Below are 1,019,748 nucleotides of genomic sequence, written 5' to 3' on the forward strand. Positions count from 1 at the left end.
GCACTTGGGATGCTCTTTGCATTAGTGCCCTCCCCTATCCTGCAGCATCCCTGCCCCACAGCCATCAGGAGAGGTGACAGCGTCAAGGTTGAAGGGATCCTTGGTCTCGCTCTTCAAGTCCCCCATCCCTCATCTCACCTGGGAGGAAGGAGCTCTTGCTAAGGTGGACAAGCTGGCAAGGACCATAAGTCACAACTTCAAAGTATCTCCTCACCCCACCCTCCATCCATCTGAATGAATTTGTGACCCAGCTGCGCCCAGCTCTTTTCTGTCTCCCTCTCCAGAAATAGGTAGGGACCTTGTCTGTTTCACTTATTGCCTTGCCTGGCTCTTCAGCTCAGTTTGTGCCCCTTCTGTGCTCAGTGAATAATCGTTGAATGAATGAAAGAATGAATGAATGCGGGAGTGAGGATGTTTCCATGAATAGTCAGGACCCCTCTGGAAGCTCTAGCAGTGACCCTGTGCATGGACCTGGCAGCTCAGATCCTGGCAATCAAGCACAGGCAGTGAGCCTGCCTGGGCTCCCTCAGGAGGGCAGCTGCTAGCCCTGCTGGGGGCTGCAGTGCCTTCTGGTGAGGAGGAGTGGCCTGGCACTGTCCTCCCACCTCATTCATTATGCCCCAGGCCTGGCTCAGACCTCTTCCCCTCTGCCTTCCTGATGGCGTCACTGGGAATCCCCTCACAGGCAGGCCACAGGCGGGGGTCAGGGTGAGCAGGCCTGGCCCGGAAGAGGCCAAGCAGGGCTGGGTGCCTCCTGGTGTCTTCAGATCTGGCTGTGGTTGCTGATGATGGAACATAGGAGCCAGAAGCCTGGGCCAGCTCAGGGCAGGAAAGGGAAGGCCATGTGGTTTTGCAAGAGTTGCAGAGCTGGTTAGTGATATCTGGGCTTCCCGGGTCTCCTGCTCCTAGAGATGCCAATGGCGCCCTGCCCAGGTCCTTCTAATAGCAGTGTCCATCTCCCAGCTGCTGTGAGTGTTGGGAGCTGAGGCTCACAGCTGCTGGAGAATTGCCACTGAGCCCAAAAATATTCTTCCCACCTCCACCACAGGACAGCCCAGAGCCAATCCGAGATAGAGGCCTGGCCCTGGCCTCTTGTTATAGAGCGCCCTTGGGGATCAGGCTGAGGCCAGACTTCTGGGGGACCCACACCCTTGCTTGGCTTCTTCCCCTGAACAGCCTTCTCCCTCCTTATAGGCTCCCCCTGGGAGCCACTTTCAAGAACTGACCTGCATGACAGTCCCCATCTCAGCCCTGCTTTTACAGTTGATTTACAACATGCTCTTAGGCCAGAATTTGTCTCTCACCCCTTGGGTACCCAGTCCTTCAGTCTATGACCCCATGTGCAGTTTCACGGGTGCTTCCAGCTACTCTGCACGGGGTGCCTATAGAGTGTTCTGGCCCTGCCTGTATTAGCTGATGAATGTGGCCCGAGACCTCTCCTCAGAGTTTCTATTTCTGCATCTGAAGAATTGTGATCTGAATCCAACCTTGCTGGTGGCTGTGAGTCAGGGAAAGGCAGGGGAGCCCAGTGGGTGGCAGAGAACCCAGTCTGAGAGCCAGACAGACCTGCCACCGTGTGTGTTCAACTTCTCCAGCCTCTGTTTTCTCATGCATAAATCGAAGATGATAATTGCACTCTAGCCGGGACTTCCTGAGTGCACAAAGTGCCAATCAGGCTTGTCACCTGAGCCGGCCCGCTTGGTGAACACTAGCCAGAGCATTTACACAGCACCTGGTACAGAACAAGAAGTGAGTGTTGTTTTAATAATGGGAGCAATATGCCTAAAGTCAGATGGTTATAATAATAATAATAATATTAATAACCCTGGTAATGTGAGAGAGTGTCCCGGGAACGTGACAGATGGACCCCACGGGGCCCGATACGTCAGGTGTGGGCTCAGGATGGGCAGCAGATGGAACCACCGAGGCTTGCTTCTCAGTCAACTGGCATGAACCCTAGGCCAGCACTCTGCAGCAGCCTGCCACCAGTGCCTTGCCTGCACACCAGCCCGTTTGTCACCCTGTCATCGCATCCACACTTGAGAGCAGATCCCCAGGGACTGTGGACAAAGCACGCAGAGCAAGTCCTGGAGAAGGGAAAGCAAGGATGGCACTCAGCAAAGACAGACCCAGGGCTTGTCCTTGAGGAGAGGCCCTTTAGACAACATGGGAAAGGACCAGGGGTTAGCAAGTCTCAGCCAGCAGGCGATTCAGATTCCTCCTGAGTTTGTGTGGTGGCCTGCAAATCGTGGCTTTTATATTTGTGAATGGTTGGGGAAATTTAACAAGCATATTTTGTAAAAATTGATGAAATTCATATTTTAGTGTTCATAAGTAAAGTTTTATGGGAGCGCAGCCACCCCCACTCCTTGATTTAATGTCTGTGACTGTTTTGTGCTATGATGGCAGAGTTCAGAGGTTGTGAAAGAGGTTGGATGGCCCCATGAAGCTGGAAAGGTTGACGCTTCTACCTTTTCCATATATATTTATTTGTTTTTGTACCGGGGATTGAACCTGGGGCTCTACCACTATGCTGCATCCCCAGCCCTCTTTTATTTTATTTTCAGACAGGGTCTTGCTAAGTCTCCCAGACTGGCCTGAAACTTGCAATCCTCCCACCTCAGCCTCTCAAGTCACTGGGATTACATGTGTGTGCCAAGACACCTGGCTGTCCAGCCCTTTCCAGATAAAGTTTGCTGACCCCTGACTAAGAGCATCGGGCTGACCAGGATTGGCTTCTCCTCTATTTATCTCCCGTCCCCACTATTCCATCTCTTTTCAGCAACCTTTCCCCTTAAATGCTTGATACTTTCTTAACGCCTGGCTAATGCAGAGGGAAGAATCTGATTAGTAAATTCACACTAAGGTGTTGGTGACTTAATGTATTGCACCCTCCTTCTCCCAGGAGGACTAAAGGAATGAATCTTTGGTAGAACTTAAAGAACTGTGGAGTGTGTGTGTGTGTGTGTGTGTGTGTGTGAGAGAGAGAGAGAGAGAGAGAGAGAGAGAGAGAGCAGGGCCTAGGACCAAAGGAAATAGATACACATGTTCACTGTTGTGAGCAGGACAAGGTGCTGCTCTTCCTGCTGTGACTCAGCCCCTATGTACCAGGCTCCTTTGATAAACCAGACGGCACTGGGAGGACAGTGACTCCGAACATGTCAGAACCATGGGGTCAACACTGCTCCCCAAGGTGGAGTTCAGGAGGCCAAACCCCCTTGGCTTGGCCCAGAGGACGGGGGACAGCTGGCCTATGTCTCTGCCAGCTTCTATGCTGGCCCTGGAGGCCTCTGGGGCTCTGGTACCAGCTGCCGGTCTTTGTCTAGCAGCTCTACCTTTGTCCTCCCCTTCTCTCTGCTGCCTGGAACTGAAGGTCACTCACAGCCAGAGCAGGGCCCCTTCAGTCCTGTGACTGCTGCTCAACATTGCAGGCTATGGCATCAGCCACCCGCACCTCAGGCTTTAATTGTGTGAGCAAGGGCTTCCCCTGCCTGCCCACCTCTAGTCTTTGTTCTCCAGGTGACATTCCAACCAAAACCAGGGCAAGCTTTCCACAAAACCAGCCCAAACGCGGAACTCCTCATGGAGATCTCTACACTGAACCACACCCGTGGTTCGCCTTCACCTAGGGCTTCCCACCCCTCCAGCCCCTCTCCTCCCCACCTCTCTTGGCCTTCACTCCGTCCATACCAAACTCCTGGAGCTTGCCAGGAGGCCCAGCTGTCGTGTGGGCTGTGACCTGTCTTAGGAAGCTCCTTCCCCAGCCTGGCAACTCCCATTGCTCCTCCAGAGCCTCTTCCTCTGCCCTCCCTGGTAGGACACCCACTAGAGCTCTGATGAAGGCCCTACCAGTGTTACATGCTGGATCCACCAATGACCCTCGTGTCCCCAGAATTCAGACCATGACAACAACATGATCCACGTAGCTTCCCTTCACCACTTTCCATGGGGTTGTGCTGAGCACGGAAGGGACATGATCTCATTTAATTCTCAGCAGCAAGTGGGCGTCACATGCTTCCTGCCTCTGAGAGGGTGGTTTCATCGCACGCAATGCCCATGAGGTATGTAGCGCAGGACTCCTGCCTGGGAGGCTGGATATGCGGGAACCACAGTGAACATCCAGGGCACAGTGCATCAGAGCTCCACCCAGAACCCCTCAAATCCCTGTCGCAAGTTCTGAACACCCCCCTCAGCTTCTGTGAGCTTTGCTTCTAGCAGCACACCTGCTGCCGTCTTTAGGGACTGCCTGAGCCTCTTTACCTGCAAGGGACCCGGAAGTGCTCCATAGGACCAGGCAGGGGACTTGGCCAGACACCAGGCCCTTGCTTGGCCTCTTTTCCTTGGCTGTTCTGTTTCCCCCACTCCCTTACTAGTTCAACATGGCAGCATTTTCTTGAGACCCCAATCCTCATTTCAAGTTCTGCTTTTGAACTTGAAGAAGTAGGATTGGCAAACTTTCTGAGCAGGGCCAGATAAACATTCTAGGCTTTGTGGGCCATGTTGTCTCTGTCATAATGACTCAGTTTGGCCATCACAGCACAAAGGCCATCACTGATGGCAGGTAAATGAGTGTGCATGGCTGTGTTCCAATAAAACTTTATTTGTAGAGACAGGAAATAGCTCAGATTTAGTACTAAGGGACACAATTTCCTGACCCTTGACCCCCTGGAAGGTGGGTCCTCTATTACATCCCTAGTTTTATAAATGAGGAAACTGAGGTACAGAAAGTTTATACACTGGTGAGTGGCAGTGCCAGCAGATTGGTTCTTTTGTCCTCAACTGAAATGCCTCCTGTCAAGGGGTTCAATCACTTTGGGTGAGTGTCTTGGGTCCAGGTGTCTCCCAGGGTGAAAGAAAAAGGAGGTGCAGGTGAGAAAGTTCTGGTTGGTTTAAAGGCTCCCTCCTCCATCTAGAGGAAAGGGCAGCAGATGTCTGTCTGCCTACCACTGAAGTTCAGGATGACTTCCATTAAGTTATTAATTGGTTCATTTGCCTTCTGAAAGCTTTGGGTGGACTGAGAAGGACTCCTAGAATCCCTTGTGAAAGCGACGTGTTGGAAAGGTTTTTAAAAATAGCCGGCCCTTTGACAAGTCGAGCGCTAATTACTCTGATGCTCTGGCACCCTGGCCGCTGTGCCACTCAGGCAGCGAGTGCCCGCCACCCCCAGCTTTGTATCGCAAAGTCTTCCTTGAGAAGGGAGGAGACACTGCCAGAATGCCTTAAATTTCCTACTTGGGCCATGGAGCTGCGTCGTTATAGAAATCTCCAACCTGAATGCGACTCTGATGGGGTTTCAAAAGCAAAGCCTTGCTTTCTGTACATGCCAGGGAGTGAATTGAGGGCAAGAGGAACCCAGACCCCATGTCCAATGGCTGGCCAACCTGGAAAGCCTTCTGGCCAGCTGGGGGTGCATGCGAGCAATCCCATGTGCATGCACGCCCTTGCAAATTTTTTTTTTTTAAACAAAAATCCTTTATATGCATCGTAGTAAATGCTGCTGGACAAAAAGAAGAAAAACCACCCACAAGCCCTCCCCTTGAGTTAGCTATTATGAACATCTTGGTCTATTTTTTCCCAGTCTCTTGCCTCTGCTTATATTTACATATTATGTGTTTATTGCAAAAATGAGATCCAACTGTTTTCTATGTTTCAATGACATATTTTGACCATTTCCCATGTTACTGCACATTCTTCTGTAGAGTCTTTTTAAAGAGCTTTGCCAACTTGCATTCTAACTTCATTTGCTTATTCCCTGTTATTAGGGAAAAGCTATTGTTTCCAGTCATTCTCTGTTATAAACAAAGCAGCTAATTCTTTGCACAAGTCTTCAATGATTCCTTTACATTTTTCAGCATGGAATCACAGGCTGGTATAGACTTGGGAAAACTGGAATTTTTTTTTTTCTGGATATAAGAGAAGAAGCAAGTAAGGGCACATGTACTGAGGATTCAATGGCTGTGTTTGAATCCATTTGGTCTAGAAAAGGTTTGGGAACTGGGTGCAGTGGCACACACCTGTACTCCCAGCTACTTGGGAGGTTGAGGCAGGAGGATTGCAGGTTCTAGGATAGACTTGGCAATCAGCAAGACCCTGCCTCAACACAAAAAATAATAAAAAAGGGGCTGGGGGTGTGGCTCAGTCTTAGAGCGCTTGCCTGGCGTGTGTGAGGCACTGGGTTCAATCCTCAGCACCACATATCAATAAATAAAATAAAGGTTCATTAACAACTAAAAAAATAATAAAAAGTATTGGGGGATATGGCTCAGGTGGTAGAGTGACCCTGGGAGTATCCAGAAAAAGAAAAAAAAAAGAAAAAGAAAAGATGTGGCTTGGGACGTTTGGGACTTGGGACAAACTACTTAACCTCTGTAATGTGAGAACAATAGTACCTCACTATCATTACAATAGCACAATGAAGATGTGACTTCCTGTAACCTCCCTGACTTGATTCCCTCCCTGGCTCTTCCTTGCTTCTGCTGCCTTATGATACATTCTTCCTCCAAATTTCCATGTGGTCCTCTTTCTCAGTCCCCTCAGTCTTGGCTCAGATAACTCCCCTTCTGACCATCCCCTCACCATCATTCTCTGTCCTTTCAGTGGGATTTATATTTCTTAGACCACTTATGACCTCCTGAGACATTACACATCTATTTGATTTGTCTGTCTCTCCTCTAATCCCAAGAATAGAAATTCCTTGAGAACGAGAAGTTTATTATTTTGTTCATGGCCATGTCCCCAGTGTCTGAATTATACTGATATGATAGTCACATGGAAGGTGCTCAGGCATCATTTTTTAAATGAATGAATTTTGCATGAAGTACCACGCTCGGTGCCAAGCCCTGGTAGGAAGTAGCTACTTACCTTCTGGCAGGGCTGAGTGGGGGAACTGGGAGGTTGAAATAGCATGTTCCTGTGGCTCTAAGTAGCAGTGGAGACAGGAAGCGGGAGATGTCCTATCCAATTCTTAGCTGTCCTTGAGCGGGCAGTTGGAGCTGTGGCCACAGGGCCATTTCTTCCCACCTTCTGCTCCTTTCTCCTTGGGGACACTATTCTTCCACCCCTAGAGAGCCTTGTCTCAGCTCAGCTTCTCAATTCCTAACTAATCATCTCCTGAGATGTTTCAGTTTGAACAGATGCAGCCCAGAAAGAACCAAGGGGGTTTCCTTTCCTTGCACTTATTTTCTTCTTGAGCCACATCTCTCCTCTTTCACCCCATTCTCCAGGCCCTAGCTGTTGGACTCTTGGCTCCCCTGAATGCTCTCCCTACCTCTTGGCATTTACACCTGCTGTTCTCCTGCCTGGGATGCTTTTCCTCCTTCCTACCCATCCCCTGCACCATCCCAGAGAACTCTTGCACCACCTTCAAGACTCAGCTTAGGTCTCACCTGGAAAACACTCGTGTCCTTCCTCCCAGGCTGGTGCCTCTGCAGCCTTCATCTGCCTGCTTTTGTTCTTTTCCTTACATTGACTTATAATTCTGTTCCTTATCAGCTCCCCTAACTAAATGTCTTGGTGGCCACAGGGACTCGGCATTGTTCATCATGTATCCTTAGCACTTTGCCTGACACAGAAATTGATGGTGGGGAACTCGGCACTAGAGGTGTCAGTGGAAATGTCTGGGTGGGACACTTGCTCACGGTCATGTGGTTCCTTGATGCCAGGGCCTGGGCTCTGCCTCTCAGGCCAGGCACTATCTGTGGTTTCTGGAGAGAGCATCCCATCTGTCTGAGGGAGTGACATCCTCTCCTCTGTGACCAGGCTCTGTCATGTTCAAATGCTTTCACCCAGTTTCTATAAATGAGGACATTTCAGTTGGGCGGCAGCTGCCATGGTAACTGTTTGCATTTTAGAACTGGGGACAGTCAGGGACCTGGTAACTTTTAAGAGGCTCTCTTCCAACCATGCTGATATCTGAAAGCCCATTAGTAAGAAGTGACTTTTCCCAGGCACCGGATGATAAGAGGTCTCAGTGCTTCCCTCTCTCTGGGAAGGAATCTTAAGGGTTTTCATTGCTCATTTTGGGGGAATCTCCAACTTCTTCTCTTGAATTTTGGGTTGTTTGGGGCTCAGACCAGGCAGGCTGTGTTCCTTAGCTTTTTATCGCTGTGACTAATACACTCAATAAGAACAACTTAGAGGAGGAAAATTTCATTTGGCTCATGATTTCAGAGGTTCATTCCATGGTCCACTGACCCCATAGCTCTGGGCCCAAGGTGAGACAGAACAACATGGCAGCACAAAGTGGTGGAGGGAAGCTGCTCAGCTCATGATGGCCAAGAAGTAGAGAGCTTGAGTACAAGGAGCCAGAGATATCTAATCCCCAAGTGGATGCCCTCAGGGACCTGCCTCCTCCAGCCTACAGTTTCCTACCTGCCTACAGTTTCCACCCATTAATCCATTCAAATTATTCATCCGTCAAATGGATTAATCCCCATGAGGTTGCAGTTCTCAACTCATAATCTAATCATTTCACCTCTGAACATTCCTGCATTGTCTCACCCAAGAGCTTATCCAAACCATGACACTGGCTGAGATTTTCTTTGGCATTCCAACATGATAAGGTTGGAGAGGGAACAAAGTAAAGTAGGGAAAGGAAAGTCACTTCCACTTCTATATTCGTTCTTCAATCAAACTTCCCAGGAACCATCCAGGCTCACTCTCTGGAGCTTATTAAGTGCAGAGTGATTCCTCCCTCCCTCCCTCCCTCCCTCCCTCCCTTCCTTCCTTCCTTCCTTCCTTCCTTCCTTCCCCCAGGGCCTTATGCCTTGTGCATGCAAGGCAAGCACTCTACCAACTGAGCTATATCCCCAGCCAGAGTGATTTATTTGAAGCACTAACTCTCATTGCTTCCTCCATTATCACCATCACCATTCAGACTGCACAGGTTGTGCTCTGCCTAAGTCCCCTGAGGCCAAATGCACAATGCTTCCTGGAATTGTGCGTGGTGGTAACCTCCGTGAGCACTGTAACAACACAGAAAAAGGAAAATCCTAATGCTTCCAGGATTTTCCACTCAAAAACCGTGACCCCTGAGAGACAAAAGGAATTCATAGGTAGAAGAATGAGAGGATATTGAATAACTGAGACTAAGGATTTCTTCAGCCCAATCTAGATAAAGATTCCTTAGGCTACTGGATAGGGAAGACACAAGTGCATAAAAATTAGTGATTCATTGAGAAAAGGATCCTGCTCTCTGTTTCCAGGGCCAAGTCTGGCTAAGGGCAGCAGGTGTGGCAAAAGTCCCCAAGTTTGCTCAACCCAGTCACAGTGACTCACGGGGCAGCAGAATAACTTCAGTGCTGTAGATCTGGCTTCAGAGCCATCCAGGGAGCTTCTGAAACTGAACGGCCCTGTGTTTAGTTCACGGATAAGCCATGGCTTAGCAGGCTCCTGCAAGAACCAACAATGGTGGTCACGTGATGCCTGAGTCCAAGGAGGCCCGAGGGGACAGGGGACAGCAAGAATCACATCTCCCACCCCTTGACACTCCTGGAAACTTATGTACATGTGTGGGGAAGTAGAATTGGGTGTCCTCATTTTGGCCAGGATCTACTGTCCTTTCTCTGGTGCAGTAAGAGGGCAGAATGGAGATAATGTGGTATTAAAGAAAAATAAGGTCCTGCTTTTTGTAGTCCTGAGTTTTGGATGTAAGACTTACTCCAGAGACAACAAATTGTTTTTGAGAGTCTTAAAAAGAAGCCTGATTGGGTGTTGCTAGCTTTTGCTAGTGGCTTGTTCACCAGGGCTGCTACCTAGAATCTCCTGGAAGTTTTACAAAAACACATGGGGCCTGGTCCCACTTCAGACTTGGGGGATCAGTGTTTTCAGAGAGGGGCTGGCCTGTGCCTCCTGTTGGATTCCTGGGAAACAGCTGAATTTGCTGTGTTCTCTTGGGAAAATTTCTTCCTCTTTTTCTTATTTCTATATCCATTAAGTTGGGAAAACCCTTTTCTTCTTGTAAATGGACTGGAACATTCAGAAATTCTCAGATGAAAGATCTTAAACAGAGCAATGCTGCTTACTTAAAAGTATATCATTATTATTGTTTAAAAGTGGAGTTTTTCTTTGCCACTTAGAAATGTATTTTTAATTATTTTATTATGTTTTATTTATATTTATTTTACTTGTGAATCTATTAACAAATTGAATAATGGTATGATAATTAAAAATTTTTTTGTAGTTGTAGATAGACAGAATGCCTTTATTTTGTTTATTTTTATGTAGTGCTGAGGATCGAACCCAGTGCCTCATGCATGCTAGGCAAGCACTCTACCCCTGAGCTATAGCCCCAGCCTATATGATAATTTTTTTTTTAAAAAGCGAATTATCTATAGGGGGTGGGAAGGAACAAGTGGAGGGGACAGAGACAGAAGCTAGACTTCTAGGAATATATCTTTTCTGTATATTCAGCTTCAGAGTCATGTAAATGTTTTATATGATAACAAAACATAATTCACTCAACAATGAAAATTATAACCCATGAAATGTGGAAGAAATGTGAAACCAGTGAATCTAATTGTGTGTCCAGTTGGAGGCAATCAAAGAGAAATTATTTCAAATTACTTTTAAAACACAGTATTTTAATTATACACATGTAGTGGAATATGTCCCAAGGCAAAAAAAAAAAAAAAATCTAAAAAATAAAATTTTCAGTAAAAATACCTCAGAAATAATATTAGTGTTTATGTTAGTTCATTTTCTGTTAGAATCAAGATTTTCAGCAGAAGATAAGCAAATATGAAACTAAAGAGTTCAAGGAAAATTTCTGTAATTTTAGCTTTGGAAATACCTGCTGAAAACTTATGTCTTCTCTTTGAAACATGTATGTGTATGCACGTGTGCATGTACACACACACACACACACACACACACACACACACACACATTGTATTTTCTACATCTGCAAGTCCTAAAAGGCCTAGAAGAAATGATCACTTCATAGCAACATGAAGTCCAGAATTTAGTTTATAGTTTCCAAATACTATTCCCTGCAATAGGGGAACATTTCAATAGAATGCAGTGTGTGGGCCTCATTTTGATCCTGATTTGAGCAGAATAACTATAAAGAAAGAAACATTTATGAAAAGGTGGGGAAAGTTTGAAGACCAATTTGATATTTGATGAAATTAAGGGATTATGATAGTTATATTTTGGCTATGTTTTTAAAGTTACCTTATATTTTAAAAATATATGCTGAAGTATTCACAGATGACAAATCTTGAATTTGCTTCAAAATAATCCAGTAGGAATGGAAAAAAAAATTGGGTGAAGGATAGGAGATAAAAGATGGTCATGTGCTGGCCTTTGGTGAAGCTGGACAAGGGTTACATGGGGGTTCATTGCACTGTCCTTTAGTTTAGTTTTGAAAACTTCAGTCAAAAATGTTTAAGTAGAAATGAGAAGAAAAAATGGGGGCAGGGGGAGGAGAAAAAGGAGGAGAAAAGGGAGTAAGAGAAGAAAAGAAGGACATTCCCCAGATTTCCCATCAGGTTGTCCACAAAGACAGAAGCCCAGGCAGCTCCAAGCACAGCCACTGCCCTCTGCTCCAAAGGTCACAGAGCCAAAGGGACAGAGAAACACGTGATGGTGACCCAGGCAGTGATTCGGAAAACATGGCAGTGAACTGGATAATCCATTTAGAGGCAGCTGCCTGAGCTGCCTGATGGAAGGGTGGCCATGAGCCTGGCACAGGTGGACAGGACAGGGCAAGGGAACCAGCTATGGGCTCTGACCCCCTTTTCTCTGGTCATGGCTTTTAAAGGAGCACATCTTCCTTTTTGTGTCTGTAGTGCTGGGGATTGAACCCAGGAACTTGTGCATGCAAAGCAAGCACTCTACCAACTGAGCTATATCCCCAGCCCCACACGTCCTCCTTTTTAAGGTGGGTCAACCTTGTTTAGAAGGTATCAACCAGGATGCTATCAACTGAGTCAGCCTCTGGAGGCCCTCGTGTGATCCTGAGTATTTAAAATACCTGGTAGCTTTCGGATTATGAAAATAACATATCCTAAAAACATAATGTTGAGTGAGTCAGACCCATCAGAATGCAGACTGTATTGATCTATTTATATAGACTTCAAAAATAGCAAAATTAAGCTTTGTTTTGAGAGACACGTTCAGGTGCTGATGTTACAGACAAGGGTGTGACAACTTGATGGTGTTGATGGTCATCTACAGGTGGGAGGGAGGACAGTGAGAGGGTCACACAGGGCTTCCCGAGTGCTGAGATATAGTCCCCTGTGATGGTTCCACCTACCCTGACCTTGCAGATCATTTTAGAAGGGGTCTGGTTTGGTGATTAAGAAGATGAACTTTGGAATTTCAGGAGATCCAAGCAGGTTTCGAATCCTGGCATGGCCCACATACAAACCTGAGAATTCAGGCAAGTTACTACAATCATCCTCTTCTGTGAAATAAGGAAGATACAGTACTTGTCTTATGGGGTTGTCGTGGGGATAACATAACATCATGCATGAAAAACACCTATTTCCAGTCAGTGTTAGTCATTCATTTAACTCATTCCACTCTTTAAAAAAAGCTATGTGTGTATATTATATATGATATCTGTGTATTATATTGATGTATATACCATTCATATGTTTTTATGAAATTGTGACTGCAGTTCTTAACAATTCTTCTAACTTAAGACAGTTTTTAAAAAGTAATGATGCTTTTTGAATTGAACTTCCTTAGAGATACAATTCTATATCAGAAAGCCTGAATAACGTGGTACAGCATCCAAAACTGTCCTAACTTACATTTGCCAAAAAGTTTGATGATCTCTCCAGGAGCCTTTGCTTCGCCAGGTGTCCCTTCCCCTTTCTCCTGGTTAAAATTCTTTTTTAAGAACCCCTTTGTTGGGGTATGACTGACATACAAAAAACTGAACATATCTAATGTATACAACTTGATGATGGGAGGTAAGTACAGAGTTGTGAAGTCATAGCCACAATTAATGCTCTAAATCAATCCATCCATCACCTTCAAGGATTTCCTCCCACTCTATTGATGATGATGATGATGATGATGATGATGATGATGATTACCTTCAACCTAAGATATACCCTATTAGGGAATTTTAAAGTTTACAATAAATTGTTTTACACCATAAGCACTATTTCTTACTAGGACTTATTCATCTTGTATAATTGAAATTTTATACCCTTTGACTCACATATTTGCATCCTCTTCCCCCAGCACCTGGCAACTATTATTCCATTCTTTGCTTCTTTTGCGTTTGATTAACTTAGATTCATCTATATGTGACTGTCCATCACACACATGACTCTATCATGTGAACTTATTTCAAGTATGTGTCCTCTGGCTTATTTCACTCTGTGTGAAATAAATATTTCACTCTGTGTGAGGCATTGCCCTCTACATTCACCCACATAGCTGCAAACAATAGGATTTCCTTCTTTTTAAATATGAAGTAGTATTCCATTATAATCTACATCACATTTTCTTTACCTATTAATCTATCAGTGGGCATTTAAGTTGCTTCATGTGTAGGCTGGTGTGAGTGGTGCTGCCCTGAACAGGGGAGTGCGGTTATCTCTTTGACATGCTGATTTCATTTCCTTTGGATAATTCTCCATAAGTGGAGATTATGGACGTTCTGTTATTAAATTTATGAGAACCTCCACAGTATTTTCCATAATGGATGTACTAATTTACATTTTCATCAACACTTGCAAGGTTTTCCTTTTCTGCACATCCTCACCAACATTTATCCTTTTTATTATATTAGCGATCCTAACAGAGGTGTGTGTGTGTGTGTGTGTGTGTGTGTGTGTGTGTGTGTTTGTACTGTAGATTCAACCCTGGGGTGCTCTACCGCTGAGCTACATCCCCAGCCCCCTCCCCCTTTTTAAAAAATTTTGAGTCAGGGTCTCACTAAGTTGCGTAGGGACTTGCTAAGATGTTGAGGCTGACCTTAAATTTGTGATACTTCTGTCTCAGCCTCCCGAGCTGCTGGTATTACAGGTGTGTGCCACTGTGCCAGGTTTCTTGAGGTTTTGATTAGCAATGTTGAACACTTTTCATATACCTGTTGACCATTTGTATATCTGAAAAATGTTGAGTTAGCTTCTTAGTCCATTTTAATAAATTGAGTTCTTTGATTTTTTTGATGTTGAGTTGTAGAATTCAACTTATATATTTTGAATATTAATCTTTTATCAGATACGTGGTTTGAAAATATTTTCAGGCATTTTGTTGATTGCTTCATTTGTTATATAGAAGCTTTTTGGCTTGATATCATCCAATTTTTAATTTTTTTCTTTTATTGCCTGTACTTTTTTGACCAAGGCTAATATCAGAATTTTTTTACCCATTTTCTTCTAGGAGTTTTATGATTTCAAATATTATGTTTAAGTCTTTAGTCCATTTTGAGCTGATCTTTGTTTATAGTGTTAAGATAAGGAGGGTTTCAATTTAATTCTTTTGCATGTGGATACGTACAGTTTTCCCAACTCTATTTATTGTAGAGACTGACTTTCCCCCATTTTGTAGTCTTGGCACATGTGTCTAAGATGTTTGACCTTGTATGTGTAGATTTATATCTGGGTTCTCTATCCTATTCCATTGGCCTATGTATCTTCTAAAATGCCAATATTATAAGGTTTTATTTACTGTCAATTTGTAATATATTTTGAAACTAGAAAGTACAATGACTCCTGTTTTGTTCTTTTCACTCAAAATTACTTTGGCTACTTAGAGCCTTTTGTGATTTTATATGAATTTTATAATTAATTTTTTCTATTTCTTAAAAAATCCCATTGATAGGGATTGCATTAAATCTGTAAGTTGCTTTGGGTAGTAGGAGAATTTCAACAATATTAATTCTCCTAATCTATGAACATAGGCTATCTTTCCATTTATTTGTGTCTTCTTTAATTTCTTTTATTAATACTTTATAATTTCAAGTGTACAAGTCTCTTAAAAATAGCAAGTCTCATACTTCCTTGATTAGATTAGATTTATTGTATTCTTTTTTTGACATTATTATAAATGGAATTGTTTTCTTAATTTTCTTTTTGGATAATTCATTGTTAGTGTATATAAACATGTTGACTTTTGCATATGATTTTGTAGCATGCAACTTTGCTGAATTTGTTTATTATTAGTTCTAATAGTTTTTTGGGGGTGTGTGTGTCTCTGGGGTTTTCTACACATCAAATTGTGCAACTTGCAAACAGAAATCATTTTACTTCTTCCTTCTGATTTGGATGGCTTTTCTTTCCTTTTTCTTGTACAATTTAGTTAGGATGGCCAGTACCATAGTAAATGGAAATGGCAAGAGTGGGAACCCTTGTCTTATTCCAGATTTAGAGAAAGTGCTTTCAGTCTTTCATTAATGAGTATTATGTTATGAGCTTTTCAGATATGGTCATTATTGTGTTCAGACAAATTCCTTTTATACCAAACATGTTGAGCATATTTATTGTGAAATAATGTTGAATTTTGTAAAAAAAAAAAAATGTCTCTATCTACATGTTATATTTATCCTTCATTTTTCGGTGTGGTGTATCACACTGATTGACTTGCATATGTTAAACCATCCTTGTATCCCAGGGATAAATATTAGTCACAGTGTATGACCCTTTTAAGGTGCTATTGAATTTGGTTGGCTAACATTATGTTGAGTATTTTTGCATTCATATTCATCAGGGATATTGACTTTTCTTTACCTGTGATGTCTTTTTCTGGTTTTGATTTCAGGGTAACACTAGCCTCATAAAAATAGTTTGAAAGTTTTCTCTTGCTGATTGTAATTGTATTCATTGCTTTGGACCTAACCCTAAAAATTAAACCTTCCATGAAATCTTCCTTGAGTTTTCTATTTGGGGCAGGAGAGAGGAATCCTTTACACAGGGATTTCTGTATTATGGAAGCCTTAGCAAAGATACTCACACCACCTCCTACCTCCGAAGCACAGATATTTAATCAATATTTACCAATATGGGTGATGAATAAGTCCCAAACTTGTTTCATGTTGATTTAAAAGCCACTGATTATGAGTCTCAGGTCAGGGCTCAGGCTGGGAATAAACTACTAGGTGCTAGTCCCTGAACAGAATTGTAAACAGTTGGAACTAGTAGTACTTCTCCCTATTACCCAAAAGCTGAAAAATTTTGTTAGTTCTAACATACAAGGGTTTATCCTCACCTGTAGAAAAAGTGAAGAGGTTGTTGGTCCAAGCCTGATAACATCCCATAGTGTTATCAGGCAGACTCTTGTCTCTTTAATTTGCTACCCCAGTGTGTAGTTATCCTTAAGTAACCTCATAGTCTAAAATGGCTGCTGGTACACCAGCCATTAGGTATTCATGCTAGGCCATAGTTCAAGTCATAGAGGGGGATTAAAGGGAGGAATGCTTTTATATTTAAAGAATCATTTCATACAACACTTCCGCTTATATCTTGTTGGCCATACCTCATCACTTGGCCATACATATGTTCAAGAGAGTCTGGGAAACATTACTGCCCCACTACAGTTGGCCTCCTGGTATGGAGCAGGAAGATGAGCACAGTTGTTGACTTAAGCTCCTTGCCATGGTCCAAAGACTCTGTGGACAGGACAGGCAGTGTGGCTGGCATGGCTCTAGCCTGTAGGGATTGCTGGTAGAGGCCAGGCCTTTCTAGGGGTGATTGAGGGTGACAGTAGGATGATGGGAGAAAAGTATCATTGTCACAGCCACATTGAACATACCCTGCCGTCTTGCAATGTCGTCTATCCTGCACTGCAGTCATTTCCTTGCGTCTCCTACCCCTGACTCTGGAGTGTTCTTTGAATCTTGCTTGAAGGTGACCTTCAAACTCCAGTCCCAAATGTGATAGACTGGTTTATAGGACCCTTTGGAGTGTTTTCAGTCCTCTGTACTTTTCAAAGCCCTTTGCATACATGGCTCTATTTTATTCTTCCCAAAGCCCCATTGGATAGCGAGAGGTGGTAGTTATCCATCTTGCTGCGAGCTGTGTGAGTGCTGAACACTTGTATGGGCATCACCTAACTTCATTCTCACAATGACCCTGAGAGACCAGGACTGTTGGAAGCCCATTTTTTCAGTTCAAGAAATGAAGGCTCAGAGAGGTGAAGGTCTTGCCTCAGGTCACCCAGGATGCAGTTGGGATTTGAACCCAGTTCTGTTGTATTCTGAAGACTCTGATCCTTAACCATAAGGTTGTGGTGGCTCTTATTTCCATTTGGTAATTTAGAAAAGAAAATACCCTAACACAGTTTAAGTGACCTGTAAAATATCATAAACCAAGTGGGTGGTGATGCCAACATCAGGACCCAAGCTCCCAGCCCTCTTACCACTGAGCCGCACGGTTCTGTTTCCCAGGACCTCTGAGCCCTTGCGTGACAAGCTGCCTTATGTGGCCCAGATTATCCTTAGGTCCCTGCCCGCTCCAAACAGTTTCCAACCTGGAGGGATCCAGATTAATCAAGACCAAAGGAGGATTTGTGAGGTGTCTGGGAGAGGCTGCAGACTTGGTGGGAGGGAGAGAGGAGCATCCTTTGATTTGTGAGCTGAACTCCTTTGATCTGAAAATCAATAGGAGTAAATTGGTTAGACCCAGGGAAGTCTTTCCCTGCCATGCCCTGCTGCAGGAGCTCTCCAACTTGCTGCTGTCCTCCAGCTTCATGACTCCCTCCAGACCGCCCCCCACAGAGACCCCCTTAGAAAAGCCAGCAGCAGCAGGAGTTATCATTTTGACAGCACCAAACAGGCGATTTTTTTTTTTTTTTCCTGGTTCCAATCCTTAGTGTGATTTCAATATCTCTTCCCTGCTGTTTGGCAGGGGCAGCTGTTCTAGAGTCTCAGCTGTAGGAAAGAGGCCTGGATTTAATAGGTCTTTACAGCAAATGTCAACTGGACCCTATTGAAGCTGTCTAGAGACTCCACAGGGAACACCCCGGGGCTGTTTCAAGACTCCTCAGCCCTATTGACTGACTTGGGCCAGCCAGGCATTTAGGACACATGGGTTGCGGGGCTGTAGTTCATCCCTGGAGCTTGTTGTCTGTCCTGCCAATCACTGAGCAGAAATTATAAGGTGAGCAGTGGGCCACCTGAACAGCTTCAGGGTGCCCAGGATGATGAGCCCCAAAGCTGGAAGGAAACATTACAGTCATCTTGTCCACTCTTGGCTGAACCAATGCAAACCAGATCAACTGAGGATATTTTCCAGTTTTAAGGAATTCTCAGTAATTCTCTGCCTCAGTGCTGGGTGCATCGTAGGCACTCCAGCTATAAACAGCACTGATTGAATGATTACATTGTTGTGGTGACTAAAGATGTTAGCGCTGGGAAGTCCTGCAGGGACCTCTGAGAACTCACATTTGATCAGCAGCTGTGGCGCTGAGAACTGCATGAGGTGCTAGGTGTACCCAGCCCTCTTCCTCCTGAACGCCGAGCTGGGACCCTAGCCCCCACCTCCTTGGTTTTCTGGACTCTGGTGGCAGCAGCCTGATGGTCTAGATCATGAGCTTTAGTACCCGGTAGATCACGTTTCAAGACCACACTCTGCCAACTGTTTCTTTTCTGATATGGCTTCATCTGTTTTTGAGACTCAGAACTCTTGGTCTTTTTACAGGGTCACCTGAGACAATGCACTCTATTGTAAAATAAGAAATTATCCTAAACAGAGGCATTAAAGCTATAAAAATTATCATCATACAGTTCTGCAGATAGAAGTACAAAATCAGGAAGAGGGTCAACAAGTAGTAATTGTCGCCATGTTATCCCTCGGACAGGAGGTCTCTGGGTCATTCTTTCTTGACTACCTATCCCTAAATCCAGATGGATTCTCCTGGCTTCAATACAGACCTACCCTTTTTCATTTCTCTAAAGCTAGAATATTTCTGGTGGCACTTCAATAAGAAAAGAAGGGTTGAGGGTTAAGGAAATAAATGCTTGCTCACCATAAATTGGGTTGGTTGACTTGGTTTACCTAATGTGCAGTTCTAGAATACCTCTACTTCATCATATCCTTGTCTGAGGGCCCTGAATAGTACTAATTTGGTATTCATGGATTGGTTTATTATTTACTTATTTATGTCTGTGATCACCCAGGATTGGTAGTGGATCTGACAGATGATAATGAATAAATTATATCAGAACACCTGACTATGCCCATGCCCTACTACCAAAGACCAGCAGTGGTGCACTGAGAACTGGACTGAGTTGGGTTCATGGCAATGAGGGAGAATGTCCACATCTCAGTAAGATGTTAGAAAAGCAGATTTGGGGAGTGGTGATATTGGGGAGGATTCAAGGAAGTGAATCATTGCTCTAGGTTAGATGCTGCCCAGGCAACAGGAAGCATTTTCTACCTGCATGCCTATGTTTTCTACCTGCATCCCCTATATTGCTGCTGTAATACATTCCCATAACCCTACTGGTTTAAAAATGACAAAAGTTGTACAGTTCTGGGGGAAGAAGTCCAAAATCAGTCTCACTGGGCTAAAAGTTGAGGTATCAGCCTTTCCTATAGGCAACATCTAGAATGTTGCCTAAATCCCGTGGCTTGTGGCCCCACCTTTAATCTTCAAAACCAACAGCCGGATGTTGTCAAGCCTCTCTCACTGACTCTATTTCTCTTATAAGGACCACTGTGTTTATAGGGGGCCCACCTGGAAAAATCAGGATATTCTCTCCATCTCAAAAGTCTTCAACTTAATCACATCTGCAAATTCCCCTTTGTGATATATAGAGCTATATTCACAAGTTCTTGAGACTTGGATGTTGTCACCTTTGGTGGGGGCATTGTTTGATCTACTGGGTAACTCAACAATTCTTATCTAGGAGGCAAGGAGGACAGAGCAAGTGCCGTGGTCACTCAGATTAGCCAGCATGTGGGGATATTTGGTCATTGTCATGTTTTGGACAATGCTCATATTTTCATCTGTTTAAACATGCTTTTGGAGGGGTTTCATTTTGTCTTGATTCATCAGAGACAGAGTGGAATTTGTCTGATGTTGTTTTTTCTGCTGAACGGTTTTTGTTCGACAGAACTCTGCAGCCAAGTTGAGGGTGACAGGCCAGCTCTTGGCTGTCAGGGGTGGCTCTATTTACTTCCCCTGGTGATGAATTCTTTGAAGAATTATAAGACAGCCTGAGGAGGGTCGACCATTCTTTGGTGTGGTGTGCTCTTGTTTTACAGGCACAGTCAGGGAAAACCTCATGGATGAACTTGACATTTGAGCAGAGACTTGAAAGATATGAGAGGGGAGACTCTGTGGTCCTGAGGGGAAGAGAATTCCAGGCGGAGGGATCATCAGGTGAAAAGCAATAAGACGGGAGTCTGGTTGGATGCTGGGCTGACTGTGTGTAAAAGATACTGGAGTCTGTGATGTGTATGAAAGTTTTGGCCTGAGTAACAGGAAAAATGGAGTCTCCGTTTTTTTGAGATGGGAGACTGCATTTCTTTGTGGAAGGGATTAGTTTTTTGGTTTTTTTTAACAAATGTTTTATTTAGAATGGCTGAATATTTACAGAAAGACCGTTAAGATTATAGCTTCCATAGTGTCTCAGATACTTCTTGGTATTTTGTTTTTGTTATTGTTTTGGGGTATTTGCTTGTTTGGTGCAGTGCTGGCATTGAATCCAGGGGTGCTCTCCTGGCCCATTTTTTTTTTTTTTTTGAGACAGGGTCTTGCTGAGTTTCCCAGTCTGGCCTCAAACTTGCAATCCTCCTGCCTCAAGTGTGCACCACCATACCCAGCTGAGACCTGCTTTGTTTTTTTATGTCCTTGACAGTTTTGAGACGTGCTGACCAAATATTTTATAGGCTATCCTTCCAATAGGATGTGCCTGATCTTTTTATCATGATTAGATGGGGGTTACATATTTCAGGGAGGAATACCCCAGAGTTTAAGTGACCTTCTTGTCATATTGCACCAAGGGCACATACTGTCAACCTGACTGGTTGTTGGTGTAGACCTGGAGCACCTGTGTTTTAGTCAGTTTTTTCGTTACTGAGACTAAAAGGATCTGATCAGAACTGGAGAGGAGGAAAAATTTATTGAAGGCTCATGGTTTCAGAGGTTCTAGTTGAGAGAGAGAGAGAGAGAGAGAGAGAGAGAGAGAGAGAGAGAGAGACTGACTCCACACTCTAGATACAAATATATATATCCAAACCCCATGCTCCAATTCCCACCTCCTTCATCCACACCCTACCACTTCAGTTACCACTCAGTTTATCCCTATCCAAGGATTAAATCACTGATTGGGTTAAGACTCAATAACCCAACCATTTAGACCCAGTCATTTCTCCTCTGAAAATTCTTGCATTGTCTCACACATGAGCTTTTGGGGGGGACACCTCACATCCAAACCATAACCACCTGGATGAGGTCATTTTTTTTTTTTTTTTTTTTTTTTTTGCTGTGAAATTACTGTGATCCTTTTCCATGCCATACTTTTTGAAAGGAAGTCATTAGGCTCAGGCCATACTTTAGGAATGTGATACTATACCTCCCTGAAGACAGAGGATTCGCACAAATTATTTGAAAATCTTCCACATTTATCCAGTATTCTTCATTTACTAATTGATCCCATCATTTATATCAATATGGGTTCAAGGGTTTTTATTTTATACTTTGGTTGTAATTCAATACCACTTTATTTTGTTGCACAAATTGTTCCAGCTTTGACAACTGAGAGCTGTTTCAGTTGGCCCTATGTCTTTTTGACACACCACTCTCACTAGGGGTGTGTGTGTGTGTGTGTGTGTGTGTGTGTGTGTGTGTTTTCAGTGTTTCCTTACTGGTACTATAATAACTTGTTGGCTCCAGGATTGTCTTATACATTTTCTGTCCCAGCCCTAGACTTAGCCATTTCTCTAAGGATCCCTGGCTCCTTTCTTGAAGAATGACATTAAAAAACTAAGATCTGGATACCAAGTGTGCTTGTTGCTAGTGGGGAGATGTTTCATAACATTAAGTTCCAACCTCTCATTTGACATGTAGGTAGACACACACGTGGCAGTTTTACATAGATGGAGCTCAGGGAGTGGTAGGCATTTCAGAATCATCATATAAAAATGGCATTAAAGTTAAAAGACTGATAGGACTTGAGAGATGGAGATTGAGATGACAATGCTGAGGAGTGATTGGTAAAATAGGCAGAGTGGATCCCAAAAGCCAAGGAAGAAAGATTTTCAAGCAAGAGAGACAGAGATCATCTGTGTCAAATACTGATGATATGGCAAGTGAAATGGGAACTGAGATTTGGCAAAGTGGGTTTATCCATGGGGTGGTCCTTGGTAATCCCAACCAGTGCTCTTTCAGGGAAGTTGTAGAGACAAAAATGAGAATGGAAGGAGAAGATCTGGAGACACTGAGCTTAGATAACTTCTTTGGAGAAGTTTTGCTCTAAGGAGGGCAAAAATAAGGGTAGGTAGCTGGAGAGGGATATGGCTCAAGAAAAGGATTTCTAACTAAACTTTCTTTTAAATGGGAGCTATTATGGTACACTTTTCTGCTTATGGGAATAATCCAGAGGAAAAGAAAAAACTGATGATTCAGTAGAAAGAGGAGCCAATAACTATAATGTTTATTACTATTTCCCCTTATTCTGGTAAGTGCTTTATATGGATTATCTCATTAAATATTCACATAAATTGTTCAAAGTAAGCATTATCTCCATGTTAAATATTAGGAATCTGAGACCTAGAGAGGTAAAGTAACTTTGCCAAGGTCAAACACCTAGTGAGTGGAAGTTCCAAGATTCAAATCCAGATTCTTCTCATACCAAACCCTATGGTCTTAGTCACTGTGGTCTTCTTTTACATCCTTGGGAAATTTCTTTTTCCTTTTTTTTTTTTTTTTTGTCTTCAGGTGAAAGAATCTTTGAAACAATGGGTGTAGTGCAGAGTGATAACCTCTTTGGGCTTTGAAGTCCTTGTACTTTTTTTAGAACCACATTAATAATAGTCTCTGATGACTTTGAGGTGCTTCACATGTTCATCTTTTCCAATGAGTGGCCCAAGATCTTTCCTCCCTCCTCTTTCTCCCTTCTTTCCTTCCCTCCTCTCCCTTCCTCCCCTCATCCATCCATTCCAGAAATAGACTGAGCGCCTGATGCGTGTTAGATGCTGGAGATACAATGGATGAAGTGGACATAGTGCATGAAACTTCCCTTCCCTTTTGGACAGAGGTGGTTCCATGATGGGAAGTAAAGTGACCTTTTATTGTCCTCTGGTCTCAGGCAGATAATACAAGGAAGGCAGAGGGGTTGGGTGTACTAAAATGGGGAAAATGGGTACTAGGGTTACCTCTAAATTTCATGCCCCACCTAAACAGAATAACCACTTCTCAAATCAAGCTGAACCTGTGTTATCAGATAATTGTACTTGGTCAAAAGAAGGTGGAAATGAATGCTTTTATATGAGAGCTCCCAATTTTAAGATTTGGGCAATTAATTTTAATAAATACTTCCCTGTCTTCCTTCCTATATTCCCTTCCCCTATTTATGAGTCTGATCCAATCTATGGGGTTTGAGTTTGCCAATTTGGCTTTCAAGTGATCCAATTAATTGGATGAGCAGGGAATTTACTATTTAGTAGATAATACTTTATCTTTGTTGCTCTTTGCTCTTTATAACAAATTCAAGATGGGAACTTCAGTCCTGCAAATATCACCCCTTAAAAATAATTTCTCTGAAATGTGCTTCCTGGTTGGTGAGATTACTGAAGTGTGCCTTGAGAATCTATGCATGAACATGCATTTAGCTATGTGGATGTTAATTTTTAAATGTTAACTTTAATTTTTAAAAGCCACCTTGCTTAAGGAAGACAAAGAAATGTATTATGGGAAAACTCTTAGGTCTTTTGGAGTCCCCTTTGATACCAATGGTAGGAGCAAGAAGGATAGGACACACAACTCAGAAACCTGGAACTGGGACACAGACAGTTTTTCATGTCTAGGTCACTGAGTTGAATCCAGCCCAAGGCAAAACTGTCTGAAATGTGTAAGCATCACCAGCTGCTCAGTGGACCATGTGCAAGGGACTTGGGATCTCAGTGCACTGTCATAGTTGGAATTTTTATACCACTTTGTCATTGTGCTTAGGTGCCACCCTTCGTAACAATTCTGTCATTGCTGGCTAGATAACATAGAGACAGAGATCCAGGAAGGAGAGGGGTGGATCAGTGTTTAGATGGTCCAAGAAAAAGCCAAGACTGGAGTGTTTCTCATGACTCTAGGTTCTTTGCCTACCATGTGTAGGTAGCATGATGCTTCCAAAATGCCAGGAGTTCTCATGTTGCCGTAATGATTCTTACGATATCGTTGTACCAACTATCCTCTTATTTGCACAATTAAAAAATTGATGCACAGTTTTACTTAACTAATTTTATAAGGAAACTTTATCTCATCACCATTAGTCAAAAACCAATATTGCTTTCCATAAACAGAAAGTAATCAGAAGGTATGATAATAAGTCACAAAACTATTATAGCTTTACCAATACTTAGCCATGTAGGAATTACACTTATCTTGGTTACTGTTAGTAGAATATATTAGACTTAAATTCCTCTGCAAAGAAAAAAGAGTATTTCTAGTTCTGGATTATACATTGGTGACAGGGAAGGCTCACCATTCTTCTATATCTTTTTGTGGAGAGCTGTTAGTTCATTGTTTTATTGATTCACTCAAATTGACTAAATCCCTATGCTGAATCCGTAGAGGTCTCTACCCCTGTGATTTCTTCTGATATTACTTCTGTGGGTCATGGGTGCTTGATTTTTGTTTGTTTGTTTCTTTGTTTTTTTTTTTTTTTTTTTTTTTTTGGCGGGAGGGCTGGGTTTTTGTTGAGCCTCTTTGGCTGTAAAATGGGCTTTTCTTTAGTCAGGAAACACCAGAACAATCATAACAGTTCTATCACTAGGATCTGTTCTGACTGTTCCGTGAATTTGGTTCAGATTGGTTTGTTGTTGAATATTTTGAATATCCCTCTAAGTGGCAGGCAATCGTAACAAATTTTAAAAAAAATTTTTTAAATTGTTGATGTACCTTTGTTTCATTTATTTATTTGGATGTGGTGCTAAAAATTGAACCCAGTGCCCCACACATGCTAGGCAAGTGCTCTACCACTGATCCTCAACCCCAGCCCAATAGAAACAGATTTGAATTAATTTATGACATGGGGGATGCAATGGAAGGAACTGAGAGCCCACAGGTTTCTTCCAATGCTGAAGAACCAGGCTGGTAATGCAACAGAACCGAGGGCAGTCTGGAGTGCTATGGTGCAGGAATCACAGCATGGTTAGGGAAGGGACCCACCAGGGCCAGTGTCTTCGGCCTTCTGCTCATGAATAAGTTTCTAGGGAAGGAATGCCTAACTGCTGCAGTATTTGGTCACAGGAATACACTGTGAGTGGCAAAGGGTCAAGATCAGATTATATCTTAAAGGGAAGAAGCAAATTCTCAAAAGGAAGGAGGGTGCTTTGAGAAGATGGAAGAGCATTCTTGTAGTCAGGAGGCAGCAAATACCTAAATATATTGCTTTTCAGATCTGGGGGGAAAACTGATGTCCCTTACTGATAAGTAGAATAATTGTGTGTTGAAATGAAATTGAGTTTTACCACAAGGGATCAAGTTGGCCATATTTGCCCTTTAGCCATTTATGAGAAAGAACTGTCTGTTTATCTTGAAATGGTCTTGTATCTCCATATTACCTGACTGTATCAATTCAGTTTCTACATCTAATGAGGAAGATCATTTACTTAGTTCACATTTTGTCACTCTGTTCAATGCTAACACAAGCAACATGTGTGTAGATACAAACACACAGAATTGTGGGATTTAATGAATAGAATATTCATCTCAGAATTACAGCTCTTTCATTGAGTAACTTGTGAGAGCTTTGGTGACATGCTTTCTAGGTACCTTCTCTGTGTTCTGAGGCCAAGACAAACTTCCCACTATCACTTATGAGTTGGTGGCACCCAGATTGGTATTCTAAGGTAGAAAGACCCTCTAAAAGCCCTCTCACTTCATAAGCAGTTGTACTGAAACTTGAAAATGTGCCAAGATTTTAAATATAACTCCCCAATTATCAGTTTGTCCAACAAAAATATTTTAGTTGATTATTTAACATCAAGCAGATAAAGTTTCAGATGTTTAACTCTATTTTAACTTAATTTTTGATATTTGGAGTGCTAGCTTAAGCTCCTGGAGGTGAGTTTGCTGGACCACCGGAGCTGCTTTATGCATTGTGGGTAGGCCAGGAGAAGTGGCATGCGGAACCAGAGGGAGATATCAAATGTCAGTGAAGCCAGAAATAGTTTGAGTGGATTTTTCTAAAGAAAAATGATCTAATGGATCGCTGGTTTTCAAGTTTAGGTCATATGAGATGTAGTGAAATGAAACCTCACAACCCACACATTGACACGCATCCATATACACCTCAGACAACGGCAAGAGCAAGATAGAACAAAAGTTTCATGAAATAACACTCATGCTGACTATATACAAAACACTCTGCACTTTGTTCCATTGTTTTTTGGTTTATTTAAATTCTGGCCACAACACTCTAGACCCACAGTTTAAAAACTCTAACATTGGGGCTGGGGTTGTGGCTCAGTGCTAGATCACTCGCCTAGCATGGGTGAAGCACTGGGTTCCATCCTCAGCACCACATAAAGATAAATAAATAAATGTATTGTGTCCATCCACAACTAAAAACTATTAAAACAACAATAACAACACTAACGTTGATAGTCCAAATTCAAAGCCAGCTTTTTATGCCACATTTGCCATCTATGGAACTGTCCACAGTGCTGATTTCTGCCCACTAAATTGACATGTGTATAAGAAAAAGTATCCTAAGGCCTCTTGAATTAGCCAATAGATGATATGTTCTTATGTTGTTTTTTTTCTTTTTCCCATCCTGAAAAATATTCTCTGATTATAGTGCTGGATTTGTTGATGTGGAATTATGTATAACTAAAGTGGTCCTTGCTAGCTATTAGCCACTTTGAATATATTATCTCTTGATCTTTACAATAACTCTATTCACCAGAGGTAGACAACATTTTTTACTGCTGCACCATAGTTTTATTTGATGAATACAAATGCAAATTCATAAAGGTAACCAGTCTTGCTACAACTATAGAAGTGAAGATGTATTGACAACTTGGTTTTGTGCACATCTCAAGTGAATGCTTACATGTTTAGTGGATTGCTGAACATTAGCTGAAATTGATCTCTTCCTGCATCAGTGCTTTTCACACTAGCTTCCAAAGAGTCCTGTCCTGTCCTTGAAGAGTGGTAGGCGGCATTCTTAACCCCCAGCTTTCTAGGTAAGTAATTTGATGCTCAAGGAAATCGTGTTACTTGCTCAAGACGATATAATTCCATAGAGGTGGTTGAGATTTACATCCAGATCTCTTCTGACTTCAAAAGCTTTTAATAAAAAATTATCCATCAATGTGTAAGTTTGGGGATTGAATAATTTAGATCAATGCCAGAGCTGTGGGTGGATCATCACAGTACTCAAAATGTGATATTCAGTGCAGATGACTGGGCAACACTGACAGCTAAGTCTTGCTGACAGCCAAACACACATTCCTCTGAACCCCAAGGGCTCTGCCATCTGGAGAAGTGCTCCTCTTATGTTTTGAGGTATTGCTAAACCCAACAGACCCTCTACAGCAGCAAACAGACCTTCTGTATCACATAGGTTGCCTTAGAACAAATCCAGCTAACTCAAGAGAGCAGGAGGAGAGCCCATGTCCCATTGCACCTAAATTTGCAATACCCATATACACTCTCTAGTTTAAATCAGAGTTTAACACATCTGCATAATAGTCCATATTATATCAGTGTAAGCATTTGCAAGGTCACTTGGACATGGCAATATTTTACAACCCAGACAACTGACAGGGACTAAATGGCCCCCTTCTTCTTTCATAATAATGTGTTTACTTCTTCTCGTCCTCCATCTGACATTTATGGAGTACCTGGTTATATGAGAAAGAAAAACGAGACAAGGCTCATCTGCTATTGAAGCTGACGCAATCTCCTCCTTTCCAGAACTGCCTTGCATAGGCCTTGATGTGTAGCCGGGGGGTTGACTTTTCTCTTTCTGTCCTTCTCTTTTCTTTCTGTAAACTCCTCCTTGCTCTCCCCAGGGCTACACCCAAATTAATATGTACAGTGGAGATCAGAGCCTGTTGACATCAGGATTTTAAGGGAGGCAGTGTTCTCTGTGTAGAAATGATAGGTTCAGCTCCCCATGGTTCCTTGACTTCTAATCAAACATGCTAATTAGAGCCTCATAAACAAGTGAAGGCTCAGAAGAGGGTGGTTTCAAGCAGGATAAGTGCTGAATGCTGCTCTGAACTCCACTTGTATTATTGCTTGACATTTCTTATCTTTCCTCATCAATAAGCATTGTTCTGCTCTCCCAACCTGCATTCCCTTACCTACGACATTGGCTAATAATCTACACTTTTTTTTTTTTCCCCTGAGAATATCTGGGCATCTATTAGAGTTGATAATTAACACATCATTTTGGTGTTTGGCCGATTGATACTCCACAAGAGTAAGTATTGACATCTCTATTGATCATCCTTTGACTTTTCCTGGTAGGGGCTAAGTACATGTTTGTTACATTAGTTTATCTAAAGGAGATTCTGTGGGTAAGTACCCAAGTGAAAATCTTATGCCCGGATGTTGAGCAAATCTCAAGTCCATCTAGAAAACTTTCAGTGTTACTGGGTGATACGAGATGAAACATTCTCAAGAGAAAATATTTATGATACCTCTAAGAACCAACCAACATCTCTGGACCAGGGCAAAGTCACATTAGTCAGTTGATCCCCACTATCTTTTCTGATAGTGCCCTTCTTTATGTCCTGGTTTGTGATCCTGGGGAATGCTAAACCTAAGAAAGAGCTGAAGATGTTACAGTGAGAGAAGTTTTGGGGACATTTGGGCAAAATGCATTCTTTTTATTTATGTGGAAGATGATTACAGTCTTGTTGCTATGATCTGGAAAATATTAATTATCAATAACATGTCCTGGAGTTTTACAATTCAGAGCTCTATCTCATCTCTACATTGGCTCAGTCCCAAGATTCTTAGAATTGTATAGGTGGAAAAGTTTTTATTTCACCGAATCCAGATTACCATTTCATAAACGCATCTTGGGCTAATTGATTTCCTCTGTTTTATTAATTAATTCAACATGTGTGAGTTGAAGATCTATTAGATACCTGATGCTGAACTCATGTACTACAGTACCATGCCTATAAGTCCTCCTAATTATACTCTTTGCTCTCATGAAGTTTGGATTCTGCTTGGATGACCTACCAGAGTAAACCAGTCTATGGATGAATGAATGAGACAGTTTCAGATAGTGGTAAATACTGTGAAAAGGAGGTGACAGTGACTGGAGGGGATGGACCCAGAAGCAAGAAAATAACCCTCTATAAAGAATGATATTTGAGTTAAGCTCTGATAAGAGGGAGTCGGTCTTGCAAGTTCAAGGTGAAAAACTTTCTGGCTGTTTCTCTAGTAAATACCACAAGGTGGGAATAAGTTTTTATATTGGAGAACAGGAAGAAGGTCAATGTGACTGGATCACAAGGAGGGCGAGTAAGGAGGAAGAGAAAGGTAGGGTGAGAAGGATGAGCAGCATGATATCAAATGCAATTTTGTAAGTCATAGCAAGTGTTTTGGGCTTCTCTTTTTGTGCAATGGGAAACCACTGGAAACATTTAAGGAGGGGAATAAAGTGATATGTTTATTTGTAAAGGACTACTCCAGCTGTCTAAGGAAAAGAGCCTATTGGAGAGTAGCAAAGAGTACAGGAAAGAAAGATTATATGATGATCCAAATTACAGAGAAATCCTCAGTCATGTAGTGAGTTAACGGCAGATCCAGGGGCAAAACATGAGGTTTCTTCTAACAACAAGATTCAGTACGGTTAAAAAAAAAAAGTAAAAGTAGTATCATGTATTAAGCATATTTATTAATATACTACATGCTACATTATTTATAGGCATCATTTCATTTTGTCATCATTATCTGAGATAAGTTCTACTATTCTTTCTGATTTGCAGATGAGGAAATTGAAGCTTTCAGAATTTAAGTATATCACCTACTTTCACACAGATAGCAAGTGACAGAGTGGCAGAGTGGCAGAGTTGAGATTAAAACCCAAACTAGACCAACTCCCAGAGCACATAATCTGCAAAAATCAGTCTTGTTACTTGTAGTGAGGGACTGTGTAAGTGGGTTACTTGTAGCTCAGTAGCTGTAAGTGGGTATTGGAGCCAGGAAGCCTACGTTCAAATCCTAGTTCCCTTGCTTATGGACACTGTGACTTTTGACAAGTCACTCTGTTAATTTCTCATTACCTCCATTTCCTTATCTGTAAAGTGAGAATAACAATAATAGATTCTATTTCATAGGGTTACTGACTTAATGTATGCACAGAGTTTAGAACCATGCCTGGCATATAGTCAGGTATTTAGATATTATCATTATTATTAGAAATGCCGTGTGAATGTGAACCACATTTTGAACAATACAAAGGCAGGCTCCTGTTTTTGCCTTTTTGAGCCATGCTCAGGAGGGGCTTGCTGGAAGGTAGACTTTACTCAAAGCCAGATGAACTCTTACTCATTTTAATTCCAAATGAGCCGATAGGCAGAACCTACAGTCAGACGGAGTTCCCAAGGCATGAGCCTGTCTTCCTTGGAACCTCTGGTTCAGCTAGAAGGCAACTTAGTACCTGGCAGGTTCATTAGAGCAAGTGCTGGGGAAAGGAGCCACAAAGGAACAAGTGAGTCCCAGGAAAATGAGCCAAGAGATGGTGGTGGTAGGAGTAGTTTGAAGGGAAAATATTAAAGCACTTTGACTTCCAGGTAATATTTCAGGAGAGTCAGACGCTAAGAACCAAGATGAAGACCCAAGGAGTTGAGATTATGTGGCCTCAGTGGTTTTTCGTGTTGTGCACGTTCCCCACCCACATTTCCCCATGGTGATTAGTAATAAAACCCTGAAAAAATGTACTTTGGACTTTGTCTTTATAAAGAACATAGAAGCTGGGAGGACGGGACACGTTACAGCCATGGTTTATAGAATGGTTGGTAGCAGTGCCTGAGGGAAAGGAAAAGATGCTAATTATTCTATGGATCCCTGGGAAAAAAGGAAAGGTAACAGGGGTGGTGTTGCTGAACTAGGTCTAATAAGCTGTCTTGGGACTGGGCAGGCAGAAAATGCTCATAAAGTCTCTGAAACCCAAGTTCTTTTTACTGGCTCTGCAGCCTCTGTGCTCTTGCACATGACGGTCAGCAGGGGGCAGTGTGGCCAACGTATTACTTATGAGTGAGGGGCTGTCTGCTTTTCCTGTAAGGGTCTGGGGAAGAGTTTATACACTGAAAACTGCACCTCTCTGCGCAGCTTCTGAGTAGATTACTCCACCTTTTCACTTTTCTTCAGGCTCCTATTCTCTTTCCTCCTGTCTCTTTTTCTAAGTCTGCTTCCTTGCCTCCTCTGCTCTGCCTTGCATCCCCACGTCTTACACCCGTGGGTCCTCTGTGGGTCCTCCCAAATATTTTGTGAGAGAGGCAGAGTCAGGTTAAATATGATAATTTTGCAGATGAAAAAAACAGGGTCCTAAAGAGGTGCCTGGCTCCCCAGCCGCTTTTCTTTCCTCCCACCTGCATTCAGGATGTACAAGCCAATAGCTGAGGCTTACATTGTTTATCACCGCAGAGGTTAGTACTCCACCAGGGTCCCCACACCCTTTGGAATTACAGCAAAAGCTGTCAAAGCAATAAACCCAGAAGAGGCTGTTCAGAGACCTGGACTCTGGGGTCCTCTCAATTTCATTAGGCCCTCCACTGCAAGGATGAAAAGTCAAAGGGTGAAACCTTTTGAATACACGCCGGGGACCTGGTGGAGATAGATCTTTCTGAAATCTTTTTAAGAGCAGCAGACACCAGTGCTCTGGGCCCAGTTGCCTGATCCAGAAAAAGGAAAGATGACATTCTTTATTCAAAATTGTCTGATTATGAGCAAGTTTTTTCATCTCATTAAACCTGTTTCCTCTCATGCAAGGGTTGACTGTGACAGTCTGTACCCAATTAAAGCAGTCTGTACACAACTAAAACAGACCTTGTTCCAAATTCTGTCCCACCTTTGGCCACAGCATATTCTGAATTCGAACAATATATTGCTATTGGCATCAAAATAGGAAAATTACTATTGTCATAGCTACTCCTTAGGGAAGACTAATTACACTCGTGGTCCCAATTAATAACACTTATAGCCACAACCTTGGTGACAGGAAGTTCTAGTCCCTGCCCACTCTGATTCCAGGCTGACCTTGGATCTTGCTTTAGACAGTAAAATGTGGCCAAAGGCTTCTAGGGCTTTGAACTCTTTTGCTCTCTCTTTCTTTTGAAATGCTGCAACCATTGTATGGTAAAGCTTGGGTTAGCCTGCCAGAGGATGAGACTCATGTGGAGCAGAGCCCCAGTTTCCTCACTGAGGCCACCAGACCAGGGTCAGCAAGCAGACTCCTGATCATGTGGGAGAGCCCAGCTCAGCTGACCCTTAGAGACTCAAGGGCAATTGCAAATACTTACTGTTCAATGTATCTGAGTTTGGTGAGAGTCTGTTATGCATCAATTGCTGGCTGCTGCACTACTTCAAGTTTTATATAGGCTAACTGAGGGCGGGTAGAATAATTTGGAAGGCTACTAATTGTATCACCAAATATTAAGGCAGTAGTGATATTCTTAGAGGCTCACATTTAGCAATTTGTACATACATGGTGGTTCATAGTAAACACAACTAAAACAGACCTTGTTCCAAATTCCTGTCCCACCTTTGGCCAAATTTCTTAACTTTCCTATACATTAACTTCAGTTTCTGTAAAATGGAAATAATAACAGTTGATGGGAGAGGTGTTGTGAGAATAAATGGGATCATATATGAAGAGTATTTAGTATGTTTACACCTCAGGATTGCAAACAGCTGGTGGGACAACATAGTGAGTGCTCAATAAATGTTAAGCATTCATACTAATAATGATAAATCAAATCTCTGTGTTTGCTAAAGTTCTAGTTGGTAATCCAGGACAACATTTTCCAGTTAATTAATCCAAAATTTGAAAAGCTAATTACAACAACATATATATGTTCCGTTCTTTCTTTAAATAAAAAAAGTAGTATAAACTAATACATTATATCTCAAAATCTCTCCTATGGCAAAATTCCTCATTAAAAAGAAAATTGGGGTTTTGAATCATGACTTCTGAGTATTGAACTCTGCTTTGGTGCCTTGAATTTGGCCTCATTTCCTAAGAAAGGAAACGTGCACACCATGCACTCTTGTGATACAGGGGCATAAATCTTTTGTTGTGAGTCTTAACAACTTCCCTATATTTTGTTGAACCAGGAAGCAGTGAAGTTGTCTACAATATCTGAGAAAAAAATAATCTACATATTTCTCATACAAAGGTTTAATTCAACAGAAGATCTCAAAAGGAAACCAGATGCAAGTTCTGTGTTCAGGGGGAAACTTCAAGAATCAGGTCCTCTCGGGCTTCTGGAGTGCGCGTATGGGTGTCTGTTTCAAATGGAGGAGTGTTTGACACAGACTGGGACTCAGGTGGGAACTGTGCCCAGTTTAGAGGGGAATGCTGTATCAACTCTTTGTTCCCAGATAGAATTGGGCTGTGTGAGCATTCCCTTATTTTGTTGATTCTCAGTTGATTGATTTAAAAAGTAATTAAAAATAAACCTGACCCTTTCCCTAAGCAGTGACTTGTAAGCTTTTTGTTTTATCTTGACCACATCATTGGACTATGTGGTGTCAGCTTTATATGTGTAGATGCCCCTAAATCTCTGAACATAATGCCAAGTGATTCTCAGGCCACAGGTTCTGCTTTAGAGGAAGTAGCAAGTTTCCCAAATCCCATTACCCAGAAGTGGACTTTCCCAGCCCCTTCTCATGCAGGTTAGATGAAGACTTTTCATCTTTTTCTAGGGTACTGTGTGTGTTCTTCCAGGGATCACAGTGAATGAGCCAGAAAAACCCTGGATGTTATCACAAAAACCTCACCTGTGGGTCATCTGCCAGAGATACTGATTCCCCAGTGAACTACAGAAAAAAAAAATCTGTGATGATCTGAGATCATGTAGAGGTGTTTGTGCTAGGCTGCTTCCTTGACCACTCTCACTCTGCGTTCTGAGGTCCTGAGGCCTAGCTCTCTCCCAGCCTTACTGCCGGAGGGTAGCAGCATGGTCCAGGACAGTTTGCACACATCTCAGGATTGCAAACAGCTGGTGGGAACCCAGCGTCCTGCAATGGGGCTGCCCCAGTTTTTTATGGGGGGTTCCCTCTGGATTGGTTCGTGTTTTGATCATAGAAGTTGTTAAATATTATTATGAATTTCACTCCTGGTGGCAAGTGACAGAATCCTAACATTGTTATTGTTCCTCTCCAGTCTGGAAGAGGAGCCATAACCAATCTCTGTCTCTTTGTTTCTGTCAGTCTCTCTTTCATATCTGACCCTCTCTACTTATCATAGCATAGCAGAAGATGACTCCAATTAATAAATTTCATTTCATTTCAAGCCTAGAGCAGAAATAGACTAGGTTCTCTGAATTGCAATTAAGAATTCTTGAGGGAGAAAATCTATTTGGCCTAGGGTGGATCAGTGTCCATCTCTGGTCCAGTTAGCTGTGGCTAGTGGGTGACAGTCACATAATACAGGCATACCATTCAGCCTGCACTGTGAGTGAGGGAGTGGACAGTTATCTAAGAAGAGTATGATGGCAGTTGGCTTCTGAAGTGGCCCTAATGTCCCCTGCTTCCTGATGTTTACACCTCTGTGCCGTCCCCTTCCCTTGCGTAAGGCTGGACCTGTGATTCACTTCGAGTGAACAGACTGTGCCCAAAGTGATGGACTGCCACTTCCAAAATTATCAGACTGTGACTTCCATCCTGCTCAAACTCTTCTTGACTCCCCTTCTTTACTCGGTGTGATAAATCAAGTTGCCTTGCACGTGAGGCCTGCATGGCAAGAGGGTGTCTACTGGTCAAGTGCCAGCGAGGAACTAAGTCCTGCCAATAGTCACAGGAGAGCTTGGAGTTGAACCCTTCCCCAGTAGAGAGCTGAGATGATGGCAGCCATGGCTGGTACCTTGACTGTAGCCTTGTGAGGGACCTGGAGGTAGAGGCACCCTGCTAAGCTATACACAGATTCCTGATCCACAGAAATTGCCAGACAGCCAGACAGCAGATACTGTGTTTTTTTTAAAAAAAATATTTTTTAGTTGTCAATGGACCTTTATTTTATTTATTTTTATGTGGTGCTGAGAATCAAACCCAGTGCCTCACACATGCTAGGCAAGCACTCTACCACTGAGCCACAGCCCCAGACCAGCAGATGCTGTTTTAAGACACATTTGCTCCATCATTCCCGAAGTCCCACCCCTAACCTACTGAATTTTGGGGTAGTCATGCACCCAGAGAGAGAGATAATATAGGCATTTCATGACCAGGGAGGCTGTGCTGACGGATCCCGTGTCTTGTCTTTATTTTACCATATTCCAGCTGTGTAGTTTTGTGCAAGTTATGGAAATTATGCCGGCCACATTCTCATCTGTAAAATAGAAATAATATCTAATACAGTTGTTGTGAGGACTAAAGGAGTTAATATAAACCCAGTGTCTGCAGAGTTTAGCTTTAAAATTAATCAACTAATTAGCTAATATTAATAAACAAATATTAATATTAACAATATCAATAAGAATTAGGCAGTGTGACTGAGTTTTCCACACCTGTGAACCCTGCCTACTTGGGTAATTGGTATCTCAGTTTCTTCTTGAAAGAAGTCTTGAGAATCTTACACTCTTTGCAGAACTGATATAGAAAGGAACATAAAGTATCAAGAAATCTCCTTGAAATAAATGGCTTCTTAACTGCAAAGGAGAGAACTCTTTTCATTTACCTCATTTTGGTCATATAGTAAAGAACAATTTCATATCAAGAAGAAGTCAAATAAAAACAGAATCAGAGCTTTCAGTCAAAATATCAAAAAATATTTGCATTGACAGAATAGAATTTGTTTTTGCAGTTCTCTTCCACAGACAGGCATCTAACAACCTTCTGCAGCCAATTATTTCGTGCTTGGAAATGCCAGGGCCCTACGCAGGTGGCAATCCATCACAGAGACGGAGCCTGAAGATGAAGCACACAGGGATAATCATTGATGCTTAAAAGGTGTCTGCCTTCTGAGACCAAAGCCCATGATGTGAAAGGTTTGATGGGATTTGCTTATTAATTCCAAGCACAAATGCTCGCTGACTGTCTTCATTCCTGCCTGGGATGTTTTTCCTCCCTCCAGGAGCTGGGGATCAGTGTGGTAATAGGAGATGTTAGATTTGCAGATCTCATATCCCACCTCCTCTCCATCTTTCCTTCTTCCATCCCAAGGCCATAGCTCAAGCCCAGATTTCCTGCCTGTCATTGCTGTGTCTTTATTTCAGGTGCCAGGGGCTCAGCGTATCCACCTTGCTTCTCCATTCATTTGTACCATTGAGTATCATTGTACCATTTGTATCATTTCTCCCTTTCTGCAGACGGGGTGATGGGGAGAACATCTTCCTGAGCTCCCCCACTTTCACTGTCCTAAAGTCAAGCACAACAGAAGCCCTTTCTGGGGGTAACGACACTACTCCTTGCTGAGGAAACAAAGAGAGACAGAAAGAGTAAATGAGAATTATGGTGTCTGGGTATCATGAAAAAATCCTGGGCATGTTGAGTAAGGCCAGCCACAGTGTGAGGCTGGGGTCATCTGGGGTCACCAAACTTCATCTCCTTCCCTACCCAACTCGCATCCCAAAGAATAGTAGGGGAAACTACCAATTTCCACATATATATGTGTATATATATTTATGTTATATATATGCATACACATAATACACCCACATATTATGTATATTAATATAGGGATGTGTCCCTTACATTATTTGATGATTTCAAATGCATCCTTTGATGATTTCATCATTGTGTGACCATCATAGAAGTATTTACATAAAGTAAGACAGCTGCAACAGTACTAGGCAATATAGCCTTATGTGATCACCATCATATATGTGGTCCAGCACTGCCTGAAGGCTTGTTATGTGGCACCTGACTTTGTGTGTGTGTGTGTGTGTGTGTGTTTGTGTGTGTTTGCTTCCAATCATTCTACTTTCCCAATCCTCAATAAAATAAACCAGACCAAAAAAAAAAAAAATCACTGGTAATAATCAAACAAGAAAAAGAGGTTGTGCCTGTACTGAAAACTACAAAGTATTCAAGAGAAACCCAAAAGATGTGATTCACTGCAGCTCCTACAACACCTCTTTCCTCAGAAGTGACTCCAAGAAGGAAACGAGTTGTAAAACCTTTAGAATTTTCACCTGTACCCTTGATTTGGATAGAAACAGTTGAGAACTTAGAGAAAAGTCAAGGAAATCTCTCCAAGAGCAGAGCTCCCTACCTATGATTTGAATATCACAGTGGAATCAAGACAAGCCACCAGGATTCCATGCTGAGTCTAGGGACTGATCTGAAGCCTGTGTACACTCCCCTTAGGAAGAGGAAGTACTGCAAGCAGGATCTTAACAAAATCTTAGAAGCCTATCTCATACCAAAGGCTTCAGGGTGTCTGCAAAGCTTTTTTCCAAGTTCCTGCCTTCAGGTTGTTAGGAAAATGGATGGAATAGAATCACCTGGTCTCAAAATGTAGGGAGAAAAGGTCTTAGGTAAGGGAGGGAAGGTGTCAATAGAAACTCATTTCTTTCTGTCAGGGCAAAAAGCACTGAGCGCATCTGTCCAGTCGAAGCAGGAGCAAGATGAAAAGAAGCAATGTGGTAAGGAAGTAAGCATTCTGCAGGAGAAGAAAATGAAAGGGAAGACTTAAACAAGCATCGCAGGCATAAAAGAGATGAAAGACTGCAAGAAAAAATTACCCAAGGAATCTGTGAAGAGCTCCCTGCAATTGCTTCAAGCTATAGAGGAAATTACTAAGAACATGAATGCAGTGAGACAAAACCAAAAGCAAAATGAAACAAGCACAAAATACTTCAGTGATGAAATTCAACCAGCCGAAAGATGGATGAAGAGGTCAAGGAAAGATCTCTAATGCAGTATTCACTTCCAGCTGATCATGGAACAGCTCCTATAAACCTATGAGGGAAAGGATGCATTTAATTTTTTAAAAAAATTTCAACTAATTATATTAATTGTACCTATTAATGGGGTTTGGTATGATATTTCAGTACATGCATGCAGTGTGCACTGATCAAACGCACAGTTTTAAGCTTGTACAAACTTGGTAACTTTTGAAACAAACAAACAAAAAGTCTTGAAACCATGGTTAAAGAAAAGGCATAAATGGGGAAACTATAATAAAAGGACCCAAAATGCATCCACTTGTGGATAACGATGACAAGGTGTGAGCTATGAAACTGGGAGAGCCAGTTGTCATCTCTTTCTAGTCCCCAGTAGTTGACATGTTGGAGGCTGTGGGTGGAAGAGGTGTGTGTGGCTAACATTTAATTTTAGTTCAATTTGAGATGCCTTGCTAGAATTGGAATATAGTTTGTTTCTACCCAAACTCATGTTGAGACTCAATTTTTCTATGCTTCAGTGTCAGGAGATGAGGGCCAAGTGGGAGTTTTGTGCATCACGGGGGTAGAGCCCTTGCAAATGGATTAATGTTTTTCTTTCATGAAGGATTTCTCACTCTTGAGTGGGTTGTTATAAAGCAAGGCTGTCGCTCATGTGCTCTCTTTCTCATTTCCTACCTGCCCTCCTGCTTTCTACCATCAATTGAAGAAATACGAGGCCTCGCTAAAAGAAGATCTGGTACTTATGCCATGCTCTTGGAATTCCCACCCTCCAGAATCATGATTTTCAAATTAGACCTCCATTCTTTATAAATTACATGAACTCAAGTATTCTGTTATAGCAGCACAAAACAGAGACAGCATCCTAGAGAAGATACTGGGTAGACAATTGGGTACTAGATGTTGGAGGTCATCTGGAATGAAGATATACATTTTGGGGTCATAGGTGTAAATGTTGTATTTTAGATGAGATCAGTCAGGGAATGAGCATAGAGAAGAAGCGCAGAAAATGAGCCCTCATTTACTCCAATATTTAAAAATCAGGGAGAAAAGGAAGACTAAGAAAGTCAGCAAGGCAGGAAGAAAACCAGGAGAAGGTGCTATCTGGGAATCCAGGTGAAAGACTGGTATCTAGAACAATGAAGAGATCAGTGTGTCTAATGTGGCTGAAAGATCTAAATAAGATTAACCCTGAGGATCATCTGCTGTCTTTGGCAGTGCAGACGTCATGGGTAACCTTGTCAAGAACTGTTCAAAGTCTGAGAGGAGGAGGTTTAAGGAAGACAGTTGGAGAGCAAATGTAATAGCAAGAACAAAACTTTCTGGGGTGGTAGCTGGCTGGAGTGGTGGGGTCAAGATTTTGCTTTTAAGATGGGGCTGCATGTGATGAGTAAAGGAGAAGATAGGTGAGTTCTATTTTTTGGTGATTTCTAATTCTTCTTCTCTTCCTCCTCCTCTTGCTCCTCCTTACTCAGCCAGTTCTAGGGATTGAACCCAGGGGTGAGCTTCCACTGAATACATCCCCAGCCCTTTTAATTTTATTTCGAAACAGAGTTTTGCTAAGTCACTCAGGCTGACCTCAAATTGGCAATCCTCCTGCCTCCACCTCCCAAGTAGCTGGGATTATGAGTGTGCAGCACCATGCCTGACTTGATTTTCTAATTCTATCAGGCAATCATCTGGGCTGCTGAAGCCATAGTAGTAAGCTCTGGCTTGGAGAAGTAAATATGGGAATTATCAGTGTATCTTAGCCTAGAGATTAAACAAGATCAGGGGAGCTAGGAGAGTAAGAGTAGGCAGCGTAGTAGAGAACTCCAACGATGCTGATTCTTAATAGAGAGAAGTATTGGAGTCTAAGGAAGCATGGCCATGGGAGGAAAATCAAAGATCACATTGTCACCAAAGCCATGGGAAGAACATGTTGCAAGGAGAATGATCCCAGAGATGAAAAGTATCAGGGATTCAATGAGGAAATGAGCAAAGAATTAGGTTGGATGATGGAATAAGAAAGGTTATTTCAGGGAATCTTCAGTGAGAGAATTTCAGGGACATAAGGGAGAAGAAATAGAATCATGATTAGTTGAGGAATTATTGGGAGATGATGAAAAGACAGCACACAACCCTTCCAAGAGTATGAGCTGGGCAGGAGGTATAGGGGAGTCAGGGCAACAATTGAATGAAGATGCTGGTTTAAAAGTCTTATTTTCAAGATCAGGACATACATGTCTAAGTGTTGATGGAACATTTATAAGAAAGAATGAGAGAGAAGAATAGACATATGAAGGATACAGGAGAGATTGACCTTAGATACAATCGGGCTCTCTAAAAAGATGAAAACACAGACCTGGAACCCAAATAACAAAAAGTGGGATTAGTCCAAAGCACCTATTCCATTAAAAAAGGCAGAAAAAGGAACAGGTAGAGACACAGTAAGTTGGTGGTGGATGGAGGAATTCTGAACCCTTCTGATGACGTATTCCTTTATGAAATAAGGGTTGAGGTCATCTCCTGAGAGCAAGTGATAGAATGACGGGACAAGAACTACCTAGTGGAGTTTCAGATTGCCCTTGCGAAGGAAAATGAAACCAATCATTTGGAGACATAGAGAGGGTTTAGTTATTCTACTTTCTTCTTTATCCATTGCACCCAGGAAATGGACTTTTTTTTTTTTTTTAAAATCATTAAGAGGATTCAAAATGAGTGATGGAGGGGGTGTGGGTAAACTGGACTTGAATTTTCTGGACCTCTTAAAAGTCATTGTCTGGGGCTGTGGTTGTGGCTCAGTGGTAGAGTGCTCGCCTAGCATGCATGAGGCACTGGGTTCGATCCTCAGCACCACATAAATATAAAGGTATTGTGTCCACCTAAAAAAAAACTAGAAAATAAATATTTTTTAAAAAGTCGTTGTCAACAAACTGCTTTTATCCCTTCTGGTCTCATAGGCCAGTTCTTTTGTGGCCCCTCAACTCCTGGGCTTCGTGTTATGAAGAGACTTTTTTATTTTAAAACAACAAAGACTGTGGAAACATTGGACTCAGGTTCCTGGGGTTTGGATCGAGGCAGAGAAGATAGTCAGTGAAGACTCTGGACATGCAGGAGTGTCTCCTTACCATTCTCTGCTTCAAGAATCATCAAGCTGTGGCCTACAGGCCAAATTCAGCCCACTGCACATTTTCATAGTGGTGTTTTATTGTGTTACATCTATACCCCCTTGTTTGTATATGGTCTTTGGCTACTTTCTGGAAACATCAGAGTTTAAGTGACTGTGACAGAGACTTTATGGCCTGAAAAACTGGAAACATTTACTTTCTTATAATGAAATACCTAAGGCTGGATATTTATAAAGAAAAGAACATTATTTAGATCACACTTTAGGAGGCAGAAAGCCTAAACAGGATAGCACTGGTTCTTGCAGGGACCCCCTTGGCTGCATCCCATCATGGTGGAAATGCATATGAGAATGAGATCATTTGGGGAGGCAGGAAGCCAGAGCAGGAGTCAGGGATTAGACTTGCTATTATAATAAACTAACTCAGGGTCCCATGAGGACTACTGTAATCCCCTCTGAGGGCACTTTCCCCAGTGATCTAACGAGCTCCCACTAGCCCTCATCTCTAATATCACCACATTGGGTACCAAGGTTCCGACACATCTTGGGGGTCAAACCACATCCAAACCATAGCATGGCCCTTTAAAAAAAATGCCAAAGGAAAAAAGGAAGGTTTTTGGAGGAAGAGTAACCTCGAGAACTTCTGGGTCTGTTTCCTTTTCTGCAAGTCAAGGACACCATTTATTCAATCATTCTTTCATTTAACAAACATTTATTGATTGCTTACGATGTGCCAGAATCTGAGAGTGTGAAGATCAATATCATCTAGCCTTGTCCTTTCAAAGCCCACAGTCCAATAGCAGAGATAGATGGGTAAACAAATTGTTGGAGTACTTAGAGATAAATGCTGTGTCTATGTCCCTGAAGTGGGGATGAAGGGGAGGCTTTGCACCTGGCTTGAATCGGGGTGGAGGCTCATTAGCATGTTTGAGAGTGAAATCAGTCAGTGATAAGTGAAGGGAGATAGAAAACAAGCAGCAAGAGAGGTAGAAGACTCAGGAACATGTTGGAAATATTTTTGTGGAACACAGTGGGGGGTACCACTTTACCACCCTGCCTTTGATACCCTTCTGTAGGCAGTCATGGTCCTCCTGCTGAGTCAAGATGTGGATTTACAATCTGTCTCAGCATTCATCAGCTAGGGTTGGCCCCTGAGATGAAACCTATTGGTTATCCCCTATTTTAACATGTATTCCAGCAATTTATTAACCACAAAGTTCCCCCCAAAGTGTAATATGGTGTTACTAATTGATCATTAATAAGATAATATGAATTAAAACCTAGTAATTCAATCCAGAAGTTTCAAAGTTTTGAAATATATTTTGGTAATGTAAATATAATACAAGTATGTAACCCATTTTAAATAGATGCATTATACTTTGTTGAAATTGAATCTGAAGCACGTGCTCATTTCTGAAGACCAGGTATGATTCTTAGCTGAGCAAATAAGGAATTTCTAAAATGTGTGGGTGTTTGGATGGATTTAGGACACCATTTTTGTTTAAAAATTTTAGGAAATATTTCAAACATTCAGTAAAGAGAAAAATATAACGTGTATATCCACCACCTACATTTAAAAAGTACTAACATTTTTTTCCATTGCTGTAGAGCATAATAAAAAGAATAAAAGCATTATAGATGGAAGTGATGTCCCTTTGTGCCTCTTTCCCATCCCTAATTCCCTCGACTTCCCCAGAGATACACTCTCCAGAGGTTGGTGCGTATTTCCCCCACCCACATTTTAATATTCTATGTTTGTATCAATACACATTAAGTAGAACTGTTCCATGGTTTTAAACATTGCATAAATGATAAGGCAGTGGAAAACTGCTCTGCAACTTGCCTTTATCGTTTTGAACTGTTTTTGAAATGTATCCCTTGCATGCGTTCATTCATTTTTGAAGCCTGTCTAAATTCTACTCTTTGAAACTGGCCCAAATTATTGAAGATATCAGATACATCTGACAGCTTCTCAGTACAGATACGAAATCACTGGGCCTCCCTTGCCTTTTTTCCCCCCTCTCTGTCTTCTCCTTTGTCTCCTTTCTAATAAGAATCTTGATTATAAACCGAGACAGCAGTAGAGAGAAAACTCTGCATGGAAGGTATGAAGTTAGCACGCTATTTTCCAACAAAATGAATACTCCCCCAAATCAAAATCCAAACATTTTTCAGGAGCAGAAAACATCAGACACCAGTGAAGTATAAGGGGCTGTGCAAAGCAATTGCAGTCACTTGGTGGTCTCAGTACCACGTTATAGGTCTTCCTTGCCCAAGGTCACGTAGCTAGTAGTTGGAGAGTTGAGCCCAGGCACTCATATTCTAGAGCTGGTGTGCTTTGCCATTCAAAAAGAGAAGCCATTATTGGTCCCAACAGGGCACAGTGTTAAGTGAGCTCTTCATGGTTAAGAGTCCCTGGGCTAGTGTTTTAACAACTTGGGTGTTGATTTTACTTTGAAATTAAGTATCATAATGGTAGCTAATAATAAGTGATAATAAAGCAGATACTTAAAAATTCACAGGGTTGAATACTACTTTGGTTTTCTCACCTGATTTTAGCCACCCATTGATTTCCAACTCCCTCCCAGATGTTTCTGTTAGACTACTCCACTGTTGTCCCTAGCTCTGTAAGAACCAAACTTGGCTATGTCTTTCCCTCTTGACCATTTCCTATTGCAGCAGATCTGGTGCCAAAGTCTGGTTTCCATGTTCCTACATACTCCAGCTCCTCACTACCTGCTATGGATTGAATTTTTTCTCTTCACCCCCAAGTTTATATGTTGAAGCTCTAATCCCCACTGTGATGGTATTTGAAGATGGAGCCATTTGGAAATTAATCAAGCTTAGACATTTAGACCTCCTTCCTGATGGTGGGGTCTTCATGATGGGATTAGTGCCCTTCTAAGAAGAGATCAGAGAGTTTTCTCTCTCTGCCACGTGAGGACACAATAGAAGATAACCATCTGAAAGTCAGGAAGAAAGTGCTGATCTTGGACTTCTTAGCTCCTGGAAGTGTGAGAAAATAAATTTCTGTTGTTAAAATCACATTCTACAGTGTTTTGTTACAGCAGCTCAAGCTGACTGATATATATATATATATATATATATATATATATATATATATATATATATATATATATAAACTTTCCATCTCTTTTGTGACATCTACCTTATCCTTTCTCTTGCCTGATTTTTTTTTTACCCATGTTATTTTCCTGAACTAGGATATTATTTGCCCTCCCCAGGTAATAGCAACTTTTTTTGGTTATTTTTATATATATGACAGCAGAATGCATTACAATGCATATTATACATATAGAGCACAATTTTTCATATCTCTGGTTGTATAAAAAGTATATATATTCACACCAATTCGTGTCTTCATACATGTACTTTGGATAATGATGTCCATCACATTTCACCGTCATTTCTAACCCCCTGCCTCCTCCCTTCCCCTCCCATGCCTCTGCCCTGTCTAGAGTTGTCTATTCCTCCCATGCTCTCCCTCCCTATGCCACTATGAATCAGCCTCCTTACATCAAAGAAAACATTCGGCATTTGGTTTTTTGGGATTGGCTAACATCACTTAGCATTATATTCTCCAACTCCATCCATTTACCTACAAATGCCATGATTTTATTCTCTTTTATTGCTGAGTAATATTCCATTGTATATAAATGCCACATTTATTTTTATCGATTCATCTACTGAAGTGCATCTAGATTGGTTCTATGGTGAATTGTGCTGCTGGTAATAGCAATCTTTAACGCAAAATTTAATATTCCCTTTTCCCCTAGTCCTTTTCCATATTTTTCCTGCTAATTTTATCTTTGGACTCATATAATACTTAATCTGTACCACACAATATAGAATCAATTGTATGATGTTATTTATTTTTAAACATCTTGCAATGACATGATTAACTCTTCGGAAGTAGGCCATATCTTATACTCTATTCCATGTTTGGTGTTTCCCAATGTGAGTTGGAGATAGAGGGCATGGGGAAGGGAACAGTCCTTGGGGCTCATAGCTCCACCCAGGGTCCTCACAAGACTCCACCTGAAGCCCCTTTCTGTGAGGAGAAACTGGGCCATCTTGCAGTTAAAGGGAGGAAGCTAGGGTCTATAAGGGGATTTAAGACCATGAAAGGAAAAGCCCCCTTAGGCATGTGCAATAGCTCAAGAGTCTGTCCTGGGGCTGGGGTTATATCTCATTTTGTAGAGCACTTGCCTAGCATGTGTGAGGCACTGGGGTTCGATCCTCAGCACCACGTAAAAATAAATTAAAGGTATCATTAAAAAAAAAAAAGAGACTGACCTGGAGTTATCTTGTTACTAGTTAACATATTACTAGTTAACATATTTGTGGTGGTTTGTTCCCACTCTGGATTTTTATGTATAGGTAGTAGAAAAGATATTAACATTCAGCTGTCAATCAAGGTGCCAATCAACTTCGGATCCACCCAGGGGAGAAGGGGGAAAGCTAGCATAACTCATTTAAAACAAGCTCCACTGTGTAGATGGGGCCTTGAGCTACTTCACAGCTCAGTCCATTCTCCTATCCCAGAGTGTTATGTTCGTTTTTAATAAACCTCTACCTTGCCTTCCAACCTCTAGAGATTGGCTCAATTCTTTGCTCAGGAACAACAAGAACCTGGACCAGGGACCCCCTGGGGACCCCTGCCCTTGTGCCAGTAACACCAACATTTTATTTTTAAACTCCTGAGTCCATCACAGTAACATATTCTTGTAGGCTCTTATGATTTTTTAAAGTCACGTTGGTTATTTTTACATGGAAGAAACTAAAGTAGTGTGTATATAGTAGGCTGCTATAACAACATACAGCAGACTGGGTGGCTTAAACAACAGAACTTTACTGTCACATTTCTGGAGGCTAGAAATCCATGATCAAGGTGCTGGCAGAGTGAGTCCTCTCTTTCTGGCTTGCAGACAGTCGCCATCTCACTGTGTCTTCACATGGCCTTTCCTTTGTGTGTACTGAAAAAAGATTATGGTGTCTCTTCCTCCTTTCAGGTTAGAGTCCCAACCCTTATGACTTCATTTAACCTTAATTGCTCCCATAAAAGCCAGTCTCCAAATACAGTCACACTGAGGGGACTTCAGCATATGAATTTGGGTGAACACAATTCAGTCCAAGACAAAGTTATTTTAATTAAAAGCATTAATTAGGTCAGGGGGCTGGGGTTGGGGCTCAGCAGTAGAGCGCTTGCCTAGCAAGTGCGAGGCCCTGGATTCGATCCAGCACCACATAAAAATAAATAAATAAAATAAAGGTATTGTGTCCAATACAACTAAAAAATAAATATTTAAAGAAATTAGGTTAGCATATTAATGATTATTATAAAACTTATTTTAGGTTAATTTAAAATATAATTTCTAATGATATAACATACAAAACTCATCCTGATTTCTTTCCATTTATTAAGTTAGTACACTATTTAGTCAACTTTAAATAACTATGTAGAAAACCATGGATTCCCAAGAAATAAATTTTAAGAAAGCTATTTCATACTGAGTTTTAGTCCCGAATGTTTATTAAAATGCAGAATAAAGTTTAACTAATATTTTATAGCATCAAAATTGACAAAACTGGTTTCATGACCTCATGAAATTCTTAACATTTACGTATCAAACTCAACTTTTGCAATTTTTGTTTCCAAAACAACATGCAAAAAGATTCAGGCTATTGTTTGCAAGCATCACAAACACTTCAACATAAATATTCTACCTAATAATGTAATAGCCAAATTGGTTCTAATCTTAACTATGCTTTCTCTTTTTCACATTGTATTTTGACATCATAAAGTGCTGCTTGAATTTTGAAAAGAATGCCATTTAAAAATCTAGTGAAGCTCTTGAGAGAAAATGGAAGAATTATTATCAGGCTTAGAATCCTTGTCAACTTGTGGAATTTTAACATCAGTGTTTCCTCAGGTTGCTGCCTTTAAACAAAGATCCTTTCCATATGGCAAAAGGAAAGTAAATGGAACATAGATGACAAAAGAGTAGGAATAGTTTAAGATTGTATGGTAGTCAAAACAAAGAATTAGCGGTGTTCCACTGAATCAGATAAATAGTTTTGAAGGGCTGAGCCATGAGAACATTTGCCTTGTCCCCACCAATTCCAATGCTGTTCACTCAAAACTCACTCAGAGGAGAAATCCTAGATACTCATTGTATGTAGAAATTATATTTTAAATAAAAAAAATTTTAAGAAAATATGTATTTGTATGTATTTATTATTTTTTTTTTAATGGAAGGAGATGTCATTCCCATCTTTCATGGAGTGAATCTGTTTCTTTTCTCCAAAATTTAATTATGAAAAAATGTCAACATGGTGAAAAGCTGAAAGAGATGCACAGTAAACAGTTATGTGTCCACACCTAGTGTCTACAATCATGAGCGTTTTGCTATTCCTGCTTTACCATAGAGGAATTGATCCATCTTATGTGTGGTGCACATGTCCATGTCTTCTAAAACTTCAGTGTGCATATCATTATCTAGAGTTCACTACTAGTTCATGGTTCTTTTTTAGGGGGAGAAGATAATTTATGTAGAGTGAAACATTAGAATCTAAGTTACTATTTCATGAGTTTTAATGAATACATATATAGTACCTGTTAACTCAAATCCCATCAAGATATATAAGTTTGCATCACTCCAGAAAACTATTGGATTTTAGATCCTCAATTTATACAATGAGAAGCAGTTTAGTTTGTTTGCTAACAGAGAAATAGAATCGAGCAGAGGCTGGGAGCTAGTTGTTTTAATTTTTGTATGCTGTTTATATTCTCATTGTCATACTAGCAAAGCATAAGGCTTTGTAGCTAGCTACCAATCAGACACTATCAGTGTATGCTCATTAAAATGTTTGTTAAAATATGTATTTATGGGGCTGGGGTTGTGGCTCAGTGGTAGAGTGCTCACCTAGTATGTGTGAGGTACTGGGTTCAATCCTCAGCACCACATAAATATAAAAAAAAGATATTGTGTCAACCTAAAAAATATATTAAAAAATATATTTAAGAGTTGATACTAAATGCATTCACCTAACTGTGTATGTTCATCTGAATTTGCAAATCTGTTAGTGTAATGCTTGGTTATTTTCTTCGACTTTTGAAAGTATTGGGTACTAGTGTCATGCACTCATACATTCATCTTTTCCAAAAACATTATAACAACTTACCCTCTTACTTGGGTGGGGAGAAAAAGAATGAAATTCATCCCTTTTTTAAAAAATTATTGTTCTACTATACACTTTTTGGGCCCTGGATATGACATTTTTTTTAATTATTGGAATTTATTTCTAGGAATTCTCTGCATAATAGATGGAACTTGGTGTCATGCAGACCCTAGTCTACTATGGACTAGATGAACTTCAGTGCATTGTTTAGTCACCTTGATCCTTAATTTCTCTTAACAAAATGGGGCAATAAATATATCTACTAAATGGAATGAAAGAAACTAAAAATTTTTTAAAAGAAGCACAGCTCCCAGTCTGCTGGGAGGGCAGATTCACTAGAAGGTTAACTCTTTGGAATATTCACGATAGTATTTATAAACCTCAGGGAACACAACGATTTTTATAACATTACATATCCTTCACCTACTCCTTAGTTCCACAAAAGAACAATATTCACATACTTACCTTTTTATTCATGTTTATTAAGAAGCACATTTAAAAATCGACTGAGTCCCACTAATGTCTAAAATGACAAAGATATACAATGCCAAAAGTTGACAAGAATGTGAAAGAACCAGAACTGCTTTTTATGCTTTTATCAGTGCATTATAGTTAATACATAACAGTGGGTTCATAACACGTGGAATTCAATCTGTTCCATTTCAGTCCCCAGTGCTGCTTCATTCCCTTTCCTCCTCCCTCCCACTATTCCCCTTCCTCTTCTTTACTGGAATTCCTCTGTAAATATTAAATTGGTGCTTTATAGATATCCATGCAGGTAGAATCCACTGTGGTCTATTTACACTTGCACATGGAGTAATTTTGTCAAATTTATCCTGCATTTCCCCCTTTTTATATCTCTCCTTCCACCTCCTCAATCTCCTTCCTCTACTCCACTGATCTTCCCTCTAATTTCCTGAGATCCAACCCCCCACCCCCTCTTTTTTCCCCTTAATTGGTCTAGCTACCACATATGAGAGAAAACACTTCTCTGAGTGTGATTATTTCACTTAGCATGATATTATATATTTCCATCCATTTAACTGAGAATACCATAATTTCATTCTTCTTTATGACTGAGTAAAACTCCATTGTGTAATATACCGTATCTTCTCTATCCATTCATCCGTTGATGATGAACCAGCACGTTGGCTGGTTCTGTAACTTGGCTACTGTGAATTGAACTGCTATAAACATTGGTGCCTGTATCACTAGAGTATGCTGATTTTAGTTCTTTTGGATATATGCTGAGGAGTGGGATTGCTGGGTCACATGGCAGTGCCATTCCTATTCCTTTTTATTTTTATTTTTTGGTACTGGGAATTGAACTCAGAGGCACTCAATCACTGAGCCACATCCCCAGCCCTATTTTATATTTTACTTAGAGACAGGGTCTCACTAAGTTGCTTAGCCCCTCGCCATTGCCGAGGCCAGCTTTAACTTGAGATTCTCCTGTCTCAGCCTCCTGAGCCACAGGGATTACAGGCATGCCACACAGTGTGTGGCCCATTCCTAATGTTTTGAGGAATCTGCATATTGCTTTCCAAAGTGGTTGTACTAACTTGTAGTCCCATCAACAATGTATGAGTGTACCTTTTCCCCCATATCTTCACTAGCATTTTAAAATATTTGTACTCTTGATAATTGCCATTCTGACTGGAGTGAGATGAAATCTCAGTAAGATTTCATCTCAGTAAGATGAAATCTCAGTCTCAATCTACATTGAGATTTGCATTTCCCTTCTTGTTAGCAAAGCTGAACATTTTTTTCATGTATTGGTTGGTCATTTGTATTTGTTGGTCATTTCTTCTTTTGAGAAATATCTGTTCTTCTGCCCATTTAATGATTGGTTATCTGGGGTGTTTTGGTGTTTCTTTGAGTTCTTCATATATTCTGGACATTAATCCTGTTGGAGGAGTAGCTAGTAAAAATCTTCTCCCATTCCACAGGTTCTCTCTTCATGCTCTCTATCATTTTCTTTGATGTGCAAAAGGTTTTAAATTTGATGTCATCCCACTTACATATTCTTGGTTTTATTTCTTGAGCTTTAGGAAGTCTTGTTAAGCATGTTAATGCTTGCACCATTATGTTGGAGTGTTGACCCTATATTTTCTTCTAGCATTTGCAAGGTTTCTGGTCTAATTTCTAAGTCTTTGGTCCACTTTGATTTGTCTTTTGGACAGGGTGAGAGAGAGGGATCTAGTTTTATTCTTGTACATATTGATATCCAACTTCTCTAGTACCATTTGTTAAAAAGGCTATCTTTTCTCCAACATATATTTTTGGCACCTTTGTCCAGTATCAGATGACTATAAGTATGTGGGTTTGTCTCTGTGTCTACTATTACATTGATCTTCTTGTCTATTTGATGAGCAACCAGATCTAATTTTGTACCATGATATTATCTCATTCCTTAAAAATAATATCTTGGTTGGTGAACAACCAAGTTGAACAATCAGACTTTACTGTGGCTGGGGATGCAAAATAGTGCAACCATTTTTGGAAAACTGGAGATTTCTTAAAAACTTCCACACACCTCTGTCTCACTGATCCTCAAAGTGTTAATTAGTGTTGAGGTTGAGTAACTTTTTAATCTACTCAATGACTTGGCCTCTTCACATCTAGGTTATTTACCCAAGAGTAAAGAAAACAAATGCTTACAAAAATGTATTACACTGGCATGTTCACAGCCAGGATTACTCATAACACACAGCAGGTTTACTCATAATATCACCAAACTGGAAACAACATAGAAATCCATCTACAGGAGAATGGTTAAAATCCATCCATATAATGTCATACCACTTAGCAATAAAAAGGAACAAACTACAGATACATAAAGCAACATGGTTTAATATATTCTTAAAAATCACACTGAATGGAAAGGGGCTGAAAATAAAAAAGTATACACTTTTATATTTTTTAGTCCTGCCTATCCTAGTAGGCATAAATATGGTGTTAGAAAATAGATCAGTAGTTCAGGTGCGGTAGTATGCATCTGTAGCCCCAGCTACTCAGAGGATCCCTTGGGCTTACCATTTTGAAAGCAGCCAGATTATGGTTGTTTCTTGAGGGTGGGAAACTGAGAAGGAGCTCGATGGCACTTCCTAAAATATTCCATAGGCATTTTGGCAGAAGGGATTGAATAGAACACTTACGATGTGAGCATTTCACTGGACTTAAAAAAACTGAAATTCAAAGAAAAAGAAAGGATGTAAGGAAGGAGCCACCTGCTAAGTTTGGAAGATCATTTTCTTTCAGTTTTCCATTGACCCATTCTCCCCAACATCTATGTTTTCAGTCTTTTTATTTTACCCATTCTAGTGGATGGGCAATGGTATCTTTTTCTTGGGGGCGGGGGTAATGGTATATTTTTATGGCTTTAGTTTGCATTTCCCCCAAAGGTTAATGAAATTGAGCACTTTTTCATATGTTTATTGGCCTCTTAGATATTCTCTTTTGGAACTGTCTGTCAGTTTTTATATTGGGATAGCTTGACCTTATTTATTTGTGGGAGTTTTATATTCTGAAATATCTATCTTTCTCTCTATATGTATATAACTTCCCCCACTTTATAGGTTGCTTTTTCACATTGGTGGTATATTTTGATAAACACATTCTTAATTTTAATAGAGTTCAATTTATACATTTTCCCCTGATAGTTGATGCTTTTTATGTCCTGTTACAAAGTTTTAGTCTCCTTCAAGGTCACAAACATGTTCTCATATGCTTTCTTATTCTTTGATTTTTTGATATATATTTTTTATAACTTTATTTTTTTAATATGGTGCAAAGGATCAAACCCAGTGCTTTACCCGTGCTAGGAAAGCACTCTACCACTAAGCTACAGACCCAGCCCCTTATTCTTTGACATTTAAAATATAGATTGACAATCCAAATGAGATGTATTTTTGTTTATAATGTGAAGAGTCCAAATAAATTTCTTTCCATACTAATATTCAAATGACCTAGCATTGTTTCTTCTTTTCAGTGCTAAGGATAGAATCCAGGGCCTCTGCAAGTATTAAATAAAATATATATAGGCAAGTATTATATAAAAAAGTGCATTTCATATTTATTATGTTTAGATATATTTATATAAATGGTTCAAACTCTACAAACATTTCTGTACCATTCTATTTTCATGCATACTGTTGTCACATATATAATGGCTGCATGTAATGCACATGGACATTATATGGGTGTATCATAAATAATTTAATTAATTCCCTTAGGCAGAGTGTTTTGTTTTTTATTATTAAAGTGCTGAAATCAATATTTATCCAAATTGAGTGTCAACTGTTGGGTTTTTCTTAATGGCAAATTGCTAGAAGTGGTAATTGCTGTGTTAAAGTGCATACTCATTTTAAAAGTCTGCCTTCTGTAAGGTTACTACTAAAAATACTAATTTTTAGTCCCACCCACAGATGTGAACCTATTTCTTCATATTCTCACCGACAGTGGCCACTATCAATCTTTTAAATCTTTGCTAAATGTATAGTTTTCAATATTTTAATTCCTAATTTTAAATAATAGGTTATACAACTTTGTATGTTTTTACTGGCTATTTGTTTACTGCCTATTAGAATCTTCATACTTTTTTTCTGAGGTTTTTATTTTTCTTACTGGCTTATAAATACACACACACACACACACACACACACAATAACAGTATTGTCCAGCAGTTTTCCTAGTTTGGCTTTTAAACTCTTGTCTTTCAAGCTCCAGTTTTATTGAGATCTGTTCTAGGAACTAACATCACAGCGCTGGGAAACCTAGGGTCCAGCACCTGGGTGGGCGGAGCCAGCGCGATCTGGGTAAGTCGGCCCCGCCCCATCCCACCCCTTCACTCCCTTAGGGGCGGAGCCAAGGGACGCTCCTGCGCGCGCAGCTTCAGTTGCCATAGCGGCCAGAGGGCGGGAGACTGGCCCTTTCCAGTTCAGTACCTCCCGGAGAAACAAAACCTAGGGGGCCCGGGCCTCAGCATTGCCAAAGTCAACGGCGTGCGTAGCATTTACGCACGTGACGCAAGCCTAGCCGAGAAGGCGCGTGCGCAACGTGACTGTCAGGGCCCTCTAGCCGGCCCGGGCCCGTGTTTGCCGGGGGCGCGGCCTGGAGTAGAGTTCTGGCTCCCCTTGCCGCGAGGGCGGGTCCCAGCCGCCTTCTCGGCCTTTGGGCGCGCTGCCTTGCTGCCCTGCGGCTGAAGGTGTGGCGGATCCAAGGAGTGACCACCCCAGGAAGCAGTCCCTAGAGCGGAAGTGGAGAATGGCTCCCACGAGTGAGGAGTGGGAGTGAAGAAGAGCAGCTTCTCCAGACCCTGGGGGCCCAGGTGGGCGTGAGCGAAGGTAATGCAGGCCGGGTTAGGAGCCTGATACTCCTTGGACTTTCAGTGGGCGAGGCAGGGCGGGGACTGCACGGGAGGGCAGTAAGCGCTGGGTACACCCTTCTGTTTTCACAGTTCCTGGCCAGAGGAGTTGGAGGAAAACACTTGTAAAACTCCCTTGTATCAATTGGAGAGGCAACAACTTTTGAGATCTTGTGGGGTTTGAGTTAGGTTCACTAGTTTTACGAATTGTGCAAGTGTTCCTTTTGTGATTTTGGGCAGGAAACTACAAATTTTCGTACTCGAGTCTGCAATATAAGAATAGTAATACAGACCCACCTAGCAGAATTATGATGCCACAAAGCTTTATGAAGTGCTTAATGAAAGTGATTGAGGATCACATTCTGGAAATTTTTTTCCATGCACTCTGGAAACTGCAGAGGTTTTTTTCTTCTCTTTTTTTGGTTGTGCATGGAAGTGCTGGAGTGAAGTTAAAATGCATTATTATGATTCGTATTCAAACGTGATTAGAGCAGTGATTCTTTTGTAAAGTGTGTTATCCATTCATTCATTCAGTAATACTTGTTGCTGCTTTACTCTGCCCTAGTTGGCACTGTTCTAATCTCTTGGGATGAAATGTAAACAAAACAAAGATCCTGACCTGTGGAGCATACATTCTAGTTTGAGGAGGACACACAATAATCAGTAAACATGAATAAGTTAGAGGGAAATAAATGCCATGGAAAAAAGAAAGTAAGGTAAGGGAAATTGGGAATGCAAGGTGCAATTTTAAATAAGTATGTCAAGGGTAGCCTTCATAGAGAAAACTACACTTGAGCATATAGGAAGGGAAGTAAGGGAATTAGCTGTGCAGATATCTGGGGAAGAACCATTCCAGTAGAGGGACCAGCCACTGCAAAGGTTTTTGGCTTGGAATGTGTCTGGTGTCTTCTGTGAACAGCAGGAAGATTTGTGTGGGTGGAGTGGAATGAGTAAGGGGTGGACTAATAAAAATTAGGTGGCCACACCAATAAAGTATAGTCAGAACCGTGGAGGTGTTTGAACTCCTTTACTCCTTCTCAGGCAATTACCTATTTAATGTAGGTAAGATTTCACACCTTAATTGCAGCTATTAATTAGTGTTCGAAGTTAATGACGAAAATCAGACTTTTTCCAAAACAGCATCACTTGGTTGTAATTGCCAGTAAGTGCTGTGTGAATTAAGAGAGAAGAGCTTGCTGTAATAAAGTTGTATTTGCCCACCTTAGGATTTTAGTAAATGCAGAAATGCCTTCTTTCAGAAAATTGCCTAAATACAATTTAACAGTATAACACGATTGATCTAAGGTAAGTAAAAAATGTTGGTGTATATTTGTGACTTATTAACCTGTATTTCCATGTAATTTGTGAATACAGTATGGTAAATAAATGACTGCGAAGGTTCTTATTACTTTAAGGAGTTTACAGACTGACGGATTAACTTGTAAAACAAATAAAAAAGAATGAGGGCTGGGGTTGTGGCTCAGTGGTAGAGCACTTGCCTAGCATGTGTGAGGCACTGGGTTCAATTCTCAGCACTGCATATAAATAAAGTCCATTGACAACTAAGAAAATAGTGGAAAAAAAGAGAGAACAATATAAGAACAAACAGAACAATACAAACAAATAGAATGAAGTCAAGTGGATATTGTATTTATTATGACATTTCACCTTTATTTCCCATTGTAATCCTTGAACCAGCAGTGTCTTTTGGGATGGTGATTTGGTTGTCAATTTTTTTTTTACGTCTAACAAATTGAGGTTAAAAAAAATTGAGTTAAAAAACAGTTGTAGAATACATTGAATATGCTAAATAAGTGCAGACTTCATGAACTAATGTACCTATTAAATTGCACTGACAGGTGCCATATAATACTTATTGTCCTATCTATTAAAATTTAGAACTTTTCTAAAACTGCCAATTAAGTCATACTTCTTTCTCTTATATCCTTTTCCTTCCCTAGATGCAGACGGTTTTGGTTTCTTAGTGTTATAACACAGGCTATAGAGTGACTGTAATTATATTCAGTAAGGATATTTTACAAATTTAAATTTGATGATTTAAAATTCTGCTAAGAAAGTATGTTAAGTTTTATAATGAAATTTTATAATGTAAGTGTGGAGCTGTCTGACTGATCATATGATAGGCATCAATGTATAGTTTATAGAGACATGTCAGAGGGATTATTGGTCATTTTCAACATGAAGCAGAAGGAGACTAACCATTCAAGTACAACCTAGTTTACAAGCAGTATAATGAGTGTATATCAGCTTTCCATTGCTGTGGCAAAATACCTGAGATAAACAACTTAGAAAAGGTTTATTTTGGCTCACAGTTTCAGAGGTTTCTGGCCACAGACTGATGGCCCATTGCCTTTGGATCTGTGGTGAGGCAGAATATCACGGCTGGGAGTACATGGAGAAAAAGAGCTTTATAGCTCGTACCCAGGATACAAAATGAGAGGACGGGGTTGGGGTTCCAATAGCCCTTCAAGGGCATGCCCTAATAATCTAACTTTCTTCTGCATGGCCCCAACTCTTAGAGGTTCCACCGTATTCCATTAGCAGCATGGGCTGGGAAACAAGTCTTTAACACATGTGCCTTTGGGGGACATTTCAGATTCAAACTAGAGCAATGAATTTTTTTCTCATGAACTGTAGAAATGATTGGTGCCAGCAAAGTGCATGCGTCATTGAAATCTGGGCAGAGGATGTATTTAGCAGTAGTAGTTGGTGGTGGCAGAAAGCCTTGATAGAGGGACCGGTACCAGATTCACATGCAACATCATCTCCTAAGAGGAGGTAAAGTATAATGGGAACTAAAAAAGTCTAAAAGACCCTTGTTAGAGCTTGATCCAAAGTCATGTCCATGGATAAATCTCTTAAGTGTGTGTGTTTGAGGCCATGTGGATGGTGTCACAACCATGGTAGAGAACTCTGGGAAGAAGCTAGATGGCTTATGATAATAAGAGTTGACATTCACTGACAAATATTCTTTGGTATATTCTTTTTATATGCTAGTGTGTTTTATTCTCCTCTAAAACAATGATAAGTCCATTTTTTTTGATAAGAAGAAACTGAATCCCAAGAGGTGAAGTACTTTTCCCAGGCCATTTATTAAGCAGTAAGTAGCAGAGCAGGAATTTGGACTCTGGTCTGGTGGATAAAGCTTTTGTTTATTCCATATTGCCTTGTTTCATAACAGAGTTTTCTGACATTAGCCTTTCCTTATGGGGTTTGTTATAGGTATGATCAGATTTACTACTGATGAAATTTAACTCACTAATAAATGTGATTGATTTAATTTTGTGTTTCTCTTTCTAGATTTGACTTGAAAATGAGTAAGTGCAGAAAGCCACCAGTTCAGCAGTTAGCAAATCCTGAGACATTCAGCCCAGATGTTCTTGCTGACATTTTTGAACTCTTTGCCAAGAACTTTTCTTATTGTAAGCCAGTTAATAATGAATGGCAATTACCAGATCCCAGTGAGATTTTCACCTGTGACCATGCAGAATTAAATGCATTTCTTGATTTGAAGAACTCCCTAAATGAAGTAAAAAACCTCCTAAGTGATAAGAAACTGGATGAGTGGCATGAGCACACTGCTTTCACTAATAAAGCAGGAAAAATCATTTCTCATGTAAGAAAATCTGTGAATGCTGAACTCTGCACTCAAGCATGGTGTAAATTTCATGAGATTTTGTGCAGCTTTCCACTTATTCCACAGGAAGCTTTTCAGAATGGAAAACTGAATTCTCTACACCTTTGTGAAGCCCCCGGAGCTTTTATAGCTAGTCTTAACCACTACTTAAAATCCCATCGGTTCCCTTGTGATTGGAGTTGGGTGGCTAATACCCTGAATCCATACCATGAAGCAAATGACAATCTTATGATGATTATGGATGACCGGCTCATTGCAAATACCTTGAATTGGTGGTACTTTGGTCCAGATAACACTGGTGATATCATGACCATGAAATATCTGACTGGACTTCAAAATTTCGTAAGCAGCATGGCAACCATTCACTTGATCACTGCTGATGGCAGTTTTGATTGCCAAGGAAACCCAGGTGAACAAGAAGCTTTAGTCTCTTCTTTACATTACTGTGAAGTTGTCACTGCTCTGACCACTCTTGGAAATGGTGGCTCTTTTGTTCTGAAGATGTTTACTTTGTTTGAACATTGTTCCATAAACCTGATGTTCCTGCTAAACTGTTCCTTTGACCAAGTCCATGTTTTCAAACCTGCTACTAGCAAGGCAGGCAACTCAGAAGTCTATGTGGTGTGTCTCCGCTATAAAGGAAGAGAGGCTATCAATCCTCTGTTATCTAAGATGGTGCTGAATTTTGGGACTGAAATGACCAGAAAAGCACTCTTTCCCCATAATTTGATTCCAGAATCATTTCTTAAAAGACATGAAGAATGTTGTGCTTTTTTTCATAAATATCAGCTAGAGACAATTTCTGAGAACATTCGTCTGTTTGAGTGCATGGGAGAAGAGGAACAGGCAAAACTGAATAATTTAAGGGATTGTGCTGTACAATATTTTATGCAAAAATTTCAACTGAAGCCTCTTTCCAGAAATAACTGGCTAGTAAAAAAATCTAACATTGGTTGTAGTACAAATACAAAATGGTTTGGGCAGAGGAACAGATATTTTAAAACCTATAATGAAAGGAAGATGTTGGAAACCCTTTCATGGAAAGATAAAATAGCCAAAGGATACTTTAATAGTTGGGCTGAAGAACATGCTGTATATCATCCTGGGCAAAATTCTCTTTTAGAAGGAACAGCTTCCAATCTTGAGTGTCACTTATGGCAAATTTTAGAAGGAAAGAAATTGCCAAAAGTAAAGTGTTCTCCATTTTGTGATGGTGAAATATTAAAGACTCTGAATGAAGCAATTGAAAAGTCCCTAGGAGAAGCTTTAAATTTGGATTCCAGGCCAACACAGCAATGTTATTGTTCTTGTCACATTTTTTCAGAAGAACTAATATTTTCTGAGTTATTTAGCCTTACCAAGTGCCTTCAGGATGAACAGGTTTTAGAACCCAGCAACCAGATAAAGTGCCTGCTTGTGGGTTTACCAACACTCCATGATGTAAAAATGCACATACCAGTGGAAGTTCAACTCCTGGAATCAGCTGAACTCATGACTTTTAACTGTTCCTTGCTTCATGATGGAGACCCAACTTACCAGCATTTGTTTTTGAACTGCCTTCTACATTCATTACAGCAGCTTCATGCAGGAGATATGATGATTTTGCCTGTACTTTCTTGCTTAACAAGATTTATGGCTGGCTTGATTTTTGTACTCCAGAGTTGTTTTAGATTCATCACGTTTTCTTGTCCCACATCCTCTGAGCCCCTGAGAACCTGTGCAGTCTTGCTATGTGTTGGTTATCAGAATCTTCCAAATCCAGTTTTCCAGTATCTGCAGAATATGAATGAATTGTTGAGTACTTTGCTTAAGTCTGATGCACCCCAGCAGGTTTTACAGTTTGTGCCAATGGAGCTGCTCCTTAATGGGTCACTACTTGATTTTTTGTGGGATTTAAATGCTGCTATTGCCAAAAGGCATTTACATTTGATTATTCAAGGAGAGAGAGAAGAAATCAGCAGCAGCCTTCATTTATGAAATTGAATTTGTACTTTCTGAGATTCAATTTTGTAACATTTTCCAATGTTATTGCATCTGTTTGCTCTATCAATTTAATATTTTTCATTTTGGGGAAAGACCAACTTTTACATCATCCAAGGTTTTAATTCTAGAAAACCATCAGCTAGTTCTGATTTCTAGGATACATGCATCCATGTAGAGTTGTTACTTGGCAAAAATCTATTCAGTGATGGTATTCACCTCTAAATATGAGGATGTGTGCATTTGGAGAGGATATGCCCATGCTTACACAATGCAATTGATTTGATCTTACTTATCTGCTTAAGATCTGCACCTGTGTGCCTTCATTCAGAGTTTTTTCCAAACTTCTCATTGGCTAATGATATTAATGAGTTGATAGCAGTGAAAGGAGGAGGCACTCCTCAGCAACAGGACTTCATTTAGCTCTTGACAGTTTTGGATATCAGGGAACTCACTGTGCCAGATTTCTTGGTATATGCCATTCATTGCTTTTAGACCATGGACTGGATTTTCTTTTATGTTTCAAATGAAACTAGTGTGCTATTTTACAAATATTTTACTAAGTACAACCATGTAACTAATAATAAGACAGCTTCAAACCAAAGATCATGTTTAAAACAATGAATAATTGTGTCTAGTACACTCCTGTATCATGAATACTTCATTTAACAATGTAGTAGTAATTTTTAACTTCCAGGAAATTATCAGTGAGTGAAAAGATTTAAAAAGTATTTAATTTTAAGGTAATCATTTATAATCTTTATAGTTTTATTATATTGGGAATATATGAATGTTATGACAGTACTGAAGGAAAATTTAATACTTTCAGAATGAAGTCTCAATATTTAAATTTATAAAATCTTTACTAGATTCTTTTTTCAGTCTGAAAATAGCACTTTATGAAAAGATTAGCCATGAAATGGTTATTTCATCAGTTACATTTGATTCTTTTGAATTGTATGTCTTTAACAGTGTGATGAACTTTTTTGGCAAACTGCTTTAAGCAATTCTTCATTATCTTAAAGTTCTACAAACTAGACAATATTTATATTCTCATGTGCATTTTTAGGCATTTTCCGTTATATGAAAAATAGAAGTATTCTCCGATGTATTTGGTTGATAAATACTGATGTGAAAATTTTCTTGTTCTTTGCTATTTTGAGTTCCATGATAGATTCATAAATAAAGTCTTTAGCAGACAGATTTTGTGTTCATCTTTTTTAAAGAGAATCATGGGAAAGTTAAAAATATAATTGGAAACAGACTAAAAGAAGGTTTGAATGAGAGTTAATGTTCCTTCATTTCCTTTGATTTGTATTCATTAAAATTTATTCCTTAATATTGTAGTATTTATGGAAACCATTGCATGAGAAAGATCGAGTACTTCAGGGTGGTGGTGAGAAGAGAGAGTATGGAGGCCTGGAGGTAGATTTTTGAAAGAAATCTCATTTCCCACAGGTGGCCTTTTGAAAGCAGTTCAAGTTATATGATGCTGGAAGTCGAATGGAAAATTGGTTACCAAGGGAAAACCCTCTTGGAAAATCATTTTGCACTTAATAGTCTTGATGCCCTGCTTGTAATCAATTTATTTTGCTTATTTTAACCACCATTTGTTAGAATAAGTTGAAAGCATGGGTCCAGATGTTGATAATAGAACTTCTAAGCCCTTCAGATAAGTATTGAATGTTTTGTTTTGTTTTTTTTTTAAACACATTTACCTGTATTGGAATCTAACATTGGAATATATTAGAATATATTTTGTTTCTTAGGGCTTTTGGATCAGTTGTTCATCTGATTTATTGGATTGAAATTCCTTTAGAGGTGAGTTAATAACTTGAGGGAGGTTCACGTTGAATTGAATGTAAATGACAGGTACCAATATTTATAGGAATTTCTTTTGACCAAAGGGGAGAAAGAATGCTATCCAAAAGAGGAAAGAAAAAATCTAGTAGATAGTAAGATGTGAGAGATAGTTTATAAAGTATATCAGAGTAATCATAGTTTATTAAAAAATATTTTTTATAGGTCTTGAGATTTCCAATTTAATTGTGATGTTTTTTGAAAAGATTTTTAGCATTCAGAAATTTTTAACTCCACAAATGTGTTTCCTAAAAGCTTGGATAAAAAAGCTGTTACAAGTTTGATTTGTTCAGTATTTTGTTATCCCTAAGAAAAAAGGTTTTATGTTAGTGGGGGCTTTTAGTGTAATGCCATTTAAGTATTTAAATGCATTGAAAATACCTTTTCTGAAGGAAACTTAAAATCCAAATTTGTGGATTTAACTTCTATCTTTAAAACTGTTTTTAGAGATTTATGTTAAATGCTTTTTTTTTCTTTTAATTTTTTTTAAGTTGTAGATGGACACAATATCTTTATTTATTTATTTCTATGTGGTGCTGAGGATCGAACCTAGTACCTCCCATGTTCGAGGCAGGCGTTGTACCACTGAGCTATAGCCCCAGCCCAGATGCTTCTTTTTCTATTCCAAAGACTTGAATGAAAGAAGCAAGGTTAAAATATTAGAAGAGATAAAAAGAAGTGTTTATTCATGATTTGTTATTTTACTTATCTTTGATTAGAGTACCAGGTCTTTAAAATATAGTCATGTGTTGCTTAACAATAGGGGTACATTCTGATAAATATAGTTGGGAATTTGTCATGTTAATGTCAGAGGTACTTACATAAAATTATATTGCTTGAGTATATGAAATCAGTTAATCCTTACATTTTTGGCAATGAAAGTAGTGATTATAAACTCAAATAAAATTCATGTTCATTGACTTTAGAAAAAGGGTAATACTGAAATTAAGTGTTCATTTTTGCTAAGATGAAAGTGAGAAATAAAATATTTTAGTTTTGTTTCAGTTTTTGAAATTGTTTTAAACAATAAATGATTATAATGTCCCCCCAAAAAGTGCATGCTTATAAAGATTTTAAGAAAGCACAAACAGTTTTCTGTTCATTTTTATGTTCTAAAAAATAAAGACATTAAGTATATTGATATGTTTAGGTCTTATTTAAATTTGCTTGGTAATCTTTAATTTGAAAAAATTGTAGACAATTAAATACTTCTTATTAAAATGATGACAAATTATTATGTATAAATGATACAGATATACTTAGCTAAAAATTGTTTATTACATAATTACTATTGAAAAGAGATGCAATTATTTGGTAACAGGCCTCACCCCTATTGGAGAAAACTCATTTCAGAGTGATCTTAGGAGTGGAACTAAATACAAAACAATTTTATGATATGGAAATGAAATAAAAATTCTTTGTTTTTAATATTGAAATTGAAGATGAATTTCAATTTGGATGGAAGGCTTTTTTCTTTTGTTTAAAGGGTTGACCTAGTGGAACAAGTAATAAAGTAAAAGCTGGACACCATATATTGTAATTCATGGTATATAGGTATGTTTTGAAAAGTGATTAAAACAATGATTATATAGTGAGGTTTTTCATATTTTGAGTTTCTAATGAATGCATTCTCCCCCCCCATTCTCTTGTTATTAAGTCTCTTTAATATTTTCCTTTTCTTATTTTTGGCCAATATGAAAAAAGAAGGTAACTTATCTTTGGATAAGTTCAGTTTCATACTGAAAGAGTTGGGAAGAGGTGGAGCTCCTTTTTTTATATTTATTTTTTAGTTGTAGTTGGACACAACATCTTTGTTTATTTTTATGTGGTGCTGAGGATCGAACCCAGGGCCTTGTGCATGCTAGGTGAACCACAACCCCCAGCCCCAGGGTGAAGCTTCTTAATGACCATAGATGTGAAGATGACACCTGTTCTTTACTAGTGAAAAGGTTTAGAAATTATCTGTCACTAAGTATGCTTAGTACTTAATTTTACTCCTTTGAGAATTTTATGTAAAAGTCAACATCTGTTTGTGTTTACATATAGGTTGTATACTCACAAATTGTACCCATAATAATGGGTCTGTAATTTTCTTGAGAATCTTAATCATTCTGTCTTCCAGAGTATCTTAATAGGTCAGCTAGGTGTAATTATTCTGTGTTCCTTTAAACCAAGTGCAGCAGCATTAGTTTTGCTTGTTATAGACAAAATAGTTAACTGTAGCCACATTTTTTGATTTATGGCTTTGATTATAGTTTAAGGAAAACATTTGTAAAGATTGTTCTTTTTGTGTTCATCTGTGGAAAAGGCTATATTTCATGTGCTTCTGTATCTTTTTGCTATTTAGGATTATATTTTAACACCAAGTTATTTTACTGGGTAGGACAGATGTGTTTTTCTGTCTGTACTTTCAAGAACTTACATTTTTAGTGACTCCCAGAATTGGAATATCAGTTTGTATATTAGATTAGCTTAGAAAATTCAAGGTAAGTGTAAATATTTCTTTGTATGTTTCTTTTATATAAGAGTAACCATCATCCCTGCATCCCCTATATGATAACTAGTAATATTAATCTCTTCCTGAGCTATTGTACTTAACTGCTTGAGCAATACTTGAAGTGATCTTACACTGTTTTTTGTTTTTTTTTCATTCTTCTGTTTTCTTCCCAGGATTATGAACTCATCAAGAACATGACATATATTTATTTTATTTTTAAAATACATGACAGTGGAATGCATTACAATTCTTATTACACATATAGAGCGCAATTTTTCGTATCTCTGGATATAAAGTATGTTTACACCAATTCATGTCTTCATACATGTACTTTGGATGGTGATGTCAATCACATTCCACCATCACTGCTAACCCCCTGTCCCCTCCCTTCCCCTCCCACCCCTCTGCCCTATCTAGAGTTTGTCTATTCCTCCCATGTTCCCCCTCCCTACCCCATTATGGGTCAGTCACCTTATATCAGAGAAAACATTTGGCATTTGTTTTTTGGGGATTGGCTAACTTCACTTAGCATTATTTTCTCCAACACCAACCATTTACCTGCAAATGCCATGATTTTGTTCTCTTTTATTGCTGAGTAATATTCCACTGTGTATATATGCCACATTTTTTTAATCCATTCATCTACTGAAGGGCATCTAGGATGGTTCCACAGTTTAGCTATTGTGAATTGGGCTGCTATAAACATTGATGTGGCTATGTCCCTGTAGTATGCTGTTTTTAAGTCCTTTTGGGTATAGACCGAGGAGAGGGATAGCTGGGTCAAATGGTGGTTCCATTTCCATTCCAAGGAATCTCCATACTGCTTTCCATATTGGCTGCACCAATTTGCAATCCTACCAGCAATGTATGAGTGTGCCTATTCCCCCACATCCTTACCAACATTTATTGTTGTTTGTCTTCATAATAGCTGCCATTCTGACTGGAGTAAAATGAAATCATAGAGTAGTTTTGATTTGCATTTCTCTAATTTCAAGAGATGATGAACATTTTTTCATGTATTTGTTAATTGATTGTATATCCTCTTCTGAGAAGTGTCTGTTCAAGTCCTTGGCCCATTTATTAATTGGGTTATTTTTTTATTTTTTATTTATTTTTTGGTGCTTAACTTTTTGAGTTCTTTATATACCCTAGAGATTAGTGCTCTATCTGATATGTCGGGTAATAATTTGCTCCCAAGATGTAGGCTCTCTATTCACAGATAGTTTGTTTTGCTGAGAAGTAACTTTAGTTTGAATCCATCCCACTTATTGATTCTTGGTTTTAATTCTTGTGCTATAGGAGTCTTATTAAGGAAGTTGGGGTGTAATCCCACATGATGAAGATTAGGGCCTACTTTTTCTTCTATTAGATGCAGAGTCTCTGGTTTAATTCCTAACAGACTGGTAGACCAATGGTAAAGAATAGAGGACACAGAGACTAACCCACAAAATTACAATCATCTTAGACAAAGGCGCCAAAAACATGCATTGGAGCGAAGATAGCCTCTTCAACAAATGGTGCTGGGAAAACTGGAAATCCATATGCAACAAAATGAAATTAAACCCTATCTCTCAACATGCACTAAACTCAACTCAAAGTGGATCAAGGACCATGTATTTATTTTATATGCTATATCATCACTATAGGTTTTACAGGAAGCTACTTGATAATTTTTTAAAGAAAACTTTTAAACATGCCCAAAATAAAATGATACAACAAACTCCCATGTATCCTCACTTAGGTTTCATAACTACCAGTGTTTAGCTGAATTTATCTTCCTGTACTTTTTTTCCTCAGAGTATTTCCAATTCATGAAATGCATACCTTAGAGAACAAATAAGCCTTTTATCGCACCTCACAAAATCACTCAGTTATCACTCAGTACCCAGTCCATGTTCAAATTTTCCATGCTGTCTCAAAAAGTGCCTTTTTACAGTTGTTTGGTTCAAATAAGGACTCAGGAAAATTTTATACATTGCATTTACTTGATGTGTTTCTAAGTGAAGAACTCCCCTCATTACCTCCTGCCCCCCAACACTTTCCATGACGTTTTAGCTGCTGAAGAACTGGCTATTTGACTTCTAGCCTTTTCTACATTGTGTATTTGGCTGGTTATTTACTTAGGTTTACTTAAAAAAAATTTTTTTTGGTACCAGAGATTGAACCCAGGGGTGCTTAACTACTGAGCCACATCCCCAGTACCCCACCACATCACATACCTTCTTTTTAAAAATTTTGTGACAGGGTCTCAAAAAGTTGCTTAGGGTCTCACTAAGTTGCTGAGGCTGGCTTTGTACTTGCAATCCTCCTGACTCAGCCTCCTAAATTTCTGGGATTATAGGTGTGTGCTACTGAGCTTGGCCTAGGATTACTTTATAATTGTAACTCTATGCCCCAGATTTTCTATAAATTTGTAATTGTACCTAGAGAGTTAAGTACTTTTTATCACTTTGCAAAGCACAAAATGGCTAGTGTGGCCCTTTCTAAGTGTCAACTGGATCCACCAATTATTAAGTTTTCTTTCAGTCTTTGATTTAATAGGTATCATATCCATTGAATATTGATAACTATCTCCATTATTAGGGTTTGCAGAGTAGTGTTTTTCCTAAGCATTTTTTTTTTTTTTTTTTTTTACTGCAGTAACTGACTTTTATGGAGATGTGCTGAAAGTATCAACTATTAGTTTGGGGAAAGCTGGACCGATGCTTATCAATTTCTGGAAAAGTAAATTGGTATATCAGCAACTTTGAAAGGTGACCAATGAGGTTTTTTTGTTGTTGTTTGTTTGTTTTTTTATTCCCAGTCAGTGAGGTTTTGTGGTTGTGGTTGTTTTAAACTTATCTAGGAACTTCTGGGTTGCTATATATTTGTATTTTAATCCATTACAACTATTGTTCTTGATGCTCAAATTATTCAGTTTTGGCTTAGGTGGGTAGAGGAACGGCTCTTTCATACTGATGACTGTTATTTTAAAAATATTATTCAGTTTTTGATAACTCCCATACATGCTACCACTTTTTTAAATTTATTTTTTAGTTGTAGGTGGACACAATATCTTTATTTCAGTTTTATGTGGTGCTGAGGATTGAACCCAGGGCCTCACGGGTGCTAGGCAAGCACTATACCACTGAGCTACAACTCCAGTCCCATGCTACCACTTTATATGCTGGTTTCATATTGTATATTTTCTGCCCAGAGCCACCATCATCCTGGCTTTACTGGGAATGTCTTTAGTGCAGTATATCTCAAAACTTTTGGTCTTGGGCTACTTTCACTCTCATAAACACTGAGAAACCCACAGAGCTTTTGCTTATAGGGACTGATATTTTTCATGTCAGAAATTAACAGAATAATTTTGTTTTATTAGTTAAAAATGATAATGTCAAACCATTACATTATCATAATTAATATTTTTAATGAAAAATAGCTTAAATATTTTTAGTAAGAATTGTGGCACTGTTTACATCTTTGCAAATCTTTTTTATGTCTTGATAAAAGCAGACAGCTGGACTCTCATCTGATTTCACACTCAATCTGTGGCACTACATTGTTTTGGTTGAAGGGCTTAATAAGATCTGTCCTCACATAATAAGTAGTTGGAAAAGGGAAGAGTAATTTTAATAACCTTTTAAGATAATATGGGTATTCTCTGATACTGTGTCAAAACATGACAGATGATAGCTTCCAAAAAATTGGTTGCAATGGAGAATCTTTATATAAATGAACCTTTTCTGCTCTGCTACACTAAAATCCACTGGTCTGTCTTACACTTTGGATGGGCCGGTCGTTTGACCAGGCGATTTTTTAATACTACAAATTTGTCATTTTGGAGGTATTGGTTCACTGAGTAATATAGATCTTGCCAATGTTGATTTGCAAATATTTGATTATACAGTATTAAAAACTCAGATTTTAAACATCACCACCAATCTCAGCAGAAAAAAAATCTATTGTTCAGGGTGGTGAACACAAGTTTTTAAAAATTTTAATTTTCACTTGAATGCTTAAATTTTATCATGACAACAAGTGCTGACAGTAGGTTTCTTTGAAGTGACAGCTCACTTTATTTGTTTTTGAGAAAATGTCTGCCAAATACTCAAGTCTGAATAAATTTGTCTGCCAGTTGTTCTTTTAAATAGAAATAGTGTTCCATAAAAAATGTACAACTTGAGTTTGGGACTCAGATCGCACAACTGCTTTTCCTGGAGGCAGCTGTTGTACTTCAGTATCCAGCAGAAGCTATAGGTGTACTTTCCACTTCTCTCCCAAGATTATTAAAGACATGTCCTAAGGTCAAGACTAGTTGGGGCTCAGATTGCAACTCAGTTTAGAGTGCTTGCCTAATGTGCACACAGCCCTGGGTTTGATACCCAGCACTGCAAAATGAAAGACATCAAAAATAAGATTTTTTAGACAAATTCATCAAGAAACTTTTCAAGTAAAAATGCTTATCCCTCATCATGAGCGTATGTGATGAAACACAGCACACCTACCAGTATAGTTTGGTGCCATGACTTTGCTTGGACTAAGATATCAGCAGTTTTGCCCACCACTGCTTTTGTATCATTGGTGTTAACCATTAACAAAAGAGGGCTAGGAAGTCCTCAGTGGTAGAACACTTGCCTAGCACACGTGAGACTTTGCGTTAGATTTCTGGCTAGTGGATGGGAGTGGGAGGGGGAAAATAAAGCACTGTGAAAAAGGAAAGAATGATGTCTTGCTTTTATGATGAAAATATTCAGACTCTTGAAAGAATCCATGGGCCATACTCCTAAGAACTGCTGCTTTAGTGTTTTCCCATTACAGCAGCTGCTGATTTTGTTTAAAAGTTTACTTATTTTTTTTATTATATTAAAGGGGTATTAATCCTTTGGTTTTAAAAAAGATTTTAAAAATATAAATGGGTATTTAAATTTTTCTATTTTTTTAGATCTGTAGAGATGAACCTATTTTTCTTTTTATTTCTATTATATTTAATTGTATTAATGGATGTCCTAATATTAAATAAGTAGTACTTGATTGTGATGGGTTATTAGATTCTGTTTGTTAATTTGTGTGTGTGTTACTGGGAATTGAACCCAGGGGGCTCTATCACTTAGTTGTATCCTCAGCCCCTTTTAATTTTGAGATAGGTTCTTGCTGAATTGCTGAGGCTGGACTTGAATTTGGTGAGCCTCCTGCCTCAGCCTCCTGTGTAGCTGGGATTATAATTATACACCACTATACCCAGTCATGTGCTAATATTTTGTTTACAACTTTTATTTGTATTTGTGAGATTGATCTATGTTTTTCATGTATATGTATGTGCAACCTTTGAGTTTAGAATCAATGTTGAATTTAGAATCAATGTTAAAAAATAATTTGGACATTTTTTTTCCAGTATCCTAAAATAGTTTAGTATTTGCATCATTGATTTTTAAAGGTTTAGTAGAATTCTATGTGAAAATAGTCTAGCCTAGTTTCTTGTTGGCAAGAGAGCATTTTTGTGATTTCCTGTTATTTCCTGCTATAAAATTCATCTATTTAGAGATTTTGTCCTTGTTAGTGTCAGTTTTGGCATATATTCTTGGAATATTATTTGTTTAATCTAGATTTTCTTTTCTTTTTTCTTTTTTTAAAGGGGGGGGGAGGGAGAGAATTTTAAAATATTTTTTAGTTTTTAGTTTTTGGCGGACACAACATCTTTGTATGTGGTGCTGAGGATCGAACCCAGGCTGCACGCATGCCAGGCAAGCACGCTACTGCTTGAGCCACATCCCCAGCCCACGGATTTTCTTTTATTTCTGTTTTTTATTCATAGAGTTTTATGAAGTCATCTCATGATTTTAAAAGTAATTTTTCTGTTTGGAGCTTATTTCTTCCGCTTACTATGTTTGAATTAAGCTTCATTGCTTAATTTTCACAGGATCAGCATTTTGGTTTATTTATTAGTCTTTCTGTTTTCTAACTCACTAATTTCTGCTTTTATTTTATTTATTTTATTCTACTACTTTTAGTTTGCTTTGCTCTCTTTTTCTAGAATTTCCAAGTGAGATACTTAATTCAATTATTTTTACTTTTTGTTAATAAAGTATTTGAACTGCTCCTACAGATTATGATTCATCATGTATTTATTTTTATTTCCAAAATATTTTGCACCTTTGTCTGGTCAAAGAGGAATATCCTTGGACCCAAGAATTAGTTTACTCTATGGGGGTGGGGAGAGTGCATGCCATCTGCCCATCTGTAATCCTGGTGACTCTGGAGGATGAGACAGGGGGATTGCAAGTTTGGATTTTCCAGCCTTAGAAACTTAGGGAGACCTTCTCTAAACATTAAAAATAAAAAGGGTTGGTGATGTTGCTTAGTGGTAAGGTGACCTTAGGGTTCAATCCCATGTTAAAATTTTTTTTTAAAACTTCTTGGTGGGAGGGCCTATTGATTTTTTAACATCTTGGTTTTGTTGTATGGTGACCTGAGAATCCAGTTTGTAATATCTATTTTCAAGAAGTTTGTAACATTTTTCTTTTGGCATAATAATTTATCTTTTTTCCCTCTTTGGCCAACGTCCCATGAGCATTTGTAATTATACATCTTTAAAATCTATATTGTTTATGTTGTTTTGATCTCCTGTATTTTTTTCTTAACCTTTTTTTTTTTTAAAAATCTATTTGACTTGTTTTAGACTGAGAGAGGTGGGTTAAATTCTCATATTTTTACATATATAGGTCTATTTCTCCTTGCATTAAAGTCCTGCTTTTGAAAGTTTTGGTATAATATTGAATGCATAGATGCTAGTAGCTGTTATTCTTAATCATGAATTATAGTCTTTGGGTGGGGGGCTGTATCGGGGATTGAACTCAGAGGCACTGGATCACTGAGCCATATTCTTAGCCCTATTTTGTATTTTTATTTAGAGGCAGAGCATTCTTTCCAGCTCTTCAGCTCCTGAGTGGAATCCAGAAGGCTGATCCTTCTTTTTACCCCTATGATATTGTAATATAGGGTGAGTATTGTCCTGTTTCACACGTAATTATTAATGGCATCCCCTTTGACTCAGTAGTTTCTGTGTTTGAATGGTAGGTCATTTGATCACCCCGTCTACTGATCATTTGTCCTTGAAAATATTATATAATGAGGTTTAACCAGGAACATATATCAAATTTGGACAGTTATTTATCTTAGATAAAAAAATCAAACATTGGAGATCATTTTGGTAATTTTAAAAGGACATGGGGAGGAAAAGTGTATGTGAAAGACACACTAACCAAATTTAATGTGTAGATTTTGGATCTTTTTTCAATCTGAAAGATTTTTGGGGGGTAACTCAGAATTGATCTCAGGAGTGCTCTACTACTGAACTATATCCCCTTTTTAGTTTTTAAATTGAGACAGACAACTTAATTCTAAGTTGCTGAGGTTAGCCTTGAACTTGTGATCTTCCTGCCTCAGCTTCCAAGTTGCTGGAATAACAGGTGTGCACCCCCGTGACTAGATCAAAAGAATGTTTTTAGAATATCAGAGACATTTGAACATGGGCTAGGGATTAGAAGATATTTAAGAATCATTGTTATTTTGTTAGATATTACAATGGTATTTATTTTAGACACTTTATTTGTTGGAGGTAGTTTTATGTATTTGTAAGTAAAGTGGTATGATGACAGGGATTTATTTTGAAATACTAAAAAGGTGAGGAGAGAGTTGTAATAGATAAAAACAAGAACAGCAAAATGTTGATAATCACTGGAGCAAGATGACAGGTACATGGGGTTTGTTATTTATCATTTTTGTGTGTTTGACAATTTCTATAATAAAGGAATAGAAGATAAGGATATGATCAGAAACCTATGTTTTAAAAAGTAGGTTGATTATTTTATAATGCAAACTGATCAAGTGACTTTTTGTTGTGGAAGATCAGAAGACAGGCAGCCATGCCTACAATATTCACTTGAAAACTTCCTGTTTCAGTGATTGTTGGGTAACCCAGATGATCTTTGATATGACAGGACATATCAGGAAGGAAACAAAGAGGTAAAATACCATGGTTTCAATGCAGTTCAGTCCTACAGAGGCACCCTGGATGAGGTTGGGGTACCGCACTTGCAGTTGACCCATTCAGCCGGCCTCAGCTTAATGTCTATTTTGTGCAAACATCTTAGAAGGAAGGCACTGTTCTCTTTTCCCTTTGACCCAGGCCCTCACTGTCTCTTCATTTTCTCCTGTTTATGATATGGGAGACAAATGCCTTGAGAAAAAACAAGGTTATAAATCCCCTGGGGTGAGAACTGTTTACTCTTTTGACCTAAGACCATTACTGGCACATAAAAGACATTAAATGAATATTGTATGAAGAAATGAATGAAAGCATTCACATTTGCTGCTTGGCAGATAGAAGGAACCTAATGAATGCTCTTTGTTGAATTGAATTATAACAGAATTGAGAAGAGCATTTTACAGTTCATATCCATTTAATGTTGGAGCTCTTCAAAATCTTTGGAAGCCATCCAGATGAACAGAATCAGCAGTGTGATGTCTATGACCAGGAAAGGGAAACCAAAATGAAGTTCAGTTTCATTTAAAGCTGATAGAACAAGACAGAAAGACATGCATGTCACCTTTCTTTCAACTATGTCTAGAAGTGCTCATCCTATACTTCTGCAAAGAAATTGGAAAATTTTGTAACATCCTGTCTACAAAAAATCTGGAATGACAGGTACCCTTAAATAATCAGGAGTAATTAATCATGGTGCTGCTTGTTTTGATGAGCATGCAAGAGTGACAAGTTCATAATAAATCTCCAGCTTGTACCAGGAAGGTGGCTAAGGAGGTGCTGTGGTTTAATTTACATCTTTGGAAGGCACCAAAGATTTAATAATCTCCCTGCCTCATACATCAAACTAATACCCATGAGGCAAAATAGCAAAACATTTTAAGCTGTTAATCTGAGAAGTAATAAAATCCCCTCTCAGATCACAAATAAATTGACTTTCTGGTGGTCTCGATAGAACTCTAGTATGTGTGATTTATTCAGACTCTAAAGCCGTTCAGGACCACTGGGAGCCTTTGCTGCCGAGCTGGTCAAACTTGGAATGCCATGGTAATTGCCAATCTAATCAGAGGTCCACTGAGGGCAGTGACTGAGCTGGGATCTACTCAATAATTTATTTTACCTTTGTGGTCAGCTACAAATAGATTATAGAACACAAACATATGAACCTGAGACTCAGATCTAAATAGTTGGTTTTGGTTGGATTTTAATTATCTTTCTGCTTGTGTTGTACTTGTTCTAAGAGATCTGACGCTGTTTTGAAGTTTCTAATTTATAAGTTATGTATGTTAACTACTTAGATAAAGTAGAATACCAGAAGGGGAAATCACCCTTCATCGTATGGTGAGCCATTTGTGAAATCTAAACAATGTTCAGATTTCCAGCTCTTTATTTTTTAAGCAGCTGAGCTTTGGGGTTCATTATCTTTATTAATTTAGAAAACATTCTCCTTATTAATGCTGATATGGAAAATACCATCTTCCTCATTTAAAGAATGGGCCATGATGATTTCAGAAAAGGAGGCAAATAGAGTTATGTGTATTCACAGTGTGTATATGTGTATTTATTGCTTCAGTTTGTCATGAAATAATTTATATAAGGAAATAGATTGTAAAATGTGATCTGTGCTCATCTTTTTACTAATGCTACTTATAATTTCAACTGGATCATTAGTGATGCTTAATTTCCTGAAATGGTCAAAGATCCTAAGTGGTTGACATAAAAATAGCCAGTTTCCCTTGCCCCATCCCTCCAGCCCCCATGGCTCTGATTAACAGCTGTAAGTTAGGATTGCATTTGGTCATGTCTTCCAGAGGTGTACTGACTGGCCTAGAATAAACCTTAAACCATAACTAGCTCATCCAGCCAATTTAACAATAAGGAAAATACATGTCATTCCAGATTTAACATGGCTGCTTCTGCCTGCCTGCCTTCGTCCGAGGTAGGCTAGATTCTCTTGGTCAAAGGAATTCAAGTGGAGCCAAGTGACAGAAGCTCAGAGGAAAATCTCCTCCTTCAGTAATTCATCTAGCAAACATCGCCTGAGTGCTCTGTGTGTCAGGCACTGCCTTAGGTTCCAGGATGTAAAGACTCAGTGTAAACACCATGAAGGATGGAGGCAGCACTGCACAGTTTTCCATTGCTACTGCAACAAATTCCCACTGACTCAATAGCTGAAAAAATACAAATTGAGTATCTTACTGTTCTAAAGACCAGAAATCTGAGGTCAAGGGTTGCCAGGGCTGTCTGTGTTCCCTTCTGGAGGTCTAGGGAGAATCTGCTTCCTTATCCTTTCCAAACTTTAGAAACCATCTGCCTGTCTTGGCTCAGGGCCCTGTTACCATCACTTCAACTCTTGTGTCTTTTGTCATATATCCTTCTACTCAATCTGATCTGCCTCCCTCTTGTACAGATCCACGTGATGATATTGAGCCCACTTGGATAATCCAGGATAATCTTCCCACCTCAAAACCATTAATCTAATTGCATTTTCAAAGATCCATTTTCATATAAGGTAACATTCAGAGGTTCCAGGAATGAGGATGTGGACATTTTTTGGCAGTGAGGGGGGGTAGATTTTTATTCACAGATTTAGGCATTGGATTGCTCTAAAACTCTCTAACTTAATATGAATGTTTAAATAAATGTCTTAACCTTTTTGAGTCTTACTCAATCTTATCTGCAATAGAGTAAATAATGCCCATCTCTTAGGGTTGTATAAAGATTAAACGTCTGAAAGCAATTAGCACCATGTCTGACACATAGGACAAGTTCAATGGATGGGAAATTTTTGAATTATTGTTTTTATGATCCAGTGATGAAAGGGTACAATCTCACCTTTTGAGGACTTCCAAATCTAGGGGGGAAGATGAACAGGTAAACAAATAACTAAGTCAGTGGGAGGCAGTGTGATCAGGGCTATATTTGTCTCAGACTACAGCAGTTCTCTTCTTATGACTTCAGTCTTTTATAGATGATTACCTAACACTTGATTTTTGAAGGGAAAGAAAGCGACATAAAAGTTTGTCTGAAGCTATGACTGGCATGAAATGCCAAGTACCAGAAGGTTGTGTATTTTAATTTTAATGTCTTCTTTAAGAAACAACAATTTCCTGGACATGAGATATTAAGTTAACACTCTTGGACTTAAAGCATATGTCATTGAATAAGTTAGGGCCTTGGAGGGCTAAGACAGTACTGATGGTAAAAGGAAAAACAATAATGTAAGAGGGAAGTTGAGAGTTCATCCTGTTCCTCTGTCTTCCTCCTCCTTTCCTCCTTTCTTGACTTACATTCTCTACCTCCTCCCAAGGGAAAAGAGGGCCACTCTGATGGGAAGCATTCCAGGATGTTAGCTGGACCACAGGTACTCATGTCCAGTCTTCCTGTGTATGCAAAAGTCAGCACTTTGGGTGTCATGCAGTGTCTCTCCTGTCCATGTGGCTTGAGAGTTGAGGGGCAGGGTCCACTTTTTTCTTTCTGTGAGCAGCTGGCCTGAGCACACATGTTCTCCCTGTTCTTTCTGACTTTTTTGCTAATTTGATCCTCACCCTACCTAATTGTAGCAGCATGTAACACAGATTCCTCACTTGATGTCTATAACACCACTTTCTCTTCACATCTACTGCTGTTATGGTTTGGATATGAGGCATCCCTCAAAAGCTCCTGTGTTAATGCAGGAATGTTCAGAGGTGAAGTTAGATTATGAGAGCTGTTATCTAATCAGTCCATCCTAGTTTGAACAGACTAACTGAATGATAACTGTAAGCAGGTGGGGGACTGGCTAGAGAAAGTAGGTCACTGGGGGTAGCTCCTAGAAAAGTTCATCTTCCCTGAAGCCTCTTAGTCCCTCTCTCTTTCTCTCTCTGCCTCTTGGCTACTATGATTGGAGCAGCATGCCTCTACCATGCCCTCCCCACATGATGTTCTACCTCACCTTGGGCCCAGAGCAATGGAATTGGCTCACCATGGTCTAAGTCTCTGAAACTATGAGCTCAAAATAAAATCCTCACCTCCCCTAAATTGTTCTTATTAGGAATATTGGTCACAGTGACAAAGAACTGATTGATATATGCTTCTGAGTTAACTTTGCTGGGTCTTCCCGTTTCCCTGACCTCAAGCTCCAGTCCCAAGACTTCTGCTGTCTCAAATTTTTATGGATTTAAATATCTCCTATATATTGATGATGCCAGGATTCATCGTCTTTTGCTGCTATAACAGATTATTGCAACCTTTAATCACTTAAGAAAATACAACTTTATGACTGAAAGAATGATCAAGGCTCGTCGTTGGAGAAAATGCCCGTTTATTGAGGAACAGCTCTGCATATTTATAGAGCCGGGGTGGTTTGACAGTTATGACACATGGTTTGACAGTTGGCATGGGGTGCTTTCTGATTGGTGAATAAGGATCATGTGAGCCAGCAGGGCTAGTGTGATTGGTGGCTAAGAATCATGTGAGCCAGCAGGGCTCACCATTGGATGGCTCTTCTCAGGGGATGGGGAAGTTCTGATTGGTGGGTAAGGATCATGTTATTTAGCAGGGCTCACCATTGCATGGTTCTTCTTGGGGGATGAGGAGGTTAGTTTTTGGAGTTGGGGCTCCAAAGTTCTGTAGGTCAGAGGTCTGACACAGATCTCAGTGGGCTAAAATCAACCTGTCAACAGGGCTTTATTTCTTTCTGAATGCTGCTGGGGAAAATCGATTTCCTTGCCTTTTCCAGCTTCTAGAATCAGCCTGCATTCCCCAGCTTGTTACCCCTTCCTCTGTTTTCCAAGCCAGAAAAATCTTCCTTTCTGACCTTCCCTTGACCACAGCTGGGAAAAGTTCTTTGCTTTTAAGGACCCTTCTGATGAGGTTAGGTCCACTCTGACAATCCAGAATAATCCTCCTGTCTCTAATTTCAGACCTTAATCACATCTACAAAGTCCTTCACGTCTGTAATTAATGTATTCACAGGTTCTGAGGATCAGAACACATACATCTTAGGGGACATTATACTACCTATCACAATGCGTAAGTATACATCTCCTGCTTAGACCATTCTCCTATATATATATATTTAACTATATATTTAACCACATAATTAGCATCTCCATTTGAATGTTTAATAGATATCTCAACCTTTATTGTCCAAAACTGAGGTCCTGAGCAACTTCTCCAAAACGTACTTCTCTCAGAATTCTTTATTATGTCAGTTGATGGAATCTCTGCCCTTAAAGTGGCTCAAAGCCAAACTCTAAGGATTACTCTTGGTTTTTCTCTGACTTTTGCACCTATATCTGAGGAGAGATACCTACTTCTCCATCCTTTGCACCTTTAGCATATCCTGTTGGCACTACTTTTAAATGATACCCATAACCTGATGGCTTTTCATGTCTGTCACTACTATCGCCTTGTCAGTAGCTTTTATTACAGTAGCTTTTTAATGGTGCTTGCTCCCCTTCATTCACAAAGCATCCAGAACAATTTTGTTAAAATATAAGTTGGATAAAGTCATTTCTCTGTCCCAAACCCAGAAATTATTTACCATATCATCTCAAAAAAAGTACTGAAAATGTCTTACAAGGCCCTGGGTACTTTGTCTTGAAGGCATTCACCTTATGTCTTTGATCTTCTTTCCTCCCTTCACCTTGCTGATTTTGCTCAGCCATAGTAGCCTTACAATTTCACAAATACTCAAAGCATATTCTCACCTCAGGATCTTCACACAAGCTGTTTCCTCTGCCCAGAAATCTATTCCCCACACCCACCAGAAAACCACATGGCTTCCTCTCTTACCTCCTCCCAAAGTGTTTGCTCAAACAATATCATCTGGCTCTAATTTTATGGTTAAGAGGATTCTGGAAATTGACTCACTTGCCACTTGTAAATGTTTCTACTAGAACAAGTAAACTCACATATCTGTCACTCAGTGCCTACAATAAAAAAAAGTTGAAATAAAGTTTAATCATTTTCTCATTTCTGATTCAAGGAAGTTAATAAAAGAATTTGATTATCCCTCTTCAACCACCTTGTCCCTACACTAATCAGTGAGCTGTTGTAATGCCAGCAATGTAACTTGGGGTATGCTATATTTGTTTTGCCATTTTTAGGAGTCCAGGGATGAGGAGAAGAGACAAATTTCAACAAGAGAGTTGAGGAAACAAGGTATCCTGAATTTTGTTCTCTCTATTTTTAAAAGGAATTAATTCAGTGAGCTGGGAAGGAAAGACTTTTCCTTTGAATTTTTCAAGATCCAAAAATTGATTACAGGTTTTGGAAAAGAAATATAAATAATAAACATGGATCTTTTTTTTGTGGAAAGAAAGGGGGAAGGAAGGAAGGGAGAGAGAAAAAGAAGGGAAGAAAATTACTGATTACCAGAATTGTGCCAAATGGACACAGAAACAGTGTGGAAATCAAGAGGAAAAAGTCACAACAATTGATTGAAGCACATCAAATATAAAAGTATCGGAGTTTATATTGACACTTCAGAAATTTTCACCATTGGAAATTTCTGTGGCTTCAACTGTTATTCTGAAAATTAATAGCGATTCAGAAGCAAGCTGTTCTTCTCTTTCCTATATAAACTATATAGCAGATGAAGAAAGTTATTCTTTTTATTGTATTTTTTTCTTATTTTGAAACAACCTCAAACTTATTGAATGTATCCAGTGTAGCAACAGAAACTATATCGCCCCTCCTCTTGAGCCATTGAGAATAAGTTTCCAATCTGAGGTTCCATTGACCTCTATAGACTTTAATGTTAATTTCCTACAAATAAGGAGACTCTCTTAGATAGCCTCAGCAACCATCAAAATTAGGAAATTAACATGGATACTCCAGTTTTAAGAATAAATAACATCCTTTATAGTGAAAGGATATTGTTTAGAATTATGTATTTCATTTAGTTAATGTCACAGAATGTCACAGAACTGAGCTGAGGCCTTTTGCTTCTTATTGTCAAGTGGAACATCATTTCGATGAATCTCATGATGTTCATTTTGATCCCCTGATTAAGGTGGTGTCTGCCAGCCTTCTTCATTGTGAAGTTACTTTTTTCTCTTTGTAATTAGTATATCATGAGGAGTTCTTTGAAAATATTTGAATATCTTATTCCTCATCAAACATTCATTTATATCAGTTGGATTCATGGATTCTCATTTTATTCAATTAATTATATATAAACTACTACTATAATTATTTATTTTGGTGCTCAAATTTCTCTGAGCTGCGTAACCTGGGAGCCCTATCAGTCTGGCTTCTGAGTCCATTTGGCATATCCATCTTTTTTTTGAGTACTTCCTTGCTTTCTGGCTCAATGTTTCAAACACATCTGGTACTCTTCTTTCTTTAAATTTTAAATTTCTTTTTAAATATTTTTTTTAGTTGTCAATGGATCTTTATTTTAATTAAGTAATTTATTTATTTATATGTGGTGCTAAGGATTGAACCCAGGGCTCACATGCCAAGCAACTCCAGCCCCTTATCCCAACTCTTGCATAAGCCATTTCTTCAAGGATCCCTGGTTCCTTTTAGTGGAAAAGAGGATTTGGAAATCAAACAGGTTTTACCACATTGGAGTATTATTGTTCCTATCCCTTTGATGCTCTCAAAGGATAGAAGTAGAGAAAATATGTATGTAAGTGTGTGTGCCTGCCTATGTATATGTGTAATGCAATATGTGGATCTTATTTGTATTCTGGTTCAAATGAACCAATTATGAAAACACACTTTGAGATAATTGGGAAAAATTGATATGAACTGAGGATTAGATGACATCAAAGACTTGTTAATTTTGTTATGTGTAATAAAGACATTACAGTTATATTTTAAAAACTCCTTTCTGAGAGAGGCAATTGATATATTTATAAATGAATTCTGTCTGTCTGCCTAATTTGAAATGAGACTCAAGGTTGGTATCTGGAATGTCAGTTGCATGCAGTGTTTATAGCTCATTTAATCCAAAAGCTGCTTTTTTTTTTTTTTTTTTTTTTTAGAGAGAGAGAGAGAGAGAGAATTTTATTATTTATTTATGTTTTTAGTTTTTGGCAGACACAACGTCTTTGTTTGTATGTGGTGCTGAGGATCGAACCCGGGCCGCACGCATGCCAGACGAGCGCGCTACTGCATGAGCCACATCCCAGCCCCCAAAAGCTGCTTGTTAAGGTCAGCTTTTATCACAAGCCCCCTTTTATAAGACACACAGATTTTATTTTTTATCACATCTGGAGCATATTTGTCTCTTGACCTTCAGTTTGGTGCCTGGTATACATCTTACCCCAAAGGTAGATCTGATAATTGGGACATTGTAATATATTCTTGCCATTGGCTCCGTTCATGTGACATCAAAAGGTTATTTAGAACCAAATGCAAAAATCTATCCTTCATGGTCCTGTCTATGAACTGCTGCTGGTGTGACTAGAGGAGTTGATACAGACATAAGGCAGCCTGTCCCTGACTGGGACGGGGCCTGGGCCTGCAGTCTCTACAGCTGTTCCCTCCTGGGGCAGACATAGTTCAGTGGTGCTTGTTAATATCCTGAGCAGCTGCATGGCAAGCTATTTAGTGCAAAATAATCCATCAGTTAATCCCTTTGTTATTGGTCTTTCAGATGCTTTTCTTTGATTGATGCTATAAAGGGATTGGAAAATGGCATGGCACTTGTTACAAACATCTCTTAACATTATGGTTGTCCTGCCTATCCCTCCAGTGAGCCACAGGAAGCTCCAGAATCTGGAGAAGAGTGACAACATTCGGAGTTGGTGAGACAAATAGTCTGCTGATTACACACAGTTCCTTTAACATCGGCAGTGACTTTGTTTCCCACTCCAGGAAACATACCAGAATGCCAGTGAGGCTAACCTCATGTCCTCTAACTATAAAGAAAAGTAAAATGATTTGAAACCTTCAAAACTTGGAACATTGTAACAAACCAGTGTCAGGATATCATGGTTCAGAGCTGTTGCTCTAGTGGAATACTTTTAATAAAGAAAAGAAGTGAAAAACAGTATCTGTACACTTCCACGGAATTGTCCAGAGGCTGACTCTTGCCTGACTCTTGCCAAAGCTGAAAAATCCCCTGGAAATCTTCAGCTTTGCACTTAATTACCACCTCCTTTGGCTGTTTCTCTTTTGCTGCTTTTCTCTCTTTCCCCTGTGATTCCTTTCTTGTTGCCAAACACACTTTCCTTTCCAGACACCATCTGCTTTCAGAACATATTTGCATTTTCTTTTTCCTTCCCAAAGTGGCCCTTCTTTGGGGGCTATGTTTCCCCTCACCAGGCTGCTGCTAAGTTATTCCTTGGATTGGTAGGAAGGCAGCCATGGCTTGCAGAATCAAAATAGAGCTGGAACTCAACAGAGACATTTTTCTGAACTTTGATGTATCCTTTGTGTTCTGGTGCACCTGCTCCCTTAAGAACCTCGGAGCCCGGGGAATTGGTGTGTAGCTGGCCTTTAAAATATTTGTTTGTTATTAAACTTCAGAAATTCCAAAGTGTATATAAGAGAAACTGATTATCATTCTCCAACACCAATTGCATTCCCCAGAGGTAAGTGAATTCTGCAGCCGCACACAGTGACCCGGTGACTACACTCAACAGTGTGGAGTATATTATTCTTATCTTTTTGCTATACCTGTATAAAAATATGTTTATGAATATATAGAAAATTTTAGATAAATTGAATATAAACACACACACACACACACACACACACACACACACAGTCTGCATCTTGTTTATTATTTAAAGTGAATATCCTGGGCAACAGGACGTCAGTAGGCATACATTTTATCATTACATTTAGTAACTGGTAGTCCACAGTATGAATGCACCACAAGGTTTATTTACCTAATCTGTTACTGGTATACATTATTTCCTATTTTTCTCTACCATTACCAATATTTAACATATTTATCTTTTTACTTGTGGGAAGGTTGAAACTGCTGCTTCAAAGGGTATGGTGAGTACGTTTTAAACACTGATAGATAACTGTGCTAAACTTTATACCTAATAACTAATAGAAACACATGTTTTCTTCCTGCAATTATCATAGAGTATAATGAGATAGAAATGATAATTATGTATAAAGTATTTTATGAAGTATTTTTATTCAACCCACTTAACGCTCACAGGCATTCTGTAAGGCAGTGTTATGATCTGAATGTCTGTGCACCCCATTCATATCTGGAGATCCTCAGCCCCAGTGTGATGGTATTAAAAAGTGAAACCTGGGGGGAGGTGAGCAGTGATCAGTCTACAAGGATGAAGCTGTCATAAACCCAGCTATGCCTTTATAAAAGGGACTCCAGAGAGCTTCCTTGCTCCAGTTCTGTGAGGATACAATGAGAAAATGGACATCTGTGAACCAGGATGTGTGGGTCCCCACCAGACACTGAATCTGCTGGAGCTTGAGCTTTGACTTCCTAGTCTGCGTGCTGTGGGAGGCAGATGTATGTACCGAGTCCATCACATTTTTATTTCAACAGCCCAAATGAGCTCAGATAGAGAGGCAGTGTTATCTCTAATGCAGATGGAGAAAACTTAGCCTCTTTGAGATTAAATGATCTGTCCAGAGTAACACAGCTTGGAAATGGCACAGCTCAGCCCCCGTCCCTCTTTGTCTCTGAGTCTTTTTTGTCCTGTATCTACCACCTCCTCTTGAAGGTGGGCCAAGCCTGCTTCTGTGACAGAGTGATCAAACGTGGGTAGGGGAGGGAACGTTAGCCAGCCAGCTAGCATAGCACTCCCATGGTCATACAGATGATTCTCTGTCTGCTGTCACTCCCCTCATCATCTCATCTTTACACACCAGCTGTGTGCAGTGACCCCAAACATGTCCCATTGAGAAGATTCTCCTTAATATACTGCATACTCAACTGTTGACCTTTTCCCCTAATCCTGTTCTACCTACACCTTTCATCATCTTAGTTGGTTTCTATATCTTCTTAGTTCTTCAAGTCCAATTCTTGATTCCTTTCTCTCTCATAACCCTCACTCACAGGGAAGATGCCCAATCCCATATTGCCAATTTCTCCTTAGTGAGGAATTAAAATCTGAGCACATCATGCTCTGAAACACACCTAGATTATACTGCCTTATTCTAAACCTATTAGCTTGAAAATGTAATTCTGACCTGATCCTTGGAGTGTGTACTCTAATTTAGTAAGGACTGAATGTTTAGAGATGACATCACATTCTTTCCCCCCACCGTGCTGGGGATTGAACTCAGGGCCTTGTGCATGAATGCTTCACAGGTGCTCTACCACTGAGCTAGAACCCCAGCCCATGATCGTTTTTTTGTTGTTGTTGTTTTTTGGACATGACACCTTTACTTTATTCATGTATTTTTATGTGGTGGTGAGGACTGAACCCAGTGCCACACATGTGCTAGGTGAGTGCTGTGCTGCTGAGCCACAACCCCAGCCCGCCATGATCATATTCTTAATACATTTGAAAATTTAATAAATATGAAAATTTATTTTTTCTAAGATATAAAAAAAGTTTGAGTTAAATTTATTGAAAACATAATTCAATTCTAGCTGAGGTCAGTGGATCCAGATTCATGATCCAAGTCTTCTTTAGATAGTTCTCCCATGTGACAAGCAAACAGAGGTGGGTTAGGCATCTCAGAGGGAGCCTCTTGATCTGGTGCTTACTCTCTCCCTCTTCAAGACCCAGGATCAAATTGTGTGTCTTCCAGTGCACAGGCTTCTGAGCTTGGGGGTTTATGTAGCAATTGGCAATGTTGTGGTTTTTCCTCAGTGTGCAAAGCAAAGCAAATTTCAAGTAAGCCATGGTGAAAAGCTGAAATTCTTTATGAAGATGGGGATTTAACCTGTCAGGAAGCACATAACATTTTAGCATTTGCTTGGGTATGTGTGTGTCTGTGTGTTTGTTTGTGTAGGGGAAACTGAATCGTGTATGTGCTATTTTAATTATAATTTGTGTGTCACCTGGGAACTTGCTGGTCCTAGGTAATTTGGGTAAATGTAACTGAAACTCTCCATTGCACAGCCTGGCTGGGGTTTGCCTGGGACAGGGGTTTCCTGAGATGCAAGACTTTGAATACTAACACCGGAAGGTCCAGGACAAGCCATGACAAGTTGATCACCTTGAATTATAGCTGAGTCTAGAGCTCTCAACCACAATTTTTGCTAAATCCAAGAAGCTTGGTTTTTTTCTTTCCCATCTTTTGTGTCTCCTGTATTCAGGCATTCTCAGTTCTACTCCAGGAAGACCTGCCTTCAAAGCTTAGATCCATCACAAGTTTTTGGTTTTGTTTTGCCAAAGTGGTATTTACATAATGCATTTAATAAGCAGCTTTCTCAAACTCTTAAGGGGTTGCATATTGCAGTGAACAGCCTTTAACCAGCTATTCAGCTTTTAGCACATCCTCACCTGCATGTCTTTCCCCTTCCTTCAATCTCTGTTGCAATAGGCACAATTGTTTTCAAGTCTTATCCAGAGTATTTGTACCCCTCCATGTCCCTGAGGGCAGGGGTCCCATGTGAGTATACCAAGAAATTTTCTCAATAGAGTTAGATCTCATCTAAGAATTTCTAACCCAGCTACTTAGAGAATAAAATTATGTCTGTTACATTACATAATGAAAACTATTTTTTATAAACACAGATGAATACAAATGTTTGACCTGGTTAAGTAATTATTAAACTGCTTCCTTTTCTTCCTTTCCCAAGAAAACCTGCAAGATGCAACTCCAGCCCCAACTATACAATGCCATTTTTTTTCTCCCCCTGGAGCTAACCTGTAAGAGCCAAACTGGGGTGGAGGGTAGAGCTTAACTGTCTTCTTATTTTGGGGACATCATGGAATTTTCCTCAGAGCTCTGTGGCTTGATGCATTAACAACCCCCTCAGGATACTGGCTTTGCAAGGGGAATGGTGTGTGCATCTTAAAAAAACAAGCAATGCATCTTTCCTAACGGAAGGCATTAAAGATTCAAGTTGGGCTCGGACCAAAGGCCATAATAATGAGAAAATTGTCAAAGCCATTCATCAGGAACAAACCACAGGGAGATGGGGTCAAATGGACGAGACTTAGCGTGATTTAGTACCAGAGTCTAGAGTCTCTTGGAAGTGACACATCTGAGCAGGGGTGGAAACCTGTTTGCGGTGAAGGTCAGAAGTCTCACTTGACTTTCAGTCCCACTTAATCAGCATGTCTGGACTGTGGGAGACAGAAGGGAAGGTGGCCAAGGGAAAAAGTGGGCTTGGAGAAAAGTACATGTGACCAAGAGAGTCTAAAATTTTAGGACTTGGGGTGTGTAGTTCAATGGTAGAATGCTTTTTAGCATGCTCAAACCTGGGTTTGAACCTAAGCACCACAAAAAATATAAAATCTTGAAAACTCCAAGAATTCTCTGCCTATGTTCCTACTTGAAAATCATATTTCAGTGACCAGAGAATAATAATGATGATGGCTAACACTTTTTGAATGCTTATTACATGCCAGACATTATGTTTAGTACATGTATGGAAAGGTGCTCAACTTTGTTAGACACCAGGGAAATGGAAATGGAAAGCAGACTATGATAGCGCTTCTTAGACACTAGAATGGCTAAAAGGAGAACATCAGAAAATACCCAGAACTGGTAAAGATGTGGAGCAACTGAATCCTCCTACAATGCTAGTAGGAGTTTCAGTTGGAGCAACCATTTTGGTTAACAGTTATCTATTAAAGTTTACCCAGAAATTCCACTTGACCCAGAAAATGTATATATATGTTCACCAAAAGAGATAAGAATTTTTCATAGCAACACTCTTTGTGATAGCCCCAAACTGGAAACAACCCAACTTTCTATCATCAGTAGAATAGATAAATAAATCATAGTGTGTTTATAACATTGACTATTATCCAGCATCAAGAATGAATGGACTCCAACTATGGGTAACCCTATTGGTAAATCTCATTCACTCCTCACAGTAACCCTCTGAGATAGTTTTGTTATTACTTCCATTTTATGAACGAGGAAACCAAGCCTAAAGAGGATAAGTTACTTATCCCAAACCATAAAGCAAGGAAGCTCTGAGGCTGGGATTCAAACCTTGACAGTTGAGTTCCAGCACTTCACCACTATGGGTCCCTGTCCCTATCCTCTAGCCATAGGAGCAACAGGCCTTTGGCGGTGATGTTGTTTTGCTATGATTAAAACTCCCAGAGGCACAGGGTGGAGCCGGTTAAGGAGACCAGCAAGACAGGCCTACTGGCTAACTTTGATTCCCATGTTCCAGGCTGTGTATGTTAACATTACATAAAGCATAGTGTTTAATCATCACAGAAGCCCTTTGCAATGGCTACTGTCATTATGCCTGTTTTTACAAGTGGGGAAACAGAGGTGAAGTCACTTTACCTCCTGTATGATGTGGAGCTAGAATTCAGTCAGTTCTGGGTGCTCCAGAGTCTGTGCCCTTCACCTGCCTCTTATCCATGCCAACCAAACAAAGCAGCAAAGCCACAGAAGAACTGCTCCTGGTTGCAGAGCCTGCATTCATTTAGCTATGTACCTTGACAAGAGCAATGAAACTTCAAGACCAAATCCCGTGGGTTTCATATGGCCAACTGGCTTCTGAGCAAACTATCTGCCATAAGTTGTCTTCACCATTTTCAAAGGAAGAGGGAGCCTATGGGTCCATGGCCTTGACATATCTTCCTGGAAACAAAAAAGATAATTAATCAGTAGTATCTACAGCTTCTCAATTTCAATGTCAGAAACTATGTCACGTTGCTCCCAGAGAGGCTGTGAGCATAGTCTCCTTATAGCAGCTGGAATTGAGTGGACTTGTACTGGAGGAAGAGAGAAAGTGTGTGTGTGTGTGTGTGTGTGTGTGTCTCCATGTCCTAGTAGATGGTGGATGTGCATGTGGAATTCCCAGTGAGCTCTGAAATGGGCATGAACCAGGACATTAAGGCTCTCTCAGGACAGGAGGCCTGGGCACTGCCATCCTTTGGCTGCTGTTGCTTCCTGCATTGCTAAGGGCAAAGGACCATGGAAATCCAGTGTTTTGGGTATGAATGTTTTGGTAGAGGAATGAGAAGGTGGGAGACTTGGGGCAGTGCTTAATATTCCCTCATGATTATAAAGCTTCATCATCTACAGCCTGAATCATCACAGCAGCCTCTACCAGCTCCAGCCCTTCTTCTCTTCCATGGACCTTTCTTATAGCTCCTAGGGAATAAGTTCTTGCCTGATCCTTTGACTGCCAATGCCCCAAGAGCATGGTGCTGCTGAATGTTGCCATGTTTTTGCAATTGTTAAATCATCTGCCTGGAGAATCTCTTTCCCACTTAACCATGGCAAGAAGTTACTTATCTTCTATTGGCCAGTTCAAAAAGCTCTCAGCTTGGTGCTACCCTCTCTGATCACCTCCCTAATTGATTATTCCTTTTCCAGTGCTCCCCAAACACTTTTATTCTCTTTTACACTTAATATCCCTGTTGTTACAATGTAATTATTTGCCATTCTGTTTTCAGAGTAGACTGCAAGCTCCTTTATGGGTAGGAGCTGTGACATATTCATTTTCATGTCCCTTGTGTCTAGCCATGCCCAGTCTGTTCAGGTGTTGAGTAAATGTTTTGGGATGAAATGCAAGAAGCACAGAGGTCTGAGCTCACAGCGTTTTTGCAATCTCAATGTAGTCATTGAAAATATCATGCTGCCCTTGGGCCAGCCTTCTCCTCCATTGTCCCTTTACTGTCTCACCCATATGTGCCCCTTCTCTGCATCAACATTGGCACCAGAAACTTTAGCTTTTGAGGGTAGGCAATAAGATGCTTTTCTACATCTCAGTTTTCTCCTCCAGGAAGGTGGTGGAGAGGAGATGGCATTATCAGTGATGTGCTCTAAGATACAATGGAGTAATTCTGGGAAGGGAACAACAGCTTATTTGTTCTCTGTGCCCTGGTACTTGATCAGTCAGTACATATTAAAAACTTCAGTAAGCAAACTTTTAAAAAACAGACTTAATTTTTCTGAAGTTTTAGGTTTGCAGAGAAATTGAGCAGATAGTATAGAGTTCCCTCTTCCTCTATCTCTACTCCTACCATTTCTCCAATTATTACCATCTTACTTTACTGTGGTACCTTTGTGATAATTAATGAAACAATATTGATACATTAGTATGCAATTAGTATTAATTAGTATTAATACAATACAATTGTATTAGTATACAATTTCCTTGCTTTTACACAATGTGCATCCTTTTCTATCCTAGGATCTCACATGACAGTTGGTGGTTATGTCTCCTCAGGCTCCTCTTTGAGGTGACAGTTTCTCAGACTTTCCTAGTTGACCTTGGCAGTTTTGAGATACAGGTACTGGTCAGGAATATTACAGGATGTCCCTCTCTTGGAATTTGTTTGTTGTCTTTCTCATGATTAGAATGGGGTTATGAGTTTGTGGGAGGAAGATCACAGAGGGTAAGTGCCATTTTTATCACATCCTATCAGGAGAATAAGCAACTTTTTTTTTTTTTTTAAGTAAGAGTGTGACCACTCCTCCGTCTTCCTCAAATTTGTGTTTTTCTATATTTCATCTCTGGATTAGAGGCTGAAATCACATATACTTTGTTCCCCATCATTCATCCAACTAGTCTTCAGTTTCTAAGATGCCATTGCCCTAGTTGCTTTGGTATTTTCTCCCTCTCTCATCTGCACTGCCCCTCGTTAACCTTAGATTATTTTTTTCCATAAATAATTATCTTACTCTTGTATCTGGTGTTCCTGATTCTACTTCCCTACCTCTCCTCCTTGTTCTTTCAGTACTATCAGCTAACTTATTGGTTTAACGTCAATTCCATCTTCAAGAATGGCTCCTCATCACCTCCAGAATAAAGTTCAAATTTCTGAGTGTGGAATTCAAGGTTCCTCTGGTGATAACTCCAAATGCCCTCATTTACTGGGGTCAATACTAGTTCCCTTACTCTACATTTAATAGTTTATGGGAATTTGTTTATTTCAAGAATAAATTAAAATTTTCTTACAGAAAACTTTTTTTTTTCTCCAGAAGTTTCAATGAAACTGTGCATGTGAGTGATGTGAAAACCTCATTAGGGTTGTATATCTCTCTGCAGGTAGTGAATTTTGATGGGAAAAAAAGCTACCTATGGCCCAGAGTCTAATGACTAGACCCTGTCTATGTGCTGCATAGTTTGTGTCAAGTTAGAAAAGAGGAAGAAAGAAGGTAAGGAGAAAATGTACTTGCCTAGAAGTATATGTGGGTGTTCAATAAAATATCTATTCATTTTTCTGTTTTTAGTGGCTTAACACAAGAACATCTTTTATCTCATTGTTTCTGTGGGCCAGGAAACCTGGTGCAGCTTACTTGCTTCCTCCTTATCAAGATGTCGGCTTTTCCATTCATTTATTTTTTTCATTTTGATCACAAGTACTTTCAAAAATTTGCCAGTTAAACCTCACCTTCTTTAAACTTTTATAACACCGAGAGCCCCTGTCATACTCCAGGGATGGCATTTAAATGTAAAATTGAATTCTTTCTTGCATGAAGTAGCCAGTTTCCTATTTCATTAGATGTGAAAAGCATCCCTTGTGCTTGATTGTATAATATGGATGTCCTAAATTTCAATGAACAAAATTAATTGGCTTTCAAATTCCATCTGCCACTTGTTCACATAAGTCCACAATCTTCATTATTAAAGTTTAAAAGTGCATGAGAAATTCGTGAAATTCCCATAGGTAGTCTGCTGAGGAATGCAGGAGCAGTCTACACCAGGGGCCCCTTATGTTATCTGCTGCTCAATGCTGAGCAGAGAAGGGGTAACAGAGGTGGGAAACAGGAGCCGTGGGTTCAAGAGTGCTCATGGGCAAGAGTTTGGATAAGTCACTGGATTAATCAGGAAGTTAATGCTACTTTGCAAATTTATGAATATGGAGCCATTATCTCAGTGAAGCTGGGCTACCATGGGAAAAAGCAGAGACTGCAGAGATAGTCACCACTGATTTTGAAACTTTGTTCTTCTTCTTAGGCTGCCAGTTTTGCCCTTGTTCAGAACAGCTAAGAATATTTTGAAATGCTTCTTTTTGGTGTATTATCCATGTCATGACTAGCTAGCTGTATTAGCACAGGTAGACAATGATTGATTTAAAAGTCTGAAATGTTGCTACTAATTTTAATTTTTTTCTTCCCTATTCCTATAAAGAGGAGTTATTTTTCTTAAATCCAAACATAGTTTTAGATTTACTTTGTTGTTCATGCCCTATCAAAAGTCAGTCCTTCTATTTTCAAAGTCATAACCATCTCCAGAGGGTCAGCAGCTAGGACCAAATCCTATCAGGGTCATCACTGGCTGCCATTAACCCCTCTGATATGTCCATCTGCTTTTCTAATTAGGTCAGGGGCTGAGGACTCTCCAAGGCCTCGGTATTGGTCTAATGGCAAGATAAGAGAAACAGGGTGCTTTGAAACTTGACTTTCTGGTTTCCTCTTGGTACTCAGCCCAGTCAGCTATGGAAGACTCTTGGCTCAGCTCATCTTCTGGCCCCCTTCCTCTTAAAGACTTGGCTCCTGCACCATTGTTATCACATCAGATAACGAAATCTGTGGACATTCCTCCCCACTCAGTATCAGCATGGGCAAGAGTGCTGGGTGGGAACTCCGTAGTTTACAAAGTACTTTCATGCCATGACTTCCCTTCAACTCAAAGGATTTTTGGAATAGGAAAGGTGGGCATTATTAGACCCATTTTATAGATTTCAGAGCACATGGTCAAAGAGGACAGATGCCTTCTCCAGAATGACTTGATTAGTAAAGGAGTAGAACAGGGCTTCAAGGTCTAGGGCGGATTCCATTACATCATGGCCCTTGGGGGAGGGCCTTTGTCTCCTTAATCTTTGTGTTTCCAGCACCTTGTATAGTGCTGGGGACTTATAGATACTCCTACAATAGTGGGGGAATATGAGTGAATGAACAAAACTTCTGATAACCCAGGGCTCTTCCAGTGCCCTTAACAAAGACTTACAGTTATCAGAACCTACCTTTGTAAACCATAAAGCACCACAGAAAGGCAGTTATGACCACTGTTCCTTTTCCTCCAGGCTGAAGGAGAACAGGCCCTCAGAACACCTCAGAGCACACTCTCCACAGACAGAATGTGCCCCTCACCATTGCTTTTGCCCTGTCGGAGCAGGTTTGGATCCTTTAACTTAGTTGTGGAGAGCAGCTCAGGCACGAGCCTTTCTCTAGAATGCTTTTTGTTCATTGTTTCATCTCATTCTTGATGACTTTCTCCCTAGGGACTATTTTTGATTCTGTCAATGAGGGAAGGCCATAATTCTTGGGACTCCCATTAGATTCCACTGAGAAGACAGATCTGGTGCTGAACCTCATGTGCAGCAGGGCTGTGTTCAATAAGTTATAAGCAGCTCCATTAATCAGGCTGTTAGAGTCCTCTTGTGGCCTCAAGGCCTTCCTGGACATGAAGTGTTATTTAAAGATAAGGGAACAAGGAAGAGGCTGGTCCTCTGACCCGTAGACATCAAATTCCATTCTGAACTCTCTTATTAAATAATGCTGGAATTTGGCCAAATCCATGATCATCAGTTTCTCCACCTTTACACTGGAACTATCCACACTCGCTCTGCATTACTTCTCAAGTGGATTGTAAGGATGACCCACTTTGTGACAGCTATAAATGAGATGAACTTCTCAGGAACCATGGTTACAACCCTGTTACATAGACATTTAGTCTGGCTGGAAAATATACAACTGAGAAATTTCTTCTCTGTTCCTGGCATTTGACACAGTTGATACCATCTTGAATGCCTGGGTGTCTGAGAGGGCTGTGCTTAAATGAATACACAAGTGATTTCTTATGTATTTCCCTCCATCGCCATGACAGGAATTGAAATCATCAGAGAAAAAAATTGTGCGGACTCAAATCAATCATTTCCTTAATTTTAAGGTCTTCTGGTCTGTGTATTTCACAAATCATTCTTCATTTTTTTTCCAGAAAGAGTAAAAAGAAGCAGATTCATTGCACCTCTGAACTTAAAGTTGGAGCCCATTTCCATTTTCTCCTTGATATTCTTAACTTTGTCACTGACTGGTCTTTTATCTCCCAATATCTAATCTTAATCTCAGAAATCATCATCTTCATCGGGGGGTGAACCAAGATGAGCTGTGTACAGGTATGTTGTGCCCCAAGCTGGAGGCCTGGCCTCTCCTTTTCGTCTCCCTTCTGGAGCTCTAGCGTGCTCACAGGGTCGGCCAAGGACTAAGTGCTCACTCAATACCTGCTGAAGAGGCCAAATAAATAAATGAAGGGGATTGAGGGCTTTCAGTGGCCAGGCTGGCACAATCTTTTCTAGAGGAAGGTTTGAATATAACATTTAATGACTCAGTCAGAGGTTTGGAGTGTTACTTGTCCTTCAACAATCGCTTTGAGGTCCACTTCCCTAGAAGTCTACCTGATGATTCCAGCCCACCACGTTCTTTCCCTTCCTAACTTCTCTTGTGTTTGTCATATGTTTTTGTGGTTATTGCAGCATTATTTGTTCTATGATATATCACACATCAATATTTACGTGTGTGAATAATTGTAAGCTCTATCTAGAGGCTAAATCTCTATCAAGATTTCATGGGGTTGAAACTTATAAGATTTGGGGAAAGAAACCATAGTGTATCTGTAATTGTTATTCTGCACCATCAAGTATTTTCTTTACAGGAGACAACTTTGCTTTGTCTGGGCACTGACAAAAACCAAATCCTCTTGCTACAGTTGTACGTACTTGATGATTGATTGGGAGGATTTTTCACAGACTAGCCTCTAACTCCACCCACTCTCAGCCTTAGGTCTTTTCTACAACATGCTTCTAGTCCAAGTGCCCTGTGACACGTTTGTGAATCAATCCCTGACCCTGGGTGTTTATGTCTATTGCTCTTTAAATTACACCCACAGCCGTCAGACACAGCAAGCACCTGGTGTCTCCTCTTGACAAGTGTTTTTCCCTCATGACAGTTAATCACTGGCAATGTAGTTCTGTTGGAAGTCCCTGGGTTTGCATTTTTAGGAAGTCTAAAACAGAATAAAATCTGCTTTTCAATTCTCTTCCAACCAGGCATATGTAAAGACATATTGATTGATCCTTAGGGTATAAAGTAAGATATATTTTCTCACTACAAGCAAGACATCGGGTAGCTAAACATCATGCCCACAGCTTTTGCTCCTAGGCCCCATAAACGCTTTATAATTGGTCTTTTCATTGTTGGGCTTAAGTCTGATGCCCAGTTGCTCAAATTTAGTGGATATAAGTAACTGATATCGGGGCAGGTGTAGAAGGTAGAATGCTGTAAAGAACTAGATGTTGCTGGGGGAAACCGGGAGCAGTGTCATCGTGGTGATGACCTTAGACGCCAGTCAGACCTAAGCCCTGCTGTTTGCTACCTGCATGGTTTGGGGCAAGCCATTTGTGTTTTCTGTGTCTTTGTTCCTTAGTTGTGAAACGAAGAGAGCAGCCCCAAGAGGTTATGAGAATTAATTAACATAAATCTCTTAGCACAGAAACAACGGGGAAGCACTTCAGAAATGCTAGGCGTCATTTCTTTTAATATTTTCCTCTCTTCTAGATCTATCTAAATATCTAATACCGTTGACTATGTTAATCTTTCCCAGAATTCAGTCTCTTTAGCTGTTTTCCAAAGATAATTCTGTTTCATACATGGGGCCAGAGCTTTGTCACTTTCTGCTCCATGCCTAAAAGGAGCATTTTGCATATAACAATCCCTCTCAATTATTGAGCAGCTCACTATTTATAAGGTGTTTTTCTACGCTATGTTATTCTTCAAAATGTCCCACAATGGCAGTGTCACTTCATACTGGACTCTGCTTTTATGTCCTTTTCCCCAAGCTCTTGCCCAGCAAGTAACCTCCCCATTGAGGGCTCCCTTGTCTGCAAGCCTCCCCTTCATAGATGCACAGCTGACCTCTGGCCTCTGGACTTCACCATCGGGGTCACATTAGAGAGGCTTCAGTCTCATCATTATTCTCCTTCTCCATAACAGTATGCTATCTTATGATTTCACAGCACTTCCACTGTCTGATATTTTACTTCATTTACTCACTATACAGATTCTTACTCTAGAATGGAAGCTTTGTCAAGGCAGAGATGCTGTCTACTTTGTCTCCTGTGGGGAGGAAGGAATTGGGTCTTGAGGGTATAAGAACATCTTATAAAAAGCACAGATGGTACATGAACCGGCATAGAATGTATACATGGTAATAAAATTTGGGGGACATGATAGGATCAAGAATCTCTAAAACGTCTCCTTAGGGAGTGATATTGGAAATACAAAAGGTCAAACCCTGCCTTGCACTATGAAACAATACTAAGCTTGTAGTAGGCTCACAAATAACGTCTTCTAATGACTGCAGCATACCTTTTAATAGCTACAGAATCTAAAGTTCAGAAAGGTGAAGTAGCTGGCATCAGAGCATAAAGTTAATAAATAGTGAAACAGAATCTCCAGACTGTTTCTTGGGTCTTGCTACCCGTCAAATGCTCAGCACGTGCTTTTTTGTATTGACTTGAACATGTTAGACATTTCCACAAGAAGCATCAAAGAACTTATTATCTATGCGACACAGCAAATTATCTCAGAAAGTCATTCTATTCAGAAGAATCCAGCAAATCTTCCCCAGAGGGCACTAGAGATGTGTTACACATGGCTCCTTTTAAAAATAAGAGTCAGCTCCATCTCCTACTCTTGGTAAAAATAAGGGTGAAAGGTGAGCAGTATTTTTAGTGTCTTAGTAATTGTTTCACAGCATATGAAGGCCAAACAAAATAACAACAGTTCCATTTATTAAATATTCAGTTTCAAATAGCTTATTAATATTTATGTACAATTGAGAACACACTGGCCATTGCACACCTGCTTGAGCCTTGGACTTTTGTTGGACTTCACCACTCTCATTTCTTGTTCTATATTGATTTTTCTTGGGGTACCTGCCTTTCATCATAGCAATTGGCAAAATCCCAGTTTTGAACAGAGTTAATGCTATTGGTAAAAGCATAATAATCTAATATGAACTGTCTCGAGCTAGTGGTTTGCATGGTATCTGACAGATGTTGCTGTGATTCTCTCAGAAATTTGAAAAGTCCTGAGACATACCCGTGAATTCTCTGTAGCACCCCGGGGTGTCTCAGTACACAGTTTGGGAACAGTGATGGTACACCAAGGCAAGAGGCAGTGCTGGCTGGATGAAGAGCTGTGGCAAGGGAGGTGGAAAGATTTTGAAAAGCATCAGAAGTGGAAAATCGGAGATGGAATTGTTCCAAAAATGTTGAAAGAACAGGATGTGGAGATGGAGGAAAGAGGTTTGGAGAAAAAGAGGTCTGATCATTTGGGACCTGGGTGATGAGAACTCCTGTATGGTAGATGGCTTTTGGGGGTCTCTGCCTAGCATACCTCTACTTTCTTGAGAATAACAAACATCTCCTCTGTAGAAAGAGGACCTGGCAGCGTGTCCATCCCACATGACTCATCTCTTTTGCAAAAGATAAGACTAGATGGACCCAGGTTACCATTGAACCTGGATTAGCTTAAACCAACCAGATTCTTTACAAATTATTTGGAATTAAGGCTTGTATGAGTTCTCTGTGGCTGCTGCAATAAATGACCATAAACTGGTGGCTTAAAACAACAGAAATTAATTCTGTCATGGTTCTGGAGGCCAGAAGTTCAGATTCCAGGTGCCAGTGGGGTTCATTCCTTCCAGAAGCTCCAGGGAATAGCACTTCCTTGCTGCTCCAGCTTCAGGTGGCTGTTTGTGCTCCTCGGCTTCTTTGACTATACCATTCCAATTTTGCCTCCCTAGTTACATTGTCTCCTTCTCTTTACATGCCAGTGTCCTCTCCTGTTTCTTACAAGGTCATTGGATTTAAGATTCACCTTATAGGTAATTCAGGATGATCTCATCTAAGACTCTTAATTGAATTTCATCTGAAAATAAGGTAACATTCACAGAGTCTAGATATTAAAACATAGAGGTATGTTTTTTAGAGCCTCTGTTCAACCCTCTGTACGAGACACAGATGCACATAACAGGATGGGTGTGTGAGGGACCAGGATGACTCTTTTGGAGATTCAGGCAGAGAAGTAGAGAAAGACAGGTCTAAAGTGAAGGAGAAAAGTGAAGTAGATGTAGAGGGAGACGCAGAAATGAAAGGACATGTGAACCCTTAGAGAGACAGAGATGCACTCTGTTTAGTTTTCTGGTTCTTGATATCCTTCTCCCAGGGAAATTGGCTGCCTTCAGTTTCTACCATTTAGTTTAATTCTTCAGCAGATTCTCGTATGTTAGTGTGAACCAGCTTCTCTAATTTGAAACCAAGAGCCTTGGTTAACATAAAATAGAACAGTTGGAAAAGTAGGGATGTTAGTCTCAATTTTGACAAACTTTGTCTTCTTCAACAATCTTTTATGATAGTTGGCCCTGTTTTAACAGAAGTAGAAACTGAAGCACAAAGAAGTTAAGTTGAAAACTCTACACAGGGAGTAAGTGACAGAACTTGAATCACTTCCTAGCAGTAAGAAAATCAGGGCTGGGAATGTAGCTCAATGGTATAGTGCTTGCCTAGCTTGTGCAAGGACCTCTGAGTTCCATCCCCAGCACTGAAAAAAAAAGGTCATTGCTTATGTATTGTGCAACTACTATGTTCTAAGAGTTTTATACACATTGATCTATAAGATCCTATATAATGATGTGTCCACAATGTCATAATTTCTGGATATTTGCTTCCCTTGTCCTTGCCCAGGACTCTCCTCTGCTTTGGTTAGGTTCAGTGGCATGGGGCTCTCTTAGTAATCAGCCTACTTAACCACTCGGAAGTCATCAAAGATGACTCAGTATTTGTGGTTTCCACTGCTCATTGGTTCAATTATTCACTCACATCTTAGAAAGAACAAGGCCCTGACCTCATGTTTCCTGTCCAATCCAAGTGTGACTTTCCTTAGGAGTCAGGCAGCTCTGGTTAAGAATGGAGAAGTCTTTATTCTTTCCCTTAGGCTCTGGGCTTTAGGGAAAATGCAAGTTAACATAAATGATCCCCAGATTTCATCTATTTTTTGGTTCTATAGTTGGTCTTCAGTCAGCTGTTCCAGCTGAGTGGATTTCTTGTTTCTGTTGTTTTCCCTGGGAAGACCTGCCTGCCTGCCTGCTGTCTGTTGGCACCAAGAACATCACTGTGTTCAGGTTTCCATCCTTGTGCAGCAGCTCAGATGAGCCCTGAGGAGCAGCGGCTGTCATCACTGACTGCTGCTCCCATGAGGGTGGGGGATCTCAGGTCTGAGGCTGAGGTTCTGTGGGACTTTAGATAACCTTAACCCACTTTCTCACCATGATAACGTGCACTTTCGTCTTTAATCTTATGCCTCATCTATTGTTCTGTATGCTTCAGGATTAACACCTTTCTGCCCATATTTACAGCCTATCTCATATTTCTTATTTAATCCTTAAGTCAGGCAACTTACTTTTGGTTTTCTAGTTTCTTTAAACTTTCTCTGTGGAGTAATTTTTTCCCCTGCCCATGGGTAAACTCAGTCAAATGCCAAGACTTTTATGTGCCCTCTTAATTGTTAAAAATGCAGTATCAATGTAGTTATCAAATGTTCTATCCAAGGTGATAGTCGATATTTTTCACTTAATTTAAAGCTGCAGCTTCTCTCCTCTTTTACCTGAGCCTACTTCAGGCTGGAGCTCTATTGTTGGGGAATGGAAACATAGTCACCTTCCTCTATTTTTTTTCTGTGGTTTCTTCTATTTGGATTCATTGAGGTCTCTACACCTGAACCCTCAGCTGGAGAATTGTTTTCTGATCCTCCTGGATTTGGGACATGAGAAGGAGGAGAGGAAAAAGATAGTAAGAAAATTGTTACTGGTCTGATCCTTCTGTGATTAAGGGATGTGTCCTCTCATGGGACACTTTCAAAGAGTCAGAAAAACTTACCCTCATCACTGGGACTCTATACCTCCATGAAAAAGCATGAGAGTCAAATATACCTCTCTTTTGGCTGTTCTTTGCTTTTCCTTGGTTCTTGGGAATCTAACAATAGCCTCAATGTCTTAGGCTGTTTGTGCTGCTATAACAAAATTCCTGACACTAGGTAATTTACAAAGAACCGAAATTTATTTCTCTCAGTTCCAGAGGCTGGTAAGTCCAAGATCAAAGTGCTGGCAGTTCACTGTCTAGGGAGGACCAGAGGGCACCTATGGTTCAGGGGGCAGGTTGGGCTTGTGTCTGAATCCCCACCTGCAAATCCCTTACCAAAGAGGACAAGAAATGAGCCCACTTAATGGCAGCTTGAGTGCTACTTACTATGGAGTAGGGAATACTGTGTCCTCTTGTGATAGAAGACAGAAGGCCAAGAGGGTGACCTCTCTTGGTCAAGCCCCTTTAGGAGGGCACCTAATCGCTCTCAGGAGGGAGGAGCTCTCATGACCTAATTACCTCAAACAGGCCTCACACTGGCCCTTAAGTTTCAACACATGAATTTTGGAGGGGACACATTTAAACCACAGTGCTTAGCTTCCCGTTGCTGAGCTCTTTGTCCCACCTGTTTTTCCCTCCTAGAAAGGACCTAAGTGATCCTGCAACCTCTCTTGCTTGGCCCACATCTGTGCCACATAGAACATTCACATGTTTTTTACCTTGATAAATTTTGGGGGAGGAAGGTTCCTAACCAAGAAGTTCAGCCAAGTAATTAGTGGACTTATCTCTTGCCCTTATGGGTAAGGGATTTCCCAGTGGAGATCCAGACACAAGCCCACTGAACCACTGGTGTCACATTTTAAACTCACCTATTGGCTTCCTCAAAGCCTCTTTCTTTTGTCTGGAAATTTGAAGGAGATTCACAGTTTAGCTCTCCTTGAGGAAATCCTCCCTAATCACCCTTTTATACCTTCATTGTGTGAAAGGTTTAAGAGTTGCCTGACTTATTTTCTTGGTAAATTTACTTCTGTATGATATGTGCTGTTAAGTACACTAAAACCAAAATGTCTATTTTAGCATCTATAACAAGATTTCATTTGTTTATTCAACTAGCATTAAGCTCCCAGTAGATCAGCACTGTCTAATAGAAATATAAATATGCCTCATATGTAATTGAACATTTTATCAAAGTCAGGTTAGAAAGAAGGGAAAATTAATTTAAACAATAGATCTTATCTAACAATATGTGTGAAACATTATCATTTCAACATAAAATCAATATTTAAAAATTAGTAATGAGATTTTTTTTTTCATTCTTCTTTTGCTCTAAGGCTTTGAAGTTCACATTGCAGTTAGGACCAGCTATGTTTCAAGAATTCAGTGGTCACGAGTGACTAGAGGCAACTGTGATGGACAGCTTGGCAGTTGACTAAGTTCCACAGGTAGTTGGTGTCTGTCTTGATTGCTATACATCATTGGTCTACGTAATATATATGCTTGGCATGTACATATATTAATACTTGTTTCAATACTTGTGAAACTGAACTGAAATATAAATGCAAGATTAAAGAAATGATCAAGGGAATTGTTGAATGGTTCCTTGCAGCACATGCTGTATAAATCATTCAATTCTGCACACAGTTTGCCCACATAGCTTGTAATTGACTTTTTCCACAGACATTAAAGCTCCCTAAAGAAGTGTTTTGATTTTGTTTGCCACTGTAACCATTTAGTCTCCTACATGGTTGGTATTGTGATGTACAGATTTATATAGCTCACAAATATTTATTTAGTTTCCATCCAGGGTCAGTTATTGTTTTAGCTGCTGGGATACAAATAACAGTCTCTGTTGTCATAATAAAAAGTAACAAGGGCTATGAAGGAAATACACTGGGCAACATGAAGGGCATGACAGGGAATAATAGAGGAGCTAGGGAGTATGGAGGAGAAGGATTCAGTCCTGGAAGGTCCAGGGAAGAACCATCTGACTGTATCTTACCACAGTCCTTCCTGCCCTCTCTGTGGCAACCACCCTGAGCTTTCATTTTCTTGAACATACCAAACTCATTTCTGTTTTAAACTTTGTTTGCTTTGCCTGTTGCCCTCTCTAACTGATGTCTTATCATATCTCAGCTCATAGGCCATCTCCTCAGAGGCCACCCTTGACCACTATGTCTCCAGCTCAGCACCTTGCTACTCTCTGTCATTTTGCCACTTTTTACTTATTATCACAATCTGTGATCTTATGGTCTCTGTTGTTTCCCATATCAGAAGTTAAGCTCTAAGATGTGAAACTGTCTTCACTGTTGCAATCTTCTAGTGCCTCGAAAAATGCTTTTAAGACAAATATATGACCCATACTTACCAAGTAATAGACACTTGTTAAATAAACACACGAAGGAAGATGTCTAAAGGTATGACTTAAATAAAGTCTGGGAAGAACTGGTACTTGTTTTCTGTCTCTGAAAAAGTTGGGATTCACACATTGGAAGTTATCCTTTTTGGACAGTCTGGGGCACCAGGCAACCTGGGTTTTCTTCCAGCTTCTCTGAGAATCTTCAGGTATGGGACCATCTTACCTGGTAAATGGACATAACTTTTGTATCTAACTCGAAAGTGTGCATGGGCCTCCAGAAGAGTCAAAGGGCCCAAGGTTAAACGTTCCTGTGGAAATGGGGGTCCTTGCAGCAACACAGAGGGACAGTGTCCAAGGAGATAATACACAAAGTTCCTTTAATGAACTGGGACAGGTTCCTGGTCAAGGGTGGCGTTGGGGTGAGCCTGTGTCACAAGGATCCCTGGAAACTAAATTCCTTTGCTTCTCGCAGCGCTGCCTGGTGGTTGCTAAGGACGCTCGATTCTCCAATCACCGCTTGGCTTGCTAGGCTGTGCAGCCATCCGTGGTTGCTGTGGCAACGGATAGCAACAGCTCCAGACCCTGCGGTGCCAGAAGAAAGCTGGAGGCTTGGAGGGTAGGCAGCCCCTTTGCTGAAGTGTCTGTGAGTTGGATGCTGGGTCTCTCAGGGAATGGGGGTGTGGACTTGACCTGGGATCCAGGGTGCACGGGGTCGAAGGTCCCGCAGTGACCCTGGGGTCAAAGTGCGCAGGGCATGGGGACTACATAAAGTTGTCACTTCTCGTGCCTGCCCTGCATCCGCATCGAGGGGCTCCCCAGCTTTTTCAGACCCCTCCCCACTCTTCCTGTGGCCCCTTCTCCTCACCTCCATTAAAGTTATGGGATCTTGGATTTCCGTTCCTGGGACTCCCTAGCCAGGCAGGTAGCAAGGGGCAGGGTTTTTGCACGAGGGCCATAAGACCTGGGGGTTACCATGCTTATAACTTCAAATTGGCTCCAAGACCTTGGGCAAATTATTTTCTGCTTTTCCTCACACCAGGAAAATGGGGTGCCACGTCCCCAACCTCCTTCACCCCCCTTCCAGGTTTCCTTCTGAAAATGAGTGTGAGAATCAGCTGCGTGCCCAGTACATCCTTAGACGCACTTTGCAGCAGATGTATAGTCTCCTTTCATAGCCCAGTGGTCCTGTGAAGTGACTAATGATTAACCAACCTATCTAGTTGTGCGGTTTGGGCTCAGCAAACTCCCCATGGTCCGGGCTAGTGAGTGTCCAGGCTAGTGAGTAGGATGGGCTGTGCTTGCTGCAGTGTCCTGTCTTGTATGTGAGCTCTCCTGTTTGTCTTGGGTATCTTGCTCTCTGCTTCTGTGAAGGCTTGTCCTTCTCATTTCAGGATTCTACAGTGTGTAATTTACCTAGATGATTCTTTCCAATTCTCCTTTTAATTACTCCTTAAAGCAATTGAGGTTCTACTTCATATCGAGTACTAACCTAGGTGTTTTTCAGGGGAAAAAAAATTACTGTAAGACAAACTCTGTGTCTTTGATGAGCTTATACACTTGATTCATGTTTTACTCTGTGTTAGGTTTGGAAGTCAGAGCTTGATTAAGGTCAAAGATGAATACAGTAGAAAAAATTCTGGAAATTAGTAATAATGGTCAAGCTGAACCATTGAAAAATTTTAATCCTGGGAGTATTTCAGCAAATTCTATAAAGTTCTAATGTATAGACTTTTCCCATTTGTCACCATAAATTTGTTGAAGGATATATTGATCAGTTCCATTATATCTTTGTTCTTCTAAGTTTTGCCCTGGTCTTGACCTCACATTTGAGTTTCTTCCCTGAGAATGTTGAGGAGGCTCTACTATTGATGTGGCTGGACATCAATTTTTGCTTGGTAGTGGTTAATCCTTAGAATCATTCCTGCACAGCTTCTGAGGAGTCTCCAGTCTGCACAATTGTTCCCATACTAAATTCACCAGCAGGTAAGATGAGGACCATCTTATCTCATTCTATGCCACAGGCCCACCAATTGGAATAGTAACCACCCAACTGTTTAAAAGATTATTTTTCTGTCTTCTGATCAAGTCAAGTGAGGAGGTAGTTCAAATTCTATCATCCCCATTTGGGTAACTCATTTGGGTGTTAGTGTAGAGGTGGAGTTTGCCCTGTACACTCATCAATGCTTGATATAAAAGTTTTGTCTTTTTGATGGAAAATGATGGTTATCACTTTGTATTTTTAGTTTGTATTTTCCTGATTACATGTCAGATCGAGCAGTTTGTGATTGTTGACTATTGATAATTGCTATAATGTGAATTGCCTGTCTTTATCTTTGCACAATGTTAAACTTGGCTGCCCTTTTTGTGTTATTTATAGGAGTACTGTACATGCCTGGGTTTTTAACAGTTAGTATTTTATAATGAAGTATGATTAATTTTTATATTCTAGTAATTTCTTATCTCCTTTTTAGGTCAGGTCTATTGATATACAATTTACATATAATAAAATTCACACCTTTTAGGTGTACAGATATATGCATTGGTTTTAAAATTACAAAGTCATGTGATTATCACCACAATAAGTACATGATTCCACTGGCTCAAGAAGTTCTCCAATTCCTAATGTCTATTTCCTTACCTCCTGCCCACGGCAATCAATGATCCGAATTTTTATTTTATGTTTTCCAGAATGCCATGTAAAGGGAGTCATAAAATACATAAAACATATGGTCTGGCATGTTTTCATTAGCATTTCCTCTGAGGGGAAATGTTATCATGTATAACAGCACTTCATTCCTTTTTATTGCTAAGAAGTATTCCATTGAATAGCTGCATCCCCAGATGATGGACATCAGGGTTGCTACCAGGATTTGGTGGTTATGAATAAATAGGTTTGCTGCATTCATGCACAGGTTTTTATATTGACATGTTATCATTTTTTGATAAATAATTGAAAATAGGATTATTAGATTATATGGTAAATATACATTTACTTTTATAAGAAACTGCCATACTGATTTTCAAAGTGATTTGATGGACTGTGCATTTCTGCCCACATAGTATGAGGGTTTCACTGGCTACAACTTGCCAGTAGATAATAATTTGGTTAATTTTATCTATCCTTGTAGGTGTGTAGTAGTGGTATCAGATTTCTGATCTTAATTTGCATTTCTCTAATGATAAATGACTTTAAACAACCTTTGCTTCTTGTATCTTTGGTGAAGAAGTTTGGCGAACTTTTTGATAAAGTTTTGTTTGTATCTATGGCCCATGTTTTATTAAGTTATTTAGTTTTCTTTTTACTAAGTTGTAGATTTGGAATTATCTATTCTAATTATCTATATAAATGTATTTTTTTAAAGAGAGAGAGAATTTTTTAATATTTATTTTTTAATTTTCGGTGGACACAACATCTTTATTTTTTTATTTGTATGTGGTGCTGAGGATCGAACCCAGCACCCCGTGCATGCCAGGCGAGCATGCTACTGCTTGAGCCACATCCCCAGCCCAATAAATGTAATTTTTATCCATAATATTTGTGTAGAAAATATATGTATATATATTTCTGTAACTTTACAGTGAATTTTGAAATCAGGTTGTTCAAGCCCTGTTTTATTCTTATATTTTAAAATTGATTTCGCTCTTCTTGGTTGCTGTACCTTTTTATATAAGTTTTGGAAATACATTATTGATGTCTGTAAAAGGTCCTGTTGGGACATTGATTGGATTTCATCCATCAATAGGTTGTGATGTCTTGAGCAATAGTGAATCTTCTAACACAGTATATCTACTTTTATTCAAGTGTTCTTTAATTATTTTCAACAACATTTTATAGTTTTTAGCATACAACTTCTGTATATATTTTATTAGCTCTCTACCTATTTCATGTTTTTTGAGGCTTTTGTTTGTGCTGTTTTTCAATTTTTGGTTTCTGATTGTTTGTTGCTAGTATATAGAAATGCAGTGTCTTTTGTGTTTTAATATTGTATGTTGAAAACTTGTTCCTTGTTTTATTAGTTTTATTCACTTTTTCCCAGTGGAATTAAATGATTTTTTATTCTTACATATAGTCTAGTGTAGGGGTATATCTTGGTTATTTACATTGGGTACTCAGTTGTTCAGCATTCTTAACCAAAAGGCCTAATCTTTTTTTAAATATTTTTTTTAGTTGTAGATGGACAAAATATCTTTATTTGTTTATTTTTATGTGGTGCTGAGGATCAAACCTAGGGCCTCACACCTGCAAGGCAAACGTTCTACCACCCAGCTACAGCCCCAGCCCCAACGTCTATTCTTTCTCCAATGCTTTTTTAAAAATTTTGTTCTAGTTAGTTATACATGACAGAAGAATGCATTTCAACTCATTGTACACAATTGGAGCACAACTTTTTGTTTTTCTGGTTGTCCATGATTTAGAGTCACACCATTCGTGCAATCATACCCATACATAGGGTAATAATGTCCATCTCATTCAACCATCTTTTTCACCCCATACCCCGCTCCCCTTTTCCTCCCTCCCCTCTGCCCAATCCAAAGTTCCTCCATTCTTTCCTTGATTCAGGGCTATTACTGTCATGAATCAAATGTCTCCAAATGCATGGCCATGTTTCATGAGTTGATTTTTTAATTTATGTGAAAGTAATACATTTGGTTCAGCGTAGTCAGTGTTGGTAGTACCCTCATACACCATTCATTTCCCAAGCTCTGCATTCGCTCTTGTATCTTAGTCTTTCCACCTGGGATCACATTTCTTCTATCTGAAATGAATTTTACTAGTTTCATGTTGAGGCTGTCAACAAATTAATGATTTCTTTTTCCTTCCACTTTTGTCTTTAAGAAAACTGCTGAAGGGAGATCAGTAGAAGAAAGAGGGACCAAGGGAAGGGAGGAAGAGAAGGAAAAGGAAATGCTGGGGAAAGATAATACTGGCCTAACTCTGTGATTATTGGGTGCAGGTATGAATATGTGACAACAAATCACACTATTATGTACAAATATAATGCACCAATTAAAAATATATGGGAATAAAATAAGTCTGCTGTTGAGCCTAACTCTTCCTACTTTGAAAATAATCCATCTTTTTCTTCCTACTCCCACCTCTCAGTTCTTTTAGGGCTTGTTTTTGATGTTCTACAGTCTTACTATGATGCATTTAGATGTGTTTCTTTTTATATATTCTGCTTGGTGCTAGGTTTTTTTCTTTATCTGTGTATTTTCTATCAAATCTGGAAAACATAAAGCTGTTATTTCTTTGAGCATTTCAATGATATATATTTCCCTGTAAGCACTGCTTTAACTGTACCCCATAAATTTTAATGTTGGTTTTTACATTCCTTCAATTCTATAAATTTTCTAATTTCCACTGTAACATCCTTTCTTACAAATGAGTTATTTAGAGATGTACTCCAAAATTCCAAGTTATTTGGGAGTTTCCCAGACATCTTTTGTTTTTGCTCTCCAGTTTAATTCTGTATGGCCATTTGAAAATACTTTGTATGATTTCAGTTCTCTTATGGAAAGAAATGTATATTTTTTTTCTGGCTGACTTTAGGATTTTTTTTCTTTTTCTTTGTTTTTTTTTTTCTTTTCAGCAATTTTCCTGGGATGTGGCTAGGTGTACCCTGCTTGGAATTCTTGGAGCTTCTTAGATCACTTATTATTCTGTCTTATCTTCCCTATTAATTTATTTTTATATCTATTTTGAATAGTTCTCTTTGGAGTTATCCTAAGCTTGGGCTGGTGTCTTTTGTTAGTTTTGGAAAACTCTGCTATTATTTTTCAAATACTGCTTCTGTCACATGGTCTCTCCCCATTCTTTCTGGGATATCAGACCGTTTTGCTGTGTCCTACCCATCTCCTAAGCATCATTTTTTAAAATTTTCATCTGCTTCCCCCTTTTGTTTTATTTTAAATCTATTGATTTATCTTTAAGTTATCTAACTTTTTTTTGTCTTCTGTGCCCAATCTGCAAGTAAAACCCATACAATGTATTCTTCATTTCAGATATTGTATTTTTTGGTTCTAGAATGCTCTAGAATGTTCAGTTCTAGAATCTTTTTCATAGATTTCATGTCTCTGTTGAAATTATCCATTTTTCACTTACTTTGTCCATCTTTTCCTATTGCCACATTTAAAATAGCATATTTGAAGACCTACCTCCAGAACTCGCATCATCTGTGTGTCCTCTTTTCTTTGATTATCAGTCAGATTTTCTTCTTCTGCTCATCATGTAGGTTTTCATTGTGTGCCAGACATTTCACAGGGCCTCTTCAGAGAGGTTTGCCCCTTGCCTGGCTGTACAAATGGGGTACAGAGCTGATACCTGAATTCCTTAGGAATCAACCTATGTAATTGCTGAGTGATACTTCTAGTTAGATGGAGTTCACCTCTAGTTGTCCTGGTCCTTAGTTATGGCCTTCTTGGCTTTTTGTTATCAGCTTAGCAAGCCTTTGTCTGCACAGCCCTTAAATATCACAGAGAGTTCCCAGTTTAGTTTAGCTTCCCACTCCATGCTGCTTCAAAAACTGGCAAATATCATTGGAGGCTTCCTCCCTCTCTCCAGCAGGTCTTTGTTTCCTCGGCATGCAAGGTAGATGGCAATGTCACCCACTTTTCTCACCCATTTTTTGCCTTGGGACTGGCTCTCTCAAGGTTTTCAACTCAGAGTTTTCCAGCTTCATCTCCTCAGCCTTGAAAGTTCTGTTTCTTGAAGCTTTTGAGGTCAGCTCTTTGGCTGCACAGCCTGTCAGTTGTGGAGCGTCTTTCTACTGTTTTGTGGGAGAAAACTGGGTGGTTGTTGCAGACCTCTCCTTCTAGCTGGATCTCAAGTTCTCTGTACCTAGGGATTAGCACATTTGCTTTCCTCATCCAGCTCCAGGGCTTGCGTGCTGCCTCACTTCTCAGATAATCACCCATATGGAAATCTGGCCATAGTTTTCAAGTAAACTTCAATCAGCCAGTCTCACAACCATCAGGTATTTTGTTGGTTCCCTTCTGAACTTAAGAATCTTTCTGACAATGCCAAGCTAGATCCTCTGTCTGTGCCCAGAAATAGCAAATGTCCCAGACAAAAGCAAGGGCAATGACTTCAACTCACTGTTGGCAGGCCATTCCTCTTCTAGTCCGTGTTTGTTCTATAGCTCTCCAACGTCTTTAAAAATAGGACTTTTGCTGGAAAATGAGATATCATGCTAAGTGAAGTAAGCAAGTCCCCCAAAACAAAGGTAGAATGGAATCTCTGATACATGGAAGCTGACCCATAATAAGGTAAGGGGGTGAGGGGAAGAATAGAAGTAGGCTAGATAATGGGAAATGGAGGGAAGGGAGGTGGGATATAGGCAAAGGAAAGACAATGAAATGAATCTGACATAATTTGTCCATGTACATATATGAAAACAACACAGTGAATCCCACCATCATGTACATTCAGAAGCATGGGACTCTAACTAGAATAAGATATAGTCCATGCTTATATAATTATATCCAAATGGATTCAGTACCAAGTACCTCCAGCCCCAGCTCCCTTCCCTCTACTCTGCTGATCTTTTTGCCATTTACCCATAGTTTTTTTTTTTTTTAAAAATTAATTCATTGGAGATGTACATGATGGTGAGATTCATTTATTCATATATGTACAGAGGAATGTTATATCAGATTCATTCTACTGCCTTTCCTTATCTGATCTCTCCTCAATTCCCTTTTGTCTACTCCACTTAACTTCTATTCTTTATCCCCCACTACATCCCATTCATCGTGGATTAATTTCCACATATCAGAGAAAACATTTGACCTTTGGCTTTTGGTGACTGGCTGATTTCACTTAGCATGATAGTCTCCAGATCCATCCATTTACTGGCAAATGTCATAAAGTCATTCTTTTTAATGGCTGAGTAACAAGAAGGCTGATTTAAATCCTTTGAATATATACAAGGAGTGGGATAACTGGGTCAAATGGTGGTTCCATTCCTAGTTTTTAATTTTTTTTTATTCTAATTTGTTATATATGACAGCAGAATGCATTACAATTCATATTACACATATAGAGCACAATTTTTCATATCTCTGTTTGTATACAAAGTATACTCACACCATTTGTGACTTCATACATGTACTTTGGATAATAATGTCCATCTCATTCCACCATCATTTCCAACCCCATGGCCCCTTCCTTCCCCGCCCATCCCTTTGCCCTATCTAGAGTTTGTCTTTTCCTCCCATGCTCCCCCTTCCTGCCCAGTTTGAATCAGCCTCCTTATATCAGAGAAAACATTCGGCATTTGGTTTTTGGGGATTAGCTAACATCACTTAGCATTATATTCTCCTACTCCATCTATTTACCTGCAAATGCCATGATTTTGTTCTCTTTTATGCTGAGTGATATTCCATTGTGTATATATGCCACTTTTTTTTTATCCATTCATCTATTGAAGGGCATCTAGGTTGGTTCCACAGTTCAGCTATTATGAATTGTGCTGCTATAAACATTGATGTGGCTGTGTCCCTGTAATATGCTGTTTTTAAGTCCTTTGGGTGTAGACCGAGGAGAGGGATAGCTGGGTCATTCCTAGTTTTTTGAGAAATCTCCATGCTGCTTTCTAGAATGGTTGTACTGATTTGCAGTCCCATCAACAATATATGCCTATACCCTTTCCCCACATCCTTGCCAATATTTATTGTTCCTTTTATTCTTGAGAATTGCCATTCTGACTGGAGTGATATAAAATCTCAGTTTAGTTTTAATTTGCATTTTTCTAATAGCTAGAGATGCTGAATATTTTTGCATATATTTGTTGACTGATCATATTTCTTTATGAAGTGTCTGTCTGGTTCCTTTGCCCATTGATTAATTGGGTTACTTGGTTTTTTAGTGTCAACTTTTGAGTTCTTTGTATATCCTGGATTAATGTCCTATCTGAGGAGCAGATGGCAAAGATTTTCTCCTATTCTATAGGCTCTCCTGTTCATGCTCTTGACTATTTCCTTTGCTGTGAAGAAGTTTTTTAGTTTGATGCCATCCCATTTATTGATTTTTATTTTACTTCTTGCACTGAAGGAATCTTGTTAAGAAAGTCATTTCCTGAGCTGATACATTAAGGTATTGGGCCTACATTTTCTTCTAGCAGGTACAGGGTTGCTGGTCTAAGTCCTAGGTCTTTGATTCACCTTGAGTTAAGTTTCATGCAGGGTGAGAGATAGGGGTTAAATTTTATTCTTCTACATATGAATTTCCAGTTTTCCCAGCACCATTTGTTAAAAAGGCTACTACCTTTTCTCTAATGTATGTTTTGGCACCTTTGTCAGGTCTGAGATAACTGTACTATGGTGGGTTTGTCTCTGTATCTTCTATTCTATTCCACTGGTGTCCATCTGTTTTGGTGTCAATACCTTGCTGTTCTTGTCACTGTATCTATGTAGTGTAATTTAAAGTCTGGTATTATGATGCCTCCTGCTTTGCTTTGCTTGCTAAGGGTTGCTCTGACTATTCTGAGTCTCTTTTTTCCAAACGAATTTCATGACTGCATTTTCTATTTCTATGAAGAACATCATTGGAATTTTGACAGAAATTGTATTGAATCTGTATAGCACTTTTGTTAGTATGGCCATTTTGACAATATTAATTCTGCCTATCCAAGAACACGGGAGATCTTTCCATCATCTAAGGTTTTCTTCAGTTCCTTCCTTTAGTGTTCTATAGTTTTTAGTGTAGAGTCCCTTTGCCTTTTTTGTTAGATCAGTTCCCAAGTATTTTATTTTTTTAGAGACTATTGTAAATGGGATAATTTTTAGAGACTATTGTAAATGGGATAATTTTGCTAATGTCTTTTCAGCAGTTTCATCATTGAAATATAAAAATATGATTGATTTATGGGTATTAATTTTGTATCCTGCTACTTTGCTACTTTGCTAAATTCATTTATAAGTTCTAATTTATAATTTATAAGTTCTAATCTTCTGGTGAAAATTTTTTTGGGTCTTCTAAATATAGGATCATATCATTGATAAACAGAGATAATTTGAGCTCTTCTTTTCCTATTCATATCCTTTTAATTTCCTTCTTTTGCCTAATTGCTGTTGTTAGAGTTTCAAGGACTACATGGAATAGGAGTGGTGAAAGTTAATCTTCATTTCATGAATTTCTTTTTCTGTAGGAAGTTTTTGCTACTTCTTTTCAAAGTGTTTTTTCCCCCATTCTCTTCGTGTGCATGTTTATTTTGAATGCGAACTGCTTATCTTCCTTGGACAATTAGTTTTGGGAGGTTCTTTGATGACTAAGATGAAGGAGCACCCTTCCAGAGAGGATCTGCCTTTGCCTCTCCTGGGGAAACTACCTGTCCAGCTTCATTTAAAGTAAAATCACACTTAGAGACATTTGGAGCTCACAGATGATGTGAATTTGGGCTGCAAATCTAATAGAGAGTTGGCTTGTGATTTCAATTTTCCAAATATTCTTTGTTATTTATTTATTTATTTATTTCCCCAAAATCTTTCTTCCCTGTTCAATGCCAAGAAAACTTCTTTTGCATTCAGGTGGAGATAATGGGGTGTAAGAAGGAGCTTTTTTTGGTCAAATATTCATCTTTGGACTGAGGTCTCCTACCAGTCTTCCCATCTTGGGTGGGCCTTGGGCTTTGAAACCTTTCCCTCAACCCCTACAAGTAAGCCACAAGCAGAGCTCATTGTACTCATGTCTAGCTAATTATCTCATAGCAAAATCTATTTCAGTGGCCCACTAACCTGTCTTGGTTATTGTTTTTAGCTAGATGTTGGTTAGTAGTTCCTTATGGTCTTGTTAGTTCTTTGATGATTTTGAGAATATTTTAACCAGTATTTTTAATTGTTTTAGAAAGCAATGTATTACTTTTTAATCTTGATTTCTTTTGCACAGTAACTTACAGATCCCTTGTAAAAAACATAACAAAACAAAACACAAAAAGGTAAAACACGCTTCTTTACTCCACTATCCTCTCTCACTTCCATTCCTCAGAAGTAAACTCTTCTAATCATTTTTTTGATGAAAATATTTAAAGTGAAATCATTTATTTTGTTTTACTTTGGAATAAATTTTTAAAAAATATTTATTGGTGTTTTATAGTTATATATAATAGTGGAGTCCATTGCTGTGTATTGCCTTATTTATTGAGAGCTTCAGAATAAATCTTATATGAAATTTGGATTTATTGACTGCTTACATGTGTGACAAAGATGGAAAAATTCAGGTTTAGCAAATGCCAAATGGAGAATGTAGACATTGACACTAGGAATTTAAATAATTTTTTGTGCAGTATGGGTATAATAATTTTATTCTGTATGACGTTTGGATATAGGAACATAAATGCTCTTCAGTTGCACTTGGATAGTTTTACTTTATTTCACGTCTTGTGTATGAGATAAAGGTAGAGTTATTTGTGGGGAAGCACAATAATACCTCCAGCCTGAGTGTGAGAAAATTTTAGGCAGCCACCAAGCAAAGGGAAGTCACCTGGCATTAATGAGTGGTACAGTTTCTCAAAGTTTCAGGAACAGTTTTGAGAACATTTCTCTACTTTAGGAGCAAAAACACATAGAACCTGAAAACCCTCCTCAAGTTTGAAAGAAACCCACGTAGCCTGCTGGTATAAAAAGGTGGTTTTAACGGATATGCACTTGGGAGGTGTTGAGATTCTGCACCCTGGGTATGTGGATCTTCAGATTCTAACTTTAGGTTCATCTTTGGAGAGCAGGGACATCTTCATGAGATTCCCAGTGGAACTCAGTCTACAGAGGTTAGAGGTCATCAGCTGGGGATAAGCACATTTCAGAACACCATAATAAGCCCATCGCAGTTACCATTGTGAAGAGTGAAGAAACAGCAGGCCTTTCCTTAGAGCACTCTTCCTCTCAACAACACCCTCCAAGACCTGTTTCCTCATTATCACTGCAGAGGCACTTAGCATTTGGCTGTTCTTCATACAAAATGTCTCTCTATGGGGATTGGGGCTTGAAATAAGGCAAAAATAATTGTAGGATCATGGCTGGAAGAATTTCAGTTTGGGCAGAGAAGATAAGTGAGGAATTGATAATTGCAGAATGCCTGTAGTGCACTTTAACTGCAGTCTTTTCATTTCTTTTAGGATATAAGTGCTTTGGTCCTGTAATTTTTTTTTTAAAAAAGGTTCATATTTAACAACAACAAAAAAAGGTCATATTTATCCTTTTAGGTGGTAGGGAGGAAAGGTGTACTTAAAAAAAAAACATTCTGCACTTAATCGAAAAGCTTGTCAGAAAGTGTATGATTGTTGATGTGGTGATCTTCACCTTAAAGCAGTACCAAAGTCAACTTGGTTGACTTTAAAGAAAAGTTAGTGTAAAATGATTAAGGAAATCTCTTGTAATTTTATTTGAAGTTCATAAATCCCCCATATTTTATTTTAAAATGGCATCTCCTTGCTTTAATAAGCTACCTAAAATGTCCTGAATGTAAGGTTGCTTTAATGGCATTATAATCTGGCTGCATCTGTGTCTGTTTTTATTTATTTAAACTGTTATTGTAAGCTCAAGTTAAACAACTTTGCTTAATTCCATGTTCTGTACAACTATGTTGTTGATGCTTGTTTTTATTATAAACAATCCACCCAAATTTGCAGTGGTGGCTCTGAAAAAATTAAAATAGATTTCAAGGTTAAGCTATTTTTATTCATGCCTGAAAACACTTACCAATACTTGTAGCTTTTAAAATAATAACAGTGTGGTAAGCATATTTCAAAACCAGTAAGGCAGAAATTTGTGTTTATGAAAGCCAAAAAATTAGTCTTGCGATGCTTTGGAGTGTGCCTGGTAATTAATTATAGGTGACTGGCATTATATGAAACCTCAAATATTTTGGTGGGAAGTGGAGAGAAAAGGGCCCTTTCATATTTAATTTCTAACATAATCCCTTTCACTCCCAGGAGGAATTAAGTTTTAATAAAAAGGCATAACAGGAGGATGTAATCTAAGAATACTAATTAATAATTTTAGCTCTAACAGAATGAGAGTCTATAATAAATGGTAGGTTGTCAGTTGCTAAATCATGAACTATTGCAGAGAGAGAAATGGCAACATACTCTTTCACAATATGGCTTGCTATGTTAAAGCTGTTGGTGGTAGGGAATTTTGTACTGGTTAATCATCCTGTTTTTACATCGCTGTTTGTAATTACAATTAAACAGATGGTCCCGAAAAAGATAGTGTGTTCTCAGCAATTAAAACCACGGCAAGCAGCTTTTTCTCCTCCCCAACATACAATTAAACTGAACAGAATCACATAACCCAGGGGGTTCTTCAGAAGAAAGGATCTGTGTAGATTTCAATAGATTGGTATTCCGTTCGTCAGCCCTATCATCTTGACCCCTTGCCAAAATGAGAGTTTTGCAGCTGGCAGAGGGCTTCTAAACAAACATGGGTTTTAGAAAGTAGTTACCCCTTCTCTGCTTTCTCCCAGAATTCTATTTTTGCCATACAGGGATTAACAGGATATGTTTTAAAATGGGATCTTTGGAAGAGTCTCTCAAAATCATTGAGTATGTTGTATTTAATACGGCTGGTTGAAATATGGGAGTTCAAATAGTAGTGCATTACATTCCTCTCAGGAAAATTGTCTTTTTTTTTTTTTTTGTCTTATCTTACTCAGAAAACTAATGTTGACTGATTTTCTTGTGAAAAAAGTTCTTTCACTTCAGGGTATGTGAGTCAGCTTTCATAACTATATTAAATACCTGAGATAAATCAACTTATAAAGAGGAAAGGTTTGTTTTGGCTCACAGTTTTGGAGTTTTCAGTGCATGACTGGTTGGCGCCATAGCTTTGGGTCTGTGGTGGCACAGAACATCATAGCTGAAACATGTGACAGAGAAGGCCTGATTGCCTCATGGCAAAATGTGTTCCATAATCCCCTTCAAGTGCATATCCCCCACCAGAGTGGGCTCCACCTCCTGAAGCCTCTACTGCCTCCCAGTAATGCCATGGGCAGGGGGCTAAGCCTTTATTTAACACACGGGTCATTGGGGGACATTCAGAAACCCAAACTTTAACCCAAGGTTTTCATTAAAAATATATAGAATTTACTTTGGATTTTAGGGAAACCAAAACCTCACCTTATTTATTGATTCCTATTGTAACAAATTAGGGTATTATTTTTCAACCAAGATTCAGCACCCTAAGAAGTATTTCACCAGTTGAAAAGTGACTTTGTGACCCATGGTTCCCTTTTTGAATCAGAGGTCCCTTCCTGACCTCAGCAGTGTGAAGGGCTGTCCCCAGAGCACTGGAGTTGGAGCCTGCTGTGGCCGGTTCACACATGCAACCTTGGAGATGTGTTTTGTTTGCATGAGTGTAAACAGGCCCAAGTATACTTTCAATGATTTTAGGTACAGGCTTTTGTGCCCACAAGTAAGCAGTTATTTGCTAGTGCAATTAACCATCTGCACCTTATTATGAGAATGCAGCTGGCTAATTATGCTCAGTGCCATAGGGCAGGTTCAACTCCTCATCTGCATAGGAACTGTATTTGTAGTAGAGGACACTGATCTTTCAAAATGAATCTTTAAATTTAACCAGTTCATTTTGAGGTCACCATTTATAGACTTTTGTTTTATTCATAAGAGAAATTCATAGGAGGGTAGTGATATTTCTATGTGGGTAAAGCAATCAATACACAACTGTAGGGCAGACATTATTATTGGCCAGGAACAAAGGCAGTCCCTGGTTCATTCAAATTATTTTGTTTCCTCATTTTGGAGAGCGGAACATCAATATGGGAGTATGTGTGTTCATGAACTTTTCTGAATGACAACTTGGAGTATCAATGAGACTTAAACTTGGGGGAATGTGTGTATTAACCAATTTAAAATCATTTTCAGCAATTGTGTATGTATGTGTGTGTGTATATATATGTGTGTATATATATGTGTTTTGGTACCTGGGACTCAGGGGCACTCAACCACTGAGCCACATCCCCAGCCCTATTTTGTATTTTATTTAGAGACAGGGTCTCACTGAGTTGCTTAGCACCTTGCCGTTGCTGAGGCTGGCTTTGAATTGGTGATCCTCCTGCCTCAGCCTCCCAGGCCCCTGGGATTACAGGCGTGCGCCACTGCATGTAGCAGTTGTGTATTATTCTTGTGCTTTATTCGATGGATTGAGAGAATAACAGAAAATCTTAAATTTTAGTGTGGGTCAAATTAAGGGTCAAGGCTAATCCACTGGACATAAGCATCCTCTAACTAGAGATTTACATAAACCTGTCCAATTAGGTACCTATTGCTATCACTTCATGTGTAAGCCTGATGCCTATAAAACTTTGTAGGACAATAGCTGAGACAAAAGGCAAGGGATATCCAGTCCCAATGGACGTAGAGGAGAGGCCATGGGCTAGGGTTTGAGGAAGCCATGAGCTGGTTCTAGTCCTATCACAGCACACTCCCAGGGAAAATGCCATAATCTTCCATGAAGTCTAGACTCCAGAGCTTTCCAAACCAGCATACCTATTTGAAAATTGTACTACCTGGGATCTACTAAATTAGTATCTCTGGAGTAGGTCAGGGTGCTCCCGAGGTAAGTCTACTTTGGGAAAAACTGAGTTGCGTAGTTTCTAACATGCTTTCTCAGCTTTAAGAAATGTTTGTTTTATCTTTAAAATGAACACTCCTTAGAATTTTAATTGTAAAATAAAGCATACATATAAATGTCTCTGTCTCATGTGTTCTCTCTCTCTCTCTCTCTCTCTCTCTCTCTCACACATACACACACACACACACACATCCATACCCTTTTATATACAACATTTAATAAATAATTACAAATGAAGGTATAACCTATATCTGGGCCAAAATTAAAATGGAAGTATCCCAGAAATCTTTTCCCCTCCTTTCTCAGCCTCAAGAGAAATTGCTATCCTGACTTTTAGTAGTTTTAGCATTTTACTGTTTTGTATGAATTCCTAAAAATATAGTTCAGTGTTTCTTGAGTTTGAGGTTTGTACAAATTGAGCCACACTGTATGCACTCGTGTTTTGTGCTGCCCTTTTCTTCCAACTTAATGTAAAATACTTCCATTGGTTGGTCTGGCTGTACATCATCTTTATTGATTTGTGATTTTCTATATAGAAATACACAATCTATATATGTTGATGAAAACACAAGATGTTTCTAATATTTCACTATCATGAGTAACACTGGACAAATTTGCTTATGCATCTGTAGCACAAGCATGCTTACATTTCTTTAAACTGTATACAGGGGCAAAACTGCTGGCCACAAGACATGCATATCTTTAGGTTGACTAGATAATGAAAATTGCTTTCTGATATGGTTTTACTCAGGTGCAGCTCTTGTGATTTCTTTTCATAAAACAGAAGAGCCTATATTCAGAATTACCAGACTTAGATTTTGCCCATATAGTAGATGTGTGGTTTTCTTCTGATTTTAATTACATTTCCCCAATTTTTGACAAGTTTTAGCATGTTTCATGTATTTTCTGGCCATTCAGATTGTCTCTAGTAAACAGCCTGTTTCTTGTTTATTGTTGTTGTTCCTGTTGGATTTTCTGCTTTTTCACATAGATTTAAGGGAATTCTTTAAACTTATGATTGGTTCTAGAGTTTTGTTACAAAATACTTTCTCCCATTTGAAGCTTTACTTTCATTTTTTTATATCTCATTTGATAAAATATAATTTTAGTTTTAATACTAATTTCTAATTAAATGTAATCAGAGCTCACTTTTTCTCTGTGGTTAATACTTCTTGTGTTTAAGAGATCCTTTCTTTAATGAATAGATCTTCTTCCAAATCACCTTCTGGTCACTGTTTTGCCTGGAATTATGTGTCTTATGTAAGATAGGACCCTGCCTTTTTCTCTTTTTTTAATAACTTTATTTTGTTTATTTATTTTTATGTGGCTGAGGATCGAACCCAGGGTTCCCCGCACATGCTAGGCAAGTGCATGCCGCTGAACCACAAGCTTAGCCCCCTGTCTTTTTCTTATATGAATACCTAGTTATCCCAGCATTATTTATTGAAAAGTATATTATTTTCTTACTGTTCTAGTTCCCCTTAGTCATAAACCAAGTATTTATAAATTTTGGGTGTCATTTTCTTTTCATTATTTGTGCATACCTGTGCTGACAGTACACATATATGTATACAGGCCCACACCTGTAATTAGGGAATTGATATTAACAAAAACAGGAAGTGAGGGAGAGAGAATAATGAATGCCCACATAGCCTTGTCATCAATTTGACATTGTGGTTTCATCCTATCCTGCCCTCATCCCTCACCCCTTTTGAAATTTTGCTCAGGCATTTTATGGAAAGTTCCAGATCGCCTATTTTATAAGAAAGGATTTTCTAATAATTAAAGTTTCATTTGTACCCTTTCAAAATGAAAAGTAATTTCTTAATAACATCTAATATAACCACATACCATTTTCCTTGATTGTCTCTGAAATTTTTGCCTTTTTAAAATTAGTCTTGTTTTGTTCAAAGCAGTATTCAAAAAGGTCTAAAAATTATTTGGTTGATATTTCCCTAAAGTTTTCTGTCTTTTCTTAAACTTATGGAAAATGTTAACAATATACTGAGGTAGAAGAGTGTCATAATGTGTTCATATGTCCTGTCACACAACTTTAAAGGTTAAAACAGCTGAAGGTCATTTTAAAACACAACCACAAGACCATGAGTACAACTAAAAATGAAAAAATAATTCCTGAGTACTGTCAAATTTCTAGTCACTATTTACATTTCTCAAATTTTGTCTCATTTTTTTTCAACAGTTGGTGCTATACAAAGAATGGTCTAAAATAAGGTTGGCATATCTCTTGGTTCATTGGCTTCCGCCCCCCTTTCATTTTTTTTGTAGTTTTTTTTTTCAATTGTAGAAGAAATCAGGTCATTTATCTTGTAGAGTTTCCACATTCTGATTTATGTCCTTGTGGTATAATTGGTAATTTAACATTTCTCCATATTTCTTGTAAATTTGAATTATGTCTGAAGGCTTTATCAGATTTCAAGTTTGACCTTTTTTCAAAACAATAATTCACAGTGGGTGTATCTCCTATTCCATCACATGAGGGGGAAGACAATGTCTTGTTTTTCTTTTAGTAATATTAAGATTGTATAGGGTTCAGGTGTTGTCAGCCTCATTGATTGATTATAATTTTCTTCATCAAGACTTCACCTCATAGTTTTGGCACAGGGCTTTAAATCCTTCTGGTTGTGACTATATGATGATTTCCCAATGCTATCAACTAGACTTTCTCTATATTGAAGCATTTTTTCCTAATATACTATTTTCCTGCTGTTAAATACATTCACACAGGGCCAGAATGATGAATTCCTGGCCTTTCTTTCTTTCTTTCTCTCTCTCTTTCTTTCAAATAATTCTTCAATGATCTACTGACCTTAAAGATGACTAATAAGTTTAGTTTCATTATGAATTAATGGATTTGTATATATTTGATGTTCCTGCCTTTGGTCAATGGCAGAGCTCTTGAAGTTGGTCTCTATGCCTTTTTGTTTTTGCACAGCCTTTGGTAGTTTCCTTATTTTAAGTTCTGACCAGGCATTTCTGGCTTATCTTGCCTATTCCTGACTCACACTTGGCTTTTGTTGATGTCTGAATAGAGCAGGTCTCTCTAATATCTCATCCTGGTTTTTCTAAAGAGACAGAACCCAAGACTAGGACTTGGATGTTGATAGTTTATTTTGGGTAATGATTGCAGGGACAAGAATGAGGGACCACAAGAACAAGGAAGGGAAAGAAGAAGACCAATGTAAGGCTATGTTCTTTAGTTGGCTCCCACTGTGGGCCACAGAGGCTTTGTCCCAGTGAAACCCCTTCAGAGGCTATAAGATGTACCTCAAAATTGCCTGAAGAATGGAAGAGTGGGACTTTTATGCACCAGTATCAATCTGTCTCCCACTGGGCAAGAGCTGTGGTCTCCATACTTCTAGGCTGTGGGTATGGGAATATTGGAAGAGTGTAATCCGAGAAACTCCAGAACAGAGAAGTGAAATAATACGGTGTAGCTGAACTGAGATGCTTCCAGGTTATACTGCAGGAAGCTATGGGCAGACCTGGAGGATGTGAGGTTGGTCATGAAGAGTGCCCAATATTCTTCATTGGTTCTTCAATATAATCTTGGTTTCTTTAGGCCCTTTTTATTCTCGTCAGAATCTTAGACTCAGCTCATCAAATTCCATTAAAAATTTTAGTTTTGGGGGGATCAGGGGATTTTTGATTTTAATTTTTATTTGTTTGAATCTACAGATAAAGTTGGGGAAAATTGATACCTTTACAATATCAAACTTTCTAACTAATGAATATGGTATATTTCTCTACCTAGACCATTGTTGATCTCTCAGTAATGTATTATCATTTCATCTGCAGCGATTTTGAACACTCTTTATTACAGATAGCCCTGGGAATCTGAATTTTTATGGTATAAAAATGAATTTTTAGGTTGAACTTCTAACTTATTTTATGAGTACAAAGAATGTAATACTGTAATCCTTTTTCTCTACTAATCTCCCTTCAATTTTCATGAGACCTGGCCCCCCTTCCTTTTTCCTTTCTAGCTTCCACATATGAAATGTTCCTCAAAAGACTAGGAATGGAACCACAATCCAACCTAGCTTACCATTCCTCAGTATTTATCCTAAAGAATTCAAGTCATCATACTATAGCAATATGTGCATACCCATGTTTATAGCAGCACAGTTCACAATAGGCAAATTATGGGCAGCCTAGGAGTCTATTAGTGGATAAATGGATAAAGAAAATAAGGTATAGATATACAATGAAGTTATGTCATTTGCATGAAATTTGATAGAACATGAGAATATTATTAGGCAAAATAAGTCAAACTCAGAAAGTCATCTACTGATGGACATGTAGGCTGGTTCTATACTGTGGCTATTGTGAATTATGGTGTTATAAACATGGGTATACAGGTATCATTGTAATATAATGTCTTTAATTCTTTAAGATATATACCGAGGAGTGGTATAGCTCAGTTATATGGTGGCTCCATGCCTAGTCTTTGAGTAGCCTCCATACTAATTTTCATAGTGATGTACTAATTTACAGTCCATCAACTTGGTAAAAGTTCTCATTATTCTCCATATCCACTACAGCATTTATTAATATTTGTATTCTTGGTGATTGCCATTCTGACTGGTGTGTGATGAAATCCAGTGTGGTTTTAATTTGCTTCTTTCTAATTGTTAATGAGTTTGAACATTTTTCCTATATTTGTTGACCATTTGTATTTCTTCTTTTGAGAAGTGTCTGTTTAGTTCATTTGCCCATTCATTAATTGGGGATTTCTTGGTGTTAAATTTTTTGAGTTCTTTATATATTCTGGATATTAATCCTTTGTCAGAGGAAAACCTCATAAAGATTTTCCCCCATTCTGTAGGTTCTCTCTTTATGCTGTTTCCTTTGCTGTGCATAAGCTTTTTAATTTGATACCACCCCATTTATTAATAATATAATTATAAATATATTATAAATATTATAGGGGTCCCATTGAGAAAGTCTTTCCCTGTGCCTATATCTTGATTAATTTGAGATGACTTTTTTTTAAATTTTTTTTTTATTGTTGGTTGTTCAAAACATTACATAGTTCTTGATATATCATATTTCACACTTTGATTCAAGTGGGTTATGAACTCCCATTTTTACCCCGTATACAAATTGCAGAATCACATCAGTTACACTTTCATTGATTTATATATTGCCATACTAGGGTCTGTTGTATTCTGCTGCCTTTCCTATCCTTTTTGTGCGGGGTGAGAGAGAAGGGTTTAGTCTCATTCTTTTACATATGGATAACCAGTTTTCCTAGCACCATTGATTAAAAAGGCTGTTGTTTTTCCCATGTACGTTTTTGGCACCTTTGTCAAGGATTCGAAGACTGTAGATACCCATTTTTAGATTGAAGAAGTTACTTCAATTTTTAATTTGCTAAAAGGTTTAAAAACCATGAATGACTATTGAGTTATACTTTTTTATTAATATTTTTATGCATAATAATCTTTTATTATTAATATGATTTTATTATGATGATTTTCCTCCTTTAATATGTCCATGTTGTATACTACATTCAGGGATTTGATAATATAAATCCAACTTTACATTTTTGGGTTGAACCCAACATAGTTCAATATATTTTCATTGTATTAACTATTCCTTTTATTTTTCAATTTTTCCCCTCTTCGAATTTGGTCATTCTTATTCCCATCCTATTCATTTAGTACTTCCTTATGGATCTAATCTGTATGTATACTTAGCTAAAACTAAAATTAGTAAATATTTTTATGCTCTTCCTAGATGAGATTTAATACAAGAGTATATATTATTGAGCAGGCTCTAATCATTGACATCTACCTCTTTGCCTAGTAAAACCACCAAAACCAAAGCCCCATTTTTTTCTGGATTGGCAAGTGCCCCTAAGGCAGAAACAGCTGTGCTGTTCTAGAGCTTTGCTTACTTATCTGGTGCTTGGTTGCCTTAAGGATTTAATATGGCAATTTCTCACTATCTTGACAGCCCTTTAATGCTTTCAAGATTGGATTTTCTCACTTAGGACTTTTGGTTGCATTCTTATGGAAGGTTGGTACAGTGGACTGTTACTTTCCGTTCTTGGGGATGGAAGTCTTTCAATTTTAGAAGAGTATCTTATTGTTGTGCTTATTAGAGAAGTAGGCTGGACACAGATATTTTTCACATTTTTAATCATAATCTGTCTAGCTAAACCCTGTGAAAGTGACACACTAAGAATTTCCTAGTCAGTATTTATCAATATGATAACTGAAAGAAGAAAAATGACCCTGTTATGTGCCAGACAGCTCAAATACAGTGTTATAGTATGTAACCAATCTCTGTCCCTAGCTTTCATTACTGAATTCTGTTATGACAGCCATCCAATAAGAATTAAAGGAACTGCATTTGACATTTTAATAAAAGATAGACATGCAGCACTTAACAAGTAGCTACTAGTGAGGATGTATGTACCAGTGGTCAGGGTTGAAACCCTTGATTGACGAGGGTCACACGAGCTCGCTGTTCACTTGCTTTGAGGAATTGCCACATCCCTAATGACTTGGTGAAGCAGATAAAAGCACTGGTCCCTTCTTTCTGATGTCAGTGGGCACCATGACAGGGTCAGTGAGTAAATCCAACTTTGCTTTCATGTATACAGCCATCTTTATTAAAGGGATTCTAGATATTTTCTGTGAAAGGAAACCTGATTCCCAGGAACTACTTTTTTTTAATATTTATTTTTTAGTTTTAGGTGGATACAATATCTTTATTTTATGTTGTGCTGAGAATTGAACCCAGTGCCTCACACATGCTAGGTGAGCGTGCTACCACTTGAGCCACATCCCCAGCCACCACTATTTTTTGATTAACAATAAGATCACCTTTTAATAATGTTTGCAAATGAAGCTGTTAGTACTTTGAGAAGATGCATGTAAAATGTATCCATTTCCTGATCTTTGGAATCTGAAAATGAAATATTTCCTTCTAGACACAGATTCTGTGAGTTTGGATTCACACATCCAAATACCAGGAATCTTTGGATCTCTTCTTTGGATCAGCTTCTGCAAAGACTGCCGTGTGTTAGTTACATTCAAATATAGGCTTCATAAGAGCTGAATAATTTATGTATGGAATTAACTATCCTGGGTTACCTATTCAGATATCCAGTGATTTTTTTTTCATAATTTTCAGATTTCAAGGCATTGTGAAACACTCTTGCCATCCTTGGCACAGATTAATTGGTCTGTACATTATTGATTGGTCTGTATACAGGCGCAAAAGCTATAATCTTATTCTCTCTTAATAGAAATGAAGTATTTTCAGTTTGCTTGGAAATAGCAGCTTAACTATTGTATAGTGGCTTTCTGTGATTACATTTCAGATAAATGTATGCTACCTATAAATATAGTATATGTTTTATGAAGTACTTGATTAAAAGTGATAGCTTACTTCAAAACAGCTTAATCAAAATAAGGAATTTATTAGTCTATTTAGTTAGGACACCACAATGGCTTGTGATATCAAGAGGTAAGCCATGGACCCCAGGGCCTTAAAGTGGAGAACTGCTCTCAGTGCCTACTATAGTTCACTCATATAGTCTTTCTTTTGTGGATGTGTCCATTCTGCTTTTGTCTGCTTGACTTTATTCTACAGAGGGCTTCTCCATACATTGGGGAAGACAGCTGACAGTGGCTTTAAATTCACTTTTAGCCCAGAAAGTCCAATGAGAGAACTCTTCCCCAAAATCCAGCTATCACTCAAGAGAAAGATTCTGACTGGCATTATTAGGGTCATATGTGTGCCTCCAAGGTCATTAGCACAGAGGAGAATAGGACTTCCTGATTGGTCATGTGTGCTTACCTTTCTGGACAGGGCAGTAGTTCTTATCAGAAGGAGGAGGAGGAGAAGGGATTTACCCTGGACAGCTTCGAGAAGTCCTTCCCACGTGTACACTGTTAAATGAGATTAAAAACTGTTAATTATATTTCTGATTGAGAATACAGTCTTGCATCTAAGCAGGATAAATAAAGTTGAGAGAATGAGCTACTAAATTTATTCTGGCATAGGATATTTCATCATGTAAAAAAATTACAAAGATTAGAAGAATTGACACAGCAACTGGATGAAAGAACACTGGAATTGGGCATTGTTTCAAGTGTTAGGAGAAGAGATGAATATGCCCAAGATTTCTTTTATTTAGACTTCTTGCACAAAGAAGTCAGTAAGAAACAGTAGACTATAGCTTATTTACTTTTTACTTACTTATTATTACCCTAGCAGGAAAGGGTCATTATATCTTTTGTTTATATAAAATATGAATAAGCCATCATTGATTTGATGGTTGGATCCAAGGTGAGAAATTGTAGTTATCAATGAATGGTGTTTTCAGGATCCCTTCTTTATTGCAGATTTCATTTTCAGTGAAAATAATATGAATTGCCTAGCATTCATAAGAAGCTTATAAAATGGGTTAACCTTGAGTTTTGTGTGTGTGTGTGTGCATGTGCATGTGTGTGTATAAACTGAAGCAAGTACTCCAAATGAGCATTCATAATGTGCAATAGCTGTAGAAACCAGAGCTATTCTCACTGCCTGTTTCTGAAAGCCTACCAGTCTTTTAGACTCTGCTGGTGACAGAATCAATAGCATATAAAATAGAAGTTATTATATTTTTGTAAGGCAAACATGGCTTTAAAATAGCCTGTCTACCATGTTTAAATTAGCATATTTGACAAATAGAACAAGAATATAAAAAACTGCTTTTGCAAGTATGGTCTGGATGCCTATTCAGGTTATTCATGCCTTGGTAATACACTGCAAATAATAGACAGACCACAATTATTTTTAAAGAATTCATTTTGTTTAGAGACTGTGGTCACAGTAGACAGCTCAGATAACACTTGTGTCAAAAGAACCTTAATTGGCTCAGACAACTCAAAAGTTCCTGGCTGGATGTAAGGATTCAGGTGATGTCACCAGAACTCAGTCTCTCGACTCTGCTTGCATTTGTGTACCTTACTCTTGGACAGGCTTGCCCCTCCTGGGGCAAAAAGGCTGCCCGAAGGTTCAAGTCAAAGACCACATCTCAGCACCCAAGTAGAAACAAAGCATGACTCTTTTACAGCAGTTCCAGTTGAATCTGGATTAAGCTTCATTGGTTTTGACTGGTTTGACTTGGGTCATGTGCTCTGAACCAATCACTGTGGCTAGAATGGGATAGGCCACTAATGAATTGAAATAAGGGGTGAGATGTTTCCTTAATGAAAATCATAGCATCATTCCCAAAGAGGGTTGGGAAGATGGATGCAGAGCAATGAAAAACAATGAATACCTGCCAAATTGCCTTTTAAAAATAGAAATATCTTTGAGAAGTAAAATGTAATGAAGAGTAATTCAGCTGCCATTTTAATCATTCAACAAACATTTGCTGACTCTATGCCAATCACTATGCTAGTGATAAACAAGATGGTTGAGATCTGTGACCTCATGAGCTTGCCTTCTAGTGAGGAAGGCAGATATAAAATCTACTTGCACACAGAAAAGGAGTAAGTATGTGAAAAGAACATTCTGTGAGAACATGCAGTAATGAAATTTCAGGGATGTCAGGAAAGACTTTCTAGATTAAGTGTATTTCAGCTGAGACCCATCTAAGATCAGGGTCTGCTGAGGACAGAGAGAGCCTGATGAGTCCCAAAGATTTGAACTTAAAGGGAATGCTCAAAGGAGTAGGGACAAACTGAAGTGCAAAAGTAAACTATAAAATAAGCAAAGATATTTACAAAAACACATAACTGACAATTCTACCCAGAATATATAAAGGACTTCTACAAATCAATAAGAAAAGACAGTCTAATAGAAAAAAGTCTAGAGAGTTGAACATTTCATAAGAGGAGATATCCAAATAGAAATGTGAAAAATATACTCGGTCTCATTATTAATTAAAGAAATGCAATTAAAAGCATAATGAGTGAGCACAGCATAGCCCCCAACTAGCTAAAATTAGGCACTAACAGCCAAGTGTTTGCAAGAGTGAGAGGCAGTCAAATCTCTTGAATACTGCTGGTGGGATTATAAACAGATACAACCACCTTGGAAAACTATTTGACATCATCTGTCATCATTTGAGATATGCATACTGTGAAGCAGTTTCTCTGTGTACTGGTTACTAACTGAACAAGTTATAAGACATGAGTTTATTACTTACAGATAGGCATCAAGGTTCAGCAGAAGCCTAGGATTCATTGCAAACCAATTCCTCTAGGCTCAGGAAAACTGCCTGGAGTAGATGAAATCTAATCTTGCATCACAGATGAGGGGCCTGTACAGCAGCCTACCCTGGGTTTTATACACATGATCACATGAGTCTCTGGGCTAAAGCACTGAAGGACATCCTGTTTTAGGAGGTACTAGAACAGAGTGCAGGCTGTTCCAGCCACTCCCTCCCTATCTCAGGACTTCTTTCCCAGCATATACTCCATGATTATTCTTGAGGACTATAAGTGAAAAAGTGGAGAACTGAGTCAGTCCAAGGCCTGACTGTCCTGCAAATATCCTCTGATCTGTCAGTTCCTTTCCAAGATATATGGTCTGTTTGCCTTTGTGCATGGAGAGAGGTACAAAAATGTTTATGGCACCATTATCCAGGATAGCCTCAAGTTGGCAACAATCCAAATGTTAATCAATGGTAGAATGGATAAATAAATTGCAATATATTCAAACAGTGGACTATTATTAATAATTTAAAATGAACAGATTACAGCTGCATTCAACAAAATAGATGTATTGAGTAATAGAAACTAGACACAGAAGAATATTGACTGTGTGATTTCAGCCTTCTAAATATTAAGTACCAGGCAAAACTATAATGTTCAGGGATGCATACTTACATCATGAAAGGGGTTCAAGGAAGTGACTTCTATGAAAGTGAGTATAGTGGTTGCCTTCAGTGGGGAGAAAGGGCAGAGTGATTAGAGAGGGCATGAGGGGCTCTCTAGGGTGCTGGAATGTTCTGTTTCTTAGCTTGGGCAATTATTACACAGGGGTCCCCTTTGTAATATGTCATTAAACTATATATTTGTTAGGTACTTTCTGTATGCATATTATATTTCACAATAAAATCATTTGAATGTTGTTATTTTATCTTTTATCCATCTCATTGAAATTAGAATCAGAATTTATCACTTGCTCAATCACATTGGTAGCAGTGCCTTTTCATTTACATATATGAGCCAAGCCTGAATGTAGGCACATAAGGTCAAAATCCAGTTAGATTTCTGGGTGCTTATTACCAATAGTAATAGCCATATCATCAAGTTTCAACTTCACTTTTCAAAAACAGTATGATTTTATGTATAATTAATATAGTGCTTCACATATAGTAAATACTCTACAGTATTAGGGTTGTGTGGGGTGACAGAAACAATAGCATATCTATGTAGCTATACTTATATCTATATCTAGGAAGAGATTTACTCTAAGGTGTTGACTTATGGGATTATGGAAGCTGAGAAGTCCCACAATCTGCTATCTGCAAGCTAGAGACCCAGGAGGGCTGAGTATTGGAAAGTCAATGGTGTAGATCCCAACCCACATCGGAAGGCCTGAAAACCAGGAACACTATGTATGGCAGGAGAAGACTGAGCAGCTTAGCAGAGAGGGCAAATTATCTCTTCTTGCATCGTTTTACTCTATTCAGGTCCTCAATAAATCAGATGTTGCCCACTCACATTGAGGAGGGCAACATACTCTACATAGTTCACCAGTTCAAATGCTAATCTCATCCAGAAACATCCACAGACACACTCAGAAATAACATTAAGCCATATATCTGGGCATCCTGTGATCCAGTCAAGTTGACATATAAAATTAACTATGGCATCTATTCTTTATTAAATTGAAAGATAAGATCATAGAATTCCTGTGTGAGAAAGTCTGCTTTGGAACTATAATACTGTAATTCTTGATATCTGTCATAAAAGTGATGTGAATTGGGGCTCACAAACCATAATAAGCACCTTTTGCAGCTGTAGCTCTTGCTGTTCCTGTTGTCACCTTCATCCTACGTGACTCTTAGTTGACTCTCTGTCTTCCCTGTGTCTGTGCCAGGCCTAGAAGCTCCTACAGTTTTAACAAGTTTCTATCACTTGATATTTCCTACAGAGAAGCAGTTCTTTTTTTTTTTTTTTTTTTTTAATTTAAGACCTTGGGAAAGTTACTTTTCCTTGTACATCTGAATTTCCTTTTCTTCAACATGGGTCTTCGCTGGGTAGAAAGAGGATTCTTTCTGAAACATGTCCTTTTTTGATCTACCTCAGATATAAGAAGCCGCACATCCTGCAGAGACACATTGTTTTTGAGAAGTGTTTCAAGGGGAAGAGAGCAGAGGCCAATGTGAAACCTATGAAATCTGAAGTAATCCAATACAAAAGAGATCAAACAAATAGAAAGCAAAGGATCATAACAGCTTTAGAGATCGTAGTAGAAAGCCAAGAGAAGAAGCAGGATTATAAGATGAAAATTAATCTTTTTACTCAGAAAGTGCCTGGAGAACCCTACCACTACCACCGTTGACAACAAAAGTCATGTTGCATTGACTTGAGTATTTCCTTATTTTTATTTTGACATTTTCTTGATAAAATGCTGTTCAACATCCCACAGTATAATAGTCTCTGCCCCCACCATAGCAGTAACAGAAGTTGAAGATGTGTGAAGGTTTACCTAGTTACAGTTACTTCCAGAAAGCAAGGATAATTGAATGGAATTCCCTTCTCTTAATTTCTGTTGTTGTTGTTGTTGTTGGTTATGGTGGTTTGAGCCAGATATTGTGCTAATGCTAATACCAAGAACAATTTAATATCAGGTACTATGCAAAGTGAAGTACTTTATAAACATTGTCTCATTCAATCTTCATGATAAAGGTGTAAGGTCGATGTGGTAGAAGGTTTCCAAAGTGGTCCCCAGTTATCCTCACCTATGGCACTTACATCCTTATGTGGCCTCTCCCACATTGGATTAGGATGATCTGTGTGACCAATCCATGTTGTGTAAATGACACTGTGTGATTACTGTGACAAAGGGGACATTGCAACTTCCCCTGTGGTCTCTTGGCTTGCTTACTCTGGAGGTAGCCAGTCTTTATGTTTTGAGGACACTCAAGTAATCCTGTTGAGAGGTTCCTGAGGGGAAGAACTGAGGCCTCCCACCAACATCCAGGACTAACTTGCTAGCCTTGTGAGTGAGCCACCTTAGAAGTGGATTTTCCAACCCTAGTCAAGCCTTCAGAAACTGCAGCCCTCGCTGCCACCTTTGACTGCAACCTCATGAGACCCCAAGGCAGAATCATCCAGTCAAGCTTCTTCCAAAGTTTTGAATAACATTTTTTATTGTTGTTTAAACATTGCAGTTTTTAGTCAGTAAGGGTTGGGTTAATTTTTTGTATGGAAGTTGGTAACTATTTAGGTAGGCTCTCTATTATTATTACCATCATTCAGATGAGGAAACCAAAGCCCAGGAAGATTAAACTAGGTCTTATGATTCCAAAATCTTTGGTCCTGCTTGAAACAAAATACTTTCTCAGGGTTTTGGTTTATTATTGTTGACAGTTCTTTCTGAAAAATAAAACATTTTTTTAAACTGGAGAATAGCATTTCATCAATCAAATTTATATATATTTAAATGTATTAAAGGTCTGTAGGCTCCTGAAATTCATGTGTAATGTGAAATACTGTGTTTGGTATTGAAGTTCTCTGAGATTTGTTTACATTTTATATACATTGCCATTTTGTGTGTGGGGGATGTTGTCTTGGCTTTTCTGCAAAGAAGGGGAGGATTGGGAATGGAAGATGGTAGAAGAAAAATACAAGAAAATAAGTTTAGAGATACTTAGAATGAAAGGAAAGAATAGAGACATGAATAGGGATACGATTATGGTGCTTATGATAGTTATTACTGTGACATGTGCACATCCCCCTGGCAACATGAAATTTTGCTATAACAGGCATCAGTCCCATTTTGAATTTTAACTCTTTTAGACCCAGTTTTCCCTTATGAGTTCCTAGAGGTGAATAGAATTCCTACTGACAATGAATTTGTGCCTAAGAGTATGTATTCCCAAACATTTTTTAAAAAAATCAGTGGTGCAAATATGTAAAGGCAGAGATTTAATGGAAAATCCCATCCTACTTGGTTATTCTTACTAAGGATTAGTTGATATTTTCCCGTCTTTTTAGTATTCTCTGAAAGAATATATTAGGCCATAGATAATTGAAACATTAGAAAATGTTGGAGGTTGACAATTAATATTTAAAAAACAAAGCAAAAGAAGGAAACAGTTCTTCTGAGAAATGTTTTGGCCCAGTAAAAATTCTCTTTAATAGTACAATTTTATAATCATCTAATTCAACAGTTGTTTACTGAGCCCCTTCTGTATGCCAGTGACACATAGGAACAATGATTCCTATTGTCAAGAAGCTTACATTCTGGAGGTAGAGATAGGTTCGCCAGCAAATAATTGCAATACAGTGCAAAATTTAGTGCACTCAACAGAGGTATATGTGAGGAGTAATTGGTACTTCTTAAATGCACCAGAGAAAATCTTGCTTCTGGAGACCCTTGAGGTGGGTCTTATAGGATGAATAGAAAGCTTGCTAGGGATATGGGGACAGGCATGTGAGAAAGGAAGAGCCTATATAAGATATAAAAGAGTCTGGCACACCTGGGACCTTGGAAAGTCATTTTATGGATGAAGTAATAAAACACATTTATTTAATCAGCATATGTATGAGGTCTTATACAGGGTGCTGGGAATACAACAATGGGAAAACAAAGTTCCTGTCCTCAAGCCACTTCCAGCCTAGTGGGGAGGAGATGAATAAAGAATCACAACAGAGATAAGAAGATCCTAAAGAATGGGCAGCCTGGGGACTTAGGGTAGGCTTTCCACAAGAGGTGATTTCTGAGTCCTGAAATGTTATAGCTGACTCCAGAAAGGCAAGTGAGAATCAGCTGGGGTGTGGTGGAGAGGAGGACTGGAAAAACGTCCCAATTATGTGAGCACATGACACATTCTAGACTCCAGGTTGGGCATAAAGTGCAAGAAGCACAGGTTCCTGAGATAAATGCCATGGTTAGGAGCTCTAAGAGAATTCTGGATTCCAGATATGAGACATGGAATGACCGGAGTTGCCCTTTAGAAAGGTCACTGTGGAGAATGGGGAGGGTGTTCAGGCTGAGCTGGGAATGGAGGTGCTATTCTGGAGTCAGGGAGGTCAGTTAGGAAGTTGTCACAGTCATCCAGAAAAGGCGTGATAGTGATGTTTAAAAAGAGGTGCAGCAGGGTCACAAAGGATGGATGGATCTGTGAGATACCAAGGAGCTAGTATTACAAGGAAGAGAAAAATAATGGGATAAGAGTGTAGACTCAGGAACCAGCTCTTCCCTTTCCTAGTGTGTGAACTGGGGCACGTTTCTTGCCTTCTCTGTGCCACAGTTTCCTTATATGTGTCATGGGGGAAAATAATAGCATCTTCATCTAGGACAACGTGGGGATTAATTAACACATATAGTGCTTAGAATGCAACAGGGGTCCCTTTTATGTAAAGGGGGGTCCATTTCATGCTTTGAATATAAAACCTGCTGCTCAACTACTGGTTGACATCTTTTTCCTTCCTCTCCTTCCTCTTCTTCTCCCCAACCTTGGGGGAAACAAGGTGAACATTCTTCCTGTCCTAAACCTGGTTTTCTGTCCTTCTATTCACTATCTACAAGAATAAAGAAACTCTGGATCTGGAAACTGCAACAACAGCTCTTGCAAGGATATAATTAATCAGATCTGCGTATAATGATCTTGGAACATACCCCTTGTATCCCCCTTTCTACATCCCCTGGTTCCCTCTGGCAGCAGGAATGGCATTCTCTGCTATGTGAGTCCATTTATTTTCTCCTCTCCTAGCAAAGCAATAAAAAGTCCTTATTTCCTTTTTCTAAAAAATTTGTCCTCTCTATTGGATTGGCAACAGGGACAAGGACCAAGCTTTTGCTATCAGGAACACTGGTGTATTGCAAGTGTTAATGAACAGTTAGTCGTTATATGATTAATTGGAAGGGCAAAGTCAGAGAGGCACCAGAGCTCAGGACTGGACAACTGTGTGGCTCATGATTCCCATTTACAGAGGGAATAGACTGGGCCACAGAATTAACTGTGAGCTGTAGGCTGCAGAGGAAAGAGCATGAAGACACCAGAGGGTCGAGAGAGGCAAGACTGGACAGCAGATGAAGGGGCACCAGGAGGCTGAAGCCAGGTTTGGGAAAGTCCTAGAGAGAAAGTGCTGGGATGTGGACAGAGGGGAGTGCCCTCCCCAGTCCTCACCACAGTGTCTAATTATGAGCATTTTTTCAGTTTAAAAAGTACCACTGATTTTAGTAAAAACTTCAAATGTTTTAGGAAAATCAAATTCACTTTGGAAGTAAAAGTCCCTTGTAATTTTAAGGATTTTATTATTATTTTAAATGTACTGTTAGTAGTTTGGTATATATTCTTCCATATTTTTCTATGCATTATTTCTTGGTACTGCTCAAAAATGAAATCATATCATAATGCTGTTCTGCAATTTGCTTTTTTTTCCCTAATACATATTGGGTATAAAATTTCCTGTTACCTTTAAACCTTTGAGAGTAGGATATTTAAAGTAAAGCCTTGATTTATATCCAGAGCAGCATCTGGTGATGCTGAGGCCTAGCAGGCATTGGTGGGTATGCAGGCTGAATTATAATGGTGGTAGAAGTGTTTCAAAGGGGTTTCAGCTCCCCAGATGCTGCAGTCACCAGGAGGACTGCAGGAGTTAGAAAGGAAGGGAGCTCTGTGAGCCGGGGCAGAACCATCCTAAATGTGGGGATGCGAGTGACAGGAGAGAGGAGGGCAGGGAAGGGGGTGGCAAAGGTGGATGGGGAGCCACCTGGAGCAGCATGTATGAGGCTTCAAACAACAGGAAGCCGATAGGGGAGGGGGCCTGCTGCATCACCAGAGGTATGACCTTCATCCTACTGGAGGAGGGCAATAAAATAGGAACTTTATCTCCCCACCCAGTACTGGGGATTAAACCAGGGGTGCTTTACCAGTGAGCCACCTCCCCAGCCCTTTTTATTTTATATTTTGAGACAGTGTCTAGTTGCTTAGGGCTTCACTAAATTGCTGAGGCTGGCCTTGGAACTTGTGATCCTTCTGCTTCAGCCTCCCAAGTAAGTAGCTGGGATCACAGGTATGGGCCACCCTGACTGAAATTTATGTCTTTTGAATATTCTTCAGGTAAGAATGTGAAGGTCTGGAGGCAGGCAGCCCAGTTGGGAGGCTGTTGTACTAGCTTTAGAAAAGTGAGAGAGCACTAAGAGGGGTGTTCAAGAGGCCAGCTGGATAGCAGCTCACAGCTGATGGGGTAAGGTGAGGGAGCAGGAATGGCTGAGGGTGATTCTCTTGGACTTCTGGCTTGAGAAATGATGGTGCATGAGATGACGAAAAATAGGAAGAAGGAGAGCAAGGAGTGTGTGTGCACATGTGTGCATGTTCAGGTGTGCACAGTGGGAAAGGGACCAGAAGAGAATCAGATGGCTATTTAATGAAAACAGAATTCTAGGAATTTGTGGAGTTAAGAAAATCAGTAATATAAATGAGTTTTGATCAAAGGCTTGGGTCATCAGATTTTACTAAGGTAACTGTACTTTGGCTTGATAAAAGGGCATTTTGTTGAATTAGACTGTCAATTTAAATTTCAGCATAACTTGTGAATACACGTTTTCATACTTGGAATGAATCCTAGCAAATAATATCTGTGTGTCAAAGGATGTGCAGTTTTAAAAAATTGCCACAAAGTTACTTATTTACATTCTGCCTATTAGGGTATAAGTATGCCCACCTTCACAACATCCTCATCAAAACTTCTAGAACTAATAAATGAATCCAGCAAAGTAGCAGGATATAAAATCAACACCCATAAATCAAAGGCATTTCTATACATCAGTGACAAATCTTCTGCAAGAGAAACTAGGAAAACTACCCCATTACAATAGCCTCAAAAAAAAAAAAAATACTTGGGAACCAACGAAAGAGGTGAAAGACCTCTATAATGAAAACTACAGAACACAAAGAAATTTAAAAAGACATTAGAAGATGGAAAGATCTCCCTTGTTCTTGGATAGGCAGAATTAATATTGTCAAAATAACCATACTACCCAAAGCACTATACAGATTTAATGCAATTCCAATCAAAATCCCAATGACATTCCTCATAGAAATAGAAAAAGTAGTCATGAGATTCATCTGGAAAAGTAAGAGACCCAGAATACACAAAGCAATTCGTAGCAAGAAGAGTGAAGCAGGTGACATCACAATACCAGACTTTATACTACAGAGCAATAGTAACAAAAACAGCATAGTACTGGCACCAAAACAGACTTGTAGACCAGCGGTACAGAACAGAAGACACGGAGACAAACCCAAATAAATATAATTATCTCATATTAGACAAAGGCACCAAAAACATATATTGGAGAAAAGATAGCCTCTTTAACAAATGGTGCTAGGAAAATTGGAAATCCATTTGCAGCAAAATGAAATTAAGCCTCTATCTCTCACCATGCACAAAACTCAACTCAAAGTGGATCAAGGATCTAGGAATTAGACCAGAGACCCTGCATATGACAGAATAAAAAGTAGGCCCAAATCTTCATCATATTGGATTAGGACCTGACTTCCTTAATAAGACTCCTATAACACAAGAAATAAAATCAAGAATCAAAAAATGAATCAAACTAAAAACCTTCTTCTCCGCAAAAGAAACAATCAGTGAGGTGAATAGAGAGCCTACAGAATGGGAGCAAATTTTTACCACACGCATATCAAATAGAGCACTAATCCCTAGAGTTTATAAAGAACTCAAAATAATTAACACCAAAACAAACAAACAAACAAAAAACCCCCAAATAACCCAATCAGTAAATGGGCCAAGGAATTGAACAGATACTTCTCATAAACGGATATACAATCGATCAACAATATGTGAAAAATATTCAACATCTCTAGCAACTAGAGAAATGCAAATTAAAACTAAGATTTCATCTCACTCCAGTCAGAATGACAACTATTAAGAATACAAACAACAATAAGTGTTGGCAAGGATGTGGGGAAAAATATACTCGAACATTGTTGGTGGCACTGCAAATTGGTGCAACCAATCTGTAAAGCAGTATGGAGATTCCTTGGAAAACTGGAAATGGAACCTCCATTTGACTCAGCTATCCCACTCCTCAGTTTATACCCCAAAGGATTTCAAAACAGCATACTACAGAGACACGCCACATCAATGTTCATAGCAGCACAATTCACAATAGCTAAACTGTGGAACCAACCTAAATGCCCTTCAGTAGATGAATGGATAAAGAAAATTTATATATATATATATATATATATATATATATATATATATATACACACACACACACACACATACACACACACACACACAATGGAATACTATTCAGTATTAAAAGAATAAAATCATGGCATTTACAGGTAAATGGATAGAGTTGGAGAATATTATGCTAAGTGAAATTAGCCAGTCTCCAAAAACGAAATGCATAATATTTTCTCTAACTTAAGGAGGCTGATTCAAAATGGGATTGGGGAGTGGGTAGTATGGGAGGAATGGAGGAACTTAAGATAGGGCAAAGGGGAGGCAGGGAAAGGAGGGGGCAGAGGGGTTGGAAAGATGGTGGAATGAGATGGACATTGTTACCCTAAGTACTTGTATGAGGACTTGAATGGTGTGACTCTACTTTGTGAACAACCAGAGATATGAAAAATTGTGCTCTATGTGTGTATTGTGAATAAATGCATTCTGCTGTCATGCATAAAAAATTAGAATAAATTTTAAAAAACAATGATTTTGCTAATCTTTCTTTCTTGAAAAACTAAAAAATTATTTTGAAACAATTATTGCTGCACAGGAAGCAGCAAAGAAAGTACTGAGAGGTCCCTCATACCTTTGAGCCCCCAATTCTTCCAGTGGTTACATTTTGTATAACTGTAGTACAGTATCAAAACCAGAAAACTGTCATTGGTACAATATGTGTATATGGTTCTATGTCATTTTATCACAAATTTAGATTTGTATAACTACCACCACAATCAAGATATAGGAAATTCCTTTATAAGCTTCAATGATATTACTGGGTATGAACTCACGGCTTATAAGAAATAAAAAACTTACTACTACTTAAATTTCTCTTATTTACTTCAACTCTATAAGCCTGAAGATTTTGTCTACTATTTTATTTCTTTTTTATGCTTCTATTCCATCATCTTAACATCTACTTGTTGCTACCCCCTATAATGAATGGTCTCCTCTCCTCGCCCATTACCATCCCTAGCCCCTGGCAACCACTGATTTGTCCTTCATCTCCACACTTTTAATAAATGGAATCACAATATGTGACCTTTTGAGGTTGGTCTTTTCATGTTTCATTTGTTGGTTTGTTTGTCCCTGAGATCCGTTCAACTGGTTGGAGTACTTCATTACAACCTGGGGAGGGTGAAAGTCTAGGTCTTCATTTTGTCTCTGCTGGTGGGGCTGGTGGTGGGGCTGCAATTTTTCCTCTGGTGTGTGGCTGGAATAGAGAGGTTTTGTCTAAAGATTTTTCTGAACTGCTCCTTTACTATTCTTTGTTTGCTTGTTTTTAGCTAGAGAGAGCATGCCTTTCTTGGGACTCCTTTGGTCATGCAGGTTAGCCTTTAATTGCTGGTTTTCCCAGCACCCAGCCTGAGGCCTATGAGGCAAAAGAAAGCTGAGGGAAGTCACTACTCTGGTTCCCTGAGTGAGGTCCCTAGCTGCTCTGCCATCTTACCTCGACCTTTCAGTCTTCCTTTGGTTATTATATGTATCATGTTCAGGATTGTTAGAAAGAATCTGGGGAAGTATTTCTACTCTATTTTTATCAGTAGTGAAAATACCTTTCCAGAATAATAAATAGATTTAGTGTTTAATTTTTAGTTATGAAAATTTTAAAACATACAAAACTCAGAAATATTATAATACAGCTTTGACAGTTCCCAGCAGTCTCCCACTCTTATTATTCTGTCTCTTACACACACACACACACACACACACACACACACACTTTCCTGAAGTATTTTAAAGTAAATCTCAGACATGGTTTTTCATTACCTATAAATAAATACTCCCCTAAATATCTAATAGATAAGAACTTCCTTTAAAAAAAATCATACTTACCATCCCATTTTCCTACCCTACAAAGTGAACAATAGTTTTTGAAATATTTTAAGTTTATGACATATTTAGCAAATAATAATAACAGCACTACTAATCTTTTGGAAGGGATATAAACATATATATATATATATATATATTTTTTTTTTTTTTCCCCCTAGAGAGAGAGAACAGATTTTATCAACTTCCCACTAGAGCAGGGAGATATAAGGCACATTTGAACTTGGAAGTCAATCCATGTGCAGCCACATAATTACAGGCGGCCTGCGTCAGGATAGAAGATGCTGGAGCATGGGCCTGATGGGGGGTCTTCATAATTCACCCAGCTTCAAGGTGCCCGTGGGCCCAAGGCCTCTCTAGACAGGAAATTTTGGAGCAACACTTGGAATTCTGTCAGCATCAGTGAGGCCATGGAGGGAATGAATCACATTTCCCATGATTAAAGCAGATAAGCTATAGGTTTAGCTCCTCTCCCTTAAATTACTGTTAAACTTGAGATCTCCCATAGGTATTATCTTATTAATAGGCAGGCCAGTCATTGAGACGGGATGGAAGAAAGAAGGAAATGACTGTAAAAGTGCTGAAAATTCAAAAGATTTTGCCTCACACACAATTGAAAAAGAAACTAAGATTCAACACTTCTTATCAGGGATGGAATGGATATAATTTGATGACAATTTAACTTAATGAGTTAAAAAAAATAAAAAAATATTTAATTCAATGAACAATAATTACTTTTATTATTTATTATTCATTTTTTGAATCATAATCTGAACAAGATCCACCCTTGCCTTGTTGGGTTAAAGACCATCAATTCATTATTGTTCTCTCTTTCACGCTGTTGTTAGTTGAATAAACCAGGTCATTTTCCTGCAACATTTCCCATATTCTGGATTTGGCTGAATTATGTTCTTGTAGAATGTACATGTTTTGCCCTTTTGTCTGTCTCCTGCAGCCTGGCTGGTAAGTCCAGAAGCTTAGGTCTAGATTTTTGCTAATAGTACTTCACAGGTGGTGGTTTGTACTGCATTGTGTCAGGAAGCACATTATGTTTGTTTTTTACTCTTGTAATGTTAAGATTGATTTAGAGGGCTCAGGTGTTGTCAGCCTGATTGAGCCATTATAAAGTTCTTCAGCAACATCTTCCCTAATTGTTTTAGCAATGATAATCCTCTGTTTCATTAAAGACTGCAAAATGGTGCTTATTTTTCTGCCATTTTTTTCCCTGAATTTATTAACTGGAATTCTTTTATGAAGAAAAATTTTTCTTCATCAACTATTTGGTTAACTTATAATGCAATTTATACAAAAAGTACAGAATAAATGGTTTCTCTCTGTTATTTCCAAGATATTTAGTTTGATGTCTTAGATTTCCAAAGATAATGTTATTTTGTAGTATCAATTGAGCTAAGATTTAAAAAAAAAAAAACCTAATTCATTTTAGACTTTTTTTTAATGATCAGATTGTCTCATTCTGGTGAATGGGAATTCTTTCAAGTTGCTCTTGGGTCCTTGACCAGTCCCAGTAGCCTTTGATAACTTCCTTATTTTATGATGATAGACTGTTTTCAGTTCATTTTACATATTTTGTGCCCTTGACCTTGAATTACTCATTTCTCCAAGGAACTTGATTTCTTCTAGTACTAAATGGTATTTGGAGTTCACAGTGGTCTCTGGACTGTCTGTCATTGCTACTCTACTAGGCTCCCATTGCTTCTAGGCATTATTTTTTTCCAAGTGGGAAGGTTATTTTAAAAGAAAACTGTCATGAACTTGCCCTCATATACTCAATTTAAATTTAAGATTATGGGAATTCCAGAGCTAGGGGTATAGCTCAGTGATACAGCGCATGTTTAGCATGTACAAGACTCTTGAACTGATACTCAGCAGCAAAGAGAAAAAAGAAAAAAAAAAGATAATAGGGCTGCTTATTTTAAGAAACTCCTCAATTTTATATATATTTTTAAATGCTGAAATGCTTGGTTCCTAACTATTGCTATGACTATTTATTTAAAATATTATTACTAATATTATAACCAACAGCAAGACTATTGGGTAAATGACCAGATTTCTCTGCTGTTCCCTGTATCCCACGGAGGATATGCAGTTACAATACTGTTCTAAGGTCAGTTGGGATAATTGTTTTCTCTTTGTGGTTATAATACCAACTTGATATAGCAAGGTTCATTTGTTTCAGTTCGTTTTCAATTTTCAAGAATCGATTCCCCCCCCCCTTGGTTCTTTTTGGGTCTTAATATATAAAACATTTACATGGTTCAGAAGTCAACACTACAGTGAGGTACATTCAGAGAAATCTTTCTTTCACTTCTATTTCCTCTCCCTCATTCCTTTACTCCCCCAGTAGACAACCAGTTGTATTGGTTTCTGGATCATCTCATATTTTAGGCAGGATATCATTTGGATAGCTATCCTAAGATAGGGATTCTGGGTCGAATGTACTTTTATATGTAACTTTACTAGATGTTTATACCACATGATACCACGTGGTTCTATTTTTAGCTCTTTGTAACTATAATCACATAAGTAGAAATGATCCTTTTTCTTCTTTTCATGGATTCCCCCACCCCACCCCAGTACTGGGAATCAAATCCAAGGCCTTACAAAAGATAGGCAAACCCTCTGCCACTGAGCTACATCTCCAACCCTTTTTATTTTTTATTTTAAGTCTGGGTCTTGCCAAATTGTCCAGGCTGGCCTCAAAATTTACAATCCTTCTGCCTCAGCTTCTTTAGTAGCTGGGGTCACAGTTTACACCACCACACCTGGTCCTTTCATGGATTTTTTAAACTCACATTGTTCATTAATACAAGGTTGAAGTTCTTCAAGTGAATAGGGCTTTCCAGGTTTTGTTTTGTTTTTAACTTTTACTTTTAGTGTATTGTGTGTGATGATAGAATTGTCCGTGATACTTCTAGGTCACAGAACCTATAGTACTTTCTTAATTTCCTAATATACATCCAAATTTTGTGACTGTTCCATTTGCTCTTAAGGAGGTATATTTTACATGATAAGGATGTAGTATTTGAATATATTCCCTAACCCTATTTAATGCATTATATTGCTTTAGTCTTTTGTCCACCTGATATAATTCTTGCTGAGTAGCATATTAAAGCCTCCATTCATTTGTGCATCTATATCTCCTGTGAATTCTGCTGCATATTAATAAGTTTTATGCTACTTGATGAATAATTATTACTATCCATTTCTTCTTTATTTTGAATTATTGCTTTTAGCACTATAAAATATTTCTTGTCTCATTTAATCCTGTTTTTAAAAAACAAAGTCTGTTTTTAAATCAGGATCTGAATTTCTGCGTTTTGATTATTTCTGTTGTTGTCACCACTCAAAGATAGAACTAGCCCCCTAACCAAAATTTGGCTTCCAGATGTCAAGACTGATGATGCCACTTGTGTACCTTGAAGACAGGGACAGGTCATTACTCACCCCATGGTGCCTTCTAGAACAGGGCAGCCTTAGGCAGGCTCCAAACTAGTTCCAGATAGCAGGAGAAGATGCTGCTTTGGCCTTTATGGCATTAAAAGAAGCTATAACGAGGGTCCTGTGTAGTCTGAGCCTTGTGTTGTTTGAACTTCCCACAGAGGCCAAAGGAGGAAGCACCGGGCCGCCTTATCAGCTTGCCCAGAGTAGAGCAGAAGGGGAGGGTAGTGGGACTTGAAGCTCTAAGCACTCAAACATCAAAAATGGAATCAGACACTTCACTTCTGATCTTTGTGTTTCTATTGTGTATATGATAAAGCTGTATTTTTCTTTATGACTCAATTTGAAATATTTTCCAGCAGACAAGCTCATTTACTTCTGCTGTTGACATGCTTGATATAGTTGATCTCAACTCAATCATAGTATTTTATAATTTTTGTATTACATTTAACCTGTTGTTTTTCTCTGCTTAGTGTGTCTTCTTTGATTTTTCAAATTTATTTTGACATTTAGAAAGATTTCTCTCTATGTTTCAGTAGTTTTCTTTGTGTATAAGCCCTTTACAATGCCCATATTAGTTATCTCTTGCTGTATAACCAAGTACCTAAAACAATAGTCTAAAACAATTATTTTCTCACCATTTCTGTGGATCAGGAATTTGGGTGTGATGTAGCTGGGTGCTTCCTACCTAGAGAGTCTCTAATGAAGCTCCAGTCAACTGTTAGCCAGGGTTTAAGTCACTTCAAGGCTCAGCTGGGGCTGGAAAATCTGTGTTAAACCCACTCATGTGGCTGTTGGCAGGCCTCAGAAGATTCACTTGCAGACTTGCTCACATTGCTGCTGGCAGGCCTTGGTTCCTCATGACCTGCTAGAGGTTTCCTATGGACCTTCACAATGTGGCAGCTGGAGATCTAAGAGAGAGCAAGAGGATGCCCAAGATGGAAAACTATCGTTTTCAAATAGCGTCTTTATAACCTAATCTCAGAATAACATCTTAACACTTAACACTGTGTTATATTTGATAGAAGTGAATATTTAAGTGCAGCCCATGCTCAAAGGGAGTAGTTTACACAAATACATGAACGCCAGGAAACAGGAATTATTGCCTGCCTCTTTAGAGGCTTCCTATAATAATCCCCTAAATCCTTTATATGCTGGTCAGTTTGACTCCCAAGGTCTTATTCTACTTTTTGTTTTATTTCTCTGCTTTCCTTTCATTTTAAAATGGCATTCATTCTACTTTCTCAGAAAATATCATGCTTAAATACTATTATCCTCATGTCCTCAACTTCTTTTTATTCTTAGCTATACAATTAAACTCGAGAAATGTTCATTGTCAGTTCTTTGACTGAAATTCCACAGGCATCTTTTGATTGGATGACATCCACCTTCTAAAAGATTCCTCAGGAAGGGAACATATTCATAAAATCCCTACACTTTATGCATATTTAACCCTTTTTCTATAGCCCTGATAATTGAAGAAGAGCTTACTATGCATAAAACCCTTGGCTTACATTTTTAAAGTTTTTGGAATGTGCTGCTGTATTATTGTCCCACTTAATAGGTTGCTTTTTAAAAATTCACCTAATTCTTTTGCCTTTGTAAATAATTTTACCTTTTTGCCTGAAGACTATGAGAATTTTAAAACTTTAAAGTCTGTAAATTCTACTAAGATATGACTAATATTTGATCAGCCTGAGTCTATTTTCCTGGGAAGCTTCTGGGCCCTTTTGTGTTTTGTTCTATTTCTGGAAAATTTTTCTTGGATTATACTTTAAATATCAATTCCCTTCCATTACCTTTCTTCTTCATAAGCTCCTATTATAGCGCATTGGACCTTCTTTGTCTGCCTTTTAGAGTAATGTTTTGCTTCACAACAGGAATACATTTTGAGAAATGCATTGTCTGACAATTGTGTCATTGTGTAAGTGTCATACATACACAAATTAAGATGGCTGCCATATCACTAGGTTTTAGTCTTATAAGACCACCTTTGTAAATGTGGTGCATCATTGACCAAAATATTATACAGTGGATATCTGTGATGGCATTGACTGTCACTTAAGAGGCTTTCTACCGAAATTAACCATTTTCCCTTTTGAAAGTTTTATATTCATTTTCTTGGAAGTTTTACTGCTTTATTTCAACATAACTTATTATATTTTTATTCATATGTATTTTCCTTTATGTATCTCTTTCCTCTGTGTTTTAGTCTGGGAATGCCTTATGGTATTATAGGCTTTTTAGTGGTTTTAAGATTGGTTGTTTCTTTTAAATTTTATATTTTACTAAGAATTTTTAGGGTTTTTGTTTGTTTGTTTGTTTAGCACAGGTTTGAATAATGTAGCCTGCTGTTAATAAAAACAGAAACCTGACCCAATCAGAGATGTGTTCCTAAAGTTGCAAATGTCTTGTCAAAAGTGTGAGGAAGGTTATACAAAAAGGAGATGTTATATCTTTTTGATTTGAGGAGACTGAGTGAGTGCTTAATAGCTTATTTGTGACTATAAACTTTAACTTTGAAATTTACTCTTCCATGTTTATCTCATGCTGATGTTTTTGAATCTCTGCAAAGCTACCAAGGCATATAGACTTGTGTTTGCCTGTTTGAGGGCTTATTGTCATGAAAAATAACTTTAAAATAAGCAGATAAATAGGAAATGATTTAGAATATTTATTGGGCAATTTCTGTTTATCTCACTGGGAAGATAAAAGTGGCAACATATAGGAGCAGCTTGTATTTCCGTGTCTGCCTGAGCTTAGTTTAGAATCCCTAAGTCAGCCTAAAATGGATTCTAGACTTTGGGACAAGAATAAATCTAGACCAGCCAAGTGGAGTAAAAACCTTTAGTTAAAATATTTGGTTCAAGCATTGGATGTATTTTTTGAAGATCAGTATTTTCTAAAACCTTCCTGTATTTGAAAATGCTTTAAAAAATTATGACCTACATTCAGGAATTAACTGTATTTTTTTTAATAAAATTTCTGTTTTTTGCTCTTAGGTGATCAAAGAAAAGATCTGAAAATGACAAGTAGAAGACTTGAGGAATCGATGGGGGCTGTTCAGATGGGCTTAGTCAAAATGTTAAAAGGGTTCCAAAGCAAGGTTTTGCCACCCCGGAGTCCCAGGGTGGTCACAGAAGAGGAAGTAAACCGCATGGTAATGTATCAGAGAAATTGTATATAAAATACTTTTTTTATTGTTAAGTATTTTTTTATTAGTTGCTCACGACACTAAAATGATCTTGACATATCATACATTAGAATCAAATGGGGTATAATTTCTCATTTTTCCAAGTGTACAGGTTGCAGAATCACTTGCCTCTTCAGGTCATGACATCCCCAGAATATCAAACAGAGTTACTGACTGACTAGTATGAATTTAGTTAGAATAGTAGCTTGTTGCAGAGCCTAATTACCTGTTAAAATTCAAGAAGTTTTGAAATTGCATGCACACTTGAAAGTACAGGCTTGAATTGCTTAAATTAATCAGTTGGGGTTAAGACTCTGTGTCTTAGTCCATTTTCTGTTGCTCTAACGGAATATTGGAAAAGGCGTTTATTTCAGCTCATGGTTCTGGAGCCTAGGAAGTCCAAGATTAAGTGGCTGTATCTGGTAAGGGCCTGTGCTACACCCTAGCATGTCAAGAAATTGGAAAAACAGGGCTGGGTTGTAGCTCAGTGGCAAAGTGTCTGCCTTGCATTGGCAAAGCTCTGGGTTCAACCCCCAGTTCCAAAAAAAGACAAAAAAAAAAAAAAAAAAAGAACCTCACCAAAAAAAATTAAAATAAAATTAAAAAAAAGAAATTAGGAAAAAGGCAGGCATGTGCAGAAGCAAGAAGAGGGGGCTGGACTCTGAGAAAAGGGTTATTTTATTCATGAGGGCTCTAACACAACAAATTAAGGTTCCAACACATGAATTTGTATTGGAACCATAGCTCTGTATATACAAACTTAAGATTTTTCTTAATGTCAGGTATAACTGGATTAAATTGTCTTTTGTTTAGTTCAGAAACAGCCAAATATCAGAATTTCACAGGATTCAAGCTAATAATTTATTATTTCTACATTGGCAAGAGTTATTTGGTTTGTATATTTGTAGAACACTGCACATTAAAATAATGACTAGATGGTATCTAGGAAAAATGCATAATTTTTCTTTTAAAATAAAAAATAATTATATCTTTAATTATCTATAATGATTTGTTGAGAGCTGATTATGAACTACATGGTACAGGAAGTATTAATAAAGACTTGGAGTGCTAGGAATAGCATTCACTGTATTTTAAAAGTTGATTTCATGGAGCTGGGATTGTGGCTCAGCAGTAGAGCGCTCGCCTAGCATGGGTGGGACCCGGGTTCAATCCTCAGCACCACATAAAAATAAAGGCATTGTGTTGTGTCCATATACACCTAAAAATAAATAAATAAATAAATAAAACAAAGCAGAAAAAAAAGTTAATTTCAAGTTGTATTCCAATTAGACATGCAATGTCAACCTTCTCTTTGGTGGTGGCAGTTGGTGCATATTTATAGAAACTTCTGACTTTGCTTTTAAGATGTCATTATTTTAATTTGAATCACAATGTAGCTGATACCTCAACACTGTATTACTCTAATCATTGTTCCAATCAAAAAGAATTTTAAACCAAGTCAAAAACCTACATTAGAAATATGCCTTCATTTAAATGGATTCAATCAGAGAATTCAAATTTATAGGAAAACAAGCACTCCTGAAGAGCACTGACTTTAACCCAGGGCAAAATTAATCAGCTAAATTATATTCTCCTGAGTGTTTTCAAAACCCTTGGCATATACTTTGGCATTAGGTTGCTGCCAGGGATTATAAATCTCCTTGCATATCAAGTGGGCCCTAGAACCATGTGAACATTCTAGAACAAAACAACTGAGTAATATTGGTTGGTTCTGAATAACTAATCCTTTGATAAGTTAGTTTTATTAAATGGCAGGTTACTCTTCATTTTCACAATATTAGTGTTGTTTTTGGAGTGTGTGAATGTGCCTGGTGTTGGATCTGATGATCAGCTCAGAGCTCTTTCTAATCAGTCCAAATGTGCTCTTGTGATTTCTAAAAGTTTAAACTCGTTTCTAAGTAGTGGAACCACACTTCAAGATTCTTTACATTTTATAAATTTTCCCTTTATCATGATATAATATGATAGTTAAACACCCCAAAAAGATTTGTTTACATGTAGCTTCAGTTGAGAAATATAAGTATTTTAAACTCTTTATCTCTGAAGCCTGTAAGTGATTTTACAACTTAAGAGAATTTTATGCTCAGATGCTTTTTTCTGAGCATAAAATGTTAAGCTCTTTGGACAGGTTCCTGTACAATTTCTTGACTTTTTTTCTCGAGGGTTCCTCTGTGCGATTCCTTCAAATTTATAAGAGAAGGGCAACCACATGTCACTTTAAATTATTGTGCAAAGACCTCAAAAGTGCATGGGGCACTCTCTTGTATAATTTAGTTATTTTAAATATTTTATAAGGCAACTTAGTGGCATTCCAGAATTATCCTGAGAGCTGCAAATACAAATTATTCATTGCTGGCACTTATGCAAACATTTCTCCACTGTAACCACATATGACTCTTTGGCTCTTGTTGTTTTGAATCCTAGCTGACACCCTCGGAGTTCCTGAAGGAGATGTCCCTCACCACAGAGCAGAGACTGGCAAATACACATGTGATGTACCGGCCACAGATGGTTGAACTCTTAGATATGGGGGAGACCACTCATCAAAAGGTAGATGAGCCTGAAGCTAGATCATGGGAACTTTCCGGAACAGTAACTAAATGAAAATGGTCATCTCTGGCTACCCAGTCCTTCCTTGGGTTTGCTTTGTGTGCTCCTTTTCTGACTCCATTATCCTGAGTTCTATGATTTGGTGTGGTGAGGGCCGCAATTAATAAGTGAAATAACAAATATCTAAAACTTTTTGAGTAGTCCTTCTTTAGGTACTTCTGGACACTGTTTGAAACTATTGCTTCCAGGTTAGGAGTTATTCGAAGAACTATATTAGCTAAGCCCAATTAAGTTATCCTTTTAGGATAACAAACAATCCCTTCTTAATGAGCTGTCTAGTGAGAAAGAAGAAGTTGGCCTTGTTTATTGAAGCAGGCATTCATTGTCTATTTTGGCTTATTTCCAAAAACAATTATATCATTTTAGACTAAAAAGAGCTATTTAACTTGTTTTTATATTCTAAGGCAAACCATATGCTCTAGGTTTTAGGAGTTTATGATTATAAAGGAAGGTCTCATTTCCTACTTTTTAATTAATTTCCTAAGCTTAATGCTTCAATTTAAGCATAATTTATGCATGAATTATGGTTGAACTCTATCAGTTGGAGTGCTGCAGATCAGCCTCTTTTGGAAGGATTCCCTAGCTCTTCCTGAGAGTTTTGAGTTACATCCCACATGGGAAGGAGTCCCTGAAGTTCCTTTGCTCTTGCTGCCCCAAGAACTGTGTACATAATCGACTCCCTATCTAGGATTCACATGCAATTTGCTGCTCTGAGCTTCGCTAGCTTTAATTATTAATTGTGTCATCTCTTCCCTACAACCACCCTCCACATCTGGTGGGCGGGGGGAACATGGTCTTGCCCATCTTACAGTTTAGTAGCAACTGCTATAAACTTTGCCTTTGCAAATATATCTTTAATCAAACCACTTCTCCCCCACTCCTCCACCACCATCATCTAGACCACAGAAACACCCTCCCTGCTTACACCCTCCCTACACCCTCCCTGCTTCTAGCCAACACTCCTTTGTCAATTCTCCATGAACAGTCAGAGCGATTTCTAAACATTAAACCAGAACATGTCTAACTTCCCATTACTGTCATAAGTAAATAGCTAAACTTGACTCTCAGGTGCTGTGTCACATAGCCCTGCCTCCTACGTGGGACTCTTTTCCTTCCACTGTTATGTCTGGTTTTTTCCTCTACTAACTGCGCTTGCCTCTTGCTGCTCCTTAGACATGGGAAGATAATTACCCTGAGTGAAGGAAAGATGGTTGCTGTTTTAGACAGGTAGCCAAGGGAAGGCCTGCCTCAGGGGTTGACACCTAGCAGAGATCTGAGGGAAGAGCATTTCAGTCAGAAGGAAGAGCAAGTGCAAAGTCCTTAGAGTGAGGACATCAACTCAAGGAGGGTGGGAGCTTTGTTGGCATCATTCCTAACTTTATGTTTAATTTGGAAAGGAACCTGGCACGTATTGTAAATTCGGTATTTATTGAACGAAAACACGAACTTTCTCTTCTAACTGCTTATATCCTTCCTATATTCTTGAATGTTTGTTTTGTATTCTTTGATTTTTTTTTCTCCGTTATGTTGTTTGAATTTATGGTGAAATGGTGCAGTTAAGATTTTCATTGCTTTGTTGAAACAATTTTCTGGCAAATATTCATTTTTCCCCCTTACCTAGTGCATTATACTTGTACATAATATTTGGGTTCATTTTGACAACGTCATATGTGCATGGAGTTTGTTTGACTACATTTCTGTCCCTGATGCCACTGCTCCCCCAACCCTGCATTCTCCCTCTCCCCCACTCTTCCTCTACTGGTTTTTGGTTCATTTGTTTATTTATTTATTTATTGGTACCAGGGATTGAACTCAGGGGCATTCAACCACTGAGCCACATCCCCAGCCTTATTTAGTATTCTACTTAGAGACAGGGTCTCACTGAGTTGCTTAGCACATCACTTTTTGCTGAGACTGGCTTTGAACTTGTGATCCTCCTACTTCGGCCTCCTGAGCTGCTGGGATTAGGGGCTTGTGCCACCACACCCGGCCATTTGTTTATTTTTGATTGACACTTTTTACAAATACATAACAGTGGAATCCACTTTGGTACATTTATACATGCACGTAGTGTGATTTTTATAAATTCATTACACAGTTCCTCCCCATTCCTGTCCCTCCTCCCACCACTCAGTCTCTTTCTACTCCACTGATCTTCCCTGTGTATCTATGATATTCAGTCCCCACTTCATCCCTTGATTTTCTGAATCTGGCTCATTTCACATTTGTGTGTATATACCACTTTTCTTTATCCATTTGTCTGTTGAAGGGCACAAAGTCTGGTTCCATAATTTGTCTATTGTGAGTTGTGCTGCTTTAAACAATGATGGCTATATCACTGTAGTGTGCTGATTTTAGTTCTTTTGGATAAATACTGAGGAATGGAATAACTGGGTCATATGGTGGATCTGTTCCTATTCTTTTTTTTTTTTCAATTTTTTTTTTTTTTTTAGTTCATAGATGAACACAATACCTTTATTTTATTTATTTATTTTTATGTGGTGTTGAGGAACCCAGTGCTTCACACATGTGAGGCAAGCACTCTGCCACTGAGCCACAGCCCCAGTCCTGTTCCTATTCTTTTGAGGAATCTCAGCACTGCTTTCCAAAGTGGTTGTACTAATTTGCAGTCCCACCAACAATGTATGACTGTCCCTTTCCCCCCACATCCTCACTAGAATTTATTATAGTTTGTTTTCTTGGTCATTGCTATTCTGACTGGAGTGAGATGAAATATTAATGTAGTTTTGATTTGTATTTCTCTGAATGCTAGAGAGATTGAATATTTTTTTATTTACTTATTGACCATTGTGCTGCTTTTTTTTAAAAAAATTCTGTTTAATTCTTTTGCCTATTTATTGATTGGGTTGTTTTTTGGTATTAAGTTTTTTGAGTTCTTCATATATTCTGGATATTAATTCCCCATCAAAGGACTGGCTGGCAAGGATTTTGTACCTTTCTGTAGGCACTCTCTTCACATTTTTAATAATTTTTTTTGCTATACAGAAGAATTTAAAATTTTACTGCATCCCACTTACTGATTCTTGGTTTTATTTCTTGAGCTTAAGAGGTCTTGTGAAGGATGTTGGTGCCCACATCAACATGATGGAATGCTGACCCTGTTTTCTTCTAGCAAAGTTTCTGGTCTAATTCCTAAGTCTGATCCACTTTGACTTTTGTGCAGGGCAAGAGATAAGAATCTAGTTTCATTCTTCTACATATGGATATCCAATCTCTCCAGTACTATTTGTTAAAAAGGGTATCTTTTGTCTAACATGTAGTTTTGGCATCCTTGTCAAATATCAGATGACTGTAAGTATGTGGGTTTGTCTCTGTGTCTCCTATTCCATTGGTTTTCGTGTCTGTTTTGATGCCGATGTCATGCTGTTTTTGTTACTATCACTCTGTAGTGAGAGAGATCAGGTGTTTTGATGCCTCCTGAATCACTCTTCTTGCTCAGGGTTGCTTTGACTCTTCTGGTTTTCTTATTATTCCAAATGAATTTTAGAAATGTGTTTTCTTGTTCTGAGAAGAATGTCATTTACATTTTGACGGGGATTGTATTGAATCTGTAACACTCTTGGTAATGTGGCCATTTGGACAATATTAATTCTACCTATCAAAGAACATGAATGGTCTTTCCATTTTCTAAGGTTTTATTCAATTTCTTTCTTCAGTGTTCTATAATTTTAATTGTAGTGACTTTGCATCCCCTTGGTTAATTAATTTCTAAGTTATGTGTGTGTGTATGTGTGTATTGTGAATGGAATAGTTTTCCTGATTTCTCTCTCAGTATAATGAATGGAATAGTTTTCCTGATTTCTCTCTCAGTATAATCAGTGTTGGAATATAGGAAAACTTTTGATTTATGAATGTTGGTCTTGTATCCTGCTACTTTTATGAATTCATTTATCAACTCTGATTAACTCTAGAAGTCTTCCAGTAAAGAGGGTTTTTTTGGTGGGGGGAGGGGGTCTTTTAGGAAACTATTTGTACCTCTTTAATTTTCTTCTCTTATTTGATTTCTCAAGAACTATATTGAATGGGAATGATAAGAGTGGACATCCTTGCCTTGTTCCTGATTTTATAGGAAATGCTTTTAGTTTTTCTCTGTTGTGTAGATATTGGCTTTGGGTTTGTTTATATTGTTTCATAATAGCCTTTATAATGTTGAGGTAAGTTCCTTCCATTCCTAGTTTCTCCTGTAGTTTAACATGAATAGGTGCTGGATTTTATTAAAGACCTTTTCTGCATCTACTGAGATGATCATTTGATTCTTGTTCTTAATTCTATTGAAGTGGTGAATTATATTTGATTAGCATATGTTGAACCAACCTGGCATCCCTGGTATGAAACCCACTTGATCATGGTATATATTCTCTACTTGCTGTGTTTTTGAAGGTCGTTTGTTAATATTTTATTAATCATTTTTGCATCTATGTTCATTAGGGATATTGGTCAGTAGTTTTTGTTCTTTGATGAGTCTTGTCTGGCTTTAGCATCAGGGTTATACTGGCTTCATTGAATGTATTTGGATGATCCCTCCCTTTAAATTTCATGGAATAATTTGAGAAAAGCTGGTGTTAATTATTGTTTAAAAATCTGGTAAAACTCAGCTGATAATCCATCTGGTCCTGGACCTTTCTTTGTTGGAAGTCTTTAAATTGCTGTTTCAATTTCATTACTTTTTATTGATTTGTTTAGGTTTTCTATATCTTTCTGGTTCCATTTGGGCAGGTTATATGTGTCTAGAAATTTGTCAGTTATCTTCTAAATTTTCTAGTTTATTGGAGTTTAAATTTTCAAAATAATTTCTGGTGATACTCTAGACCTCAGATGTGTCTGTGGTGATATCTCCCTTTATCATTTATTTGGATCCTCTCTCTCTCTCTTTACTTTGGTTAGTTTAGTTAAAGATTTATCAAACTTATTTATCTTTTTAAAGAACCAACTCTTTGTTGCATTGATCCTGTATATTGTTTTAAATTCTCATTTTCTTTAATTTTGGCTCTGATCATAATTATTTTCTGTCTTCTACTGATTTTAGAATTAGTTTGTTTTCTGTGGCCTTGAGGAGGATCATTAGATTAAGTATTTGGAATCGGTTTAACAGAGGCACTCAATACTATAAAATTTTCCTCTTAGAACTGCCTTCCTACTCTCCTAGAGATTTTGATATATTGTATCACTATTTTCCTTTGTTTTCAAGAATTCCTTGATTTCCTTTTTTCATTTCTACTATGATCCATTTTTCATTTAAAAATAGTATTGTTCAATTTCCATGTTTGTAGGTGGTTTATATTTTTTCCTATTGATGTCTAGTTTCATTCCATTATGATCTGATAGAATGCATGAGATTATATCAGTTTTTTGGAATTTGATAAGACTTGCATTGTGACCTACAATATAATCTATCTTGGAAAAGGTCCCATGAGCTGCTGAAAAGAAAGAAAATTCAGCTGTTTGGGGATGAAATATTATGTAGATGTCTATTAAGTCCATTCAATTTTTACCATAAATCTTTATGCTATAATTTTTATTGTTTTTATATTGAATGACTGTTTGTTGTTGTTCGGAGTGTGTTGAAATTACCCAGTATTATTGTACTGAGGTTGGTCTGGGATTCGATATCAAGAAATATTTTTTTAATGTAATTTCTGACATTTGGAGCTTATATTTACAATTGTTATATTTTCTTGTTGGATTGTTCCTGTTAGCACTATGTAGTGGCTTTCTTTGTCTCTTCTGATTAATTTTTGCTTAAAATTGCTTTGTTGGGCATGAGAATAGCTACTTCTGCTTATTTTCAGACTCCTTTTACATGGAATATTTTTCCATCCTTTTACTCTTAGCCCACAAGTGTTTTGCCTATTAGATGAGTCTTTTTTAAATAGCATATAGTTGGATATTATTTAGATGAGTCTTTTTTAAATAGCATATAGTTGGATATTATTTTTTTAATCCATTCTGCCAATTTGTCTCTTTTAGTTGGGGAGTTGAGACCATTTATATTCAGTGTTATCATGGATAGATTTTGTAGTTTCCTGTCATTTTGGTTTGTTTGCTATGCTTAATTCTGTCTTAATTTTCATTTTGTTTGTTGATCTTCTCTTTGTGAATTTGGGAGTTTGTTTTTAGGTTCCTCCGTGTGCAGTATATCTTTGACTATATTCTGTAATGCTGACTTAGTGGTCATGAATTCTTTTAGTTTATTATTGTCATGGAAATTTTTTGTTTCTTCTTCAATTTTGCAAGATAGCTGTGATGGATATAGCAATCCTGGCTTGCAATTGTTTTCTCTTGGAACACTGAATGTCTCTTTCTAGAGTCTCCTTGATTTTAGGGTCTTGTTTGAGAAGTCAGAAATGAGCCTTATTGGTTTGTCTGACAATATTCTTTTCTTCTTATTTTTCTTAAGTATTTTAATATATCTTGGCTTTATTTATCATGGGTATTACTATCATTATCATTATTATTACTGTTAATACCGCTATTTTTTGAAAGAAAGGAATTCTTCCTGGACTTGCTTGTTTGAAGGCAGTTAATGTTGAGTACTGTCCCAGACCAGCAGGGATTCTCCATGATTCAGTGTAACTCTTTATGAAAGAGGATTGAATGTATATGTATTTATTTGTGAGGAGGATGACTTTATTTTTTAAAAATTATTGCATTTATGTGTAATATAAGCATACAGTTTGATGAATTTAATAAAATAAATGTGATCATATATCTACTTGCCAGATTAAGAAAAGTAACATAACATTACTGGCCTACACATGCATTTATCTCCCTATTTTCCAAAAGGAGTGCTGATTTATTTATTTCATGAGTTAGTTTTTCCTTTATATAAGGAAAATAATGCTATATATTCTCCTTAATTTTTGGTTTACTTCACCCGATATATGGTTTTGAGATTTATTTATTGTGTTTAGCAGTGATTCATTCATTCTTTGTTATAAAATATTTCCATGTATGAGAATAACACAATTTGTTTATACATTTTACTTCTGATAAGCATTTGGTTGTTTACACCTTTTGACTATTATAAATGATATTATGAGCACTCTTTTATATACATTTTAATGCACATATACATATTTCCATTAGACATATATATAGGAGTGGAGTTTCTATGTCGCAGGTGAAGCATGTTTTGTTTTTTGTAGGTAATTTCCAGTTTTCCAAAGTGTACCAATTTGCACTCTAACTAGCTGTGTTTGAGAATTCCAGTTGCACTAATTCCTTGATTAAACTTGGTACTGTCAGTCTCTTTACTTTGAATCATTTTATTAGGTCTGAGGTGCTGTTACATTGTGGTTTAATTTGCGGTTTCTTTATAATGAGGTTGAGCATCTTTTCATATGTTTTTAGCCATTTAGATATCATATTTTATAAATTTCTTAATTATGTTTTTTGTACATTTATTACTGATTCATGGAAGTTCCTTATATGTTCTGAAGACTAATCCTATATGTGTTTTATAAATAATCTCCCACTTCTTGACTTTCTTTTATTTCCCATGGTAACTTTTGATGAATGTAAGTTTTACATTTCAGTATAACTTAATTTAACAGTCTTTTAGTTTATGTTTTTTATTTTTTGTGCCCCATTAGAGGAAACTTTGAATTCTCCAAGATCATGAGGGCATTCTTCTAGATCTTCTTTAACAATTTTGTTTTTCCTTTTGGTGCTTTGGTAAATGCAGTGCTTTGGTACTCTGGGATGGTGTGAAAGAGGAGTTGATTTTTTCATAGGAGTTGTCCAGTTAACACCACTTATTGAAGAGAACATCCCCTTTCCTGATACTTTTTAGTGTTGTTTTTGTCATTAATCAAGTGACCATATATTTAGTAATTGACTTATGGGCTTTTAAATCTATTACATTTGCTTTTATAGTCAATCTGGTCCTAATATCTTATTATCTTAATTACTGTGATAAGAAATAGTATATGATTTATAGTAGCATAATTATAATGCCCTTCTACCTGATGTAGTAAGTCCTTCTCTATTGTTCTTTAAATGTGTCTTATCTATTTTGATATTTTTAATTTCTACATAAATTTTGTAATCAGGTTTCAAAAGCCCCCCCCCCAAATTCTTCTGGAGCTTTCTTTTATTGGGTAGCATTGAATTTTGGGGTTAATTCGGGGAGTATTGGACATCTTGAATAAATTGAGTCTTTTAATTCATAAACATATTATATTCCTATATTCTTGTAGGTGTTTTTTAATTTCAATAATATTTTGTCATTCCTTGCACATCTTGTATTGGATTTATACCTATGTGTTTTACAGTTTGTGTTTTACAGTTTGGAATGCTATTTTAAATGGTACTGTTTATAAATTTTATTTTCTAAATGTTCATTGCTGGTACATAGAAATATAATTGAGTTTTGTATGTTGAATCTTACCACAATGACCTTGATAAAGCACTTATTAACTCTAATAGTTTATTTATAGTGAATTTTGAATTTTCTAAATAATAATTTATATTTTGGAGAAAATTACAACTTTGTATCTTCTTGAATGATTTCTAATACTGAAAAAAGCTTTAAATTTCTGGAATAAACCCCAACTTGGTCAAGACATGTTAACTTTGTATGTATTGATGGTCTCAGTTTGCTAATGTTTTCTTCCTTGTTATTTATTTATTTATTTCTGTAGTTCATAAGTTGAGACTGACCTTTCTGTCCTTCTCAGGTATGTTAAGGGTGTTACTAACATTATAATTTGAATTGGGAGACATTCACCTTTTTTTCTTTTGGCAAGTTTCTATACCACTTGAGTTGTTTCTTCTTTAATGTTTGATAGCATTTACTTGTAGAGAGCTATCTAGGATTGGCATTTTTTCTTTTTTTGTATTTTATTTTTTTAAGCATTACAATTCTTATTACTCATATAGGACACAATTTTTCATATCTCTCTATATAAAGTATGTTTACAAGGATTGGCATTTTTTCTATAAATGGTTTTTGTTTATAGTTTGGATTTCAGAACTATTTGGGTTTTCTACTTCTTGTGTCAGTTTCAGTAAATTTTGATTGTATTTTTCTAGGAATTTGTACTTTTCATTTTATTCACAGAATATATATATATATATATATATATTTGTACTAGGGATAGAACTCAGGCATTTGACCAAATCCCCAGCCCTATTTTGTATTTTATTTAGAGACAGGGTCTCACTGAGTTGCTTAGTGCCTCGCTATTGCTGAGGCTGGCTTTGAACTCACAATCCTCCTGCCTTAGCCTTCATAGCCTCTAGGATTATAGGTATTCACCACTGTGCCTGGCCACTTATATAATCTTTTTACTGAGAATGACTGTAATAATTTTCCCATTTTCATTCTTTATATTTTCTCTTTTGCCTTTTGTTTTGTTTTATTGATCAGATTCACCAGGTATTTTGTCAACTTTATTAGCTTTTCAAAGATCAACTTTTTGCTTTGTTGGTTCTGTAATATAGTTACTTTTATTTCATTAATTTCCACTATTATTTTTGTTATGTCAATTTTTTCTTTCTTTTGGTCAATTTTGCTATTCTTCTTCAAAATTATCAAGATTGATGGATACATGTAAGTTTCCAAACTGTGTACAAAGGTGTCCCAAAGTGTAACCATGAACTCACAGGGCATTATGGGGTATTTTAAATTTTTAAGGGAAACATAGCCAAAACTTGTTGGATACTACACAAACTCCTAACTTGAGCCAATTCATAGTGTCAACATTAGATCATGCTGTATTCCCTCTGACAATGTAATACTTTACAAATTTGGCTTCTCACTGGTTGTTTTGGTAAAAACGGAAATAACCTATGAAAATCAAGATAGAACAGAAAAGAAAGGGGTATGTCCAATTTGGTTCTGTTGGGTAGTACCCAGCTGGTGCACATATCTCAATAGTAAGCAAGTTATTATTATTGTCTTTTATGACCAGAATTCATTTAGACTAACCACATTCTTACCTTTTTATTACTTTTCTTTCATTCCTCTGTTTCTGAAGTTCCAAGATAAATTTCCTTCTCCATAAAGAATACATTTTGGTAGTTCCTTTAGAAGTTTTGACAATAGTTTGCAATTTTTGTCTCTCTGAAAATGTCCCTGTTTGAACTTCATTCTTGAAGGAAAATTTTCAGGGTAGACAATTATATGTCTGTAGGGTTTCTGCCCCCCCCTCCCCCCCGCCCACCAGGATTTATTTACTTATTTGTTTTTTTGCTTTACAGAACTAGAAATCAAATTCAGGATCTCATGTATGCCAAGAAGTGCTCTACCACTGAGCTCCACCCTCAGTTCCTTAGAATTTAAAAGATATTTGTCTTCTGATTTGTGTTAATTAAGTTGAAAAGTCAACATTTCCTTGGGTTTTGTTGTTGTTGTTGTTTGTTTTTGTCCTTGAAAGTAAAATGTTTTTTCCTTTAGTTTCTTTTTCACATTTTTGGCCTCTGTTTTCAGTGGTGTAAAAATTATGTACCTGGGTATGCACTTTTTTCTTAATGCTGCTTGAGTTTAGAAGGATCCTGGCTCTTTTTTCTCAATCACAGCGAATTCTCTATCATTATTTTATCAATATTGCTCTGCCTTATTCTCCCCTTTTGGGACTCCAGTTACACTTCTTTCATGCTTTTTTTTTTTTTCTACATTAGGTCTATATTTTACTTTATCTTCTGAATTTTCTATCACTTAAATCAGTCTTCTTGGTTCTGAATGATCTTCTAGCCTATCTCCCTTTTCAGTCTTTCTTGCTTCAGATGTCCCTGACCTCATAAAACACTTTCATGGAAGTCTTAATTTCAGTTGTTATGACTTTAAGTTGTATGATTTACATTTGATTCTTTTTTATCATGTCAAATTCTCTGCCATTACCATGTCAAATTCTCTTACTTCCTCATATTTTTGGTCATTTTATAAGTTGCATTCTTTTGAAGCTGTAAAACATTTCTTTTAAAAATGGAAGCTTTCATAATTGGAAGATTATGGAAATGATTTACCCCCTGTGATAATGTTCTCTTCTTCCAGAAAGGACATGTTTGCTTCTTCTAGACAGATACATGCACCAGCAATCCAGAATCACTTCCTTCATTCATGTTTGAGGACTGAGAGACCAAAGTTCCCCCTATTTTATATTGAATTTCAATGAAGGAAAAACTATCAGGGTCTCTACCTTGACAAGCCTTAGAATTCTTATCTCTGTCTCTCTAGCCCTGCTACATGTTCTGAAGTGCTGTGCATATATCAACTGCCCATTCTAATGCAGGAGGAAAAACATAGCCAGATGTTCCCTACTACTCCAATCATTATTTATTTGTTTTCTCCTAGAATATGACCAGTAAATCTTTACTATCTTGTTAGCTCTCCAGTGCCTCTAAATAAATATTTGTTGATATAACTTTTCGATTATTCTCATGGGGCTGTTGGTTCAAATGATCTCATTCACCACTACTGGACATGGAAATCTAATTCTTAATAGCCTGTTTTTTTTTTTTTTTACTTTCTTTTGTATCACAGAAGTTGATAACAATAACCTCACAAATTATAACCATGAATGTTTATAGTGGTTACCCCTTTTTTAGTGTTCAATATGTTATTAGTTTTAGTATCCAAAGGTCTATTTGGTATTTTCTTAACTTTCCCAGTAATTTTTGCCACTATGTGACTATATGAATAATTTATGGTTTCAACTGCAGTTTTCAGGAGTTGATTTGGATCAGACATTATTCCAGCCCTTTCCATCAGAGATTGTATTCCAGAACTATACTCCCTGTGAAGTCTATGAGGTTCCACTGGTACTGAGGAACAATGACAAAGTGAGTATATTTGCTGGGGTACATGAACTTCTCTAGACATATGAATAAGGTTTGAGTAAACTTGGATCCTATAGGATCTTAGATAAGTTCTTCCATTGGATAGACTTAGGAAAATGTGCCCTTTGGCTTTAGGCTTAATGAAAACACAGCTAGGTCTGTTCAAGTGTTGCTCTACTTTCAGTTCCAGTGCAATGCCAAAAAAATAGTGAACTCCCAGCGTGTGAGCTAACTTGTTGAAAAAAGGATTGATTTGGTGAATGGCATGGAGTTCTCACATCTGAGAACTCAGTTGGGCTAAATTTTTATTTAAGACAGAGCAGGTACAGTTAGTGTTTATGTACTCCACATGACAGAACACCATTTTCTCAGTTCAATGTATAGACTCTATGCATAGACACATATATTGCCATTATTGAGTGTTTATATTTGTATTCTGTAGTGCATTTTTATTCTTTGATTTATACTTCTAAAAAATTTCTTGTATTCTCCCTTCTATTTCAAATAGCCTTCAGAGTTTTGTCTACAGGTAATTTAGGAAAGCTTCTCTTGCTGTCTAGACCTCATCTCTGTGTGATTATGATGGAGGATTTCTTCTCCAGTCTTATGTCTTTGTCCTCAGAGATACCTTAGGGGTTTATTGCAAGAAAAGGTATGAAATGCCTGGGAATTTCCTTGACGTCTGACAATAGTGCAAGAAGGGAGAATGTGGAAGTTCAGCATGAAGCACGGTGAAATGTGAAACAGGATTAGAGCAGGAAGAAGGCATCTGAGAGGTGGTTTACTTCAAGTGCAAAGTAGAAACACGTATATGAGCCCAAGAACATGGAGACCAAAACATTTGAGCAATAAGAAAAAAGAGAAAATAAGTCTATGTAGGAATCCAAATCAAGTGGGAAGACTTGCAGTTATATTCGGTACAGTAGCTCATTAAAGGAATCAGCGATGCCTTTCAGAGATCAATAGGGTGATTTAGTGACAGAAAAGTCAGACTTGGAAGAAAATAGTATATTTAGTTCTTTGCTGCAAGTATTGTTAGCAAGAAAAGCTCATGGGACAGAAACTAAACGTAGGCAAAGAGATGAAAAAGAATCTGAGGTACTTGGGGCTGAGTCCCTAGACCTCAAGAAGAGGCACATTACATAGACACTGAGAATTTTCTTTTCATGTAGGGCTTCCAACCAATTCGGTTTCTCACTTTGACTTCTCTTTTTCCTTTATTACTTTTTTTAAATTCTCTGTCAGTTATTCTGAGGCTATTAAAGGCAGAGAGGAGCTAGTTCAAAGGGTCTTTTGGGCAATCCTCCTTGGCCCTAAACAAGAAATGATTATCATGGGGGTATATGTAAGCAAGTCAAGGAGAAGGGACTGGGTTAAGTTTTGTCAGCACTCAGTTCTCGTGGATAGTCCAATACTGCTTGGTAAGGTTCAGCCAATGTAGGCCCCATAGAAAGAGGGAAAGTCCAGCTGCCAACCAGCAGCCTTCTCCAGGCTGGGCAGGCTACCTCAGGACCTTTGTACAGAGTGGCTGATATTAGCCAGTTTCTCTGCTCCTTCAGTTCATGGTTTTATAAGGAGCCACTGGGAGAGACTTAGGACTCAGAGAAATATGCCCCATTTACCCTTTGCTTTCTCATTGACAGGGAGTGTAAAAAACAGAACCTGTTTGTACATTATCTCTTTGTCTGTTTCATACACATCTGGGTGAGAGTAAGCTGTGAGCACTCTATAAACCACACATGATTATATTTTAGATACAGTTATAAGCACCCAGACTCCAGAGTTGGACTAATCTGAGTTCACATTCCAGCTGTGCACTCTCTAGCTAGAGACCAAGGGCACATCCCCTCACTTCTCTAGGCCATGGGGATGATAACAGTACCCATTTCAGTAGAGTGCTTTGAATATGAAATGAGATAATGAATGCATTTGGCTAAGTGGTTGTCACATAGTCGGTACTAACCCAGTATGGGAATTATTATTGCTAGTGCTGCTGTTGATTGCCTTTCTGATTTTTAACAGGTAATTATGCTCTCACTGAATACACTCTCAGAGAGGTTACCCAGCACCACTCAGCACAGCACAGTGACTGCACGGTCCCATGACTAGCAAAGCCTGTTCTGCTCCTATCAGATCTGCACACCTCGTCCTTGTCTTCACACTCTCTGGTCTTATCATCTGAGTTCTTTCTGCATTTCTTCTTGTCTTCCCTGCCTGGATTATAGCTCTGGGAGACTTACGTCATCCTTTAACTAGTTAATTGAGTTATAGTTAACTGTCTTCTGCCCTTTTGGTCATTTCTTAACAACTCCTCCTCCTTTTTTTTTTTTTGTATGTACAGACTTCTTACCTTGACCACCCCATTTCTTTTATTGCTGGGCTGCTGAGGTAGAGATGTATCCCTGGGCCTGGCTGACCAAGTGGAGGAGCAAGCCTCTGAAGAGGCCAGCTGTTTGGAGCTGCTGCACCGGTCTGGGGGCACCACTGTGTTTTCTGCTCTTGCTTCCTAGCGGTGCCTTCCTTGGGACAGTCCCACAGAGAATCAGGCGAGGACTTGCCCCCAGCACCACTGCTTGGTGAAGCTTTATCTGTAGAACAGGAACCATGGGGAAGTGCAAAGGCTATTGTGAGGATAGAGTGGCTGGTCATGTCCCTTGGATGGTCCACAGAAGGAACCCATTAATGTGGTTTCCTCTGGAGTTGTTCTGCAGTGCTGGGAGATCCAGCTTCCCTCTGCTGTTGGTGAGGTCTTAACTGATGAAGCACTTTAAATAAACAAGTGAACACAGACTTGCAATAATAATAAAAACAAGTAATGGTAATGTTAATAAAAATTAAAGTTGAAATATGTCAAGGCCTGCTTTGTGGGAGGTATTGGGATAAAGAAGGTACTGTCATCAGTCTGTAGTTGAGGAAACAGAAGTTCAGACCTGACCAAGGTCATCTGCCTTGTAAGTAGTGGAGGGAAATTTCAGTCTCAGCTTGACTCCAGATTTTGTGTCTTTTCTTGTTTTTCACATGCACAATGTCTTTCATCATGTGTTTTTTTTTTCCTTCAGATTCCAAGGATGGTGAAAATTATTGAGGAAAGTTCACCTTACTTTAAAGTAGTCAGTCCCAAAGATATTAGCCACAAGGTAGCTCCGGGAGTGCCATCCGTATTCCGAATCCTCTTCACTCCAGAGGAGAACAAGGTAAATCGCAATGCTGGCAAGAAAACAGAATTGTCACTAGAAGTTTACAATTCAATTCCAAACACTCATGGAGGTGAGTGCTTGTGTTATTTGTGGAGTTCGTAGGACTGGTGTTGGTATTGGTGGGCATTGGTATAGTGATCTTAGTGTTTGGTGGTGGCGGGTGTTGGTGGTAGTATTTTTGTCATTGATGGTAGTTGCATTAGTCTGTTTTTTGTTACTATAATAAAATACCAGAGGGTGGGTCATATAAGGAAAAGAGGCTTCTTTAGTTCACAGTTTTGGATACTGAATTCTAAACAGCATAGCTTTAGCTCTGGTAAGAGCCTCCTTAGCTGAGTTACTTCACGGTGGATGACATTATGGTGAGGGCATGTATGGAAGCTAGAGATGGAATGATGAGATGGGAAGTCAGAGCTTAGGGAGGGTCTACCTCTTGAAGGTCCACACTCTCCCAATGTATGGCAGACCATGCTCCACATGAACTTAGGGGACAAACCACATCCAAACCATCGCAGTGGAGTTGGTGTTGGCAATGGTGGCGTGGATGGAACTGTTGTTGATGGTGGTGATGGTGAGAGGAGGGTGTCTAGTAGCACTGGGAATGAGAAATAATTGTCAATCTCTCATATTCTCTTATACCATTTAATTTATACAATATCACACATGCATTGGGAAACCCCTAATTAAAACATTAATAATTGTGGAATCTGAGTGATGGGTACATTGGGGTTTCTTCCACTCTTCTGTTTTCTTTGTGTATATTATAAAATTTCCGTCTTCACTAAGTTTGAGACCCTAGTTGGTGATAGCTTTCCTCTCCAGATTCTAACTTGACTCAAATGTCAATCACGGTATTGACTTGGCAAAGAATGTGACTGAGAGAGTATTTTTTGCTGTATTTGGTTGCTACTTATCTTACTCCTACCTTTTATAGTCTCTTATACCATTCAATTTATCCAATATTACACATGTATTGGGAAACCCCTAATTTAAAAAAATCAACAAGTTGAATGTTGTTATGCATTTTTTCTTCTAATTATCAAAAGTTGTCGAGGGCTACGTGCATGCATGAGAAGACATAGTGAGACTAATGGTTACCTGTGAGACATTTAACTATCCACTTTTGGATCCATTGAGATTTTGTGTTGGACTTGGATTCTATGCAATAATATAGTTTACAGAACTCATTTTTTTAAAGACAGAGTTGTTCTCTCCTGTTGCTGGGGCTCAGACTGATGTTGTGAATTTAGTACCTCCATCCACCCTCACGGCTGGAAAGCTGACAGGCAGGCGTGCATGGAATGACCAGCTAGGTTTAGGGGCACTGTCTTCTAGGCTGTTCCAGAATGCAACCAAAGAGTAACTAGAGCCAGATTTATTTTAGGAGAGAGTCAGTCATTTCACGAAATGTCACTGTTTCTTCAGTTGGCCACATTGATAGCCAACGTGCATATGTATTTTTCCTCCTTATCCCCTGCTGGTCTGCGGCCTCTCCATTCTCATTTGCCCTCCTCACATCTGGAGTGTGAGATATGTAAATTGCAGCATGCCACAGTTAATAAGCCAGTCCCCTTTCAATTGGATTTGCCGTACCCATGTATATTAGCACTTGAAGATGATAATGCAATTTACATTTTTTTCCCTGTCATCTATTAATCTGACTCCCTGGAGATGGAACTTGTTAAGAATGCCAAAAGTCCAGATGACAGGTGCAGCACATTCACTTTGGCTTTCCTTGTCTCTTCCCACACAGACTTTAAAAAGCAACAACAACAACAACAACAACAACAACAAAAACATTGAATTTGTTATTAGTCTAATATAGAGTATATATCATGTACTGTTAAAATATAATAGAAAATGTTATCATATAATCACTAAAAAATTCCAGAGACTGGCATTTTTTGACTTCTTAAATTTGAATCTTCAGTATTAAAAAGGGTATGAAAAATATTAAGCTTTTGTCAGAAAGCAAAACAGTACTTCCTCAAACTTAAAAAAAAGAAGCATCTTGTTTATACACATGTAATCACGTGGAAATGGCAGCGGTGTTTGAAGAGAATATCTAGTGACACAATTTTCTTATTCAGTTAAATTTTGAGAAAATGTCTAATTTGTTGTCCAAATGGTTTTCCTACTTTGTTATTACGAAATATAAAAACCTTGTCCTGAGAACAGAAATGTTAACATATTTTATGTGTTCTAGGTGTATAATAATCATAAACTATGTTGCCAGCATTTCAAATCAAAGTGTAGTTGTCATCAAATTTTCCACAGCCAATAATTCTTGTTGGCAAAAATAATGGTAGGGAGTCTGTTTCCTTCCTGGGTGGAATGAGCCCTCCCCGGTTCTGTCGGGATCTCCTTATAATCCCAGGGCCTAGCACAGTGCCCAACGCATAGGAAATACACAGTAAGTATTTGTTGAGTGAGATAAGTAAATAAAAAGTTATTCCCAATGAAATATAATGAAGCTTCTTCAACTTGGAAGACAGCCTACAGATGATACAAGCAAAAGTATAGGAAAGGATTCATTTTCTTTTTGTGTCCTAAATGTTTTCAAAGTTAACTTTCCCATCATTGCAACAAGAGAAAGACGTCTAAGAAGTCTTCTCTAAGAAGGATATTTCCATTTTCTTTCATGTCTCAATGAGTCATCTCACTGCTTTTTGTCTTTCTGGACTCAATAAATATAATTGGATACTCAGGCTAATGAGGAATTCTCTTTATGAAGAACCCTTGATAGTTTTGTACCCCGATGAAGATATTATGGATGACTAATGTTCTTTGGCTCACTGTGTGCATTATTTGAGCTACAATCCAATAGTTTGGCCCTCATAGAGCTTATGTTACCTAGTGAGTTGACAAATATATAATTAAATGTCAGGTAGTGACATGATAAATGATACTCTTTGATAAAATGAAGAGTATGATAAATGAAGCTCTTTCCCTGAAATAGGAGGGTCAGGGAAGACTTCTCTCTTGGAGTAGCATCTGGGCTAAAAACTAACTTAAGCCATGCAAACATCTGAGGAAAGAGCTCTCTGGGAGAGGGAATAGCAAGTACAAAGGCCCTGTGGCAGAAACATGCTTGACTACAGGTTCAGGGGGGTGCAAAATGACCAGTGGGGGCTGAAGCAGAGGAAGCCTCCGGGAAGAGGCAGAGGATAAGGTTGCAGAAGGTGAGATCATGAAGAGTTAGGAGTCATTCAGAGTGGGGGAGGAAGTCACTATAAAGCACTTAAAATATTTTTATTATGAAAGCTTTCACTGATATGAAAAAGTTGAGAGTATAGTGTGGTGGACTGTCATTGCCCAACCCTTCCCACTATCAGTGCACAATCAGTCTGGCTTTGTCTGCCCTGCTCCTATCCTCAAAGGGTTTGGAACCCATTTTTCAGATTTTTCAACTGTAAATACTTCATTATTTGTCTCAAAATCATAAGGAACTTTTTAAAAGTTAACCAAAATACCAAAAGCATGCCTAAAAAAGTGACCATTATACCTTAATAACATCAAATATTCCATTAGTATTTAGGTTTCACCAATTGAGTCATAATTTTTTTTTAAGTTGGTTTGCTTAAATTGGGATGCAGGTCAGGTTTGCTAGTTGATCCTCAATGGATTGCTTACAATCTTTTGACCCTGTTGCTTATATACTGGTGGCCAGGTATAGAGCCTTGGTTAGATAACTATTTAATTTTTTTCTTTTTTGGCAAGAATCTTTCATAAGCGATGTGCTACTTCCTTTTGTATCACATCAAGAGACACAAAATGTCTATTATGTTTTGTTTTGTTAATGATACAGTGAGGATCATTACTTAGATCATTGTGGTTTCAGTTCCTAATTCCATAATTGGTCCACATTTACTGATTGGAATTCTTCTAAAAACAACAACCAAAAAAACCTTCCCTCATCAACTTTTTAGCTGAAGTGGAGTTGGAGAATATTATGCTAACTGAAGTAAGCCAATCCCAAAAAACCAAAGGCTGATATGTTCTCTCTGATAAGTTGATGCTGGTCTATAAGGGGGAGGGGGGAGGCATGGAAAAATGGAGGAAAATTGATTGAGCAAAGGGGAGGGAGGGTAGGGCAGTGACAGCAGGAAAGATGGTGAAATGAGATGGACATCATTACCCTGGGTACACGTATGACTGCACAAAGAGTTTGATGCTACATCTTATCCAACCAGAGAAATGAAAAATTGTGCTGCAATTGTTTACAATGAATCAAAATGCGTACTTCTGTCATATATACCTAATTTAAATAAATAAATGAGTTTCTGAATCTATAAGGAATAGAGAAAAATAAAAATAAAAATTCGAAAAAGCTATACCATCAATGTTAGTTTTAAACTGATTGGGACTTTGGAAGTGATCTTTCTGTTTTGAGGGGTGAATTTCAGATTGAGAAGATACCATATAATAATGAGTTGTGACCAACTAACGAATGTAGAACCTTTTTCAGGGACACAGCATGTGAAACCCACCAAGACCTGATCAGAGCTGGGTCTGCCATGTTGCTATTCCTCTGTTGAGTTTCAGAGTAAAAGCAGGAAGAGGATGAGGGGGCTTAACACACTGGCCCTGACCTTGGCACACAGAGACAGTCACTGTAGTAGAAAACGTCATTTCCCTTTGCTGAAACTTTGAAAGAGTTATTGCCACGTTTGCATCCTGTCATGGCGCTAATGTAAAATCATGACTCATTTTTTTCACTTCTTGAAAAGTTGTATCTGCCATTTTCATTTTCGGATTTTTTTTTTTTTTTTTAAGTTTGGAGGCTGGGCATGTTGGAAGGAAGACTAACAACAAAAAGTGATTTGGAAGTTTCATCTGAGAGCATTGTCATATAGGATAACATTTTAAGATTTAGAGTAATTGTGGCTAAGTCTCTCATAGTAGAGGGGAAAGAGCTCAGAATAAATATTTCTGGCTTTGAATGGTGGCCTGATTGCTCTGGATCTAAGTCCAGGGGAAGGGAATACATCAACTGAAGTAATTGCTTAGCTTGCAGGATGACAGAGCTGCCCAACTCATCACGTCTGAATTAATTCTAAACCAGCAAAGCAATATATAATAGTATATTACGTAATTTAATACAGTCATATTAAATGTACAACTTCGATATTGAAATGTGTTGTAAAGAATTTCTTAAAGAACTTTCTCCATATTCTCTTATGGATATGTGAATTGATTATGAAAAAAACAAGTAATTCTGATCCAATTTCAAACATTGCTTATTTGGGAACTTGAAAAGATTTAAAAACATTCCCCTTAATATCTCAACCAGCTTCCTAAACCTTTTCCCACAGTCTTTAATTCCTTATGGAATGAGGAAAAAGATACGTGGATATAGAATAAAATAAGACAAAATGCTTTGGAATTTCCTTGAATCCTGCCTTCCACAGCATCTTTTGTTTTTGTTTTTTCGTTTTCTCTCAAAGCCTCAATTAATATTAAAGTTTCCACATGTGCCAGCTGCTCTCCAGTTTATAATTCCCCACAAAACCTTTGCTGGCTGCGATTTGATCTCCTCAGGAAAAAAAAAATGAAAATAGTGCTTATCTCTTTAGGATTCTGTTGTAATCAGACTAGACTGTAGCGTCGAATTCCGTGGGGTTTTCTAAAATCAAATATCTTGGTGTAATTTGTACTTCCTTTTATTTGCATGCCACAAACTCCTGGCATTATCATTTAGAAACCAGAATCAATTGTAAAGCAAAGAGTCCAACAACTCAAATTTAATAAATTTCATGAGTCCTGTTCATTAATTTTTATTACTTGCTCCTACCATAGGGCTTTTATGTTTCCAGTTCCCATTGCCAGGAACACTCTGTTCCTGGTCTCTCCAGGCTGGCTCCATCTCCTCTTCATGGCTCCGTGCAGAGGTTGCCTCCTGAGGGAGGTCGTCTTGGTTGTTCTAACCTAAAGCCCCTTCCCGTATGGTCACTTGACCATGTGTTATTTTCCTCAGAGCCCCTTTTCTGAACTCATCTTGTCCTATTATTCCAAGGTTTTAAATCCAGGCCACTGGAAGGACAAAGATGCCAGTGTTGAGACCAGGAAGCTGTTCAGGAATGGTTTTGGCGTGGAGAGAAGGTCAGAAGATGACCTTGAATGGCTTCGTGGAGCCTTTTGGGTGCTAGACAGAGGTTCCCCCTCTGGGCTGGTACGGTTGGGGTCAGCAGAATGGGCTGGATGTCAGCCTCCAATTCTGCCCCTCAGCAGGACATTTTTATGCACAGTTACAGACAGAAGCATTAATCGGGGGGCTTCGGTTTGAGACATGATGTTCACAGCCAATGAGATACCTCTGGGTAGCCGGGTATGAGTTTGAAGTCTGGGTTTGCAGAGAGAACATCATGTGTTAGGGTTACAGAGGCTTCACAGGAGACTTTTCTTCACACATATTTATACATGGATTGCATTGTATATAATGTAGTCTTTTTCCCCCCACTTGTTCATTGTCTCATCCATCTTCATGTAAGAGGAAGTGGGTTGTGACCATGTCTGTTTCCTAATCAACTATATTCCTCAGCCTGACAGAGTGGCTGGCACCAGGCACTTAATAAACACAATTAATGGAATAAATTAATTGGGAATACCACTGTTTCCTGCTGTTCTGTGGCTTCATGAAGCTGAGTGCATGGCAGGTCTGTATGTCCATCCATGTCACTTGTTTCCATTTCTACTCTTCTCCCAAAGCCCAAAGAGAGTTTCAATTTTGTTTGTCCAGGCTGAGTACACAGCTCAGTGGTACAGTAGTTGCCTAGTATGCACAAAGTCATACTGGGTTTAATTCCCAGCACCACAAAACAAACCAAGCAGAAAACCCTCCACCAGTTAACACCATTTATACATGATTACTGAAAGGAAATTAAGTTCAAAATTATTTTCCATGTATTCAGATTGCCTTGCTGATAAAACACACCAACATGATTGGAAAACTGAAAATGAAGAAAAATAAGCTCGATTTAGATAACATATGCCTTTCATGATGGACTTCTAAGCTTCTGGCCAATTCTTGGAGGGACTGTTAGTTTTCCTCTTATATTTAGTTTTGCTTATTGCTGAGGGTTCACTTTTAGCATTGTTATGTTGCCAACAAGCATTTTGTTTCTAGCTAGTGAGATGAGATGAAGAGTTCAGTGTTTCTGTTGCATTTAGACCCAAGACTGGAAGAGACGGGTGCTTACAGCCTCAGAGTTTTTGTTTGGAATGGTCAGTAATGGCTTTGCACTAGAGGGGAGGCTCACACCTGGGTATGCACCAGTTAGTCATTGCTGCATAACAATAGAGCAACCCAAAATTTAGTTGCTTAAGTAATAAGCATTTATTGTTGACCACAAGACTATGGTTAAGCTGGGCGGTTCTTCTGGTACTGATTGGGCATACTTTCATCTTGGGGCAGCAGCTCTGCTCAACTTGGCTGGGCTCTCTCTGATATCTGGGGATCATCTGGCTGAAGCTAGTCTGGCATGGCCCTCACTGGAATATCTGGGTTTTCCTCCTGCAGTAGGTTATACCAAGCTTGTTCACATGGCAGTGGCAGGGTTTCAGAGCAAGACTAGAAATACCAAAGCCTTTTGAGGCCTCACCTTGAACTTAGTATAGTACAACTTGTGCCTCTGTCTATTGCTCAAAACAGGGAGCAGAGAAATGAACTCTATATCTGGAGGAGAATCTGCAAAGGCAAAATGCAGAGTGTGGGTATGAAGAGAAACCACTCATTAGAATCATCAATCCAACACAGGGGCTGGAAGGATATATGGGGGTGAGGGAATTGGTGTGAATCTCCTTTGATTAAAGAAAAATATTCCTTGAAGCCTGAACTTCTCTACTGGCTTGTAGGCTATAAGGCTTGAACTATACTCCTCTCAGAAAAGAGAATCTCATTGAAAGTCCATCTGTAATTGTCCAGGGGACATTTCTAAGGTAATATACCAAGATGTTCTTTGCACATGACCTGGCATAACCACTGTTTTTCTTGATCATGTTGGTTTTTCCACAAATGATGAATGTTCTCTTCCCTTGTAGGATTATTCCCATATGTTGACCTGTGTTACTGAAAGAGAGAAGTTTATCGTACCCATCAAAGCTAGAGGTGCACGGGCCATCCTGGATTTTCCCGATGAGCTGAATTTTTCCAATTGTCCTGTCAAATACAGCACTCAGAAGATCCTACTGGTACGAAACATTGGCAACAAGGACGCTGTGTTTCACATCGTAACTCATAGGTATGCATCCCTTTGGCTCTTGTTTCTGGGCATAGCTAAAGCAGGTCAGCAAAGTGGTTTGCTAGAATAACATTCGGGATGGAATGGCTTGTTATAATCTCCAACTGCAAAGCTGGGAAACCTCACTGATACAGATTAGACTTCCTCTTCATCCTACGAGGAACCTAAAATTCTTATTTTATATCCATTTCTAACCAAATCTCTCACCTGTTGGTTATGAATTTATAAATAAGTTGTTTTGATGGAGAAGTTTTGTAATTGGCTGGATTGTTTCCATTGCTGTTGTAATAAACATCACAAACTTAAAGCAACACAAGATCATTATCTTACATTTCAATAGGGCATATCCCCCATTGGGCTAAAACTAAAATGTCAGCAGGGCTATGGTCTTTTGGGAAGCATGGGAGAATCTATTTCCTTTCCTTTTCCAGCTTCTAGGGACTGTCCACCTTCCTCAGCTCATGGCCCTCAGTTGTGTCATCTGAAAAATAAGGGAAAATATAGAGGCCTCATAACATAAGGCTGTTATGAGGACAAAAGTGAGTTAATGAACATAAACTACTGATACATAGAAAGTACTAAATAATAAGTGTTTGCTCTTTATTTATTTTTCTTAAAATGAGCCAAAGCCATTTGGCAGGCAGCATAATAGTTTTCCAGCTATGTCAGGGTCCTAATCCCCAGAACCTGTGAGTGTGTAATGTTACATGGTAAAGAGGGGTTAAGGTTACTAATCCGCTGACCTTAGAATGGGGAGATTATACTGGATTTTCTGAGTGATTCCAAAGTAATCACAAGGTTTCTTAAAAACAGAACAAGGAAGAAGAGGATTTCAGAGGGATGAGATTTGAGAAGGATTCAGCCTGCTATTGCTGGCTTTGATGATGAGAATACTGTGGGATTGAGAGGGTGTATCAAGAGCACAGGGGTAGTAAGTGATGGCCTTGAATAGAGTAGCTATAGTGTGGACATCTTGGGACAATATAAAGGATGGTGAGGAAATCCCTAATGTAAAGGAACTCTCTTATAAGATGGGAAAGAACCATTTTTCTGGGGTATGAGAATGGTGACTGATTGGTGGGGCCTTAAAAGAGCAACCAGCTTGAGAAAATAGGAGGCAGGGCTCAAATTGTTTTCTTCATCTTTAAAAAAAAATAGTGTGTATATTGATCTATAGACTATGAGCTCGTTTTACAGAAGGCTCTTTTTGGGGGAAGCCTTTGCTGCTTAAGGACACATTTCTCTAGAAAGGATTAGCATTTGCTTCTGTCTAGTTCCCAAAGGTGAGACCCTATAGTGGTCTTTTGGTAATTTTTTGCCTGAGAGTTTCCTGGACTGGTGGAGTATTTTTGAACCTCAAACCTGCATAAGATGCAAAGTCCAAAGTTAAAAATTTCCTAGATAAACTTTGTTTCTCTCACCCAAAAGCAAGATAGACATTTTTCTCCTTACTGATAGGAGGATGTTTTGTGGGTCTTCCTTTCCCAGGTTTATACAAGGATTTGGTACCAGTCCTCTGACTTGAGTATCTCATACCTTGTCTCCTGTTCCAGCAGGGCTGTTAAAAACCTAGGCTTTTATGCTTTGGAGAGCCCAGGGCTGACCTCGATTTAGCTTGGTGGCTCCCTGCTCTGAGTCTTAGTTTCCTCTTTGTTTTGGAATACTGTGAGTTTTCCTTATTTTTTGTGCATGTTCAGCTCTACATTTGTATTTTATTTTATCCAATCTTCCTATGTATTTTCTGGTAGAAGAGTTTTCAGGCTAGCCAGTCTGCACATTTAGGTAGTACTGTTGCCATATTGCAGGTCGAGGGCATATCCTTTGGGAGGAAATTTGTATTTATTCTTCCATGTATCCCAAGAGAATCACTGTCACTGAATCATTTCATGTAAGATATATGTTTCTGCTTGGTATTCCATTTCTCCTGTCATAAAAGCTATCTTTTCTATTTCTTGTAGAATAAGTTTACAATGAATTCAGTTTATGTCTATCTGGAAAAAAATCCTATTTTTTCCTTTATTTCTATAAGACATTTTCTCTTCTGTATAGAATTTTGGGCCAACACATATTTCCCCAGTATTTTAAAGATGTCACTCAATTATCATTTGGCTTACATTTTCCTAATGATAAGTCTATTGTCATTCTTACCTTTGTTCCTCCACATATAGTTATGTCTTTCCCTTGGGCTGTTTTCATGATTTTGTCTTTATATCTGGTTTTTGGCAGGGTGAATATGATATATCTAGGTATAAATTTTGATTTTTTTTTTGGCTTGTTGTTTTAAGGATTTTGTTTTGCTTTGGTTTTGTTTTGCTTTAATCCTCTTGAGGTTCTATGAATTTCCTGGATCTTTCATTATTTTTGGAAAATCTCATCCATTACCTCTTCAAATATTTCTTCTGCTTCATCACATCTCACCTTTTCTTCCATATGGAGGCAAGTTCTGTCAGCCACAGGTAAAAGCCACTGGTGAAACCATTTGTACATGTCCCATCTCCCTGGGAGAAGGGGGATTGCCTGTCTTTAGATTTCAGGCAGTTTGCTCTGAAACCTCAGCTCTCTGATAGGTTCAAGAAAAGTTGTGATTTTGTTGTTCTGCCAGTTTTTTTTTTTTCATTATTAGGATGAGAGAAACACTTTTCTCCTTTCTGTATCCTAAAGGGAGGCAAGACTCTCTGAACTACTTTAAATAAATCAAAGCCAAAGTTCTTTTGGAAATTAGTGTCTCCTGACATCATTCATCAACCTAGTAAAGCCTTTGCCATCTCATGGTGTGAGCCTCACATATTTTGATTTAGAGGGAAGGAAGTGGATTGTTCAATTGGTTCACCATGACTTAGGAAGAACCCATCTTTTTTCATTAAACAAAATACAACTACCATGCATAATACACATTAAAATTTTCCTATTACATTGATATTTTTATATATGAAAAAGATAATCTACCTAATTTGAAAGAAAAGTGCAGGAAGTATATCTTCCTTAATTGATTATCTGAATCTTAAAAATTACACATAGATGGGAATTTCTCGCCTATTAGATTCATATAAATGTGAAGCAAAATTACATTTAATAATTTGCAGTTTTAAGAAGAGATGTAAAACTATTCTATCCATTTGACATTGTAAATCATATTTTCTTTTTAAAATTTTTTTAAAAATTTTAATTTGTTACATATGACAAGAGAATGCATTACAATTCATATCACACATATAGAACACAATTTTTCATATCTCTGGTTGTACACAAAGTAGAGTCACATTCTTCGTGTCTTCATGCATGTACTTAGGATAATGATAACTATCAAATTCCACTGTCTTTCCTACCCCTATACTCCTTACCTTCCCCTCCCTCCCCTTTCCTCCTTTGCCCTAACTAGAGTTCATTTAATCCTCCCCTTTACCCTGCATCATGTTATGAATCAGCATCCTTAAATCAGATAAATCATTCAGAATTTGGTTTTGGGGGATTGGCTAACTTCACTTAGCATTATATTTCTCCAGCTCCATCCATTTGCCTGCAAATGCCATGATTTTATTCTCTTTTAATGCTGAATAGTATTCCATTGTATATATATACCACATTTTCTTTATCCATTCATCTACTGAAGGGCATCTAGATTGGTTCCACAGTTTAGCTATTGTGAATTGTGCTGCTAAACATTGATGTGGCTGTGTCCCTGTAGTATGCTGCTGTTAAGTCCTTTGAGTATAAACTAAGGAGTGGAATAGCTGGGTCAAATGGTGGTTTCATTCCCAGTTTTCCAAGGAATCTCCATACTGCTTTCCAGATTGGTTGCACCAATTTGCAGTCCCAACCAGCAATGTATGAGTGTGCCTTTTTTCCCACATCCTCGCCAACATTTTCTTGTTTGTATTCTTAATAGCTGCCATTCTGACTGGAGTGAGATGAAATCTTAGAGTAATTTTGATTTTCAATTCTCTAATTGCTAGAGATGTTGAACATTTTTTCATATATTTATTGATTGATTGTATATCTTCTTCTGAGAAGTGTCTATTTAGTTTCTTGGCCCATTTATTAATTGGATTATTTGGGTTTTTTTGGTGTTAAGATTTTTTAATTCTTTTTATATTCTAAAGATTAGTGCTCTATCTGACATGTGCGTGGTAAGAATTTGTTCCCAATTAGTAGGCTCTCTATTCACCTCACTGATTATTTCTTTTGCTGAGAAGAAGATTTTTAGTTTGAATCCATCCCATTTATTGATTCTTGATATTAATTTTTGTGTTTAGGAGTCTTATTAAGGAAGTTGGGGCCTAATCTGACATGATGGAGATTTGGGCCTACTTTTTCTTCTAATAGATGCAGCATCTCTGGTTTAATTCCTAGGTCCTTGATCAATCCACTTTGAGCTGAATTTTGTGCATGGTGACAAAGAAGGGTTTAATTTCATTTTGTTTCATATAGTCAATCATATTTTCTTAATATGGAAATAATCCTAAGGTAAATTGGGGAACCAACTCAAGGACTAGCCAGAAACCATGAGAACATCCAACATGAAGGAAGGAAGGCAGGAGGACAGAAATGACCTACCCAAGTCTCTCCAATAAACTAATCTCAAGACCTGGATTAGAACAAGCATGGGTCAGTTCTGGGCTCATTTGTTCTCAGATCCATTTTTTTGTCCTGTCCCTACTTTGCCCAGTATCATTGTGGGACTGAGTTAGCCTTCCACTAACTCCGGAGGCTGGGTGGATTCCAGCTGAGTTGGATCAGTGGGGGCACTGGAAGGAGATTGGAGAGTAGGAGGAAAGAAGGAAGGAAGGAGCTAGGATATTCCTCCTTTTCCATCTCCTCTTCCTCCTCCTCCTCCTCCTCCTCCTCCTCCTCCTCCTCCTCCTCATCATCATCATCATCATCTCCATCTTTAGCAGAGTCCCCAGCAGCAGCTTCAACTTCTCTGTGGTCTTAGATGCTGTCAGACTGGCCTTCCCAGGTTCCAGGTTCTTCCAGGTAACTCTAGAATCCCAGGATGTGATAACGCTTCATCCTTTCCTTTCATCTCCAACCTGGGGGGGGGTGAAAATGGCTCACTGCAGTTAACAGTCCAAGTGTTACTTCACCATCTTAGGTTGGGCTTCTCATCTCCCCCATTTTCTATGCAGCTAAGTCTCTCAATTAAATTGCCTCTTTGCAATTTTTTTTTGTTTTCCTGCTTAGATTTTTTAATGAAATGGTATTTTATGCTTTTTCCACAAAATGCATATTTTCCAACCATTTTGTTAGTTCCATGAGCTGCCTCAAACCCTTCCAATCAATCCTTATTCTGAATTAGCCTCGGTTGGTTTTTGTTGTTTGCAACTGAAATCTCTGATAGCTACAATGAGGAAGAATGTGACTGAATTTGTGGTCAGATCATACTGAATCAGAATCTCTGTAATGTTCTAAAAACTGCAGAGGTGATTCTGTTTCCTAGGGAGGGTTCTTGGATTAATGTGATTATTAATAGACTTGATAGAGCAGTGATAGTTTGGGAATTTGGCGTCAAAAGCTCAGTCTACTCTTAGTCCTAGCTCTTTTAAGGTTGATATATGACCAGAAATTTATATATGTATACATATTCTTATTGAAATTTTGTTATTTTATGTATATGTTAAATATATACTATTTTGATACATATTCTTATATATATTGTTAATGAAATATTTAATTAATGGTTAAGTTTATATGATGGTTAGTTTTATATAAATTGTAAAAATAAAACTTTCTTTGTACATCTGTTGTCCCCATTAGAATGTGAGCTTCTCAAATGCAAGGGTTGTGTATCTTTTCATTTGTATTCCCCAACATCTAGCAAAATGTCAAGAGTAAATAAGTGTTCAATAAATGTTTATAGGATTCCCATCCAACAATATATCACAAGGGCAAAGTACAACTATAAACCTCTACAATAATTTAAAATAAAAAAGACATGTACTATAAAATGGGCATGATGTTTTTTACACTAATAAAAGGAGCTGCAGTGTTCTATAAAATATACAGAGAACATAAACAATTACCATTCAACTTTATTACAGATTTGACCTAAAACTCTAGTAGGTCCCAGAATAACTTTGACTATTAAAGTAGGATGAATATTGGAAGGTAAGAGAGAGAGAGTGATTATTAAGAAGCAATTTTGAAGCCTAAAGCCTCAAGTTAGAAATTAAAGAAGAAAGGTTATCTGAAGAAAAATACTAATATTTAATATTTAATATAGTAGGACAATATTTAGACTTCTGTTATAGTATTGAATCATTTGGATGGAATAGTTTCAGTTCTTAAGAATAACTCATGATGGAACAAAACATGTTTCTTGTGACTCATGATTTTTCACAAAACTGAATTCTGTCCATAATTAGTTGGTATTAATGAAGGCTGATATCAAGACCAAACATTTTGATAGAGTCAGCCTTATGCCCTTGAGGAACCATACTTTTGACTTCTTTGTAAGAGCCTTTTCTGATACTTGATATTTTCAAGCTGGTTCAGCTCATCTCTAATAAAACAAAGTACAAAATCAAATTACAGACAGCGGTTAGGCACCAGAACGAAACACACTCCACCAATTAACACTGATTTATTGAGAAAGCTTAGGCAGCTCCAAGTGGCAAAGGCGATCCCAGGTGATTTCCTAACCACTGAAAAAGTAGAGTGTAATCTAAGCCTAACAATGAAGGAAAGGGTCCATTCCCGCCCTTCGGAATTTGGACTCCTGCAGGTCCTAGAGGCGTGATATCAAGTGTCACCTTCTCTGTGGAAAATTCACAGAGAATTTTGTGCTCTGCTATATAATAATATCCAATTCACTTCAAATCTGCTCTTCTGCTACCAAGAAATATTTGAAAAGGAGGTATAATCACAGTGCAGAAAGAAAAGTCCTGGGAAGGAGTGGCAAAGAAAGAAGAAGGGACTGCCATGTTTTCCCCAAGTCAGGAAACCGGGCCTGCTCTCAGCTCTTCAGATTCTCACTGAGGCCAGAGGAAGGACAGAACTTTGACAGTGGAGGACTCACGAGTTCCATGAAGCAGGGATTCTGGAGCTACTAAGAGTTTAGTCCTTTTCTGTTTCACCAAGATGTTATAAAAGTTAAAGAATGAATGAAAATATTTTTATTCCCCTTTAGGATTTGACTGTAATGCAATTCAACAACCTCTCCTGAGAGGCTCCTGGGAGTAGAGAACTGTGTGTGAGGTACAACGATGGCTTCCATCTTCAGGGGTGGCTTGGGGCAGGGGGACAGAGCAGGTACCTGAGGCAGCTTCCCTCCCAGCTCTCCCACCATCTGGCTGGGCAACCCTGGGCATGTTGCCTGCCTCTTGGGGTCATCTATATTTTCCTATCTAAAACACAAATACCAACACGTACTTTTTAAAGGTATTTTGGAGGATTACAAGAATTGACACATGTAAAATACTCTCCAGAACAGCGTCTGTGCCCATGGATTTGCTCTCCTTCAGAGGCTGTTTCTTTGAACTTCTTTCTATGTTAGTTTCTTTCTTTCTTTTTAATACTTATTTTTTAGTTGCAGTTGGATACAATATCTTTAACTAATTAATTTATTTTTATGTGGTGCTGAGGATGGAACCCAGGGCCTCGCCCGTGCTAGGCGAGTGCTCTAGGGCTGAGCCACAACCCCAGCCCTCTGTGTTAGTTTCTAACATTGCTTTCCATACCTGCTTCTTGCAATGGCTAGAAACTATTGACAGAAGAGGAGAGAAAACCCAAATTCCATGGGAAGGAACTCTATTGTGTGTACCGCACCAGGAGCTTTGCATAAGCAGGGTTCTGTTGAAAAGGGGACTGAGTGTGGAATGTGGTCGGCCACTTTGGAAGGAGGATGGCACCAGGGAAGGGCTGGGTGTTCTGATATGACCCTAGCGGTTCTGGATTGTTACAAGGGGCACAATCTACTTGGAAGGCAGAACAGGTGTAGTGCTGAGGGAGCTTGTGGACGAAGAGACCGTGGCTTCCCACTCATCCCACCTGGGAATGTGATAGGTGCAAGGGATATTTGGGCAGAGGTATGTGTTATCAGAATGTGAAACCTGGTTGGGAGCAGATTGTGTGAGACTGCAGATGCCTAGGATTTGAACTTTATTACACTGACCGTGAGGACTACCAAAGGTGTTTGAACACATTGATGTGTTATGGGTATGTTTTACAGTGTCTCTGGAGCTGTGGGAAGGACGGAGGGGAGAATGATAACAAGCTTGAACTTGTCTTAACACCCAAACTCATCCTCAGGTTTGTCTTCCAGTACCTCAGAACTGCCAGTGAGGGAGATAAAAACAGCAATAACAAACATAATAATAAGCCCTTACACAGCATCTCCTACGTGCTCGCCACTATTCCAAGCACTTTACCTGTCCTGATCCCTTTAGTCTGCAATATAATTCTACGAAGTAGGTGCATCATGGCCCTTGCTCTGTAGATAAGGAAACTGAAGGTCATGGCAGAGCGGGGTTGTGGACTCGCTGCATTGGGACTTGCTCCCACCTGGTCCCTGGAACCTCCACTCCAGGGGGCCTCTACGGCAATGCCTGGTGCTTGCAGGAGAATAGGTACAAGGAGTAGAGGGAAGGACAGAAAAAAGAAGGGGGATGTCAAGAAGTGAAAGGAAAGGACATCAAGAGTACAGAGCACCAGAGAAAATTAAAAACTGCCCCTGAGGCACCAGTGCCAAGAGAGGGGTCCCGCAAGAAGAATCTTAGGTACCACGCAGCCTTAGCCTGGCCAGAAGTTCTGTACCCTCATAACAGAAAGCTTAGGTTTTCTGGAACTGAGTTCATTATCTAAAGCAAATATTTAAGGAATGATGACTCTGAGAAATGTTGTGATCGAAGTAAATAATCAGAAACAGCTTTGCCTGTCAGATAGATTGTACAACACATTACTTTGAAAAACTAGCAATTTAAAGAAGTGAAATGGACCGTGAAAATAATTAAATGGCCTGAGTTTCCTATTTAGAAGGAAGAACTCCATAAGTTATTTAAGGTACTTCATGATCAGATCCAGCTTCTCTTTTGATACTACCTTCCAAAACAATTAGGCAAAACCGTTTGCTGTTCCCCAAACCACACTCACTCCCCACAGTGCACCCCCATATTCTATTATGAAAGCACAGACCTTATCCTGCTTGTCTTTCCAAATGCACTCTCCGCCTTCCTGCTGCCTCTTCTCGTCCAGGAAGCTGACCTCTGTGCCTGGGTCAACAGGCCCAAGTGCCTTCTGGCTTCTGGATGGCCTCAGCCAAGGACAGTCCCCACAGGCACTTGGGTAGGCTGTTTTTTACCCCACTATGTTCACTGTGGGCCCACCTGGGCTGTCCATCTCCTTTGACTAAAGGTTCCTTTCCCCTCACAAGGGGGCTTCTCTTAAGGACTCTCCTGTGGGTTTCAATTTCCCCATGGTTCTTTGGGCCTAGAGATGGTGACAGCTCAACTTCTACTAACCCTGGGCTATTGCATCATTTCTGGTAGTTCCCTATACTCCTCCCACCACCCCCTTAAAATAGATCTTTGTTAAACTGTCTTTGGAATTTCTTATACCATCACTTTCCTTTTGGGTCTATTTTTCTACTATGGTACCCTCTGTCCACAGGACTTCATGAAATTTGATGTTTTACCCCTTGGAAACCACAGCTTTGCATACACGGTTTAAGTCTGTCCCTTAATGAAATCTTAGTCTGGAGGACACAGACTGGACTTTATTTGTTTGCTGTCACCCTAACCCAATGCAAGAGCCCAGCAGGAATACTTCATGCATGTTAAAAGAAGGGATGAACGGCAAGGACACAAACAAGAATATTATCCCATCATTTAAGTTTCTCTTATGTTTGCTGATCTGTTACTGTTATTTTAACATTAAAGCTGAAGTTCTTTCACATTAGGGAGAAGGGCACACTTTCCTACTGGACCCTGAAGCTGCTGTGTCTGACCTCTCCTCCTCTCACACGGGTTCCAAGTGTGCTCTGATGCTGTATCTCCATACCTGTTGCAGGCCTTTCTCTGTGAAGCCCACGGATGGAATTCTTAACGTGGGGGAGTCCACGCAACTGGAAGTAGAGTTTGAGCCGCAGACCATTGGCAATCACAGTGGGAGGCTTGTCGTGTGTTATGACACAGGTATGGGCTATTCTCCATTTAGAATTCAACACATTAAGAAAGATCAGGTGGGAGATGTAATGAAGATCAACCAGAAACAGGGTTTGACTGTATCAGAGTAAGCTAAGATCCACGAGGTAAAGAACAGAAGAACAAATGCCTTCATTGGAAAAGATGTTGAGCCAGATATAAATCTCATCTATTCCCCAGTGCTTGAAAGCCTGAGGAATACTGTGCTCAGGAAAAGAAATTAGACCCAAAGTTATACAGGTGGGTGAAGCTAGATACATGTGAATGAAAACTTGAAGTAATGGATACCCCCATGGGTTTTCCATTTGACTTACTGTTGTATTTGTCTAACATTTTAAAAATATATGTCCAAGCTCAAAACGTTTTGTGTGTGCCCATTAGTCACCTATGTAAGATCCAGTTACTTCAGTCTTTAGAACATGCAAATATCTTACTTAACAACTATAGGAATGTAGGATGGTAACCATCACCACTAGCATTTTCTTGGCCACACCTATGTAATCATGAAGTCATATTATTTTTGCAGTTGTTTAACTTATAATCATGTAGCCTGCATGGGCATTATGCCATCTCAAAAGCTAGTTTTCAAATTAATATTTTATCATTCCCTTTTCTTACTTTATGATTTTTCTCATTTCCTTTTGTTAAATTTGTTTTAAGTAGTTATACATGACAGTAGAATGCATTTGTGCACTTTGATATATCATACAGAGATGGGTATAATTTCTCATTTTTTTGATTATATATGTTGTAGAATCACATTGGTCATGTAGTCATACACACACACACACACACACACACACACACACACACACATAAAGTAATAATGTCTGTTTCGTTCTACTATCCTTCCTGTCCCAATGTCCCCTCCCCTCTCCTCCTTTCATTCCCCTCCAACTAATCTAAGGTAACTCTATTTTTCTCTAGTACTCACCCCCTTATTATGAATTAACATCCACATATTAGATAAAAATCAGACTTTGGTTATTTGGGATTGGCTTATTTCACTTAGCATGATATTCTCCAACTCCATCCATTTACTGGCAAATACCATAATTTCATTCTTCTTTAAAGCTAAGTAATATTCCATTGAATGAAAAAAAAAAAAAAAATATATATATATATATATATATATATATATATATATATATATAAAATCACATTTACTTATCCATTCATCTATTGAAGTTTCACCCATTTGTTGTTGATTTAACCAGAGTATCTGCTTGTAGGGAGAAAACAGAAGTACACAGCAAAGGAAAGAGTTATAATTGACATCTAGGTGACAGTTCAGAGTTGCTGGCTCTGTGAGTATGCATCTGAGCAGGACAACTCAAGCCCCTGCCTCATGACCTATAGTTTAGTGGTCCTGGCTCCATGTGGCCCAGCATTACAACACATAACCTGTTTTTACCTGTTAGTGTTAGCCATGGTTCACTGGCTACCGGCAAGAGAAGCCCAATTGGAACTAGCTTAGATGAAATAGGACACTTTTGACCCTTGTAGACATATAAAAGCACAGCTCAGTTTTCCAAGGTACTCGTGTCATTTTGCATTTCCACCAATGAAGTGTGAGCATTCCAATTGCTTCTCATTCTTGCCAATATATATTGTTTTGGTTTTAACTTTTGTTTTCCTAATGATTAATGATGTTAAATACCTTTCTGCGTGCTTCTGAGCTATTTCGATATCTATTTAAGTGTCCATTTAAGACTTCTGCTCCTTTTTCCCTTCTGTTATTAATTTTTAAGTATCTGGTATAACTGGATACTCTAAATACTAGTCATTTGGTAGATCTATGTATTATTCATATTTTCCCCCAGTCTATAACTTGCCTTTTCATTTCCTTGGTGATATTTCTTGATGAGCAATAACTTTTTAATTTTGGTGAAATCCACGTTGACTATTTTTTTCTTTTCAGAATAATGCTTTTTGCTTCCTTGTTAAAAAAGGGTTTGTCTTCTCCAAGATCATGAATAGATTCTCTTGTCTTTACTTCTTTAAAAGTTTTAGTGTCAGTATTTAAGTCAGTGATCCGTCTCTGATTGAGCTGTGTGCATGCATGAGGAGGGGCCATGTGTCTCTTTTTCTTTTCCCTTATACATGTTACTGACTCTTCTCAGTTCTCACTGTCTTGTTCTGGAACATTGACTAGAGTTTATTCCACTTTGACTTTATTAATTAGGACTTTATTAGTTTGATGTTGAGATTTTTAGTAGATTTAGTATTAGATTAAGAGCATTCCCTTCACTCCCTAGATTTCAGAATCTGTTAATCTTGAATGGGTAGTGAAAGATGCCCAACACTTTTTGTGTATTTATTGACATTGTCAACTATTATTGCTCTTCTATTCTTCCAATGCAGTGACTGATTTGATGTTTAAATACTATTATTTTAATAAATTGCTGGATTATTTGCTAACATTTTGTTTGAGAATGTGACATCCATGAGAAAACTTGGCCTGTAATTTTCTTTTCATGTAATGACCTTATCAGGTTTTGGTTTGACAAAACAAATTGGTCTTATGAAACAAGAAGCTCAGAATTATTCTCTGGAAAAGATTTTGTGTATGTGTGTGTGTGTGTGTGTGTGTGTGTGTGTGTGTGTGTGTGTTTTACTACTTTTTTAAATGATTGAAAAATTCATTGTTCAAATCATCTTTTTTCTTAAGAAGTTCAGGACTTTAGTAATTGATTCAAATTCTTAAACTGTTTTCCCAAAGAAATTTCCATATAATGTGAAATCTTAAATTCATCAGCATAAAATTATTTTAGAATAGCCATTCATAATCTTTGTAATGTAACTGGATCTTTGAGTCTTTCCACTTTCATTATTGATATGAGTAATTTGTATCTCCACTGGTCTTTTTTTTTCTTATCTTGATCTGTATTGTTAGGACTTTATTAGTTTATTCAAAGAACCAACTTTTAGTTGATTTTAATATTTTATTTCTTTTTAATTTTATTGTTGTCTCTTCTTTGTTATCTCATTCCCTCTATTTTCTTCAGGATTCATTTCTTGTATTTTTTCTCAACTTGGAACGGATGCTCAGAGCATTGATTATTATCATTCTTTCTTTTATAATAAGTCAAATTTTTTCCTCTTAAGCTGAATTTGTCTTCAACTCATGTACTTTTACATTTTCATTTTCCTTAACACTTACTTGAAAGTACTTTAGAATTTCTATTTTAATTTTTCTTTGACCGATGGGCTAGTTAGCAATATGTTGATTAAGATTAAAACACTAGGAAACTCTGTAGTTTTTGTTACTGATTTCTAGTTTATTTCCTCCTGTGACAGAAGGCAAATTCAATAGGATTTCAGTCCTTGAAGTCAATTAGGACTTACGTTACAGCCCAGAATGTGTTCCATTTCGATAGATATTGTCATGTACTTGAAAAAGGTACAAGTTCTATAAATGTCAATTAGGTCAAGGTTGTTCACAATCATGTCATTTAATCTATATCTGTACTAAATTTTTGTCTCCTTATTTTACTTGTTACTGTGAGATGCTATTAAAATCTGCACCTATGATTAAGGATCTAGTGTTATTAGTTTCCGCTTAACATACTTGGAGACTATGATAATTGGTATGTACACATTTAGGATTAGTAGAACTTCCTGTTGAATTAGCCCTTTAACCATTGTGAAACTCTTCATCTTCAGTAAGATTTCTGACAGTAAAGTCTACTTGATCTGACATTTATGTAGTGTAGAACTCTCTTTTGATTAGTGTGGATACAGTATATTCTGTTCATCGCCTCACTTTCAACTCTTCTGTGTCTTTATGTTTAAAATGTGACATTTGAGTGTCACCAGGTGTTTTTTTTTTAATCCAGTCTGAAAAATCTTTATCTTATAATTGCACCATTCCAACAATCCTTTTATGTTGAATGAAATTATTTGAGTTTGAAGTTTCTAACAGACTTTTAAGGAATTGTTACCTCTCTGGGAACAGTATTAGGTGAGTTCTAACTACAGGCTTTGTGTTATTAGTGTTTATAGTATATGAAGTTGAAAAATAATGAGTGTTAATAAACTAAGTAATGAAATTTTTTCCATCTGGATTTCCACATCTTTGTGAGGGAAAATTTTTGTTTATATCAGTCCCTAAAACTAAGTATCAGAAAAAATGTGAACTTTGAATTACCTCGGGTCATTATATCACAGGTTTTAAACCAGGAATTTGAAAAAGAATAGTCAATCCTTTTCGAAAATAATTAATTGTTGGCAAATAATGTTAAATCACCTTTAAAATATTATTTTTTTCCTCTTTATCTCATCCTTTTTAATAGTTTCAGTGTATTTTTAAATCATTTGACAAATGAACAAAAACTCTAGTATATGGATATAATTTATAAATAAATAAAACTTTGTATTGTGGGGATATAATCTCAAAAAAATTTATTTGGTTAGGTTTTGAGACCAAATAAATTAGAGCTTAACTTATAAAAACTTGAGAGAGGACTTCAATGATAATTGAATCCAGTCCTTAGATTTTTAGAGATGAAAAATTAAATCCCTATGAAATTGAGTGGCTTGCCCAAGGTCACATGACTAGTCCAAAGCACAGTTCGAACTCAGACTCACTCTTTTTTTTTTAAGTTTTTTTTAAATTAATTTTTATTGTAGGTTGTTCAAAACATTACATAGTTCTTGATATATCATATTTCACACTTTGATTCAAGTGGGATATGAACTCCCATTTTTACCCCGTATACAGATTGCAGAATCACATCAGTTGCACAACCATTGATTTACATATTGCCATTCTGGTGTCTGTTGTATTCTGCTGCCTTTCCTATCCTCTACTATCCCCCCTCCCCCCTCCCCTCCCCTCTTCTCTATCTACCCCCTCTACTGTAATTCATTTCTCCCCCTTATATTTTCCCCCTTTCCCCTCACTTCCTCTTGTATGTAATATTGTATACCCCTGAGGGTCTCCTTCCATTTACATGCAATTTCCCTTCTCCCTCCCTTTCCCTCCCACCTCTCATCCCTGTTTAATGTTAATCTTCTTCTCATGCTCTTCGTCCCTACTCTGTTCTTAGTTACTCTCCTTATATCAAAGAAGACATTTGGCATTTGTTTTTAAGGGATTGGCTAGCTTCACTTAGCATAATCTGCTCTAATGCCATCCATTTCCCTCCAAATTCTATGATTTTGTCATTTCTTAATGCAGAGTAATACTCCATTGTGTATAAATGCCACATTTTTTTTATCCATTCGTCTATTGAAGGGCATCTAGGTTGGTTCCACAGTCTTGCTATTGTGAATTGTGCTGCTATGAACATGGATGTAGCAGTGTCCCTATAGTGTGCTCTTTTTAGGTCTTTAGGGAATAGACCGAGTAGGGGAATAGCTGGATCAAATGGTGGTTCCATTCCGAGCTTTCCAAGAAATCTCCATACTGCTTTCCAAATTGGCCACACCAATTTGCAGTCCCACCAGCAATGTACAAGAGTACCCTTTTCCCCACATCCTCGCCAGCACTTGTTGTTGTTTGACTTCCTAATGGCTTCCAATCTTACTGGAGTGAGATGGTATCTTAGGGTGGTTTTGATTTGCATTTCTCTGACTGCTAGAGATGGTGAGCATTTTTTCATATACTTGTTGATTGATTGTATGTCCTCCTCTGAGAAATTTCTGTTCAGGTCCTTGGCCCATTTGTTGATTGGATTATTTGTTAGCTTATTGTCTAATTTTTTTAGTTCTTTGTATATTCTGGATATTAGGGCTCTGTCTGAAGTGTGAGGAGTAAAGATTTGTTCCCAGGACGTAGGCTCCCTATTTACCTCTCTTATTGTTTCTTTTGCTGAGAAAAAACTTTTTAGTTTGAGTAAGTCCCATTTGTTGATTCTAGTTATTAACACTTGTGCTATGGGTGTCCTATTGAGGAATTTGGAGCCCGACCCCACAGTATGTAGATCATAGCCAACTTTTTCTTCTATCAGACGCCATGTCTCTGATTTGATATCAAGTTCCTTGATCCACTTTGAGTTAACTTTTGTGCATGGCGAGAGAAAGGGATTCAGTTTCATTTTGTTGCATATGGATTTCTAGTTTTCCCAACACCATTTGTTGAAGATGCTATCCTTCCTCCATTGCATGCTTTTAGCCCCTTTATCAAATATAAGATAGTTGTAATTTTGTGGATTGGTTTCTGTGTCCTTTATTCTGTACCATTGGTCCACCCGCCTGTTTTGGTACCAGTACCATGCTGTTTTTGTTACTATTGCTCTGTAGTATAGTTTGAAGTCTGGTATAGCTATACCGCCTGATTCACACTTCCTGCTTAGCATTGTTTTTGCTATTCTGGGTCTTTTATTTTTCCATATGAATTTCATGATTGCTTTCTCTGTTTCTACAAGAAATGCCATTGGGATTTTGATTGGCATTGCATTAAACCTATAGAGAACTTTTGGTAATATCGCCATTTTGATGATGTTAGTTCTACCTATCCATGAACAGGGTATATTTTTCCATCTTCTAAGATCTTCTTCTATTTCTCTCTTTAGGGTTCTGTAGTTTTCATTGTATAAGTCTTTCACCTCTTTTGTTAGGTTGATTCCCAAGTATTTTATTTTTTTTGAGGATATTGTGAATGGGGTGGTTGTCCTCATTTCCATTTCAGAGGATTTGTCGCTGATATACAGGAATGCCTTTGATTTGTGCATGTTGATTTTATATCCTGCCACTTTGCTGAATTCATTTATTAGCTCTAATAGTTTCTTTGTAGACCCTTTGGGGTCTGCTAGGTATAGAATCATGTCATCTGCAAATAGTGATAATTTGTCAGACTCACTCTTAACTCCTGGACACTGCCCTTTGTACCATCTTGGATGTTTCCCAACTTTCACTCCATCAATCTGTTGTCTTTGAAAAACAGTTGCATTCTCCCAAAGGCCCTGGATCTGTACTTTACTTTTAAATAAGTATATGGAATTTATACTCATATTTTTAGTCTTCTGCTAAAGGAGAGGTAGGTTAATGAATATACAATGAATATTTGGATATTAAAGTTTAATTGCTTGCAGAAATTGGTCTCCACACCCTGAGGTTCCTATATTAAGTTTGGTAAATGAATGAAGTTTTTTCTTCTCTGAAGATTGAAAACAGAGGTGAAATGTCCTGTAGCATTTTTCCTTACATAAAATGAACTGCTGATAAGAATATACTTTCATCTGTATTGTGGTCATCAATGACCAGAACCTATAACCTTCTATTAATGAAAAACAGTAATGAATGCCTTAACATCATTAATTGTGGAGCTTTTCTAAGCAGCTGTGATAATGGGCTTCCCATTTCATTAAATAAGCATTTATTGAACTTTCTGCAGCTATTGGAAGTATGAATTGATTGGAGGAGGGAAATTTAATATGGATTATTGTTGAAAGTCTCTTCTTCATACTTTCTTGATGGTCTCACCAGCGAGAAGTACTCAGTCACATCTCAAACAGCTGTGTTTGTTCCACCATGTCCTTTACTGACTATATTCTTGATAAAATCAGCTGGGAGATTTCTTTGCTTTTTCTGATAAGAGTTCAAACCAGTATCCTTGCACTTAAGGATTTCATGTATAATGCTTCACTAATATCTAATATTTCTTTCTTTTTTATTGATTTTTTTAAAAAAATAAATGACAGTGGAATGTATTACAATTCTTATTACATATATATGGCAAAATTTTTCATATATCTGGTTGTATATAAAGTATGTTGACACCAATTCGTGTCCTCATGCATGTACTTTGGATGATGATGTCTATCATATTCCACCATCCTTAACTTTTCCTGAACAAGAATTCTTCCCTCCTTCTTCCTTCTTTCTCCCTGTGGGGTATTATCAAGTTTATTTAGGCAATTGAGTTTGCCCCAGAAATGATTCTGTTGCCTTTTAATTATAATTTAAGACCGTGAAAGCACTGAAGGAATGTGGTACCTTTTAAAAACCCACCTCTCTCCAGAAGAGACTAAAGATATGACCACTCCAGGCTACATTGGTGCCAACACAGTGAAAACAAAAACAGAACTGGTGCACAGCTCTGTCATTTAGAAGGGAAGGTATTTGACTGTTAAGAAACAAATGGTTAATTGCTTAAGTCTTTCAATTTTCAACTGAGTAGTGAGAAACTTTACATAATCTGAAGGGTTCATGCAGATATCAGTATTCAGAGCAAGCTTTGAAAATGGCATTCTTCCTGAACGTTTGGTGACTTGAATGAGTACTAGAAATAGGAGTGCAGCAGTTTTTTCTTCTTAAGTGCCTGGTGAGGTTACTGTCACCTTAGAAGAATTAACCATTGGCATAATCAGGAAATAGTGCTGATATGCTTATTCAGCACTTTTCAAAAGTGTTATGCCTCTTACTGAAGAGGAGATATTTGAGTTTAGGAGTCAGAAGTTGGCTGGTAGGCTTTCCCCACCAAAGGTGTGATGATGTTCTATTATTAAATATATAAGCAATCATAATATTAGTACTTCACAGGGCAGTTTTATGGTCATTTATGTATTTTATTTTAGTATACTTTCTAAAACCATAAAGAATTTATTTTTTTCCTAGTAAAGGCCAATAAAAGGAATAGTAAAGTATAATATAGTAAGTAATGGAGTGTGATATACTTTGCAAGTTAAAACTACTAAATAATATCTAAATATATCTGTGCAAAATTGCCTGCACGAACTTTGTTTCAGTTATGTGGTTATCACAATTAAGTATGAATGTGTGCCATTATAATTAGAAAATCTAGCAAAACATAGTTGTTGCAAAAGAAACAAATGTTTTAAGGTGGTTTTAGAGACTATGGAAACCTTCCTTGCCCTAGTTTTCTTTTCTTCATTCCTTATTCCATGTCTTAGGGTAGGGACTAGCAGAAGTTAAGACAATCCCTGATTGTCAGACATTGTTTAGGGGGTGGGATGAGGTTTCTCTCAATTGCCTAACAAGGCAAGACTGTCTAATCATTAGGTGTTAGTATTTAGAGGGAAATTAGAGGACAGTTTTTAAACTTCATTTTTTTGAGATGAGTATACTGAGTTTAATGACTTTACACCTAAGTAAAGCTGGAATTTGAACCCAGCTTTGGGATTTGGGATCCACTAAAGTTAATGTACTCCCTGCAGATCTATGTTGCCTCTGCAGATTAATAATACCAATTTTGGCTTTGCTGTGTAAGCTCAGTCAAGTTGCTTAATTTCAGTTTCCTGAACAAGGAAAAGGGTACTTCCAAAGAAATTTGGTTCAGCAGTACACTATGGTGGTGAATTTGACCCTGCTGCAACCAAGAGATGGGAAACACTCTTTCCATGAACCTGTTCCCTGGAGAATCTATGGCTCTACTCATATATTTTATTTAGTGTCCTCTGTTGTCTGAAAGTCCTGAGACTACAGTATGAGATGTGTTGTGTATATAGCTAGCTTCACATTTATTGTTGTAAAATTAGTTTTGTTCATATTTGTTTCTGCTTGATTGATAGTAGCGAAACTGGCAAGAAGGTAATGAGACCTTCCACAAAATATATCTTTACTGGGACATAATAAATGATGCGGCTAACCCCATCTACAATGATTGCAGCTTTCAACTCCAGAAACCAAACCAGAGTGGGAACAGCTCTCCAAGGGCACAAAAAATGATCATACTGAGACATGGCAGCCCTCTCTGTTCCCACAGGGGCAACTAAGCCTCGATCCTATTAGTCTTCTAAGTAGCTGGGTGCCCTTCGTAAGGTTGTCTTCATGCAAGTAGGTGTAAAAATCAAGTACCTCAACAGCTTTGAGGACAGAAGAAGAGTTATTGCTTCCTTCTCTTGGTGGATCTGATGATTGGGAGGAGAGGAAATAGCAGTGAACAAAAATTAATATTAGATGGTTCTTGAAAAAAATAGAATAGCTCTTGCTGTATTTCTGGGAAGGAACATTTTTGCTGTAACCAACTCAAATTGATGATATGAGTCCCCTACCCCTTAGATTTGTGTGAAATAAGTCCTTGGATCTTTTTTGATTAAATTTTTAAACAATGAAATATTTCAAATAACCACAAAAGCATAGAGGATAATGAAATCAACACCTGTTTTATTTAGTTCATTTCAACATTTTGCCATATGCAGTTCTTTCAGGGCTTTCATTTTTGGGGGGATAATTCAACTGATTATTGGGTCAAAGCTACTGCATTACTCTTTTCTGATCCAGTCCCCAAATCTAACTCCTTAGAAGAGCTGCATTGGGTGCATTTTTATGCTATTCCTACAAATTTACTTATCCATAAACAATATATAGTGATATCTTGATCGTTTTTAAACTTCACATAAATTGTATTACACTGCAGATAATATTCTCTGATTTGCTTCTTTTATTTTCCACTGAACATGGTGTTTTAAAGATTTAAATACATAGATACACATTGTTCTGATTTAGTTTGATTAAGTGCCACATTTCAGGATGTGAAAGTAATGTAATTTGTCTGTCTGTTCTCCCTTAGATATTTAGGCTGTTTCTGTTTTTGTTTTGTTGTTGTTGTTATGTTTTGTTTTGTTCTCTTACAGACAATGCTGCATTGAGCATCTTTGTACATTAGCCTTCTGCAGTTGTGTGAGAGTTTTTCTTAGGGTAAATACCTACAAGGGCAATTGTTGAGTTATAAGGATAATTTATCCTGAGATACACTGAATACTAAGTTGGTTTGTCAAGTGACTATACCAATTCATGCTTTTATCAGCATATATGAAAATTCTTATTTTTACATATCCTTGCTGATATATTGCCAAAACTGTATTGTCAAATTGCTTGATTTTTTGTTTGTTTGTTAAATTGATGGTTATGAGACAGCATATTATTTTATTTTTATTTCTTGCACTGCTAGTGCCATTTAGCAATTTTACATGTTTATTGAGGGGTCTTTAAATCCTTTTTCACTTTAGTTTGATGGGTGATGCTCAAAATTAAAGCAATGTTTAAAATTACATATTGAAAGATCTTGTTTCCACACTGGCACATTCACCAAATCCCACTCGGGTTTCATGGTTTCATTAGTTTCTTGGATGTCCTTTCAATAGATTATGCAAATACATGCAAACCTGAATACACACACTTATTTTCCGGGGACAAAATAACATTCTATATAAATTGTTCTACACATTGCCTTTTCCACTTAATCATGAGTCCTGGAGATCTTTCCTTACTGTATACCTTTCACACTTGGACGGTATCTGCTTTTAGATGAAGCACAAATTATTTAACCACCTTTTCTTGGTGGATACTTTAGCTTTTTCCATTCTCCTGTTATTAAGAATAATGCTATTCAAAATAATGCTATTCAAAACTGTATTTTGAATTTTGTGAAATTCTTTTCCAGCATCAATGAAGATAAATTTTCTAATAGTGAGCCATCATTGCATTCCTAAATAAACTCCACTTGGTTATGAAGTATTATTCTTTTAATGTGGTGATGGATTATGATATCTAACTTTATTTAGAATTTTTACATTGATATTCAGAAGAACAGTTAGCCTTCAGATTGGCCTGCTTGTTTTCTCTTCCTCAGAATTTAATAACAGTGTTATACTGGAAAATACATTGTTGAAAATTAACAGTTAATTATATACATTTAACAGAAGAATAGCTACAGTAGGATATGATTAGTGAACCTGAAGACAGGTAAATAAATATCCCTAAATGGCAACACACAGAGAGAAACAAATATGAATGGGAAAACAACAACAACAAAAAAAAAAACAGAAAGCAAAAGCCCTGTGGGACATAGTTAGAGTCAATGTACATATCACTAGTCTCAGAGGTGGAGGAGAGGATGCATGGAACTAAAAGAATATTTTGAGATATTGACTAAGAATTTTCCCCCAAACAACAATGACATTGATGCACATGTTCACAAAACTGAGCAAACTTGTGATAGTACAAAAACCAAGGAAACCAAACTTCATGTTAAAATTCTGAAAACTAATGGCAAACCTTTTCAGCTGAAATTAGGAAAATCAGAGAACAACAAAATGGAGTTATTCAATGCTGGAAGAAAACAATGCTAATTTAGAATCTTTTGTCATTGAAAATATCCTTAAAAAGTAAAGACAAAACCAAGACATTTGCAGACAAAAAGGATAGAAATTTTTGTAGAATGGTGGGTTGTCATTGTTTCACCTTCATCAAAGTTAATAGAATGTTATTCTGTTGTTTTAGTTTTCATTGTTTAAGTTGAAAAGTCAGAAGTAATTCCAACTGTGGATCCTTTCAAGATAATTTGTCTCTTTTCTCTCCCTGCTTTCAAGATTTTCTTTGTCTTTGCTTTTATCTAGTTTTACTGCAGTATATTCAGGTATGAACTAATTTTTTTTATCTTTTACTTATTTTTTTAAATACCCAACAGCAGTGGAATGCATTATGATTCTTATTACACATATAGAGCACAATTTTTCGTATTTCTGTATATAAAATATGTTCATGCCATTTTATGTCTTTATACATATACTTTTTTGCATTCCAATTCTTAATACACATATATATACCACAATTTTTCTTATCTCTGTATATAAAGTATGTTGAGATCCAATTCTAGTCTTCATACATGTACTTTGTATAATGATGTCCATCACATTCCACCATCCTTGCTAATCCCCTGCCCCCTTCCTTTCCCTCCCACCCCTCTTCCCTCTCTAGAATTCATCTAATCCTCCCATGCTCTCCTACCCCACTATGCTCTAATTCATCTATTTCTCCCATGCTCTCCCTCTTTACCCCATTATGAGTCAACCTCCTTATATCAGAGAAAACATTAGGCATTTGTTTTAGGGGGATTGGCTAACTTCACTTAGCATTATCTTCTCCAATGCCATCCATTTACCTGCAAATGCCATGATTTTGTTCTTTATGAATTAAAAATTTATCCCATTGACTTTCATTTGGCCTCTTGAATTCTGGACTGATGTTTTTAGTTGATTCTAAAAAATTCTTAGTCATCTGAAATATTGCCTTTGCTTCATTATCTTTCCCCTCTCCTTCTTAGTTTCCACTTAAGTACTTTTTAAACATTCCTATGGCATCTTCCTTATCTCTCATCCATTCATGTGTATTTTCCATGTTTTTATTTCTTCATATTTCCTTTTATGTTTTCTGAACCATTTTCCATTTCACTATTTTTTCATTATGACTAATAAAATTCTCATATTAAGTATGCCTTTGAGTTTTTCTTTTCCTTTGTAGTTTTTCTTTTTTTAAGTTTAGAATTTTTTGGTTTTTTCCTATAAGTCCTGGTTCTTTTCAAATTTTTTAGTTTTTGATTTCCTGTTCTCTGGATATAGCTTCAAGTGCATCCAATTGTTTGTTTAAACACATTCAGCATAACAACAAGTGCATGGTCTATAGCTGATGACTTTGGGTATCTGGTTCTTTGTGAGCCTATTTCTGTTCTTCTTGTGTCACTGATTCTAACACATGTTGTTTTAATTCTTTGCATGTCTCATTATGTTTGGCTGGCTGATTTAAAAAAGAATGTTGATGATTTTGAAACATAGGGTGCAAATATTGCCCTCTGAAGAGAAATCGGTTTCTTCTTCCAAGTATTTCGGGTAAAAACTAGTCAATTACTGCCAAACTCAGAGCTTGAAGTTCTCTGCAATATATAGGCAATTCCTGCATGATAGTTAACTCTGATATTTAGGCTAATCTACTTCCAATTCACTCTTATCTTGAAGGCATAGCCCTTTGAGTGTCCCTTCATTTGGGGAGGGTCTTTTTTCAGCTCAAGTCATTTATTTTATGAAAAAGGTATTCAATAACATTCATAATTAAGAGTATGCAAATTAAAGTAACAATGAGTTTTCAGTTATAAGATCATTAAATTTTACTCATTAAAAAGTTTAAAAATTTGTGGGGGAAGGATGTGCATGAAATATTGAGAGCTTTTACCTCTAAACAGTATACCTGAGGTTGAATAAAGGGGAAAAAGCATTTTTGTTTTACTGTCTGTGCTCTGTAGTATCTGAAATTTAGAATTCATGTATACATTTTTAGAAATAAAAATTTTAAATAATAATAGAAATAGAAATTTTAAAAAAATTAGCATCAAAGCCTTGATGCTTTCTTTTTCTTTAAACCTTGGGGTAAGTTTTGCCATATCCAAAGTGATAGAGTCTAAAGAACTTTAGAATGCACAAAGGGCCACTAAACAGGCATTTGGTTTATATACCATAATAAACAAAGCAGAAATGTTTGCTGAAAGTGAAGGTCCAAGTGATTATGCTTTCTAGTTTGAGTTAAAACTTTAGCAGCAGAGACCAACAGAACATCCACAGTATTTTATTCCTTTTTCTATTTGACGTAGAGTGATGTACTTGCTATCACATTGCAGAGGTCAAACAGAGTGTAGTTTATAGGTTAGTATCTTTTTGAAAGCCCAGGGGTCTCTCTTGTATACTTAGAATCCAGGTGAATGAAGTTAGAGACTTACTGCTGTGCTGAATAAAGGTGGTATAATACTTAAAAATTAATAATTTTAAATGTAGCTGTTAATTTTTATTTTCTACATAACCAGTACCAGATATGGCAAGGGTATGTGTGTGGTTTTTTATGCATGTATTTAGTTTTCATTGTTGTTGCTTAGGGAGGAGATTCCTCTTAAATATTCGATTTTTTTTGTTTCTGAAGTTACGAAATCTTCTCTCCTGATCCTGTTTTTGATTGCATTTTAAACCTCTCATGCAGAGTAGTTCTTCCCAGGTGTGCTTGGTGTGATCCCTTTAGAGCCAGAAAGCCAGCTCACACCTGAGCTAAAGATGAGGCATCTGATTATAATTCTGGAACCCAGTTGCCCTCCTGGTCAGGTTGAAAGATTGAAAACCATTTATGAAAAAGAAAATGTCTTGGAACACCCAGGGCAACAATTCATGTTTTATCTATTTCTTACAATAACCAAGAATGACGGTTCGGTTTTCTCTAACTGCACCAAGCACAGTGTTTGCATTTTCTGATCACGTCTGTTCTCTGGGCTGATGGAGTTGGGTGGGGGTGTATGAGCAGTGTCTAGTGCTTGTGCTATGTCTCCTGACTTTAGCTTCAAAAAAAGGTAAAGGCTAGTAGCGTTATTCTAGAATAAATCTTAGAGTGTGTTTGTGCTTTATTAATCCTAGGTGAAAGGATATACGTGTCTCTCTATGGAGCTGCCATAGACATGAATATAAGGCTGGACAAAAACTCCTTGATCATTGAGAAAACCTACATATCTCTGGCCAATCAGAGGACTGTGACCATCCACAACCGCAGCAACATTATTGCCCATTTCCAGTGGAAGGCGTTTGCCACCCAGGAAGAGGAGGACAAAGAAAAGTATAGGTGTGTAGCAAAATTCACCTGTAAGCAGCAGTTGGGGGGTGGGGGGTGAGTGTAAAACTCAGTCCTAAAAAATCAGTGACTTTTGTGGAAAGTTCCTCACCAATCAAGCAATGCCAAGTTTTCTAAATTGGTTCCAGAGTACAATGATGTTTTGGAGCTGCTCATTTAAAGAATCTGAGCTGAGCTATGTGGAACAGAACGTTGCCCATTCTCAACTAACCTTCACCTAGTTATAGTTCAGTGGTGATGAAATGCGTAGATTTTATAGGCCAAATATATCATTCTTCACTCTTCTTTCAAAACTATTGCACTTGTCTGAATTCCTCTTCAAAACCCTAAGCAGCTGATCAGTTTCCATTAAAGAGTTTCTAAAAATGATGTATTATGTGCTGACATCTATGTGACCTTTTGTTTTCAATGAAAAGATATTTCCAGGAAATGGGAAGATTGAGGAAGAAGAAGGGCTTAGATATAATAGCTATGATATTCTTTGTTTTAGTATCATTGCTCAACCCCTGCAAACCATATCATTTAATAATGGTTTCTTGTTGGTCTCCCTAATATTCTGCTTTTAAAAAATGATACTTTGTGCTTCGGAGAATGTTAATTCAGTGTACAACCAAACTGCTTTGACTAATCTCATCACTGCTAAATTTTGAATATTCCTTTTTCCTGAATGCCTCTTTGCCTCTTTGAGACTGCATTTTCATTTTTATCTCCTTCCAACCTCTCAGAATTAACACTTCTGCAGCTTTCATCAGAATTTATTTCAGCCTTTTTTTTATTTGCCCCTCCATTTTTCATTAGAGATTAGCCCTGGGAAGCTTCAAAGCTTTGTTTAAAACCAAGTTAGTATGGGATAAAAATAAAAGTCTTAGGTCCATGGAAACCAGGCAGAAATCCCCCAGTGTGCTGTCCCTAATTGAATCAGAGGAGCTGTGACAATGACAGGACACAGTGGGCCAGAAGCTTTGTCATTCAAACAAAGAACTTTAATCACAGAATCGCCACTGTGCCATCTTTAAAATATGAGAAAAGAAAACTGCCTTTCCTGCCTAAAAACTTCATTTGACTTAATGGTGTAGAAATGTCAGTGGTTTAAAAATCAAGAGGAAACTGCTCATTTGCTGCTTTCATCAGCAATCAGAATGGCCCAAACATATGTAAAGATGAAGTGGGACAGTGGGTACAAATCAAGAAAGAGACAGAGAGGTGTGAGGGGAAGGGAGAGGGCATGGGGCTTGGAAAGATGGTGGAACAAGACAGACATTGTTACCCTGGGTACACATGTGACTACACAAACGGTGACTCTACATCGTGTTCAACCAGAGAAATGAAAAGTCGTGCTCTATTTTTATATGATGAATCGAAATGCATCCTGCTGTCATGCATAACTAATTAGAACAAATTAAAATAAAGAAAAAAAAAGAAGAAGCAGTAAAAGTAGTGTTTTAATAGCATGCTTGTCCTGTGGCCATAGGCTTCTGGGGAGAATGAGTGTACCTTTTTTGGTGCTTTTTTTAATATTTTTTAGTATTTGGCGGACACAACATCTTTGTTTGTATGTGGTGCTAAGGATCGAACCCGGGCCGCACGCATGCCAGGCAAGCACGCTACCGCTTGAGCCACATCCCCAGCCCAAGTGTACCTTTTAAGAAAGAAAGCCGACTTTAATTTCAACCACGTTTGACTGTGTGTATAGTATGTAACTGATGCCATGCCAAGGTCTAAGAAGTATTTTTAATGCTTTTATCAGTTCATTATAGTTGTACATAATAATTGGATTCATTTTGACATAATAATACGTAATAATAATTTAATTTGCTCCCTTTCAGTCCCTGGTGCCCTCCCTCTTTCCCCCTCCACCTTTGCCCCCCTTACTTTGCTCTAACTTCTACAGATGAGAGGAAACATTTGACCCTTGATTTTCTGAGTCTGGCTTATTTCACTTAGCGTGACGTTCTCCATTTTCATCCATTTATCAACAAATGCCATTATTTCATTCTTCTTTATGGCTGAGTCAAACTCCTTTATGTATATATACCACTTTTTCTTTACCCATTCATCTGTTGATGGACACCAAGGCTGGTTTCACATTTGGCTATTGTGAGTTGTGCTGCTATAAATATTGCTAAAACGTGTGGCTGGGTCACTGTAGTGTGCTGTTTTTAGTTCTTTTAGATAAATACTGAGGAGTGGAATAGCTGGGTCATATGGTGGATATGTTCCTATTCTTTTGAGGAATCTCAGCATTGCTTTCCAAAGTAGTTGTACTAATTTGCAGTTCCACCAACAATGTATAAATGTCCCTTCTCCCCTACATCCTCACCAGCATTTATTATAGTTTGTTTTCTTGATCGTTGCTATTCTGACTGGAGTGAGATGAAATATTAATGTAGTTTTGATTTGCATTTCTCTGAATGCTAGAGAGGTTGAACATTTTTTCATTTACTTATTGATCATTGGGCTGCTTTATAAAAGAAAATTCTGGAGGGCTGGGGATGTGGCTCAAGTGGTAGCATGCTCACTTGTCATGCGTGCAACCCGGGTTCGATCCTCAGCACCACATACAAGCAAAGATGTTGTGTCCACTGACAACTAAAAAATAAATATTAAAAATAAAAACAGTCCTGAGATTTTAAAAAAAAAATTCTGTTTTATTCTTTTGCCTGTTTATTGATTGGATTGTTCTTTGGTATTAAGTTTTTTGAGTTCTTTATATATTCTGGATATTAATTCCCTATCAGAGGACTGGTAAAGATTTTCTCCCTTTTGGTAGGCTCTCTCCCTTTCCTGCACTCCAGTGACCTAAGATCTAACTTTGGTGTAGATGTTCAGAGGAGACTCAAGAGTCTTTCCACTGCTCTACATGTGGCTTAAATATTGTCCTGAGGCATTCATATACAGGTACCAAAACTTGCTCAAAGTCACTTGGAGCATGTTAGTGGTTTTAATAGACACCCTCAACTCCTTTTCTGACCAGTATAGTTTCTTGTCCATGGGCATCTTGGTGAGCAAAGATTTGGATATCACTTCCTCCAATGGAAGAATTTCAGCCCAAAGAAGCCTGTTCTTTTCTGTCATTTCCATCCTAGCAAGAGTGACCTTCCTCTCTACCCACCTCATTGTGTTGGTACAAACTTTAGGACACATGTCCAGACTTGGGGGCATGGGACTCCTCCTAGGCTCTAGACTCTGGCAGTGGAGATGTCCCTTCTCTGTAAAGAAGTTCTGGGCTTTAAAATTGCCTTTTTTTTTTTTTCTTAAACTTTGGAGTCAGAAATAGGGACCTTTAAAAATTACCTTTTTGTCCTTTTTCTGGCACTGGCAAAGAAATTAATCTCTTCAAAATGGAGGCTGCATTCATTCTTCCTTTCTTTCTCAACCTTGTCCTGAGGGATTTTAAAACACTCTGCAAGATTCTTTCACACTCATTCTCATCACGTTTGCTGTATTTCACGACTCAGCATGGGGTTTTTGCTCCCCATTTCTGCAGCAAGGTCACAGCCATTGTTTCAAGAGCAGGTGGCTCTAATTCTAGATTTGTTCTGTACAAGATCCCTGAGAATGAAGCCCCCACAAAGTGGTCAGCATGGATTTATTCCACAGCATCCAGGAATAGGGAATGGCATGTTTCTCTAATCAGTTTTAATTGGGCTTTGTCTTGTTTCCTGGTTCATAGTAAATTCAATCTCAGTTGTGTTTGGAGGCCCCTTCACTTCCCTAGGATTATACAAAAATGTAAAGATCTAACTGATAAGTAAATGTAAATAGGAAGGGGAGCTCCAGGCCTCAGTTTATAACAGTCATCATAGAGTTATTCTTGGTTCAGGCTCACGTCATCCGTTTGAAGGTGAATGGCTTCATTTTTTCCATGCCAGGTATAGACTATTGAGAATATTCTTCCCAGCTCTCACGTCTATAGCTCTTAGTTTATAATTGCCTTGACATCCAGTTATCACCTCTTGTGGGTGCTGCAAGGAAGCAGGGTGCATATCTCAAGCACATCCAGGTGAGGGAATACTATTGGTTCAACCCTACTGCACCCAAGACACAAGCATTCTCCATTGACTACAGTCCAAGGACAAGCCTCTCCTCGACACCTGAAGCTGTGGGTATTGGTGGCCACCAAACTTTTTGCAAAATAGTTAAGTTTATGGCTTTTCTGCAACATAAGTCTGGTATTTTTAATGCTCTTGATGAGAAGTGTCTTCATCAATACCACACATGAGTGCAAGAAACCATGATTATCAAGATGGCAAAACCATAGACAGAGGTATGTGGCAACCCTCCAGAATTTATTGTTGGAGTCAAGCCAGTTGAAGGTGTTGCTGCACATCCCCTCTCTACACTCTAGTTGTGGCTCTAATTCTCCATCAGAGGGCAAAGAGGAAGCCAGCTTGCATTCCCCTGCCCTCCCTGTCACCTTATGCTGGCTGCTCCGGATCCAGTGTTCCAATAGCATGAGAAGAGCAGCAACCATGGAGCTGTCTAGTGCTTCAATCTGAAAAGGGGTTAACATTTAATTTTAGAAATGACTTTTGCATTTTAAAAAAGAAATACATTGTGAACTGATAAAAATAAAGATAAGTATTATGAAGGTAAAAGTCAATTCTAATCTTACAACCCTATGAATATTTTAGTGTCTCTAACTCTATTCTTTTGCAATATGTCCCTATTTTCTATTCTTTGGCTTTAAAAAGATTGGAATTACTTTGTACATTACATTTTATAACTTGCTTTTCATTTTTAATATATTTCCAGCCTATGACATTGCTATTAAAAGTCTTCTTTTTTTAAATTTTTTTAGTTGTAGATGGACAAAATATCTTTATTTTATTTATTTATTTTTATGTGGTGCTGAGGATCAAACTCAGTGCCTCACACATGCTAGGCAAGCACTCTATCACTGAGCCACAATCCCAGCCCCTAAATAATCTTCTTTAATACTATTTTAACAGTGGCTTACTATTCCATTGATAAAAATGCAGCCCAGGAGGCAGTATAGCTATTGACTAACACAAGAGGATTCAAACTACTAAAGAGTCAGTTTGAACTTCAGGCTCCATCTTTCAGCTGTGTGATGTGAGGCAAAATTCTTAACCTTTCTGAGCCCCAGATTCAACATCTATACAATGGGAATGGTGATTACTGTAGTAATTATCTCATATAGTAATTATGAGTACTAAATTACATGAAATATGTGAAGAGTTTGGCATGTATTCAGTAACAATAATGTTTATGATTCCCATTATTTCTGTTTAACCACTCTTTCAGTATCTTACATCAAATTTGTTCATTTTGCTTGGCATTATTACAGTACTTTAATGAACACCTTTATAGCTATATCCTTGTCTACAGTCATGATTGTTTCTTTGGGATTTATTCCTGAAAGTGGAATTTATTGTTTCAAAGGGTATGTAAATCATGTCTCTCAGATAGGTATCAAATATCAAAATAAAAGGGAATGGATTCCTGTCTTTCTGAGCTGTCCTTAATTTGCCCTGCTGTGTCCAGCGGTATGGAAGGACTGCTGCTGGTTGCCTTGGACGCTGCTTCCCACCTGGCTCTACAGAGGAAGCACAGAATGCTTTCTTGATTGGAATCAGAACACACTGAACCCATTTCTTTGACTTCTTTATGCTATGCAACTACTCTGAATGCTGAAGTTATTAAACAGGGCTGTTTGACAATACTGGACCTATAGTTTTTATGAATTCATTTAGAAAATGAGTTGGGACTGGGACAGGACTTCAGTGACCCCAGGGCCCCACTCAACACTCATGTGCTAAATATCTGTCTCTGCCACTGGTCGTAGCAGTGCAGTGCTGGGAATATGGTTTCTGTTCTGCAGAATTCTACAGTCTGTAGAATTCAGGTGACAGGTGAGAACCCCTGTGGTGAGGGTGAGTGGAAGGTTGGGGTTGCTTTTCTGACTGACCATGATGGATACTAAGAGCTAGAAGGAAAGAAAAGGAGCTGGCTATAGGTGTAGCTTGAGCATTTTCTAAACTGAGCAGTGTGATTTGCCTATGGTGGAGCCAAGGAGAAAACTAAAATTGGTGGAGCATCTGCTTTGCCCCAGGAGCCGCACCAGACCCTGCGTTGCATTTAACCCTCATTTCTTTGAAGAAGGAGCTCTGCTCCTATTATCTGTATTTTACAGGGGCAGACACCAAGGCTTAGAAAAATTGGGTAAATCCCAAAGTCACAGAACTGGTAAATAGATCGTAAAATCAGTATCCAAAATCCTGGCTGGCTCCAGAATTTATCCCCAAGGTAACTAGTAGCTAAGAAGTAAGTAAAGCTAAACAAGTTTAACAGAAACAAAATCATCCTTGCAGTGTGAGAGGCAGGATAGATGTTAAATATTTTAAAAGCAGCTTAGAAAAGAGTTACCTAAAGGAAAGTATTTGTCCAGATACATGAGGGCTCAGAAGTAAACAAATGGGCACTGGGAAGGAAAGAAATCCCAGGAGGACTTCTTGAAGGAAGTGACTAAAGGCGAGCCAAGTGAGCCTCTGAAAGGTCTGAAGACTGAGAAAAAGGTTACCCAACCACTATGTTACAGACCTGGGGCAAGGAGGGACCATCACAGGGTGACAGATGAGGGACTGGAGGTTAGCCCTATATAAGGTTCTTCCTGGGAGGACCAAATTGCAGCTTGCGTTTTCTGTATTTTCTTTAGGGTCTGTGATGACCTGGCCAAAGAGGAAAAAGATGAGACCGATGCATTCATGGAAGAGTTCATCCTTGACCCTTCACTCCGACAGCGTCTTTCCATCATCTCCCACACCTTCAAGCACCAGAGGAGGGCGGTTCAAGTAGACCACATGCTCAATTTTAACAGTGTTTTCACCATCGAGCCCCTGGTAAGTGCATAAATAAAACCTGACTGCCCAGTAAATCTAAATGGGAATCCAGGGCCCATTTTGATGAGGGTCCTCCTGTCATGAGTTCTGAGAAAGGAAACATTCTGCCTGAAGGGACTTTTGATCAGTATGAGACGTTGGATGAAGGCTATGGCAAGAATGTTCCTAAGTCTCACCTTCTAGGCACCAATCACTGCTGAATGCTTCATATGGATTATGCAGTTTATCTCATGTGTATGCATGTTATCTTACAACAACCCTACAGTATATCATTGAAATCTCAGTCTACAGACAAGGAAATTAAGACTTGGAGAAATCCCAAAGCTTGTTTAAGGACAAGCAGCTAGTGTCAACAGTTATAAATTCATCCCAGATTAGCCTGATCACAGAGCAGGAGTTCTCAACCTCAGCACTATTGACATTTGTGGGTGGATAATTCTTTATCCTGTACATTGGAGAAATTTAATCACACACCTTACTTTTACCCGCTAGATGCTAGCAGATAGCCCGAACTGGCTCCAGACCTGTCAAATGTCTCCTGGAGGGCAAAGTCACCAGGATTGAGAACGATGTTGTCCTTAATTTACTCAATAAAGGCTTATTGACTGCATGGTCTGTACCAGGCATTCTGTGTGCTGAGAACTAAACATCTTAGAGTAACAAATTCATCTGTGGGAAATGTCACTCACTTGTTGAGACTCATTTTCCTTACATCCGCATTTCCAAATTGTTATTAAGGTATATGACAGGATAAAGAAGTTCTTTGGCTAAATAAGTTTGAGAAACACTAGGTTCAATATTGTTTAAAAGGTTTCTTTGTTATAAGACTTCAAAAAAGTCTCAAGGATGGTAATGTGTGCTGTAAATCTTCAAGAGGGAGCTTTCGCCTCAAAGATGTCATCTAAGTCTGATGTTTTATGGAACCCACTGTGTGAATCACTGGTGATGAGAATAAGAATAGTACACTAGTTCAATGGCCGCAGTCCCTGTCATTGGCTAAGATATTAGAGAAGGCTTCTTGAGAGAAGAACCTTGAACTGGGTCTTGCAGGGCAGGGCAGTACTTTTGGGAGAACAACATTGTAAGTGTGCATCTGAGGCTCTAAGGGTAGACAGGTTTGCTCAAACAAAGGGCTCAAGTAGAGAAATAAGGTTGGAGATGTGGATTGAGGCTGAATCTTCTGTCATGTTGAAGACTCTCCAGGGCTCAGCTGAACAAAGGGATCTCCCAATATAATGAGTCAGTCCAGCAAGAGGTTAAATCAAAATGAGGACTAAAAGTAAAAATAGGTCAAGTACAAAGATATGGAAAAGATCAGGAAGGAATTACTGGAGCAATCAAGCAAAATGCTGAGCTGGGCAGAGCCTGGGAAGAGCAGCCAGTCATGACAATCTCAGACATGCCAAGGTCCACATAGTCCAAGATTCCTCCCAGCCACTGGTGGAGAGCCAGGCTGAGGATTGCTCATCCTGTTTCTTGTTGCCTTCTGGGAGTGGATGGCTGTGTCAGGAGGTCTGCACGTGGGTTCTGTCCCTTTCCAAGTCAGAAGTAGAAAGTCTTGAATCATCTCAGTTTTCTCTCCTCATGCTTCCTCCCATAACCCAAAGCTTTGTGATGGAGATGCATACATATTAAAGCCTGGTCTTCAGTGTGCTTTTGAATTCCAGATAGGAACTGAACTGGGCACCCTTATCATAAGACATCTTTTCCCCATTAGGAAGAAAAACATTTTTTTTAAGTAGTAATACATACCAATGGTGATTTTTAAATGAATGAAGCTAACTTGTTTATTTTGGGTAGAATAAAGCTTGCCAGAAATAGGAAGGGGTAAAATTCACTTTGAATATTCATAAGTGGTCATTATAGTGTCTCTAATGATTTTTGTCTCTTCTCTACATTATTTAGTTTTTTATTCTTATAATAGTATTTATTCATTAGCTGTTTTTTTATCAATTTTTACTAAATGAAAATGAAGATATGAAATTTTCCTACTGTCTTCCTCCTATTATTCTGAAGATTTCAATGTCAGATGTAATGAATTTCTTATTGACGTTAAATCTCCCTTTTTTCCCAACTTAAAGATCCTGATCATCTTATATAAATACCAGTTCTGATTCATGAGTGTTATATAATCTTGCCTCATAAATTACTTTTGAAGATGTTTGATGGGAAAATTCTGCTATTTCTCTGGTTTCTCAGCACAATGTATTTTTTTATTGTTGAGAGATATTTTTTTGATAGAGGTAAATAAAAGCTACAGTAGTCTCAGATGAGAGATTTGGGAAAGGATTTATAGGAGGGAGTTCTGAACTGAATATTGGAGGAAGGGTAAGATTTAATTAAATGGAAATGGAAGAGAATGCTTCCAGTTGGGTAAATTATGAAAACAAAGAAGACAGGAACTCTTAGGTTCATACCAGGTTAAATAACAATGAGGAGAACAGTTTTTCTGGCTGGGAAGGAGAGGAGAGGAAGTGCTGGCCACCAGACTCAGTCTACATCCCATCTCCTCCGACCATGTTTTTCTGGAGACACTGGATCTGAGAGGTGCTACAAAAAGGGAGTATTTTGGACAAATAAATTTTGGGAGAAGTATTTCAAGGGAAGGTGACTTTCCCCGTGGCAGAGTACAAGCATTGTTTTGCTATGGCCACAGACCTCTCCTCCCATAGCATCCATTGGTGTTGGTGTTCTAGATTGGTTGATGATGTTGAGGGTACCTGAGGCTCACTGTAGGGTTCAGAACAGGAGCACGATGGGCTCAGGGGATTCTTGAAAGTTTACCTTGGTACTCAGGTGTGGGTTGAATTGGAGGATGGTGGACAGAGAGTGAGGTGGGTGGTACCGGTCAAGCAGGGGAAACGCCCAGTACAGGAGGGGCCATGGAGACCGAAAATCTCTGCAGCCAAGATCAGGGGTATATGGGAGGGAGACACTGATCTGGAATGGTCTGAGAGGGGTCCAGAAGTAAAGGAAGTAACAGGTGTAAGAGACATTCAGAAGGAAGACACTGAGCGCTTTTCCCTAACTGGCCATGGAGGGTGAGACATAGTGAGGAATTACAACTCAGATCTCAACTGAACAGACTGGGAGAATCTTGATGTCTTTGAAGGAAATTGGCAAGTCAGGATCCTGGGCTTACCAATAGCAAATAAGTCTTAAACCAGCTATTTGAACTTCCTTGACTTAAAGGAGTCAAGAGTATTGGGAGGAGGTCACTCTCATCTTCCTGGAATAATAAATTCTGATTATTCAATTTGGGTTCAGGTCTAAACTCCTTAAAATCAAGGAATGCCTTGTTCTCAACTGTGCCAGTATCTAGCCCAATGTTAATAAGCAAATGAATGAATGAATGAATGAATGAATAAACAAATATCAATCAATTAATTTTGATGAGCTTGGCTCTGAACATGTTGAATTTGAAATGACTGAAGATGCCTACAAAGTTTTGGAAATGCAGGATTAAAATTTGTGGGAGGGGATTCAAGACCAGAGGTAAGATTTAAGAGTGTCCTACAAAGGTCTTCACTAGAATCATGAAAAATAGATTGAATTATAAGAGCAGAGCAAGAATGGAAGAGTGTGGAGGGTTGCAAGAGGGCCTCTCAGCACCCACCTTTGGATGCTCGAGGAAAAGAAAAGAGCCTGGAACTTGACCAGAGAGCATGCCGGCTGAGACTCTTCTACGCCTGTGGTGCCTGGTTCTGCACCATTTTGTCCTGAAGTTTTTTTCTGCATCTTGCTCACGTATCAGGCTACTTAGGCCAAATGGCCATTTCTTAATTTCAGACAGTAAAGCTATGCATCAGTGATTAGTGTCTTCCTAGGGTATGATTCCTTTGAATCAGCTTCTTGCTATGAGTTGTATTCACAGGAAAAGCAGGGAAGATTACAAGGAAGAAGTGTCACCAACTGGTCAAATAGTCAACCGCAAGTTGAACTCCTCCTCCTAATTGATGCAGAGGCTTAGAGACCACCTTGATCTCAAATCTCTGCATCTACTGAGGAAGAACATTGTTTTCAAATGAGGTTAACCTAAAAAGAGATACCAACTATTACCTGAGGGTCTGAAAACAAACAAACAAAAAAGAGAAATATGTGCTTATTTTCTCAAACCTATACAGCTCCATTCTTCAAATGTATCAGCTAAAGCAAGAAGTTTAGCCTTGGCTATGTTCTCTGAATATTAAGTATTTTATGGGAACATTGTTTCTATGTTAGAGGCCCTTCCAATTTAAAGCAAGGAGATTCAAGATCAAGAGACTAATCCTTTCCCTAAATTACCCAGAGGTAGTGATGGGTTTGAATTTAAATCACATTTTATTGATATTATCCTGTGAGAAGTAATTGGACTCCGTGCTGTAGGAATGACAGACCCCAAGCCCCAGAGCTGCAGGTTTTTACTCTGTTTCACCACTGCTCACCACTTGGCCACAGGTGACTTCCATCGTCTTAGAGAACTTTCTTAGCACTTCATCATGGAGTGTGGCCATTAAGGTGACCGTTGGGTCTATTGCACACTGGGTGTCTTGACTACTGATGTGGTCAGTGCCCCGGGCCTGCTTCTTTCCTCACTTCCTCGTGATCTGAACAGAGGGCAGCTGTCAGCTCTCCGCAGGCACAGAGGTGGGAGTTTGTCTTTTGAGAGACCCCATAAGTGCTCATTGGCAGAGAAGGAAGGAAGCAGGGACCCAGAGTGACCACAGGACACTACAGTTAGAGGGCTGGAAGGAATGCATTTTTCAGATTTACTTAGCAATTTATTGATATTCTAAAAGGAACACGAATTGTTGTTTAGTCATTAGAGCAAACTATTATATACTATTTATATAAAGTTTCTTTTGTCAATTCTTCTGATAATGTCATAGAGTATTAATGTTGTTAGCCTAGGTTTTTCCGTGTCCAATCCTTACCTAGGGAAGACACTGAATTCTGTAGACTGATCATTTGTCAAGCCACCTGCTTCCGTGCAGTTTTCCCCTTTGGGAAAAAACTGCAAAATTGAGTCTATTTATGCATGTTTTTGCCTTCCAGAAAAGCAAGTAGAATTGGTGACTTGCAGAAACATAATATTCTATTGTACTAGATGGACCCTGCCTGTACAGAATTTTGACAGTTTCATTCTGTTATTTCCTCTGCTCAGATCTCTTGGGTACCCTGAAAGAAAGAGATTCAAAGACCAAAACATAGTTCTGAAAATTGCCAGGCCAACGAATATCACAGGGCAAAAAGAGAAAATCAAGCTTTTACTTTCCATAGGCATCTAGGAGCCCTCTGAGAATTCGCAGCACGGATGTGCCTGCCTTGTCTCTGAATTCGGGTCCTGCTGGCTCAGGTCACACTTTTAAGATGCAGCAGGTTTCTGAATATTGAACACTTGATGTTTTTCAAAAAGAAAGGTCTGAAAATGTGAAGGCTCAAACTGGCCCTTGCTGATTGACTAACATCAGTGAGCTGGGAACATATTTCTATTTCTCTTAGGAAGCATCTCCTCCATCAAAGAAAACTTCCTCCAGCTTCCCCAGGGAAGCTTAAGCTTCATTTAACTGAGCCTTAGAAAGGGAAGGAAACTTGATCATCTTTTCATTCCCTCGTAAGTAATAGTAAACCATGCTTTGCTGTCATCTAAACCTGCTGGAAACGTGCTGTTATAGCAATTCAGACTTGGACAGCACAGCTCAAATTTAGTTGACTTTATTTTTCCCAATTGGCACAGCAGGTGAGCTCAGCAGAACCAGGTTGGGTGGAAGCCCAGGCGGCTACCAAAAAAGAAAGATGCAGCTTTTGACTGCAGAGTCCTTCCCCTTGTGGTCCTGAGAGCACGAGTCACGTTGCAAACACATGGGAGCTGACTCTTTGGAAAAGGACACCAGGAGGGAGCACGGAGGACATGGATCTACTGAGACGCAGACTGTCCTTGACAAGTCACAGCCGCTCTGTCATCCTCCAGCCTCTGATCGTTAGGACTGTCCTTTCTGGTTTCTGTGCTCAGCCACACTCTACAGTTGTGCTGGAACATTCTCCATTGTGAACTGGAGAACAGGTGGAGGTGGAGGGAGGCCTAGAGAAATCTTAGAAATCCCAGGTTCCTCGTGGCTCATTAGATAAGGTCACACCCCTCCTGACTGGTGAAGACACAATTCTCTTGTCCCTAGAGAAAAGCAGGGGCATCAGACACACTGCTACCACTCCATAAAAAAAAAAAAGCCCCGTGGAATTATCCTGTTTGGGTTGGAGAGAGCTCAAGATAGAATGTGCCTTTTGTGAGGCTTCCTCTGAGAGATGGCCAAAGCTGGGCCCCTTCTGAGAAACTTTATGGTCATTATATTGAGAATTGTACTTTAATTGACTCACAGTTTCTTCTTACAGCAGAAGTGTGGAGCAGAAAAATCTCTTTGCATGTCATGGTCAGTTCGATCTTTTCTCTCATTCAGTACTGGAGATTGAACCCAGGGCCTTACTCATGCTAGGCAGGCACTCTACCACCAAGCTACACCCCAGCCCAGCTTTAGCTTCTTATGTATGGTTCTTTTCTTTTATTATCATTAGTAGTAGTACCAGTAGTATATACAAATTTGAGTTCAAAAGCATGTTTCTACTTCCTAAGACAAATTGTCTATCTGCATATTTTTCTAATATGTTAAGATAAATAATAAGTTACCTGAAATTTTTGTTTATGTCATCAAGAATATTTCCATTTGGGTGAAACATGATGTAATTTATCACATACTGTAGCTGCTGTTGACATCATTATTCCCCTACCCTGTTCTGAACTGACTGAACCCTGACCTTCACCCCAACAGGGATAGCTTGGTACAGATCCATCAGTGTATTTCTCAGGACCTGCAATTTAGTAATGTTGAGTTTGTTGTCCCAAGGAAGCCCCTGTGAGTTGCCTTCCAGAGGTCCCTGAACATGTGGGCAAGCAGGGACAGGTGTGTCATCAGATCATGCTGGTGTTATCTAAGCCTGAATCTCAGTTGTTGTGATTCTAAATTTCTTCTGGCATTTTTCATGACCTTGTAAGAAAAGTGAGGCCTAATCCTTTGCTATAATTGCAATGGGGGAAGAGAAGTTAGATGAAAAACATTTTATAGAATTTTAGCTTTGCCATTGGTTTGGCCTTGGATAAAATATTTAACTTCTTTTTATAAATGATTTTATCATTTATAAAGTGGAGATAATACTACTTCATAAGGTTGTCAAGATCGAATAGATAATATATATACACAACACAATGGTAAGAAAATAAACTTTCAGTAAATACTTTCAGAATTATGATTTGGAACTAGATGCACTAGTCCCGTAGATTAGAAATATGATTGGAAATCATAATATTTGAGAAAAATTTGGATTACTGTTTAAGTGGGGAATTAAAATGTAAGTATTTTATTTGTCAGAGGTAGATATTGAGTCATATTATAAACTTTAAGCCATATTACTTTCTAGATAAACCAAGTAAATTAAATACATATGTAACTTTCTGGTTTTGCACTCTGGGTGTTGGCAAGATATTCAAGAAATAATCCTTCAAGGAAGAGAAGAAGGGAAGGAAAAGAGATGAGAAATAGGAAAGGAAGAAGACAATTTTTTAAAGAATTCTTTTTATTTAAGAGTTTTTGAAGGAGTTTTTGAAAGCCCCTTGAATCGTTGCCCATGTAATTCTTTAAATGCCATTACTTTTAAAAGATATTTTCCCCATGGTTGTATTTATCACCTGTCATGATCCAGTGGCTGTGTATTCATAGGTGGCTTTCAGAAAGCCTCAACTGTGGCCATCAAGCCGCACAATTGATTGTTCTTGTTCAGAAGGGAAAATGAAATTCCAAATCTAGAAGTGTTTGATATTCTGGCAAAAAAAAAAAAAAAAAAAAAACATAGAATGGAAATTAGCTTCATGTCTAAAAATTCAAAGTTGAGTCCTTCTAGCAGGTCACTTGATTGATGAGTAAAATGCCATCCTGTTATTCCCTAAAAATCTGAGGGAAAAGCAAAACATAAATGACATAAGACCCAGCAGGAAGATAATGTAACTGAAGGCCATTTTGACAGTTATTTTGACACCAAGGTACTAGTCCCAGATTAAATCCTGTACACTCAGGCTCTGGTTGGTAGCAGGAAGTGGGTAGTGATGGGAGAGGGGTCATGCATAGGAGGAGAGCAGGACAGCAGGGAGCTCTGAGTGATGTGGCAGCTTCCCTTCCACCAGGAAGAAGGATATTGATGTCAGAGCCTGTAGGAAAATTTCTGAATGTTTTGATTTTCAGAAACTTTAGAACTGAGCAATAAGGGAAGTAATTTTTTTTTGGAGACATAAATGACAGGGAAGTTAATTTCAACAGGGTTGGAGAAGTAATATGAAATGTTCCAAAGACATATAAATAAAAAAGGGGTCATTTTAGGCTTATTGCCTTTTTCTGAGGTTTGTTCTCTCATTTGCTAGAAAATGCTCTATTGAGTTTTTTGATATTGAACTTCTGCTATAAAGAGGTAGAAATTCTCTAACTTTATTTGAATCCCAACTGAAAAGTAGAAGTGTCCTCCTACATGTTCCTAACTCCTTCCAGTGACAACATTGACAGCATCCCTCTGAGAAAGGAAACAGACCCTGTTTCTGTTTTTACAGATACATACAGCCCTCTTAATACACATTACTTCCTCCAACCCTGGAGAGAGCTTTAGAATATCTACCGTTTGTCCTTGAATTAATTATCTCCTGAGCTCAGAAAAGGCTGCAAGTTGCTCATGGACACCTCAGGCATAATAAAACAGCTGCAGCCCTGGGTAAGACAGCACCAAGCTTTCAGCTATGTTCATTCCATCTGCACCCTGTGGACTCAGATTTCCTGGTGCTGCTCTTCCCTCACCAAGCAGAAGGGCTTCCCTGTCCTGCCTCTGATCCCATCTGAACACCAGTACCCTCGCTCTGGGGAGAGCCCTCTCTTCTGTCTGGAGTGTGTGTCATTTTCCCAGCCCACCAGTTCTGATACTCCGTTAATGATGGCAGGTCCAAGAGCACTGCTGGGGTAGAACTGATGTGTGCTGCCTTCTTGTCCACACATTCTCTTGTTCAGATGTTGGTTTGAAAGGGATCTGGCCCACCCAAGCATAAGCCCCTTGACTTGCTCACGTGTACTGGGCTTATCTGACTCCCAGTGTATCTTTGGGGGCGCTACCTCATTCTATTCTGGTGAGACCTTTCTAGCATGGACTCTCTCAGAATCCAAGATGGACACTGGCCATTTGGGTAGCAGCAGCTTAGTTCCATCCCCTTTATACACCTAAGTGGAACAGTCTGTGCCCTCCGGGTTTATAATTGTCTTGTGTATTAGGAAGAAACCCAGACCTTAAGTCGTTTTGAGATGGAAAACCCACAGATGTTCCATTAATTGGTTGATAACCTGAGTGGATGAGCCACCTTATCTGTCTGACCCTTCAGACTGTTTCAGCCATGAGTGTATCTAACACTCCATATCATTAAAACTCCACCAATCAAAAGGGGCCTGGTATTTGCCATTTATCAAGAGGGAAAAGATACTTGCTTCAAGGTTTATAAAAGCACCACAGTGAAATGCTTAAATATATCAAAGTACTTAAAACTTCTCTATTCCTTATCTCAAAGGTCTCTTTTGGCTCTAAGATTTATGATGTCGAGGGTCCCAGAAGAAAATGAAACAGAAGAAATAGGTTGCAGAGAAGAACAGGTGTCGGATAATAACTATACAGCGTACAAACTCAGTACACACGGCTCAACAAATATCTAACAAACACCTCCTAAGAGCTGGTTTAGGGGAAACAGGAGCACCTCCCCCAGGGAGCTGTCATTCTCTGGGACCAATCTGGGGATATTAGAGCCCCCAAGACCCACATGACCTTCACAGACCTCACACAGCTTCTTGGAGCCTCTGTGTCCTTCCTCATTCTAAAGTCAGGACAGATGCTGCCTAGAATTATACACCAATTGAACTGGTTGTTCTCATAAATAAACCGAAATCAGTTCTAGTTTTCTGTCTTCCCCTCTTGTTTGATATCTTGACTTTTAAACCACTTTGTTTTCTTCTCAACTCTTTATTCTAGAAATATGTTCATATAGCCAGACTAAAGAGAGTATGCACTAGGGACAGTATGAAACTGAAGCCTAATTATTTCTCAACTTGTTTTGACTTGGTTTTCTATTGAGCTAGTGGAACTGTTTGTGGATTTGGGGATGTCTTTATCACTTGTGCGCATTCAGCCCTATTTATAAAAACAACAGGAAAGCATTCACACATCTCCCCCATTTTTCAATACTTCATCTTAGTCTTTCTAAGAGGCATACTAATGGCATGGTAATTGATTCTAATAAATGGTTGTTTGGGATTCTCTTATTATACACTGAGTGTGGAGCAAAGCATTTGCCTGCAGGACTCCCCCAGATCTTGGGAAACCCTTGGAGGCAGGTGCTATGAACATCTCCTTTTGCAGTCCTTAGAAGTTAATGAAGAGTCCCCAGGTTATATGGTTAGTACTAATGTTTTTTAAGCTAATTATACCTAACAGGGAAATTTTGAAATGCAGCTTGTTGCATTACAGTATTGAAACTTGGCTTCCTTATTATGACTGGAGATAAAGAGAGCATATCATACTGGGTCAGAAGCAGGGTATGACCTTGCCATTATTCTGCCTCAGGCCATTGTTCTGTTCTTGGAAGAAGAGTATTTCTTTCCTTTTGCTGTCACTTCAAAAGAGGGAGGTGATGCTCCACCAAGGGAATCGGGTACTTCTTCTCTGTGGCCCCTTAATTTTTATAGGCCCTGCACTTGTCAAATATATTATGAACCATTTTTATTCATATTTATCATCATGCCACATTTATTTTTTCTTTGAAGCCCTGGAGCTGAGCGCTTATGGGGCAGAAACCAAAAATGTTCACTGAATATACATATTTTGAAAATGCTCTGTCCATCCTCATTTCCTTTAGTAGCTCACTATGTATTCATGAACCACTGAAATTATCCTTGAGGCTTGTTCCAAACTTGTACCACATCATAAGTTAACAAAGAGTATAAGTTTACTCCGTGCTAGGTAAAATAGTGCTTTCTTCTATTTGTTCCAAAAATAGTTCCTACAAGTTACCTGGAATTGAACCCTTGTATGCAGTCAGTGGGAATGTAAATTGGTACAGCCATTATGGAAAACAGCAAACAAGCTTCTCAAAAAGTTACAAATAGAACTGCCATATATTCCAGCAATCCCTCTAATGGGTGTATCCCTTAAGGAAGTGAAATCAGTACCTTGAAGACATATGTGTGCTTCCAAGTTCATTGCACCACTTTTGAAATAGTCGAGCTACAGAAACAGCCTAGATGTCTGTAAACAGATAAACAGACAAAGAAATCATGATATGTGCATGCAGTGGAATGTTATTCAGCCTTAAAAAGGGGATCCTGGAATTTGCAAAAACTTGGATGAATCTGGAACACATTTAGTGAAATAAAACAGACACAGAAAAAACAATTACTAACCTGCACAACCCCACTTATATGCAGAATTTAGAAAAGTGAGAAAAGGTGAGTAGAATGTTGTTTCCCAGGGGACAGATGCTGAGGGAAACGAGATATTGGTCAAGGGGTATAAACTTGAAGTTATAAGTTGTGGAGACCTAATGTAGAGCACATTGACTGTAATGACTACTGAATACTGGAAATACGGTAAGGGAGTAGACTTGAGGTGCTCTCATGACACACACAAAAGGGAAACTGTGAGGAGATGGATATGTCCATTTGTTTGACAGTAATGGTCAGTTCATTGTCCACATGTTGTGCTCAAGTACAATTTTTATTAAAAAATTTCACAGAATTCTAACATAACAACACTATTAGCCTATCTTTTGTTGTATTGTGTTTTGTTTTGTTTTTTAACGATTCTTTCATGTTTTTCAGGAAGGTGATGTCTGGCCCAACACATCAGCTGAAATCACTGTGTATTTCAACCCTGTGGAGGCCAAGTGCTATCAACAGACCATTTATTGTGAAATTTCAGGTACAGACTTTCTCTGTGTGGAAAACTCATTACCAGGTGCCTGGAGCATGAAGTAGTGCAGCTGAATGTGTGTGTGTGTGTGTGTGTGTGTGTGTGTGTGTGTGAGAATGCACACAGGCTGTGAGCACCACACAATATCTATGGAGAAATATTGGAGTCAAGATGTGCCCTGTTCACTTCGTCCTAGAAAAGATCAAACTTTAAAGTGTCTTACAATTGTGGTGTGGGGGAGGGGAATAGGAAATCCATGGATTTAAGTTTCCCCTTGAAACAGTAAGATTATTACTTGTGACAGATTCTCACATTTTTTTTTTTTGTTGTTGTTGTTGTTGTTTTCATAGTACCTTGTTACTAATTTTCAACTTTTCAAGTTTTGTGCTAAGTGGGGTGGGAGGCAGTCTGGCAGAGGCCAAAGGCTACAAGGAGAGTATTACAAGAAAGGGGGCCATCTGATAGCATCAGTAAATTGGACAAATACAGAAGAATTAAGCAGAAGAGTAAATATATGGAGAATGATGGGTGCAATAATTTTCACTCAGGGATACATGGAAAAGAAAGCTAAGATAAATCCTTTGCTATTGGGATGGAGGTGGATTTGTCAGGTTGTTGATGAGTTTAGACAGATACAGAGTAAGTTCATATGTAAACACATACTTGCATATGTTCATACATATAGATACTTCCTAGCAATGTCCATTGACTGGTCCTAAAAGTTGCTTGGTTTCAAAATACCACTCTCCACTAACGGAACAGGCTGATTCCAGGACTGGTACAGGGAAAGAACAAGGTGAGCCTGGAACGTCCTCTTGTGCCAGAAAGTAAGGAAGTGCTCGAAGAATGTTGGGGACATGTCAAAATGACACAGAAACCAGCAAAGGGTCTCCCACTGCTAAAGCTGGAACAAGTTGAGAATCAAAATAAAGATGCTACTAATAGATTATAGTCCACTGAGTGAATAGGAATCTGGGAATCAATTTAATTAAAACGTACCATTTGGCAACCATCACAGTAATGACCAATACAGGTGAAACATATCAGTGGACCTTAATGTAGGGGGTGAAAGTGGGGTGTGTAAAAGGACTTTATGTAAGCTCAAAATATCTTTCCTTGAAATACTTACCAATTATGGAGAGAGAAAACTCACTTTACAATGAAGAAACCTGGTAGATGTTATCTTTACCAGTGGTAACAGAACCAATCAATACAATAATATTAGGGCCAAACTACCTAATTTGGATTTGACCAAGAGGAAACCTAGGCTAATCAAATTGACAAACAAAATTAAATGGCCAGTCTGTAATCTTCACAAATACCAAGTACATGAAAGTTAAGAAAGGACGGAAGACCTGTTCTAGACTGAGAGAGGCTCAAGGTGGTAACTGGGTGCCACAGACCATCCTGGCTTGGATCCTTTGCTATAATGGAAATTATTGGGCAAAGAATGTAGTAAGTACAATTCCTATTGTACTCCTCTGAAAGTATTTTAAAACTCTTTCTTCTGTATTTAAAAAATGTTTGAGGATTTTTTTTAAAAGCCAATATCAACAAATAAGTAAAATATGTAGAGGGTAAAATTATTAAGCTAAACAGCAGGCTATTTCTCTAGTACTGCTTCCAAGAAGAAACACTTTTAGCTATTTATTGAGATGGTAATTTTCATTATTAACCCTATGCTATTTATTGATTTATTAACTTCACTCATTTCATTTTAACCTCCAGTATGAAAGATGAGCATTTAGTATACTTATCTCTTATCTCTTCTCTTTCCTGGGTTATTGAGTTACATGCAGTGAAATGCACCCTTTCTTGGAGTACAGTTCTATGAATTTTGACAAATCCAAATAGTCATGTAACTGCTGTTAAATTCGAGATACAGAAAATCCCCATCGCCCCATAACGTTCTTTCAGGCCTCTTTGCAGGCATCCCAATCCCTGACAACCCAATTATTTTTATCATATTTTCTTTTATAAATTTTTTTTGCAGCCTTCAATAACATGCTTACACCCCAATTTTTTGTTCTCTCAACTTTGTAGCATCTCTTGATGTATAAGGACGTTGGCACGCTAACCTGCCTGCCACCATTCCACTACCCTTTTCCCCACTGTCTTCTGTGAGTTGTTCCGCTTTTACAATATCATTATTGATACCCATAGCTGCATCTTCTATATACTGTACTTACACCTTCTGTTTGCTCTACGTAAATATTATTCACTGATGGGACAAGTTATCTGGTTACATTTTATCCTGTTAGTCCAAAGTTCTGACCCTTCCTCATACAAAGCATATTCCTAAGGTCTGTATCAAACAGATGTTCTTTCTCTTCAATCCTTCAGTTACTCATAATTATGCCTCTTGGTAGTTTGCTTCATAATTGACCTGGCTGTTTTGTACAGCTTTTTGGTTCTTCCCCCATGGTTTCTAATTCCTTATTTATTTACTTGTTTTTCCTCCTATCTAATTTAGAATCCATTCTTTTCTCTTTGGAGACGTTTTTCTCAGAGCCTACCAGCTTCTTATTCTAATTCAGATTCATCATCTCCCAAGTAGTCATTATCCAGGAATTTAAAAAAATTCTTTGTATATGTGTTCCATCACATCTTTTGATGCTCACTCTGGTCTAGTAGCTTCCTCAAGGAAGGTTTGTAGAAGTAGGAACTGATCCTCAAATGCCTGAAAATGTCTTCTGTGGTCTTCCTACTTGCCTGAGAGTTCAGCTGATGACAGAGTCCTGAGTTCAAAATAATTTCTCTTTGGAACACCAAAGAAATTGTGCTGTGTTAATTGTAAAAATGCAAAAGCACAGACATCATCTAATTCTCATTTCTGTTAGGTGCCCTGTAATTTCCCTCAGGATGTTTTTAGGATTCTTTTTGTACTTGGGCCCTGAAATGTGACGAAGCCCTTGCCAGGAGTCCATCCTCCTCTGCTTTCTGTGAGCCACGTGAGTCTAATGACTCGTATGTCACTTCAGCTCTGGGGAATTCTATTTCATTTATTTAATATTCTTTCTTCCATTTATTTTTCATTTTTATTTTTTATTGGTACATTTTAATTATACATAATAGTGGCATTCATTCATACATACATCCAATATAACAATGTAATTTGGTTAACTTAATTCCCCAGTACCTCTCATTTTCTCTTCCTTCCTCCCTGCATAAATCCCCTTCCTCTAATCTATTGGTTTCCCTTCTACTTTTTTTTTCCTATGTGATTATTTATTTTTATTCTTTGTAGATACACATGACAGTAGAGTATATTTTGACGTATTATACATACATGGAGTATAATTACTCTAATTAGGATCCCATTCTTGTGGTTGAACATGATGTGGAATTTCACTGGTTGTGTATTTATATATGAACACAGGAAAGTGATATCTGTCTGATTCATTCTACTGTCATTCTTATTACCATCCCCTCTCCCTTCCCTTCATCCTCTTTGTCTAATAACGGGGTGGTGGATAGAAATTCCTTCTATTTTTATGAGATCACTTTATTCTTCTGAAAAACTTATAATTCAAAAAACAAGATTTTTACTGTGAACATTACTGATAAATGACATTAAATATAATTCAAAGCTGTTTAGAAAGGATGCCTAGAGAGATGCCTAGAGAGATTCACTAGTCAGGAAATTCCAGGATGGCAGGATTCACTGCGTAGCTGTAGCTCTCCTCAGCTCCCAGCAGACCTGCGGCTAGCTCTTGGGTGGAGTCAGTTGTCCAGAGCTTCTTCCCCTAGCTTAAATAGTCCATTTGGTATATTGCTTTTCTTTGATTATTCACACTGTCAATTTTCTCCTTTCATACAGATAACAACAAACCCATGTTATTCTTCAACTTGATTTTTTTGTCTTTGCGGTTGAGGCTTTCCTTGCCTGTCTTGAACAGCTTCAAGAAATCATTAAGCCATAGCAGTTTCAGGGCATCTTGCATTTTTTGCAAAGGTACAAGCTCGTGTTACTCAAAACCTTGGAATAGTTCTGGTTTTCTTTTTCTTTATTCCTCAGTCAGATAAAGCAGGATGTCAAGTGCTAAACTTTAGTTTTTGCCAATTGCTTTGCAAGAAACTGAGCTCTCATTTTTCTGACATATATCCTAGCCATCTTTTATTTCTGCAGTCATATTGTTAACTCTGTAGATCCCCTTTTGTCCTCTGCTCCTTTTTGGTAGCTAACTGTTCTTTTGTGGATGCAAAGTATCCTCATTTATCAGAGGATAACAATTTGAACTTTCATTTATTATAAAAAGAATGCTGTATGTTCTGTGGATTGCCTACAATAGCAGTTATGTTTGCCCTTCATGCATGTGTCAGGATTCTTCCAATGCCTTCTGGTCTATGGTTGTCAATTGTATATAAGAATGAGAAAATGAGGTTAATTTCACAAGTAGTACAATGATTCTTAAGTGTAGGTCTCCCAGTAAAGTATGTGTGCTGTGGTTATTTTAAACCTGGAGGTTGAGTACTAAGAGTGCACAATCACTGAAGTCCCTTCAGTTGCAAAAATTCCACTGTTCTTCCATATCATGCATATTTTCCCATATTTTTATTGGTGTGTTACAGTTGTACATAGTGGTAGGATTTGTTATATATTCGTACATGTACACAATATAACAATATAGTTTGATCAATATCATTCCCTAGTATTTCCCCCTTCTCATCTTCCTTCCCCCTAATCCCTTCTTCTACGATCTCCCTTTGATTTTCATAAGATTCCTACACTATCTTCCTTTTATTTTTTTTTCTGTCTTCGACATATCAGAGAAAACATACCATCCTTTACCTCAGTTTGACTTATTTTACTTGGATGGTCTCAAGTTTCATACATTTTCCTGCAAATGACATAGTTTAACTTTTCTTTATGGCTGAATAAAACTCCATTGTTTATATATGCCACATTTTCTTTATCTGTTCATTCATTGATGGATATATAGGCTGGTTCCATAATTTGGTTATTGTGAATTGTGCTGCTATAAACATGAGTATGCACGTATCACTGTAGTATGAAGGACTTTATCTTTCTTTAGGATACCAAGGAGTGATATAGCTGGGTCATATGGTGGTTTCATTCCTAGTCTTGAGGAACCTCCATACACTGATTTCTATAGCAGTTGTACTAATTTACAGTCTCACCAACAGTGGAACATTGTTTTTTTTCCCCCACATCCTCTCTAGCATTCATTATTGTTTGTACTCTTCATGACTGCCATTCTATCTGGAGTGAAATGAAATCTCTGTGTAGTTTTGATTTGCATTTGAATATTTTTTCATGTATTTGATGGCCATATGCATTTCTTCCATTGAGAAATGTCTACTTAGTTCTTTTTCCCATTTATTCATTGGGTTATTTGTTTTCTTGGTGTTTTGGGTGTTCTTAATATATTCTGAATATTAATCCTTTGTCCAAAGAGTAGCTGGCAAAGATTTTCCCATTCTATAGGCTCTCTCTTCACACTCTTAATTGTTTCTTTTGCTGTGTATAAGGTTTTAAATTTGATACTATCCATGTATCAACTCTTGGCATTTTTCCTGAGCTTCAAGGGTCCTATTGACAAAGTTGTTGCCTACCGCCTACATGTTGGAGTATTGATCCTGTTTTTTTCTAGGACTTGCATATTTTTGGTCTAATTTCTATGTATTTGATTCATGTTAAGTTGATTTTTATGCAGGGTGAGAGAGAAGGATCTAGTCTCATTCTTCTATATGTGGATAACCAGTTTTCTCAGCCCTATTTGTTAAAAAAACTGTCTTTTCTCCAGTTTATGTTAGCACCTTTGTCAAGGATTGGATGACTGTATCTGTGTGGCTTTATCTCTGTGTCTTCTATTCTGTACCATTGGTCTACGTATCTCTTTTTATGCCAGTACCATGTCCTGCATGTTTTCAATCGATATCTATGTGGTAACTTTCCTCTGTGTAAAAAGGGTCAGGTAGTCTAAGAATGTGCAGAAGGAAGCTGCCTGACTTGAGACTGTGCTACCCTCACCGCCCCCCAGTATATGTCCCTTCCTATGGTGTTTCTCTCACTTTCTCTGGATATAACTACCATCTTTGGCTTCACAAGAATCATTTTCTTGCTTTCATATATAGTTTTACCACCTATGTATTAATCTTTAAGCAAAGTAGTATAGTTTTTCCTATTGAAATTTGTCATATAATATATCTGATATTGTTACCACCAAGAAAATGAAGCAATTCAGTGATTGATTAAATGAAAGAGCAAATAATTGGACAACATGAATAAATGAATTCTAGTTTGATTTTATCTATTCTTTAGCATTAATGTAGGATTCTCAAGACAGCTCCAAGGTGAATGCAAAGTGTACTAGAAGTTTGTGGACTGACATGAGTCTGTTCCCATAATTCAGACCAACGTCCCCTATACCAGACTCCTTAATGGATCTGGAGGAAATGTTGGCACAGCAGTATTTAGACAGAGGCTGGAAGTGTGCCAGTGGCCCCCATGCTACAGGTGGCAGGACCTCCCTCCCATCTGCAGCTCCCCCAGGGACATCAAGCTTGGCTGTACTCCAGGGGGTTGGCTGCTCTCCAGGAGGTTCCCAAACATTGCTCAACCAGTGCTATTCATCTATTGTGTCCTTTGCAATTCTGAATTCTGCCACACAATTCACATCCTGGGTAAACTGAATAGTGTAATTTTCCATCTGCATGACATTTTTCTTTATTTCATTGGTGGTTTATTAAAAGATACAATTGCCAAGAAAGGGCTTTGTTCACCTAATAATTCCATATTATCTTTCCTGTAAATTCCATGCAATTCTGTGCATCTTTTCAAGAGCTGGTGATGATTCCTTACTGTTATCTTCAGTGAGTTGGCAAAACCTTCTGTTAAGTCACTAAGAAATACTTCTTAGGCAGATAAAGACCCTCTTTCCCTTCCTTTGTTTCCCTCTGCTTTTTGCTTTTTTATATATGGTGTATAGAAGCAAATTCATAGAGATTTGCTTCTCCCTTGCAGCATTTTACATAAATGATAGCATATTTTACATAATTGTAACATTGCTTTTTAAGTATTACTTGGAGATTATTTCATAACACTCAATAAAAAGTGTCATTTTTTTCTTTTTCTTTGTGTTTTGATACCAAAATTTAGTTTTTAACCTTATATCATGAAATAGAAGAAAGATTCAGAAATTTTCATAATATATATTGTGAGCCTCCTAAAAATGTCCATGTCCTAATGCTCAGAACCTGTTAATATGTAACTGTGGACATGTTACATTACATGGCAAAGAGGAATGATGGCAGCAGATGAATTAAGGTTACTAATGGGCTACCCTTAAGGTAGGGGAATTATCCTGGATTGTGTGGGTCACTCCATATAATCACAAGGGTCCTTAAATATCCATCACAGAGTCCAAGCGATGTTATATCAGAAAATCTCAACCAGCTATTTCTGTCTTTGAAGAAGAAAGGGGCAAGGAGTTTAGCCTATAGTAACTGAAAAAGACAAGAAAATGGATTTTTCCTTCAAAGCATCCAGAAAGAAAGGCAGCCCTGACAATAACTTAATTTTAGCCCAGTGAGACCCACTTTGGACATCCAGAACTTCAGAATAGTGAATTTGTACAATAAGTCACAACGTTATGGCAACTTGTAGTAGCAATAGTAGGAAACTAATACATATATATTATAACAAAGCACAGCAGGCACACTGTAGTTTCCATACAGATCAATAATAGAATAGTTTTGGTCCTCTAGAAGCCCCTGTGTCCCTTCCCAGTTGTACTGTACACACACATACCCCAGGTTAATCACTATCCTGTTCTTAAGGACCATCATTTCCTTGGTCTCATGTATGTTTTGTATCCATAGGTAGGCACCTCTAAACAATACAGTTTTGCATTGCCTGTTTTGAAATGAAATCATTCTACACATCTCATCCCTGTTGTTGCTTTTGCTCTGGGTTGTGTGACATTTTCACTGTTGGGCAATGTTCCATTTTTGTGAATATCTTCTGAGACCTGGGAATAGCAGGGAAGGCCCTGGTGTTGAGGGAGTCCTCTTGGGATGCACGAGACTTAACCCACCTCTCCAAATGCAACTCTTTTCTTTCGATAACTTTTTATATCTAGGCATCCTGAGTACAGAGATGTATAGAAGGATAATTCCTGCCCTCAGAAAGCATAAAAATGAGTGGGAGAAACACACCTAAACCAAAAGCTACATTGCAATGCTACATGGCAATTGAATGAATAATAGAAGAACATCCACGGCTGTCTTGGGTGTCAAGGAAGGCTCCCAGAGAGAGTGACCCTTGGAGTACTGACTGAAAGTCAAGTTGGAAAGAAATAAACAAAACCCCAAAAGGCAAGTCAGGCAGGGAAATAGTATGTGAAACATGAGAGAAACACTTTGAACATAAAATGGCAAAGAATTACAAGTTCTTAGGGGTGTGGCTGCTAGGGAGACCAAGAGGGACCCACCTGGCAGAGGGCTGCCCTTGAACACCAGACTGAACTCCAGGCTTAATGCTGCATGAGGTGCTCAAAGCTGGGGGGTGGCCTGCTGAGCTCTGACCATGGCAAATGTAACATCATTAAAATCTTGTCAGTTCATCTGAAACTGAACAATTTTCTACATTTTAAATCATCAGATTTTCTCAGAAGTTGTTAAATCTGGTCATTGGAGATTTCTAAAGACTTGCTCAGGGCTTGAACTGAGTCTTGAAACTAATCATTATCTATCCTGACTTTCCAGTGGAAAGTCGAAACTCTTAACTTAAAATAATGATCACCACTTTTATGAATCACAAAGGGAGACAACACTTTCTGGGTTTGGATCAGCATATGGAAACTGCAACAGGAAGCAGCACTGTCTGATTTGAACTGTGAAATATTTTGCTAGGTAGCAGAGTCCCTGGTGTTACAGAGTCAAATGCAGAAGACACTGCCTGGAGAATGAGTCCAGAAGCACCCACGTCTTTTAAAGACTCAGGCGAGATAAAGCCTCATCATCCACCACTTCCATTTTGTACATTATAAGAGGGAGGAATGTCTCAATTAAGAGCTTTTGATTGTTATTTTACTTAAATAAAGAATAGAGATTGAGCTAGATTTAGGAAAGAGAAAACTGAATAACCCCAATCATTCAAAAAAGTGGGGTTTTTTAGAGCAACATGTAAGTGACACTGTACATATTGGTAGACTTTCTCAAAACTCATCAGACTTCATAATAAAATGAAGTTTCTTGGTCCTATGAGTAACAAATTGTTTCTTCATTATTTACTCTTTAAGTGGTATTTTTAGCTGCCAAATATTTCAAACAAAGAGAATAAAATTCAAATAGCTATGTATACATAAGCCAGATTCAAGAAGACTTGAACAAATGGAAAGTATGCCTATGTTTTTGGTCAGGAAAATGAACATCATAAATAGGTCAGTTCCCCCCTATAAAGATAATGTATTCTCAGTGATAATATCAATGTTTATTATTGTTAATTAGTCAAGTTGATCTAAAAATATTTTATGAGGGAGATCAATGGAAAACAAGAATAATGTGGAAGGACTAGCCCACCCTGTATAAAAGATTATTAAAAAGCTGTAGTAAATACAATTGTGTTCATCTTTGTTTTTACCAAATCAGCAGTATCATCATGCCCTAAACCATATATCCCAATGTCCTTGATATGTGAGTGAAATAAAAACCCTGATTTGTTTGTCACCTTGTTCCATTTATCTAGTGCTGCACAATAAGGCACCCTAAATTTAGTGGCTTAAACCAATCAGCAGTCATTGATTTGGATCAAAGCTCTGTGATTTGGTCAGGACTCAGCAAGTGTTCTTCCTCTTGTTCCCTGTGGTGTCATCTGGAGCACCCTAAAGGGAGGTTGACAGCATTGTTTAGCTGACCTACTGTGTATCTAGCAATCAATGCTGGCTATTGGCAGGGGCTTCCCCTGGAGCTGTTTGCCAGAACCTTCCTTACCCGTGGCCTCTCCTGTGTTTGCTTGTTTCTCACAGTGTGGACAATGGACTGTATTATTGACAGGAGCAGTTTATTGCAATCTAATTGTCATTTCTGTGCCTTATCTGTCTGTTCTCTCAATTTGATTGTTACTAAGAATATTATTGGGGCTGGGCACAGTGGCATATGCCTGTAATCCCAGCAACTTAGGAGGCAGAAGCAGGAGGATCACAAGTTCAAAGCCAACCTTAGCAATTTAGTGAGGTGCTAAGCAACTCAGTAAGACCCTCTCTCTAAATAAAATAAAAATAGGCTGGGAACGTGGCTCAGTGTTCGAGTGCCCTTGAGTCCAATCCCCGGTACACCCCCCTAACCCCCCCACTCCCAGGGCCAAAAGAATATCATTAGTATGGATTCGCCTTTATTTATTCTACTCGGTACTTGACATGCTTCTTCAGACCAAGAATTTTTCATCAAAGTATTTATTTCTTTAGTTATTTTCTTCTCATTATCTCCATTTTCTCATTTTGGAGTTATCATGTCTCTTAATCTCTTTTTTACCTTTCCAGTCTCTTTGTGTCTCTGTGATGCATTCTGGGTATTTTCCAAAGACCTTTTTTCTAGTTGACTAATTAGTTCTTCAGCCATCTCTACTCTTTGATGTATTCATCTATTCAGCTTTTCATTTTATTGACTTCACATTTCATTTTTAGAAATTACATGTAGTTTGAGTATTTCCATATTTTCTTCCTTCATTATGTTTTCTATTTCTTCATTCATTTCCTCAAAGATTTTGAGAATGCTTTGTTAAGAGTTTCTGTAGAAGTTTTCTAGTATTTCAGATTCCTGGGGTGCTAACTCACATTTTTATGGTAATGACTGATTTTCCTCATGCTAGATTGTTTCTTCAGATGGTTTAAGATATTCATATTATGAGCTGTTTTTAGCATGGGGATGGATTATGAAAACAGTCCCTCAGAGGGTTTTTTTTAATGTCATCTGCCACAGGTTCTATGATTTTTATTTTCTCACCTTCTGATTCTTTACACCTATCACATAGTGCAAATTTGAGTTGCAAACCTGTACATAGGAATTTGATTTCCCTAGGAGCCTCTTTTCCCTATTCAGAGTGCTAGCTAGAAGTCAAGCTTTACTTTTGCTTCCCTGGGCCAGTAGTAGAATTTTTATAGTTTCCTTTTTGGAAATAGATAGCTTTTTCAGGGTCCTGAATTTCTGCTTAGATCTCAGTTCAATTCTCCATTCCCAGGTAGGAACAAGACTACATGTCCTCTCTGTGAGGGAAAGCTGAATCCACTAGACCACTAAATAGGCCTGTATCTACTCTACAAGCCTGGGCCTTCTTTGGGTCACCTGGCTCGTTGATTATGCTAGCCAAGTTTCCTTTTTATTTCTAATACCTGGTATTTTACTTCCTTTATTTTGAGCTTGGATAAGCATTAAAAATATATATCATGTTTTAATCAGCATTTTTTTTCTTTTTGTATTGGAGTGGAAGAAGGATTGAGTCAACTAACCTCTGCCATGTTGTCAGAAGTTAATGTAGTTAACAATTTTAATATGTTTTCAAAGTAATGTCCTTAGAGAATCTGCAATCACCCTGACTGTTCATTAAAAATGTAGGTTCTTGGGTTTCATCTATGTTTTATTGAATTAAAATCTGTGGAAATGGTGCTGGAGAATATTCATTTTAAATAAGGACTTTAAAAAAGTAAATGTAGCAAAGTTGCACGATACAAGATCCATATAGAGGAAATCTATGTCTACACACTAACAATGAACACTGGGAAATTGGAATTTTAAATATATATATATATATATATATTATATTTATATTTATATTTATATATTTTATTTATATATATAATTTTATATTTATATTTATGTATAATTATATATATTTATATATATATAATTCCAAATATATATATTTGATATATGTACATATATAATTTATATGTATATATTTATATATATAAAATTTTCAATAGCATTAGAAGTATGAAGTGCTTAGAGATAAATATGACAAGATGTATGCAAAACACACAACACAAAAACTTCAAAGTATTGGTGAGAAAAATTAAAGACCTAAACAGAAAACAGAACGTTGGCCGTTGGTTGGTAAATTCAATATTTCTAAAATGTTGTTTTTCCCCAAATTTATTATATATTTAATGTGATTAAAATTAAAATCCCAGATGCTTTTTAAAATAGAACATTGTCAAGCTAATTCTAAAATTCCTGTGGAAATGCAGAGAACCTAGATTAGCTAAACAATGTTTGAAAAAAAAATGATAAAATTGGAGAATTACTATTACCTGATTTCAAGACAATTTTTAAGATACAGCTAATCCAGGAAGATATCCCCATCCAAAATTTTTAACTTAATCACCCCTCTTGCTACATAAAGTGGTATTTGCAGATTCAGGTATTAGGATGTACATATCTTTGGGTACCATGATTCAGTCTTTTAAGATCCCATTGGAGAGTTCCAGTTGTTTCACCTCCTTGAATACATACACCACCATTCCTCATGATATTTAGCATCTGCTGTCATAAGTCAAATTCACACATATGAGTACATCTATTCTAAGTTTTCTGTTCTGTTCCCTTTGCCATTTTGCCCTTTCTTCCCCTAAACTATACTACCTTATTGCAATAGCTTTACACCAGACTTTAACATATGAAGGGCAAGTCTCCAATGTTTTCTTCTTCAGAAGAGTCTTTATTATTTGACCTTTGATTTTACATTTAAATTTTAGAATGTCCTGGGCTTTTGTTTAGCAGAATAGTGAATTTAAAGATATAGATCATTTGGGAAAAAAATCAGAGAGAGAAGATGGGAGGGGAGGGGAGGGGGGATAGGAGAGGATAGGAAAGGTAGCAGAATACAACAGTTACTATTACGGTATTATGTAAAAATGTGGATGTGTAACCGATGTGATTCTGCAATCTTTGTAATGTTTTGAATAACCAATAAAAAAAAAGAAAAAAATCAGCATCATTATGATATTGAGTCTTCCTTTTCAATGCTATAAATCTAGTTTTTCATTTATTTAAGTTTTGTGAACATCTTTATAAAGTTTTACAATTTTCTTCTTAAGGGTCTTAGGTATATTTTGTTGATTTATTCCTAGGTACTTTCTATTTTTGTTGCTATTATAAATGTATCTTGAAAATTAAATTTTTCTAACTGTTGCTGAGTGTAGAAATGCAGTTGACTTTTGTACACTAATTTGGTAACTCTCAATGTTATTCTGTCTTATTAATTTTTTGAGAGATAGATAGATAGATAGAGAATTTTTTTAATATTTATCTTTTAGTTTTTGGTGGACACAACATCTTTATATATTTTTTTTTTAATGTGGTGCTGAGGATCGCACCCAGTGCCCCGTGCATGCCAGGTGAGTGCGCTACCACTTGAGCTATGTCCCTAGCCCAGACTTATTAATTTTTAAAAAGTGTTTACAGATTCTTTTGGATTTTTCAAGTAGTCAGTATTAATCTGTGTAAATAATGGCAATTTGTTCTTCCTGTTGCTACTCTTCACCCCCATTTTTATTATCTCACTACTCAGGAATAAGTATAATATGGAATAGCTAAGACATCTGTTCAGGCTGCTATAACAAAATACCATAGACCAGGTGCTTAATGAATAACAGAAATTTGTTTCTCATAGTCCAGGAGGCTGGAAAGTCCAAGATAAGGTGCTACCAGATTTAGCACCTGGTGAGGGTCCACTCCTCATATCACTTGCTATAGTTTGGATTTTAAACGTTCCCCCAAAGGCCTATGTGTTAAAGGCTTGGTTACCAACCTGTGATACCATTAAGAGGTGGTCGAATCTTTAGAAGGCAGGGTCTAGTGAAAGGAAGATTGCCGCTGGCTTGCTCTTAAAGAAGATATTGGGACTCCCACTCCTCTTCCTCATCCTTTTCCTCCTCCTCCTCCTTCTTTTTATCCCCCCTCTCTCTGCTTCCCAGATACCATGAGGTAGCAGGTGTCCTCTGCCATGTGCTCCACCACACTGTACTGTGCTGCCACAGGCCCAAGCAACAGGGCCAAGCAACCATGGACCAAAACCATCAGCCAAATAAACCCTTTCTCCCTTAAAAGTTGCTTCTGTTCAGATGTGTTACACACCTACTTACTGGTTTCTCTCGGAGGCCTGATGGAGGGGTTGGACAAGCTCCTTCCTGTCTCCTTTAGAAGGCGCTAATCCTCCTGTTCATGAGGGCTCCACCCTCATTATCTAATCACTTTCCAACACCCCACTTCTTAACACCATCACTTTGGAGATTAGGGTTTGAATATGAGAATTCAGCAACACAAACAGACCACAGCAGATGGCAAATTTTCAAAAGTCCATGGTTTTCATTTTCTGGTATTTACTGCATTAATCTCTATTGCATTCAGCAATTTCAGGCTTATTAAAGGGGTTCTGTAGTGCATTGCTCTCCTTCTCATGTGTGAAACCAGGACACTGTAATCATAGATGAGAAATTGCTTTATTTAAAAAAATACTTTAATATTTGGCTCCTTTAATAAGGAATCTGTCCTTGAAGCCTACTAGCTCCTTCATGTTTATCCCTCTTGCTGCCTTTTGCCAAGACCAAAAAAAAAATCTGCTTAAAAAATCTTGTGGAAAAGTAACATTTATAATATGACCCTAAAGTTTAGATAAACTTTTAGAAATACAAGACTGGTTCTTACTTGTACTCCCGTTCTGTGCTGGCTGAGGGAAGAAGCTAGCTACAAATAAGACAAGCTCCTTTGAAGTAATTAATAATTCCCAAAGAAACATTGGCCCACTGCTTTATTATAACACATCTCCACTTTTTAAAGGAAGGCAGTCAAGGTAACAGATGGAGAAGTTTTGGGGCCTGACAGTTATAAATAGTCCTGCAGTTGATTCCATGATATATTTGCAATTTTCTCTCTTTGCCATTCTGAAAGCTGGAGATCTCTCTCTCTCTCTCTCTCTCCCTCCCTCCCTCCCTCCCTCCCTCCCCCCCTTGCTCCCGCTCTCTCGCTCTCATAGTGTTCTTTGTTATTTATTTATTTATTCTCATTTATTTTTTAAAATTTATTGATTTAAAAAAATAAATGATAGCAGAACACATTACAATTCTTAATACATCTATAAGCACAATTTTTCATATCTCTGATTGATCTCAACCAAGGAGTACACATTATTACCATTAGGTTAGAACTCTAGCACAGTGGAGTAGGTGACAGTGTTCGGGTCCTCTGGAAGCTTTGTTCTTATTCTAGAGAATTGTCACTAATACCAGGAATCTCTTTTCCAGGGAACCCTGTGACTAAGTCAGCTATCCCAAATATTGCTAGGATTCTTCTTGTTTCTCATAATCAAAGCAATACTCACTTAATAACACTATTTTGCCAAAGGACAAAAGGACACTATTTCTATCTTTGATGTCATGGGTAGAAGATAAACCAGCTAAAGAGCAACAGAAGATAGTAGGAAGAGATAAAATACCACCCGGCATTATAATGTTGATAATAAATTAGAAACACCACTTGGTGGTTCTAAGTGTATTTCCCATAATACTGAAAATTATACCTAAGAGAGTATCAAAAGAATTTTGAATGTTCAGAAACTATATACAGAGCAAATATACTCCTTTTCCTTAAATAACTTGAAACTTAAATGGTAGAAATTTAAGGAAAACCATCAAACTATCAAGTATTTTCAAGAATATCCCCACTGCTGGGAAGGATATGGAGACAGGAAGCCCTGATGTTGGTGGGCACTTAGTACAACCATTCAAGAGGGCAATACGGCTGTAACTGTCAAAATGTCAAGCGTGCATCCCTTTGTTCTAGAAATCCTTTTTCTAATAATGGTGGGCTGGGATGTTTGGATTAACTGTCTTGCTAAGAACAATTAGGAAATCAAAGCCAAATATTTAAAATTTGTTTTAAAGGCAAAGGATGACAATTAAAGAATCCTGGGGTCAAGATCCAGAAGAAAATCAAGACAATCAGACTTTGAGGACTTTATTAAAGACACTAGGGTAGAAACTTAGACTGAAAAGTTGGCTTAAGGGAGAAAGCATAGACATCCAAGGGATGGCCAAGGAGGACCCTGGGACCCACTCAGTAGGAGCTGGAAATGGGCCAGCCTCATCAAGACTGAAGCTTGGTTTTGAACCATTTTTCACCTACTGACTTGTTTGATTGAGACAATTCTTCATTGAGCTTCCAAAAAGATAATAAATCCTAATGTTCTAAGGCATCTACTATTTGTATGGAATTAGGTCCTGTCTTTATATCAAGGATCATATTTGCTATATACCTTTCTTTGGAGACTTAAAAGTCACTCAAATGATATGCTGCATGGATTAATTCTCCAGTAAAATCTTAGTTGAGAACAGTTAAATTAGATTTTCTGGAATTGTAAATATTTCCTAGTCACCAGTCAGAAACTAGAGGGAGATAGATATCTTGTCAGAGCTTCAAATTATTTCTATAATTTTTATAGACCTTAATTAGCATTCAGTCAATAAATAGCCAAGCATATGAGGAGGTAAGATAATGTGATATAAAACTAAGATAAACAATAGACACAAACCTACAAAGAATAAGATAATATAATTACATATATGGATTTAAAAAAAATTATTAGACAAAAGTAGGCACAGACCTGAAAACTATTTTTAAAATCTAATGGAAAGCCTAGAACTAATAAGTTATAATAACAAATTAAGAACTTAGTGGATGAATCTGAAAAGCCTATTAGGTATAGCCAGAGATAGCTTTCTTTATAAACTAGAAGTCAGAGAAATCAAAAGAAAATATCTGAAATACTAAAGCACGTTGAGACAAAAAGAGAAAAAGAGTCTACAGGAATGTGGCCAAAAGGGTGCATGTGTCAGGTGGGGTAAGGCAGAGGCAATATTCAAAGAGATAAGGACCAGAAAGTTTCCAAAACTGATGGCAGGCACTTGTCATGCAGTCAGGAAGTGCTACAAAGCCTGAGAAGGATGAGTGCAACCATACCTGAAAACACGGAAAAACTGCTGAAAACCAAAACCAAAAGTGAGTCACAGGATAGGACACGTTACCCTGGATGAACAAAGAGACTATGAGCTGACTTCTCAGCAGAAACAGTAAATGACAGAGTATTTTCAAAATGATTAAAGAAAATGTAGGAAAGGTATTCACAGAGAGATGTTCAGGGATGGTAATTACACTGCTGGAAACTATTTATACATCAAATTTTTGCAATCCTGTAGTCAATCGTGTAACTATTAAGAAGGGTAAGATAAGTCTTTAGATAATAGAATATTAAGATGTTCAAAATATATGGTGAGACTGCAAATTGGTGCAGTCAATATGGAAAACAGTATGGAGAGTCCTTAGAAAACTGGGAATAGAACCACCTTTTGACCCAGCTATCCCTCTCCTCAGTCTAAACCCAAAGAACTTAAAAACTGCATACTACAGGGACACAGCCAGATCAATGTTCATAGCAGCACAATTCATAATAGCTAAACTGTAGAACCAACCAAGATGCCCTTCAGTAGATGAATGGATAAAGAAAGTGTGATATATATATATATATATATATATATATATAGATAGATATAGATATATATAGATATAGATATATAGATAGATATATATAGATATACATATACATATAGATACACACACACATACACACACACACAAACGGAATACTATTCAGCATTAAAAGAGAATAAGATCATAGCATTTTCAGGTAAATGAATGGAGTTGGAGAATGTAATGCCAATCCCAAAAAAAGCAAATGCTGAATGTTTTCTCTGATATAAGGAGGCTGATTCATAATGGGATTGGGGCGGGGAAGAGTGGGAGGATTAGACGATAGAGCAAAGGTGGGGGGGGAAGGGAGGGTGCATGGGGGTACGAAAGATGGTGGAATGAGAGGGACATCATTACTCTAAGTACATGTGTGAAGACATGAATGGTGTAACTCTACTCTGTGTATGACCAAAGACATGAAAAATTGTGCTCTATATGTGTAATATGAATTGTAATGCATTCTGCTGTCATACATAACAAATTAGAATTTAAAAAATTTTTAAAAGAAATAATATTAGAAATATGTTCCAAATATATATATTTAAGTTAAAAAATCAGGTTATTATTATAATAACCTTTTTATTATTTAAATGTATTTCAAAATATCATACTCTCTATCCTAATTAAACATACTTATTTTTTAATTGATAAATATTTAGCCCCTAACAAATATATTTCTAAATATATAAAAATTTACAAATATTGAAAATATTAAAAAGCAGGTTACCAGATAATATATATATAGCATATGCTCTCATTTATATTAATAGTATTTTTATATAATTAAGCATAGTAAACAAGATGTTAGTAATGGTTCTCTTTAGAGGATAGAATTATGAGAAGATTTCCATGTACTCTATAATTTGTATAAATAATGAACATGTATTATCTAATAAAGTTATTTCCATTAAAAAAAGAAAACAAAAATCCACTCAGTTATATGCTTTCTGTTGACCCTGGCTCCACTGCAAATGTGTTATAATAGAAACTGTTAAGTGCATTCCATTACCTGTGTGTGGAAGAAACTTTGCAAAGTAAGGGTCCAGATGAGACCCTCAGACTCAAGTATCTTGCTTCCCAAATCTAAGGAAGACCAATGTGAGCAGTGTCCCTGGGAGCCCCTTGGTGGCTCTCGTTTTATGAGAAGCATTAGCCTGTGGCCACCCTTCTCTGATTTGAACAAATTACATATTTTATAAGAAACTTCAGAATCATGTTAAGAATTGGGTTAATTTTTTAAAATTTCATTTTTAATTGACATAATAATTATTCATATGTATGGTTGACAGTGTGACATTTTGGTATGCGTGTACAAGGTGTCGTGATCAAATCTGGGTAATTAGTATATCCATCATTTCAAACATTTATCACTTTTTTGTGTGTTGAGAACATTCAAAATCCTCTCTTCTAGCTATTTTTAAATATACCATAAATTATTGTCAGTTCTAGTCACCCTACTGTGCTACAGAACACTACAATTTAATCCTCCTGCCAAGCTATATTTTTGTACTGTTAACCAATCCTTCCCTATCCTCTTCCCCCTGCCTTCCCAGCCTCTGATAATCATTATTCTACTCTCTACTTTTATGAGATCCACTTTTTCTGCTTCTGCACGTGAGTGAAAACCTGTGGTATTTGTCTTGCTGTGCCTGGAGATTAAATTTTTTTAATTGTCTTTTTCCTTCTAAAATGTCAGCCTAAATTGCAATATACGCCGTTCCCTAAAGGTGAGACACCAGCAGTACTCCTGTTTCCTAAAGATAAACCTTCTGCATTGGTTCAATTTCAGTTCCCTCAATGTAGTGCAGGGAGGCAGGACATGTGATTTTTTTACCCCAGGTGAGACGTCAAGGGGTAATTTGGGGTGATAAAGCATCATTTGGGGTACCAAGTCTGAATTATTTTTATAGGCCGAGAGATCCGTCTGCCTCTGCGAATCAAAGGGGAAGGAATGGGCCCTAAAATTCACTTCAACTTTGAACTGCTGGATATTGGGAAAGTTTTCATTGGATCTGTACATTGCTATGAGGTGAGCACTACAATCTTTAATGAGACTTCAAATGATACTTAGTTTAAATTTTTTTTTTTAATTTTGTGTTTTTATTTGATAGAAAGTTTGTTCGGTCACATCCTTTTCCCACCACTTATTCTCATCCAGACCCCAAATTGCAGACTCCTCTCACCTCACCCTGTTGAGAGAAGCAACTTTCTCAGCCTCAGCCCCCTTGAACTTCACTAAAAGCTAAAAAGCATCAAGCCATCATTTAATTGGTTTTATCCTCTTCGTTTTGTAGATTTCAAAGGGGGAAACCATAAATACATCTTCCCATCTGTTTAATGCTTGTTCCCTGACAACATAAATCCTCCAGATCAGAGGAGAGAGAACTTTTTACATTTTCTAGAATGTCTTAATGAGGCTAGCTGTTTTCTCAAACAGAATTTTCTCTGAATGCCCTAGTCTCCAATCCATGTTTTAAAAAATAGTCATCACGGTTACTAGAGGAGACCTTCCCTGCTTTGTCTTCCCAACAGAATAGAAAATGGAATTTTATAAGGTGGACTCATGGGTACTTCAAGATCAAAGTCACTCCAATGTCACCTTATCTTTAAATTTATTTCTAAAATACATTTTTACACTATATCAAACTATAACCATTGAAATTTCTTTTAGAAATTTCCGAAATCATGTATATTTGTATTTAAAGAGGTTATAAATGTAGTTATTTAATGAATGGCAAGTCATGTTCTGTGTGTGTGGGGAGGGGAGGGGGGTTCTAAATTTTCCTTACAAAGCTGTGGAAGACAGGCTTTATTCTTCCTTTTTTACACTGAGAAATATAAGGCATAAGATTATCCCCTCAACAACATGGCTAATAATGTGTGTTGAGATAGTTCTAGTGCTTTGACATTTAGTTAGTCCTCAAAAACCCTACAGAGTGGGTTCAATTAGTTCCCACTTTATAGCTGAGTAAGCTGAGGCTTAGAAAAGATTTACTAGTTAAGGTAATGCTGGGTAGATCCAAAACAAAGGTTCAGTTGGTGCTCCTCTCCAGTGGATAATCTGGAACCGAGGTTCCTTCCATCTCCTGCTCAGCCATCCCTACTGTGGGCCTACAAGATTGTGGCCTCACCTGTGTCATGCTGGCAGGAGGGGAAAGAGCATACAGGAATGTACGTGAGATTTTTATAGGCGGCGACACATGGGACTTTCATTCACATTCCATTATCCATATGTGACTGCAAAGAGGCTGGGGAATGTGGCCAGGCTGTCAGCAAAAACAAGGAAAGGGGATCAGGAAACAGCAAACCTGGCTGCCAGAGGACTTAAGTAAGTTGGCCAGTCACACTGCTTGTAAATGTTGTGACCCCCATGCTACCAGCGCCCTCTGTCCTGTTCTGGGAATAGAAGGCCCTTTGCTGGCCTTTCAATCTGTCAGGATCTCAGCCTCCCACTCTCTACCCTGGGCAAAATCCAGCCTACAGCCAGTTCAGCTCTAAACCCTGCCTAACCTGGTGTGGGCACAGTGTCCTTCATCTCTACATTCTCTAGGGTAATTACAGCCTAAATGGGGTGATGCAAAAGGTAAGCAGAGCTGTTAATTCATGAGGAAATGGAGCATACATAAGAATACTATTTGAATGAAGAAGTCGGTCACAGGAGTGTCAAAAAATGAAAAGTGGTACAGCTATATTCTGCATTGTTCTATGTTGCACTTGAGGGAAGAGTCCCTTAGGTAGAGGGAAAAGGGCAATAGTTCTTATTAATTGGTATTCCTCCTGTAACTCATGCAATGTGATTTTCCCTTTCATCTTTACAGAAGCCACGCCAGAAAAGGACCTTTAGTTTTGATGCAGAATAGTTAGGGTTTCCCTGAGTGTAATAATAATTTCTTACAAATTTAACAGAAGTGTACTTTAGGCCACTTCTCTCCCCCCAGCCGGGCCTCCTCACCCCCACCCCCACCCCACCCTGCCAGATTTTAGCAGTAAAGCGAATCACAGCCAGCTAAAGTGCTAGGTGAGGAGATGCATCAGATCAGACAGCTTGGAGAGTGGAGCAGTGGCAGGAAAGGACATGGTGAGGTGCGTCTCATGGGAGTGTTTTGCACTCTCTGCGCATTTAATGCTGATGCCTCATTGCGTCTCTCTTTCAATTTATTACATTACCTGCAAGAGACAAATTTGAATAACTATTGCCCTTAGTCATTGCTGAGCTTAGCAGATATATAAAGAATAAACCATAACCCCAAGAGAATACACTCTTCCCCAGCGTAATTAAGAAGGAAAACAAATGGGAGATGAAGTTTTATTATAAATGTTCCCTTCTCCCAGGAGTTGGACCACAAAGGTAAGAGTATCACCAGTAATCAAAAGGCTCCAGAATCATGTTCCAAACTATTTCCTGGATTCTATGTTTATAAATAGGACCTCCTTTGTCAAGAGGTAGGAGAATGACATGCAGATTTTTGAAAATGAAGGAATTGTAAACTGTGACTATATAGGAAATCTGGGTAAAAATAGTACTTTTTAAAAAGCTTTTAACCAAAAAAAAATAAAATAAAATAAAATAAAGTAAAAAGAAAAGAAACAAAAAGGCAATTTGTACATTTTCTCAGAGAGAACAGGGAGCCTTCAAATTACCACTGTCTGTCACTTCTTAAGCACAGGTAAATTCTGTATCCATTCTGCTTAGCACTGGGGACACAAATAATAGCCACTATCACTTGCAAGCATTATTTGTCCGGCACTATTCTACAAATTATGCAAATTAATAAATTTAATTTTCTAGCAGTATGAGAAGTTAATAGCACAGATGGAGAAACTGAGGCTCATAGAAGGTAAGGAGATTGTCCAAAGTTACACAGCCAGTAAGTTAATGGCAAGGTTGGGATTTGAACTCGGGCAGTTTGGCTCCAGAGTCTCTGGCCATAATCACTTTTCTGTGTGGTCTCATTAAAAGGGCTAAAGGGTGAAGCACCATCCAGGCTACCAGGGAACTTGGAACAAGGAAGATAGAAAACAAACATAAAAAGATGAGTCAAACAGAAAGCAGCCTTTATTTATGGATTGCTTTAGTGAACTGGCCATCTTTTCTTGGCAGAAGTGGCCCTCTCTCTCTGCAAAGGCCACTGCAGGGATTGAACCCAGGGGTGCTTAATGACTGAGCCACATCTCCAGCCCTTTTTTATATTTTATTTAGAGACAGGGTCTTGCAGAGTTGCTTAGGGCCTTGATAAATTTCTGAGGCCAGCTTTGAACTCACAATCCTCCTGCCTCAGCCTCCTGAGCTGCTGGGATTACACGCATGCACCACTGACTCTTTCTAAGCTACCACTCTTATTGACACAGCTTGATCCCTGAACTCTTTCTCCTCAGTTTACATCCTTGGTCACATAGCCCCTTTCTCTGCCTTGGTCACATAGCTCCCTTCTCTGCTGACAACAATAGGCCTTACTTGATGGGGGCTTTTTCTGGACTGGTCACTGAGTGTGCATTATCTCACTTAATACAAAAGCATTCCAGCTCCTCTAAAAGTATTTTCTCCCCACTTTGCCACTCCCATCCTCACTTTTCACCACTCATCTTTCCAAGTAGTAATCCAAACTCGTCAACCACTATTTCCTCTGACCCCACTCAGTCCATTGCAAATATTGTCTTCTTCAAGATCAGCTTATATTGCTGACCTCTGTCTACATCTGAGAATCCTCCTCCCTGGATTCCAGGTTTCTGACATGCCTCACACTTTCCTGCTAACCTTATTAATAATGTCTCTGTGCCCTTTGTCCTCCAATGCCTTAAGTGCAGGTTGAGGGAAGTTCCTGTATAAATCAAGAGAGCATGCTGTTCACCCTTATAGGTATAAGGACAGCATTGATGTGGTGTCTTTGGAGGCTGAGAATATAATGCTGCAGCTGTGATGAATGGCAGGAGATGAAGGCAAGATGCAGAGGACTCAAAATACCTGGCCTGAGCTCTGGCCTCACAAAACCTAGTGTGCAGTCAACTATGGGTGGCAACCTGGTTCTAAGAACAGTATCATAGAAAGACAAAACTTCTCTATAGCAAAGCCATTATTTGCCTAGGAATCCAAAACAGTTACTGATGGTGCTACAAAGAGAATCCCTGTCATCTGGAATCCACTAGGTCTAGTGTATGTTCCTAAAGCTACATGATAAGCATAGGCTCAGGTATTTCCTGCCCCTCCATTCTGACTTGCTTTTGTTCTTCAGTATGCCATTTAACTTCAGCCTTCTCACTTAATGGAAAGTAGCTACCTTCCCTTGATTACTTTGTAGATAATATCAACCAAAAAGTGTATTTTAAGACTCTTCATCCATAAAAGGGATTATGATCAGACTTGATAGCATGAGTGTAAGTGAATAACTTTATTTTAAAGAGGAACTAAAAACATCAAATTACTTTCTGGCCTAAGAATCCTATCTTCAAACATTCGAAACATCAAACTATTCTTGTCCCCCGAGAGCTTTCCTTTGGTTCTAACTCCTGCAACTTTCCCTGTGTAGGTGTTAAATAATACAGCCACGTTGCTTCCTTGAAAGTTGATCTCAGGTCCCTTGACCTTTTCATCCTTGCCTTTTATTGACACAGGCGATACTGTCCAACAAAGGCAGCATCGATGCCCTCTTCAACGTGACCCCTTCATCTACGCCGTTGGGGGCCTGCTTTGTTTTCTGTCCCAAAGAGGGCATCGTTCAACCAAGAGGAGTCCAAGCTATCCAGATAAGCTTCAGTTCTGCCATCCTGGGGCACTTTGAAGAGGAGTTCCTGATCAATGTCCATGGGTCACCAGAGCCTGTGAAACTGACCATTAGGTAAGCTACACTTAAACTAACGTGGAAACTAACCAAAGTTTTCACTTACTGCCTTCTTGAACTTAAAAACTAGATCACATCTTAGATGCCCATAACTGTCCTTGCCAATGTAAACGCCTCAGCATAATGGAGTGTGTCAGATTTCCCCTGATGCTTCCCTGATGAACAAGTGTGATCTATTATACTAGGGATAGAGATCCTATTTGGAGATCTAGTTTTTATGTAAATTTAACCTTTTAGAATAAGGATTTAAACACTAGTTTCTAGTTACTCTTTGCTTTGGGATGTTTAGATAAAATGAATTATTACAGTAACACCTGATAAAATCATCTTCTCTCCTAAGCTTTAAGTGTAATAACAGTTTCTCTAAACCTTCATCTTCATTTTTACTTTAAGGGACATCTTTAAATGATCTTACCTAGAATGCCTTCAAGCAATGTAAGAGAATCCACTTATAATGTCCTTCAGCCCAGCCTAGACTCTTGCACCTTTTATGCTAGAAGTCTTTTGATGGCTTTCTCAGCTGCTTGTGATAATTGAAAGTCATTAATAGCAGAATTTGTCCTCAGGTTTTGAAAAGAAGTTCTCTGTTACCAACCCATTAGGCAGATACACAACTTTGATTCCTGGTACTTTAAAAGCTATATCTTTCAAATAGAAAGATCATATCTTCGAGACATATTGCTCTGACTCCATTTCAAATCTCCCGGCAACAGGTTGTTAATTACCATGACAGTCTCTTTATTACGGTTGCTGCTAGTCATTTCCTCCACCCCTATGTGCAAACTGAGATCCTTCTTGAAGTGTAACCTAGAAAAGAAACAGACACTTGTGGCCTGAAGGATCCTAGGAAAATTTACTGATTTCATGATAGCTACTAGTAATTCAGAATCTCAAGATCAGTTCAAAGATGATTTTCATTTATTCTAAAAGTCTACCTAAGTGTCCCTGTTATGGACTGAATTGTGTCCCCTCAAAGTTTAAATATTGAAGTCCTACCATCCAGTATCTTAGACTATGGTGGTTCTTGGAGATAGAGCCTGAAAGTAGGTAATTAAGTGAATATGAGGCCATAAGGTTGGGCTCTGCTCAGGTGACTGATGTCCTTTTGAGATGAGGAAATTGGGACACAGACACACATAGAAAAAGGCCAGATGAGGGGCTGGGGCTGTAGCTCAGTGGTAGAGCACCTGCCTCACATGTGAAAGGCACTGGATTCGATTCTCAGCATCGTATATAAATAAAAAATAAAGGTCCGTTGACAACTAAAGAAAAAAAAGATTTAAAAAAAAAAAAAAGAGAGAGAAAGGCCAGATGAGGACACAAGAGAAGACTTCCACCTACAAGTTCTGTTGTTTAAGCTGCAAGTCTGTGGTATTTTATTATGGCAGCCCTAGTTAACTAATAACGACCCCAATACCCAAGGAGAGTGAATGGATATGTCTCAAGGCTTCTATAGCATGGCCCAGGCAGCCTGTCACAATCATAATCTGGTTTTTCTTTTAAGTGTGAAGTTTTTTTTGAAACATCCACAAGACTTTTATAAAATATGTTTGTTATTATATTAAAAATTGGGGTGGTTTTCCAAATATTTGAATAACATTGACTCTTTAAGAAGGCACACCATATTTGTCCCCTGTCCCCTGATTGGCATCCATTAGATATGTGTACAAATGGGAAGGACAGAAGTACACCTTCACATTACATGAAAGTCAACCCACTTTCTACCTCCATAACAACTGACATCTCGTGATAAGCAATTCATCTGGTTCCCAATAACCTTTATTGATACAGACACAAAAATCCTTGACAAAACAGTAGCAAACAAAAATCCAGCAACATATAAAAAGGCTTGTACATCATGACCAAGTGGGATTCATCCTAGGAATGCAAGGATGGCTCAACTTATGAAAATCAATCAATGTATTACAACATTAATGTCATGCAGTATTAATGGAATGAAGTAAAAGACCACCTGATTATCTCAATAAATACAAAAACATCATTCCCCAGATTTAGCAACCATCATGATTTTAAAATTTAAAAAGTCCAACAAAGTAGGAATAGGAGGGAATTTCCTCAGCATCAAAGACCTAAATGTAAAACAAAACAAAAAAACTAAACCCTATAAAGTTGTTAGAAGAAAATATAGGCATACATATGTCTGATTTTGATTTTGAATTAGGCAGTAATTTCTTAAAGCAGCCAAAGTAAAATAGATTAGACTTCATCGAAATATAAAAAGATGTGTGCTTCAAAGGTCACTATCAAGAAAGTAAAAAGACAACCCACAGAATGAGAGAAGGATAGCACAGTTCACTAGCAACAGTAATTCCATCTGCCACCTTGATTCCCCTTTGCCACGTAACCTAACATACTCACAGGTTCTGGGGATTTGAACAAAGACATTTTAGGGAACTATTATTTTACCTACTACCTGAAGTAAGCTAGAAATTGCAGGATGTCTCTATTACTAACTTTAGGATAGAACATCTCTCCAAGATGATGAAGCCCTGCCTCATCATAACTGTGCTATCCTTCTCCCATTCTGTAGGTTGTCTTTTTACTTTCTTAATAGTGACCTTTGAAGCACATATCTTTTTATATTTTGATGAAGTCTAATCTATTTTACTTTGGCTGCTTTGAGAAAAAGATCAGCATTTGGAATAAAAGGTCCTTCAAGGTCACCCAGTCTAGTCCTTTCTTTTCTCTGGAGTCAGAGAAACTGAGGCTAATAGAGGTGAAATGACTGGCCAAGGTCACAGTGAAGTGGTGGTAAGATGGAACTGAAACAGTTTTATGAAGCCTGGGACAGGGATCATGGTATCCTTGATGTTTACTATATGATGAACCTATAATTTGTATTTCTTGATGAGTTAATCACCTTACATGATATGTGTCTCATCCAGATCAACTTCATTCTGGGTGAGGTTGGGTGATCTGTCTGCTCTGCCTCTGCCCCATTCCCTGTTAGGAATGGGGTTATAAATTAACCTTTTGAGTCTTGAAAATAATTTTAGGGCCACTGTGAAAGACTATCATCTCATAGTTTCCTGAATTGATTTAATGCCTAGTTATGGTTTTGTCCTTGTCCTCTCTGTGGTTCTTCATCATTACTTTGAATTCACTGGATTCCCTCCCTACTCCCCACTTTCAGAGGCTGTGTCATTGGACCCACCTTTCATTTTAATGTTCCTGCTCTGCACTTTGGGGATATTTCCTATGGTGAGTAATTTTCCATTTTAAATTTAGAAATTAGATAGAATTTCTGTTGTCTCTACATAGGAGGAGGAAGGCTTACAAATCATCTGTCTTACCATTTTTTTCAATAGGCAATAGTCAAGAAGTTGTAGAATTAATCCTTTCTTCCTCCATGGCAGTAGTATTTTGGTGCCATTTCCCAGCTTATGTGAAAGTGGTAGCTGTGTCCTGGGCACTAAGAGTCTTCAGGCCGCCACTGTCTCCCCTCTCTAGCAGTGAGACTAGGTGGGCACCAGTCTAAGTTCCTCCTTATCTGAACATTCTGTGCTCTATTTAAATGCAGATTCTGACTTGCCAGCTGTCCAGCAGCCTTTTTGCAGAGTTGCTTTCAGGTTCAAGGTGAACTCAAATGTGTTTTGATTCACATGTCCTATCACTCCAAGTTGAAGGCTCTGCTGTGTTTTTATGTTATGTCTCACTCAGTTGCCTCACTGAGCCGTTTCTTCCTAAGGTTCCCTACTAATAAAAATGATGATAACAGCAGCAGCAGAAGCTCCTCTTACTGGCTGTCTTGAGCTTTAGTCACTGCTAAGTGGATTACATGCGGCAAGGCATTTAAACCTTTTAGCAACCCTGCACAGAGTTACTTCTTAATCTCTCTAATTAAGAGGAGGAAGCGCTGAGCCTTGAAACAAATAACTTCCTGAGGTCACACAGCAGGAGCAGAATTTGTATTTTAATTGTGATGTGTCTAAATGCATGCACCATCAATAAAAATGAGGCAATTATTGAGCCAAAAATTGGTTCTTTGGTGGTGACATTTTTAAAAACCCCAAAACTTACATTTAACAATGGTGAAGGATCTTTCAAAGTTGAATTCTACCTCCCCCAAAATTTTATTCCTTAGTACTTAATTGTTCTTATTGGGGAGAACTTAAATCTAATTCAAATCAAATTTAATTAATTGATTTTCTTTGATTCAGCAATGAATTTACCCTTCTTTTAGGAAGTGATAATTAAAAAAAAGATTGAGCAATGATAGTTTAAGTACAGATCGTAATCTGCCCTGTTTTGCTTTGGTGCCTGCCACTTTGTCTTGCTTCATTTTGAGTGGACCCATCTACTGTGAGGAAAAATATATTAAATATTAAAGTTCTATAGAAAAACTTTAATAATAATATCTTTGTCAGTTATTTTACCATTTGAGGGTCATGACAGTTTTCTTTACTCCAAACACATTTATTTATGTATATTATGTACAATGCCCCATGTACATTATATTGCATAAGCTATAGTCCATAGGAAAATCTGAATAAATGAAATAGTATGCCTATTACTATAGCATAAAATGGCCAGGTGATTTTTATGAATGTTTATGGTATATTTGAGTGACAGGCTCTTCTGAAGGAAAATGAAAATTATATTCAATTCGAAAATCATCTAGTGGCCAATTAATAGAGGCACAGTCTCTCAGAGGTGACTGCCTGGAACACAGTGTGAGGCATATTCACATTCTCGAAGGCCTGTGCAGCCAGATGAACCCCAAACAGTGCACCCTGTGTTCAGGGAGAGGGCTGGGCAATTGGAGCATGATGCAGCACACCCTTCATAGCACCACGACACCAAGTCCCACACTAGGACAAGTGGACAACGTGTTCATATCGTGTCACCCTAGAGGAAGAAACAAACCTAAACAAGCAGTTGAAGCCAGTTACTCCAAGAAATCTCACACTGTTTCTTTCTCTGCAATCTAGTCTATTGTGCAGCTCTAAAATGTTAGTGTAAGTGCTAGATACCAATGGCAAGCCGATTATTGAGCCAAAAGGATATGTGAAATTCTTTTATCTAGACTTCAAATACTTAAAAACATCAAGGTCCCTTACCTATTGCATTTCAACAGAAAATGACAAAATGGAAATATGTGCATATATATATATATATATATATATATATATACACATACATACATACATACATACATATATAGGCTCAGCAGGATTATTTTATGGTTAACTGATAAAAATTTTAGCTGTATTCCCTCACTTCTGCTTCTCCAGTGAGGTCTAACAATATTGATAAAATACAAACACGCACACACACACACACAAACACACTGATTTCCTCAAATGCTACATTTGCTTCCAAGTCTTTACAATTTCAAATGAGAATCAAAAACCTTAAATACATCATAAAATAAGTGATTTTTAAAATATATTTTTAGTTGTAGATGGACATAATACCTTTATTTTATTTATTTATTTTTATGTGTTACTGAGGATCAAACCCAGGGCCTCACAGTTGCTAGGCAAGCACTCTACCACTGAGCTACATCCCCAGCCCCAATATAGGTGATTTTTAATGGAGCTACTTCTAACATGAATAGTTAGAATTCTTGTTAGTGTGCTCCAAGTTGAGTGGAGGCCACAAGTGAGTCCCAGGAACAGGTAGCTACAGAAGCTAGACTATCAATGGATAAAGAATGGTAAGGATACGTGAAGCAATATGTTTCTAGCAGAGTGCAGGCATTTTCTTAAATATACCCATGAGACAGATTTTATTTATAAGAAATTATCATCACTGGACAAAAGCTTTTATGGTAGCTTTTTAATTTAAAAATAAATGCATTTATTCAAGACATTCAATAATGTTTCTTTTATTTGAATTCTTAATGCAACATGAGTTGTAGATTCTAGATGCAGCAATTAAACCCCCACCTATCACTTAACTGCATCCCACACAGCTTGGAAGCTGGCATGAGAATTACCTGTGAAGTAGATGAACAAAAGAATTTATGGACTTGTGCGCATCAGGTGCAGCTAAGAATAGGAGTATTATATAGATATCTAGGAATTAAGCACAACTCAACTCATTGAATTGTGAGAATCCTCCACCTTTTCCTTTATTTCCTTTGCCCTCCACTTGAACTCCTCAAACTCTGGCAGTCAGATGTAAAACTTGTCTATTAACAATTCACTAGTATTGAGAAATTCATGCAGAACATAGCACTTAAAGCAAAAGAGTTAGCATATATGAAAGGGAAACAAGAAAAATAGATTTAAAATTTCCAACATGACTCTAATAGGAGTTTTAGGAAAAGGAATGAAAATAGCCCAAAAGCACTATTTGGAGAAATGATAGCTGAGAAATTTTAAAAACAAATATTTGTACTTATAGTGTATAGCCAGATACAGTAATCCAAACATAGAAACATCATAGTGAAACTAAAGAACATTAGAAATAAAGATAAAAATCTTAAAAACTACTGGAGAGAAAAAATACATAATAAAAAAAAATCATTTGACAAACAGTGGATATCTTAAAACAGTAATGGTACTGGAAGATAGGGCAATGAGGTTTCCTAGTTATTGAGAGAAACTGAGGGTTGGCCTAGAATTCTGTACCAATAATTGAGCTTCCCTGAGCAACCTTTTACTCAGAAGGCCATTTCGTGACTGCAGGGTCAGTTGTTTGAAAGCTCTAAAGACTTTCATCAGTGTAATGATGTACTGAGTACTTGTTCTTCAGGTTGAAAGGGGGAGAGATTCTGAGGGTGGGTGTTTTGGGGGAAAGCTTCTTGAACTGATAGATGAGTTGGTGTTTTACAATGTTAGTTATGTCTACATGAAGCAAGGTTGCCTCAGATCAATGAAAGATTTGCATTCCCATGGGTCTTGTTATTATTTCATAAAGTGAATAGACCATGAGTTCCAGAGGAGGCTCACTTGATCCAAGGCCCATAGAAGTAAAGGCAACACTCTTCACCAAGGAGCTCCAAGAGCCTCAGAGGTCCCGGCTAATTTAAAATCCATAATACTATTTTTGTGCTCTACATTTCTCAAAGATTATAGATTCTGAAATGTGGGGTCAAATGGTTAGCAAATGGTAAGATTCTTTGCAATTCTTCTAGTATCAGGTGATATTTCTAAGCAGAAAAATTATAACCTACAATCTCTCAGTCACAGTTGTAGCAGTCACATTTCTGTTTAGGAAGGTTCAAATCCATATAAAGTATTTGCAGACACTCAAAAGTGCATATTCTGAACTTCGTGGTTTGGGCACTGTCCATCTCCATTCTCAAACCCATGTCTCACTTGCACAGTTTCATAGGGTGCAAGGTAGGAGCTGGTTATTGCCAAGCTTTGTCCCCAGCTACAAAGGAGAAAGTTTCCCATTGATTCTTTTTAAAAATTATATATATATCCCCTATGAAGACTTCTTGAATATATAGACATTCTTTTTTATTTTTTATTTTAGTTATGGATGGACACAATGGTTTCATTTTGTTTATTTGTTTTTATGTAGTATTGAGGATCCAACCCAGTACCTCACATGTGCCAGGCAAGCTCTCTACCACTGAGCCACAACCTCAGACCTCCCATTGATTCTTAGTCAGAGATTATCTCTTTTATGCTGGGATGTTTGGTACAACATTTTGACCAAAGACCATCGCAGATTTGGTGGCATAGTTGGTATGCCAGAGACCACAGGAGTAGACAGAAGATCCCCACCATATGCAACGCTGGTTTTCTAAACCCAAGGGTACATCTTATGTGTCCAAAATGGATTGTGTATATGTGTTTATTGATTTCTGAAATTCTGAATTATTTCTGTGAACAACTACAAAGTGCCACCTGATTTGCATAACGATCTATCCACACATTTTTCTTTGCGTTGTGGAGATTTTTATTTTGCTAGAAAAATTAGGAATCATTGTCTAAAATACTCCACAGATCCCAAAAGTCTCTACACTGTGATTTAACTTTTCATCTCACAGGTTGCTGTATCAGTTAAATACTCTATTTCAGATAGGGTCCATTCTTCAGTACAAGGCCATATTCCAAATGATGTATCATCTTTTTAAATAATTATTTTTTGTTCTTTTGTGTGTATGTGTGCAGCCTTACAATTTCCATTTGTTAAGTTTTTTTTAAAATTTTATTGCCAGTGGACCTTTATTTTATTTATGTACTTATATGTGGTGCTGAGAATCCAACCCAGTGCCTCATACATGTTCTGCTGCTGAGCTACAACCCCAGCCCTGCTAGTTTCTTTCAATAAGTCTTCATAGGGGCCTTTTTAGGTTAGGTAAAATATGTCTGTGGAAGGAGAATTGAACCTCCTGAGAATGCTACCCTCTAAGTTATTATTTAAATACTGGGAGGAGTCTGTGAATCCCTAAATCAGTCATGTTGTTAATTACTCCAAGAAAAGGCAAATACATATTGACTCTTTGTCTCCTAGACACTAACTGAAGGGAACATAGATGTCGACAACTGAGGTAGAACTAGAGATGGAATGGTGTTAGGATTGGGTATAACCAGAAACTGGAACAGCATTCTTATTAACAACAATTCAGTCCTTGACAACTAATAGACCCTTCTTTAGGATTCTTGACAAGTGGGGTATTCCAGATACTAGTACCAGGAATTATTTTAACTAGGAGGTTATAACTGACTTTATTCTATGAAAAACTTCTGGCTCCAGGGAAATAGTCTGGGTAGTGGTTTCAAGACCCATCTGACTCCTGATAGGACCTTCTTTTCCTAGTCCACCCTATATTTGTAGAACATTTAATCCCTAGCTGGTCAAGTAGCATAGAGTAAGATGTCTAGTTTCAAGAGTCATTACTGGGCATGTTCAGAAAAGTCATATGATAATTACCACTGTGAAACTGACTTCCTATCAGTTCCTCTGGAAGTTCCAAGTAAAGACTCTTCAAGAGACCCATTGTGTGTGTGTGTGTGTGTGTGTGTGTATTATATATATAACATATATAATATATAATATATATGTGTGTGTATATATATATATATATATATATTTTTTTTTCCAGCCAGGTTCAAGGTAGAAGAGCAGGGTTTGTATCTAGTAGAGGCAAGCACTGTGTTTTCCTGTGATTATAGAAAATTTGTATTGTTCTGAAAGTGATCACAGATAAAAGTGGCCACCCAGGGAATCCAAAATCAGAGCTCACTTTATTGCCTGCTGAAAGGAAGATCCATATCTTTTAGGAAAGGAGCATGAGTCTCTGCTAAAAATATGTAGTCATGCAAAATACACATCTGCAGCACAACTCAGAAAACAAATAATAGAGGTTGCTTCTTTGGAGGAGCCTGCCAATCAAGGGGTTTGTTTTGTATCTACTGTTTAACCGGCTACATAGTAAATGCATAATAAATTTCATTGAATGAATGAATGAGTAAATAATGAGTGAATGAAATCTGTTGATTATGTGACTGAAAACAATATTTTGGGCAAGGTAGAGGTAAGTAGCTATGAATTATGAACAATTCATTGTAGAAGTTGAGCTGCTAGGGGAGGGCGATGGCCAAAGGAGGCCACTAGGGGGTTTTATTTGGTACCTCGTATTTTGTTTTCCAGGATTTCCTCATACTTTGACTTGTTCCCTCAATAACACGTCTTTGATCCCCATGACCTTCAAACTGCGTGTCCCTGGAGATGGCCTTGGCCCCAAAAGTACTGCATTTTCTGAGAAGGATTTAATCAACAGACCATCTAGGGCTGATGAAGAGATACTCACAATGAAACCAAAAGAGTTCACCATCACCCCCAACTGTGGCACCATTCGCTCCCAGGGATTTGCCGTTATCAAGGTAAAGTGCACAGCCTTCCAGCACACAGAGCCCAGCAGCCAAACTTTAGCAGCCAAACTTCAGCAGCCATCAGGACCTTGCTGAGGGCTCTCTATTGTATCCAGTGGCAATGGGAGGGTGCCTCTGTGAAGTCACATGGAAATCCGGCCCACTGGAAGTGAACCACTGTGGCATGAGAAGCCAGAAACAAACACCTTGGGCAAAGAAACGGGCTCGGCCCAAGTGGATCCGGATTAATCTAGATGCCTCGCTAGAACAGTGACTTCTAGGTATTTCTAGTGAAACCATTGCTCTAAATAGGTAGTATACCATCAGTACTAATGAAAACCTTTGAAGAATTCATCAATAGCTACATTCTCCTTTCCTTCAGACTTGGGTCCTTCCTACCAATAAATATCCAGACTTATGGCAAAGATGGTAGCCAGCTTATTCAGATTTGTAATAGGAATGAATGAATGAGTAAATAATGAGTGAATGAAATCTGTTGATTATGTGACTGAAAACAATATTTTGGGCAAGGTAGAGGTAAGTAGCTATGAATTATGAACAATTCATTGTAGAAGTTGGACCTCACAGTGAACGTGGGTGTGATGTGGCCATCAGTGCTAAAGAAGTAGACCCACGGAGAGCAGTGAGGAGGCTGCTCATTCACCCCTGACTTCCCCTTGAAATCAGGATAGTGCAGTGCCTTGGTTGTGGCCTCACCGTGCCAACAGCAGAATTGATTCACGATCACTGAGAAAGGTTTTAGCTGGCTTGCCTCACTTTTGCTTCTCCGGTGAGGTCTATAAATATTGAAGGCTGTTAAACTGAAATAATTTTATACTTGCTAGGGAAGAAAAAGATCAAGACTTCACAGCTAAAGATGGTAATTTTCACTTTTAATTTAATCCAGCTATCATTTTATTCCCCAAACTTGTTTTTTTAATGCTTCTTAAATATCTCACCTCACATCCACTCATCCTGAATCTTTTCTGGGAGTTTTCAATTCTTTCATGCGCTTCTCCAGAGGTCGAGTGAGTTTTGACGGTATCACCCATCATTGCAATTTTTCAGGATTCCTAACTATGAGGCTCCTGGTTTTTTTTTAAAAAAAAGAAGTACTACTGCAATGGATTGATTTATTTGTTACTTAGTAATGCTCATCCCTCATATTACCTATCTTTCCTTTTGCCTCTGCCAGATGGCACAGGAAGATTTTTAACTATGCAGCATGTCTCTTGCAGGCTCTGCCACAAGCCCTTGCTCTTCTTCCTTCTCACCCACAGCCTGGAAGTATAAACAAGGGATTACAGCCACCCCCACGACGCTCTGCTTCTCTCCAAATCCAGCGGGTTCTCTTTGCAAACCATTGACTTCATCTTCACTCTATTTCTCCTTTATGTCCAGAAAAGCTTTCTCGAAACTTCAATTTTCCCTTCTGATCTGCACTTCAGCCAGCTCTGTGTGGACTCAAATTTGCATCCAGTGATTCCCTTTGCAAGCAAAACAGTTTTAATTAACACTCAATACATAATTTATAGATGGAAAAGCCTTTAACCCATGCAAGAAGCTGTCTTCTAGACTTACAAGGATCTCTTCCAGCACAAATCATTTTAAAGCAATTAGAAGTTGTAACAAGGCTTTCAAAAGCCTAAATATAAAGTTTGATAGCAGCAAATAAGTTTATAGGATAACATGTTCTGGTTAGATACCGTCCTCGCATGGACCTTTCTTTGGAGCTTCCCAATTTCTGCTCTGGTAGTGAATATTGCCAGGGGAAAGGGGTTGATTTCTTATGCTAGTTTCTGCAACCCATATGATGATTTTCATTGATTACAATGTAAGAGAAATTTCATTGTATTTTTTTAATCAGTGTATTTAATTGTCATAATCCATATAATCGAGAGGTATAAGGAACACTTTTAATTTCTGTGATCAGTTTGTTTGGCATTTCTCATGCTTCATGGTCATCATTTCCCTTGCATGGACAAGTAGTTTCTTTGATAATACCAGCTCAGAAATGAATAGACCTGTTGTACTGAAAGTAAGTTTGGTTTCTAACCTGGCCTTTGAACATAGCCAGGGTGCCCTGACCCAGCAATATCACATTTTTAGCTAAAAACATATAGTGCTATACAGCTATAAAGCACTTAGAACCCCCTCCCACCCCCATGATGAACATTGTCCTGCCCCCGGCTCCTGTCCCCACTGTGGAGGTGCAGCAACTTTTCACCTTTCCTTTCCAGGTGACCTTATGCTCCAACACTGTGAAGAAATATGAGCTGGCGCTGGTGGTGGATGTGGAGGGCATTGGAGAAGAAGTGTTGGCCCTCTTAATTACAGCCAGGTATCACTTACCTGCTTCCTCTCTTCCAGAGAGCCCTCTGAGCTCAGCAAGGGGCTGCCTCCCAGAAGGCAGCTCGCCTGCCAGCTAGTGAACACTGGACTTGTTCCGTCTTCCCCGGAAGGGAAACTGAATCCAAATGACAAAACTTTAGAACAGCAAATGTTTCTAAAGCACCTTTGATGGGGATGCAAAGGGTTGCATGTGTTCAGCCCTGTCTAAAAAAAAAAAAAAAAAAAAAAAAAAAGTGCTCTCCAATGGTTCTAACTGTCAAAAGAGTGTAAGCAAAAAGGGGTTAGCAGGAAGGGAAGATGAGTTGCTGGTTTCATTGTCACCTTCCAATGAAGTGCTCCAGAATCAGGCAGCTGGAAGGCACTGCTCTCTATCCTGCAGTGGAAGATACCTTTAGGCAACATGTTCCTGCTCCTGGAGATCCATAGCATGACTTGCCCTGCAGGCTGTGAGTGAGCCCCACAAATAAGGCTCATCTCTTAGAATCAGAACTCCTCAGGACCATCACCAACTTCTCTCTCTTTTGAGGGAGGCAGCAAGGAGCTCTGGAGTCAGATTAAAACCCTGGCTCTGCCATTTGTGGACTGTGTCTTCCTGACCCAGCTCCAGGCAGGTATTGTCACCTACTGATGGTGACGTGGTCCTAAATAAACTCATGAGACCTCACTCTACCCAAAGCAAAAGTGTCCAGATCAGGGACTTTAAAAGTATATAGATGAAATGCTGTGTATACAGAAAAGAGAAATTGACTTAGTAAAACCAATAATGCTAATCTGTCAATCTCTAGAATTTAGGTCTCTCATAAATCTTAGGAAAATATACCGTAAAGAAGGTACAGATGACTGGTCAGTGGGGAGAGAATAAGTGGCACCATTTTGTGTGTCTTGGACATAACTGAAGGCAAATTCCAACCCTGAAAGAACTAGAATGAGATTTCCCTCTGGGTGGAAGAAGGAACCCACTGAGGTGCCTTGGCTTACTTAGTATTCTTTCAAGACCTAGACTTTTTTGTTTGATTGATTGAAAACAGCCAAAACCCTTTGATGTGGTCCTTTCTGCATTTGAGTTTGCCTTTTAATCTAGCTTGCATTGGTTTTCTGTGTGGGCTTTTTCTTATACTCTCCAGATCCATTTCCCTACAGCTCTCAATAGGAAGTCCTAACTTAAAAAAAAAGCCTAAAGAGGCTATGAATTTCCTACTAACATATACTCTGTGACCCCAGTGAAATATTATCAACCCTCTGAGTCACAGCATAAGGTGCAAAGGATTAGCTTTAAGAGAGTCATGGGGTCAACTGACAACTTCATTCTAGCTAAAAATGAACACTGAACACTCGTCTCATGCTAAATCACAAGCTTTGAGGTTAAAGAAAGGCACTTTCATGTCGTTACTTTTGGTGTAATCTACAGGAACTGCTCTCTGACTCCACCAGAAGAGTTGCTTTTAGAACTCGTTCCCCAAAGTGACTCTCTCAGAGAGCCAGCAGTGGCAGCTTGCCATGCTGTCACCACGGGTGCCCTTCCTCTCACTGTGCACTTACCTGGCACAAGGCTCTGCCCTCCACTCACATGTCCTCCTGTGCTCCCCACGACACCAAAGAAGAGTTAGTAATGCCAATGTCAGTCCCAGAATGACCTTCATTTTACCTGTGAGAGAAGTGGGACTCCATGAGAGAGCTCCTGGCCCAGAGTGACACAGGTTGCGTTTAGTGAGGTCAGCACTGAACCTGGCTCTGTCTAGTTGAAAAGCCAGTACTCTTCACCATTGCACCGTACGTTACAATAATGACATGTCAGACACCGAGAGCTACAGACACAGAATAAACCCAAGTCAACTAGTAATAGACCAACTCCAAACACAGGGCTTCGTTTCCTCTCTCTGCTACACACAGCTCTCCCTCCCTCTCCCCCTGCCCAACCCCTCCACATCAGAACCACTGTCACAGAGCCAGTTCTGGGCCTACAACACCCCAGACAGCTGTTCTGCATAGGAATTAGAATTATCACCATTATGTAGATGATGTGAGCTGTTGCTAGTCCTTGGGGGACTCTCTAGCTGGTCCAAAGTTCACAGCTAGTTAGGACCCCATGCTGGTGGCTTTAGTCCTGCTCAACATGGGAACAGACCCTAAGGAACTTGTAGCATGGGGCCCTTTACTAAAGGAAAGCCAGGTCAAAAAGCAATGGAAGCTTGAGTCATTACCCATCAAAGACAGCGGTCTAAGGAGTTCTGCTTCTATTCCTTTTTTGATTAAAGAAAAAAATAGTGACTGGGAGCTAGGAGAGAGGGGTGACAGGAGAGAAAATTTGAAAATGATTAATGTATTTATTAAAGAAAAACTTCTATATGACAGTGGCAAATGCATTTAACTTAGGACTCTGCATTCTCTGTATGTAAACAAGCTATTTTTGAATTGTTTAATGTGTTTCTTCGAGCAGATGTGTTGTACCTGCGCTCCAATTGGTGAATGCAGAGTTAGACTTTGGGCGCTGCTTCCTGAATTACCCCTACGAGAAAATGATCCAACTTGTCAATCCTGATGACCTTCCAGGATACTATGAGATCCTGCCTCAGGTGAATTATTTTATTCTTCCTTCTTCATAATAATGAACTATTTTATTCATTTTTCTCCCATTGGATTTCTGGGATGAGAAAGACACATCCTTCTGAAGAGCCATCATCCTGAACACATGCCCTTATGTAATTCTGATTTTTAACCCTCGGATAAGTTGGGGATGGGGTTATAAAGCCACAGCTGGATTGCCATCTGCATGAGTGAGCAGCTGCAGGTGTAAACAGTTGTTAATTTCCCAGGGAAATTGCCCTTGATAAAGAAAGGAAAGTGTCAATTAAGCCAACATGCAGAAGTGCACCTGCAAATAATTGCCTTTAAACTAACCAAGCATGGGAAATGAGCTAGAAGTTTTCATTTATGCCCAGGGCTGTGGTTTGAACATCATCACCAAGATAAAGCAATGCAATATTTATAAATGGACTTGTTGAACCAGAAGAACAGAAGTGGAAGAAGAAGAAGGAGGAGGTATTGTCTCTTAATGTCTTAGGAAACATGTCTGTCCATAGGCCACTATACCTGGCCAGGTGAGAGACGAAACAGTTCACATATGGATGAAAGATCTGTACAGATTAGAGTAATGGAAAGTTACTAATGACATACAATTTACCAAGAATGCATTTGGCTTTAAAATTCACTAGTGTAGCCAGATGTGATGGCACACACCTGCAATTTCATTGGCCTTGGAGGCTGAGGCAGGAGGATCACAAGTTAACCCAGCCTCAACAACTTAGCAAGGCCCTAAGCAACTTAGTGAGATCCTGTCTCAAAATAAAAAATAAAAAGGCTGGAGATGTGGCTTAGTGGTTAAGCACCCCTGGGTTCAATTCCTGGTACCCACCTGCCCCTCCTCCCAAAAACCTCATTAATATTAGTACAGTACTCAAATATAAATTCATGCAAAAAGATCAAGTGGACTTAATGGCTACAGTTCAATATGAATTAAAAGAGCAGTAGGGGAGCCACAGAACCAGTACAGGTTTTGGATACAGCTGAAGGAGGCCAGTAGCTCCTGGCCAAACCACAACCAAGAATTTGCCTTTGATTTTATCATTGTATTTTTAATGGGAGATTGAAAAAAATGTGTCATGTTTGGAGTAAGCAAAAATGTGACCCATATCATCTGCAAATCTAAGTCATGAGAGGAGCCAACTCAAGTGTTTAGTCTGTAACAGGGAGGATAGGAAGGCTACCTCTCCCTAGTCCTTGAGCTATTATGCAAAAGAGGGAATTAGAATTCTCTTCTGGGCTTCTCTGAGACAAAAACTGAAACCAAAGGGTGGAGTTATAGGACATGTCAAACACTGAGATTCTCGACAGCAGAACAGCTGGCCCTGTGCCTTGCAGTCATCTCAAGAACTCAGAGTACAGCCTGGACCTGGGGTCAAGGGACGCAGTCTCTGCACAGCAGGGCTGAGAATAGGGTAGAACACTGGCTTGGGCATAAAATTTAAAGGGAGCCAAACAGACATCATGTAGATACATCATGTTTTTATGCCATATTCTAAGAAATCAAAATTAATTAAAAAAAAAAAAAACATAAGTGAGCAAAATATCAACACTTGGACCAGTATTGCTGGATTTGCCTTTTGCCCTGGGATCAGTGGGACTTAGCAGAGGACAGCTACACAGGGAGGTGGGCTGGGATTAGGCTGTGCTAGGCCAGACCAGAAGCAGAAGGACTGTGGGAAGCTTCAGAAGATGGAACTGCCCCCTCTCCCAGGGAGCTGAGGCCCTCAGAAGTGTTTCTCAGAATCACTCAAACTTGCCTGACTGTAGGATTTTTAGAGCTTTCTTGTTACATACAAGCTGGTACTTGCTATTAAAAAGGGCTGTAAGTAATGCATATGGGTGAATATTGGGTGACAGTTATTCATTCCTCATTTTAAAAACACATGCTGAGTATATACTTGGGGTCAGAAAGCAGCAAGGCAGAGAGGTAAGGGTCCAGACCTGCCCTAAGAGGTCTCTAGCCCAGGAAGAAGATGGATGTGCAGATGGTGACTGCTGTCCAGTGTAGGCTGTGGAAAAGGACTTTATAGGATGCTCCCTGGAGGCACACCTCCCACCCTTGAGTGTGGGGGGCACCTGGGGAAATTCAAGAAGAGTATGCCAGATAGGTCAAAGGGTTAGAGGAGGGAAGCAGCATCATGTGTTCAGGAAGTGCCAGAGGTGTGGCCTCAACCACTGGAGTGCAGCTGGGCAAGGGGGGGGGGGGGATGAAGCATGAAAGCCTAGGGAGCCAGGTTAAGGAACTTGGTCATGGAAGGCTGCTGTCCTGAGCTCATCCACATTGTGGATCGTTTCTGCATCTCCCTGTGCTGGACACTTTGGATTTGGGGCTGTATTCACACTGCACTCAGCCAAACTTCCATTTGGTCTGTTTGGGTGCTTGTGCCCATTGACTTGCTGAGCAATGAGACATTTCTAAAGAACCTCCGTAGGCTCAGGACAACATTTGTTTCAAAATAAATTGTTATGCTTTTTGTTCCATGTCCTGCATGGCTTGCTTATCTCCCTGGCTTGTCTCCCCAGGTGTGTGAGGACCAGCCTCCAGTGCTGCTTTGCAGCCCCACCCCCTATGGGACCATACCCCCCCACAGCACTGTGCACTTGCCTTTGGGCCTGAGGACCCAGGTCACCGGAGAACACAGGTCCACAGTCTACATCTCCGTCTTTGGGAGCCTGAACCCTCCTATGGTGAGCACCAATTTTCAAAACCAAAATTATCATTCCTGTGCTTCTAGTCAAACATTTCAAGCTTCTTCATTTAGGGCTCACACCACATTTGCATACCCTCTAGGCATTTGTAGTTAGAGTTTTACGTTTTCACTCCACAATGGTACAACACAAACAAGTCGTTACTTAGGGAATCTGTATGGAGATGCTGGGTGTGATGGTGCATGCCTGTAATCCCAGTGACTCAGGAGGCTGAGGAAGAAGCATTGTAAATTCAAGGACAGCCTCAGCATCTTGGCAAGACCCTCAGCCACTTAATGAGACCCTGTCTCAAAAAAAAAAAAAAAAAAAAAAAAAGGACTGGGGATGTAGCTCAGTGTAAAGTACCCTGGGTTTAACCCCCTGTACCCCACACCTCTTACCACACACAAAGCAGTAGTGTTTCATAGCAGCTGTTTTTAAGTTCCTGAAGTTTTACATAACATGCACACATACACATATGACCCCGATCCGGGCCAGTACATCAGTGTATTTAATAAGCTCCTCGGTTGTTCCTGGTGAAAAGCTGGGTTCTAGCCTCACGAGTTTGTCACACGTGAGCTGAGAGAACAGTTTCATTCACTGCTCACCAGATTTTTTTTCTGTATATTGACCATATGAACCATAGCCCAGATCAACCTACTGAAGCTGTTAAGAGATGAAGTAGTCTTACCAGGCATAGTGGCACATGCCTGTAACCCCAGCAACTCAGCAGGCTGAGGCAGGAAGATCGCAAATTCAAGACCAGTCTCAGCAACAGACTCTGTATCAAAATAAAACAAACAAACAAACAAACAGAAACATATAAATTTAAAAGAACTGGAGGGGAAAAAAGGACTGGAGACATAGCTCAGCTTAGTGGTAAAGCTCCATAGGGTTCAAACCCCAGTACAAAAAAGAAATAAGCATGTGTCTCCAGGGGAGGTAAGAGGGAGACATGGAAATCTCTCTGCTGCTTGGACTGAACCGAGGGATAAATCTTGAAGGAAGTTGTCAGGCTGTGTCCCTAGCCTTTTGGAGTACTTGGGTGCTGGGCAATGTCAGCTTACATTTGCTTGAAGTGGTCCTGATTGCTTCGAGAGTATAATAAGGTAGGATTTTGCTTTTCTCTCTTCTTTATAAGATGCGAAAGCAACCTGAGTCATGAAATGCATTGCAAAGGCGGGCCACTCCCAAAACACCAGTCTATGTCCCCTGCTGGGCTCACTGCGACACCCCACCCCTGCACAGATGCAGCTCATGAGAGGGCAGCCAGTGAGTGCTTTATGAAAAAAAAAAAGGCACGCCTTCTCTGGCAGACATAGTACAAGTGGATTTCAGCCACTAACCTGCACAGCTGTGTGCAGTGGCCCTTCTCTGTCACTTTGCTACTGAAGTGACAGAATTGAACTTAAACCCAGCCACCCTAGCTCTAAAGAGCCATCCCTGAGCCCCATGCAAAGTGTTTTCGAGGCTGGAGTGCTGCATGGGTCTTAGAGGCCCAAGATTCTGGTTTCCCCTCAGTGCACAGGAATTCTGGGCTGGGACCCATAGGTCTGACCCAGCATGACCATCCCTGTGGCCAGTAGGAAGGGATGTCAGCTCCCACTAGCACCCTATTATGCTCTGCTTTTTATAAAAAGGGCAGCTGTGAGCCTCCGCTGGCACTGATTTTTAAAGCCAGCCATTTCAGCTGGTCCTGTTCTTTCTCTCACATGAACACAGGTATGTCATATAAAGAGTATCGGGGAAGGCCCTGTGATCTACGTGCACCCCACTCAAGTTGATTTTGGCAATATCTACGTCCTAAAGGACTCTTCCAGAATTCTCACCCTAGCTAACCAGTCCTTCATTCCTGCATTGTTTCGGGCACGCATGGTGAGTAGGCCCTGGGCCATCGTGTAATGAAAACCCAGCTCTGGCTCGTAGGCAGTGGCCTGGTTTTTGCAACACATCTTTGAAAATGAGCACAGAAACAGATTTGCATGCTTAAGCTGTTTGAATCATGTCACCCCCATCCCCAATTCCTCTTGGTTATAACCTTTTTGTTGATGAAGAAATACAATATGCAAGTCATTTGGCAAATAAACAAGTACATTTCATATCATCCTAGCTCAGGAAGATGCTTCAGAGGTCCCAGCTCTCCTAGTGAAGATTCCTAAGCCTGGCTCCAGCTCTAGAAAAACACTTCCTAAAATGTCTCTGTAACTGGAAACCCTTTAATTTGAATCCTTTGCTACAAATTTGTTAGTATGTTTATTCTATTTTTATTCTCCCTTCCTTCTGAGAGTATTTTAAGGTAGTTTATAAGCATGTATGAAATACAAGATGGTATTTGCCAAAAATGGAAATTAAAGAAAACAGCAAGACCAAGATGAATACAAAGACAAATATATTTTTTAAATGAGTATATTGCTTCTGTGTATGTCACAATGACATTTTGACCTGCTGTCTCTTATAAGCTGATTTTTATTTTTTATACAAGAACAGACATAATATAGTGGGACAGATTTGGGGATTTTTGTTTGTTTGTTTTGTAGAATTTAGGAATTCTGAACCTAATAATTGAAAGTGTTCTTAGTTTTAGAAATAGTTTTCTCAATTTTTTCTGTGGTAGCCCTCCTCCTACCCCCACATTATTGTCATTTAAATAACCTTTAGTTTCAGCATTTGTCAGATATTTCTGAAGGATCAAATAATACTAATTTTCTAAAAACCACTGTCAGAAGGAATAGGATCATAGTTTGCTGCTGACTCATGACAGCCGCTGGTCCCCAGTTGGCAGCCACTATCATTACCATTGTTTGTTTTTATTATTTTTCCTTACTTCATGGAGAGGTAGCCATTTCCACCTCCAGTCACTGCTCCGTTCAATTTGAGGTTCTGACACAACCCCAACCTTGCACCACAGCCTTAAGGAGCTTGTGCAGAGGATATTGCTTAATAATGGTTAGAGAAAAATCCTGCAGAGAAGACATTTTCTCTGGACTTTATCCAATTGGCTTATTGACGCATTTGGGAGCCATCACAAGTGTTGCTTAGGAAGTGCTGGTTCCTGGTCCAGTACCTAGTGAACAGTGGGAGAGAACCATGAGGGGGGAGCACAGCAGGGCTTGTGTGGGTTGGGGAGGAAGGAGATGGCAACTCCCGACGCACATACAACACCATTCCCTCTCATTCTCAAATACCTCCAGATCTCAGTTTTTATGGCAATTTTTGGTACATTTCAAAAAAACAAAAAGCTCCATTGTATATATTGAATGGCCCAGTTGGCTTGTATATGACTTTTTTTTTCATTTCCTGATGCTATCTTTCAATTCCTTAATGTTTCCTTAAATCAGCGAGCTCTAGTTCCAAGGAGCCAGTCCTATGACACTAATGATCTACTTTAGGATGTGTTTTTCCCTCCATTGCTTTGGGAAACTGATGTTTATTGAGTTATAGAACAAAAGTAGTTTCAACTGTAGTTCTCATAGGTGGAAATTACACTCTTCATATTTCAACTGGAAGTTTTGTTGGATTTTCTAATAAATATGTATTGACGTTATAGAAACTGAATTATGCTAACTTAGAAATTAGAGTGGAAAGAAACTGAAATACCATTTATTGAGTTTCAACTTGATGTACAGTACCAATTCTTTTTTTTTTTTTAAGAGAGAGAGAATCTTTTTTTTTTTTTTGGCAGATGGACACAACACAATGCCTTTATTTTTATGTGGTGCTGAGAATCAAACCCGGGTCCTGCCTGTGTGAGGCGAGCACTCTACTGCTGAGCCACAATCCCAGCCCCTACAGTACCAATTCTTACAGAAACTATTAAGCATTAGGAAAAGGTTTCAGCAGGTAGATGCTTGTTCCCTAAATAAGCCTACTACTGATTCAGATGCTGGAAGCTCTTTTCTTGCTGGCTACCCTGACATCAGGAGGCTTCCTTTCTCCTCTCTTGGCCATCAGTGCATGTCATGCCTCCTCAGACATTAGCAGTCTGCCCTACAGAGCCTCATATGTGCCCACACATCATGGCAACCACTGTGATTAACTTCTCCTTTAGCAAGAAACATCTCTTTGTTATCATCCCGAGGTCAGGAGATGAGACACTGGATGCTTACCTTTAGTGACACAGATCTATTTTGAATTTCTCTGAAATAAATGCTATACCAATAAGAAAAAGATTTTCTTTTAAAAAAAGTCCTCTTCATATAGTATGAAGTGAGGAAATAGTGAACATTGTATATAGATATATAATCTATACATATGATTATATAAATACATTATAAATTTAGATAGAGATTAGAAGTGATTATATATAGCTTTTGTATACATTATAAAATCTATCTATATAAGTTAAATATTATATATTTGTTCCATTAAAGCCTAACTTATCCTTAGTGTGAAAAAAAAAAAAATTGATTAGCACAGGGAAAGAGTTTCGGAATGCCTAGAATACCAGCACATCCTGACCACTCCCAGGGAGAAGTTTAGTAAGTGGGATAGCAGCCTAAATTCCCTCTGGTTTGGAGGGGTAAAAACTGTCACATCCAAACGTGAGGCCAGGGTGTGGAGAGGCCCTGTGGCAGAGTGGTTTCTGCTTGCACACAGAGGGCTATCTCAGGAAGAGAGATTTCCCTGTCTCTGGTGAGCAGCAGAAATGGGGGTGAGAACGTGGCGGGGGCCCTGAGGTCCTCAGTGCTGGGCTGGAGGATGGATCCCTTCTTCTCCTGGGTGTCCCTGGGTAGGCAGAGCACGTGTATCTCTCAGGACCTGTTTGGAAGCATCTGCAGTCCTTTTCCTTGTGCTATTAGTTTGGACTTGGCTTCAATTAGTTCAGAGCCTTGTGTTCAGATGCCAGTGACACCTTGGATGTCAGCTGGCACTAAAGCATCTCTGCAGTGGCCTCTGCCTCCGTGATCTCAGCAAGAGGTCATTACAGTTTGGTATGTAGAATCCCTGGGCTCTAGAAACAGGAATTCTGATGCCTCATTCAAGTGCTCTTCTTTTAAAACACTGATTTTTCTTGGCCCCTTACCATAACCATACAGTGATGTGGCAGCAAGGGAAACACGGCGCTTCCACATCATCTTCAGACCCTCAGGCAACTGAGTCGTCTCCTCACCTCAGTAGGGACCCTCTTTCTGTATTTATTTGTTTCGGTACCTGTTTCCTTTTAATGACAAGAGCTCTGCACCTAATTCTTAGCACCTTTCAGCAAGCTTGGCAATTATGATAATGACAATATGATGACATTGAATTAACTATTACTAACATTTAGTTTTATTGGCCACTTTATATATAGCATTGCATTTAATAAAACTCCATGAGAAAAATACTGTTGTAATCCCATTGTAAGGAGATAGAAACAGGGAGAGACAGATTAAGTAAATTGCAATTTCAGTAGAGTGTGATGTTGTTCTGGTCCTTCTGGTCTAACCTTAGACTTGACCTTTTCCACTGAGTTTCTGTACTGCCTGGCTTTACCTAATGAGTGCTTATGAGAATGGACCTGGAAATGGCAAGAAGATTTTGGTTTCATATTTCTTCCTTTAACAACCTTAGATTTAGAAGTGCAGGATTTGCTAAAAAGGGCAGAACAAAAAGTTAAGGATCATCTGAAATAGACAAAAGAACTGGATAAGCTTTGTTTTCATCAGAGATACGTAGAGATGTCTATATGCAAAGCACTGCCATTATGTCATTCTCCAACCAGTCATAATTCTTCATTATATATCTGAAATGAAGATACATGATCTATCTTTTTCCTTCGCAATGTATAATGAAGAACTAGGTTCACATATGTAGATGTGTATAAAAATTCTTCACCATTGTAGTTCTTAAATGAGGTTTAAAATTCAAATTGAGGCCCCTGTTTTAACAAAATAAATAAACAAACCCAGAAGAATGTCAGTCAGGCATTCAGATCCAGTGTGATCTTTGGTGCTAGACTTTATCCATTTTAAGAGATGGTGAAAATTGTAACTGTTGCCAGAGGGCTTGTTTTAAACTGGTCTATAGAAAACTGTGGCTATGCATGATACACTCCCCCATCGCTGCACACCTGAACTTGCTCTCTAGACCCAGGACTTAGACCTCTGTGGAACTTACTAGATTAAGAGATTCATGCTAGAGAGATTTTAATGGGCAAACAGCCTTTTGACAGATGATGTCATTAAGATGTTACACCCCATAATGTGTAGAACGAGCTGTTTCTCAGCTTTTTAAGAGGTGGATGAGCTTTGTCCTCAACTTGTCTATGGAAGGAAATGGCTCAAGGAAACCAAAAAGAAATCTGTATATGAAAAAAAAAAAAGAAAGAAATGTGCATGAATCAGAGACCAACCACAGATATTACACCTCTAAACATCTTTTTTGTTGTTGTTGTTACAGATGGGTTTTGCAAGATAATAACTGTTTACTAAGATGTATATTTTCAATAAAATATGTGTTTTCCAGCCCAGAACTACACTTCTGCATTGTACATGATTTATGCCCTAGATAGCATTTTTCTGTAGTCTCGATACATACCCCCTGCCTTTAGTTTTTTCAGTGTCCCCATTTAGAAGATCAGACAACTTGAATTCCTCTTGGTTAGGAGATCTGTCCAAGGTTACATGAGGGCTTGTATTTTATGAATTTTAGTCTGGTTTATTTTCACCACAGAATTATTTGATTTTAGAAGGTCAAGAACTATATTCTCAATGCAGAAAAATCCAAGAATTATACTTGACACTAGAACCTCACACATTAGCCTTTTCCCCATTTACCCCCTATTCTTAATAGAAATCAAATATTTATATTAAAGTCCATATATTCCCCTAGTCAGTTCCATTATCTTCCTTTCTGCCCAGAAGCAAACCCTATCATGAATTTGATGTATGTCAAAGCCATTTTTTTATATTTTATTATATAATTTATGTATTCATAAATACTGTGTTGTAGCATTTTGTTGTTTTAAAGTGTATCTGAATCATAGCACCTCATTTGACACCTTGAAACTTGCTTTTTAGACTCATGATTGTGATTCCAGCATCCACCCATATTAATGCATATAAACTATCCTTTAGCTGCCGTATATAATCAGTTTACCAGTATTGTGTTTATTTCTTTGCCTACTAGTTCACAATTGGGTTACTAAAAAAGTGCTGCAGTGAACAGAATATTTGTCTCTAGATTGGGCAAATATCAAGAAGTAGAATTGTTGGTTCTTAAGACAGGAAACAAGTAGATTTTTCAGCTTCATTAGATATGTCCAAATTGTTCTCCAAAGTCATTACATCAATGTGCCCTTCTAAGAGTATTTGAGATGTTTCTCTAATGGCAAAAACTTAGTATGGTCAGACTCTTTAAGTTCTTGCCATTATGAACATGAAATAGTAACTCACTCTGGATTTAATTTGTGTTTCCCTTATTACTCTTGAGGTTCAGAATGGTTTATTTGGATATCCTCTCCTGTAATAATTATCTATTATCAATTACGCATTTGTAGATGTTCTTTATATATTGAGAATACTAATCTTTTGTTCATAATGAGGCTTTGGATATTTCTTAAATATGCTTTTAATCTTGATGCCAGTTTTATGAGTCTTTTCCTTTCCTGTTTCCTATGTATAATTGAAGAACTCTATCCTAATTCTTCTATTTAAATACTTTAGACTCCTGTTTTCCACACATCTTTAGTCCAACTAAATTTGTTTTTATATACAATGCAAATAATGTCTGCTTTTTCCCAGAAAGAAAGTCAGTTGTCCTATAGCAGTTATTGAACGGTCCTTTCTTTTTCTTTTAATGCCTCCTCTGTTACTCCAGATTAGATTCTACAGATCTAACATGTATCTAGGTGTGTTCCTGAGCTTTCTGTTTTATTCAGTTTATCTACCTCAGTGTTACTATCTCTACTGTCTTAAATGCTACAACTTAATAATAACAACTAGCCCTTGTTATGTACAAGGCACTAAGTCTTTTATGTGTATTACTTTATGTATTCATCAATAACTTGATTAAATGTGTTTTATTTTTACCTCTATTTTACTGAAGAAAATGAGGTACAAGAATAATGAAAAGTAGCCCAAATTTACACAGCTAGAAAATGAACACTGGAGCTGACTGTGAATATTTATTAGGATTTGTTATGCTCTATAATAAAATATTATAATTGTTTTCATAAAACATCCTTTTTCATCTCTCCTAAGTTCCTTTGTGTGAAGGGTACCTTTTTTGCATTGTATTCTCTGACATCATATTAATAACATATTGGAAGACTATTGAATTTTCTTCTATCAGCTTTAAGTCTTGCCACACATCTCTTAATTAGTTCTAATTTTTTGTAGGCTCTCTATTATAGGTTTCCTTTCAAATCCTTATAGCTTGCTGTTTTTTCTCAATTCACTGCATTGGATAGGATTCATATATAGTGTTGAATAAAAGAGGTTAGAATGGATATCTCTGCCTTATTCCCTACCTCAATAAAAAAAACATTCCAAATGTTTTCATTCTAAGCATAGTATCTCCTACAGGAGGTTTTGGTAGATATTTATGTGACATTACAGAAGTTTCTATCCCCTCCTATTCTATTATCATGGACATGTGCTAAAATATAATGCATTTCTTGCATACATTCAGATGATTATGATTTTTTTCATTTAATCTCTTCATATGTTGAATTAAATTAATAGATTTTCTGGTTGTGAGTCACCTGCATTCTTGGGATTAATCCAATCAGTAGTAATATTATTCAAGTACATTGCTGATAAAATTACCATTATTTTATTTTAATTTTGCATCTATTGTTTTATAATTTTTAGCATTGCACTTTTCTGATTTTGATATTAAGAATATTAATTGCGGGCTGGGGATGTGGCTCAAGCGGTAGCGCACTCGCCTGGCGTGCGTGCTGCCCGGGTTCTATCCTCAGCACCACATACAAAAACAAAGATGTTGTGTCCGCCGTTAACTGAAAAATAAATATTAAAATTCTCTCTCTCTCTCTCTCTCTCTCTCTCTCTCTCTCTCTCCCTCTCACTCTAAAAAAAATTTAAAAAAAAAAAGAATATTAATTGCAATCTTTTTGTGGGGGGCAGTTATCAGGGATTAAACTCAGGGGCACTGAGCCACATTGCCAGCCCTATTTTGTATTTTATTTAGAGATAGGGTCTCACTGAGTTGCTTAGCATCTCACTTTTGCTAAGGCTGGCTTTAAATGCATGATCCTCCTCCCTCAGACTCCTCAGCAACTGGGATTACAGGCATGTACTATCATGCCTGGCTGATTCTCATTCTTATAATGAGTCAGTTTTAACCTTTTTCCTAATTTTTGGAAAAGACATTTATGTGATCTTTATAGATAGTAGGATCCACTTCTTGATGACAAAATCATTTAATTACAAGTCTGGTGTGTTTATTTTTTGTTGTTGTTCTTTCTAGATATACATAACAGTAAAGTATATTTTAACATATTATATATACATAGAATAAATATAACTTGTTCCAGTTAGGATACCATTAATACATGATGTGGCATTACATTGTTGTGTATTCATATATAAAGGATAGGAAATATATGTCTGATTCATTCTATTGTCATTTCTATTCCCATCCCCCCCCCTTCCTTTTATTCCCTTTTGTCTAGTTCAATGACCTTCTAATCTTCCTCTCCCTTGTTGTGGGCTAGCATCCACATATCAGAGAGAACATTCTGCCTTTGGTTTTGGGGGACTGGCTTATTTCACTTAGCATGATATTCTCCAGTACCATCCATTTACTGGCAAATTCATAATTTCATAATTTGTTATGACTTAATAACATTCAATTGTGTATATATGCCACATTTTCTTTATCCATTCATCTGCTGTAGGGCACCTAGGTTGGTTCCATAGTTTGGCTATTGTGAATTGAGCTGCTGTAAACATTGAAGTGGCTATATCACTATAATATGCCAATTCTAAGTCATTTGGTGAGTTAATTGGTGATGGGAGATGATAGTTGTAAGAAAAATGTAAGTATTGATTTGTTTTCTATAATGATTATTCAGACTTATTTTATCTAAGTTTACAAACATATTGACATAAAATTATTTAAAATATTTTCTTATGATTTTAAAATGCCAAAAGACATATATGAAGCTTGAGTGCATATTAACTATGTGACTGCCTACTGTATGATTCCAGCTATATTACACTCTGGAGTAGGCAAAACTATGCAGTCAGTAAAATAAAAAAATAAAAAATAAAAAAAAAAAAACAGTGGTTGCCATGGGTGCAGGGGAGGAAAGCGAGCACAGAGAATTTTTAGGTCAGTGAAATTATTCTTCATGATATTATAGTGATGGATACATGTCATTTTGCATTTATCAAAACCACAGAATTGTACAACACAAAGAGCAAGCCTTAAGGTTTATGTGAAAATACCAAAGTTTTCATCTATTATTTTTTCTGTTATCATGAACATGTGCTGAAATATAATGCATTTCTTGCATATATTCAGATAATTGTGATTTTTTTCCTTTAATCTGTTAATATTGGGCAATAATGACAGCCATCAACATAGGTTCACTGATTGTAGCATATGCATCACTCTAGTGGGAGATGGCAATGGTGGGGGAGGTTGAATATGTGTGGCGCATACAGTATTATACTCCAAACTCTCCAGACTTTCCACTCAATTTTCCTGTGAATCTTAACTATCCTAAAAACAAAGTTTGTGAATCTAAAAAAAAAATTATCTACTAATTTCTGCTTAGTCTTATATTTTTTCTACTTTTTATAACTATTTTGTTCTTTTCCAAGCACCTTTGTAATGGCACCCCCTTTTCTCCACAGAAAATCTTAACTGGGCTTCTCCAGAAATCTTTACCATGGCTGATTTTAGGACTGTCAGCAAAAGAGTCTCTAAGAAAGAATTCAGTGTAGATAAACTTCCTATTTTACTTGTCCACTGGCCAAAAAGATACCAGCACTCCAGGTGCTGGACACCCCTTACTAGTTTTTCACAAACATATCCAGTATAGTTCTTTGAAGAAGTGTGCAAACAAGGCCTCTGGCCTTGAGCTGGGCTTCACAGAGATGTCTATATTTTTAAGATAAGTTACAGTTGGGCTCCATGGCAACAGCTGGCAAGGGGAGGGAAGAAGGGGAGAAGAAGCTCTTCTTTCTCAGGTGTTGTCCTTGAAGGGTTAACTTGCCCAGAACAGTGAAAGAAAAAGCTGCTTTTATGTGAACTTCTGCAGACTGGGAACTTCTGAGCCCCTCCCATTACATGCTGGGTATAAAACTCTGAAACTCCCTGAACTCGAGGTTCAGGGGATTGATTGATTACAGAAAAAACTGTGCCCTCTGAACCTGGCTGCTGTCGAATAAAACTGTTTCCTGCCATCTTCGGTGCCTTGCCTTGTCTGTCCCTACAACACCTTCATTGGAACTAACATATTTTCAATCTTAGTTTAGTAGTGCATTCAGTTTATAAATCTTTTCCTTTGAAATACACATTGCACACGTACACATAATGTGTGTAAACCCCCGCACATTGTTATTTGCAATAATTCTGTTATTGTTATAAATGAGACTATCGTGATTTTCTTTTTAAAATGTCAATTAAATACGTGTATATAGTTTGATGTATACCATTTTTGCTTTTATAGCTTTGTAGCAAAACTTTTAATTCTATTGAAGTTGAAGCACATGATGTGTATGATACATGTTCTGAATTTGGTTTTGGAGAAACATAGCATATGATTGGTTTTTATAAATATTCTAAATAACCATAAAAAGATATATATTCTCTAGCTATCTAGTATAACAGACTAGTCATCTGTATATTGGTATTAAATCAATCTTATTAATTATATTGTTCAAACTTCTATAACCTAATTACTTCTTGGTATATTATTCCCTTTTTCATAATATATTATTTATTTTAATCCCTATTTGTGGTTCCTGACTTAGATTCTATTTTGCCTGATAGTAATATTGACATATCTGCCTTTTTTTAAATTAACATCAACTTGGAATTTTTCATTTCTTTATTTTCAATGTTTTGTGATTTGTTTAGATAAGTCTATTTTAAATAGCATAAGGTGAATTTTCCAAAGCTAATGATACAGTCCACCTTTTAATAAGCAGGACTTAATAAGCAGGTTTCCTGTTGCTGCTGTGATGAGTTTCTTCACTTATGTTCTGAAGGTGAACAGTGGAAAGTGTCTAGAAGGCTGCACGAGACTCTGGGGAAGAGCCTGCTTCCCTGCCTTCCCAGCTTTGGGAGGCCACCCGCATTCCTTTCCCAAGGCCATTTTCTCAGTGCTCAAAGCCAGTAGCATCTTCTCCCTCTCTGACCTTGACTTTCATCTGTGCCTCTTTCATCTTTCTCTGTCTTACTCTCTTGCCTCCCTCTTAAAAGGACCTTTGTGATTACCCTGGGCCCAGACCCATAATCCAGGACAATCTCTTCATCTCAAGATCCTTAATCGTGTCTGAAGACCCCTTTGACATGTAAGGCAACTGTTCATGGATATCAGGGATTAAGACATAATTTGGGGAGGGCCATCATTCAACCTATCACATCAAAATTTAGCTTTCTAACCCTATTGTGGTTGTGGTATATGTTGGATTATTTCTGCCATATCATTTTATACTTCCTGTATACTTTACTGTTTCTCCCCCTAGTTTTTCTTTTTGTATTTCTCTACTTCCTTTTCTTTTATATCTGAGACAGAGTCCCTGTTGCCTAGGCTGGTATCAAACTAATGGCCTTAAGTGATCCCCCTGCCTCAGCCTCCTGAGCATGTGCCACCATATCTGACTTGGTTTGTATTTTTTTGTTTGTTGGTTTGTTTGTTAAATTATAGCCTTCTACGTTCTTTGATAAAGGTCTCATTGTTTATGAGACTCCACTCTTTCAGTTCAGCCGAATATAAGATCTTATTTGACAGGTTGCTTTTTCCTTTCAATTTTCAATTGTTGCTGGTAAATATGCCACTGTGACCTTGATTATTGTTCCTACATGGGTAACTTGTCTTTTTTCACTAGTTGCTTTTAAGATTATGTTTTTATCCTTTATTTTCTTAAATTTCTCTTCAATTTTTCAGGGATTTATGTCTTAAATTCTGGAAAGTGTTTTAGCCATTATCTCTTCAAATGTTTCCTCTTTGCTATTTCTCCTGTTTGCTACATTGGTCCAGCTTCTACATATGACAGAAAACATTTGACCCTTAACTTTCTGAGTCTGGCTTATTTCACTTAGCATGATGTTCCCCGGTTCCATGTATTTACCTACAAATGCCATAATTTCATTCTTCTTTATGACTGAGTAAAACTCCATTGTGTATATGTACCAGGTTTTCTTTATCCATTGGTCTGCTGACAGACACCAAGGCTGATTCCATAATCTGGCTATTGTGAGTTGCAGTTCTATAAACATTGATGTGGTGTGTCACAGTAGTGAGCTGATTTTAGATCTTTTGGATAAATACCAAGGAGTGGAATAGCTGGGTCATATGGTGGTTTTATTCCTATACTGAGGAATCTCCATACTACTTTTCAGAGTGGTTGTACTAATTTGCAGTCTCACCAACAATATAAGAGTATTCCCCACGTCTTCCCCAACATTTATTGTTAAATATTTGAGTTCTTGATAATTACCATTCGGGCTGGAGTGGGATTTTGATTCTTAACTGTCATTGTTTCACAATCTTTGTTTTATATATATTAAACTATTCTGCATCACTTCAAGGATCTCAGATGGGCTTTCTAATCAACTTCAGTTTGAGCTATTGATTGCTCAAGAAAAAAAATCTATTACCTGGTTGTCTGCAGCTGTTCTTCTGAGCATTTGGAAATTTAAATGATAAATCAGTCTAGCACAGAGTATGTTTTTTTCTCTCATTCTCAGTGTCCACATCTCCCTTTCTAGAATTCTAATGTTTGCCTTCACCCTAGACACGATCACTAGTCCAGAATCAAGTCTTAAACCTCCCTGCTCATGGGGATATTGGAGACTCAGCTTTGGTCATTGGAAAGCTGAGGCTTGGCCTATGGTCTGTCTATCTGACAGTCACTATTTCCCTACCACCATGTCCACCTCGCTGGCATGAGTGCATTTGTCGGAACATTCCAGCTTTCGTAGGTCTTATTTCACATACACAGGAAAGCTGCCTTGGCTGGGGACTGGCCCTCATCCATTACTTCCTGCAAGATCTTTTGGCTTCCATTTTTATTCCCCAAAACACTTCTACTGATTCAAGAACCTGGCACCTCCTAGATTGTAGCTTCAGTCAGTCCTGTTCTGTTTCACTTATGGGCCGTGTGATGCTCATCTTGTTTTTGAATATAGCCATGCCCAACTCTTCGTTTTTTCTGAAATTTTTCTCAATTTTCTGTGTGTCAGAAAAACATGTTTCAAAGCTTAAGCTCGTTGACTTATAGTCTTCTTAACTACTTTATAGTCTTTTATGTATTAATATACAGTCTTTTATGTATTAATATCCTCCTTACAGAAAGAGGGTGTAATCTATTTTCAATAGGCATAAAAGCAGAGTTCTTTTCTCTTTGCCTTCATTGTGAAAAATCTGTAAAAGAAATAGGAATAAGGGAATAAGAACAAAATTCTACTGTGCCATGATGGACATCTTTTGTCACATAAAATTCATGGCCATTCCAAAATGGTTTAGGCTCTTCCTGAGCCATCCCAAAGTGACCTATTTAGTGACAAGAGGATGCCAGTGGCAATAACATCAAGAACCTTCCAGAAGCAAAGGTTTGTGCTTAACAAAGAACTGAGAGTCTCTCCCCCCACTTAAGATCTCTTTCACTTTGGAAAAGCTAAATATGAAACCCAGAGGATAGATTCTAGCAGGTCATATTGATTATAAACTATACAGAGAGAAGGAAAGCTATTGATTGAATGTTAGTTAACACGATTGGGTCAGCATCTTCCCTGAATTTAGAATGACAGCTCTACCGGTCGAATATGACTAGTTTGAATTTAAGCTAAAGCCAAAATGAAAGGAGGGGGTTTGGTTCAATTGTCACTAGGGAGCTGTCAAAAAAAAAAAAAAAAACTGGAAGTATCTTGGTTTCTTGCATGCTTTGCAAGCCTGTCTATCTTTATTCTGTCTCTGATCTTAATTAGTTTTAGAAAATTGGGTTTCTTCTAATTAACTATTATTCAAGTGTACAGTTAATACCTGTCAACACAGAAGGAGTTTAGATATAACTTCCTCGGTATGGGTCAAATAAGTCTTTTTCCTCAAATCTCATCTTCCTACTTCCATAAAAATGTGTATCTTCTTCCCCATAACCAGCACCATCACCAGCCCAACTCTTGTCACTTTTAAGAGTCATTGTCTTTGTCACTGTCAACTAAAGCATGTACTCTGCCCATTTTGTGCACTGACAGTAAAAGTCATAATTCAACATTAAACCAGTACAAAACAGAATAACCACTGTTATATAATGAACAAAAGCAAGAAATGCATTCAAGTAGCATGGTACAGAGGTTTTTAGAGGTATGAAACCCCTAACATATATTCATCAATATTATATGATGCTCACCAGGGAGAAAATCATATTCTTCCTCAGTTCCATTTCCCCTTCTCCATACAAGTAAAAAGGCAGAGACATTCATTGCACAGTAGAACTTTCCATAGGATGGCACTCAGGCGTTTCTTTTCTTTTTAATGTTAGTTGCAATGAAATTTTTGTGTGCAACATAAAGTTTTGTGCTTTGGAAGAAAAAAAAAATCTCTCTTAGATGTTAGGATATTAAATTGGGATGAATGATCAGGGAAGGAAGGGTAACATCATCTGAGAGAAGACATGGTCTAGGAGTTGTTAAGTATGAGTGTGAGGTAGGGTGCTGTTCCATCAAGAGTACAGGTGTTGTATTCCAGCAGATCTGGGATCAAGTTCTAATTCTGCAAATACTAACACGTTTCTTAACCTTTGTGGGCCTTGGATTCTTTCTCTTTAAATGTAACTAAAATGGTATCTAGAAGATTAAACATGATGACAATGTAGAAAGTGTCTGTTGAAAAACTAAGCATTCAATAAATCTAAATTATTAATGTTAACAAACAAAAACAACCAGGTCAAATGGCTTATGGAAAGGCATAAACATTTGTGGATCTGTAGCTGAAGGAAAAGAAATGAGGGACCTTGAGAGGGGCCCTAAGCTTCTGAACTAATACATATAGTGCAGAGTTCTGTGAAATGGGCTCTCGAACACTCTTTTTTTCACCCTTAACTTGTTTCCCTAAATTTTAGGCAGTGAAGCCATTTTATAAAATAAAAAAAAAAAATCAAAACCAAAACTGTGTTGATGAATGCCTATGTGTCCTTTCATATGAAAGAAAATAGGTTTTTAGGTTCATTATCTTTTTGATTCTCTTCTTGGAGTTTATTTGCTTGTACAGATCCCCCCCAACCCCACCCACCCACCAGGCATTGTGTCCCTCATGCCCACATGCTGAGGTCCTTTCCTGTTTCCTTTATTTAACCATATCTGTGCCTTGTAAACATAAGTGTCACCTTTCACTAAACTTGAAAAGACAGTGACTTTCAGAAAGAACATTATGGTCTTTGTTTGGGGATGGTAACCTAGTAACCTAAAAAAACTATTGATATGCATTATTTGAGAGCAACATGAATTACGTATAGCAGCTTCCCTGGCACAGTCAGTTGGCTTTACAGTTCTTACAGACTTTTTTCCTCCATAGATAGGAAAATCAAGAAGTGGATCATGTTTGACCAGCAGGGACTCTCAACATATCAGTGACCAACTCTTGCTACTCAATCTATCATTTCAAACTATTTACTTCTGGGAACAGGGAATACTGGGCAAAATGTGAAAATCATGAGTCTGAGGAAATCAGGGAGCAACCAGTCTAGTGAGAAGTCAAGAGCAAAAAGAAACCAAGAGACTTTTGCTCGATATTTGGGACAGCTTTTCCTGTGTCACTCCAGAAAAAGGTTAAAAAGATGAAAAGAGCTTTCAGAATACTTAAGATCTAGAGAGATTTTTAAAAAATGAGTCAGGATGAGCTAAGGATATAAAATCGAGAGGAGGATGTGGGGTAAAACTCCCAGACTTTGAGTGAGGATCCAGAAGGCCACACACTAGGAACAAGGGTAAACTAGAATAGACCCTCAATTCAAATCATTTCAATCTCTACCTAGATGCAGGAAATTCAGCATGGCCGTTCCTTCACAGCTTTCCCAGAAGCAAACATATATCACCCCTGGAGGAAGAAAACATTCTGGGCCTGAATGTATCTCCAGAATATGTATGTACATTGTTCAACAGTAAATCCAACAAACATAAATCAGTTCATATAATTTACCACATAAATAGAGTTAAGGAAAAGAAAAGAACTTAAGATTATAAAAGCTACATACAACAAACTCAAGACCAATATCATATTGAACAAAGAAAAACTGAAAACATTTTCTCTAAAAATGCTTTCACCTGTCACTTTTCCTATTCAACACATAGTTCTTAAAACTCTGGCCAGAATAATTGGGCAAGAAAAAGGAAATTAAAGGGATAAGAATAGGAATAAAAGGCCAAAATACCTATTTGCTGATTATATGATCCTGCATCTAGAAGACCCAACTCTACCAGAAGATTTCTAGAGTTGATATTAAAAATTTAGGAAAGCAGCAGGATTCAAGAACAACATACATAAATCAATTGCTTTCCTATACTGAAGAACTCTATCCCAGTTTCAGTAATCTCAAAAAAATTACTTGGGAATAAATCTAACCAAGGAGGTGAAAGACAACTGTAATGAAAACTATAGAATACTGAAGAAAGAAATTGAAGAAGTCATTAGAAGATGGAAAGGCCTCCCATGTTTTTGAATAGGCAGAATTAATATTATAAAAAATGTCATATTATCAAAATTGCACATATTCAATATAATCCCTATCAAAATACCAATGACATTCTTCACAGAACTAGAAAAATAGCAGTTCTACAATTCATTTGAAAGAATAAAAGATATAGACTAGCAATAATGAGCAAGAAGAATGATACTGAAGACATCATAATACCTGATCTCAAATTATACTACAGAGCTACAGTAACAAAAACAGTGTGGTATATTGATATCAAAATAGATATGAAGACCAGTGAAATAGAGTAGAAGACACAGAGACAAATCCACAAAAATATTCAACAAAGGTGGCATGTGATATTCAACAAAGGTGGCAAAACGAAAGGTTGATTATTCTCTCTTATATGTGGATGCTAACACATACCCTTGGAGGAAGAATAGATGTTCGGTGTATTAGACAAAGAGTAAAGAAGGGAATAGAGGGGTAATAGGAATAGGAAAGCCAGTGGAATGAATCTGACATGTCTTTCCTATGTACATATATGAATACACCACAGTGAATCTCCACATCATGTATATCCACAAGCCTGGGTTCCTAATTAGAATAAGCTGTACTCCATGTTTATATAAATATGTCAAAATTGACTCTACTATCATGTATAACTAAAAATACAAAAAAATATGATACTTAAAAGAAATGCCCAAACTATACATCTGAGAAAAATAGCCTTTTTAACAAATGGTGTTGGGAAAACTGGATATTCATATGTAGAGGAATGAAACTAGATCCCTATCTTTCACACTACACAAAAATCAACTCAGAGTGGATCAAAGATGTAAGAATTAACTTTGCAACTAATAGAAGAAAACATGGGTTCAACACTCCAGTATTATTGGTTCAGTATTATTGGCTTCCTTAACAAAATCCCTAAAACTCAAGAAATAAAACCAAGAATCAATAAGTGGGATGGCATTAAATTTAAAAATACTTCTGCACAGCAAAAGAAACAATTGAGAGTGGAGAGAGAGAGCCTACAGAATGGTAGAAAATATTTGCCAGCAACTCCTCCAACAGGGAATTATTAGCTTCAATATATAAAGAACCAAAAAACTTAACACCAAAGAAAAACAAATAACTCAATCAACAGATCTTTCTCAAAAGAAGAAATACAAATGGCCAACAAATACATAAAAAATGTTCAGCATTCCTATCAATCAGGCAAATGCAAATCATATAGTTAGAATGGTAATCAACAAGAATTTAAATACTCATAAATGCTGGTGAGGATGTGAGGAAAAAGGTGTATGCAAACATTATTGGTGGGACTGCCAATTAGTAGAACCACAATAGAAAGCAATATGGAGATTCCTCAAAAAACTAAGAATGGAACCACCATATGACCCAGTTATATCTCACTCCTCAGTATTTATCCCAACAATCTAAAATCAGCATTCTATAGGAATGCAGTCACATCAATGTTTATAGCAATTCACAATAACCAAACTGTGGCTCAGTGCACTACAACAGAAGAATGGATAAAGAATATTTGGTATATGTACACAATGGAGTTTTACTCAGCAATCAAGAAAAATGAAATTATGGCATTGACTGGTAAATGGATAGAACTGGAGAACATCCAGCCAGACTCAGAAGGTCAAGAGTCGAATGATTTTACTCATAGGTGGAAGCTAGAGCAAAATAGGGGGAAAATGGGGGAAGACTCCATGAAAATAGAAGGAAGATCAGTGGAGTAAAGAAAGGGAATAAAGGGTGGAGGGAGAAGGATGGGAAAAGGGAGGAACTACAAAATGAAATGGACAAGATTATGTTATGTACATATATGAATATATCACAGTGAATTTCACCTTTATGTGAATCTATAAAGCACCAATTATAAAACTATAGAGTAGAGGCAGGGGAACAGAGCGAGGAAAGTGGGGAGGGAAAGAGAAAGTACTGGGGACTAAAGTGGAACAAAGTACACTCCATGCATATGTGATTATGTCAAAATGAGCCCCAATATTATATGTAATTAGAAGTAACTGATAAAAAAAACATTTTTAAAAGGAAGACATTTTATTTTATTTTATTTTTTACCCTTAACATTATTTTTATTGTCATTTTTATTTATTTTATATTTATTTATTTTTGAGCAAGCAATCTTGAAGAAATTTAGTACTGTACAATTATGGTTAAACAACAACTGTTATTTTGAAATATTGTAATATGTTATTTTCTTAAGAGCTAAACTTAATTAAAATAAAGATATCAATGAAATTAAGGAAGACATTTTAGGCAGGCAAGTTCTCAATACAGTTACCATCCACATGTCCTTTCTCAGAAGGCTACTGAAGAAAACTCTACCACACTGAAAAAGCACAGGGTTGAGGAAACAGGATTCCCGAGGAGACTACCCAGAGGAACCCACAGGATGGCCCTGTGGCATTCCTGGGTTGCCAGTCATGTCACAGGGCAGAGCGCAGCTTGTCCAGAGGAATTGAGACACAGGGCTCCAGGATAGATTAGTCTCCAAGGAAATGGAACTGATAGGAAGTCTGTGTTCCTGAAAATATCAGGAGGAAGTTTGTCCCTTTGGTGGAGTCTCTGGGACTGAGACCACGATAGATTGAAGACCAAGTAAAGATAATAATTGCTGGGAGCACATAGTTGTGGGGGGAAAAACAGGAAATGTAGCCACAGAACACTTTTTATGGCTCATCCATGAATAGAATTTGCATACTCATAATAATATAAATGCAAGTATTTATCTCACCAAAAAGTAAGTTTTAGCTATATTAGGAGAACAGGGAGAAGAAAGTAGAGGAGAAAGAAAGAAAACAGAGAGGTATAGAATAGAATTATTATTATCTTCCGAAGATAATGTCCAAACTGAAAAAAAAAATGAGGAATAGAAGCTGGTTAGCTAGCGCAGCCGGTACTAAAAGAAAATGCTCAAAGAACTGGCAGTGGCTGACTATGTTCAGGCCCAAGAATTTGAATCTTGGCAAGATGGTAGAGTGAGTTCAAAGGACTACTGTTTTCCACAGTGTGCCTTTTCTAGAATTTGACATATTGAATTATGTGTGTATATATACATTTGATAAAAAGTAAAACAAAAAAATTAAAGTCTACCTACTATGCCCCCATTAATGGAGGGACAGGTATATATTCAGATATCCTTTTTTTTCTTATAGTCATAAACTATATCTAGAACATGACATAGAAAACCATTAACAGTAGCTACCTCTGGGGATGGTGACTAGTGATCATTTACAGGCATGAGAAAGACTCTTCACTCTTGGAATCCACCTGAGTTTCACACCCATGTACATGCATTCTTTACTTTAAAAAAGGCTTCTAAGAAAGACAGAAATTGAATGCTACTGAGGCATGAAGGCAGAGTTAAAATTAAATGGGCTCTAAAGAGACAATATCCTTTTAGGGAGAGTCCTTCATTTGCTAAATTTAAGTGTGTATCTTCTTACTACACCAATAATATTATCCTAAACAGCAAATAGGCAAAGAAAAGAGAAATCACTTAATCGAATTTTGGTGTGCAACTTCTGAAAATTTTCCTGTGAATGAAGTCTCTCTGTGTATTCCTACCCTTTGCCAGCTATTTTCACTCAAGATGTATATTCATCACTTTTAATATGAATTATTAAGGAATGTTCCTCTACAGATCATCTTTACTGACTGATTTTATTGCCTCATATTACTTCAGCACCATTGATTTAACTAACCCTATCCCAATGTTTCACTGCTATAAACAATGCTTGTCTTAATTACAGCTCACATCCTTAACTGTTTCCTTTGACTAAATTCCTAGAAACACAATTGCTGTTGTCAAACAACACAAACATAACTAAAAGTCTTAGTACATCTTGTGAATTAGCTCCCAGAAAATTTGAACCAATTTGTATCCTGTCCCCCTCCCCCCAGTGTCCCAGTGTTGGGTAACACACCTTTCTCTCTCTCTCACTCACTCTCCTCTCTGCCCCTTCTTCCTCTCTCCCAGACTGTTGCCAACATTTTTGTTTTTGCCAAATATAGCAAATTTTTTAAAAATTTTATTATTTAAATTTGCGTTTCTTTAGCTTTCTAGTAAATCTGGACATTTGCATATATTTGTTGGCCAATAAGTATTATTTTTGAGCCCTGTCCCTATTCCTGGTACTGTGCTGACCAAGGGGAGAGAAAACCAGTAAGTAGAATGGTTTCTTTCTCCGGAGTTCACGATCTCACAAAAGAAATGAGTACACAGACAGGTTGAAATGTGTAAGCACCGAGGAGGAGGTGATTCATTCTTCTGTCAAATGCAAGTTCATCATAGGTGAGAACATTTGAGTGGTGACTAAGGACAGAGAAATGGGATACATTCCTGAGAGCAGCATCTTTAGATGTGATGATGCTTGGCACATTTGGGAAGGGTAAATGACCTGGTATCCTGGGAAGCAAGTCTGGAAAAAGCATTGGGGCCCTTTTATGAAGACTGGTACTATATCCTCCAGATCAGGCATATCTGGTACCAGTCCTGATTGCAGGCTGCCATGTTTGCAGAGGGTCTGGGTGACTTCTCAAAAGAAAGTGAGATCCTCTTCTATCAAGATTCACACAAAATGATGTTTACCTTGACCATTAAAAGTGAGCTTATTGATGGATCAAACAGAAAAAAATTGTGACAAACGTCCACCACTTTGGGGTTCATGAACTGTGGAACTAGTATGTAAAGTCTGGATTGAGTATGTGTGTGCATGCACATAGATGTATGTGTATTTTCCTGTAGAGAGGTTTGTGGCTTTCTCAAAGGGGGTAAAAGATTCTACCACTGATCCAGATAGTAGGGAGCCATCCGTAATCTGCAGCAGGAGAGCACTGATCCAATCTGTGATGCAGGTTGGGGAGGGTGCCAGCAGGAAGGAGAACCAGACAGGAAGTTTGGAAGATAACATGAATGTGCTACGGTGCTAGATGCTTTGGTACCTACTTTTTTTAACTTCATGTAGCACATTTAACGGGTAAGGAAACTGAAACCTAGCTGTTTAAGATTAGCTCAAAGTTACTGGACTACAAATGGCAGAGTCCAGAACTGACCTCCAGGTCCTGTGACTCTAAGACCCACACTTTTAATCGTGATCCTGAACTACCTCCTTTATTAAGCTGTAGCACCAATTGTTCTGCACCTCATCTCTGAATTATCAGTTAATTCTTTTAAGCTGTAAAGTGACTCCCTTAGAGAACTATATGACTAGAGGTACCATTTAGATGACAGAAAGGAGACAGGCCTTAGTGACTCTTCATTGTTCTCATTTCACACACAAAAAGTCGATCATCTGCTGAGTTAATAGTATAAATCTGAAGAAATCCCTCACCCTGCATGTTGGTTTCTGTTATTATTTGCTTCCTCTCGTTCCATGGGAGGAAATTCTTGCAGATTTCAATTGGCAAATGAATTATTTTGAAGAAAAGTGCACAGTACTACTTTTTCCAGGCTTCATAGCTGCTAGCAATACAGAATAACAGGTCCGTCTGAGGATATTCACACTCTCAGTTATTGTTGATGTGACATGTGCAAACAATAGCCCTCACGTCTACCTTTCATGGTAAATATTAAATACACAATAAGGAAACTCATAAAAGCTCTGGCCTATTTACCTTGGGAGCTGAGCATTGCCTAAGCTGTGCACTGATGCCCTATTGCCAAATAAAAAGCAAATGTTATCTTCAGATACATGAAACCTCAGAGAGAAAGGCTCAGCACTAATCATCAGTGGGCACGGAATTCTAAATTGCCAAAGAGCACGAATATTCCATCTTCACAGCATCATGCATCTGCATGCACACGCTTCCTGATGTGTTATTCATGGTCTGCTGAAATGGTTGGTTTTCCAGCCCCAGTCCACAGAAAAGGCAGAGGAAGCTACTGCTGAATCTTTGATGAAAGACTTGTTTTTTATCATCTTCCAAAAAAAAAAAAAAAATATATATATATATATATATATATATATAGTTTTCGATTGCTGGACAACAAATTACCACAAATTTAGGGGCTTAAAACAATCCCAATAATATGTCTGTATGAGTCAGGAATCCAGGCTTGGATCTTCTCCTTAGGATTATAAAAGACTCAAATAAGTATTTTGACAAGCTGAATTTCTTACAAGAGGCTTGGCTAGGGAAAGGCCCGTGACTAGGCCCTTCAGATTCCTGGAAGAATCCCTTTTCTTGTAGTTAAATGATGAAAGCCCCTTTTTTTGATGGCTATCAGCAAGGACTGTTGTCAACTGCTTTGGAGCTACCCACTGCTCCCTGTGATGTGGCCCCTCCCATAAGCCCTCTTAGGCTTGGCTTAGCCTCACTAGGAAGAGCCCAGTCTGATTAAAGTCAGCATGTTAAAGTCAGCTTATTTGAGATCATAACTATGTCTGCAAAATCCCTTCATGGCAGTGCCTAGATTTATGTTTCTGACTGGAAGTCTGTTGTCCCCCAGAGAGATGGACATCTTCAGAGCCATTTTAGAATTCTGCCTAGCACAAGCCCCAACATGGTTCTCTTCCAGCAAGCATTGTAATCTTTTATTTTTTAGCAAACACTGTTGAGCCCATCATGAGGTATATGTGGGGCATTTTGGACTTCGGTGAAATGGTGACAATGCTGTCATTTGTGAGGACCAGATGCTATGCTGAATTTCACATGCCTGACCTCCTTTAGCCATCACCACAACTCATGCAGAAGATACCATCTATATCCTGAGCTACACAAGAGAAAACTGAGACTGGACATGGCTGAGTGACACAGTCCAATCTGGGAAATGGCAGAGCAGGGATCAAACCCACTTCCCTTTTCTTTCAGAGCTCTCTCTCCTAACCTAATTTCATTCGTTGTTATCTTGCTGTATTGTGGTTTTTAAAAGGTTACAAAATGTCCTCCAACACTACAATGACAACCATCCATCTATGTCTTCTTTAGCCTAAAATTTCCTCTGAATAACAGAAAATGTCACGTAGACTAAGTCCTCCCTAAAAGTGAAGGGCACACCTAAAAGTCAAATACCAAATAGACAAATAGATGCTAGAAGTTTATAGCCTAACTTGTAGGGCTGGCCCAGGGCCTTAGCATCGGCATCGTAATGTGCCTTGTTCTTTGGATTCTGTGATGTATTTTTCCGTCTGATTTTGTGCCAAGCATTGATTAATAAGCTTCATCAAAAAGGAAACTCACCAATTCAGCCCTGGAAAGCAGCTTCATGTCTTCTTTCCAAAGCGGCTAACCTGTATCAGCAGGAACCAGAATAGCAACGGCGCACATCCCCCAAGTTGACAGGACACTCATGCCATGACATCACAAAAGCATCACAAATAGAGGACTGACCTATGTGACTGGCTGGAGGAAGAAAACAAATGGATGGAGTGGGGGAAATGACATTGGCAGTACCCTCTTTTAAATGCATCTCACTGCTTGATGTAAAAAAGGACGAAAATGACATTGATTTATGTCTTTTTAAAATTTTTTCTTTTTAGATATAAACAACAGTAGAGTGTATTTTGACATGCTATACATATGTGGAGTATAACTTATCCTAATTAGGATCCCATTCTTGTGGTTGTACATGATGTGGAGTTTCACATGAACATAGGAAAGTTATGTCTTTATTGTAAGCTGAATCTCAAAAATGAGTAAAATGTAGAACACTCTAAGGCCACAAATTTGGGGAGAAAGCCCAACGAATTGAACTCTTTTTGCCTAGAACATTCCTATTTGTTCTCCTAACTGTCCTTCTATTTGTCCTAACAACAGATGGATGTGAACTCTGGGCCCAGGACAAGGGGACAAGATTTGAAACACCAAGTTATTCTCCCACTTGAGTCCTTTACTTTTCAAAAGCTGATATTTAGGAAAGTTGGAGTTGGGAGAATGCCCAAGGTTGTAGTGGTGGACTGAACCAACAAGGTAGTTTTATCAGAGAGCAGCTAGCAGCTAACCATGCCCATTTCCCTTTGCTCTGGACCCAGAGTTAGACTACATTTCCCAGCCTCCTTTGAGGTTAGGTGTGGCTACATGACTTGAGTTCTAGCCAGTGAAAGTGGACACAAGTGGTATGCTCCACTTCAAGGTTTGGTACTTAAAATCCTAGGACATCACACTCTTTTCTCCTTCTCCACCTGTTGGCCAGCAATGAACCAATGTCCAGAGTATCCTGGAAAGCCACAGAATCTTTTTAGCTGAGGTCCTTGAGTGACTGACTGATTGGAACAGAGGCCCATCCCCACCCACCAATTGGAATTCATTTTAATGGACCTTGTTCTTTGGATTCTGTGCTATATTTTACTGTCTGACTTTGTGCCAAGCTTGATTAATAAATTACATCAAGAAGGAAATTCACCCACTCAGCCCTGGAAAGCAGCTTCAGGTCTTCTTTCCACAGAAGCTATAAGAAATAAGCGTCCATTATATTAAGCCATCGAGTATCAGAGGTCTTTTTGTTATAGCAGCTATCATTACCTTATCTAAAATAGCTGCTTGGAATATAAAAACTGCAAGTAAGACAAACAAGTAATTCTAAGAAAGGAGAAGGGCTGATTACTCGGGCATGAAAAATCTATTTCCCTGTATTGCTTTGATGGTGTAGGTCAGACTGAAAATGTTATAAGTCAAGGACTCCTATCTACAGCAATAAAAACTTTAGATGAAATGAAGCTAACTTGATCCATTCAAAAATATCTATAGAAGATTGAATTTGCATTTATAGCTCTTTTAGAACTCATTTTAGTGCTTTCACTTTGAGAGTGTTAAAAAATTGCGGGGAATAAATTTAAAAAATACATTAGAAATTATTTCTTTGAAACTAAATATGAATAGAATATTGTAGCATCAATTCTTGTAATTTCTCCTGCCAATAATAATTGACCTACACACCTGAAAATCAAACTTATAAGGATTATTATCTTTTACTAATATATTAACAAACAGTTATAAAAAAGGACATTTTAATTTCTGGAAAGACAGGATTTGCTTACTTCTTAATATTTTAATATTCTGCTAGAGCTAAGTTTGAGTAGGAAAGTTACAGGAGAAATTTGAAAAACACATTGAGTCATGCAAAAATTAGCATATTTTCCACAAGTGCCCTTCAAACATGGACAATTATCATACAAGTATGTCCATCCAAATCCTAGTTTATTTAGTGTAGTATTTGATGTTTAATTGTTTCCCTCTATTTTTATATCCCAAAAGATTCAAAGATCATGAGTAATAATAGACTCTTGACTTAAAGTTAAATCTATAATTTCCATTATTACTGAAGTTAAAATAAAATTTCCTCTCATCATTCATCTACATCCTCATTATATACAATTTATAATCTTGAAAATATTCTTCTTTGCTTTACTAATTCACTTAAATTTTAAAATGCAATTTACTTATTTCCCATGTAGACTTTCAAACCAGGAGGAAATTTAACTAGCATTCTGGCCTAATACAATTTATCCTCCTTTGCAAATTGGAAAATTGGTATTTTGATTTAAGTATTAGATTCTCCTCGAATAAGTACCTGTGAGCCAGTTCCTAAGAGAATGGTCCTTGATTGGGCCTCCCTGACCAGATTCAGTTTCTGAATCTGCACTTAAGCCAGATCTGGATTTTGATAATGTTCCAAGGCACTTACTGAATGTCACCCTGTGAGATTCTGCCTGCCTGCAGTCTCTAATACTTAACTGCAATATGCAATGTACATTCACATCAGGTACAGAGATCACTATGCAGCTCTATTCCAACTCCAACCCAAGCCTATCAGAAAGTTTCTGATTTACAGCCTCCATTGCACCTGAGCCCCATCCAGTTACATGTCTCATATTTCTCCTTTCGTTCTTTTTACTAGTCGTACACCATCAGAATTAAATGGAAGAAAGATGTTTTTAGCCTGGAATGTGCTCCAAAGTCCAGCTTAGAAGTAAATTTTACATTTGGTTTTAAATATGCCATTTTTCTCCATATGCTTTATTTTGAAGGGCTTCTTCTGAGTCACTATGCTTGGAAAAGTAAGGGAAGCCAAGGAGGATATACCAGGGAACCATTGAGCTCTTCTCCAGTGAACTGGAGAGTTTGGCTTTTCCTCTGAGTCGTTATCCTGGAAGATTTTAGATGATCTCCACAGCTCCTCTTTTTTAGATTTTTTCCTGATGCAAATTGGTAATCACTAAATATTTTCTGTGACCATTAATCCACACATTACTTCTGAGTGGTGTGTTCCCCAAAATAAACAGAACTGTCAGAACTGATTTAGAGGCAATAGCAATCAAAACAGGGAAAGGATGTTTCTTATTAATTTTGAGATAATTGTTTATATATACAATTAGAGTAGAGTAAATTAGAGTTTTTAATCAATAGCATAATGTAATTAGGAACACACCACTTGGTAATTAAGTCTAATTTCACATTTGGTGGAAAATGAAAATGTGTGTGATATATTTGTTTCAATCCAAGGGTTCCAGCATCTTCTGCTCTGAAAAGCAATGTCACCTCAGCTCCTTCTGACTTGTATTTTTGTTGTCTAGGTGTTGGTCTCCCCAAATGCCATTACTGTCAGCTCCTTAAGGAAAGATAATATGCTTTGGGCATTTTTGTGTTGTGGGAAATACAAAAATGGACCACAGGGTCATTGAATATATATTTGTTATGTTTACTTGAAAAGTCCTAAAAACAATTTGCTCATCAAATTTGCAGAAGCCTAGAGGGACTAGGAAGAGCAGCTAGAATGGTGAATATCATAATCATGATTGTAAACTCTCCCAAGGGGATAAAAACCTTAGAAGAAGAAATATAAAATACCAAGACCTGAACCCTAAAATGCAGAAACCAAAATTCAGAACATAATGTGTGTGTTTAACAGCATATTATACACAGCTGAAAAAGGAATTCGTGAACTGGAAAATAGATCAGAAGAAACCATCCAAGATGAAGCACAGAGAGCAAAATGCAGACAGCAGGATAGGAGAGTGTGTAACAGGAAGTCACATACGTGTATAAATGGAGTCCTCAGGATTGAAGGAAGAGAATGAGTCAGAAGCAATATTTAAACAGACAATGGTTGAGATAATATTTCAGAAATAAAAGATATCAAACCAAAGACTCTGGAAAGATAGCAAATTCCAAACAGAATATTAAAATATATTCAGACCTGGATATATTACAGTGAACCTCCCCTGTAAGCATTCAAAGACATGGAAAACGTCGTCAAAACAATGTAAGAGATCACCATCAATGAAGCAGAGATTCCGTTTTAAACTTGAATAAACTGCTTCTTTTTGAGAGGACGCTGTTGTGGGTGCAGCGGAGCACTGTCCTGCCCGCTTCTGCTCCTGACTCACCGATCTTCTCTCTTGCCGAGGAACAAGTCAGTCAGGAAGCCATGCTGCAGCCCTGACATTTAGAGACACTGGAAAGACACCCGTGGAACCAGAGGTGGCGATTCCTCAAATTAGAATTACCCTTACCAGCCGTCATATGAAGTCACTTGAAAAAACGTGTGCTGACTTGATCAGAGGCGCAAAGGAAAAGAATCTCAAAGTGAAAGGACCTGTTTGCATGCTGACCAAGACTTTGAGAATCACCACAAGAAAAAACACCTTGTGGTGAAGGTTCCAAGACATGGGATCGTTTCCAGATGAGAATCCACAATCGACTCGTAGACTTAACCCTTCTGAGATGGTTAAGCAGATTACTTCCTATAGTATTGAGCCAGGAGTGGAGGTTGAAGTCACTGTTGCAGATGTCTAAGACCACTGTTTTAATAAATTGATTTTCAGTTGTTAAAAAAAAAAAGTGCTTATGGCATGAGTCATTTTTTTTCTGATTTGATACTGTACCCTTACTTTGGAGCCTTATTTATGATGTAGAAGGTTTTCTTTCAAAGAGGTAGATTCAAATTTACCATATATAGGTCCAAAGAAGTGCACTAAAACCCAGTGTGTAAAAGGTCCAAAGAAGCACATCTCTACATCATATAAAAAAGATATGTCTAATAATTTGAGTTGTTAGACAAATTAAGAAAGAAGAAAGTTATCTGTCATCAAAGAGTTCGATTAAAAAGCTAATATATTATTCCTTTGTCAAATATTTATTAAATACCTACTATATACTTGGCATAGCTATAGATGCTGAGGACATATCTGTGAGTGAGCAAATGCAAACAAAAGTCCAAGATCTTTCTATGTGTGGATTATATTGTAGTGCAAGGAGACAGACATTGCCCATGGTAACTAATTCATGTTAGAAGATGGTAAGTAAAAAGGAGAAAAACAGAGCGAGGTAAAAGTGGCCAGATTTTCTGAGGGTGGGTGTACACTTTGAAAGATGATGGTCAGAGTCAGCATTATTGAGAGGAATTGTTTTAACAAAGAGGAGTGAGCTTGGAAGATTTAAGCAGTTAAAGGGAATGAGTTGGTAGAAGTCACTTCTAACTGCACAATTCAGTCACACCATATATTTCAAATTCTTTGGGATTTTAGTCATTGACATTCTATTAATTATCATGAAGTAGAAGAAATCAAAGTGACTTCCTATATCCTGCTTATTAATAAAAGCTGTCCATCTTCACTATAATACTAGAAGCTTTGCATCTGAAAACATTTCTTTTAAAATTCCAAATTCCATAAAAATTTTTGTTACTATCCCAGAATTTGGAGATTAGAGCAGATAATTAGTCTAAGCTTGTTAGTGAACTGGGTTGTCATCATGGGAAAGAGATGTAAAGAATCTTCACAGAGCATTCAAAAGTAGAATCGGAGGTTTACTCCTCAGAATCAGATTGCTTTTTGAAAAAAGAAAAGCCAACAAACATACAGCTGCTTTGATTCCAAAAAAATAATGTTTGTCTCTGATGTTGAATTCTGTGGTACCAGCCATTTGAAGTACAGAGGGCTTTGACATGTGCAGAATGAAAAGCCAAGAATATCTTCCCTGTTAACTTGTAGTCTTATGTTGCAGGCACACGAAAAGTCCCTTTGGACCATTGAACCCAATGAAGGCACAGTTCCTGCAGAAGGAGATTTTCCGCTGACATTGACTGCCAACCTGAATGACATTCTGACGTTCAAAGACACAGTCATTTTGGAAGTTGAAAATAGCAACACGTTTCGGATTCCTGTCCAGGCTTCAGGAGTTGGTTCTACCATTGTTTCAGATAAGCCCTTTGCTCCAGAACTCGACCTGGGAGCACATTTTAGGTAGAGAGATATCATGGACGGGTTTTTATAGATATCACATATGTTATGGAAGCTGGACATCACCCCTACTTTAGAAAACTGGCAAATAGAACTGGCCTCCTCAGTCCCTTTTGTGTACCATTCTCACTTTCCCCCATCCTGTAGGCTACCTCGGCCACAAGAAGGTGTTTCCTAGTCGTAGGTTGGTTACACTCTCTAAGCTATGTCACTCTACCCCAGAGAAGGGGATCATTTGGAGGAAGTGCACTTTCTCTCAAACTTACAAGGAACTTCTCTGTGATGGATTGGACTCTCAACCATGATTTCTCCTCTTTGATTCCAATATATCACTAATTCTTCTCCATACAGATGCATTAGTGCTAACCCAAATAGAGTATATCTAGGAAGTTAAAAAAAAAAAGTTATTACAAATATATTGTATCAGGTCTTACAAAGCTAGTAGCTTTTTGGTATTATTTCTACTTGCCTCCCCACTATAGTGCCAACAATTGAGATGGCTACAATTGACTTGAAAAGCTAGAGGGTCTAAATATCTAAATAAAAGATGGTAAAGTGTAGATACCTTCAAGCGTACAATCTAGTACGGACATAAAAAGTATGAGTTTGAATGCTTAGGACAGAGGATATGTGTGGGGATTTATTCCTGGTTCCTTGAGGGAGGCATGCGTTTATCAGTACTTGACTCCTGGGGCTGGCAACTGTCTGTTGTATTACTGTGAACACTTTACTGTGAACAGTTATATTTTTTGAGTCAAGTAGATACAAAAATCTCCCTCTCTGCTTATTGTCCATAAGCTAGGGAATTTTGTCACTGCAATCTCGTGCTTCTGTTTTTAAATTCCTTCAAGTACACCCAAATCTAATTACAGAAAACAATATACTGCAAACTAGATCTAATTACATGTTCTTCTTAATCTACAAATAGTGTCGAATAGCCCCCAAAGGATATTCCAACACTTGCCTGGAATTGGAGGGTTAGCTAACCATTCGCTATGAATATACAAGCAAACTGTAGTTGTTAGCTGCTGATTTCCCCTCTGCCCAAACACTATTGTTATTCTTTTTTGACATAAAATCATGCCAGCAATTTCCAAAAGAATCATCAAAAATAAGAAGGGTAAACTGCAACTCACTGCCTACTTCTATAAATAAAGTTTTATTGGCACACAACCACTATGTCCCTGGCTTTCACACTATAGGAGTTGAGTAGTTGTGACAGAGATCATGTGGTCTCAAAAGCCTAAAATATTATAATTATTATTCAGCCCTTTACAGAAAATGTTGGCCAACCCCTGGTCTAATAACATACCCATATGCTCCCCTTTCTAATTGCAATTTTTGGGGCAATTCTCTTAAATTTTCAGATGTTCTATTTCTTTCTAAAATAAGAGCTAACATACTTATGATGTCTGTGTTTCTATGATTATTGAAAGATATACTGTAAAAACTAACAGATGCCCTATCTAGTTTATAAACAGTATATATTACATATTATACCATTACCCACAAAGTTAAACTTCCAGGAAAAGATATTCCATTGGGCATATCCTGTAGATACATATTGAGAGAGAAGTGTTTTTACCTGACAACTGGTAAATATTTCTTCTGATTATTTATTTGCTGCTTCGACTTACTAATTAGATATGATGTCATTTCCTAGGAGCTGACAGGATGAAATCTCCAAGCCTAATAAAAATGTAAAGAATCAAAGCAGTCTTGAGATAGGATTTTTTCCCTGAAAAAAAGAAAAGAAGCCTATACATCAGTTTTTTAAAATCTCAAACAAAACACGTTTGAATCACCACTAAGATTTTAGAAATCCCAGTCTCTACATAGGGCCAGGCAGTCAGGAGATCCTTAAAAAGTATTTGTGGAATAGATAAAGGAAGGAAGGGAGGGAGGGAGGGAGGAGAAAGAAGCTTATTGAAAGTGAGTTAGTCTGAGGAGAATGCCCAGTCTAGAGGGTGTGCTGGCCCACTTTCATCCATTTCCCCCTGACCTCTGCTAAGGCCTAAGGAATATGTGTTGCTTCTCCTCAAAGTGCTCTCAACATGAGCCACCAGCACAGGACTCTTCACTCACTCAGTGGAAATTTCCCCAGCACATTTTGAAATATGCTTCTCCTTCAGTCAGTATTTCACTTTGCTTCACTCCTCACAACCATTTCGCGTTATTTAGAGTGCTTTCCACATGAACTGTGTCCACGTGCCCTGCGGTTTGCTTGGCTTTCTATGGAAGACTAGGGGTGGATGGGGCCACTTCCCCACAGCCCCACCCCTAATGGTTGCAACTCTGGGACCAGATAAGGTTCCCAACTCGAAATCCGGTGGCCTTTTAGTACATACCACCTTGCTCCATCACTGTGACCGCTCCTAGTATTGTCCTATATTTAATTAAAAAGGGAGGTCTTATTTCCTTCTCACTTTTTAAGTATTTCTGGAGGAGTTAATCCCAAGGGTGTAGAACTGAGCATAACGTCCCTAAATGGAACCTTCTCAACACCTACCTCTTTTCCAGCCTGGATACCCACTATTACCACTTCAAGTTGACTAATATGGGACGTCGGATCCAACAGTTGTTCTGGATGAATGATGATTTCCGTCCCCAGGAGAAGCTGTACAAGAAGGGACAGATTAAGAAGAGACATGCTGGTCGTCGTCCCCAGCCCAGGGACTCCCAGGAGCCCAGGGATCTAGGAAGCCCTGTGTTTCAGATCCACCCTGTCCGGATGGAGCTCTACCCAGGCCAGACAATAGATGTGATACTTGAAGGCTATTCTGCTACTCCCAGGGTAAGAGGACAGAACATTCAGAAGCTATTTTTTCTCCTAAATAAACCTTTGCTGTATTGTATCTATTTCTTAGGAGAGTCCCTTGACATTTATCTGAAAAAGGACATGGTTTCTCAAGGATCGTATATAGCACTGAGTTGCTTACCAAGGCAGCATCCACTGCTTTCAAGGTTTAGCTCTGCTCCATTTTCTGCTTGTTTCTATAGCTACCATGAACCTAAACTCAAAGGACCATTTAAAGCAGATTCTCCTTCCCAGGTAAACAATGAAGAGCCCGCAAATCTTTGATACAGGAACATCAGTTTTCAGTCAAGGCAGTTTTTTCCTATTAACACAGCAGTATTAATTTAACATTTATTCAAAAAAGAATATTTTTATAGCTACTCTGGGATGCCTCTTCTATCCAGGTATGACAATACCCCTGGCTTTTTCCCTTCCTGTCTGACTGTAACAGCATCACATTTGAAACATAATAGTTTATATGTCAATGAAACAGCCATGTTTATTTTCAGCAGCTCAGGTGTTTTTGCTCTTATTTACATTATCACCATACAGTCAGCTTAAAACATTTAAGCAATTCCAAACCATGTGCCTTTTTATTACGTCCCCTCAGGGAGTTTAGAAACCACCAAAAACTTAAAAGAAAGGATTTTGAAGTCACATTAGTGTTTCTCCCAGGCTGGAGATGTAGCTCAATAATAGAGCACTTGCCCAGGATTCACAAGGCCCTGGGTTCATTCCCCAACACTGGGAAAAAAGGTTCTCCTGTCCTACAAATGCAGATTTTATGAGTGAGAAACTATGCTTGCTTAAGCTCCTGCTTGTGTCGCCATAGTAGGAGGTGATACTGAATTTTCTCCTAATGAAATAGGAAGCAATAAGAAATTTGTCTCCCAGAGACAAGATGACAAAGCTGGTCTGTTGCTTGGTCACATGTTTCATTTTATTGCATTTACATGATTTTTTCAGAGAGCATTTTCAGGTAGAATATATCCTCAATGCGAAAAAAAAAAAAAAAAGTTATCTTTCATTACAGAGTCTCCCTTTCTCTGTCACTTGGGATTCCAGCCAACTTTTAGAATATGTGCCATGTGCCAAACACTGTGCGGGGCACTGAGGAGGCAAAACACGAGTAGAACACAGCCACTTATCTCAAGACACTCACTGTCTATAGCAAGAGCACATTTATAACGGGACTATCAAGAGTTTTTATGCTTTTAAAAGGAATTACATCTGAGCTACTGGAGGACTAAATTCAGTTTAAGATTTACTGAGAGCTTCCAAATCATGCCATGTAGTTGAATTCACTCTTTGGTACAAACTATTCATGATAGAAATTTAATTTTGTTCCCTTCTACTTTATAAAAATTGGGACACCTTGGTTCCAAAGAAATGTTCATTTCTAATACATAATTTTTAAATACATAAGTCTGAAAGGCAAAATTAATCCAACCACAGTTTCCAACTAGTTTGATAAGAAATCTTATAACTACCATTGAACTATAAGCTCTATGAGGGATTTTATTATTTTTTATTTTTATTTATTTTTTTTGGTACTGGGTATTGAACCCAGAGGTGCTTAACCACTGAGTCACATCCCCAGCCTTTTTAATATTTTATTTAGAGATAAGGTCTCACTGAGTTGCTTAGGGCTTCACTAAGTTGCTGCCTATGAAGGATTCTTTTATCTGTTTTGGACACAGAGCCCATAAAACATCTCCTGTTGCATAATAATAATAATAATAATATGTATGTATGTAAATTGTGTCCTAAGGGGTAGTCAAAAATAAACAATTCATCAAAGCCATATTTAACCAACCAGAACATAATTGTGTGACAGAGAGCAATCCCTAAAATGCACTATTCAAGGAACTGTGCTCTTCCCTCATGTCCTTGGGCAAGTAATTTGGAATCAGTTTGCTCTTGATGGGTCATTAAGTTTTCTGAATTAACAGTTCTTTTGAAAATGCTGGTGTATCTCCTCTGCAGATAGTCAAAGAAAAGCTGGTGTGCCATGCCATCATTGGGACCCAGAAGGGCAAGAGCTTGGTGATGACCGTGACTGTCATCTGTGAATTTATAGCACCTCTTATCCAGCTCTCCACCAAGCAGCTCCTATACCGACTAGAGAAGGTCAGTTGGGCTGTGCTAGAGAGGGTCGGGTGCTCTGACTGGGGCATCAACATGTTCACTTTTCATTCTGGAAGCTAAATTAACTGGAATCCTGTCACAGCCATTACCCAGCCAATATTTTTTAAGCTTCAGAAGCCAGTATGTCTTCAACTAAAAATTCTGAATCTAAACCTGTAATGCAATCCTTTGCAATGAAAATTCTATTTCCTTCATTCCTGATGTGGAAGACTAAAGTGAAGGGGCATTCCGGTGCACTGAGAATGCTTTTCTGTGGAATGAATGTTCATTTTACTTTAGGTAAAATGAATATCACAGAAGAGAAAGTGTTGGAATATAATTATCCATAATTATAATAATCAGTAAGAATAGATACCACTTATTGATTAGAATGGCTGGGCCTTGAGTCATGTTCATTATTTGCATTTTCCAAATTATCTCTCACAAAACCCCTATGCAGTAGACTCTGTTGTTATTCTCATAAAAATTAAACTATGTAGACTACCTAACACTGCCGAAGAACAATCAAATTATATGATTCAGTCTCTTCGATTTATATGGCTATGTGTGTCTGTGACTTTGTATAGCCATTAAGGTCAGGCAATAAATGGGAGAGTCAGGGGCCAGGTGTGTGAGGGGAATGGCTGCTGCCCAGGGCAGGAGTCCAGTTGGTGAAGGAGTGGATGAGGCATCACAGTAGACTTGCTCTACTCCTAGACAAGTTTCCATCCTAGAATTATTTACCACTGAAAACAGGCATGTATGAAATGTCGCTTCTGAGTCAGGGACTGCGCTAGTGCTGAAAGTCTGGTGAACAAGACGATATCGTCAAAGCCAAGAGACTTGTCGAGGTCATAGACTGTAAATGAATTAGCAAAACGTAATTGTTATAAACATTGCGATGAAGAAGAGTTGTGTGGTGCCATGAGCATATAGAGTGGGAGACATGGGCTTATCTGTCCATTATTTGTCCACGTGGGCACAGTGCCTCAAGTTGGGACTTGAAGTAAAACTAGAAGTTCATCTGGTGACGAGGAAGGGGAAAGAGTTATAGGCAGAGGGGACAAGTCATGAAAAGGGCCTGAGCTAGGAAAAGGCCTGGTGAGTATGAGGAACTGAAAGGCCCCCCCCCCCCCCGGACAGAGAAGATGGCAAGAATGGTGGGAGATCTCTGGAGGGAAGGCAGGGGCCAGGTGTGTGCGGTACCTGAGAGTCATGCCATGGGAGGGCTTCGGGGAGGAGAGTGTCACAGTGATATTTATTCATTGAGATAGTTATGCTGGCAGCTGAGCAGAATTGTTAACAGGCCTTTCATGTATTGGACTCTTTGTCAGGAGCTAGATAGGCAGCAAGGAGGATCATCCTTCCCTCAGGATGCTCACAGCCTACTGGGAAGACCGGGCATTAAGGAAGCCATCGACCCCCTGAGTGGTCTACACTATCATACAAAAGTGCTGGGGATGGCAGTGCCTAACCAGGCAGTGTCTAACCAAGGTGGAGGAATGCACCTTTTGTTCCTTTCATTACCTGGAGGTTTGCAGGAGGGTGTTCAAGACCAGCTATTCTGATAGTGGATATTTTGTTCATTAAAATAAAAATCTCCTGAGCACCACCATGGATAAGGTGCTGTGTTAGGAGATGAAAGGGGGAGCTCATGGTCTAGTAGGAGAGTTGAGATGTAGTAAATAAGTTCAAATCAACAATAGTTTGGGAGTGTATTAGACACTTTCAAGGTACAGGGCAGGAAAGACCCAGCAAAGACCCTGGCTTAGCAGACTTGGGAGAAGGTGGGCATTGAGGAAGTAAAATAAGGCTTTCGGTGACAGCCCAGCTACACATGAAGCTAACAAGCTCCATGAGCGATGCAGAAAGAAATGCTAGGAGAATTCCTGCTGCAGTTATTAAGTTTCACTGCTCTGTGTTCAATTCTTCCTTTGTAAATAATCAAGAAAGATATTTATTGGCCACAGCTGCCCTGAATTTGATGGCATCAAATTCTCTCTGAATGCAGCTATTCAGAGAGAATTCAGGAAATATTTATTGAATAACTATTCTGCGTAAGACATTATATGTTAAATATTCAGCTTAGTTCCTTATGAGGTTTTTCTCAGCCCATAAACATAAAAAATGTGAGTAATGCTCCTTTTCTTCTCTTGATATCCTTATGCCTTTTGGCAGGGGGAAGGGTAGCAAATTTTGCTTCAATGTCTATTGTTTGAGTTTTATATTAAAATATGCAAATATTCTGAATACTGCAGTAACTTCTTGTTGAATTAAAAAGGGAATTGAGCCACAGCCCCCTGCTGTTTATTTTCATCCTTCTCTCCTTCCCCCAACATCAGAAGCTTGCAATTTTTTCCTAGCACCATATTTTTCATCGTTCATTTCCTACTCAGATTTAATCCAGATCAGGAATGGAGAAGAAATGCGGCTTCATTACCAGAGTGTGCAAGGGGACCGGTTAGGTCTTGGTATTCTGATTTAATTGTCTAACACCCAATTATCTGTTCTGCCTCTGTGTTGTCAGCTCAAGGCAGGGCATCTGATTTAGAATATAATGATATGCGCCCCGTCTCTGGAAAGGGCTTTTCTGTGACTGCTTCCTCAGGTCTGATCTACTCTATAATGACTGTACCATTCACAAGCCACGGAGACGAGGCCACATCTCTGTGGGATTGAAAAGGTCAATTGAAACTTTCAGCCCCGTTTGCTTCATGAAGTTCTAGCAGCAAACAAACTCTGTCGGCTGATCTTCGGGGAGACAAACAGCCCAGAGAGAAGGGGTCATTTTAAAATAGACCAGCTTCTCTTCTCTGGCTTCAGCTCCTTCTCATCACTAACCTCTGAATGGCCCCTTGCCAAAACCAACCAAGTGTGGCTTCTTCACTTCAAAGCCATCTGCAGTGACGCAGCAGCCTTCAGGGAAGGTCACTGGGTAGACAGTTCTCCATGCCGCCTGTTACCTAGTAGGCCCAAATGGGCGGCTTCGTACCCCCTCTAAATGGCAGTACGCAACCTGCAAATGCAAAGGCAGTCAATGTACTACCCATGTTACCACCAGAGGGGGAGGAATCAATAGCTGACCTCACATGGTAAATGCCAGACCATACTCCTGAAATAACCTGGGGCATACACGAGGAGGTAATGGGGTACTATTGAGAAAGGAGACTCGAGGCAGAATATGCTGGCCACCCAGGCTCACCCAAGGCTGGAGGACCCAGGAACCACAGTGGAAGGAAGACTTTTCTGGACAAACACTGGAAAAGGGAGTCAGATCCCAGCATGAATAGAGGACTTAACTAAAATTAGAACAAGGAGAAAAGGTAAGTCAAATCACAGAGGCCTGGCAAAACAGGCTAGAGTGACAGGAAGAGCCAGGAATGGTTGGAAGCAAGTTCTCTTTGGTGGCCAGATGTTCAGGTTTCTGGTCTCCTCCAGCTGATACTAAAGGACCCCCTTTCCAGTGCATGAGAGAAATAATGTGACCCTAACATCTGAATGAAACAATCCAGTCTGACCAGAAATGTCTAGCTTAAGACCCAGTTCAGATGCTTTCTCTGGGTTAAAATAAAATATCTTATAGACTAACAAAGTGAGGAGATGTTTCTAGATCAACTGTCCTGTTGGTATCAGGAAAAATTTACAGGAAACAGTTATAAGCATCTGTCAATGTAACAAGATAAGTATGTTTGCAGATTGGGTATTTTAAGTATAGAAAAAGTGTTACATAAGGGAAAAATGTTTAGCTGCTACAGTGATATCTAGATTCACAAGATATCACTTGTGTGTTAGACTACTTTATGACGCTATGGAAAGTTCTATGTAATGGTAATATCTGAAGCATAGCTTCTCCAGGTATTTTCAGGTGGGCAATAAGAGTCAGAAATCTCATCCTGTTTTCTGGAATATGCAGATTCTCTCTTTCTGGGAGTCCACTGTGTAACATTCCACATGATTTATCTAAATTTCTACCAGGGGAGACATAAATATATAAGGGGAGAGCACTAAGCTTGTTAACAACGAATGTGTGACTTTTGTTGCCAAAGGCTTGTTATACTAACCACAACTTGGTTTGCTTCTTTTTTCCTTTTCCAGAAACCTAACAGTGCCTTGGAAGCTGATTACCAGCCCTTGGCCATAAAGAACATTTCCACTCTGCCTGTGAACATGGTGCTCTCAACAACTAGACCCTTCTTTATATGTGAGACGGATAAATCCCCGTTGCCCACAACGTCTGAGGTAACGATGGGGTGGGGATGGGGGCTGTGTGTGTATGAAAAGGAAGAGAATAATAACAATACGCTGCCTAACTGGTTCAGAACAAAAAAAAAAATTTAAAAGATCTGGGAAACCAATAGGAAAAAATATGGAAAACAAAATAAATAAATAAACTACAACAGCAGTCAGCAGGAGCGCCATCATTCACGGTGTGAGAACTTCCCCGCCTCCCAGAATGAAGCCATTCTACAGAAAGCCATGACTTCCTACTAGTGATAATAAAGAGCTTTTAGTTCTCCTTCAAATCCAACCAAAACCCCATACTCAAGAAAATGAGCAAACAGCGAGGCCCAGTCTCCAGTCCAGCAAGCCTGTGTCCATACACTGAGGATCCAAACCAGGCTGATGGAGGAGGCCGTGAGCTCACTGTTGCCACCTCTGGGACAAGAGGTAGCATTCTCTAAACAGCCCTTCAAGACAGTCCCCAGGGTCCTTTGCTGGACAGGGGGACACCAGTGAGAATGGTTGGCCATGGCCAAGTGACACTGCAGAGCTGTAGGAAAGGAGGACCCAAGGGAAACAGCCATTTTGCTCCACTCTCCCCTCCCGGGGGGCGGGGGGGAAGCAAGGCAGAGCAGGAGGCACTCTGGAGCTCTCAGAAGAGGGAGTTTGAGAGTTTGGGAGATTTTGCGGCAGCCACACTCAGAGACGGATCTTCAGGGAGAGTGGGGACAGGCATTTGGTGAGAGGATGCCCTAGACAGTGCTCGTGCCAGGCTGTGAGCTGTGCTGCTCTGCACTCTCCTCTGCTCCTCCCCAGGGATTCTTTGAATAAGTGGGTCTTGTTCACGTATCAGGGGGAAAGCCAGCGAACATCTCTGAAGGAGACAGAAAAGAGGAAATAGTCCTAAGCAAGAGGAGAAGAAAACATAACACTTGTGCAGAAACTTGAGGGATTCTCTGTGTACCAGAACCACCCAGAAAGTATGAACAGCTGGCGTTTACCCGCAAGATGAAAATAGTTATTGTTTTGTTTTGTTAAGAAATTAATGGGGCTGTGTCCCTGTATTATGCTGTTTTTAAGTCCTTTGGGTATAGACCAAGGAGAGGGATAGCTGGATCAAATGATGGTTCCATTCCCAGATTTCCAAGGAATCTCCATACTGCTTTCCATATTGGCTGCACCAATTTGCAGTCCCACCAGCAATGTATGAGTGTGCCTTTTCCCCCACATCCTTGCCAACACTTATTGTTTGTCTTCATAATAGTTGCCATTCTGACTTTAGTGAGATGATATCTTAGAGTAGTTTTGATTTGCATTTCTCTAATTTTAAGTGATGATGAACATTTTTTCATATATTTGTTGATTGATTGTATATCCTCTGCTGAGAAATGTCTGTTTAAGTCCTTGTCCCATTTATTGATTGGGTTATTTGTTTTTTTGGCGCTTAGCTTTTTAAGTTCTTTATATACCCTAGAGATTAGTGCTATATCTGATGTGTGAGGGGTAAAAATTTGCTCCTAAGATATAGGCTTTCCATTCACCTCACAGATTGTTTCTTTTGCTGAGAAGAAACTTTTTAGTTTGAGTCCATCCCATTTATTGATTCTTGGTTCAAGCAGCACAATTCACAATAGCTAAACTATAGGACCAACCTACATGCCCTTCAGTGGATGAATGGATAAAAAAATGTGGAATATATACACAATGGAATGTTACTCGGCAATAAAAGAGAATAAAATCATGGCATTTCCAGGTAAATGGAGGGAGTTAGAGAAGATAATGCTAAGTGAAGTTAGCCAATCCTAAAAAACCAAATGCCGAATATTTTCTCTGATATAAGGTGACTGGCTCATAGTGGGGTAGGGAGGGGGAGCATGGGAGGAACAGACAAACTCTAGATAGGGCAGAGGAGTGGGAGGGGAAGGGAGGGGGCAGGGGGTTAGCAAGGATGGTGGGAATGTGATGGACACCATTATCCAAAGTACATGTATGAAGACACAAATTGGTGTGAACCATATTTTATATACAAACAGAGATATGAAAAATTGTGCTCTATATGTGTAATAAGAATTATAATGCATTCTGCTGTCATGTATTTAAAAATAAAATCAATTAAAAATGAAATTTTTAAAAAAAAGAAATTGATGGAAATGTTTGAGGAAGTCTCATGCCTCTGGTGTTGTCAGTGTTGGGACCCCAGAGGAAGACCCCTCATTCCCCATTTTGGTATCTGGGGTATATACCCACAGCCTGATCATCTCCTCTCTGTCCAAGGAAACTGTTCAGGAGACCAACTTGATGACAAAATTAATAAGTTGGAGCCTCTGGCTTGTTGAGATGTCAGGGTGGATAAGGACCTAGTTTCTTATAATATAATTTCACCTTTTATGTTATTTGTACATATAACCTTAATAAAAGCACATGTATACTTTAAAAATAAAGAGCTTTCACAAATCAATAAGAAAAAATACCAACAATTCATCAGAAAAATAGGCAAAGGAAATGAGCATAGGTTTCACAGAAAGAAAAATAAAGTGGCTTTTTTTTTTTTTCCTTTTGGCACTCGGGATGGAACCCCGGGGTGTTTAACAAATGAGCCACATTCCTAGCCCTTTTTTATTTTTTTAATTTGAGATAGGGTCTCACAAAGTTGATTAGAGCCTCACTAAGTTGCTAAGGCTGGCTTTGAACTTTCAATCCTCCTTCCTTGGCCTACCGAGTTGCTGGGATTACAGACATGCACCACTGTGCTCAGCTCTAAAATGACTTTTCTAAAAAAATATTTTTTAATAATGTTGTTGTATTTTTTATACCTTTATTTGTTTGTATGTGGTGCTGAGGATTGAACTCAGTGCCTCAAACATGTTAGGCAAGCACTCTACCACTGAACTACAGCCCTAGTCCCTCTAAAATGACTTTTAAGCATGTAAAAATATGCTCAACTTTATTCATATTTGAGGAAATACAAATTAAAATTCCATAAATACATTTATAACCCATCAGATTGGCAAAGAACAAAACTTGAGTAGTACTCAGTGTTAGGGAAAGCATGTGGAAACAGACATTCTCATACAGTGTGGGGCAGTGTACCCTGGACGGTAATATGGCAGTAGGTATCAAGATTTTAAATGTCCATGCCTTTGACCTGGTAATTCCACACTTAGGAATGTACACTACAGACACAACATATGAGATGACATGTATTTATTTATTGCGACATTGATCATAAAGGTAAAAGATTAGGAGCCAGCATCCTTCAGTGGGAGATTAGCTAACTAATTGACGGCAGAATTATATGATGGAATTAAATGCAGCTACTAGAAAGAATGAGGCAGCTCCCTTCTCTCCCAGAGGTAAAATATAGAAAAGTGTACCGAATATATTCTCATCTGTGTAAAAGATAAGAGGAAACATGTAAATGTGATTTTTATGTCCCTAGAATATGTCTACAAAGATAGACAAGACATTTGTAAGCTTGGTAACCTCACAGGAGGGTAAAGGTAGAGCAATGATTTGCTTTTCATTGTTCTTATTCAAAATATAACTGAAATGTGTTTTAAAGATTTTTAAAACCAATGCCTGGGGCAAAATAACATAGAACATTCAAGAGTGAAAAATATCTTAATAGAGTCACAGGACTCATTGGTAACCAAGGAATTCTGTGGCATCAAAACAGAAAACAACACATCAAAGAGATGTTTTATACTAACCTCAGACTTCAATAACTCAATGCAAAATGACAATGAAGCGATGACTGAAGAATTTTGAGGGAAAGTTTGGCCCATGAGTTAAGAGAATCCTTTAAGAATACTCAACAAACAGGCACTCTCAGGCTGCAAGGAATCATCGAACACGCATTCATATTGATGAATAGCCAATTTGATGAAGGAACAATTTGCCAATGAAACACAACCATCCAGAAGAATTAAATAAGGTCTTGAGGGATGATTAAAAAAAAAAAAAAAAAACTATGAGGAAGACTGATAGGAAGCACTCAGTCCATTTAACTGAAATTACACAACTTGGGCAGCTGCCATTTGAGGGCAGAAGGTTTTCAACCCCAGCTTTTTAAAACTCACTGTAACAACAACAACAAAAAAAATTGAGTTAGGCAAAGCTTAAGTGTGCTGATTCCCTCCCCTTTTATATCCAGGAGTCAATAAAACCTACTTAACATTGAACCATCTTTTTCTTGATTGTAAAAGGATAATAATAATAACTAAAAGTTACATATCATTTGCACTGTACCTGAATCACCTCACATCTATATTGACTCATCCTATCCTCTTAAAAAGTGGTGGGTACTATTGTTACCGCTGTCTTACACATAGAGAAACTAAGACCCAATACTTTGCCTACACAGCTAGTAAGTAGCAGGATCTGGATTTGGATGCAAGCAGTTTGGTTCTGGAGTCCTTAATCTTGGAAATTAATATTCCTTGAATAAGAAAAAGATATTTCGTTTTTTAAAATTCAAACATATATTTTTAATAAAAATATCACAGTATAATGCCATTTGTATAAAATTCTATTATTCATATGTCATGTATGGATTAACGTTTACCAAATATTAACTCTGAGAAACAATATATGGTGAACTTTTGGATGAATTTCTAATTTAATTTTTGTTTTTTTATATATAAAATGTAAATTTTGCAGATGTTTCTATAAAACAACAAAATCATTCCATTGGGTAAAAAAATTTTAGTTTCCATCTTCAAAAGATATTTAAACACTGAACATTATTACATTACCAAGTGTATAGATGTCACAGTTTACAATGATGGGTTTAAAAGTGTGCCCAGCCATGTATGTCAGTAGTAAAATCAAAGGACAGGTGTCCAGTGTGACTTTCATTTGGGATTGGGCCTCTCTCTCATTGTTGGATCAGGTGATTGACTTTATCAATTGGAAACCATCTAATCATGTCACTAAAGTGCACAGTTAAGTACCTGAACCATTTGAGCCCAGTGGAGAGGTGAGGGGTACTGGACACGTTCATTCTTCCCAATACCTTGGGCCCTTGATGTCGTATCATGAGGTGGTTCTTGTGACAATTAAATGTGGAAATTGAGCAATACCTTAAAAAAGCCAACTCTGGGCCAGCCTTTCTGTGGGAAAACTGCAGCAGGAACATTAAGGAACACTTTGGGATCTGAATCAAAAAGAGAAAAGAAAAACAAAACCTACCAACCAAACTCTGTGCTTCTCCAATACAGAATAGAAAACTAGTATTGAATAGAAAATATCAGACAGTGGATAACACTGTGCTTAAGAGTCAGGATTGCAGGCATTGGAAAGGAATTAAATTAGCTAATCTGACAGTTTCTGGGTCACTCTGTACAGAGCCTCCACTCAAGTCCTTTCAAAGGCCTTTTTAAAATTTCTTAAGCGAAGAACTTTCCCACTTGTCTAGGAAGAGCATTTCACAATCGAATTTATTTTCAGTTAAAAATATTTCACAATAGTTATTCTTTGCAGACTTGGCCTTTTACAATCCCTCAATTTTTATAATCCCACAACTCTTATCAAAATCTTTTCCTCCAAATAGCCCCTCTCCAAATTTTCTCTGCTTTCATTTTTAACTAATGTGTATGTGCAGGTATGTAACTAGCTGTCTTAGTCTGTGTTCCATTAGTATAACAGAATTAGGTGAAAGTGGGTGATTGATAAAGAATAAAGATTCATTGCATTTATTTGGGCACACTGCTCTGGAATCTGGGGAGTCCAAACGCAAGATACCCGTGAGGGCCCTGTGTTGCTTCAATTCGTGGTGCTAAGCAGAAGGGCAAGCAGGTGTGTGTGGAAGAGAGGATTCAAGAGGCAATCTCACTTTATCTCAGTGCACTCTCCCAGTAATGGATCCAATCCTGGGACAGCAGGACTCTCTCCTGCAAGAAAAGTATTAATCTATACTGAGTGCTCCACTCCCATGAGCTGAACTCCACTACCACCTCCTGGCACGGCCCCAGTGGCAATCAAACCTCAACATGAGTTTTGGAGGGAACCATAGAACTGGCTGTTTAATTACATACTCTGTGTGTGTGTGTGTGTGTGTGTGTGTGTATACACACTAATATGTATGTAAGTGTATATCTGTGTAAATATATAAACGACCTTGGTTCTTCTGTTTCATGTATTATATTGGAAATTCATAGTACAAAAGTTGGTCATTCCCCATTATCTTGATTTTAGCCTATTACACTGGACATTGATGAAGAAAAACATCTGCTGGTCAAATTCGACCCCACCTACAGAAATGATTTCAACAACTGGGTTGCAGAAGAAGTGCTGGCAATTAGGTATCTGGAACACCCTCAGGTGGACAGCCTGAACCTGCATGGAGAAGTGCATTACCCCAACCTCAGCTTCGAGACCATGGAGGTGGATTTTGGCTGTATCCTGAATGACACTGAGGTCATCCGCTACATTACAGTCACCAACTACAGCCCCTTGGTTGTGAAGTTCCGCTGGTTCTTCCTTGTGGACGATGAGGAAAACAAGATAAGGTACAGAAATCCCAGACCTCTACTGTAGGTTCATTTTCTCTTTCAGGCTCCACACTGGGTTTCCTGTGTTCTTCATACTGGTCTTTCATGGATATTTTTAGCTCTGACAACTGATTACTGAAAGAAGTGTCAAAAGAGTCTGAAGTCAGGGTCCATCCTAGATTTCCAAACAGGAAAAGCAGATACGACATCTTTGAAGGCCCCAGTCACCACCATATTAGCAAAGCAATATCCATATGCCTGTTTTCATTTTGAGTCTAGTGGTTAGATCATGAGAAATTTATCACTAAAAATAAAGTCTGTATAGGGTTTTTTTTAACTTATCATTTGGTTGGGATAAGAACACTTAACATGAGATCTACCCCTTAACACATTTTAAGTGTACAATACAGTTTTATTCTCTTATAGGCACAATGTTATATAGAAGATCTATAGAACTTATTTCTCTTGCTTAACTGAAGCCTTCTGCTTATTGAGGCCCATTTTCCTCTCCCCTCAGCCTCTGCAACCATCATTCTTCCACTCTTTCATTTATGGATTTGACTATTTTAAATAACTCAAATAAGTAGAATCATTCAGTGTCTGCCTTTGTGGGACTGGCTTATTTCTCCGAACATGACATCCTCTAGGTTTACCCCTATTGCCATATATTGCAGAAATTCCTTCACTTTAAAGACTGAATGATATTCTATCCTATTGTATCTAAAGGCCACATTTCATGTGTCCATGTGTTTGTTGATGGGCATTTAGCTTGTTTCAACATCTTGGCTATTGTGAATATTGCTATAATAAAAGGCGAGTGTGAATATCTCTTTGAGATCCTGATTTTTGTTCTTTTGCATAAATATCCAGAGGGGAGTTGCAGGATCTTATCTTATATTTCTATTTTTTTGAGAAAGCTCTATACCATTTTCCCTAGTGACTTCCCTCTTTTGCCCCCCAGCAATAGTATACACTAGTGTACAAGTATCTTCTTTTTTTTCCCAGTGGATAATACCACCCTAACAGGTATGAGGTATAGCTCATCGTGTTTTTGATTCGCATTTTCCTGATGATTAGTGACACTGCATTTCTTAATATATACCTATTGTCTAATATATAACTATTGTCTGTGTACATATCTTCCTTAAAGAAATGTCTATTTTAGTTCTTAGGGTTTTTTTAATTGGGTAATTAGTTTTTTAGATTTGGGTTTGGATTTGAGTTGGCTACTGAGTTGTAGGAGTTCCTTACATATTTTTTGGAGATTAACCCCTTGCCAGGTTTATAGTTTGTAAATGTTTTTTTCCACTCTATAGGTTGCCTTTTCGCTCTGTAAATATTTTCCTTTGCTTTAAAGAATCTTTTTCATTTGATATAGTTCTGATTGTGTGTTTGTTTGTTTGCCTTTAGAATTGTCATAAGCATTTCAAACACAAAATATAGATTGAGTAGGACCATACATTAAGTATGTGCCCCACTGAGCTCCATATGGCCTGTTCTGAATATTTCAGTGGATTTCTGTTCTGGTTCCTAGTTGTTATATGTGTAGACACATACAGGGTCATAAAATAATGGGAGGTGGTGAGTCTTGCTTTTCTTCTTAGTTGGGAACCAGGACTGATGGGCTTCATATATTTCCATACTGGATTTTTTTTGACAGCTCACTGTTTTGCATGTGGATATTGCTTGGCTATTCCTAACTGAGGAGACCCTGTACTGTTTCCTTGGTGGCTTGTCAGTGTTTCCTGTACATAATCCTCATCTCATATATGACAGTCTCCCTTTTCTTTCCTGTGCTTGTTACCACGGTAACGCCAGCTTACTCTGGATGTCTTCCGTAGACATCTAATGATGACCCACTGTAGCATTGAAGCTGGCAGCCAGTCCTGGGCCTGAGCATCTGAGCCTGCTCATTAAATGCCATGGACTGTTTAGGGTTGGAATGAAATTCTGTAGATGGCAAACATTTAAAATAATTATGGAAAAAAAATCAGCCAACCTGACCTAATGCACTTCAAATATCAGATTTCATGAAATTATTCTGATGTAACGCTGCTAAATGAGTTTATTACATCTGGGAGCAAGAAGATCCTTTATTTTTTTTTCATTTTTTGAGAGACCATTTCCATAATTAAAACAATGATATTTTGAAGTTTACTTGGCCAGTACTGAAGATGATATACTTGTTTTTTTCATTGATTTAAGAAACTATTTTTCTTTTCTTCAGTATCTTCCTAGCTCTTAATATTGAGTCTCTGCTTATAATTCACTTGTTCATTCACTCAGAGAGTCACTTAGAAAATATTTGATAAGTAGCTCTTATGGACTAATATTGTGTGAGGCATCAGGGATGTAAAGGTGAACAACGCATGATCCCTGTCCTGAGGCTAGTGAGGGAAGCAGATGTGGAGACCATGGTAGACCCATTGCAATGCCAGGCTCTGAGGAAGGTGGTGACCCTGCCCAGCAGAGTCAGTAAAGGGTGTGCTTAGGAGTCATGGTCACATATTTCAGAGAGGAAGGAAAGCATTCTAAGGAACAGAACATCAGGTGTTCTGATTTTGTTGCAAATCACAGAAAACCTGACCCTAAGTGAAAATTAAAAGGAGAGAGTCATTGATTCCCAAACTCAAAAGCCCAGCTTCATCCTGGCTTCTGGCCTGGCCTAAAACACATCCTGACAATATCATCATCAGAGCCAGGTTCTCTGTCTCAGCTCTACTTGCTTTAGTGGGTGGTTGATCTCATTCTCAGACTCGCTTTCCTCTCATAGACACCAAATGACTGCTGCCACTCCTAGGGCCATGTCTTTCCAAACCCTGAACCACTAGAAAGAACATAAGTAATTTGTCCCAGAACTTCTAGGTGATTCACTTGGATCAGACCAACTTAATCACATTTCCTGTCCCCACCCCTAATTGGAAGGGTGATGCACTAATCCTTGTCCTGGCTACGTGCTCCACACCAGGGGCTACAGATGGTGACCCCTGGAGAGCTGAGACTGCAGCAGTGTGAGGGAGTAGATCTCTAACCAACACTGACAGACAAGAGAATGGATGCTGGAGAGCAAATTCCAGGTACCTAACCACAGTGCCACCAGAGAGCACATTCACATGGTGGGACCTCAGACTGCCTTGTCTGGAAGACGTCATGGGAGAGGAGTGTGGAGAGGAGGTGTGTTAGCAGGAGAGCCCTGGGATTCCAAGAGGAACTTAGATTGTGTATTGGAGGCAGTGGTGAGTCTTATAATCAAGAGAATAAGAGTCAGGTTTTGTTTTGTTTTTTCCAACAAGATAACTCTCAGCAGCATTCAGCCCAGTTGACCCACAGATTTCCTTTCTTGACTTGTAGAATGCCATCTTCTCTGCTTTTCCTCTTATCCATTTGACTTCTCCCTCTCAGCTCTCTGTCAGTAACAGCTGCACCGAAGCCACAGGACTAGGCCTCTTCTCTTCCAGGTGATTGACTGGCCCCTGTAGCTTTAGTCAGTCTCTTCCTGAGGCTTCCAAATGTGTTTCTAACCTCCACCCCATGCTAGAGTTCCAAGTCCACTACATTCCCAAAGTCTTCTGTTGGATGCCTCCCAGGTGATTCAAGTCCAATGTGTTCCACATAAACATCAAGTGACAAGCATGTGGCTGCCCTGATTTAAGTCTTTAATGAGTACCCAGGCTTCTTAGAATCGGGTACAAAACAGCATGCTATTCCACCAGGCTTTGCAGGCGCTGGTATCTGAGTTCCTCTCGGGTTCCTTCCCACTCGGCTCTCTCCTCACCACACGCCGCATTCATCTCCTTTCTGTTCATCTAACATGCCAGCCTCTGTCCCACCCAGTGTTGTTTCTGTCCAACTGCGCCTTCTGGAAGAAGCTCTTCCCCACTCCCACCCAGACACCTCCTGCTTCCCCCTCAAGTTTCAGCTTCCACATCCTTCCCCCTGGGAAGTTTCTCTGAGGCCTTGCCCAGGCCAGACCCCGGCCTTGGCAGCCTCACCTCCTTGGAGATGTGCGTCACTCGCATCTGTATTTACTGCTCAATGTCCATCTTCCCAGAGGGCTCTTAACTCCTGTAAGGACAGGAGCACATCTGTCCTGTCACCCCCGGTGTCCCAGAGCCCCAGAGCCTACCACCATCATTAGAAAGACTAGATCCTCCCAGAGTATTTTTTAGTTCATCAACTGCTCCTTTCTGGGAATTTATAAAAAGAAAAGAAAGGGATGGCTTCATAACCAGTTTAAGATTCTTTTCTGTCAATTGTCTGGCACCTGCCAAGTGGAAAGGCTCAAGGGATAAATGTCACCCAGAACAGACACCTGCCCTCCAGACTCCTCCCGTGTGGACTGTCAGAAAAACACTGGCAGAAGGTCACTTTTATCAGCTATATCAACATTACCTTTCTTTTCCAATTAGAATTCTTCTAAGCCTTACAGTCAGTTTAAAAAAAAAGCATAAGAGAGAGGTTTATTTTTCTTCTATTAGGCAGGTGAAAGGATGCCTAGGCATTCTGAGTACTCTTGTCAAAACACATATACCTGTCATGCGTGTGTGTGTGTGTGTGCATGGGTGCACATCTGTGCACGTGTGTATGTGATTTTTTAGGCCATTCTGACTCATTTAAAGCATCTTTGAGTACATTTTTCCCATTGGCCCTCATATCACATATAAGAGCAGAGAAAGAAGTAAAATGGATAATCATGCTAAGTAAGTACTCAGAAGGGGGAGAGCCTTAAAGACATGCTGATCCATGTTGGTTCACATCCAAGATAGGATTCTAGATTGGCTATACTCAGATGACTGTCGGTCCCCCTCACACATGCACGTGTGATGAGGACACTGGCGTGAACAGTGAGGGCTGGCTGTGCCTGCTGCTGGAGCTGTCACTACAGGACTGAGCCCCCACGGGGTCGATCCCTTCAGTGTAGCTGGGAAGCTTGACCAGAACATGATGCTTCACGGCACCTTTGTAAGAGAGGAGCACAAGGAAATGCCTGGACTTGAACCAGCCTTTACCTTTAAGAGGCCAGACGGAGGCCCAGCCCTCAGGGAGCCCTAGCTGGGCTGGCTTCTCTACCTAGTCTCAGAGCTGCAAGGCCAAGAAGGTGCTACAACTCAGAACACGGGGCCCAAGAAATCTCCACAGATTGCTTCAGCTCCTCATTTCCAAATCAAAGTATAAATAAATTAAATATGAAGGCCTAAGGGAGCCAAACCCTGCAACAAAGAAGCTTGCTTTCACATTGATTTTTCTATGATGAGCACCAGTTGCCTGTGTTGATTGGGAGAAGAGGTGGCAGGGCTGCGGGGAGGGTGGAGGGACCGTCATTCTCTGGTGCTTCAGTCAGTATCTTCATCATCCCTAGGTCTGTTGCTCTGCTAGTGGAACTTTTCTAACAGGTGATACGTTCGTGGGAGTTGAGATCCTGGGCTGTGGAGTCAGACATGGAAGGTTGGAATCCGAGCTCTGGCCTCCTAGCCACGTGACCTTGTGCCCCTGGTTTACTCACCTCCATTCTCTATGGACAACTAAGAGTTGACAGGATTAGGTGAGGTGTGACTATGAAGTTCAGCTGTCCCCAGGATATGCTGAACAATCCCAAATTGGAAGCTCTTTCTAGGTTCTCCAGGGAGCCTGTCCTCTCCTTCATTCCAAAAATGAGAATGAGAGTTGCAGAATCCTAAAGTATTGGAACTACAGAGTGTTTGGACACCAAGATGAGCAACCCAGACTCCCCTTCCTTCTGACAAAATATAGAAAATCCCTTTCTTATACTAGGCCAAAGGCTGGCCATGGCCCTTGTGTTCAGGAAGACAGGGTCCAGGCTGCTTCCAGTCCTCCTCTCCACTCCTCCCTGCAGCCACATAAGCCCACACCCATTGTTAGGGGAAGCTCCTTGCTTGCCTATCAACCCCAAAAGAAAACAAATGTTTAGGGGACACATGGTTCTTTATTTTTCTTTCAAAAGAAACACAGCTTTATTGAATCTCAAGGAGTATGCCCTGGGTATCCTTAAAGCCCAGCTGTCCCTCGCTTCTGGCCTCTCCTCAATGTGTTTTGTTTCAGTGTGGGGGGTTGTTGTTTTATTTTGTTTAACATTGCTGGGGATCAAACCCAGGGCCTTGTGCATCTAAGCACACACTCCACCACTGAGCCCAGCCCCACCTGCCCCGTGTGACCTTAGTAGGTGGCTGAGACTCCTTGAGCCTCAGGAATGGCTTCAGTATGCAGTTTTGAGATATTTTCTCCTGAGATCAGTTTGAGCATGTGGGGAGGTCCTACAGGATCCAGAGGCTGCAGGTACCTCTCCCTGAACTAAGCTTCTCAAAGTCCCTTCCATAAATATCCCTCCCTCCCTTTCCCGCCAGCCCTGCACCTCTAAAACCCTTTCAGCTTCTGCCCTCAAAGTTTTCTCTTTTTCACCTCCCAGAGGACAGTCTGGATTGGAGAGAACAGCAAACATGGGCCCTGAAGCTAGAGGAGAGGCAGCCCAGAGGAGGGGGCCAGAGGGATCCCCTGGGAATTGGAACAGGAGCCACAATAGCCTTGGGCAAAACTTGAAGCAGATTTTTATGCCCCTCCAGCCCTGGGTTTTGCCCAACCCTCTCCCTGCTTGTGTCTCAGCCAGGAAGATGGATTTCACAGCCCAAAGAATAGCCCAGTAGGAACAGGAACTACCCCATCTCCCATCTCTCCCATTTCTGTAGGTCAGAAGTATGTACCGGGTCTTACTGGACTGCTGCCAGGGTATTCACAGGGCCACCACCAGTGCTCCCTCCGAAGCTCTAGGGAAAGTCCCTCTTCTTACCTTTTCCAACTCCTAGAGCTACTACATTCCTTGGCCCATGGCCTCTTCTCCATCTTCCAAGCCCAAAGCCTGAAGTCTTCTGATCTTACATTGTCTCTCCTCCATTCTCTGGAGTGTTGTCATCCTCTGCTTCTTTCTGTTAAGGACATCTGTTATTTTTATCAGTGGGCTCACCCAGAGGGTCCAGGACAATCTCCACTTCTCTGGAGCCTTCCTGTAGTCTCATCTATAATGTCCCTTCTGCCATACAAGGTTGCATTCACAGGTCCCAGAGATTATAACTAGGTTCACTTTATAACTGTAAAATAAGGAATCTTTTCGTTGTAAGCAGTTATGAGCCTGATTCTAACAGAAAAGCAGAATCGTTGATTCATGTAACTGAGAAGTCTGGGTTTCCGCTTCAGGCACAGCTTAATCCAGGGCTAGGACAGTGTCACCTGCACGTGGTGTCTCCTCCACTGCCTCTTGGTTCTGTCCTCTGCCATGCTGGCTCTATTCTCAGCCAGGTCCTGCACACATAGTTCAGGGTGACTCAGCAGCTCCAGTTCTCCATATGCTAAGTCTAGAGAAGAGGTAGAGACTCTTTTCAGAAGTCCTGGTGAACAGTTTGCTGTAGCTCGTTGGCTCTGATGGACTCCTGTGCCTCTCAGCTTTGACCTGGGGAAATCAGTGTTAGCCCTAAGCCAGGCTGAAAGTTAGAGACAGGCTGGCTCCTGGTGGGACATGGAAGGTACCTGACCAGAGAAAGAGAGGATGGATGCCAGGCAGCAAAGAACAAAGATGCCCACCATAGTGACTGATAAGGCCCATGGTATCTCCCTCTCTAGTCCTAAGCCAAAGAGTTGGGCCTCTGATTATGAAATGGGTTTAAGCTGCTTAGAAGGTTATTTGAGGGGCAAGACCCCCTTAGCAGTATCCCAGAGACTTGACAAACCTGCTCTATCCCTCAGACACTGGAGAAGCATCCCATGATGAGACTTCACTCCCAGCACAGCCCTGTCACCGTGGAGCCCCGAGCACCAGCTGTGCAGGTGCCTTTACATTTCCTGGTTCTGCAGTTTTGATCTTTGGTATGAAAGGTAGCATGCCTGCCTTTGAGGCCTTAGGCCAAGACCACCAGTACAGTACGAACGAATTCACATCTTTATTATGAGAAATGCTCTTTTAACTGCTTTCCAGAGCACAAAGAAAAATCTCTCAAACAGGAAGTCTTTTCTGTAGATAGCTGGGCAATGTCAAATCCTCAATATGGAGATACTGGGAGCAATGAGAGCAAAGCTCTGCAGTTGACCATCAGCAATAACAATAACTGAGTGCATACCACGTGCCCAGCACCACTCTAACTCTTGAGAGTGAGGGTGAGCAGCATCCCCCTTTGAAACTGAGGTCCCGATACCTGAGCCCACACAATGGCTCCCACACCATTTCTGCACTGACTGCAAAGCCTCCACCTTAACCATTGCCTTCTGATAGATCATAGCACATTTGTCTGTTTTATTACTATCTGCCCATTTTTTGCTTAAATGAACCTTCTGTGAATACTCTATCCAGACCTTGTGCTTGATGCTGTGGGGTTGACAGAGATAACTGAGACCCATCCTGGTCTATGGGAGTTGAGGAACCAACAGACATAAGCATGGAAACTATTCATGGGGCACAAGGTAGACAGATAAGCCCTTGGTATGCACTAGGCATTTCCAAAGATGGCCTTGTTTCATCTTCCCCAGGCATTGTACACAGCAATTGTTTAGAAAACTATTATTGTTGTGACTTTACAAGTGGGGGAAGGGAGACAGAGAAATATCCAGAATAAGCCCAAAGGACAGGAAGAAAAGAGGGAAGGAGAGAGGGAGGGAAGAAGAGAGACTTTAAGGAGGAAGCAGTCTTTGCCCATGAAGAACTTCTGAACTAGATGGGAAACAACAGACTCATAAAAACCCACAGCTAGTTCACGACACAATTTAAAAACACGCTGCCCTCGGCTTCTCCGTATTTCAAATATTGCACAGTGGAGAAATCTGAAGGGAATGCTCACAGGGTCTCCTGGGGTGGGGAAGAAGTTGGTCAGTTGGCCCTAGCAGGATAAGGAGACCCCCGCTTCCCCTGGCAGGCCAAGTGCCCAGTGGAGAGAAGGAGCCCCTGGATGAAGGTTCCCAGACTGAGCCTGAGCCCCTGGCTCAGTGGCTGAGAGCTCCAAGAAGTGGAGCCTCCTGTGCTAAGAGTGTGTCACTTTTTAGTGACCACCACACCTCAGCTAACTGTGAAAGGCAGGTGGTTCCTTCAGGCAGGAACTGAGGATTTTCCTTGACCTGATTGTACAGAGTCAGAAACCTTGGGTGTCCCTTCAGCTCTTGTACCACATCGGGCCCCCGGGGAGCACGCTGGCCGCAGAGCCTGCTTCCCGATCCCCTTGGCTCTCTCCTCACTGTGAAGCTATCACAGGAAGGCCACGGGTTCTAGAGTCGCAGCTGTGGCCTGGGTAGAGTGTCACCGTGGGGCTGTAGTCTTGCCTTGCATCCTGCCCGCAGTGCCACTGCCCCCTTCCCATCCTTGGAAGTGGGTGGGAGGAGCTCTAGGGAAAGCCCCCTGTACCCACTCAGAAGGGCATGAATCTCTGGCACCATCCTGCTTTTAACAGGTTTAGAAATTCAAGTTTTGCCTCACGCCACAAAGGCTGAATTGCTTTTCCTCTGGGTATCATTCCTACAGCTTGGTTCCTTGCCACAAGGGAAGTAACAATGTCTTACTGAAGGGAGGGGCGACACACAAGACCTAAGATCTAAGGGGTTATTTTGCTTCTCATTTATTTAATTAGGCTTGAAGTGCATGGAGAATATAACTATAATTAAATATAATATTTGTGACATGATTTATTAAAGTTTGCTATATAGTAAATGTCTTTAAATAAGTATAATTTATACACCTGCATATTATTTCACTTGGCGTGTTCAGACTCTACAGCAGAACCCTTCTTTATGTAAATCACCTGAGAGCAGAGATGCTGAGTGAAAGAGGGGATAGAGGAGTCCTCCCTCCTCCTCTCTTCCTCCCCAGCAGTTCCTGGGCTTTCTCTTGGAACCCATGGGGGTGGGGCTGAGTTGGCTAATCCTGAATTGCTATTTGAGTTACATTAAGTCTATTTAAGCTTACAAGGCAGTGTTGAAATAAATTCCTACACTAGCACACACTATATTAGTCAGCGCCAGCACAAGCTGCCATAACAAAATATCATAGACAGGGTGGCTTAAACAATAGGCATTTATTTTCTCATTTCTGAAGGCTCAAGTCTGGGGCCTGGGCATCAGCATGACTGGGTTCTGGCGAGGGCTGTCTGCTTCTCACCTTGTGCTCACATAGCAAAGAAAGAGAAAGCACACTGTTGTCTTTTCTCCTAAGGGCACTTATCCCATCATGAGGACCCCACCCTCGTGACCTCTTCTAAACCCCATTATCTCCCAGAGGCCCACCTGGGAAGACCAGGGTGCTGGGGATTAGGGCTTCAACATATGAATGGAGGGCCGGGGCACACACTAAATTAAAAATTGTGTCCGTAAGTCTTGGCCTGACTCTCAACTCCCAGGAAAAGTCTTGTTATTATTTCATCTACCACACTCTGGGCACTGACAGTCCTGGGCTCCTACACACAAAATACTGGACACATGATTGACTCTCAGAGCAAGTCAGTTGTGTTCGTTTTCTGTCATAGCAAATTACCACAGTTAGTGGCTCAAAGCAGTACAAGCTTATCATCTTACAGTTCTCAAGGTAGGAAGTCCAGAATGAGCTTCACTGGGCCGAGATCAGGGTGTGGCCAGGGTTGCCTTCCTTTCTGAAGACTTGAGAGAATCCTTTCTCTTGCCGGCATTTGGGGGGCTATCAACATTCCTCAGCCTCAGAGCCAGCAACATAGCATCTGTCTGACCCTGCTTCTGTCATCCTGTCTTTCTCTGACTCTCTTCTTCTGCCTGCCTTTGCCACTTTTAAGGACCCTTTGATTACACAGGGCCTCCCTGAACAGTCCAGGATAATGTCCCCATCCAGATTCTCTTAACTTAATCACATCTGTCAAAAACTCCGCCACATAAGTTAACATATTCACAGGTTCTGGGCATGCGGACATGGACATCTTTGGAGTGCCATTTTCTGCCTACCATGGTTATTAATGCAGGTTGTTGGAGTTGTTGGAAACACAGACACCAGAACATGTGTGCTTTTCACAGAGTTGTCAAATTAAATGCCCATTACATAATAAATAGTCAAAGATGGTACTAAAGCTTGTGGTGATGGTGGCGGTGGTGGTGGTCTAAGTATTTCTCCAGTTGTCTTGTGTGTTCTCATCCCTATTCACCATCAAAGGCTCTGAAAGAACATGTATGAATAAAACATGTTCTGTGAGCTGAGAAATAGAGAGGCAGACTACATGGCCCCGCTACTTCCCTGAGCTTGGAAAGTGAGGCCCCACACAGAGGTGGGAGGTCCTTTGAATTCCTTCTGGAATTTCATGTGGGTCAACCACAGTGTTGACCAGAGAATTACTGCAGAACCTCACTTTTAATCCCATCATGTTGAACTTCCCAACACTGGAAGAAAACCATATTGGCCTCGTTAAGAATCACGTGAGCCTGAGCAAGAACAAGCAAGCTGGCCTAGCCCTTGGGCTCACTTCAGGAAGATTGTGAAGGAGAAATCAACAAGTAATGATGATCCTGAAGTTGGGCTGAACTTACAAGGCTCTGGACCACCAAGGACCTTGTTAACTTAAGAAAATTGTTGTGGTTTATGGCCAGGTGGGAGGTATTGTAGAGGAGGAATGGGTGGGACTTCTCGAAGAGCTGGAGGTGGGTTAGGAATGGGTGCATCAAGGTTGGTGCCTGTGTTTTGGCGGAAAGAACTAGGTAGGTGATGGTTGAGGGGGGGACAGTCTAAGACTGGTGGTAGTTGGAGAACAAGGGTCTGTGACTGGAAAGGATCACGCCAAAGCACCACAAATAGCTGCCACTCCCCCTCCCCAGAGTAAGAATCAATGTAGAAAATAGAAACCTGGGCTCCTTCGGCATGAGGCATGGTGTGTAGGAAGGTGCCGTGTGACACCAGATTAACAATAGAAATCGTCCCCAGCAAACAGGACTTCAGGGATGCATTCGATTATTTTTTACATAGATTTTCAAGTCCCCATCGTACAACTTAGCTCCTCCTGTCACATTATAGCCCATGGCCCCGAGCCCCACCTGCTCGTTTAAGATCTTCTGAAAGGTTCAGAAAGTGACAGCCACGAGGATGAAGATCTGAGTCCTGCTTGGTCCAGTGAGGACATGGGAGAGATGCTGAGTGGCTGTGAGGTCTTGGCTTCCTCGGTCCCGGTCCTTTTCACTTTGCAGAGGAGGAGTTAGGGGTGTCGGGATAATGTGGTTTCTCGTGTTAACATTCTGTGATTCTAAGAAGAGGATTAAGAATGGAACTTCTATTTAAAGGGTAGGCAAAATTAGAGGACTCAGCCAAGGAGGCCAAGAAAAAAGACATGGTAAGAGAATCAGAAGAAAGCAGCCACATAGCTGAGAAGAAAGAATTTTTCAAGAGAGGGAGCATCATTTTCAGTAATATGATGGTCCAAAATACTATATATATATATTTTTTCCCACATTTTAAGGCATGGATGGGAATCCATATTTCTCACAGAAAAGTTCCTAAGGAGTCTGAGTGTTTGAATTCATTTGCTCAGGCTGCCATGACAAGGCATCACAGATTCAATGGCTTAAACCACAGAATTTTGTTTTCTCACAGCTCAGGAGGCTGGGAGCCCGAGATCAAGGTGTGGCAGGGCTGCTGTCTTCCAAGGGCTAGGCAGCAGGATCTGTTTCAGGCCCATATCTTGGCTGTAGAGAAGCATCTTCTCCCTGGATCCACACATACTGGATTAGGGTCCACTCTGATGGCCTCATTGGAACTTAATTACCTCTTAATATTAACTACCACCAAATATAGTTGTATTCTGAGTTACTTGAGGGCTGGAACTGAAGCTATCATATCATGATTATCTACATAGAAAACCCCAAATAATCTATGAATTATTAGAACTAGTAAAATGATTCAGTAAAAAGGATGGATTGATATTAAGTTTAAAAAAATCAGGGTTGGGGAGGATCGAGCACAGTAGCAGAGTGCTTGCCTAGCATGTGCAAAGCCCTGGAGTTGATCCTCAGCACCAAAAAATTAAAATTGTAAAACTCTATTGCATTTCTGTATAGCAAAAAATAAGAGATATAATGCAATAAAAAAGGAGTACTTAGGAATATATCTGACCAAAAAACAAACATTCCTATGTAAAATAATTTCATCAAGCCACTAAAGAACTCCTTAATAAATAGTGGGACATACTTTTTCACTGATTTTAAAAGACTCAATTTAGTAAAAATGTCATTTCTTCCCAAAATGATTTATAGCTTCAATGTAATTCCAATCAAAATCCTGACAGGTTGATCCTGAAATTTATATGAAAGAAGAAAGGGATGAGATGAGCTGAACCCCTCCAAAATGTAAAACTATAATGTTAAAAGTGCATTTGTGCACAGGTAGGCAAACAAAACAAAAGAACAGAACCAAGAACCCAGAAACAGACCCGTAATGTATAGAAACCTGACAAAAATTGAAAATGTTAAAAGAAGGGGATAGAATGGCCAATTCAGTAAGTAATCTTAGGAATAGTCCATTTTCTATATAGAGCAGAGCCTGAATGGATCCCTAAACTTGAACTATACAAAATAATTAATTCCATATGGGTTAAAGATATAAATGTGAAAGTCAATTTTTTTTTTTTTTTAATTTGGAGAAAATGTAGGATAACTCGCTGACAATTTCTGAGTAAGGAAGAATCTCTTAAATAAGACACAAAAAAGCACAAAACCACAATGAAACTATTCATAACTTCTGCATTAAATTGGAGAGCTTTTATTCATCAAAAGATACCGGAAAGAGGGTGAAAGGACGAGTCACAAATCAAGAGAAATTTTTAGCATATGCATTATCTTCAAATGATTAGTGTGCATAGTATATAAAGAGTTCCTTTGAAAGAAAAGACATAATTGAATTTAAAAATGAGAGAACATGATGCACAGTTATGTCACAGAAGAAGAAATATGAGTGACCAATAAAGAATAAAGAGATGTTCCACCTCATTAGTAATCTTGAAAATGGAAATTAAAACAACCACCAGACACGATTACATACCCACCAGATGGGATAAAATTAGATGATGGTACCAAGTGCTGTTGGGGACAGGAGGAATAGCAGCTCTGACGCTGCTGATCGGAGTTTAGACACAGTGGCTCTGGAAAGCAACTGGCAAAGCTGATGGGGACATTCCCCTGGCCCCTCTTCCCAGCCTTTCTGGGTTCTGGCTTCCCTCCTCCAGCAGCTCTTCCTGGATTGACCCTTCCTCCCGCTCTCCCCACCCTTGTCCTGCCCAGGAACCTCCCTGCAGGGTTCCTCCCACACTGAGCTCGGCTGCTCTTCCCTCTGGCCTCCCCTGGCTGCAGCCCAGGCCAGAGATGGCTTCTTTCCGCTGGACTTTCATCAGCTCATTTCTTTCCCTCTGACTCAAGAGGAAGATGAGCCTTTCACTTTTTTTTTTTTTTTTTGTAAAATGTATGAATGTTTTGACAGAAAATAGTATCTTACTAGTTTGCAAACTTCCTGTCTGCTTCTCTCTATCAGTATCTCCTCTCTCTCCTGATAGGGTCATGCTGCCTGTCCTTATAACTTCAGCACAAATGCACTGTCTCAGTCCACTTGCTCTGTTAATCACCAGCTCTGTAGCAGGCAACTCTTAAGAAAACCTCTGCTAACTCCCCAATCCAATTTGAGCTGGCTTTTGACCCCTGACTTAACTGCAGCTGCTTCTCCTCAAGGTCAGTGATGATTTCATTGACCTAGGAGGCCCCTTTCTTACTCCACATGTTCCTTGACCCCACTCCCATTTTAGTGAGAAATCTCATGATGGATGCAAAAGTTCCCGTAACATGTGTTTAGTTTAATAATAAAATGAATGTTGATATCCTATCACCCCTGTTACAAATATGCAGTGATTAGTAAGTTGAAGTCCCCTGTGAGAACGGTAGGCTGTCTGAGGGAGCCTCCTCGGGGACCTCCAGGCCTCCTCTAGCCCAACCACCAAGAATCTCCTCTCTTGCTGTGGTAGATTAGCTGGTTTATCTGACCTCAGAGGCTAATGAGAGAGCTGTAAGCCACCTCTCCAACAGAACTTCGTGGTCCACCTGTAAGTGACTCAAGGCAAAACACAGGGGGACCTACAGAGTGGATAGGACTTTAGACCCTTTATGTTGAACTTGAAAATCATCATCATATTGTGGTCTATGTGGTCCGATTCTATTTGCAATTCACCTTAGTCCAGTTTCCTGAGATAGCAGATCAATTACTCCATAGATAAATGAGGTAACTCATTTCAATTTTGAGTGTTATGAAAATTTTTGTTCTGCTTTTATGTCTGCTTTTACAGAAGAAATCTAGTTACTTTATTACAGATTATTTCTCTTTAAAGCTTTCCCCCCCACTGTCTTTAACATCAGTGGAGGACATAAGCCATTTAGAGACTCACCGGGAGCTAAACTGGCTTCTGAGGAAAGCATCCTTGCCCATCGGACCCGTTGAGTCAGGGTTGTCGGCTGGGTTCGCTTAGTGATGTGATTCGTAAAGAATCTGTTGGATTTATCTACAAGTTCATATTAATTAAAATTCCCTCAAAGCAAACTACATCTATGGGAGGCCAGACATTAAAAGAAATTGACTTTTTAACCCACCCTGTTTTGAAAGTGTTTCTCAAGAGCTTTGAAGCTGATCAGATTAGAAGGGCGATTTCGCAGCCTGCCTGCTTGGTGGCCTCTCCAACAGCATGTAGCAGTGGGGACACCTTCTGGAGCTTTGTAGAAGTGGCCATTTCACACAGAAATCCCGCCCGAGAGCCTTGAGGTAGATTCTGGCCACAGTCCTCTGCCTCACAGCAGCGCTCCTGGGAAATCCCTTCAAGGCAAGGGCCACAGTGTCTTGTCACATCCAGACTCTGTAATTGGGATGGGTCCCTCTTCAAGGAAAGGCTCTAGAGGATGCATGGCACATTCCTTGTGTTGTGGGTCCCTGCTGCTTTTGCCACGAAGTGGCCTGATTTATGAGTTGCTGCCATGTGCACGAAGCAACCCAGGAGAGCCGCCACCAGGGAGAGTCCAGCGCAGTTGCTAAGAGTGTGAGCTTTGGTGTCAGTCTAACTTGGCTCAGCCACTGATTTGCTCTCTGAGCCCCAGATTTGTCACTTGAGATGTGGATTGTTAAGGTGATAATGTGCTTACAAAGTGCTTGGGTAGTACCTGGTGGGGAGTGAGTGACGAATACGTTGGCTGCAGGCACTTAATGAGCACTCCTGCTCGGCACACTTGCTTATCACCATTTTCCTTGTGGCCTTCTCACCACCATCTTCTGGCCACTGCTTCTCAGACTTGAGGGCACCTGGGAATCATGTCATATTTGAAACAGATGGATGCTGTGTAAATCAGGACCTCTGTGGTTGGGTCCCAGGCACCCGTCTTTCTTGAGGTTCCACTCATGATCCCAGTGGACAGCCAACAGCAAGGACCACTGTTCTAGAAGCTTCAATTGCAGTTTCTTCTGAGAACCTTCAGAAATGTGGTTTTCATCCCCTCAGGTCTGAGTAACTTGAATTTCAGCTACTCAGCTGAGTTTCACCAACTCCACCTTAGCACAGGTGGCCAACAAAGAGTTATGGTTATAGGAATTGAAAAGATTATTGAACTTCCCTTCCCCTTGTTTGAATTCCAAAAATGACTGTAATCCCTACCAACCCCAAGGACAAGAACAGCTCACCTTCATTTGACATTGGCCATGACCCAGGCACCATGCTGAGTTTTTTTTACATGAACTAAGTCTTGCAACAAACAGATGAGGATGGATGTATCACTAACATGGTACCCAGGTCACATAGGGTACAAGTGGAGAAACCAGAACTCAAACCCAGGCCCTGTGAGCCCTCACCTTGCTCTGGCCCACCATGCAATCTGCATGTCTCACTATTAGAGTACTTGAACCCCGAATTATAAGCTTCTGAGTCCCTCATCTTTGGAGTCATATACTGCTATAATGGATTCCCTCAAGGCAGGGCCTGAACTGATGGCCCTCCAGGTGACTTGTCAAGGGAGGGCTCTCAGGAGAAACTGTAGGAGAGTAAGGGAAGCAAGAGAGGGCAGGGGGAGCTGGAGGAGACGTGATTTCCTAACAAGTCCAACCTCTGCCTGATCCCATGGGGAGCTCTGAAGAGTGGATTGCCTCACAGAGTTCCTCCACTTGGACAAGGAGGCTGGACCCTCAGGAGCACCACCCCCACCTGCCAGTCCTTTGCTCACATGGCAGGCCTTAAGGGGAGGAAGATGTAACCTGCCAGGCAGCTCAGGGCAGGTGAAGCAGCTCCCATCAGGATGGGGTGATGCTCCAGATAAAGGTGCAGCCAACACCCACAGCACCCAGATGAGGGCATGTCTTCCTAGTAAAGATGATTTAGACAGCATACTAATAGCATCTGCTGCACTTATTAATTTGAAAAATAGGATTGTAGATCCTCTTTATTCAGCCAAACAAGCATATCTGCAAGCTGTTTTTATACAGCCAGTAACCATTTTCACCCTTGGTAGGGGACATTCGCAATATCCAAGTCTAAGGAATCAGGCAACCAGCATGTCCCCTACAAGGCTGCCCATCCCCTGCCACCATTTTTTCCCACAACCTGGACCATTCTGCACAGACTTCAGTAGATGTCCCATATACACTTTCCATCTGCAAACTTCATGTGACACTGACCCAGAATATTAACTGTAACACAAGCTTGTTCTTTGGGGATTTATTTTGGTACAATACCGATTGCAGCAAAGGGAGAACAAGAATTAAGTGTGGCAGTTGTTTTTTTTTTGTTTTGTTTTGTTTTTGTAGTTTGCAACACAAAAAGATTGCATTGATCCTTACCCAAGAGCTCAAAATAAAACACGAAGAGGGAAACTGCTGAGCCCAACCCAGTGTTGCTGATCAGCATATGTTTGACATTCACGCGATTCTGTCGCAGCCAAAGTGACAAAGGAAAGGTGTTCCTTTCCTGTTCCGTTCCGGCTCCTCCACTGATTCTGATAGGCATAGCTCTGGAATTGGAGCAATATTGATTTTCCTTGTTTGCTACACTCTCTCTTTTAAAAATAACTGAATCTACCCCTGTTTGGGTCAGCATAGTGGGGCCCAATCATTTATATCTTAGGGTAAAGTGAAATCCTATCCAAAAAACTCTATCAATGTTTTGTTTCAATTTTTTAGAGCAAGTTTTCTGATTTTAATAAGTTAAAGGATTCATTCTGTTAAAGGTTTCACTGTCTCCTGTGGCTCAGCCTACCAGCAAGAAGGGCTGTGTTAGCTCTCTTCTGTTTCCAAAGAGACCTCTCACTTCCCACTCGTCTAGGTATCATTGTCAAATGAAGTGTTGTTTTTCCTCAGGTATGCAGACTCTATGGTTTTGTACTTTTTCCTTTACAGGTATTCCCACACATTCTCTTTTCATTGAGCTCAACATCCCAGGGGTTGCAAATGTTGGATGAAAGAGTGCTATTACATGCACAGCAATCAGGCAAAGGGTCCCCCCCCCCCCGCCAGGTACCTCTGCTGACCTGACCTGGGGTGATTTAATAAGTGCTCAGAATTTTCCTTGCTGATTTGCACTGTCCCTAGCTGTTAAGGCTACAGTGCTAACCCCACATTAATTATCAGCTGCATCCTGAGCTGTCATGTTGCTGTTCCCACCTATGGTGGCTCTTCAATCTGGCTGTCCATTAGGAGAACCTGGGAGACTCAAAAATGTAACTCTTGAACCCCACCTGAGACCTATCAAATCAGAATAGAATCTACCCAAGGATGAGGCAAAGAATATTGTAACAAGTTTTCCAGGAGATTTTCCAGCACCAAGGCAACATGGGTCCTCTGCCGAGGATGATACATCAGCTTAAGGTAAAGTCAACTAGAGACATCTGGTCTACAGCAAGCCAAATGGAAGCTCATGAAAGGAGATGAAAAGACCTTTACCACGCTTCTCCAAGGCCATCCCAGATGGAGGAGTGGGTGCACAATAGCCGAATGACCCCACATGCTGTTCAGCTGCTCTCATGCAACCACCCACCCACCCTTCCATCCATCCATTCTATCAAACATCTGTTGAGCTCATGCAGTGTGTACCAGACCATGTGCAATGGGTCTGTAAAAAGGAAACACCCCAGATCCTGCCTTTCAAGAGCTCATAGTTCTGTAGAGTAAGAAGCCCAGCCATGGATGGTGCTAGCCCCATGTTTTCCCAAAGGGAGAACAAGCAAGGCTCAGCTTGAAAATACCAGGCAAGAAAATACCATGGATTTTTTCCCCCATTGATTTTTCAATGGGAGGTTATTCTAGGGTTTCATTTACAGTAATTATATAAAATTTTCCTTTAAAATGAGCCTATTTTTAAGATGATAAAATAAAATAAGCCTATTAATGAGCATGATAGTGTGTTATCACTATACAGTCATTGGATGGCTAAAATTAAGAAGACTGAATACCTAGTATGGATGAGGATGTGGACTAAGCAGAACTCTCAGACACTATGCATGGTAGTATAAAATGTTACATCCCCTTTGGAAAACCATTTGGCAGTTTTCTCTAATGTTAAACATGCATATATCATACAGTTCAGCAGTGCTCTCCCTATGAGTTTAACCAAGAAGAATGGGTTAGTCATCTTTCCATTATATAACAAATGCCTGACATAGTCAACTTATAAAAAGAAAAGGTTTATTTGACTCACTTTAGAGATTTTAGTCCAGGATCCATTGTCCCCTTTTTGGGGGTGATCTGGTGATGAGGCAGCACATGGCAGGGGTGTGTGGCAGAAGAAAACCACTCATCTCTAGATATAGAAGGGTTCTAGCACAACATAATAAAGACTGTACATAACAAACTTACAGCCAATATCATATTGAATGAGAAAAACATGAAAGCCTTTTCCCTAAAATGAGAAATAAGTCAGGGTTTCCACTAAATATCATTTTTATTCAATCTATACTTCAAAATTTTAGCCACAGCAATCAGACAGGAAAAATAAAAGTGATGCAAACAGGGAAGGAAGAAATAAGATTATCTGTTCACAGATTATATGATTCTATACTAGAAGACTCTAAAGACTCCACAAAAAGACTCTTAGAACTCATAAACAAATTCAGCAAAGGAGCAATATACAAAATCAACATACAAAAATTTGTATTTTTTCTACACATCAGTAACAAATTTGCTGAGAAAGAAATCAGAAAAACAATCTCATTCACAATATCCTCAGAAAAGGAGACCTAGAAATAGTCCTAGCCAAGGAAGTAAAAGATCTCTACAGTAAAAATTATAGAACACCAAGGAAAGAAATTGAAGACTCTAGATGGAAAGACCTCCCGTGTTCCTGGATTGGGAGAACCACACTGTTAAAATGGCTGTGCTACCAAACGTGATCTACAGATTCAATGCAATCTCCATAAAAATACCATTGTCCATTTTTCACAGAACTAGAAAGAAACAATTCTAAAATTTTATTTGGAGCCACAAAGGACCCCAGATAGCTAAAGCAATCCTGAGCCCAAAGAGCAATGCTAGAGGCATTCCAATACCTGATTTCAAAATATACTGTGGAGCCATAATAACAAAAATAGCATGGTATTGACATAAAAACAGACACAACCAGAGGAATAGAATAGAAGACCCAGATATAAACCCATGCATTTACAGCCATCTGATTCCTGATAAAGGTGCCAAAAACATACATTAGAGAAAAGACAGCCTCTTCAACAAATGGTGCTTCAAAAGCTGAACATCTGCCTATAGAAGATTAAAACTACATCCTTATCTCTCACCCTGTATAAAAATTAACTAAACTGGATCATTTAATATAAGAACTGAAACTATTAGAGGAAAAGATAGGGATAACACTTCAAGATATAGACACAGGCAACAATTTCCCAAATAGAATTACAGTAGCTCAGGAAATAAAAGCAAGAACTGACAAATGGGATTACATCTAAGTAGGAAGTTTCTGCACCAGAAAGAAAACAATTAACAAAGTGAAGAGACAATCTACAGAATGGGAAGGAGAGAATCTTTGCTAATAATTCATCTGGCTGAGGATTAAATTCCAGAATATATAAAGAACTCAAAAAAACTTAACATCCAAAGAGGAAGTAATCCAATCAAAAAATGGACAAGTGATCTGAATATCCACTTCCCAAAAGAAGAAGTACAAATGGTTAATAAACACATGAGCAAGTGCACAACATTTTAGCCATCAGGGAAATGCAAATTAAAACTACATTGAGCTTCTTTCTCATCCCAGTCATAAAGGCTGCTATAAGGGAAAAAAAAGTCAAATGCTGGCTGGCGAGGATATGGAGAAAAAGGAACCCTTATAGACTGTTAATAGGAATGTAAAATTGTACAGCCACTATGGAAAGCAGTATGGAGGTTCCTCAGAAAACTTCATCTAGAACTACCATATGATCCAACCATACCCAAAGGAAATGAAGGCAGCATACAGAATATTGCAGCATTGTTCACAATAGCCAGTTAATGGAATTGGTCCAGGTGCCCACCAATAGATGAATGGATAGATGTAGTTTATATACACAATGGAATGTTCTCCAGCCAGGAAGATTGAAATCATGTCACTTGCAGAAAAAATGGGCAGAACTTGGGATCATCATGTTAGACGAAATAAGTCAGACATGGAAAGACAAGTATCACATGTTTTCTCTCCTATGTAGAAACTAAAAAAGCATGGTGGGGAGAGAGAAAACTTAAAAGTAAAATAGGAGCTATTAGGGAAGGGGAAGGGAGTGGGATCAGGTGGGAGGAGGGAAAGAAATAAAAGCAAGAGAGGGAAGGTAGATATGATTAAAACACAATATATGCAATATGGAAATGTCACAATGAAACCCATTAATAATCACAATTAATATGAGTTAATATTTGTAATGAAAAATAAGTAAATAGTTTTTTAAAAACCACTCACTTCATCATGAGCCAGGATGCAGAGAGGAAGAAGAAGGAGCCAGGGGACATACCTGCCATAACCTTAAGACCTCCCACTTAGGTCCCAAAAAGTTTAACCACCTTCCATAGCAACAACCTGGGGTTCAAGTCTTTAACCCATGGATCTTTGAGGGACATTCCAGATCCCAATTGTAGCAAAAAAAAAAAATGAAAACGTATGTCCACATTTTAAAGACTTATACATAAATATCTATAGCAGCTTCACTAATAGTATCCAAATCTGGAAACAGTCTAGGTGTCCATCAACAAGATGGACAAGAATCCATATTCCAGAATACTATTCAGTTGGAGAAAAACTGCTACTTCATATGACATGATGATTCTGGTAAACATTATGCTGAACCAAAGAAGTCAGGCATGGAAGAATGCATTTTTGGCTCCATTTCTCTGAAACTGTAGGCAAAGCTAATCCACAGAGAACAAAAAGTTGATGAGTTTACACCAGGGTACTTTTTAGGATGATTGGCATTGTGTCTGTTGATGTGGCAGTAGTTACTCAGGTACATATCTTTGTTAAAAAAAAAAAAGTTCATCAAACTGTATGCTTATGAGTGTAATTTGTGTGTAAGTTTTCTTCAACAATTTGCTTTATTAGGTAATAACCCATATGGCAAAAATTATGAAGGTGGCATAGAGTGCCTGAAAATTTGGAAATGGTACTCCAGGACATGGTAGACAGTGGACAGCACCCTACAAGAAGTGATAATGAAATGCTGTGGCACTTCCAAGGCAAAATGGGACAGTGTTGGGAGCATCCGATAGTAAATGACATCTCTACTGAACCTCTGAGTGCACACGAGGCCAAAATGAACATATAAGTGAAATTGGGTTGAAATTAATATTAAGGGCTTGAGATGAGTGAGGAAGGAGAAGGGAAGAGTCCAGAAAAAGTCACATGCACCTTGAGAGGAAGGGGTGGTCCCACCACCGTGGCCTTTGTGACATCCAAAGGTCTTTCTAATCAGTGGAACCTAGACATACAGGCGCAGCACCAGCTGAGTAGCCACCAATTTTCCCCTTACTCAGAGAACTTGAATGGCCACAAAGCTCACCAGACGGACCAGGACTGGGGTGTGGCAAGCAAGGCACCAGAGACACCACATTATAGGAAGCAAGGTCATGCAAAAAGGCTGAGCCTGGAAGGTCCTACACTTCCAGGACCCCGAAGAAGAGTTCTTTGCATGCCTCACCCTAGTCCTACCCTGATCTCTAGTTATCTGGGAGCAGATCCCCCACTCAGTCATAGCCAGACCTGCCTGTGTACTCCAGGCCAGGTACTGTATCAGGTACCCTGTTTGAGACAAGTCCTCAGAAAGCTAAAGGCAAGTATGAGAGCAGAAGCCCAGAGGCCTGTGGACACTTCGAGTAGAGATACTGGACCGAGACTGGAATAGAAGGTCAGAAGACTTTAGGAGCAAATGAAACCTTAGCCAAGACTTGAAGAAGGCAAGTCCATGGGAGGGTACAGGGTGGTCCTTCTAAATCTGCCTGGTCTAGGATTTGGCCACAGGGCACCAATTTTCAAAAGCCCTCCCACTCCTATGCATTTGTAGGTTTGTGACATGGGCAAAGAAGGCTGATAGTACCCCTGTGTCCCAGATGGAGTCTATTCCAGCAACCTCAGCATCTGCCAGCTCACCAGCAGTCCCTGCTACAGTAGAGTCACCCGAGGTGGAAAATAGTGATTCCATTAGGTAAGTACAAATGCAAAACCAGCAGGGACTGGTCTTTAACAGCATTCTTATTTCTACTCTGACTTACATTCTCTATACTCATTCCTTATTCATTCAGTCATTCACTAGTCAACAGTGAGTGCCTGCTGTGTGCTAGACCCTGGATTAGACCTCTAGAATCAGGAGCTGAGAGTTATCTCTGCTCTCAGAAATCCATGAAGTCCTGAGCCCTGGGAGACTGAGTCCTTCTATAGGGCCAAGACTTGCAGCCAGGATTGGGTCCAGGATAGCAAAAGGATATGAGACTATACCAAACATTATATCCTCAGAATAAAATGCTCCAACAATTATGAAGCTGAACATTGAGTACTCAGGGCACATTCATATTGTCTGAAGAATTGCTACAGCTTCCTAGGACTTTCCGTAAGTCAGGCCTGGGTTCCGTGCTCCAGGAAAGATAAGTTGGGGCCTAGGAAAAACTGACCAGTTTAGTGGCTTAGCTGCATATCTGGGGACAGAGGGCAGCTAAGCACTGCTCGCTGACTTCTTGAGACCCTTGAGAGAGAACTTCCCCCTGACTTTCTGGGATGTGACAGAGGGAAAGAGGAAGACAGTAGAAGAAGATGCCAGTGACACTATGTGATGATGACTGCAAACTGAATGATTCTCTCCATTTTATTAATCTTCCCAGGACTATCATTATGGATGAAGAGATGGGGTACGAAGACCAAGAAATCAAAAAAATGACAGCATCTACCGTGATCTCAGATGTAAGGTTCCTTTGCCCTGGAGAGAGCTGGCAAATAGAAGGTCTTTTCCACAAAACAAAGGCAGGACCCGGGGTCAAGCTGGGATGAGGCTTTGTGGCTTTATCCAGATCACTCTCCAATCACACTCCAGAGCCAATACCCCACGGCAAGCCCAGGATCCCTCAGGACAGAGAGCTCTGAACCGGAAAAGCCAGTTACCTCCATACCTGAGGATCTTATGCTCTTCCTCCCCCATAGCAGAGGCTCCCATAGCAAAAACAAAGGGAAGATTGAGAGATTTGAAAGATACATACACCTAGCCAGACACAGCGGCACATGCCTTAACCCAGCAATTTAGGACACTGAGACAGGAGGATTGCAAGTTCTAGGCCAGCCTCAGCAACTTAGCAAGGCCCTAAGCAACTCAGCAAGATCCTGTTTCAAAATTTTAAAAAACAAAATATTTTTAAAGGGGTGGGGATGGGGCTCAGTGGTCAAGCACCCCTGGGTTAAAAAATATTTATATATGTATATAAGGGCTGGGCCTGTAGCTCAGTGGTAGAGCACTTGCCTCATATGTTTGAGGCACTGGGTTTGAGCCTCAGCACCACATAAAAAATAAATTAATTAGTAAACAATGATATTGTGCCCATTTACAACTGAAAAATATCTTTTAAATATATATGTGTGGCTGTATACACACACACACACACACACACACACACACCCTTAAATACTCCTTCTAGAATTATGGCCAAAGAAAGCCATCAGACACACAAAGATTTGCATACAAAAATTTTCATCATAGTACTTTAGAAGTAGCAAAACATTAAAAAACAAAAGACTGTGTGTCCAGGATGATATACAATCTATTAAAATAGTGCTTATAGCATTCATGGTGAAGAGTGGCCAGGGGCAGGCATTTTCATACTTGGCCAATAGGAATTTGAACTGGCACATCCTCTACAACATGCAGCTTGGCAAGTATATCAAAATTTAAATTGTATAGTTCCTTGTCTAAAAATTTCATAGCAGAATTCATATTGTCAAAATGGTCATACTACCAATAGTGCTATACATATTTGAAGCAATTCCTATTAAAATTCCAATGATATTCTTTATAGAAATAAAAAAACAGTCATTAAATTCATTTTAAAAAATAAGAGGCCTGGAATAGCTATTTTTTAATATTTTAAATGATCCTTGTGAAGAATATTTAGTCATACAGGAAGGTGACATGCATAATTTCAACTAAAAAAATCAGAATATAAAATATATATATATATATATAAAGAGAGATACAGATACATACAGAATATAAACACACATATACCTATACTTATAGTGTAACCTATTGGTTGATTTTTTCCCCCCTTGGAGTTTTCTGAATTTTTCAAAATTTTCAGTGTGAGTATATAGAACACTTGTATTTTAAATATTTTTTTTTCTATTTTCAAAGATGTTTCTCATAGGAAATTTAAAAATACAAAAAAATTTAAAATTCTCAAAATTCCATCATTTATGGAAAAATACTACTGAAATTTTTAGCAAACAAACTCCCAGATATCTGTTTGCATATGCAAATCTCAAAATGCCAGTGTTTTAAGAACTATGTTGAATAGAAGTGGTGTCATGTTCATTTACACCCACTCACACCTTCAGACCCACAGGGCCTATGTAATTTAATATGAATGGAACTGATTTTCCACTCCATCATTCTTGGTCTGTAAATATACATTGTACCCTCTCCATAGAAAGAGGGACCACATACACTTTATTTAAGATGAACTTTTATTGATGGGTAGCTGGTTTGCTTCCAGAATTTTGTGATTATAAGTAACACTGAAGTAAACATCAGTGTTATGTACATTATGCACATTTTGGACATTGTCCAATTATCTCCCTGAGGAAAACATACTATTTTTATAATTATACCACATGCTTCCTTTCTATGTCAGTGATGGGGAGGTGCATATCTATGCTCCATTATGATTGCTTATAGATTTTCCCATATCTTTAATTTATAGGGAATAAAAAATAACTCTACTGAAACAGAAAGAAGTCAGAGTCAGGTGGAGTTTCAAGAATCCCCATGGATCTTTGATCAGGAAGAGATGCTTACCATTGGGATAGAAGAAGTAAGTCCTGCTGAAAACAGACTTTGGGATAAAACTAGTTTCTCTGCTTCTGCTGGCAGGTGAAGTCTGTGTAAGCTGCAAGTCTTTGCAGCAGAGAAAGCCCATTTTAGCACAGCTAGTCAAAGAAGGGAATGCCTGCTGATGTTAGATCTGAGAATTGCATTTGGCAAAGCTGGAGAGTGGCATGTTGCAGTTCTTAATGGTGGGCCATTCCCTCCAGTCACAGCAAACCCAGCATTCACCACCAATTTCTTCATTCTGGGTCCTTGCCTTGCAAATTCAAAGAATGAAATCCACAGGCCAGGAAGAATAAGAGCAAAAGAGTGAGATTTATTCCCACTCTAATAGTGGAGAGGGGACACAATAGGAGTTACCACTTCAGTGTGCTAGTCTAGAAGTTTATATAGCACTTGGATCAACCACGATTGATCCAAATTTATGCTAATCAGGGCTTGGAAAAGTACCAACACTATTGGTTCAAATTTATGCTAATCTCCACTTGGGTCTGCCTGACTTCCATTTTCCCACACTCGGGTCAGTGGATCATGGATGCTCTGGGGCTTGGGGCCATGCATTGTGTGGAGTGGGCATTTGCAGTGGGCCAGGTTGGGACAGATCAGTGCACCCTGGCTCACCACACCTCAGGCATGCCAGCTTGATGGGCTTCACGTGGATGCACCCACACTCCAGCCCATCTGATCTTGCTCCAGGATAAGGACTTGGCTTTGCTACCTCCTGATCTCACCAGAGCACTGTTCCCACCATGACTATCATATGGGTTCAGGATGCTGCCTTAGTCACCTCCCATAGAGTCAAACAAGTGAAAAGTTGGGGATTTATCTGTCCAGTTGGCAGGACTTTAACTTCCATTCAGGCTCATCATCCTGATTGCTGTTCTCAGGTAGTGTGACTTTCTCTGCAGGTGTTTGACATTCTGCCCCTCTATGGAGTTCTGCAGCCACACAGTCACCACCAGGTATCTTTCACCTTCTTTGGACATGCTGACATCGTTGCCCAAGCCAAAGCTCTGTGTGAAGTGGAAGGAGGGCCCACCTATGAAATAATACTGAAGGGAGAGGCTTCCCTGGTCAACTATTCCTTTGACACCAAGGATATTAACTATGGATTACAGGTACTACGATACCCAAGATGGAGATTTCTGGGTTTTCCTCAAACATGAACCATAGTTCTTGTCCTTGAATCTCTCCTAAACTCCTGATCATCGTAGCTTCACCATCACCCCTGTCCTGGGTCCCTAATCTGTTTCTCTGATCCCGATCATTCTCTTGCTCCCAACTGTGTACCTGACATTTTCACTTACTTTTCTCACAGTCTCCTGAAACTCAGTATGCTCGACGCCTGTTGGAATCCACAAGTCTGTCCCAACCTGTTTACTACCATTTTCTCACACCCCTCGGTTTACAATCTCTAAGGCTTACAATCACCTCCACACCCCATATCCTTTCATTTGTCCAGTGTTTGCTACTTCATTCACCAGGGTCCTGCTCTGAGTCCCTTTTCCTGTCCCCCTGCCACTGCAATCACTCTACAAGACCTCATCAAGTCAAGCCTAAGTGACCACAGCTGCTCCTCCCTCACTGCCTTGTGCATACACGTCCATCAGGTTCCGATTCAGGAGGTCTGGAGGTGGCCTGATATTTGCATGACTAGCAAGTTCCCAGGTGATGCCAACCCTGCTGGTCTATATAGTCACTGCAAGCAAGGGGTTACTGTTACTGGAACATTCTTGGCTTCTATCACTAAACTTCTATCCCACTTAAACATCTTGCCAGATAAATTTCCCCAAAATTTCCCTTTTATCCCATCAGTCTCTGACCAGATAATCTCAGCAGTATTGGAAAAGCAGTATTTGAGAAAAGAGCATGGTTTTATATCCTATTGTTGCCTCCTCCTGACTCTGTTACCATAGGCCCTCCACCCAACCTCTCCAGGCATCAGTATTCCTGATTTATAAGATGGGAGTGGGCTAGCAAGTACCTGTCTCACAGGAGACTGTGGTTACATAGGTAAAGTCTGGTCAATGTGGTGCATGGGTCAGAGTAGAACCTCAGTCATCGTGAGCTCCTTTCTGTGTCCCCCAGTCAGTCAGGGCTGGGGTCCTATTCCTGGGGAGGATATAGTGAGCCCCTCTACTAATGTGCTCCTTACACAGGAGTTTCCTTGTCCATATTCCCCTTTATAGTCCACTCATATAATTGTGGCCAAGCTGGTTTCCCCAATGGCCCCAGTGCACCCCAGCCCTTCTGGCCTCCACATCTACCCACATATTGTACCCCCATCCTCCACTCTGCCAACCTCAAATCATGCATCCTGCAAGACCCAGCTCAGCTCTATCCCACGGTTACCTTCTCTTATTTGTTATTCCCTTGGCACTTAGGTATAGTCTCTGCTAGAATATAATGTACTTTCTAATTTTTGTTTTGGGATAATTATTAGTTAATTCTGTTCTTTCCCCAATTAGATTCTGTGTTACATACTCAGAGACCATATCTTCAACCAAATTTTAATGATTGGACCCTCATTAGCTTCTGCATGTGAAACTACTGAATTGTGTGTTTATAGATTAAACATTGTGTCTGAAGTCAGATCATCTGGCACTCAGACTTACTCCATTGTGTTGACCAAATAGAATTCCCTTTTCTTCTTTATCTTTGGGATCCTCTGGGCAATTGGTTTCTGCTCATCTCCAAATGTATTCTTTGAAGCAGGTGGACCTTGTCCTTGCTTGTCCTAGGGACCCCCAAAGTGACTTCAGTTTGCAGTTATTAGGCCTACTATATCAACTGGTGAAGAACTGGCTGATCCATTATAGCCATGGTTCCCTAAATAAATGGAAAAATTTATTCCAGAATATTCTGAATTCAAATCTTACATTTTTCTTATAAGACAGAATCCAGAAGGCAAATCTTTGTATAGAAAGCTTACTTCAAGATTTGCTAATTTTAGTTCCTGTGATAAAGAATCTGAGGCACAGAGATTGGATGCTCAGGCCCACTTTCAGAGCTGAACCAAGCTATTAATGAGAAGACGTAAGCCAGGTATCCAGAGGGTCGCAGTCCTCCTACCCCAAGAGGCACTGTATTATGGGTTGAGCAGTATCTATCTCAGGCAGAGTAGAGACCGGATCTGAGGCAAGTTTTGCTGATTCCCCTTCCTCAGGGTGAGGGCAGCACCCAGTGGATGGGGATGGAGGGCCACTCTTCCTTCTCCTCCTCTCAAGCTGTTCAACTATGTCACGGAGCGTGAAATCACACTGAAGAACACTGGGAAAGTTGGCTTCGAGTTCAAGGTCCTGGCTGACCACCAGACTTCATCGGAAAACTTTCGTCCTGGGGTACCACTGATTGTGCCTCTCTCGGTGAGCAAATGGTGGGAGGGACCCACATTCCAACCCCTGGGCCACACCCCAGATACAGGTTAGCATTTCCTGCCAGGATTGGGGAGGGGTGACTTCTTTTTGTAAAATGGAAACTAAAGAACTCTCAGAATGAAGAAAGATAAATAAATCCAGGTCGTCTGTTTATTAAATGAATATTTATGGAGTCCAATCCTAGCAGTTTCCAGGTATTCAGAGGTAGCTGTGAACCAGACAGCTACAACCTATGGAACTGCTTCTTCGTGATAATAAAATCAACTTTATTTCCATGGAAGTCTTCACACTCCCCCCAGTAACTGCCAGGGGCTTCCTCTCCACTTACTACACCAAATAAAGGCAGTTTCTCATTAGCAGATGTAATGAGCCATGTAGGTTCTAGAATAAAAGCAAATGGGGGTGTGGTTCCTTGTCTATATTATGTTGATCTTCCAGTGGTAAGGAACTTTGAATGTTTCACATTATGAAAATGCACAGCATTGCTATAAAAATTATAAAATATTAAACACCATAAGTGATAAATTAACAAGCTTACAGTACACAGATAATGAGTACTGTCATCTTGTCCTTCCCCTAAATTACTTAGGTTATTGCTAGTCTCCCTAGTCTTCATGGATCTGTTTGTCTGTCCCTATATTAATATTATATTATTTCAATGATTATTTCTTTAAAATAAATCTTAGGATCTGTTAGATCAACCCTGTTTTCTTCTTTTTCCAATTTATCTTACCTATTCTTTTGAATTTATTGTTATATTTTGTTTCTCCAACTTCTCTTTTTGTACTGGGGATTGAACCCAGGGCGCTTAACCACTGAGCCACATCCCTCACCCTTTTTTATATTTTATTTAGAGACAGGGTCTCACTAGTTGCTTAGGGCCTTGCTAAGTTTCTGAGGCTGACTTTGAACTTGTGATCTTCCTGCCTCAGCCTCCTGAGCTGCTGGGATTACAGGGTATGTGCCACCACACAAGGCTCTCTAACTTCTTAAGATGAATGACCACTTTTCTTTCTAATTAATAGTGTAAAATGTAAGGCTACTTATTTGCCTGAGTATACCTTCAGCCTTACCCCATAAATATTAAGAAAATGACAGATTAAAAAGTAGAAGTCAATTTTGTATATTTCATACAAGTGAATATTATGATTTTCATCATTTTCTGAGTTCTCTAAAATTACAGTTTTATTTACAAGTATAATTTTAAAATATATTTTTATTTTCAAATGACTAAGATTTTTGCTTTTGTCATTTAAACTCTTATTAACATTCATATTGAGGTGTTTGTATCATGGCCAGATAATATGGCTCTCTCAGTTTCTACTGAGTGAATTTATTCATGTGATTTACTGGCTAAAATGATTTTCAGTGCTTGCCAATGCTTGAAAATAATGTTTCCAAGGCTCCAGATTATCATGAAAGTCTATTAAATTGCCTAAATAATTATAGCATTCAAATCTTCTGTATCATTTTCTGTTTAGTTTTTCTTAGGAGTGGCATATAAAGCCCCATGCATTACTCTATCTATTGTTTTCTACAATATGTAAAAATTGTGTTTAATGCATTCTCTATGTTGACACCAAGGACTTTATGACTGTTGGTGTTTGTTGTGGACTGCATAGTTTCCTATTCACAATTGTCTTTTTGTTCTCTTTTAATGCCTTTTGCTCTTAACTCCATTTTGATCTCAGGGTCCTGATTCCAGCTTCCCTCTGCCTTACATCTATTTGATTTTGTTTTAGGTTTATCATTCTTGAAATATTTATGGTTGAATTTTATTTTTTAAACTTACCAGAATGTTTGAGGTTTTGATAGGAAGATTTGGTGAAGCCTTATCATCAGTAGACTTGAAGTAATTGCTCATTATTTTCTCTATTAGAAAAGTTTCTGTAATGATTTCTTTTTATTCTATCTTTTTATCACAATTGCTACATTTTCCTTGCCTTTTCTCCTCTGGTTTTCTTTTTAAGCATTCACATTTATACTGCTGCTATTAGTATCAATTTATACAACTCTGTAGAGAACAATTTGGCAATATCTGTTAAAATTACTCTTTGAATCAGAAATTTTATTTCATTTCTAATTATCATACATACATTTCCTACATTTGCACAATGTTATTTATAATGGCAATATCAAAAGACCAGAAACAAACTAAATGTCTACCAGGTGGGAACTAGTTTTAAAAAATGTATTAAAACTATGTACTGGAATAACATACAGCAGTTAAAAAGAATACAGCTGTTCTAGATGTATCAATATTCAGTTTATTCTAAGATATATTCTAAAGTAAGAAGGAAAGAAAATATGAAAAACATTGTGTATTATTTGCTATTAATCTGCATTTTAGAATTTTGTGTGTGTATGAAATCTGGATTCAGTTAACTAATGCTTTATTTGCTGTTTTTTGCATCTTTGTTAATAAGTGATAAATGGCCCATAAATTTACTCTTTCATACTGCGCTTGACCAGTTTGGATATAGTAAGAAGAAATGGGGAATTCCAAAATAGTTTGTAAACTAACATGGTTATTTATTTTTTGAAAGATCAGCAGAGCTTGTCCTAATGTCATTTGATCCTTTTTCTCCAGGAGGATTCGTGGGACTCAGCAATAAGTTGTATTCACAGCTATGATTTATTACAGCAAAAGGACACAAAGTAAAATCAGCAAAGGGAAAGGCACATGGGGCAAAGTCCAGAGGAAACCAGGCACAAGCTACCAAGGGTCCCCTCCCGGGGGCTCCCACAGGGCACTCTGAAGTCCCCCCATGAGTTGTGACAACATTGTGAGGGCAGCCAAGGAAGCTCGTTAGGAACTCGGTGCCCTGGATTCTCACTGGAGGTGATCGCAGTAGGCATGATGCCTGGCGCATATAGAATTCCAGACGCAGCTATTCAACATAAACCATATTGTTTGCAGTTTCAGCACAGTGAGTCTTATCAGGGGACTGTAAAGGCACTCCCAAAATCTCAGATGCCAGATGCCAACCCAGGGTCCACCTTGCTAGCAGGCCTTCCTAAGAACAGCAGTCCAGGGCCGCTGTGTTCACCCTTTTCTGCAGTCTCCTGCTTTTGAACTGGGTCTTCTTTTTTTATGAGTCTAAATGGGTTTTTTTTCTCAGTATTCTTTTCCTCTTCTATATACCAGTTTTTCTGTTGTGAAGTCAAATTCTTCTAATGAAAACAAACATTTACAGAGCTCAACAGTATATACGACATAGAAAAATGAGGGGAGGGAGGTCTCCCCACCAGAATTCCATGACAGAACTGGTTATTTTGGAAAAAATCATTGCAAAGTGCTTGACATAAAGCTGAGACACCTCCTCACCCCAGGTCACTGAGCTCAGGAAGAATTGTTTCGTGGGAAACAACAGAATTCTGTGCATTGCCCAAGGATGGGTGAGAAGGAGAGAGAATGAGGATACAAAGATGAATCTTGGAGATACAAAACATGGCCCACTTTGCAACTTGCCTGCATACTGTGTTCCCTTACATACACATATACATCACACACACACAAACACAATGTTCCATAAAATCTGAGAAGGGAGAAGCACATTTTTCCCCCAACAATTTGCTATTAAAAATGATCCTACCATGAATTTCCGCCTTGTTTCTCCTGGTCCAGAGGTGGAAGAGTTTCCCTAGGGAATTTTCTCAGAGGTGGAATTGCTGGGTCATGGCCTATCTGTGTGTCCAACTTTATAAGATGGTGTTAGCATGGTTTTCTCCATGCTTATCCCCATTGATCTCCCCACCACAGGTATATAAAGTAAGTTTTCTTTGATGCATATTCTCATCAAGACTTGGTAAATTTTACCAGTCTAATTTAAGATTTTTTTTTTTAATTCTGATTTTTGCTGGAATTTCCTTAATGAATGAGGAGGGTGAGAATTTTTTTTCCTTGCTACTTTTATTCACTCTTTGTGTTTCCTCTCCACAACATGTCTGTTCATGTGTGTTGCCTGTTTTGCTTTTGCTTTCTTGTCGATTCCTTAGGGCATTCCAGGAACAGATCTCAGGGGAAGTATGTGAGTGCAGAATAACTGGCACAGTTGGCCTCTCGGACTCTCCAGTACCTCACACCTCCAGAAACAGAAGTCTGCTTGTATGTTTGAGTGTTCCCTCTGCTCTTTCTACTACACAGGGTTTTATCAGTTCATGTAAGGAACAGGTGTTGAAGGTTTACTACTTACCTGGCATACCTGAGATCTTTGAAAGGAGCTTCCAGATACAGATCGCTCACCTGGTCCCGGAAAACATTACTCTGAATGGTGAAGGCTTCTTTCCCCGGATCTGCCTGGATCTCCCCAGGAATATTCGAGGTACTACTGCCCATTACGATATTTCCCCCACAGTGGGGACAAAAGGTACATATCAGCTCTGCTTCCTGGAAGGTTGGTGACTGCTCGCTTTATTTGCATGGCAATCCCCTCTAGTTCCCGTATCAATTGCCAAGGGAGGCGAGGACATGAAAGTTGAATTTGACTTGGTGACCTGAGTTTAATGAGACAAGATATAACCTATGGCAGATCCAAATTAAGACCCCTGGACAATCTTGCCATCATTGAATTACCAGGAAATTGAAGGACCAGGAAATTTCACCTTCAAAGGCCTAGCAGTCTGGTGTGTGTTCCTTCCAGCCCTGACCTCTCCCTGAATTTCCTTTCCCAGTAGCATGTGCACAGATGTCCTGTGGATTTAGGGGGGTGGCTGATGTACCTCCAGATATAGAAACCTCAAAACATAAAGAGCACAGGAAGTCAGCAGCCATGGCCCTATTTTGACAATATATCGTTTGAAGCCTAAATTAGACATTATTAGTTGTTTGCCCACGTGCCTAGCCCGGGCTTCTCTGGTCATATGTGGCCCCCAGAGCTATCCTTCTGTAAGAAGACTGACATTTCACTCTGTCAGCTGAACAGTTCTTTCATCTTCCTGACGCCAGATACAGGACCAAGGGACAAGAGAAGCCTCTCACTGTCGTGAGCGGTGAGAATCCACTTTCCCCGTACAGCTTCAGGCTAAGTCCTCATTCCCCAGCCTTCCTCCTACCCCAGGCCCTAAAGTCTCTAGTGCACCTGTTTATGATCATCCATTGAGTTCTAAATGTCTGATCTCTGAAAACATCAACATAAATGTCAATAAAGCTAAGACCACATTCCACTCTAATATCTAGAGTTCCAGCTAGAGGAACATAGCTACAGCATACATATGGTTATCCCTCTGTATCCAGGGGGCATTGGCTCCAGGACTCCTTTGAATGCCAAAATCCATGGTGCCTTATATAAAAAGGCATAGTAATTACTCTAAATAGGGCAAAGAGGAGGGAAGGGAACAGAGGAGGCATGGGGGTAGGAAAGACAGTGGAATAGGAAAGACATCATTTCCCTAAGTACATGTATGAAGACATGAATGGTGTGACTCTACTTTGTGTACAACCAGAGACATGAAAAAATTGTGCTGTATATGTATAATATGAATTGAAATGCATTCTTCTGTCATATATAACACATTAGAATAAATAAATTTTTAAAGACATAGTAATTACATATAACCCATGCACATCTTCCCATATGCTTTAAATTATCTCTAGATTTCTTTAAATTCCTAATATAGTGCACTTGCCATGTAAGAGGCTATTCAACTGTGTTGTCTAAGGGGTAATGACAAGAAGAAAGGGCTTTCTGTATATGTTCAGTACAGATGCAGTTTTTTTTTTCAAATATTTTTGATCCATAGTTTTTAGAATCTGCAGATACAGAGCCTTCAAATGCAGAGGACAAACTGTAATTATCAGGAAAGAAAGCCTTTGCCACATGGTTGAAGACTGGGCACCCAGCCATATTCACCAGGGCAGCAGACATGGTTTGACCAGTAAGGGCTTTAAAACAGTTTAAATCTGAATATGATTAGTCATGCTACAGTTCCCCAGTCTCAGCATCTCCTGTTGTCTTTCAGTAGGCACCTTAATTATTCTGCTGCCTTTGCCCCTCAGAGCATTTGAATTTGCACTGGCTTAATAGTGAATTTGGGAGCCTGAAATCTCTCCACCAGTTGTCTACCCTTCCTTATTCAGGAAATTATGACTTATTTAGAGTTAGTTACAGCAACCTGACCTCAATATATTCTTCTTCTGAACTGAAGATTTAATCAACATGAAAATAGACTTAAGTGACCAGCTGTCTCTGTCGTCCAGCCCTTCAGGGGCTCCAGAGTGTAGGGGTTTCAGTGCCAGAACTGGCAAAGTCCCTCTAAGTTCTTGAGAATCAGCTAGTAGCTCACTCTCGTCCAGTCTCATTAAACTCAAGGAAGTCACTCAAGTTCAACTCACAAATTACCTCACCCTCTGACGTAGGGGAAAACCTGGCAGGTGCAGTATCAGGAAGTTCACTCCCTTACGACTTCATCCTGAGCCAAGAGTCTGTGTTGGGGGCATAAGTCATGTTTTTCTCAGCATCCTGATTCTCTTCCCCTTCCAATCTCCACAGGCAATGAAAAGTATGAAATCTTCTTGAACCAGGCTAGAAAAAACCTGGAAAAAGAGTTCAACAAATATGAAACTCTGGATCACTTTGAGATTATAACTGAGGAAATACCCGAGGACGAATCTGCTGAGGTGAGGCTGGCTTCCCCCTGCACAGGACATGGGCAGAAAGGAGAGTGCATATGTCCACAGGTCCAGTGGCAAGAAGGACATGGCAGCTCGGAGAACAGAGAGAAGAAAGATACAGCCAAGGCAAAGCGGGTGGGGAGGGAAGGTGGGATGAGCCCACGGAGGTGAGCAGCCTCCTGGGGAACGTGGTAAGGGTTTGGACTTTATCCTGAGGGCCCCAGGAAACCACTGAAGTGAGATGCTGGCATAGTTGGGTGTGCATCTTTAGAGGGTACCTCTGGCTGCCTTGTGGAGCTCTGAGGGTGGGGCTTGAGAGGAGAAGAGCAGCTACAGAGGCCAGCTTTGAAAAAGTTGGCACTTTGAGGTAAGAAATGGTGGTGATGGGATTAGGGGTAGGGAGAAACGAGTGGGTTCCAGGAATATTCCAGAATAGTCAGGGATTAGGAACTAATTGGATATGGAGTGAGGTGAGCATGACGTCCAGGTATCTCATTTGGATGACAAGGTAAGGAGAGAGACGATGAGACAGGAAACACAGGTAGAGAAACATGTTTTTCTGGGATGTGGAGGGGACAATTGAGGTCAGATGGTCCATTACTGAGCATGAGATTTCTCTTCATCATCCAGTAGGGAGTCGGAACCACTGCTGGGGTCCTGGGGCAGAGAAAGAGGTTGGAGAAAGTGATTTGAGAGTCATCATTGGTCATTGTCATCACAGGAAGTAGTGGAATTCCCTAGGAAATGTTCAGAATGAGCAGGGAAATGGGTAGATTCAGAAAGGAGCCCTCCTAAAACAGACAAGTGGAATTACAAAGAGATTATATCCCATCTATTTGTGATATATCAAAGTGTATAAATGCATTCTACTGCCATGTATAACTAATTAAAACAAATTTTAAAAAAAATTTTTTAAAAGATTAAACCTGCAATCCAAGGGAAGTTAAATTCAAGGCCAGCCTGGGGAACTTGGCAAGACCCTGTCTCAAAATTTAAAATAGAATAAAAAAGGACTGGGAGTATAGCTCATTGGTAGAGCACCACTGGGTTGCATCTGTAATGCCACAGAAAATTGAAAGAATGCAGCCTGCAAGCACACCAACCCCTGAATTGGGGAGAAGGGCAGCCAGAAGTCCTGGAAAAGTCAGCAGTGCATAAGTGTCACAGAATGGGAGCCAAGACAAGAGGTGGCCTCTGAAGGAAGAAGTGGCCCAGCTTGTCAACAGAGGCTGCAAAATCCCAAAAAGTCCTCCCTCACCATCTCCTCAAATTCCTCTCCTAGTCAGGAGGGCTGCTTTCTCCCTGTCCTCGTCTTTTAAAATGAAAACACATGTGGGATTTTGGGCCATGGAAGAATTATATATGTTGTCTCAGAAGCCCTTAGACTGATTGAAAGCAATTCTAAAATACGGAAGAGGGGTATTGTGGGGAAGATCAGTTACCCCAAAGGCCACCAGGGATGACCTGTTTTGCAGAATCCTGTTCAGTACAGGATGCCAAAAGTGAACCTTGGCACCAGGGATGATCATAATTTGTAACACTTCTAGCATTTACTGAACTCTTACATGAGGCCTGTGCCACGCTGTTAACCTGCATTAGTATCTCATTCAATCCTCTCCCAGCAAAGGCTACCATCATCATCTAACTTGACAGCTATCTGGAGTTTGCAGAAGTAAAGTCCAAGTCCTAAGGGAAGCTCAGAGCTAGGACTTGAATCCAGCCTACCCAGCTGCCGAGATAGGGCTCTTAGCTTCTGCCCTCCCCTGCCAGTCTCCTGGCTGATCCCAAGGGGCAGCAGCAGTGTCTCTCCACCTGCTAATCACCGTCCTGGCTACTCCCTACCAAAGCCCAGGACAATTGTCTCTGGCAGTCTCTCCCATGGTGGGCTTTCTATAAATCTGATGGTATCTGTAGAGCTATGCTAGTCCTCCTGAGTGGGGCAGGGCTGGGCTACTCCTGGCTCTTGAGCAGCACAGAGTGGACCTTGCTGTTCTAGAATCCAGACAACTGGGAACACTGTCCTCTGTCATTGCTGCTCTCCATCCTCCATCTCTGTTGTCTTGTTGTGGGTCCAGTCGCAGGTTACCCTTCCTGCTGGGCTCTTCTCAGAGAGCAGTTATCAACCTTTAACACTATCACCCCCACAAAAATCACTCTTAGAAATTTTTTCCTAATGTTCCCCCAATGAAATATTTTTATTATATGTAAAATGAAATCCTCTTTGAATAGTTTGATTTTTTTAGCTTTTAAAAATATAATTGTAGATTACAGAGAGTTGCCAAAAAAATTGGTAACAAACTCACATAACTAACATAAAATATCTAAACCAGGAAATTGACATTGGTACAGGTCACAGAGCTTATTCAGACTTCACCAGTTTCACATGTTTGTGTGTGTGTGTGTGTGTGTGTGTGTGATTGTATGCCATTATATCACCTGCATAGACTTATTTAACCACTGTGACAATTAAAGTTCAGAATTATTCCTTCACCACAAGGATTCCTTGTGCTTCTTGGAGAAAGTCTTCCAACTTAGAAAGTCTCTCCACAAAGACAAACAATTTTATTGTTCAATGAGGAAAGCCAGGATGCAATTTGTATCACAGGCAATCTGCTGAGAGATCACACTGAGAGGAAAAGGTATATAACCCGTCAGATTCAATCCATCATATAGGTGTCCTTGTACATTCCACATAGTTTACCCTAAACTCACATGGTGATTGCAGTAGCCATCTGTGTTAGCTAGTTGGCTTTACCCAAAAGAGATGCTGACTTCTGTTATCTTGGCCCCACCAAAGCTAGGCTCCCATCCTCCTACAGAAGCTGGGAAGTATGGCCTCCATCTTCCTGATGATGGCATCTCAAAGATGTGGCTCCCTGGTGTTCAAGAAAGTCACAGAGAAAGATATTTCAGGGTCTGGCAAAATGGTTACTTAGCTTCTTTAGAAATTTATATACATTTCAAAGAGATAAAAAGAACTTAAAATCACAACTTTCTAATGCCCTACAGAGCTGGCAGGGAAGAAGTCTCTGCCTTTATTTTTTCAACAGGTAGATCTAAGCCTCATGTTTATAATTCATGCTTGCCCATTACATGCCCTACCTCTATGGCCACACCCACTCTCCTCACCCCTGGCCTTACAGTCTGTTCTCCATTGCTATACTGTTATTGTTTCAAGAATGTCGTATGAGTGGAATCACATAGCGTGTAATCTTGTGAGACTGGCTCTGGAGATTCATCTGAGTTGTGTGCATTGATAGTTCATTCCTTTTGATGCCTGAGTAGTAGTCCAGGATATAGATGAACCAGTTTGTAATTTTCCCCAACCACCTGCATGAAAATTTGAATACCCTAGGTTTACTGCATATCTGTGCACTATAGCCCTTTGGGGGACCATAACCCATTGTAATAGCTAAGATCTTTCAACTCCCACAAGAACCATTTTTAATCTCTATTTTGTTCCCCATTAAGAATGCATGTTCCAGGGCTGGAGATGTGGCTCAGTGGTAGAGTGCTGGCTAGCATCAGGCCCCAGCACCACCAAAGAGAGAGAGAGAGAATGTATGCATGTTCTAGAAGAACTTTCTAAATTGCTCTTCTCTCTTGCTCCAGTTAAGTGCTCATCTCCAGATGGAAGTAGAGCGGCTTATAGTCCAAAACTATGCCTTAGAACATCAGAAAACAGTTAGCCCTGATGCAGCAGAGGACACCGGCTTCATCCACTGGAGTTGCCGCAGACTATCCAAGTGAGTGCCCTTCGGTGTTGCAGTTGATGGAAAGTGTGGCAGAGAAAGCATGCAGTGTCCCCTGAAATAATGGCTGATCATCTGGGAATGAAACCCACTCGCCTCGTGTTATCTGCAGTCCTTTTGCACCCAGCCAATCTAGCAGGGTCCCGCCGCCTCAAGTCAGAAGACTCCAGCTGTGTCTCATAGACAGGCCCCATTTCAGGCTCCCTGGAGGAGCCACGCCACACACCTTCTGAGATGATGGCTAAACAGTGCGGGCCTTGGGGGAACTATGCTGTTTCTAGTCTCCATTCTAGTGGCCTTCAGTTGTTCTCTACCCTGGAAAACAAAATTGAGCACAGGAGGCAGGAGGGACCCTCAGACTCTCTTACTTTGAAAGTGTCTGGTAAGGACAGCGTGTTAACTGTTTCAGAGTCCACCTGCCCGAGTACATCCTGGACTTTGGCTACATTGTCATTGGTGAAGTCCGAACCCACATCATCAAGATTACCAACACCAGTCATTTACCAGTGTCCTTCCATGCAGATAAGCGTGTCCTTCATGACACAGGTAACCAGGCCGGGGAGACCCTTTCCTGTTGCACTTTGTCCATTTCCAACAAGGACCCCACCTATCTGCCCTCTCCTTCTGGAGCAGCGTCTGTGCTTCTGCTGGGATCAGCAGTTGGACTGGCTGGGTCACTTTGTGATAGTTGGAGCGGTCCTTCTGCCCCAGAGGGGGTCTCTAGAGCCGTGCCTGTGTGTTGTTTTCCTTTCCCCCAAAGAAATTCTGTTTGTGTTGGTCCAGGCTTCAGTACTCAGCTAGATCGCATTAAAAATCTGCCTTATTGTGAGACGGAAACATTTGAAGTGAGATTTGACCCACAAGGGGCTAATCTTCCAGTGGGAAACAAAGAGGTCCTTCTGCCCATCAAGGTAAGATGGGCCCACCTGACCCTCCACACTTCCTGCTCTTCTCATCCCTAGGATGATCCAGTTATGATAGCAAACCTGGGATTCTCTCCCTACTCCCATGCCACATGGTAAACAGCAACCTTTTGTCTACTCCAGGTGGTTGGAGGGCCAACAGTTTACATCTGTCTCAAAGCCAACGTGACCATCCCAGCTATGACACTGTCCTGTGGAAAAGTGGAGTTTGCCACAGTTCAGTGTGGACAGTGCATAATAGAAACTATTCAGCTTTCCAATCATCTCCAAGTCCCTTGTGAATGGTTTGTCCAGAGCCAATGTCCTGTAAGCAAGGTAAATGAGTTGTGGCCATTGGTCCCCTTTTCTCCATCTCCATTGTAGCCAGATTTGTAATTCTCAGCCCTTCTATTGATCATTTCAATCTCCTGCTCAAAGACCTTTTATGGTAGCCAGTGTCTGGGCCCTAAGCCCTGCATTGAAGGCTCTATCAGACCATGATATCAGGTCAAATGTTCTGTTCATCTTTGCCCTTCTAGAATCTACACATTCTCTGACACCTGGGAGGTACTTGGGAACTGTAGGGTAAGTGAGTGGATAATAGAATGAGTTCATTTTCCATGGAAGATTATCTAATTTCTAATATTTATAAACCAGCTGGATAAACACATTCCAAAGTATTTAAGAAGGAAACTTCGTGCTGAATTAAAGCCAAAGTCTCGGACCTTTGAAATACAACCCACCTCTGGAGTCTTGAAACCTGGTGAGAGGTCCAATGTGCAGGTGAAATTCATACCAAAAGAAGAGGTGAGTTTGAAAGAAATGTGCCTTCACTGAGATTTTCTGGATCTCTTTGAGCTTTGCTCAGAGTCTGTGCTTGCTTGAGTCTTAAGGAAAACTTTGACCTCACTTTCTGAATAGGGCATTTCAGGCGTTTCTGGTTCACATAAGAGCTGAATGACCTGGTGTTCTGGAATTGGCAGATCTTTTTTTATTACTATTATTTATTTATTATAATTTGTTATACACGATGGCAGAATGCAATTCATTTCTTATTACACATATAGAACACAATTTTCCAAGTCACTGTTCACAAAGTCTTTTCACACCATTCATGTCTTCATACATGTACTTAGGGTAATGATGTCTAACTCATTCCACCATCATTCCTACCCCCTTTCCCCACTCTCTTTCTCTCTCTCCCTTTTGCCTTATCTAAAGTGCCTCAATTCCTCCCATGCTCCCTCTGCATCGCCATTATGAGTTGGCATCCTCATATCAAAGAAAATGTTCAGCCTTTGGTTTTGGGGGATTGGCTAACTTCACTTAGCATCGTATTCTCCAACTCCATCCATTTACCTGAAAATGCCATGATTTTATTCTCTTTTAATCCTGAGTAATGTTCCATGGTGTATGTATACCAAAGTTTCCCTATTATCTACTGAAGGGCATCTGGGTTGGTTCCACAACTTAGCTATTGTGAATGGTGCTGCTATAAATATTGATATGGCTGTGTCCCTATATAGTATGCTGTTTTTAAGTCCTGTGGGTTTAAGCCAAGGAGTGGGATAGCTGGGTCAAATGGTGGTTCCATTCCAAGTTTCCTAAGGAATCTCCACACTGCTTCTGGAATTGGCAGATCTAACCAACACATCAACTTTTATCAGCAGGCCTGGCTAGTGGATTTCTGCCCTTATAGGCTGTGAATCTTTGAGCCAATCACTGAGCCTTACTAAGCCTCAGTTTGTGTATAGACAAAATAAAAAATAGTATTATCATATATCCAAAAATTTTTTATTGCTGCTGGACACTGTGGTACATACCTATAATCACAGTGACTCAGGAGACTGAGCAGGAGAATTGTAAGTTTGAGGTCAGCCTCAGCAACTTTATGAGGTTCTAAACAATTAAGTGAGACCCTATCTTAAAGCAAAAAATAAAAAGAGCTGGGAATGTAGCTCAGTGGTTTAAAAAAAAAAAAACTCATTACAATTTTGAAATTCAGTAAGCTCCAAAAAGCAAGGTGGGGGTGTGGTTTCATTAGTTATATATCAAAACTTACTTTGGCAAAAAGAAAAAAACTCATCCGACAGAAGACTATTTTGATTTTATTTTATTTTTCCCATTTAGTTTTCAGAGTCAAACATTGCAACTGCAGAAATGTTACTGTTTGATTACAGAAGACCTTCCTGGCACTCTTCTGAGGGCACTGGGTGACACAGTGCACTATGCACTGCATTTAACTTTTTAAAAGCTGAACTTGAAAGCATCTGGCCCCTGGGGTTCCCAATAAGTTATTACTGACCTGCAACAGCCACCTCTTAGGGTCAATTCAAAGATTAACAGATTGAATAAAATAGGCATCATACTGCTCTATATCCAGTTGTTAGAGTTTAGATGAGGTTTCCCCCAAAAGCTCACATATGAGACAGTGCAAGAAGGTTTGGAGGATAAATGGCTGGGTTACAGATTTAACCCAATCAGAGGATTAATCCCTGATGGGATTAACTGGGTGGTGGCTGGCTGTGGGTGGGGTGTGGCTAGAGGAAGTGGTTCATTGGGGGCATGGCTCTAGGGTATATATTTTGTATCTGGAGAGTGCAGCCAGTCTCTCTCTGCTTCCTGTTCATCATGTGAGCTGCTTCCCTCTGCCTCACTCTTTCTCCATGATGTTCAGCCTCACCTTGAGCCCCAAGGAATGGAATCTGCTATCTGTGGATTGAGACCTCTGAAACTGTGAGCTCCTAAATAAATTTTTCCTCCTCTACAATTGTTCCAGTCGGGTCTTACAGTTATAGCAACAAAAAAAAAAAAAAAAAAAGCTGACTAAAGCAACAGTAAAAGTCTGCACAACTATAAAGTCTTACCATCAGTAGTCATGATAGGAAGAACTTCCTGGTGAACTGCCTCCCTGAGCCTCACAAACATTTGTTTTACAAAGACCATCAGCATGAAACTACTCCTAACCAAGAATAAAGAAAAATAATAAAACCCTAAAACCAGAAATATTCTCAAGAAGTTACACCAGAAAGACTTATTTAAGCCTAAGGCATTTGAGAGATGTTTTCCTCTATTCTATTCTTTTCAAAGACAAATCAGTGTGAACACCTAAGTGAACTCCCATTTTCCTGGTAGTGGCTTTAAGGAAATGCTTAATAATGTATAGTGAGAAAGAAGATAAGGATGTGACTTCATATTTCACTCTAAAATGAGGCCCATATTCCTACCATTATCAAAATCTTCCTAACCCTTTTAGAAAATAATGAATAATATGCTTATTATTCCTAGGGAGTCTTAAAACTGTAAAGGGATTTACTCAAATTTGGGAGGTTTTTTTCTCATTATTGAATGAGGGAAATATCAGTAAATGTTTTTAAAAATAGATTTATTTAGGCATTTCATAAGTATTGAATTGGAATTGGTCAAAGTTAATAAAATGTTTCTATCGATTGGGAGACCTGGCTGGGTGTAGTCAGGGAATCAGTTTGCCTGGAAACCAGCATAATCCACATCTGCATCTCCATCACCACCAAAAGCACAGAGAAATCATTTGGTGTCCACACTAGCAACTCTGTATGGCATGATACCGTGTATTCAGAATACTCCATGTTAGGAAGTGAATGAAAGATTTTGTTATAGTTAAAGCTTCGTCCCAGGGTTTCAAGAACTGACTTCCAGACCACTCACGTATAATCGAATCAAGCCTTTATTGAAGAGCACCGGTGGCGGCTGACCAGAACATAAAGCTGTTCCCCTGATCAGCCCCGAACAATTGCAAGAGCACTCCTTATAAGCCTGAAAACCGCAAAAGGGATGTTCAGGGGGGTCTAGCCAATGCAAGCAAGCCAGGTTCCAGAAGCGGGACAGTGCAGTCAAGCGGAGGGAAGCCTAACCAATCACAGCCCAGTCAACCCAGTTACAGAAACAGAGCCCTGTTACCCTAGTTTCAGAAACAATACCCCATTAGTAGTTCCGTATTTTTAAAGGTTTCTATAGCAAAAGGAAAAGAACATCTGGCTCCAGTCATGACTCTTCTACTTAGCATGGTTGTTTTACAGGATGAAGTCATAAAACAAAATGGAGTCACATTTGCTCCTACTATCACAGTTGTCACAAACTGCAATTAAAATATGGAAGTTTGGGTCATAAGGTGCTAAGTCCATAACTACATAGAAAACCCCCTTAGCCAATAATTGGATTTTTTCCCCAATTTATAGATAAGTCCATACATATTCCTTCCATCTCATGTCTGCCCGGTAAGCTAACATAGTTAAGTGTTCTTCACATTGTGAAGCCATTCACAGCCCCACACCCAACCCTTGAGTCCAGATATATCAGAATGTCCTGTTATCGGTTTTATAATGCAGAATCTTCAGCCCAGCTCTCCCCCCATGGAGCCAGGATCTTTAGGGATGGGCCTATGAATCTGAATTGTTAATAATGTAATAAGATTAGGAACTACTGAATGGAAAGTACATTTCTGTGCCATTTTGAGAAAATGTGAGTAGGTATGTATCACTGTCACCTGGCATCTGATTGTAATTCTACCAGATGGACTGAGTGCCATAGCTCTGCCATTCCACCAAATTCTGGGGTGAACTACAAAGTACACACTTGAGAATCATCCCTCCCTAGGAGCAAAGGTCCCAGGATGCTTACACAGGACTTCTGAGAATCACTGCTAGTGGCATGCTCCCAACAGGTGTTACTTCCATGCCAAGCAGGGTCCACAAAATGAGAGCCTTCAGGCCCAGAGGCGAAAATAATGGCAAGTGCAAGTCTGAGCACCTAGGAAGTTCTGAGGGAAATGAGGATAACACTCAGAGGGACTGCTACAAGTGGTGAAGTTCTCAGTGCTGTGCCTGGCAGGCTAGATACCCAGCATATAAATACCCAGTGATATAAATGCCACTTTATAAGAAAATTTCTAAATAGGATAAGTTTTGTCCCCTTAGCAGTTTTTCAGTTTTACATAACATATAACAGATTTAAAAAATCAGATGTTTGTTTTGTTTTTGTTTTGCAGAAATTCTACAGCCAAACCCAATTGTTCCATATTGGTCAGAGCCCTCAAAAGCTCTCATTGCGGACATCTGGGCAGGGTCTGGAGCCACGCCTGGAATTTAGTCCTTCCGTTCTGGAACTGGGACCACTGCTGCCTTATACCTCTGGAGATGAGGCTGAGGTGATAGTCAAGAATCCCTGCAGCTTTCCAATTGAGTTTTACTCCTTAGAATTTGACCAGCAATATCTCTTTGAAGAAAAGGTAAGTACAGGCCGCAACCAAACTCAATTTCCCGGCACATGCTGGGCCCTGCCATGTACTTGTGTTCTCTCTGTGTGGAATAACTTCCTCCTGATCTTTCCCCTCTCATTCCCTTGAAGCCTTTCTTGTCAATTTAGTCATCACTTTGCTGTGGCCTTTCCTGACCTGTTTCCCTTGCCTGATCAGAATTCATTGTTTCTTTGTGATTCCAATATACATTTTTTAAAAATAATCGAAAAACTAATGCATATTAATTGTTCAGATTCAAACAGTAAAAAAAATTATATACAAAAACTTTCCTGTGTCAGTATATTTGAAGTGAGTTACTTGTAGGCATCCTGTATTGAAGATGTTTTAAAAATATATTCTGCCATCTCTGTCTTTAGTTGGTTTATTTAGTCCATTTACATTTAATGTGATTATTGATATCTTAGAGCTTAAGACTGCCCTTTTGATTTGGGGGTTTTTTTGTTCTATGTTTACTTTTTCCTGCCTTCCTATCATCAGTAAAATTTCATTTTTATTTACCTGGACTGTTTTTGAGTGTATCTCTTTATGTAACATCTTTAGTTGTTGTTCTATATTCATACATATGTGTGTATACATATATATGTTGTTGTATATATTACTATATATATAATATATGTGGCTTATAACCAACTGGTATTGACATTTTATCAGTCTAAATTATACTAGAAACCTTTTCTCCCTTTATCTCTCCCTTTACCCTTCTTACATTTTAATATAACTGTCTTAAATATTTCCTTATATCAGACAGCATTATCATTTTTGTTTCAACTCTCAAACATAAATTAGAAAAATTCAAAGGAGAAGAAAATGTATTTATCTTTATACTCTTTCATTGTTCTTTCTTTTTTCTCCTGGTATTTCAAGATTTCTTCTTTCTTCATATCCTTTCCATTTAGAGACCCACCTTTAGCTATTATTTTAATGTAGTATGCTGGTAAAATAAAAAATTCTTAGTTTTCCTTCCTTGAATCTACAGATTCAAGAAAGGAAAAATTCTTAGTTTTTCTTCATCTAAAAATGTCCTGATTTTCCCCTTGTTCTTGAAGGATTTTTTTCCCACAGGATATAGATTTCTGGAACAATGGTTCTGCCGGTCCTTGAAAAAATATGCCAGTTCCTCCTGGCCTGATCTAATGAGAAATCCAACGTCATTTGAATTGTTTTCTCTCTCCATGGATAAATGTGTGTATGCATATGCATTTGTGTGTGTGTGTGTGTGTGTGTGTGTGTGTGTGTGTGAAGTTTTCTCATTGCCTTCAAGAAATTTTCTGTGCCTTAATTTATAGAAATTGGACTGTAATGTTTCTTGGCATATATTTCTTTTGATTTATTCAGTTTGGGACTTGTATATTTTCTTGAATCTGTAGATTCTTATTTTCCCAATTTGGAAATTTTAGCCATTACTTCTCGCCAGCTGCCCGCACTGACAAGATGATCTGGGTTCAAAGGAGCTGGCTGCAATATTAAACTAAGAAAACGACAAAAAAAAAAAAAATCACACAACCCAAAAGTAGTTTTCATGTCGAGGGTAGAACGGCTTTGCAACCTTAAGGGTCAGTTGGAAAAGAGAGCGTGCATCCAGAATCTATTTTTATAGGGGGGACACACACAAAGAAACTTTGATGGAATGTTCTTCACCAAATAAGGCAGGGTATAAGGTTTCAAAGGTGGAGTCTTGCTAAGTGATGTCTATGGTCAGCAGATTGACTGACATCTTGGCAAGTCACACCCATCTCAGGTGCTGTGTGGGATCACAGGCAGAGCGAGAGCAGAGGTGCATATACGTCACGCAGCCCAATCAGCATGCACTGCCAGACCTGTCCCTCATATAGCTACAGTGCGTGTAACTCACACACACAGCCCATGAATGGCTCACAATTACTTATTTGAGTACTTTTTCAGCCCTACTCTCCTTCTACTCTACTTCCAGGACTTCTGCAGTACTAATGTCTGGTCTTTTGTTAGAGGTCACAGTTGAAGCTCAGTTTGATTGTAGACAGCACCCTTAGCTCACATTTTCTTCATATGAGTATCTTAAACGTGCTACTACATCCTTTGCTGGTAAGATGTGACTGCACATGAAGTCTGATACTGTATTTGCTGTATGTTACATTAGCCTAAAACTCAGAGACTTAAAACAATAAGCATTTGTTATCTCATGATTTCAGTAGGTCAGTATTTGGAGATGGCTTAGTTTCCTCTAGACCCTCCCCCACTCAGCCTTTGAATCTTCTGTCTGCCTTGTTGCCAATGTTTACACCCTGCCTAATGTGCATTCTGCCCCCAGGAGTGTTCTCAGAAACAGAATCTGCTCCTCTAGAAGGGAATCTTTTCATTAAATATTTATAAGATCCTCAGTGCTTAGGTGGGCACAGCACCCTCTGTGGTGCATCAGGTTCCATGGAAAGCACAATCTGAGACTCTGAGATTTACCTCTGGAAGATGTATTAGATGCACTCTCAGGAGCAACACCTATTCAGGGAGAATAGAAACCAGAATGGACAGACAGAGATGATGAGCAATGAGGAGACTGCAGTGGAGAACTTAGATCTAACTGCACAAGGAGCTCTGGAGCTGGGTTAGCCCTTCCATGGTCCCCAGCAAATGCAAGTTGGCCACCTTCGTACCCCAATGTCCACCAGTCTGGTATGTTCCTTCCCTTTCCCACTAAAAAATGCCACCTCTGTCCTATATAAATTTCTAATATGGATGGATCTACACTGAGCTCTTTCTTTATTCTCATTGCTCACTTTTCAGCCCCAACATAGTACCACTCTGTCTTTTACTGTAGCTTCATAATAAGTTCTGGTACCAGGCAGGGCAAGCCTTCCCTTTATTCTTCTTCACCAGTGTTCAAACTTTTCTTGGTCCTTTGTTCTTCTATAAAAATTTTAGAATGAACTTATTATCAGGGGCTTTCAAACAAGTAAAAATGATGATCTTAGAGAAGGGTTACATAACAAAACAAACTCTCACACCAATAAATCAGGTAGAAGAGGAAGTACATGTTTTTTAACTTCATTTTACTGTGTTTTATACATATACGTATGTCTTTTCCTTCTCAAAGATTTATAAGGGAAAAAAACAGGCTCTCCAATTAAATTTTAATTTTAAATAAATGACAAATGTTTTTTCAAAGTATAAGAATATTCAAATATCACATAGAATATATTTACACTAAAGGAAAGTATTTGTGGTTTAATCTGAAACATAACTTTAACTGGGCATCATGCGTTTTGTCTGGCAGCCCTAATATATATTCACACACACCACACACAGACCATTTAATACCATTTTACCTTATTTCCCCTGGATCCTCTATTTATGAGAACTCTAGTGTAATATGCGCCATGCGCCACACAAGGTCATTTTGGACAGCAGTCTCCTAAGGTTGTATTGCCTAATGATATCTGAGTTTGTGAGTCCACTGTATGGTATTGGTAAAACAAAATCCCCTAACATATTTCTCATGTCTTATTCTTAAGCAGTGCATGATATTTTTTTAATGAATATGTCCCCCAAAGTGGATACTAGATTTCTATACATTTGTCATTGGAAAAAGTAAAACAGTATACATTATTTTCAAAGCAAAAAGAAAATTCTTTGCCACATGAGAAATGTCCAGGCAGACATGGAGCAAAATAAGGATCTTGAACCCCCCATAAGTTCAGGGTTCAGCCCTACTTTTTAGATCTCTCCAAAGCAACCCCCCGTGAAATCCAAGAAGTATTTCTACAAATTTCAAGCCTCAGGTTGGAACAGAGGTTTCACAAGATCAAAGAACAAAAAGAAATTTCAGTATGACCAACAGCAGTTCCCGTTCTCCCCTTGAGCAGATCTTGCGACAACTGAAGGGCTATGACTCCTACAACACCCTGCTGCTGCCACCCCGCAGTCCCGGAGAGAAGCTGCCCCCAGAACTGTATGAATACTTTAAGGAGGTGAAGAAGTCAAAGGAAGAGCAGATGAAGGCACAGGAGAATGGTGAGCACTTACCATGGCGAACTCTGGGCCCCAGCATTACCCCTGAATTACTCCGCAATTACCAACCAATTACAGAGTACCTGCCCGATGCCAGGTGCCTTCTGTAACAGGACCCTTCCAAAATGGGTCCTGTTATCCCCAGGTCACAGATACAAAGACTGGGGCAAATTCTGCTCTCACTAGAGTTCAGTGTGGTATTGAGATTTAAAAAGAGCTAATAGAAGGGCTGAGACTGAGGCTCAGTGGTAGCACACTTGCCTGGCATGTGTGAGGCACTGGGTTCATTTCTCAGCACCATATTTGAATAAATAAATAAATAAATAAAGTCTGTCAACAACTAAGTTCACACACACACACACACACACACACACACTCACTCACGAGCTAACAGAGATAGAAGAATATTTGCTAGACATTCCACTCAGGGCTTTACATCTACAGATGAGAAACTAAAGAACAGAAAGTCTAAGTCGACAGTTTTAAATGGCAGAACCAGTCCCATCTTTTTGACTCGCAGAGTTCATAACTGATAGCAACTCCACTGCCCCCTAGGGGTATTTATTGGTAATGCAAAGTAATGTGTTGAGTAATGTAGACGTTCGTGCCCTAAAAGAAGTAGCAGAGAAATTCATACAAGAAATTTCATACAGCAAGCCCATCCCTGTGCTCAAAAGCCAACCCTAGAGCTGGTCTGCTCTCTTAATAATCTTGTCTTTTCTGGCCCAGCACCCTGAGTCATCCCATCATCTGCTTGGGTCCTGTCATATACTTGAGCAGCCATCACGTGGGTAATTATTTTCTTCTAACCCTCATATCACCTCCTCTAGATAAGAAACCCTCATATGAGCCAGGCGTGGTGGCGGGAGGCTGAGGCAGGAGGATCTTGAGTTTAAAGCCAGCCTCAGCAAAAGTGAGGCCCTAAGCAACTCAGTGAGACCCTGGCTCTAAATAAATATAAAAGAGGGCTGGGGATGTGGCCCAGTGGTTAAGTGCCTCTGGGTTCAATCCCTGGTGCCAAAAATAAAAAGAAGCACCCATATGAGCAGAGATGTGTTCCTCACTTATAAACCCATGACATGGAACGGCAAATGTTACCCTACAGCACCCAACAAATCTGTGCTGTTTGAGGGAATGAGCTGTCCTCTGGCCTGCCTCGTGGTCCCTCAGGAAAGCAAGGCTAGTAAATGCTCATGTGACCGAGAAGAGGGCTGGCCCAGCCAGTCATGTGGGTTGAGCACTGTGGTCGTTTGCTAGAGCTACCCTAAGAAATGCCAGCCAGGTGGCTTAGCCAACAGGAATTGACTTTCTCACAATCCTGGAGGCTAGAAGTCCAGGGTCAAGGTATCAGTAGTTTTGGTTTCAGTAGTTTCCTCCTGTCCTCCCACTGTCCTCCCACTGTAGGTTTTTGAGTCCTAATGTCCTCTTGTGCTGACACCAGTGGACCAGGGCCCACCCTTGTTCTGCTTTAATTGCCTGTCTGAAGGCCTTACCTTCAAATACAGCCACATTCTGAGGTGTTGGGGCTGAGGAGTTAGGACTTCACGTATGACTCTGAAGGCACCCATAACAGGCACCTTCCGTGTTGCAAACACTGAGTTGAAATGCTGGGGGGAAAAATCAGAGGTGAACAGCCCTGACTTTGACAGCTCACAGTCAGGAAGGGGACAGAGGAGAGAGTTAAATTTAGAGGGACTGTCCCATGGCTGAGGCAGAAGGCTGCAAGGGGCTGCCATGTACAAAGGACGTCATGAGGGCAGAGAAGGACCTTGTTGTTTTCATGGTCTCTAAAGACCAGAGTTATAGGTGCAGTTTTCCATTTGGCCCAGTGGAAAGTGGTCTGGAGCTAAGGCTGAGGAGTGTGTGGTGACTCCAGGAAGGGGCACTCTCCGCGCTTCTCCCAGCATCCGTTCACTGTGCACTCTGCTGTAGACCGTCCTTGTCTGCTTCCCGGGCCCCTCCAGGGAAGGCCATCTGCCTCATTCACAAGAAGCCTGAGGCTCAACCTTCAGCTCTAAACAAAGACGATATCTTGCCCCAGGTGAAGGGACCGGCCTTTGTACAATTCTAGCCCACAGAGACACCGTGAACCAGGCACAGAGGAGGGTGCTGGTCTGACAAAATGGCAGGTGTGCTTAATAGTGACATGGGAAATGCTCATGAGAAGTCAGGGAGAGAAAGCGGGCTACGGATTGGAATGTACCATATGATCCCAAGTAGAGTTCTGAAAAATTCAGAATTCAAAATCCAAGAGGCTGCAGCCCTCCTGTGCTGGTATTATAAGACTCAGCTATGATTCCTGTCACCATTTCTTTGTCTCTCTCAGTATCTTTATAGGGCTAAACTTTATAACTTTTGACTCTTCTGGATTTTCCAAATTTTCTGAGCAAGTGTATAATTTGGGTATCTCAACAAATGTTAAAATATAGAAACCCTATGCACAGAGAAGCTTCACAGTCCAGGATGATGGTGGCCTATCCAGCGAGTCTCCCCATTGTCAACTCCCTGGACCCCCATCGCCCCTGTGCCCCTCCCAGCTCCTCCCCCTGTGTTTGCATCTTTTTTCCCCCTTGCAGAAGACGAAGATATAACCATTTCCGACCAGGGAACCTCCGCCAGCACAAAGCGAACATCACTCAGCCGAGGGATCTCTGTCACATCCTACCTGGAAGAGCGGCACTACCCTGACCTCAAAATCTACCCAGATGAAGAAGAGGATGAGGACAGCCTGGAAAAGATAGTGTTTCAAAGTAATAGAGCATTTTAATGGTTGGGGGCCAGTTCTCTCCAAGCAGAAATGAGGAGATAGTTCAGTGTCCTGTCACCTTTCTCCATGGATATCCCCTCTGGGCCCCCTAGTACTGGCTCCCTCCTTCTGGAGAGGCCCCAGTCCACCCTCACATCATGCCCCAAGCACAGACCTCTGCTGGGGAGCTCAGCATATGGCCCATTCTTCTTGCCACGGTTAATTGCATTTTAACTAGGCTAAGTATTAATCTGAATCTTTAATGCTAGAATTTCAACGGACAGGAGGGAGGCTGGAGAGCTATTCTGGGAAACTGGAGAGCATTCTTTCCAGTGTCCCTCTAACTGGAGTCCTCCTCTTGACCTCCCAGTTTTGCAGTCGCATCGTCTGGCATGTATTTTCCCCAAAGTACACAAGACACCGAACTTACGTTTAGAAAATTAGTTTCATCAAAACTGGGTTCGTGAGGGCTGTTTGTTGCCTGTCAGGATGAAGCACACACTGCCTTGCCAGGTGCCTGCTCAGGGAATAGGAATCCTGAGCCAGGCTAACAAGATCTTGAAAGAGTTAAGTTGTCATTCTGGACCCTCATCAGATTTGCCAGGTGAATAAATTCAAGTGGAAGAATGCAGTGGGAAAACAGACCAAGACAGAAGTTCTTGGCTTCCATGCCTCATGATTAATCCCACCAAGATCAGCCCCTAAGTGGCTCCTGGCCGCCCCTGGCAGCCTTTCCCCACCCCATACATGCTGGCTGTGTCCCCATCTTCCACATCTGGGCTCTCCCAGAGGCAATGCCAGACACCTTGTGAAGACAGAAGCACACCCCAGTGTTCAGGGTGGAAAACCTGGGAACCATCTAGATGCTCGTCAGTAGGGGAATAGTTAAATTATGACAAATCCTTACAATGGAATTTACTTAGAGGCTATTTAAAAAGAAAATAAGATCTGTATTTTAATAAATGAAAAGCTACTAAAGATACATTATGTGAAAAAGCAAGCTGCAGAACAAAATTTAAGATATCATCCCAATTGTCATTAAAACACTGAATGTGTTTGGGTGACTGTAAGTATTTGGCCACATACTGCCCTGAATACCATATGTATCACTCTGCCTCTTGCTTTTCTCCATTATAGACATCCCTCCAGACCAATGTTTTTGATCTAAATCAAGGTTTGGTCCTACTGTAACATCCTGGGCTCTGTAGGCCACGCTGTCTCTGCTCCAGCTACTCAGCTCTGTCCCTGAGCATGGATGGAAGCAGCCAGGGACAGTACCAGCCAGAGGGCCATGGCCATGTTCCAAGGGAACTTTGTTTACAAAAACAAGGAGCAGGACAGATTTGGCCTACGGGCTAAAGTTGACCAGCCTCTGCTATCTAGGTCATTATTTCTACAACTGCTCTGTATGAATCCTATACTCTGACTATGCTATCATTTAATTTCCCATGATGTTAGAAATTTAGCTGATCGCGAATATTTTGTCACTCTAAGCAGTCCCTCTATTCATACAAATTTGCTTTTTATTTTTCAGCAGGGGAGATTCCAGATATACAATTCAAATCAGAGTGCCTTTTTTAAAAAATTTTAAATGATATGGACAAATCTCTGGCCAAAAAGAATGTTCTCATACACTCTAGGTGGGGACGGCTGTAGCGTGTGCCATTTAACAACAGCATTTTAAAAAGAAAAATTCATCCCCACTGCCACCAGCCCTCGTGTACATTCTGGGTGTATTACACATGCATACACACATGCAGATATGCATGCATATTTTTGTTTTGCAGGTGAGAAGATTCACAGCATTGACAGCCATTCTGCAGAAGAAGTTGGAGAGGTGGAAAACAACCCAGTGAACAAGGCTATCGCTCGTCACCTGGGCATTGACATTTTTTCAGAAAGCCACTTGGCCAAGAACCGGAAAGGCATCGCCATTATCATCCATGGGACACCCTTGTCTGGTATGTGACAACTCTGAAGGGAGGTTAAGATCAAGGAAGCCATGTCTCCTCCATAAACCTGGTGGCTTCCAGGGTGGTGACATCCACCGAGTGGTCAGGACAGATACTAACAATTTCATTTGAAAAACAACATACCAGAGTAATTACTAGAGGTACCCCAGAGCCAAACGGCCCTACCTATGTCCAATCCTAGCACTGCCATTTATAGCTGTGTGCCTTTGGGAAAGTTACTAAAGTTCTCTGTGCTCAGTGTCCTCATCTATAAAATGGCATTAATAGTATTTCTTTTATGGGATAGTTGGGAGAAGCAAAGGAGAGCATTTGTATAAAATGCTTATGTCAGTTTTTGGCACATTGTAAATACTGAAAGAACAAAGATATTACCATTACTATTACTACAGTGACTGTTATCATCCATCATTGTCACCATATCTGGAGTTTAAATCACCACTGAAAAAACATTCCAATCACATACTAAATAATTTCAAAGACTATTTTGCTAATCATAGTCCCATCAAGGGGTGAACCATTCTTTCACAAGGATCCATTTTTGCCCCCAAGTTACACATGACAAGTTCATAAACCCAAGTGAGTAAAATCACCTACATTGCCCAGGATCTTAAACTTGTGATGTGGATTCCAGTTTGCAGAGCTCCTTCCCATTCATTTCTCTGTATAAACTCCACAACCACCTGGAGAAGAGAGTCCGATTGCCTCTACCTCACATGAAGTTAATGTTCAAAGAAACTTTAGAACATCCTCCCAAGGTCCCCCAGGTAGTAAGTGGCAGAGCAGCAGGACCTTGGGAGGATGTCCTGGGAGCTCTCTTAGCTTCAGCTTCCTTGAAGAAGAGCAAGGAGACCTTTCAGATCCAATTATTGTCACTCAAACTGCGTTTCTGGAACATCTTTGTTCTCATCACTGAGAAGCTCCAGGAATCTTTAGAAGAGTAACAGTCCGTTATCCTTTCCTTTGAAGAACCTTCCCTTGAGGAGTCACAACCCAGAGCTTAAAAATTCTGAGGCCAGATTTGGGAGCAGCAGGTAGAAAGCGAATAAGACGATTAAGAATGTGATGGAAAGTGTTTTGAAGACCCCACTGCCCAGAGCCACTCATGGCATTTTTGTGTTGCGCTGGAAGGAGTGTCGGAGAGACGATGAAGCAATCAAGACAACTAGAGAGTTGACCTGCAAATGCACAGACCTGGAGGGTGTCATTAGCCCTGCTCTAAAGGAGGGTCCAGACACATCTCCATCTGAAGACGACAAGCACTATTAGGGGGAGATGTCAACCTCAGCAACAATTCTCACATTTTTTAATGGAGCTTTCCAGTCTGCAAAGACTCTTCAAGCAAAATAGTTTGAGTCTCAGATTGTTCAGCATTGAGGATTTTGCCCCTTTGGGGTGTATGGAGAAGTTAGCAAATTTAATTTTTGAAGGCGATGAAAGACTCCAGTTTATCATTTAAGTGCCAAAGAATTAACCCCCAACTGTTAAACTGCTGGCCTCAGAGATATAAGGTTAAGAAGGAGAGCATCAACACCCCATTTCGAATTGAATTGTTTGAGCCTTTATCCTTACAATAATTTTTAAATATTAGAGAAAAATCCGGGACATTATTTTATAAGAGAGGGAAGAATAAGTGTAAACCCTTTAGCGATATTACTTCTAGGCATTTCTTAGGAAAACATATATCAACGTGGACAAAGGTTAACTGCATCAGTATTCATTGCAGCACTGTGTACCATAATAAAAATTGGGGTCAGTTGAATCACTCACTATGGGGTACTGGTTAATTAAGCCATGGTACATTAATGCAGGGAACTGTCTTGCCATTAAAAACAATGTCTTGGGGCTGGGGATATGGCTCAAGTAGTAGCGTGCTCGCCTGGCATGCGTAAGGCACTGGGTTCAATCCTCAGCATCACATAAAAATAAAAAATATTTTTAAAATAAAGATATTGTGTCCACCTAAAGCTAAAAAATAAATATAAAAAAAAACAATGTCATGGGGCTGGGGTTGTGATTCAGTGGTAGAGAACTCGCCTAGCACATGCCAGGCTCGCCTAGCACATGCCTCAGCACCACATAAAAATAAATAAATAAAATAAAGGTATTATGTCCAACTACAACATATATATATATATATATATATATATATATATATATGTACTTAAAATGGTTAAAAAGATGTTTTGTTGTGTTTATTTCACCACAATTTTTAAAAATGGTGTTGTACAGGTGTATTGAATGAATAGAAATAGAATAGTATTATGTCCAACTACAGCATATGTATCTCCAATGTCTTTTACATCCCTGTTCACAATAGCCAAAAGGTGGAAATAATCCAAAAGTCATTGATAAATGCACAAATAAATAAAATATGGGATATTACTCAACCTTAAAAAGAAATGAAATTCTGACATATCCCCCAACATGAATAAACCCTGAAGACCATATGCTAAGTGAAATAAACCACACATAACTGAACAAATATTATGCTTCCACTTATGTGAAGTACCAGCTGTGGTCAAATCCATAGAAATAGGAAGCAAAGTGGGAACTGCCAGGGGACTGGGGGGTGGAGAGTCGGGGGTTAGTAGGTGCAGTTTCACTCTGGAAACATGAAAAAGTCCCGGAGATGAATGGGGGTGGTGGTTGCACCACAGAGTGAACACATTTAGACATGGTTAACGAATTGTGCACTTAAAATGGTTAAAAGGATATTTTGTTGTGTGTATTTTACCACAATTTTAAAAAATGGTGTGTACAGGTGTACTGAATGAATAGAAATAGAATAGAAATGGATATTCATGATGTATCATTTTATACAAGAATGCCATGCATATGATTTGTAGTTTGTATTCATTTGCTGTATCTTCTGTAATAAATAGCCACAAACTTAGTGACTTTTTTAAAAAACCATGAATTTACACTCTTACAGTCCTGGAGGTCATAGGGCTAAAATGGGTCGGCAGGGCCACTTTCCTTCTGGAGGCTCTCGGTGACAATCCATTCCCTTGTCTTTTGCAATTTCTAGAAATGTCACCTGCATTCAGTCTCTACTTTTGTCGCCACATCACCTGCTCCAAATCCAACTCTCCTGTTTTCTTATAAGGAGTCTTGTGATTAGATTGAGCCCACCCCCAATAATCCAGGATAATATTAAGATCTATAAACTGATCACATTTGCAAAATCTCTTTTGCCATGTTAGATAACATATTTGCAGGTTCCAGGGATTAGAACACGGACATCTTTGGTGGTAGGGGGGTTATGATTCAGGCTCCTGTGTAACATATTTCTTTTTTATAAGATACTAAAAACATAGTTAACTATGCAAATTTAGCAACCATAGGTTAACTATAATCTCTCCAGATGATTGAATTATAAATTTTTTTGCTTTGCTCTTGTCTGTTATTTCTGAATTTTTTGCTTGCTTTTTAAGAAAATTACCTAGAAATCAGAAAAAAATAATCAACACAGGTTATTCTTTATAAGAAAGAGGAAAGGAGAGAGGGAGGGCGGGAGAAGGACGGAAGGAAGAAAAGAAAAGAAAGAGTCCTCCTGTTAGATAGTAGGAACTATAAGGTATTGTGAAGATCATCTGGTAGAAAGGGGAATCCCTGGTGAGGACATGGGTTGCCATGAACACTTGCCTCAGTCATAGGATTAGGACTAGATCCACCGCCCTTATGCCTGGCTCAGATCTCCCTTCTTTTTGCTGCTGCCCCCCTGGCCACCCAAAAGACTAGGAGGCAGAATACTCAGATCACTTTACAGAGGGGTCTAGGATGCAGAACAAATGCGAACCATGAAATTCAGTGTCCTGCCTTTTTTTTTTTTTCTTTTTTTAATAGGAAAGACAGCCAATGCTGTCAACATAGCCAAATACTACAGTGCAGCCTACTTGAACATCGACTCAGTCGTGCTGGAAGCCATATCCGATGGCAACAGCATCCCAGGCATCCGGGCTCGGGAGCTCTGTATCAGGGCTGCCATCGAACAGTCCATGAAGGAAGGAGAGGACACTGGTAAGACCCCCTTCTCCCTGGACGAGGTCCAGGGGCTGGCACCTACAGGTAGTGCCTGTCTTCACTGTGCTTTCCTCCCACAGCTGGCACATCAGCCCAGAGGAGAATCCTCTCTGCCAAGTACACACAGGTCCAGGTCTCCTGGCCTGCCCAACACAGCTGTGCTCTTGGCATTGTAGGGAAGAGAACAGCACCTGGGAGGGAAGCACACATGGACAGAGGGAATAATGCTGCAACAGAAGCTTCAGCTTCTTTGGAGGACCAAATTTGGGTTCCGACATGGGTGACTTGGGAATGTTTTCATGGAAATGGGCTTTGAAGAAACAAGAAATTATTAGTAAGCAAAAATAGGGACAGGCACATTCCAGACACAAAAACAGGGAAAGTGGTCAATCGAGGGTGGGGAGGCAGGTTGAGGCTAATCATAATTGACCCTGATTAGGAATTTGGACTTTACTGAAGGAAAAGAAGAATCAGGGAGGTTTTTGCACTGTCGTCTCCCAGCGGTCAGAAAGTCACAAAGAGAGTCGCTCTTATAATGTCTTAAAAAAGGAAGCAATAGTGAAGCTGAAGATGAGTGGGCCTGGGCAGCTGGCCTGATGTCTAGCTGCCCAGTGGAGAATCCAAAGAGTGGGAGGCAAGATGGTGACACCTAGACTTGTAGCCATAGGAACTAGCAGGACAGTGATATCATTTGCCAAGACGGGGAACACAGGAGGAAGAGGAATTTTGCTAGCGAGTACATGAATGGAGGTTTTGGATCCCAGAGTAGTAATGCCTGGTGTATCAGGTCATCTGAGGGACCTACAGGGCAGGAAAGCAGCTTCCCAATGGGAAAATATATTGAATATGAAGCAAGAGTAACCGCTAGGAGGTGGACCCTTTTATATAGTCATAACAGCATGACGTGGTTCCTAACAGTGCTACCGTACCTGCTGGTTGGGAAAAACATGAAAAATGTGCCTTTTTCCATAGGTAAACAATGTGTCCCAACGTGCCCCCGCCCCTGGCTGGGCTTTCAGTTGTGTCTTCTCCCACAGCGTCTCCGCTTGGGATGCTCATGGACATGGAAGGTTCTTTGCTGAGAAAATAAAATAAATAATTCTTAGTGGGAATCCCCAGCTGTGTCATCATTCTAGTTTGATTTTTGTTTCCTATCCTATGAAATAAACTACATTTTGTCATGATCTGTGGGGCTGAGTGAATGTCTAGGGCCAAATAGCAAATTTGAGCTCCAGATCTGAGAAAGTAATGTCAAGTTAGAGTTGAGGGAGTCTCCTAAGGGAGAGAAGAGGCACAACCACTGGAGTAGATTAAATCAACCCAGAATGAGAGGGAGGGAACCCTAGGAAGAAGTCATTTTAGGAGGAGCTGGTGGAGGAAAACCCAGGGGAGGCAGAGACGGCAGAGTGAGGGCAAGCAGCGGGGGTCTCTGGAGCACACCAGGGAAGTGAAGGAGAGAGGGCCCTAGAGCTTCAGGAAGGGGGAGCAGAGGGGCTTCTCCATCTTCCTGTTTCATTGTTCTCACAACCCTTATCTCTAGTAACTTATAATTTATTTTACTTATTTTATTGTATTGTATGTTTCCACTACCCCCCCCAAAAAAAGAGTCCACTTTTGGGGGCAGGCATTTGTGTTCATTTTCCTCATTACTATGTTCCCAGCACCAGGACCAGGGCCAGGCACACAATCAACATGTAACTAAGATTTATGAGAAGGTAATGGATCAATAAGCAGAGTCAGAGACCCTGGAGGCTCTAGCTCAAGGAACCCAGAGTGGGACGCCACTGGACTCCTCGGGCTGGACGTCCCTGGTGCCTTTGAGAGTCCCTGCAATGGAGAGTTTGAGCTCTAGTCTCCATTCGCTGTCTGCTCTAGAGTCAACAGGCCATGCTGAAGTGCTAAGCCCCAAACCTGCCTGTGACAAACAAGCCATTGAGCACTTGAAAGTGGCTAGTCCAAACCCAGGTGTGCACACACTGGAACTCTGAAGAAGTCGTGTGAAATGATACCATAATAGTTTTTACATGTTGTTCACACATTGAAATAGCCACATCTTTTTCACATATTGAGTTAAATAAAAGCATATCATTAAAATTAATTTTACTCTTACTGTAGCTACTAGAAAATTTTAATCACCTTAAAAAATACATATGTGGCTCCTATTTTGTCTATCAAACAGAGCTGGTCTAGACGGCTGTTTTGAGAAATTGAGGAGTGAAGGAAAAAGAGGTGGAAGATGATGGTTTGAAAGAAATAGTGTCAAATGAGAACTTTTGTTAGAATTATATCTAGAACTGCTTTCTGTCCTGAAGGATGCTGTGAACGGGGGAAGGCAAAAGGCATATGGAGACCATAGAAGCGATTCCACAGCAGTCAGTGAAAGGCAGGGGTGAGCAGGGAGGAGCAGAAAACACAGTGAAGTGGGCAGGTACCAGGATGCAGGAGGCTGGGTAGTCATTGCCAAGGCAAGATCACTGGTGGCACTGCTTCTGAAGGAGGCAGGCAGAGCCTGGAGGAATTGGGGGTGACAGGACATGGGTACACATGGGACCTGCCACTTCCACACTTAGAGCTGGATTTGGGTACAACTTCTTCAGTGGGGGCTTCAGCCTCTTTAGTCCCCACCCCCACCCCAGATGCAACATAGAGTCCTTGTACCTGTGATCAGCTCCCTGGGGAGGATGGCAGAGGGTGGCACAAAAAGAAAAAGCAGAGTTAATCGCAGTGAAACTCTCAAGGGAACTCTGGAGACTTATGTGCTGAAATGGTCAACAGCAGCAATGAATCTTAACGTGTCTCCTGGGAGCTACTGAAGCACAGATGCTCCCAGGCACCCAGCTCCATCACCCCATCTAGGGAGGGCAAGAGCATCTGCTGTACTCCTGTTCTCCCTCAGGGACAGGTGGCCCATCCTTGAAGTTAGAAGCTCAAGGGACACAATGAGACAAGACCAGGGTAGTGGCAGGTGAAGGGCGTCTGGAGACTTGGAGGCTCAGAGATGACAGGAGCTTATCAAGGGTCAAAGATACCCCAGCAAGAGTTTTTCCAAATAGCTTTTTAAACTTTGGAATTTGGCAAGGGAGCTTCTTGGTGGGTGGAGCTTTGGAAGGGTGGCAGTCTGATGGGAAGTGGGGTTCTGGAGTGAAAAGAAGAGATTAATCTTGAAGCCATGGCTGCCAACAGGCACATGCTTGTTGTTTTATTATTATTCGTTCATTTGGGTGGCTCTGCTGGGAAAGGAGGTCAGAGAAGGCCTCACCCTAACTATCAGTAACATCACCATTGCCTAAAACCTCAAAAGGTCAGGTGCCACGTTTCCCGGGCAGCACTGAAGCGTATCAGCAGTTTCAGAAATTGTTACCCTCTGGGCTGGAAGGGGGAATGGGCACAGACCTATCACCAGGATGAGCAGTAAAGAGCGTGGATCTCAAGACCAGCTCTCCATTCACTCATACCTCTGGTCCTTGGTGGGCAGAGCTTGTTCTCCCAGCCTGGTTGGCTGCATAAGGGATGGCTTTGTAATCCTAAGAGAAAGCAGATTCCAGGGTGCCAACCCCACTGTCAATTTATCCTTACCCTAAGGTGGCTTTTAATAAAAACTCACCCTCTCCTTATAGCCCAGGAGGCTGCTGTAAACCAAAATATCTTAGCAACACGACTGAGCAGTGAGAACTTGGGGAAGCTTACATCCGATATAACCCTGGTGAACCCAGAATTTAAACCTGCCAAGAGCGTGCGTGGAAGTCTGCTGTTCCCCAAAAGCAAGGCAGAAAGCCACGGCTCAGGGTCGCAGAAGCAGCATCACCAGCACCAGTCGGAAACATCACAGGTACAAATCAGGGCTCTCTGGAAGGCGGGTTGGGATCCTTTCTCCTCCTCCTCCTCAGCATCCTGCATCTAGACTGCCACCCTTCATTTCCATGGGTGTCCTCGGCAGGCCAGCCTGAACACTGGCCCTGCACCACCTCTTCCACAATAGGAATAGTGCTCAGCAAGGGCCATTTATGTTAGAGGCACTGGATCAGGTGTTGGTGAAGATAAAGCAAAGTCCCTGCACTGAGGTTGCACTGAGGAGGAGTCTGATGAGGGAGGGAGCCATGCATGCAAATATTTGCAATAAATTGAGATTAGTGACAAATGAGGCATATAAAAGGAATCAGGTTGAACCATAAGAAATGGCTAATACTCAACGATTGTTGAACCCTGTAATAGCCATTCCCTATGGGTCAACCTAGTACCAAAGAAATGTTAAGGCTGAAACCATTGAAGTGATGGGATTGCTGCAGAAGGAGTCTTGGAGTCACAAAGAAGTCACAGAATTTGATCAACATGGCAAAAGACTTAGAGAACAATCTTGACAACCTAGCAGGTGCCAAAGCCAGTTACAGTGGGGTGAGGTGAGCTAACGAGTCATAGATAAAGTGAAGTCAAGTGGGTACAGACTTTTAGGATGTTTGACAGAAAGGAGAAGAAGAGTCGTCATTACAAGAGGAGCAAACTCAGGGTCAGTAAAGAAGTCGAGGCACAACAATCCCTAAAGAGCTTCTGGGGAGCTATGAGGTGATCATCCACCCAATAGGGAATGGGATTCCAGGAGAAGGGAGGAGGGCCAGAATAAGCAGTGAAGGGGAAGGGAGCTAGCCTCCCCTGGAGCCAGCAAGGGTAAAAACAGACACAGCTAAGGGCAGGAGAGGCAAGGTGAAGGTTGGAGGTTGGAGAAGTCTGTCGAATGTGTCTGCTGTTTGCGCAGGAGGTTGAGGTCTTTTGCAGGAAGCCCTGAGGAGGTCAAGGTTGCAGAGCATGCTGGAGGAGGGTGGCACAGCTCCAGTGTCTCTTCTGTGGTGAACAGAACCAGAAATTGGTGGTGGACAAAAAGAAAAGTAGTTGAGAATGGTAATGGCCCCACCAAGACTGGAAAGTGTAACTTCACAGTTGTAACATTTCTCTAAGTGGCCCCTGCAGCCCTCATTCAGAGGCAGAGAGAGGAGGATGAATATTAGATGGGGTGGGGGGGTGGAGCACGAGGGGAGGTCTCCATGGGAGATACCTGCAGGTTGGGTGAGCATCCCCCAGGGCTGAATTCGTGCCAGACCGTGCCTCTGATCTTCACTTCCATCTCACCTTCTTCTAACACCTTAAAAGCCAAAACTGTTTTCTCATTTTCTTTTCCAGCACCATCTCTTTAACACTCTATTCCAGGATCTAAAACTCATATATTTGTTGCAAATAGGGTGATAGGGAGAGTCATTTTTCTTTGGTTTTGTTCTGTCTATCTAGAAGTAAAATAAGGCTTTTTAGAAAACTTCAAAGGTAGCAGAAAATCCCAATTCTGACTCCAACCACCTTTCAATAAATAGGAAACTTAAAGGCCAGGATAGAAATCCCTGCCCCCAGAAAAATGACTGCCTTCGTTGCTCCAGTGTGACAGGCCTCAAAACAGTTTGGACGACAAAATCCCCCCATCAGAGTGCTTTACCCAGAGATGTGGCTGCTGGGTCTGTTTGAAGCTCTCATAAATCTCGAACCCTCCAGCAGCTGCACGTTCAGTCCTGTCACAGACGTGAAGAAAGGTGTAACATGGTATTTAATGACAATATGGCCTTTATTTATAAATCCCCTTTTTCTTCCAGGAAAGCACCAGTTAGAAATCCTGAGTTTTTGAATCATATTTAATCCACCATTCTTGCCTCTCAATTCCCCGGCCTCCTCAGCTACTCACCACCATGATCACATTCCTAGATATGAGTCATGGACACCCATGAACCCCAAACTCCCTCTATTGCACACCTTACTTTCTGATAACCATCTTCTAACTAACTTTCCAGCTGATTTGTTCTGGTAAGTAATTCGCCCCATCAAATCCTCCAAACCACATTCTCTCTGCTTACCACCCGCCTCACCAACCTCCTGCCCCATTCGGATGCCATGTGCCCTGTGGGCACTCCCTGTGCCTTCCCCTTCATCACATTATCCAAGCAAAACCCCCATCCCTGGTGAACCCATTTCTCCTACTCTCTGCACAGCAGCTGAATTTGGATGGAGAAAATGTCTTCCCTAAATGGTCTAATTTACATTTAAGACCACAAATCTCAAGTGGCCTCTTTGGTCTGCCCTAGTCAATTTGTCCTCCATTCAAGATGACTCATCCATGGCTGTCCTCACTCCCCTGACTTCTCAAACACTCTTCCTCTTCCTCCTTCCCAGTTTGTGGTCTCTGCTGATTTCCTGGGGAAAGCAGCAAGCGCAGGACTAATACCTCACCTATCACCACCCACCTCCCAGCCCGCCTCCTGCCTCACCCAGCGCTGCGCTGCCCTACAGCTTTGCGCTGCCTCTGCTCTTATCTAGGGCTGGTCCCCTCCTCCCTTACCAAGGGCTAAATTCCTGCAGTTGTCCTCTCATTCCCATGAGAACGGCAGCACCATTGCCAGCCTGGCTTCCTGTTGGATCCCTGGTTCCTGAGAAGGGTCTGGTGCATGATAGGTGCTCAGGAAATATCTGTTGGTGAATGAACAAGTGGATGCAGTCCAGGATGTACCTAAGAACCTCTCAAAATATTCCCATTCGAATCTCCCAGCAATTCTTTAAGGAAGACAGGAGTCTACAAAAGCAACCCCCAAAGCCGGGAGAGATTGTGATTTTTATTATTAAGGTCACATGGCTTGCCAAGACACCTAGCTAGATTCTCACTCCTGCTCCTCTACCCCTCGACAGATTTCCTACAGCCCTCTCCTCGGGCCCACCCAGCGCCGGCTCAGCGTCAGCGCCAGCATCGGAGGTGAGTCCGGGCTGATGAGCTGTGTGCTCCCCGAAGAGCTTCTCACGCAGATCCTGGCCGAACGGATACAGGTGCGTCCATGTCCACCTGCATCACACTGTAGGACTCGCCACTCACACACTGTCCCTAGGAGCTGAGATTCTGGGCTACCAGCCACTTGCAGCAGCTCAGAACCCAGGGGCCTTGAAGAGGAAAGATGAGTTTCTTCACCCCCAACAGTCATTCATCAGACCTTCTGACAGGTCTGGCCAGTCCCTGACCACAGCCCAGGCTATAGCCTGAAACCCCTCCCCTTTAGAACCAGAGAGCAAAAAATTACACATTTCAGAGTGATGAGTTACAATTGCAATGTGCATCATTATAATGTGATGCCCTTAAAAGTTAGAATTTGGAGCTATGTTAATTGCTCTGAAAATATTAAGTGAAAAAAGTAGATTATGAGATAGTATATAAACCCAAACCACATTTCTATGTAAGTATTTATAAATGTGTATCTTGTACATAGTAAAAACTTTTGAAGTACATGGTAAATGGTTATCTTTGGGTAGAATTCCAGATTTTCAGTCTTTCACATTTATGAATTGTTTTATGATGATATGTTGCTTTTAAAATCAGGAAACCAGCACTGTTTCAATTTTTAAAAATGATTCCCATAAGTATTTGCAGTTAAGAGAAAACAAGATCATTAGGATTTGAGAGGGCATCACTTTAGCTGGTTCTGTTGCTCACAGTGTTTAAGCAGGGAGCTAAATTGCTCACCAGGCCCTGGAGTTGTGTTTTTTTGACTTCTCAACTGGACCACTGTATTAACTGCACATTTAAATATAACAGGAAAAGAACATCATAAACCAGAAATGGTTGATGTCAAGGTTTGGGCTGCTACTGCCTTCAAGTTGCTATCACTCTCCACTGATTTGAGCAAAGTGCTCTAATAGTTCTTCAAGTACTTTGTGCACCCAGATTAGGGGTGAGAAATGGTGAAACCCAAAGTGGCACTGAACTGCTCAGAGAGCTGGTCTTTGATAAGATATGGAACTTACACCTCATCTACAGAGTCTTGCCAGCTGAGCTAGTGTGTTCAGTGATATAATTGGTTTACATTGTGACACAAGCTTCTTGTCTCATCAAAAGCATAAAGTTCAGTTCCTAGCCAGTGGTTGCCAGTCTCTGGGCCACATTTCGAGTACTACTACAGTGCAGTGGAGGCTAGTATTGCCATGGGGCATGGTGGTGAGTGTCTGTAATCCCAGTGGCTCAGGAGGCTGAGGCAGGAAGATCATAAGTTTGAGGACAGCCTCAGCAACTTAGCAAGGCCCTAAGCAACTTAATGAGACCCTGTCTCCGAAAATTAAAAAGGGCTAGGAATGTGGCTCAGTGGTTAAGCACCTCTGGGTTCAACCCCTGATACAACAACAACAACAAAAAATAGTGTTACAAAAATCATTGCACCCAAAGCAGTGAGACCACTGAGAAAAATGGGCACAGCCCACCTGCTGCTGCTCTTGCTGGCTGTCATTCGTTGGGTGCATGGGGACACCTGTCCTTTGCATGTTGTTTTCGTATACCTCGTGGATCTTCCCAGACCCTCACTTTAACATTTTGTTTGTTCCTTTATTCTATAGAGACAGAATAAATCTTTTGCTCTCTACAATAATGGGCCAGAAAGATCTTTTGTAGCTAATTAGATATTTTTATTTTGTTCTTGTTTCATGACAGCACCTGGGTTTAGCAAGCAGAGGGGGATGCTGGTGTTTTCCTCGGGGCCTAGCAGGTCTGCAGAACCATGAGGCACCAGAAAAGAACAACGGAAGAACAGCAGCTTTCTCCACAGGGAGCAGGCCATCTCGAGGCCCTGGTAACCTCTTGTCCCCTCTGGTTTCAGCTAAATGACTGCTTCCGCGGGGTGGTGTTCGATGGCCTGGACACCCTCTTTGCCCGCAGCGCGCCTGCCGCCCTCCTCTGCCTGCTGAAGGCCCTCGGCAGCCGGGAGCACATATACGTCCTCATCATGGCCCAGGACTACACAGCCATGAAGGCCCAGGAGAAGGCCAAAAAGGAGCAGGAAGGCAAGGCCCCCACCCTCCCGCGGCCACCCTTCCCCCGCCCCTGTGGGTCTTTCCTTTCCAGAGGGCCTGAGGCTTTGCCAGCCTTTTCCCTGATCTTTTGTAGCTGATTCGATACACTTGCTGTCTCACAGGGGCACCTCACCTCTGTCCTGGGTGGTGGCTTGGGGCTCATATGTCCCCAATATGAGGGGACCGAGGCAGAAGCAGCCTGCTGGAGGGTATGCAAGGCTGAACCCACTCCCTGACTGCAGTGCCTTTCTCTCTCCTCCGTATCACCCCACACCCCATCACCTTCTCTCTAATTACCAACAGCCAGGGGAGAGCACCCCTAGGCCATCCGGTGGCGATTTACTTGCTGGTTTGATCAAAACCAATTGTACCTTTCCTGTAAAACTGGAGGGGGTGCTAATTTTTACAAAACAACCTCTATATTTTAGCCCTCTGTGTGCCCAACACTATGAAGTCACATTGCATGTTAATAGGAAATCCAGGTCAGGTAACTCCACTTTTTTTCCTCTCATTATGCCCATGACACCTCTCTCTCTCTCTCTCTCTCTCTCTCTCTCTCTCACACACACACACACACACACACACACACACACACACACACAGAGTAAAGTTAGCTTAAATTCCCGTTTTAGTCAGAAGAAGACCCAGCAAAGCTTTGCCGTGTGGAAAGGGCTTAGGGATAGCTGCTACAACACAGTCCCTAGGAGGTAGAACCCTCCAGAATTCTCACTTCCTGGCACACTACTGCCACTTCACTTGGGCTTTCCACTTTCTTCTGGCACAATCTACACAAATCATAATGCTTTTCTGATGCAAGAAATATCTACAAACACTGAGCTGTCTTAGTTCTCAAAAAGAATTCAGAAGTCTGTTCCTTGTACTTTCATCAGAGGAAAATCAGGAACAGTGACCAGGCATCCCTGAACAGCATTTCAACCTAATCCTCTCCCTGCAGTACTGACATTTGAAAAGTCCTAAGGCAGCTTACATAACAATATTATTAAAATCGAATGTTTATCAAACACTTATGAATGGGCAAGGCACTAGACTGCCTTATTTAATCCTCCACAGCCTTAGGAAAGAGAAAATATTATTATTACATGTTTTTATCTCTTGGGTAAGTTGCAGAGAAAAGAACTTAAATACAGACCTCTGGGTCCAAAGCTCCAAACTGCGTGGCCCTAAGGTGAAATCCTGTGCTAGGGAAGGGTGACAGGAGCCAAGTGCCTTTCCACACCCTGTGGAGTCTTGGGCCTGGCTCTTGGTTTGCAAATAGCCGTATCATTCTGGGCACTTTGGTGGCATATGCTCATAAGTAGGTGCAGTCAAGGGGGGCTTATTAGTTTCCTACCCCTGCTGTGATAGATGAGCACTGTCTTGGTCCATTCAGGCTGCGATGACAAAATACCGTAGACTGGGTAGCTTATTTTTTACATTTCTCGAGTCTGAGAAGTCCAGCATGGAGGTGCTGGCAGATTCAGTGTCTGTCGAAGGCCATCTTCTGGCCACAGAAGGCATCTTCTTGCTGAGTCCTCACATGGTAGCTGGACAAACGAGCTCCCTCGGGGCTCTATTATAAGGATGCTGATTGCATTTGTAAGGGTTCTACTCTCATGACCTCATCACCTCCTAAACATGACCTCATCACCTCCTAAAGACCCCGTGTCTTAACACTGTCCTGTTGGGGACTAGCTTTTCATTCCCAATCATAGGGGAACACAAACATCAGGCCACAGCAACTACAAATTTGGTGACATAAAACAACACAGATTTATTACCTTACAGTTCTGGGGTCAAAAGTGCTATAGTCAAGGTGTTAGCAGGACTATGTTCCTTCAGAGGCTGTGGTAGGGCAGAACTTTTCTCTGCCTAGCTTCTAGAAGCCACTGGCATTACTTGGGTAAATGTTCCTTCCTTTTAGCCCTCTGACCATTGCCTCCATTGTCACATCTCACTCTGCTTCTGCTGTCATGTCACCTCCAACTCTGGAGATGCTGTGACCCTTGCAAATAGTTTGGGCCCATCCAGATAAACAAGATAACCCCCCCCCCATCTCAAGATCCTTAATTTAATCACATCTGTGAAATCCCTTCTGCCACAGAAAGCAGGTTCCTAGAACAGGGTCATGGCATCTTTGGAGGCCACTATTCCACCCACCACAGGTGGAACCTAAATTTGACACTGTGGGAATGAAGTCCCAGCAGGGATTGGGAGTGCCAGCCATGCCACCTGCCACCTGTCACTGTCACCGCCTGTGCAGAATGGGAGCTGAGCTGCTGGAGAACTTGATCTCCCTCTTCTCTCTGCCCCCCTCCCCCACAGAAAGCAAACACAGGGAAGCTCTTCAGAAAGAGAAGGAACGTCTCCAAAACATGGATGAGGAAGAATATGATGCTTTGACAGAGGAGGAGAAAATCATGTTTGACCGAGAGATTCAGAATGCACTCCGGGAGAGAAAGAAGAGGTGGGAATCAGGACTGGTCAGAACAGAAGCTGTCTCCCGGGATGAACTCATAGGGAGACCGGGGCTGCTGCGGTACAGTCCCAGTTCTGGGTCATCTCCTGGGAGATCAGAAGCTGCCACAGAAGACCCAGGAGAAGACCTGGGGATTTCATCTGGCCCTTGGGGACACTGGTTGCTGCAGATTTTGGGAGTATCTCCCTCTCTCCTTTCTTTCCTTCTTCCTGGGTGTGTTTGGGGTCAGCAGAACATTTCTGTAATATCATGGCCACCCTGTGCTGTCCCAGGGCCCTGGTGGCTTCCCTGGCAGTGCACCCTGGGTGTGGTTTATCAGCCCTGTGCCTAGGTACCCACAGCAGCTGACCCAGGATTCTCTTGTGAGTACAGTGGCTGCTCCCCAGAACCCAGTCATTTCTCCTGCTTCCTACACCCCATCTTGGCCTACAGTGCTGCCCGTCCCTGAGGTCTGGATGCCTCCCCATGTGATCCTCGGCCCGGCAGCTCCCAGCAGGCTCACAGCCAGTGAGCTCAGCAACCTTGTGTGCCTCTCACTGGGGACCACAGGGGAATAACTAGATCCCTGCATCCCACCTGTGAGACTTAGGGCTGCCAGCTCACACTAGCCCAGAGATTCAGGGGGACACTGGGACACACATTATTTCTGCCCTCAGAACTTCAAACACTTCAAGGCTAAGAGACTCCACCCACTCTTGGGGGTTTCTAACGATGGAATGGGGCAGAGCCTAAGGTCCATATAACTCTCCTTTCCTTTCCCTCCATCTCCTCCCCGATTAACTTCCAAAGAGCTTTTATGGGCTCCCTGCCCCTTCAGTATACCCTTCTCCTTTCTCTCCCATGGTCCACTGTAGAATGCCAGTCCTCCGGATATGACAAGCCCACTCCAAAGGAAGCTCTGTGCTCACCAGGGCTGCTGCTTACAGATAGCCATCTTATGGGGGACTTAGGAAATGCAAATCTGATCTGCAAAGCTCAGCAATGAGATTCCTCTCGCTCCCCCTCCCCTGCCTTTCTCTCTCTCACACATGTAAATACACACACACACACACACACACACACACACCATGGAGGATGTTGAGTTAGCTTCAGTGGGCAGAGAGCCATAGCAACCAGGAACACCTAGAGATTCCTGGAGATGAAAAGAGAAGGGTTAGATAGTGTCTAAAGTGATGTTCCCTCACTTGTGTGAATGTGCTGCCCTCTCTGCTGTTAGCTGGGGCAGGCGAGATGGAACACAGGATGCACGGCAGGAAGGCAAAGAAAGAGGAGAGCAATGTGGCTTTCAGACCCAGTATCATGGCTCCAAGTCAGCCATGGCAGGGACTGCCATTAAAAACACCATTCCTGTTGTCTCAGCACCAAATGCAACAGTACAGGAGGCAGGGCCACGCCTGTACTAATGCCAGAGCAATCCTGGAAGCTGTTTTTCAAAGACCAAGCTCACCAGGTGCAATGGAGGGCACCCGGTAATCCCAGCTACTCAGGAGGCTAAAGCAGGAGGATCGTGAGTTCGAGGCCAACATGGGCAACTAAGTAAGGCCCTGTCTCAAAATTTAAAAAATAATAAAGTCCAGCTTAATTCAGCTCTTGTCTCACTGTCCTATGAAAGGAGATCAAAATAGAAATATTCATTTAAAATTCCTCCAATTGTGTTTAATTAATCAGAGATTTACTACATGAACGTTCAAAGATAGATGTGAGCCTTTCCTTCCCTTCCTCCCTCCCGGCCCCTCCTTTCCTTCCTATTTGCCCCTCTTTCTTTTGTCTATTCTTTCTTCTCATGCCCAAGGAAGCTCTGGCCAGGGCCCCTCCTCTGGGCAGTCTAGGTGGGCAGAGCCTGGCAGGTGGCCCTGACCTCTGTTCCTCTGCCTGGTTCCCTGAAGGGAAATGGAGAGACTGGCCAAGGAGATGCAGGAGAAGAAGCTACAGCAGGAGCTCGAGCGACAGAAGGAGGAGGATGAGCTGAAGCGAAGGATCAAAAAGCTGAAGCCAGGCCTCCCCGGGAAGGAGGAGCCCCCCGTGAAGAAGCCTCCAGTGCCAAACAAGCAGGTAGCCGTCCTCTGCTCCTACCAGAGGAGCAGCACATAACCCCCGACCCGGCCCAGCACGTTGCCCCCTCTGGAAAGCAGCCCAGTGTGTCTGGTTTTGGGGGGGCAGAGGCTGGAGGACCTTGTCTGTCCATTTTGGCATTCCTCCCACCCTGCAAGGGTCAGAGAGGTGAACTCCATCCCCAGTTCAGAGGTGAAGTCCCAGTCCAGGACCTGCAGTTATGTCTGACCACAGCCCTTCTCTTCCCTCTGCCCTCGAAGGACCTAAGTGGGGCTAAATAGGCTGCATTCAAGATCTGCCTCGAGGAACCCCATGAGGCCCATGTGTTCCTTGACAACAGTCAAGGGTGAGCTAAAGCCAGACTTTGAGGCAAGGTGCAGACAGGTCCAAGTGGGTGACTGTGAGACGGTGACCGCAGCCCAGTAGACCCAGGGCAGGAGAGTCAGCAACCAGGGAGGCCCTGTCTGCTGTTAGCCGCAGGGGCAGTCATGGCTGAACACACAGAATCACAGCAGAAAGGGGAAGATAGAGGAGGAGAGGAATGTGGCTTTCAGACCCAGAGCTGAGGAGGAAGCAGGGTCTGAGTACACAGAAGTGGACACAGGTCAAGGATGCCTGATGCCACTGACATGAGAGAAGTATGTGACCTCTCAGGTTAAGGACAACACAGGATACCCAGGAGAGAATTCCAGGGACTGACTCCTACCTCTCTTGCATGATGTTGCTCATGAAGCCCGGAGGGAGAATTTAGTCACTGTGTGTGTGTCAGGCATTCTTTTTGCAATTAACAGTGTCCATTTCTTACTTGGAAAAGGTGGGAATGATCTGTGCAGAAGTTGTCTTCCTAAACTTGCTTTTGAAAGACAACATTTAATTCATTATTAAAAGAAAGACTATCTGGAAAACCGTCAACTGCAAATCATGCCCACTGACTTCATTGTCAGAGTCTGCACCTGGAATCTGTTGGAACCTCAGTGAGGGTTTCCCATCTTCCCCTCAGCTCAAGTGACTGCGTCTTGAGCACCCCCACCCCTGGCAAGTCCCCTCTACCAAGAACAGGGCACATCCCTTCACATATGCTTTGCGGACCTTGGGTGGGGTGGGAGGGGCAACAGCTATCCATTTGGGGGCAAGCAAGGGTATCATCTGAGCTTAGCCTGAAACAATCAACTCCCCGGGGAAATTCTCAAGGCCCCTCTTGGACTAAGCAGTAGCCTGGCGAGCAAACACTAGCTCAGGAAAATCTGCTGAGACTGGATATATCTTCCGGAAGGGAAAGAAGATCCCAGGTGGAAGGGAAGAACTGAAGACGTTTCTGCTTCCTCATCCAAAGGACTGCTCCAGGTCTTGGGTCTTTAGCACCATCCATTTCCCTCTCTCTGCTCTGGCCTCAGTCTTTCTTCTCATCGGCCTCTTTATTTTAAGATTTCTCATGTTCAAAATCACCCTTTAAAAAAGAAAAAAAAATCTTCAACCTGGTAGCCCCCTGACCAGCACTCTGTTCCTCTCCTTCCTCCACAATTCAGAATTTCCAAGAATTACCCTACCTGCAGGCTCCACAGACTGGCTTCCCATTCATGCCCGGCCTTTCCTACCCTGAATCATGAGGTGGCCATGATTCCCTCCCGTCAAAGGGCCTGGCAGCCTCTTCATGTCCAGAGCAACAGCTCCAGCGTTGGCTTGCTCAGCTTCCTTCTCTGAGGGACTTACAAGGTTGACTCCTATCCTTTGAGCTCTTGTTTCCAGTGAAAGCCCTGTTCTTTTTTTATTATTATTAATTTATTTATTTATTCTAATTAGGTATATATGACAGCAGAATTCATTTTGATTCATTTTTACACAATTGCAGCACAACTTTTCATTCTTTGGTTGTACATGATATAACATTGCACCATATGTGCAGTCGTACATGGACCTAGGGTAATGAAGTCCATCTCATTCCACCATCTTTCCTCCCCGATACCCACTCCCCTCCTTCCCCTCCCTCCCCTTTGCCCAAAGTTCCTCCATTCTTCCCATGCCTCCCCCATTATGGATCAGCATTCACTTATCAGAGAGAAGTTTAGCCTTTGGTTTGTTGGTATGGGGTTACTTTGCTCAGCATGGTATTCTCCAACTCCATCCATTTACCTGCAAATGTCATGATTTTATTCTCTTTTCATGCTGAGTAATATTCCATTGTGTATATACACCACAGTTTCTTTATCCATTCATGTATTGATGGGCATCTAGGCTGGTTCCACAGTTTAGCTATTGTGAATTGAGCTGCTATAAACATTGACATGGCTGTGTCACTACTGTGTGCTGATTTTAAGTCCTTTAGGTATAGACCAAGGATTAGGATAACTGAGTCAAATGGTGGTTCCAGTCCAAGTTTTCTAAGGAATCTCCATTAATTTCCAGATTGGTTGCACTAATTTGCAGTCCTATCAGCAATGTATGAATGTGCCTTTCCCCCTACATCCTTGCCAACATTTATTGTTGTCTATATTCTTGATAATTTCCATTCTAACTGGAGTGAGATGAAATCTTAAAGTAGTTTTGATTTGCATTTCTCAAATTACTGGAGTGTTGAACATTTTTTCATATATTTGTTGATCGATTATGTATGACAGCAGAATTTCAGAAGAATATATTCTTCTGAAAAGTGTCTGTTCAGCTCCTTAGCCCATTTATTGATTGGGTTGTTTGGTTTTTTGGTATTAAGTTTTTTGAGTTCTTTCTATATCCTGGAGATTAGTGCTCTATCTGATGTGCATGTGGCAAAAAATTTGCTCCCATTCTGTAGGCGGCTCTGTTCATCTCGTTGATTGTTTCTTTTGCTGAGAAGCTTTTTAGTTTGAATCCATCCCATTTATTGACTTTTGATTTTATTTCTTGCACTTTAGGAGTCTTGTTGAGGAAGTCGGGGCCTAATTCAATGGGATGAAGATTTTCCTCTGCTAGGCACAGGGTCTCTGGTCTAATTCCTAGGTAAATGGGGAGCCCCAGCATGGTCCTCTGCTCTGTGCAGGGCGATCCTGAGTCTGGGCTTTCACACAGGTCAGCGGGGGCAGTCCTGGGCCTGACCTGGGCCTGGGCTCCTGCACAGGTCGGTGGGGCGATCCTGGTGAAAGCCTGTTCTTCTGTCTTCCTTTCTTCCCTCTTGGGCTCCTTTCTGGGCTCTATCTCTGTCCATCCTTAGTCACTCTGCAGATTTCCAATCCTAGCCTTCTCTAGCCACTAGGCGTTTGGGTCCTACCCCGCACGTGGCTTCATTGCTATTTACTGGCCTCACCTGATGTGGTGGGGAAGAAGGAGGGAGTCAGGGAGAACTTGCAGGTTCTAAAAGGAAAGGGCATCTCCTCTGGGCAGGGTGGAGAGGAAGGCACTTCTGTCCTCTGTGGCTGTCAAGGTGTCATCTGCAGCATGTTAGCCTGATTCTTCTAAGATGCTTTTTCTTTGTTTTCAAGAGGCTGTCTCTTTTATTCGGTAATTTACTATGGTTTTCCTAATATTTGATCCCGCACAGGGTTTCTAATGATTTTTGAATCTGTGGCTCGGGAACTCTCAAACCACTAACTTGTCGAAACCACTTGTCCTCCATCCTTTCTCTCGGCTAACTCTAGGATCCCAGCCACACATGTGCTCGACCTTTTTACGAACTTTCCCCAGTATTCCCTTTGTCTCTCTTGCTTGCTCTGTGTTTGGCATGCTTTCGTCTCCTCCTGCTTCACCCTGGACATTTTCTTCCGGCACGTTGTCAAGTTCACTGTCTCTCTTCAGTGAGGTCTGCTCATTGTTCAAATCTCCTTTTAATTATTAATTTTGTTTTTGTTTTAGAAAGCTACTAGCTCTTATTTTTTTTTTCCGAGTTCTCTTCAAAATCCTCAATCTTGTCATTTCCTCAAACATATTCAACCTATTTTTTTCAGGTCCTTTCTGACAGTGCCAATGCACAAAGCCCCAAGCACACTTCTTCTGCTGTCTGTCATTTGTTTTTGGTTTCTGGACACAGGGTCTTTTCTCTTTGGGTACTAGGTTAATTTTTATTTTTTGAACATGAAATTAGAAATAATTCCAGGTGCTGGAGGATGTTATCTACCTCCAGAGAGGACCACTGTTTGATTCTGGCAGACAGCTCGCTTAGGAGCACTTCAAGTCTTACTTCAACCAGGATTGAGATCATTTAGAACCGAGCTTCAGTCCCTGGTAGGGCTGGGCTTACTCTGGTCCAGCCCTACTCCTAAAATGGAGCCTTTCGGAGTCCTAACCCAAAGGGTAGGGGAGCTACCAAGATCTCTTTTTCTTAGCCAGTTTTTGAACCCCAGTCCCCATGAGTCCTTCAAAAGTCTTGCTCAGCTTCTCAGCCACACTTTTGAGGGAAAAGCAGCTCCAGTGTTGGGCCACTCTCTGTCATCCCCTCCTCTCTCTGATCGTGGCCTGCAGCTCATGACAGTCTGGGTAAAGCACTTGAGGTTTTGAAATGTTTTATGCAGATTTCCTGCTTGTGGGTGTTGAATTATATGACATGATTTGGTTTTCTTCTTCAGTCAATTCACATGGTAGGTCACATATTCATTATTTAGGTTTTACTTTCAGAGTTAATTTGGTCATTCATGATTTTCTTTAAAAGTAGCCACCTTATCAAACGTTCAAGTTTACTGGCTTAGGGTAATTCATGCTGCTATCTTAACCTCTTCTGTATCTGTGGTTATGTTCTTGTTATCACCCCACATGGTGCTTATTTGCACACTTCTTTCTTTTTTCTTGAACAATCTTGTTAGGACTTTGGCATTTTTATTGCTTTCCAAAGTAACAGTTTTTGCCTCGAGCCCAAAGTATCCCTATTGTATGATTGCTTCCTATCTAATTAGTTTCTAGTCCTGTCTTTTTATAATTTCATTCTTTCCACGGTGTTATTTTTCAGTTCCTTTTCTCAGTTCTTAAGGCGGATGCTTATTTTATTTTGAATCATTTTTATTTTCTAATTTATTAAAAGTTATAAAAGCATTTAAAGATATATAAGTACTTGCAAACATTATTTTTAGACCTACTCCTCAAGGGTTGGCATCCAGTATTTTCATTGCTCTTTGACGCTGAAAATATTTTCTACAATCCTTTATGGCTGCTTCTTCAACCGATGGACTATTTCAAAGTGTATTTTCTCATTTCCAAATGAATGGCCTCATTAAGGATCATTTAAATTTCTGATTCTAGAATATTATCTTCATAGAACATGTTCTGTGTCGTGTTTTCTTCACATTTGTGGAGCTCTGTTATGTGGCCTCACACCTGATTAGTTTTTGTCAATATTTCACATGTTGAAATAATGTATATATTTTATTTCTGCACCTGTTCACTCAAGCTCGCTGATCCTGTTATTAAACTCTTCCATAATCTCAAGTAGTTTCTTATCATCCCCCAGCTGCTGTATGCTGGGCTCCTACAATCTTCCAAGTGCAGGTCCTCCCTCACTGGGCTCCATCCTCTGTACCAACCCTAGTGTGTTGGCAATGGCTTTCCAGACCAAAATGGATGCGGTAGAAGCCACGTTGCCTCCCATCCTGATGCAAGCTGCCATAAGGTGCCGGAGCTCTTACCCCATAAGCAGCTTTGCCAGCACTGAGACTGAACACAGCCAGCCATGTTGCTGGGCTGTGTTCAAGATGGAGAAGTGGAGTAGGAGGAGGTTCAGTGGGGTACAGGGAAAATCCCACCCCGGGTCACACAGGTCTCCAAGACTGCAACATGCCTGAACATAGAGGAAGAAGAGCCGTAACTGGGAAGGAGGACACTAGGTTATACTGTAGGTAGTGACCAGTAGACTGGACGAGACAGAACATCGCCAAATAATGACCCAAAAAGTAATGGAACCTACCTGAGGATTTCAGGGGAGGTAGAAAATCAGAGCCTACAAAACAAATTTGAAAGGGAAGGAAGAAAAAGATTAAATGTGGTTTCTATATGACCAGTTCATTAAATAAATAAATGTTTTCTAAAAGCCTAGGGTAGAGCCAGATTCTAAACTCCCCATTTGTTCCCAACAATACACAACATACACAAAACTTGTGTAATTTTAATAACTTCATGCTAAATAGAATCCTTACTCCCCGGCAGTCACTCACAAGCTGCTTATATGTATCCACACTTTTAGTCTTCAACAGTCTCTGGCATAGTTATTAATGTCAGTACCAGTACTACTCTCCCCCATTATACAGATGGGGCAGAGAGAAGTTAAGTCCTTGCCAGGAGTACAACTGGGACTGAACACAGCCAGCAGGTAGTGCAACTAAGACTCAATACTTGGCCTATTCCAGAGCACCTGAGAGCAGGTGCAGAAGGCTTGGTTGCAGGTCTTTTCCTGTTGACCCTTCAGAACAGCAGCTGTCAGCCAGGAGCGCACATCCAGGGCATTACATAGCTTTCTCCGAATGCACAGGACCAGATGCCAGTCCAATCTACAGCAGGGAAAGAACCACTGGATGGTTATTTTAGATAAAAGCCCCCCAAAGTGGTTCCTAGGCACGACTGTGCCTGGATCCTATGAGGCCACCTTTTGAAACAAAAATGTCTGCCCTCTTACTGCTCTTTACATAGTCTCCTCACCCTTAGTAAACTGTATAAAGCCTAGTTTCTGTGTTTTGCCTTCTAGATTATTACTTCCAGCAAACCAGATCTCAAGATGGAGCCGCTAGAAAGGAAAATTTCTGTCCGGGAGCAACTAACGGTGGAGAAGGAAGAACAAAGCAAGAAAAAAAAAACCATGACCGATGTCAACTCGTCTGGGGTTCCTCTTGTCCCAGAACAGGAGGAGAGTGAAGGGGACTTTCCAAAGGACTCTGAAAAGCAATTGGCCCAGAAGTTCAAGGCCTATGAGTTGAGCCTGAAGGATATCCAGGCCATCCTGGTGTTCTGGGACCGCAAGCAAGGAGTTCAGCTGCCCCACGGAGGGATGGAGGAGGTGCCCCACGAGCCCGATGACCAGCGCCAGGCTCCCTCAGGGCGGCGGGGCCGCAAGGACCGAGAGCGAGAGCGGGAGCGCCTGGAGAAGGAGCGGGCCGAGAGGGAGCGCCTGGAGAGGGAGAAGGCCGAGAAGGAGCGGCTGGAGAAGCTGCGGGCCCTGGACGGGGAGGGGGAAGGGGAAGAAGGGGAAGAAGACCACGAGGGCAAGAAGGACCTGGGGGTGCCCTTCATCAACATCCAGACTCCAGACCCCGAAGGCTGGAACTGGAAGCAGGCCCTGGAGAATGACAGGCTTCCCAAGGCGGAACAGGTAGGAGTCGTAACAAATGAGGCAGCAGGTACCGCCACGCCCCATCCAAATGTTCCTTCCTATTGAAGATCCTCATCCCTTAATTTGATTCATCTCTGATGCCCCCGGGGATAAAAGACAATAATGACTTAGAGGGACCTTTGTGCATTGGCAAAATGAAATCCATAGAAAGTCCCACCAGTCTTAATATTCTATCAAACCTCATAGCCACCCGTACAGCTCATCTTTTGACGTTTTCATCACTGTGTTATAGGATGGCAAGGCAAGTGACTCCTCTACTCCAAAATCTCTTCCCCAAAAGCCTCCCACAGTGACAGAAACTATCCTGTTAGATACCCTTCTCCGCCTGCATTTGTGGAAACCACCCTGGCCAGTGGAGGCATAGGGGGTATAATACCTTTTATCCATGTGTCCTAGGAGAAGAGATGTCTCTGGAGAAGGGTCTGAGGAGTTCCCAGAGGGGCAGGAAAATTCAAGTCAGGATCAGCAGGGTTCTTGACATATGTGACGGAAAAGAATTTCAGCATAAGCCAGACAAGGGCATAGACAGAGGTTTATTTAGGAATGTAGACGCCTTGGGCTGGGGATCCAATATTTATAGCAGGGCTGTATCAGGAGCCAGACTGGAAGTGAGGCCAGGGTGGAGCTGCACAATTTCATGTCCATTTCCCCTGCACGTGCATGTTTCCTTTATTTTACAAGAGCATGGGTCAAGGGCCTGTTTCTCAAGATTTCCGCCTGTGCTTTCTGCATCTCAATGGCTCATGGGCACTTCCTTTAAGATTCAGTGTATCTCTCTGTTTATCCTAAATACCTATGTCATAGGGACAGGCTTCCTTCTGGAAAGGACCAGAAAGTAAAATTTTAGGTTGTAGCTCATACGCTCTGTATCACAACCATGCGTCTCAGCCTTGGGATGGTGAAAACAGCCTTCAGTAATATGTAAGCAGATGAATATGGCTATGTTCCAATAAAACTTTATTTACAAAAAAGGAGTAGTAAGCCAGAGTTGGCAGGGGAGAGGAGGAGCCTATGCTCTCTGACCTCTGGTTAGTTTATCAGAAACTAGGTACAATGTTTCAAAGTAAAGAATGGAGCCTGAGAAGGTTACAAAGTCTTAGTAATTCCCCAGAGGGGCAGACTTCACATGATGTGGCCTCATAACAAGTCTTACTATAGTGGTCTAAGGTGAGGCCATAGGAGAAGACTGTGGAGGACAAACCCCAGCAGCTCCACTCAGTTCACAGTTTTGCCTCAAGCCAAAAGAAATTGCGATTTTTTTCCCCAAAAATACACCTTTTAAAAAAAGACCTACAGCCAAGAGCATCTCCTTGTATTGCTTTGTACCCTTCACATCCCAAGTCATAGGTTAGACTTGCTTGGAGAACCTCCTGGCTCTGGTAGTTTAATAACTGGTACCAGCAGTTCAATGCTTTCCTCACAGACATTCTAAATACTGGGAGGGTGTGTGGAGGGGGAACTACAGCTCCTGGCCCCTGGGATGAGAAGCACAGGGTGATTACATAACAGTGGTTACTTGCTAGACCTAATAGGCTACTTGGTCCATAGATTGAGCACTCAATAGCGTTTATTTTTGTGATGAAAACAATTAGTATGGGTGTAGCCTGCTTATTCTGATGATATTTGCATGCTGGGAAGTCAATTTTCAACTCATGTGTTCTGGAAATTGCTCGTGCATTATGTATCTATGTATCAGAGATGAATGGGATGCTGTAGGAGTACATTTTCTCTCTCAAGGTTCTTCTTGACCTCTCTCCATTCCCACCCTTTAATCAGCATTCCTAGAATCCTTAGCGTATTTTTTGTTTTATGCTCTATTTGACCTGCTCCCATCCTAACTTTCTTTCACCTTTGAAAGGAAAAAGCATTTAAAGTGAAAGAAAATAGAAGCATGAAATATGAACATGGATGAAGCAACTCTACACTGTCGGCGTCAGAACCTTACTTACCAGCTGGTCTGTTTATGCAGATTGGTGCTAGGCTTTGGGCCATGTCAATCTGGTTTTTGTCCTAATGAGGTTTACAGTCAAGTTGCAAAGACCGATCATCATCAAACAGTCACAATACAGCATGGCAAAGACTACAGAAAGTATAGGAAGCCCACAGTCTGTCTAGGGTACAGAGGTCTAGAAATCCCTGCAGAGCTGTTCAGAAGTCCTTGATGCCTGTTCTTGAACCGTTCTTATTGTAGAAGCGTCAGTCAAGAATGTCGAGGGTTGGGGGTGGGGGTGAGCCATTCCTGCTCTCTCAAGGAGGTGGTTGAGATTTGCCTGGCCTCTGCATAGGAAAGTAATCAGGCCTTTCTTTTAGATCCTGGACATCTTGGGTCTGGGGTCCTCTGGACCACCCATCCCACCTCCCGCCTTGTTCTCTGTCATCTCCTACCCTGTGAAGCGGCAACCCATCGCCACCATTGACATCTTGAAACACTTTGTGTTTGTGACTCCACCAATGGATGAGGTCTCCCTGGTAGAAGAGAAGAAAGAACCAGACACAGAATTTGAACTTGGCACCAACACCGTCTCTCCGAAGGTAAAGCGTCTGCTGCTGGTTCTCCTGACCCTGGCAGGACTTCAGGGGGCAGAAGGAAGGTCACTACCCCGACGTGACCAAATCCTGACCCTCCCTCTCCCCTCTGCCATCCTATGCAAGCCTCCCCAGGCTGCACCTTCCCTGCATATGACTCACCCTGCTTCCCAAGAGGAGGCTGAAAATAATGGCGACTGACCTTCCAACCTTTCCAGTCCCCAGGGGAGGGTCTAGGGAACTGGTTACATTACTCTGAAGCTCAACTGCAAGAAAAAAGTAAGCAAAACTAGCTCCTTTAAAAAGATACCCAAAAAAATGTATTATGAAGCTAAGGTGATTTACACAGTGCCTAAAAATACAAGGATCCACAGATTCCAGTTCAGGGAACACAGCCAGGAAAAGAATCAGTTATTAAAGAGATTAAGATGGGAAGATTGGATATTTTGAGTAAAGTCACTTTTTATCTCCTTACCTGATACTATAGTAAAATAAATTCTAGTTGGAATAAAAATAGATGTAATCAAAATAGAATCATGTAAAAATAGAAGAAAATTTTACAGAATTAGTAGAATAAATCGCAAAGGGAAATAGATATGAGAGCAATAATACGATATTAAAATTATAGAGGGATTTTTTTATCCCCTGAAAACACTGGCCCAAAAGTTTAATCTCTCCACACATGTTCCCACTAACTATGTACCTCTGCAGAGAGAAAATAAAATTACCTGTACTCTGCGGCACTGTCCTAGCATCTATAACCTAGTGTTGAAGTATGAAGTGCCCAGTACCACCTATGAGTCAAATCAAGCTTTTAAGCCGAATTTACAGGAAATAGAGGGAGAAAAGGAGTAAGTTCAATGGCACTGTGAGAAGAGTCAGAACAATTGAAAGTATGAAATATACTGTAAGAACATAGATATGGTCTCTCCAAAGAGTCAGGACAATTGGGACAAGGTAGGAGGCTGGAGATTAAAGATACTAAACTCTAGGTTCAATCTATAGCACAAAAACAAACAGAAAAAAAGATACTAAATAGATTTAATAATAACCAATATAGGAGCAAATGGTTATAAAATAAGAAATGCCTGGGACAAATAGGAAAATTTTAACATTGACTGTATGCCAAATGATAGCCTGGAATTATTGTTCACTTTCTTAGATGCTGTAACAGTATTATGGTAGTCTAGGTAGTCCTTAATCTCAGGCACAGGCTGAAGTATTTAGAGGCAAAGAGTTACCATCTACAACTCACCTTCAGTGGTTCCAAAAACAATGGATGAAATAAATAAATATTACCAGCCGGGCCTGGTGGCACACGCCTGTAATCCCAGCAGCTAGGGAGGCTAGGGCAGGAAGATCACAAGTTCAAAGCCAGCCTCAGCAATGCCGAGGCACTAAGCAACTCAGTGAGATCCTGTGTCTAAATAAAATACAAAATAGGGCTGGGGATGTGGCTCAGTGGTCAAGTGCCCCTGAGTTCAATCCCCGGTACCAAAAATAAATAAACAAATATTACCCACTGTTAAAACTAGTTATGACTGTACTAGGCCTTCAACTTTGAAAGTTTTCTAAAATAAAAAGTTAGAAATGATAAATAAATTAAAAGAAAAAAAAATTAGTCAAGAAACATGAAAATACCCCTAGAAAAATGGAAACTTCTTATTAAAAGTGACATACTAAATATATGTTTATTCTACTACTTCCCAAAACTAGTAAGAGATTTTTTTAAACAGCATAAATCCTAAAAACAAAGAGAAGGAGAGAGGAGATGACCGGGAATAAAATATGCCAACAGAATATCGGAGATGAGATGTTGAGTGAACAAGACAGACAGCTGGTCTCGTAGTGCCAAAGAAGTTGGAAGCCCTGTTGGCTATGGGGGGCTGAGTACTGTCAAGGGCTGAAATCCTGGTCCCACACCCTCCCTGCCGACTTCAGGTTTTCTCTGGGGTTTCAGCCTCCTCTTCGGGGAGCAAGGTCCCTGAAGGCAGGCAGGCCGGACCCCACCTGTCACCCAGCAGCACCCACAGCACCACCACCCCAGACTGCAGACGAGTCAGGGGAATCTCCATCTTTGCTGGTGTGTACCTAAGATGAGTATTTAAGACCCTGTGCTCATTTTTAATGAAGGTCCAAGAGGAACAGCCCACCTCATCGAAGGGGGGAAGACAGAAAACAAAAGAAAAACCAGAACAAACCCGTGAGACTCAGAAGGAAAAACGCCGCATGGCCTTCAACAGGAAGGGCCTTGCTGGGGGGCCTGCTGGGATCATCACGCCCCTGACCGACATGGACCAGAACAACTTCAGCGGGCAGCACTCTCAGGAGAAATTCATCAGGTGGGCCTCCCAGCTGCCCAAGGGAGGGGGACGCAGAAGCCCCACACTGAGCTATCACATCACCAGAGGGGAACAGGGCTGTGCTGCTTGTGGGACCCTGTGACCCGCAGTGCTAACCCCAGCAGGGCAGGGCCTCTCCCAGGCAGCTCTCCTACCCTCTCTTGCCAGAAGGAAACATTCTCACTTTAAAAGCCTGTGTGTTGCCAAGGCCCGGCACCACATCTATTAATCTGAGCAGCTCCGGAGGCTGGGGCAGGAGGATCAATAGTTCAAAGCCAGCCTCAGCAATTGAGCGAGGCCCTAGCAACTCAGTAAGACCTTGTCTCTAAATAAAACACAAAATAGGGCTGGGGATGTGACTCAGTAGTTGAGGGCCCCTGAGTTCAGTTCCCAGTACCCAAAGTGGGGGGAAAAAAAAAGTCTGTGTGGTCGTTTCAGGCTGAATCACTTCCGGTGGATCGTGCCAGCCAATGGAGAGGTGACACTCCGAGTACACTTCTCTTCTAATAGTCTGGGGAACTTTGATCAAACCTTTAACTTTGAGATACTCGGAACTCGCCGCCAGTACCAGCTTTATTGCCGAGGTGTCTGCACTTACCCGTACATTTGCCAAGACCCAAAGTAAGTGTATTTTATTTCAAAAGAAAAGGCTATCGTTTTCCTCCATGGTACTTTAAACAAGGCTGCTGTTAATAATAACATAGAACTGGTACAGCATTCCTGATCCTTTTGTTGTACAAGGCCTCAGTGTCTCAGACATTGACCAAGTGTCTCAGACATTGACCAAGAGCCTCAGAGATGGCACGGTGCCACAAGTGAGTTCCAGACTCAGTTAGATCAAGTGTAAAAGGGGAGGGCAAGATAATTTGCTTATTTAACTGTTATGCAAATTTAAACCGATTTCATATTTGCTCTAGGATTTTTTCATCTTATAATGCAAATATGCACATAAATCTCCACGGGTGGGCTTTTTTCTGAGCTGAACACCCCTGTGCAGTTTATGCACCACATAGAAATTCCTGGCTGATCAAGCTAGCGGGGCTAATTCCCTGGAGGAGGGGGGAGGGGCCCTTTTAAACATGTCTATCCAGAGGAGCCTTTTGCAATTCTCACCAAAGGGCACCATTGAACCAAGAACTAGTTTTCCATAGAGATTCTTGGAAATTTTTCTAGCTGGGCTCACTGGAACAGAATGCCCAGTTTAGCTCTATTATCAGCCCTTGTTGTGGCAGATACCCCTGGAATCTTTTCTCTGAAGTGCAAACCTTACTGTCCTCCCTTGGGGTGGGAAAGCCTTGACAAAGTTCCTCCAATTACTAGTCACTGTCTTCAGACACTTGGCCCCTTTGCAGAACAGGGAGTGCTAGGTTCTACACACATCAAGTGGTGTTGTTGAACTTCCATTCAAGCAGCTCACCTCACCTCTTCCTCCCCTGGGTTCAGAGTGGTATTCCCTCAGCGGAAGAAGGACATGAAGCCAAATGAGGTCATCTTTAAGCAGTATATTACAAGCTTGGAGAAGTTTTCCTTTGGACCACTCCTTTGTGGAAAATCAAGAGATAAGTAAGTGTGCCCTTATTTCAAAACAGTTTTCAAATGCCTGGGTTGGGCTTATGAATAGTACAAGATTTTTTTTTTTTTTTATGTAAACATAGCTTTAGCAGATTCGGTGTCAGTCAGAACCAAATCACAGATCAGGATAACAAGGTTATGCTTAAACACCCAGATGAATTGAACACCATTTCACCAAATGAGAAACCCTGGGAGAGGGCCAGGTTTTGAAGAGTAGGATCAAGAGGTCGCTTTGGGATCTGTTAAGTTTGAGATGCTTGAAAGATATCTCTAGAAGCCATCTAAAGTGGAGAATAGGATATATGATTTGGATTCTCAAAGGAGAGCTCTGTCTTCAAGATAGCAAAAGCCATAGGCACAGATGAGATGGCTAAGAGGAGAGCATATTAGAAGAGAAGGACCAAAGATGGAGCCCCAGAGAACCTCACCGTGCACAGGAGGAACCACAAAGGAGATGAGAAAGAGGGCCAGAGCTATTGAGAGAGACCAGGAAAGGGTGGTGTCATGGATCCAGGGGAAGAAAGAAGGATCATTTTTGTTGAATGCATTGAGAGGACAGAAGGATGAAGGCATAGACATTCACAGGGTTTACAACATGGAGAGCACCAGGGCCTTTAGTAAGAGTCCTTTTGGGGGACTCCTGAGAGTGAATCCCAAGTTTAATAGGATGAGGAATCAATGAACAGTGAAAGAATGAAGACATGGTGTGAAGAAGACTCTTTGGAAAAGCTTGTCTAGGAGGGGAGATGGGATAGAGTCAAGCTGGAGAGAGAGAGAGGAGGCCGGGGAAGTCTGGTGGCTGTCTGCCGAGGGTAGGAGTCTCAGGAGAAAGTCAGGTCCCCGATGGCATAGCTCCCTGAGACAGCACGGCAGAATGGGGATGCTGGCCTTTGCCAGGAGGAAGCACCATCATCTCACAGTAGGAGCATGGCTTTGGGAGACAGTATGATCACAGCTTTGGTTAGAATGGTGAGGAGCTTCCTGTGCAACTATGTCTATTTACAATGTGTGAGGTCACCCTCCCAGGAGTGAAGAAAGTGGAGGAAGTTTAAAAATGTTGAGGAGGGGCTGGGGACGTGGCTCGAGAAGGGGCTGGGGATGTGGCTCAAGCAGTAGCGCGCTCGCCTGGCATGCGTACGGCCCGGGTTTGATCCTTAGCACCACATACAAACAAAGATGTTGTATCTGCCGAAAACTAAGAAAAAATAAATGTTAAAAAATGTTGAGGAAATGGAGAAGATATGAAAAGCACTTTTGTGGAAAAAGAAAAAGAGCATATTAGAGAAATAGATTAAAATTATCAGGCAAATTGGAGGCCTAGAAATCATAAATTTGTAATGCTACTAGTTTTTTCAGTTTATACAGATGTCTTATGGTATAGGAAGGAGATGAGATGGGAAATGGAACTTAACTCTCCATTCAGTCTCTTATTTGCTGTGATAAATAGAGAGCACTGGGGTTTTGTGCTTTCTTGGTAGAGCTGATGGGCCACTTTTGTCCTCCCTTATTACCTCTGGTTCATTTCCTGAGATGCTGGACTAGGAAGTGAAGGCAAAGAGGGTTTGCTGATGATGGCAAGGACATTCAAGGCCCAGTGGCAGGGCTTGGGAAGGGAGACTGAAGGCTGATGGGCAGGACACACAGAGAAATCCAGGAGTGGGAATCAGGGAAATTCTGACTATTCAGAGAGGCATGTGTTTGGGGCAGCATTGACATTGGCCAGGATGTTGTGCCAGACAACAATAATCTAGGAAGAATGTGATTACAGTGGTCTAAAACAAAGCCCATTCAAATTGTTCAATAATACCACAATGTCCTTCTCTGCAAAATGAGAATATAATAGTGCCCACCTCACAGATTTGGGGAGTCTGAACTGGGTAATGCATATGAAACCTGTTAGCACAGTGCTGGGTAGCAGTGATGATCAGTCAGATGTAGGCCACAGGCCCTTTTGCAGTTATTCACATACAAAGCTCTCTGTCTCTCTGACATTGATTCGGTTTCTGTCATTCTCTCCAGCTGTCCTCCATGATAGCCTGCCCAAAGATTTTTATAGCTGTTTTTGTTTTCCTGGTCTATGCTCTGGTCTGATGATGTGCATCTTTATTCCTTGAACCTTCTCTTATGGTTCCTTTTCTGCTACTTACCATTAGCATAGCATCTTCCAGTGGCCATGGCATTCAACTCTTTGGATCTCTCCTTAAGCACTAAGAAACAGAAAGAGCCTAGTAACAGTGAACAAGATCAGATGAATCCATGCCAAGAGGTGAATGAGGTCACCTCCAAGACAGAAGTGAAATAGCAAGTGACTCAAAAGATAATCTCTCCTGGGGATATAAGCACATGGAAGGGCAGATCTGCATATTTCTCAGAATTCTTTGCAATAATAACAACTCTTCATTGGGCATTTTGATATCTCCAGCTCTCCTAGAAGCTTCAGGTATATGATCTCACTAAATATTCAGTAATCTTAAGAGGCATTATCATCCCTCTCAGAGATCAGAATTCCAAGGTTTAGGGGGCACCCAGTGACAGTGTAGTGTTCTTGAAGCAAGTGTGCACAATAGGTCCTGTGTTCTTAGCCACCATCCCACTACCTTGTCCTTTTGAATGGTGTTGCACTGCAGAGGTTCCTTTGCCACCTGAATTCTCATTCCATCCTCACAAACTCATCCCCATTCCTGTTTGTCTCCAGGTACAAGTCATCCTTGTTCCCAGGCAACATGGAGACACTGACCATCCTGAACAGTTCCCCAATGGTGGTGGAGGCATTCTTCTGTTTTCAGAATGATATCAAAGCAAGTACCTACTTTCTGGAGCCTGTCAACATGACTCTGAAACCCAATGAGAAACAGGTAGAATTGCCTGGGAAAAAAGTCCAACACGGCCAGGGTTTCTTGGGAAATTTGAGGCCTTGGCATCCTCTATATAAATGTCCTTTCTTTTGATTCTTCCATCAGATGCTAACCGTGTGGGCTTACCCTACTTCAGTTGGCGTCATTGAAGACAGCATTGTCTGCTGCATCAAGGAGAACCCAGAGCCAGCTATCTTCAAATTAACCTGCCAGGGGATCCGTCCAGAACTCGAGCTAGAGCCCAAACAAATACATTTTGACCGGCTCTTGCTCCACAGGTCAGAGTTCTAAATGACGCCCAAGACTGGAATGGAATTTTTAAAACATTTAGTTCTAGAGTGGCCAACTCATCCTAATTTGCTCTGGACTTTCCCAGCTTCAGCACTGAAAGTCCTGTATCCTGGGAAACTCCTCAGTCCTGTGTAAACCAGAATGGCTAGAAGCCCTAGAAAAATAATCCTAGGGACCTCTCTTATGACTCCCCAGGTCTTTCCTTCCACATCAGGCATGTGCTTTCTGGCCCAAATTAACAACTCAGACTCTAAGTGAGGTTTTTTAATAACTTCTCTCAGCAGGGATAACTGATTATAAAACATGTAATTGTGCTAGGTGGTCACCTAGCTTATGTGATATTGTCCAGGGAGTCCATTTCCATAAATACAGATTCCAAATTTATCTACGTAAGCAATCCTAAAGCAGGAACATCTGCTAACATTCCAAATCTAAGGATTATTTTCCTAGGATATGTTATTGGCCTATTTACCATGGGATCCAGCTAACACCACTTTTACAAGGAGATTAGAGCTGGTCGCCTATCTTCTTTCTTATCCCAGGATCATCTTCCCAAGAAAAAAATGGGTCAGAAACCAGATTCATCCACCCAAGCTGTATACCTTAAAGTCAATTAAAATATTATATTAAACCAAAGAAATGAAACAAAAAATACAGGCAAAAAGAAAGAAATGAAAGCTAAAGGGACAAAAGAAAATGCCAGAACATTTTTGAGACATTGAGAAATGTTGCCACTGATAAACAGGGATAGCGAGTTCAAAGCCAGCCTCAGCAATGCCGAGGCACTAAGCAACTCAGTGAGACCCTGTGTCTAAATAAAATACAAAATAGGGCTGGGGAAGTGGCTCAGTGGTCAAGTGCCCCTGAGTTTAATCCCTGGTACCAAAAAAAAAAAAAAGAAAAGAAAAAGCAGGAGATACATTTAACAATGGTAAAAGGAAAAATTCATAAGGCAGACACAATTATCAAGAATGTATGTGTATGGGGCTGGGGTTGTAGAGCACTTGCCTAGCACATGTGAAGCTAGGCACTGGATTTGATCCTCAGCACCACATGAAAATAAATAAATAAAATAGAGGTATTATGTCCATCTACAACTAAAACAAATATATTAAATAGAAGTATGTGTACTTAAGAACAGAGCTTCAAAATACTTGAAGCAAAACCCAGTAGAACTAAGGGAACAATTAGATAAATCCATAATCATGATTGGAAACATAAATACCCTTTTATGAAAGACAGAGGAAAAACTAGTCAAAAGATCAGCACAGAAAAAAATATCTAAATAACACTATTAATTACCTTGACCTAATTAAAATTTAGGTAACACTACACCCATCAACTACAATATTTGTTTCAAGCATACCCACACCATATGCAATAGAGTACTGAGCCATAAAACATATCTCATTAAATTTCAACTGATCAAAGTCTTATATGTTTTCTGACCACAATATATTTAAATTATAATCAGGAGGAGCTACAAATACAGAAAGGGAGATTAAAATGTATCTTGTGATATTAATTTGGAATTGAAGTTCTCACTATGAAGTCATGATTTTTAATACACAGGTAGATGTGCGCGCGCGCGCACACACACACACACACACACTTTCTACCTCTGTCAGTGGGAGGGCCTGGAAGCAATGATAACCAGTAGCAAGGGGCACACCAACATCCAGATCTGGTTTCTACTATCATTCTCTCCCCCAAATAGGGACTCCAAGGGAAAAGATGTCTTCAAAGCTAGGGCAGGGAAAGTATAAGAAGCACCAGATGAGTAGAGACTTTTTTGCACCAGAAAGTAAAGAAGCACTTAACAAATAATGGAGGTACAGCAGAAGGGCAGAGGAGCTAACTCAAAGGGACTCCAACCAGCTAACTATGAGACAATTTGATGGTGATGGAAAATAGCATATCAAATAATAATCATGAAGCTACTGCTATAAATAAGTAGATGAGTACATAAATACAGAGAATGGGATGTTCTTCTTGACAACAGAACACCAACTAATAAACGTGGGAAGATTGCTCAAATTAGATAAGGATCAATGAATACTAAAACTAGTGGGTGGACCTTTGACAAGGAATAGGATATTTGCATAGTCTCAAAGTGTCTCCCCACAAACTACCTATTACTTATAAAGGAAAAAATAATAAATTGACAATGGAGAAATCTGGTGGGCATTATCTTAACCAAGTCATCAAAACTAACATCACTAATATTGGGACAAATTGACATTGTGGGACTCCTGGTAAGATGCCCTGAAGACACACATTAGCAACTTTACAGTACTGCCAAAAATGAGTACCTTAGATCCAAACATGAAGAAGCATCAGACAAACTCAAATTAAGAAACAGCCTACAAGATCCAGTTGAGGTGGCACATGCCTGTAACCCTAGAGACTCAGGAGGCTGAGACAGGGAAAATGCAAGTTTGAGGCCAGCCTCAGCAACTTAGTGAGACCCTGTCTCAAAATGAAAGATGAAAAGGGCTTAGGGATGTAGCTCAGTGGTGAATCACCCCAGGGTTCAATCCCTGGTACCAGAGAGAGAGAGAGAGAGAGAGAGAGAGAGAGAGAGAGAGAGAATATGAATATCAATCTACAAGTTAACTGGCTCTTTGCTCTTCAAAATGTCCATGTCAAAAAACACAAAGAAAGGCAAAAGAAATTTTCTAAATTAAAGGAATCTAAGGAGATGTGACAAGTAAATGCAATACCTGATCCTGGATTGAATCCTTGACTGAGAAAAATATAAACAGCTTTAAAAAATTATTAGAATTAAACTTGAGTATTAGGATTAAAATTATTAGGATAAAATTTGAATCTAGACTGTGGATTAAGTAACCATGTTATATCAGTGTCAGATCGTCTTGGTTTAATAAGTGTTCTTGTCCTTAGGAAACATATACCAAAATGTACAAAGGTAAAGGAGCACATTTATCTCCAATTTAATTTCAAAGGGTTCTGACAAAAATAATATGGATATGCAAGTGAGAATGTGAATGCAAAGAGCATAAATGAAAACTGATGGATCTGGGTGAAGGGGAGAGAGCAGTTCATACAGCGTTCTCTGAGAGTTTTGACTTGGGATAATTTGGGCTGACTTATATGTGAGGAAAAAATTTTAAACCATGCAGATTAGCCCAGCCCCATAAGCTAAGAGACCTAAATAAAACAAGCAGGAAATAGGGGTTAAGGAAATTTTTAAACACCCACACACACACACAAAAAAGAGAGAAACTTTGATTTTTAAAAATTCGTTTAAAATTGACATTCCTTTTGGTCTCTGCAGAAAAGAATCCAAGATAGTTCTCCTCCACAATGTCACGCCCCTGTCTGTGGCCTGGCGGGTTACCAGCCTGGAGCACCTGGGCGAAGACTTCTCCATGTCCATGATGCAGGGCACCATCCCGCCCAAGGGGAAGTACAGCCTGAACATACACTTCCAGCCCTCCAAACCCATCAACCTCAAGAAGGCCATTCGGTTGGAGGTGAGGTGTCACACCGCCGTGTGCTCATGTACCAAAATATGCACACACTGGGTGCACAAAAGACGGGTCTTCCTATTGCATGCTCCCATTTCATCCTTGACTTGTATCCCCAGCCCACAATATCTTGCTCTGCACACAACTACAAGCTCCAAAAATGCAGTATTGCTCAGAGCTGATTTCTTACTACCAAGAGCAGAGTACTCAATCAATGTGGAATGAATGAGTGAATGGAGTTACTATTCCTAGGTAAGCATTAGACACCTGATTCCAAACCTCAAGCCGAGTCATTTGTCAGATTCCTATTTTAGTAAACACCTGGGAATCATCCTTAATCCCCATTTCTCTTGACAGGCCCCCCTCTAACCCAGACTTTGCCCCTCAGTGTATCTTCTCCCCACTCACTTCTCTGTCTACACTGCTGCTACCACCCTCATCCAGGCCACTTATGGGATCTGTCACCTAGACTACAGCAGAGGCTTCCTAACTTATCTCCCTCTTAGAATTCTAAAGTGTCCAGAGGTATCTTTACAGTGTCCTTTAAATCCGGTTACCCACCCCTGCCTTCTTAAAGCACCTCGCTGCCTTCCCACTGTAGTAAAATAAAGCCCCGTGTCCCTCCCTGACTTGGGCCATACCTTGCTCCACCCTTGCCCTTGCTCATTGGCTCTCATCTTGCTGTCTGAGTTTTTTCCTGCCTCAGACCCTGCCTTCCTGCCCCCTTGCTGGGACTCTGTCCCTGTTCTCTGCGGGAAGCGGACACCTGCTCTGTATTGAACGTGCTGCTTCAGCTGGGCTTCCCTAATCATCCCCCTGAGGGAATCCCCAGCACGTATGGTCACTCACCGTCTTCTGTCCTTCAGAGAACCACCCCTTTCTGACATTATTCCATTTCTTTCTCTGTTTTCCTATATGTACTCCATCAGGGCAGAATCTCCCCTGCCTTATCCGCCATCTACATTGATTTTCAAAGGCTCCTGTAACATTTTGCTGCAAACTGGGTGGCTTGAAAGAACAGACCTTACTTTGTCACAGTTCTGGAGACTGAAGGGTCTAGGGAAGAATCCTTCCGCACCCCTCTGGCCTCTGGCGTCTGCTGGTGCTTCTCAGCTGTGACTAAGTGGCTCTAATCTTGCTCCTCCCTTCACAGGGCCTTCTCCGGTCTGTCTGCTTCTACTCCCTCTTATAAGGATACAGTCGACCCTCTGTATTCGTGGGTTCTGCATCCATGGATTCAACCAACCATGTGTGGAAAAATTGGGAGACAAATTTGCATATGTACTGAACACAGACCGACCTTTTTTCTTGTCATTATTCCCTCAGCACTGTAGTATAACAACTATTTATACTGCATTTATACCATATTAGGTATTATCAGTAATTTACAGATGATTTAAAGTATATGGGAGAATTTTTAGGTGTTATGCAAATACTACAGCCTTTTATATAAGGGACATGAACATTCATAGATTTTGTCATCCAGCAGAGTTGGAGAGTGGTCCTGATATGAATCTTTTATGGATACCAAGGGGCAATGTTACTGAATTTAAGGCCCAGATAATTCAGCTGTGAACCTCATCTTGAGTTCTTTGACTTAATTGCATGTGCAAAGACCTCCCCTTTATTTTTCCAAATAAGGTCATGTTCACAAGTCCCAGGATTAAGTAGACGTGTCTTTGAGGAAGTCCTCCTTCTGCCTGCCTTGCCATCATATCATCAGTCTCACACAGGCCTGGGAGAATGAGTGAATGAGGGTCATTGACTTTTAATGCTAAGTTTATTCTGCAGCTTTCAAGGGGTCACTTCTCTATGAATACTTCCAGGGATAGAAAACCTCCTACCATTCCAACTGCCTGATCTCCCTTTAAATAGATGTGCTAATTCTTCTTAAGTCGAGCTCCAGTTTCTTTCTATAACTTACATTAATTCTCTTTTTACCTTTTGGGGGCCAATCAGTGGATCTACTCTTACTCTCCTAACCCCTTCCTGTGATAGTTTTTCAGATCACTGAGAACAGGCATTGATTTCATTCAATCCACAGAAATATGTAAGGCCCAGCAGTGGTTTTCAACATTTTTAGCAGGTCTCTGGCAGGCCACATGGCCAGTTTAGGAACCTAGAGTCCCCTGGCTGTGCCAGCTTTATCCTGTAATTGCTGGGTCATGGGGAGTCCAGGGATTCCCATGATCATCGGGTACAGGAAGCAGCAGTAAAAAGTCCTTGGACTGTTGTGACCATCCCTGTGTATCCCAGCCAGGCAGCAGCTGAATCCCAGCCCAGGGAAAGGCAGAGTGGGTCTCCTTGGCACCCCGCAAGGTGGACTATGGCTTCTCTTCCTCAGATTACACTTCTCCAACTTCTAGAGGAGAAAATGCCTTACTTTCTCATCCCTTTGGAAAATATTCCAGCAGACTGGCTGTATTTCATTTGTATATCTCTTAAATTGTCCTTCCTATTGTTCTCAATTGAAAAATTTAATCTTACCTCCCCCGTGGAGGAGCAAAGCAAACAGAATGCTCAGGGCACTGGATATCTACAGTCGGCAAGTCTGAGGGCACCCTGTTCGCTGTCCTCCTCACAGCTCCTTCAGAGAGGAAGCAGTGAAAGGAAGAAAGCAAAACTCAGGGCAATCCAATTTGCTCTGTGGTATGTTGACAAATGTGTGTTGAAAGAAGATGGAAATTCTGAATTAAAACCTGAGTTTGGTGACAGCCACCGACTTCTCCTTAGCACCAAAAGCACACATGATCTAAAGCTGGCCACTTAGTTTTCCAATTGGAGGCTTCCGCAGGGAGCAGGTGGTCTCCACGCAGATGGGGGAGTTCTGTGCCCATCACCCAGCAGACCCTTGTTCACCTCCTGGTTAGTCTCTGGGGTCAGCGGCAGGTGGAGCCGACTGCCTGCCACAGCTCAGAGGCTCCTCAGGACAGTGGGAGAGGGATCCCCAACAGGTAAGGCAATAGTAGGGTCAGTGAGGAACTGGAGCCTGTGGATCTATTGGTGACCATGTTCACATCAATAAAACACTTGAAGTTTCCAATAGAGAAACATCAAGCACTCTTATTTGCTACAAAAATCTAGCAGCACTTTTCCATATTTTGAAAGCAGAATAGTTCTTTTTTTTTTTTTTTTTTTTTGGTACCAGGAATTGAATGAATCCAGGGGCATTTAACCATTGAGCTACATCCCTAGTCCATTTTTTATATTTTATTTTGAGACAGGGCCTTGCTAAGTTGCTGAGGCTGAGGCTAGATTTGAACTTGTGATCCTCCTGCCTCACCCTCCAAACTGCTGGGATTACATGCATGCACCACTGTACCCAGCATAATTCAGATTTCTAAGTGACAGGAAGACAGAATATGAAGGTTTTCCATAGCAAATGTTGGGAGATGCTCTTCTGGTTTATTTGATTTAAAAGTTCCAGAAAACACCTTCCTGCAATGTCTACTCAGCCGAAACATCAGTATGTAGCAATGATAATCCAGTTAGTTAAACCTCACGAAAGGGTTTAAATCCCATCCCAACATAGCCCAGGGGGTGTTTTGAAGAGCAATCTACCAAATGCCTCAGGATAATGAAAAATCTCTAGCTAGATACATCTCAAAAACATTCCCGTCCATCTCCCCTTCAGGATTCTCACTTGCATGGTTCATATTTCAGACTCCCAGCACCTTGTGGGTCTTGCTTTTACTGAAGAATGTCTCTTATCTGACAGGTTTTAGATGAAGAAAATCTTGTTGGTGTTGTTCAGATTGAAAACATCCTGGTTTTTGCAGAAGCGTATGACATTGCCTTGGACATCACCTTCCCCAAAGGTCTGTTGAGTCCTTCGAGAAAAAGGTGTCTGGAAGTTGTCTTTTTCTATGTGGCATAGTCCCGCATAGAGGAAAGCTGATGTGTTGTCAGTACCATGGTGGTCGTTGGTGCAGGAGAGGGGGACCGTTTTGGCAATTGGAAATGTGTGTCCTGAGGAATGTTAGTAATATTAGTACAAATTCTAATTTCTCCAACTTATGATTAGCAAGGGGTAATCATAAAGGTGAAATTTGCAGACCTCTTTTCTGAGCATTAGTTTTTTATCACTGCCGCAACAGATTGACACAAACTCCTGGTTTCAGGCAACACAAATTTATTATCTTACAGTTCTGAAGTCAGAAGTTCAAAATGGGTCTCAGCAAGTTGTCATCAAGGTCCGCAGGGCTGTGCTCCTGGAAGCTCTAGAGAGAATCCACTTCCTCAGCTTTTGCAGGTTCCAGAGGCTGCCCACATTCCTCAGCTCCTGTCCCCTTCAAACCCAGCAATGTCCTTCTCAGGCTGCCACCTCTCTTGTTCCCCCACTTCTGCAATCCTCTTCTACTTTTAAGGTCCTTTGTGATTACATTGAGCCATCATATTAATCTCCATGTTCCAAAGACAGTGGCCTTAATTCTATCTGCTACCTTATCCCCTTTACCATGGAACGTAGCATGTTCCCAGATTCTAGGGATCAAGATGCATATCTTAAGGGAAAGGAGTATTGTTCTGCCCGCCATGCTGTACTAATGCCCGAGTTATGTCTCTCCTGAGCATGCCATTCTCTGTCGTCCCTCCTTTCCCTGATAGGTCTCTTATCAAGATTCAGAGAATATGATGGAATACCGGAACTACATCTTACCCTAGATGTCATTAGTCCTGTGTGCCAAGATCTTTACTGCAGCATTATTTATCATCATGAAAAGTTTCAGAGGATCTAAATGCCTGTGAATAATAGAATTATGTTACTGTAGGACTAAGATTGTTAATTACTAAGCAGCCATGACAGAGAAGTTTTCATGCTCCCTCTAAGATCACACCTGAGGAGTTTTACTAATTTGGGAAAATGCTTATGATGCAATGCTAAGTAAAACAACACAAATGTATATCACAACTCTGTAAATTGCACAAAATTTTTAAAATACTGTAAGTTTTAACTAATAGTAGACAAGAAAAGACAGTGAATTGGGGTGGAAAACAGAAGGAGGGGCCCAGATGAACTGAGGGCAAAAACAGTAGCTGTTGCTTATTTACCAAGACTCGTCACTATAGTTTTCCATGTGAACTTCAGCAGGAAGTTCCTCTGCCCTGGCTCCCATGCCCGCTCACCCGGGTCCCTGCCTCTACAGGTGCTGAAGGAGGCCTCGACTTTGGGACTGTGAGGGTCATGGAGGAAACGAAGCAGCCCCTTCAACTGAAAAACCGTGGGAAATATGAGATCATGTTCAGGTAACCTGAGCCATATTAGGTGTGTGGCCATCCATGTGCCCGCATGGCAAGAAGGGTGTTGTCTAGGAGATTTTTTTTAAGTGAATCAAGGAAATTAGAAGAACCTTCTCTGCTTTTTGCCTCCATTGTTTTCAAATGAATGGAATTCCAACAACTGAGAGCAGAGATTTTTACATTGTTCTTAACTCTGCCATTTAACAGAGACCTTCAGGGCTTCTGAGTACACCTGGATCCACAGAGGTCTGGGATGGGGGGAGGAAGAGAATGGGAGAGGGAGTTCTGGGCAGGAGGAGTCCTGAGGGTGGAGACTAGAGCCTGGCTTCATCCCCTGAGATTGACAAAGGGGTGTTCTTCAGAGAAGAAAGGGTGGCTTGGGGTGGAAGAAAGGAAAGAGGTTGCTCAGGCAGGTCACGCCAACCTCCTTGGCAGTGCCAGACTGCAGCCCAGGCAATGGCTATGGAAAGTTATCCTTCTCCCAGAGGAATTCCCATCTGACAAAGGGACTTCATCTTGCAGAGATGGGAGCAATTCATCATGTTGGTGATCCTTACAATTATTTCTTTTCAACTAAAATAACACTAAAAGTAGAGAGGTCCAACCCCAATGCACCGTCCATCAGAAGCAATGAAACTGCAAATTGAATTCAATGAGTATAAATCAAAGCCAAACAAACCTAGAGGAAAGCCTTCGTCACTTTGGAATTAGTGAAGGATGACTCTTGCCTGGTTATGAGTTCCAGATTAGATCATGTTTGGGACTTTATCTCTGCTTTTTTTTTAATATTTATTCTCAAGTTTTAGGTGGACACAATATCCCCATTTTACATTCATGTGGTGCTGAGGATTGAGCCCAGTGCCTCGTGCATGCCAGGCGAGAGCTCTGCCACTGAGCCCCAACCCCAGCCCCTAGCTCTGCTTTTTTTCTATTGCATGTAATAGAGTCACCCTTTGATTGGAAAGATGAGCAGGGTTTGTTGAATATGCAAGGAATAGAAAGCAGAGGCACAATGCATGTAGCAGTTGAGCCAACTGGTCTCCTGAAGCATGGAGTGACAGTCAGACCCCCACAGCAACTCTAGGTGTCCCACTTCCACCTAAGTTCCTGTGTCTGTCCAGACTCTGCACCACTGTCCTGAGTCAGCTCCTCTCTCTGGTTCTTACCTTATCCCATTGGGCCATGGACTTCACTATTCCTCTGTTGCATGACTTCTGCCCCTGTCTTCTCCCCTTAGGACTCCTGGTTTCCCTCTGTGTGTGCTGCATCCAGTCTCAGAGAGAAAGGAACAGAGACAAAGACAGAGAAAGAGAGGGCGACAGGAAGGAGAAGAGAAGAGTTAATTTAGCTGATATTTTTTGGTAGCAAGTGTACCTATTGAACATAGATGCCCTGCAAGGGCACCTCTTGACCATGGGAGAGAGGATAGCACTCTGCCTTATGCATCAATCCCTGGTCCAGTTGATCCTGTAATCTACTGCACAAAGCACAGTTGACATTCCTGACATAGCAGTTAAACAGGGCCAGAGACATGGTAGGGTCCTTAACAGTCTAGATTCTCCTCTCTAGTATCTTCAGTTCCCTGGGTCATGACTTAAGCTAACTCTTTGTTCTGTCTTCCAGCTTTTCCGTGGACTCCGTGGGGATTTCAGCCATCAATATGAGTTCCTTGATCACAGTCCTACCCAAAAAGGGCTCACTGAGTGCAACAGAAAAGCCCACAAACGTCCAGGTGTTCTTTAGGGCCAGAAAGGAAGTGAAGGTCGAGCACCAGCCCATTCTGCGCTGTCAGGTGAGAGGGCTTAAAGCGACGGGCTGCTCAGTGGCAAGATTGTAGGTGTCTCGCTGCAAACATGGGTCCATGGATGGTGTAATCCATGCCCCAGAGGCAAAGGGAGAGTGGTCTGGGTGGCAACCAGGTGGGATGCAACGAAGTTTGGTTCCAAACAGCAGGCAGGGGGCAGGGGGCAGGGGGCAGCCAGGAGATGTACAAAGTCATCATAAATAGAACGAGAGAAAATGGGTCCCCAGGTCTTAGGGGAGCATCAGAGTCAAGGAAGCTGCATTCTGTCCTCAAGCACAAGAGTGAGGAATTGAACATAGGAGGCACAGTTGCTCCCTGTCCATCTCTGGCTGACACACGGCAGGCTCTATGCTAGCTTCTGCTGATATTACAGTCAACACTGTAATACAGAGTGAAATGCCAAGACAAAGGAGGGGGTTCTGTAGCTATGCAACTGGCTGATATCTTCCCAACCCTCCTTCCCTTTGCAGATTATTGAGCCCAATCTTGCAGAAGGAAGTGAGATCATTGCCAGTATCCCAATTAAATGTTCTGTGAATGCAGTGCATTCCAAATTCAACATCAGCCCCTCCTCCATCATCAACTTTGGGGCTTTGATCTGTGGCACTCGCAGGAGCACCACCTTCACCATAGAAAACCAAGGCATTATCGACTTCAAGTTTGCCCTCTACAGGCTGACAGGGGAGAGCCACATGCACCAAAAGAAAGTGTAAGACAAGTGTCCACTAAACTGCAGCCATTCTGGTAGAGAGTGCTTTACATTTTACAAAGTGCTATCACGTATCTTACCTAAAACCACCCAATGCCAAATTTCTTACATGTTCCAACTACTGTCAAATATTGGATAAATTTTAGTTTAATAAATATGAAGTATCTGTTTTTAGCTTCTTCTCTGCTGTGACTAAAGGACCCAACCAGAACGATTATAGAGGAAGAAAGGTTTATTTGAGGGCTCACTGTTTCAGAGGTCTCAATCCACAGACACTAGGCCCCATTCCTTGAGGCTCAAAGTGAGGCAGAACATCATGGTAGAGGAGTGTGACAGACAGAAGCTGCTCACATGACGATCAGAAAGCAGAGAGAGACTCCACTTGCCAGATGCAAATATATACCCAAGCCATGCCCCAATTCCCACCTCCTCCAGCCACACTCCACCACTTCAGTTGCCACTCAGTTAATCCCCATCGAGGGATTAAGATTCTTACAACCCAATCATTTCTCCTCTGAACCTGTCTCACATGTGAGCTCTTGGGGGACACCTCACATCCAAACTGTTACAGTATCCCATGTGGGTCCTGGTGTTTCTGGTGTGCTGAAAGACTTACCAGTAAGTTATTGTCTTATCATTCTGTAGGATACCCAGGGCCTACTATAAGCAAGCTGTGTCAAAAGAAATTGTAACTGTGCTTCATAATGGGGGAAGCATTTCAAAGCTTTTAGTTATACTCAACCTTACAGACATTGAAATGTAAAGAAAAGAGACAAAACTTAATCTATCTGTCCCTTCGTTTTTTTGTTCTAATTAGTTATACATGACAATAGAATGCATTTTGACACATCATATATAAATGGAGTATAACTTCTCATTCTTCTGGTGTACACTGGTCATGTAATCATATATGCACATAGGGTAATAATGTCTTATTCATTCTACTATCCTTTCTACCCCCATACCCCTCCCCTCCCTTAACTCCCCGCTGTCTAATCCAAAGTACCTCTAGTTTTCCCTATATGCCCCCTTATTGTGAATTAGCATTAAGATATCAGAGAAAACATTTGACCTTTGATTCTTTGGTATTGGCTTATTTCACTTGGCATAATATTTTCTAGCTCCATTCATTTACCAGCAAATGCCATAATTTCATTCTTTAAGGCTGAATAATATTCCATTAGGTATATAGACCACATTTTCTATATCCGTTTATCTATTGAGGGGCATCTAGGTTGGCTCCACAGTTTAGCTATTGTGAATTGAGCTGCTATAAATATTGATGTGGCTGTGTCACTGTAGTATGCTGATTTTAAGTTCTTTGGGTATAAACTAAGGAGTAGCATAACTGGGTCAAATGGTTGTTCCATTCTAAGTTTTCTGAGAAATCTTCATACTGCTTTCCAGAGTGGTTGCACCAATTTGTAGTCCCACCAACAATGTATGAAGTGTGCCTTTTCCCCACATCCTCACCAACATCTATTATTGCTTATATTCTTGATAATTGCCATTCTGACTGAAGTGAGATGGAATCTCAGTGTAGTATTGATTTGCTTTTCTCTAATTGCTAGAGATGTTGAACATTTTTTCATATATTAATATCGCCTGTATCTCTTCTTCTGGAAAGTGTCTGTTCAGTTCCTTAGCCCATGTATCGATTGGGTTATTTACTTTTTTGTGTGTCAAGTTTTTTGAGTTCTTTATATATGTCTCCTCATTTTAAAATTCTATTTTTAATGAGATCAGGTAAAATATTTGATGTGTACCAATAATTTCCCACATACTGCTTTTCAGTGAATTCAAGCATTTTTAAAAATTATTCATTTTTTATTAGCTCTCCATCACTATGACAAAGTACCTTAGATGATAAAATTATTAAAAGAAAAGTTCCTTTTGACTCACAGGTTTGTAGGTTCCCATAGGATCGTTTGGCCCTGGCTTCATGGCCAGTGCATATGACAGAGCAAAACTTCTGCCCTTGTGGTCAGGAAGCAAGAGAGAGAGGAAAAGAAAGGGTCCTGGGTCCCACGATCCCCTTCAAGGGCACATTTCTAATGACCTAGATACTTCCCAAAAGCACCACCCTGGGACCCAGATCTTTAACACATGGGCCTTTAAGGGGACATTTATCTCAGCACTTTTCTTACAGTAATTTCCAGTGTTCTTATGAATAAGTGGGATTACTACATCATTTCCTTAAAATTGTCTATGAGTGTAGTCAGTGATGACCCAGCCAACTGTGTCACTCTGCCACCCTCTTGGGCAAAGAAACACCACCCTGCAATGCCTAAGAGAAAAGACTTAATGTTAAAATTCCACCCCCAAACATAAGAGTGCACTCTTCCTCCTCCGTCAGAGCTGGCCACAGTCGACACACCAGAACCCGGGAAAGTGAGACCTTCTTCAAGACTGGCACTTCCAAAACAGCCAAGTTCTCAGACTCAATTCAGAAAGATGTGACCATCACAAGCCAGGTGAGTGCCCCTCCGCATCCACAGAAACCCAGGAAGGCCTCCTGGCAACCAGCTCTTGCCTCAGAACACCTGCCTAGGAGAACAGGATTTGAATCCACCATGGCAGGAATATGAAGTACTAAAATCTCACTTTCATCTTAAACAGCCATGAGACGGCCCTTCGTTTGGATATCCTCATTTGCTCTAAAACCTTTATTGGCTTGCCAGTGTCCTAAAATTGGCTCCAACTCTTCTTGGGTATTTTAATCAATAATCATTTGTTTTTAAGAAATGGAACCTTGGAAAGAAGTGAGATGGAATCTCAGCTCCTCTGGCGATCCCCAGCACATAGCCCAGTGACCAAGTCAGGCCAACAGCAGCCTCCATGTATCATGGGTAGTCCCCCTTCTCCATACCAGGGGCCTCATCCCTACAGATACCCTGTGTGAAGAGCACCCACTAAAGGAGTGCCATGTGCCAGCCTGCCCAGCTGCCAGGTTGAGGGACCCCAAAAGCATTCTGCTGTGGGTCTTATAACCCTGGAGAAACTTGGATCTCTGAGCTAACACACTGCAGGGCATCCTCTTCCGGGAGGGATGAGCTGCCCAAGACAGCCCTCCTTATCTCAGGACACTGTAGCAGTCTCAGCACATTCCTCAGTTATCCTGAGAACTGTGAAGGGAGAGGGGAGGGCTGGGGACGCCAAGATCATCCAGGGGCAACTCCTGAATGAACATCCCCCCACTCTTTTTGAGTACTAATTCTATGCCAGATGCTATGCTGTTTACTTCAATACATTCTTTTCACTTAAACTTACAGTGATCCCTGGAGTTAGGGGGATGTGGCCCCATTTCATAGATAAATAAACTGAAAACCAAAGAAGTCATTTGTCCAAGGTCAAATAATTAATACATAGCACAGCTGAGGTTCTGGCCTAGGTGTATCTGACTCAAATCTTAACCACTGCTCCACCCTGCACCCCTCTGCTCTGAGACCCCCCACCCAGATAAGTGTCACATGATGTGAACATGATCTGCTTTATTAAACCTTTGATTCAGTCCTGATTGCTCAGGAGGAATGTGCAGAGAAGAGAAAGCTCTAAGGAAGCTCCTCCATTCCTCCAGGGGGAGAGGGGTGGGGACCAAGAATTGCCTGTAGGGAGAGATGAGGCCCTTCACCCCTCGTGACTCTGGTGGAAGGTCTCAGACTCGGTTACCCCCTCTGCCTTCATCCCTCCCACCCCTGTCCAGCAGGCCCGCTTCTCTCATGGTATGTTCACCGTGTACCCTGGGTTCGGCTCCGTTCCTCCTGGAGGACAGCAGGTCATCACTGTGGATTGCGTGGCTGACCCCGTGGGAAGGTGTGAGGAGTTCATAGCCATCGATATCACCGACCGAGACCCTAGAGAATATCCTGCTGGCATTTCTTACACTCTGCTTGCTGAAGCATGTATGCCAGGTACTGCCACTTTTATTGGACAACCCCCCCCTCCCTCTTCAGGCAGATTCCTTTAAGATGTCCAGCAGATGAGACAGGGCCACTTTCTTTGGGACCTTGGAGCTTCCTCTCCTACCTTCAGCCATACTTTCCCTTAAAGCCTCACAAGCATGTGCATACCTGAGAGAAGGTGATGCTTCAACTCTTGCCTTCCTGAGTCCAGCCCTGGATTTTCAGATGAGTATCATTATCTGAGAATCATGGTGACAAGAGACATGGCCCACAGGAACACAAGCGCCACTCTGCTTGGGCCACTCCCTGAGGGCAACATGCCCAGAGAACAATGCTCAGTAACTGCACGTGCTAAAATTCCGACCCAGCAAGAGCTCAGGTTAAACACAGAAAGAATTCCTCTTGCTTCTGCTCAAGGCTTACTGAAGGGGGCCCAAGTGCCGCCTTCTTCCTAGGTCCACCCCAGATCTTGGTCTCACCCCTCCTTGCCATTGGCAGGAAAAGGCAGATCAAGATGTGTCAGTCCAAAAGAGAAAAAGACGATAGAATTTATCCCATCACTTAGCTCCTTATACAAATTTCCCTACCTCTTCTCTGCAACTAGCCTTTGTCAGAAGCAGAACATCCGAGTTAGGCATGAGAGCCCGGAATCTGCATGCAGGCATCATCTAACGCTCTTCCTCTCCGCCCCAGCCTTTGTGACGGACAACAATGCTTTGATATTTGAGGAGCACCAGATCTGTTCCAGCCCCAACCTACACTACATCTTGCAGACCATAAAGACTGGGGGACTGTTTGTGGAGGATGAGAACAAGTTCATTTTCTGCAATGTCCTGGTGGGCCATCAGGCCAAGGCTCGGTTCAAGATCAGCAACCTGGGAAAGATCGCCTGTGATGTCAACATCGCTGTTAAGCCCATCTCCAATAAGGTAAGGGGCTCCAAAGGCCCTGGCCCACCATGGTTGGCAGAGGTCCGGGAAAAGGCTCTGGGAAGCTTCTGCTCTGGAGCCTCTGTATCTGAATGAGAATTATCTGGCTCTTAGCCCTGCTGGAAGTTCTGTGAGGTCACAGGGTCACCTCCCCTTGGCCAAAAGCCATACTTTTGTCCCAGAAGGTGTGTGTTCACATGGCACCTCTAGGATAAACCAATGGATAAACTAACGAGCAGCTCATTCATCCATCACTCACTCACTATGTGCCTAAGATAGACAAAGCATTAAGAGGAGAGCTTCAGAGAGGTCTGCCTCAAACTGCATGTTGTCCTGGACAGGAAGATTTGGAGGGTGCCCATCCTTAAGGAGAAGGTAAAATGGCAAACCTTTCTGAGCCCCCGTCCCCCAGCACCATGTGACAGGAACTGTGCTGAATGATTTACATCTATTGCCTCATCTCACCTTCACCGTGACTCTTTCAGACTTTGTGTTGTTATTCCTTATTTAGTTAGGGAAACTGAGGCTCAGAAAAACTAAATTATTCCCTTAGGCCCCAGGGCCTGGAAATACACAGCCAGACTTAAAGCCCTGCTTTACCTGTGTTCAAGTAAATAATTGCCCGTCTCAGGGTCTGTTAGACTCTAAACTGCCTGCTCTCTGAGTGGGAGCATACTTTTTTCCTCGTAAAAAATCGAGGACAGCATGCATGAAAAAGGACTTAAGCAAGGGGTTTCTGTCACTGCTAATTTCCAATCCCATGTACTGCAAATACTGCCTACGCTTATCTAGGATACTTCAGTTTTCTGCCCAAAAGTGGAATTTGCCCAAGTGGTCTTCTTGCTCCAGAACTAGCATTGTTTGTGGCTAATGGGGGTGGGGAGATCTCCAAGGGGTCTCTACTTGGAGCCTCCTAGAGAGTGTGCATTCCCAGAAGACTCTCTCAGGAGAGTCAGGGAGACCATCTAATCCCTTTTATGACCTCCCTCAGGCACTGGTGACATCCAGCCTTTATTCTCTGGTCTTATTTGGACCCCTAAGGGGCAGCTATCTCCCTATCTGTACTAAAAACATAAAAAGCAGGAAGCCTGATTTCTAACCAGAGACTATAACAGGGGATGTGCAGGAGGAGGAGACTGTTCTCCTCCCCGCTGGTGTGCAGATCTGAGGGGAATCCCTGCAAAGGCCAAAGAAACCTGAATGCCCGCAGCTCAAGAATAAGAGGGAGTAGTCAGTCTGTTCCCATCTGCTTCTCATGAGAATGAAAATTTTGTTCAAAGTCATGCCAGAAGTCCCCACAGTCTCCAAACACTTCCACTGGTTGAGAATAGGTGACATGCCTTGGGGGTTTTCTCTAGCCAAGGCCCTTGGAGCTACAAGGAGCAGAACCTCACTCAAGTTAGTCCAAATAATACTAGATTGACAGCAGTGAATCCAAGACCTCAGACATGGGTCAGAACTGGTAATATAGCCATCACTCATTACGACTGGAACTGGCATTCGAAATCCACCCTTCAGATCAGCAGGTACTCCATCCACCTTTTAAGGCCACGTGTCTCTCTGGTTGTTTCCATTGCTCCTTTCTGTAGTATGGCTTCCTCATCGTGTATGTGGTCCCAGCTCAGCTCCACAGTAGCCACCAAAAACAATCTTTAGGCATCTTGATTTAGGTGACAGAGGATGGGATAGTGGGGAGAATATCTGTCTGACTGACTTGCTTCATTCATCTGAGTCAAAACTCAAATGCAACTAGATATTACTTAGGAGAGGATCCCAGTGTCTAGGCAGCTTCTTCCAGGGCCCATGACTCTGTAGGCAATGGAGCTTATCTATCACAGAGCTTTGATGGGAGGGAAGTGCAAAGCAGGGCAGGTGAAATGAACAGCAAGCCCCAGTGTAAATGCAGAATAGATAACACACCCTGGTCTCTGCTCCCCCTCACCAGGTCATGGCACGCATCACGGACATCTTTGAAGTGGAACCCAACAAGATGTGTGTCGCCAGCCGCTCACATGCCTTTGCCACGGTGTCCTTCACCCCACAGACCATGCAGACCTACCAGTGCATCTTTGAGGCTACCTTAGATGGCTTGCCCAGGTATTGCTCCTAGATCCCTTCCAGCCACAGAACCGTAGCCCACATGCACCGAGGGGTAGTTATTCCTGCCAGGCCTGGCTGACAGCTCTTGATCTTCCTGTTCTCTGCAGCAGTCTGGCCAGGAACCGAGGCCTCATATTTGATATTGTTGGTGAGGGGACCCTCCCTCGAGTGACCGTTGTGCGGCCAGTTCTGTATAACCAGTATGGAAACCCCTTGCTCCTCTTTAAGAGGCTTCTGCTGGGGCATTCAGAGAAACTGCCTGTCATCCTCAAGAACAGTGGTACCGTCCCTGCCCAGGTAATATTGAGGGTGAAGTAAGGGGTGGAAAAGGGAATAGTCATTCAAAAGTTAGACTTTAGACATTGGGGTCTCTGCCAATGGGGTCTCTGAACTTCTTTGACAGTTCCCAAGCATTAGCCTGTGTATGAGACATGGGGCATACAGAGGGGAATCTGGCATGTTCTCTGCCCTCATGAAATATAGGAGATCAGATTACACCTAACACTAATAACTACTGGGTAAGGAAGTACATGAGGATGTCCACCAAGTTGAAGAGGTAGGAGTGTATGTATTCTGATTGTCTTCTTTATGTTTTCATCTTTTTCCTGTAGGTAATATTATATTTGTAATGAGAAAACAAGGTGGGGAACTTTATAAGTGTAAGAGGTGCCGAATCTAAAGGACTTTGGGGATTCTTTAGGAATTGAACCCAGAGGCACTTTATCACTGAGCTACATCCCCAGCCTTTTTTGTTTTCTCTTTTGAGACAGGGTCTCTCTTAAGTTGCTCAGGCTTGACTTGAACTTGAGATCCTCCTGCCTCGACCTGCCTAGTTGTTGGGATTACAGATGTGCACCACCTCTGCCAGTTTCTTTCATGTTTAATGTAATTTTTTCGACTATGGAATTTTGGTTTGGTCATTGTAGTCTTTCAACAAGTGGGAGAGATTTTTGAAACATATTCTGGCTTCTGATGTGTGTGCTAAAAGGTCCACCAAGAGTTTAAAATGTTCTTTTAAGACAATCTTTTCCAACTGCCTTTAACATTTTCACCTTCCATTTGTTTTCTTCAGTTCTGCTATGATATGTCTAACTATGCATTTCTCTTAATTTAGCCATCTTGAAATTCATCGGGCTTTTTGATTCTGAGAATTGATGTCAAATTAACATGGGAAAATTCTTGGACATGTCTTCAAATAGTGTTTCTAATCAATTCTCTCTCATCTCTCCTCCTGGGATGTGAGTTGACTGTATTCTAGCTATATCCTCTATGTCTCTCATCCTTATTGAATTTTCATCTAGTTTTCATTCTGCATAATTTCTTTTGATTTGTTGCTGTGGTTAGATATATAAAGGTTTGGTCCCCCCAGGGTGGTGGTAGAGGGAGGTGCTATGGAACTTTAAGAGGCGGAGCCTAGTGGGAGGTCCTTAGGTCATTGGGGACTCAGATCAAAAGGGATTGTGAGATCCTTCCAGTCCTCCCCCACCCCTCTTTCGCTCTCTTCTGACTTGAGATGTGACTGCCTGCTCTGAACGCTCTCTGATCATGATGTGCTCCCTGTCTCCACAGGCCCAAACCAATGGGGCCATCTAATCTTGGATTTGAAACTTCAGAACTGTGAGTCAAAATAAACCTCTCTTTTCCTCTCTTTTCTTCACCTGTGTCAGGTATTATATATATGCAGTGATGAAAAGCTGGCTAGCACATCTATCTTCCATTCATTAACTCTCCCTTAGGCTCTTTTGAATCTGCTTTACATTAAGTTCTTTAATGATTACATATTTCAGCTCTAGAATTTCTATGGGGGGTTCAAATCTGTACAATCAGCTGTCATGATTTCTAGTTTCATGGTGAAATCGTCAGAGTTGGCTTTTATTTCTTGAATATAGTAATCATAGGCATTCTGCAGTCTATGTCTGATACTTCCAAATTCAAAGTCCCTATGCATTTTCTCAGCCTGCTATTTCTGCTCATTCTTGCCCATGCTGTCCTGTCTCATATGCCTGCTTATCTTTTGAATGGATATATTGGGTATTCTATTTATAAAAATATTTTGAAATAACTAAGAATCATGTTCTGTTCTTTTTTCTTCAAAGACAGTTTTTATTTGCTTCTGCCTAACAGTTTGGGGCACTAAAAATTCAGGATTACCTAAAACCAGTTTTAGGACTTGAGTTTTTTTCAAATTACCCAGAAGACTCACAGCAGAATTGCTATTGTTAGGAGAGCTGACTTATACCCAGCTCATCTTTCATCTTATGGTGAAGACCTTTAAAATTCCAGCCCAGAGAAAACACCCCAACCTTTCACAGGCTTTGGACCTTTGCCCTCTTTGCACCAACAGGCTGTCAAAAGTGCAGATAAGCGCCCCCACCTATCTGCCCCTTCCAAAATGATAGATGCCTCTCAGTTGAAAACAGCCCAGGAAGTTAGGAAGACCTTTCTGGATTCTCATTTGCCACAGATCTTTTTTTAATTTGTAATATATGACAGCAGAATGCATTACAATTCATATTACACATATAGAGCACAATTTTTCATGTGTCTGGTTGCACACAAAGTAGGGTCACACCATTTATGTCTTCATACATGTACTTAAGGTAATGATGTCCATCTCATTCCACCATCTTTCCTACCCTCTTGCCTCCTCCCTTCCCCTTCCTCCCCTTTGCCCTATCTAAAGTTCATCTAATCCTCTCATGCCCCCCAACCCCATTATGAATCAGCCTCCTTAAATCAGAGAAAACAGTCTTGCCACAGATCTTCATCTGGCTCTCTTCATTGTCTTCTTAGCTCTCTGATGCTTTTCAATTTTTTTTATATTTAATCTAGGATTTTTTTATTGCCTTGAGTTTATTCTACCGAGTTGACCATCACCCTGCATTGTTTCCATTACTGTGGCTTTATAAAAGGTGCTAGCATCTAGTTCAGGGTCTTCTTGTCCACCCACTCCCTGTTTTTGTAATTTTTCGTAACAATTTTTTGCACATTAATCCCCCAGATAAACTTTGGGAAGAATTTCTACTTTCACAGTATTTAGACTGTCCACCAGGAGCAATATTTAGGATTGCCATCCATTTAGTCAAGTCTTTTATGTCATTGTTTTTCCATTCAATTCCTCCATATACTTTCTTGGTAATATTATTTCTAAATATAGACTCTTTCATCTCAGAAGCTTCCTAGATCATGTCACTATCTCTTACTTCTTTGTGCCACATTTTTTTCTAGCACTCAATCTTGCTTGTAATGGTGTATTACTGTCTTCTAAAAATATCTGCTGTTTTCTCATACCCAATATCAGATATGTGGCTTTCCTGTTATTTTGTTCCCACTGGTCTGGAAACCACTTCTTTTCTCAGAGTAGGTCAGAGGCCTGCCTCGTCTTCCTCTAGCAGGACGTTCACCATGACTCTAGGCAATAAATTCATAATGCCTAGAGGTGCTGGCTTTTAGGAATTCACATTCATGCAAGCCCTCATAGAATTATGAGTGCTCATTTCCATTTTATCAGTCTGGCTTAGACCTTACAACTGTGTCTCCCTGGAACACAGTGTGAGCAACCCACTGATCCCATCTAACCATGTGATCTAAAGGTCACGTATACTCTTTGGGTCTGTAGTTCCTCACTCACCCAATAACGACTGACCTGACTGAATTTCTTTTGTCTTCTCTAGATCTAACATTTATTATAGTTCTTAATAAGAAACTCAAAAAAAGTGAATATGAGGCACAGTGACCTTTTGGGGTACTGCCCCATGCACAGCATAGTATCACACCTCAGATTCCAAACTCATGAATGGACTTATTATAAGTTGAGCACTCAACCCTGCTTTCCTCCTTCCAGCTGCATGTGGACCTGCAAGATCAACTAGGAATCTTCTCCCTGAAAAGGAGACCCAACACCTCCTTCATCTACATCATAGAGGAAAACAAACCAAATGAAAAGGGTAAGTTGGGTACGGTGCCTCCGGAAGGCAATGATTTCAGTGGCAGGTTTGTTGGGGACTTCTCAGGACCCATCCAGAGTTGGATGCATCGTCTTGTCACCAGTATCCTCTGGCTGAAGCTCATTCCCATCACATGATTGCTTTCCCCTCAGCCAGGGTCTTCATGGATACAAATATTTCTTTAAACCGACTCTAAATTGTATCTTCTTTCTTCTCTTTGCAGCAAAAAAACCCCACATGGCTTCCCTGGTTGTTTCTCCTGGAGACACAGCTGAATTTGATGTCGTTTTCCACTCCCAGAAGGCTGGGCGGATGACTGGCTTCATCCACTTGTCAGTGATCAACAACCAGTACGAGGAGACCCTCATCCACTTGGTGGGAGAAGGCTATGAGGATGACATCACCTTGGACAACATCCATGGGCTGGTGCCTTCCGCTGGCCAGGAGGCCTCGCCCATCTCAGAGGTCTTAGAGATAGCCGAGAATAATGTCATGGAAGACATGGTGGCAGGTGGGAGCAGAAACAGTGAGGCGTTGAGAATTGTCGACTTGGTCATTTTATTTTTTTTTTTTTTAAAAGAGAAAGTGAGAGAGGGAGAGAGAGAGAATTTTAATATTTATTTTTTAGTATTCGGTGGACACAACATCTCTGTTTGTATGTGGTGCTGAGGATCGAACCCGGGCCGCACGCATGGCAGGCAAGCGCGCTACTGCTTGAGCCACATCCCCAGCCCCGACTTGGTCATTTTAAACAAGAGTGACATTTAAACAACTGATTGAGAACTTAGGAAGGAAGCTCTTCTCTGTTACCATGTGTTCTTTCATGCCTATCTCAGTCACTACCTCTGGCCTTTCCTGTTTTCACGTTCAATGAATGAACATTTACCAAGCGTCCATGTGCATATGCCGGGCACCATGCTGAGCCCTGGTGTTGCAAAGATTCCTAGGAAAGTCTCTGGCTTTTAGGGAGCTTATAGTTTGATATTCGAATTCCAGTTCAACAATTAGTGAACAAATGCCTCCCTGTGGTCTTCCCTGTCTCTGTCTCTCAGCTGGCTTGTGTTGGCATTGTCTATTCCTTCTGAAACATGGATCCTAGACACCCCAAGAGAAATGAAGGGGGCATAGGTTTGCACCACCTCTAGAACCCCATTCTCCACAGCCTCACTCCCCAGTGAGCAGCCCGAGAAGCTACAGCATCAGCATCACTAGAAATGGGACTTTCAGACCCACCTTGACCCACTGAATCAGAATCTGTACTTTAGACAAATCCCCAGGGGATTTATGAGTATGTTAAATCTTTAGGTCACTCTAAAGTCTCTCATGTACTGAACCTTCCATTTAGTGACCATATTCTTTGGGGTAGGGAGAAAATACTTCATCATAATTACCAAAAAGCATTTGTTCAGCACCCTCATTATGTGATTGGTGGCTATAGAGTGAGTTATAGGCACAGTTTCAATGTTTTCCCAGGAACTTAATTATTCCTGGAATGTATGATTAGGGAGTCTATACAATATGTGTTGAAATCGACATTCCATACGTACTTGGCCTTTGACCCTTCTTTGAAGCTACATGGCAGCCTCTCGCTTCTCAGGGGTCAAACAGGAGCAGCAGTAAACCCAAGTTTAGAAATTAAATTTTGTACCTATTGTAGGGTTGCCAGATTTAACAAATCAGAATGCAGGCACTGCCAATAAATTTAAATTTCAGATAATAAATAAATAATTTTTAGTATGAGTGTGACCTAAAATATTGCATGGGGTAATCTTAGAAATTACTCACTGTTTATCTGTAATTCAAATTTAACTGGTTCTCCCTATTTTATATGGCAATCTAACCCTGAATTGTATTGTCTCACCAAAGAAATGGAGTTGGGGACTTGTGTTTTCTCTTATATCCATAGAGGTGAGGGTCTTTGTGGGTAGGTGGATGGATAGATGGATGGATTCCCCTAGGAGGGGGGATCTTACTACCCAGGGATTCCCAGTTTCTCAAATATAACTATCCAAGGAGGGAAGAGTTGCCTGAGAGGAAAGCAGGCCCTCTAGGAGGTCTCTAGTCCTCTAGGGAGGACTCACTACTTTCTGCTTCTAACCCCTAGCTGCGCTGATGGACCACATCCAGTTTGGGGACTGTTACATTGGAAACAGCTATAATGTGAACTTCACAATCACTAATCACAGCCAAGTGAATGTGATACGGTTTGAATGGCCTCTTTTAGCTACAGTATCTTTCTCCCCACAGGTAAGTGCAAGCAATTCATTGTGTTCTGGACCATCTTAGGCCTAAGCCAACCCCAGTCTGGTAGTCAGACCATTTCCATGGATACATGGAATGGGGTGAAGGCATTTCAACCTGTGAGAGAGCTCATTAGCCATGCCACACTGAGACCTGGTCCCATAGGACACTGTTCACATCCACCACAGTCTTAAGAGAGGAAGAGCAGAGATGCAGTCTAGACTGTTATTAAAGATGAAGAATCTATGGAGGCTTGAATGGATGGATACAGGTCACAGCCTTCCTTTCCCATCCCACAGTGTGGACCTATGTCCCCCCTATGTGTGTGTTATTTAGAGCATTAGTCCTTCAGTAGTGGTTCATCAAAAGCTAAGTGGATCCTGTGAACAACTGAGATTTGGAAAATGATGCAAGCTGGGGGTATAGCTTAGTTGGTAGAGTGCTTGCCTTGCATGCACAAGTCCCTAGGTTCAATCCCCAGCACCTCAAAAAAAAAAAAGAAAGAAAAGAAAATGTTCCAAGTTACATATTTCTCTTAAACATTCCCAGGATCCATCAGCATATTAAAATCTAGTTAACTTTATTTTACTTGGAATTTTAAAAATTCTTTTAGCATCTTATGGTGCACATTTTGTGAAATGCTGACCAAAGCTCGACATTGAATAAGGCTCAGGACAGTACTGTAGCAGGTTCTTGCCTCTGGCCAGCAGTTGCTTTTCATAGACAGTTCACTTCTCAGTTCCCAGGAGACTGGGACACCCAGATGTATTCACTGCCCACCTCTGCTCAAGCCTAGAACTTGAAAAGGACAGAGCTGGGAGGGTTAGAGACTCTTCTTTATCACATTTAAATCTTTGAGTGCTATCAAGAGTAAGTTTTGTTTCCCAGAGGGATATAAAATTTAAATTAATTCTCCTAACAGATCCTAGCCCCAGCATGGCCCAGATCTAACCTTAAATAAACTGAGTACATACTATAATCCAGTCTCATTTCCAAGACCCTGGTTAATTTATTTAATCCTCGCCATAACACTATAAGGTAAATTCTACTCTTATCTGCCTTTAACTCATGAGGAAATGGACACAGTATAATCTAATATGGAGCATTATCTGTGTTACCAATGGGTTAGTCAAAGAAGGCAGAGATAAGCTCATAGTTTATGTATACACTCACACATACACACACACACACACGTGCACACACACACATGCCTGGGCAAGTACTAAGCCCACTCCCTTCACTCTCCAGAGGCAGGAGAATGTTTTCCCTGGCAGAAACATGATAGAACTGTCATGCATCTGGCACATATGTGGGTGTATCTGGCATATATGTGGCATATATGTGTGTGCTTGTGTATGATAATTCATATTGTGCATGATAATTCATAAGGTATTTTGTTTAGACGACATTGGATTTCCCTTATAAATAGTACACTTCAGCAATCCAGTTTCTTGGTGTCAGGACTTCTTTATACTATTAAATATTATTGAGAACCCCCAAAATAATTTTTGTTTATTGGGTTATGTCTATCAATATTTACTATATTAGAAATTAAAACTGAGAATATTTTGGAAAAGAAAGTAATTTTTTATTTTAAAATATAATAATAAACCTACATGTTAATATAAATACTATGTTTTTATGAAAATATTTGTATTCTTTAAAAATTGAGTGAGAAGGGTGGCATTATTTAAATTTTTATTAATTTGTTTAATATCTAGCTTACTATAAGTCATCTGGATTCTCATATCTGCTTTTGCATTCAATCTGATGTAATATCATATGTAATCTTTACCATTGTACTCTCATAAGAAAACAGCAGTGAAAAAGTCAAATAACATCTTTGTGCTATGATGAAATGGTTACAGCATAGACTCCCTGAAAAGGTTTTGAGCATCCCAAAGGTCACTAGACCACATTCTGAGAACTGCTAGCACACTGCATTCATCACTCCATATTTGTATGGATCATATTGATTGAAAGTATAAGGTGGTTTGCATGTGGTATTTGAAACCATACTCCCTGGGTTTGAACCAGCTCTTCCATTATCAATGACTTTAAGCAATTTGCAAATTTTGTTGTTGGTAAAATGGGAAGAATAGCTATACCTCTCATAGGGTTATTGTGAGGCTTAGTAGAATTATGCAAGAGTTTAGAATAGCACTGGAAGCAAGTAGCAGTTAGATAAATACTGGTTGCTTTGTTATTGTGATTGCATTCCTAAGAGCCTCTTGTGCATATTTAAGTCAATCTACCTATACAGATTTGGATGATGCACTTTTTTTATTTTTTAATTATAGATAGACATAATAACTGTATTTTATTTATTTATTTATTTATTTATTTATTATGTGATGTGAGGATTGAACCAGTGTCTCACACATGCTAGGCAAGTGCTCTACCACTGAGCCAAAACCCCAGCCCTGGATGATGCATTTTTGCCGAGTCCTGTGGCTTTACCACTTCTCTAGAATGTCACCACATGGTTATCAAGAGTCTTCAAGTTTGAGTTCCCAAAAAACACTAATGCCAGGCTCTTCCCTAGTTGGGCCACCTCCACCCTGGTTGTACTAAGGACATAGTGGTGACCATGAAATCAGATGTGCCAATCCACCTGAAAAAGATGGGGGTCAAGTGCAAGCTCTCCAGGATCGTGTTCCAGCTCCCTGCAGAGCAGGTTCCCGACTGGGATGACCGCATGCACACTGTCAAGTGGGTGGATGCATCTAGAAACGCTCCTGGAACTTTGCCTACAAAGCGAAAGGTAAGCAGGGACATTAAGCTCAGATCTGACCCGGTCTGCTGGGCTTGGGGGCCTGCTGTTCTCGAGCTCAGTGTCTCGTCATTTCTTTCTTTCATAGAGGCAGAGAAGTTTTCCATTCTACTTTGCCTTGATTTCAGGAGACAAACTGAACTTCCACACGTGCCCCCTGCCATCCATACTATGCATTCCACACGATTTCATTGCTAAATTTATAGCTTGAGTCTTGACAAGTTGAGCAAGTTCACCCATCTTTTTCTTCTTCAAAAATGTAATCACTGTTGTTGTTTTTTTTTCAGTTGTTTTCTTCTTCTTCTTCAGGTGTCCAGAATTAAGGTAGTCAAAATATCTCCCTAATGGCAGAATCTCATCTTTGGTCTGTAAATGCCTCTCTTTTATTTTTTATTGATAATTTTTTTCAATAATGTCATTATCACAGACAAACACTTACCCCATAAGGGAAGCAGAACCTGACCACTTGTGTGGTTGTAGCCATTCTCTCTCTCTACCTACCTTCCAGAGCTACTCACTATCTTGAATATTGTCTAGTTCATTCAAAGAGGTCTTAAGGATCCACATCTTCTCCTACACTTGACCTTATCAGACATTTTTATGTGTATCATTTGAATGAGTGGGAAATAGCCTAAGTACGAACCTAACTTGCATTTCCCTAGTCATAATAAGGCTGAGGATTTCTTCATGTGATTATTGACCGTGCAAGTTCTCTCTTACATGAATGCCTTCTTGGGTCTTTTGCCCGTCTTTCAATTATGATGCTTGTCCCTTTGTCTGAGCTATTTTAATTTTAATAAATTCTTCCTTATATATATATCGTTTGTCTGCAAATATCCTCACCAGATTTATAACTTAATTTTTACTTTATCTTTTGATGAACAAAATGTCATTAGTATTAGTCTTTTATATTACTTGTGTCTTATTTTTAATAACCCTTCCCTCCCAGAAAGATATTCTCTCTCTCTCTCTCTCTCTCTCTCTCTCTCTCTCTCTCTCTCGTGCATGTATGTTTAAGATCCTTTGGCTCACTTGGATTTTATGTATGATTGAGGCAAGGATCCAATTTCATAATCTAGATAACAGTGTTGCCCATTTCTTGTTTTTACCCTAGTGATCTTCCAGGAAAAACTGACAATTTTATATTAATGTGTCCTTTCCATTAGCAAGGCATATTTCTCTATTTAAATTAGGTGTTTTAAAACATTTTTTACTACTATTCAGTTCTTTATAGTAATAAGGCTCTTCAGATTTTCAATACCTGTTTTATTGCTATTCCATTTTTTAATATTAACAGGATTCTTTAGGATTTTTTATTTGTTCTTGCATTGATTTTATTAAATCATGTTTCTAGACATTTACCATCTAACTATGTTTTCATTTGTAATCTCATGGAATTATTTACACTATTTCCTCACTATATTTAAATATGTAGGATTGGTGGTAATGCCTCTTTTTTATTTCTGATACTAGTTATTCATATTTTCTCTTTTGTTCTTGACCTGTCTCACCAAAGATTTTTTAAATATTTTCAAGTAAATAATTTTGTTGGTCTTCTCCATTTTAGATTTGTTTCCTATTTCATCAAGATATGTTCCTATCATTATGATCCTTTTTCTTCTACTTTCTTTGGAATCCATCTGATCCTTACACTCATTCTCCTGCACCCCGATGTTTTCAGTAATTCCTTGTTATTCAGTTTCTTCCTTTTTCATTTACAATCCTTTGTGTGTGTGCCTTATCATTTACTCTAGAACCCGAGTTTGTGGGTTGGTGTTAATTCAGGTGGGTGGAATACAGCACTGTGCTATCCCCTCATTTTTCCTGCAGGGCAGCTGGCTTTGTATCACTAAGGACACAGCTGCCTTTATTACAGGTGATAGAGACGGATCCTGAACCTGCCCACTCAGTCCTAGAAGAAAACTATCGAGAACTGCAGATTCAGATCAGTGCCACTGTGGATTACGCTTCATACCAGTGCCAAATGAATGATGTGAACTTTAAGGATACGATGGTTTACCAGACCAGAGTGTTTGAGTGAGTCATCACAAGCTTCATAACACCGCGTAGAGAAAGTCTTTCATTCCATCATCCACCAACCCATTCATCATACATTCATGCAGCATCTGCAACACTTGATACCAGGCCTCCCATCTGTGTAGCATGCACCAGCGCACCATCCAAGGCCCAGTGAAATGTTCAGAACCCCAAAGCTGTTGAATTTCACACATGAAATCAAAAGAGAGCCAGAAAAAGGTCTACCGGCAAGGTGGCATCCAGCAATCCACTCCAGTGGGAATTGTCCTTGTAGAAGTTTACACAGCCACCCTGGATTGATATGCTTCCTGACCCCTCAGGTGACACCTCAGACAATATCCACACTAGTGGGGATGGGGTTCATCTCAGTTTAGAAGCCCCAAGCCTAACAGAGGCCAACTCTTCTCAAACTAAAATTAACTTCTAGCATCCCTGCAGGGAAGATGCCCTGTTCTAAGAGCTATGGCTTCCTTCCCATCATGGTTTTTCCTAGTCCCTATGTGATTTACCAACTTGACATCACTTCTGTTGAAAACAATGTTGCCGCATAGTACAGTTGATCTCTCTCTTTTATCAGGCTTATAGGGGAGCAGAGCTAGAAAGCTCATTCAGAATCAAATTTGTCTTTCAGAAGGAGAACTCTCACCCACATTCAGCTACAGGGATCCAAGGGCAGCATCTGCCCTGCCCTCCTAGAGCTCACTCTGGAGGGGGTGGGGGAAGGCTAGAACCAGGTGAATTATCTTTTGCAGCATAGTGTCATGTGCATGTAGCAAGAAAGCACCCCAAGTCTCAAGGTCAAGACATGGGAGAGAGAGAGAATGCCAGGGAAGGTTCTCAGATGAAGTGGTGCCCAGCTGAAATTTGGAGGACAAACAGGAGGTAGCCAGGTGAAGAAGAAGGAATGAAAGGTCTTCTAAGCAAAGAGATCAATATGTACAAAGACCATAATGTGAACTGCTGGCATTCCTACTTTGTACAAATTAGCAACTAACTTATTCAACTCATTTTGCATTTATTGCTCTTTAAATGTCTTCTCAAATCATTATAGATCCAAAAACGTAGAAAGCAGGAAGTATAATCATCTGATGGCCATTTCACCTAAACCGGAGTTAGCAAACAATGACCCAGTGCCTATTTTTATTTTTTCTGGCACACAATCATGCCCATTCATTTATGTATTGACTAAAGCTGTTTCTTCATTACAAACGCAGTGTTCAGTAGTTGCTGCAGAGACCACGTGGTACACACTGCAAAAATCTTACTGTCTAGCCCACTATGAAAATGGATGCCAACCCAACCTAAAGCAAGCTCGCTCTCTTTCTTTTTTTCTTTTTTTTTACAGTATATTTATTTTGTTTATTTACTTTTGTGTGGATCTGAGGATGGAACCCAGTGCCTCACATGTGCGAGGCAAGCACTCTGCCACTGAGCCACAACCCCAACCCAGCAAGGTCTCCTTTTATGAAAAATTCTCTGTGCCCCTGAGATTTGTCTACTGTATAAAAATTATCTTTAGGATAAAAACTAATGTTCATAAATTTACACAATAAACACAGGCCCTTGGAGTCAACTTGATTTCAGGCACGCCTGCATGATCTACTTGGGTTGATGGAAATCAAATCTCTGCACCCCACCCCAGACTTACTACTCCCATTCAAACTCCTACTCTTACTATGCCCCTAAAACCAGGAAAATCATGTGTATTTTATTTCTCAGACACCATTGTTTTCTTGTGTCAAAGTCTTCCAACTGTGATTGTGATCAAATTTAATAGTGATTCCAGAAAAAGGCTTTTGTCTCTCTGATTTTGTCTTAGATCAGGGAAACTGAGGCAAGAAAAGCCTCAGCTGATTCAGAATTTGAGTTCAAAACCACTAAAATTCCTCAGTCAGGGAAGGTGTCACAGGCGGGGGTCAAGGACAAATGGTGTCTGGCCACAGGGACATCATTTCCAGTGGGAGATGATGGACAAAGGAGGGTATATGGTATTTGTTCCTGAGAGAGATACTGTCCTGTGAGGTAAATTTTGTTTCCTCTCTCATGGGAATTTTTCATTAATATGATGGAAGCTAAAAGTAGTTTAGCTCAAAGTAGAAGACAGTAAAATAGTGATTACTTTTTTAGCTTCCACGTATAAGAGAGAACATGCGGTATTTGCCTAAGTTTGACTTCTTCACTTAACGTATGTCCTCCAGTTGCATCCATTTTGCCACAAATGATGGGACTGTGGAGTCCTCAAAACCTTGATCATTGTGGGAGATTCCTCAAAAACCTAAAAAATGGATCCAGTTGTCTCACTTCTAGACATTTATCCAAAGGAAATGAAATCAGCATATTAAAGAGATAACTTGCCTTTCCATGTTTATTCATGTGCTATTCACAGTAGCCTAGATATAGAATCAACCTAGGTGTTCACAAGCAGATGAATGGATAAAGAAAATGTGGTAAATATGCACAATGGAATACTATTCTGCCATTAAAAATACTTAAGAAATAGAGTCTTTTGCCTTCAAGAAGCAGTTCAGACGATATGAAGGCAGAACAAAAATCATCTGCAGCACATTTCCGAAATCTGTCCCCGATCAATTCACAGACTCGACCTGGTCAATTCGGGACGTGTACAGCTTGAATTCAGCTGGACCTCAGAAGATACTGCAAAAGCAGTCAGCTTCGTGATGCCAGGAGTGCAAGGTAAATACAATGACAGGCCAAACCCAGGGCCTAACCTGAGTCACTAGTTAGTAAAACAGTGCACAGGGAGACTAGCACTATTCAGACATTCTCTTAATAGCTAAGGAAAATTGAACCAAAAGCCATGGTCCTGAGACCCTGAAGAGCTGACCTCTGCCTTCCTGGACCCCTCCCTGATCCCTCCCTAGGACAATGCCCCATCTCCTAGATCACTAGGACTCTTGTCTTTAAGTACTTGTCCTTCTGGGAGATTACATACCCCTCAGAGAACTGATGAAAGCTGCAAACTGTTTTCCCAGGAAAACACACACCCATGCCCAAGTTTATAGTTGTTATATGTGAAGCATTGAAAAGGCCCCAGAAAAAATAATAATAATAATAAAAGAAAGAAAAGGCCCCAGCTCTTTGTAGGCAAATACAGTTTTCATTGTTATTTTGGAGATTAACAGACATTTCAAGTGGGCCCCTAGATTGTAAACCTCTACTTTAGAACACTAATCCCCCCACCCAATTATGTTCACAGTCCATTATTCTAGGGCAAAATATCCACAGTCACCTTCTTGACCCACCCCCTTGTACTCAAAGGAAAATTTGAAAATGTTATGGAATTCATAGAAGTATTTTTCATGTGTACCCTGTGAGATATGTGAGCTGATTCCTTACCTTTAGTGCTCAAGCGGTGGATCCCACAGACCCCACAGAGGGTCCCTCAGGACCTGTGAGTGAGCTGCCTCTCTCTGCAACTGAGGCCTCTTGCCCACCCTCTCTGCCCCCAGGTTCTGCTCTAAAAGATCAGCTCAGTCAGGGCACGGGCAGCACCCCGGACAGTGGAATGGACCACTGGAATGAAGCTTCCCCCTCGCCCTTCTCTGTGGAGCCCTCCTCTGGCATCGTGCCCGTGGGAAAGTCTCAGAAGCTCAAAGTGAAATTCTCCCCCCTGGACATTGGAGAGTTCGAAAGCAACCTTTTCTGCCAGTAAGGAACTGTGCTCCCCAGAACTTCCATCTTTGCAGGGGTAGACCTCTGTGGCTCTCTGGCTTTCGTCCCACCCCTTGTATCCCACTACTGCCACCATCTTTCCAACCCCAGACCCCTTCACAGCTCCTCATTACCACTTTTCCTTCTGGAAGAATTGAGAGGGACCAGCATTTGGAGAACAAGGAGAATTTGGTCTTGATCCTGATCATCAACCCTCTCCAGATGCTTCCCTCTATCCACTTCCCCTTTCCTAGACACACAGAGCATTCCACTAAGCAACAGAATGATTGGCAGCCAGGTGGGTTCCAGTCTTTGGGCAACCATGAACTGGGCAAGTTTTCTTGCCCCTTCTCTGAGGCTCAATTCCCTCATATATAACATGCAAATAATAATGTCCACCTTGTAGAATGGTTGGGAAGATTAAGTGAGTTGATTCAAGCAAAGAACTTAGAACAGCACCTAGCACACAATAAACACTAGGTGGTAAAAGGGGATCATGCCATCGTCGGTGGTCCTGTTACATTGTAGTTGAGGAAAACATGGTGCCCAGATGCAGTAAGAAAAAACCTAATCAAATGCATCTGACAATGAAAGTCCCTGGTGTGGTGGTGCCATATCTAGAAAAGCTCCATGGAGAACCCCTGCCTTACAGAGGAGATCTATGAACGGTGGCCTAGAGTGGCAGAGACTCGTGTGAGCCACTGGAGCCTCCTGAACCCTGCAGTCACACCACAGAGACCCTGCCCACACCAAGGCCACCTCAGCTTGGTCCTGGGCTAAGAGTCTGTTCACATTTATTTACCTTCTTCAAGGAGCTCAAGATACTTTTTAATAAGTTCCAGGTCCCTCTTTATATCCCATTAAATGTCTGTGAGAGGGCTCTTATTTTTCAGCAGGAAGATTTCTTACCACTTATGGAATAATAACTTACAGTGATACCTAAGTACACAGAAGGAACTCAAAATCAGGCTCCCTATATTCAGCCCATTCATCCATTTACATTTAATGAATGAATACCTACTATGTGTCATGTACTAATAAAGTCACTAAAGTGACAGTATTGACCAAAACCTACCAACCCTCTGCTTTCACAGAGATCACATTCTGATATAATATTCATTTCCAACAACTAAGAAAGCAACGACTAATTTCAAAATAAAACATAAGTAAAAATAACCTTATCCTCTTAGGATTCCCAACCTGCCACCTGGAGAGCAAGCTCCAGTCCTGGTAGCAAAAGGACGGAGCTTCTTGCCCCTCTGCCACTTTGACCTGAAAGACTCGGACTACATCACTGGTCATCGGCGCAACGCAGAGCTCCGAGGGTCTGATTCTGGACCTCTGGATGCAAACACCCGGGTGATTGAGTTCACCAGTGTGGGCGTAGGAGAAAAGAATCTCCAGTGAGTTGCTTTGGTTTACATTGGTTGAATTTATATCTGTCTTTCCTTCTAAAGAACTCAGAAAAAGAACTAAGAGAAACTAGCTAGACTTGGCTCCTAGGAATAGTCCTGATATTCAGGGGGTTGACCTGAGTTTTAGAAGTTTGAATTTAGAGAACTGTTATATGAAGGAAGCTAAATTCTGTCTCCTTAGCTTGGACAGAGAAGAAAAGTTGATATATTTATATATCAGCGCACACACACACACACACACACACACACACACACACACATATATATAAAGGTGTAGTCCCTGATCACCTCCTTGACCACACAGCATCATAGATGGTGGCCTTGGCAGCAATTTTACTCCAAGTCCAGAACCCTAGCCACACTTTGGATCCCCAGATGAGATGGAGTTTTTAATTTCTATAATAATCAAGTGCTCAGAACAGTTAGGATTCCCAGTAGAGACTCTCCTAGGGTCAGGTTCTAGGAAAGTTCTCTTACTTTTCAATTCTCTCCCTCACTTTCTGCTGTCAATTTTTCCCTTTGATCAGGACCTTTACAATCCTGAACCCAACCAATAGTGCCTACTCCTTCCGCTGGATGTCTGAAGAAACGGAAAGTCTCCAGAACCCTCCAGCCTTCACGTGCCTCACAGAGAAGGGCTGCATCCACCCTGAAAAGAAAGCTGAGGTCTGTGTGGATGGGGACCCCTCAACAAAGAGCTTAGATCATTGCAGCCATCTGTGAATGGCAAGTGTGCATACAGCGTAGGTAGTGATGGGGAGAACCACCTAAAGATGGGTCAATCAACACACGTTTATTGAGTGGCTACCATGCATGTTGGGCCTGTTGAACAAGACAAAGCTGGACTCTCTTGTCTGACCATAGTGAAAGAAAGAGCTCTAGTTATTTATTTATAGTTTGTTGCTGTTGTTGTTTAATTGAGACTCTTAAAGCAGCAAAAGAGAACCAGACACAAATATCAGGGGACTCCATAACTCATACAATAGCAGGAAGAAAAGTTATCGCTGGCCAACTGGCTGATAATAGTGAAAGGACCATGATGTGTTTCTACTAAGTTAGGTCGAAGGACAAAACAGAAAAGTGGAGGCATGTCCTGCAGCTTATTCCTAAATGTCTCAGTGATGTAGGGCAGGAGTCAGATATAAATATGAACTTAGTATTGGTTCCCTATCCAAGAAGTTCTGTAAAGAATCTTAGAGGCAGAAATAAACCTGTAGAACAAACATTACAAGTTAAAATGCCTTCAGGAAGGTCACTCAAATGAATGAAGAAGGTCAGGCAGACAATGATAGGGAATGCCAGTCACCAATGCCTACTGGCTCCAGCTCTTCTCTGGCAGATGACCACCACATAGACAAGCAGACCCAGGTGGCCTAGTCTCCAAGAATTTTTCTGGGGAAGCCAAAATTTTCCACGTTTCTATGTAAGTCTCCCTGTTCTACCTGTTGGTCGCTAGTTCAATATTTTTAACACTTCCCAACCTAAATGAAATGTATTTTGTTGACTCTAACTGATATTGACCTCTGCATATTGCCAATATCTAGCCATCAGCATGACAGGATCCAGGAGCTGGGTCTGCCTTGGACATGGTCCTACTTGGATAGCCCCCACTACGGCCCAGAAATATGTCAAAGATGCTGCCCAATTCCTGGAGAAGCAAGTTGTAGAATCCATCATACAGAGTCATTCTGGCCTCTGGATGACAGTAGTGTCACTGAAGTGACCCATCTCTACAAGACTTCCCTGTATCACCCCAGCATGGGCACGGACCATGGACATGAACCTCTCTGTTTCCTTTCTGGCCACATTCCATGGTTCTCCCATTTGGTCCTGACTGATAAATTGCAAGGAGACTCACTCAAGTTAAAGAATAAAAGGACCTGGGTCAGGTTTTGAGATTGAACTTTCCTTCCAGGTCTTTTTCTTCTCCTCTTCCATCTAATCCATTCTCTCCCCACCAGCCAGTTTCTTCCCCTGTGGCATTCCACGGCCCACCTCACCCTCATAACATCTTTTACCGTCAACTCTATTGCCAGCTAGCCTCGCCACTTGTTTTCTAAATCTGAACTTCTCAGTGAAATATATGGTTATCCCTGCTAATCTGAGTCGGGCTGTGTGGCAGGCTGTTGACAGACAGGTATATTCTCTTTCTTTGAAATGGGTGCCAGCTCTATGGTCCAGTCAACCAAGGTACGACCATGCCATCCAAAGACAGGACAACATATTACAACCAGAAGAGGCTGTGGGTGGGATACGTTCCCTTAAAGAACATGTGGGTAGGGCAGAGACACTGATGTTGCTGATACAGCCAGACCTACAAGCCCTCACAGAGACTGGAAAGGCAGCAATAACTTGAGGATGTTAGCTGTCATGACTCTGGCACCAACAAACCTCTTAAGGACACAGGGAGTAAGCAAACAGAAGTGCCTTTCACCACTGTGTTCCCAATTGTCTTCTTAGATTGTGTTCCAGTTCACACCTTCCCATCTGGACATCACGGAAGCATTCTGGACCTTCTTAATCCCTGAACACAATATCTCAGTCCCTTTCCTTCTGGTGGGCAAAGCCATTGACCCTCTCATCTCTCTGGACAAGTCACACATCAACTTCAGTTCTCTCCTCATTGGTAAGGATGCCTGATTGAAAATAAATGCGAATCTAATCAAATTCTACTTAGAATCACAACTTGAGCTACCAGATAAAATACAGGATGCAGTTAAATTTTAATTTCAGATAATAAGTGTCTTAGTGTAAGTATATCCCGTGCAATATTTGGGACCCACTTATACTAACTGACAGTTTAGCCCCAAAAAGATTGAGGAGGGAAGGAAATTAGATAAATTGGTCCTGAAGTTTATGTAGGAAAATAAATTTTCAACAACGGCCAAGGGACAAAAGAAATGAGGGGGGATGTATTAGTGCCCTGGAAAGGAAACTCCTGCCATACCTAAGGTCTAATTCAAAATAATTCAATTCAGGGATTATTTACAGAGATATGGGCAGTTAAAGGTCGGATCAGAGAGAGTCAAGCCCCATTAGCACATTCAAGAAGGCATTGCAACTCCTGGGACCTAGGGAGCAAGGGAAGACAATGTTGTTGCCAGAATCCCAGGAGAGCTTCAACCAGGGCAGCTGAGCCACCCAGCAGGAGCAGGGGATTATTGAAGTGAAGTTCTAGAAGGAAAATCCCCCAAGATAGAGAAGTCACCTGAAGAGCAAAAGGAAAGAAAACAATTAGTCCAGGGCCAAGGAATTGAGACAGGGAGGGAACAGCACTTGGGGAGTCCTTCTAAGAAGGCTCCATCCTGCCTGCAGGGCAGAGTCTGCTGAGGTACTTCAGCAAGCAGACAGGAGGCCTCCACTGGGGTCTGTCATTTCTTCCCCAGGCAGAGAAGCCCGGGAGACTGTGCAGATCATCAACAAGGAGGACCTGGGCTTCAACTTTGCCTTTCAGGACAACTCCCGATATTCTGAAGGCTTCAGCAATAGCCTGGTGGTTTGTCCCATGGAAGGCTGGATTCCACCACTGTCCAGGTAAAGGAAAAGGAAGACCTCAGGATACACCCTCCCAGCATGGCAGGGATTCAAGGCCTGACAGCCAGGAGGATGCATTAGAGTTTCCCATTTATAAAACCTCTTCCAACTCTAAGATTTAGATATTAGCAATTCCATCTGTATCCTACTTATTCCCTGGCATTCATTTTCTTGATGAATGAAAGAGCATTGAGAATTTTAAGTCCTTGTCCTTATTATTTTCACTCATGTTTGTAAATTGTTTCCTTGCTGTCTTATATGTATGAATCCACAGAGAAAAGTCTAGCCTTGCCTGGCAGATCTTAAAATTCCGTCATGATTTGGAGTGCCTTCTTGGTGCCTTTTACTCATAGTGTATCTGCTAATTCACTGGGCTTATATTTTTTAGCAAGTTTTAACTGGTTGGCTCAGTTGACAAATCTACTGTCTTATTTTCCATCCAGGGTATCAGTTGATATTTTCTTCACACCAAAGCATGAAGGAGATGTGAACTTTAATTTGATCTGCAATGTGAACAAGAAAGTCCACCCTCTGACATTAAATGTCAAAGCTGAGGGATACACTATGAATGCAGAGGTCAAGTGCAAGGACAGGATTGGCTCCGTCACTCTCTTGACACCCAACCAGACCAACATCATCAACTTCTATGAGGTAAAGGTGTGAGAGGGCCTTACTATCTCTCTCAGTCTTCACAGTTAACTGAGGAAGGTGGTATAAGAGAATATGAACTGACAATTCACAAAAACTAAATTGTGGAACCAGCTTAGGTGCCCATATGTGATAGATAAATAGATAGATAGATAGATAGATAGATAGATAGATACACACACACATACACAATGGAATATTACTCAGCCATAAATAAGAATGAAATGATGACATTTGCTGGTAAATGGATGGAACTGGAGACTATTATGCTAAGTGAAATAATCCAATCCCCGAAACCAAAAGCCAAATGTTGTCTCTGATATGCAGATGCTAACTTACAATAAGGGGTGGCAGGGAAGAATAGAAGTGCTTTAGATTAGACAAAGGGAAATGAAGGGAGAAGAGAGGAACAGGAATAGGAAAGACAGTAGAATGGATCAGACATTTCTTTTCTATATTCACATATGGATACACAACCAATATAATTCCACATCACATACAACCAGAAGAATGGGAAGTTGTACTCCATATTTGTATAACATGTCAAAATGTATTCTACTGTCATGTATAACTAAAAAGAAAAAATAAAATAAAAACAAATTTTAAAAAGAGAATATGAGCTGAGCCTTTCTGTCTCAAATGCCAAGAGACCAAAAGAACAGAAACAGCTCCATCCTCAGAATGTACATAGTTATTATGAGAATGCTTTGTTCTTCAGAATGCTTTTCTTTTTCAGGCAGTGGGGAGGGATACAAAGGAAGGATGCTTAAGTACCAAGGGACAATTAAATTGACAATATACATTTGATAAGATATTAACAATTTGGCACATGCCTATAATCCCAGATACTTGGGAGAATGAACCATGAGGACTACAAGTTTGAGGCAAGCCCAAGCAACTTAACAAGACTCTGCCTCAAAATTTTTTTAAAAATTAAGTATATAGCTCAATGGTAAAGTGCTTGCCTAGCATGCATGAGGCCCTGGGTTCCATCTCCAGCAGTATTGGAAAAAAAAAAACAAACAAGGAACCCAATACTTAGTAGCTCTTACCGAAATACTCAACTATATTAACTAATAGCAGTCAGCTCAGCAATATCATCTGCCATCCTTATTTCCAAAAGGCTGTTTTTCTCAGAGATGGGAACTGTGGTTTTCATTTATTGCTCTGGTTTCTGACTTACAGGCGGAATTAAATGAATGTGTCCAGTGTGAATTCAGTTTTACCAACGCTGGGAAGTTCAACTTCAACTTCCAGGGAGAGCTTGCTGGGCCCAAAACCCTATTGAAGTACTTTGAATTTTCACCTACCAACGGCACTGTGAACGTGGGGCAGAGTGAACACGCCACCCTGTCTTTCCACCCAAATCAGAAGTGTGTCTTGAATGGCCTGGAACTCATAATTAAGGTGAGAACATTTAATACTATCCAAATTCTGAAAGCACTCACAAACCATAAATTTGCAGCAATCCTAGGAGCACTCACTCAAGAAAAATGTCTGAATATCCATAAGAATAGTGAGCATTGAGGTATTTTTGCCCTATTCCTAGTCCCCCCACCCACCCCATGCTCTGCAGGAACCTTGAAAAACAACAGTTCTGAAATCAAAGTGTGCAAACCACCAACCTGTCAGCCACTGAAGACAGCAGACTAGCCTCAGAATTCTTCAAAGGTCCTATTATAAAAGAATTGTCATTATTTTTCCTGTCTAGAATTTCAGTGAAACTTCCACTCAAGCAAACCCACTCACAGAGTTTTCTTTTCTTTGACCCGACTCAGAGCTTGCTCAATGTAAGCAGCCTTTTCTCGTGAGGCATTTGTCCAAAATAATCGGTGGCAATTGTTTAACATTGCAGCTACCTGAGCAAACAACAAGTTAACCCCAAAAATATAAAAGGAAAAGCTAGGGAAGGAGATATGCATAGGGGACTTGAAAAGTTCTAATATATTCCCCGGAATCTAGATAGCCATGTATTGCATGTGCAACACATGTGTATCTCAGGGTTGTAATACTGTTGAGAAGGCCTTAAGTTCTTACTTCTAGCTAACATTTAGGCTGTGAAAGCAAAAAGTGAAATATAAAGTAGAATTGGCAGCTGCTACCTGAGTGTCATGCTGCAATCACACACTCACAGCCCCTGATGAATGATCAGAGACTTACTTTACATGCATTTAAGGAAATCTCTATCCAACCACTATCTTACCACTAAGATAACTGAGCAGAGAATTCAGTGGCCATGTATATAAATACAAATACAGCAGCACCCCCCACCTTATTTGGAATTCAGTTTTCATGGTTTTAGTTACACAGGGTCAACCACAGCCTGAAAATACTTAATGGAAATTTCCAGAAATAAACAACAATAAGTTTTAAATGATGTGATGTTTTAAGTAGCGTGAAGAAATCTCATGTTATCTCACTTCATCATTCCCAGGCAATGAATCCACCCTTTGTCTAGTGTATCCACACTGTGTATACTACCCAACCATTGGTCACTTAGTTGCTTTCTCCATTATCAGATCCACTGTTGGGTCATGCAGTGTTTGTATTTAAGTAGTCCTTATTTTACTTAATAATGGCCCAAAAACACAAAAGGAGTGATATTGGCAACTTAGACATACCAATGAAAAGCCACAAAGTGCTTCATTTAAGTCTCATCTCAGACACCAGAAGAAGATTGAAAAGTACAGTACAGAAAAGTATCTTGAAAGAGACCTCTCACATAAGATTATTATAGTGTATTGTTAAAATTGTTCTATTTCATTATGAATTGTTGTTGTTAATTTGTTGTGCCTGATTTTTAAATTAAACATCATCATAGGTGCATATGTATGTGTGTATATGAAGAAACAGGGTATAAATAGTGTTCAGTATTGTCTATGGTTTCGACATCCTCAGGGGTTCTTAAAACATACCATCCAAATATAACAACTACTGTATAGACTGTACTGAAAAAGTTACTAAACAAAGAGTAATAACAAATCTACTGAAAAAGAAATTAGAAAACTATCCCATTCACAATAGCCTAAAAAAAAAAACTTGGGAATCAACCTAACAAAAGAGGTGAAAGATTTCTATGATAAAAACTACAAAACACTGAAAAAGAAATTAAGAAGAACTTAGAAGATGGAAAGATCTCCCATGCTCCTGGAAACACAGAATTAATGTTGTCAAAATGATTGTATTACCAAAAATGTTATATAGATTTAATGCAATTTCTATTAAAATCCCAATGACCTTCTTCATAGAACTGGAAAAAGCAACCATGAAATTCATTTAGAAAAATAAGAGACCCAGAATAGCCAAAGCAATCCTTAGCAAGAAGAGTAAAGCAGGAGGCATCACAATACTAGACCTTAAACTATTCTACAGAGCCATAATAACAAAAATGGCATGGTATTGGCACCAAAACAGACACATAGACCAATGGTACAGAATAGAAGACACAGATACAAACTCTCATAGATACAGTTATCTCGTACCAGACAAAGGTGCCAAAAACATTCATTGGAGAAAAGATAGTCTCTTCAACAAACGGTGCAGGGAAAACTGGAACTCTATATGCAGCAAAATGAAATTAAACCCAGCATGAAATTCAACTCAAAATAGATCAAAGATTTAGGCACTAGAACAGAGAATCTGAACCTTATAGAAAAAGTAGACCTGAATCTTCACCATATCAGCTCAGGATCTGATTTCCTTAACAAAACTCCTAAAACACAAGAAGTAAAATCAAGAATCAATAAATAGTATGGATTCAAACTAAAAAGCTTCTTCTCAGCAAAGGAAACATTCAATAACGTGAAGAAAGAGCCTGCAGAATGGAAGAAAATCTTTACCACATGAATCTCAGATATATAAAGAACTCAAAAAATTTAACACCAAAAAAAAAAAAAAAAACCCCAATCGGTAAATGGGCAAAGAAACTGAACACACTTCACAGAAGAAGAAATACAATTATTGATCAACAAGTATATGAAAAAAACATTCTACATCTCTAATAATTAGAGAAATGTAAATGAAAACTACTCACTTCATCTCACTCCAATCAGAATGGCAATTATCAAAAATACAAACAATAAATGTTGGTGAGGACTTGGGGGGAAAGGTACACATACATTGCTGGTGGGACTGAAAATTGTTGAAAAGCAGTATGGAGATTCCTCAGTAAACTTGGAATGGAACCACCACTTGACCCAGTTATCATCCCACTCCTCAGTTTATACCCAAAGAAGTTAAAATCAGAATACTATGGTGACACAGTCACATCAGTGTTTATAACAGCTTAATTAACAATAGCTAAACTATGGAACCAACCTAGGTGCCCTTCCATAGATGAATGGATACAGAAAATGTGGTTTATATACACAATAGAATATTACTCAGCCTTAAAGAAGAATGAAATTATGGCATTTACCAGTAAATGGATGGAGCTAGAGAATACCATGTTAAGCAAAGTAAGCCAATCCCCAAAATGCAAAGGTCAAATGTTTTCTCTGATATGCAGATGCAAACTTACAAAAGGGAGTAGGGCTATGGATTAATAAAGGTACTTTGGATTAGGCAGAGGAGAGTGAAGGGAAGGGAGGGGGAAAAGAGTAGGAAGGACAGTAAAATGAATTTGACATTATTTCCCTATGTGCATATGACTATATGACCAGTGTGAATCTGTATCATATACAACCAGAAAAAGAAGTTATACTCCATTTATGTATGATATGTCAAAATGCATTCTTTTTTAATATTTATTTTTTAGGTGTAGATGGACACAACACAGTGCTTTTATTTTTATGTGGTGCTGAGGATGAAATCCTGTCCAATCTGGGCTAGGCGGGGCTCCACCCGCTGAGCCACAATCCCAGCCCCAAAATGCATTCTATTATCATGTAAAACTAATGAGAACAAATTTTTTAAAAAGTGTAACAAGAGCAACAAAACCAGGATGGGGCTGTGAGATCTGATTTCCAGAGTAGCTACATTATTTTAAATGTCCAATTTCCAACAAAGAATATGAGACACACACCAAAAAAAGGAAAGCATTATTTAGACCCAGGGGGGAAAACCAATTAACAGAAACTTTTCCCAAGATGTTGAACTTAGGAGATAAATTCCTGAAATCAGCTGCTCGGATAGAACATATGCTTAGCATGCATGAGGCCCTGGATTTCAATCCCCAGCATAAAAAATCAATAAAATATCTTCAAAGGAAAGCCAGGCACAATGGCGCATAGCTGTAATCCCAGTAGCTGCCAGGGGTGGCAGGGTGCGGGGCGGGGCGGGGCGGGGGGGGGTGGGGTGGGCGGGGCTGAGGCTGAAGGATTGAGAGTTCAAAGCCAGCCTCAGCAAAAGCGAGGCACTAAGCAATTCCATGAGACCCTGTCTTTAAATAAAATACAAAATAGGGTAGGGGAGGTGGCTCAGTGGTCAAGTGCCCCTGAGTTCATTCCCCTTGCCACCCCTCAAAAAAATTTTCAAAGGACTAGAGGAAAATGTCTAAATAACTCAAATAGGAGAACAGTATCTCACCAAATAGAGAATTTCAATAAAGAAATAAAAAATATAAGAATATAAATTCCAGAGTTGAGATGTATAGTTGCTAAAATCAAAAATTTACAAGAGGGGCTCAGCAGAAGATTTGTTGTGGCGAAAGAATCAGCAAACTTGAAGATAGAGCAATTGAGATTACCCAGTATGAAGAATAGAAAGAAAAAAGTGGAGAAAATGAATAGAACCACAGAAATTAATGGGACACCATCAAGCATTCCAATGGGAGTCCCCCCGTTCCTACTCCACGAATCCCTCTTCAATCCATTTACAGTTTACTTTTTTCCTTAAATTTGCATCCTGCAGACACACCCAATGCTGGGACCCACTGTGCCTCATCCATGCCTTCACGTACAAAAGTTTGGTCAGACTCATTCCATGGTTCTTCCCCTTTCCCAATCCCTTCTTCCTCCTCCTCAATCCCCTTTATCTACTCTACAGATCTTTCCTCTATTTTGATGAAATTCCTTCTCTCCTTTTTTCCCTTTCTCTCTCCCTTTTTTATTATTCTCTTTCCTACCCCCTTATTTTGGATTAGCTTCTGCATATCAGAGAAAGTATTTAACCTTTGTGGTGTTGGGGATTAAACTAGGGCCTTGTGCATGCAAGGCAAGCACTCTACAATAGAGCTATATCCCCAACCCTAACCTTTGACTTTTAGAAACTGACTTATTTCACTTAGCATGATAGTCTCCAGTTCCATCCATTTACTGACAAATGCCATCATGTCACTCTTTATGACTGAGTAATACCTCATTGCATATATATATATATATATATATATATATATATCACATTTTCTTTATCTATTCATCTGTCAAAGTGCATCTAGGTTGGCTCCATAGTTTGACTATTGTGAATTGTGTTGCTATAAACATTGATGTGGGTACATCACTGTAATATGCTGATTTTAAATCTTTTGGTTATATACCAAGGAGTGGAATAGCGGGGTCATATAGTGGTGAAAAACAAAAAGTTTTTGAAGACAATCATCCAAGCTATGAAATTCAAAGTGGAGCCTCTGGCCACTAGGTGCTCAGCTGTTCTCCTGGCCTGGAACCCAGATGTAGAGCTACAGACATCATCCATGAGAAATGCCAGGCTATAGTTCAGAAGACACTTCTGAGAAGTGTCTTTTCCAGAACTTTCATTTCTTACAGCAAAAAGAAAGCTCATGTATCATAAGATCTTACTATCCTAATTAATAGAAAAGTTGATAATCTAAGGTAATAAGTCTAAACACTTATCAGAGAATCAACCACAAAGTATTGACATTCAAAATCTAGAATAAGAAAATGTTTTTAAATTGATAAAGTTGTACCAAGGAGTGTTGATTAACTCTAATGATGTTTAGAATGTTTCTTCTAGTATTTATTTTAGTAATATATATTCTAATGATATACAGAATGAATAGTGGATATTTTATTTTAAATCAATTATCAATTTATGAAATTTTGTATTAAAAAGTTTGTGAAGAATAAACTAATTTTATGTACCAATGAGTCACATATTATCTTATGGTTGCGTTCTCAAGGACTTGGACATGTTGGCCTTTGACCTCATTCTTGTCATCTCCTTGTCACCAATGATCTTTCTACCTAAGACCTGTGTCTGCATTCCAGAGGGGAAGAGTGTGAAGACCAAGAACATTCCCAAGCAAGAATCTGCCTCTAGTCAAGATAGGAGACCCTCCTGTCCTCTTTTGTTTACATCCCCATGATGAGCGGCACAAGAGAATGGGAAATCAATTATTCATCTACCCACATTCGCAGCCAGTCAGTCCCACTAGAAAAGAAGCCATGGGGAGAGTGGCAACCACCATGCTGGGTGGTAACCACCAGTGTCTGCCACACCCCTCCACCTTCAAGCTGAATCGTTGCTGTGGGAGCAAAGCAAGAGTCAGCGTAGCGTCTGGTTACAGTGGAGCTTTTGTAAATACAACTCTAACTTACTGAGTCAAAATCTCTGCAGTTGGAGCCCTGAGACCCGCATTGCTTCAAAACACCAACTACTTTCCTCCTTGCCTTGAGGATATAAGTACCCTCTCTTTCTGTTTCTCCTAATCATGGTCCCCCTCTCATTCCCTCTCCACAGATCATCCATGGCCCGACATTTATATGTAGCATCTCAGGCTGTGCTGTGAGTCCAGCCATCCATTTCTCCTTTACCAGCTACAACTTTGGGACTTGCTTCATCTACCAAGCTGGGATGCCCCCATACAAACAAATCCTGGTTGTCACCAACAGGGAAGAAACATCCATGAGGTAAGTAAGGCTTCTCAGAGCATCCAAATGGTTCCTAAGCTCCTTTTGGGTCCTACAGACTCCATATAGATCTAGTCCTGCCAAGACCAAAAAGGAAGCATTATGGGAAAAGTCGAACCCTTTCAGGTAGACGTGAATCCTGGGTCCCTATCCCCACCACTAGTGGGGATCCCTGGGTAGCTGTGAGCCACTCTGCTTAAAACCCTCTTCCTGTGCAGAGGTCAATGCCAAAGACCCAATGGGAAGTTGGTGACATCTGTTTATTTTCTTCATGTAATAGATGTGGAATAAAGTTTAGAGAGTTAAATGGTGAATTTATCTGCAGAAAAGAGCAGATATGTACTCAGCCTAAGTCTTTCTGATTCAAATTTATCCTCTGCACCATCCCAGTGGAACATTCTGGTGAAGATTTCTAGGCCCCATTTCAGACCTAAACAGAATCTCATCAGGCCCAGAGACCTGTGTTCACTCAGAGCCCTCTATATCAGTACTGTAGAGAACTTTACAGAACCAGGAAGATACTGCTTATCTGCACCATCCAGTGTGACCTAGAGCTAGATGTGACTCTAAAGCACTTGAAATGTGGCTAGTGTAACATTTATAAATTAAATAAAACTGAATGTTATTTAATTGAATTTTAATGAATTTTAATTTCAATAGTCATATATGTCTAGAGGCTACCAAATTGAATAGTACAGATATAAGTTCAAGTTTCAGCTCTTCCTTAGCTGTGTGACTTTGACCACATTTTTTTTCTTTTTATGGTTCTGGAATTGATCCCAGGACCTTGCACATGCTCAGCAAGTACTTTATCACTGAGCTGTACCACCATCCCAAGGCCAATTTTTTTTTAACTCTTTGTGTCTCTGTCTTCTTACCTGAAATGGGGTAATCAGTACTGACCATATAAGAGTACTAGGAAGACTAAATTAATCCTTCTTGAGACAGTACTTAGAACAGTGACCAAAATGTAGAAAGTATTCAACTATTATTAGTTGCTGCTGCCATAGCTGTTGCTGCTGCTGCTATTATTTTAATACCCAGAATATTAAATTATAGGAGTTTCAATTAGGATTAAATTTCAATTTAATAGGGTTTACTTAAATATCAATTTTTAAACTTACTACTTACATGCTTCTAAAATGATTTCATGTAATCTCACTCTTACTTTGTTTAAAGCATCGAGCTCTATACATTGGCCTCACTAGACCCTTCTCTAAATGCCAGTCAGGAAGATGAAGGGTGCTACAATGGAGAGGTCTAGATGCCTTCGTACCCACAGGTGAAATGGGCAGACATGATCTCTCAGGATCCCTTCAAGTTGAGCAATGAGCCATAATAATAATATCTCATCTTTATGGCATATATTAGTAGACTGCTTTAGCCACGTCATCTCATTTAATCCTCCTGACAGTCCTATGAAATAGCTATCACCTCTCCCATTGTACGGATAAGGAAACAGATATCCAAGTAACTGAGATCCATGAAATCTAGAAATCTAAGAACCTTTTCCTAGGTGGCTAGCTAGAGCCAGATCCAAACTCTCTTGTCTGACTCTAGAACTGTATATTCCTGTCCAGTCTTGAGATGCATTATCACCAAGCAGGGACTCAGTAGAGTTAAAGAGTGCTGGGAAAGGGGTTGTGAGCCTCTGAGTTAGAGGCCTGGTTCTGCTACTATCACAGAATGCCACATCCAGAGTGTGGGCTCTTTACTGACTTCTCTGACTCTAGGACAGCAGGGCAGAAAACCTATCAGCATCCAACCCAGAGGGTCAGAAACATGTCAATCCCTCTAGGTCAGCACTCTCAGAGTTTCCACCCCTCCCTCTTGGTTTTCCCCAGCATAGATTGTTTGTACACCAACACCCCCCACCTGGAGGTGAACTTCCGTGTGGATGTGGTGAAGCCAGGAAATTCTCTGGAGATTCCAATTATCTTTTATCCTCGAGAAACTATCAGCTATCAAGAACTCATCCCCTTTGAGATCAATGGGCTCTCCCAGCAAATTGTGGAAATCAAAGGGAAAGGCACTGAAATGAAGGTAAGAGATGCTGAGGGAGGTCCTTGGGCTCAACCCCTCCTTCCCACCTTCCACAGCCTCCTTTGCCCACCTGAGCCCGCATAGCTCTCCTCCCCTTCCACATCTTGCCCCCGGGTTGCTCTCTCAGAGGTCCACCTCTCCCACTGAAATAATGTCTCTAATCACACAAAGAGGGAAATTGTCAAATCAGACTCAAGAGAATGGTAGCTCCTACTCAATTCCAAACTTCACTGTGCAAAGGATTCTGGTAATCCCAGGCACTAGAGGAACTTTCTTTGTTTTCTTGGAGATTATCAGATGCAGCATCCCAAGTATATCTTCCTCCCGCCTTGGGGTATGTTTCTTTTAGGCTTAATAGGCATTTTTAGGTGACATATGCAGACATAGATTTCCACTATGAAACATCTTTCTTTAACACCCCCATTGATTAAAATTCTCCAGCCAGCCATGGGTCCCAGGATAAGATTTGGTCAAGGATTTCTTCTACCCAGGCACCCCAGATAGAAAGGAAATGATCTGTCCTGCTGCCCATTCATTTCTCCTCAGTGTCTTGGTAAAGTTTAAGGTGCTTGTCTGGTGGGAGTGTTTGTATGTCACAGAAGGTTTGGGAAGATTAAAACCTTCCAAGAGTCTTAAGAATGCATGATACACTTCATCAACCAAAGGGAATTGGGAGGGGATATGTTCCCGGTAGCCTTGCCCTGATGCCATGGGAGAAGCAGCACATGGTCATCAGGTGTGTCTGGACCCAGGACAGAGACAGGGACTGTCCCCATGGCCCTGGCTCCTTCATTCACTTGTCCTTCCATTGGCTCATCCAGCACCCATTGGATGCTGATAACTTAAACATGTTCTCAGGCCTCCAGGTTCTCACTGGCCAGTCAGGGGGATCCTTTTTAGGCACAATGGAAACATGTGGACTGAAAGATACAGATAGTTGGAGGGAGGAGTACAGTTTAGTAACTGATCAAAGGAGAGTGGTCAATGGTTGCTTCTTATTTTGGCTCAAGTCTTCCTGGAGGGCAAGGCTCGGCCTGATTCAGATCAACATTTTGATCAATGCCTTGTGTCGGCTTTTCTCCAACTCTAGCCAAACCACCTTCTTAGTCCATTCTCCCCCGAGGAGCAAGCCAGAGCACTCTCACAAACACACTGGGTCGGGTCACCACATGTTTCTCTGTCTTCCCATTTCTCCCAGCATACAGCCCACCCTCCCTCTCACCACCTACAATAGCCTACAAGACCTTGCAAGACCTGACCCCTTCTGCAGCCTGCTCTAGTCTGCTAGCTCCACAGGCCTCGGTAGGCCACCTTCTCAGGCCCAGGGCCATGCACAGCCCATCTCCTCCCCCTGCATGCTCCCCAGCCCATGCCATGCCGATTAGGCCCTGCCCTGCTTTAGCACCCAGTGCCCACTGCAGGAAGGCCTCCCTCAGCCCCAGTCTAGTGTCAGCTCCCTGCATTGTGCTTTTTCCTTCATCTCTCTGAACCCAGTTTACATTATGTAATTTTGTGATGAGTTTAGTGGGCATTTTATGCTCATCAATGTTGAGGAAGTGAATGAATGCCTCACCCATATGAAGAAGTTAGAGCGCTAAAAGAGAGAGAGCCACCCTTGGCCTCGCCAGGATAGGTGTATCATAATACATATTTTTCCCATTAACTAATGAGCCCTTATTCCTATCCTCTTGCTCATTTCTTCTGCAGATTTCAGTCCTAGATCCAGCCAACAGGATTGTAAAGTTAGGAGCTGTCTCACCAGGAAACGTTGTGACGAAAATGGTTTCCATCAAGAACAACAGCCTTGCCCAGCTCACATTTAACCAGTCAGTCCTGTTCTCTGTTCCAGAACTCCAGGAACCCAAGGTAGGTGCTCAGGGGACTTCCAGGGACCTTTCCATGCTTCCTGATGATCAGAACGACCTACAGCACCAACAGCTCACATTTCTTGTGCACCTAGAATGTTCCAGACCATTCAAAGACTTTTCCACGTGCTATCTCTGATCATTTCCTCAAAACAGTGTGGGGTTAGCACCCTAATATTATTACTCTCATTTTACATTTTCATATCATTTTCCTTGTCATTCAGTGTCATTTTTTCATTTGTGCCTCTACTAGGTAGATGAACCAATTCTCTCTTTCTGTTCATTAGAGGTGTTTCAGCTTTTTTATATTATAAACATTGAAATACCTACGTACCTAGGACTTTGCGTGCAGTCGTGATTTTCTGCTTACAACAAGTTCCTAGAAATGGGCTTGTTGGGTGAAAAGGAAAAGTGTGTTTGAATAAGCATTGCCGATCTGCTCCCTGAAAGGCTGTCCAGCTCTCCTCAGTGGTGGGAGAAGGGCATGCTTGTAATTAAATCCATGCCCACAAGGTCCCTGGATAGAGGAGCTTTCAGGCCAGGATGCCTGCTACCCAGATTATCATCACCAGTATTTGGATGACCCTTCAAAAAGAGGCCACAGGTTTTTAATTCTGAGGATGGACTACATTCATTCCTTCATTCAATTCACTCTTTCATTTGCTCAGTGAATACATACTAGGTGTGGGGAACATAAAAGGTGACTATGAAAGACCTTGGTCTGGTGAAATTCACAGTCTTTGGGGGTCACAGACACATAGACAATACCAGGACATCATGGAAACTGCAGAAGCAAAGTGGGAGTTGGGAACAGGGCTACTCAGAGAAGGGTTCAAGAGACTACAGAAGGCCTCAGAGTTCAGGAGCCTGAAGTTCTTTTTACAGGATGAACAGGTGTCTCCCAGACGGACGGATTGAGGAGGGGTGGCCATAGGAGAACAAAGGTATATATGCTCAAAGGGGCCTTGCTTCACAAAAAACAGATGTGAATCAGTGTAGAACAAGTGCCACAGACTACCCAGGGATTTCAGGACAAGGAAAAATGAGCTGTGAGAGCCAGTCAGAGGAAGAGGTGCAACGGGCTGATCCACTTTGCCCACTACTACCTCCTCCAAATTAAAGTCCCAGTGGGTTGGGGCCCCTAACAGTTTGGCCATCCCAATTCTGCCTCATAGGTGGTCAGACCAAGGCTGTCAGAATGACCTGTGCTGGCTCCATCACCCTGAGCCTAGCTCCCAACACCATTTTTTTTTTTTTTTTTGAGAAATCTCTAGGATTACTTTCTGGTTATAGCTTCTCCACCTTTCACCTCACTCCCTGTGGCCACAGTCCCTTTGTGGGTGAGTGCCCAATACCCTGTACCAAAGGGAGCTTAAGTATCCAAAGGGAATTGACTTCCTTAAGGCTGGTTTGAATTTGCTTTTTACTAGGACTGAAGGGAAAGTCATCCAAACTTGTGCAGTGGCTCTTGAACTCTAGAATACAGGAGGTGGAGGGCACTTTTGGAAATGCAGGTTTCAAGCCCTCCCAGGGATACTGATTTTGTTGACCTGAGGCAGAATGTGCATCTTAATAATCCTAGAGAGTACAAGGCATAGTGGCACATGCCTATAATTACAGCATCTTGGGAGACAGAGACAGAAAGATCACAAGTTCAAGTCCAGCTGGAGCAACTTAGCAAGACCTTGTCTTAAAAAAAAAAAAAACAATTAAAAGGACTAAGGATGTAGCTCAGTGGTAAAGCACCCCTGGGTTCAATCCCCAGTACCAATAATAACAATAATCATCCCAGGGAGCATCAGGAAACATCAGAGTACTATTTCCTCTTTCCCAGTATTATTTCTTCTTTTCCTCCTCCCCATGGAGAAGAAAGAATGAAATGCCCAAGATAAGTTGGAAAGGGAGCAGGAAAGGGAACTGGCGTTCATTGGATGCCTATTATGTACCACACATTTTATATACATGATCTTAACCTTCACCATAGCGCAGGTCACAGAAGGTTTAAGTCATTTACCGGATTACACTGCTGGTAAGAGCAGATGTGACGTTGGATGCCTGGGCTGGGACCTCAGGAAATGGAGGCCTCAGGAGCTTCCCTGCCACCTTCAGCTACTGAGTCCAAGTGTCGCTTTGTCCAGGTCATCACCTTGGAGCCCTTCCAGAACATCACTCTGAAGCCCAAAGAAGTCTGTAAAGTGGAAGTCACCTTTGCCCCAAAGAAGCGTGTCCCTACCTTCTCCGAAGAAGTGTTCATGGAATGCATGGGACTCCTGCGCCCCCTCTTCCTCATCAACGGGTGCTGCCAGGCCCTGGAGATCTCCCTGGACCAGGAACATGTTGCCTTTGGACCAGTTGTGTATCAGACTCAAGCCACCCGCCGCATCCTCATGTTGAACTCGGGTGATGTGGGTGCAAGGTAGGGAACAGCGCCCCCAACCCAAGGCTGCAGCAGACAGCTCTTGCCTGGATTGCCATTGTCTTGCAAGGACAGCGACTTCTCATTTCTGTCCTCTCCCTTCTGCACACATACTCTCACCTCAGGATGTGACAGCAGTGGCCTCACCAGAGTGGCTGCTACCGCCATGAATACTGAAATTAATGTGATAGAAAACATCTGCTCTCTCCTGTTAAATGCCCTTTTACCTGGCTCATCTCATTTAATCCCAACAAGCCTAGGAGACCAATCCCACAACTAATCTGTTTCACAGATGAGGAAACTGAGGGACAAAGAAATCAAGTAAAATAACGCATGTAGCAAAAATTTATCAAGTCCAGGTACAAGGCTGAGTGCTGAGCATTCTTGTATATAATCTCCCATTTAATTATCCCAGGATCCTCAAAGATAGGTTACTACAGTGTCTCCATTTCACAGATGAAGTGAAGCCTAAAATGGTTAGTGACTTGCCCACGATCACACAGTCAGGAGGGGAATCCAAGTGTATCTCTGACAGCTTTTCTTTCCACGCTGTTTCCTCTTGTCTCTTGCCATTCTGATGTAGCTATACAAGCTTCATGCCACACTTCCCGCCACACTTCCTGCCACACTTCATGCCACACACCACATGGGCACTCATCACAGAAAGACTCATTCCTGGCACTGGAGGCACTAATCTGCACCATCCATCCTGGCTCCTACCTGGACCAAGCACCCGACCACACAGGGCCATCAGATCCCAGTGCCACCAAGAACAGGCATGACTCTCATATGAAGAGATGGTCACCCCCTGATGGCTCTAAACTGAGAGGCAGTGCAGGGAATGGCAAAGACTGTAGCCTTGGGAGGGCTTCAGTCCTTACCTAGCCACTCGCCAGCTCTGTGACCTTGGAAACACCTGTGTACACACGATCATGCATTTGACTCCTGATGTGTCACTTGTGGGTACTAGAATTAGATGTGGCCACTTTCCACCCTGGCTCAGCTCAGAAGGAGCCCAGTCACCTTACCCAGGGCATGACCTTGCCCTGTGTCCCACAACTGCCTCTGCTCTGTCTAGCAGATCTTTCTCCTCCTAGGTTCCAAGGAACAGGCAAGAGAAGGAAACCCAGCCACCCAAAGCCCAGGCAAAGTCCATAGTCTCAGGGGCACTGGGAATACCCTTGGAGTACTAGCAAACTGTCTTCCTTGTCTTCTTTTGTCTTCAAAGGTTTAAATGGGATATCAAAAAAACTGAGCCTCATTTCAACATCACCCCAGAAGAAGGCTATATCACCTCAGGCATGGAAGTCTCTTTCGAAGTGACCTACCGTCCCACAGAGATGGGAAAGGAGAGTCTCTGTAAAAACGTGCCTTGCTTCATCCAGGGAGGTAATTCTCTATGCCTCACCCTGTCTGGAGTCTGCATAGGACCACCTGCAGTAAAAGAGGTGAGTGGGTGCTTCCCAGGGATGGGCCAGGGGTAGAAGTGAGCCCCACAAGGGAACTCAGTCCTCAGCACCCATGTCAACCCTTCAGACCTGTTCCCTCACCACCAGAGGGACTTTGATCAAGCCATGCCCTCTACTAGAATATTCTTTTCTTCCCTTCCATCTAGTTAACTCCTGTTCACCTCTTAGCTCTAGACTCAAGACTTACATTCTCAAGGAAGCATGCCCCTTCTGGATCAAATTCTATTATAACACCTTCTCTGTGGTTTAAACAATGGCCTTTGGTGAACCCAAGTGCTTTCAACTCTATTTCTGACAATATTGCTTACATTAAAAATGATACAACCTCCCTCCCTGAAATTTTGTTATTTCAAGAATGTTATATGGATGGAATTGTACAGAATGCTATAAACAAGTCTCAGCAAGAACCAATTCTTTTTTTTTTCTCTTGGGTAAACACCTAGCTATGGAATGGCTCAGTCCCTATTCACCTTCTAAAAAGTTGTCAAATTGGTTTCCCTTTCATATCCTTTTTCTGTTCCACTTTTCCTCTTGTGACCTGTTATGTTCCCACCAGCAATGTCTGACATGGCCACTTGCTCAATGTCCTTGTCAACATTTGATATGCTCAGTTTTTAAAGTTTTGGCCACTCTACTAGGTATATATGTAGTAGTGTCTCATTAAGGCTTTGATTTTCATTTCCCTAATGACCGAGGATGTGGAACATCTTTTCAGGTACTCACCATCCATGTACCTTCTTTGTTGAAGTGTCTTCAAATCTTCTATTTTTAATTAGGTCATGGTTCTCAAAGTTATGAGAGCTCTTTATATATTCCGGGCACAAGTCTTACATTTAGGTCTTCAATCTGTTTGGAGTCAACTTTTGTACATAGTGCAAGATATGGATAAAAATTCATTTTTGTATGCAAATATCCAATTATTCCACCACCATTTGTTGAGAATATTTTCCTTTCTCCACCAAATTGCCTTGGCATCTTTAACAAAAATCAGTTGATCAGGTGTGTGTAGGTCTGTTGCTGAACTCTATACTTGTCCATTGATCTATTTGGCCAACTTTATGCCTGTACCACACTGACTGTGTTGATAAACTCAATGGCTACTTCTTGCCCATTGTCTTACTTTGACCTGTGATAGCACGTGACACCATAAACCAGTCCCTCATCCTTCAAATACCCCTTCCCTTAAGTCCAGGACACCGCCCCCTCCTGGTTTCTTCCCACCTTACTGGCTGCTACGTCACATTTTCTCTGATTCTTCCTAACCTTGGAGTGTGTCCATAGGAATCAAGGTCCTCATATTCCTTCTTTCTTCTAAAGATATTCCTTCCTCTTTGATCTCATCCAGTTTCTTGGTCTTAAAATAGCATTGCCACATGGAAAACTCCCAGATCTATATCCCCCACCTGGACTTTTTTCCCTTTCACTCAGTTTGTAAATTCCACTTCCTGCTTGACTGATATTCTTCCCAAATGTAACTTGGACAGAACTGAGTTCCTGAATCTCTCCCCCAACCTGCTCCTCTCACAATCAACATCGCCATCCTTCTTGTCGCTCAATCTAAAAACACGAGGGTCATTCTTGAACCTTCTTCCACTTACACCAAAGATCCCATACATCAGAAAATCCTAGCTGGGCTTTCTGGCTCACTCCTGTAATCCCAGCTACTAGGTGGGCTGAGGTAGGAGGATTACAAGTTCAAGGCCAGCCTGGGCAACTGATACCATGCTTCAAAATAAAATACTACTTCAACAGAAGGAAAAGCCTCTTCCAGGACTCCCAGGTCCTACATGCCTTTCTTCCCTGTCCGTTATCTCCCTGTCACCCATTTACCAGAAAGGTTCCCTCCTCATTTATCAAAATTCATGACCTTTACAGTGTTTCTTCTGCATGGAGGCTCTTTTCCCTCAGGTCTCCCCTGATTTTGTCCTTGTTGGTCTTTAATCCTGCACAGGATTCCCTATGCCCTTGTCTGGCTTCATCCCAGCCCTCTAGCCTGAACTCTCACTCCCCATGCTGTGTCCTCCCCTACCTACATGCGGTGTCTGTGTAATCTCTTCCAGGACAGAGATTTTTTTGTGACTTTGTTCATTGCTGTAACTCCACAACCAAAAACAGTGCCTGGAACACTTTGTGCAAAAAGATAAATATTTGTTGGGAAAAAAAATGAAAGGAAAAAAATTACCCATTGGAATCACGATGGGAAGTGCTGTTAAAATCAGTCTTCCTGCATTCATTCTGCTCCTCCAGCACCTGCATACAGACCAGCGGCAAGTGCCATGGAAGGTGACATGCCTGCTTTCTTCCAGGTGGTGAATTTCAACTGCCAGGTACGCTCCAAGCACACGCAGACCATCCTGCTGTCAAACCGCACCAACCAGACCTGGAATCTGCGCCCCATCTTTGAGGGCGAGCACTGGGAGGGGCCCGAGTTCGTCACCCTGGAGGCCCATCAGCAGAACAAGCCCTATGAGATCACCTACCGACCCCGCACCATGAACGTGGAGAATCGCAAGCACCAGGTAGGCTGAGGTCCCCCCATCAGATCCCTGGCACAGTCGAAGGAAGGTGAGATGTTAGAAGTCAGATTTGGAGCTCAGAGACTGAGATGAGAGTCTCCAGATCATGATGGAACAGTGGGGAGTCATGCAGATTGTCAAGCTTTGGCTTCTCTTTGTGTCCCTGTTTCATTGTAGGGGATGCTCTTAGAGCCAAGGGCTCAGTTCTGAAATGAAGTCCTAAACCAAGCATTGAGCAATAAATATTTAGCTTGATTGCACAAACAGCGTTGTGATGATTGTAATAAAAATCAGAAAAAGAAAAGGAGAGTAACCACAATCTTCTACCCTATAAAAAGTGAAAATTTTTGTTCTGTCTTTGCTACCAGGACTTTTTCAGATGCAGCCTTAAGGTCATCATAGCATACCTGATCTTGTTTTCCATTTATTTTCACTTAAAGCATTTTTTTCTATTTAACTATACAGTTTTGTTATAACCATTTTAATGGATGCCTAGTTTCATTGAATGAGAATCCCATAATTTATTTAACATTTCCCTTTTGTTGAACATTTATCTCTATATTTTCATCAATATTTTAAGTGTCTTGTGTGCGCGTGCGCCTGGAGTAGGACTCCTGGTTCAAATTCATATGAACATTTTTGTAATTCTGTGAGCATATCGCCAAGCTGCTTTCCACAAGTGTTACGTTTATTTGCAGGGCCTCCATTAATCCTGTGTTCGCACCATGCCTGACAGAGCTTAATAAAGGACGCTCTGTGCCATTCTGATCCACTTCTGCTTCTCCTCAGGGCACTCTCTTCTTTCCCCTCCCTGATGGGACTGGCTGGCTGTATGCTTTGCATGGGACTTCTGACGTTCCCAAAGCTGTAGCCAATATCAACCGTGAAGTGCCATGTAAGACCCCCTACACTGAGCTCCTGCCAGTCACCAACTGGCTGAACAAGCCCCAGAGGTAAGGGAATGGAGCAAGGGGTCAGGATGGGAAGATGGAGGGACAACTTCCACCATCCAGCTTGGTCTTTCCCCTGCTCAGTGCCTGTAGAGAATGGGTGGGACCCCAGGAATCAAAGACAAAGTAGTCTGATGTGGCCAGGCACCCTGAACTCTAAACCTCTGAAGAGATTCTCCTGTTCAGTGCTGTTTCTCATAAATCTCCTAGAATAATGCCTGGCACAAAATAAATTCCCATCAAAGTTAACTGTTGCTATCATAATGATAATCACCTTTGTTATTCTTGACTGCTCTGTGTTATTACCTAAGCCACGGCCAGAGAATGAAGTCCCTTGGATCTTGGCCTGCAGTAGGAGTAGAATGGAATGCAAGGCCTAGAGGCACTCAAGGTCACCCAGCATGGTCCCCTTTTACAGAGAAGAACTAAAGACTGGAAGAAGAGGTGTAACTTGCTGGAGGTCACCTGCTTTGCATAGGCATAAATGCCCAGGTCTAAGTTTGAACCCCCAACTTGCCAATAACTAGTCATGTTACCTGAGCGTGTTGTTTTGCTTCTTTTGAGTTCTATTTCTGCTTTAGTAAAGTGGAGATGTTAGTGACATGCCCCTCCCGTAGACAGTACAAGGCGTAAATGCCTGTAACACATGACTCAGTATCTGGCACACATAATAGATAGTCAATAAATGGTGGTTACTGATACTATTGGTGACAGAATAAGACGAGAACCCTAGAACCACCTGCTCTCCATAAAACCAAGAGCAGGCATATCACCTTCCCTTGTTTCCTTTAGACAAGCAGTCTCATTCTCTCCTCTCCTCCCATGCTCTTCTGCCCCAGATTCCGGGTCATTGTGGAAATGCTGAAGCCAGAGAAGCCAGATCTCAGTGTCACTATGAAGGGCCTTGATTACATCGAGGTACTCTCTGGCTCCAAGAAGGACTACAAGCTCAACTTCTTCTCCCACAGGGAGGGGCTGTACAACGCAAAGGTATCTGTGTACTGAAGGCACCACCCTGAAACCCTGGAGGCTTGACCCTGAGGTTGACAATCCTGGTACTAGGAAATAACAGGTGTCCTCCCATAGTCACTAATCCAAGACCTTTCGAGGCCTTTCTCACATGAGCTATTTTGCCTAATTCGTTCATTTGTTTAATGAGTGTCTATTGAACATGGAGTGTACTAGGTGCTGGCAACCCAGCAATGGTCAAATACAGGCACAGTTCTGTTCTCATGGAATGCACTATCTAATGGGAGGACACAGACACTATATAAAATTGCACCATGAATGTATTGTCGCAGAATGAGATAAGTGCTTCGAGGAAAAGCATGGATCATGGGGAGAGGTCAGGGAAGAAGGTAATATTTGGGAGTTGTCCATTTATATATAGTAGTCGAAGCTATGATAGGTGTTGGAATCACCAAGAGAAGGATTTTTAAAGTGAAATGATAGACATCATCATCCAAAGTACATGTATGAAGACACAAATTGGTGTCAACATACTTTATATACAACCAGAGATATGAAAAATTGTGCTTTATACATGTAATAAGAATTGTAATGCATTCTGCTCTCATTATTTTTTTTAAAAAAATCAATTAAAAAGGATTTTAAGAGAACATATATAAAAATCCAGATTATATAATAACTAACGTCTCCAAATGATAATAAGATAAACAACCCAATGTATTAAAATGGGCAAAAGATTTGACAAAAGGAGCTATGTGAATGACCAATAAGCACATAAGGTCAACATCCTCATTCACTTGGAGAAAGAAGTTTAAATGGTGATCATATCAGCATATCAACAAGTCAGTCTCAGGAGTAAGGGGACAGCTCAGTGCAGTGACAAGTGTGAGCTTTCCAGCCAGCACTGGACAAGCTGCTCTGGCCTCTTCTAAAGCAAGCTCAAGCTAGTTAAGACCAGAGTGCTTAAAGAGAAAGGTAGGCTGGCAGGGATCCAGACAGGCTGCAGGGCAGTGCCACCTGTGCCCCTGTGCCCAGGCCAGGCTAACAATGAGCAGGAGCCCCTCTCTCTAGGACCTTCGGCTAACCCCTACTCTGCCCTGCTTCCCCCCTGTGAATGCAGGTGATCTTCAGAAATGAGTCCACCAATGAGTTCTTGTACTACGTAGTGAGTTTCAAGGTCATCCCTTCAGGCGTCATCAAAACCATCGACATGACTAGCTTGGTCCGGCAGAGTACGTCAGCCTCCATCAAGGTGGAAAACCCCTTGCCCTACTCGGTGACCTTCTCCACAGATTGCAGGGTGCCGGACATCATCCTGCCCTCCCAGTTTATCGTGCCTGCCAACTCTGAGGTACAGTCCTGGCTGCCAGGGACCCCCAAGGGCTGTCACAGAGGCTTCTGCCCATAGGGGCTCTGGGTTCATGTTCTGCATGCCCTGAGGATGGGCCAGCCCTAGCAGTGGTCAGGAAGGCAGGGGACAATCACCCTCAAGTTCCTTTCCTCTACTGCCCAAGTCCTTACTTAGCTTTGGTTTAGATAGGAAAAATGGAGTTCTGTGTTGTGACCCTCACCTCTAATATTTGTTTGTTTGCCTTGTCCAGGATAAATATTTGTATGTATTTATTTAGTGAATTACAAAAGTAGTATAGAGCTGAAGTGTGACTCAGTGGTAGAGTGCCCAGCATGATGTGTAAGGGTTTGCTCCCCAGCACTGCAAAGAAGGAGGAGGAGAGGAGGAGCTCAGTAACATGGACTATCTGTGCTGAAAAGCAAGATACATAATGACACATCAACAGTCGTACTTTTTTTTTTGCAATACCAGGGTTTGAACCCATGGCTCTGCACATGCTAGGCAAGTGCTCTACCACTGAGCTACACTCCCAGCCCAAAATAGATGGAGATAGATAGATACATACATACACACACACACACACACACATATACACACACACACACACAGACCACTGCAGGATGGAGGCCCCAGAAACCTTTAACAGGGATTGGGAGGACATAGCCTAGAATTATGACCCAGCAGGGAGACCAACTTTCATTTTGATTCTTCTTGTAAATGTATCACCCTAAACTCTTAAACTACCCAGAATTCATCAAAATCCCTTCACTCCAATTTGAGCTCTTCCTTCACGTGCAGAATCTAGGGGCCAGATTTGTCTTCTCTGCTCTCCCATTTTTATCGGGGCTTTACCTTTCCTTTGCCTTTAATGTCTCTTAAATGATCAAGTAGATTCTACTCTCTCAGATTTCTCTCAGCACCAGATTTCATCTTAGCAGGGCACTTCAGTCACTTGGCTTTGAACATTTAAAGGGCCACTAACAATAAAGCAGAGCCCGAAGTCACCCCCCCACCCCCCACCCCCACCACAGCTTAGGCTACTGTTGTCAGATCGCCCATCAAGTTTTCCAGGTAATGAGGGACACTTCAATTCAGGGGGGATTTCTGGATCCTCTGGCTCTCAGAACTGATGTTCTCTTTCTTTCCTTCCACTTCTTCTCATATAGGGCTAATTACGATACCAGTCTCATGGCTTGGCTCATAGCTTGGCCAGCCCACTCTTATTTTGCAGGTTTAGGGTTTACCTTTCCACTTAGTTTTGCTATAGATGTTGACCATGGGTTCTTCTTGTTAGCTGAGGTGGTCTTTGTGTTTCATGAGGGTCGAGGGAGTTTTTAAACCATGCTATAGCTGCTACTATCATCTTACCCAAAGCCTGGAATTGTTGTTTATGTATAGTGTAAGAAATCAAGTTCTTCTATTCTTAATCAATAAAAATCATCTCAGATTACTAAAAAAAAGTTCATCTTTTTCTCACTGCTCTGCAGGATTATTTATGAAATATATCAAAATCATATATGTATAGGTCTGTTCTAGCTTTTCTGTGATATAATAATGATCTAATTTCTGACCTTGTACCAATACCACAGTATCCTAGCTTATTTAGACTTGTAGTGAGGATTGGAATCTGATAAAGGAAACAATCACTCTAGCTTTACATTAAGACCTAATAACCTCTTTTGCTTATTTATTTGTTTGGTTGGTTGGTTGAGTTTTGGTACCAGGGATTGAACTCAGGGGCTCTTAAACACTGAGCCACATCCCCAGCCCTTTTTTATTATTATTGTTTTGACATGGGGTCTCACTAAGTTACTTAGGGCCTCACTGAGTTGCTGAGGCTGGCTTTGAACTCAGTCCTCCTGCCTCAGCCTCCTAAGTTGCTGGGATTGCTACTACATCTAGATAACCTCTTATATTTTTGATCTTCAAAATTATCTTGGCTATGTAGAAACTTATTCATCTTTCACTAGGCTTATTTTTATGTTTCATACATTTGAAACCTCAAATGCTAAGTATTCAGGCTACCCATCACCGGAGGACCAATATTCCAAAGACAGATGTTGGTAGGAAGGAAATCAGGTTTATTCAAGGCCAATGCTGAAGAAGATAAGAGGGGACAGCCTCAAAGCTTCATCTTCTGGACTCAAAGTTCTTAGGCTAGTGGGAGGAGTAGGGTAGCTAGTGAATAGCTAGTGAGACTGCAGGCCGGATGGGTTCTTCCTCTGCAAGGGCATGTTTCATTTTCTAGAACATCACAATGGATTCCCACTTCCTGCTATTAGTTACTAAGGGAAGGTGTTACAAAGGCCATCTGGATTCTTGTGAACCTAAACAAAAATTTAGCAGTTAATATCTAAGTGAGGCTTCTCTTTGGCTAAAGAACTAGGGAAAGGTAAGGAGAATGAATAGTGAAGGCCAATTTCAAGGGAGCCCCCTGTTAAATGTTATTATAAATTGTATCTTTACAAATTTCACTATTTATCACAAGCATATAGAAATACAGTTTGTATATACTGACTCAAAATCCAATCATCTTATAAATTTAACTCATTAATAATGATTTCAAGCATAGATGTTTTAAATTTTCTGTACATGTAATAATATAATCTGAAAATAATTATAATTTTATTTCTTCCTTTCTAAACCTTTCTCTTCAATTTCTTTTTCACACTTTGTAGCACTATCTAGGATGTTCAAAACAATGCTGAACAGGATGGTGATAGAGAGTATCTTTCCTCTGTTACGGATCTTGAAAGCAACTCTTTCAAAGTGTCATTGTTATTTGTTTTAGATTTTTTTATAGATACTCCTTATCAGATTAAGAATTTCCCCTTCATTCCTAGTTTTCTAGATTTTTTAATACATGAATGGATATTGAGTTTTATCAAATCCTTTTTCTGCACCAATTAAGATACCTATGTGATTGTTCTCCTTTAAATCTGATTGATTGGTTTTTCTAAAGTTAAACCACCTTTGTGTTCATGGAATAAACCCAACTTCATGCTATTATATGCTCTTTTTAATCCTGTTAGTCTCAGATTTTACCAGGCATTTTATATCTATGTTTAGGAGAGAGTCTATCATTCAGTTTCTCTTTTTTCTTCTTGCTCCTGCTGAACTTTGGTATCAGCGTTATACTTGTTTGCATGGGTATTTTTCTTTGTGTTTTCTCCAGAAAATTTTGTGGAATACTAGGGTACTTTCATCCTTGATTTTTTTGGTATAACTTACAAGGAAAACTTTATGATCCTGAAATTTCTTTAAGGAAAAAAATTTTACTATTGATTCAATTTCTTTGATGGTTACAGGACTATGGAGGTTTTCTGTGTCTTCTTGGGACTTTTTTTTAAAAGTTATATTTGTCTCTCATCTAATTTTATTGAAAAAAAATCATCTAAATTTTTGTATCATGTTCTTTTCTGTTTAACATCTACAACTTCAGTAATATTCTCTTTTACCCTATTTTTTCATTTAAATCTAATTTTTAAAAAATACCTACTCACGATAAAACAAAATTTCAATTCTACAGATGTATAGGAAATAGTAAAAGTTTGCACAATCCCATTTCTCCCACCCGTTGATAACTACCAGTGACAACTGGGTATATATCCACACAACCTCTTTTCTATACCCACTAGACATATTATTCTCCACAAAAATGAATTTAAACTCTGTATGCATGTTTGGAACTTCCTTGGTTCCACTTACAATATCACCAGCATCTTTCATTTCAATGCCTATAGCGCTACTTCATCTTTTTTATGGCAACCTGATACGCCACTGAAGTGGGAAAACTATAAATTATTTAACCAACCTCCTAATTGCTGGTACCTTTGAATTATTCTCCCTGTTTTGCTATTACGAGCAATACTCTTCGCTTCTTATTTTGTTTTGCTATGGGTAACCATGGAGGAAGAGAAAGCCAGTCAAGATAGAACACAGGAAGCTGTTCTGAGTTGACTGTACAAAGAAGGAGCCACCTGACCTCACCCTCTGGCTTATGCCATGGTCTCCATAAATGTCCTTCTCCAGAGAAGATCCAACACTTATTTTTTAGACTCAAAGATATTTCAGATATAGAAATACTAGGGCTAAAGAAAGCTAGAAGGGGTACAGAGGAGGGAGAATGAGTTAGGCAGACTCTGGCATTTGATTGCTCTTTCTCATCTTACTCCTGTTGAACTTTGGTATGAGAGTTCTGCTGGTTGGTATTGACTCAGTATTACGCTGGATTCAGGATCAGTGTGGACATTTTCATGTGAAGCACCATTTCTGCCACCAGCCTGCTGTGAGGACTTGGGCAGGTCCCTGGGTGTCAGGGAGTAGGTCAGACTTCCTGCATGACAAGAGTTTCCATCTTCTCTTCCAGGGCACGTTCTCATTCGAATTCCAGCCCCTGAAAGCTGGAGAAACCATTGGAAGACTAACTTTGCATCACTATGATCTGGGCTACTATCAATATGAGCTCAATTTGAAGGCCGTGCCAGCACCTCCTGAAAAACCTGTCCATTTCCAGACTGTTCTTGGTAGCAATCAAAGCATGTTCGTGAAGTTCACCAACTATACCCGGCTGAAAACAGAGTACTTCTGCAGGGTGAGCAGACCCTTCTCTTTCCAGAAGTCTGGCTTCAAAAATAATGGTACTTTGCTATCATAGCAACGCCCACCTTGGAGGCCTGAATCTAGGCTGGAAATTCCCAGCTTAGAAACAAATAGCACCAGGTTAGGTGCTTCCTTTACAGACTTTCTATCTTAACAAGCTGGGCTTATGGCAGGGTAGTTGATTCCTGTATCATGCTCAGGGGTCAATAAAGGGAGACAGTATCACTTGGTGGTCAGAAGTCTAGGGTGTAGACTAACAGACATGGATTTGCACCCTGACTTCACCACTTACTCATTGTATAAATCATTTACTTAAGCTCTCTAAGTCATAAATTGAGAGGACACCCCCTTAGTACATTTTTTTATTGCTGTAAGTGAATAGCTCTGGGTAATTATTTTTTAGAACTAAGATTAAACCCAGGGGTCCAGGGGTGATGCTTTACCACTGAGCTACCTCCCCAGTCCTTTTTATTTTTTATTTTGAGACAGAGTCTCAGTAGGTTGCTTAGGGCCCTGCTAAGTTGCTTAGGCTGGCCTTGAACTTGCGATCCTCCTGCCTCAGCCTCCTGATCGCTAAGATCACAGGCATGTGCCACCATGCCCAGCAAGACTGAGTAATTTCTAAATATAGGTTTATTCAGCCCATGATTCTGGGGACTGAGTGCTCCAGGTCAAGGGCCTCTTGCTGGTGAGTACTCTGCAGTCAGTCCGGAGTTGGCATCCATGGTGAGAGAAGTGTGTCTAAGGGAAAGAGTCAAATTGGCTTTTCTAACAGTCTGTTGATCCATGATTGATCTAATCTATTCATGAGGGCTGCCCTCAAGACCCATGTCCCACCTGGTCCCAAATCTTCCTATTTCTTAATGGGAATTAAATCTCAACATGAGTTTGGTGAGACATTCAAACATAGCAAACCCCAACTTCACAGGACTGCTATAAGTACTTTCAAATATGTATATAAAGCCATTTTCTTAGTGTCTACCCTTCAGTAAGGACTCCACATACATTAGCTATTATAGCAATTGGAATATAGGTCTAAAGACTGAAACTCCAAATACAGCAAAATAGACGCTTTTTCCTTGCACAAATAACAGTTCAGGCATTAACAGTATGAGACAGAAGAATGGCAGCCCCATGACAACAGGTACCTAGACTCCTTCTGTGCTGATATTCCATCTTCTGCATAGAGTTGCTTTGGTCCATATGGGCCAACGAAGCTTACCAGGACATCAACATTCTAGTCAGCAACAAGGATACAGAAGGGGAGTTACATACATAACTTCCTCTAATATTAAATTGAACAAACCTTTACAGGACCACCCCTACCAACAAGAGGAACTAGGAAAAATAGGCTTTTCTGAAAAATCAGAGGTTCTGTGGCTATTGTCAAGATATATTTGATCAAATGTATCAGTCAAGAAAAGCTAGGCTATGCTGTAATAACCCTGAGATTTCAGTGGCTTAAAAGAACAGATTTGGGTTGGGGATGTAGCTCAGTTGATAGAGTGCTTGCCTTGCATGCACAAGGCCTTGAGTTCAATCCACAGTACCACAAAAAAAGGAAGAAAAAAGAACAGAGGTTTGTTTCTTACTTATACTGACTTATACTATCATCCCATGAGTGTCTACAGGGGCTTTGGGGACCTAACTGAAGAACAACCACACTCTCAAATGTTTCCAGTTACAGAACCAGAGGGGTGAAAGACCCTGACAGGATTTGGGTGAGCAATTAAATGCTCTAGAGTGGAAGTGACACCTTTCACTTCCACTCACAGCTAATAGTCCAGAAGCAGTCCCACCCATTCACAAGGAACCAGAATGTACCATTTTCCATGTACATGGAAGGAAAGAGAAACCAGATATGGGGGAACAGCCACAATTGTTACCAGAGATGGGGACTTCTGACTCAGTGGTGATAGGAATGGAATTGAGCCGAGTGAGCACAGACAGACACACAGGCAAGGCTTTCATTGGGGATGCAGCTGAAGGGAGACAGCCATGATGGAGAGAGGGAGATCAGGCTGCTCTCCCAGCAAAGAGAGATGTAAGCTTTTATTAATTTGGGGGGTGGACTAAAGTCCAGTAATTTTCCGCTGGCCAGGGGCAAGTTCCAAAAGATGTTCCTTCTTGCACGAGTCTTGGCCCACCAAGTGGTCATGGTCAACTTGTCCTGGTACCTGCTCAGTTACTCTTGGTGCTGGCATCATCACCCTGTGCTGAAGGACTCTAGGTGCTTGAACCGCTGCAGCTGCTGAAAGCACAGTGGTGCAGTAGGGAAAAAAAAAAAAAAACATATAACAGCTCCCACGGGCGATCAAGGTATCAACATGAAGAGCTGAGCAGAATCTGACCCAAAAGTTCAGGCTGCACAGATGCTGAGCCTTTTCATCCTATTCCAGTCACCCATCAGATACCTGCAGGTCCAAGTGAAAAGTCAGTGTTTTCAACAAAAACAGCCTTCAAGTTCCTGAAAAGTAACCTAGGCAACCGTTATCATCATAACCCACACATCAGAGATGGTATCTACAGTGAAGCTACTAAGGAACTGATAACATATTGCCCAGATGTGTGACCTCCAAAATTAAAGATTTTTAAGTTGACTACGCACATTTAAAACTACAGGGTTTATTTAGGGTTTTCCTCATAACAGTTTCATCTTGTATAAACATTCTGCTTCTGTGGTTTTCTCAGGATCTCATGAAAGGCCTTTTGAGAAGAGCACAAGGGTAGAGAAGCAGCGTGCCACACTACAAAGGGTCAGAGTTTACCAGACCCCATGGGGAGGGCTGTGTAATTAGGTTTTCACTGCTGCAACCCAAAGACCTGACAAGAACAACTTAGAGGAGGAAAAGTTTATTTGGGGCTCATAATTTCAGAGGTCTCAGTCCATAGATGGCCAACACCTTTGCTCTGGGCCCAAGGTGAAGCAGGACATCATGGTGGGAGGACATGGAGAAGGAAAACAGCCCAGGACATGGTCACCAGGAACCAAAAAAAGCAACTCTGTTCATCAGGAACAAAATATGTACCCCAAAAGCAGGTTCCCAGGGACTCACCCTGTCCAGCCACACTCTACCTGCCTACAGTTACCATCCAGTTAATCTATTCAAAGAGATTAATGCACTGATTAGGTTAAGACTCTTGTAACCCAATAATTTCATCTCTGAATTGTCTTGCATTGTCTCATGTATAAGATTTGGGGACCCCTAATATCTAAACCAAAATAGTTTCATTGTCCCATCCCTTTGTCCCAAAACATCCTGACTATCTCAGTGACTGCACCACCAACATGATCTAGTGTATGTGTTAGAGCATGTCACTAAAGTCTCTTTACCTCCATCTTTTGGTAGCAAAATAGGACTAATAATGGGTATACCTACCCTGCAAAGATCTCTGCTCTATAGATTCTGAGGACACTGTTTTAGAGCCTGCCCATCGTCACACAAGCACTGTTTGTGAGTGGAAGGGTGGGGTGGACTTGAGTCCTGGGATGCTCTGTAGGATTCTCTGTGAGATGAGTGTGTTTGTTCCCCTTTCAGACAGACTGTTCAGACTTCCACACAGAGAGAGTTATCACCGCACCTCCAGGAGCCCAGGGGGGCACTGATGTCAACGTGGAAGTCTTCTTTGAGCCCAGCCACCTGGGTGAGACCAAGTGCACCCTGATGCTGACATCACTTATGGGCGGGGAATATACCATCCCCCTCTTTGGAAAGGCCCTATACCCCAAGCCCCAAGGCCCCTTCCTGATCCGAGCTGGCTACAGCATAATCATCCCCTTCAAGAATGTCTTCTTCCACACGGTGTTCTTCTCCTACTCCCTGGACAGCCCAGCCTTCCTCGTCAGGGCTCTGGATTCTGTGCGGCCCAAGAAGATCAACAACATCACAGTTTTCTTTGAAGGAAACCCATCAGGCAGCAAAATCCCCATCACCACCAAGCTCACTGTGACCTGCCCTCCCAGCGAAGGCAATGAAACTGGAATTAAATGGGTCTATTATCTGAAGGGGATCACCCCTTAGTGACAGCCAGGATTCCCTGCATCAACCAAAAGCTATCTTCTCAGCCTGAAGAGTCACACATTGTTTTAGCATAATACAAAAAAAGAGAAGAAAATAGGAACTCTGAAGAGATTGTTCTCTTTATTTAATTATAGGGGCAGTTATTTCTGTATCTTATGTTTTCCAAATATAGACATGAAATATATATTCCATATTAAACTCAATAGCCATATACTTGAAATAAGTAAATCCTTGCAATTCCCTGAATTTTGTTTCTTGGCATGTCTCACAGCTTAAACACTGTGTAATGATCTCCCTTTTAACAAGAAGACACTGTGTCACACTCATGACCTTCTCTACATAGCATTTCAAAACGTCTGGCACCAGGACACTGCAGTTCCTCCTTAAAATGTAAAGGTCCATAGATTTGACTCTATTCTGATGTGATATTTTATTCTGCTTTCACATAAAAGTCAAAGAAACAACTCTGTTCAAAGTGATGAGCAGACATCATGCAGGCAACCCAGGAATGCTCTCATTCACTTTTTCTCTTAGATTCCTCCAAATGCCACATCTGTGGCCTGCAGAAAGTTCTTGCTGGAGGTCAGGTCCTGGAGGATGGCTAACAGAGACCCAGCTCCCCACACCCTTCCCCAGCCCCGGACACAGCAGCTAGCTCGAGGGCAGTGATTCTTCACCCATCTGCACATCAAGTCGCTTAATTCTCACCCAGAATCCAATGCTCCCCAAATTCCAATTTAACTGGTCTGGGGAGACCCATGGGCATCTCTTATGTAACTTGTACTGCAGAGTTGAGTGCCAGGGCTATAGAGAAAACATGCCCCCAACCATTTGTGCTACAACTGAGTCAGGAATCCCATCCGGGGGAAGGACCACACCCAGTTAGACTGTTGAAACTGAACTTATTTTGTGTGCACATAAAGGGTAACTATCTAGGCCAGTGTCTTTCTCCAGCAATACTCTGGAAGCTCCACTTCCACCAAGCCCCAGGATACCTGCCTCAACCCAGAGACCTGGCTCTACAGCCACCTCTTCCCCAGGGCCTTGCATATGTTTTCCTGGGACCACCTACCTTCCAGTGTGCCATGTGTCGAAATAAAGATGGTTAGAGACTGGCCCTGGACCATTCTTATTACTCCAGACACACACCTTTGACTAAGGGGCCCTCTGCCTCCACCTCCTCCCCCTTCTCATTCCCTGAAGCCCACCTGCAAGAGAGGGTGGAGGTGTGAAAGCAGATGGCCACTTGGGTATGAATGCTCAAAAGAAGTGGGTCTCTAAAATGTCGCTGGACCACCACCAGCAGCACCTGGAAATTTATTAAAGATCCAAATTCTCAGTCCCCACCCCAGGCTGACTTGAATTATAAACTGAAAGGGTGCAGTCCAGCAATCTGTCTTATAATAAGCCCCCTCTGCCTGTTGGAGATGGTATTTAGTGAGTGGACACTCTAATACTTTTATTTCACCTCCCCACAAGCCTAAGCCCAGCACATAATATGTACAGCTAGTACCTATTAAGCATTTTCTAGAGTGCTTATAAACTTAGACCTATATACTTAATAAATAATTTATTGTTATAACCTCTAAATACACCACTAATAGGTCTGAAGACAAAGACCTAAATGACAGATTTTCCCAGTGGTTAAGTAAGCAAAGACTACACTAACAAATAATCTGTCTTTGCTATAGTGAAAGAAGCTTCATGACCAGCAAATACCGAGTTTGTAAAAAAAAAAAAAAAAAAAAAAAAACAGTAGTTCTCCAGTTTCTCCAGCATCTGGGCCTCGCTCTCAGAGGGTCTGATTGGATAGGGCTAGAGAATTTGCATCCTAACCAGTTCCTGATGATGCTATTCCTGCTTCTTGGAGAAGCAAACTGATCATCACAGCGCCAAAGCCCTGAGCCTCCTCACCACTTAGAATGGCCCATAGATGTGCTGCATAGTATCACCTGGAGACTTTCAGGAAGACAAGACCTCAGGCCCCACCCCAGGTCTACTGAGCTAAAAATCTGAATTTGGAGGGGGTCTTGTAGCTGAGAGCCCTAATGTAAGGTCACTTTGCCCAATCCACAGCCCTCTCTTTTCACTAGACCCCTAGAGAGTGGCCTTACCAACTCTGCTTATGGGCTAGTTTGTGAAAGCAGCCCTCCCCAGAACAGCCCTCCCACCAGTACCCATTCACCAGAGGTACTGAGGGATAATTGGCCTAGCACCGCATTCTTCAAAAGGGGCACCTTTCAACAACTTCAAATGCAATACACTAACAGTTGCTGAAACTGAAGAAAAGATGGAGGCAGTTGTGTGAACACTGCAGTCAACACTGAGGAGGCAAAGCCTGGTGACCTCCTCTGGCTTTTTTGACATGCTCCTTTGAGGCCAGAGGGCTCTCGACCACGACCCCAATCACTGGCTGCTACAGAAACTAGCTACTTCCGATGTCACTGGCTCAGTGATAAAGCTTTCTGGTTTCAATCTCCAGTACATCCAATTTTTTTTAAAATGGCAGTCTTCCTTCCAGTGGGCTAGGGGCAAAGCTCCCTCCTCACAGCCCTCAGCTGAGTACATGATACATACTTCCCTACATACTTCCCAAACCTGCGTCAGTTCTCCCCAAACCATGGAGTCCAAATCTTTCTCAGAGAGAGGAAGAAGTCCTCTCTCCCTGGAATCTAGAGCCCTACTCTGATCCCACATCAACAAGAACCCCTTCCTGGCTGACTGGAGAATCAGTGCATTTCTCATACTTCCTTTGCCTCAAAAAAAATAAAATAAAATAAAAACAGTTTTATATTGACAAAATAGCTCAACAGTGACCTGAGTAGAGCTTGGGGAAAATAAGCAATCTGATACAGCATGTAAAAGTTACATCTGACAAAGTATATATTCAGCAAAGCAGACCAGGAGGCCTCTAACTGGGAGACAATCAAAAGATGAAGGCAGGCAGGGTCAGGGTGCACTGTGCACAGAATACCTTGTAAAGGAGACCCCCTGGCACTGCTCCACAGAGCCCCTGGTAAGTGTGGCATGCTGTCTAGCCACTTCTTTTGAAGATACATGCCTAAAGTCAGAGGTGATAATATTATGACATTGGCAATGGCTGTGAGATCTCAAGAAATTAGAGAACATTTCTTAGACTTTCAACTATGCTGCCCTGAAACTCTTGCTAAAATTACAGTGCTGTTGGAAAAACTGCTTTGATTAGGGTACCACTGGATGACACCACTACCATTTTATTACAAGTTATGTAATAACTTTTACATAACTTGGTAATAGCTGTTATTAATAGTTGTTAGAGAACTGTTACAGAGTCCATAATAATGACCAGGCCCCTCACAGATGCAGATGTGTCATGGCTGTGAGATGATGGTCAGCACATGGCCAGGCATGTCAGTATCCACAAATCCAGAAGAGACTGAGCACAGGAGGGCTAGCCAAAAGCCTCAGAGAAGGGAAAGACATGTATAGAAAATGAGGATGGGTCTTGGGCTTTATACTCAATACCACTGTCAGTGTAGTATGCATACATAACCTTAATTAGTTGGCACCTCTAAGATATCAGAGAAAAGAAATCACTTCTTTCTAGGAACTTCTGACCTAGGTAGGACAAAGCATTGGTTTAGGCTTTGAATAAGAAACTGGTTTCTTAGCAACCTGACCCAGAATGTAATTTCAGAAGAGTTCCTTCTGGTTAAAAAAAATAAAGGAAAAAATCCATACCACTTCAGTTATTAAGACTCATATCACAGTATGACCCTTGGGAAATTCAGTTCACCTTTAATAAAAAGCCAAACCTAAATGCAAAGAAACAGATGAAATATTGTATGAGGTATGGGTCCAATGGGAATGAGCCCATGTTGAAGAACAAACCCAAATCATCACCACTGATTTAAATTTTTTTCATTGTTTTGCATCAACATCATCAAGTCCTAAGGACACAAACTTTGCAAGACATTAGATGTCCCCAGCAGTACTGCTGGATATCAAGGTAAGAGGAGGAGACTACCAAGCAATACATTAACTGTGGAGATGAATCTATATAGGGGGGCAGTTTTCATATTGTCGATGCACCTACTCATTCATCAGATTGTGTTGGAAAAGTTTTGACACCTGTGAAAACCCCAACAGTAAGAGAAAACACATTTTCACAGGTTTTTCTAGATATAATTTCCCCATCCATGACTTACTGAGTTTCGTATTAGCCCCCATGTTCATTTTTTATGGCCATATAATAAATTACCATCAACTTAGCAGCTTAAAACAACACAGATTTGGGGCTGGGGCTGGGGCTCAGCAGTAGAGCTGAGTGAATACCTAGCATGTTCAAGGCGCTGGGTTCGAGCCTCAACACCACATAAAAATAAATAATGTTTTTAAAAAACACACAGAGATTCCATGACTTAGGAGTCTAAATGGACTAAAACAGGTTCTCAGTTCAGGAACCCACAAAACTATAATCTAGGGACAGCTGGACCCTCATCTAAAGGCTCAGCCAGGGAAAGTTCTGGTTTCTAAGCTCCTTTAGATGTTGGCAAATTCATTTCCTTGCTTTTACATGAAAGAAGTTCCCATTTTCCCAGAAGAAAGAAATGGGGGTGGGGGAGAAAGGGAAGAAGGAAGGAAGGAAAGTAAGTTAATTAATTCCCATTTTCTTGGCAACTGATGAAAGAGGACTGCTCTCTGCAACTAGAGACCATTGTCCTTACCATCATAGGCAGTTCACAGCATGAATGTTCACTCTTTGAGGTTGGCAGGGGAACTTGTCTCCTACATCGATTTCAACCCCTATAAGGACTCACCTAATTAGGTCAGGCCCACCCAAGATTATCAACCCCTTTAACAATACCAACTGACTAGAGACCTCAATTACATCTGCAAAACCCGCTCTGCTAAAGAACATAATTATGTGAGTGATATTCATTGTATTTGCCAAGACTTGTTTGCACTTAAGGGGGGGATTATTCAGGGAATTTGATTATTTCAGGGAATTTGAATTCTGCCTATCATGGCCCCTCACTCATTGTGTTTCTGATCTATGAGTGGAAGGTAAAGCTCCATTTTCAAGATTGTCATAAAGCTTCATTGTATGTGCTTTTCACTGATTAAAGAGTACCAACATGCATCTAAAACTATTCATATTTAATACACATTGAGCTCCATGGTGATCCATGGTGTCCACTTGTATTACTTAGTATTTTCTCTCAAATCAATTCAGCTGTTGGCCAGCTGTTGCTCTGTGGTGAACAAGTTTTTGTCCCCTCTGGAAGGCTACATTAAGAAATTTTGATGCATTTCCCCTATTACTGCATCTTTAATCACATCGTGGCCACAAATAGTAGGGTGTTTGGGGGAGGTTGTTTTTTTTTTTTTTTTCTATTTGTTTTTTAACTTCATCACATCGATGCAATTTCATTTCCACCATTTAGTGTAAATGGACCTGCTCTCCAGGGGATCCATCTACACAGCTGCACTCAGCCGCTGCTGTCTGTAACCCAGCCCTCCTGGTTCCCAAAGCATGTGAAATACAGTCTTGACTCCCAGATTGTGGGAAGACAGCCGCTGACGACACCTGAGATTTAAAGTTGGGAATCAAACCTAGGGCTCCACACATGCTAGGCAAGCACTCTGCCTCTGAGCTACATTCCCAGCCCTAGGTAGGTACCCTTTTTAATTAGGAAATTATTTTAATGTCTTGGGGTGGGGAACTATTCGAACCCAAGATTTTGGGGCACAGGGAAGTCTCAAATGGAGAATTCAAGGTTTTCTTTAAGACGAATTGATTTGAGAGAAAAATTAAGTAACACAAGTGGACAGGATATGGGCAAAAAGACGATGGTGGGAAAAGCTGGTGTCTGAGAAATTGACTGGTAAGTACTGAACAAACTACTGAATTCAACATGAATTATCCTAAGTCAGACTCGTTCGGTCTCACTAAGGTCTGCAGAAACCCACTACGTGCCAAGCCCACTACGTGCGGGTAGTCAGACCTGTGCGATCTACGGTGGGAAAGCGCCTCTCAAACCACACAGGGTCCCGCGGGAGGCGTGGGCGGGTAGAGGGTGGAGCCTGAGGGGCGTGGCCAATCCACCTGCGACCCGCGCGTGGGGGCGTGGCCGGAGAGGGGCGGGTCCTCGCGGCGGAAGGCGGATGTTGCAGCGGAGTCATGTGATCCGAGTAACATGGCCGCTGCCCAGTGAACGCTGCCGGTGCCTGGCGGGAGCTAGTCGCGTGAGCAGTTAGGCGGCCCGGGTCGGGTGTGGGAAAGTGGGCAGCGCGCGGCGGCTGAGCGAGGCAGACGGGCCCAGAGTGGTTGTGGTCCATGAGCCGGTGCCGGGGGCAGCGCGGAGCCGCAGACTCCCCTGTCCCTGGTGCTGTGCCGGCAGCCACGGGCTAAGGAGTCTCGAGGCTCCGGAGCTCACCCCAAGCTTCCACTATGAATCCCGAGAAAGATTTCGCGCCGCTCACGCCCAACATCGTGCGTGCCCTCAATGACAAGCTGTACGAAAAGCGGAAGGTGGCTGCGCTGGAGATTGAAAAGTAAGAGCTATTGGGACCCCGCCCTGGCTATGCAGCCCCGGGGCAACTTCCCGCGCCTTCTCAGCCAGCGTTGCTTTCCCAGGTCTCAGGCTCAGAGCGCAGTGCTAAAGAGCTGGAGATCTGAAGTCATGTCTGGAAATCCCAACTTTGATCCTGAACGGCTGTGAGTTGGGCCAAGTTCTTTAACCTCTTGGTGCCCAAAGGGCATATGTGAGAAGGATATGACATAATATGTAGTGCCTAGCACACTGTGAGAAAGCACTACATATTATGTATGTAGTGAGAAGGATATGACATAATATGTAGTGCCTAGCACACTGCCTGGCACTTGGTGAGTCCTCACTCAGTGTGGTCTCCATCAAAACCAGCCCATCTGAGTGGCCTCTGATCTGATGGGAGAAAAGGCAGATGTTGACCAGCCTGGTTTCTTACCTAGCTTCTAAGAAGTGAAGGGGACTGCTAAGTGCCCCAGTGAAGAAATCAGGTGGAAATCTCAGAGGATTGTTTATCTTCTGTCATATCACCTTTCTCTGCAGGTGGAAGTAGGGATAATTGTTCTTTCTTGCTTCTGCAATTTTATTACATGTATGTGGAATCCTGACCTGACAATTTGCTTGTATGCCCATGTTCAAGGTGGGAAATGTTTAAGTAGAAATGTCTTCTTGTTTTTACTTTTGTATTTTTTTTCCAAGCCAAATTTTAATGACAAAATCAGGTGGGTGGCTGATTTCAGAACAGTGAAAAGAAACAGGCTGTGAAACTGGAAGAACATCAGTCTTAGAATTAGCAAAGATGGATTATAGTTTCTTCCTGTCCAGTAGGTAGCCACTGATCATGTGTAGCTATTCAAATTTAAATTATTAAAGATTAAATAAAAATTTTAAATTTATTTTTTCAATCATACTACCCATATCTGAAGTGTGCAGTAGCCACATGTAGCTATTGGCTATGGTATTGAACAGTGCAGATTAGAAAGCTCTTTCATCACTGCACAGTGCTACACTGGACAACCTCAATCTAATATGTGGTTTGACACACATTCTTTGGCCTGAGACAGATTCCTCAACTCAGTGTATCTTGACCTGGGCACTGTGACATCTTGGGACAAGTAATTGTTGGTGGTAGGCTGTCCTGTGCTTTGTGGGATTTTTAGCAGTATCTCTGTCCTTTACCCACTAGATGCCAGTAGCACTCCATCAGTTGTAACAACCAAAATGGACTTAAGCCATTGCCAAATATTCCCTGAAGGTGCAAATTTGCCTCATTTGAGAACCACTGCCTTAATTGCCTAAAGGGTTTGAATTCTGATTTAAAAAAAAAAAAAAAAAAAAGACCCTCCCATTCAACTCTACTATGCTCACTCTTGCTACTTCTCTCATCAGCTACCACTTTCTTGACTGCTTTCTTTTCTCCAGCTTTCTGTTTATCTCCTGGCTTTTCAATGCTACCAAGTCTTAATCAGAATTGCCATACTAAGTAGATGGACCCAATTATGATATATAGACATGATTCTGTGTCCATGGGCTTTGTTGACTTTTACATTGTACTGTGTGTTAGCCAGCTTTGCATTACAGAATTAAATGCCTGAAGATTTATTTTTATCTCACAGTTTTGGAGGCTTCATTCCTTGGTCATTTGGCACTCATACTTTTGGACCTGTGGTGAAGCAGCACATGACATCAGGGAGCATTTAATGGATCAGCATCATTTACCTTATGGCCAGGGCTTGATGAGGAAAAGGAGGGGCTAAATCCCACTGTTCCCTTCAAAGGAACACTTCAATGACTGGAACACTTCCTGAAGGTTCCACCACCTTCCAATAAAGCTAACCTGGAGACTGAATCTTAGTATGTGGGCCTGAGACACTTAAGATTCAAATTGTAGCACACTGGCACCCGGTTTTGTCTATCACCCACTCAGCTTTTCAGGAGTATCTGGTTTTATCCTAGCTTAAGCCATCCGTTGGGTCCCTGAACAGAGGTATCTCAGCATTATTGCTGCTTCCAGCACAACCTGTGTAAGTGCTCTCATTCCACAAGTGGTTCTTTAAGGGGTTTGTCTTTAATGGGGTTAATTTTGTATTAGACATTGCCCTCAATTTGTGGAATTCAGAGAAATTCTCTACAGGCCTAGCTGGACTGCGAACTTCTTTAAGAGCAAGGACCTGTTTTATTTATCCTCAGTGCTTAGCATGTGCCTAGTGGCATTTGATATTTGGTGTTCAAATGAATGACCAGCCACACATTTTTGGTAGAGAAATAGCACTGCAGTCTAAGGACCTTGGCACTCAGGAGTGTGGCCTGCAGACAACAGCATCAGAAGCTTGTTAGGAAAAAACTCTAGCTTCACTCCATCTAGACTTACAGAATCAGACTCCACACTTAAACAGGATCCCTAGGTGATTATTGCACATATGAAAGTTTGAGAAGCACTGTCCTCAAAGATCGGCTGTTCTTTATATAGAATATTACATATTTGAATGTATTCCTCACTTGGCCTGGTCACAGTGATCCTCTGCAAACACCCCGTAAAAGAAAAGGCAGAATATTGGCAGTTGCTTGTGTAGTGTAGACAAGTCAGCTCACATGCTGCAGAAATGAAAGTTCTTAGTCTTGTTCTTAGGTAAGTGGCCCCTCTTAAGACTTGTTTTCTTAAGAGGCTACATGGTATTGTAGTTAAGATCAGCCTGGAGCCCAACCCCTGGGGATAACCCTAAGCAAACAATTCACTTCTGCCTCAATGTCCTCCTCTGTAAAATGAGAATAATAGTATTCATATTTGATTATATCAGCTAATGCTGTAAAGTGCTTAATGCAGTACTAGGCACATTATAATTATTATGTAATAGTTTTAATCATTCATAGCATATATTATGTAATCATTTTCCATCAGTACTGCTCTTATTTCTCTTTAGTTGGCACAATAATGGCCCCCCAAAAAATGTCCTAATCCCCAAAACCTATGAATATGTGGTTTAAGATGGCAGGAGGAATTAAGATTACTAAAGAGATGACCTTAAAATATGGAGAGTATGCTGGATTACACAGGTGGACCCACTGTAACCCTAAACCTCCATCAGCATGGGAGAGGGAAACAGGAGGGTGAAAGACTCAACCAGCCATCACTAGCTTGAAGACGGAAGGGGCCACCAGCCAGGGAATACAGACAGCTTTTAGAAGCTGGCAAGAAGGTGTGTTTTCTTGCAAAGCCTGTAGAAAGTAAAGCAGCCCTACCCACACCTATTTTTAGCTCATCAAGATTCGTAAATTTGTATTCTAAACCACTAAGTTTGAGGTAATTGATCATAGTTGTGAACAGAAAACTAGTAAAACTCTACTGTCATTCTTTCTGATAAATCTGTTCTGTAACCTTCACATTATCTCAGTGCTTGTCACCTCACAGCAAGAGTTAATAGAAGGCTAAAGGCCAGGCTGCCCATCAGTATTGCCCCTGGCTTTCCCAGAGCAAGTAATAAGCCCACAGTTTCTTTGGCAGCCTGAGCCTAACAGTCAAAGTAAGTGTGATTTTTAAAGGAAAGCCCCAGGGAAAAGGATACAAATTCCAAAGGCAAAAATTGAGATTGGTTTATGATTTACAAGGAGGTGGGGTTCTCAGGCTTCCCTAGTACAGTCACAGTCTATCTCACATTGTCCCCTTCAATGGAGAGTAGGTGAGGGGAAATAAGGAAAGTTGAGAGGTGTTAAGCATGCTTTGACTTCTCTCAGAAAGCCCCACCAAAGTGCACAAATGTGCTTGTATTAGGCTGCCACAACAAAATCCCTCAGACTGGGTGGCTTCAACAGTAACAGTTTATTTCTCACAGTTCTGGAAGCTGGGAAATCCAAGATTGAGGTAGTGTTCATTCTGAGGCCCCTTCTCTTGGCCAGTAGGTGGCTGCCATCTCACATGTGCTCACACGACCACTTCTTTTTGGCAGGGAAGGAGGGCTGGCGCTGATGATTTTATAAGGATACTAATCATCTGAGATCAGAGGCCCCACCTTTATAATCTCACTTTATGTCTTTATAAACCCCCTCTCCAAATCCAGTCACATTGGGAGTTAGAGCTTCAGCATATGAATTCGGAGTTGAGGGGGCAATTCAGTCCATACAGTGATGACAGTGAAACCTAGGACCCCATGTGTATGAAGCACTGTGTGCCCCATTGTGGGGGGCAGGTGATAGAGAAGATTCCCTTTGATGGCCATTGGATACCCCTCATCTCACTTCCTCATGGCTGTCCTTTGAGCTAGGAGGTCTTGCCCCATTTAACAGATGAGAAAATAGAGACTCCTTCAGGTTTCACCTTCCTGAGGTTTCACAGCTGTATCTGGATAGAAAACCCAGGTTCATTTGTCTCAAAGGCTTCCCCACTACCATAAATGTTTTTCCCAGCCAAAAGGAGGACATAGAAGAAATTTCATACTTGGTCATCTTCATGGCAGTTTTAAGTGCCGCTCTAGATTCTCCAGAGCCTATCTGCTCAGATGACAGAGCCAATACTGCTTATGGTGTTCCAGTAAGGAGTTGTGTTTTATCATTATGACAGGCCTCCCAGAGGCTAAAAATGCAAAGGGATGGATATCCGGCTCACCTTTGGTAGTGTGATGTTGTGACCAGTATCTAATGGCAAAGGTTATGAGCCTGTTGTACACAAGGCCACACAATTTTCAGTTAAGGTTGTAGAATGGCTGCTTTGGGTTTTGTGGCCTCTCACTCTCAAGGGACATAGTCATTGATCAATCCTATGAAAAGGTTGGTAAGACCCTGGGTTGTCCTCTCATGGAGAGTCTGGCATGAGGGAGAAAGGCCAACAGGCACTCTGATTAGCATGGGTACTTGCTCTTCTGAGGGTGCCACACCAGGCACTGTGGACACAGGGCCCCCTCCTCTTGCACTCCTAGCTGGAGATGATACCCTGTGTGGTCAAGTTTCTGGTATTTCTAAGCTTTGAAGTACATCTCCAGCCATATCACCTAAATACATGCCATCTTGTCTGAACTTTGAGTCTGCAGAGATTGGTGCCCTTTGAGGAGCCCCAGGAAGAGTTAGGGGATCAGAGACTCTGAATGATGCCTTTATGCCTGCTAGAAGTTGGGGGAAGTATTCCTGAAGCTCTGGGATCAAAGTTTGAACTGTCCCATTTGACCTGGCTTTTTGGAGTCTGCCAAATCAACAGGGAAGACACTGTTACTCAGTGACTCAAGACAAGTTTTGGAGTTTATGTCAGAATTCCACTCAGCTCTGCTAGTTATCGGCAATGGAACCCTGAGCAAATTTCTTAATCTAGTGGTCAGAGGCTGGCAGCCAAGGGCTGTCCTGCCCACACACTATTTGATTTGGCCTGGATGACATTATTTTAAATTGAGAAATTTCACAGTGAAATTAGAAGCCTGGCTTCCCTTAAGCAATTGGGAGCTGTGACTGTGGGACCCATACTCCTACACAGCAGATCAGTGGGAACCAGCCCCTGCCCCATGTTGGCTAGTTTTCTAGAACCTGCCATGCCTCCCTTGGCCTCACTCATGGCTGGCCCCTATGAGCTTTCATGTTTGTGAACTCTGGTTTAACTGCTCTGGGCCTCAGATTTCTCATCTTAAAAAATGTACTTTGAAAACATCGGACTAAAAGAAGCCAGTCAGTCACAAAAGGCCACGTGTTCTATGATTCCTTTTATACCAGATTCCAGAAGAAGCAGATCTATAGAGACAGAAAGCAGATTGTAGTTGCCAAGAGCTGAGGGGGAGAGGTGGGGAAATGAGGAGTGACAGACAGCTAAGGGATTTAGGGTTTTTTGAGGGAATGGTTAAAAAAAAAAAAAAAGTCCTTAAATTGATTGTGGTGCTGGTTACACAACTTTGTGAATATACTAAAAACCACTGAATTGTACTCTTCAAAAGAGGGGGTGTATGGTATGTGAATCTATCTCAGTTTCTGAAGGTAAGAAAGTCAGTGGGCATTGATATAGGGTTAGGAAAGCACTCATTACATGGTCCTAGCTCTCATCAGCGAGATAGAGGTGGACCCCCTGCTTCACCTCTGGCTCCTGTGTCTCTGCTGGTTGCATCCGGTAGATGCTCCGTAGATTTGGTCAGCAGAGTCTCAGTCCCTCCTCAGAGGCACATGTTCACTCTTCCCCTTCCTCTATTTGGAGACTCATGAGCCAATGGAAACCAATTACTGCAATACTTAGCAAAGCAAATGGAGATGTTTCCCCAGAGTCTCTTTGGGAAATCACTGCCTGATGTCATCTGAATACATATAATCACATTGAAATATGTCACGTAGAGGCTAAGACCCATAATTGGACTTGCCAAAGCGGGGGAAGGAGGAAAGCAGCCCCAAGGCCATGCTGAACGTTTCTTAACACAGGAATAAATGTCAACTCTGGATCTTTATCTCAGAAACAAATAAATCCACATACCATAAATTCATATACCAAAAATCTTCTAAAGTGTACAATTCGGTGGTTTTTAGTATATTCACAAAGTTGTGCAGTCATCACAATCAATTTAAGGATATGTTTACCATTCCCTCAAAGGAACCCTGTACCCCTTAGCTGTCTGTCTCTCTCATTTTTTTTCATCCTCCTTGGAGCCTCTGGAAGAGCAGGTGCTCAGTCAACATTTGTTGAATGAACACAATCTTGGGTGGTTAAATAGATCACACAGTTTGTCTGCCCCATTCTGACTTGGCCCCAGTACAGTTATTTGAGCATGTGCAATGCAGAGCACCTGATGTGCATTGTCTAGTTTAATCTCTTTTTAAAAACTGTGAAGTCCTTATGATTAATAATCCTCCTTAGGAGTAAGAATATCTCCTCTGAACAAGGAGAATCAGAGGCAATGACTAAAACCTCTGCCACCTAGGACAGAGTTTGGGGCATGTGGGCATCACCAAATGAAATAAGATTGGAGTTCCATGAAATCATTAATGTAAGGTGCTTGGCACTTAGTGGGCATCCAGCAGATGGTAGCACTGATATTTGTGGGGGAGGTAGTGTAGCATAGCAGGTAAGATTTCAGACCTTAGGCTCTGAAAAACTTAGAGGTGTTTAGTGGTTGCTCAGAGCCTCTATTTGCTACTGGTCAAAGGTGTTGCTGGTTAATTGATTTGTGTATATATGTGTGTGGAGGGGTACTAGGGATTGAACCCAGGGTGCTCTACCACTGAGCTATATTGCTAGTCCTTTTTATTTTATTTATTTATTTTTAGACAGGTTCTCTCTAAGTTGCCCAGGCTGGCCTTGAACTTGCAGTCCTACTGCCTCACCTTCCTGAGTCACTGGGGTTACAGGCATGTACCACCACACCCAGCTTGGATAATTTTTTTTTTTTAGACCCACCGTCTACGAGTTCTATAACCTTGTATAGGTTTCTTAGCTTCTCTGTTCCTCAGTTTCCCGCAGCTATGAAATGGGTATGATACTACCTAATTGGATGACTTGTTTAAAATTTAAATTAGAAAGTGCATATGAAGCATCCAACACATTGCCTGGCATATGGTAAGTGTTCAGCCATGGTTACTCATTTTCTGCCTCTGCAGGAGACGGCCAGCTCTGGAGCTCCAGTTGAAAATATTTGAAATAAGCTCATCCATACGCACTGTGTGTGGAGGAGTGCTCTGAACACTGAACATCAGGGGCCATATATGGAATGAGTGACACGTCCCCTGAGGGCTTTGGTTCCCCACGAGGGAATTGCCATTGTCATTGGGTGTGTTCAGTTTGCAGCTGCAGTGGCTTCAGAAGGTATCAGGGAGAAATGGTGATACAGTTGAAAGGACATAGGGTTTGTAGATGTCAAGAGTTCAGACCCTTAGTGACTTGGAAAGGGACTTGGTTTCTCTGAGGTTGTTTCATATCTGGAACATGAAAATAGCTCTGGAAGTGAGCTGTCCTGAGGAATAACTAACCCCTGAAATATTTAGCATAGAATGAGTGCTTAGGAACTGGTCCACCCTTGTGTAGCCTGTCACTGTCCCCGTGCTGTTACAGAAGCCAAGGAATCCTGTGCAGGACTGTGACTGTGTTGCTCCGACCATGGCCCCAGGTTTTCTCTTGACTCATCACAGTCCAGATGCATCCTGCCCTGTCCCAGTTACCTTCTCTCAAGGAGATGGAGTTAGTGTGGCAGTCTTGGTGACATCACAGGTGGTGTTGAGAGCTTGCTGCTGTCCTGTATTGGGGTTCCTGTCTTCTGAGGGAATAGGTGTTTCTGCCAGATCTTGGAGCAGTTGCAAATGGAGACTCTGACCTCTAGAAGGCACCTCACCACTAGAGGCCTGCCTCAGCAACACTTTTGTGGGGAAATTGGAAGAAGCAAATTCTCTTCTTTGGTGTATAGAGTGGTAAAATATGTGACCTTTGTGTCGTGAAGGACCTCGGGGTCTCCCAGTCCTGATTTCTGGGACAGATGCAGACTTCAAAAAGAGCTCCTCCTCAGATCCCCCACTCTGCGCTCAAGCAGTGGATGAAAGAAAAGACAACACGGAGTCTTTGAAGAGTCCCTAGGCCTGGAGCTGGGGGTGCCTGTGTTAAACTTCACTGCTCTGCTTCCCCTGCAGTGCTTTTCTTCTCTGCATGGCCGCTGTGAAGCCAAGCCACAGTCTGGTGAGAAGGCAGTCTTGGAGCACCCTGCCAGGAGGGCACACATACCTCTGCCCTTGGCAGGTGCTCTTCAGGTCTCATCCCAGCCACTGGCCATAGCTGTGGTGAGCTGGGCCCTTCTTACTGTGCTTTTGGGGGGTCCCAGGAAGGTGCCCTTTGCTCCTGCTAACTTGTATGATAAGACTAGGGGCTCAGCCCTATCCAATCCTATACTGATTAACCCATTAGGATATCCCAATTCCACTAATGTGACATTGTGGGACTTTGCCCACATTTGCCTTATAGCTTGTGCCATCCATTAGTTCTGTTGGCCTTCACAGAGTCAATCTACTGTCAGGTATTTGCTGATTCCCCACCCACTGTATACATGGCACTAGACAGGAACAGGGCTAGAACAGGTACAGATAAGTGTGGAACAGTTCTCAAGGACTCTGTCGAAGTGTTGTGGAGATAGAGGAATTTAATGGGTGACATCTGCCAGCACATTCCTGGGCACAGAATGAAGGGTCAGAAGAGAAGTGCTCACTTCTTGGGGGAGTTAGGGAAAGCAGGGGGCTGCACCTGAGCTGGTCTTTGCAGGCTGAGTAGAGTAGGGAAGGGAATGGAAGTTGGTCCCAGAAGATGGGCAGATAGGAAATAAAGATGGGCCTGGCTGGAGAGTTCACCTCATCTTGTTTTAATTGCCCCCTATGTCAGCTAAGAAGAGTGGGCTTGATTCGTGGGATAGATTCTTCCTGCTTGTGCCCCAGGGAATGACCCCAAGGCAGGCCTGGTGCTCTCTGGGATGGTGATACTGATAAGAACATCTCTCATAGTTTCCCCTGTCGAAAGAACCATTGATTTTCTATATGATGTTTATTTTCCTGAAAATCAAAAATATTCTGTGCTGGCCGGACTTAGATCGTGTACGCCTATTATCCTAGCAACTCAGAAGGCTGAGGTAGGAGGATTGCAAGTTCAAGGCCAGCCTCTGCAAACTATCAAGACCCTGTCTCAAAAGTTTAAAAAGTATTGAGGATGTATCTCAGTGGGAAATGTCCCTGAGTTCCATCCCCAGTACCACAAGAAAAAAAAAATCTACCTTAAATGCAGGAATGCAAACATTAGAGACTTGGGATGCCCATGGCTATGGGGCTTGAATGAGCTGCCATTTTTGTAGTGGCCTGCGGTGCCAGAATTACCTTGATAAGGTGTGGGCAGAGGAGGCCTCAAGGCTGGTGTCCCACAGGGAGAAAGGTGCTCCTGGGCTTACAAAGGGTGCTGAGCCCAAATATCCCCACTTCCCATCTGCTGCCTTCTGGAGGCCTGTCACTCTTGTAGATGTCCCCGTGACACCAAAGCCACATTCCTTCTGCTTCCTACATCCGAGCACTCTGGGCCATTGTTGACTTCAGAGCACCCTGAGCACCATTCAGATCCACTGCCTGCTATGGCAGGAACTCCTGAAGTTCACATCCATCCCCTGCTCACCACTCTCTGTGGCTTCTCACTGCCACCAGAGTTGACATGCTAGTTCTTTGTCAAGCATTCAGGGTCCTGTGCTGCTTAAGGAACTACTTCTCCACGCCTGCCACTTACTTCTCCTCTACCTGTGGCCTCCGCTTGTACAGACCAAATGCCTATCCCTCTTGCCCCCAGCCTTGCTTCATCCTCATTCTGAATGGCCCCAGAACAAACACCTACTCATCCTTCAGAACCCTCCCAGTGCTGACCCTCGTGAGACCACACTACATTCTCTCCTGCAAATTCCAGCCACTCTCCTGGCCTGCCTCACTTCCCTGCACTCTGCTGAGCAGGTTTGCACCATAGTTCTGGAGAATTCTTCTGGGTCCTCTCTTTCCCCAGCAAGAACCCCTTAAGGGCAGGAAATGCATCTCATATGTGGCCCCAGTTGCTCTGTGAATGTTTGTAACCTGAAAGGGGAGACAGGAGAGGACTGGTTCCAGGGATGCCTGTGCTGCAGGGAGGCTGGGCTTCCTCTTAGATCTTTGCTGGTGCCTGGAGGGTGTCCTCACTCCCACTCTGGGTGCTGCTGTGACTTGTGCCACACAGAAACAGGGCCTGGCTTCCCAGGTGGGCTGTCTGGACAGGAGTGCAGGGGCGTAGCTGCCCACGGCATTGCTGTGATGTAGCCCCCTGTCCTGGATTCTTCAAGAACAAGGACACACAGGTTCTGAATTGTCGTAGAATTTAGGACACTGTTTTTTGTCAAAAACATTTAAAACTCAAGCTAGAAACAAGTTATTCCCTTTTCTCCAACTGTATTTGCAAATTCTTTGGGAAGTATAAAAGTTCAAGTTCAGTGTCTCCGGATTTAAAAAGCATTCAGCTGTTGCATTGGCCGGGAATCGAACCCGGGCCTCCCGCGTGGCAGGCGAGAATTCTACCACTGAACCACCAATGCTCCTGCTGTCAACAGCTGTGAGGCACCTCCCTTTAACTCCCTTCAACCTCCTTGAGTATATGCTGAGTCACACACAGACTGAGACCAGTCTCTGGTGCTGCCACATCAGCACAGCTGTAAGAACAGAAAGCATAGGCTTCAAAGCAAGAGAAAGCAGGAACCAGAGTGTGCGTGAAGTTGACCTGTTGTCAGGCCTCCAGACAGAAGCTAGAGCTCTAGCAAAAGCACGCTGAGATTCTGGGTGGCTCTCCCCTCTAATGGTCAGGTCTTCCCATTCCCTCCCCTTCTGTGTTGAGCCATTTTACTGCTCTCAGGTTTCACACCATCTTCCTGCTGGTGACTGGCCAAGGCTGAGGCAGCTCTGTGGGTGTCCCTCTCCAACTGGATACATAGAAATGGCTCCTGCAGCTTCTCTGGAGAGCCCAGAGGCTCTCCCTGGGCTCACTGGGTAGGAACATGTGAACCCAGATTCACAGGCGCCTTTTGGCTACTGCAGGCCTGCTATGCTTGAGGAGCCTGGCTTTTCTCACAGCATCTCTGTGTGAGGAAACTGGCCAGGAAGAGCAAAAAAGAAACACTGCACTGCATTGGCCGGGAATCGAACCCGGGCCTCCCGCGTGGCAGGCGAGAATTCTACCACTGAACCACCAATGCTCCAGCTGTTCTCTGGGACATCTGCAGAGGCCTCCTCACTGGGCTGTCTGTAACACTCAGAAGCTCTGGCAAATCACTGGCCCTCATGGGGCTGATTTGTCAAGTTTGGGTGACCAGACAGGTTTATGTGGATCCATTCTTGCCAGTCTTAAGGAGTTACCCTGCTTCTTCAGAAGTTGGGACCTGTGAACTCTAGTGTTCAGCTTCCATTCAAGGTTCTCCTTGGCTCACAGATAACCCTTAGACCCAGAAACATCAGAGCAGGAGACACCTCACAGGTTATATGTGCAACTCATTCCTGAAGCACCTCTGCTCCACCATCCAGCAGCCCAGGACCTGGCACACAGAAGGTGTTGCATATGACTTGCTGGATAAATCTTTAAACCCTTGTCCAATCTGTCTGTGAAAAGCCTTGTTGCAGGAGTGGTCACTGTCCCACAAGATAGCATACATGTGTTTGAACAGCTCTAATTTCTAGGAAGTTCCTGGCTTAGCTGGAACCACAGAAATAGATCTACCTTTTGGACAAAATTCTTTAAGGTAACTAGAAATTCTCATTTATGCAACAGGCAGGCAGTGTACGCACTGAACCTATAATGCAAAGCAACCAGAGAAGGAGTCTGAGCAGTTACTTTTTAAAGTTCCTGATGTCTGGGCTGCCCTCTGCCCTCTACTAGTTGTTCCTCACACTACCCCCACCCACCACACACACCTCCCAAGCATCTGCAGGCTTCTTAAGACAGATGCTTAAGGCTTCTCCCCAAAACCCAAAGGAAACTTCCCCTTTACCATGATGTGCAATCCATTCTCACTAACTGGATGTGCTAGACCCTCCCAGCCAGCCTGTCCTAGTGTATGTCCCTCTGCTCTTTTGTCCACTGAGGTTGATTAGCTGCCTGCCCCTCACCACCTTTGCTCACACAGTTCCTTCTGTTTCCACCTCCTTCAATATGGGCTCAAATCCCACTTCTAGGACAATTGTTCTGACCTCTTGAGCCATGGCTCCCATGTTAGCATCTGGTGTCTCATGCATGATTATCCCATGTGAGGCTTCCCACTGCAGAGGTACTGTGAGCTTCTGCTGGACACAGGCTTGGCCTTCATGTTCCTGGGACTCTGAGGACAGAGATATCAGCTCTTCTCCACATATCTTGAGAGGCATCCCCTGCTCCCCTTGCAGACACACGCTCCTACCTGCTCCTCCTCCCCATCAGCAACCCAACCCAGTTCCACACCTTAAAGGCACCATCTGTCCTTCCTTCCCTTCCCTATATTACAGAGGCTACTAATATTTTTCTGTTTAATTCTAGAAACAATCCTATGCTCTCTCTCTTGCTGCCCTGACCATATTCCAGACCCTGTTTATCCCGAGAGATGCACTGTTCTGAAAGGTCTCTTGCTATCAAACCAACCCCAGCCCATCTTCTCCAAACTGCAGCCAGTGGTAGCTAATGAAAGCCTAGGTCAAGCCTGACACACCTTAGCAAGAAAGCTGCTAGGGTTTCTCTTTTCCTTACCTGTCTCCTTCCATCCCCCCAGGCACCTCATCCTCCTCTGTCATCTTGTACGTTCTCAGCACTCCCAGCCTTTGTTCAGGCTCACTCTATGCTCGAGATGCCCCTGCTAAGGTTTGGATGTTGTGTGTCCCCGAAAAGTCCATGTATTAGGAGGAGTATAGAGAGGTGGACACTTTTAGAGGTGGGGCCTAGTGGGAGATCCCTAAGACAGTGGGGGCACTAGCCTTCCAAGCGATTAAAGGTGCTGTCCTACCACTCCTTGGTCATTCTCACCAGAGGGCAGTTCAAGGCTGAGCCTGGCTCTGCCCAGCTCTGACTTCCTCTGTGAAGATGTGATCCCTTCCTCCCAGATGTGTTCCTACTGTTGCCATTCATGAGGTGACACATCCAAAGAGGGCCTTCACTAGAACTAAGCTGATGCAGATGCCATCCCTTTGAACCTCCAGAACTGTTGGCATTTTTCTTCATAAGTAGCCTGCCTTGGTTATTTTGTTATAGCAATGAAAAACTAATAAGCCTGCCTTCCTCTCTTTAACTTCAATATACCTGTTAATGTTTTTAAAATGGGACTCAAATGGGACCTCCCTGTCAGCCCTCCTTGACACCCAAGGAGAGTTAACCCATTGCATGTTCTTGCTTCTCTGGTAGTATGCACACCACTTTGCCGCAACTACTTGTTTGTACCTGGATCTTGCCCATTAGACTGAGGCCTGATTCCCCAGCACCGTCTTTGGTGTAATGGCACTGATGCAGGGGACTTCTTGGACATATGACTATGAAGTTGAACAAGTATTCAGTCAACATGGTTGATCAACTGATAGTGCATTATATTTTTGGTCCCAAGGAGACATTGATTTGCATTCTCTCAGATTCCTGGAAGCGAGACAGTGCTGCTGTTCCTCATTCCTTTGTACTCAAAGGGAAACAGAGTAGGGAAACAGCCCACGGCAGAACTGAGAGGATATGACCTGACGGCTGACTCCCAATTCCTCTTTCTAAACAGGTCATCTCCCTTCCTCGTCCCAGCCCAGAGTCCACCACAGCAGGTAGCCTGGTCCCACCAATCCCACAGCCCCATCTCCTCTCTCTTCAGGCTGGTGCGGGAGTTCGTGGCCCAGAACAACACCGTTCAAATCAAGCATGTGATCCAGACCCTGTCTCAGGAGTTTGCCCTGTCCCAGCACCCTCACAGCCGGAAAGGGGGCCTCATTGGCCTGGCTGCCTGCTCCATCGCCCTGGGCAAGGTAGGCCTTCCCTGAGGGACATACACCAGTGATGGCCTTCCCACTGACAGAGAAGCAGACAGCTTTCTTCCCAAGACCAGCGGGACACTTCGTGCTTCAGACCAGCAAGGCCACTTTGTGACCTTGCAGCCCCACTCCTGAGAGGCTGGCTTGGGAAGGGTCTTTGAGCCCATCCCTTGCACAGAGGCTAAGCATCTCCAGACTGCAGGCATGTCAGCTGGCACCACAGCACAGGACCTGGGGCCTGTCCCTTTCTGAACTGTCTTCTCTTCCTCCTGCCCCATCACAGGACTCAGGGCTCTACCTGAAGGAGCTGATCGAGCCTGTGCTGACGTGCTTTAACGACGCAGACAGCAGGCTGCGCTACTATGCCTGCGAGGCCCTCTACAACATCGTCAAGGTGGCCCGTGGCGCTGTGCTGCCCCACTTCAACGTGCTCTTTGATGGGCTGAGTAAGGTAACCACTCCTCTGGCTGGCTGGCTGTCCTCCATCACCTGCCTTACTTACCTTCAGGGACCTTGGTACTTGGGGCCCTCTTCCCAAATGCAAGCAGAGCAGACTAGCATGTTGCGAGGGACACACTCAGTGGCCTTTAATTTTTTTTAATGGGCTTATGTTTACAGCCCTTTTCATTTTTCTATGTATTCATTTTTATTGTACTTTACTAAAGTATCGGTGTTGCACATGCAGGAGGAGAAAAGCTGGTTGAGAAGCACACCACCCCCACCTCCCTGACCCCCCACCTCCCACCCTAGCAGAAGGTGAGAAGGGGGACCCCGCCATCCAGGCTGGACTTCCCCTGCGAGGAGGCCATGATTATCTGACTCACCAGTGCTCTAGAAAGAGCTGTCCTACTGCTCTCCTGGGGGCCTCCTTCAGCCCTCCCCAGAGCCCAGAGTGACTGCAGCCCTGCTGCCCTGTGGAATGAATGCCACAGGCACTTCTCAGTACCAGCATTGCAGCCGCCCCACTCCCAGCTCCAGGAGTGAAGGCGGGGGCCGGCATTTTAAGATGGGGAAGGCTTGGGACAGCCTTCCAACCAAAAGCGACCTTGTGGGCCAGACACAGCAGGGCCCGGGAGAGGGGATCTGGTGCCCCTGTTCCTCAGCCAGGTTCTGTTTTGCTGTTCCTCCCCCTCCCTCAGATGTACTTGAAGAGAGAGATGCCCTCAGGTGTAAACTGCACCACCGCCTTGGCTGTGGCTTTGCAGTGGCTCCTTGGCTTCCATCTGACTGACCATTGCCTCTGTTTCTCTTCTATTTCTGTGCCTCATAGTTGGCTGCTGACCCAGACCCCAATGTGAAAAGTGGATCTGAGCTCCTAGACCGCCTTTTGAAGGTATCTGTACTTTGTCTCTGCTTATTAGTTTTGGAATCCATTCCTTCTATCTGTGTGTACAGCTTAGAAATTCTGTCACTGGGAGTGTTCTTTCTAAACTTAAAACATTTTTTAAATGTACTTACAGTGAAGCTTACCGTCAGTGTGCACTTCTAGGACATATGTATAGAGTCCTGTCACCCCCACAATGTAAATACAGAACTGTGACTTTCTCCTGAATGTCCCCTTGTTTTATTGCCCCCACTCAGAGCAAAGGAGTTCACATTCCACGCCACCCTTCCCAGACAACGGGGCTGGGTGTTGAATCCATTCTACAGGGAGCAGGGTTTTGCCATTCATTTATTTCTCTTGACCTTGATTCCTACTGTTAGTGTCCTGTTTTGCTGTTCTTTGCACCTTTCTTACCTAGCTCAGGCTCTATCATTTCCTTCATGGTTCCCTGACCCCTGGAGCCAGCCCAGGGCCAGTAAGGCCTTGTCTCTGGCTTTCAATAGCACATGATGCTTTGTTCCACAGGACATTGTGACTGAGAGCAACAAGTTCGACCTGGTGGGCTTCATCCCTTTGTTGCGGGAGAGGATTTACTCAAACAACCAGTATGCCCGGCAGTTCATCATCTCCTGGGTAAAGTCTGGGCCCTGGCACACTTCCTCCAGCCACAGAGAGCCTCTGGTGGAGTCACTTCAGATCTCTGTCACACAGTTGTCAGTTCCTTTGCTACAAGAAGCCTCTTTTTGATCCCTCTAATAGCCACAGGCACCTGATAATCCAATAATACTTTATCCATCTTACCCCTAAGCCCATCCTATGTGCCCCCAAAGGATATAGTTCATTCCTTGTCCTGGAAAACACCCAGACTTCTGAAGCCGTAGTGCTGCCTTCAGCTGTCACACCTGTCCAGCCTCGTCTGTCCTTCCCCATTCATTCCCTTCTTCCCAGGCATCTGAATCTTCTTGGGGTCCAACTGCCATTCCCCTGCGCATTAAACAAAAAGATCACTCTCCCGTGAACACCTAGCAGGGCCCTGACTCGCCGCCTCTGCAGGATCCCCTTACTGTTCAGGTCCCAGGGCCATGGCAAGGAGGAGAAGAGGCGCTCATCCTGGGCCAACTCTTCCTTCTCCTTCTTCCCTTGGTCAGATCCTGGTTCTGGAGTCTGTGCCAGACATTAACCTGCTTGATTACCTGCCAGAGATCCTGGATGGACTCTTCCAGATTCTGGGTGACAATGGCAAGGAGATTCGGAAAATGTGAGTGGAGGGCAGGGCAGGCAACAGCCTGCTGGACCCCTGAGGGTGCCCATGGACCCCACACCCTACTGACAGCAGCAGGAGAGCCCAAAACTTGCCCTTTTCTTCCTGTGTGTGTGCTTCCCTCACCTCCAAACAGTTTCTGTCCAACAAGGGTGGTGAACCCAGAGCAGAAACAGGCCCTGAGGCTGGGCTCTTCCAGCCCCAGCTGACACATGCTATTTTCTTCCTCCTTTTCTCACGGGTAGGTGTGAGGTTGTCCTTGGAGAATTCTTGAAAGAAATTAAGAAAAATCCTTCCAGTGTTAAGTTTGCTGAGATGGCCAACATATTGGTGATCCACTGCCAGACCACAGGTGAGTGCAAGAAGTTCCTACGGTCACCACCACCTCCTCAGAAGCCCCTTCTCTCACTTCTCAGCTTCAGTGAGCAGGTACGAAGGAGCCCTGATAAGACAGGTAACCAGTGTGACACTGGATCCCAGGAACATTGGAGTGGTAGGTCTTTATAAGGGAGAGATCCAGGTTTCTTATTGATCTAGAAGTCATGTCATTTGGTCTGGGCTGGCATGTAAGATTTGGAGACCGTCTCGCTCTCAGGCTTGGCCTCCACAGGGAGAACTGGAATACTTAGAGGTCAGGATTGTGAATCCATTAGCTTCAGTTGGGCATCAAACCTTACTTGGTAAAAAAAACAGTTGCTGGTTATTGGTCATCAAGTCAACTGGATGGTTTTTCTCCCCTCCGCCAGGCCTGATGGTGCACCTAGAGTCAGCTCAAAGTTGGCTGGAGCTGGGTGGTCTGGGATGGCCTCACTCATCTCAGGGGTTTAGCTAGCTATCAGCTGGGACAGTGGGGGCATTTGGTCAGGTTGTCTCATCCAACAGGCTAGGCCAGGTGTGTTCACATGGTCTCAGTAGGGTTCCAGGAGGGGCAGAAGTAGGCAAGGTCTCTTGAGGCCTAACTTGAACCAGTCACCCCTCCACTGCCATCAAATGCTCTTGGCCAGAGTAGCAAGGCCAGTCCAGATACAAGGGTAGGGAGATAGATGACTGTACTTCTTGCTGAGAGGAGATACAAAGTTGCATTACAGAGAGGCAGGAAAGGAAGGGGAGAGAACTCTGGCTACTTTGACAGGCTAGGCTCAGGATTGTCACTCCCCCAACCTTCTATACAGGTGGGCCTTTAGAAGGTGGGGCACATGCGTAAGGGAGTATTGGCAAGAACAGAGGCAGTGATGCCCCTACATTCCCCTGTCCTATTCTGCACTTGGGGTGGGAGGGAGCTGCCCAGCTCTTTGTGCTGACCCTTTTGGAACCCACCGATTCTCTTTTCAGATGACCTCATCCAGCTAACAGCCATGTGCTGGATGCGGGAGTTCATCCAGCTGGCCGGCCGGGTAATGCTGCCCTACTCCTCTGGGATCCTGACTGCTGTCTTGCCCTGCCTGGCCTACGACGACCGCAAAAAAAGTATCCTTCACCCTGGAGAAAAGAAATGCCGATAGCCCCAAAGGAGACTGTGAAGTGCAGGGTCCCTCTAGTGGGGAAGTAGATAGATCCCTTAGGATTCATCACATCTCCAGATAGTCCTAGCTTCTAGGGAACAAGAGATAGAGCTGCATGTGGATTAGGAAAGCCAGGCACGCAGAGTTAATGATGGCTATTTCCAGTCCTCTCCTGGTCACTTGAGATCTAGACCAGCTCTCCTGAGCACCAAGCTCACGTTGCTGCACTGCAGGTGGGGGAAATCCTGTTAGTGGGAGAGCCACCAGGGAGGAATGGTATGAGAAAAAAAGATGAGCATCTCACAAGGGCACTGGTGTAACAAGGAGAACAGGAACTTAGGTCACACTGCTGGTCTGCTCTCTGACACAGTCCTGTCACAGTCTCTGGGGAGCAGTGAGCCCCTGAATAGGAAGACCAGTGGCCTCGGGTTGAAGGAGGACTCCTGCATGTGGCTGTTCCTTACATCAGTGGACACAGGCATTAAGGAGGTGGCCAATGTGTGCAACCAGAGCCTGATGAAGCTGGTCACTCCCGAGGATGATGAGCCAGATGAGCCGAAGTCAGCAGTACAAAGGCAGACAGAACCCAACCCTGAGGACTCCCTGGCAAAGCAGGAAGGGACATCCAGTGGTGAGTGGACTGCTCCCCACCCCTCACCTTCCATGGAGCGCTCTGGAGACAACTTGCAGAGGTCCTGGGTCTTGCCTTGTGACTTCGCTTACATTTGTTAACTCATTTAACTCTGATAACAGCCCAATGAAGTAGAACTGTTACTATCTCCATTCCTCAGGCTCTGGCAGCTCGTAAGTGGTGGAAATGGAGTAGGAGCCCATGCTCTTCACCCTTACTGCCTCAAAGACCATTGCATCTTGCATTTTATCTTTTTCTGGGTTTAGCCAAAGGGAGTTGTTGATGTTTGGGAGCATGGCAGGAGTACCAGGCTACACAGTGTATTTGATTCTTGGCCATCGACAGCCAGCCGTTCAGCTGCCTCTACCACATGAGTCATTCTCCGGGAAGGAGTTTCAAGAGAACTGGTTTATTCAGTGCTTGGGAATTCTGCCCAAGTCAATGCCTTTAAAAAATACATTACTCTTGTCAGACTCTTCCGGCATTGTTTTCTTGTTTATCCATAACATAAAACCATTTTCATGCTGATTGGGGTCTGGAGTTTGACTCTAAGTGTAATCTATCACTCTGCCATCTTCGTATCTCTTGGACTCTGCCCTCACTGAGCAGTCACAGTCAATTTTTGGGTAATTTCTTCCCTTGCAGAATCAGGCAGAGAGTAAGTTGCTGTACACCCTACTCACGTCTTTAAGGTAACAAGGCCTGGAACTTGCCCCAGGAGCCAAAGAGCTACTAAAGCATTTTCTCCCATTGTCTTTCATGGGCTTCTCTTAAGCATCTGAACTTATCTTGAACATCTGAGCCGAGTGTGAGACACATATGCTGCTGGGGTTTGGCTGGTAGAATTGAGCAACATTCCTTGCTGGACCTGTCTCCAGTGTCAAGTTACAACTCTGCCACACTGTTGTGAACCAGAGCTGCAAAACAGCTGGAAGCAGAGCAATAAGCAGCTGGAGCATTGGTGGTTCAGTGGTAGAATTCTCGCCTGCCACGCGGGAGGCCCGGGTTCGATTCCCGGCCAATGCAACTTCTTTATTAACCCTTTTAAGTAGTTTTTCTAAGCATTCTTCAAACAGCTGCCTGCTCAGGAAAGCATTACCCGAAACCACGATACATTTTAGCTCTGGGTTTTACTTCCCCTTAAACAGCATTCAGCAGATGAAAAGTACACTTTATAGTAGTTACCAGGAATGGCAACAGCAAATTTGACAGCTTCTCATCCACCCTTAGCCCTGCTCAGCTCATAACTAGTCACCCATCTTTTACCAAGATGAGCAGGAGAAAGTCCCAGCAAGCCAAGAGACAGTGATGGGCAAGCTCATCCCAGCCTCTCCTACTTACCCTTTTCTGTTCTCACTCTTTGGGCCCTTCTCCACCTGGCTGCAACAGGATCCTCCTGCCTGGTCTTCCTCTTTTAGTGTTTGTCGTCCGAGCTCAGTCTGTGCTGATGCAGCCACAGCAAGTGCTCTTCAGACAAGCCCCCCACCCCACCCCCACACACACACAGGTGACTAGTTATGAGCTGAGCAGGGGTAAGGGTGAATGAGAAGCTGTCAAATTTGCCGTTGCCATTTCTGGGAACTACTATAAAATATGCTTTTCACAACCTCCAGTCTCTTCCTCCTTCCTAACCACAGGGCAACCTCTCCTTTGTGCCCCATGCTACAGCTCTCACCTGGCCCTGCCACTGGTGGTAGGGCGCAGGCCCAGCCCAGAGTCCTTTCCCTACTTCTGAGTTCTTGTAGCACTTTCTATATTCAGCCTATCATTCTTCTAACCCCCGACATTCCCTCATTGTCTCAGATGTCACAGCAAATATTCTGGAGTTCAAATAACCTGCCTGTGAGTCCTGGATCTGCTCACTACATACCTCTTCCCCTTGAGCAGCTGCTTAGCCTTTCTAAGGCTTAGGTTCCTTATTTGTTAATTAGGGTGTTAATGATAATACCTTACCATAATGTGGTTGTGAGTTTCAAACAAAATTTTTGCGTATATGGCATGTGGCAGACAGGATCAGATGCTTTAGCATTGTTGCTCCTCAGCTTGTGATAGGGTTGTGTCCCAATAAACCCATCGTGAGTTGAAGATATCATAAGTCAAAACTATATTTAATACTTCTCACTTCCCAGACATCCCAGCCTAGCCTATTTTAAACATGCTTAGAACACTTACATCAGCCTACAGTTCAGCAGAATCATCTCACACAAAGCCTATTTTATAACAACATGTTGAATGGCTCGTGTAATTTATCGAATACTTTACTGAAGGTGGAAAACAGAATGGCAGTGTGTGGGTATGCTTTCACACCATCATAAAGTTGAAACACCATTAAGTGGAACCCTGGTAAGCCAGGGACCGTCTGTGTTAGTACAGTAAGGTACTCGGCTGGGCTTTTACTCTCTTGTTTCTTATCAGCAGCATCACCCAGCTAGTAATGGGCTCATGGTGGGTTCTGAATGAAGTCTATAGAGGGTCAGGGATAGAAGTTCATATGGCAAGTGAGGAACAGGGCTGTAAATAGGATTTCCAGTGGAGGCTGTGACCTTCATGGTGTACATATAATGAAATCTATTTGCAAAACCGAGACTGGACTGGGTTTGTCAGTACCTTTTGTGGACACTGCAAGCACAGGTGGATCAGACCCCAGTGCCTGCAAGGAACTCGGGTACAGATACAAGTAATTGTGACACTGGGCACAGTCCCCAAGGACCAAGGGCTCAGGGGAGGGAGTGTCAGTGTTGCTTGGGGTGACCAGACCCAGCTTCAGAGCATTTTCAAAACAAACCTTTTCTCTCTCCTTAGCTTCTACCCGCCCCAACCCCCATTTTAAAAATTCTGATTATAACAGAAATACGTGTTACCTGCAGAGATTTTGGGAAGAACAGAGAACTCACTGTACCCTCACACAGAAATAATCACTGCCAATTTGGGGGATATTTATTTTCAGTTTTTTAAAATGCTTTTGCATATTGTTTGTGGCTTTTTACATTGCACTTTTTTTTTACAGTGTAAGACTTAGTGACTTTAGCATATTCTCAAGTTTGTACAATCATCAGTGATATCCAATTCCAAACCATTTCCATCATCCCAAAAAGAAACTCCATGCTGCCGTTCCTCATTCCCCTCTCCCAGTTCCTGACTACTCTATTTTGCTTTCTATTCCTATGGATTTACCTTCTGGACATTTCATAATAGAATCATGCAAAAGGTACCCTTTTGTATTTGGCTTCCTTCACTGAACATAACATTTTCAAGGTTAATTCGTGATGTAAATTATTTCAACAATTTGTTCTTTTTTTATGGCTGAATAATATAATCCATTGTATGGATAGATCACATTTTGTTATTTGTTCATCATTTGATGGACATTGGGATTATTTCTACTACATTTTGTGGAAGTCACAAGCAACATGTATTGTCTATCTCCTTTTTAGCCAATACTGTATAACTAGGCATCTTAATAAAATTGGTCTCTGGAATAAATATTGCAAATATTCCTTTTGTCTTTAGGATGCAATATATAATTTCCTTGTTTACTCAAATAAGTTTGCTTTCCTGTTAACCTAAAATACTTAAATCATTCCTTAAGATAGATGCCATAATTCATTTAACTAACCTATTATAAATCATTTAGCCACTTTTGATTTTATCTCAATCTTATAATCCTTGCTAAAAAGAGCATTTATGTAGCAAAATCTTACAAATATCCATAATTATTTTCTAAGGATAAATTCTTAAATTTTTAAGGCTTTTGATATATGCTGCCAAATGCCTTTCAGCTTGTTTAAGCCATTTTCCAATCCCGTCCAGCCTGACATGGGCCTCAGTGGTTCCCTGGAAGAGAAACCAGGTAGAGGAGCCCTGTGTCCTGGGACATGGAATCACATGGGAAGTTTTAGGGCAGGAGGGGAACACACAGTGGAATTCAGTAAGGGTACTGGATAGTGCGAGATCCAGCAGACAGACAGGCCTGCCCTCTCAGAGCTGGCTTTTCCACTGGGGGAAGGCACACAGTGAACAAGTTGATAGCCTGGTAAGTACATTTGACAGTGTGTATCAAGAACCCTCAGTATTTGTCCTTAGGAATTTGTCCTTAAGAAATAACTATGGATGTAGGCAATTCTTTTCTCTCTGAGAGTTTTTAAGACAGTAAATACTATAGGAAACCCCAAGCTTGGAGCGGAAGGCTATAGTATGGAGGGTGTAATTTTAAACAGGGTTGTCATGGAAGGATGTGATATTTGAGCAAAAACTGGAGGAGCCAGGGAGTGGACCATGGATGGCAGGTGTTCCAAGGGTGGGGTGTACCTGGCAGGACTGCAGAAGAGCAGAATGAATAGTCATGTACAGAGCAGAGAAGGGGCACAGTGACACCAGAGAGGAACGGGGGACCTGTTAAGCAGACCTCTGTGGCACTGAAAAAACTCTGGCTTTTACTTTGGAGCGTATGACGTCATGGTGAGGTTTTGAGCTAAGGAATGCAGGGCCAGAACCACACTTACAATGGTAAAATAACTTACCAGGAAGCCCAGGCACAAGCCATGCAGCAATGTAGACACGGGCATGGTCCTTTGCAGGGAGTAACCTTCTCAGAGGGGAAAGCTCCTCTGCTAGAGGGTTCCCCATGCAGAGTCAGAAGAAGGAGACAGGATGACTGGAGGATGGAGTCGCCATTTACTGAGGAGGGAAGAAGAGCAAGGAGCAGGTTAGTGGGAGAAGGATGTGCTGTGTTTGTGACCCCTCTTAGACAGGTGAAGGAGGCCCTGGAGCAGGCAGTCTGGTGTGCGTGGGAAGGGGCTGGGCTGCTCACCAGAATTCACAGCATAGAGGCGTGCAGAGCCGGTAGGATGCCGAAGGAGCGAGTGTGGGGAGGGCGAGGAGGGCCAGGCCTGGCTAGGGCCATACCAGCCTAGAGAATGGGGCGCTGAGGAGGAACCAGCTGAGTAGATGGGAGGACATGGCCCTGGGGCAGGAGGAAGCCAAGCGCAGATTTTCCTGGAGAAGGCAGTAATCGGCTGGCACTGGCAGATGAGGAGGGTGAGGACTCAAGGGTGTTGGGCCAGGCATGTGGAGCTTTAGTGACTGGACCGGCTTCAGTGGAGCCATGGGAGAAGAGGGTGACAAGAGTCGGGGGAGAGGAGTGGGCACAGCAAGGGCCAAAGTCCTTCAGAGGATTGACCTGCCAAGGGGGGCAGAGGAGGGAGTGAGAGCTGAGGGGAGATGGTGAGGTCAAGAGAGAATTTTTTTCTTTTCTTTCTTTCAGACAGGATCTTGCTGTGTTGCTCGGGATAGCCTTGGGCTCCTGGGCCCAAGCAGTCCTCCCGCCTCAGTTTCCTGAGTAGCTGAAACTAAGGTGCCCACCACTGCGCCCAGCTCAGGTTTTTCATTTTTTAATTGGAGAGATTAGGGCAGATATGTTAGTTTCCGGTTTCTGCTGTTACAAAATACCACAAGCTTATTTGTTCTCCCACTGTTCAGAAGGTCAGCATCCTAACATGGGTCATCCTAACAGGACTGTGTTCCTTCTGCATCCTCTTGGAAAGAGTCCATTTCTCTGCCCTTTCTAGTTTCTAAAGTCTACCTGCATTCCTGGGTTCATGGCCTCACCCTACATTGTCATTAAAACCTAAATGGAAGAGGCTGGCCGATGTACTGTGAGTGTAGGATCTGGATCTGTTGCCAGTGGTTCACCATTTACCAACCGTGTGACATTTAGCCAGTTGCTTAATCTCCATGCCTTGGTGTCCCCACTTGTGAAATGGAGATAATAATACAACTTACTGGAAGGTGATTAAAAGAACTAAAGTAGTTTGCAAATAGCCTAGAAAACTGCCTATTACATAGGAAGTTACAGTAACAGTGGTGGATAGGCCAGTTCTTATCCCACCTTGTCCAGTCCTGGTACTTCTGTCCTCCCATCCATTATCCCACCTTGATTCGTTTGAAGCACAGTTTTGACACCATTATATTTCATCTCTGTGTATGTTTCTGATGTGTGTTTCTATTGGTGGGGGGACATTTGAGGAAAAAGCAGGGCATTTTTCTAATTTCAATTATCTTACCCAAGATACTTACTAATTATAAAGAAAAAAAATGCTCCTTTTATAAAAATTGTCACAGTATCGTCATCACACCTCAGGAAATTAAAAATAAGTCCTAAATATTATCAGATATCCATTCAAGGTTCTTATTCCCTGTGGACTCCAGTTTGAGTCAGGAACTTGCTGCATACATTGCAGTTGGTTGATATGTCCCTTACAAATTACCTATTCTCCCCCTTCCTTAAAATTTGCTTTTTCAGAAACTGGATTATTTGTCCTGTAGTTTTTCCCACAGTTTTTGTCATGATCAACTGTCCCCTGTATTCCTATTCCCCATAAATTGTTAGAATCATTCATTCATGCTCAAGTTCAAAATTTCTTGGCAAAAATGCTTGGTAAGAAATTCTTGGGTCTGGGGCTCTAGCTCAATGATAGAGCACTTACCTAGCACATGTGAGGCACTGGGTTCGATCCTCAGCACCACAAAAAAAATAAAGGCGTTGTGTCCATATACAACGAAAAAATATATTTTAAAAATTATTTTAAAAAAATAAATTCTTGAACAAGACCCATAAGCAAAAGTTATCAGCATATTTAAACATATATAACCCTAAAAAGCTGCAGCTCAGGAGAAGATGTTGGCAATGCATTTCACTGTCGGGGTCAATCTCCAACACAAGAAATAGCTCCTCTAAATCATGAAAGAGAAAACACAGTGGTAGAGAAATGTGAAAGCCCAAGCCAAACCCACCTTTCCTTCATATAACAAGTGCTTCCTAGCTTTTAGGATGTGCGGGAACCATTTTAAACACCTGACAGATGTTGGCTCGTTTATTGTCATAACAAGTCCATGGTATGGGTACTGTCATTGTCCTTATTGCCCTCAGTGTGCAGGGGAAGAAGGGGAGGCAAGGTCAGGCAGCTTGCCCAGGATCACAGCTGTCTTCACGGCAGCCAGGACCCAAACCCAGGCAGAGGGGCTCAGGAGCCCTCCTCATAAGCACAGTGTCATTCTGCAGCTCTCTGAGGCAGGGATTAATACAGAAGCGCAAAGGAGATGCTCCGTGGGAGTGGGAATGAGGACTCCAAAGGGAAGCAAGGTTTCCTTCTTACTCCTCAAGTTGCCAGCATTGAAAAGATGGCTGGTATCTCAGGGTGAGGCTTTGAGGGAGTGACTGCTCCTTCCTTTCCGGAAGCTCATATGAGTTGGTAGCAGCGTGACTGAGCCTTGCCCTCAGCAGTCCCATTCAATAGGGAGACCTCGTATGGAAGGAACCATGGAGAGCTGAATGAGCAAAATGCCCAGGCAGTCCGAGTGGATCAGGGCTCGCCTCTGACATCCTGGGACTTCACCTGTGAATGTGGGTGTTTCTGTAAGACCAGGCGAGCCTGCAGGGGCTGAGAGCCCCGGCTGCTCTTTTACCTTCCCCAGGCCCTGGTCCAGCAGATCAGGCCCCTTCCACCCGTGCCACATCCCCAGAGTGCCTCTGGGCAGGTGGCAGTGTAGACCTCTTCTATTTTAAAAATAAAGGCCTCTTTACTAAAGAAGAAGAACCATGGCCCACTCCTAGAGTGGCATTGCTTAGAGCTTTGATTTGTTTGGACTTTTTAGAATGTATTTTATTTTGTGTTATTTTAAGAGGCCAAGGCTTGTCATTTCAACAATAATATAAAGATAGTTTTTCCTTATAATTGAACTGAATAAATATCAGTGAATCCATAATGTTATAAATAAATAAGTGAATGGATGAATGGTAGAGAAGGAATCTTCCTAAAAGAAGAATTACACTTAATAAAAGGAAAAGGAAAACAGAAACCACATTAGCCAATGCTACACTAGTATTTGTTATAGGCAGGCTCCACCAATTGATGCTACAATCGATTGGTGGAAGGATGTGTGAGGGAAAAGCAGGGCATTTGTCTAATTTCAATTATCTTCCCCAAGATACGTACTAATTATAAAGAAAAAAAGTGACTTCACAGGGAGAACCCCAGCAGACACTGCCTCCATCCAGTGATAAAGTCAGCCTCAACAGTAAAATAGGCCAGATAGACACCATGTGGCCCCTGATAGGCTGCACTATAGGTCCAGACTTTCCATAGCATTCTTTAGAAGAAATGACTAACTTTAGTCCACTCAGGAAACATGAGAAAAAAGCAAGCAGAGAGACATTCTGCAAATAACTGACCCATACCTCAAAGGTGTTGATGTGAGAAAAGTGGTTATATTCAAGTTAGGTGTGTTGTGGAGTCTGCTACCAAAATTCCCCAATTAGGAAAATTTATAGGATCTAGATCAGGCAGTGTAGATGGTATCAGTACCACTTTATTGATGCCTATTCTGGACATTTCCTTTAAATGGAATCATAGGGTGTGATCTTTCACTTAGAAGAGTGTTTTCCAAGTTCATCCATGTTATGACATGTATCAATAACTTCATTCCTTTTTACTATTGAGTAATACTTCATTTTATTTATCCATTCATCAGTTGATAGGCATTTGGGTTGTTTTCATTCTTTGACTATTGTAGATAATGCTGCAGTGAACATAAAGTACAAGCTTCTGTGTCTTGGAGTATATGTAGGAGTGAAATTGCTGGTTCATATGGCAAGTCTATGTTTAGCCTTTTGAGAAACTGCTAGGCTGTTTCCTGAAGTGACTGCATCATTCTCTAGCCTCTCCAGCAATGTGTAAGGATTTCTAGTTCTCCACATTCTCACCAACACTTGTTATTATTATCTTTCTTTTTTATTTTAGCAATACTAGTGAGAGTAAAGTGGTATCTCATTGTGAACTTGATTTGAATTCCCTGATGGCTAGGGATGTGAAGTATCCAAAAGTCATTTAACATCCATTGCTCTCAGGCCAGCACTCCCTTCTAAAATACTGTGTTTAGCCCTGGTTTCCCCTCCTTGTGAGTTCTCTGTTCCTAGAAGCTTACAGGTCTGGGTACTATCCCAAAGCTGTAGGGAGTGAGCAGGCTTGGGTCTTCATCACTCCAGAGCCCTGCTCCTTTTCAGGAGCCTGAATCAGTATGTGGGGCTAGAGAGGAACATCTTGAGTGTCCCTGTAACCAAGATCTAATTTCTTCAAAAGAACAAACAGCCTTTCATGTCATCTTGTTCCTCTTCCTGTCCCAGGAGGTCCAGATAGTTCCTGTGACTCCAGCTTCAGTAGCAGCATCAGTGTCTTCCCTTCAGCCTGGTAAGTGACCTGTTCCAGCCAGAAGTGTTTGTGGAAAGCAAGAGGCCTATATCTTTCCTGGGTGCGAGAGACTGTAGCGAAGACCCAAGGCAAAATGCCTAAGGCCAGTATTTTGGGGGCACCATGTCCACACAGGAGCTAGTCAGTGAGGGGAGCTGAAGGACACTGGGCCAGCCCACCCGACCCAATTCCTATGGACAGATAGTCTTCAGTGAGGAATTAGAAGCTATTTGGTGTCAATAACTGCAGATTTTAAAAGTACAGCTTATGCATATGGTGCCAGCAGTGGGACACTTGCAGGTGCCTTTTCCCAGCACCTTTTGCTTTTCCAGAAGTCGACAAGACCAATGAGCGGAAATCTTTTGGATGACAGTCTGGGAACAGGCAGATGTGGGCCCCAAGGCTACTGGTTAGCCTATAGGCCAAGAACTGTCCTCAGAGCTCCCAGAGTGCTGTCATAGCCCAGCCTTCCACAAGGGGGCAGTACAGCCAAGCAGCAAAATATCTGCCTTCTTGCCAATTCTACTTCTCCCTATAGGATATGAGATCCTCTGTAGAAGGAACTATCACTGTTTTGTCCTGATCTTGGTCTCCTGGACCTGCCCCCATCAATGTTTCTTTGGGTGGCTGGATCGGTATGCGTTTCTTCCTCTGAATGTGGTGTTGAATCTGGTCTGGGGAGTGAGTCACTCATAAAGAGAAAATAGGCACTTAACCCCAAGATCCTTTGAATTTTTCCTTCTTTTATTTTATTTTTTAATTTATTTTGATCTCTGAGGACCTGAGCATGTTTTTCAAATACACACATACTGATTATAAACTTGCACCCCCTAGGGCCTCTCCCACAGTGGACAGCAGGTTGGGAAATACTGGTCATTCACTCGATTCTAGTTGTCATGCATTTCCAGAACACCTGCCTATGCACAACCCCACAAATTCTAAGATAAAGAAAGGCCACTGGAGGTGCCCCTGAACTTGAGGCAAACAAGTAGCCAGGAAATTACCAGAAAAGGGAGCAAATGCAGATGGTGTTGGGAAGACAAGTCATGCTAAGGCATGAGAAGGCTCATGGCAGTGAACCCAGCAAGTGCTTCTGACGCCAGCCTTGTGCTATATCCTATGTTGGATCACTTTGATTTTGCTTATATTTCGATTCCAGGGTCAGCAACATTATCTCTATTTCAAGGACAGGAAGGAGTGGGAGAATAGGAGCTACAGTGTAGAGAATGGACTTTAGGTAGGGTTCAGGCGGGCATAGATGGGCTGCGGAACCACCACATTCACATGGATGTGAAGGAGCAGTGGCTTAGACTGAGAAGAGGGCAGTATTTGAAGGTGGAATTGCCAGAATTTGCTGATGGATGAAATGGAACAGACAGGAGAGTGGTGAGGGAAGAATAATTTCTAGGTGTTTAGCTTGGGCCAAACTCAGGATATCCTAGTTTACTTCCAAGTTGGGCTGGGAGAGCAGGTGTGAGTGGGGTGGTCCAGTACTCTGTTCTAGGTGGCTCTGAGCATCCCCAGGAGAGGGTGGAAAGGTGGGCTGGATTTTGGAGCTCAGGGTAGAGGTATGGGCAAAGATGTAGGAGACCCAAGAGTCCTGCAGAGGGTTTGGCTTTGGTCTTAGAGGCTGTGAGAGGCAGTGTTGTAAGTTGGAGTGACAGGTTCAGATCTAGGATTTAGAAGCTCACTCTAGCATTAGAAAAGCCTATTGTAGGCTTGTCACTTTAATCTGGGCTACACAGATTGTCACATTTTGAGGGAGTGGTGGTAAGATGTAGGGGGAGGGGAGGGAGAGGCAGAGGTGGCATAACTGATGGACTGTGAAGGTGGCATGACCCTCTGCAGCCTCGCATGGGAACCCGTGCTGCCCTCACTGGGACAAGCCCACAGGAGGCCCTCACTCCTGTGCTTAGGCAGGAACCACCTAATTGGAGCCCATTTGGGTTTATACCTGTCATTCAGGAGCCAGTGCTGAATCCTACCCCTTTAACATAAAAAAACGGACCAAGAATCAGTCATTTAGGGCCTGGGGCTGGGGCTCAGTGGCAGAGTGCTTGCCTCGAATGCATGAGGCCCTGGGTTCAATCCTCAGCACCACATAAAAATAAATAAATAAAGGTATTGTGTCCAACTACAACAAATCAATCAATCAATCAATCAATCAATCAATCAAAAAAGAATCAGTCATCTAGCACTTCTGACTCCTGTGGTGGCAGCAGAGCTCTCTGAGCCACCGGCCATGCTAGGACAAGAGCAACCCTGCTAGCTGTGAAACCAGAGCTGGGGGCTCAGGCCCACCGCCTGCTTCCCCCAGTGACACTGCCAAAGGAGACCGAGCTTGGGCAGGATGGCACCGTCCAGAGTGACACAAAACAGAATTCACACTGTCACTTCCAGGTGCGTCGCTTGCCCGAGCACCACCTGCAGTTGCCAGTTCCACTCAATTCCCGCCAGCCAAGGGCAGCAGCCAGAGTGCAGATTCCTCCAGGAGCAGAAGGCATTTCTGCCTGGCAAAAAACTGCCAGCAATGTGATGGTCCTCAGTCTTCGTGGGTTTTGGCCCTAGGAGAGTCCAATGAAGGTTGTGGACCCCTTCCTTTAAAAATGTACATCCAAAACTGAACCCTCTTTCAGGGGCTCAGGAATCTCCTTGAAGACAGTTCCTATACCCCAGATTAGAAAAGAAAAAAGGGATTCCTCACTTGGACTAAAACACAGAGAGAAATCACCAGATCAACTTGAGACCATGAGCCTCCTCCCTTGTCCTCATCTGCCCTCTCTCCTGGGATGCTGCAAAAGCCCTGGAGTCCCAAGCCTAATCACCTGGGAGAAGTAGTGGGTGATGGAGTCGCTTTTGGTCTGGGGAAACAGCCGCAGTATCTCCAGTTAGAGGATTCAGATCCTCCATCCTCCAAAGCAAGGGAAGTTCACAGAAAGTTGAAAACTGACCTCCCTGGGGAGGGTCGGAAGAGAAGAAACAAGATGAAGGAAGCGTGCTTGCTTGAAGCGAAGGCAAGGGTAGAGAGAGGAGTTGCCGCCACTGCCTTTCTGTACGCTGGGCACACTCCTCCTGGGAGAACTCGGGGTGGTGAGCCGCAGGAGTATGAGGTATAAATGAGTTGAAGTCAGTGAGAAGCAAGGAGCAGCAGCTGGCACACAAAAAAGCTAGAACCAGTTCTCTAGCACTTTCTGACTCCTGGTGGAGGGAGATCTTGTGGCAGCAACACTGTCTGAGCCATGGTAGAGAGTCTTGGCTACACTTTTATCCCCTTTGTACAAATGAGGAGACAGACCAGAGAGACTGACTTCTTGCCCAAAGCCAATCAGCTAGTTAGTGACCAAGTTGAAATGCTAGCCAGGTTTGTCTAGCTCCAAATTCCCTGCAGTTAGCTTTGTTAGTCATGGTTAGAGAGTTCCAGAAGTGTTTCAAGTTTGCCTCCCTGACTCACTTGACAGGGGCTCTTGAACAGGTGTTGCCGCATGAACAGTATTCCCTCTAGCAGCCAGGGTTTGCCAAGGGCTATTGTGTCATCAGTGACATTCAATACAGTTCTCCTGCTAGAGCTGACTGCCCTATGTGTAAGCATCCAGAAAGACCTAGAATTCCGTGCTTCTCAACTTTAAGTAGCTACTGATTGAAAAAATTACATGATGATCGTGTATTTTAAAAAGGCAACTTCGAATTCAGAAACAACTCTGTTTTTAGATTTGTCTGTTTTCTAATTTGATTAGAGATGTAACACATGTGCCATAAAAAGTGAGCCATTACAGAGATAAAGTGGTGTCTCCCAGTGAGAACCATGGGGACAGATTATTATTCATTGGTACTATCAGAAACATTATTTGGGAAGTCTGTATTTTAAGCAGCACCATGTGCTTGGAAATCGTAGTGCATATGTGTGTAAGACACTCGTTATGAGATGCTTTATGAGAAAATGCTTGGTGAAAATGGGGTTTTGCAGACACCTTGAAATAACTCAGAAGCCCCCAGGAGTGGCTTGTCTAGACTTTTTGGAACCGATGTAGAGATGTATTTTAAACCTTGCCTGAGCTCCCTTCTGTTCTTGATGGGTAAGGTTAGCCAGGGCGGAGGGCGCCACATCTGACTTCAGCTGAGCAGAGAGGAGCTGAGCACAGTACCCTGTGTTCCCCCTGAGTTTGCGCAGAGCTCAGGAGCCAGCCCCGCCCAGTGGAGCAGCTGCCTGCTCAAGGGCATTTGGGATCCTGATCCACCCTTTCCCCACTGCTGAGATCAGTCTCAGCCCAGTCACTCACCTTCTTCTCCTGACCTTCATCTTTAATTGGCCAAGGGAAGAGACCCAGGGAGGATGTCTCCAGCCACAGGAATGAGCTCTTAGTACTTAGCCTTTTGGCCTTGGCCAGTCTCTGGCCTCTGCACCCAGGTTTGCTCATCTGTGCTCTGAAGGATTGAGTTGCATCAACTATGAGGTCCCTTTTAGTTATAAAGTTCTTGTGGAGTGAGGACAACACCTGTCTCACTATCAGTCCAAAGACACCCATACCAGGGAGGTGTGCTGTGGTCGGCATTTGCTGTGGGGAAAGTCCTAGAATGTCAGTACATACAATGCTGCCAGTTCACACATGGCTCCATGAAGTCCTTCCTTTATTATGTGGCCCTGACACAATGCCACCTGAAAGAGATGCCACCATGGCTGGCCAGAAGCATCTCAGGTCTACCAGTAGTTGGAGCTCTGCCTTTCTCCCCACATGGAACCTTTGACTGCCCTTCCAGCAAGAAATTACACTGGAAAGTGTAAGATGACCTTCTTCCCCCAATACCAGGTGCTACCAGGTCTTCCCTAGCCAAAGAAGGACTGTGTGCACTGGAGCTGCTTTTATCTGTCCCTCCCTAGATATGGTTGGGGGTGACAGTGCCATGATCTCCTGAGCCTGCCACCCCTGCTAGAAGATAGTGCCATGTGGTGGGTAGGTCCACTCTGGAGTCAGACTACTCAGATTCAAATTGCTGGCACCATCATTTCTTGGCTATGTAACCTTGGCCAGGTCACCTAATGTCTGTGCTTCAGTTCCCTTATCCCCAGAGTGGAAGTAACATGACTTAGCCATAGGGCTGCAGAGAGAACAACATGGGGCTTGCAGGTAAAGTGCTGCACAGAATGTTGGTCATTACCATGCCTGTTACCAAAGCCCTTACTCCCCCCAGCTCCAAGGTTATACAACCACTGACCTGCCCGGGGGTGGGGGTGGGGGGTGGAACCTGGCCTTGTCCCCACCAGCAGCTCTAGGGCAAGTCCATTGCTAGACCTCTACAGTGCTGAACCCCCCAGGTAAATAAAACTTACAAGGCCTTCCTCCAGGGGACCAGTTCTGCTGAGATGTGGCAGTGGTCTTCCAGGAACAGGGTCTCCTGATACCTGGACACCATGTAGCAGCAACCTTCAATGGCTCCTGCTAGAAAGCCACTAGCCTTGCCTCAAGGCACAGGGTCCAGAAAGGAAAGGCTAAGAGCTAAGCCCAAGGGGACACATGGGAAGGAGCTCTGTAGGACACCAGCCCCGTAGGACACCAACCCCATTAGGGAAAGAGAGACCTGGAGATAAGACAGGGAGTGCTGGCCATAAGCAAAGGGAGAGGGGCTGACCATCAGGAACTTATCAGAGCTGATAAGGAAGTGCTGAGGAAGCCCTGGTGGGGTTGCTGTGCTGGCCAGGGTGGCGGCCACATGGCTGCAGAGCACCTGATATGTAGCTGGTCCATTCTGGGACGTATTGTGAGAAGAAAATGCCACTGGATTGCAAAGATGAGGACACCAAGAACAACCTGAAGTGTCTCATTAGTAATCTTTATGTTCATTATATTGATTGTATGTTGAAATGCTAATAATTTGGATATATTGGGTTAGTTAAAATTAGTTTCACCTGTTTCTTTTTCCTTTGATATTTATTGTTTTGTTTTTGGTACCAAGGATTAAACCCAGGGGTGCTTAACCATAGCCACATCCCCAGCGCATCCCCCTGCCCCCACTTTATTTTTATTTTTATTTTTTTGAGATAGGGCCTTTCTCTTAAGTTTTGAAGAGTTTTCTCTGAAGCTGGCTTTGAACTTGTGATCCTCCTGCCTCACCCTCCCAGGCTGCTGGGATTACAGGTGTGCCACCATGCCCAACTCCTTTTCAATTTAAAACTAGAAAATGTAGAATCCCATCTGTGGCTCACCTTGTATATCTTGGACAGTGAGCACAAGAGATCAAGTACGGGCCTGCACCTGCTGCCCTGGACCCGTCTGCACTTTGCTTTCCCTGTGTCTTGGGCTGCCACAGCATCTAGATGTTTTGATATCCTCAGATGACACTAGGAATTTCCAGCCACATGACTCCTGAGGAAATCACAGAGGCTGCTCCCCTCCTCACAGAGGCTCCATTCTGGGCTCTGTCACTATGTCACACGCCCAGATTTCCTGGCCCCCTGGGTGTGGACATGCCCATTCTCACCCCTGAAACAGGCTCTGGGGGGCCATCAGATTGTATTAAGTAGCAATTCTGCCTAGCCATTGCAGAGCTCAGAATCCTACCCTGTAGGAGTTCACATCACATGAGCTTCAGAGAGGCTGCAGGCGAATTAGGAAAGCACAGCCATCAAGTTCCCGGTGCAAATGAATAATTGAGCAGCCTGGAAATGCCACGAAAGACCATTTTGTACAGATGGGCACTGGAACTGCCTGGCCCCAGTCCCCAGGAAACGACCAGCATTGTCATGTCACTTTTGGTAAACGTGGTGCAGGGTATCAGGAGGAGGGGAGCCCCCTTGCCCCTAAGGTTTCCTGCCTGTGCTGTGCCCACCCTGAAAACCCACCCTCTGCCAGGGAGCCGTGCTTTGGGCAGAGCTAACTCTGTCTCCCAGCAGTGCTCGGCCACCTCTTGGGTGCTTCGTAGGACTTTTCTTTAAGTGGAGGCCAGCAAGGATTCAGTCCATGGGAGCCAGGGGGCTTCCTGTACCCGAATGGACACATTCTGAGAGCTCTTGTATCTCAGGTAGAGAGTCTGTCACCTCTTCCCCTACTCAAAAGAGAGCATTTCCATTTCAGAGGCAACTCAAGGCTTCTGCACCAGGCAGATCTGTGCCAGGTGCAGTTGTGGTAAGAGGACAAGCCACAGTCCCTGTACTCAATCAGGAAACCGTGTTCCCAGTGAAGGGCCTGTTGGATGTCAAGGGGTGTTATGGGGCCCTCCCTTGTACCGTCTGAACATGGGGGTTTTGCATCATCAGCAAAACATCTGACTTAATGACCTGAGGTGCCAAACAGGTCAGATCATTAACTGACCTGTCAGTCCAGAATCCAATGGGGGCCAGCTTCATGTACAAGCCAGGCTAGAACTAGAAAATGGAAGGGAAGGTGAGCCGGAGCCCAGGAGGCCAGCCTCCCTTCCCACATGTGGGTAGCAGAGCTCCAGCGAGCCATAAGCTCCATACTCCTCAGGAACAGAAGGAAGTGGAGAGAAAAAAGCAAGGCCCCTAGGAGCCCCCATCACCAAGGCAAGTGATGATGTCTTGGTCTCTGCGTGGGTCTGCCTTCTGTGTCCCAGGCAGTGGGGTAGGAGCATGTGGTCCTGACTCTGCAGGCCCAGGGGAATGCTATGACACAGGAGTATAAGACAACATGAGCTTCACTTGGTTTTCTCTCCTGGTTTTTGCCCACAGCACTGACAGGGCCCCAGTGACCCTGCACCTTGATGGGATTGTACAGGTTCTGAACTGCCACCTTAGTGACATGGCCATTGGGATGATGACCAGGATTGCTGTTCTGAAGTGGCTCTATCATCTCTACATCAAGACCCCCCGCAAGGTGAGCCCAGCCAGCCCTCCAGGAGGCAGCTCCCTACCAGGGAGTTCCTTCCAAGTCCACCTTGGTTTTCAAGAGCCTCCCCATGCTTGGGAGGGTTTGGGTCATTGCACTTCTGGAAAAACCCTGGTGAGCACAAGAGTAAAAGATGGCATGAGGAACCCTCGGTGACTTGGGTGGAGGGAGGTGGTCCCTGCAGACCCCAGGATGCTATCTGAACCAAGCTCAGTTCTGGAGCAAAGGGAGACCTCACCAGTGACCCCTTGTTTGCTCTCCAGATGTTTCGACACACAGACAGCCTCTTCCCCATCCTACTTCAGACGTTATCGGATGAGTCTGATGAGGTAAGTCACCAACACCAGCTTTCTTTTTTGATGACTTGTGGGGTCAAACAGCTATGATGTTCTTGTTTGGTTGATGTTGTGCTCTCAAATCAACACCAAAATACTCACTTAGAGGTAAAGCTGTGCTTAGTGTGCTGGGCTTTGTCAGTAAGGACGCGTCTGTAGGCCTTTCTGGAGTACTCTGGGACAGATTTCAGGGAGAAGGTGAGTTTGCATACTCTTAGGAGTTGATATGTCTTCTCTGGGAGGTGATTAATGGCAGGGACCCTGACTGTGGGGTCAGGCTCCCTGGGGGGCAAGGTCTGGCCCTGCTTTGTGCCCACATTTGAGCCATAGTTAACATCTGTGAGCCTTCGTTCCTTCTGTGTCCAGTGAGGGTAGTGACAATACCTGGTGTATGAGAAAAAAGTGACCTCTGTAAGATGCCACATGCTGAGTGTGCGCATTATTGTCAGCTGCACTCTACTTTGACTCCAGTTTTAATTGGTCCCTTAAGCCTTGCTTTGTTGGGGACACCAGGTGCTGCTGGTGTGATAGGGAAAGGCTGGCCCCAATTCCAGGCTGCAGGAGCAACCCCCTAGTCTCTGAAAGGACCAGCAAACAGAGGCTGGCCTGGGGAACAGTGTGCCCCAGGGTCCTCTGTCATCTGTAGCTCTCCAGCTGCTCAACATTACCCTACTCACCATTTTCTGCAGTGCTTGCCGTGGAGTCAGGATGGAGTAATTCTTTTCAGGGCTCCCCTCCCTCCCAGCCAAGGGGCAGGACTTGTAGCTTGACACCCATTGCACAAGCAGCGGCCCGTTCTTCCATATCAGCTCTTCAGGATGCTGGTGGTCTGAGCTGACTTTTCCCTGTCTTTCGCTCTTCTGGGTTCTAAGTTGCTGTGGGCAATAGGCAGCACCATGTCTCCATGCAGCAATAAATGCATGCATCAATAGACCTGCCCGCACTGCCCAGTAAGAATGTGGGAGTGGACAGGTTGGGGCTGGGGGTGGAAAGAAGAAGGGCATTGCTACAGATACTTGCAGTGAGGCAGCTCAGGTTTCCTTGGGCTGGTACAGGCTTGTGTGGAACTGTTATAGACTTCCATGGGGCCTGGGCAGCTGTCCTGCAGCCTGAATTTACTTTCCTGAATCTAGACCAAAGAAAGAAGCAGACAGGCAGGTATCATCCTATAGGTCCTCTGAGGTTCTCTGTATTTCCAGAAAAATCCCAAACAGATGGTCTGTGAGTGCCCCTGGCCTTTCCTGCCTGCCCACCTGACACACATCCTTTGCTCTCCCCACTGCACTGCCCCCCTGCAGCACCCGGCCCAGGTGGACACGGCCCAGTTCTGTCTGCAAACTAGGAGTGACTCACTGCAGAGCCAGGCCCTCCTTTCAGTAAGAAAAGACGAGGAGAGCTGCTGATTGGTGCTTTCCTGGGACTTCACTGGAAGCAGCTGAGTTTTCAGTCCTTTAAATTGAGTTGTTTAATCCCATCCAGATTTCTTTGCTTGAAATTGGCTTTCTTGTGCTTGTGCATTCAGAGGCGGGGAGAGAGGCTGGGGAGGTGGATGCAGCCCATTAAACTGCTCTGTTCAGGTTGCGGCAATGGAAAGTGGATTTGCTGAACTGCCAGAGCTTTGGGGCACATCTTGTGGGCCTCATGGGAGGAGGATTGAAGCTGCTCTTGGGGACAGTTGAGGAGATGCTGTGACAGGAAGGAAGAGTCTCTCTTTCCTATCTCTGGAGGACAGATTTGGGGACCTTGATAATCATTGGTGAGTCATGATTCTGCCACATCCTGGTTCTTCTCCAGAAAACTTTTCCTAAATATCCCCCAGCCTCACTGACTCTGTGGACCCATGGTGTATTTGGCAATGAGAGTACAGCCCCACAGATAAGACAAAGTCCTCTTCTCCTAGGACTTCCCTTGAAGGATATATGGAAAGTGTTCTCTGGTGGGTTTTTCCAAATGTCTTCATGCACAGCCCTTATCTCAAATTGGAGCTCCTTGAGGTTCAAGAACCATGTCAGACCCTTGTGTTGTAGTAGCTCAAGAGCCCTCACAAAAATCCTGTGGGAGTTCTGTTATTTCCATTGGACAGGTCAAAAAACTAAGGCCTAGGGCTGGAGTTGTGGCTCAATGGTAGTGCACTGGTCTAGCACATGCGAGGCCCTGGATTCCATCCTTAGCACCATATAAAAATAAATAAATAAAGGTTTTGTGTCCAACTATAACTTTAAAATAAACAAATAAATAAATAAAACTAAGGCTTGGGGCTGGGGTTATAGCTCAGTGGTAGAGCTCTTGCCTAGCACATGTGAGGCATTGAGTTCCATCCTCAGCACTACATAAAAATAAATAAAATAAAGGTATATAAAAAACAAAAACAGCCAGGCATGGTGGTGCATGCCTAAATCACAGCAGCTCAGGAGGCTGAGACAGGAGGATCACAAGTTCAAAGCCAGCCTCAACAACAGCAAGGTGCTGAGCAACTCATTGAGACCCTGTTTCTAAATATAATACCAAAAAAATGGGGCTGGGGCTGTGGCTTAGTGGTCAAGTGCCCCTGAGTTCAATCCCCTTACTCACCCACCCACCCCCCCCCAAAAAAAACCAACTAAGGCCTAGGAAGGGTAAATAACTTACACAGGAAGTTCTTGAAGCCAAGCTCAAAACCAGGTCTGTTTGACTCCAAAGCCTGTCCCCTTTGATTGCTTATGACCAGGACTAGTCATCCACTGCAGCACCAGCTGGGGAGATGGGGAACCTGGATGGAGTTGTAGCATCCCCATTTACTTTAGATTTCTCCAAGAGGTTTTCTGGCTTTTTTCTCTTGTCCTGTAAGTTCTTAAGAAAAGGTCCCAACTTGGTGAGGCAGGGTGTGTTGTGTGTGTGTGTGTGTGTGTGTGTGTGTGTGTGTGTGTATGTGAACAAAAACACTAGGCGCATTGGCACACACCGATAATCCCAGAGGCTAGGGAAGCTGAGACAGGAGGATGGTAAGTTCAAAGCCAGCCTCAGCAACAGCGATGCACTAAGCAACTCAGTGAGACCCTCTCTCTAAATAAAATACAAAATAGGGCTGGGGATGTGACTTGGCGGTTGAGTACCCCTGAGTTCAATCCCCAGCACCCAAAAAATAAAATAAAACCTCCCCCTTTAGCCCTCAAATCTTTTGTTCATTTTTCCTATTGATTATAGAAGCTGTATATTTAGGACCTTTTGTTTGTTACCTCTGTTGCAAAGATCTGTCTCTCATACGATGGCTGTGATTAGCCCACATACTCCTCACTCTGGCTGAGAGTCACTGGTCTCAGGGGATAGGATGTACCCAGGTGTTAATGATGCAAGAGCCAGGCATGGAGAAGGCAGAGTTCAGAGGCCTACCTCTGCCTCCACTGTGTTCCACAGCCCTACTGGCACATGGCCTGGCTGGCATGTCTCATCTGCCATGGTTCCTCAGTTCTGCCCAAGTGACAGCTCGGTAGGCCACACCCTTTGGCATCTTCCATTGTCTCTGCTCTCCGTTACTCAGGATAAGTGGCTGTTTCCTTAGTACCACCTGCTCCTGTAGACATTATCATTCTATCATTGTCAGAAAGAATTTGCAGGTGTCAAATTAATATTCTTGGCACTGGAATAGAAATCATCCCATTAGCTAGAGATCCAGTTTTTTAAGTGAAAACGTGACCCTGATTTCCCCAGCATGGAATTCAGGGCACATGCTCAGAGCTTCCTTTTGGACCCCAGTGATGGAGGTGCTGCTGCATCCCCTGCCCAAAAGATGCCGTTTGTCAGCTGCCTCTCATGCTAGACAGCTGCTGCCTGAGAGTGAGCACCCACAGGATGGAGTCATCTCCACATTCCCAATGGTGGGGCTGGCCTGAGAGGGCCATAGGTGACCCTTTATTCCCAAGCATAAGTGCCTCCTAACTTGCATTTAAAATTCTCAGGGTGATCACAGTCTCAAAAGAGACCTGGAAGGATATTTGTCCTCTTTGAGTGAATGTGGACACCCTGGACAGAATCTTTGCTCTGGCCCTTCCTTACCAGGGATCTTGAGTGAAAAGTTAACCTTGCTGGACCCCTGAAGTGGGAATACTGATGTCTAACCTGCCCTATAGGCTACTTACTGGTCACATAGGAAATATAAAGCACCCAGCAGATCCTGCCTGCTGTATCCACCCATCTGTCCTCACAAGTTCACCTAGGGAGTAATTGGCCTCTCACCACATCCCAGTAAGCCTCAGGTCTTTTCTGTGGGTCTCACTCACTGGTTATGAAGGTAACTCTCAGTATTTGCATTTCCACTATGATTTAGGATGATCCCTTTCTGATGGTGCTCTTTCCCCAGGTAGTAGTATAGCCTGGTGGCTGAGAACATGAGTTTGGGGCTGGCTGGTCCAGGAGTTCATTCCCGGCTCTGCCACTTAATGATAGGTTGACCTCAAGCAAGTGACCTAGCCTCTCTGAGCCTCAGTTTCCTTATCCATAATGGGAGACTACTAAAGGGCCCTCCCTCTCAGGTTGGTTGGAATAATTAGGTGAGATTATAGACATCAAACGCTCAGCCAGCAGGCATAAACTAGGGTAGGAGAGGGCTCCTGTGATGCTGGCAGTCATCTCTGTAGAGGGCTAGGAGCCACATACTGCAACCAACAAGATGGCCCCATATCTGCCCAAAGTTCAGCAGTGAAAGACAGGATAGAGGCCACTCTCTCCTGTCTTTTTTTTTTTTTTTTTTAATATTTATTTTTTAGTTCTCGGCAAAAGTAACATCTTTGTTAGTATGTGGTGCTGAGGATCGAACCCGGGCCGCACGCAATCCAGGCGAGCGCGCTGCCGCTTGAGCCACATCCCCAGCCCCTCTCTCCTGTCTTGAAAGGCCTAAGGAGCACAGTGGTGTTTGAGGGACTTGAATTTCATCTCCAGGTCTTAGAAAGCCAAGCAGGGGACAAAGTGGACATTTGGGCTAGTGCCCCTCCATGTCCTTCCCACCCTCCCCCAGAGCAGGAGCGAGGCGGCGCCAGCCTACTTCTTCGGATCCCTGTGTTCAGCATCTTCGCAGCGACTCTCCCCTGACTCACAGGGGGACAGGCTCCAGCTGGCTGCCGTGGTCCAGGGGGAGGAGGAGAAAGGGCATCATCAGCAGAGGCTGCTTCAGGGCCTCTGCAGCCATAGCCTCTTGTTCAGAAACAAAATTCAGACCAAGAAACAAGTCCCACTGGGCCCAGTTATCACTGGAAACCAGCCCCTCAGCATCTTCTCAGCATCTCAGAGCTGGGGTGTCCCTAACACTTTTAAAGAAGAGATTTCAACCCAAGTGAAGCCAGTGTCCTTGCCCCTTCCCTGAGCTTCAAAATCACTATGAAGAGAAATTGCTGATGAGGACTTATGGCTGATGAGACTGATGCAGAAGCAGCAAAAAGAATGAGAACCACCTTTCTGGAAACTCTGGAAGGCAGGATTTTGAGGGCAATGTTCACAACTAGCCATGTGAAGAACATAGGCCAACTGTCATACCCAGTATGGCACAGGACCCAGGAGGAAAAGGACAGTGGGATATAGGACTAGGGAGTGACGTAAGGGCATCTGAAAAAGGACTTTTTTTTTTCCTTATGATGCTTAAAACATCCTATGGGTACAGTGAAGGACTGCAGTCCAAGGCAGTCCACACCTTCTTGATCCTCCACCCAGTGGGGTGTCTCAGAAGTGCCCAGGGGACCCTGAGGCTGCTCAAGCTTTGGCCAAGTTCTAAGGGAAGTGAAACTGGGCATCTTGGGCCATCAGCTCTTCTCCTTGGTGCAAATCTTGGCCCTTCCAGCTGGTCTCTTCCCTGGCCTCTTGGCTCCTCACCCACAGGATGGGTGGTCAGGGGGCAATCCTGCTGCACTTGAGGCCATACTTGAGGGATGGTTTGATCTGGAGGCTGCGGCAGAGGATTTCATCTGTTCCAGTGGTCCAGGTCCCAGGAGAAATAGAGTGGAAAAACTGAAGGGGTTCTCAGCCCTCAGGAGAGGGGGCACACCAGGCCAAGCAAGATGCCTGAAGGAAACTGGTCAGGGGTCATTTAAGAGAAGCAGCTCTGGCGTCATGCTGTGATGGCCACTTGTGCTGCCACTCCAGGTGGGCAGCCCAGGGCCCTAAGCAGATCTGGGGCGAGGCTGCCTTCAGCTTTCCCTATTTCAGGGGAGGAGCAGCTCTGTCTTCCCATTGTGTCCTTCCCTTCTCATCCTTATCCTGCCCAGTCCACCTGAGTGCTCCCTCGACTTTCCTTTGGTCTCATAAGTCACCCACCTGGGCTGGGGGCTTGTCTTCCTGCTTTAAAGGAATTTATTTAGTGCCAACAGGGACTTTGACGTGAATCTCCCCGGGGGAAGCCCAGACCTGAGAGCCTGCTGGGAGGAATGGGGTAAAAGGCTCTGGTCCTCTGAGGTTCAGAGCAACCTCAGCTGCTCTTGCCCATTTCCAGAGGGAGGGCCTTCTGTTGGAAATTGGCCATCCTAGTGTCTCTCCCAAAATTGGGGGCTTCCAATTAGTTGGAGGCCCCTTCTGGCAGCACCGCTCCAGGGTTCAGGCCAGAAGCTCTCTCCCTGCAGCCAGGGCTAGGCCAGTGGCTGGACCACCGAGGGGTGGGGAGGAGGAGGAGGGAGACTTCTGGGCCCACACCATCCACTCCCTGTGGGCCCAGGCAAGTTACACGACATCTCCCCTCAGTTTTCTTCCCTGAGATGCTGGGGTTGAACTGGGTTGTCAGTGCTCCCTTCCAGCTCAGAACTTGTGTGGTCCCAGCGCCACTGCCTAGAATGCTAATGCTGCCTGCTGAAAAGTGGGTAGTCTTCCTAAGAATGGGACTTGTTTTTTCCTTCTCAGTTCCCTGCCTCAGTTTTTATTTCACTCCAATTTTCATTCCATCCACTCTTCAAAACAAACAAAAACGACCCCCTCACTACCACGTCAGTTCTGCAGATTTCTTTAAAATCAGATCACTCAGTAAGGTGAAACCTCCATCCCAAGGACTAAAGGGTGATGTGTTAGCAGCCAAGAACTTGATTCTCCTTGCAAGGAGGCTCCCCATGTGAGAAGGACCTGCCCGGACAGCCCTGGCCTCCTCCTGCCACAGCTCCAGAGACCTGCCAGGGCACTGGACCCTGTTTTCCCTCAGCTGACCCTGCAAGGAGAGAGTGCTGGGCAGGGAGAGGAGTCACCTGCCTGCAAGGCCAAGATGCTGGACACAGTCACGATCCCTAGGCCTTCCTCCTTGGATCCAGCCAGGCCCAAGCTGTCGACAGCTGCACCCCCACAGCCACTGCTAGGGGCAATGGAGGACTTGGGTCTTCTGAAATGAATCGTCAGCAGTGTTGCCAGAGAGAGGAACAGGAAGGTGACAGGCCCAGATTGTACCTGCCAAGAGGGCCTCTGCTGCTTCTCATTCTTCACACTTTTTTCTCAGTCTCCCGTCAGCCACCCCAGAGTAAAGGAGGGACTTGTAATAACTGTGGTCAGTCCCTCATAATAACTGAGGGACTCATAATAACTCATAATAACTATCAACACCCTCTTCATTAAGACATGTTTGTGTGCCAGGAGGGTTTTTATGTTTATGTCTGTCTGGATCCTTCCCAGCCTGTGCATAGTAACTGGTATGAGTGGGGTAGTAGCCGTGGACTACTGCCTGGTTCCTCGTGGAGGCAGAGGTTGGGCTTAGAAGACAACAGAAAGGGATCCTTCTTTTCCAGGGCTGGGGCTGCAGGCAGGAAAACCTAAAAGAGGAGCCTGTCAATGATGGCCTTCCCCTGGGACTGGGGGTGGGGGTTTTCACAGAGCCAGGCTCTAGAGCCAAGTTACCTGCAGGGCTGAGCATGCTACCTGGCCCTGGTCCCACCCACACAGCCCATCTGGCCTTGAACTCAGGAAGTGATATCACCTAGAGGGGCCTATCCAACAACCTGGAGCTAAAGCCCACTGTACCAGAGTCCTCTGTAGCTTTGAAAAGCCAGCTGCGTGGGTCTTACCCTGGACTTCCTGACTTGCCCCCTCAAGCCAGGCCTGGTTGCTGGGTGCTGACATTTACCAACTCCCAGGAGAATGGGGTGCACATCTCTGATTGATAGCCACAGCTGTGGATTAGCATGAGCTCTAATTTGGAAGCTAAAAGCCATACCCCCCAGCTCTCTACCCTGATGCCCAATCCCCATCACCCTAGGTGTGGTGGCCAGGCCAGGGCCCCCTGTGTTCACACACTGCTCCTGGCATCTTCAGAAATCAAAATGTCTTCCAAGATATATGTTGGTTTCTCCTCTGGCTCTGGAGATGGCCAAAGCTGAATCACCTGCGTTTCCCTGGCAGCTCCCTGTGGGCAGTTCACAAGGCACCGGGCCAGGCCAGAATGTGTGTGAGAACAGGGACTGCTAACAGTCCTAGCTGCTAACAGAGAAAGCTACCGCTTCACGCTCGCTGTATCCCAACCCTGGCTCAGCACGCTGTGTGCGCAGCCTTCCTCCATCTTCACAGCAGCCCTGGCAAGGTGGGCTCTGTGCTTTTCCCCATTTCACTTAAGAAGAAGGTGAGACCCAGAGATGTTTCAGAACTTGGTCAAGATCTCCAGTAAGCTGTTCCATTCAGAGCCTTGTTTCTTTCTCTCAGTCCCCTTCCCCTACTCCCCCACCCCCACCACATACACCTCCTCCTGCTCCTCAGGGCTGGACCACAACGCTTCTGTCTTTATGCCCAGCCCACCCTGTCCATTCAGACCCTGGTCACCCTTTATGATGGCACCTTAGGCTGTGCTCTGAGAAGACAGTCTGTCCAGCCTATAGTAGGTGCCCAGAAACATTTTATGAGAAGGTGAACAAGTAGGAGGTTGGCTGGTCAGTGAGCTGAGCCCACTCAGACTGCCCCACGTCTCTTGGGCTCTCCCCTACCACAGGAGATAGGCACCTGGTTTCCGAAGCTTTAGGGCAGCAGGAACATGCCTCCTCAGGATCTGGCTCCCCTTTGTTGGGGAAGGCAGGGTTGCTGTGAAGTCATTATGGAGCAGTTTTTCTCAGAATGCCACCCCTTTTCCAGGTCAGGGCTGGGCCTGTTGCTGCTTTCTCCAGCTTATGTTTACTGAGCCAGGGCAGGTGCCTCTGGATGTTCATTTCTTGGCTTTCCAGGGGCCCCTGTGGCCTTCCACCTGGCTTCTCTAGGCTTCCTAGAGCACTCTGGCTTGTTTCCCAAGCCCCAGGGCAGCAGGAACCATTCTGTATGTGCTTAGGGGCTGAGGAGGCCTGGTCCACTGGGCAGTACCCTCATGAAGGACATAGCAGGCTTCTGAGTGGGGGGAGGCAGAAAACCCCAAGGCTTTCTGTGAATGGTTGGCCTCGGTGCCTCTGCACTTCATATCAGCTCCACTTCACAGCCTAAGGAGCAGCCTGGCCTGACCCAGATCTCAGGCAAGGCCCTGTGACCTCGCCACAGTGGACAGAGGTATCAGATAGCCCTTGGCAGTGGCCACACCAGAGCTTCCAGGGCCTGGAGCCTAAATTTACCTTTCCCACAAGCACCACCAGCACATTCCTCCTCCTGGACCAGGACTGAATTGGGCCGAGCTTGCAGGTTTCCTCTGTGGGAGCTGGAAGGCTGAGCCAATTGACATCTAAGGCCTCATCAGCCAGTGGAGTATTGTGCAAAAGCTCCCTAAGCATGTCCTCAAGCTGGGGCATACCTTGAAGTAGGAGGCTTCTTTCTCCACCCATCCTTTGGCAGAAGTTATTCACAACCATTCATCTTTCATTTCCTGCCCCATGGGGCAGGTCAGAGTGCCTTGCCCGGGACTTGGGGACTTCAGGTCGAGGAGTCTTGGTAGGAGATAGGATGGAATTCTGAGCCTGGGGACTTAGCCTTGCAAAACTGGCCTCTAGCCTCCAGCTAGGCCCAGGATGGCAGATGTATAAGCCGCAGCACCTCTGGGTGAGGGAGGGAAGGGCAGGGAGCCTCTAGTCCCCAGTGGTTTTCCAGGGCCTGGCTGGGGCAGGCAGGTGTTGGGAGGTGGATGCCAGCTGGACCAGTGCAAAAGGGGAAAGCACTGTCCTAAAGAACTGTCCCTGATTGTTGGAATACAGGAGGGGGACAGCCTGCCACAGCCCCACCTAGATGTTGATTCCACTTATGGAAAAATTTGCCCTCTTTTGGCATAAAGTCTCAGGAACCCCCTGTCTTCTCTTTTGCTGCCTGCCCCCTGGAGAGTAAGAAGCCCCCTCCCCTGAGACTTCCCCTCAGAGCCACTGTCAGAAGCTCTCCACCCAGTTGCCCCTGACCTTGACCCCTGCAGTCCAGTGAGGAGTCTATGCTAGCCCATTGCACTCCGGAACCAGGGACCAGCTGATGGGCCATCCTTACCACCCCCCTCCCCACTCCCCACTGCCATGGAAACGGCAGGCACTCCTGCTCCTGCAGAATATTGCTTTCTTCTAACCTCCCTCCCTCCCTCTCTTTTCCCCTCTTCTTTCTCTTACACAAAAAGAAAGCGCAAGTGTTTTATATTCATTTTGCAAAAACGCTGTGTAGTGCATACTAATTGGTGCAGCTTCCTCCTGCTTTCTTTGAGCCATTCCCTATCCTCAGAGCCAGGACTCCAGGCCAGCCACGGGCAGGGGCCCAGCCAGCCTGCTCATTGGAAGACTGGATCTGTTTTTCCAGAGGCCGAAGCAGGACAGGCCACAAAGTGTCTGTAGTTCCTGGGGCCTTTTCTCCTTCCTGGAAGGGGTGCCCAGTAAACAAGGCCACCAGGATCACCTAGTGGTGATCACTCATCCCAGAGTATTCTACTTACACTTCAAGCTTTGCAAGGTCTCCAGGTGGGTGGAGCACCAAAGTCCTGTCCTGGGCAGAGAGAGACTCAAATCCAGATCCAGCCGGAAGGGTGGCTCCCCATAGTCTCTTTTGTTTTTCCCAGAACGCCTACTGTTGAGGCCTTCCTCTCACCTGGGCCTCTTCTCCTGCCCTGGGGTAGGTCTACATTTGTTTGCATCAAAGCCTCAAGGTGTGAGTCAGGTTTGTGTATCAGCTGGGAATGGGCCAGCAGCTGGACTTGATTGGTGCCAGAGCTGGATGTCAAAACTACCCCGTAGCCTCTGTGTGGCTCCCCACTGCCCACCTTAAGCTGTTCCTTGCTCTCTGTTTAGGCAGCCTCTTCCTTCCTGTCAGCTCTAGCAGCCTGAAGGAGACGGTGACACTGTTCTGATCCTGCTTTATTTAAGGGACAGGAAGGGCGCTATGTGTGCATGTGTATGTGTTGCCCCAGGCAGAGGTATGGGCTTTTGCTAGGCCCCAGGGACCAGAGAAAACCATTTGATATGTAAGCACAAGAGGAGTGGCTGGAATTACAGAAGGAACCTGTAGACAACATTTCCGGCTTTAATTGTGCAATTGAAGTATAATTTGCATTCATTTGCCATTTTGTGTTAAACTTTCTAAGATAAAAGAATTCAAAATGTAAAGGATGCAGCTTTGCTAGCTGGGCTCTCCAGTGGGGAGGGAGGATGGGCCTGGAGGCTGTGGTACAGAGGTGGTGCTTTCTCTTCCAAAGCCTCCATGTTTACACTGCACTCCTGCCCAGTTACCAACCAGGGCCACTGAGCTGCTTGGCTGTAGGACCAAAACTCCTTTGTGCCTGCTCTTTGTGCTTTGCAGTCATCCCTCAGTATCCACAGGGGACAAGTTCCAGGGTCTCCATGGACACCTAAATCCAAAGATGTTCAAATCCCTTGTATGAAGTAGCGTATTAGTTGCCTATAACCTGTATACCTTGTCCATATACTCAAAATCATCTCTAGATTACTTGTAATACCTAATACTATGTAAATGGTCACCATACTGTATTATTTAGGGAATAACTACAAGGAAAAAGTCTACTTGTTCAGTATAGACACATTTTTCCCCCCTAATATTTTCAGTCCACAGGTGGTTGGCTCCTCAGACACAGGGGCAACTGTGTCTGCTATAATCTTCAGGATGCCTTGCAAGGTCAGACCTCCATTTGCCCATATGGGGAAACTGAGATTCTCCATTACCAGCAAAAAGAAGTCCAGGCTCCTTTGTCTGGATCCTAATAAACTCATGGCAGTCTCCCCTAGCCAACCACCGGTTGGCCTGGTTTCCGCCCATACCCTGTACTCCAGCCCTATGGCTGACTCTGGAGATAGACCACAGGCTTATTTTCCTGGAATATGCCATGTTGTTCCCTGCATTCATGAGTGGCTTAGAGAATGTTTCAAATGCCTTTCTCCCTGTCCTCATTCCAAGCTCAAATGCTTCCAAAGCTCCTAGTTCCCCTCAGGCTGAGTTGCTGGCTCCCATCCATCCGTTGGCTATATGATTAGTAAATGCTTAACCCCTTTCTCTGCAGCCAGCACAGAACTGACCCACAGTAGCTGCTCAGTAGATGTTGGGAAGAGAAGGACTGGGTGATGGGGTTCACTGGTCCAGGGTCGGGAAGCTAAGTGGCGGCGTCAGGACTGGATGTTAGGACTGTCTTGGCCACAAAGCCCTGCGTAGCAGTATTAATGGGCTCAGGTTTAGGAACCAGAACTGAATTTGAAGAAGACTCACTGTTGCCTCAAGCTGATGACTCTCCAAGCCTCAGGTTCCTCGTGTGCAGTGCATCGGGTGACACAGATAACGAGTAAGAACGTTAATTCTGGCCAAGAACCAGACCTCCCTGTCTCTTGCAGCCTGGCTCCAGAGCCACTCAGGATGGACACAGTCTCACAAAGGGCAGGCCTCTCAGGTGCTGCTGGTTCTTCCCAGGCATCATTTCTGATGGAAATAAGCCCCTGCAGGACATCTCTTGTGAGTCAGTATGTCCATCATGATACTGGGGATCTTGTGAGGGTCCTAGTGGCTGGCTCACACCTTTCCCCCTTGGTGCATTTGACCACAAGTGTTTGCTGCCCAGAAACCATGTGTCTCTGTCCACCTGCACAGACCTCAAAGTGTGGTGTCAGCAAGACCCACCACTTTGGGCAGGTGGGAAGACCAAGAGTAAATTGTTTTATATGTACCATTGGATTAGGAATTAGGGTGCCAGTTTAGGGATTTGACTTGATTTTTATTTTTTTCATACCAAAGTTTTGTAGTATTTCCACACAGTTGTACAACTATCACTACTACTTAATTCCAGAACATCTTTATTGCCCCAAAAGAAACCCTGTACCCGTTAGCACTCATTCCGCAGACTTCCTTCTCCCAGCCACTGGCAACCACCAATGTACTTTCTGTCTTCTTGGATTAGCCTATTCTGGATTTTTCATATAAATGGAATCATCATGCAGTTTGTGGCCTTTTCTGTCTGGCTTCTTTCACTTAGCAAATGTTTGCAAAGTTCCTCCTTGTTATAGTATATGTCAATGCCATTCCTTTTTATGGCCAAATAATATTCTGCAGGATGGATATGCCACATTCCATTTATCCATTTATCGGTAGATGGACCTTTCAATTGTTCCACCGCCTAGCTCTTAAGGATAACATCTGCTGTGAATGTTTATATGAAATTTTCTGTGTAATTAGGTGCAGTTCTCTTGGAGTTGGTAGTACACCTGTGGCAACTCTGTTTAACTTTGGGGAGAACTCTTGGCTTGATTCTTGCCTCACTGTTTAATTTTGTGTGAGTCATTCCTCTCCCTCCCCCTTGTCCCCCTTGTCTGAGTCCCTGATCTCACTTCTCCTCCCTGACCTTTGGGGAGCAACTTGCTTGGGAAATTGGGCATCAGGGTACATGACTTCTGCCCAGCCTGCCAAGGTGCATGTTCCAAGTCTGCTCGTCTTGCCGGGCTGCACATCACTGCTGTTCTGTCTGCTTCCTTCACCCCACCCTGTTCCCTTTGTCTCTCTGAGGCTCCTTTCTCCATGGGAGCAGAGACCCTGGGCCTGGGCCTGGACACACCCAGGGTTCCCAGGCTCTCAGCCTGGGCAGAGAGGCAGCCCTCGCTCCTGCCATCTGACTTTGCTGTGTAGCAGCCACATTTTTCAGCCATCATGGGTCCATTTTCCACAGGCCCAGAGAAGAAAAATGTTCTGAGAGCAGCTAAAATCCCATATTCTGATGCTTGGAAGGGCAGGTAAGAGTTGGATCTCTTGTGAGTGCTGTCTGCTAGTGATCAGTCTAGCTGTCTGTCCACCTACCAAAGGCAGAGGGCTCAGATGCAGGAATGCAGTACAGCCCTGACGCAGAGCAGTGGTAGGGCTGCAGACATCTCCTACCCCAGCCTAGGAAGGGACACTTTTAAGGTAGCTTGTCTGAACGTTAGAAAGTCCCCAGTCCTGAGTCCATAGTCATGCCCCATGTGTGAAGGGCCCTTGACGTCTGTGTGGCCCAGTGACACCTCTTCAGTAACATGTGTTCTGTGGGTAGGGGTAGGCAGGTCTGAGGCTACTGTGTCAGCAGAACATGGCCTGGAGGGCATATCAGCCCCTTACACAGCCCAGCCGAGAAACACTGTGCATAATGCACCCTAGTAAGTCCTGCATCTCCTGGGGACCCAAGGCAAGGGCTCTTGGGAAAGGTAATCACCAGCCTCAGATTCCTCCAGAGTCCTCATTCACTGCCATCATGGTCTGTTCAGTCCGTTCCTTCATTACTTTTCTGAGTGCTTTCTTAGCCATGGTCTTGGTGGCTTTCACAATGACAGGAAGCCCAGTTGTCGTCAGGCCCTTTCTCATACGTCTTCTAGGGGCTCTCTCTGACTTCACCTCTACCACAGCAGCTCAGCTTGTAGAAGAGAGCTCACCCCTCATCTTCCACTTGTTTTCCCAGGTTGTCCTGAAGGATCTGGAGGTGTTGGCAGAAATTGCTTCCTCCCCCGCAGGCCAGACAGATGACCCAGGCCAACCCGATGGCCCTGACCTCCAGATCAACCACTCAGAGCTTCAGGTGCCCACCTCCGGCAAAACCAGCCTGCTAAATACTCCCAGTAAGTATTTCCTTGGGAATTCCAGCCTCAGAAACCCATGAAATGCTATTGCTGGGTCTCCTCCTGGACTAAATGGGCCTTTGGGCTGTCATTCTTGAGCCCCCAAGCTCTGCCGATGTGCGAGGTTTCCTACCTGTGATCCACTTCCTCCAAAGGCAGACAGACCTCACCCTGTTGCTGCCTTCTGGCTCACATTCCAGCAACACCAAGAAACCCTCGCAACCCCTTTCTCTCATTTCCCTACACCTTTGATGCTTTTGAGCCACTGACTAAGCACAAAACCATCTGAGGCAACTGAACATCTCTACCTGGGCAGGAGTCTCCCCATGCAGGAGTCCGGCCCTTGATCTTGGGTCTCGAAGGCAGAAGACTAGGCAGGCATTTTCCCTTCACAGGGAAGCTCAGAACAGCTCTTGACATGGCAGGCAGCCCAGGGAAGAGACAGGATAATCCCAACTGGCTGTTTCCTAGCCATCCTCAGAAGTGGAGGTGACCTGGGTATTCTGGTGCTCACCCTTCCTGTCCTTTCAGACAGCAGTTATCTCTTCTCTCTGTGCCACTCAGTACCCAGCTCCTCCCCACACACACAGAAGACACCTCCCTTCAGCCACACTATCTGGAAACGCCCCAGGGATACAAGATGAGAAGAAAGTACCTAGTGAATCTTGGGAGTCTGCCTTGGTGTGTCTTTGTTCTTGAGTCACTCTTGACATCCATGTATCAGGTCCTGACATCCATGCATCAGGCACCAACAGCTTCCGGAGGATTTCAGTGGCAGCTACCCTCCTGCAGCCCATCATACTGGTCCCAGACCCAGAGAATACCTGCCTTACCTAGTGCCAACTGGCCCAGCCCCGTTGGGTACAAAGACCAGGCCCAGTGCCAGAGAAGTTTAGGGTGTCATCAAGGCCCCACATGCCTCAGTGCATCCCAGGACATGCCAGGTCAGATCACAGAAGGCCAAAAACTCCTCCCTGTGACACAGAAAGCCATGGGTTCCCTGAGTGCTACAGCACAAGGCATGTAGGAGCCCAGGCTTCAAGCTGCCTGAATCTAGAAGAGGAGTGAGGATCTCCAGCAGCAGCCCAGCTTCGCTCTCCCACTTCCCCCGGATGCTGTCATTTCCTTGCTCATGAGCCTGGTTTCCTCTGGGTAGTCAGCTGCCATGGTCAGGGAAACAGCTCCCTCATGCTGACCCCAGAACCCCTGCGGGGGCTCCCACTCCCTGTCCCTCATCATAGGAATTGATGCTCAATCCTGTGTCCCAGGTCAGCCAGTGGGAGCCAACCTGGAGGCCCTGGGATAGATGGCAAGGATGCCAGAGGTCAAGTGTGAGAACACAGAGCAGGGAGTAGGGAGACGCTGGTACAGGGAGGAGAACAGGAGGCTCTTGCCTAGAGAGAGGATCGCAGCAAGGGCAGGATGGTAGTTGCTGTATCAGCCCTCAGCCTTCCCCCTCCAGGAGACAGGTACCCCACCATCTTCTCCCCTACTCAGTGTGGCAGCAGCAGAAACCTGTGTGAGGCAACGTAGCCTCAAACAAAAGCAGGACACCTGGATCTCCCAGGAGCCTCAGTGACCCGTTCCCTCATCTGTAAGGTGTGTTTTCTCTTTCTCCTGGTCACGAGACATGGGTTTCTACCAGTGGAGAAATGGTCCAAGAACCGCTAAGGCCCCTGGGCTGGGGTTGAGTGTTGAGGGCAACAGAACTGATCCTGCAGCAGTGTGGGAACAAGAGCTGAGGGGACTTTTGTAGCCAAGAGACCTGAGCCCCAGCTCCTGGCCCTACCAAGATCAGAGAGAGGGCTTCTTAGAAGCCTGAGGTAGTGGACTTGCCCTGGGCCGCCAAGGCCGTCAGACTGGCTCACATCAGCCAGGCACACACTTGGAATTCATAGAAAAACAACCAAGTATGCCAGATGGGAAGAAGTTCCATTCTGGAAAGAACACCAGGGAAGTGCTGCAGCCAAGAATGCACAGCACTCGAGCCACCAGCCCTGACCCTGTGCCCCACGTGTGGGCTTCAAGGCTGTGAGAGCCTCCAGGCAGATACACACGTGAGCCCACAGCTGGCATCAGAGATTACAAGCAGGTCCATGATTTTAAAAGGTCAGGGTCAAGCCAGTAATAAAAGAATGGAAAACTAGCATGCCCTTTCCCCTCTGTCACCTCAGCTGCCCTGGGAGGCGCACACCCGGCGCCAAGGATGTGTGGGGTGGTGTTTGGGTCAGAAAGCATGCCGGAAATGTACACTCATGCCTCTGCTGACTACTCTTACCAGAGTGCTTCTCCCACATACACAAGGTCCTTCTGTCTGTTTCCATGTGGACATGCACGTGGACAGAGGCTGCAGGGCCATCCCCTCTTCCTGTCTAAATTCTGCTTTCCTCTGACTCTCCAGGACACCGCTCTGAGAACTTACAGAATGCAGGGCTGTGTCTCATAAGGGGAAATCACCCCACCTTCCACGAAGGGACTTTCTGGAAGGCAAAGGAGGCAGGAGCCTAGCAAAGATGAAGTCAGGGCATCTGCAAGGAACCAAATGGCCTGCCTGCACACTGGTCTGTAAACTCAAATGGCACAGATCGCATGCAGTGGTAGGGAAGCAGGACCCATTACACTCCTGGGCAGCTGCTGTGTTGGCCTAAATTCACTGCAGCAGTGGTCCCCAGGGCCCTGGAGGCAGAGTCACTCCCCTGGGATTTTCCTCTTGCCTGACCTAGCATTAGCATCTCTCCCTCCAGTGCAGAGGCCCGGATCTGAGCTCTCCCACCCCACTTCCCTCATTCCTCACCAGCAAAAAGCTACCTCAAGAGTGATAGGGGGGCTGCCTGGGTGGTCAGCCCTAAGAAAAGGTAGTGGAGGGACACCATGTTTGCCTGTCTCCCAACCCTTGGTTTTCTGTGGCTCAGGCTCTTTCTCTGTCCCATCTCCTTTTAGGGGGAGTTCACAGAGACCCTATAAGGCTCTGGGGAGGTGGAATAATGACAAGGCCTGCAGGCCCACCCTGGTCGTGAGCCTGCACAGAAAGCTCAGCAGGACCAAAGAGGCATCTGGGATAAGTGTCGTCTTTGTCCTCCAGGGCCAGGACAGCCCTGCTGCCGGGGGTGCAGCTGGGCCTGGGAAGACCAAGACAGCCTCAGGATCTGTGAGCAAGGACAGCAGTAGTGTGGCAATCTGGGGCTGAAGGTCACCCCAGGACCGATGTTTGCCCTGAAACCCCAGTCTTCCATGATTGTCCTGCCTGCCATGGTGCCAGTCTTGGTCAGATAAAACCACACCCATGGCATGGCAGTGTACTGGCCTAAGGCATTTCCACCTCTAGTTTTAAAAATGGGCAAAAATTAAATGTTCTGCTTTCAGTTTCATTTCTTGTAGCCCAGGCCAGTGTTGCCAATTGTCAGTAGCATCTTCTTGTTACCAGGCAGGAATAAGTTCTGGAAGAAATTCAGAAAGTCATCTTGGGGGCATTTTCCCCCATAGCAGTAGTAACAGTAACAGCAATGGTCCCCAGTGCTGGTGTGCTCTCACTGGGACCTAGCTGTGATCCAAACACTTCACACGGGTGGCTCCTCTGGGTGAGCACCTGACTCGTCGCAACAGCACTCTTCTCATTCCCTCAGTTGAGGATTGTGACAGGTGTTGGTGCTGGTCCAGGAGCCTGGCCTGAGAGTCTGGCCTCCTAACCCCAAGCTCAGAGGAGAATGGGAAGCCCACCCTTGCCAGCTGTGGAGACTTCCACTGCCTGAGGGGAGGAGCAGTAGGGCCTGGGCCAGTGGTCTGGGGCTAGGCTGGGTGCCAGCCCATGGTCCCAGCCTGGCAGTTAACTCCTTGGGGAGTCACTCCTCTCCTCACAGCCACTTCAGGGACCTCCCCCCATCCTGGTCTTAGACTGTGCAGCACCTCATTTCCTTTTCTGCTGTCCCCTCCACTTGCTGTGGCCACAGCACATCATCTCCCAGACTTGCCATTGCTCTTCGAGCCTCAGAGGCCCTCTGCCCATACAACCTTTCAGCCCCAGCAGGCGGGGCGTGGGTGCAGGGACCTAGCTGTGTTCCAGATCTCCCACCTGTGCCCTGTGAACTCAGGCAACACCACCTCCCCAGCAGTGGGTTGCTTTAGGGCTCTGGGAACATCCACATAGACAGGGCTAGATAAGCACTCTGCGCCGAGAGGCAGCTTTGGCTTCTGCCCTGTGTGTTACGAGATCTCCCACATGCTTGGGCCAACTCCAGTGGTCCTCCCACAAAAGCTGTGTACCAACTCGCTCTTTTTTGCCTGGGTGGGTGGTAGAGTTGGCACCTGTCTCCTCCTGGCTGTGACCTCTTACACCCCTGCTTCTTAGTTGCTCCCCAGTGGTCCAGACTCTTCAGAAATGCAAATAGTCCAGCCACCCCCGCTTCCCAGAGGCTTATTTTACCAGACTCACCAGGTGATTTGGGTGCCCTACTCAAGTCACAGGTGCTCAGCACAGGTCAGCACCCTCTTTTCGGAGTCCATTAAAATGAGGGAAGGCAGACACCTCACCAGCTACGAGAGGAGGTTCCCCAGCACCACTACCCAGGAAGGTATACCCTCATGCCCTGGCTGCCAAGCCTGTGACCCAGGCCCCTTCCTGTTGATTGGTCTGAGGCTTCCCTAGCTGCCTCCTCACCCTCCATCCAGTGCTACCCTTGGCCCCAGCCCTCAATCTGTAGCAGTAGCAGCCATTTCCTGGTGGCAGACTGCTATATAGGCACTCCACTGCCCTTTAAGCTAGAAACCTCTCCCTGGCCCATTGTGTTTCCCATCTTACTCTGAGCCAAGCAGCTAGAAGACCTTGAACGTGAGTGAGGACCCCCATGCTCCTGTCCTCACTGACCTCAGCAGAGCTAGCCCACAGAGAAGAAAGTGAACACCTTCTAGATCAAGTCTCTAGAGTCCTGTTGCTGCTGCATCTTTTGTCTGTGCAGACATAGGGTTTGTACCCTGTAATTCAGCAAATGCCATGCATACCCAGGACCCCACTTGGCCTCCCTTTCTCCCAGCCACTTGATCTTTGGGGAAGCTGCCCCTTCTCTGCCCTGTCCCTCACAGTCCCATACCAGTCTCCGGGTCGTGCTGTGCTCCTTATCCCTGTGATGGCTCACAGATGAGAAAGCGGCCTCAGAGAAGGTGTCACGGCTTCTGCCACCCTGCTGGTCAGTGACAGGACCTGGATCTGGTCTGATCCCTTGAACTCCCAGGTGTTCCAAGCAGCCACTGGCCCTTCCCCTGCATTCTCAGGGCAACAGATCCTAATGCCCACTCACTGGGGCTGCCCAGGCACATGGCCCCGACCCCAGCAGGGAGGGAGGGTGGAGAATGGAGCAGGGACCTTGCTGAGCCTGAGCCGGGCGACTAATGTGTTTGCATCTGGTTCTGTTGAACTGTGGCTCGTGTTGTGTATTGAGGCCAGAGCTATTTTTATCCTGACATGTGAGGTTCCTTCACGTCATAGCCACAAAACTCTATCCAAAACATCCCAGGGAAGGTTGTTTGTGAGACGTTCTGCAGATTCTCATGTCGCCACATCAGGTTTCACTTAGCAGCATCTGCAGGGCTGGCTCCCCAGCCATCACCCCACCAGCCTGGTTGTGTATACTGAGGGCTCCCAACAGCATCTGTGTGCCCCTGGGCAGCCAGCCGGTCACGTGAACTTCCTGCCAGAGCCCAGCAGGCTCCTTGCTTGCCCACACCAGAAATTGAAGGCAGATCTGTTCAGTTGAGGGGCTGTGCACTTCTTCACAACCCCATCCTCCACAGGATCAGGGAATGGAAATCCCACTCTCCTTGGCCCCTCTCCTCCTCTGCCTGCTGGTCCCACCAGGGCAACTCACTCACTCTCCCAAGTACCTGCAAGACTGTGCTGGCACGTATGCCACCTAAGCAGAGCCTCTTAGATTCTTGGACTCGGCAAACAAAGACACGCTCTGAATTGGGAACCTGAGCCGCTGTCCCTGATCCTGAGCTCTCCCTTTCTCAAGCACGTGCAGCACCTAGCCCCGAAGGAGCACTGTGAGCCCTGTGTCTGGATGAGCAAGAGCCAGAGGTGGGCGGGAGGGGCTGGTAAAGGCACTTGAGCTCCCCCAGGAGGAGCAGGCTGCAGTGAGGCGGAAATCAGCATAGTCGAGAGGCCTAGCGTTCCTGGAATAACAGTCCTGGATAAGTTCGAGCTCTCTCCACCTCAGCTCCTCCTCCCCAGCCTGCAGCCCTGGCTGAGAAACTCTTTCTCAGGTCATCTGAAGTCAGCCAGGCCTGAAGGACCACTGAGGCCAGAGGAATGGCTGGGCAAAGGGGAACTGGGGCTGGGAGCAATCTCACAGGCCCTCACCCTGACCCTGATGAGCACTGAAATCACTTCCCTCCTTGTCCAGCCATACAGACCCCACCTCTTCCCACTGCAGAAGGACCCCCAGCCTTGTTTAGGGCCACTCCTTCTCTCCAGGCAGTGGTCTTTCCAGCAGGTGGAATCCTAGATTGCAAAAGGCCATGCAGACTACCCCCTGGGCATCACCCCTACAGCTCCCACCACACCCTGGCCTGTCAGCTGAGGCTCACTCATGGCCCTGGTCAGGGTGCGCTCAGCTGCTTGCTATTCTTAGTCTTGACAGTGGGAGCACCACAAGGGCTGAGTCTCACATGCTTCCCCAGTGGCTGCTGCTCTGGGAAAGCATGAAGGGCTTGGTGGGCCTTCCTCCGTGTGGCTGCACTGCTCCTGCTCCAGCTAAGGGCCACCGTGAGTCTAGATATTGAAAGTACATTTTTGGCCCAGAGTGGGAGCTGTGGTAAGGAGAGCAAAGATGTGTCCACAGCAGCCCAGGCCTTCTTTCCTGGCAACTGTAGCCAATCTGTCATCGGTGGGGAGAGGGGTTTACTGATCTCCTTCCCTGGGTGTAGAGTTGGGAGGTCACAGGTGACTCCCTGTCTTACTCCTTGCAACATCACAACAGAGCACCATGAATTTGTTCCAAATCTGAAGTTTCCCCACTCAGACATTTCCAGACTATCCCCCCTACCTCCAGTCCTCCATGGTGAGGATCAGGGAATGAAAGCAGTCTGCCCCGTGGAGTACTCTAAGAGAGGAGATATTTGCTAATAAAAGCAACCACTATTTATTTGGAAGGCCCCAGGCCTAGTGCATTGCATGTTTTGTCTCATTGAATAGGGGCTCTTAATTGCCAGCACTTATAAATAAGGAGACCAAGGTCATTCCTGATTCTTCCTGCTTGGGGGGGGGGGGGGCAGGCTGCAACAGGCGGGCACCTCTCCCTAGGGCCTGCCCCAGGCACCCAGCTCCTTAGGAATAGAGATTCTGGCCCCAGGTGCCCCCATCCCAGAGTTCTTTCTTTACTCCCTACATTGGTCCCTTTGTCCTTTAAAATTCTTGGGAGCCTTAAGTGGCCATAGAAATGGGGTGGGCCAGGGGGTGCACATAGAAAACCAGGAAGGGGACAGGGACACAAGAGGCGTTCACAGGTGTGCACCTGAGTGAAGCCTGCTGTTACCTGGGTTTCAGTCCAGGTAACACATGGGGCATACAGCGTGCTCTCCAGCAGCCATCAAAGTCCTTCGAATTCATCTCCTGTGCGGAGAATGGTGTGGGGCTGCCTCAACAGCTGGGCCCACAACCACCTCTTCAGGGATCAGCCCCAGCTGGGCCTAGGGTAACTCGATCTATAAGAATGTGACACATGATTCTGCAAACAGCCCCTCTGGGCCAGGGAGCAGAGACTGTTTGCCATTCCAGAATCACTCAGGACCTTCCCAGCCAGGCTGCCCCAAGCAGGGACCCAGAACAAAGCAGTCCAAACAGCAGGAAGTTATACGAAACCTTGATCTGGGCTCCCCACTCAGGACAGGCCTGTGGCACAGCTCAGGGGATTGTCTGGGAGGGGCAGTCAGATTTGGAGGTGTGGCCCCTTGTGAGAAATCCTCATAGAGTAATCCACAGCTGGGAAACACTGAACAGAAAAAGGTCTTTTCTAGTTCCCAGCTGCTTCCTTGTAAGGCAAGTGTGAGCTCAACAGCAAGACACAACTCCTGGGAGGAGTGTTTTTACTGCCACTCTCTGGCCACTGTACCTAACAGTCAGCCATAGAGAGAGGCACCTCTGTGTGACTCACCTGTAATGCTCTGGATGGTTCTGCACATGGCTCTATTGTATCTTGGGTCAATGCTTCTGGGAGCTGTTCCACAGAGACCCCACATCCGACAACCTGTGCCAATGCATGGTCACCCCTTCCCTGGTGCAGGGAGGCCACCTGAGAGAGCGATGGCTCCACATACCTTGGGCAACAAAGCATGAGCAACCAAAGAAAAAAAGACACACTGGGGGTCTGGGGTGGTGGCTCAGTGGTAGAGCACTTGCCTGGCATGTGTGAGGCACTGAGTGATTCTCAGCACCACATATAAATACATAAAATAAAGGTCCACTGACAACTAAAAAATATTTTTTTAAAAAATACACTGGACTTAACCAAAATTTAAAATTTTGTGGGAATGTGGCTCAGTAGTAGAGCCCTTGCCTAATACACACAAGGCCTTGGGTTCAGTTCCTAGCCACCAAAAAAAAAAAAAAAAAATTGTTTTTAATTTCATGTAATTCCAAAGGACTCTATCAAGAAAATTAAAAGACTGTCCCCAAAATAGGAGAAAATGTTTATAAATCATAATTGATAAGTGACTCAACTTGTATCCAGTGTATGAAGAACTTTTGAAACTCAACAGTAAAAAGACAAATAACCCAACTTAAAAATGAGCAAAGGAATTGAGTAGACATTTCTCTAGACAAGATAGTCACATGGACAATAAACACACAAACATTATTAGTTATTAGACGAATGCAAATCAAAACCACAATGAGATCCCACTTCCCAACACCAAGATGGCTGTTGGTAAGGAGAAACGACACATCTCCTGCATGGCTGATGGGTGTATAAAATAGGTCAGCTCTCAGGAAGTTAAACAGAGTGACTGTGTGACCCAGCAGTTCCATTGCTAGATATATACCCAAGAAATGAAAATATGCTCAAGCAAAAGCTTTAAAATGAATGTTTGTAGCAGCATCATAAGAGCCAAAAAGTAGAAAGAATCCAATGTCCACCAACTTATGAGTGGGCCAACAATATAGTGTGTCCATACAGTGGACTATCATTTGGCCATAAAAATGGATGAAGAACATGCTACAATAAAGGTGAACCTTAAAAATATGCTGCATGAAAGAAGCCACATACTGTAGGGTTCCATTTAAATGGGCAAAATGTCCAGAAGAGGCAAGTTTATAGAGAGAGAAAGTAGTGCTTTCCAGGACCTGGAGGAGGAGAGAACGGGAGACTGATACTGGGTACAAGGTTTTTTTGGGGAGTGATTAAAAATGTCCTGGAATTATTAGTGCAGATTAAAATACTTTGCACTGTTGGCTGTCTTTAATCTCCTGGCATGTACACCACTTATTTTTTCTCAAGTATCACTGGGAAGGGAGTTTGGGTTTTGCCTCTTTGTTTTTATTTTAATTAGGATGTATGACAGCAGGATGCATTTTGGTTCCTTATACACAGTTGCAGCACAACTTTTCATTTCTCTGTACACGATGTATGTAGCCTCACACCATATGTGCAGACATACATGGACCTAGGGTAATAATGTCCATCACATTCCATCATCTTTCCTGCCCGCATCCCCCCGCCTCTTAGTTTTGCTAGGTTTGTTGACCACTAAGATTATGTACCTGCCTTACTCCTCCATTCTCTTGTCATTGTCCTTGACTGAGCATAGTAAACCCTAAGTTTGTCTAACTTATTAGGATGATGAGTAGATATTTGCTTTTTAAAAAGTCACAGTACCTGGTAGGGCCTTACACATTAGGAAGTTGACTACAGGGCCTGGGGTTGTAGCTCAGCAGTACAGCCCTTGCCTAGCAGGTGTGAGGCACTGGGTTCGATCCTCAGCACCACATAAAAATAAATAAATAAAACAAAGGCACTGTGTCCATGTACAACTAAGAAAAAAAATTAATAAAAAGTTCACTACGTGGTTTGAGATTGGATAGAGGAGTGGAGAGTAAATGGGCACATTTTGCAGGAAGCAAAGATATATCTTATTCAAATTCCTTTGGTCCTTTCCTTTTTCTTACAATCTGTGGCCCCTTGATTGGAGATTTTCTCTCATCTTATTACACACAGACAGCCCCCCATCCACCCCCTTTGGGGCATTTGCAATTATTTGTATTGTGTATGAGACTCATCACCCTGTGAACACATTATCAGAATAAACCCTGGCTCTGTCCCTTTCTCTACAGGTACCAAAGGCTTAGAATGTTCTCCTTCCACTCCCACCATGAACTCCTACTTTTATAAGTTCATGATCAACCTTCTCCAGAGGTTCAGCAGTGAACGGAAGCTCCTGGAGGTCAGAGGCCCTTTCATCATCAGGTCAGCCCTGCCTGCCTTCTCCTCCCCACAGGGCCATGGCTTTGCATTTTGAGATGTCAAAGCAGCCACCTCTTCCCTCTCTCTCCTTCCTTTCCTGACCTTTATGTGTGTTCTTAAAAGAAACAAAGCTTTCCCTTCATGCTTTGTTGCTGGTACCACTGACAATCAGGCAGGTCATCACTGACATTTCTTTAAAAAAAAAAGAAAAGAAAACAAATTAAGTTTTTGCTTGTCAAGATGCTGTTTTCTCTTTAAGTTAAATATCTTCTCCCTCAATGCCATTGTCAATCTTTGGAAAGGAAAATAGGTGAGCCAGATGGAGCATGACACACGGCTGTGCTGGCAGCCCAGCCACCAATATGGGATTTGGCCAGATTGGTGGAGCCAGGTTCTTGAGTCATCTGATCCTAGCCCAGGACAGTCAGGGTTCCAGCCCCAGGGGCTCAGGCCTTGAGAACTGTTGTCACTAGCCAAGAACTGTCATCACTGGCTGCATGACTGGGATTCCCTTCGTCTCACATTCAACTTCAAAGACTCAGGGTCACAAGAAGTGACCCAGTGAACTTCAGGCTATTGAAAGCTAATTAGGGACACAAATTCCTCCAGGCTCTCCAACCACACCAGGTAGAGAACAGTCCAAATGTCTCTGGATGCTCTGTAGCAGTGGTTCTCAGCCCTGCATGTCAGAACACTGAAGAATCTTTAAAAAGACTCCTGGGCTTTCCTCCTGACCAAAACCCAGAACCCTGGTATGGTGGAGTTATTAAAATGTAAAATGGTCCAGGACACTTGGAGAGCAGACTACACTAATACAGTCCCAAGGGTAAGGGAGTTTGGGCAGGGCTAACAGAAGCCCAGCCTGCACAGGAAGTGCACAAGGGAGCTCATTTTGCTGTAAGCCAGACAGCAAGGGGGATGGGGACCTAGCCTTGTAGGCCATACCAAGGATTAGGGATGTCACCTAGACATCAGTGGGAAGCCAGGGAAAGGATAGAAGAGAGATGTGACCAGCTCTCTGACTTGAAAGATTGCCTTGTTGCTGGGGAGAAGGGTCTGGAGGGACCAAGATGGATGGAAACCACTTGGGAAGCTATTGTCCAAATGAGACTGTGACAACTTGTCAGGCAACAGAAAGCAGTAGGCAATGCAGTTAGGAGCATGTGTGATTGACTGGGGACTGATTGCAGGAGGGAGCAAGGGCAAAGTGTCAGGACTAACATGCAGGTCCCTGGTGTGAACCGCTGGATGGCACTGCCAGTGTCTGAGGTGGGAGCCTCAGGAGAGTACCAGTGAGCAAGGAGGGTCATGACATGTTTGAGTTTGAATTGCTTTGGGAACATCAAAAGAAAGATATTGAAGAAGCAATTTAGTGCACCTGGTTCTCCAAAGGGAGACCTAGACCCAAGGTCAAACTGGAAATTGATGACATAGTCAGCAGATATTTCCTGAATACCAACCCTGTGCAAAGTACTGTTCTAGATGGTTCTGGCTTTGTGGAGCTTTTACTTGCAGGAGTAAGAGGAGGCCAAGTGAGAAGGGAAGGAGTCTGAGACTGAGCCCTAAGAAGCTTCAGTATGTAATGGCTGGGAAAGGAGGAGAAACCAGAACCAGAAGCTGAGAGGAAGGGCCAGAAGGGCAGCAGGAAGCAGGGGAAAGAGGGGGCTGATGAGGCAGAAAGGGAAGATGAGGCCCAAAGAGCATCTTCTGGGAGCTGGCCTAGGAGCCTCCTTGGCTATGGATGAGCTGAAGGAGTGGAAGACAAGAAATGGAGGGGCCAGGAGAAACCTGATGGAGAAGTTTGCCTGCCGGGAGAAGGAGAACCTCAGGCTAGTCAGGGACCTCTTGTGGAGCTCAGGGCACCCTGGGGATGGAGCCAAAGAAATGATTCCTGAAGGGAACTAAAAGAAGAATGGTAGGACCACAGCAGGAGGAAGGGGCTTCTGATGGTCTCCACCCCACACAAAGGATGTCCCTGTCATCGCCCTTTGTTCTCTGAGCTCTTCTAAAGCAGGGATTCTCAACCTCAGCACTGTGGGCATTTGGAGCCAGGTAGTTCTTTGTGGTAGGGGCCATCCTGTGTACTGTGTGACATTTAGCAGCATCCCTGACCTCTACCCGCTGGAAGCTGGTAGCACCTGCCCCCACCCATTTGGGATGATTAAAAATGTCCAAAAGGTGGGGGTATAGCCCAATGGTAGAGTACTTGCCTAGCATGCTCAAGGCCCTAGGTTCAATCCACAGCACTATCCCCTCAAAAACTAGTCTCCAAACTTTGCCAAATATCCCCTGGGGAATAAAATCACCCTGATCAAGAACCATTGTTACAGAGAGACAGAAATGTATTCTTAACCTTCTTGGCCAAAAGAAGAAGTCCACAGTTATTCTATCCCCACATTGGACGGGGATATCATATCACTTTAGATGTGATATGAAAGATCCTGCCACCAAAAAACGGCTGTCTGTTCCCACATAAGTGACAGTTAATTTTCTGTGGTTTTCCACACTGCAGAGTGTGAGCACTCTGGATGAACGGTCCCTGTCTGGTAGACTTTCAGGGAACCAAGTAAGGGAGAGAGCCCTTTGAAGAAGTCAGGTACAGCCAGCTTCCTCTTTGGGGACAGGGCTGGTCTGGGTTTTTCCACCCATCCTGGCCTCAATATACCATCAGAAATGTGTGAGTGGGGAGCTCAGGGTGGTAACCAGCACCCCAAAACCACAAGAGCAGAGCTGCAGGTAAAATGGACATTACTGGGCATCCTCCCCACCAACTTGGGGCCCCAGGCTCCATGAAGCTTATGGCCAGGCCACTGCCATGTTCCCATTTGCAGATTCCAAGGCAGCAAGGTTTTGGGGCTGATGGGAATCCTCTTTGCAAAAGGGAAAAGGAGAGAAGCCACTGTGTTGACTGGGCTCGCTTGGAGCTGGGCTGGAAACTCCTGCACTCTGCTAATAATTCAGCAACCACCACTTTGTCCCTCTGTGGGAGATGGCAGAGTCTGGTACCTCAGGGGGCCCTGAACAGCTGCATGCCAGGACTCCCTGGGACCAAGGCCAATGGGCCCTTCCTCCTTGTTCTTCTAGGGGCTCGGTGTATCCAGCATGGCCTGTTCATGGCTCAGACCCCTCAGGGACTATGTTCAGAAGGCATCAAGACTGATCTCCAGTCCAGGCCTCACTGACACTCTAGCACAAGCACAGAGAGTCTCTTAGCCCTGGCACTTTAGCACAAAGAATCCAGTGGTCCAAGACAGGTGGAACCTTGCAGCTGAGTCCCTCACAAAGGACTGGGTCTCTCCTAGGCCTTTACCCCAGCTGTCTAGTATGCCATCCCCCAAAAGCAGCCCCCAGCAGTCAGTATGTGTTACTGCTGACAGCCACCTGCCTCACATTCCTTAGAGGGCCAGGCTGGCCCTGGGACTGCTATCTGCTAAGCCAGCATGCCTACCACTGATGACCAGCTCCTGGATTCTGTCTTGGGCACCCAGTGTGGACTCCCAGGGCACACAGTCCAGCATTGGAGGCAGAGGAAGCCTCACAGACATGAGCCCCCTGTCTCCTCTTTTTGTGGTCCTGCAGGGGCTAGGCCCTTCAGTGAGGTTGAGGCAGGTAGAGCTCTGGAGGTGTCAGCCTGAGCTGTCTTGCTTCTCCATTTCATGTCCTTTACTGCTGATGGCTTTAAAAAGAGGTATACTGACGGTACATGCCAACTGCTTCAGTGAAGCTACAGGCCTGATAAAGAATTCAGTAAATGGTTTCTCAACCCTCTCCTATAGCTGTTAGTTTGCTTCACTCACCCACCAAAATTGAACAGAGAAAGAGCAGAGTAATTTTCCAGCAAACAAGTTAGAAGCTGTTACTTGTGCAGTAATGTGTTTAGCACAGGGCCCAGGAGTGGCTGCCATCTGCAGAAGGACAAATGTCCACAGCTCTTGGAAGACCAATATCTGGGGAGGTTCTTAGCATTGAGAGAGTTGTATGATTTCCCTCAGGAACTGAGAGCATCTCCTCTCCCCACACAGCTTTCCCAGGCTATAGTTCAGTGTGGAGCCCGGGATAGGACACCCAAACCCCCTAGACCTTAGTGAGCTAGACATCCCTCTGTCCACATTGTCTCCATATTTAGCCGTCACAACAGTTTAGATGCATGTTAAAGTTGGGAAAGCCCATACCTCTGAGACCTGGAGACCTGCTCCAGTTCCAGGCCTTCCCTGGGCTGCATGCAGGTAGTTGAGGCCATGCCCAAGACTGAGGGAAGATGGGACATGTGGAGCAGAGTACTGTGAGGAGGCTGGTGCTGCACCCCCACTCCCAAGAGCCCCTCGTAGCCTGAGGAAGAAAGTGTATGGTTTCCGGAGTCAAACCCCAGTTCCTCCCTTCTATAGCCATGTGACCTATTTCCAAGGCCTTCCTGCTGTGTCCAAGAAATAGAGATGATAATGGTGGCTACCTTGTTATTTTGCAGGGGGCTTAAGTAAGATCAGTGCGGTTCCAGCCCCAGTGCTGGCAGTGTTTGATGAAGGGCGCTGTTGTCCAGCCTCTGACACACCATGGCCTCTACCTCCTTTGTGGTCTATAGGGAGAGAAAACCAGACCCACATGAGAGAGTAAGATTATTGGACCTTCTGCACTGAGAGCCAGCTCTGCTGCCCCGGGACCCAGGCACCCACCAGCACCCTTCCCAGCCCTGCTAAACCAACTCTGCCCAAAGTAGGTGTTGGTGTGCATTGCCCTCCTCCAGCCTCTTCCCACCCTCCATGCTAATGCCGGCAGAACAAGCCCAGGCCTTGTCTGCCTGTGAACCACCCCACTTATACCCAGGAGAAAAGGAGAGGAGGGAGAAAACCCAGCCTCTTTGATAAGCTGTGATATGAACTCCGGCGTAACCCAGCAGCTGTGATCTTTACAAGCCTGCTTCTGTGCGGGGAAGTAGTGAGTCTGAAGACACTCTACTCTGCCTGCCAACGCGGCCCTCTGGCCAGCGTCCCTTGGCTTCATCAACTGTGCATTCTTCCCCTCCTCTTCCTCCCTGCTGCCTTGCAAAGAGCACTTTGCCAGAGAATGCTTTCATTTTTAACAAGCACTGTGTGCTGTGAATGCGAGGGCTGCAACCCTGCTGGCCCAGTTGATGGTAGATGAGTCCCGAGCACGCTCCCAGGGAAAGGCACACTCCTAAGATGAGGCAGGCATCCGGAGAGGGTGAGCTGGGGCCCAAGTGGGAAAGAGGAGGAGGTCATGGGACTTCCTTCCTGAAACCCCAACCCAGAGGAACCCAGAGATAAGGCTTCTGGTTCATTCAGGTCCTGCTCTCTCCCCTCTGGTGCAGATAGGCATGGCAGCCTCTCCCATTCCACAAGTATTCACACAATCCCTAATACATGGTTGTACTCATACTACCCTGCCAATGTCCTGGGTTCGCATAAGAGCCCTTGTGTTGGGAAGAAGAGGACAAGGAGGAGCAGGGAGTTGCCTGGCCACTGAGGTGGGTGGCGAGCGGGACAGCCAGTAGGAACTGGTCTTGTTTGTAATTGCAGGGACTAGAAAGAAGGGCCTCAGGAGAAGCAGCCCTTTCATGCCATAATTGGGAAGTTCCACTTTGCTGGCCTTGGACCTTCTGCAGCCCATGTGGGCTAACGTCCTCCTCACACCCTGGAATCCTCCCAGGCTTTCCAGGCTCTGGAGTCCCTTTTCCTGGGGACGCCACCTTCAGCCTGTGAGTCTTTGAACGCTCCACCTCACCTGACCAGGGCATTGGCCAGCCCACCAAAAATCTATTGTGCTAATACTAATGGAAGGCAAAATGGAGTTAAGTGTCCAGACTAGGGCCTGGTTAAATCAGCCTTTCAGAAAAGCTTGCTTTGCCCCTGGGCCCCAGCTCACAAAAAGTGTCTGAGAGGTCCAGCTCTCTTCCTCTGCATTCATTGCTCAGAGTAAATTGCTATGGCAAACACACACTAACCCGAATTTGCCTGCTAGAAGAAGCCCTGATTTCTACCCAGAATGCATCTGGGTTTTTGATCTTTTATTAGTTTGCAGCCTTATTGATTGGGTCCCCAGCTAAGGAAAGGAAACAGGACATGAATGTAGCTAGAGGAATTCTTCCTAGGAATGTCTTACTTCCCTCTTGGAAGAAACCTCTCTTCCTGCCGGCTTTAATTAAGGTGTCTGCCCAGCTCCTTGTATGAATCTTCTGGAACTTTCCCCCAGCCTTGCCCCCACCCCAGACGCAAGGGCTGGGGGCTTTTGTTTCGATGCAAGGCAGCAAGGGGGAGCATGAGCAGTAGCCATTTTACAACCAGCCCTGGGCTTCCTGTCTGCTAATTGGAGGCAACACTGTGCGAATGTGAATGGCAGGAGGCTCTGAAGGCCCTGATGATATGCTAGAAGGACTTCCCAGGAGGAAAGGTCCTGCCTTCCAAGGTAAAACATGCAAGGGGTGAAATAAAGGGACCCTGACCTAGTCTGCATGGCCATTATCTCCAATCCAGAGGACTAACATCTATCACTTCGCCATGCCATCTGAGATGGGGCCCTCCTGCTCTTCATGACCAGGGAGGGCTGAGGGCCCTGGGCAGGTCGCTGGCTTTGCTGTGCCTCCTCCAAGCAGTCCCCACATCAGTGCACACACTGGCACTCCCTGTCTTTTCTTCTGGAAAATAGAAACCACATGTGATGGGCCTCGTTAGGCCAGGCTGGGATTAATTAGGTCCTCCTGGGGCCTCGTGGGAGGAGTGGAGTGCTAGCCAGAGGGAGTCCTGCACAGTGTGCTCTGGAAGCCCGGGAGCTTCAAAGGGCAGCATCCTGTGTTTCAAGCATCCATTTACTTTGAGCAGGACTGTGGGATGTTAGAGACCAAGGTGAGCGTGGCAGGGAAAGGCCATGTCCTTCAGAGTGACCCCTGTCACCACAGCCCAAGCAGCCAAGCTCCGCCTAAGCCAGCTGTTGCCCTGTTTGCAGGAGCTCCTGTGCATTGAGGGGAGGGCTTGGCTTTGGGTTGGTGGGAGAGTGCTCAATGTGGAGCCCACACACACACCATGGATACGCAGTATTGGATTCTTCGCAAAATGGATGCTGGCACCTGCTTGGCCTCTTTCCAGCCTCCCACTTAGAGCACTTACTTTGTAGTCTACACATCTAAGAGGCATCAGTCCCCCCAGCCCATAGCTCAGGCTGCTGGCAGGGCCAGGGGGGTGATTGTCAGGAGCTGAGAACTTGATAACAAATTTCTTTCTGAAGCTTGGAGTTTGTTTCCAGATGGAACCTGCAGCACTCTCTGGATATGACTGTTTATACTTTACCTAAGGATGCCAGGAAACTTGGAAAGTTTTAACATTGGTAACTCAGACAGCTTGAGGAATTAGCAAGTAGCTAAAGTGTATCATAATGTAGTCTCTTTTTAAGAAACTAGCAGCAGGTTTGGAATTGGCCTCTAGAAGTTGTTTTCCGTCCTTCTGCCTCCTTGGGATGGGGCTGCATCTGTCAGAGCCAAGAAGACAAATGGGTGTCCTGAGTTTCCAAGTGCTTGATACCTCCTTCTGGAAAGACAGCTGCAGAGAGTATCCTGTCCATCCATTGTACAGTGTATTTCTCAGGAAGCTCTTTCTTTAATTCTGGTATCATGTCAGCATAGTTTTCCCAGCGATGCCCTTAGAGACCCCCCTGTGAGGTCCTCTCTTCTCACCCCACCAGTGGTTGCTTTCAGCAGATAGTCACAGAGGTCACAGAACCCCCACACCCTGGCCCCTGACTTAAGAAAAATACAAGGGTTTCTGTCACATGCATTTGTGGAAAGCCCTCCAGACCAACTGCCCCTTCTACATACAAGGAGGGTTCCTATCTTGGAGCACTGGTGATAGTGACCTGTGGAGGGGCCTGGCTTGGGTGAACCAGAGTGCTGAATTCTACCTCAGATGGCAACCACAGTGGAAGTCACAGGGAAGGGTACTGGATAGGCCAAATGCCTCTTCATACCCAGGATGGGATGGCCCACCAAGGAGGCGCTTGGGATCTGGAGTAGGCAGTGGAACTTTCTATAGAAGTTTTCTGCTTCAGCACTCAGGAGAACGGAGGCTTTGCTCTGTGACTTTTGTCACTATTGTCACGTCTTTTGAATGCCCTGGTACCAATGGAGCATTTGCTTCCACCTCCCTCACCCTAATCTTGGGATCTATAGCAATTCTCTGTAGCCATACAGAGAACCCAGAGCTGAGGTTTCCTCTGTCAGGACCTTAATCTTGGGTGTGAGAAGGGAGCAGGACAGATATGGTGGGAAGCATCTGCTGTGAGTGCCAGCACACAAGTTCAAAGCCAGGTGCTCGTCTGTACTGGCACTGTGGGCCTCACTATGTGTCAGCTTCTCTTCACTGTGACCAGAAACCTGACAAAAACAACTGAGCCAAGAGTGGTGGCGCACGCCTATAATCCCAGTGGCTCGGGAGGCTGAGACGGGAGGATTGCAAGTTCAAAGCCAGTCTCAACAACAACAAGGCACTAAGCAACTCAGTGAGACTCTGTCTCTAAATAAAATACAAAATAGGGTTGGGGATGTGGCTCAGTGGTTGAGCGTCCCTGAGTTCAATCCCCAGTACCCAAAAAAAAAAAAAAAAACTGAGAGGAAGAAAAGTTTATTTTGTCTCATGGTTTCAGAGGTTCACATAATAAGCCACTGCATTGTCTGAGCCCAAGGCAAGGCCTCCATGTTGGCCGAAGGGCATGATGGAGGAGCATTGCTGCTTTTATGGTGGCCAAGAAGCAGAAAGAGAAAGGGGAAGAGGCTGCAGGGACACTGAACCCTCCCAGAATACACCCCCAGTGACCCACCTCTTCCAAACTAGCATGGACTGATTAGGTTACAGCTCTCATAACCTAATTGTTTCACCTCTGAACATTCTTACATTGACACCAGAGCTTCTGGGGAACACCTCATATCCAAACTATAACACCTATCCTGCTGAGAAGCAGTACCAGGGTCCACCTGCCCAGAATCCAGGCTGAAAGACCCTACAAGTTGGGCTGGGGATGTGGCTCAAGTGGTAGCGCGCTCGCCTGGCATGCGTGCGGCCCGGGTTCGATTCTCAGCACCACGTACAAACAAAGATGTTGTGTCCGCCAATAACTAAAAAAATAATAATAAATATAAAAAAAAATTCTCAAAAAAAAGACCCTACAAGTTCATGTTGTCCTTCTCAGAGAGGAACAGTGGCTATTGCCCTCTCTGAGACGAGAGCCCATGTCTCCAGGTTTCCATACTGGAGCAGGGCCCCAGATCTGGCAGCCAGGACCCTCGTTCAGAAAGAAACTGCTCTTTTGACAGTCCCCACAGAAACCTCTTCTCCCTGTTGCCCATGGCTGCCATTGGCTGCCACCCTTTCAGGCAGTAGGAATGCTGAGTGCCTCTCTTTGCTCTTCTGGTCTTCCATCAAAGCCCTGAACTCCTCCATGCTCTGGCCCATCCACTGTCCCAGCCCATTTCCGGTCTCTGTTTAGCCAGCATAATCTTGGACCTCCCTTGTAAGTTGACAGTGAGCGCTCTCTCCGTTTGACTGCTGCTTAGGAGGACAGGCCTCACCCCCTCCTTCCTCCAGAGTGATTTGTTTCCTCCTGGCTCAGCGCAGCTGCTCGTATCCTCCACGTTGTTAGCTCTCATTTTTTTCTTGTCCTCCATCAAGAGTCCTGTGAGGCATGTTTTGAGCCTGATCTTTCATTCTTGCCTTTCAGGAACTGCTTCCTCAAGGGCTAAGCTTTGTCTCTTTCTCCTCTCCCTCAGAAGGAGCACCACGGGCCCCAGGGCCTGCGGCAGGCCCGTCTGACTCCATACTGCTATCTGCGTACCCAGTCTTTCCCCTGTGAAGGAAGAGCAGTTGTCCACACTCTAGGACTCTCAGCTCTTCCTGCTGCCACCATACTCCCAGAAGTTCTGATTTGATGTCAGTGTGGTTTTGCCGTATCTCTGATAAAAGCCACCTCCTTTTCTTTTACCATTCTGCATCAGTGCTGCCAATCAGCCTTATCTCTTCTGGTCAGGGTGGGGTAACAGCCTTACCCCTCTCTGTGCCCTGAGCCTTTTATGAATAAAAAATTTAAAGAACAATGTACTGTTAGAAGTGCGCACATCCCGAGTACCCTGCAGCTCCACTAATTTCTCCTGTTAACACCCATGGAGTGAAGCTCAGACCAAGAAATGGAGCTTTCCCAGCACCAAGAGGTGTCACGTCTCCAGGTATCAGCCCCCTGCTGCTCCCCAAATAGCTCCATCTTGACTTCCAGCAATTCTGGGTTTGTTGGTTCCTGGTTTTGAACTTAACACATAAATGGAATCAATTTGTGCTCTTTGTCAAAGCCTGGCTTCTTTTGATACCCATTAGATCTCTGAGATTCCTGTGTGTTGACAGAGCAGTAGTAGTTTCCGTAGAGGATTTCACTGTGTGAAGAAGATACCAGGGTTTAGTTACCTGTTCCAGTATTGATGGACACGGGGGTTATTTTTAGTCTGGCACCATAATGCTATGATCTTTGCGTCTCTTGGTGTAAATATGTACACATTTCTGCTAGGTATATACCTAGGAATTGCAGAAATGATGAGTAGACATAAATTTGTGACTTTGGGAGATACTGCCCAGAGTGCTTGTCCCAATTTCAGTCCCATCAGCATTGTAGCAGGACTCCAGCTGCTTCTCGTCCTTGCAGATAGTTGGCACATCAGTCTTTGATTGTAGCTTTTCCGTTAGGCAGATAGTTTTAATTCACATTTTCCTGAAGATTAATGAAGTTGCACAACTTTTCATAGCTGATTTGCCTTTTGGATAGCCTCTTATGACAAACCTGTTGCCGTGGGGTTTTTCATGTTTTTCTTACTGATTTGTGTTTTGGGGGTTTGAGTTTTTTCTGGCTGCACATACTGTTCTTATCTTTTCCTACCCTGTGGCGGGCCTTCCCACTCCCACTTAATGGTGTCCTTTGTTGTTTGTTTGCTTTTGAGTCACGGTCCCACTCTGTTGCCCAGGTTGGTCACAAACTCCTGGGCTCAGGTGATCATCCAGCCTCAGCCTCCAGAGTAGCATGAGCCACCATGCCAGCAAAGGCAAGCTGTCCTTTGATTTTTTAGTGCAGTCTGAGGTCTGGTGGGTGTTTACTATGCATTCCCAGTGGTTGCACACTGAGGATGATCTGCCTAAAACCCAGAGGTGTTATTTCTTAGCTCTGGATAAGGCCTTAAAAACCACCTAATGTGTCTCTTCAAAATCACAAAGACATGGCCACCGTATCACTTGGCCATCACATCTCTGTAGGTCATATTCCAGGAGGAGGCTCTGATTGACCCAGACAGGGTCATGTGTCCCTGGTGGGAACAGCAGTGACAGGGACAGGACTCAAGTGGCAACTTTAACAGTTCCCAAACCTAGTAGGGAGCAACAGCTCTCTGAATCAAAGAGGCTGCTCTTGCCATGAGATGCTAAGCAGAAGAGGCCCCCAACATGGCTGCCTTCCCGAGCACAGTTTTCTTTCTACACACTTTTTGGGGTCTAACTCAGGGCCTTGTATACGTTAAACACACTGTAGCTTCTTTTGTGGCAGTGCTTGGGATCAAACCCAGGGCCTTGTGCATGCTAGGCAGCCAGTTGGCCACTGAGCCACACCCCCACCACCCCTGAGAACAAATCCTGCCTAAGTGCAAAATGAAGCAGTCACTACCTAGCCCTGCTCTCTGCAAGGATTAAGTGACATGACATATGGGAAATGCCTAGCGGAGAGGCTGGTGCAGGGTAACTGGGAAGTTACCACCACAATGGTGACTGCAGTAGGAGCATAAATGACAAGCTGAGAGGGGGCCTAGAGATGGATATGGTCACAGAACTGAGCTTGGCATTTTCGCTGCCTTGGCTGCCGGGAAGCAGGCATTCGGGGCTGACACACCTTCTTCTGTTTTAACAGAGACAGAGCTCTTGAGCCACTGAGTCCTTGTTAAATGGAGGCTGAACACTGGCATACTCCCATCCTCTGTACCTGCTCCCCACTTAACTAACTCTGCCCTTGGGCAGAGCTGACCAGTTCTGAGTGGTGCATGACAGAAAACCAATTATCAGTGTCACATTAAAAAAATAATAAAGGTAGTATACAGACAGAGGCAGGCATGGCCCATTAAAAACTCCCAAGTCCAAGCAAGGCTAGAGTTCACCTCCTGTCCTCACAACTGGGTCCCCCTTTCCCCACTCCACAGCTGGCTCCTCTTCCTCTTCTGACAGCCACATTCTTGCTCAGGCCACCCGCTGTGTGGCAGGATGGCTCACTCCTGTTCTCTCAACACCCCAACTCCAGGCCTATCACGGTGGCTATAGGAGGATAGAGGAGGGTGAAGTGGTACAGATGGCCCAGCGACCTTCCCAGAGACCACATGAGAGCAGACAGGGAGGACATGGCCAGTGGGTATGGGCAGCATGAGAGGAATCCCATGGTCCTCCTAGCAAATCCCTCCCATGAGGCTGCTTCCATGCTTGGCAGGATGGTCCAAGCATCTTCCCTTGTGATGTGTGGAGTTAGGGGTGGATGCAGCCCAGTACCTCCCAGCAGGACCCATTCTATGTCCCCTCTCCACATGTGTGCACCCAGATGGTAACTACGGGGCCATCACTGAAGAGAGACCAGGAGAGTTTCAGACAGATAGACAGTGGCCAAAAGGGTCCTTTGGGATCAGGTCCTTAAACACAGGAGGAAATTGAGGCTCTTTTTCCAGTAACTACTTTCCATTGCCACTTTTGCACATGGACCAACCCGGGCCTAGCCTCTACAGTCCTGAGAGGAGGCCTTTTGAGTGTGGTGGGAGCATCTTAGAGGCAGGTGGAGTGCCAGGGAGTTTGTATGAAGGAGCTCACCTAGCCAGGGGGCAGGGGGCAGATATTCCCTAGACACAGCTGTCCATTCCGTGAATGCTCTGGATGCCTGGGATGGGCTGGGCCCCACGCCAGCCAGGACACACAGAGGGACTGAGAGCAGTGGCTCCTGCTGGCACAAAGGTGGCAGTTCAGTGGGATAGGCAGACAGGTGACAAGTAAAAAAGAAACATGTGACCCAGTGTTGTGATTCCTGCCCTGAAGGAAATGCCAGTCTGGGAGTGAGGGGTGCTCAGGTTCAGGCTGTGGAAGGGGGTGCCCCACAGCTCAGTGGAGCCAGGAAGCTGTGACCTGGATCTGATGTTTTCTCAAAGCATAAAAGTGCCCTAGTTTTCCCTCTCCTCAGGCTCTGCTGAAGCTACGCCAAGAACTGGCTCTTAAAGGCTGCCTGAAATGTGGTTTGGAGCCAAAAATCTATAGAGCCAGTGCATTTGTGACCTTGTCGAAAATGCTTACCGAGGAAAAGCAAGGGGTGGGATTTGGGGTGTTGTTTGTTGTGTTTTTTTTTTTTTTTTTTTAATTTAAGAAAAAAAATAATAACATTTGGTTCCTCCACGTTCCCATGCCTACCCCCACCCCTTTCCTGCCTGGCACATTCCACACCACACAACCTGCCCTGGCCCCACAGCATTTGTGTCTTCCTCTCGAATACACCCTCCCCCACCTCCAGTCCCTCACCATCCCCCATGCATCAGCTATGAAAAATACCAAGTGGGTAAAAATAAGGAGCCCGGTGATAGCCCTGGAAATTAGGCCACAGCTGTCAGGCCGGGCAAGAGCCACGCATCTGAGAGCAGAACGCCAGGAGCAAGAGCTCAGCCCCCTCCCCTATAAGCGTGGAGAAGAGTCTCGCCCTGGCACCCAGGACAGCCCTGCTGCAGTGCTGGCCTAGAGAGCCCCAAGTGGCTATTTGTCACTGAGCAGATCTGTCCCATGTATCTGCCAGTGTCAAGCCCAGTGGCCCACCAGTGGGGACACCACAGTGGGCAGAGCTAGGTCCTGCCCTCCAGGCTTAGTTGGTAACATCGCAGTGTGTTGATGCTCTGTAGAAGCAGATGGGGTGGGGGTGAGGTGTCCAGTCCAGTAGAGGGGTCCAAGAAAGCTTCCGGAAAGAGATGGATGTCTAAGCTAAGCCATGAAAGAGCAGTAAGCACTAGCTAGGGGCAAGGAAAAGGAAGTGTTTGTGGCCCTGCTAGCCATCTGCTCAGGAGTCCAGAGGCTGGTTCCCAAGTCTGTGGGACTTGGGTATCTGGAAGGCAAGGGAGCCCAGCAGTCGGGACAGATCAGGCCCTTAGCTGCCTCACGAGCAGCTCTGTGGTACCCAGTGAGCCACTGAAGGGCCTGAGCAGGTTCACAAAACCCCACTCATGGGGTGCCCAAGTCCCTGACAGAAGCTGCTGGTGTGCAGCCATGCCAGAGCCTTGGGGGTGGCGTGGTGTGCACAAGGCATGCCTGAGGTGACTGGCTCCTAAGCTCAGTGCCCTATGGGCTCCCAGAACTTCCAATTTGTGTAAGTGAAAGAGGACCAGGGCCCACCAGGAGAGGGTCGCAGGAAAGAGGGAAGGTGAGACCACTCATTCTCTGTGATAGCTGCGGCCATGCACCCCTTGCCCTGCCATTAGCCTCGTACAACAGCAAAGGTTCCTTAAGGAGCTTGCTCAGGCAGCTCACTTAACAAGGGATCTTGTCACCACATCATTCTGGAACATTCATGCTCTTGGGACAGATAGTATAAGCAAATTATCTGACCTAACTTTAAAACCTCCTCTATGCCTCAGACGTCCCTGACCTGGACACATACTGTTGGCTCTTCGTGGGATGCTGGCTTTAGTCAGTTTACTCCCAGGGCCTGTGAATCCAGCCAGCCTTCCTCATCCACTCATTTGTCCTGAGAAGAGTCAGTTTTTCCTTCCTATGAGCTGAGCCCTTCCTTTCCTGATGGACAAAGGCCAGCCTCCCCTTTTCCTGCAGGAGACCCCCACCCACCTCTGTTGGAAGCCCTGGCCACAACAGTTGGCAGGACCTGGAGTTCCCTCCTTCCTTCCTGCCCTTGCAGCCTGAGTGACTGCCCCAGTCCGGCTCCTTCTGCTTCTCGCAGGCCCCCCAGTAGCACGGTAATTGCTTTCTCAGATCTTCAGCTGTGCACCCCGTCTGCAAGCATTTCCTGGTTTCCTGACCCTCTGCAGGAAGACCTATCTGTGTTCTTTTCTCTGGAGGGAGCACTGAGGGGGAGAGGTGATGGGGAAATGACTGGTCCTTCCAGTCTCTTCTCATTCCTGCCAGAAGTGCTTAAAATAGAAGGCAACCACCACTCTCTGCTCCCAGCACCCCACCGCCACCCACAGCCCCAACCCCTGTGGCAAGCCCCCTCAGTTTGGTGCCCCTGGCCTGGTGTGACAGGCAAGAGGAAGGCTTGTGGAACAGCTGCCGGGTGTTATCTGTCTCCGCTGCTACCGGGAGATGAGTATCTGCAGTTACAGTCTTGGAAGGTCGCACCTTTGTTTCATTCATGTGGTGTTATGAGGAGAGTCCGTGCCTCTTTTCACATGTGCACGACCCCAAATCCTTCCCAGCCAGCTGACAGTGTCCAGGCAGGAAACAGCAACCATCAAAAGATGCTCCCACAGGCCAAGCATGCAGCCAGGAGAGGAGAGGCCTGGCCGGCTGTGGGAGTGCCTGCAGCAGCTCTGAGGGGCAGCACCATCCTTCCCACAGTAGTATGACCCTGGAGGTGAAATCTCCCTGCGATGTCACCACCTATGACCGCATTCTGTAATTGCCCCCACCTGCTGTCTGTCCCTCCTGCTTACCCTTGACTTGTCCCTGTCCTACCCCTCAGAGAGGACTTCTGTACAGGCAGCCCCAAGACCCTTTGGAAGAGGACAGTTGCATGAGACAAAGGTGATATTTAAATGGCACCCGGAAGGGCAGCCTTCCAGGGTAGAGCTGTGGTCATTGAGACCCTCAGATCCCACTGTATGCAAGTGGCAGCTGCATTTGCAGTAGCCAGGCCAGAGTGTAAGGCAGTGTTTCTGCTCCAAGTGAAGCTTCATCTCCATTGATAAGACGTTCCTCATCTGGCGGTTCTATTTCAAGAGAAGGCCTCCCTGTAGTAGGCACTCCTGCCTCCGAGTGGAGCCAGGCCTTCTTTCCTACTCGTATTATGCTAATCACTCCTTGCAAACAGGCAGACTTTGTAGGAGGTTTGCCTGGTTCTAGATGAAACATACGCCTTTGAAGCAAAGAGCCACAGTAGCTAAAAATATCATTTCCCGGCTGTTGATCCTCTCATTTGTAAAATGCATGTTTCCATTGTTAAATCCGCAGCAGCCCCTCTCTGGAGAGGGAAGAGCTGCTAGAGTCCCACCGCCCTCTCAGGGCTCTCTCAAGTGGCACCACTTTCTCCAGGCCCTGCTCTGGGACTGTGCCACTGACAGTTTCCACTAAGGAGTCCAGGACAGTCTCAAACATATAGCATTCTAAATACTTTCTTTTTTATGCTTAAAAGTATTGAAAACATATAAAATAAGAATTGAAGTAATAGAAAAATATAGCATAGCTTGCGAAAGACCCTTTACCACCACCTCCTCTCCGAAAGGAGCCGCTGTGGTCGGCTTCATGAATTTCCCTCCGAAACTTTCTCTGTGCATTTGTAAACATGGGGCTTGGTTCAGTCATGGTTTTCCATAGTGGATTCTGGTCTCAGGGTTGCTGGACAGTCTGCCTTGCCTGCACCCTTTCCTGGCTTGTGGATCCTGACCTCACCTGGTCCCTGCGCTCTGCTCTCTGGGCTGGAGCACAGTGGCACAGTGGCTCAGGAGCACTCTCTCCCCTCGTGTAGATCATCACTAAGCCTGAGGGTTCCAGTGCCCCATGTTTCTCTGTGTGTGACTGCCCAGGCTGCTCAGGGGAGCAAAGGCAAAGTCCTAGGTAGAGGGCAGCCAGTCCCTGTCCTCTGCTGAGGGGTCTGGTCTGTAACCAAGTCCTGGGACTCTTCCTCTGTGGAGCCTTCCAAGGACGCTGCACGCCTGGGGCTTTTTCTCATTCTCACACGTTTAATCCCGTGAAGATTTCCTGGGCTGGCAAGGAACATGTGGACAAAAAGCCTATTTCATGCATCTTAAAATTCCCTGAAAATGACTGATCACAAAAGGAATTTTTCCGTCTTCTGGCAGGCAGTGGGGGAGGGTACAAATAAGAATACCTGAAGCCGCGAATACTTGAAAGGGTCCCCTCCGTGCCGCATTTGTCCCTGCATCCCTGCACATCTGCTGTGGCTCTGCCGTCCTCCCAGTCCTGCCAGACCCTGTGCATTTTACCAGTGTTCCAGGAGACTGCAGAGCCGCCACTCCGGGAGCTGCTCTTTGTTGCCGGTGGTAGGCATTAGTGTTTAACTAGCCCTTCTGTTTTCTGCTCTTATCTCTGTGCCCTATAAGCAGGCACTTGTAAAGAGCTGCAGAAAACCATCTCAGTTCATAAAATTTCACAAAACCTCAGACTAAAATGTGAGGACCAGAAAAGCCCCATCATTCTAGCTTCTAATCCGGTGCCTGTCGTGTTGTGTGTATGTGCTGTGTGACCAGGAAGCAGGATGGCAGGTGCCTGGCGCAGCAGCAGGCGAGCCAAGCTTCCTTCCCCAGGGAGGCTGTTGCTGTTAGAGGTGAGACCAGTTCTGAGGCCACCAAAGGAAGCCACTGCCTGCATGTGGGTGCCAGGAAGAGTCCTGGACACAACATGGGTCTTGTCTGCGAGTTGGTCTGGTTTTCTTTGTGTGTGGATGGAGGAGCAGGGCTGTGCTCAGCAGGCAGGGACAGGAGGGAAGCAGAGGGTGCAGTGGCAGGCGGAAACCGGGACAGCAGGTCCAGGGAGGTAAGGATGAGGCGGGATGAGAAGGTAGGCATCTGGGGTCTCCCCCTGCCCCAGGGCCGAGCCCAGGCTGTGTTGCTACACAGCCTCTGAAACTGCTCGCAAAATCCCCTCGTTTCCACCTAGAGTGACACTGCCGCGCCTGGAGCTCTGGCTCTGGTGAGGCAGTTTGTGGCAGCAGTTCTCAGACCTATCCCAGAAGCTAAGAACGCGGAGCACCCACACCCAGAGGTGGGGCCTCTGTGCAGTCCTGGTGTCTCCAGGAGTCCTTAGGTGATTCACAAACCCCAGATTCAGCAGTCCCTCAACTAAGGAGGGGGCTTCCTGATCCTGGAGGGTAAGTGTGCAGCTTTCTGGGTAGGTGAGGACACTAATAGGACCAGAGATGGTGACTCCGCTGCGAGGTATCACCAGAATCAAAATGACAGCCCCTGCTTGGAACCACTTCTGAGCACATTAAGTCCTAAAAGGTCGCTATGGAATGTGAGCTATCAGAGGATCCCTGTGATCAGCCAGGATCCACAGCCACCAGGAACACAATTGGGCTCATGCTGTAAGGGCAGAGGGAAAGGAGGGTGCCCCAACAAGGCCTCCGCATGGGGCTCCACTCTGACTGCAGTGGAAGGGATACCGCCTGTCTGTTTGTGGTTGTATAAACAGCAGCAGGGGGTGATCCCTTGGCCTGGAAGAAAGGGACTAGTGTGGGAATAATTGGGTGAAACAAAGGAAAATGTGAACAGAACAGTGTGGTAACAGGAAGACTGGGGCTGGGGATAATCCAGCATTCGAGAGTATGATGGCACAGCCCCTCGGCACTCCCTGGACTCTGGGCACTGTGGTTACTCACCTGCCTCCTGTCCCAGAAGGCCACCCCTGTAGTTTGAAGAGGGGAGCAGCAGAGTAACAAAGGTGCTTCTTTCTTCCCTGACCTAAGACACAATTTAACTGAGGAGCCATCATGAGGTCACACGCAGGGGTGGAGGGCCATCTCTGCCCCTGGACCTTCAAGCTGTAATTATGGGGGCCCTTGGACGGATAGAAGGAGGGATTAGCCTAGGGAGGGGAGATCTGTGACCCTCTGCAGATAGGTCACCATGTGGGACCATCTGACCTAATAGGAACATGAATTCTGAGTCGGGGACCAGAGCTCTGACCCCACTGTGTCCCTAACTGTGTGGTCTCAGACCAGTCCTAAGCTTCAGGTTCTTCTGTCCCATGAGGGGGTGGAGCACATGAGCCTGGCTGGAAGGTGGCAGGGGCATGGATGGTGGCAAGGTCTGGGGCCAGGAAGCAGCATACCAGGCTGTGGCGGCCTCTTCACAGGCAGGGCCACCTCCACAGGGGAGGCTTAGTACATCCTCAGGAGGAAATCCTGCTTAGGAGGGCCGGAGCCCAGAGGGTTTCAGAGGGAGAGAGCGATTACATCAGTGGCTCTCTAACAGTCACCAAGGAGACTCCAGGGCAGTTGGGGCTCAGGGGTGCTGTTTCCCTGGCAGTATCAGCCCTGGATTCGCAGCAACAGCTTTAACATGTCTCCCTGGGCACCAGGAGTCATTATATTAAAATCCCCCCTGCCCTGGACTTTGGAAGGCAGCTGACCTGGGACCCACACTCAGAAGCTGCCACAGTAACAGAGGTTTCTGGGAAGCTGCTGGTGGGAGGTTTTTTGTGTGTATTTGCGGTGCTGTGAGTGGAACACAGAGCCCGGTGCGTGCTAGGCAAGTACTCTACTGCTGAGCTACATCCCAGTCCCTCTGGGAACCTGCTGTTGAAGTCATGCCCATTGACTTCTCCCCCAAGTCTGAATTTAGGTCCTGGCTGTGAGTTGTGGATGCATTTTCCAGGCCCTACTTCCGTCTCATCCCCTTGGAGAAAAGCCATCACCCCAGCAGGGCAGGACTAAGTGTGAATAACAGGCCAGCGCTATCCTGGCCAGGTGGGGTCAGTGCCTGTCACTTACAGACATGGCCCCAAGGTGGAGGGTCGGGTAGGAATTGGTTTGCAGATATACCACCCGGGAGCCCTAGCGAGCTTCTGAAAGAACAGGCTCTGATAGATCAGAAGGCCCTAGTGGGCCTGGGGATGTAGCTCAGTTGTGCAGCTCTTGCCTAGAATGTACCAGGTCCTGGATTGGATACTGCATAAAGAAAGAAAGAAAGAAAGAAGGTCCCAGTAATACCGATGGAAAGTTGCCCCTAACTAGGTTAGAGTCTCAAAGTCGAGATGTGCTGAAGCTTTAGCAGCTAAGAAATGAAGTGCTGGGGCAGAGACCTGATGTGGCCCAGACAAGGCCCCCGATCTACGCTTTGGTCACTTTCCCATTAGGGCAGGGGATGCAGTAACCCCTATCCCATGTTGAAAGGATTTAACATACACAATGTATCTAATGTAGAGAACCTGCCCCACAACTGTCTCATCTGTGGGCACTGTTAGGAAGGAAGTGGTAATTCCAGCAAAGGAAATCCCTGGGCATAGAAGGCAGGAGCTGTCCTGTCCCAGACCCTGGCCATCTCAGCGCTTCTTGGAGTTGATCAGCGTGAAGACAACAGGGTTTCCTGTAGTGGCCCATTTCTTTGTTTTCATTTGTTCTGAGGGTTCAAAAGATGAAACTTAAACACAGAGAGGCCATACCAAGGGTTTTCAGCCTGGGGGACAGTGGCCCCTGCCCACACTGCCTGCTCACCAGCCTTGCCTCCCTGCTTTGTCTCTTTTTCTAGCACCAAGACCATATCTGGGCTGAGCCACAGGGTCCTCCGGCCCAGCTTTAGCACCTCCAGCACGGGGCTGTGCTCTGATTCCACAATCGGGCTGTCTTACTGCACTCAGCCGTATTCTGGAGTATCTGAATATGGGGTCGAACAAAGTCACACTCACTCAGTCAAGACACCTGCCAAGTTCCCTCCAAGGACCTCCTTGCAGCTTCTGAAAGTACATCAACCAAAACCTCACGGAATCCCCGATTATCATTTTCAGAATTCACCTGACTCCCTAGGTCCCTTTGCATACAGCTCTGCATATAAGCCAAATTCCATGACTAAGGTAACCAAGCCACCTTGTCCCTTCCTGGCCATTAATTTTCTGTTCTACAAATGATATCTCCCCACTTGCACGGGGGTCCAGCCCCTGTGGAAGATCACTTTATAAGCCAAGGATGGGCCAGGGTGAGGGGCAGTTACAGGTTTCAGAAGGGGATGATGGGCACCAGCTACCAGGAGGCAGGAAAGGGCGAGGTTTCTCCCAAGAAGGATGTTGGGGGGCCCTGTGTGCAGGTCCAGTGGGGGCAGCAGGGAACGGGCCAGGTCAAGTAATAAGAGCACATGGAAAATACAGCCCAGCAAGTCCCTGGGCCAGAGAGAAGATGAATTCTGTCCTGGAGAGGGGAGCCCTACCCATGTCACAGAGAGAGCTGCCAGCTGCCCCCCTGGGCGGTGGAAGAGGCAGAAGTCACCTCTCATGCTCTTCCCTGTTCTCAGCTTAGTCCCTAGAGCAAAGCCCAAGCCCAGAATGACCTGGCCATCTCAGTGAGGCCATCTGGCTTTCTACAGCATTCCTGCCCTGATGGGACCTTCCCTGAAAGTCTCTATATGATCCCTCCCAGGTACTGTGACATCACCACCCCCAGCCTGGCAGTAGCTGCTCTTGAACAGAGGGACAGACTGCTGAGAGGACAAAAGGCCCCTTTCTTCCTTACCTCTTCCCAATCATCCATCCCATTCCACCAACTCCCAGCAAGACGCAGAAAAACAAGCCCTCGTGTCTCCTCTTCCTCCCCCTCCACCCACCCCCGCCCCCAAGAAACTTTTAAGTGTATCAGACACATCGACTGCATTAAACACGATGAATTTTTAAGGCATGAGTTGGCAGGGTTACCATGGCTGCCTTTGCCCTGAGGGGCACACTGCCGAGGATTGATTGAAATAAATAAAACAGATTTACAATTTTCATACTTGGGAAGCAGAGAGTTGGAAGGGAAGGGAGCAAGGGGGAGGGGCAGGACACATTGAAACTCGGGGGCTTTCAGAACCTCATAGGGGAGGCCTCTCCTTCCTCTCCCACCCTAGGGTTCTGCTGACCCAAAAGCTACTTGCTCTTTAAATTCCTGAAGGAGCCCAGCTGTTGGGCCGGACATTGCAGACAGCATGCCCTCTCTGGGGGGAAGGGCTGTGGGCTTCTGCATTCTCTCCCCTCCATGTTAGGTGCACACTGGGATTGGTGGGAGACCCCCAGCATCTCCTAGAACTCCCATGCCCCCTTGGGGTTGGGCAAGGGGCGTGAACATCCACTGCTAGCCAGTATAGAAAGAAAAAGAGCCGTCCACTGGTGGGACTGGCTGAGGACAGAAGTGAAAAGAGGAAGCCCAAGCCAGAGGGAAAAGGAAAGAGGGGAGATGGAATGACATGACCAGCCCTAAGGCCACTTGCGGGTGTGGGGAAGAGTCCACACCAACCACTGGGAGCATTACCTGTCCAGTCATGTGCTAGGCCCCCTGTCCAGGGCTCACACTGGCCAGCATGGAAGCCCAGGCCTGACCCACCAAGGAGCTGAGTTTGCAGCAGGACCTGTCCAGCCTGTGGTACAGGAGAATCGGTCCTGCCTAAGTAGGAGACAGAGGTTCTAATGCCAGACAGCAGAGAAGCAGAGGCACAAAGAGCTAGATAGGGTAGCATTGGGACCCCCCAGAACCCAAATTGAGAGTTTAGAGCAGTTTGAGGAAGCAGAAGGCACCTTGCTGTATCAGGTGGAGGCTGCCAGTGCAGCCATCTAGACCCTGTTTCTCATGTGCCACTAACAAGACACCTCTCAAGGACTGGTTCCATTGATTTCCACCAGGGACAGTGGGAGAGGGTCAGGGAGAACTAAAGAGCTGGGACATGCCCTCCCTCCTGGCCACAGTTGTCCTCCTACCAGCCGAGGCTTACAGTTTTCTGTTTGTTGTGGGCCAGTTAGTGCTGAGAGGCAAGCAAGGGCTGGAGCAGAGATGGACGGTATTAATAGCAACTGGGAAAGGTTGCAGCAGGAGGTGGGCACTCCCAGCTCAGCACTGCCAGCTCCGCTCAGGAGACTTGAGTCGAGTCTCTCCCCCACAGGCCAGCTGTTCTGTGCTCTGCTAGGGGATTTCTTAGTGTGGTGACATTGTTTGGGACAGTAGAGAATGTCAAATGTCCAGGGGAAGATGATCACTCACCTCCGTTTCCCCTTAAACTCGGGTCCCTCTGGTGCCCTTCCCACACCTTGCTCTGTAATAGCCTGGGGTTGGCTTGCCAGAGGAGTAGGCCGTGCCCAGCACCCTGCAGGCCCACACTGTCTGGCCAGCTGGCACCCAGGCATTCCTGAGCTTAAGCCTCTCCCGTCCGCCCAGGCTGAACGCTCACCCAGCATCCCTGCCATGGGTCAGAGGCCTCATCTGCTTCTGCCTCTTGTCATTCCCTAAAAAAAAGCCAGGCCTGAGGAAGGAGGGAGTGCAGGAGGGAGTAGGCAGCAGCAGGCACTGCCCAATGTGTGGAATGGCTTCCTCCCCGGCCACCCTCAGGTCCTCGTGCAGTGTTGTAGCAATCGCAGTGTAGGCAGGGGTGGTGGGGTGTCAGCATACCTTTATTGGGTGACAAAGCCAGAGGAGTCACAAATGGGAGTCAGCATGAGTGTCACGAGCAAATGGCCAAGGGACCAGGGAATGGTTTGCTGACAGTGTGGATGGGGGAGGCCATGTTTGATCTTGGCGGTTTTGCTCATCCTGTTCTCGGAGCAGAGGAGTAGGGTCATGGGAAAAAGTCTCCCCTGAAGCCACATGGCAAAGTTGAGATTCCCCAGGCAAAGCCTGGTGGAATTCTTACCCTTCAAGGGTCCTGTGAACTTGGGCCTCTTCCCTTTAGGGCCCTCGTTGCAGTTTGGGGCCTCTGCTCCTTGCAGATAGTGCTGTGGAGGAGGCCCTTCCCAGCTTCCCCCGCTGTGGGCTCCAGTTATCCCCGGCACCTATACCTTCACACCCTGCCTGCCCTGCTTCCAGGCACCCAGGGTGGTTCCATAGTGAAAGGACCTGTCCACAATCCTCCCACTACCATATGGACTCCTTCATGCTCTACACAGGCCCCCTGGATGACCCCTCAGCCTCAGGAGCCAAATGGCCAAGAGAAGCCCTTGGCTACAGAAGCAGCCCTTGCTCCCATGGAGAGTAGTGTCCACGTGGTAGCTCTTCTGATCTGTGCAGAGCCCCAGAAGTTGAGGGTTAAAGCCACCAGGAGGTCTTATCCTCCAGACCAAGGTTTGACTTATGCTGAGTTGGCCTGTCAGGTCCCTGGAGGAGAAGCAGCATGTGGCCCCTTTCCTACAACCTGGGACGGAACAGAGAAGAGCAGTCCTCTGCTGATTTACAGCCATGTGGCTACAGGGTGACTGTCTAGTCTAGGGCCATCCGGAGGCATGAGGCCCCACAAGGCCAAAGAGTACTTGGCAAAACAGCTTTTGTCGTGGGCTGGTGCCAAGGCAAGCAGCAGTCCAGGCCTGGAGCTTGGTGCATGGTGATACTTACCAGTGTCAGTGGTTGAAGACAGTATAGAGGATCACAGCAGTTGGCAGGTGATCTTCCAGTGACTTCCAGGCAGACACTGTCTCAGAGTGCTGCCCCTGTCCCAGTAACGTCCAGGCCTTGGTGTTCTGAGACTGCCCCAAAGAAAGACATTTCTATGAGCAAGACAGAACTGTCTCAGCTGGTAAGGGAAAGCGACGACCCTTCTCCTGGGTCCTAGAGAGTTCAGGGTGGGCACGTAGCTCCCCTGAGAACTCCTGGTATGTGGCAGAGGAAGCAAAGAGAAGCTTCTGCTCCCAGCTTGAAACCACACCTGGAAGGAGGGGAACAACGGTCCAGGCTACAGCAGGCGGCCCAAAGGGAGAGGCAGCGCCATGACCATTGGGGCTCCAGTCTTTGTGCAAGAGCCACGGCGCCCCCGGCGCAGCCCGGACAAAGGCCCGCGATTCCACTACCAAGTAGGGAGCCCTTCCTGATGGTTGTGCCTCCTCCCTCCTGGCCACGGCTGTCCTCCTCCCCCCACCATCAGGCTGCACACCAGAGGTCTCTTACCAACTTAGCACATATGTATGTGCATCCTGTCTACCTCCAAGATGGCACAAGAGGTGCCCTGTGTCCTCATTCGGGTTCCCTCCCACCCCACCTCTCTGCCTTGTCCCCAAGCACTTTCCAGGCCATTGTCTCATGATGAATAGCACTTTAATGTGGGTATGAAAAAATATGGGCAAATGTATAATACTTGCAAGCTGTGTTCCATTATTGACGCTATGCTTGAGAGCCAGGCAGGCTGCTCAAGCCGGGCTGGGGCTCAACAGAGAAGTGATGACGCAGCAGCCCTGCGAGGCAGCCATCTGCCAGGCCTCTACCCAGCAGGGATGGGCACCAGAGAAACAGAGTGTTGAAGAGAAACTTGGGCTCTGAAGCTGACTCTTCCAGCTCTGAATCTCCATTCCCCCTCCCCTGGTTAGCTGTGTGAGTGATGGTGTGGGTCCTTTCTGAACCTCAGACTCTTCTTCAGAGGGGTATTAATCCTGTAACCTCTGTGCCTGCCCAGGTTGTGTGAGGAGTCAGCAAGAAGCCACAGGAGGGTAAAAATGGGAGTTCATAACCCACTTGAATCAAATGTATGAAATATGATATGTCAAGAGTTTGTAATGTTTTAAACAACCAATAATAAAAATTTAAAAAAAAAGAAGCCACGGGAGGGGCTTAGAAGCCAGGGCCAGGCACGTGGAAACTGAGGCTGCCTGTGCAGATCTCAACATGGATTGTGGTTGCAATGAAAAGTGGACCCCCCTTCTTCCTTCCCCACTTCTTGATCCCAGAGTAGATACTGGCATCCTGCTGTGACCTCAGAGCTCTCCAAGACAGGGTCCAGCTGAAGGATCCAGACTCAGCCTCCCCTCCACCTCCCCTCTGCCCTGGGCACCCAGGACAGGGCCGTGTACCTGGTGATGACCCAGAACAGGATAGGAGCTGCTGTTCCCGGCCATCTCTGCCTGGCTGGATCCCGGGAGGTTCACATGGCACATGTCATCTATTCAAGGTGCCCTGACTTAGCTAAAACCGTCACTATTATTCCTCTCCTTGAGGTTTTGTGACCTGCAGCCTGGGAGATTCCGTGTCCCCAAACCAAGAATGTCTTGGGGTGAAGCAAGTTTGGCCCCCATCTCTGCTCTCTTCCCCTTGCCACAGCCACAGGACTGGCACTGCCAGAAACATAGCCCTGGGAGCCACTGACCCCCGAGGAGCCCTTCCTGGTTCTGCCCAGCACCCTCCTGGGGCCAGGGTAGAGCATGTCCAGAGCATGCTGGAGGGCTCCCCAACACTGTGCGCTCTGGTGCCTGTTCCTAGCTCTCCCTCCACCTCTGCAGTCTTGTCTCCAGCAAGAGACTCCTGACAAAGAGGTGCTGATTTGAGTGTGGATAGCGTGCCCCAAAGGGCCACATGTTAAAGACTTGATCCTCAGAGTGGTGCTGCTGGGAGTTGCTATGAGCCTTCAGGAGGTAGGGCCTTATGGGAGGGTCTTAGGTCACTGGGGACATGAACTTGAAGGGGATTATGAGACTTCTGTCCTCAGTGCCTCTGCTTTCTGCCTTCTCATGTAAGTGGTCTGCTCCACTATGTGCTCCCACCATGATGTGCCCCCCTCACCAGAGGCCCTGGCCTGGTGGGCATGAGGGCGAAAGTGTGAAATCAGGGCAGTGTGCAGGAACTTGACTGAGGTGAGCAGAGAGAACGTGCTGGAATGGAGTCTAGCATGAAGACTTTAAGCAAGATAAGCAAGGTCCCTTTGTTCAGTGACACCTAACAGTGACGATGGAGTGGCTGTTGGACGCCAGGCCTTCTTGGTGTGAGGCTCACGTGGGTCACAGACAAGGCCCTGCCTTTGCAACTCATATTCTAGTGAGTGAGACAGGAACCCAGCAAACAAGGACACCAACATGACATAGTGACTGACACTCTGAAAGACATTGTCCCATTCTTAGAAGGGGCTGGTGGGAGGATAGGGCACATCAGAGTGGCCTCACCAGGACTCAGGGTGGAGCTGAGACCTTGGTCACAGTAGGGAGCCAGCCATGGGCCAGGCCATGGCAGAGCCTTTTGGCACAGCAGGCAAAGTGAGACCCAGAACAGTAGAAAAGCCCGAGAGGCTGGGACATCCCCAGTGAAGGACAGGACGAGCTGGGCTCTGTGTTAGATCTAGGAGGAATCCCCTGATGAGGCTAGAGCAAGGGCTGGTCTTGCATTCCATAGGATGGCCCCAGCTGGTGTGGGGAGGGTGAGAGAAATAGCAGAAGAGAGACCCAGCAAGACGGGGCTGGCACTTGCCCTGGTGCGATGGTAGCTAAGATGGGACCAGGAGGCCGAGGCAGGAGGTGCTCTGAAGGTGAGGCTCCTGGACCTAATGACCTGATGGCAGGGCCGAGTGATGGAGGAGGGCTCCTTGGGTTGGGCTTGAGCAACTGAGTGAGCAGTGATGTCGTTACTGAGACCGGAAGGGAGTCTCCAGGGACACCAAGAATGGGGTCGTGGTCCTACGAAGTTTGAAATGCCTTGTAGATGGCCGAGCAGGGCCATCCACCTGACAAGTGCTGTCCCACCCAGAGCTCAGCAGGGCTGGGGCCAGGGCAGCCCTGATCGCAGGCAACTCCGAACATATCCAGAATGCCATCAGGACCACTGGGAGATGCAGACCAGAGACGAGCAGAGGGACACCCCAGCCTCAGAGGAAGAGGCACGGTCAGTCAGGCAAGAGGAAAACCAGGAGAGGGTAGTGTCACCAGCAACAAAAGAAAAGTGTCTCCAGAAAACATCCCTAATCTGTAACATGTCCCTTCCCCTAGGTTCTCTGGGACACCAGGAGACCTTGGCACCCGCCTCTCCTCACCAATCCTCTTGTCCCTCCTCTCCTCAGAAACTCACGACTCATCCTCACATGAGAGGCCACCCCTGCCCTCCAGCTGCTGCAGGTCCCTGCTGGGCTGGGCCAGCCTGAGGTTCCTGGAGAGCGCTGCCTGGCAGCAGCTCAGCTGCTAGCCTCTGTCATGGAGACGGTAGCAGCTGCAGGCGACGGGCGTTTGCAACCATTTGTCAGAACACTCCCCTTCCACCCCGGCCTGCCCTTCTGGAACATTTCTGTCCCACAGCCTTGGAGACAGGACTCATCTAGGGGTGGGAGCATGAAGAGGGGACAGGAAGTACTGTCCCAAGTCGTAAGGAAGGAGGCCGGCTGTCACCTCCACACTGGGGGCCCTGGCCCCTGTGTGCCCATGCTGAACACTGGCATCTCACATGACATGTCTGACCACTAAGTATTTCCCCCACTTTACAGGCAAGCATTGCCCCACTTAGAAGTTGACGACATTGCTGCGCAGAGACATTGAGATCACACAGCTGGCGGCTGGAGCCATCAGGCTCCAAAGCCTGTACCCACCCCCTAGTGCTAGGAGAGCCACCCAGGCCAGTGTGTGAGTCAGAGATGAAGTGGCCCCTTGTCCATTTGTCCACTTCCCCCCACCCCCACACCACCCAGCTCCTCTGTGCCTCGGCCTTGGTTGGGTTTCTCTCATGGTCTCTTGCCCAAGCCTGTGGCTTCCAGCTGGGGCTAGGCTGCTGACGGCCTGCCCACTGTTTGCTCTTCGTGCTTTGTCCTCTCCATTACCAAATGCTCGGGGACTTTTCCCGGTTTGGGGGTGGGGCTGAATTTTCTCCAGCCTGGTCCCAAAGCCATGGCTGGTATTCAAAGGGAACAGGAAACCAGTTCCTGATAATGCTCCCAGAGTTCCAGATGAGTTGACTGCCTGGGAGGAAGTGGACATGTTTCAGGCATGTTGCCTCAAAATGTGGTTCTTGTTCAGCACGCAGGACCCTGAGGCCTTAACCCCTTGTCTGGTGTCTGGTGTCTGGTGTGTGGTGTTGCTATCCTGGGGCAGTGACTAGGAGTCAGGCAGATGATGATAGCACCAGATGGGAGACTGTGAGGGCAAGGTGCCATGGGCCATCAGCCCACACCAACAAAAACACCATGCCACCCACCCACCCCTCTCCAGCCCTTTCCCAGTCCTGCCCCGCCTTCACCCAACTGGGAAGCTATTGCCCAGGTAACCTTGAAGTGCTCTTCCCTCAAGGCTGGGCCTCTGGGAGCACGTGGCCCGATGAACAGGTCCACAGGCTTCCTCTGAGTCTGTCCTCAAGACCCCCTTGTCCACTGTTGACATCCCCTTGCCTCGGGACCTGGAAAACCTGCTTTGCTTCACTCCCTGGGTTCTTCTTTGATAGCATGGAGGCTGTTTTCCACCAAGCCTGGTCCCACCCCCAGGACTCAGAGAAGAAACATGGCCTGTGGCACCAGTGGAGCCAGGGCTGGTCCCCCTCATGCTGCCACCTTGGCAAAGCCACTTCACTTCCCTGTTCCAGGTTCTTCATCTGTACCCTGAAGATAAAGCTGTCATAAGGGCCCATTCAGCCCACAGGTCCTGCCAAGCCCCTGCATCTGCAGCTGTCCCCCCAGCAGAGGATGCAGCATGAGCAGCACAGACCCCTGACCTCAGAGGCTTTTGTGAGGGGACAGTAACAGTGACCCATGTGGGAAGAAGTTCTCAGATGAAGATGAGATCTGTCCAGGCAGAAAAGGAGGCTTAGGGTGTAGCTCAGTGGTAGAGCACTCGCCTAGCATGTGCAAGGTGCTGGGCTCAATCCCCAGCACTGCAAAAACAAGAATAAGAATGATAGCAGCCATGGTAGCTCACGCCTATGATCCCAGAGACTCAGGAGGCTGAAGCAAGAGGATCACAAGTTCAAAGCCTGGGCAACCTAGTGAAACTGTCTCACAATTTTAAAAAGGCTGGGAATGTGGCTAAGTGGTAGTAGCACCCCTAGGAGGAGGCTCCCCAGGTCGAGGCCCAGAGGCATCCAGGGTGACCTAAGCATAAGTGCCGCTCTCCCTGTTTTCCAGGCAGCTCTGTCTCCTGTTGAACGCAGAAAACATCTTCCACTCAATGGCGGACATCCTACTCCGGGAGGAGGATCTCAAGTTCGCCTCTACCATGGTGCACACCCTCAACACCATCCTGCTCACCTCCACCGAACTCTTCCAGCTAAGAAATCAGCTCAAGGACCTGAAGACTCTGGTACTCCACGCCCATGGGCTCTGACCCCTGGTTTAGGCCATGTGCAAACAGGCACCCAGTGTCCCCTCAGCCTGGCCCAAGAGGAAACAGAGATGAAGTCAAGGTCTTCCCTGGTCCAGGGTAGAATGTGGAGGGTAAACAGCCAGCCATGGAGTGAGTCACACACTGCTGAGGTTTCTGCCCGCAGAAGGCTCCATGCCCTGTGCAAGGTCCATGTGCCCTGCCTGACCCACCAGCAGCCCTGTCTTCTCTACTCACTGACCCCACTCCACCTGGTACCACAGCTCTCCTGGCTCAGGGCCCACCTGCTGGGCAAGGCCACCTCTTAAGTCAGGCTTCTGGATCAGAGACCTGCAGGGGAACTAGGGCTTAATTGTTCTCCCCCTTCTCCTTGCCCTGGCCCCTCTCCCAAAGCTGGACACATTCTGTCTCATAAAAGACCTTTACAGGGTGTCATGTTGCTGCCTGCACAGTCCTTTGGTTGGGGACACCCAAGGGCTGGTCAGAGAAAAGAGGGAGGTACTTGTGCAAGACAGGGAGAGACAGCCATCAGGCCCCTCTTATCCCAGCTGAGGGAGGGAGTAGGCTGCAGAGGCCACCAGGGGCTGGCACCATCCTTGATGCAGGAGCTCCAGGGGTTTATTCCCCAATCTGGGCTTTGGTCACCTCCCCTCTGCTTCTATGCCCAGCTCAGTCCATGTGGATCCTGCCTTTACCCGCCTCCCAGGAGTCGCAAGGACATTTAAGCCCATATCTGAGGGCGTCTGGGGCCACGGAGCTCAGAATGATCCAGGCCACAGCCCTGCCTTCCTCCTGTGGTTCCTTCCATACATTTACAGAGGGCTTAAGAATTTTTCTTAGCGGTAGGGACTCCTCCAAGTGTGGGCTTCTGGGCTGGTGTCCAATGAAGGCCAAACATACAAGGTGGGCTGCCAGAGGGGAGGAAATGGCATTGGTGTCAGAGAGGAGGACCCAGCCAGCATCTCCTAGCCCCAGGGGAAACTTCTTGGCCCACACCACCCAGCCTCCCAGACTCCAGGACCACAGAGTTCTGGGGAGGACAATGACTGTTATTTTGCCAGGCGCAGAAACGCCAGCACAAAGGGTAGGCTCGCTAGGACCAGGCCCTCATGCCACCACGTGGCTCTGTGGGGCTGGGAGGTAATGACAGGGTCTGAGGAGGAGCTGTCAGCGTTTCCTTTGTGACAGCTTGTTCCCAGCTGGGCTGCCAAACAGCTAGGGTACTGAGTTGGCACCCTGGCTGTTCCCAAGGGCCCCCAGTTCTCAGGCCCTTCCAGGTCCTTCTCTCTGCAGGTCCACCTGGAGTGGAAGGGCAGGGCCTCCTAACTGCTGCAGCTCTCTCCCCAGGAGAGCCAGAACCTCTTCTGCTGCCTGTACCGCTCCTGGTGCCACAACCCAGTCACCACGGTGTCCCTCTGCTTCCTTACCCAGAACTACCGGCACGCCTATGACCTCATCCAGAAGTTGTATCCTTTCTCACACTTCCGTTTGGAACCGGCTGAGAGATAGGAGGGGGCCTGCCATACTCCTGCCTCACCCTCCCCTCTGACTCCAGGGCCACCCCACCAGGGGCACCGTGAGGGGCGTGTTGGAGAATGCTGTTTGCAGTGAACGGCCATCTCAGAGCCGCCTTCACATCACAGTTTGCACCATTTTTGTGCAGGCTGAGAGGATGGGCAAGGCCTGGGAGTAAGACCACACTGGGCTGCTGCAGGAGAGCCTAGGTGGGGTCTTCAGGTTGAGCTCTGCTGTTGGGACCTTCCAAGGCCACAGAGACAGGGCCTGGGAAGCTCTGCGGATGACCCAGTGAGAGAAAACAGGCTAGACAGGAAGCTTCAAGAGGGGGAGCCCGCGCACACCTCAGTACCTACCTTACTGAAGACCTCCATGGCCGTGGCCAGATTTTCTTTAATGCTGAAAAGCAAACTAACCTCTAGTATGAGCCTGAGGTGACCGTGGATCAGAGCTTTATTTAGGAGGCAAAAGTGGCCACCTTCCTCATGGGCCAGGAACTAGGGGAGGAAGGAGGGACGTGAGGTGCTTCAGCAGAAGTCAGATGTGGCTGTGACTGGCTTCCTTCAGGGTGTCTTCTCTCCTTCCACAACCTGAACTTGCTCCTCTTGGCCACTTGTGTGACCTAGAGACAGGGAAGCCACTGCCCAGCTTCACTGCTTGCTACAGCCCTGACATTGGCCTGTGGTGGGCTGTCCTCTCAGAAACATGGGCCTTTCCTGCCCAGCCCTCCCTCTGCAGACTGCAGGACCATGATAAAGAGCCTCTCCAGACCCAGTACCACTCCTGGTGCCTCAACCCAGTCACAGGGGCAAAGAGAAGAGAGCTGCCAGAGGGGAACCCGAGCACCCACACAGGAGGAACAGACAGGCAAAGAGGAGAATAGAAGTGTCCTTTGCATGCCAGATTATGGCTAGCAAGAGCCAGGCTCTGCCCAGGAAACCAGGGCCAAGTGGGAGGGATGTATGGAGCTCTGAGCTGGGGCTCAAGCCCCTGCAGTCCAGCCTCTGCCGGCTCTCGGGAAGGTATGGCCAGCCTGGCCCAACTCTACAGCTATGCTGGCCCACTGGGGAGACTTTTCCTTGACTGTCCACCCAGTGGGGACCTGGAGGTCACAGTGGACTTCCTCACCGAGGTGGACAAACTGGTGCAGCTGATTGAGTGTCCCATCTTCACATGTAAGGCTCCTCACTCTGTCACTTTCGCTAGCTGGCCTGGAGTAGGTGGGGTGGAGGGGTGGAGCCAAGCCCAGAGACAGACTCTTGGCTAAGTCTGCACAGGGAGGATCATCCCAGGGATGCTTCTGGAATGTCAAGAATGTAAGGCTGGGGATGACCAGGCTGAAAGGCCAGCTGGAGCAGGACTGGGGCACATGGAATTAGAATTTGGTCCTGCCTCTCTTCAAGGTGGGTCTCTTGGGCATGGTCCAGTGCTTACACAAACCCACCTGAAGGTTAATATCAGGCCGTGACCCAAGGCTGTCCCCAGCCACCCATCCCTAGCATGCTGCCCTCCGCCCTGCATTTCTGTAGTTGTGGGGTACCCAGGCAACCCTGCCAGTTTTCCTCTTTGCCCAGGAGCCATGCCCTCCTCTCTGAAAGAAGAGATGGCTGTAGTAGGAGCCAACGGGCAGGAGCTGCCTGCCGAGTAACACCCCAGCTAGATGTGCTAAAGTGGCAGCGGGCGGGGTAAGCACAGCTCTTGGCACCTCAACACAGGCATTGCCTACTCCCCGAAGCAGGCCACACTCTGAGTGACACACATGTGGTAGAGAAGCCAAGGGCAGCCCTGCCAGTGGCCACCTTCCAGGCCAGGCTGCCTGGGCCCCCAGCACTCTGGCAGCACCTCTGGTCCACCCAGCCTAAGCCATCAGCCCTCATTCTGGAGCCCAAAGCAACTGCAGGGCTGAGGCTCAGGGCTTCCTCTTTTCCATTCAGAGAGCCAGCTTCTCAAAGCAGCAGGTTCAGTGACCCAGGTCCTAGAACAAGAAGGAGACCTGTTGTCAGCAGAGTGCCCTGCAGCTGTGTCCCAAGGGGGCCCTGGCCTGACTTCTCACTTCCTGAGGGTTCCTTGTGGCAGGCCTGTACCTGAGGTCAGGTCCAGGCTAACCCTGGAGAAGCCACCAGCTCCCGCTCCTCAGCCAAGGACCTCTGTGGGCAAGGCATTGACAGCAGAGACGCAAGCCTGGCTTTGACCCGCACCCATCCCAGCTGAGTGGCCTGGACCCTGCTGGTGGGTGGCTGGCTCTGACACAAGGCAGTCCCAGTTTCCCCAACTCCCAATGGAGGAAATGACTCAAAACTGTCCCTTGCTTCTCTAAAGCCATGTGGATAGTAAACAGGTTTCCTCTGTTGATCACCAGTCAACGCAGAGGACTTCTATGACTCTGACAGGTGTGGGAATTCCTCCCCACCAGCAAGCAAGCAACATGAAGCAGACACCAGCCAGACATCCGACCAATCCAATTCAGTTCTGAAACTGCCTGAAGACAGCATCAGATCTCAGATTCCCAAAACTGCTCCCCTTCACTTCAGATGCCAGTCACAAGCCCCAGGTTGCTTTCATTGTGCTCTGACCAACTGGCTACAGTGCAGCCTTGGGTTCGGTTAATTTGTTGGAGCATCTCACAGAACTTGGGGAAACATGTTTGCCAGTTACTCCTAAAGGGTATTCCAAGAGACACAGATGAGGAGCCACGTGAGGTGAGGTGTAGGAAGGCCGTGCCACCCTGCAGATACTTTTGTACATCCCACTATCCAGAAGCTCTTGGAACCCAGTCCTTTGGGATTTTATGGAGGTTTCATCACTTAGGCATGCTTGATTAAATCACTGGCTGCTAGTGATCGGCTCAACCCTTAGTCCTCTCCACTCCTGCCTTTCAGGTGATCAGCCCCATCCTAAAACTACCAAGGGCCTGTCTGCCATCAGGTGCCTCATTAGCATTCAGAAGGAAGTGTGTGCCAGGACACTGGGATGAATACCAAATGTGTATTTCACAATATCAGTAGACCAGGCCTAGGGACAATTGTCAGGTCACCATTTGTGACTTCTTCCTGGAAGGACTGTGGGAGGCCTCTCCCCTACTTCCTGGCTCCAAGGACTGGCTGTTTAGTCTCCCAGCATCCCACCAGCCTGCTGCTGGGTAGGCATGGCCACTCCAAAAAGGTGTGGCTTGTCCACAGAGGGTGCCTGAGATGGAGCCCAGAGACACAGAAAGGAGAAGCCAGGGATCCTCCTGCACAGGCTCAGAGGAGAGCAGTAAAGGCCTGCTTCCAGGCCAGTCTTCCCTTTGGGCCATAGAGAAGCTGGAACTGCCTTGGAATGCAGCAGGCCACCGGTGGACACCCCAGGTCAGAATGGGTGCTGGGCAGGGACCTCTGGGAGGTCGTAGCAGCCTGTTTCTGAGTTAGATATCCAGAAGCACCTCCCAGATACTGCAGGCTTGGCATGTGCCTTGCTACACACAAAAGCTTTTTCCCATCCTGCCCTCCCTTAAAGCTGTCCTAATCCACTGTCTTTCTTTCCAGCTCGCCCTATTTATAGCTCACGTGCTGGCACGTGCAGAACTGACTGGGGAATCTGTTACTCTGCAAGCCCCCAACCTCTTATCCAGGGAGACAGCTGAGCACAGGGACGGGGGGGAACAAGTAGCAGGTTTGGGGGTCCTCAGACCAAGGGGAATGCTGAAAAGATGAGACCGGCAGGTGGACAGGTAGGAAGAGAAATGAAATCATAGAAATGGCTAAGGCACTTCCGGAGGAGGGGGCAGGCCTGGCTGGCTGGGGAGGAGCCCCTGTCTAGATCTAAGCCACAACCGCTCAGCCAGCCCCTGCAGGTTGAGTCCATAGTACCCAGGGTGGCCCTCTCCCAGCCAGGCTGGGCAGGGGATCTGGGCTGCATGTATTTCATTTTCACAGTAGCTCCGGGATCTCTCACCTCTGACCCCTGGCCTCTGCCCTCTTCCCTGCCACAGATCTGCGCCTGCAGCTGCTGGACGTGAAGAACAACCCATACCTGATCAAGGCTCTATACGGCCTGCTCATGCTGCTGCCCCAGAGCAGTGCCTTCCAGTTGCTTTCTCATCGGCTCCAGTGTGTGCCCAACCCTGAGCTGCTGCAGAGCGAGTGAGTGCTGGGCCAGGGGCACTGCCCTCAGCATCCATGATCACTCCGGGGTGGGGGGGGGGAGGTACACAAGGTACCGCCTAGTCTCCCTGCCTCAACACCCACCCCTTTGTCCCTATGGCCCCATCCACCCACAGCCACTTGCCCTTAGCCCTTAGGTCCTGTAGAGCCCCAGGCTGGGGGTTTCTGGCACTATTCACAAGGTAAACAAGCAGCAGGGTCTTCTCCATGCGGGGGTGGGGGCACTTAGTGAGACCAGGACTCAGTCTAGGAACTGAGAGTCACCGAGTAGAGGCCCCTGGAGAGGAGCTCCAGGGTAGGGGAATGAGACAGATAGTGCAGATGGCAATCAGACCAGGAAGCCAGAGAGAGCCCAGTGGTGGGCACCCCCCTGGCCTCAGACAGTCATGCCAACCCATCTGCAACACAGACTCAGACCTGGGACACAGAGACCCCAGCATCACTGGGACCTTCCCGGCAACATACCTGGTGGGACGGGAAGCGAGGATGCACCCATGGCTACCCTGCTGGGGTCAAGCCTGCAGGAAGAGTAGGTCTCTGAGAGGCCCAGAATGGCATCCTCTGGGCAGGGGGGTCCACGCTCCCACCCTGAACCCACTGCTGGCCCTGGCCACAGAGCCTCTTGGGCTGTGTCTATATTTGGTAACCCTTGGAGGCTTTGCCTCATCCACAGGCATTTGGCATCCGAGATGGAAAATTTCACTTGTCAGGTCACCATGGAAACAAGCAGAGCCACTGAGAAGATTTACGCTGACTGGAGCGCACCCAGCTTGCATCAGATGCCCTGTGTGTCTAGAATCCCCCTTGGCTGTGCAAGCCACTCGGCAGACCCGGCGCCTTGCTCCAGCAAAAGACTTTGGGCATTTGCCCTTGGGGTGGACGTAGGCAGCCTTGGGGTGGACCTGCCAGATTCAGACCCTGACCAAAGTCTTTATGCCCTTAGGACCACTGGGCTTAGTTTCCTGCCACCTTGCCCCAGAGCCTGGCCTCCGCAGAAGCCACGTGGTTGACACCTGATAGGTCTCCCAGATGAGGCCCAAAGCCTGCCTTCCTGCCCCTTTCTCCATACAGCAGCTTTCTAGGTGACAGGCTAGGCCTTCTGCTGCTGCCATCTCGTAGCTCAGGGTACTACCCAGGTAATCCCCAAGAGCCAACATTCAGTGTTCTGAGTGTCCCAGGGGAACAGGGAGGCAGAGGTGGGGTTGGGTTTGCATGTAGATCCCCCCGGCCAGAGCACCTCCAGCGCAGGGACTTGAAGAGAGGCCCAGAAGCCACACAGCACTTCGCCAGCCTGGCCTCTGCATTGCCTTTTTAATGTCCTGTAGGTGTTAGGGGCTCCCTAGAAGGCACCTAGGAGGGGAAGGAATAGCATGAAGGAAGGAAGAAGGAGGGAGAGCTCCTTCCTGTGACCACGGGTTTCCCCTGGGGGAATCTGCCTTCCTGGTGGCCCCTGGGCCAGGCTATAAGCCCTGCACTATCCACAGCCACTCCAAGAGCTCTACACGCTGCCTCTTGTCTTGGGAGGAGAGTGAAGGCTCTCAGTGCTCAGACCCTTCCCCATTCTCCCCAATCCAGGTAGAACAAGTTTGCAGAGGGAAGCTGGAAAAAAAATGAGTAGTTCTTCAAACTCTCCTATGGTCTGAGTCAAGAAAGTCTTGAGCAAAGGGGTTGAATTCTCTGATTCTGCGAGTCAGTAGATGACACAGTCCTCAACTAGGATCCCGTCTGAGCTCTGGCATAGAATGTGTCTCTGTGGCCTCAGACAAGCCCCATACCCTTTTTGGAATACTGGTTTCTTCATAAGTAAATGAACATTTGTAATAAATAGGTATGTGGTTGGGAAGAGGGTTCTTCCCAGCCTTTCAGACCTTAAATTCCCAGCCATTCTTTGAAAGGGCCTGAGAAGGACCATCCAAAAGGCTGAGAAAGGAGGATTGCAAGTTGAAGGCCAGCCTCAGCAACTCAGTGAAGCCCTAAGCAACTTAGGAAGACCCTGTCACAAAGTAAAAAAATAAAAAAGGCCTAGGAAGGTAGTTCAGTGGTAAAGCACCCCGGGTTCAATCCCCAGCACCAAAGGGTGTGGGGACAGACTGGGAAAAGAGAACATAGTCACAGGCAGTGGATGAGGAAGAGGCCTCAGAGAGAGCTGGGGGAGAGGGTTGCAGGGTTGGGCACAAAAGAACAGCTCACACTCTGGAAAGGGGGCTAAGGACAGACCCAGCCCAGGGTGGGGCGGGCAGCTGGCAGGCAGTGTGGAGCTGCCCAACAGGCCTGTGCTGGGAACAGCTGAGGAAGTTTCTCTGCTCCTCACCCACCCATGCATTTTGCCCCCACCCCCTCCAGGCTTCCAGGCCACTCTCAGGGGTCCTCAGTGAGGCAAGAGGGAACCCCTGAAAGCTGGTGACAGGTACATGGGTAGTGACAGGAGAAAGGGCCAGCTCTGGGTTCTGGAATCCTGGCTCTGCGATGCTGTCAGTGTCCCCATCACCCAGTACCTGCAGGTGGTTGGAAACGGAACATGTAGGGCCTGAGCAGTGGTCATGCCCATAACAGGCAAGGAGAAAAGCCTTGCCCTCCATGTTCAGAGGTCCTAGGCAGTGTCCTCCACTCCCAAGGAGACACACCCTACTCTGCTCTCAAGACCTCAGGCCAGGAAAGGTCCACCTATCACTTGCCAAAGTCTCAGATGGCAAGGTGCAGCCCACTCCTCCCAGCCCCTACCCCTCCCTGTCTCTTCGGTGCTCATCATCCTGAGGTTTGCCTTCCATTGCCAGCGTCTCATTAAGAAGCCCTCATCACCGGGTGCAGTGGCACACACCTGTAATCCTAGCTGCCCAAGAGGCTGAGACAAGAGGATCACAAGTTCAAAGTCAGCCTCAGCACTCACAAGGTGCTAAGCAACTCAGCGAGACCCTGTCTCTAAATAAAATACAAAATTGGGCTGGGGATGTGCCTCAGTGGTCAAGTGCCCCTAGAGATGTGGCTCAGTGTTCAATCCCCAGTACCCCCAAAAAAAAGAACCCTTCATTTCAGTCCCTGCCCTGGACCTTGGGCCTTGGGTTTGCTGGGGATATTGTTGGGAGCAGCATGCAGATCCCTGCCCACCCCCATCAGATGATCCCTGTGGCCTCGTTCTCCAGGTCTGCACACCTTTCCCTGACCCAGCCTAAGTGGGTTAGGGAGCAGCTGGACACATCCTGGATTTAGAGCTTCAGTGTCCCTCAGCCTCCTCAGAAGCCCACGTTGCTGCTCTCTTGGGGCAGTGGCACCTTGGCCACAGGGTACTGTGCCAGGAAGATCCCTCCCTATTCCCAGGAAAGGCACAGGCAGCAGCAGTATGCACAGTCAGGCCACCTAGAGTGAACCCCAGCCTGGCTGCTTCAGATCTATATTGAGTCCTGACCCAGGAAGCAAGGGTTTGATACCATCCAAAGATATACCTTCTGTGGTATATCTTTCACAGAAGGGTGGGAGGAAACAGTTGTAAGGCAGGGCATGGGAGGCCATCTCCAGCTCCAGACAGTATCTCAGCTATGGGAAGTGGTCCCCTGCCCACATCCTGGTGAGCTTCAGATGCCATCAGACTCTGGCCATTGGTTTCCTGTGCTGAGCCAAGCTCATTGGTGAGGGTGTGTTGGGTGGAGCTCCATTGCAATTCCTCCAAAATGGACTGAACAGCCAGTGTGCGCAGCCTTGGACTGCTAGCCTGGCCAGCCTCACCCCAGAGGTACAGAGTTGTAGACACAGCAGCCACCCCTCAGAGCTGGGTGGGATCTGGGCACCAAGCTAAGCTGCTAGTTGTCCTGTCTGGAGAAATTCTTATCACCCCAGTGGCTCCTATGGCAATTCCCACTTACAGATGAGGAGACACTGGCATGCCCAGTTAACCAGAAAGTGGTCATATTGAGTGGGTCCAGGCCTCTCACTCCTGCTCGCAGCGGCTGCCTGTACACACACACACACACACACAGACACACACACACACACCTCTATATTGGGGTCTCATCATGAACTCAGGACCCAGAAACTTTCTGCTTAGCTGTGCAGCCCACAGTCTTTATGAGACTTTTAGCCAAGGCCACCAGATCACAGGGCGCCATAGATCTACTTCTGCAAGCCAGTGAGGCCAAAGGAGGCAGCAGCAGAACATTTCACGAGTCACTGCTGGAGGGATGGTTAGGAATGAGACAGGTCCAAAGGGATTCGGTCCCCACCTGTAAGCTAAGCACCAGGCTTGAGCAGGGCAGCGGGGCTACTTACCACACTGTATAATCAGGGAGCGCTGTGTACACTATATATATGCAGCCCACAACCCATGCTGCTGTACAGAACAACAGGAGGGTGGTAGCAACAGCCATCAGCATATCTAGTGGTGAGACCAGCTCTCCTTCCTCAGGGACAAGGAGTAATTGCAGGCCTCAAGGCCCAAAAACTCAAAAACAAATGTCCTGCCAAGTGAGGGCCCATCAGAGACTTCAGTGATCCCAGTTGTCCCCAGCCCTCGCCTTGCCCTAGAGAAAGGGCCAGGCTGTCCTCCCCCTTCTCCCCAGACCCTGTTCCAGGCCCCAGCTGGCTTCCTGGCTGGCTGCTAGCCCTGGCTTTCACCCCAAAGGGAGCCACTCATAAACAGGAAATGCTTCCCCATGTGATGCCTGCTCTGGGCGCCATTGCCAACCCACAGCCTGGGAGTGATATCCAAGTTCCCACCAACTGCAGAGGGGGGTGTGCCTGGGGCTCCCCAGCTTTGGGGGACTGGCTGTTAGAGAGGGGTTACTGGGCAGGGGGCAGACAGACTCCCAGGGGCTGAGCCCCACCAGCCTGCAGCTCTGCCCATTCTCACTGCCTACCACCAGGAGCCCCCATGTATTGCAGATGCTGATTCAGCTCTCCACTCCTTCTCCTCAGAGACAGTCTGAAGGCAGCCCCCAAGTCCCAGAAATGCGACTCGCCAAGCATCGACTACGCAGAGCTACTGCAGCACTTTGAGAAGGTCCAAAACCAGCATCTGGAAGTGAGGCACCAGCGGAATGGGCGTGGGGACCACCTGGACCGGAGAGTTGTCCTCTGACACACCTGGCATGGAGAAGAGCCCAACCAACCCAGGGGCCCATGAAGCACTCAGGGTCTTCAGGATACCCTCCTAAGGAGCCTGAGGACCTGCCTTAGGAGCAGGGCCGGGCCTGACCACCAGCCCAAGGCAGGGAGGGGGTGAGGCTGCAGCACCCCAGCTCCTCTCAGTGCTGTCAGCCGCACGCTGGCTTCAGACAGCTGGCTTCCCACCAGGGTAGAGCCACAGCTTCAGAGACCACCCATCCTCTGGAATCCGACTCGGAACTTCTAATACCCCCTTGTGAAAAGAGCTTGACCTCAGCCCCGAGAGCTTTGGTCTCATGTGCCTGTGTATACATACATGAACGTGTGTGTACGTATGCATGTGCACACAGGGGTCAGCACAAAGGTCTCTACTGAATGATGTGCACCCTCCCCACTTCCGCCCCAATAAAGATATGACAGAAACCTTAACTCGAACCTGTCTACTCCTTCCCTGCTGACACTTGTGCCCCACCTGTTACTGCAGCTGCCCCAGGCCCTCATCTGTCCAGAAGATCTGGTCTCTTGCTGGCCCCAGAGTGTGTTGTCTGTACCCCCAGGACTGGGCCTGCACACTCACCTGACCTGAGTTATGTCCTTGGAGCCCAGCTCTCCACTTCTAGGACCCACACCTTTCTGGCCTGCCCTAGAACCCTGAACCCTGCCTTTCTTCATATCCTGATCTGACTTCCATTCTGAGTCCCTTGGGCAATGGAACGTGTCCCCATCAGGCCCAAGGGAGCTGAGCCTCAGGGTTTTCTGGATGAAGGGGACTCTGCTGAACATTCTGCAGATCACTGGGGAATGGGAGGAAAGGCCAGAGCACTCGGGGAAAGAGGGACAGGTGCTCCAACAATTAGTTTGGCTGAAAGAACTTCTCCACTTCTGTAGGCCAGGGTTCACCTGTCCCCAGGCTTTGGGAAGCCTTGGCTTGGCCTGACCAGCTCCCAAGTGGCTCCTGGAATAGGGGCTTATGCCTGCTCTTCCAGAACCCCAGCCTAGGATACCCCATGAGTGTTTACTTGCCTGGAGTCTCTAGGAAGACAGACTGTACTTGCTGCTACTTATGGCCCACGTACAAATATATGCCTCCCTATGCACTACCCAGGCATCAGGGATTTCCCACCAGTGAGGAAGGAGGTTGTCCCAGGGCCAGGAGACAGATAATCGCCACCCGCAAAGTCCTGGCCTTGGGCACCCCACCTGGGTGGCATCGATACCGCTTGAAAAAGAAGCCCAATAACTGGAGGGTCTGTCCCAGGAGTGAACCACCCCAAGGCGGGGTGGGGGGCACCGGTGACTCCCTGCGCCCGAGGTGCCGAGTATCCATCTGGCGGGAGGTAACCAGGGACTCCATCCCGCCATGGTGTTCTTTGAAGACCAAGACCAAAGGCGAAAAGGTGTGGTCTGGGGGCCAAGAACCAACCGCCCATCCACAGCCTTGGGGAGCTGGGCGGGCCCCGCCCCAGAGCCGCCCCGACCCGCGGTGGCGCCCGCGCCCGCCGGCCCCGCTCGCCCGACCAGTCTGGCAGCGCCGGGGCTCGGATTTCAAAGCCCTGGTTTCTGGCCGTGAATGGGCCTGCGCCCGCCCGGCCTTTCCCACAGCCCCCTCCCGCGCGCCCGCCCTCCCCACGGTCCTCCCCTCCGCCGCGCCCACGTGACGCCCGAGCCTCGGCGGCTCGGATTACCGCCGCCGCTCCAGTCCCCGCGCCGAGGCTGCGCCGCGAGCTGCCCGCGCCGCGCCCCCAGCGCCGCCCGCCTGCCCCGCCGCGACATGGCCCGCGCCGCCCGCCGGCTGCCCGCGACCCCAGAGCGCGGCGCGGCCGGCCGCTGAGCGCGGCCAGGAGGCGGAGGCCCCGCGCGGCCTTGGAGCTAGCGCCCGCCGCGGCCCGGCCCCCTCCCCTGCGCGGCTCCCCGAGCCCCTGCGCACCCCGCCGCCGCGGCCCGCCCGGCCCGAGCATGGAGACCGCGGAGAAGGAGTGCGGCGCCCTGGGCGGGCTCTTCCAGGCCATCGTCAACGACATGAAGGTAATCGGGACACGGCGGGGCCGGCCACCCGGGTGGGCGCGCGGGTGCGGGTTCCCTCTGGGGACGCGTGGCGGCGGGCAGCCGTGCCCTGCTGTGACCGTGCGCGGTGGGGTCTGTGTCCTTGTCTGAGAGTGCCCTGCCTGCATCTGCCTTGCGCCCGGGTCTCCAGGTGCCTTTCTGCGGGAGTGTGGGTGCTCAAGTATTGGGGGATCCGTGCAGCGCCCCGGGTCTCCCTGAGCCGTCGCGACCCGAGCCTGCGCACACGCGGGCTCTCTGTGCCTCAGACCCCCAACCATTAATGGGGTTTAGCTAGAGGACTGACTCTTTGGCCCTTTAACCAGTCCAGGGTCTTGCCGGCCTCCGCCCCCTTCCAGCACAATGCCCCCCCATCCCGATGGCCCCGGAGCCCAGACAATGCTGTCACAGCCCAAGCAGGAAAAATAATAAAGCAAAGAACCCTTAACTCCTTCCCCGCCAGAGGCCCGACCCTGCTACTGCCGCCCCAGCCCCGCCCCCCATCAGCAACCCCAGCCAGCTCCAGGACTCCAGGTCTCCCAGCTGAATGTCCCTGCATCCCAAGGATAGGCCTTTATCATCACTTTGGGAGGAGGAGGGGAGAAGATTGGGGTTGGTGGAGCAACCCCAAGGGAACGCTTTTCCTACCCCACTACCACTCAGCGCCACCCCCCCACTCCCCATGATTACCCAAGGTCAGGCTGGAGCAGGCCACTAATTCTTGCCCAGCCCACCAAGTGGGGAAACTGAGGCCTGGCAATGGCTCAAGGTCATTAACCCTGCCCCTGATCTCCGCCTTCATTGTTTATCTGGGATTGGGTAGGAGGGATCCTGTCCCGGAAAGAGGCCAAAGTATAATAGGACTGGCCCAGACTGAGTAGGCAGAGGGCCCAGCTCCAGTGACAGGGTGGGCCAAGAAACAGCGTTCCTGCCCTTCTCCTCTGTCCCCATGGTCTAGGATGAAGAGACAGGATTGCAGGCAGGAGGAAGAACCTGGCTCCCCACAGGCGCTCCGGAGGGCCCCTTCACAGCCCCACACACACTGGCCTAGTACACAACACAAAGTCCTACCAGGCCCCAGCTTGGGGAATGGTGGGGACACCACAAACCACATGCAACCTACCCAAGAGTTCCAGGCAGGCGCTTTGGGAAGTAGAGGGTGATAGGCAGGCAAAAGGTTGGGACTCCTTTCCTGTGCTGCCAGGGAAACAGCCCCAGCAGCTGCCAGATCTCTGTCCCCTAGGATGGGGACTGAAGCCACTCTGGCCTGGGACTGCGCAATTAGCAGCATGTCCATGTCTCCCCCCGCCTCCCCCACCCCCGGCCACCATAGTGCTTTCCCCCTGGGACCTCCATCCCTGGCAGCTCCACCTGTGGGCCCCTCTGCTAGCCCTCAGCAGCCTCCACCCACCCTGCAGACATCAGAGCCCTGGCACGAAGGCCCTTTCCTGGGACTGGGCAGCCTAGACCACTTCCCCTGGCCGCTCCTGGGGCTGGTTGAGGGTGGGAGCTGCCTGCACCTCCTCCCACTGGCAGCCACACAGCAAACACTGCAGCAAGCAGCAGCTTTAGCCCAGAGGAGAGGAGCAGGACTGTGGCCCTCCCTCTTGGCCAATTGCAAGGAAGTTGGAGATGACACCAAAGGTAATGGGCCCAGATCGCAGCAAGAGGTTCAGACTGGCTGGTGGCAGGATTTGCAAATATGTGGAGTCAAAAGGGAGAGGTTTCACCAACTGTGGTGACACCATGAAAAGGTTTGCCCCTAGCCATGACACATGAATGTGTTCAAGGACCCTGGCCAGGGACAGAGGAGGGGGCTGGGCCATCTAGAGTCTGATAACTAGATTTGGGGGGCAGCTTCTGACTGACTCCAAGCCTACTGACTTGCTGGGTCTGGGAGAAATCTTGCCCCTTGGAGCTGCCCCCCAGTGAGCCCACAGCAGATCTCCCTCAAACCACTAGGAGGCTGGACCCGTGGCTAAAGGCAATAACAGGGAGCCTAGAGAGCTGGAGGAAGGTCTGAGCTCAGGGGCGGGAGAGTCCTCAGGAGCTTGCCCTGCCTTCCCTGTCTCACACAGCTCAGGCCACAAGCCCACTGAATCCAGAGAGGGGCAAGAACTTGTTTGGGGTGTTAGGCCCAGGGACAGCATCCTTAGAGAGCAAATGGGGCCACCACCTCACATTGGTCTGTTCAGATAATGGGGTCATAATCATTGCCTCCCCATCCAGAGTAGAGTGTCATCCGGACACACAGACCCTGGGCAGGTGGGAGGGCTCTCCTAGCAGAGACAGGGCTTATGTGCTCCTGGCCAACAGTGATAGCCCTTGCTAGCTGCCCAGACCCTTTCCAAGCAGTCCCTTCCGTGAGTACCTCTTGGAGTCTACACACTGACCCCAGGGAGGGTCAAGTCCCTCTCTTGATTTTACTGGTGGGCAAACAGACTCAGATTGCCCCAAGGTCACCCGGAAAACCTCTGGGGCTGAAGCCTAGGTTGCTTCCTCTCATGCAGCCACAGCCGTCTGCTCGTCAGTCTCATCCTGTCCCCTTGGGCACCTCACCCCCTCACTCTGGAGCAGCCCAGATGACTGGGACAGAGCTGGGGGTTTCCCCCATCCTTTCAGTCCCTGGAGCTCAGGTGCTCACGTCCCTGCACCCCTGAAGCAGGATCCCTCTACCCTGACATGCAGTCATTCGCCGGTCAGACATGGGAGCAGACTCTGATGCCACACCCTGTGGCTTTGGAAAAATCACTTCACCTTGTTTCCTCATCCCTAAAAGGGGAAATAGTAGGATTCTTCTCACAGGGCTGCTGTGGAGACCGACGCACACTTTGCAAGTGCCAGCCAGGCCCTGCATAGAACACAGTGCAGTTACTGTGACCAGGGAAGATAAACCAGGGTCTCAGAACCTGACAGGCAGGGCCTAGGCCAGGTAAATCCTGGGGCACTGGCCACTCGGGCCCTTCCTCCTAGTTTCTGGGCTCATTCGGGAACCATGAGTGGGGGAGGGGAGAGAATGCTAAGCCCTTGAGGACTGAAGCACCTGGGTCCATCTGCTGAGGAGAAACTAGGCCTGCCTCCCCCATGCCCTGTCCTGTCCCCCTCCCCTGGGACAGCCCTCTCTCTGAGACTACCCATGGACTGCTGAGAGAGCTGAGAAGGTGTTCAGGGAGGAGGGGGGCAGAACAGCTGGCTGTGGACCACCTGCACCCCAGCAGGGAGGTCTTCAAGGATATCCAGGCTGGGTGGGGTGACGGTGGTAGGAAGGTATGCCTTTCAAAAGACCCCAAGGCATGGGTCAGCTCCTCGGGACTGCTAGGGACAACCTCCCAGGCTCCTTTTCCCTGAGCCGTATGGGGACAGCCAACCCACGTCCCCGTCTCTTGTCCCAGCCTCAGTATACTTCGTAAATATTTGCTTTCCCTGGACACTGGTTTGGCTGGGCTGGGAAGGAAGGGGTTTCTGAGGTTCCCTGATGCCGCCCTGTGGGTACTTCTGGCCTGGGGAGGCCAGCTAGAACCTGTCCTGGGGCTTCAGCCAAGGAGAGCCTTCTCCGAGGGCCTTGGGGAACTGGGGTCTCTGTTTCCCCTCCTTTCCTAGGGCAAAGCCTGAACCCCCAGTGCTTATTATCATGGAGGAGAAAGACCTTTGGAGCTGGGGCTTTGCTCACCCAGGGCTGTCCTTCAAAAAGCAAGGCCTCCACAGGGCCCTGAAGCCAAGGCTGAGCTTTCTCAAGGCCTGCAGCCATGGGGAGAGCACATTAGCCAGAAAAGCCCCTTAATCAGACTGGACAAGTCGGTCGCCAGGAGCTCGACCTCCCTACTGGGAAACCCCCTCCCAACATGGAGCCATGGGCCAGGCAGGGATAAAGGCCACACTGTTTCCCCTGGAGGGGAGGGGAGCGGGGGGTGGAAAAAGGTGGCTCTGTTGGCCGCACAAGGCCCCATTCAGCCTGGGGCCTGGTTGTCCCGGGCAGACTGTCCAGGCCCTGCAGCAGCCACAGGCTCCTCAGAAGCCCAGGAGCCACTACTGCTGGCCTAGTGTGTCCTGCCAGCAGCAGCTCCCAGGGCCTCGCTATACCTGGAAGGCCTTGACCCTGCCAGCCTCCCCACCCCACACTGCCTCAGCCCTAAGCCAGGCGGCAGGTCAGGGCCCACCATCCCAGGCCCAGGGAACATGGGTCCCTATTTGGACTCAGCTTAGATCCCTGCCAGGCCCCTGAGGAGCCCAGAGGAGACAGGACCTGCCATCTACTGCCTCCACCTCCATGGATGGAGAGTGGGAACCGCAGAGTTGCCAACTCTACACAGCAGGAACAGACTCCCGTCAGGTGGGAAGGAAGAGCCAAGGCACTGGTTCGCAGAGGCAAGCCCCTCTCATGCCTGCTGCCCTGTCCTCAGCCCTGTCTCCTCCCAGAGGGCGGGAGCCTGCTCTCCTCAGGGGCAAAGCCGCTCTCAAGAAAGTGACAAGTCTGGGTAACATATGGGGGATCCAGACCAGGCTGAGCCCTACAGCCCCCTCCCACAGGGTCTCACATCCTCTCCCACCTCTCTCACAGAGCTCCTACCCCATCTGGGAGGACTTCAACTCCAAGGCCACGAAGCTGCATTCCCAGCTGAGGTGAGGCTGCCTGGGGTGCTCTAACTAGGGAGGGATGGACAGAAGACCCCCGCTGACCTTCCACCTCACTGTCCGTCTCCCCAGGACCACCGTGCTGGCTGCTGTGGCCTTCCTAGACGCCTTCCAGAAAGTGGCCGACATGGCCACCAACACTCGAGGTGGGAAGGATCATGGCTGGAGGTCAGGGATGCCCCAGGGTGGGCTTGGGGTGGGAAAGCCCGAAGGAAATGACACAAGGCCCGGAGCTGAGGTTTTGCTCCCTCATGGAATGGGCTGGTTGTGGAGAGACTGAGCCCCTTGCCACAAGAGGCACAAGCAAGAGTGGGTGAGTGGCGGCAGGGATGTTCCAGGGGATCCCTTCTTGCTGTGGGCAGCTCAGTTGACCCCTCTGCCAGCCATTCGCCCTTCTGCACAGAGCGTCTCTGGCTTCTCGCCTACTCCCAGCGCCCTTCTGTGCGTTTACGGGCACGTGAGCACTCCCTGGGGTCCTGGTCTAGAGCAAGCACCTCGGCTCCTGTTCCTTTCAGCACTGAGAACACAGGCCGGGCGTGTGCCCTCCTCTGTCACTTCACTCCACACCTGGACGGGCTCCCCGGGGGCTGGAGAATTTCACTGACTCCTCCTTGGGCTGTCTTTGGCACTGGCCTCCCTCAGCTCCATGAGAGGGGAGGCCCCTGGCCTGGCCAGCAGAGTACCTGCAGCTGCCAGAGGCTGGGATGGCCGGCAGGCGGGACCGGGGTCCTGACCTGAGGAGGAGCTGGGTCAACGCCCAGCACCGGCTCCCTACCCCAGCTCCCAGGATCAGAGCGCGAGGGCGGGGCGCAGGCAGCGGGCCTGGCCTTCGCGGGCCGGCGCGCCCCCTTGTGGCCCCAGGCCGGCATTGCAAAGACCCAAGTGGGCCCCTTCCCACGCCGCGCTTGTCTCGCCAGGGGCCACACGGGACATCGGCTCGGCGCTCACACGCATGTGCATGCGCCACCGCAGCATAGAGACCAAGCTGCGACAGTTCACCAAGTGAGTGGGCGCGGCGGGCGGGCTAAGGCGTTTGGTCCGCGGGAGACCCTGCTCCCTGTGATCCTGACCCCCAGCTCCCACCCACAGTGCGCTGCTGGAAAGCCTGATCAACCCACTGCAGGAGCGCATCGAGGACTGGAAGAAGTCGGCCAACCAACTGGACAAGGACCATGCGAAAGGTGGGGTGGGGCTTTGTGGGGACGCCCACACCCTCTCCGCAGGGATCCCTATTATAGCCTCCCGTCTCACCCTGCCTCCGCAGAGTACAAACGAGCCCGGCACGAGATCAAGAAGAAGTCGTCAGACACGCTGAAGCTGCAGAAGAAAGCGCGAAAAGGTAGGGCCTAGAGTCAGCTGCCGAGGCCCAGCCCCTAGGTCCCACTCCATAGCCCCACTGCCCTATGGGGCACCCCAGGGCGTCATCCTGGCCAGAGGGGTCCTATCCCTGACACAGGACCCTCCAACCTGTCGGGTGGGACAGAGGGAGCTGCCCTGTGCACCAGACAGGCCCAGGCCCTCCCTCTTGGGAGACAGTAAGAGGCCCCACAGGCCCAGGCCCCCACCCCACCCCAGGAGTGGCTCTGTCCATCCGGCTGTCTTTCACACATTCTTTCTTTCTCTGTCTCTCCTCTTCCTCCTCCCACATCCTTCCTGTAGAGCTACTTGGTAAGTCAAATGTCCGTCCCTCCAGCTGCTCCTCCCGTCCTTGTCGCATTTGTCTGTCTCCCCCAGCTCAGGGCCATTGGAAGGAACCTCTTCAGGTCAAGGAGGAGCGAGGAAGGCGGTCGGTCCACCGAGGGAGGGGCCTGGGGCACAGTCCCCCTGGGGCCCTGGGGCCCCTGGCCAGGGATGAGTCCGGGGCCACTGCTGGGTCAGTCTGCCAGGCCAGGAGGGGTTGGCTGGTGGGGCGGGGTGGGGGGCATAGGCCCTGGCTGCCCCGCCCCCACCAGGCCAGCCCTGTTCTTACCTGTTGCCTCCCTGCTTCCTGTCTCAACATCTCCTCCACATCATCCTCTCGCCTCTCTCTGTCTCTCTTGCTGCTTTTTGTGTCACCGCCGCTGTCCTTGTGTATTGTTTTCTGATCTGAGTGGGGGCCCACCCTGAGACACCCCTCTCCCTGCTCCCCAGGCCCAGCCCCTAGGTCTCCTGATCCTGGTACCTTGGGTGGCTTGGCCTACAGCTGAGCCCCCTACCAGGGTCTACTTTGTCCTGCTCTACACCACCTGCCTGTATCCTGTGTGGTGATGGGGTGCCATCCCCAGGCAGTGAGGGGATCCCATGCAGTGAAGGCCCCCACTGGCCTCCATATGGTCAGCCCTGCCTACCTGGGTCCTGGGTGGCTTTGCAGCTTTGGTGTCTTTCCTGTGCGTGTGTATCTGCCTGTCCTCTCTGCCTGCTCTGGGGGGACCATCCCTTCCACAAACCCCACAGTCTGCCCTCCCCACTCCCCTTGTAGTGCCCAGCTCCACGGCCAGGGATGCCACCCCAGGGGCCTAAGCCATGGGTGCAGCAAACCAGGCCAGCGTCCCCAGCGCGGCCTCTCCTCCCAACCCCTCCAGGGAAAGGAGACCTGCAGCCCCAGCTGGATAGTGCCCTGCAAGACGTCAATGACATGTACCTCCTGCTGGAGGAGACAGAGAAGCAAGCAGTACGCCGGGCCCTGATTGAGGAGCGAGGCCGCTTCTGCACCTTCATCACTTTCCTGCAGCCCGTGGTGGTGGGTCTCATGGTGTCTCAGAAGCCGGTGGGGTGCATGGGGTGGGTGGGTGGGACCCAGGGTGGACTTGTTGAGCTCCTAGATCACTTCTAAGTGATCCCTGGCAGAATACATTTAGAGCCACATGCTCCTGGACCAGAAGCAGGTCTCGTGGCTCTTCGTGTCCTGATTTGGTCTGGACAGATGGTCATGTCAGCCACCCAGACTGTGCTGGCCCAGCCTCCACCAGTCCCAAACGGACTGGTTAGCAGGGAAGGGTGAGACAGGAGAGGCCGAAAAGGCCTGTTTCTCCAGGGTGGGCTGGAGGGCGGTGGGACCATCAGGTCTTATCACTGCGTCCTCAGAACGGCGAGCTGACCATGCTGGGGGAGATCACCCACCTGCAGGGCATCATTGACGACCTGGTGGTGTTGACTGCAGAACCCCACAAGCTGCCTCCCGCCAGTGAGCAGGTGCGGTGAGCCCTGGGGCCCAGGGACAGGGACAGGGAGGAAACGGCCCTGCCCTCCATTGGAGACAGTTGAGAAAAGGAGACAGCATTTGGGGAAGGCATCTGGGAAAAGACCAGAGAACTTCCAGCAGCCACCAGGGGACATCCACTAGCACCTGCCCAGGTGATATGCTTAGGTCCCAAGTGGGGGGGTCTCAGACTAAGAGCAGGTGGGGGAAAATTCTCAGATCCCTGGAGCTTGGCCCTTTCCAACCTGCTGATGCTTGGCTGTCATCCACACAGAGAACGCCAGTCACCTCCCCTAGACCAAGGCATATGTGTCTACCCTGTCCCCCCACTGCTCCCACTGCCTTCCCCAGGCACATCCTGTGTGCCTAACACTCTGCTAAACACCCTCTACAGGTTGTTTCCTTAGCGCTCTTGATGGTGCTGTAAGACAGGAACAGTGGCCCCAATTCATGGAGAAAGCTGAGACTCGGGTCCAACCATGATTTGCACCTCTGTTATCCTGGGCAATCTAGCCTGGTTCCTCTGCCAGTTCTTGGGAGCACCTGCTTCTCCCATGTCCCCACCCAGACCTGGCTGGGCTCAGAGTCCCAAATCTGTGCTGTGTAAGCTGAAGGGGTGCAGAGAGAGCTGAATGTTCCCATATCTCTCTGCTTCCCACCCCAGTAAGAATCGTGCATTGGGAGAAAGCTGGGGGATGGGAGAGTTAGCTTCTTGGGGTCTTCTCCTAAAGCATGGTTCACAGCTGGGAAGAGAGTGGAAGGCTTCTGGCCCCGCCAGCTCTTTGAGGAGCACCAGAAAAATGACGAGTCTCTCTGTAGGTTAGGGTCTGCCTCCAGTGACCCCCATGTATGTCCCTGCCCAGGTGATCAAGGACCTGAAGGGCTCAGACTACAGTTGGTCTTACCAGACCCCGCCATCATCACCCAGCAGCTCCAGCTCCCGGAAATCCAGCATGTGCAGGTTGGTGGGGTGGGACTCATGGATGTACCCCAGGAAGGAATGTGGAAACTCCCCCCAAGCTCCATCAAGAACTGCTTCAGAGGCTGGAGAGGTGGCTTGGTGATAGAGCATGTCCCTGGCAGGTGTGAGGCCCTGGGTTCAGTCCCCAGAATTGTGGAGTGGTGGGGTGGCCAGGGAGATGCTTCAGAGCCTCAGAATTCATATGACCTCTGCGTCATCCAAGGGATTTTCAGGTGTAGAGGAAAAACATGCCCAGTTGTCCCAGGACTGCTGCCCCAGGCGTTTGTTGGCAGGGAGGGGCAGTAGCTTCGTTTATAGGGCGTTGACTATGTGCCAGGTGCCAAGCATTTTCTTCATTGAATCCTAACACCACTGTGTCAGGCCTGGTCTTGTCTTCGTTTCATAGAAGGGGAAACTGAGGCACAGGGTCTTAGCATTTAACCACTCACTGGACTCTGCCAGGCCTAGGACAGTGTGGGGTGGAAGTAAGAATCTGTGATCAGGGAACGGGGCAGGGCTTTCTGAGAACATATGCTGAGAACACAAAGTAAAGAACGGTCCAGCCTGACTGGTTCCTAAAGCTGGTGCCCAGGCAGCTGCCAATGGATCAAGCTCTGACCCAGGTTGGGCCCTGGGGTCTCACAGCCAGGGAGAGGTCAAGAATCTCACTCAACACCAGGTTGGCTCAGCATCAGGGGCCCTTCCCTGGGCTGGCACTGGGGCCAGATCTAGAGGAGACATTTATGATTGAAGTGTCCTGGGTGGGGAGCGCACTGAGCACAGAGATGATTATTGGGAGAGACCCCTCTGTCTGGGCACCCGGGGCTTGAGAGAAGCCAGGCCCAGTGATCAGCTGCTCCTTCCAGCTGCTGGAGCTTCTTTAGACTCTGGGTGGGCATCTGTCCAAAGAGGGTACAGACGGCAGGGGAGACCAGGAGCGGGGTGGGGGTGCTTCAAGGTCATGCTCAGGAGCAGGGCAGCCTTCCTTGCCAGGAGCACTGCTGGGGGTTCAGTGGCTGTGCAGAGGGCATGAGCCATGGCCGGCTGGGCACCCTCCGGCAGAGAGGTGATGAGACGATGGGAGGCTTAAGACCCTCCCTGGAGGGCAGCCTCACGTGCTGTCCAGACACGCCACCTCATGCAAGATGGCCCTGCGTGACTGGATGGCAACATCAGGCCTTGAGAAGGCAGCTTAGAAACAGGCAGCCTGGTCTGTCTCTGATTGTTCGATGCTTTGTGACTCAGTTTCCCCATCATTAACCTGAGGACAACTGTTCTAATGGCAGAAGGGGAGGCATATTGCTCACCTCGCCCTTGGCATGCCCTGACTGTGGCTGCCAACACTGAGGAGCTCCAGGGGCAAGGGCCCGGTCCCCCCTGCTCCAGCCCTGCCCTGCCTGCCACCTCACCCCGGAACCCAGCTCCTCCATAGTACCTGGGTCTCAGGACCTCAGAGTCTGACATTATCTTTTCCTTCCTTTACCTTCATCTCTCTCCCCCTCATCTGTCACCCCCTCACACTCCCCCGCCTCCCTGTCTGGCTGCTGTGCCGTCCTCCTTCACTCCCTCAGTGCCCCCAGCAGCAGTAGCAGTGCCAAGGGTGGCGGAGCCCCATGGTCTGGGGGTGCCCAAACATACTCACCCAGTTCCACCTGTCGCTACCGCAGCCTGGCGCAGCCAGCCACCGCCACCACCCGCCTCTCCAGCGTCTCCTCCCACGACTCTGGCTTCATCTCCCAGGACGCCACCTACTCCAAGCCCCCCTCGCCCATGCCTTCAGACATCACCAGCCAGGTGAGGGGCACCAGAGGACCCCCCCGGGTGGGGCACGGCCGCCTCGGGTAGGCTCAGGCCTGACTACACGTGGGGCCACTGTAGCCATTGGGAATTATCCCAGGGCCTTCATTCTGTTCCATGTTTATATTATCAATTTTCATCTCTTGGCTTTAAAACTCACTATATCATTATGTTTTAGATAAGTCTCTTGTAAACAGCATATGCCTAGATTTTCTTGTTTTATCCAGTCTGACAACATCTCTTTTTCTTTTTTCTTTTCCTTTTCTCTCTTTTTTTTTTTTTTTTCCTGTGCTGCTGGGGATCGAACCCAGGGCCTCGCACATGCCAGGCAATCACTCTACCACTGAGCTGCACCCCCAGCCTCAGCCATCATCTTTTTTATCCCCACTTTCATTCTCTCCTACTGGGACTCCAGTTAATGTATGTCACACCTTGTCATTCTTTCTGTGTCTCTTAATTCATGTATTTCACCTGGTGTGATGGTGCACACCCTGTCCCAGCAACTCAGGAGGCTGAGGCAGGAGGATCACAAGTTCAAGGCTAGCCTCAGCAACTTAGGGAGACCCTATCTCAAAATAAAGCATAAAGAGGACTAGGGCTGTAGCTCAGTGTTAAAGTGCCCCTGGGCTCAATCCCCAGTACCAAAAAAAATTCCCATATTTCATTTCTTTGTTGTTTGTACTACAATCTGGATAATTTCTTCAGGTCCATTTTCCAATCTGTTTTTCCTCTAATGTACTGTCAAGGCCAGCCTCAGCAACTTAGCTTATTTATACCAGCATGGACTCATGAATATTCTCTGGGTTATAATTCATTACTACTGGAGCCACATATAGTGGCCCATGCCCTTTAATGCCAGCAACTCTGGAGGCTGAGGCTGGAGGATTATAATCTCCAGGCCAGCCTCAGCAACTTAGCAAGCCCTGTCTCAAAAATAAAAAGGACTGGGGATGTGGCTCAGTGGTGAAGTGCCCCTGGGTTCAATCCCTGGTACCAAAAAATAATAATAAGCCATTACCACTGAGTCTTTTAGGAACTTTTTTACTGATGTATTCCATACATGCAAAGAATCAAATATATCCTAAAGGTACAGTTCAGTAAATCTGTACTAACAGAACACCCATATGACCAGCATCAAGAGCAAGACAGCGTGACCATCAGCCAAAGGTTTCCACTCTCGCCCAAGGACAGCCACTGTCCTCTCTAGCTTTTGCCTTTTTTATAATATACATGAGTCATTGGTCTGGGGATGTAGCCCAGTGGTAGAGCACTTGACTAGCATGAGTGAGGCCCTGGATCTGATCCCCAGCACCACGGATGGGTGGATGGATGGATGGATACATAGATGGATGATTGATGGATGGGCAGAGAATCATACATTTTGTATCCGTTAGAGGACAAAGATCCTTTTGCTCAGTGCTTATTTCACCAGATTCATCTGTCTTCTATGAGACCTGTATCATTCCCATCTCTGTAGAACATTTCATCACATGAATATGTAATCAGCCATTCTATATTTGAAGGACCTTTGGATATTTTCTAGTGATTTGGCTGTGGCGCAGCTAAAAGTGCTGCTATGAACCTTCTAGTTGGTGTGCGGTTCCGTGGGGGTGCTGAGCTAGGAGTGCACTTACTGTGTCACGATGTACGCACATGTTCGAATCTGACAGGTGCTACTGAATGGTTTTCCAAAGTGATTGTACAGATTTACACCCCTGATAGCAAGATTATGGAAGTTCATTGCTACACCACATCCTCAGCAGCCCTTAGTATTTTGTATCTTGTTTATTTTAACCATTCTGTCAGGTGTACAATATTAGTTAGTACCTGGTGTTTGTCATTTGCATGACCCTAATGATAATGAGGTAGGACACCTTCTTCCTTCTTTCAAAGTGCATTTGATTATCTTCTTTTGGGAAAGACTTGTTCAAATCTTTTCCCCATTCTTCTCCTAGGTTGTTTGTGTTTTTCTCTTTAATTTATAGAACTTTTTATATATTGTAGATACAAGTCCTTCATCAGATATCTTTTCTCATTTTATGGGTATGTTTTTTTTTTTACCCTTTCCATGGGGTCTTTTAATAACCAGAAATTTTTAAGTTTAATGTAGTCCAGTTTTTCCATTTTAAAAAATTGTTAGTGCCTTTTGTGTCCTGCTTGAGATATTCTCTCACACTCCCACTCACAAAGATGTTTTCCTCCAAAAATTTTTTTGTTTTTACCTTTTTCATTTAGATGCACAACTTACCTGGAATTTTTCGTTTGTGTGCATGCACTTGTGTGCGCGCACGCGCCTGTGTGTGTGTTATGAAGCGGAGATCCTTTTTTCCATGTGGGCATCTAATTGACCTAGGACAATCTATTGAAAAGACCATCTGTCTAAGCCCATTTGAGGTTCTGTAACAAAATAACCATAAGTTGACATAATACCATAAACAACAGAAATTTGTCAGAGTTCCAGAGGCTGTGAAATCCAGGATTGAGGCAGCAGCAGACCCAGTGTCTGGTGAGGGCCCACTTCCTGGCTCACAGAAGGCCCTTCTGGCTGTCTCTTTACATGGTGGAAGGGTCCAACGAGCTCCATCAGGCTTCATTTATGATGACACTAGTCCCATTTGCTCAGACTCTACCCTCATGGTCTGATACCTTCCCAAAACCTCACCTTTTCTTCATTCTTTTTTTTTTTTTTTTTAAACTACCAGGGATTGGACCCAGGGGTGCTTTACCACTGAGCCACATCCCCAGCCATTTTTACTTTTCATTTTGAGACAGGGTCTCACTGAGTTGCTGAGGGCCTCACTGAGTTGCTGAGGGCCTCACTGAGTTGCTGAGGCTGGCCTTGAACATGTGATCCTCCTGCCTCATTCTCCCAGGTCTCTGGGATTGCAAGCCTGCGCCACCAGGCCTACCTCAAAGACCTCACCCCTTGATGCCATCTCCATAGGGTCAGGATCTTAACATATGAATTTTGAGGGAACACAAACCTCCGAACCACGCAGCCTCATTTCCCTACTGTGCTTCATGTTGTGAATCAGGTGTCTGTGTGGGGCTCTCTCTTGGCCTTGTGTTCTGTGCAACGGGTGACTTGTCTGTCCCTTGGGCCAACTGGTTGTCTGTTCCTTGGGCCAGTACCACCCCATCTTAATTATCGTAACTTTGTGGAAGATCTTGATATCTGATAATGAAAGTCCTCTGTCTTCATTTCTCTTCACAGTCTCCTCATCTGTTTTTGATCCTTTGCATTTTCTTATAAATTTCAAGATCAGCTTATCAGTTTCTACCAAAAACATGAAACCAAAACCAAACACCAACATTCCTGGGATTTTGACTGGGGTTGTGTCTTTCCTTGTATTTGGGATTTAAGTTTCCTCAATAGCGTTTTCTAATTTTTATGTAAAGATCTTGCATATCTATCACTGAATATTTTTTCTAGGTATTTGATTTCTGTTAGTATTATTATATATTACATTTTTGTTTGTTAGCTGTTGGTATTTAGAAATACAATAGGTTTTTTTCCTAACCTTGTATCTAATAAACTTGTCCATTTATTTATTTTTTTATATTTTTTATTGATTTTATTTTTAAATACATGACAGCGGAATGCATTACAATTCTTATTGTAATTTTTCATATCTCGGTAGATAAAGTATGTTCACAACAATTCATGTCTTCATACATGTATTTTGGATAACGATGTCCATCACATTCCACCATCATCGCTAACCCCTTGTCCCCTCCCTTCCCCTCCCACCTGATGTTCCATGCAACTGGTGATTTGTCTGTTCCTTGGGCCCTATCTAAAGTTTGTCTATTTCTCCTATGCTACCTTCCCGACTATGAGTCAGTCACCTTATATCAGAGAAAACATTCGCCATTCGTTTTTTTGGGATTGGCTAACTTCACTTAGCATTATCTTCTCCAACTCCATTCATCCATTTACCTGCAAATGCCATAATTTTATTCTCTTTTATTGCTGAGTAATATTCCATTGTGTATATATGCCACATTTTTTAATCCATTCATCTATTGAAGGGCATCTAGATTGGTTCCACAGTTTAGTTATTGTGAATTGTGCTGCTATAAACATTGATGTGGCTGTGTGCCTGTAGAATGCTGTTTTTAAGTCCTTTGGGTATAGTCCAAGGAGAGGGATAGCTGGGTCAAATGGTGGTTCCGTTCCCAGATTCCAAGGAATCTCCGTACTGCTTTCCATGTTGGCTGTACCAATTTGTAGTCCTACCAGCAATGTATGAGTGTACCTTTTCCCCACATCCTCGCCAACATTTATTGTTGTTTGTCTTCATAATAGCTGCCATTCTGACTGGAGTGAGATGGTATCTTAGAGATGATGAACATTTTTTCATATATTTGTTGATTGATTGTATATCCTCTTCTGAGAAGTGTCTGTTCAGGTCCCTGGCCCTTTATTGATTGTGTTATTTGGGTTTTTGGTGTTTAGCTTTTTGAGTTCTTTATTTACCCTAGAGATTAGTGCTATATTTCTATTGCTAAGAAGAAACCTCTCTCTCTCTCTCTCTCTCTCTCTCTCTATCTATCTATCTATCTATCTCTCTATCTATCTCTCTATCTCTATCTCTATTTATTTATTTTGGTAGTAAAGATTGAACCCAGGGCATTTAACCACTAAGCCACACTCCTAGCCCTCTTAATATTTTATTTTGAGACAGGACCTCACTAAGTTGCTGAGGCTGGCTTTGAACTTGCCATCCTCCTGCCTCAGCCTTCCAAGTCACTGGGATTACAGGCATGTGCCACTGCGGCTGGCCAGTAAACTTGTGTAAATTGCTTATTGATTCCAACAATTTATAGATTCTGATATAGATTCTTTGTTATCATGTCATTGCAAACCATGATCATCTTATTTCTTCCTTATTTTCCTTTTCTTGTTTTATTGCACTGGCTAAGACTTCCAGTGCTGATAGTGGGTATCCTTGTCTTTCTCCCAACCTTAGAGGGAAAAATATCAATATTTTTGTGGATATTCTCTATCAGATTAGGTTTCTTTCTATTCTTCATTGTCATTTTTTTCACCAATGGGTGTTGAATTTTTTCAGTGACTCTGCCAAATACTTCTGCATTGAGTCTTTTATTTAATATATTTAATAGTCATTGCTGAAAGTCTGAGTGTGTTACTTCCTCTGAGTCCCCCCTTTTGGTTGCTTTGTTCTCTTTTGTTTTAGTGACCTTGGCTCATCAGAGTCTTTAGGAAACCTGGGGATCTAAACTGAGGTTGATGTGGGGATTGTGGCAGGGATGGGGGTCCCTCCCAGCTGCCCGGGCTTGGTTTGCTCATCTTGAGTTTTGCTTGTCACGAGCACTTCACTTGGCTTCACCTTTCTTCCCTCTCCGTGTCCATCCTGGGTGGGCAGTGCCAAAGTCAGCATCTGAGGGTCCTGTTTCTACCCCTTGTTTCACTTTCCTTTAGGGAGAGCCTCAGGGGTGCCTCTTCTATTCTAATGCCCACAAGCACTTCCCATTCATGCTCTAGGTCCCCTCCTGCCTGCTAGGGCAGGAGTTACTTTCCCTCTAGCACAGCCATCCCCCTCCCCGCTTCAGAGCAGGTCCTCTGTCTTCCAAGGCTCCTCCCACTTCTGGCAGCTCCTGGCCCAATCTCCTTTGTTGGATTGTCCTTCTCTTTCCAATCACTAAATGTCTGCACCCCTGAGGGCGTGGTCCCAGCCTCTGGGCCTCTAACTATGCTCCCTGCTTGGATGGCCACCTCCTGCCCTGAGACAGCTGGATGTGTGACTCCAGCCCTGACTCTGAATCCAGGCTTGTACATACACTTGCCAACATTGCATCTGGGTTTCGAGACCGAATGGGCACCCGGCTTAGCGTGTGTAGGATGACACTTTGGATTCCATATGCCCCTTGCTCTGCTCGCATCCCCTGAGAGAACCGTGTAAGGCAGCAGGTCCTCTGGTGAATCCTCAAGGAGTGGGTTCTTGGGCTGGGCTGTTGGTAGCTCAGTCCCCGTGGTGTGTGCCTGGGCCACCACCTTCTGCTGCAGGTGCTCTTGGTGGCCGTGACCCTAGAGGGACATGGGGTGAGGTGCTGAATCAAACCGCCCCTGCATGTGGCGCTGTAATCAGAACTGTTCTCTCCTCTTGCTCTGCCTCCCGCCCTGTCTGCTGCCGGCCCCTGTCTGCAACCACCCACTCGCTGCATGGCAGAAGTCCTCCAGCTCCGCGTCCTCCGAAGCCTCGGAAACATGCCAGTCTGTTAGCGAGTGCAGCTCCCCCACCTCGGTCAGTGCCCCCAGCCCCGTCCCAGGAAAATCACCAGCTGTTCAAGCTGTGCCCTCCCAATATGGGGTCAGCACCCCAGAGAGGCCCAGGTTCAGCCAGAGGACCCCTCAGCCACTCCCTACACAGCCACATCTCTCTCTTCTGGGACTCCCTGCTCTGCCCCTGGGGCTTGTGGGACAGCAGCCATACCCACCCTCCAGGCTCTGGCCTGAGCCATTGCACTGAAGGCCCCTCACAGACCTGGACACCCTGAGCCTCAACCCCAGTGAAGGGCCCCATTGGCTCTGGGCAGCAAGGCCAAGAGTCCCCCTGACCTGCCTGCCACACCCTGCAGGACTGGACCAAGGCTGGCCCCCACGAGCAGCCCTCAGGCGCCACGCTGCAGCGGAGGAAGGACCGAGTGGAGCTTCTCCGAGACAATGAGCCAGGCCCCGCTAGTGGAGGCACCCTGGGCCCCAGTGGAGAAGAGGTGCCACGCCCTCGGATGTCCCCTGCCACCATCGCAGCCAAGGTAGGCGGGCAGCTCCCCAGGCGGCCTAGCCAGGACCCCCTGAACTCCCAGCTCAATGCCAGGAGGCCCAGCAAGGGGTCTCCAGGGCCAGCTTCAGCCGCCTAGTGGGGCTGCCTGGAGTCCAGGCAGAGGGTAGAAAGGAAGAGAGACTTCAGTTTGCAATTTTACCTCCCCCAGCATGGCGAGGAGGTGTCCCCTGCGGCCAGCGACCTGGCCATGGTGCTGACCCGCGGCCTGAGCCTGGAGCACCAGAAGAGCAGCAGGGATTCGCTGCAGTACTCGAGCGGCTACAGCACGCAGACCACCACGCCCTCGTGCTCCGAGGACACCATCCCCTCCCAAGGTGGGTCTGCAGGAGGCCATCCCCAGCCGAAAGTGTGTGGGAGGCCTTCACAGCCTGTGGCCCCACCCCACAGGGACAGCTGGGACTGGGCCGCACACGAGGGCCCCGTTCTTCCCTCTCCATGTCCATCCTGGGTGGGCTGGGGCTCAGGGGACACCTGGACCCTAGGCTCACTGCATCTTGTGTCCCCAGGCTCCGACTATGACTGCTACTCTGTGAATGGGGACGCGGACAGCGAGGGCCCCCCTGAGTTTGACAAGTCGTCCACCATCCCGCGCAACAGCAACATCGCCCAGAACTACCGCCGCCTGATCCAGACCAAGCGCCCAGCCTCCACCGCGGGGCTGCCCACCGCCGGGCTGCCCACAGCCACGGGCCTGCCCTCCGGCGCCCCACCCGGCGTGGCCACCATCCGCCGCACACCCTCCACCAAGCCCACTGTACGCCGTGCCCTGTCTAGTGCCGGCCCCATCCCCATCCGGCCACCCATCGTCCCTGTGAAGACACCCACGGTACCCGACTCTCCTGGCTACGTGGGACCCACGCGGGCAGGCAGCGAGGAGTGTGTCTTCTACACGGATGAGGCCGCCTCGCCCCTGGCACCGGACCTCGCCAAGGCCTCCCCGAAGAGGCTCAGCCTGCCCAACACAGCCTGGGGCAGCCCGTCGCCGGAGGTGGCCAGCTACTCCACAGCGGGGGCCGGGCTGGCGGCTGAGGATGACGAGGAGCAGCAGCTGGCCGCCAACCGGCACAGCCTGGTGGAGAAGCTTGGGGAGCTGGTGGCAGGTGCCCACGCCCTGGGCGAGGGCCAGTTCCCCTTCCCCACCGGCCTGTCTGCCACCCCAGCAGAGGAGACGCCTACCCCACCCCCTGCTGCCACCAGCGACCCCCCAGCCGAAGACATGCTGGTGGCCATTCGACGCGGGGTCCGGCTCCGCAGGACCGTCACCAATGACAGGTCTGCGCCCCGCATCTTATGATGGCGCCACCCTCCCCACCCTGTCTGGCCCCAGCACAAGCAGGTGGCCTGGTCTGTGAGCAGCAGCCACTCAGCACAGGCACAGTCAGGAGAAAGAACAGCGCCAGGGACCAAGCAAAGCCACTTTATGGAAGAGACACCCAGGCTGGACCACAGCGTTTAACGGGATGTGACTTCTTTAACAAACCTCGCAGGACAGGTGGAGCCTGCAGGCCTCGAACTGGTTTTGGAGCCTGTTTTCTACTTCCCTTGCCCACTCTGTCCCTCCTCTCAGGCCCTGCCTTTTCCAAACCCTCAGAGCCCAGCCTGCCTCGTGCCAACCCTGGCCCACCTGGCCTGGGGTCCAGAGCTGCTCCCCAGAGTCACGGTGCCCTGGCTCAGTCTTGAATGCCAGCCCTTCCTGTCCCTTCATGAGCCCCTACACCCCTCCCCTCTACCTCTGCCTCTTCCAGGTCCCTCTCCACCTGAGTGGCAGGGTGGCTGTGGAGGGGCCAGTGTCCAATCAGCTGGGGTATCTTAATTTGTGGCTAGAATTAGGGGAGCAGGTTGGAGTTTGGAGACCAGGCCAACCCATGGGGACGGGAGTCCAAGTGGAGTCACGGGGAGGAAGGACATGGAGTGGGCCTGCATGTGGAAGGCGCAGGGGACCCTCCCACCTCCTCTCCCATGTGAGGGGTGGCAGGAAGGGGACTCACTAGGGCAGCAGGAAAAGGAAGGCAGAGGTCCAGGGGGTTGCCTGGCCAGCCACACAGGAGTTGCCTCAGATATCCCGTTCTCATCTGGCACACCAAGACTTTTAACTAGTGGCACTTTGGGGGTCACAGTTGCAGCCTCCTTTGGGGTCGGGGGCTGGAGCAGTAGACGGTATGGAGGGTTATTTTATAAATATAATAAATTGGAGCTGACCCCAGACAAGGACTGTGTGGGGGGCGAGCTGGTGGTACAGGGTGTGTGTCTTCGAGTGCCTGAGAGTGGGAGGTCACAGGGTGGCCTGATAGGCCTATGGCAGGAGAAGGGCAGAATCAAACTCCCCTGAAGCGGGGGGAAACTGTTCTCTCCAGTATCTCCAGTGTAGCCAAAATTAGGCTGGAGAGGGCAGGGCCAGGGTGTCTCTGGGCCTGTCTGCTGGGGTTTGAGGGAGCTGCAGCCCTGGGGTGGGGGAGCAGGAGCAGGTGATGGGCTGTGACTCTGTTGCCAGCAGAGATGCCCAGGATGGCCCTGTGTAGGCCTGGGCCTGGGCTGGCAGCAGGGCTGGGCAGAGGAATGGGGCACCCTCCTCTGTGAGGCCAAGTCTGAGCGGGTAAAAGCACGTGAGCCTAGGGCGAGTGGAGGGAATCAGGGTGGACTGTGGGTGGTAAAGAGAGCAGCAGAGCCCCAAGGGGGCATCTCGCTGGGCGTCAGGAGAGCACTTTGCCTTGGTGTGGAGGGAATGGTGTTGGGGCCGGTCCAGGCTTGAGCTCCTGGGAGTTCTTGGGCCGTGAACTGGGATCTCCGCAGGGTTGACCCAGTGTGAGTGAGTCCTGCTGGGCTCCCTGGGGACTGCTGGAGAAGGGTCCCTGCAGGTCCCTAGATCTGAGAACTGCCTGGCGGAGCCCATGGCCCACCGAGCTCCCGGCCGTGGGAACCCAGAGAGCAGGTGATGAGTTTGGGGTCCCTGGGGTGGAGTTTCTGCTGCACCTTCCCCGCTCAGGGCTGCGTCGGGTTTGCCCAGGTGACCTGATGGGGTGGGAAGCAGCATGTGTGAGGGGACAGTGAGGAGCAGCGGGAGGGCAGGCATGGCCTCTGCGCCAGGAGTGTGGCTGGTCACAGGGGTCCCTGGAGGAAGAGCTCACCGCCTCCTGGGGGCTCCACAGGCCCTGATGGGCAGTGGGGGCTGGGGCTTCCCAGGAGAAGGTGGGGGGCACTGCCTCCCCTCCCCTGAGCCCCCAGGGCTGTACATACTCCGTCCCCTCGTCTGTTCCCTGACCACCCCCTGCTTCCCTCGTCATTTAGTGACCACCTCATAGCGCCCCCCCCCCTTCCGGGATCCGAGCCAACAATCCTGCGTCATAAACTTTGGTTTGTGGGGGGGGGCTTCTTTACATTTGTTTATTTTTCATTTTGTACAGAGAACTGTTCTTTTCAAAAGCGTCTTTTGACTGCAGTAACTTTTCTGGTGCTGTTAACTTGTTCCTTTTTTTAATTTATTTTCCCTCCCCAAGGCCCCCCCACCCCTTTCCTCTTCACCCTTCCCCACACACACACCCCTCGCCACCCCTTCATCCCCCCTGAACCATCTCGTTCCTTTTCTTTCCGTTGGCTTTTGGATAAATCCTCCTCTCCTCCTGCCCCCTCCACTCCATCCGCCCCTTGATTTAAATAGTCACTGCTACAAGTAACAAATGCACTGTGAGGATCCAGTATTAATAAAGTCGTACTGTAATTAACACCCCTGCCTCTGCCTGGATTCCCTGGGCTGCAGCTGCTCACCTGCCTTCCCCTCCTGCAGCCTGACCTTGGTCACCCCAGGCCCCAGGGGCTGCGAGCCACGTGGGTCTCCCTGAGGCAGGGGCAGGAATGGCTGAGGCTCGAACCTGGCCTGGGATCTTGGAGGTGCCTCACTCTGCCCCTGCTGGGAGCAGCCCAAGGGAAGGAAAAATGAAAGATGGCCAGGGTCACTGCCAAGGGACCCAAACGCCCCGGCAGACACTCCTCAGGGCCACCAAGGCGCCACAGGCTAGGAAAGGGCTGAAAGGAACTCTGTCCTCCTCGGTCCCCGGGTATGGCTTCGCCCACTCCAGATGCAGCCCTCTGCCGCAGCCTGGTCGGCCCAGCCCTCCTCCGCCTCCTGCACTAGGCCGGCCCCCAGCCCCTCAGGCTCACTCTCCCAGATGAAAGCAAAACCCAACAAAACCAAACAAAATGGGCATTTAATAGAAAAAAAAGAATCTGGAAGAGCATCCACTGTGGCAAGATGTGGCATGTGGCTCTGCCCTTGGACAGCCCTCCCCATCAGTCCAGCTGGAAAGCCTCCGTGAGTCCCAGAGTCCCACGTGGGCCCGTCCCTGCCCAGGGATGCGCTGGCTGCTGTGGCCCCAGGAGACTGCAGCACCACCTGCAGGCAGGGGAGGCCACGAGGGTGGCACCAGGTCTCCCTGACCCCCACGGCTCCAAGTGAGAGCAAGTAAGGTATGAAAGGTGGGAAGCTGAGCCCAACGGTGGCACAGAATCCCCCGGAGGGAAGAACACCTTCCCCAAGGGCCTCTCTCAAGGCGGGGTCTCCCCCTCCACACAGCAAAGTCTTGGGCCTAGTCCAGCTCCCAGGAGTCCTCAGGTGTCCCCACCCAGGGCCAGCACACAGGCCGATCAGGGCAAGGGGTCCTCGCCCTGTGCCCTGACCTGGGGTCCAGTGCTTGAGCCAGGGGAGTGGGACACGGAGGTGGGGGTCTGCTGGGGAGGGGGGTACAGCTGGGCGGCCTCACACTGCAAGGCATGGGGCTGAGGACTTGGCACCTCGCACTCCTGCCATTTCAGGATGGAGCTGTGTTTACCTGTAAGGGACAGAAAAGGAAAAGAGGGAAATTGCAGGACACATCAAGACCTCCCTCCCCTCAAGCTAAGGGCCCATCTGGGTTTCCAAAAGTGAACTATCACTCGGAGCAGAGGGCATGCCCGGGAGCGTGCCAACTCTTCCTGCTGACCCAGACGCAGATGCTAGGCCTCTCGTCCCTCAGGCCCACGCACAGGGAGCTCCTTACAGCAAGAGCAGTACAGCAGCTCCATGACCCGGAAGCAGTTGTCCATCAGGGCTTTGGGCCGCACCAGCTTCAGGCTCCGACCCGGCACATTCAGGAGGGACAACACCTCTTCCACCTTGGGGCTGATCTCGACATCCTGGAGGGAGGAACCGGTCAGAACCATGACAGACGACGGGGAAACAATGCACGAGAGAACCGTGGGGGCTACCTGACTTGGTGCCACCCCAAATCACGAAAGGCAGGCAAGACTTTCTGGGACCAGGAACCTGTGCGTAATGTCTCACCTTCTTCCCGCAAGTACATAGAGGGTCCTAGCTCTCACCTCTATACAAGCACAACACAGAGGCTCCCGTTTCTCCATCATGGGAAAAATGAACACAGGGCCCAGGCCAGGACAGGGAGCAAGGAAGCCGCTGTTCTAGACCATGCATGGCTGCCCGCCCACAAGCTGGGAAAGCTGCCCTCCATCAACTGCAAGAACAAGAGAAAGCCCTCACGGGAGACATGGAGGTGAAAGTCCAAACTCAGCTTGCCTTCATGAGGCTTAACAAAAGGGAACACGCGGGCAACATCATGGGTAGCCGAAGTCCCTGAAGAGGGACCACAGCCATGGTGGAGGCATCCAGGAAAATGTGGGGCCTGAGCTGGGGGCAGCAGCAGCCCCCACAAAAACTCTGAACTGCATTATGTCTCCCAGCACCCCATATCCCAGTCCTTCCCTCAGGATCTGTGACTGTGACCCTATTTCTAAATGGGGATGTAATTGAGGATCTGGAAGAAGGACATCATCCCAGATTTGGGGAGGGCTCCTCTAGATCCAGTGACAGGTGTCTGACCACATGGCAGAGGCCACCGAAGACTGAGACAGAGGTTGGGTAATGTGGCTGGAAGCAAGAGAAGACCCTCCTAGAGCCTTCAGAGGGAGTGTCGCCCTGCCGACCCCTTGACCTGGGACTTCTGGCCTCCAGAACTATGAAGGAATAAATTTCTGTTTTAAGGCATTCGTTTTGTACTAATTTGTTACAGCAGTCCTGGAAAACTGATACACAGAGGTGGAGCGAGAATGAATCTGGGGAGAACCCAGCCACCTAGTAGATGTATCCCCTTGCCCTGGTTCACAGTCCCGGGAGCCACTGGGCCATCTAGAGAAGCTCAAAGTTGAGGACAGCTGGACAGATGTCACCTTCCTAAAGCCTCTTATAGGAAAAGAGTGTCCAGAAGGTCTTCAAAAAGCTACACCTAGAGACACAAGTTGACTCCCAGGTGTAAACCCCAAAGAATTGAAAACAAGGACTCAGACCCATACTTGTATACCCATGTTCACAGGAGCATTATTCATAAGAGCCATAAGGTGGAAACAGCCCAAGACAGATGGAGGCACAGATATAATATCTGCACAAAATGGGATATCATTCAGCCATGAAAAGGAAGGGTCTGCTATGACATGGATGGACTTTGAAAACATTATGCAGCCAGCTGCGGTGACACACGCCTGTAGTCCCAGCAATTTGGGAGGCTGAGGCAGAAGGATCTGAAGTTCAAAGCCAGTCTCAGCAACTTAGGGAGGCCCTCAGCAAATTAGTGAGACCCTGTCTCAAAATTTGAAAAAAAAAAAAAATTAAAATGGGCTGGGAATGTGGCTTAGTGGTAAAGTGCCCCCAGATTCAATCCCAGTACTGGGTGCAGGGAGAAAGTAGGACAGAAACAATGCAGAGCTGGGCGGGTAGGCCACGCCTGTAATCCCAGCAGCTTCAGAAGCTGAGGCAGGAGGATTGTGAGTTCAAAGCCAACCTCAGCAATTTAGCGACGCACTAAGCAACTCAGTGAGACCCTGTCTCTAAATAAAATATGAAAAAGGGCTGGGGGTGTGGCTCAGCGGTTGAGTGCTCCTGAGTTCAATCCCCAGGTTCAAAAAAAACAATGTAGAACCCAGACTCCAGGTACCTCCAAGTAGAGAAGGAGGTAGAATAGAATCAGCTTTACAGCCAAATAGATATAATTTCAGGTTCCTCCCAATCCCTCTCCTTTCCAAGTGATGAATCTAAAGCCCAGAGGTGAACAACCTGTTCAAGGCTGTTGGTGGCCCACCCCCAGATGAGATCTCCTACATTACAGGACCACTGGGAGTTTTAAATCTAAGAAAATCTGAAAGGTGGTTTTTCCCAAGTTAAGTCCATCTTAAAGGCAAGGTCCTAGCCGACCAGCAGAGTTGGAGAAAAGAGAGACTGAAATCTGGCTGCAGGGATGGGTGGATTTTAATCAGGAGAGGCCAAGGAAGGTGGGCGGGGCTGAGGGTCCATCAGCCTCCAATCAGAAATGCTTCCCAGAAAAAATGAGGGCAGGAGGGGTCTCTTCCCCAGGTCAGCTCATCTTGCCCGAGGACACCCATCTGGCCCATGGGCACAAAACAGCCACCAAGGAAATCGCTGGACCTCCTGACCTCCTTCCAGCCCTGTCCCAGGACCGGTTCCAGGCAGCTGCAAAAACAATGGCTGGTCCCTAGCCCTTTCATCATCGGAAGCTCACAGTTGGTGTGGGATGTTCTGGCCCTGGACGGGGCCTCCTGGGCAGGGGAGACCAGGCAGCTGGCTGAGCGGGGTGGCAGGTGCGTCCTTAGGGGCAGGTGTGCTCTGGGGCCTGAGGAGGGCTGGGGGAGGGATCCCAGGCACACGCACGGCCTGTGTGGCTCCATGATGATCCCTGGCCTCCCTCTTTCAGATGGCTCACGCCTTATAGAGGACATCCCCCTGAGGCCTCAACCCTGCCGGGCAAGAAGGAGTCTCTTTTTTTTTTAAATTAATTTTCTTAATTAACTCAAATCGTGGCCCATTAGGACTCCCGTTCTGCGTCGCACAGTTCTGTGGGTTGACAAATGCATGATGTCACACACCCACCATCAGTGAATTACCCAGAACAGTTTCTTCACCCTAAAAATCTCCTGCACTCCACCTTTTCTTCCTTCCTACACTCCCAAAAAAGCCTCATTTCTCAGACTCGGAGATAGAGAATCCCAGGGCCTGTCCGGGATCCACAGCAAGAGAAGCAGGGCCTGGAACAGGGTCTCCACACCTCTTCCTTCCTCCAACTTCTTTTCCTGTATGCCTCCCCCATCCCTCCCACACGCCACCCCTCAATGTGCCAGAACTGTCCCCTGGCTCCACAGCCCTTGACCCCACCTCTCGGACACACAGGCTCACACACGCAGGCCCAGCTCACCGGGAGGCCCTGCTTGATGTTGAGCAGCAGCGTCTGAACCTCCTGCATGTACTTCCAGGACGGGTGGCCCTCGAGCAGCACGTCCTGTACCGACTCGGTGGCACTGAGACTCACCAAGACCCACAGATACCGCTGCTCCTGCTCGCTCACCCGCGCCTTCTGCTGCAGGGACAGGAGAAAACTCTGGAACCCCCCAGTGTGGGCTGCTCCACTGCGACCCTCCTCCAAGGACTTGTCCCTCTGCATGAAACTGACCCCAGGGGTCTACAATGGACATCGGGCAACCACGGCCTGGGTCAAGGGTGGGCTCACTTGAGGGACTGATGAAAGGCCCCTGGACAACAGCAGGACCTGCCAAGACCAAAGTGCCTCTCAGGCTGGGGTCCACAGGGGATCGCAGGAGGTGGGGGTCTCCGCAGCCCAGGAAGGGATCCTCACCAGCCTGGTGATGTTGGCGATCCTGAGCACCCCCTCGTAAGGCACGCCGATCCTGTAGTTGATGGGGAAGTAGTGTTTCTGGAGAGGGACGAACCAGGAGGTCAGAGGCAGAAACTGCACAGACAGGCTGCCCCAGCCCAGGTGCGTGCCAGTGCAGGGGAGGCCTGCACCAGAGAGCCCCCTGCCGTCACAGGAGTCCTCTGAAGAGGACACATCCCTGCTCCCAACAGCACTAAAACCAGCTCACTTTCCTCTGAGACACAGGGAGGGTAAAACTAAATACATAGTTCAAGCAGAAGTTTTGGGCCCGGTGTAAGGACCTCCTACTTCAAGAAAGACATGTATTTGGGGGGTGAGAGGGATGTTCTACAACTTGCTGTGGTGGTGGTCGCCCAACTCTGTGAACACGCTAAAAACCAAGGGAGTTAAATCCTCTAAATGAATGAATGGTAGGGCACATCAACATTGCCTTCATAAGCTCTTTTTAAAAACAGAGTGGGCATCTCCACTCCCCAAAAAGAACCAAACATCCCAATTGGCAGGTCTTTGTCTCCCATGCTAATAAGTGCCAACCCCCTCCCGGATTCCATTCCTGAGTCCCAGGGGAAATGCCCTGTGGAGAGGGGAAATCAAAGGTCAGGAGGGGGGAAGCCCTGGGAGATGGCGGGAGGGGGCCGGTAAAGACCCCAGACACGTTGGTTGTGTGTTAGAAAAGGGAGCCATGGCAACTCTGGGGCTGACTCAGGTCCTAGGAGGGTCCCTGACTATCCAGAGCCCTGTGCCAGGTGCGCCATGGGGCTGGGGACAGCGGTGCTGGTGGTGCCCATGTGGTTACCATGTACTGAAGCCGGTTCCTGTACTGCAGCTTGTCCCGCAGGAAGCCTGTGACGGTGCACTCCTTATTCTGGGTCAAGGGCCACACCTCCAAACCCTCATTCCCCAAGGCCACACCAAGGAGGATCCCAAGATCTGTGGACCACAGCCAACAAGAGCACGTCAGCGCCAGGTACCACGTCCACACTGTCCCCAGGGTCCAGATGTGCACGACTCTCATCCAAGAGGTGGTGGTGCCAGGTGCACAGACCCTGTCACCTGAGGAGGACTTCCCACCCAGAACCCGCATGGTTTCCCTGGGTCTGGACCTCAGAAGAGCAAGGACAGGTAGGTGCAAGCTGTCCAGAAGGTGATCCACATCCACCCCACCCCTGGCCAGCAGACCCCCCAGGAGGCACTTAATCAAGGCCAGTCCCCAACTCCTGCCCCATGGGGTAAGCCTAAACTTCCTTAGAGGGCAACCTCAGCCCCTTGTGTAGGGGTGACACGTTTTCCAAGCCCATTGCTGGATTTCCATTCAGATGTGGATTCCAGTTCCAACTCTAAAAATCACGTGACCCAAGCTACTTCTTCCCCTCCTCTATCTGACCTTGGCATCCCTCTTCATTAAATGTACCAGTGGTCTCTGGCGTCTTCCATTTTGGTGACGCGGGGATCTCACTCAGGCTGTTAGCTGCAATGATTTAACAACATTACCAGCCTTTACCACTGGGGGGCACTGCGACCTCAAAAATAGCCTTTGTGATTTCTACCTAACTGAACAGACCCAATACCTGAGAGAATTTGTAATAAATAGGAGGGTAATTAGAGCAAAAAGAACAAAACATAAAAGGACAAGATGTATCCAAAAGTTCAACCTCACAAATAAAATAAATAAACAATTAGATTACGGTGACACACACCTGTAATGCCAGTGGCCTGGGAGGCTAAGGCAATAAGACTATAAGTTTGAGGCCAGCCTTGATAAATTAACCAGACCCTGTCTCAAATAATAAATACATAAGGGCTGGGGGTGTAGCTCAGTAGGTAAGTCTGAAGCCTTGGGTTGGTTCCCAGCATCACACAAAAAAAAAAAAAAAAAAAAAAGAAAGAAAAGAAAAGAAAAAAGAAAAAAAAGAAAGAAAGAAAAAGAAATGAAACAAAAAGATTTCTGTGTATTGGTTTTCTTTTAGTAATACTTGTTGCTGCCAAAGTAATGAAGAAGATGCTCTCATCCTGAAAGCAATTTGGCAAATGTTATTATTAATGAATTCAATAAAGTCCACACCCTTTGACCCACTAAACTCAAAAATCAGAAGAACTAAAACAAGATAAAGAGACATAGTCCAAAAAGATTTATGGACTGCAGTATTATTTTATAATAGTGAAAATCTGTAAACGACCAAGACATTCCACCATAATGAATGTTTCCAGTAAAAATCACATTGTTAAGGAATTATTATGATGTGTGATGAGAAAAATAAGATATGGATGGTGATGTTTTTGAAAAACATGACCCAACACTATCTGCATTCCCAGCAGGTCTTGAATTTTATTTATACGTGTGTTTACAATTGTTTACATATCCAAATCTCTATGGGAGATTTTTGTGTTCTATATATTTTGTAGAACATTTTGCATGTTCTACAATCCATATCTATTATTATTAGAGTCAGACGCAAAAATTTCTCCCTCTCCTCCTGCCCCTCCCATGAAGACAGCCAGGCTGAGTCATCACTTCCCTGACCCACCTGTTATGAGTAGGAAGTACTGATTGGACTTTCCCCACTCACTTACTTCCTGGTACTTGGAAGACTTTTGTCCTTACATCCCCACTGGCCTGGGCCACTCTACCTGTTGGATCACTTCTCCCTCCTCCCTTTCCAGTCCCACCCTGCTGGGTCCTGCTCCAGGACTTGGCTCCTGTTGGACCCTTCACCAAGGGCACCTTCCCTCGGCTTGGCTCCTCACGCCTGCTCATGGTCCGTGCTACACAGGGGCTGCAGTTGCCTGTCCTTCCCCTCCACGAAAAGTTGCCAGTGTGAAGTAATCCAACCAGCGCGCTTGCTCTCTTCCATCTTCCTGACATGGTATTGGGCCAAAGCAACAGATAAATACAAACCTAGCCAGTGTTCGTGCCTTGAGATAGCAGCTTGCTTTGTGTCTTGTCTCTAAGTCCTAAAAGCCTCTCAGCCTTGCACTGACCCCTGAAGGTCAAGATCTTGTGTCCCAGCTTTTGCTCCTGCTCTGCCTTGCTCTAGGGATCCCCTCACACTGCAGTTCTCTTTAAAAGTCTCCCTGGGCTTCTTCCCCCACCCTAGGGTCTGCCCTGCCTATACCAGCCCCACCAGCCTCTGACTCCAGCACCACCTGCCTGATTCACTCACTCCCTGACCACAGCACTTCACCCTTGGTATGTGAATCACCAGTGCTGTGGTCTCATTGACTGAGTGCTTTATGCCTGAGTTTGGGGATTGGCCTCCTGCAGTGGAAATGGGAGGGTGCATCTGAATCCCCTGGGGAGCCAGCCAAGGCAAGGAGAGCTCAGCACCCTCCGCCCCAATGCAGCAGGCCTGGGGTGGGGCCAGAAAATTTGCCCTTGTAACCAGCCCTCAGGTGAGGCTTCGGCCTTTGATCTGGGCATGCACCTTAAGAACCATGGACCTAGAGCAACAGGTGCAGGGTGGTGGCCCAAGGACCACATCTAGCCCACAGGGATTGCCCGTCAAAATCTGAATTGCCACCTTTCCTTTAAAAAACAGTGTTTCTGCAGGGTAGAGTGGCACACTCCTGTAATCCCAGTCACTCAGGAGGCTGAGGCAAGAGGATTGCAAGTTTGAGGCCAGCCTGGAAAACTTAGTGAGACCCTGTTCCAAAATAAGAATAAAAAAGGCTGGACGTGTGACTCAGTGGTAGAGCACCCTGGGTTAAATCCCAGTACCGCAATAAGAAAGAAAGTAGTGTTTCTAGCCTGACATAGTGGCATCCACCTGAGATCCCAGCAGCTCAGGAGGCTGTAGCAAGAGGATCTCAAGTTCAAGGCCAGTCTGGGCAACTTAGAGAGGTCCTAAGCAACTTAGGGAGACCCTATCTCAAAATTAAAAAAAAAAAAAAAAGTGCGAGGGATGTGGCTCAGTGGCTAAGCGTCCCTGGGCTCAAATCCCAGTACCAAAATAGTGTTTCCGTCTACACTGTTTCTTCTTTCCCATGTGGCTGTCACTATGGGGAGTCCACTCCATTCCCAGGTCCTGCCCTGGAGCCTTCTGGCTCTGCTAACAGTGGCCTCAAAGCAGGGACTGGGTCTCAGAGGGCCACAGCAGCTCAGCCTGGGACAGCCGGGCACATGGGCTGCCCTGGAAACCTCCCCCTGGACCTGCCTCCCTGCAGTCTGGGCAGCTTCTCCTTAGTCTTCAGGGGGCCCCAGTTCTCATTTTAAATTTATTTTCTGTTGCCTCCACCCAGAGAAACAGGGAACCAAGCAGGGTTGGCACAGCCAAAACCTCAGACCAATTGTCACCCGCACACCTTGTACCCCAGGAACCACACAGCCAGGGCAGCCCTGACCCTGGTCAGGAGGCCCTTCTGCCTCCTCCTCCCCCAGAGGTCAGGACCAGGGAGATAAGCAGAAGCTGAAGGAGATGGGTAGAAGGAGCTTTCTCCTGGTTCCCTGGCCTGGGAGGTGGCAGGGGAGTAGGGGTCCCTGACCCAATCCGAGCCTAGGCAATGGGTTGAGTAGCATTCCCCCAAAAATTCATATTCACCTGGAACCTCAGAATGTAACCTTATTTGGAAACAGCATCTTTAGCGAGGCGGTTAAGTGAAGGATCCCAAGGTGAACTCCTCCTGGATTTGGGGAAGGCCCCTGGTGTCCTGGTCAGAAGGAGAGGACACGGACACACACAGAGGGAAAGTCCACGCGCAGACAGAGATGAACTGGAGTGAAGCTGCCACAGAGAGGGAGCCCCAGGGGCCCCCAGAAGCCAGAAGAGGCGGGAAGGCTCCTCCCTGAGTCCTCAGAGGTAGCAGGGCCCTGCTGACATCCTCACTTCGGATTCTGGTCTCCAGAATTGTGAGAGAGTAATACTTGCTGCTACCCAGTTTGTGGTCATATATCACAGCTGCCCAGCATCCTAGCATCCCAGCCCCTCCACTGGGCAGCCGCTCCCCCTGCCCCTGCCTCTGCCGTCCCCCGTCGTCACCACCCACCAGCCCCCACCACGCCTGAGATCTGCCTCCTGGGCCTGCTCCCCTCCACCTGGCTTCCCATTCCCACCTCCACCCCAGGACCTGACAGTCGCTACCTGCTGCCCATAAGGTTGCAACAGTGACCCCAGATTCCTCAAAAGCAGGGGACTCCAACCGTGACCCCCTCTGCCACCTTCCAAGGCTCCTTGTGGTCTGGTGAAGTGGGTGCTCTTCACCTGGCTTTCAAGACCAACGCCACCTAGGCCCAAACCAGCTTTACGGCCCAGACTCTCCAGCCCCTCCACTGAGCTACTTACTGCCTGGAACTCGGTCCTCACCACCCCGTCTGCCTTGTGGATGTCACCCAGCCTTCAAGACCACCTCAAGTGGCACCTCACCAAGCAGCTTCCTCTGCTCCTCAGGTCCTGGAAGCTTCCCTAACACGGGGCCTGGCTGGGTCCTTCACCCATTCTGAACGTCCCGACGCTTTCCAGTGTTCCTCCGCAAGGGCCAGGGTACACCCAGCTCTTCTCTGAACCCCTGTGGGCTCCAGCCCCTGTCCCCATTTATTTGGCACACAGTCCCTGGCCACCTAACTCTGAACTGGGTGACAGAGGCTGAGGGGCACAAAGCAAATGACGTCCTGTTGTCATGGAAGTCACTCTCCAGTGGGCTCGTGGGCGTCACCAGAGAAATGTGCCGAATCAGAGTGAGTGACGCTGAGCCTAGGGTCTGGAGGGCTCCGTCTGGCCTCCACCCACAGGCCTGAGCGTCCTCCCGGCCCTTTCTTTTCTTCTGTCCTCATTTCAACTTATTTTTTCTTTTTACCAACCGCACCGTTATCAGCCTGCCTTTAAATCTTGGTGTTATAGAGTGAGGGGCAGAGGAGAGCAAGCTGCCTTCTCCAGGTGCTGGACACACAAGTCCCATGTGTCTTGGGTCTCTGGTCCCCACCCCACCCCTGCTGGCCACACCCAGGGAGGACAGCAATCCTCTCTCCACACCCTCTGCCCCTGCCATGTTCCCTAGCACCCATGAGTCAGTCCATAGAGATGCTGCCACCCACCCCAGTGCCTGCCCCATCGTCTAGCCACTCATTGGGCCACCCAGTGCCCACCCTACCTGGGACTCCTGCCCTGCTTGCCTGCCTGAGCCTGGGGTCAGCGACAGGCAGGGTGGCTGTGGAGTCCCTGAGACTACCTGCAGCTAAGCTGGGAAGCATCTCCACTTCTCCCCAGCAGAGATGTGCTGGTTGCCGTGGCTGTAGCTGAGCCCTCTCTGGGTCAAGGCCTCCCGGAGTGGGTCCCTGGGTACTCACAGCGCAGCCAGGTGAATCCCCGGGGCATGGTGGTGCACTGGCTTCCCCAAGAGCAGAGGTGCTGTCCCCAGCGGTGTGTCCACAGGAGCCTGAGCAGGGCCTACATGACCACGTGTCAGAAAAGGTGGCCACCGAGTCAGGAAAGGGCTGTCCCCAAAGGAGGTGCCAGGCAGCAGGGATCAGGCAGGTGCTCCTGGGGCAGCAGCCACCCTATCTGCCTGGCAGTGGGGAGGACAGCTGGGGGGCGGTGGCTGCTAGTCCCATGGCAGCCCAGGAGCTGGTATGAGATAGCAGTCTCCCTCGGGGTCTTCCTTCCTGAAGAGGAGGAGGAGAGGAGGAGGAGGAGGAGGAGGAGGGGGAGGAGAGTCCCCAGCAGGCCCCTTGGAATCTGGGGCTGGGTGGCGCTTTCTGGCGCTTTCTCTGATTCCTCCGACTGCAGCTGCTCAGTGTGAGATCCGGCTCTGGAAAAAGAAGGAGGAGAGAAAGTGATTATGTAAGAGCAGGGCTGCCACTCAGCCACAGGCAGGCACAGAAGACCCACCGCGAGTGCAGCACCGGCCCACGCCGCCGGGACTCCCGGGTCGCACACAGGAACTGACTTCAGGACTCCCGAGCAGTGGCCCCAGCCCAGGAGTGAGTTACAATGACACCAGCTGGCAGCCTTGGGCAGAAACAAAAGCAGACCTCAGAATGCATGGGCAGTGTGGGCCGGCACCCAGGAGAGGGGGCTGCCCAGAGGAGGAGGTGAGACTCCTGGTGAAGCTGGGGGTGACCCGGCTGCAGGGGAGGCTGAAGAACACATGGCTCAATCACCCTCCTCACCTTCTGACCTAGCCCCTCCTATATCACTCCCATCTCCTCCCCCTGCCCGGCAAAATTCGATTATCCAGTTGAATCTGAATGTCAGATAAGCAAATACTTTTCCCAGTCTGATTGTGTCATGCATAATTTTTTTTAGCATAAGTATGTCCCAAATATTGCCTGGGACATACTTGTGTTAAAAAGTATTCATTGTTAGCCGGGTGTGGTGGCTCACACCTGTGATCCCAGAAACTCCCGGAGGATGGAGCAGGAGAATTGCCAAATTTGAAGCCAGCCTCAGCAACTTAGGGAGGCTGTAAGCAACTTAGCAAGACTTTGTCTCAAAATAAAAATAATAAAAAGGGCTGGGGATGTGACTTAGTAGTTAAGCGCCCTTGGGTTCAATCCCTGGTACCAAAAAAAAACCCCCCCCACACAAAAAAAAAGTATTCACTATCTATCAGCAATTGCAAATTCAAATTAACTGGAAGTCATATATATGTGTGTGGTGTGTGTGTAACTAGATTTGGCATCCCTATGATAACACCAGAGCCCTAGAGCTCTCTTCTTGAGAACTCACTGTGTGTGTGCTAGATTTTGAGGACATTTTTCATCAAATCTTCAACACAACTTAATGAAACCATAAGATCTTATGTTACCAATGAGGAAATTGAGGTCCAGAAAGGTTAGGGCATTTCCCCAAGGCCACACAGCCTGTAAAAAGTGACAGGAATTCAAACCTGGCCCACTGGTAGTCATTCTCAGAACTCAACACCCACAGCGTTCTCATAGAGACCTGTCCGTCCCTCACTGGGCTCTGTAAGACATGGTCTGGGTCTCCATGGTGTAGATGAGGCTGAGGTGCCCAGTAGCTGGGCTGGCTCTGCAATTCAGTCTCTGAGCAGGTTCTATTCCATCCCCATGTTCTTCCCTGTTCCCCCTCTGGTCAGGGGAAAGGGCCACAGGGTGAGGGCTTGGGGGGGAAAGATGGTATGATTCAGGGTCTTCTCCACTGTGGCATCTACAGCATGGACCAGAAATGCTGGCCTTGGGTTGGGGCTGGGGCTCAGTAGGAAGCCCTGGCCTAGCAAGCACCAGGCCCTGGGGTTGATCCCCAGCCCTGAAGAAACAAACCAAAGAAAACAAAGAGCCAGCCCTTGCCCTTGTGGCTGCCCAACTGGGAGGACGGTCCTTTTGTAGAGCACGGACCCTCCACCCATCTGTCCCCTCCACCTCACCCTGGCGATTCCCTGCTATCACAGTGTCCCTGCCAACTAGACTTTCAGTTGACATTTTTCCAAGTTTATGGAGGTATGACTTACATCTGTAAAATTTGCCTTTTTTTAGTGTATGAGTCTGAGAGAGAGAGAGACAGAGAACGAGAGCGCGCGCACAGTGCCAGGGACTGAACCCAGGGTCTCACACATTCTAGGCAAGCGCCCTATGCTGAGCTACACCCCCCAGCCCTTTTTCTTTTTTATTTTGAGACAGGGCCTCACTAAGTTGCCCAGTCCAGCCTTACACTTTCAATCCTCCTGCCTCGGCCTCCTGTGTAGCTGGGATTACAGGCCTGCACCACACACCCGGCTAAGAGCTTATAACCACCACAGTCACAAAGTAGAAAACCCTTCCGTCCCTGCAGAAGCCCCTCTGACTGCCCTGCAGGGAGCCCTCCCACCCCAGCACTGGGCAGGGACCCATTTGTTTCCTGAAGGCACTTTTCCCACAGGATGTCACACAGTTACAGTTCTGGGGTGTCACCTTCTGCATGTCACTTCTCTCTTGTGGCATGCTGCACTTGGGGTTCTCTATGTTTTTGTCGTTGTTTTTTGGTACCAGGGATTGAGCCCAAGGGCACTTAACCACTAAGCCACATCCCTAGCCCTTTATGTTTTTTATTGGGAGAAGGGTCTTGCTGAGTTGCTTAGGGCCTCACTAAGTTGCCGAGACTGGCTTTGAATTTGCGATCCTCCTGCCTCAGCCTCCCAAGACACTGGGATTATACAGGTGTGTGCCACCGTGCCTGGCTGCCATGTTGTTACCCGCATTAGAAATCCTCTTTTGGGGGGCTGGGGTGGTGGCTGTGCTTGCCTAACATATGTGAGGCACTGGGTTCAATTCTCAGCACTACATATAAATTAAAAAAATAAAGATCCATTGACAACTAAAAAATATTTTTATAAAAGGAGTCTGGGGTTGTAGCTCAGTGGTAGAGCGCTTGCCTAGCACAGGTGAGGCACTGAGTTCGATTCCAGCACCACGTGAAAAAAAAATAAATGAATAAAATAAAGTTATAAAAATGTATATATTTTAAAATACATATATTTTAAAAAAAGAGAAATCTCCTTTTTCCTTGCTGAGAAGTTTGTACATTGTGTAGCTGGATCACTGTTTGCTTCCCCTCCATGGAAGGGCATCTGGGTTATTCCCAGTTTTGGTGACAGGGAATAAGAGCCTCCGCATGCAGGTTTCTGTGTGGATGGCCACGTCTGTCTCTCTTAGGTCTACCTGTCATTTCAAGTCGTGCACCACGGCCCTTCAGAACACCTGCAATCCGAGTGCCACTCAGAGGCCTGGGCCGCTCATCACCTCTGAGCACCCCTCAGCTGTGCCCAGGACGGTGGGTCCCAGAGCCCAGACCTCCCCACACCCAGGCACACACCACTATCAGGATCTTTGCCCTGTCCTTGTCCCACAAACTCTTTGGGCAGACTCCCCACTCAGAAAGGCTCCAACGTGGAACCCTGCCTGCATCCTGGCTGAGAAATCAAGCAAATGAGAAATGGAGCCATGGTCAGCTTCATGGCACAGCTGTATCAAGTCCTGAGTCTGAGCATCATCTGTGGTCCCACCACTGTGCCCCCGGACATGGAGGGGACAAGTGGGAGAGCCCAATGAGGCCACCAAGTAGGAGTTACAAATGACAGAAGCCAGACCCAAGCTGAGGGGCACAGTGGGAACCTAGGCCGCTGGGAGAGGCTGGAGCAGGTATGGCCCAATGGCTTCAGGGCTCCTCTCTGGCAAATGAGGCCTAACCAAGGGCCTGGGAGCTTGACTGTGGCCTTCCCCACACTTGGGAGGGCCCAAGCCTGCCCTTTGTCTCTCTGTCTCTTTCTTTTTCTTACTCTCTCTCCCTGTGTCCCTCCTTCCGTGTCTGTCTGTATGTCTCTCTCTCTCTCTCTCTTTGGGGTGGGGAGGGGAGTGGGTGAGGAGTTTGGAAACACTGCGGCCTCTCCTACCCCACCCCACTCTACCCCTGGGGCCTGTAGCATCATTCAGAAGCTCATGCAGGGAAAAGTTGTGCTAGAAAGTAAATGAGGACATAGTATTCTTCATAGTTCAGCCATGACGAGCATTTTCAAAGTTGCAGAAGCAAGTACAGAGTGAATATTCATTTCACCCACTTATGACTTAAGGACGCTGGGAGGGCCAGGGTCAGAGAGAGGGAAGGTATGTGGGGAAGGAAGGGTGACAAGAACTAAATCTTCCATGGCAGAAAGTCAACAGATAAGGGCTCAGATGAAGAAGCAGTGGCGAAAGACTGCTTTCTAGAAGAAGGATAGATGATTGATAGATGATGATGATAAATGATAGATAGATAGATAGATAGATAGATAGATAGATAGATAGATATTTTTAAAAGTTCCCTGTGTCTGGAAGCAGAAAGAGGCCTGCTGTTGTTTATAATCACACTGAACTATTTTATTCTTTTGCTTGGGGGGATTTTTTTTGTCTGTTTTTATTTGTTTGATTGGTACTGAGGCTTGAACCTAGAGGTGCTTTATCACTGAGCTGATCCCCAGTCCTTTATTTATTTATTACTTTTTAATTTTATTTTGAGACAGGATCTCACTAAGTTGCTTAGGGACTTGCTCAATTGCTGAGGCTGGCCTCAAACTTATGATCCTTCTGCTTCAGCCTCCTGAGTCACTAGGGCTACAGGCATGAGCCACTGGGTCCAGCTATTTCTTCTTTAATTCAGGTGCAGATATAACTTGGATTTTAAATTTTTTTTCAACTAAATTTAAAACAGTGGATTTCTGTGCTGGACCTGTGTTGCGACGTCCAACCAGGTTGGGCCGCAAGGACCTGTTCACCTTGGGACATCATTGCCCCTTCTTTCCATAGCCACCTGCTTTGGTTCTTCTGTCCCCTGCCTGAGAACCAAGACCACCCCTAGAGAGGGAGCAATGGAACCCCATTTGGAGTTGCGAGTTTAACTCTAAAGCCTGATCCCCAACCCAGAAGAGAAGAGGACACACAGCCAGTGAGAGACCCCAAGTACCCATTCTATCGGTTGTGGGACACATCACTCCAAAATAAAGAGGCAGAAAACCATCTTTTTTTTTTTTTTTTTTTTCTTTCATGAACTGTAGGTTGGCCGGAACTTAGCTGACCCAGGCTGGGCTCTGCTAGTCCAGGCTGGACTTGGGCTCTGCCCACAACTAATCTATTACACCCACCCAGAACATTCTTCTCTCAAAGAGGCCAGCCCTGGCCTAAGAGTCCTAGGGGACAGAGTATTGAGTCACTTGCCCAGTCTGACTATTTTCCTCTAAGAAGGTCAGGGCCAAAAGGGCCTCCGAGTCATTCCAAACAGCCCCACGTTCTAGAGATGAGCAAATGGAGATCTGGTGGGGGTGGGAGCTGGCCCCAGGGCACAGGGCCTCCAAGTCTCCCCATCTATCTCCTTCAATGAACCAAACCATGCCCCCATTAGAATGTGGGAGGCACAGGAAGTCACCACAAGGAGTGAGTCACAGATGTTCTAGACAGGAGGGAAGGCAGGAAAATAGGACTGAGTTCAGGCCTCAGGAAAAGGGAAACAAAAACAGACATAGGGACCATTAATTCCAGTTAATTTCATTAGCCCAGGGTCCCTTATGTCTTTTGTTCCTTTCTTTTGTTTAAAGATGGAATTTGCATGCCATAATTAATTTCATTAGTTAATTTCATATTTCTGAGTAATATTTTAAGCACCACCCCTGTTCTACCAGTGGAAATAAGATTTCAATTCTGGGGCATAAGATTTAGCACAAGACCTACTCCCAACCACACATAAGATGTCAGTCGCACTCTGAGAAGTGGCCTGGGTCAGACTCTGGCTCCTATTCAGTTCAAGTCCAATCTACAAACAAATTTCTATGCCTCCATGTGACTTACTTTGACCAATGGGATAGATACTTGTGCAGAGTTTGACTCCTCTTTCCACGGGGAAGGCTTTGCATTGTGTAAATAATCCAGGTAGCCCCCTAAAGGAGACCTTACTGAGGCCCCAGACATTTGAGTGAGGCCATCTTAGACCAGCTGGCCACAGCCAAGTCAGCCCAGAGTCAGCCAACCCACAGAATTGTGAGAAATAAACCACTATTATTTTAAGCCACTAAGTTGGGGGCTGGTTTTTTATGCAGCAAACATTGACTGATACAGCATGAAGGTGCATCATCTCTGCAGAATGTTCGGTAAAAGGCCTGATCCATCTCAACCCAAAGCATCTTGTGGGAGTTCAGAGGCTTGTCTTCTTAGAATGAAGCTCAGTTCTAGGTCAGGAGGCCTTTGGGGACAAAGGTATCCTGAAATTGTCCTAACACACAGTTCAGAATCTTCTGTAGGAGATGAACTTTCTAGAATTTAGGACTAATCAAGACTTCTTATTTGCTCTGGCATTTTTTATTTTTTTGCAACTTGTTTTTATGGAAATTATCAAACAAACCCAACAAGATAGACTAGTATAATGGACGTCCATATAGCCATGACACAGCTTCCAAAATTATCAATACCTGTTATTTCAGTTTTATCTACATCCCTATTTTTTTTTTCCTGGACTATTTTAAAGCACTCACCAGTATGTAAGGATTTTAAGAATTTTAAATAAATATAGACACAATGTAATTATTGTGCCCCACCAAATTAATAACTACTTAGTATAATTCAATACAAAATCCATATTCAATTTTCTCTATTTTTTTAAATGTCTTTTTTTAGTTCCTTTGTTTGAATCAAGAGCCCACAGGGTGGTCCATACAGTGCACTGAACAGATGTGTCCCTTATGTCTTTTATTCCTTTCTTTTGTTTAACGATAGAATATGCATGCCATAAGACTCACCACTTTAAAGTGTTCAATTCAATATTTTTGCTTTTTTTTGTGTGTGCACTCATATAGTGCAACAATCACACTTATATAATTCCAGAACATTTTCATCATTCCCAAAATAAAAAAGTCATCAGTAATTGCTCCCCATTCCCCTCCCCCAAGCCCCTGGCAACCACTAATATTCTTTCTGTGTCATTGGATATTCCTGCTCTAGACATTTCACATAAATGAAATTGCACACTATGTGGACCTTGTTAACTAGCTTCTTCCACTTAGCATAATGATGTCAGAGTTCCTTCATCAGTAGCGGGCTATGGACTAAAAGATTGTGTCCCTCCAAATTTCATATGCCGAAGCCCATCATCTAAAGAGGTGTTACCTGGAAATGGAAATTTGGGGAGGAAGTTAGGGTTTTGACTACAACTCATCACACACTGTGTAGTGTGGTATTTTCCACTTAGGGCATCATATTAGCACTCAAAGAGTTTCAGATTTTAGTTGGGTACAGTGGCACAAGCCTGTAATCCCAGCAACTCAGGAGACTGAGGCAGGAGGATTGCCAAATTTGAGGCCAGACTTAGCAACTTGTGAGACTGTGAGCAATTTAATAAGACCCTATCTCAAAATAAAAACTAAAAAGGCCTGGGGTTGTAGCTCAGTGGTAAAGCACCTGTGGGTTTAATCACCAGTACCAAAAAAAAAAAAAAAATGGTTTCAGATTTCAAAACATTTTGGATTTGGAATTTTCCAATTAGGGATGCTCAACCTGTACTCCATTTCTTTTTTATTGCCAAATAATACTCCATTGTATAAATATACACATTTTCTTTTACATTCATCAGTTGGTGGACATTGGGTTGTTTCTGCTTTTTGACTATTATGGAAAATACTGCTGAGAATATTCATGTATAGGCTTTTGTGTGGACATGTCTTCATGTCTTCTCTTGGGTATAGTAGTTCCCTCATATCCTCAGGGGATATGATCCAGGATCCCCAGAAGATGTCTCACACTGTTCCTGCCACCAAGCCCTATATACACTGTCTTTCCCCCATATATCTTTATTTTATTTTTATGTGGCACTGAGGATCGAACCCCGTGCCTCACGCATGGTAGGTGAGCACTCTACCTCTGAGCCACAACCCCAGCCCTACAGTAGATCTTAACACCCTCGTCATAGTATTTTTTGGGTGGGGGGAGGGCACCAGGGATTGAACTCAGGCACACTCAACCACTGAGCCACATCCCCAGGCCTATTTTGTATTCTATTTAGAGACAGGGTCTCATTAAGTTGCTTAGCACCTCGCTTCTATTGAGGCTGGCTTTGAACTGTGATTCTCCTGCCCCAGCCCCGAGAGTTGCTGGGATTACAGGTGTGCACCACCCAGGCCTGCTTCTCTTTTCTTATTAAGTAGAGATTTTCACCTTTTCACTAAAAGGAAGCACTTTACAGTCTCTCTTCAGCCTATTCAAGTAGCCAGGATCATTACTCTTGTGTTTGGGGACCTTAGTAGGTGAAATAAGGGTCATTTAAACACAGGCCCTGCCAGACCACAATAGTCAATCTGATCATCAAGATACTACTAATTAATGCAGGGGCAGGTGGTGTATAAAGTGTGGGAACACCAGACAAAGGGATGACTGACATCTCAGGTGGGATGGAGCAGGATGACGGGAGGTTTTGTCATGCTACCCAGTTTAGCATGCAATTTAAAACTTACAAATTATTTACCTCTGGAATTTTCGATTTAATTTTTTTGGACCAAGGTTGACCACAGGTAACTAAAACTACAAGAAGGAAAATTGCAGATAAAGGGAACGACTCTATACCTAGAAATGGAATTGTTAGGTCATCTGCTAACTGTTTAAATTTTTGAGGAGCTGCCAGCCTGCTTTTCAAAGTTCTTTTTATTTTTTATTTTGAGACAAGGTCTTGCTAAATTGCTGACTCTGACCTTGAACTTGTGACCCTCCTGCCTGAGACTCTGGAGCAGCTGGGATTACAGACATCTGGCATGGTAACTAGTCTGGCGACACTTTTTTCCCCCTCTTAACTTTGAGGTCCAATTTATCTTTCTTTTTTTCTTTTTTAGATTGTTTGTGCTTCTGGTGTCATATCTAAGAAATCATTGCCTAATCCAAAGTAATGAAGATTTACATCTTTGTTTTATTTTAAGAGTTTTACAGGTTTATCTCTTACATTTAGTCTTTGATCCATTTTGAGCTAATTTTTACATACGGTGTGATAAAAGATTTCAACCTCACTCATGAATTTGTCTATTCAGTTGTCCCAACAGCATTTTTTTTCAAAGACTGTAAGTTCCCCCATTGAAAGTTCCTTGCTCTCTTGTTAAAATCAGTTGACCATAAGCACAAGGATTTATTTCTAAACTCTCATCTCCACCCCTTGATCTATATGTCTATTCTTATGACAGTAACACACTGTCTTGATTTCTATAACTTTGTAGCAGGTTTTGAACTCCTAAGACCTTATAAGCCCATAACAATTGACTTCTTCTTTTTTCCTCCCGTGCATGTGTTGAAGAAACTGGATCACTTTTCCCACGTTCTGAATTTGGCTGAATGCATCCTTGGAATGTCACTTTTTTTTTTTTTTTTTTTTTTTTTTTAATACTGGAGATTGGGCTGGGGATGTGGCTCAAGCGGTAGCATGCTCGCCTGGCATGTGTGCGGCCCCGGTTCGATCCTCAGCACCACAAAGATGTTGTGTCCGCTGAAAACTAAAAAATAAATATTAAAATTCTCTCTCTCTCTCTTAAAAAAAAATACTGGAGATTGGACCCATTTACCACTGAGCAACATTCCCAGCCCTTTCTATTTTTTATTTTGAGACAGGGACTCACTGAGTTGCTCAGGCTGGCCTCGAACTTTCTATCTTTCTGCCTCAGCCTCCTGAGTGGCTGGGATTACAGGTGTGTGCCACCACACCTGCCTCTCTCAAGGTTTTAAAATCTCTATTTTGGGGGGCTGGGGTTATGACTCAGCGGTAGAGCATTCGTCTTGCATGTGCAAGGCCCTAGGTTCGATCCTTAGCACCACATAAAAATAAATAAATAAAATTATTTTTAAAAAGTTCATTGGTAAAAAAAAATCTCTATTTTTAATACTTAGATTAAGAGGCATCTTTGGACTCAAGCATAATTTTTATAGGTGTTGTACTCCCTCTGGTCACAGCAAGAGGTACATAGAGTCTGCTTGGCCCCCTTATTGAATCAATGTCTCTTTTTCTCTTATCTTATCCATTATAAATTTCCCACAATTTTTTATCTATCATCAGACACTAATGATTAAAACCTTGACCCAGAATTTCATTAGATGGTAACTCCTGATTCTATCTTTCCATCTACATTTATTACCGTGATTCTTCTAGAAAGTAGAACTTTCCCTCCTTGTCTATTTTCTTATCTTCAAGTTTAGCCTGCACACACACACACAAAAAAAAAAAAAAAAAAAAATACCAGGACAAAGCTTGATTCATTCCCTCTTCCAGTTTTCAGAATGAGTTGTTCCCTCCAGAGATAATGATTTTTTAGCATCATTTAAAAACTTTTTACAGCTTGTTAATCGTCTCGTGAAAAATCCACCTAACCACCACAGATGAATCACTGCAGAAGCCGGGCATGGTGGTGCAGCCTGTGATCCCAGCAACTCAGGAGGCTGAGGTGGGAGGATCATAAGTTCACAGCCGGCTTCAGAACCCAGTGAGACCCTGTCTCAAAATTATTAAGAAGTAAATAAAAAATTAAAAGGGCTGTAGCTGTAGCTCAGTGATAGAGCATCCCTGGGTTCAATTCCAGCACTAGGGGGAAAAAATCACTGCTGAAAATGTACTTCTCTTTGCCTGCATCAGCATGGGTCTTTGCAGTCCCACTGACTCTTGGTTCCATTTGGATGTTCCATTCACTGTTTTCTTAAAGTCTTCTTCTCACAGGCCATGACTTGTGAATCTATGTGTGGGTTCATCTTCCCTTCCATAATCTAAGGAATCATAAATCCTGCCAAAGTGAGTTGTCTTGCAACACCCAAATAGGTTCTGAATCCAAATGCACAGATAACATCAGCCTGGTCTCGTACCTGTTGGCTAGTTTTCCCCAAATTTCTGCCTTAGGTAATGTTGTCTTCCCAGAGTGAAGGATTTGTTTGATCCCAGAGTGAAGGTGGTTATGTTGATGGATCATGAACTTTCTGGTCTGGATAGAAACTGTGTTGTTCACGCATTGTTCCTTCATTAATTGTTTGTTTATATATATTTCAATCTATTGAAGTTATTTTTAAGTCAGGCTTTTCAAGTTCAAGGTAGAATGGATGCACAGTAAAGCTCACCCTCTGAGCACACGGTTGGACACATTTCAACAAACAATACACCAATACCCGCTTCAAGGTATAAAACATCTCCGACACCCCCAGAAGTTCCCTTGTGCCCCTCTGCAGCCAGTCCCCTTCTTCACTTCCCACTGCCCCTAGCGTTTGACTTTTTCCAGAATAGTATATAAATGTAAGTATATAGCATGTTGCCATTCATCTATTGATGGACGACATTAGCGCTGCTCCTAGGTTTTTTATGAATGAAGCTGCCACATACATTTGCATACAGGTTGCTATGGTTTGGATATGATTTGAGTTTCGGTGCTGGCTCATGTGTCGGAAGCTTGGTCCTCGGTGTGGCAAAACTGGGAGATGGTGGAACCTTTAAGTAGTGGAGCCTAGTGAAGGTAACTAGGTCACGGGGGTGCTACCCTTGGAAGTTTATGCAGTCCTCATGGGGTCCCACTTTGGTCCCTGGAGAGAGGATTGTTGGAAAAGAGTGAGAGGGACCCCTCCCTGCTCTCTGGCATCCTCTACTGCCATGTGACTTCTCCCTTCCTCACATGCGTGCGCCTGCTCTCATTATGCCATCTACAGTGAGGTCCCCCCCAGAGCCCAGCAGACACTAGCACCAGGCCCTTGAACCTGGTGTATTTGAGTGAAATAACCTGTGTCTTTATACATAACCCAGCCTCAGGGATTTTGTTATAATAATGGAAAATGGGCTAATACACAGGTCTGGGAACATTTGGTTTTATTTTTCTTGGGTAAATACCTAAGAGTGAGTTATTAGGTAAGATAGCTAGAGATGATAAGAAATTTCCAAGCTATTTTCTAAAGTGTCTACTCTTTTTTTTTGATATTCAAATTATTTAGTAGGCTAATGAGAACTCCTTCTGGCAGGTTTCTGCCCTATTGGCATGACTCCAGTAGTTTTCAACAGTTTCTTTTCTTTGGGGCCTTACAGGAGTTTCCAGTCTCATCTTATATATTTTCTGTCTCAGACTTGGAATTGGATACTCTTTCAAGGACCATTTCTAGAGATAAATGGTACTTAGATACTGCAGCCTGGGCACCTGGGTGCTCATTACTACAGGGCTGCCATTATTTATAGGCCTTTCAGGTGGAAAGACATAGGAATTTATATTATTTTTTATTTTTTGAGCTAGGGATTGAACCAAGGAACCTCTCCACTGAACTACATCCCCAGTCCTTTTTATTTTTATTCTGTGACAGGGTCTCACAATTGCTTTCAACTTGTAATCCTCCTGCCTCCGTCTCCCAAATAGCTGGATTACAGTGTGTACCATTGTGCCCAGTGGAAATTCAATTTTTAAATAAAGATAAAAATATATAATTAATTCATAGATAAATCATTTAGCATTATAAAGTTTTTAACTTCTTCAACTCGTTATTGGCATTTTTTGTAGTGAAAATCTTGCTTCCTAGTGACACAAGATAACTATGTTTTATCTATCTATCTATCTCTATCATCTATCTGAAAATAGTAGCACCAATAAAACAGTCTATGTAATTTAAGATTTCTCTGTGATTCTTTTATCTTAGGATCTATTCCACTAGAAATGTACAGTCAGAAAGACCATGTGTTTCAATTTATTTTTTATTTTTAGGGATTTAAATATATTTGTGGTTTCAGTTACATAAAACAATTACATCATTACAAAGTGACAAATACAGGGCTGGGGATGTGGCTCAAGTGGTAGCGCGCTCGCCTGGCATGCGTGTGGCCCGGGTTCGATCCTCAGCACCACATACAAACAAAAATGTTGTGTCTGCCGATAACTAAAAAATAAATAATAAAATTCAAAAAAAAAAAAAATAAAGTGACAAATACCAATGGTCTATCAGAAAGGTCTAGCCTCCCAATCTCTCCTTTGCTCCACTTCACCCTTTCCTGACAGATTACCATTTTGGTCAGCTTTTGGCTTGACCTTGCATTACTTATGTTTTAAAATAAAAGCATAATTTTCCTATTTCCTCTATTTTTGCTCCCCAAAGGGAACATACTACACATATTCTTTTGCACCTTACTTTTAAGAAAACTATTTAAAGATATGGGCTGGGGTTGTAGCTCAGTGGCAGTGTGCTTGCCTATCATTGTAAGGCACTGGGTTCAATTCTCAGCACCACATATAAATAAATAAAATACATGTCCATTGACAACTAGAAAATTTTTTGTAAATAAATAAATCAGATACAGAAGACATAGAGCAAATGTACAGTGGAACATTATAAGACAATCATATCTTCTATCTACGACCCAATTGAAAAACAGAATCTGGCCAACTACCCCAGAAGTTCACCGTGTGCCCCGTCCCAATCCCAGCCACCCCTAGAAGTAATCACCACCATCCTGACAATGATCCCACCCTCCCTTTTGGGTTTCTGGGTGATTTTGTTAACCAACTGCACTGCCGGGACATTTAGTTTAGTTTTTTGGCTGTATTCATTTAAAACATTGATGACTCTTTTAGTTTGAGGTGTTCCCCTCCATTCCATTCTTCCCCTTACAATTCTTCTGTTGAAGAAAGTGGAGAGATTTCACATGTAGAATATGTTTACTTCAGCCACAGCTTTAGGGTCCTTCATAAGCAAACTACAGTTCAGGAGCTGGGGCTGTAGCTCAGTGGTAGAGCACTTGCCTCTCACGTGTGAGGCACTGGGTTTGATCTTCAGCACCACATAAAAATAAAGCTATTATATCCATCTACAACTTAAAAAGTTAAAAAAAAAAAAAAAAACTACAGTGCAATGTAAAGGTCAAAGCAAAACTAGAGACTTTTCCAACCAGAAACCGCCAACTAACTTCCACCTAGACACTTTTCCAATCAGACGCCCCAATTAACCTCTAACTAGATTCTTTTCACTCTAACCCGTCAAATGCAGCTTCTTTGGCTTCCGAGTTCAGCCTATAAAATCTGGCTGTCCACCTGCTCCAGTGAAGCTCTCTGAACCTCTTCTGGTTCTGATTCAGAAATCACAGTTTGCTCAAATCAACTCGGTTAAATCTACATTGCCTAAAGCTTTTCTTTTAACAAGCATCCCCAGTCTAGGCTTTCCTGAGGATAAAATCATGGTGCAGGTCTCGTTGTTCTTGTTTCCGCTTTACTTCTGCCTGCAGGGGTGGGATCAGATTCAAGCTAAAGATGGGATGCTGCTCCCCAGGAAGTGCTCGGTATCTGGTTTCACTCTTTGGTGATGTTGGTAGCTACTGATGCTGCATGCTTAGCACCATAAATCATCAAGGGTGACTAAATGTGATATTCTGACTCATGATTTCTGATAAGATCTTTTCCCAAGAGACAAGAGGAGGCAGATCAACAGCTTTGCCAAGACGTGTGATATGAATGAAATATTGTGCTTTCCTTCTTCAGCTGGTCTTCTCTGAGATCAGATAGGATCCAGGCAGTCATGATTTGTTTCAAATGTCTGCTTCCCAAACCAGGATCAACTGAGTTCTAGACAGGCTCAGCCTTTACCCAAGTGACCCAAAGTCACCTGCATGATCTTTATCATGATCTTTATCACTGCTGGGTTCAAGGACCAGAAAAAGTTAAGGAAATGTTTAAAACATATGAGCACCAGGCTGACTATTTTTTCTAGAGCAGTAATTCTCAACTCAGGATGATTCTGTCCTCTAAGGAACATTAGACAATTGGACACTTTGGATTCAAAACTAGGAGGGAGGGTGCTACTGGCATCTAGGGGTAGAGGCTAAGGATGCTACCAAATATCCTACAATGCACAAGACAACCCCCGCAACCAAAAAATTTTCTAGCCCCAAATGACAATAGTGCTTAATTGAGAAACCAAGTCCTAGAGAATCAAGAAAAGTTGAAAAAGAACCAAAAAGTAACTTCCTTCCTCTGAGATTGAATGTTATGTAATGCAAGGTCCAGGTACCATGGAACAAGGTCCAACATTGACCATGGAAATTAACACACACTTAGAGAAAATTGTCTAAACGCTTACTCCACATGGAACCCAAGGGTGACACCAGCCACAGGTGCTAAAAGAACATTGTTGTCTGGGGACACATCTGAGGGGTCCCCAGACCCAGTGGCAGTGCTATGCTGAACATGGTCCCTATGGTTTATCCCTACGGTTTGCCCTAACTAAGCATCTACTATGTGTAGACACTGTGCTGGGATTTCCTGATTCCAAATAGAGGCACATAGGCCAGGAGGCAGGAAATTCCCTGTTGGGTTGTTGGATTTTCTTTTCTTTTTTTTCTTTTTTTTTTTTTTTGTGATACCTAGGATTGAACCCAGGGTCTTGCCCATGCTAAGCAAGCACTCAAACACTGAGCTACAGCCTCAGGATTCCAGTTCTCAAAGCTCCCAGGGAGCTAGCTCCCTCTGGCTGGAAGCAGAGCCAATTTAAAGCAACCCACAGTTTAGTGCACAGATCAAACACTTTTTTTTAATCAAACATTTTTAACATGAATGTGCAGTATGAATGAAGAGCCAGAAATATTTATTGCATTGCTGTTGATACTTGAAACAAAACAACAACAAAACCCCTGGAAACAACCTAACTGCCAGACCACGGGAAAGCAGGTGGTAAATCAGAGCTTATGAAGCGCTGACCATGTGCCAGCTGCTCTGTATACTGTGTGGCTTTTTATCCCTGTAGCAATTGTGAGTTTTAATCCTCCCTGTCTTTTAGAAGAGCCAGACTCAGAGGAGACAGGGAACAGAGTCCTTTCAATCAATGCTGTGGAAACTAGTGGACATCCTTATACAGAAGAGTAAAATCAAAATAAGTGTAATCCTCACCTCACACCATGTACAAAAAGTAACTCGCGTGGATTATAGACTTTATTGTAAAACCTCAAACTGTAAAACTTCTAGAAGAAAACCTAGGGAAAAAATCTTGGTGACTTTGAGTTGGGCAAAATTTCCTAGATGTGACAACCAAAGCACAAACCATTTAAAAAGGGAGTGGGGAGGGGCAGAGATTGCAGCACAATTCACAAGAGCCTAACTGTGGAACCAGCCTAGGTGTCCATCAATGGATGAATGGATAATGAATGTGGTGTATTCACCTAATGGAGCTTTATTCAGCCACTAAGTTGAATAAAATTAGGCTACTTGCATGAAAATTGATGCAACTTGAAAACATAATGTTAAGTGAAATAAGCTAAACTCAGAAGGTCAAGGGTCAGATGTTTTCTCTCATATGTGGAATTTCAGAAGAAAAGAAAAGAAAGGTGGCAGAGGGTCTCATGAAAATGGAGATCAGTAGAGTAGAGGAAAGGGACCAGGGGGAAGGAGAAGGGAGAGAAAGGGGGATACCAGGGAGCAATATTGACCAAATTATAATGTCATATTGTTGCATGGATGACTATGCAATAACAAATCCCACCATTATGTAAAATTATAATGCACCAATAAAAATATGGAAAAGGAGGGGGGAGAACAACAGGCACTATTTAGAATAAACTTAAGTGGTTATCAGAGTCTTCATTTCTATGGCTATCGTCTATTTATGGTAAGTAATTTGAATACTCCATTTATGGTAGTGGTCTAAAGTCTTCTTTGAAAATAAATGTGGTTCAGTTTCTAAAATATGAATTATCCTAAGGAAACATATATTGGTAATATTCAGACTCTGAGACTGGACTACCTGGCTCTACCTTGCCTCAGATTCATTCCTCATCTGTACAAACTTCTGACCCCCAAAGGGCTACATAAGGATTCCCTTGGTTTCCCTATACAGAGAGCTAAGAACATGAGCATTTACCTTCAGTAAACGCTATCTCAGTATTTACTATTGTTAGTGTTGTTCACTGCTATTAACAGTAAAGATGGATTTTGGGAAACTCAAGCTTTTAAACAATTTTTAAAATTTTTTATAGTTATAGATGGATGGAATGCCTTTATTTTATTTGTTTATTTTTATGTGATGCTGAGGATCAAACCTAGGAGCACTTGCTAGGCAAGTGCTCCACCACGGAGCTACAGCCCCAGACCTCAAGCTTTTTAAAATTTATTCATTCTTTTATTTACTACGGTTTTTGTATTATCAGTAGGAGTCTCTAAGGAAAATACTTGATTGAGGAAAAAAGAAAGGAGAGAGAGGGGTGTGGAGAGGGAGAGGGGAGGAAGAAGCCCAGTATGGGACTAATTGAGGGGACCCTTGATGCTCTGAACAGCTCCTGCTTCAGGGAAGCTGCTCATGCCCTTCTGAAGGCCCCCAACTTCTAACCTCTGACCTCCAACATCTGACCTGTGACAAGGGGACTCAGAATGGAAGAGGAGAGGCTGGAGGATGCGCACTGGTGCTGTTCTCTGAAAAAGGGGACAGTAGTGAGGGGACTCCAGCAGGTCCTTGTGTCCCAAGGTTTCATGGGTACACAAGGATAAAAAGAAAAAAAAAAACTAAGCAAAAAGGACCAAGTCTCCTGCTGGAGGGTCTTGAGCTCAACAGCTCCGTGGAGAGACCTCTGCAGAGGGGTTATCCTCCCTGTGCATCAAAAAAAAAAAAAAAAAAAAATATCAACAAAATAATAGAGCCCAAAAGGATGAAACTCTGATATGTTGTCCAGAGAATATATATGAGTATAAATATTCTGGAAGACCATTGAGCAATTCTAATAAAGTTAAACCTGCGCCTACTCTATGACTCAGCAATTGCACTCCTAGAAAAATATAGGTATCCACATAAGGAATGAACAAGCATATGTATTGCTGCTATCTTCATATTATCAGCAATATCTAGTTCACAAAATAGAAAACAATCTGACTATCCATCCATAGAAGACCAGATATGAAAACTGATATAGCCATACTGGGGACTACTATTCATCAACAAAAGGGAAAGAACTATTGATCCATGCAACAGCACCAACAATGCTCAAAATGTATTTTAAGGAAAAAAAGTCAGACACAAAAGGTACATACTTCCATTTATTTGAGTGCAAGAACAGGTTTAAAAAATTAGCTATGATGATAGAAATCAACCATGGTTGTTCAGGGTGGGTGGTGGTGGTGGAAATGTCTGGAAAAGGGCATGAGAGAACTTTCTGGGGAATTAGAAAGGTTCCATCTCTTGCTTGGAATGTTGGTCACATGGGTATACACAATAGTCAAAAGCTATCTACCCTGGATTAAATAGTGCCCCTCTCCAAGTTCACATCCATTTGGAATCTCAGAACATGAGATTATTGGAATCAGAGTCTTATTTGGAAACAGGGTCTTTGAGGTATAATAAATGAAACAATATCATTTTGGGTTGAGGTAAGTCCTAATCCCATGACTGGTGTTTTTCTTTTTTTAAAATGGGGACGGTAACAGTATTTCTTTTATATATATATATATTTAGTTTTCGGCAGAAACAATATCTTTGTTTGTATATGGTGCTGAGGATTGAACCTGGGCCACACGCATGCCAGGCGAGTGCTCTACCGCTTGAGCCACATCCCCAGTGCTCTTATAAGAAGAGAAAATAGAGTCACATAGGAGACTGCCACATGGGAAACTACCACGTGACAATTGAGACAGAGATTGAATGATTTCTCTACAAGTCAAGAAGTGTCCCTAGAAGCTGGGAGGAGACAGAGAAAGATCTTCCGGTGGCACCTGCCCAGAGATCACAACGCTGCCAGCATTTTGATTTATCTCTTGCCTCTAGACCTCTGAGAACCCAGTTCTGTTGTAATAAAGCATCAAGTTTGTGGTACTTTGTTATAGTAACCCTGGGACACTAACATCCCACCACGTTGAACATTAAAGATCCATGCATTTTAAGTGAACTCTACTCTAAATTTATTTTTTTTTTTCCGAAGGTCTCTATGGAAACAGCAAGCTGATGATAAAGGAGGTGACCTGGCTCATACTTCACCCAATTATACAGAACACCTGAGGAACACAGCCCAGGGCAGATCAGTGTTCTCAGAGTATGGGCGAACCTGGGCACTACCCAGCCAGACCCCTCCCAGTGGCTCCCCCTTCACGCTCATTCACCATGCAAAACTGTCTCCTCTGCCCACAGCAAAAATATCCTCTGATCCTCTGGCAAGCAAGCACCACATGGTCCATGGGCAGCACTACCCAAGAGATTGACTGTGGAGGTTCTATTAAAAGGTGAACTGGGGGCTGGGGGATACAGCTCAGTTGGTAGAGTGCTTGCCTCTCATGCACAAGGCCCTGGGTTCAATCCCCAGCACCACAAAAAAAAAAAAAAAAAAAAAAAAGAAAACCTGTAAACTAACCTACTTTTGAGGAAGGTCAATTACCCACAATTAAAGACTGTAGAAAAGCCAGGAAGCCAGGTTAGGAGCCAAGAGCATTGGCCCCACTATTCCCTGATGAGACCCGCTTCCTTGCTGGTCTGTCATCTGAAATGCCAACCTGCAGGAATCTTCAGTTCCATTCCTTTGCTTTCTGCAGTCTAGGGAATTTTTTTAAAATGTCTTTATTTTGCATCATGGTACAAGCCCCTGACCTTGAGAACTGGCCCACCACCTAAGCACACCCTACAGATGTGTGCACAAGGATCAGGGTCAACTAAGGTCCAGAAAAGACACTGAATGCAGAGACCACCTGGCCCAATCCTACTGGATGCTCGGTTCCCCACAGAGGCTTCACCACATGCCTAGGAATTTTCTGCGCATTAACTCACTAAAGGTAGAAACTGTTATTATCTTCTCTTTCTGACAGGAAATTGAAGACCAGGGGGGGTGAGGTGCCTTGTCCAAAGTCACACAAGAAGTACGGTGCTGAGCAAGAATTTCAGCCCAGCCAGTCTGGCCCACTGCCTTAACCACTGGGCTACCCTGGTGAGTGGACATCACATCCTCCATTGGCCGAGAGCCCAAAGGCTTTTCTTTGTTTCTGACCTAGTCCCTTGTAACTTTTTTTCCCTTGACTGTTCTTGAGAAACATAAGGCAATGAGTCACGAGTTCGGTTTTAGGATAGCCCAGAGACTCTAAAATCCTCCTGGGACATCCTCCAAAACATTCCATAAACAAAACTGAGTGTGACAGGATGAAGCTTCCGTGGTTATGTTTGGGGGGTTTTAATAGGTTTTGTTTTGAAATGAAAGTTAATAAAACAAGAGAAGGAATTGGAAAAGACAGATCAGAACCATACAGTTTTCCCCAACTGAGTGGAAAACCTCAGCTCCTACAGCCCTTTATACCAGGAAGGACTGTGAACTGGGATTACTGGGAGTAATTACTGGTTCCTTACTTTGGGAAAGGAGATGTAAGCCTTTAGGTCCCAACCCTGCTCATGTCCACAGACCCTGCCCAGAGGAGTCCACAGTAGCTATTGGTTCTGTCAAAGAATATTCTCCAGTTAAGTGGCACAGAACAATGGAAAACCTAAGGGAGTGGTTGTAGTTTAGTGGTTGAGCGCTTGCCTCGCGTGCGTGAGGCATTGGATTCGATCCTCAGCACTACATAAAGTAAATTAAAAAACAAAGATTTGGGCTGGGGTTATAGCTCAGCAGTAGAGCACTTACCTAGTATGTGTAAGGCCCTGGGTTCATTTCTCAGCACCACATTAAAAATTAATTAATTAAATAAAGGTCCATCAACAACTAAAAATATTTTTTTAAAAAAAGAGAACCAAAGGGAATTTATTAAGAATAGTTCAATATTAGGAGATTTCTTGTTATAACATAACATAATAATAGACCCTAGGAGATCTGCAAATGCTGACTAAACATTTGATGAAATTCAACATCCTTTTCTGATAAAAATCTTTATTAGAGTGGAAATTGATGAGTGATTCCTTAACACAAAGAAATATATCATAAAGTCCAGCACTTTATTGGAATAACTAGGAGCATTCCTACAAACGACAGAAACATTATGAGTGTATTGTTCCATTGTACAGGCAGCACTAGCCAATGCATTCAGAAATTAGAGATATAAAAATTCCTTAGGAGGAAGTAAAATTATTTTCATTTTCGATGATATGATCATCACCACAGAACATCCAAGACAATCAACTAAGAAAGTACCATGAACAATATGCAGTTAGAAAAACTCCACTTACAATTGGTTCAAATACCTACGAAAACCTTATCAGGAAATATGCAAGATATATACTTACAAAGATAATACTGAAAGACACACAAGATATAACAAATGGAAAGACATTCTATGTTCTTGGATAGGAATATTGAACATCAGAAATATGTACATTCTCTGAATTTAATGTATAAGTGTAAAGCAATCCCAATACATTTTATAAAAGAAGATAATTAAATGGCCAATACACAAAATGCAAAAGGTGCTCAACCTCATCAGTCATTAGAGAAGTGAAAACTAAAAACCACAATTAATTACTAAACACACACTGAAATGAACAAAATTTAAAAGACAAATCCAAGCGTTGGAAGAATGTAGGATAACTGGAGCACCCAGACATTTCTTGGAAAGAGGGTGTTGCACATCTCTTGGGAAAACAGTTTGGCAGTATTTCTGAAGTTGAACATATTCATAGCCCATGGCCCAGCCATTCTGCTGTAAGCATAGAGATGTGTGTGTCTGTCACTGAACATCATGTGTTACAACGTTCATGGCAATGCTCCAATGAGAGCCAACAACTGGGAACAACAAAATCAGAATGAATAGATAAACCTGGCACGAGCTGGGCCATGGAGATGCACCCCTGTGATCTCAGTTACTCCAGAGGCTGAGGCAGGAGGATCACATGTTCAAGGCCAGCTTCAGCAATTTAGCAAGACCCTGTCTCAAAATAAATAAATAAATAGGGCTGAGGATGTCTCTCAGTGGTACAGCACCCCTGGGTTCAATCCCTAGTAACAACTCCCCCCTCAAAAAAATAAAAACAAAAGATGAGCCAAAAAATCCAGATACCAAAAAAGTGTATAAAGTTTTGTTGTTTAAACACATCAAAACCAGTCTACGGGCATAAGAAATGAGGGTATTGGGCTGGGGCTGGGGCTCAGTGGTACAGTGCTTGCCTCACAAGAGTGAAGCTCTGGGTTTGATCCTCAGCATCACATAAAAATAAAATAAATAAAATAAAGGTATTAAAAAATAAATCAGGGTATTGATTGCCTCTTGGGAGTGTGGGATAGTGATGTCTGGAGGTCATAGCAGGGCCTACACTTTGGTAATGCTCTATTTTCAAGCGTGAGTAATAGTTACAAGGAGGGTGTGTTCACTTCATGGTAACCCATCAAGCTATCCATTTATAATTTCTTCTCTTTTCTGTATGTGCGGGATACTTGAATTTTTATTAAAGCCATCCCAATAAAAACCACCTGTGTGTGTGTGTGTGTGTGTGTGTGTGTGTGTGTAATTAGATTTTTAACACTCAAATGAAAAATAAGAAAGCAAGAGGAACTTCAAATAGCTCAAAATAAGGGGAAATGCCCTTCTAAATATTAAAATATATTTTAAAATATTTAAACCTTAGTATTCAAAACAGTGGGAACGTGAATGAACAGGAAGAGAGAAGCAAAAGGAAGGGGGAGCAAGGTGTGAAACAGATCTAGATATATGTGGAGAAAAGAGCTTATGCTAAATAAATAGCTTGTGACAAAATAACTTCTCAGTTTAACAGAGAAAAGAGGGCCATCTGGAAAAAATATGGGAGGGGTGAATCAATTCCACCCAGAGTGCACCAAATGGATAAAAATTTGAATGTAAAATGACAGAAGAAAACACAGGACACATTCTGTTACCTCCGAGTGAGGAGGCTTTTGTACCCATGTTTCAATGCTCCAAAGTCATGAGCAGAAAGCGTGACTCGACTGCATAAAAATAAAAATCTATACGCTTCTCTCCCAAATCGACAAAACAAAAGAGAAATACTCAACTACACGCAATCCCATCCAAGGCAAAATGCTCATCCCTCATACGTAAACGACTCCCAGAAATAAAATAGAAAAAGTCAACGATCCAATTTTGGATTGGAGAAGGATACAAGGCTATAAATTTAAATAGGCTATAAATTTTTAACTTTTCATAACACGTTTAAATTAAGACTGCATTGAAGCCGGGCGCAGAGACAGGTGCTTGTAACCTCAACTACTAGAGAGGCTGAGGCAGGAATTTTTTTTTAAATTAAAAGGGCTGGGGATGTAACTCAGTGGTAGAGCACCCCAGGATTCAATCCTCAGTACTGAAACAAACAACTACTATGAGTCACTGTTTTTCACTTATCAGATTGGTAAAAATTCAGTGATCTGACAATTTCGTGCGTTTAGTGATAAAGTAGGAAAATAGTAATTTCTCATCCAAAAGCTTGATGCAGGTGCAAATTGGCACTAACTTCATGGAGAGGAAATTAACAGTTTATCTCAAAATCACCAATGCAGATACCTAGCAATCTCACTTCTGGGAATCCATCCTGCATATAAAGTACGCACCTGCAAAATGCCACATTACAAGGTTATTCATCTTGCAGCGTCTGTGATAACATATTGAAACAACCTGAATGTTCACCACACAATGGCGTTACAGTAAGTGAAACAAGCAAGGCTCAGAACAGTGTGCATTCTATTTTGTAAACTGTGTTGAGCAGAGGTAGCAAAGCACTTTATGTATGGTTGTATTTGCATAACAAGAGTCTGTGTTAGAATAATTCACACTAAAATGTAAAAGACTGGCAGCTCAGAACTCTCTCAGAGATGGTACCTCTTTAAAAGAAGATGATACTGGTTAAACCAAATGAACCTACAATTTGATGGACTTTTATCAGGGTAATAAATTTGGAAAATGCATAGATCACAAGTCAAGAGATTTGCGGGGGCGGGGGGTTTCACAAGAGCTGTAGAAGAGGGGACTCCTCAGCTTCTCAGCTTTATCAAGGATCAGCTTTAATTAGATTAGACACAATAAGCTAAAACCAGTTACCTGGGGAGGCACTGGACAGTTCTGGGATATGCATGGGAAGAAAACTTCTCATTATAGTTCTTTATTACATGATGTTATACCACATGAATATATTATCTAATCAAACTACTGAACAGTAAAAGAGAGGAGTTTCAGTTCGTAGGCTCCTAAGCTTTGATCAAAACCTGTAACACCTACCCCAGCTCCTGTTCCAACAAAGCCTATCATTTGCCATCAGGTAAACATTCATGAGCAGTTTTATTACCCGTAATAGCTCACTGACATTTGCCAGAAACAACTTACATCAATATTGCTACTGCAAGCCATGGTGAGATAGAAAGCTCTTAGGCAACTCACTTACCCTCCCATGAGCTTCTATTTTCTCTTATGCAGAGCAAAGGTAAGAACAGAATGATGTTGGAGAATTGCTGGGAAATTCAGGTATGAGAGTGCTTCAGAGACCAGTGCAAAACCTGCTCTGCCTCCAACCATTGCAGCAGCCACATCTCAGCTGAAATGGATGTCAGTGCAGATTGTGGCCGCCAAGTTTTGTAAACCTCAGTGTGCTTTAGGAGGCCCAGAGAGGTCCCCAGTCTTTGCTCTTAGAGATGCGCTTCAGCGGGGTTCAGATCCAGCAATTTGCTTTTCTATTAAGCATCTCCCAGGTGATGCTGCTGTGGCTGGTTTACTAGTTCTCTGGTCCAGACTAGGGCTTTTCAGATGATGTGAACGCAAATCACCTAGCATCTTGTTATGTTTTCACTGTGAAGGTTCTGGTTTAGCAGACTCCCTTTACAGATGAGGAAACTGTGCCTTGAAAAGATGGAACAACTCGCCCAAGGACACTTGGGCCGTAAGGGCAGAGACAGGGTGAAGCCCCATGCAGGTGGCCACCATCCCTCAGGAACACCTGTCTCCCCTCTCCAGATCTGTGCTACAATCCCACAAGGGCCAGTAAGCAAGGCCACACCTCTGGACAATGGCCTGTCAATTTACTACATCAGACAAAGCCCTCCATGCTGAACTTAGTTCAAATCACCAGACTCTTTTCCTTTGTTTTGTTTTGTTGCAGTCCTGGCAATAGAGCCCAGGAGTGTTTAACCACTGAGCCCCCTCTTTAGCCCTTTTTATTTTTTATTTTTTTTGTTTTGAGATAGGGTCTCACTAAGTCACTGAGGCTGGCCTCAAACTTGCCATCCTCCTGCCTCAGCCTTCCGAGTAGCTGGGCTTACAGGTGTGCACCTCCACTCCCAATTTGGATTGTTCTTTTTAAAAATGCAATTTTGGTAAAATGGTTCCTCTAGCTGAGTCACCTTCCCTTCCAGGGACTCACACGTTTGATAGGCCCTTCTGTGAGAGCCCCAGGAAGACATGTAGAATTGTTTAACCTGGGTAGCCTGATTATGGCCATGTGGGGGAGGGGCCTTGGCCTCTGGACTCACCAGCAGGCCCCCAACTCCCCAACCCTCAGTCCTTGGTGTCTTCAGACTGTGACTGGTTTGTGAACCTCCTCTGCCATGAACTTGCTATGTCACTAGAAGAAATCAGTTTTGGAGATTCTCAGAGCTGGAAGGAGGAACCCTAGGAGATCAGCTGGCTCTGTGATCACAGAACCTCAATTTCTAGGCCACGGAACACAGGACCCCTGTCTCTGGCTGGCTTCCCCAGAGGCCAGGGGTGAGACATGGAGCGGCTCCCCATGATTTACAGAGGGAGGTCCTCAGTGAAAGAACCAGGAAAGCGGGTCAGGTAGGGCTATTTTTAAAATGTTTTGATTTACTTATTTTGCAGTGCTGAGGAGGGAATCCAGGGCCTCCCGCATGCTCAGCAAGAGCTCTTCCACCGAGCTCCACGGCCAGCCTCAGAGGGTACCACCTGAGGCAAGGATGGGGTGGGGTGGGGGCAGGCACAGAGTGGGGTAACCTCCCATCAGAGAGGGGCCAGCAGCCCTTTGCAGCTAGATGGAGGCAACACTCTGAGGAGCTTTTGCAGACGCCAATCCTTCCTTGCGGTTCTGAGAGCTTCTCAAATGTGCTTATTCACAAGAGGCCCCAAAAATCAAAAGGAGAAAAGGAGAGAGAAGACTACAAGCATTTTTCCATTTCCAGAAGACTCCTGGAATCCGCACTTGGAATAACCCCTGACGCCCCCGCCCTGTGACTTCCCGGCAGGCTGTGAAGGCCCCCCCCCCAGTTCCACCCGCTGTCCCTGCACTGACCCAGTCCCCCTCAAGGACTTTGCCCTTTGCCTTCCCTCGGCCTAGACTCTTCCACCCAGGTTTGCCCAGCTGGCTCCTCTTGTCAGATCAAACATCCCCTCCACGGAGATCCCTCCACGGGCATCCCAGGCCATTCCCCAGGGCCACATGCTGGGCCGCACTTTCTGCACTGGCCACAACCAGTGGCCCCCTAGGTGTTGTGCATCTCCCAGCTAGAATGGCCTCCAGGGGACACAACCTGGTTCTGGTCTAATCACCAGGTCCCTAGGGCCTGGCTCTGGCTGGGCACTGAGCAGTCTGTGCCACCCAGGAATTGGTACCTCAGTGAATGAATTAGACACTAGGACCAGCACAGGAGAACCAGGCTGGCTAATCCCCAGGCATCCTCAGCAACCAGAAGGAACTGGAACTGGCCACGGGGAGAAAGGAGAGCGCCCCCAAGAGACTGCTTGGCTGCCGAGTCCCTCTCCCCTCCAGCTCCTTGTCTCAGTGCCCACCCCACAACCTGGAGGCAGGCTTGGCACCAACAGGGGGATGCTCACCTCCTGGAAGTATGTGACCCTCTCCTGATGTCCAGGGGCTCCCCGTTTCCAATCCAAGTTCCAGATCTAAACTTTTCTGTCCCCCAGGTCCCTGAAAGTGCCACAGTGCTGACATCAGCCTTGCAGGGCTGCTGGGAACACCAGCATTGGGGCAACCAGGCTCAGACTCGCCCCACTGCAAACTGCCACCAGGGCAGGGGAAATTTCCACTTTGGGTGCCCATTCCCTCCCTGCTGCTGCAGGGGCTGGTGGCTCCTCCGGTTCCAGGACAGTCTCCACCTCAGCTGCACAGCCTCTGGTCACCTGGGAGATCCCCAGTGTTACCCAACAGCTCCCAGGAGCCAGGCTCGACACCTGCTTGCTCATAAACCCACATCTCTCTCCAGGGATCACCATCTCTGTCTTACAAAGGAGGAAGCAAGGCTGAGGGATTAGGTCACTGGCCCGAAGACACAGAGCTAGTGAGCAGCGGCATCTGGGTTTTAACTCTGCCCTCTGAGGGTTCAGTTCATTTATTAGGTGACTCGTCACTCTTGGCTCGTTTCCGGCAGCAGTCCTAGAAGGAGGGCACTGTGACTTCCATTTTTTCTGAGAATGGAAGTGTAATTGCAACAAGGTCCACTGGGTGCCCCTGGCCTCACGCAGGCTCTTCCCTCTCTATTGAGGACCCTTCATGAGGTGAAGGGTGTGCCACTAGTTGGTGGTCCCTGGCACCAGCTTTGTTTCCCAGATATGGAGACCAAGTCTCCATCAGATGTAAGGACTATGTACCAGACCCACAATGAGCCCCAGGTGCCTCCCTCGGCAAAAGTACATGACAGTGAAGGCCACCCCACAGGGTACATGCTGTGGGGACTGGCTGCCTGCCCTTCCGAGTTGGCCTGAGCTCACCTGGGGTGGCTCACCTAGAACCTGGCAGGCAGGGCCTGTGAGTGTGTTGTTCTTAGTTCTTCCCACCCTCCACCTTTGCCTCATCCCTCCCTCTTCCAGGATGATTGGGCCCCAAGCCCAGACTTGTCAGAAAACCAGCCCTAGGATGTGCTGGAGGCACTCACCCCACATCCTGATATGAAGGGGTGGTTTAAGATTTGAAAAATACTCCTGAAATCCCGATTTGGGATTGCAAATCTGAGGCCAGACTCTGAAATTCATCTAGACCTGTCTCAAAATAACAAAATAAGAAAGATTTGGTTATGTCGCTAAGTGGTAAAGAGCACTTGGTTCAATCCCCAGTATGGGGAGGCGAAGGGGATGGGAATCAATCATAATCTGTAAAAAAGAAAAATCACATGATCATATTAGTAGATGAAGAAAATGTCTGACAAAATCCAACATCTATTCCTGATTAAAACTCTCAGTGGGGGACTGGGGATGTACGTCAGTAGTAGGGCACTTGCCCAGCATGTATAAGGCCCCCTGGGTTTTGCCAAAAAAAAAAAGAAAAAAAAAAAGCCTTCAGTCAATTACTAATAGAAAGGAACTTCCTCAACCCGAAAGAGGGCATCTTTGAAAAAGTAGCAGCTAAACGGTGAAAGACTAAATGCTTTCGCTCCAAGGCTGCGGGGAGACAGGGATGTCTGCACTTATTTCCACTCGGACACTGGAGATTCCAGCCCCTGCACTCAGCAAGAAAAACAGAGGCTTGCAGAGAAGCTGTCTTCGCTCTCAGATGAGAGGTTCATCTCTGTGGAAAGTCCAGAGGATGCATAAAACTATAAAGCTAAAAAAAATACATGAGTACAGCAAGGTTGCTGTTCAGAAAACCAACATACAAAAATCAGCTGTATTTTTATAATCTAGCACCAAAATCTGGAAACCAACTAAATGTCTAGCAGCAGATGAATGATTGATTATGATAACCTCAAACTGAGCAGATTGAACACTTCTGTGCAGACTTAGGCAGGTCTACTTCACCTTGGCATTGTTTTCTTTGAATTGCATATGAACTGGGGCGTCTAGAATAGGCCAATTCATAAAGACAGAAAGTACAATAAAGTTACCAGGGATGGGGTGAGACCGGAATGGAAAGAGTTTAATGGGTAGAGTTTCTGTTTGGGAGGATGAAAAAGTTCTGGAAATAGATAGTAGTGATGGTGACACATAAAGAATATGCTAGCAGGGACAATATATACACTTAAAAATGGCTAGGGGGTAAATTCTACATTATGTATATTTTACCACAATAAAGACGTTTTTAAAGAACCCCAAATAAATCACACATAAGTGGAGACTTGCATTTCAGAGGGGAGGCTGCTGCACATTGAACCCGGGGCCTTGTGCATGCTAAATACCTGCATTTGTTCCTCTCACTCTCCTAAGGGGTCTCTGTTTGCAATGAGGCTCAAACAGCCTTTCTTCCCTTAGAGAGCCCGTCCTCCATGGAACCAGAATCCCCACAGGGTCATATCCCCATCTCTGCAGCCACCCTCCATGATAACAGCAGACTGGCCTTAATTTCTTGGCACCTGCTATATTTGAGAAGCAGAATATCCTTCCCCCTCCCTCACCAGCAGCAGAACTCACACAAAGGTGTGTGCACATGCATGCACACATACACACACATACACTCTGGCTCTCTCACTTTGGCCTGAGCCCCTGGAGGCTGTCAGCCTCTTATTTCTCCTGCTGTGCCACTTCTCTAAGGCAACAGCCCCTTCTCTGTGGCCCCCTATCCTTGGCCTCCCTCCTCTTTTAACCTGTCCAGAGGGTCCTGCGCCTCCACTCTGAATCTCCAGCCAGACTGGAAGCTCACTAACTATCCTGACTTTGCTTGGCTCCCTCTGCCTCCCGCCCTTTTTGAGTCAGGCCTAGCAGCAAGTGGATCAGCTGCCAGGGACTCGGGCTGATCCAGTCACTTTTTCACTGATTCAGGAATGTTCCTAGTGGAGAACAATGAAGAAATGGAATTGTTGGTGAACAGAGCGGCTTTTGTTTTAGATTTTTTTGGCATGCAGGGGGTCTGTCCAAGAGTTTGGCCTCATATATGTTGACTTTGGGTTCTTCCATGGATGTTGGCAGGGTCATCCCTGCCCCTCCCAGCCCTGGCTCTCTTATTCTGGCTCCTGGTCAGGTTTGCTCGGCTACATCTTCCAAAGAAATGGAACCAATCATTCATTCAATTTCACATCTCCCTCCCTTGCTGGAGGGAGCCCCAGTAAATTCCAGGCATTTAGATCAGAGTCTCATTGTATTAAATAATTAATGCGGGAATGCGTTATCAGTATTGGTAGTTTTCAAAGGAGTGAGAGGCAGCCTCTGGTCCCCAAGTAGCTTGGGGAGTCATCAGCCTCCCTGCAGGCCCAGCCCTCCTCCTTCCTCTGGCTCAGGCCTTGCCCTGGCTATACCCAGCCCCCATCCCACCTGCCTTCTAAGACATTTTTTAAGTGGGTTGTGAAGTCTCCACATCAGAGTTCAATGCTATTCTACATGCTTCTTTTTTTTTTTTTTTTTTTTTTTATAGCAGAGCCTCTCTTGTGTGCCCAGGGTTTGACACACAAAGATGGAAAGCTTCAAGCCAGCTGGCATGGTGGGGAGGCCAGGTCACAGTGAGCAGCCAAGGGGAGAGAGCCACACCCACTGACCTGAGCCTGCACTGGAGGGCAAGGAGGTGAGGGGCCCTGCCTACCCCTTCTAACAAATGATAAGAAGTGAGGTCTCACCTCCATCCTTCTGCAGGAATCTGTGAGAAGATGGAGAAATCCAAAACTAGTTTTCCCAGGGGGTGGTGGAGGGTGAGTTCCTCACTCTAGGACTCAGCCTGGGAAAAACGGTTGTTCCAGAAGCATTTGTCAGTACAGCTGGGGGCCTGCAGGCCAGCTGTGGGACCCAGCCCTCGCCAGCTGGGAAGCCGAGGCTGTGGGCAGCCGGGTTTCACCACTCTCAGCCTCCTTGCCCCTCAGCCTGCCCACACCAGCCTCCCTCTAGAGACCAGTGACAGCCTCTTCCCTCCATTCCTTGTCACAGGACTCTGGTGTCGCTTCTTCCAGAGACTCCTCACATTTACACTTCCTGCCAGCCTCCTGCTATGGCTCCAGAGCGCCCAGGCATCTTTCTCTCTCCCCCCACCACCCTGCTCTCTTTTTAATCTCAATGGTAGTGCACCACATATGCTTAGAGTAAACTGATTATTCAATAGTATCCCTTAAAATTCATATCCATCTGGAGCCTTGGAATGTGACCTCACTTGAAAAGTCTTTGCAGATGTCATTAGTTAAGGTGAGGCCATACTGGATTAGGGTGGACTCTAAATCCAATGACCAATGTCCTTATAAGAGGAAAAACATACAGAGAAAAGGGCACATGATGGCAGAGACAGAGATGGAGAGGTGCCCTGAGAGCCCAGGGATGGGAAGGAATGGCCCAGGATGGCAGGAGCTCCCAGAGGCAGGCAAGGGAGGATCCTCCCTGTAGCCTTCAGAGGAGCATGATCCTTCTGACACCTTGATTTCAGACTTCTAGCTTCCAAAATTGTGAGAGAGAAAATCTCTGCTGTTCAGAGCCACCCACAGCAGCGCTGGGAAGTGAACAGAACGCTGTTCCCACCTTGCTCTTCTCACCTCAGCTATCTTGAAAGCTGCGGCTTTGCCTCATTATTTTCTACCAGCTGCTGAGCTCTTCATCCTGTGCAGGGAGCCTTGTGAACATTTAGCACTTGCCATCTTTACTTTGTGCAGTCTGTGCTCCGTGACTGTCCTGGCTTTCCTGGTTTGGGCCTCCTTGGGTTCCTAGATAGAAGCATAATCCCTGGGTCGGGGAATAGGAGGTCCATTGGGTTCACTTAAATGTTTGAAGGCTGTTGAAAAGGAGCCCAGCACGGTTTGTGCTCTTACAAGCAATGTAGAAGCATTGCTTTCATGGGATGGCTTGTTTGTTTCTCATTGGCTTTATTTATGTTTTTCATGTTCCAAGTAAGTGTAAGTACATTGTCACAAGTGAAATGATACATGGGTGTCTCCTGCACAATACTTTTCTGTTAGAGTCTGTAAACAAGTCAGGATGGCGCCTGGCAAAATGCCAGAGGGAGTGGTTTTTGAAGTAACTCCACCGAGCCATTAAGTGTGGAGATTCCTTATTGGTTGACTGATGTATCTAGTCTATGCTAATTAAGATAAGCTGTGTGGAATGTATAAATACCACTCCTGTCCTACAATAAACAGCTCCCACTCCTGCTGTATCCATCTACACAAGCTGCTCGTCACCCCCCCCCCCCCCCCCGGGTTATCTTGCCCAGCCAGGCACTTTTCTTAATATAAGTAATACCCAGATTTGTGTCTCTTGTCTCTCCTCTTCTGTCCTGGCCTCTCCTTTACAGTACCACTGGGGTCACCAGCTGTCCTTCTATACCTCCCCTGCTCTCTTTCATGTATATGTGTGTGTGTGTGTGTGTGTGTGTGTGTGAGAGAGAGAGAGAGAGAGAGAGAGAGAGAGAGAAAGAGAGACTGGAATTTGAGCCCAGGGCTGCTTTACCACAGCTACATCCCCAGCCCTTTTTATTTTATTTTTTTATTTTGAGATAGAGTCTTGCTAAGTTGTTGAAGGTCTCTCTAAGTTGTTAAGGCTGGCCTTGAACTTGTGATCCCCCTGCCTCAGCCTCCTGAGTTGCTGGGATTGCAGGCATGCGCCACCATGCCCAGGTGTAGCTTTCTCTTTGCTCATGATAACACATGTGTGCTAACACATAAAGGGAAAGTTGGCATGCTTGTTCCAGTAAAATTGAATCACCAGATCCTGCCCCCACACTTCACAGTCAGTCCTGGGCATATTTGTAAGTCAGGACCATATAGACAAACATGCAGAGACTGGGGTTAGAGTGGGCGTACTAGGTTGTAGTTCCATCTCTCTGCTTCACATAAGCTCAAAACTGTGTCCCCTGTCCCTGTGGGCCATTAAAACCTAGATCTCAGCTGGGTGCTGTGATACATGCCTGTAATCCCAGTGACTCAGGAGGCTGAGGCAAGAGGATCACAAGTTCAAAGACAGCCTCAGCCCTGAGAAATTTAGCAAGACCCTTTCTCAAAATAAAAAATAAAAAGGGCTGAAGATGTGGCTCAGTGGTTGAATGGCCCCTGGGTCCAATCCCGGGTACAAAAAAAAAAAAAAAATCTTGGGCTGGGGTTGTGGCTCAGAGGTAGAGTGCTCACCTAGCATGCTTGAGGCACTGGGTTCAATACTCAGCACCACATAAATGTAAAATAAAGATAAAACAAAACAAAACCCTAGATCTCTGGGTTATCCAGGCAGGCAAAGGGACCTCAAGGTAGAACCATGGCCCCCTAGTCCAGCCATTCTGGTTCTTGATTTCTTTTATGCTTCTGGCCCTGGGACTTCTCTTATTTCCATGCAGCAAGTTAGCTGTGTGTGTATGTGTTCCCTCACACGATCATCTCAATAGACCCAGAAAAAGCATGTGACAAAATACAGCACCCCTTCATGTTCAAACCACTAGAAAAACTAGGGATAACAGGAACATATCACAACATCATTAAGGCTATCTACACTACGTCTCAGGCCAATGTCATTCTAAATGGAGAAAAGTTGAAGGCAAACCTAAAAACTGGAACAAAACAGGGATGCCCTCTTTCACCATTTCTATTTAACATAGTTCTTTAAACACTAGCCAGAGCAATTAGAAAAGAAACTAAAGGGATACACATAGGAAAAGAAGAACTCAAATTAGCGTTATTTGCTGATGATATGATTCTATACCTAGAAGACGCAAAAAGTTCCACCAGAAAACTTCTAGTATGAATAAATGAATTCAGCAATGTAGCAGGATATAAAATCAACACCCAAAAATCAAATGTACTTCTGTATATAAGTGACAAATCCTCAGAAAGAGAAACAAGGAAAACTACCCCATTTACAATAGCCTCAAAAAATAAAATACTTGGGAATCAACTTAATGAAAGAGGTGGAAGATCTAGATAATGAAAACTACAGAATCCTAAAGAAGGAAATCAAAGAAGACCTTAGAAGATGGAAAAATCTACCTTGCTCCTGGATAGGCAGAATTAATATTGTAAAAATGACCACACTACCACAAGCACTAGACAGATTTAATGCAATTCTGATCAAAATTAGAAATAGAAATAGAAATAGAAAAAGCAGTCATGAATAAGACACACACACACACACACACACACACACACACACATATATATATGAAACTGTATCCTAAATTTCTAAGGTGGCTTTGGAGTTTTTCTACCCAAATTATCCAATCTTCCATCTTCTGAAAAGGAATATCCCTTACATTGCTTTTTCCTTGTACTGACTCTTGGCCCTAATTATTTCATGTGCTCTTATTTCTGCAATTGAACTAGAACTCTGGGGTCATTCATAGGGCACAGCCCCACTGTGGACACAAAAGAGAGGTGGTTACTGGAAACTAGAAGAATGAGAGGAAAACAGCCTGGGCTCCCTGTCAGGAGCCATGTAGATGTGGCCACCTCATTTCACCTCATTTGGAGCTCAAAAAAGGTCATTAGGGCTGGGGATGTGGCTCAGTGGTAGAGCACTTGCCTAGCATGTGCAAGGCCCTGGGTCCAATTCCCAGAACCACAAAAAGAAAAGAGAGAGAGAGAGAGAAACCTCGACTGTGATGTTGGCAATTGTCCATAGGATGGAGCTGGGACTGCTTTGGCTGGAATAAAACAACTACAGGGGCAAACGGTAATAAGATTAATAGCAGGACTGGGGTTGTGGCTCAGTGGTAGAGTGCTTGCCTAGCATGCATGAGGCACTGGGTTCGATCCCCAGCACCTCATAAATAAACAAAATAAAGGTATTATGTCCATCTACAACTAAAAAAATTTTTAAAAAAAGAATAACAGCAAAGCTAACGTTAATGACTGTACATAACTAATATTAATGACTGTATGTCATTCGATCCCCCCCAACATGCGTATATACCAGTTCTAGGAATTCTCACCCCCATTTTGAAGATGAGAAAACCAAGGCTAAAAATGTTAGGTGACTTGCCCCAAGTCACACAGCAGCAGGTGGGCAAGCAAGTATTAAATCTAAGTTTCTCTAACCATGAAGCTCTTGCTGTTGACTACATTAGAGTGACAATCTGAAGGCAAGAGAAAAGGGTCACATTCCCCCAATCTGGCAATTTCTGCAGCTAAAAAGCCATATTGTGGCTCATGGTAGTGAGTTTGCCAAGCTTAATTGATCCCCAGCACCACAAAAATTAAAAAAAAAAAAAAAAACTGATTGTGAGGCCACAGGAGGAGGCGTGGCCTAGGGGAAGCCCTGAGGATGGGGGGTGACCTAAGCATCCAAGTTCGGCATCTGAACACAGAGACTGTGAGTCTGACCTTGAGCTGGTCAGGGCTGGGCCCCTCTGGCTGGAGCCCAGAGCCATTGGGCCTAGAGAAGAGCTATTCCACTTCACCACGGAGGGCTTTTCCTTCTTTATTTCCCGAGAGGCAGAGTCTGTGGCCTTTGCCCATTGGACTCCCCCAGTCCTCCTGATCGGGCTCATGCTGGTGCTGGGAGCTCAGTTTCCTCATCCTGTCAGCTGGGCAGCCAGTTGGTCAGGGCAGCCTTGGCTCTGCTGGCCATGAGAAGGCTCCTCACGGGTGAGGGAACACGGCCTCTAATCCCCACACCCCGCCCCACCTGGGGCTGTCGATGTGAGGTGCATGGGGGACAACTGGCATCTGTCTACCAAGGAACCAGCTCCTGAGGGGGGAAAACACAGAAGACAGGAGAATAGAGGGGAGGAACACTGAAGTAATACAGGATGATTCCAGAAGCTTCTGGACACAGTAGGATACCCTGTCCTCCTTTCCCTGCATCCCCTACTTCTCCTGCACCCTTCCTCTTTTTTGGAGGAGGTGCTGGGATGAAACCCAGGACCTCATGCCTACTGGCCCAGCTGTCTACCACTGAGCCACACCCTGAGCCCCAGCATTCCTCCTCTCTCCCAGTATCCTCCAGTTCTCCCAGCATTCCTCATCTCTCTCATTTTCCCTTTATCTTTGCCAGAATCTCCTCATTACTTCCAAAGGCTTTTTCCCAAGTCGGAGTCAAAAAGCAATCACCAACAGATTTTTACATTAACCAGTTACACTTCATTTTGTCAAGTGTAATGCATGACGGACTGTAAAATACAGCATTATTTTATGTGCCACTGAGAAAGACAAGGTAAACTGCTAAATAAATTATGATGCTATCAATCCGATTCAGAGAAGATATCAAAATGTGCAAGAGCAGGGTGCTTTAAAATTGGTAGAATATGGTCACACTAAGAGACCTGATGTGGATTTTGGGTCTTGCCTAAGGGTTACAAAAGGTTTCCACGTGCAGCATCTTGCTCTGTTAATGGCCCAGACTCTGGTGGATTCCTTTCTCTGCCCTGGTGGAAATCACAGGTTAGTTGGTGATCTTAAAGAAAGATTCAGAGAACCCCTACAGAGCAGTTCCAGACAGTCTCTATGGTGTGGATTATAAATGTGCTAGGTGTTCAGAGAAGGGATGGATTGAGGTTGGCCAAAGCGATCAAACAAGGCTTCATGGCAGGAAGAAGGGTAGGAATCTGTGCTGGGGCAGGGAGGGAAGGCAAGGATGGAGAATGGGGACAAGAGAAGACACTGGGGAGGGAGAAGTGTGGATAAAGTGAACAAGGAATAAAGATGAAGCCCACATGCCAGATGTTTGGAACAACAAAGAGAAGGTTCAGTTTGTTTGGAACAAAAAAGCTGTGTTCAGGAATTACAGGAATCTATGAGACAGGCAGGGCAAGGCCACAAACATCCTTGAAAGCCAGGCAGTTTATTTATTTTAATTAGGTATATATAACAGCACAATCTTCTTTCTTTCTTTTTTCTTTTCTTTTTCTTTTTTTTTTTTTTTTTTTTTTTTTTTTTTTTTTTGATACTGGGGATTAAACCCAGGAGGCTTTAACACTGGGTTACATCCCCAGACTTTTTTTTTTTTTTTAAGACAGGGTCTTACTAAATTACTTAGGGCTCCCAGTCTCTGAGACTGGCCTCAAACTTCCAATTCTCCTACCTCAGCCTCCTGAGTCTCTAGGATTACAGGTAAACTCCACAGCACCCAGCTGCCTGGCAGTTCTTGATGTGGCAGGAAGCAGGGAGCTAGTGCAGGTTCTTGAGTAGGAACTTGATCTGATAAACACTAATTTAGGGAACACTGATGTCCAAGAAGAGCTGGAGGCTAAGACATCACCTCTCCCTCCAAGATCTGCGACCAAAGAAGGTGATCTCCAAGGGGTCTCTAATGGAGGTTCACAAGTCTACAAAGGGCCTGGGGCAGTTCTATAAGGCAGTTCTAACCATGCTGAGATGAAGAAGGGTCCTGACCCTTTTAAGGACTTTTCCTTCAAGGTCTGGGCCACCCACTCTGGAAAAGGACAGCTGTATAAAGAACCATCTCCCTGACTCTGTAAAATGGGCATCACTTAACAGATGCAGGGGCTGAAACACTGCTTACATCTGTTTGATAGCCCCTTCTTTCAGGTTTGGTCCTACTTGGCCATTTGTAACAAAAATCGTAAAACTGCCTAAACCCTGTCAGGGGGTAACTCCACTTTAGGAGGTGGGCCACTAGGAAGTAATCAAGTCCAAAATGGCCCAAAACATTGCCACTTGGGAATGTAAGAGTCAAAGAACTACCCAAGAACCCCACAAGGGTGAAGGGATTCTGCTCACCAGGAAGGGTCAGTATCAAGCACTCAGCTGAGCTGTTTTATTCATTTAGAAACATGTTGAACTGGGGAGCAGCACCCCAACTGCATATGTGTCTGTATGTTGGGTGCTGCCGAAAGCAGTGTGTGGCACAAGCACAGGTTTGGCTTCAGAGCCCCACTTTCCTCATCTGAAATACGGGAATGAAATCTGCAGTCATTAGCCCTGGGCCTGGCCATGGTAGCTATAATTACTAGGTGCATGCCACACACAGACAATAATAGCCCACGCTCACTGCACCTGGACACAAATATTTTTGGCAAGGCCGGGTGATAGATGGACAGAGCCACCTAATGACAGCAGGGGCCACTGGCTCCAGTGTCTGGAGTGGAGACAGGAAATGGTACACCAGCGAGCCCAGTGCCATGTCTGGGAGAGCCACTTCCGGTGGGAAGAAGACCCAGGTGGGGAAAGCTGAGTGAGCCCCGATCTGCCACTCAGATGTTGGGGTGCAGCAACTTCCTTCCTCTCCTGACCGCAATCCCCTCTGGGCCTCTGGGAACAACTGGCCATGCCACTTCCCCAGGCAGTCTTGATATCAGGTGAATAAATTCTGCTATGGCCTAAATATTTGTACCCACCCGCCATTCCTCTGTTGAAATCCTAACCCACTAGGAGATGGTGTTAGGAAGCAGGGCGTTTTGGTGGTGATTAGGTCATGAGGGAGGAGCCCTCATGGATGGGATTCATGTCCTTGTAAAAGAAACCCAGAGAGCTCCCTCATCCCTTGTGCTATGTGAGCTTACAGAAGAAAGTCAGCTGTCTAGGAGGTGGGCCCTCCCCAGATACCAGATCTGCTGGAGGCTTGATCTTGCTCTTCTGGCCTTCATAACAATACATTTCTGTAATTCATTAACGCCCCCAGTCAATAGTATTTGGGTATGGCAGCTCGAACAGACTAAGACAAATCCAACTCCTATGGTCAGTCAGGCAAAGTTAGCCTCTCACCCAGAAGAACATCCAAGGTAACCAGAGAGGAAGCCAGGTACAGTGGTGCACACCTGTAATCCCAGCGACTCAGGGGGCTGAGGCAGGAGGATCGTGGGCTCAAAGCCAGCCTCAGCAACAGGGAGGCACTAAGCAACTCAGTTAGACCCTATCTCTAAATAAAATACAAAATAGGGCAGGGGATGTGGCTCAGTGGTTGAGGGTCCCTGAGTTAAAAAAAAAAAAAAATAGAAAGAAAGAAACCAGAGAGGAAACAAAAGGAAGGAATTAAAATGCAGCCAACTGTCAGGAGGGATTCCAGAGCCTGGAGTCCTTATTCTAATATGAATCTGCCCCTACCTGGATGAGCAGCCTCCTCCCATTCTTCCTCACCTCCACCCGTTTGCCTTGGCAAGAATCCCTTCCCTCCAGAGCTTGCTTTCTCTGCCTTGGCGGCATCCACCCCACACCCAGCTCTTGGCAGGACCAGCCCGTTCTGCCCAAGCTCCTGGAGAGTCCTCCCAGAGAGGGTCCTTTGGCCCATGATCCTCCCATGGGAACTATCATGGACTCATGCCGGGCAGAGTTCTTGTGAGAAGTAGATATGATAGTTGGTGACACCCACTGCAACAAATGTCAGCTTGGAAGAGCAACACTTCATTTTGTTCTCTGTCCCTTCTCCTTTGCCCAGCTCATAATAAATGCTCGTGATGCTTGTTGAATGAACAAGAAACAAGAATATAAGCTGAGTGCATTCACACAGTCTCCAGGAGGACCCACAAGAACCTGGCATCAGTGAATGTCTTTAGATAGATGTCAGTGGCGGCCTAGGGAACCGGCTATGCAGAGGAGGCTACTTTTCACTATAAGCCAAACTATGTTTTGAACGTTTTTTTACTGTGTTCATATATTATTATTTGAAATTAAAAACACAATGCCATTTACATTATCACCCTCAATTATTATATATTTAAATATAAATCTAGCAGGATACCTACAGTATCTAAGGAAAAACTATGCAACACAGGTTCAATGCAATTCCAATCAAAATCCCAGAAACTTATCTTTTGGATATCTGCAAACAAACTGATTCTGAGGTTTATGTGGAGGGTCAAAAGACCCAAAGAGCCAACACAACACTGAAGAAGAATAAAGTTGGAAGACTGGTGTTACCTGACTATAAGACTTCCTATCAGCTATAGCAATCAAGACAGTGAAGTTTCAGTGAAAGGACAAATAGATCAATGGAACACAGGGAGCCCAGAAATGGACCCAAATACAGCCGACTGAACTTTGACAAAGACAATTCAATGTAGAAAGGACAGTCTTTTTAATAAATAGTATGCTCAAACCACTGGACATCCACATGTAAAAAATTAAGCTAGACAGAGACCTTACACAAAAATTAATTCAAAATGGATCTTAGAGGATGTGAGGGTGATCTGGTTGCGAGATCTGTCACCCCATTGATTGCCAGTGTTGATTCGGCTGACCTGGCTGGCTAGGCAGGTGTGCCCTTTCTCCCTCACGTATGTCCCTCTCAAAGCTGCAAGTTCAGTCAAACTGGACGACCTTCTCTGATAGAGGAGGACCATGTGCTCCCCTGCTAGAACCTCCAAACAAGCTCTCAACATGGACCTTAGAGGCTGGGATTGTAGTATTTGCTAGAGCATTTGCCTAGCATTCCTGAGGCCCTGGGTTTAATTCCCAGCACTGCAAAAATTAAAAATTAAAAATAAAAAAGTCTTAGACCTAAATGTAAAACTATAAAATTTCCAGAAGATCATAGAGGAGAAAGTCCAGGTGATCTTGGACTTTCATATTAACAATGAGGGAAATTTTGTGCTAAGTGGAACTCCAGATGCTCAATTTTTATGAGGTTTTAGATACACTAAGGGCATAATCCATAAAAGAAAATTTAGGTTAGACTTTATTAAAATTAAAAAGTTCTTCTCTGAAAGACATTGCTGAGGAAATGAAGAGAAAATATTTGAAACAGATACATCAATAAAGTACTTGTATCTAAGATATACAGAGAACTCTTGAACTCAACAATAAGAAAACAAACCCCAATTAAAACAGACAACAGAGATGAACAGACACACCTCACCAGAAACATTGGGAGATGCTCATCAGACATCATTAGGGAAATGCAAATTAAAATTACACTGAGCTACCATGAAGCACCTCTTAGAATAGCTAAAGTCCAAAAACTGTTGCTAATAAGTGCTGGAAGGATGGCAGGACAGGGGAGCTCTCATTCTCTGCTGCGAGAATGGGCACTAGTAGAGACACTTTGAAAAAGCTTGTCAGTTTCCTGTACACTCTTCCCACACAACCCAGCAGTCTTGTTCCTAAGTACTTACCAGATGAAGCTGAAAACTTATGTCCACACAAAAGCTTACTCATGAATGTTTATAGCAACTTTATTCATAATCACCCCAAAGTAGAAGTCAGTTAGCAATGTTGGTCTGTAGTCCCAGCTACTTGGGGATGCTGGGATAGAGGAGCACTTGTGCCCAGAAGCATTTGAGCCCAGGAGCTTGAGGCCAGTGCAGGCAACATAGTGAGACCCCCATCTCAAAAACAGAAAACAAAAACAAAACAAAAAACAACAACAAAAAAATACTAGCAGCAACCAGTAACTAGATGAAGGGATAAATAAACTGTGATACAGCCATACAATGGAACATTACTCAACAATAAAAAGAAATAGGCTATTGAACCACTAAAAGACATATAGGAACATATATCTAAATGAAAGAAACCCATCTGAAAAGGCCACCTACTGTGTGAGTTCTGCTATGTGACATTCTGGAAAAGGCAAAACTAGGGAGACAGATAAAAGATCAGTGGTTGCAGGCGTGAGGAGGGCTGAACAGCTGGGACACAGGGGAGCCATAGGGCAGAGGAACAGTTCTGTGTGATACCTATCACTATACATTTATCAAAATCCATAGAACTGTACAACAGGAAAAGTGAAGCCCCAGCGGAAACTAAGGACTTTAAATTATTTAGATCATATTATGTGTTACTATTAGACCAAAGGTATGAGGACACAAATGCAACATGTGACGACACAAATGCAACATGTGACGACACAAATGCAACATGTGACGACGACACAAATGCAACATGTGACGACACAAATGCAACATGTGACGACACAAATGCAACATGTTAACAATGAGGGAGATTTTGTGCTGGGGTTGGGGCAGCTAAATGGAACTCTAGATGCTCAATTTTTCTGTAAATCTAATACTGTGCAATTGATTTTTTTAAATTTTAAATGTATTTTTGCAGCACTGGGGATGGAGACCTGGGCCTTGTACATACCCTATTGCTGAGCTGCAACCCAAGCCTTGATTATTTCTTAAAGAAGTTTTTCTATTATTTTTTAGTTTTTGGTGGACACATCATCTTTTTTTTTTTAATTTTATTTTTATGAGGTGCTGAGGATTGAACCCAGTGCCCCGTGCATGCCAGGCGAGCATGCTACTGCTTGAGCACATCCCTAGCCCTAAAGAAATTCTTAAAAAAGAGTTTTAAACATTAGCTGTTCAGCAAATGTTAGCAGGCAGATGGCTCAGGGTTCAAGTCCTCATGTGCCTAACATCCTCCTCCAGGGTGATACCCATGCTTTACGAGTCCAGGTTAAGGATTCCAGAGCTCTCACTGTAATTAGAGAATCAAAGCTCATTCGGCCTGCATGATTTCTACGGACAGAGAGGAGTGGCTCTCCTGTTCCCTCAGAAAGTGACACGGGGTGGACCAGGGAAGGGAGTGGGGATGAGGACAACCAGGTGGCCTTCTCTCCAGATAAGAAGCCCATGAAAGAAGTCTTCCTGCCTGTGGGAAGACAGTGGAAAGTACCTGGCCCTGGCCCAACCTCAGCTGGTCCAGCTGGCCTGCTGGCCTCTGCATCACCAGCGTCACTGAGGTCTGGGACATCCCCCCCAAGGAGATCATGGAGAGGGTTATGAAGCCTGCATCCCAGCACAGAAGTGGGAAGGAGCCTGGAGAGTAGGGGCTACCAAAGGACCACTACTGTGCCCCAGTGTGCCCCTTCCCACTGTGGGATCTGGGGGGAGTCCCTAAGAGACTTTTCTATCTATAAAATAGCACTACCAGAGCCCCCATCCAGGATGGGGATGCACAGGAGGAGTAGAAGAGAAAGCTTATATAAATGTGGCACCAGCAAGCTGTGAGGGACACTAATGTTACCATCATCAGACCCAGCAACTGATACAAGCCTCAAGGGGCAGAATGAGGTGAAGGAAAACTCTGGGGTCCTGAGCATGGCTTAACCTCCCAGAGCCTCTGTTTCCTCATCTGCAATGTGGACATAACAACAGCACTTCCTTAACTGGGCTCTGTGTGATCCCACAAGAGAGTGCTTGTCCAGGGCCCACGCTTCCAGGCACAGGTCAAGGATAGTTCCCCTGCACCTTAGCACCAAGCAACTGTCACCCAAGCTAACTGATGACATTCTAGATTAACTGCTGTCACTGCCGGGGCTTCCTTCACTGCAGCTATAAACATGGTAATAGTTCTGTCTCAGATTGGAGGCCAGAGGAGGCCACCATATCGTCCCCATTAGTGATGGCATTTACTGCCTGTTGGGCGCTAAGCTGGAGCTGGATCGACTGGGTCATGTGGACAAAGTCTTGGCATCCAGAGAGCTGGGTTAGAAAACACACAATTATCAAAAAGTCCAAATGAACTCAAAACCATAGGAAAGACTTGGAGTTCTGGGAGAAGTTTTTAAGGAGGGTCCCACTTAATGGAAGTAGAAGGGAGGCAATGAGTGACATGGCCTGGCTTCCAGTCAAGGCCGGTGGTATGCTCAGATCCTGGAGAACGAAACAAGTTGGGCCTGACTCTCAGAGGAGCAAGGCTGAGGTATGACATGTGATGCCAGCCAGAGGTGGGGCAGTGATGAGTCACTGGTCAGGGAGGCGTGGAAGCTAGAGCTGCACCTGGGAGAGTGTTGGTCCCTGGGCATGCACTGCCAGGAACAGGGGCGGAGCAGTCATCTTGGGGGAGTTGAGCAGGGAGACTTCTGCCCAGCATAGAGGGCTCCAGTGAGACTGCTTGGGTTTATCCCACCCACCACAAACTAGCTGTCCTTGGGCAGACACTTCAGTCCCAGCCTTGGCTCCTGGGTGTGAACAGCACCTGCTGTACACAGGTGAGGACTGAATCCAGCCTGTTCAGCATTTAACACAGTGAGTGGCCCAGTGTGAGTATGGGTGGCAGCAATTGTCATCACTGTTATGAGGAGAGGGCTGGGAGCAATTCTTCCTCCTCCCATCTGCCCCCTCCCTCTGAGCTGGGTCCCAACTTCACACACACCAGGACTGATCACATCAGAAAGGCACAGAGCCTGGGAAACCCCTGGTTCCACCCCTGCCTCAAACAGGAGTCTTCTCTGCATCTCGCCCAGCCTCTTCTTACATGCCTCCACTGAGAGAGGACTCACACTCTACGAGGCAGCCAGCTCCACATTCAGACAGCTCTGAAAAGTTCACTAGGCTGAGCCAAAATCTGCACCCTGTAAGCTGCCCCTTAGTGGAAGCAAGTTTCCTGCCAGGGACTTTCCAATGTCTGCAATCCACCCATCCCACAAATGCCAGGGATCTCCTGAGCTGGGCCCCTGCCACTGCTCCAGCAAGCCTCCCCTGAACCTCAGCCTCTCCCAGATGGAGCAATTCCTTCCACAGGGACACAGACACCCCTCCAACACCCAGGCCTGTTGCTGTCTCTTCAGCAATACCTGCTTGGGGGCAGAAAGCTTTGGATTTCCACAGCCCTCCTGCTAATAATAGTTCACAAGCAAGGCCTCACACAAGCCCCACAGAATCCCTGGGAGACATCTCTTTATTGTGGTTTTTAAAAAAAACCCACATAACATAAAATCTATCACATTAAACATTTTTCTGTGGCATTGAGAACATTCATACTGTTGTGCAATCATCACCACCATCATCTCCAGAACTATTTCATCTTGCAAAACAAACTCATACCCATTCTCCCCTCCTTCCACCATTCCACTTTCTATTTCTATGAATTTGATCACTCTGAGAAACTTAGGTAAGTGAGATCATGCAGTATTTGTCTTTTTGTGCCTGGTTCATTTCACTTAGCAGAATATCCTCAAGGTACATTCAGGTTGTAGCCTGTGACAGGATTTCCTTCCTTTTAAAGACTGAATTAAACTCTATCATATGGAGTTTGACTTGCACATTCTTCTGTGGATGATGAGTTGCTTCTACTTTTTGGCTATTTATGAATAATGAACATACATGTACAAATGTCTCATTTTCCTGGGACCTTGCTTTTAGTTCTTTTCAGTACACACCCAGAAGTGGGGCTGCTGCTGGATCATGTGGGGATTCTCTTTTTAATTTTTTGAGGAACAGCCGTGCTGCGTTCCTCAGGGCCTACAACTGATTTGCATTCACAATAGTGTGTGAGTTTCCAATTTCTCCATGTTCTCACCAACACTGATTTTCTGGTTTTGCTTTTGTTTGGATAGTAGCCATCCTGATAGATGCAAGGTAGTTTAGAAGATACCATTTTTATCCCCATTTTATGGCAGAGGACAGGGGACTAGTGAAGATTGGTGACTTGCCAAAGGTCCCATGGGCAGCAGATGGCAGGGCTGGGATTCAAGCTCAGGCCTGCCTATGACCTCCAACATTGAGCTTCTTGCAGGTCCCGGCCAAGGAGGAGCCAGTGATGCTGAAGGAGACTACCCCTGTGAGATGTAAGACTTCCCCCAGACCCTGTGTTCCCCCAACCTAGGCAACCCTGGAACCAGCACTTCAGGCCAGGCTTCCCTCTTGGACAGGCAGCTGCCAGATAGATCTTGGAGCATTGGTGAGAAAGCAAGGGGGCAACACGGATTTTAGAATCTGGTGGAGCCACTGAGGCCACCTAAGCAATGAGACACCTAGAGGTAGACCTGGCACACTCCATCCTGATCCACATCTCAACACTGTCATTTTCCATTTGCATGACCATGGGCAAACTAGGAGACTTCCCTGGACCTCAATCTCTTCATCTATGAAATGGGGGGGGGAGAATAAATGGAAGCTTGCAGGGAGTTGTATGTAAGCATTAAGTGAGTACTTGTCATACTGTACCAGGTTGAAGGGTGGACAGCAAACAGTGCCTGCCACCGCAGCCTTCTCCCATACCATCCATCCCTACCCCACACTGCTATCCACTCTGCCCTCCCCCTGGAGGGGTTAGCGGAGCCTTGAGATTAAGAAGTCAGCCTCTCAGGCGACTCCTTTAAGGAGTAACATATTTGAGGGCATTTGTTTTGGTTTTTGTTTGGTTTGCTACTAGAGATTGAATCTAGGGTTGCTTTATCACCAAGCTATATCCCCAGTCTTTTTAAAATTATGAGACAGGGTCTTGCTTAGTTGCTGAGGCTGGTCTTGAAATTGCAATCCTCCTGTTTTAGCTTCCAGAGTTGCTGAGATTATAGGCATGCCCACCATGCCCAGCCACTGTTCTGTTCTTCTTAGAAAAACAAATAAACAAAATAATAGTAATTCCTTTGGTGAAATTAATATAGGAACACAAATATATTTGCTGCCATATTATTTGTAATAATGATAACTTTGGCAGCACCTTGAATGTTCTCAAGAGGGACTCATTGATAAGCCTTACTTATTAATGGGATTATTAAGTTGTTAAAAAGAATGATGGAGATTTACACTTATTGGTATTCCATGACATACTGTTTTTTTTTTCCATGACATACTGTTGAGTAGGGAAATAAACAAATTAGAAAAGTCATACATAGATGACCCTATGTGTGTTTATATAGACAGACTCCTACTCCAGGGATGGCTTCCTGATCAGTAGCAGTAGCAAGCATCACCTAACAACCTGTTAGAAACAGATTTTGGGGCCCCACCCCAGTTCTTCAGAACCAGAACCTGTATTTCAACTCCCCAGTGATGATTCATGTACGCATTATACTTTAGAAGATGATAAAGTGGGGTGCTGTCTGGATAGTTGCCCCGTCAAATATCATTAGAAGTCGAGGACCTCTGCTGGGAAAGCAAGGATTTTTTTCTTATTCTCTTCTGAATTATTGGTATTTTTTATAATATTCACATAATAAAAACAATAAAGCTACAAAAATGCTTGCAAAGATATGAGACTAAAAACTCTAGAACTCCTAGAAGAAAGCAGGAGGAAAAGCTTCATGATTTTGGACATGGCCATTATTTCTCAGTATGACCCCAAAAACTCAGGCAGCAAAAGCAAAGGTCGATAAATGAGACTACATCAAAATATAAGTCTGTGCGGACAGGACGTGATCAACAGAATGAAAAGGTGACCTATAGGTAGGAGCAAATGCTTGCAAATTAGATAATGATAAGGAATTATCATTATCTAATATATAATAATTATGATTATCTAATATAGAACATTATATAGAACTCCTACAACTAAATAACCAAAAATCAAATAACCCAATAAAAACATGGCAAAGGACTTGAATAGACACTTTGCCAAAGATGATATACAAATGGATAACAAGTGTATGAAAATATTGTTGGTCATCAGGGAAACAACAACAAAAAAAAACCTCAATAAGATACCTCTTTGCACTCATATCAACAAGAACAGCAACTACTACTATTGTTACTAGAAAATAAGAAGACTTGATCAGGATGTAGAGTCATACGAATCATTGTGCATTGTATAGTGGTTCCTCAAAAAAATAAATAAATAAAAATAGAATTACCATGTGATCCAGCTAATTTACTTTGGGGTATATATTGAAAATAATTGAAAGCAGAGACTCAACATGATACCTGTACACTCACCTTATAAACATATTATTCACAATAGCCAAGAGATGGAAGCAACATAAGTGTTGACAGATGAATGGATAAGCAAAATATAATGTGTATATATAAGATGAAGTGTCATTCAACCTTAAAAAGTAAGGAGATCCTGACACATGATACAACATGAAGGAACATTGAAGATGCTCTACTAATTGAAATAAGACAGTCTCAAAATTATTGAGTGGGGTGCAGTGTACCCTCCTATAATCCCAGCTACTGAGGTGGGCTGCTGCAGGAGGATCCTAAGTTCCAGACTAATCATAATAATCTAGCAAGAGCCTGTCTCAAAATAAAATAAAAAGGGGTGGGGATACAGCTCAGTCGTAGAGCCCCCTGGGATTGATCCCAGTACTGTGGGGGGGGGGGGAAATGCTGTGATTTTGCTTACACAGTGAATCTAGAGCAGACAAAAATCATATAGATAGAAAGTAGATAACCAACAATAAAAATTAAAAAAAAAAGAAAGTAGAAAGATATTTACCAGGGGCCAGAGAGAGGAGAAAGGGGATTATTTAGTGGATATAGAGTTACAGTTTTGCAAGACCTGTTGCACAACAGTACACATGTACTTAACACAACTGAACTCAAATAATATTAAAATGGTAAGAAATGCTTGCAAAGAGATTTTAATGACATAAGAAAATTGGAAGATAAAGCAGGAAACACCAGTTCTTAGTCTGAAAGTGGACTTTCTCGTGCTGCCAGAGACAATGGGAAGCCCAGAAAGCTTTGAAACAGGGGCCTGATCTTTCCTAACAGTTGCCAGAGCTGGGTGTGTTTGGCACATACCTATAAACCCAGGAGGCCGAGGTAGGAGGACCACAATTTGAGGCCAGTCTAGGCAACTTAGCAAGATCCTATCTCAAAGTTTAAAAAGAAAAGTTGGGGTGTAGTTAATGGAATAGTGAATGCCTAGTAAGCTCACGTGTGAGCCCCTGGGTTCAGGGTTGGGGAGGAGCCAAGGCCAGGTCATATCATCCTCAATTCAAAGTCCTCTCTGGCTTCTCTTACTAAGATGAAAATCAAAATCCTAACCATGGCCTCCAGGACCTGGTATGTTCTTGCTCTGCCCTGACCACTTATCTACCATTCTCCTCTTTTTATCACTGCTTGGTTTCAGTCTCTCCAAACTTCAGCCTAAAAATTCTGGGAGGTCCACATCTTCTTGTCTTTTTAAATTCATCATCTAAACCTTTCTAACTGTAGCCAAGACTCAACACATACACATCTCTGGTCTGAAGAGGCTCAAGGGGCAGACTGGCTGGTCCTCCAGGCAGGGTCAGTGACCTTCCAGGCTGCCATGCATGGACACAGCTCTCCCTGCAGTCCCTGGGAAACTCAGGAGGTAGTTCTCAGGCCAACCTCAGCGCAGGTCTCAGAAGAAAGACACCACTCCACAATTGTGGGACATGATTCTCAAACACAAGCACAGAGGACAACCACAGCCTAGAACCCCCTTGGGACTGTCCCAGACCTGGAGATCATAGTTCTCCAATCTCCATGGAGTCTCTTTTAGGCTCAAAGGGACAGACTGCCTATTTCAGACAAGTGGTCTCTTCCTCCCAAGTCTGAGTCAGGGCAGCTACAGGACAGTATTGTACTAGGATCAGGGGCAGAGGATGGGAGTGGGGACAGCCTAATTGTCCTGAGCCCTAATCTGAGACTGTAGAAGAAATCCACATTCTCTGGTGGTGGTGACTGGGATCAGAGCCCCAGAAACCAGGGCCCCAAGTCCCCAGCTAGGCTTCCCTGCACTAGGCCTAACCTGAAGATTCCATTCTTGGCACTTAATTTTTCTGGGTGCCACCAAAGTCTCTGAGATGGAATAGAAGGCTGGGGGCATTCCAGACACCCAATATCATGCCCCTCTGAAATTGCCAGCACAGAATTTCAAATCTGCTTAAACCCTTAAGTCATTGAGATCAAGTTTAAATTCCCACTTGACCTTCCAGGCTCTTCACAGCTTGGTCCCAACTGACCATCTGATCTTATGCCAATGCCCCCTTTCCCTATACCCAGCTAACTCTGCAGTCCCCAGAGCTTCCCATCCCTCTCCAAATTCCACTTGGCTTTGGCACTTACTTTTCCCCTTCCTCTCAGTCCCTGCCTCACAGGCTACTCTTTGTCCTTCAGCTTAAGCCGTTTCCTGAGTGCCCAGACTGAAGTGATCATTGTCCCTGCTTTCTCAACACTATTTCAAGAGCAGGGAGGCTCTCTTATGCAGTTGTCACCTGGTTTCCAGCGCCCAGCCAGCCAGTCAGATTAATGTTTATTTACAGAGATAATGAACACATTACTTTTCTGTATATCTTTATGTTTAATTTGGCTACATTTTGCAAAGGTCTTGGACAGAACCTTAATCTTTCATAATAATGGGCCCCTAAGTGCCAGATGTTTACCTGTGCTGTCTCATGTAATACTATGGCACAAGTTTTCAGATTTCCATTTCAAGGATGAGGACACAAAGGTTCAGAGGGGGCCAATGACAGCCCACAGGTGGGGAGTGGTATTGTTAGGATTGGAATCCAGTCTCACTGGATCCAGAGCCTGAGTTCATTGTGCTGTGTGGCATTTGTGGCACCCAGAAACCTACCATAGTGGCAGCTGGGAGAGGAATAGACGGTGCACCCACAGACTTCCTGGGAATTCTTATTCTGTCCAAGCCTGAGTTGTAAGAAAGGTGGCTGAGAGCCAGGAAGGGTGGCATCCTCATCTCATAGCAGGAGTAGCTGAGAGCCTAGGATCCTTTGAAGGAGGAGGCCTGACTCTAATGCCCAGCCCCCCATCCTAGGGACACATGGCATTATAATCAAAAAGTTCTCTCACCGGATGCAGTGGCTCACACCTGTAATCCCCACCGCTTGGAAGGCTGAGATAGGAGGATCACGAATTCAAAGCCAGGCTTAGCAAAAGCAAGGCGCTAAGCAACTCTGTGAGACCCTGTCTCTAAATAAAATACAAAATAGGGGATGTGGCTCAGTGGTCAAGTACCCCCGAGTTCATTCCCTGGTACCAAATACATACACACACACACACACACAAACACACACACACACACACACACACACACACACACACACACATACATACACACACATATCTAAAGAGTGAGGAAACTTTTCATTCCAGGTACAATGGGGCTGAAGAAGAAGATGACTTGACTTTCTCCTGCCTAGCTTATAAAATGGCTCAGGGAGAGCTCCAGCTTGGAAGCACCCTCTGGAGTGCTTCCTGAGTAGCAGACATTATGCTTCACATACACTGTCTCTGTCTTCTGACATCCCTAAGAAGTTTTATAATCTGTACTTTACATATGAACTGAGACGCAATGAAGTTACTAGGTGAGAGTTCTCAGTCAGCCAACTACTGTATACAAACCAAGCTCTTAACAACTATACTAGACTGCTTCCATTCACCTTCCTTAAAAATCCCCAGAGAACACAAGTTCCCCACCAACCTCATCATGCCACCAGGGTCCTGGAAATTAGTAAATGAGTCCTATAATTCTTCTGAGTGAGCTGACCCCAATATACAAAATGTTTTTGCCCTTTGTCTCAAGTATTCATCCTGGATGGAGAATAAACTGCAGGAAGTGGGGTGGCGGGGGAAACCTCAGCAAAACTAAAAAGACCCAAAAAAGTTATTTTCACAGAGGTGTCCATAAAAGATGAATTATTAATTACAAAAACACCTGGAAGCAATCCACCTTCTTCATCAAGAGGCAAAGGCATCCTAGGATGGGTTGTTATTGTGGCAAATACCACATGGACCTTAAGTGTCATAGTTTCTGTGCATTTAAAACAAGTTCAAAGTGTAAAAGCAGAACACTTTGTTTTAATTTCAGAAACACTGTCTGGGGCTAGAGTTGTGGCTCAGTGGTGCAGCACTTGCCTGGCATGTGTGAGACCCTGCGCCACATATAAATAAATAAATAAAATAAAAGATCCATTGACAACAACAAAAAAATAATTAAAAAAAGAAACACTGAACGAGGAAGGCTTACTAATGCTATTTTTCCTTTCTTTTAAAGAATTTTACATCAATTAACTTTTGATAAGGTAATTCATGCAAGTGATAATTCATGCACATGATACATTAAGAGTCTAAAGATCCAAAACAATAAATACATAGTGGAGTAGCCCCCAGGAACCCAGAACAACCTTTTCGGAATGTGGGTTTGAAGACTGATAAAACTCAGAAGGGGTAACTTGTTTTATGGATTTGTGTATCTGCTTTTTCCTGCAAGGCTGTGAAGGCAAACGTTAAAAAACAAAACCCAGAGCAGACAATTCACACCATTTCTGAGATGTATTCTGGAGTTTCTTGGCTGGGACTGTTTTTGTCAATTCTAGTTCATGTTCCTCTTGCTGTGATGGGTGAAGAAGCAGCAGCAGCTAAATAATGAGGTTTAGCCAGTCATAAATAACAGAGAGAGCAATCCTATGAAAAAAACAAAACAACAACTCTGCTTCTTACCTGCTTGAGTGCCAGGCTGTGGTCTTCTAAGGCTTGCTTTCAGCTTTAAGGGGTTCTAAGTCCTGGAGCAGATGCCTAGGGACTGTGGGCAGTGGGCACCAGATGGGGAAAGCTGTGGCTGCCCCCAGCCCACAAACTAGGCTTCCCATCTGATGAGAAGGGCTGGGAATGCAAGCCACTGCAGCTCCAACTTCACTCTGGAAGTTGGAACTGGAGCCAAGCAAGGGTGGGGCAGGGCCACATGGCCCCAGCCTGCCTTGAAGTGCAGTGTAAGAGACTCAAACACAGAGGATCAGTCAGGGAACAGTTCTGACCAAGGGCAAGTATGGTGTGAGTCCCTAGAAATCAAACCATGACTTTCAGGCAGGTTGGAGTGTTTTAAGAGATCCCCTCCAGAACATGGGGATCTTGACAAAAAACTTATCCTTCTCAGTGACTCAGAAGGTTGAAGCAGGAGGCTTGCAAGTTCAAGACCAGCCTCAGCAATGTAGGCCCTAAGCAACTTAGCAAGACTCTGTCTAAAATAAAAAAAAATGAAAAGGGCTGGGGATGTAGCTCAGTCATTAAGAACCCTGGGTTCAATCCTCAGTACCAAAAACAAGAAAAACAAAACCAAAAAACCCCAAAACCTCATCACAAAACTGAATACAGCTGGTGATGCTGTAGTCACTGAAGCTTGTGCATATAGGGACATTAGTTCTAGAAAAGGCCTTTCTCTGATGCATAATACCACTGCTGAAGACAGAAAAATGACCAAGTCTACCAGTCTTCAGATAGGGACCTGAGTTTAGGGAGGTGGAAAATTCCACAGCTGGTTACTGAGTCTAACCCCAAAGCCTCAGACCCAGCCCTGTGGTTACTCCTGGAAAAAGAAGAGCCTCTCCCTCAGTCTATCTGCAAAGACATGGAAGTCTTGTTTTACCTGGATCACAGTGACTGGTCTGAGGGTGGCCCTCTCTAGCAGAGTGCTGTGGGTCTTCAGGGACAGCACCATAACCTTTCCAGAGTAGTTTTCAAAGCAAGTTCCCTGATTTTACTAGACTGTATTTGGAGTAGTTGGGGGTGGCCACCTCCCTCCCCTCAAGGCATCCTTCAGCTCTCCCACCACCGGACATCACAATGGATGCTGTTGTTCAAAGAAGTGATCTACCGAGGAGGGGAGTTTGCGGTGCTTCCCAGAATGTGAGCACAGAACCCTTCATTAAGGACCCCTTGTTAACATCTAGGATTCCACTGCATCTAGTCTGTGAGGGCTGGCCTGGATATGAGAGCAGGGCTTATTCTAAATGGGAATTGATTTGGCAGTTAAAGAAATGCTTCCTTAGTTGAACTGGAGAAAGCTGGATTCCCTGAACTTGCAATGTGCCCACACTGGAATGTACACAGCTACTGCCCCACCTCCACTCCCTATGAGTGGCTACCCTGGCTACACCCTCTGCAAGGCCATGCTGAGGAGCTCTGCTGAGGCTTGATTCACAGGCAGTCCCTGGGAGGCAGAGGGGGCAAAGATGATGGGGACACAGTCACAGGCCCTCAGTGGGGACCCTTGGCTTAGAAGGATGCCCTCCTTTCCAAGTGACCCTATAAAACCAAAGGGTTCACAATGGAGGTGGCTTGGGGTCTTCCAGGGCCACGGCTCTTCAGACCCTGGATGCTCAGCACATCCCTGTTACCACAGCCATAGGTCAGTCAGTCCTGCTTTTATCGTTTTATAGCCAGGAAACCCAGATGGAGCTTAGAGGTAGTGAATCACAAGTCATCTGATGCCGTGTCCAATGTTTTCGCCATAGACTTCTTTCCTGCTTGGCCTTTGACAGATGGAGCCTTGCTTCTGATGGCTTTGTGTGGCAAAGTTGCCTTTCTTCAGTTACATCATATCCTTAAAGGAGGCCCCCAGCATGTCTAACAGCTTTGGGGCCCAATAACCCAGTTATTAATACCTGTCTTGACTATCATGTCACTAGCTTACACACACACACACACACGTTCATGGCCTGAAAGATGGCAACTCCCCAATCAACCTCATCAAAAGCAACATTTTTTTTTTTTCCTTACAGTACTAGGGATTGAACCCAGGGCTGCACTACCATGGAGCTGCATCCCCAACCCCATTTTTTTTGGACACAGGGTCTTGCTAAATTGTTCAGGCTAGGCTCCAACTTGAGATCCTACTCACCTCAACCTTCAGAGTAGCTGCAGAGACTCTCCTTTCATTAAGGAGAGATTTTGTTTGCAGTCAGAGAAGTGGGAGAGTTCTGTCAGGTGAGTCTTTGAAGACCAGGTTCTGGCAGGTAAGAGGCCAGAACTGATGTAGGCTTGCTTCTGACTGGGTATGACAGAGCAGCTGGATTCAGGGGTGGGCAAGGTACAGTGATGCTGAACACAGTCCTTCAGCTATTTCCAGAGCCCTCTCCCTGTCTCTTTTTCATAACTGCAAGTTCTAAATTAAATTTTCTTTGGTAACATTTTTTTTTTTTGTTTTGAGTAAGCAGCAATATTCCCTCCTTCCCTATCATAGCTAGTGATTTCCAGATCTGATCATTTATATCAGATTGAGATATATTCAGCCCAGGCATTACGAGACTCTTGAGTCTATTCTGACATAGAGACAATTCTAATGTCCAGCAAAGGTCACTAGAAGTTACCATTTTCTGTCCTAAAACCCTTGGCTGCCCACCCCCTTTTTTGGGGTACTGGCAATTGAATCCAGGATCTCATGCATAAGTGCTCTACCTCTTAACTATAACTTCAATCCTTTTGTTTCAAGACAGGGTCTCACCAATTTGTTTAGGCTGCCTTGAACATGTGATCCTCCTGCCTCAGTAGGCCAAGTTGCTAGGATTACAGGTGTGAACCACTGTACCTGGCACCACCTCCTCATTTTTTAGACTTGCAAACTTCCAAGTTTTCCCAATAGTCTCTAGGTTGTGCATTTGTTTTGAGGAAATGGAGCATGGGTGTTAGGCTATTCTGAAGGGCAGACTGCCAAATTATCAACACTCTCCTCCAACCTCTGGAGGACGTAGAAGCAGATTTAGGAGAAAGGGCAGAGTAGGTGCTAAGTAAACACATTCTTCTAGGGGCTGGGAGTATCCTGATGGTGGCTTTCTAAGCTTCTCATGAAAAAGATCTTGCTTTTATTGATTCAGACTGGTGATAGGGATGCTTCCAACACTATGATCTATACCTGATTTCAGTTCACTCAAACATCACATGAGCCCTACAAAGTTGAGCTTTCAGGTCACCAAAACAACCACAGCCAAGCAGGTGTTTAATGAGTCTCTACCATGTTCCCCAAAGTGAGCCATCTATTTCCCCCACATTCTTTTTTTGGGTAGGCTTTGATTTTTGCAGGAGTTCTGAGCTCTGAATATAGCCAGCCCTTGAAAATTAATTTTAAGAGTGCAATAAACTTAAAATATGCACACATATTTCATGTGCCAATGAGAAAGTGGATGACTCATGCAAACACATAGCATTTCTACTTTGAATAGAGAACAGAATTTAGGAGCCGGGCATGGTAGTGTACCCCTAAACCCAGAGACTAGGGAGGCTGAGGCAGGAGGAATGCAAGTTCAAAGCAGACTCAGTAACTCTGTGAGACCCTGTTTCCAAAAAGAAAAACAGAATTTAGGTTGGTCACAGTGTCAATGCCTTGTAATCTCAGTTACTTGGGAGGCTGAGGCATGAGAATGACAAATTCAAGGCCAGCCTGAGTAACATTGAGATTCTGCTTCAAAAATAAAATAATAAAAAGGGGGTCTGGGCACACAAATACAGTTATACTATGTAAAGGATCCATAATCATACATTAGAGAAAAGATAGTCTCTTCAACAAGTGGTGTTGGGAAAACTGGAAATCTGTGTGTAGCAAAATGAAATTAGACCCCTCTCACTCTGCCCAAATCTCAACTCAAAGTGGATCAAGGACCTAGCCATTAGAGCAGAAACCCTGCACCTACTAGCAGAAAAAGTAGGCTCAAATCTCCATCATGGTGCCTTAGGAAACAAATTCTTCAACAAGATTCCTAAAGTGCAAGAGGTAAAATCAAGAATCAATAAATGGGATGGTATCAAACTAAAAAGCTTCTTCATAGCAAAGGAAACAATCAAGAATGTGATGAGAGTCTACAGAATGGGAGAATATTTTTGCCACCTGCACATCAGATAGAGCATTAATCTCCAGGAAATACAAAAGAACTCAAAAACGAAACACCAAAAACAAACATCACATGAGCCCTACAAAGTTGGGCTTTCAGGTCTCCAAAACCACCACAGCCAAGCAGGTGTTTAATGAGTCCCTATCATGTTCCAATCAATAAATGGAACTACCCAATCAATAAATGGAACCACCCAATCAATAAATGGGCAAAGGAACTGGACACTTCACAGAAGAAGAAATATGACCTGTCAACAAATATGATGAAAAAGTATTCAACATCATTAGTAATTAGATACATGAAAATTAAAACTACACTGAGATATTTCATCTCACTCCAGTCTGAATGGCAATTATCAAGAATACAAGTAACAATGTTAGCAAGATGTGGGGGAAAAGATATACTCATACATTGCTGGTGGGATTGCAAATTGGCAACCACTCTGGAAAGCAGTATGGAGATTCCTCAGAAAACCTAGGATGGGGGGCTGAGGTTGTGGATCAGTCTTAGAGCACTCACCTAGCATGTAGGAGGTGCTGAGTTCGAGCCTCAGCACCACATAGAAATAAAAATAAAAATAAAGGTATTGTGTCCAACTACAACTTAAAAAAGAAAAAGAGAACTTAGAATAAAACCACCATTTGACCCAGTTATTCCACTCCTTGGAATATACCCAAAGGACTTAAAAATCAGCATACTACAATGACACAGCCACATCAATGTTTATAGAAGCTTAATTCACAACAGCTAAGCTAAGGAATCAACCTAGGTGCACTTCAACAGATGAATGGATAAAGAAAATGTGGTTTGTATATACAATGTAATATTACTCAGCCATAAAGAATGAAGTTATGGCATTTGCCAATAAATGGATGGAAATGGAGACTCAAGGTTAAGTGAAATAAGCCAATCCTCAAAAACCAAAGGCTGAATGTTCTGATAAGTAGATGCTGACTCACAATAGGCAACCCCCACTCATTGCCCTAAGGGGGTTGGGGGTCATCAGATTGGAGCCAGGAATGAGAATGGGAGACATTAGAATGAATTGGACACAACTTTCCTGTGTTCACATATGAATACAAATTCTTCAACAAGACTCCTAAAGTGCAAGAGGTGACCAGTGTATGTATACATACATGTACAACCATAAGAATGGGAAGTTATACTCTATGTATGTGTGATATGCCTACTGTCATGTATAACTAAAAAGAATAAAAGGGACAGTCGGGGGCTGTACCTCATTGGTAGCATTTGCATAGTATGTACAAAACCCTGGTTTCAATCCTCAGTAACTTTCTCTCACACACACACAAATTTAGGAACTGAAGAGATTTGAAAGCCATTGAAGAATGACTCAGCATTTCAGGTTCCCCTCTGAAGAGCTCCAGAAAAGCTGCAGTCATGAAAGCCACCCATATCCTGGCGTCTAGCACTCCCCCTGTGAGATAGGGAACCCTGAGCGCCTTTCCCAGTCCCAACAGCTGTTTTGCCAGCAATACATTTACACAAACCAAGAAAAGCAACATTCCAGACACAGTCCAACTTGAACCCCCCTCCCCAAAAGGAATGCTATTCTTGGCCAGAGATTTTCCGAAGGAAACAACATCTGCACAACCTCTGGCCCCAGAGGTCTGGGGAAAGCTGCTGAAAAGTTTATGGTCCTCTTAGATCCAAGTCACAGGGGCTTAACAGAAGAGCAGGATGGGAACAAACCCAATAACCAAGTGCAGATTGGACAGTTTTGACAATACTCCTCCTTTCCAAATTCCCCAGCAGTCTCTGATTTATGCAAGGCTGCAGACAGCTCTGTTTACCTGGTTGTTGTTCAACCAAACCCAATTAGCCACTTAGGTCCCCTTAACAACTAGAGATGGGACTTGCGATTCAGCCTCATATAATTGCTAAATATTTGTCAGACACCTTTTATAGGATGTGAGGTAGTAGCTATGAACAAGGCAAAATTCCTCATCTCAGCAAATTCAAGCCTGAACACTTGCACTGGCACTCCAGAAATTCTGCTTGCCCAAGCCCTTCCTGTGGCAGAGAACAAGCAAACTGATGAGCAGATTACAGAGGAAGTTCAGAGGGAAAAATTCCTGATTTTATATATGTACCTAGGGCCAGGGTTGTGGCTCAGTGTAGAGCACTTGCCTAGCATGTGTGAGGCACTGGGTTCGATCCCTGGAACCACATAGAAATAAATAAGAGTATGTACTTATCACATAACTTTCCTAGCTTTATATTTGTATACATGACCAAGGTAACCCCACATCATGTATGACCACAAGAGTGGGAACCTAAATGTCATACTTTATTTATATTCATATATAAATATGCATTCTACTGTCATGTATTATTAAAAATGAAAAATAAAAATATTTTTAAAATAGAGTATGCACCTATGAAACCCGAGTTAGGAGGGTTAGAACAAGGAGCCACTGCTCATCTATCTATGCTGTGTATTTGACTGACAGAATGGATTTATGGCCATAGGAAAAAATAAGTCCTGGAATAATGCTTCCTAAATGTAATTCAGAAGTATATCTCCTATGCAATCTATACATTAAGGGAAAAAAAGATGGATTAGGAATCTTCTCTACATTGGACTGCTCAAAGGCCACGTATAATCACCTCCTTCTGGATTCTTACCAAATGCCATTTGTAGATGACAGAAAAGTTGCTCGATTTATGTAAACAATGTTTTACTTCATGACATTCCGAAAGCAAGTGAGCTCAGGTTTCTTCGGGTTCAATGCTCAGGATTGCCTGAAAGATTAGGGCTTCCCACACAGGCAGGCGGAGGAATTTCCAACTGGGGGACTGGAACATTTCTGAAACTGGGCCACTTCTGGCTGATGGGCTCTCAGTGATCCTTCCTTTTATTCCCAAGGCCCTCTGAAATCTACTCAAGATGTGCACTGTAGACACCCCACCCCATGTGCTTTAGGGTGCAACACACACTGACAGGTCCCAAGGGAAGGCTAGTATTGGGATCATCTATTTTCGTTGACCCTTCATAGTAGTCAAGGACTTTCTCAAGAAGTGAAGGAAGCTTTGTTTAATGAGACTGCCCAGATGGAAGCCATGCTAAATCCAATCATTCTAAGACTTCAAGAGTACAAGGGAGCTTAGACTGGGAAAAGACATCAACCACCACTCTCAGTATCCAATGGGAACAGTGGGTAGACATCCACCTGCATAGCAAAGAATCAGGAAAACTAAAAGAAATCACAGGGGAGCCTGTGTTAGGAGGCCACAGGTTATCAGAAATCCAGATAGAAACCTGAAAGGAAGGAGTGGGCTCAGTTTTTGCTCTAATTCACACTCAAATCTCCCACCTGAATTCTCATTCATAGAAAAAGAAACACAGATGCCAGCCACCTTAAAAACTAGGTTTGCATTTCTGGGCAGGTTCCAAGTGACAGAATTTAGGAGTCATATTGAATCCAACCTGGCCCCACCTTAACTTATCTTCCTCCCTCCCACAAATAACATTGTACAAAACTGTATTTACAGGAAAACAAGTTAAAAATTAAGGGTGTGTACAAAAGTAGAAGAGAGCCAAATATCAATGCAGAGATGGTTTCAGGAATAGAGCATCGGGTTGGGACAATGTATCATGTGCTGGGCAGGGAGAAGTGAGTGAATCTGTGCCAATTTTAGGGGGAACCAGTCATTCCAAGGGAAGAGTTGAGGGGAGAGAGCTACTGGCTTTAATATTACAGCCTTAAATATCCAGTCACCTTTCTCCTGCCATATAGCAGAAGACGGGTGGTAATGATGGTGGTAAGGGTCAAAAATAGTGTCTCTGGTAAGCCCACAGGTACAGCAAGGGCTCAGAAGGCATAACGGGTCCGGATATCCTCAAGCTTCTTGGACACCTCAGGTGGGGTTCGGTCCAGTTCTTCAGAGACATTCTTTTGCTTATTGGGCTCCATGGAGTTGAACTGCTCACAGAGGTCTCCATCAATCACATTCTGAGACATGCAAGAATAAGAGAAAGAAAAAGGTTTGATACTCAAAGAAAAAGGCATATGCTAAAGCAGCAGCTGCAGAGAGAACTTTTTCTTCTCCCTGAGATACCTGAGTAGCTGGAATTCAGACTGAAAAAACCCAGTACAGCTACTTCTCTGGCTATGGCCTGCCCTGTGAGAAGAGGGCTCAGAATATCACTAACCATGAATCCCTATCATTGCCTCCTCTATCAATCCACTCACTCACTTCTCCACTCAGGACTACTCTTTTAAGAAGCAGAAGCCCAGAGAAAAGACCAGGTGAATAGGCTGAGAAACCTACCTTAACAGGGAAATAATAGGAACGAAAGCTAAGGTGGTCCCGCCCACAAAGCGGGGGATGCTCAGACCTCAGGTGCATTTCCACGTGTTGGAAGAAGTCATGGTCCTGGTGGAAGAAACAAAGAATCTGTCACTGATTAAAAAAAAAATGATTTCAACTGCTAGTCTATAGTTTCCACAAGCACAATGAACAAATGAGCCACTGATTTTTACCATCTGAACAGACAGTGAACATCTCACCACTCTTCTGATGGTCACAGGTTTTTCCGTTATAACAAGAGAGCTAAAGTCCAAAATAGACCTCATTGTATTTGTAATACAAGAGAGACTGTCATTTGCTAACAGTGGCCTGTGAGGTCAGATTCCTGGCTAGAATGACTTGAACCAAATTTAGCCAATTCCATAAGACAATGAGTCCCCCAAAGGACAACATTCCATCATTTCTAGTCTGTAGAAGTCCATTTCTGGGGCTTTAGCCTGAGAATAACCTATACCCAAATCAGAATTAGTATTATATAAATTAAATGATTTTGCTCAGGGGGTAAAAATTCAGGATTCCTATTCTCCCAGGCACTTGTAACTGTAACCTTATAATTACAAATAAAGATACATAAATGGACTTTCCCTCTTAGGCAGATTCAACACTAGAAAGGCCAAGGCCAAAACCATGTGGGGGAATCTCACCTCATGGGATGTGAATGGGACAAGGATGCCAATTCCACCTGATAAGGTGGTATAGACAAGTGATTCTGAACCTCCAGGGATCAACGTAGTCTTCTGTAATGACAGCACTGTCTCCCCAACATGGTAGTTCATGATCACCTCTGCCTGCAAGTCAAAAACAAACTAGTAACTATATGTGCTCTCTGGAGCCTGTTCTGGCTTCCTGTGGGCAAGCAGTGCCTCCAGGAACATTTAACCACCTTTTTCTGGGACAGAACTAGGGATTACACCCAGGGATGCCCTACTACTAAGCAAAATCACCAGCCCTTTCCATTTTAAAATTCTGAAACAGGGTCTTGCTAAGTTGTTTAAACCTGCAATCCTTAGTTGGCCTTAAACTTGCAATCTTCCTGCCTTAGCCTCCCAGAGTTAGTTGAGATTCCAGTTATGCCACTCTACCTAGCACATTTCATTATCTTTTAAAATTGAAAAATTGCCAAATGCAATGGCACCTGCCTGTAATATCAGTGACTTGGAGGCTAAAGCAGGAGGATCAAAGTTCGAGACCAGCCTCAGCAACTTAGTGAGACCCTGTCTCAAAATTAAAAAAAAAAAAGAAGAAAGTTTAAAAATATAATTCAGTGGCTAAGCACCCCTGGTTTAGTTGCCAGTACCAAAACTAGTTAATTAATTTAATCCAAAAATTACTGAAATCTAAAAACACTTTTTTACATTCCTTCATTATTTTAAACCTTGGTGCCTCAAAACATACTGAGGTTAGATAATTTCTCGTAAACAATTATCATATACAAACCTTTTGGTTAAATTATTAAGTTTACAATTAAAAAAAAGAAGGGGCTAGGGTTGTGGCTCAGCAGTAGAGCACTCACTTTGCATGTGTAAGACCCTGGGTTCGATTCTCAGCACCACAAAAAAAATAAATAAGTGAAATAAAAGTATTGTGTCCAACTACAACTAAAAAAAAAAAAAAAAAAGAAAGAAAGAAAACCACATAAAAATTACAAACAACAGCTATCACTAGGTTGTTCTCTAAAACAGATCTGTCTTCAAAAAGTCCAGAGATCTCTATTAAAGTATATGCCTATAGAAGATGAGCAAAGTTCAAGACCCAGAGAAGAGGTGGCTAATACTGGGAATGAACCTTATGTCCATATTTTTCAAGGACCTCACTGTTCTCCAAATAGATTTTTACTGATTGACAGAATGTCTCAGAAAAATTCCTATTTTAAACTCATAAAGAACATTCAAGAGAACATTCAGCAGTCAGGTGCATTGTGGATAATCCGATCAAGACTCTTTCTTCAGTGAGGGCAAGAGGGAAGGTGGTGAACTTATCTTTCACTTGGGCCCTTTGTGCAATCTTACCTTTTGTGAGGCCCCGTTGAGCAAGCCCCGGTCCCACAGGGCTTTGTTTCCTGTGGGATCCTCATCCACTTCATCATTGGTGTTAGGTGGGAGCCTCACCTATAAGGAAGTAACACAAATCATAGGGATGGGACCTGTACCTGCTCCCCTGGATCAAAAAGCAATATGCTTGCCTGGGTCCTTTTAAGCAAGAAACTACCTAGGAAAACTATCTAGACAGATGCCGGAGCCCAAATATCCTGCTCTGGCGAGCTGTGTTTGAGGTGTGAGAAATCCAAGAGAACCAAGCTTTAAGCAAGGTTCAGCACAAAAAGAACAAAACTAGACCACAGATTACAAACAAAAGAAGTCAGGCCTGGGCAAGCTAAGATTCTACCAAAAGGTAAAAATAAATATTATCCATTAGTTCAAACAAAACCTATCAATATTATATTACATTCTATGGAAAGGAAGGAAGTGACCATGGGGTTTGGAGTGGATGTCAAAAGACTGGTAAGAAGATCAGAAAGATTTTTGTTTTTAGAATTAGCTTTAGCAGGACCGAATCTTATACCCATGTTTACTTCCCGTATTAGAGATCATAATCCTGGCTCTTTGGCTATGTCAACACCACAAACCAAACTTAACTTTCCTATACATCACAGTAACCAAAGTAAATAACAACTCACCACACAAATGTTACCAAACTTGTCTGCTCCAGCCACAGTGTCATAGTCTAGGAGGCTAGCTGTAGTGACCCACCGGGGGTAGGTGTCATCAGCAAAAATGATGAGCTGGTTCTCATTACGCTTGTAGCGAACCCAGATGAAACTTTCTTGGACATCAGACACAATTACTCTATGTCCAATAGTCTGGATTCCAGATATATAATTGGCAATATGCTGGGGGGAAAAAAAAACAAGATCAGAAATGAATTCTGGTATTCAAACCTACAGAAAATTGAGGCTGGGGTTGTGGCTCAGAGATAGAATGCTTGCCTAGCTATGTAAGAGGCACTGGGTTCAATCCTCAGCACCACATAAAAGTATATTGTGTCCACCTATAATTAAAAAATAAATATTTTTAAAAAATATTTTTTTAGTTGTTGATGGATCTTTATTTTATTTGCTTGTTTATATGCGGTGCTGGGAATCGAACGCAGTGCCTCACATGTATGAGGCAAGCACTCTATTGCTGAGCCACAACTCCAGCCCAAAAAATATTTAAAAAAAAAAAAAAGAACCTACAGAAAAATCCAGCTTTCTCTGACTAGAACATACATAGGGTATGCAGAAAAGTACACATCAAAAGAATAGCAGACAGCAATAAATGCCTAGAAGGTAGGGAGAAGAATGAGGTTTTTTTAAAAAAATATTTTTTAGTTGTAGATGGACACAATACCTTTGTTTTATTTATTTTTTATGTGGTACTGAGGATCAAACTTAGTGCCTTACACACATGCTAGGCAGGCGCTCTACCACTGAGCCACAACCCCAGCCCAATAATAGTGAAAATACATGTCTAAATTCCTTATAAGAAATAAGAATAAAAAGCTGGTTCTTGGTTTGAATGAGATCATCTACTTCTGCCCTTCTCAAGACTTAAGAAGTCTAATTCTGAGGGTGGAATAGGGGAATAATATGGTTCTAATAAAGTCACGACTTCAAGAATCAGTGTCCATTACCCCAACAATGCTCCCTCTTGCCTCATAGCTAGGTCCTAGCCTCCACACCAGAATATTTACCTTATTCTCACATTTTCGGAGTAACTTCTTTTTCCCCAGGTCGTAGACTCGCAAAAGCTTCCCCACACCAATCAACACCCTCCCTTGAAATGGAGCAATGGCAGCAGGGACTTCTTCCACTGGAGTCTTTTGAGAGAAAAAAACAGGTCATACACCTGTCAGAACACACACCCCTTCAACTCAGAACTGCCTGCTTCTATGGGCACCTGTCAGGAAAATAGACAGCAAGTGACTCTATGTATCTTTGCTCATGAGAGAAATAAACCATATATGCAGGAGTCTCCATGAAACAGCATCTTTGGGTAAATAGATCCTATATAATGCATTTCACCTAGCAAGTGGCTCAATGCCACAAATGTGAAGTCTGGTGCCTGATGAGTGCTGTCCTCAGCCTATGCTAGGTTTAACTGCCACCATGAAATTTAACAGTTAAGTTTCAACATCTGAGAAGTGACTGAGGTTTATGGAGGGATGGAAAAAGAATGCTAGTGAAAAGTGACAGTTATGAGAGACAGACAGTAAGTTTAACACAAAGAATGGTCTGTGAAGTGATTAACTCCAAGAAGACACTCCTCATGGTAGGACTGAGGGAGTAATTTATCATTTATATTTTAAGACATGTCTATACAGTTCAGAGGCATTAACTATATTTATACTGTTATGCAACTATCACCACATCATCTCCAGATTTTTTATCCTCCCAAACAGAAACTCTGTTTTTATTAAATGGTAACTTCCCAGAATATTAATTGTTTAAAACTGCTAAATTTTGGTCACGAACTGCTGCTTGCTGAGTGAGACAGTAAACAAGGAGGTGATTCAGTGTGCATCTATCTTCCCACTGTGGGTGGTTAGCACCCAGGCTTCTTCTTGGATCTAGGCACTGGTGTATCACTAAAGCACGACCTCAGCATTATCTCTGTGCTGCCGAGATGGATTAGAATCAATGAGCTGATCCCCAAAAGATCTGACTCATAAGTTCAGCAAAAGTGGAGAATCTAAGAGTCAGGGAATCACTGGCTGATTCGTACCTTGTGCAAAAACTCCAGTTTTTCCCCATTGTTCACAAGCTTGTAAGTATAGACAAAACCTCCTGCCACAGATCGAGGGTTGAGTATCAGGTCCTTAGCCACACCCACCAGCACATACCAGTCTTCACCAGTGTTGGAGAACCTACACACAGCCACACTACAAAAACAAAAAGAAAGATGCAAGAGTCAGGCATTAGTCAAAACCCAAAGAATTCTGGTACCTGCCTAACAAATCCTGAACTGTCCTAAGCTCCTTACCTAAAAGCTGCCTCATTCTGTTCCAGCTGGACAAGATCCAGGGTGTTTCCCTGAATAGGATTCATCACCCGGATCACAGAAGCCCATTGCCCATTGCCAGCCTTGGGAGCTCCAAAAATGGATTCAGGGAGGTTTTCATTGAGGAATGCTGCTGCCATTTCTGCAGCTAGCTCCCGTTCATCCTCTCCTGCTGCTTCCACCATTTCCTAAATCCAAAAAGAAAAGAGTCAGTGTGTTCAGAGGTGAGAAGTGGGTAAGCAGCAAGAACATTAGAGGGGAAGCTTAACACATAAAATAGCAAAGACTGTTGTTATCTAAAATCTGGATTTCCCAAAGGAAAGATTCAAGGGAAAGATGCACTGATGAGAGGACGTACAAAGATCACTACCTGGATCACTACCACCAAGTTAAATTTGAGAAGAAAATGCCAAAAGAATATACCAGTTGTAGCAAATATTAGTGGTCTGAGAAATGTGAAAATGAAAACCTCCATTTTTATATCTAGATTACTTCATATCCCTTGCTAAGACTATTAATCTCCTCTCTTTCAGGCTGGATCCAGTTCTACATGGTTATGATTATTTGGTTTTTGCTAGGAAATGGTTTCTGGAAAGAGCTGGTATTGTGGGGAAATCTGAAAGCTGTTTCCTCTGGGTTCAAATCCAGGAAACATTTAACACAACCTATTTTGGAAGTTCAAGGACTGAAGAACTCTTCCTTAGTGGAAGTGGAATCCTGAATAACCCAGGTTAGTATTTTAATACTCAGCCACAAGAAGTACCCAGGCACGCCTTTAAACTGAACCACAGAAGTCAGACACATCACCTCTGCCATCTGCTGCTTTCTCTGAGCTTTTGTAGCCTCAGTATAGGCATTGTGGTCTGTCTCAATAATGATAAGGTTGTTGCTCTCAGGGTGGATGACAAATTTCCTGGGTGTGTACTGAAGTGGAAAGGCTACTTGATTGAAGACAGCACCAAGTTTCTCCAATGCCAAAATCCTAAGATGAAAAGCAAAGGATTAACAGGTCATTCACTCAGGACCTAGAAACTGATGCTGAAATGGACCATGATCAGTGATAGTAAACACAAACCCCTGAAGCTTTAATGTTGCCATTACACAATTCAAAAAGACAGTAAGCTAGAAGATTCCACATAGTGAATAAGGAAATCCAGAAGGGCCATCCCCTTCAGCAATTTTACACTGATTTTGGTATCTAACATTGAAACACGTTATGATCATCAAAGATATTTATCACTCCAGTGATAATGTGATAGTGAAAGGCAGAATCTCTTCTTTTACTGACAAATCCAGAAATAAGGAGCACTAAAATTCTAAATTTGTTGTAAAGCACTGCAATTACCTAACGTGGTATTAGGCTGATCATGTTTTTTTTTTTCCCCCTGAAATTTTTTAATTGTAGATGGACGCAATACCTTTATTATATTTATTTTTATGTGGTGCTGAGGATTGAACCCAGGGCCTCACACATGCTATGCGAGTGCTCTACCGTTGAGCCACAACCCCAGCTCCTATTTATTTATTTTTGTGTGGTGCTGAGGTTTGAACCCAGTGCTTCACATGTGCTAGGCAAGCGCTCTATCACTGAGCTATAATCCCAGCCCACTGATCATGTTTTTAAAAATAGATGGTACTATTCTGAATGAAAATCACCATAGCTTTAAGAAACTCATAGACAATCCAAGAGATAGCAAGTAAGGGAATACAAACTTCTGTCCAACAGGACATAGAAACACAAATCCAAGCCAAACTATGTGTAAAAACAAGGAGAACGTAGGCACTCTTAAAAAATAGTGACTAGATTTCTAATGATGTACCTTTAGTCACAGTTTAAATATTTTCTGCATTAAAACATAAAAACCTACAAAGGATAAAATAGAAGATTATAGTAGATATGAAATGCCAAATAAAATTCTAGAAGTTGAAAAGAGGTTCAGAGTTAAACTACAAATTGACTGAGCCCTCAAACCTGAGAAAGGTTTAAGAATTAGAAAGACAATGATCTCAGAAGATCTTAGACAATATGGCACAGGGAGTAGTTTTCTAAAATGTCAAGTGAGGGGTGGGGATGTAGCTCAAGCGGTAGCGTGCTCGCCTGGCATGTGTGCGGCCCGGGTTCGATCCTCAGCACCACATACAAACAAAGAGGCTGTGTCCGCCAAAAACTGAAAAATAAATGTTAAAATTCTCTCTCTCTTTAAAAAAAAAAAATTTAAAAAAAAGTCAAGTGAATATAACCTTTGATCCAGTAACTCCACTTCTAAGAATGATATAACACTCTAGCAATAAAACAATATGGAAGTCATATAATATTTACATTGATTTCCAAGATGTACTATAAAATGAGAAAAACATGGTGTGAATAGTGGATGTAGTAAGCTCTCTACGAAAACAAAAGAAAAAAAGAAAACATACACATATTCATTAGGATATGCTTAAAACTCCGGTATGAAGACAACATACAAGAACCAGTAATTCAGTTGTCTGAGAGGAGAGGACTAACTAACGACATGCTTGGAAAGAAGACATCCATTTTTCAAATCATGAAGCTGGGGACAGTGGCACATGCCAGTAACTCCAGCTGAGGCTGAGGCAGAAGGATCACATGTTAAAGGCCAGCCTGGGTAACTAAGTTAAGATTCAGTCTCAATATAAAATTGAAGGGGCTGGCGATGGAGCTCAGTGATAGAACACTTGCCGAGCATGTGTTAGGCTCTGGAAATATTGTGAATAAATGAATAAATAGGGCTGGGAATGTAGCTCAGAGATAGAGCACCCCTGGGTTTAATCCCAGAAACACACACACACACACACCACACACCTGAAACAAAAACTAACAATACCTCCTCTCCAAGCTAGGGCCTTCAGAGTCATTTAAAACGTCACTCAAATCTTTTTCTTTCCATTTCTTCACTGAGTCTCTCTATGAGGGCTAAAAATAATGGTACTGCTATCTATGTACTTAGGGTAATTCAACGATGTATAGAACTGCTAATTCTCAAGAAGGTAAGCAGTGTTTAAAGGTTATATACCTTTTGTAAAAGGTTTTAATAGAAATGAGAATGGGTACTCTATAACTGGCATTCTTTCTAAACTCAATTACCCATTTGATTATATACCCTCTCCCTCAGTCCCTACCCTCACATATCACTGGGACTATCCTGTGTGGCCATGACTATAAGCTACAGTCCACTGGATGATGTGGTGAACAAATTATAAGACTTGCCTCTAGGGAATTCACATCTCGACCAGTCACCAGTACACAAGAAATTAAACGGTAACTAAAAATCAAAAGTCAAAAGACTTTTTATTTTTGGCTAGATATGGTGACACACGCACGCCTGTAATCCCAGAGGTTCAGGAGGCTGAGTCAAAGTTCAAGGCCAGCCTAATAAAAACAAGAGATCATGTTTTACATGTAAACAGAAATAACACATACATACACAGACGCCCACCCCCAAATAAATCCTCCAAAACTCTGAGGAAGAGCCAGTATCAAGCAGGACCTGGTCATATAATTGAAGAATTACCCAGAATGCAGCAGAATCAGAAATAGAATATGAAAGGGGATGGGGCCTGAAAGACAAAGAAGGACAGAATGAGAAGATTTCAAATATCTAATCCGAATTCCAAAAGAACAGAAATGAGAAAATTAAAACTTTTCAGGTAAAACAAAACAAAACCAACAGAGAGAAAAAATATAAGCCAATCTAGATAAAGTCCCTAAGAACTACAGAAAACATCAAAAAACAATAACAACAGACCACATCCGGTCTGACCATAGTCCTAAAATCCAACAATGGAAGATAGCAGGAAACTCTCCCAAAGTGCTAAGACAGCCAACCCAGAAGCACAGAGCATAAAACAAAATAAAAACATTTTCTTATTCACATTAATATTGATGGTATTTCCACTCTGTGCACACCCAAGTTCTCTGAGTAGTAATTACCATGTTCCTTTATTTGTGGAGAAACAAATTCAAGTATTTCACAAATACCTAATTATAAAATGAACCATCTAAATATCAAAAATTATCATTCTATCAAGAAAAAAATTAAGTATGCCATAAAGAAAACAAACAAACAAAAAAAATCACAATTTTTGATCCCATTGTTCTCATTTTCCTGTGATCTAACTCACAACTACAAGGCCTATAGAGCACAGACTCTAAGCAGAAAGGAAACCTGTCCTCAAAAGGACACACACAAAACTAGACCACAGATGTTCTCATGCTATATTGCTTCTTGGAAAATACAAAGTTACCCAGCATTTGTCTAAGAGGAAGCATGAGCTATTGGTGATAATTAATACTTTGGGTAGTTTTCAGATACACTTTTAAACAATTATTTTAAAAATAATTAGCCTTCAGTGTTACAAAGGACACCATCAAGAAAATGAAAGAAAACTCCAGAGAATAGGAAAAAACATTCAAATCATGCATTTGATAGGAGTCTTATATCTAAAATATATAAAGAACTCACAATTTGCTTTGGTTTGGATGTTGAATGTCCCCCAAAGGCTCATATGATAAAAGCCTGGTTCTAGGGTGGTGCTTTTGGGAAGTGGTAGAATCTTTAGGAGGTAGAACCTAGTAGGAGATCTTTAGGTCACTAAGTTGTGAACCAGAAGGGGATTATGAGACCCTGGACTCCTCCTTGCTCTTTTTCCTTCCAGGCTTACAATGTAAGCAGTTTTGCTCTGCCACATGATTCCACAACAATATGCTGCCTCACCACAAGCCCAAATCAATGGGGCCAACCAATTACAGACTAGAACTTATAAAACTGTGAGCCAAAATAAACCTTTTCTAAGTTGATTATCTTATGTGTTTTGTTATAGTAATAGAAAACTAACACAATTTAATAATGAAAGGACAACAACCCAATTTAAAAAATGGCCAAGTGGGGCTGGGGATGTGGCTCAAGTGGTAGCGCGCCCTTCTGGCATGCGTGTGGCCTGGGTTCGATCCTCAGCACCACATACAAAACAAAGATGTTGTGTCTGCCAAAAACTAAGAGATAAAATTAAAAAAAAATTTAAAATAAATAAATAAAAAATGGCCAATAGATGTGAACAGACATTAAGAAAAATAGCCAAAAACCATGAAAATATGCTTGCTATTAGTCATCAGAAACATACAACTCTAAATCATGATACACTTCACACTCAGCAAGATGGCTAGACTCAAAAGTCGTAATGAAAGTGTGTGTTTGCAAGAATATGGAGAAATTGGAACCCTCATACCTTGGCTAGTAGAAATGTAAAACGGTTCAGCCACTTTGAAAAGCCATCTGGCAGTTTCTCAAAAAGTTTTTAAAAGAGTTCATATTACCTATCAATTCCACTTTTGCATTTCAGAGAAAAATAAAAACCTATGTCCACACAAAAATTCATATGTGAATGTTTATAGCAGTGGCCTTCTCTTAAAGAAGTTAAGGGAAGTGGGGGGGGGGCAGTTCCTGTTAGGAGAAAGTCTGGAGATTATCTAAATCTAGAGCAATTCAGGAGTTAGGGACTATAGATGAGACCCAGGTGGAACCATGACAGGCAGAGACATAAAGGAGAAGTATTTCAAGGGCAAGTGCAGAGATTTAAAATAAACAAATAATAATAAGGAATATATGACAGAATGCAGGAAGATTAAGTCTGCTGGAAAAGGTATATAAAAATGCCAAAAGTTAAGACAATAGCTACGAATAAATCCTAAAAGCTGTTGCAAAAGAGCAAGTTCACTTAAAGAATAACAGTTTTATCTTTTATTTTTTATCAAGAGGGCTACACTAGTTTCATTGTGAACAACCAAGAGTAATAATCAGGAGATGAACAACTTCAATGTCTTAAAAACTTATAGCTGGGTGCAGTGGTACACATTTGTAATCCCAGGTACGGAGGAAGCCAAAGCAGGAGAATCACAACCTTAGCAACTTGGCAATCACAACTTAGCAACTTATCTTAATAAGAATAGAATATATTTGACTCTTAAAAGTCAATGCTGTTGGGCTGGGGTCATAGCTCATTGGTAGAGTGCTTGCCTAGCACCCCTGAGGCACTGGGATCGATCCTAGCACACTAAAAAACAAAGCAAAACAAACTTAATAAACAAAATAAAGGTATTGTGTCTATCTACAACTAAAAAAAAAAGTTAATACTGTAAGAACAATAGCTTCCAAATAGCTTGCAAAAGGCCTAAATAACTTACATTGAGTTCAAACTTTCAGATATAATACTGCAAATGACAAGAGTCCAAAATAGTTATCAATAATCGGACCCTGCTGGGGTTGTGGCTTAGTGGTAGAGTGCTTCCCAAGCATGTGAGACATTGGGTCAATCTTCAGCACACATAAAAACAAAGAAAGAAGAAATCAATAAAGAAAGAAAGTCTAAAAAAAATAAACTAATCCAATGGCATTGCCTGTCCCTTTTGCTGGAAAACAAAATCTTAATCTGAACACTGGACAGTAGCGCTAAGTATTATAACTTGGCCCTGAAAGTTTAAACAGAAGCTAAAACTCCCAACATTGAAACTTGGCTTCCAGGTACTTAAATTCTGAGCCCAAAGAAGGTTTCACTTGCAACACACTAGTCTCACGGTGAAGAGCTGGCTCTCTGCCATCTCTCCACAACCTCCTCCAACACCAGCAAAAAGGCTTTCTGCTAGGCTGGGGCTATAAACCAGTGGCAGAGCAATTGCCTAGCACATGTGAGACACTGTGTTCAATCCTCTGCACCACATAAAAATAAATAAATAAATAAAAGTATTGGGTCTATCTACAATTAAAAATATTTAAAACAACAACAACAAAAAAATGCTTTCTGCTGACCTCCAAACCTGGAACGCACTCACCTCAGGGTATTGGTGGAGATAGCCACAATGCCCTCAGGACACTGTTCAGAGGCAAAACCAGATGCAAATTCCAGGGTCTCATAAGACAGGGGAGTGAGATGAAAGCGAGACTGGTAAGAATAGCTTAACCAAGAGCGGCTTGACATGGCCAATACCTGAGGAGAGAAAAACACTTTCATTGAGCTTGGGAAAAATTCATACATGGTAGGCTGACCAAATATCCTAACCTAAATTTCAGCCCACAGAATATTGAGACCTAAAAGGAAATTTTTTAAAAAGGAAGTAGTAATGATGATATATGATAAATCCATGGGCTACCAGCTGCATGACCTAAGCTAATTATTACTACATCTCACTGAGCCTGTTTTCATAGGAATAGGAATACTATTATAGTTAAAAAAAAAAAAAAAGAAAAGTAATTCTTAATAGTGTTGGGATTGAACCCAGAGCCTCACCCATGCAAGGCAAGCACTCTTCCACTGAGCTACATCCCCAGCCCCAGCTGTAAGAATAAAATGAGATAACATTAAGAACTGGCAGAGCTTCAGCAAACTACTACTCTTAACTACAAAGGATACATTTTCCAATCTCTTTAACATTAGGTAGTAAATCATGATACTATGAGCCTGGGGTAAATTAGACAATTCATGGCTAATGGTGACCTGGGTGGGAGGTTTCCAACTATCCCCAGCCCAAGGGCAAAAGGGATCAATATTCCAATTTCCCTAAAACCAGATTATGCCACAGTGCCATGGAATCCCTGTTAGGAAGTTCTAAGTTAAGGGACCCAAGAATTTTCACATCTAATCAAGATAGAACTGATATCATATCAATTATATACTGGTGAATTAGTGAAAGAGGGATTTTTTTTTTCAGCTGGTATCACTAATAACATCTGTATATGCTGCCTGCCCCACTTTATTACTTACTGCCTCCTGGCCTTGCATCCGGACTCGGAAGAGTTTCACAGGACGGGACCCCAGGTACCTAGTGCGAGTATCAGACAGGTCTCCAGTGACAGGGTCTAGGACAGTTCTCAGCAGCACACCGTTCTAATCAAAAGAAGAGGAGTGGGTGAGCTTACTTACAATGTAAGCTTATCAGATATGATGAGGAAATCTCCCTCTTAGCTACTTTCAGAGCAGATAAAAGGAAAATGGCTTAGTGGTTTAAAAAAAAAAAAAAAAAACCTAAGCATCAGTCATTCATTCATTCTTTCAATAAATCACTCATTCAAATAGTTAAACATCTACTAAATGAAAAATATACTTATTCTTCACTATATACGCTATGCTTTTTTTTTTTTTAAATCATGAATGTTAAAATCTCTTTTATAATTTTAAAATAGATCCAGAGTTTAAAAATCCCAGGCCCATGGAGTATGGTCTTTATACACCATTTTCTCTAAAATGAACAAGGTTCCTAAAAGAAATGACTGATTCAAGACTGAGGCAAGAATGTTCCAGATTCGTGTGGGACATCTTATTGTGCAAGAAGGCAAAACAGTGGGGTCATGTTAAAAGAACAAAGGAAAAAACTTCAAAGGGGAACTTCCAGTTGTCTAAAATTAGACAATTTAACAACAAAACGATAGCATAGTTTGAAGAACAAATATACAAAACCCCACAAAATCATGTTACTTTAAAAAGGAAAAACCAGAATACCCACTTCATCAGTCCCCTCTGGAGACAGACTGTTACGGCCCTAACTCCTTAACTCTGGATACAAATGAACAAAGAGGAAAAATGAAGTACTGATCTTTTCCTGCATAGACTACATTTAGGATAAGCAAATGAATCTCATTTTGTCTTTAGAGAAGAATTCCATCCAATTAAATATAGAAAGAAATTAGAAAATCATTTTCCAACCCCCCAATGAAATAATCAATCTAGGAAATATGTATCAATAACTATTAAGTTTAAAAGCTAAAGGGAAGCTTTAAAACATAATACAAACATTTCAACATCAATAGAATTGGGACAACTAGATATTCCTGTATCTAATGTGATGCAATAGGAAACAAATAGCACCATCGCTGAACTATTCTTATCACCTCAAATTAAATCTGAATTAAACAAATATTGTGATCTGTACTAGCCAGTCCTATAGCCATTAAACATCAAAAGTGTGGCTAGTCAGAACTGATATACGCTGTTAAGTTTAAAGTATCAAATACCAGAGTGCTTGCCTCCCATGCACAAGGCCATGGGTTCAATCCCTAGCATCACAAAAACAAAAAAAAAGTATCAAATACCAGATTTCAAAAGACTTAGTTCAGGGGTTGGGGTTGTGGCTTGGCACGGGTTCGATCCTTAGCACCACATAAAAATAAATAATGGTTTAAAAAAAAAAAAAAAGTAAATTCTACAAGAAAAATTATCTGGTCTCTTAAAAAAAAGAATAGGGGTGGGACAGTTATTGTGAGACTTTAAAAGACAGGAAACAGCTGGGTGTGGTGGTATGTCCGTAATCCCAGAAACTTGGGAGGCTGAGGTAGGAGGATCATGAGTTCAAAGCCAGCCTCAGCAATTTAGCACAGCCCTAACAACTTAGTGTGACCCTCTCAAAACAAAAAATTTTAAAAGGGCAGGGTGCTAGGGTTGTGGTTCAGTGGCAAAGTGCCCCTTGATGTAATCCCAGGTACTGGGGAAAAAAAAAAAAAAGACAGAAAGCAAATGCAAATTATGAACTGTTCTATTGAAATCTTGAGTAGATCCAATTATATGGCCACTCTTTTATGGCAAAAACTATAACACAGACAAAGTATCACATGATAGTAAGGAATACAAGATTTTTGCTGGGTGTGAGAATATTAGTGCTTTAAGAAAACATCTGTTAAAGGTACTTTCATCAAGTATTTGAAAATGAAAAATGACTCATTATCTTGGATTTGCTTTAAAATACTCCAGGAAAAAGAGGGAAAGAAGACGTATTACACTAGTCTAAGTTTTGTTTATGCTTGAAAACTTCTTAAAAAAAAAAAAAAAGTAAATTTAAGGGGTTGGGATTGTGGCTCATGGATACAGTGCTTGCCTAGCATGTGTGAGATACTGGGTTCGATCCTCAGCACCACAAATTAAATAAAATAAAGGTACTGTGTCCAACAATAGTTTAATTTTTTTTTTTTTTTTTTAAGTAAATTGAAAAAGCAAAAATACGGGCTGGGGCTGAGCGTAGAGTACTCACCTAGCACATGTAAGGACCTAGGGGTTCAAGCTTTAGCACCATATATAAATAAATAAAATAAAGGTGTTGTGTCCAACTACCACTAAAAAATAAATATTAAAAAAAAAAAAAAAAAAGCAAAAATATGCTCTGTGCAGTGGTATAAACCTGTAATCCAAGCGGCTCGGGGGGCCAAGGCAGGAGGACTGCAAGCTTGAGGCCAGCCTCAGCAAAAGCAAGGTGCTAAGCAACTCAGAGAAATCCTGTCTCTAAATAAAATACAAAATAGGGTTGGGGATGTGGCTCAGTGCCCGAGTTCAATTTCTGGTATTAAAAAAAAAAAAAAAAAAAAAAAAAAAAAGGCAAGAATATCTAGGTTAAATTAATTAATGTGTTCATGTAAATAATAGTTAAGGAAAATAAAAAGTACATAATCAAGAGCCCCAACACTCTCGTATCCTTAGGTTCCTACTTTTAATATGACATGAAGAGCTCAGATCCTTTGACAACAAGGAACATGTAGGGATCCTTTATCGCGAGAGAAGTCAATTAGGAACCCTAAGGTATTGATTTTAAAAAGCTGAATATTGTGGGGACTGTATGTGACTCAAAGATCCCCCTCAGTGGTACAGAGCTTGCCTAGCATGCATGAGGCCTGGGTTCAATCCCTAGCAACACACACACACACACACACACACATAAAAAAAAAAAAAAAAAAGAAGCAGCAAATGTAGATTTTAGGGCCCAGGTGTTCAGATTCCAACCAGAAGATCCTTGAAATTGAGGGTGTCACTCACTGAGGGGTCCAGGGAGATGATTCTGATAGTATTGTCCACCAGTCCCACAGCCAGAAAGTGAGACCGCTGCTCTCCAGGGAGCACATTAGCCAGTTCTGACCCAGAACAGGGAAAGCAAGGTGTTTTTAATCAAATGTAAAAATACTTTTTTTTGTGTGTTCTAATCAAAGTGCTGAGAAAAGTACAGCCCAGAACAACACTGTTCACTTCTCATAAGTTGGCATCTGAAATTCTGGGCACAAAAATGCCTTTATTGGACAAAGGAGTGTGTAAAACCTACATAAGTCCTGACAACAACAATGTCAACCTCTGGATCTCTTACCTGCAGTCCAATGTTTAGGTAGAGGAAGCCAATAGAGCCCCTCTCACCCAGTTCGTCCTGCTTCTCGGTCCCACCCATTTCCACAATACACAAGGACTCAGGCTGAGCTGGGAGAGCTTGCATGCTCAAAGGTTGCAAACAGTCCTGGGGTTGGGGGTAGGGAGGACAGAAAAATCATTAAAAACAGGAAATGACCAATTTGGAAAAAAACATTCAGAAAAATTTAATGCTAGCATTGAAGGAAGAACCTTCTTGTGGGCAGAGAAAACTCCAGGAATGAGAGGATAGTGCATTGTTAATTTTAACTAAATCTCAGAATAAGCTCTGAAAAATATTGTTTTTCTCCTTTCATCAAAACAGATAATGTAAGAGCAAATAAGTAATGGGCACCTCTCTGAAAGTTATCTAAGGCCTGGAAGCAAGTAAAATTCCTTCCATATATAGTCTTGGGGTTTTTAGTACAAAAGACTCAAGTATTAGCTAAAAGAAACATTCAGTAGTTTCAGATCAACATTCTCAACCACAGCACAAGACTCCTAAAGTATGCTGCTATGATAATCAAGAGAAGCAGCAGGTACAGGGCTAGTGGTATAGTTCAGTGGTACAGAGCTTGCCTAGCATGCATGAGGCCCTGGGTTCAATCCCTAGCACCACACACACCCCCACCCCACCCCCAAAAAAGAGTAGCAGCAAATATAGATTTTAGGATCCAGGTGTTCAGATTCCAACCAGAAGATCCTTGAAATTGAGGGTGTCACTCACTGAGGGGTCCAGGGAGATGATTCTGACAGTATTGTCCACCAGTCCCACAGCCAGGAAGCGAGAACGCTGCTCTCCAGGGGGCACATTAGCCAGACTCATGCACACCACATCTGCTGACATCTCCTTCCGCTCAGTGTACTCATTCAGCTGTCCTGACTACATAAGGGAAAACAAAGTTAGTTCAGAAACTACAGAGATGGGTCTAGATGCTCCAATTCACACCAAAATCCTCATCCAGGGAAGGGAGACAGGTGTTAGGTTTCTTTCTGACTCTTCCCACTCCCCTTATATATTCAGTGACCAACAATTTCTCAACCTAAGAACCCAAGACAATATTTAACAAGCAGACAGCAAGCAAAATTAATGTGTCTGAGTAAGAAAAGAAACGAGAACTTTAACAAACTTAATGTGCCACCACAGTCCTAAGGAAACAGAAATATAAAAAATGTTTAAGCTGTTCATGAAAATACTTTGGGAGAAAGGGAATTCAAATATGATGATTAAAAACAAAAAAGTCTCAGGGTGGGGATATAGCTCAGCTGACAGAGTGCTTGCCACGCACAAGGCCCTGGGTTCGATCCCCAGCACCACTAAATAAATAAATACAAAGAAATCTCAATTCCTAACCAAAACAACAAAGAAATTTCAACCACACTAGAAACTCCTTAAGAGCAAGATAGTTTAGTATTGCCAAACAGACTTCCATACAGAAGAGGAAAAGAAAATTTCCCTAATAGATTAAGATGGTAGAAAACAAAGCTCTACCAAATATTTGTTGGAAAAGTAGGTGTAAAATGCTGAGGGATCAAGTGTTTTACTCCTAGGAGGTAATCTTCCAACTCCAATAGAATTAAACATCAATTTCCTCCTTTTTTCTCCCTTGGAAAGGGCGAGATTGGTTTGTGGACAATCACATTCCCTCATTGTCTTTCTTGTGAATGCACTCTAGATGCCTGGATGACAATTCTCCACTTTACCTCTGGACCATATACTAAGTCCCATATGAACTGTAAAATAACATACGGGATCCATCTCAAAATAGACCAGCTCTCCTCCTGTCAGGGCAATCACCACTTGTCGCTGGTTCACTGCACACTTCACAATTGTTTTCTTTCCAGGGGTCTTCCATTCATTGACTCTCTTATCTGCTCGAATGTGCCGAATACCATCTGGATAAACCTGGAGTCAGGAAAGGAAGGAAACCTGACCTTAGTGATTTGACTCATCACTCAGAATGATCCCTAGACCTGTCAGATCTGTCATCCCTGGTAGATCTAGAGCCACTGCATTTGAGGCACCAACTGGAGTTAGTAAGTCCAGAGAAGGATAACTTTTTAAAGTTTATGTTTTGCAATGTCCACTTTGAAGAAGTTCAAAACTCATCAACAAAATAAGTATTAAAATCTTTAATAGCTGGGAAAAGTGGGGCATGCCTGTAATCTCACTAACTTGGGAGCCTGAGATAAGAAAACCGCAAATTCAAGGCAGTCTCAGCGAATCAGTGAGACTGTCTCAAAAAAAGAAAAAGTAAAAATGAAGAAAAAAAAAAAAAGTAGTGGGGAGATGGTTGGGGATGTAGCTCAGTGGCAGAATACCCCTGGATTCGCATGAAAAAAATAAATGAAAACTTTATATAGAGATGGAGCTCTGAAGCAACTATAGAAATGGCAAAGAGGAATATTATGTTTCAAAATTCTCTAAGTGAATAGTTAAGCTGGTAAAAATCTGAAAAATCCAATTCTTGGTGTGGTTCTATATTTTGATAAAATAGCAAGTCCCTCCCTAAGGCTTTTGGTGGAGAGAGACCTGAATGCAGTTGCCTATATAGCACAACAAAGGCAAAGAAATGAGAAAACAAGCTTAGCAAGTAAGCTCTGAGAATTCTCACCTGTACCAAGGCATCATCTCCTAACAAGGAGCAGGACAAGGTTGGGGTGGTACCCAGGAACCCAGAGTCAGTCACTTCTTCTACAGTCTCTCCAATAGACAGTACAAGGGTGGCATTCACGAAAGACACAATGATGTAGGCATCAAACTCATCTGGAAAAAGAAAGGAAGGAGTTGGTCAGCTAAGAACTCCTCAGAATTAAAAAGTCAAATGACACATAAGAGTTTTAAGAATTCTTCCAAGGCATTTCTATGTATGGTCAGCATAGACACAAAGCACAAAATGATCCAAAAGACAACTGAGCACCATAGAGGCTACATATAAATGCCTCAATGCGTTGAATACAAATATTTTTCTCAGCATCTTTGAAAATTAGTACTCTGAGATATTTTCTAGAGAAATGAGAGAGGACAATGTAAGGGAATCAAACCATGAAGAAATCTTTACTACTAGTACTAGTACTACTACTATATATGTCGAGCTAGAGCATGTTTTGACAGTTCCCAATAGCTAGAAGAAATATTCCTTAAAACTAGGAAAGATCCCTAACTTTTCCAGAAGAAGCTAATGTAGGAATATAAGCTCTAATGAATGAAACAGAGATTACTTAAACCTTCATGTGATTAAGTTAGTCTAGGACTGGAAATTGAGAGAGTCCTAGTCCCATTGGGAATGATGTAAGAACACCAAATAAGCAGGAAATGGGGGAGGGGATATGTTTATATTATCATTCTTTGACCCCTCTGGTTTTTCACTATTTAAAAATACAACCCAGTGATCATGACCAATCCTATTAGGGTTTGTTTTTCAAAATGAAATGTAGTTGGATAAACAAACACTAATGAGATTCTCAAGGAGGTCAGAGACCTGAAGTATACAGGCAACCCCAAAAGTTTCCTCTGCAGATTCCATAGTTAAAGGCCATCTACTTCCCAAATTACAACATAAAACAGCTTCTGTGTCTCCCACATCCAACAATGTTTGGCATAAAACTTCATAAATGTTGAATAAAGGCATATCTTTTTTTAAAAAGAAGAGTTGAGATTAGCAATCAGATGAACAAAGGACAGAACAAGACAAGGGACTAAATTGGAGTGGGCTATCTCACTCTTAAGAATGGAAGCTATGGGACCTTGTTGTAAGAACTCAGTACCATTGGGCTGGCTGATTCTATGACACATTTTTGGTTTTGACTGCTCTAAGTTGAAAGTTTCAGATAAACTAAAGTTACTAGATTAGTTCAGCAGAATCAGCGTTTTTTATAGGAGGGGTCAGGTGAAGATACATCATTTATATAGCCCACAGTAGTGTTCTGACCTATTAGCAGGACATAAAATCAATCTAGGGGCTGGCAAACACCACATTATAACAGAAATAATTTTGAGGCTGCTTCACATTGTAAGGGCAAGTACTTTTTGGCAAAACTTCTGTTTCAGCTAATAATAGTACGTGTACTATAGTAGCTAAAAACCAGGGATCAAAAACCCTTCCCAATGCATGTTTTACTGCCTAGACCAAGAATCCACAGGGTACAGGTTCAATTTCCAAATCATGAATACTAGTGAAGAAGTCACTTTTTTGTTGTTGTTGTTGTTTTGTTTTTCCCCATACTGGGGATTGAACCCCAGTATGGGAAAAATTTATATTTCTCATACATGCTACGCAAGTGCTTTACCACAAAACTACAATGCCACCCCCTATTTAAAATTTTATTTTGAGGAGCTAGGTTGTAGCTCAGTGGTAGAGTGTTTACCACATATAGATAAATTAATAAATAATAAAATGAAAGTCTCATTGACAACTAAAAATAAATAATTTTTTGAAAAACTTATATAATTTTTTTTTTTTTAAAATTTTGAGTCAGGGTCTCAATAAGTTGCCCAGGCTGACTTCAAACTTGCAATCCCCTTGCATCAGTCTCCTAAGCAGCTGGGATTATAGGTGTGTGCCACTGCACACAGCTGATACTTGGTTTTTGGTTATTTTGATATTATTATCAACATATATCAAAAGCTTTGGGAACATCTTATAAAACAGTTTTAAAAGACTAGGTACTATTCATGATCATAAAACGAAAAAGGTTAGAGATGTTCCTAAAGTAGAGGTCTTAATTGTTTTCAACAAAACCAAACCAATCTCCACATGACTCTAAGCTTGGAAATTTTAATACAGTTCTTAGTTTTGACTGAAAATTTCTGTCATGTAATTACTAAAACATAATATCTTAAAAGCTATGTCAGAGAAAGTTAAAGCCAACAACAGGGGGCTCTAACAGGCAATAATTTGCAGTCTTTTGTTTGAACAAAGGGGAAAAAATAGGCTTCCAGAAGCTAGACCATACAACTTTTGACTCACATGCAAAAGAATGGGAGGTCAGAAGGAGAAGGCATGCCTGGGTTTGTACTTTTACCTCTAACCAAAGTACCAGATTGCTCAGACATAAGAAAATACTCAGTCAATTTAAACAGGGTCATACTTTGGCTTGACAGTTCAGGTAGAAAAGCAATGACTGGATGTCTAAAAGATGCTTTTCATCACAGATTTCCTCAAAATATCTATTATCCTGTGAATACCAAGTACACTGTTACTTCTACCCTTTCCAATCTCCAGCTTAGAAAGACCTGCAGCATAGCAGATACTCTTTTATGTCCTAGGGAGATTACAGATTAAAAGTTGGTATTCAGTACAAAGCCAACCTTTTAATTATAAGTTAAATGACTTAGAAACTATAAATATCCACATTGCCTTTTTCTAGGGGTTTCAAATTTCATGAAGAACGTTATTTCATATCTCAGTGAAGAATGTCCTAGGATATGAAAACATGTCTTTAGGTCTCAGTTCAGTAGGACTTCTCTCTTAATAATACTGAAACATCCTACAGAAGGAAATGCTTCATTCTACTCCCTTGCCTTAAGGATTTAAGGGTTGACAAGCAGTTCACTCTCAAGGATAAAGAGAGAGCCATCCAGATGATTTCAATTTCACTATACTCAAAGTACCTGGTATTTATCTTGTCTTAGCACAGTCCTGAATATACTCTCCAGATCCTAATTTTTCAGTGTACATCTGAAATGGTCAACTCCAAGACAGAGTGTGAAGCTACAATTTGCTAGCTACAGCCTTAGTCAGTTTATCAAATGACAAATTAGTTAAGTTTTCCAAAATCTGTGGGGGAAAGTGGAGAAATTGATTCCTGCCTCAAACCAGCTGATACACAAGCAAATGGGTGTACATCATTATAATGCACATCAACACCCAACTGCAAAGTTACACTGAGAGACATCATTAGGGCAGCCTCAATATATTATGCAGGTCCCTCTCCCTAGTTAAACTATAAGGCCCCAGAGTAGACCCTAGCAGTAGGTACACACCTGTGGTGATCAGCACCTTCACCAGCCACCTGTGGAAGAGAAAAAAAGGCTTGGTATTGGTAGTATGCATCACCAAGTACCAGCCAAGGTTAGTATTTGCCTGAAGACTGCAGCATGTGTGGACAGAGGAGTGCTCAATAGTAAGTTGGGATATCTGGAAAGAAAATGAAGAAAGAGAACCTGACCTATTTCTGTGGGTGACTGTCCAAATTATAGTATCTAAAGAGCAAAATTTAGCAGAAAATAGTCTTTCCCAGGGCTTTGAGATTTAATAGAAGAGGAAATTCAAGTTCCATCATACAATATACTACTTATCACTAACTTAGCAAATGTTTTCTCTTCACAAACTTTTCATAATCTCAAACACACAACCATTCCCTCTCCTCTAACCCCTTCTGGCAACACCGCTGTGCCTATCATAAATCAAAGCATACAATGGTTTTGCTTACTTGTTTTCTTTTATATTTTATTTTTTGTAGTGCTGGATATTGAACCTAGGGTATTGCAGATGCTAGACAAATACTCTACCACTAAGCTACCCCAGCTCCCTTATTGTCATTTGTAGACAGAAAGTCCTTTGAGGCAGGAATTCCATGTTAATATGTTTAATACTCTAAACATATGGTAGGATCTTAAATGACTATAGGATAAAACTACAGACCTTATCCTAAAAGAAACTAGCAAGATCCACATACTCGGCAGGGTGTGGAGGCACATGCCTGTAATCCCAGCGGCTCAGGAGGCTGAGACTGGAGGACCTGGGTTCAAAGCCAGCCTCAGCAATGAGGAGGCACTAAGCAACTCAGTGAGACTCTGTCTCTAAATAAAACACAAAATAGGGCTGGGGATGTGGCCCAGTGGCTGAGTGCCCCTGAATTCAATCCCTAGTACCAAAATCATCATCATCATCATCCATATACTCCCACCAGTGTTGATCAAAATGAGAACTGGTCTAGAATTCAGGATCCATTTCTACTCCTATTACTTGTTATCTTGAGAGTTAACCCTTGGGACTTTCTGCCTCCTTCATAAAATGAGAAGTAACTTTTCTGTAAACCTAAATATGGTTTAAAAATTCATTCAAAAAGTTTAAGGAAAATATGAGGGGGCATACTAGGTTATCTAAAAGTATCTTTCTAATTCAAATAGTCTAGACAATTTTAAAGAGCCATGATATCAACAAGCCACCAAATAAAGGGACATCAATACCAACCAACTTCTTCATACAAACATCTATAAAACACAGAAATCTTTTAAAAACAATTATCCAGTAATTATTTTCCCAGCTAAAATGGGCCTAGAATCCCCCCATCTTTTATTTCCCCTTTCAACTCAATGTGATTCCAACAGATATAATGAAAACAAAATCTACAAAAGTGTGCAGTAATCTAACAGAAAGAGATTTACCTCCTACACATTTCCCAGCTCTCTTAAACTTATTCCATACAACTAGAACATCTAACTTGAAGCAGAATTACAGCTGTTTTCTAGAAAAAGCTCTGTCTGCTGGCCAGGGTGATCTTACTCACCAGCCCCACATTCCTGAGGGAAAAGAGGAAAATGAGGTCTCAGAACAGAAATGACCCAGAGCTCCAAAGTGAACCAAAGAGAAAAATAAGTGAGTTCTACTTCTGTGGGGCTGAAATCCAGTTGTGATGAGACTTCCCTGCTACTGGAGTTCCATGCATTTTCACATTACTTTTAAGGTTTTAGGAAGGTAACCACTTTAACCTAGGAACTCAACTTCCTCTCCTTCCCTACTCCTTCTTTTCCACTCACTCTAATGTTCTGATTTTAATCAACCAATCTTTGCTTTCCTCAAGCACAACTAGAACTAACCAACTAATAACTTCCCCAAGTATCTCAATTTCTAGAATACCACCTTGAATTTCACTGTGGTTTCAGCACAATAAGACAGCACAGCTGATGAAAAATGAATAAGCAACAACTTTTCCTCAACTCACACCTCCTATAGAGATGGAACCAATGCCTTTATTAAAAAAAAAAAAAAAAAAAAAAACTCATGAAAACTATGATACTAAAATGTTTACATAACTAAAACCAACAGCTGTCCTACGTCCCCTTACCCACTTGCACAAACAGTAGTAGCAGATGAAGGCAAACTGATTGGAAGAGCTTCAAAAATATGGTATTGGGTCAAAAGTTTCTGATATAAGATACTAAATGAGATTATATAGAAATATTATAAATGAAGTCTCTTAAGTCTTCTATGTCAGTGCCTCCCAGGCCCTAATTTTGACTACTGAGAAAGGGATGCTTACCTTCAATGTGCCGACGTACTGTCCAGACAGCATTGGGGTTACCAGGTAGCTCAGAAACAGCCATTTCCGACACCTGACAGGAAAGGAGGCAAGTACAAATCTAGTGAGCATGGAACTCAGCTACTTGCTTACTATGCTAGATAATAAGGTCCTAAAAGCAAAAGAATTGTTCACACTGCGCACTAGATTAAAAGGATGGGAAGGAACACCAGTGAAGAAAAGAATCTAAGGTCAAAAAGGTTAGAAATGCTAGTAGTCAGCTGGGCACAGTGGTACACAACTGTAATCCCTGCAACTCAGGAGGTTGAGGTAGGAGGATCACGAGTTCAAAACCAGTCTCAGAAATTTAGTGAGGCCCCTTATAGCTATCTCTTAATAAAATATATAAAAGGGCTGGGGATATGGCTTAGTGTTTAAGCACTACTGGGTTCATTCAATCCCTGGTACAAAAAAAAAAAAAAAAAAAAAACCACTAAACTAGTAGTCCCAATGACATACTTTAGCAAAAAGTCACAGAATGTCTTAGAGAATACAGTTGTTATAGCCAAAACAACATGCTTCCTTTGGAATGGCAATAACCATTGGGAATGAAAGAGGCCAAGGCCACCTAAATTAGTACCTCTTTTCTTTCCCTAGCTCCCATAAGGCCAAATACCGTCTCTCTATGAACCCATTCAAATACTACTTCTTTAGAGAAATTATTCCCTTACCTTCTTATCTGGCAATCATCTCTCCCTCATAAAAATCAATCACCACCTCAGGGCAGTAACTGTTTTGTCTTTCATTCTAGACTCAAATGTCATATACAATCTCAAACATGATGAAATATTCCAGATAAACTAAAATGATGTGAAGGGGAAACTGGTAATTTATATGTAAAAGTAAAATCATTCTAATAAGTTTATTGTTTTTAAATGATCCAGAGACAACAAAGTAGATTTCAGAATTTCATCAATAAAAATAAGTACCCAAGGGTGCAGGGATAGAATTTCAGTGGAGTAGACAAAGGGGAATGAAGGAAGGAGGGAGAATGGGAAAAGGAATAACAGTGGATTAAATCTGACTTTCCTATGTACATACATGTATGTACACATAGGAAAATGACAGTAAATCTCACCATCATGTATGACCACAAGAAATTAATTTTTTAATTATTGTGGTTGTAGACAGACATAATATCTCTATTCATTTATTTTTATGTGGTGTTGAGGTTCCTCACACATGCGAGGCAAGCACTCTAAAACTGAGCTACAGCTACAGCCCCAAGAAAGTAATTTTTAAAAAATAAATAACTGTGGTAAATGGCAGAAATAGAATGAAGGGAGCAGGGAGTGAGGAAGGGAAGAGGAAGGAAAGATACTGGGGACTAAATTACAACAAGATATATTCCATGCTTTTAGAAGTATGTCAAAATTGATTCTACTATCATGTATAACTAAAAATAACCAATAAAAAAATGTTAAGTATGCTATAATGAATACCAAATGTAAAACTGGTAGGTCAATTGAGTCCCTAATGTATTCACAGAATAAGGCATAACAAAGACACAGGAACAAAGCATGTTCAACAATTTAAAAATATTTTTATATGTAACAAAGATCTGCATATAAAGTCAAAGTGTGGGAGGCAAAAAATTAAAATTTTAATTGAGTCCTTAATTTCTTAAACAATACACAAAAATTCCTGTTAATGCATATGTGCCGTTTTTTGTGGAAAGTGCTAGTTTTCATCAGTGGCTCACGAGGATTCAGTGAACAGTGAGTAGGTAATCAAGAGATATGGCTCTAAATTGGGTCAAGGTCATTGAAAATGGTGGACTAATGAACATTTTGGCAGTCAAAAAAGATTTTCAAATTTAGCATGCCTGTAATCCCAACTATTCAGCAAGCTGGGACAGGAGGATCTCAAGTTCAAGGCCAACTTGAGCAACTTGATGACAATCTGTCACAAAATAAAATAACAAAAAAAGATGGATTGGGGAGGGGGGTTAGGGGAGTGGCTAGATTGCTGATAGAGAGTTTTCCTAGCATCTAGCATATATGAGGCCCTGGGTTCAACTACCCACTACCAAACAAACAAACAAACAAAAACCTGAAATAGCATTGCTAATAGCTAACATTTTCTATAGGATACTGTCTTAAACTAAGTGTTTTGCATGCATCATCTCATTTAACTCACAACAATCCTTTAAAGTAAGTACCATTATTAATCCCCTTTACAGAAGATACAAAAGCTTAATTACAGCCATTAAGTGAAAGAGCCAGAAGTCAAAACCAAAGTTATCTCATTGTATTGCAATAAAAATGTATAAAAGGCAGGAGACCTCTTGAGAGCAGTAGTTCACTGACTACATGCTCTGAAATCAAACTGTCATAAGAAAGTTTATTTTTCTTCAAACAAGAGCAATTCCAGGGCTCTTGCTAGAATTAACACCAGGACAATGATAAGACATGGGATTTGAGAAGTTAATTCTCAGAATCCATATCACCTAAAGATCCATCAATAAATAACTTATTTTTAAAAATTCTAATCTATTCACTTTGGTGAAATACTGCAGAAACATAAAAAAACAATATAACTTAAGAGCATTCAGTAACAAGGAATAAATTTAATGATACCAGGGGTTAACGACACAGCTCAGTGATGATGAGTGTTCAAATCCAGCATGATCCCCCCCAAAAAATCAAAATCAAAATTAAAACTTTGAATAAAAGCCAGGCATGGTGGTGCATGCCTATAATCCCAGGTTTGGGAGGTTGAAGCAGGAGGATCTCAAGTTCAAAGCCAGCCTCAGCAACTTAATGAGGCCCCAAGCAACTTAGCAAGACCCTGTCTCAAAATAAACAAGGGCTGGGGATATGGTTCAGTGACCCTGGGTTGAATCCCTAGTACCAACAAAGACAAAAGAAAAAGCACAAAACAAAACAAAACCTTTTAATAAAAACTAGAAGAAAAAAATTCCATGCAGGTTTTCTAGTCTCTACTACCAAGTCTAAGAACTAGGTAATGCAGACACTCTAAACTTTAGGAAAATATAGAAAAACATTTTTCCCCCATACAAACATCATATGTATTTATGACTTCATCAAAGTAATCCCATAAACTGCTTTGCCCATGCTTTCCTTCAAACACTGCAGAGAATCTAGAAATTGCCATCTTACCTCAAGTCCATGCCTTAAGACTCTTAGAGATGACCGAGGTCCTCTACCACAGGCCACATACAACTGTGGAGTATCTTCATTGGCCAGATCAGCTATCTGCAGAGAACAAGGGAAAAAATGTCTACTTATGCTAAGTTTTCAAACACAATTGTCATTCTTAGAGGGACAAACTTCTACTGACCCCGGAATATAAAGAGAAAAAAAGCCCCCATGTTCCAAAAAGTAAACTATTTTTAAGCAGCAAATTTTTCCAAAACTAAAAAAGGGTTACATCAATTCACAAGTTAAAAAGGGGACTTGGCAGGGGCTGGGTTTGCAGCTCAGTGGTAGAGTGCTTGCCTAGCATGTGTGAGGCACTGGGTTTGCTACTCAGCACCACATAAAAATAAATAAATAAAACAAAGGTATTGTGTCCATCTACAACCAGACGAAAATATTTTTTAAAGGGGAGGGAGGGGAGGGGCTGGGGATGTGGCTCAAGCAGTAGCGCGCTCGCCTGGCATGCGTGTGGCCCGGGTTCGATCCTCAGCAACACATACAAAGATGTTGTGTCCGCTGAAAACTAAAAAATAAATATTAAAAAAGGGGGGGGGAGGGGACTTGGCACTTAGTGAAATATAGTATAATAATCTCCATTCTGAAATGGTTTTCTTCCAATTAAAAATATAGGTAACAAACTATAATGTAATCAAGATGCAACATTGTCACCAATAGAAGCTACATTTATTAAAGTTAATACTCAGAAATGTTATCCCCATCACAACAAAATTGTATTTTTCAGACCTGGTATCAGACTGATATAATCAGTTAAAGTACCTACAGGTATTCCTCTGATGTAGCTGACCAGCTATTAGATAATTCTACACCCAATAGCTGCTAGTATTCAGCCACCACATAGGGAAGTCATGTGTTCTCATATTAATATTCGAGACATCTGGCTGCTTTCCAGTACAATTGATTCTTGATTAATATGTGAAAACAGGTGAACCATTTGTATTACAGTTTTGCCAAACTGGACAATTCAAATGAAAATTCCTGAACTTTGAACAGAGCAGAGTTTATTGTAATAGATGATCATGTAGGTTCTGAGTACATACACAACCGTCATTTTGTTCTCTGAAAAAATAAATAACTTAGAAGTATGTATTTTTTTCTTTTTGCTGTACTGGAAATCAAACCCAGGGACTCATGTATCCTAGGCACTACACCCCCAGGTCCTAGCTCACCTATTTAAAATGCATCATATTGCTATTTATTTATAAAGCTTTTTTTAAAAAAAGGCATATATATTACTTTTCACAACTTAAAACTCCAACAGTGGGTCAGGTATGGTGGTACACACCTATAATCCTGGTGGCTGAGGAGATTGAGTTATAAAGATCCCAATTTCAAGGACAGTTTCAACAATTTATTGAGGCCCTAAGCAACTTAGTGACACCCTGTCTCAAAATAAAATTTTTTAAAAAAGGGCTGGTTCCTAAAGGTCACACAAACTAGCGATCTAGGGCACAACAACATGGTAAGATTCCTAGGTGCTACACCTGAGGTCAGTAGTGGGAGACACAATCTCCATCCTGAGCCTCTTCACTTTTTTCCTCAAAGATATGATTAAAAATTTGTAAAAATACGAAAAATGGCTGAGGATGTGGCTTAGTGATTAAGTGAACCTGAGTTCAATCCTGTTGTGTCCTAGACCGCTGGAGTTTGTGTGACCTTTAGGAACCAGCCCTTTTTCAAATGATTTTTGAGACAGGGTGTCACTAAGTTGCTGGATACAGTTGCACACACCTGTGATCCCAGAGGTTTGGGAAGCCGAGGCAGGAGGATTGCAAGTTCTAGGCAGCCTCAGCAACTTAGCAAGGCCCAAAGCAACTAAGAAAAATCCTGTCTCAAAATAAAAGATAAAATGGGCTTGGGGGACTGAGGTTGTGGCTCAGTAGTAGAGCACTAGCCTAGCACGTGTGAGGCACCGGGTTCAATCTTCAGCACCACATAAAGATATTGTGTCCAACTACAACTAAAAAAATATTTTTTAAAAAAATGGGCTTGAGGATGTGATTCAGTGATTAAGTGCGCTGGGTTCAATCCCTAACCCCCCCCAAAAATACAAACAAAACCCTGTTGCTGAATGATTCCAGTGTCTCTGAAGTTCTTTTAAAGAGAAAACTATATTAAAATTAGGTATGTACAGCTATAAGCAGACTTCTACGTGAAAAAAGGTCAAGTCAGAAATACTGTGTAGCACATAAACCCGTTCACTTCAAAAACAAAAAAGATGTAACCACACAACATACATATAATTGCAGATGCAGAGAAAATACTTGGAAGCCACCACAAGAAGTTGCTAATAGTAATGGGTTCCGTGGAGTTCCAGTTTGAGAAGACTTGGAGGGGCAGGACTTTAAAACCTTTTATATAGTTTGAATATATACACTGAAAAAGATTTACTAAAAAATAAAGCTGGGAGTGGTGGCGCACTACTATGATCCCAGCAACTCGAGAGGCTGAGGCAGGAGAATGAGGAGTTCAAAGCCCACCTCAGCAACTTAGCGAGACCCTAAGTAACTCAGTGAGACCCTGTCTCTAAATACAATACAAAAAAGGGCTGGGGATGTGGCTTAGTGGTTAAGTGACCCTGAGTTCAATCCCCAGTACCCAAAACAAACAAACAACAACAACAAAAAAAAAAACCCTGAAGATTTATTAATAGTTTTCAGTTCCTAAACCTATCGTTAACTGCTTCACCTTTATATATTGATTCCATAGTTATATGGTTCTTAGACTACACCTTAATTTAACTTAAGGAAAACTTTAAACTTATTACACTTGATATTCAAATCAGCTGGCTAGCACTGTGCATCATGGAGGTAACTGGAAAGGCCCACACCTGGCAAAATAGAATGGGAGAAAGGCTGTCCAGTTCATCCACCAATACAAGGTTTTTGAGTGGTCTTGGCTGAAAGAAGAATGTATCTCCTTCTTCCAGAGGCATAGCAGATGAAAACTCAGGTTCTTCATCATCATCTCCAAGATGTGCAATTTGATATAAGTAACTAGGAAGATGCAAAGAAAGACTTTAGTTAAAAGACTCAAGACAATGTCTGATTATCATATAAATTGCTAGTGCTATTTAATTATACTAAAAAAATTACAGTTATTGCTTATAGGTCTAATGTGGTTTTTTAAAATTTTTTTTAGTTGTAGATGGACACAATATCTTTATTTATTTATATTTGTATATGGTGCTGAGGATGGAACCCAGGGCCTCACGCATGTGAGGTGAGCACTCAGCCACTGAACTATAGCCCCAGCCTCAGGTGTAATGTTAAAGTATGCTATCTGGAATTCATTTCAAAGCTAAAGAACAGAATTTCCCCAAGGTATAAATAAAACAAGACTGGTCAAGAATCTGGGCTGAAACTGAGTGATGGGCACAATAGGTTCATTATACTATTCTCTCCTGTATAAGAAAATTTCTGTAATAAACAAAAAATGAAAACTTTAAGTGAAAAAAGAATGAGACCATTCTTTAAAATTAAATGTAAATACTAGAAATCAAAACTATGCAAATAAGGGGCTGGGGATGTGGCTCAAGCGGTAGCGCGCTCGCTCGCCTGGAATGCGTGCGGCCCAGGTTCGATCCTCAGCACCACATACAAACAAAGATGCTGTGCCTGCCAAAAAACTAAAAAAAAAATAAATAAATATTAAAAAATTCTCTCTCTCTCTCTCCACTCTCTCTTTAAAAAAAAAATATGCAAATAAATATAGCAAAATGTTAAACTGTTCTGGGATAATACACTAGTGGGTTATTTGCTTTTTAAATCATTTTCCAAAACTTTCCACATTACTAGAATAAATTAACAGGTATGGTAATAATCAACATTTACTAAATGGTTATAATACAAAAGTACTTAGCGCTAGCTGGGTGAGGTGGTGTGCACCTGTAATTCCAGAGCTGGGGAGGCCGAGGCAGAAAGATTGAAAGTTTGAGGCCAGCCTCAGCAATTTAACGAGGCTCTAAGCAACCCTGTCTCAAAAATAAAAAACAAAAAGGGTTGGGGATGTAGCTCAGTCATAAAATGGCTCTGGGTTTAATCCCTAGTAATCCCCCGCCCCCCCTCCGTCACCAAATACTTAAGTGCTGTGTCCATCTACAACTTTAAAAAAAAAAAAAAGTTACCAGGGATTGGAGGAAGGGGAACATGAATTTATTGGTTAACAGGCACAGAATTTCAGTCTTGGGTGATAAGAAAATTTTGGAAAGAAAATAAAGGTTGCACAGCATTGTAAAATAAAATTAATATCAGTGAATTTGAACAATTAAAAATGATTAGCTGGACATGATGTGCACACTTATAATCCAAGTTACTCATGAGTCAGGAGGATTTCAAGTTTGAGGCCAGCTTGGGCAACTCAGCAAGACTCTGTCTCAAAATAAAAATGCCTGAGGATGTAGTTAGTCCGGTGGTAGAAGGCTTGCCTGCATTTGCAAGGCCCTGGTTCAATCCTCAGTACCACCAGGGGACAGGGAAAAAGTTATAAAATGGTACATAATAAGTGGTGACATTATGCAAAGTATCTAAATTGAACACACACAGAGGATATAGAAAAATGTTATCTGTGGATTAAAGGATTAAAAGCAATGTTTGTATACTCATCCTCACTTCTACAATAAATATTTCTTACACAAAAAAGTAAAACCTTGGGCTGGAGTTGTGGCTCAGTGGTAGAGCACTTGCCTAGCATGTACGAGGCACTGGGTTCAATTCTCAGTACCACAAATAAATAAAATAAAGATATTGTGTCCATCTACAGCTAAATATATATATGTATATATATACATATAAAAGTAAAAACTTGGAAATGGAAAACATTAACAGGCCAAATGTGAAAAGTGAAATGGTACAGTTAACCCCTCCACCCATGGGTTCCCTTCATCTTTAGAGTCAACCAACAGATCAAAAATATCCAAATGAGGGGGCTAGGGTTAAAGCTTAGTGGAAATGAGCTTGCCTGGCATGGGTGAGGCCCTGGATTTGATCCTCAGCACCACATAAACATAAATAAAGTTTAAATTCTTAAAAAAGAAAAAGAATTCCAAATGAAAGGATAAACCCTCAGTAACAGTGAGCCCATGACTCAAAGTAAAACATTAAAAGGATTAGGGATAGAGCTCAATGGTAAAACACCCCTGAGTTCAATCTCTAGTACTCTCCCCAACAAAATCCCTTACTTAGTTAAGTAATTCAATAAATATTCAATGTAATATACAACAAAAAGCTCAGAAAAGATGTGACTTTTAAAGATATTTCTGTAGACACTGATTGAGTACTGATTGAAGCCATCAAAGTAAAGAAGCAAACAGAATAAATGTAAAGAGGAAAAGAAGGCAATCCTTAGGTGTGGTGGTGCACAACTGTAATCCCAGAGGCTCAGGAGGCTGCGGCAGAAGGATCAAAAGTTCAAAGTCAGCCTCTGTAACTTACCGAGACCCTATCTCAAAATAAAAAATGAAAAAAGGCAGGGGATGTGGATCCACACACAATAGTTATACACTGAGGTTCAATCCCTTGTACACATACACACAAAAACCCCTCAAATATTCTAATAAAACCAAATAAAATAAAAACTAAAATACTCTTGTGAAAAGCTCCACAACCTTGAAATACACCTCCCTCCTGCCAATTTTTAAGTAACCAAGGCAAACCAAGTTAATAAAAGGATTACTCACTGGTTTCCAAATTCTGATGCTACAAAAAGAAAGCCTGTTTTCAACACACACATGGCAGCAGCAACAGGCACAGTATCAAAATACTTCAGCCGGATCTCAGTTACCTGGAGTGAAAAGAAAAAAGATTCTAGTGTATAGGCAAGTGAAGTTTGGCATAGAAGTCCAAAACAGCACAAGCTGAGTAGCAAATAAAATATCGTCCCCAGTATCTAACCAGGAATGAACAAGCTACAGCTCAAAAGCCAGCCATGATTTTTGTTTAAAGTGACACTGCCCAATCTCATTACACACTAGACCAGGTACTTACTAACTAGAGTAGGAAAACATTCATATACAAGCCTAAGGTATCCTAAACTTCCAACTTTCTAACTTGTAAAATATTAACTATCTTACCCACCTCATTTCAAGAGAGCAGCTACAATGAATAAATGGTTTGTAAAGCTTTATAAACCTTAAATATATATACATAGGATTTTTTAATGAGGTTATTTAATTATATTAAAATAAAACGTACAAAATTTCATCAAAAAAAATACAAGTGTATTTATTGTTTCATTTTTCCCCCCTCTATCAATGGTCTACTCACCATATCTTCATCTGTTTCCAAAGTGATCTTGAAGATATCACCCTGCTCAGTTTGGGCCAAAAAGAAGAACATTGATTTGGTCTTATGGGTGGCAGAACAAACGAAAATCATTCCTCTTTCAGGGTCATCCAGGTCATTCTAGCAAAGTCAAGCACACAATATGTTAGAAATGGCTACTTCTTATTTTTGGAACTCAGCACCCTACTCTTACCAAGTGTGGCTAAGTTGCTGAAGTTGGTCTCAAACTTATAGTCCTCCAGCCTGAGCCTCCCAGGTAGCTAGGATTATAGGCCTATGACCCCATGCACAGCTGGGTTTTTTGTTTTGATTTGCTTTATTTATGTCTCCAACATTTTGTATTTCTTAGAATAAACTCTCTGTGAAGTTTTATACTTCTTTGTTGCCTCAAAGCAAGTATAGTGTCTGAGATAGGCAGGTGCTCACTTTCCATAACTGATGAAGATTAAATTTCTTTTCAGGGGTAAGGAGAGAGAATTTAATAACTGATCCAGGAGAAAGATCAATAACAAAACCACAGGATGAAAAGATAAAAAGGTTGAGGAAGGAGGATTGAAAAGATCATAAGTTCAAGATCAAAACTCCAGCAACTTAGCAAGACCCTGTCTCGACATTAAAAATAAAAAGAACTGGGGATGTAGCTCAGTGGTAGAGCACCCTGGGTTTTCCCCACAGGGAAAAGATCTCAAAGACCACCACCAGATTCCATACTAATTACAGGAAAAAAAAGGTACCGTTAAGAAGAGAGTGGGTGGATACCACCTTAATTAAGTGATCAATTTGGCATGAACAATGAGACAATCCAATATTATGTAGGCATAATGTGACACACAGTGAGAAATAAACATCACCATCTATATAATAACCCTAGCAAAAATATTAGCCTGAATATAATCATTTAAAAAAAATAGAATAAGGGACAAACTTTAAGAAAATTAGCCAGTTTGAGTTCTTCTTTTCCTATGTGTATCCCTTATAGAAGAAAAAGTACGCCCTAATCTCCATCATGTGAGATTAGGCCCCAACTTCCTTAGTAAGACTCCTGTGGTCCAAGAATTAAAATCAACAATCAATAAATGAAATGGACTAAAACTAAAGTTTCTTAGCTAAAGAAACAATCTGTGAGGTGAATAGAGAGCCTACATCTTGGGAGCAAATTTTTACCCCTCACACATCAGATACAGCACTAATCTCTAGGGTATATAAAGAACTCAAATAGCTAAGCACCAAAAAAAACAAATAACCAAATCAGTAAATGGACCAAGGACGTGAACAGACACTCCTCAGAAGAGGATATACAATCAACAAATATATGAAAAAATGTTCATCATCAATAGCAGTTAGAGAAATACAAATCAAAACTAAGATTTCATCTCACTCCAGTCAAAATGGCCACTATTATGAAGACAAACAACAGTAAGTGTTGAGGATGTGGGGGAAAAGGTACACTCATAGACTGCTGGTGGGACCGCAAATTGGTGCAGCCAATATGGTAAGCAGTATGAAGATTTCTTGGAAAACTGGGAATGGAACCACCATTTGACCCAGCTATCCCTCTCCTTGGTCTATACCCAAAGGACTTAACTACACATCAATGTTTATAGCAGCACAATTCACAATAGCTAAACTGTGGAACCAACCTAGATGCCTTTCAGTAGAAGAATAGATAAAAAAAAAAGTGGTATATATACACAATGGAATATTACTCATCAATAAAAGAGAATAAAATCATGGCATTAGCAGGTAAATGGATGGTTCATATGTAAATGGAACCATAGGTAAATGGAAGCTGATTCATAGTGAAATAGGGAGAGGGAGCATGGAAGGAATAAACGCACTCTAGGTAGGGCAGAGGGGCTGGAGGGGAATGGAGGGGGCATAAGGTTATTAATGATGGTGGAATGTGAGGATCATTATTATCCAAAGAACGGGTATGAAGACACAAATTACTGTGAATATACTTTGCATACAACCAGAGATATGAAAAAATGTGTAATAAGAATTGTAATACATTCCGATGTCATATATAAATAAAAAAATAATAAAAAAGAAAATTAGCCAAGATTCACAAAAATGTAATTATTATAAAAAAACCAAAACAAAGGTAAGAGAAAATGTCCTAAGTTTAAAAAGAGTAAAGGCAAATTACGAAGGGGACATTTTAGAACAAAGGAAATCTGAATATGTACTATACCTAAGCTAACTGTATTACACGAAAATATTAAAATTTCTTGGATGTGATATTAGCACTGTGGTTATGTAAGACAATATCTGTTTTCAGAAGACACATCCTCGAAGACTATATTTGGAATTAAGTGTCATGACACCTGCAACTTATTTTCAAATAGGTTAGCCTGGAAAAAGTGTACATATCATAAGAAAAGGTATACAGATATTTCATAAGAAAAGGTAAATGTAGTTAAGGTATTAGTAATTAGTGAATCTAATGAAGGACATATGAGAATTCACTGTTCTTTTGGTTTTTGTTTTTTGGTTTTTCGGTACATTAAACCCATGGGCACTTAACATTGGGTCGTATCCCAAGCCCTCTTTATTTTTCTTCTGAGACAGGGCCTCATTAAGTTATTTAGAAGGCTGGCTTGCAACACCTCAGAAGTCACTGGGATTACAGGCATACGCTACTGCACCTGATTGTTCTATTGTTTTAAAATATTCTATATGTTGGGAGTTTTTCAAAATAAAATGTTGGCGGTGGGGGGGGACAGAAACAGAATAAAATAAAAGATAATTTATTTCCAACGAATGTTTGGATTTTTCAAACTAGAAATTTTCAAATTTACAATTACCCACAGATTCCTCTGAAATAAACATTTAATTTTTTTCCTACCCTTCAAACAATGTTTTGCTTTTACTGAAACTTGTTACCAGCTTTATTAAAAATAACATTTACAAGGGCTGGGATTGTGGCTCAGCAATAGAGCACTCGCCTAGAATGTGCAAGACCCTGAGTTCGATCCTCAGCACCACGTAAAAATAAATAAAGATATCATGTCCAACTAAAAATATTTAAAAAAAAAAAAACTTAAAACTTGAAAGGAAATAAACTAAGAGACTACACTGCAGTCTTAAAAGCTGAATTTATTTCACAAATAACCTTTCTTCTTATGATAAACAAAGGCCTTACCCGTCTCCTGGGAATTGGACACCGTATATCTGGTTGGTCACCAAAGTTCTTGTAAGTGATATAGTTTTCAGAACAGATCAACACTCCACTTGGACCATCTGATCCTCCTGGAACTGTCAAGAAAAAAATAAAACTTAGCAGTTATTTGATTTACCCACGAATTACTTTCACTTTCAACTGTTTCTCTCCTTCACAGCTTGTTGATAACAGTATACCTGAAGTAGAGAAACGTTCCACGTGTTTCTCCCTTATGAACATACTAGATAAGGATGGAGCAGTTTGTGTTTATGTGAAAGATTTGGTTGATCTTAGCCTTAATAATGCATCTAAATTTCTATATTCAAACCTAGAATTCAGTACTCATATTCTGATCTATAATATAATTAACTACTGGATATGGAAATCCCATAGTACTTCAAAAGTACAGCATGCTCATAAATAAACTTAATTTCCTTCCCAAACCTATTTCACCTCCTGCGTTCTCTAGCTGAGATTGCAACAGACTATTCCAGAAACCTGGGTGTCATCCTGTAGTTCTCTTCCCTTTCACAGCCTTACTGATTCTACCTCCTTAGTAGCTCTCATGCTGCTAATATCTGTTAGTGAAAGAACTCCCTCGTCAGTTTTCAGGCTTACAGTGTTAATATCCTCTATTCTATTAGGCAAAATGTAAGCAGTTATCTTTCTAAACTGTCTATCTTTATTAGATGTCCTCCTGAGCTTGAAATATTATTCCCTGCTTGAAATACTTCAGAAAATACTACTTCACCACTATCCCTCTCCCAGCCCTTTAACTCTAATAACCCAATCCCGATAAGCTTTCCATTCTTGGTGAATGTTGCAACAGAAACTCCCTCAGATCTCAGTTCAGACCTACTCTTCAGGTCTTAGCTCAAGTTCTTCAGAAAGCTTTCTCTTACACATTTCCTCCCATTCCCTAGGTCAGGGACCCACTCCACTACGTAATCATGACAACAGGCACAAAATCTGGCAATTTTTTGTTGTTGTTGTTGTTGATGTTGTATTTACCACTAGACTCAATCCTGTAGGAAGGGAAATACCACATTCAATTTTCACCACTACAGTCCCAGGACCCAGTAATCTGACTTGGCACATACTGACTGATTAAGCTCAATAAAAACTTGTTGAATGGAGCTTGGGGTATAGCTCAATGGGAGAGTGTTTACCTGGCATGCTGGAGGTACTGGGTTTCTGGGTTCAACCCACAACACCAAAAAAAAAAAAAAAAACAACAACAAAGTTCTCATAAGTGAAAGATGTGCTAATGTTACAGCAAGTGATAAAAGTAAGAATATATAACTTTCTACAAGATACTAAGAGTTCCCTGAAATTTTTTGAAGGAAATATTCCTGACAATAGCTCTAATTTTATTAACGGATGTTAGTCTTTTCTTTTTTTGGATCAGTTTTGTAACTGATTTTAGTTTTCAAAATCTTCCTATGCATTTTAGTTTTCAAATTCAGACACAGAGCTTTGCCTTGTTGAGTTTGTTCATTTTATCTATCCTTTCAAAATACGTTTGGGTGAAAAGGAAAAACTGACTACAATTAAATTATCACAGCAACTAGTAGTAATCAATATTTCAAGCTGTGTCCTTTCCTCCCTACTCCCATTAGATTATGAAAGCTACTAAGGAGCTAGACACTTCTCTCCAACAATACTTTTTCTTTTTATCACTGTACTAATTTCTACCCTCAACAAAACATAGAAAAGGTACTCAAGTTTACTACAAATAAATTACTTTTCAAACCTCACTAAGTTTGGGCATCAAATGGATCAAATAAAAGGGACAGAGCAGCTCTGCAAGAAAAGTACCTGTTATAAGGAAGTTGCCATGTTCCTCCAAAGGTTCACTGTATTTTCGGACCACATGATTTAAACCAAGGTCTAGTTCATAGAAAGTAAGTGTCTGCTGAGTATTTGCTGCTGCTTCCCCTGTTGGATCATTGTCTGCTTCCTACAGAGAAGTACAGTAGCATAAAACCAATCAATCAGAATCATAAAACCAAAGAATTTGTACGTAGACTGGGAAAAGACATTAGAACTCCTCATTTTACATGAGAAAACAGAGGGCCGCGATTACAAAGTTCACACTACTATATAATGATAGAGGTAGAACAAGGACCCATATCTCCAAATTCTGGGTCTTTACGTTCTACCTTCCATTCAAGGCAAAGATGGATATGCTCTGCCTTTCACCATCTTCCTTTGGAAAAAATATCCCAAACAGGGATTCACCTTTTTCATCCAGCTTTCCCCAACAAATACTTTAGCCCATAGGGAGATTATTTAAATCAGAGCAAAGGCTACTATGTATACAGTCAACTGGTTAAGCTCTGAAACATTCTAGAGAATTTCAGTAAGATATTTGGAATATGGATATCTGCTAGCAAGACAGATTTACAATGTAAATAAAGAAAACAATTGTAGGAAGACAATGAGGAGACTGGAAGATATTCAAAGAAGACAAAGAGAAAAACACAGTCCTCATTACCTCATAATCCATTTCCAGACAAGCAAACATTGGATTTTCAAATCCTACATCTACTCCAACCACATGATATACTAAAGTGTTTGCTTTGTGAGCCTCCAAGGGAGATGAAATGGTAAGTCGGGCTGCAGCATCTCTGTTCAAGATATATACCAACTTCTGTTTCTCAATGGCACCTACAGTTCAAGGAGACAAAACATACCAGATTTCCACATAATGAGACACACAACAGCTCAATTCATGATTACTTTTTAAAAGCCAGCATTAAGTCAACAAGTATAGTAACTCAAGATTCTGCATCCCTTCCTAAGGGAATCTTAATATCTGAATAACTCTTCAAAAATATGCCCTATATTTAAGGATACTGGGAAACTAAATAATAACAAAATCTTTTTTTTTTTTTTTTAAATTAGACCTCATGATTTTGTGACTGCTCAGAGAGGGTTGCCCTCTAGAGGCCTGATCAGATACACAGAATTTCCTTCACAAATTTATCAGAGAAGAGACATGAATGTGAATCATCACTTCAGGCTGATGAGGAAAGCAACCATATTCACTTTCTAAAAACATGTAAGATTTCATTACAGTCTTTGCCACAAATAAATTGAAAAACAACTATTTCCAACAGGTGAGAAGTAAAACAGGTACCTTAAGACTTTTCCTATCATTTTAAAAGGAAATAACAACTTAAAAAAAAGGAAATGTAACTGAATTCAAATAAAATGCCCAACTTCACCCAGGTTAAACAAATGACCGGCACACTGCCAAGATCACAGCATCATTATCCTAAACTGAGCATTTATAAGAATCAAAGATGCACTCTTTTGAGTAAATAAAGCAAGTCACTCACTAATCATAACAGCTCGCCCTTTGGGATCCACAGCTAAAAACTGGCCAGGAACAATTCGGCGACATCCACTTTTGCCAAAAGTTTCTTGGTGAATTTTCTCAAACATATTCTTAGATGGCTGGTATTCCAAGATAACAATTCGACCTGAGTCACTGCCAACTACAATGTAGTCCTTGGTGCCACCTGTCAACCTAAAGGCCATGAGTGACCGGATAACACCAAATACTTCCACAGTGAGGAGGGTATGTACTTTTCCAGTGTTAGGGTCTGGGCGAAGTAGCTCCAAGATCTTCCCACGAGAAACAACAATTTCCTGTTGTTTGGTTCCTAGATCACCAAAAATTAAAGATCATAAACAACCAGAGATAGCCCAATAATAACCTAGCTAAATCGAAATGCCACTGAAGATAAATTAAACAAGTTGGGGGACCCACTGTTTTTGTTTTATTTTTTGTTTGGTACTGGGGATTGATCCCAAAAGTACCTTACTACTGAGCTACACCCTGAGTCTTTCTATTTTTTATTCTGAGACAAAGTCTTGCTAAGCTGCTGAGATTGGCCTCAAACTTGTGATCCTTTTGCCTCAGCCTCCCAAGTCACTGGGATTACAAGTGGTGTGTACCACCAAGTCCAGTCACAAGTTACTTTAAGAACCTGAATCTCAAAAAATTGTCTATACACTCATGAACCTCCTGCATTACTTATGAATTAACTTACAAATGTTCAAATGTAAGCTGGGTATAGTAGCATACATATCCGTGATCCCAGCCACTCAGGAGGCTGAGGCAGGATTCCAAGTTCAAAGCCATCCTCAGCAATCTGTGAGGCCTTAAGCAATTTAGTAAGCCCCCCGGCCCCCATCTCAAAAAGGGGGGGGGGGGGGCCTAGGGTTGTAGCTCAATGGTTCAAGTGCCCATTATCAAAAAAAAAAAAAAGTTCAAATCTACAATGGCAAGGTTTTATTTTTATACACATTAGTAGCTATTTTCTGTAACTCCACTATCTGATATTTCTTTTTTTAAATCTGATATTCAAAATTTCACACAATTGGCCAGGAGTGGTGGCACACAACTATAATCCCCACAACTTGGGAGGCTGAGGCAGGGATGTTCAAGGCCAGCCTCAGCAAAAGAACCTGCCTCAAAATAAAAACTAAAAGGGGCTGGGGATGTGGCTCAAGCGGTAGCGCGCTCGCCTGCCATGCGTGAGGCCCGGGTTCGATCCTCAGCACCACATACAAACAGAGATGTTGTGTCCGCCGAATACTAAAAAAGTAAATAAATAATAAAATTAAATTAAATTAAATAAATATTAAAAAAATTAAATTTAAAATAAAAACTAAAAAAGGCTGGGGATGCAGCTCAGTGGCTAAGTGCCCCTGGGTTCATTTTCTGATAAAAAAGAAAAAAAAAAAAAGACTTTTTTCCCCACACAATCTGTTTTTAATTTCTCTCTCCAAAATTATCCGCCCAAGAGTTCAGCTTACTATGTGTGACACAATTTAGGTTGTGAGTAACATCAGCAAATGAGTTGGGTACAGTGGCACATGTCTACAATCCCAGCAACTTGGGAAGCTAAGGACAGGAGGATTGTTTAAGTTTAGGCCAGCCTCAAAAACACAGCAAAGGCCCTTGCAACTTATAGCCAGACCCTGTCTCAAAAAAGTAAAAAAGGCTGGGGATGTGGCTCCATGATAAAGCACCCATGGGTTCAATCCCCAGTACCAAAAATAAAACATCAGTAAATGTTGTTTCTACACACACAGCAATTTCTATCTAATTGCACTTCCCCTTCTCTTACACAAAAATTTTAATATACCAAGATAAGGTACAACCTTCCCTTAAAAAGTAAGAATAAAAAACCTTTTGAATTAACTATTCTCTCTGATAACACCTTTAGACATTTTTTTTTTTTGGGGGGGGGAGACCAGGATTGAATCAGGGGCACTTAACCATGGAGCCACGTCCCCAGTCCTTTTTTTATGTTTTTATTAGAGACGGGATGAGTGAGACCTAAACTGCTGAGGCTGGCTTTGAACTTGCAACCCTCCTGCCTCCGCCTCCCAAGACCTTGAGATTATAGGCATGTGCCATTGCGCCCAGTTAGACATTCTTTTTATCCAATCTGATATCAAATTTAGAATCAAGGATCAAGACTTACACATCTTGTTATGTCTTACAGCAAAATACAATTAACCTGGCACCAAGTAAATAGCACAAGAAATGTGCACTTCTGGAAAAATCATCATACACAGAGCTAAGAAATCCGTCTGGAATTAAATAACAAATAATACACTTCAATTTAATAGAAATCTCATGGATTACAAGCCACATTTGGATTGTTCACATTTACCAACAATTACCTTCTTATAAATGGAAAACATTTCCTCCACAAAATATAAGCAAAATATATAATGACTCATTTCAATTCACAAAAATAGTAACTGGCTGGAGAACTTACCAGAGAAATTGCCATGAATGGCAAAGCTGATGCCAGTGGCTCGCTGCAAGGTCAAATTGTACAGGAACATGATGGCAACAAAACTAAGCCACTCGGTACTCTAGGACTTGGTAATACCAACAGTCAAGTCAAAGCAAGCTAAGGACACATAAAAACAAAAAAGTAGCTGGGAAATTATTATTTTAACAGATATTTTTGTTCAGGAATTTCTGATTGAAGATAGCAGAATGAGTAGAATAAGGCCTATTGAAAAACAACACTGATAATTAAGAGTGCCTTCCACATACCAGGCATCACTATATACTTCACTTGCAATCTCACAAGAATCCTAAAAAGTATGCAGTTTTATACTAATTTTATAGATAAGGACACTGGGGCTCAGAAATTAAATCAACTGCCTAAGATCATAAAGTCAAGTGGTGACAGGGAGGAAGCTGGGATATATTCCATCAATGCAACTTTGTTTACTTTTTTGTCAATGTTTATGTAGGTCTGTGTTTAATTGTATTCTAATAGGCTTACATTCAAATGGTTAAATTCAAAAAGCACAGCAAAAAATTCCCTCTAATCCATTCTCTAGTCATCCAGTTCTCCCTGGGGGAATCAATTTTATCAAATTATATTGTATCCTTCCACATATACAGATACATTTATACTGTTCTATCTTCTCTTGTTTAACATAAGGTTGGGAACTATATTTTATATACTCACACTATAGTACAACTGATTTCTTATTATTTAACTACTTTGAGATAGCAATAAAGGGCTTTCTCATTTTTATCTGATAGTGGCAAGTATTCCATTTAATGGTTATATTATAATTCATTTAGCCAATACTCCACTAATTAACACTGAGCTTGTTTCAACCTCTTAACTATTACAATCAATGCCACACAGAAAATACTTCATGTTTCATTTATGCATGAATACATCCCTAAGATTAATTCCTAAAAGTCATAGTTTGAAAGGTTCATACATATGAAATTTTGATAGATACTACCAAACTGCCTTTCCAAATAGACCCAACTAATTTACTAGTCCAGCAACACATGAGTTCATCTTCCTCCTTAATTGGCCAAAGTGATGTTAACATTTCAACCTTTACTAATCTAAGAGATGAAAATTGGTGTCTTGGTATAGTTTTCATTTTCATCTCTTACATAGCTCTCTATACATGAGAAGCATTCCCTTTTGTGTTTGTGTTTGTGTGTGTGTGTGGGGGGGGGGGGTGGTGATTTGGGGATGGAACCCATACTAACTATATAAAAGGAAACATTAACAGCCAAACAAACATGCTACCACTGAGCTACATACCCAGCCTGATGAGAAGTTATAATTTAACATCTGAACCTAATCACCATCAAACACTGAAAGCAAATTGAATTCCTGCAACACCAGAAGTAAGCCTCCCTAAAGTGATATAGTTATAAAGAAGGGCTTCCTTCTCAGCAGATGACACTGAAAATGGCACAAACTGAGGATCTCTGCCACACAGAATTACCTAAAACTACACGCATGCATGGAGATCACTAAAAAATAAACTGAATTATCTTTCCCCTATGTAATTATTTAGAAGCAAAGGCAAGGGGTCTTCAGAAATCCAGAATTGGTGTTTAATATAAATTTGCTTTTGTTGTTAAACCATAATAGAAAATCTTGACTAAGCGTCCTTGTATTTCTGGGCTGCACAAAAGCAAGGTGACAAGCTCAATCCTCCAGATTAGAAATGGGTACTGAGAGATAAATCTTACTAAAAAAATATAATGTTCTTCCAGGATAAAGGAAAATTTTGAAAAAGAGAAGACTATCACGAACCAGCTCCTGCCAGACTTGCTTGCTTTCTTTGTAGCTGATCAGGAGAATCTAGCCAATTTCCCCCACTTCCTTTTAACAGATGCCATCCACTACAAACCTAGTTGGATCGAAGTTCTCCAACTACATTTTTATCTTGGGTAACCGAGGAAGGCACTTTCTGGAGGCAGATCAGCCCAGTAGCACAGAAACTACATAACAGGAAACATTAACGGCCCAAACCTGGGAAGCTCAGCAACCCTCCCCATGCCTATCTCCTCTTTGCGATCACTACAAGAAGCCAGTGTGATGGCTCACTCCATCCTCCTCCGCGTTCCAAGGGAACATCGCCGCATTTGGGCTCCCAAGTCTCCAAGTTACTGACTATAGACCCTCATTTTGCACACGACAAACAGGCTGAGAGGACGAAACAAGTTGCCTAACTACCAAAACGCACTAAAACCAGAGAACTAGCTCCAACGACTGTTTCCGTTATTTATGCTTTTAACAAGCTTAGCCTTCGTAGGTGCCATCTACTCTCCAGATGGCGGGTGACGTGCCGCTCCTTCTCAAATCTCTCATTTCAAAGGAGAAAATTTCTACAAGCCTTATTATGAGCCGGCAGTCGTTCCCACTCCAGACTAAATCAGAAGATCCCAAGAAGTCGTTTTCGCAGCCCAGGCATTCCCCTAACACTCCCGGTCCCCTGCCCAAACCACTGAGGCCTATACAGTCCGAGACTCCCGCCAAAGTGTCGGGGAACCCTCCTACGTGGTCGCTCTTCAATTACCCAGGGCCAGGGAAGTCGTGAGGCCACTTCTTTACCCTACGGAGGGAAGGATGGCGCAGGTATTCGATGGATACTAAGTCCCTTGAAGGCCTAAGCCAAGGCCATCACCAATCCGCCGGCGTCCGCCATTAGCCTCAAGACTGGGACCTTCCGGCAGCGCGCGACGGAAAAAGGTACCCACCCCGCGCCTGAAGAATCTATCTTTAGGATAGGCTCTTTAAAATGCTTTCGTCTTGCTTCCACACGGCATTTTAAACTATTTAAACACATCATACGACTGTAACTTTCAGGAGAAGAGAAAACTAATAAATTTCTTTAAAGTAGTCTAAAAAAATCAGGATTTAGTCGGGCACTTCTGTAAGCAGCCCCAAAGGCCCAGCGCGCCAACGAAGACGGGACCTTAAGGACCCGGAAGCATCAAACGGGGACCAAGATGGCAGACATCGATTCCCCTCAGAAGTTGTCAGGGGACCCGCCGCCTTCGGAGGGGGTGGGAGGAAGTCACTGCTCCGAAATCTCCACCGAGCTCATTCGCTCCCTGACAGAGCTGCAGGAGCTGGAGGCTGTGTACGAACGGCTTTGCGACGAGGAGGTGGGGGGCTGAGCCTCCTCTTTTTCCGGGAGAATCCAGGGGTAGTGGGCATAAGAGCCATAGGTTTGCGGAAAACCGGGCTGTGGGAAGCTCTTTCCTTGCTGGGGGAAAGAACAACAACAACAAAAAAGCACCTATCCAAATTAGTGTAATTGGGCATTTAGGGAAACTGTCGAGTCTATTCCTTCGTTCGGATGCCCTCAAACGTGTTTTGTTTCCTGATAGATGGGTGTTCCCTTCCCGTGACCCACCTCGTTGATTTCCCTGGCCCAGAGCCACTGTAGTGTTTTTCCACCGGGGTAAAGTTAGAATGAGAGCATATGCCATATTGGTTCTCATAATACGAATTGCATTAGCTAGCAATTAAAAATTGTGAAATACCACTTGTTATCTCATTTAAGCGAGAAGTCATTGCAAATTAACTTGTGGAGTTTTAAAACTTCCTCTCCTACAGAATGATTTAGAAGTGTAATTTTAGCATTTCAGTTAAATGCACAGCTCAGTAGAAGTTTGGATTTTTTTTTTCTTTCTTCTTTTTTTTTTTTTTTTTTTTCTTTAGATTAGGTCTCACAGTTACCCCAGGCTGACTTCAAATTCACATGCTCCTGGGTTGGGGCTATAGCTCAGAGTGCTTATATAGTATAGTATGCCCAGGCCTTGGATTCAAGAGCTCAGCACAGCAAAATAATAATAATATCACATGCCTCAGCCTCCCAAATAGCTGGGACTATAGCTATGTGTCACGGGTCTTAGACTAGTGAGCACACACCTGTAAACTTCTGAGGCTCAGTCACAACTGTCTAGACTTGGACAAGTCGTTTCATCTCTCATACCTCTGATGGTCTAGCAAATGAGGGTCTGATGCTCTAAGGTTCTTTTTAGTTGATAATGTTCTGTCTCCTGCCATTCTCCTTCACTTTTCTGTGACAACTTAATGCTATCAGTTCACTTCCCAATATCATTTGGTTTCTTGACAGAAAAAAAGAAATCTAATCTCTGATCTAAAATTCTAGCAGGTGTTTTTCTTAAACCAAACTTGTAAGTAAGGTTGAGCACAAAAGTCAGTTTCAGGGGCTGGGGTTGTGGCTCAGCGGTTGCGCACTTGCCTGGCATGTGTGAGGCACTGGGTTCAGCACTATGGATAAACAAATAAAATAAAGGTTTAACAACTAAAAAAAAAAAAAAAAAAAAGTTTCAGCCTGGGAAAGGGAAGTCCTGGATATCTTAAAATATTTTCAAATATTAACTTGTACCAACTCTAGCAATTTCTAATGCTTTTTTCAACAAGATATATTTTAAAGTTAAGTGCTCTTAACATTCTAAAGCTTGCATTCATTGAGTTCACCAATACTTTGGGGAAAAAATTAAGGAGATCTTAGAGACATAACAATATTAGTTCTGTATTTGTTGATTGTTGGAAGTGTCCCTCTGAATTCTACTGGGTTGTTAAAATGTAGAGCTAATATTAAAGGCTGTTGTTAAACTGTATATACTCACCATGTTAAGCACTTTGTGTGTTATCCTGTCTGATTTGCCCAACAGTTTGACGGAGAATGTATTGATAGTCCTATTTTATAGATGAAAAAACTGATATATAAGTTTATATAAACTGAGGTAGCACAGTAAATGGCTTGACTGAGATAAACTTGTATTTATCTTTTCTGGCTATTTAACTATGTGCCAAGAAAAGATTTTTGTGTGTAAGATTTTGGAAATCTTCTTTAACCATGTGAGGCACTGTTCTAATAATATTGAATAAAAGTTAATTTCCTTCCATTGTAGTGCTCATTTGCTAGATGGAATAAGATATACATAAGGTAACAGTCATTATGCAGTGTGGTAACTGCAAAAACAGAGTTGTTTAAGTGCAAGGAGAGCATAGTGGAAGAAAAGAAGAAATTTGAAATGGGATTTACCTATCAGTTAAATAATTGGGTTAAGTAACTCTTAAGGTTCTTTCTGACCATCCTGATAACACAGTGTTTCTCTTTGTTTCAGAAAGTGGTGGAGAGAGAGCTAGATGCTCTTTTGGAACAGCAAAATACCATTGAAAGTAAGATGGTCACTCTCCACCGAATGGGGTGAGTCTGTGCATCACGGCAAGAGCTATTATGAATTCCAACAGGGTCCAATGCATAAGTTACCATTTTTCTTAACTTTCTGTTATAAACTGCCAGTTGAGTTTGAAGTGGAGAGAATTAACTCAATATAAAGTGAACTACCAAAGGGTATATACATAGTTTATTGGTTATCAGAGAGTTCTTGGAACAGGTGAAAACTTGTTAGAGATACAGATTCTAGGACCCTAGCCCAAACTTACTGAATCTGAAACTCCGAGAGCATGGTCCAGGAATATGTATTTTAACAAGCCTTTCAGTGATTCTGATGTGTAGCTCACATTTGAGAACCACTGCTTTTATAGGGATTGTGTGTTTGCTGGTCAAAAAGATTTTTTTCATTGATCTCAGCATTTTCTCAGATTATTGGTTAGTACATTTTAGGCTACTTAGTAATTGGCAGAATCTGTTCTTTAGTTGGATGTTAATCTATTTAGGGGCAAATCTAGTAGTTTTTAAAACTAATTTTGTATTAAGTATAGAACAGTAAAATACTCTTGAGAAAAAGCTATGTGTAAACTCAGGTAAAAGTTTTGGGGAGGTTAAAAAAAAAAAGTAGAAGACAGTCTCCATTTGCAAAAAAATGTTTCCATCTCTTACTCCTACTTTCTGCCCTTTGAATATGTGTGCTAACAATGTGTGTTTCTAGTCCCAACCTGCAATTGATTGAGGGAGATGCAAAGCAGTTGGCTGGAATGATCACTTTTACCTGCAACCTCGCTGAGAATGTGTCCAGCAAAGTTCGTCAGCTTGACCTAGCCAAGGTGATCCCTTTGAGTTTTGGATGTTTCAGTTAATTGGGGGCAGGAAAGAAGCTACATTACAGATTAGAGCAACACCATCCAGTAGAAATCTAATATGAAATACCAGAACCAAAGAAACAACATGAAAACTATAAACTACTACTTGAGTGTATATATAAAAATGCTCAACAAGACACTAACAGAAAAAAATCATGCAATGTATAAAAATGATTTTATGCTGGGCATGGTGGTGCACGCCTATAATCCCAGCAACCTCGGAGGCTGAGGCAGGAGGATCTCAAGTTCAAAGCCATCCTCAGCAATTTATCGAGGCTCTAAGCAACTTCAAGACCGTATCTCAAAGTAAAAAGGGCTGAGGATGTGGCTCAGTGATTATGTGCACCTGGATTCAATTCCTGGTACAAAAAAATAAATAAATAATAAAATAAAAAGGATTTATACTGGATGTAATGGTGCATGTCTGTAATCCCACCCCTATTTGGGAGGCTGAGGCAAGAGGATCACAAGTTCAAGGCCATCGTGCACAATTTCTCAAGACTGTCTCTCCAAAATAAAAAATAAACAAAGCTGGGAATATAGTGTGGTGGCAGAGTACTTTCCAAGCATAGGTGAGGAGGCCCTGGGTCCAATCCCCAGTACTGCCAGGAAAAAAGGATTATGTACCAAGACCAAATGGAATTTATCCTAGGAATACTAGATTGGTTTAACATGCCAGAGGCTGAGGCAAAAGGATTTCAGGTTCAAAGCCAGCCTCAGCAACTTAGGCCCAAAGCAATTTAGCAAAACAAAAAAAGGGGTGGGGAGGGGTGCTAGAGATGTGGTTCAGGGGTTAAGTGCCCCTGGGTTCAGTCCCCAGGACAGAAAAACAGAAACACATGATCCCCTCAGACTCAGATAAAGCATTTGAAAAATTCATTGTCCCTTTAACATAAAAACATTTAACCAATTTGGGTCAGAAGGGAATATCCTTAGCCTGATAAAAGGCAACTGTGAAAAATCCACCCCTAAGCCAGGCATGGTGGTGCACAGCTGTAATCCCAGCAGCTCCAGAAGCTAGACAGGAGGATTGCGAGTTCAGGCCAGCCTCAGCAAAAAAGTGAGGTGCTAAGCTACTCAGTGAAACCCTGTGTCTCAATAAAATGCATGAAAGGTCTGAGGATGTGGTTCAGGGGTCAAGGGCCCCTGAGTTCAATCCCCAGTACCAAAAAAAAAGGAAAAATCCACCACTAACACTGACATCATTTCTCACTGGTGAAAGAAAGGCAAAATAAAGAGCAAAACAAGGATGTCTATTCTATCACCATGCCCACTGCCTGGTATTGTGGGTTTAACCCAAGGGCATTTTACCACTGAGCTACATCCCCAAAAACCACACACACACTTTTTTTTGAGACAGGATCTCACTAAGTTGCTTAGGGCCTCACTAAATTGCTGAGGCTGGATTTAAACTTGTGATGCTCCTCAGCCCAGCCTAAGATGTCTGCTCTTACTAATGTATTCTAACCAGGGCAGTTAGACAAGGAATTAAATAAGAATCACCAAAGCTGAGAAAGAAGGAATTTAATATGAACCACCTATATAGTTTTACATTTTCTAGTAGCCATTTATAAAAAGTAAACAGAATTAGTGAAAATAATTTCAATAACATAATTTATTTAACCCACTATATCTAAAATACATTTATCATGTAATTACTATCATGTGTGTGGTAGAGGGTGGGGTATACTAGGGACTGAACCCAGGGATACTCTACCATTGAGCTACATTCCAAACACATTTTTATTTTAAGACAGAGTCTCCCTAAGTTGCCAAGGTTGACCTCAAATTTACAATCTTGCTCCCTCAGCCTTCCCAGTAACTGGGATTATAGCCAATCACCACCACACCAACTATGTGATGATATTAGTGGGATTTTTTTACCTTCTTTATTTTTGTACTTGGTATTTAAAATTTGGTGTGTATTTTACACATACATATATTAACTGGGGCCAGCCACATTTCAAGTGTCATTGTGGTTAATGGCTATGAAATAACGTAATTCTTCCTGATTTTTTTGTTCAGATTATCTTTTTTTTTTAATATTTATTTTTCAGTTTTTGGCAGACATAACTTTATTTTATTTTTATGTAGTGCTGAGGATCGAACCCAGCACCCCACGCATGCCAGGCGAACGCGTTACCGCTTGAGCCACATTCCCAGCCCAGAGAGGCAATATCTTCACAAAACAGTATAGCCACACAGCCACTGACTCATGTATGAAAGTTTTGGTTTTTAATTCTTGCTTATTCTAAAAGAAATATGCCTTCTGCATATTTCACTAATTTTTTTACTTACTTTACAATGTTCCCAAAATATCACATAAGTTTTGATTCAACTATAAATAAAGTTAAGAAAACAAGCCAAATTATAAATATTGATTATCCCTTTCTTCCATTGAAATGAATTATTTGATCACATAAATAAGATTTTGTGAGACCTGTCAGCTGGCCTTGATCATCAATAACAGTTTTGTGGGGCTGGGGTTGTGGCTAAGTAGCAGAGTGCTTGCCTCCAACATGTAAGGCACTGTGTTCGATCCTCAGCACCACATAAAAAATAAATAAACAAAATAAAGATATTGTGTCCATCTATAACTAACAAAATTTAAAAAAAAAATAACAGTTTTGTGAGTGGTAGTGGAAGAGTTTGTAAGTTTGACAGTTAAAGGCAAAAAGGTTAATCAGATTCAGACCCTGAATCACCCTATCTTTTGGATGAGTGTTTTTGAAAAAAAATACATTACTTCTAGCCAAGCATTACTAGCACACACCTATAATCCCAGGTATTGAAGAGGCTGAGGCAGAAAGATCATAGGTTCAAGGCCAGCCTGAGAAACTTAGTGAGACCCTGTCAAAATAAAAAGAGCTGGGAGGTAGCTCCGTGGTGAAGTGCTTGCCTAACATGTGATACCCTACATTCAATCCCCTGTACTACAAAAGAAAGAGGGTGGGGGGAGAAAAAGAAATAGGACTTTTTATTTCTAAGCGCAAAGTCTTTTTTTCAGAATCGCCTCTATCAGGCCATTCAGAGAGCTGATGACATCTTGGACCTGAAATTCTGTATGGATGGAGTTCAGACTGCTTTGAGGAATGAAGATTATGAGCAGGCTGCAGCCCACATTCATCGTTACTTGTGCTTGGACAAATCAGTCATTGAACTCAGCCGACAGGGCAAAGAAGGTCGGCATCCCAGACTTGATTTCTAGTTTGGTTACAAGCACTGTAATCTGAACTAGGTACACTCAACCAGGAAAAAGTCATGTATTGTTAGGAAGTTCCCTTATTTCGTTGTAAGCCCTATGTATGTCCTGTACCATCCCAGGGCAGATGTTGCTATTCTCAGTTTATGGAAAAGGAAACTGAATCCAAATCTTCTGATTCTCTGGCTGTTGTATTTTTTTCACTTGTCCTTATTGCCTACTTACAAAATGAAATTATTAGCTTTCTATTCTACACTTTCCTGTCTCTCTAGGAGTATTCACTTGTGCATCCATTTATTGTGCAAATATTTGTTGAGTTCCTCTTTATATCAGAACACGTACTATTTATAATATGCAAAATTACTTTTCATCTTTCCACTCCTATTTCTTTGCTTATTTCATTCCCTTCTCCTGGAATTTATGTCTTTCTTATTCAGGCATCAAAATCCTGCCTATCTTTGAAAGATTGGATGTCACCTTCTCTAAGAAGCCTTTTTCATTACTTCAACCAGAAATGTGATTTGGGGGCACCTTTCTTAGGACACTTAGATTAACTGAATTTTATATAGTTATTTGGGCACATTCTCTTTTACTTAATTGTAACTCCTGTGACAGTAGAATCATGGCAAATTCATCATTTTAATCATCAGTATTACTAGTATAGTGTCTTTTTTTTGTTTTGTTTTGTGTCTGTTTTTTTTTTTTTTTTTTTTTTAAGATAAGGCCACACTGAGTTATTAAGTCTGGTCTCAAACTTGTGATCCTCCTGTCATCCTCAGTTGCTGGGGTTACAGGTGTGTGCTTAGTATAGTATCTTGCACATAGTCTTTTGTACATACTTGTCAAATGGATAGTGGTGCACAGAGTGGCATGGACCCAACAAAGAATTTTTTAAAACTAATTCTCATTTTCTCCCCATGAGCAGGAAGTATGATTGATGCCAACCTGAAATTACTGCAGGAAGCTGAACAGCGTCTCAAAGCCATTGTAGCAGAGAAGTTTGCCATGGCCACCAAAGAAGGGGATTTACCCCAAGTAGAGCGCTTCTTCAAGATTTTCCCACTGCTGGGTTTGCATGAGGAGGGATTAAGCAAGTTCTCAGAATACCTTTGTAAGCAGGTATGGACCCTGATGGCTTGGTAGGATAATGGTTTGGTTCTTGGCTATTACTGTGTACCAGGCATGGTCTAGACAACTACTGATGCACATTTTTTTCCAACAGACTAAGTGAAAATATAGGTAAATTAAAATGGAAATTCTCTGATAAGTTGAATCACTCCTTTTAAGCTATCAGTCAAAAACTGGCTTCTAGTGCTCACTTTGGCAGCACACATACTAAAATTGGAATGATACAGAGAAGATTAGCATGGTCCCGGTGCAAGGATGACATGCAAATTTGTGAAGCATTTCATATTTTTTGCTGAATGTTTTCTTTGATATAAGGAGGCCGATTCATAGTGGGATAGGGAGAGGAAGCAGGGGAGGAATAGATGAACTCTAGATAGGGCATAGGGGCTGGAGGGGAAGGGAGAGGATGCATGGGTTATTGATGGTGGAATGTGAGGATCATTATTAACCAAAGTACAGGTATGAAAACACGAATTGGTGTGAATATACTTTGTATACAACCAGAGATATGAAAAATTGTACTCTATATATGTAATTAGAATTGTAATGCATTCCGCTGTCATATATAAAATTTTTTTTAAAAGGCTCCTAGGGGGCTAGGATTGTGGCTCAGTGGCAAAGTGCTTGCCTAACACACGTGAGGTCCTGGGTTCAATCCTCAGCACCACATAAAAAAGAAGAATAAACAAATAAAATAAAGTTATTTAAAAAAAAAAAAAAAACTGGCTTCTATTAAAAGCTGTTGGATCTTAGGTAATGAAGTCTCAAGACTTCATAACCAGGCTTGGGTCTCAAAATAAGCCATTTGACATGAAAGAGGTTAGGTCACTTAAAAGTTAAATCCTGAGAAGGAAACAGGGTTCAGTTCAAATCTCAGGGCTTTAGTGCTTTTCTTCTCTTTGAAAAAGGAACTGTCACTAGCCAAGGGAGGGTCCCCTGTTCTATGGAATTTTTGTTGTTTTTTAGTTTTGGTGCTTATTTGTTTTTGGATTGGTTGCTAAGGAATCCAGCCCGGGGCCTTTTATGTACTAGGCAAGTGCTCAACCACTGAGCTACATCCCCAACTCTATGGTACTTTTTAAAATCAGTACTTTGCCACCAAGGCACTAGAAATGGCTTCTAATTTTAATCCTTTAAAAGACCCTTTACGGGCTGGAGATGTGGCTCAAGCGGTAGCGCACTCACCTGGCATGCGTGCAGCCCGGGTTCGATCCTCAGCACCACATACAAACAAAGATGTTGTGTCCGCCGAAAACTAAAAAAAAAAAAAATATCAAAAAATTCTCTCTCTCTCTCTCTTTAAAAAAAAAAAAAAGAGAGAGAGAGAGACCCTTTACACAGTACACAAGTAGCCAAATTTCTTGTCCTGGCTCAACAAAGTACTGTTTATTTTTTTTTATTATTTGTTTTGTTTTAAATATTTATTTTTTAGTTGTAGTTGGACACAATGCTTTTATTTGTTTATTTTTATGTGGTGCTCAGGATCAAACCCAGGACCTCTCATGTGCTAGGCAAGTGCTTTACTGCTGAGCCACAGCCCCGGCCCCCACAAAGTACTGTTAATAATAATAATCTACACGTAGAGAAGAAACTGAAACTGAGGGCTCTGTTTGTTGGCCATTGGCAGTCCATATTTTCAAAGAAAAGACAAAAATGTCCTGCCTGAGCTCAGAAAGCCAAGAACCCTCCAAAGGAGGTTCCTCTGTGCTGCCTGAGCCTCCAAGCATTAAGGGAAACATGGGAATAAACAAATCAATGGGAGGCCTTTTTTGGAAAACTGAGACAAACCTAGTTAAGACTGGTCTTTGTTCAGAAATATATGTGGATTTTCTTTTCTTTTTTTTTTTTTTTTTCAGGTGGCCAGTAAAGCTGAGGAGAACCTACTCTTGGTTCTAGGGTCAGATATGAGTGATCGAAGAGCTGCAGTCATCTTTGCTGACACACTTACTCTTTTATTTGAAGGCAAGCCTCTTTCTCCACCCTATGGAGGCCAGAGAGATTTCTCTCTGACACCTGCATGCTAGCCTTTCTTTTGTCCCCTCTAACCCGATGCTTTAATCTAATCCTACAGTTTACTGTGTGTTGATTTATTGGAGAATTTACTTCCAGATTTAATATCTGATTAGCAAGACTAGTTAAGAGCCACTACAGTATTTTGATCCTCCCTAGTCCCCAAGACCCACATTCTATGAGTAAATTTCTTTTCTTTTTTTTTCTTTTTTTTAATTTTTTATTTATTTATATGTGGTGCTGAGAATTAAACCCAGTGCCTCACACATGCCAGGCAAGTGCACTACCACTGAGCCCAGCCTCCCTTTTTTCTATTTTTTGGTTGGTTGGTACTGATTAAACCCAGGGGCACTTTACCACTGAGCTACATTCCTGGCCTTTTGAATGTTTTATTTTTAAATAGAGTCTCACTAAGTTGCTTAAGGCCTTGCTTAGTTGCTGAAGCTAGACTCAAAACTTGCAATCCTTTTGCCTCAGCCTCCCTAGTTGCCAGCATCACAGGCATGGACCACTGCACCCCGCTCTGAGTAAATTTAACCCTAGGATAAATTACTGGAAAGAGAGTGATCCTGATTTCTAGAGATACAACTAGTTAAAAAAAAAAGTATTTTTAATTTAACTTATCAATATAAATTCTCAAATGCTTATTAGTATATCAGTCACTGTGCATATTTAACAAATTTGCTTAACAACTCTCAGTACCAGCTACAACTATATGTGTTCATTTTGTGTGGTGAAGCAACCCAAAAGGATTGAATTAGACCTTAATTCAATTGGATTAGTCCAGGATGGGAAAAAGGAGTTTATTTTATGAGACAACTATTTGCAGTTCAACCTTTTCACTTCCTTCTAGGGATTGCCCGCATTGTGGAGACCCACCAGCCCATAGTGGAGACCTATTATGGACCAGGGAGACTTTATACCTTGATCAAATATCTTCAGGTGGAATGTGACAGACAGGTAGAGAAGGTGGTAGACAAGTTCATCAAACAGAGGGACTACCACCAGCAGGTGAGCTGGGGAAGCTATCAACAGTTTAGAAGCATTTTTAGTCAGAAATATGGAGTAGAATATACTAGAGGAGAAAAAAATAAAAATGATGCATAGAATAAACAAATTTTAAATTCATACTGGCATGCATTTTCCCATTACCACCTTGTTTTCAACTTGAGATATTGTCAAGATGGTGATGGATAGGAAATAGAACTTCCTAAAGAACACAACATATGTTAGACCATTTCTTTAATACAGAATGTGCAACAGTGCCCTCTGGTGACATTATGAGGATTTTCTTTCCTAAGGTCCTATTGAGTGATGTGTAATTAGTCTTGAATATCCCCTTAGTTCTTTCATTGCAAACATAACTTTGCTTATTCAGAATTTTATTTTTTACATTCCTTTGATCAGAGAATGGAAAAGTAGTATATAGAAATAGGAGTAGCCTCATACAATTGTGTTTCCAGAACTCCAGACTAGGAGACTCTAGACAGTAATGCATTGGAACACCACTAGTATTACTTGTAAGTACAATAACAGAGGCAAGTGTTAGCATCTAAGCCAAAAGTTACTCTTTGACCCATTATGTTGGAAGCTTACCTCTGGCTTGAAGGAAAGGTATACCTGACAAGCTTACGTTTTTGTCGGGGAGGGGATGCTGGAAACTGAACTCAGCGGCACTTGACCACTGAGCCACATCCCCAGCCCTATTTTGTATTTTATATAGAGACAAGGGTCTCACTGAGTTGCTTAGAACCTTGCCATTGCTGAGGCTGGCTTTGAACTCCTAGCTAGCTTACCTTTATGTTTACATGCTAGAAGTTTGGAATAACAGAGGCAGATAATTGGTGGGTGGGAAGAGTGTCCTCATTTTTGTGGTGTATTACAGTTCCGGCTTGTCCAGAGCAACTTGATGAGAAATTCTGCAACAGAAAAAATTGAGCCAAGGTAATCATCCTGTTTTCTTCAGCCCAAAGGAATTTGAATTGATAGTCATATCTAATTCAGAGATTACGCTGCTATAATGTGGTCTGTGATTTTAAAATATTGTTTTGTAATGGAAGCTAGCATAAAAACAAATGTCTGTATAATATATATGTGGATCATAAAGAATAACAGATCATTGCAGTACTTTTGAAGCTTTGAAAATGATTCTCTTCATCCTTTCTCCCAAAGGTAACTATTACCCTAAAATTTTTAACTTTTATATAGTAGAGTTGCTCACCTAGCACATGTGAGGCACTGGGTTTGATCCTCAGCACTGTAAAAATAAGATAAAGGTGTTGTGTTTACCTACAACTATATATATATATATATATATATATATATATATATATATTTTTTTTTTTTTTTTTTTTTTTTAAAGACAATCCAGGCTGGGGGTGTGGTTCAGTGGTAGAATGTGTCCTTAGTATATACAAAGCCCTAGGTTTAATCCCCAGTACTGCCTCATGCACACACAAAAAAGAAAAGAAAGCAAGTTACATTATAAAATGTATTCATTCAATCAAATTTTTACTGATTACATATAATATGCCAGATACTGGTCCTTGTATGGTAGAAAGCAAAGTGAACAAAACAGATAAAATTCTTTTCTTTGTGGCACCTACAGTCTAACAAGTGAACAATAATAATAGCTAACACATATATGATGCTTACTATATGCCAGACGCTGTTCTAAGGACTTAACAAATACTAAACCATTTAGTCTGACAGGCGGGTGGGGGGCATATTTTGTTTTCTAGTTTTTTTCTTTCAGCACTGGGGATCAAACCTGGCATGCTAGGCACACATTACCAGTGACCTATACCTCCAACTCCACTAGGTTTCTTAGCCTCTGCATTACTGGCATTTTGGCTGGATAATTCTTTATTGAGAGGAATTATCCGGAGCATTATAGGATGATTAGCAGCATCTTTGGATTCCACCCACTAGATGCTACAAGTATCCTGAGGTGGGGTGGGGGAGCAAAATTGCCCTCAGTTGTAAATCACTGATTTAATCTTGAAATGTTTACAAATGAGGAAGCTATAGCATGGGGAGGCTAATTGTCATGCCCAGGGTCATACAGTGGCAGGACCAGAAATAGAATCCAAGCAATTTGGCTACAGAGTTCATGCTGTTAACCAATATTATATAATGAATACAGATTATAGGAGAGCATGTAATAAAAGGATGCAACCTAATCTGAGGAAGTTTCAGGAAGAATTCCTGAGGAAATGGCCTTAGATCTGAGATCTGGAGAGTGAATAGGAATATAAAGTGAGAGTGTCCCAGATAGAGTAAGAAAAACGTGTAAAAGACCTATGAACTTAAGAAAACCAGTATAGCTGAACTGCAAAGTGTGGGGGAGCACCTGATATAAAGAAGTCCTTAAGAGTCAGGCTATTCAGTGTCTTATATCCTTTGAGCTATGGACACCATATGCTATGACCAGATTTTTGCTTTGGAAAGTTCTCTTCAGTGTGCAAAGGGAGTTGGCTTTTGTCTGTAACATGAGGTAGAGACTCAACTTCATTCTGTTTCATGTAATATCAGTTGTCCCCCCACACAATTTGTGGAAAAGACCATTCTTTCCCTATTGAATTGTCTTAGCAGTCTCATTCAAAATCAGTTGACCATCTGGACTCTCAATTCCCTTACATTTACATGTCTATCATTATGCCAGTACCACACAGTCTTGATTGCTGTAGCTTTGTAAAAAGTTTTGAAATTAAGAAGTGAGTCCTCTAATTTTGTTTTTTCAGGATTGTTTTAGCTATTCACTGGGCTAAATGCATGCGCCTGGGACACATTTTAATAGTGTATTCTAAAATCCTACCATGGGGCTGGGGATGTGGTTCAAGCGGTAGCGCGCTCGCCTGGCATGCGTGCAGCCCGGGTTCGATCCTCAGCACCACATACAAACAAAGATGTTATGTCTGCCAAAAACTAAAAAATAAATATTAAAATTCTCTCTCTGTCTCTCTCACTCTCTCTTAAAAAAAAAAAGAAAAGAAAATCCTACCATGGCTGAATTAGGGGTTGGAGAAGTATATTTTCTTTCACATAAGGGATAATTTTTTTCAAACCACAAAAGAAAACCCACCTTCCTAGCCTCATATTTATCCAGGGTAAATTCTTAAGCATAAATGATTCAGGTGAAACATATAAGGGGAAAATGTGGTTGACAGCTGTCTTTTATAGACAGGCAGCAGAGTCAGGATGACCATCTGGCAGGGCTGATCCTTATGAGGAGGGGGATCTGAATCCAGTATCCTCTTTATTCTTTCTGCCTTGTGTGTCTCAGAGAACTGGACCCCATCCTGACTGAAGTCACTTTAATGAATGCCCGTAGTGAGCTGTACTTACGCTTCCTCAGGAAGAGGATCAGCTCGGATTTTGAGGTGGGGGACTCCATGGCCTCAGAAGAAGTAAAGCAAGGTAAAACATGTTTCCCATAATCTTTGAGCAGGCTGGCTTAAATAGTTGACACTGTCTCCTCATAGTTAAGCCACAGATCTCCTATTAAAGAAATAACTGGAACTTTTTAGTTTCTAGGGGTCTCGGGCCAAATTGACTCTCAAGAAGAAATTTCAGTGCACCATGGCTTAGAAATGGACTGGACCTCTGAGGGCCATTTAAATATTTTATAGGCAAGGAAAACTGATACTCAGTTTTAAATGATTTGCCCCTGTTCTTTTCACTGCACGCTGCTTTATGCCAGCTCTGGTTTAGTTTTGTTGTCAGATTTTTGGAGATGTGTACATGATAGATAGTTTAACAAAAAAACTTATTTAACTGCACTAGGGAACTTTGGGGAATGATAGAAATGTTATAAAACTATGGCCAGAGATGTGGCTTAGTGACAGGGCACTTACATGTCATGTGTGAGGTCTTGGGTTTGATCCCCAACACTAAAAAGAAAACAACAAGAAATATTAACAAAACTGATTATGGAAATTGTTGCACAAATCTATAAAGTTATTAAAAATTATTGAATTGTACACATACAGTGGATAAATTTGTGAAATTATACCTCAATAAAAATTTTTAAAATATATGATACAGAGGAAGTTTTTATCCCCTTCCCAGCCTTCCAGTTCCACTACTCACATTTTTTTTTTTTTTTTTGCAGGGAGGGTATCAGGGATTGAACCCAGTGGCCCTTTGCCACTGAGCTAAATCCCCTGCCCTTTTTTATTTTTTGAGACAGGTTCCTCCTATGTTGCTTAGGGCCTTAACCTCCTGAGTGTGCCACCATGCCCAGCTCCACCACTCACACTTATTTGAGGGGATAATGAAAATTGAAGGAAGGCGGGGGGGCATAGTCTAACTTCAATTACAGATTGACTCTCCAGTATTTGTCATGAGATGGGGTCTCACTATGTTGCCAAGGCTGGTCTCCAACTTCTAGGCTCAAGGGATCTTCCCTCCTTAGCCTCCTGAATAGCTGGGACTAGAGGCACACACCAGTGTGCCCACCTGACTTTCCAGGTTTTTAAGATGACCATTTTCCCAGTGCAGTGGTGCATGCCTATAGTCCCAGATATACAGGACATTGAGGCTTGAGCCTGGGTATTCAAGCCAGCCTGGGCCTCCTTTGAAACATTGTCTTTAAAAAAAAAAAAAAAAAAAAACTCTCAAATTCCTGCTGGACAAGTACCTGCAGAGTTCCTGAACTGGGGATTTGAGACCCATCCAGTGTCTATGGCATGCTACTTGGATTGTACCAATGAGACACAGCAAGGGATTTACTAATTTGACATTTAAAGAAAAATGTATTCTGATTAGGAGTTTGGTGCTCATCAGTGTACATACGGTTTAAAGCTATGTTGTCAATATAGTAGCCAGCAGCCACATGTAACCACTGAAATTCAGATTTCATTAAAATTATATTTTAAACTTTAGGTCCTCAATCCCACTAGCTACATTTGAGGTGTTTAGTAGCTGCCATGGCTGTTGGCTAGGATAGTGGACAACATAGATATAGAATATTTCTATCATCACAGAAACTCCTATTGAATACTGCTAGTTTAGAAAATGAAATGTTCTGTATCCACTATATTTCAGTCTTTGCCCTGGAAAGCTATATCTTTTGACTCTTAGTATTAATCCTAAGAAAATAATAAAAATAGAGTAAAAAGTTGTTTGTACCAAAGTCTACACTGTTACCTCCAATTATGAGGCTATCTTCTTATCTCCAATAGTGGCAAAACACTTGGAAATAACCCAGATGTCTAAAAATAGGAGATCAGCTAAAATAATATGGATTATTTGTATAGCCATTAAAAATAAGTAATAGCCAGCACAGTGGTGTACATCTGTAATCTCAGTCACGTAGGAGGCTGAAGTAGGAGGATCACAAGTTCAAAGCCAGCTTCAGCAATTTAGTAAGACCCTGTCCCAAAATAAAGACTTAAAAGGGCTGGGGATGTGGCTCAGTGGTTGAGTGCCCCTGAGTTCAAGCCCTGATACAAAAAAATAAGTAAGCTAAGAGCTGGGGATATAATCTCAGTGGTAGAGTACTTGCCTAGCATATGTGAAGCCCTGGGTGCAATTCATAATACCACACACACACACACAAAAAAAAAAAGTAACCTAAGCCAGGCACAATGGCATGCTCCTGACTAGTCCAATGACTCAGGAAGCTGAAGCAAGAAGATCACAAATTGAGCCAGCCTTGGCAAGTTTAAGGCCAACCTGGGCAACTTAGAAAGGCCCCATCTCAAAATAAAAAGGGTTAGGGAGATAGCTTAGTGGTAAAGCTCTCCTGGGTTCAATCCCCAGTACTAAAAAAAAGTAAGCTACACTGGGAAAAATGAATAAATAAACATATAGAAATGATTTGTGATATGATTTTAAAGCAAAATAGATATTGCATTTGTGCTATGATTATAACCATGTAAAGTCAGGTATGTATTTGGAACAAAAAAGAACCTTTAAAAAAAAAAATGAAAAAAGTTGTTCCCAAACCCTTGGGGAAAAAAAATGAATATTCCTATCTTTGCTATCCCCTAGAGCACCAGAAGTGCCTGGACAAACTCCTCAATAACTGCCTACTGAGCTGTACCATGCAGGAGCTAATTGGATTGTATATTACGATGGAGGAATACTTCATGAGGGAGACTGTCAATAAGGTAGGACAGAGGACAAATATATGGGGCTGCTTGTCCCAAGAAGCCAAGCTAAAGGAAGTAGCTGAGGCCTGTCATATTTTTTGGTCCTTTTTTTTTTTTTTTTTTTTTGTACCAGGGGTTGAAGTCAGGGGCACTTAACCACTAAGCCACATCCTCAGTCCTTTTTTTTTTTTTTTTTTTTTTTTTTGTATTTTGTTTAGAGACAGAGTCTTGCTGAGTTGCTGAGGCTGGCTTTGAACTTGCAATCCTCCTGCCTTAGTCTCCTGAGCCACTAGATTACAGGCGTGCGCCATGGCGCCCAGCTTGGTCCTGCTTTAAGAATAATTTTACATGTGGACTGAGTATCACTACTTTGTATGATAAGAAGTATTTTTGGATACTCTTGTTTTTGTGTTTGTTTTGTGGTGCTGGGGCTTGAACCCAGGGCCTGGTGCGTGCAAGGCAAGCACTGTACCAACTGAGCTATCTCCCCAGCCCTTTGGATACTCTTACCATAACTGTTGTCATAACTGTTCATATACCAAATTGGGATTTCTTTTCCAAAGAATACAAAAGAACAGCTCTGCTCCCCAGGGAGCCTACTTGTTCCCAACCTTCCTGGAGGTATGTGGGTGAGGAGCCTTGAGGAAGTAGGGTCTCCTATGTCTGAAATCCTAGGTGATGGATGTTTCCAAGACAAAGGCCATCAACATAAAATTTCATGATGTAGTAATCAATATAGAGAAGCTATCTATTTTGGCAAGCTTGTGAGAAGAATATGCCATATATCACAGGGTGTGATGACACATGCCTATAATCCCAGTGGCTTGGGAGGAGCCTGAGATGAGGATCTTGAGTTCAAAGCCAGCCTCAGCAACTTATTGAGGCCCTAAGCAACTCAGTGAGACCCTGTCTCTAAATAAAAATACAAAAAAAAAAAAAAAGGTTGGGGATGTGGTTCAGTGGTTAAGGGCCCCTGAGTTCAATCCCTAATACAAAAAAAAAAAAAAAAGAATATGCTATATTGTGAGAAACATGGGTAAGATATAGAAAAGGGAGCAAAGCCAGAACTATATAACCAGAACCATCTAGAACATGACATGCAGAACTGGGATACTCACTGGGTGCTTTGTCTTTTGGGTAGGCTGTGGCTCTTGACACCTATGAGAAGGGTCAGTTGACATCCAGCATGGTAGATGACGTCTTCTACATTGTTAAGAAGTGCATTGGGCGAGCTCTGTCCAGCTCCAGCATCGACTGTCTCTGTGCCATGATCAACCTTGCTACCACAGAATTAGAGGCTGACTTCAGGTACACTTGACTGCCTTTCTGCTTCTCAGGTACAAAGGTTTTAGGAGTAATTGATTCCCAAGCCCATTTGTTTCTTAATTTTCTTTATGATTCTAGTTCAGGTCTGTATAAAATAAAAACTCCTATCCTTAACACAACATCCTTGGCTCCCAGCAGATACCCATCAGGGAGGTACCTTAAGTGCAAATTTCTGTTCCCTCCATTGGGATGAAGGGGTCGTCTTTGGTCTTAAACCTAGGAAGAAAAAGAGGTGATTCAGATGAAAACAGTAGTTATAATAATTATCATAGTTACTATTTCTGCGAGCCAGGCACTGCTAATTCCTTACTCTTTTAGTTCTAGTAACAACCCTATGAGGTAAGAGCTATTAGCTGTATTTTGTAGATGTAGAAACTGGGGCTTAGTGAGATTCTATACCTTGTCAAAGATTACTTACCCCATAAGTGATGTAGTAGAGTCCAGAACTGATTCAAAACCTTTCCTCTCAACTCCTACATGGTACTGCCTTTCACTAAGCTGTACTGCCTCCTCTTTGTTAGAGTTCAGTAGTAATAACTAAAAGCCTCATAAGAAGTACATTGGCTAAAGGCACAACTAAAATGACATCATCAATATCATCATAGAATAGACAGTGTAGAAACTGAATTCTTCCTTTCCCTTCCCCCAACTCTGCTATGTAATGAGTTGATGTCCCATCAATTAAAAAAAAAAAAAAAAAAGTTCAATCTCCTCTGTAAATTTTTGTATGCTTGAGGGAGTGTTGATTACTGTCATACCCTGAGTCCTGAGGTCTCCTATAGTGGTCTACAGGATTTAGTTATCTCCCCAGAAGAATAAATGGTGCTGCTGGTTAGGGTTATGGACACTTCAGTCATACCGTCCTAGAGGCCAGGTTGAGCACTGTCACTCCCCATATGCCATTCTGCCCCCTAGGGACGTTCTGTGTAACAAGCTACGGATGGGCTTCCCAGCAACCACCTTACAGGATATCCAGCGTGGGGTGACAAGTGCCGTGAACATCATGCACAGCAGCCTCCAACAGGGCAAATTTGACACAAAAGGCATCGAGAGCACTGATGAGGCCAAGCTGTCCTTTCTGGTAGGTGACCCAAAGATTGGGACCTGGGTCAGTTTTTCTTGAGAGGTTAAACTGTAACCTCTAAGCCATAGTATAAAAAGCCTCAAGGTGAAGACTTTGCCTTCAGTATCTGTACAGAAAAAAGTCTCTATGAGGCTCTTATGCAGGGACCTATTCTGAGCAGCCTGAGCCCAAGATATGCTTTTTTGGGGGGTGGGGGATGCTGGAGATTGAACCCAAGGCCTCACACATGCTGGGCAAGCACCCTACCACTGAGCCACACCCACAGCCTAAATATGCACTTTTTCCTGCTGGAAGACTGGGCTCCTCAACTCTCCTGAATGCTCATTCCCAAAACCTCTGCCTGGCTCTTCAGTGGTCCCACAGGGTAGCCAGCTTGGTGTGCATCTGCCAGGTCTCCAGACTGCTTCTCTGAGGAGAGGCTCACAGAAGGGGTAGGTGCTAATGCCTACCAAGACTGCTTTTCTAGCAACTTCCTTTGGAAAGGTGACCCTGTTATAGCCCTTAGCTGCTTAGAATAAATGACAGGTACAATTGAAGCAATGAGTCTTACAGGGCAAATTTTTGTGACAGTTGAAAATGGAGAAGCATGGAAGAATGAAAGGTTTTCTAGAAAGTAACATCCAGTTCATGATGAGTCACTGGGAACACAGGACTCTGAAGTTCATTATCAGGCCTCTCTGGCCCATGCCTCTTGGCCCGAGTGGGAATAGCACTGTCACAAGTCCATTATGCTCCATCCTTAATAGTGGCTAGATTCTGAGTCTTGGCTTCTGAGGCTCAGAGACTGAAGGAAATATCCAATAACAGAGCTCTCCATCACCAGTCCGTAGATGGGGATGGATGCAAAATTGTATATATACATTTTTCTAGAAGTAAGGTCCTTAGTCTGTCAGATTATTAAAGAGGTCTGTAACCCCAAAAGAGTTCAAAGCTATTGTTTTTAGAGACAGAAGTCCTAACTTACTAAAATCTACCTTGTCCCTGTGCAGGGGAACCACATTAACCAGTCTGTCAGACTGGTTAGTGTGAAGACTATTTAAGCAGCCCCACTCACTTTTGTCACTGAAAGTATTTTCCCTGGGCATGAGTTCCTTCAATCTGGGATATTGCAATTGTTGCCAGAAAAGAGGATCAGCTTCGAGAAATTGTTACCTGTGAAATGTGGTACCTTTGGAGAACTTTGCCAAAATTTCCAGCAACGAGCATCATGAACTGATTTTAAAGATTCATTCATTTCTGTGTGCAGAAGCTTTCATTGGCTTTGCTGCCTACCCCATAAAAGCTAGATGTCTTTACCTGGTCATCTATTTAAGTCCTCCCAAATCTTTCCAGTCCTGTTTTCCACTTGACTCCACACTTCCTCAAGGCTGGCCAGTATGCCTTCAACTCACTCCTTGCTCTGTGAGGACCTCCCATTCAGAAAGCTTCATTGTTGGAGGATCCAGAAGATAAGGCCAAAAAGAAAGGTGGTGCTAAATGCTTGGTGATAAATTTCTAGTTTTCCTTATGCCAAACACTTAAAAATATCATCACTCCCACCACAGAGCCTACCTTTTATGATACTTTTGATTCATTTGCCTGTTAGAATGAATTTCCCAACTGTACTAACATATCATTTTTCATGAGCAGGATAAGCCCTGTGAATCCATGCTTACAAGGATTGTCAGTACAAGGGAAACTTTGAAATCAATACCATCTGAATTCAAATCCATTTTCCCCTTATGGCAGTTATTTTTGGTGTCCTTAAATGCCTTGGAAACATTCATGTTGTGGCCTTCATCCTTCAGCTGTCAAGACAGTGCAGTTATTTCTCTGAAAACTTATTAAATAAGCATGTTTGTATTGTGGCCTTTAGCCTTTTCCCTCCATACTCAGAGTGGCCTAAGCAGCACTGTCAACAGTGATTCTTCAGTATAGACTGCAGGAAGCCAGCAAGGGAAGCAGTCAGAGGAAGGACTTCCCAGTCTCAATCCCTGGAGTTCTGGGATTCTCCTTAATCCTGAGATCCTTAAATTCCTGACTTATGGCTCTTCCCTACTCTGCCCTCCTGGCCATGCCACCAGCACACCAGTCTAGAGACACTGAGACCTCTCAAATTGCTCCCACTCACAACCTATAGAATAGTATTTGTACACTACAGCAGTGCTCATGTGGCATTCAGCTTTCTGCCTCCCCTTCCTTCTGTCCTTACTTTCTCTTTCTTATAGTACTGAGGATTGATCCAGGGTCTTACACATACTAGGCAAGTAAGTCTGAGCTACATCCCTATCCCTTTTTGTTTTATTTTGAGACAGGGTCCTGCTAAGTTTCCTAGGCTGGCCTTAAACTTTTTTTTTTTTTTTCTTTTTCTTTTTTTTATTGTTGGTTGTTCAAAACATTACATAGTTCTTGATGGCCTTAAACTTTTGATCCTCCTGCTTTAGCCTCCCAAGTAACTGGGATTACACCCAGATGTATAAAACTTTTCTCTGAAGAGTCCTCAGTGCCATTCCACTGACCACAGAACAAAGGGCGAGCTATTCAGCACAGCACTGAAAGTCTAGTCAGACCTCACCTACCCCTGTAGATCTGTGTCACTGTCACTCCCTCTGTGTATCTGTGAGCTCTGTTGGTCTTCCAAACATTTCAGAGTTTTTCTGCCATTCTGCATTTTCTTACATTATCCCTTTTCCAGAGTGCATTCTTTAATTTACTCACTCAACAAATACTGCTTGATAAGCTTCTGTATGTCAGGCACCATCCTAGGTTCTATAGGTGAGCTGTCCAACATATAGCTACTAGCCACAGAGGCTATTTAAATTTACATTTAATCCAGGCGTGATGGCACACGTTTGTAATCCCAGCGGCCTCGGAGACTGAGGCAGGAGGATCACAAGTTCAAAGCCAGCCTCAGCAAAAGCAAGGCTCTAAGCAACTCAGTGAGACCTTGCCTCTAAATAAAATACAAAATAGGGCTGGGGATGTGGCTCAGTGCTTGAGTGCCCCTGAGTTCAATCCCTGGTATCAAAAAATAAATAAATAAATAAATTTAAATTTAGAACTAAAAATAAATTTATATTTAATCTGAGTGTAGTGGCAGATGCCTGTGATCCTGGTGACTCAGACCAAGGCAGAATGATTGCAAATTCAAAACCATTCTGAGCAACTGTCTCAAAAGATAAAAAGGTCTGGGGATATACCTAAGTGGCAGAGCTCCCTGGGTTTGATCCTCAGTACTGCAAAAAATTAGTAAGTAAATTTAAAAAAATCTTAAAAACTTAAAGTTATGGGCTGGGGATGTGGCTCAAGCGGTAGTGCGCTCGCCTGGCATGCGTGCGGCCCGGGTTCGATCCTCAGCACCACATACAAACAAAGATGTTGTGTCCGCCGATAACTAAAAAATAAATAATAAAATTCTCTCTCTGTCTCTCTCTCTCTCTCTCTCTCTCTCTCTCTCTCTCTCTCTCTCTCAAAAAAAAAAAAAAAAAAAACTTGAAGTTATATTTAAAAATCCAGTCCCTGAGTCATGCAGCGCACATTTCAAGTGCTCAGTAACCATAGATAGCTAGGGGCTGGTATACTAGACAGTTCAGATTTAGAATCTTTGCATTATCAAGAAGTCAAATAGTACTGTACTAGAGATATAGTGGTGGTGAAAACAGGCTAGGTCCTGCCTTCACGGATCTCATTCTAATGGAAAAAGCAGATAAGAAACATGTATACCAGATAATGTCAGGAAACTATGTACCCCTGAGAAAGTATCAGTGGACTGGAGAGTGTTGCTCAGTGGTAGAGAGCTTGTCTAGCATGTATGAGACCCTGGTTTCAAAACCTAGCAATATATACACATCCCAAATAGAATAGTGAGCTGGAGAGGCTGATGGGGTGCAGAAGTGTACTCACCCTCATCACCTCTCAGAACCATTTCAGCCTTACAAGTTCAACTCAGCCACCAACTCTGCCACACAGCCTCCCTAGCATTCTACAGATCAAAGCAGTTCTGCTTTCCTCTACGTAGCTATAGGAGTTTGTGCCTTGATAATCACTTTTGTCACATGCTGCTTCTAGTCTCTAAGGCAAGTGAGTAATGAAAGAAGGAGCTGTTGGCCCAGAGTGGGGACCCCCCTGAATTCTAATCCTGGTTTCAACCATGTGGCCTTAATCACTAGCTTTGGGTTTTGGTTTTGGTTTGGGGTTTGTTTTTTTGTTTGTTTTTTGGTACCAGGGGTTGAATGCAGGGGCACTTAACCATGAGCCACATCCCCAGCCCTTTTTTTGTATTTTTATTTAGAGACAGGGTCTCACTGGTTGCTTAGGGCCTCACTAAGTTGCTGAGGCTTTGAACTTGTGATCCTCCTGCCTCAGCCTCCCAAACCACTAGGATTATGTGTATGCACCACTGTTCCCAGCCAGCCTTATCACTTTTTGAGTTTCTGTCCCCGTACCTGTTTTATTTTCTTCATAGTATTTATCACCACCTGACATATATTTAATATAATACATATATTTGTTTACTATCCGATTTCCCTTCAAGAATGTCAGCTCTATTGTAGCAGATGGTATTGTGCCGTGTGTGTGCATTGTGCACACTGGAAATTGAACCTAGGCCTCACACATTCTGAACATACACTCTACCACTGAGCTATTCCCCTGCCCTGAGCGGGTGGATTTTGTCTGTTTGGTGAACTGCTTTCTCCCAGATGTCTGGAACAGTGCATGGCCCATAGCAAGTACTCAGTAAATATTTAGTCTGTCAATGTCGGCTGACCTTGGTGAACCATTTTACCGGCTAAAGAGTATCATTTCCTACTCCTATAAACAGGACCTGATAATACTTTTAGGCAGGTATTCAGTAGAGGTAGTGAGATAATAGTTGAGAAAATGCCTACTGGGTGGCAGGCTCCCTGGAAGCTCTTGGTAAGTAAACATCAGACCTTACATCCCTAGCGCAGGATTGCCAATTTGGAGGCCAGGACTTATCCTTGACCTGTGTGCCTGAGTCATTTCTGTTCTGTAAGTAACATGGAGCAAAAAGACCTGGAAACTAGGCTCTACCTGTGCAGTCCTGATGCTTTGCTGTCTTGGCATCAGGCACAGAAGAAAGGGTGAGCCTTGTTCACCATTCTCCCCAGTCCAAGATCTAAGTATCCCACCTGATGTCGGTGATGCGGGCTTTCCTTAGCATCTTAGAGCCCTCTCTGAGCCTCATGGAGTAAACTGACAGCCAGTCTGGCATTGGAGTAGGCAGCAAGCACAATGAACAGGACCTCACATTTTTCCTTCTTCATATCGCAGGTGACTCTGAACAATGTGGAAGTCTGCAGTGAAAACATCTCCACTCTGAAGAAGACTCTGGAGGTACAAGGGAAATTGCCTATCAGCTTTTAGCAGCTATAGCTTGCCATTTTGAGAAAGAGCCCTGTACTCATTATGGTGGGGACTGGAGCATTCTCTCACATAGAGCCATACTCAGGGGGATTCATTAGTGATTATCATGATAACAAGACATCTGTGGACCATGGGGAAAGCTCTGGCCATGAGTAGGAAGACTAGAATTCAAATTAGATCTTCCAGCTCATATTTGACATAGAACCTTAGCCAAGTCCCTTAACTCTGAGCCTTAGTATCCTGAGCCTTAGTTTTGTCATCTGTAAAATGGGGGACAGATCTCTACCCTGCCCTACTTTGGGTTTGTTGGGTAACCTAATGAAAAACAGGGTGAAAACACTTTACAAAAAAAGTATACTATTTTTATGACAAAACTCTGGATATGACATTAAATAAGGATCCCCAAACCCTGTTCAAGCTATTAGCTGGGTTCTTGTTGGTTTGTTTACTTTTTTAGTTGCTGTTATTTTAAAGGAAGGCAGCAGAGTTGAGGAGAAATTGCATGGACTATGAAGTCAGATACTATGGAGTTCAAATCTCCACTTGATCTCTGACCAGTTCTGTGGCTTTAGGCAAGTTCCATAACCTTCCTGAGCCTCGGTCTCCTCACTTTTTTGTTTATTTATTTAGTACTTGTAGATGGTCGGTATGCCTTTATTTCATTTGTTTATTTTTATGTTGGGCTAAGGATCAAACCCAGTGCCGCACATGCTAGGCAAATGCTCTACCACTGAGCTACAGCCCCAGCCTCCTCACTTTTAAAGCAGGAATCATAACCTCTTCCCCAAGGAAGTTATAGTCAAATGATACAATAATATAAAACACCTGATACAGAAGAGGCATTCAGTGGTACTTTTTTTTTTTTAATATTTATTTTTTAGTTTCGACGGACACAACATCTTTTGTTTTGTATGTGGTGCTGAGGATCGAACCCAGGCCACACGCATGCCAGGCAAGCGCGCTACCGCTTGAGCCACATCCCCAGCCCCTCAATGATACTTATTAATTATAACAGTTAAATAACAGCATGACTGGTGTATGCTATAATCCTAGTCCCTTGAGAGGCTGAGGAAAGAGGATTGAAAGTTGAAAGCCAGCCTCAGCAACTAACTGAGCAATTTGAGAGACCCTGTCTCAAAATAAAAAGGGTTGGGGATGTGGCTCAGAGATAAAGCACCTCTGGGTTCAATTCCTGGTATTAAAAAACAACAAAAAGAATAGCATGGATCAGTCACTTTGCTAAATATTAGGAAATGAGGTGCCCAATTCTTCTCCACTCCTAGACTCAGCCTCTGGGATACGAAGGAGGCTAGGGTCCTGCCTCCAGTGGGTACTACTATAGAGGCAAAGGCTTTGCAGCAGAGGCAAAGGGCTGTTTGCATAAGCTGTTGTGAAGTGGGCACTGTGAAGACCAAGGAAGAGGCTGGAATCAGCACACAGGCCTAGTAGCTAACAGAGTTCCTGAGCTCAGGATATAGAGATATGGACTAACTTAGGAATTTACCCCAAGGAGGCTCTCAAATAGAATAAAATAAGGTGATGCCCACAATGTATCAATAACGTGTCTCTTGTGTGGTGTGTTTAACAAGGAGGCTTTCATCATTGTTTTTAAGTCATGGCACTTGAGATTGTATTCCTAGCATCAGCCTGTTTGAGTGTTTTGTTTGTTTTTGGCAATGGAGATTTAACCCAGGGGCACTTTTCTGCTGAGCTACATCCCCAGCCCCCGCTCCTTTTTTTTTTGAGAGAGTCTCACTAAGATGCTGAGGCTGGCCTTCAGCTTGCAATCCTCCTGCCTCAGCCTCCCCAGCCACTGGGATTATAGGCGTACACCACAGCACTCTGCATGGCTTCATCATTGTCAATCTGTTGTATTTTTAAGTAAAATTTTAGGAAATGTTAGACATTCATAACTAAGCCAGTAGAATTAGCCAAATAAAAGAAAAGGTGGATAGCAAAAAAACGGAGAAATTCCCATAAATTAGACTTGCATTTCAAAGATACTCTTTCTCAGCCTCATCAGCAGCCCTTTGTGATAAGCAGATTCAGGGGGCTGATACCCATTTCCAGAGGAGGTGAACAGGCTGAGTGTGGGAGCTGGGTCTGCTGCCCAATAAACCAGTTCATTTGCATCTCTCCACACTGCTTCTGCTGTATCCAAAACAGCAGACTTTCTAAGGACTACTACAAGAAATGTGGGCAGCTCCTGGCAACCCAAATTACCATGAGCTTCAGGCAGGACCCCTATGAAGTTCTCTACACGTGGGCTGTAGTGCAGTGATCAGGAACAAACACCCTGAAGCTGTAATTCTTGAGGTACAATCCCAGTTCCACAACCTACTGCTATGGCTTTAATAAGTTATTAAATTCTCTGTGCCTTGGGGCTGGGGATGTGGCTCAAGCGGTAGCGTCTGGCATGCGTGCGGCCCGGGTTCGATTCTCAGCACCACGTACAAGCAAAGATGTTGTGTCCACCGATAACTAAAAAATAAATATAAAAAAAAAAAAATTCTCTGTGCCTTAGTTAAATCTCAGTAATGACCATGATAATTTCCCTTTGACAGTCAGACCTAAATATTGAAGAGGTAAAAAGTACAGCAATAATAGTGTCAGCCAGGCATGGTAACCACTCAGGAGGCTGAGACAGGAGGATCAAAAGTTTGAGGCCAGCCTCAGCAACTTAGCAAGACCCTTGCTGGGGTTATAGCTTAATGGTAGAGCACTTGCCTAACACACACAAGGCACTGGGTTCAATCCTCAGCACTACATAAAAATAAATAAAATAAAGGTTTTATGTATATCTATAAGTAAGAAATAATATTAAAAAACAACAACAAAAACTGTCAAAAGAAAAAAGGGCTGGAAATGTCACTCTGGGGTAAAGGGTCCCAGTACCACAAAATGATAATGATGAGTATCTCCATAGTGCTTACAATACACCAGGCATTTTGTGTATTATCTCATACAATTCGCAAACACCAAGGGAAGAGGAATCTATGTTCCTGTTTTATGGATAGGGAAATTAAATCTCAGAAACTTTAAATCATTTGCCCAAGGTCACTCAACAAATACATGGCTGATCCAGGACTTGAACCTCAAAATGTCTGGCTCTAAAGGTATAAAAAAATTTCTGGCATGTTTTTTCTTCACCTCCCCTCTCCCTATATTACAGTAGGAAGTAGGAGCCAACTGAAGAGCCACAAGAATAGAATTCAGGTTTTTTGAAGGCCATAAGGACTCTTGCATAAGATAGGTCAAAGCTGCTCATAGAGAAGGCTGGAGGCAGTGGCAACTTGGGAGGCTGAGGCAGGAGGATCACAAGTTCAAGACAAGCCTCAGTAACTTAGTGAGATCCTGAGCAACTTGGTAAGACCCTGACTCAGAATTTTAAAAAGGGATGGGGATATAGCTCAATGGTAAAGTGTCCCTGAGTTAAATCCACAGTACCTGCCCTCCCCCAAAAAAAGGGCTGAAGGAGAAGAAGAAGAGACTGGTTGCATATTGGCCTCCTCTGCACTTCCTCACCATTCTCATTCCCATGGCATAGGCGTGCTTAGTAGTCTAAAGCTGTGTTCTCTCCTAGAGTGACTGCACCAAGCTGTTCAGTCAGGGCATTGGAGGTGAGCAGGCCCAGGCCAAGTTTGACAGCTGCCTTTCTGACTTGGCTGCTGTGTCCAACAAATTCCGAGACCTTTTGCAGGTAAGCTCCAGAATCTCCATGTGGTACCTCAGAAAGATACTCAAAGTAACCTGCTGGTTACTCTGACTTGCTGTTGGCCCTTAGTCACAGGTGCTGCTAAGAACTAGGCACTATAAAATCTCCTTTTGAGAGTTTACTAAAACAACCTCAGGACTTCATTCTGGACCTGAATCTGCACAGATCTGGAAAAAAGACCTTTTTTGTTTCTGGATCCTTTTAAGAGCATGATCTCCATTCTGTTTTCCATAGGGTTTGTAGAGGGCCTCAGAGCTGCAAGAGTACCCTGCACTTGAGGGAGGGATAGAAAAAAACAGAAAGGGTGGGGTATGTGTGACTGATGTGTCTCTGCCCTGTCATTGCATAGGAAGGGCTGACGGAGCTCAACAGCACAGCAGTCAAACCACAGGTGCAGCCTTGGATCAACACCTTTCTCTCTGTCTCCCACAACATCGAGGAGGTCAGCCTCACCACTGCAGTCCACAAGCCTAGGCTTACCCTTTCCCCACCCCAGCAAGAGGACTGTGGAGCCATCTGATCACACTAGACCTTAGCGTACTGCTCAGCTACCTATCTCTCAAAGACTAGGTTCCTCCCGAGAGACAGCTTGTTGCTACATCAGAGAAACATGTGAAGGGAATTTGCCTAGACCTATTTCTTTTTACTGAGGCTTTTTTTGCCCCACATCTTGTAGACTCAGGAATTTTTTTCCCTTAGCCTAGTGATTTCGCTCCTATAAAACATGAGCTGCAGGAGAAACAGACAGCCAGGTGCCTTGCCATAGTTTGTCATGGCTCCACAGCCCAGGGCTCTTCCCTGGCTAGAGGTGTGATGCAGCAGTTCTGCCAGCCTGGAAGACTAGCTGATTCTGAACTGGAGGAGTCAGAGGCTACAGAGAGGAAGGGCCTCTTACATTTTTTTTCATAGAGAGGTAAAGGAGGGGTGGGAGTAAGTGGTACTTCTTAGAGGCCCATGTTGACCCCCCCCCCCCTTGCTTCATGACAATAGGAAGAATTCAATGACTATGAGGCCAATGACCCTTGGGTACAACAGTTCATCCTTAACCTGGAACAGCAAATGGCAGAGTTCAAGGTAAGTGGGGGCTTAGAGAACTACCCATCTCTGCCCACACCAGCAGCTTGTGTCTTATCATATCTGCTGCAAACTCTGAAAGCCCTCTGAGCCCCAGCCTTGGAAAATACTCCCCCATGGTCTTATGTAATTGTCCCCTTCTCCTGAAGACTCCAGTGAGAGACAGAGGGGCTAGACAGGACTCCACTGATACCATGCCTCTGTGCAGGCCAGCCTGTCCCCAGTCATCTATGACAGCCTGACCGGCCTCATGACCAGCCTTGTTGCCGTCGAGTTGGAGAAAGTGGTGCTGAAATCCACCTTTAACCGGGTAAGGTCAAGGGAGCCCAGATTCACACCTCTTTCGTCTGAGGAAAACAAGTCATGCCTTCCCAAGACTTCAGTGCTCTGCCACCTGCAGACCCTGCGTTTGTGGGCCCAGTCCTGCCCTGGCTTCTAATGCCCTAGAGCAAATAAGCCACTTGGCACTGCCTGAGGCCCAGCTGGCCTTGTCTCTCAGTTCTGAGGGCAGTTGGAGACTAGTGCTGCTTGTCCACCTTAAACAGAACGTTGGCTTGTGTTCTCTTCAGCTGGGTGGTCTCCAGTTTGACAAGGAGCTGAGGTCACTCATTGCCTACCTTACTACCGTGACAACCTGGACCATAAGAGACAAGTTTGCCCGGCTCTCCCAGATGGCCACAATCCTCAATCTGGAGCGGGTATGTGGAGCTTCCTCAGCCTAGCCAGGAAAAGAGACTGGAAAGAGGCAAAAACAAAATTTTGGATCCCTGTCACTTTCTCATGTCTATCAGCAGCCCAACCCTGTGAGGTACCTTCCCCTTCCTAGGTACCCTGCTTTGCCCTTGGTGGAGCCCAGGGCCTTCCCTCAGGATAGCCCCCCACCTTGCTGAGTGGTTTCTCTTTTTACACACAGGTGACTGAGATCCTAGATTACTGGGGGGCCAACTCTGGCCCACTGACATGGCGCCTCACCCCTGCTGAAGTGCGTCAGGTGCTGGCTCTGCGCATAGACTTCCGCAGTGAGGACATCAAAAGGTTGCGCCTATAGCTGCCAGAGTGAGCCCAGCCAGCCCATCACCCTTCAAGGACTGGTTCCTCAGTAGCCATAGCCAAGGAGCAGTGCGAGGCTGGCTGGCTTCTGGGAGCTCCTGCAGCTCAGGACCATTCAACTACGGACAGCAGGAAAACAAGGCCTGGACTTACTCCATCCTTGACCCTCAGACCTAGCTGGGTGGTGCTTTGGGAATAGCCTTTCTCCACCAAGAGAGATGGGAGGGCCAAGGCAGTAAGCATGTGGCCCAGGCTAGCCTTCTGCATGGGTGGTCATTCTCTTACCCACAAACACTGCAGTGAACATGCTGCCCCTGCCAGCACCTTAGAGGACTTGGGTGCATCTGGGGACTTGGGAACTAGGTTTGACTAGAGGCTGTGATGTTTACAAATAAACATCAGAATAAAAACACTACTAAGATGCCACAGTGTGCTGGTTCCAGGCAGGGCAGGTCTGCCAGTTGTACTGAAATGTGAAGTTAAATGCCTAAGACCTCAGCCTCCTCCCACACTTAAGGCAGTACCCAGCCACCTCATGTCCACAGGCAACCTCATTCAATCCTATATTGTCACCCCCATCTTGGACCCTCAGTTCCAGAAGCTGGATCACACCAGGGCCGTTTTCCTATAGTGCCAAGAGAAGTGGGAATTGCTCCCAGCAGGAACAAGAAAGCTTTCTGAGAACCATGAAGGGCAAAGTGAATTTATTCCAAGATGTCCTTCTTGAGAAGCCACTGCCCACAGGCACTGGGTCCTTTAGCACTGTCTGTAGTGTTTCTGGTTAAGGCCTGGGTGGGTAGAAAATTGCTGCAGGACCCCATGGAGCCCCACCCTCAACCCACTCCCCCAGAAGAGCTGAGGAATGAGGGTTACGCATGCCTCCAACACTAAAACAGGCCACAGGAAATGACTCAAAGGGCCTCTCCAGGGTTGGCCTCACCAAAGGATTCCTTAGTCACCTGGTGTGGCTGGTTGTCATTCCCTTCCTCCACGGTCCTAGTGGAGAAAAAGCCAAGGCCTACACTGGGATACAGAATTTGTAAAGGCCACATAGGACACAGCTTAGAACATTCCTGAGTTCAGATGGAGCAGAAGCCAAGCCTCAGCTATTGTCAGACAGGATGTACATACAGTCTGTCCCTAAGCATTGCCTCACTTGCCCAAGTCTTACTTCCTTTGGAAGCAGATTCAAAGAAATAAATGGGGCATAGCAGGCTGAGATTTCCCACAGGGGAAAGAGGAAAAGGAAAGACAGCTCCAGGTATTGCCCAGCTTCATTGCAAAGCATCAGGAGGAGGCCTCATTCCTTAGAAGTTGCAGGCTCAAGCCCTGAGTATCCACTTCCACCAGGTGGACGCTGTAGTTGCCAAGGCCCTGGATAGGAGAGAAGGTGCTTAGAGGGCTCTGAGCAACTCTCAGGCCTTCTAGAGGCTGGACTAAGGCAGCAGGACCAGGGGGACTTGTAGATGCAGCCCCTGGTAAGTTGGTAGGCTCCAGTGAGGTGTCTCACCCCCACCAGCTACCGACTCTGACACTCTGTTGTACCTCAGTCTTGGCCAGCACAGCTTCCAAAGCCTCCTTCTGCCGTGGCTCCTTGGTCAACAGATAGAGAAAGCCCCCACCACCTGCCCCTGCCAGGCTCTGGCCATGTACATGGGGAGCCAGGACATCCATCATTCGCCGCACAGCCAGGGGCTCACAGCCTGGAGCCATGAGCTTCTTCTGTTCCCAGTATGAGGTCAGGTACTGTCCCAGTAGAGGCAGGCTTCCTGGAGTTGGGGCAAAGAAGGGAGTGGCATGCCTGGGCCAAGACACTCAACACCCACTGGTAGAGGAAATGCAGTGCAAAGAGGCACTATACCGGTGTCCCGATTGTCCCAGTGCTGCACTGGCAGGAAAGAGGAATAATAAAGCTCACTACACAGGGCTGAGGACTAATCCACAAAAAGCAACTGACATGGTGCCCACCCAGCATAGTCAGTATTCAGAAAACACTGTAGCCACACACTTGGAACCCTGCTTAGCTCTGACTTCCATGCAACAGGATGAGACTCTTTCCTCATCTGCTTCCTGTTATGTGGTACTGAAGGGCCTTTCTCATGAGTCAAGTTTTGTCCACATGGTTCCTATCTTACGTGTGAGATCCTGGAGGGGACAGACGGAATGCTTCCATCCCTGGAGGCCTTCATACCTTGGGCCTATGCCAAACCTAGAAAGGCCCCTAGCCTCTAAGATCCATACTGTCAAGGCTCCTGCTCTTCATGCCCCAACCTCCCTTGGAAGGAACACCTCACCTTGGCGGAAGGCTTCTGCGCACTCCTTGGTCTGCTGCACCAGACTGTGGGCATTCTGTACCACAGCAGGCAGCCGGGCATACCAACTCCTCAGCACATCCTGCAGGTGGAGCAGAAGAGGTATGATGAAGACCCAAGCCCCGCTGTGCCACTGCCTCCCTCATCCTAGGCTTGGGCTCACCTGCAGTAGATTCCGTGCCAGGCGGGTTTTGCCAGTGTACACCAGGAGCAGGTGGTCATTGAGCTTCTGGACAAAGCCCTCGGGCACAGTGATCTCTTCGACCTCCACCTTCAGTGGCAGCTGGGCCCGGGAGTGCCCCATCTTGATGCCAGGCATTAGGCCACCCACCTGGTCCTGCCAGCCACCTCCTGCAATCCCGGGGCCCTATCATTGTTGGAGCCTAAGTGGCCCAACTTCACTATTCCAGCACAAGCTCCTGACCCTGCATCCGTGGCTGAGACCAATATGGGAAGACAGTTCCCCCACTCCAGCTGGGACAGGTAAGCTATTCAGCTTCTGTCCCCATACCTGGGTGCAGCCCAGTCCCAGCAAGGGAGAAGGCTGCAGTCCAGGGCCAAGTTTAGTATTCACAGGCCTCAGTGTGGAATTCGGGTAAACCATATCAAAGAACAACTGTAACTAACCCTCCCTTCCTGGGAAGTTAAAGCCAGAAGAGAGGGGATAGTAATTCCCGTAGCTAATGGTCCCCTCTTGTCTTCTCAGTTTATGTTGGAAATAAGCTTTTCAGTATTTCTAATTTTTTAATTTAACTTCAAAGATGAATACATCTTGCTTTAGTAATAAAAGTTATGAATTTCTTCCCTTTGAAGCTATATAAGTGACGAAGTTGGGCAAAGTAGCACATGCCTATAGTCCCAACTACTTAGGCTAAGGCAGGAGGATCAACATCATTTATTTAAAAATAAATAAAAGTAACTGAGCACAGTGATGCACACCTGTAATTATAGCAGCTTGGGAAGCTAAAAGCAGGAGGATTACAAAATCAAGGCCAGCCTCACGAACTTAGAAAGACCCTGTGAGATTCTCAAAATAAAAAATAAAAAGGGCTGGGGATGAAGCTCAGTGATAAAGTGCCCCTGGGTGTAATTCCCAGTACCAAAAATAAACAAACAAAAGTGGCCACATGTTATGGCACATACTTGTAATCCCAGCAACTCAGGAGGCTGAGGTGAAAGGATCACAAGTTCAAGGCCAGCTTCAGCAATTTAGTGAGGCCCAAATCAACTTAGCAAGACCCTGTCTCAAAGTAAAAAATTTAAAAAGGACTAGGGATGTAGCTCAGTGGTAAAATGCCCCTGGGTTCAATCCCTGGTACCAACAAAAAATTTTAAAATACTGACAGAACTTGAGTTGCTTCTGAGACAGGCTTTTTTTTTTTTTTTTTTTTTAAATTTTTAATGTTTATTTTTCAGTTTTCGGCGGACACAACGGCTTTGTTTGTATGTGGTGCTGAGGATCGAACCCGGGCCGCACGCATGCCAGGCGAGCGCGCTACCGCTTGAGCCACATCCCCAGAAACCTGAGACAGGCTTTTGATAATTGAGAAAGGGCCTGAAAGGATTTAAAGTACAGAATGCAAATGGAAAGAGGAACTGGAACTTTCTAGCTAAAACACAGTGATAGGATACAATTCAAAATGTCAAAAACCCCTTGAAATGTGCCCCTCTCCTTCAGAGCACTTAGTGCGGTTTAACAAGATACACTCACTAAAGTGGTTATTGATTAATGTCCATCTTCTTTATACACTATGACTTTTAAAAGCAAGAACCATGTTTTTCCTCATTTGATCCCCAGTAGATTCTCAATAAATAGCTGTCAGTTGACCAAATGAAGAACTTGAATAGCACACCCCAAAGGAAACTGAAAAGAACTCTCTATCTAACCCTTTCACTAATGACTACCTGTTATGGACTATGAGTCATTTCAATGAAAGCAGAGGGCTGGCTGCAGAGGAAGAGGAGTATGGCTGCCATAATCCAGCATCTGTGGCAGTTTTATTCCAGAGCCATGCTGGAGACCAGGCCTGGGTGAAATGAACAGCCTAGGATCTGGAATCAGACAAGTCCCTGACTGCTCTATTGATGCATGATTCCAAGGCAACACAGCATCCAGGAGGAGAGAGGCCTGGTGCCAGGAACATCCGATTAGATCATATCCTTGGTTGGCCCTTGCTGCTCCTCCATATGGCTGGAGAGCAGCAGGGGTACAAATGACCAAGAAAAAGGCACATTGCCAAAAGGGCAGGCTGAAGTCTCTCCTTCACTCCATACTGTTTTCCCCACTGACCCTGAAGGACAGTCTGGAAGCGGGAAGAGTAAGAGAAACTAGTGACTCGTGCCCACAGATACCCAACACACATGAAAAGCGCAACAGATTCTGGCACTCAGTAGGTGGTTATAAGACATCAGCACCTTCAAGATAGAACATTTCAAGTTGAAAACCACTAGAGAATATCAAAGTGATAAACTACAACCATTTTAAGGAGCAGTACAGTTATGTGGCTGCTGGAAAATTCCATGTAAACTCAGGGGATCTCCCCAAGGCCTTGGGAAAGATAGCCCCACCCTGGGCCATCTCATACCTGTGGTGAGCACCTGCTCCAGGTGTAGAACTGCATGTATCAGGGCCTCCATGCCCACCACCCGGCCTGCAGCCCGCTGCAAGGCAGCCAAGGCAGCACCTGCCAGGATGCTGCTGGTACCTGCAGGGCACAAAGGAAGGCATTAGGCATGAACCACCTCTGCCGGGCCAATCCTGCCCCACTCTTTGGCTGTGCAGAGGTTAGGGAGGGGGGTTTGCAAGCCAAGCTAGAGAGCTATGATAAGGCAGGTGGGCAGCAGGGAGCCAGAGCCCACTCACCAAGGCCGGAACCATGGGGCAGCTCAGACCAGGTGTGCAGCTCAAAGCCACCCCCAAAGGTATGCAGCAGTTGTTCACGCAGTGGGCGCTCAGAGTGGATGTGCACAATCCCCGCACAGATAAAGGCTGCCTTCAGGAGGGCCCCTGTAGAGGAATAGGCACAAAGTAAATAATTTGGTTTCTTGTGACACAAATCAGATATCCCACCAAACCTTGCAACTTCCCAGTCTGGGATAGGGTTCATCTGGTGGAATAAAGTCCAGCAGCAGCACAGGCCCCATCCTCAAGCCACAATAGGGTCTCTAACATGGGCAAAAGTGTCATCTCTATTTCTTTTTTTTTTTTCCCCAGTTGCAAATGGACACAATACCTTTATTTATTTGTTTATTTTTATGTGGTGTTAAGGATGGAGCCCAGAGCCTCACGCATGCTAGGCAAGTACTCTACCGCTGAGCCACAACCACAGCCCCTCATTCTATTTCTCGTGCCTGTATGTGCCTAGGCAGGGTGACTTCCAGCCCTTTCCTTTCCTTTGGGGGCTCTTCAACCATACTGGCTAGGTCCCAGGAGCCTGCAGTCCTATCTGGAGAGAGCTCCAGGTTCTGCCCCGACCCTGGCTGGCTGCATATGCCATCCCCATCCACAGATGTCCTGACCTGGGGCATGGGGCTGGCAGTAATCCTGCAGGTCGTCCAGGCTCCGGCACACTATCTTCACAGCCATCTGATCCTGCCGAGGCCCCACGGCCAGCCACAACTCAGGTTCTAGGATGCGACGTGCCCTGGCCCCAATAGGCCGGCGGCCATCTACTCGCACAGCCAGGCCCAGCACTGCCCCACCATGCTCATAGGCAAGCGGTGGTGTGTCACTCCAGCCCCCTGTAGAAGTTTGACAAGCTGGTCATGGAGCCTGCCAGCCTGGCCCTGTGTGATTACTGTCACCCCTAACCCCAAAAGGAGCTCACCAGAGAAATCCACACGGGCTGGACACTCAGCTATCACCCACTGCCCAAGTGCTGGCAGCTCCACTGGCTCCATGGAGACAAAGTGCTGGGCTGTCATCACAGCCTGGCGGATCAGGATCTGCCCAGCCCCCTCATAGTGGCGGGCAGCTCGCACCAATAAGGCTGGCCTGCCCAGAGGGAAGGAAGATAGCAACATGGCACCTCAAGCTGGGGGCAGTTAGCCTGGATGACCCACCTGTCTCTGGGCTTCCACCATCAAGGGCTATTTCCCTGGATGGCCAGGGGCTTCTCAAAGGGTTGTGACTTTCATTAGTACCCACCTGCTCAGCCATTTGTCCCTCTCCTGGGCAAGTGCCTCCACACCTGCTGCCAGGTCTCCACACTCCAGGTATGAGAAGGGGCGCATCCATTCAGGATTCGCAGCTGGCCCACTCCGTAAGCCTCCCTGGCCCTCTGCCATGCAGCTCAGTACATCCGCCACACAGGCCAGAGCACGTGCTACCACACCAGGATCTCCTGCCCTCGCTGCAACTGGAGGTTAGGAGTTAGGGATGACAGGGAAGGAGCTTATTTCCAACACCCTTTGCTCCCAAAGACTACTCAATAGTCCCCAAACACTCTGGATCCCTCACCCCTGCCTGTGAATGTACCCTATTCTCTGCCCGGCAGAAGTTCTCATCTTGACAGCTCCAGCCCAAATGTGCTTCTTCACTCTGACCCAGGACACCCACAGCAGTTAAGAGCTCAGGTTCAGCGGTCAAACCACCCAGGTTCAAGCTCAATCTCCCCAGCAACTAGCTGTGTGGGAGAGTGACTTAAACAGGGACCATTAATGCTTCACAGTTCCAGTGCTTTGTGGGACTATGAATGAGGCACTACCTCCAAAGTAAAGGCTCTAAGCCCCCAGAAAATATGTGTGGGGCCTCAGACATACACCCTGGCACCCAGCATAGAACATGCAAGTTTGCTCATGTTTCTAGGACCCAGAGACTAAGCAACCAGGCCATAACCCTGACCAAATTTCCCACTGATAGAGATGAAGTTTCCCAAAAAGCTAAGTAAACTCCATTGGGTGTCTCCACTGCTGTGAAGTCACATGGCTCCTAGTCATGGCAATTGGTGCATAGGGCATGCAGGACCAGCGACCCTGGGCTGACTCACCCTGGTCCAGTGTGGCCAGCAGTAGCCCAGAACAGCCCTCATGGACAGCAGCCCGGATTAGTGGGCACAGGCTGAGGTCCTGCCGGTTCTCCAGCACATGCTGTGCCTTATGCAGAGCCTGGCGGAAGAACAGGTCCCGGCGGGAGGCCAGTGTGGCTGCCCGGTCCAGGTGCGGCTGCAACTGCTCCCAGGACAGGCGCCAAGAGGCTCGCCAGGCCCTCAGGGCTTCACCCCCATCCTCTGGGGGATCCAGCATCCATAGCATGTCCCGGGGCCCCAGAGCCCTCAAAGGATGGAGCACAGGAAAAAGGCGGGCACTGAGAAGACAACGCTCTGCAGGGGGTGTGTCTGGGTCCCACAGGTCCCAATCTCTGAGGTGGGGAGAATCACATTAGTAAGAGGGAAGCCAAGGGTGCCTCCTCCCGAAACCCTGACCTGCCTGCCAATTCATGGGGACAGTATAAACTCCTCCAGGGGCAGCACAGAGGACAGTTCAGAAAGCAAGGCCATGCTCCACAGGTCACCGAACAAAAATCTAAAAGTCGGAGCATACCCAGGGGTTTGGAGTTGCCCAGAGGGAAAAGTATTGGCAAGGATCCAGCTGCCCCAAACTACCCCAGGCCTGGAGGGATGGTAAGGGGAATGGTAAGGGGGATGGTAAGGGGGATGGGGCTACTGTAGGGCAAAGAAAGGAATAAGCCACAAAGAGGCCACCCTAGTTGCCTGGGCCCACAGAGCATGCCAAGGCATCAGCTTACCGAATGCCTGTCTTCTTGAAGAATTCATTCCAGGACATGTTGAGATATGTGCCTTCCCCCTGTCTCTGTGGGAAGAGGAGGAAGCAGTCAGGGTTGTGGGGACCCCAGAAAAGGATTAGGGATTCTAGGCCAGAGGGCAGACTGCTGCTCCAGCAAGGACTAGAGGAGATGTGAGCACACACCCAAGCAAATTCTGAAAAGACCTCGATACTCTGCTTGGGTGCCTAGAATTTGGAGCAAAATCTGGGGTTCCACGTCTGATCTTTCACAGCTGACTCTGTCTCTCTGAATCTAAGTCTCCAGCCTGCAAAATGGGGGGAAAAAAAATCACCCAACCCCCTCACAAGGCAGACAAGCAAGAGGCAAAGGCCTGTTGAGACCTCCTGGCCATAAGCACCCACAGTCTACCGCTAAGGCCAAGCCTCAGAGGGCCCAGGGTGGGCTGGGGCCCTCAAAGCCTGAAGATGGGGGTGAGGAGATATAAGGCAGATACCTACTTCCCAGCTGTCCAGGCGGCCAATCAGGGTGAAGGCACAGCCTAGGGAGCCAGGGAGCCGCACATGGTGTCCCTGCAGGACAAGGTCACGCAGCTCCAGGCCATGCAGTGCCTTGGACTGTGCTACATCCAAGCCACTCACAAAGCAGCCAGTACCAATGTGAATGGGTCCCTGGTGGGGAAAAGGAGAGGCATCCTGGGTAGACAAGCACACAGGCAAGCCCCCAACATGTAGGACACTGGCCACTCTCAACCCGCCCCTACCCATGCTCGCAGGCCTCACCCGCAAGTGGCAGTGCTGCAAGACACTCCCAGGCCCCAGGTGAATGGCACCCTCCAACAGGCAGCTGACTACAGAGCTCCGGGCCCCCAGGAGCTGTAGTTTCTGTGAAGCCAAAGAGAGAGGTCTTAAGGTTGAGAACCCAGGGCTGACCTGACCCTCCCCAACAACAAAGCATCTGGGTATTGAACACAAGGCCCACTGTTCCCATGTCCTTTGGCCAGCCAGACCCCTCTCTGGACCTGTCCTGGCCCCAGCCTGAGGCCTTTCCCATCTCACCTACCCAACATCCTCCAACTCCAAGGCCACCTCTGAATTAGCCTGCCCCTTTCCTGAGCATCATGGCACTAACCTAGGTCCATATCTTCATATGTACCTCTCTCCCCAAGCAGACCCCACAGAAAGGTTGTCATTAGTTTCTCAATCAGGCGAACCATAATGTAAAATCCTGACTTGGTCACTTAGCAGTTCTGTGGCCTTGGGTAAGTTACTCAGCCTCTCTGAGTCTCCCATGCCTCACGTATAATAGAGATGAAAACATCTACATTCCAGAGTAATTTGTTCAAGGTGTATTGGTCCCTCCCTAAAGCCCACATCCCACCCGACCCCAAGCACCCAGCAGGTACCTCTAAGGAGTAGGTAGGTCTCACCTCCACCTGGGAGTGAATGATCTGGGGCCCAGAGACCCCAGGCAGTGTGAATATGTGCAGGAATTCACTGGCTGAGGTGGTCATGTAGCTATAACTGCCGTCAGGGATATACACTGTAAAGACAAAAGTATGACCCCAACCCCATGCCTGCTGTAGGTCAGGAGCCAGACTGGGTCTCCTGCCAGCACAGACACCTTCATTAGACACCTCCCCCACCTCCCTCTGCACACGCTGCACCTCTGGCAGGGCAGCTGTGGTGATGAGCCTATTGGGTTAAGGGGAACCTGAAGTCCAGAGGTTCCACAACCTGCCCAAAGCCCTACAGCTAACAAGCGGACACAGCAGGATTGCAGTCCAAGAAAAAAGAAAAGCAAAGATGGGAGAAGAGGTATCTCAGTGGAAGGGCTCTGGATGGGGAGGGTGTGATTGTCTAGTCTATGAGACACGCTGCCTGGTCCAGAATGCAGAGGACAGCCTCATTCTGGGGGTCCTCCCTCCCAGGATCTCTCCAACTCAGAGCCAATGGACAGTACCCACCCATGGTGAGAGGCTGGTCACGCAGCTCCCTCCACAGCTGAGCCCGGGCACCCTGCAGGTAACCTGCTATCTCCATGTCACCCTGCCCCATTTCTGGGGGCCTCCCAGCCAAGAAGTCCTCCCTCTTCACGTTTCGAGCCATGCAGAACAGGATGTCGAAAAACAGGGACAGCTAGAGCAAGGGTAAGAAGCATAGCTATTGGTGGGGCAGGGGTTGGGACCCACAATCCCAAGGTTGAGCTAGGATGGTCCCATCAGCAGAGATGCTGATCCAGAGAGGGGAAGGGGCTGAGGTCATATACCACCTTGTCCCCATCCAGGGACCCCTAGCTGCCCTCCCCCAGTTACCTGAACAGGCCGGGCTCCAGAGTCCAAGCCCATATAGGTGCAGGCATCTAGAGGTGGGCTCACGTGGGTGGCCAAGAGGTGTTCAGCAGTCTCCACAGAGAAGAAGACAACCCCAGAGACCTGGAAAGGCCCCCAAAAAGGTCACGTAGCACAGGTGCTGAGACCAGGCTCAGGGATGACCGGCTGGGCCCAGGGAGGATAGATGCCACACCAGTCCCAGTCTTCTGAGCCGCCCCAGCACCCAGACTCCAGGCATACTTGGGGCAGCTCCCACCAAGACACTTTTCAATACTCCTCCCAAGCCTAGTTCTCCACCTTCCCCACAGTCCAGTCCCCGACACTTCCCCACTACTCCCATCTTGTCCTTCATTATGGAAAAATCCTGAATTTGCTTCTCTACGTCCTGCCAACTGCATTCCCTGACTTCCTCACATTCTGGTTCTAGGCTTTCGGGTTCAGGACAAACCCCAAATTCCAAGGCTACCCCTTCCTCAGATTCTGGCTACAGCTGCTCCCCTAAAAGCCAGTTCTAGATCATCCTCAGATTCTGGTTCTAGCCTGCTCTGGAAGCTTCCAGAATGAGTGTGGTTTTTCCCGAGAGAGGAAAGCAAATTCTCCCTCCCATCCCAAAATGTCCTCAAAGACCCCCATCTGGAGCCCAGCAGCCATACCAGTGGCACATGCCCATCAGGCTGGATACACCGCCGTATCTCTGCATCAGTGCCCTGGTAGTAAATGTCCAAAACGAAGCCCTATGTGGGGGGATGTTCAGAGTTGGAGAAGGGAGCAAGAGAGGACACAGAAGGCAATATTGCCATAGGTATCAACAAGTGTTCTCCAAATGAAAACTTATCATGCAAGTCTGGCAGGCAGCAGCACACTCAGGGGACACAAGCACCTAAGAATTCTATCCACAGAGGGTGAGAACCAGCTTTAATCGTGGGTACTGCCTGGGAGCCCTACCTGAGCCTGGCAAGCAGTCAGACTGAAATGCATCTGTGGCAAAAGGTAAGTGAGCCCAGAGTTGTGGCCATGGAAAAGCACGGCAGGCTCAAGACCATGCTGGGACCAAGGACCAGATCAAGACCAGGACAAGGGGTTTCCTAATGCATGGGACTTGAAGGCCATCCCAGCCAGCTCAGCCGTCCCCAGAGGCAGTACCTGGGAGTCAGTGAAGTAGACACCATGATTCAGAGCATAAGCTGGGCTCCCAGGAAGGGCGATCACTCTGGCTCCCCGAAAACCATCCCAGCTGATCCCTGTGGAGTAGCACATACAGGAGGCTGCCAGGGGCCCCAACCCAAGGCAAGGAACCCCCAGTTACAGAGAAGCAAGAGCCCAGGGCTGGGTATCTGGGCACCTCTAAAGGGAATATGGATATAAATAAAAGGGAACATGGTTTCCAAAACCAAATGGACACTCCTCTAGAGAATAACAACCCTTATCTCCCAAAGTACTTCCACAAAGCCCTGTGGGGTGGGAGGGGCAGCACTGCTGAGTCCATTCTATAGACAGGCATACTGAGTCGTAGCAAGGGAAAGCCTGCCTCCCGGGCTTCATCTCTATATCCTAAGCCTCCCTTCTGAAGGCCCAGAAACAGAATGGGCTAGAAAGGTAAAGCCTACCCTAGCTGTGGCAAGGGAAGGTGATCCCAGGCCCTTTCAGACTTACCAGGGTTTGAAGGAACAGACAGCAACATGTCAGTGCTGCAGACCCACACACCTGGGGGACAGCCTGGGCCCAGCTTCAGGGGATAGGAAAAAAAGAAAAAGAGAGAAAGCAGCTGGATGGCCTGGCCCAGCCCTTTCTCTACTCCCTCACAGGCATGTTGGCCTGTTTCACATGCCCCAGCAGCAAACTCATCCCAGGGGAGTCTACTCCTTAAGTAACAGGGGCCTCTCAAGACCTATGGTACCAATGATCACCACCCTCTGTCCCACCTAGAGCACACCTTCCCTCAAGGTGGCCAAGACCAAATTGAGGCTATAACAAATTAAATACCTGAACTTTCTGGGGTCTCCTATCTGAACTGGCACAGACCTTATCTGGTGGCACAGTATGGGAGAGGTGGCTCTAGTCAGGAAAAGGCCCCTGGGCCACCATGTGGCTTACCCGGTGGGTCATGATATCCAGCAAGCAGTCCAGGTTGCAGACCAAGGCCTCCACAGGGGCCTGGGGGTTCTCCACAGGGAGGCAGGTAAAGGCCCGGCCACAGTCATCAAAGGGAAAGTCTCGACCCTGGGTGGGAGCAGGGATTGGTGAAGGAGCTCTGGGGGCAGGAAAACTGGGACACCTCATCATCTGTGCAAGGGTGGCAGTCATCGAGTATAAGATGTATAAAAAATGTTTTCTTAGCAATTTCCCTTACAATTTTTTTAATGAACATGATTACTATAAAAAAACCAGAAAATTCAAATATGCAAAAAGGAAAACTATCCCTCAGATACTAACTACTGCCCTAATTTGAGATACATTCTATCAGACTTTAATTTATACTTTAAATGATTTTTTTTACAAGAATGAGATGATTCTCTGGGCTGGGGTTGTGGCTCAGTGGCAGAGCGCTCACCTAGTACGTGTGAGGCGTGGGTTCGATCTTTAGCACCACATAAAAAATAATAAATAAAATAAAGGTATTGTGACCAACTACAACTAAAAAAACATTAAAAAAAAAAGAAGAATGAGATGATTCTGATAAGGCTGAGGCAGGAAAATCACAAAGTTCAAGGCCGACCCTGTCTCAAAATAAAATAAGGGCTGGGGACATAGTTCAGTGTAAGAAGACCTGGGTTTAGCCCAGTATCACCAAAAGAAAAAAAATTAAAACTGAGATCATTCCACACAAACTTCTGTCACAGGCCTTTTTCACTGAGCACTTGGAGTAAGCCAGACCCTGTTTTAAGTATTCATGTGGGTCATCTCAGCACGTCCATAACCACGTTCACATCTACATGAAGGAGGAGTTGTTGCTGTTCTTGCTTTATATATGAAGACACCAGGATGTAGCTTAGTAGCACAATACCTGCCTAGCATGCACAAAGCCCTACGTTCAACCCCAGCACCATACACACATACAACAGATGAATGTCTAGTGACTTGCCAAGGTTACTGAGTTGGTAGGTCTCATTCTAGCTGAGCATGGTGGTGCACACCTGTAATCCCAGTAGCTCAGAATGCTGAGACAGGAGGACAGCAAGTTCAGCCTCATCAATTTAGTGAGACCCTAAGTCACTTAGCAATACCTTATCTCAAAATTAAAAAAATAAAAAGGGCTGAGAATGTAGCTCAGTGGTTAAGTGACCCTGAGTTCAATTCCTGGCACCAAAAAAAAAAAAAAAAAAAAGTCTCATTCTAGGTCAATGCATAAAGATAGACCTTTTAATCTGTCTGAAGGACATACTGTATATATTTAGCCAGTTTCCAATTTTTGGACATTTTGATTGATTCTGATTCTTTGGGATTTGCAAAATGAACACCTTGCACATGCACAATGAACACCTTTCACATGCATAATGGTAGACAATTCCTCAAGTACCACCCAACCCTGAGAATCAGGGTTCTGATGCTTTACATTGCCCATGCCCATAATTCCACTTACCATGTGTAGGATGAGGATCCAGGATGAATGCAGGACATCAGATGTGACCACCTGTCAGGAGAGAGAGAGCCCGGTGGACAGAGGCCTTGAGCAAATGGCACCTGGAGGAAGACCTGTCTAAGGAGGGACTCCGACACAAGTCCACTCAGGTACCAAAAGGACAAAGACCAAGTCAAGACCAATGGCCCCAAACAGGGGAGAGGCAGCCCTGGCCTGGGTAAGGGAGCCAGCAGCTCTCTACCTAGGCCACCTCCATGCCCTCAGTTTGGATAGGCAGCTGTAGGCAATGACTTGAGGCCATACAGCTGGGTGACTCAGGGAATGTCAGCTACTCAGCAACCAGTGTCCCCATCCCCTACCCATGCCATCTCTGTGACCACCCTCACTCTCCATGCTATGCAGACAAGGTGACCAAAAGTGGCTGGGTGTGTGTGAGGACACTGACTCACATGTCCCAAAGGAGGGCCACATCTCAGTTCCAAACAAGTATGACTGACAACCCAGGATAGCAAGATCTTTGAACACTGCTTCTTGTTTGTTGAGGTTTTTTTGTTGTTGTTGTTGTTATTCTTTGTTTTCCATTACTAGGGACTGAACCCAGGGATACTCTTCCACTAAGCTATATGCCCAGCCCTTTTTATTTTGAGACACAGTCTTGCTAAGTAGCCAGGGCTGGCTTCAAACTGGCAATTCTCTGCCTCAGCCTCCCAAGTAGCTGGGAATCTTCAAACTTTTAAAAAGCCAGAAAACCTCCCATTGAGATATTGGTTCCAACTTTCTAAAAACACTACAAAGGCAGACCCTGCCTTCTGCTCTCACCTGGGCGGCATGGCAGGGATGAGTCTAGCCAAAGTACAGATTCTAAAGCACAAGCCAAATGCTGACCTGGTCAGGGCAACAGAGCCAGAGAGGTGGAAATCTTGGAAATTATCTGATTCCAACAAGAACAGGGCCAGAGGGGCAGCAGCTGGGAATCACTCACGGTGAAGCCTGCACGGGCACTCAGGTGCTCAGCAGCCACCAGCAGCGCATTAAGGGTAGCTCCTCCACTGCCCACGCGTGTCTCAGGGTCCTCCACAGCCAGTAACAGTGTCCCAGTGGGGATCTGCTCCCGCTTTTGCCTCACTTCCAGCTCTGTGGTCAAAAAGTATGCTGAGACCTGTCCCCCAACCTCCCGGTCCAGGTCCAAAGCACCTGAGCAAGCCTAGAAATAGTCATTGATTTCTTTGACTTAGATTTTCATATGGATGCTTATCAGATAAGTAAGAGTAACCTCTTACTCCCATTTTACAGGTGAGAAAACAAGCACAATGAAGGGCCAGGTCAGACAGGAGATCAGTTCCTGGGGCTGTAGGGATCTGGCAAGGGAGAGGATGGGGAAGGTTTACCTTGAGGGAAAGGTGGGGAGGGGGTGTCACCTACCTCTCTGGAAGACCTGCACACTGTCCTTGTACTGGCATGTCAGGATGATGACTGTCCAATCAACCCTCTTTGGCTGCTCCATTCTGGCCAAAGTGGAAGAACTTCCTGAAGCAGCAATAAATTGTTGTGTATGATTTTAATTGTTATACACTAAAATTCTTTCTGATATATAGTCCTTTGAATTTTAATACAAGTATAGATTATTGTGCTCACCATCACAAAAACTCCCTCATCCTATTACTTTTTGGTCATACCCTCCTCCCTCCCTAACCCCTGATAACTATTCATCTGTTCTCCATAGCTATAGTTTTGTCTTTTCAAAAATGTCAGATAAACAGAATATGAACTTTTGAGATTAGCTTCTTTCCTTCAACATAATGCCTATGAGACACAGATTGATAACTGATCCTTATCTTTTTTTCTGCCAAGTAGCATCCCCTGGAGTGCAGGTACCACAGTCTATTCATTTGTTCACTCACTGAAAGATAGTTCAACTGTCTCCAGCTTTTGGCAATCATGAATAAAGTTCGTTCTTTCTTTTTTTTTTTTTTTGGTACTGGGGATTGAACCCAGGGTGTTTAACCACCAAGCCACATTCCTCCCTAACCTCCTTCCTTGCCTTTTTAATTTGGAGACAGGGTCTCACTAAATTGCTTAGGGCCTTGCTAAATTGCTGAGGCTGGCCTCAAACTTGCAATCCTCCTGCTTCATCCTCCCAAGTCACTAGGATTATAGGTATGCACCACTATGACTGGCTAAAATGAAGTTCTTATTTAACCTTCAGGTACAGATTTGTGTGAGTAGCATACTTCATTTCTCTAGGTGGACATGGGAAGTGGAATTGCCAGATCATGTGGCAAGCATGTTTTGACTTTCTAAAATGTGAGTGAGTCAGGCATGGTGGTACCTGTAATCCCAGCAACTGGGGGGACTGCAGAAGGAGGACTGCAAGTTCAAGGTCAGCCTTGGCAATTTAGTGAGACCCTGTCTCAAAATAAAAAATAAAAAGGGCTGGGATATAACTCAGTGGTAAAGAGCCCCTGGGTTTAATCCCCTAATACAATAATATAAAAATGCAGGTATGTAGCATTTCCTGTGAGAGCACACTTAGGAGGTAGGAAGTGAGGCAAGTGGGACAGGATTGATCTCTGGTCCCATCTTAAGCAGGGGGCTGCCTTTTCTGTAACAGGAGCCCCTCATCACTCAGTCACCAGCTTCAAGCTGGGGAAGGGATGGAGAGGAGTACCTAACCTCCCAGGTTCCGTAGGCTGGGGAGATTGCCTGGAAAGGGGGCAGCCAACACAAACACTGACTTGTGGGAGGTGTGCAAAACCTGTTGGAGGGGGCCAGGGATGTGGTTCAAGCGGTAGCGCGCTCGCCTGGCATGCATGCGGCCCGGGTTCGATCCTTAGCACCACATACAAACAAAGATGTTGTGTCCACCGAAAAAACTAAAAAATAAATATTAAAAAATTCTTTCTCTCTCTCTCTCTTAAAAAAAAAAAAAAAAAAAAAAAAACTGTTGGAGGAAATCCAGACACTCAGGGACCTCCTCTCCCAGAGGCTCTGAGGCAAGAGGGGTTGCACCCTACCCATCAGTCATCTTCCTCCAAGGTACTGATAAGTGGTGGGAAACTCCAGCCAAAGCTATGGCCTCACCTGTACCCCCAGGCCAGCCAACACTCTAACCCATGGGAAACCAAACTGACTGTACAGAGCCTCTGCACTCCCACAACCATCTGTAGCTGGATCCTGAGATGTGCCCTAGTATTTGACTCTGGCAGGGATCTGCTACTATCCTACAAAGCAGCACACCTGTCACCTCTTCCCTCCAGCTCCTAAAGCTCAGTGTAAGAAAGGTCAAAGCACGCCACATGCCACTGTTCAAGATGTGCCCTATGTATCCATCCAGTGGTTAGCCCACACCCCAGCCAAAAGCCAACTTGACACCTGAATCTCAGCAACCAGTCTCTTCTTATACCCGACTCAGCTGCCACCAAGCCCATAGTTATGGCTGATTTAGCAACTCCCACGCTTCTCCCGACTTTCAGGAAAAGCCTCTGTCTACTGAAAGAAACTGCTCTGCTCCCTGCTAAGCCCAGGGGGGTAATCCAAAGAAATCTGACCTAGAAAATTTAGCCAGGCATATGAGGGCAAACACATTCCCTAGGATGCCCACGTGGCTCTCCCTGTGAAGGGAACAGCAAGGAACTCCACTGTGGCCACAGTTCACTGTGTGGCCTAAGGCACCTTGAACCCTCTAGGTGTCCTGAGGCAGAGAGTATAACTGATAGACACACTCCCACCCCCCACACCCCCTGCAGTCTGAATCTACCTTCCTGTCTACATGGAGGCTACTCTCCACAAACTGCTCCCCACAAATTCCTCAGGGTAGACCCAGACTCCTCTGACAGCCTGACACAATGGCACATGCCTAGAATCCCAGCAACTCAGGAGGCTGAGGCAGAAGCAGCGCAAGTTCAAAGATAACCTTGGCAACTTAGTGAGAGCCTGTCTCTAAACAAAAAATAAAAAGGGCTGGAGATTTAAAAGAGCCCCTGGACTCAATCCCCAGTACTATAAAAATAAAATATAAAGGGCTGGGGATATTGCTCAGTTGGTAGAGTACTTGCCTAGCATGCACAAGGCCCTGGGTTCAATCCTCAGTACCACAAATAAATAAATACTTAAATATTTTATATATATATATATATATATAAAATCAAGACTCCAGTGACAGGCAAATGTGGTTCCAGGACTCCCCAACTGAAACTGCTTTCCAACTGCACTGTAGTCGGAGTCTTCCTACCCATCCCTCCCTCCTTCCAGGACTCTATCACAAGGGTCAGACCTAGATTTCACATTGGCAGCTCCACCACCTCCCCAGCTCGCTCCCCTTTTTCTTCCCCCAATAAAAGCTCATAAATCTAACCCCAACCTACTCTGTTTTTCCAAGGATCCAAACTAACATGAAGAAGATAATGTCATCTCCTCTTAGAAACCTAAGGGGAAAATCAATGTAAGAACCTCTAAATTGGGTCTGGGTGCAGTAGCACAAGCCTGTAATCCCAGACACTTGGGAGGCTGAGGCAAGAGGATCACAAGTTCAAGGCTATCCTTAACAGCTTAACAGAGCCCTGTCTCAAAATAAAAAAGTAGGGCTGGGGTTGTGACTCAATGGTAGAACACTTGCCTAGCATGTGTGAAGCACTGGGTTCGATTCTCAGCACCACATACAAATAAATAAAATAAAGGTCCATCAACAACTAAAAAGTATGTTTAATAAAAATTAAAAAGTAATAATAATAAAAATAAAAAAGGGCTGGGGATGCAACTCAGTAGTTAAGCACCACTGGGTTCAATCCCCTGAACCAAAAAGAAAAAGGAAAGTTATCTCTTGTACCAAAAAAAAAAAAAAAAAAAGGAAAGTGTGGCTTAACAATGTGGTGCAGGCCTGTAATCCCAGCAACTAGGGAGGCTGAGACAGGAGGATCTCAAGTTCAAAGCCAGCCTCAGCAAAACGGAGGTGCTAAGCAACTCAGTGAGACCCTGTCTCTAAATAAAATACAAAATAGGGCCAGGGATGTGGTCCAGTGGTCAAGTGCCCCTGAGTTCAATCCCAGTAAGGGATTAAAAAAAAAAAAAAAAAACAGGTGAAAACACCCTGCCTTACCTAAGGCCATACAGAGCTAGTAGAGGCAGGCAGAAGTTTCAAACTCCAGTATTTGTGCTCAGAAATACAGAAATCTTAGAACACACATCATAATTATTCCAATACTCTGCCCACTTTCTTTTTTTTTTAATATTGTTAAGTTGTCAGTGGACCTTTATTTATTTACATGTGATGCTGAGAACAGAAGAACCCGTTGTCTCACACCTGCTAGGCAAGCGCTCTACCACTGAGCCACAACCCCAGCTCCCTCCCTCTGCCCACTTTAAATAAAACTTCATCTGCTGAAGCTAAAACTTTTTTTTTTTTTTTTTTTTTTTTTGTGCTGAGGATTGAACCCAGGGCCTTGGGCTTGAGAGACAAGCACTCTTCCAACTGAGCTATACCCCCAGCACCAAAGATAAAACATTTTTTAATGTCCTCGGCAACACACTGATAGAGTGGGGGAGCCAGGGAGAGACTAAAATAATAAGGCCTTCTCATATATAGTGAGATGGGCCAGGCAAGGATTTTGCACATTTTAGCACCACGAAGGGGAAAAAAAAAAAAAAAACAGGCTTAGAGAGGGCTCTAATTTGTTGCCTTCTGGAAAACAGGTAGAAAAGAAGCAATAATGTAAATTACACAAACGGCATGCCTTGGAGATTTGTGCATAATAATGAGACCTGATGGGGTAAACCGAGGCAGGAGGTGGCCTCAAAGTAAAATCAGAGCGGCGTCTGCATTCAGCGCCCCACCTGCCTCAGGGGTCGGGGGCGTGTCCCTCCGTGTCCCAGGCGTCCACAGTCCCCTAAACTTCCGCTGAAAGACCCAGGCCATAGGGAAGTAGGACAGCGGAAGTCCCCTGGTGTAGGTGAGCGCCCGAGGGTGCCGGCAAAGCTCTCGAGACTCTTCCCTGGGGGGACCTGGGCGTGCGGCGGGTCGCAGAAGGCGGTGGGAGCCCGCGGGAGGACTGCGGAGCCGCGAGGAGTCGCGCGCACCACGTACCTGCGGCCGCCGGGCGCTCGCGGAGCCAGCTCTTTAACGCGGGGCTGGTGTCCTCTCGCGGAGCACCCTGGGAAATGTAGTTCGGCCCTGCGCCTCTCGGATAGGTTCCGGCCGCCCGAGACGCGGCCCTGAGCCTGGGTTTCGGCCAGCGTGCAACTCCGCGCCGCTCTTTGCTAAAGGTGGCGTCTTCAGATCCCCGGGGAGCTGGCGTTCTCAGCTCCTCCCCAAGGAGCCTGTGCTTCTGAAACACGCAGGCCCGTTTTCTGTGACTCGAGGTTGCACGCTTGGGTGTATTGGTTTTGTTTTTTTTTTTTCCCAACTCCCCTGGCCGAATCCTTAGACTGCGGTTCGAGCGGAGCTGGTGGGTGGGAATCACAGTTCTTGCGGGAGCTTAAGTAGCTACAGTTAGATTGATTAGCAGTTAGCAATGCTGCTCCTGATTTCATCACTTGGATTCTTTCGGAAAAAAACTTTCCAAATCTACAGTGGGAAGAAAAACCTCAGGAGCTTTTGCAAAAGTTGTGAATGAAAACATCCCAGAGTGTAAATTTCTAGGGTCCTGGAAACTAAAGTAGGCGCATCAATGTAATGAAATACAATGCAGCAGTTAGCTAGAAAGGCAGGGAACGATGTTCAAGACATCTTGTTAAGGAAAAAGAAGCAAGTTGTAGAACAGACAGTATGTACAGGAAGCCACTTGCGTAGAAAGTAATGTGTAAGAACATAGCATACATATGCACAAGAGCAGGACTGAGGGGGCTGGGGGTGTAGCTCAGCGGCAGAGCGCTTGCCTCGGACTCGTGAGGCACTGGGTTTGATCCTCGGCACCACATAAAAATAAATAAATAAAGTAAAGTAATGTGTCCATCTACAACCTAATTAAAAAGCAGAACAGGACTAAGAGGAAAGCATCAAGACAGAGGCTGCTACAGTTGGGGATGGGCAAGGAGGACTTGAGCTTTATCTGTATTATTTTGCTTTCCAAATCTGGTGCCCTTAATAAATAGCCTGTGGGCTGGGGTTGTAGTTTCAGTAGTTAGAGCACTGCCTAGCATGCCTGTGTCCCTGAATTCCAGCCGCCGCACCCCGGAATTTAAAAAAAAAAAAAAAAGTAGTCCAAGAGGCTCCCGAGGTCGATTTTTTTTTTTTTTTTTTTTGTACTGGGGATTGAGTTTAGGGCACTCCCACTGAGCCACATTCCCAGTCCTATTTTGAATTTTATTTAGAGACAGGGTCTCAATGAGTTGCTTAGCGCCTCAATTTTGCTGAGGCTGGCTTTGAACTCCATCCTCCTGTCTCAGCCCCCAACCCCTCTCATCCGCTGGGATTACAGGACGAGGTCAGTCTTTTTTTTTTTTTTTTTTTTGGTATCAGAGATTGAATTCAGAGGGACTGGACCACTGAGCCATATTCCCAGACCCTTTTTGAATTTTATTTAGAGACAGGATCTCACTGAGTTGCTAAGCGCCTCCCTGTTGCTGAGGCTGGCTTTGAATTTAAGGATCCTCCTGTCCCAGCCTTTCAGTCGCTGGGATTATAGGCATGGGCCACCATGCCGGGCCTGGCCTAAGGTCAGTCTTAATGGAAATAGAGAACCCTGTTGTCACTCAGTGTAACTTTGGCCAGTCACTTAGCTACTGTATCTCCCTGTCTCCATTTGTAAAATGAGTTAAACAGTATCAAATGACCGCAATTCTTGTGTTTGCTTTACTCCATACTAAATACTACCAAATTTTTTTTTTTTATTATTTCTGCCATCATTATACCCATCCTGCTCCATTAACACAGAATTTTTGGTTTGTTCACTATTGTATCCTCAAGCCCTAAGACAGTGCCTAGGATGTTATAGTTAGAAACAATTTGTTTACTGAAGAGCAGACTTGAGTTTAGTTCCCCCTTGAGTCATGTCCCCTTTTTTCTTGGCCCAGGCCTCCTATCATTCCGACTTCAGTGCCTGCTCACTCTTCTGTGAATCCAAGAGGCCTCCAGGAAGCAAAGTGCTACCTCCCTAGTTACTGTTCTCAGCAATGCAGATCTCCAGCTCTGCAGCAGAGCGGCAGGCAGAGATGCCTGCTGCTGCAGCTTTGGCAGCACCTCAAGAACACAGATTGTGTCCCCAAGGAGCTCAGAAGCAAAGGGCTTCACTTCATCTGGAAGGGCAGACCTGGGCGTGGGGGAGGGACGGCTCCAGGGCTGTTCTAGCACTTCCTCATCTGAGAAACAAAAATATAAGGAAGGTTTATTTAAATGAAGTCCCCGAACTCTGGGTCTGGATGGGTAGCTCAGTGGTTTATTCCCAAACACTGCAGAAACAAAAAAAGAAGAAGCCAGATCCAATCCCCAGTGCCAAGAAAATAAAACAAAGCCCTCAGTGCAATCTGTAACCAGCAGACAGACTCAAAAACATGTAACTTTTTGTATGTGGTGGCACTGTCTGGGGTCTACAGAGTGCAAAAGTACACTCTACTGGGCTGAGGATGTAGGTGGAATCTGTTCATTAAATCCGAGGGTGTGAAGTTGAGAATCTTCAGAGTTTCCACTCCTTCCTTCCTCTTGAGTGCTCAAGTCACTCAACTTCTTCGAGCCTCAGTTTCTTTGTCTGTAAGATTCCAATAGTATTTGCTTAATCAGGTGATTGGGAGGACTCGATAATCTAATGCACATAAAGTGTTTAGCACAGGGTCTGGCACACAGTAGGTATTATGGTTTAGATGTGAAGTGTTCCTTCAGAAGCTTAGGTGAGACAACGCAAGAAAGTTCAGAGGTGAAGTGATTAGATTAGGAGAGTTGTAACATAATCAGTGGATAGTCCTATGATCTGCATTAATTTGACAGTAACTGTAGGCAGGTAGGGTGTGTTTGGAAGAAGTAGGTCACTGGGGGCTTCCCTTTGGGTCTTCCCAGTCCCAGGGCAATGAACTGGGTTGTCTATGGACTTAGACCTCTGAAACCGTGAGTGCCAAATAAACTTTCCCCTCCTCTAAAATAATTCTTGTAAAGTCTTTTGGTCTCAGCAGTGAAAAGCCTGACTAAAACAATAGGTATCCAACTCCTATTTATTTTTATTTCTTTATTTTCTTTTATTTATTTAGTTTTGACACAGTTCTCCCAGGGCAACTCTCCCACTGTGCCATACCCCCAATTTTTTTTTTTTTTTTCTTTTGTGACAGGATCTCACTAAGTTGCTGAGGCTAGCCTCAAACTTGTGATTCTCCTGCCTCTGCCTCTTGAATTACTGGGATAACAAATGTCTCAACCTCACCCACACTCCTTAATCTTTTTTTTTTTTTTTGGGGGGGGTGTGTACCAGGGATTGAACTCAGGGAAACTCAACCACTGAGCCACATCCCCAGCCCTATTTTATATTTTATTTAGAGAGAGGGTCTTCCTGAGTTGCTTAGCGCCTCACTGTTACTGAGGCTGACTTTGAACTCACCATCCTCCTGCATCAGCCTCCCAAGACACTGGGATTATAGGCTCACACTCATTAATCTCAAGCAAACAAGCTTCCTGAATGACAGAGTCCAGTAGCAGGAAATCTTTCTGAAAGCCACAAATGCCAATAGAGATATCTTAGGTTGAGGTCCTAGTTGAGGGCCAGAGACAGAGATTTTTATGCAAGTGACTTATTGAGCCAGGGAGAACGCAGGACAGGGCAGAGAAAGAAACCAGCAAAGATACCGGTTCACCCAGGTCTAGCCCCAGTCTGATCTTCAAGGCTAATCTCTCTCAAAAAGCAAGGAGATAGACTTTGTACCCCACATCAGCCATTCATGGACCTTGGGCCACTGGGGAGTAGGGGAAGAAAGCATACTTCACAGGCATCTCTGGGCAAAGCAGCTCATGTAGGCTGAAAACAGTTCCCCAGAGGAGCGTGAAGCTGTGACAAGCACTGAGGATGGGGGACCACTGGAGTGAAGGGTTGACCCTGGGAGGGACACCAGAAGCACTTACACCTGGGGGACCAGTGAAGAGATGGAAACAGAGAAAAGAAAATGAGAAGATACTCAACTTTTCTAGGTTTTTTTTAATGATCACTCTTTTTAAATATATATATTTTAGTTGTAGTTGGACACAACATCTTTATTTTGTTTTTATGTGGTACTGAGGATTGAACCCCAGGGCCTTGAATGTTCTAGGAGAATGCTCTACCGCTGAGCCACAATCCCAGACCTCTTCTAGCTCTTTCAAGGAGAAAATTAGAAAAAAAAAAAAAAAAAAAAAAGGTATAGATTTTGTCTTTTTATTGTGGTTATAATAGCACCTAACGTGAGATCTTCCCTCTTAGCAGGTTTTTAAGTGTATGCTATAGCACAATGTTGTACAGCCTGATGTGGTTTCAAATAATTGAAACTCAGACTTGAAAGAATAACCAATCATCCAGCCTTTCCTGAGAGCTATTAAATGTACTTCATCATTAAGTGGTCCCTTTCCCCAAGGCCTGGGCATTGCCAATGCCAAACATCCTGTGCAGTATTTTCCAGAGGGATATTCTGTGGGATGTTAATAAGTGTTGCCACAGAAGTGCTGCCAATCAGCGGAGTGCAGATTGTAATCCCAGCAGCTCCGGAGGCTGAAGCAGGAGGATCGCAAGTTCAAAGCCAGCCTCAGCAACAGCAAGGCATTAAGCAACTCAGTGAGACCCTGTCTCTAAATAAAATACAAAATAGGGCTGGGGATATGGCTCAGTAGTTGAGTGCCCCTGAGTTCAATCTCTGGTTAAAAAAAAAAAAAATGCTGCTGATCCACTAAAGCCAAGGTAGGCATGTTTAGTTTCTTCTTCTACCTTTTATAGATCAATATGTTAAATAAATAAAATGTGAGATATTCATACAATGGAATGTTATTCAGTCATTAAAAAAAAATACCAGTGTATGCTACAACGTGAGTGAATCTGAGAAACTTGCTCAGGCTGGGCATGCTGGTACCCCCCCAAAAAATAATTTTAAATTTAAAAATGCAAATGCAAATGAACACATGTCATGTGACTCCATTTATACGAAATATCTGGAACAGGTAAATCCATTAGAGACAGAAAGCAAATTTGTGGTTGCCCTGGGCTGAGGGTGGAGAGAAGGGAAATAATGCTTAATGAGTACAAGGTTTTCTTTTAGGGATAATAAAAACGTTTGGGAACTAGATAGAGGTATTGGTTGCAAAACATTGTGCATTGTGAATATATTAAATTCACTGAACTGTATGCTTTTAAGTGGTTACTATTATGTTGTGTGAATTTCACCTCAATTAAAAAAAAAGATTGAGGTACTAGTTGTGGTTATTACTAATGGGATATCATTGTTTTCAGGCCTTCTCTGTGGACAGAGTTAGGGGAAAAAATACCAATATGCATGGGGAGCCATCAGGCTAACATAAAACATTTCACAAATGTGTGAAGTTAGGAACTCTTCTCTTCCTTCTTTCTTTCCTTCCATCCTTCCTCTTTCTTTCTTTTAGAAAAGGCATAAAGGGGGCTGGGGCTGTAGCTCAATGGTAGAGCACTTGCCAAACATGTGTGAGGCACTGGGTTCGATTCTCAGCACCACATATAAATAAAATAAATAAATAAAAGTCCCTTGACAACTAAAGAAAAAAAAAAATTTTTTTAATTTTTTTTTTTAATATTTATTTTTTAGTTTTCGGCGGATACAACATCTTTGTTTGTACGTGGTGCTGAGGATCGAACCCGGGCCGCACGCATGCCAGGCGAGCGTGCTACCACTTGAGCCACATCCCCAGCCCCAAGAAAAAAAAAATTAAAAGAAAGAAAGAAAAGGCAGGGCTGGGGATGTGGCTCAAGTGATAGCGCGCTCGCCTTGCATGCATGCAGCCCGGGTTCGATCCTCAGCACCACATACAAACAAGGATGTTGTGTCCGCCGAGAACTAAAAAAAAATAAATATTAAAAAATTCTCTTTCTCTCTCTCATTCTCTCTCTCTCACTCTTTCTTAAAAAAAAAAAAAGAAAGAAAGAAAAGGCATAAAAGTTTATTTAGTGAAATCAAAGTACATTCAGGGTACATGGAACACTTAGGCCATCCTAAGAGAGCAAATGGCTTAGAACCCATTTTTAAGAATGGCAGAGAGTCCATAATATAATGCAGTTTGTCAAATGCTAATCCGGTGCAAGTAACATGGATGAGAAATGGGTCTCTTGAATTGAGGCCTCCAAGCCAGAGGCTACGGCTCATACATGCACTCCTAGCGAAGTGATGTAGGAGGCTAAAGCAGGAGGATCACAAATTTGAGGTCAGCCTCAGCAATTTGGCAAGACCCTATCTCAAAAAGGAGGTGGATCTGGGAATGTAGCTTAGAGGTAAAGTGCCTCAGCCAAGTGCCTGAAACAGTTAGTTCCCTAATTTCTAATCCTTTAATGATTAACGAAAGACACCAGCAATTGAAGCTTTCCCAATCCAGTCATTTTCATTTTTATTCTTCCTTCCTTCCTTCTTTATTTTTATGGTGCTAGGCTACCACTGAGTGATAGACCCAGACCCCATTTCATTTTTCATTTGAATCTTCAATGTTTAGGGGTTTTGTTTGTTTTTGTACTGGCAATTGAACACAGAAAGTGCTTTACCACTGAGCTACATTCCCAGTCCTTATTTTTATTTTTATTTTTAAGACAGGGTCTCACCAAATTGCCCAGGCTGGCCTTGAATTCGAAGTTGTCCTGTCTTAGACTCCTGAGTCTCTTGGATGCAGGGTGTGTGCCATAACACCCAGCAACACTGAGATCATTTTAAATATCCTCTCACAGTTGCAACAAAATCATCCTTTATATGTAACTTTGAACACATGCACATAGGGTACTTTGTTAAAAGAGAAATCACTAAATCAAATGGTTTACACATTTGTAATTTTGAAGAGATTATCAAGTCATTCTTCCTAGAGTTTGCACAGATTTCCAGTTACACTGGCAGCGTACTCCCCACATTGCTGCCAAGATAGTTATCTAGCTTTTTGCTCTTTGCCAATCTGATAGGTGAAAAATGATATTTGAGTGTGGTTTTAATTTCCATTTCTTTTACTAAGAGTGAAGCTGTCTGGGCTGGGATTGTGGCTCAGTGGTAGAGCACATGCCTCGCACATGTGAGGCACTGGGTTCTATCCTCAGCACCATATAAAAATAAACAAAGTAAAGATATTGTGTCCATGTATAACTAAAAAAAAATATTTAAAAAAAAAGAGTGAAGCTCTAGGGGCTGGGGATATAGTCAGTGATAGAGCGCTTGCCTGGCTTGTGCAAGGCCCTGGGTTCAATCTCCAGCACTAGGGGGTGGGGGGAAGTGAAGCTCTGAGAAATTAATAAGCGGATTTAGAGAAATTAGAACACTGGTGCATCATTAATGAAAATATAAAATGGTGCAGCAACTATGGAAAACACTACGGCAGTTCCTCAATAATTAAAAATAGAATTACCACATGATCCAGCAATTCTACTTCTGAGTACACAACCAAATGAATCGAAAGCAGGAACTCAAAGAGATGTTTGTACACCCATGTTCATAGCAGTATTACAATAGCCAAGAGGTGGAAGCAACCCATCATTGACAGATGAATGGATAAAGAAAATGTAGTATGCACTAGATACAATAGGGCATTATTCAGTCTTAAAAAGGAAGGAAATTCTGGCATATGCTTCAACATGGATGAAGCTTGAGGACATTATGCCAGTCATGAAAGAGCAAATACTGTATAATCCTACTTAAATGAGGCATTCAGAACAGTTAAATTCGTAGAAACAGAAAGTAGAATGGTGGTTGTCAGGGGCTGGGGAGAGGACAGAATGGGAGTTAATGTTTCACAGATACAGAGTTTCAGGTTTGCAAGATGACAAGAGTTACAGAGATGTATGGTGCTACACCAACACTATTCCATTGAGCCTTATCCCCAGCCTTCTGGACCCAAGCAATACTCCTAGGCCTCCCTAATAACTCAGACTATGGTTGTGTACCACCATGCCTGCCTTTAGCTGGTCTTCCAAATGAATGACTAAAATAGTAGTGCCACACAGGGGCAATGTTCACAGAGGGCGGAGGCAGCCAGGGAGAACCCTCTGAAAGGAAACTCAAAATGGACTTGGGACTGCCAGGCAGAATTGAGATGAGTGGACAAGATTAGGTGGAAAGCACAACTGGCAAGTGGAAGTTGGTGAACCAAGTCAAAGTAATTGGGAGGTGGTGAAGGGTGGTGATGGGGGGCTCTTGTGACTGAAGGATAGAGGGTCTCTGTCTTGCCTAGGAAAAAGCATTTACATTTATCCTGAATGGCAGGCACGCTGTCCCATGCCTGTGGTCCCAGCCACATAGGGGGTGAGCTGGGAGACTCTTTTGAGCCTAGGAGTTTAAGGCCAGCCTGGGCAACATAATGAGACCCCCATCTCATCCATCAGTCAATCAATTCTCCCTGAATAATCTGCTAGCAGAAATTTGAGAGATGGATATAAACTTAACAAGATTCATTTATTTCTTTTTTCTTCAACAGTGCTTCAACCCAGTGGTCCCTTTACCATTGAGCTACATCCCCAGCCCTTTTTAATTTAACTTAATTTATTTATTTATTTTGGTACCAGTGATGGAACCCAGGGGTGCTTAACCACTGAGCCGCATCCCCAGCCCTTTTTATTTATATTTTATTTTGAGACAAGGTCTTGTTAAAGTGCTTAGGACCTCACTAAGTTGCTGAGGCTGGCCTTGAACTTGTGATCCTCTGAGATTACAGATGTGCACCACCGTGCCTGGCTTTCATTTTATCTTGAGAGGGGTTTTTGCTGAATTGCTGAGATTAGCCTCAAATTTGCAATCCTCTTGTCTCAGGCTCCTGAACCACAGGAATTAGAGGCAGTTGCCACTGTGCCAATTCGTTTAACATCTGCCTCGGAGGAACAGTGCCATTGCCCATGCCGGGGGTGCAGAGGGAAAATATGGGACTGCCTGCTACCTATTCTCTGTGATGGGGACACAAATCTAAAGGAAACTTCAGAACTTAGTCAGGATTCAATGTCTATGGAAGCCACTAGGCTGCTTGCTCAAGGACTTAGGGAAAACTCACCTTTTTAGTCCTGGGTAAATGGGGCAGGTGTGGGTGGGGCAGAGTAGAGACCCCTAGGATTCAAATTAGATAACTACCTTCTCAAAAATAAAGTCAGACACTAGTTAGAATGGTAAGGATGGTTTTTAATCAGTAATACACTGTAGCAATAGGGATGAGTCTAGCATGAACTGAATTCATCTTGCTTTGTTTATTTTTGTTTTGTTGTTTTTGCAATGCTGGGGATTCCAAGGCCTCCTGCACGCTAAGTAAGCTTTCTACCACTGAGCTATATCCCCAGATCTTTTTATTGTGGTGGTGCTGGTTTTATTTGTTTGTTGTCGTGCTAGGCATCAAACTCAGGACCTCAAGAGAGCTCTACCATTGAGCAACATCCCCAGCCCTGAACTTGGCTTGGATTTGTACAGAGGTGACTGGATGTTTCAAAGGGAGAAAGAAAGAGTAGGGAAGGTGGCAAGCAGGGGCTCAGCTGTGTCTATTAGCCGCCAATTAATGAAGAGAAGATTTTATCCTTCCAGGGAGACCAGGAGATAGAGGCCCTATCCTTCCTGAAGGTTACATTTTGAAGGAATGAATTTCAAGTCCTGAAATAGACACTCCAAAGTGTAGGAGATTTAAATAACTTGTATACATCTCCACAGGACAAAGGAAGGATTCACAAAGGTAAGACCTTTTAGGAAATGTTCTAAGAGAGGATGGTCTGGGGCCTAAGGTTAGGTATTGTCTGCAACAAACAGAAAATCCTTTCCACAGCCTTGAGCTTTCTCAGACAGGCACTTGAAGGCTTAGAGTCCTTCCAGGGTTGTGCCCTTGGGCAGTTAGAAACTGTAAGTGTTTAAGGCTTTTAATGTGAAGGGAGGAGGAAGCCAAAATAATTTAAAATCAAGAGTCTGATCATTTTTATAGGACAAGGCTGGGATCTAGTTGAGAAGAGGGTTCAGTGGAAGCTCCCAAAATTTTGGTGGAGGAGAGGATCTTGGTCATCTTAGAGCTGGAAGAATCTAGAATTGGCTGGGGATGACTGGAAAAAAAAAAAAAGAGTCTAAGATTATGCCTGGGGGTTGTGTTCCAGAAGCTTCCCCCTTCAGCAGCATGCAGCTTCAGGAACAGCAAGATAAAATAGGTGATGAACTCTTGCCCAGCAGCACCATTGCATGCCTGTAATTCCAGCAACTTGGGAGGCTGAAGGAGGAGAATGGAAAGTTTGAGGACAGGTAGAGCCGATCGACAAAGGCCACAAATGAGATGCCGTTGGCCGTGGGTCCGGAGCATTCTTTGGCACCTTTTCCTGTCTCAGGATAGGAATGCGGAATCGGGAGCTGATGGGTGGCATTGGGAAAACTATGATGCAGAGTGGCGGCACATTTGGCACATACATGGCCATCGGAATGGACATACAATGCTAACCAGGACAGTGGTTGCCCACTCCATCTACATCTTCCTATCTACCCAGGGCCTTGTACCATAATAAAACAAAGTCTTTTCTCCAAAAAAAAAAAAAAAAAAAAAGAAAGAAAGAAAAGAAAAAGAAAAAAAGAAAGTTTGAGGACAGCCTAGTCAATTTAGTCAAAAGGAGCACCTCTGCTGCCCCTTGTGCAACAGAAAAACCTTCCCAGCTTTAAGAGCAATATCAAAGACAGGAACACATTGCAGATGGATGGCTCACATGGTATCTTCTTTCTTTCTTTCTTTCTTTTTTATTTTAAGACAGGGTCTATTTGCCCAGGCTGGCCTAGAATTTATGATCTTTCCTGCTTTAGAATCTCAAGTAGCTGGGGATTATAGGCCTGTGCCACCACATTGGCCTCCTTTTTTTGTAATTAAAAAGAATATTCCAGCAGGGTGCTGTGATGCACACCTAGTGACTGTGGAAGCTGAGGCAGGAGGATCGCAAGTCCTAGGCAATTTAGTGAGACCCTGTCTCAAAATGAATGAACCCTTTAAGAAAAAAAGGGCTGGGGGTGTAACTCAGTGGTCCAGCGCCCCTGGGTTCAATGTCCAGTACAGGATGGAAGACACATTCCATTCATGCTCACCGGCTGTAATCCTAGCCAGTAGGAGGCTGAGTCAGAAGGATTTCAATTTGGAAGCCAGTCTTGGCAATTTAGCAAGACCCTGTCTCAAGATTTAAAAAAAAAAAAAAAAAAAAGTAAGTGAAAAAGGGCTGGGGATGTATGTAGCTCAGTGGTAGTATCACTGGGTGTAGGGACAGGGAGCGTACCTGTGGACCAGTACCCTGCCTTCCCTGGCCTGGCCTTCCAGATGTTATTACCATCCCTTAAAAGACAGTGCCAGAACTGTAGTCATCAAACACCAACAGCAAGGTTCTCAAAGTAGTTCCCCAGGCCAGCAGGATCAGCATCCCCTGAAACTTATCAGAACTGCATATTCTGGAGATTGCCCTATAACTAATAAACCAGAAACTGCGAGTGGGGCCCAGTAATCTGTGTTTGAACAGGCTCTCCAGGGGGATCCCATACACATAAAAAATTGAAAATCACTGATCTAGCAGTCTTCCTTGGGAAAGAGGCTTTGGAGGGCGAAACTGCGGTCAATTAGGAGCTTCATAAACGTTTGGAGCTAGGTTTGAAAGTTGTGGAAAGCTAAGAAAAGACAGGGGGAAAGGCGTGTACTTAACCCTAAACACTAGGAAGCACAGGGCATCTAAGATAATGAGAAAGAAATGAGGAGGTGCCCCAGTGAGAGGGCTCTAGGGAACCCACACCCTGTTTGTAGGTGGGGAACACGAAGTCTGGAGATTTCGTCCTCATCATTGCCAGGGGCCTTCTTTCCTCTGGCCTGGGCGCAGCGGCCCTAGTCAACTCCCACTCGCAGGGCCAGGGCATGAACCCAGGCGGCTCAGGTCGTGGCTCTTAGCCAGAGCAAGTGGGCACAGTTCCCTCCAGCCAGAGTCGGCCGCAGCTCAAGATAGCCGCGTCTGAGAGTATCCTCGGCTAGTTTGCACCCCTCTGAGCACCCAGGTATGCAACCCGAGCCCGGGGCACCGCAGACTCGACGGCCTTTGCTTTAGTCGCTGGGAGCCCGGCCTTCGGGGAACCGAGACTCCCCGACTCCTGCGCTGTATCCCCCTGAGCCCCGACCGAACTACAAAGCCCACAATCCCTGGGGCGGGCGCGCGCTGCCTTCTAGGAGCGGTAGTCCAGCATGCGGGGCGCCCCTGGCGGCTGGGCGCCCGCAGAACTGCATATCCCAGCATGCCCGCGCGCATAAGGGAGGGGGCGGGAAGGGAGAGCCCCAGAGGATGTGAATGGGGAGGGGGCACCCGCCCCCTTCCCCCACCCTTCCCTTCTGCTGGGCAGGGGTGGGGGGAGGGGCCGGGCTGAGGCGGCGGCGGCGGCGGCGCTCGGGGAGGGCAGGGCCGGGCAAGGGCGGGACTGGCCCGCGATCGGCGGACGGGAGAGCCACGGAGGTAACGGGTCCGGACGCGGGCGGCGGCGGCGGCAGCAGCAGCGGCTTTCTGCACGGGCGGAGGCGGCGGCAGGAGCGGCGAGCATGGCCCGCGCAGCGCCCAGCGCTGATTGAGGTGCGCGGGCGGGATGAGGGCGGGCGGGATGCGGGGCGCCCGGGGCCCCTAGCTGCCCCAGGCCACCTCTTTGCAGGCAACGGGCTTGGCTCAGCGGCCCAGATCGGCCCGATCCACCCCGGCAACTTCCCCAGGGTCAGGGCGCCGTGTGGGCGGGGGTCCCCTTGCCTTGGCCTCGATCCCTGTCCCCGCCTTCTGCTTCTGCACATCCAGCCGCTCCCAGCCTTCCAGTCACTCCTGTTCCACTCCTTGCCGGCTTCCCCCAGCCCCAGCCCTTGAAGAGCTGCCTGCCCCAGTCCCCACTTTCAGTCCACTTATGCCCCCAGCCCCCCGCGTGCTGGCCATTGCTCCATCTGGAGACCCCTGCCTCATTCCTTTGGGCCACAGATTGTCTGCACCATCAGCCTTTCCCCTACCTGTCACAGACCCCCTACGCTCTGTGGCCCAGTTCTCTTAGATAAGACTTGGCAGCTTGACCTCCTTCCTACTTTGGAGGAATTGAGGCATGGGTGCAAGCCAGAAAGTTGACCCACCTGCCAGACCTGTGGACTCTGGCCTGAACCCGTCTTTTGTCTCTTCTGTCCATTCTATGACTTGAAATGGAAGATTCATTTCTTCTCTCCAGTCATTTCCCTGTGACTGGACCAAACTTCCTGACCCTGCTGCAGGTCTGGGCTGAGCTCACTTTAGTCTCCCCTGTAGCTCTTCTACCACTTCTGTTGCCATTGCCCACCCCTTTCTTTGCATAGCCCACTCTGGCCCTCTCTGCCTGGCTAGGAGTCCCTACCCATTGCTGCTTCCTCGAGTTAGCCTTTCGGTTTGTATCTCTTGCCAACTGCACCCATCTAGCTTTTTGCTTTCCAGTTGCCTTCAAAAGGACTGGAGAACAGAGTTTTAAGGTGGTGTTGGGAGAAAGGAGAGAGGTGCTGGTGGCTGAAAGAGATCTGCAGGCTCTTTTAGCCAGAGCTGCGGAGGGGAGTTCAGGGCGCCCTGGGGAACAGTCATTCCTAGCCAGCAACCCACACTTCTGATGGCTAGAATCTCGTTGGTCGTCCCTTTCTCTTCTTATGCCTGATGGACTTGGAAGTCCCTCTGAGATGGAAGGGACTGCTACTTTTACGGGGATGGTGGCATAAGATGACTCTGGGAGACCACACCTCACAACCTTCTCTGGCTTCTGCTGCTAACTTTGGAGGGGGTTGCCCTTTCAGGAACGGATTCCTGCTAGGTGGAGGAAGGCATGGTGTCTGTATGTGGGAATCAGAAGTTTAGTCCTGTTGTTTAGAATTTGAAGGGAAGAGGGAACAAGGGTTCAGAGAGGCACCACAGACTTGTTTGTACAATTCAGTTTTTTGTTTTGTCATTTTTTTTTTTTTTTTTTTTTTCTGGCAAATTTTCCTCTGGGTCTTCCCTTTCTACTCCAATTCCCAGTTTCCCAGCAGGAAGAAGGGAAAGGAGGGTGGGAAACTTGTGAGCCATCAGGAAAGGTGGGGATGCTCTGAGTGTTTGGAGGGGTCCTGAGTGAGCAGTCTTGATCTGAACCAGATGGTTCCCTGCTTCAGCACCCCCTCCTCCTATGCTTCCCCACTTGGCTGTGAATAGGATGCTTTTAACCTTGTAACTTGAGAATGGAGGAAGAGAGGCCAGGGGGCCAACTGTCTGTGCAGTGTTTATGTCTGCATCTGTACACACCAACAGACTTGCCCGGGGCCTGTGGGAGTGACCCTGCCCGGGAGTATTTTGCTGTAATGTGCTGTAATGTGCTGTGGCATGCTTTAGGCCCCTAGACAAGTTCTGAGCCCAAACCTCAGGTACAGTCAATTTTGAAGTCCCTAAGAACCACTAGATGTGGCCTCACAGGAGCATTTTCCTCAAACCAAGCCTCAGGTTGAGGACCCCTGTTCTTGAGAAGGCTGGCTGGGATTAGGGACATTGAAACAGCAGGATTGGCAGAGTCAGGAGGTCAGGCAGTCCTGGAACTGGTTTCTCTTCATGGCATGAGAAAACCTGGGGTATTAGGGTCTGGGGTGAGGGGAAGAAAACAAATTTCTTTGCATTGTTCTATTTCACATTTTGCTTTGTTTCGATGATATCTGCGTACTTGACTTTTGGTCCCCAGTAGACAGATGTTCTTCAAATGTGTCCTCATTCCTGAAATACCCTTACCTAGTCAATCCTTGGCACATAATAGGTGCTCAGTAAGTGCTTGAGTCAAAGTAGAGGGTCTCAGGAATCTGGACTACACTACCAAAATTTTCTGACCCAGTTCGTTTGGGTGGGTCTAAAATTTGCATCTCTACCCAGCTTTTGGGGGCTAATATTTTGAAAACAAATATTTGGGGGCCGTTAAAGTTGTGTGGCAAAATAATCTAGGCAAGTGTAAAGTCTATATATATTTTATTTTTTAGTTGTACACAGTACCTTCATTTTGTTTATTTGTTTTTATGTGGTGCTCAGGATCGAACCCAGGGTCTCACACGTGCTAGGCGAGAGCTCTCCAGCTGAGCCACAACCCCAGCCTTAAAAGAGACTTCCTTCCTCTTTACTTCCTCACCTCGCCTTTTCTGGCAGCTGCATTCTTTCATTCTAATGACCTAGGGTTGGCTAGGTTAATGAGAGGGGTGACTTGTGGTGCCTGAACTGCCAGTCCTACTCTAACCATAGCCCTATTGTCATTTGAAAGCAAGTCCCATGACCAACCAGGACATTTAGGACTCCGGTCTTTGTAAAAGGGTGGCTTTATGGGCACAGTGAAGTAACACAGAAGCTGAGCCAGGCCCTCATGTGCTTTATGCCCATCTCCCAGAACAAGTGCATCCATGTACCTGCCAGGTGAGGTACTGCCACAGCTGCACACTGGTCAGATGCTGGGAATCTGAAATTTATTTATTTAATTTATTATTATTATTTTTTGTATTGGGGATTGAACCCAGGAGCACTTAACCACTGAGCCACATCCACAGTTCTTTATGTTTTTTATTTTGAGACAGAGTCTCGCTAAGTTGCTTAGGCCATACTAAATTGCTAAGGCTGGTCTTGAACTTGTGGTCTTCCTTTCTCAGCCTCCCAAATCGCTGGGATTACAGACATGTGCCACCATGCCCGGTGAAATCTGAAATTTACACAAGCAGGAGAATCACATGGTGATTTATAAAACATTTTATATCTGCTGTTCACAGGACAGTGAGAGGTAGACATAGATAGAAGGTAGCTATAGATCTAGATAGGATTACGGAGGAACAGAGAAATATACTGTGGGTCACACAGCAGTCAAGACTCCTGGTTCTGACCCTCTGTCTGAATATTTGCTAGACCATTTTCCACTAATAGCTCCAACAATGGGCTGCTGTTCATTGAGCACTTCCGCTAGCTAGGCATTGTGCTAGATGTGCTCATTTGTTAGTGAATCCTCCCAGTTAACATTGTGTGCAATTGGCATCATTGTCACTATTTCATAGGTGAAGGACTGAGATTTACACATTGTGTGAGGCTTATTCAAATACAGACAGCTAGGAGCAGGATCTGGGATTCAAACTTACGACTTTCTGACAGCACATCCCATGCTTTTAGTCACTTAGCTATGGTGGTTAGCAAACCTGTAATTGTCCTTTAAGGTTGTCTGTCCCAAAAAGTCTGATGCAGTTTTGGGGACCTGGAACTGTGTTGGGCATGATGAAAGAGACAACAATGATCAAGTCACAGTGGGAGGAGGATAAGACAAGAATACAAGTATATCTACAGTAGAAGGCAGATGGTAGAGCCAGTGGCTTGTAAGAGATAGAAGTGATTCATATAGAGGGCTCAGAAGAAGCACTGGGGACAGTCCTTGATGTGTAGCGCCTATGGGCTGGAGAGTATGTAGGCTACCAGGTGCAGAGAGATCATCACAGGGCACATTTAGAGAGTTGTCCCTTCCTACTAGAGCATAGGGAAGATTTTCTTTGTTATTTGCAGATGTAAGGGCAAGAAAGGGGGTGATCCCCTTCCTGCCCATTAAAAAGGCTCTTGGTACCCTTTGCCAAAAAGTTCATAAACTATACTAAAAAGTTAACAAGATAAAAACATAATTTATTTGACCATAATTTTATGTGACATGGGAGCCTGCAGATTGAAGACCCAAAGACCCTGGGAACTATCTATTTTTATGCTTAGGTTGAATGAAGCTTGGACAGGAATGTAGAAGTGTGATTGCACAAGTTGAATGTGGTGGTGCACGCCTGTAATTCCAGCAACTCAGGAGGCTGAGGCAGGAGAATCACACAAGTTTGAGGCCAGTCTGGACAACTAGTAAGACCCTGTCTCAAGATTTTAAAAAGGAGTCAGATGCAGTGGTGCATGCCTGTAATCCCAGAGGCTATAGTTTCCTTCTACAGGCTCAGGAGTTAAGCCGGGAGGATAGAGTTCAAAACCAGCCTCAGCAATTTAGTGAGGACTTAAGCAACTCAGCAAGACCCTGTCTCTAAAATATATATATATATATATATATATATATATATATATATATATATATATATATATAGCTGGAAAGCTGGGCTTGGTGGGATATGCTTATAATTTCAGCAGCTCAGGAGGCTGAGGCAGGAGGATCTCGAGTTCAAAGGCAGCCTCTGCTTAAGTGTCCCTGGGTTTAATCCCCGGTACAAAAAAAGATTTTAAAAAGGGCTGGGGGGCTGGGGTTGTGGCTCTGCTGTAGAGCGCTTGCCTAGCATGGACAAGGCCCTGGGTTCGATCCTCAGCACCACATAAAAATAAATAAGTAAAATAGAGGTATTGTGTCCAACTACAGCTAAAAAATAAATATTAAAACAATTTTAAAAGGGCTGGGGATGTAACTCAATGGTTAAAGAACTTGCCTGGCATGTATGAGGCCCTGGCTTTGATCCCCAATGCTGGAAAAAAGAAGAAGAAGAAATATGATTAAACAAAAGGATGTGACTAATGCTAATATACTGAGTGTAAAAACCCAGCAGGACTTGTCCATTCAGATGCTTCTTGGCCTCTCTGTGTAGGGTTCCTTCCTCCTGGGCATGGGGCAAGACCCCCTTGGAAATGGAGGTATTATGATCTACTATCAGACAAGATAGGTCAGAGAATTTCTTTATGGCCAACTCAGTGACAGAAAAGCAGGCAGGGGAAGGTTAAAATAATATTTTTAGGCTTTATGACTTGCTTTGGAGAAAAGGGGATCTAGTTTCTATGACCTGCTTTGGGGATGAGAAATTCTGATTTTTATGGCTTGCCTTGGGGGTAGACAGGGAAACAGGAGAGATCAGAGAGAAACTTTGCTTCTGAGGCCTTTGGGGTATTTCTGAGCCCCAGCACAGGAAAAGTGTTAGGGCTCAGACTTTAGCAGGAAAGGGCTTTCCTGGAAGGCTGTGAGAACTAGCAGAATTAGTAGGATGACTAATCAACCCTCATCCCCTTCAGGGTCTCAGAGTGGGTGTGGCAGGAAGCAATGACTAGTTTTGTGAGGGTACCACTGCGGCCAGGAAAAAAAAAAAAATCTGTTGTATTGTTTTGTTTTTGTTTGTTTTTACCAGGATAAATCTGTACCAGCTGTGCCCAGTAATTTTATCACCACAGCTTGAGTTTCACATTCCAGAGAGGAAGTGTTTGGTTGGCCCAGCGCAGGCCTTGTGCCCTCCCTCAGTGAAAGAAGGACTCGGAGCATGATAGGCAGTCCTTCCCCACTGTCTTCAAAAAGGAAAGTCCCAGGGCTGGGGATGTGGCTCAGGGGTAGAGTGTTTGCCTAGCATGCATGAGACTCTGGGTTCCATCCCCAGTACCCACCCCTCCCCCCAAAAAATGTCCCTAGAAGAAGAGAAAATGGACATTGTAGACACAGCAAGAGATAAGTCCAGAAGGATGCTAGACAAGAACTTGAGTTGGCAGGTGGCGGAGGGGTTACTTAATGTGACAAGTTTCTGAGCAGGCCCAGGGCAGACTGATGTGCAGCAAGGGACGGCTGGGTTATCAGGGAGAAGGGAGGGACGATACAGAAAGCTCAGATAGGGTGCAGGTGAAATGTAATGAAGGCTGGAACTTGGCCGTAGAAATGCAAGAGAGGCTGTGAAACTGGGCATCATCTCCTGGAACAGACACTTGATTGGCTAGAATTTGACGGTTCAGTGCCTAGGTGATGAAGGTTGACTTCTTTAGCTGAAATGGGCAGTCAGGAGGAGGAAGGGTTTGCAGTGATGTGCCTTTGATTTCATGTGGATGCTAACTGCATACCCAGAATCCTAGAGCTCATTATTTCTGACCTGGAGCTTCCTGAGGTTTGGGGACTCACTCTGAGGAGGTGGGGCCACAGACCCTAGAGGCCCTCTACATCCTGAAAGCAGCTGGGGCCTTGTGGCCAGCTCAGCCCTGTCACATCTCTTCCCTCCACACCTCAGCCCAGGATGGGCTTCTGCCTTCCCTGTCAAGCCTCTCAGCTGCCCCGCCCCCATGTTCCCTTGTACCTGACCCCCCTTTACCAAGGAAAGGGCCTGGCCCAACTCTCTGGGGACTACTGTTTTCCTCTCTCTATATTCAGAAGCTTGGTAACAACAAGTGTTTGCTAACTATCAGGACAGACATCTCCATGTGACATTTCACAAGGAGAGAATCTGAACTTTCCCTGCATCTGGGGAAAACAGGCTTTTTTTTTCCTCCAGTTATGCTGAACTCACCAGGGACAGCTGCCTGTGTCCCCGACCAGCCGTTCTCAAGTACTTCTTCTTGTTTATTTGTAAATCATTATTGTAATTGCAACATGTTGTCAATCGAGCCTTCATGTTGCCACTGCAGATCTGGCCTAGGACACAGACTGGGCTTTCCGCCACATTAGCCTTCCCTAGCTGAGCCCTGGGGGAATTTCCTCCTACAGGACTGGGCAGGAAGGAGGGAACAGGGTCCACTCAGGAGGAGTGATGTGGAAGGACGTGTTATCCCTGTGGTTCCCAGAGCAGAAGGTCGTCTTCCTGGAGTGAGAAGTGCTGTTTCCCACAATTCTAATCTCTGTGATATCATCCCATCTACTAATGCAAGTTGCACTACCAAGAAAGACAAGAGAAGAGGGAAATCTAGAGAAAAAATTATCACTTCTGTTTATTTTAATATGGATGCTAACTTTTTATTTGAATAATACTAATATTATCACAACACAACACACATAGTTCTGGCATCTGATGTTGAAAAATTTAAGAGGGGCCTCAGCCCAGGTCTTAGGGCAGGCAGATAAGACCCTCTTCACCAATGGACTTGGGTCTCTTGCCTTCAAGGTATTGTTAGCTACCCAGGAGGCCTCTGTTTCTCAACTCTGCCTAGGTTAGGAGCTGTGTCCTTAGCATCTTTTTTTCTTTTCTACCTTCCTATTTAAGAAAAAGGTATGGATGTGCAGGAGCGACACAGAAGGTAGCCTCACCGCTGTGTGAGTTAGGGCTCAAGAATGAGGCCATCCTCAAATGAAGTCACCTCTCCTCTTTAGCCTTACAGGGCTCCAGGGCCCTGGAGGTATGGACCGGCCCTGGGACCCCAGGAGGCAGCCCTCACACTGCTCTGCCTCTTCTCTCCTGAATCCTTCAGGTGTCACTCCTGACGCCGTGGTAGGCAGCATCCCCAGCCTTTGCAAGTCAGCAGCCTTCAGAGGAAGAAGCCAGCAGCAACTGCAGATAGCTAATTGGTCTAGAGGGAACTGCTCTGGTGAGGAAAAATCAACCAGTTATTTGTTTTCGTGGTTAAAGAGAATTTGGAGGGGAACGGGGTTGTGGAGAGGGGAAGGTGAGAGGAAGAGTGTGGGGAGAGGCATAGGGAAGGGAATTGCAGCGGTGGGGTGACCATCTTCGCGCCCCTGTCACCACCCCCCATGCTGCCTTTCCCACTCCAATCCCTCTTGCTGTCTTTGCCAGGTTCCTTTGAGTTTGAAAGGGACATTAGTAGAATGTTGAGTCTCTCCTGTGCTGTAAGTGGCCCCCATTCCCATCCAAGTCCAGTTAAAGACAAAGTACCTGTTATTTGATGGAGAAGGTGACTTGGAACCAGCGTCAGAAGGAAATGAACGTTTCTGCGGGTTGGTGTTTGAATTCTTAGGCTGCACAGGAAAATAGACAGCAACCAAAGACTGTGAGGCCGGGTGGAAAGGCAAGAGGGAGCTCCTAAGAGCCTCGGGCCCTCCTTCCAGCCCTATTAGGTCCTCTAGGGAGCTGTGTGAGGTTCAGCCCGGGTTGGGTTGCCACCCACAAGGGAATTTCTGGTGGTTGGCCTTCTCTGTTCCTTCCTGTCCCAGAGGTTTGGTATTTCCTTGGATTCATGCTTATTTAACCTTTGGCTGATTCCTGGGGCCTCCAGCGTAGCTCAGGAGAAGTTCCCGGGTGCCATGGTAGGGGAGATGGTGCTGGAGACATAAAACTTGAAGAGGGTGAGGAGAGGAATGGGGACCCTGTTCCGACTTTTCCAGTGGAGAGGGCACTTCATTAGGAAGATGCTGTGAAATGTCAAGCAGATAAATAGTGTCGAAGGGTTCAGCCTAAGACCAAAATGGCAGCTGTTTGAGGAAGGAATTTCCTTAGTGGCTGAAAAGCAATCCATACTTGACCTTAAAGCAACAGTGGCAAAACTCTAAGATGAAAGGGAGTTTTAATCTCTCAAGAGGCATTTCCTGTGCTTTGCACAGACGGTAACAGCTGTCTGTGTTCTTCACGCCCTTCCAACCTGGGCGAGGGACTTTGGAGGGCATTTTCTATGCACACTGTCAGTCCTAGCAATTCCTGACCATCCCAGATCTGCAGGCCGACCCTGCCATTCACCTTATATAGAATGGGGAGAGGACAGCCCCCAAAGCAGCCCTGGGAGCCTCAGAGCAGGGCTGTTAGATTCTTCCAAAGGGGCAACAGCGTGTTTGCCTGGGTGGTTCAAGGGGGCTCAATTTTCATGGTTCGTGGCTTAGTCTGGTCAGGTACATGTAAACTATGGAGAACCTTAGCTACCCACAGGGGATTCAGTGCTCCGTGACCCAAGACAAGTCACTGCCCTCTCTGGGTTTCAAGAGTCTTCATTTTTGAAAAAAAAAATTAAGAGGACTGGGGATGTAAATCAGTGATAGCCTTATGAGGCCCTGGGTTCAATTTCCAGCAAGAAGAAACGAGGCTCAGTGGCACACTCCTGTAATCTCAGCAACTTGAGAGGCTGAGGCACAAATTCAAGGCCAGCCTGGGCAATTTAGGGAGATCTTGTCTCAGAATAATTTTTTAAAAATTTTTTTGGTCCTGGAGATTTAACCTAGGGGTGCTTTACCAATGAGCTATTTCCCCAGCCCTTTTTAATTTTTCATTTTGAGGCAGGGTCTCCCTAAGTTGCTTAGGGCCTCATTAAATTGATGAGACTGGCATCAAACTTGTGATCCTCCTGCCTCAGACTCCCAAGTCACTAGAATCACAGGTGTGAGCCATGGGATTATGGGTTTGTACCACAGTGCCCCACTCAAAATAAAATTTTATTTATTTATTTTTAAATATTTATTTTTCAGTTTTAGGTGGACATAATATCTTCATTTTTTTGAATTTTTATGTGGTGCTGAGAATCGAACCCAGTGAGCCACATCCCCAGCCCCTATTTATTTTTTTAATTAATTAATTAATTAGTTTTTAGCTGTGGTTGGAAACAATACCTTTTACTTATTTATTTTTATATGGTGCTGAGGATCGAACCCAGGGTCTTGGATGTGCTAGGTGAGCGTTCTACCACTGAGCCACAACCCCAGTCCCTCAAAATAAAATTTTAAAAGAGGGCTGGGGATGTAGCTCAGTGGTAGTGCACTTGTCTAGCATATGTGAGGACAGGATTCAATCCCCAGTACTGCAAAAAAAAGAATTTTACAGAATGGCTTAGGAATTTGCTCTCAAATTATCTGGTCTACCTGACAGAGGAATGCCACATCCTGAGTGCAGAGGTAGAGCTGGGGGCCCAGAATGCCACTGTGGTGTTCGACATCTAGAAATTGGCTTGACCTTTCTTCTTAGCTGCTTGGATGCATTAAGCAGCAGCCAGCCGGCCCTGGCACTTCTGAAGAACCTGACTCCTGCAGCTAGTAGCCATTCCCTTTGTTAGGATTTCCTCATCCCCCTCCCAGTCTTTGCTCCGGCTCTGTCCTAGGTTCAGGCAGAAAAACCTGTCTGGTTTCTTATTATTCTTCCCTTCTTACACTGGCCACAATTAGGCCCTGGGGAGATGGCTAATAGGGTTCCTGTTTTTTCTATCCCAAATTCCCCTCCTCCTTACATACTAAGCTCCGCTCTAGCCAGGTTTTCCCAAGGACAGGGTGGGAGGTGGGATCTCAGGCTGATCATTACCAGGTGGTACATTTGCTAGGAGTTGAGAACCTACCTGGGAGGACAGGGTAGGGTCTCACAGTAGACAGGGAAGGTGGTAAGGAAAGGGCCACACATACCACTGTGCAGAAAAGGCATGGGTATTTGGGGACCTTGAGGAGAGAAGTTTGAGCAGAGCATAAGATTTCTTGGATCATTGCCCAGGACAGGGGGGTCTGACCAGAGATAAGCCCCAGGCCACACCCTGGCAGGGAAGAAGGGCAGGCTTTCTGGCAGAGACACCAGGCTGGACTGGTCACATAGAATTGTGTCTGGAGAGATGTGTGTGTGGGCGGGTGGGAGGTTGTTAATGCTGGTTTGTTCTCCACAGACTGCCAGGTGGCCAGGGGTCAGTGTGATAAGAGGGAAGAGATAGACTTGGGTTTTCTACTTAGACAGCTGCCTGCTCTGGGAGGTCTCACAGCTCCTGCCAGCCTATTGTGAGGCTCTTGTTTGATCTGCTGTTCTTGAAATAAGCAGCCCCTGGCCTCAGCCCAGCTGGGTTTCCCCTGCTGGTACCACTCCCTTTTCCCTCTGGGGTCAGAGGAGATCTGCACAGGGGGAGGGGGGGCAATCCTGGTGAGACTGAGTCCATTCAGAGCCTGACCCAGGAATTTGAAGCCATCCAAGGAGAGGGGTCAAGGCTCTGGGCTAAGCAGGGATTCTCAGACCTCTCTGTGTCATTTTGGTCTCAAGTTGTCCCTACTACTCAGCCAGGCAGACCTGGGCTCTGTGGGTATTTAGGGAGTCTCACCTTTGCCCCAGAGCATTGGGGGGGCTGTCTGCTTTGCTGGAAGGAGTTGGAGGTGGGATTTGCATTGGTGAAGATTACTTGGGCTTCCCTGTGAGAGAAACATGGTGGGGAACTCTTTTGTAGATTCTGGGGTTTAATAGCTGGGGGGCTACTGCAGATGAAGGATGGCAATTTCTTAGATAGAATGGGTGGTTGTAGTTGTGGAGAGAAATTGGAAGATTAGAGATTCAGATGGTTTAAAAAAAAAAATGGGTTTTGTAATAGATTGGCTGTGGGAAGTCACGGAAAGGGAGGGTCCCAGATGACCATTATGTTTCAGGGCTAAATGGATGGTGTGGTTCCTTTCCCAGAAATTGGGAATATTGAAGTAGGACTGGGTTTGAAATTCTTAATATGTGTGAGTTTGGTTGGGGCAGTTTTTTCAAGTTTGGGGATTCTAAGATGCATCATCCAGGCAAGGAGCATGCCTGTAATCCCAGTGGCTCAAGAGACAGAGACAGGAGGATCACAAGTTCAAAGCCTGCCTCAGTAATTTAGCAAGGTCCTGAACAATTTAGCAAGACCCTGTCTCAAAATAAGACAAGCTGAGGATGTGGCTAAGTGCTCCTGAATTTAATCGTTCAATCGCTGGTACCAAAAAACAAAACAAAAAGAAACCTTATCTAAGGAGTCGTGTTCAGGGAGTGTGACTGGCATCATTTGAAAAGTCAGAGATGATACTTCGAGGTTGAGCAGCAGTATTGGAGAGACAGCCCTCCATGTCCAGGATTGTGTTCTGTTTTCAGCTGGTTTAGGGCATGGCTAAGCAACAAAAGGTACAAATGAGTCTTTCCTGTGGTTGGGGGACTCTGGCAGTGGGCAGTGTTGACCATAGGCCACCCTGGAAATCCATGCATATCAAAGGCTCCTTTATTGATTGTACATAGGGGTAGTGTCCCTGGCCAACGAAGGATTTTAGTCTTGCCCAGAATGAGCTACTGCTGGGAATTCCAGAGTATTGTTTCCCAGGCCCCTTCTGCTCTTGTGGCCCCCTGAGCTGGGTTGACCTATCAAGGATGGGAGTTTCAAGTACAAATCTAGGTCAGCCCTTTTGTGTCAGATGGCAAAGTGATACAATAAGGGACTTTTAAAAATTCTTTTAAATGGAATGGAAAATGGTAGTATGTGTGTGCAAGGTTCTGTCAGTTGAACTTCTTCAATTATAAAGGTCAAAAATCCAACTCAAAGTGCCCTTTGATAAAGGGGGATCTATGGCCTCATGTGTCTGTGGGTGTGGCTGACTGGCTGCAGGGAAAATGCTACCACCCCCAGTTTTCACCTGGTAGGAGGCCCCTGCCCTCCATCCTCCCAGCCCTCTCCTGGGATTCTCGTAGGGAATCCTGAACTGGAGCCTTGGTCAGGCCAAGGGTTCCTGGTACAGAGATGGCAGTCTGGGGAGAGACAGTTCCCTAAAGGAAAATAAGCTTGTTGTTTGCTTTGAAGACATGATATGAAGAAGTAGGGGTAAGTATTTAGGCCCATGGAGACCTTGTGGAGGCTCCATGGCCTGCCTTACATGTCAGAGGCACCCTTGTGAACAAACTAATAAGGGTTTACTGTAGTTTATTAATTTCGCCTGTTAAAAACTAAATGCTAGAATGTAGGATGAATTTAGAATCATTGAGTCATTCCATTTACATGTCTCGAAGTGGAGGTTGAGGAGTGTGCCTGAGATCCCCAAACTGGAAGGCACAAGAATTGAGACAAGTACCTAGATGGTCTGCCTCACCGGCCAGGGGTCTGGCTGCCCAGAACAGGAGTGATTTACTCCCTGGACTGCAGGATAAAGAGTGGACATAGGCAGGTTGTAGCAAATGGCTCCTTCTTCCTGTGGCCCAGGGCTATCTGTATGTAGCTGGTGCTATGAAGGGATCTGTCTGAGATGAGAGCCCCTTGCAGTGGCTTCAGTGAGGTCCCTGTAAACAATGACTTGGCCTAAGTCTGTGAATTCTGCCCTGGCTTTCAGGATGCTAACTCTTCTCCTGTGGTTTTTCCTTCCTTTGGGGCTATCTCTAGGGCTGCTGAGCTTTCTGGATTATACTGGGAATTTCCTGCTTGGGAAGCTTTGTGCTTCTCTGACTTCTTCAGAAATGAATGCACAGGACAGTGGTTCTGGTTTCAGTTCCAGACAGACAAAACCAGCTCTCTTAGACCTCTGTTCCCCATAGCCTCTAATTTGGGAGGGTATAGATATTTCACCCAGGGTGGCCAAACCAAGGAATGGGTGTGGTAGTAAGATCTTAGCAGTGTGCTCTGGCCTTTGAGCCTCAGATTAGTAGGAGGAGACCTCAGATTTAATCATGCATAGGCGTCTTGCCTTGTGTGGCTCACTTCACTGGGGCCTCTGGTTCAGAAAGGGAAGGATGCATATGAGGGGTTGGGGGATGTTGAAGAGTGTGAAGTTTTATACCAATGTAGTGCTGCTGGAGGTCCAGGGAGCTCTGGGCAATTCTCATGCACTCCTAAGTTCTCAGGCATGAGGTGGCTCTTCTGAGTTTGTAAATAAAGCCCCCTTTTATTCTGCTCATCTCTTTTCCTCCTTTAGATATTTGCTGACAGTCAGTTCTTCCCTCCTGAACTGTCTACCAGCCTGGACTGACAGGTGTGATCTGCCTGCCCCTCCTGCTTGGCATCCAGAGGCCCCTCATCTGCCTGTTTCTGCCTGAGCTACCTTCTAAGTGGTCTCCCAGCCTGGCTCAGAGCCCCCTATCCTCCTTCGGCTTAGCTGTAGCATCTCCTGTCATCCCTGGCTCCTTCCTCTCTGTGAGACAAACTTGATGATAGCCAGCAAGCACTTCCCAGCCTACAGTCACAGCATATTTCATCTTTGCAGGGAGTACATAAGGTCAGCAGGGCAGACGTTATCATGTTTATTTTACGGATAGAGGACCTGAGGCCCAGAGAGGTATGATTTGCTCAAAGACACGTAACTGTTGACTAGCAGAGCCAGTTCTGGAATCAAGGTCCTCAGGCTTATTTCATCATCATTATTGAAAACTGTCAGCTTCTGGGTACATGATGGGGTGGGGACATCCCAGCCTCATAAAGGAATGCAAAGGATTTGAAAGCAGGCCCATTCCTTATGGCCCCCAGGTCACCCCTGCATAGTCTCTGAAAGCACGGTCATGTTGGGAATCTCTGGAAATCCCTGTGTAACTCTGAGGTATATAACAAGCCAGAAAACAAGCCTGCTCCCTGGGGGGCCATTGTAATAGACCAAGATCTGTGTACCCCTTCCCTCCACATCCCCCCAAGTTGGCAACATTGATGCATGTTGTGTTGGGTATCATGTTGGCAGGGGGCTTAGAACTCAGGCCAGACCCAGGAGGATGAGTCATCCTTGAAGACAGGCAGCGGGGGCAGGGAGGGCTCCTGGCTGTCCTGGCTGTCCCCCGTCTCCTAGAGTGAGGGCCAGAGGCAGTGCAAGGAGAGGGCCCCTTTGCACGTACTCATAGCAGCTCATGTTGCCACTTTCCAGAGGTGGTAAAGTGATCACCTAGCAACCAGGGCCCTTTCTGCGTAGGGCACAGCGTATCCTCACTGAAGAGGAAGATTGCTCAAGTAGAGGCAGAGAGAAGGGAAAGCAGGTGTGTACTACTGGGCTCCCCACTTCACCATCCATCTCCCACCCCTGTTTCCTGGGACTGAACTTTGTGATGGAAAAGTTGGGATGCAGGGCAGAGGTGTTTCCCAAACCTACCAGCAGTGTTGAGGCCAGAGGTTACCAAATGGTACCAGGCTGGCCATGGGCTCATTACTGCTCTCTTCCTAATTGGAACTTTCAAGGTCTCAGAAAGAAATTCAGAAAGATATAGTGACCAATGCAGGGATCCAGCTCTGGTTTCCTCCATTCTTTTTTTCTACCTTTCTCTACCTCCTCTCCTGGAGGAGTGGGGGACCCTGATTGATGGATGGTACTGGGGATTGATCCTGGGGCACTTTATTACTTGATTTTATTTGTTTATTTATTTATTTATTTTTATTTTGGGACAAGCTCTCATGAAGTTTGTTTGTTTGTTTTTGGTACCAAGGATTGAAACCAGGGCACTTAACCAATGAGCCACAGTCCTATATTTGTCTTTTATTTAGAGACAGGGTATCACTGAGTTGCTTGTGGCCTTGTTAAGTTGCTGAGGCTGGCTTTGAATTCATGATCCTCCTGCCTCAGCCTCCCGAGTCACAAGGATTCCAGGCTTTGCCATCATGCCTGGTTCATTGCTTCCCTTTAATCTTCTGGTCCAGGCATAGATGAAAACATCTTTAGGTTTCTATTAGCATAGCTGCCACAGGCTGACCTTTCCAAAAGACATTGCTAAATATAAAAGGAGCGCAAAATAAAGCTAAAGAGAGGGTGTGTGAAGAATAAAAACAGCCTGGCTCAAAAACTACAGGCTACTTGTTTGTTTCCTGGGCTTTTGGACCCTGCTGTTCTCTGCCATTTCCTAGACATCATCAAATCTGGGATCAGCAAACCTTCACATGACCTTTTGCCAAACTCTCTGACTTCCTATGCTGGCCTGTCTCCCTGTCCAGGAACCCTTTAGGACCCATGTCACTATGAGGCCTCACCTTTGCCCTACCTTTCTTTCCCCTCAGGGTTCATAGCTGTGTGTGAGGAGTGCCTCCTTCCTTTATCTCCCCCAGGGGGTTGACATCTATATGCCTCTTAGGAGTGTGGTCTGATTCTAAGTACACCTTGTAATATACCTATCTCTCTCTCTCTTTCTCTCTCTCTGTTTTGTTATTGGAGATTGAACCACAGGGATGCTTTTTACCACTGAGCTACATCCCCAGCCCTTTTTATTTTATTTTGAGACAGGGTCTCACTAAGTTGCCCAGTCTGGCCTTGAATTTGAAATCCTCCTGCCTCAGCTTCCTGAGTTGCTGAGATTATACGTGCATGCCATTGCAACCAGCTGTAATATATCTATTCTAGACAAAGTGCTCAGGCCCGGTTTAGCCCACAAGGTGCTAAAGGACTGGTGGTTCTCCAACATCTGATCTTGGCAGGAACTATAGAAGTCTGCCCACCTGGTTCCTTCTTCCCACTGGGGCACAAGAATAGAAACTGATAAGACGTCGGCCTTTGGCTGATAGAAGTTTACTGAGTAAATTAGGGGAAAGATTGTTCTGGGTTTGGAACAAAAAGCACCACTGAAATTATGTGGTCTTAATGAAGGAAATAGATAAAATCCTGGCTACGAAGCTGAGTTTCCAGACTGCAGCAACAGCTCTGTGTCCTGCCTGGCACTGGGTGGGGCCCAGGAGCCAGACAGGTCTCTAGACTTTCAGGCTACTGCTTGCCAGTGCGCACAGTACTCCCACTGCATGCCAGATGTTCAGATGAAGTCACAAAAATCCAGAGAACCACCAACTTAGGGGAATGTGGGAGCAGGAATGATTAAAAAGGGGAGGTTAACTTGTCAGTTATAGCTGGCTCTCCTCACCTTCTTGCCAACATTGTGGCCCTTTAGAGAAACTTGCCCTGTGCAGTCTACCTCTCTGCCTGCAGCCTAGACTGTCACCTTCATGATATTGCCTGGTCTTAGAGGCAGTGCATTCCACCTGGCCAGCATTCCCCAGAGCAGCATGGCCTGGCCAAGGGAATTGAAAAGTAATAGCCAGAGGCCGTTATCAGCCCAGTGATGGAAGTGTGGCACATATCTGGGCCTGATAAAGGGGAACCTTTTTCTCACCTGCTCCTTCGAGTGTGACTTTAGCACTAGATGAGTAAGCTGGTCCTGGATTGGAGGAACACTTCACTTGGGCCTTGTGTCCCAGAAGCGTTCCCAGCATTTTCAGGGGCTGTATCTTATTCTGTTAGAGCTTTGGGCCAAGTCTGCCCCAATGTGCCAGTCAGAATATTCTGCCACCACACTCTGGCTTGCTGAGGACCTGGAATCCTGTTGCAGAGACTCCATGAACCCTGCCCAGAGCTTTCCTTTGTGACAAAGCAGTCTGTTCAGTCACAGTGGTGCATTCCTGTAATCCCAGCATCCGGAGGCTGAAAATAGGCAGGAGGATCCTAAGTTTGAGGCCAACCTCAGTAAGTTAGCAAGCCCTTATATCAAAAAATAAAAAATAAAATAAAAAGGGCTGGAGATGTAGCTCAGTGGTAAAATACCCCTGGGTTCAATACCCAGTACTAAAAAAACAAAAAACAAAAAAATAAAAAAATTTCCAATGAAGCAGTCTGTTGCCTGTCTTCCTGTGCCTGTCTTTTCAGGCTTAGCACTGGCTGTAGGGTTGATTCCCTTCCCTGTTCTCCCCATTCCACAGAATGTGGGGATCCGTATTTTAATTAACTAATTGATTGATTTTTGTGTTGGGGATTGTACCCAGGGGCACTCTATCACTGAGATTTTTTTTATTTTTATTTTTTATTTTGAGATAGGGTCTCACTAAGTTGCCCAGGCTGGCCTTGAACTTGTGACCCTCCTGCCTCAGCCTCTTGAGTCACTGGGATTGCAGACTTATATCACCACATCTGGTTAGATGCTGGATTTTCAGTTGGGTCCTTCAACTCCAGGCCAAGTCTTTCTGTAGAGACTGTTCTAGAGGCTTCCAGAGGCATAGCTTTTCCTTTCTGTATGTATGTGTTAGGACTTGAATTACCCAAGCTCGGCCCTTTTCCATCAGCCTCTGCTGGGATCAAGCAGGCCTGAGTCTTCTCCAGGGTGGCCAGCCTTCCAGTGCTCCCAGGTGGAGGGAGGGGCAGAATCCAGGCTAGAGCCCTTGGCCATGTCCCAAGCTTGGGAAGAGCCAAGTGAGCAGAAAGCAAAGGCACCAATCCCACTCCTTTCTCCCAAGTTCAGAAACTTAGTGTTGACAGCCACGGGCTGGAAACTAGGGAAGGAACATGCCCCCTTTCCACCATGTTGTGTAAATCACTGTGGCTCAGTTCCTTTGGGAAAGCAATTTTTCTTTGTCCCCAGCCCCTGGAGCTTCCTTCCCAGGCTGTATGTTCTTGCCCAGGATTGTTCCAGGGAACCTGTCTGGCATCGTAGGCTCTGTTATACTTCACTGATTTCCGGCCCTGTGGGTGCCTGAGTTGGGGAAGAGAGGTTGAAATTTATGTATTTATTTTTTTGCTTGTTTGTTCTAAATTTGTTATACATGACAGCAGAATGCATTTAAATTCATAGTAAACATATAGAGCACAATTTTTCATTTCTCTGGTTGTACCCAAAGTAGAGTCACACCATTCGTGTCTTCATACATGTACCTAGGGTAATGATATCCATCTCATTGAGAGGTTGAAATTTATCTGGAGAAAGCTCTTGCTCTACTTCCTTTTCACCCCTCTTCTGGAGTGGATCTTGATGGAACAGATGGGACTCTGAAATTTCTCTTAGTCCTCTGATACCAGGCCAAGAGAGTGTTATTTGTTTGGGGAAGTGGGAGGGAATGGTTGGGGAGGATGGGAGGGACCAGTATTTTTATTTGGTTGGTACTGGGAATTGAACCCAGGGGTGCTTTACCATTGAGCTACATCCCTACCCCCCCTTTTTTTTCACCATATTTTTAATTGATGCATTATAGTTGTACATAATGATGGAATTTGTTGTTACATATTTGTCTGTGCACCCAATATAACAATATAATTGGTCACCAGCACTTCCCCTCCATTCCCACCTCCCACCCTTTGGTCCCTTTCTTCTACTGATTTCCCTTTGATTTTTAAGAGCTCCACCCCCACCTTTCTTTTCCTTTTTCCTCTCAACCTTCCAAATACAAAAGAAAATGTATGACCCTTGATTTTCTGAGCTTGACTTATTTCACTTAGCATGATAGTCTCTAGTTCCATCTATTTTCCTGCAAATGGCCATAATTTCATTTTTCTTTTTGGTTGAATAAAACTCCATTCTATGTGTATACCACTTTTTTTAATCCATTCATTCGTTGATGGACACCTAGGCTGGTTCCATATTTTGGCTATTATGAATTGTCCCAGCCCTTTTTATTTTTCATTTTGAAACAGGGTCTTGCTAAGTTACCAACACTGGCCTTGCACTTGATTCTCCTGCCTCGGCCTCCCTAGCTGCTCTTTTTCTTTAAGGAGAGTGAGACCTGGGGTACCAGTCTTGGAGGTTGGTTCCTCCTTGGCATCCTTCATAGAAGGCCAGCTCTCCTGGAGGAAGGCTGTTCTCATAGCTAAGGAACACTGTGTGGTGGGGAAGTTGGAAGGGTTGCAAGGAGCCCTGAAAACAGAGCTGCCCCACTGCTCTGCTCCTGGACAACAGGAAGCTGTCCTGATTGTTACCAGAGAGGAGCCACATCCTTTGGTGATGTGGCCCAACAAGAAAGGAAGGGCCAGGATTCTGCCCATGCTTGTTACCACTCCCCCCCTGTGTGGATCATTAAATAATTGTTGAATGAAAACATCTGCTTTTCTTTTGCCATTCAAAGTATTCTCTAGACAGTAGACAAGCACAGAAGGAAAGAGAGATCTTAGAGTTTCTTGGTGGATCTTTATTAAACATTCGTGATATGGCAAGTCAGTCATAAGCAACGATGAGCAGCCATAGCACCTGCCACTTTGAACCCTGTCTTCAAAGGAAATCAGACATGATTGTCCCTTCACCCTGGGCATGGGTGCATTCAGATCCCATTGGAGATGTCAGAGGGCAGAAATGGGAGTCCAAACTACTAGCTCTGCAGACTTGCCTCTGGCTTCCCCTAGGTCACTAATTATCCATCCCAGTCTGCTCCCTTCAGAAGTCTCCAAAGGACCTTAGATCAATATCTATCTATCTATCCCCCCTTCTTTAGGTTTTTCTGTCTCAGGCTTTCAGCCCTGTGGAGAAACCCCTTGTTTTCCCTAGAATCTTGGTGCTGACCTGGGACTTGAGAACCCCAGGCATGGCCACTGTAGATGGGCCTCACAGAGCTGTTTAGAACTAACTCAGGCAGGTCAGGCCTCTGTTCTGTGTGGTTTTATGAAGTGGTAGCTGGGGAAGAGGTGACAGGCTCCATGACCCACAAACTCTGACACAGCACCCTTCTCTGCTCAGCCTGGAAGCAAGGGTCAACCAAGCAGAGCCATCTGTGAGACCTCATCCTTCCTGAAGGCTGGTGTCTGCCTCTGTGGGTGGGGCGGGCAGTGCCTGTGGTTAGCCAGAAAGGAAAGGCTGAAGCAAGACAAGGGTGGGCCTGGGGAGGCTGGAGGTGTTGAGAGGCCAGAGCCAAGTCTGTACAGAAGGGGCTATGCCTCCGGATGCCAATCCAGGGCTATGGGTCTCCAGTCCAGAAATTACCCAGGGTGGAGTGGGAATCACCAGAACTGGGGCCTCAACATGTCCAACCCAAGATGACATCCACTGAGCAAGGAGCTTTTGGCCTCTGATTCATTCAGAACCCCTTCGGGAGGGTGACATTCCCATTTTGCAGAGAAGGACACAGATCTGAGAGGGTAAATTGTTAATAGCTGACAGGGGCAAAGCCAGAATGTGAATCCAAGTTTTTCTAGATACTTTCATTTGGGAGGTGTTGAACTAAGTGTGAACGGATGAGCAATCCAAAAGCCCTCGCTAGGATGGTCTGCAGCCAGTGGCCCACAGTTCTTAGGGTAGTGAACAGAGTTGCATCATAGGAACCTGATGTCAGTCTGCAGACAGAAACTTAAGACGGGCACTGCCACTGGTCCCACTGTCCAAGCAACTTCTTCAGCTTGGACACACCCACTGTTTCCCATCTTGTTTGTACCTGAGGCTTCATGTTTCTCGGTGGTTCAAGAGAAGTCAGAGAAAACGCTCACTTGATGTCAGCGATGGAAGAGTGGGGACAGAATATAATTAACACTTCATCTGCTTCCTTATATAATTATAAAAATGGTTTCAAGGCATTTTTTTCATAACCAGTATTTGTTTTGATCCTTATAACCCTGAGGTTATATGATGATACTCAGCTGAATAAACATTTATTGGTGTCAACTATATGTAGGATGGTGCTAGATTCTATAGTGGGACAGATAATGAATTAAATAACATGGTCTCGGTACTCCTAGAGTTTATGTTTTAAGTGAGGGAGGTAGACACATTCAAATCATCTTAGTTTCAGTGTAGGATCTTAATAAATGTGGGCCAGATTTTGCTTTTGATCCAAATTAGTTTGTAAGCCCCAGAGGATAGGGCATTATGAGAGAAGAGGCTTGGGAGGAGAGCCTGGGTTGTGGATCTCCAAATACTATTTATGTTAAGGACTTTACCTTGACCTCATGAATGAGGGCACATCCATGAGCACATTTTTAAAAAAAATTCTTGAGAAATGAGCTCACTAAGTTGCCAAGGTTGGCCTCGAATCCTCCTACCTCGGTAGTAGCTGGGATCACAGGCATGCACCACCCACCGTGCCCAGCTCATGAGTGTTTTAATGCAGGAAGATGATAAGTCTGCGATACACTTACCCAGAAGGCAGGTTTGTTTTATTTAGCTTTTTTTTGGAGGGATGGGAATGCTGGGTATTGAACCCAGAGGCATTTTGCCACTGAGCTACATCCCCATTTCTGTTTGTTTGATTGAAGGAAGGGTCTAGTTAATTGCTGAAAGTTTCCCCCAAGTTGCTGAGTGCTACTGTTGAACTTGTGATCCTCCTGCCTCAGCCTCCTGAGTCACTGGATTACAGGCATGTGCTACAATGCCTGGCAGAAGACAGGTTTAGAACTCAAGAGAGAAGAGCAGCAGGCTCATAGACTTGGGAGATGATGTACAGTACAGCAGCAAAGACCAGAAAGGGCTGAGGGAACTGGAAATGTTGCTCAGTGGTAGAGTGCACATCTAGCAATCCCTGGTTCAATCCCTGGTCTGTCTGTCTCTCTCTCTCTCTCTCTCTCTCTCATACACACACACACACACACACACACACACACTCCTTAGTACTTAGATTGTTTACTAAACTCTGCTGGCACACATCTGTAATCTCAGCTACTTGGAAGGTAGGAGCAAGAGGATCAGTTAAATGCAGGAGTTTGACCCAAAACTGGGCAACATAGATCCCATCTCAAAATAAAGAATCCTGGCTAATCCTCAGTAGCCAGGATTACAGGAGCTGCTGCATGCAATGACATGCTCCTATAATCCTGGCTACTGAGACAGGAGGATCACAAGTTCAAGGCCAGCCTCAGCAATTTAGCCGGGCAGTGTAGGAAGACACTGTCTCAAAATAGAAAGCGCTGGGGATGAAGCTGAGTGGTAAAGCACCCTGGGTTCAATCTCCAGTACTGAAAACAAACAAAAAAGTTAATAAATAAAAGTGAATTATTGCTTGGTAGCAGCCTGGACTAGAATTTTGCTCCTGAATCTACTGCTCTTCTGATGAACAGCAAAACGTCAGGCTGGACCCGCTGCAGGTGGGATGGGGACTAAAAGAGCCAGATGGGACTTTGCATTAAGGGTTTCCATATGGCCAATATGCATTTTTCATTAGCCAGAAGAAAGATTTAAATGGTCAGGTACTATGGAAGTTGCCCTCTTCAGTGAAGGCCTGCTCAGTCCACATCTGAAAGATCCAGTGGTCTGTAGCATACTTGGCTCCCATCCCTGTGTGAACTGGAATGAGGGTGGGGGTGGGAATGGGAGCGCATCAGGACTTTTGATCTGCTTTACCCCAGAGTATCATATCAGTCTGAGTCCGTCAGTGTGCTGACCAGAGTTCTATCAATCTTGTTAGAGATGGTTTGATATTCCTTCCCCAGAGACAGACATTGGCAGGGATCCCTACTTCCCTGGTACAAATAGTTTAGTTCAATCCATCCCATCGAGATGACACTGTAAATTTATACTCTTAAACACAACAGTTACACATAAAAAGATAAAATTCCAACAACGTCATGCTCTTCCCCTCTTCCCAATCCCTGCCACAAACAACATTGGACAGACATCCCTGTGGATGAGAACTGGAACAGGAACACACAAGAAAGCAGGGCTGAAGCCACAGGCCTGCTGGTCTCTGAGTCTTGAAGCAGAAATTTGGGATACAGCAATAAAGTGATTTCATATGGAGCATTGAATTGGAGCTGGCACACTGCTAGAATCCAAGGGCTAGGTAAACGAGTTGAAAAAAAAAATTGCTGCTGACCCTTCCCTTGGGCTGTGATTTATTTTTTAATTTTCATACTGTTTATTCAAATCTGGAATTCTTAGCCATTATTCCTTCAGCTATTATTATTTCTTTTGTCATTTCCTTTATTCATATTTGAAATTCCTATTAGATATATGCTAAAGGCTCACCATCTGTCTTCCATGTGTGTGCTCCATCCTAGATGAATTTCTTAGTATTGTCTCTCAATTCCATGATTTCTTTTTATTATTATTATTATTTATTTTTTTAGTTGTAGTTGGACACAATATGTTTATTTTATTTATTTTTATGTGGTGCTGAAGATCAAACCCAGGGCCTCACATGTGCTAGGCAAGTGCTCTACCGCTGAGCCCCAACCTCAGCCCCAGTTCCATGATTTCTTCATGTCCAATCTGAAGTAATCTACTGTTTCAAATTCTAACACCACTATTTTTTATTACCTTTTTTTTCTTCCTTTATTTTTTTTTCTTTTGAGATAGAATATTGCTATGGTGTCTATGTTGCTGAAGCTAGCCTTGAATTTGGGATCCCCCCTACACCCCCCACTTCAGCCTTCTGAATAGCTTGGAATAAGGAGCAGTAGAAACAGTATGGAAATCAAACAGAAAAAGTCATGTTACTAGACATAGTAAAACTGCAGAGTAAAGAGAGGATGGTAAAAACTTCCAGAGGACAGGCTCAGTTGTATGGCGCTTGCTCCCCCATAAGAAGTCGGACACAATGGTACATGCCTATAATCCCAATGATTTGGGAAGCTGATGTAGGAGGATCACAAGTTCAAGGCCAGCCTTGGCAATTTAGTGAAACCCCCATCTCAAAAAGCCTGGAAGGCTGGGGATCTAGCTCAGTTGGTAAAGTGCTTGCCTTGGGTTTAATCTCCAGCCCACAAAAAAAAAAAAAAAAAAAAAAGAGCAAAAGAAGCTTGGGGATGTAGCTCAGTGGTAAAGCACTACTGGGTTCAATCCCCAGTACCCAAAAAAAAAAAAAAAAAAGAGAGAGAGCAAGAGAGCAAGAAAGAATTTCTAGATATCTTAAGACAATTTTATTGCCAAAAAAATCCTTGATAAAAGAAAAGTAAATCCATCTGGGAAGAAGCAGGTTGTTGGTGCCAATGGTGAGCACAGAAATTGTCACACTGAGCCAGGTACATGCCATGCCCTGTAGTTTTAGCTACTTGGGAGGCTGAGGCAGGAGGATCACTGGAGCCCAGGAGTATGAAAGACTGTTAAGCAAGAAAGGGATAGAAGTAGGCAGGGAGGGAGGGAGGGAGAAAGGAAAAGAAATTGACACTTTATGTTGTACATTTAATTACCTTTTGAGTCATAGCAGGATACTTTCTGCTACAAGGACAGAATAACCCATAATGACTTAAACTATAAAAAATGTTGCCAGGATCTTGGTGGCACACGCCTGTAATCCCAGCCGCTCAGGAGGCTGAGGCTGGAGGATCCTGAGTTCAAAGCCAGCTTCAGCAAAAAGTAAGGTACTAAGCAACTCAGTGAGACCCTGACTCTAAGTAAAATACAAAAAATAGGGCTGTGGATGTGACTCAGTGGTCAAGTGCCCCTGAGTTAAATCCCCGGTACCCCCCTCCAAAAAAAATGTTGAGAATGGGGGTGTAACTCACTGATAAACTTCTCAGCATGCTTGAAGTCCAAGGTTCAATCCCAGAGCCAAAAATTAAAAAAAAAAAAAAAAAAAAGATTATATAGATTAACTGACCAGTGTAGAGGTAGCAGAGTTCCAGGGCTCGGACACAGTCCAGAATTGACATGAAGGACTCTGGATCTTCTCAGCCATCCTCTGTTTGTAAGATGTCTCTCCTTGTGGTTGTGAGATGACCCTGGACATTACCCTTTAACACCTCAAGCAGGATGACAGGGAGATGCTAAGAGAAAGGAGGCTTCCTTTCATGTGTCTCTTTTTCAGGAAGAATTTTTCCAAGATAGCTCCAGAATTTTTCCAAGACAGCTCTAGTTGATACCTTCTTAGGTCTGCTTGCCCTAAGTTGGATCATCTTCAAACCAGTTCCTGGCAAAAGCAAACAAACCGGCTGGCTGTGGTTGGCTTTGACTGGTCTTGCCTCATCTCCTGGGACTGGGTCTTTAGCTGCCTGAACAAGTCAGGATTTTGTTGGCACAAAAAAGAGAGTGACTGCTGGTGGGCAACCAACATTGTCTGCTACAGATGGCAAAACACAAGTGAAGAGCCAGCATCTAATTGGGTTTTTAATTTAAAAAAAGGAAAAGTAAAATTGTTAACTACATTATCAAGGAAGAATAGGGTAAAATAAAGTAGGGAACTCCATTGTTAAATCATATCAGAATTCTGCCTTGTTCAAGGGAATGACACTATTGGAAAACTAGACTTCATTGGGAAAAATATATGTGTGCTAACAATTTAAGATAATCACTAAAAGAAGAGCAACATCATTTCTAAACCAGGGAGGAAAAAAAAAAGTGGTAGGATTGGGACAATGTGTCAATCCACTGAAAGTCAGGAAAAGAGAAAAGCTAAAGAAATAATAGAGAAAGTAAGATAGTAACATAAGTGCAAAGCCAGAAATATGTTGGATTCAAAAAAAGATGGTGCAGTGGTGCATTCCTGTAATCCCAACTACTCTGGTGGCTGAGGCAAGAGAATTGAAAGTTGGAGACCAGCCTCAGCAATTTGAGACTCTGTCTTAAAAAATGGCTGGGGATGTGGCTCAGTGTAGAGTGCTTACCTAGCCTGTGCAAGGCTTCAGTGCCACCAAAACAAAACCCAAACAAATACAAAACCAGTAAATAAGAAGTGATCTAGCATGAAATGGGGAGGAGAGACCTGGTCAGCAGGAAATGAACCCTGTGGCACTAGGGATGAGAACCAGGAGCAGTCTATCACTGAACTACACCCCCAGCCCTTTTGGCTTTTTTAAAATTTTGAGACAGGGTCTTGCTAAATTGTCTGGGCTGGACTCAAATTTGTCATCCTCCTACCTCAGCCTCCTGAGTAGCTGGGATTACAGGGATGCACCACCATGCCTGGCTCTCCCTAATTCTTTATATCTGGCTTGTCTGCCCAATTATTGAGATAGCTTTGTTCTTTTAGATTTCACTTCTGACTTAATATATATATATAGTAAATCACTGGACTTCCACCCTCCCACAACCACATTGGGGCTCCCTCCTGAGGAAGCAGGCCTGCGACCCAGCAGGTAGCTGATCTAAAGGGACCCTGTATCCCAACTCTCCCCATCCCACCTCCCTCTGCCTTAGCGCCTGGTGGTCCTCCCTTTAGAGGATACTTATTCAGGGGCAACATCCGTCCTCTTACAGCGCAGTCTGATGGTTTATTTCTCCAGGACTTAAGTGATGGATAGGCAAGGTCCAATCTTTGATTTGAAGAGATGTGTTAGCTCCTACCTTCAGAAAACCAGAAGGCAGTTTTCTGGCTGCTAACTCTAGATAGCATCCAAGGTACAAAATCTGAGCATTCAGACTGGATATCAAGGTTAGGGGTCCTGCAAGAAGACAGGGCTGGGGGAGGCACAGGCTGTCCGAGGAGTTGTAACAAGGGACTAGAAAGTGCCTGAGTCACTAGGCTAGCTAGGAGGGAGGACTCTGTGCCAGAGGCTGGTGCCAGGATGTTGCAATGCAGTGACTTCAGTTAACCAAGCATTCGAAGTGAAGCAACCAGTACACCCAGGTCAAGGACGTGCCTTGCTGGGTTTGAGTGGCGGGTAAGGGATAGGCATTCTGTCTCTTCCTCAAAATAATGGGTTACCTCCCAGGGCACCTTCTTTCAGGATTGGTGATTGCCTCATCTAGGAGTCAGTCAGGGAGTTTGCTAGGTGGTCAGAGATGAGGGCATGGGGAACCTTTTGGTGTTTGAACCCTAGCTGGTGAGAAAATCCTGGATAGAAGGCAACAGGGAAGAAGCCCTTGTCTTGGAGTCTTCCCTTCTGCCTGGCTGACCTTGTCCAGCTGGTCCTGGGACTCCGGAGAATACTAAATGAGAGGCTATCCCCGAAAATGCCTGGAGGCCCATAAAGCATTGTGGCACTTGAGTAATAAGCTGTGGTTTGCTGACTTTAGAATGAGGCTTTGGGACTTACCTCAGGCCGGGTGTGAGTGGATGGGAAGAAGTGCTTCATCAGCTTGGGTTCAGCTTTTTTCCTTCTCCCCATCCCTCCAAGAGGCAAGCAGCCCCACCCCCCACCCTCAGTGCCTTATTTTGATGATTCTTTTCTTTGCCTGCCAAGAAGGTTGTGTTCAGCTGTGCTGCTCTGAGGCCCTGCTATCCAGGGCTTCATTAGGTTAATTCGAAAGCTGGTCTCCTGGGATCTAACAGAGACTGACTCTCAAGCCACCACAGCTTCCGAAACAGCTCCTGCTGCTCTCCTTTTGGGCACCCTTTGTTCCTCAATCCAGTGCTTCTGTTTTTCCTTCCCATCACCTGCCAGCTTGTGAAGTCTCCTTAGAGCTTCCATTGTTTCCATGATGAGCGGGAGCCACCCAGACAGGCATCGCTGATTGGTGGAAGTCTGGGGGAGGAGGAGAGAGAGCCCCATCCACTCCTCAAGGCCCCATCTGCCCCTGACCTTTACCCTGGCTGCCGTTTCCTCTGATCAGCCTCAGCAGCTCCAGATTAACCAGTCCTTCAGGGGAATATTGATATGTGATCTCCCCAAATTTGCCAAATCCGTGAGCATAAACTTCTTATGAGGTCCTGGGTTCATCCCTAGCACCCCCACAAATAATAATAATAATAATAATAATAATAATAGAAAGGGGAAGAGAAACCTTTTTATGTTTGTTTTGAGACGGGGTCTTAACAATGTTCAGCCCAAAATTGGCTTTGAATCCCTGGACTCAAGGGATCCTCCTGCCTCAGCCTCCCAGTAGCTGGGACTGAAGGTGTGTACCACCATGCCCAGCTTGGAAGATGTCTCTCTCTCTCTCTCTCTCTCTCTCTCTCTCTCTCTCTCTCTCTCTCTCTCCCCCCTAAATTGCCACTTACTAAATTTCCCTGGTTTTCTCCTTTCTCTCTTAGGGGGCTATTTCACATCTGATCTCTGTAAATCTTCAACTCCAACAATAAAAATAAATCTTCCTTGTTATCTAAGCTTCTCTGATCTACTTTGCTTCCCATTCCTAGGGTAGTCCCTCCACAGATAAGTCCATCCTAGTCCCCTCTTGCTTCGCAAATACTTTACTCCTCAATTAGCCTTCTTCCTGCATCATAAACTTTTTTGCTAATTCATTCTCATACATTCAGTAATTCCTCCCATTTCAAACTCTGATTCTAAGTGCTTATATCATATATATACATATATATATATATACACATACACACACACACACACACATATATATATATATACATATTTATATATACACATACACACACACACACACATATATATATACATATTTATTTATTTTATCTGTTGATGAACCTTTATTTAATTTATTTATATGTGGTGCTGAGAATCAGACCCAGTATCTCACACATACTAGTCAAGTTCTTCACCACTGAGCTACAACCCCAGCCCTCCTTTTATTTTTATTTTTTAATTTGAAAAAAAAAATTTAGTTGTAGTTGGACATAATACCTTTATTTTATTTACTTATTTTTATGTGGTGCTGAGGATTGAACTCAGCGCCTCATACGTGCTGGCAAGTGCTCTACCGTTGAGCCACAACCCCAGCCCCTCCTTTTATTTTTTTATAACACCTTTATTAGATATAATTCATATCCCATACAGTTTACTCATTTGAAGTGTGTACTAGTCAGCTGGGAATAGCTCAATGGTAGGATGCTTGTGTAGCATGTGCAAGGCCCTGGGTTCAGTCCACAGTAACACACACACACACACACACACGTGCACAAATGAAGTGTCTAAGTCTGTTCACTTGAGTGTATAATCATCATCACAAGTTTAGATATTTTATCACCTCAAAAGGAAACTCTAACTCACTAGCAGTCATTTCCTATCCTCCCTCCCAGTCCCAGCCCTTGGAAACCAATAATCTACTTTCTGACTCTATGGATAGTCTATTCTGGACATTTCATAGAAATCATTCAATATAGGGTCTTTTCTGACTGACTTCTTTCACTTAGCACAATGTTTTCAAGGTTCATCTATGATGTGGAATGTAACAGAGGGCTGGGGCTGGGGCTCAGTGGTAGTGTACTTGCCTATCTCACACTTGGCATGTGTGAGGTAATAGGTTCGATTCTCAGCACCACATATAAATAAATAAAATAAAGGTCTATCAACAACTTAAAAAAAAGAATACATCCTTTTTTTGAGTTGAATTCCATTGTAGGGACAGACTACATTTTGTTGCTTCATTTATCAGTTAATAGAACCTTTGATTGTTCCTGCTCTGGAGCTATCATGGATAAGGCTCTAAATCACTTGTCTAGGTTTTTATGTGGACACATGCTTTCATTTCATATGAGTGTATACCTCGGAGTGGAATCACTGAGTCATATGATAACTCTGCAGTTAACATTTTGAGGAACTGCCAGGCTGTTTTTCAAAGCAACCACACTATTTCAGCATTCCCACCAGCAACATATAAGGGTTATGATTTCTCCACATCCTCACTAATATTTGTTATTATCTGTCTTTTTTTAGTACATCCTGGTAGGTGGGAAGTACTATCTGATTGTGGTTTTGATTTGATTTTTGAGGACTAATGAATGACCTAGAGCATCTTTTCATGTTCTTAAAGACATTTCATCCCCACTCTCCCCCAGCCACTCTCATGGGCCACCAGGTGCTATCCTGGGCTGCCTCCTCTCATCTACCTCAGGCTCTCCAGACATTATTTTTTCCAGTTGTGTAGCTTAAAAAAAAAAAAAAAATGAACTCTAGGTGCAATGGCACACCCATAATCCCAGTGGTTTGAGAGGCAGTGGCAGGAGGATCATGAGTTCAAAGCCAGCTCAGCAATTCAGCGAGGGCGCTAAGCAACTCAGTGACACTCTGTCTCTAATAAAATACAAAATAGGACTCAGTGGTCGAGTGCCCTTGAATTCAATGCCCAGTATCTCACCCTGAAAAAAATGAACTATTTTTTACAACTCTGGTTTGTAGCTCAGTGGTTGAGCACTTGCCTCGCATGCGTGAGGCACTAGATTTGATCTTCAGCACCACATTAAAAATAAATAAATAACATAAAAATATTGTGTCCATCTACAACTAAAAAAATTATATATATATATAGACACACACACACACACACACACACACACACACACACACACATATAATGACCTCTCCCTGGGCATGGTGCAAACCTGTAGTCCCAGGGGACTCAGGAGGCTGTGGCAGGAGGATCACAAATTCAAGGCTAGCCTCAGCGACATCGTGAGACCTTCAGCAACTTTAGATCCTAAGAAACCTATCTCAAAATTTAAAAATAAATAAATAAAAAGGTCTGGGGATGTAGCTTAGTGGTGAAGTATCCCTGGGTTCAATCCTTAGTAGCAAAAAAAGAAAAGGAAACTTCTCAAATGTATTCCTCCAGCTCTGATCTCACCCAGGAACTTCAGATGTATGTGTTCAACTGCTTGTTACACATGGGCATCTAAAAAGCATCTTAAATGTAACCTGTCACAGATAGAATTCTTATTTTTTAACCACCCAAACCCATCAACTTCCTATCTTCTTTGTGAATGGCACTCCATCCACCATGTTGCTCAGGCCACAGCCACCGAATCTCCCTGGTTCCTTCTTTCTCTCCCACCCCCGACCTTCCAAACCCCTTCCTCACCCATATCAGGTTAAGTCCTTCAGGAAATACTCAGCCTCTTCTCACCACCTCCACAGCCTGCAGTTTAGCACAGTTCATGTCTGGTCTCCTTACTAGTCTCGAATTTTGTGCTTCTTGGAGTTGTTGTTGTTTTTTTTCTCTCTCTCTCTTTAATTTTATTTATTTATTTTTTTGGTACCAGGGATTGAACCAAGGGACACTTAACCACTGAACCATATCCCCAGCCCTTTTTTATATTTTATTTAGAGACGGGGTTTGCTGAGGTGCTTAAGTCCTCCCTAACTGCTGAGGCTGGCTTTGAACTCATACTCCTCTTGCCTCAGCTTCGGGAGCCACTGGGATTACAGGTATGTGCCACCACACCCTGCCCTAGCCTTTTTAAATTTTATTTGAGAGAGGGTCTGGCAGAATTGCTGAAGTTGGCTTCAAACTTCAGTCTTCCTGCCTCAGCCTCCCAAGTTGCTGATTATAATAGGAATCCACTGTTGAAAGAGAGAGAGGTGTAAATGGTGTCTTGCTTGGCTTTGCATGTTTTGAACTTTTCGTGGACTCATGCTGTGGGCAGTCATCCACGATTTACTCTTTTTGCTCAGCACAGTAGTTATTCCTCCCTGTTGATGTTTGCAACTGAATTTCAGTCATTTTTTTATGGTACAGCAGGAACATACCACAGTTTATCCCTTCTATTTTGATGGGCATTTGGGTTGTTTGTAGTTTTCTGATACACAGTATTGATTGAAAGCATTCTGATGAATGTCTCTTGGTGCATACCTGTTCTTCTGTACCTAGTAGAAATACTAGAGAAAAACACCCACCAGAATGCCTAAAATTAAAGATTGAAACTATCAAGGCTATGGAACAAATGGAACTGTCATGCATAACTGGTGGGAATGTAAAATGCTACAACCACTTTGGAAAACTACTTGATAATTTCTAGTAAAGTTAAACATACACCCACCCTATGACTCAGCAATTCCACTCCCAGATATTTATCCAAGAGAAATGAGTATGTCCATAAAAAAAAAAAAAGAGGAAAAACTTGTACAAGAAGTTCAGTTTTGTTAATAATAGCCAAAAACTAGAAATAACTCAATGTCTAAACATGGAAAAGAAGAAACTACTGGTACATACAACAGCATGAATGAATCTCTGGAACATTACACTGAGCAGAAGGACAAGTGCAAATGAATACATAATGAATGTGTGTTTATGTGAAGTTCAAGAGCAGGTACAGTTCACCTCTGGTGACAGAATTCAGAAAAGTGATAGAGCATCAGCTGTTGACTGGTAAAGGGACAAAGAGAACTTCTGGGATGCTGGAAATGTCCATATTCTAACACTTTTTTTTTTTTTTTTTTTGTCTCCATGCTGGGGATTGAACCCAGAGCCCCCAGCATGCTAAGCAAGTGCTCCCGTAACTGAGCTGCATCCCTAGCACAGTGCAGCTCACATAGGTAAAAGTTCATGAAGCTTTACATTGGACAGCTTCTGTGTTTTAGTATATATGAATTAGTCCTCAAAAAGACAATTAAAAAAAACAGGTGTAGGGGCTGGGGATGTGGCTCAAGCAGTAGCGCGCTCACCTGGCATGCGTGCAGCCCGGGTTCAATCCTCAGCATCACATACAAAGAAAGATGTTGTGTCCGCCGAAAACTAAAAAATAAATATTAAAAAATTCTCTCTCTCACAATCTCTTAAAAAAAAAAACAAACAAACAGGTGCAGTGTCGAATATTGGTAATCCGGTTTGGGAGGCTGAGGCAGGAGGATGGTGTGTTCAAAGCCAGGCTCAGCAACTCAGTGAGATCCTGTCTCTAAATAAAATACAAAACAGGGCTGGGGATGTGGCTCAGTGGCTGGGTATCCCTGAGTTCAATCCCCAGTACTGAAAAAACAAAAATAAGAACATATGAGTGAGCCTTCCAACAACCAGGTGGCCCAGGAGTACTGCCTCTCTCCACTGGCAGCACAGATGGAGACCAGGGACTGATGCCAAAGTGTACACCCTCCCGCTAATTTCTTTATACTGGGGTGTTCATGGGCTTATGAATGATCAGAGAAGCTGAGAAGGGGAGAGATCCCAATTAGGCCCTGGGCCACCTAAGAGACGTCAGAGTTCACAGGTGGAAACGAGACAGGTGAGGGCCAGCATGAGTGATTTCTGGGGTTGTTAGTGCCCATGCAGAGGCCTATGATGTTTTTTGCTCCTCCCAGTGCCTCCTTTTACCCTCAACACAAATTGAGCAGTTTAAGCTCCTGGTAACCGTCTGAATGTAAAGTTCTCAAAACAAGGGCTTTTGCCAGCGGCTCCATTCATTCCTTTGCTCTTCCCAGGTATGTGGTTGAACTAGGGATTTTCCTTTTCCCAGCAGAGCGGGTTACTTCAGGTGCCCCCTGGGTTGATTTAGAATGGGGGGGGGGCGGGGGGGAGTTGGGGCGTGGTCCTATCTGAGCTGTTTCCTTGGGAAGCCTCCTGTGCAGGTTTTTGCCCAGCCCCCGCCTTTGGTGTCACAGTGGAGCTACCCATCCACAAATGGGTCTCCCTATCTGTCACTTGTCCAGTCTGCAAACTCACTGCCTCCATGACCACCTGCTCCATAAATGACTCTTCTCAGGTCACAGGGAGCTAGGAGGGGGACCCGCTAAAGCCAAGTTCTTTTTCTTAGATATTGGGCATGGAAATGGGAAAAGGGAGAACTGAAAGAGACAGTGACCCGGTTTCCTGTTTACAGGATGTCTAGCCACAGGCTGTGTTGTGAGGGAGCTATGCCATTAACATAGACCAACATGTTCCTGTCTTCCCACAATGTCAGAATTTATTGAATAACAATAAATTCACAAGCTACACCACTTGCAGCAGTGGTGATTGATTCATGGAATATTTGTAGGTCATCTGATAGAGATAAGTCAGGCAATCACAAGTTCTTTTTTTCCATTCCAGTCTTAATTTCTAGTATCTATAACACATCATACTTTCTCTCTCTCTCTCTCTCTCTCTCTCTCTCTCACACACACACACACACACACACACACACACACACAAAGAATGAGAAAGGGTTAAGGTGGCCACAGGGTTACAGGATGCTATGTCAAAAGCACAGGTGAGAGTGATATGAATGCAGAGTCAAAGAGCCGTTGTAGATGGTCAGATAAGGGTTTTCTGCAGTTATCAAGGCAGAGCTGGACAGATGGCAGTTTCAGTTTCAGAGTATCAGCTTGAAGTGTCAGCTCAAGGTGTTAGCTTGGAGTGGGCCCTGTGTAGTGACCATGGGCAGGAGAAACCATGCTGTGCCAAAACATAAAGGGACAGGAAATTAGAGGTGCATCACTGTGGCATTCTTCCCTGGCAAGGCTTGTGATGAGTGACCAGGTGGAGGTCAGGGTGCTGCCATATCCAAGTACTTAGGTTTTTTTTTTTTTTTTTTTTGGAGGGGTGGTTCCTGGGATTGAACTCAGGGGCACTTGACCACTGAGCCACATCCGCAGCCCTATTTTATTTATTTATTTATTTAAATATTTATTTTTTTAGCTTTAGGTGGACACAATATCTTTATTTTATTTTTATGTGGTGCTGAGAATCGAACCCAGTGCCTCACGCATGCCAGGCAAGCACGCTACTACTTGAGTCATATCCCCAGCCTCCCCAGCCCTATTTTATATTTCATTAGAGACAGGGTCTCACTGGGTTGCTTAGCACCTTGCTATTGTTGAGGCTGGCTTTGAACTCACAGTCCTCCTCCCTCAGCCTCCTAAGCTGCTGGGATTACAGGCATATACCACTGTGCCCGGCAATTACTTAGTTTCGGTGCATACAAGTTATCAGTTTGTGCTTTATGGTTGTGCCATGCAGGTAGTGGTTGTTTACCTCTACAAACAAGGTGTAGATTCAGTCTACCTTGGCACTTACTCTCAAAATGGAGTAGCTCATGGCAAACTACTGCTTTACAATATGGACTAACTCAGTGTTAGGCAGTTTGAAAATTCAGAGCAGGGCCCAACCTGTTCTCCACGTAATCTGCTAAATGAGTTCAGTGGAGAAACTTTGGAAAAGGCACATTTGAACCAGAACTGCTGTTGCCAAAAGCTTGGTCCTTGTCCCTGATGCCAATCTAATAACAAGGACATGGTTTTGAGAAAAAGGAAAAAGAAGGTTTATTGCTTTGTTAGCGAAGGAGAAACTGGGGCCTCTTGACCCTGAGGCTGTGATTCTGCCCATCAGCAGGAACAGGGGCCTTTTAAAGAGGAGACTCAAAGGGTACATTCCTGTGTTCTCTGTTGGAGTTGTAATTACTTGTTAATTTGGGAGATAGTCATTTCTGAGATCTTCTAGTACCATCCCCAAAGTCTGGATTATTTCATTCCTATGGTGGGTGTGTACTCAGGGACAGATAAATCTGCCTGAAGTGGGAAAGAAAGGTAATTCTGTTTTCCCTGAGATTAAGAGGGAGAGAGATTAAGGAGGAACAGAGAGAGAGAAAAAAAAATGTCCATTTAAAAAATAAGTTGCAAGCCGGGCGAGGTGGCACACGCCTGTAATACCAGCGGCTTGGAAGGCTAAGGCAGGAGGATCTCGAGTTCAAAGCCAACCTCAGCAAAAGCAAGACACTAAGCAACTCAGTGAGACCCTGTCTCTAAATAAAATACAAAATAGAGCTGGGGATGTGGCTCAGTGGTCGAGTGCCCTTGAGTTCAATCCCCAGTACGTACTAAATAAATAGATAGATAGATAGATAGATAGATAGATAAAAAGTCGCCCTGGCAGAGCAGCAAGGGCTGCATTTATAAAGTGGACCATGGTTACACTATTGAGTGTCTCTGTGGATTCAAGCCAGGAGGCCTGGGTGAGGCATATGGGGTAAATCTTCACTCTTAACCCTGGGAAGCCAGTCTCTGTGTCTCTCCTTCCCTGTTGTCCTGAGGAGCTCAAGAAACTCATGAGCTCCTTTCTTTCTTTCTTCTTCTTTTTTTTTTAAAATATTTTTTTAGTTGTAGTTGGACACAATACCTTTATTTTATTCATTTTTATGTGGTGCTGAGGATCGAACCCAGTGCCTCGCATGTGCTCTACCGCTGAGCCACAACCCTGGCCCTCATGAGCTCCTTTCTGTGCCCTGGTTTCAGCCTAGGCTTTGGAATCAGACAGGGGCTCAAAGCTCACTCCCATTCATGAGGTCACGACATTAAGCATTCTCCTTTACTTCTGTGAGCCTCATTTTCCCACCCAGAGTAATATCCTCCCTCCCTATTGCAATAGACTGGTTCTGTTCCCTGATGGCTTTGTGGTTTGGCTTGGACCCAGAAATTTGAGCTACCATGAGGGCAGCTGGATTTCTCTTAAACATGGAACCTAAGATAACTTCTCTACAGTGGCCAGGGCAGCCAGAGGACCCTGGAAGGGCAGGCTGGAGCTTTCAACAAGGGTAGGGCTGTCAGAACTAGCACTGGCCAGATTTGGAGAGGAGATGGTTTAAGAGATTCCCATGCCATGGACTCAAGCTCCTTTCCTGAGGGCCAGTATCCACACTACTCTACACTTGGCCTCTGCCCATTTTTGTGTGCCAGGACAGCATGGGCCTCAGACTTTCAGCTCTACCAGAGACCCTGGCGTTCTTTTCACCTATAATATACAGCTAAAGGCAGGTGTCCAGAGGGAGGCTGGTCAGAGGGGATCTTGTGCCCAGCAACTCCATTTCCTGATGCAGTCACATTCTCCCCTCATACCAGAGCAGGAAGGATTGTTCCATTACCCACAACCAAGAGAGGAGAGGGGCAAGTTGAATGGTCTGGGCCCAGTCCTTCCTTCTTGCTGGAGGGCTTTCCCTGGGCATTGAGAGGGCCCTGGGTGATCTGTGTCCGAGAGTTAGCATTCGAAGACCCTGGGATCTTCCCTGGATTGTTTTCTCTAAGTTTTACCTGAAAGTAACTATACAAAGCTGGACTAGGGACTGGGCACTATGGCGCACGCCTGTAATCCCAGTGACTGGGGAGGCTCTGGCAGGAGGATCACAAATTCAAGGCCAGTCTGGGCAATTTTGTGAGACCCTGTTTCAAAATAATATATATATGGTATGGGCTAGGGATGTGGCAGAGTGCCTGAGTCTGAGCCCCAGTACAAGGGGAAAAAACTAAATGAAGCTAGACTAAAGGCTTTCTAAACCTACTAATTCCAGTAACTTGCCATGTGACTCTAGGGAAATCAAGTTAACTGCTCCTTGTTTACCTTCTGGCTAATAAGTGAAGTTTCTGGCTAATCTAGTCCCCTGAGGGGGAGATATGCAGAGCTATGCTATCTGTGGATGGTTAGGGAGGAGAGCCCTTTCTTTTGTCTACCCTCTGGTTAAGTGGGTGTCTCCTCTGCTGCTAGCTTTGTCCCCTCTGGAACTTGGGGGTGGAGTTGGGGAAGAGCCTGTGTGTATGCAATTTATCTGCACATTCTTTTTCCTCTCTGCAATTTCAGGGTCATGCTGCGGCAGCCTGGCGCCTGACAAGTGTTGGGGGGAGCCTGCCCGGGGATTACTGCTACTGTGAACTAACAGCAGGACAGCCTGGCCTCAGGAGAGCAGGGATGGACAGAGCAGCCGCGGAGCCCAGGCCAGCAGCTCCAGGAAGGAGGCCTGGACCCTGGTGGGGAGCTCTGTGCACACTCTGCTGACCTGGATGGCTTGGATGCAGCACCCCACTGAGCAGCAACTGTTACCAGCCCCAGAGGACTCCATAGCAAGAATAGGTGCTTGGTGACCCTGTGCAACTGCAGTTGGAGCTGTGACTACTAAGAAAAGGGACCAGCACCTTGGATGGGAAGCAGTTGGGGACTAATCCGAGGAGAATCTTGGTCTTTGCAGCAATTTCCTGACACCACCCACGGAGCTTCCTGGTTTTCTTCTTTCAGGGCTGGGATCCGGTCCCTGCCCCTGGCAGAAGGGTTAAACGGGAGTGCCAGCCAAGGTGGGGAGGACTCTTGCATGGAATGCAGGCCCCCTGAAGCCTGTGTCCTCTCTGTTTTAATCAGAGTTCCAGGGCTTCCCCGCTGCAGGGGACGAGGGGCTGCCTCAGTGTCTGCTCATGAGCCACAAAGACCCCGACTGCTCCAAACTGGACCTTTTCAAGCCGCCAAAGAGGGGGGCCCCCAGAGCTGGCAGCCAGCAATCCCAAGGGACTAGAGGGCTGGGATGGACTGACCTCCTCCTCTCTGGGGCAGCAGGAGAGGCAGAGCCTTTGTGGCCCAGCTAGTGACAGAGATAACCAATGAAGCCCTAAGCTGGGACCCAAGTGGTTCAGGGACAGGGGAGCCACTCCTTACACTGAGGGAGGGTGTGGCGAGGATCCCCTGCCATATCACATGCCCCTATGCCCTTTGCACTTGCTGCCAGAATAGACAGGCTGCGCCGTGGCTGGCCCCTCAGTGGGCTGGGAAAGAAGTGGCCACGGTGACAGCTGCCTCCCTGCTAGCACCATGAAGTGCTCTCTGCGGGTGTGGTTCCTCTCTGTGGCCTTCCTGCTGGTGTTCATCATGTCCCTGCTCTTCACCTACTCGCACCATAGCATGGCCACCTTGCCCTACCTGGATTCGGGGGCCCTGGGTGGGACACACCGGGTGAAGCTGGTGCCTGGCTACGCTGGCCTACAGCGCCTCAGCAAGGAGGGGCTCTCAGGCAAGAGCTGTGCCTGCCGCCGCTGCATGGGTGATGCAGGTGCCTCCGATTGGTTCGACAGCCACTTTGACAGCAACATCTCACCTGTCTGGACCAGAGAGAACATGGATCTTCCCCCGGATGTCCAAAGGTGGTGGATGGTGAGAGCTCTGGCCCCTTCTGCCTCCCCTTTGCTGCCCTCTCGCCCAGGGCTCGTCCTCCCTGTTTTGGAGTCACCCTTAGAATCCCCCTCTTGGTTTGGGGCTTCTTCTGGCCTCCCGTGCCTTGACAAAGTGGGAGGCCCATTTGACCGGAGCCATATACAAGGATTGCAGATAACTGAAGGGCAGATCAAGATTTCACCTGGAAGGAGAGAGAGCTAGTATTTTTGATGCCTGTTGAAGCCCAGCATAGACTAGAAATGGTTATTGGTCCAGGAAAGTTGCACAGACAGGAGGATCAGCCCATGTGAGATGGTGGGGACAAATGGAAGACGTGAAGATAGGGAAGCCTGTCCATTGTGCAAGAGGCAGCCACCCCTCAGCCCCAGTGAGTGTTGACCAGCCAGGGTGTGGCTTGTGCTGCTGCATCTTCCAGAACTCTTATGAGACCCACACATCCAGATTTTTTTTTTTAAGCACTAGGCCTCAGGCATGCTAGAAAGTCACTACCATTGACCTACATCCCTAGCCCTTTAAAAATAATCTTTTATTTTGAGACAGGGTCTCACTCAGTTGACCAGGCTGGAACTTGGAATCCTCCTGCTTCAGCCTCCAGAGTAGCTGGGATTATAGGCCTGTGTCCCCCTTATTGGCTACTCTTGGTTCTTTACAATTGCTGGAAAAAGACTTTTCTCTGGGCAGACCTAGAAAGCATTGTAAATTACCCTCCGGGGCTGAGGAAAGTCAAGAGGAGGGATGAGGGACCTGTGCAGCAGGACCCTCCTGCCCTTTTAGTTCCTGCCCCCTTTCTGCTTCTCTCACCGCCTTCTGCCTTGCTCCCGTTATCTCTGGAGCAATGCCTCCCAGGCTTCGCAGGGCCATCTGGGTGCTGCCTGTGCCAAGGGTGGAATGGTATCTTTGGGCTCACAGGCTTCCTGCACACCCAACAGGAGGCCTCAAGAGCCCCCGGTTTCCCCAGTTGGCAAATGGTAGCAGATGCCCACCCTTTCTCTCACATTCAGGGAAGATGTGAGGATGAGCTTGTGTGACCAGCTTATCAGAGCAACTCCCCAGACTTCTGGCCCAGACTCTTAGAGTGCCCCAGGATTGGGGTCTGAGAGCAAGGGTGCCTAGGAACCCCGTAGGCCCTTCCATGGCATCCTGGAGCCCTTCCTGTCTATTAGTCATACTCACAGCCTTCATTTAATAAAAAATAAAGATTCAGGGAATGCATGGTGCCCAAGACCATACTCTCTCAGCAGTGGCCATATAGAGCCAACTCTATATTCTAGACAAGGGTGGATGCCCAGGGGACAGCACAGGCCTCCTGCCCACAGGGATAGAATTCAGTGACTGTTTAAGCAGCAAGTGTGTTCCTCAATCGAGAGGCTTCTCTGTTCCCCTCTTTTGCCACAGAGTTGGGAATTCTTGTCTGAGGACCAGGATACCTTTCCAGAAAGATCTCTGGTTTTCTGAGCAGCTCCTGCTTATCCACAAACCCCATAGGTTATGGTCCATTCCACGGTCTCCCCTACCGCCAACCCCTCCTGCAGTGCCAGGGATGGAACCCAGGGGCTCACAAATGCTAGGCAAGTGCTCTTTCATGACCTGAGTCTCAGGAGTACCCCAAATGGGCTGATTGGGAAGGATTCCTGAAGGAATTTACTCTGCCTTGTACCCTCAGTCCACAGCATTTTAAAGCCCCAATTTTAGCATTATCAGTTGGTGGCCATGCCATGTGCCAGGTCTAGCCCACTAAGTATTATTCCAGTATTTACATTTACATAGTTACCAATATTTAGAAATCAGAGTATTTCACATGAAACCTATATTTTTTGCTTCTCTTGAAAAATTGGGGAATTTGGCCCCTTTGGGCTTATAATTCCATGTGTTAAGAATTGGTTTGGGGCTGGGGATGTGCTCAAGTGGTAACGCGCTTGCCTGGCATGCGCGGGGCGCTGGGTTCGATCCTCAGCACCACATAAAAATAAAATAAAGATGTTGTATCCACCGAAAACTGAAAAATAAATATTAAAAAAAATCCTCTTTCTCCTCTCTCTCTTAAAAAAAAAAAAAAAAAAAAGAATTGGTTGAATTTTTTTTTTTTTTTTTGAGGTACTGGGATTGAACTCAGAGGCACTCTACTACTAAGCTACATCTCCAACCCTTTTAAAAATTTTTAATTTTTAAAAATATTTTTTATAAATTATTGATGAATTTTTTTTATTTTATTTATTTGTATGTGGTGCTGAGAATCGAACCTAGTGCCTCACACATGCTAGGCAAGCGCTCTCCCACTAAGCCACAATCCCAGCCCTTAAAATTTTTACTTTGAAACATGGTCTTTCTAAGTTACAGAGGCTGGTCTTGAACTTTTGATCTTCCCAGTCACTGGGATTACAGACATGTACCACTGTGCTGGACTGAATTTGCTCTTTCTGATGGGGCATATGGTCTGTGGACCCCACCTGTTGCTTCACTCTTGTGTGACACCTTTCTGGCCCAGAAAGCACTAGACTGCTGTCCTGCCTTATTTTACAATCTTTATCTATCAGTAGCTTGGATTCCAGCTGATAGTTGGGGGCGACTGAGGGTGAGGTGAGGGAATGGCTTCAGGTATCCCATGAATGTGACCGTGGATGGGTCATCTATAACTCTAGCCATCAGGCTGAGTCTCAGGGGTTCCCAAGGTGGGCTGATTGGGAAGGACTCCTGAAGGAAGTTGCTCTGCCTTGTGACTGCAGGTCCCCCAGGAGCACGGTGAATAGCAGCTTGGTCCTCCAGTCCTCTATGGCATGTCAGAGAAACCCAATGATTGTCAGGGCACTGGTTTCTGAACAGGAGGCCCACTGGAACCAGGACTTTGCTGCTTTTGAGAAATGGAGGGGTCCTCCCGGGCAAGGAGGTCTATGTGGCTCCAACTCAAAGGGAGGGCCCAGAGGGGTGGCCAGAGGCCCTCCCTCCATTTAGCCCTCCCTCCCCACCCACAGATGTTGCAGCCCCAGTTCAAGTCGCACAACACCAATGAGGTACTGGAGAAGCTGTTCCAGATTGTGCCAGGCGAGAACCCCTATCGCTTCCGGGACCCCCACCAGTGCAGGCGCTGTGCCGTGGTGGGGAACTCTGGCAACTTGAGGGGCTCTGGCTACGGGCAGGACGTGGATGGGCACAATTTCATCATGAGGTGAGCCCCCGTGGAACTGAGGGTGGGTAAGGACAAGCCTCCAGGAAGGGGTCCCTGCCTCCTTGGCCTTATCTGTCAGGGGATGAGTTGCCTGGGTGCTAAGGGATGCTGACACCTATAGGCTTCCAGGACAGGCTTGGGTTGTGTCCCTTGTCTGTTTAGGGTGGGTGGGAGGTTGCATTCCAAATCTCACTTTGCTAGAGGACCACATTCACTTTCCAATTCCTCTGAAAAGGGCTGAAACTAGACCCCTGGCCGGTGTTTGGTGGAAACTCATCAGAAGTCCTTATTACTCACCTGGTCCCCTCAGCATAGGCCAGAAGTGAGCTCCCCAAGGCAAACTTGCATCTTGCTTTATAGCAACAGGTGATTCTTTCTAGCAGACTAACTGAAGACAGATGTTGTAGGCAGAAAAAGCTGTCTCGATGACTGCCTGTTCTCTTCATCCTCATAAGACTTCCAGAGACATCTCTGCCTAGCCCTGAGGAAGGGAGAAGAGTAGAGAGAGTGTTCAGTGAAGACAGACACAGCGTGAGGAAGGGTGTGTCAGGGAACACAGGGTAGACTCAGGTTCCAGCATGGGCGCTCTCAGCTCTTAACCCATCTCTTCTGCCTTTCTCCCTTGGCCTGGCTAGGGATAGGATATGCCACACGGGGATCCTTCCACCCCTGTCCTTGGTATTGCCTGGTTTTTACCATATATCTCAGGATGAGTATTACAAAAAGGCCAGATTTCCCAGGAGGCAGAAGGAAGGGCTTTGTCTTTGACACTGTTGCTGTCTCCATAGCAACACCAGGCAGCAATATGTCTCTGAGACTTTCCACATTCTTTGCAAGACCTTCCTCCTATTGAGAAATGGTGATGGGCGGGGGAGAGAGAAGGGTGCTTTTACCCCACCCAGCACCCCAGAACTACCTCAGTTTACCTCATCCCCTAATTACTGGCACCTCAAATAGGAGGGAGGTGAGATGGGAGCCAGGGAGGGACCTCTCTCTCTTCACCCAGAAACAATGGTTGAAATTAGAAAATGAGGTGCTGTTGCAGTGCGGCCATCAAGCACTTGGGAAGCCCAGTGAAATGCTCTCAGATGCCTGAGCACCTGCCTTCCCAGCCACCTGCACCAAGTTGGAGCTTTGATGAGACACCTCAGGATAGTTGATGAGCTCCAGGCTTGAAATCCTGCAAAACCAAAAATCTTGGCCACTTATGACATGTAGGTGACGCCTAGTCAGGCCAGGCTGAGACAAATCCACCAGTACTCCTTCTCAGGAGGCATGCTCAAGATATGTTTTGGATCAAACCCCAGAATTTCCTTCTGGAAGGGATGATCAGATGGTAATTGACTATCTGCTGATCTGTATGAGGAACCAGATAGCAGTGGAGGCCTATCTTGATTTAGAACCAACAGGGAGGCCCCTCATCCTAGAACCAGTGTGAGACTCTACTGGGAGAGTTACATTGACATGATGGCTCTACTCTCCTGTCTCCCTACCAGCTGCCTCCTCCAGGAGGATAAGTCCTTTAAGCCCTGCTGACAACTCAAAATAGAATTGAGCTATTCCCATCTCGGATGGCCAGCAGCTACATCCACAACTCCTAGTGCAGCTCCCGGTAGATAGAAGGCATGCTGTGAATATATGAAGGAAAAGGAGTAAGCAACCAGACACCAGACCGTAAAAAAGAGTGTCCATCCACCCTGCCTGTGTTCCATCCCAAGGCATTTTTGGCTGCTGGAGATAGCCACGGACAGATAAAAGTTTTTGGAATGCTTTGCCCCCAAATCCCAGAGAGCCAGCTCATCCTATGGCCCCTTTCCAGGGATTGGCTTCTCCAAAATGAATCAGAACCTCAAAACAACATCTTGACTCCAGAAGACCGCCACGTTCTTTCCTTTTCCCTCAGAGGCTAGAAATATCTTTGGGGCTTCTTGCTTCATTTGTTCCCAGCTTTGTGGGCTGGTGCCTGGACAGAGCATAGAGGAGAGTAGGGCGAGAGCAGGCTCTGCAGCAGGCCTGCCTGCAGGGGTGGGAGGTGGGTGGCCTCACTGCCAGGTCTAAGGAGGGACTTCTCAAAAGCTCTAGCTGCCAGCACATGGAGAAGGCAAAAGCAGGTCTTCAGAAGCCAGGCCTGAGGCAACCTCAGCCCCTTGATCAGCAGGGTCTGCTTGGCCTCTTGTGAAATGAAGTTTGCTTCTTAGGTTCTCACAAGTATGAGACCCCTTGCTCCTGCTCAGCCAGTATCCTCAACCCACATTTTTCCACTTCCTGCTTGCCCCTTTGCATCCTTCAGGCAACCAAGAGATGGTTCCTTACCTACTTTGATACCATCCCCTGTTAAGGCTTCTCTCCAACCTACTTTGTTCTCCACAGGGTCCAGGATGACTTGGCAGAAGGCAGACAGCAGACACAGACTAGCTATGGTGACCACAGGACATGAGTGCCTGTGTGTATAACTGTAGCAGCCCCAAACCTGTTAAGCATTACTCATGAGAGGGAAAAGATAATTCTGGGCTTCTTTAGGAGACAGTAGCTCTGAACCCTAAAGACTAGGAGACCGGAGGGAGACAGCCAGGAGGCAGAGGGAGTTTCTCTGAAGACATGGGTCTGGGGCATGGGGGCAGGATCTAGATCTCTGTTCTGGGCATAGGACACTATAGGTTCTATAGAGAAGATTCCAGAAGTCTGCTTGAACCCAGACTAGAACTAAGATGGTTCAGAACAAAGACTGCTAGAGGTGGTAGGGCACTCCTGTAATCTCAGGCTGATGCAGGAGGATTCAAATTCAAGGTCAGTCTTGTAATTTAGCAAGACCCTGACTCAAAATTAAAAAAAAAAAAAACAAGGGCTGAGGATGTAGCTCAATGGTAGAGCACTTTGGGGTACAATGATCAGTAATGGAAGAAAAACAAAAAGAGAGACTCGTTATCCAGACTTTATGGCCTCTCATTCCAAGGCACCTTCTGGTCCCTGAAGGGAAGGAAAAGAGAAACAGAAGATAGAGATGATTGGCAGGGGTGGAGCATTCTGGACAGCACAACCCTTGTCTCCTCAGCTCTATCAGGTGAGGGGCAGGAGGAAGACAGTGTGGACACCCTTACAGCCCAGAAAATCTGCACCCAGCTTGGCTAATGGTGTCAGCCACTGTGAGGGCAGGGAATATTTGTACTGATTTTATAGAACTGGTATAAAAAGCTAGAGGCATGTGACGACTCTGCTCCATCCTTGTTGGATCCCTGTGGCCAATAGAAGACCAGGTTATGGTCATTCGACCTTGGTAGTCATGATTCTGCAAGGTGGTCCTCAGGAGACAGTAGTGTCCTCAGCAAAAGACAAGACCAACAGATTTGTGTTTAGAGCTGGTTCACATGGGATGTAAGTTGATTACGAGAAAAGGGAGCATTGATTGTAATTATCCTGTATTTTGCAGAAATTGAAAGGATAGGATGCCTTCTTGGTTTATTACACTCAGGGCCATGGGAAGTCTACCTTCATGGCCTTCATTTTCTTTTCTTTTCTTCTTCTTCTTTTTTTTTTTTTTCCTTTCAGTACTGAGGATTGAACCCAAGGGCACTCTATCACTGAGCTATACATCCTCAGCTCTTTTTTAAACTTTGAGACTGATTCTTGCTAAATTGTCCGGGCTGACCTCAAATTTGCAATCCTGCTTTAGCCTCTCAAATTGCTAGAATTAAAGATGTGCACCACCCTGACTAGCATTTGGACTTGTTTATTTATATATTCATTTACTTATTTTTTTAATGCATTCTCAGCAAGTGCTATACCACTGAGCTACATCTCAGCTCCAGAAGGAAGGCTTTTTTCCTCATTCCTTTCTGAGTTGTAATTCCCTCCTGCTGCATATAGTAGATACTAAAATACGTATATTGGAAAAAGTGGGATACTTCTTACCACTTGATTCCTTCAGTGATTAGCTGTCTTGGATTTATTTCTTACCAGTACATATACATTTCCTTCATTTCCTCTGATGGCTGTATTTCATTATCTGAAGGTGAAAAATGCATATACCGGTTTATTGTTTGATTGATTAAATAGCCATGTGCATGTCTTTGCACACATATGCAACCATTTTTATAGATTTATGGAAATAGAATTGCTGGGTCAAAGTGTACATCCATTTATGTTTTTGATGGTTAGCACCAAATCGTCCTCTAAAAATCGCCTACCAGTTTCCATGGCAGTTTTTTTCTCATGTCACCCTCTTTTCCCTGCAGGATGAATCAAGCACCAACTGTGGGCTTTGAGCAGGATGTTGGCAGCCGAACCACCCACCATTTCATGTACCCTGAGAGTGCCAAGAACCTGCCTGCCAATGTCAGCTTTGTGTTGGTGCCCTTCAAGGCCCTGGACCTGCTATGGATTGCCAGCGCCCTGTCCACAGGGCAGATCCGATTGTGAGCTTCTTTGCTGGCTGGGAATGAAATATGGGTGACAGGACCACCATGGGAAGAGTCTCCCCCAGGAGTGGATGATAGAATCCCTTGAAGTTAACATTTTGGTCAAGAAGGGCTTGAGCTGGGTGCTTTGACGCATGCCTACAATCCTAGCAGCTCAGGAAGCTGAGGCAGGAGGATCACGAGTTCAAAGGTTCTGAGCAACTCAGTGAGACCATTTCTAAATAAATACAAAAAGGGCTGTGGATATGGCTCAGTGGTTAAGCACCCCTGGGTTTAATTCCTGGCACCAAAACCAAAGAGGGGCTACTAAGGATGAAAGGCCCAAAACTGTGGGTTGGCAGAGGGTACCACATGTTCTATGTCACTTCTTTCATGCTGCTGACTAGCGTTCTAGTTGGTAAAGAGGTGAGGAAAAGCAGTCTGGTTTTGGTCTCCTTCCCAGGTGTTGGCTCCTGACTCTGGGAGCTCTGCCTTCTGAGAACTTTCTTCGGGGTAATTGTCCCATCACAGCTGGGGACCAGTATTTTTTTAAAAGAGCATTATCACTACTTGCCCATTTAAAGTATACAATCCAGTGATTTTTGGTATATTAAAAGGGCAGCATAACCATTTCCACAATTTTAGAATATTTTCATATTTTAAAGATCTTTATTTAAATATCTAACGAATACTCCTTAGCCATCACCCCCACTCCACCCACCCCCACCTTAGGCAACCACCAGTCTATTCTCTTATCTTGTATTTTGTTGTGACTAAATATACATAGTATGAAATTACCATTTTAACTATTTGTAAGTTCAGTAACATTTTCACATTGTTATGCACTGGTCACTACTGTCCACCTTCAGAACTCTTCCATCATCCTGAATGGAAATCATGTACCCATTAAACAATAACCCTGATCCCTGATAACCTCTGTTTTACTCTCCATCTCTATGGCTTGATTATTCTAGTGCATCAAGTAAGTGGAATCATATCCTATTTGTCCTTTCGTGTCTGACTTATTTCATTCAGCATGATATTCTTCAGATTCATCCATGTTGTAGCATTTGTCAGAATTTCATTCTCTTAAAGCTGTATGCATATGCCACATTCTGTTTATCCATTTATCCCTCAATGGACATTTGAGTTGTTTCTACATTTTGGCTGTGGTTATCATATATTTTTTATGCATCTTTTTTTTTTTTTTTTTTTGCAATTCTTTGGATTGAACCCAGGGGTGCTCTACCACTGAGCTACATTCCTATCTCCCTTTATTTTATTTTTTTGAGACACAGTCATGTATTTTTTAAGCAGAAAAAATTAGTTGAGTTGGGCACAGTGGCACATGCCTGCAATACCAGTGACTAGGGAGGCTGAGGCAGGATTGCAAATTCAAGGATGGCCAGCCTGAGCAACTTAATGAGCCCTAAGCAACTTAGTAAAATCCTGTTTCGAGAAATAAAAAAGGGGGGTTGGGGGAAGCTAAGAAATAATAAAAAAGGGGGGGTTAGGATGTAGCTCAGTGGCAAGGTGCCCCTGAGTTCAATCCTCAGTATATATATAAAAAAAAATTGGTATAAATTATACTTTCCTGACTTAAGATGTTCAACATGTAATGTTTGGGAAACTGAGGGCTAAAATCAGTGCTGTAGAGTTGAGGAGCTATAGGAACTCAGAGAAGGAAGTGTGGATTACAGGAGCCATGCTGGCTAAGAGGTGTTTGTGCCAAGCCTGAGGGAAGCAGAGAGAAGGTCATTCTGGGCCGAAGGAAGTACACAAACACGGTAGGTGTGAGATGATCAGCTAAACCGAAGTGGAGGGTTCCCAGAAGACAGCTGAGGGAGAAGGGTTGTGGCTGGGTTATCGAAGGCATCAGGGCTTCTCTAAAACATCCCTACTCTATCTCAAATGGCATGGGAGCCCCTGAAGGTTTCTGATCAAGTTACTGTCACAGATGAACATGCCACAGAAGAGCAATTTGGAAGCAGCCTGGAGGTTGTGAGGCTGTCATCACTCCTGAGTGGGAAAAGAGGGATCTCTGGGTCTCACAAGCCATCTGAAATGTTACCTTTCTGTCCTCATGCAGCACTTATGCCCCAGTGAAGTCTTTCCTTCGAGTGGACAAAGAAAAGGTAATTTCTCCCTCTCTCCCCTTTTTCGTGGAAACTGTGCTGACCTTACTGTGGTTCAGGTGTGCCCCAGCGCTCTTACAGAACCTTCAGAATTCCCATCTGCTGACCTCTTAAGAGGCCACAGGGACCAAGGAGCACTCAGGCTCAGGTCTCCTGACAAGCACAGTGGAACTGGTAGTAGTTGCTCAGAGGCTGGTCCCTACAACCTCTCATATCCCTGTTACTTTTTCTTCTCCCAGGTCCAGATCTACAACCCAGCCTTCTTCAAGTACATCCATGACAGGTGGACAGAGCATCATGGGCGGTACCCTTCCACAGGGATGCTGGTGCTCTTTTTTGCCCTGCATGTGTGTGATGAGGTGGGTAGGTCCCAGTCTAGGGAGGTAGAAGGGACAGCAGGACTCACAAACAGGGAATCAGACCTTCTCAGGTCTTAACAGTGCCTCCACAGGAAATCATTTTTTTTTTTTAGTTGAGATGGACACAATACCTTTATTTTATTTATTTTTATGTGTTGCTAAGGATCGAACCCAGTGCTTCATATGTGCAAGGCAAGTGCTCTGCCACTGAGCCACAATCCCAGCCCAAGGAAAGCATTTTTGTAGCAGAAACCATGTGAGTTAGCCAAAAACATACTTATAATCCCAGATATATATTTTTTAATTTTAATATTTATTTTTTAGTTTTCGGCGGACACAACATCTTTGTTTGTATGTGGTGCTGAGGATCGAACCCGGGCCGAACGCATGCCAGGCGAGCGCGCTACCGCTTGAGCCACATCCCCAGCCCCAATCCCAGATATTCAGGAGACTGAGGCAGGAGAATCACAAAGTTTGAGGGCAGCCTGGGCAACTTTTAATAACTCTGTCTCTAAATTGAAAGGGCTGAGGATATAGCTCAGTGGTAGTGTTACCCACGGGCCCTAGTTTCAACTCTCAGTATAGTGTATGTGCACACACACATGCACACACACATACACACACAATCATAGAGCTGAGCATGGTGGCCTCTGTAATCCCAGCTACCTGTGAGGTTGGGAGAGGAGGATCCCTTGAGTCCAGGGGTTTGAGGCCAGCCTGGATAATTTTTAAGACTTGTCTCTTAAAAAGCAAAAAGTTCCCAGTGACTTGCAGTCTGACTTGGGAAAAGCCCAAGTTTAAACCTGGGATGACTGTGTCTCACAGCCCTGAGCCTAGGCCTATTCTGTTAAAAATGCAGGTTAAGCTGGATGTGGTAATCTAAAATGGAAATAGAGGCCAAAAAACTTCGAGTTTAGGGCCAGCCTGGGCAATTTAGCAAAACTCTGTCTCAAAATAAAAACATTTTTTAAAAGGGCTGGGGATGTAATTCAGTTGTAGAGCTCTTGCCTGGCATGCTTGAGGCACTGGATTGGATTTCAAGTAACACACACACACACCACACACACACAAAATTACTCAAAAGAACCACATTTCACTATGCCATCAAGGACAGTGCTCATGCCTGGCACACCCACTTTTGCCAGTAAGTTCAATGTATGGTATTGAGTATCTGACGAGCTTTCAAAGAAAAGTAGTGTTTCAAAAAATGTAAGGCTGGGGCTGTAGCTCAGGTTCAAACCCCAGCACACAACCACCACCACCACCACCACCACCACCACCACCACCACACACACACATACAAATCTTAAAAAAGAGGAAGGTAAAAAAGAGGAAGTTAGCAAGGGTTGGAGGGGAGGCAGAACTGAAAAGGGAAGAGCCATCCCCTGCAACCCCAAGTCTGTCCATAATGTCCGTCCTGGGTGTTTCCTACGTCTCGGTGCCTCCTCACTGGGAAGAGATAAGCTGTCTGCCTCAAGGAGCTGTCTTGTCGCGGTGCCCCCTTCTCCTTCTTTACCGTGGTTCCTGACATACTATGACCCTGCGCCGCCCTTCCCCGCAGGTGAACGTGTACGGGTTCGGGGCCGACAGCCGGGGCAACTGGCATCACTACTGGGAGAATAACCGGTACGCGGGCGAATTCCGGAAGACGGGCGTACACGACGCGGACTTCGAAGCCCACATCATCGACATGCTGGCCAAAGCCAGCAAGATCGAGGTCTACCGAGGCAATTGAGCCGGGCCTTGCCGCCACCCTGCCTGCCCCGCCGCTGGGTGCCGAGGCGCGCTCCCTCTTTGGGCGTCAACCAGGCAATCAGGAACAACGCCAGGCCAAGTGTGGACCAATCATACTGCAGCCCAGCGAGTGCCTGCTGTCCTCCGCCAATCATGAGACTGGAGGGCCGGCCAAGGCCTGGCACCAATCAGCTCTGCAACTGGGCGGAATTTCTGTTTCTCCCAGCCAATCATGCGACTCAAGGAGAATTTCCGTCGCTGGGACCCGTCTCCTCCAATCAATGGCCTTCGGAGGCGGGCGGGCGGCCGCTCAATCTCCCATCCCTTCTGCTTTTGAATAAGGTTTTATTTTCCGCTTTTTAAGTAGAGGCTCCTTGGAGCTTCGATGGAGTACTGTTCTCAGGCGCGACCAGAGAAAGGCCTGTCGCTGACGGGCCTAGCTACCCCTGGGGCGCCGAGGAGGAAATGGCGGGAAGGGGCCGCAGGCCTGGGCGTGTCCGGGTCCCTGGGGACGTGGGGCGTCAGCCGAGGCTGGCTGGGGGTCAGGAGAGAGTGTGCCTCACCCCGGGGGAAAAAGCTGTGTCCCCAAATCCGAGAGCATTTTAGACTGCACATGTCCTTTTTCCATCAGGCCCAGATGGGTGAGTGCAAACCCACCAAAGAAAATTCGGTCATGGTGAAAACCCAGCGGGCGCGTGGGGCCCTCCTCCACCTCCTCCCTCCCTGCCTCTGGCCGCCCTTTGCTATGTCCTCTGACTAGGGCATTTTGTGTCTCACCAGAAACTAGGAAATTGTATTCGCCCCTTGTCGGGGTGGACCTTGCCTACGGCTTAACTCCATAACAGAGATGTCAGGGACTGGATGGGGAACCAGGAAGCCCTGTCAGGTCACATGTAAGGTGCTTCTTTCTCACGCGTGCCCTCGCTTCTACTGTTCACCAACAACCTTTTTAGTGGCTCTCCTTAAGCCCCGGGCCTCCTCACCAGCCAACCTGTCGCTCTGGAAAAACATCAGAAAACTTGCCCTAGTATTGGGGCCCTGCTTGTCTCTCTGGGTCCACTTCCTCTCTCCCTTTCCCTCCCCGCACTCCCAACATGCCCAGGTCTTTGGCCTTGGGAGAGAGAACAGCCCGTGGGGAAGGAGGCTGGAGAGCCCAGCTGCCTGTGCATGCGCCTTCTTCTTTCACCTATCACCCCAAAGAGGAGCAGGAAGCAAGCCTCTTGCTTGGGGGTGGAATTTGCTTTGGGCTCATACTTTAGTTAACCTAAAGCTGCCGGATATGGCCACCCAAACAAGATTCCTTCACAATTCTAAGCAGACCTTGCAGACATCCCAGAGTGTCCCTGGGGAGTAGCGGACCTGCTGCTGTCCTCATGCCTCCCCACTGCCCGCACTTCTGGCCTGCTGCCTCCGGCCTCCTCACTCTAACCCACTTTCCTTTCCAGCTCTAGAAGGGCTAGGAAGCCAACAACCAGGGGTTACAACTAGAAATCTACTTACATGACTGGCCCCATCTCAAGTCCCTAGTAGTTGAAGCTATTGATGGTTTTCTCACCTTCAGGGTTGGGGATGTTTAGCAGGGAGAAAGGGCTTCTGTGAAGCCCTCACAGCATAGAAAGGATCCCTCTTCCCAAAAGTAACGTCAGGAATACCACCCTTTTCTTAGCGAGTGGACACAAACTAGCAGCCTCTGGCCATTGGTTCAGTTGCTTTAGTTGACTGGGGGACAGTCATCCATTGGAAAGAATGGAGGTTGGGACAGGGTAATGGGCATTGAACCTAAAAATTAATATATTAAGAACTTACATTGAGTCAGTTCCTTTGCAGGTCCAAAAGCAGGAGGCATAGAGAGGGTGTGGTGGGGCCAGGGCTGTGGTAGAATGCCTGTCAGGGTGCCCTCACCATTTGGGAGAGTCAAGGTACCAGCTGTTCTTGCAAGTCTCATTTCAGTGCTTCCTCAAGAGGCTGTTTTGAGTGTTGAGAAGAGGAAAAACAATGCAATTATGCCAAACAGTATTGAGCAGAATAATTTATTTTTTTGTTGTTTTTCTTTTGTTTAAATCATTAATCCTCATTTGGAAGAGGTAGGTCCCAGCACCCAGCCCAGATCTCCTTTTCTGCAATAGTTATTTAAACTTTTTTTTATTTCCTTCCCTTTCTCTTTCTGAATTAAAAAGAACCAAAAAAAAAAAAAAAAAAAACCTATAGTCATCTGTTCTGTATATGATCATAGGTTTATCTGGGAGTGAGGAGCTGTGACCAAATAATGACTAAGGATGTTGAAGAAGATATGAAGGGAAAGCAAAATGGCTCCCAGATATCCACCTCTTACATGTGAGCCTGGTTTCATGAACCACACTTTCAAGTCCCCAAGACACTTAAATCTGAGTGTTTTGGTTAAAAATGAACCCATTACCACCTCTTCAGTTTTCTCCAAAAGAGAAATCTGTTAGAATTCCTGGCAGGAACTTTCATAAATGCAGAGTATCCATGAGAGGCTCAGTGCATCTGGACATACCAAAGCTGGGCCATCTCCATCTCTCTGGGATGAATTCATTTCTCGGGGGTTTTCCTCCTTGCTCTGGCATGGCTCATCAATCTGTAGCCTGCTCTTCCCACCATACCACAGGGGCCTGCATTTCACTGCAGGTTCTACACAGAAGGGCGCACACAGCCTACCTGCCATTGGGAGAGCATCAGGAGGCAGAGTACCTCCCCCAGCCTAGAAGGTTGCTAAGGAAAAGATAAATGCTTAGATAAATTTCCACGTAATAACTGGGTAACCATTGGGAAAAGACAAAATTAGATCTATACTTTAAACCATTCACCAAAATAAATGTTAAGTGGATCATAGAACTAAATGTAAAAATCCCTAATAGTAGTAGCTTTTTGATGTATTCAGATTTTATATTTTCTATAACTTTGTAGTTTGTTTTTAGATAGATTTTTTTTTCATAATTTCTAGCTCCCCTTATTGTTAAAGATATTTTTTTCACCTATTTGTATATGTGTGTGTTCCCAACATTTTTGTTAAATATCTCATCTAAGGCTGTAATTATTCCTATTTTGAGTTTTTTATCTTCTTACCTTAGGTTGTGAGAAGTGTAATATTTCATCATCTACATAGCAGATGCCATTTTCTTCCTCAATTCCCTGGTCTCTAAAAGTTTTGGTTTTGTATTTCTCCATCTAGTTTATTTAACCCCCCTGTCATGATGAAGACTTTTAAAATTTGGAAATGAAAGACTGTCACTGGATCAATGGGAGGAGCTCCTTGGGAATTTTGCATACAATGGGGCCTGTCCATTGTGAGGACTAGTATTAGGGTGGCCAGAGGATCAGGCATTTCCTGGGGTTGAAGGTTATGGGTGTGCTGTGGCACCATCTAGAATGGATCTCAAGAGCAAGAAAAAGGGAACCTCAAGAACCACACTTGCCTCTTTACAGCTTCTGCCAAGTTCACATTTCCTTGGTGCCAAATAAGTCCCAAGGCTATACCTGTTTCTCAGGGGTTATGTGCTGTTCATCTGGAAGAGGTGCCATATTTGGGTAAGCAATCTACAATCTAAAACAGTAGGTAGGTCTTTGGAGAGAAGGTGTTAGCTTTATGGCCTGGGGTGGGGTGGGTAATACACACCTGCAGGTACGCTGGCTATATTCCAAAGGGAAGCAATTAAGTATTTTACCTGCAGCAGGAAGAGTAGCAGACTACCATTCAGCAGGCAAGGAGCTATCTCCTGTGATTTGTTCATTAAAATAAGAAAAGCATCATTCTATTAACTGAGGGGAAGGATAAAGTCCTAAAACTATATTTTCAAAAATCAAATTATTCTTTTTTGAATGTGAATTAAAAAGCAATGTTCCTTCTCATTCTTTCAGGAAAAAAAAAGAAAAAAACAAACAAACAAACAAACAAACAAAAAAACAGCTTCTGCAGTGAGTCTATGCCTGGGTAACAACCAACACACAAAAATGCAAGAGGATCCCTCTCTGCCCCCGAAGCTTGCTGAACCATTGGTATCAAGACCAGCATGGCCCTCAGGATACAGAATGAATACCTTTCCTGCTTCTGCTCCTGAGAATAATGCAGGCAGTTTCTGGCAGGATGGTTTCTCTACAGAAAAGAGCTTGTGAAGTAGAAAAAACATTTGGTAACTGCACTTGGAAGGGTCTGAGTGTCAGTGTCATCCTTTGCTGATTTTGCTTTTTTTTTAAAAAAAAATATATATTTATTTTTTACTTGTAAGTGGACACAATGCCTTTATTTCATTTTTATGTGGTGCTGAGGATTGAACCCAGTGAGTGCCTCATGTGAACTGGGTGAACACTCTACTACTGAGCCACAACTCCAGCCCTACCTTTTCTTTTTATACATTAAAATTGTAATGCATCTTCATTACAAAAATGACTCAAATAAATACATAAAGTAAGTAAGGTATGGGTGGACTCCTGAACAGGGGCAGGGGAAGTACTGTATACTGAGTCGATTCCAAGCAGGGGGGCTGCTCGGATTTGGCCTTCAGAGCAGTTAACTGACAGCCTAGTCCACTTCTGTACTGGGCCCAGCAAGTGTTCGGCTTCAGACCTGCCCACCACTTGGCATTTCTGCTCCATTGCTCATCCACAGAAACACTCAACTTGTTTTTGAGTCAGATGGTAGTTTTGTTTTTGCACTCTGTATACCACTGCTCTGTGGCTCAGAGCAGATCTGTTGCTCCACTGTCTGGCTTCCTGTCTTCTCCCCCCCGCCCCACTTTTTCCCATGTAGGCCTGGCCCCCATGACCACACCACTTCCCCTTGCCTCTCACTGTAACCTTGCTCCTCCCTCACCCCTTCTTGAAGTTCTCCCAGACGCCCAGCTGTGCTGTGCACTTGCATCCTCTCTCCTGCACTACATTCCCACAAGGCCCTCAGTCTTTCACAACCTCACACACATCCATTCCCACGGAGACCTTTTCTGTTCTTGTCCATTCACGCAGGGGCCATGACTCTGGCCATGCACCAACAGCAACAGCTTTGCCATACACTCACCCTCTATGGAACAAAAATCTCCCACAGCCAAACAGTGGACAAAACAATGACTTTTTTTTGGTACCAGGGATTGAGCACAGGAGCACTGAGTCACATCCCCAGTCCTACAATGAATTGTTTCTAAGACGAGTTCTCACTATGTTGCTCAGGCTGATCCCTGGAAGGGGATCAATCCTCCTGCCTTAGCCTTCAGAATAGCTGGGACTGCAACTCACACTACTTGTCTGCCTAAATTTACTTTTTGCATCCTGGGGATGGAACTGTGGGCTTTGCATATGCTAAGCAAGCACTCTACCACTAAGCTACTTTTTAAACTTTTTTGAGACAGGGTCTTGCTAAATTGCCCAGCTTGGCCTTAATTTGTAATCCTCCTGCCTCAGCTTCCTGAATAGCTGGGATTACAAGCTTGTGGCCACTGTGCCTGGTCCAGCTAATGACATTTTAAGGTCAACAAGAACTAAAAAAAATGTATTGCTCAACAATTGTCTCTACAGGAAATATGAGTAAATTTTTTATAGTATGAAGAAAATTTTTCTAGTCATGACATAAAATCCAAATTTCTTAAAAAATGGAAACATTTTTAAATTCTTTTTTTTTTTTTTTTAATATTTATTTTTCAGTTCTCAGCAGATACAACATCTTTGTATGTGGTGCTGAGGCTTAAACCCAGGCCGCACGCATGCCAGGCGAGCGTGCTACCGCTTGAGCCTCATCCCCAGCCCCCCAAAAATGGAATCTTAACATTGAAATTTTACTTTTGGACTGGGGATAGCTCAGTGGTAGAGCACTTGCCTAGCATGTACAGTGGGTTCCATCCCTACCACTTAAAAATAAACTTTTGTGTGGCATGTTTAAAAAAATGAACTTGTAAAGAAACACTAAGAAGGGGATGGGATTGTAACTCAGTGGTAGAGCAGTTGCTTATCATGTGTGAGGCACTGGGTTCGATTCTCAGCAACACATAAAAATAAATAAAATAAAGGTTCACCAACAACTAAAAAAAATTAACAAAACAACACTAAGAAAACATCCATCACTTAAGACAAAGTCTAATTGCCCCAACATGAACAGGGAGCTAAAACCCACTAAGGACTTATACCCCAATAGTAAAACAAGAATGGGCAGCTTCCAAAAAGAGAAAATAAAATTATCCAATAAACTATAAATTTGCCAAGGCTCAGTAAATTAAAAAAAAAAAAAAAAAAAAAAAGGCAATGACATTTTGCTACGCAGACTGGCATTTTAAAAATAAAGTTGGCAAGCAGGTAAGGGTAAATAAGTATTTTTGTATTACTGTAATAACAAATAGGAAAAAGCTTTTTGGCAGGAATAACTGGCAATGTATTAGGAATTTAAATATTTCTATTCTTTGACCCAGCAGTTCTTCTTCCAGGAATATATCCTAGAGCAATTCTTACCAGTGCTTCAAGACAAGGACAAAAGTATTCACTGTGGCACTGTGGGTAACCTTGCACACTGGAAACTTCCAGTGCCTATCATTGGAGCCACCAGGATATAAATGCCAGGACTGCTTACATGCTGGAGTGATGCCATTTTCCAGAGTGAATAAATGTATGCTAGATGGGTCAACATGTCTAAGACATGGTGACCAGTAAAAAATCAGACTGCATAATTGCACAAAGAGCACAATCATACTTCTACAAAAGAAAGTTGGATTGCTTTTGCATAGAAGGCAATATGACCCCCTACTGAAGGGCAGGGAGCACTTTCACATTATATATAGATGCACATATTTTTAATGAGCATATATTAGTCTAATAAGCAGAAAAATACAAATAACAAATCATGATTAGTAAAGCCTTTCTCATAATTACTTTAAAATTTCTTATAATGAATGATGCATATAATTTATCTGTCCTTATTCATACATATAATGTATGAATTAAGTACCCAAAAAAGTCCACTATTATGGATAACAGCATAATTAGAGTTTCACTTGGTCACAACTTCCTTTCCAAACTCTGCTCAGCTCCAGGCACCGCATGACACCCCATGGATAAGAACTGGCTAACTGGGCCAAGTCTCCTGGTGGCCACAACCAGGACCCACAGTATTTGGAGAAATGGAAAGGGGAAAGCAGGCCCAGATCCTCAAAGAATTTGACCACTCGTACCAAAACAATCTCTCTCACTGACTTCCATGCTTCTTCCCAAATCTCAAGTTCATAAAAGGAGCCATGGTGTTCATCAAGGAGGAAGAGGGAAGCTTCCAGTGCAGACAGACAGCAAAGGTAAAGCAACCAACAGGATGATACTTGAAGGTAGGAGAAACATTCACAACAAGTACAGGAGAGGGGCAGTGCAGAAGCCTCTGGCTTCACTCCACCCATGGTGTGGGACAACACTCATGTCTTGCCCTGCCTCTCCGGAGGACATCTACCTGTCATTTCTTCAGGGCTGTAGGCTGGTCCTAAGCCCCACTGCCAGAAAGACAGTAGGTAGGGAGGCCCTGGATAAGTGATTACCATCAGCAACCAGATTACTATAAAGATAGGGAAAATCATATTTTAAAAGGGGGGAATTTAGGACTATTTCCAAAATGCAAAATTTCAATTGTCTCCCATTATTTGCACACATTTTTGTCAAGTCCAAACATAATTTAAAATGAGGTAGGTAGCTTCTCTCCTCATGTCTTTGTCTTTGTGGTGACAGTTGAGGCCTGTGCCATGAAAGCACTCGTCTCCTGGGCAGGGGCAGCCCCAAGGGCGGGCACCAGTGGCTGGTAGAGATTCTCAGTTGGCTATTTTCTCAATCTCGTCCAAATCATCTGTGTCCAATCTTTCTATCTTCTTATCTAGGGGGGAAAAGAAAGATGTGAAGAGAGACCAAAATGGGATTGCTATGGAGACACAGCTGAAGTCACCCACAAGGACAGTGTGGCAGGAAAAGGGAAGACACAGGACCCTGTCCAAGATTGGGCCGCTCTTTGGGCCACTACAATGCTCCTTCCTCTTAACCCCAAAGGCTTCCAGAGCCTGAGCAGGGAGCTCTGACCAACATCCAAAAGCCCAGGCCCTTCAGCCTGGCCACAGGGGAATCATCATTAGAGCCCCTAAGCCCCCAGCGTTATGTATGTTCCTTGAGAACACCCATCCAGCCAATGGTAGAAGGGAAGGGAGGGAGCATGTATAGGGACAAAGGCCTCTCTCAGGGCCACAGGAAAACTTCCCCTTTCCCCACATCCACCACAAAGAGGGTGCCTGCAGGAGACCCTCTGGGGACTCACTAAAATGTTCCTGGATTCTGTTCAGGATGTTCATGCTGTGCTTGCTGTCAACCATGTTCACCGCCAGGCCTCTCTTGCCAAAGCGGCCAGTGCGCCCAATCCGGTGCAGGTAGGTCTCGTTATCTGGGTTCCCGTCCTTGTCCACAGGAAGATCGAAGTTGATGACGACAGACACTTGTTCAACATCAATGCCTGCACAAAGGAGGGACACAGAGGAGTCAGGGCCAAAGACATAGACAGCCATGCACCCACTCTGGTGGAGGGAGAGTCTGCAGCAGGTCACCTTTGGGGTGCAGGCACAAGAGAGGATACATATTGGCCTATGTACCAGAACCTTGCAGGTACTAAAACCATGAAACCACAAAGCAAGTCTTTGCTACACACGCAAGAGTCTGAAGACACAGCCACAGCCAAACACCTAGAGATGCCCTGGAAAGAGCTAACTCTGTTTTGAGTGTTTCCTTGTACCTAGGCATGACTGCTGGCTTCTATAAATTCCCATCACCCGAGGGAAATTCCATCTCTCCTGAAAAGGATTATCCCCACCAACCCCAGAGGGCTCCTAGAGACCATCCAAGTCTCCTGGATATAAGGACTTCTCTCGCTAACAGGGCTGGATGCCTGAGCCTAGGATTCCAGGACAGTCTCTGCTTACCACGAGCACACACATTGGTGGTCACCAGAACCTTCTCTTTGCCCTCTCGGAAGCGCTCAATCACAGCAGCCCTCTGCTCCACCATCATTTCTCCACTCAGCAGAGCCACCTGGTGGCCTTCTTTTGAGAGCTCTGCTGCCAACCAACTAGCTGTTTTGCGGGTCTGGAAGAAAAATTATTTGAGAAATGAAGGTACCTAAAGAGACTGTTTTTGATCTGGAAGACTCTACCTGAAGTTAAGGTTAAATTTCCTAAAACTGCCAACCTGATGTGGTACAGTAGGAAGTAACTATGTCACCTGAGTAGTAATTTTACAAAAACGTTTGTACTACAAAAATATTTTTATATAGATTTTCAGATTGACACAATCTTTATTTTTTTGTGTGGGCTGAGGATCGAACCCAGAGCCTCACACATGCAAGGAAAGCACTCTACCACTGAGCTACAATCTCAGCTCGATACTACTATAAAAATATTTAACTTGTATAGATCAAAAGGGAGAAAATCAGGCACAGAAGCCCATGTCTATAATCCCAGCTATTTAAGAGGCTGAGGCAGGAGGATCATAAGTTCAAGGCCAGCCTCAGCAATGTAGCAAGAGACTATCGCAAAAAATAAAAGGGCTGGGGATATAGCTCAATGGCAGAGTAGCTGGCTAGACCTTGGATTCAATCCCCAGCACTGCAAATAACCCCCCCCCCACAGAAAACAAAAGCCAACCCACCAAAACAACAAAAAACAAGAGGGAAAATCAAACAAATTATGATTATGAGCCTAGACTCTTAAAATGTCCATGTGATGAAAGGCATTCAGAAAGGTCAGGGGATGGTTCTGGATTAAGGGAGTCTCAAGAGAAATGACAATTAAATGTAAGCAATCCTGGGTTGAGTTATAGGTTTAATACAACAAAAAGCAATGAAGAACATTTCTGAAGAAGGTAGAATATGAACTGTATTTGAGAAAATGTTATTGTATCATTGTTAAAGGTATGAAGGTGGCACCGTGGTCAACTGGGAGAATATCTCGTTCTTAGTAAACATTTTGAGTATATGATGTCTATAACTAACTTTAAAATGATTCAGCAAAAAGAAAAAACAAACCCAGGTTCAGTGGCTAACATCTGTAATCCCAGCAATTTTGGAGGCGGAGGCAGAAAGATACCAAGCTGAAGGCCAGTGACTTAGAAGAGCCTGTCTCAAAATTAAAATAAAAATGAACAGGAGGCTGGGTATATAGCTCAGTTGGTGGAGTGCTTGCCTCGTGTGCACAAGGCCCTGGGTTCAATCCCCAGCACCACCAAAAAAAAAAAAAAAAAAAAAAAAAGGGATATAAAGACAGAGAAAAGTAGATGTTGACCACTGTGGGTTATGAAAGTACTTTTTAAATTTTTTCCACTTTTTTTTTTTTTCAAAATGTTTTAATCTGAAGTGGAGATGGGGAGATGTTTTACTGCTTAAAAAAAAAAAAAAAAAAAAAGCAAAGCTAATCAGAGTTACAGATCTTTCAGTAAGAGAATGACTTGTCTTAGTCTTATATTCTCATATCCATGGCATTTGTACCATTTTCTTTTTTCAAGGTAACAGGGATTAAACCCAGTGGTGCTTAACCACTGAGTCATATTTCCAGCTCTTTATTTTTTGAGATAGGGTCCCGCTACAACGTTCAGGGCCTCACTAAATTGCTAAGGCTGGTCTTGAACTTGCAATCCTCCTGTCTTTACCTCCCAAGTCACTGAGATTACAGGTGTATGCCACTGCACCCAGCCTCTAGTATCATCTTGAAGTGTTCTTCAGAGATCTTAAATATTTTTTTTAATATTTATTTTTAGTTATAGGTGGATACAATATATTCATTTTATTTTTATGTGGTGCTGAGGATCGAACCCAGTGCCTCTCGCATGGTAGGCGAGCGCTCTACCTCTGAGTCACAGCCCCAGGCCCCAGAAATCTTAAATACTTACTCCAAATTTGTTCATTTTGCGTTATGTGTGTGATTTATTCTTCCACTTTTCAAATGTTTCTTGTTTGCAGTTGGGAAACTGTGTATATTTTATAACCACCCATCTTGTTAAATTTCTAATTTTTTCATAAATATCAGCTTATTCTCACGTTTTCCAATAACATATCATGTACACATAAGATATACAGTACAGGGAGCTCTGTTTACCCTATGTATCTCAGAAACTGTCTCCTTATTTCTTCAAAAACTACTTCCTTTCTTGGCACACACTGGAACCTGCTCCTCCTCAGCACAGAGGTGCAGCTGTGCATTCTATTTGTGTAGCTTATTTTCCTAAAGAGGAAGTGGGCGGGGCAGCCCTGCAAGTGCTACTCACATGGCAGAAGATCATGGCTTGTGCGATGGTGATGGCCCCATACAAGTTGCACAAGGCCTGGAACTTCTCATCTCTGTTATTGCACAGGACATAATACTGCTTAATGGTGTCCAATGTCTCCTCTTCACGCTTCAGTTTGATAATGTTGGGGTCTGGGACCACTTTCTGGGCAAACTTCCACACAGAGTCTTCAAAGGTGGCAGAGAAAAGCAACATCTGGCAGTTCCTGGGTAGCATCCTGCAAGGTGAGACCCAGGCACTTTATACAGCATCCCTGGGATAGAGAGAAGAAGCAGGTCCAGGGTGGCATAGGGGTGGGTTAGGGTCCCAGATCTCCTTTCCCAACCCAGGCTGGGAGGATGGTCAGTGCTGACGTGAAAATGGCCCACCAAACAATAGCTTTTTCAAATATCAGAGTAAAAAATGCAACAGCAGGCTAGAGTTATGGCTCAGTAGTAGAGCACCTGCCTAACGTATGTGAGGCCCTGGGTTCGATCCTCAGCACCACATAAAAATAAATAAATAAAACAATAAATAATTTAAAAATAAATAAATAAAATTGTACACAATACAACTTAAAAAATATTAAAAAGAAAAAGAAAGAAAGAAAGAATGCAACAGAAGCAAGAGGGGCATCTGAATTTCCTCCTCACTCTAGTTCTTACCTCTGGATGCGGATGCTCTGATCTTGGTGGCCTTGAGTGGCTATCATCACGTCGGCCTCATCCAGAACAAATACCTTGATCCTCTTAGGGTCAATGAACCTGAGCTTGGAGCACCAGTCCAGGACAGTCCCAGGGGTACCAATGACAATCTGCTCACTGATCTTCTGACCCCTTTCCACTATGGAGATGAAATGTTTTCTGTGGGTATTTCTTTTTTTTTTTTTTTTTTAAATATTTATTTTTTAGCTTTAGGTGGACACAATATCTTTATTTTATTTTTATGTGGTGCTGAGGATAGAACCCAGCGCCCCATGCATGCAAGGCGAGCGCGCTACCATTTGGGCCATATCCCCAGTCCTTTCTGTGGGTATTTCATAGGCAAAGCCAGCTCTGGAAATCAAAGTCTTGCCTATCCTTCCAGGACTAGTAGAAAAAATTAATTTCAGATTTCAAAACACACCTGAGTGTTGTCTCAAATCTTAGTTTCTTCTACTGTGAAACGAGTAGAATGGCATTGTGATCATGATTAAATTCCATGCCATGGACCCTCAATAAATGTTCTACATTCTCCTATAACTTAACATCATACAATTCTCTTTATGATTACTCTTCTTCCTTTTCTATCATCCATTCACCAATAATTCACTTAATTCCTCCTTTATTGGTAGTTGTTACAAAATTTATTTGTCAACTGGCAAAATTTATTGCTCTATTCTCTGGTCTCTAGACATTCTATTTGTGTAGCTTATTTTCCTAAAATATGGAGCTCTTAAATTAACAAAATACTACATTATCCTAAACTATAGCTGGTTGGAATTGAAACTGTTACAATCATTTATCATATTTTCTAATTTATGTGCCCACTGACCAACACTTTCACTATTAGAAATTAATCCTGCAAGTACAGTTTATGTATGAAGTAACATGTGCAAGAATACACACAGGGGCTGGGGTTGTGGCTCAGCAGTAGAGCACTCATCTAGCACATGCAAGGCCATGGGTTTGATCCTCAGAACTACATAAAAATAAATAAAGGTATTGTGTCCAACTAAAACTAAAAAATAAATAAATAAACAGAAGACACACAAAACATGATGAGTAAGATAAGATACACCCAATGTATGACACCAATGATACTTAGGAACTGAGATGAAATAATCTCCAAAACATATTATTAAAAGTGAAAAAAGCCAGGTGTGAAGCACTTGCCTTTGGTCCCAGCTACTTGGAAGGCTGAGGCAGGAGGATCAAAGCCAGCCTTAGCAAGTTAGCAAGACCCTGTCTCAAAATAAAATAAAAGGGAAGGGGGATGTAGTTCAGTAGTAGAACACCCATGGGTTCAATCCCCATTACCACAAAAAAAAAAAATTTTTTTTTTAAATTAGCTGGGTATGGTGGTACATGCCTGTAATCCCAGCTACCCAGGTCTCTGAGAAGGAGAATCATATGTTTGAAGCCAGCCTGGGCAACAGAGTGAGACTGTCTCAAAAAGAAAAACAAGAGCCAGGATAGCAAGTTCAAAGCCAGCCTCAACAATAGCGAGGTGCTTATTAGCAACTCAGTGAGAGCCGATCTCTAAATAAAATACAAACTAGGGCTGGGTGGCTCAGGGGTTGGGTACCCCTGAGTTTAAGCCCCAGTAAAAAAAAAGAAAAAAGAAAAAAAGGGCTGGGCGTGCAGCTCAGTGGTAGAGCAGCCCTGGGCTTAATTTCCTAGCACTACAAAAATAAATAGATAAATAAATTTAAAAACAAATACATGAGCAAATATTAGAAGATTTGCTAAAAAATGTAAAATAAAATGTCAGGGCTGGGGTTGTGGCTCAGCGGTAGAGCACTCACCTAGCATGTGCAAGGACCCCGGGTTCGATCCTCAGCACCATATAAAAATAAATAAAATAAAGATATTGTGTCCAATCAACTACAACTAAAAATAAATATAAATATTAAAAAAAGAATGTCATTCTTATTAATTTTGTATTGGAAATATACCTCTTATAGTGCTGGGGTTCTGGCTCAGTGGTAGAGCACTTGCCTAGCATGTGTGGGGCACTGGGTTTGATGCTCAGTACTGCATATGAATAAATAAAATAAAGGTCCACTGACAACTAAAAAGTATTTAAGAAAAAATTATTTACATTATATGTAGTGAGTTTGTTGCTGTTATTTTTAATTTAATAAGTACTTCTAAAGTTTCTCAGTTTTAGCTTCTACTATGGTTAATAGTAATAAATATAACCTACAAAAAATAAAAAATGCTTTCCTCAATAATATTGAATCTAAGAGAATACTAAACCAAAAAACTTGAGAACTGCTGCTCTATATAAGCAATTATAAACTGCTGGGGACAAGGGAATGTCTCTCTTTTCAATTTTTGTTTTCTGTTTTTTTAATTTTTATTTTTTAATACATATATATTTTTTTAGTTGTTGATGGGCCTTTATTTATTAATTTATATGTGGTGCTGAGAATCGAATCTAGTGCCTCACACATGCTAGGCAAGCGCTCTACCACTGAGCCACAACCTCAGCCCCATGTTTTTTTTATTTTTGGTACTGGGAATTGATCTGGAGGTGCTAAACCATGAGCCACATCCTCAGCTCTTTTTTATTTTATATTTTGAGGCTGGCTTTGAATTTGTGATCCTCCTGCCTCAGCCTCCCCAATTGCTGGGGATTTTGTAATGCCAAACTATTTCCTAAAACGATTATACCAATGTATATTCCCTTCCAGGAGTGTGCGTGCACTTCAGTTCTGTCTTCACGAATATTTAGTATTATCAGATACTTTAATTTTTTCTCAGCTTAGAGGGGCATAACGTTTCCATTTCTTTGTTTCCCAGAAGCCCAATTAGGCTCATCATCTTTTCATGTCTATTAGACATCTGAATTCCTTTTTGTGCAGTGGCTGTTCAATTGGGCCTCTTCTGTCCATTTTCCTAGTAGATAGATTGTTTTCTTATTGATTTGTAGAAGTTCTACATATTCTGATACTTTCTTTTCTTATTTTATTTATTTATTTAGTGGACATATTATCTTTATTTTACATGTATGTGGTGCTGAGGATCGAACCCAGTGCCTCGTGCATGCTAGGCAAGCACTCTACCACTGAGCCACAACCCCATCCCCTATTCTGTTACTTTCTAATGACCCATTTCCTAAGGAATCTTTCAAATCCTCCCATGCTCCCCTCTTCACTTTAACCCATACTTTCTACAGCACACATAGAAGAATTAAAGGAGGGATTTCTGATTTGAGCATGAATGTATTAACTATACATGCTCTCAGTTTCTTCTTATTAGGGCTGATTCATATAGTTAATGGAAGGGATCTGACCCCAACCTACCATCCCCAGTCCTGCTAATTCAATACCTCTTTACTAGGTAGACCCAGAACTATGGATGCCAAACTCAAAATTCCATCTTCTCAATGAAGAACTGAAGACTCTAGAAACTTCATGAGCTTTTGTTTAACAACTTAAAATTTTTTTAAAACTAGAGAGGAGGAACAGGGATGTAGCTCAATGGTACAGCACTTGCCTAGCATGTGCAAGGCCCTAGGTTTGATCCCCAGGACTGAGGCAGGGGATTGGAAAGTACAGCTTACACATCAGCAAGTATTTAAACAGACACAGTAAAAGCACTAGGGTGAGACTGATCTAAAAAGCTGAATAGGAGCTGGAGATGTGGCTCAGGGGTAGAACACATGCCTGGCATGAGCAAGGCCCTGTTTTTTTTTTTTTTTTTTCTTTTGTTGTTGTTGTTTTAATATTTATTTTTAGTTATAGTTGGAAACAATACTTTTATTTTGTTTACTTATTTTTATGTGGTGCTGAGAATCGAACCCAGGGCCTCACACGTGCTAGGTGAGTGTGCTGCTGTTGCTGCTGAGCCACAACCCCAGCCCAAGGCCCTGGTTTTGATCTCTGGTGCAAAAAGAAAAGAAAGAAAAAAAAATTCTTTGTACCCTCAAAAGCTGAATATGTTCTCAGCTTCAAAATCCAAATATGCAGCTACCTTCTCCCACTGCTCACTGTTTGGATCTCATCCCCCATACTCACATTTATTGCCTCGAACAGCATAAGCAAGCTTTAGTTCTGGATGAAATTTGCCCATCTGCTCAATCACTTTTCCTGTTTGAAGTGCCAATTCATATGTAGGGGAGAGGCACAGACACTGACAGAAAAATCATACAGGATGAGTTTAGTAACAGAAAATAGGTTCTAACACAAGTATGTAGTTATTATGACTTGAACAATGCAGGGAGTCACAACCTCCCACTTTCCAATAGTGGACTTAAGTCTTCAGTAGGGAGCCCTAGCTTGATGGGATCCCTGGCATGGTGGAGGCCTTTGTAAGACGCTGCTTTCAAATGAATTCTACTAGGTTGAGGCCTGGTGTGTTAATCCGTTCTGCCTGAGCCATGGCCTAGGCTGTCAGTAAAGGTCAGGGTTCTCATTAATCCTCCCATCAAATGGCTCCTTCCCAGGGCAGGCAAGCCCCCACTCCCAGGCTTCCAAGCCCTCACCTGAGGGTATCTGTCTGCTGGTTCTACTCTGCTAAGCATAGCCAGGACAAAGGCAGCTGTTTTTCCAGTGCCAGACTGAGACTGGGCAATCAGGTTCTGTGGACTGGATTGACAAAGAGCAAAAAAGAAATAAATATTGGTTGAACATAATAAAATATCAAAATGTTCTTTCTGGGTAGAAGGAATATTTCCCTCTTTATGCTTCTCTGTATTATCTAGATCTTCTGCATTGAATGCAAATTACTTGAATATATTTTTATGTTATTTAAAAATTTAAATAGTCAAGGAAATAATGATTGTTTTAGATGGGTTCACACACACACACGCAAATCCTCATTCTTGACTCTAGCATAACTAAAGTACCCTAGTTTTATATCCCAAGGGCTCCAGGGAAATCAAAAGTACAGAGCAGATCTGTGCCAGACAAATCCCCATTTTCTGCTGAGCCATAATGTGTCTTGGATCTTGGCTCCTCCTGCATTCTGCACTTTCCCTTTTCACATCTTGTTATTTTTTTGGGGGGCGGGGGTTGGGTGGATAGTGCAGCACTGAGGATAAACCAGGGCCTTCCACATACTAGGCAAGCACTTTTTTTTTTTAAATATTCATTTTTTAGTTATAGGCGGACACAATATCTTTATTTTATTTTTACATGGTGCTGAGGATCGGACCCAGTGCCTCACACATGGTAGGTGAGCCCTCTACAGCTGAGCCACAACCCTAGCCCTAGACAAGCACTCTTAACATTGAGCTCATTCACAGTCCTTTCATTTAAATTTTACTGAGACAGAACCTCACTAAATTGTCCTACCTGGCCTCAAACTTTCAATCCTCCTTCCTCAGCCTTTCAAGTCATTGGGATTATAAATATGCCTGTCTATTCTTTCTTAATGGGGGTGGGGGAAAGCAACTTAATGAAGTCTTAAACAACATAGCATAACCTTGTTTCAAAATAAAAAATAAGGGGCTGGGGTTATAGCTCAGTGGTAGAGCACTTTCCTAGCACGTGATGAAGCACTGGGTTCAATCCTCAGCACCATATAAAAGTAAATAAATAAAATAGCTGGGCGCAGTGGTGCACGCCTGTAATCCCAGCAGCTTGGGAGGCTGAGACAGGAGAACTTTGAGTTCAAAGCCAGCTTCAGCAACGGCAAGGTGCTAAGCAACTCAGTGAGACCCTGTCTCTAAATAAAATACAAAATAGGGCTGGGGATGTGGCTCAGTGGTCAAGTGCCCGAGTTCAATCCCCGATACCTCCCCACCCCCCCAAAAGTAAATAAATAAAATAAAAGTATTGTGTTCATCTATAACTAAAACATTATTTTTAAATAAATAAAAGAGCTGGAGATGTGGCTCAGTGTAAAATACCCCTGGGTTCAATCCCCAGTACCCACTCACCCCAAGAACAATCAAAGAAAGAAAAAAAAAAAAAAACTAAAATGTTCAGCTATAATGTTGCTGCATAAAGTATAACACCATTTAAACTTTAATAATGTGCAAACTATTCCTCAGAGTTTAGCGACATATACATATCTAGTGAAAGTATAAAGAAACCTGAGGGATAATGATGCACTTCAGGATGGAGCTCACTTTGGAGGGGACGGGAGAGGACATGAAGGGACAATTAAGACAGGAGCACTGACTATCAACTGGAGTCTTCTTTTTTTTTTTTTTTTAAATAAACATCTTTATTTTTATTTATTATTTTCTTATGTGATGCTGAGGATCAAACCCAGAGCCTCCCATGTGCAAGGCAAGCACTCTGCCACTGAGCTTCAACCCCAGCCCTGGAGCCTTGTTTTATTACTTGGCAAGGTAAGGCTATTTAGTAGGATAAGGCTCTTTGTACTCTAGCTAATTCAATTTTTAAAAACCCAAGTTTAGCTGGGCATGGTGGCACATATCTGTAATCCCAGCAACTCAGGAGGCTGAGGCAAAAGAATCACAAGTTCAAGGTCAGCCTCAGCAAATTAGAAAGATCCTGTCTCAAAATAAAAAATTTTAAAAAACAGCTGGGGGTATAGCTTAGAGGTAGAGCATCTCTGGGTTCAATTCCCTGTAACAACAACCACTATTTCCCCAAATTTTAAAATAATGCACTCTTAGTTTTTAGTGCTAAACGGGAAAGACAGGAACTATGCCTAAATCCATGTTCTCGGTACTTGCCCAAGCTCTTTTCCAGAAGAAACATGTTAGCCCAAACTACCAATTTTGTACTCAGATAATAAAAGCTAAATTTAATTTCAGTTAAATCAGATTGGGAAGAGGGGTCTTGGGTCTGCACTCACGGTTCAGCAAGCATCATGGGTAACGCATTCTCTTGTATCTTGGATGGTCGATTGAAGCCCATGGCATAGACTCCCTGGAGAAGCTGTGGCTTCCTAGGAGAAAAAGCAAAGACAAGATGGGTTTCAAATAGTTGCAACTAGTTTAAAGGCCTTTAATCTTACCTTTTCCTACATCTAGCAAGGAATGATGAATGATGCCTTTAAAAATACTATTTAAAGTCAACTCAAACCACCATCTTTACCTACTAAGATATATATATACATATATATATGAATATATATATATGTGTGTGTGTGTGTGTGTGTATTTTTTTAAAAAATATTTTTCAGTTGCCAATGGATTTTTTACTTTTTTTATTTATATGTGGTGCTGAGGATCGAACCCAGAGCCTCACACATGCTAGGCAAGCACTCTACTACTGAGCCACAACCCCAGTCCAATACATTTTTTTTAATTTGTTCTAACCTTACTAAATTTTAATCTGCAACTACTATACAATTCATAAAATAAAGACTGGTTTCCTTTTTGGAGAAATTCATGCTTTTAGCAGACCCACAAATCGGCTGGTCTTGGATGACAAGTGTTCCCTGCGTACAGCAGAGCAGTATTTACTAATTCATAGCATAATAAATTATAAAAGAAATATCTAAAAATAAATAGTTCTTGCAATACTGCTAAGATATAGAAATCTTCTTAGGGAATGGATTTCAGTTTTTATTTCTTGGTGCACATGTTAAAACTTGAGCCTCAAAGGCTGGGGATATAGCTCACTGGTAGGGTGCTTGCTCAGCAAGTGTGAGGCCCTGGGTTCAATCCCCACCACTACACAAAAATTTAAAATTGAATCACAGTCCTTTTGTGTTCCACACTCCTTCTAAAGCCAGCTCTGCAAATACACTAGACAACCAAGAGGTAAGAATATTGTTTAAGCCAGTTTCTAATAGCTAATGTAGAATAGATGACTTTAATTATGTTTAATCAAAGTAAAAAATAAAAAAGCACCAAATTCTTATATAAGTAGCTGCACAAAAGAATATCAATTAAACTACCCTCACATTCCATTTACAATGAGCTCTCTGTTATCTCTAAACTGACAGGACATTTGACAAAAAACACACCAGATTGTTTCTGAAGAAAAGCCAAACTGCATCAAGACTTCTGTTTTCGAAGCCTTCACTGGAGGCTAACAGGCTCTCTAAAAGGCAAATGCTGCCACATGTTTCTCAGATATGCAGAACTTTAAAAAACAAAAACAAAAACAAAAAACAATGCTTGGTATTTTTTGTTGGGAAAATAAAGCAGCTTCTTATTTAGTTATCAAGGAAAAAGTCATACCTAATTGGGATTCATATAATCTGATAGCTTTCACTGGATTATTATTTTTCTTTTATTTTGCAGATTATTTCAAATCTTTTAAATAAACAGCCCAAATGCTGGGAATGGTGCCACACATCTGTAATCCCAGGAACTCAGGAGGCTGAGGCAGGAGGATCACAAAGTTGGAGGCAAGTCTCAGCAACTTATCAGGGACCTAAGTAAATCATTAGTGAGACCCTGTCTCAAAAAATTAAAAAGGCTAGGGATGTAGCTCAGTGGTAAAGCCCCCATGCGTTCAATCCCAAGTACCAAGACAAAACAACGGCCCCAAGGACATTAGGTGATCTACTTCCTGTTCTTTGCTTCTTCCGACTTCCAACAATTGAATTAGAAAGAACTTGCCTTTTTTGGTACTGGGGATTGAATTCAGGAGTGCTTTACTACTGAGCTACATCTCCAGCTGAGGGAAGCCATTCTCCTACGTGATTTGAGTTACCTCCCTGGCTGGGTGAGAGGTGCTTAGACACTGTGTCAGAGCCGTCCCCATCCTGTCTCAGGTGCAAGGGCTTGTCTGTGTGGGGGTGTGCCTGACCACTGACCTGAAGACCAATCACTGACCCTGACCTTGGAATGCTGCCCCCCTCGACCTTCATTGGATGGAATTTTCCCTTGAATTTTTTGTTCCCCAATAAAAACTCACTCCCTGGCGTGTTCCCTCTCTCTCGCTGGCCTCTTGTGTTAACCTCGCTATCACATAAGGTGGCTGAAGGCAGGAGCTAGGAGGAGCCGTCTCTAAGCTGGGCAAATAAGGTAACGAAAGTTATGTCTCTTTAATTTTAAAACTCACTAGTTAATTTTTATGCTTTCGAACCTCTATTATGAAGCTAGTGTGCTGGTCGCATGGCTGATCCAGCCCTTTTTAAATTTTGAGACAAGGTCTCACGAACTTGCTGAGGCTAGGAAAAGTTTATTTCTTGAAAACCTTAAAAGTTACACTTTAAAAAAAAAAACACGTTCTTCACAATTACTTTGTGTTATGATCTAGATCTGAAATGTCCCGAGTCTTGTATTTTGAAAGCTTGGTCTCAAATGCAGCAAAGTCCAGGGATAGGGCTATTTTAAGAAACTGTTGAATCAAGAGGGCTCTAACCTCATCATCAGGGGATTAGCACATTTGATGGATTAACTATGTGAACGAACTATTGGGAGGTGATGGAAACTGTTGGCAGGTGGGACGTGATGGGAAGGAGTAACTCACTGAGGGGCATGTCCTTGGGAAATATATTTTATCAGTGATTCCTTCCATTCTCCCCTTCTCTCTGCTTCCTGGCTGCCCTGAGCTGAGCAGGTTTCCTCTCCACACCCTTTTACCATGAGGCTCTGTCTTACCTCAGGCCCAAAGCAATGAAGCCAGCCAAACACGGACTAAAATCTCTGAAAATGTAAGCCAAAATAAAATTTTCTTCCTCTAGGTTATTTTTCTCAGATATTTGTCACAGTGACAAAAAACAGACTAACACATTTCACTAACAACTAGTTAGCTCTTATTTTCAATGTATCTTACTCAGTGGTATTAGGCAGCAGGAATTTAGCCTCTATTTGCCCAGAGGGGCACACTAGATTTTTCTAAACAAAGGCAAATAATCCATTTATTCCACCACATTCTTATTCACTAGCTATTTTCTGTCTATCATTTGGATCCTGGCAGACAGCAAGAATGGTAGGTATGTGATGTACTCCTCGAAAAAACCTGCACAGCGGCATATACATGAAGCAATCATCCATAAATACCATTCTACTAATTTACTGAAGAAAACAAAGCATATGGAATGACTCTCATAATTCTCTACCTTTTTTTTTTAAAGATAGAGGGAGAGAGAGAGAATTTTAATATATATATATATTTTTTTTTCTTTTTTTTTTTTTTTTTTTTTTTTAGTTTTCGGCGGACACAACATCTTTGTTTGTATGTGGTGCTGAGGATTGAACTCGGGCCACACACATGCCAGGCAAGCGCGCTACTGCTTGAGCCACATCCCAGCCCTAATTCTCTACCTTTTAAAATAATGATATTAAAAGGCTTTCTTAGCACAACAGGAAGAGGCTACCTTAAGGCTTGATTCTGGGTTTTTCTTAAAATTTAGAAACAATAAAATTTGCTTTCCACTCTAATACTGAGAATCCAGGCTCTTTTCACAGACTTTCTATACACAGATAAACTGTTCTTAAGACTGTATACCCTACAATCTAACAAAAGGGCTTACCTAATAAGAAATGTTCCTGATATCCAGAAATCACCTGTCAGCCAATATTTTATTGAAAGTTCTAAGAGCATAAAAGAAAAGAGACTTTCAGCTATGATGAATAAATCTGTGGCATTTAAAATCTCTACCAAGAAAGTCAGGCCCAGAGGTGCACACCTTTAACACCAGTTTCCCAGGAGGCTGAGATGGGAAGCTCCCTTGAGCCCAGGAGTTGGAGACCAGCCTGGGCCACAAAGAGAGAAAGAGTCTCAAAAAAAATCTCAACCAAGAGAACTGGATACCAAGAAAGGGGTGGGAGACCATCACTGTAAACTTGTTCATTCGTTTTCATTTCTGAATTGTGCGTTATTACCTACTCAGAGAAGTAAATACATTAAAAAATTTAAAGCAAATTGAAAAGTAAAATCAACACAAGAATTTCTTAGGTCCTAGTTTTATAGGGGTGTAGTTGGGAAGAAAAAGTTGTTCAAAGCCATGGATACTCACAGTCGAAGCTCTTCAAAAGACTTCACTGAGTAGAGCGGGGAGTTCGGATCCCGCTGCAGGACTTCCACTTGGTTAGTGTTATCCACAAGGTTGCTTCGGATCAGCTTGTTGAGTAAAGACTGGGCAGCTCTGTCCTCTGTCAGGAAGAAACTAGCAGATTTTCTCCATACTCACCAGGCAAACTCCACCCTTGTAAGAGCCCACTCTTCCCCTCTGCACCAGCACCTGGGCAACCAAGCATGGCTGGAGAAAAACATGATCACACTGACAAGCCTCCTTTTTTTTTGTTTTTAGTACTAGGGATTGAACACAAAGGCACTTAATCACTGAGCCACATCCCCAGTCCCTTTTTTATTCTGAGACAAGGTCTCGCTAAGTTGTTTAGGGTCTTGCTAAATTGCTAAGCCTGGCTTTGAACTTGTGTTCTTCCTGTCTCAGCCTCTTGAGTTGCTGGATCACAGGTGTGCAACACCATGCTCCGCTTTTCCCTTTAAATTCTTCACCACTAGATTCAAATGGGCTGAGTTGCCCAGCAAGTCTTTGTCTTCATAGTCCACTTGTTCATCCTTCTTCTCAAACTTCCAGCTATAACTCCTCTTTTCTCAACTTTTTAACTTCTCCACATTCCCATTCATGACCACAACTACACATCTACCCATATCTACAAAACTATCCTCCACCTCCCATCTAGTACCTAGATAAACAGCTTGTGCTCTTAAGGCTAAGCCTCTGCTTATCTGAAAGTTCTCATTCTTTCCTGCCCACAAGGGTATGTCTCCTCATTTTCTCATGCATTTCACTTTCCCCCTTTACCGGACCATTCCTAGGAGCATGTGAGCCTGTTTTAACATCTGTGTTCATAAATGTGTTTCTTCCTTTACCTCACAATCCCCATTCTGCTACTGTTAAGAGTTCACTACTCCAGTTTCTGAAACATTCCATAAAAGAGCTGTCTATATTCATTTTGCTTTCTTTCCCTCCTTTCTATTGTACACTGAATGAGCTTTTTCTTTTTTTTAAAACTCGACATTTGACCTCAATAGTCCTTGGAAAGCTCAACAATGATTTCCACACCACAAAATCAGTTTAATAGTCAATTTCTAGTTTCTCTTTTTTGAGACAGCATCTCACCATATGGCCCAGGCTGTCCTCAAACTCCCAGGCTCAAGTGATCCTTCTGTCTCAGCCTCCCTAGTAGCTGGGACTATAGAAAAGTACTACCACAGCCAGCTCCAGTTCTTCTCTTAATCAACTTTTTACCCATAGCTGACACCCTACTTTTGTAATACTTCCTCTGGCTTCTAGGACATCATGCTCTTGATTTTCACTCTATCTCACTGACTGTTCCTTCTCAATCTCCTTTGCTGAATCTTCCTCTTCAACTTGATCTCATAACTCAGCCTCTGGGTCCAGGAAGGCAAGCGCCAGGTCATATTCCATCTCTTGCCATGGGGCTTCAAAAAGTAGTTACCTTTCTCTTCTTCATCTGTCTTCTCTGCAGTGGTACTGGTTTTGATAACACCTACACAAGAAAACACATGTTACTAAACAGGCAAATATTAAACTTAAAAGGTGGGACAATAGCTGGGCAAAGTGGCACACACCTATAATCCCCAGTGGCTAGGGAGGCTAAGAAAGGAAGATCACAAGTTCAAAGCCAGCCTCAGCAACGGCTGGGCGCTAAACAACTCAGTGAGACCTGTCTCTAAATTAAATAAAATACAAAATAGGGCTGGGGATGTGGCTCAGTGGTTGAGAGTCCGAGTTTAATCCCCGGTACCCCATCCCCTGCCAAAAAAAAAAAGTAGGACAACAGAAACACTAAAACTTATTTAAGTGACCCAAATATAAATAGTTGGCATTTCTTTATGTTTAATGGATTTTATATCTAGCAATTCTTTAAGTGTATAGAAATTCAAGCTAACTTAGTATATCACTTCTGAATTATCCTAAGTTAAAATACAGCATTATGTTAGCAAACACAATCCAACAATTTTTACCTTTTAGACTGCAAAATTCTAAAAGTTTGGGGCTGGGGATGTGGCTCAGGTGGTAGCATGCGCATCTGGCATGTGAGGCACTGGGTTTGATCCTCAGTACCACATAAAAATAAAGATATTGTGTCCACCTAAAACTATAAAATAAATTTAAAAAAAAATTCTAAGTTTGATTAAACACCATGATGGTGACAGGAGAAAAAAAGGAGAATTTATATTTGTATTTGCTTTGCTCAAAAAACTAATGAAGACTACTGAAAATCCAGGAACAGTGGTTACTTATGGGATGGTATATGTTATAGGTACAATTGTGTCCTCTTAAAATTCATATGTTCAGGTCCTAACCCCTAGTGCCTCATAATGTGAACTTATTTGGAGATGGGGGTCACTGAGAATAAAAAAATTTAAGCTAAGATCAGAGTGTGCCCTGCTCCTATAAGAATGAGTCCTTATAAAAGAGAAACTTGGGGATATAGCTCAGTGACAGAGCACTTGCTGAGCCTGCTTGTGGCCCTGGATTCAATCTTCAGCACTGCCAAAAGGGGAAAAATACGAGGGGGGATGGCACTTGGACATCAGACACAAAGAGAATGCCAGGTAAAGATAAAAGGAGAGATGGGGGTGATGCTGGAACATCAAAGACTACAAGCACACCACAAGAATGCTGGGGAGAGGCAACAGAATAGAGTCTTCCTCATAATCCTCAGAGGAGACCAACTCTGCTGATACCTTGATATTGGAATTCCAGCTTCCCAAACTGTGAGACAATAAACTGCTGTGGTTTAAGCCACCCAGCTCTGTGATACCTTGTTAGAGCAGGCCCAGCAAATAGACACACGTGGCAGTAGGAACAGGGTAAACATTGGAGCAGCATGGGAAGGAAGCCTTGTATATTTTTATATATTTTGAGTTTTAAACCTAGACATACTTTCAAAAGTTAAAAACTGATATATTCCCCTTTAGTAATGAATTCTAATTTAGGACTCTCAATTCCAGCTCCAGCATTTGCCAAATATTACACCGAAGAAAAGAGTCATGGCTTGCTGCAGCTGTGAGTGCAAAGCAGACACACCCGTGTCACTTGTACCTAGCCTGTGGTTTCTAGTGACTCACCATTGGTATCTGGTTTGACCTTCTCTTCCTTAATCTGCAAACTGCTCATCTGAATAGGAATAAAAAGAAACAGAGTAAGCAAATAACCTAAGCAAAGAAAGGCCTCTGAGCAAAACAGAAGCTCCCTATTGAAAGTCTGACAAGAACTACTGCAAAACTATATTCAGAGAGCTGATCTGTTCTGCTCAAAGCAGAAGTGCTAAAAGCATGAGCAAAAATGTTTCCTGTATCTTCAACAACCTAAGAAAAGGAATGATAGCTGGGCATGGTAGTGCATGCAAATATTCCTAGAAACTTGTGAGGCTGAGGCTGGAGGATCATTAGTACAAGGCCAACCTGGGTAACTTAGTGAGACCCTGGCTCAAAATAAAAAATAAAAGGGCTGGTGATGTAGGTCGGTGGTAGAACACTTGCCTAGCACGCATGAGTGTCTGGGTCCATTCCCCAGGACCGCCATAAAGAATACAAATAGAAAGGAAAAGGAAAGAAAAAAATTAAAAAGAAAACCTTAAGCCCTGAGTCTACAACGGGCATGCATGACAACACTTCATCAGTGTTGTTACTATTTGTTGCTGGAGGAATTAAGCACATCCTACAGACTTCACTGGCAGAGCACTCTTAGTACCTGATTTCCTCTGAACTTTGCCTCCGGAACCTTTTCCTTTTGCTAATTTTGCTTTCTATCTTTTCACTGTAATAAATCATAGCAGTGAGCACAAGTATATACTGAGCATAAGTATATACTCTATGAGTCATCCTAACAAGTCATCAAACCTGTAAACTTCAAGAAAGTCTTAAGAGATGTTTACCAAGATGTTGCCTTTTCTCAAATTCAGAACATCCAAATATGAATTCACCACTCTCCATATCAAAATTATCCTTCCTCCTACTTCCCCATTCCTGTTACTAGCACTTGATTAACGATGCCTACAGATCCAGCTTGAACATACTAAGCTTTGGTATTATTTCCCTTCTCTTTTTTTTTTCCTATTATGTTAGCATATCCTGCTTAGCTCACCTCCACGGTATTTCTTGATCCCATCACCTCATCTTCATTTCCATTGCTCAACATATGCCCTCTACTTCTAAGATATCAGAATAACTTCCCCACTGATCTCCTTTCCTCTACACATCATTCCTTCTACCACATTCTGTTCCCTGTAATCCAATATATCTCGCCAACCCTCAGATATAATTTGTCAATATCCCTTTTGTAAAACATCCCCACATCTACCAAATAAAGCTTTTTTTCCTCTTCAAATTCTTCATTAAGGTCCAAGTAAGACCCTCTGCAATATTTTCTATACTGCCCCTACCCCAATCTACAGCAAAAATGAGTCTGATTCTTGTTCTGTAGGGGAGTCCAACACTTTGGTGCATTTTCTCCTCCTAAAATGCCCGCCCCCTTTGGTACCAGGGATTGAAACCAGGGGCACTTAACCACCAAGCCACATCTCCAGTCCTTTTTTATGTTTTATTAGAGACAGGGTTTTCACTGAGTTGCTTGGGGCCTCGCTAAGTTGCTGAGACTGGCTTTGAACTCATGATCCTCCTGCCTCAGCCTCCTGAGTCACTGGGATCATAGGTGTGCGATACTGTGCCCAACCTAAAATGCCTTTTACCTCCACCTTTGTCAAATCTGATTTATTTTCTAATATCTAGCTCACCAAATCATACCTGGTTTTCCTACTCGTAATGCCCTCTTACTGCTCAGAGCTCATTTATCATATTAACCTTGGCACTTTCACATCATTTCCCTCATTCTAGACGATGAAGATGCTTCCTATACTCCACTGGGCTTACTCCATTTCAAATACCTGCTGATAAACTGATAATCCTTCCACAACAATAAAAGTGGCTGGAGAAAAAACATGCAATTTAAACATTAAAAAGTTATATATGGCTTTTCAGGTGTGCCTACAATCCCAGCAACTCAGGGGACTCAGGCAGAAGGACAACAAGTTCAAGGCCAGCCTCAGTACCTTAGCAAGGCCCTAAGCAACTTAGCTTGACCCTATCTCAAACAAACAAATAAATAAATATAAAAAAGGATGGTAGATGTGGCACAGTGGTTAAGCACCCCTGGTACTACTACTATTAATAGTAAATAAAAATTTTAAAAGGCTGAGGATGGGCCAGGTGCTGTGGGGCATGTCTGTAATCCCAAGAACTCAGGCGGCTGAGGCAAAAGATCCTGAGTTCAAAGTAAGCCTCAGAAATTTAGCAAGGCCCTAAACAATTCAGCAAGACCCTGTCTCTAAATAAAATTTGAAAAAGGGCTGTGGATGTGACTCAGTGGTTAAGCACCCCTGGGTTCAATCCCTGGTAACAAACACACACACACACACACACACACACACACAAAGGCTGAGGATATAGCTCTGTGGTAGAGCACCCATGGGTTCTATCCTCAGTACCAAAAAAAAAAAAAAAAAAAAAGTTATACAAGGCTTAAGACTACCAAAAAAACCTACATTCTCAAAATCAGCAGTCCATTATTAATGAACAAATCTAAACTTCAGGTGTCTGGTATGTAAGAACTGAAAACCACAATTTACAGCACTTACACTCCAGTTCAATGAATCTTCATTAATTAGAAAAAAATGACTAATATATGAAACTAAATGTCACTTTAGACATCAGAGAAACAATTTGTAAGTCCCTCTCTCCAACATTTGCAGTTGACTGAAACATTAAATCTAAACTTGAATCTGTTATTCTGCTACAAACTGCCAACCATGTTAAACATGGATCCAAGAATTGTTAAATATAAAGTAGCCTGAGAACACTTAAAAAAATGAGAGGGGGGAGGGAGGGGGAGAGAGAGAGAGAGAGACCTGTCAATAAGGGAAAAAAAAAATCAGCATCTGTATCTCCCTTTCCTTACAACCGTCAAGACAAAGAGGTGCCATAAAGGAAACCAGACCATACAGCAAGGATAGATTTACCAAAAGATAAAGTCTTTAGCCCAAATAAAGATAAAAACTCCACACCGGTTTCTTTCTAGGAGCAAACAGGACTAAGGGACTGCCCATGGAAAACTCGAGGAGCGTGCTGGGGAGAGGCCTGCCCAACTCCGGCGCTCCCTGCGCCCGAAACAGAGTCTACAGGGGCCCGAGGTGCTGTCCCCCCGCCTGAAGCCACTGACCGACTTGACAGCCGCCTCCTGTTCGTCCACCGCCAGGGCCCACGAGTCGGTGGCCATGGTCCTGTTAATGGTAGGGTAACTCGCGAAAACCTGCACAACACAGCGCGCCAATATCAGTCCCCGGCCCGCAACCGGTGCAAGATGCCACTCACGAGGGCCGGAAGTGGCGGAGGGCGAACTCACTGACGTCAGTTCCTTCGCGGCCGCAGACGTCACCCTTCCGCGCCAGGCCTTCATCTGTAAGCCGACTCAGGTGTTGTTTCGATTTTCTCAGGTGCGTCTTCGCTTGCGTTAAAGTTCTTGAGCGCGACAAAGTGAAAAACAGCCCTCCCTTCATTATTGCCTTACTTCACACGGAAGTAGCTCAAAATTTATTTTAAAAGCTGCTGCAACTCAAAGTTTCTGAACTGTAAAGCTTTATATAAAGTCTCATGAAAAATATATTGACTGTGGGGTGGCTCAGTGGAGTACATGTCTGTCATGCAAGAGGCCCTGGGTTCCATCCCCAGCTCTGCGAAAAGAAAAATAAAACTATAAGATACCAGATATGGTTGTGCACACCTGTAATCTCAGTGATTCGGGAAGGTGAGGCTAGAGGATTGCAAGTTCAAAGCCAGCCTCAGCAATTTAGCGAGGCCCTAAGCAACCTAGCGAGACCCTGCCTCAAAATAAAAAATAAAAAGGGCTGGGGATGTGGCTCAGTGGTTATGCACCCTTGGGTTCAATCTCCAGTACCCACGCCCTCTTCCCCCGAAAAGAGCGACTTGCAGCCTGGACCAAAATCTGGCTCCTGAATCCACTGTTCTGATGAACTGCGCAACATCACGCTGGGCCTGATGCAAGTGGGTTTGGGACGCAGCCATATGGGCCTTTGCTCCAAGGGTTTCCATATGGCTAATATGCATTTTTCATTAGCCAGGAAAAAGACTGAAATGGCCAGGTACTCTGAAAGTTACTCTCTTCAGTGAAGGCCTGCTCAACCCACATCAGAAATTAGGTATATTTTTTGTGAGCTGGATATTAATCAGATTTGACAGAGGTGAAGGAAAAAGGTATTTTAGGAGGAGAAAATGCACCGAACTTTTGGACTCCCTTACAGAACAAGAATCAGAACCTATTTTTGCTGCATCTTAGGTTAGCAGATTGGGGTAGGGGCAGTATAGAAAATATTGCAGAGGATCTTATTTGGATCTTAATGAAGAACTTGAAGGGGGGGAAAAAAAGGTTTTATTTGGTAGATTTGGGGATGTTTTACAAGGGATACTGACACATTATATCTGAGGGTTGGCAAGATATATTGGATTGCAAGGAACAGAATGTAGTAGAAGGAATGATGTGTAGAGGAAAGGAGATCAGTGGGAAAGTTATTCTGATATCTTAGAAGTAGAGGGCATATGTTGAGCAACGGAAGTGAAGATGAGGTGATGGAATCAAGAAATACAGTGGAGGTAAGCTTAGTAAGACTTGCTAACGTAATAGGAAAAGATTACACCTGCAATTCCAGTGACTCAAGAGGGTGAGGCAGAAAGATCACAAGTTCAAAGCCAGCCTCAGCAATTTAATAAGGCCCTAAGCAACTTAGTGTGACCCTGTTTCAAAATGAAAATAAAAAGGGCTGGCGATGTGGCTCAGTGGTAAAGCAACCCCAGCTTAAATCCCCAGTACCAAAAAGAAAAAAAAAGAAAAAAAAAAGAAATTTGGGCAACAGCAATAAAGTACTTCCATATGGAGCACAGAATTAGAGCTGGCATACTGCTATAATCCTAGGGCTAGGAAAATGATCTGAAAAAGTAGCTTCTGACCTTTCACTTGGCCTGTGACTTATTTTAATAATGCTTACCTAGGGAGATGTAGCCTTACAGCCTGCACCAAAACTGAGCTGCTACTGCAAGATTTGATTAAACTGGGGGATCCAGGTCCTAGGGAGGCAAATGTGAAAAACCTAGACTGAGAAGGACACGTAAAATATGATAGCCAGGTATGGTGTTGCACCTGCAATCCCAGAGGCTTGGGAGCCTGAGGCAGGAGGCTTGAAAGTTCAAAGCCAGCCTCAGAAATTTAGTGAGATGCTGTCTCAAAATTAAAAATGAAAAGGCTGGGGATGTGATTCAGTGGTATAAAGGAGTCTGCCAAGGAGCCTGACAAATGCTTAAGATAGGCCAGCAAATGGGGTGTGTCACATTAGTTTTACCATAAGAGTGGTTCAAGGGATTGTCCAGTGTTAAACAGTGCTGAGAAGTCAACTATGGACTAGGAGATTATAGTTGGCCAGTGTTCTTGGTGCAGCTATATCAGGGGAGACATGGGGCAGAAGTCAAACTGCAGAAGGATGAAGAGAGTGCCTCAGCACATAGAAACAACTCAGACTTTTTCAAGGAGAAATGTAAGGCTTAGGATAGAGAATTAAGGAACAATACAATATTAGTCATCAAGTATCAGCACATTAAATAGCACCAAGGAGGAGCTAATGGGGAGGAAGAGGTTGAAAATATGGACAATCAATGGAGCCTTAAACAGCCAAAAGAGGATTGGATGCTAGGGTGTATGTCTGTAATCCCAGTGAAGCTGAAGGCTGAAGCAGGAGGATCACAACTTCAAGACCAGCCTGGGCAATTTAGCAAAACCTCGTCTCAAAATCAAAAGGGCTGGGGATGTTAACTCGGTGGAAAAAGTGCCCCTGGGTTCAATCCCTGGTACAGGAGGAAAAGAAAAAAAAAAGTCCAGAAGGAATCTGTTGGGATGGTAAAGAAATTAAGTTAAGAATGGGGGGGGGCTGGGGCTCAGAGGTAGAAGCTTGCCTAGTACATGTGAAGCACTGGGTTCGATCCTCAGCACCACATAAAAATAAAAAGATATTGGGTCCAACTACAACTAAAAAAATATTGAAAAAAAAATAGGGATAATGGAGCCTGGGGTTGTGGCTCAGTGGTAGCATGTTTGCCGAGCATACGTGAAGCATTGGGTTCGATTCTCAGCACCACAAATAAATAAAGGTCCATTAACAACTATATATATATATATATATACACACACACACACACACACAATGGGATAATTATCCCATTAGAGCAGGAGTGAGGTTGCTATGTGGAGAAAGGTCTGGTAGGAGGTTGAGGGAATTTCCTCATATTGGCCAGTTTCTTGGAATAGGGGATTTGCTCACAGCTGAGAGGGTTGATTGGGCTGGAAATTACAGGTGCGTGAAAATCTTGAAATAGTCATTGTGGTGTGTGTGTGTTGGCGGGGGTTAATCAGAAAGATCTATTGCATAGAGGAATTAGAGCTCTTTTAGAAGTTGTTCCCTCATGCCTATAATCCCATTGATTTGGGAAGATGAGGTAGAAGGATCCCAAATTCAAGGCCTGTTCCAGCAACTTAGTGAGGCCCTAAGCAACTTAATGTGACCCTGTCTCAAAAATAAAAAGGGCTGGGAATGTGGCTCGGTAGTAGAGCACCACTGGGTTCAACCCCCAGGACCTAAAAAAAAAAAAAAGTATAAAATCCGTTGATTAGTATTTAATTTCTCCTGCTCAAAATTTTGGAATTTAACAGGACTTGGATGTAGTAGAGCAGTTGTCTAGCATGTGCAGGGCCTGGGGTTCCAGCCACATCACCTCCCACCCCACCCCACTCCCAAATTAACAAAGCAATGCCTAAACATTGAGACATTGCTGTTAAACCTGGATTCAAATAGCATTGGTTTATCTGTATAATTTCAATGCAAATTTGGCAGCTACTAGTGTCTGAGAGGAAAATAGACCAGAGCAACAATAAACCAGGAGGTTGCCAGGTGCAGTGATGCACACCTGTAATCTCAGTGACTAGGGAAGCTGAGGCAGGAGGATCGCAAGTTCAAAGCCAGCCTCAACAAATGAGTGAGGCCCTAAGTAACTCAGTGAAACCCTGTTTCTAAATAAAATATTTTTAAAAGAGCTGAAGATGTAGCTTGATGGTTAAGCACCCCTAGGTTCTATCCTTGGTACCGAAATAAACAAATAAATAAACCTAGAGGTTGACCACACAACCAACCAGGGCTGAGACATCCTTTTAGGTTGTTTAAGCAAGGGGAGGTATGCGCTCAGATATAATCAGCTAAAGCACCTAAAACCATTTGACTATTATCCAATTGGGGAATTCCAAGGATGCTGGAAACTTTTTTTTCTTTTTTGGTACCAGGGATTGAACCCAGGGGTGCTTAACCACTGAGCTACATCCCCACCAACCACCTTTTTATATTTTACTTAGGGCCTCACTAAGTTTCTGAGGCTGGCTTTGAACTCATGATCCTCCTGCCTCAGCTTTCCAAGCCACTGGGATTACAGGTGTGCACCACTGTGCCCAGATATTGGAAACTTACGTATGAACAGAACAGTTGTAAAGACTCCAAAATGAGCCAGGCATGGTGGCACAAGCCTGTGATTCCAGCAACTTTAGAGGCTGAGATAGGAGGATCACAAGTTTGATGCCAGCCTCAGCAACTTAGCAAGACCCTATCTCAAAATAAAAAAATACAAAAACTGGAGTTAAAGACACTCCACCTCCCCCCACCAAAAAAAAAAAAAAAAAAAAAAAACTTACAAAATCAGAGTAGTCCTATAGGAGATTTCCACCCTGGCAAGTTATACTCCTGGGCAATAGGGCCATAAGGAATGAGTGTATCAACTGAGCAAATGACCTCCCAGCCAGCCACTGTCAGGCTTCATCTAACATTCTTTTCCCCATAGACTACTCCTATCCCCCATTTCACAACTAGAACAACTATGAAATAGGCCCTTGCCCTGCTAAATACTAATGCCAGAATAATTTAACAAGAAACACCCACATCTTCACTGGTCTCCAACTTCACAGTAGGTGTTTGAAGCTATTCTGGGAAGCTCTGCCTCAAATTTGGGATAAGGAAAGCAGGGTGTTAGCATCAGCACCTCAGAATGCCCTCACCTCCTGTGTTACTTTTGGAGGCTATTGCAATAGGCATTAGGAGTCAGACAACAGAATAAGGAATATTTATTCTCAAGCAAAAAAACATTCATGTAAAAAACTACAAGGGGTTCCCAAGCACCTGGTGTCTGTGTCCAAGACCAAGAGAAACCTGAAGAGGGCCCCTGAAATCTACCACACATTGAGTGGTGTGGTGAAGGAGGGATCAGCCCTCTTATAAATGTGGCAGGCCTGGCATCATACATGACAGGGATTCAATTCTAATGCAATCTGTTCTTTCCACACCCTCATTGTGGGTTTCTTCAGATTATTTTTTGCAGTGAATTTTTTACAAACCACAGATCCTTCTTGGAATAACAAGGAGTTAAGGCCTACCATTCTTCTTCCATTTCCCCAGTGCATTCCTTCTTTTTTGTTTTCCACACAGCCAAATGACATCTCAGCACTGGGGGTATGATGGGACAGATGCAATAAAATCTGGCTTAGCTGTCAGCATTTTCTACCTCCAATATATTCAATATCCTATGTATTTCTGCTAGACAAATTCTTCTCAAAAAAATTTCATCATTTCCCTTTTATAATTTAAGAATCTATGGAAATTTACCACTAAGTTCAAACACCATTTACTATGGTTTAAATGATGGTGCCCTCTCCAAAATTCAGGTTGAAACTTAATTTCCAAATACAACAGTATTAAGAAGTTGTGACCTTGAGAGGGACAGTGGTGCACATCTGTAATCCTAGTCACTCTGGAGACAGAGGCCAGAAGATTCCAAATTTAAGGTCAGCCTCTGCAATTTAGCAAGACTCTGTCTCAAAAAATAAAAAAGGCTGGAGATGTAGCTGAGTGGTAAAATGCCCTGGGTTCAATCCCATTAGAGGGGGGGTGTGTAAGTGCGACCTTTGGGAGAGCCGAAGCATCCTTACAGAAGAGCTCAAGGCTAAAGTGAACACTTGCTTGCCCTTCCATACTTTGTACCATGTGAGGACACAGTGTCCTTCCCTCAAGAGTAGCAACAAGGTACCATCCTGGAGGAAGACAGCAGTCCTCATCAGACGTCAGTCAGCCCTGCTAGCTCCTTGATCTTGGATTTTTCCAGCCTCCAGAACTGTGAGAAATACATTTCTGTTCTTTATAAATTACACAGTCAGTTATTTTGGTGTAGCAGCACAAATGGACTAAGACACTGTTTAAAGAATCAAATCTTCATTTTCTATCTGAAGAGACTTTTCTCTAGGCACATAGCTAGGCTGCTCATCTCCCTGCCTCTCCAGTGTACTTCTGTCATCATCCTGGTGAATTTGCTTTAGTCTTTTTTTATTTTTTTTAGTTGTAGATGGACATAATACCTTTGTTTATTTTTATGTGGTCCTGAGGATTGAACCCAGGGCCGCACACCTGCAAGGCAAGCGCTCCATCACTGAGCTATAGCCCTAGTCCTGTGTTAGTCTTAATATTCCCTTCCCCTACCTAGGGCACTCTTCTTGTCACTTCTTGCTTTTCTCTCATATGCAAGCTCCATTTCTTCACAAAACTTTCTCTATCCTCAGAAATCCTTACCTTCTGGTCACCATTGATATTTATATGGAATATTCTACATGTTAAATAAGAAACAAGATGGGAATGACAAAGAGAAGACCTATCTCCAAGCCCATAATACCAAGCTATAACTAGCCTAAGAAATAACATGAGTCTTCGCTTATTACTAATAACAGTAACCAAAAACATGCTGTTTCCTTTGCACACTCATGAATGAGAACACATCTTAGTTAATACCAATAAAGAATATATCAACAAGTGATTTGTTCTTATGCACACAGCCAATAAATGACACAAAAAAATCCTAATAAAATCCATTGTTTATGGATAATGAACATCCAGTATTTTCTACTGGACCAAATTTTTCTTTCCTGAGTTTCTCTCTTTTAGGGCACAGCTTATCATTCCATAAATAAAATCAGTAAAAGAATCCCTGGGGACCAAAATTAATTAAATTCAATACATTTTTTACATCACTGAGGTCTCCAGGCTGCACTAGGTCACAGAAGCAGCTGTGGACCACTGAGCCCTGGAGACAGGCACTGGCAGGAATGAATATGGACTGTGAAGGGATATGATCCACAGTGACACTGAGATGACATTCCAGAACCATCTACAATAGGGGGTGTCTAGGCTTTTTAAAAGATGCATAATCCTTTGGGAGTCTCCCCAAGAAAATGCATTTAAACTCAAACTAATGCATATATTTCATAGACTTCATGAAACCCATCCAGTGAATTCTCAGAGATCTAAGATCCCAAGTTAAGAACTATTGATCTACACTTCCACCAGAAACTCATTTACTCCTGCTATTGAAGAATCAGCTGTACACCATTTCCCATTTTCCTTCTCAGACTTGGGACTACAATAGTAGATGAGTCATACCTATTGTGAGGAGTGGAGTTGGCCTGCAGCCTAGTGAGCAGTTTATTGTCCTTGTTTTTAGTTATTTCAAAGTTGGTCCACAGAACTTCATGGGACTATAACATTTCTTTTCTTCTTATGAGACTCCTATGATGGGTCAATGTTGACCAGGAGTACACAGAAAACTACACCATCAAGTACCCACAGGAGAATGTGTCAGAATTGACAGTCTGTCAGTCTTTCCACAATGTCAGATTAAGGAAAGCACCGGGAGGCTGATATTGGGCCCATTCCCTTTCCAGGTGACAGCCTGGCCTTAAAACAGAGATGCCTCAAAGATGATCTGGGATTAGAATGGTTCTAATCATATAAAAGTCTTCTACCACAGCCAGGGGTATAGCTCAGTGGTTGAGCACTTGCCTAGCATGTATAGGCCTTGGGTTTGATCCCCAGAACCACACACAAAATAATAATAATTGTAAAATTCCTCTTCCAGGTCCTAGATAAAGTACATTCCATATCAAGGCCAAAGAGCTGAAGAGGACTCCTTTTGGTTAGGGGTCTGAGACTGCTCTTGCACCTGAGTTTCATCTCATCTTTGCTCTGTCACTCTGGGTACCAAGAACCTTGGCCAGGTGTGAGAAAGTTTCCATTTCTATTCTTTGTTCTAACTGTCCTATGCATAGATGCCAAGTAAGGATGGAGCACAGGCCTTGGCAGTTACTCGTGCCTTGGATAGATGAATGGCTGTAGTCCATCTAGTCCCTCGGTTGCACCTGTTTGTATATTCCAGGCCCTGGGAACACAGATGTTCAGAACCTCTTTACAATCAAGATGCCAAATATCTGTAATCATTCCCCAGATCTGACAAAACTTCTGGCATCTGGAGGCAAAGAAAGATTTGTGACTATTGCTGAAGCTGCCTTGAGGCTGGCCATTAGAAACCTGAACCACAATTTTCACTGAGAATCCAATTCCCAGACCACCTTTTATTTGCTTGGGCTAGGATCAAGGCAACACAAGAAAAGATGCTGCAAATGCCAGTGAAACCAAATTTTGTGGCAAGCTATGTCTACCACCATTTCTCCATGGTGACTTCTCCACAGGACTTGCCCAAGCACAAGCAAAGGACCCACCAATAATCCAATGTACACCATACACAGATCAAACCTGCTGAAAAGGGCTGGTGATGGTCCTGAGACACAAGCCTGCATACAAAGGCCCAGAGGCTGGCATTTTTGTCCATCACAGCAAATACCTTCCTAGTGTGGACATTAGGACAGAGGGGCTGGCAATATGCAGATGAGCTATTTGACACCAAGTCAGTCCAAAGTAGCAGCTCACAGGCCGCCTCTGCTGCCTCATGGCAGCCTCCAGATACCATGTCGAGGCATAACTCCTATCTACTGTGGGCGTGCTCTCCTTCTGTAATCCCTCTTCACTTCTATTGTGTCATTTCCACAGATGCTGGAGGCTGGCCCCCACACTCCAAGCCAGAGAACAGGCAGGGATTCCTCTGCAGGGGATCCTGGATAAGTATTCAGCCACAATATCTAGATTAGGTAATGATGAGAAAAATGCTGGCCAAAACACTGACGAAATTTCCAAAAGGTAAATTTCTGTGTATTCACGCCTAATCTTCCACAGTGGTGTAAATAATTTTTCTACCATCCCTCATCATTTGCAAAATTTTTTGTCAAGTCCAAACGTAATTTAAAATGAGGTAGGTAGCTTCTCTCCTCATGCCTTTGTCTTTGTGGTGACAGTTGAGGCCTGTGCCATGAAAGCACTTGTCTCCTGGGCAGAGGCAGCCCTGAGGGCGGGCACCAGTGGCTGGTAGAGATTCTCAGTTGGCTATTTTCTCAATCTCGTCCAAATCATCTGTGTCCAATCTTTCTATCTTCTTATCTAGGGGGGAAAAGAAAGATGTGAAGAGAGACCAAAATGGGATTGCCATGGAGACACAGCTGAAGTCACCCACAAGGACAGTGTGGCAGGAAAAGGGAAGACACAGGACCCTGCCCAAGAATGGGCTGCTCTTTGGGCCACTACAATGCTCCTTCCTCTTAACCCCAAAGGCTTCCAGAGCCTGAGCTGGGAGCTCTGACCAACATCCAAAAGCCCAGGCCCTTCAGCCTGGCCACAGGGGAATCATCATTAGAGCCCCTAAGCCCCCAGAGTTATGTATGTTCCTTGAGAACACCCATCCAGCCAATGGTAGAAGGGAAGGGAGGGAGCATGTGTAGGAACAAAGGCCTCTCTCAGGGCCATAGGAAAACTTCCCCTTTCCCCACATCCACCACAAAGAGGGTGCCTGCAGGAGACCCTCTGGGGACTCACTAAAATGTTCCTGGATTCTGTTCAGGATGTTCATGCTGTGCTTGCTGTCAACCATGTTCACCGCCAGGCCTCTCTTGCCAAAGCGGCCAGTGCGCCCAATTCGGTGCAGGTAGGTCTCGTTATCTGGGTTCCCGTCCTTGTCCACAGGAAGATCGAAGTTGATGACGACAGACACTTGTTCAACATCAATGCCTGCACAAAGGAGGGACACAGAGGAGTCAGGGCCAAAGACATGGTCAGCCATGTACCCACTCTGGTGGAGGGAGAGTCTGCAGCAGGTCACCTCTGAGCTATTTGACAACAAGTCAGTCCAAAGTCCTGGGGTGCAGGCACAAGAGAGGACATATATTGGCCTATGTTCCAGAACCTTGCAGGTACTAAAACCATGAAACCACAAAGCAAGTCTTTGCTATACATGCAAGAGTGGAGATGCTCTGGGAAGAGCTGGCTCTGTTTTGAGTGTCTCCTTGTACCTGGGCATGACTGCTGGCTTCTATAAATTCCCATCACCCGAGGGAAATCCCATTCTCCTGAAAAGAATTATCCCTGCCAACCCCAGAGGGCTCCTAGAGACCATCCAAGTCTCCTGGATATAAGGACTTCTCTCGCTAAGAGGGATGGGTGCCTGAGTCTAGGATTCCAGGACAGTCTCTGCTTACCACGAGCACACACATTGGTGGTCACCAGAACCTTCTCTTTGCCCTCTCGGAAGCGCTCAATCACAGCAGCCCTCTGCTCCACCATCATTTCTCCACTCAGCAGAGCCACCTGGTGGCCTTCTTTTGAGAGCTCTGCTGCCAACCAACTAGCTGTTTTGCGGGTCTGGAAGGAAAAATAATTGTTTAAACTGAAATGACTTACTGCCATTAAAAACACAGAAGCCCTGATGAGAGTGAGCAGAAACAGCATGATTCTGTTTTCCATACTTTTATTGATGCAGTCTAATTATACATAATAGTGGGATTCATTGTTATATATTCCTACATACCCGTGATATAACAATTGTAGGAATATATAACAATGAATGAGGGGATGATTGAGGGGATGATTTTTTTGTGTGTGTACTGGGAATTGAACCCAGGGCCTCACAACTGGCTAGAAAAGTGCTCTATCACTGAGCTATGTCCCCAGCCCTTTATAATTTAAATAAACAAATAAATAAATTTCCCAGACTGGTCTGTAATTTGTGATCCTCTCCTGCCTCAGGTTCTAAATTAGCTGGGATTACAGGTATGCACCATGGCACTTTTATTTTTTCATCCAGGGAGAGTGTGGATTAAGCAAAGATCTTCATTTCTAAATAGTCGATATCCTTAATGTTTAAAGTTATTTCATCGGATTTTATTTGTTTTTTTTTTCAAACAACTTCTAAGAAGTAGGATCAAAGAAGATTCAGCTGTTCACAAAGTCTTCCCCTTAGAATTCAAGAACCTGAGGAGACTATGTCTGGGGGATGGTACAGGTGATTGTTATATCCTTCCTTTTCAATTTCACAGTGTGAACCAGGTCCTCCTCAGCACAGAGATGCAGCTGGCTGGGAAGGGGGCGGGGCAGTCCTGCAGGTGCTACTTACATGGCAGAAGATCATGGCTTGTGCGATGGTGATGGCCCCATACAAGTTGCACAAGGCCTGGAACTTCTCATCTCTGTTATTGCACAGGACATAGTACTGCTTGATGGTGTCCAACGTCTCCTCCTCACGCTTCAGTTTGATAATGTTGGGGTCTGGGACCACTTTCTGGGCAAACTTCCACACAGAGTCTTCAAAGGTGGCAGAGAAAAGCAACATCTGGCAGTTCTTGGGTAGCATCCTGCAAGGTGAGGCCCAGGCACTTTACATGACCCCAAGATTTTCATTGGAAGGTAGAGAAGAAACAGCCTCCCAAGCTTGGATGGGCTATAGCCCCAGGCTGCAAGGTGTACAGAGCATCCCAGGGCCAGGGTAGAGGAAGAGCAGACCCAGGGTGGCACAGGAGTAGGTTAGGCTCCCTGTCTCGTTTCTCAACCCTGGCTGAGAGATGGTCAGTGCTGACATGAAAATGGCCCATCAAAGAAATGCTGCTCCAAGTACCAAAGAACGGGTAGAAGCAAGAAGAGGCATCTGAACTTCCTTCCTGACTCCAGCTCTTACCTCTGGATACGGATGCTCTGATCTTGGTGGCCCTGAGTGGCTATCATCACGTCAGCCTCATCCAGAACAAACACCTTGATCCTTCTGGGGTCAATGAACCTGAGCTTGGAGCACCAGTCCAGGACGGTCCCTGGGGTACCAATGACAATCTGCTCACTGATCTTCTGACCTCTTTCCACTGTGGAGACGAGATGTTTTCTGTGGGTATTTCAAAGGCAAAGCCAGCTCTCCTCTCTGATATACCCTCAAACTCTTTGAATTTAATTCTAATGTATTTTGCAGCACTGAGGACTGAACCCAATAACTTATACAGTTTAGGCATGCACTCTACCACTGAGCTACATCTCCACAGTCATGTTGAAAATTTTTAAATTTTGAGATAGGATCTTGCTGAGTTGCCCAGGGTGGACTTGCACTTGTGATCCTCCAGCTCAGCTCCTGGATAGGTGGGATTATAGGCATGTGCCACTGTGCCCTTCTGCATTAATATTTCAAGAGAAAATTAGGCTATCACAACATTATTTAATGGATACATAGAGAAACATGACAAAAAAAAACACATACTAAGGAGGATATAATAATAACATAAAAATATCTTCAGTGGCATTTTTTTTTCTTTTTTCTTTTGTTTTTTCAGTGTTGGAGATCGAATCCAGGGCCTCACATATATTAGGCAAGTGCTCTACCCTGAGCTTCATCCCCAGACCTTCAATAACATTCTATTTATTTTCTAGAATCATCCAAGTCTCTTTCAAGTATTTGATCTCTTTGTTTTTTAACTCTGTCAACATCTTTTTCCTTGCGGCTGGGGTTGTAGCTCAGCAGTAGAGTGCTCACCTAGCACGTGCAAGGCCCTGGGTTCGAACCTCAGCACCACATAAAAATAAATAAATAAAATAAAGGCATTGTGTCCAACTACGCCTAATAAATAAATAAATAAATAAATATGGGGGGCACGGTGGCGCGACAACAAAACACATCTTTTTTCTAGACCAAGACTGAGCTTCCTCATTAGACTGAACTTTCAAAGAAAGTTCTTATCTTTCCTATGCACTCTGCCTTGTCAGCTATCTGGACATCTACTTCAAGTAAGTCAGTTGCTTTTATGTTTCTCCTGCCTAAGTCAGTAAATAGGGTTTATTATACAAAGTTTTATCTTCTGAAAGACACACAAACACTCTTTCTGAGAAGGTATACTTCCCTAACTTGGCATGACAGATTATGGTGTACTTCTCATCCCTGTGGTTGAGAACAATTTAGTTCTTCATTTTGAATTAGAAGGGACTTTGAGATTCACCTTTTAGTTCTTTTAAGAATTATAACCTTGCTGGGTACAATGGTATACACCTATAATCCTGAGTATTTGTGGGGGCTAAAGCAGGAGGATCAAAACTTTGAGGCCAGCTTTAGCAACTTAGCCAGACCCTCAGTAATTTGGCAAGATCTTGTCTCAAACAAAAAAAACTGGGGATATATCTCAGGGATAAAGCTCTATTGGGTTAAATCCCCAGTACACTCATGGATTCAATCCCAGTACAAAAAAATAAAATATCATTAGTTGTAAATAAGTGAATTAAAAAGGATGAATATAGAGAAAAGAATAATAACAAGCCCCCACAGTCAATTGCCATGAATATTTTAGATTTTTGTGCTTCTAATAACATGAGAAAGAAATCAGGAAACTTAAAAAATCCAGAATGTGAAACATTTTATAAGCAAGTGCACTGATCAACCTAACAGGTCAAATGTAGTTGAGGAGGAAGGTTATAGGGACAATTACACATTGAAAGAATCAAAGACATACAACAACCAAACTGCAACACATAAACACTGACTTAATTTTGTTAAAAAAAAAAAAAAAAGCCATAAAGAAATAGTTTTAGGATAAATGGGAAAGAGTGAAAAATGGATATTAATTATTCCAGGGAATTTATTAGTTTTCTTGGTTGTGATAAGGACATCATGGGTATGCAAAAATGTCCATATGAAAGGTACAATATCTCAATATCTGCAACTTACTTTCAAATGGTTCAACAAAAATGCAGGCACACATATACAAATAAAGGAAATATGGCAGAATGTTAAGTTTTTGAATCTAGACAGATAACATACATGTGTTTATTACATTATTTTAACTACTAGGTATGTTTCAAAGCTTTTCAAAATGAAAATAATTCATTAGGTTAACAACTCAGGATCACATACTCATACTCACATTTATTGCCTCGAACAGCATAAGCTAGCTTCAATTCAGGGTAAAATTTGCCCATCTGTTCAATCACTTTTCCTGTTTGAAGGGCAAGCTCATATGTGGGGGAGAGGCACAGACACTGAAAGAGTAGGAAAGAGTGTAGAATGGAAGATCAAGAGAAAATCTCTTTTATCAAGGAAATTCCCATTAGAAACTGGTCATTCCCCCAGGTGAGGCTGAAGGAAATAATATGTAAGTTAAACTGTATACCCTTTGATTCTTTAAGGTACAGTCATAAGCTAAAATTCTTTGAAATCAGAATTCTGGCTGAGTAATGACACTTGAAAACAGCTATTGGCCACTAGAATCCATTTATGAGTAAGGATCTGAAATTGCAATCAAACATTAGCCTCTTTTTAACTTACTCAATAAGTTCTCAGAAATCCCAGCAACTTGGGAAGATGAGACAAGATTGCAAGTTCAAGGCCAGTCTCAGCAACTTAGCAAGGCCCTAAGCAACTTAGTGAGACACTGTCTTAAAATAATAAAAAGGATGGGGGATGTAGCTCAGTGGCAAAACACTCTTAGGTTAAATCCCCAGGACCCTCTCCCCACAAAATTTGTTAGAACTTTCTAGCAGATGAGATTTTTTTTTTCTGCAAGAATGAAGCCTAAAAGAATATCCCAGAACTTTCAAATCATGGATTTTTGTTTCCACTGAAAGATCAACCATAATGTTTGTGCTTGAGTTCTAGTTTATGCAAATAATGGTAATATCAGCAGGTGATATAGTTCAGTGGTAGAGTACTTGCCTAGCACAGATGAGTCCCTGGGTTCAATCCCTAGCACTGAAAAAAAAGTAGCATAGTTTGGCTTTTAATCCATCAAATGGAATTCCCCTTTTAGCTATGCATTAGAAGAACATCCAAATTCACCAAGTACTTACCTGGGGATATTTGTTTGCAGGTTCTATTTGGCTGAGCATAGCCAACACAAAGGCAGCTGTTTTACCAGTACCAGACTGAGACTGGGCAATTAAGTTCTGTGGGCTGCACAAGAAAACAAACCATTTAGGAGCTTATATGTCAAGATACATATTTAGTTAATAAAAACAAAGAATAAAGCTTAAAAAAATTGATATTTAAGTTTCATTTATAGGAGACCTTGGATTCTGTTACAGAGTTATATATGCCAGTTTCACAACTACAAAGCACTCTAGAGAAAAGACTTTATGACTGAATTTGAAACACTCTACATCTTTTATCTATTCTCAATTCAGCAGCCAATGATTCTTTACTTCATTTCTTTTTTTTTTTTTTTCCCCCCAGTACTGGGGATTGAACCCAGGGACACTCTACCACTGCACTGCATCCCCAGCCCTTTTTATTTTTTTATTTTGTGACAGGGTCTTGATAAGTTGCCTGGGGTCAAGTTTCTTCTGCTCCTCTCTTTGTTTCTACTTGAAAGCTCATCTTCCTCATGTAGCTCTTTGACCCACCTTCTTGGGTTGCTTCAGGGGGTTCTTTTTGCCACCTTCAAGGTGCTATATATGGCTCATGCCACCTCATTTCCAGATCCTGCCACTGGAAGCATATATCTGGTTTTTTTAAAAGCATTTCAAAGTAGATTCAACTTTTATCAAGTGGTTAGGTAGAATATAGCCAGTGCCAGAAGCCCTAAGATGGGAGTGTAGCTGGCATCTTGTCAGAGCAGTATTGGGACACTGATGGATTAGAATAAGGGACAGAGTAGGAGATGTTAGCTGAGAGGTAACAGGGAACCAGAGCAGGTCTCACACTCTGAATGAAAGGCGAAGCAATCAGAAGGATTTTGAGCACAGAAGGGATATGTGCTGACTCATACTTTTTAAAAAATCACTAGTGGGGCTAGTGGTAGAGCACCTGCCTTGCACATGTGAGGCACTGGGTTCGATCCTCAGCACCACATAAAAATAAATAAAGATATTTTTAAAAAATTAAAAAATCACTGGCTATCAAAACCAAAAATTGACCCCCTCCGAAACAAAAACGAGCAAAAAATAATGACAAAAAAGATGTACTCCATGGGTGGATATGTGAAAAAGCATAGTAAAATGTTTATGGTAGGATCTAGATAGACGGTATACAGGTATTCACATTAAAATCCTTTCAATGTTGCTGTGTGACTGAAAACTGTCATAACAAATTCTGAGGGTAAAAACCGCAAACAGGTCCTTATGTATCAATTTCCTTGAGTTATTTTCCTCCAGAGCACTTGTCACCTTTTAAAACAGCTTTACTGAGATGATCCATTTACCATACAATTTTCCCATTTAAAATGTTCAGTTCAATAGTTCTGTTTGTTTGTTTGTTTGTTTATACCAAGGATTAAACCCAGGGGCACTTAACCACTAAGCCACCTTTTTATTTTTTTACATTAATTTAATTTTTTGAGACAGGGTCTCACTGAGGTGTGCTTAGGGCCTTGCTAAATTGCTGAGGCTGGCTTTGAACTTATTATCCTCCTTCTTCAGTTTCCCAAATTGCTGAGATTACAAGCATGTGCCACTGTGCCCAGCTATATTATTGTTTTTTAACTTTAGTTAAAATATATACTAGATAAATTGTCATTTTAACCACTTTTAAATTCGGTAGCATTAATTTATATTTATAATTTACCACCTCTTAATATATGTTTACTTATTTCTTGGGGGGTACTGGGGACGTCTTAACTCAAGGCCTTATGCATGCCAGGCAAGTGCTTTAACTGAGCTGCAACCTCAGTCATTTTTAAAATTTTTATTATGAGACAGATCTCACTAAGTTGCTGAGGCTGGTTTTGAACTTGCAATCCTCCCTCCTCAGCCTTCTGAGTCACTGCAATTACAGGTGCATGCCACCACTCCTGGCCATAGGAATCAATTTCTTTACAAAAGGTCTTCATGCCCTAGAGCCTTGTTAAAAACGTGATCTGGGCCAGGTACAGTGGTACTCGCCTGTAATCCCAGTGGCTTGGGAGGTTGAGATAGAATCTTGAGTTCAAAGCCAGCCTCAGCAACAGCGAGATGCTTAGCAGCTCAGTGAGACCTTGTCTCTAAATAAAATACAAAATAGGGCTGGGGATGTGGCTCAGTGGGCCAAGTGCTCCTGAGTTCAATCCCCAGTATCAAAAAAAAAAAAAAAAAAAAAACGTGATTTGAAGGCTGGAAATGTAGCTCAGTGGTACAGCGCTTGGCCTAGCATAAGCAAGACTTTGGATTTGATCCTCAGGTACCACCACAAAAATAAAATATAAAAAGGGATCTAATATATCCTGTATTAACATTACCTGAAAGTTTATTAGAAATATTGAATCCTTGTCCCAACCTCAGACCTACTAAAATCAAAATGTGCTTTTTAATAAATTGCCATGAGATTCAAATGCCTATGAAAGTGGAAAAACACTGCAACAGAAAACAACCTTAGTGTATAACTAATTAGAATAAAAAGAAAGAAACAAAGAAACAAAGAAACAAACAAAGAAAATAACCTTAGTAATTATACTATTCAGGTATAGAAACCTGGTTTCTTTTCCTGATTCTGTAGATGGAACCCAGGAATACTACATCTCCATCCATTTTTTTTTTTGAGATAGGGTCTTGCTAAATTGCTGAGGCTGGTCTGGAACTTTAGATCCTCTTGCTTCAATCTCTCTAATAGCTGGGATTACAGTGTATTCCATCACGCCTGGCTCTCTGTTTGTTTTTTGCCTAGTATACTTGATACAATAAATTATATATATATATATATCTCCATATAATGAAATCATGGTATCTATGAATGATATAAATATATTTACTAACATAGAAAGATGATCATTTGGGGGCTGGGGTGGTGGCTCAGCAGTAGAGCGCTCGCTTCTCACATGTGGGACCCTGGTTCAATCCTCAGCACCACATAAAAATAAATAAACAAAATAAAGATATTGTACTCATGTGTAACTAAAAAAATATTAAATATAAAAAAAAAAAAGAAAGAAAGAGGGCTGGGGATGGTCTGGAACTTTAGATCCTCTTGCTTCAATCTCTCTAATAGCTGGGATTACAGTGTGTTCCATCACGCCTGGCTCTCTGTTTGTTTTTTGCCTAGTATATTTGAGCATGAGAAGAAGATTAACATTAAACAGGAATGAGAGGTGGGAGGGAAAGGGAGAGAGAAGGGAAATTGCATGGAAATGGAAGGAGACCCTCAGGGTTTTACAAAATTACATACAAGAGGAAGTGAGGGGAAAGGGAAAAAAAAAACAAGGGGGAGAAATGAATTACAGTAGATGGGGTAGAGAGAGAAGAGGGGAGGGGAGGGAGGGGAGGGAGGATAGCAGAGGATAGGAAAGGCAGCAGAATACAACAGACACTAGTATGGCAATAGGTAAATCAATGGATGTATAACCGATGTGATTTTGCAATCTGTATATGGGGTAAAAATGGGAGTTCATAACCCACTTGAATCAAAGTGTGAAATATGATATATCAAGAACTATGTAATGTTTTGAACAACCAACAATAAAAATCAAAAAAAAAAAAAAGTCTTTGGTTGGCCCACATGTAAGAATACACAATGGATCAAAACACTGTGTTTGTGAAAAATACCAGAAAGTTGTCAGTTGTAACAAATCGTATAAAAGTCCTGTAAAATTCCTCATGTAGTGGAATTCCATAAAATAATAAGCAATATGAAGAGCTTGATACAAACCAATTTGTGTAGAACCTTCAGAAAATACAGAAGCTGAAGGAAATGAACTAAAGATTATAAATACAATTTTTTATCCATTAAAATAAAAAATAAAAAATAAAAAAACTACATCTAACAATTTACATAGAAAAAAAGTCTAGAAGTCTCTACTCCATAATATCAATAATGCAAGGGGAGAGAGATTACAGATAATTTCTTTTTTCCTCATTGTTTTCTAGCTTTTCTACAAGGAGTATGTATTATTAGTATAAGTTTTTAAAATAAGTTTTTGAAACTAGAAAGTTAAAAATGGAATAGAATTATATCAGTACACATACGGTTCAGCAAGCATCAAAGGCAATGCATTCTCTTGGATTTTGGATGGACGGTTGAAACCCATGGCATACACTCCTTGGAGAAGCTGTGGTTTCCTAGAAAAACCATTGAAGGTAACAGTCATATAGTCTCTGACTGAGGAACACAGCAAAATACCTGGTAGATTTTTCTTCTCTTTTTCACTGTTACACATAGTTTTTAAACAACAATAATTGAGTTGAACACAATGTGAGAGTGCAGCTAAAGCTTTTACAGATTAACTGGAAATATTCCTTAATAACCAAAGCAGATAAATCTAATTATTGACTTGTGTTAGCTAAAAATGTTCTTCTGTAGGAAAAAAACAACAGGTCTAGGATCTCTACCTAAGTGCAAAAGAAGTAAACAAAATACAGTCGAAAGTAAACAAGTACTCACAGTCGAAGCTCTTCAAAAGACTTCACTGAGTAGAGTGGGGAGTTCGGATCTCGCTGCAGGACTTCCACTTGGTTAGTGTTATCCACAAGGTTGCTTCGGATCAGCTTGTTAAGTAAAGACTGGGCAGCTCTGTCCTCTGTCAAGGAAAAAAGATCAAAGATTTTTAAAAGTCCATGAAATCCAGAATGAGTCCATTTAAATTCAATAATATGTTTGTACTGGGCTTTCTAATTTAGGGTACACATCATAGTTTTGATTTATAAATATAATTAAAATAGTTCTATTTATTTATTTAGGAAGTGCTAGGGATTGAACAAAGGGCCTTCTGCATGCTAGGCAAGTGTTCTACCACTGAGCCACATCCTAGCCCATCTTACTTTATCGAAAAGAAAGGCTATAATACCTACATTGCCTCTTGGGGCCTCATATTCTTCAGTGATACTGGGGATTTAATCCAGGGGCACTTTACCACTAAGCCACATCCCAAGCCCCGCCCCCCCCACACTTTTTTTTAGTACCAAGGACTAAACTCAAGGGCACTTAACCACTGAGCCACATCCCAAGCCCTTTTTTATATTTTATTTAGAGACAAGGTCTTGCTGAGTTGCTTAGGACCTCAAAAAATTGCTGAGGCTGACTTTGAATCACAATCCTCCAGCCTCAGCCTCCCCAGCTGCTAGGATTACAGGCATGTACCACCACGCCCGGCTCCAAGCCCTTTTTATGTTTTAATTTGAGACAGGGTTATTAAGTAGCTGAAGCTGGCTTTGAACTCACAATCCTCCTGCCTCAGCCTTCCAACTTGCTGGGATTACAGGCAAGTGTCATGGCACCCAGTTTTAGAACTCTATTCTAACAATCCTTTTGGGGGGTTATCTGTTCTTCCTATCTGGACCCAAATATTTATTTCTCATTTGCACTCAATATAAACTTAAAAATTAGCTTAATAGATCCATCACAACACAACAACAACAAAAGGAACTAACAAAGTCTCCATTTTTATGTGGCATAAGTTGTTCACATCTTGTCATCTGTACCAAAATATAATTAAGTTATTTTATTAAACAATGGGGATACAACTTAAAATTCTTTTTATAATACCCTATATAAGATAATCATTAAGGGAATATTTCCGGCTGCTGCTTTATTAGTTGTTCAATGTAAACTTTCTCTAAAAAGTGATCATTAGAATTCCTTCACCTATTAACTATTTAAGTTGAACTTAAACTAGCACTGGGACCCCTTTTAAAGTCAAGCCAAGTTGGGTATAAAAATGAAGCCTCATAACAACACATTTTCTTGGAATATAGAATTTCACTTATAGAGCTTTAAGGCTACATCACCTTTCTCTTCTTCATCTGTCTTCTCTGCATTAGCATTGGTCTTGACAACAGCACCTTTATCAAACACAAAGTGGCTGTCATTTAAAGTCACATCCCAAACCCAACAGCCAAGACAATTCAAATTCTAGGATACTAGAAAAGTAAAGGCCTGAGAGCAAAAGATAAATGAGAACAAAGCCACTACTAAAAACATTTTATTATCCCCAAATAAAGTATTAAGAGACTGCTGCTTATATTCAATTCTTTCTCCTTCCAGGTTCCCTTACCCCATATCTCAAAAAATAATGCTTATTTCCCTCATAGCATCAATAATGCTGAAGTAGGATAGAAAGATACTATTACAATAGCTATGATCAGACAACACCCAATGTTCAACAAAAGAATATCTGTGTACATGATATTGTGAAAAAAATGTTACTAAAGATCTATGTATACAAATTTATTAATAGAACAGAAATAGTCAAACAATTTGTAGCTATGTAAAAATATACAGCAAAAGATTCACAGTGAGGTAAATGTTACATTGCACCCTCCCTGCTTTTCTGTTTTTTTTTTTTTTTTTTTTTTTTTTGGTGACAGTGCTGGGAATTCAAACCCAGGCAATGCAAGCCATACCAGGCAAGCACTCTACCACTGAGCTAAGCCCCCTACCCCTCTCCACTTAGATTACTGATAGATCTAAGTCCAGAATAATGACAATAGATGAACTTTCAGATTGCTCATACTTTATCCACCTCATCCCAAATTGAAGAACAGTTAAAAATAATAATAATAATCTGGCAGTACAGTCCTATGGTGAGTAAAACCAATTAGGCACACTCATTCTTATATTAAACATACTTTGATTCTGTGATCTAATTCATTGATTCCCAAATCAAAAGAATGACAATATCTGCTAGCCCCCTGTCCAGAACAAATATAATTTTTTCCAAGTAATTATTATGCCAAAATAAAAATACTAAAGGAAATGACATTTGTTTTCAAACTAGCTTTTAATTACTCACCATTGACATCTGGTTTGATTTTCTCTTCCTTAAGATGCAAGTTGCTCAACTAAATGAAGAATATGGGGGGAGGGGAAAGTGTCAGGAAAATCACTTAAAAGATTTTGAATCAACAGAGCCTCCTCCCTCATGAAGGTGGGGAGAAAAAGCCACTCCCAAGACCTTCTCACTAGGTGTAATCACTGGGAAGGATTCAGCAGGCTGTTCTGCTGGGTTCCTTTTACTTACTCAATATTTGAATAAGAATAAACAAAATTTCCCATAAATACAGTAATAGAAAAAAATAAAGGTTACACAGGAGTAAAATCAATAGTTTCTAATTACAATTTTTAAAGAATTTAATTTGTGAGTTTGCTTAATGCCCTGATTACAAAGATTTTCTCAGAGGAATATCATTAGAGTTGTCATTCTCTCACATTCTTTTCTTCTTCTTTTTTGAGGGGAGAGTACTGGGGATTGATCCCAAGGGTGCTTTACTACTGAGCTATATCCCCAGCCTTTTTTTTTTTTTTTTTATCTTTTTTATTTTGATACAGAGTCTCAGTAAGTTGCTGAGGCTAGCCTCAAACTTGCAATCCTTCTGCCTCAGTTTCCTGAGTTGTGGGATTATAGGCATACACATACTCTCATGTTCTACCCAACAAATCTAAAGAGAATTGGAAGAGAACAGGAAGGACTACAAGGCAAAGCATCTGCGGATAAGACTATGCATGCTGCAGGATATGTTCTAGCCACACAGCACTACAGCTACTGATAGGCAGCCTCATATCAAAGCCTCATTTTAACTGGAACAGACTGAAGCACGGGGGCATACTGTGTAATTGGAATACCCACTAGGCTGAAGTAGGAATACAAAGACACCAGGCATAACACAGAAACGTTTCAATGAAAGAATTACTAAGACTTTTATTAAAAAATTGCAAATTTAGCAAGATATGGCGGTATATACCTATAATCCCCCCATTCAGGAGGCTGAGGCAGGAAGAGTACAAATTTAGAGCCAGCATAGGCTACTTAGTGAGACCCTAGTCTCAAAAATAAAGGGTTAAGGATGTAACTCAATGTTAGCACATGTGCCCTGGGTCCCCAACACTGTAAAAACAAAAATTAAAAAAATAAAATAAAAATAAAACAGGGAAATTTAGGGATACCCTGGTAGGATTACCATCCCTAGTAGAATGTAAATACCTTAATGACAAAATATTTCAAAATTTGGATCCAGTACATAAAAGGTACACTAATAAAATATTAAGTGGCATCTAAGATATCATTTAGTAAAAGAATATAAAAATCACTACAATGATACGGTTATTTCTTAAATCACCATCAAGTTCTTTTTGTCCTAAGGTTCATTTCTGTTTTTTCCAAGGGACCAAGGGGAAAAAGAAGGAAGGTGGGGAGACAGAAATGAAAACAAAAACTTTGTTGAATAGGTATTTAGATGACAATGGAAGAGGTTCACTTCTACTCCAAAACTATGAAGGAAAACAAACTAACAGACAATAACAATGGAATCACCAGCACAGTGCATGATATGTAGTAGGTGCCCAATATTTTTCAGTCTGCTAAAGCACTACCTACATTCTACCAGCTTAAGTCTGGTACTCAACTTTTCAGAGAGACAGGCAGATACACAGGTTGGCAGCATTTACCAGAGAAAGGCTAGTAGTAGTCATTTCTAGGGTGATAACTATTACCTAACTAAATGACAGGGCTGAGGTATAAACAAGTTGACGAAGTATAAGCGAGTCAGAAATATCCATTACTATAAAGCATTTTAGTTCAATCATAAAAGGACATTCAATGATAGAAGAATCATTCTTTGTTGATATATTGTTCAAATTGAAGTTAACAGGGTAAAATGTGTAGAAAAAGTTGCCACTTCTAATGTAAAGGACACCAACAGATGTCTTTTATTACAATGTATTAGAATTCTGATACACACTGCAGATTCCTACAGAATGGAGAAAACCTACTCAGTCCTGGGTAGGCTCTAAGGGTCTTGAAGCCTAAGTAGACCTGCTGTAATGGCAGCAAACTGAATGCTAGGTAGAAAGCACAGTTAGTTCAGATACCCTTCTTTGCTCTAATTTATTTGGACCAAAATCATTTTGAAACCCAGGAACTAGTCAAGAGGCAAAACAAACCACCCACCTTTTCCAAATCGCCCAAAGCCCTACTTTTATAATAGCCACTTTTTTTTCACTGCATTTAATATTTTAGTTTTTAAGATATCTGAATAATTGGACATTATATAGTTACACTTCATTTTATTCAAAAGTACTTTAGAAACAATTCTTGAGGCATAAGAAGGGACATTTAAGTAGTACATGACCTGTGCTGAACAGGGGTTACCTTGGGCAAAATTGTGAAGTAGAAGATTTAGTAAGCCTTAGCAGGTCTTGAAATCCTTCACCCTCTAAATTGACAAAGAGATCTCCAATGGAACAAATAGGAGAAATTGTAAATAGAATCTAATATTCTCTTATCTACAGTGAGTATGAAATGAAGCTTGATGGATATTTAAAATACAAGTGTTCTCTTACTCTTACTCTCCCTCTCTCTCTTACTTTACCTCTCTTCCTCTCCCCCTCTCTCCCTCTCTCTCTCCCTCTCTCTCCTCTCTCTCCCCCCTTCTCTTCTGGCTACTATGGTCCTGCTAATGAAATCTCGGACAGGTAAATGGTTGTTTTGGCTTGTTGAGTTTATGGAGCTTTTCCACGGTTCCTTACATTGGTGCTGAAATTCAGGATGGGGATCTCCATCACTCAAGATGGAATCCCGTTCCCAAATTCCAAGCGCAACAGTTCCTGTCATAGTCCACTCCTCTGATCACCTGCCTGACATCCATCACCGGCCTGCAGATTGTTGCAGGGCATGTTCATGGACTTCTCCTCGGAGGAAATCCATGCCTTTAGTGCATGGATATGGGGCCTCCTGGCCCTTCTCCAAACAACTGACCACCCTCCCTCCCTCCCTCTAAATGACACCCCTACTCAGCAGGAAGTAGCTAGATTGAGGACGACGCCCCAAAACCAAAACAAAAAAGGGAGGAATGTTGGTAAAGATGGTGCCCGGAGCGCTTCTCTTCCAGGAGCTGAGATCCATGACACACTGAATGGCATGTGAACCATCACCTCCAATCCCTGTGAATGGCTCGAACTTTGAATGGCGCACCTCCAATCCCTGAAGTGGTGTGAACTCTGGGCCAATGAAGAAGTAACAGCCCACTCACCTTGCTCCTCCTCATCCTATGTTAAGCCCATAAATATCAACACCCTGTTCGTGCGCTGTCTTACTCTTACTCTCCCTCTCTCTCTTACTTCACCTCTCTTCCTCTCCCCCTCTCTGCCTCCCTCTCTCCCTCTCTTCTCTCTCTCTCTCAACCCCCTTCTTTTCTGCGACTGGCCACTACGATCCTGCTAATAAAATCTCGAACAGGTAAAAAAAATAAAATAAATAAAAATTTAAAAATAAAATACAGGTGGAACAATTAATGTTGCTCTGTATGCATTGCAGTCACATGCATGCAACTCCCGGGAGGAGCCTCAGTGGGATTCCAAAAGACAGAGGAGGATAACAGGCATCTTATTTGTTCAGCTTTTGAATAGTGTGACTTATTATAACTGACCTGTTTTTTGCATGGTTAAATATCAAGTTTTACCCATGATTCAACTAACTGATCTATACAATATTGCCAAAAAAACAGATTCCTTCAAAAAAAATTCTGTGAGCCAGGCACAGTGGAACACACCTGTAATCCCAGCAGCTCAGGAGGATCACAAGATCAGCAATTGCGAGGCGCTAAGCAAATCGATGAGACCCCATCTCTAAATAAAATAAAAAATAGGCCTGGGGATGTGGCTCAGTGGCCAAGTACCCCTGAATTCAATTCCCAGTACCAAAAAACAAAACAACAACAAAAAAGCCCACCTATGTGAATTATAGATAACAACAATAATAGCCATCACTCATATCAGACATGTCCATAATTCAATGAGGTAGATGCTATGATTATTCTCAATTTACAGATGAAGAAACTAAGGCACAGAGAGGTTAAGCAACTTGCCCAAGGTCACATAACTAGTTAGTTATGGAACCAGAATACAAATCAAAGTCCACCAAAGGTATTAATCTCTATATAAAAGTGCTTCTCAGAGCTGAGGTTATGGTTCAGTGGTAGAGCACTTGCCTAGGATGTGCTGAGGCACTGTGTTTGATCCTCAGCACCACATAAATAAATAAACAATATAAAGGTCCATTGACAACTAAAAAATATTTTAAGAAATAGTGCTTCTCATAGATAATCTGATAATCTAAAAAATACTAATTTTAAACAGGGTACAAAGGTGCATACTATCCCAGCTACCTGAGAAGCTGAGGCAGAAGGAACTCAAACTCAAAGCCAAACTGAGTAACTTAACAACACCCTGTCTCAAAATAAAAAGGGCTGGGGATATATCTCAGTGGTACAGCACTCCTGGGTTCAATCGCCAGAACCAAAAAGAAAAAAATCTTAAATTTAACATAATGGTGCAGCTGCTTTAGAAAACATTCTGGCAGTTCTTTAAAAGCTAAACACAGAGTTACCATATAATCTTGAAATTCAACTTCTAGATTTATTTTTTTATTTATATATGACAGTGGAATGCATTACAATTCTTATTACACATATAGAGCACAATTTTTCATATCTCTGGTTGTATACAAAGTATATTCACACCAATTTGTGTCTTCATACATATACTCTGGATAATAATAATCATCACATTCCACCATCATTTCCAACCCCATGCCCCCTCCCTTCCCCTCCAATCCTTCTGCCCTATCCAGAGTTTGTCTATCCCTCCCATGTTCCCTCTCCCTACCCCACTATGAATCAGCCTCTTTATATCAAAGAAAACATTCAGCATTTGGTTTTTTGGGATTGGCTAACTTCACTTAGCATTATCTTCTCTAACTCCATCCATTTACCTGCAAATGCCATGATTTTATTCTTTTTTATAGCTGAGTAATATTCCATTGTGTATGTATGCCACATTTTTTTAATCCATTCATCTATTGAAGGGCATCTAGATTGGTTCCACAGTTTAGCTTTTATGAATTGTGCTGCTATAAATATTGGTGTGGCTGTGTCCCTGTAACATGCTGTTTTTAGGTCCTTTGGGTTTAGACGGAGGAGAGGGATAGCTGGGTCAAATGGTGGTTTCATTCCCAATTTTCCAAGAAATCTCCATACTGCTTTCCATATTGGCTGCACCAATTTGCAGTCCTACCAGCAGTATATGTACTTCTAGATTTACACCAGAGATTTAAAACTATGTGTCCACACAAAAACTTGTACATTAATACCACAGGAATATTATTTATAATAACCAAAAATAGAAACAATCCAATGTTCATCAATTTATGAATGAATATATAATATGTGGTATATCCATACAATGGACTATTTATTATTTGGCAATAAAAAAGGAATAAAGGGCTGGGGTTGTGGCTCAGTGGTAGAGCACTCACCTAGCACATGTGAGGTACTGGGTTCCATCCTCAGCACCACATAAAAATAATAAAATAAAAGTATATGGGCTGGGGATGTGGCTCAAGCGGTAGGGCGCTCGCCTGGCATGCGTGCGGCCCGGGTTCGATCCTCAGCACCACATACAAACAGAGATGTTGTGTCCGCCGATAACTAAAAAATATTAAAATTCTCTCTCTCTCTCTCTCTCTCTCTCTCTCTCTCTCTCTCTCTCCCCTTTCTCACTCTCTAAAAAAAAAAAAAAGTATTATGTCCAACTACAACTAAAAAATATATACATATCAAAAAAAAGGAATAGGAATAAAGTACTGATACATGTCACAACTGATGAACCTTGAAGAGATTATGCTAAGAAAAAGAAGCCAGTCGCAAAGGACCATATTATGAGTTTACTTATGTGAAATGTCCAGAAGAGACAAATCTAAAGAGTCAGAAAATAGATTAGCGATGATTGTCAGGAGCTGGGCAGTTTAAGGGAAACGAAGAGTGACTGACAAGCAACAAAATGTTCTAAAATTGGTTGTAATGATGACTACACAACTCTGTAGATATACTAAAAATCAGCAAACTTGCACATGTTAAGCAGATAAAGTATATGGTATGCAAATGAGATCTCAAATGCATTTATTTAAAAAATAAATACAAAAAAACATGCCAGGCACAGTGGCCTATAATCCCAGTTACTCTAGAGGCTGAGATAGGAATTGAAATCTTACTTTGAAGTATTTATGTAAGAGAAATGCAAACATGGCTCAGTTGGTAGAGTGCTTGTCTAGCATGCACAAAGTCCTGGGTTCAATACCCGACACCACCAAAAAAAAAAGAAGAGAGAGAGGGAATGAGAGAGAGAGAAATGCAAACATAATAACTGCCCCAAACTGGAAAATATCTAAATGTCCATTAACTGGAGAATAAGCAATCTGTGGCATATCCACAATGGATTACTACTCAGCAATAAAAAGGAATCAACTGCTGATACCTGCAACAGCATGGCTGAATCCAGAAAGTATTATGTTAAAGTGAAAGATGCTAGACTTGTCAAAAGGTTATATATTAGCTGGGCACAGTGGTGCACATCTACAATCCCAGTGACTGGGCAGGTTGAGGCAGAAGGATCACAAGTTCAAGCAATTTAGTGAGGTCCTAAGCAACTTGGCAAGACCCTGTCTCAAAATAAAAACTAAAAAGGGCGGGCAATGTAGCTCAGTAGTAGAGCACCCCTGGGTTCAATCCCTAGTACCTGAAAAGCAAGAAAATTTAAAAAGAAAAAGAAACTAAAAAGGATTGATATAACGCAATGATACAGCACCTGCCTAGCATACAGGAGGCTCTGAGTTCAATCCCTAAACAACAACAACAAAAAAAGTTACATATTGTATGATTCTATTTCATGGCATTTTGGAAAAAATAAAACTATAATGACAGAAAACAAATCAGCAGTTGCAAGAGAAGGGTAGAGAGAAGGGCATGACAGCAAAGTTCATGGGAATTTTGTTGGGACAGTATAGATGTTCTGGATGTTGACCTTGGTGGTGTTATGGAACTGCTTTTGTTGAAATTCACTGAACTGTACCACAAACAGGGCTAATTTTACTATAAGAAATTATACTTTATAAACCCAACCTTAAAAAAAATTAAATGGTCAGTCCAAGAGGTCCAATATTCAACTAAAAGAAGTTCTCGGGGGGCTGGGGATGTGGCTCAAGTGGTAGCACGCTCACCTGGCATGCGTGCGACCTGGGTTCGATCCTCAGCACCACATACAAACAAAGATGTTGTGTCCGCCAAAAACTAAAAAAAATAAATATTAAAAATTCTCTTTGTCTCTCTCTCTAAAAAAAAAAAAAAAAAAGTTCTCAGGGCTGGGTTTGTAGCTGAGTGGTAGAGTGCTTGTGTAACATGTGAAGCCCTGGGTTAGAGTCACAGCACTGAAGAATCAATCAATCAATCTCACAATTTATAAGGGTTCTGGAAAAGAGGGAATGAAGAAAAAACAAAGGGCTGACTGAGGGATGGGAGGATAAAGGAGGATGATCACAAGTTCCAGCTCAGCCTCCTTATTTTGAGAGAGTGTCTCAAAATAAATAAATAAATAAAAAGCACAGAGGATGTAGCTCAGTGGTAAAGCACCCCTAAGTTCAATCCCCAGGACAAAAAAATAAAAATACTAAAATTTTTAAAAGGAGAAGTAAGTCACATTAGGAATTGGAATGGTCTCAAAAATCTTAACAATACAAAAGTCTAAAAGGCAACAGAACAATGCCTTTAAAATTTGTGAGGAAAACAATTTGCAACTTACAATTCTACAATCAGCCAAACTAATATCGAAATTATAGTGCAAAGTAAGATATTTTTAGACATGCAAGATTCCATTTGCTTTTTTTTTTTTTTAGGTACTGGGGATTGAACCCAGGAGAGATTTACCACTAAGGCAAATACTCAGCTCTTTTTTATTTATTTTGAGACAAGGTCTCGCTTAATTGCTGAGGCTGGTCTTGAACTAGCAATCCTCCTGCCTAAGCCTCCCAAGTCACTGGGATGACAGGAGTACACCACATCTGGTTACACATGCATATTTCTAAAAAATTTACTTTCCATACACCTCTAGAACAGAAAATTGATGGCTTCACCAAAATAAAGGAATATAAATGTTGTGGCTCAGTGGTAGAGCACTTGCCTAGCAGGTGTGAGCACTGGGTTCAATTCTCAGCACCACATAAAAATAAATAAAATAAAAGTCAATTAACAAATTAAAAAAAAAAAAAAAAAAAAGATGAGGAGCTGGGTACAATGGTGCATCCCAGGAGCTAGGGAGGCTGAGGCAGGAGGATCACAAGTTGAAAGCCAGCCTCAGCATTGAGGCACTAAGCAACTCAGTGAGATCCTGTCTCTAAATAAAATACAAAATAGGGCTGGGGATATGGATCAGTGGTTGAGTGCCCCTGAGTTCAATCACCAGTATCAAAAAACAAAAAAACAACAACAAAAAAAGAAAGTTGAAGAAAGGGAATATGGAAAGAAAGGGATCCAACACAAGATAAGGCAGAAGGAATCCCTAGAATGAGGTTGAAAGCAAATCTCTTCCTTTCTCCTCCATCTCCTAAAATGAACTGTGTTCCAAACATAGGGGTGTCTAATCCAGTTGAATCAGATTAAAGGCCTGGAAGAGATTGAATTGACAGAATGCTTGATGTATCTAACTGAACAACCTGGGATCAACTTAAGTGGCAGGGAGTTTGGGTTTGAAATGGTAATAAAACAAAAAACATGAAGCAAAAAATACAGCAATTAAAAATTCCAAGAAAAGTAAGTTTTACAGAAATGTGAAAGTATAGCCAAGCAGAGGTGGAGCATGCCTGTAATCCAAGCTACTTGCTTGGAGGTGGAAGGTTGAATCAGGATGATCAATACTTGAGGTCAGCCTTGGCAACTGCGCAAGACCTAATTAAAAATAAAAATAGCTGGGTGAGGTGGCACACGTATGTAATCCCAGTGGCTTGGAGGCTGATGCAGGAAGATCCCAAGTTCAAAGCCAGCCTCAGCAATGGCGAGGCACTAAGCAATTCAGTGAGACCCTGTCTCTAAATTTAAAAAAGTACAAAATAGGGCTGGGGATATAGCTCAGTGATTGAATGCCCCTGAGTTCAATCTCCAGTATCAAAAAAAAAGTAATTTATTTTTAAAAAATGTGTTTGTATATATATGGGGGGCGGGGCTAGGAATGCAACTTAGGGATAGAGAGCCCTTGGATTCAATCCCTAGTTAAAAAAAAAAAAAAAATAAGGAAGGGCTGGGGTTGTGGCTGAGCGGTAGAACGCTCCTCTAGCACATGCGAGGCTTTGGGTTAGATCCTCAGCACCACATAAAAATAAATAAAATAAAGGTATGTGTCCAACTACTTCTAAATACGTATTTTATATAAAAAAGGAAAAGTATTCATTAGTTAATAATATAAACATAGACTACTGAACTAAAGTTACAATATTAAAATGAAAAATGGGGTGTGGGGGGCCAGGGTTGTGGCTCAGTGGTAGAGCACTTGTCTAGCATGCTGAGACACTGGGTTCAATCCCTGGCATCACATTAAAATAAACAAAATAAAGATATTGTGTCAATCTACAACTAAAAAAAAGAAAAATGGGGTGTGGAAAGGCATGCATATGTGATGGGGGAAGAAGATGGAGGGAAAAAGAGTCTAAATATCTAAAACTGATAACTAATAAGTAGCAAAACAATCATACTGTTTAGGAAACACAGTGGTAAAACTATCAGTCAGTTTCAAGGAAAATGTATTTGCCTCTGGGGAAGAAAATATTGGTAGAAACCACTGTTTTTGAAACTATTTCTGTGCATGCATTCATAACTTTATCAGTTATAAAAACAAAAAATAAATTAAAAGTCAAAACAAGCCGTGGGCCAAAATAACCCTTTTCTCTTTATAAGTTAAAAAGACAAACAAATAAACAAACAAATAAAACACAAAGAAACAAGGTCCTTGCTCTGGAGGAATTCTCAGAAACAAACATTAACAGAAGTAGGTGCAAAGCACTGCCAGAACTTAGAATGTTCAGGAGGGAGAAATTAATCATACACAGTAATGTTTAACTTTCATTTTGTTTACTATGTATCAGGTTCAGAAAAAAGAACAAAGTTAAGCAGATTAGGAGATTGACTGCCCAAACCACCGTATCACCATTTATCACCTAGCAAGCTGGAGGAGGTACACAAACAGGAGTAGGACATGGCTCCAGAACCCGAGCAGCTCAGAACCTGAAGGTGGAGATTGACACCTAAAACGGTGATTACAACCCAGGATCAGGAGTGCAATCTATGACAGACCCTGATCCCAAGATGACAGGCAGGTGGCTGGGCGCCTGGGCCCCGGAGCACCCACCTGCGACTACGTGACGCTGGAGGAGAGCGGATAGACAAAGCCAGCTCAGGGTCAGGCTCCACTCATCTTCTCCCCGTACCCCCGCACCCCAACCTACCGAGTGTCCTTTCCCAGCAACCAAGATTCCGGCCAGAACTCATCCCCACCACACCCGACCCTTTCTTTCACGGCTGAAGCCAACTCACCGACTCGGCCGCCGCTTCCTGTTCATCCACCGCCAGGGCCCACGAGTCGGTGGCCATGGTCCCCAGCGCGGGCAGGACGCAGCCGCTGGAAGGCGAGCCGGCGGGCGCGGCGCAATCGCGAGCTCCGGGGGGTCTCAGCAGCCCGGGCCAGCCCCTCCGAGGGGGAAGTCATTCGCTGCCGCGCTGGGCACCGGAAGGGACGCGCCGCAGTGACGTCGAGCCGGCGCCTGCCGGCCGCCTTCGCCCCTTCCGGCAGTGGCTTCAATTGCCCCCAGATGCCCACCCAGAACTTCAGTGCTGTGCACCGTCCCCGTCCAACAGAGGTAGCCCCGCTCGGGTCAGCTGCCCCTCCAGCCAAAGAACAAGATCACATTCCCGCCCAGTACAGCGGCAGGAAAAGGTTGATGCAGACGGAGTATATCGAAACGAAACCATGCAAACAGTCCAAATGCATAAACAGCAGTTTCACTTTTCAGGCTGCTCATTTTAAATGTCCAGGTGCTGTCAATAGGCTCTGTGAGATTTACCGGTATCCTAGCGAGCTCGCCAGATTTGAAACACACTGCATTTGCCCCCACCCCTCCACTGAATCACGAGAGTGGGCACTGAAGGCCTACAGCCACCACCCTGACAAGCTCCGCGGACGCTAAGAGCAGAGATGCACCCGACACCAGCCGACCGTTACAGAAACAATCTGCATATATACATTTCCTGCAGCTTCTTTAAAAAGTTTTGCTCGCCTTTAGAGATTTAGAAGATGGGAGCTTTCAAACTAAGTTTTTTTTCTGTCTTCTTTCAAAGTTGGCTTTGAATAGAACCTATTTTCCTATCAATTTGACTCCAAATATTTCCGGAGTAGTGAGTGATGTAACCTACCCCCACAGGTATTAGAGCCGCTGTATAACAAAATATTCCCGTAGTTTAAAACTTTGCCCCACAGACAATGTGACAACACCATTTACAGGAATTTAGCATTGAAAATATTTAAGGGAAGTGATAGGGAAAAGTGTTGTAGGTAGAGGGTCAGAGACAGGAAAGAGCAATGGGGTTTTGGGAACTGAACAGATAAACTATTCTGTCAGTTCTGCCAGGAAGTTAATGATCAAACATAGGAACTTTTGACATTAGCTGTGCCTGGGTTAGAAGCCAACCTCTCCGACATAAGGGTTGTGTAATTGGGATTATTTTATTTTGGGGGACAAAAATTTTGTGTGTGTACCAGGGATTAACCCCAATAGGGTTTCCTTATGTTTATAATCTCACTAAGTTGCTGAGGCTGGCTTCAAACCTACGATCCTCCTGTCTCAGCTTCCCAAACCACTTGGATTACAGCCATGCAGCACCATGCCCAGTTTTGGGGACATTTTTTTTAAAAGGAGGAAATATCTTAGGTTTTTAGAAGAGGTAAAATAAGGATTGAGACATTCGTTTTCCCCAACTGAAATCTAATAGGCTTCTCTATTTTTTCCTAGAAAGAAGTTAGGCATTTTCCTGCAACCTGAAAAAAAAAAAAAATGAATTCCAACTTCTCTCATTTGCCACTATTCCACTACTACAAGTTAACCTCAGGTAATGGTGGGTAGGTAAGGTTGTGCACAAAAGAAAAAGGCAGACAACCTGGGAGACATGACCTCTATCTCATGAAGGGAGAAGCGACCCAAGGAAAATTCTTTCAGAGAAATTATGTTAAATTTTTAACAGGGTTGAAGAAGGAATTCCCCCACACACACACACAAAAAAAAAGTTTAATAAAAGTTAAAAATCAGATTACCTGAGGTGCAGGTATATAACAGGTTCCACTTGTTCAACAACAACAACAAAAACCCTCAACTCACATGTATGCTTCATATACACAATGGAAAATGCATAAGGTACACACATAATTGAAACTTGTCTCTGGGGTGAGGGGTGTTGGGATAGGGTGGGAGACTTCTTTTTGGTACTTCATCCTCTGAAATTATTTTCAATGCTTTTCCTTTTATAATTCTATCTCAAAAAGGAAAAGGAATAACAATTACCCAGATTCCCACCACAAGGCTGAAGAAATAAAACAGTCTGGGTGTGGTAGCTCACCTGTAATCCTAGCAACTTGGGATGCTGAGGCAGGAGGATCGCAAATTCAAAGACAGTTTCAGCAATTTAGCAGGGCCTAAACAATTTTAATTTTTATCAAAATATGAAATAAAAATGGGCTATGGATGTGACTTAGTGGTTAAGTCCCCTTGCATTCAATCCAAAACAATAAAAACAAAACAATCGAGAGGGTCTCTGTGGCCTAGACTTGTAATCTCAGCAAATGGGCAGCTGAAGCAGAATTGTGAGTTTAAGCCCAGCCTTGGCAATTTTGCAAGACCTTGTCTCAAAATAAAAATTAAAAAAAAAAAAAATTAAAAGAGATGGGGATGTAACTCAGTGGTAATGTGCCCCTGGGTTCTTTCCCCAGTATCAAGAAAAGAACTTTTTTTTTTCATTAAAAAAAGAAAGGTGGGGCTGGGGATGTGGCTCAAGCAGTAGCGCGCTTGCCTGGCATGCGTGCGGCCCGGGTTCGATCCTCAGCACCACATACAAACAAAGATGTTGTGTCCGCCAAAAACTAAGAAATAAATATTAAAAATTCTCTCTGTCTGTCTCTCTCTCTCTCACCTCTCTCTTTAAAAAAAAAAAAAAAAAAAAAAGAAAAAAAAAGAAAGGTGGTTATTGGGGATGTCACTCAGTATAGAGAGTTTGCCTAGCATGTGCTAGGCCCTAGGTTTAATCACTAGCACTGAAAAACAAAATAAATGAATAAAAAACTTCAATTGAAGTCCCCCTCCATACCCATATCAAGACAACAGCTATTCTGGAATTGACACTTGTTCTTCCTGTATACACTTTTAGCATGTATTACTTTTTCTATTAAAACAAACAAAAAGGGCTGGAGTTGTGGCTCAGCCATAGAGTACTCGCCTCACACATGGGAGGCCCTGGGTTCAATCCTCAACACCACATAAAAATAAATTTTAAAAAACGTATATAAAAATATATATTAAAAAAATAACACCCCCCCCCAAAAAAAAAAAAAAAAAAAAAAACCACCAAAAGCCAGGCATGGTGGCCAACACCTATAATCCCAGCGTCTCAGGAGGTTGAGGTTGGAAGACAGCAAGTTCAAAGCCAGCTTCAGCAATTTAAAAGGACTTAAGCAACTCAGGGAGACCCTGCTTCAAAGGAAAAAATAAAAAGGGCTGAGGATGTAGGTCAGTGGTATAGACTTTCCTAGTTCGCCCCTAACATATATATGAGCATGGCGAGACTCCTGCCAAGAAACAACCTGATTTCCAAAGTGGGGTGTGGAGAGAGGTTTTTAAGGGAATAAGAACACCTGGATTTGCGTCTGCTCCCACGTGGTCTTGGGCAGCCTTAGTTTCCTCTAAAATCATAGGTATATAACACACGGCAAAGGAATCTACCAGATCACAAAGCAAAGGCCTTAAGGTCTAGTGCCTGGCTTATGATGAAGCCTGAATAAATTCTAGTTATTATTATCCCCTCCCCCTAGAGGTAGGGGCAAGGAAGACGCTGAAATGCGGAAAAACAGGGACTGTTTCTATCCTCCCATATACTCACACGACTCACAGCCAGGGCGAGTGAAAACCTCCCCCGGCCTCGGCCACGGCTGGCAGCCCAAGCCATCACGGCTCAGCATGGCGGTTACACTCCCCCAACTGCCACTCATTGCCCAGGATAAGCCTCAGCCTCATTGGCGGAGGCCTGGAAGCCAGCCGCCCAGCCAATCCCCTGACAGAATGGGGCAGGCCTGTCTGGTGCAAGACCAGTGATTTTGGGGGAGCGAGGGGGGAACGTCGGGCAAAGACCAGCACTAGCGTCCGGCAGAGGACGTATTTTTGATATCCAGTTTTGTCACTTGTCGCTGAATGTCTGTCTCTGTGACCTGGAACTCGAGAGTAGGACAGTGTCTGCCTTTTTTAAAATGTTGATCCTCAGGGACTAACACATGGTAGTGAGGAATTAATGGTTGAGGAATACACATCCCTTCAGGCCCATCAAACTTTCTAAAGCTTTGCTTCTGGGGCTGGTTGTGAGGATCAAAAGCTTAGATCAGTACCTGGTGTATACTAAGTACTCAACAATTGTTAGTATGATTTCTCTTAGTGCGTTGTTGTGAAGTGGGGAATTAATCACGCAATTTATTTTTACTGGCTTAGGAGCTTTACATATTTGTATAGGATGCTATTTTACTTTAAAAACTATATTCTTCTGCACTGTCTGTAGCCAAGTTATGAACAGTACAATTTTCCTCCGTGTATTTGGATATACAGATGATGTATGTAATAAAGAAGTGATTAAAGAGACAAAAAAGTTTGTATTCTGACTTTGCGACTTAATGATCAATATGGAGTTGGACAAATTCATTTGCTCATTGCTCATCTGTAAAAAAAAAAAAGGATGCCAACACCTACTACACACTTTATTTACTGGTACTGAGTATTGAAAGGGCACTTTACCACTGAGCTACATTCTTTTTTTTTTTTTTTTAAGCTAGAGGTTGAACGCAGGGGAGCTCTACTACTGAGCCATACCGCCAGCCCTTTTTATTTTTGAGACAGGGTCTTGTCAAGTTGCTTAGGCTGGGCTCCAATTTGCAATTCTTATGTCTCAGCTTCCCGAATCACTGGATTACAGGCCTGTGCCATGATGCCCGGCTTAGTCTTTTACTGTTAGATCATTTCTTCCACATGAAATTGAAGGTCTGAAGAACAAGTGTATACATGAGAACAATAAGAACCGTTGAGTTCTGCACATAATTCTATAACTAGAACGAAGAGAAGTATACCAAAGTTCTCTACCACACACGCTACAGCTCTTGTTAACTATGTCAACTGTTAGTATTTCTTATGAGGAAATCAAAATGTCGGTCTCCAGGAGCCAGCCTCCATCCCCGTCACGTGACATACTCTGCCCATCTTTCTCAGCCATTGCATCAGCCAAGCTAGAGCCGCCTTTCCAGAAGCCGATTAATAAGCTGATTCGTGATCAGGTTGATTGGCATATATATTGACCAATAATATTTCCTAGGAGTAGATCGTAGCGGAGCACTTTCCTTTGGCACGCACTGATTGGATAGGGCGATGCGGGTTGCGGCGGGTTGTAGCCTGGGGCGGGTACAGCTGTGCTTTTGCTCCTCTCAGAGAGCAGGTAACCTCGGGCCACCGGTGGGCTCTGAGGGAGGAGTTAGGAACGGGACCCTAGTGGGTGGCAGGCAAATTTCAGATCTCTGCGGCGCTGGGAGGGACCCGGGCCTAGGGGAAAAGGAGCTACTGCGGCGGGTGCCTGGGCCAGCTCCCGCGTGGCCACGGGAAGCCGGGCCTGGGCTGGAGCGGGGCCCCCGAGTCCGGGCGGGAGCGCGAGAGCGGCCCTAGCCAGCCCCTTGGCGCGCTGGAGGTGGAGCCGTCTCGGGTGGAGTTGCTGAGGACCCAGGCCTTGCGAGGATTACGGTGGCCATCGGGTTCCCAATTTTAGTCTCCTAGAGGTGAGTGGGGGTTCAGAGAAGCGTGACCCGAATGGTCGGGAGTCCTTCTGGGAGCTATTCCCTCAATTCCTCAACTAATAAAAAAATAAGTTAATTAATTAACGGAGTAGTTGATACCATCCCAGGCTTAGGGTGAGAGTCATGTTCTGCTATTACTGTTTCAGACAATCTGCGTTTCCTTTTGTGCTTTAAAATATGTGAGTTTGTTGTCAAAGGATTGATCTAAATGATCATGAAATAGGCATTTAGCAACCAGTGTATTAGATACCGGGGATAAACTGAAATAGCCCAAAACAGCCCTGGTACCCACTGAGATGTAACTTACGTCCCGATGGGAGACGGGTCTTAAACAGCCATCAAATGCACTTGGAAATTACGAAGGGAGACACTTGGGGCTATGAGTCTAATGGCGGAAGCGAAGGCTTCCTTAAATAAGTTTCTTTGGAATTCAGATATCAAAATGGAAAACTTAACTAGGAAAAGGGAGAGAAGTAGGGGTGGGTAGGGAACTTACCTGGCACATGGAGGGAGAGCTTGTTACAAGGTCCTGTGCCTGGAGCCACAGTGTGATTTAATCTAGCCAAGACCTTTACAGTTCCTGCTGGAAAGCGGAATTTGAGGTCCTGTCTTTGTGCTACCTCTGTATCCCATGTAGACTTTCTATTGAAAAAAAATGAATGAGTTGTAGTGAGACACAGCTTTTGATAGTACAGCTTTTGATAGTCCCAGACTCCTTAGGGCTTATAGCCAACATATTAGATCCTTTTGTACTACACTGTAATTATTTCTGTATATGATGGTCTCCTCATGAAGGACATATACTGTAATTCCTCTTGATTCCCTGCATATAGTATGCATTCATTATGTTGAATGAGTAAGCAAAAATGGGAAATTCAAATGTCTTTTGGAACGTAATTGCTTATTTACCTCAGGTGGTCCATTTAAATAAAGAAATGGTGAACTTTTTTTTTTTTTTTTTTTTTTTTTTTGGTACTGGGGATTGAATTCAGGGTCACTTGACCACTGAGCCACATCCCCAGCTCTATTTTGTATTTTATTTATTGACAGGGTCTCACTGAGTTGCTTAGCGCCTCCCAGTTGCTGAGGCTGGCTTTGAACTCATGATCCTCTTGTCTCAGCCTCCCAAGCTGCTGGGTTATAGGCATTTGCCACCTCACCCAGCATGGTGAACATTTTCAAATGGCCATGTGATGCTACAAAGGAAGAATTACTGCCATCAATTCATTTTTGCCACCATAGTTAAGATTCTTTGAGAGCCATGACAGGGAGGGATGAGAAAGAATGTGGTAGGAGAAAGTTTCTGAAAATTCAAGGCTTGACTCTTAGCATGGACAGCCAGTTCCTATGTGTGAGATTTATAGTCCACTCTTGAGAGTCAAGGTATCATGTTTTACTGTGAACATCTTTATTGGTTCCTCCTGATGAAAATATTTTATGCTAAATGACTAAAAGTATTAGCTATCTTGTTCCTTTAGAACTTACAGTTTACAAATTACTTCCAATCAAATACGGTATTTTTTTTTTTTTTTTTTTTTGGTGTGTGGGGGGGCGATCCTCACAAAACCCTGGTTGAATAAATAGGTAGATACTACATTAAAAAGAAAAACAAAACAAAACAAAAAAGGAACCAAACTCCAGCCAAAATAACTTATTTCAGGTAGAGTTGGGTCTAGAAAGAGTTCTAGAGACATTTAGATAATGTTATAAATAAGGTGGTTCCATTTTTCTATTTATTTTTGTGGTACTGGAGATTGAACCCAGAAATGCTCTACCACTGAATTATATCCCCTGTTCTTTTATTTTTTATATTGAGACAGAGTCTAAGTTACTGAGGTGGCCCTTAAACTTGGGATCCTCCTACTCTAGTTGGTGTGTTGATGTATTGAGCTTATTGAGACTGGCATGAAAAAAAGAATGGATGGGGTTGCTGTTTGTTGGTGTAGCCAAGTTTCGCTTTGATGATGTTTTTAGCCTTGGACATTACAATATAGAGGTTTTAAGATTAAATAGCTTACCTATGTCTTGCTTTGACTTGGCTTGAGAAATGGGAGTCTTATGTAATGCCTGTTTTTAGTTCCAGTTCCCTTGATTTTTCTTTTTCTTTTTTTTCCTTTGGTAAGTTCCTTGGGTTGACTTTCAAGATGGATTCAACTCTAACAGCAAGTGAAATCCGGGCACGATTTATAGATTTCTTCAAGAGAAATGAGCACACCTATGTTCATTCATCTGCCACTATCCCATTGGATGATCCCACATTGCTCTTTGCCAATGCAGGCATGAACCAGGTAAGGATTTCTTTCTCCTTGACTATCCACATAGGAGGCAGCAGAGCAGTGATAAAAATATAGTTCTTGGAGTGAGACAGAATCCCAGTTCTGTTACTTATCATGTGATCTTTTATTTATTTATTTTATTTTTTTTAGTTGTAGAAGGAAAATAAATAAACCTTATTTATTTTTATGTGGTGCTGAGGATTGAACCAAATACCTCACAAATGCTAGGCAAAGTGCTCTACCACTCCCTCACATGTGATCTTGCAGAACATTCTAGTCATGAACCTTAGTTTCTTTGTGAAACAAAGAATAATATTTCCTGCCCATAGATTTCAGTGAAAAATGAAAAAGAAAGCTGGGTATGGTGATGCAGGCCTATAATCCCAGTGTCTCAGGAGACTGAGGCAAGAGGATCGAAAGTTCAAAGCCAGCCTCAGCAACTTAGTGAGACCCTAAGCAACTTAGTGAGACCCTGTCTCAAAATAAAAATAAAAAGGTCTGGGGATGTGGCTCAGTGGTTAAGTGTTCCTGGGTTCAATCCCTGGTACCAGAGTACCAAAAAAAAAAAAAAAAAAAAAAGAATGCATAGTGCATACAAAATGTTTAGCATGGCATTTGGCACATAGTAAGACCTTAACTATTTTTAGTTATGATGATAAGAGACCTTCAGGGGCTGGGGTTATAGTAGAGTGCTTGCCTCACACATGTGAGGCACTGGATTCAATCCTCAGCACCATATAGAAATAAATAAAATAAATATATTTAAAAGAGAGAGAGAAATGTGATTTATCTCTCTAAAGAAAAATAATAGCGTGGGTCTGGGGTTGTGACTTAGTGATAGAGCACTTCCCTAGCAAGCTTATGGCCCTGAGTTCAACCCTTAGCACTTCAATAAAACAGAAAAAGTAAGAAAATATAGTCTGCCATCTAGTCTATAAAATTTTGTCTTTTTTTTTTTTTTTTTGTAATGAAAAAATTCAGCATTTTGTTCAAAATTTTTTTAATAATTTTTTTTTTCTTTTCTTTTTTTTTACACTGTTAATCAAACCTCACCTCAGGACCTCACACATGCTAGACTGTTTAGGGGACAGATGAGGCAGAACACCAAAGACAGCAGGAAGCAGTTTTATTTGGCTGCAGCCAAGTTCAGAGGGTAAAGCTCTCAGTATAATCAATTAATCCCTTTGAACCTGAGTTCAGGCAGTTTCAGAACTTTATGCCCAGTGTATAGGGGGAGGGGCTCAGAAGTTCACACAAAAGCAGCTTTTTCTTTCACTGTTCTGGGCAAGTTAGCCCTTCAAGGACAGCACCTGAGCAGTGGAGAGCTGCTTCTTTCTTTCTTCCACCTGCCAGCTGTTACCATGGAGCCCAATTAGTAACATCTTCTCTTGAATTTGAAATGTAAACATCTCTGTGAAGCTGGCCTCCTTAAAAGAATCTGTTTTTCTTATCACACTCTGCATTTACAGACACACTTCCTTTGAAAACCTTTACAAATTATTATACATATATATTGTTACCAGAAAGTCGATAAATGGGGCTGGGGATATAGCTCAGTTGGAAGAGTGCTTCCCTTGCATGCATAAGGCCCTGGATTCAATCACCAGCACCAAAAGAAAAAAAGTTGATAAATGTTTGTGAAAAATAGTAAAGAGCACCTGGAATGCTGTTCTCTTTCAGGACTGTGGCCAAATTTAATTATTGTAAGATAGAGCAACAGAAAATAGGAATCTTAACTACATTGAACTCTTTTGTAGAGATTTTTTTGCTGATAGTCCTAAGATCAATTATGATGAAGTTTTCTAGAGAAGCTTAATTAAGATTTTCTATGGAGGAGGGGCTGCTACTGCAAGGCAAGTGATCTACCATTGAGTCACAACCCCATTCCTCCAATTTTTCCTTTATTGCTCCCCTCTGCAGACAGGGTCTCAATGTTGCCCATGGTAGCTCTGAACTCTTGGATTCAAGTCTTCTGTCTCAGCTTCCTCGGTAGCTGGAATTATAGGTGTGCCCCTGGATATCTGATTGTTTTTTGGTACCAGGGATTGAACTCAAGGGCACTCAACCACTGAGCCACATCCCCAGCCCATTTGGTATTTTATTTAAAGACAGGGTCCCACTGAGTTGCTTTGGTTCTTGATAAGTTTCTGAGGCTGGCTTTGAACTCGTGATCCTTATGCCTCAACTTCCCGAGTCGCTGGGATTACAGGCGTGCACCACTTGGCTTGTTTGTTGTTTGTTTGTTTTTAATCTATTTATTTACTTATTTGTTTGTTTGTTTATTTATATATGGTGCTGAGAATCGAACCCAGTGCCTCACGCATGCCAGGCAAGTCTGCTACCACTGAGCCATAGCCCCTTTTTTAAAAATATCTATTTTTTAGTTGTAGTTGGACACAATACCTTTATTTTATTTATTTATTTTTATGTAGTGCTGAGGATTGAACCTAGGGCCTTGGGCCTTGCATGTGCTAAGCAAGCACTCTACCACTCATCCACGCCCCAGGCCCCTTGTTTTTGTTTTTATAAAATAAATTGGGGGCTGGGGAGGTGGCTCAAGTGGTAGTGCGCTCGCCTGGTTCGATCCTGGCCCAGGTTCGATCCTCAGCACCACATACAAACAAAGATGTTGTGTCCGCCAAAAACTAAAAAATAAATATTAAAAATTCTCTCTTTAAAAAAAAAAGATAATAAATAAATAAATAAATAAATAAATTGGTTCTTCAGGATTCTTTCAGAGGTTTGCTTTCATTTATAGGCCAGACATTATTTGTTTGTTTGTTTGTTTTGTGGGGGTTTTGGGGGATGAACCCAGGGGCACTTAACAATTGAGCCATATCCCCAGTCTTTTTTATTTTGAGACAGGGGACTCACTGAGTTGCTTAGGGTTTTGCTAAGTTCAGAGACTAGCTTTAAACTCATGATCCTACTGCCTTAGCCTCCTGAGTTGCTGCGATTATAGGCATGGGCCACTGTGCCTGGCTTTTTAACACCTTTCCTGAAACTGGTTGCCACCAATGCCAGATTACATCCATTGCTGAAGAAACTGTTAGTTTTTGTGTTTGGGGGCAGTCAAACTATAAAAGATATTTGAAGTTTTATTGCTAGAGAAAAGAAATTATAAAGGAGTTTGTTTTATTTGTTTTTATTTTTGGTGCCAGGGATGAAACCTAGAGTCTAGCACATGCTACCACTGCACTATGCCTCAAGCCTCATAAAGGAGTTTATTTATTTTTATTTATTTATTTATTATTTTTTTGGTAGTTGTAGATAGACAGGATTTCTTTATTTTATTTGTTTATTTTTATGTGGTGCTGAGGATCAAACCCAGTGCCTCATGCAGGCTAGGCAAGCACTTTACCACTGAGCCCCAGCCCCAAGGAGTTTATTTTTTAATTTAGTTTTCAGTGCTGGGAATTGAACTTGGGGCCAAGCTCTCAGTGAGCTACATTTCAGCCTTTTTTTCTTTTTTCTTTTGAGACACGGGTCCCTAATTTGCCCAGGTTGGCTTTAAACTTGTGATTTTTTTTATCTCAACTTCCTAAGTCACTGGGATTGCAGGAGTGCACCACAACACCCAGCTTAAAGGAATTTAAAGGAAGTTTTTCGGTTAGTCTGTGGCATTGAGAAATGTTTACTAGGGTGATCCTTGCTTGGAAGTGGATGCAGGTTAGGTAGTGCTCTCAAGGCTTTCTACTATGATTCCCCTGCAGCCCAGGCCATTTGGATGCTCCTCACTCTCTGGGATAAATTAACATTTTATTTTCTCTCAGATGTCTTATTTGGTATGAAAACTTGGAAGCAGTGGTAACATTTTCTTCCTTTTATATCATTAACTGTAAAATTATGAAACATGTTTTCAGTTATATGGGAGTCTTCTGCATACATCTGGAAATGGGACATGATTTCGGTGAACTCTTTCAAGGGGGTGGGTTTTCTGGAACACTGGAAAGGTTCTGTTCTATTCAGGAATACCAGGGCACAAACTGTCTTCTCTCAAATGAGCTGCTTCTGTAAGAACTACAGAGGTCCAGTGTTTGGAAATATTCTCCTAATAATAGGAACTGTTAACCTGTGTGTAGTACTTGCTGTGTGCTAGTACTGTTGTCTCCCACATAGTTGACTCATTTAACTTTCACTGTTGTCATCCCTACGGGAGTGCTAAAAGCTCTAAATCAGTAGCCTCTGCTTACATAGCTGGTAAATGCCAGATTGTGGATTTGAATCTAGGCAGTCATTTCCTAAACTTTTTTTGTGCTACTTTGCCTTAAGATCATAAAGAGCTTAACCTTCTTTTTTTCTTTAAGCAATTTAAAATGGTATTTTTTGGACTTCTACTTTTTTTTAGGGATTATGCCAGTCTCAGGATGTATAGAGATGGGTGAGGTAATTTTTATGTTTAAGGAGTTCATGATCTAGCACAGGACTATTCAGTAGACTTTTTACAATGATGGAAATGTTCATATCTTTGTGGCCCAATATGGTAGTAACCAAACACATGGAATTACCAAGTTAGTGTGACGAAGAAACTGTTTTTGTTGTTGTTGTTGTTGTTATTATTTGTTTGTTTTTGTTTTTTTGGTACCAGGAATTGAACTCAGGGGCATTTAACCACTGAACCACATCTGTAGCCCTTTTTTATGTTTTATTTAGAGATAGGGTCTTGCTGAGTTGCTTAGGGCCTCCCTAAGTTGCTGGGGCTGGCTTTGAACTTGAGATCTTCCTGCCTCAGCCTCCTGAGCTGCTAGGATTATAGGTGTGCACCACCTATAATAAGAAACAGAATTTTGAGCTGGGGTTGTGGCTCAGTGGTAGAGCACTTGCCTAGCATGTGTGAGGCACTGGGTTCGATCCTCAGCACCACATAAAAATAAAATAAAGGTATTGTGTCCACCCACAACTAAAAAAATATATGTTAAAAAAAAAAAGAAACAAAATTTTGAATTTTTTAAATTATTAATTAAGGCTGAGGCCATAGCTCAGTGATAGAGAACATGCTTAGCATATCTGAGGCCTGAATGTGATCCCCAACACTCAAAAATAATAGTAATAATCATAATTACTAATTATTTGATTTTAATTAACTTATTACATGGTTACATGTAATGATGCTTAAATTGACATTTCCTACTGGGAAGAGTAAGACAAAGCTAATAGCAGTGATACATCTAAGTATGATTGGAAAAGTCCTCAGCAAGGAAATACTATTTCTACACATTAAGTTATTCACCAAGCTGTGCAAATTTCACTCCATTAATATGTCTCAAATTTTCTTTCTCACTTTTATTCCTAAACAAGCATATCAATTTTTAGAATAAATTCTTCCAGGAGGATTATATAAACCCTGAACATTGGAGACTTGTGAAGAAGAAAAACCCTTGGCCACTTCCATCTGGCAGGCCTTTCCTAGCATAGGTGGTATCATTGGCAGTGGTGGAAATCCTTAGCAAATTAGTTTTGGGAAGAAGCTGCTCACTTCTGCCTTGTTCCATCAAGCTACCTGCTTCTAAGTGCTTATGTTCTAGGCTCACTAAATCCAAAGCACAATTTGTGTGTGTTCTTTTCCTGCCAGGTTGTGGCCACCTGACATAATCTGCAGCTCAAAAGTCATACTGTCCTGTTCTCTTTTTTTAGTTCAAACCTATCTTCTTGAACACTATTGATCCATCTCACCCTATGGCAAAACTGAGCAGAGCAGCCAATACCCAGAAATGCATCAGGGCTGGAGGCAAACATAATGACCTGGATGATGTGGGCAAGGATGTTTACCATCACACCTTCTTTGAGATGCTGGGCTCCTGGTCTTTTGGAGATTACTTCAAGGTAAGCTCAGTGCAGAAGAACTTTTGGAGTTTTAAATAAAGGGATCATTTCCATTAAGGAAACAAGTTTGTTTGTTTTAAAGCATGAAATATCATCATCTAGAAGATTAATAGTGAAGGACATTTGTTAATTCTAATACCTCTAGAAATAATATCTGTAATTTGATGATTTCAGTTTGTATTTCTTACATAAATTCATCCTGAATTTGATTGAGTTTATAGTGAAGATATTATAGTTTTCATGTTCTCAGGATATTTTGGTTTGGCCATGTTCTTTATCTTTCATTTTGTTATTTTTGTAGGAATTGGCCTGTAAAATGGCTCTGGAACTTCTCACCCAAGAATTTGGCATTCCAGTTGAAAGACTGTATGTTACATACTTTGGTGGAGATGAAGCAGCTGGCTTAGAACCAGATCTGGAGTGCAAACAAATCTGGCAAAATTTGGGGTAAGAAGGCAACTCATTTACAGAGAGTAGAGAGGAGTAAGTGATTACTAAACTCAGTGCCAGAGTTTATGATTTTGAATTCAAAATCTTATGGTTTTAAGTACATGGCCATTTCTCATTTTGGGATGTGTGTTTGTGATGTAGGTTAGGGTGACTGAGAGTAATTATTCTTTTTTATTTTTCCTCCTCTACTGGGGTTCCAAAACCAGGGCCTTGCTAGGCACATATTCTACATTGGACATATCCCTAGCCCCAGGAGAAAATATCTTTTGATGTATTCATTGCTTTTTTTGGCAGGGGGGTGGGGGGGTGGGGGGTGGTGTTGGTTCTGGGGATTGAACTTAGGGACACTCCACCACTTAGCCATATCACCAGCCCTATTTTGTATTTTATTTAGAGACAGGGTCTCATTGAGTTGCTTAGTGCCTCACTGTTGCTGAGGCTGGCTTTGAACTCACAATCTTCCTGTCTCAGCCTCCCAAGCCCCTGGGATTACAGGCATGTGTCATCATACCCGGCTTCATTGCTTCTTAGTATGTTCAGTCATTCTATTTTTCTTTTTTTTTTAAAGAGAGAGAGAGAGAGAGAATTTTTAACATTTATTTTTTAGTTTTTGGCAGACACAACATCTTTGTTTGTATGTGGTGCTGAGGATCGAACCCGGGCTGCACGCATGCCAGGAGAGCGCGCTACCGCTTGAGCCACATCCCCAGCCCCAGTCATTCTATTATTGAAAGCTGACACAAGAGTCCCTCATTTTTTGTGTTTTATAAATTTTTAAAAATTGTGTATATAGGGGTTGGGGTTGTGGTTCAGTGGTAGTGCACTTGCCTAGCATGCGTGACACACTGGGTTCAATTCTCAGTACCACATACAAATAAATAAAATAAAGGTTCATCAACAACTAAAAAATATTTTTTTTAAAAATTGTGTATCTAAGGCTAGGGTTGTTGCTGAGAGTCATAGCTCAGTCGGAATGAGGCATGGCATTGGTGCCAGAAGGAAGTGGTTGAGAGGTGAGGCCAGGGAGCCATTGAGATGATGATGGTTATGTTAAGCTGTGTATTCAGTTGTATATTAGACCCCTGCTGTCCCCCTCAGCCCACTACTTTGTAGTTCTCCTGGGGATTCCTGGAGAGTTCCCATTGATTGGGGAAGTGCGGGAGGAGGGATTTGTGGTTGGTGGTTGGTGGTTCCTGGAAGGGCTGCGTGAGTGGCGTGAGCAGGGTTTGGATAATAAAGGAGTTCCTATTTTGAACCTATGTGTGCCTCCTGGTGGCTCAGTTATTTTGTACTCAGCAAGACTGCGGCAGGTTGTGGCTCAGCAGTAGAGCGCTCACCTAGGATGTGTGAGGCCTTGGGTTCCATCCTCAGCATCACATAAAATAAATAAATAAAATAAAGGTATTGTGTCCAACTACAACTAAAAAAAATTAAATATTAAAAAAAAAAATTGTGTATCTAGCCAGGAGCAGTGTTGCCTGTCAATAATCTCTGGAGGCTGAGGCAGGAGGATCTCACATTTGAGGGCAGCTTTAGCAACTTAGCAAGATCTGTCACAAAATAAAAAGGGCTGTTGATGTAGTTCAGTGATGTAGTTCAGTGTCGCAGATTCAATTCCCATTACCCTTCCCACCCCCCCCAAAAAAAAATTGTGTTTCTAATGCATGTGTTGTAAACATTTAAATGCTATTGAAATGTTGAAAATAGGAAATGAAAGTCTCTAAGATTAATCATTTTTCAGTAATTGTATACCCTGTACGTAGTCTTCCAGCCCTTTTTCATATTTTTGTAGACTTGTTTTTTTCAAAAGTGGTGTTCTTTATATGAAATAGTTTATTTCTTATGAAAATGTAATGGTATCAAACAGGATTAGAAAAAAAGAAAGTTTTTTTAAAGTTTAATGTATAATGTATTATAAAAGTGAACACAGTGGATGAGTTATATGTGTTTGTGTTTGAACACTTAAAATAATATTGAAATCTTAATAGTATTTTTGCTATATCAAGGAGAATCTGAATATAGGGGACTGGGATGTCCATGTTGTCATTGTCTTATTTTCTTATTAACTCTCTTGTTATACTTGGACGCAGTATTGTTTCATTTGTTCTTCTTTTTTTTTTTATTTTTATTTTTTTTTTTAGTTGTTATTGGACACGTGCCTTTATTTTTATTTGTTTTCATGTGGTGCTGAGGATTGAACCCAGAGCCTTGCACATGCTAGGCGAGCACTCTACTGCTGAGCTATAACCACAGCCCTGTCTTTTCTTTATTGATTTTTTTTTTTTTTTTTTTGTAATGCAGATGGAACCAACTTAGCCATGCCCCCTACCCTGCTTTGATTTTTGAGACAAACAAGTCTCACTAAGTTTCCCAGGCTGTCCTTAACTTGAGATCCTCCTGCCTTAGCCTCACAAGTAGCTGGGGTTATTGGCATGTGCCACTATGGCTGACTTTTTAAAAAAAGAAATTAGTTTCACTGTACTTAAATCTTGTTTTACTTGACTTTATATATATCCTGTACTTTGTTTATCAAACGGGCAAGATCTCTTTTGAGTGCTTTATTATTTAGCAACTTTCAACAAAGCAAATGGTTTTTAATTCTTTTTTTTTTTTTGAGCTGGGAGTGTTGCTTAGTGTGTACTTAGCAAGTATGTGGCCCTGAGTTTGATGCGCAGCCTCATACACTCATAAAACTCTGCTCTCAATATCACTAACACCCTCCCCCCCCCCCCCCCGCCTTTTTTTGGTACCTCGGATTAAACCTAGAAGTACTTAACCACTGACCCATATCCAAACCCAGAGGCACTTAACTAATGAGCCACATCTCCAGCCCTCTTTATTTTTTTGAGACAGGATCTCACTGAGTTACTTAGAGCCTCACTAAGTTGCTGAGGCTGGCTTTGAACTTGCTATCCTGTCTCAGCCTTCAAAGCCACAGTGCAACTGTGTCCAGCTTAACTAACCCCATCTTGCAGGAGCTATATTAATCTCTTCTTGAAGGTTAAGTCCTCATGACCAAATTACCTCTAAAAGTCCCACCACCTCTCAACACTATTACATTAACTATTAAATTTTTCTTTCTTTTTTTCCATTTTTTTTGGGGGGGGTGGGGAGCTGGGGATTAAACCCAGGGCCTCATGCTAAGCATTCATATAGCCACTGAGCTATGCCCCCAGGCCCTAAGCAGTTGAATTTCATGAGTTTTGCTATGAACAGACCACCTCCACTTACAAAGCATAACAGTCATTTTGAAAGATGAAGGATCATTTGCAAAGAAAACATTTGTTAGCTGGGCATGGTGGTGCAGGTTTATAATCCCAGTGGTTGGGGTGGCTTAGGCAGGAGGATCTCTAGTTCATAGCCAGCCTGAGCAACTTAGTGAGGCCTTAAGCAACAAATAAAATAAACTTTAGTAGGATTTGTGTGTAGGCTAGGCTTAATATTAGTAATTGCAAAGAGTAGGCCTTCTTTAGGAGAAATCATAACAATCTCTTTTTGTGGTGGAAGCAAGTCTTGGCAGGATTCTTGTCAGTGACTGTAACTGGGCTTATCTTTTCGGTTGTGTGTAGGCTGGATGACACCAAAATTCTCCCTGGCAACATGAAGGATAACTTCTGGGAGATGGGTGACACAGGCCCATGTGGTCCCTGCAGTGAGATCCACTATGACCGGATTGGTGGTCGGGATGCTGCACACCTCGTCAACCAGGATGACCCCAATGTGCTAGAGATCTGGAACCTTGTGTTCATCCAGTATAACAGGTAGCAATGGGATCCTGTTTCAGTCCTGCTAAGAGGAGAACCTTTCCTTGAGTCAAGCAGAGAAAGAGGAATCAGCTACGTCGCTGAAGGTTTTTTCCAGACCCTAATCTTTAGGGACAGTGGAGCAATACTCATGTCACCTCTAGAGACATGAGATCTTATGGCAGTTCTTTAAATTTTATTCTCAGGTTTCTCCACTAATCTCTGTGATAGAGCTAGGCCTATTCTTTTATAAACTAATTTTATCCCTTATAGTACCTTGAGGGCTCCTCCTGTAATGGCATTCCTATTGACATTTGAGCTGCTATATTTTAAAGCTCATTTCTCTGAAGTGTTCCTCATTCTAAAATGGACCCCAAAGTACTACCTTTTCCTTTGCCTTTCTCTCCTCCCCTCCCCTGTCACCAAACCAGACAAAAGCAAATGACAAATAGTTACAGGCTATAAACTGCATTGTGAGTTTTGACCAGCAGGACCTGAAGAGGTGACAACCTGAGACCTTGCTTCAGCTTCTTCCTTTCTCTGGATTATACAGGGAGACCGATGGCATTCTGAAACCTCTTCCCAAGAAAAGCATTGACACAGGGATGGGGCTGGAGCGACTGGTGTCTGTGCTGCAGAACAAGATGTCTAACTATGACACTGACCTTTTTGTTCCTTACTTTGAAGCCATTCAGAAGGTATTGGTCCTGTTGCAAAGATTGAAACTTCCATGGAGGTTTCTAGGCTTTGCAGTGCTGATGATCTTTGCAGCACTCAAAGATAAATCACCATATGCTTTGTCAGCCATCGGTACCTGTTACCATCTGCTTATTTCATTGCCAGTAGCATGAGAATCTAGGCACAAGACAGTACAATTTGTTGAGTGTAAGGGGGACTGGCAGGAGGCTTTTTGCTTTCCCTAGGGTCGCCTTTCCTGGGGTTATGGGATCTGGCAAGATGGTCATCCTTTCTCCCAATGCTCCTCAATCCTTTAAGACCCTCCTTGGCCAAGGCAGCACCAGAAGGGCTGTCTACTATGGGCTGTGTCTGGGTGTTTACCTGTAGGGCACAGGTGCCCGGCCGTACACTGGGAAAGTTGGTGCTGAGGATGCTGATGGGATTGACATGGCCTACAGGGTGCTGGCTGATCATGCTCGGACCATTACTGTGGCATTGGCTGATGGCGGCCGGCCTGACAACACAGGGCGGGGGTGAGTATATACATACTGGGCAGTGTTTGGACTGATATCATGAGTTTTATGACTCTTTGAAACTTAATACTATACTTTATTACTGGTTTCTGTCTTCTGGGTAGGTGGAAGGATTTTTTTCTTTTAAGGAATAAAGGGAATTTCTGCTTATGCTAAAGAGATGCCACTATATCTTGAGTCTTTTATTTAAGGTTTTATGATAGAAATTTGGCAGGGGTGGATAGGTTCAGGTATTAACTATCCCCAGGAAATTTTATCACTGACAGCCAGAGCCTGATATCACATGCATCTGGTTTGTTCTTGCCTCTCTCTGGGTAGCCAAACATGGAAAGACAACAAACTAGGGTTTAGCCTACCTAATCTTTGACATGCAGTTGGGGGTGTATTACTGAGTTTATGCTGGAATTAACCTTAGTGACTTTGGGGGAAACAAAAAGAAGCAGGATTAGGATAGAAAAAAGTCTATGCAGGAGCAAGTCAAAGGGCTGGGGATGTGGCTCAGTAGTAGAGCACCTGCCTAGCACACATGAGGCCCTATGTTATGTTTCTAGCACCGCAAAAAAAAAAAAAAAAAAAAAAAAGCAAGACAGAAAGTTGGTCATGTTGTCTTGGGTGGAATTATAAAGGCACTATGACTGGACCCTCAGCTGGGAATGTTGTCTGCCAGGGCACTAGATTTTGCCTCTTACAGGTACGTGTTGCGACGGATTCTCCGCCGGGCTGTTCGATACTCCCACGAGAAACTCAATGCCAGCAGGGGTTTCTTTGCTACATTAGTGGATGTTGTTGTCCAGTCCCTGGTAGGTTCATTTCCCTGATACCTCTTCTGTGCTAAAGCCATATTCTAAGAGTGATAGAGTGGGAGGCAGCATATTATTAATGGGCATTTGTAAGAGGGGTCCTGGAATGGTCTCTGGCTTGAGCACTCCCTCCTTTGTCAGGGAGATGCATTTCCCGAGCTAAAGAAAGACCCAGACGTGGTGAAGGACATCATTAATGAAGAAGAAGTTCAGTTTCTCAAGACTCTCAGCAGAGGACGTCGCATCCTGGACCGGAAAATTCAGAGCCTGGGAGACTGTAAGACCATTCCTGGTGAGGCACAGTTTGTGGCTTCCTCCATACTGGCCGTGGCATCTTTCTAGGAAAGGCAAAGCCCTCATTCACAGCCTACAGTGGGGCTCCCATGTGTGCCGAGGCTGAGTCAAACTGCTTTTGGTGTAAAATGGGATTAAGAGTAAAATTATAAATGTTATACTTTATTATGGTAAAGTATTCAAACAATACAGAAGTAAAAAGTGAAAATCCTTTCCCCAAATTATTTCTCAGAGGTAATAACTCTTAGAGTTTTGTGTATTCAGGATTTTTCTCTAAATGCTTGAAATGCACATAGGTATTTGTATATATATGTATGCTTTTCAGCAAAAGTGGGAACATTTGGCATATACCATTTTGCAACTTGCTTTATTTTTCACCAATGGATAATTAATTTCAAATGATTTTTTTTGTTTTGTTTTGGTTTGTTTTTGTTTTGGGTACTGGGGATTGAACCCAGTGATACTTAGCCACTGAGCCACATCCCCAGCCATATTTTTTGTATTTTATTTAGAGAGAGGGTCTCGCTGAGTTGCTAAGTGCCTTGCAAATTGCTGAGACTGGCTTTAAACTCCCGATCCTCCCGCCTCAGCCTCCCAAGCCATTGGAATTACAGGCCCAGCTTGTTGTTTGTTGTTGTTGTTTTAATTGAAGTATTATGTATAAAGGGAAGTGTCCGAATTTTCTCAATCTGAACACACTAATTCAAATCAAGAAATGAACTTTACCAAGACCCCTGTACTTCCTCCAGTTCACTCCAATAGATTTATGGGTATTCTGACAAGTCCTCTAGGACTAATATTGAATTGCCTTGACTCTAATCCCTTTGGTCATTCCCAGCATCCTCTTGGGAGGATTCCACATGGAAAATAAGGGGGCTGTCCATGTTATTCTGATGCAACTCCCTTGTGCTATATAGGGGACACTGCTTGGCTCCTCTATGACACCTATGGGTTCCCAGTGGATCTCACTGGACTGATTGCTGAAGAGAAGGGCATGGTGGTAGATATGGATGGCTTTGAAGAGGAGAGGAAACTAGCCCAGGTAAGGAATGTGAGAGTGAGCAGGAAACCCAATACCTTGAAACCCAGGCAAGACTTGGCTACAAAGCAACCATGACTTTCCTTCCGTTTAGGTCTTTGAAATTTTTTCCCTAGACTAGAGGATCTCAAATGGGAGTGAATTTGTACCCTTTGGGGCCATTTGGCAATAATACATGAAGACATCTCTGGTTTTTCACAACTAGGGGCGAGATGCTCTTGTCATCTCATTAGTATAGGCCAGGGATACTACTCAACATCTCTAATGCGAGAGACCATGTCTACAAAAAAGAATAAACTGGCCTAAAATGTCAGTAGAGTGCCAAGATTGGAAAATGCTGTTCTAGAGCTTTACCTTGGGTATAGTTTTGCAAGTTTGATTCTCTTCCCCTATACATTTCAAGGTAACTAATGCTTGTCTCTTATTGACAGCTGAAGTCACAGGGCAAAGGAGCAGGTGGGGAAGACCTCATTATGCTGGACATTTATGCTATTGAAGAGCTTCGGGCAAAGGGTCTGGAGGCCACAGACGATTCTCCCAAGTATAACTACTATTCAGACTCCAATGGTAGCTATGGTATGTTGCTGGGCTCCTTCTGAGCTGTCTGCCCCTTATCTGGAGTGTTTTGAGAGATCAGTTGCCCTGAAGCAGATCTCCCAAAAGCCTTTCCCTTAATGCTATACAGTTGTGTCAGGCTATTTCTTTTTTTTTTTCTTTCTTAAAGATGGGGTCTTGCTTTGTTATCCAGGCACCTCTCAAACTCTTGGACTCAAGAAGCAATTCTGTCCAGGCTCCTAAGTAGCTGGTACTATAGGCTTGCACCAACACACCTGGCTATGCTGCACTTTTATTTGCAAAAGCACCCTGGGCTGGTGGTTTTATTTTTATTAACTTTATTCTGGAATTACAGTTAGAGGACATTGTAAAAAATAGAATTGCAGGGAGGTTCTGTGTATCCTTTACCAGTTTCCTCAATTTGTAACCACTTTCAAGGAATCAGGTGGTTGACCTTGAAACAGTGGCTATTGAATTTTGCATCAGTATCTAGCATTTTAAAGTTAAGAAACAAAAGAAATAAATAAGCAATACAAGCTTTTGCATTTTTGCCCTATCAGAGAGCAGTCCTAGACCAAAGTCTATCCAAGTGATCACACAAATTGAATACATTCTTTTTTTGGTACTGGGGATTGAATCCAGGGGTACTACTTAACCACTGAGCCACATCCCCAGTCCTTTTTATATTTTATTTAGCTGAAGCTGGCCTCAAACTTGCAATCCTCCTGTCTCAGCCTCTTGAGTAGCTGGGATTACAGGCATGTGCCAGTGCACCCACCTTTGTTACTAAAAGATTTAATCAGATTTATCAAGTTTCTGTTCAGTGTCTATGAGTTAGGGTGACCAACTGTCTAGTTTGCCCAGAGTTATCCTAGGGTTAACACTGAAAGCTTGCATCTCAGGAAACTCCTCAGTCCTAGAAATTGGGACACTTAGTCCCCCTATTGAGTGTTGCATCACCTGGTGGAAAACCAGCCTGCTAATTCGTTTGTGGTGTTAATGGGCTTGCTTTTTAATAAAATTGGACAATCAGGACCTATGAAGGATTTGAAAAATCAAAACCAGCAAAAGCCATCTAGGAATGTGTGAATGGAACTGGGGACATAGCTCAGTGGTAGTGTTTGCCTAGCAATGGGGGAAGTCCTGGATTTGATTCCCCAACACCAAAAAAGAAAAAAAAAAAAAACAAAGTGCACGAGAGTCATTGATCTTGTCTTCTCCCATCTTTGCATTTCCACCGAGCAGTGTTTGAGAGTGCAGTGGCCACAGTGTTGGCTCTGCGCAGGGAGAAGATGTTCGTGGAAGAGGTGTCTACGGGCCAGGAGTGTGGAGTAGTGCTGGACAAGACCTGTTTCTATGCTGAACAAGGAGGGCAGATCTATGATGAAGGCTACCTGGTGAAGGTTGATGACTGCAGCGAGGATGTAAGCCAGCGGTTCTTCCATGTTAGCCAGGGAGGCATGGGTATAAAGCCCAGAACCTTCTTTTGCTCCTCAGCACTCCAGGCCTCGAGGAGCACACCCAATAGATATTTTTTTTTTAATTAATGTTTTTTAACTTATATATAACAGCAGAATGCATTACAATTCTTATTACACATGTAGAATACATTTTTTCATATCTCTGGGTGTATACAAAGTATATTAACACCAATTCATTCAATAGATCTTTGAGTTGGGTTTCGTTGTCGGTGTTTCTACAACCAACAGAGCTGCTTATACTTGTTGCTTTCCTGACCATTAGGTATCCTTGTAAGGAAGATCCTTGGAACCGGGTACACGGGTCATCCCTAGTTCTTGCATTCTTTCCTCATGAATAAGGAGAGGCAGTTCTCTGAATGGCAAGCATCCTTGTAGGAAACTCGGCCCTTAGCTTAGCCACTGCTGAGTTTGGCTTCTGTTTTTGTTTTTTTTTCCTACCCGCTTCCCACCCCAGTACTAGGGTTTGAACCCATAGGTGCTTTATCATTGAGCTACATCCTTAGCCATTTTTTATTTTGAGACAGCGTCTCACTTAATTTCTGAGACTGTCCTCGAACTTATTATCCTGCTCCCTCAGCCTCTCAAGTAGGTGGGATTACAGTCATGTGCCGCCATACCCTGCCAGGTTTGGCCTGGATGAAACACTGTCTGGTTACTTAATAATGGCTTTCAAATTCTCGAAGATGCTTCTCAATCTTGTGTATATGTATGTATATTTAACACATGTAATAGTATTATTTGTATATACGTATATAGATAGAAACCACTAAAGAGGGCCTTTTTTTTTTTTTTTTTTGGTAGTGTTGGGGTTTGAACCCAGGACTTTGTGCATGTAAGGCAAGCACTCTACAAACTGAGCTATATCCCCAGCCCCAAGAGTGTCTTAAGAGAATACATGTATGTGTACAATTTATATATGTAAAGGTAGAATTTTTTTTCCTCTCAGTATTGGGGATTGAACCCAGGGCCTTTTGCTTACTAGGCAAGCATTCTATCACTGAGATACATCCCCAGCCCCTGAAGAGAATTTTTATACGTGTGAATTTTAATTTTAATATTTAACATATATGAATTTAATTTTAATGTGAATTTATACACACACACACACACATTTAGATTTTTTTTTGTTTTGTTTTTGTTTGGTACCACAGATTGAACCTAGGGCAATATACCACTAAGCCACATCTCCAGATCTTTTTATTTTTATTTATTTTTTAAAATATTTATTTTTTGGTTGCAGTTGGATACAATACCTTTATTTTACTTATTTATTTTTATGTGGGGCTGAGGATCGAACCCAGGGCCTCGCTTATGCTAGGCAAGCGCTCTACCACTGAGCCACAACCCCAGCCCCGACTTTTTTATATTTTGAGATGGGGTTGCCCTAAGTTGTTTAGGGCCTTGCTAAGTTGCCCGCGCTGGTTTTGAACTTGTAATCTTCCTGTCTCATCCTCCTGAGTCATGGGGATCACAGGTATGCACCATCACACTAGGCTCACACATAAATTTAGAGAGAGAATTGATGTTTTTTGAAAAAATCATTTATTGGTTTCTTGCTTGACTATCCTTAGAAAACTGAGTTCACAGTGAAGAATGCTCAGGTGCGAGGAGGGTATGTGCTCCACATAGGAACAATCTACGGCAACTTGAAAGTAGGGGATCAGGTCCGGCTATTTATTGATGAGGTGAGTTGCATAAATTGCCCATGGATCTTGTTAGTATAAATCATCTCCTTCAGTTTTATATTGTCCCATCATTGTCCTTCCTAAATGAAATGATAAGTAGGGTGCAGGAATAAATTTTGGTACATTTTATGGCTTGTGAGGGATGTGACTGAGTAAAACCTGCATGTTCCTTCGACAGTGGTTTTACCACTACTTTCTGTTAAGATCCTATGGGCTTGTTTCATGGATTTCTCTTCTAACATTAAGCACTTCTTCAGGAGCTTAAATTAGTTAAGAACTAGGCTCTACTGCATGTGATAGCAGAGCTCAAAACCATAGTTTAAAGTGAGATAGCAATATATATTTCACACCTAGATTTGGCCCATAGGCCATAGTTGACTCTTCTGGTTTTAGAAAATGAAAGTGAAAGGTGCATACCCCTTCTCTTAAGGGTACTAATCACTTCTGCTCACATCCTCTTTGCCAGAACTTAGTCATATGCCAGAACTTACTGCCTTCAAGGGAAGCTGGAAAATGAAGTTTTTACTCTGGACAGCCATGTATCTAACTGAAAATTCTAGTATTGGGGGATGACTGGCCATTTGTTATAACTATCCAATCATTCCCCAAATATCAGCCACCTCTCCCCTTTACAGCCCCGGCGGAGACCTGTCATGAGCAACCACACAGCTACGCACATTCTGAACTTTGCCCTGCGCTCAGTGCTTGGGGAAGCTGATCAAAAAGGCTCACTGGTTGCTCCTGATCGCCTTAGATTTGACTTCACTGCTAAGGGAGCTATGTCCACTCAACAGATCAAGAAGGCCGAAGAGATTGCTAATGAGATGATTGAGGCAGCCAAGGTAGGTTGGACTTGTCTAAGTTCATGACCATCACCCTTTCCCACACCATCACTTTTTATCATGGAGGCTCAGCAGTTCCAAGTACTTTCATTCTGTTTTACCATATTGTGTCTTACATATAGCTTTGCTTAAAGCAGGTAATTCTCCAAACTGCTTTTGTAGTGGGCAAAGGTAGTGTTTGGTGGTGGGAGAGAGCAGTCTTTGACCTGTTCCCTCCTTAGGACAACCAGAGCTCTTCTAGTTATCTATTTCTATGTGTGTAGATTCTCTCTGTGTTGTTCAGGCTGGTCTCAAACTTCTTGTCTGAAGTGATCCCCCCATTTCAGCCTCCAAAGTATCTGGGACTACAAGCGTGTACCACTGTGCCCAGCTATATTTCTGTTTAATGTCTATTTACCCACATGCATCCACATGTGAATTGGCTTACAGTTTAACAAAATGTTGGAAATTCCCATCTTGATCCCTTTGTCTTGTACTGGTACATTATTTCAGGAGGTTTGGGGCACATACCAGGCAGAGCTAGGCTTAGAGCCTAGGTCTGCCTGGTATGTCCACACATACCGATAAGTCCACACCACTGAACCCAATAAGATGCAAAGAAAGGCTGGCCTTGAACTTGTGATCCTCCTGCCTCAGCCTCTCATGTAGCTGTTCTCTGTGCCTCTTGGTTCATCTTCAGGAAAGATTTTTTCCCAGTTTGGTTTTTTTGTGTGTGTGGTTTTTTTTTTCTTCTTTCTTGGCAGCCTGTCTACACCCAGGATTGTCCCCTGGCGGCAGCAAAAGCCATCCAGGGCTTGCGGGCTGTGTTTGATGAAACTTATCCCGATCCTGTGCGAGTTGTCTCCATTGGGGTCCCAGTGTCTGAGCTGTTGGATGACCCCTCTGGGCCTGCTGGCTCCCTCACTTCGGTTGAATTCTGTGGTGGAACGTGAGTACTGTGGGAGGAGCAGCAATAGATGTGGCACCTGCCTTTTGTTAAATTGGCAATACCTTTGAGGTAATAGGCTAGCTAGATTAGCTCATGTCTTCTTTCCTTTCTCACTTCCTCCTCCTTCCCTCCTTAGGCTGTATCCCTAGCTCTTTTTATTTTGAGACAGGGTCTCACTAAGTTGCCCAGACCGACCTCATATTTATGATCCTCCTGTCTCCAGTCTCCCAGATAGTTGAGATTCAGGCTTGTGCCATTGTGCCTGGCCGGCTTCCTTTCTTGCTTGCTTGCTTATTATTTATTTATTTGTTTGTTTGTTTGTTTTACTGTGCTGGAGATGGAACCCAGAGTCTTGCACATATTAGGCAAGCAGTATACCAATGAACTACATTTCCAGCCCCCAACTCTGGTTTTTCCAAGGTTGAAATGAAGTCCACAGATATGCTCTTGCTGAATAGTATTGTCAAGAATCCCAGTGCTCTAATCAGAGCCTTCAGTGTCTGACATTAACATTTCCTGGGTTTGTGATGAAATACTTTTCCTGGAAGAGGAGGTAAAAAGCATTGTGTACACACTTAGCCTAAATTCCCCGGACTGATCCTAACAAGAATGCTGATTGAATTCAGGATTCAGCAAGGCCATGAAGTGCTCGTGGAGCTCTTGGTCTGGTCTCAGCCCCATTCATTCCTGGCACCTCACCTCATTTCCTTTGCTATCTTTAGCAGCATCTGAGGAATTAAGCCTGTTGTCTCAGAGCCCCTGAGCAGACTATGAGGTAGACCTGGCTCAGACAGCCTGGGAGAGCCACTTGTTTCTATCAACTTATATTCCCTCAGAGCTAGTGGGGTCTTTTAGGGAAGGTCTTGGTGGCTTGGAAAGTTTCAGAGTAAGCCTGGTGGAAAGAACATTCTTAAGGCCATAGCCAAGCCTGGCCAGGGTTTCCTCCAGGCCTTAGGCAGTGAACAGGTGGGGTGTATGGAGGGCAAGTGATGGATCTAAGGGAGCAAGTCCTAGGCCCCTGCCAACTGAATTGGACCTTCAGGTGAATGCCACTTCTTCCCGAATACCTGAAACAACTTTCAAAGACTTCATACCACCCTCACAGAATGACTGTGAGAATTATTGAGGAATAAGACCCTATTTGTTTAAGGGGTTGTGGAAAGATGTCAAAACTAATCCTCCAATATTCTCACCTTGTGAGCAGGGATATAAAAATATAGCTTACATTTCACCAAAGGACCAAAAATGTCATGTAGAGCCTGTCAGCCCTAATATTGATGTTAGGGATTACAGAGCACCTTCATGTTTATTTTTATTTGATTTCACAACAGCCATGTGGGGGAGAATTATCCCCGTTTTATACATGAAAAGACTGAAACCCAGAGGGATGGTGTCTACCCAGTGTCAGAACACTCTTAAGCCCAGGCCTTCTCTGACTCTTTCCCTTACTGCTTCTACTGTTCTTATTTAGCCAGAGCTGTGTTCTGAAATTTCCTTAAATACGAGGGAATTACCCACTGTTCTCTGAGGGATGATGACCTCATGGGGTTCAGCCTAGCAGCTATAGGCTCCCCAGGGGTAGGGAGGTGGCTAAGGATTCTGGGCTTCCTTCCTTTCTTTTTTTTTTTTTTCCCCTGAATCAGAACATAACAAGCAGCACACCTGGGCTTCCTTTCACTCCTGATTTTGTGTTCTGCCATTCAGGCATCTGCGGAATTCAAGTCATGCAGGAGCTTTTGTGATTGTGACTGAAGAAGCTATTGCCAAGGGTATCAGGAGGATTGTTGCTGTCACAGGTGCTGAAGCTCAGAAGGTGAGCACAGGAGGCAGGTGTGTAGTTTATTTGAACAAGGCAGGGGGAGCCCATTTAGGGAATCCGTGGAGCAAACAGTTCTGTGGCTGTTGTAGTCAGAAGGAAAATCCAGATTGCTACTCCCACCTGTCCTCCAGTTAACTCCACCTGGCAGAAGAAAGCCACCACAACATTGTCGTGTTTAACTCCCAGCTATTATGTTTAATCTTTTAAATGTATGTAAATTCTGTCTCAGTACATCCATGTCTAGGAGGGTAAGCCAGAGTTTTGCTGTGGCCTCAAGGGTTCCCTCTCTTCTCTATCTATCCTAAGGATGTTTACCCCTAGTGTGAGGTGCAGGACATAGAGGTGCATGTTCGGAGAGTGGGAACTATAGTTTGTGCCAAATCCTGAGGACTAGTCATTTCACAGTTTGAAAAGGGCTCCTATTTGTGATTTCTTGGACATCCTGAGCCTGATGTAGCAGGCAACTTTTGCTGACTGGGCATGTGAAGAAGGTGCTCCTTTCTGGGGCAGGAGGCTGTCAGCATTTGCTTCCTGGAGGAAAGAAATTGCTGGTCTCTTAGAGCATGTGCTCTACACGTGCTGTTGGTGCTTCTGTAGCTATTTACAGACAGAGCTGTGAGACCAGTGGGGGATGACTCAGATTTATAGATCTGACTATCCCCTTCCCAGGCCCTCAGGAAGGCAGAGAGCTTGAAGAAATCTCTGTCTGTTATGGAGGCCAAAGTGAAGGCCCAGACCGCACCAAACAAGGATGTACAGAGGGAGATTGCTGACCTTGGTGAGGTAAGGACAGCCTTACTCCCTCGTTGGCCTGCTCATTGCTTGTGTGCCTATGGAGCACAGGCCCTCCCTATGGAGCAAGGCCCTGCCTGTTCTTAAGGAACTCTCACTGTAGCCTCTGGGCTGACTTGTTATCCAGTGGCCTTGCAAAGGGGACTTTTTTGATGCTGGCCTACAAATCCCTGGACCCTGCCTACTGCTTCCAGTGCAGCTGGCAGGAGAGCCCTTTCTAAGCATGAGTCGGGGTGAGGGAGGTGTGGAGGGAGAGTGTCCACTGTTTCCAGGCCTGCCTGGTGTTTCTTAACATCTGGAACTTCCCCTAAGCCTTCTCAGCTGTGCTCATGGCCTGGTAAAGACCAGTCTTACATGAGAGCTGAGCCCTCTTTATAGTGCCCCTTTCTCTCTAGCCTTGCTTGTGACAACTGCCGCAATTGCTACAGTGACTGGTCTCAAGACCAGCAGATATCTTTTCCCAGACACAAGCTGGAGAGGACTTTGGTTTAAAAGAAGGGTGGGGTAGGCTGGAGCTTCATATCCTAGCACCACGTAGCCCAGAGCCAGTTAGTCTTCTGGTTCCTGTTCCAGGCACTGGCCACTGCAGTCATCCCGCAGTGGCAGAAGGACGAATTGCGAGAGACTCTGAAATCCCTGAAGAAGATCATGGATGACCTAGACCGCGCTAGCAAAGCTGACGTCCAAAAGCGAGTGAGTCCTGGCTGTGCTGGTGGCAGGAAGGGAGCCAAGAGGATTTCCTGGACAGAGTCTGGGGTGACTGCTGCCTGGGTTTCAGGGTCTGGGCCTTTGGCCTGACACTCTGCTGAACTTCCTTCTTGTAGGTGTTGGAGAGGACAAAGCAGCTCATCGACAGCAACCCCAACCAGCCCCTGGTTATCCTGGAGATGGAGAGCGGCGCCTCAGCCAAGGCAATCAGGGGCTAGGGTCCGGGCACTTCCCGGCCTGTCCACTGCATGTCCCCTTCCTTCTTGGCCTCATCAGCCTTCTGGTGGCAGATGGGTGGGCTTTGAGTCTCTGAGCCATGTGGTCAACTGAGGGCTCGCTGTCTAGGATTAAGGTTAGACGGAGCCATGGAGAAATATGGGCTGGAAGAAGGAGCAGCTCCCTGGAGTTATAAGGCAAACTTCAGAGCCAGAATGTGGGCAGGGCTCTGGGCTTGGTTCTTCTTCATACAGGCTCCCAGGGAGAGCACCTGCTCTTGGAAGGAATTGGGGTGGTGGCTTGAGGGCTGAGCTCTGTAAACTCCCTGATTTAGAGCAGGGCCTCCTGCCCCAGGGCCCTAGCCTAACACTAGGATCCCCCTGTAGGCTCTGAATGAAGCCTTGAAGCTTTTCAAGACGCATTCCCCACAGACATCTGCCATGCTCTTCACAGTGGACAATGAGGCTGGCAAGATCACCTGCTTGTGTCAAGTCACCCAGGTCAGAAGTCCCTGCAACCTTGTTCCAAAGCCTGTAAACCTCTGCACCTCTGGGAAGCACAATCTGGCTTCTCAGAGTTTGGTTCTTCTGTTGTTTGCTGAGACCTATTTATGTGTGTGCAGCCCTTGTAAAAAAACAGCCAACCTCCTGCCCACCTGTTTGTCACCTTTTTCAGTACCACTTACCCTCAGGCCTTTTCATTTGTGACTACGTGTGACTATACTGGCTGACTTCTGGCTTAGCCACTCTTCATCCTGGCAGTGGCCACTGACTAATCCTCTACCATTTGTCGAGTATGTCTCGGCCTCTGGCAGCAACACCCAGGGCAGGGGGCGGGTAACAGTGGCTTTCCCTCCTTTTTCTTTCCCTCCATGTCCCTTTAATCCTGTCCTATGACCTGACTCCCACTTCCCCTTCCTGTCTTTCAGAATGCAGCCAACCGGGGCTTAAAAGCCAGTGAGTGGGTACAGCAGGTGTCAGGCCTGATGGATGGCAAAGGTGGTGGCAAGGACGTGTCTGCCCAGGCCACAGGCAAGAATGTGGGCTGCCTGCAGGAGGCACTACAGCTGGCCACTTCCTTTGCCCAGCTCCGCCTAGGAGATGTGAAGAACTGAGGGGAGGGGGGCTCTCACTGGCAGGTGTCTCCTGTCACCCGGATACATCAGTCCAGCTGGGAGCTCTCCATCTGCCACAAGGACATAAGAATCTTGAAACTTTATAAACAGCGCCATCCGTCCTAACCCAGCAGTAACTGGAACACACCTAAGAGCCATCCTGTGACTCAGTGCCCCATTACATTACTGCCCTTCATATCAATGCCATCTGTTTAGAACTACTACCCCAGGATTGCTATTTAACATCATGCTCGTGTCTGTAGATAACAGTTCTCTGCCAATCAAAGAGTTCTGGGTCTGCAGGTAGGAAAACTTTTTGCTGTAGAGAATAAAAGGACCATGTGCAATAACTTGATGCTGCCATGTGATCTGTGTCCCTTCTTCTCCTGAGGGACCCCTGTCGAATTTATGCTGTGTTCCAGCTGGTTCCTGGTTGCAGTCCTTACTGAGTCAGGCCCCTGAGCCCCCAGGAATTACCTCAAGACATTTGTGGAGGTGTAGGCAAACTAGGTGGGGTGAGATGAAGAGGTATTAATAATTCAATAGAAATGAGCCAGATGTGATGGCACACATCTGTAATCCCAGCTACTTAGAAAGTGAAGCAGGAGGGGCTGGGGATGTGGCTCAAGCGGTAGCGCGCTCGCCTGGCATGCGTGCGGCCCGGGTTCGATCCTCAGCACTACATACCAACAAAGATGTTGTGTCTGCCAAGAACTAAAAATAAATAAATAAATATTTTTTTAAAAAAGAAAGTGAAGCAGGAGAATTGCAAATTTGCGACCAGCCTCAGCCATTCAGCAAGACCCTGTCTAAAAATAAAAAAGGACTGGGAATGTAGCTCAGTGGTAGAGTGCCCCAGGTTTGATCCTCAGTGCAGCAAAAAATAATAAAAACAATAAACATGACTTAAGGCTATGGATATAGCTCTGTGGTAGAGCACTTGCATAGTATATAAAGGCCCTGGATTCCATCCACAGCACTGCAAAAAAGAAAAAAAAATCTACCGAGAGTTAACAAAGCAAAGAAATGCTTTTCTTAGAGCTTCTCTTGGGGAGAACATCTCCATGTCTTAGACCCTCCCTTTGAGGCAGCTGCTGTGAAGTCAGGTGGCTTATGAGAAGAATTCAGTTGTAGCATTGCCCCCCACCCTCACTCCAGTAACTGCCCCATTCCCACTTACTTGACCCAAACACAGCCAGTGAGGATAAAGACCCAGGTCTACCTCTGAATTCAGTTGGTCTAAGTCTAACACTGCAGTTCGGAATCAGTATGTGGGAAGTAAGACATAGCTTGCCTGTGTTAGATACCCGATATAGCTAACTGGTCCTGGGGCCAAGGGTCACTCTTGGCCCTGCCGTCAGAGTTGAAGGGGGAGCAGGTCTATGCTGCAAGAAAGGGGCCCTCCTCCCATAGGGTATGAGAAAGAGGGAGGGGGCTGGGACCCTGGGTTAAAGCCGCATGTGCCAGACAGGTGCCAGAAGTGCTAGAGATTGACTACATTGTCTAGTGCCCAGTGCAGCAAGAGAGACATTCCATCCATTCATTAAACAAGTATATCAACTAGGGCCCGGAGTACAGGAATTCAGGAACAAAAAGTCCTTGCCTTGGACAAATCCATAGAAGAGTTGCACACGTGCAAAATTAAGATAACTGCAACCTTCACAGGAAAAGAAGACTAACATCCTGGCCTGGGAGACGCGATCAGCTGGATTCGGCCTTGTTCCCTCTTGGCAGGCCTGGGCTTCCTTGCCCCTTGCAAGCGGTAGCGCTCGCTGTTCTTCCTCCAGGCCGGCAAGGGGCAGTGTGGGTTCCCCGTCTGCTGCTATCCCGACAACCCTCACCCGGGCGCGCTTCTTTAAGCTGGCGGAAGAGCCGGCGCGCGAGGCTGGGCTGGGGGCGGAAGCGGCTCGCACTCCGGTGCTGCCATGCCTGGAGACCACCGTCGCATCCGCGGGCCTGAGGAGTCCCAACCACCTCAACTGTACGCGGCGGACGAGGACGAGCCGCCTGTCGCCCGCGACCCGACACGGCTGCGGCCTGTGTACGCGCGCGCAGGGCTTCTGAGCCAGGCCAAGGGGTCGGCCTACCTGGAGGCGGGCGGTACCAAGGTGCTGTGCGCCGTGTCTGGCCCGCGCCAGGCCGAGGGCGGCGAGCGCGGCAGTGGCCCTGCTGGAGCGGGCGGCGAGGCCCCGGCCGCGCTGCGTGGTCGCCTGCTCTGCGACTTTCGCCGCGCACCTTTCTCAGGCCGCAGACGCCGTGCGCCCCCGGGCGGCGGCGAGGAGCGCGAGTTGGCCCTGGCGCTGCAGGAGGCGCTGGAGCCGGCTGTGCGCCTGGGGCGCTATCCGCGCGCACAACTCGAGGTGTCTGCGCTGCTGCTGGAGGACGGCGGCTCGGCGCTGGCCGCCGCGCTCACGGCCGCGGCGCTTGCCCTGGCCGACGCGGGAATTGAGATGTACGACCTAGTGGTGGGCTGTGGCCTGAGCCTCTCACCGGGACCCGCGCCCACCTGGCTGCTGGACCCCACGCGGCTCGAGGAGGAGCGCGCCGCCGCCGGTTTCACCGTGGCGCTTATGCCGGTGCTCAATCAGGTGGCCGGGCTGCTGGGCAGCGGGGAGGGGGGCCAGACCGAGAGCTGGGCCGAGGCCTTGCGCTTGGGCCTCGAAGGCTGCCAGCGCCTCTACCCCGTATTACAGCAGTGCCTGGTGCGGGCAGCCCGCCGGAGGGGAGCGGCCTCCGCATCCTGAGTTCCAAGCCTGAGCACCAACAAATGGAGTGCTGCTGTTGCTGTCCTTGAAAAACCCATGCGGTCGGTCTCCTGCCTCCACCCAGCTAAGAATCTGGAGCACAGGAGAGGAGGTCGAGACGTACACACATGAACCAATGCACTGGACAGCTATGTTTGAGTGACTTTTTTACAAACTGTTCTATTAAAGGGACTTTGCTACTTGAGCTGGCACCCAGTTATGATCCAACTGAAGAAACCTATGGAAGCAGCCTTACTCCCAAGTTGAAAAGGACTTAAGCTGGACTTATCTGAAAAATGAGATCTGGAGCTATGGCCTTTTAAGAGATGAACCCTGCATAGGCCAGCTATTGACTCTTTCCAATATAACTGGGCTACTCTTAAGAGGATGAACAAGGGGGCAGTGCCTCAATATCTAAGCTAAAACATAACAAAAAAACTTTTTTTTTAATGTTGTAGAAACGTCTTCTGTTGTGGTTCTTTAAGTACCAGAGTAGGGGCAGCTGCTGAAATGTAATAAGAATGGGGAAAGTTGAATGGCCCTGGGTATACCCCTACTCAGGTTTAGAGCCAGATAAGACACAAGTCAGGGTTGGGTATTTGTGAAGGATTGTACTTTGGATGGAAGCAAGATCTCATCAGCATAACCAGAGGCCTCCATTGCTGATAAGAAGTGGGGTTCTGGGCTGCCTTCATCTGGTGCCCCTGGGAGCAAGACCCTGAGCAGTGTGGCCTGGGGAGATGGCAGATGCACTGCCAAGAGTGAGAGTTCCTAGATACAATGCCTCCTGCCCGACAGCCTCACCTTCAGATACAGCCCCCCTATTCTATAGGGCAGAGCTAGCTTAATTGACCATGAAGATGGGGTCTTCACTCTACTCAGACCTGGATTAAAGGAAGCTAGGAGACTTGTTCAGGAGGCAGCCAGCCTTTTCCCCTTTGTACCCTAGTTTGGTATGAGCTTTGAAATTTGAGGGTCTCAAGGACCTGTTCAGCCTCTCTCCTGACTGCCTAGGACAGCCCAAGGACCAGAATAAAGTTGAGACCACAATAAGAATCCCCAACCAGGAAGGAGATATACAAATTTTAATGTTTCCCTTCTGATGTAATACATTTTGTGAGGCAAACCTGAAATATGTGGTGTCATACTAGCAAGAAACTATGAAGCTGGACACAAAAATTATACCCCTATTCTGAAGCATGGCTTTATAGAGTAGATGGGGAGTCTGGAACTAAAAGGGGTTAGGTGGGGCACACACAGGGTCTTACAATTTAGTGTCAGATTGGAGGCACACAAGTGTTGCAACATGTGCTCCATAGTACTGTGACTTGTGGCCCATGGGGAGGTGGCACCTGAGCCATATCTGCATCCAGGGAGGCCTGATGTTGCTCCCTACAGTACTCTGTCAACTACCTCCTCCCAGACAGCCTCACCTTTATAAGAATGGTGAGCTACTGCTGGGCTGTCCGGGAGCTCATCTGAAAACCCTCTCCAAAGCTAAACCCACCACTATGGGGAGACTCAGGTGGCCTGCCTGACCTGTGCCTCTTCTTCCATTACACAGAATGGATGCCTCAGGTTGCCTGGACGCACCCAGGAGGCCTTCGGAAAAACAGGCAAGGAAGGGAGTCACCCAAGAAGGTGCATGAAACTGATGAGCCTGGAAGGGTTCCCATCTACTGGCTTCCCTCTTGGTAGGGTGCTTGATTCTTCATCTGTAGAAAAAAATTAAAAGATGGGTCTGGGGTGGTGGCTCAGTGGTAGAGTGTTTGCCTAGCATGTGTGAGGCGCTGGGTTTGATTCTAGGCACCACATACAAATAAATAAATATTCATCAACAACTAAAAAATATATTTTTAAAAACATTTATCTTTAGTTGTAGGTGGACACAATACGTTTATTTTTATTTTTTTAAATAATGTTGTTTATTCTTTCTTTTGTGTGGTGCTGAGGATCGAACCCAGGGCCTCATGCATGCCAGGTGAGTGCTCTACCACTGAGCCACAACTGCAGCCCCCTAAAATATATTTTTAAAAAATAAAAAGAGTGGGGCTGGGAATGTGGCTCAAGCGGTAACGCGCTTGCCTGGCATGCACGGGGCGCTGAGTTCGATCCTCAGCACCACCTAAAATAAAATAAAGATGTGTCCACCGAAAACTGAAAAATAAATATTTTAAAAAATTCTCTCTCCTCTCCCTCTCTCTTAAAAAAAAAAAAAAAAAAAAGTAGCTGATAAGACAGGGAGGCAGAGAAGAACTAGGAAAAAGGGCCAACATGTAGTCCCTTTGCTACCTGCCCCCCACCCCTGTGTCTTTGGAGCTTTAGCAACTCCAGGGCAACTCTAGAGTCTTTTTCGGGGGTGGGGTACATCTGGAATTGGACCCAGAAGTTGCACATGTTAAGCACACCCTCTATTACTAAGCTATATTCTCAGTCCCTCTTCAGGCTTCTTGAGACCTGGGAACTCAAAACCAGCAGGCAAAAGAAAGCATTTTCTCCTTCTAACCCATTCTTTTCCCAGGTCCTAGGCAGTAGTGAAGGCCCTCCTAAGCTCAGAAGGCCAAGGGTGGAACTGAGGAGGTGGAGGAAGGGAGCTCATTATGCCCAATTCCGTGGCAGCACTGGCCTTGCTAAAAGGGCCCAAGAAGCAGTGTGGGCTTGGCCTATCTTAAGGACCACCGATAGTAGAAGAGAGTGTGGGAGAACCAGTAATATTCAGGACCTTTAATACTGAAAAAATGGCATCTTCTCCAGCCAGGAATGTCACTGTACCATAGCTTCCCAGGGAGCTTGGTGCCATGCAGACAGCTCAAAGGCCCTAGGACCAGGGAGAAGGCAGAATTTGGTTCTTACGCAAGGGATCTGGGACCATGGGACACATTTGTGACATTTCCTCTGTAGTCTATAGCTCAAATCTCTCCTGCCTTCCAGATGGAGATGATATGTCAGCCCACAACAGATCCAAGTGCCCAACTGCTTGGCAGTAGTCCCTGGTATAGCATAGCTGACCAAGCCCAGAGCTGCGAGGATAAAATGCAGGGCCAGGCCCATCCTTTACTTGGGCTTCTCTCAAGTTGAAGTCATATGCTTTCCCCTACCCCACTATTGTGTGCTGCACAAACCAAAGTCCCTCCCTTGCTCTGAAGGCCACAAGGACCCAAATACAAGGGGGAGAAGAGGGGTAGACCACTCACTGCCGGCTGGGTGTCTGTGCTTCCCTCGGAGCTGTCTGCCTCCAGATGGAACCTCTGGTCCCTGGGCTCCTGCTGGGGCTCCGAAGTTCTGCATGAGGACCCCTCACTACCAGGGTTCCTGTGCTCTTCACTGTCCTTTGTCCCTGCGCAGAGTTGCCAGTCAATGGCCAAGTTTGGAGGCTCCAGCTGACCCCATCAGGGTCCAGCATTGATTTAGGATATCTAGGGCTTGGGAGGGCAAGAAGCAGATGGGCCAGGATACTGCTCAGGCTCCAGATAGCTGCTGAATAGGAGAGGGTGACAGAACAACCCAGAAGCCACAAGCATCCTCCAGTCACAAGAACAGCCAGAGGGAATAGACGGGAAGTGCACTCCAGGGAAGGGAGGCCTGCAGACAGGGAAAACCCCAGGTGGAACCCTGGGCATCCTGGCATCTTCAGAAGCAGGAAAAGCTGGGGCTGAGAGCATGGCCTGAGCCCACCCTGGGTGCCTGACCTGCAGGATGGTCCCTCTGTTGGTCCATGTGTTCCAGACTCTCCAACAGGCTGTCCACTTGGGCTTTGATCTGGCTCAGCTCCCCTCTGATGGAGCGCAGCTCCTCAGTCCTGACTGCTGGGAGAGGGCCAGTGTTGGACCTCAGCTCCTGGGCACAGAGGCCACAGGAGATGAGGGCAACGTTGCCAGGGCTCTGGGGCCTGTTCTTATTGTAGGTACAGCCATACAGTTCCTCCCAAGCTCTGCAGGAGAAATCTATGTCCCCTTACTTACGCTTTATCTGCCTGGGGGACAGGTGGTTATTCCTGGAATCTTTGTAGGGGCTGCAACTGTTCTTGACTCCCATGCCCAAGTGGGTCCTTCTCATCTTGGAAGGCATCTGGCTGATGAGTGGAGGGATCCTCTGGTATTCATACATTCTATAGGGACAGGAGAGATGAGAAGTCAAGCCGATCAGCACCACCATCTCCCCCAGAGGACCCAGGAGTAGGACCCACTCACCTGTAGGGGACTTCTTCTCTGTGCAGCTCAAAGTTCAGGTTGTAGTTACTGCTGCTGCTGCAGAGACAAATGGGAAGTTGGGGGGGGGGGGGTCACTGTCTAGGGCCAGAATTTCTACCTGGTCCCTAATTGAATTTGGGGAAGTGGAAATAACGCAGCTGTTCCTTAGAGCCCCAGGATTCTCCACCTGAAGAACCCCCTGGGACTTGCTCAAGGTCACTTTGAGAGACCACAGCAAACCAGCTTTCCCCTGGATGCACTCTGATGAGGAGCTAATGGTTCCAGGTGGCAGGAAGGGACAATCGCCTGCAGGCTTCTGGCCCTCCAAAGGCTTTTCTGCTTAAGCAGGGAACTGTTGATGTTCTGGATCTTAATCTGGCAAAGGATGAAAAGGAAGAATTAAGTCAGAGCCCAAAGCCACTGTGGGGGTGTGAGAGTCTTTAATCCTCCTGTGGCAATTGCCAGGATGCAGGGACTAGCACAGGCAGGGCCAGCAGGCAAGGACAGAGCTGTGGCCAGACCATCTACCCCTTTGCTGCAGGCCTTGGAAAAGATCAAGCTCCAGACAGAACCCAAAGCTCACATTGTCTGACTTCAGCCCTTCTCACACACACGCTCAGGGGTGCAGGTGCCAGGAGGGTGGGGGATTCCTTCATCGTCGAGACTCTTCTGCCTCGGCAGGAGCTTCAGGTACCATGGCGCTAGGCTGGGGAAGGTGAGGAATTGGGGATAGTGGAGAGGGTGCATGGGAGGTGTATGGGATAGTGGAGAGGGGCATAAGTTCTGGAACAACTTTCTGGTACTGCTCAGGGTCAGCCCAAAATAGGCCAGGTGTGTGGGGTTCCCTAGGGCGGTCCCTGAGCGGGCCGCCCTTCCCTTTCATCTTCAGGGTCCCCAGAGCTGCAGCCCGGGAAGCACAGGGCTGCTGACGATTCCGGTGGATGGGAGGCGGAGGAAGAGAAAGGACTTGCGGACGGTCGCAGATTCCTCCTCCTTCCCGCTCCCCGCAGGTGATGTGGGTTTGGGATGGGAGGAGCGCTGTGATCAGGTCCGAGCCCCAGGTGACCAGTTTCTGGAGTCCAGAAGGTTGGGCAGACACCCGATCTCAAAGGACGTCTGTCTTTGACCACCTGAGCCTCGATGTTGGCTCCCTTCACAGCTCAGCATTGGTGGTTCAGTGGTAGAATTCTCGCCTGCCACGCGGGAGGCCCGGGTTCGATTCCCGGCCAATGCACAACTGGCTTTTTTTTCCTTTTGTTGTTTTTGACTTCCTTACTCCTGTTTTCCAAAATGACCATTTTAAATGTATTAAGCCAGGGATGAGTCTTGCGAAAGAATAGAATGTTGCTAACTACTGCTCAAGTTGAGACAGGCAGGCGTTTGGGCGCATGCGCTCCTGCAGCGGAGCCTGTTTCAGGGAGAGGTCCCTCTCCGCCAGGGCCCTCTCTACTCCCGCTTCCTCTGCGAGTGCTGACCCGTTCCCCAGGCGATGTCCCTGCCTATTTCTCCCCCAGGGGAGCGTCCTGGTTGCACCCGGGCAGCGGCGTCCGCTGCCTCTGGTCTGGAAATGGTTACAGTCTGCAAGCCTGGACCTTCCAACGACAAGAGAGAAAACACAGTCGGAATGGCTGTGTGGGGCAGTGGTCAGGCCACCTCCTCAAGTGTTCTCAGGCCTAGGAGCAAGAGGGACCCCTGTGGGTCAGTCTTTCATACCACAACTTTCCCTGCGCTTGACAAATTCCATTTTTCAGATTGGAAAATGTGATCTGAAATCCCCCAGTAAGTACTCATGGAGGGCCCTCAAACAACACCTGGGGTAGCACTGGGTTGCTCTCCCCGGAGTCCCCTGGGCACAATGAGGCCTTAAGGAGGACACCTCTGCCTACCTCTGCCTCAGGTCTTGAAAGCCCAGAGTCCCTTTAGGACAGGCAGGATCACTCACTCCCCATGGCTTCTAGTCTCCCGCCCCCACTACCACCCCAAAGTGACCCAGGGTGGGAAATGGATCCAAATCGGCTGGGAGAGGGATTGGAGCAGAAAATATGAAACTGGAACTGAAAAACTGAGGAGCCACTAATCTTCCATCAGACAGCCTCAAAAAATGGTCATAAGCGGGCATGGTGGCGCAGGCCTGTAATCTCAGCAGCTCAGGAGCTGAGGCAGGAGGACTGGGAGTTCAAAGGCAGCCTCAGCAAAAGCGAGGTTCCAAGCAACTCAGTGAGACCCTGTCTCTAAATAAAATACAAAATAGGACTAGGGATGTGGCTCAGTGGTCAAGTGCTCCTATGTTCAATCCCTGGTACCACAAAAAAAAAAAAAAAAAAAAAAGAAAGAAAGAAAGAAAGAAAGAAAGAAAGAAAAATGGTCATGATGGCAGGTGCAGTGCACACCTGGCCCAGTGGCTCTGAGGCTGAGGCTGGAGGATCACAAGTTCAAAACCACTCTCAGCAATGCAGTGAGGCCCTAATCAATTTAGTGAGACCCTGTCTCTAAATAAAATACAAAATAGGGCCAGGGGTGTGTCTCAGTAGTTAAAAGCCCCTGGGTTCAATCCCCAGTTAAAAAAAAAAAAAAAAAAACTGGTGTGAGCCAGGAACAGTGGTGCATGCCTGTAATCCCAGCTACTCAGGAGGCTGAGACAGGAGGATCGAAAGTTGAAGGTCAGCCTCAGTAACTTAGCGAGACCCTGTCTCACTTTTTTTTTTTTTTAATATTTATCTTTTAGTTGTAGATGGATACAATACCTTTATTTTAGTTATTCATTTTTATGCGGTGCTGAGGATTGAACCCAGGGTCTTGTATGTGTGAGTCGAGTGCTCTACCACTGAGCCACAACCCCAGCCCCCACTGTCTCACATTTAAAAATAAAAATAAAAAGGGCTGGGAATGTGGCTCTGTTGCACAGAGCCTGTGGGTTCAATCTCCAGAACAACAACAAAAAATAAAATAAAATAAAGTAAAATAACAAAATACATCACATGTGATAACTAGGAGAACCACTCTTCCATCAGACAGAAGATTATAAAGTCTTATCAACAGACTCCCCAAGTTGAGAGTCTTGCTCACAAACCAACACACAGCATTTAGGGCTGGGGATGTGGCTCAAGCGGTAGCGCGCTCGCCTGGCATGCGTGCGGCCTGGGTTCGATCCTCAGCACCACATACAAACAAAGATGTTGTGTCCTCCAAAAATAAATACTAAAAAAAAATTCTCTCTCTCACACTCTCTCTTAAAAAAAAAAAAAAAAAAAAAAAAAAAAAAAAAACAAACAGAAGTATACCTCTACTCTGCAGTGAGAAGCTGCTCACACTGTTACACTGCAGGTGACACAGACTCACACTAATTAGTACCTCCTAATTCCTCTGGAGGTACAGAGGCATCTCAGAGCCTGCCACCCCACTTCTAGGGAGATGAGCAGAAATGAATGCATAGTACTGGGGTGTTTGCAGCTGCGCTGTTCCTAACAACAATCACCTGCCCCTCAGAGCAAGGCGGAAATCTCGCAAGGCGGAAATCTCCCAAGTGCCACATCAAGGCCAGAAGCTGACTGTAGCTGACTGTAGCCATTGCAAATGCCCAGTTAAGGAGACAGAGAGGCCAATGGGGGTTCAATATACCCTCCTCACACCAGTGAAAAATGGCGTGTTTGCTAGCAAACGTTGGCCAGCTCCTTTATGAAAAAATGTTTAAAGAGTATAAAAATTACTTTAAGGGCTGCAGGGAGCTCAGTAATAGAACACACTCAGGAAGCATGTAGGAAGTGCTGGCTGCATTCGATTCCTTTATATATTGCTTTAAGTTTCCCAAGTGAGGGGCAAGGTGTCATCCAGAGAGGTTCCCATTTACTACTTCTCAATGTCTATACCTGGAAAAAGCCCTCAACTCCCACAGGTCGAGGTGAGAAGGTTCCCCTCAGAGGACCCAGGCCTGGCTCCAGAACAGAGAAGGGACACCAGCAAGATGGTGACCGGGTTCGCTGGCTACAAAAGTACTAGAATGTGCTGGGTCATATTCCTGAGGCTGAGGGACAAGGAACCTTCTCACCAGAATGAGCAGACTGCGCGTGGAGTGGGCAGTGTACTGACGGACCCACTTGGAGTTCTTGTCCTGTCCCAGGAGAACCCAAATAAGCCAGCAACCATTCTCCCTCCTCAGCTGGCCAAGGGACAGACTCACCAGAAGATGGCGGTTCCCAGCTGCCTCTTCTGGCCTGACCGGGCAGGACCGGGCCTGGGCTCTCCAGCCATGTCCAAATCTAAAGAGAGAGCAGGAGAGTGGGACAGAGGTGAAGGGATGAAGGGGTGCAGTGGGAGGGGAGTGGGAGCATCTGCGCACAGGGCCCTGCTCTTCAGCTCTGGAGGGAAGGCCGAGATCCAGCCCGTCAATGGGCAGCCTGGCCTGGCCTCCAAGGGACCCAGACCCCCTACCCAGGCCTGGCATCAGGCCCCAGAAGTTTATCCTAGAGGTGCCCCTACCTAGACAAAGAGACAGGCTCTTGGGCACACTTTAAAACAAAAATTCTCTGGAAGTTTCTAACTTCCAGAGTTTGGGAAAATAAAGCGATTGCTTCCTTCAAACCCACACCCACAGCCAATTGACCTCATTGCTCAGTTCCCATACCTGGGAGTGGTCCTGTCAAAAGGCAGGAGAGGGTTTGCCTGTGATCCTTGTGTTCTCTGAGGAGACACCCAGCCCTGGTCTGGGATAATTCTTAAGAGTCCTCCCGCTGCCGGCCCAGGATACGGTCTGTCTGCCTGGCTGCCTGCACACTGCCTGCTCGCGGCCGGGCCCACGCCCCACACCTGCCTCTGTGCTAAGCCCCTTGCCAGCTGTCACTGAAAGAGCCAGAGTGGCTCAGAGTGACAAGCAAGTCTCAAATTCACAAAAGTGTTGCCCTCAGACAAACAAATTTCCCAGCCCCAAACCCAGATGGTTCACCTTGAACTCAAAAGCATCACAGAAAGGCAGGGGGCCCAGCACAAGATGTGGAAAGCTCACCAGGTACCCAGCTCTGGGATGAGCTCTGGAACTTGAATGCTCTTGGGAAGAGGAAGTCCTGGGTATTAGAGGGGCCAATAATCTTTATGAAATTCTACTAAAGTTAATTTAACAGATTTGAAATTCTAATTTTTAAAAAATATATATATTTTTTAGTTATAGAGGGACATAATACTTTTATTTAATTTATTTATTCTTATGTGATGCCGAGGGCTGAACCCAGTGCTTCACACATGCCAAGCAAGGGCTCTACCACTGAGCTACAACTCCAGCCCCCCTCCCCAACATTTTTTAAGAAAGAGGTTTATGTAGTATTTTATGGTTGCCAATTGAGTGTCAGCTAAATTTTAGCAGGATACATTTAAGTATTTAAGAAGGAAATATAGCTGGGTGTTATGGAAGATGCCTGTAATCCCAGTGACATGGGAGTCTGAGGTAAGAGGATGGCAAGTTCAAAGTCAGCCTCAGCAACTTAGTGAGGCCCTAACAATTTAGCAAGACCCTGTCTCAAAAAAAAAAAAAAAAAAAAAAAAAAAAAAAAATTAAAGGGCTGGGGATTTGGCTCAGCGGTAAAGTACCCCCTGGGTTCAATCCCCAGTACAAGAAGAAGAAGAAGAAGAAGGAGAAGGAGAAGAAAATACAAAGGAGTCCTAAATTCTTCAGGCTACTTCCTAATGGATGCCTTGGGCCCAAGGAAGCAGGGAGCAGGGCTCCCTGAGGGCCACTACACTGACTTTCGGCGCTACTGGCCAATGGGCCACATCCACTTAGAAGGGTCGGGTAAGGCTTCCCTTGGGACATGTGTGGGGCTGGCTGAGTTCAATGGACTGAGTGGAAGCTGAAGCAAGGAATTTGGGCAGCCTTGGGAGGAGGGTGCTGAGGACCCTGGATTCCCCCTTCCCATCTGGACAGAGAGGCCTGGAGGGTGTGCTTGGCCTATGACCAGCCCCAGATTCTCTTGTGACTCAGTAGGCAGCTGGCCAGCCATAATACTACTTGGGGAATGGGTTTCTGCAGCATCTGGGGCAAGGAACCTGCTGGTTGCTAGTAGAACCATGGACAACCATGAGTCAGGACCCTCCAGCCCCAAGGGGCTCCTCTGCCCCAGCCCCCTTGATATGCAGTTACAGCAAGAACAGGGAGGACCTCATTCCCATATTCCCAAATGCAGGAAGGGCTTTGCGAGTGTGCAAGCTGTGCAGCCACATGGGGTCCTCATTCAGAAGGACCTTGTGCTTCCTATATGCTCTGCTGTTGCCATCTTGAAATTCTTAATAATTTTTGAACTTGAATTTTCATTCTGTATCAGGTCCTACAAATCACATAGTTGGGCCTATGCCTCAGCCTCAACCAAAGGTTGACCTGAAGTTTCAGTGGGCAAATACAGCAACATATCAATCACCTTCCGATCTTCCACTCCAGCACAGGACCTTACACACAGAGCTCAGCAAATATTCTGCCCAGTGAGCAGGTTATAGAGCCTGGATTCTGTCTCATCATCCCTAGGAGAGGTTTTTTTTTTTGTTTTGTTTTGTTTTTGTTTTTTAAGTACTCAGGACAGGGAGACCCAATATGCAGTCATATTTGGGACATGAGGCTTTTGGGCCAACCAGGTGAGAGTCTTTCTCAAGCCTTCTCCTGGGTGCAGGAGGGACCCTGGTGGGTTCTAAGGCAGCTCTGACCTCTTTTCTCCAAGACATTCTGGATGCTCAGAGCAAATTTGGAATGGATGTTGACAGGATGAAGCTGTGCTCCAGCCAGCACCCTCTACCAGCCTTCTGTCCTTCAGCATGTGTGACATTGTTTGTAGAACCATCTGTACCTTCCTCTTCACTTCCAGAATCCAACATTCAGAGGAGGCTGTCTGGAACTATGTTTGAATCTCCTTGTCCCTGCCCAAGGCACAGAAACAGAGATTGAGGGAGGAACTGCAAGTCCTACAACTGCTTTGGTTCCGTAGCATTCACCTCCAAAGACAGAGTAGGAAAAGCAGAGTCCAGGAAGTGCATTCAAACTTCTTCCTCACCCAGTGCTCACCCAGAGCCCTCTGTGGTCTCCTCTCCTCACTCACTTGCTTTTTCACTTTCTTTTTTATTTTCTTTTTTTGTACTGGGTATTAAACTCAGGGCACTTAACCACTGAGCCATATCCCCAGCCTGTTTTATTTTTTATTTAGAGACAGGGTCTCGCTAAATTGCTGAGGCTGACTTTGAACTTTTGATTCTCCTGTCTCAGCTTCCTGAGCCCCTGGGATTTCAGGCAAGCTCCCCCACGCCTGGCTCACATCATTCTTTTGTTGTTGTTCTCCTTAGTTCCACATGACAGCAGGATGCATTTCAGTTCATTGTACACAAATGGAGCACAGCTTTTCATTTATCTGGTAGTATACGACTTAGAGTTGCACCATATGTGCAGTCATACATGTACCTAGGGTAATGATGTCCATCTCATTCCACCATCTTTCCTACCCCCATGTCCCCTCTCCTCCTCTCCCTCCCCTTTGCCCAATCAAAGTTCCTCCATTCTTCTCATTGTCCCCCTCCCCCCCCCAATATGGATCAGCATCCATTTATCAGGGAGAACATTCGGCCTTTGGTTTGGGGGAATTGGCTTACTTTGCTTAGCATAATATTCTCTAACTGCATCTATTTCCTTGCAAATGTCATAATTTTACTCTTTTAAAGCTGAGTAATATACCATTGTGTGTATATATCACAGTTTCTTTATTTATTCATCTATTGAAGGGCATCTAGGTTAGTTCCACAGTTTACCTCTTGTGAATTTCACTTCATTCTTGAAACCAGAGACCCCATTAATTTAACAAGGAGCATGTTAGGATGCCAAGTCTTTCCTAGAGGAAGTTCCAGTTCTGCAAACTAGCCAGCTCGAGGAACGTCCACCCCAACACTGACCTTTGGGATCTCAGCTAAATTCCACCTGCAGCCCGATTCCCTAGAGAGCTCTGCAGTGTGAACCACACCACAGAGAGGAGTCTGTCCTTTCTTGGGGCCTGCCCTCTAATTGACATCTCTCTCTTCTCCATCCTATCTCAGGACAAACAGAAGTAGTTCCTTACTAGGGTGGTGTAGCATGGCTTATCCCTTTCAAAGTCTTTTCACATTTTGAACAAGAACCCTGGGAGGTAGGAAGAACCAAGATCTTTTTTTTCCCATTTCTCAGACAAATAAACAGGGGTCCAGGGAGGCAGAAATGGGTTCATAGTCCACACTTCTTGATCCACACTTCTTGATTCCCAGGCAAGGAATCTTTCCAGAAACCCTAGTGTTCACCTATGCTCTTCTTCATCATCATAACTCCACATCAGTCAGTGTTCACTAGCCAATGGCAAAACTCACTCAGCCCCAAAGAGTGACCTAGGAACAGAGACATTTGCAACTCTGTTGGAAACAGAACAAATGCAAGAAGCACATTTTTAGGTCCCAAGAAGGTCAAAGCAAATTAAATGGTGGCGTGTGTAAAGGTCCAACAGCCTACTCTAGGCAGCCGTGGGCTGGCCCCAGTTGCCAGGCAATTGTTTCCTGCATTTTTTTTTCAACTACATCAAAGAGATGTTTGGGTCTGAAGTAAAATGTCAGCTGAAGCTGGTTCAAGGGAGGACCAAGAAGTCAGGTGATGTAGCCATTTGTGCTCCACTATGGAAATGTCACCTCATGAGTGGACCCTCAGGCCATTCATCTCCTGGCTCCTCTTTTTCACCATTCTTCACTGGAAAAGACAGATCCACACCAGAGCAGAAGATGAGGAATGCTAGTAGTGCTGCAACACCTCTGCTAGGTCAAGGCCAGGCATGTAGTAGGTGCTCAATTGATATCTGCTAAATAAATGAACTAAACCATTACAGATGCCACACATCTGGAAGTGGGCTGGAGGTCTTTGTTCCATATTCATTGCTCATAAAGCCCCCTAGAAGAATCCTAAGAGCCACATCCTCTTGCATTCCCACCACTATGCACATTTGACTGCATAGAACGTGGTAGGTGGGACGTTAATGAATGGGAAACAAGATGAATGACAGAAGATGACTCAAGGACACAGGAGATCAGCAGTTAGGTGTGAAGAAAGCAAAAGAACAAAAATGAGAGGCCAAGGAAAAATGAGAAAAGAACAAGGAAAAATGAGAAAATCAGAGCAAACACTGGTCTCCCTGGAGTTCACTGAGCTGATTCCCAGATGTGCCCACCTTGAATTTATCAGATGCACAAAAAGTAGTTAACTTATTTTTTTAATTTAATTTTCTTTTTTTTAACCTTAATTTTATTTGTTTTATTTTTATGGGGTGCCAGAGATCGAAACCCAGTGCCTCACACATGCTAGGTGAGCGCTCTACCACTGAGCCACAACCCTGGCCCATCAACTTATTTTCATAGTGCCCCCAGGAAGAATAGAAAGTGTAATTTTGTCATCTTCAGTACTAAAGACTGCGAGTAGCTAGGTGTTATGGCACATGCCATGGAGGAGCTGGGATTACAGGCGCACACACAGATGCCCAGGGAATTCTTATATTTTCCTATGAATTGTGCTATTAACTTCACATCCGTTGTTTCATTGAACCCTCCACAGCAACATCAAGGTTGAGGTTAATGGATCTGTCCAGGGCCACATGGACAGCAAGTAGACAGCAGTCATGAGCTCCCTGCCTCACAACTGCTATACTGTTCCAAGAAATTAGATAATTTATTGCAAACACCCAGAGGGCTCAGCTACAAGCAGAGCCTTTGCATAGGGCTACACTATTACTCACTTCAAGCTGCAAAGAATTCAATGGCCAGTGAGTCTTTGGCTAGTGTATGTGTATAGTGGTGGGTGGGTCGGGGGGGAGGGCAGGCTGCTAACACTAGCACTGTGGCCCTAAATCCTGGATGTACCAGGGGCTTTTTGCAATGCATATGGGTCATTCTTTGGGCTACCTCGTATCCCAGCCCTCTTCCTATTCAGTGGTATTCCCAAACAGAGCCTGTCTCTCCTGAAAGAAGCTGAAAATGCCCTTTCTGCTTTGCTTTCCCAGTCGTCTTGCAGCTACGGCCTGGGAACGTGGCTTAGCTCCTTCAGACAGATCCAGGCCCAACTTGGTACTACAGCTGCTGATGTGCCTGGCAGAGGCAGTAGGGTCTTCGCCAGTCAGTTCTACTGGGTGACCTCTCTAGAACTGATGCCCCTCCCCTTCCAGAGCTCCTGGGAACTAACAAGTATTTCCCACAAACTCATTTCTTTCTACTTAGAGTTGCCAGAATTAGTTTCTGTGGTTTAAAACTGAGAACTTTAATTAAAACCAAAACAGCACCAGGAGTGAATGAAGCAAGAAGCCCTGAAGGAAGTAGGAGGAATCTCAGGCTGGTAAGTGGCCAGAGAACTGTGGAACTCCAGCTAGTAATAAGGGACAGGACGCCAGCAGCCCATGCCATTCCATGGCAAGACAGTTAATCCGATAGTCCCCTAGAACAAAGCACTCATCTCAGACAAGGCTCTGAGGGAGCTAGTGCTCCTGCCAGAGAAGAGAACAAAGATCACACTGAAGTCAACATCTGTTGGGCAGGTAGTTGTGCCAATGGCCATAGGAAAGCAATGCCCAATGGCTGCCTCCACCTTCAGGTACCTAGCCTGTGAAGCCTAGATTTCCTAGGTCTCCAGAGAGCACACCATGTGGCAGTCTCTCTGGGTACACAATGAGAATATTGGATATTTACATTCATCTTCATTTTTAATTTTTAAATTTTTTTAAAATTGTAGACAGACACAATATCTTTTTTTTTTTTTTAAATGTGATGATGAAGATCAAACCCAGTGCCTCACACATGCTGGGCAGGTGCCCTACCACTGAGCTACAACTCCAGCCCTACACTCATCAATACCCTTTAAAGTATTTATCTGTGTCTCTTTCATAATGTGCATAGTATTTTAGTATTGCAGTACTCGGAGACAATTCATAAGTGAATACAGAATGGAAGCATTTATTTATTTATTTATTTATTTATTTATTTTTGGTACCAGGGATTAAAATCACCCACTGAGCCACATCCCCAGCCCTATTTTTATTTTTATTTTTTAAATATTATTTTTTAGTTATAGGTGGACACAATATCTTTATTTTATTTTTTATGTGGTGCTGAGGATGGAACCCAGTGCTTCACACACGGTAGGTGAGCGCTTTACCTCTAAGCCACAACCCCAGCCCCCTATTTTTATTTTTAATTTAGAGACCGGGTCTCACTGAGTTGCTTAGCACCTTGCTGTTGCTGGGGCTGGCTTTGAATTTGTAATCCTCTTGCCTCAGCCTCCTGAGCTGCTGGGATTACAGGCATGGCCATTGTGCCTGGCTTTAAATTGCTTTTTTGTTTTGGTACCAGGGATTGAACCCAGGGTTTCTTACCCACTGAACAAAATCCCCAGCCCTTATTTTATATTTTATTTAGAGACAGGGTCTCACTAAGTTGCTGAGGCTGGCTTTGAACTCACAATCCTCCTGCCTCAGCCTCCTGAGCTGCTGGGATTACAGGCTTGTGCCACCACGTCAGCCATGTTTTAACTTTCACAACTAAATTATACACAAAGCACCAGGTTGATGAGCAAGAGAGAGAGCTATGCCTTCTAGAACTATCTTTAGAACACCAATTTGAGCCAGAAGACATTGCAAGGGGTTCGCTGTCCTGTTCTGGGCAGAACCTCAGGAAAGGGCTTCCTTTCTCCTGGAAAGCCCAGCAGCTTGTTCCATATTCTCTCTCTCCCTGGAGGCCAGCTGGTTCTCACTCTGAGTTATGGTCAATTCATCCACTAGCTAACTTTGCTTTCCTGTTGCCCCCAGGGGAAAGTAAACACAGGCTGGAACTTTTTTTTTTTTTTTTTTTTTTTTTTTTTGGTGGTGGTGGGAATACAAGACATTGAACCCTTTCTACTATCACACTGTATCCCCAATTCTTTTTATTTTTTATTTTGGGACAGGGTCTTGTTAAGTTACCGAGGCTGCCTCAAACTTGTAATCCTCTTGCTTCAGCCTCCAGAGTCACTGGAATTACAGGTGACTGCCACCACACCCGGATTAGGCTGGGACTTTTAAAGAACTAGCTCCAGGGCTGGAGGTGTAGCTCAGTGGCAAAGCACTTGCCTAGCAGGTAGGTGGGGGCCTGGACTCCATCTCCAGCACTGCAAAAATAAACCACCAGAGAGGCGGCAGATACCTGGTAGATCAGGCCTCGCAAAATTTCCAGAAGGTACTACTGTATCACTATCTGATCATTTAACCAATATCTGTTGATTGCATAAAACTGTGTTTTGTCCTGGGATTGTTGGCATGTCTAGGTATAAAGGCCAGCAAAGCCCGACACAACCACTGAAAACCTGAGGGGGGAAGCACGGAGCGAGCCGGGCTGCCCAGGAAACGTGCCTTCGATGGCACCGCCTCCTCACACCTTGGGCTGATCTGCGCGTCCCAGCTCAGAGCCTTGAGGACCTCCGAGGTGACGGGTCGCGCCGCTCCGTTTCCCGCGGTGAAGCCTGTGGACCACCAAGCGAGCCGCGGGCAGGTCTTTCCACACCGGCGTCTACACCTGCCGGGAGCCCACCGGACTTCGGGTCACACAGCCCACCCGGAACCACTCTTCCCACCGCCCACTGCGTGGTGTTGGGGTGGGAGGGTCTGGGGCTCGCCGCCCGGCCTGTCCTGTAGCGGGTCGCCCTCGCAGGGCGCGCCCAGGCCAGCCCCCTGCCCCGTGGGCGCGCGCAGGACGCACCCTTCTGGGACACGCCTCAGGATGCAAAAAAACATCATGCCTCCCAGGAGGGCCAGGTGACAAACGAGCGTCTCAGCTGGAGGAGTATGGGCCGTGTCCCCGGAGAGCCGAGGACCCGGAGGTAGGCAGCGGCGGGGTCGCCCGCAGTGGGGCTCCCTCCCGGGTCTCGGGGGACGGACGCGATCGCCCGGCGGGACTTGGGAGCGTGCGACTACGTGTGCGCGGCCGAGGCTCCCAGGGCCACAAGGTGCCTTTGTGGGCAGTGTGTCCGCCGATCCTGAGGCGAAGTGGTCTTCTACGACCCGGGTAAAGAGTTGCGACGGATGGGTGACTACCTGGCAGGACCACGGCGGGGGAGCAGGGCCCCTCCTGTCTCCCGTGAGGCAGAGGAGGCATTGGGCAAGCTGACCCGCAGGCGTCCTTGGGCAGAATTTTGGGGTCTGTGGCCTGGGCTCTCCGAATCGAGCAATTGCAAGACCAGTCTCCTCCTTTGTGACTGGATGATATTGTTAGGGACATCTGTGTGAATGCCCAGCGCCCAGCGCCCAGCGTGTGCCCGCGCTCTGAGTTAGGGCACTTCTCCCATGCCCCCTGGATTAAACCCGCCGGACCAACCCCCCAACCAAAAAAAAAAAAAAAAAAAAAAAGATATATATATATATATATAAAAAGATGAGATGACCGGACTGACCAGGTTTGATTCCCAATGCACTACTGCCTCGGGTAAATTTCTGAACCGCTCTGTGCCTACATTTCTTCAACTGTAAAATGAGGATAGCAATACTCACTTCTCAGTGAGGATGTCTGTTTAAATGAGTTAATAGACGTCAGGTGTTGATTAGAGTCTGACACACAGTACTTAAGTGCATGCTCCAATATTTGAGGAGCTGGATGGGGGAGTGTAACTCTCCAGGTTCTTACTATACCATCAGCCCTGATATGTGAAAACACTACATCATGGGAAACAAGAGACAGACTCACACACACTGTGTCCCAGGTGTACAGGCAGTGTCTACCCTGCCTGCTTGAGGCCCTGTCCTGGGAGTTGCTGGAGAAAAGACCCCCTACTGAGGCAGAGTTTGGTTTTTCCATGATACTGGAGAGCCTGAAAACATCCAAAGGGTACCCTGGGTCACAAGATTGAGCAGGAAAGGAACAAGGTGAATAGTGGGAAAGTGAGATGACAAGCCCCCTCTGTCTTTTGAGGATCATCCTGGGGCATCTGAATTCTCCAAGCTGAGCAATTGCAAATCCAGCCGATTCATAAATTAGTTTAATCCTTCCTGGGAAGCATCTGGTGGTGACAGCTCCAGCTGCCCCAGGGGTTGGCCCAGGGGGAGGATGGTAGCCTCTTCTGACTTCTAGCTCTGGCTTCTGTTTCAGTGCCTCACAGAAGCCCATCTTCCCAATCAAAAGTCAGCTGAGGGACCCAGGCTCTCCTCTTCCCATGCCAAGCTTCTCCAGCACCCTCCCCACCTGCTTCACTGCCACCCTCTGCCCAACTTCCTGCATCATGCAAGGTCTGAGACCTCATGTTGGACTTTGGGCCTAGTTCTTGTTCCACACAGGTGAGTAGACAGGCCTGCAGGGCTAGTGCACTCAGGGGCTGCCAGGAGAGCTGCCTGGTCAGGCTTCAGGGCCCTGGGTCCCACCGAGAAATGTGTTCTTGGGCTGGAAAGGAAGTAGAACAGGGTGGGACTTTGTGGCAGAGCAGGCAGTAATGGGATGGAGAGCCTGCTTCACTAGGTCTGGAAGTGCCCATGGCCATAGTCCCACATGGAGCTCCCTTGTTGGACCAGTGTTGCTGGGAGCTGGTGCTGAGCCAGGTTTCACCTCTGCCCTTCACTATAGTTCACTGGACTTTAGGGAATCAGAGAACACTGAGGGACCCAACAGGACCCCAGGTGGCAACTTTCATGGTAGAAGGAGAGGGACCTTGGAGAAGTTCCTTGAAAATATTCTAGTCCTGTGTCTGCATGGACTTGCCATGTGATGCTGGGCCCACTGAAGGTCTTGAGCAGGACATCCTCTCTGACCTGGTGTGCTCAGACACCCTATGTGGGTGACTTGGATATCCTAGCAGCCTAGAGTGGGCCATCAGTACCCAGGGGACAGGAACCAAAGGAGGGGAACTGAGGGCAGGCCCTCACCAAACTGGCAGATGTAACGGTTTCGAGTTTTGCAGCGTTGGTCGTTCCAGTTGAAGGCAGCAGATGCCTGCAGCTCCACACAGTTGCCAAACCTGCCAGACCAGAATATGGGGTGCTCAGAGTGGAGGAATGAAATCAGGATCTTCCCTGCATTAGGCCACCTGGGCCCAGGTGCCCCAACCACAGAGGGGGCTACTGGGAGGCAGACCAACCCTCAAGTTCCCATTATGCTTCCAGAGCACAAATGCTCTTCTCAGGGAAGCCAGGAGGTCTCAGGAGACCCATCACTGCAGCACTCAGCCACACCAGCCAGTGGGATGAACCTGGAACAGAGAGCCCAGGTCCTTCCCTTCCATCGAGGAGACGTGTCTAGAGCCTGATCAGGCCTGGCTGCTGGCAAGGAGGGCTGGGGATGATATTTGGAGCTCTTACTGGCCACACACCACCTTCACCTCTGCTGCCCCTGCCCTGGGCATTCCTAGGCTTGAAGGCATAGAACTAGAAGGTCTTTGGTAGGGGGGTCAGGACAGCTAGGGGGTCAGCTGGGAAGTGGATGTGTGCATGAAGGATGCAGGTGGGTAGACAGCTGGAGAACTGGTGGACAGCAGAGGGTAGATGGGCCAGTGGAGGGAGGGGCAAGTAAATAATAAATAGAGGGGCAACTGAGGGGACAATGAGGATGGACAGATGCACTAAACTTTCTTGGGTTCCCTCTTTTTTGGGGGAGCAGTACTTGGGATTGAACTCAGGGGCGCTTTGCCACTGAGCTATGGCTCTTCCTTTTTATTTTAAATTTTGAGACAGGGTCTGACTAAATTGCTGAGGCTGGCCTCAAACTTGCAATCCTCCTGTATTAGCCCCGCAAGTTGCAGGGGTTACAGGTATACATCACTGTGCCTGGGCTTGGGGTCCCTCTCTTTTATATCATGCACCTTCTGATTTATACCTCCCTCACCTCAGGCCTGTGCCTGCATCAGCTGTGCCCAGACTTCCCTGGTACCAGGTCAGGCCCAGAGCCTCAAAGGGCTGGACCAAGCAGCAGGCTGGAAAGAGGTTCTTCAGTGGAGTCCAAAGACTCAACCAAGGAGGCCCAGGCAACACCCTTGTCCCAGGGGAGTGTGGGCACCCCAGACTCACCCTTGGTTGTCAGGCTGCCCAAAGGCAAAACTGGTGAAGGAATGGTGTTCCCCAGTAGTCCAGCGGAAGGAGTCCTTTGCCATCTTGTAGGTGAGCCCTGGGCCAGGGTAGCCAAGGTTGCCTATCATCTGAGAGCCCAGGGGCCCTGAGAGGAGTATCTGAGCCCAGGAGCCTGCTGCCTCATACCTTTTGGGCCCCCAGCTCTTAAACTCTTCCCAGTGCCTCCAGCCCTTGCCTCTGCACTGTGGTTCACCCCTCCTGCAGCCCTCTCCCCAGGGAAGGGGGTTGGAAGCCTGTCTACCCTCCCTGTTCTGGACTCTAAGCCCTCAACATATCCTTGCTATTTGCTAGGGAGTACTCTGGGTTGCCATAGCCCAAGCACAGGATTCCTGGAGCTCTGTAGAGCATTCAGCCCCGCGTTTCCCATTCACCACACCCCAACCAGCCAGGCACTCACCGATCCAGAAGTTCCTGGTCTCAAAGTCACTGTCAGTCACCTCGTTGGTGGTCTCCAGGCGACTCAGGTAGAAGGCGAGGATATCCTGTACTTTCTGGCTCTCAATTTGGGCTAGTGTCCCTCCCTTTTCCTGAAATCCCAACCCTGGGTCTCAATGGCAGGGCTCCAAGAGCTTAGGCCAACCCTTTCTCCCATCCTGCCACCCCACCATGGCCCTGGATCCCAAATGTGTGTGCTGGTCAGGCCTCATCACATACCCCTTAATGATCTCTTGCCTCTGAGAATAGAGGTACCATTCCCTTCCCTGACAGCTTCTCCTCTGTTTGTACACAGGTCACAGGCCAGGCAGGGTCCTGCCCTCAGGAGGGTTTTGTCTTAACTGCACAGTACCTTAAATATATTCACATTGCATATTGGCAACATTAATTAGTCAAGAATTACGGATGAAGATGTGGATTTCTGACTTTGAAAAACCCTGAGTCCTGACAACCTGACCTGCCATTCTGTCTGGAAATCAGCCTCTGGAGCCAGGTCAGGACAGTGCCTGAGACAGAAGTTGGAGGGGGGGCTTTGTCTCTGGGTTGCTCACTTAATGACCTCCTGGCTTCCTGAGCCTCTGGGTCTATGACCTCTGTTTTATATTAGGTCAGGAGAAGGCAAAGGAACCATCATTTAGTCCAGGGTCATCTCATTCCAACTCTCATTTGAGAACCTGAGGGGTTCCTGGGAAGGTAGAGGTTACCATCACCTGGCATTTCATCTTGGCTCCATAATAGGTGTCTGCCTCCGAAGACACCATGAAGCAGTCTCCATCGATCCTCAGGTCACACGTGTGGAAAGGAAAGTGCACCTTGGCTGGTGGGGTGGAGGGGACTGAGTTTGTGTCCCCTCCTTAGAATCATGACCCTCTCCCACCCTGCCAGAGATCTAAGCTCAAGGTGCCCCTTCCTGTGGCCACCTGCTCCAAAGTGGAAGCAGGTGGGCTCAGTGGTGTGCTGATAAACGTATAACAATGAGCTCTCGCTCTTAAATATGTATGAAACCCATGAATACTTGTTGATTTCAGTGGTGTAAATACCCCCACTGTGGCCAACTGCAGACTACAAATATGACGTCATGGAGGGAGGAGCTGGGAAGAGATGCACACAATGGGATCCTGGAGCTGATAGAACCCAATCCAGTACCCCACCAAAGGGAGTCCTGGGAGGGGTCTTGGGGCAGGACTCACTGGCACACTGGGCTCCCCCATAGCCAACGTCGCAGACGCAGGAACACTCCTCTTCCCGGAACCTGCCATGAAGGCACTGCACACTGCACCGCACTGCCAGGACAGGGCAGGAGGGCAGAGCACTCAGCCTCCAGCCTCCCGGCGCCCAACCTGCCCGCCATGTTGCTCCCCACAGACCTTGAACATTCAGCTACAACAGCAAGAGCATCCCTCTTGGGGACAGAGCGCACCTGGGCTTCCAACTGCCACTACACTTGGCTTCTTTGGTTTGATCCTCATTATAGAAAGAAGCAAACTGGGGTTTGGGAGGTGACCTGCCCAGGGTTGCAGAGTTGGGGGGCAGTGGAAGAAGAACCCATTTTCTTTTTCCTCATTCTGTCTTCCTCCCTCTGTCCCATAGCCTCAGGGCCATTTTGAGTCCCCTGCATAGCACAGGGTCTGGCAAACTGTTGGTGCTCAATGAATGCTTGTTGAATGAATGCATGCAGTGTGCTAACCCCAGCAAGTACTCCCAAGTAATCCACTCAGAGACTCCCTCAAAATGCTCTCAGCCTCCAGCCACCCCACAGCCACACCATAGAGCAGGGGTTGGCTCAACGGGGCTCACCTCCCTCCTCACCCCTTGGGACTGCCTGCAAGGGCACTAGGTCCTCACCTTGACAGTATCTGCCTGTGTAGCCAGGGGGACAGTGGCATTGGCAGGTGCTAATGTTGAGATGTCCATGGTTCCGGCAGCTCATGCGACATGGGTTCCTGGGGACCTCTGGTCAGGCATGGAGGGAACTCTAAGAAGGGGCCTCCCCACCAGCAGTCAAGCAGGTGCCTCCCTGGGTGGTGAGGGGTCAGGGCTTCTGGGATAGTCCCTCAGGCTGCTGCCACCCATGCCATAGCCACTTGCTGTGCCAGGAGGAGGTAGGAAGGGTGGGGCACTCACCACAGAGCCCCCCTGCATGGTCCCAGGCCTTGAAGCAACCAGATACACTGGCTGTGCAGAGCGAACACCAGGCGCCCTTCTTATAGGGGGTGATTGTCTTCCCGTTTACCTTCCAGTTGCCTCTGTGAGAACAAGGGTCGGAGGATCTGGAAGGGGCCAGCCTTGGACAGAGCAGGGGTGGGGCCTTGCTGCCTACCCACAGGCCCCTTCAGCTCTTTCAGCATGCCCACAGAGTCAGAGAGCTGGGTGGGACCGGGAGATTTTCAAGGAAGAAACAGATGACCTCCAAACAAATCCCCTGAAACTGGTCATGCTTTCAAGAAGGGACATCACGGATAAGCCTCAATCTGCACGTCCAGAATCTTCCACAAGCTCTCCTTTCCCTCCTCTTCCCTCTCCCACACAGGGTGCAGACCAAGGGGTAAAGGCCATTTGGGTGGACAGGCATCTCACCCTGGATGAAAGTATCCCACTTAGCCCTCCCCATAGCCCATGTTGTGGGCACTTACCCAGGAGAGTAGGCACAGACAAAGGCTTCCATCGCCACCTGGCCCACAGAGCACCGATATCGCCCACAGCCCAGCTGACTCGAGGTAGCCCACACGAGCTGCAGGGAACACAGTGGCTCAGAAACACTATCATAGACTCCCCCCTCTCTAGCATGCACAGGCAGTGCATGCTTGGCGGGGGGGGCACAGTTTGGCTCACAATCCACACAGAAAGAAAGCTCCCTTACTTCCCCGGGGGCCTCGGGAGCAGCTGTTCTGGGCAGAGCTCTGAGGATGGTGGGAATCATGTAGGAAGCCTTTCTGAGTGGGGTGGGGAGTGGGGGCAGTTAGCAGATGTTTGAAGGGAGGGGAAATTTGGGGGTGGATGGAGAAGAATGGCAAAAGAAATTCTTGGACATCAAGGGCCTTGTGATAGATTGCAAAAATGCACATGACCTTTCACTTGTTGCTATAGTCCACTTTTTTTTTGGGGGGGGGTTAGTAGGGATTGAACCTGTGGGCACTTTACCACTGGGCTACATCCCCAGAATTTTAATTTTATTTTATTTTTAAATTTTGAGATGGGAATTCATTAAGTTGCTGAGTCTCCTTAAGGTGCTGAGGCTGACCTGGGACTTGAGATCCTCCTGCCTCAGACTCCCAAGTCCCTGGAATTGCAGGAGTACACCATGGTGCCTGGCTAGCTCATTGCTTATTTTTAAATTTTTAATTTTTTTTTATTTTTCTGTAATTGCAGATGAATAGCATGCCTTTATTTTGTCTGTTTATTTTTCTGTGGTGCTAAGGATCAAACTCGGTGCCTCACATATGCCAGACCAGTACTCTGCCACTGAGCTACAGCCCCAGCCCTTCTGAGATGAGCCAGCTGACCTCAGTTGGCCTCACCTGAAACACTCACCTGAGTGTAGTGGGTACAGGTGGCATTGTGGGTACACTCGGCTGCTGCATGGCTGTACTGCTGCCCCTCTGCATACCAGAGACTGACCACTTCAACAAAGGAGGCCAAGCCTGCAGGCAGCAGCTGCACATTCCAGCCCACTTGGGGAACACGCCGTGGGTCAGAAGTCAGGATTGGGGTTGGGGCGCCACAGAGAGCTGCCCTGTCATAAGCCAGTTGGGCCAGGCTCTCGCTCCAGTCCTGGGGGCAGAACAAACAGATATCCACAGGAGACCTTTGTGCAAAGGAGAGGACCACTGGGCAATGGCTCAACTCCCCCATTGTCTCTGAGTATCCACGTTGAGAGCCGTCCAGGGGCTGCGTGTGGACTCATTGGCAAGGTAGCCAGTGACGGGGGTAGATCTGGCACTGGGAACTTCCTGTGGCAGTCCCTCTGGGATAGAGCCCCTGAATGCAAGTAAACTCCCCCTCAGCTCTGCTAAGAGGTCTCATACAGCACCAGCGATGGGGTAACCTGCTGCAGCCACACAGCCTCTCAGAGATGGCTGTGAGCTGCCAAGATGTCAATCAACCTGCTCCCTGCAAGACATCACGAAACAAGACTCCACCCCTGAAACCTTAGTCACTTGAGTCTCACAGAGACTGAGTGACTGCTGGAGGTCATGCTGGAGGTCATGCAGGAGAAATGAAGTGGCTGGGTTAGAGAGGAGTGGAGTGGGGAGAGGTCAGCTGGTGCTGGTGGGAATGTGCAGATGAGTACCTACAGAGCGCTCTACTCACTGGGGCCCAAATTTGCCAGGCCCAGGGGACCTCTCACCCTTTTTTTTCACCTGGGCCTGGGCATTTGGGCAGTCACTCAATTTCTGTGAGACTCAACATCCTTATCTATAAGGTGCCTATTGGATAGGGTTGTGGGGACTGAGTGAATACAGGGAGGAAGGTACCCTGCTCAGGTAGACCCACAGAAAGCTTCACTTTGGGCTCGTGTTCATTATGATTTTACCTCTGATGAGGACTGAAGGTAGGTAGAGGTTCTCCCCAGGGCTCCTCAGAAGCCACAATCACCCCAATGGCTTCACCTTCACCATGTGCAAAGAACAGGTGTCCTAGAACCTTAGAGGCCCCCAGGGATACGTGGGACAGAATGGGAGTGGGCTGCTGGTGGGCCTCCACTTGTGTCCTTTTTAGAAAGGTGAGTTTCTAGGGCTTTGCCAAGGGTCCTGGAAATGTTATAAACTGCCAGCCAACTGATCATAGCTCTCCCCTGCCTGCAGGGTCTTGGGAAAGAGCACTCACAAGATGCCGGGAGCATCTTGGCTACACAGAACTCACTCAGGGCAGGAAAAGGGGAAGAAGCAACCTGCCCTCCTCCGGCCTGCCCCACCCCCACCTCCTGGGAAACTGACCCCTGAGCTCTCAAGGTCACCACCCACACACTGTAGCTGCCAGCCTCATAGGAGTTCATGGGAGGCAGCCATGAGGAACCGCTGCTGGGCCCCAGCCATTCTCCCCTGCCCTTCCTCCCTGACCTGTTAACATGGGCTGGAGCTGCTGGGTTTCAGGCCATGGGGACATAATTTTTTACAGGATGACAGTTCTAACCCTGCAGTCTCAATGAGATTGGTGGGAAAACTTCCATATGCTCCCCCCACACCCTGTACCTCACTCCTGCTGTGAAATTATGAATTGCAAATGTGTGAATAGGCCAAGAAATTGAGAGGCCCCTCCTAGTTTCCCAGATAGATCCTGTCACACACAAGCCCCTCCACAGCTCAGCAGGCCACTGTCCCTCCTGTTCCCCTTCCCATTGGACTCTGTGCAGAGCTCCTGTTCCCTGAGGGAGGAGATCCCAGCTCCTAGCATGTCTCCTGGTCTCCGTGGCAACGGGATACCAGGGAAGACCCAAGGTCTGCCTTTCAGGCAAGCGTGAGCTAGGGGCATGGCCTCGTATACTGAGGGTCCTTCTGGGGAGGAGTAAGCCACAGAACCCCTCAGCAACTAGGGCCATGGATCCTCAGCGAGCAAGGTGACTGACTGTCCCCACCAGCCCTACCCAGGCAGAAGGGCACCTGGCACTGGCATGGCCTGGTGAGCCCCTGACAGGTCTCTGTCTCTTCAGCTACCCTCCCACTCTGGTGGAGCTGGAGTTGGGGGCACTCACCATTCTCCGCATGTTGGCTGCAGGAGGTTGAACCCGACTGCGCAGGCGGTTGTGTAGAGACAGGAGCAAGAAACTCTCCTTCCTGCTCAGGGCTAGGGACAAGGACAGAAGGCCAGGTCACTGAACAGTGAGCAGTGGGACTGGGTCAGTCCTCATGGCCAGGTAAGAGTGCAACCTCACCCCTAGGATACAAGGCCTGAGACACAGAAGAGCAATGGGTGGGTATGGGGGAGAGGGAGGGAGATGGGGACAGGAGTGGGGGTGAGAAGAGAAAGACCGGATATAAAGTAGTGGCATGACTGAGGAGTGGGGGACAATGGAGAGAATGAGGGACTGGGACCAGGCATGTGGGGACTCAAAGCCCGCCCCTCCTCTCAGCGATTGCATCTCTCTGGGTCATCAGCTCCAGCCTTCAGCTGGTACTCCACTTTGACCCCAACGTGGGCCCATCCCCTTGTCCTTCTTCCCAGTCCCAGTATCCATCCATCATGCCCCCTGGACTGTCCTTTTGGGTCCCTCCTCAAATCACACCAACACCACCCAGGGCTTAGGCCAGAGATCTGACTTCCAGAAATCCCCTGGTACCCCCTCCTCAAAGCTCACAATGGCTCCTCTACCTCTGTCCTTCCCCTCCTTCCCTTACCTCTGGGCATTTGAGCCTGCTCTGGTGGTTGGGGTGGCTGCACTTCTGCCCAGGCGATGCCAATGAGAGTCAGGAGCACGGGCAGGAGGCCAGGCCGGTGGCCCTGGCCTCCTGGCCCCAGAGAGGGCTCTGGCTGCAGCATGGGCCAGTCGGTGCTGCAGGCACAGTCTGGCTTCACCAGCCAACTCACTTCCCAGGAGAGATGGAGCTCTTCACAATCTCAAGGAGTCGGGTGGGCTGGCAGACAAAAGGGGGAGGCCCCGTGAGTAATCAGTGTGTCCCAACAGCCTCCTGTTGTTGCTGGCATGAAAAGAGACAGACAGCTCCCCTGGATGCCTCCATGCTCCAGCCTCTGTGGCCTGGCCAGCCTGCCCCACCGACAACAGGCAGAACAGTGTGCACTGACCTCGTGGCCCCTGCTAATCATTGCAGGATTATTAGCGCCCTCGGGGAGCCCCCAGAGACCCCGCTGATTGGCCCACAGACATTCCAGAACAGTGGATTAGTGACTGATGGCTGTTCCCTGGCTGGGACAGTGTCCTCCAAGCCCATCAGCAGTTTCTGTTCCCCAGCCCCAGACCCAGGGAGGAGGCTGGGGCTTCAGCTTTGTTCCCTGTGGGGCAGGCAGGAACTGGGCAAGACCCCAAGGGAGTTCTTTCCTTTCTTGGGAAACTCATCCCAACTCCCTGCCATGAATTAAACATAGGCAGGAGGTAACCGCACACCAGACAGGTGCCACCAATGAGCTCAAAGGGGAGTGGGCTGGGGCTGTGCTTTTGGGAGGAAAGGGGAGCATTACTGAAGTCTGTCTGGGCAGGGGGCGGGTAGGGTGAGCCCAGCCCTGGTACCTGCCACCCTCACCCATGTGACTGTGAGCCAGGAGGGGACAAGGCAGGCAGGGAGGAGAGTGCATGATGGATACCCTTGGCTGACTGCAGCCTTGCTGGGAACAAGTAGGCTTCTAGGCCATCAGGCCACAAGGTAGCAGCAAGGCACACATGGCCATATGACTGGGGCCTGGCTAAGCCTACACAATAGCACCAGAATTACTGCATCGGGTCTCACAAGGCCACACCCCAGTGCCCACATTCCTCTCAGGGCTGATCAAAGGTTATTCAGCCATCCCCCAAGCACAGTGGCGGCCCCTGACCCCTGAGCCAGCATCATCTCAGGGTGGGGTGTCAACTCCATGGAAACTCTGCTGAGATGCAAGGGCTTGGCTTTCTGGGAAGCACTGATGGAATGTGGGTATCATTATGAGTGTGTCCCTGCACAGTACCTAGGGCCTCAGAGTTTCTTCGCCCTCAGATGGAGACCTGGCAACCTCCAGCTCATCATCTCCAGGTCCCAGCAATGCTTAAGCAATAGCCAAGTCTAAATAAAGCCCCCAAAGCACAGTCACATGTGAGTTGTTTTGTTGTCACAAACCAGTGGAGTAGCAAATGTGATACCAAGGATTATTAATAGATGAGGAAACTGGGGCTCAGTAAGTCCAGGGACTTGTCCATGGTCACCCAGAAAGTACCTGGTGCATCACAGCTAACTCAGGGCCTCCACTTTTACTTTTCTAGTGCTTTAATTCATATTGTGGATTTTTTTGACTTCTATTTTTCACACCTCTGCTCTAAGCTGTATGATAAATGACTTAGTTCGTGCTCCTGGGCTTCAGTGATACATGTGGCTTGTTGCCTCATGTAGTGTGATACCAGGCACCTGAGTCAGGTGGGAGGAAAATAAATTCTAGGGGTTGGGGTAGAATAACTATTAAAGGGTCCTAGTGGTCTTAGGCCAAGGCTCACTGAAAGAGGAGGCCAGGTTGAGCCCAGTCTTAGGAGCTGGAAGAGGAAAGGCTGTGAATACACCATTAGACAGATCCCAGAAGGCCTGGGCTGTGACCAAGACACTGTGTGTGACCCGCGTCTTGCACCCCTAGGCCTCAGTATCCAATGGCAAAAATGAGGGATGACAACCCCAGCTGGACTCCTTTACCAAAGCTTCGCACCTTGTTTTACATGATATTTCTTCTTGAGTCTAGGCTTTTTACGTTGCTTGCTCAGTGATTGGGGTAGGTTTTGAGAATGGGCCTGTTCTTGCAAAATGGCTTTCTCCAGATGAGGTTATTACAGCTTTTGTTACAATAAACAGGTGTTGTAATTCAAATTTCATTGTTTGCTTTGTCACATGTCTCTACCTATCCACCTGCTATAATTTGGATCTGGAATGCCCCTCTTGGCCTGTATTTTAAAGCTTTGGTGTTATTGGAAGGTGGTAGAGCCTCTAAGAGGTGGGACTTAGTTGGAGGAAGTTAGGTCACAGGGTCATGCTCTTAAAGGGGATGTCAGACCCTGGCCCCCTTCCAGTCTTTTTGCCTCCTCGCTGCCTTGAGATGAGCAGCTTTGCTCCATCACGTGCTCCTGCCATGACATTCTGCCTTATCACAGGCCCCAAAGCAACTGAGCCAACCTATGCTGTAATGAAACCTCTGAATTTGAGAGCCAAAATAAACCTTTACTTCTTTTACGTCAATGAGCTAAGGTATTTCGTTTCAGTGGCAGAAAGGTGACTAACTCAGTAGCCCTCTCCTGCTCATCACCTCTTTTCTCAATTTGTATTCTTTCTCAGAAAACTGTATTTGTGTTTAAGCTATTGTTTCTCTTCCTGAAGAAGTTCACGTTTCCACAGCCATTGAATCATATTGATGTTCTCCAAAAAATTCTTTCAGATTTGCATTCAACTCCAGATCTGTGGTCATGTCTCTTCTAGAAATTGTATGTTGTTGTCATTATTATTATTATTCATTAATCAATTAAAATTTTTTTTTGGTACCGTGGATTGAACTCAGGGGCAGTTGACCACTGAGCCACATCCCGAGCCCTATTTTGTATTTTATTTAGAGACAGGATCTCACTGAGTTGCTTAGCATCTCACTTTTGCTGATGCTGGCTTTGAACTTGTGATACTAGTGCCTCAGCTTTCTGACTCACTGGGATTACAGGTATGCGCCACCACGCCTGGCAGTCCATATTATTTTATTTTTAATTTTTTAAAACTTTATTTTGTAGCCAGGTGCAGTGGCATATGCCTGTCCATCCTGGCTACTTAAAAGACTGAGACAGAAGGGATTGCAAGTTTGAGGCCCAGACTTAGCAAGTTAGCAAGGCCCTGTATCAAAATAAAAAAATAGAAAAAGGGCTGGGGGTGTAGCTCAGTGGTGAAACACCGTGGGTTCAATTCCTGGTACCAAAAATAAATACTTTTGTTTTTGATACAGGGTCTTGCTAAGTTGCAAAGGCTACCCTTCAATTTGCAATTCTTCTGCTTCAGCCTCCTCAGTGACTGGAACTACAGGCATCAGCCACCTTGCCCAGCTAAGTTACCAGTAACTCTACATGGGTAAATTTCTTTTTCCTTTTTCTTTAATTTTTTTTTTTTTTTTTTTTTTAGTTGTAGTTGGACACTTATTTATTTATTTTTATGTGATGCTAAGGATCAAACCCAGTGCCTCGTGCGTGGTAGACAAATGCTCTGCCATGGAGCCACAACCCCTCTCTTTCCTTTTTCTTTTTTGATGTTGGTTGGGGGTTGAACCTAAGCTCTTGTGCATCCTAGGTCGTCCTACTGCTTGCTACATCCCTATCTCCTGCAGAAATGGATCCTAAAACTTATATGGCTATGGTACCCCGATGTTTGGTTAAATGCCAGTCTGGACACTGTTGTAAAAATATTTTATAGATGTGATTAATATTTAAATCAATAGACTTTGAGTAGGGAAGATTACTCTCAATGCTATGGGTGGGCCCTATCCAAACAGTGGAAGGCCCTAAGGGAAAGACAAAATTCCCTAAAGAAGGCATTCTGCCTCCAATTCTTTGAACTTGAAATGGCAAAGTCAGATCTTTCCGGACTTTCTAGCCTGTTGGTCTGTTCTACAGATTTCAGGTTCACCAGCTTCCATAATTAATTGAACTGATTCCTTAAAATAAACCTTTCTTTTTTCTTTCTCTGTTATATATTTCTCTTTGGTTCCGTTTCTCAGGAGAACAGTGACTGATGCGAAGGTCTAGGAAAGGCAACTGCCCAAGGTCATACACACACGGGGAGGCAACGCTGGCATTCAGGCCAACAGGTCCAGCCCAAGGTCATGGTCACCAACCAGCACAAGCTGGGACGCTGAGCGTGCTGAGTTAGAGGATGCCTCAGAACTCCTGCAGGGTCTGAGCGTCCTTGACTCTAGAGCCTTTCATGGGAACCTACAGCTAGAGAAAAGGGCGCATCCCCCTTTTCAAGGCTGCCCCAAAGGCTTGAGGTACTCTCTACCATAGAGGTCACAATGAATTAGCCTTCGGAGGGAGATTTTATTAGTCTGACTTGGGTTTCTAATTAAATGCGACAGAATCCGCTAAATGGAAGGGGCTGTGTGAACCCGGGAGTTCTCAATCCACAGACCACAGCGCCACCTACTGGTCGATGCGCGTGGACAACGCAGTAAACGCATCCCCACTCCGTCTGAGGCAACTCTGGCATGATTCTCATTTTAAAGATTGGCAAACTTTTATTGTTATTTTTTATTTTTTTTTTTTAACAGGGATTGAACCCAGAGACGATTAACCATTCCCAGCCCTTTTTATTTTTATTTTTGAGTTGTAGATGGATACAATACCTTTATTTTATTTATCTTTATATGGTGCTTAGGATGGAAGCCAGTTCCTCGCACGTGCAAGGCAAATGCTCTACCACTGAGCTACAACCCCAGCCCTTTTTTATTTTTTATTTACAGACAGGATCTCACTAAGTTGCTTAGGGCCTTGCTGAATTGCTGAGGCTGGCTTTGAACTTCCATCCTCCTGCCTCAGCCTCCTGAGCCTTTGGGATTACAGAGGTGCGCCACTGCGCCTGGCAGCAAACATTTAAAAAACTTTAAAACGTTTTAAATAAAATTTCTTTCTCCCTCTCCCCATTTCTTTCATTATCTATGAAATGTAGGCATAGTGCTAGTGTTGGGGTTTCCATGAAGCCCTGTGCTCCTGGGGCGGACTAGAGAAAAGGGCGCATCCCTTTACAAGGCTGCCCCGAGGCCTGTGGCACTCTCTACCATAGAGGTCACAATGAATTAGGCTTCGAAGGAAGATTTTATCGGACCAGAAACAGAAGAAGAGAGACATGAAGAAACATCAGAAAATGATACAGTGGGGACACTAAGGGAGGCCTGTTCTCCCGAGGAAGGAAAGACTCCACTGAAAAGATGGAGAGGGCCGCAGAGTTTTTTAAGATGGGGGAGGGGTCCTCCCACTTTTTGAGACAGGGACTGGCTAAATTGCTGAGGTTTGCCTTGAACTTCTAATTGGTCTCCAGAATTGCTAGGATTTCAGGATTCTACCACTGCATCTCATCTCCCTTTATAACTTTTTTAAAAAGACCCTGCTTATATCCTCCCTATTCTACAAAATTTCCAATAACCATTATTTCTTTCTCAGGACTCTTTTTTTTTTTTGATGCTGGGTTTGAAACCAGGGCCTTATGCATGGGAGGCAAGCACTTTACCAACTGAGCTATATCCCCAGCCCTTTCCTCAGGACTCTTAATAGATGATATCCAGTGGCTTCAAGATAAAAAAAGCAAGTTTCTATAAATCTCTTTAGAAATAGTAGTCCTTCAGTCTTGTTGATTTTCATTCATTCGGAGGCTATTGTTATTGTGCTGCCTGAAACCTCAGATGCTTCTAAGGAAGGACCCCTGATTCATTACTTAGTTCTTACTTGAATCAGTCTTTCAGTTATTAAATCTAAGCCTTAATTTCTTCATCTGCAAAGCAGATGAAGAAATCTCATCTATTGTTCACAATTTAAGTGAAGTTTTGTTAGGGTAGCTGGAGCAAATATCCGTGAGAGACACAAGTCCGAGTTCAAGCAAAGGTTTATTGACAGAGAATATCTGCCAGGCTGCCCTTCTGCAAGGTGCAGCAGCCTGCTGGAAAAAAACTTCTGTATAGTCATGTACAATAGAATAGTTAAAAGACAACCCATCTGGTCCTGTGATTGTTATTTGGTGTTTTTTGCTGTGGTTTCAGTAGTTATTGACTCTTTGGGGGCAGGCCTAATGGGAAGGTCATGCTTGGGTGGGGAGGTGCTGATTTTCAAAATGAAGTTACTTTGGTTTAAAAACCTAACAGTTTCAATGAGATGACAAAGTTCAGGACTTGTGCACAGTCCTATATCTTCTATATCTTAGTTTCCAATTTGTCTTTTACACGTTGGTATTACAGACATAAATGGTTTTGTGTACACTGTTTGGCCATAATTATGGTAAATAATATATCATAGTGAGTGACTGTGTGGATGATGGATATTTCACAAGTGGACATGGAAAGAGGAATTGAAATATCTGTTCATTCATTTATACACCTAGTAATATTAAAAAGACAATATCCACTGAAACTCAGCTGGCTACAAATACAGTGCACAATGTTAATACTCTGTTCAGGGATGACAGAAATGCTCAGTGACCCTATGTATTCAATGTCACCAGGAGCTAGAGATAAGATCTCCTTTACCAAAGTGCCGAGAATGTCTTTAGGATGACATGCCAACTCTGCATAGGAACAGAAGGGGCCTGAGCAGAATTGCACACTTACAAACACAAAGAATGAGTTACAGGACATTGTGATAATTAAAATGCTGTTTTATACATCCCAGGAATTGACCAGAGAGTGAGAACTAAGAAATCCTTCACTGAAAAGAGCTGCAGAGATTCCCACCCTACACTCACTTTTTCTGAGAAAGGAGAGACTATGGTGGGGTGGTAGGAACTCACAGACTGAAACTTTCCTTCTTTCTCATTTTCCCCTAATCCATCTGCCATTTGACATTGTGAAGTGTAAGACACAGAACTGGGCTTAAAGAAAGAGTTGCAGCAAGATCCAATTTTTGGTTTACAAAGTAAACCTGGTAAAGATCTTTTGAAACAGATGCTAAAAATATCTTCCCCTCCTCTTATAAATTCTATCCTTCACAGAAAAACAAGGATGCAGAATAGGTTTGTGAAGAGTAAAAAGTTAATTGCTTCCTCAACCTAGATGTTCTTCAGTAGATGAATGGATAAAGAAAATGTGGTATACATACACAATGGGATATTATTCAGCATTGAAAGAGAATAAAATCATGGCATTTCCAGGAAAATGGATGGAGTTGGAGAATATGCTAAGTGAAGTTAGCCAATCCCAAAAAAACAAATGCCAAATGTTTTCTCTGATATAAGGATGTTGATTCGTGATGGGGTTGGGGGGACATGGGAGGATTAGATGAACACTAGATAGGGCAAATGGGGTGGGAAGGAAAAGGAGGGGGCATAGGAGTAGAAGGATAATGGAATGAGACATCATTACCATAAGTAAATGTATGAAGACATGAGTGGTGTAACTCTACTTTGGGTACAACCAGAGATATTATGTGTAATATGGATTGAACTGCGTTCTGCTGTCATATATAACAAATGAGGATACATAAAAAATAAAAAAAAATATTGCTTCCAAATCTCATAAGTAACATCATTAACATCATTAATAAATTGTTAGATTCTTCAAAGGACACTCAGCACCCAGAAGTCAGGATCATTCAAGAACAACTCAGATATTGTATAAAAAAAGAGAAGCCCAAAACATAAGAACAACCCAATTGAATACACCCAATAGGGTACTACTAGCTATGAAAACTATAAGGGACAAAACTTACTGACAAGGTAAAGGGCTTTGGATGTAGCATTTAATTATTTATTTTTAGTATTATTTTTAATTTTCAAATTAACAAAAGTTCATTCCCTTACAATGCTGGAAGACAAAGTCTGAAATCAGAGTGTTGGCAGGGTCATTGGGTGTAGCATTTAAAAGGGGAGAACCAATAATGGTGATGGGGGAGGGAAGTAGGAATGGTCTATTCAGCTCTGCACCACTTACTGCATGTAGACAGAAGGGAATCAATGTATTACTCTTACTTCATCCATTCTCCCTACGGACACCATGTTTTTCCCAAATCATATGCTTGGAAATGGCAAGAGCCATTTCCATTCACTTTTTCTGAGAAAGGAGAGACTTTTATGAAGAAAACTTGTGAAGTTTTTCTCCCAAAAGTTCCTCAGGGCATCAGGAATGGCTTCCCCAATGTTTTTGATGGGTCCATCTCTTCGTTTTCGGACAAGTTGTGTTAAACCCTTAACTAGCATATGAAATGACTCATCAAGCACAGGAGTCCAGGTGCCTAGAATTTTCATTTATCAGAGGATCGAGGGCAGTTTGAGTCCTCCAGCAGGCAGACCTCACCCGGTGAGTTCATTGATGTGGTATAACTTATGGAACCTGTGGAATGGCATGGTTGACACCGGGTCCCTGCAGCTTTATTGCCACTTTCTAAGGACAGTAGGACCTCTTCCTTGTGTTCTGCTGCACCCCAGCAACCAGCACAGTGCCTGGTTATGGCCAGGAAGCAAAACCCCCTCTGATTGGCTTGTGTGGTGAAAAGGGCTGGAATTCAAAGAATAGGAACTAGGGATCATTAGAGGCCCGAGGTGCGGTGGAGACTGCACCATTCCGTGTCGAAGCATTTCTAGGCCATACTGGACGATGCGAGGCGCTGGTCGAGGTGCCCAGAACACAGCTGTGCGTGAGACTCCGGTTTTGTCGTCAGAAGTCAGAGAGCCCGGCTGACACCGTGGGAAAGGCAGCCAGCAAACACTTACATACTTGAGAGTGATGAGTTCTATGAAGTAATGGACCTGAGTGATGGGACCGGGGTGGTGGCAGTAGTGGACAGGGGACTTGTCTGAGGCTCGAGTGACTGAGCGGTTCTTCCTCAGAGCCCGGACGAGCTGGGAAGGAGCCACGGGTGAGGTCAGCAGGGAATTCTGGTCCGCTAATCGTGCCTCAGAGGCCTGGCCAGGCCAGCACGTAGGCTCTGGGGTCCACTCTGCCAGAGCCTCGCCAGGAAGGCCAGAGGCAGCGGCGCGACCAACAGTCCTGGGCCTTCTAAGCGCTGGACTGGACGCTGCTCTAGGCAGCGGAACCGCGGGGGAAGGACCAGGACACAGGCCTCGAGGTACAAAGAGCCCCCCAAACCGCTCACGCTCCAGCGGGACCTGCAGCCCCGACGTCGCCATCCCATTTGCAGAGACCCACGCGGGCGCAGGGCCCAAGTTCCAACCCGGGGCGGAGCCTCGCGAGACCCAAACAAGCCCACGTGGAAGGGGCGGGACCGCCGCGGTGACGTCTCTGCGCGCTCGTGCGCAGCTGAGGTCGCGCGCCCGTTATACCCTTGCTGGGGGCCGTAAAGCGCGGAAGGTCGCGGGCCCGCTCTTCCCCGGAACTTTTTATTCCTCAGGCCCGCCCCTCTTCCCCTACCCGCTTCCCGCTCTCCGGCCCGCGGCGAGCCCCGCAACCGCCGTGCCGCGCCTCGCTTCGGCCGCCGTGTTGTTGAGCGCGGAGCACGAGCGGCAGCTGAGGTAAGGAGACAGCCGTGGGGTCGCTCTGGCTCTCCCGGCCCGCTCGGCCCTCGCGCCCCGGGACCCCCGTTGTTGCCCGTTTCGCGCTTGCATCTGTCCCAGAAGCGGTCCCTTGGTCCCTTGCTGCCCGTGGGCTTCGCCTTGTTCTCCTGGGAAGACGCGTCCTAGCGTCAGGACTCGGCCCACCCGCGTTGTTCGTGCCTCGGGGGCCCGTGCCGGCTGTCCGGGCCTTCGCGCTGGCTCTTCCAGGTGCGCGCGTTTCAGCCGAACGCCCGCGGCGGTCCGCGGACCCGGCTGCGGCTGGGAAGTGCACACCCCTGCAGCGCAGTCTGCTCCCGGCGCGGCTAGCCCGGTCCCGCGTCTCTGCAGGTGAAATCGTTTTCCCGCCTTCACGCGCGTGGTCCACCTGTGCTTTGCTCACCCAGACTGCTGCAGCGTCTGGCAGAAGTTATCTGACGGTCTAGGCCAGGGCGGTGGGATTTCCTCCTAACGTGTGGCACTTTGGGACTGTTGTGTGTGATAGTCGGTTGAGTCGGGAATCTGCAGCCTCTTTTGCGCGCATTGAAAGCACAGTGTGCAGGGCTGGGGTGGAGCGTGGGAGAGGCTGAACGGTCCGTTTTCCGTGGTAGGGATTTGTGACTGACAAACTCTTGATCACCAGGTGCACTTATTTAAAACTATAGCACCCTGGACCAAGGGATCAGAATCTCCAGAAGTGGAGCCTGGGGCTTTTGCTTTTAAATCGGTGTCTCTGGCAGTTCTGCTGAGACTCGTGTGGCAAATGTTGTGTTAGTCCACCTGTACTCACCAAAGTTTCCTTGTGACCAGCAGCCCACCTGTGCCTAATGCAGTAACTCGGGAGCTAGCTCACCTTGCTGCTGTTGGTATAAGCAGATCTGAGCAGAACCAGGCTGTTCAGCAGGAGCTCCTGTCTGTATTACAGTCGTTTTCAAGAACTTTAAAACAAACTCTCTTTAAACCAGATGGTGTTTCTTTGTCATCTTCAGTATCTTTCTCACTGACTTTACCTCCTTTGCTGTCAAGCTTTTTTTTTTTTTCTTCTTCCCATTTTTCCGCCAAACCTGCTGGAGGTTTTCTCTGGTGTCTTCTCTGTTTACTTTAAACTCTTCTTCCCTCACCTTTTCAGTCTCTTGAAGGTCATGATAAGCACAAGGTCAGCAGTCTCTTGGTTCTTATCACCTTGGGCTTTTAACATGGTTTATTCCAATTTGAAACTCCTTTCTTGTCATGTTTCTTCTGCTACCTTTGCAATTCCATTTTTCCTCCTTGGGGATGGACCTTGGGTTCTGTCCTCATAGCTGGCCTGTCCTGGCTCATCTCCTTTTATTGGAAAGGTAGCAGGGAAGTGGTGATAAACAACAGGTTCTGGTGCCAGACTGGCAGGGTTTGAATCCTGGCTGTGCCCTCACCATGATACAGGAGGTTGGGTGAATCACTGCACATAATGTGTATCTCAGTTTCCTCAAAAGTAGAATAGAAATGATGATGATATCTACCTTTCAGGGTTGTGAAGATTTAGTACTTCTGTAGTGTCTGGCATATTGTAGCTATCCATAAAAATACTTAAAAACAATTCAAGTATCTCCATATCCCCCCAAATCTGGAAACCTAATCTTGAGATCTCCAGTCATCAATGATATTTTTCTTATTTTCTTTGTGTATAGCAGATGGGTGCATAGTGGTGAACATGTTGGCGGTTGAGGGAGGTGGATTTTATCTATCTGATCAAATGGTGATGGTCATTCTGTACTCCATAAGTACATCTGAAGTTCAGGATGTGGTGGGTTAGGCCATCAGTCATGGTGAAACTGAAATCACCCTGGGTGAGGGTATGGAAGGAGAGAAATTGTCTTCATAAAGTTCTGAGGACCAGGGCAGAGGAGAGGGATCAGCAAAGAGGTGTTTAGAAAAGAAGTTGTAGAGGACCTTGTATATGGGTAGGAAGAAATGATCGGCTGTTAATTACTGTTGAGAGGTCAAGTGTTATAGTGCCAGGAGAATGTCCTTGGAAACCAGCAACTAGAGTGTTATTGGCAAGAGCAGTGTCAGTGTTATGGGGGAACAGATGCCTGAATGCTGTAAGTTAAGGAGAGAGCTAAGTATAAAACAGTATATGCAGTCCTTTCTGTTTACTAATTTATTGTCAAGTGAAAATGACAGGTTGCTAGGGTTTTGCATATATGTGATTGGCTTGGGGATAGAACCCAGGGCCTTTGGCATGCAAGGTAAGTACTCTACCACTTAGCTACATCCCCAGCTCAAGAATGAATTTCTGTTTAAAAATTGCCTGGCAGATTGCCCAGGTACTCAGGAATGAGTAAATTAAGACTGAAGATCCATATGGTATCAGTGTCATCAGGGCAGCCATTGCTGTAGAAACAAAAATTGTGTTAAAATACCTTTAGCACCAGTGTTGGTGATCATTATGTGGTGGGAAATCTTAATTCCTTCCTGTTTTTGAGTTTTTGCAAAGACTATACTTTGTGATTTAGATTTTTTTTTTTTTTTTTTTTTGTGGTATTGGAGAATGAAATCTACCACTGAGTTATATCACCAGCCCTCTTTAGTTTGAGACAGGGTCTCAATAAATTGCTAAGGCTGGCCTTGAACTTACAATCTAGCTTAGCAACTTTTAATTTTTAAAATTCTAAATCACTCCAGGTGTAGTGGTGCATGCCTATAATCTCAGGGAGGATGAGGCAGGAGGATGGAAAATTTGAGGCCAGTCTCAGGAACCTCGTGAGACCCTGTCTTCAAAAAATAAAAAGGAATTGTAATGAAAATAAAATCATAAAAAATTAAAATGAAAAGGGATGGAGGTTTGGCTTTGTTATAGAGTGCCCTTGGGTTTAATCCTCAGTATCACAAAGGGGAAAAAGAAAAGCTAATTGAAGAAAGTTGTGGAGTTTTTATTTCATGTCTTAAATCACCTGAGAGACTTGAGCATATTAAAATGCTGAGAAGGAGCCAGGTGGCACAGAAACAACACAGGTACGTGAAGAGAGGACAGTTGATGGGGTTGGGGTGCAGAAAAGAAAGGCGGAGGTGGGACTGTAGTGGAGAGATGCACTGTGAACCAGCAGAGAGTTGCAGGTAAAAGTAGGTTCATAGGAGGCATTTCAGGAAGGAGCTGAGACAGGCTGCTTAGAGGGAGGGAAGAAAGGAGGTGGGTGGAAAGTGACAGAGGAGCATGCTGTGGATTCAGAACCTGTCTGTGGGGGAGCCTTGACCTGTTGGGGTGCCTGCTAGCCGTAGTCTGAAGGAGTGGGGGCTTTTTAAGCATGACTAGATGGTAATGGTTGGGAATTTAGGAGGATAGCCAGTTAGGTGGGTGGCCCAGGGTTGTGTGGCGTGGCAGTTCCCCTATGAAGGCTGCATTTCCCTTGGGAAGGGTGGGTATTTGTTGTGGGAATGGTAGTCTGGAGGGTACAGTAGAGAAGTCTGTGGGGGCGTGGGCCATGAAGAGAAATTGGCTACGTTTTTATGAGATTATAGAAAGACTAGTTATGTGGAGAAGCTTATAGATATCAACGACCAGAAGGTGAGGCATGGTGGCAACCACAAGGTGGCCATGATAATCAGTCTCCACTTGCATGAGGTTTCTCTTGCCATGCAGTTTGTGCCTGCATTGATTGCAGATCTGAATCCTCTCTGATGACAGCATGGACTTATGGGGAGCCACCTGTGGGTCATTATGCTGATAGTGGAGGTGGTAGTGGCTTTATTGTCAGTGTGCTGCCCTGATGCCCATGTTTACTACTCCTGGTGTCTTCAGCCTCAGTCTTCTTGTACTTTAATGCTAGTATAGTCTGCTAGTAGATCAGTCTTATGTTTCTTAAAGCAGTCCTCTGTTTTGCTGCTAAATTTTATTAAAATTCTGTCTTTGTCACATTCAGCCTGTAGTAACTCATTGTATAACTGACCACATCAGACCAAATATTAGTCTCTATGGTCTGGCTCTACTTCAGTTCCTACTTCCCAGCATTCATTATAGATTTTTTTGGGCTTTGTACCGGGTTCCTTACTGTCCTCCCAAGCAGATATCATGGTCATATTTATTTTATCCTTTCTCTTTTGTGTTTCCCATCACTTTGTCTCTGTCCAAAATTTACCCGCCCCCCAAGACTCAGCTCACCTCTTACCTTCCTAGTCTAGTTTCTATTTCTGCTAGTGCTGCTAGCCTTTACCTTTTTCCTTTTCTAACCTATTTTATTTGTTGTCTTGTAGAAATGTTTGCTTGCTTACCAACTGTGACTTGGGTGTGTAAATGATAAGCCTACATGACTGACAATCCTCTCCTTCCCAGAGAAAGATATCTGATACTTAAACTCCACCAGACCACCTGTGGAAGCTTGAGGCCTGCTATCCTTCTCTTGGACTCTGGGGCTCATCTCTTCTTTCCTTCTGAAGGATTCCATTCTTTGATATTGGCCCCTTTCCCTTCTGCTGGGCCATTCCTACCAGAAAAAAACATTCTTTTAATATCTCCCATCTTTTAAAATGCAAACAACTTTGCTTTATCCCACATTTTTCTCTTCTGTCTCATTTTTCTACTCCCTTTCAGAGTAAAATGTAATGGAGCTGTCTACTCCCTTGTCTTGTCTACTCTTCAATTTGCTCTATTTTGTTTTATTCCTAATACTTGAAGATGTTTCCTTTTTGAGGACATCAAGGCCTTTATGTTTTCACATCCCTTTGGACACGTGGTTGTCTTGCCTGATTGTTCAATACCGTCTGCAGTTAACACCGCCTCACCTCCCCTTTTTTTTGTGTGTGTGGCATTGGGGATCAAACCCAGGGCCTCATGCATGCCAGGCAAGTGCTGTACCACTGAGCTACATCCCCAGCCTTTGCAGTTAACCTCTTCTTGAAACACTTTCTTCTCTTGGCATCTGTGACATGCCTCTGCCTGGCTTTTCTCTGTGCACTGACTACTCTTTCTCCATCTCTGTAGCCAGTTCTCTTTTTATCTGGATGCTCTCTTTAAGTCCACCACAGTATTCTGTTCTTATCGCTTGTCCTTCCCTTCTTGTTCCAGTCTGTAAATACTGGGGAACCTCGGGTGCTCTTCTCCTTCTTCTCTAAATGACAGGGTTTTAAACATTGTATTTAAGGGTAAGGACACCCCTAACTCTTTGCCATCTTGCCATCTTATATATCCAGCTGTTGCTTGGCATTTCTAAGTGAGTAACATTTAGTTGTCCATTCCCCTATGCCTACCCTTTCGCTCATTGTCTTTCCTCACTTCTTTTCTTCCTCCCTTCCTCATTCCTAGTCTTTCACACTGACTGGCACTACTTGATTATCCCAGAATCTTAGCTATCATCCCTTTTACTCCTTTTCCCAACTTTGATATTCACTTCGTTAGCACATAAGTTCTGTCATTTCAGAAACTTTCTCTGACTGCCACTGTCTAGTGTAAGCCATGCTACCCTTCCTTGGACTACTGCAGTAGCTTCCTAATTCTCTACTTTTCTCATTCTACCATCCACCCTAGCATGGAGCCAGACTGACCTGTGAAAAATATAGCAGGTTATTCCACTCCCCTCGTACTGTGAGTTTTCTTTACACTTAGAATTTTATTCTATCTCCTCATGATGGTTGTTTCTGCCTTTATCTCCAGATTTATCTGGATTGTTTTCCTTTTAACATGCTGCAGACATGCTGACTTCTGTTATTGGTCTCATCAAAGTCTTTCTTACCTCAGGATCTTTTTTAAAATTATTTTTATTTTTTTATTTGCAAACTTTTTTTTAAAGAGAGAGAATTAAAAAAAAAAATATTTATTTATTTATTTTTTTAGTTTTTGGCAGACACAACTTCTTTGTTTGTATGTGGTGCTGAGGATTGAACCCAGACCGCACGCATGCCAGGCGTGTGTGCTACCGCTTGAGCCACATCCCCAGCCCCATTTGCATACTTTTTTTTATTGGTTCTTTTTAGTTATACATGACGGTAGAGTCCATTTTGATAAAATTATACAAGCATGGAGTATATTTTATTCTAATTAGGAATATTATTTACATTTCTTAAAGTAAACTGATATTCATGATAATATATACAAAACAGCAGCAATAAATTTCTTTTTCCCCAATTACTTCATTTTTTAAATATATGACAGCAGAATGCATTACTATTGTTGTTACACATATAAAGCACAATTTTTCGTATCTCTGGTTGTATACAAAATATATTCATACCAATTTGTGTCTTTATACATGTACTTTGGATAATAATGATCTTCACATTCTACCATCATTTATAACTCCATACCCCCTCCCTTTCCCACCTCAGGACCTTTATACATGCTTGTTTTTCTGTGTAAACACTCATATGGTTGGTTCCTTCTCATCTGTCAGGTCTCTTTTCAAATGTCACTTCCTTGAAGACCTTTTCTAACCATCCTACTTTAAATATGCCCCTAGTTATTACTCTATTGCATTAACGTTTTTTACTTTTTTTGTATATTGGTTGCCTCTCACTAATTCACACAAACTCTCAAATATAACTTTTTTTAAAAATATATTTTTAATTGTAGGTGGACACAATACCTTTATTTTTATGTGGTGCTGAGGATTGAACCCAGTGCTTCACACTTACTAGGCAAGCTGTCTACCACTGAGCCACAGCCCTAGCCCCTCAAATGTAACTTTTATAAAGGCAGAGACTTCCTTATTCTTGTTCACTTCTATGTCTATACTTAGCAAAGTGTTTGAAACTCAGGTCCTCAAATATGTCAAATGAATTATTACTATTCTTTGTTAAATCATTTTCTCATTTGTTCTATGCATTGAGTTAAATGTAATGAAATGTGCTTGCTTCTCTCTGTCTAGTTTGAATTCCTGGGATTGCCTTAGCTAGCAAGAACATAGTTCCTGGTTGGTGACAGACATAATGTTTTACCGGTTGCTATCAATTGCCCGAAGACGAAGAACCAGCCCAGGATGGCAGAACTGGTCCTCAGCGAGAAGCAACACATCAACTGCTGAGGCACAATCTATCACCCTGCCTGCCCAGGCCCAGGTTGTCATCTGTGGGGGTGGAATCATGGGCACATCTGTGGCCTATCACCTCTCCAAGATGGGGTGGACAGATATTGTCCTTTTGGAGCAGGGCAGGTAAGGATCAAATGGGACTTAGCTTGTGGCTGTGCTGTACTAATGGTAAGGGACTCCCTCATTCCTTCTCTTCTCAACGATAATGACCCACCAATAGTTAATCCAAATGTTCCTCAGAGTCATGAGAAGAACTGAGGTGAAATCTTCTGCACTTTATTTAGTGATACTAATGTTTTGGTTTTTAGAAAGGTAGTAGATTTCAAAAAACAAGTATCTTAAAAGGATTTATATAGAGATTACACGTGCATACCTGTAATCTCAGTTACTTGGTAGTATGAGACAGAAGGATTGCAAGTTGGAGTTCTGAGACACTGTCTCAGAAACAAATAACAAAAAGGGCTGGGGATGTAGTCAGTGGTAGAGCACCCTGGGCTCAGTCCCTAGTACTGAAAAGAAAAAAAAAAAAAGGATGTATGTGTTTACAACACATTTTATCTCATTCTCTTTGTTGTCACCCAGTAGTTTAAGTCCTGTGACTTTGAACTGAGATAAAAGTGATTACATTCTGCCTATATCTCCATTATTGATTTTCATTTATTTATTTATTTTTATCATGCAAAGCAGATGCTTTGCCACTGAGCTATATCCCAGCCCTTATTTTTTTTAAATATATATTTTTAATTACAGATGGACACGGGCTGGGGTTGTGGCTCAGCAGTAGAGCACTCGCCTCGCACATGTGAGGCCCTGGGTTTGATCCTCAGCACCACATAAAAATAAATAAATAAATAAAATAAAGGTATTGTATTCAACTACAACTGGAAAATAAATGTTTAAAAAAATCATAGATGAACACAATACCCTTATTTATTTTTATGTGGTGCTAAGGATTGAACCCAGTGCTTTACACATGCTAGGCAAATGCTCTACCACTGAGCCCCAGTCCTAATTAGCTTACTTTTGAATGTATGTATGTACAGAAAATGTATGATGTACAGAAAAACTGACGGTTATTAGAAAATTCCCATATACCCTATGCACTTTCTTTTATTATTTTTAATTTTTTTAAAAAATATTTATTTTATAGGTGGACACAATACCTTTATTTCACTCATTTATTTTTTACATGGTGCTGAGGATCCAACCCAGGGTCCCATGCGTGCGAGACGAGAACTCTACTGCTGAGCCACAACCCCAGCCCTTAATTTTTAAATTTATTTATTATTTTTAATTTTTTTAGTTGTCAATGGACTTTTAATTGATTTATTTATGTGTAGTGCTGAGAGTTGAATTCAGTCTCATACAGGCTAAGCAAACCCTCTACCACTGAGCTATAACCCCATCCTCCCTACATCCACTTTCACCTAACATCTTACGTTATTACAATTACCAAATCAGAACTCATGCATTAGTATTAACAAAAGCTCATTCTTTATTTATTTTTGTTCATAATATCCTTTTTCTATTCTAGGATCCCACCAAGGATCCGTTTCTCCCAGTCATTATGTCTTCTCAGACTCCTAAGAGCTGTGACAGTTTCTTGGACTTTCCTTGTTTTTGGTGACCTTGCCAGTTTTGAGTTTTCTGTAACATTTTAGACTTCAACAAAAATTTGTGCTTGTAAAATAGTGTAAATTACATTAGGTAAACAGTTATCTTTTAGCTAGATTTTTATTGCTTTCTTCCCCCAAAAGAAATATGCTTTCTTTATGGGCTTTGCCTCTTTTTCAGTTTTTGCCTTCTTTTAGATGAATCACATATTTTTAGTATTCTGTTTCATCTCTGTGGACTTTTTTTTTTTTCCAATAATTTTTTAGTTGTCAATGGACCTTTATTTTTTTGTGGTGCCGAGAATTGAAGCCAGTGCCTCATACATACCTGTTAAGTGCTTTACCACTGACCCACAACCCCAGCCCCTATCTTTGTGGACTTTTAAGCTACTCTGTATCATCATCATCATCATCATTATCATCATTGTTATTGACAGATATCACTATATTGACCAGGCTGCTATTGAACTTGTGACCCTCCTGCCTTTGTATTATTTTTTTAATGATTATAGAGATCAGAATATGTATTCTTTTTTTCTCCTTTTGTGGTGTTGGTGATTTAACACAGGGCCTTCTGCATGGTAGGCAAGTGCTGTACCACTGATCTACAGCCCCATGTATTCTGTTTTTTGTTTTGTTTTTAGTAGCATTTTAAAAAAATATTTATTTTTTAGGTGTAGATGGACACAACACAATGCCTGTATTTTTATGTGGTGCTGAGGATCGAACCCGGGTCCCGCCCGTGTGAGGCAAGCACTTTACCGCTGAGCCACAGTCCCAGCCCTAGTAGCATTTTTTAATCATAAAATTCTTAGTTTCAACAGAGAAACATTACAGCCCTATGTATTCTTAATTTATTTGTCCATTATGAAGTACTACTATACCACTACTTGAGTATTGTTGGACATAACAGTATAATTGTTTACCTCCTTTTGCCCTTTGTGTTATTATATATTTTAATTCTATATATTTTATAAATTCTGTAATAATTGGCATATTTGCATTAAATAATATTTTCTAGCAAATTTATTTTGAAATGACTTAATTCACTAAAAAGCTTCAAGAACAGTACAGAGAATATCCATATCTTTTTTACCAAAGTTCCCCCATTGTCAACATTCTAATGTACCTGTTGTATCACCTGCTCTGTTCTTTGTAGATGGGTATACACATAGCCATGAGAGAGAGAGAGAGAGACAGAGAGAGAGAGAGAGAGAGAGAGAGAGAGTGTATATATTCCCTTTTTTATAACTATCTCAGCATAAGTTGCAGACCTGATAACCCAGCACCTCTAAGCATTTCAGGGTGTTTTTTTTCCTCAAAAAACAAGTGCAACCTCCTACATAACCATCATACCTGAATATCAGGAAAATATGAATACAACACTACTATCGGATTCATCAGTCTCACTCAGATTTTGCCAACCATTCCAATAAGGTCTCTCTATCCTTTCTGGTCCAGTATTATCTCCAGGAACTTGTGTTCAGTAGTCATGTCTCTTCTCCTGGCACAGTTCTTCAGCCCTTCCCTGTTCCCATGTCCTTGACAGTTTTAAGGAGTACAGGCCTTTCTCTCTGTGGGATAATTCTCAGTTTGGGTTCAACTAATGTTTTCTTGTGATCGAACTCGGGTCACACAGTTTTTCAAGAACAATGTATTGCATTCCATACCAGTCATCCTTGTCAAGTGCATAGGTCATTGGCTGTTAGTCTGTTCACAGAGTTGTACATCTGTCACCACAATGAGACCAAAAATTTTAGGCAGGAAGACCACAGAAATGGTGCTAGGCTTTTTGCAGTGTACCACACCAGGAGGTGCATGGCTGGCATGTACTACTGGTGGGAATAATCCTGATCACCCAGTTTTGTTAGTATCCTCTGAGTATCTCTGTGGGAGCCACTTTTTTTTTTTTGGCATTAGAGATTGAATCAGACTAGGCAAGCACTCTTACCATGGAGCTACATCCCCACCTCCCCCTCCTTCCAGTTTTTGAGATAATCTAACAAAATTGCCTAGGCTAGCTTTGAACTTTGAATAGCTGGGATTACAAATGTGCCCTGCCCCTTCTGCCCTCTTATAATGGGCTAGCAATCTTTGGGGAGATGGATTCTGAGATTTTGCCAATATCTTAATGTCACACCTCCACTTACCAGGCTTAACTTCCATTGGCAGTTGACTGCACCTACCACCATGATGCTTGCCAAATGGTGAGGTTTCTTTCCTTATCCTTCTTCTTTTAGTTGGCATTCTGCTGTCGGAAAGTTTTTCCTCTACCTCATTTACTTATTTGCTTAAATGCACCCACATATCAGTTTAGAGTGCTTGCCTAGCACATGTGAGGTGCTGGATTTGATCCTTAGCACCACATAAAAAATATATTTTAAAAAAACCCTTTTCATTCTTTTTGTAGTTGTAGATGGACACAATGCCTTTATTTTTATTTATTTATATGTGGTGCTGAGGATCGAACCCAGGGATTCTCACATGCTAGGCATGCGCTCTACTGCTGAACCACAGTCCCAGTCCACTCTTTTTTTAAATTGTATATATTTTTTGTTGTTGATGGATCTTTATTTTATTCACTTGTTTATATGTGGTGCTGAGGAAAAAAAAACATGCTAGGCAAGTGCTGTGCTGAGCCACAACCCCACTGAGCCACCAGCCCATCCCTTATTCTTAAAATTATATTTCTGACATTCTCCCTAAGGCGAGAGCGACTATCAGAACTCAAGAAGTTCTATCTTGGGAGAGATGGAACTCCCACCCCAGATAGATTTGGTGATCTCCAAAACTTTAAACCGTATTTGCATTTTTTGATATTACAAACAATATTATAATGAGGGTTCTCGAACATACTCCGATACGTGAGTCTGCCTAATAGCATTTTGCATCCATCTTGCAGGTTGGCTGCTGGCTCCACCAGGTTCTGTGCCGGCATCCTGAGCACTGCCAGGCAGTTGACCATTGAGCAGAAGATGGCAGACTATTCAAACAGACTCTACCATCAGTTAGAGCAAGAAACAGGGATCCAAACAGGTAAGCAGGTAATTTGCCATTTACTGGTCTGTCTCTAGACTAAAAGTATTTACTGTATCTGATCCTATTCCAGCTTTCTTGGTGATTTGGTAATTAAGACTAGGGTTTTAGTCCACAGTCTTCCACCAGCTGGAACGTTACCATGGGCAAGTCACATAAATTGTTGAGCTGCTAGATTACAGGTGTGTGCCTCCACGCCTGGCTTTAAACTGAAATTTAAAAAAACAAACAAAAATTTTTTTTAAGCTGTAGGAGGGACACAAAACCTTTATTTTATTTATTTATGTTTTATGTGGTGCTGAGAATCGAACCCAGTACTTTACATGTGCTAGGTGAGCACAATAACACTGAGCCACAACCCCAACCCAAACTGAAAAAATTTTTTATACGTATGTTTTTAGTTGTTGATGGACCTTTATTTTATTTATTTATGCAATGCTGAGAATCAAATCCAGTACCCCACACATGCTGGGCAAGTGCTCTACCACTGAACCACAACCCCAGCCCTTAAACTGAAATTTAACTGACAAGTTATAGTCTTCATCTGTAAGGGTTGTCCCCCCGCACATGGCCTAATATATTGGTTTATGTTTTTAAAATTAACAAGTAAGTGCCCATCAACTTTTCTCAGTCTATTCAAATCCTACTTACTGAAAAATCCAGATGTATCAGTAATTTATGAAGTGTCTATTTCAGACACCATTCACCTTACCTAGACCTCATCTCTCTAAAAACTTTTATATTACATTTTTTAAATATTTTTTTCATTTGTAGATGGACACAATACCTTTATTGTATTTGTTTATTTTTATATGGTGTTGAAGATTGAACCCAGTGCCTCACACATGCTAGGCAAGTGCCCTACCACTGAGCCACAACCCCAGCCTCTTATGTGACATTTTGTTAATACATGTATTTAACAAGTCATCATGTGCTCTCTGTACCATATTTTAAAAAATATTTTTTTAGTTGTAGATGGACAAAATACCTTTATTTATTTATTTTTATGTGGTACTGAGGATCGAACCCAGTGCCTTACACGTGCAAGGCAAGCACTCTACCACTGAGCCACAACCCTAGACCCTCTCTGTACTTACTTTATATCTGAAATTGTTTCTCTTATTTCCTCACATATGGTAACTTTTTTTTTATGTACAAGGGATTGAACCCAGGGGCGCTTGACCATTGAGCTACATCCCAAGGCCTTTTTATAAGACAGGGTCTTGCTGAGTTGCTCAGGGCTTCACTAAGTTTCTGAGTCTGGCTTTGAACGTGTGATCTTCATACTCAGCCTCCCAAGCCACTGGGATTACAGGTGTATACCACTGCGCCCAGCCACTTTTTTTTTTTTTTTAATAATTTTTATTTTATTTTTTAGGTGTAGATGGATACAACACAATGCCTTTATTTTTATGTGGTGCTGAGGATCAAAACTGGGTCCTGCCCGTGCTAGGCGAGCGCTCCACCACTGAGGCACAATCCCAGCCCCCAGCAACTTTTAATAATAGTTAAATAAAAGAACATTTTAGGCTGTTTTCCAGATTAACACATAATCCTATTTCATTTTTTAACTGCAGAGCAGTGTTCCATAGCACCTGCCATTCAAAGCTTGTCATCTATTTATAGGTCCCCCCACATTTTTTTTAAATAAATGTTTTTTTAGTGTAGTTGGACACAATACCTTTTTATTTTTTTTTAAATATTTTTTTTTTTTTAGTTTTGGGTGGACACAATATCTATTTTATTTTTATGTGGTGCTGAGGATCGAACCCAGTGCCTCGCATGTGCTAGGCAAGCACTCTACCCCTCAGCCACAACACCAGCCCCTCCCACCTACTTTTTTGCCACTGTGCATAATGGTTCAGTTAAGATTTTTGTCCAAATACCTTTATTTTCTCCTAATTCTAAAGAGTAGATTCCTTCTAGAAAAGAGATAAGTTGGACAAAGAATATAGGTACTTTATATTTGGATGGTTATTGCCTAATCATTCTCCTAAAGGGTTATACCCTCACCAACAGTGTATGAGAGTGCTTATTTCTTTTTCTTTCCACACTTTTTATTGGTGCATTATAGTTGTGCATAGTGATGGGAGTTGTTAAATATTTGTATGTGCATATAATATAACAATATAATTTGGCCAGTATCACTCCCCAGCATTTCCCACTTCCCACCCTTTGGTCCCTTTCTCTACTGATCTCCCTTTGATTTTTAGAAGAGAGAGTGCTTATTTCTTTACAGTCTTCTCAACATTGGGTATTTATTTTTGCTAATCCTGAGGGGTGGAAAAAAAACGTTCAGGATTCTTTTTTTTTTTTTAATTGGTTGTTCAAAACATTACAAAGCTCTTGACATATCATATTTCATACATTAGATTCAAGTGGGTTATGAACTCCCATTTTTACCCCAAATACAGATTGCAGAATCACATCGGTTACACATCCACATTTTTACATAATGCCCTATTAGTAACTGTTTTATTCTGCTACCTTTCCTATCCTCTACTATCCCCCCTCTCCTCCCCTCCCATCTACTCCCTCTACCCCATCTACTGTAATTCATTTCTCTCCTTGTTTATTTTCCCATTCCCCTCACAACCTCTTATATGTAATTTTGTATAACAATGAGGGTCTCCCTCCATTTCCATGCAATTTCCCTTTTCTCTCCCTTTCCCTCCCACCTCATGTCTCTGTTTAATGTTAATTTTTTCTTCCTGCTCCTCCCTGCTCTGTTCTTAGTTGCTCTCATTATATCAAAGAAGACATTTGGTATTTGTTTTTTAGGGATTGGCTAGCTTCACTAAGCATTATCTGCTCTAGTGCCATCCATTTCCCTGCCAGATCTCTTTACATCTGTTTCAGTTAAAAATCATTTCATAGGTTTACTGGCCATTTATAATTCTTCTTTGCATTGCCTTTTAATATCATATGTCTCCTTTGTTTCTTTCTTTTTTTTTTAAGAGAGAGAATTTTTTTAATATTTATTTTTCAGTTTTCTGTGGACACAACATCTTTATTTTTATGTGGTGCTGAGGATCGAACCCAGCGCCCCGCGCATGCCAGGCGAGCACATTACCGCTTGAGCCATATCCCTAGCCCTCCTTTGTTTCTTTATTGATCTATAAGAATTCTATTTTATGACTCTTAACATTTTTTAAATATTTATTTTTAGTTATAACATTATTTTATTTTTATGTGGTGCTGAGGATCAAACTCAGTGTCTCATGCATGGTAGGCAAGTGCTCTACCTCTGAGCCACAACCCCAGCCCGTGACTTTTCACATCTAACAACACAAATTATATGTCAGAATTCCTTTAGTCAAAACCTTTAAAGTCTTCTGTAGGAAAATAATGAAATTTTAATCTTATTAATGGGTGGAGTGAAATGTAATTTTTGGGAATGTGATTTAACATAGTATAACATGCTTTATTGTGTAGGTGCATGTACAGTAAGTAATACCTTCCTCTAAATAATCTTTCATAATGATTACAAAATAGTTGCTGACCCCTTCATCTGTCTTAAAGTGAAATCCAGCGTGTGATTAGCCCACAGATCACTGGCCAAGATCACTGCACAAAGCTGGTATATCTACTATTTTTAAACACCAGGCTCTGAAATGTCAGATCCTTTAACCTGGGATCTTCTTGTCATGTCAGTGTAGGGCATATTTATCTGATGATTTCAAGAGATTTTGAACTATTTAAATTATCCTGACTATATATTCTATTTAAAAAAAAATTTTTTAGTTGTAGTTGGACAGAATACCTTTATTTTTATTTATTTTTATGTGGTACAGAGAATTGAACCCAGCACCTCACACGTGCTAGGCGAGCATTTTGCCGCTGTGCCACAACCTCAGCCCCCTATACATCCTAATTTTAAAGATACCTGACTGATCATTGTTTCCTTCACAAGAACTGAAAGTGTTTTAAGATTTTCATTGACTCCAGTGTAATAGTAGTAATATATCATGTGTATTGATTCCAAATTGACTGTTAAACTTGAGGAAAAAAAGGAACTTATTGGAAGGATGTTGGCACTTGTGGAGTTGGCAGGAGGTTGCCAGCTGGAGACAACAGGGGGGCCAGGATGTGAGGAATAGGAATGGCCAGGACACTGCTGCCCCTAAAATGAGAGCTCTCCAGTCATTAACCCACTTGCTACAAACTGAGGGTCCAGTTTGTAGCTTAAGTGACAAGCCCATTGTTTGTTTGTACTAGGGAAGGAGAGGGAGGACCTGCCCTCTGATAGCTAATGTTATGTGTGGCTTTTGCCAGGAATTATACTCTGACCAAGACTAAGAAGAGGAAAGGTGAAATTGCCTAGGAGTAAAAAAAAAAAAAAAGGATGGATTCTAAGTCACATCTTGCCTAAAAAAGATTCTTGAGCCATTATTTTTTGTACTGGGTATCGAACTTAGGGGCACTTAACCACTGAGCCACATACCCAGCCCTTCTTGTATTTTATGTAGAGACAGGGTCTCACTGAGTTGCTTAGGCCTTGCTAAGTTGCTGATACTGTCTTTGAACTCAAGATCTTCCTGCCTTAGCCTCCTGAGCCACTGGGATTACAGGCATGCCCCACCATGCCCAGCCTATTATGAGCAATCTTATGTACATCAGGACCTCGTTTGTTTCTCAGAAGATGATGAGCTGAGAATATTTATACATCTGGTGTATTTTAAATTTTCACTTGAAGTTCAAAGGAAGCTAATTGGCTTACCCAGGGATGTTGAGTGACATTGTTAGGATTTGGGACACATCTAACCTATAATGCAGTGGAGCCCTCTTTACATTTGGTCTGGTCTGTCTCAGTTTGACTGATGTTTCCTTACAGGTTACATAAGGACAGGCTCAATCTTTCTGGCTCAAACACAGGACCGGCTCATTTCCTTGAAGCGCATCAACTCAAGTTTGAAGTACGTAAGAGGCTAGAAGCCTGTCCTGACTTTGCCACACTGACCTCTGCAAAGAGCCCATGAATGTCATTGTCCCCTTGTGTTCATTGGCAGTGTTACAGGCATCCCTTCAGAGATCATCTCCCCAAAGAAAGTGGCTGAACTTTACCCTCTCCTCAATGTGCACGATCTGGTGGGGGCCATGCATGTTCCTGAGGATGCTGTGGTGTCCTCTGCTGATGTGGCTCTTGCCCTGGCAAGTGCTGCCTCCCAAAATGGTGAGCAGGTTTTTGTGTTTTCTTAACATGGGTTTGGGAGAAAGAAGTTTCCTGAGAAGTGTCTTATGGTAGGAGGCAATGATTCCAATTCACATTTGGAAAAAGTGTCCTCATTGGGTATTCATCTTCCTGCCTTTGAATACTGGATCTCAAGAGTTTTAAAAATGTAGTATTTTTTTTTAATATTTATTTTTTAGTTTTCAGCGGACACAACGTCTTTGTTTGTATGTGGTGCTGAGGATCGAACCCAGGCCGCATGCATGCCAGTTGAGCGCGCTACCGCTTGAGCCACATCCCCAGCCCTTTTTTTTTTTTTTGTATCTGTTGATTAGTATTTTTTCTCAGGGTCATATTGAGCTTCCACTCACCCACTGCCCTTGGTAATGGGGATTAAACCCAGGGCCTTGCACATCCTGGATAAGCACTCTACTACTACTGAACTACTCACCCAGCCTGGGCCACATTTTTCATGTTAAAAATTTCAAGTAACTACTGTTTTTTTTTTTTTTTTTTTTTTTAAATCTTTATTTTTATGAGGTGCTGAGAATTGAACCCAGTGCCTCATGTATGCCAGGAGAGCATGCTACCACTTGAGCCACATCCCCAGCCCCAAGTAACTGCTTTTTATTGCTGATGAGTGTGTTTCACACTTAGGGGAATTCTGCTTCCTCCAGGACTTAAGAAGCTCTAAAGTTAGCCTTGGAGATTGGATGCACAGCTTAAATCATGATCTGGAGTTCAGACGTATGATGGGAAGAGTAGTATCCAGGGTGTTATATACTTTAGGTGAACTGATCATGATATGGGCAGATTGGAATTTAAGATGCCCTATTTAGGCTGGAGTTATGGCTCAGTGGTAGAGCGCTCGCCTTGCATGTGTGAGACCCTGGGTTCGATCCTCAGCACCACATAAAAATAAATAAAGATATATAAAAAAAAAATCACAACTTAAAAAAGAGAGATGCCCTATTTGAACTCTTTCATCCTTGCTCCATATTTTCAACTAATATGTACTAGACTCTGTTTTTAAATTGATCAGCTATTTTCAGTCTTGAGCAAGGTCCATTACATAGTCTCAAGATGTCGTTCCTAAGGGTTTTTATTTCTTAAATTAGAGCACTGACCTACTTATTCAGTTATTCTTTGGGGTGGAGAATCTGCTGCAGATGTTTCATTCTGGAACATCAGATGATGTACCAGCTCTTTCTTTATTTTGGCACAGGTGTTCAGATTTATGACCGGACAACTATTCTTCATATAATGGTCAAAAAAGGCCAAGTTACTGGTGTGGAAACAGATAAAGGACAGATTGAATGCCAGTATTTTGTCAACTGTGCTGGTCAGGTAGGTTAGCAACAATATTGAGCAGATCATTTTCTTATTTTATTTGGATATTTTTGGTATAGAGCATTAAGATTAATACTGTGATGGACTAAAGAGAAGTCAGGTACTATACTATTTCTTGTTTGGACTGAAAAAATCAGAATTCTTTTATCTGAATCAGAAAATTATACTTATTTCTCAAATAGAAGCATCTGTGACCTTTTCCTCCTTCTGCACCAGGTTATTTGGTGCCATCTGGTCAGAAATGCCAGCAAATAGTTAGACATTGACATGAATCCTTGCTTTTGGGTATTTCCATAATGTTAAATTTCATTCTACAACCTAGCAGATAAAATATTAGGCTATTTTATTGTATTAGGACCATGTTTGAACACTAAGCTCCTTCTACTTCTGAGGCAAATTGGTACCTTTCCTTCTACTCTGCAGTTTTAAGGTGATCTAGGAAATACTCCTTGCTTTATGAAGTTTACTTAATGATTGGTATCTGGAGTTATTAGTTGAGGCCAGGCATTTTATTAAAAGGGCTTCTGCTGACTGATTGGTAAATCTATTGTCCTTTGATTAAAAGGTTATTTTTTTGTTTAAAAAATATAGTGTTGCTCCCTATCCAAATACTTGAACTAATTAAAGCAGGCTGAAACTTGGCTTCCCACACCTGTCACTCTAGCAAGAGCACACAGAAGCCACTTGAAATTAATTTCTTTTCAAGAGGCTAAACTTGCTCATTTGTGTTTCTGTTCCTCTTCCCACCCACAAATAAATCTGTCCATTTGTAGTGGGCATACGAGCTGGGTCTGTCCAACGAGGAGCCGGTTAGTATCCCGTTACATGCCTGCGAACACTTCTACCTTCTGACTCGCCCCTTGGAGACCCCTCTGCAGAGCAACACACCAAGTGAGGACTTGTACTTTTTTACAATCTTATCTACTTGCCAGTATCCTGTCCTCTGAAAAGGAAGACTTTCTGAAAAGGACAGATTGTACCTGAGTCTTTTATCTTCTGCAGCATGTTACAGGGAGGTAGACTCAATTCTAACTTTTCTGTGATATTTCTTTATGAAAGGATAGTCAAATGGGCATGTCATCAAGCAATTTTTTGTTTTTGTTTTTGTAAGCTTAACTTTAGTCCCAAAAAGAGGTAATTGAGAATATTTGGAATGTAACTTTCAGTTTTTAATTCGAATGCTACCAATTGTAGAAATGTTACAGGTAAACCATAAACTTGGGTGGTATATTGGCTCCAGGTACTCTAGGAGAGGGTTTCGATATTGTTTTCAAGCTCTGCAGTCCCCTGTTAGACTTTTGCTTGGCACATGGCATTCATGTAGTTTGGTTGTGAGACTTTGCAAAGCTTCTAGGTTCCTGCTAAAGTTAGGGATAATCAGAGAAACTGTCTCCTCTGTAAATCTGCTGGGAAGATCCTCCCCCATGAACTCCAAAGGTATTTTTAAGCTGACTGATGCCTATGTGTATTGGATGCCATTTCCTTAATAAATCCATTCATGGGTATTTTGTTTCTTTTATGTCCATTTAGAAAGCTGGCTTGCCTCTAAACTCTTGTTTGTTTGTTTGTTTTTCCTACTCCCCACTCCCTTGTCATTTTCCTTCTCAGCTATTGTTGATGCTGATGGAAGAATTTATATTCGGAACTGGCAGGGTGGCATCTTGTCTGGGGGCTTTGAAAAGAACCCAAAACCTATTTTCACTGAGGGCAAGAACCAGCTGGAAATTCAGAATCTGCAGGAAGATTGGGATCATTTTGGTGTGTGAATTACATTGTAATGATAATACCATCTATTTGTCTAAGATGTTCTACATTTATTTTTTTTCCAAAAGTGTTATATTTCTCAAAGCATTTCAGGAATAGTATAATAGTAGTCACCAAAACATTCTCCATAGTTTGCCTAGTGTAGGGATGCAGTTACTAGTTAGCAAGTTTAGGAAACTAACATCTTGGTTAACAAACTTGGTTTATTATTTTTTCCCTTAAATCATTGCAGAAATTTTAGGCTAGGAGACTGACTTTTGGTCATATTTTATATAAAACTGAAGAACTTTTTAAAAAGCAGAATTGTTTTATTATGTGGTCTCTTAATTTTATTTATTCAATAATTAATAGTTACATGGTTCCAAATTCAAGAAATAGAAAAGTATCTCTGAAGATGCATTTCCCTTTCATTCTTTTTTTTTTTTTTTTTTAATATTTTTTAGTTTTTCGGTGGACACAACATCTTTGTATGTGATGCTGAGGATAGAACCCTGGTCGCACGCATGCCAGGCGAGCGCACTACTGCTTAAGCCACATCCCAGCCCCCCTTTCATTCTTGATGGCTTTTTTTTGTTATGGGTGGTGGATTGGACTCGGGGCCTTGAACATACTTGGTATACACTATACCAGCACTATGTGAACTTTCTTTTAAAAATAAACTTCTTATGGGAAGTTTGAAACTTTTCAAAGTATGTAAAGTAATATGATGAACACTGCCCCCCCACCACCACCCCCACGAACCCAAGCAACTCTACCCTGGATTCATCTATTACCATTGTCCCACGGAATTATGGCCAGATGACAGATTCATTATTAAAAATGGGTAAGGATCTGTCTTGGAGCTATTCCAACAAAGGAAAACATTGTCTTTCATTGAAATCTTTCGACACCACTTAAGATTTTCCACTCAATACTGGCTCATTCCATTACTCTCTGTGGCCACATGTATTATGCCGTTCAGTAGCTCTCTTCCTTTCTAGAGTGTGTTTTTTCTGTCCTTATGCAAGCATTTTGCAGGTGTGTCCTGTAATTCCACCAAGCTTTCTGATTTCTGATAAATAGCCCACTTGGCTCTTAGAAAAATCCCTCCTGAGAAGTTTTCTGAAAGGAGTAGTAGTTTTAAAAAATCTCCCTATATATATTGGAGCTGGGACTATAGCTCAGTGGTAAGCACTTGCCTAGCATGTGTGAGGCACTGGTTTGATTCTCAGCACCACATATAAATAAATGAACAAAATAAAGGTCCATCAATGTCTAAAAAATTTTTTAAAAATATATGTATATATAAGATTTGAAAGTTTTTAGATTCCCTAAAGGTAAACTCTATTTGGGTTTGTTTTTATTGCTCAGAGCCCCTGTTGAGTTCCCTCCTGCGTAGAATGCCAGAATTGGAGACTCTGGAGATCATGAAGTTGGTGAACTGCCCTGAGACCTTCACACCAGACATGAGGTGCATCATGGGCGAGTCTCCTGTAGTACAGGGCTACTTTGTCCTGGCAGGGATGAACTCTGCTGGCCTGTCATTTGGTGGAGGAGCTGGAAAGTAAGTCTTCACGCAGAGTCAGTTATGAATACATGTCAACTTGCTGGGCTTTTTCCCTTCTAGGATTACTTGCTAGGATGTTATGTAATATTTTTAATCTGAGATGCTAAAGATAATGGTAAGATTAACATACATATAATTTGAGAATTGTCTCCTACAAAGAATTCACCATGGGAGGCTCTCCCCATATTCTAGAAGTGTCATTTTGCAAAATATTTTGCGAACTTCTTTTTTGAAGTTAGCCATAGAACTTGTTTTTTTTTGTTTTTTGTTTTTTTTTTTTGTACTTTTTCCAGTCATAACAAGTATGGCCCTTCAAAGTGTATATTTGAGTTTAGAAGTAGCCAAGTGTGTAGTGAGTGTGGTAGGTGATCAAGCTGTGTAACATATTATTATTTTAAAAGTAGGTATTAGTAAAAATCAGTAAATTACAAAGGGATGTAAATACTGTACAATTCCACGTATGTGAGGAACCTGGAATGGTCACATCTGTAGACAAACAGCACAGTAGTGGTTGCAAGGGTAGTAGGAAGTTACTGTTTAACAGGTATAGTGTTCAGGTCTGCACGATGAAGAGTGAGTTCTAGAGATGGATGATGTGCATGTACTTGATACTACACACGTAAAAGTAGTTTAAGGTGATAATTTTTATTTGTATAGTTGACCCTTGAACAATTTAGGGGTTAACTACATAGTTGAAACATCTGCTTATAACTTATTCATTCAATTATTTTATAGTACTGGGGACTGAACCCAGGACCTCATGCATGTTACATAAGTGCTCTGTCTCTGAGCTACATCCCCAATCTTTTTTTAAATTTTAGTTTTTATTTATTTATTTATTACTTTTTGTAGCACTAGGGACCAAACCAAGGGCCTCACACATGCTAGGCAAGTACTCTACCACAGCCACATTCCTGTCCCCAAAATTTTATTTTTGAGACAGAGTCTCACTGAGTTGCCCAGGCTGGCCTTGACTTTTTAAGATCCTTCTACTGCTGAATAGCTGGGATTTATAGGCATGTGTCAGTGTACTCAGCTTGCTTATAAATTTTGTTTTAAAGTGATTTAAGACCTTTATTAATAGGTGCTTGCAGACTTGCAAGTGTTAACTTTTTTTTTTAAAGAAATATCAGTTCATAAGGGATTGGGTATATACTTAGTATGAGACCCTGAGTTCAATCTCTAGCACCAAAAAAAAAAAAATGTAGATTGTTTATTATAAATTATAAATGGAGTTCTTAAAAATTTCAACCTGACCATAGACAAAAGCATTTAAAAGCTTATACAGGTGTATTGAGAACAAACAGGCTTTTTAAAAAACAAAAAAATCTGAAATTTGTTAGTAGAGTATCAATTATTAAAAATAACAAAAACTCCCACCCATGCTGCATAGATAATGCACATGGTTCTAATTATCTCATTAGTGGATAAAAAAGCAAACACTTCAGGTCTTCACTTCTGTTCATTTCGTATTTATTTTTCCTTTTTGGATGACTGGATGATGGTGAAGATGGTAAGGTGGCATTTACCTAGCCCTACCCTGCTCAGCCTTGGGAGCCCATGAAGTCTAAGCTGATGGATAGGCTGCCTCTGGCACTGTGCTATCCTATGGTTTAGGTTTTTCTGGGCATCTGCAAAGTAACTGAAGTTGCGGCTCTACTAAGATTGAGATGGCTGCTGACCTCAAGTCTCTTTGATTTTATCTTCATTGCCATCTTCTCTAGGAATCATGTTCTTTAAGCCCATACACATCATTTCTCACTGGTCCACCTTCCCTGCACCATGGTTGTCAGCATCAGCACCCTGTATCACATCTCCCTGCACAGTTAGTTCTGTGGTTCACATCTGTGGTGTCTCCGCAGTAGGTGGGGGGGTGCTTTTTCCCTTTGGAGATCAGTTCTGACCCCTCAGCCTTTCCCCCAGTCTATTCTGGTAATTCTGGTGACTGCATGGATGATCCCCTAGGTTGTAAATCACATCTAAAGTGGTTATGGTCTATTGCATATTTTCTGCCTTGAACTGGAACTCTACCAGATCCTGACACATTTGCTGCTTCTACCTCCTCTTCTTTTTCTACATCAAACTCCAGTCTTTCTATCCCCTTTATCATTAAGGGACTTCTGGGGTTTTTACATGACAAGCTGGCCTTCAAATATGTCTTCCTTGGTATCATTCCCACTGATGAAACCATATCCATTTATTTTATCTTATTCTATCTTATTTATTTATTTATTTTTGTGGTGCTGGGGATTGAACCCAGGGTCTTGTGCTTGCTAGGCAAACACTCTACCAACTGAGCTATATCCCCAGCCCCATATCCTTTTCTTAAATTGAACTGTTCTACTGCTCCCAAAACTTTGTGATGATCTTTTTAGTTTCTACCCACAGGCAATAAATGTGAGGCCATCCTGGCCACTGCTCCCAGCACTGGGCTTGGCATGAGCAGCAAGTAGCTGCTGAATCTGTCTCCTGCTCACTGGTGCAGTGATGGCCTGCTGTGGCAGCTCCTCTTGAGTGAGGATGACTAGGCTAGTGGTGGCAGGCTGCTCAGGGTATGTTAGGCTCCACTTTCTGCTTCTACTACTAATCAAACTCTGGATACAACTTTTGAACTCCCCCAAAACTTAACTCTAACAATCTGCTGTTGACTGGAAGCCTTGATAACATAATCAGACAATTAACACTTACTTTCCATGTTGTATGTATCATAAACAGTGAAAAATGCAAGAGAACTGCAAGATCATGTTACTGTGGTAGATGAACAGCACTCAATGGTGGTTTAAATGGATGCGCTCAATGCTTGAGCTCACTGAAATAGCAACAGGAGGTGATCTTATTTCTTCATTGATGTGGCTTATGTCAAATACTTTCTAGGGACTCTTCTTACAGCTAAAATTCTCATAGTGTTTTTCTGAGATACTTTGGGTCCATGTTTTTTTATTATAAAAAAGTTAAGAAAATTGCCCCAAATTGCTCAACTGTTGGTAACATTGTAGTATCTTTTTTGATTTCACTAGTTCTTGATTTGTAGAATATTGCTTTAATTCTCATGTGTATCACATCTGAGACCCAACAACTTTTTGTCCCCCACCTAAGATACCTGTCCCCACAGGTATCTTGCTGAATGGATGGTACATGGTTATCCCTCAGAAAACGTCTGGGACTTGGACTTGAAACGCTTTGGAGCCCTCCAGAGCAGCCGTACCTTTCTGCGTCACCGGGTCATGGAAGTCATGCGTAAGTGAAGCTTTATCCTAATTGCACCTAGTTGCAGATATCTGTCTGGTGGCATGTTTTGTCATTTGAATGGGGCAGAGTTTTCTTCATTCCTTTATTAACTGCTTGAGCTGGGCTTCTAATGTGTGTTTCAGGCCTAGGTTTGAGGCCTTATGCCCCTTGTGATATTTATGGAACATTTTTAGTATATTGTACATTGTTTAATTTTGGGAACAGGAAAATAGAAAAAGGTTTTCAGGTGATATGCAGGTGCTTCCTCTATATTGCCAGCAAGTGCCTCCTTGCCTTCTTTCCTGCCTTGCGAGATCCTATGTCAAATGTTTTGCTCCTCATTTGGTTTGTTTTTTTCAGTACTGGGAATCAAACCCTGGGCATGCTGGGTAAACTTAGCACATACTAAGCCAGTGCTCTACCACTGAACTACACCCTTATCCCCATTTGGTTTTTGAGATCATTGTTTTCTTTCCAAGGTACTCTCAGAATTTCAGGGTTCTCTGATGACTTTATTCATCCCATGCTAGCAAGATAAGAAACCACTTCTCCCATAAACACAAAGTATGCATTCCTGCTCTTATTTTCCTTATCCTTGCTTCTTTAACGATATTGAAAGATTGACTTCTTTATTTTTATGTGGTGCTAAGGATTGAGCCCAGTGAGTGCCTCACATGTGCTAGGCAAGCACTCTACCACTAAGGTACAACCTCAGCCCTTGGTTTCTTTATTTTGACTTGTTATTCTACCTTGTCCAGTAAACCTGTAGAGACAGCTTTTTTTTTTTTTTTTCCTTTGGAGGGGGGTGGGCAGTACTAGGGATTTAACCTGGGCAATTAACCACTGAGCCACATTCCAGCACCTGCTTTTATAAAATGTATTTTTTAAAAATTTTGAGACAGGGTCTTACTAGGTTGCTTACAGTCTTACCAAACTGTTGAGACTGGCTTTGAATCTGTGATCCTCCTCTCTCAATCCCTCTCTGCTGGGATTACAGGTGTGTACAATAGCTTTTGTTTCAGGAACTTAACCAAATTATATAGGTTCTGACAAGTAATAATTTAGTTTCTCAGTATAGGAAAATTACTCTTGACTTTACTAAATCATGTCTAAATATTTATGCTTAGGAATAAATTTCTGAGCCAGGTGTGGTGATGCACACCTGTAATTCCAGTGACTTAGGAGGCTGAGGCAGGAGGATTGCAAGTTCAAGGTCAGCCTCAGCAACTTAGTGAGATAATGCCTCAAAATAAAAAACAACAAAAAAAGAATTGAGGATGCTCAGTGGTAAAGCATCCCTGGGTTTAATCCCTAGTGTCCCCCTCCTCGACAAAAGGAATAAAGTTTCTAGATTATTGTGACCACCATTTTTGGTCAAAATTGCATTGTTCGCTTAGTAGCTCGATGATATTCATGGTAAGACTTTTGGATGGCCTTTGATGCCCGGGTGCTCACTTTTGGCTGTGGCAGACAACTTACATTCTTGGGAGATGAAGGACCTAGAACCAGTATATTTAACTGATAAATGTTAAACTGTTCAAGTCTAGATTTTTCCTGCCTGTTGTTATTTTATTTGGTTTTTGCGGTGCTGGGGCCTCATGTATGCTAGGCAAGACTCTACCACTGAACGACTCTTTCTAGCCCTCCTGCCCATAGAACTGTGTATTTTAGAACCTGTGTAAATTATTCTCCTTGGTGATGAGACACTTTTGGTGTCCTTCTGTGATTCTCATAATAGAAATTGGAGGCATGACAGAAAATGGGGAAGGAAAAAGTAAAACCTATGATATTGGAGGTTGACAAATTGTCAACATGCAGGGAACTCTGTGGCTTCGTCCTCTTTAATCTCCCAACATCCCTTCCATCCCCATCCCAGTGTACCTTTCATCTGGAGTAAAGTCAGGTCTTCTCTTTGGAAGAGATTAGAAATCACACTCTTCTGGTTGTTTTTACGTAATGCTGTTGCAGATTGGCCATGAAGAAAAATGAATTCTGACCCTAGCTGTATTTGAATAATGTTACTGGGACAGTACAGTGCAACCTCTCAAATTACAGAGCCACCAAATGGAGGCATACTGTGTACCCTTTCACTTTAGAAATTGATTAAATCTTAATGGAGAAAGAAACACCTGTAATGGGTATTGAGATCCCGACAACACAAGCAAAGAATCAAGTACCATTTTCTTACATTGTTATTATCCACCTGGGTTCTTAGGCATAATCTTCTCCTCTGTTGTGGAACTGAGCAAAGTTTAGAACTATGACTTTTCTTTCATTGTTTCTGCCTACTAAAGTGGAAATATGATTGTGAACAGAGACCATGAGTCGCTGGTAGATAGCTTTATATGGTCTTACAGTGTTGTCCTTTCTTTTGGATCATGCCTGTTAATACTAGGTAATTCCTGACAAATTAGGCTGCATTAGCCTGCAAATTATTCTCTCATGAATAGAAATGATTCAAGTCTAGTGGATATTGGATATTCAGCTCCAGAATCTGTGACTTGAGCTTTGATAGACTCTTGTCTCTTTTAGCTCTGATATACGATCTGAAGGTTCCCCGTTGGGACTTCCAGACAGGTAGGCAGTTGCGCACATCTCCTCTGTATGACCGGCTGGATGCACAAGGAGCCAGATGGATGGAGAAACATGGATTTGAGAGGCCCAAGTACTTTGTTCCACCTGACAAAGGCAAGAAGTCAAATTTTTGTTAAGTTTTACTGGTTACCAATTGAAAAAAAAAAAAATATTATTTGTAGCCAGGCATGGTGGTGCATGCCTGTAATCTCAGTGACTTGGGAGGTTGAGACAGGAAGATTACAAGTTAAAGCCAGCCTCAGCAACTTAGCAAAGCCCTGTCTCAAAATAAGACATAAAAAGAACTGGGAAAGTGATGCACTGGTTAAGCACCCTTGGGTTCAATCTCTGTTACTCCACCCTCCCCCCAAATCTAACTTATTTGTAAATGTATAAACCTACAATGTGTTCTTGTAAGAATAAATAATGAATTCTTGCTAGCCTACATCAAACTATAAAGGAACAGTCCCCAGTGTAAATCCCCTCCTTTTCTCTCCACCTTTTGTTTTTTCTGATCCACAGACCTCCTTGCATTGGAGCAGAGCAAGACTTTCTATAAGCCAGATTGGTTTGACATTGTGGAGGCTGAAGTCAAGTGCTGTAAGGAAGCTGTGTGTGTCATCGACATGTCCTCTTTCACAAAGTTTGAGATAACAGTAAGTATTTATGAACAAAAATTAGATTGGGAAACTTGTCATATTCATCTGTTACTTCAAAACTGATTCTGAAAGAATCCGAGTAAACTGCAATGTCACATCTATATTTTCACATTTTTATGACTCTTCAGTTCCTCATGTCCATTTTTTGTTTTATTTAGAGTTTTTAATCTGCCTAGAGTGGCTCATTTAATAGCAAGCTTTCTCTGGATCCTCTTACAGTAGAGTAAATCTGCAATGCTATCACACGGGTGCTGGCTCATTGAATTTTCTCAGCAAGGTGGAGTGCTAGTTGGCCATGCTACCAGCCAGGTGCTCTCAGGGACACTCAATCACTGAGCCACATGCCCAGTCCTATTTTGTATTTTACATAGAGATGGGGTCTCACTGAGTTGCTTAACTCCTCACTTTTTGCTAAGGCTGGCTTTGAACTGGCAATCCTCCTGCCTCAGGCTCCTGAGGATTACAGGCCTGTACTACCCACCCAGCCACTAGCCAGCCAGGTGCTCTTGCTCTTGAATTAACTTTCCCTGCTTCATTCTCTGCCCTGCAGTCCACTGGGGATCAGGCACTAGAAATTCTACAATACCTCTTCTCCAATGATCTGGATGTGCCTGTGGGCCACATTGTACATACTGGCATGCTCAACGAGGGCGGAGGATATGAAAATGACTGTAGCATCGCACGCCTGAGCAAACGCAGGTGAGATTACTTGCCATTCCACCCTGTTCTTCCAACAGGCTGATCCCTTAAGGTTTCTGTAGCAGGAGTACTTGATGTACTTTTCCTGGGACTAAAAAACCATTTCATTGCTGGGAGTGGTGGCACAGTCTTGTAATCCTGGCGGCCCACGAGGCTAAGGGAGGAGAATCACAAGTTCAAAACCAGCCTCAGCAACTTAGTGAGGCCATAAGCAACTTATCAAGACCCTGTCTCAAAAAGAGCTAAAAAATAAAAAGGGCTGGGGATGTGGCTCAGGGCTTGAGTGGCCCTGGGTTCAATCCCCAGTACCAAATAAAAATAAAAACCAATTTCATAAACTTATGGTCAATTCACAAATTTTCTGTAATTTGGTGTCTCCCCCACCCCCCGCGCTGATTTTTCAATTTAGGGTTGACCATGAATTTGTGAAATGGTTTATGAAATGGTAGTTCAGTCCCGCCTCTTCTGTCACTCCAGTCCAAGTTGTAACCCTTCTCTGTGACATTGTTTACTCTCCCAGACTGTCTTCATCAGTTTTTGTCAGTAGTAGCAAACGTGATGAAATTCTTACTACCAGGTTGGAAAACTACCATTTCATAGTCATTGTCAGCCCTAAACAGAAAGAATTCAGGCTGGGGGGAACCCACCAGATTACAGAAAATAATTATAGAAGTTAGATAGCCTACTGAGCATATGCCTAATGTTGGAAAGTTTGTATAACAAGAAGCTAGAATTTTCTGTTTTGTCATTTTGTTGTTTATTCCATAATGATGCTGCAGACCCTTCAACAAAGCATCATTTCCCAGTATACTCAATGGGCCTTTGAAACTAGAGAACTTAATGCTTCCTGATGCTTTCTCTGCTACCTAAATTTGATCATTTTGGGGTCTCATTTTCAGTTTCTTCATGATCTCTCCAACTGATCAACAGGTCCACTGTTGGGCCTGGCTTAAGAAACACATGCCGAAGGACAACAACCTGCTGCTGGAGGATGTCACCTGGAAATACACTGGTAACAGGGTTTTATCGGGTCAGCCAAAAGAAAAAAAGCCAACTGATCCAAAAGTGTCTTCCACATTTTCCTTTTTTTGGATTCTTAAAAGTGAATGTTGAGCTGGAGCTCAGTGGTAGAGCACTTACCTAGCATGTGTGAGGCACTGGGTTCAATCCTTAGCACCTCATAAAAACAAATAAAATAAAGGTATTGTGTCCATCTACAACTTAAAAAAAAAAAAAATCAGAGATTCTGTGATCATAGAAAGTTGGTCTGATACCTCCCCCACAATGAGTAACTTTCAAAGGAATTTTCATATTTATTAATATATAATGTTCTTCGTATTTTCATCTTACCTTTTTTTTCAAATGGGTAGTTTTTTAAGGATGACTTAATTTCCTGATTCTCTCCTCTTCAGCAGCTTCTGTTGGGGAACCAGCCCTTCCTTTTATTATGTCATTTTAGGTCTTAACTCCTCCTTCTTTGCCTCCCATGTGACTCCTGCCCCTCTTCCTGCCAGTATTTACTCTCCCAGGCCTTCATTCTCAATTTGTCATTAGTACAAAATGTGATTAACTTCTTGCTATGAGGTTGGCAAACTCCAGACTCTTAGAAAACAGAAGTTGTGTTCTAGCATGTACTAGGTTAGCTGATGTGTAATTAGCATAAGCTAAGCCTAGGATGGGTGGGCAACTCCCTTCCAGATACTTATTTGGAACTGGGGCTTTTTCCATCTTGTAGCTACACTGGGAAGACAAAGAGAATGAGAATTGTGCAGAGGGGGAAGTGTCCCTTTGGCTGGACTTGGTCTCATGACCTGATCTCAAGGTATAGACTAGAATGTTGTCTTCCTGTAAAACAGGGAGAAAAACCTACTGACCAGGCTCTCATGCTAGCACTGTCACATTTCCAGAATGGGAGTGCTTGACATCCATTCCTGGATTGCCTAAGCAAAGGAACACTTTTGTGATTTTACTGGCCAGGCCACAGTTGGCAGTTTCAGAACAAGCTTTTTGCATTGGATCATCTGTTCACATGGAGAGGCTGGACATCTCTCTCTCTTTTCTGTACAGCCCTCAATCTAATTGGTCCTCGAGCTGTAGATGTGCTGTCCGAGTTGTCCTATGCCCCCATGACTCCAGACCACTTCCCAACTCTCTTTTGCAAGGTATGTGCAAATATTTTTGTTTTCACACGAACAGAGAATATTTCTTTTATAGTGGTGACAGATAACATTCTTATTATAATATTAACATTCTTATTATAATATTAACACATACAAAGTATTCTGTCCTTTATTAAGCAAACAAAATGACCATGTCTTTATTTTATTTTATTTTTTTTGTGGTACTGGTGATTACACCCAGGGGCACTTTACCAATGAACTATTCCCAGTCCTCTTTCTTTAAAATTTGCAACATAGGTAGGCCTTGAACTTGCAAACTTCCTGCTTCAGCCTCCCAAGTTGCTGGGATTACAGGTGTGCATCACCATGTTGGCTACATTTTATGTGTCACCCACTTTCCTATTATTCTAGTTTTCCTTCTTTGCAAGGTAGTAAAAACAATAGAAAACTGCAAATCCTTACATAATGCCCTCTGCTGCTAGAAGGAATAATCCATGTGCCTGTGCCTGGTAAGTGCTGAATCATGGCAGGCTTCCTATGGAAGTGTTTGCATCAATGTTGAGATGTTACACATTCCTTTATTGGGTAGTGATTGAATCGGTGACCCTTCCTAGGTAACTAAGCTGACCTAGCATGTTTTGAAAATTAGAAGCTTAGACTCTGATCCCAGGGTAGCAGATGCAATGTGTTCTGTAGGGCTCAAGCTTTTTTTTTTTTTTTTTTTTTGTAGGGGTGTGGGTGGGTAATTGGGGATTGAACTCGGGGGCACTCAACCACTGAGCCACATCCCCAACCCTATTTTTTATTTTATTCAGAGACAGGGTCTCATTGAGTTGCTTAGCATCTTGATTTTGCTGAGGCTTTGAACTTAAGATTCTCTTGCCTCAGTTCCTGAGCTGTGGGGATCACAGGCATGTGCCACCACACCTGGCAGGCACCAGAGTCCCCAAGAAAAGACACTTGTCTAGCCTTCAGATCCTCCTGACTACCCCAAGTCTTTCTTTTTTTTGGTACCAGGGATTGAAGCCAGGGGCCTTAACCACTGAGCTACATTCCCAACCCTTTATTATATTTTTATTTAGAGACAGGGTCTTGCTCAGTTGCTTAGGACCTCAATGAATTGCTGAGGCTGGCTTTGAACTCACAATCCTTCTGCCTCAGCCTCCCAAGCCACTGGGATTATAGTCATGTGCCATCATGCCTGGTAAACCCAAATCTCTAGCAGGAGTTGGTAAAGAGAAATATTTCATGCTTATCAAAGATTGCTGTCACTTCCCTAAATGCTAAAACTCCAGAAATTGTGATATTCATAAGAAGACGTGTTGTAAAGGCTGTGCTTTATTTTCAGGATGAAATGCTTTCCTTGATTGTGTCTGCTTAGTTAAAGCAGAGGGTACAGTGCTAATGAAAGTATTCCCTTGAGCCATTCACTCCCTTGTCAAGCCTGCATGGTGTCCACTTATGCCGGTGCTGCCTTTTCCTCTGCAGGAGATGAGTGTGGGCTACGCAAATGGGATCCGGGTGATGAGCATGACTCACACAGGAGAGCCGGGATTCATGCTTTATATCCCCATAGAGGTAAGAGAGCTCAGCCTTCTTTTCTAGGGACCACTGTGAGGAGTGCTGGCTTTCCCAAGTTAGTTAAATTAATAGGTAATACACGGTTTAAAAATTCAAATGTGTGTGGGCTGGGGATGTGGCTCAAGCGGTAGCACGCTCGTCTGGCATGCGTGCGGCCCGGGTTCGAACCTCAGCACCACATACAAAGATGTTGCGTCCGCCGAAAACTAAAAAAAAATAAATATTAAAAAAAAAATTCTCATGTGTGTGAAATATATAAAATTGGTGCTGTCTGACCAGTTCTTACCAACCACAACCAATGTATTAGTATGTACTATCAAGAGATTTTTTTGTATATGAAAGCAACTTTAAAGATGGAGTTCTTAGCCCTCTCTCCCCCATTTTTTGTTAATTTGTTTTTGGTGGTGCTGGGAATCAAACTCGGGGTCTCATACATGCTCTAAGAGACTAAAAGGATCAACCATAAGCTAAGCCTAGTAGCTTAACCCTGGCACTTTTTTTCCCCCCCCTCTTTAAGACAGGGTCTTGCTAAGATGTTGAGGCTGGCCTCAAACCTTTGTTTTAGCCTCCCCAATAGCTGGGATTATAGGCATGCACTGCCCCAGCCAGCTGTTAGTCCCCTTTTAAAAACAAAAGTATAATGTTCATTTTGCTTTTTTCTACTTAATAATTTAGCTTCTAGATTTTTCTATATTAGCGCTTAAAGAGAAAGCTTTTAAGCAGTGACACAATATATTAACTAGACTAGCACTAATAAACATTTGTAGTATTTCCAGTCTTTAGCTATTAAAATTCTGTGGTATGTAAGAGTGTCTTTTTTCCTTGTTATCTGTTGTCAGGCCTGAGGCTTTTGCCAGTTTGTTAGGGGCAAAATAATTCTTATCAGTATATTTCTAATTTCCCTTTGGCTTTTCAAATTCCATCCAAGTAAAAGCCAGTCTGTGGGGCCCAACGTGCCCTCCATCCTGTCGCATGGCCTTTGACTGTCTTCTCTGCTTCTTTTCCTCTTGCTAGTCTTGGAACCTCCCAGATTTTACACTTAACTTCTCCCTCCTTTGGCATATCTTGCCCTGGATAGAAAACCACAAGCTCACAGCCTCCTCTCCTTCAGGTCTTACTTACATGTCACTTCTCACTGAGACCTTACTGCAAGTTGCTGTTCTTCCCGTCCTTCCCTTTTTTCTCCATAGCATTTTTCACTGTCTAATAAAATATATTTGATTTGGCTCATCAGATTGTCCTGTCAACTTTTCTATTCCTGTCACCTAAGGGAGTACTTACCCCATAGTAAGTACTCACTGAATTCTTCTGCTTATGTCCTGTCCATATTTCTATTGGATTATTGCTCTTTTTAATCAGTTTCCAGGCATTCTTTCTGTGTTAAATAGCCCTTGTGTCCACTTGCTAATTTTTTTCCAGTTTATTTGATTTATGGTGTTCTGGCAGTATTGGGTAACAAGTCTGGGATCTTACACATGCTAGGCAAGCAATCTTCCACTGAGCTATATACCCCCAGCCCTCCATTTTGCCAAATAGGAGTGTTTTTGTTTTTTTTTTTAATTTTATTACAGAAAAAGTTTCATTTAAATTTCAAAAAACTAAAATTTATTTACTTGAATTCTTCAATCTTTTCTTTCTGGACTTTTGATTCATTTTCTTTCTGGACTTCCTACTCTAAGGTTATATATGTTTTTGTTATTTATGGTTTGGGCTTTAAAAAAATACTTAAGATGCTTGATCCTTTTAGTCTCTTAGTGCATATTATGAGTTTTGAATCAGACTTTTTCCACATGGCTACCTTTATCATATACTAAATCCTATTTGGGTTTGGTTCTGAATTTTCTATTCTATTGGTATATCTGTTTATATGATTTTTATATTTGTTAATGCTTACCTTTTCTTGTAGTGGAAAACTCTGGAGGAAAAAAACAATTGCTGGGGATATACCTCAGTTGGTAGAGTGCTTGCCTCGCATGTACAAGGCCCTAGGTTCAATCCCCAGCACCACCACCAAAAAAAAAAAAATTCTGTTTTCCTTTGGCGTACTATGTGTGAAGCCCCCAGTACTACAAAAAGAGCCAGGAATGTACCTGTAATTCCAGCTGTGTGAGAGGCTGAGGGAAAAGGATTGTTAAGTTTGAAGCCAGCTTAGGCAACTTAGACTGTCTCAAAAACAAGAAACACTATTGGCATTTTTAGGGGGTTGTATTATGTTTCTCAAGTGAGAATTGACATTCATGTGATGTAGTGAATCTGGCAATCCAAGACTTGGATCTTGTAGTTTTTATTCAGTTCTTTAATATTTTGTTGCTACTGTGAATGGGGGGGGGGGGTGTCTGTTTGTTCCAAGTGATCAATTGAATTGATCACTTAAGCTGTACATTATTTCCCTACTAAATTATCTTGTTTTAGTTTTTGAGACTGGGATTTCCAGGGTTAAGTCTTACCTCCAAATAGTAACAGTTTTTCTTCCTCCTAAAATATGCCATAATCTATGAAAAATTAGATGTGTGCATGCACATCTAGAATTATGGGTAAAAGCCTGTTTTTTCACAGCTTTGGGCCAGTGCATGAGGGAATGGCAAAAGAGAAAAAGGTAGAAGACCTAAAATACTAAAATAGTAACTGGACTATTTTAGAAACAATTATAAAATTCGTTATTTACCAAATGGTGAGAGTGCTTTAATAACTGTTCATCTTGCATTTTTGAGAAGTGAAAGATCAGGGTCCTGCCCTTGTGGAAACTACATTGTAGGGTGGAGTGGCCTCAGCTCATTACTGCTGGGCTCTAGTGCCATGTTTTGTTGAGGGCAAGATGTCCTAGGAGTTTTCTATGATCCCTCTCTTGTCCACTGCTGCAACCTGTGCAGCATCAACAAAGGATTCTCACATAGGGGTGACTGGGGGAAAAAAAGACAATCACATAAAGGTGGGACATTGCACTCTGATGGAGGAACAGTGACCCAGAACTGGCTCTGTAAATTTATTGTATAGTCTCATCATCAGGAAGTTAAACTATAGGGGCATTATAAATTGTTTAAGGCTTGTGAGTTATCAGAGGTTGCTTTGTGCACTAGAAAGTTACAGAGCTAGAAACTTTTTTTTTGCAGCTATCCTGATATAGCAGTGCTAGGAACTTTCTGCTGTGCTCAGGAAACCCACTATACTGAGACATCTGATAACACTTAGTTCTGATGCTAACAGTTAACATCCTTGGCAAAAAAATATTTTCCAGGATCAAAGGGCTCAATCTGCTCTCCAGAGTCCACATTAGTGTTGGAATACATCTGAAAGTAGTAATATCTATGTTTAATTCTGAAGATCTGCTGGTTACTAACCTTTCCTTTCTTTGTATAGTATGCTCTGCACGTATACAACGAAGTGATGAATGTTGGACAGAAATATGGAATCCGGAATGCTGGGTATTATGCTCTTCGCAGTCTCCGAATTGAGAAGTTCTTCGCCTTCTGGGGTCAGGATTTGAATACCCTCACCACGCCCCTGGAATGTGGACGGGAATCCTGGGTGAAATTAGAGAAGGTACGGTATTAATCCAGACTGTCCTGTAAATTGTCAATAGACCTTTGTTTTATTAACTTACATGTGGTGCTGAGAATCAAACCCAATGCCTCACACATGCTTGGCAAGTGCTCTACCACTGAGCCACAACTCACCTTCTTGAGCACTGAAGAAGAGCTGATGTGGCTGACTTGTATTTTTACACTTCTTCAATCAGGATATATCCTCAGGGCAGAAGACTTGCCTATAGGATAAACAGCTTTTAGAACAATACTCAGATAACATGCCCCTCAATGCACTAAAGGACTAGGCGCTTGGGGGGAAGTTTTTCTGAGTTGATTATGGTGATTAGTTATAGTACATTACCTAGTCTTTTTTCTTGGAAAACCATAGTTTCAGAAGGTTCTTTGAAAAATTAGTCTTTTACCTCTTAAGCCCACTCAATCTCTGGTCCCCTTTGCCAAAAGAAGCAGTTTCTTGTTTACTCTTGAGAGAGCGACAGTGCAAGAATGCCAGGGTATAATTTCCTCTCCCAACTTTAACCTAGGTGGTGGCATATTGTATGCATCTTTTTTACAACAAATATCTTGGCACGTGTTCCCTAATAGTGCATGATCTGTTGTATTCTTTTTGAGCAATTAATGTTTCTGTGATAAAAAAATATTATAAAGGTATACATTGATGTAGACATGCACGGACTTTGTTTTCTAAAACAACTCTAGCAAGTATTTGTTTTTTATTTATTTTTATGTGGTGCTGAGGATCGAACCCAGTGCCTCACATGTGCTAGGCCAAGCATTCTATCACTGAGCCACAACTCCAGACCCCTCCAGCATGTATTTTTGTTCTGTGTGGTTTTACAATTTAAACTACTTATAAAAAAGAAAAATGTATGCTTTTGTTACAAAAATTCTCTAACTTCTGTATTATGAATGCAGCTTTTCATATAGTTGTAATCATGCCATTTCCCAAAACCCAACAGGGGGGAGGGTGCTATATTCCAAGGGTCAGATAATAGGAGTCTCAGCTTTTCTTTTCTTTTCCAGGGCATGGATTTCATTGGTCGGGAAGCTCTGCTGCAACAGAAACAAAATGGGGTGTATAAACGCTTCACCATGTTCATTCTGGATGACCATGACACAGACCTGGACCTCTGGCCTTGGTGGGGAGAACCCATTTTCCGGAACGGGCAGTATGTTGGCAAAACCACCAGCAGTGCCTATAGCTATACTTTGGAGCGCCATGTGTGCCTGGGCTTTGTGCACAATTTTTCAGAAGACAGCGGTGAAGAGGAGGTGGTAACAACTGATTTCATTAACCGGGGAGAATATGAAATTGACATCGCAGGCCACCGGTTCCAGGCCAAGGCTAAACTCTACCCTGTCACCTCCCTCTTTGCTCACAAGCGCCGAAAGGATGATGTGGAGCTGAGTGACTTACATGGGAAGTAATGGCAGGGCAATCTCACCTCCTGTCATCTCATCGTAAGGAACATCACCTCACAAGCTTCTTTCTTTCCTCTCACCCTGTCCCTGCTTACTAAACCTTTTCTTCCCATCTCTTACGTCCTTGATATAATTTTAAACTTGACCTACTTTTGCTTTGGAGCCCCTCTTTTTGTCCTAGTTGCAGTCTTCCCTCCTGTTCAGATTCCCATGGTGGCAGGAAGTTTATCGGACAGAGGCAGGCTCCACTTGTGGAATTGTAAGGTGAAAAATTCTGTCTTAAAACAAGGCAAGCTGGTGTTTTACAGGTCTTAGGACAAGAGTCCATCTCCCTTGGGCTAAGATTTCTTGGAGTAACTTGTTTATTTTGGTGGGGCACCTGTGTATCTCATGTGGCTCCTGGAATAGCTTATGCCTTTTAGGCAGATCATTCTGTTCCACTGCGCTATGGGTTAGTACCCAATACCTCTAGCAGGAAGATGATCATCTACCTCACTGGTGAGAAGTATTGCATGGACATTGTCTTGTCTGTAGCACAGACGAACAGTTAACCTTGCACCATCCTCATCTTCCCTCCAGAATGAATTCTCAGACCTTTGGGCCACAGCAGCCTATTGTTTTCTTTATCTCTTGTACTCTATGGTGAGCTTGTTTTTTCTTTCTTAGCAAACAAATATGCCAGTGTTAGAGAAAAACCTTGTTGCCTTTTGTGTTGCTTTTCCCAACTGAAAGGGTCTGACTTCAGGAGGTATACAATCCTCTAAAATATTGCCTTTCTTTTATATAAAAGTGACTCCTAGCTCAGCCTCACCTCTGCCCTATGCAGTCAGCTCACAAACTCAGCATACACTGCTCTCCCTTTAGAGCAGGGAGGGAAAGTTTAGGTGGGTTGTCCCAGGTGAGTAACCAAACTTTGCTATTCATGCTGAGTGCCAGAGCGCTACTAGAACCCAAGCTCTATGTCTCCCTGGCGTGGAACAGAGCTGACCACGTGGATCCATTGAGAGTTCTGAGTACAGTGGGTGTAGGTCAGCTGGAGCACTGTTTTCCAACTTTTCCTTCTACACAGCTGTCCATCTCTGGCTTTTGGAATGCAGATGGCTAAGAGTACCCTGCACATTTTTAATCAGTGTCTCTATTTTCTAAAGGTGGAATATAGCCCCAAAACGTCACTTCCCCTTTCATGTGAACAAACTGCTATTAGAAATTTTAATTCAGCTATAGCCTCGCTGTCTTGACATCTTGGAAGCATGCATTTTGTTAATTCTATATTAAAGGAGATCCTTTCATTTCTTTAGAGCAACTTAAAATTCTCAGGTGTCCACTTGCTCTGCTATTTCTGTGGGATCTGTTACCCACTCAGACCAGTTTGACAATTCCTACTTGATGACAGACTTCACTGTCCCATCTTTTTTAGGGGGTCTTAATTCTAATCATATTCGACCTTAGTAAATCAATTGTTTGGGACCTTCCCTATTTTAGAGCAAATGTGTATTTAGCCGAGACATGCTGCTTCTAGGAAGAGGAGCAAGAAGTGTTTCTGTGCTAGAAAACTAAGCAGGGAAACAGCAGCTATTGGACTTAGGAGAGCAGAGAGAGACTTTAGCAAAGGAGCTGGCTGACCTACTTTCCAAACTCCTCTTTGTAAATGAAAATTTACTTGGAATTAAATCAAAAAAATTCTTGGTTTATACACAGTACGTGAAGATAAATTTGCTCTTTTAACTGATACATATAGAAAGTGTGTTAACCATGTATGATGTTCCAAATTGGAAAAAAGCAAATCCTTTAGTTTAAAATTGGGGAATGCCATTCTGTCATTCAAATAGAAATATTATCAGAAGTGTATTCACTGTAGACTTTAGGATTTGATTTCTAGCTAATTATTGTTAAATTAATTTGCTTCCTCCTTAAGTAGGAGGGAATATCTGATGATGTATCCAAAACAGTCACTTCATGATTTAACTAGGGAAATCCTTACCTCCTATTGCAGATATCACAATCCTTCCCTTTTGAGCCAACAGGCAGTACTAATCTTGCTGGGAGGGGATGATGGAACAGGACAAGTGCTTTGAAAAATCTCCTCCATAAGTAGCAGCCATACTCCTAGGACTCTGGTGAGGTGCTGATCTTCTGAGCCGTGAGTGCCCTACATGGAAAATTGTCTTTGAACTGAGAGGATGTACTTAAAGTGACAAACACAGGTATTATAAATCTAAATTTTTAAAAAATTTGGTCCTACTGTGAGTGCTCTGAACAGACTGTTCCCTAGCATAACTACTTTGCCTCTGTGTCATAAGCATAATAGATGTTACAAGCATTCTGGGCTCTTAAATAGTCAGTAGAAGCATTAGATCTTGAGGCATGGCTGTAGGAAAAAGGCTCAACAACCAAAACATCATTTAGTATACCTCCTTGGATGGTGGTGCTATATAGATTTGCCTGGAGTGACACCTCACTCTAGGAAGCCAGTTAGTTTGAGGAATTGTAAACTTTAGCTTTAGTGGTTGCATACTTCTTTCTTTCTGTGGTGGTGGGGCTTTTATCTTGTCAGCAAATTATTGTTGAATCCAGGAACGAAAAGTATGTTGCCCTCAAAAGAGATCACCCAGTGTTGCAAGGTTTTTGAATCCTTGTCCTTGAAATACCTTTAAGTACTTCATCTGGCTCTTTCTGTTATATATTGTTGTGGATGGACACAATACTATTTTTTTAACATGGTGCTGAGGATGGAACCCAGTGCCTCACACATGCTAGGCAAGAGTTCTACCACTGCGCTACAACCCCACCCCCTTTCGCCAGATGAAATCCTGCTTCTTAGCACTGCCGCAGTCACTTGAAGCTGCATTGGAAAGATTTCTCTGCCATGGGCACTGATGTCAGAATACCTCTATTTCAGAAAGTTTTAAGAACAAAAAGGGATAAGAGCTAACTGCTTTTTCTACTTGATATCATTTAATCTTGTATGGCAGTCACATAGCAACTTCTCGTGGGCAGAACAGGCTCCAAAATGAACAGTTACCACTATATTTCTAGTATTCTTGCAGGGGTCTCTCCACCCTCCTAATGTAGAAGATTCACATCAGGCCATGAATATAGGAATCATTTAGCTCATTGGTTAAACCTCAGCTTCATTTCTGCAGCAGTGGAGCCCAGCCACTTCAGCTTGGCTCTCACCTGGAGGGAGTGCCATTCCTGGTTCTCTCTCCTGTACTCACCAAGAATTTTACCTGCTTGCTTGCTTTTAAGCCTTTTGCTTCCAAAAAAGTAAAACATGAAAAATAAAGCTTGCGCTCTCACAGTATACTGCATGCATTTGAAATGTTAGCCTTTTTCCTCATGGTTGATAATGGCAATATAGGAATGAATGGTAGGAGCTTCCTGAAAGTGTGCTTTGCTTCCTGAGACGGCCCTGATTTCTAGTTCTGTTTATCCTCTGGCATATAAACAAATTTGCTGACATTTGAATATACCCTCATCATCCTTAACAGAATCTGAGACAGAAGGGAATCTTTTACAGTGTTAGTACCAGGCCTGGGGGACTATCCTAGTAGAACAATTGCATCAGACTACTTTCAGAAGTGAGTTACAAGGTTTATTTCCATATCTACTACTTCTAGGCCAGGATAGTTAACAGGGGTCCTTTGTGATATCTAAAAGCTCTGGTCACCAGTGGCTAATGCTGAAGAATAATCTTTTGCCACTTTAGGTTTCCTTCTGCATTCCATTCCCAACATGCCTCTCACAAATACTGAGTAGCATCTTATTAAGTTCAAAAATGAACATCTTTACCAGCAGGCATATGAATTAAGGAGAAGCAGGTGAATAGATGGAAATGGTAGATGAAGTAGTTTGCTCTTGGACTTCTAACAACACCATGTGTACATGCAGGAAGTGGTGAGTGAGTTCTGGGTCTGATGGGCAGCACCACATTCCGTCCACCACCTCTTTTTTTGGCCTCCACTTCAAGGTGCTGAGTTGTAAGGCCCCCGATTCATGTCAGAGTGGGACTTGCTATTACAGTCCCTTATAACTACCAATGCACTGTTTTTCATAAGATCGATTTTTGTCTTTGCCTTCTCATTGTCCATTAGACATCAGAGTTGTTCCCTGTATAAGATTCTTAATTTTCCTGAGCATAGTGTCTGCATCTCTTTAAGAATTATGCATTTCTTCACAGGCTATTTTTCCTCACATTTAGATGCACCTGTTTTTAATCCTTTGCAAACATCTTCTGCCTCCTTGTTTTCCTGTCCATGAAGGACAGAAACTATAAGAGGAGAAGAGAATATTTTTAGCATCTGTTTCAGATCTATGCCAGATTTCCTTTGCACACCAAGAACTGAGTTTAGAGCTCCTCTTTCTCTGAGCCCAGTTCTAGTGCCTTACACTCCAGAATGTCAAGTGGCAGATGAAGGTAAGGAAGAATGGGAGAAGGAAGGTTCATTTCAGTCTGTGGGTTTCCATCACCCCCCAGTCTCTCATTCCTCAGAAAAAAATGGGCGTGATGTAGGTAGTTCTACAGCTCATTTCTGCGAAGAATTTTCTAGCCATGTAGTTCACAATTACTCTGGTCAACTCTTGGGATGTCTAACACCACTGTTAAGTAACATAACTCATCTGTATTTTAAGTGTGCAGTTCAGATCAGCCCTCTCTGTTCCTATGAAGAGTTAGCACATCATCCTGAAGACACTCTAGGTGCTTGAGTAAAGGGCTCTTTTCTCAAGAGCCCAGGTGACTTTGGGTACATAGGGTGTCGAGCATTTCTGCCCTCCATAAATGTGGCATAAATAATGTGCACTTTGTAACCAGCTGGATTTCAACCGATTTTCTTTTCATGGTACTAGGATGTAAATGAATAAAGACATTTTAATTTCTCTTGCCATGTCCTTGTGTTTTCCATCATAAGGGACTAGCACTGTATATAAAACCACTAGCTAAGAGCTTCTATTGGTGTGGAAGACAAGGGTGTATTCTTGCTTACCCCCAGGAGAAGAATCACCTTATCCAACCATTTTTTGCATTTCTACATATGAGCATCCATAGGACCTAAAGATTTTCTTTCTTACATGACACCTGCAGGCCACACACAGCTCAGAGAGCTGGTAGCTCTTCTGCTGCTGCATTCCTTTCTGCTGCTGCAACTTGTCCCCTAACCCAAGCGGGCAACATGGATCAAATGTCTGGACACCTGGACCATCCTGAGCATGAAATCAAAAGTTAATAAAATGATTGTGCTGGCAAATACTGATCCTGGGCCCACAGAGATCAACAGGGACACCCTGTAAGGGAAGTGGCTGCCTGCTATACACCAAGGTTATTCCCCAACTTTTCCAGTAACAATTCATAAGGTGAAAATAAAACTACTCAGAGGACTGGGTGGTGGCTCTGCTAAAGTGCTTGCTCAACATGTGTGAGGCATTGGGTTTGAATATGAATATGAATAAAATAAAGCCCTTCAACAACTACAAATACTTTAAATTAGTCGACATTAAAAATAACAACACTACTCAAGAACTACCAGGAACTTTTCAGGTATACATCCAAAGAGAAAAGAGCGCAAAATGTTTCTAGCCATCTAGAAAGATCAGCCATTCTAAAGACTGTTTAAATGGAAAAAAAAAAGATTAATTATCTTGAGGGGTGGGGGGAGCCCCAGAGAGAGACTACCATTTGGAGGCACTGGGCCTCTTCCCTCTCCCTCCTATCAACCAACCAACCAGACAAAAAAAAAAAACCTTTGGCTTCAGGGAGTAAAAGCTTTTAAAAAAGAGAAACTGCCACTTTTGGAGACTACCAAATCAAGGAGTTGGGGCGGGGGGTGGAATCCACTAAATTCGAACACTCTGCCCCTAATCTTGAGAAAGTAAATATTTTTTTTCAAATGAATATACCTCACTATTTATATATATATAGTGTGTGTATATATACACACTATACAATACTACACTATATATACTATAGCCTTGCTTAATTCCCCAGTCACATATCCATTGCTATAAAATATTCTATACTGGATATAGATGCTCTTAGAAAAAAATTTGGGCACTTAAAATTGGCTTAATAACTTAAGAACCTAAGTCCCCAGATAAGACAGACAAGACAGACAGTATAGCCCAATGTAAGTTGAAATGGGACATTCAAGGATTAAAACCTATTAATCAACTCTTTAAAGATTATTCCCACTACTTTTCCTCAACTGCAACCCACTAGAGCCCCACATCTGATACATAACACTAAATGGACTGATTCTATTCAGTCAACAACTGGTGAACACTGTGCCCTCACAGAACTGGCTAACCTGTTCTGTTAGTGGCTATTTCAACAGTCTCTCAATTGCAGTTTGTCTCCACCTCTGAAGGGGCACAATACAACTGTCTGGTTTACCCACAGGAGACCTCTACAGCTTTGCCATCACATGCAAACTAGACCAGATCTTGATGACATCTAACTTCTCAAGGAGCTCAGGTACAATATTACAATGAGGATATCCTTGAAGGAGATTAATTTGATACATGAATTAAGGATATTGAAGTTCAATGCTTCTTAGTACTTTTGAGTTTTGGTAACAACATTCCTCATTTATGAATTTTCTAAATTAAAATTGACAGGCATTCCTATGAGTGTCCTCAAAAGTGCATGCATGGGGCTGGGGTTGTGGCTCAGTGGTAGAGCGCTTGCCTAGCATGCATGAGGCACTGGGTTCAAGTCTCAGCACCACATACAAATAAATAAAGATCCATCAACAACTTAAAAATTGAAAAAAAAAAAAAAAAAAGTGCATGCTTATAATACCAGCAACTCAAGAGACTGAGACAGGAGGATCACAAGTACAAGGGCTTAGGCAATTTAGTGAGACTCTCAAAAAGGGTTGGGGAAGTAGCTCAGTGGTAAAAGTGCCCCAGGGTTAAATTCCCAGTACCCCCCCCCAATAACAGTTTCTTTATGATAGACTCATTGGTTGCTTTGTGTAATGCCTCTTACAGAATGAGGGCCATTAACTGTCCCAGGGCTTCTAATGCAAGATACTATTCTCTTGGCCTAATGATGTACCTATTAAAACACATGACTGGCACCAACTGGCTCTCTTGGAAAGAGGCTCCCATAGATCCTAAGCCTGTGAGCATGTCCAGCTGTTTTGTTTTAGGTCATGGAAACAGCACTCTAGAGGCTCAACAAGGCCTCTTTACAAGATAGAAGCAAACCTGGGCATTATTCTCCCTGCAGAAGTGGATGCTTTCCCATGTTCAGTCCCTTGCTAGGGGGATGGAGATCAGTTCTGCCTCACACCTTCTGGCAATGTGGAAAACATCTTGGTATTAAGTGAGAGAACAGCAATGGGAGTTCATGGACTCTGCTAACAGTACTGCCAATCATCGTACATGATGGAGCTTAATGGACTTCATCCTTTAGTCAGGATGTCCCTAATAAAGAAAAAAACATACTTAGCCTAACTTCGGAGCACTGGATGCTCCCATATTTATGATAAAAATTATTGGGACAGTACCTCAAAACTGTCCCCTTCAAGATTTAAACCAAAAAAAAAAAAAAAAAACAAAAAAACCCTCCTGGGGCTGGGGTTGTGGCTCAGAGGTAGAGCGCTTGCCTAGCACGTGAGAAGCTCTGGGTTCGATCCCTGGCACCACATAAAATAAAGATATTGTGTCCACTTATAACTAAAAATTAAGCATTTTTTTAAAAATTAAAAATAAAGGTATTGTGTCCAACTACAACTAAAAAAATAAATATTAAAAAAAAACCCTCTTGGAATCATGCCTCACAGACACCAAAGTATAAAATAAAATCACAGATAACTAGGTGTGGTAGCACATGCCTGCAGTCTCATTGACTCTGGAGACTGAGGCAGAAGGATTACTAAATTTGACACCAGCCTCAGCAACTTAGACTCTCTTTCAAAATAAAGGATAAAAAGGGCTGGGGATGTAGCTCAGTGGCAAAGCACCCCTGGATTTAAATATCAGTACCATGGGGGGAAAAAATTACATATAACCTAATTCCTCAATGCAAGACCTTGGTAGATCACTCCTTAATCCCATTAGTTAGAGACATTACTAATAGTAAGCAAGGCACACATTTCACTTACAATACACCATGCTGCACTTCTGACAGAGGCATTAAATAGAACTTTTATGTCTTTGATAGGACCCAAATAGTTAAAGTAGAAAAAAAACTATGTCCTCAAATAACTTTCCAAATTCCAATATAATAAACTCAAAGTTTGTGCCCAGACTTAACCTAATTATTAAATTATCCATCTCAATCCTATCTGACCTGAGGTTAGAGGCCAGATTAAGGGCATACCTACTCATGGGTCTCATTGTGCCACATATCAGCCAGCTGCTCATGTTAGGGGACCCATTTGAAGAAAAACTTGTACCAAAAAATAAACCCACACAGTTCTGTTGACTGCTGGTCTAATTACTAGGTTGGATGCTTCCAATGATCTATATCCAATGCCCACACTCTCCAGGAGACCATAGTTTCAACCAATTATGATAAATGCTAGGGCCCACATCAACTGAAGTGGGTACCTGCTTGAAAGGGACACCCCAATTCCTAGATGACATCACACTGACCCAAAATATTACCACTGGAGATGACATCACCCCAGACAACATTGCCTCAACCAAAGTCCTCGAGGTTGGAGATGATTTCACGCCATACACTAAACTGCCACTCCACTGATATCAGGGGTTGCCTGTCCTACAACAATTTGGACACAGGACATTTTGGGTAGGTGGTATTGGGGACTGAACTCAGGGGCACTCAACCACTGAGCCACATCCCCAGCCTTATTTTATATTTTATTTAGAGACAGGGTCTCACTGAGTTGCTTAGCACTTCACTTTTGCTGAGGCTGGCTTTGAACCCGAGCTCTTCCTGTCTCAGCTTCCCTAGCCACTGGGATTACAGGTATGTGTCACCACGCTTGGTAACATAGAACATTTTTGCTTTTCTTTCTGAACTATCTGCTTAGCCCATAATCTTGTTATACTTTTTGGTTTCTGCTCAAATGTACACCCCAACACTTCCAATGTAGAGTTCCTAAAGGGAACTCTACATTGCTAAAAATAATCAATGTTATTGCTTTCTCTAGGAGACACTAGCCCCAAATAGACCAACCACCACCTCTGTGAAAAAAGCACCCACTCCCTGATCTTTTTTCCTATCTCTCTCTAGCTTTTCACAATCTCTCACTTTGCATCTCTGAATATAACCACCAAACCACTCTTGCCCCTTACAGCTAATAGATCACCATGCAAGTTACATCTGCCTTTCATTAAAAGTATGAGAGCAAGGGCTGGGATTGTGGCTTAGTGGCAGAGTGCTTGCCTCACATGTGTGAAGCACTGGGTTCAATCTTCATCTTCAGCACCACATAATAAATAAATAAATGAATGTATTATGTTAAAAAAATATTGAAAGCAAGCCTATAATCCCAGAGGCTCAGGAGGCTGAGGCAGGAGAATTACAAGTTCAAAGTCAGCCTCAGCAATTTAGCAAGACCTTGTCTCCAAAAAAAAAAGGATGAGCCCTTTACTCCAGCTGGCTGTTCTCATTAAAGGCTTTAGGGAGTCAGGAATCCTCAGACCCTGAGATCTGGGTGTCTTCCAACTTACGCTCCTCAGAATCACAAGTGAAACAGCCATATGGATGGTTAAGAGCATGACCTTGGAGTTGCCCTGGCATGAGTCTATATGCCAGCATTACTTCTTCCTTTCTCCAAGTTTAATTTGTACTTAGTTTATCCACATGGACTCACAAATTCCTATTTTATATGATGGAGTCTTTCCCTGCTCAAGGAAAATCAGGCATGGTAGCATATATCTGTAATTCCAGTTACTGGGAGGCTGAGGCAGGAGGATTGCTAGCTCAAGGCCAGTCTTGGCAACTTAGTTAGACCTTATTACAAAACAAAAATAAAAAGGGATGGGATGCAGTTCAGTGGTAGAGCTTTTGCCAAACATACGCAGGCACCGAGTTCAATCCCCAGTGTCTCAAAAAAATTATACATAAAAATTCAAGATTTGGCCAGGAGTCCTTTTAAACTCATTCCTGTGTATTTTTGGCATGTCCCATCACTTAGCGACCACTTCTTACTTCCTTGTACAATCAGATGCGCCAGGCTCACTAATCTATACCTTCCTAGTCTCAACCCAGAATCAGTCATTTCTTCAAGAAGCTCTGATTCTTTTCAGGTAAGAATTTCTTTAAAAACCAAGACCTGGGAACTGAGTGCTCACCCTATTGAGGTGGATTATCTCTGAGTCTTCTCAGCAGACAGAGCTGGAAAATAACCCCTTCCACCCTCACAAACAAAAAACACTCAAAAACAATGATTTAATACTGAAACTTTCAATTCCAATGAACCACCTCAGGTGCTCAAGTTATCCCCCTCATATTGTAACACTCTTCTCTTAACACTGAAAATCCAAGCTCCCTTTATCCTCGTAAAGTTACTCATTTGCTCAATCCTAGAATACCCAGAAAATAGAACTGTCATGTAGCTGTGGAAAACAAACTTTCTAATCAGGGTTCAATGCTTGTTCACATTTCTTTCTGACTTTGGACTGAGGGCAAAGCTTAAACACTGGACAAAAGCTCCCTAGGTTTGTTCTTTTTTCATTTTAGCCTGGATTTTAATTATCTGAAATAATTAAACGTATCACAGTGGGGAATCCAGCCTCTAGAGGCAGAAAGATAAGTGAGAAAATTTCCCAACCTCTCATTAGCATGAATTTGAGCAATTTACTGAATCCTTTTGGAGTGTTCTCAGCTGCTACCTGGACTAGAAATATCTACCTCACATGGTTGCCACAAAAACTAAATCATAATGCAGAAAAAATGGGCAATTGGTGGCTAAGAAGCACTCTACTTGGTAGCTACTATTCCCCATCTAAAATGACCTCTCTCAAGGCAGGGACAAACTAACTTCACCTAGGGACCAGTGTTATATGCTGGGAATTCAACACCAGCAGCTGGGAAACAGGCTTGTGAGTAAGTCAGAACAGAGAACAAAGGAGACAGGAAAAATATCATTGATGACTGGAGAGTTCAAGATTAGGTTCCCATATTTGGGGGGATATGGAGATAATTGAATTTTTTAAAAGTATTTTTACGGGAAGCTACAATATGCCAGACACTGCAGAAGTACTGAATCTTCACAACCCTGCGAGGTAGATAACATCATCATTTCTATTCTACTTTTTGAGGAAACTGAGATACACATTATGTGCAGTGATTCACCCAACCTCCTGTATCATGGTGAGGGCACAGCCAGGATTCAAACCCTGCCAGTCTGGCACCAGAACCTGTTGTTTATCACCACTTCCCTGCTACCTTTCCAATAAAAGGAGATGAGCCAGGACAGGCCAGCTATGAGGACAGAACCCAAGGTCCATCCCCAAGAAGGAAAAATGGAATTGCAAAGGTAGCAGAAGAAACATGACAAGAAAGGAGTTTCAAATTGGAATAAACCATGTTAAAAGCCCAAGGTGATAAGAACCAAGAGACTGCTGACCTTGTGCTTATCATGACCTTCAAGAGACTGAAAAGGTGAGGGAAGAAGAGTTTAAAGTAAACAGAGAAGACACCAGAGAAAACCTCCAGCAGGTTTGGCGGAAAAATGGGAAGAAGGAAAAAAAAAAAAAAAAAAGCTTGACAGCAAAGGAGGTAAAGTCAGTGAGAAAGATACTGAAGATGACAAAGAAACACCATCTGGTTTAAAGAGAGTTTGTTTTAAAGTTCTTGAAAACGACTGTAATACAGACAGGAGCTCCTGCTGAACAGCCTGGTTCTGCTCAGATCTGCTTATACCAACAGCAGCAAGGTGAGCTAGCTCCCGAGTTACTGCATTAGGCACAGGTGGGCTGCTGGTCACAAGGAAACTTTGGTGAGTACAGGTGGACTAACACAACATTTGCCACACGAGTCTCAGCAGAACTGCCAGAGACACCGATTTAAAAGCAAAAGCCCCAGGCTCCACTTCTGGAGATTCTGATCCCTTGGTCCAGGGTGCTATAGTTTTAAATAAGTGCACCTGGTGATCAAGAGTTTGTCAGTCACAAATCCCTACCACGGAAAACGGACCGTTCAGCCTCTCCCACGCTCCACCCCAGCCCTGCACACTGTGCTTTCAATGCGCGCAAAAGAGGCTGCAGATTCCCGACTCAACCGACTATCACACACAACAGTCCCAAAGTGCCACACGTTAGGAGGAAATCCCACCGCCCTGGCCTAGACCGTCAGATAACTTCTGCCAGACGCTGCAGCAGTCTGGGTGAGCAAAGCACAGGTGGACCACGCGCGTGAAGGCGGGAAAACGATTTCACCTGCAGAGACGCGGGACCGGGCTAGCCGCGCCGGGAGCAGACTGCGCTGCAGGGGTGTGCACTTCCCAGCCGCAGCCGGGTCCGCGGACCGCCGCGGGCGTTCGGCTGAAACGCGCGCACCTGGAAGAGCCAGCGCGAAGGCCCGGACAGCCGGCACGGGCCCCCGAGGCACGAACAACGCGGGTGGGCCGAGTCCTGACGCCAGGACGCGTCTTCCCAGGAGAACAAGGCGAAGCCCACGGGCAGCAAGGGACCAAGGGACCGCTTCTGGGACAGATGCAAGCGCGAAACGGGCAACAACGGGGGTCCCGGGGCGCGAGGGCCGAGCGGGCCGGGAGAGCCAGAGCGACCCCACGGCTGTCTCCTTACCTCAGCTGCCGCTCGCGCTCCGCGCTCAACAACACGGCGGCCGAAGCGAGGCGCGGCACGGCGGTTGCGGGGCTCGCCGCGGGCCGGAGAGCGGGAAGCGGGTAGGGGAAGAGGGGCGGGCCTGAGGAATAAAAAGTTCCGGGCAAGAGCGGGCCCGCGACCTTCCGCGCTTTATGGCCCCCAGCAAGGATATGGCGGGCGCGCGACCTCGGCTGCGCACGAGCGCGCAGTGACGTCACCGCTGTGGTCCCGCCCCTTCCACGTGGGCTTGTTTGGGTCTCGCGAGGCTCCGCCCCCGTTTTAGAACTTGGGCCCCAGGCCCTTGTGGGTTTCTCCAAGTGGGTTTGCGACCTGGGGGCTGCAGGTCCCGCTGGAACGTGAGCGGTTCGGGGGCTCTTTTTACCTCGAAGCCTGTGTATGGTCCTGCCCGTGGGTCCGCTGCCTAGAGCAGCGTCCAGTCCAGCGCTTAGAAGGCCCAGGACTGTTGGTCGCGTCGCTGCCTCTGGCCTTCCTGGCGAGGCTCTGGCAGAGCGGACCACAGAGCCGACGTGCTGGCCTGGCCAGGCCTCGGAGGCACGATTAGCGGACCAGAGTTCCCTGCTGACCTCACCCGTGGCTCCTTCCCAGCTCCTGCGGGCTCTGAGGAAGAGCCGCTCAGTCACTTAGACTGCGTAGCGCAGAATGGTTCGGTCCCCACCGACCGCACCTTGGGCCTCGCAGGATCCCTAGTTCCTATTCTTTGAATTCCAGCCCTTTTCACCACACAAGCCAATCAGAGGGGGTTTTGCTTCCTGGCCGTGACCAGGCACTGTGCTGGATCCTGGGGTGCAGCAGAGCACAAGGAAGAGGTCCTACTGTCCTTAGAAAATGACAATGAAGCTGCAGGGACCCGGTGTCAACCATGCCATTCCACAGGCTCCATAACTTATACCACATCACATCAACCCACCCGATGAGGTCTGCCTGCTGGAGGACTCAAACTCTGCCCTCGATCCTCTGATAAATGAAAATTCTAGGCACCTGGACTCCGGTGCTTGATGAGTCATTTTATATGCTAGGAAGGGTTTAACACAACTTGTCCAAAAAAGAAGAGACGGACCCATCAGAAACATTGGGGAAGCCATTTCTGATGCCCCGAGGAACTTTTGGGAGAAAAACTTCACAAGTTTTCTTCATGAAAGTCTCTCCTTTCTTAGAAAAAGTGAATGGAGGGGCTGGGGATGTGGCTCAAGTGGTAGCGCACTCGCCTGGCATGCGTGCGGCCCGGGTTCAATCCTCAGCACCACATACAAACAAAGATGTTGTGTCCGCCAAAAACTAAAGAAATAAATATTAAAAATTCTCTCTGTCTCTCTCTCTCTGACTTCTCTTTTTTTAAAAAAAAGAAAAAAGAAAAAGTGAATGGAAATGGCTCTTGCCATTTCCAGGCATATGATTTGGGAAAAAACATGGTGTCTGCAGGGACAGTGGATGAAGTAAGAGTAATACGTTGATTGCCTTCTGTTTACATGCAGTAAGTAGTGCAGAGCTGAATAGACCATTCCTACTTCCCTCCCCCATCACCATTATTGGTTCTGCAACTTAAAATGCAAAGTCCAAATTGGTTTTCTTTCATTGTAGATGTTGAGTCTTATATGTTCTCTCATAACCATTTTTTATGGATATATATATGGAGATTGACTCCAGGTGCACTTTACCTACATCCCCAGGATCTTGACAGGGTCTTGCTAAGTAGCCTAGGGCCTTGCTAAATTGCTCAAGTTGGTCTTGAACGTTTGATATCTTGCCTCAGCCTCCCATGTTGCTGGGATTACAGGTGTGTGCCATGTTGCATGATATGGATAATTTTTCTTAAGAAATTTGGATGCACCTAATATGTGTGTGTGTGTTTGGCTATTGAACCTGGGGTCTTGTGCATGCAGGAAAATTACTATAATTCTGAGCCATGTTTCCCTCCCCTAGAGCATTTAACTTTTCTCCTTTGCAAAATATTCTGCCTTCTTGTTTTCCTGTGAAGGCCTGAGATTATAAGAGGAAGGGAAGATATATTTTTATCATCTGTTTCAAAACATACATGCCAGGATTTCCTTTGCACACTAAGAACTAGAGCTTGGAGCACTATTCTTGGGATGTAAAAAACAGCATTGCAATTATTGTAATTTACTGTGACTCATTCCTTGTGTTTGAAAGTGTGAAGTTTGGCTCAGGCCCCTTCTGTTCCTGCAGAGTTAGTATGTCCATTCTGGAGGCATTCTAGTCACTTCATTAAATGGAACCTGTCTCTAGAGCCTTGGTGATATTGGACACACAGCATCAGAACACTTCTGCCTTCTGTGAACACAATATCAACACTGTGTGCTGTATTTCTAGCCAGCTGGGTTTCAATCAGTGTTTTCTATTATGTTATTAGGTGTGAAAATGAATAAACACTTCCTCATGCTTTGTCCAATTGTGAAATGTTCTTCTACCACATTAACTTGGTATAGTGTATGTATTTGTAATCACAAAGTGTAAATGATGTATATAAAACCATTTGTACCTGTGAAACCAAAGTGTAAGAAAGAATTTGAAGCCAGGCATGGTGATGCACACCTGTAATCCCAGTGGCTTGGGAGGCTGAGGCGGGAGAATCACAAGTTCAAAGCCAGCCTCAGCAACTTAGGGAGAACCTAAGCAATTTAATGAAACCCTGTCTCTAAATAAAACATAAAGAGGGCTGGGGAGGGCTGGAGTTGTGGCTCAGCAGTAGAGCGCTCACCTAGCATGTGTGAGGTCCTTGGTTCGATCCTCAGCACCACATAAAAATAAATAAAGGTATTGTGTCCAACTACAACTAAAAAATAAATATATTTTTTAAAAAGGACTGGGGATATGGCTCAGTGGTTAAGCACCCCTGGGTTCCATCCCTGGTACCAAAAACAAAAACAAAAATAATTTAGAAACTGAGGTAAAGAAGATGCAGGCGTTAATTTGATACTCCTTGCAGTGCTGCTGTGAGTGGGATAGGAGCACCTCCACCCTCTTTCTGTAGTTATTATTGTTGTCACTACACTTGACAATCTGCTGTTGACTCACAGTACCAATGTGACATGACCCACCGCTCATGTATATCTGAGTCCATGTTTGTGTGGAAAATGGGGAATGTGTGTTCTTGCTCATACCTGTGGGAAGAGAAGCAGTGAGTGCCTTTTCACTATCCCCACCTTCCCTGCTGCAACCACAGTGCACTTGTAGCTGCCCTGCTGGGTGTCATGCAGCTATTAGAGTCTGGATCAAGCAAAATGATAGTACAGTGTGCTTCCTGGCCAGGCTGTGTGCCAGAACTAAGCCCAAGGCTTGTAAGTGACAGTGTCCCTACTTCACCAAGGAAAGTGAGACTTAGGAAAGTATATTCTCAATGTACTTTTGAGAAATAATGGCCCAGGCTTAGTGACTCATGCCTATAATACCAGTGACTTAGGAGGCTGAAGCAGGAGGATTCCAAGTTCAAGGGCAGCCTCAGTAACCAAGCTGAACCTTAAGCAACTAAGGACACCCTAACTCAAAATTAAAAAATAAAAAGAACTGGGCTGGGGATGTGGCTCAAGTGGTAGCGCGCTCACCTGGCATGCGTGCGGCCCGGGTTCTATCCTCAGCACCACATACAAACAAAAGATGTTGTATCCGCCGATAACTAAAAAAATAAATAAATAAATATTAAAGTTCTCTCTCTCTCTCTCTCTCTCTCTCTCTCTCTCTCTCTCCTCTCTCACTCTCTCTTAAAAAAAATAAAAAATAAAAAGATGATTCTTTCTCTTCCTCTCTCCTTCCTTTAAAAAAAATAAAAAATAAAATAAATAAATAAAAATAAAAAGAACTGAGATGTAGCTCAGTAGTAAGGTGCTCCTGCATTCAATCCCCAGTAACAAGAAAAATGGGAAAAATGATGAAAAGCAGGACTCACCTACAAGTTTTTATTTTTATTTTTTATTTTTTGGTACTGGAGATTGAACCCAGGAGTGCTTAACCACTGAGCTGCATTCCCAGCCCTTTTTCTTCCCCCCCCCCCTTTTTTTTTTTTTTTTTTTTTTTTTTTTTGAGACAGGAACTCACGAAATTGCTAGGCTGGCCTCAAACTTGTAATCCTCCTGCCTCAGTCTTCTGAGTTGCTGGGATTACAGGTGTGCCATGCCCAGCTCCTGTAAGTGTTTTAACATGTGAAAGAGTGACCTATTCAAGTAAGAGCTAAATATCATGGTACAGACCAAGGATGCTGCCTTAGAACTGTCTGAGGAATCTAAAACAATATCCTTTGAGTGAATTGGAATCAATAAGACTGAAGAACAAAATATTTCTTTCTTTTTTTATTTTTCTTTTCTTTTTTTTTTTTTGTATCAGGAATTAAACCCAGGGGCATTTAACCACTAAGCCACATTCCCAGCCTTTTTAAAAATTTTCTATTTTAAGACAGTCTTGGTGAGTTGCTCAGGACCTCACTAAATTGCTGAGGCTGGCTTTGAACTTGAAGGCTGGCTTCAGTCTCCTGAGCTGCTGGGATTATAGGCATGTGCCACTGCACCTGGCCTATTTAATTTTTTTAATATTTATTTTTTAGTTGTAGTTGGACACAACACCTTTATTTCACTTATTATTTTTTTATGTGGTGCTGAGGATCGAACCCAGGGTCTTGCACGTGCGAGGCGAGCGCTCTACTGCTGAGCCACAACCCTAGCCCCTGGCCTATTTAATTTTTATGACAATCTTAGAAGGAAGCTTTGGGCAGACAATGTAGTCTCAGATGCAGCTTGACCCTCCCGGTCCACACAGCTAGTAAGAAAGAACTGGGAACAGAATTCTCAAAAGTCGTACAGGCCAAGGCTGCCCAGCTGAATAATGATCATTGCATTATACCATAAGTCAGATGACCAGGAGGGAATCTGAGGCTGGAGTGACCCAGTGACTGGAAACAGAGTGGCAAAAAAGAGCTGATGATGTAACAGGAAACAGCCGAATGGCCTGGATGATTGGATATTGTCTTCAGTTTCTCATTCCCTCCTGCCAGGTGACCTTGCAGTGCATGACATGGTGAAGCATATTTCCAGTCGTGTTGACAGTTGGTAGCATGGCTTCCGCCATCCACGTGACCATTTTCCTTAAGGTGGGCAGAAGCCACAGTGGGCGAGTCTGCAGGCACTGTGCATTTTCATAACTCTTGCCAGTCATCTCAAAAACATTCCGAGTAGCCACTGAATCAGAGGCTGAGAGCTGCATGAAACAGACCTGCACTCTGCCTAGAGCCAAGCGTGAGGATCCAAGTCAGAGACAGAAGTAGGCAGGCCACATGCAGTCACCCACAGATCCGCAAGTATGACACCCAATGTCAAGTTTCAGACTTCTGGCACTGACTTCTGGGCTGGTTTATTATGTAGACATTTTTGCAGCTCAAATAAAGGAATGCTTTATTTGTTTCAAGTTTTGAACTCAGTGGTCTTTATTCTGTTTCTCCAAATAATTGTTGAGCTGCTTCACTGAGAATCCTGCAGGCTAACATGTCTGCAACCATCTCTTCATTCTGTTTTCCAAATTTCCTTTCAGTTTCATGAACAGTGAATCAAGCCAGAAACATGGGAAAAGCCTGGCATCTCCTGTCTCACCTCTGCCTCCACCTCCAATTTCCTCACCATCTCATGTCTATTCTGCCACTGTTCCTGCTCCCACTTCTGTAGTTGGGATTTGTCATGCCTTACTCCGATGGTAATCTCTTTCATGTTTATCCTTCTCAGATCATCTCATCATGTGGCTGGCACTGGTGCTTCAGGGTGTGCAGACAACTCTGGGTATGATGCCGGGGCTGAATCCAGGTCATTCTCCCCCATTGGGGGCTGGATCTCATCTGGCATCCTGCTCTGGAGCCTCACAGAGATGTCTGCCATATCCAGTATGCTCACCAGTATGCCCTCCTGGCACCTATCCTGCTGTGCTACGGAACTTCTCAATTTTTTTTTTTTTTTTTTTGTGTGTGTGTGTGTGTGTTCATGTGTATGTGTGGTACCGGAGTTTGAACCCATTTTAAATTTTGAGACAGGATCTTACCAAGTTGCTGTAATCCTCCTCCTTCAGCCTCCTAAATTGCTGGGGAGACAGGCGTTTGCCACTGGGAAAGTTCCCAATTTAGAATTCTAGAACCCCCAACTTGTCCTCTGTCTGGCAAAAACTCAGCCCCAGACCCCTTCGTCTCCTCAGTGAAGTTTTTCCTGTCCCAGGAGAACAGGCCTCCTCTGGTGTCCCTCTGTACTCTTTCCTAATGTGTCTTTCCATGTCTTCCCTACTGGCTGGGTCTCTTTGAAACCGGAACACCTAGCACTGTGCCTGCATTTCACAGATGATGAAATAAAAGAGGGGGTGGGTAAAATAGAGACAAAAAATCTTTGAAATTTTTCAAGGTTGAAAAAATTTTAATGGTTTTAAGGTTTTTAAATGTTTGTCAATCTTTAAAATGAAGATCATGCTGGAATTGCTTCACAGACCAAATGGGATTTGCCAAGTGCATTTGCCCACATGTATTGACCAGTAGGTGGCGCTGGGGCCTATGACTTGAGGTTTCCCAGGTTCACAGCCCCTCCCATTGACTGGTTTAATTAGAAACCCAAGTCTGACTAATAAAATCTCCCTCCAAGGGTTGATAACCCCCCCATGTGGTTTCTAAAACATAGGAGGCAATGAGATGAGGCTCCTTTGGGCAGCCATGACAAGAGGGCTGTACTCTTTCTCTAGCTGCAGGTTTCCATGAAACGCTCTGCTAAGTCAGGGATCCTGAGACCCGACAGGAGTTCTGAGGCATCATCTGACTCAGGCCCTCAGGGTCCTGGTTGGTGAAGAGCATGACCTTGGGCTGGACGTGGCCTGGACCTGAATGCCACTGTTGCCTCTCTGTTGGTCTATGACCTTGTGCAGTTGCCTTTCTTAAACCTCCATATTAGAATTTTTTTGAGAAACAGAATCAAAAAAGAAATATATACCCAGAGAAAAGTGAAAGAGAAAGTGAGATTTATTTTAAGGAATTGGCAGATGTGATGGTAGAAGTTGGCAAGTCTGAAGTCTGTAAGGAAGGCTAGGAGCTTGGAAAGTCCAGGAAGAGCTGAATTTACCACCTCAAGTTCAAAGACAATGCAGAGGCAGAATTCCTTCATTTCAGGGGATCTTTGTTTTTTCTCTTTAGACCTTGAACATGTGATGGAAAGAAAGTAATCTGCCCTATTCAAAGTCTATTGATTTAAATGTTAATCACATCCAAAAAATACTTTTCACAACAAACAGTGTCTTGACTGGAGTTTGAAAAATATTTGGCCACAATGGCCTGGAAAGTTGACACATAAAATTAACCATCATGACATCCACCTACTTGCTTGAAAATGGGAAATAACAGGTTTTTGTTTTGTTTGTTTTTGTGAGACTCAATATGTGACAGCATTGTTCTGCTCTTATGTTGTTCTGACATGGTTAACTGTGTGACCCGGCCTCTGAGATTTCCAGATTGTGGGATATGGTAAGGAATGGGCAAAACTGACCCAACATGAGTTCAACAAACTCCTTGTAAGATAAATGGCATGTCTGAATGCATCAAAGACAAGCTGTCGATAGGCAAAATGAAAGTTGGGCAAACAGGAAAAGAAATTCCTCATCATATGCTGGGGGCTCAAGATTCGTAGCTGAATCCTCATCAGAAACAGTGGGGTAAGAAGGCAATAGGAGCTGGGTGTGGTGGGGCACACCTGTAATCCCAGTGGCTTGGGAGACTGAGACAGGAGGATCCCTAGTTCAAAGCCAGCCTCATCAGCTTAGTGAGGCCCTAAGCAACTCAGTGAGACCCTGTCTCTAAATAAAATACAAAATGGGGCTGGGGATGTGGCTCAGTGGTTGAGTGCTCCTGAGTTCAATCCCCTGTATTCCCCCAAAGAAAGAAGAAGGCAAGGAGTGGCATGACTAAAGTGCTGGAAGAAAAAAAATCAACTAAGAATTCTATACTTAGCAAACCATCCTTAAAATGAAGATGAGCCAAGTGTGATGGTGCACACCTGTAATCCCAGCACCTCAGGAGGCTGAGACAGAAGGATGGTGAGTTCAAAGCCAGCCTCAGCAACTTAGTAAACCTTAGCAACTTAGCAAAATCCTGTTTCAAAAAATAAAAAGGGGGCTGGGGTTGTGGCTCAGCGGTAGAGCACTCGCCTCTCACATGTGAGACCCTGGGTTCAATCCTCAGCACCACATAAAAATAAATAAACAAAGATTTTAAAAAGAGGCTTTTGCAAAATGTATCTTTAAAAAAATAGATAAATAATAAAAACGGCTGGGAAGGGACTGAAGTTATAGCTCAATGATAGAGCACTTGCCTATCACATGTGAGGCGCTGGGTTCAATCCTCAACACCACATAAAAATAAATAAAATAAAGGTATGTGTTCATCTACAACTAAAAAAGAAAAAGGCTGGGGATATGGCTTAGTGGTTAATCACCCCTGGGTTTAATCAGTGGTACCAAAAAAAAAAAAAAAAGTCAATCTGGAAGATGCAATTTATATAATTGTATAATTTATAGTTATATAATTTACATATAGTTATACAATTTATATAATTGTATAATGATGTAATTTACAATTATAAATGTATATTAACCTAAAAATAGAGCCCCCACACTAAAAAAAAAAATAACAATTGAAGGGAGAAGTAAACAGTTCAGAATTTTAGTTGGAAACTTCTCTTAAATACTGCCTCATTCTCAAGCCTAAAGTAGGAGGATTGCAAATTCCAGGACAGCCTGGGCATATAGCAAGACTGTTGCCAAATGGGTGTGTGGCTTAGTGGAAGACCATTTGTCTAACAGGTGCAAGGTCCTGGGATCAATCCCCAGTACTGAGGGGAAAAAAATCAATAAAAATATAGGTTGGAATAGCTCGGCCAACCAGCTTGCCCTTACTGACATCTGTAGAACACCCTCCTGAACCACAGCAGGCTGCGCATTCTGTTCAACACATGTGGAGCATTGTCCAGGGCATGCTGCGTGCCACGCCACAATACAAGTCCGAATAAATTGTAAAGGACTGAAATTATGCAAAGTGTGTTCTCCAACCACAAGGGAATTCAATTATAAATCAAAATTGGAAGGAAATAAGCAGATTACACAAATACTTGAAAATTTGCCTGTTTTAATTAGTCAACAAATCAAAGACAATAATCAGGAAAATTTATGTTTGGAAGGAAATGAAAATGAAATGTAGTATGTCAAAAGTGTGTGGAGATAGGGTCTCACTCCTGAGATAGGGTCTCACTTTGCTGTCCAGGCCAGTTTCAAACTCATGGCCTCAAGTGATCTTTGTGCCTCTGCCTCCCAAGTAGCTGGAATTACAGGTGTGATACCACTCCCAGCTCTATTTATTTATTTATTTATTTTAGTTGCAGATGGATGCAATATCTTTCTTTATGCTGTGGATGGAACCCAGTGCCTCACATGAGCGAGGCAAGAGCTCTACCGCTGAGCTATAACCCCAGCCCCTTATTTATTTATTTATTTAAAGAGAGAGAGAGTTTTAATATTTATTTTTAAGTTTTCGATGGACACAACATCTTTATTTTATTTTTATGTGGTGCTGAGGATCGAACCCATTGCCCCACGCATCCCAGGCGAGCGCACTACCGCTTGAGCCGAATCTCCAGCGCCCCTTTATTTTTTGATACTGAGGATTGAACCCAGGGGTGCCCAGATTTTTTATTTTTTATTATTATTTTTTTTATTTGGGACAGAGTCTCACTAAGTTGCTTAGAGCCTTGGTAAGTTGCTGAGGCTGGCTTTGAACTTGAGATTCTCCTGCCTCTGCTTCCTGAGCTGCTGGAATTACAGGTGTGCACCACCACACGTGGCACTATTCCTGACTTTAAAGGGAAATCTATAGCTTTAAAAAATCATGAGGCTGGCCTCTCTCCGCTATAGAGAGATGGCCTTTATTTGTCAGCTCTGACAGACTCTCGTGTGTGTAGGGAAAAAAAAAATCATGAGGCTGTGAGGGTGGAGTTCTGTGGTAGAGCCCTTGCCTATCATGCACTGGGCCCCGGGTTTGATCCCCAGCACCGCAAAAACAAACAAATGAAGAGTTCCCCTCCCTTCTCCAAACTCAGTAAATTCCAGAACTAGGGACCTGACAACACACTTGCTTGTTTTAGATGACACTGGTGGCAAACACCAGTAATCCCAGTGACGCAGGAGCCTGGAGGTTAGACTCAGCAATTAGCGAGGCCCTAAGCAATTTAGGGAGACCCTGTCTCAAAATAAAAAAGGCCTGGGGATGTGTCTCAGTGGTTAAGCACCCCTGTGTTCAATCCCCAGTACCAAAAACTTACATTGTTTTAGTGGTCTAACTGTCAGTTGAGCCATGCAGGCCATGGTGTGTACTATAATTTTATTTGTTACGTTTCCTTTTCCTGAAAATATCTTTATTTCACCTTCATACTTGAAGAACACATTTGGCCTATATAGAATTTTGGACCAATGTGGTCCTCCCCCACCTTTCAGCACCCAAAAATCTTCTTCTGGCCTCCAGAATCTGGGGAGTACAAGACAAGTACAAGTCCTTGTTGCCTGAGTGAAGTTTGTTCTTTTTCTGTTTTCAAGATTTTCCATAGTGGGACAGTGTTTTCTTCCAATGTCTCTTGTTTGGGTTAACTGTGCTTCTTTCTTTCTCCTCTTCATCAAGTTACTTCTCTCTCTCTTATTCACATTTGGTGATTTCTATTTATCCATCACCATCTTCACTGTTTCCTTCCTCATTTCTATTTTATTAGAAATAACACTGGTGATTTTTTTTTCTTTTCAGATGAATCCCATTTGTTCTAAAATGTCCCTTTTTCTCTTTCTCTTCAGAAATTTCCTAGTTTCATTCTCCTCCTCCTCCTCCTCCTCCTTTTATTTAGCAAAAGCACATTTCCCCAGGCTTCATGGCACACACCTATAATTCCAGCAACTCGGGAGGCTGAGGCAAGAAAATCACAAGTTCAAGGCCAGTCTGGGCAACTTAATTTTGTCTCAAATTTTTTTTTTGTCTCAACAAGTTTTGTCTCAAAATAAAAAATCAAAATGGCTTGCAGTGCAGCTCAATGGTAAAGAGTTCCTGGTTTTAATCTCTAGTACAAAAAAAAAAAAAAAAAAGAGCATATTTTCCTTTACTTCATTGAGTGCATATTCGAGAGTAGCTGCTTTAACGTTCTCATCTGCTAATGTCGCTAGTTGGACCACCCTGGAGCTGACATCACTTGATTGTCTTTTCTTTAATATTTATTTTTTAGTGGCAGACACAACATCTTTGTTTGTATGTGGTGCTGAGTATCGAACCAGGGCCGCACGCATGCCAGGCGAGCGTGCTACCGCTTGAGCCACATCCCCAGCCCGTGGTTGTCTTTTCCCTTGAGAGTGTGTCATATTTTCCCTGGCTTTTTGTGTCTTAAATCCTGGACATTGTGAATATTACATGGGTAGTGTCTAAGTTCTCTTATGTTGCTCTAAAGAGTATTGATGTTTTGGTTTTAACAAATGATACATTTTGTTACATTTAAGGTGCAGGTTTTCATGCTTGTGATCTTTAGTGGCTCTGACCTCAATTCAATGAAAATGCACATGCATTTTCCAGGAGCAGCCAGAGGCTTGGGGACGTTTTTACATCGAATTAGGAGTTCCCCCTTTTTAGTTCTCTATCAGCCCACTTACTCTGAGCTGCCGTCCCTGTTACCAAAACACCTGGGATTTACTATGGGAGTTCAGCTGCCATGTCTCATGTCAGTTTGCTCCAAATTTTGATTTTCTTCAAAAACTGCCTGCCTGAGAGAGTCTTCCAGGGCTCCCAGCAAGTTGCCATTTGAATAGCATCCAAAGGGCACCATTGGTGATTTGGGGAATTTATATATATATTTAGTTGTTGATGAATCTTTTCTTTTTTTTTTTTTTTTTAAGTTGTAGATGGACACAATATCTTTATTTATTTATTTATTCTTATGTGGTACTGAGGATCGAACCCAGGGTCTCACGCATTCAAGGCAAGCGCTCTACCACTGAGCCACAACCCCAGTCTGGGAATGTTGGTTTTTAAAGAGTTTTCTCTTCTCCAAAGGAAGTTGATGTCCCACCTCTCAAATACTTTAGCTTTCATGTCATTAACTAGAATTTGGTCTTTATTTAGAGTTTTGTTTTTTTAGTAAAAGTCACTTTCAATGAAAGCACAAGTATACCATTTCCCTTTTTGTCTATTTCTTTGGACATAGTGAAGTACCGGAGCGTCTTATTCTTTTAAGCAATCTCTCTCTCTTTAAATGGACTTATTTAAAAACTTACCTATGTAAATCGCTCCCCCCCCCCCCCCCCCCCGCAGGCCTGGCTTGAAGCTGTCTGAGGGGCCCCTCGGGTTTTATCTGCCCACCCATCAGTTATGACAGCCCTGTCTGCTGTGGGTTTCCTGTTTCTCACCTGACGGTGGTCACTGCTAGCAATGTTCTTTTCCCTTCAACAAGCAATCGAATCTATTTCACCGCTCTTGTGAACACTTTTGGGACACTTAGTTATGTTGATGTCACTGAGCAAAGTCTGCTTTGCCTTTGCCCTGAAGAAGCCTGCCCTGAGCAGGCACTCCGATGCCAACATTGAGAAGCTCCCCCCTCAGTCCAGTGGGTTTCTTTATGGTATCCTGGGTCACTTACCATGCCCTGCCTGTGACTGTGAGATGCTGGCCTCCCCCAGCTCGCCCACTCAAAGCACAGCAGGCCCTTGAGCTGACTTGTCATTTGCACTGAGTCACAAGTCTAGCAGATGCTTTATGCTCCATGACTTGTTCTTTAGTTGAGTCTTTTTTTTTTTTTTTTTTTTATACCAGGGATTCAATCCAGGGGCACTTAACCACGAAGCCACATCCTCAGCCATATATATATATATATATATATATATATAATTTTTTTTTTTTTGCAACTCTCTTGAGTTGCTTAGGGTCTTAAGTTGCTGAGTCTGGCTTCAAACCTGATATCCTCCTCCCTCAGCCTCCTGAGCCACTTGGATTACAGGCATGAACCACCACACCTGGACAGTTAAAAGTCTTTTTTTTTTTTTAAACAGTGAGGATTTTAAAAAGTTTTTATAGGGTCTGGGGTTGTGGCTCAGTGGTAGAGGACTCACCTAGCATGTGAGGCCCTGAGTTCCATCGTCAGCACCACATATTGCATGTTTCCATTGATAGAAAATGTCCAGAGTAGAAGTATTATGTTCACCTACAACTAAAATAATAAATAAAAATTTTTGTAGATGGACAGAATGCCTTTATTTTATTGTTTATTTATTTATTTATTTTTATGTGGTGCTAAGGATTGAACCCAGTGCGTCACACATGCTAGGCAAGCTCTGCCACTGAGCTCCAGCTCCAGCCCTAAGAATCTTAATACACATTTTCTTTTCTATCGGTTGCAACTAAAGCTGAATGACACAAACTGTAACCTAATAAAAGCAATAACAGAAGAGCAGCTGATTGGAGGGCTGCAAATGGACATGTTTTTGACAACCTGTAAGATGCAAGTTCTGGACAATTCCTGATGGAAGCTCTTTTTTTTGGGGGGTGGGGGGTTACCTGGGATTGAACTCAGGGGCACTTGACCACTGAGCCACATCCCCAGCCCCATTTTGTATTTTATTTAGAGACAGGGTCTCACTGAGTTGCTTGGTGCCTCCATTTTGCTGAGGCTGCCTTTGAACTCAAGATCCTCCTGCCTCAGCCTCCTGAGCTGCTAGGATTACAGGTGGGTGCCACAACGCCTGGCTCTGGTGGAAGCTCTTTGAAGTTCAAACCAAAGTTGGGATTTACCTACCAATTGCTTCACAGTTTTCCCTCTTCTTTGAGACAGAAAGGAACTGAAAACTCTCCATGTTAGCCAGCCATAGACCCCTTCACAGTGGTGTCTGCTGCTTGAAGGAATGATCCTTAACACTTGTGCCTGGCTAGTGCCATATCATGTCAGGCTACCTATGGAAATGGTTTACTTCAGGGCTGTCTGGGACTTACTCCTTTCTTTTATAGGACAGCAACTGAGTCAGTGGGCCCTGTTAGATAACTGAATGGTTGTAACATGCTTTGTAAACTAGGTGTCAAAAGTTTGTACATGAATGTT

At 43.1% G+C, this 1,019,748-nt stretch overlaps 15 protein-coding genes, 2 long non-coding RNA genes, 8 other non-coding genes and 1 pseudogene across 46 annotated transcripts; 14 read left to right on the top strand and 12 right to left on the bottom strand.

Moving 5' to 3' along the window:
• Positions 1-53,596: 53,596 nt before the first annotated feature.
• Cmtr2 (cap methyltransferase 2) lies at positions 53,597-60,531 on the top strand. Its single transcript, XM_076838649.1, has 2 exons — positions 53,597-53,810; positions 57,152-60,531. The coding sequence occupies exon 2, from the start codon at positions 57,165-57,167 to the stop codon at positions 59,463-59,465; it is 2,301 nt and encodes a 766-aa protein (XP_076694764.1). The 5' UTR covers positions 53,597-53,810; positions 57,152-57,164; the 3' UTR covers positions 59,466-60,531.
• Positions 60,532-143,461: 82,930 nt separating this feature from the next.
• Positions 143,462-460,246, top strand: Hydin (HYDIN axonemal central pair apparatus protein). Its single transcript, XM_076838342.2, has 85 exons — positions 143,462-143,611; positions 146,090-146,215; positions 157,961-158,080; positions 161,137-161,271; positions 169,315-169,514; positions 179,517-179,641; positions 194,785-194,986; positions 201,675-201,858; positions 213,780-213,879; positions 233,325-233,443; positions 238,024-238,247; positions 241,405-241,472; positions 247,830-248,062; positions 250,291-250,391; positions 252,840-252,975; positions 255,509-255,673; positions 257,396-257,548; positions 286,471-286,709; positions 289,227-289,500; positions 291,490-291,633; positions 295,726-295,869; positions 302,047-302,360; positions 325,869-326,009; positions 326,680-326,758; positions 328,765-328,875; positions 329,798-330,007; positions 332,117-332,254; positions 336,414-336,591; positions 338,758-338,885; positions 342,492-342,625; positions 343,041-343,177; positions 343,415-343,542; positions 343,678-343,869; positions 344,191-344,340; positions 348,560-348,799; positions 352,666-352,813; positions 355,387-355,560; positions 357,344-357,517; positions 361,376-361,549; positions 365,170-365,381; positions 368,267-368,401; positions 370,213-370,396; positions 372,728-372,869; positions 374,768-374,933; positions 381,568-382,188; positions 384,520-384,741; positions 386,869-387,077; positions 387,516-387,698; positions 388,521-388,640; positions 391,345-391,504; positions 391,610-391,782; positions 395,094-395,292; positions 399,005-399,104; positions 400,431-400,530; positions 402,148-402,316; positions 402,799-403,037; positions 405,394-405,511; positions 406,744-406,948; positions 407,633-407,868; positions 409,814-409,965; positions 410,076-410,265; positions 413,813-413,915; positions 414,139-414,426; positions 416,020-416,162; positions 418,702-418,920; positions 420,806-420,966; positions 423,563-423,660; positions 424,437-424,635; positions 425,829-426,041; positions 426,581-426,719; positions 428,514-428,679; positions 429,440-429,587; positions 430,031-430,238; positions 431,421-431,642; positions 437,874-438,043; positions 439,888-440,086; positions 441,794-441,952; positions 444,090-444,367; positions 445,596-445,815; positions 448,143-448,355; positions 449,142-449,305; positions 450,142-450,292; positions 451,392-451,622; positions 455,992-456,216; positions 459,764-460,246. Exons 1-85 carry the CDS (start codon positions 143,477-143,479, stop codon positions 460,244-460,246), a joined length of 15,312 nt encoding a protein of 5,103 aa, XP_076694457.2. The 5' UTR covers positions 143,462-143,476.
• LOC143384133 (small ribosomal subunit protein uS10 pseudogene) lies at positions 282,623-285,261 on the top strand (annotated as a pseudogene).
• A 6,173-nt stretch (positions 460,247-466,419) lies between the features above and the next one.
• On the top strand, positions 466,420-569,829 carry Vac14 (VAC14 component of PIKFYVE complex). The gene is made up of 19 exons (XM_076838192.2): positions 466,420-466,783; positions 481,059-481,209; positions 481,499-481,666; positions 482,486-482,548; positions 483,065-483,172; positions 483,688-483,797; positions 484,046-484,152; positions 485,133-485,267; positions 485,781-485,933; positions 495,115-495,178; positions 502,860-503,004; positions 503,280-503,345; positions 518,131-518,287; positions 528,606-528,738; positions 558,470-558,644; positions 560,013-560,131; positions 561,276-561,355; positions 564,151-564,301; positions 569,228-569,829. Exons 1-19 carry the CDS (start codon positions 466,680-466,682, stop codon positions 569,388-569,390), a joined length of 2,352 nt encoding a protein of 783 aa, XP_076694307.2. The 5' UTR covers positions 466,420-466,679; the 3' UTR covers positions 569,391-569,829.
• On the bottom strand, positions 477,724-477,794 carry Trnag-gcc (transfer RNA glycine (anticodon GCC)). The gene has a single exon. It is a non-coding gene; the product is annotated as a tRNA-Gly (tRNA).
• Positions 478,378-478,448, bottom strand: Trnag-gcc (transfer RNA glycine (anticodon GCC)). Its single transcript has one exon. It is a non-coding gene; the product is annotated as a tRNA-Gly (tRNA).
• On the top strand, positions 486,889-486,959 carry Trnag-gcc (transfer RNA glycine (anticodon GCC)). The gene has a single exon. It is a non-coding gene; the product is annotated as a tRNA-Gly (tRNA).
• A 1,415-nt stretch (positions 569,830-571,244) lies between the features above and the next one.
• Positions 571,245-592,552, top strand: Mtss2 (MTSS I-BAR domain containing 2). 5 transcript variants are annotated; one of them, XM_076839476.2, is made up of 14 exons: positions 571,245-571,441; positions 576,015-576,076; positions 576,161-576,234; positions 577,006-577,090; positions 577,178-577,269; positions 577,353-577,427; positions 578,650-578,807; positions 579,152-579,259; positions 580,130-580,227; positions 581,799-582,021; positions 588,219-588,293; positions 588,628-588,804; positions 588,982-589,147; positions 589,340-592,552. In XM_076839476.2, exons 1-14 carry the CDS (start codon positions 571,373-571,375, stop codon positions 590,125-590,127), a joined length of 2,250 nt encoding a protein of 749 aa, XP_076695591.2. In that variant the 5' UTR covers positions 571,245-571,372; the 3' UTR covers positions 590,128-592,552. The 5 variants fall into 5 exon arrangements, with proteins under 5 accessions (XP_076695591.2, XP_076695593.1, XP_076695592.2 ...); XM_076839478.2 differs by having other exon boundaries at positions 581,895-582,021; XM_076839477.2 differs by lacking the exon at positions 571,245-571,441 and adding an exon at positions 571,515-573,100.
• Positions 592,553-593,036: 484 nt separating this feature from the next.
• Positions 593,037-655,806, bottom strand: Il34 (interleukin 34). Of its 2 annotated transcripts, none has more exons than XM_076838472.2 (7): positions 655,653-655,806; positions 603,834-604,294; positions 598,353-598,486; positions 597,518-597,595; positions 597,080-597,238; positions 593,864-593,999; positions 593,037-593,656 (listed from the first exon to the last, which is right to left on the bottom strand). In XM_076838472.2, the coding sequence occupies exons 2-7, from the start codon at positions 603,859-603,861 to the stop codon at positions 593,472-593,474; spliced, it is 720 nt and encodes a 239-aa protein (XP_076694587.2). In that variant the 5' UTR covers positions 603,862-604,294; positions 655,653-655,806; the 3' UTR covers positions 593,037-593,471. The 2 variants fall into 2 exon arrangements, with proteins under 2 accessions (XP_076694587.2, XP_076694585.2); XM_076838470.2 differs by having other exon boundaries at positions 597,080-597,241.
• Positions 638,349-638,421, top strand: Trnaa-agc (transfer RNA alanine (anticodon AGC)). Its single transcript has one exon. It is a non-coding gene; the product is annotated as a tRNA-Ala (tRNA).
• Positions 655,807-663,194: 7,388 nt separating the features above from the next.
• Sf3b3 (splicing factor 3b subunit 3) lies at positions 663,195-709,792 on the bottom strand. Of its 2 annotated transcripts, none has more exons than XM_076838359.2 (26): positions 709,668-709,792; positions 707,087-707,224; positions 704,627-704,953; positions 703,780-703,952; positions 703,101-703,242; positions 701,265-701,377; positions 698,102-698,239; positions 697,516-697,619; positions 694,669-694,834; positions 691,782-691,877; positions 688,621-688,693; positions 682,968-683,119; positions 682,103-682,258; positions 681,080-681,235; positions 680,318-680,461; positions 676,963-677,085; positions 676,034-676,188; positions 669,994-670,168; positions 669,169-669,374; positions 668,911-669,067; positions 667,880-668,005; positions 666,825-667,037; positions 666,157-666,255; positions 664,792-664,935; positions 664,109-664,213; positions 663,195-663,789 (listed from the first exon to the last, which is right to left on the bottom strand). In XM_076838359.2, the coding sequence occupies exons 2-26, from the start codon at positions 707,154-707,156 to the stop codon at positions 663,649-663,651; spliced, it is 3,654 nt and encodes a 1,217-aa protein (XP_076694474.1). In that variant the 5' UTR covers positions 707,157-707,224; positions 709,668-709,792; the 3' UTR covers positions 663,195-663,648. The 2 variants fall into 2 exon arrangements, with proteins under 2 accessions (XP_076694474.1, XP_076694475.1); XM_076838360.2 differs by having other exon boundaries at positions 709,703-709,789.
• LOC143384613 (small nucleolar RNA SNORD111) lies at positions 704,232-704,310 on the bottom strand. Its single transcript, XR_013089403.1, has one exon. It is a non-coding gene; the product is annotated as a small nucleolar RNA SNORD111 (small nucleolar RNA).
• Positions 709,793-710,076: 284 nt separating the features above from the next.
• Cog4 (component of oligomeric golgi complex 4) lies at positions 710,077-740,644 on the top strand. Its single transcript, XM_076839242.2, has 19 exons — positions 710,077-710,259; positions 712,258-712,340; positions 713,026-713,140; positions 716,184-716,358; positions 717,304-717,497; positions 719,363-719,468; positions 720,370-720,527; positions 721,402-721,460; positions 723,802-723,935; positions 726,513-726,631; positions 727,755-727,921; positions 728,855-729,020; positions 734,298-734,360; positions 737,974-738,090; positions 738,455-738,547; positions 739,096-739,179; positions 739,388-739,489; positions 739,749-739,877; positions 740,093-740,644. Exons 1-19 carry the CDS (start codon positions 710,101-710,103, stop codon positions 740,225-740,227), a joined length of 2,358 nt encoding a protein of 785 aa, XP_076695357.1. The 5' UTR covers positions 710,077-710,100; the 3' UTR covers positions 740,228-740,644.
• On the top strand, positions 717,690-717,796 carry LOC143384567 (U6 spliceosomal RNA). The gene has a single exon (XR_013089368.1). It is a non-coding gene; the product is annotated as a U6 spliceosomal RNA (small nuclear RNA).
• On the bottom strand, positions 724,358-734,417 carry LOC143384194 (uncharacterized). The gene is made up of 3 exons (XR_013089272.2): positions 734,156-734,417; positions 727,732-728,155; positions 724,358-724,408 (listed from the first exon to the last, which is right to left on the bottom strand). It is a non-coding gene; the product is annotated as an uncharacterized LOC143384194 (long non-coding RNA).
• A 272-nt stretch (positions 740,645-740,916) lies between the features above and the next one.
• Fcsk (fucose kinase) lies at positions 740,917-760,318 on the bottom strand. 8 transcript variants are annotated; one of them, XM_076839239.2, is made up of 24 exons: positions 760,276-760,318; positions 755,619-755,723; positions 755,179-755,330; positions 754,197-754,247; positions 752,711-752,899; positions 752,270-752,342; positions 751,760-751,857; positions 751,270-751,350; positions 750,599-750,718; positions 750,251-750,422; positions 749,714-749,826; positions 749,067-749,168; positions 748,785-748,955; positions 748,288-748,352; positions 747,530-747,900; positions 746,689-746,899; positions 746,369-746,535; positions 746,061-746,282; positions 745,405-745,548; positions 745,127-745,246; positions 742,705-742,892; positions 742,524-742,623; positions 741,775-741,998; positions 740,917-741,603 (listed from the first exon to the last, which is right to left on the bottom strand). In XM_076839239.2, exons 2-24 carry the CDS (start codon positions 755,698-755,700, stop codon positions 741,517-741,519), a joined length of 3,303 nt encoding a protein of 1,100 aa, XP_076695354.1. In that variant the 5' UTR covers positions 755,701-755,723; positions 760,276-760,318; the 3' UTR covers positions 740,917-741,516. The 8 variants fall into 8 exon arrangements, 7 of the variants coding, with proteins under 7 accessions (XP_076695354.1, XP_076695352.1, XP_076695353.1 ...); XM_076839237.2 differs by lacking the exon at positions 760,276-760,318 and adding an exon at positions 760,026-760,254 and having other exon boundaries at positions 752,711-752,836; XM_076839238.2 differs by lacking the exon at positions 760,276-760,318 and adding an exon at positions 760,026-760,254 and having other exon boundaries at positions 748,785-748,856.
• A 12,392-nt stretch (positions 760,319-772,710) lies between these two features.
• St3gal2 (ST3 beta-galactoside alpha-2,3-sialyltransferase 2) lies at positions 772,711-827,009 on the top strand. Of its 2 annotated transcripts, none has more exons than XM_076838518.2 (7): positions 772,711-772,870; positions 810,316-811,650; positions 814,641-814,834; positions 819,067-819,246; positions 821,318-821,363; positions 821,603-821,722; positions 823,284-827,009. In XM_076838518.2, the coding sequence occupies exons 2-7, from the start codon at positions 811,312-811,314 to the stop codon at positions 823,455-823,457; spliced, it is 1,053 nt and encodes a 350-aa protein (XP_076694633.1). In that variant the 5' UTR covers positions 772,711-772,870; positions 810,316-811,311; the 3' UTR covers positions 823,458-827,009. The 2 variants fall into 2 exon arrangements, with proteins under 2 accessions (XP_076694633.1, XP_076694634.1); XM_076838519.2 differs by lacking the exon at positions 772,711-772,870 and adding an exon at positions 804,118-804,206.
• Positions 827,010-830,297: 3,288 nt separating this feature from the next.
• On the bottom strand, positions 830,298-852,677 carry LOC143383685 (ATP-dependent RNA helicase DDX19A). Its single transcript, XM_076838517.1, has 12 exons — positions 852,529-852,677; positions 849,381-849,429; positions 847,742-847,792; positions 846,271-846,406; positions 842,203-842,295; positions 839,915-840,017; positions 839,448-839,562; positions 835,390-835,567; positions 834,725-834,962; positions 832,390-832,552; positions 831,735-831,926; positions 830,298-831,302 (listed from the first exon to the last, which is right to left on the bottom strand). Exons 1-12 carry the CDS (start codon positions 852,583-852,585, stop codon positions 831,241-831,243), a joined length of 1,437 nt encoding a protein of 478 aa, XP_076694632.1. The 5' UTR covers positions 852,586-852,677; the 3' UTR covers positions 830,298-831,240.
• A 4,838-nt stretch (positions 852,678-857,515) lies between these two features.
• On the bottom strand, positions 857,516-885,115 carry LOC143383132 (ATP-dependent RNA helicase DDX19B). Of its 4 annotated transcripts, none has more exons than XM_076837466.2 (12): positions 884,936-885,115; positions 874,321-874,369; positions 873,317-873,370; positions 871,974-872,109; positions 871,559-871,651; positions 867,479-867,581; positions 866,557-866,671; positions 864,342-864,519; positions 863,784-864,021; positions 862,870-863,032; positions 862,211-862,402; positions 857,516-861,778 (listed from the first exon to the last, which is right to left on the bottom strand). In XM_076837466.2, exons 1-12 carry the CDS (start codon positions 884,990-884,992, stop codon positions 861,717-861,719), a joined length of 1,440 nt encoding a protein of 479 aa, XP_076693581.1. In that variant the 5' UTR covers positions 884,993-885,115; the 3' UTR covers positions 857,516-861,716. The 4 variants fall into 4 exon arrangements, with proteins under 4 accessions (XP_076693581.1, XP_076693584.1, XP_076693582.1 ...); XM_076837469.2 differs by lacking the exon at positions 884,936-885,115 and adding an exon at positions 881,578-881,595; XM_076837467.2 differs by lacking the exons at positions 874,321-874,369; positions 884,936-885,115 and adding an exon at positions 884,848-884,865.
• Positions 885,116-890,079: 4,964 nt separating this feature from the next.
• Aars1 (alanyl-tRNA synthetase 1) lies at positions 890,080-916,609 on the top strand. Of its 2 annotated transcripts, none has more exons than XM_076837445.2 (21): positions 890,080-890,131; positions 892,607-892,771; positions 898,394-898,582; positions 898,884-899,029; positions 902,602-902,793; positions 903,329-903,473; positions 903,841-903,986; positions 904,678-904,786; positions 904,928-905,078; positions 905,998-906,122; positions 906,551-906,695; positions 907,920-908,098; positions 909,727-909,840; positions 910,476-910,682; positions 911,426-911,610; positions 913,315-913,423; positions 914,099-914,212; positions 914,795-914,914; positions 915,046-915,132; positions 915,532-915,645; positions 916,074-916,609. In XM_076837445.2, exons 2-21 carry the CDS (start codon positions 892,628-892,630, stop codon positions 916,257-916,259), a joined length of 2,907 nt encoding a protein of 968 aa, XP_076693560.1. In that variant the 5' UTR covers positions 890,080-890,131; positions 892,607-892,627; the 3' UTR covers positions 916,260-916,609. The 2 variants fall into 2 exon arrangements, with proteins under 2 accessions (XP_076693560.1, XP_076693559.1); XM_076837444.2 differs by having other exon boundaries at positions 890,082-890,465.
• Positions 916,610-918,114: 1,505 nt separating this feature from the next.
• On the top strand, positions 918,115-919,424 carry Exosc6 (exosome component 6). Its single transcript, XM_076838917.1, has one exon. It carries the CDS (start codon positions 918,185-918,187, stop codon positions 919,001-919,003), a length of 819 nt encoding a protein of 272 aa, XP_076695032.1. The 5' UTR covers positions 918,115-918,184; the 3' UTR covers positions 919,004-919,424.
• A 4,932-nt stretch (positions 919,425-924,356) lies between these two features.
• On the top strand, positions 924,357-924,427 carry Trnag-gcc (transfer RNA glycine (anticodon GCC)). Its single transcript has one exon. It is a non-coding gene; the product is annotated as a tRNA-Gly (tRNA).
• A 13,143-nt stretch (positions 924,428-937,570) lies between these two features.
• LOC143383829 (C-type lectin domain family 18 member A-like) lies at positions 937,571-946,196 on the bottom strand. The gene is made up of 12 exons (XM_076838774.1): positions 946,055-946,196; positions 945,412-945,503; positions 943,251-943,490; positions 942,353-942,450; positions 941,844-941,965; positions 941,565-941,672; positions 940,910-941,002; positions 940,430-940,536; positions 939,682-939,811; positions 939,225-939,321; positions 938,088-938,179; positions 937,571-937,608 (listed from the first exon to the last, which is right to left on the bottom strand). The coding sequence occupies exons 1-12, from the start codon at positions 946,194-946,196 to the stop codon at positions 937,571-937,573; spliced, it is 1,359 nt and encodes a 452-aa protein (XP_076694889.1).
• A 9,150-nt stretch (positions 946,197-955,346) lies between these two features.
• Positions 955,347-997,738, top strand: Pdpr (pyruvate dehydrogenase phosphatase regulatory subunit). Of its 2 annotated transcripts, XM_076837818.2 has the most exons (18): positions 955,347-955,540; positions 962,395-962,679; positions 967,072-967,205; positions 972,040-972,121; positions 972,215-972,378; positions 973,601-973,722; positions 974,499-974,616; positions 975,334-975,483; positions 976,840-977,032; positions 980,148-980,272; positions 982,796-982,951; positions 983,360-983,493; positions 984,047-984,195; positions 985,095-985,207; positions 986,263-986,357; positions 987,804-987,893; positions 991,254-991,436; positions 992,462-997,738. In XM_076837818.2, exons 2-18 carry the CDS (start codon positions 962,456-962,458, stop codon positions 992,864-992,866), a joined length of 2,637 nt encoding a protein of 878 aa, XP_076693933.1. In that variant the 5' UTR covers positions 955,347-955,540; positions 962,395-962,455; the 3' UTR covers positions 992,867-997,738. The 2 variants fall into 2 exon arrangements, with proteins under 2 accessions (XP_076693933.1, XP_076693934.1); XM_076837819.2 differs by lacking the exon at positions 975,334-975,483.
• Trnaa-agc (transfer RNA alanine (anticodon AGC)) lies at positions 979,271-979,344 on the bottom strand. The gene has a single exon. It is a non-coding gene; the product is annotated as a tRNA-Ala (tRNA).
• LOC143383363 (uncharacterized) lies at positions 982,207-1,005,800 on the bottom strand. Of its 3 annotated transcripts, none has more exons than XR_013089137.1 (5): positions 1,005,584-1,005,800; positions 991,571-991,659; positions 991,235-991,417; positions 984,210-984,349; positions 982,207-982,942 (listed from the first exon to the last, which is right to left on the bottom strand). It is a non-coding gene; the product is annotated as an uncharacterized LOC143383363 (long non-coding RNA). The 3 variants fall into 3 exon arrangements; XR_013089138.1 differs by lacking the exon at positions 984,210-984,349 and adding an exon at positions 985,546-985,613; XR_013089136.1 differs by lacking the exon at positions 984,210-984,349.
• Between the last annotated feature and the right edge of the window lie 13,948 nt (positions 1,005,801-1,019,748).

This window comes from Callospermophilus lateralis, chromosome 18 (genome assembly GCF_048772815.1).
Source record: "Callospermophilus lateralis isolate mCalLat2 chromosome 18, mCalLat2.hap1, whole genome shotgun sequence".
Taxonomy (NCBI): Eukaryota; Metazoa; Chordata; class Mammalia; order Rodentia; family Sciuridae; genus Callospermophilus; species Callospermophilus lateralis.

Bases quoted from the DNA above. Each gene is read 5' to 3' on its own strand.
- Cmtr2 (XM_076838649.1), top strand. From the start codon at position 57,165: ATGAGTAAGTGCAGAAAGCCACCAGTTCAGCAGTTAGCAAATCCTGAG.
- Hydin (XM_076838342.2), top strand. From the start codon at position 143,477: ATGACAAGTAGAAGACTTGAGGAATCGATGGGGGCTGTTCAGATGGGC. The intron at 161,272-169,314 runs GTAAATCGCAAT...CTTCCCTTGTAG, and splicing joins TCACTCCAGAGGAGAACAAG to GATTATTCCCATATGTTGAC. The intron at 365,382-368,266 runs GTACAAATCAGG...ACCCCTCGACAG, and splicing joins ACCAGTCGGAAACATCACAG to ATTTCCTACAGCCCTCTCCT.
- Vac14 (XM_076838192.2), top strand. From the start codon at position 466,680: ATGAATCCCGAGAAAGATTTCGCGCCGCTCACGCCCAACATCGTGCGT. The intron at 503,346-518,130 runs GTAAGTCACCAA...TTGTTTTCCCAG, and splicing joins TATCGGATGAGTCTGATGAG to GTTGTCCTGAAGGATCTGGA. The intron at 560,132-561,275 runs GTATCCTTTCTC...CTGTCCACCCAG, and splicing joins TATGACCTCATCCAGAAGTT to TGGGGACCTGGAGGTCACAG.
- Mtss2 (XM_076839474.2), top strand. From the start codon at position 575,724: ATGGATGGAGAGTGGGAACCGCAGAGTTGCCAACTCTACACAGCAGGA. The intron at 577,428-578,649 runs GTAGGGCCTAGA...CAACCCCTCCAG, and splicing joins GCAGAAGAAAGCGCGAAAAG to GGAAAGGAGACCTGCAGCCC. The intron at 580,228-581,798 runs GTTGGTGGGGTG...TCACTCCCTCAG, and splicing joins CGGAAATCCAGCATGTGCAG to TGCCCCCAGCAGCAGTAGCA.
- Il34 (XM_076838470.2), bottom strand. From the start codon at position 603,861: ATGCCCCGGGGATTCACCTGGCTGCGCT. The intron at 598,487-603,833 runs GTGAGTACCCAG...TGTGGTCCACAG, and splicing joins GGGATTCACCTGGCTGCGCT to ATCTTGGGATCCTCCTTGGT. The intron at 593,657-593,863 runs GTAAGGAGCTCC...TGTCCCTTACAG, and splicing joins GCTGCTGTACTGCTCTTGCT to GTAAACACAGCTCCATCCTG.
- Sf3b3 (XM_076838359.2), bottom strand. From the start codon at position 707,156: ATGTTCCTGTACAATTTGACCTTGCAGCGAGCCACTGGCATCAGCTTT. The intron at 701,378-703,100 runs GTACTTTTCTTG...TTTTCTTGACAG, and splicing joins TGGCAACTTCCTTATAACAG to TTCCAGGAGGATCAGATGGT. The intron at 668,006-668,910 runs GTACGAATCAGC...TTCTCTCAAAAG, and splicing joins AACTGGAGTTTTTGCACAAG to ACTCCAGTGGAAGAAGTCCC.
- Cog4 (XM_076839242.2), top strand. From the start codon at position 710,101: ATGGCAGACATCGATTCCCCTCAGAAGTTGTCAGGGGACCCGCCGCCT. The intron at 712,341-713,025 runs GTGAGTCTGTGC...GTGTGTTTCTAG, and splicing joins GTCACTCTCCACCGAATGGG to TCCCAACCTGCAATTGATTG. The intron at 723,936-726,512 runs GTAAAACATGTT...GCTATCCCCTAG, and splicing joins CTCAGAAGAAGTAAAGCAAG to AGCACCAGAAGTGCCTGGAC.
- Fcsk (XM_076839235.2), bottom strand. From the start codon at position 760,107: ATGGCCTGGGTCTTTCAGCGGAAGTTTAGGGGACTGTGGACGCCTGGG. The intron at 750,423-750,598 runs GTAACTGGGGGA...CCCTTGCTCTAG, and splicing joins CTGGAGCCCGGCCTGTTCAG to CTGTCCCTGTTTTTCGACAT. The intron at 746,536-746,688 runs GTGGGTACTAAT...CCCTCTGGGCAG, and splicing joins AGGGACAAATGGCTGAGCAG to GCCAGCCTTATTGGTGCGAG.
- St3gal2 (XM_076838518.2), top strand. From the start codon at position 811,312: ATGAAGTGCTCTCTGCGGGTGTGGTTCCTCTCTGTGGCCTTCCTGCTG. The intron at 821,364-821,602 runs GTAATTTCTCCC...TTCTTCTCCCAG, and splicing joins TTCGAGTGGACAAAGAAAAG to GTCCAGATCTACAACCCAGC. The intron at 821,723-823,283 runs GTGGGTAGGTCC...CCTTCCCCGCAG, and splicing joins CCCTGCATGTGTGTGATGAG to GTGAACGTGTACGGGTTCGG.
- LOC143383685 (XM_076838517.1), bottom strand. From the start codon at position 852,585: ATGGCCACCGACTCGTGGGCCCTGGCGGTGGACGAACAGGAGGCGGCT. The intron at 846,407-847,741 runs GTAACTACTTTT...TCTTCCTGACAG, and splicing joins GACAGATGAAGAAGAGAAAG to AGGACAGAGCTGCCCAGTCT. The intron at 839,563-839,914 runs GTGAGGGCTTGG...TTTTTCTGTCAG, and splicing joins CAGCAGACAGATACCCTCAG to TGTCTGTGCCTCTCCCCTAC.
- LOC143383132 (XM_076837466.2), bottom strand. From the start codon at position 884,992: ATGGCCACCGACTCGTGGGCCCTGGCGGTGGATGAACAGGAAGCGGCG. The intron at 872,110-873,316 runs GTGATGTAGCCT...TTTCCTTGACAG, and splicing joins GACAGATGAAGAAGAGAAAG to AGGACAGAGCTGCCCAGTCT. The intron at 863,033-863,783 runs GTAAGTAGCACC...TTTTCCTTCCAG, and splicing joins AAGCCATGATCTTCTGCCAT to ACCCGCAAAACAGCTAGTTG.
- Aars1 (XM_076837445.2), top strand. From the start codon at position 892,628: ATGGATTCAACTCTAACAGCAAGTGAAATCCGGGCACGATTTATAGAT. The intron at 899,030-902,601 runs GTAAGAAGGCAA...GGTTGTGTGTAG, and splicing joins CAAATCTGGCAAAATTTGGG to GCTGGATGACACCAAAATTC. The intron at 906,123-906,550 runs GTAAGGAATGTG...TCTTATTGACAG, and splicing joins AGGAGAGGAAACTAGCCCAG to CTGAAGTCACAGGGCAAAGG.
- Exosc6 (XM_076838917.1), top strand. From the start codon at position 918,185: ATGCCTGGAGACCACCGTCGCATCCGCGGGCCTGAGGAGTCCCAACCA.
- LOC143383829 (XM_076838774.1), bottom strand. From the start codon at position 946,196: ATGCTGCAGCCAGAGCCCTCTCTGGGGCCAGGAGGCCAGGGCCACCGG. The intron at 945,504-946,054 runs GTAAGGGAAGGA...CCTTGTCCCTAG, and splicing joins GCAGGCTCAAATGCCCAGAG to CCCTGAGCAGGAAGGAGAGT. The intron at 943,491-945,411 runs GTGAGTGCCCCC...TTCTGCCCCCAG, and splicing joins CAGCCAACATGCGGAGAATG to GACTGGAGCGAGAGCCTGGC.
- Pdpr (XM_076837818.2), top strand. From the start codon at position 962,456: ATGTTTTACCGGTTGCTATCAATTGCCCGAAGACGAAGAACCAGCCCA. The intron at 984,196-985,094 runs GTGAGATTACTT...TCTCATTTTCAG, and splicing joins GCACGCCTGAGCAAACGCAG to TTTCTTCATGATCTCTCCAA. The intron at 991,437-992,461 runs GTACGGTATTAA...TTTCTTTTCCAG, and splicing joins CCTGGGTGAAATTAGAGAAG to GGCATGGATTTCATTGGTCG.